Raw genomic sequence first — 940,371 nt, 5'->3', positions numbered from 1 at the left:
CCTAGTCACAGTGCGGGCTACAACCCCCTCTCTGAGAGGGAAGAGCTAAGGGATGTTTTTAGAGTGGGATAGTAAATGCCTTTTAGATGAGCTAAAGGTGATGAGGGCAGCAGAGCAAAAACAAATGAAATTTGTGATGGTTAAAATTAGCTACAGGGTATTTAATTACCTTTATTAGTGTGTCCCTGGGCAGGAACAAATTAAACCAGCTATTTTGTGTCCTAAAAGGGGATAGACATGTTAAAGCTTAAAACCCTCAACTGAGGTGTTGCAGCCTTCTTCAGGATCTATAATCCAGTGCTTCTGTTTCATATTGTGCTCAAAGTAAAGAAGAAGACAAACTAGAATGTATACAAAATCATCCAGTGATCTAATGCAAGTCCACGTAATGGGGGATCCACTGGCGGTCACCCACTAATGCCAGGCGTCATGCCTCAACTCAGACTCTGGCATGGGGCTCAGGGTACTCTCTATCCTTGTGATCTGATGAGTCAAGCTGCTTGCCACACCAAGCAGTGACACTGTAGCATAGCTTTGTTACCGTACTGTGACTTGATGACTTTTATTCTTCCACTACATACATTCAGGGATCTAAATGTATTTTGCTTTCAGTATTCCATGGGAGTGCATATGGTTTCGTTCTCTGGCCCCATGTGCTGCATCCCCCAGCACAACCATGGGCCCCTGCACTTTCTGAGATTCCCCCAGCTGGCATGTAACATTTTCCACCAAACCCTGTCCCTCTCTGCTTTTGGCCACTTTCACTTGCCCCATCCCTCTTGCTGCTTCTGCCCTGCTCTGTCTGTTGGTCTAGCAGCCACAGAAAGTTTCTCCTTGAAATAGTCACTAGATTAAGCAAGAAAACAGCTAGTGTTTTTTGTGTCATACGTTTTTGTTTACTGAGCAGGCCACAAAAATCACCCTTGATTATTTCACTGTATTTACACATGTTTTCTGGTTGCTTAAGTAGTGTCAGGCGACACATGCTCTCACAACTCTCTGATATTCTGATCACTTATTTGTGTGCTTTCTCTTTTTTTATTTAAATTTATCAGTACTGAAATTCCTCATGGACACTCTTATTGGCAGCCAAAACACTACCTTCCTTTAATTTCAGTAAACGCCCTCATACCTTCTTCTTCCTGCCTCTTGCTTAGTGCCACTAAGTTAGTTTCACTTTCACATATATGGTTTCTTTTGTGCCATTGTGGCAGATATGCTTTTCACTTGTTTCTATTGTTTTATTTTCTCTGGTTTAAGTGCAAATTGAACTGTACATCTTGCCTCTAGACTCCCTTTAGAATATACACAGTAGATTTGGCCATAAGCTTTTAAACTTACCAAAGTAGAACTCAGATATTGCAAATAAGAACTCTGTTTTCCTTTGTATTTTGAATCTTAAAGCATTCAAATGCTTGATTACATTTCACACAGCTATTAACTGGCCTCATGTCATAAGGGTGATTTTCAACCAGCCTTACTTTTTGTGTCAATAGCAATAAACTTAGGTCAAGATAGACAGTGCATGCGCTGTCTCTTCGAGACCTGTTGTAATCAGTCTGTGGGCTTCAAGTCCATCCCCTTTCTTGCCATTGCTTTTTATTTGTCTGTCAGTGTTCTTTAAAAATCCTTGATTGCTAATGGTCAGTCCTGCCTCTTTGTCCTTCCTTTCTTTCTCCTGTTCCTCCCACAGAGCAGGTACTTAATACTGTCTCATTCCACTATGGTCCTTTATCTGTTCTTTGGGGGACTATTTGTTCTTGGTTTCCTGCTCTGGTACTGTTTGTCTGTGTTAAGCACCCTAGCTTCTTACATTTTAATTTAGCATTCTTCCTCCCACCGCCTCTTAATACCATAGTGGTGTTACTGCTGCCTACTGCTCCCTGCTTGTATTATTTTTAGCCCTTTTTTTGCAATTTTGGGTGTCAACCATAAGTTGGGCTTCTTAGTAAGATGTTTGGTTGATTTTGGTTTTCCTTTTAAGGGGGGTTGGGCTTGTTCTTAGAAGTTTACTCCCATGGAGTATTGCTGTGGGAACGAGCAGCGACGTGAACGCTGGTTCTGTGCCTTTATCTTTATCTAAACTATTATCGAAATTGCATTTCTTTGTTGGGGGCGTGGCATGCTTGTTTCGTTTGCAGTCAGAACACTTTCATGCTTCCTCCTGGTCCTGGCACAGCTGCGATGGCCCCTCAATCTATGCTTTGCAACCTCAGGGTTCCTTATGGCTGTCCATCTGTTCCTTTAATTTAAAGATGTGATTATGCTTTCATTGGCTTGGCTTCTTCCATGCCTTTCTGTTACTGGAACTACCTGTAGTGTGAGGAACTGCAACTTTGCATTCTTCTAGTGTAAAGTGTTTTTCGTCTATGAAAGTGAGAGCACCCGAAGCATCCATTTATTGTTTTTATTAGTTTTTTTAATGTAAGGTTGCTGCATGTATGCACGTGCAGCAAAGAGCATGCTGTTTCCGTGACTTTATCTTGTTCATCTAAATTAATTCCAGAGTTCACGTTTCTTTTTTGGGGGTGTGGCATGCTTGTTTTGTTGGCCACACATTATCTTCTATCACCCCCACAGCCACTGCTCACACAACCTCTGCCTGGGCTTGCTGTTGCACGCATGGGAAGCGGGCAGCAACAACCTAACACTCCCCACCCAGCGCGGGCTTTGTCAGGGAAACCAGCAGAGCACTTTCAGCACAAGTGGCTGGAGAAAGGATTTTCTGTCGTGATGTCATGCTCTAATCATAATGCAAGGGCTCCCAACTTGTACATGACCCCTGGAAGGTTCACATTTAGATCATGCACTTGCATTTCACACTGCTCACCCTGGCAATGGTCGTGTTGTCTACGAGAGGTTGGTGTTATCGCAGAAGGCTAACGCAAATATTGTCCACTAAAATTACCAGTAGGTTTTGAGTTACAAATATACCCTCTGCACCTGTGATTATGTCACGCGCTACCAGTTCTGTTTTTTTTTTTAGATAATATCGCTAAGCATTCTAAAACTTTGGAGCTCATGGGGGAAGAGCGATACTACAACTCCCAGAATGCAGAGCGCTGGTTCCTCCAACCTGGACAGGGTGTGTAATACATGGCATGAGGTAACTTGCCAGCACTCCCTAAACACACTTTTACCAGTGTTCAGCTATTGTTGTTTTTAAACACCTATTAATTTGTTAAAACATCTAACTGTTTCATCCTTTGCATGTCCTCTCAAACTCTTATGATGTGGGAGTACTGTGTTATCGTGTTTGCAGCATAAGTGCTCGTTCAATTTATCTGCATGTTGGAAGTCACCTTGTAGGGGTTTCTAGCCCTGATACGCACTTGCACCTAGTGGTAGGGCTTTCAGTAGTGATTGCAAATTGCATCAGATTTCTTATTACCAGTGAGCTAAGGGTGGGTCCTGCGCCATTTGCTTTTGTTTCGGTGCTGCAAGGTTTCCTAACTGTGTCTGCACAGTACCAATGTTAAAATTATGACTACAAGGGGAAGGTGTCCAAAAATGGTGCAGGGAGTCTGGATAGGATCTGTGGCTATCATTAGTTCAGCAGTCTCAGTTGCACCAGGGATGATAGCTGTGAGGTGCACCAGTACTGCAGTTGTGTTTTGCAATAAGAAACGGGTGGGCAAGAGAACCAAATTTACTTGATTGTATTAGGGCCTTGATTCTCTCATATGCCCCTGGCCTGGATCCATGCCAGATTATAAGGATTATTTGCATAGGAGATGGTTATCTGAGAAGGTGACATTTGCTCTTCTCATTTCTCTCTGTCCTTTTGCTTCACGCTACTCTTCTCCTCATTCTCCTTCCTTGTGCCTCATGCTGCTCTTCTCCTCACTCTCCTTCTTTGTGCCTCATGCTGCTCTTCTCCTCCTCACTCTCTGTCTTTGTGCCTAATGATGCTCTCAACCTCACTCTCCATCTTGTGTCTCACGCTGCTCTTCTCGTCCTCACTCTCCTTCCTTGTGCCTCCAACTTGCTTCTCCTCCTCTCTCCGTTCTTGTCCCTCACACTGCTCATCTCCTCCTCACTCTCTTTTCTTGTGCCTCCGCTGCTCTTCTCCTCATCCTCCGTCCTTGTGCTTCACACTGCTCTTCTTCTCCTTACTCTCCGTCCTTTTGCCTCTCTCTGCTCTTCCTATCCTCACCGTCCTTGTGTCTCACGCTGCTCTTCTTCTCCTCACTCTCTGTCCTTGTGCCTCATGCTGCTCTCCTCCTCACTCTCTGTCCTTATCCTCCAGCTGTTCCTCGCTTCATTTTCTGTCCTTGATCCTCACACTGCTCTTCTCTTTCTCTCTTTCCATCCTTGTGCCTCACGCAGCTCTTCTCCTCCTCATTCTCCATCCTTGTGCCTCGCATTGCTCTTCTCCTCCTTACTCTCCATCCTTGCACCTCACGCTGCTCTTCCCCTCACTCCCCGTCCTTCTGCCTCACGCTGCTCTTTTCCTCCTCTTTCTCTGTCCTTGTGCCTCCAGATGCTCTCCCCCTCACTATCCATCCTTCTGCCTCACACTACTCTTCTCTTCACTCTCCTTTCTTCTGCTTTACACTGCTCTTCTCCTCAGTCTTCTTCCTTGGGCCTCACGCTGCTCTTCTCCCCCCCCACTATCCTTCCTTGTGCTTCATGCTGCTCTTCTCTTCACTCTCCTTCCTTCTGCATCACACTGCTCTTCTCCTCCTCTCCTTCCTTCAGCTTCATGCTGCTCCACAACTAATAATTACAATCCAACCCACATAATTCCATTACACATCACATACATAAACTCCATTACACATGGGTAAAAGACATTGCCATTTACAGTGCCAAAAGCTCGAACTCAAACAAATGCGAGACCTATTGCATTTCCAGTGCTTGTTTCTATATTATGTGCACGGAACTATAGGTCCCAGCATACTAAATGCAGTTCCTAGACAAGCCAAGACCACCATGGAGACACCTTTAAATGACACAGGTCTTTTTGTAACTATTAAAGCACTTGTTAGTACTTTGACTCCCATATCTAATTTGCTTTGCCAATATTAGTATTTTTTTTTGCTTTTGCTATTGCTGTTCAGCGTAGGCAAAGATCTTTTTTATGTGGTCGAAGCTAATCAGCATTCGCAGCAAGCAACGCCAAAGTCAAATGATCGGGAAATGCAAGACCTATTGGCTTTTCAATTTTAATGGTAACAGGCAATATGAGTTGCGTACAGCACAAGATTATTGTGCAACCGAAGGTGCTTGTTAAGAAACCAATGTATTTAACCCCTTCCACGCTGATGAGGAGCTCAGCTCGTCATCAGGTACACCTCTCGTACGCTGATGACGAGCTGAGCTCGTCATGAACCGCGGGATTTTTAAATCTTCAGCGCACAGCGGGAAAACCCGCAGCGCGTATGTGGTTAACAGACTTTAAAATGTTCAGATCTAATTGCCAATATGTGTGAAAAACAGACGAAAAGTGTCGTTTTTTAAATTATTTAGAATAACCTGAGTACAAAATGGTGTTAAGTAACCACAGTTTCATTTTAAGTCGAGAAGATTCTTCTTCAGAAAGCCCGGTGCCAGTTGAATACTTGATTACAGATGCTGCAGCTGTCGTCAAAGGAAGTAACTCTGAAGGCACGCTTTCCCCTAAGATTGCGTTATTTTTATTTACCGTTTGGAATGTCAGATAAAAATGTGCAATTTCCGATAGCAAATATAGTGCAATATGCTTGCAGGTTTTTCAAACAGAAATGTTTGGCCAGTTCACCTCACTAATATATCATTTTTATGACGTACATCGCGATTCTTCTCCAACTGCCCAACGGTTACATATTTTTCCAGATTTATTCCAGATGTTGTTATGAATCTGAATAAAGGCATTTGTTGTAATTAAATGAGACCAGATTATCGAAACTTTGTGGAAACGACAATGTCCCAATAAAGAGGAAAATACAAACAAGTCTCAATTTTTGTTCAGATTCAAGCCCACAAATATGTGTCATAGGATAAACACCTGGATGCCGGACTACCCCTAAAGCTGCTTTCTCTCCCATGTCTTCCCTCCTCATTATATCCCCCTCCCTGGCCACACAGACCATCCAAGGCAGCTTCTACAGAGCCCTTTTCACTTCTCCACTTTAAACTAGCACCTTAGAAGCTCTCTTCGCCCACATAATCCAGACCACACAAATTTTTGTAGCAGAAAAGGCCACTTTATTCAAGACATATGAATTGCCATCAAATATCCATTTTATTATAACTATGCAATATAGCAATTAAAACCAAAACCATTTGTCATCTTAAATTTGCAAATATATAACATCGCACCAAAACCATCAATTTAATTTTATTGTGTCACAATACTGAATTAAACTTCCCCAACCTTTTTCCCTTAAATTCTTCCCCTCAAATGTTCTCAATAAACTCCCCCTACCCCTACCCCTCCCCATGAAGGACTGGACAAGCCCGCTCTAGACTTATCCTCCCCCAATTTACGCTCTTAAACCTCTGTTGGGAATATCATGTCTTGAAGTGGCAAAAAGAAACTGTCATATAAAAAAAAAATTGTTTTTGTTTTTGGGTGGGTGGGTGGGATCTCTTGAGAAAAACACACCCTGTCACCTCATCCTCGCGCGCGCACCTAACGTCCCTGCCTACGCACCTAACTAATTCTCAGCGTGCGCTCCTGCCTGCCGCTCCCCAGCCAATCCCCGCATGGTCCGCTCCATGTGCGCGAACCTCCCCAAGGGGAGACAGCCCGCGCCGCTCCCCCTGAGGTCCCATCGCCCACATAATCCAGACCACACAAATTTCTGTAGCAGAAAAGGCCACTTTATTCAAGACATATGAATTCCCATCAAATATCCATTTTATTATAACTATGCAATTTAGCAATTAAAACGAAACCATTTGTCATCTTAAATTTGCAAATATATAACATCGCATCAAAACCATCAATACAATTTTCTTGTGTCTCAATACTGAATTAAACTTCCCCAACCTTTTTTCTTCCACTCAAATGTTCTCAATAAACTCCCCCTACCCCCCCCCCCCCACGAAGGACTGGACAAGCCCGCTCTAGACTTATCCTCCCCCAATTTACGCCACCCAGGAAAACCAAAGAGTTTTCCTGGACCCCACCCCCCACCTCCTCTTGAACTTGAGCGATTTACAACTTGGAATTGCACCATAAATTAACATTTAACTCATGAGCCAACATATCCCTTATTTCCATTAAGTTATAGGCTATGCCCAAATGTGATAAATGGACTCCGTCCTCTCTAAAAAGGTGACCTTCTGTGCTCGTGATATTATCATGAGCAATACATTTGATCCGCATTACTGAACAAAATACTCTCATGGCTCTATTCAGCTTTCGTCTGGCTTTTTCGACTGCTGTGTGACACCTAGCCTTTCTCCAAGACTGTCTATAAACAAATTCAGTCCAGATGAGGCGAGTGCTAGGCCAATTGTTTTTTAAAACAGCTAAGTCCAGTTGCATTATCTTGATGAGCGTTAAACCAGATAGTTCATCCAAATCATTCTCTCCTAAATGAAGAATTAAATAATCAGGGCAACCTCTAACATGAAACAAACCTGTGAGCGTCGGAAATAAGTCATCCCATTTCATTCCTCCTTTACCCTTCCACACCAACTCATGTCCAGCGCTGGGTATACCGAGTGATCTTCCACAAATTTGTTTCTCAGCAAAAAGAGCCGCCCATTTAACAAAGGAATGACCCACTATCCACGTTTGCTTTTTTAAGTTTGAAGGTGCACCCCGAACATCACCTAAATGGAAAGGCAAAAATTAACATGCGGCAAACATTATTATATAAACATACTTATTTACGCACAAAGCGCTTACAACAACTTGATTTCCACCGACCAATACGCTGTAAAACTTCCAAACCCAGCCCCAATCTTGATGCTTCCGTAGCTGCCCCAATTCTAAACGAATGTGTGGCGAAATCTTGTGGGTCTTGACCAACTAGCATTAGAGCTTTTCGCAGAACAGCCAAGAGATGAGCAGAGATGAGCACTCGTTATTTTGTTACCATCCATGTGAGTGAAAATAGGGCCCTGCTGAAATGAACCTCGTTATTTTGTTACCATCCATGTGAGTGAAAATAGGGCCCTGCTGAAATGAACCTGAAGAAGAAAACTGTACCCATTCTTGAACTGGGCAGCATTGCGATACACCGCTGCCATTGAGAAAAACCCATATGCCTCTGCCCAGCTGATCGGTTTTTGTTTTTCTAAGCCAGATACCTAATTTGTGTCCCACTACAGAAACCTCATTACTGCACAAACCCTTGTCCCCACCCAAACACAGTACTTCCGATACCCTGAATGCGCCAAAAAACATCCAAATCATACCCAGTCTGAAACGTTCCCGTTCCCAAACATTATAACAGCAGACCGAAAGCTGCTCCAGAATTTGCTGTAGTAACTCAAAAGTAATAGGAGCACGGAGCTGCTTGGGCTTAACTTGTTCCCTATTCAGCCCTTTCAACATTTTCCCAACTAAACTGTTGTCAACTGGATCAAAACCCCATAACAATTGTCGATAAAATGACAAACCTGATAATTTTCCCGCAATAGTGGTGTGGGATAAACCTTTATCTATTAACATTAGATCAAAGTCACAAATAAATGCACCACCTGTCCCTGTGGAAACTGTCTCATGCAAACAATTCTTATAAGTCAAAAATTCTTCCCATGCTTGTAGATAACTTCTCCTAGTCGAAGGTGCTATGGAATGCTCGACTAGCTGGATGATCCTCATTCCCCTAAGGCCCAACTAGTGTGTGGTACCATCGTTTTGCTGACGTCCGCCCCTGGCGCCAATGCCCGAAACTTCTGCAAATGAGAACGCGAAAGTGCGTCAGCAATGGAATTGTTGACCCCTGGGACATGCTTAGCCTTAAAAACCATGTGAAACTTGAGACTTAGAAGCATGAACATTCTAAGCAACTGCAGTACCTTCAAATCCTTAGCCTTTTGGTTGTTCACTAGGTTCACCACTGCCATATTATCCACATGGAACAAGACAGATCTGTTCTGAAATTCGTGGCCCCATACAAACAAGGCAACAACCAAAGGGAACAACTCCAAAAAAGCAATACTTTGTCCCTGTTTTATCCAATGCTCAGGCCAAGTTTCCGCGTACCATCTTCTTTCCCAAAACAAACCAAAACCACTTGATTCTGCAGCATCGGAATAAATCTGAATCTGCCAAACAAAGTCATCACCCACAAATTTCAAAGGTACACCATTGAAACTGTCAAGGAAGCGCAACCAAACTCTCAAATCCTCCTTAATGGCCCTAAAAATGCAGATTCTATGATGTGAAAGAGAAGCTCCTGATAGCGCCATACCCAAACGCCTACAAAAGGTCCTTCCTGCTCTGACCACTCTGCAAGCGAAATGTAAGTATCCTAAAAGGCGCTGCACTTGCCTCAACTCAATTTTCTTTTTGTCAAGCACAAACAGTAAAAATGATCGAATTTCCTGCAACTTACTAGCTGGGAGGCGCGCTGTCATTTCCAATGTATCAATCTCTATACCTAAGAAAGTCAGGATTGTACCTGGCCCCTCGGTCTTATCTGGAGCTAAAGGGACCCCCAAAAACTTGGTCAATTCCTGAAATTTGTTAAGGGATGCCATGCAATGACCTGAATGAGCCTGACCCATGAATAAGAAGTCGTCCAAATAATGACAGCTGGCACCTTTGTCACACACTTGTGAAAATACCCACTGAATAAAAGTACTAAATTTTTCAAACAGAGCACACGATTCTGCACAGCCCATTGGTAAAACTCTATCCACATAAAAGTGACCCTGAAAGAACATCCCAAGTAATTCAAAATCTGAAGGGTGTATGGGCAGTAATCTGAAAGCTGATTGGATGTCACATTTTGCCAGCTCCACCCCCTACCCATCTGTGTAACCATTTGAATAGCCTCGTCCACTGTGGTGTACGAAACCGAAGTATCTGTCGTGGAGATGAAATCATTGACAGAGCGCCTTCTGGCCAGGACAGGTGTTGTGTCATCCTATACTCCCCTGCAGCTTTTTTAGGAATCACAACCAGCGGGGACACCATTAAATTTTCTAGGGGACACTGTTTAAAAGGTCCTGCTATCCTGCCAGCTTTTATTTCAGCATCCAACTTGCCCCGCACCACCTCCGGCAACTCTTTTGCAGAACGCAAATTATCAGCCCACCTACGCTGACGGGGGCCTTGATATCCCAGTTTAAAACCATTTTTGAACCTCCAGAATAATCTAGCTGCTGCCTCCGTATCTGGGTACATTTCTAACCAAGGCCTAGATTTGTCAGATTAACTGGTGTAGGTGCCTTTTGGGAAAGCATGGAAAGGGGCGCCTCTCCCTCTATATGCACCACTGCTCTGCTCACTAAATTTTTGCCCGCCAAAACCTCCAATTGGAGAACCACAATGTGTGAGTGGATGTCGCCCTCCACATTGGGAGCATTCATGTTTAAAACGACATATTTGTCTACTGCACAGTCCTCTATTGAAATTCCAGGAGGCTCCTGCCCCTGAATACTGCCCCCTTCCCCAACCACCCGCCCCTGTTTGGGCGGGACTCCACAGAAAGGGCCGGTAAGTGAATGGCAGCCCACTTGCCATGTGTGTCGTTGCAGGTGGGTGGGACATGGACATCCATTGTAGCCAAAGCTCTGAGTCCACATCCCCACATGGCTTCTCTGCGCATAAACTAATCCTTGCTCTAAATTCTTTATCGTAGTTTAACCACAAATATCCCCCAAAATGCATTTGCGCTTTTCTGACTATATCCATGTACTTATAAAGATATTTTTCACAATAAATACTCGCATGTATCAGAAAAGCCGAAGTCCAATTTTCTATGGTACGAGGCACCCTGGGACGTCGCGCTAACTCCTATTCCTCTTCCTTTGACCCTTCTTTAGCCTGTATAACTCTGTGTACTAATTTGAACACGTTCACAAACTCGTGATTCCATATTTTCTGTTTGGTTTTGTCAGCTAAATGGGTTCCCAACGGTATTGCTAGACCCATGTAAGGAAGCCTCTTAATATTAATAGACACATTTCCCACAGGCCCCTCATCTTTGGACAACCCATCAGATAAACTGGAAGGCCTATTCTCCACCCCCTCCACTCCCACTGTGCTAACCGGTGTTAATGTCCCAGGTGGTACGAAGCAGTCAGACAACCCATGTTTCTTACTCCCAATGTCAACAACTTTCAGTGATCCCGGTTGTAAGCTCCCCGCTTCCCCTTTTTCATGTACATCCTCCCAAACTGCCCACCAATGGGGCTTACCATAAGGTAACTGCTCTGCTCTCTTCTGAAACTCCTTCTGAGACATCCACTCCTGATAATCTCTCGGCATTTGCTCTGTATGAGATGAGTCCACACTTGACCTCTGAAAAGAGAAAACAGACTTTTTCGTTGCCCCCCCTTTAGTACCCCTTTTTTTATATACCATACCTGCCGGCTTTTCAGAAACCGTTTTGTTATTAAAACCTTCAGTGTCCCCCAAATGCATCCTACATTGCTCGCCAACACCCTCAAGACCACTCTGCGGGGTAGCACTGGTGCTGGGACATGCCCCGTCCCCAACCCCGCCATCAAAGGTTTTCCAAGTAGGAACAGCCCTCAGCTCTTGAGGTCTGCTCAACCGCACAAAATCTGCTCTAGATCCGTCACTATAAGTATAAGGACGATCCTCCACTGTCACTGCAACAGTGGTAAGAACTGCTTTACCTGATGTTACGTTAGGTGTAACACTCATGACGTTGTCAGAAAGGTCGCAAGAACCTCGCAGAGAATTAGAACGTGTCTTGGGAGCTCTCCAATCTGCTACTTCATCCGCCGCTGGGCTTGCGTGCTCCACCCAAACCCACTGTCCCCCCAAGTTCTTTGGCTGGGGGTAAATTACGTCCTGCTGGGAACCAGGTGGCGGACGGGCTCGTGGGAATAAATATCCTCTGTCCCATCTTTTTAATGAAACACCTGAAGCCACTGTTTGTCCATTTTCCTCAAACAGGGCCTCGTTCTCTCCTTCGTCATCACTGTCCTTGCCCAAATCAATCTCCATGTCTCTAGGACCATAATTCGGCTGGTCTCTTGAAGTCGCTGCCTGAATACTAGGCCTCCCGCACCTTGCCAATGGCCTCTCACAGTCCCCTGAATGACCCTTACCCCCAAACCAGTCTCTGTCGTGCGCCACATTGCTCTGAGCCTTTAAAATTGCAACCTCTTTTGTAGCTTGCGCCGCAAACTCTTCCCCCTCTTCACTGTCACTGGGATAAGAAACCAACGAAGCTTCTTGCCTCCCCACCAGCACATTCTGCTCACTGGCGCTTAAAACATTTTGCTGAAGTGTGTGGTCCACTACCTCCTAACTGCATATGTCTGGAGACAATGCTGAAATCACTACAGTCCCCAACCCTCTTCGGCTGTCCAGCTGTTTCCTCTCAACTGTTACCTTCCCTTTTCTCTTGGTGGTGGCAGCCTTCACCACACAGGGAGCCCAGACCTGCATGATATTGCCCTGAACACTGGCGTCATTAAAATTACTTGGGGCATCCCCTTGACTCACCGCCTCCTTTGGTGGAAGGGAAAGGCCCCTGCGAGAAGCCACGTCCTTCGAAACTGCACGAGCTGCGGATACCCTCGCAGCACCGGTACTCCAAGAGCGTGGCCTCCTAGCTCCTCTCTTCAGCGGTGTCTTCCTGCATGCCTCCACCACTGACTGCACTCCTTTCCCTGCCTTACGCTGTGGTGGCCGTGCAGGGGGAAGCATCTCTCTAAGTGCCTCGGGCGTCAGCATATCCTCTCTCCCCTCCTGCTGTATAATGCGCAGGGCCTCCACAAGCTGTGCACCAATAATCATTTTTAAAATAATAAAATTGAGAGCCTCTTTCAAAAAGATGGAAAAAACATCTCTCTCTATCTCTCGAGAAAAACGTACCCTGCCGCCTCAAGACAGCCTTAAGAAAATGAAGGAAAGGGAGATAGAGCTGCAACAGGCAGCCCTGACTTCCCGAAGCCTTATGCCGAAGCTGGAGAGGGAGTTGTTGTCCTTACAAGCTGATTTCCAGGCAAGGATTGATAAAACTCTGAAGGATAGATGGGATGCCAGCAAATTACAGCATTTTGCTTATGGGGAGAAATGTGGCTTCTGTTGGCTTGGAAATCCAGAGTGGATAGGGTGAGAAATTGTATCAAGAGCTTGGTCCAAAGAGGGTCAGGAGCTCTGCTGCAGGAAGACGATAAGATTAGGGAGGAGGCTAGATCCTTTATGTTTAATTTATATCAAGAGGACACATACTATAGACCAGATGCTGTTAAGACATGGTTAAATCTGAGGGATCTTCCTCACCTGTCTGAAGCAGATAGGCTGTATATATCCACCAGTATCTCGGTGGGTGAGATCAAAGAACAACTTAAAAAAATTAGTAGAGGTAAAGCTGCCGGTCCAGATGGGCTCCCTGTTGAGATATACTTGGGTCTATCAGACAGGATAGATGCTGGCTCTAAAAACCCTCTTTAATAAAATATATCTACATGGAGAAGGTACCCCTCTCATGGTCCGAAGCGACGGTGTCCTTGATCCTTGAGCAAGATAAGGATCCTCAAAAAAATGAGGCATAAAGGCCCATTTCATTATTAAACTTGGAAACTTGGGCCACCAAAACCCCAAGAATAGCATGGAAAAAGCTCAGGAGAGGGTTAAAGATAGTAGGACTGCCCTTACCTGACCTACTTTCCTACTGTCACACCTTTCATTTAAAAAACTTTAGAATGCTGGCCAATAAGGCGGATTCTTCCTCTATGGGCCTATTGTTTCAAGCTATGTTACAGGATGTTCCGCAGGGACAGGAGTTTTTCCTTTTTAAATTTAGCAACCCCAAATTCTACAAAAAAGTTCGACTTAAGACCTTACTGGCTGCACTAAATAACTGGGGGTACATTAGGAAAGTTTTGGGAATACCATATTATACGGCACAGGTTCCAATCTGGGATTTCCCCAGGTACCCCCAAATGCCTCCAGGACCAATTGTCACAACCACTCAGATTAGCAGGTATCAGCTTGTGGGGGGATCTTGAGAAAGATTCACAACTTATCAGCTGGGAGTCAATTTCAAACTTAACCAGAGGGACATTGACGAGATTTAAGTTCTACCAACTGTCTGCATGATGGGCAACACAGTCGTGGAGCAATGAAGATCTGAGTACAATCTTTGACTCTATCTTTAGAACGGGACCATGGAAACGTGAGGTTTCAATCTGGTATGGGGCCTTTTTAGACATAGGGGATCGTCTAGATTCGGAGTTGGGGAAACGCTGGGGCAGTGTCTTCCCTGAAAATGGGTATGGTCTACGGAAACTCTGGTGTGACTCTTTTACTATGTTACAGGCTGTGGTTAAACCAGCTAACCTAAGGAGGAATCATCTATACACTGCTTACAGAGTGTACTGGACTCCTGGGAAACTATCTAAGGTGACTACAACGATCTACCACTGTCCCAGATGTAAGCACCCAGCCGCCGATGACCTGCATATATTTATGGATTGTCCAAAGACCGGCTCCTTTTGGCCTGAGGTATGTGGTTTCCTGGAGGATGTGCTACATAAGCAGCACATCCTCTAGATTGAAGTAAGTGCATCCGCAGATGGAAGTAAGTGCAAGGCTAATCTTCTTTGGTCTTCTGCCGGATTATTGTATGAACGCTCCAGCCTCGAAGCTTGTATTCTATGTAGTAATCATTGCTAGGAGGGAAATTTGTAGGGCCTGGAAATCAGAAGCTCCTCCTTCCTTTGTGGATTGTTTAAAGAATATCATCATGATTAGTCAATCTGATATGGCCTGTGATAACTATAGTGCCAACAAGATCTGGGCAGCCCTAGAGGTTTGGAGAGAGAAGTAAGATCAGTCCTATGATTATGCCAGAGGTCTATCGGTCCAGTCCTCCTTAGTAACTTACGGTCTCCCAGGTGTCGTGAACAGGAGTAGGACCAGGATACAGGGGCACCTCTGGGAGAACTCTGCCCTTCTTTCAGGCACTCCACAAGGGCAGTATTTAAAAGGGTCTGTGTGAAGGGCATGGAGGAATCCCATCTAGAGCGTTCCTGATGACATGTATGAGGACAAAAAAATAAAATGAAAAAAAAACGAATAAGGCCGCTACTCTTTATCAATGGCGTAACACTATATCTACCCAGGTCACCAGAAGTGTGCAGAAGATGTAAAAGCAGGCAACCATTAGACAAACATTTACCGAATTACAAATATGAACAAAGTTTCTGTTGGCAAAACTATATACAGCTGCTCTCCATAGGGCCGAACAAGAATCAACAATTGTCAGAGTGGGTAACCAACGCCAACACCTTTGACTATGATGTCAATCTGTAAGATTACATGAAACTAAATCTCTTTCTACAGCCTACAACATAATGTGACAGCAATCCACTGTTAGAGACCTGCTGACTTTACCATATGCTTTTCATAATAGATAAGCCAGGCCTACAACTTTTCATAATATATCATTTTTTCCTGCACACTAATCAAGCCTTTGGCTGTTATCCTTGGCTCATTGCCATAACCAACTCAGGCTTTCTATACCAAGCATAAGCTTTACCACAAGGAAAAAATCAGGCATACAATCATAAAATTGTAAATATATACAAAATTACATTGGCAAAGCAAAATAGCATCTTCATAATTTACAGTAACAAGGGTTGTCACAATGCAAATATTATATACTCATGATTTGTCAGAGGGGTAACCAACTCCAACACCCTTGCCTACTAAGGTAATTTATATAATACCATGTAGCAATAAAAAAAACAGTAGGCTTTATTCAGAGTAATAACAACCCACTCTTAAATGCCTATTTATTATAACATATGATTTTCACAAACAATATTGGCCTACTGCATTTATTGTAACTTTTTATAATAAACAATCATGCATATGGACTCTGTTGTTGGCTTATCGCTATAACCAGCCTAAGGCTGTTGTACTGAGCATACGCTTTCGATAATGCAACCATCCTCATACAGTCATAAAAGTATGAATACATGCAAAATTACAGTTAGCAAAGCAAAACTCTATCTCACCTAAGAGAGCTTAATAAGGATTATTGTAGTGCATGTCTTCTACCCAATTGTTTGGGTAGATCACCAGAACCAAAACCAGAATCCTTACTTGCCTACTACAGTAATCTGTGTAGTTCTATATAACGAAATACCTGGCTACAGACTAGCACAGTATAATAATAATCATCCATCCTTAAGAGCCTATTGTCTTAATCGGATGTTCTTCACAATAAGTAGGTCAGGCCTACGGACTTTGTCATAATGTTTCATAATCACCAGAGCAGCCCTATGAAATCTGGCATGTTTTTCCCGGTGAATTGATTAAGCCTGTACTATTTAACGTTGGGTTTACATTTTACCCAACACCGGCCTATTCAAGAACTAATAGCCATCATGCATACAACTATAAAATTAAAGGCTTGTAGAAAAATACAGCTTTAAAAACAATGTGCAACCCCTCTTAACAGAGCCTAACAACAATCATTACAGTGACCCCCCCCCCCCCCACAAGGTTTGACAGAGTGGGCGATGAATGTCAAATCCTGGCATACTACAGCAATCTGTCAGATTCCATCTACCAAAATTCCAATCTGTAGCCTTTAATATCCATATCCATACTAATATTATAAAGAGAGAGCCCAAACCTTTGAGGCGGGTAATCTCAGTAACCACAGCACCAATCACAACACCCAATACAGCGTTGGAAAGGGCAGTTGCAGCAGAAGGACATAGGCTATGCAGACGGCCACCATATATTTTTTATTTTTTTATTTTTTTGCAGAGTTTTATATAGCGCGAACTTGACCCGAACTGAATGAGGTATCAGAGCGCTTTACATAGCACCAGTTACGTTACATGAGGACACACATTCATTTTTGTTAGGCACGGGGAGAGTAAGTGATTTGCCCAGAATCACAGGATGTTTGGCGTCGTTACCAAGACTCGAACCCAGATCCCCAGGTCCGAGGTCGAGCACCTTAGCCGTTAGGCCAACTCCTCTATACATTTAAAAGGTAAAAGAACCTTGCCAGCAAAGTAGTCCCTTGTGAGCGTGTCTGCGTTGTGCTGTGGGTGTGGGCTGGGGGCGTGACTAACGCTGGGGGCGTGTGGTACGGCCATCACATGGTGGGCTGTGGGCGTGTGCTGGGGGCGTGACAAACGCTGGGGGCGTGTGTCCGCCCTTCATGCCATGTGAGTCTTACATACAAGCGCCAATTACGTTGCTGCGCAGCATCAAGGGGCACGCTGGGGGCGTGACACGCTGGGGGCGTGAGAAACGCTGGGGGCGTATGTCTGGCCTTCATGCCATGTGAACGCAATTGCGCCGCATCAAGGGGCACGCTGGGGGCCTGAGAAACGCTGGGGGCGTGTGCTACGTTCTGCCCTTCATGCCATATGGGTCGTACATTAATCTGCGGTGGCCGTGTGCTGGGGGCGTGACAAACGCGTTCACCTGGAGGCATGGTAAGTAACGTTACTGCAGACTCTCCTGCAAACTCTCTCATTCAACGTAATTACACGTGCCTGCTACCATCATCCAGGGCTCTAGCCGGGCTCAGGCGGCGGATCAGTACACTAATTACATGCGCCTGATAACATCAACCAGGGCTGCAGCTGGGCCTCAAGTGGGGGAACACGTGCCTGCTAACATCAAACAGGCCTGCATCTGGGCCTCAAGCGGGGGAACACGCAAATGAGCATGTCTACGGGGACAATTACTGCAGACTCTCCTACTCGCTGTCACTTAACTCTCTCATTAAACGGATTTACCCGTGGCTGATAACTCTCTCATTCAACGAAATTACACGCGCCTGCTAACATCAACCAGGGCTGTAGCCGGGCTCAGGCGGCGGATCACTACACCAATTACACACGCCTGCTAACATCAACCAGGGCTGCTGCTGGGCCTTCTCCGTCCCTATTCTAATTAAACAAAAAATGTTGTCTACCGGGAGATTTTTAAATAATTTGCCCTTGCCAAATACACACATTACACACATTCTATTTCATACCCGGACATCGTCGGGACGGGCTGCTAGTAGGTTAATAAAAGTGTACACCTAAATGTCTATCGATGTTAAGACGTGCTTTCAGAATAAATAAAAAATAAAAAATTGATAGACGAAATGCTGGACAATGCAAACATTCACCCTCAGTCACAAGGATCTAGGCTAAATCCATCATTATTTTGCTCACCACCCCAGTTTGGACCCAGCCATATGCAAATCAGTTTTGACCCTGTTCCTTGTGGGAACAGTCCAGTACGAAATGCCAATCCAGTTCCTCCCTGGACCGGAAACAAGCATCCTGGGACCGGTTTCAGAGCATCACCCTTCATCAGCCAGGCTATCTTGAATCCAGTGGTGTGGCGAGCATGGGACCCACGTCTGGGCATACCCTTCCCACTTAGGGCGACATATGCAAAAGAAACAATTGATGGGCGGAATGCTGGACAATGCAAACATTCACCCCCAGTCACCACGATCTGAGTTAAATCCATCATTCTTTTGCTCTCCACACCATCCCAGTTTGGACTCAGCCATATGCAAATCAGTCTTGACCCTGTTCCTTGAGGTAACAGTCCAAGAAATACAGCAAACCTAGTGCCTTAATCATAACATTTCATGATAAACAGATCAGGTCTATATCTGTTATCATTGGCTTGCCACAATTACCAACTCAGGCCTGCTGGGTTGGATATAAACATTGTCACAAGCCAAAAAGTGCAACACATGCAGTCTTTTTAGCGAAGGCAGCCAATTTAAGCCCAATCAAATCCTGCACTCGGAGGACAACGTGTGAGTGGAATCTAAGCCACTCTGTCAGTAGGACTCTGAAAGCTCTTTTTTGTTCACCACATAAGGTCAAATTACAGTTGGACTGTCAAGCCAGACCTAGGAATCCATGTAGGCTAATGACTGCCCTCCTCCCATTTGTGCTGCTGCCCAAGAACAATTGGTGTAAATTATCTAGTTGTCTAAGACACTTACTTTAATAGCATTACAATGTCATAGTGTGGCCCTGAAAGTTGAAGCTCAGGCAGCCGAACAAATAAACAAAATGATCACAGCTGCGTGGAGGGCAATAACGTTTTAGTGGGAGCATTCATATCTCCCCAATCGTAACATGTACTCCTAGCTCCCAACATGTGGGCAGAGGCAATGCTCCTCTCTTGGTGATTCTCACATTATTGTCTGGTGACAGCTGCCCTGTCAAGCCGGACCCTAAGAAGGGCTCCACACTGGTGGTAGCAAAACCTCAGCAGCTAAGAGGTTAAACACAGACTTGACTGTGTTATTTCTACTTTGCTTTGTGATTTCCTGCAAGACCTGTCCTCTTGCAAAATAATCCTGTTGTTCTTGCATTGCATCATGTTTATGTATGGCATATTTATTTTGTATCCAAACAAATACACACTGCTGGTTTGAATTAAATAAAGTGTTGTGTACAATACTAGTGCTGCTCTCCCCTGCTTTTCAAATGAGGCCCTAAGCGTGGGAGGAAAAACTATTCATTATGAAGCATGTAAACTGTTGGAGAATTCTGAGTGTATGATAAGGTGAAAATAACTCCTTCAATGGCCGTCATTAATTCCGTAATGATGAAGAGCAGGGCTGGAGTCGCAGGCACCCAGTTGCTTCCTACCACCTGTGAATGAATATATGCTGTTAGAAGTGGGAAAGTTAGGTGGCCTTTGATTGATTCAGGGCCTTTTATCATGTTTGCTCGAAAGAGCTCTTGTGAGTTGCTAGTTGGTTGTGGAGCAGAAGGCAATATGTGACTTGGGATTTGATGAGCACTTGGCAGCGGCTCATTGACTGTGCAGCCTAGTCGTATACGTGCCTTTAGCACAGTATGTAGCTGGTGCACATCCCCACCTTGTATCTGTGAGCAGGCTCCAGTAACTTTGTGTTGCAAAGACATCCTTTGCCCTGGGCACCCCCCAACTTTTTTGCTGACTAGTGGTAACTGACTCTGACTGACCCTGGGTTCTGCCTAACCAGGTTCAGGGCCAGTGCTATGCTGGAAGAGACACTTAGAACACAGTGAAAACACCTACATACATGAGGGTACACTATGGGTTATGGTACCCCTATGACTGGAATAACCTGCCCTATAAGGCCCTAGTAAAAAAAATAGGGCAGGGGGGACTGAAACTACCTTTAAGTCCCTAGTATATAATAAAGTATGGCAGTTTAGAGGCCAGCAGCCCTTTATGCACTTGCATGTATGCACTGCTGAAGCCTGTGGTCAGTTTAAAAGTGGCCCTGTGCTTTTAAAATGCAAATTGTGCCCAAACTCGACTTAGGTGTTTGGGGCACTTACCAAATTGATAAACTACAATGTTTGGGCATATTAGGTAACCCCAGGGTCTCCCCTAGGTCTCCCAGGGATGGGGGGTCAGGTATTTATAAGGAGGGTCCTTACAAAATGAGTTTTAAATGCCATGGGTTAAGCGCAATTGCACAGTTCACTCCCCACATTGTGATCAAGTGCTTCACAAAATCGACTTGTGTGCTAGGAGCACAGTGGAGGGAGGATCTGCAATATTTTTACATATTTAGAACCCCTTAAGTCCGACCTAGGTATCCCAGGGGTGTGGAATCATGTAGATATAGACAGGGTCCTTATAATGTTTTATTTGATGATGGAAAAATGGCCTAAGTAACTGTTCCCATTGTAAATCCCCTGCCACATAGATTAACATGGCAGGAAGATATTAACTAATAATTCCTGCTAGGAGATTTAAAAAATGTCATTCAAAGACTTTCTAGAATGGGATTGATAGATCCAACAATATGGTATTGTTGAATTTCTTCTAAAGTGTACAGACAAGCAGTTATAAGACTTTCTTGTCAAATCAAATCAAATCAAATAATACTTTATTCGGCATCTTTGATATTAACCATAAAAGTAACACTTTAAAATACAGCACATTCAATGATTTAAAAACGATAAACTGGTTACATTGGTTAACAATGATAAAAGTAATTTAAAGGCGACATTAATGCGAAAAAGGGGAGGAGACTAAAATGACCATAATAAAAACCGTTAAAACACAGTGATTTTAAGAGTCCAAACATTTTCTGTAGTTCATTGCACATTTCAGGAAACCAGCCACAAATGGGATACAGTCAGGTTTAAGCTGTTGCAGATGAAAAAGGGCGGGGCATACTTGCACAAAATGTAGCTTTTTTTAAAGAAATTTCAGATAGATAGTCCTGGGCACTTCATAATATTTACAGAAAAACAAAGTGAAGCAGATCCTGTGGAGACTTAGAGTCGAAGGCCACAGCATGCCAACACATTCCCTTTATGACTGCCCCTTGGAACTGCCAATAGAAAATGAAGAAGGTTAAATCTAAACCTGGTTAATAGAAATCGCTCATATGCTGGCAGCGGCCATAATAGATACGGCTCTATATCTAGGGTGGTTTTAAGTATTGGATGTAACCTCACACTAGGTTTCAACAATTCTTTCTCTTCTCTTTCCATTTTCCTAATTTGTGTGAAAGAATGCTTTATGAGCGCAACATCCATTCTATTAATACCTTCAGGATTTAAAAACAAGTCCAAGCATCCCAGCTCATTAAAACAGGTTTTTAAATATTTGAACCAAGGAATATTTGTCATGTGGTCAAGACTCAGGGCCTCTCTGAGAATAATATGAGTGAGGCTTAAGTGCTTGTTGAGCCAACTTTGCAACCAAAAAGTAAGCGGACGTAAGGCCAAAATGTCACTTAGATAGGGCATGCCGGTTTCTTCATGGACAGACAGATTCGCAGTCCCCTTTGGGACGCTCAGTAGTTGTTTTAAGAAGTTATTTTCTGTCACCTGAAGACCCTCAAGGCCACAGTATCCCCATAGATCGCTACCATAGCTTGCTATGGATATACACGTGGCCCTATACATTTTTAGCATTGTTGCCACTGGTCGGTTACCCATTTTGGCAGCAAAGCCAAAAAGTGCCGCATTTGCCCTGGTTGCCTGACCCTTTTTTTTGTTTAAAAGTGCAGCCCAATTAAGCTGGTGGTCTAGCAGGACACCCAAATAAGAAAATGTTGTGCAGTTCGGCACCCTCACTCCGTTCACCACAAAATGGTACTCTCTTTTAAGACGCGGCCCTACGTGCATCACGTAAGATTTAGAGTTGTTTATGGACAGGTCACGCTTGTCCATAAAACCATGAAAGGCATAGAGTAGGGTTTGGAGCCCTTTAGGAGTTTGTGCCAAGAGGACTGCGTCGTCCGCATAAAGCAAGACTGGCAGTCCTCGCTTTCCCACATACGGAAAATCGGCCCCAGTTTCTAGCAAGGAACCTTCCAGATCATTAATATATAAATTAAAAAGGAAGGGGGCTAATATGCACCCCTGCCTGACCAGCCTTTCGATGTTAAAGTTCCTAGATACTTTCAGGTCATTGGAATATCTAATGTTGGCCTTAGTGTCTCTGTGAAGGTCCCTGAGGAAGTCAACCAGGCTGTGCTCCACTCCCATGGCCTCCATGGACCACCACAGCCTTCCCCAATTAACACTATCAAAGGCGGATGAGAGGTCCATGAAGGCCATGAAGATGGAGCCAGTTCGAGCCATGGTGTACTTCCCTATGATGGAGTATAGATTTAAACACTGGGCCATGGTTGAGTGTCCTGGGCGGACCCCGTACTGGATATCTGAGATGATATTATTATCCTCCGCCCAGGTACACAATCTTTTTTAAATTACCCGCCAATGACCTTGACAACAGAGCCAATCTAAGAGATTGGCCTGTAATTCAACGTGCTGTTTCAATCTCCTTTTTTATATACAGGTTCGATCGTCGAGACACCCCAGGAGGCAGGACATCCTCCTTTAGCTGCAGCATTACCCTCAGCAGTCAGGATCTCGGCCCAAAACGAGGGCTTTGATTTAAAAAGGTCCGGAGGAATACCATCCGGTCCTGGTGCTTTTTTATTGGTCAAGTTAGCAATGCCCTCCTCAATTTCATTCACAGAGAACGCCAATATTTCCCTGTCCGTGAGCCTATCAAGGGGATCTGGATGGCTCGATGTATTTTTAAATATTCCTAGAAAATGAGACACCCATTCATCCTCAGTTATGTTGGAGCCCACTTCTCTGACCCCTTCCACTAAAAAAGGTGATCGGTTAATGGTGCTCCAGAATCTAGAACTACTAGATAGGGTCGCGGAATCTAAGAGCTCCCTCTATAATTCTTCTTTGACTACAGTCTTACGATTGGCCAGGGCAATATTGTAGGTTTTCCTAAGGGTACAGATCAAGACTCTGTCTCTAGGTGTTTTTTCAGCCCTGCCTTGAGATCACTCGCAGCTTTAGAACAAAGGCGACAGAACCATTTGGGTCCACGGGGCATGCTAGCCTTGCCATGGGCAAGTAACATGCCACCTGCTTTGGATGCGATACCTTCAAATGATTTTAAAATGCCCGGTGGTGACGATTCATGATTGAGGCAGCAGCAAAATTCTGCCTCGCAGGCGGCCTTCAGGGAGTCGTGGAAGGTGGACGGGATTATCTGGCTCCATTTAATATGACGCCCTCCCTCTATGGGTTGTAAGTTGTTACTGCTGCATACTTTTTCTTTGATCTTCATTATACTCCCTCCTATGGTCACACAGACAGGATTATCGTCTCTATGTGAACTTGGAATGATGGAAAAACACTGAAGGAGGGGTAAGATGGATCTGGATAATAATATGTGATCTATGAAAGTCCCGCAGCCTCGACCCTTGAACATGGGCTCCCTAAGATTACTAAACTGGGCAACAAAGCTCATTGCAGAGAATAAATCATGCTCGTCGAGCATGTCATTTAAAACGCTACCCTGCGTGGTGTGCTCAAAATGGAGACCCGAGATCAATGGACATCCCAGTTTCACCCAGGCGTTCAACTTGGAGTCGCCACACGGATGAGTGTTGAAATCTCCTACGATAAGCAAGTTTTTCCTACGAGGGCTACCTTATTGTTTAACAAAAATGTTCAATTTAGCTAGCCCACAACCTTCTCCCTTGTTAATGGCGTTGTAAAAGTTTATCACCAAAAGGGATCTGTCCTTTTGACCCAGTGAGATAGCCTGGATGTTCCTATTAGCAGTGGAGACGGTCTTGATACTACATCGTAAAGCCAATGATACAAAGATTGCAAGGCCTCCCTTGGCTCTACCACTGGTGGCTCTAATCGCTGGAACGAAAAAAGCTCTGTACCCTACTAGTGAAACATCACAATTCACCAGCCACGTTTCTTGTAAGCAGATTAACGTAAATTTGCTAACAAACTGTACCCATAAGGGGTCTATGACTTTCCCTGCTAGCCCCGCTATATTCCAAGTAAGAACGTTATGATCTTGGTGGTTCTCAGTCGTACCCTGCACAGCTTCTCCTAGTAAGACAGGCGGGAGTATAACAGAGCGATTGTCTTCCTGAACCCCGTCATATGGGATATAAGCAAGTTCGTCTAGTATATCCACTGGGAGTGCAGACTCAGGCACTATATTGGTTAATGGGCAGCTGCAGATAGATGCAGTGCTTTTAATATGAGGTTTGTGGGTTAAATTATCTCCACACAGTCAGTCGCATTCATTGAGAACGGAAAGGGCTGCAAAGCGATTTGGAGCCTTGAATGGCGAGGGGAGCCCATAGCCACCCCAGGAGGGTACCCTTGATGGTGTTAACATTGGCTGCCCCCATCTATGTTGCCCCCTGAAATGTGTTATCATGTCAAGATAACCCCCAGTCCTGGTGCCAGGTTGACGATGTTTAATTGCCCTATAAAAGATGCCTAGGGGCAGTATCTCTATCCCCTGCCCCGTGGTTTCCCCCCCCTTTCACCACATCACTAAGGATCCTTTCCGCTGTTGCTGGATTGTTAAAGTTTACCACTATGCAATCGCCGTTTCTAGATTTACGTGAGCTGCCTATCCAAGACACACGGCAAACCATAATGATATCATGTATGGCCAGATGCCCCTCCCTGGTGTTGCAGTGCAACCAATGGGTAACCTTGTTTTTAAGTTGATAAAAGTCTTCTTTGGTACCTTCGGGAAGGAATGGAGCATTACCCAAAACCAGCACCAGCGGTATGGATTCCGGGGGTAAATCAATGACTGGAGGTTTAACCACATTTCTAGATGCTTCATTAGGGTTGCCTATGCCTCTGGTTGAAAAGGATGCTGAGGTGTTATCTATGTGATGCTTGGTGCTCACTCCTACCATACCAGGAACCCCTGATGTGTTAACTCTTCCTTCATTTAACCCGTGCTCCTTGACAATTATGGTCCCTTGGTCAGCATCTAGAGAGTTAGGGGCCGGGCATGGTGGAAAAGAAGTATTTGAGGACTGTATGCCCCCCTTTTGTGAGCTGGCTGAAAGACTTTCCAGTTTTTGTGTGTTTTCCAGGGTTGCCTGTTGTAACTTCCCTAGATTCTGGTTAATTATCTTCAGTCTCTCTATGAGTGGGAGCATAAAAGATTTAAGCAATTGTTCTATTTGGGGTATTAATCCTACAGCATCGCTGGGTCCGGGTATAGCGCCTGCAGGAAAGTGTGAAATGGTGTTAGATTTTATGTTTGGCAATGCTATCAATGGGGTGGTTGGTCTATTAGTAAAAAAAAATTATTTGGGGGGAGGTGGTTTTACTGGTATTTTTGACGTTTTAGGGACCTTCGATCTTCTACCCGTTTGGCGGCCACCACCCCTTTTCCTTTTTCCAGTTTGGGTAGGGCATTGGGCTATAGGTCTCGCGGTATCGACAACAACAGGTACTTTCTTGGTGGTTAATACAATGGGTCGATGTTCCTCAGGAGATGAAATACTATCCACTGATATGTTTGCAGAATTAACAAGGTTACACCCGTCTGAACCTGAGCTTATATTCCTCGGGCTAATCCCGCTTATTCTTATGGGGTTGGATCTTTCTGGTGTTATTACATTTTTTTTTTTTTTATTTTTTTTTTTAAAAAACCTTTATTTGAGCAAGCAGAAATGTACAAGGATGGGCCTACAACCACACGGGCCAGCCGCTAAAAAGGAGTAGATACATATCACATATGCCCGCAGAGGTAACCGTCAATCAACAATGCAATACTCCACATTATATACAGGACCAAAACAGGTTTTATATATATAAAAGAACAAACATATAGAAAGGCGAGAGTGTGTCACTGAAGGTCAGCCCAAGGGACGCGAGGGGGGGACAGCAGCGGAGGTGCAGTAGTAATAACCTAAGCACTAAGGAGTATGGAGTGGGGGGGGGGGAGGGGGGCAGAGATCAGGAAGAAGAAGGGGGGAAGAGCCGGAGACACCAGCTCAGTCCCCATATGAAGTCTCCGGGAACGCTAGCCTAAGGAGATAGGGTAACCTCGATAGTGTCCACAAGGGGAGGAGTACAAATGTCGCCACGGTATTCGTTCCATTGACCCCACACCTGCACCCATGCCCTGGGTCTACCCCTGGCCACATAGACAGTTTTCTCACGGAACATGGACCAATCCATATTATCCTCCCATTGCGAGAGGGCAGGGGGCCTGGAGGCCCCCCAGAGTTGCGCCACATCTCGCTTCGCAATCATATAGCCCAGGGTGGCCCATCTAGTCTGTGCCACCGAATAATCCGTGGGCTCCCAAACATTCAAAAGACAGCGACGGGGTTCCGGTCGCAAGGAAATCCCCGTCACCACAGTCATCAGATCAAGCACGGCTACCCAATAAGCAGCCACCATCGGGCACTCCCAAAGAATATGCAGGAAAGTAGCACGCAAACCACACCCACGCTTACACAGTCCATCGGAGGAAAAGCCCATCACCATCAGTCGCGGTCCCGTCACGTACACCCGATGAAGGATCTTCAATTGGACCAGACGGAGTCGAGCCGGTATAGCCACCTCCTTCGGAGAGGAGAGGGCCGATTGCCAATCCTCGTCATCAAGTTCCAACCCATCTCCCAGCCACTGTTCCCGAAGTCGGGCCAATAAGTCAGTCCGATTGTTAATCAACTTTTTATAGATCAGGGAGATAGTGCTATCAGGAAGATGTTCGTCAAGGATACGGTCCTCAAGTGGGGAAGAATCAGGCGGAATCTCACCAGGAGCAAACACCGAAACCAAAGCGTGCCTGACCTGTAAATAACGAAAGAATTCCCGACTACTCAGGCCGTAGTCAGCCTGGAGGGCCTGAAACGGGCGCACAGAACCCTTAGAATATACATCCCCCACTTTAGAGATCCCAATCAAGTCCCAACGGTCAAAACCTTTGGAAGACCAAAGACCGCCCAGACGTTCCGAAGCATAAAGCGGCGTCGCCAACGTCAAGCGATCCTCCCAGCCCAGGCTCACATTCGCAGCACGCCACACTGTCAAGGCAGTCAAAGTAGGTCCCACAAGATGGCGTCCAGCGGAGCGAGAATAGAGCACTCTATTAAAGTCCCCTCCCGGAAGCTGAAGTTTATCCATCTCAAACGCCGGATTACGACCCGGAGAGAACATAGCGTGATTAATAGCGGACAGATGGGAAGCCCAGTAGTATCTCTTAATATCGGGGAGCGCCATGCCCCCATCGTACCACGGGATGGAAAGTTTCGCGAGAGCAATGCGCGGTCGCCCATCCCAAATAAGTTGCCTCTGAAGGCTCTCAATCTCCCGAAAATAAGTCTTGGGGACAGGATCATAATAATTCTGGAGAGCGTAGAGAAACCGCGGTAGTGACATCATCTTAAACAGGGCCGCCCGACCCAGTGGAGACAGGGGAAGTTTGCGCCAGCGGGCAACGTCCAAACGGAGCCTAAGCAACGGGGGAAGGAGATTACGATCAAAACGAAGGGACGGATCCAAGGTAACGAAAACCCCCAAGTACCTGAAACCATCCCGGACCACCTGAAGAGGAAGTCTACTCGGCAACGGAGGCAAGATACCAGATAAAACGTATACACAGGATTTAGACCAGTTGATGACGAGACCTGAGTTCGCGCCAAAGGACGCAAGAATGTCAAATAAAACAGATAAAGACTTGCGAGGAGAAGTAAGATACAAGAGGATGTCGTCCGCATAAAGCGAGACGCGGTCTTCGAAGTCCGGGGCCCAACGAATACCTTTAAGGGACGGTTCCCAACGGAGCCAGGCCGCCAACGGTTCAAGAGCGAGCGCGAACAAAAGAGGGGACAAGGGGCAACCCTGACGGGTACCCCTGCCCAAGGAGAAGGGGGCCGACACTCTACCGTTCACAACAACTTGCGCCAGAGGTTCCGCGTACAACAGCCTAACCCAGCTAATAAACTCGCACCCGAATCCAAATTTCTCAAGTGTTGCCCATAAATAGGGCCACTCCACAGTATCAAAGGCCATCGAGGCATCCAGGGACGCCAAGATGGCCGGTTCAGTCAAAAGCCCCGCCCTCGCCAGCGCGCCGTGAAGGCGACGTAAATTCAGAGCAGTGTTGCGATGCGGGATAAAACCAGATTGATCCGGATGGACCAACTCCCCAAGAACCGAAAGGAGACGGGTCGCCAAAAGTTTAGCCAACACCTTAGGTTCAACATTTAATAGGGATATGGGCCTATACGAGGAACAGAGGTCACGCGGTTTACCCTCTTTGGGAATGACGACGATTGTCGCCAGACGCTGATCATAAGGAAGTATGTTCCGCTCACGAGATTCTAGAAACATGGCGCGGAGATACGGCGCCACCTTATCGGGGCGTAATTTGTACAACTCAATAGGCAAACCGTTCGGGCCCAGTGCTTTGCCCGAACGGAGCGATCGAAGTGCATTGGCTATCTCATCATTCGTAAAAGGGGAGTCCAAAGCAATACGGTCCAAGTCGGTGACACAGGGCAAAGAGATATCACGCAGAAGAAGGCGGGAGTCAGCAACATCCCTCACAGACACGGGAGCATATACCACACGGAAATATTCCGCGAAACGATCAACAATGGCGGTCGGATCAATCACATTCTCACCACTCGCAGACTGAATCACGGGCACTACACGATTAACTCTTTCTTTCTTGTCCAACCACGCCAGGAGTTTGCCCGCTTTGTCACCCACATCATACAGTCTGCCCTGCTGTTCACGAAACATCACCTTTGCAGCGTCAGTGACCAGAGATTTATATGCAAACTGTTTTAGACCCAGGGCATGGAGTTTCTCAGGCGTGACACCAGATTCCAACTCGTCCTCCAAAGCAGAGATCTCCCCCTCAAGGTCCACCACCTCCTTCCTCCCTGCCCTCTTAGCTTCAACAATCAAGGAAAGGGCCTGACCACGGATCACAGTTTTAAAGGCTTCCCACAGGGACACAGCCGAAGAGACCGACCCCTCATTTTCCAGGAAATATGCATCCATAGACTTGAGCAAGAGGGTACGAGTCCCAGGGGAGGAAAGATACCAAGGGTTAATGGGAGCCACTCGGCCCGCCGCCTCTACCCCAACCTCAAAACGAAGCCAGAGCGGCGAGTGATCAGAAATACCCCTCGGCAAATGTAAGATCTCGCGAACCGCCGATGATTGGGCTGCGGGCATCAGGAAATAATCCAGCCGGGACAGACTGCCATGGGCCCCAGAATGGAAGGTGTATTGGAGCTGAGTAGGATGCAACAGTCGCCAGCAGTCCACAAGGCCAAAGGTATCTAAAAACCCACCCAACCACTGCTGAGCCTGCGGGGTATCTCTAGGGGGATGGCGATCGTGAAGGCCAGAAAGCACCGAATTAAAATCACCGGCAATGAAGAGAGTGCTATCAGGGAGATCTAACAAAACACGGCCCAAGTCAGTAAAAGTAGAGGCTTGCAAACCCGGGGGAACATAAACATTGAAGAGAGATAGGGTGCGGCCTTCATATCTACCCACCAGGACAGTATATCTCCCACGGTCATCATGAATCACCTCATCGATAGCCAGGGGGAGGGAGGTTCGAACAAGAATACCCACACCCCTAGATCCGGAGGTAAACCCCGAGTGCGCCACAAGGCGGTAGCCCCATCTATTCATTGCATAACAAACATTACCAATCAAATGGGTTTCTTGCATGAAAACAATGTCCGGTGACAAACGTCGTATACATTTTAAGACCACACTGCGCTTAATACGATCTCCTAGGCCATTAACGTTCCAGGAAAGAAATTTCAACCCTCTACCCCCCATCCCAACCGCCCGAGCCAAGATCCCTCGTCCATGAGCTAGACATCAGAAACAGCAGCAAACACAGGAGCAACTCGCCTTGAAAACAACACACAGAAAAGAAAAAACTTCCCAACCCCCCACCCCCAAACTGAAGAGAAACACCCCCCACCCTGCACCCCTGCAAAAAGCTAAAGAGCCACCCCAACCTGCAGTGTGCCTGTCGCCCAAGAACCCCTATTCTACACAAAGACCCCGGAGGAGGAAAGGTCTCCGTTCCATCCACCCCCCGACCTCAGCAAGAACAAAAATAACAAACGAAGACAGTGCGATCACATTGTAGAGGGACGCCGGCCAACACTCCTGAGAATGTATTCAAAAGAAGACGTAAGAGCCGAACAGTTAGACCTCCACACCACCTTCGGCACCACCAGGGTGAGCGGCGGAGTCTGTCTCAGGAGGACGATCAGGCAATGAGTCCAGCCAGTCATTAACAGCATCTGGCCGATCAAAGAAAAGGGTACGTTCATTGTATTCAACCCGGAGTCTAGTGGGAAAGAGCATGGCGTAACGTAGACCCCGATCCCGGAGACGTTTCTTGGCACCACGAAACTCCATGCGTTGTCTCTGAACCTGTTGGGAAAAGTCCGGGTAAAAGTTCACCGTAGCATTCTCAAAGGCCACCGGGCCCTTCACCCGCGAGGCCTGCAGGATAGCGTCCCGGTCTCTATAATGAAAAAGCTTCGCTACAATGGGTCTCGGCGGGGCTCCCGGCTTGACTTTGCCCCCTGGAACACGATGTGCACGTTCCACCGTGAAAAATTTTGTGAGACCAGAAGGGGCCAAGTGATTCAAGACCAGATCCTCAACCAGGAGATCCACCGAGTGGGGTTCAGGGTTTTCCGGTACACCAACCAGGCGAACATTGCAGCGACGCGCCCTATTTTCAAAGTCCTCCAGGCGTCGGGTCATGAAGTCGTTCCCCCGACGGAGATTTCCAATCTCTGTTTGGAGCTCCGAGACATCATTCGTAAGGCTAGAGGATTTAATATCCAGTGATTGTACCCTCTCATTCGTCTTGCCAAGATCAGCACGAATCAGATTCACCTCAATAGCCACGGTGTCAAGTTTGTGGGCCAAGGCCTCGTACTGCAGGCCGATGGATTCCCTCACGCCCGAGATGGCGCCCATGATATCCTGTAGGGAGGGCTCCGCCGACTCTTCCAAAATTCGTTCGGACGCTATACTAGAACCAGGCAGGGCAGCTCCGGGGGACCCCTTAGAATGGGTATAACGGTCCATGACATTTGATTGAACTGGAGCTCCGCGCAGAGGTGTTTTTGTCTTGCGCGTCTCTCTGTCCCCTCTGCCCGCCATTTTGAAGATGCGTCACGGGACAAGCCACCAGGGTCGACGGGCCCGACACCCAAAGCACAGGATCAAAAGTACATAAAAAGGGGGCACAACTCGGGTAGAGGTCGCCAGGCCAGCAAATAGGTCACACGAAAGCCCAACAGCCGATCTGCCTCCAAGTCTCAGTCGCAACACGACATCCACGTCCGTGGCCCAAGTCGGAACAGAATCGAAACCGAAACTTAGGAAGGGGGGACCCACAAGGCCAGATCTCCTGCCGTTGTTGTTCAATTGCAGGACGGCTACAGTACCGCACCCCGTCCCGGGCGCACCTCAAGGGCGGAGCCCAAAAGTTCAGAGCACCATATCTCAGGAATACGAGATCCAAATCGATTTCAGAAAAGTGCCAGGGTAATCAGCCAAACGTCCCCTACACGAATTCTTGCAAGAAATCAGGATTCAGCCAGGATAAAATGTCGGGAGCGGCGAGGGTCCGGAGAGCGCTGTGCTCAAGCGGCCATCTCGGATGCCCGCCAAGCTCCTCCTGTGTTATTACATTTTTAATATTGCCCAAAGAGGACCACTTTGAGCCCAGAAGTTCCAGGGATAACCGTTTTTCTGTAAGAGCTATTTTGTGCTCAGCACTGCTGCTCTAGTAATGAAGTTATCTAAGGTCCCTGTCACACCACCCCATGTTATGCTTTGTGCTGTCTTCCTCCCCTTTCCCTGGTAGTTGAGTCATTATTAATGGTGAAAATATTATACAGTTCAAACAAATCTAACCCTAAAACAAGCAGTTAAAATCAAGCTGTAATGATAGTTCCATTCACCTTCAGAGTCCAAGGCTCGATACAGCAAACGTAAGGGGGGTGGCCCAGCCTGGCCTCCTCCGGCCTATGACGGTCCCGCCCTTGTCCCGGGCTTCTCCCAGGATGCTCCCGCACGCTCCACGCCGCGGAGGTAGCCAATTGGTTTTATACCGCCGGTGGTGTGGGCGGTGACAAGCCCCGGACCAGGTGTGTAGAGCCCAGAGCCTTCTGGGACTTTGAGTCCAGGTGTCCTGCTAGGGTGTCTTCCGAATGTTGATTACTGCCCACAATTCCCGCATCTGCAGCGGGATCAATTCACACAGCCCCTGCTTTTCACCAGCATTGTCCAACTGGCAGATATTCAGCCCCGGTCACAGTAAAAGCACACACGGACAGGCGAGGTTTTTTGAAGCACCGGTGGTGTGGGTGGTGACAAGCCCCGGACCAGGTGTGTAGAGCCCAGAGCCTTCTGGGACTTTGAGTCCAGGTGTCCTGCTAGGGAGTCTTCGGAACGTTGATTACTGTCCACAATTCCCGCATCAACAGCGGGATCAATTCACACAGCCCCTGCTTTTCACCAGCGTTGTCCAACTGGCAGAGATTCAGCCCCGGTCACAGTAAAAGCACACACGGACGCTGCGTCACCCGCGGTAGCGAGTGTGGCGACGTTTTTTGAAGCGCCGGTGGTGTGGGCGGTGACAAGCCCCGGACCAGGTGTGTAGAGCCCAGAGCCTTCTGGGACTTTGAGTCCAGGTGTCCTGCTAGGGCGTCTTCCGAATGTTGATTACTGCCCACAATTCCCGCATCAACAGCGGGATCAATTCACACAGCCCTTCTGTTCACCATCATTGTCCAACTGGCAGAGATTCAGCCCCGGTCACAGTAAAAGCACACACGGACGCTGTAAGCCAACATCCAGCCTTCCAGTGGTCTGTCCTGATTGGTCAGAGGTAAGAGGGTTGGCCAGGCTTCTTTGATGAGGTGGTAAATAGCCCCTGGGATTTGACAGCTCTTCTGGGAGGGCAGGGTTTTGATACATAGGAATGCCCGAACAAGGGGGGAAGGGGGGTCATAAACCATATTCTTCAAGGGAAGGAGGTGACAGGCAGAGAAAGTCAGTTTGAATTTACACCTCTCCTCTTTGAACCCAGACAGATTGTAGGATTAAGGAAGGAATGAGCAGAAGCAAGGGGAAGAGTCTATGGAGATTATCCATCCTGGGGGTGTGTTTAGCCAGCTCTTCTCTCACTGCTGGAAAATCAACCATTATGATTTTTGGAGAAATTATGCTCTCTGGGCGAAAATAGTGCCACACTTTGGAGGATGTGGTCATACCCTGGGGTGTTGCCCTGCACCTCAGAAGTGGCCTCCTCCTTCACCCAGAGGACTTGGAATAAGTATCTGAGACTGGAAGAGCCTCTCATATCTGCTGCTTGAAACTTAAGAGAGAAGAAGAGTCCATGCTAAGGAGTTTGATTGGCACCAACCAGGCCCTGCGCTCTGAAGATTGCTCCTGCTACACAATCTTAACTACAGCCGTGAGGACATAACTTGCTTCAAAAGGACTAAAGAGTGGACTGCCTGCAAGCTACAGGTTAACAGAGTTCACCTGGAACATCACCACCTAGAGTCCTCAGCCTGGAGTACTACCAGTGGATTTGTAAGGGTTTGGTCCAAGTGGATTGTGGGAACTGAAGTCCCATACGTTCAAGGACCATCTTGGAGCTTCCAACCCCTTGGAGTAAGTTTTTGACACTTTGGGACCCTGTGGGGAACTCCAGGAAGAAGTTCCAGAAGTTTGGAGCAGTTTGGGGCAACTTTGGAAAAAAAGCTCAATAAGTGAACCGAATTGACCTGGCCAGTCAAGCCGGCAACCCTCAACCGCGAGCCGACCTGCCGTCCAGGTTCGTCCTGCTGAAGAGCTCCAGAGGTCTGACTTCCAGAGTTTGACCAGGAGTAAGCTGAAACCCAAGCCGGCGAACCCTCACTGAATCCGGCCTGGTGAAGAGCATCGAGGGACCCCGCAGGAAAAAGCTTAGTAAATGTTCTGAGTCTGAACCAGAAAAGGGGACCAGGACCAACTGAGAGAGCCAAGCCGCCCCCCCTTCAACCCCAAGCCGGCCTGGATCCCTGATTCGTCTAGTTGGAAAGCTCCGGAGGTCAGACTCCCTTAGGTTTGACTGGGAGGTTATTACAAGGCAAGCCGGCGAACCCGCACCGAATCCGGACTGGCGGAGAGCTTCGAGGGACTCATGGAAGAAAAGCTTCAGAAAGGTTTCAAAGTCAAAAGGTAAAAACTTTGAGACTTACTGCGAGGGTTAGCCTTGCAGGTCTCCATCACAGTCGGACTGAAACTTTGATTTTGACCCGGTCTAGCGTGACCAGATGTCCCAATAGGAGCTATAGGTTTCTATGGGCTATATAGTGCTAAATCTTTAAAAAATTGTTATCTCCGGTTCCCTACTTTGCTTTTTATTTATTTTGGTGTCATTTTAAAGATAAAAATATTTCCTATTTTTATAAATTGCTATTGGATTTTTATTGTGAGTTGTGTCTTAATTATATACTGAATTGGTGTTTTTAAATGCTTTATATATATGTCTTTGAAGTTAAGCCTGCCTGCTCGCAGCCAGGCACCCAAGGCTTGAGCAGAGAATAATTTTCTAAGAACTGTTCTGAGTCCTATATTGTGTGAGTGGCCATATTGCCAGTGGCAGATATACATTTGTCACTACTAATAACCCACTTTCCAACACTTGAGTACAAAGATGCCGACTATTTTTTGTGTAGATGCCTCTGCGTGTCCATTTCAGTGAGCTAGCACCAGAGCCTGAGGCTAGAAGACTCTGGACGCTGGTATGAGCAGTATCAGTGCTGCTGAATAGATTATTGCTTAAGGATGACTTGGACTTACTGAATTCTGATCCATAGCAGCTTTTGTGGACTGATTAACTACTGGGAGGGGCTGCCCACCAGGGCCGGCGCTAGACATGGGCAGCGTGGGCAGCGGCCCAGGGCCCCATACCCAGCCAAACAACATGGGGCCGCGCACCTCTAAGGTCTCACAACTGTGGTGTAGCGCTGCAGGGCCCTAGGCCTCGTAATCATGTGTAGCACTGGCAGCAATAAGTGAAGGGGACCATTTCCCTGGGCTTCGCCACACTGCTATGACTGCGAGGAACAGGGAAGATGTCCCTCATCCCCTGGACATTGCAGGGCTACATCATAAGTGTGAGGATCCGGAACAAAGGACCTCTCCCAGGCTAATCATGGTCTTGCACTGCCCACACAAAGGCAATACAGGACATCCACTGTCCTGCACATTTAACACTTTCAAACGACAAGCAACTTTTTTTCAGCCCTTGATGAGGTGTGAAAGAGATGCTTGTGACGGCAGACAGGGAGGCGTTGCAGCACACAAGATGTCATGCACAAACACCTTCAGTAAAGCCTTCAGCTACTGGGATGCGAACAGTCTTAAATGAATGAATGAAACCTATACTCAGGACCTGTACTGAGGGAATGCCCCATAAGGTTATTTCAAAGTACTGTCACAATGGGAAATCACTGAACGAGGTACAGGGGCATTATTATTTGTCCAGGAACAAACGGTTGATTAAATTAGTAGAGCCAAGACTGCAACACACACCTGCTTGGTGCATAGGCTATACACACGGCCCCTGTAACTATACAGTAGAGGATGGTCAAATTATGCGGCAGCGTCCACTAAATTATGCAGTAACCCCCCCTAAATTATGAGGTGTAATGCAGTACATTTTGTGATAGTATTGCTTCACTATTTTCTCATATGACACTAGTTAATAATGTAAGTGCATAGGTTACTCCTCATTAGTATCAGTTTAACACCCAAACATAGTAATAGGAAACCAATAGGTGACCAGTCAACCTATGAAATGGGCTTTTCACTGCATGGCAACAAGTGTTGCTGCATTTTTAGGAACTTTTGAACCATCTGAGCTAGAAAAAATTTATTTGGGGTAAAATCTGTAGATTATGTAGCAAATGCTAGTTTATGTGGCAAATGCAGGATGTGGTCAAGGTTGAGAAGACACTTTGGGCCATATGTAGGTAGCTTAATACCGGTCGGTAACGGCCAAAAATTGGTACATTTGCCGTTACAGACCGGTATTTAGCTTTTTCTAATGTAGGTGGCTTGATTTTAGGATTCAGTGATTTACTGATTCGGTAATTAAGGATTCGGTAAATTACCGAATCCTTAAAATGCTGAATCGGTAAATTACCGAATCCTAAAAATACTGAATCGGTAAATTACCGAATCCTAAAATCCTATGTAGGGAGCACTCAAGTGAGTGCATTTTTGATTTAAGGGCTCGTTATTTACCACCAACTACAAGTTGGTGGTAAATATCGAAAACCTTTAAAAAAGCAATTTTGTGCGTTTTTGAAAGTGTCATGTGGCAGACATACATGCACGATTAAGGGGTGCAACAGGGTGTAAATGTGACACCCTACCATCCTTGAATATGTTCCATCTATTACCGATTCGCAGGGCCGTTTCTACCATTAGGCCGGACTAGGCCGCCGCCTAGGGCGGCAAAAGGGAGAGGGCGGCAAAAAGCATGTTTGGGAAATCCCCGAATGGCTGGCCTTGGACCTCAAAAGAGGAGAAATACAGCACACTTTGCAGAACGACGCAATGCCCTTTTCCGGTGCCCCTGGAAGTTGCTATCCTCCTTTGCCTGAAGCGTTTATTTTCCCCTCAGCATTTACTAATTGTATTTATCTTTCTGCAGACGGCATTTATTTCAAATGCAGCCTGCAGTATGAAATCTAAAACATGTTATTAAGCAAATAAGCACCCCTGAACCTGTTCAGTTGTGCAGGCCGGGCCCTAGCAAATAGTCTTCAATTGCTGATAAGGGTGCCCCATAAGAACAGGCCTGCCATCAATCAGGCACCCTTATCAGCAATTGAAGGCAGGTTAGCCATTCTATTTGGCAAATGCGATAGGGGGAGAAAATCTGTCCAAGTATGGGCGCTTTTTTTCCTCACATTACCAAAGATTGAAAGTTTTGATGGGATTTGGTAACTGGAGCAATAGAAGCTTTCGCAGAGAGGGGGCCCTGCCTGCCCCTGACAGATGAGGCTTCAACACTGCTCAACAAGGCAAAGAAAGCCAGAAGCCCCTCTGACGGACAAAAAGCACTGACAAAGCCTGTGGGCCTGGCTTTGTGCTTACACTGAAATGTCCTTTGTGTATAAAGCGAACCTGAAAAGGAGAGTCGTCTTTTTTTTTTGCAACCTTATTACATTGCTGCAGCATTATTGTTGGAAGATAATATTGTGTATGAATAGGATTGTAATACATTTAAGATTAAATAAAGCATGGGGTTGCTATCTGCTGACCAAGAGACAATTTGTAAGGCCAGTTGTGAATTATTATAAAAAAATGGGCGTAGAGTACATAGCAAACCGATAAGGATGAAGCAGGAGAGTCGCACGACGAGGCCAGTAGTTTGCAGAATAGGTCTGCGGGCAGGAGCCACGTCACCGCTTTCGGACAGTCACTGACTGGTTGGTATTGCCATGTCAGTGCATTGCATCCACGTTTATCTCATGCCGAAATGTTGTCATTTTTCGGTCCTTCCTGGGCCTACATTGTTGACCTCTGGGCTGCTATGGGCAACTGTCCACCTAAGTTCGACACCTGGGACTAGGATTTGCAGCGGGCAAGTATGAGCAAAATCAAGTGGGCCTGGTGTTCGCTATATCTACTTTTGGTGCCTACTTACCTAAGTGTTACAAGAAGGATAGCTACTTTCTTGCTAATTAGCTTTTTCCACCGCAGAGTCTTGAGCAGAGGACCACATGAAATCTTCAGCTTCTCCTTTTGGGCGGGTCAATTAGGATATTTTTTTAGGGTCAAAGTTGCCTTGATTGAAGGAGGACAAAATGGCGGCTGCTACTGTTTCCTGAGATGGGAGGGCAGGGGTTCGGGCGGGCCCATTTCGCTTTACTAGCTAAGTCCCACCCTCTCCCCTTCTTCCCAAGGATGGAGCTGTGCTGTAACGCGGCTCACTCGGCCATGAGAGGGGTATAGCTTCAAGACCCAGCCAGGCCATCAGCAAACGTGTGCTGAATCCAAGGCAGGTCTGTGTCCTCCCTTATCTCTCATCTCTAGTGCAGCTCAGTCTAATGCTGACCTGTTTCTGATGCAGTATACCAAACAGGTTTATTTTCTAGAAATAAAAAATAAAGTTGAGGGCAACGACGCCCCAAGTATTTCGTTAAAGCCATCCACAGGCCTGATTCCAAGACTCCCTAGTCTGGACTCCACCTCATGCCACTTTCTTCCTCCGCCCTACACTTCCCATCTCCTTATAATACTCTTGCAGGCTCTTTTGCAGCCCTCCTGCTCCCTTTGTCGCTGTTTCCACATTTTTCTCTTCCTCCACTTTTCTCCCTTTCAGCCTTTCTCATTTCGAACTCTGGGTCAAAGTCTGAAAATGAAAGATAGGTCTCGGTGCCTAAAAAAGAAATGGTCCTCTGAAAGCAGTCTCTCTTCTATCTTTCCTCCAAAAATCACAGAATAATTCTTCCCACGAGGGAACAGTGGTTTCTAATGTACATGTCTCGGACAGAAACATTAGATGCTGCTATTGACTATATATAGTACAAGCTGGGCTGTTGGGTGACAGAGGCTTGCACATTTCTGATGTACAGTTGATTATTTTGTAACCACTGGACTAGTATTAGGCCTTCATGCTACACTTGGTTCGCATCAGAGCAAAACTTGATTCTCTTGCTGCCTGTGGCACCAAAGTACACCAAATGTGTGTGTGTGTCTGTCAGACTACTGTGCTATTACTGTGGGCATCTGAGGATGGCTCTAAAGCACCCTCTTTTCCTCCTACCCAAGAAAAACATGAGCCATCTCTTTGTATATCTATCCTGTTAGTGTTTTTGTTGCAGTACATCTATTCTGTTACTGTTTTTATTGCAGTACTTCTATTCCATTAGTGTTTTTGTTGCAGTACATCTATTCTGTTAGTGTTATTATTGCAGTACTTCTATTCCGTTCGGGTTTTTGTTGCAGTAGGGGATAGTTTGAGTGTGCTGCAGGAATGTATAATGTCAAAAATAAAATCCAAACTTTGTTTTATAGAAGAATTATTGAAAACATATCTAGGCACTGTAAAAAAAAGAAACACATTTTGATGAAATGGGCCATTTAAAAATGCATTGCGCCTAGCAGATCTGAGATGCATTCCAACACCTGTCAATTCTGAGCTGAGGCTCCTCAGCACATGGAGTGTTGTCCTTTGTGTCAAGACTCAAGACTTTGACTGGAGCTTAGCGTCTGAAGTCAGACCAGGACCTGCAACCCTAGCCCACCCCGTCGCCTACATGGTATAAATGAGATATCATTTACATAGTTCACACATTACATGATCTCCTACCTCTACAGAAACAAGAGGTTGGGCAAGGCGGCCTCTTGGACTAATGTATTTTTATTGTAAATCCGTGAAAAAGCTGCAGCAGGTATCAGCAAATGATTCAACATAGTTAATCGAGCATTCTCTCTTCCAAGGTCTATAAAATAAGGACCATTGACTAATGCTGCTGGATAGTAGTATTATCTCCTTTTTATTGTGCTTTGAAGTCTGTAGAGGGTGCCATGGTCTTCATTAAGAGTGAAGGTGTCAGATGTTTACCCATGGGCCGCATAAGATGCTGTGATTGTGGGGCACCCACATAACTGTATGCTGTCATTCCAGCGTAAGCTAGTCTATATATCTAATGCATTAATTCTTCTAGCCTGGATGACAGGGGGAGTGAGTGATGGTAGTAAAAGGAAGGGGGCGGCATTTTTCAATTCTCGCCTAGGGCGGCAAAACACCTAGAAACGGCCCTGCCGATTCGGTATTTACAGAATCGGTAATGGTGAATGGCTTCCCATTCATTCCTATGGGCCTCCAGGCCCATAGGAATGAATGGGAATTACCGAATCGGTAAATACCAAATTGGTAATACCGAATATTACCGATTCTGTAAAATTTACCGAATTTTTACTTACATACTATTTACCGATTCTTAAATACCGAATCGGTAAAATTCGGTATTTAAGAGTTGGTAAATAGAGATTACCTACATATGGCCCCTTATCTTTGCACCAGGGCAATAGCACCATTTCTATGCCTCTTGCCTCTCTTTCATAGGCCTCACAGCCATGTTTTAGCACTGTGAGGCTGAGGACAGATTCTCCCCTGGGCCTCTCGGCCATGGTTGGATGCACTGGGAAAGGGGTGCCTACACATGAGCTTTGAGGCATTGCTCCATGGCTGTGAGAAAATGGGGGGGATCTCTCATGGGTGTGGCTATCAATAGGGCAGCGGGTGCTGTGGCACCAGGGTTCATGGATGGCAAGGAGCATGTGCACAAACCAATTGCTGTGTTTTACTGCCCAGCATCCTTTACTTGCATCAGAGCCCATACTGCGCCACTGCTCCCTTTTCCCATGCACCTCAGAGCCATGACACGGAGCTGCGAGGCCCATAGAAAGCCTATCCTCTCCTAGCCTTTATAGCTGTGGTCCACTTCTTAGAGACGCCAGAAAAGGAGCCTTCTGCCCTAGGCCTCCCAATACTGGACCATGGCTCCGAGGGTCATAGCTATGGATAGCATAGCAACTGCAACGTCACTGATGCCGTGGGGATTTTGGGGCCAGTACACCAAAATTATGGCTGCCTTTTACTGTCTATTCAGTGGCCTAAGGGAATGAGGAGGAGCAATTTATCAGGTACGCACCGGGGCTCAACGCACCACTGATACAGCAAAGGTTCCCTTCCCCTCTCAACCAGGTTCCTCCCCTGCAAGGCCGCGCATCACAGAACCATGACAGTAAGACCCCTTGCAGGGGATTAGTAAATATTACGGCAGCAGGTTCAGTGAAAGTGGTACTCTGGGGAGCTAGGTCCCAGATATATTTCAATTATGGCTGCCTCTAACACAACTATGCCTGCAAGGCCCATATGATGTGGCCCCTTCAAGGGTCTTAGCTATCAGTAGTACAACAGGTACAGTGGCACTGGAGCCCATGTGTTCTGAACGATATTTACCAAAATTATAGATGTATTGTTCATCCATCTTGTGGACTGGGCGGGGTAAGAGGGAGTGGTCCATTTCTCTTTCCTTAACCATGGCCCATTGCACCATAACTACACCGCTAGCCCGCTCACTTAGGCCTCACAGCCATGATCCAGCACTGAGAGTCAGGAAAGGCATTCACTCCCCTGGACATCACAGCCATGGTCCAGTCTAGTGTGGCCCTCCAAAGTAGGAAGGCAGTATTCTGGATTGCTCTACTGTTCCCTTTAGATGTTTACACAGCATACTGGAGTGAGCTCCTGCAGGATGTTAAACGGCTAACCTTTTTTGTTTGTCAAGGAACTGATTCAGACAAGCAGTCTAAGCAATATGGGTTATAAAACAAATAGTTTATCTGTGAAGCCTGGAGCAGCCCAGTCCAGTGACACGCCTGAACAATGGCTCTTCTGTACAGAGGTGCAGAGGAGCAGCATTTACTAACATGGTAACTGAGATGGAGGACTTGTACCAAAGGAAGCAAACTAGACAGACAACTTTATAAAAATGTTTACCTTTAGAGTTTCTCAAAATAAAGGAATGTAAACAGAGAGAATGAATCACCACAGACAATGCACCACTCACCCTAAAATCTTTAAGATAATGGCTAGTCAGTGCATGAGATAATGGCAGATACGGAGTTAAAGGTACGGGAAGAACGTGATTTGCCCAAGATCAAACAATTTGGTCAAGTAGGAGAACCAAGATTGCTTGTTTCAAGACACATACTTTTCCCAGTATGCTCTATATGTTAAAGAAAACAAGGGCCTGATTTAGAACAGAGTGTAATATAATGAAAACTCCAAAATGAACTCAGTGATTTTTGGTAACCTCCACATATACATCTTCTTGGTGAAACCACAAGTATGCTAAGTGTCCTGTAAAGTAATAATGGAAAGTTGACTTCAGTCCCGGGTGGATGTCTAGTGATAGGGTGGGTGGAGCATGTTCATCACTCATCACTTTTAGAAGTTAGGAATTGATTCTTTTCACCAAGGGATCCGAGCCATGACCCGATGATGTAAGGCCAAGAAAAAGACGGGCCCTCCCTTGTGCTTTGCAGTGCTGGACCATGGTGGAAAAGGCTCAGGGAAAGGCTGTCCTTTCCGTGGGCCTCACAGACATGGTCAAGCACTGCATGATTCAAGGGGGCCATTCCCTAGTGTATATAAATACTGCATGCACATATACATACTTAATGCACTATTCAGAAAACAAAATTGTTAACATGTTATTGAACTCATAAGTTTTGGAGGACCTAGGCCAAACCTTACCATCCAGTGTGACTAATATATTGTATTTGTAGTTAACTGAAATCTAAACTATATGTGCCTTTTTGTGTTAATATTTATGTTTTTGTTTTACTGTGATATTCGCACCAAGAAAGTTGCTTCTTGCAAAGTAGCTTAACCATAGACAATTGATGGCATTTCCTATGATGTCAATTTCTGTGATTTCACGTTTTATGCAAATTAGGGGGTGCCTCACGCATTATCTTTCTGCCCGGGGCCCCAAAAGTCCTAAGACCGGCACTGCTGCCCACCTCTACATTGCTGCAGCCTTGGCTTCAATTAGATTGAGAATGTTGTAGAAAGCCATCCGGGCCCTCTCCTACAATGTTGCATTTCCCACATGCATCCCTACACCCCTTGGGGCGGGCTCGTCCCGAGGGTATAAATAAAGGGGCCGAAGACCGCTCGGGGTCTTCCAGCCATGAGTGAAAGTAATTGCCTCGTTTATGTTAATTTAGAGTAGCTGTGGCCTACCTTGACCTGGGCAAGCTACATTGGGGACGAGGCCGGTCGCACCCCACGCGTGCCCGCCTACCTTGAGTACTTCATCCGTGGAGCGCGCGGTGCCCACCTGCGTTGCCCTGCTCCTGCTGGTGCAGAGTGAGAATCAGAGGGGAGACCACGGAACCCGCCCACATGGCTCCACACTGGTCGGTGCCTGCAGCCGCTGTGAGCCTGACGTCGGCGAAGTCTGCTGCTGCGCTGCCAGCTTGAGCCAGCCCACGCGTCTCCCTAGCCATCTGGAGCGTGTTCAGCCGGCGGCGCTCGCTAGCGTAGCGCTCGTTGGGGGTAAGTGTCTGCAGCCCTGCCCGCACACCGCTCCTCACATGCAGACGTCTCTGCTCTTGCCTCACTGCTGTGCCGGTGCTGCAACGAGGCCTGCAGGCCCAAGGTCCCTCACACCCAGCTCTAAGCAGCGAGGCCCCGAGACTGGACTGCCCCTTCTGCTGCCTGCGCCCCCTGCCGCACCTGCTGCCAAAACACACTCTCGTGCCCCAGGATCCTCGTGTGGGGCCAGGTGTGTCACCGCATGGGGAGCAGTACCTGAGAGACTTTTAAACAAGCACTGGCAGCTGCAAAAAAAAAAAGCGAAAAAGTAAAGAGGTGCAGGACAGAAGGAAGGAAGAGTGGAAGAGAGAGTAGCTTTTCTGGGACAACAAGCAACACCTGCAGAATCACGCCACTGGGGGACCAGCCTGATCACGCTTCCCCACTCACACAAAGTTGCGCAAGAGGGCTAATCGTGCCCCCCGATCTGCATGCACGGTCAGCTACACAGGAACACGTGCTGAAGCACACACCCCAGAACCGCACATCAGCATGCAAGCCGCACCCTTGCGCCTACGCACCATTGCCCGGCCGCAATGAGTAATCCGCCAGTGACAGGTGCTGCCCCCCAGCAAGATGGAGGGCGCAATCCAGCTGTTGGCACCAATCCACCACCACCGGTGCATACTCACACTGCAGTTGACCCACTACCCCCTTCAGTGAAGCCTCGGACCCTGCCACGACCATGCCAAGATGGAAGGCCTGAGTTGGATAAATCAACTACTACTTCAAGGGGACAAGGGAGATGGACGGCACCGTGAAACAGTCACTCCTCATCTACTACGGGGGCGCGGAGATCTATGATCTGTTTGAGGCGCTCCCCAATACCGGAAACGAAGATGACTACGAGGCGGCGGTCACCACGCTCAACAGACACTTTGGCTCACAGCTCAACCACGACTTTGAGAAGTTCAAGAGGGCGTGGCAGACTGATGCCCAATCTGTCGATATGTTCTATGCGCGACTACGCCGGCTGGCAAGCACGTGCCCCTTCACAGACCCGCGAGATGAAATCTGTGATCAGATCATCCTAGGCTGCCGCTCAAAGCTCTTGCGGAAGCTAATCCTCCGGCAACCTGGAATCTCGCTGGACGAGATCCTAGTCCTTGTTATATGTCCAAATATCAAATGTCTGCGCTAAAGCATGAAGAGATGTTGGTGCAGTCTGTGAAATAGACTGGCTTCCACACTTCTGGTCCTTCTTCAGGAACACGGCCCGGAAGTGTGGCAGCCAGTCGCCCATGCCAGCAAAGCCCCCACCGACACCGAGACCAGATACGCCCAAATCGAGAGGGAGGCATTGGCTATCAAATGGGCGTGCCAGCGCTTCCACCTGTATCTGTGTGGCCAGGAGTTCAATGTCGTGACTGACCACAAACTGCTGCTCCCGCTGTTTGCTGGCTCATCCCGGCTAGCAACTCCGAAGATCGAACGATGGGTGGTGCAGTTGCAAGGCTACAATTTCAAGGTGGTTTTCCGCCCAGGGGCACACAACCCTGCTGACTATCTGTCTCGCCGCCCGGAGTCCACGATGCCATCCGACCCGTCGGTGGATGCCTGCAGCACCAATGCGTTTGTCAACATGGTTTTGCAAGGGGCGTGGCCCAAAGCCATGACACTTTAAGAAATTGGCCGAGCCACTCAAGAAGATCCCACTCTCTCCCGATTTGGAGGACACTGGAAAACAGTGGTTGAGCCCACTTCATGGACGGTGCTCGCGTCCTCCGGTGGGAGGTCAGCCACGCCCGCCAACAACTGTGGCAAGTTTGGAGCAAACTCAGTGTGGGGGAAGAAGGAGTTTTCCTGAGGGGATACCTGATAGTGGTCCAGGAGAGTCTTCATAAGAGGATCCTTGCGTTGGCCCATGTTGGTCACCAAGGAATGGCAAATACCAAAGCCAGGTTACGGGACAAGGTCTGGTTCCCGGCAATGGACTCCATGGTTGAGAAGATGGTACGGCAGTGCCATGCCTGCACGATCACCGGAGGGGACCCAGCACCGGCACCGGTGAGCACAGAAGAACCGTGCAAGGCTCCGTGTACGCATCCCAGTGTGGATTTTGGGAGTTTCCCAGATGGACGTCATATGCTGGTCATGGTTGACTTATTCTCGAAATTTCCCATCGTTGAAGTGGTGGCATCAACAGCTTTCCCACACGTGAAGAGAGTCCTTGACAGAGCCTTCGCAATGATGGGACTCCCGGAAGTGGTCAAGTCTGACAATGGACCCCCCTTCAAGGGGCAGGAGTTCCAGGAGTATCTTGAAAATCTAGCGGTGTGCCACAGAAAGATCACCCCGCTATGGCCCCAAGCAAACGGGGAAGTAGAATGACTGATGAGGACCATCAACCGTGCGTTGTGCATAGCAGGGGAATATGGGGAAGACCCTGAAGCAGCCCTCGACCAATTCCTCGTTGCGTACCAACAGACTCCTCATAGCACCACCAAGTGTGCCCCGGCACATCTCCTGTTCAAGCGAGTCCCACGAGACAGTATCCCGTCAGACCTGATGTGGGTGCCTGTGGAGTGGGATGATGCAGCCGTCCAGACGAGGAAGGAGACAACAAATTAGAAGGCCAGTGAGGGCCGGAGAGCACAGGAACCTCAGCTAAGAGTGGGAGACCGGGTGGTGATCAAAGACCGACACCCCGGGTGGAAGTTCCGGATGCCCTACGAGCCAGAGGTGCGAGTCATTAAAAACATCCAAGGAACCATGGTCACCACTCAAAAGGGACAACAGTCCATCACAAGGAATGTGTCCAGTTTCAAGAAGACAACAGAGACGAAAGTGAACCCCGAGGCGTCTAGTTTTCAGGACTCGTTGCCAAACTTCTCTCCCCCTGTCTCACCCAACATGAGGAACACTCCACCGGAGTCACCAAGGCAAGTCCGCCAAGGGGTTGCTGACAGTACCAGGTCGACCAGCCAGAACACCGCTACAGTATCGGCCGAGGGTACCCCGGCTGGGGTCGCAACATCTCCCTGTGCCAGGATCCAGAAGTATGGTCTCCGGCCAAATCCTGTGCCGAGCCAGCGGCTGAGAGACTTTGTATGTACAGCCCCATGCCCTAGGTGAACTTGATGGCCTAGAACAAAAAGTAGGAGGGACGTAGAGAGCCATCTGGGCCCTCTCCTACAATGTTGCATTTCCCACATGCATCCCTACACCCCTAGGGCGGGCTCGTCCAGAGGGTATAAATAAAGGGGGTGAAGACCCCTCGGGGTCTTCCGGCCACGAGTGAAAGTTATTGCCTTGTGTACGTTATTTTAGCATAGCTGTGGCCTACCTTGATCTGGGCCCCGCCGCACTACAAATGTACTACTACAGGGGAGAGGAGCTGGCCTAACGGCTAGGGCGCTCGACCTCGGACCTGGGGATCTGGGTCTCGTAACGACGCCAAAACCTCCTGTGATTCTGGGCCAATCACTTAATCTCCCCGTGCCTAAAAAATGAATGTGTGTCCGTCCTCATGTAACGTAACTGGTGCTAGGTAAAGCGCTCTGATACCTGGTTCGTTTCGGGTCTAGTTCGCGCTATATAAAACTCTGCAAAAAAAAAAAAGTGTGAGGAGAAAACCTCATACACAACCTGCTGCTGCTCTATGAAATACATCTGCTTGTGTAAGGGAAGCTAAACTGCTGATGCTAATGTGGGCCCGCTTGTGTTGCGTGTGTATCTCTATAGCTTGAAAAAATGTTCCACTCTACCAATTCAAAACTAGTGGCACTGCCAGATCTTGTCGTAGGGCTCGACTGCACTGTAGTGTCCAAATAACAAAGGTCTGCGCTAAAGCACGAAGAGATGTTGGTGCAGTCCGTGACACAGCCTTAAATAATTGTAGCGCTCGTAATCTCCCCAAAAATATAAGACGAGGATGTCACCTTCAAATCATATAACGCGTTTTTTCTAAACGAAAAATTGTGCCTGGATTCGTTTTGAAAATCCAAAGATGCTCCTTTGTTGTCTGTTTCGAGAGGCTTTTTGATGTTTTGAAGTATGTGGATTGTTTTAGTCTACAGAACCAACTGCTAGTCAAACACAAGTCTTGGCAGGCAGCCCAGCGTTTTCTAAATTCTTTTGCTAGTTCCCGGCCAGCAGAAAATAGCTTCCGAACAATTCCATGCCAGGCATGACCAGAAAAAGCTCATACATCTTGAGAAAAGTAGTGCGTTGTTGGAATGTCAAGTAAAACATGTAAAGAAATACGACTCTTTCTGTAACTGATCTTTAAAACAGATTACATGTGTGCTATCAGCTTTACCGACCCAGCCTACAACACTATAGCATTTAACAAATGCACTAATACCTGACCACACGTTCAACACAAACTGCAGTTAAAGAATGACACCAGTTTTTCGTATCTTATTGGGAAAAATACAAATAAGGCAAAGAAATCATTAACACAAGAAGAAAAAACTAAAATCATAGGAGATTTTGTAGACCTAGATGTAATTGCACCTGTTTTAGAAAAGCGAAAGTACTGCCACGCGCACAACAGACGTTTCTTTTAAGGGGCTGGCGGACAGGCCTGATTTGACCCGTTCTATGACGTGACACTATTACGAACGTACTATGGCAAAAACCCGCTCCTATGTGCATTCACTATAAAACCATTAAACTTAGTGGATTTGGCTATGGCTTCTTCAAAACTGTGGTAATCACAGCATTCCTTTCATTTTACTCTGACTCGTCAGTTCTTTTCCTCTGATTGGAGTAACTGCGTAAGCTTTTTGGCCAGGCCCGTTAAGTAGTAATGTTATTTTGCTGTCAACTGTTTGCATCATCAGTTTTTAGCTGCTCAACATTAAAGAGTTTTGATACAATGACAAATCCTTGCTCTGGGATCTACCCTAGCGACGACGTTGAGGGAAGCGTGTGGCTGCCATCTAGCGCTTGCTTCCTGTCTTGCAGTAGAAGAGGCGTAGCACTGGTGTACTGCGCTGTGGTCAGTGGCGTAACAACAGCGCCTGCAGTCCCCGCGATGCGGTGGTCCTTGTGGGAGAAACGAGCGCTAGGGGCCCCTCTCTGGCACTGTACTGGGACGGTAGGCCCCTAGGTGTGACAGCTCATGGCTGGGTCCGGAGCTTGGGGCCCCCCTTCATGTACTTTGCAGGGGGCGCTCCCTCACGTTTCGTTAGACCACTGGCTCTTGTGTGTGCAGCGGAAACGGTTTTGGCTTTACAATTCTGGTCACCCTATACCCCCCCCCCCCCCCGCCCCCCCACACCTGTCCACTGACTAGACACTTAAATAGAGCCATACTTTTGGTGCATGCACCCTTAACTCCTCTGGGTCTTGGGGCCACTGCTCCTGCTGCAGCTGCACGATTGCGAGCCACCAGTAACCCCGCTGAGCAGCATGCCGACAAAATGAGACGCACCGTGCTTTTGTTGCTGCTGCCTGCCGCTGTCGTTATCGGTGCTAGTATCCACCCCGCGTGGAGCTGCTGGACACACCCCCGCTCGCGCCCCGTGCCCACCCCTCTTTTGCATGTGGTGTTGTCAGATCTGTAGTGTAGCGGGTCATTGGAAAAGTTTCTGGAGGTAGAGAAGCTGAATGTATTTTCGGAACTGAATGCACCGACGGTTTATTTGAGTGAATTATTCCTCGCCAGGATGACCTCGTACACGGTGACCGTGGCCACAGGGAGCCAGTGGCTTGCAGGCACGGACAACAGTATTTATTTAACTCTGGTTGGATCCCAGGGAAGCAGTGAGAAGCGTCTCCTCGACAAGCCCCTGCACATTGATTTTGAAAGGGGAGCGGTAAGTTTGTAACTTCTGTAAAGACTGTCGCATTCTCACAGCAGGATCACACTTTCAAGCAACGTTTATTGTAACCTTCATCCACTGACATGAAAGATGTTTTTGCTAATACTGCTAGGTAGCAGAAAGTTCCCTAGTTATTTAATTAAAAGATGACCGCAGTTTCAAAGAGCACACATGAGCTATACAAACACAGTTGGTACTGTGCACGGTCCGGACCGCATTTGTGTTAAAAGGAGGCTTTTGGTCTGGGGAAAGACGCTCTCGCTGTTGTCAAAGCTCGCGTCATCAGGTCCTAAAATATATACACAAGGGTCTTTTAGGTCAGCCACCTTCAGCTATTGGTATCATTTTGCCAGATCCCTTCAGGCATTGTATGTATTAAGTGTGATCGACATTTAGGATCTGGCCAGAGGAATATTTTGGTCGCTCCGTCAGCTGTTGACAATCGAGTGTGTCAGTCAGTTCCTTATAGAGCACATCTGCATTAACAGTTAAGAGTCGAGTCTGCGCGCTGCAGCGCAGGTGCATTTGTTTTCCTGTCATAGTTTCCTACTTCTGGTAATGCCCCCCCGCCCGTGGGGATTTTGCACCTTAATGTGTTTATCACCTAAATGAGTATTCCTACAAATTCTTATTTAAGCTCCTGGAAGTCTTTAAAAGTGCCTAGTAATTCTACATACAGGGTGCCAATACACCTTACTGTTACTTTTGCTCCTAAACCTGATTTGACTCTTAAATGTGATACCACATTGCTACTTACTTTTTACCAAGGGTGAATGTGCACCTTATAATTGTTGGCCACCTACATGTGATTTGTGCGTGTATATGTTGTTCACACACATGCAGGTGTTGCACTAAAATTATTTGGGGTTTAACACGCCCTTTAACCTCCTACTCTTAGTAGTAGAAAATGTATTCAAATGCTTTTGTCTGAGGCAGGGGTGGAAGGACGCAGGTAGGGAGAGTAGAGGAGTGAAGGAGAGGATAAGCCCTAGCAGGGACATTGAATGCTCTCTGATGCCAGAGAACAATGCCTGGGGGGAGAGGTGGATAAGGCTTACCCTATGTAGCAGCCAAATCCTTATCGAATTTTACCAGCTGCAATTTTCGTCCCAGGTGCGGCAACAGTGGGCCAGTTGTGTTCAGGGGAAGCAGTATCCCACCTTTTGATGCCACTCCGCCTTACTCTTAATCAGCCGCGGCCGGTATTGGGAATACTGGCCGGGCGGTGACGTGGGGAGGGGGGGGGGGGGGTAGTAATGTATGGATTACGTAGTTTAACAGGTAAGTAAACATATAAATAAATAAAACAAATTTTGTTGCATGCACTGCATCGCATTTGGTGATACAGTGCACGCAACGAAATTCATTTGATTTATTTATATGTTTACTTACCTGTTAAACTCCGTAATCCATATATTACTACCCCCCACCCTGCCCCTCCCCCTCCCCACGTCTCTGCCCAGCCGGAACTCCAACTACCGGCCGCGGCTGCTCTTAATCAGGTTCAGGCGCGTAACGCCCATTAGGCTCAAAGGGCTTCAACTCCCATCCCCCCCCCTTCCCACCTGTCGTGTATGGCAGCCCGGGCTGAGACAGCTTCCCGGGCACACACACAGCCGCTCCGAGTCGTTCACAAGTGTTTAAAAGACCATTTACGTGTTAATGAGACTTTGTTACTTTTCACCCCTTCTTAGAGCCCCTTTTTTCTGCACGCTGCATATAACCCCTTTTGTACCACTTTGTTCGCCATAAGTTGGCAGGGTATGCTCAGACGTGAGTCCCTTGCTCACTTTGCCACTGGATTCAAGCAAGCCGGGCTGAAGACGGCTGAAATGGCAGAAACCGGTCCTCGGAAGCTTGTTTCCGGTCCAGGGAAGGCATGGCTTGGCAGCTCGGGCTGGACTGTTCCCATGAGGCACAGGGTCAGACTGATTTGCATATGTCCATGTCTGAGCTGGGGTGGTAGAGTGGGTTAAAGAACGGTGATGGATTAAACCCAGATCTGTTGACGGGTGTGAGTGTTTGATTGGTTCAGATGCTCTGTCCATCACCACCCCCTTTTGTACCACTTTGTTTGCCATAAATTGGCAGGGTATGCTCAGACGTGAGTCCCCTGCTCACTTTGCCACTGGATTCCAGCAAGCCGGGCTGAAGATGGCTGAAATGGCAGAAACCGGTCCTCGGAAGCTTGTTTCCGGTCCAAGGAAGGCATGGCTTGGCAGTTCGGGCTGGACAGTTCCCATGAGGCACAGGGTCAGACTGATTTGCATATGGCCATGTCTTAACTGGGGTGGCAGAGTGGGCTAAAGAACGGTGATGGATTAAACCCAGATCTGTTGACTGGGTGTGAGTGTTTGATTGGTTCAGATGCTCCGTCCATCACACCCCCTTTTGTACCACTATAACTGGAAGAGTTAGCACCCCCTGAAAAATTTTCGTAGCCCCCCACCCCCGCTGATCAAGTTCATACATGTGATTAATGCTTCCAAACGCTTTTCCAGGCATGCTGATGTTGCACCAAGTGTTATTATGCATCTCATTGACCTGGCAACCAAATGTGACCTCATACTGAGGCATACTTTGTGTACACCTAAAACATAGATGGATGCTACAATTAAGCATGGGCGAATTTTGCGAATTCACGATCCGCAAATTTGCGGATTTGCGAATTCGCAATCCGCAAAATTCACGAATTTGAGCGAATTTGTGGATTTTTTTATTTATACGTGTTCGCGGGACGCTTTGCGTGTTCGCGGTTTTTTTTTGTGCGAGACCGCGATGCACCCTCTGGTTCATCACTGCCACCCTCTCGTTTTTTGTGCCCTTCTGCCCTCTGCCCCACTTGTTTTTGTGCCATTCTGCCCTCTGCCCCACTCGTTGTTGTGCACTTGTGCCCCTTGCCCCACTCGTTGTTGTGCCCTTCTGTCCCTTGCCACACTCATTGTTCTGAACTTTTGACCTGCTGCCCTCTGCCCCACTCTGTGACCTTCTGCCCTCTGCCCCACTCCTGTTTTATTTTAGAATGGCGCCGGCAAGCTGCCAGCGCCATTCTAAAATAGTTACTAAGTTAGCTTCATCAGGAAGCACTAATAGATAAAATAAAGAAGGTGCTCGAGCACCTGCATTTTATCTATTAGTGCTTCCTGTTGAAGCTAACTTAGTAACTATTTTAGAATGGCCCTGGCAGCTTGCCGGCGCCATTCTAAAATAGTTACAAGCTTGAAGCTTGAACTTTTGCCCCCCGGATCCGTTCCGCTCGCTGATTTGCCGATTTCCGGCAAATTCGCAGGAATTCGCGGATTGCGAATTTGCCGAAAATCCACAAAATCTGCGAGCGGAATGGATTTTGCGCCCATGCTTTGTGGTATATAAATAAATAATACCGGATCTAGGTTTGACTAGGCATAGCAATAACAGATAGCTCAATAAATAAGAGTCAAGATTCGAGGTAGTAGGAGTTTGCAGGTTTATTACAGCATAAAGGACAGGAACAGGACAACCTGCACGGGAATAGGATGGCAGGGCCCGGCAGCTGCCGGGGCTGGATCTGGGATGAGCGCGCTCTGGGGAAAGGACTGGCGTAACATTTAATAACAATACACAGGCATATATAGTAAAACAGTTGCATTACAGTACATATGATAGGCGGAGCGGTGGGTGGAGCAAAGGGTGTGACGCGTAGCAGTCGCGAAAGATAAGGGTGAAAGTAGGTGTAACAGGGCGTATACATAGACATGTGATGCAAACGTAACAGAATATGTCATGAATGGGGCGGAAACATGGAGGGGGCTACCTAAGGAGCCGGGACCTCTAACCTGATGGTGCGCGCAAACTGGCAATGACGTGTTACTAGGAGAAGCTGGGGGCTACGAACTCTGTGCTAGGAGCAGAGACTGAAGTCTGGAGAGTCAGGGCGACATGTACCTAAACAGTATCTAGTATCTGATGTTTAGAGAACATGTTGATATAAACTAGAAGTCAGGAGGGGAAAGGCTAACTTGATTCTAAGACTGGAGCATGCATTATTCTACATGTAGTGCGTGATGAAGAATATTAAATGACCATAAATACAGTATTTCTCTTACATGGAGACGTAGAGGCTAGACAATGACGGAAACTATTGATGCGGTTCAGTAGCTTAGGAATGCAGAGAAGGAGGGCTGGACTGATAACTAGAATCATAACATACTCTTGGCAGACTCAGAGGCAGAGCCAGGCTGAACCGGGCACTGCGAGGCAGGAAGTGAGTGAAGGGTCAGGGATACAGGTGGGGGCTGTATCACTCCTCAGCGAAGCTCAGGAGACAGGAGCTGAATCTGGTGTCCGGGCCCTTTTGAGGCCTAGAAACGGGGACTTTACAATGGAATAACGTGCACACTGAGAAACGTGGCAACGTAACTTTAAATAGGCCTGATATTCGTAGTATTCACGAGAACTGGAAATAGACATACTAGAGATGGACACAACTGTAATTGCGTCATTAATCGAACATGGGGAATACATATGCATATTAATCATGCACAGATAACATATGATGGAGGACGCGTAGGGACACAGAACATGGCAAAATTTACTTTTCCACATTCCCTCCTTGTCACTACGTTTCCATCAGGAAACATCAATATTCATGATACCATCTATCATTTCATACAGTATCATTTGCTCGTCTCGAATTTTCTTGGAACGGGATTTAGAACGGGGCTTGGGACTAGGAATACAAGAGGTAGCACAAATGCCGCAAATCGCAGGGCCACATTGTATACAGAGGCAGCAACTGAATATGATCGCTACTGCAATACCTAGAAAGGACAAGACCTTCCATCCCCAGACGGAAATTATATTCCAGAACCAACCGGACCATGTCCAGGTGCCTGGATCTTGGTGTAACAGATGGGCAATTTTATGGAGTCTGGTTATAGCTGAATAAACGGACGGCGCGTTATTAGGAATGAAAATGCAGCAACTAGATCCGATGACTCTACAGGCCCCGCCCCTATCGGCCAGTATGACGTCAAGGACGAGACGATTCTGGAGCACGACAAATCTCATAGCAGATTGCTCTTCGGTTAAGTTACCTAGAGCAGAGGCAGTCTCATTTACTACAGCTTCAAGGGTTCTTGTTAACCTACGGATTAGCTTACTATTCTGGATAGGGCCTATAAAAAAGAAGAAACCTCTATTGAAATCTGTATACTGTTCTAGAGCAGTTTCAGTATAATCGACAATTGGGGACTCGATCTCCCTTTTATGTCTAATGTGTACTAGATGTGTATTTCTATGATAATCAGGTGGGGCTAGGAAAACTGGTGGCAGTAGGAAGGCAATGTAACAGGTTCCCTCCCAATCGAGGGGCAGACGAACATATGCGGTTTGGCCACAAATAAAATAAGAATGACGTGAAGCTTTGAAAATAGATTTCCCACTGTCACTATACTTGACAATAGTAGTACAATCGCTATGTCCTACATGTACGGAACCATTATTTCGGACACATAATTCGCCTTTGACTGGTAGTACTGAAATAGCAGGTAAGTCTGGAGTAGTAGCAGACTGAACATTCAGGACCATAAAATTCGAAGAATAATTACCTAAATTGTAAACTTCATTCTCTAGATCTAACCCTGTTCTGTGAGGAAGACCTTGCTTGTCTGGGAAACATGTACTGTTAAGGAAAAACATATCTGTTGAGGATGACGTTAACGTGGACCATGCTCCACACGAACCATTATGAGAAAATGGATAAGGAAAGAGTGGCAGAACTCCCTTCGGTGTCTGGAAAGGGGGGAGTCGACCACACACCCAACAATTAGTGGCATTGCTGGTCTGGTGTGAATAATGTAACATGCGGATAAAAGAATTGTTACGCATAGCGAGGCGATAAGAGAGTTCATGAGGAGGCAGATCACTAAACGTGTGCTCTACTGTAACATTAGAAGACTTATTTACATGAGAAACTGGAAAATACAGATAAAATGCATAACTGGTGCAGGAAATCATAATGCTGAGAAATAAAACGAAACTTAGAAAAATGATACATCGGATTGAGTTTTGACTAACTCTCTCACTATGGGGGTCTATTTTATACATGTCAGAAACCGGTCTAACCGTTTCACCTAGGGGAGGACTTAGACAATCAAACTGGCTGACTTATTTTACTAGACCTTAACTTTTTCTTATACTCCTGTTGCGGAGTTGTCTCTAACAGGGAGGGTGCAGTAACATTGTCTTTTGCGGGACAGTCCTTAAAAATAGTACTTTGGCAGTCCTTTAAATCCTCGGAAATGTTCTTTGAAACTGGTTTCAATCCATAAAACTTCTTGATATGCGAAAGATGCACCCAGCCTTTGCGTCCCTCCAACTTCACGGCTGTACGGGTGGCCAGGAGGACCTGTCGGGGCTCCTTCCAGCGAGGCTCCAGCGGACTTGAACGATCAAAATTTCGCACTAGGACCATGGATCCGGGAACGATTTCATGCGGTGCCACCTCGGTATTGTCTGGAAATGCGGCGGCAACCTGTGAACGACAAGAGTTGAGGGCAGACATCAAGGAAGCTAGGTAATCTGTCAGCATATTACTTGAAACATCGGTAATACTTCGGGGTCTAGGAGTACCCCACATGTTAGGGGGGCGGCCGAAAACGACCTCATACGGGGACAGACCTGATCTGGAATGTGCGACCATGCGCATATAGAACAGGGCAACTGGCAGAGCTACTAGCCAGTCTACACCTTTTTCTTGACAAACTTTTGCAATTCGAATTTTCAGGGTCTGATTATGTCTCTCTACGAGACCGGCTGCTTCAGGATGGCGTACACAATGGAACTTCCACTGGTACCCTAACAACAGGGAAACATGTTTCATCAATTCAGATGAGAATGGCTGGCCGTTGTCAGAATATACGACTCTAGGGAGTCCATAACGGGGGAAGAACTCACGAACCAACTGCTTGGCAGTGGTCGTGGCTGTGTAATCTGGAACTGGATATGCTTCTGTCCACCTGGACAAAGCGCATACAACTACAAGGACATACTTGAAACCTCGACATCGCTCCATCTGAATGTAATCCATCTGGAGGACTTCAAAAGGGTGGTCAGGGGGCTGGAATCCACCTTGTTCCACCGGGACACTTTTACCTGGATTAAACTGGCAACATATCATACAGGTACGGACTTTCTGCTTGGCTGCAGCTCGTAAATGCTTGTTGAACCAAATGTTCTGGATACTGTCTAACATAGCTTTTTCTCCTAAATGTGCTGGACTATGTGCGGTATTAATAATGACTTGAACCATAGAGTCGGGGAGAAACCATGTGGCTCTACCCTTCGTTAACCATCCTTGATCTGTCTGGACCCCTCCTTGTTCGGACCATTTCTTGATTTAATCGGGAGTAGCATGTAACTGGATATCTATGACATCTTGAGTGGGGTCCTTAACTGTCATACAGGTAGTCAGATCTGGAGTGTATGTCGGTGTCTTATTTACTGGAACGTCTGGTGTCTGTGCTGTAAGCTTGGCTGTGCGATCTGCTAGATCATTACCTTGAGAAATAGTGTCAGTAACTTTCGTATGTGCTTTGCATTTCATGATAGCAATGGATGTCGGTAAATGTATGGCATCTAACAGAGCCTGAATAAGGAGACCATGCTGAATCTTGGTTCCATGAGAAGTCATGAAACCTCTCTCCTGCCAGAGCACTCCGAAGTCGTGTACGACTCCAAATGCATAACGTGAATCTGTGTAAACATTAACTTTCAGGTTCTTGGCGTGTATGCAGGCTTGAGTCAGAGCAACTAGCTCTGCTGCTTGAGCAGACAGGGTGTCAATACGGTGTGTCTCTATAACTTCAGTGTCAGTAGTCACTGCATACGCGGCTACTAGTTCTCCTGTACTTGTTCTCATGCATGAACCATCCACATAAAGTGTCAGGTCGGGATTTGGTAATGGAATATCTGTCAGATCTTGTCTTGGCTTTGTCGTAATGTTAACTACTTCCACACAGTCGTGTGTGGCAGGATTTAAAGTAACTGACGGTAACAGTGTAGCAGGGTTTAGGACGTTGCAGCGTCTGATTTCTATGTGTGGCTGAAACAGTGTCAATTCATAACCTGTTAAACGTGCAATTGTCAAGTGCTGAGTTTGTGTTCGGTTTAAAAGAACTTCCACAGAGTGTGGAACTTGTACTGTCAGGGAGTGTCCTAAGACTATGGAATCACTTTGTCTGATAGCTAGTGCTGTGGCTGCAACTGACTTGAGGCACGCAGGCAGAGCCTGGGCTACAGGATCTAATGTGCTCGAAAAATAAGCACAAGGCTTGTATTGTCCTGCTTGATCTTGTGTGAGAACAGATAATGCTGTACCTTCGCGTTCAGTGACGAAAAGTGTAAAAGGCTTACTGTAGTTTGGTGTAGCTAGAACTGGAGCTTGGCATAGGGCTTTCTTTAATTCATTAAAACTAAGTGTATGTTCAGATGTCCAAGGGAGAACAGTCGATACGGCTGCCTCCTGTGTCGTTAACTGTATCAGTGGCTTGGCTAGAAATGCATACTGAGGAATCCATTGTCTGCAATAAGAAGTAAGGCCGATAAAAGCACGTACCTCCTTCTGGGTCTTGGGCTGAGGAAGACTCGCTATTAACTGAATACGATCTGGTGTCAACTGCCTACCCCTCTTGGACAGTAAGTGTCCTAAGTAGACCACTTGCTGGACACAGAATTGAAGCTTCGAAGGGGACACCTTGTGCCCCATCTCGGCAAGCAAATACAAGACTGTAAGTGAAGCTTGCTCGCAGGTACGTTCAGAACGGGCTGTGATCAGTAGATCGTCGACATACTGGAGCAGGGCAGTGTCAGTTGGCATGTGAATGTTGTCTAGTTGTCTCTTGAGTGCTTGACTGTAAATACTAGGACTTTCTGTGAAACCTTGAGGAGCGCGTGTGAACATATAGCTCCTTCCATTTAAACAAAATCCGAAAAGAAACTGGCTGTCTGGATGAATGGGGACACTGAAAAACGCGTTCTTGAGGTCTATGACTGTAAAAAATGAGGCTTCGGAATCAATGGCTGTCAATAGGGAAGAGATATCTGGGACAACTGGGTACTGGGGAATAATACATTTATTAAGTTCTCGAAGGTCAATCACTAATCGATATACTGGAGGTGCATTTGGATCAGTACGTTTCATGACTGGAATGATCGGAGAATTACATACATTGGAGTCAGTTTCTACAACTACTCCTTGAGCCATGAGCTCGTCAATAATTTTGGATAAGGCTGCTACAGCCTCAGGTGGCAATCTGTACTGTCTGATTCGTGGCAGGACTACACCTGGCTTGAGAGTCACACGATGGGGTCTGATTTGCATATAGCCAACATCAGTTGGACCTTGCGCCCATAGATGCTGCGGAACATTAGACAATCTTGGATCAAAATCTCGTAATACATAGTGACCCTTGAAGTCACGTAGGAACAATCGTATTCCCTCTGGGGAACAGCATATAACTGCACCTAATTCTTTCAGTGTCTTAATGCCTAATAGATTTTCTGGACATGACTTAGTAAGTAACAGATCAGTAGTGCGGGACAATGGACCTACTTCTAGAGTAACTGGCTTTGAAATTTCATTTACGATAGGTTTTCCCGAAAATCCAAGGGAAACATTTCTAGAGCCTGAGAGCGGTGCCCCTGGAACTTCGGCGTGGCTGATGGTGGTCCTACTTGCCCCTGTATCAATCAGAAACTTTCTGTCTTTCCCTAGTACTTGACTGTGAACATAGGGACCTTCTTGATCTACAGGTATCTCGATGAGAGGCAAGCCTACCTCCCTCTCTAGGCTGTTTCATGAATATGGCTGATACTCTGGATACTCAGACTGCGCATACTGGTACATCTGTTGTGTAACATGCTGTGTTGCAGCGATGGGCTGCGGTACAGTAACTGTCTGTTGTGCATTCTGTGGCTGAGGAGTCTGTGAAACTTGCTCTTGTCTAGGCGGACGTGGTCTTTCTTTAGTCTTACCGGTAGCTATGTTGTGTTTCAGAACTGCACACTCGTTTATAAAATGACCTGGCTGTTTACAATAATTTCAGTTCCCTTTAACGGGAGCTGCAGGATGACTGGCTTGATTCGGACCCCTCTTCTGACTGTCTTGAGGAACAGATTGTGCAACTAGCACTTTCATTTTTGTGTCTTTCATACGTTTTCTCTCATGCTCTTGCTCTTCTCTGATTCTATTCTGGTGGTATTGAAGCATCTGTAACATCTGGGACGGGGTATTAGCTTGCCAGGTACTTTCGACTTTCAAAACTCGATTCTTAATTGGTGGACTTGAATTCTCGACTAGTTTAGTAACAAAAAGATGAGGGTATGACTCGCTACTCGTCTTGAGGCCACTGTTTATAATAAAACATTTTTCAAATCTAGAGTAAAAATCACTAGTGTCTTCGTCTTGTTTCTGTTTACAGGCTGAGATTGCATCCCAGTCTTCCTTTTTAGTTGCTAATAGTCTGGGCAAAACTTGTATTAACAGTTCAGGTAATTCTTTACATTTATCTCCAAGACCGGTACCTGGTACTCGTGCCTTATCTTCAGCTTCTAGAACTGCCCAATCGATCTTTTTCTCTCCCACCTCCCATTCTTTTTCCTTGAGTTTCTCATATACCCCTGCGGGCAACAGGACCTTTAACATTTTAATAATATCTGGATACGTGTATTCTCCCATACGGAGCATGTCTTTTAATTCTCGGTGGAACCCTGCTGGATCTTTATCATGACAGGGAATTAATTTTTTCATCTCTAAGAGTTCCATCTTTGTGATAGGGGTGTAAACAAACACTCGTTGCATTTCACCACCCTCTGTCTTAACTGGATGCACTTCTCGTAACGGATTCTGTCTGTCTATGTAAAAGGGTTTACTTTCTGGGGGTGAGACATGAACAAAATGCGGGTTCAGAAACATACTATATTTGTGGCGCTGTTCTAGAATAACACTAATTAAATCAGTACCTAAACCTTTCCATTTATACTGGAGTAACTCGTTCAGGACATCATGTAACGGACCTGGATCAGAATGTTGACCCTCATACAATGTAATGAGGTGCTGGATCATATACATACCCACCAGTCGTTGCTCGGCTGGGGGCAATTTCAGGAACATTTGTGCCACTATTTCGTCTGGAAAAGTGGTAGAATCAGTAATCCATCGGACTGCTGATCGGACTAGTTCTTGCTCATGCATAGTACTTAATTCGCTATAACCGATTCGTGATTTCAGAATGTGATCGGTAGCTTGAAATACTTGTTCTAGAGAACCTTGTTCTGGTGTTGGACGATGGAAAGTTGACTTGTGTTCTAGGCGTAAATGGCGGTCTGGAAATCTAGATTTTCCTACATACGCTATTCTGGCGGGATTCTCGTCCTCTACCTCTTCCGCAGAGTCATTTTCTTTCTCGCTTACTTGTGCTGCCTTACGTTGATCATGTAACCTTATTATTTCCTTACGAATTTTCTTATACATACTCTCTATACTACTGATAGTCTTGTGCTTACCCTCGGCTATATTCTCACTCCACCTTGTCAGGGTTCTCATTTCGGCTTGATCTTTGGTCGGATAATCTTGTTCTCTTATTAGACAATTAATCAGAAACTTTAATAGCATGAGCTGGATCTCAACTTTCCTTTGAGACATAACTTCACTAATACTTTCTGGATCATCCCCTGTACGGATGAAACGGTATACTCTGTCTAGATCCTCCTTCATATTCGGTAAAGTGACCAAGTATTCGGACACCTGCCTAACACGCACGGAAAATATAACCATTCTATCCTCGCCTGGAACTGGATCATAACAGCATTCAGTAAGAGCTCGCCTGATTTCTGCAATGGACTGATATTTAGGCGTACGCTGTAATGCACGTTCATGTAACTCGACTGCTCCTGGACGTCTATTTGGCGGCGGGGTCTGAGGAGGACCTCCTCCTGCGGCCCCTAAACTGGAACCATCGACTGATGCTCTTCGTGCTGGCAGAGTGGGAAGTTGAAATGCGGGCTGAACTTGTAGGACGGGCTGGACCTGGGGGACCGTAGCAGGTACTGCAAGGGGTGCCCCGGTGTCTGGAGGAGCAGGAAGTGCCTGATTTACAGGGACTGGCGGAGCGGGATTTGCATATTCTGGGACCGTGTCGTCCAAATAGGACGAGATGAAAATATCAGCTGCGGTCGGTTTGTGACGTAGCTTAGTCGGAACTAGTGGTGGCGGATAATTACTGGATGCCTCCGGGGTCGCTTCTGGCAAGCCCTCGGCAAGAAGAGGATACATACCCTTGATGAGGGCATGCCTCTGTCTGTCTGACTGTTCGGTTTTAACTCGTTCACCTATCTCAATTAATTCCCTTTCTTGGGCTCGTTCTAAGGATTCTCGACTTATTTCTGACTTTCTGATTTCTTTTTCGGTTCTTTTATGAGATTCTTTGCGCCATAACTCGATGGCATCTTTCTGTGACTGTCTTGCTTTCTTTTTCCATAATGCTTCTTCTACTCTCATGATGCACTCGGCATCCCACGTACCTGATACGGGCCATCTATACTTTTCCTCTAACTCTTTGGTATACTCTACCCATAAATCTAGATATAATATGGCACTTATGCCATGCTTCTGATACATAAAATGACCTGGACTGTCCCTAGGCGGGACAGGAACTGCTTCTTCTAGCAGACCCTTTCTAGTTTTTAACTGACGTAATCTCGAAAAGAGGGACATTGCAAACTTGAATCTGAACACAATACAATACACGAGGAACAATAACAATTGAGAAAACAATTCAGGCATACCACGACATTGAAAATACATTGAATAACATTATGAAGCAACAGTTCGGACAGAATACTACCTGGAACACTGAGAACAGAAACACATGAATTTCTCGAGAACGGAACAGACTAGAATTACTGGATGCGCTGCTGAAACAGCACGGAACATACCGGTCCCATAAAGGGACGCATCAAGACCCGTATCCACCTAGGTGAACACTTCGTTTCAGATCTGCGTACCCAGACCCATCGGACCAGAGACAATTTAGATTGACCCTGTCTAGATACTACCCCAGCAACGGTACTCACCGGGCAGCAAGAACGGAAGGCCTCGGACTGGACTGGACTGCTTCGACGCCGGACGGACGAACTTCGGACTTCTGTTACGGGTGGGCCTCCGGATACCTCGGACCTTGGACTCTCGGCTTGGGCTCTGGTCGGGACTCGCCGCGTTCCTCCACCGTCTCGTCTGGATGCTGGACCGCCTCCTCCGTCTCCTCCGTGGGCCTGAGGGATACTTGAAGCAGAAATATCTGCCGGTGCGCAGAAGAGTTCCGTCACGACTGCAGAGGGTCAGGGGGCCGGCGTGGCTTCACCGACGCGTGGGGAAAGGGCAAGTCCCTATTCGGGCGCCATTCTGTGGTATATAAATAAATAATACCGGATCTAGGTTTGACTAGGCATAGCAATAACAGATAGCTCAATAAATAAGAGTCAAGATTCGAGGTAGTAGCAGTTTGCAGGTTTATTACAGCATAAAGGACAGGAACAGGACAACCTGCACGGGAATAGGATGGCAGGGCCCGGCAGCTGCCGGGGCTGGATCTGGGATGAGCGCGCTCTGGGGAAAGGACTGGCGTAACATTTAATAACAATACACAGGCATATATAGTAAAACAGTTGCATTACAGTACATATGATAGGCGGAGCGGTGGGTGGAGCAAAGGGTGTGACGCGTAGCAGTCGCGAAAGATAAGGGTGAAAGTAGGTGTAACAGGGCGTATACATAGACATGTGATGCAAACGTAACAGAATATGTCATGAATGGGGCGGAAACATGGAGGGGGCTACCTAAGGAGCCGGGACCTCTAACCTGATGGTGCGCGCAAACTGGCAATGACGTGTTACTAGGAGAAGCTGGGGGCTACGAACTCTGTGCTAGGAGCAGAGACTGAAGTCTGGAGAGTCAGGGCGACATGTACCTAAACAGTATCTAGTATCTGATGTTTAGAGAACATGTTGATATAAACTAGAAGTCAGGAGGGGAAAGGCTAACTTGATTCTAAGACTGGAGCATGCATTATTCTACATGTAGTGCGTGATGAAGAATATTAAATGACCATAAATACAGTATTTCTCTTACATGGAGACGTAGAGGCTAGACAATGACGGAAACTATTGATGCGGTTCAGTAGCTTAGGAATGCAGAGAAGGAGGGCTGGACTGATAACTAGAATCATAACATACTCTTGGCAGACTCAGAGGCAGAGCCAGGCTGAACCGGGCACTGCGAGGCAGGAAGTGAGTGAAGGGTCAGGGATACAGGTGGGGGCTGTATCACTCCTCAGCGAAGCTCAGGAGACAGGAGCTGAATCTGGTGTCCGGGCCCTTTTGAGGCCTAGAAACGGGGACTTTACAATGGAATAACGTGCACACTGAGAAACGTGGCAACGTAACTTTAAATAGGCCTGATATTCGTAGTATTCACGAGAACTGGAAATAGACATACTAGAGATGGACACAACTGTAATTGCGTCATTAATCGAACATGGGGAATACATATGCATATTAATCATGCACAGATAACATATGATGGAGGACGCGTAGGGACACAGAACATGGCAAAATTTACTTTTCCACAGCTTAGCTACAATCCTGCTGGCTTTGCAACAAGGGTGATTTTGAAGTTTAATGTGTCTGTGCATCTAATGTCATTTTTACTCTTACATTTGCTTTTGGACCCAAATATGTCTAATGTTCTGTTGACATACTGGCAAATTCCTAGGGCAACTCCAAAACATATTTAAATAACCATAATGTAAAACATATCTAAGAGAACCTGTTTAGACTCATTGACCCGCCTTACGGTCATCAGACCCATTGCTTAACTGGAATTTCTGCTCCCTGCCTGCCCTGCTTCGTTCCTGGTCCCTCACCGCCGCATCCTGCAGGCCGCCGAGGAGGGACCGGGAAACTACATTACCCAGGCTCCCCAGCAGCCTGCAACGTCAGTTCAGCGCCCGGAGGCGCGATAAAGCACAGAGAGCCCCCGCGACGCGGGACCGCACGCGGATCCGAGCCGGGCTAAGCCCGGGCAAACGGCGGGCCCTCTTAGGCCCTCAGAGGCCAGAAGAGGCTGGGCTGGGCCTCCCCTCTTGCAAGGCTTTTTCCATTTTCTTCCGGGACTGCTATCAGGTCAGTGATAAAAGTATACTCTACTGCTCAATCATTTGTCACTTAGCTGATTTAGATTAAACGCAATCATGGGGAAAAGGACACCGGCAGTGCCCAGGCCAAAAGACATGCACAAACTGGCTTTACCAACATCCACCACCCCGCGGCCAAGTTTGACCGCCATTGACAAAATGCTCTAGAAGACCATCGATGTTGTTGCAACTGCCATTCAGAACACTGAAACGCGCTTTTCGCTCCCATCAAGTCTGCCCCCTCTTCTCCTGAATCAAGATAACTCACTGGACTCCTTACTTGCCGCATCTTATGAAGGGCTTCCAGGCACAGACTCTAATGAGAACTGCATAATTGTGGACACGGCCCCCCCGGCACAATTTACCCAAGGTAGCAGGTTATCATCAACTCCCACTATGCTCAGGTCTGATATGAACATTAGTCAAGACTCTTGCGCACCAATGGTAAACGATCAGGCACATTTAGATGGTAACGATCCATATGCGGATCTTGACATATCAAACACTGAGGGGGACAGAAGTGACAGCATTCCTGTGCGAACCAGGGGCCAAAAAGCTAAAAGAAAACTGAAGCACCTAGATACTGAGTTATCGCCAAAAAAACAGAGAAACAAGGGTGGGCGCAAGCAACGTCGGAGGATTCCTGCCTCCATAAAGCAGAAAAGGGATAAGGGGGAAGACCAATTTGTCAGAACTGATACCCATGTCATAGAAGCCAGTGTAGCAACGGGGAACAAAGGATTCTGTGGGAGGATGGACACATTATTGTCTACCCTTTTAGGTCCAATTAATCAACAAATCCTAAACATGGATCGTGGTTGAGAGTGTTGGATGACCATGTAACAAAATTAGGCATAGGGCAGACTATAATAAACAAATCCAACGTGGGGACATTAGGTGGAACCAAGGCCAAAAACATAGGTGCTAACACAAATATAGCTGGTCATAATAAACCAACTCCAACGACGCCTGTACCCAGCACAAGCAAAAGCCAACCTCCAGCCAAACATGCCCCTAACCCAAACACGACTAAGGTAGCTAGCTTGGAAGGGACGGATCATAACGCTGATAAAAGCAAAAGGGTCCAAACCCGACAAACTAAGATTGATGTCCAAAACCGCCCCACAGTTCAACCCGAACTAAACATGGCAACCAATACGAGGAAGATCCCCACCCGTATCAGCCTGCCGCCTGAATGCGGGGCGTATGTGCTGGTTTTAGTCAATGTGCCCAAATTAAAGAACGACCAAGAGGAAAACCATATCACTCTTAAAAACACGATTCTCCATTGGTTATCTATAAATTGTAATTTCCCAATGGAAGGAGCAAGGGAGATCATCCAAACACAAAGAGTCGGGTGGGTGGGCCCGCTGAGAAAAAAGTTTGAAGGGGACTGCAGAGTTATAAACTTTAGGTCCCCTCAATGGGCTCAAAAAACCCTTGCTAATGCGCCATTGCCCTCACCGTGGGAATTTAATACGACCTTACTTCCCCTGGGTTATTTTTACAGACACCTAGCCCCATATTCTAACCCCATGAACAACCCGGCTGTGCGCTATCAGGATCCAAATCTTGGTATCAGGGATTTATTCCCATCTCACCAACTGAATCAAGATTTTGGCTTAATGAATGGCCCAGCTCAGCGCTACCAGGCCCCATTCCTAGGACACCCGATGCAACACCCATACTTCCCCATTATGCCTCCACACAACCATAGTGAGAGGCCATATTTAAGTTCGAATTCAAACCTGAACTTGCGTCAGAATAAGTTGAGGCCCCTATATAACATCCCAACCTATAATCGGTTTGAACACACCTTCTCAAATTTAGAAGATCAGAACTGACTGGGGAAAAGGGGAAGTAACATCGGATGTCAAAATGAAAGCAATGATAATGAGGAACACTTACTTCCAACACTAACCAACACAACTCAGGAAATAGTTATACAACATCATACTACCACACTTATAACTACACAAGAGGTTGCACCTTCCACACCGATTAACCTTAAGCGGAGTACAGTTATGAGTGCCAGAAGCAAGTCAATTAGTCATACCAATCACTGTGACTTGTCCATTCTTAGCTGGAATGTAGCAGGGCTAGAACCAAGATTGTCAAATCCGCAATGGGTCCAGCTATTGGATGGTAAAGACATTATCATGTTTCAGGAGACATCGGCTGTTGAGAATTTATACATAGAGGGTTATCAATGCTTTAGCGTGTCAGCATCCAAGCCTGATTCAGGACGTGCAGTGGGAGGCCTGTTTATTGGCATTAAGATACTGGCCGGTGGCACTATTAGAGACTTCTCAAGAGGAAACCCGAACAAACAGATTTTGGAGTTCAAGCGAAAGACCCGGATTTATTTAATTAATTTTTATAATAATGACTTTTATTCTGTACCTAACAAAAACTTCGAAGCACTCTCTTATTTATTTATTTATTTATTTATTTTTAAGCTTATATCGCGCACAGCTACCCACAGTGGGTTTCCCGGTGCAAGGGATAGACTTAAAGAAGAAGGAGGCAACTTCACCTGATTTGAGCTACAGGAGACTATTAGGCACGTTGAGTGAAAAGCAGTGTCTTTAAGGCCTTACGGAAGCGGAACAAATTGGTCTCTAATTTTAGAGCCAAAGGGAGTGAGTTCCAATATTTAGGTCCTAGAGTGGAAAAATAGCGACCTCCCATCTTTGTCAGCTTCCATCTTGGCATGGTAAAATTTCCCATGTCTGATGACCTTAATGGCCGTAAGGGTTTATAGGGTGTTATCAGCTTTTGGAGGTAGGCTGGGGCACTGCCTTGCTTAACCTTGAACATATAGCAGAGTGCCTTGAATTTGATACGTTCAGGGATACTCAACCAGTGAAGGTCATGTAAGGCGGCCTTGGCTGAGGAGCGTCTGGGAACATTCTTAAGAAGGCGTGCAGCTGCATTTTGCACTACCTGTAGCACCTGTAAGGTGGCTTTGTCTGCACCCAGATAAAGGATATTGCCATAGTCCAGGCGAGATGTTACAAGCGCCTGGACTACAGTTCTGCGGGATGGAAGAGGGAGCATCCATAGGATCTTGTGGAGCCACCGTAACGTTGAAAAACAGATGGCCGCAACCTTAGTGGCCTGTTGTCGCATAGATAATTTATCATCTATGATAACACCCAGGTTGCGGACAGCGGTGGAAGGAGTTGGCGCGGTACCCAATTCAATGGGCCAGTGGCTGGGACCCCAGAGATGTTTATTCCGGCCCAGGATGACAACCTCGGTCTTCTCCCCATTCAGTTTGAGACAGTTTCTCCGCATCCAATCGGCCACAAGAGTGAGGCCTGACTTGAGTGCGGAGATGTTGTTCTCGTCTCTCCCTGATAGGGAGAAGACAATCTGGGTATCATCCGCGTACGAAAACAGGGTAAGTCCCGCCTGTTCTACAATGGATGCCAAGGGTTTAACATAAATATTAAATAATAAGGGACTAAGGATTGAGCCTTGAGGGACACCGCGGGTAGAAGGACAGATGGTGGATGCTGCTTTAGGAGAGAACACTTGGAAACTTCGGTCCTTAAGGAAAGACACCAGCCAGGCCAAGGCCTGGCCACCTACTCCTAGAGATTTCAGAGAGTCAATAAGGATGGAATGTGACACGGTGTCGAACGCTGCGCTCAAATCTTAGACTTTACGGAATCTTGAAACCAGTTTAGAAAATGGGGAGGAAACAGGGATTCTAATCGGGGGGGGACTTCAATGCAAAAATCCCAAAGAATTGCAGGACTGAGGATAGAAATCATTTAGATCAAGCTGAACGAAGGGGCATTGAATTAGCTAATATACTAACTGAGTATACTCTCAGCAACGCTATGGATATAAGTCACCCTCCTAGTATACTTCATGCCCCCACGTTCAGAGGAAGGGATTGCTCCTCCACTATTGATTTTATCTTCATGTCTCCCCACTTATTAGACCGTGTGACAAAATCTACGGTGGCAGAAACATCGTTTGGTGATCACAACCCCCTCACTGTGACCTTGAAATTAGGCCCTAGCCAGGTATACGCCAACTTAAACGGTGCAAGAGATATCACACCCACGGGTGACGGCTTGCGTCTAAAATGGAGGGGAGTTGACAGTGGGGCAATATTGAAAAGTGTAAATAGGGAATATCCCCAGTTAATTAATTCTGGCTTAACAATGGATGGGAACTGTCATAGGATAATTGATGATTTTGGCAAACTGTGCCTAGCCATAAAAACCTCCTTGTCAGTCCCACTACCAAAAGAAGGGAAAGAACCAAGGTGGTTTGATTCTGCCTGCTCATTAGCAAACAGGGAATTGCGCAGGGCATTAACCACTAAACCAAGGTGCTTAATGGAGGTACAGGCAGCCAGGAAATCTTATAAACTTAAAATAGCTGAAAGGAAGGCTGCACTATTAACAGAACAATGGGAGTCGCTAGTTGGGAGCGCAAATTTGAAAAGCAGTGGCCCCTTTAGGTCAGCTGTTAGAAAAATGCGAGAAATGGACAAAAAATGAACCCCAATTAGCTGCAATATAACCAGCAGCTCTTGGGGGGGTCCCATTTTTCCAAAATCTACGCTGCTCCATTTGTGGAATTAACTAGCTTTACCCCTGGTCAGCTCTGCGGCTTAGAGATAGATCTGCATGAGGTTGAGAGAGCCATCAAAGAGAGCCTTGGAAACAAGGCTCCAGGTCCAGATGGGCTGCCCATAGATGTAATTAAGCGCAGTCCGGATCTATGGGCACCAATCCTCCTTAATGTTTTTAATAGCCTGCCAACAGTGCCCATGCCCACTACTTGGGCTACTAGTACTATAGTTCCAATTTTTAAAAAGGCCGAGAGGTCGGATCCAGTGAATTACCGCCCGATTTCCCTTTTGGATAACACCTTAAAAATTTTGGGGCGAGTAATTTATAATAGGGTGGTAGAATGGACTGAAGATACGGGTCTATTGGACCTGTGTCAGATGGGATTCAGGAGCAAGGTGGGAACGGTTGAGCAATGCTTGAAGATGAAACTGATTATTGATAAGTATAGCGTTGCTCGATCGTCCCCTATCTACCTTGCGTTCAAGGATCTTTCATCCGCCTTTGATCTAGTGAATAGATCTAAACTATGGGCAATTCTTTCGAATTATGGACTGGACGAGGCTCTTGTTAATTTCCTGGCGTACCTCCATACCGATCTCAAAGCACAAGTTAGGATCGGGATGGGTGGAGAAGTTTCTGGACCCATCAACATTGGTAGAGGGGTAAGACAAGGGTGCGTTTTAGCACCCCTGTTCTTTATTATTTACATTAATGGTTTAGCCAAAACCCTAAAACAAGTGACTAGTGATGTACCAATAATCCAGGGGCAACCATTGCCAGTTTTATTATACGCAGACGATGCGGTCCTTATGGGACGAACACCAAATGCCCTTCGCATACTTGTTAAAGGTTTTGTCCAACACATGGAGGGCTTAGACCTGCGCGTCAATTAAAAAAATCTTTTATTATGCCATGTGGACCCGGGAAACGAAAGCTCAATACTATACATATAGGGACAGATAAATTAGAATCTGTAACTACATTCCCGTACTTAGGTTTGGTTTTCGCTGCGAACGGCTCATGGAGTGGGCATACAGCCCACGCCATGGGCAAGTTCTCGAAAGCCACCAATTCCATTTTGAGTTTGTCCCGCCCAAAGAAAATAGGTGCCACTAGAGCGATTTAAATTTTTTTTAGGTTACAGTGCTTACCAGTAGCCACATACGGGGCTGAGGTCTGGGGATTGAGAAACAATCCTAGCATCCAGCGAGAAGGTCGATTTTGCAGGAAAATACTGGGTGCCCCAATCTCAACTTCTGAATTTATTTGCCACGAGGAACTACACCTCCCCTATGTATGTGATTTTATTAGATCTAGACCAGCTCTTTTCTGGATTAGGATCTGGAGGAATAATTCAGCCATTTTAACGCAAAATATTATAAAAGACTGTCTTAAATGTGACCATGGCATGTCGATCCCCTGGCTTGCGGGAGTCTTAAAAACATTGAGTACCGTGAACAGGGAAGATCTCTTCTCCGACCCAAGCAAGATTGAACCTAAAGATAAAATTGAGGTCAAACAAGCACTGTATGCACTTTATAACTTTGAACGAATGGAAAGGGAAACCCTTAAATCAACTGTTGTGAGTTACATGAGGAATAACTTAAGTAGGAGAACACTTGTACCATACCTCACCCTACCTATGACTAACTGGGAGAGATCACTGTTGTTTCGGCTAAGGGCGGGTTCAGTAAAATTTTTACTGGGCTTTCCCTTGGGCTATCAGCACACAACAGATTACAATCCATGTCCGTGTGATGGTATCAGTAAACAGAATGATTTGCACTTTTTATTCTTCTGTAAATTTTACTTAAACTATATGAATTGGTTTTTAACTCCTTATTTTAGAAAACAAAGACCCCTTTCGTTAGGGGTGTTTTAACTAATTTTACTTTCCCTGGACACTGATAAACTAATCTATCGCACTAGCACTTTTTTGAGACTTATAACACACGTACACAAAATGATGGAAAACCCCTGAAAATAGTCTTATGAGAACTGTATCAGATTTTTAATAATTATGAATTCTGTAACCCTGTATTTGCCATGTAATTGAACGGTTTTTAATGTGGTACTTTTATGAATTTTATGAAATTCGAATAAAGGTCTTTTGAACTTTGAACTTGAACTGAACTTTGAACATATCTAAGAGAGAAAAGCTGACACAAACATATTTTGTATTTAATCTTTCCTTTAAATATAATTTAATATATACATTTCATAACAGAGAAGTACACATATGAATCACATACATCCTGCATTCAACCCTCTATCGATAGATACATATCGTCCACAAGTTTGGATTGTTCACATTAATCAATAGTTTGTACGTTCCTAATACACAGTGATTTCAACTGTAAGAAAACATTTCATCGTATGGCAACATGATAGAATATTTTCGTTGATTTTGAAAAAGATCGGTGGAACAAACAGGCAAACGTCCTATAGAATAATGTAATTGACGGATGGTTTTCATATCATTTCTTCTATGCGCGTTTCTGCAGAACTTGCCTTCTTCAGAAATGCCACCTATAATTAACTTCTCACATTACATGGGTCACAGTTTGCTGATGTGTTCACAGAACGGGAATAAAATGGACTTGCCAACGTTCTTTCTTGTTTGGATTTATATGTCCATGTGAAAGCTTGTTGCTCCGTGCTTAGCGAGATGTGCCTCCAAATAGCTGTTGAGGTTATCTTTCTAGTTGGAAATTATATGTCCATATGGGCGTTTGTTGCTCCGTACTGGGCGGGATGTACCTTCAGATGACTTTTAAAGTTATGATAATCAGAAGGTGAGGGGATTAGGATGAATGGTAACCTATATGCAGAGTCCCCGCTGTGACAGCCCGTCCCAAAAGCTCCCACAAGGAAAACCAGATCAGGTCCTGATGCCGGAAAAGTTCTGTTAACATTGAATTAAAGATGAGTTTGCTCCTTTTTTTTTTATTTATTTTTATTTTTCATCAACATCAGAATTACAAATTCATAAGACATTGCCAGAGAAACAAAAGTAACTTATAATTCAGAAAGCATTATCATCAGTCTCAAACAAAAACAATTAAAGCATTTTTCAAAAACAAAAGAGCTATAGACTTGGAAAAAGGAATCATAAGAATGGAGAATTTCATCCCAAGAACAATAAAAAACCATCATCAAGAAATGTCATACAATCTTAATTGCGTTAAGCTTTCCCCTCATTACATCTTATATCTCACTCAGCCTCACCCAGCCTCCGTTTCCATTCAATTATTGGGGCCCATATCCTCCGTCCAGCGTCTTTTTTTTCCCTCCCCCTTTTTTCATATAGGGCCATTTCTAAAGCATATATGGCCAATACCCGAGAGATCCATTGCTGTAACGTTGGGGGGTTAGGATCCTCCCAGAGTGTGGCCTTGCATAGTCTACTGAGGGTCATAGCTAAATACAAAAACTCATGGTGAAGAACTTCTACACCCTCCCTCACTAGACCCAAAGTCATAACTTCATCAGTCAAAGTTAAATGAATCCCCAGAGAATCAGCAAAAAATTGTTCCAAAGATTTTTTATACACATCTAGAGAGGGGCATGATGCAAACATATGAATTGTGTCTGCTTGCGTAGATTGGCATCTTGGACAGATGCCCCCGCTTGTTCCCCCCCACTGCGCTATTCTATGAGGAGTGTGGTAAAGTTCAAATATAGTCTTGTATTGTTGAGATTGTAAGTTTGCCACTCTTAGCACCGAATTTGACAGTTTTAATGCCTTCTCTGCCTTGTTTCCTATTAGACCTAGTTTGCCTCTCCACTTCTCTTACATTCTGTCACAATCATCCTCTTTATATTTACAAATGTCCCCGTATAGTTGCGAGATAGAACATCCCCCTTCATCCCTTACACATTCCAACAGCTCAACTCTTTGGAAGTTCATGTCCCCCCCTGTTTCTTTAGCAAAACTGACCTCACTTGTAGATACTTAAAAAAGTCTCTACGCCCTAAATTATATAAGCAGTGTGCCTGCTCGAAAGAGATTAGGCCGGCTGCCCCTGTAAGATCCCCAATAGTCTTAACCCCTAGTGCATCCCAACCCCTCATAACTGGGTCACGAAATACCCCCGGCAGCGATGGATTCCCATACAGAGGGGTATAATAATTCATCCTCCCTAGTTTTAATTTTCTCCTTATCCCCGACCAGACTGACCTGGCGGCCACCAAAGTCTTGAACCTTACTTTTTTGTAATAGCTCCTCTCCTCATATGTAAGTAACCATTGATTAGAATCTTTCACTACAAGTTCATATACATCTGGGGCACCATCTCTACCTCTCCATCTATCTGTAACACTCCCCCCCCAGCATACCTCTGATGTATTGCAAGACCGTTGCTCAATAATATGCCTTAAAGTCCGGTACCGCCAGCCCACCTCGCTCTCTTGGGAGTGACAACATTTTTTGACTGCGGCGTGTTTTGCCCTTAGCCCAAATGAATCTATTTGTCACCTTCTCTAACTCCCTAAACCAGCTGTTGTTAAAAATTAGCGGTATGGTCCTAAATAAATATAACACCTTTGGCATAAACACCATTTTAATAACGTTGCAACGACCAATTGTTGTTAGGTGTAGGTTATTCAGCTTGTCAAAATCAATTTTAGCCTTATCTATAATGGGGCTTAAGTTCTTCTACACCACTTTAGAGATGTCTGAGGTTATACGAACCCCAGATATACTGCTGTCTCTACTACTCTTGGATCGGCTAAAGATATTTTCTGATTTATTACCACTTCAGTCTTATTTGCATTTAATTTGTATCCAGACAGTCTTCCAAATGCAGCCGCTTCCTGTTCTATTTCTCTTAGGGCTGACACTGGATCGCTTGATGTTATAGCCAGGTCATCCGCATATCCTAGGATTTTAGTTTCATGCCTGTTCAATACTATGGGCAAGATGTTTCTGTTCTGCTCTATCCTCCTAATGAACGAATCTATATATAGAGTGAAGAGTAGCGGGGAGCAGGGGCACCCCTGCCTAGTTCCTCGTCCAATATCTATTAAACCACTCAATTCCCCCATAGTTCTAACCCTTATTCTTGGATTGTGGTATAAGGCCTTCAGAGCCCCCACACAACCCTCCCCCAGATTCAACTTCTCCAACGCCACCCAGAGAAATCCCCACGAGACCCTATCAAACGCCTTCTCAGCGTCTAAAAGAATCAGCGCCATAGAGCCTCGTGAGGATGTAGTGCCATCGAATAGCGTAAGCACTCTTCTAACATGCCCCGCCGTTCCTCTCCCAGGGCTAAACCCATGCTGCCATGGAGAGACGATCTTCCCGATTACCCCATCTAGCCTGTTTGCCAGCATCTTTGAGTACATTTTCACATCGCTGTTCATTAAACTTATCGGCCTATAAGACCCAGGATTGATTGGGGGCTTATCCTTTTTCAAAAAGACTATCATAGTTGACTCTCCCCATGACTCCGGGGGTATCGCACCCTCTTGTATATTTACAACCATCTCATATAGTTCTTCTTCTATCTCACCTAAAAATGTTTTTTAAAATTCCAAGGGTATAGAGTCTGGGCCTACCGCTTTACCTGACGGTAAATCATAGATTGCCCTCTGCATTTCTGTTTTATTAAATGCTATCTCCAAAATCCCCCTATCTTCTGTCGATAGCTTCTCTAGCCTGACACTCCCTAGATACCTCTCTATATCCTCGCTAGGCACCATATAGTCTGCTTCATATAGCCTCTGATAGTAGTCCCGAAAGCTAGCACATACACTCTCGGGTGTTATTGCGACACTTCCGTCCTCAGCCCTAATCTCAGAAATATCCCCCTTAGTGGCAGCCTGCCTAGTTCGAACAGCTAGCATACGACATATCTGCTCACTATACTCATATTGGTCCTTTCTCCACGCCAGATACTTCCCTGCTGCCTTAGACGCAATAAGCTCCCCAACCGCTGCCTTAGCCATAGCAAGCTCATATGTTATTCTGACAATATCCTGATTTGCCCTAAACATCTAAATTTCAGAATATCAAACCGCTTTTTTTTTTCTTCTTCCCCCCTTTCCCTTCCCCCCGTCTTTTCCAGCCCTTTTTTCACCCCACAAACCCCTTCTACCTCAGCAACCCATAGAATTTAGAAGCTATGAAAAGAGAGAGAAAAACAAAAAAGGATACTCATGGATTGACCCCCGCCTCCCTATTCCCGCGTATCTCCTCCATATATGCCTTGGCTTGGATTTCGGAAAAAAACACTCTTGTGGTATTTTTGTGGATTATTTTCAGTTTGGCAGGGTTCATTAAGTACGCCTGGAGGCCCATCTGACGGCATGGATCCAATAGTTCTCTAAGCCTCCACCGTCTTTCCACTGTGCTGTGGCAATAGTCCGGTGTTGAAAAAAAAGATTGGTTCTCAAAAGACCGTCATTGGGGCGTGCTTTCGCATATACCTCCTCCCTTAGTAAGAAGCTACCAAAGAATATCAAAATAGCTCTGGGTCTCTGTGCTCCTTCCGTGGTCGTACGGCTGTTCTTTTTTAAGGTCATTGGGAACCGGTGCACCCTTTGAACCTCCTTGTCCCAATCCCAGTGGCTCAGCTCAGGGAATGCCCCTTTCAGCATTTGTAAGACATAGGATCTGATATCCTCTCCTTCTACCCCTTCCTCTATGCCCAAAATCCTGATGTTATTCCGCCGTTGGCGGTTCTCCAAGTCTTCTAGCTTCCACTGGACATCAACCATTTGCTTTTCATATCCGCTTAGTCTTGCTGAATCCTTTACTTGCTGGTCTTCCAGTGTACTAGTGCGTTCCTCCGGGTGAGCCACTCTTGAGTTTGTGGCCGTACAGATCTTAGCCACTTTTTTAATTGCTCCTTGTAAATTCTTCGTAGCTAGCCGGTTTTTCTTCCCTTCAATCTTTGTTGCATCCTGTAATTGTTTGATTGAGCTCAATATCAGCTGCAGAGTTGGTTCCACAGAGGGAATAGGGCCCTGTGCCCCCGCTGTTAAATTTTCTACATATGTCATCTGGGTGGCAGAATAATCCCAGTTCAAAACTGCCTCCGTCTCCGTGCTTGCAGCACTGTTACGCCTTTGGCTATTACCTGCCTTTTCCTGTGACTGCGAGCTTCTCTGTCGCCTTGACCACCTTTTCTTCCCTGGGGCGGGTCCCCTATCCTCCGCCGAGGATTTACTCTCCGCCTCCAGACTTAAATCCAAGCTGGAACCTGTATTGGCGCCACCTTCCACCTCATCTACCTCTGAATTCAAACCTTTAGATGTATCAGACCCATCCGTTACTGAATAAAAATTATCCGGTAGGTCAAGATTATCTTCAGCACCACTTGGTCCACTGCTTGCTGCAGCCTTTTGCACGAGTAGTGCTGTCTGCTGATCTGTCTCACTTAGGACGGCTGCATTGATGGAAGCTAGCTCTATCCCAGCTACGTTCAATGCGTCCTGGGATTCCATTATATCGCCCCACTGAGCCTCGGAATGAGATGCGCCTATCATAGGTACCAGCTGCGCCCCCCCGGAGCCAGAAACTGTTTCGACAGTTGCACCTCCAGATGTGGTTCCAGGCGTACCCACCATTTTTTCAGCCATTGATTTGTCCTCATTGCCCACGTTGGAGGGAGAAAAATAGCCCGTGATATTTCTGGTTGAGCCTGCGTTTTGCGCCGCATTCTGTGCGACCTGTTTCTTTCCTCTGGTTTTGTTCCAGGCACCCTCGCTATTTACATTAACCGTTTTAGGAGTGTCCTTGCCATTATCTTTACTCCTAGTAGTTTCTTTCTGTGCAGCAGATTGCTTATTTGAAGTTTCAAGGTTATCGGGACCTTTACCCTTCCCTCCTCGTGCGTTTTTAGGAGCCATTCTGGGCAGTTCAACCACCGTCTCTACCACAGTCTTTACCACAGTACCCACGTTCTTGGGGCTGACACCTCGTTTTGCTGCTACCCACCACTTGCGGGTCACAGAGTACTCACCCCCACAATCACGGCGGGGTTCTCTGCCTCCCAAAGCTCCCAAGGCTTCTCCACGCAACCGAGCTTGCAAGTCACTGTGAGCCGCTTGATATCCCTCACGCTTGCCGCCAAAATCTGCCGACCCTTTACCTTCGGCTACACTGGCTTGAGTTTCTACCGCCTGTGTAGCTGCAACCTCCGTGGGCACCGTAGGCACTCTGCTCCACTCCGTTGCTCCTCCGTCCAAGCTGCCTGGTCGAGTTCTCAGGGCTCCGCTAATTTGCCTGCAAACTCCGTGAGCTCCGCAGCGAGCCCCGAGCTGTCCTACCGCTCCGGATCCGCCCACCTCGGCTCTGAGGTTCCGTTCTCGCTCCTCCAGCTCCGCAACAAGCCCCTCAATAGCATACACTGCCTACCAAAGCGCCCAGAGATACCGCCGACAGAGTTTTAAATGCAGGTAGTGTTTCTTGGCAGAATCCATCCAGTTTTCCTAGGGGGGATAGAGCTCTTCCGCGGGATATTCGTTCACATTCCTACACACGGCATGGGAGTGATCACAACCAACCTCCTAGCCAGACGCCATCTTGCCTCCCAGTGTGTCTATTGTTAAAACCCAAAGATGAGTTTGCTCCTAAATGGATTTTTTGCTCCTAAATGTGATTTGCACTCCTAAAAGTTTTTTCATACTACTGCCGATGTTCCACCAAGACTGATTTTGCACCTACATACATTTTGCTTCAAAATCGTCACATCCCAGTGCTGCTTACTTTGCAAGGCCCATAGGAATGAATGGGGAGTTATTCCTTATTTGCGATTAGCAATTTGCTAATCGTAAATAAGGATGCGATTTCAAGGGTGCCAGGGGTGTCCAAAGGACACCCTGTAGCACCCCTGAAAAGCAAATGTAGCCAGATGTTGTGCACACACATGTCACATGTAACATACCACTCAGAAAAATGCACTAAAGTGCATTTTTCTGAGTTTTTGCTATTTACCACGAAGTTACAATTCGTGGTAAATAGCGGCCAGAAATAGCGAATTCGCTAATAGAAAATGGTTAATGAATTGCATTTAAGGAATCTCAAATAGAGATTCCTTAAATGCAATTCCTCGCAAATATGCAATTTCGCAATTAGCGATTTTTGCATTTGGGATGATGAATCCCAAATGCAAAAATTGCACTCGCAAAGGGCCAGATTCTCAGAATCTGGCCCTTTGCGAGCCGATTTTTCTTTCATGAATCTACCTGAAAATGCATTCTCATGCTCATTTTTGGACACAAGGGGGTATTTTGGTCAAAGAAAATGTCACTAAATGCTGGAAGTAAATTGGGGAAAAATCCTAACCCAAGAGCATATTTACAGAATGTGAACGGCTGCTCATGCTAGCTATTCGTGTTCTGTTGCATTTAGAGCTATTTCTTAGTGCAAAATGCATTCTCACCCACATTTTGGACACAAGGGGGAATTTTTGCGCTAAAGGCAGAATTACTCTTCTCACATAATTATGCATTATCTTGTGGAATTCATGGGTAGTTCCTTGTGATTATGCTCCACTGAAAATTTGATTTAGGTTTGTAACAGTTTGTATAGTCTTGCTGATGTTTATCCAGTGACGGTTTTGAACCTTAGTGATCTGTCACCCAAATGTGTTTATGTGAGAAAGCGCAACTTTTACAGCTAATGTTAATTCTTACTACTACATTTTTTTAAAAGTATTGTATGAATCACAAAAATGAACAAAAACACTCCGGAAATGGAAATGTCCCAATAGAGTGTATACAATAATGCAATTTAAAATTCAATCTGCCCCCAGCATCACCTGGATATGCTGAAATTAACCCCAAGCCAGCGCCATTTGGTGTTTGGATGCATATGCCTTGTTTGTATCTCTCCACCATCCAGAAATAAAAGGAACAATATTACTTTTCAACATCTTCCTACTAAAACACAAGAAATGCTAATGCAATACAATTTTAGGTCTTCTGTTGCATGGCCAAGCAGAAGGCAATGTTGATGCATTTATGCACAAAATCAGTGAATTTCTTCAATATCTTAATCTAGCAGACAGCTAGTGGTGGACATGTCGCAAACACACATATTTTGTCTGCCTTATCTGAGTGGCAGTTAGTGCATTTCTCTACTTTTTACTCCATTTAGATATTTTAGATTGTTTTAGACAGAAATCATGTCTTCTGATATTCTTGAGCATTGTGGGTGTTATTAGAGAGACTGTCTTCTGGAGTAAGCAGGCTACTTGGTTGAAATCAATATACGTAGAAAGTCACTGTAAATATTCTATAAACCATCATACTAATTTATAAGGTTTTGTAGTCAGTAAGCAAGAGTAAAAATTCATTGTATATGATATTTTACCTTTCAGTATAAGATCTACTAATGTACACTGTCCAAAGATCCTTAAAAATAAAGCACCTCTTCAAAGTACATTCTAAACTGAAGACAAAAAAAACAATATATGTATTCCAAATTCTCGTTGAATCTGATCCAAAACCTTAAAGCATAGATAATAGAAAGTGTTTTTTTTGTATTCCTGAATCTTTTTTTTGTTATTTCATTGGTATTTTTTAGTAAAGAGGAACAGTACAAAAAAGAAAAATGAATAAAAACATGGATTGATTCAAGCAAATTCAACTGTTAAGATATGAATGCAAATGAAATATATAGGAGCATAGTCATCAGATAAAACAGAGCTGCGTTTGAAAATGCACAGAGGACTATTAAGTCAGTTTGGGAAGATGATTTGTAGACAAGTGTATGATATTAAGAAGGTGAATAAAATTTAGAAGGATCAGGAATGATTGACACGTGTGAGGTGTTAGAGTTGTGGGTGGTTCTTGTGAAATGCCCCAAAATAATGTTTATGTAACCTATATGTCATAATAAATGTAAGCAGAATCGAAAGTTAAAGAAGGGGGGAATAGAGGCGGGGAAAGTGAGTCATGAAAGGGAGTCATGTGAGACAGTGAAGAAATTGTTACACCTTAAATGCAATCAGGGATTTGGGTCAAATGGAAGTGATTGGTAGGTTTCCCATTATGTGGATAGATTGCGAATGAAGAGGATCTAATGTTTCCCATATGTGATACGAGGTTATAGGATGACCTTTATTGAGGGGCTGAGTTATATGCGTGCTCCTCAGGTAGGTAACCCAAGCCCAAAAGTATGCTATGATATATTGTTGCTGGATTTCTAATAAATCAACATTACTTTGAGAGAAATAGTGAGTAGAAGGTCACATAAGGTCGAGGTCTCTCCATGCCACTGGAGTCTAGCTATCCTGGCTGATGAGGAGTAAAACCCCGAAAGCGGTCCTAGGATGCTTGTTTCCAGTCCAGGGAGGACCAGGCCTGGCAGTACGGGCTGGACTGTTCCCATTGGGTGCAGGGTCAAGACTGATTTGCATATGGCTGGGTTCAAACTGGAATGGCATGGGAAGCAAAAAAACGATGGATTTAGGCCCAGATCTCTGTACTGGGGTGAATATATGACATTATTTTGCATTCTGTCCATCAGTTGTTCTTTTTGCATCCTCTGGTAGCTTGGCACACAGCGGGCAGACTTAACTGAGGAGGCAATGTATTACGTATTTGTGCAACACTTAGTACAGTAAAACAGTGAAAAACACCACACAAAATAATCCACACCAGGTTAGAACAATAGAGCTAAATAAGAACAAAACACAGGGCCCAGGACCAAAACATCAAATATCCAATAGGTAGCACCGGAGTTATTATTTTTTTTTAACAAATACTTTAAATTATAGTGCTTAGAGCCCTAAAGCGCCGATTGGGGCTATCTGGTTGTGCTAGACCGGGTCAAATCTGAAAAGACAAGCCCCCACAATAGAGTGCGGATAAGATACAGAAGCCTCGCTGAAAAAATACCTTCACAGAACAAAAGCATTGATGTTGTGGAGCAGCCTTGAGGAGTGGAGGAGGCACCGCATCATCATTGATCAGAAGAACTGTAGGAGATGCATGGGTTCTGAGTCACACAGTTGGGTCTTGCTTCATCGTCGAGCCCAGGACGATGCAGACAATGTGTCCTCATTGAGCCGCTCTGTCGACTCTGTGGAGTCCTCAAAGCGGCAATGCTTTGGTGTTGAATGCGTCAATTTTGACCGACATAAAGCAGGCAATCCATGGAATTTGCAGGACAACAGCCAAGAAACCCACGTCTAAGGCCCCTGGACTGGATTGGCACCACTAGGCAGGGCAGGACTCAAGGTTGGCAGAATCCAGCAACTGTTGCAGGGTTGAAGGAAGTCTTTGATGGTCCTGAGACTTCAGAACAGGAGGCAAGCCAGCAAGCACTTGTGGTCACTTGATTCTGGTGATGTAGATATTCAGGTCAAGTCCTTCTCACCACCAGGTAAGGTGCAGCAGGGCAGGCACAGCAGAGAAGAGCAGTAGTTCAGCAAATCCAGCAGAGTCCATCAGAGTGTCAGTCCTTTTAGCAGCCCAGCAGTCCTTCTTCCTGGCAATGTAATAAGGTCCAGCGTGTACTGAGTTGGTGGTGTCAGGGGTCAATCAATCAATCAATCATAGCATTTGTATAGCACACTACTCACCCGGAAGGGTCTCTAGGCGCTTGGGGGAGGGGTCCGCTACTGCTCGAATAGCCAGGTCTTGAGTTGTTTCCTGAAGGCGAGATGGTCCTGTGTCAGCCGGAGGTGGATGGGGAGGGAGTTCCATGTCTTGGCTGCCAGGTAGGAGAAGGATCTTCCTCCGGCGGTGGCTCTTCGGATACGTGGTACGGCGGCGAGGGCGAGGCTTGTAGAACGTAGCTGGCGGGTGGGCGTGTAGAAGGTCAGCCGGTCGTCGAGGTACTTGGGGCCCAGGTTGTGGAGAGACTTGTGTGCATGGGTAAGGAGCCTGAACGTGATCCTTTTGCTGACGGGGAGCCAGTGCAGGTCCCTCAGGTGGCCGGAGATGTGGCTGCATCGGGGGATGTCCAAGATGAGTCGGGCGGAGGCGTTCTGTATGCGCTGGAGTCTTTTCTGTAGTTTGACTGTGGTTCCCGCGTAGAGGGTGTTCCCGTAGTCCAGTTGGCTGGTGACGAGTGCCTGGGTGACCGTCTTCCTGGTTTCGGTCGGGATCCAGCGGAAGATCTTTCGGAGCATACGCAGGGTGTTGAAGCACGATGAGGAGACGGCGTTGACTTGTCTGGTCATCGAGAGGGAAGAGTCCAGGATGAAGCCCAGGTTGCGTGCGTGGTCTGTTAGCTTGGGAGCGGTGCCCAGGGCGGGAGGCCACCAGGAGTCGTCCCAGGCGGAGGGCGATGGTCCCAGGATGAGGACTTCTGTCTTGTCTGAGTTCAGTTTCAGGCGGCTGTTCTTCATCCACTCGGCGATGTCTTTCATCCATTCGTGTAGGCTCGTTCTGGCGGTGGCGGGGTCGTTGGTGAGGGAGAGGATCAGCTGGGTGTCGTCGGCGTAGGAGATGATGTTGATGTTGTGTTGGCGTGCGATGGCTGCGAGAGGGCTCATGTAGACGTTGAAGAGGGTTGGGCTGAGCGATGATCCTTGCGGTACGCCGCAGATGACTTCGGTGGCCTCGGATCGGAACGGGACTTTTTGTGTTCTTCCGGCGAGGAACGAGATGATCCACTCCAGTGCCTTTTCTTGGATACTGATGTTGCTGAGGCGTTGAACTAGGGTGCGGTAGCAGACGGTGTCGAACGCTGCAGAGAGGTCCAGGAGGATGAGGGCCGCTGTTTCCCCATTGTCGAGCAGGGCTTGGATGTCGTCGGTGGCTGCGATGAGGGCAGTCTCGGTGCTGTGGTTGGCTCGGAAACCGGACTGTGAGGGGTTGAGGGATCCGTTCGTCTCGAGGAAGGCTGCAAGCTGTCTGTTGACGGTCTTCTCAATGACTTTGGCAGGAAAAGGGAGGAGCGAGATGGGGCGGAAGTTCTTGAGGTCGGTGGGGTCCGCTGTTGGTTTCTTCAGTAGGACGTTGAGCTCGGCATGCTTCCAGCTCTCCGGGAAGGTGGCGTTGTTGAAGGAGGAGTTGATGACGTCCCGGAGTTGGGGTGCGATGATGGAGTCTGCCTTGTTGAAGACGTGGTGGGGGCAGGGGTCGGTCGGAGATCCGGAGTGGATGGTGTTCATCGTGCGGGCTGTGTCTTCGGTGGTCACCGTGGTCCAGGTGCGGAGGGTGGCGGTGGGGGGCGTTGGTTCGACGGTCGGGTGCGTGGAAGGTGCGCCGAAGCTGTTGTGGATGTCGGCGATCTTGCGGTGGAAGTACGAGGCGAGAGAGTCGCAGAGATCTTGTGAGGGAGTGATGTCGTTGTTGCCGGTGCTGGGATTGGAGAACTCCTTGACGATGCTGAAGAGTTCCTTGCTGTCGTGGGTGTTGTTGTCCAGTCGTTCCTTCAGTGATTCCTTCTTGGTGGTGCGGATGAGCTGGTGGTGCTTGCGGGTGGTGTCTTTGAGGGCGGTCATGTTGTGGTCTGGTCGAGGAGCCAGGCTTTCTCGAGGGTGCGGCAGTTCTTCTTGGAGTCCTTGAGTTCGTCGGTGAACCAGGAGGCTTTCTTGCTTCTGGGTCTGCTGGGCGGGTTCTTTAGTGGCGCGAGGCCGTCGGCGCAGGCGGTCAGCCACTGCGTGAGGTTGCGTGCTGCTTCGTTGGGGTTTGTTGTGCTGGCGGGTGGGTTCTGGCTGAGGGAGGTGGTGAGCTGCTCTGCGGTGATCTTGCTCCAGCTCCTGCGAGGAACCTGTTGCGGGTGGTGGTGGGTCATGGTTCTTCTGAAGCTGAAGTGGACGCAGCTGTGGTCGGTCCAGTGAAGTCCGGTGGAGTGGCTGAAGGTGATGTGCTTGCTGGATGAGAAGACAGGATCAAGCGTCTGGCCGGCGTAGTGGGTGGGGGTGTTGACCAGTTGCTTGAGTCCGAGGTTGGCAAGGTTGTCCAGCAGGGCTGCGGTGTTGCGGTCCTTGTTGTTCTCCAGGTGGAAGTTGAGGTCCCCTAGGAGGATGTAGTCAGCGGAGCGGAGGGCGTGCGGGCTGACGAAGTCCGTGATGTCTTCGCTGAATTGTGTACGTGGTCCCGGGGGTCTGTAGACAAGGGTGCCTCTGAGGGTCGTCTTTGGGTCAGTGTGTATCTGGAAGTGGAGATACTCGGCGGCGGCGAAGGTGTCGTTGGAGTCGGTTGTGATGCGGATGGTGTTCTTGTGTACGATGGCGATGCCTCCTCCAGTCTGGTTGACGCGGTCTCTCCGGATGATCTTGTATTCGTCTGGGATGGCGATGGCAATGTCGGGTGCTGAGGAGGCGTTCATCCAGGTTTCTGTGAGGAAGGCGATGTCTGGTGAGGTTGTGTCGAGCAGGTTCCAAAGTTCGATGGCGTGTCTGTGGATGGAGCGGGTGTTGAGCAGGATGCACTTGAGGTGGCTGTTGTGGGTGCTCGGCTTGGTAGCTGTGGTGCAGGTCCGGAGGCAGGTGAACTTGCAGGCTTGACAGGTGAAGGGTCCGTGGGTGCTTCTCGGGGTGGCTCGGTGGCAGGCTCTTGTTCGGTCGGGTTTGAGTGCGATGAGGGTGGCGGCGTCGTAGGTCCGTCGTGTGGGCTGGCATCGTCGGGGGCCAGGGGGCCTGGCACTGGGCGCGGTCCAGGCGCGGATGGGCGCAGACGGGCTTGGCTTTGGCACGCCTTCGGCGCACAATCGGCGCACCCGCTTCGCATCAACGCTGCGCGTGCGTGGGCTCGTCATAAGTAGGCAGCCGAGGTGCGGCGAATGGGCTGGTGGGGGGCGGGGCCGCAGGGAGGCAGCGGCGGGAAAGTCTGGTGCGGGCGGGCGGCTCAGCGACGGCTGGGTCGCCCGGGCAGCAGCAGGAAATTAAGGCGGCAAAACAGCGGGGCTGAGGAGCAGCAGCAGGAGGAGCGTGGGGGCGACCAGACCACAGGTGCAGGTCCAGTACTTATACCCAGTTGTGGCTTTGAATTGGGGGAGAGAGAGTCCTTTGAAGTACACAATGTCCCTGGACTTCCAGCCCTGGCTCCAGACTCACTGTGGGGGGATGCATCTCTTTGCGCAGTCAAGGGCACGTGTCAGCTCCTCCATCCCATCTAGCTCAGAAAGGCCAATCAGCCTGGTGATGAGCCCCTAAGATGTCAATGACACACCTCCGCTCCCTTTGTGTGTGACTGTCTAAATGAAATGCACAAAGTCCAGCTGTCACCCACCCCAGACGTGTATTCAGACAGGCAGAGGCACAGAAAGGTTAAAGTAAGAAAATGCCAACTTTCTAAAATCTGACCTAACCTTAAGTTATGATTTTAAATTGTGAGTCCATGGACACCAAACTCGAAATTTCTATTATGTCCCAATTGGAAATTACACTTATAAGATGGACTATGGTATTCCCACTTCTAACCTATGGGCAAGATAGGCCTTGCAGTAGTGAAAAACTAATTTAAAAGATTTTCACTACTTGGACATGTAAAACTTAAAAGCACATGTTCAACTTTTTAAATACACTGCGCCCTGCCCTTGGGGCTGTCGAAGGCTTACCTTAGCGGTGACTTATATGCATTAAAAAGGAAGGTTTGGACCTGGCAAGTTTTTTAACTTGGAGGTTGAAATGGCAGTTTGTAATGATCTAGCCTTCGCACGACATGCACGCGACCTCTGCCCAGCGTTGGTCTCGCGCCGCCTGCGTGCGTGTTGTGCACTCTGTGACAGTTGAATCGTCAGTTAAGATTTCCCCTGTGACCTGTGCAGCCGCATGTGTTCTTGTTCCTGTGGGACTCATTAAAGACTCATTCTAAGTTTAATTATGAGTGTTTCATTCTAGTCATTACACTCGTTTATGGCGACGGAGGATTTTGAGTCCATATGTGGTATCTGACAATGGGGTTCAATTTGTTTCTGCCGAGGTGGAAGAATTTCTTAAATCCTCTGTAACCTACCTCAGAAGTTCCCTGTATCATCCCCCCAAAAATGGACTGGTTGAAAGACTAAACAGGGTTGTGGGTGACTGTGTCAAATGGGCTATACAACACAATAAAATGATACCCCCACACAGTGAGGACAATGTTATGGTTCTACAGAACCACTCCTCATTCTTCCACAGGCTTTTCCCCTTTTGAACTTCTGAGAGGCAGGAAACCTTGCACGGAATTTAGACCTGCTTGGATGTCGAAATGGTTTAAGTCTAATAGTACTCCACAAGATATGGATGAAAGAGTCAGACACAAGGTTGGTGAAAATCAAGCCAAGCAAAAAGAATATTTTGATGAGAGAAAAAGGGTTGCCAGCAGAGATTTTGTTGTGGAATATGTAGTTAGAATAAAAAGACAGGGTTTTTGAAAAAAAAGGTGAGGCCAAATTCAGTAATCCTGTTATTGTTGATAAGGTATGTGGAAGTGCTGTTCGCGTCAATGGACGTAATTGGTGGAACATGAACAAGATTGTAAAGAGTAAAGTCATTAACAGTCATCGGGGCAACACTAACGATGACTCAGAAGCTGCTCCTCATGTAATACCTGGTAACAGTTCAGTTTCTAATTCATGCAATCCTCCTATTGTTCCAAGGAGGAGCTCAAGAGTGGTCCGTTTGCCTGTCAGATACAGGCGTTAGTTTCTTTCTCTCTTTGCTTATTCTTGTCTTCCTCTTGTCTCTGCTTGTTCTCAATCTCTCTCTCTCTCTCTCTCTCTCATCTCTCTCTCTCTCATCTCTTTCTCTCTCTCTCTTCTTAGTTTCTCTTCCTCTTCTCTGCTCTCCTTTCCTCTTCTCGTTCCTTTTCCTTCTTTTTTTGTCTGTTAAGAAAAGGAGATATATGTAATGATCTAGCCTTCGCGCGACATGCACGCGACCTCTGCCCAGCGTTGGCCTCACGCCGCCTTTGTGCGTGCGTGTTGTGCACTCTGTGACAGTTGAATTATCAGTTAAGATTTCCCCTGTGACCTGTGCAGCCGCATGTGTTCTTGTTCCTGTGGGACTCATTAAAGACTCATTCTAAGTTTAATTACGAGTGTTTCATTCTAGTCATTACACAGTTTAAACTGCACACACAACGTAAGGGGCCTGAATAACCCCATTAAGCGTAGGGCCGTCCTTCACTTTCTGGAGCACTCCAAGGCGGATATCTGCCTCCTCCAGGAGATGCACCTCCTTGCGAAAGACCATCATAGACTGAGATCCAAGGTATTTCCCACGCAGTTTTCTCTTCTAACACTTCGAAATTGTCAGGGGTGGCCATTCTGGTCTTCCGCTCCTTCCCAGGCAGGGCTCTGCAGAAAAAATACGAAATAAAGGGTCGTCTAGTCACTTACTGGTTTTCCCTTGGGAATTTGCACGTCGTGGTGGGTTCCATATATGCCTCTAACGAGGGACAAGTTACATTTCTCCATAAAGCGCTTAGCGAAGCGACCACCACATCGGATAAGCACTTATTGTTAGGGGGAGACCTTAACATTGTCTTTGATAATACAGCGGACTGCTCCTGCCAAAGAACGACACAGGTGGGGGTACTGACACCTGCGGGGTGGGCACACATCAAGGACCTGGGACTCCTGGATCTATGGCGTCACTTCCACCCACTCACACGCAGCTACACATTTTACTTGGGCGCCCATAAAACATATTCATGCCTAGATTACTTACTCTGCTCCACCTCCATGTGAGCATACGCGGTAGATGCGGAGATACTGACGGCCTCCCTCTCGGACCATTCCCCTGTCCTTGCCACTCTACAGCTGCTGCGCTCCTCACGCCCTCTTAGACTCTGGCGCTTGAGCGACACCCTGCTGCACACCCCGACTGTGGTCGACCACATTCGGAGGGCCATCACTGACTTTGTTGCTCAGAATGCTAACACAGACACCTCTGTAGCGACCCAATGGACGGCCTTGAAGGCGGTCATCTGTGGCAAATTTATAGCTATATCTTCTACTCAGAACCGGGAACGCAGTCGTAAGCGAGCGGAAATTACACAAAGAGTAGCGGAGCGTGAACAGCTTCACCAGAGGACGGGCGCCTCCAGAGCATGGCGGCAGCTATGTACGGAGAGGAAGCAACTGGCGGCTTTAGACCAGGACAGGGCAGAGTACGCAGCTCTCAGGCTCCGACATTCTTTTTACACTGGAGGGGATAGGTGTGGCTGCCTTCTGGCAAACAAACTACGGGAGGTCGGACAGCCACAGGGAGTCCAGAGTCTTCGGTCGTCCACGGGAGACCCTGTAACGGAGGACGCGGAAATCGCTGAAACGTTCCGCGACTTTTATGCAGATCTATACAAGGTAGATTCGCTGGATAACCATCACAGTGCCGGATACACAGCTGCAGAACACATGCCTTCCCTTACCCAGGTGCAGGCTGACTACCTAGATAGAGCAATCCAAACAGAGGAGGTGTTCTCGGCCATCTCGCGTCTTAAACTAGGCAAATCACCTGGCCCGGATGGCTACACAGCAGCCTTTTATAAGACATTCTGCAACCTACTTGCTCCTACCCTGACAGCCCTGTTTAATAAATTTGAACAGACAGGTACAATCCCGGGGGAAATATTGGAGGCGGCAATAGTCGTTATCCCTAACCCAGGGAAAGATAAGACTGTGTGTAGCGCGTACAGGCCCATTTCGCTCCTAAACATGGACATTAAATTTTACACGAGCATTTTAGCAATGCGTCTGGTGCCGTACATGGCCCAGCTAGTGGAACCGAACCAGGCCGGCTTCATTCTACAGAGACAAACCAGTGACAACACCAAGCGCATCCTGCATCTCATAGAAAAGGCGTCCCGCACATCAGGCTAATACATGCTCCTAGCCATCGATGCCGAGAAGACCTTCGACCGGGTCTACTGGTCCTACCTTGAGATGGTTTTGATGGCTGTTGGCCTTGGTGAGAGATTGCGTAACTGGATTCTGAACTGCTATCGCTCCCCCATGGCGTCGGTCCGAGTTAACGGCCACACCTCTTCTTGTTTACCCATTGGTAGAGGTACCCGGCAGGGTTGTCCGCTGTTGCTTCTTCTTTTCGCGCTCCATATGGAGCCTCTGGCACTTAGGATAGGACAACAACCTCTTATACATGGGATTAAATTTGGGGGGCATGAACACCATCAGCCTATAAGCTGATGATGTCCTCCTTTCTTTATCAGATCCGATCACGTCTCTGAGCTCCCTCTTCATAGAATTTGATAGCTTCACACGTGGTTCAGGTTTTAAGATCAATATGGACAAGTCCATGGCTCTTAACATTTCCCTTTCCCCACACACTCTTGCCTCCCTACAAGAAGAGCACCTGGTTCAATGGGCTGACACCGCGATCCCCTATCCGGGAATTCATCTAGCTCCCACCATCCAAACTACCATCGATATTAACTATGCCACTCTTCGCACCCACTTTTAATCAAATCTGACTAGATAGAAACACTGTATGATCTCCTGGTTGGGTAGGATTGCAGCTACCAAGATGACCATTCTCCCACAGATTTTATACCTCTTCCAGACCCTCCCTCTCAAGCCTCCATTGGGCCGGATCCAACGACTTCAAAGAGACTTGTCGCTATTCATCTGGAATGGCCGCAAACCCCGCTTCCGGCATCAGATAGCGACTCTCCCATCTGAGAACGGTGGAGTAGGGATGCCAGATCTCCAACTGTACTTTCACGCTGCCCAACTTAGATACCGTGTGGAGTGGCAGCGGCTGGAGTCGGAGAAACACTGGCTATTCCAGGATCAAGCCGTGGCAGGCAGACCGCTACAAGGCGTCCCCTTTCTCCGCAAACAGCACCGCCCACCCAACCTGTATGCCTCCTTCATTACGAGCACTATCATGGACTCTTGGGAATGCACCAATGTCGCCTCCCAATTGACTTCTTTCCGGTTGCCCCTTACACCGATCTTTGATAACCCAGATTTCCATCCCGGTACTGACAGCCGATCCTTTCAGGCCTGGCGTGCTTCTCCTTGTAGAGCTCTAGGTCATCTCTTTGACCTGGATGGCATCATTGCCATCCCCCAGCTCAGGGAGCACTATGGGATCTCGGAGGTGAAACGCCTGCCAGACCTCCAAATTCGACACTGGGCCCTACACCTGCTAGTCAAACCGCACGCGCAGTGCTTCTTGACTTCATACGAGAAATAGCTAGTGACACGTACCTCAGATCAGAAAATCATTTCTGATCTCTACAAAATGCTACTAGCCAAAACTACATTCACATAGAGCGCGGGGCGCACACGCTGGGAAAGTGATCTTGGGAGAACATTAAGCCATAAGGAATGGGAGGGCATTTATCACAGGGCCAGACACTTGGCCTAGCATATGGGGTTCACGGAGACCCTGACCAAGATCGCCACTTATTGGTACTATACCCTGGAGCAATTGCATTGCTTTGATACCCGGCGCAGTGAGCTCTGCTGACGGGACTGCGTGTCAGTGGAGACGCTTACACAAATACTCTGGAGCTGCCCCAATATAGTCATACTGGTCCCAAGTTCTGGATGAAATCGACCTGGACTTTGAGACGCAGCTCACGCGCTTTCCCTCATATATTCTCCTGGGCCTCCCCAACCCATTGACATACCCACTTAAATCCCGAGGGGGCTGGCTGATTGCGATTGCCTTGGGAGCTGCCATGCAGAACATCCTGATTCACTGGCGCACCGCCCAGGTCCCTACACATACTGGTTGGCTTCAGAGACTTTGGGGGTGTTGGGTATGGAGAAACTAACGCTTCCGCTCACTTGTAGAGGGTCAGAGTTTCCCGACTTGTGGCGGCCCTTTCTTAGGCTGTTGGTGTCTGAATTCCGAGAGCTGACGTGCCCCCGGTATTTCTGTCTGCTTCGCCTCTCAGACACACAGATTCCAGACAGTGAGCCCACGAAACCCCGTAAACGGCAACGCTAAACACCGAGCGACTTCCCATATTCTCATCTCTTACCCTTCTTTAACCCTCCCCCCTTTTTTTACTTTGTTTTCAATTGGCTCACCTTTCTTCTGTCAAGTTTGAGGTGGAGGAGGGGCGGGTTGGGGTTGGGTTTTGGGAGGGCGGGGGAGGGGTTTGCACTATTAATTTTTCTTTTATTATGTTGGCCCGCTCCATGCTGCTCACCTTCAGTAACATCCTGCAATGCGACTGTATTGTCTTCTCTTCATGATTCCTGAGGAGCTGAGGGCCTTATATGTTTGTACGTGTTTACAATAACTCAATAAAAAGATTTAAACCATAAACTGCACACACAGGCTCTGCAATGGCAGGCCTGAGACATGCTTTAAAGTGCTACTAAAGTGGTTGGCATAACCAGTGCTGCAGGCCCACCTGTAGCACTTAATTTACAGACCATGGGCTTTTGCAGTGCACCTTAATATACCAATTGTGGATAAACCAATGTTACCATGTTTTTTGGGCAACATCACCTGCACTTTAGCACTGGTCAGCAGAGGTAAAGTGCCCATAACCTTAAAGCCAGCAAAATGAAGTCAGCAAAACAGAAGGTCAGAGGGCAGAAAGTCTGGGGAAACCATGCCTAGGATGTCCGGTCTAACACGTGTTCCTCCTAGCTTAAAGTGGGGGGAGCTACCCAACCTCTTGGGAGTTCTCTTCACTAAGGTGGAAAAACCTGGAGAGACCATCAGCACTTTAATGACCTGTTCCAGGACAGTGTTCTCCCGTAAACTCCATTCCCTGTATGGAGATGGACCACCTTAACAGTTTGGGATTCTCGTCCCTCATCTGCATTCACCATCTGAGGGGCCTGAGGTGTGTCTGAACCCGGAAGTCAGTGCCAAATAGGTATGGCCTTAATTTCTACAGACCATTTAGTTCTTCGGCCCAGACAAAGCACAGGCTTAATTATCTGTTGTGTTCCACCTCTGTTTCCTGGGAAGTAGCCTCCTACTGATAAAGGCTACAGATTGATCCAAGTCCTCTTCATGTAGCTGTAAGAGAATGGCTCCCACACCATGCTCTGAGCCATCTGTTTGACAATAAATTCCTGGGACAAGTCAGATGCCTTGAGCACAGGTGATGTGCACATGGCCTCTTTCAGGGCCTCAAAGACTTTCTGGCATGCCTCCGTCCAGATCACCTGATGGAACTGCTTCCTGTAAGTCAGCTCTGTCAAGGGGGCAACAATGGTGCCATACCCCTTGACAAATCTTCTGTAGTAACCAGTGATGCCAATAAAGGTTCTCACCTCTGTCTGGGTCTTGAGGGTTCCCAAGCCAGAATTGTCTCAATCTTGGCTTGGAGGGGCTGCACCTTGCCCCCTCCCACTTGGTGACCCAAGTAGACCACAGATCTCTGCCCTGTCTGGCACTTACTGGCCTTGATAGCCAGGCCTGTCCTCTGCAGAGCCTAAGCACTTCCTTGAGGTGACACAAGCAGTCCTCCCGGCTGGATCTGAAGACGACAATGTTGTTTAAAGAGGCAGCATTGAGGTTTCCAACCCAGCAAAGACCTGGTTGTCCAAAATCTGAAAGGTAGCAGACATGCTTCAACTCGAAGGGCATGACCCGGAACTGGAAGTTCCCTTCTGGTGTGGAGAATGCAGACCTTTCTTTTGCTCCCTCGGTCAAGGCAATCTGCCAGTCCCCAGACATTAGCTCAAATGTGCTGAAGAACCTGGCAGCTCCAAGCCGATCTCAGACCTCTCAAAGTGGGGCTTGGGGCGATTCACATGTAGGATCCTCAAAGGGTTCCTAGGAGTTTTGAGGTCCACCAAGTTAATGTTAATGGTAAGTATTTATGTAAAGCGGCATCTTGGCACTGAGTGAACAGAAAGCAAGTAAAACAACGAGACAGTAAACATGTACAGAAAAGCCATATATTTAGGATCTTTCTAAAAGCCAGAAGATTAGGCAGGGCTTTGAACTATAGAGGAAGGGCATTCCATGCTTTAGAGGCTCCAATCAAAAAACTTCTGCATCCCCAATTAGCATATCTAATTCTGTAAACTGTCAGCAATTTGGCCAATGCAGAGTGCAGAGACCGACTTGGTAAGTACCAAGTGAAATTCCTCCTCAAGAAGTCAGGGCCTATCCTGTGCAGTGCCTTAAACACAGTACACAGGGCTTTAAACGTGACCCTCTGCCAGGTAGCCAATGAAGTTCGATGATGAATTTGGAAACGGATTGATATTTGTGGATTATGCACAACAGCCAAGCGGCCGCATTCTTTAAGGTAGGCAACAGATTTTATTTATTTATTTATAAAGTTTTGTATAGTGCGAATGTGACCCCAGAGGGTATCAGAGCGTTTTACATGAAGAGAATACGAGGAGCAATTGGTCTGATTAACAGGCAAACATATGCATGAGAGCCGAACATATCATAAATTAAAAATAGGATAACAGTGGTTGACTGGAATAAAACCAGTACTTGGAATGACAATCTACATAAGAGTTTGGTATCTATACCTTGTCAATGTCACCAATATATTGACTTAGGGTAAGAAGTAAGTCGGTAGATAAGATTTGGCTTCTCTTTTGAAGGCGGAGATAGAGGAAATTAGGCAAAGGTCCGGTGGTAAAGAGTTCCATTTCTCGGGTGCAATAGCCGAGAATGCTCTAGCCCCAGTTTTCTTTTTGTGGGTTCGTTGGGGTTTCAGAAGCAAGGTAAGCACACTTCATGATGATCTGCTGCCCCCTGATTTTTCTAGCTTTGGGGCCAGGTAACGGGGGTGTTGAAATGTAACGCTTAGTGCGTCATGCAAGCAACTTTCAGTTGGATGCTTGCTTCGTATGGTAACCAGTTTAAGGTTTTTAGGGCTAGTGAGATGCGCACATTTCTTTTGGTTCTGAGGACAAGTCTTACTGCTGCATTAAGGGAGGCTCTTAGTGGGGCCAGTTTGTATCTAGGTAGGCCACATAGTGTGGCACTACCATAAACCAGTCTGGGTCATACTAGGGCTTGGACCGCTTGCTTTAGATCTTTGTGTGGTAGGTAGGGGTTAAGTTTCCGCTGAATGCCCAGTTGGTAATTTGCTCCTTTGGTGGCTGCACTAATGTGATTCTGCATAATTAGGTGTTTGTCTAATGTAATACCAAAGGATCTGGCAAAGTCCATGATGTGGGGTGCGCATTTGAGGGCTGTAAGATGATTCAACCACAGACCAATCTTGGGGTTGTTATTCGGCAGAGATAAGAAGAAATTCAGTTTTATCAGCGTTGAGTTTGATGTGTTTAACCATGAGCCAGAGGTGTGTATTTTGTAGGATGGAATTGAGGGATAAAATGTCATCTGGAGAGGCGATTTTGAGATATAGCTGAGTGTCATCCGCATTCATATTGTAGTGGATGTTAGAAGATTTTAGGATGTTTGCTAGTAGTTCCAGGAATAGGTTAAAGTGGATCGGGGAGAGAGAGGATCCTTGAGAAACACCAAGAGGTATCGCGTGGGACTAGAGAGAGATTGATTCATTTTGACTCATAAGGATCTGTTTTGGAGGAATGAAGAGAACCATTGTAATACGACCCCTGGTAAGCCCATCATTTGTTCCAGTAGTTTCAGTAGGCTATCGTGTTTGACGGTGTCAAAGGCAGCAGATAAATCAAGCAATATTAGAAGGCATGATTCGTTATGATCCAGTATTTTTAGTATGCCATCTCCAATATGAGTAAGGGCAGATTCTGTGCTGTGATCCTGATGAAAGCCTGATTGGTGTTGATCGAGTAGTTGAACGTTTTCTATGTGATTGCAGAGTTGGTACTCTACACATTTTTCTGAGAGCTTTGCCAGCTTGGGGATGTTGGAGATGGGCTGGAAGTTGTTAGGATCAGAGCAGTCTGCCCACCTGCTGTTGAGAGTTAATATAGAGCCCATTGCAATACCTGACCTTTGAGATAACAAGAGAGGTAACCACTGTTTTCTGGAGATAGCCCGGTAAAAAGGGGAGAATGTTCTTAATTTGTAATATAAAAAAAGCTGCAGAGTTTACAGCATTGCCTTGGTCAGTGTAGGAGAATGTGTTGTTTATAAGAACTCCCAGATTCTTAACATAAGCTCAGGGGCCACCAATTGGAGATCCAGAAAGACAGCTGGGCACCGAACACCAGTACCTCAGTTTTTGCAGAGTTCAATTTGAGACACTTTTCTACCATCACATGTCCCATCACCTTCATCCAGTCACAAAAACTCACCTCCACTCCCCCATCCTCCGTCGCCGGTAACACAACAGTTTATGTGTCATCTACGTATGATGTCAATGCAAATCCAAATGATCTTCTAAGTTCAGCAAGGTGGGTGACATAGATGTTAAATATCAGAGGACTGATAGATGACCCATGGGGAACCACACAAGTAAGGAAGAAGGGTGGAGAAAAGAATCCACCTAGCCTTACCCATTGCATCCGGCTGGAAAGTAATGAGTTCAATAACTCCCATGCTTTTCAAGTCACACCGGTCCCACTCTACCGCTCCATCAGCAGCTCATGATTCACAGTATCAAAAGCTGCTGCTAGATCAAGCAGGATCAGTGCAGCCTTGATCGAGAGTTGACCTAATTTCCTCCAAGGCCTGAATAAGAGCGGTTTCTGAGCTATGGCCAATTGTGTAGTGTCCAGGATATTGTTGGCATTGATGTAAGCTAACAAGTGTGCATTCAGCACCTTGGCCGGCATTAGGAGACAGGAAATGGAATGATAACTGTTCGGATAACAACAATGGGAGTGTTGAAGGAGGCTGAGGTAATCCTGTCATGTTCCTCCCCATAGGAGGGCACTTCCAGTTCCGGTTGAGGTCGTCATGTAGTCTAGCGGAGCAATGCGTTTTTGGGTCCCGCTCCTGCTCTCCTCTACTTCTAGCACTGTAGAGGGAATCTTGGCCACTGGTTAAAAACAATGTGATCTTAGCATGAGAGGCCACCTCCCACCTTGTGGCTTCTAGAGGCAGAGCTATGGAGCTATAGGGAGACATGTAGGCCGATGGTGGCTGTGGCCAGAGAGATGCAGAGAGAGATGCCGAATCGGGACTTGCGGAGAGGACACCGCAAGACACCAGGCTTGCGGAGAGGACACCTCGAGACACCAGGATGCAGGGTCAAGCACCGAAGACTGTGCGCTAATAATTTAACCTCTACACAGCAGACAGTAGGAGGGGTGTCAAGAGAGAAATTTATAAGTGAATTATTAGGCATCCCTTATGAGGGGTGTATTGCATGGGTAGTAGCAGAGGCGGCCCTCCCAAATGTGGGTGCAGCTTGCTATTTTTGAGCCTGAACCCTCCCACACTGCAGGATGTACAAAGTCAGAGGAAGGCATTAAAACCAGTAGCCTCCTGGATAAAGTGTGCTCCTTCAATAAGTAATCTTTCACCTTGGCCGGATGAAGTGTCTTACAACATGAGATGGTGCAGTAAAGTCTCGCACTCCGGCAAAGGTCTCCAAAACTGCAAAAGTGAGCAGAATTTGCAATAAACAGGCGGGGCAAAGCAGCTCTGAATTATGAGAAGCAGATATTGAGGAAAGCAATTAAATCATCAATCTGAGTGTAACTTGAGACGGCTCAACAGCTTTGAAGAGAAGCTTTTTTCTGGAGAGGCAAGTGAGACCCCATAACAAAATCAACCAATACCCTCACGTAAAAATCCAGCAGAACAGGGTGACCCTTCAGAACTGGAACTGCCACAAGATCGTAAGCTAGACAAGCCACAAGAAGCAGCACCAGGAGCACTAAAAGGTAGTTGCCCTCGGCAAAAACCCTCATACCCACTGTTTGGGCTTAAAGGAGTAAGGACAATAGGGTAAGATTACCAGAATCCATTAGAGAAGAGACTTGATCATCGGCATGGGGTGCAAACTGCAACAGTGATATTAGCATTGGAGAGTACTGATCAAGTTCCTGAACCTGCAATGATTAACTTACTTAAAGAGATTAAAGCATCTCAAATTGCCCCAAAGATGTGAACCTTCAATCGCCAAGAAGCTTTTCATACTGAGCCTAGTATTGACATGAGAGGAGTGGCAGTCTAAAGTCTATAATTCCCAATCCGGAAACATTCTGCAAGTAATCATCTTGGAAATAAGGGAGCTAAAAAACGCCCAAGAAAAGGCCCACAGGAAAGTCAGCTCGGTGTTATCTATGACAACATCCTCCAATTAAATCAGAGGCTAACCCATGCAGAGTAGCGCATATCAAAGCTTGAAGACGCTCAGAAAAAGTTCAAGTTATTCCGAGCAAAGTATAGCCAGGAGATGGATGAAATCCAGATTAAGCTTTGTGAGTTTGAGAATCAGTCTAGAAGGTCAAATGTACGCATTCTGGGTATCCTGGAAGGACAGGAAGTGGGTCAAGATCCCATCAGATTTATTTCGGACCTTATCCAGAATTATGGCCTAGATGTATCAAGCTGTTTGCAAATCGCAAAGGCCGAAATTCGCAGAGTTTCGGCCTTTGCGAAACGTAAACGGTCTAATTGTATGTTTTGGCATGCATCAAAATGTTGCACATTAAGGAATCGCAAAAACTTGCGATTCCTTATTTTGCCATAGCATTTAAGGAATCGCAATTTTGCGATTCCTTAAATGCTATGTATGTAGCATTTTTCAATTGCGAATTTAGGTTAAGAATTCGCAAATTACCACCAACTTGTAGTTGATGTTAATTTGCGTATTCTTTTAAAAATGCACAATTTGGCATTTTTGAAGGTGGCATGTGACGCACACACATGCACATAGGGCATGTATGTGCGCCACATGCACACACATGTACATTTCAGGGGTGCAGCAGGGTGTCCTTGAGTCACCCCTGCACCCTTGAAATTATTCTCAATTTACGATTAGCAAATTGTGAATCGCAAATTGAGATTAATTTGACTATCATTCCTATGGGCCTCCTGGCCCATAGGAATGAATGGGAAATTATTCCTTAATTGCAAATTGCGAATTTGCAAATAAGGAATACTAAGAAATCGCTAAAAAATAGCGATTGTTTACACACATTCCATTTTGGGATTTCTAAATAGCGATTCCTTAAAAATCGCTATTTAGAAATCGCAAAATGGAATCTTGATACATCTGCCCCTATGTCTTCTCCGGGGAATGGGCCTTGCAAAGGCCGACTTTCAAAAATGACGGTCCATAAAGCCCCTTTTAATCAACAGACTAACACAAAATATCCACGCATATTCCTTGTCAACTTTGGTGACTTTCAAATAAAGGAATCAATAATAGCAGCAGCCATTAAGTCACAGGGTTTTCAGACATTTGATAAGTTTTGATTTAACATTTTTCTGGATATGTCAGCTATGGCCGCAAGATGCTGTTGTGAGTTTAAGTCTATGCTGGATCAATTCAAGAGACAAGGAATGCAGGTAGCCAAGGGCATTTTCGCATTCTACACTTGATCCAGCAGGCGAAAGAGATTTTGCAACAGTCGAATCATGATAAGTAAATGGGAGGACTGAATAAGTAGTGGAAAAGGATGCATCAGTTAGTCCATTCTGAAACCCAGATAGAAAAGTGATTACATTCCGGAGTTTGGGGGTTTCTTTCTCTCTTTCTCACAGCTGACAACACTGGAGCACAAACATCTAGTACCGCACCAAGGCACCAAAAGGTTAAAAATGATAGGGAAGGAGGTTAGAACGTCTTCCCCTTTCCCATCGGGGTCTTCCAAGGGGGCGCTGAGTTACCAAGGGGAGGGCAGTTGGGGTGGGGAGGGGAGCACTTCGACAAAAAGAAAAAGGAGAAGATTTATGTAGAGCAGAAATTAGGATTTGAACCTGACAAAATTAACTCAAATTGTAGAGGTAAGAGTGAATCGCAAAATGCTCACATGATGTCCACTCTTGAGAAACGCAAGGTACGGATTCTCTTGTGTAACGTTAATGGGTTAACTAACAAAAGTAAATACAGGAGTTTACTGGGGTGGCTATCCTCATTTTCACCAGAGGTTGTTTTTTCACAAGAGACCCACTTAAAGAGTAATACCCCAAAGTTGTCATTCACTCATAAATACTCCCACGCATCTGCACAGGCTGCGGTCAGGGAAGTCACAATATTTTTAGGAAATAGCATTGATTGGGAGGTCCGAGAGGTGACTTGGGATCCACAGGGCAGATAGATATGATCAAAGTAGCAGTCAGCTGGTGGGGTCTAAATTGTATCAACTACTATGGCCCCATAAATGAGGATATTGACTCTCTTACCCAGATCCATTATGTTGCTTTGGGTGCACTAGGCCCTTTGATATTTGGAAGGGATTTAAATTGTATTCAAGATTTGGGTAAAGATACATCAAGTAAGGACAAAAAACAGTTAAAACCTAAGACTAAAAGAATAATAGAAGATTTAAAGTCTAGTGTAGGAACCCGGCTCTGTATATACTATACCAAAGTAAGGTGTAGTGTGCACAGAGTCCAATAGATCCCCAGAGGTATAGCAGAGGCTAAATTAGATAATAACTAACAGCTCTATTTGTGGTAGTGTGTTCGAGCAGTTAGGCTTATCAGAAGGGTGTGTTACGCATTTATTGTATTCACTCAATCATGAACTGATGGCACACACTCAGAGACTGTATCCAGGCCGATTAGGTAACTATAAAAAAGGCATACTTACATTTTATTTCTAGAATCAAGCAGGACTTTGCACAGGTAAGTAGGGTGTGCTTCCAAATGCAAAACTTTACAGGAAAATAAAATTGTCGTTCAAATTGAAATTGTTACAGGTTTGTTTTTGCTTTTAAAACAGTTCTGAATACAATTAAATTAATTTAAGTAACATCTGCGTAACTTTTCAGTTACTTTTACTACTCAGGGTGATATGCCTAGATATCACACCATGCGTCTTACAAAACACAGGTGAGTACAACAGTTTTTGGTTCAAATAAAGTTACTTTGGTTTCCATACAAAAGTCAGTTCAACACTTAAAATATTTTAGGAGGAAAAATCATAACAAGGATTCCTATGGGAGAAAAGTATGTTATTGGTTTGCAGGTAAGTAAACGACCTGCAAGAATAGTTGTTAGGTGTTAGAACCAATGTTCCCAAAGGTTCATAGAGGCACTCAAATTGCACCACCAGTGGCACTAGGGCAGCTGGGTGCAGAGTTCAGAGATCTAATGTTAGCCAATAGGGCCAGGGGACCTTCGATCAGGAGCTGCTCACGAGCAGGCCACTCAGTTTAGGGAGCAAAGCTCCTCGGATTAGGATCAGCACTGCAGGGGCCAACAATCAGCAGAAGAGCTGCACCAGCAGCAGCTTGGAGGTGGCTGGATGCAGGGTGCCAAGACGACGTCAGGAGTCCCGTTGGTTTTAATGGAGATCACAGGTTCAAAAGAAGTGCTGCAGCCTCGGTCCAGGAAGATCCCTGAGGGCGACCACCTGCAAAAGAGGTAATTTGGAGCATTCACGGATGCCTGGACACCATCAGTTGGGCCACCGAAGGCCGTGGGGCATCGGGTTCAGGAGTGTCGTTGGACATCGGGTGTCCTTACCAGTTCTGATCGCGGTTGGGGCCCCCTCGGGTTGGTGCTACAGGCATCGGGTAGAAGGTTGAGGCACATTGGGGATCACTAGATCCCTGGTCAGGATCGCTGGGGAGAACCCCTGGTCGTGTCGGGCCACTCAAACTCGGGCTGAGGGCATCGGGTGCAGAACTGTGGATTTGGCTGTATTCAGGATCTGTGTTGGAGTCTTTGGTTGAACTAATCCGGTGCTCATGGGAGACAGAGTCTGTTTAGGAAAGGCAGGGCATGTCCTGTAGGTTCTGGATGGCTGCTGGACATGCCGGGGTTTTGCTGGGTGCAGGTTGAAGACGGGACAGGCCTGTAGGGCTTGAGCCAAAGCAGTAGCCGTCCTCTTCTTCCTCTTTCAGCACAGCTCTTTGGTCCAACTTCTTTCTTCTTCTTCAATCTGAGGAGGCAAGGTTCAGGGTCACCGCCAAATACTAAGTGTAAGGGCATTACAGGGGTGTTCTGGTTGGGACCAAAAGGGCCCTTCCTGTGGGTGAGTACACCCCCTATTATGCCATCCTCAAGTGGGGGGCCTGAGCCTCTCTCTGGTTGTCTGGGTCCCCTCATCTTCAAAATGGAGGGGACTGAGATGTTTGCATCACCTCGCCTCTCTCACCTGAGGGGGGGGGGGTTGGCAAAGGTGGGCACACCTCTCTCCCTAACTTAGTTTCCCCACGGATTCTCCCACATAAAGTGAGGATCAGAATAGGTGGGAGCCAGTTGCTGGGCAGCAAAAGGCAGGGCCAGCTAACAAAGGCGTCAGACCTTTGAAACCTCCCCCACTCAAACCCAGCTCATTCCTCGGGGAGGAGACTTGACACCTCTGCCCAGCATGGTCTTTGTTTCTGGACCCAAAGAGCAGAGGCCCTCTTCCTATGGGTCCAGAAATCTGTCTGGTTGTGGAAAATATTGGTTAGCCATTCTGGAACCACACCAGGACTGGTTATTTTTCAGGCGACATCTCTAAGATGCCCTCGGAATGTATCTTACAGTAAATACCACACTGGCATCAGTGTGGGTTTAATGTGCTGAGAAGTTTGCTACCAAACTTCCCAGGTTTCAGTAAAGCCATTATGGAGCTGTGGAGCTCGTAATGACCACCTCCCAGACCATATACTCTTTATGGCTTTACTGCACTCACAATGTGTAAGAATGGAATACACTGTAGGTGTACAGTGCTCATACAACTGTACCCTCACCTGTGGTCTAGTGCATCTTGCTAGAGGGGTGATTTATGTCACAGGCAGTGGGTTGCAGGCATGGCATGGATTTGTGTGCCCTGTCAACTGTTCACTTTTCTCTGCACCAACCTGCAATGGCAGGGTGTGGGTGTCAATGTGCAGGGTCCTTAAGGGTGACACAATAGGTACTGCCGCCCTTGGAGGCCTTCCCTGGTCACAGTGCCCTTGGAACACATGGTTCTTTTTACAAGGGGCTTACCTGTGGCCAGGGATGTGCCAATTGTGGGAACAAAGGTACAGTTTTGAAAAGGAACACAGGTGCTGGGGCCTGCTTAGCAGGATCCCAGCACACACTCTGTAAAGTTGGCATCAGGTATCTGGCAAAAAGTTAGGGGGTAACCATGCAAAAATGGGACACTTTCCTACATCTAGTTATCAACTGATATGTCATTGGAGAGAAGACTACCCAGATGTGAAACAATACACTTGATTTTCACAGAGATTTAAAACCGCCTCATGAATAGGTTTCTTTTTAGTCTCAAAATCTTTGAGTAGGGGGCAGACTGATATATGGGCCAATGTTTTTATCAGATCATTCATTGGTCTCTGTAGTAGAGGATAGTGGTTTAAATAAGAGGGACAGACGAAGATGGCAGCTATATTAATCTCTGCTCTCTAATCCCCAGTGGGTCATAGAAATGAAGCAGTTCATCCCAGAGTTTTTCTCCATTATTATTAGTAAAACGGCTTCTTTGTTCACAATATGGGAGGTGTTCAAAGCAACACTCAGGGCAAAGATCATTGCTTTTAAAGCAAACCAAGTTAAGGAACGTTCCCAGCAGGCAGCACTAGTTAAAGCCATAGATGTAAGGGAGCGAAAATCCAGAATTGAGCCAGATGCAGCCTTATTGGCAACAGCAAAACAAAACCTCAGAGATTTTACATATTAGAAGCGATTACCGGGTTTAATACCTATCAACAAAAATGTATGAAGAAAAACAGCACATTAGCAAGTTTCTGGGCTGGTCTACTAAAATGAAAAGCAAAAAGGCGGCGATAAAATCTCTAGAGAATCCCATCACTATGAAACTGGAGACAGACCAGGAAGAGGTCGCCAAAGTGATTTTCCAACATTATAGTGACATTTATCAGACTCATTTTATGAAATCAATGACTAGCATAGAACAGTATAATGCTACCATTCGACTCCCCAGTTTATCTAACTCACTTTCCCAGACATTTCTGAAGCCTATAACACCCTCTGAATTTCAGGAAGCACTTAAGAAAATGCCAAATGCCAAAGCATGTGGGAATGATGAGCTTCCGACAGACTTTTCCGTGGACCTTGTCTCATTTTTTGTGGAACTGCTTAACTATATTAAAGGAGGAGAAATCCTTCCAAGTTTCCAAGAATTAATAATTGTCTCATTTAAAAAAAAAGACAAGAATCCAATGTCGGTCCAATCATATAGACCGATCAGCCTGCTTAATACGGACTATAAACTGATAATGAAAATATGGGCATCCCGCATTGTCAGCAGCACAACAGTTAATTCATGAAAATCAGTGTGGCTTTTTGGCGGGCCGATTAATGTCAGCAAATACCCAGTTTTTAATTCAGGCAATCGATTACTTCTTCTGCGAATCATACAAAAGCTCTGTAGGAGAGTAGGGTCTGCTATCCTATGGTCACCCCAATTTTTGCTTTTTGCTTCACTGGTTTTCGACTTAATGTGGCTGTGGGCCTGCTAATCAGACCCACAGCCTGCTGTTCTCTCTCTAAATTCACATACATGTACTATAGGTACATCACCAATTTGGTACTGGACACCTTATCAGCCCCTGTACCATGCACTATAGGTGCTCAGGGCATAGGTGCATCCAAGGCCTACAAGGGGCTGCAGCATATCTTTTGCCACCCCTGGCTGGCACTTAAATCGACACAACTGGCTGATCACTCAGCTGGGGCAAGGTGGTGTAATCACCCCTTGCTTAGATATAGTATACCTGTATCTAAACCTATATCTGGACACATATATACCTATCAGTCACTCCTATGGCAGGCCTTAACAATCCTGGAGGCAGAGTGCTTGGTTTTATGTGAGATGGGGCTCTAGCATGAGTTGAGCCTGTCTGCAGAGGTCGGAACCATTTCCTTACTGCTGTTCCAAGATATTGCCATACCATATACTCTTAGGTGCATTTTAATCCTCAAAGTTATTGCTAACTTTGGTTTGGTTTTATCAAAACATGTCGTGTAAGGTGTCATACACTTTGGAATACTACCCCCTCGCCAGTTCTGGTGATGGGGGTAGCATTCCACCCTTCTAAAGGGAGAAGACATGTTACTTTACTTAAAACGCGGTTAATCCTAACCAGAGCCTCAGCATCACAAAATGGATGCTGCTGCCCGACACAAGTCTGACCTCCTGCTGCTGACCGAAACATGGCAGGGGAGACCTGGACAAAGGGTTTCCTGTCACAGGGAGGTGCTACACCACCCCAGATAGGAGATAGTGGAGTGGAGCAGGGAGGGTTGAAAGAAACTACACACTGCCTGGGGCACACAAGGTGTCCCATGCAAAATCCAGTCAAACCGGTTCTGGGGCACTCCAGCCCCAGCTCTGGCGTGAAACTGGAAAAAAGGGAAAGGGGTGTAACCACCCCCTTCCTGGATCCCACCCATAGGAGGGACCTAGCAGGTAATCCAGCCCCCAGATTTGGAATAAAGGTGGGAGCAGTGCCAATGCACATCAGATTATCCTGACTGAAACTTATGAAACAAAACTCTGGACCCTTTGACATCCTACTCGATGTAGAAGACTGAAGAATCTCCCTTGTGGTCAAGAAGTGACCACCCTGTGCAAACAGGCACCATCCAGTGCATCACCATTTGCTTTGTTGCAGTTCCCGCTGGAACTCGAGTGACAGAGATCAACAAGACCCAGCGTTCCTCCCTTCCAACAGCCCGATCCACAGTCCCAGCAAAGCTGAGACCCGTGGAGGCGACCTGAAGCGTGGGGCCCGCCATCTTGCAAAAACTACAAATTGCTGACCGTGCAGCTTCCGAGGCTCCCTCGAAGCTGTGCATTGGGGTTTGAGAAGCCCTAGCCCCGAGCAGCTTTTGCACCGAAGCTCACCCCTCCACACTCATCAAGTGCTGCGTGGGGCCCTTTTGCATTTTCCTGCTTGACGCATTGGTCCATTGGATAGTGGCCCCAGTACCGATGAACCTTTGAAATTGCTCTGCTAGTCTGGTTGCGCCAAACTGGCCCTCGCTCCCCTGAAAAGGAGCACCCGCTCTGACCTTGCTGGTCCGAGTAAGAAGCGATCTTCAAATCCTGCGCGGGTTGCCCTTGCCAAGGCTTGTTAACTCCGATCCGGAAGCCGAAACTGCCGACACCGAGAGCCTTTATAGGACAGCTCGTTATCCACTCCTGGACATCGTCGATGCCCAGAGTCCACGTGGCAGTGGAGACAAGCGTCACAACAACCACCTGATTGCGCCTGACATCGCATGGTTCCTTCCTGGTTCCTTCCTGGTCACTGGCTAGTGACCCAGACTCTGTCCCCTCTGCTTTCAGGTACTCTACATCTTCCATCCACCCTTGGATCCAACCGGACTCTTCTCTCCTGGCCGCCTGCAGCATCTTTATCTCCAGGCTCCATAGATCTACACGACGAAACCCGACACACTTTGGCACCTATGCACCCGCTTCCTGTGGGTGAGGTAACGATCTAACACCGGTGCTCCTGTAGTGGTTTACACCTCTAGTGTCTAAGTTTAAAGTGTGGTAAATCTATTCCAGTCGGAAGACTCCTAAAACTGTAACTCGATAACTTTTACGCACCATTGACTTTGCATTGGTGCATGCGTTTGCTTTTAGCGCTGCACCCGAATCCCGCGGGCTACTCCCGACCTAACGGCTGTTAGTCCAGTGTAGTCCCAGCGATTCCCAAGGCCCCAGGCCTTACCACTGTTCGTAAAGTGATACTTATACCACTTTTTTAATATATGGTTTGAGTGGCCACCGGCCTCATCCATAAACGTGCAACTTTCATATGTTATATTGTGCTTTTGTTTAAACACTTGTGCTTCTATACTCATAAAGAGTACAGGGGATTATTCTGAGAATAAATACATATATTTTTATAATATATAACTTGTGGGGTGTCCTTTCATTTGATATTACAGGATTGCATATGGTAAAACAGCTGGCTTCACATGCCCTCTTGAGTTTAGCCTGAAGGCTGCTTAGTCCATGCTACCACTAGGATTTCTTGTCTTTTTAAGGTTGACTTACAACCACCACCATAAGGGATTGTTTGGACTGATACAAGGTGCCCACAGAATTGTGGACATCATACATCAGGCCAACTTCTCACAGGCTCTAGTTAGGGTGGTCGATGCCGAAAAGGCATTCGATCTAATAAACATTCTCTTTTCCCTACCAATTATAGCAATGCTTTCAAACTTATACAATGGGGCACTGCTAAAGTGATGGTGAACTCTAAGATGACAGGTTAATTTATGATAAAATGGGGGATGCAGCAAGTATGTCCCCTTTCACCAATTTTATTTACTTTATTGAACCCCTTGCTGAACAAGTCTGCAAGGGTAATGTAAAGGCACCCTTAGAAGGGATGACTAGGCTGCAATTATTCACAGACAACATCATTTTATATCCACAGCCTGACGGAGACAACATCAGGAGAGCTATGCAGACGATAACATATTTTACTAAAACAGGAGGGTCTAAGATAAATCAAAGTAAAACAGAACTATTGCTTTTTAATATAACAACTGCTGACCTCCCAGTCTCATTACAGCCTCAATCTAGGACGCACTTCTCAATAAGATATCTGGCGATATTAGTGACAAATAATGTTTCTAGCTTGTTCCATCTGAACTTCCAAAAAATGCTACGAAAGAAAAAGGCATTGCTCGAGAGGTGGTCACTGCTCCCCTTGACATCTCCATTATTAAAATATCAGTGCTACCTCTCATGATATTTCTCTTCTCGATGTCCCAATAAAAATCCCTGCAAGTTTATTTTTCAAGACATAGATTCAGTATTAAGGAGTTGTATTTGAAATAAGAATAAGTCCAGGGTGCAATTGGGAGTTTTACAACTCCAGAAATCACAGGGAGGTTTGGTGGTTCCCAATATGCAAGGCTACTATCAGACCGCTTAAATGGATGTTCTCTCAAGGTATTTTAATGGATCTAGAGTATTAGGTAATTTTTTTAGAAAGATGATTTAGGAATCAGTAGTTAGCCAAACAGTTTTTATCAAAACAGCGAAACTACCAAAAAAGACCAGATATGAGTTTCTATGGGATAGCATTGGGTGGATGTGTGTCTTAAGCATACTCTATAAGTCTCCTTTTGATGAATTTGTATTGTTGCAGGAGGGCTTTTTTTGGCTGATCATGTGGTTAGATTCTGGGACTCCATAGGGTTTAAAACCTTTGGTGATTTTATCATGTGGGGAAAATCTGTCTCTCAGGAAGAACTAATAACTAGGAGTGGCCCACAATGCAAGCATTCTGGTTAAGAGCAGATTGCTAGGAACATGAAATTGATACAGACCCCTAAGGGATCTTTCCTTGCAGGTTGACCTAACTAGTTTTCTTTCCAGGGTATTAGAGAAAACACAATGTCACAATGTCATCTATCAGAGAGTGATTGGCATTTCATTGCTGAGACAGGAAACAAATCTCTTCGGGTGCAAACTTTAAAAGAATGTCATTCCTGTCCAGATGAATGGCATACCATACCCAGGAAACCCTTCATAAAATGTATGCACCAGTATCAAATAATTGTTTTCGTTGTCATCAAGAAGGTGCAGGAGGTTTTCTCCATCCATTTTATTTATGCCTGTCTCTTTTAAATTTCTGGCAGGAATTGTTTGAGGCAATTTGTCAAACAATCGGATTTTAAGTATCTCCAGATGCTACTCTCGCACTATCTGGTGTTTCAAAATGGAGCCAACAATTAGTAAAGGGTCTACAATATTTTATAACAATAGCCCTGACGATTGCATGCTCTTTAATACAAGATTCTGAGAGTCCAGGGTGGAAAAATAAAAAGTGTGTGGGTGGACTTAAAAAGTTTAATGCCATTTGGCAATACTTGACATAAGGTGAAAGGTTATTTAAAGCTTTTTACCTTACTCCTTCAGCTTGTCCCATCAATAGATTAACATTTGATTCTTGGCTCAAACCTTCAATGTGCCTGCACTCGGCAATAGATTGCAGAAATTGGAGTAGTGCTTTTAAAAAGATGTCCTGAATTTGAATTCTTTGTTCTGTGTTTCACTTTTGATGCACTAATACACTTTATCTTTAAAATACTGCAAAGTATTAAGAATGTGATTGGAAATGCAAAATATCTAAGGGAAAACTTAAATATCACTGTTGTAGCTTAATTGCCTATTTGCACATTATGGATGATGATCTATGGCTCTGAAAAAAGATCAGATAGAGTTGAGATATTGAAAAGTTGTTTCAAATTTGGCTCTCTTGAATATATTGCACTTTACTTCTTATTACAAATGTGCCAATGCACTTTTTCTTCTAGGCACTTTAATGAATGTGAAATGTGTTTAGACATTTAACAACACAGTTAGAGAATCAAGAATAACTGTTGCACTTTAAATTGTTTAAAATTAATATTGCCTATTTTTAGCACGTTACAGCCAATGATCTAGATCAGACTGGTGATATTTGTGAAATGTCTATTTTTTGTATAATTTTCTGTTCAATTTAAAGAAGATACTGAATGTATCTATTTTTGCTGCTAGATAAAAAAAATAACAGTTCTGATCATCTGGGTCGAGAGAAGGCTTTTTATTGAGAGGCAGCACTACAGTCTTCCAGGCTGAGGGGAAAGAACCCGAAATGCACATGAGCTGAAAATTATCAGCCAACTTGGTCCTAATAGTAAGTGACATCACTCTTGCGCTCCTTTACCTCATAGGGCCCAGACCAGCAGTCTTGCAGAGAATGGGCTCCATGGGCTTCATTATCCACATTTTTGTCTAGGCTAACTCTCCACCAAAGTGACTTTCTGGTTGTACCAGCGTTTCATGTCCTACTGGCTATAGCCTCCAGATGCTGCTGGGTGAGATACCGGAAGTGAGCTGTTTGGTTGCGAAAGGCTAGCATGTGACTGGCCACATCCTGGGGGGATTTCCTGGGAGGTTGCCCTCTCACAGGGTGCCCTTACAGAATTTTAAAGAGGCTAAAACCAAACCTCTTCCGCTGTACCTCCGTGTATGCAAACAAACGACATGGCAGGAGGACATCCCACTTATGGCCCATGGTGTCTAACGGACCCATAATCATGCCTTTCAGGGTACAGTTGAACCTCTCAACTAGCCCATTGGTTTGGGGGTGGAAAGAAGTGGTGAACTTGTAAGTCACCCCACACTCTTCCTACATGTAGTAAGACATGAAGTTGGTACCTCCTTGGAGAAAATCACATGGGTAAAGATCCCCATTAGTGCCCTGCTCACGACGGGCACAGTCACTGTCCTTAGGGGGATAGCTTCCGGGTAGCGCACGGTCCACCAAAACCAGAATGAATCTGTTGCCCGTGGCTGTCTTGGGGTCCAGAGGGCGAATTATGTGGATACCCACCCTCTCAAAAAGGGTGCTAATGACAGGAAAAGGTTGTCAGGGAGATTGGTACTTACCTTCAGTCTTGCCACTCGTCTGGCATGTAGGACAGGACCTACAGTATGAATCTAAGCCCTTCCTCATTTGAGGCCAATAAAAGTGGGTGACAAACTTGTCAAAGTTCTTGTCTTGCCCCAAATGACCTTCCATTTGTACATAATGCCATTAAGATATGTGGGGTCACCCTGTATCCATCAGAACCTGGGTTACTAATTATAAAGCTACAAGTGGTTCAGTTGGGAACCCCTTGTAGCTTTATAAATATGTTGTATATAATGAGCCAGACCTGATAGTAAGGAACTGTAGTACTGAGGGGGAGCCTAACGCTGCAACGAGAAAGCTGAGGAGAAAGCTGTGGACTCTATCTGAGATAGCGCAGGGGGGTACCATACCTTGCTGGCCATTCCTTGTCCTGACGCTACCGGACGCCACCATCTACCGCGCCGCCGCCCCAGGACTACATCTCCCGGCAGCACTAGCGGCGGCGCGCACCTGACACGCGACGAGAGCGCCAGGAGGCGCATTAGACAGCGAGCACCCCGGCAGAGCAGTGGGGGAGCCTAACGCTGCAACGAGAAAGCTGAGGAGAAAGCTGAGGACTCTATCTGAGATAGCGCAGGGGGGTACCATACCTTGCTGGCCATTCCTTGTCCTGACGCTACCGGACGCCACCATCTACCACGCCATCGCCCCGGGACTACATCTCCCGGCAGCACTAGCGGCGGCACGCACCTGACACGCGACGAGAGCGCCAGGAGGCGCATTAAACAGCGAACACCCCGGCAGAGCAGTGGGGGAGCCTAACGCTGCAACGAGAAAGCTGAGGAGAAAGCTGGGGACTCTATCTGAGATAGCGCAGGGGGGTACCATACCTTGCTGGCCATTCCTTGTCCTGACGCTACCGGACGCCACCATCTACCACGCCGCCGCCCCGGGACTACATCTCCCGGCAGCACTAGCAGCGGCGCGCACCTGACACGCGACGAGAGCGCCAGGAGGTGCATTAAACAGCGAGCACCCCGGCAGAGCGGTGGGGGAGCCTAACGCTGCAACGAGAAAGCTGAGGAGAAAGCTGAGGACTCTATCTGAGATAGCGCAGGGGGGTACCATACCTTGCTGGCCATTCCTTGTCCTGACGCTACCGGACGCCACCATCTACCGCGCCGCCGCCCCGGGACTACATCACCCGGCAGCACTAGCGGCGGCACGCACCTGACACGCGACGAGAGCGCCAGGAGGCCCATTAAACAGTGAGCACCCCGGCGTCGCGGGACGAGCAAAGGGCAAAGGGCGGGCCGTCTGTGGCCGTCTGGGGCTGCAGGAGGCTGGGCTGGGCCCGCCCTCTAACACCTCGTACTGGACCCTATCCTGTATTTAGGACTTCGTGACAGTAAGCTGTTTCCTGCTTGACTCTATTTTTCCTTCTCTCATTTGCTTATCACAGTTTTGGGACTTATTGCAAACTCTTTATTTAATTGACCACTTTTGATTATTTCACATACCAATATCGATTTGATGTTCCAGGATGTCTGCATGTGTACCGAATTCCTTACCCTCTACTGTAGGAGTTTCTATACTTGGACCTCTAGATAAGTATTTTGCCAGGGCTACTCGAGAAGTAGATAGAGATATTGCACTGGCTGAGAAACGTGCTGAGCGCCGTTTTTCTATCGAATTTCTCAAAAACAAGCCCCCATCCCTGGCCCAGAAGGATGTACCCACTTTACAACCAAATAACAACACGTTAGTAACTCCAGACGCAGAGCTATTTAGCACTGAAAGTATCCCTTTAATCTTCCAAGATAGGTATCCACCAATACCTATCATTGAAATAAATAATGATATCATTACCAATGAGCTACCTACCATATCGAACTCTTTAATAGACTTAAACTCCCCAATAGAGTTAGACGTAGTTTCTCAGTCTAACATAAATGCCTCATCTCCTTTATCTAACTCACTAGTAGAGGCGGTAGTAGTCTCGGAGATACAATCGCCGTTAGCAGTTAGTGTACCCAAAGAAAAGATACAAACTAAGAGGCATCAGGGAGCTCAGCGTTCCTCACCCAAAAAAAGAAGGAAGAAGGGAGGGGCCAGAAAAGGGAGCAAATCCTTAAACATATCCTTACCACCTGTGGATTTAACGAAAAAGGTAGCTAAGGAATTAGTGAAGGACGCACTAACAGGGCTCACAGCAACAACAAGTATGTTTCCAGAAGCCTTGTCTGTTAAAGAGATAATGGAGGCCATGGAACGCCTTCTAAAATCTTTTTTGTTGCCACTTACAGAGAGAGTCAAAAGGCTGGGGGAAAAAATTGATTGTATTTTGGCAGCTTCCAATTTAAGTGAAGCCCCAAAACAAACCAACCCACAGGTAACTGGCCATATAATCAAACATCCAACACAGAGAACAACTAGGCCCCAAGTGGACAACCCCATGCCTAAATCAACAACCTTTCACACTAATTCTCCTAGACCGGTGGCCACGCAAGATCTACATAAAGAGAAGGCTAAATTAGGTCCCCCGAAACTCCCTGCTACTAGAAGTCTTCCTTTAACTAAGGCGCCGAAAACGAATATAGTAAAATCAAATAGCAGAAATGTCGTAGATTTACCTCCAGAATCATCTAACTACGTCATTATTCTGACTGGAGTTCCAGTTGTGCCAGAAGGAATCATAGAATCCTATACTAGTCTTAAAAATAAAGTCATTTATTGGCTACGAAATAACAGACCTCTCCCACCACATTTAAATGGAGACATAATATCTGTAAGACGGTGTAACTGGGTGGGTTTTTGACCTAAAGATATTGAGGGGGATGTGGTGATAGTTAACTTCAGGGATCACAGAGTAATAACGTACAACAGTGATTGGTTTCCAGGGAGAAGTGAGGGTAGTGTATCATCTCGTAACCTGAGCTATTTTTATCCTGAAGCTCTGATGACGCCTCCCAATTATCCACCAACACTGGGTCGCTATGATCCTCTGAAATTTCCCTATAGTAACTCTCACCCTACTGTTTTAAGAAAGAAAACAAACAGTTTTCCCCCTTTTCTCCCACCCCAATGCCCAAATAGGTTCTTCCTTCCTTCTGGTAACATTTATCATCCCATTAATTCAAATAAGTATTGGAATATTCCATTACACAATCTATTTGATCCCCTCTCTGGTTTAGATGAAAATGAATGACTCATTTCACCTGCTCTCCAAGTAGGAAGCACTCACGATTACTCGAGCAATTGTAAAACATCAAATGATCTCTTTATTGTTACTCCCATTCCTACTAGTAGATCACCTGACCCCCTACAAGTCACGATGGGGGATCACTGTTTTTCACACTTAGATCTAAATGTGAGCCTAGGGGTTGGCCCTGAGCTCTTGAATTCTACTAAAATGCGAAACACCGTGTTAAATTCATCTCACTATGAAGAGAAAAATGATTGTTTTGCAGGGTGTAACCCTTCACATAATAGTTCTGCCAGCTCGATTACTTCTGGTGAGCTTACTCCTGGAAAATTTCCTACTTCGTCTGTTAACCAACTGGAAGCCAACTTGGGGGGAAATGCTGCGATTCATGATACTGCATTATCTCCTAAATCATGTTCTAGTATATATGGTGGGAAAAAAGGGGTTGTGTCCCTGTATCCCAGAAATATACTTGTTTCCTCCCCCAATTTGGTGCTTAATTGGAATGTGGCAGGCCTTGCAACTAAAATTGGTTCCCAATCATGGTTGGATTTAGTGAACAGTTATACCATCCTATGCTTCCAGGAAACATGGGCATTAAATCCTGTCCATCTCCTTGGGTATCAGACCTTCCATTCACCAGCTTTAGTAAGCAATCAGGGAAGAAACAGGGGTGGTTTATGCGTCTACGTTAGCATCTCTAGTGGACTTACTGTGTTGAAATAAATTCCTATGGAATTTTACCAGGTTGTTGCGATTGGATGGGGTACCTCACTTATTCTTATCGTAGTGAATTTCTACAACAATGTGGCGTCAGAAAATGTGAAACTAATTTTAAATGAATTAAGTCACACAATTTTCACACTAAAAGAATCTATAGGCAGGGAGTGTGTCCTCGCTTGGTTGGGCGATTTCAATTGTAATATTTGCCAGTATGGCCCGAAGGGAATCTGTGGTCTTGGATCCCCCATGGATGACACTCCGAACCACTTTACCCATTCCAAAACAGGGGATATCTTAAATAATTTTCTCTTTTATTTTAACTTGTCTTATATAAACGATTTATGCTCACCACCCATACCTTTTCATCCAACTTTTCATGGGAGAGGTTCTAACACCGTGATAGATTTCACGCTTTTTTCTAATTCACATGCTTATCTACTCTCATCATGGAAAACGTTGGATGATATTTATGGCGATCACTATGCAATAGCATTTAACATTAATAAGCCCTCACCTAAGCAGGCACCTAGGGATAATTCTATCATCTATCAACAACCTATTTCCGTTGGGCGTACCAACGGTTACACCCTCAAATGGGATAAGGTGGATCCTGCGGTGCTCCTCGACACTTTATTCTCTGCAAGAAAGGTAGAGATTGACATTTGTCTATCTCCCTCAGAAGATCCTCTAAAAATCTTGGCTTCTTTTTCAAAGATACAAGAGTCGTTAAAACTTCTACTCTCCCGCCAGTTTAAATCAGGACCTAATAAACCCAGAGGGTGGTTTGATAAGAATTGTACATCTGCACTCAAATCCCTAAAAAAGGCCTTACATGCCAAGCCTAGATCCCCAGGTGAGATCCGTCAGGCCAGACACCAGTATCGCGGTGCGATTAAGAGTAGGGAGAAAACCTTGAAGCACGAGGCTTGGCAAGCTTTAATTTCTTCTTCCGAAAACAGAGATCCAACTGCCTTTTGGAAGGCTGTAAATGCCCCCTTTGTCCGGGGAAAAAAACCTGAGATGTTAGATATAGCAATAAATGGGGATACCAGGGTGGCCCATTTTCAAAATCTGTATGGTAACTCAGTCCCCTCTCATTTATCTCTCCCGGGTCTTACTACATGCTGTAATAACATTGGATCCTCTCTGGGAAACATCCCGTTGAATATTGTTTTTACTTGCGAGGAGGTTACTCTGGCCATAAGAGAAAGTCCATCAGGCAAGGCACCGGGCCCGGACGCAATACCAATTGACGTTTTTAAAGCTGAAATCGATCTCTGGGCCCCCTTACTAACCATCGTGATGAATTGTGCTAATAGCCGGACTTATAGCAACGTGGTCAGAAGCGATAGTAGTCCCTATATTTAAAAGGGGGACAGACATGATCCATTTTGCTATCGCCCAATCTCCCTCCTCGATGCCCTAATGAAGGTAGCTGGCCGTATCATCTTAAAGCGTGTGCAAAAATGGATCGAGGATGCCAACATCCTATCGATCTTTCAGTATGGATTTCGACAAGGGATGGGAATGGTTGAGCAGAGTCTAAATTTATATTTTTTAATTTCCAAACACATTGAAGCCAAGAAAGGGAACCTTTTTATTACTTTTATTGATTTGAGTTCAGCTTTTGACTGTGTCGATCACAATCAGTTATGGTCCACGCTAGAGGACCTGGGTCTGGATCTCTCAATCCTTAATTTCATCAAGGAAATATATAGGGATGCAGGGGAGTGCTCGTCAAGATTTTCCATCAAGAGGGGGGTGAGGCAGGGGTGCATTTTAGCCCCCCTACTCTTCTCCCTCTATATAAACGCGATTGGCGACCACCTTAAGAGCTTCCAAAATGATTACCCCTTAGCCCAGGGCCACCCGGTCCCCATCCTTCTGTATGCAGACGACGCTGCTATTATGATGTCCCAAACCAGGCTGGGCCTACTAAGGGCTGTCTCAAAGTTTACACTTTTTATGAGGGAAAAGGGACTTAAGGTTAATATATCAAAAACCTTTTCCATGTCCTGTCGACAAGGAATAAAGAAAATACCTTGTCCCATTTTTATAGAGGATAGAAAGATAGAGACCATAGATCAATTTCCTTATCTTCGGATCTCCTTTTACAGGAAGTGTTCCTGGCATACAGCAATTAAAGCCAGAAGATTAGCGTTCTCTAGGGCAATTGGAGCTCTGCAAGAACTTTGCGACCAAAATTGGGGGTAGACCCGTCAAGGAGTTGATTGTAATTTATAAGGTGAAATGTGTAGCTAAGGCCACCTACGGTTCTGGTATCTGGGGGATTGATACCTCAATTTCAATCCAACAAACTGAAAATTGCTTTCTCAGATACCTTTTGGGGGTCCCCAAATCAACACCTAGTTATTTTGTACACATAGAACTGGTTCTCCCCTATATTTCCGATATAATAATGACTGAGCCCATTTTGTTATGGCATAAGTTGTGGCTAACCCCAGAGACAGTCTTTAACAGTAATATACTATCTGATTGCCTACACCTCGACGGCGTAAAGCAAATTAAATGGCTGTGTTATGTGGAAAATATGTTGACCGAGATTGGCCAACCTGAGTTTTTTAAAAATCCATCTAGTATGGAAATAATGCCAAGGAAAGTGTTACGTAAATTGGCTATGGACCACCTAGCGAATAAAAGATGGTCCACTGAAAAACTTAAAAAATCAGTGTTAGCCTACCAACAAATTACAACGGAAGAGGGTTTGCAATTGTACCTTGCTAGTGACAGTAACTGTTATACCAGAATGCTTCTTGCAAGGTTTAGATTGGGTTCTTTTTATCGTTTAATCACTTTCCCAGTCTGTAATGACTGGTCGAGAGAAATGTCGCCTTGCCCCTGTGATGATCTCGCCCCTCAATCTAATCTGCATTGAATTTTATTTTGTAAGTTTTATCAGGTTCCAAGAAAGATCCTACTTAAACCAATTCTGAAGGAGTGGGGCCTCCGGTCTTGTAGAAATGCTTTTCTTAGACTACAACGGCTGGAAAACTTGGAAGTGGTCCACACTCTAGCCAAATTTTTGAAACTTTTGGTAAAGTTTAGGAACTCGATGTAATATATCAAATGTATATATGAATTTTAGAAATTTTTAAAATGTATAATATTTTAAAGATGTTAAATTTAATCTTGTCTTTATAAAAATGCACGAGTCACTTTTTGATAAAACCCCTGTCTTTCTTAAAATGATTGTTCCTATCATAATGGAAACATACCGGCTTTTTGTGACTTATATTTGCTTCTAGTCATATAATTTTTTTTAGCAAATGTATGCTTTTATGATACTACAGCGTATATCGAAATAAAGCTTTTATGAATTTGAATTTAGTACTGAGGGACCACCAACACATGTATTGCACCAGGCTCAAGAACCTTAGGCTCACTATACAGGAGACCATTCTCCCAGTATATCAGATGCTTTCCAGAGACGCCACCACAGCTGCCTGGGTCTCAGCCTGCTGTCACAGACTTTCATAAAAAGGAAATTCCTTCTGCACCCTGCAGAGCTCCTCCCTGGTGGGACCCCATTCCTGCTGCCAATTGGTCAGCTCAGGCAGGTTCCCCAGTTCGGCCATTTCCTCTCCTGTGGGCACCTGGACATCCTCACCAGGTTCAGTCTCCTCACGGGCCGTGGGATTTCAGGAGCAGGTTTCCAGTGCCCCTTTCACGTTCTCTTTTTGGCAGGTGCCTGGGCCATTCTTTCAGGCTCTGGGTCATCTTGACTACACTGATGGGCTGCCATGGACCATTTGGTCAGGCACACCCTATCAGGCAGCTCCAACATCTCTATGTTGGACCTGAGCTCTACCTCCTTCCAGGCGGTATTCTCCATGTCTTTACCCAGCAGACAATGCACAGGCATGGACGAACTCACAGCTACCTTCAGCAGACCTGAGAACCCCCCCCCCCGCCACATTCAAAAGGAAGCAGAGTCACAGGGTAGTGACTCTCATGGTTGTCAGCTGCAACCACCTGATGAAACACATGAGGAACTACCTGCTCTGAAGACACCAGATGGCACTTGATGGTCATCATACTGGCTCCTCTGTCTCTCAGAGCTTCCACCCTATGTCCATTGATGGAGACATGCAGACTGTACTTTTTAGTATTTCCAGGCATGTGGGTCCTCTGTTCCATCTCTCCATCACCCCGGGACACTAGGGTCAACTGTGCTACTTCCCCCGGACACTCTGGGACCATCTCCTCCCCAAGCGTTCCACTGGTCAACCCCCAGTGATTGCCCACCAGTGGGGGCTGTGCCTGCTTGGGACACTTGAGATCCGCCTTGAAGTGCCCTTCCCCTGACATTTAAAGCACTTCCGGGACCTTATTCCTACAGATGTATCATTCCTACAGACGTACTGTCAGGGAACCATTTATTATTAGTAGGGAGATTGGAGCCCTGACCCACAAAACTAGTTTGTGACCCTTTGGAGAGCTCCCTCTTTTTATTTTTGTCCCCCCCTCCTTCTTTTGGTAAGGACTCTGCCTACCTTGTAATGATTCCCCCAGATAGCTTCTTAAGGTGCTGACCCAGTGGTCTGCATCCATAGCAAGCTCCCTGGGATCAGAGATCCTTCTGTCAACTAGATGTTGGTGCAGATATGGAAAATAAAGACCGAACAGGTGCTCTTGTATATTCAAATTGTACAACCCCTGGTGATCTTTTGCCCCACTGCCCTTCACCCAACCATCCAGTTCCTTGTAGAAGTAATCTACACAATCCACCCAGGTCTGTTGGGAAAGCATCTGACTATTTATGTATTTCTGTCTGTATTTTTCAGGGGTCAGACACAACTTCTGGATAAGGGCCTCCTTCATGAGAGGATACCACATCCTGTCACCCCTTGTAGGGCCAGTAGGGTATCCTCCCCCTCACTAGGAATGTGCCTCCACAGACTAGCTCCCCAATCCTCCTAAAGGACCGTGCACATCTGCAGAGCAATCTCCTAGGCCTCAAATCATTTGTCTATGTCATCTACCACCACAAAATCAGACACCAAATCCTTGGGCGTGTGGACCTTCCTGTCAGAAAACACTGAAGAAATGCTGCCACCATTGTGACTAGACTCTGCCCTCCTAGCTTTGGTGTCCAGCTCTCTCAAGCTCAGTTCCTGAGCCAACATAATTTTGCACTCCTCCATTGCCAATCGTTTCTCCTCCATGGCCAACTTTGTTTTCTTTTCCTCCTCCATGGCCAGTCTCTTTTTCTTCACCTCCTCCTCCATGGCCTCGCTTTCGTTTTTCGTCACATTTGAGCTTGACCAGCTCCTATCTGTACTTTCTCTCCTCCCTCCTGTGCTCCAGCTCCAATGAGGACAGGTCTTTGGATGAAATGCTGCTCCCTGCCCTCAGGGGAACAATCTCTCCATGCAGTCCCAGATTCTCCAATGAATCCTGGTCCAGTTCCTTATCATCCTCTATTTCCTCATCCTCTTCCTCCCTGGTGGTCTCGTGCTGCATGCCTTGCTTCTATTCAGGCCCTCAGCACCTTTTGCAGCTCCACTTTTATGGTGAAGCCTTTGGTAGAAATCTCAAACGCCTTGCAAAATCTTGAGCTGGCCAGAGTGTATTTCTCAGGCTTTGCCAACTCAAATTCCATGCTTGCAGGTGCAGTTATGGGACCTCCAATCAGAGACTTGATTTTAGGAAAAAGCAAAAATGGCAGTCAAGGAGAATTGAAAATTAAAAAAAAAAAAAATTAAAGACAGTAGGTGAAAAATGCCATTTTGGATCAGGGACAATTGATTCAAATTGGTCTTATATCTGGATGGTAGTGTACACCAAAACTGTAAGGCACTGCACAGATACAAGTCCTATCCTCACCACTGAACTCCAGAATTAGAAATGGGGTCTCTAGTTTGCAGAGGAATGCACACTGTTCAAGTAGGGGACCACCACTCTAGTCAGAGTAAGTCAAATATATTCCCCTAAATTAACCTGTGCTCATCCTCCGGTAGCTTTGCATAGAGGAGGCAGGCTTAACTTAAGAGGCAATGTGTAAAGTATTTGTGCAACACAATACAGTAAAACTGTGAAAAACACCACACAAAAATAATTCACACCAGGTTTAAAAAATAGAGCTTAATTTAATTAACAAAACGCCCAAATTGACAAAAAAACAATACATAGAACCAGAGTTATGAATGAGTTTTTAAAGAATATTTTGAGTTATAGTGCTTTGAGTCATAAAGCACCAACCGGGGCTAGCTTGTCAAGCTAGACCGGGTGAATTCTGAAAAGTCAAGCCAACTGCGATGGAGCTCGGGTCATATACAGCCGCCACGCAGGCCCAGCTGAAACAATACCTTCATGAAGCAAAAGCACTCACGTCAAGGAGCAGCTGCGAGGAGGGGATGAGGCGATGCGTCATCGTAGATCCAAAGGATTGTAGACGATGCGTCGGTTCCAAGTTGTGCAGTCAGGTTCTGTGTCGTCGTGGAGTCCCGGGCAATGAAAGGTATGGGTCGTCGTTGAGCAGCACTGTCAATGCTGTGGAGTCCTCGAAGTGGCGATGCTTCAGCTTCAAAGGCGAATGCGTCGGTTTTGACTGGCCCAAAGCAAGCGATGCATGGATTTTGCAGGAAAACAGCCAAGAAACCCACTTCCAAAGGCCCAGGACTAGATTGACACAACTTGGCAACGCAGGTTTCACAGTTGACAGAGTCCAGATGCTGTTGAAGGGTTGAAGGAAGTCTTTGATGTTCCTGAGACTTTGAAACAGGAGGCATACCAGCAATCCCTGTGAGTCACTTGGTTCTGGGGATGTAGAGATTCAGGTCAAGTCCTTTTTACCACCAGGCAAGCGCCAACAGGGCAAGCACAGCAGAGCAGGAGTCCAGAGAATCCAGCTGAGTCCGGCAGAGTGTCAGTCTTTTCAGCAGCACAGCAGTTCTTATTCCTGACAGAGTGCTGTCACGTCCAGAGTGTGCTGAGTTGGTGGTGTCAGGGGACCTGTACCCAGTTGTGCATTTGAAGTGGGGGAGATACAAGGTCTTGCCCTTCCTGCCCTGGCTCCAGGCTCACTACAGGGGGGTATGCAGCTCTTTGTGTGGGGTCAGGCACAGCCATTTTCAGGTGCAAGTGTGAGCTCTTCCATCCCATCTAGCTCAGAAAGGTTCATCAGCCTGGTTATGGGCAATCAGGATCTGAATGATACACCTCAGCTCTCAGAAGGAATGCACAAAGCTGAGCTGTCACCCAACCCAGATGTGTATCAGAGACAGGCAGAGGCACAGAATGGTTAAAGTAAGAAAATGCCAACTTTCTAAAAGTGGCATTTTCAGACTTACCATTTAAAATCCAACTTCACCTTAAGTTGTGATGTTAAATTATGAGTCCAGAGCCACCAGACTCAAGATGTCTATCTTGTCCCAAATGGAATTGCACTTATAAAATGGAAAAAGGTCATCCCAATTCTAACCTATGGGCAAAATAGACCTTGCAGTAGTGAAAAACAGATGTAAGAGTTTGTCACTACCTGGACAGATAAAACTTAAAGTACATTTCCAATTTTTTTTAATGCACTGCACCCTGCCCTTGGATCTGTCTAGGGCCTACCTTAGGGGTAATGTATCTGTAATAAAAAGCAATCAGTGCCACAGGCCCACTATTAGCATTTAACGTACAAGCCCTGTGCACATGGAGTGCACTTTACTAGGGAATTTTAAGTAAATTAAATATGCTAATTGTGGATAAGCCAATGTTACCCTGTTTTAAGGAAAGAGCACCTGCACTTTAGCACTGGTCAGCAGTGGTAACGTGCCCAGAATGCTAAAGCCAGCAAAACAGAAGGTCAGAGGGAAAAAAGTCAAGGGGAACCACGCCACAGATGCCAGGTCAAACACTCATGATTTATTTGTGTGCCTCCTCAACCAATTCATGGTATTCTGAAATCACTATTATGCATGGTTTTCCATAATTGCAACCCATTATGTATCCTCTATCTCTCTCGCTACATATATGCTTTAATATGTCCTCACGCAGTCATTCTCTTTAAAGTTTTTTTGCAATTAACTATCAGTTTGGTAGAACAAGCGGTCTCACTTTTGTTTATGTTAAGGTTTTTGTTTCGGTGGCATTGCAGTTATAAAGCAAAGTATGTATTCACAGGTGGACTCGTATAAAGTAACTACATCCGGAGACCTTGGAGAGATTCAGCTGTTGAAACTTGAGAAGTCGGCCAGATGGCTAGAAAATGACTGGTACTGTAAATATATATCCGTGATTGCACCCTCCTATGAATACCACTTTCCTTGCTACAGATGGATTACCAACAGTAAGAAAGTCGTTCTCAGAGATGGAAGAGGTCAGTGTAATACTTTATCTCACTCGAAAAGATGCCATTTAACTTACTTACACGAGACTTACCGATGCAGCTGTGTGAACATTCTCTCATGGTGTTCATGGCTATTCCGTTACATATTTTGTAGTAACGAATACACTTTATGTATGAAATAAATGTATTTACATATCTATTTGTTTATATTGTATTGTATTGTAATTGCATTTATATAGCGCTTACTACCCCTGATGAGGCGTCGAAGCGCTTTTTCTGCGGGTAGCACGCTACTCCGGGACCCATAGAGGATTAGTGTTGAGTTAGTATAGTGAAACATGCAAGTACATTTTAAGTGGTGGATAGGTTAGTCAGTTATTTGGATTTGGAATGATACAGAAGGATAGAGGAGGACAAAGGTTTGTATTTATTTATCGCTCGCTTGTTGACACATGCTATTCAGGAAGCCTTTAAAGGATTACTGGTGAATTAATATGGTGAAATATGAGGTAATTTCAGTGATGGATATTAGTCTGTTACTTGGAGTGAGAAGGATAGCGGATGGATAAAAGGGGAAGAAAGATTTGCATTCATATAGCACTTGTTACCCCTGATGGGTGTTGAAGCGCTTTTCTGGCGAGTAGCACGCCACTCCGGAACCCATAAAGGATTAGTGTTGAAAATTAGTATAGTATAAATATGAAGTAATTTGAGTAGTAGATATGTTATTCAGTTATTTGGGCAGTATATTAGTATAGTTGAATATGGAATATGGAATTTGAGAAGTGAACATGTATGATTTTGTGAAGCACAGAACAGGACTTAGGGTTGTCAGATTGCCGTATGTGAATCAGGGCAGATCCATTGGAAGGGAGACTTTTTCTTTTTGAGATACGAAACGTAATGCCCTTGCAATTTGTCTATTATCCTGTCCGATCTTTCCGCACTGTCTAAATTTGGGCCTTATTTAGAGTTCTACAGACACAGCACTCCGCCACAAATATGGCGAAATAGCTTGCAAGCGAATTTACCGGTTCATCAACCCTATGTAGAGTCGGACAAAATGCCATCTCTCAATCTTCACAACCTCCACTAGTTCTGCCGGTGGAAACCTTGGACTGACGGCTAGGTACTTAAGACGTTCTTGCATACTTTTTCCCTTTTTTGTACCGCAGACTTAAACAGGGAAACAAATAAATGATCCCTATATGCTAGATGAAAACTGAACATGTATTTTTTTGTTTTTCAAAAAGAAACTACTGCTTTTGGAGTGTTTTTTGACAAACACACTTTGTTGTGTATACTCCTTGAACGTCGCACCAGCGCAGCAAAGAGAGATATCCGCCAGGCAAGCAGAGATCTCTAAATATAGGGGCTGTAGTCTGCCACAGTGTAGTACTACTCCTCACTTTTCTGGCAGTACAGATTACAGCCCCACCAAGGGCTTAATAAACCCCTAAGGCCCAGTTCCTGGGTGTGTCAGAGGTGTAGGTTATATTTGTTACACCCAATAAAATCCAACACCATGAGGATTCTAAATGTTCCCTATATGTTAGGTAGCACCTGTACTGGGAGACTAACATGCGGATTTTAGAGCCTAATGCAGCAAAATCTGCATGTTACGGTAAATAGCGCATTGTTTTCTCCTTTGAAATTATGGCTGTTTTCATCTGGAGAAATTTAGTGAAGTTCTTTAACACATCTAGACATTACTAGGTCTGGTAAATACCATCCAACTCAGAATTAAGATCCCTATGCATACAAGTGTTTGTATTCAGCCGTAAACTCTGACCAGCTCAGAATCAGAAAAGCTAACTAGGGGCAACCCGGTATTCCTGGGAACATGGGCATTTGCAGCAACTGGGGAGCCAGTGCAGGGGCAAAGAATAGGGAAAAATATTACTAACCTGCTGGCTGCTGCCTCATTGGTCTTCTCCTCCTCTGCTCCTGTCGACTACCAGCAGCCACTAATCAGGCTCCCAGACACCCTATGGCCAATCCAGACCCTGCTCTGATGCTTGTAATGCCATTACCAGCATGAAAGCAGCACCATAATTGGTCTAACCAGCCTAGTTTGGCACTCAGAAAGAGACTGGGAGCCTGTGCATGTTCTCCACCCGGCTGTGCAATACAGGTCAAGTTGGAAAAAGGCTGCGTGTGCATTTCTGTTTGGCCATCCTAAGACTGCCGGCCAAACCGACATGTGGCTTAGTGCCCACCACTCCTGATCCATGTTGCTGACTCCCTGTCAGGATGGCCCCGCCCCCAACACTCAGCTCAGTAACAGCAAAGAAAAATAATATGATAATAAAATTGTTTTATGATCATTTTATTTTTCCTTTGTGCACAGCTGAAAGAGCAGTGAGGCGATGCTCCCCCCATTAGCAGAGAAGTCAGTGCTGAACCTGGGTAAGTAAATGAAATCAAAGCACAGTGGATAAAGTAAATATGTATTTCACTTCCAAAAGAATGGATAGCAGACAATAGTGTATCGGGAACCATCACCAGTTTGATACAGCAATTTTATGGCAAGCTCTGTGGTAGATTTGTTTTTTACCAAGCTTTTAGCAGCGCGAGTTCTCCAGCTAATGAAGAACTGTGCATGCATGCGTCCGGAACTGGCATTGTCATGGAACCTACACCAGCATTGGTGAGGTTTTCCCTGCATCCACTTGATGGCATCAGGCTATCATATAATTTTTCATGTCAGTTGAGCTCCTTACCTTCATAACCTATTCCTAGTCATATACTCACTGCTCCTCTTATCGCACCTCTGGAAAGTGTTTATAATTTGACTTGTGAGCTGATCAATTCACGATCAGTAATTAAACACAAGTATAAAATTTTTGATTACTTAGACTTATAGTCTTCGGACACAGGACCTTATTACAACTACGGCGGTCCATTGGACCGCAGTAGTCGTGGTGGCGTTCCATGGAGCGCCAGACTGGAGGTCCACCCACCATATTCTGGTATTGGCGGTAGGATCACCACAAGACCACTGCAACCATCAGGGATCCATGATCTCGCAGCGGTGGTGCAACGGTCTGAGTCTGCAATAGGCAGGCAATGCTACTGCAGCACTGCCAAGGATATTAAGAGTTTCCTCACTGCCCCAGTTTTCATGGTGGGTGTGGTAGTGACTAAACTAAGGGGACTCTACAGGGCCCCCTCTTGCGTCATCCTATTTATCCTCTCAACTGGTCCATTGGCCTTAGGATAGTACAAGGGTGTTTTGACATGAGCAGTGGATAAGCTATTCAAGAATTCTATCATTTTATCAGGCACAAATTGTACCCCATTATTGTTGAGAATGGTACTGAGTACACGTTCTAAGGTGAATGCCTCCATGAGGAATTCATTTAGAGTTTGGTAGGGATGTATTTGGCAAATATCACTGGGACCCAATTGGAATGATAGTTGACCAAAATAAAAAAGCATTTGTGATGCAAACTGTGGGGTCCCACTATGTCTAAACCAAGTTTTCCCCACGGGTTGGAGGGAATTTCTAATGGGAATAGTGGAGCTTTACGGATGACCTTGGAGTTATCACTTTCCCCACAAGCATAAGAAGCCTTTATATTTGTTCAATAATTTTGTCAATGCCCAGAAACTAGTAATCTGCTCTGACCTTATTTTTGGTTCAACTCCTGCCTAAGTGGCCGTCATCATCTCTATCAGCTGTACCTTTCCTCGACCTTCAGGAGGTACAATCTTACCTAGTTTATAAATAAAAGGTTATCATTGGTGGACAACTCATTACGAACATTCCAGAATAGGTGAATATTTTCAAGTAATAGTTTTCACTTTTCTGGCCAACCATGGGTATCTTTTTCCTTAACAGGCTGCAAGGTAATATCCTGTCTCAGGCATTCTACCCACTCATTGTTCTTAATAGCAGGCGTAATAATATATATGATAGATTCCTCTCCTAAAGTTAATTCATGCGTGTACCCTTTAATGTGAAGCCTAGATAGGCAGTCTGCTACATGATTTCTTGTCTCAGGCACATATTCTACTTTGAAGCTGTACCCTTGATGACCTAGAATCAATTTATCAATACAGGGATAGCTTTTCCATTCCCTTGGTGGACAGGACAGAAACAAGTGATTGATTTATGGTCAGTTCGAAGTAGGAAGAGATTTACCCATATAAATTGAAATGTTGTATGCCCCAACATTAGAATAGCTTAATTCTGCTTCATTAAGTCTTCAGACGCAAAGGCTACAAGCTTTTCTATGCCATCTACTATTTGAGACAAAGTTGCTCCTAGGCCTCTATTACTGGCACCTGTGGTCAACATAGTTTTGAATTTAATGCTAAATTTGCCAATATTAGAGGCATTGGTTATTGTTAGTTTGATCTCCTTGAAGGAGTTACTTTGTTCAATGTCCCGTTAAAAAGGGCCATTTTTCTTGAGTAGCAACGTTAATGGTTGAATGAGATCTGCATTTTTTTTTTTACGGATTTCAACATGCATCCTGCTAACACCAGAAATCTGATTTCATCTTTATTAGCAGGAAGAGGGACATTCTTAACTGATTCCACAAGACTCATTTTAGGTTTTATTCCTTCACTTAAGATGGTGTGCCTGAGATAGTCCACTGCAGTCACTCCTATCTTACATTTCTCTTTCTTTTTAGTGAGACCCGCATTTCTAGGTTCACTGAATACATTCTTTAAGATGTTATTGTGTTCCTCTTCAGATATACCATAAATCAAGATATCCTCTCAGAAGCGCTTGACCTTGTTAGGTTCTTTACGGATGTGTTGCATAATGTTTTGGAACACAGCAGCAGCAGACACCAGAAAAAACAGCATTCCGCATTACCTATAATCACCAAATATAATGGTAAATGATGTAAGGGATTTAAATTCAGGGTGAAGTGCAAATTGGTGATAAGCTTCAGATAGGTCTAATACACTGATGTATTTGGCATCTCTAATAAGGCTCAACATCTTTGATTAATGGTAAAGGTGTTTATCTACAGGATACTATGGTTTAGGACCCTCAAATTTGCTCACAAGCCTATATCTTTGGAGTTGTTCTTTGTGGTTATAACTATGTAAGCTAACAAAATGTGGGAACATAAAAGATCTCTGAAGGATGACTTCTGGGCAAGACTACTCTGCACGGCAAAGAACACCAACTCAAATGCATTCTGGAGGATAATAAACAGTTTAAACCATCCCTCAAACCCAATAACATCTAATGTTCAAGAAGCAGATTGGGCCGCGCTACTAACACAGAGGTTCTCGCAAGCAACATCAGACCAGCCCAAAACAAAATACCAACAAAGGGGACAAACAAAGAAAAGCGAGCACCGATTTCAGTGGCGAACTCTCAAGACAAATCAACACCAGCAAAGGCCTCAAGCAGGGCTGTGTTCTGGCACTGCATCTTTTTAATCTTTTTATGGCAGACTTAGCCCCAACCCTAAACAAGATCTCATCCCATCCACCCAAACTAGGCTCCTTATCCCTAACTCATTTATCCTACGCGGACGATGTGGTATTGTTGAGCCTAACGAAGATTGGCCTTCAAAGGTCACTAGTAGGGCTGGCGGAATTTATAACAAATAACAACCTGGAGATAAATACAACAAAAACAATGGTCATCACTAGACGACAATCAGTCAATTCACACATCCAACTGGAGGGAACAAAAATAGAGGCCGTGACCAACTACAAGTACTTGGGCTTCTACTTTGATAATCGACATAACCACCAGCAGCAAAAGACGTACATTGCCCAGAGAGCAAACTCACTGTCATTTGCTTTTAGATCCTTAGCCAAAAAGCTTACCGGGCCATCATACAAACCTCTATTGGCAACGATAAAAGCAAAAGTGCTTCCCACCCTGTCGTACGGCAGCGTGGGACTGCACTGGAAAAGACGCAGAATTGCTCAATAAAATGCAGACAGTCATCTTTAAATCCACCTTCCAAATTCAACGGGGAGCTTCACCGGCTCAGACGAGATTAGAATTTGGAATAATAAATGAAACAGTGGGAAGAAAGTACACAAATGTAAAGTACTGGTACAGCTTGAAACAGAACATGGCAACCTCAGAACTGCACCAAGCACTGTGGGAAGAAATAAAAGATGATGTTAACTCCCCACACAACCAGTACCTTGAGAAGGCCATTACTGAGACTGGAACAAGGAATCTCTGGGAACTCAATCTGCCTTACCCAGGGTTTAAACAAGCCATAAACAAGTCAACAAAATTACATTCTCTGCTACTTGACAAAGCCACGTTCAGCACAAGAAAACACGCTTGGATGGTCATATCAAACTACAAAACTCTCACTGCAGCCCCATATCTAACAATTACATTTCCAGCTTACAGAAAACAAAAATTAATGGGGCTCCGTCTGGGAAACCTTCCATCAACCATGGACCAACCAATTTGGGTGCATGAAGGACCCAAAACCTGTAGACTATGTGGGAGCAGCAAGGAGGACTTTATTCATCTAGTTTGTATCTGCCCGAATTTAGCCCAAGCACGAGCAGTCTTCCTAAAAAAGGCAATGAACGAACAAAGGCATAAGAACGTGTAGATCGGCGATTATGTCAACTTTGAACCCAACAGACACCCGTTTGAACTGCTTACTATTAAAGTTCCTCGTGGCTCACACCCAAGCGTTAAAACATAACCAGGCACCCTGTCCACATAAGGACAACATAACTGCGGTAGCTCTGTGAGAGGGCTCTTTTGAACTTAATAACGTATAAATATCAGAACTCTTGGAACTATAAACTACATGGATTGCTTAATTGTTCTTAATTGTTTTAAAAAAAAAATTCTTGCACTAGACTTAGAATGTTTTAGAATGAATTAATAGAGAATTTTTCAATGCAAAAGGAAATTTTATATGAGTAGTTGATTTTACAAAATGTATTGTTATGGTTTTAATAACTGAAACAATAAAACACTTTTTCGTTTCGTATGTAAGCTAACAATTCAGAATTTTCAATTTTTTCTAAAAGTCCCTGTTTGAATTTTTTTATCGAATTCTTTTTTGAAGGGTTACTGCATGAGGAACAGAACCAGATGAGCTTTGTGTACTGTGGGGAGTGCGTTCTGTTTTACTTTGATTTTATGTGTTTAGTTTTGTACCTATAATAACTCTTTTAAAAAATACTTCATATCAGCTCTCGGTTGCCACGATCATTAGGCCCTCCCCTGTCCGTAATATCAAGGAACGTAAATGGACTAGGACACAAGATCAAAAGAGGGCTGGTTCTTCAGTCAGTCAGTCAGTCAAATACACTTTATTAGATTTGTTAAAAATCATAAAAGGAATAAAAGCATTTACATACCAAAGGTTTAAAATACATTTTCTAAGTTCATTGCAATTTACAAGTACCTTAGAAACGTATACAGTATAATTCATAAAAAATAAAAAATAAAACAATCCGTGCAGTAATACACATAAATAAAAGTGCTTTATGCGTTCACAGTCACACTATGTGGCTTAATTCTGGATGCCGCCACCAGAAAATTAGCCACACAGAATATAATGTGGGTACTACTCAAGGACTGGAGATAAACTAGAGCTGGCCTCACATGAATGAAGCCAGCATCCCTTAAAATAGGCAACAAATATTTGTTTCTTATATCCGCGTTGTAACAGCATGCGTGGTAAAAGTATGCGTTGTAACGTCATACATCCAGTGCGATCTAACTGTAGGTTTCAGAAATTCCCGTTCCTCCCGGGCCAGTCTGGCCCTTTCAATAAAGTGCATTTTGGTCAAATTTACATCCTCCCTCCTGATACTGGATGGTGACGAAAAGAGCTCCGGCCGTCCCAGCTGGCCAAAGGACTTTCTCAGAAATTCCAGCCAGGGCACTTTTTTAACATTATATAATGACAAGACATCAGACAGGATTGCGTGATTCAACGTTAGTTCCTCGTTGAGCCAAGTCTTTAACCAAAAGTTTAGCGGAGCCAAACTAAGCCTGTCAGTGACATAGTCCAAACCTACCTCCGCATGAATTGGGAAGGTCGGAGTGGATTTTGGGACAGACAAAAGTGACCGCAAAAACCTGTTTTCCACCCTCTGAATCAAATCATGATGTGCATAACCCCATAAGGGTGAACCATACATAGTAATTGAGATGCATATAGAATTATACATTTTTAAGAGAGCCTCCATAGGCCTAGCCCCCAGTCTTTTTGCAAACCCCAAGAGGGCAGAGGTCGATCTAGCCACGGATAAGCTTTTTGCCTTAATTTGGGGGCCCCACGAACCATTCTCATCGAAGAGGACCCCCAAGTAAGGGAAAGTAGCTACCCTGGAGACCACTTCACCTTTGCACAAAAAGAGTTTAGATTTGCTCTGGTTTTTATGGTGACCAACCACCATCGTGTGTGACTTTTTCGCATTTATATTCAGGTCCAGCCTGTCCATAAATATCTCAAAAGCGTCCAGTACGAGCTATTAGGACTGCGTCATCCGCGTATAGGAGAGCCGGTATCCTTGCTTCTCCTATACGCGGAACGTCCCCATCCACTGCCTCCAAATGACTTCCAAGGCCATTTATTTAAATAGTAAATAGGAGAGGGGCCAAAATGCAACCCTGGCGCACTCCTCGCGCTGATTTGAAGCGGCTCGTGCACCGTCCTTCTTTGGTAACTCTAACTGTGGCAAATAGCTCCTGGTGGTGGGACGCCATAAAGTTTACCAACACCACATCAATCCCGATCTCCAATAACATTGCCCATAGTTTGGCCCTGTTCACCAGGTCGAAGGCCGAGGAGAGGTCCATGAAGGCCAGGAATAACGACCCCTCCTTGGCTACCGTGTATTTCGCAACCAACAGGTACAAATTAGAACATTGCTCCAAGGTGCCTCTCCTTGCTCTGAACCCATACTGGATATTTGATAGACCCCCACTTCTCTCGATGCTGTCCCTTAACTTCGCCAGCAAGACTCTGCCTAGTATTTTAACCGCCGAGTCTAGGAGGGAGATGGGTCTATAACACCCTGGGTCTTCACGCTGGCCTTTTTTAAAAATAGGCACGATAATTGAAGTGGCCCAAGACGAGAGGGAAATGATTGCCGTTAGCAGCAGAAAAACATTTGTTAATAACCTAGCCCAAAACTGTGGTAGGTGTCTATAGAGATCGGCCGGGGCACCATCCGGCCCTGGGGCCTTGTTCTTTGAGGTCTCCAGAACAGCTCTCTCTACTTCCGTTTGATCAAAAAGTAGGGGGGCGGACTCGGTTACTACCAAAGGAGAACCTTGGTGTCCCGATTCCGAATCTCCATACACCTCTCTAAAGTGACACAGCCATTTTTCATCAGGTATGACACAGTCCATAACCGTGTTATCTACCTCTGAGAAGAAAGGCTGATTAATTATGGCCCAGAATTGACTACTGTCGCGTAAGACGTCAGTAGAAAGTAGATTATCCCAGGCAGCCTTTTTTATGTCATTTTTCCGAGCCTTAATAGTTAGCTTGTACTCCTTCCTAAGGGAGGTAATGACAACCTTATCTCTTGGGGACTGTTTTAGGGCTTGTATCAGCGGTCTGTGTGCTTTCGAGCAGTTTGAGTCAAACCATCTATGCTGATTTTTACCTCCGTTCCCTGATTTGGCCATTAGGTCTTTAGAGATTTGTGCACAAACAGATTCAAAGGCCCCCATGATTTCATGGGTAGCAGCATTTGAATCCAGATCATCATATTACCCCTAATTTTAGGAAGTAGTTCTTCCATAAAATTTTCTGGAACTACGTTTGACCATTTCAGCCTTCTCCCTTGATCCACAGGCGTAATGCTGACCTTGGTTGAGCAGGGCAAGACTTATGAACCATAAAATCGCCCCATGACACCTCAAGCAACACGGGATTGTGGTCACTGTATGGGGAAATGATTGCTCTTTAAGCAACAACCCTATATAAAATGCCTGGGGACAGGAAAATATAATCTATTATTGAACCTGGGTCAGAGACCTTATAGGTAATTGTTCTGCCCCCTCCCTCAAACTTAGTCGATTCAAATAAGTTAAAATCTGCCAACAATGATTCCAGGGCCCCTCCGGACTTAGTGTGCTCGAAATGGGGGGCCTCAGAGCCAGGTGGGGCCTCATGTCTTCAATGCGGCACAAATCACTACAAGGATGAATATTAAAATCTCCCAATAAGATAAGCTCAGGGTTAGTGAGATTATTTTGACTGAACAGTAAGTAAAAAGTTTTCCAAGGTGGCAATGTGATCATGACCATTGTCCCTTGTCCATGAATTATAATAGTTAATGAAAATCGTTTTGCGGGTAGGAGATACCGCCCATTCCACAACTAAAAGGTTTGGGGAAGCAACTTTGACCAGTTTAAAAACCCCCTTAAGTTTTAAGGAAAAGAGAAGGATAAGGCCTCCCTTTGCTCTGCCAGCGGAACTGGGAATAGCCGGGATGCAAAAGCTAGTGTAGCCGTCCATCCAGAAACTGGGAGAAGCATCCCAAGATTCCTGGAATGCTATAATAATGTCATGGCTGCTGACAAAATTAACCCATGCATCGTCTGTCCTTTTAGCTCTAGTTCCAGCTACGTTCCAGCTCATGATTTTATAAGCAGCTACCCCGTTTGTAGTGGGCACCCTAGCTAAGGGGGGTGACGGGACTGGTAGTCAATCAATTTCCTCGATATCTGAAAGAGGGGAGAAACGGTTACTCAAGACCGGCCCGCCACCCTCCTCGGGTCTATGTACTAGTTGAGAATAGGGTGCAACCTCGACTGCTGTCTCCCTTCTTAAGCATTCTGAGCGTGTGTGCCCGCCTGATCTTTCCCCACTTAGAACTGGGGTCATACCTCGCTTTATCATAGGTAAGTAGTGGTCACCATGATTTTTAAATGGGGGTGGGTAGAAAAAGCCCAAAGGAACCGGTCTCATTTGGGCTCATTCCGATATTTCCGAGCCATCCCAAAACAATCTCTCGGCCAGGTCCCGGCTGTCAAAATTTATTATCACACAGTCCCCCTGAATGATCTTCGCATGCTTCCCAATCCAACCCACCCGCCTAGCCATGATGATCCTGTTGGAGATGTCTGCCCCACCACTACAAGCGTCAGCACACCAGGATCTAGCCTTTACTATTAAATCTAAGGTGGGTTCGCACTCTCCCTCTTTAAGTGGGGGGATACCGGTGAAAATTGCAACTAAATGGGCAGCTTCCGGAGGTAAATCTATTTTTACTTGACAACCCCCCGCCCCTTTGATGAAGGCTAAGCCAGAGGATTCGACCGGCCTACCGAACCTACCAGGATTAGGACGGTTTGCCTCCGAACTAATAGAGGCTGTATGTGGGACCCCCGGCCTAACAATTACTACCTCCACCCCACTACTTGGTAACACAGTGACAGACGATCTAGCATCCTTTTGTATGCCATTCCCTGCCATGGCTGTACCTACTCCTTGTTGTTCTGGGGAAACGGAGCGTTCATTAACAAGTCTGTCAATAAGGGCGCATTTCTTTAATAAGCCCGCAAGGCAAGTGTTCATGGTGTCCACAATGTCTTTTGCAATTCCCAATAGCAAGGGTTCAATTCTCGCAACAAATAGGGCCTCAAGTTGTTCACCCAGCAGATCGTTAGCCCTCGGAGTTGCAGCTACAATGTCCTTAACTTTTTCCCAATTTTTCCTGTTCTTTTTTGAAGCATGACCGGTCAACAGAGTTTTCGTTAGCGGGGGTAACAATTGAGTAGATCCCGAAGGAGGACCAGAAGTGGGTTGCACCACAGGTGTAGGTTTTATAATAGTCACCACTGGCTCTAGTGGAATATGAGCCACAGGGACAGTATTTCTGAATATCCTGGGAGTTAGAGGTGGTTATGAGGGAAGGGGGTACCAATCCCAGCTCTTGCTCGGCAGTCTCAATTTCCTTAGTAAGGACCCCCACAGCTGATGAGAGGTAAGACATAATGGATTCTGAGTGTCTAGGCACCTTGGCCTTCTTCCCCCCCATCTCTACATTAGTTGGTTTCTTGTGCTTACCCATGATTCAGTCGATGTCACAGGGTTGGCCCAGCACTGCCTCCTCCTGCCCTGGACGGCCACAGATGGCCCGCACTTTGCCCGGGCTTAGCCCGGCACCGCCCGCGCGCGTCCGTGATGCGGAGGAAGCTGCTGCTGTTTAAGCGCCTCCGGGCGCGCTGAGGCGGAAATGGGCGGTGCTGTGCAGGCTGGGTGCTGTAGTCTCCCCCCACAGCGACCGTGCGGTGTCAAGAACAACGGCGGAGGGGGAAACACACAGCGTCAGGGCCCCAGGACCAAGTGTGGCGGCAAGTAATGTGGTAGGTCTGCTTTGCCCCTCACAGAGTTTCCGATGGCTGGTTCTTCAATATCTAAAGCGAAAAGGCCCCAAGGTCCCTTACTCCAAGAGACACACTTAATGGGGGCAGCCTGCAAAGCACTAGACCGTTGGGGGTTCAAGATGGTTGCCCACACAGAGTTTACATCGAGATCCAGGGGGGTCGGTATCCTGCTACACAAGAGTTCTCCACTAATGATAAAGAGGACTTGGACTGATGACCAGGGAGGATTTGCCGCGTTGTCTTGCCAATGGGAGGGAAGGATATACAATATGGTCTCAGTGTATGTTCCACTGACGCGTCACCAGCCGGACTTTCAGGACCTCGGGAAACTCCTACTGGACCTTCCTGAGGGAGAATTGATCATAGGCGGGGACTTTAATACAGTAGTAGATGCTGCTAAGGACCGAAACCCGCCTAGAGACGCGACCAGATCTAATCAGGCCCTGAGGAAATTCATAGACGCAATGGGGCTGACTGACATCTGGAGAATTAAACACCCAGCAGAACATCAGTACACTTTTCACTCTGGGGCACACGGTAGTCTCTCCAGAATAGATTATATACTGACTTTGGCTATAACCCCGGAAAGGGTGAGGGAGGTGGAACACTTACCGAGAGGGGTTTCGGACCACTCGCCTATACAACTCCTGTACACTGCACAACTTCCTGGAAGGAAGAGGATATGCCCGCTCTACCCGGGATTCCTAAAAAATACTAAGATTGCCAAGGACTTTGTGAAATCTACTACACAGTATTTTACAGAGATTGCACAATTAGTTTGGCCACCGAGCATTTTATGGGAAGCATACAAAACAGTGATTAGGGGTCAGGCCATCTCGATCATTACCCAACAACAGAACTTAGGAAGACCCTGGACACCTTTGAAGAAGCAGTGCAGGGGGAGGAGATAGCACATGCCACGGATCCTACTGATACCACAGCGCAAACCCTGACACTAGCGTCCCAAGAACTTAGAGCCTATGCGTGGGAAACTGCAAAGACCAGGCATACTGATACCCTTCATAGAATATATGAACTGGGGGACAAGACTGGGAAAATGCTTGCATGGTTGGAAAAACGGGAGAAGGCGAGTAGATGGATTGCCCAACTGACGTTAGGAGACGGCACTACCACAACTGATCCCAAACTCATAGTGGAGGAGCTGGCAACACACTACGAAAAGGTTTATACGCCACAAGCCGTAGCTACAGTAGAGGAAAACATACAATTCCTGCGCGATATAAAATGCCTACACTTCCACTAGAGTCCATGCGCGATTTGGAAGCAGACCTTATGGTTGAGGAATTGGGGGTGGCACTAGCAGCGCTTCACACGGGGAAGGCAATGGGGCCTAATGGGCTACCAGTAGAACCGTACAAAAAGGTGACAGGAAACATTACACCCCACCTACTCAACATGTACAATGAATGCCTAGAACAGGGGATATTACCCAGAGTGCAAAGATTAGCCACGATTGTGGCCATACACAAACAGGGTAAACCTGCAATGTCGGCCTCTTCATACCGTCCAATATCCCTAATAAACGCAGAAGCCAAAATACTGGCTAAAGCATTAGCACTCCGATTGCAGCCTCATCTTAAGGTGCTGGTTCACCCAGACCAGTCTGGCTTCATGCCAGGACGTAACACCTCCCTTAATTTAAGACGGCTGCACGGCGCGCTGGCTCGAACACCAATGCTCCAGGAAGACGCGGCCATCCTCGCCTTAGATGCCACGATGGCTGTTGACCTTGTGGAATGGCCGTTCCTATTTGCGGTACTCCAAAAGCTAGGGTTTGGCTCAAAGTTCTGCGAATGGATCAAATTATTATACACAGCACCCTTGGCACAAGTTGTAGCAAATGGATGCATATCGAGGGAGTTCACACTGGGGAGAGTGACAAGGCAGGGATGCCCGCTGTCTCACCTCCTCTTCGCCCTAGTACTGGAACCATAAGCTGTGTGGATCAGGCAGGATTTGTCTATCCGCGGGATGAGATGGGAGGCAGACTGGGAAGACCGGATCTCGCTTTACGCGGATGATGTATTAATATACTTAACATACCCGGCAAGGTCCCTGGTGTTCCTGCTGGATATTTTTACGGCATATGGGACAGTGTCTGTGTACACTATCAATTGGACAAAATCACTACTCTATGTGATACATGGCCCCACACCCCGGCTCCTTCGGGGTTGCGAGTTGCAAGTTACGACCAGAGGATTTAAATACTTAGGGATATATGTCACCCCGAAGGAATCTATTTTTATGGAAGAAAACCTGATGAGGCCACTGGCGAGACTCCTAGCAGATATCAACCACTGAAGATCCCTTCTATTGACATTATTGGGAAGGGCTGCACTATTTAAAATGTTGGTGTTACCTAGGTTCCTCTACGCCCTCCAAAATACCCCATTCCCGGTCCCCCTCTCCTACTTCAAAGCAATCGAGGCAGAAGTTTCCACATTATTGTGGGACGGAAACCCGGCCCGCATAGCGCAACACAAATTAATGCGTAGCTGGTACGACGGGGGAATCGCTTTACCGAATGTTAAATTATACTATTGGGCCTCACAACTAATGGTGATAAATCAATGGCTGCATGTCCCGCAGGACGAACCGGCATTCAGAATAGACAGAAGTCTCCTACCCATAGACCAGTTGATGAGTGCCCTTTATACCAACAAGAGACGAAATACACTCACAGGACTAACAGCACACACAATTAAAATTTGGCACACCGCACAAAGGGCGCTGGGCTGGGAGGGAGTACTGACACTAGCCACCCCCCTCAGGGAGACTCGACGTTTGGGCACCCTGGCGAACACAAAGGGATTTAGACAATGGGACCTCATTGGTATTACTAAAATAGGCGATCTCTGAGTAAAAGGGAGATCCTACCCTTTGCGGCCTTACGAGAAAAGTATGGGATGGCAGAGACAGAACTCTATCGATATATCCAAATTAGGCATGCACTATAGAGCGCTATCCCCCTGGGTACCCAATTAGCAGAATCTTCACCCCTGGAAGATAGACTCCTCACGGACTACATGGACAAAAAGGCCACCTCACAGACCTATCGAAAGCTGGTTAATAATCAACCAGACCCCATGGTAGCATTAAAAGAAAAATGGCAAACGGAGCTAGGAGACATGGAGGATTCAGACTGGATGGACGCACTAGCATCAACCCGGGAAGGCGGCGATCCCATCTCGACTAAAACTCATACAACTCAACCACATTACATAAGCTTGGGCATACGCCCGATCCACTCTGCCTCAGGGGATGCGGTCATATTGGAACGTTTTATCATATAATATGGGACTGTCCGAATATACAATCCTACTGGGCAAGGATACTGGATGAGATCTCGGAAGTGGAGGGGGGCGGAAGTCCCACGTGATCCCAGATGCTGTCTCCTAAATATTTGGCAACCTACCGATTTAAACTTGGAGCTACAGAACTGGGCCACGTTGGGGACGACGATTGCTAAGCGGAATATAGCCAAGAACTGGGGCTCGGGGGTCTTACCTACACGTCAGCAATGGGAAAGGGATATAGACGTCGCCATGGTGGCTGAAAGGACAGTTTACACACACAAGGGGTGTCCCAAAAAATGGTCCAGAATATGGGGAAAGTGGAACGAGTTCCGAGGGAATATATGCAAACCTCCACAAACTACCTCCACCCCTGAAGATAGCCCATGAACTGAGAGGGAGCCGAGTAGACCGGGCTATAGATAAGACTGGACAATGTTGGTACTGTAAAGATGCTGGGAGAATGGTATCATTTGTTGTACTGTGATATACTGCTTCTGTGATGGGATATCTGTGTTGCGTATGTTGTACACTGTGTTATATATAATGTAACTACGGATAGAGATGCTCTATGCTTATTGATGTTATTGATGATATGGCTTTGTATGAAAACGTGCTAACAATAAAAAAAAATTTTTTTTAAATACTTCATATACTTATTCTCCTTTACTCCCCACTTTTTATCATATCAGATTGTGTAGTTGGCTTGATGAGCATTTACCTTCCTTGTTATAAATTCCCCAATCAACCCAGGTACTAAGTGTTCCATTTAGCCAATTCTGAGTTAATTTCGAGTCAGGTTTCCTGCCTTCCAATGAAATGAAAGGAGATACTCCCATAATGGGCTGGGAGGTGTGTAGTATTACCACAGCATTGCAAGTATAATCTTGGTGGTGGATTTACCTGTAGTGTGGGCCAAATTGATGGATTCTTGAATCATCCTATTTCCCCTCTTAACCAGCTTATTGGCCTCAGAGCAATGTACAAGGGTATTTTGACATGATCACTGGTTAAGTGTTCAATAATTCCATATTTTCATGATGCACACATTGTACACCTTTATCAGGTGATAATGGTAGTGGGTATACCTTCTAAGGTGAATGACTTCGTGAGGAATTCAATGACAGTTTGGGTAGTGATGTTGTTGACTCATTTACCTGTGACACAATGAGAATGATAGTCGATCATAACAAATATGTATTCATGATAAAAAACATTGTAAATTGAGGGGACCCACTATGTCTAAACCAAATTTGTCCTGCGGTTGGAGGGAATTTCTACTGGGAGCAATGGAACTTTACTCGTGACCTTGGTTGGGAAACAGCTTTTATAATGATGTTCCCTCAACGCATGGCCTTACAACGCCGTCGTCACAACAACAGCATTGTTACCATACATGCCATTACATCGCAAGTCGTAACAACGACTTGCTGTAGGGGGTGTGCAACACCAGGGAAGGTGTTGGATTTTAAATCCAACACCTTACCTGCTGTTCAACAAACTGGAATAGGAATAGTAATTAATACTATTCCTAAGTCCAGCGCGCCCCCTACAGCAAGTCAGTGTTACGACTTGCGATGTAATGGCACGTGTGGTAACAACCTGGTCGTTGTAACAACCGCGTTGTAAAGCCATGCGTGGTGAATGTATGCGTAGTAACTGCAAACACAACAATGTAGTAACATCATACATTCCCGGCGTTTAATCGCATAACCCACAAGCAGAGCAATCCTTTAATTTGCTTTTACTAATGTTGTCCATTCCAGGAAATGAGTAGACCGCTATGGTCATGTTTTTGGTTAAACTCCTGCCTAAGTGGCCTATGTGTTCTATATCAGCTATATGTTCCCTCTGCCCTTCAGGCGGTACAATCTAATTTATAGAATAAAATGTATGCCTTTCTAAGTCAACATTGATTTTTCTGCAAAGTTGTCTTCTAACTTTTTCAATGTTTTTTGATATGCATCTAATTGCAGTTCCACTCCTCTACTGTAACAATAGGTTCTGGTAGGTCTTCAAAACCGTTTTACCCTGAATGCCAACACTATGCAGTAAATATGATATTTGCGTAATGAACTGAGTTTTTCTCCCCCTATTGCAATAAGGTAGGTGTCAATCATTTTCATCCATCGCTCTCAAAGTAAATTAGATTCCCCTGCCTCACTGAAGAATTGTGTTTGTTGGTTCATGTTAGCAGCAGCCATAATTAAATAATTAATTAAAGTTAGGGGAATGTCTCAAAAATGCCTCAAATACTGGAGTAATCTATAAAATTGGTAAGTACTCGGGATAAAAACAGTTTTTCTAATTTGACTATAAATGTAAGGTAAGGCTGAGGAAAATACAATGTATTTAGTTTGTGCACACAATCTCCAGGCTTGTTTCTAAACTACTCTGATATGAGTTAGTAATTACAAGCTATGGAAAGAACTGCCTTGCTAATGTGATCTAAAATTTAAGATAACATTGAAACAACTACCATTAAACTTAGTTGTGCACTCTTTTTCGGTCTTGTTTCTATTTCATCTTTACTAAGTCACATGATTTGAAGTACTTGGAGAACGACTAGTGAGAAATCCCCTACTAAATAGATGTGGTAGGAGTCTCTATGAAGGAAATCTCTCCAACAATAGTGCTACAGCTGAGGAAGTGGCTTGGTAGCAGCCTAGGTTGCCCCTGTGTATGATGTTTTGACAAAGAAAGTTTGTTAAAAAATTGGCTTTGCTCCTGCTGCTGAAGGCTCCACCAAAGATGTGAAATATCTGATTTTCACATCCACAATGGTCACTTTGACTCAATGAGTGCTCGATAGGAGCACACTGAAGGGAGCGTATTGGAAGAGTGTAGCAACAGAACAGCTCTGGAGTAATGAATCCCGTGTCGAGTCCCCGATCGTCAGCCCCACACCTACCATGAGGAATCCTGACTGACAGAATGTTACTGTGGGTGCACCGCCCACCTGCTGCCATCACACATAACGCTGAGGAGATTGCATGTTTTACTGAAGGCACACTGATCGCTGGCTGCAGCCACACAAAGGAGATTGCATTTTTCACCGGCCACGGTTTAGTCGGAGCTCTCCCAGGAGCCACTCACAGGAGTTCCTCAATACTATAATAAAATTCCAAATCCAAGGGTCTTTGCTTGTGAACCATCCTCCCCCCACTTTATTATAATAAGTTATGAGGAATATGAAAACGGGCAATTGAGGGATGTAGAAATGAGAGGCCACCCCCGCGGCTAGGGGAGGGGGGCCATTAGTGGGATTCCGTGCCTGGCAGGAGAAGTTTCGATTCTCCAGGCTACCATCATCCGCGATGAACACTTCGGTGAAGAAAATGAATAGGGAAGTAGAAAAACTGTTGAGGGGGTCACGGATACATGTTGTCAGACATAGCCTGCTGCAGACATTGACCTCAGATAAGTACCGGCCAGTGGGGACACGCCTGTCCAAGGCAGGGTTGGAAGTGTTTGTGCAAACTATTCTGGGGGCCATTGCCTTACACCTTGGAAGAGTAACAGAGCATTAGTGTGGGGGGAGGGCAAGAGCGCCAGAGGGGCTTCTTGCCCTGTGGCGGGGTCCCGGATAAGAGAAAAGGCCGGGGGACTCTTTTTGGCCGGAAAATGGATGCCCCTGAAGCAGGGGAGGCAGTTATGGCGGCTCTGGGCTGGCGGGAGAGGGGGCCGTCCTGCTGGTGGTCCTGGACTCTCTGGCCCTACCCTAGTAGCTGGTGCTTGGAAAGGGGGTGGTGTTGTGTCCTGCTGGTACAACACGCCTCTAGAGATGCTGAATTGTAAATACATGTTTAACCTGTGGCGCATATGTATGGAGCGCATCATTTATGTGTGAATTTAATAAAAGGTCAATTTAATAAAAGGTCAATGCGGGAGATTTTACCCACAAGTGAAATGGTGTTTTGGAATAATAATAAAGCTACGCAGTGGACAACAGTCACTTGTAAGTGTTTTACTGGGGTAGGGTGAGCTAAGGGTGGTGAGCAAATGGCACGAGATATCCCCACTATGATAAAATCCCAGTAATCTCTAGAGTCAACTCTATATTACTACAATGTATACAACATTCTCACTAAATTCAGCCAAGGGAAGTTCTTTTTGAAAGCTGAAAATGCGCTATCACGAATTTCCTCAGCTTTGGTATATGCAGAAGCTTTTGTTTGCTACCTCTAACCTTTACACTCCGGAAAAGCCAGGTGTAATAAAGGAATATTGTAATAGACAGAATACCATGAAGCACTCACTGCAGGTATAGTTCACTCAGACAGGTGTCGGTTCACCTGCATTTCACAAACCTTATGAGACCTGAAGTCAGCAGAGAAAGTATCTTTTCGGGTCACCTTCAGGAGCAGGCACGACAAGAGTTCACTTTTCCATGCGTGAAGACACTACTACACTCCCCCAAATGCAGCATCCCAACTTCATCGCCAGTGAAGCGATTACTACTTCAACACTTAAATTTAACAGGTAAGATGATTTATTTTAAGTAATTGCATTGCAGAAATGACAGTGTTTTCAGTCTCGTCTCAAACTCTTGCTACTCTCCTCTCTGACTCACCAAAACTCAACATTCTCAATACCCTTCAAGGAGCTTTCCAACTTGTTTTATCGAACAGGGGAAAAGGGAGAAGAGGGAGAAGAGGGAAGAAATGGAACACAGGAGATAAAGGTGGGACTAGGATTATTACGACATATTCATTGGCCTTGGGCCGAATGGATAAGGGGCACCTCTGTGCTGCAGGGGCCTGCTTTTTCGCACTTGAATATCAGAGCCTGTTCATCTTGCAAGACTGAAAGCACTGGTAGGGTGCACATAGCTCCTAACGCTGTCTCAGTGAGAAGCACACACTGTGAACCTTTCTTGCTGAGCAGAGAGGTCTTCTTACAGAAATTGGAGGGCAGTCAAGAATTCCCTTACTCGCTGGAGATAAGCTGTGAAGAAAACCGCTCACGGTGTCTCCCAACTTACACAGTAACAAACTCAAAGTAAATTCGCTTACTCCACAAGTCAGGAGCTCGACATTTTGAATTTGTGGACATGAAAAAACAGGAAATGGATGAGGGATTACCTAAACAGAAATATTAATAGCATAACTTTGTTAAGGAAATACATGAAAAGAAATAAGGGAACAGATTGTCACCTGTGTTAGTTATGTTGCCATGGTATGCAAAGAAAGGGGGAAATTTAAAGACCTGTTTGATGATTTGGAATCTTCAACAAGTGAGGGATGGGATAAGAAGTCAGAAGCAGAGGTATTTCAAATGTTTACTTTGGTAGATGCTATCCTGGAGAATACTGGAAAAACAATGGTGGGGATGAAGATTTACATTGAGATTTTTTGTCAGAGTTGTTATTTGAGAGAGTATGCAGCTTCGAACTTCACTGATAATCCATCCGATCAATTTTATATTCCCCGATGTTTAGTCGAAAATACCAAAGTCGATGGAGATTGATAAATGCTTGAAACATTTTATTGAATGTTACATTTCCATCCTCGTCTATGGAGATAATAACGTTTTTGATTAACGCTTTCTCTCAAGTGAACTACAAAGTAAAGGAACTTGTAGGCATTACAAATAATTTCCCTTAGTTGTTTGAATATTTATTCAAAATGATGCAAAAGTATAAACAAATAAAATAAATTGTTTGCAATATGCACATTCATTGATTGTTAATGAGTGACCCAGTGTTTCTACGATCGTGTTTCTCTTACTTTCTGCAGCCACGTTACCTCAGAATGATCAAACTGAAATTCTGCAGATGTACAGACGCGAAGAAATTGAAGATCGTCAAGCTTTATTCAGGTTTGTCACATTCATCAATTATAAGTTGTGCGGATTTAAATGTTTATGTTGCTGAATGGAATAACAGAACTTTGAATTAAAAAAGTTCTAATATCTTACATGGTCGAGCTCCTGCAACAAAATACTTCTCGAGATAGGGGAAATAGTATTCAGTGCACTTATAACGTATTTTCCTCAGTTTCATTTTATTTTGGTGTATGACATAAACCACAAAAACATCAATAATAGAAACATTTCCCAAATACATAATCACTACCATTTCTGAACCAAAAACATTAACAAAAACTTTAGAACTAGGTAATAGAATATTAGCATATGCATTTGTCTGCAACGTCTAGTGTAGCTGTAATTGGTAGCGCTGCACAAATATCAGTCCACACAAATTTTACTGGAAAACAGTTTTGCTGCAGGTTTATTTCATACAAGAAGTATGCCAACATGGTGGGTGAACTTAAGGGCGATCCAAGGGCAGGCGGCGGTGACTAACCTAATCTGCCCTACCCGCCTGATAAGCCAAACTGCACCGTGGCCAACCTAATTGTGCACCCATTTATGTGGGGATTATCCCCCTTACATACCATAGATCACTAGTCCATAACTTTACTCACGCCTTTCAAGTCGGAGCGTTGCAAGGCATCCCCTAGTTGCTCGGGCTTACAACCGCCTGAAGGACTAGCCAGGCACCAACGTTTTCATCCAGGGTCCTGCCGTAAAGACTCCTGGGGTTTGGCGTAAGGCACCACTCTGTGCTCCTGAATGGGTACCCCATTGTACCAATCAGCCTCCGGAACGCCCTGTAACTCCGCCAATGCCCAGGATGTGGCCACTGTCATGACCGGGCCCCCCCCTCCCACCCTGGAATGCTCCATAACCACCTGCAAACTGCTATTAGTCCTTCTAGGTAGACCATTTCCTTATCTAACTCTGACAGGTGTGCCCCGTCTAATTTTCCCAGGCCTACTTATTTCATATTGAATTTGAGGTGAACTATGCTCTCCTGCTTGGTGGACTTGTCCATGGCTTTATTTTCATTTCTGTCAGAATGTGATGGCCTCCCTGGAAGGGGGGGTCTACTGTTCTTTTCTTTAACCACAATGTTATTACCCTACAAGTTATTGCAGGCACAATAACCTCCTGCAACCTGCAGTTACCATCCTTCTAGTTGGACCATTTCCCTATTTACCTCAAATAGGTGTTCCCCGTCCCTATCGGGGTACTGTGTGGTGTTTGCAAAAAAGAGGCCACACTGAATTCACTAAGCCCTTCTATTTGATTTGAATTTGAGTTGAACCAAGCCCTCCTGCTTGGTGGGCTTGTACATGGCTTTATTTACACTTCTGAATGACTGTTCAATGGCCACCCTGGAAGTTGGGAACTACTGTTCTCTTCTTTAACCACAGCCTTGCTTACCCTGCAAGTTATTGTTTGGGGCCAACCAATGCCTTATCTCTTACCACTGTCCTCCAAGTGTATGGGAGCACAGTGCCAACAGGAGATAGGACCCCAAGACTATTAAAAAACGAATCCTCTCTTCGAAAACCACAGTCCTGTGTGATATAATCCTTTATGGCCTGTGTGCAAGGACATGCATTTACATTTGGGGGTTGATTAAGCCACTGTTCACCCACCCACTACTTGGTGAGTCCCAGATTTGAGGGATCAAACTGATAACCAACTGCTGCCCCAGCAAGAGAATTATGGACCCCCCCTGGAGGGGGTCTTTAGGCGAGGACTGGGTGGATTCTTGTGACCGATGGGACCCTTCCCCCAGCCAGAACTTGCATCTTGGCATGGCCCTTTCACCCATCTGAAACATATGACAATTATCGAATTTAAGCTTTGTCGTGCCTTCCTAGGATGCCAAGTGGACCTCCCCACCTAACCAAGACAAAGGTGAATCTAATCACAGAGAGGTGGGTCCTGAGGTCCCCTAAGGGTACTCCAAATATTCAGCTACATCTCATTTCCTTCTTGCCTGCACCACCAGTCAGTCTGACTGCGATCTTCAGATGCTGTGTCGCCATGCTGGTGACCCCACAAAGCATATATGGCCCATAGCCAGCTTTAATTGCAGGTATCCCAGGTGTCGCAAAAAATGGCAATGCTTTTGGATTGTGAGGACATGGAGTAAATTATATGAGGGGGCGTGGCCAAGTACGCGATGTGAGAAGACGTGCCCGGGCTGAGCTCCAAGCGAAGCTCCCCTTCCACGGGCTATTTCTCCTACATTTCCTGTGCCACCGGGCCCAAACTTGAACCGAGTGCACCCGGGGACCGGATCAGCCACCACAGCACTTTTCAGACGGATCGGAGTACCTGACCCTCCGACCGTCGACTGCCGCGGCAGCTGCCCGCCCAGGGCTCACTTCCGGTCGGCGACCCCATCTACCTGAGGCCGGGGATCCAGCCCAGCGAGGTAGGCTGCAACAAGTGTGCACTCCCCGGCGCAATCAAGTGGGGGAAGGAGATCGCGCCGTAACACCGGCTGCCCCCCCGCGCTCCAGCTACGCAGGGGCCCCAGACACGACGGTAAGGCTCGCATTGGGCTGCGACATCGGCCCACCCTGCCAACCTGCAACTGGGGACATCCTGCCAGGCCCTGTGAGCGCCGGAGAGGGATTGCACTCGACCGTTTGGGGGCCCACTCGGACAGCGCTACCCCTGGTTCCCGGCAGGCTACAGCGAGGGCTGGCCCGCTCTGCCCCCCGGGCCCCCACACTCACCCACCGCCTAGAGACAGGCCCAGCAAGGGGGTGGAGACCGCATCGCCACGCCTGACACCCCCCGGCGAACCCTCTGCTCAGGGATCCCAGAGGTTGCAAGCAGGCACGCCACACTGGCCCACAGCGCCCTGTGCCACTGACCTACCTCACCTGCCGGCGCTGGAGACTTCCCGCGAAACCTGGCGGACGCCGGAGGACGATCGTGCTCCACTGTGTGGAGACCCACACTGTCGACATCGCCCCTGGGCTCGAACGACCAGCAACGGGGGATGTGAGGCCCTATCTCCAGGATACCTGTACCCGCCCACTGCCCAGAAATAGACACTGGTCAACGCCGGACCCGTCTAATACTGAGGAGCCCGGCCCACACGACGCGCAAACTGCGGCCACGTTGAGGCGGCCCATCTGACAATCGGCCCTACACTAGGGGGACCTCCCAGGCCCACGCGGGTGAGAACCCAGAGCAGCCCCGCACACTCCGCTTCAGCCACCCCGGTACTGAACTTCACGGTGCCCCCACACAACGCTTGGTGGCGTCTGGGATCGCCAGGCGGAGCGTGCCTTCCCAGGCCCGCAGGACAGACGCAACCGGAGGGACCAAACGGCACGACCTGGAAAACCACCGCAAGGCGCAGCCGAGAGGTCATTTGCATTAGAGACATTCGCAGTGACGGCTGATACACTTGGGGATTTTCGTGTCAGACAAAGGACTGCTGTCTTGTCCTCCCCAGTCGGTGCCGTAGTACCGAATCCTGTAGTCCTGCGGTGCAGTGGTCCCCCCCTCCTGCCTCGCGGCCCACACGCCACCCGGCACGGGCGGAGCAGACTGCCTGACCAGAAGAGGCCAGCGCGCACAGGCCCCAACAGTGTTCATCGCGAGAGCCTGCCCACTCGGCTACCTACCTGTGCGACCACCCACATGTCAGGGGGGACCAGAGCAAAGACCGGCACCGGTGGGACTCTGAGCAAAGGAAAGATGGTGAAGAACACAGAGACTGACCAAACCGCCTCCAAACTGGACACTATGCTGACGGCCATGGAACGCCTAGAGGAGTCCATGCAGCTAACCCGTACGTCACTAGAGAACAGGATCGATAAGGTGGCTGTGGACCTGACGCTCCTTCGAGCGGATCACAAGAAACTGTCCGACCGCACCACGACCTTGGAACAAACGATGGCAGAGACCACACCCAAGCTGGCGCAGACGGATAAGCACGTCCGTGACTTGCTCAACCGGGTGGAGTTCCTCGAGGATAGGGCAGAGGATGCAGAAGGACGGGCCAGAAGAAACAATGTACGCATAGTAGGCCTGCCGGAACGATGGGAACGGAGGGAGACGGCGGAACATATGGAGACCTGGCTCAGAGAGCTACTGCCGGAAGGCACACTGTCACCACACTTTGTGGTGGAAAGAGCGCACAGGGTACCATCCCGTCCACCCCCGGAGGGCTCCAACCCGAGGCCAATGCTCATGCGGGTGTTGAACTACCGTGACCGGGATGCCATTCTCCGCGAGACGCGGAAACTGTTGGACGTACAGGTAGACAACGCCAAGGTGATGTTCTTCCCTGACTATACCATACAAGTCCAACGCCGACGTCAATCGTTCCTCGAGGTGAAACAATGGCTCAGACGCCTGGCTCTCAAGTACTCCTTGCTGTTCCCAGCACGCCTCAGAGTGGTGGCACAGGACAAAACCCACTTCTTCGATACTCCAGAGGCGGCGGCGGCCTGGCTGGATTCGGGAGTATGTGCGAACTACGAACCCGCGCCGAAGGAGCAACGCCGAAACCGAGGTACACGCAGGCGGAGACAACGACACGCCTCGAGGGTCGAGTCGCCGACCACGGGCGCGGAAATTGGCCCCACTCCAGAGCAAATGCAGTCTGCACAACGAGAGGCCATCCGAATAGCAGCTGAGATCAGCGGGTCACAATCACCCATCCTGATTTCCAACGCAAGCCCAAGATCACGCGGGAGCGAAGACGACGACTTCATGTACGGACTGCCAGATGACCCGAATACAGAGGGCCTACCGGATGTCACACCCCAAACATCGGATCAGATAGTATAAGCAACCCTCATCAGCCAAGCCCTGGCTAGGCCACTGCTACTGGCATTTTGGAACAGTTTCTTCACTTCCAAAGCTGACCCAATCGGAGATCCACATCGGCACTTCTGGAGACCCCGGTAGCTGCGTCCAGTCCCATCTCCGGGATCTAAGCTCTACACCCGAACCCCTCGCCTGCCGGCCCGTCACGGAACCGCCGTGACACCGGGAGAGGAGCCGGAGCGGTTCCACTGGCACACCACCGGGAACAATAAATCTGGCGGGGTGGACGGACCCCTAGAGGTGAGTGCCCCCCCCGAGGGAATCAAATTATGGTGAGTAATGACTCACCTAATCATGCACTGTTCACTAAGTGCTCCGCACTTTAAATAATTTCAAATGTTTCACCACATTATGATATATCTATACATATATTTTCACATTTATTCAAACTTTTTTTCAAAATTAATAATCAATTTTTTAGGTATTTGTTATTGCAGTCTTCATAACAATTTCCATATACATACGCAAATGGATCAATAATGCGTTACAATTGTACATGTAATTTACTACATTTCATTTTTCAAACAATTGTCGTGTGGCCCAATGCATTTCGGCACGCAGGCGGTGCCTTCATCAGGGGCAATTCTAGAAGAAGATGAGAAAGTAATGTGTGTCAGTGTCAAGTATTGAATGAATCATGGGGGTGTGTCTATACGTAGTCAAATGACATACCTTGTAATCACTGTAGGTGTTCTAGTGTCACAGAAAGTCGTTTCTATAATCAAAAAGATCCCAAAATATATTTGGTTGGTGGTTTTGTTAAAATATACAAGTTGTAATGCTAAGTGCCTGTGTTGTTTAGAAAAAACGTACCTTCTAGTCGAGTCCGTGTTGGCTGTAATGATAAGCATAACTGTATGTCAGATGGCTGATATAACGTGGACTCAAGATTACCGTTTGAAAAAATATTGGAGTAGGTCGCCCTACCTGATTATCGTGGCGTTGGTAAATCTGAGGAATCAGAAAATAAAAGCGCTCCATTATAACCATGGCTATGTAAATATTGCGCAGGTTTTGAATGTAAAACTCGTGCTTTGCGAGTATTTACCTTTATATGTTCAAAATTTCGTCCATCTCAAGTAATCACAGCTAACCGGTAGGATTTCGTTCGGTATACTGAAGTGATACCTCCATTAAGTTGTGGCGTGACCGACGCCGTTGCTTGTCCGTAGACATAGAAAAAGGACTATCTGAGGAAAATGCTAAGTGAAAGAATTACTATAAACGCCATATTGAAATGGGGCCGTATGCATATGAGTCAACAGGATAGTTATGGAATACCTGCGCTAAAGACAAAAAATCAAAAAAGTAAGAAAGGGGGGATTGGTCATCAGTACAGTAATGTAAATGCTGTATTTTCTGAGACTTAAATAAAAGTTGAAAAAGTGTATTTTGGGTTATCGCGCCCAGGGCGGTTAACCTGCGAAAAAAAAATCGTCCATGTCACGGTGAATAAGATGTATCATGATGATATCATTATATGTGTGTACCTAGCATTTTTATTTATTTGAAGGGGGGTAATTATCTAACTGGTGGGCATATAAATTAATGTGCGTGTGATTCATTGTCAGTCATGTGATACACTAGATGCCAATGTAAAGGTGCTGCAGCATAGAAAGTATTGTATACATTCGGGGGCTACCAAAAAATATTTACAATCATCGTGGATTAAGCGTAAAATTATAAATAAAGATCATAATTGAAACCATATCAACTGGTGACATTAATGGCATGAATAATATGCATCCCTCAAGAAACCAATATAAACCATGACATATGGGTACATATAATGACTCAAAAGAAATCATAAAAAATGGATTTTTCAAAACTTTTGATCAAATCTACTGAGTTATTCATCGATTTGAAATGCAACCTTTAAGCTATGATGAAAGAGGGGTGTCAGAGATACACAAACTTGACCTATAGATAACAAGATAGATCATATTTATCATTTAGGCCCGCAGGCACCAAGGTCCCTAGATATTTGATCCAAAAAAGTTCTCTTTGCAATAATCTCTGGTGGTTATCCAAACCCTGCTTCACTTGCACTTGTTCAAGGATAAGGAACCTTAGTTGTGAGATAGTGTGTCTCTGTTCCTTCCAGTGTAGCACCAATGGAGAGGTAAGGTTCTCATTGCGAATGCGACTCTTATGTTCTGTTATGCGGATTTTGGCTTTACGTTCTGTTTTGCCTATATACATTTTTCCGCATGGACATTTTATGGCATACACGACGTTCTTTGTGTTGCAATCACTGGAATGTTTCAAGTTTATAGGTTTCCCAGAGGTGGGATGTGTGCACGTATTCCCTGTGATCACATTATTGCAATTTGTGCAATTAAGACATCTTGTGGTGCCCTTGTAAACAGTTGGTGCAATGGAATGTTGTTTCTTCTTCAGTCTCTCTCTCAAGTTTGGTCCCCTTGTATATGCATGTAAAGGAAGCTCCTTGAAGATGCCGTGAAAATCTGGTTCCAATGTTAAAAGTTCCCATCTTTTATTGACTATCTGTTTTATCTTTATAGAGAGAGTTGTGTATTTTGTAACGAAGACCATTCGACTCTGTGATGGTTTCTTTTTTTGTGTCAGTAGATCTGGTCTGTTCATTTGTTGGACCCTGTTTAGTTGCGATGTTAGTTCATCAGGTGGATATCCTCTGGCTTTGTATTTCTGGACTTGATTGTCAAGTGTGTTTTGACATGTTTCTTGGTTGGAGCATATGCGTTTAATACGAATGAACTGGGATACTGGCAAATTCCTAATCAAGTTCTTGGGATGGAAGCTGGTGTATTCTAGTGCACTATTCCGATCAGTCGGTTTTGTGTACAAAGCTGTGTCAAATCCAGTGGCTGTTTTCGTGATCCGGACATCCAAATAATCAATGGTGTCTTTGCTGATTTTATGTGTGAATTGAATTCTTGTATCAGCCTGATTCAATCCGGAAATCAATCGTTCCAAAGTTTCCTGGGTGTCATTCCAAATTAAAAAAATGTCGTCGATATATCGACAGTACATTTTCACGTGTATCCATTCTCTCTGTGTCATAAGATGTTGTGCTTCAAATTGAGCCATGAATGTATTTGCATACGCAGGAGCCCCTGCGAATCCCATCGCTGTTCCGCTCAATTGTGCGTAGAATTCATCTTGCCATGTGAAGTGACTGTTGTATAAGCAAAATTTCAATAACTGTAGCAAAAAAATGTTTTGGGTGGTGGGTAACTGCTCCATTTTTAGTAATGCCCATTCAGTTGCTTCCAGTCCTGCTTCATGAGGTATGGAGGTATAAAGTGCCACCACATCTATGGTGCACATAATCCAATGATCCTGGTACCCTTCTTCGGTCCACTTCAGTTTGTTGAGGAAATCTGTTGTATCACGTGTATATGATCCCCACTGTTGAACGAATTCCTGCAAGTGATGATCAATGTATTTGCCGAGGGGGTCAAAAATTGACCCACAACCCGAAACAATAGGTCTGAATGGAGGGTTGATGGGGTGTTTGTGGATCTTTGGGATCATGTATAAGGATGGCCTTTTAGGGTGTTTTTGTGTTAGATATGCTGATGTTTGTTCATCTATCCATTCGTTCTCCACTGCTGTCTTCAGAATCATGTAAAGCATTTGTTGTAACGTTGCTGTTGGGTCCGATGGTAATTTAAAATAAATGTTCACGTCATTTACGTGCTCATTGACTTTAAGTTCGTAAAAAGTTGTGTCCATTAGAACTAAGGCGCCACCCTTATCTGCCGGTTGAATGGTAATGTTAACATTATTAGCCAGGTTATTGATGATGTTCAGTTCAGTTTTAGTCAAATTGTTGTGGTGGGTACTTTTGTATTTTAACGCTTGTAAATCCCTTTTAACCAACACCTCAAAAGTATCCAACATCTTGTGTGATACGGGAGCTTGAAACACACTTTTAGGTTTGAATTTCCTTTCCGTGGTGTTCTGACTTGGATCTGTGGGTTCTGCCACATTTTCAAAGTAATGCCTGAGTTTCAAAGACCTCATGAATCTAAAAAATGCTCCTTCTGTTTCAATTTCGTTGGTCGTGATAGTTGGTACAAATGTAAGTCCTTTATTTAGCGTTCTCGTCTGTTGTTTAGTGAGAGTAATGGATGAAATGTTAATAATCAAGTCAGAGTTCGCCCACTCCTCAGTTCCTTTCCGACCATTTCCTCGCCTGGTTTTCCTCTTGATGCGGAAGTTTCTGTCTGGGGTGTGGGTGGTTGTGCTGGAGTTTGTGCCTGTGACAAAAAATCCGTCTCTCTGCTGGTAGTGGCTTGACTAACAGTCACTGTAGATAATATGGTACCATCTTGAGTGGTTTTAACCGGCCCTCTTTGTATCGATGTTTCCTTGTCCGTTACTAAACTTTCCACTGAAGAACGAGCGGATGGTGATGTTTTTTTGGGAATAAATTGACGTCTGGCATAGATATCTGCCCATGTATACACTTCATTTAATTTATAGTCTATAGTGTCACGTTTATATTTCCGCAATTTACCCTCCTGTAGTTCTTTTTCATATTTGTCCAGTTTTATATTGATGTTGTCCAAACTGATTTTCCAGGTATCCGCCTCCATTCTAGCCTCCAGTTCTGATTTAAGAGTATAGATCTCTTCTTCCAACTCCCTGATGGTTTTGGCGAGTTCCTCTATGATCAGCAAAATAAGATCAAGTGAACATTTGTTCAATATGCTGAACCATTTGTCCATAAATTTCGAATTTAAATTAAATCTGAAAAGCATAGGTTTGATAGATAAACGTAAACCTCTGGGTATCCTTTTAGCCCGGTGGTACTGTATCAACGTAGAGGCATGCATCCTTTGATTGAGTTGACGACGAGTAATGTACCCTAATTGTTTTAATTGCTGACTTATGGAACCCCCATGAGCATCCATGTTTCTCACTTCTTTTATTAAAGAGTAGATTTGATCCGCCTGATCATTTGTATAGGCCATCGTGTTAGCCCTGTTATCCGTCATTCCACTAATTGTCTCGAACTGCATCTTTGTTGAGTGGTGGGTGCCTCCTCACTAGTGACTGTTTGTAAACTAATAGTAATTGAGGTTGTGGGGAGCACTCCGTTTCTAATCAAATGTTACCAGTAGTACTAATTGTTCCAATGGTGCTATGATTACTCAGGGAAGTCACTCCTGGGTGTTTAAACATCAAATTATGGTGAGTAATGACTCACCTAATCATGCACTGTTCACTAAGTGCTCCGCACTTTAAATAATTTCAAATGTTTCACCACATTATGATATATCTATACATATATTTTCACATTTATTCAAACTTTTTTTCAAAATTAATAATCAATTTTTTAGGTAAATATATGTATAGATATATCATAATGTGGTGAAACATTTGAAATTATTTAAAGTGCGGAGCACTTAGTGAACAGTGCATGATTAGGTGAGTCATTACTCACCATAATTTGATGTTTAAACACCCAGGAGTGACTTCCCTGAGTAATCATAGCACCATTGGAACAATTAGTACTACTGGTAACATTTGATTAGAAACGGAGTGCTCCCCACAACCTCAATTACTATTAGTTTACAAACAGTCACTAGTGAGGAGGCACCCACCACTCAACAAAGATGCAGTTCGAGACAATTAGTGGAATGACGGATAACAGGGCTAACACGATGGCCTATACAAATGATCAGGCGGATCAAATCTACTCTTTAATAAAAGAAGTGAGAAACATGGATGCTCATGGGGGTTCCATAAGTCAGCAATTAAAACAATTAGAGTACATTACTCGTCGTCAACTCAATCAAAGGATGCATGCCTCTACGTTGATACAGTACCACCGGGCTAAAAGGATACCCAGAGGTTTACGTTTATCTATCAAACCTATGCTTTTCAGATTTAATTTAAATTCGAAATTTATGGACAAATGGTTCAGCATATTGAACAAATGTTCACTTGATCTTATTTTGCTGATCATAGAGGAACTCGCCAAAACCATCAGGGAGTTGGAAGAAGAGATCTATACTCTTAAATCAGAACTGGAGGCTAGAATGGAGGCGGATACCTGGAAAATCAGTTTGGACAACATCAATATAAAACTGGACAAATATGAAAAAGAACTACAGGAGGGTAAATTGCGGAAATATAAACGTGACACTATAGACTATAAATTAAATGAAGTGTATACATGGGCAGATATCTATGCCAGACGTCAATTTATTCCCAAAAAAACATCACCATCCGCTCGTTCTTCAGAGGAAAGTTTAGTAACGGACAAGGAAACATCGATACAAAGAGGGCCGGTTAAAACCACTCAAGATGGTACCATATTATCTACAGTGACTGTTAGTCAAGCCACTACCAGCAGAGAGACAGATTTTTTGTCACAGGCACAAACTCCAGCACAACCACCCACACCCCAGACAGAAACTTCCGCATCAAGAGGAAAACCAGGCGAGGAAATGGTCGGAAAGGAACTGAGGAGTGGGCGAACTCTGACTTGATTATTAACATTTCATCCATTACTCTCACTAAACAACAGACGAGAACGCTAAATAAAGGACTTACATTTGTACCAACTATCACGACCAACGAAATTGAAACAGAAGGAGCATTTTTTAGATTCATGAGGTCTTTGAAACTCAGGCATTACTTTGAAAATGTGGCAGAACCCACAGATCCACGTCAGAACACCACGGAAAGGAAATTCAAACCTAAAAGTGTGTTTCAAGCTCCCGTATCACACAAGATGTTGGATACTTTTGAGGTGTTGGTTAAAAGGGATTTACAAGCGTTAAAATACAAAAGTACCCACCACAACAATTTGACTAAAACTGAACTGAACATCATCAATAACCTGGCTAATAATGTTAACATTACCATTCAACCGGCAGATAAGGGTGGCGCCTTAGTTCTAATGGACACAACTTTTTACGAACTTAAAGTCAATGAGCACGTAAATGACGTGAACATTTATTTTAAATTACCATCGGACCCAACAGCAACGTTACAACAAATGCTTTACATGATTCTGAAGACAGCAGTGGAGAACGAATGGATAGATGAACAAACATCAGCATATCTAACACAAAAACACCCTAAAAGGCCATCCTTATACATGATCCCAAAGATCCACAAACACCCCATCAACCCTCCATTCAGACCTATTGTTTCGGGTTGTGGGTCAATTTTTGACCCCCTCGGCAAATACATTGACCATCACTTGCAGGAATTCGTTCAACAGTGGGGATCATATACACGTGATACAACAGATTTCCTCAACAAACTGAAGTGGACCGAAGAAGGGTACCAGGATCATTGGATTATGTGCACCATAGATGTGGTGGCACTTTATACCTCCATACCTCATGAAGCAGGACTGGAAGCAACTGAATGGGCATTACTAAAAATGGAGCAGTTACCCACCACCCAAAAAAATTTTTTGCTACAGTTATTGAAATTTTGCTTATACAACAGTCACTTCACATGGCAAGATGAATTCTACGCACAATTGAGCGGAACAGCGATGGGATTCGCAGGGGCTCCTGCGTATGCAAATACATTCATGGCTCAATTTGAAGCACAACATCTTATGACACAGAGAGAATGGATACACGTGAAAATGTCCTGTCGATATATCGACGAATTTTTTTAAATTTGGAATGACACCCAGGAAACTTTGGAACGATTGATTTCCGGATTAAATCAGGCTGATACAAGAATTCAATTCACACATAAAATCAGCAAAGACACCATTGATTATTTGGATGTCCGGATCACGAAAACAGCCACTGGATTTGACACAGCTTTGTACACAAAACCGACTGATCGGAATAGTGCACTAGAATACACCAGCTTCCATCCCAAGAACTTGATTAGGAATTTGCCAGTATCCCAGTTCATTCGTATTAAACGCATATGCTCCAACCAAGAAACATGTCAAAACACACTTGACAATCAAGTCCAGAAATACAAAGCCAGAGGATATCCACCTGATGAACTAACATCGCAACTAAACAGGGTCCAACAAATGAACAGACCAGATCTACTGACACAAAAAAAGAAACCATCACAGAATCGAATGGTCTTCGTTACAAAATACACAACTCTCTCTATAAAGATAAAACAGATAGTCAATAAAAGATGGGAACTTTTAACATTGGAACCAGATTTTCACGGCATCTTCAAGGAGCTTCCTTTACATGCATATACAAGGGGACCAAACTTGAGAGAGAGACTGAAGAAGAAACACCATTCCATTGCACCAACTGTTTACAAGGGCACCACAAGATGTCTTAATTGCACAAATTGCAATAATGTGATCACAGGGAATACGTGCACACATCCCACCTCTGGGAAACCTATAAACTTGAAACATTCCAGTGATTGCAACACAAAGAACGTCGTGTATGCCATGAAATGTCCATGCGGAAAAATGTATATAGGCAAAACAGAACGTAAAGCCAAAATCCGCATAACAGAACATAAGAGTCGCATTCGCAATGAGAACCTTACCTCTCCATTGGTGCTACACTGGAAGGAACAGAGACACACTATCTCACAACTAAGGTTCCTTATCCTTGAACAAGTGCAAGTGAAGCAGGGTTTGGATAACCACCAGAGATTATTGCAAAGAGAACTTTTTTGGATCAAATATCTAGGGACCTTGGTGCCTGCGGGCCTAAATGATAAATATGATCTATCTTGTTATCTATAGGTCAAGTTTGTGTATCTCTGACACCCCTCTTTCATCATAGCTTAAAGGTTGCATTTCAAATCGATGAATAACTCAGTAGATTTGATCAAAAGTTTTGAAAAATCCATTTTTTATGATTTCTTTTGAGTCATTATATGTACCCATATGTCATGGTTTATATTGGTTTCTTGAGGGATGCATATTATTCATGCCATTAATGTCATCAGTTGATATGGTTTCAATTATGATCTTTATTTATAATTTTACGCTTAATCCACGATGATTGTAAATATTTTTTGGTAGCCCCCGAATGTATACAATACTTTCTATGCTGCAGCACCTTTACATTGGCATCTAGTGTATCACATGACTGACAATGAATCACACGCACATTAATTTATATGCCCACCAGTTAGATAATTACCCCCCTTCAAATAAATAAAAATGCTAGGTACACACATATAATGATATCATCATGATACATCTTATTCACCGTGACATGGACGATTTTTTTTTCGCAGGTTAACCGCCCTGGGCGCGATAACCCAAAATACACTTTTTCAACTTTTATTTAAGTCTCAGAAAATACAGCATTTACATTACTGTACTGATGACCAATCCCCCCTTTCTTACTTTTTTGATTTTTTGTCTTTAGCGCAGGTATTCCATAACTATCCTGTTGACTCATATGCATACGGCCCCATTTCAATATGGCGTTTATAGTAATTCTTTCACTTAGCATTTTCCTCAGATAGTCCTTTTTCTATGTCTACGGACAAGCAACGGCGTCGGTCACGCCACAACTTAATGGAGGTATCACTTCAGTATACCGAACGAAATCCTACCGGTTAGCTGTGATTACTTGAGATGGACGAAATTTTGAACATATAAAGGTAAATACTCGCAAAGCACGAGTTTTACATTCAAAACCTGCGCAATATTTACATAGCCATGGTTATAATGGAGCGCTTTTATTTTCTGATTCCTCAGATTTACCAACGCCACGATAATCAGGTAGGGCGACCTACTCCAATATTTTTTCAAACGGTAATCTTGAGTCCACGTTATATCAGCCATCTGACATACAGTTATGCTTATCATTACAGCCAACACGGACTCGACTAGAAGGTACGTTTTTTCTAAACAACACAGGCACTTAGCATTACAACTTGTATATTTTAACAAAACCACCAACCAAATATATTTTGGGATCTTTTTGATTATAGAAACGACTTTCTGTGACACTAGAACACCTACAGTGATTACAAGGTATGTCATTTGACTACGTATAGACACACCCCCATGATTCATTCAATACTTGACACTGACACACATTACTTTCTCATCTTCTTCTAGAATTGCCCCTGATGAAGGCACCGCCTGCGTGCCGAAATGCATTGGGCCACACGACAATTGTTTGAAAAATGAAATGTAGTAAATTACATGTACAATTGTAACGCATTATTGATCCATTTGCGTATGTATATGGAAATTGTTATGAAGACTGCAATAACAAATACCTAAAAAATTGATTATTAATTTTGAAAAAAAGTTTGAATAAATGTGAAAATATATGTATAGATATATCATAATGTGGTGAAACATTTGAAATGATTTAAAGTGCGGAGCACTTAGTGAACAGTGCATGATTAGGTGAGTCATTACTCACCATAATTTGATGTGTAAACACCCAGGAGTGACTTCCCTGAGTAATCATAGCACCATTGGAACAATTAGTACTACTGGTAACATTTGATTAGAAACGGAGTGCTCCCCACAACCTCAATTACTATTAGTTACCCCCGAGGGAATAACTGATGGGATCCCCCCCCCCCCCCTGGGGCGGGCTATCCGAGACCAGTAACATTGGGAACTCTGACCTGTCTGCGGACATTGCCACTGACTTTTTGGTGCCCTTTGAAACAATGCCCGTGGTGGGGAGCCGCCACGGCTCTCTTGGCGATTTGAACTAACTTGTTCCACCCAAGTGCTGAACTTCGTCATCCCCCCATTGAACTAACGGATTGATTAAGCTCGATAGAGCGTTTGGGCGACGACTTGTTCTGTTGTTGCCCTTTTGGTATTCAGTTTCTGTTAAAGTTCTTCCTTTTGAGACTAGTGTTGACACTGGAGTGTTACAGCGTGCATCCCTGGGTCTGTGGAAGAGGGCGAGGGGAAAAAATGGTCACTGTTTGCGGCTGCTGTGCGTGTGTGGGTGGGGCGGGCTGGGGACCGGGGAGGGGGGGACGGGTGCTCGGGCGCAATGAACACTGTGATGGCTACGGTTACATTTTGTACCTGGAATGTCAGGGGCATGCACACACCCTCACGTAGATACCAGGTGTACTCATACCTTAGGAGACATCAGGTCCAGATTGCACTACTACAGGAGACACACCTGGTCGCCACTGAGGTAGCCGCACTTCGCCGCAGGTGGAGGGGGCAGATATTCGCCACAACCTTTTCAGCGTTTGCACGGGGGACCCTGATCTGGGTTAGGCCCGGGGTTCCATTTGCACTCACACATAGCAATATCGACACTGAGGGGCGCTATGTCTTCATACAGGGCAGACTAGACGGGCAGCAGATTGTCATAGCCTCCATTTACGCACCTAATGTGGAGCAGGGGAAATTCTTCGCGCGCCTGTCGGCAGTAATTGCGCCCTGGCCGGACGTACCATTGGTGATGGGTGGGGATTACAACTGCGTACTAGATGTTTCCCTTGACCGCTCGTCCCCCCCAGCAGCAATTGCTCCAGCGCAGGCAACTTCCAGAGCCCTACTTGATTGGGCAACACAATGGAACTTACAGGATGCCTGGCGAGTCAGAAATCCCACCGCCCGGGTGTATTCCTATTACTCGGGAGCCTACTCACTACATGTCAGGTTAGATAGATACATGCTGTCCCGCGACCTGATTCCCTCCGTGACAGACGCAGACTACCTGGGACGGACGCACTCGGACCATAACCCGCACACACTGGTATATGGAAGGAGGCGCCCACGTCCACCCGTGCCCACATGGCGCTTGCAACCAGATCTCCTACTCGACACACCATTCCGGGAGGAGATGTCCAGGAGAATCATACAATATTTCGAAGACAACAACGACTCGACCTCCTCCCCGAGGACCGAGTGGGACGCCTTTAAGGCGGTTACCCGGGGAGGCTGCCTTGGTGTGCAGGCGGGCCTGCGAGGCCAGGTGGAGAGGGATCTGGTAAGAGCGGAGGAGGCGCTACTAGATAAAGAGCGGGAGGCGACGAGAGGCGATGACTCCCAACTGATTTCGGCCAGGGCGGATCACGCTGTATTGATGGAGCGCCTAAAGAACGTTAATTTCGCAGCGCACTCCGCGCGCACACACAGCGCGGGGGATAAACCTGGCAGGCTGCTGTCCTGGCTGATACGACAAGACACGCACTCCGCGTCGGTCCTGTCGATCCGCACGACCCAGGGTGTCGAGGTCTACACCCAGACACAGATCCATGAGGCGTTCACGTCACATTACAGGTCCCTGTATAGCTCGCGGCTGCGGGCCACTGTGGTGGAGATCACGGACTATCTGACGACTCTGCGGCTCCCAACAGCTACTGCTGCCCACCAGACTGAGCTGGGCGCTGCGCTCACCGGTGAGGAATTACGGGAAGTGATTTTCTCCCTCTCCAATAGCAAGGCACCGGGCCCCGATGGACTCCCGGCAGAGTTCTATAAAGCCTACTCACTGGTGTTAATACCGGAACTGCTGAGAATGTATAAGGCGGCATTGGAAGATGCTGAACTCCCGGCGTCCCTAAACGAAGCTAACGTGGTCTCTCTGCTGAAACCGGGTAGAGATGCGAACGAACTCGGCTCATACAGACCACTGGCGCTCCTCAACACCGATTACAAAATATTGGCAGCGACGCTAGCTCGGAGGCTTGCACCGCTGGTCCCCACACTGGTACACACTGATCAAAATGGCTTTGTGCCCACCCGGAGCACGTCCTACAATCTACGCCGTTTTTTAAGATCCAACGGTCTGCGACCCCCACCTGGCCACGGTCGGGGTGTATCGTGCTCGATCTTGAAAAGGCGTTTGACTCGGTGGAATGGCCGTACCTCCTCCGAGTCCTCGAGAAATATGAACTAGGCGAAACCTATATCCAGATGGTGGGGCTCCTCTATCAAGCGCCCGAGGTACGCGTCCGGACTGGACGGTTGTTCTCTGACAGGATCCGCATAGGGCGGGGTACCAGGCAGGGCTGCCCCCTCTCCCCTATGATATTCGCCTTGGCAATGGAGCCGTTGGCGGAACTGCTCCGCACCTCTGGCGTCACATGGGGCATACCACTGGCAGACGGCACACACTCGGTGTCTCTGTATGCCGACGATCTATTACTGTACATCAGAGATCTCACGTGCATACCCGAGGCAATCACAGACATCTTCCGAACGTTCGGAGACATGTCGGGGCTCCACGTTAACTGGGCCAAATCGGGAACCTACGCATTCAGTAGCGAGATGCCGCAATGTGAGGTGCGCATGATGGGGGTGACGCTCCGGTGGCACCCGACGGTGTTCAGGTACCTAGGGATCTTGATATACCGTGACCCAGTGGATCTCCTGGAGGGCAACCTGGTGACGGCTATATCCTCGCTCACGGCCCAGGTCACGTTCTGGAACTCCCTCCCACTGAATGTGCCGGCCAGAGTGGCGCTAACCAAAATGATAATGCTCCCCCGGCTCCTTTATTATTATGCCAACCTGCCAGTGTATGTGCCAACGCGCATATTCAGAGAGCTGGAAACTCTCACCAGGCGCCTCATTTGGAACAAAGGGAGACCCCGGGTAGCGTTAAGGACCCTATACGCGGCCACGGACGCTGGAGGCCTGGCTGTCCCCAACCAGGAGCTATATTACTTAGCAGCCCAGCTACAATGGGTCGCTTACTGGCTGGGCGGCAGGAACCTGATAGACACGGCCACGGCCGACACCACCCTGTCCCTCGCACAGGTGCTGACACTCTTCCACCCCCTAACGCAGGGGCGACGCCCCACACAAGTCCATGTGGCGCTCGCGAGGCGGTGCTTTGCACGGGCCCTCAGACTCACCAGGGATACAGTGCCCTATGCTCCGAACCTACCTCTACTAGGGACTCCCCTAGGCACTGGCATTCTGTCCTCGACTGAGCTACGCAGCTGGACTGCGGCAGACTTAGACGACCTGAGTGGCCTATATAGCGACGGAGTGCTGTTGCCCTTCGAGACCCTGGCCGCGGATACCGAGCTGCCAGTGGGTCAGTTCCTGGCGCACGCTAGACTCCTCCATGAGCTGACGAAGGCATGGGGTGACATGAGCCAAGAACCGCCCACCCATCTACTCATCCAGTACCTACACGTGATGGGCGATGGGTCTCATATAGTACACTGGCTGGCGCAGGCACTACACAGCCATACCCAATTCTCCTCCCAAAGACTGAGGGAGAAGTGGGCGATCGACCGGGGCTCCGACTGGACGGATAAGCAGTGGGCCGCGATATTAGCGGGCGCTAGAAATATTCCCCGCAACGCGCGGTTTAAAACCATCCAATATTATATCATCCACCGCGCGTATTTGTCTCCTGACAAGCTGAATCGCTATTTCGGACTCACTTCATCGGCGTGTCCCCGATGCGGCCTCCTAGACTCGGACCTCCTGCACGCACTCTGGAGTTGCGCCCACCTCACCCCGTACTGGTCAGCGGTCGCTGACACGCTGACGGCAGCCACGGGCGCAACTCTCCCCAAGACGTGGGAAGTATGCCTACTGGGACTCTACAAGAGGGCCAAGCAGACCAAGCTACGGGCGCGCTTTTGGGACTTAGGCCTCATTACGGCTAAACGCCTCATCACGAAACGGTGGAAAAGTGCCACCCCACCGCGCCCTGCGGACTGGCGTCGCTCTCTTGGCAACTGGGCCTGTGCGGAGAGTGTGTCTCTACACAGAGAGGAGACCGCTGGCCTACGGAAATATCCGATCGCCCAAGACTGGGACGCTACCCTGATCGCGTACCACCGGGCGTGCGCCCAGGTCGGTATAGAATACCATCCCGACGCGGACTAGAGAGGGCCCAGTTAATTGCTGTCCGTGCTCCCCCCTCCTTCCCCCCCACTACCTGCCCCGACTGCTGTGACCCTCCACAACGAGAGATGTCCCCTGCCGCTCCTCGCCGTGGCCCTTCCCCCCCACCGCCCTGCAGCCACAGCGACACCACATCCTCAATTACCCCCGCTCCTACGCAGCCCATATAGGGTGCACCACTCATAGCTAGGGTTCTAGATTCACTCCCACACGCACAAACACTAGTCCAACAGTTGTTGAAATGTTTCTCCCTCCCCCTCTTCTTTTACTTCCCAGTTATATCTTTTGGTTGACGCAGAGATTGTTGCTGCTGTACTCACGCCAATGCTTGATCCCCCCCTCCCCATTTCCGTAGCACGCACTGCCAGCTGAATGCTTCCAAGTACAGAAGGCGGAAATCCAGCGACCCATGTGATGACGGGGGTTATGATCCTGCCCTTGCTCACTACTGTGCTAAACGGGGAACACAACTTAAAACAATGACTGTTGGATTTCATGACCACTCTGGTCCTTACGCAGTGCTACGAGCCACGAGCACTGCAGCACGAGCCATTTCCTGGCACTGCCACTTGCGCACTAATGCATCTCCACTGGCTATTGTTTATTTTCACTCATATACGATTGACATGTCATTATGTACTGCTGGCCGAATGCCGTTTGTAGTAATGCTTCATTGTTATGACATTGTATGATTACTGCTTAACTCCCCTGTGAAACTAAATAAAGTTTGGGACCGCTGGTCTTAAAAAAAAAAAAAAAAAAAAAAAAAAAATGGAGTAAAATATATGAGCCTATTTACCTTCACCTTCTTAGATAGGAGTGCAGTATATGCTCTGGAATTGTCGACATTTGTGCTCCAAACCAATATTTTTGACACTGTTGGAGCCAGGCACACCCACTGGCATAACAAACTAATGCAACCCACCTAGATGCATGGCCGCTGTGAGATTTTGATATGATCCCCGTACTCTCATTTTTAAACAGTGCAAATCTTCTATAGGACTAGCACCCACTCTATTTACACAGATTCCTGCAATGTACCCTTCTGACCCTGAATGGGCAAATATAACGCCAGTAACTTTGCGAATCCCACTGCCCTAATATTGAGGTGCAATCCGGGTTAGGGGGGTCTTTAACCTAGGTTCTGCTTCATTACATGGCCTGATTGCCTGCAGGCCCTCCGTCTGACAGCGATCATAGATGCTGTGTCTCCCGCTAAATGTCCCCAGCCTGGCGCAAGTCGTCCAGTTCCATACTTCTGCTAAAGAATACCATAATGCAGACCGTGCATGGAAAAGCTTTGGGATGGTTGACATGAGAACAATCTACAGATACCTGCCCTTTTATGGATATTGGCAATGTCCAATGTGATTTGCTAGTTGTGACCAATCGTGCTCTAACCAAGTGTTTCCCAGCTTGGAACCACAGCACGCATGTTAAGTAACTAACTTACGCAACCCGCCTGGCTGCAAGGGCGATAAGGTGAGCAAAAATTAGCTTAACTGAAGCAACCAGTAATCCGGGCAGGTTACAGAGTACACATTTTCTGCAGAAAGAACCAGACATTTGCACAGACAGTTTTATAGATAAAGCTATTGTGGACAATGTAAGAGTGTCGAATCTGCACCATGCAACACCTGGTTCAACTTGGCTGCATACTGTTGAAAATATATTCCTAACCTTATGTATTAACGCCTGCCTATACAACAACAACCCGGCCTGACTCACGCCCCCTTGCACCGTCAGAGTGCGCAACACGGTGAATTCACCCCCTCGTACTAAATCCCGGCATTCGAAGCACCACACCTACTCCATGCAGGAAATCAACCCCGGGGTTGGGGAGCCCACAGCCTGGTTCTCCATGCTGAGCCAATCGGCACCTCAGAGTGCATCAGCGCTAAACGAGGAGCGCAAACAGGCCCATAGGGGCACATCTCACACCGCTCTGGGCCCCGATGACAGTGATGAGCAGAAGGGCAAGCCGTGAGGTGCCCAACAGCCACCCATTCCGGCGTGTGAGACAATACACAAGTACGAGAGAAAACCCCCGCCCGGTCCCTGAACGCCCCACACAAACTGCCAAATCAACGGGAGATGTCACTAGACCAGGGAGTGCCTCAGGGCTCTGCCTTGAGCCCCACTCTTTTTAATTTATACATGGCCTCCCTGGCGAAAGTTGTACACTCCTTCGGGGTGGAAATAGTGTCGTACGCTGACGATACTCAGCTGTTAATCTCCCTATCGCAGAGTACTTCCAACACCCCCAAAAATTTTAAATCCTGCATGCAGGCACTAGCAGAGTGGATGGATGCCCAGTGTTTAAAACTTAATGGCTCCAAGACAGAGGTGTTGGTGGTAGGGGGAAAAAGCGAGAAATGGTCTGATGAGTGGTGGCCGTCTTGCTTGGGCCCTACCCCCATACCATGTCAGGAGGCTAAGAATCTGGGAATCTGGATGAATCCTTCGCTCTCATATGAAGGCCACATAAGGCGTCTTGTGGGCAAATGTTTTGGAGTCCTAAAGACCCTAAACAAAACCTTAGACCTCCTGCCGTTATCAGCCAGAAGAACTCTAACGCAGGCGCTGGTGACCTCGCGGTTAGATTATGGTAACATTCTGTTCTTGGGGGCAACCGAGGGCAGCATAGGTCGCCTACAAGTCATCCAGAATTCCTCCGCCAGACTGGTGCTAAGAAGACCCAGGAGAGCTAGCTCGAAATTGGCGCTGGATGCGCTTCACTGGCTGCCGGTGAAGAAGCGTGTGCTATTTAAGTGCCTCCTGTTTTGCCACCGTATTGTCTGGGACAAGTCTCCAATTTATCTGAAGGAGCTAGTCAGCCGATATGAGCCTACCAGGACCCTCCGTTCAGAGGGTACCGGTCTGCTGACAGTCCCCAGGATTAGGAAGGCGAGAATAGGTGGTCGTTCCTTCGCGCTACTAGCAGCGCAAAATTGGAATAAACTACCTCTTGTGCTGCGACTGGAGGACAATGAACTACATTTTAGGGCTCTGCTCAAAACCCACCTATATACTGCATAGGTGTTGGGTCTTCTAGGCAGGCTCTCTGGTAGCTTAGCGCGGGGACACGCCGTGATGGCGTTACTGTGCGCTCTATAAGCTTTTTATTATTATTATTTTAATTGTGTGGGCCATGCTTCCTGTGGCCAGATGTGAAAAGTCTAAGGTAGGGAACCCCACAACTCACCGCTGCCGGTGGAGGGACATGAAGCCCTCCTGCAGACCGGCCCATGACTACCAATGGCCCTGGCCTTCCCTCCTCCCTGCCAGGCCCACCAATGTGAACCATGCACACCTCCATCTCTGACTCTTCATCCTTCAGACCTCCGTCTGAATGCAAAAGCCCGCATTCTGTAACCTAGTGACAAAGCTTCACAATTACATCAGAAGTCATTTAAAACACGGTCTAGTCATACCCAATGTTGAGACAACAAAGGAACACTGGCCCGACCCTGCAACAGCCAAGGTGGCAGCGCTTGCAGCAACACCACCTTCTTTTCCACACCAACTGCGAAGAAGGAGCAGCTGTCCCCCAAGCACTGAGAGCAACAGGCGCCACCGTGCCTTGAACTCACCACAAACACGGCCACTCAACACCAGTGATGGGGCCCCTGCAGCCAGCGGGGCTACAGGCTACCGATCGTGCTGCTCAATTGTGCAACTCCACCGCTCCGAAGCACACTTCGAATGGCGAGACTGGAGGCCGGAACAACAGGCCCCAAAGAGAAGGGTTTAGGTGCTTGCATTAATCAACTCACCATGACAAGCTCGATGCCTGCTGTACCTCCGAGCGCAGGGACGCGACATGGCTAGACAGCGTGTCCAGCAGGGAACAGGGAGGCTGGGCAATGGGTGGGGGCAGAAATAAATACCTGTCTGCATCCCACTCCGCACCGGAAATGACGCCACAGAGGCACTGGATATATGCGGGACTCCCGTTGGAAGGGGATCCCAGCACTGGTCCACGGGGATGTGTCTAATGTCGCACTAAGGAGGGCATCCTCTTACAGGGCCCACTGCATGTGCCGCAGGGAGCCACAGGTCATCAGTGTATAATTCATCCTACTAGCACATTGCTTCGTTCATAATCTGCCAGTTTTAGGTCTCGCTAGAGCCAGCGCATGCGCTGTCTGGTGAGAAATTTAGTAGCTGGTTTAAAAGTGCTACCCAGGCCGGCAACCAGCTTGCTATTACGCGCACAAGCACGCGTGTGAATCCCCTTCCCTATCCCCTTCCTTCTCCTACTCTCTCCTCGTCAGCAGTGTCTCCTTGGAACCATTCCTTCAGTGTAAACCAGCACAGCTGGCAACCTCTTGAGTGCACAGCCCCGAGCAATTAGAGCTGCCACCTCCCTCACTGAAGCACTCCCTCCAGGCCTCCTACCAAAAAACGTTCTTTTAGAATTCGTCGAAGCCCGATCCCCGCCGAGACGGTGATCTGCTACCCGGCCTCCATGTAAATACCATGTTCCTCATCTCAGACACCTAAGCCAGTACATATCGAATTTGCAAGCCACCGCACAGCACATTAGACCGAGCGATTTTGCTTCCTATTAAACTGCCACATTTAGCCTCACCCCAGGGCACTCGACCGCTGTTTCTCACCCCATTTTTGCTCGATTTTCTCCAACCTTACAGACCGCCCCGCCTCTCAACTATAAATATGAACACACACGAACCATAGTGACTACCTGTCCAGAACGTAACTGGACAGTCCGTTATAGTTCCTTTAACGGGCATTTTCTGTCCATATTTTACTGCGAGTAGGGCCGGGACTTGGGAGCACCCAGCGGTGTTTGCCAGGCCTGAAATCTACACAAGCCCAATCCTCTCTCAAAAAAAGTCAAACACACACACAGTTCCTACCAAAACTAGTGCGCTACTAGCCCAATCTCGAATATTTTAGTAGGCTCTAACAAGCCATAAATACCCATCCTTTGCAATTATGACTTTAAAGGGCCTGGATAGGCATCACTAAGGTAAAGACAATAGTACAAAATGTATGTACATCAGGAAATAAGGGCAAGGGACTCATACGCTTGTCTATTCCCCTTCATGGTGTGTACCAATAACAATGTATTCATTAAAGATAATTTCGCAATTTCTTTAAATTCAATATTAATGTGCTGGGATGGAAGCACTTCCTTTTCAAAGTGCTTAAAGAAAGAATCATGCACACATTAGGGTTTTAACATTTTGCTGTAAAAGATAACCAACCATGCTAAGATGGCCGCAGCCGTACCCTCGCACTGTGTCCTATTGTAGTTTCAGTTAAAATCTTCAATTCGGAAGCCTTATCTCCTTGACTGTAAGACCGCCCCTCGTAAAAATGCTCCATGATAATTGGCCAAATAATTTACAACCGAGTTTCGATTGGCGGATTTAGGACACCCATACGATGCTGTCATTCATAGGAGATGCCAGTTGGCTTTAAATTAAACACAAACTGGCACATTTAGGAAATAGGAATTGGCATAGCCAATAGGTCTCGTTTTTGGAACCTTATAAGTGTTTAGCCATGCAACAGTTGATGCTGTTGTACCAATGATATTGTGCTGCATAACTAAATAATTTTATAAGGTCCCGAAGGGGAGACCTATTGGCTATGCCAATGCTTGTTTCTCTAAGTTTTTAAAGATAAAGCCAAGAACTTCCCAGAGTGTCCAAAATCAAAGCTGACAATATTAAGAGAACTGAAAGAGGTGGTGGACAGGAACTAACATTTTTTCACTTGAGACTGGAATTTATTTCTTCAGCATTATAGAGAAACAAAATGGCAAGAAATATGTAAACTTGACGTTAGTCTGACTGGAGGTTATGTCGCAAGTATGAAAGTTAGGAAACCTGTACCATAGGAAAGAAAACATATGAAAAGAAATACGTAGCCTGAATCTTGTTAATAAGTTTCGGACCTGCAAGTTGTACATTCAAGTTATATAGGGGTCCATGTCAGCCACCGATTTCACACTGAAATAAACTCTTACATAGCTATTTGTTAATTCATCCATGTCTCTGCTCACCCAACGCTGTGCTGAGAAGGCTGCCGGAAACATTTCTTCTCATCACTAAAGATCTTCAATAAACAGTCTAGTTCCAGTGAAACATCCACACATATTTCCGGGATCACTAAGAAGCTTAGGTGATAAACTGCCTAGTTCCAGTTGAGCATACCTTATGTATTTTGATTAGACATCCTGGGCCAAACATTTGAATAAAGATAGAAGGTCAAGATTAGCAATTGAAGGACACAATAGGGTTGCATCACATGAAAATCCCTTACGCAATTGAAGGACACAATAGGGTTGCATCACATGAAAATCTCTTACACAAATGTTGAATGTTCAGTTTCATTCTCCAAAGAATCCAAGCCCACTTATTCATGAATATAAACATAAAGAACTAATAGAGGTAAGCCAGGCAAAATCCTGAGGAATCTATTTTCTTTCTCTGGCTTTCCGAATAGTAGAAAATTCCAGACCTCTGCACCGTACATGGCTGTAGGTACACACTTAATTTTAAAAAGTTGCTAACATTTGGGCCAAAGACTTGAGCCCAAGCCTGGAGGCAAAGTTAAACAATTCTCTCAAAGTCTACATGAAACCTTCTTTTTTGGGTGATCTAATTTTAGAAATTGGGTCTCTAGTTGGCAGAGGCATGCACCCTGTCCAAGTAGGGACCACAGTCGTAGCCAGGGTAAGCTAGATACACATGAACCTGTGCTCACCCTGTGGTAGCTTGTCAAAGAGCAGGCAGGCTTAACTTAAGTAGCAATGTGTAAAATATTGGTGCAACACACACAGTAACACAATGAAAACACCACATAAACTCTCCACACAGGTGTTGAAAAATAGAGGATATTCTGATGAGAAATTCAAGACAAAAATAACAAAAATCCAATAAGTAGAACCGGAGTTATAAATTATTTTTAAAGAATAAATCAAAAGTAGTGTTAGTAATCAATAGCGCTAAAAGGTTACTTGAGGTCGTGCTAGACTGAGGTAAATCCAAAGCTCAGGCTGACTGGGATGGAGGGCAGGCGAGCTACAGGCCTCAGACAAGTCTCACTGACAAAGTACCTTGGATGGAGAAAGTGTTGAAGACTGGATGCGAGGAGTCGAGGAGGCGCTGTGTTGTCGTTGATCCAGTGGATAGAGGCTAAGCATGGGCATCGATCCACACAGTCGATGACCGCTTTTACGTCAAACCCCTTTATGATGGAGGCACTGCGTTGTCGCCAAGCCACTCTGTACATCATCGCCGAGCCATTAAGTTCATCAAGGCAATGCAGTAGATTGGCTCCTGTATAGAAGGGCAATGCGTCAGTTCCAAATGGTGCAATGTCAGCACTGCATCTATTTTGATGGTTCTTAACCGCAGAAATCCCCTTTCCAGGGCCCAGGACTGGGTTGGCACTAATACTTGGCAGGACAGGACTCATAAATGGCAAGGTCACAGTGCTGCTGAAGAGTTGAAGGAAGCTTTGGATGGCCGTGAGACTTCAGAATAGGGGGAAAGCCAACAAGCCCTTGTAGTCAATCTGGGTTCAAGTGAGATAGTGTCAGTACTTGTCCTCAGTAGAGCTGAGAACAGAAAGCAGCAAGCAGTTCCTTCAGAGCAGCAATCAGGCAAATTGGCAATCATTGTCGCACAGCATTGTTTACTTCTGGCAAAGTTCTTCACAGGTCCAATAGTGCACTTGGCAGGTTTAGAGCCCCAGTAATTATACCCAAATGTGTCTTTGATGTAGCGGTGACTTCAAAGCATGCCATTGAAGTGCAAAGATCCGTTCCGTCCCAGCCCTGTCTACCAGGAAATCAGTGGGAGGTACTCAGCCCTTTGTGTGGGTCACAGGACACTGCCTATTCAGGTTTAAATATCAGCTCCCCCACCCTGTTCCTGCCCAGGAAGAGCTATCAGATTGTAGATCAATGCCAATGAGTTCTATGTCACACACACTCTTTCTGTGTTTATGGCTGCCTAGAGGGAATGAACAAAGCATAGCTGTCACCCACCACAGACGCCTATTGGAGACAGGCTTCAAGGCACACAGAGTAGTAAGAGCAGAGAAATGTCCACTTTCGTAAAGAGGATTTATTATTACCATTCCTAAGAAATAAAACATGATGCAGCTACTCATTTCTTCTCAGTAATTGCTTCTTTAAAGTGCTTTAAGACATTTCCAATGCTAGTCTATGAGAGGAGTAGTCCTCACAGTGGTGAAACATGAATTTAGCTGTTTCTCACTCCCAGGACCTGTAAAACATATAGGTACATGTCCTATCTTGTAGTTATACAGCACCCTGCCATTAGGACTATCTAGGGCCTACCTTAGGGGTGATGTGTAATAAAAGGGGAGTTTAAGGCTAGGCAAGTCATTTTAAGTGCCAAGTTGAAGTGGCCTCACAGGCCATGCAATGGCAGGCCCGAGACAGGTTAGAAAGGGTACTTGTGTGGGTGGCACAACCAGTGCTGCAGGCCCACTAGTGGCATTTAGATTACAGGGCCTGGGTATATGATACATCACTTTACAAGGGACATATAGTTAAACTAAATAACTAAATATGGCAATCAGGATTATACCACTGTCACCATGTTTAGGGTTGAAGCACATGCACTTTAGCACTGGTCAACAGTGGTAAAGTGCTCTGAGTCCTAAGACCAGCAAAAAGATTCAACAAAAAGTGGAGGGAAGCAGGCAAAACATATGGGGGAAGACCACCCTAAATATGACAGGTCTACCACATGTCCCCCCCAGCTGAAAGGGGGAGATCTAACCAACCTCTAGGGAGTCCTCGTCACTAAGGCAGATCAACCTGGATAGAGCTTCAGCAGTTGCATGGTCTAGCCCTGGTCTTTGTTCCACCCTGAAGTCCATACCCTGTAGGGAAATGGACCACCTCAACAATTTTGGATTCTCACCCCTTATTTGCATGAGCCACCTGAGGGGCCTGTGATCAGTCTGAATCAGGAAGTGAGTACCAAACAGGTACGGCCTCAACTCCTCCTGGAGATAAAGACTATAAGCTGGTTCATTGAGCTGTGATAACACTGCCCCTAAGCTATATTGTTAGGCATCTGTCTGTGTGATAATCACCTTGTAGAAATCAGGGGCCTTAAGCACAGGGACAGTGCACATGGCTTGATTCAGGGAGTCAAATGCAGTTTGGTACGTCTTTGTCCAAATCACATTTCTGGGCTGTTTCTTAGAGGCCAGCTCTGTCAAGGGGGGGCACAATGGCGTCATATCCCTTGACAAACCTCCTGCAGTATCCAGTGAGGCCCGAGAATGCTCTGACCTCATTCTGGGTTTTGGGGGGCTCCCAGACCATGAAAGTACCTGTCTTAGCCTGGAGGGGCTGCACCTCACCCCTGCCCACCAGGTGTTCCTAGTATACCACAAACCCCTGCCCTATTTTGCACTTACTGGTCTTGATAGTCAGGCCTGCCTATTGCAGAGTCTAAAGCACTTCCTGGAGGTAAAAAAGGTGTTCCTTCCAACTGCTACTGAAGACATCTATGTCTTCCAGTTAGACCACTGAGAGGGCCCCCAAATCAGCAAGTACCTGGTTCACCAACCTCTGGAAGGTGGCATGGGCATTCTTGAGTCCCGCTTTGTATTTTTGCATTCCAGAACTGAGTCCCGCTTTGTATTTCGCCGTCATCGGTCCTGGGAGAACCACAACACCCAGGCTGCATCTCCCCTCATGGTGCCAGTCAACCAAGTCAGCGCACAGCGCCAGAAGGCATTTAAAAACTGATGAGGGCTCTCACAGCGCGGGTCTCGATTTGCATTCCAGAACTGAGTTCCGCTTTGTATTTTGCCATCAACGGTCCTGGGAGGACCGCAACACCCAGCCTGCATCTCCCCTCACGGTGCCAGTCAACCACGTTAGTGCACAGCACACAGCGCCAGGAGGCGTTGAAAAACGGATGCGGGATCCCGCTTTTCATTTCAGAGCTGAGTCCCGCTTTGTATTTTGCCGTCACCGGTCCTGGGAGGACCGCAACACCCAGCCTGCATCTCCCCTCATGGCGCCAGTCAACCAAGTGAGCGCACAGCGCCATGAGACGTTTAAAAACGGACGCGGGCTCCCGCAGCGCGGGACGCGCACGGGCGTGCCCGGGCAAAGCCCGGGCCAAGGGCGGGTCCGTCTGCTCCCGTCAGAGCCTGAAGGAGACCGGGCTAGGCCACATCTCTTGGTCCACCATTTTCATGAAACACGCACAATCAAAACTGGGCATCAAAGGACTGTGATTGAAGGCCTAATGTTCCCTGCCGTAAATGAGAAACAAGTAAGGCTCATTTCGATTTCTTACCAACTTTTGTGGGAAGAATGGGCTATTAAAATGGAGAAATGAAAGACAAGAGAAAGCCAGACACCTAAGTCCCTGAGCAAGCCAAAAAAGACAAATATGACTTTGCTAAATTATCTTATTGGGGCCGTAGGTGTGCTGGAAAAAGAAATATCTTCAGTAGAAGAAACCCTGAATGCGGACTCATTATCTATCTTACCAAATGATAAAGTAACACCACAAAGGGGTGTGAGGGTGGATGAAACTTGCATTCTGGGTATCACGGTTTCAGAGAAAAAAGATAAACAGATGTCTCCAGAATATTCCAGACGAAATTGCTACAAGTGACCAGGACATTGATATCTCACCCCCCTCTAAAAACGTTGCAACCCCTGAGATTAGAGAGCACTGATACTACCTTGAGTAGAATACACCTGTCTCGATTGAAAACTAAAATACCCAAGAACATAACATAATAATAATAATATTTTATTGTACATGGTTATTTAAAACCTTTACAGTATTGAGGAAAGGAAATTCAATTTATAAAACGTAAATCAGATTTAAACGTGTTAAAACAAAAGTTTCGTACATAAAACACAAAAAACATGAATACATGGAGAAATAGCAGCAACACAATTAAAGAAGCTTAAGATCTTGTCGAACGGTCTAAATATCTTAAAAACAGTTTGAGAACTAGATTCTTCTTCGCTGCCAGCCAAGGGGAGATAAAATAAAAAAATAATTAAAAAAAGTAGAAAAAAAGCCAAAATACAGAGAATAGTTACGTTGTAGTAACAGTTCGGGATGTCCCTATTGTGTAATCAATACTAGTCAATGTAAGGGAAAGTCAAGGGTGTCCCTTTAGAGGTTGGTCTTCTGGGGTACAGTTGAACTCATCCTTTGGACCATTTACGGTGCTACTCGATTTGTTCGGTTCCTTCAAAATTTTAAAGCAGGCCTCGGCTGTTTCGAGAAATTTTACCATTCGGCAGCTTAGTTGGATGTCGTTCCCTGTGAAGCAGGCTAGCACGGCTTGCCTGCAGGTCCGTATCTTGCGTAAATTAAAAAGTGGACGCAAGAAGACGCCTCGATCTTGGGTGAGCTCGGTACAGGTAGTAATCAAATGGACTATGTTTTCCTTGCCATTCACGCAAAGTCGGCATGTTGTTGGTGAGTGAGGCCGTAGCCATTGAGGTAGATGGGCCGCTGATGGCAGTAGCCCTAGACGAAATTTCAGGAATTTCTCTTTGATTTTTCTGGTAAAACCTATCTGCAGATAGGTTTGAGGCGAGGGCGTGGTGTACGATTGAACTGCAAGCCAGCCATGAGCCCGCTCCGTTAGGGCGGCTTTGTCCTGCAGCAATGATTCCTTCCGGACTGTCTTGTTGACCATCTTTTTAAAGGCTACTGTGGATACTGGGAGTATCCAGAGTTGCTGTAAGCCAAGGTCCTCAATGGCTGCCTCCAAGTACCTCCTTGCCGGGCATGTTTCTTTATTTTGAAGTTCCTTCCACAGGAGAGCGTTTAGGGTATTCGGGTCTCCCCTGCTTAGTTTGTGCAGGTTTTTATATAGGCTCCCTTGCGGGCCAGCTCTTCTTTTTGTAACCCGAACTCTAGTCTCATTTGGGCAGGCGATGAATACCTTGGAAGGCCGAAGATCATGCAAAGTGCTTTTGCCACTGTTCTGTCTAATAGAGGAGCATCCCTCCCTCTCATAGCTTCACTCCCATAGGTGATGGCTGGGATTAGCTTTGCCTGTATTACCTTTATAAGAGGAAGTGCGCTTGGGCCAGAAACTGTGTTTTTTAAGTTTCTGAGTGCCGCCGCAGCGGTTAATCCTCTCCTTTTTATGGCTTTGCATTGCGGCGTAAAATTGCCCTTATGGTCTATGATGACCCCCAAATATCGATATTTGCAAACCTTTTCTAGCTTTCTGGATGACAAGAGCCAGTTTTGTGTTGCTTTCTTTTTAGAAAGATTAATACACATAACTTTTGATTTTTCGCGTTTGATGGTAAGTCTGTTAGCAGCGGAATAACTTGAGGCAATATCCAACAGCCGCTGCAGGACAACCCGGGTCCGGCTGATGAGTAACAGGTCGTCTGCATAGAATAAGTTTGAAATCTGTGAGCCCCCTAGCTTTGGAGCGTGCGAATTGCAATCATTCAACAGTGTGGATAGGTCTCCCATAAAAAGATTAAAAAGTATTGGGGCAAGTACACAGCCCTGTTTTACTCCTATGTAAGTTGGAATCTTTCTTGTAAGATGGTCGCCGGTGCCCAGCCTAACTTGCACCCATGTCTCGCTATGTAGGAGAATTAATAGGTTTAAAAGCAGCGGGGGAATGTTCAGCTTGTGTAACTTTTCCCACAGAAGGTTTCTGTCGACATGATCAAAAGCCGAGCTATAATCAATATAGCACAGGTAGAGTGGATGGTTCACTTCTTGGGCTGCGTCAATTAATAAAGAAAGTGCTAAGATATTAGAAGTAGTTCCCATACCTTTGCAAAAACCTGTTTGGTTGTATGGGATTGCTGAGACATCAGCTGCCCAGGATGACAGTTCCTCTAGAAGCAGACCCGCAAAGTATTTAGCCTCGTTATCGAGCAGAGCCACTAGCCGATAATTTTTTGGGTCGCTTTGGTCTCCCTTTTTGAAGATGGGCGAAATAATGGCTCCCCTCCAAGATGATGGGATTAATGATGTCTGCAGAATCTTGATGAACATTGGTTTAAGGGCAGCTGCCCAAAACTCGGGATCTTGCTTAAACAGTATGGGTGGGATCCCATTTGGACCCGGGGCCCCCTCGCGTCTTCCCTTTGAAATTCTTTTACCGATCAGTGCACACTTAATTACAATTGTCTGATCTTGCTGCTGGAGCTCATGGCAGTCATGACTGAGTATTAAATGATCCTCGGTGCAGGTTGTGAGTTTGGAAATTCCTTGGATGTTAGTATCAGTACCCTTGAAGTGCATGCTGAGGAAGGTTATCCAGTCATCTTCTGGGACAAAGGAATTAATGCCTTGACTCCGCTCCATAGACAAATTATTGATCTTTCTCCAGAATTGGGTGCTGTTGTTTGATTTGGCGTCATATAAGAGTTTGGCCCACCGGGACACTTCTGATTCTCGCCTAAGTCGCCAGACCAGCCTCCTGCGATCACGCTTTAACAACCTCAATTCATCCTTGGCATCAGGGTCTGTCCTTGCCCTTCGTAACTTTTGGCCAATGAGAATTTTTAGATTTTTTAGGTGAACATTGTTTGCAAAAGCGTGATTATGATACCGCGTTTGATTGGCAGCATTGCACCCTCCTTCAAGCTGGGTTTTCTTCTGTGTTTTTCCCATATTTTTACGTAATGTTTCTGTAAATTTCTCCCAGCTGGCGATTAGGTCCGTTGTTTCATTTTGGGCTTCGCCAAGTACTTGCTTGGCATAGAGCAGGAGGCCCGAAGGATCATCTGTTCTGCACTTTAAACGCCTATCGTTTGCTGTATAGACTAGTTCATGCCCAATGGCGCGTACTGGTCTTAGTATTGTAAAAGCCTCTAGTGTCACTTCTTGTGGTAAGTGGTCACTGTAGTCCAGTAAACCGATGTGGAAATCAGTTGTCGCTTGAAACAAATTACCCGAGAGGAAGGTAAAGTCAATTGTTGAACTGGTCGTTGTACTATGGAATGTTGCTGCTTAGGGACGGTCCCATGGAATCTCCCATTAAGCGCTCGAAGACCAAGTTCTTCAAGTGTTACTAAAAGTCGCTGTGCTGCTTTTGTACTTCTTCCCCCTGAAGAATTGTCCTGAGGATATTGTTCCAATGCAAATGGGTCCTCAACGGTGCTGACTTCCGTTGCCGATTTATTGAGCATGTTCTGATTGAAATCGCCGCTAACAATCAGGCTGTTTGTGTTCTCTGCAGTTCATAGCTTTATGAGCTCTTCTTTCAATTGCAGGGCTCCTTGTTTCTTACCTCGGGGATGTAGGTAAAGGTTTATTAGAATTATCTCCTCCATCTTTCCCTGATCTCGAATGGAAATTCGTAATACTTGCATTGCATTCGGAGAGTCTAGATTGTATGGTAACGGCACTACTGTATGTAATGAACTGTATGTGACAAGCCCTCCTTTTTTGTGGCCAAATCTTGCAGACTGGGTTGGAGGAGTAAAGTTCAGGGTAAAGCCTGGAAGTAGTGGAGGAGAGTCTGACCAGGTTTCTTGCAGGGCTATGATGTATGTATGTATGTATTGATATATTTATATAGCGCAATGGCTGTCACCCAACGGGTATTTTGGCACTTAGACTTTGATGATACATACATTGTGTTATTAAGCAGAGACGCAGTTTATATAGTTCTTGGAAAGAGATGTGTTTTCAAAGCTTTCTTAAAGGCGGCGAAATCTCCCATGCCTCGTAAACATAGTGGCAGGGAATTCCACAGTCTCGCTGCGGTGAACCTAAAAGAACGACCTTCCATCCGGGACCTCTGGATCTTAGGAACTACCACTAGGCAAGCTGAAGCCGAACGGAGAGATCTGGACGGTACATACCAAGAGAATAGTTCTTGCAAAGAGGAAGGGCCCTGTCCATGAAGGGCCTTATGTACCAGGCAAAGGGCTTTGAAGTCAATCCGCTGCGGGATTGGTAGCCAATGAAGATCTCTAAGTGCGATAGTAGAAGAATCAGATCGTCGGTGCGATAGGGCCAATTTGGCGGCAAAGTTCTGCGCACGCTGCAGTTTTCCCACCAGTGCCATAGGTGCCCCCAGAAGTAGTGAGTTACAGTAGTCAAGCCTACTTAAGATAATACTCCTCACTACCTCTGGTCTGGACAGGGAGCATGGGTAATATCTTCCGCAGCATCCGCAGTAGTGTCATACAGGTGGCCACCGTTTTATTGACCGATACATCTAGCTGCAGGCTGGGGTCAAACATCACTCCCAGGTTACGAACTGATTCGTTCGGCAAGCTGGTACCCTGAAAGGATGGAGGCCAGAAATTCAATGGAAGGGGCCTAGGGGGTACGGTCCATTGAACAATGTAGCACCTCTGTTTTAGAACTGTTGAATTGTAAAGAATTGTGGCTCAACCATTCCGCCATGGTGGCCATACAGTGGTGAAAAGTTTCCTGTGACACAGCCTCCTTGCCCTCAAACGAGAAGACAAGTTGGGTGTCATTAGCATAATTGGTGACTGCTATACCGAAGGACTTTATCAGTTTGATCAGGGGGCGGAGGTAGAGATTGAAAAGGATCGGGCTAATGGCCGATCCTTGGGGCACACCCTGCCCAACCCTTGTGGTGTTAGATTTAAACGGTGGCAGGGCCACCATCTGGTGCCTGTTGTCAAGATAAGACACCAGTCAGTCAAGAGCTGGCCCGATACCCCTATTTCCTCCAGCCTCCCTGTCAAAATCGTATGGCTGACCGTGTCGAGCGCGGCCGACATGTCGAGCAGCACCAAAAAAGCTGCTCGACCTTCGTCGGCACGCGTCCGAAGGTCATCTAGAACAGTCACCAACGCAGACTCCGTCCCATGGGCTGGTCTAAACCCAAATTGGGCCACGTCCAAGCACTCGTTGGCCTCCAAAAAGCTGGTGAGATGTTTTGTGACCATTTTCTCCAGTAGTTTGATTGGGAATGGGAGCAGCGGAATAGGTCTAAAATTTGCTGGACAGGAGGGATCCAAAGTGTCCTTTTTCAGGACTGGGGAGACCACCGCCAGCTTCCAACAGTCATGTACCCGTGCCGACCTAAGGGACTGACAGCAGATGGAGAAGAGCGGAGGAAAAAGCTCTCCACTAAATAATTTCCAAAATTTATGTGGAAGGGGATCAAGGGGCGAGCCCGAGGATACCCCATCCGCCAGTATACAGAAATCTTCAAAGGTCGGCAGGGGGAAGTTGTTCAAATGCACTGACCTAGCCTCTTTCTCCAAGATGGAAGTTGGAGTAGGATTTCGCCAGGTCTGAGCATTAGAACCTGATGAAGAAGCAAGAATATTCAAAATGGTTGCGATCTTATCCTCAAAGGCCTGTGCCAGTGAGTCACATAGAGATTGAGAAGCAGGAATGGTCTTTACCGTGCCGGCGGGGCACGCCAAGTCTTTCACGATCTTAAATAGGGCCTGGGATTTATTCACAGCTGACAGCAGTGATTCCTCCAAAAAGCTAGCCTTGGCCTTTTTGATCTGGGCTTTGTAGGTCTCCAGCGCCTGTTTAAAAAGTGCTCTATCTGACTCCAGGTACTGTTTCCTCCAATTACGCTCAGCCCGTTTACACTGGAGTTTAAGTTGAAAAAGTTCTCCAGAGAACCACGGCATTGCCTGCTTTGTCCTAGTTCTAATTTTTCGCAGCGGGATCAGCGAATCTAAGGATGCTAAAATTCGCTGGTTAAGGGTCTCTAAGCTCGCGTCCACATTATCTCCCAAAGTAAAGCCATCTGGAAGCAGAGTGGGGAGAGTGGATTGTTTGAGGAGCTTAGACCATTGTCTGCCTACCTTAGTGGCTCCTGAGCTACCTTTCTTAATTGATAAGGCGGGAAGTGAAAGAGAAAAATGGACGAGTGCATGATCCGTCCAACACTGAGGTAGGATGTTCCGAATGATCACTTGGCCTGCATCAGCGAAGATCAAGTCTAAGATATGACCCTTTGAGTGGGTCTGATATAGTACTACCTGCTGCAACTGAATGTTGCAACTAGCCTGGACCAACTCTTTGAAGGCGGAATCGGTCGGGCCATCCGGACACAGATTAAAATCCCCCAACACTATTAACCTAGTGTGGGAGTTAGACAGGTCATAAATTAAATCAATAATCTCTGTTACAGCAGACAGGGAACTGGCCGGGCGTCTATAACACAGCAACCCTGTGTATAGAACCCCTCCCTGACCCTTAATTGAAAAGCCTAATAGTTCACAACCAGAAATTGCCTTTATATCAAGCAGAGAGAGTTCTATTGTTTCTCTAAAAATCAGCCCTACTCCTCCTCCTCTGGCTCCCACCCGGGGGTTATGTCTAACTTTGTAGCCGGGGGGGGGCATGCTAGCCCTAGTTCCACCGTGCTGTTAGCACTGGTCCAGGTCTCTGTCATGAGGAGTATGTCTAACTCATGAAAATCAATGAGTAACGCAATTTCCTCAGAGTGCTTACTAAGAGATCTCACATTTAGTAATCCACAAGACAGAGAGTCTAGCTGGCTACCGATGGTAGAGGACTTATGTCTAGGAGAAGTGCAGAGGTTTAGCCTTAAAACATCATCACGCGAGTAAGTAAGCGCAGCTCGGCGCAAAGAGGAAGCATTGCCGGTGCCCGACGCGCCCTGTGCGCGAACGGGCGCAAACGGGCTTACCTCTGGCGCACCTCCGGCGCGCACCCGCTGCGCGCCATCGCTGCGCGCTGATTGCCTATCCATCTTAAATAGCCGTACACGTGGGAGTCATGCCAGGGAAACAACTAGTCCCCCACCAAAGATGGCGCCCGTAATTCGGCAGCCTCAGATTCCCTCTCCCAAGATGGCGGCCAAAAACGCCGCAAAGCTTTGCATGTAAAGTTTTAGTTCCGAGTCCATAAGCTTATCCCCAATGCCGTTAATGTTCCAGGAGCAGATTTTGAGGCTTTTGAAAGATTTCCCAGTTACGGGCTTGTCATGTCAATGTTTTTCTGGCTTGTTGTTTATAGTCCTGCACAACCATGTCCAGTCTAAATTAGTTTGCTCTTTCACGGGGTGTTGTCTTCTAACACCTAGTTCTTTTTCTTCTAAACTGACCGGGTTGTTGCTGCGAGCCTCTCGCAATACAGAGAGCTAATGAGGGTCCTGGTTAGCCTGGTTTTGTGCATTCCGATGTAAAAAGTCACATGCCAAGGGATCTGGATATCTAGGTTTTACAAATGGGCGAAGTATTATGCCCCAGCTATTGAGCTTCGCTTGTTCATTGAGCACGCTCTCAGCCAGCTCTGTTGTGGCCCATACTGTTTTGGTAACTTCCACCCCTGGGTGTTCCGGTAAGACTATGAATTCCACTGAGTCCAGATCGCTGGTGGATATGTTTGTTAAGCTATCAATGGAGTTTAGCAAGTGTAGAATGTTGCCCCTGTTTAGGATGTCAAAAGCGCCCCTTGATGTGTATTCCGGGATTAATACAATTGTGGGGTTGCCTAAATGCACCTTTATCCTGTTAGGACCGCTCTGTGGGGTTGTGAGGGTGGTCTCAACCCTGATGGAATCCTCTGCTGGCCTTCTCTGGTCAGGAGCCTTTGGTTCAGATGCTCCTATTAGAGCCTGGTTTGGAGGACTTCCTATTGATGTGGCTTCTGGGGGGTGGTCTAATTGTGCCCCGTTGCCTACATTGGGAGATGTTTTTGTATTTCTTGTGGCACTCAGGTTAATAATAGCTTTTTCCCCACATTTGTTTGGACCCTCGCTGGTATTAGGTTTTATAACTTTTACGCTGCTCCTCTGAGCGGGCCGTCAACTCTATTTGGAATTGTCGTGTTAGGAGTCTTTATTTTCCAATTCTTTTTCCTTTGGGTCGTATGCCTCTGATCCTGATTGGGGAAGGGTCATGAGTCCAGTTCCGTGTCTGCCTCGGGGGTCGTTAGAGCCGACTGGTCAAGCATTGGGTCTGGAAGCAAAATGCTGACTTGGTTGTTCTTAACTTTGCCTTCGGCCAGAGTGCCTAGCTTTAACTTACGGCCCTTCCTCCTTTGTTTTCTACCCCGCTTTGGGGAGCGCTCATGATCCAGCGGGGCCTCCTTTTGGTTGGGTTCTCGAGTGGGAACTGGGTCACTATTTGCTGATAATAGGGTTTCTCCTTCCCTGGTATGTCCTTGTACTCTTAATAGCGTTGCATTTTCATTTTCCCTTGCCAACTTTTCTTTTTGAATTTGGGGGAGGAGCTCCTCAGATGGTGTCAGAATTTCCCTGCTGTTTGTTTGCCATGCATTGTTTTTCCTCTCAAGTTGGCCCGTTGGTGAACTGTTTTTGACAGCCTCCCTGATACCTGTAAGGAGGTTATCCATTGCTCCAGGGAGTGTGGCCAACTTGTCCACGATTGCTATACCAGGACAGTTTGATTGTATAAGTGCTGTCTCCTCTTGTGCCCTTTTGACCAGATTATTCAGTTCAGCTAGCTTATTATCAATGTTGGAGACAAAGACTGATAGTGAGTGTAGAACTGCTAACTGGAGATCCATTTTTTCCGATTGGTATTGGATGGCATTAAGAGACAGTTGCATTGTATGCAAGAAAGATTCCCATATGTCTGCCTTAGCTTGCGGTGTTGAAATCATGGTGCTGGATTGAGAGGCATAGCATTTTGGGCTTGTTGCAGCTTCTTTTCGGACCACATGAGGCGGTGAGGTGTAAAAGGCCACTAATTCTTCCCACTCTTCTTGCGTGGGATACAAGGCCTCTGGGTCTGAAGCTTTTGATGGAATGGAGACTGAGCTAACCAGCACTGGAAGGTGACCTCGAGGAGGGGTTAGGGGTTGCTCAAACTGTGCTGGATGTGGACTTGTGCCCGAAGCTCGTGCGGGGCCGTTGCCGTGGAGAGGTGCCCGGTAAGAGACTGCCCCTTTGTTTTATCATCTTGGTCTGCAATCGTCCCTGTGCACTTGCTAAGTTCTGGTTGCTCTTGCCTGAGTTCTTGTGGTGAGGGTGTGTTTTTCTCTAACATAAGATCCTGTGGTAGACCGGGGGAGCCTTGCCCTGCCTTTGTTACAGGACCTGAGATCCAGGAATTCAGATTACTTGATGTGCTGGGTACTGATGCCGGAATTACTGAGGCTTCTGATACGTCAGGTGTGCTAGGCACCTTGGGAGCCATTTGAATCCCTGGATTATCCTCAGAGTCTCTGGCGATGTTGCGCCAGTCTTCTGGGGAGCATTTTACTCCCGGTGGTTTGATGGTGTCCTTCTGGGTCCGGTTTATTATAGAACCCGTGCTCAGGGCACTCTGGGTAGGATCTTGCTGCTTGCTCATGGATGCCTTTGTTTTTAATTCATGCAGCTGGGCCGGGATTGAGCCCGGGTCGGAATCGGGGGCCCGCCTCCTGGTGGTCGTCGTAAGGGTCACCCCTCTGTGGAACTTGCTGTAGTTTCCACTATCGTTTTCAGTCTGTGTAGTGTCTGGGCAATCCCTGTCGTCGCTGTCTTCTTCTTCTTCTCCTTTCCCCCTCCTTCTCCATCTTCGTCGTCCATCGCCTCTGGAGGGGGCTTTCTCTTCAACCCTCTCATTGGCTCTTTCATTTGCTCTGTCTGAATCCCTTGTTCCGATGCGCAGGAAACCGGTAGTATCGGAGTTGGGAGGTTGTTGGGCTGACGGGTGTTCAGGCAAAGGACCGAACCAGCGTCCTTTATGAATGAGAATTTTGTATAAATTTTAGGTTGGAAGCTTGACCCTTTAAGGTTTCGTGAAAGTTCAGGAATGGGATGACCTGGGAGAAAGGGGGTCAGGGGGTCAGGGGGATCAGCCGCTCATTTCCTCCTCCTTCCTTTTCGCCTTCCGCCGCCCCTTTCTTCAGTTCGTCTATGCCAGCAGTCATAAAGTCTGAATTGAATTTCTTATTGCCCTTGCTTGCTCTCCTAGATATTTTAGTAGGGTTCAGGGGAGCGTGAGGATCCCTAGATCTCCCGGATCTCATAGTGATCGATTTGTCTTCCTGCTTTTGTTCCTACTCCTGGTTCTTTTTCTTCTTCTTCACGGAGTGTTGCCCTTGCCCTTGCCCTTACCCATACGACGGCACCCTTGTTGCACTGATTCCTTTGAGCCCCTTGAGCCCTTGAGCCCTTGAGCCCTTGAGCCCAGCATCCCTAAATTCAGTCTGGTAGGGTCTGGTAGAGTCTGGTTAAATCTAGTGGAGTCTGGCCGTGGAAGAGTCAGTTACCGCTGATTGATTGAGCTAGGTCCTGAACTAATTACTGTAGTATTTGTTGTTATGTTGCTGCTTCCGTCTGTCGCCTAGGCATAAACCGCTGGGGCGTGCCTCCTGTGTGTGCTTGTATATGCCTCTCGTGGTACCTCTTGCTCTTGCTACTTCTGTGGGTCGAGCCTCAGTCTTTGCCTCGGCCTTGGAGGTTGGCAAGTAACTCCTTCTTCTGGCTCTTTCCAGGATCAGCTGCTCCAACCCAACAGCCTCGCCAGGTAAAGGAGCAATCTCACTCCTCTTACAGAAGGACAGGATGGGGGGGGAGATACAGACTACTCTCACCCACTCCCCCACTCTCTCCCAGCCGTGCACTGCTCACCGCACACCAAAGATGGAAAAAAACGCTTGCGGGGCCGCCCGCTGATCACGGCCCCGCCACTGCTCACTCGGCACTTTTTTCCTTTTTTTCTTTCGCCGTAGCACGGCTGCGGCTCACCTGCTTCTGGCTGCCGTCTGCTGCGGGGGCTTGAATTGCGGAGCTCCTTTTCCGGCTCTTTTCCGGTTGCGGCGTGACCGGTTCTCCTCTCCCCCGCTCCCCCGCTCCTGGGTGTCGGCTGCTACGGGGGGGGGCTAATGGTTTGCGGTTGAGGATGAGGAGCGGCGGAGCAGAGTCCTCCTTGATCCTCGCTCGCTCGCTCACTTGCACAAAGTGGCTGGCTGGCTGTCGCGACCTGGAAAACACAGACTGGAATCAATCAATCAATTCATGAGAATGAGGCTGCATTACGGAGACCATAACAAAGAAACAACGGGGACAACAGGGTGAAAATCAGCCTAAAACAAGCAGTCGAAATATTTCATGTTCAAAAAATAAACGCAAGGTACCCCCGATCGAGATGAAAAATCTGCCTACACTGGCAAAAGACTTTATTGAGTCAGTTAACCAGTCCATTACTATTCTGACAACTAGGCTGGAAAATATTGAAATAGGTCTGAAAAAAACCTTGAAAACCAGAGTTTAGCTCTACATAAGGGGATTACACACAACACAGGTGGGCCTGGTAGACCACTTCAATTAGGGAGCTCAAACTTGAAAAAAACTGTGACAGTAACGAAAGGGCTGACACGCGAAAGGGTATCAGGGAATGGAAATGGAAACAGGATAGGGACTGGGACACAACTAAAATCACCAACAGTTGGACAAAACAAGACATTAACTAGGCGAGAGGCAACGAAAGAAAAACATGTAGGAAAATCAGGACACACTTTGAGTGAAAGCCAGGCATGTGACACAATATTTAGAGCCCGGCCAACATACAAAAGTCAAAGTAGCACACAGACTTTAGATCTACTACTGGCCGCCACACCATTTACTGTAAACCTAGCTAATGTTCCAGCCCCTTCCCCGGGGGAAGATGAAACTTGTCTCTCCTTGAGAAACAAAGCCATACACTACCTAGGTAGTAGAATAGGTTTAACTAGTGACATGTTTGGAGACTTTAAAATGGTGAGGAGGATCTGGTGGGTTGGAAGAAGCGGGAAAACGTTTAAGGGAGACTGCGTTGTCATCTCATTTGGGACTCCATCACTGATTAAAGAGATCTTAACTAGAGCTTGAGAAGAAAACTTTATGTATACAAAGGTCAATGTTCTCCCATTGGGGTTCTTTTACCAGCCTAAGCCCCCTGCACGTTACAACAGAAATATTTCTCTGCACAGTCTAACAAATGTCTATGTTATAAATTGGAGGTGTCAAATAAACTTGGCCCTCTACAAACACTGGATGAGAGCGATTGACTACCGTATAGACAAGATTTAAGCCAAACCAATATGGGATATGACTCGCAGATTGCTTGTGAAGCCAGTTCATCTGATCAAACTGACTCGAATCAATGAGAGTTACATGGCAAAGAAGGTTTTAGCTTAGTACAAACATTAGGGGTAGATGAAAAATTGGGCATGATTGGTGCCCCTAGAGGAGACATGCAACCCAGAAAAGAACAAAATTGTCAGACAGGTTTGGCCCCTAGATCTTCACCCCATAAATCTGTTAGTGTTCTTTTTGGAACATAGCTGGTCTCCGTAGTAAGTTGAACAATACCTCTTGGTTAGGTTTTATAGAAATAATTGACATTCTATGTGTGCAAGAGACCTGGGCATTAGATGAAGTTCATATAAATGGCTACAGGACTTTTCACACACCAGCAATTCACTTGACACATGGAAGATCAAAGGGAGGAATCTGTGTGTATGTATCTAATCTAATTGGGGCAATAAAGTCTGATTTGCTCAAATCTGAAACGTACTATCAAATAATATCGATATGTATAGACAGCAAACATACTCCTGTAATAACTAATTTTTATAACAACATTGAAAAGGAACGGCTGGGGGCCGTAATGAAGATGCTCAGTGAAGATCTCAATAAATTAAAAGTAACCTGTGATATCGAAATGATTAACAAATGGGGTGGCGATTTTAATATTGGGTTATGCCCACTAGCGGGGCTTGTAAAATGTGGTCTAACAGTACAGGCTGATGATCCCCCGATGCATTTCGCTCACTCGAGTAGGGGGAGCTGTTAAATGAATTCCTATTCACACATGATCTGGACTTTGCGAATTGTTTATGCTCCCCTACAGTGGACTTTGGGCACACATTTATAGGGAGGGGGTTAGAATCCACTATAGATGTTATAATCACCCCAAACCGTTACACAAGCTTTATTAAGAGCTATCAAACCAATAAGAATGTCACGAGTGATCACCTGCCCCTAAGTATAGACATCATAATTCCAGCTGCCTTAGAAAGGCAACACAACAATCAAGTGGCCCAGCCTCGATCCTCTTGAGCTTAATAAATAAATGGATGAGTCCACCTCCCATGAAAAGATACTGCTAGCATTCTCTGAAATCACTTTGACTGTTCAAAATTAGCTTATAGCAGAAATTAAGGAAAGTCGTCACAATAAAAAGGGGTGGTTTGATTCAAATTGTACAAAAACATGTAAAAAGCTCAAAGAGTCACTACATAAGATCGAAAGGGATTTGGGGGAGATTAGAGAATGTAGGAAACTCAATAATCAGGCCAGGCGATTAAGGCAGAAGGAACTTAAAGAAAAAGCCTGGGTCACTCAACAAGAACCTTTCATAAGCAAAGATAGCTCTTCCTTCTGGCGGGCAGTAAATGCACCTTTTTTTTACAAAACTAATATACCGACGATGGAAGTGGCAATTGAGGAAAACGTTTGGGTGGATATCTTCTCAAGTGTGTATAAATCGCAAGGGGGTACAGAAAATGAAATAGAAAGCGCAGAACAGTTGGAGGATGGGCCCTTTGTTTCCTTCCCTATTGATTTTCAGATAAAACAGGATGAATAAAGGCAAGCAAGAGTGGTAAGGTACCCGGACCAGACGGGTTGCCTATTGATTTGTCTAAATCCATACCATCTCTATGGACACCAATAATAACTCGGGTCCTCCAAGCTTGCTGTATGAAAGGCTTTATTAGCACCTGGTCAGAATCGGTCATAGTACCAATATTCAAAAAAGGGGAACGTGATAACCCCGCATTCTATCAACCAACATACCTTTTAGACTCCCTGATGAAGGTAGCAGGAAGGATTTTTTAGAAAGATTGCAAACATGGGCTGAAGACAACAATATTTAAAGTGATGTACAATGCGGTTTTTGAGCGGGTCTAGTTGTAAATGAGCAAGTCTTAAATCTCAGTATTTTAATAGGAAAATATGCCCAGGCTAAATCAGGAACGTTTTATCTAGCATTTGTCAACCTCCCAGCCACTTTCAACTTTGTGGTCCACAGTAAATTATGGAACATCATAGCCGACCTAAAAGTGGACACGGTCCTGGTTCAGTTTCTATGACAACTATATACAGGGCAACTGTGAAGGTCAGATATGGAACCAAAGGAGAGTGCTCATCATCATTTAACGTAGAGAGTGGGGTGAGACAGGGATGCGTCTTGGCCCCATTCCTGTTCACTCTATATACCGACGCACTGGTGCAGGAGTTGGTGGCCAAGACTAGAGACTAGGGATCCACCATACATTAACAACCTCCCGATACTCTCCCTACTCTACGCAGAAGATGCTGTGCTAATGGCACGCACCAAGGTAGGACTGCAGAAAGCTCTCATATCCTATGTTGGTTTTATGGAGGATATAGAGTTAAAGTTGAATGCAAAGAAGAATTTTGTAATGACTTGTGGACGAAAGAGAAATAAATGCAGGAGTCTCCAAGCTGGGAAATATAGGATAGAATCCGCAAATATGTTCACATACCTGGGAGTCCTGTTTAATAGTACTGGCACTTGGGGTCATGAAATCAATTGCGGCCCTTAAAAACTTTTCAAAAAAGGTGGGCAGAAGACCCCTGTAAATTCTCTTAAAAATTTACCAAGAAAAGTGCATGAGTATGGCCATTTTGGGGGTGGGAATTTGGGGTTTTCATGATCCCTCCCCCATCCAATTGATTGAAAATGCTTTTCTCCGATTCATATTGGCTCTTCCTGCTAGCTCCGCCTTTATAACTGTCATTGTGAGTTAGGGATACCATATATCTCAGATACCATCCGGGTACAACCTGTGCTTTTTTGGCACAGAGTTTGGACTTCCAGCAGTACAGGCCTAAATCAAGAAATAATAAGGGACTCTATGAAGTTGGATCATGCTACAAAGATTAGCTGGTTAAAGTACATAAAAGACTTTGTGCATGATCTAGGGCATCTAGAGTATTATACATTCCCAGAGTCACTGAGCGGTGTTAACCGGAAGGAGTTTAAGGCAATCTGCATGGCCCACCTGGAAGCAAACCGGTTGGTAATGGAGATTAACAATGCTGCGGTCATCCAACATCAGCTGACCATAATCACCTACTACATCCAACCGTACCTCCTCCGCTGTCCGGGGGAGGGTATGACAGGTATGTTTTAATGCGCTTTAGGTTCGGGACCTTTCACCCAATAATTAGCTACCCTGAAATGAATATATGGTCCAGAGAACTATGTCATTGTCCCTGTGACGTATCTCCCCACAGGCAACAATTCACACAATCTTAATCTGCAAATTATATGTTAAGGAAAGAACCAGATGGATCTTGCCCCTACTAAAATCAGGTGGATGGAGACAATGTCGACCAGCCTTTTTATATCTACAACAAAAAGAAAATGATTACTGCATCGGAGATGGCGGGTTTCTTGAAAAGCATACTGAGAGCAAGGAAAAGGAATAATCTTTGATTACTGTTCGATAGTAGAAATTGAATATCGTACATTATGTAGGACTGTCTCATTTACCGTATTACAGCGATAACATTCTTTGAATAAGCCTAGTTGTATATAATTAATTATTGGAATTGTGTACATACGTATTTTATACAACTCTATGAAATGACGATTTTAAATATGTAATTGTGTGCACATGCTTTTTTAAGATATTTTTATGAAATGTTGTTTTACATGCTTTTATCTGCTTGCGTTTGTGATTTTACAAGACTAAAATCGAATAAAGCTCTTTTTGATTTAATTTGAGTCCAAAGGGCATCACACAAATGTGTAGTGGCCCTCTGGAGTAGAGAAGGCTGACCTCTCCTTAGACCTTCTGTTAGGGCTATCTGGCAGTACCCTGATGTAAGATCTGATGCAAGGCCTTACGCTTCTACTCAGTTACCTCATAGGGACCAAACCCATGGTTCTAGAGGTCCCAGGGTTCCACACATTCCATAATCCGCACTATCTGCCCAGGCTGCAACTTCACAGTGGTAGAATGTTGTTTATAACTGTTTCATCACAGCCTAACTGGCTTGTAAGTTGTCAGAAGTGTGATTCCACAATGTAGCCATTTAGCTTCTGAAGTAAGTGCCCTTACCCATACGACGGCACCCTTGTTGCACTGATTCCTTTGAGCCCCTTGAGCCCTTGAGCCCTTGAGCCCTTGAGCCCTTTGAGCCCAGCATCCCTAAATTCAGTGGTCAGGTCTGGTAGGGTCTGGTAGAGTCTGGTGAAATCTAGTGGAGTCTGGCCGTGGAAGAGTCAGTTACCGCTGATTGATTGAGCTAGGTCCTGAACTAATTACTGTAGTATTTGTTGTTATGTTGCTGCTTCCGTCTGTCGCCTAGGCATAAACCGCTGGGGCGTGCCTCCTGTGTGTGCCTGTATATGCCTCTCGTGGGACCTCTTCCTCTTGCTCTTGCTACTTCTGTGGGTCGAGCCTCAGTCTTTGCCTCGGCCTTGGAGGTTGGCAAGTAACTCCTTCTTCTGGCTCTTTCCAGGATCAGCTGCTCCAACCCAACAGCCTCGCCAGGTAAAGGAGCAATCTCACTCCTCTTACAGAAGGACAGGATGGGGGGGGAGATACAGACTACTCTCACCCACTCCCCCACTCTCTCCCAGCCGTGCACTGCTCACCGCACACCAAAGATGGAAAAAAACGCTTGCGGGGCCGCCCGCTGATCACGGCCCCGCCACTGCTCACTCGGCACTTTTTTCCTTTTTTTCTTTCGCCGTAGCACGGCTACGGCTCACCTGCTTCTGGCTGCCGTCTGCTGCGGGGGCTTGAATTGCGGAGCTCCTTTTCCGGCTCTTTTCCGGCTGCGGCGTGACCGGTTCTCCTCTCCCCCGCTCCCCCACTCCTGGGTGTCGGCTGCTACGGGGGGGGCTAATGGTTTGCGGTTGAGGATGAGGAGCGGCGGAGCAGAGTCCTCCTTGATCCTCGCTCGCTCGCTCACTTGCACAAAGTGGCTGGCTGGCTGTCGCGACCTGGAAAACACAGACTGGAATCAATCAATCAATTCATGAGAATGAGGCTGCATTACGGAGACCATAACAAAGAAACAACGGGGACAACAGGGTGAAAATCAGCCTAAAACAAGCAGTCGAAATATTTCATGTTCAAAAAATAAACGCAAGGTACCCCCGATCGAGATGAAAAATCTGCCTACACTGGCAAAAGACTTTATTGAGTCAGTTAACCAGTCCATTACTATTCTGACAACTAGGCTGGAAAATATTGAAATAGGTCTGAAAAAAACCTTGAAAACCAGAGTTTAGCTCTACATAAGGGGATTACACACAACACAGGTGGGCCTGGTAGACCACTTCAATTAGGGAGCTCAAACTTGAACAAAACTGTGACAGTAACGAAAGGGCTGACACGCGAAAGGGTATCAGGGAATGGAAATGGAAACAGGATAGGGACTGGGACACAACTAAAATCACCAACAGTTGGACAAAACAAGACATTAACTAGGCGAGAGGCAACGAAAGAAAAACATGTAGGAAAATCAGGACACACTTTGAGTGAAAGCCAGGCATGTGACACAATCTTTAGAGCCCGGCCAACATACAAAAGTCAAAGTAGCACACAGACTTTAGATCTACTACTGGCCGCCACACCATTTACTGTAAACCTAGGTAATGTTCCAGCCCCTTCCCCGGGGGAAGATGAAACTTGACTTGTGGACGAAAGAGAAATAAATGCAGGAGTCTCCAAGCTGGGAAATATAGGATAGAATCCGCAAATATGTTCACATACCTGGGAGTCCTGTTTAATAGTACTGGCACTTGGGGTCATGAAATCAATTGCGGCCCTTAAAAACTTTTCAAAAAAGGTGGGCAGAAGACCCCTGTAAATTCTCTTAAAAATTTACCAAGAAAAGTGCATGAGTATGGCCATTTTCGGGGTGGGAATTTGGGGTTTTCATGATCCCTCCCCCATCCAATTGATTGAAAATGCTTTTCTCCGATTCATATTGGCTCTTCCTGCTAGCTCCGCCTTTATAACTGTCATTGTGAGTTAGGGATACCATATATCTCAGATACCATCCGGGTACAACCTGTGCTTTTTTGGCACAGAGTTTGGACTTCCAGCAGTACAGGCCTAAATCAAGAAATAATAAGGGACTCTATGAAGTTGGATCATGCTACAAAGATTAGCTGGTTAAAGTACATAAAAGACTTTGTGCATGATCTAGGGCATCTAGAGTATTATACATTCCCAGAGTCACTGAGCGGTGTTAACCGGAAGGAGTTTAAGGCAATCTGCATGGCCCACCTGGAAGCAAACCGGTTGGTAATGGAGATTAACAATGCTGCGGTCATCCAACATCAGCTGACCATAATCACCTACTACATCCAACCATACCTCCTCCGCTGTCCGGGGGAGGGTATGACAGGTATGTTTTAATGCGCTTTAGGTTCGGGACCTTTCACCCAATAATTAGCTACCCTGAAATTAATATATGGTCCAGAGAACTATGTCATTGTCCCTGTGACGTATCTCCCCACAGGCAACAATTCACACAATCTTAATCTGCAAATTATATGTTAAGGAAAGAACCAGATGGATCTTGCCCCTACTAAAATCAGGTGGATGGAGACAATGTCGACCAGCCTTTTTATATCTACAACAAAAAGAAAATGATTACTGCATCGGAGATGGCGGGTTTCTTGGAAAGCATACTGAGAGCAAGGAAAAGGAATAATCTTTGATTACTGTTCGATAGTAGAAATTGAATATCGTACATTATGTAGGACTGTCTCATTTACCGTATTACAGCGATAACATTCTTTGAATAAGCCTAGTTGTATATAATTAATTATTGGAATTGTGTACATACGTATTTTATACAACTCTATGAAATGACGATTTTAAATATGTAATTGTGTGCACATGCTTTTTTAAGATATTTTTATGAAATGTTGTTTTACATGCTTTTATCTGCTTGCGTTTGTGATTTTACAAGACTAAAATCGAATAAAGCTCTTTTTGATTTAATTTGAGTCCAAAGGGCATCACACAAATGTGTAGTGGCCCTCTGGAGTAGAGAAGGCTGACCTCTCCTTAGACCTTCTGTTAGGGCTATCTGGCAGTACCCTGATGTAAGATCTGATGCAAGGCCTTACGCTTCTACTCAGTTACCTCATAGGGACCAAACCCATGGTTCTAGAGGTCCCAGGGTTCCACACATTCCATAATCCGCACTATCTGCCCAGGCTGCAACTTCACAGTGGTAGAATGTTGTTTATACCACTGTTTCATCACAGCCTAACTGGCTTGTAAGTTGTCAGAAGTGTGATTCCACAATGTAGCCATTTAGCTTCTGAAGTAGCTTACTACATCCTGGGAAATCTTCCTGGGAGCTTGCTCCCACCCCTCCTTCACCAAACTCAGAGGTCCTCTAACGGGGTGCCTGTGCAGAAGCTAAAAAGTGCTAAAGCCCACTCCCTTCTGTGGTACCTCCCTGTAGGCAAACACTAGCCATGGTAAGATGATGTCCCACTTATTCTTCAGGGCCTCAGGTAGTCCTCTAATCATGCCCTTCAGGCTAGTGTTGAATCTCTCAACAAGCCCAGTTGTTTGTGGTTGGTAAGGAGTGGAAAACTTTTATCTTCCTCTAACTCCTTCCACTGTGACTGCATGTATACAGCCATGAGGTTTGTATCCTAGTCACACACAACTTCCTTGGGGAAACCCACTCAGGTACAAATCCCCAACAGGCCCCTTGCCACTGCAAATGCAGTCATTTTCCTTAGAGGAGTCGGCTATGGGTACCTAGTGGCATGAGCCACCAGAACCAGAATACATTTGTCAACTGATGGAGTCTGGGGATGCATTGGCCCAATGCTTAAAGGGTGTGCCAGTGGCAGGCACGTGATTAAGAGGGGCTTTCAGCCTCTGCCCTATCTTCTCACTAGCCTGGCAGATTGCACAAGTCCTGCAGAATGCTTCTGAGAAATTCTTGATACCGAGCCTATAAAAGTGTGAGACTAGCCTTGCAAAGGTCTTGTTTTGGCCCAAGTGTCCTGCCAGGGAAATATAGTGGGCCAGCTTCCATAGGAAGGTCCTGTAGGATTGGGGGACCACCAGGGCCCTTGTTGTCACACTCATAGGATTATGTGACAACACTATAAAAGAGGTTGTCCTCCTAGTAAATGTGATAACTCTCAGAGACATCACCTGCTGCCTGTGCTTCAGCTTGTTTCCTCATGCCCTCAAGAGTTTGACACTCCCTCTGTGCCCTCCAGAACTCCTACTTGGTGGGTCCTCCTTCTACATACCACCCAGCAAGTATAGGTAGGTAATCAAGGGAAGCAGTGTTCTCCTCATGGGGGCTGCGGAGCGGCCACTGCATGTGTCCCATCCACCTCACTGGGAAGAAACTCAGGGGCTGGTTTTCCACAATGTCTGTCTTTCTGCTTTTTAGCAGCTGGCCTGACCATTGTTCAAGGCACCAGTAATTTTGAACTCCCTTCCTGGGCAGCCTTGGACCTTGTCGTTGCACAGATCCAATTAGATAACCCCACATGAGCTTTCAACTCTACTTCCTTTCAGATAGTGTGCTCAAGGTCATTACCCAACAAACATTCCACAGACATAGCTGGGCTCACAGCAACCTTCAGAAGACCTGTAACCCCCTCCTACTCAAGGGAAACAAAGGCCACTGGGTAGTGACCCTCTCTGTTGTTAGCCACCACAACTTGGTGGAAATCATTTGTAATTACCTGCTCTGGGGGCATCTGCTAACTCCTTTTCATAGTCATGCTGGCACCTGTATACCTCAGTCTCCACACCCTGCCTATTGATGGTGAACAACTGCCTATACTTAGTAGTATTTGATGACACTTGGCTCTTTGGAACCCTCTCACTGCCACCCAGGGACACTAGAGTAAACCTACTAACTCATCCCCCCATTAACTGGGACAAACTCCTCCCCCACTACTACACTATCCACCCCTGGATTCTTTACTCCAGTGGGAAGAGGTGCTCTTTTTGTACGATTGGGATCCACTTGTATTGTGCATACTTGTAGCACTCATAGTACTTGATGGGCTTGGCCTGCTGACCTTTGTGAGAATAGTTTATCTTCTGGTGGCCAAATTGGAAAGAGAACCAGACCCTTAACCCAGTCAGTTGTTTTGGGACCTTTAGAGAACTTTGTCTTTTTATCTCTTCCCTCCTTCTTCAGGTGGGTACCCTGACCACCCTTTTGAGTGTCCCTCCCAGGTGCCTTCTTGGACACTCTGGTGCAGACCCAGATGTCCACCTCCTCCACAAGTTTCCTGGTATCAGTTAACTTACTATCAACTAGGCGTTGGCACAGCTCTAGAAAACAAATATCAAGCATGTGTGCCTTCAAAACAATTTGCACAGCCCTGAATAGTCATCAACCTTGGTGCCCATCACCCAGCCCATCGGGCTGTTTGTGATGTGATTTTTTGGCTGCACCTGAATTTGAACCTATACCTCTCAGGGTTCAGTCCAAACTTGCTCTCTAGGATGACATTTATTAAAGCGTAGCAAGTATGGTCCTCTACCTATGTGGAAGGAGTGTGTCCCTCCCCACCAAGGGCATATACCTCCAGAGAGGACGACAATAGAACTCCTCAGTGACCTTGTGCACTCTGACCTACTTTATAGACTTCATAACCTTTTGTCTATGTCATACCCCAACACATAACTGGCCAACATATCCTAGGATATCCTGACTCTGGAATCACCAGTGGACACTGCAGGTATGCTGCCACCATTACTGTTACTGGACCCCTCTCCTAGGGCTCTGATGTCAAGTTTTCCCATCGTGAGCTCATGGGCCATTTTTCTTTCTTTCATTGCCAGCCTTTTCTCCAATTTTAGTTTCCTCTTCTCCTTCCTGTCTGTCTGCTCCTCTGGGGAAAGGTTCATTAAAGGCACACTGCTGCCTAGTCTGCTGCAGACTTCAGTCCTGGGAGGATGTTATGCTCCACATCAGCAGGTTGCATGGCACGACCTCCTGACAGGTCCTGCTCCCCAGCTTCTGACCCCACCTCTGAATCCTCTGTATTTGTCTGGTGGGCTGCTGCCCATGGTTTTAGGGCTTTCTGAAGCTTTGCCTTTTTGTCGCTTCCCTTTGTGAATACCCTTCTCTCTTGTCAGAACCTGTTGAGCTGTGTTACTGTATAGTTTTCCAGATTATCCAGCTCAATTTCCATGTTGAATGGGGATGGAATCACACTGCCTCACATCACAGCACAGTGTGCCCCTTAGCATTATGGCAAATGCAGTACTATTTTTATGCTTACTTGAGTATTATCTGTAGTTTTTGACCAAAGTTGGTGCAGATAGTGCTGTTTATCTCTAGACACTTGTTTCTGCAATTTATCCTTCATCAGTAGAGATCAAAAACATGAATTATATCAGGGGTTGCTGAGAATGCTGGCACAGTCTTCTCAGGTCTCAGTACCTCTTATTGGCACACACATGCATCTCCAAACGCTTGTCAGCTCGCTGGCTCAGGGGAGACTGTTTAAACAGAAGTGGGATGGTAGCACATTTAATTTAGAAAAACTGGATGGTTGTGAAACAATGTCTTTGGGTGACATCATGTGCAATTGTGAGCTATAACATTTGGTGAAGCATCCTACCAATATAGCAGGGCATTCACTGGATGGTATCTTTATAAATAATCCTACTTTGAATCTAGATGTGCTAGAGCCGAGCAGCTATAGACTTATTTCCAGGCATCCATTTCCCTCAAAAGTTCTAGAGAAGGATTTAAACTTAGAATTAACGACTTTTATAAATGCCAATAAACTAAGGTGCTCAACTCAATTCGGTTTTTGAGAAGCACAGATACTGCCTTGATCATGGCATCTGAAGAATTAAGATCTATTTTAGACACAGGAGGGAAGTCCGTACTGATCCTATTGGATTTTCGGCGGCCCCTGATACGGTCAACCATATGATCCATATTATTCGACTCTCAGACACAGGAATAAAAGACATAGCTCTCAAACTACTCAAATCCTTCCTATAAGATAGGGTGCAATTTGTGGAGAGGGGAGCATACTCCTCAGATCAAGTCAGGCTGCCATGTGGTGTGAAGCTGGGCTCATCGTTGAGCTCTACTTTTTTATCTGTATGTCACCACACTGGCTAAGCTTATTAAGTCCTTCGACTTCTCAGTTGCCTCTTAAGCAGATGATCCCCAGCTAATTGTCTCTGTATCCAGCAACCTGGAAGAAACAGCAGAACCTTTAAGCTCTTGCATGGCCCCGATTAATAAATGGATGAAGATTAATTGTCCAAAACTAAACTCTGGAAAAACAGAGGTTCTTCTGAGCAATGACACTTTCTTTTGGTCATCTAGCTCGTGGCCAATCGAACCTGGCTCCCATTTGTCACCAGTGAGAAATTGGAGTAATTTAGGGATTATTTTTGATGACAGACTAACCTTCAAAGATCTGCTACATACACGCACAGTGGCAGGGTATCTCTTCCTGCATCAACTACTAGTGTTTGTTCTAAGTAAATCACAATGAAGTCATACATACATACATATTTGCTTTGTCTAGTGTGATTCAATGCCCAAGTATCTGAAATCAGAAGTCACCCATGGCATATCCAATTTCGGTAGTGCCGTAGTCACATACTCTCGCAGCAGAGAAAAGTTTAAATTTAGCATGGTTTATACTCAGTCCTAATATCTCCCAGTATTCAGTCTTAGCATACAACAATAGCAATTCGAGTGCTGGAGGTATAGAGTTTCTGATTTTAATTACCAAGGGGCGTATCATTGTCCTTAGTGTGCAGGCCAGCAGCTCCATTGCCAAAGCAAACAATAATTGCGACAATGGGCAGACCTGTCGTGTCCCACGACCCATGTCCAATTGTTCTGAGATTATGCTTGCGGTTCGGACCCTAGCCATCGGTTTAATGTATAACAGCTGCATGCATTTAATGTAAGCCTGAACTAGGCCCATAACCCAGATACGCTCCCATAGGTATTCCCCAAGAGATAGAATCAAAGGCCTGTTTTTTATTGAGACGTTCTAGGGCACAATCCTGTTCTGACATTATTACAGTGTGGAGTACTTGCATGAGCTGACTTATCTTGTGCAATGTGCTCTTATGCAGCATGAAGCCACATTGATCTTTGTGCACTAGGGCAGCCATCATTTCAAGGAAATGGCTGGCCAAGACTTTGCTTAATATTTTAACATCTACATTTAGCATGGACAGCAGTCAATAAGAAGAGACGTTCTATGGATCTCTGATGGGTTTAGGTTATAATTTGATCCGCACCTCTCTCATAGAGGACAGTAGTATCACGTTTGTATAGGCTTCATTGTGGTTCCATGTTAAAATATCGATTAAAAAAATATAAATGAAAAAAATATTGATGTAAACATATCGATTACAAAAATATCGAACCCCTATACTTAAACAGGTCAGTACAGTACTAGGAACTCAAAAATATTGATGTAAAAAATATAGATGTAAAAAATATTGACTTTAAAAAATAACATAACTTAAAATAAATTAATTAAATAATATTAACAAAATAAATTAAATGTAATATATATTTGAACTAATTATAACAAATAAACTTAATTTAATAAATATAAACACAAAAAATGTGTACGTATACATATATTTACTTAAATACATTTTAACTATTTTCTTTATTTAATTTATAAACTTTTTTAATTATATAAAAACAAAATAAACACATATATAAATAATTTAAAATACAATATTTTATATTTAATTAACACATTAAACTATTTAAAATAATACATACCTTTAATAACAAAATAAAAACATTAGTAGTTAAAATATTGGATAATGAAGGGGTAATATATGACTATTCCCACTGCAGAGAGTGCAACAGTAGGGAAAGTGCTGGATAGAGTAGGGGTAAAAATTGCTATTCCCACTCCAATGAGTGCAACAGTAGGGAAAGTGTTGGATAGCGTAGGGGTAAAAATGATTATACCCAATCCAGTGAGTGCAACAGTAGGGAAAGCGTTGGATAGCAAAGGGGTAAAAATTACCATTCCCACTCCAGTGAGTGCAACAGTAGGGAAAGCGCTGGATCCCAAAACAATAAAAAACAAAACCATCAACATTTTTATTAAATTTAATTTCCAATTTAAACATAATTATTATGTAAATGTAAATATATTATTATTAACAAAGATAATAACAAAATAATTACACATTATTTAACACTATTAAATCCACAACATACAGCTACAATTAATTACACAATTACATTTAATAATGACTAATTAATTAATGAAAATGAATGTATTATTATTTATGAATTAATCGATAAAAAATTAATTACTTACCACCTTTCACATCATTTACACATATAAACACCAAAACACACACCTAAAATTAATTACACAATTACAGTTAATAATTATTAATTAATTAATAGTAATTAATGTAAAAGTATTAACTAATTAATCAATAAAATGTTTTTACTTACCACCCTTCACACAATTTACACATATAAAAACCACAACACACCTAAAATTAATTAAACAATAACCTGATCATTTATTAATTGACTAATTGAAATTAATTATCAACTAATTATTAAACTATTATTAATTAATCAATTAACACATTAATTATTCAATACATTTTATAAAATTTAATTACTTCCCACCCTATTCCCCTATAAACCCACAACCCGCTACGGAACTAAAAACGCAGAATTAAGCTTAAAATAAATTAATAACTAGTAACACTCTAAAACATATAATAAAATGACAAACAATTTTCATTGAAAACACTAAAATACATAAAATTATTAATAAATCGATATTTTTGTAAACTATATTTTTGTAAACAATATTTATTACAAAGATATTTATGTAATCGATATTACTTACCTGTCAGTCGATATTCTTGTCTACTATATTTTTGTTGTTGATATTTCTTCCCCACGATATATTTGTGGTGATATTTCTGTCCCACGATATTTTTGAGTCAATATTTCTACTCTGCACCCTTCGTGGTATACTGCCTGCAGTTTATCCCCTAGAAGGCCCCTATTCTGTTGAAACATCTTCACTGACATGTCATCCCCTGCTTCTGTTTTCACTTTTGTCATATTCTTGGTCACCGTCATAATTAACCCTTTACTCAACGGAGCCTTAAGTGCTTCCCTCTGCTCAGGGGACAGACTGCCTAGTGAGAGGTCTGCAATATATTTGGCTCTTCTCTGTGTATCATCCTTTGTGTTTGCGAGTAGAGTACTTCCATGTGTTTTAACAGTATGCTATTAATCCTCCCTGGGTTTGTATTAGTCATGTCAGCCTGTCTTGGAGTTGCAGTATGGCGCGAATCAGCCACACCAGTAGGCGGCTGGATTTGCCCTCTTCTCTGTATAGACATTGTTAGTATGTCTTAATGGTAAATCTGTCCCCTCTGTCCCACGCATCAATTAGTGTGGTCGATTGGCTGCCCACTGTAGGGTGTTTGTAGGTGTGTGAGCAGCAAGGCTTCTAGGAGATCAATCATTTTTCTTGTACGCTGAGTGTTTGTTCCAGTTCATTTTTTACCCTGCCGCTGCAGGTCATACTCTTCCCACAGATGACCACGTTCATTGCTTCTTATTCAATTGCAATACTGCTAGCTGTGTTTGTGTTTCAGTGAGCCAGTGGAAGACCACTGAATCAGACAGGGCATTGGCATTTAACCACTGTAGGGGGGCCCTAGTTACACCACACCCTGCCACATAGCTATGAGTTCAGTGGAGAATGGTTTGACCGGTACCTTCTCATGTATATCACTCCTTCATACTCATGACTACAATAGACTTGTACTAGCAGGTAGTCTAGCTTGCTGGGTGTACCAGCGGTCGGTGCAAAGCAGGAGCATGCTCTGTTCATTGGGTGGAGTGTTCTCCATAGATCCATAAATCCCATCTCTGCCTTGGCTTCATGTATATTGTTAGTCACATTGGGCTCGAACCTTTGTCATGGGAGGTGTCTATCAATTCCTACATTGAGCACACAGTTAGGTCACCAGGACAAATAATTTCAGCCTGTATGTATGGAGTTTGGTTCCTTACTATCCCAGGGAAAATTCTCAGTTGTCAACGTTCACATAACTACCCTCCCAGTCCACTACTGTATCTTTCAAGGAAAATTGGACATTGACAGCCACCCATATTAAGACCCCTGTGGCATATCTAAAGTAGGACTTTGCATATATGTGTCCCCTCCATTTTTTTTATTTTTTATTTTGGATTGTCTTGCTCACAAATGTGGATCTCCTGCTGTAGCGCAACACTAACTCAATATTGCTTCAGGTAAGAGCTATTCGGTGACTTTTAAAAAATAATTTAGCCCACGTACATTCCAAGTAATTTTTTTTAGATGCTGTTCATGTTGTACAAGGGGTTTGTCTTCCAGTGGAGCTAGTCCCCCCGATTGTGACGTGTTGGGGTGCATTTATTAATGGATGGTTTCCCATTTTATCCAACTCTAAGTGCAGTACAACTGTTCACCCACCCAACTCAACATTCCCACCCCTATGGTAACCTGTCAAGGTTCCAATGGACCCCAAATGATTGAGGAAAACGATTCTCTCCGCTGCACTAGCAGTGAGCATAGGGGTCCATTAGAATGGCGGGCGGACTTTGTCCGCCCGCCACCCTAACGGAGATCGGGACCGCCCGCCATAAAGGCGGGGGTCCCGTTAGGGGTATTAGGAAGTGCCCACCACAGTGGCGGGCACATCCTATATGTTTTACATTGTGGAGGGCGGTGCTCTCTGCACCGCCCGCCACAATGTAAAACATAAGTTGACGCATTCACACATGCAAAGCGGCAGGCACCGCGCGGTGCCTGCCGCTTTGCATATGTAAATGTGGGGGGGTACCATAGGTACCCCCCATGTGCCCCCCCGACAGTGGCGGCAACCTGGGAGCCCTGCAGGGGGCCCCCGCAGCAATCTCCGCCTGCCTTTCCGTGGCGGCATTGCCGCCGCGGAAAGGCCCACACATTTTGCCATCGTAATATGGCTGGCAGTGTCCATTAGACACCGCCACCATATTAATCTATTACCGCCGCGGGCGGTAAAGCGGCGGACGGTCTTTCCGTCCGCCGCTGTCCTCTCCGCCATCCTAATCTGGCGGAGGGGAAAACGAGAGTGGTTGTCGGGCGGATTGCCTCCGCAAGAGTGGCGCTGGCCACCGCCACCCTGGCGGTGGCAATCCGCCCGATATCCTAATGGACCCCATAGTGTTAGCTTTCTGGGGTGTGTATTTCTCAGTGCTCCTGGCACAAGGTGTTATATTGTTTCTCGCTTTCTGTCTCAGTCTCTTAAACTTCTCAATCCTCATGTGCATGTTTCACCTGGGGCCCTCCAGACTGCACTTCCGAAGCAAATTTTTTTTTTTGCTCTGCGCTGTACTCAAGTTCAGAGCATCTGCCAGGAGGATGCCATTCTCTCTTTCCCCAGCGGGCCCCGGACTTGGTCTGGGCTACCGAGTATGGTCCTTAATGTTCATTATTGGCAGTCTCCTCCCCAGGTGCCTGTTCTGTTGAGTCCTGTTCAGGGAGCCTTTCATTGCTGTTGGAGTCTTCTGGTGCTTTCTGTAGTGTTCCATCTGGTTGAACCTCGATTTGGCATGCTGACCTCCAGCAATTCCATGTACCTTGGTGTCCCCGACCCCTTGCACTGTGGCCGTCCCTCAGTTCTGGGTTTTGCGGCACCCGGTGGCACCGATCTTCCTGCACCACTGCTTGCTCCCAACACTGTGTCCTGCCATTCCCATGAAAAGTTTAATGTGGTGAAAAGTGCACATTGCTTCCATGCTGTATGCGTAATTTTGCAGGGAATATCAGGCTTTATTGGAAGTTTAAGTTTTTCAGTTTATGTTTAATGACCAGGAATGTATTTCTCTTACCTGTACTACTTTGGTGTAGTTGAGAAAAACCAAGATGTTGGTGTTTTAGTATTTCAGGGGCCAAGACTTGCGGACATGTTGCAATATGGCAACCCATTATCTCTGATTGAATAATCTTGCAATCAGTGCACGAGGAGGGGCACCAGGAGGCGGCACTCTCGCCAGTGAGCAATGCGCACTTTCTATGGAGAAAAATTAGAAGAGTTTCAGGGGTGCAACATGTCCGTGAGCCATTCCTCTAAAAATTATTCTGCTGAGGGGCCCTCGATTCTTTCTAGGAATCCAAATAATCGAAGGTTGTTGTTCCTCGATCGCCCCTCCATGTCTTCTAGTATATCTGTCATTGTAGCACCTTAGGCAGTAAAATTTGTGGCAGCGGGTTTTAGAGTTGTGACTTCCCATATTCGATGCAGCCTTCAGCTTCTGTTACTCGGTCTGCCACTTTCTGAATATTCCCTATCAGTAGATTGACTTCTATCTTGACCATGTCGATTTTTCCCTCGAGAACTTCACATGTACCTTGTATTGCTACCGGAAAGCCCAATGGCAATGGTTTCTTGTCCTGTCCCTGCGGTCCTTACTTTCCGTTTTTTCCTGCCAGATTGACCCTGCCTTTGGGGTGGCATATCAGAGTATCTTTTTGGCCCTGTCTTTGCCTACTGCAGTTCGCCCATGAATTCTTCTGATGTGTGTGATAATTTGCAACTCAATTAAGACTCTCTGTTGCTCTTGTGGATAACTCTGCAATGCTCAGGTGTCCCAGGCTCTGCGTTCCTTCCAAGTCAGTGCGACTGTAGGGGGTGGACCTAACTGCTGTGGGCCCTCTGCTCCCTGTGCTGTGGCGCATAGCATTTTGAGATCTGTGCTGCCATCCGCCGCTCAGTCCACGTGAATGTTCTACCTCCATGGCTGACTATCCCCTACCAGAGTATCTCTGCTCATTGTTGTGAGAAGTTGGCCTGGCATATGATGTCCACTATTCTAGTGGGCACCTTGCACCGGTCCAAATGACCCCTATTTATGGTAGGTTTAAGACAACCTTTAGAGAAAGCTATCCTAGAGGTGCCTGTGGAGAGCAGCCTTCAGGCTAAGTCTTGAAGGAATGTAAAGCAGCTTGTTTTACCAGTCTATAATCTCTTGATCAAATGAAAGAGCACCACACCAGGCATATATATAAAATATAGGTATCTATTCTAAAACACACCCCTCTAGTCTGTTTATGAGGCTAGAAGTAAAAGTACAATACAAGAACTTAAATAGCACACAGTAAATAGCACAGAACACGTTCTGCCCTAGGCGCCTCACAAACCATATACTAAAATAGTGGTATAAGAACCACGTGAGAGCTAGAAGTTAGGCCTAGGGCCTGTAGAACCGCTGGGTCAAGCAGGAACCACCCAAAGTAGGGACGCAGGAGACCCACGGGGGACGCGTGCAGTGTCTAAAAACAGCTGCGAATCACCATTGACTTTTATGGCGAAAGTTAAAGTTACAAAGTTAAAGATTAGGGACACTTAGGAGTGGACTACGGTGGATCCCCTTCAGTACTGGACACTTCAAGAGTCAAGACCCATGGGAGCACCAAAGTACTTGTGTTACCTCACCCTGGGAAGCCGGGTGTATAGGTGTCTTTTCGTGTCGTGTTTCGTCATCGTTTTCAATGGAGAGCTGCAAAGAAATGCTGCAGGCGACCAGAGGAAAAGTGTCCAGATGGATCCAAGGGTGGATCGGAGATCTGAAGAACCTGAAAGCAGTGGAGACAGAGTCAGGGTCACTAGCCAGTGACCAGGATGGCGACAAGAAGATACCAGCTGAGGTCAGGTGCTTTAGGGTGAAGTAGGTGAAGCTTGACTCTTCAGCCATGAGGACCAGGAGGCATCGACAACAACCATGAGCTGTATTTGAGCTGTCCCACGTCGAATGTCGGGTGCTGCAGCATCAGTATCCGGATTGGACCCCACAAGCCTTGGCAACAGCAACCCACGCAGAATGCAAAGATTGGCTTGGGTGCAGACCAGCAAGGTCTGAGGGTCTCACCCTTTGGAGGGGAGTCAGGGCACTTCTGGAGCAACTAGGAAAACCCAAGAAACAAAGGATTGTCCTTCGTGGGGACACACTAGCCAACGGACTAGAGATCGCGAAGGAGCCTCAAGCTGCGGTGAAGAAAGCGGGCCCATGGAACACTCGTGAAGTGTAGGCCTCTCAACTTCAATGCGAAAGGTGCTCGGGGCAAGGGCAACAAATAGCCCAATGCAGAACTTTGGGAAACTTCGGGAAGTAGATGCACTTGCAAACTTGTTCAGGAGTTCTGGTCCCACGTCTCTCGTGATAGCTACAGATCTCAGCTGGGGTCTTGTGTCAGCCTCGGAGATGTCTGGAAGTTCATGTCCTGTGTCGCAGATTCTTCGGGATCCGGCAGGAGCCTTGAAAATGCAGACCGGAATTTGGTTCTTTGGTGCCTGTTTGAACAGGGGAGTCACTCCTTGACCCCAAGGGAGATTTCTTCTGTCTTCCAGTCGATATGAAATGTCGAAGGTCCAAGATTTCATCTTCAGAGTTTCGTCCAGGGTAACCTAAAGTCCTAGGGAATGGGGTCCTATACTTATACTAAGTTTAGGGGTTGGACTAACTCTAGGGTCCCACCTATGGGAGGACCTGGGGAGGGGGTGGTTACACCCCTTCCCTTGTGTCCAGTTTCGCGCCAGATCTGGGGCTGAGTGCCCCAGCAACCGGTTTGAACTGGGAAATGCATGGAGCACCTTGTGTGCCCCAGGCAGTGTCTGAAAAGCATTCACTGAATGCAACCCACCCTGCCCCAATACACTAAAGCCTGTCTGGGGAGATGCTGGCACCTCCCTGGACAGCAAACCTATTGTTCAGGCCTCCCCTGACGGAGTTTTGTCCAGCAGCAGGATGTCAGACTCGTGTCTGTGGCAGCAGCATCCATTTTGTGATGCTGGGGCTCTTTTAAACTATTACCGGGAAAGTAAGTGTGTACATGTCTTCTCCTTCTAGAACGGTGGAATGCTACCCCCACTGCCAGAACTGGCATGGGGGTAGTATTCCAAAGTGTTTGACACAAAACACGACATGTTTTGATAAAGCCAAACCAAAGTTAGCATTAACTGCGAGGATTATAATGCACTTAAGAGTATATGGTAAGGCCATATCACAGAACCGCTATAAGGAAGGGATTCCGAAACCTGCAGAGTGGCTCAGCTCATGCCAGGGCACCCTCTCACACAAAAGTCAAGGCCTGCCATAGGAGTGACTTATAGGTTAATATGTGCAGACCTGTGGTGTCATTTTGGAAGGCTTCCCAGGGGTGGCATAACACGTGCTTCAGCCCCTGGTAGGCCTCTGGGGTACCTATGCCCTTGGTACCTAAGATACCATATACTAGGGACTCACAAGGGTAACCCAGTAACCAATCTGGTGTGTACCTAATGTACATCCAATCAATTTAGAGAGAGCTCAGCTAGGCTGGCGTCCTGATTAGCAGATGCAGTTCTTGAAGAGTTCTCCACAGCTATGCACAAGAGCCAGCTGCATGTAGGTCCGTAAGTCCCCAGGCACACAGGCCTGCCTCCGGTGACCTCCAGCTGGCCCACCCATGCTATTCTCTTCAGGGACTTCTCCTTGTCCTGTGGCCCAGGCAGAATGCACTTTACTCCATGTCCAATCGTGAGACCAGCACTTATATTGCCCTGCACGATCCATGGCTCGCAGGTGGCCTCTCTTTAAACTCCAGGTCCAGTCAGCGCTGTCACAAGGAGGCCTCCAGGCAAGCGCCGCCGGTTTGTGTTTTCTTTCTTCGCCCGTTTTGCTCCCATTGGTGTCGGTACGCTGGTGTCATCAGACCGCAACCCAGGGGACCTATCCTCCGTAATATGCAGGAGATCATATAGCAGGCGTTTGTGTGATTCAAGCGGGTACGATTCTTGTAGGATTGTACCCCATGTCTCTAAGCCCTAGGGAAGTTTGGCTAGTGTGCCATGTTGCGTGGTCATGCCTCATATCAAACTTAATGTTGTCTCATTTTTTAAATTATATATTATTGTTATGTTTTGACAAATGTTATATAGGAACCTATTTTTAATCAGCAATTAACTTTATCTGTGGATAATGTACATTCATCTTGAAATTTTGAACATAAGAACAAACAAACATTAAGGCTTAACAAAGCGTGATTTTATGTTTTAGGTGGAAGGAATGGCGGCAGGGTTTTCCATTGAGCCTTGATTTTCGGCAGTACAAAGACCTGCCCAAGGACTTGCAATTTGACACTGAAAAGGGAAATGACTTTACATCAAACTATAGGCAAGCGTAAGTATGTTATTATCTGAGTGTACATGAAATATATTGGGAATTGCTATGCATTTTAAGAACCACCTGCAACGCAATTGTTAAAAACTGCAGCAAATCCACAATGACAAATACATAAAAGCAATGTGAGTTGATGTGTTGATGGGTAATTAGAAACAAGCAAATATATGTATTAGTTATGAATTGGATGGCCGTAACTAGCAACGGCAATGTTAACAATTCTTGGTTTTAATTAACAATATTTTGTATTAATTGTTACAACTGTAGATAACCTTATGAAACAAAAATCTTGTTTTATAATTGTAATAATGTATACATCATTTTGACATTGGCAACAAGCACAGTAATCTAGGAATAAATGGTGTCCTGATTTTAGGCACTCTGGACAGACTAGCATTTTGTTTTCTTCCTTGGTTCCTTGCTGTTCGATTTTGTGCAACGTTTCTTGTGAAACAGCTCCATCTATACACAGCTCACATTAGTCCTTTAGATTGGCACCAGAAAATAACAAAAAGCTGCTGTAAGCTGCTCACTATACGACTGCCCCTGGGGCACCACCAATATCAAAGCTGCCCATATAAAATCATATATTAAGATATAGGAAAGGGTGCCAGCAAAATGTCACTTCATATAGCAGAGTACTGGCCCTGTCGTTAGAGACTGGTGATGTGTTATGCTTTGCTACGCTGTGCTCTGCTAGGGTGTGTTATGTTTTGTGGTGTTCTGCTGTGGTATGTTAAGTCATAAATTGCTATGGTGTGTTGTGATACGTTGCATCTTGCAGTAGTACACAGTGTTCTATTTTGATGTGTTGTGTTTATATTGTATTGTGCAATAGAGGCATGTTATGTTATGGTGTTTTGTTATGTTGTGCAGTGCTGTGCTATTCATTATTATATTACAGCATGATATGTTGAGTAGTAGTGTATTTTGCTCTCTTATGTTACAGTGTGTTATTTTGTGTCACACAGTGTTACATTATGCGTGTTTGTGCCATATTGTGTTGTAATTTGTTAATTTATAGTGTGTTATGCTGTGTTATGCTACAGTGTTGCATTATGATTAACTGTGCTGTGCTATATTATGTTATGATATATCATGTTATGTCGTGCTGTGATATGATGTGTTTTCCTATGGTTGGTTATGATATGTTTTGCCTTGAGATGCTATGCTGTATTAAGTAATGTTATGATGTGTTATGCTCTATTATGCTGTGTTATATTGGGGTCGATTTTGTTTTGTCATGCTCTGCTGGATATGTTCTGTTAGGGTGTGTTATAGTGTGTTATACTGCTCCATGCTGTACTATGGTGTTTTATGTTCTACTGTGTTGTTTTGTGCTTTGCTTTGGAAGTCATGTTGCTGTGCTATCCTGTGAGTGTTTTGCTGTGTATTGTTATGGTGCTGTGTTATGATGAGCCATACAGTGCTTTGTCGTGTTATGCTATATTATGGTTTATTCAGTAATGTTTATTTTTAATTTTTATTATTAATCCACAGAATCACAAAATTACATCATACTTACAACATTCATATGTTTGTGAAACACCCCCCCGAATATAAATACCAATCTTTCGTTTCCTTAAGCCTTTTGCTAAATATAACCTAAATTCTAAATTAAATATATTATACATCCTGGCTCGCCACATTTCAAAGACGGGGGCCTCAGACTGCAACCAAGAAGCAGCAACACAAAGATGAGCTACAGCCATGGCCATAAACATTAAATAACGATGCTTAAACATAGGTTTTCCAGACTCTAAATCCTGACCAATTCCAAATAACATCATAGCTGCAGTATTATTTTTTGATAAGCAAATTTTATTGATTTAAAAAAATAAAGGAAGAACAAATCAGCCAGTGCATGGAAATCACAGATATAAATACAGTCACTTCATCGTTATACCCCCCAATCTAGATTCCTTCAAAAACCCTAGTAAAAATTGGAAACCAGTCAATCAGGGCCTTCAACCGCCCCCAACCACTTCCCCCTCACTCTACGGAATTTCTTTGCATGCCCCTTCGCTGTGTACATGGCTTTCTCTTGGGTCGCACACCAGTCCACCCCTATTTGCCATTTCTCCAGGGCGGGAGGATTAGGGCTTACCCAGGCCCCCGCAATGTCCAGCTTGGCCACTATCATAGCTGTGTTGTAAAACAACTTGTCAGACCTGGACCCATCCAGCCATCGGTGATTCCCAACAAGGAGTGTCGCGGATCATGGGGAACCTCCCAGCCTAGCTGCTCCATTAATTCTCCCTCAATGGACCCCATGTACTGCCCCAAGCGGGGGAACGACCAAACCATTTGGAGGAAGTTGTCTGGGACATGCTGGTATCGCGCGCAGGATGCATCTGGACGTAACCCCGCTTGGTGCAGGCACAGGGGGGTGAGATACGCAGCGTGTAGGTAGTATAACTGAATCAACAAACAACAACAGGGGATGCTAAGGGTCTAGAAAGAGACTAAAAATTACTAAACACTCGAATGTAGTGTGAAGAAGTAGTAGTCACTCTAAGGAGAGAAAAGGACAGCAATGTGAAGAGATGAGAAATAGAATGAAGGGAATACCCATCAGCCCACCCATTGGCGGAGTCTCATCATCTGGGTTTTGGTTGAAAACTGGTATTTACTAGACACCTCACAAGGCCTGTGTCGAGGAATGCTAGTATTAGATCCACCAGTGAGAGAGACAGCCAGCAGGATATATTAGTAGGCTGAAGGAGAAAGTTGCAGTGCTCAAAGAATGTGTGTGATTGTGAACAAAATGTGATATTTAAAATTGCCTGTTATGATGCCAAAGTACGACTTTATTAGGGAGGGTCAGCATAACGGCAAAATTAAAAGCAGAGTGATGATAGTGTGTCCAAAAATTATATATAATACTATCAATTATAGATGATAAATGGTCAACATGTTTCAGCCTGGCAAGGCTTTCGTCAGGACCTATAATGGTACAATTCTGCAACAGTGAACAAAGAAAAATAATGTAGACCTACCGGTAAAGAATTAATCTATGGTAGTCTCATATCATTGTGAAAAGAACTCTCCCATAATTGATATGGAGATGGCCTCACCTCACCTGGCACTCGCTCAGGTCAAAGAGGCCCCGCTCTGTCCGTCGTTGCCTCGGTCTGGCATCTGAGCCGGCTCAGGTGAGGTGAGGCCATCCCCATATCAATTATGGGAGAGTTCTTGTCACAATGATATGAGCCTACCATAGAGTAATTCTTTACCGGTAGGTCTACATTATTTTTCTTTGTTCACTGTTGCAGTAGTGTACCATTATAGGTCCTGACGAAAGCCTTGCCAGGCTGAAACATGTTGACCATTTATCATCTATAATTTATAGTAGTATATATAATTTTTGGACACACTATCATCACTCTGCTTTTAATGTTGCCGTTATGCTGACCCTCCCTAATAAAGTCGTACTTTGGCATCATAACAGGCAATTTTAAATATCACATTTTGTTCACAATCACACACTTTCTTTGAGCACTGCAACTTTCTCCTTCAGCCTACTAATATATCCTGCTGGCTGTCTCTCTCACTGGTGGATCTAATACTAGCATTCCTCGACACAGGCCTTGTGAGGTGTCTTGTACATACCAGTTTTCAACCAAAACCCAGATGATGAGACTCCGCCAATGGGTGGGCTGATGGGTATTCACTGCATTCTATATCTCATCTCTTCACATTGCTGTCCTTTTCTCTCCTTAGAGTGACTACTACTGCTTCACACTACATTCGAGTGTTTAGTCATTTTTAGTCTCTTTCTAGACCCTTAGCATCCCCTGTGTGTTGTTATTTGTAAGTTTGGGGGACAGGATGCAAGCTGGTCTTTAAAAACTCTCTCCCCTTAGACCCTCCCTCATATTTTTGTTTTCTATATATAGTATAACTGAATCAACTTGAGTTTGGCAGAGACAGTAACTATTCTGGGGGTCATAAGGGCATCGCGTAGTCCACATCGTCAAGAGGGCCCATCCATTCCACCCATTGATCCCTCAACTTGTACAATGATGTGGGGATGGTATTGACTAGAGTATGGTAAGTTCGTGACACCCCCCCACCCAAGTCGCCCATTAGCGTCTGAGACTCCGAGGGGCTGCATTCAGGGAGCCTCATGTCGCCTTTAATCTGTGTGAGGAGGGCATGTCTCAACTGCAGATATTCGTAGTGTTGAGAGGAGTGTAAGGAGTAACGGGTTTGGAGCTCCTGGAAGGACAGCATCCAGCCTCTTTCCCACACGTCCCCTAGTTGGGAGATACCAATAAGGTCCCACGATTTAAAACCCTGCAGCCCTCTGACTTCCCGAAGCCAGGCCCCTTGCCAAAGGGGGGTGCACTGGGTCAGCTTCCCCAGCCACCCTGTGTGTTGGAGCGAGGCCCGCCATACCAAGAGCACTGAGCGAGTCCCCTCAGGAAGTCGGATCAGAATGGGTTCCCCATATAGCTTGGCTTGAACGCCCGTTATCCCCATTTCGCTCAGCTCAAGCCTGTAGGCCGGGTCCGAGCAGCCCCCATTGAACCAATCGTGTATCACTAGTAGGAGTACCACTAGGAAATACAGATATAGGTGTGTCATTCCCATGCCCCATCATAAGAGGGAATCCGAAAGACAGACAAAGCCACCCCGGAATTCACGAGCCACCGCTCAAAGACCCCCTTTAATATATGGATTTTTTTTCTATTAAGAGTATAAGAAAAGTAGCGCCTAGATTGCACGAAATAATCGCTTATCCAAATCTATTGGACGACTGAGAATACATAACGATATGTGCAGCATGCTCACTGTGGGATGTATGACGTTACAACGCATACTTTTACCACGCATACCTTTACAACGCGGTTTTTACCACGCATACCATTACAACGCATAGCGCTTAGAGGTGCTGGATAGTGGTAAGTATAATTTTCTATTCCAACTCCAGTCCCCGTGGACACTAGGGAAGGTGTTGGATAGAAAATTAAACGTATTCCCTATCCTAGAGCGCCCCCCAGCGCAATGCGTTGTAATGGTATGCATGGTAATGCCTGCGTTGTAATGGTAGTGCGTTGTAAAAATTTCGTTGTAAACGTTACATACCCTCACTGTGCAACATTGACTCGTGTGCCTGTTGGTAATTGAGCATTTGTGCGCCTGCCACGCTTCTCTAGCTACTTAAGCCCGGTGCCAGTTGAAAAGGAGTGTGCTGGCACAATGCCGCATTAAAAAGAAATACATTGGGACAGTCCATCGAGATCTCGCCTGTGTAGTTCTGTTTCCCAGCTGTTGAAGGAATCACAATTTCTACTGGTTGCAACTTGAACTAAATGGTATTTTTCCCCCCAAAATGTCTTTTAGCACTATAAACAATCGATGTTACATTTACCCTATTGGTGGATAATTATTTATCGACCTCGGAAGGATGAGGGGCTGCATTGATATTTCCTGGTTTTGAGCTCCTGACAAACGGCTCCCTAGGGTGTAGGCAGGCAGGGTTTAACTCAGTGCTGCAGTGTGAAGGCTGTTGGTTATATATTCCTTCTTGTTTTGATATTCCAGCGATTACGCCTTTGCCTTCAGCGTCATCAATTTATGGTTGGTACTCCCCACGCCACTGTTTACGCAGATTGGAGGACTTATTTGTTTGATAATTTTCGTTTTCCCATTTTCCCTCGCTTTTTGCAAACTAGAGATACCTCGTGCATCTTGACTGGTGAAGAGAATGGGTTAAGGCCTTGTTCATCAGCTTTGGGTTTCCCTTGAACCACCAGCATACATTGCTTTGTAAAACCAGGGACTGCAAATGTAATAACTAAATGTATTTTGCTTTTATACATCAATTTAATTCGGGCCGTTAGTACGTGCCCTGTCACGTTCTGTCCTTCCATTCTTTAGTTGTTCCTACTGCCTTGCCGAGAAGTCTAGGGGCAGTTGCCCATTTTTGGGAGAAACTCTGGATAGCAGCGTCGGATTGGTAATGCGGGCATTCGAGCAATGCCCTAGGGGCCCGTGTCCGAGTTCCTGCTGTGGGCTGCTTTTTTAGGTCTCGGAGACCTATTGCAGCCGAGTTCGCTCTCAAGGGAGGACAGAGCGGTGCACAAGCCTACCAGGGTCTGTGGACGCGCACACACACAGGCAGGCAGGCAGGCATGCCCAGACACACACAGACAGACACACGCACGCATGCATGCACACGCACACACGCACACACACACACTCTCTCTCTCTGCCCACTCCCTCTCTGCCGCCCCCCCTCTACCCCCACTCACCTGGCTCTTTCCCTCTGCAGCGGGTCAGTCAGGGCAGCAGGCAGACTCGGTGTCTTCTCCGGCGATCTTCAGCTGATGTGCACGCCCACGCTGCGTCTCGTGCGCGCCCACCACGCTGTTTCGCGCCCGTTGATGCTCAGCTTGTGATTACTACTCCTTCTAACCCGGATTTTAAATTACCATTTCTTGGTTCTCTAACTCCACTCTGTTAATTCATAACAAACTGATATTCAGCACATTTCACAGTCTCGCTTTTGCTTCTCATAAATACAATAAGATTATTTTAAGCAAATGTCTACCCTTCATTTGGTCCTGTGCCTATTATGCTTCGGACTATAGAGTTTTAGAAAGTGTGGTGGAAGATTCCATGATATTGGTGGCGCGCACAGTGCGGAACCTGGGTGTCATAGACATAGAAAAAGACTGCCCATGTGCCAACCTGTGTGCTGAGTGCAGAGTGTGAGTGCAGAGTACTGAGTGCAGAGTGCAGAGTGTGAGTGCAGAGTGTGAGTGCAGAGTAGTGAGTGCAGAGTAGTGAGTGCAGAGTGTGAGTGCAGAGTGTGAGTGCAGAGTAGTGAGTGCAGAGTAGTGAGTGCAGAGTAGTGAGTGCAGAGTAGTGAGTGCAGAGTGTGAGTGCAGAGTGTGAGTGCAGAGTGTGAGTGCAGATTAGTGAGTGCAGAGTGCAGAGTAGTGAGTGCAGAGTGCAGAGTAGTGAGTGCAGAGTGTGAGTGCAGAGTGTGAGTGCAGAGTGTGAGTGCAGAGTAGTGAATGCAGAGTAATGAGTGCAGAGTAGTGAGTGCAGAGTGCAGAGTAGTGAGTGCAGAGTGCAGAGTAGTGAGTAGTGAGTGCAGAGTAGTGAGTAGTGAGTGCAGAGTAGTGAGTGCAGAGTGCAGTAGTGAGTAGTGAGTGCAGAGTAGTGAGTGCAGAGTGCAGAGTAGTGAGTGCAGAGTAGTGAGTGCAGAGTAGTGAGTAGTGAGTGCAGAGTAGTGAGTAGTGAGTGGAGAGTGCAGGGTAGTGAGTGCAGAGTAGTGAGTGCAGAGTGCAGAGTGGTGAGTGCAGAGTGCAGAGTAGTGAGTGCAGAGTAGTGAGTGCAGAGTGCAGAGTAGTGAGTGCAGAGTGTGAGTGCAGAGTGTGGGTGCAGAGTAGTGAATGCAGAGTAATGAGTGCAGAGTAGTGAGTGCAGAGTGCAGAGTAGTGAGTGCAGAGTGCAGAGTAGTGAGTAGTGAGTGGAGAGTGCAGAGTAGTGAGTAGTGAGTGCAGAGTAGTGAGTAGTGAGTGCAGAGTAGTGAGTAGTGAGTGCAGAGTAGTGAGTGCAGAGTGCAGAGTAGTGAGTGCAGAGTAGTGAGTGCAGAGTAGTGAGTAGTGAGTGCAGAGTAGTGAGTGCAGAGTGCAGAGTGGTGAGTGCAGAGTGCAGAGTAGTGAGTGTAGAGTGCAGAGTAGTGAGTGCAGAGTAGTGAGTGCAGAGTGCAGAGTAGTGAGTGCAGAGTAGTGAGTGCAGAGTAGTGAGTGCAGAGTGCAGGGTAGTGAGTGCAGAGTAGTGAGTGCAGAGTGCAGAGTAGTGAGTGCAGAGTGCAGTATAGTGAGTGCAGAGTGCAGAGTAGTGAGTGCAGAGTAGTGAGTGGTGAGTGCAGAGTAGTGAGTGCAGAGTGCAGAGTAGTGAGTGCAGAGTAGTGAGTGCAGAGTAGTGAGTGCAGAGTAGTGAGTGCAGAGTAGTGAGTGCAGAGTAGTGAGTAGGGAGTAGTGGGTGCAGAGTAGTGAGTGCAGAGTGCAGAGTAGTGAGTGCAGAGTAGTGAGTGCAGAGTAGTGAGTGCAGAGTAGTGAGTAGTGAGTGGAGAGTGCAGAGTAGTGAGTGCAGAGTAGTGAGTGCAGAGTAGTGAGTGCAGAGTAGTGAGTAGTGAGTGCAGAGTAGTGAGTGCTGAGTAGTGAGTGGAGAGTGCAGAGTAGTGAGTGCAGAGTAGTGAGTGCAGAGTGGTGAGTGCAGAGTGCAGAGTAGTGAGTGCAGAGTGCAGAGTAGTGAGTGCAGAGTAGTGAGTGCAGAGTAGTGAGTAGTGAGTGCAGAGTAGTGAGTAGTGAGTGCAGAGTAGTGAGTGCAGAGTAGTGAGTAGTGAGTGCAGAGTAGTGAGTGCAGAGTAGTGAGTAGTGAGTGCAGAGTAGTGAGTAGTGAGTGCAGAGTAGTGAGTAGTGAGTGCAGAGTAGTGAGTGCAGAGTAGTGAGTAGTGAGTGCAGAGTAGTGAGTAGTGAGTGCAGAGTAGTGAGTGCAGAGTAGTGAGTAGTGAGTGCAGAGTAGTGAGTGCAGAGTAGTGAGTAGTGAGTGCAGAGTAGTGAGTGCAGAGTAGTGAGTAGTGAGTGCAGAGTAGTGAGTAGTGAGTGCAGAGTAGTGAGTGCAGAGTAGTGAGTGCAGAGTAGTGAGTAGTGAGTGCATAGTAGTGAGTAGTGAGTGCAGAGTCATGAGTGCAGAGTAGTGAGTGCAGAGTAGTGAGTGCAGAGTAGTGAGTGCAGAGTAGTGAGTGCAGAGTAGTGAGTGCAGAGTAGTGAGTAGTGAGTAGTGAGTGTAGAGTAGTGAGTAGTGAGTGCAGAGTAGTGAGTAGTGAGTGCAGAGTAGTGAGTAGTGAGTAGTGAGTGCAGAGTAGTGAGTAGTGAGTGCAGAGTAGTGAGTAGTGAGTAGTGAGTGCAGAGTAGTGAGTAGTGAGTAGTGAGTGCAGAGTAGTGAGTAGTGAGTGCAGAGTAGTGAGTGCAGAGTAGTAAGTGCAGAGTAGTGAGTAGTGAGTGCAGAGTAGTGTGTAGTGAGTGTAGAGTAGTGAGTAGTGAGTGCAGAGTAGTGAGTAGTGAGCGCAGAGTAGTGAGTGCAGAGTAGTGAGTAGTGAGTGCAGAGTAGTGAGTAGTGAGTGCAGAGTAGTGAGTAGTGAGTGCAGAGTAGTGAGTAGTGAGTGCAGAGTAGTGAGTAGTGAGTGCAGAGTAGTGAGTAGTGAGTAGTGAGTGCAGAGTAGTGAGTGCAGAGTAGTGAGTGCAGAGTAGTGAGTGCAGAGTAGTGAGTAGTGAGTGCAGAGTAGTGAGTAATGAGTGCAGAGTAGTGAGTGCAGAGTGGTGAGTAGTGAGTGCCGAGTAGTGAGTAGTGAGTGCAGAGTAGTGAGTAGTGAGTGCAGAGTAGTGAGTGCAGAGTAGTGAGTAGTGAGTGCAGAGTAGTGAGAAGTGAGTGCAAAGTAGTGAGTAGTGAGTGCAGAGTAGTGAGTGCAGAGTAGTGAGTAGTGAGTAGTGAGTGCAGAGTAGTGAGTGCAGAGTAGTGAGTGCAGAGTAGTGAGTAGTGAGTGCAGAGTAGTGAGTAGTGACTAGTGAGTAGTGAGTGCAGAGTAGTGAGTAGTGAGTGCAGAGTAGTGAGTGCAGAGTAGTGAGTGCAGAGTAGTGAGTAGTGAGTGCAGAGTAGTGAGTAGTGAGTGCAGAGTAGTGAGTAGTGAGCGCAGAGTAGTGAGTGCAGAGTAGTGAGTAGTGAGTGCAGAGTAGTGAGTAGTGAGTGCAGAGTAGTGAGTAGTGAGTGCAGAGTAGTGAGTAGTGAGTGCAGAGTAGTGAGTGCAGAGTAGTGAGTGCAGAGTAGTGAGTGCAGAGTAGTGAGTAGTGAGTGCAGAGTAGTGAGTAGTGAGTGCAGAGTAGTGAGTGCAGAGTGGTGAGTAGTGAGTGCAGAGTAGTGAGTAGTGAGTGCAGAGTAGTGAGTAGTGAGTGCAGAGTAGTGAGTGCAGAGTAGTGAGTAGTGAGTGCAGAGTAGTGAGTAGTGAGTGCAGAGTAGTGAGTAGTGACTAGTGAGTAGTGAGTGCAGAGTAGTGAGTAGTGAGTGCAGAGTAGTGAGTGCAGAGTAGTGAGTGCAGAGTAGTGAGTGCAGAGTAGTGAGTGCAGAGTAGTGAGTAGTGAGTGCAGAGTAGTGAGTAGTGACTAGTGAGTAGTGAGTGCAGAGTAGTGAGTGCAGAGTAGTGAGTGCAGAGTAGTGAGTGCAGAGTAGTGAGTGCAGAGTAGTGAGTAGTGAGTGCAGAGTAGTGAGTGCAGAGTAGTGAGTGCAGAGTAGTGAGTGCAGAGTAATGAGTGCAGAGTAGTGAGTGCAGAGTAGTGAGTGCAGAGTAGTGAGTGCAGAGTAGTGAGTGCAGGTGCAGAGTGAGTGTGCAGAGCAGTGAGTGCAGGTGCAGAGCAGTGAGTGCAGGTGCAGAGTGAGTGTGCAGAGCAGTGAGTGCAGGTGCAGAGCAGTGAGTGCAGGTGCAGAGCGGTGTGTGCTGTTGAGTGCAGAGGGCTGTGTATTGGCAATGTAAATGACAATGCCATTTATTTATGAATTAAAGAAAAAAAAAGAAATTTCATGAGCAATGCCAATAGCTCTACCTTTAATGATGCCGAGACTATTGCATTGTAAATGCTTGTTTAGCAGTCTGGGGCCCGATTTGGGCGCTGTCTCTATTGTTCAAACAGCCAGCTGCCCAGTGGGAGTCTGAGTGGGCTTTCTATAGGCAGATGGGCGCTCATTACTTCCTGTTTAGCAACAGGCAGAGGTATCACTCCCTTTGTCTCGCTGGCCGGCCCATTAACGTGTGCACATACTGAGCGGGGGCAGGGGGCCTGAGTAGAAGTGGTCTCACTTGTTTCCCGGTGTGTTTCAGCAGCGTAAACGAATGCCTGCAGTAACCCCCCCCCACACGCGTTTTTTATAAGATTACGCCGAAGCAGTCATTTGAGGAAAAGCATTATGCAAATGTGGGGCGATTTTTTTTTTTGCGAGCCCGGGCCGATTTTCAATCCCAATCCAACCCTGCTGGATAGGGATAGCAGTGCATTAACATTATTAGGTTTAAGAGTAATAACAACAGCCGAATAATTGTGATAGCCTTTTTAACTGGATGTCATTTTTTTTTTTTTTGAAGTTCAACAAAAGCTTTATTTGGTGAGTTTTGCACACGTACACAGCCATTGGCCTACAACCCGGGGGCCGGCCGCATTTATAAAGTATACATAGTTAACACTCCACAGCCATTCAGCCGACAACCCAGGGGTCCGGTGGCGCATCCTTCAACTGTAACATGTGATTGTGACGTGTGAAACACCCTTTCCCATTAATGTCATTTATGAACAACTTCATTTTTCCCACATGTTGCATGTAGTCGAATACACTAAACTTAACAGAACAGTAACTCTAGGACATACCAGGACAATACAGCACTCCGACACCACCCTCATCTCACTCAAGTTTAAACTCTCAGTGGCGAGGTCCATACTTTTCAGTCGTGCTAAGAGCAGTCTGTATCAGTGGTGTATCATTGACCTTTAGCTCTCCCCATTCTGGTGCGTCACATCCTCGCCCACTTCAAGTGTGAAGAGGTAGTCTGAAAGATAACACCAATAATTTTTGGGTCGTGCCCTGGTGGGCAGTTCTTCTTCATACGTGAGCAGAGTATCTTTACAATATGTCATGTCTCTGATCCAAGTCTGGACGATTGGGATAGTAGCTCCCTCCCAACACTTGGAGATCTGCCTTCTAGCTAGCAACAGCGCTACAGCACAGAACTTGCGCTTCCCTGCTCTCACATTAGTCAATAGGCCTAGTAAGCATACTTTCGCTATACACCCAATTTCGCTCCCCACCATTTTACTAAGCAGATTAGTGACCGCCTTCCAGTACGCCTGTATTTTAGGGCAATACCATGCTAGATGTACAAAATCCGCCTCCCCATATCCACAACGTTTACACCTTGCATCCTCACGGAGACCTAGTTTATGTAACCTCAGCGGTGTATAGTAGGTTTGATGTAGATATTTCAAGTGTGTGATGCGGAGGTTACCATTAGGAGTAAGCAGCTTTAGGAGTGTGCACGTCTCTGACCATTCCCTTTCCGTCAGTAGTTCTGGTAGGGAAGCATTCCACCCCCGCCAGGCTTTCTCGGAAGAGTGTGGGATTTCGCCCTGAGCTGTTCTGTACAATCGTGATACCAGATGGGAGGTAGTAGAGGACTCGATTATCAGTTGCAGTGTCTTTAGTGTGGGTGGTTCTTCTGGGTAGGACGTGTACAATTCCCGAACGGCCCTTTGCAATCTATAGTATGTGAAGCGAAAAAGAAGTGTGGGGTTGCTGATATAAGTCAAATCCTCCATTTTGATGAAGGTGCCATCATGATAGAGATCTCCAACTTTGGAAATGCCCACCGCCTTCAGTATATTCATTCCTACCTTCTCTGTTGTTACCGATAGTGCTGGATGATGTTGTAGTGGTAGTGCCGGAGCATATAGTGGCAGCTTGTGAGCCATTCGCCCTAGAGCTTTCCACGCGCGGTTAGTGGAGTCTATTGTATTTATGTCCCTGGCGTGTAATGGCGGTCTCTCATGTGTTACTATCGAGGTGAGTGGCACTGGTAGCGCATCTCCTTCCTCCACTGTGACGTGCGTCAGATAGGGAGTGGGGTGGTACCAGTGAGCTGCATATTTGGCTTGCGCGCATAAATAGTAGAGTTTGAAATCTGGTACGCTAAATCCACCCCTGTCATAGGGTAACGTTAATGTATGTAGTGCAATACGTGCTTGTTTACATGCCCATATCAGTTTCAGCACTAAGGAGGTTATATTTTTGAAGATAGCGTTGGGTGGTGTGATTGGTATATTGTTAAATAGATAGAGGAACTTTGGTAGTACATTCATTTTGACTATCGCTACCCTATCTGCTAAGGAGAGTGGGAGCTGTATCCATCTTGATACTTTTTCATCAAGTTCCGTGAGAACTCTTCCATAGTTCGTCCTCACCACTTCGTCAGGGTCACGACTGTACCAGATGCCCAGATACCGGGTAGGGCCAGATTGCCAGTCCAGTGGAAAGTCAGGGACAAAGGGGGTAGTGGAGTCAGTGAGGGGAATGATTAGTGACTTCTCCCAGTTGATTTGAAGCCCTGAATGACGGCCAAATTTTACGTATTCTCTCAATAGGGGACCGAGATGTTGCTCAGGATCGCGCACATATAAAAGCATGTCGTCAGCATATAACGAAATGTGTAACGGCCTGCTGGGAAAGTGCAGTGCTGACTGATTATGTGTTTGTCTAATTATGCAAGCAAGGGGTTCCAATACCAGGGCAAATATCAATGGAGATAGGGGGCATCCCTGTCTCGTTCCCCTTGCAATATTAAAGGGGCCTGAGACGTACCCATTTACTCGAACTCGTGCCTGTGGGTTCGTGTAGAGTAGCGTTACCCAGCTAATGAAGCGTATTGGGAATCCCATTCTCTGTAACACCGTGTGTATATAAGACCATTCAATTGAGTCGAAGGCTTTAGCCGCATCAAGCATTACAGCCACCGCCTTCGTGTGGGGTGACAGATAGTGGGATAACGCAAACAGCGTTCGTGTATTGTGGGACGTATCTCTGGCGGGGATAAACCCTGCTTGGTCCGGTAGGACTAGATTAGTCATCAGGGGTCGCAATCTTTCCGCCAGCAGTTTAGCCAAAATTTTTGAGTCCACATTTAATAGAGACAAAGGGCGATAGGAATCGCAACGGTCTGGTTGTTTGCCTGGTTTTAAAAGAGTCACTATTATTGCCTCGCGAAGAGACGGTGGCAAAGTTGCCTGGTCAAATGCCGCGCCATACATTTCGACCATGTGGGGGGCGATCAGATCTACAAATTTTTTATAAAACTCACAGGTGAACCCGTCAGGTCCTGGCGCCTTACCATTAGGTAGGGCCAGTATTATTTCGGTCACCTCTTCGACAGTAATGGGCTGTGCCAAATATTCCCGCTGATTGTCAGAAAGCCAGCCTATGGCTATGTTGTGTAAATAACTTAACGTTTCTTGTGATGGGGCAGGATGTTGCGAGGTATAGAGGGTCGAATACGCCTGTAAAAAACTCTGAAGAATATCTTCGGTGCACATGTGTGATGTACCACTATCATCCTGAATCTGTGTAACTATCTGGTCTCCCTTCCTCCCACAAATTTTCTGCGCCAGCACTCTACCAGGGCGGCCACTCTCACCAAACTGTCGAGCTAGTGGACGCTTCGTGACATATTTCAATTCGTCATCTGCAAATTTAAGGTGTTCTATCAGTGTCAGTTTAATCTCGCCTTGTATCCCCGGTCTCCCTGTAAGTTCGTATTCACGCTCCAGGGCTATTAGTTTAGTCTCCAGCTTGGTGATCTGCGTTCGGATATCCCTTAGGATCCCCGCAGAAGTGCTGATGCACACCCCCCGTATTGTTACTTTGAACGCCTCCCAAATTACACATGGGTCGTCCACTGTACCTACATTCAGCTTGAAGTACTCTTTAATGGTGTCAGATACAGTCGTTACATATGTGGAATCTAATAGTGCTTGTGCGTTAAAGCGCCAACTGAAAGGCGGTGATGTGTGGTGGGGGATTTGTAGCGATATGGCAACTGGACTGTGGTCAGAGAGCGTGCGAGGGAGTGTTTCGATGTTTGTGGTCCAGCAGACCGTTTCAGCAGTCCCTAACCAATAATCCAGTCTTGACCAGCTATTATGTGCCATGTTAACATGGGTTGCACCTGGTATAGTTGGATGTTTCATCCTCCAAATGTCTGCAAGGGTTCTATCAATAAGTATGTCCTTCAACTTTTCTCTGGCTCTTCTATGGGGTTCTATAGAGTCAGTAGAGCGATCTGTTACAGAACTTAAAGTAACATTAAAATCCCCCCCCCAGATTAATGTAGTGTCAATAAATTTCAGTAGATGATCCCATATCTCCTGGAAAAATTCGGGGGAATCAGTATTTGGGCCATAGATATTCACGAGTGTAACCAGTTGCCCCCTTAGTTTCCCGGATAAAATCACATATCTACCAGTTTTGTCTATAATGGTGTGATCAATCCTGTAATCTGTGCCTTTCTTAACAAGCGTTAGTACCCCTCTAGAATATGACGAGTACGCTGCCGATGTGCTCGATTCTGCCCACCGTGCCCCTATAGGTCTGCACACTGTGGGGTCTAGGTGAGTTTCTTGTAGTAGCGCTATGTCAATGTTATGTCTGTCAAGAAATGCAAAGATCTGTCGAACTTTCTTAGGATTCGTTAGGCCCCTTACATTCCATGTTAATAATTTCAGATTGATTCTATTCATTTTGCCTGTGCAATAGTCTGGATAGGAAAGCTATGGGTATGCCATCTATTCACCCTCAGCACATTAAAGCGTAAAATGACAACATACATTTTCAACCTCTGTCTGGTGTAACGTGGCCAGTGTACAGCAGTGCGTCTTAATCGTCCCGGTCCTATTAAAAGCAATAACCCCCAACTAACCCACAACCCACCCACTCCAGCAACCCAAACCTGCCGAAGCCATTGTTTCCCCAATAAGTCGGACATCAACATAACTGGTCGGGGACCGCCCTGATAGAGGTCCGCCGAGGGCACAGTTTACCATCCTAAGTGAAGGATGGGAGCAGAACTAACAGTTCGCTAAACAGATCGCAGCTAAGTTATAGGGAATACATACATTCTAAAGCTATCCCAATGTGCAATATACCTGCTTACGTCATTCCTTACAATGTTCAAATATTCGGTACATTTTGCACTTAAGCACATTATCACCCAGTGTCAGAGACCACAGTTGAAGGCGATACCAGTGTTTACTCGTCTCTGCCTTGCGTTCTGGTACGACCCCGTGTGGCAATAGAAGTGTCCAATAGCTAGTAATCCAAACAATCACTGCATGCGGTTTGTCCCTATTCCATTGTCAAGGTCTACCCATGTGGACGGTTCTGGTAAATGCCACTAAGCCCCACATGCATTTCGGGGATGTCGTCCAGTGGTCGTTTACCCAACGAAATATACGCATGTGGCACCAATTTACGCGCAAGTACAATGTCTTGGGGTGTCTTTTAAGTTATAGGGAATATACACATTATCAAGCCAACCCATCGCGCAGTATACCAGCTTACATCACTTCTTTCAGTGCCCAGCACTCGGTACATTTTACACGAAAGCCCTCCACCACCCAGAGTCAGAAGACCACAGCCGGAGGCGAATCCATCGTCCACCCGCCTCTGCATTGTGTTCTGGTGCGACCATGTGTGGCAATGGAAACGTCCAATAGCTATCAACCCAAACAATCACTTCCTGCGGATTGCCCCTATTCCATTGTCAAGGTCTACCGCTGTAGACGGTTCAGGTGAATGCCACTATGCACCATATGTAGTTCAGGGGTGTCGCCCAGTGGTCGTTTACCCAACTCTTAATACGCCAGCGGCACCAATTTACGCGTAAGTATAATGCATTGGGTTGTCTTACCATCAGTCTGAGTCTGTGTGCCTCTCCTTCCTATTCGATTTTTTACCTTTGATGATCGTGTGTTTGATGAAGTCGACCGCCTGTTTGGGTGACGAGAAGAAGATCGGTTTGTCTTCCCAGGTGATTTTCAGTCGTGCAGGATATAGCATAGCGTAAGGGACTTGTAGGTCTCGTAATTTGGCCTTGACCTCGTTGAATTCTTTACGTGCTTGTTGTACTGCATACGTGAAATCCGGAAAAAACGCCAGTTTGTTACCTTGGTGTTGAATATCTCCTTTTTCTCGTGCTAGTCTCAGAATTGAATCTCTGTCTCTGTAGTTTAGTACTCTTGCTATTATCGGCCTGGGCGGTGCTCCTGGTTTTGGCTGTGGAGCTAGGGACCTGTGCGCCCATTCGATAATGAAAATGGAGGATAGGTTATCAGCACCGAACAATTCCTTGCAAAGCTGTTCTACATAGTGCTCCATGCGGCCAGTATTGGTCGATTCCGGCAATCCCGCTATTCGTATGTTATTTCGTCTTGACCTAGCTTCCAACTCTTCCGACTTTGCCTTTATGACGTCCAGCACTTTTTCCATACCTGAGCACTTAGTAGTCGTAGAGCGTGCTTCGTCTTCCACTTCCGATATTCTCTTCTCCGCAGTTTCCAGTCTTTCACCTTGCTTGTCGAGCTTGGCCGCCATGCTGTCGACTCTACCCGTTAGATGGTCTAGTTTGCCATGTATGTCTTGTAGATTCGTTTGGATGGCTTTCAGTATACTCTCCATTGCGTTACCTTCTTGGGGATCTACGTCCATATCGTCATCTGTCGCGCCGTTTTGGCCCCGTGGTGTTTTGCGGGTCTCAAAGTTGATCTTGGGTTGCCTGTTGTCTGGCTTCCCCATGATGTCTGGTTCAGTGTACGTCGTGGGGGTCGGTATTCGAGTCACTCCCTGGGTAATGTGGGAGGATGTCCACACCACTCCGCCCTACAAATCGACTCGGTGTTCAGCGATCCGGCCTTCACAGGGTCAGGTTAGCTGGGCAACACTCGCCACTGGAAGTCCCGTGTCGCGCTGTATCAGCCTCGTCCTGTATGCGTTATGTATATTTGCAGGTGACCATATGAACCTGATGATCTGTCGGTTAATGCATCTGGCACCGCGAGGTGAAAGCAGCTATCAAGGTGGGGGTATGTCACCTGGTCTTCCCGCTGCGTTCGTTGTAGTGTGTCCCAAGCAATTCAGCTTCTCAGCTCTTTTTTGGCGGCCGGCGGGACGTATACCATATTTCGCGCCTTTTGCACGTTACATTTAGGCAGTGTCTATTTCCCAGCAAGACTGCATCATGTCATACTGAATTAGCCGTGTGCATTTGCATTTCCACCATAAACGTGAGTTCAGTAATAACATTTGTTTGGTGACTGGAGCCAGGTATGGTTTCCGACGTTATGTAGGTGCAACGTGATGTTTTGTCAACTACCGCTGTAGAATAGCGGGTGTCGCTATCGCGTCTTCCACCCCAACCTTTCAGCCGCCCGGGTATGATGCATTGCGTGTGTATTTAGAGCCCCCTTGCTCGCGGCACGGGAAGAGCAGTGTGTGATGCGGGCAGACGGCCGTTTATTCCTGAGCGGTGCGTCTCGCCGCCATCTTGTCCCCAGTGAAATAGATCGTGTCATGGAGTGCCTCCTTACCGGCTACATGTCTCTCCCATTCTCAGCCGTGCACGAGACATGACTCCGCAGTGTCAGTCGCCCTCAAGGTCAGAGCGGCGCTGGAAGGTAGCTTTGCGATACTTGCAGTAAGTCCTCGGGGTCCGGTCTATGCGAGCCGCCCCTTGTCCGACATGTTAGGTCGCGTAGCCTCTGCAGCTGACAGGTCGCATCCGCGTCTACACTTCCTCCAGGGACTCCGCACTCGGTTCAGTATGTGCCCTGAGTATTCTCCTCCATGGCGTGATGTTTGTTATCCATCTGTGATCCGTTTCACCATATTAATTTGAAGGATCGTGTTCTGCTCGGCGGAGCTGCGCAGTCATGCAGCCATACCGCTGTGCGCCCCCTAGCGCCCTCCAGCTGGATGTCATTTGGTCCCATGGTTGTACATGTGAGGCAACAAACAGTCCGAATCTAGTCCAAGTAGATATAAGAAAGAAACAGTGGGGCAAAATGTAAAGTGTTTCCAATCGGATTTGGTGTGCTGCTTTTGTTTTCTTATAACGTAACCGGCTTCAAGCCACAAATAGCGATGAACACCCAGAAGACGACATTATCTCCGTTTGTGACATGTCTGGAGAGTGGCGGAGAAAGGTTTGTTTGAACAGGGTGCCTGAGTACTGACGCTCACACGCAGTGCAGTGTAGAAGCCCTACTTCCTTTTACGGAGGCGAGTAGGCAGAGCACAGAAGATTATCCTACCACCCTAGTGAAACCTATTTTCGCAACATACAATTAAAATCCCTGATAAGGAAACCTGGAGTAGTTACTAGCTGCCAGGGTCTTAGATGCAGACACAATACTGTGTAAGCGCGGCTATCATCGCGGGTTCTTTTTCCTTCACAACCACCGTCCTTTGCCAGATAGGACTTTCATTTGGAGACTATTTTGTAATGCATTTATTTAGTGCTTACTACCCCTAACGAGGTGTTAATGCGCTTTACACCTTGCAGCATGCTGCCCCAAGGTTAGTCCAGTTGTGTTGGTTATTGGGGTTATTTGACTAGATTACTGTAGATATTGTACCATAGATACTTATACTCCCATCTTTCCCCATCGAGTGAAGGGTTGAGGCACATGAGGAAGATAAACTGGTATTATTTCTGTGTTACCTAATTTTGATTTTTTTTGATAATCAAGTTTATTAATTTTACAAATAGCAGCAAAGGAAAACAATACCAGCTCTCAGTACAGTGGTCAGTGCAGAACAGTGACAAAAGATAAATAATACCCCAGCATACAGCATCCAACATATGAATAGCAAGCAATATTGTCCGCACCCAAGTCAAAAGGTGATCAACAGGAATATTCAATCTAATACCACCGACCCATTTGCCTCACACCCTTCGAAACTTTTTGGGACGGCCTTGGGCCGCATACATTGGTCGCTCCTGCGCACCAATCTACCCCTCTGCGCCTTCGCGCCATGGAAGGAGCTGTCGGGTCCAACCAGAGAACTGCCATATCCCGCTTAGTCACCATCAATGCCGTATTTAAACAAAGCTTCTCGGCTCTGGACTCATGCAATCCCTCGGTAACACCCACAAGTATGGTCCTCGGGCTCAAGGGAACATCCCAACGCAGGACCTCTGTAAGTTCCCCTGTCACTGACTCCCAGTAGCGCGTGATTGCAGGACAGAGCCATACCATGGGATAAAAGTCAGCCTGGGGGCAGCTACAACGGGGACAGGAAGCATCTTGTCGGAGCCCAGTGTGATGAAGACACAATGGTGTGAGGTAGGCCTCGTGTAAATAGTATATTTGAACTAACCGGAGCCGCTGAAGCTGTAACTGTTTTAGGGGCCATCAGCGCATCCCTCCAATAAGCGTCATCTAGGGAGTCAAGCCAACCCTCCCACTTATCCTGGAGATGTGAGGTACCTGATCTTTTTGAGGTCGGTTTGCAGTGACATTGTGTTCTATTAGGTAAAAAGCTCCAAAAAGTTGGAAAGCCAAGTGAAAAAAGTGTGAAAAACAAAAAAATTAAAGACAAAGCTTTGAAGAGTTTGAGAAGGTAATTTAATTTATTTTCTTTGAGGCCCTGGCTCTTTCCCTTCACAGCCTCTGTCCATGACTCCTGGTTGTGGGACTGATAGCAACTTTTATAGTTGTTTGAATAGGCAGCTTTATATGCTGTTACCTTTATATGATTATTTGTAATTCTGCGGCAAAATACATCTGACTAAACCTGTTCTCTAAAAAGTTTCCCCACCAACCTGTTACCTCGATGTTTTTAAATAGATGCTTTTCTAAAACTTTGAATCCAACCTGACAAAAAAATGCCCTTCTTGCCAAAACAACCCTGCATTATATTTATTCAAGATCATATAAATCACATATTTCTCTTTTATGAGGGGACAGTTGGAGTCCCTTCTTCTTTCTCTACTTACTTTCCTGTTTTTCACCCCTCCTACAATCTTCCTATATCTTGGTTACCTCCTCCTTCTTCAGCAATGTATTTTTTGTTTTGAGACCTATTTATCCTGCTTACACCCTTGTACCTCCGACTCCAACAATATAACCTCGTACTTTCACCTGACCTTTACCTATACTGTGGTACCTTGACGTCTTACACTAAATAACCTCCTTTTTTTAGGTCTCGCCTGGCGTTGCAGCGTGAAAGCGCTGTCACCAGCGAGACTTATTGTCAGCGTGATGCCTCTCAAGGGAGACAGACCGGGGCACACGCAGATTGTGGTCTGTGGACCCGCTTGTAAAACGCGCTTGCTACAAAGTGTGTACAGCTGGTGCGCGTCAATTAGGGTTGAGTCAACAGTGTGCACACGCTCTGGAAGACGTGCTAGCATTCAGCAGCTTGGGGGGCGCCTGGTGGCATGCCGAGATATGCGCATACACTCTGGGTGTTGTGCACATTCACAGGTAACTATAAAGTTTCGTGGTTCCTTTAGCGTTTGGAATAGGTTACTAGAATGCGTTGCCTTTAAAAATGAGCACGTTCCAGTATACGTCATGGCGTCTAGTCTTTGCACGGAAGTGGCAGCTTCTCTGCGTTTGGTCGGCATCTATGAGGTTAGCACTTCAATCAGCATAACGTTAGACCTTTTTACAACATGAGAAGCATCCTTACACATTAACTTTTGAATTTGGAGCAATTTGGTAAAGCGGTGATTTGATTATCTTTCAGATACGCGCAGCGTTAATGTCACGTTCGGTAACCCCCGTGCTTTCACTCACAAAGCCGCACGATAGCTTGCTGCAGCTGTCCCCGTTAACCGCTCACCGTGCCCTTCTCGTCCTCACTCTGACACCTCTCCCCGTACTCTCCTTCCACAACCAGGCAGAGGTAAGGTCCGACCTGGGAGCCCACTGAGCAGAGCGCCTCCCGGTCCCTGGACAGCCTGCTCGTCCCCAGCCCTCTCGCATCGCCGCCCTACACCCGCCTCTAGCTCTCCATCAGCGGCTTCTCCCTCCCACCGGAAAAGCAGCCTGGCTGCACGAGACCCGTCTCCTGACTGACGGTGGCTCGAACCAATCGGGGCACTTAAGATAGGTCATCCCTCACGGATGAGCGTCAGAGGCCTCGGCTACTTTTAATCTGTGTGTGTTCTAGACTCTGTCTCCTACAGAAATTCACACTGGCTAATTCGGTGCAAGAGGACATGAAATCTGCCCTTCTTTCCAGCCCCAGATGTCCTTTCTTTCAGCTACGGGGGTGGGAGGTAAGAAACAGAAGACTTAGAAGCAGGCAACACCTTGGTGAACAAACGTGCAAAGCCAGCATCCTTCTACAGTGCTTGAAAGAAGGTAAAGTGTCCTTCTACACCTATAAGAAGTCAGGAAATTCATAAAATGTTAGACATTTCCAGCACTTCTTGTATAAGGTGCTAGACGTGCACCAGCTGCCATGGTTCACTGAAGGATCATTGTGCTCTAAGTCCCCCTCGGATCCCCCAAAGCAGGGGCACCGCAGACCAGGCCAGCCCTAGCAGCAGAGAGCAGCCCTTCAGGTCCATATGCTATACTCTGCTAGTGATTTTCCACCAATGCCCGGCTAAGTGTTGGCCGGTGGCCACCGACCTACTACCGTTCCCTGTACAGTATGTATACAATAAAATGGCAACCGGCAAAGCTACACTCCTCCTTTCGGATGATTTACTTTTGGCTGGCCTTCTCTGCGAGAATGTACACGGATCACATCTGGCTCATAACAAAGCTCGCCAAACCCCGCCACCCGCTCATTTTCCATTAGCGCTAAATACCACGTTGGTCTGTACAGTCCTTAAATAGTAATGGAGACTGCTCTGATGCTCAGGTCACCTACTGAGCTCAACTTTCCCCTCTGCTCCCTGATCTCTTCTCTCTCCTTTTGCTTAAAACGTCCCTTTTCCCACCAATAGAGTGTGTGCTCAAAGACAAACAAACGCAATATCCACAGCGCCTCCTATGAGAGACAAATAGAAACGCACACATTCTATCTCTGTTACAGGAGTTACAATCCACACAAACATTTATTTGATGTGCAGCCACACAAACACCCTTTCATAGGGGTACAACCCCAGACACAAACTCTCTCAAGGATGTATCACCGTACAGGCAGCACTCTCTCTAGTGGCAGGTACAATTATATATACACACACTCTGTATCTCTGGTTTAGAAGTTACAACCACACAAATTCTTATAGGAGGTACAACCACTCTCTAGTAGATGATACAACCACAACAACTCTCTCATAGATGGTACAGCCACACACACACTCATGGGTGGCATAATCACTAAACTCCTGAAGAAACTCTCTCAAGGAGGCACAAGGTAGACAAAAACACCACCCAAAAGCCTCTCTTATAGGAGTTACAGTCACAAACAAACACACACGCTGTTTCTCTTCTATTGAAGTTACAACCACACATAAACAATATTGTACAACCACACAAACACATACTCTCACATGGCCTACAGCCACACAAACACACTCTCATAGTTTCTTCACCCACACGTTCTCATAGGTGATACAATCACACACAAACTATCTTTTCAAGGCGGTACACTCATATGGACACAAAGGCAAAACTCTCTCTCTCTGTTACACACACACAGTCTTTCTGTTATATGAGTTACAACCAGCAAAAGTCTCATAGGAGGAACATCCACAGAAATACCCTCTCATAAGTGGTACAGCCACACACACCATAAACTCTCTCAAGGAAGTGCAACCATAGAAACACACACACACACACAAACTTCTGTCTGATAGGAGTTTCAGCCACACACACACACACACACACACACACATTCTCTCTCAGAAAAGACGTCAAGCCATAGAAAAAACAAACTCTCATAGGAGATATAACCACACCAAAACCCTCTGAAAGGTGGTACAGTGTCACAGTCTGATGGGTGGAACAACCACACACAGAGGCAAACTCAGTCATGCAGGGACCACTCGAAAACTCTCTTGTATGAGTTACAACGACACACACAAACTCTCTCTTTCTCTTCCTTAGAGGAGTTACAATCACCCCCACAAGACACCCTCACTCGTTTTCAGGGTACAACACACACACACATAGGATTTACAAGCATGCACACATTAACAATGTCTCTAGAATATGTGTTACAAACACATGCACACTCTTATTGTAGGTACTACCACACAAACACCCTCTCCTTGGTGGTACAACCCACACTCTCATAGGTGGTACAACCACATGCAGACACTCTCTCAAAGAGGTACTACCATATACACCTGCAAAACCCCATCATATGAGTAACAATCACACACACTCTGTCTCTCTCTTACAAGAGTTACAACCAACCACACAATCATGTTCTCTTATGAGTTACAACCAAACACGCACTCATAGGATTTTCAACCACATACAACTGTGCTGTGTTTCCCCGTTATAGGTGTTACAACCACACACACACAAATATACTCTCATACGAGATGCAAACACACATCCAGACACACACACAACTCTTGCAGGATGTACAACTGTGTATTTGGGCTCAGGGTGCATAAGTGGCATCAAACCTTTTCCAACTGTAATTTCAGTGAGGTTGGATATTTTCATTTACATGGAGTCACTTCAGGCCTCCTCAGGTCATTCATGAAATAAGGCATCCGGGCCAGTCACCTTGCATAGCAAACATTTATCTCCGAATTGCCAAGATACTCGGCTCTCCTGCATTTTTCCATGCAGTAATGCAGCTTTATGGACGCTGGCTTCTGAAGAAAATAAGTGATCCAATCTAATTGACAAAGGAGTTCCTAAATAGACGCTAAACCCCCTTGCGGGAACAGGGCAATCTCTATGTACTCAGGCAGGACACCAGGCAAGGGGTGGGAGGGGACTTACCTTGGTGTAACTTTTCAGTGATGAAAAAAATTAATGGCATAAAATGGTGCCACCATTTTATCACGGCTGCTGCTTATTGGAACAATCGCATACTACTGCTAAAAGTTCAGAATTAACTTCTTAGCTAAGGGTTTGCAAAGCTACTTAGAGAGTTTACCGTAATGTTTGAGAAAACTGCAATTACTTATGGGTGAGTATTTGCGCTTAACAAGATTACTGATTGATTGATTTACTACCTGTGGTTCGCAAAGTGTTGAGCATGTTAAGTTAAAAACAGGACTTTCATTCCCTTTTTGATAGAATCTTTTTCAAAGTTTATAAATATGTGCATTAGAGAAAGAAACAAAATGGTACATCGGCATCTGGATATATGGTAGAATTGGGGGTCTCTGGTTGGCGCAAGTATTCACTTGTGACAAGCAGGGACCCTCTCCTCTAAGTCAGGGCGAAGGATGACCCCTTATAATTACCCTTGCTCACCCTCTAGGTGCGTGGCGTGAGCAGCCAAGGCTATTCTTCAGGCGTTATGGAGTTAAGCATTTGTAATAACACACACAGTAAAATGTACCAATCCCCCCACAAATGGACACCAGGCTGTGAATATATAAAAATACGTTCCTTTATGTAAAAATATATGTATATATCAGATCAGACTTATCACAAGACCAATATAACTATTTTTGTTAGGCCACAAGATCATAGAAAAATGGCAAGTGTTCTTTTGAATTAATAGCTGCTTCCTTTTAGTCTCTTTTGCTTAAAATAGTTCTTTTTGTGGCAGTTCAGTTACTCTTTTAGAAAGGATAATGCCACAGTTCTTGTTATGCAATAATGGGGGCCTCTTGCCCTGTTCCTGGAAGGTATGGCTCTCCCAAGCGCCTCTGTGGGCTTTGCAGCGCTCCTCTGTGCTCCACACGGAAGAAAACCCCGGGCCCTACCAATGCTCACGCATCTCGCGGTGTAGGTTGAATGGAGACCAGAGAGGGGCCTCTGGAAACCCTGGGCCTTTTCCGGAGGTGGGGGGCTGAGCTGCGGAGCAGCAAGCAGGCGATGAGAGGAGCCTCGAGGAACCCCAGGCCTTTTCTGAAGGTGGGTGCTCCTGGCTGCAGTGAGGAGCAGGGAGGCGATGAGAGGAGCCTCTTGGGCCAAGGCACAGTTACAGGCTGACGGGGAAATAAAACGTTGCTGGCCCCGAGCCCAGTTTGAATTCCTTCCTTGGGGGGACGAGTTGTACACGGGCAGTGTGACTCGTCTCTGGCAGTGTCTCCGGGTTTCAGTCTGCAGCAGGTGGGTGCACACAGGCGGGCGCTGTCCACGACCCCGGTACAGATGGTACTGGGGTCTCCCAACAAGGGGGCGGCGCGGCCTGCAAACTCCTCGGGTTGGCGAGCGGGGACAGCAGGGCACGGTCCTTAGGTCACCGACCTGGAGGAAATTCCGTCGGGAGGGGCGAGAGCACTTCAGCACGCTCCAGTGGCAGGCAGGGGCAGACGAGCAGGCAGCCTGACCCGGGGACAGAGAGCGACTCCAAGGAGCGAGGCTCTCATGGGTAAAGGGCAGGTGAGCTCCCGAGTGCCACAGCCCTAGGAGGGGGCGATGAGGGGAGGCACACACGGCTGGCAGATAGAAACGAGAGAAGGCACAATGAACCCACTGGTCCTGAGGTTCAGTTCGGGGGCAAGCTCAGTCAAGCCCTTGGAGAAAGTTTCTAGCACAAGTCAGCAAAGTCTTTTCAAAGTCTTTTCCTCTCCTTCCTCAGCAAGGCAGACAGCAGGCCAGTCCTTCCAGCTTCTTCTTTTCCTTCTAGTTGGGCAGAGGTTTGTTGTGGGAAACAGGATTCTAATTTGCAAGGAGCAGGGCTCCTACTTTTTTACAGCATTTCTTTTGTCTTTTCAGGCCAGGGGGGCCTTTGCATAACTTCTTTCAGTCTCTGAGCACTTGTTGGTGTACTTCTGGCTTCTGCTTTCAGTGTGAGGGGAAGGCACATCAGACGCTCCACAGGAGGTGGAGCCAGCATTGTGTGGACAGGGGCAGCCAGGAGTACCTTGTTGACAGTGCTTCGCCCTTCCTGGGCCAGGTGCAGGCTGAGTCATCAGTCGCTCCCCAGGGGGCAGAGCCAGCATTGTGGTGGCAGAGCACAGCCCTATTAAGAGTCCAGGGGCACTCCTACCTCCCACTAAGGTGTAATCCTTGCATTCACCACCTGTCATCCCCCAGCCCTGTCACTCACACATCCCAGACAGTCAGATACACATACTAGCAGAGGCGGGCTGAAATGGTTAGGCAAGCAAATGCTAACTTTCTAAAAGTAGCATTTGCAAACACAAGATATTAAAATAAACTTTATTAAAAGAAGTATTTTATTATTCTGAGTTCAGGCATACTAAACTTTATTTTCTACCATGTTCCCTGAGCCTGCTGGGATTATAGAGTGTAATAATTCCAGCAGCCCATCTGGCCTAAAGGGAACAGGTAGCCCTACAATAGTGAAAAACGAATTTGGCAGTAATTCACTATTAGGACATGCCACACTCATCAGAGCATGTCCTACCATACACTTACAATGCACCCTGCCCTTGGGCTTACCATAGGGGTGACTAATATGAAGCAAAGAGAAGGTTTAGAGGCTGGCAAGTGTGTGCACTTGCCCAGCCAGCATGACAGTACCAGACTGCACACAGGTTCTGCAATGGCAGCCCCTAGACACATTTAACAGGCTGCTTCTGTGGGTGGCGCAACCAGCGCTGCAGGCCCACTAGCAGTATTGGCATTTACAAGCCCTGGCACTCCTGGTGCACTTTACTGGGGACTGACAGTAAACCCAATGAACCAATCATGGACATCAATCACATATACATTTTGCACAGGGAGAGCATATGCACTTTAGCACTGGTCAGCAGTGGTAAAGTGCCCAGAGTCATTAAACCAACAAAAACAGGTCAGAGTATTGGAGGAAGGCAAAAAGTTCAGGGATGACACAGCCAAGAGGGCCAAGTCCAACACAGATATATATAACTTTTTTTGCAGCCGCAAGAGTGTAGAGCCCCTCAAAAAGCCGTGGACCTGGGCAAGAATAACTCTTCTGCCCCACTGCCTGCAAAACATCCCCTTTCCTGTAGGCCTAGACCTTAGTGATCTTGGACAGGAAACTATCGTGTATGTAGGGCTTTAGTTATATTTGTAATCGTAGAAGGTTTGTAAAGTGCAAAACACATCTAAACGAGCATTTGCAATGCAATAGCTCTCGCATTTGCGAGAGTTTAACCTATTGGCATTGTAATTGACAATGCCTTTTATTTACGTTTTATAAACAAACACATAAATAAAATGCATTGCCATTTACAATGCCAATGGCTCAAACTCTAACAACTGCGAGACCTATTGCATTGCAAATGCTTGTTTTAAATTTCTACTCACGATCCCATCTCTTTGCAAAGCCTAAGTGAAAGACGAGGCTGCATTTCATTAGTGGATTAGTATTAAAAAACAGTTTCACATATTTAGAATTGATTGTCTCTCAGTTGATTGCTTTTTGACTTCAGTAAAACCCTTGTGCCTCACTGTGTACTGTTGACTGGTACATTAAGTATTCTCTTGAAAAGTAACACCCCTTGCTTTCTTCTAAAAGATTCTGCATTCCCACCTGTAAATTACCACCTATTTTTAAATTCCAGGGCTTATCTAACACACCATGTACCTGTGACCTTACACCAGCTTTACCTCTTCATCCGACGTCCTTATTTCAGTCCATACGAATTAAAGTTCATCTCATCCAACTGAAAGGATTGACCTGTTCTGACTCTAACAAGAGATGAAGCACATATCAGTGGGACGTGAGATACTATCATTACTGCACCAGGGGTAATCTCCGAACCGAACCTGCTGTTTCCTCGACCGCCCAGCTGTCTCCTGCTTCCCCTCCCGCCGCCGCAGTTCCAACACCTCCCAGCGGCCGCAGTGAGGAGGGGGGCTCGGGGGTATTGAGACTACAGTCCCCAGAAGTCTCAGCGGCGGAAGACGCCGCCACACGCTTTCCGGCGCCAGGAGGCGCACAAAAAGGACCACAGACTCCGCGTCGCGGGATCGCGCGCGGGTCGGCGTGGGATCGCGCGCGGGTCGGCGCCGGGCGAAGCCCGGGCAAAGGGCGGGCCCTCTACGGCCCTCAGAGGTACGAGGAGGCCGGGACGGGCCACCCCACTTGATCTCGTCACAGAAGGAGGTATTGTGCAGCACTTTTATTTGACTCTTTGGCGTGTTTACTACTATTATAAACACAATGTCGATTTGGGAAGAACTCAACGCCCTGTGTGGCACCAAGTACGCCCCTGATTCTATAACCTCCCCTACTGTGGGTACTTTTTGCCCTAAGTCAAATGGCTCCGTACATAAAGACTATAACCAAGCTAATGCTGCGCCCCTGGGTTCCAACACCAGAGGGGAGCACGACAGCGAAACTGACATTGGGAATAATACAAGTACACAAATCCTGTGCACCAATGTATTATCGTCTCCTGCCAAACCAATATCATTTATGGAGGACCCGGCCGCGGACAAATTAGAGGACCCTCTCTTGTCTCCCAAACTGACCTTATTGGCTCAAATTGAGCAACTGTTGTTAGCAGTCATCTCTCCCTTGGTCACAAAAATCAATGATTTAGGGGAAAGACTGATTAACATCGAGTCAGTCATCAGAAAGTATCCTTCATCAGCTAACATAATGGCCACATCCGTCTGCCCTAAGCCTCCCATCGCCCCCGAAATGTATAAATCTGGTAACGGTGTCACTCAAATACAGCCACTTTGTATACCTACTCTAATAGGCCCCAAAGAAACCTTAAAACCTGCATTAATAACCCGCACAGTGGCTAGATCCGCTTTGGTGAGAATGCCACGTATCAACCTGCCCCCTGAGGCCGCCCCGTATGTGCCTCTCTGGGGTCCCTGCCCTCACCCAGGGAACACGCGAATCCCAGCAGGACCTGCTAAACAAAGCCATTTTTTGGCTAAAAAACAATAGACCCTTGCCGCCGGAGTTAGATGGGGGTATCCTGAGCGTCAGGAGGGTGGGATGGTTAGGGACGCTGCCAAAATGCATCGCTGGGGACTTGGTACTAATTAAATTTAAAACCAGGAATGTTGCCCCCTTTTTACGATTTTGCCCCCCCAAACAAAGACAAGGCACCATTCGTATTTGGGATCTGTACGATTTCTACCCTAGTTCCCCCCATATTACATAGAACCAACCCTTTAGCCTTTAATGGTAATTGAATTTTGTACAAAAATTGCTGATAATGAAAACCCCTACATACTGATTAGCTGTTTAGTTGTATTTATTGAATCTTGTTTTAAAAATCCTACAATGATCTTCTACTGTGTCTATGAAATGAAATGTTTACGGTTTTTATTTTTGTATGGTTGATGCTTTTATGATTTTTAATCTAAATCGAATAAAGCTTATTTGAATTAAGTTGATACTATCCTCCAGCTGAAATGTGTATTGTAAAATACTAGAATCTGAGGGAAGAAAAGACAGTTGGCATCTGGGATGTGAAGTGCAGAGGCTTTCACAGGGCAATGACTTAATGAATAAATGGCTGATATAGTCCTTTTCCTGGCTTGATTATGATCCTTCTCCCATTCTTTTCACCCTTAAGAAGGGGTCTAGGCTGTACAATTCTTCCATTCATTGCTAAGAGAGCCTGCCTAACTCAGTAAATCAATTAATAATTTGACTTGTGCTCTTCATCTTGTATGTTATGTATTTGCCATTAAGATTATTTCCTGGCCTGTGCTTCAACCAGAGCAGGAAAATGTCTGACTCTTGTTCCTCTTTATTTACTATTTGGCAGGGTCTGCTGTGGCAGACCGTAGTACAATCCTATTCACAGCTTGCATACCCTCTCCTTACTTCCTGATTATGGTTTGCTGGGCTTTTTGCCTTTGGCGCCACTCATGGTTTGGGACGGTCTCATAATGAGGTCGTGTGTGCTGCTCCGACTCCCACAAGCACTCTGTTTTCAAGCTGCACTAACCTCTGCTGTGCAGGGGGATTGCGGTAATCCCCCGGGTCATCTTGGTATATGGTTTGTGTTACCTCCCAATAGGGTTTTTCACATTTGACCTGGGCAACTCCACCCATCTTTAATGGTGAAGATTTGTTGATTCACATGCTTGGGTTTGGATGCCTTCACTCTTTTTTTAGAAGGTCTCTAAGTGATGAGGTGGTTGCCCTTTGGGCCTTTCTCTGCTTGCCTGTGGTCAAGTGGTGTCTACTTTGCTACAGACGTATTTGATGGTGAAGTTGAGACAACATATAATGGCTGTTTATCAGAGAAGACATTTTCTATAATCAGATAGTTGTGCACCACATATGGGGAGACAGAAACAGATTGTTCACAGTTTAGGCTGAAAACAACAAGATATAATTCGTCTACTGAGACTCCTATTGAATATTATTCTGAATTTGACCAATTTCTTTTATTTTAGGATAACAAACCTCGGATTAAATCATTTAGCTGAAATGTTTACATTTTCCTGGAATGACTTTGAAGATTTTAAAAAGATTTTTGTTAGTATCACCAACACCATTTCAGGTATGTTTGCAACATTTGCCAAGGATCACATCCAATCGCCATTGTTTACTGTACAACTCCAGAGTTATTGCTGAATACGTAAATGCATATTATACAAAGTCAAATGTATGCACTCACTACAAACCACAGTGGTGAAAATGTGTCATGTTGTGCAATTTGTAATGCATGCTTTACAAGTACATTAATTGACAAACATGATCTGCAATAGGCAGAAGATGAGGTTTATAAAACAGTAGCAACTATTTAGCCAGCTGCCGGGTAAAAAGTAGAGATTATTCAGGATGTGGCCTGCAGCCTTGCAAATAACACAGAAACTTCACAATTTACTCTGCTTTTGACTAAATAGTAGAGATTATGCACTGTTTGGCCGGCAGCCGTGTAAATGACAGCAAAGCTTAACTATTTACCTGATCCCTGGCTAAATAGATGCCCACTGTTTGGCTGCAGGGCCGGACTGGGAACGAAAACCGGTCCTGGCAAAGTGCTCGGCCGCTCCCGGGGAGGGGGGAGGAGGGGGGCGTTGGCGGTGCGACCAAGCTCTTTACCGGGGCCAGTTTTCGGCCGATTTTGTTACAGAGCCAATTTTCAAAAACGGTCCTGTAACAAAAACGGCCCCCAGGGGCCCAAAACCGGCCCCCACTCTTGTGGCGCACTGGGGGATTGCCCGGTGCCTGCAACGGCCAGTTCGGCCCTTTTTGGCTGGCAACTATGCAGATGATAACACTTTACTATTACCTGGCTGCTGGCTAAATAGTAGAGATTATGTACTGATTGGCCTGTAGACATGCAAACAGTGAAAACATCTTTACTACATACCTGGCTTGTGACAAAATAAGAGTAACTATGTACTGTTTGGCCAGAGGACACGGAAATAACAAAGAAACGTCAGTATTCACCCTACTAATGTCCTAACATCAAACATTACACATTATTTGTCCAGTGGCCAGTCAGCTTGCTAAGAAAAGTCACTTTTTATGCAGCTACTGGTTGCTGGCAAAATAGCAAACACGATGTACAATTTAACCACAGAAGTGGGAAGAACCAGTTTTTAAGGAATTGAGGGTTAAGAACAGCTCTACCGTTGATCGTCCAATCAGAGTGTTAGGGATGTTAGGAACAATTCCACCTACTAGGAACTCCACCAGTAGGGAAGGTACTCCCTTGCGCTCTGAGATTTTCTTTATTACTTTTTCAGTTCTTATTTTTGCATTTTACAAACATTTGAATTGCATTACAGAAGAGTTACAATTACACAAGCAACCATCTGCAAAACAGGTCTGCCAGTCTTGTTTTCTTTAGTTTGAAATGTTCTATATTGAAAGAAATGGAAGGATACATAGCATAACCTCAGTGACAAAGGTCGAGAGCACAACCTACATACACTGAGGTATAGTAAAACAAACTGGAAATCAGTGGAATGTTTTGTGGCCGGTTGGGGGGTTAAAAGCCAGCCGAAGAGACCAGGTCAAGCATCAGGGTGAAGTATCATGGGACAAGGGAAAAACGAATAAGATCCATCAGGCCCCATGATATCCAGTGCTGCAGGAGTGGTTGGTGGGGCAGGATAGAGAAGGAGGATGGGGGGAGAAGATGGGGATCAAAGCGACATTCCTCAAATTGTCCATGTGATAGAGATCAGGGAAGCGACGTAGCAGGATAGGGACGCGTTCGATCCTCAGTGGGATAGGGTAAGAGGTAGGTGGGCAGATGAAGGCAGCACACAACCCTAATCCTTCTACACGCAAGAGCGAGGTTGGCCCCCCCAGAGCACCCCAGTCCCCCTTATCCACTTTGAATGCCACTCTATATAAAGGAGAGAGAAAGAGGTGAGAGATATATTTCCGGTATGCATCACCATGGGAATCAAATGAGGTTTTTCAAGCTATACACCGGCGATGGCCATTGCCTCTTCTTTCTTTCAGGACAAGAAGGATGTTCCTGATGAGGGTTAAGGAGGAAAGCATCTAGAGGTGTCAGCTAACCTCTAACCTCCACCATCTATCCAACTCATGGACAGTGTTTTCTTTACTAGCAAAGAAATGGATCTGTAAATAATTTAAATGAATGTCATTGGAAAATTAAGGAATATTCCCAGTAAAACAGAAAAAGACGATTAGGCATCACAGACGCTAAGCAAATGAAACTGACAAGATATTGCATTCATTTGCTTTATTACAAATATGGAAATAAGACACTGTGAGACAAGGGTTTTTGTTGCCTCCATTCTTGTGACCCACAAATCAATCATTTTACAGTCACACTTTTATATTTATTTTCAAGATAGGGGATGTAGAACCGCTATCTAAGGTTTCAGAAGTGGTTTGGAGTGATTCTCCTTCAAATGTACTTTTCGTGCTGTAAGTCTCACACAGCCATTGTGCAAGGTGATCACTCTCACACCAGGTAAACATAATGCTGCCTCCAGCAGGAGTATCCAAAAAAAGGACACAATAAGGAGGAGATCACTGCACCAGATTTCCATCAGCCTTTCTGAAGAAATCATCAGGCATAGACAAAGGGGTAGGCCCTGCTTAGAAACCTCCTTATATTTAACAGAAGTTGCTGACCTACCCCTCATCCCAAAAACCTATAAAATGGCTTTGTTATGGAAGAACTTATCAGCAGCCCTTTGATAACAATGACGAAATTGAATTTATGTAGATAGCTCTTTCTCATTGCATCCTCACTTGATTGTCTGATCCTCCAGCCACAGTCAATACAATCCCACCTTCTGGGGACATAAAAGATGCATTCTGGTACTCAAACTTTCACCATACACAACGTCTTACCTGCTTGCATCACATCCACCACACATCGATGCACCCAACATGCACATATAATGGCAGCACAAAGTTCTGGAAGTCCCACAAACTACTCTACTGGTCTTGACACTCAGAGCCTCTTTGCTGTCTTTCCAAACACTTCTGCCACATATGTACCTCCACCACCCTTCAACTTTCCCTCAGATTTTCTCAGAACAAATATCTGGTGCTGAAGCTTCCACTGTTGGCCTCATAACTGGCAATCAGAACCCCTTTTAACTTAGCGTCCTCCTGTGGGCCAACTGACCCCAACCATCTGCAGGTTTCCTGACCACCATCCTGCTATGAGCCTCTTTGCCGATTGCCATGCCCTTTGTCCCCTTTGTTAGATATTACCTATTTCTGATGACTTCAGCCCTCTCTTTTTACCATCTTTCACAGATCAAAATCCTTTTCATCCATCCACCTTTAGGCCCCTCTGCCAAGTTTATGCACCTCTGCCATCTGACCCACCCTAAGACTACTGTGCAGTATCAGCCAACATGTGCTATCAATCAGAGCTCAAATGGTAACAGTCCTGCAATTTGTATTCACTTTGTATGCTCTGATTTTTCAGCAAATACGTTACCATGAGTTCTATAAGTGTTTTGAAAAGGTTGGAGTTTCTAGTGGTTGACAGCATAAGAAGCAATATTAAGAACCATTGACAAAAGGATATATTTAATCCTGGGCATAGGACTACGCTACGCTCGCGGAGTGTGCAGTAGTTTGCGCTACTATGCGCTACACAAATTGCACATAGCACAGTGCAAAAATGCATAGCGTAGCGGGCTAGCGGGCATTTTTTGCTTGCTCGCGCTCCTCAACGTCAAGTTGGCGACAGCGAGCGAGCAAAATCAACATCCCAGGGAGACGTTTTCCTCGTTCGCGATCAGCAACATCAAGTTGCCGATCGCGAGCATGGAAAATAAACCTCCCAGGGAGATTCTCAACATGGGGAAGTCAGGTTTCTCATTGCAAGTGGTCGTGCATCCTTGCGACCGCTCCCGATGTGAAACTACCAGTCTGCGTTGAGAAAGCTGCCGCTCGAGAATAAATCTACTCAAGCGGCAGAAAACGACCGCTTGCACTGTGCAAGATGCCGTTTGCAAAGATTGCACAGTGCGGACAAGCATCTGGCACTGTGCAATCAGTGCGAACAGCATTTTCCTACCACACTACGCACGCGTAGCGTGAGTAGTTCGTAGTGCACTTCACGTAGCTACGCGTAGCGCTACTAAGCAAACAATGCCCAGGGTTAGATAGATTAAGCATGTTTTCTAGAATCACACAGGTGTATGACTGCTCCAAGTCTTCTTTGTCCTCCTGGTCCTTCTTTTATTTCTTATGTTGGTCCTCCTCCTATTCAAAGTTCTCCTTTTCTCAGTTGATTTAGTCCTCCAGGTCCTCTGCCCGGCCTTAGACCCCTAGTCCCAGTCACTATTGCACTGGTTTCCTGAAACTGTTGCAACTGTTTCTAGTCCTTTCTGGCCCTGGACTTCTGGCCCTGCCACTTCCTGGCCCGTCCTGGCCCTTCCTTATATATGCCTTTCCAGGACTTACTAGTCCTGGTCTAACTCAACTCAACTCCCTGAGATCCTGTTTGTCTGCTGAGTCCATCTCCAACTGGTCCTCCGTCCTGGTTATCCTGGATCTGGCACTCCTAGTCCTTCTGGTTTGGGTAATCCTGATGTTCCTCAACCTATTTCCTATCCTGGTCCTTCTTATTAGGTCCTCTTGGGGGTAAGTCTGGTTATCTTGGTCCTGTATTTAAATAAGGTAGAGTAAATAATTCTCAATAATAATAATAATAAACATGTGGTTTGATATTCCTTGAGTAAAATAGTGGTCAGAGATTACACACTATTCGCCACATATATTTATTTTAATGCAGTTGAAAACAAATTAAAGTCTCTATTTAATTGCGAGGCAGCAGAGAACTCAGGCCACCAAACATGAGCTTCAACCCTCATTGGCACGCTGGCCTGGTGCTTTTTCAAGGCTATGATGGTTTGTGAGTCAAAAATTGCATTACGGATCAGCTCACATTGATTGTTGTTAAGCCGTATTAGTCTCTCCTTGTGGTCCTCATTGTAATTTCAGGTTGTAGATATTCTTGCTTGTTTAATAGCGAAGTGACCTTCACCATACATAATTTTGAAAGAGTGGTCAATATCTTTCATTTGAAGCAGTCTGTTTGGTCCCTGAGGGCCAGTCAAAAGTGTATGGTCCTGGTCTGGTCCCCTTAGTCCTCCTTGCTGCCCACGATCCCAGTCACTCTGTTCCTGCTACACCAGTACACCCTGTTCCACTTGGTACTCCAGGTTTCCTTGTTTGTGCGCTCTGGTACTTAGAACCTGGTTCTTGTGTATCCTTCTACTCCATTTAATCCTTCTCTATCTGGTCCTAATTGCCCTAGTCTACATGCTTGTGATATGATTAGTTCTCCCAGTCCTCATCCATATGGCAATGATACTCCTAGCACTAGTCCTCCAAGTCACCCTGCTCCTTATTATTCTGGTTCTGCACTGACTCATACTCCTAATCCTCTATGTTCTGGCCATGGTCTTCCTAGTCACCTGTCTTCAACATACTGGCTCCTGTCATCCTGGTCCACTTGTCTTGATTCCCCTTTTTGTCCTCACCCTGGTCTCCTTGTCCTGATATGGCATGTCTTGTTCCTCCTGGGCTTCTAGACCTTCATATTCCTGCCTCCCATGGTAATGATCCCACTGGACTACCCTTCCCTGGTACTCCTAGCACCTGTTCTTCTGCCTCTGGTTGCCTTTACATCTACTCCTGTTCTCCCAGGTCCTATTCTTCTAGTCTTCATTATTCTGGGCCAGGTCTGCCTATCACTAGTATTCCAATTTCTGGCACATACAGCTGCTGTTCCATGTTAGATGTTATGTCTGCTGGACATGATTCTCTTGCTCCTGGTCCTCCTTATTCAGATATTTATGTGTTAAGTTGTCTTGGTTTTGGTCCTCCCGGACATCCTGGTCCTTCCCCTTCTCTTAGCTCTCCTGGTCCTCTTGACCCTGGTCCCCTTGACCTGGTCCTTCCAACCCCCCTCTCTAAGTTCATGCCATACTGCTGGTTTGGGTTCCTAGCCCTCCTGGCAATGTTTCCTTGTTTTTAAGGTCCTTCTGGCACTGCACCTACTGGTATGGGCTGTCTTGGTCCTGGTTCTCCTTGTTTGGTCCCTTAAGCCTAGTCATTATAGTCCTGGGCATCCTTGCCATCCAGGTCTAGGGCCCGATGTAGGTAAATCTGATTTACCGACTCTAGACTACCGAATCTTACCGATTCGGTATTCTAGATTCGGTAAATCAGATGTAGGAAAAAAATCGGTAATTTTTACCGAATCTGTATGATTCGGTAATTACCGAATCGGTATTTACCGATTCGATAATTGCCATTGATTCCTATGGCCCTTGAGGCTCATAGGAATCAATGTCAATTACCGAATCGGTAAATGCCGATTCGGTAAAATTACCGATTTTGCAACGGGGACAGGGTGTCACTTTGACACCCTGTTGCACCCCTGATTCTGGCTTGTGTGCCATGTGGCACAGGTGTACATGCACAGATGTACATGTACACAGGAATTCGTTATTCACCATGACATAGTATGTCAATGTTAAATAACAAATTCTTAAGGGCCTGTGGCACTATTTTAAGAGCCACCTACATCTAGATTTACCGATTCGGTAAATGTACCGATTCGGTATTTTACCGAATCTGTAAATTTACCGAATTGTTAACATTTGGGCCCCCTACATCTCACAAACCAAATACCGGTCGGTAACGACCAAAATTGGCCGTTACCGACCGGTATTTGATGTCCTACATCTGGCCCCTAGTCCCTTTGGTCTTCCTGACTCTGGCTGACCTGGTTTCCCTGGTCTTCCTTATTCTGATCTTGCCAGCCACAAGACTAGTCGTTCTGCTCCATTTGGTACTGTGGTCACTGATGCAGAAGTCCCTGTCTGACTGGCACTTCTAGGTCTTACCAAGTTCTTTTGGTCCTGATCCTTCTAGTCCTCCTTGTTTTGGTCCTGGTCCTCTCGGTATCCTTGGTATTGCCCCCCCCTCATCTCCCTTGCTTATTCTGGCCCATTGGTCCTGCTGGCAATAGGTCTTATGCTCTTGATCATCCTAGTCCTGCTGAATATGGTCCTGATACTCCTGGCCTTGCTCCGGTGCCCCTTGTCCATATGGTACTACACCAACTCTCCATAATCCTCATTGTTCTGGTCCTCCTAGGCTTTGCTATCCTTTTTTTACCCACTTGACCATCCTGTCTCCAACACTTTAGCCTGGTCCTTTTGCCGGTTCTCATCCTGGTCCTGATCTTTCTTGTCCTGACACTCCTTTTCCTCTTCACTCAGGTCTTCCTAGAAAGCCAGGTCCTAGTCTTATTTGGCCTAGTTTTCCTGCTTCCCATGGTCCTGGTTCTCTATACCTTATTCTCTTAGAGCTTATCCTACTGATGCTGGTTGCCTGAATCCCTGGTCTCTCCTCCCTGGTATTCCAGATTTTGGTTTGCATAGTCTTTGTTATTCTCTGATTCTTTGTCCACTGGATGCGATCCTTGTATCCCAGTCTTTATAGTTTGAATTCTGCTGTACCTAATTCTCCTAAACCTGGCCCTTCTAGCCATCCAAGTTTTGGTCTCTTTGGTGCTAGGCAATATTGTTCCTTCTTGTTCATGTCCTCTCATGCTGGGAATCATAATCCTTGTTTTCTGGCCCTTTCCCCAGTCTTTTTCCCTCCGGGGTCTGTTACTTTCTGTCCTCCTGGCACGGTTCACTATATCCTGATTTTCCTCACCCCGTAACTTCTAGCCCTGGTACCTCAGGTTCTGTTCTTGCTGATCCCCTTGGTCCATCAGGTCTCTCAAGGCCTGCTCTCGTCGCCCTGGTCCTCCTGGCTCTGTTGCTTTTCCTCCTGGCTCTCCTGGCATTGCACCCACAGGTGCAGTCTCTTGATCCTGGTTCTGCTTGTTCAAGTCCTCCTGAGTCTGGCCTTTTTTTCCTGGTCCTTCTGGCTGCCCTTGTCCAGTCCCCTTAGTCCTGAATATGGTAGGCCTTCTTTCACATGATCATACTAACCTGGTCCACTTACAGAAATTATTAATCTACTCCACATGGTGCTCTGGGACCTTGTCCCCTAGGTCTTGATTTTCATTGCCCTCATAGCCCTGTTTCTAGTCCTGCTGGTCATGATCATTTTAGTCCATCTAGTCCTCCTTGCTCTGGTCCTATTGGCGGCATTGGTGCTGGTCTCTTTGGTCTTCCTAGTCAATGTCCTGCTTATTATGGTCCCATTCTAGTCCTACTAGTCCTCTTAGTCTACTGGTTTGCCTGTTCCCCCTGTTCATGTTCATCTGACCCTGGTCCCCTGTGTCCTGGAACTCCAAATAATGGTCATCCTAAATCTGGTCTCTCTTACCCTTGTACCTCTGGCCTTGGTCCTACTAGTTTCGATTGTATGAGTCACCCTGATCCATATAGTCCTTGTCAACTTGATTTAGGGTCCTCCCAAGTCTGACTCTCTTGATCCTGGTCTCAATAGGCCCTGACTTCCTGGTACTTTCAATTGCTCATCGTCTTGTTGAACTAGTAACTTTTAGTGTGCTAGTCCTGTTTCTTTCTAGTCATGGTTTTCCTGGTCTTATTCTTTCAGCTTTTAGCCCTTTGGTCCTCCTTGATCTTATCTCTATGGTCCTGAAATTTCTGTCTCTGGTCCTCCGATACAGTGTTCTCCTGACACTCGTCCTCTTGGGTATGTGCACCCTGGTCTGCTACTCCTGACCCTAGTCATTCTCATTCCTCTTGTCTTGGTCGTTGCTTTTTAGAGCCCCCTAGTCCTCGTTGTATTGCTGGTGAAGGACCCTCTCTTCGTCTTATTCCTAATCCTTCTTTTACTTCAGGCCCTGGTCCACTGTATCCTGATCCCCCTGTTCCACATCCTCCGGGTCCTCCTGACTCTTCATACCCTATTCATTGGAAAATTAGATCTGCTTTTTCATGTCCTCTTCCTCTTCCTCCTCATCCATTTGTTCTTAGTCCCATCTTGCCTGGGTCTTCCTGGTCCTGATTCGTTTTTTTAATTAAATCTCTTTATTGGTTTTTAAACAACCGGGTGGAAAACGGACAACCTACAGCAACAAAAAATGTAATGCTTGGAAAAGACATTACAACAAATTATGTTGACCGAGGCATAAGCCCAATCCCTACAGAAATTATATGCACAAACATACACCATATGGGCCCCCATCATGTGATTCCGAGGCTATTCCGTAGTGCCCACTGTCCCCTGAGCCAGCTGGGTCCTATCCATCTTTCTCTCCCTCATGAATCCTCTTCCTCAGCATGTTGCCAAAGTCCCCATACCTTCTTGAATTTCTGGGGCAGTTTTGTTCCTGATGCACCTTGTTTCACAGTACATGCACAAATCTACATTAGATTCCCAGGCCCCATGCGTTAGGTTTTCTTATCGCCCCCACAGCCGGACCACATCGTGTTTTCCCACCATCAAGGCAGTGTTACAGAAGAGTAGAGAGTATTGGTCCAGGACTACTTCCCCAGATCCCCAGGGCCATCAGCTGGGGGGGTCAGTTCCAGTGCGCAACCTAACACAGTGGACATCCTCCTACCCACTGCCCCCCCCCCCCCAGTAACTCCGGAGTTTGGGGCATCCCCATATGGTATGCAATAGTGTGCCTTTTTGCCTGCAACCCCTCAGACACAGTTCCGAACCTGCGCTCCTGTATTTGAAACAGTCTAGTTCTGGTGAAATAAACCATGTGGAGCAGTTTTAGTTGGAATCCGAGCCAGGTGGCTGCCTCTCGAGGGTACCTGCAAGCTGCCCCCAATCATCGTCCTCCAGTCTACCCAAACCTCCTTCCCACTGTCCTCTGAGACAATCCAGTGGGGATGGTTGCTATTATGTAGGAGCATTGAGTATAATTTAGACACAGCGTGCTGCGTCAGGTGAGCCCTCAGTACTCTAAATTCTAGGGCGGATTCATCCAGCGTCTACCTGAGCTCCTCAAAATTGGGCCGAAGGAGATGTCACAGTTGTTGGTAGTGAAGGTATTGGCCCCAGGATAGTTAATACTGCTTTAGCAGTTCAGGGAACGGAATCCTCTCCTGCCCCTTCCACACGTCTTCCACCTTGGATATGCTGATCAAGCCCCATCTTGCATGACCCTTGACCACCCTAAATCCCTTCAACTGATCTGTGTCCCAAAGTGTAGTTTCTTACATCAGCTTACCCTTCCAACCAAGGGCCTTCCACCTCTGTGGGCATCAGCAACCGACACATCCCTTGTCCCCCGTACAACCGCCAAACATATCCCTCTGAATCCATTGCATGCCTTTTGGCCTTCATGGAGGGTTCCTGCTGCAAAGAGAAGATACAGTCATTGACTGTCTGTAGCTGGGCCACCCAATAATGCAATCGGCGATCAGGGATGGTTTTGCCTCTGTCCAACAGGCTTAATGCGAGGGATGCTCATATTATCCTGGATGTCTTGCCATCCCAGAGCAAGATGGGTGCGATATATGCCACCTCTTGGAACAACTCCTCTGGGACCTTAAATTAAGTATTTTGTATGATGTACAGATGTTTGGAGAGGATCAGGGAGAGTGGCAGATTTTTCCACAGTTCCACCTCAGTTTTATATGATGCAAGGATTATCCCCAGGTTTTTTGCTAGGAACAGTTCCTGATCTTTTGTGACAAATATTCCCAGATGCCTAAACCCTCTGGACTGCCATGTCATCTGTTGGTGCCACGCCCCATTTCCCAACTCCTTGGAGAGTGGAAATGCAATTGACTTATGCCAGTTGATCTTCAGCCCTGAAAACAAGTCAAACACTTCCAAAATCTCTAGCACCCTGGGTCCAAGTTTTTCTAGGCTGCCAGATACAGCAGGATGTCCTCTGCGGATAGGGATATGCCATCTTCCCAATCTGGGTCTCACCTTTAGGTGTACAATAATGCATCGAAACCAGCATGCCAAGGGTTCAGTCGCCAATGCGAGCAGCAGGGGGGGAGTGGGCACCCCTGTTTGATACCCCTACCCCGGGAAAACTCTCCAGAGAAGGCCCAATTCACCCTAACCCGATCCACTGGGTCCTTGTGCAACAAACCCACCCAGGACATAAATCTTCGATTAGGCCCCTTCACAGTATAGTCATACGTTTTGGCCTAATCCCCCTGATGGCGTATAAGTATGGACGGAAGTATAAGGCAGATACGCCCTCTCAGTGTCGTTTTTGCAGCAATGGGGAAGAAAATTAAATACACGTTTTGTGCATTTGTAGAATCCTACTCCTCTTTCGAATTTGTTTGTTGCGCCCCATCTGGCGAACTCTCAATGTGCGGACATGCCAAGAAGCCTCAGAGGAGTGTATGAAGGGGGACCCAGCTCAGAAGGCCGCCCGATTTGTAAAATTCATGATTAAGATAAACTCAATTTTACCAGTAGATGTCCCCCATGAACCTCCGCTGTGTTAGCTATGAACTTCTACCGTTTTCCTTTTTTTTTTTTAAACATGAACTTTTTAATTGAGAGTGGAAAGTGCTTTTCTATGCTCTTTTTGTATGAATTGCAATGATTTTAATTAATTGTGTTAATACACATATATATGTATAGTCATAAGATAAGGCCATTCAAGGGAGTCAAATGCCTTTCCAGCATCTAAGGAGAGTAGGAGAACTGGCTCTGCAAGTCAGTCGCATTGTGTCTGGCCGCTCAATAGGTCCGGGGTCACTAGTGTGTCAAACAACTGTCCCAGACGATTGGCTAAGACCTTTGCCAAAATCTAAATTTCTAAATTAAGATGGGAGATGGGATGTTAGGAAGTGCACTGCTCTCTAAGCTTCCCCTGTTTATGAATCAAGGCTATTGTTGGCCTGCGAAGGTCCCAGGGTAGGTGACCCACCTATAGGGCCCTGTTAAACATTACCCTGAGCAAGCCAGTTGAATATATGTTTTTGAACATTTAAACAGCTCAGAAGAGAGGGGAACCCATTGGAACCCGGTGGTGCAGAGACAGAATATTGATGCAAAAATATCAACTTTGCACAAATCTCGAGGTAAAAATATTGTGGGTTAGAAATATCGACAGAAAAAATATCCTGGTCAAGAGTATCGATTTTAGGTAAGTAATACGATGTTTAAAATATCGAAGTGTTCAATATCGTTTCCAAAAATATAGCTGTTAAAAATATCATTTTTTAATCAAAGTTAGGTATTTTAGTATATATCTTATATGTATGTGATGTATGTTTCTTGTATAAGAATTGTTTGCATTTTTATTATATGTGTTAGAATTTTAGTCGTTATTTATTTATTTATTTTTGTATTTTTAGTTCCGTGGCGGGTCGTGGGTTTATAGGGGAATAGGATGGGAAGTAATTTAATTATTTAAAATGTATTGATTATTTTAGTAGTTATTAATTTATTTTAATTTGAAATTTGTGTTTCTAGTTTCATAGCGGGTTGTGGGTTTATAGGGGAATAGGGTGGGAAGTAATTTAATTATATAAAATGTATTGAATAATTTGTATTTATTTATATTTGTTTAATTGTGATGTTATTGTGTTAAATGTGTAAATTAATGTATTATTAATTATTTAATAATTAGTTGTTAAGTAATTTAAATTAATTAATTCGTAATTAAATATGGTCATTGTGTAATTAATTTTAGGTGTGTGTTGGAAGGAATTTATTTTTTATTGATGCATTATTAATTAGTTGTTTACTAATTTAAATTAAATAATTAGCAATGAATTATGGTAATTGTGTAATTAATTTTAGGGGTGTCTTGTGGTGCTTATAGAAGTAAATGGTGGGAAGGGTGAGAGGTAATGTATTTTTATTGATTAATTATTAATTAGTTGTTAACCAATTCAAATTAATGTATTAGTAATTAACTATGGTAATTGTGTAATTTATTTTAGGTGTGTGTTGTGGAAATTATTGTGTTAAAGAATGTGTACTCAATGAATGTTTATTATCTTTTTTATTATTAATATTTTTTAATTCATTAATAATTATGTTAACTATGGAAATGCATTTAAATAAAAATGTTGAAGTCTTTTTTATTGGTGTGGTGTTATAGGTAGGAAATAAAATAAATACATTTATGCTTTAAATAATTTGTTAATATTGGCTCTTTTTAAATATTGTTTATAAATGTAATTATTATTCTTTTATATATAATATGTGTACCTTTTTGTTATATGTAATTAACATTATAATATGTGTTCTTTTTATATGTTTATTATATTTATTCATATATTTTTAATTTTGTAATTTTAAAAAAAGATTAATAATAGAAAATCAACTGTTTAAATGTTATTAGAAATTTTTGTTCCTCTGCTACCCAACACTTTCCCTACTGTTGCACTCATTTGTGTGGGAATAGTAATTTTTACCCCTCCACTATCCAGCACTTTCCCTACTGTTGCTCTCAGTGGAGTGGGAATAGTAATTTTTAACCATCCGCTATCCAGCACTTTCTCTACTGTTGCACTCACTGGAGTGGGAATAGTAATTTTACCACTCCGCTATCCAGCACTTTCCCTACAGTTGCACTTACTGGAGTGGGAATAGGAACTTTTACCCCTCCGCTATTCAACACTTTTCCTACTGTTGCACTCTTTGTAGTGGGGATAGTAATTTTTACCCCTTCGCTATCCAGCACTTTCCTAACTGTTGCAATCCCTGGAGTGGGAATAGTAATTTTTACCCCTCCGCTATCTAACATTTTCCCTACTCTTGTACTGTTTGGAGTGGGAATAGTAATTTTTGCCCCTCAGCTGTCCAACACTTTCCCCACTGTTGCACTCATTGGAGTGGGAATAGTAATTATTTCCCCTTTGCAATCCAACATTTTCCCTACTGTTGCACTCATTGGAGTGGGAATAGTAAGTTTTTACTCCTCCGCTATCCAATACTTTCCCTACTGTTGCACTCACTGGAGTTGGAATAGTACATTTAAATATTTCGCTATCCAACATTTCCCTACTGTTGTATTTATTGCATTGCGAAATGTATGTTTTAACTTTGTTTTAATAGTTTAATGTTTTAATTGATCAGTATGTTTTTTAATTTTTACTTATTGATATATGTATATATTTCATTTGTATATCATTTAAAAGTCTAAAAATTAAGTAAAGATAATAGTTAATACATTATTTTAAAGAAAATATATGTATATGTATAAATTATTATGTTTGCATGTTTACATTTTTTTAATTTAAGTTTAAGTTTTTTTTATATTTAGTTAAGATGCATATTACATTTTATTTATTTTATTAACGATAATATTAAAATTGTATATATTTCATATATATTATTATATTTTATTTATATTTTTAAATCAATATTTTTTACATCTATATTTTTACCTCGATTTTTTTATTCAATATCTTTGTAGTTACCTGTTTAAGGATAGGGAGTCGATATTTTTGCATTCTATATATTTTTTTCGATACTGTTTACAATGATGTTTTTAGCATGAATATTCTATCAGTGAACCGTACCCGGTGACTTCCTGCTCTTTATCCTGGCTAATTACTTCAGCCAGTTTCCTCTCGGACTGCCGGGGAAGGGTTGGATATGTAATCGGCCTCCCACTACCAACTGCCTTTCGAACTCCCTTATCTCCATGCCTCACTCCTTAGGTTTACCCAATACATAAGCTTTGAGGTGGAAATTCAGGACTGTTTTGTAGGCCTCCCCCACAGTGACCTCTGAGTCTACTGTCCCCACCACATTTTCCTTAGAGCATTGAGTTGTGGTCTGTACCACCATCTTTCTAGCATCTCAAGCAGTCAACCTCCACTCCTCTCTTGAACTCTGGATGTCAGTTAATAGGAGTGTTGTCAGTGGTGAACGGTTGGATATGCCCCTTGCAAGATATTGGAGTGCCCAAAACAACCCATCATGTGCCACGGCACCAGAAAGTAGTCCAGCCTGGACATGGAGAGGAACTGGTTAGAGCTATATGTGTATTGCTGGATCCCCGGGTGTTCCTCCCATCATAGGTCTACCAACCCCATAGTGTCCAGAAAGTACACCAAATGCATATCTCATATGGGCAAACCCTAGTTTGTATCATTCTATCCAGGTCACCATGGTGGATTAGGTCAAGTTCCCCCAATCAACAGTAGAGACTTTGTGTACCTCAGCCAGCCAAGCTTCCAGTCTATCAATCCCCCCTGCCTGCAATCCGGGGGAAAGTAGCAGGCAGCTAACATCATGTCCATCCCATTCCATCAGCCGCTCACAGCCACCGGCAACCCATACTATCCACCCATGTATGGGTCACCTGCTAGGAAAGCGATCCTCTAGCCAGTAGTCCCAACCATCTGTAACCGGATGAAAAGCCGGCATGGACCAACAGTCGATATTTGCCAGGGTGCAGCACTCTGTTGGTGTTTCCTGCAAGATGCATCTCCTGAAGGAGAATAATATTTGGGCTCTGTCTTGACAAGTATTTCCACATTGCGCCCTTCTTCAATTTCAGCCCCTTAAAAAACTTCTAAGTATATTAAAAACTATCACTGCCAAAATACACTTGGTGGGTGACAGAAATGTAGGTGTGGCTAAAGGAGCAACTCATGACATGAGACCAATAAGCTGTATGTCTGAAAACTCCTCTTTCTAGTGCATCATGCGACAAAGTGTGTTTATTCATCTGGCAGCTGGGGAAATAGAAATTTCCCTTATGTATTAGCCAGATAAATTGCTTACCTGTCTCTTGCTTTCACTCTCCCTGTTCCACCAAAGGTGGCAGTTTTGCGATTTTTAAAGCCAAAAAGTGGCAGTATTTTAGCTTTCTCCCACTTAAAAGTGCCCGCCCTTCACTGCAAGTCAATCAGGAAAATAAAGCCCCCTGTTTATTTTTTCATAATCTCCCTCTTTCATGTTTACATGTGTGTCTCTTTAACCCCTTCGCTGCTAGGCCTTTTCCCCTCCTGTGCTAAGCCTTTTTTTGGCGATTTGGGGTAGTGCGTGCTTAGGCCCATGTAACTTTTAGACCACATAAGGTATCCACGCCAAATTTGCGTCCTTTTCTTCCAACATCATGTGAATTCTAAAGGAGCCCAGGGTTTGTGGATTCCCTTGCAGGGGTCCCAGAAATTAAGCAAAATACAGTCAAAATGTTGTTTTGTTCAGAAAATTGGGAAAACGGGCTGCAAATGAAAGCCTCTGGGTTTTTCCCTGCAAATGTTATCAAAAAAGGGTTTGTGGGGCTGAAATCTCCATTTTCTCAGCTTTTAGGGAATGACAGTCTTTTGTCAGAGAACCAACATTTTTCACACAGTTTTGGCATTTTTCTGGGACATAGCCTATTTTTGCAGCTTTTAACCTCCTTCCAGTTAATGGTAGAAATGAGTTTGAAAGCAATAATGGATCCTGGAAAGCTATACATTTTCGAAAAGTAGACACAATTCTGAATTCAGAAAGGGGTCATTTGTCTAAATCCATGAAGGTTTTATTATAAAAACTAACAGTTAGATATTGGAATAATTGAAAATTAGTTGAAAAAAACAGCCTTTTGTCTCAACGTTTTCACCTGCAACTTCTTGTAATTTTGACAGCTGTTTGAAAGCAATATACCGTTACATCCCTTTGACCTTCCTGGTTGTGGGGATATATAGGACTTGTAGTTTCACCAAGAACACGACGAACCCAGAGGCAAAAACTGAGCGGCAACTTGCAATGGCATTTTATTATTTACTGGGTATAGAGCACTTATTCTTGAAAAATGTATACATGGAAAAATCAGTATGAAAGACACCTATGTATTTCTGAATTGGGTACAAATTATAGAGTTTAGGAACAGTATATATTTGCACATTTTCGAAATTGGAAATAGTCATACTAGCATGAGAATTATTGGTCATTTTTCAAAAAGATTTTTTTTTACACAATGTCTTTCATTGGGAAGGGAGAAATGCATGAAAACTCAATAGGTAATAACAGTTGATTTACAAATATGAATTACCCTAAGTCTCCCTATAAAAACGGTACCTCACTTGTGTGGGTCGGCCTTGTGCCTGCGACAGGAAATGGTGCAAAATGCAACGTGGTCACACCTCAATTTTGCAGTTAAAAATTGACCCTTTTATGGCAAAGTGCCTAGCTGTAGTTTTTGCACCCTAGCTCTGCCGGCACCTAGGGAAACCTAGCAAACCTATACATTTTTGAAAACTAGACACCCAGGGAAAATTCAGGATGGGGTGACTCGACTGCCTCCCACCAGGTTCTGTTACCCAGAATCCCTTGCAAACCTAAAACATTGGGGAAAAAACGCATTTTCCTCACATTTCTGTGGAGGAAAATTCTGGAATCTGCGTGGATCAACAGATTTCCACCCACCCCGCGTTCCCCAAAGTCTTATGAGAAAAATGGTACCTCACTTGCCTGGGTATGCCTAGGGCCTGCGACAGGAAACGGCGCAAAACGCAACGTGGTTGCACCTCAATTTCGCATTCAATACTGGCCCTTTTTTGGCAAAGTGCCTACCTGTAGTTTTTGAACCCTAGCTCTGCCGGCATCTACGAACACCTAGCAAACCTATACATTTTGGAAAACTAGACACCCAGGGGAATTCAAGATGGGGTGACTCGACTGCCTCCCACCAGGTTCTGATACCCAGAATCCCTTGCAAAGCTGAAAAATTGTAAAAATACGCATTTTCCTCACATTTCTGTGGTGGAAAGTTCTGGAATTGGCGTTGATCCACAAATTTCTACCCACCCAGTGTTCCCCCAGGTCTCCCGAGAAAAATGGTACCTCACTTGCCTGGGTCTGCCTAGTGCCTGCGACATGAAACAGCGCAAAACGCAACGTGTTCGCACCGCAATTTCGCAGTGAAAACGGGCCCTTTTTTGGCAAAGTGCCTACCTTTTGTTTTTGAACCCTAGCTCTGCCGGCACCTAGGGAAACCTAGCAAACCTATACATTTTTGAAAACTAGACACCCAGGGGAATTTAGGATGGGGTGACACGACTGCCTCGCACCAGGTTATTTTACCCCGAATCCCTTGCAAACCTAAAAAATTGACAAAAAAATCGCATTTTCCTCACATTTCTGTGGTGGAAAGTTCTGGAATCTGCGCGGATCAACAAATTTCCACCCACCCCACGTTCCCCCAGGTCTCCTGAAAAAAATGGTACCTCACTTGCGCGGGTAGGCATAGTGGCTGCAACAGGAAAAGGCCCAAATCGTATAGTGGAGACTTTAAATAGCCTATAGCAAAACTACCTTCTTTTTTTGGGGGGGTCATCTGAGTTTTTGGCCCGAGGCTCGGAGGCAGACTTGTGAAACCACCAAACCCAAACAGTTCTGAAAACTAGACACCTGGGGGAGTCCAGGGAGGTATGGCATGCATGGGTCCCCCAATGTTTTCCTACCCAGAATTCCTTGCAAACCTTAAAATTAGGTAAAAAAATCTCTTTTCCAAACTTTTTTGCGTGGGATCTCCGTGCCGGCACAAATGTCCTACCACCCAGCGTTCCCCTTGTTCTCCCGAGTAAAATGATACCTCACTTGTGTGGGTGGGCCAAAGCAGAACAGGCCAAAAATGTATTTTTAAGAAATTGTAGCATTCAGGATTGACAAATTAAGCACAGAGAATTCTACTGTTTTGGGGTCATCCTAGTCACAGGCCTTTGGCCCACCCACACAAGTGAGGTATTATTTTACTCGGGAGATCAAGGGGAACGCTGGGTGGTAGGACATTTGTGCCGGCACGGAGATCCCACGCAAAAATGTATGGAAAAGTGTTTTTTTTAACCTAAATTTTAGGTTTGCAGGGATTTCTGGGTAGGAAAACATTGGGGGACCCACGCATGCCATATCTCCCTGGACTCCCCCGGGCGTCTAGTTTTCAGAACTGTTTGGGTTTGGTAGTTTCCAAAGATGCCCGCCGAGCCCCGGGCCAAAAGCTCAGGTGACCCTCCCCAAAAAATAAGGTAGTTTTGCTAAAGGTCATTTTTAAGTCTCCACCGTACGATTTGGGCCTTTTCCTGTTGCCGCCACTATGCCTACCCACGCAAGTGAGGTACCATTTTTATCGGGAGACCTGGGGGAACACTGGGTGGGAGGAAATTTGTGTGAGCCCAGTGATGCCACGCTTTTCCACACAAAAATGTGTGAAAAAACTGATTTTTTCAGCTAAAACTGAGGTTTGTAAGGGATTCTGGGTAAAAGAACGTAGGAGGATCCACGCAAGCCATACCTCTTTGGAAGCCCCTGGGTGTCTATTTTTCAGAAATGTGTGGGTTTGGTAGGTTTACCTAGATGGCCGTCTAGCACGGGCCAAAAACCCAGGTAACCCCCCTTGCAAAAGCTGGTGGTTTTTACATAGGCAAATTGCCTATGTCAAAACCATCCAGCTTTTGCACCCCGGGCCAAAAACTCAGGTGCCCCCCCCCCCAAAAAAAGAAGGTAGTTTTGCTATAGGTTATTTTAAAGTCTCCACCGTACAATTTGGGCCTTTTCCTGTTGCAGCCACTATGCCTACCCACGCAAGTGAGGTACCATTTGTTTTGGAAGACCTGGGGGAACGCTGGGTGGGTGGAAATTTGTTGCTCCACGCAGATTCCAAAACTTTCCACCACAGAAATGTGAGGAAAATGCTTTTTTTGTCAATTTATTAGGTTTGCAAGGGATTCTGGGTAACAGAACCTGGTGGGAGGCAGTCGAGTCACCCCATCCTGAATTCCCCTGGGTGTCTAGTTTTTAAAAATGTATAGGTTTGCTAGGTTTCCCTAGGTGCCAACAGAGCTTGGGTTCAAAAACGAAAGGTAGGCTCTTTGCCAAAAAAGGGCCCGTTTTCACTGCGAAATTGCGGTGCGAACACCTTGCGTTTTGCGCTGTTTCCTGTCGCAGGCACTAGGCAGACCCAGGCAAGTGAGGTACCATTTTTTTCGGGAGACCTGGGGGAACGCGGGGTGGGTGGAAATTTGTGTGAGCCCAGTGATGCCACACTTTTAAATACAAAAATGTTTGAAATTTTTTTTTTTTTTCAGCTACATTTAAAGTTTGCTAGGGATTCTGAGAAAAGGAACGTTGGACGATCCATGCAAGCCATACCCCCTTGAAAGCCCACGGATGACTACTTTCCAAAAATGTGGGTATGCTAGGTTTCCCTAGATGGCAACCGAGGAAGGAGTAAAAAACCCATGTGACCCCCCTAGCTAAACCAATTAGTTTCGACAAAATTAGTTGTTTACTTGTGCAGCGTGACAATTTGGGTGCAATATTGAAAGGAAATTATGACGGACATTGTGAGTTTTGCAGAATATTGAGGATACAATTATTTGTTAGATTTCACCAGAGAGACATCACCATGAAGTCCCATGGGTTTTCAAAAATATCTACAATTGGCAGGTTATTCGTAAGCGGAATGTACACCTTGGCACAGAGACTAAGAAAAACAAGATCCCTACTCAGCCATCTATTCCTCGAACACACACACATACTGGTTGGATTTGGCACGAGGGCGAGTGATGGTTCAGTATATATAATTTTATGAGCAAGAGATTTCACAAAAATGAAATGCACTGTCAATTACATGGACAAAAAAACTGAACCAATGACTCGCAGCTCGTGAGCTGTAAAGTCACTTCAAGGCACCAACCGCTTTACCGGCCATTCACACACCTTTCATACCTGACACACAGAAGACCATTCACACCACCAGGCACAAAAGCAACACATCACAACATTTACAAAAAAAGTGACAAGGTGCGTCCTGCTTAAAAAAAAAAAAAAAAAACTACACAGACATCAAGTTTTCAAACACACACACATACTGGTTGGATTTGGTACGAGGGTGAGTGATGGGTCAGTATATACCATTGTATTAGCAAGTGATTTCACAAAGAATGAAATACACTGTTAATAATGGAAAGGACAAGAAACTGAACCATTGACTCACAGCTCGTGAGCTGTAAAGCCACGACAAGGCACCAGCCGCTTTACAGGCCATTCATACACCTTTCATACATGTGACACATACAAAACATTCACACCGCCAGCCGCGGACCCATCACATTACTACACTTCCACCAGCAGACAACGCCAATCAAGGGCCCATCACTTTCACACGCCCACATTCCTGACACAGCAACTACACAAACTCATGGAATACATGGAGTGGCGCTCAACTAGCACTGTGTGTAGTAACCAGCATTAAGTCACTTCCCACACACTGCCAGCCAAGCACCAGTCCACGCACACCGCCAGCCAAGTACCAGTCCACACACAAACCGCCAGGAAAGCACCAGTCCACAGACACCGCCAGCCAAGCACCAGTCCAGGCACACCACCAGCCAAGCACCAATCTAAACACAACACCAGGCAAGCGTAAGAGCACGCACACCGCCAACCAAACACCAGACCACGCACACCGCCAAGAAAGCACCAGTCCACACACACCGCCAGGACAGCACCACTCCACACACACAGCCAGCCAAGCACCAGTCCAGGCACACCACCAGCCAAGCACCAATCCAAACACACCAACATGCAAGCGCAAGACCATGCACACCGCCAACCAAACACCAGACCACACACACCACCAGCCAAACACCAGTCCACACACACCACCAGGCAAGCGCCACTCCACACACACCGCCAGCCAAGCTCCAGCCCAGGCACACCACCAGCCAAGCACCAATCCCAACACACCACCAGGCAAACGCAAGACCACGCACACCGCCAACCAAACACCAGACCATGCACACCGCCAGCCAAGCACCAGTCCACAGACACCGCCAGACAAGCACCAGTCCACAGACACCGCCAGCCAAGCGCCAAACCATGCACACCGTCAGACAATGGACACTACACGCAAACCAACATCATACTTTAGTTTTTTTCTCAAAACAAATGAAAAACAAAAACAAATTGAAAATTGATACAAATGTACTAACACAACAACTAAATCTAAATACACTACACAAATGCCAACTTTGAAACTGAACAATAACTTTTAAAGAATAGAGACCAGCCAGTTCACTTTACCACTCATGGATATTCCCATAAATTATTTTGCGTGTGGTACGTTCTAAAACAAGCAGGTACACACAGCCCAGGGTTTGAAGGACAGTCGGGGCAGTACATACGAACCTCCTTCCGCAAACCTCTTCGCCAACAGACTCTACATCTCCGACTGGGAAAGTCTTTTGAGGTTGTAGGAGGAATTTGATCAGGAAAGTGGCGATCTTTCAATCTGGCAACATCCTCCACCACTCCAAATCTAGGAACACTTGCCTGTTCCACTAAAACAAGGCTGCCTATTACAGACTCCTGAAATTTTACAAAAGTCATCTTTGACTGGGGACAAGATTTCTGGAACACAACAAAAGCATTAAAGGTTGCCAAGTGGAAAAGATGGATAGCCAACTTCTTGTACCAAATGTAAGCCTTACGAAGAACAGCATACGGTTCCAACCACTGATCTACTCTGTCAACACCACCCATGTGCCTATTATAGTCAAAAATGCACACAGGTTTGCGCGCTTCTGCAACCTGACCCCAAACAGTCACCGGTACAGTGCTTTCATTATGTATGGAAGTCAACATGTAGACATCTCTCCTGTCTGAAAACTTCACAGCTAGAAGCTCCTCACAACGCAATGCACTGCACTGTCCCCGAGCCAGCTTTTGACAAACAAGTTTTTTGGGGAAACCTTTACGGTTTGAGCGGATTGTGCCACAAGCAACAATGTCCACTTTGGCCAATTCCCTGAACAACCGCACACCAGTGTAGAAGTTATCTACATATAAATGATGGCCTTTGTTAAAAAATCCTCGAGCAAGTTCCTACACAATTTTCTCAGTCACTCCAAAAGTCGACGGACAACCAGGGGGGTTAATCCTGGATTCCATACCGGTGTACACCCTGAAATTAGAGACATATCCAGACTGACTGTCACACAGCATATAAAGCTTAAGTCCATAGCGTGCCCTCTTACTAGGAATGTATTGCCGAAATACCAAGCGGCCCTTGAACAACAGCAAAGACTCATCCACTGCAATTTCTTTCCCAGGATAAAAGATCTCAGGAAATCGATCAACGAAATGATCAATGACAGGCCTAATCTTGAAAAGACGGTCACATTCAGGGTGATCTCGTGGCAAAGCAGAACCATTGTCAACAAAATGCATCATCCGAAGCAGAAGCAAATACCTATCACGAGTCATGACTGCCGGAAATATATCTGTTGCCATCAAGGGACTAGTAGACCAATATGAAGCCATTGATGGTTTCCTAAGCAAGCCCATCAAAAAAGTTAAACCCAAAAACTTTTTTATCTCCTCCAAATTTGTGGGAGTCCACTTGGTAGCTCTAGCGTGGGGCTTAAGGCTGGCACTGTTCACCCTCAAAAAATGTTCTGCATACAAATTAGTCTGCTCTACAATCTCTGCCAAAAACACATCATCCATAAACAACTTGAAAAAATCAATTGGCAAAAAGTTTTCAGTGTTCACCCTACACCCTGGAACACCAGTAAATTCAGGAAATGCCGGCTGCACCATGCCTGGTGCAACCCAGAGGTCAGAACTTTCAACGTCAAGTCTTGCAGCCGCAGGCTGCCGCCCAGCTGCCTCTTGTCTCACTACACCAACTGGAAGTCTAGCAGCCCCAGGCTGCAGCCCAGATGCCTCTTGCCGCACTATCGGCACAGCAATGTCCTCCGCAACCACAGGCACTTCATCCACACCAAAAGTAGCTTCATCAGCACTCAGAGTATCTTCATCATCAGATGAAGTCATGTGTAGAGAAAACTCACTACCTGAATCTTCACCTCCCACCTCTGGCTCAGAATCAGAGTCAGTCTCTGGACCATGGTCAGAGGAAGAATCAAAAAGCATTCCAACAACTTGCTGAGCAGTAATCCGGCGGCTAGCCATTATCCTTACAAAGAAAGGGGTCTGCACAAACAACTCAACAACCCCGACACTGTGCAAAGTAAGTAAAAAAATGTAAGCCTTTATCACAAAGATCTATATACTGAAAAAATATAGAATTCACTTACAAGAGACAGCTACACACACCAGCACCTACTCTGCAAAGACACAGCAAATAGGCAACGAAATCCCAATAGAAAGAAGAAAAAAAAACTTACATCTACAGAAGTACACATCAAGAACAAATGCAAAACATGTTTTACAATCACAAAAAACAGAAACCAAACATACTTGTATTATTACACACTTTGCAAAAAAAACAATTACATTACAATTGAACAAATAAGGTCTCTTACCAAACACATGCAACTACACAAACAGCAGAACACCAGAACCACCAGTAACGGAACCACACACTGCAACAATCTAAAGAGAAAATAAAACAATACACATTAGAAGAAACAAAAACCACACACATTACAACAGGCTATGTCACAGGGTATGTCACAAATGGGGTGTCTGTCCCCATGGGGGGCAGAATATAAATCTTTATAAAAGTGGGCCCCCTAGAAGCAACCCTACAGAGGGCAGAGAGGCCAAATTAAGACACTAATCTGCCCCCAGGGGGGGCAGAACATATTTTTGAAAACAAATGGGCCCAAAGAAGCGACCCTTGGCCAAGGGGTCGCTTCCTATACAAACAAAAACATTCCCTGGTGTCTAGCGGACTTTTCTACCCCCCCTGGGTCCAGAAACGGTAAAAAAAAACAGCCGATCTGCCCCCAGGGGGGGGGGGCGGAACAGTCTAAAATATTTGTATTGCCCCCTGGAAGCGACCCTTGCCCAACGGGTCGCTTCCTTTATAAAAAAAAAAGACAATCCCTGGTGTCTAGTGGGCTTTTCTACCCCCCTGGGTCCAGATTAGGCCCAAAAAACGGCCGATTTGCCCCCGGGGGGGCAGAAAAGTCTAAAAATAATTCTTTGCCACTAGGAAGCGACCCTCACCCAAGGGGTCGCTTCCTTTATAAAAAAAAACAATCCCTGGTATCTAGTGGGCTTTTCTACCCCCCCCCCCTGGGTCCAGATTCGGCCCAAAAAACGGCCGATCTGCCCCCAGGGGGGCAGAAAAGTCTAAAAAAAAATTGTTGGCCCCTAGGAAGCGAGCCTTACCCAAGGGGTCGCTTCCTTTATAAATAAAATAACACTCCCTGGTATCTAGTGGGCTTTTCTGCCCCCCCTGGGTGCAGATCGGCCAAAAAAACGGCCGATCTGCCCCAGGGGTGGCAGAAAAGTCTGAAAAAGAAATTGCCCTCTAAGGAAGCGACCCTTGCCCAAGGGGTCGCTTCCTGCACACAAAATAAACACACATAACAAATCCCTGGTGTCTAGTGGGGCATTCCTGGTGCACGATCGCGACGCTGTGCGCGATCGTACACTAGGAATGCCGTGCATTGGGACATCAGGGGAGAGGAAACACTGTTTCCTCCCCCCGATGCTTCAAGGCACCGAGAAACGGGCCCCCCGCCCCACTGGAGCAGCAAAAACACACTCTTCCTCTGGACGCGCTGGAAAGAAATGGCTTCCAGCACGTCCAGCGCTTCCTGATGACGTTGGCGCACGCTGTGCGCGCTGACGTCACCAGGAAGCGTGGGGGGGGGCCAGGGGGTGGCAGCGGAAAGTCTTCCGCTGCCACCCCTGCTAAAGGGACCAAGATCGATGCCCCAGCTGTGCCGATGACAGAGCGGTTCCGTCATCAGCACAGCCCAACCGACGCTGATGACGGAACCGCTCCGTCATCAGCGTCGAAGGGGTTAAGAAATAAGGCTAAGTTTATGTCTGACCACAGTCATGCATTTTTGTGGATCTAATCTGCTGTTCCAGTTGTAAATTAGGTAAAATAAATACCCTTTATTAGAAACCAATCAGTAGCTCTCAGATATCCTGTGAAGGTGGGTTGTAAGTACTGAAACATTCAGTACTTTCAGGGGCGTAGCTTCAGGGGGGTGGTTGGAGTGGTTCACACCCCCTACCAAATAGATTATTTAGTAAACAGTTGGGGCAGGATTTCACCTGTGATTTTTAAATATTCACTAACAAAGAAACACACTTTTCTATTTTGAAGGTCTTAAAAAATAGGTATTTTATAAAATACTGTGTTTTAAGTAACCCTCAAAATACACACTCGTTTCCCTTTCCATTTACCCTTAAGCCTCCCTCATGCTCTGCTTCTCATATAATAATTAAAATGCTATTGCAGCATGATTGTCAGAAAATCTGAAGCTCACCACCCCACTCATACTGACAAAGTTACACCCCTGAGTGACTATACATTGTATTAGAGAATGCTTGAGAAAAAATGCTCTAAACCTTGGTAGGTGCAAATGCCAGGCTATGATTTATATTTAAATAAAGAAAATTTTAATATAGCCTTATAGCAATATAGCCTTATAGCCCGCCGTAGCGGGCTATACCGGCTATTAAAGGCCAGCTGAATCGTTAAAGGCCCGAGCCGAAGGCGAGGGACTTTAACGAAACAGCGTGACTTTAATAGCCGTATAGCCCTGCTACGAAGGGCTATAAGGCTATTAGAACATTCTGCCACTAGAGGGCAGAATGTTCTAACAAATTAAACAAAGGGTTCTCGAAGCTCGAGGGGATATAAATCCCCTCGAACTTCGAGAAGCCTTTGTAGAACATTGGAATGTTGCTCTGCGGGCCTTTACCGGCCCGTAGAAGCAGGGAGCAATCCATTTTCTGCAATGGAGCTCCCAACATTCCAATGTTCTAATATGGCATAATATTTTATTTTTGGCCAAATAAGCTGTTTTGTTTAGCACAGTGGTATTTGGCCTTGACGGCGCTGGGATCCTTGTATCTCAGTTTTTGGGTGTAATCATTAAATAAAGTCCACCACTGGTCATATGAACCTTTGTTCATCGACAAGGAGGAATTAAAAGAAACAATTTTATACATCAAACATCTTGAACAGTGAATTCTATTTGTAGCTCCAAAATAACCGATATAGAGAGTTTGTATAAGTTAAAAGATTTTATTAACAATTTTAATAACTTAAAATTAGTTTATACAGTGAATAGTGTTCCTTTAATCATCATTATTACAAATTCAAATAATCCATTAGTAAGTATTTCAAAACAATATAAAATACTGAGCACTAGATATACGACCATTGAATTTTGCGACTTGCAAATTGTGAGTCGCAAAATTCAATGTACAACAGTGTCTCAGACATTATTTGCAATTCCCAATGGGGTCGCAAATTGCATGCCTCAAGAATATTAAAGAGGCTGTCGCAATTTGCCACCCCATTGGGAATGGCTGGCGCTCCCAGGGCTGGTGGCCTGCTGGGGTCAGCAGACCCCCATGTCTGGGACTGCTTAGTCAATAAAGCAGTTTTTTTTTTAAATGCAGACGGTTTTCCTTAAAGGAAAACGGGATGCATTTGAATAGGAAAGATGAAAGTTTTCAGTTTCATTTTTTAAGGGCAGATAGTGATCCCTGGGACCACTGCTCGCTCTTAAAAAAATATTTGCGCATCCATTCACAAAAGGGAAGGGGTCCCCTGGGGACCCCTTCCCGTTTGCGAGTGCCTTACTACCCTTCTGAGAAGGTTGATAAACTGTGAGTGTTTTGCGTTTGCAAAACAATCATACATTGGCTATGTGCTCGCTATTAGGAAGGGACGCCCTTTTTTGAAAGTTGCTAATAGGTTAACGTCTCGCAAAATAGGGTTAGTACATTGGGCTGACCAATTTTGCGGTCGCAAAGGGGCCGAAATTCCCTTTGCGACCACATATTCGGTTGTACATCTGGTCCCAAATCACTCAATATTTCAATTAAAATCAATACAGAAAGTGTTTTCCATAAAGGAATTTCCCTAACGTAAGTGAAGTATGAGAATGGTAATTTTCTTATTTAAATAAAGGAAAAGGTGCCAGTTTAGAAATCCAATAAAGAACATTTTTAAAAATGCATAAGCATGAACCAATAAATATTTTTTAAAGTTAGAAAATATTCTCACTAATATATCAGAAGACATCTTTTGGAAAGAAAAGGGCTCAATTGGGGATCTCTGCTGAAGAGATTACCAATCATTCTTCAGAAAGAGTCTCCAGAGTGTGTTAACCTACTTGAGGAACACACACACTAGTATACATTTGTTTTTTGTCAGCATCAATCAGTTTTCATCAAACTCCTGGTAGCAGGTAAACTCCGTAGTTTCTCACAGCTTCTCAATAGGCCACAGAAACAAATCCTTGAAAAGATACTTCGTCCACATCTTGCGATTTAGACAGTTCTTCCTGTGAGTGATATTTCCTGCCACCTCCTTTCCTCCTGACGAGAACCTCACTGTCAGTTGTCTAATACATAACACATGCCAATTCACTAACTAACAGAAAGCTTCCGAAAACTTGCAGCATCAGCAGTGGAGGAAAAAACATCTTGAGCAAAAATAACAGTTAAATATAGGCCTTTCAATGCTAATGTGTACACCACTGTTAATATGCCATCAATAGTTAGGCTAACTTAAGTTATTATATAATATTACTTGATTTGTATGTTTGGAATGCCTAAGTAGGATTACTCTCTACAAAAATTGCATTTGTTATACTAGTTTTATTTTGTATAGACGTTTGCACTTTATATTTGAATGAGTTTGTGTTTACAAAATGAGGAGATTGGTTCCAATGGGCTAAAAGGCCATAAATTGCACTTGGCAATTCAGATACAATAGCTGTAATCCCATGAGCCATCTTGGAATACAGTTTGATAGGGGAAGGGATGCTAACTGACCCTAGATGCCTGTGGTGTTGCAGAGATTCTGGAGCGTTCTCAATTATAAATCAGGTTAGTGACCTTCCATTTTGGTTTGCTCTTGTGAAAGTGCCCCTCATTCATTCATTAATTCGGAAATCTTTATTCGGCTGTGTTCCAAGACATAAAAGAATACATTATAAAAACAAAGATTTCTAATTTAGAAAAATAAACAATATTTCTTGAAAAGAAAAAAAGAGACAATTCATATCACCGCCCTAGACACAACAATAATTATACTGAGACAGAAAATAATCTACATTCCTAGTGCCATATGGCAACATTTTTAAAACAACAGTATATATATATATGCTGTTGTAACATTAAAAGCAACCTGAATGAACTGAGCCTGGGAGTGCGGATATTTCTTATATAAAAGACTGAGAAATTGGAGCTTCATATATATATATATATAGTGCATTGATAAAGTGCAATATAAGGTCATTTCCCAACAATATTTCTAAATCAGACTAAAGAGGAGATATATCTATAAACCATCAGACAGATAAATTCATCCTTTAAAAGCTGGAGATAGTGCAAAGCTGCCTAACACCTTCTTTTTGTCACACATTTGACAGTAAAATGCCACTCATACCCTTAAACCAATGAAATATCACACCAAAGCAATCTGAAAATTATGCAGCTAAAATCTCCCTCTGTGGCTCAGATACCACTCTGTTATCCCAGTTTGCTGCTACTTGCTGGCTGTTGCTGTGTTACTAGGACTAAAATACTAAGCAAGCACAATCCCCCTTAACAAGAAGCTCAGAAATAGCACAAAGCTTTCCAAGAAGCCAAAAAACGGGCCCAGCCCTCAAAAAGCCTCGGAAGAAGGGCCATAAATATAAAAAACTATTAATTCTCATGTGTGAGATCTGACATGCATTTAACCATACCCATTATTCTTTGCAGACAACCAGATACTCATAGACTGCAGCACAAAAAATTGTTGTGACTTATCCTGAAGCTCCAGAAACAGAAGTTTGATACCTACATTTCTTTTCTAATAGTGTATAATTATAAATATGTAATCAAAACTGTAAACAATTAGGTTGTGGGTTGGCTAGGGTGTAAGCCCTGGTCAAGCAGCAACCCCAATCCTTATCAGTTTGAGGCACAAGCCAACCCCAAATTAGCCTGTGCTCAAACCTCTGGTAGTTTGGCACAGAGCAGTCAGGCTTAAAAGAGAGGCAATTTGTAATGTATTTGTGCAACAGTAAAAGAAGGGGAAAACACCACACAAAAGATTCCCATGCCAAGTTAGAAAAATAACACTTTCTTCAATAAATAAACAAGACCAAAACAACATAAATCCAATCAGTAGAACCATAGATATGTCATTTTAAAGATTTTAGTGACAATAGCTCCAAAAAACACAAATCGCCAATTGTGGATATCTGATCGCGCTAGACCTGGACAAAGTCACAAGTTCAGGTCAACCGCAATGGAGCACGGGCCAGGTACTTGGACCCTCTAAATCCCGCTGAGCAAAGTACCATAAATCCTAATTTGCGGATTGTTGCAGGGATCCACATGGAAGATATGTTGCGTAGCCGAAGCGGTGCGTCAGTTCTGAGATGCGTTGTGGCTGCAATGTGAGGGCCTGCATCATTGTTGAGGATCCATCAGCGGAGCTTGTGATGCAAAGTCCATCATCAAGGATGCGGCACTCAGTTGGGGGCGATATATTGGTTCTGAGGAACTTCAAAGCTGCGATGCAGTGTCTTTCATCATCATCAACACTGCGATTGATGAGGGATGAGAGGGCTTGCACCAAAGATGTGTTGCGCAGCTGGGGCAATGCGTTGACTCCAAAGGGCTGCAGTGCGATGCAAATATTTACGACAGGTCCAAACAACACAGCAGCTGCAATATGTTGGTTATGCTTGGGTTTGCAACAGACAGCAGAGGAGATTTGTCAGTTCCTCTGGATACACAGATGCTGGCAGAGCACTTTAAGCCCCCTAACTAGGGCCCAGACTGGGGTGGCACCACTTGATAGGGTAGCCTCACATATGACAGAGTCCAGGTGCAGGTGTATGGTTGTTGGAAGCATGTCATGTTCCTGATGCTTTAGATCAGTTTGGAGTCACTCAGGGTTTAGGGTTCAAGAGATGTAGGTCCAGTCCTTCTCACCTAGGTAAGAGGATAGCAGGTCAGCACAACAGGCAGCAGTCTTATACATTTTAAATTGTGTTCCCACTATGTGGAAACATCAAGTTTTATTCGATTTAAAAAGTAAAGCATAGAAGCACATGGTAAACATTTTCATCATAACAACATGCTTAAAAACATTTAAAAATAGAAGGGCAAAATTCAAAACTTTGACAACTAAAGAAAAAGTGGCAGCGTCCCCATTAAATCAGTACAACAGTTCAAACCGTCAGCTGGCACCCGCAACTTCTTCATTTATGGTACTTTAATTAGAACAAACAGTGGGGGGAGCCTCAGCATTACTTCATTAAATTGGAGGCTGGAGGACCATGAATTGACGATAGGCCAAGTGGATACAAATCTTAAAGTTAATGTCTAAAACCATGTTCTATGGATTCATGGCAGCTATAATGCCCTGCCTGCAGGTCCGGACTCCCAATTTGTTCCACTGTGGCCTCAACTTTGTTCTGCGTAGGGACAGCATGCTCTAGGGGTTTATCTGATTTGCCACAGCCTCTGAATGCAAGATGAACTGAGGGGCGCCGCCATAAAGGTAGATGTTTCAAGAAAAACACTTGCCCATCTTAAGGGCCAAGAATCTTTGTTTTAGATGTAAAGAATAAGAGAAGGCCAAGTGTGGCAGGGGAGAGGCTGGCTGATAGAAATTGATTACTGCCCATGGGTGCTTCCTTTTAGCTGGAATCTCTCTGTCCAACAGTCTGGAGAATAGTTGGGTGCACTTTCTGATGCTTAATTTGAAAGGTTTCTTCCCAGGATTGATGGTGCAGAGGTCATATACTGATAATGTGACTGCATTTGTTAAAGTACCGGCTATGTGGCCTGATGCACTTATTAACGCTGATGGCCAACCATAGCAGGGACTCAAGGATGCTGGCCCTGGCCTGTCTCACCTTGTGATAAAGATTAAGAAAGGACCCCATATTTTGCAAAGCATAGTTTGGGAGGCCTAGCTCCAGTCGGATCTGAGCTGCGGACAAGCTTTTTGGTAGCCAGAGCACCCTTTTGTAGATTATTGTTGTATGTTGATTAAGTATGGTGCTAAACTTGCCTAGGGAGATCTCAAAACCATATGACAGGGTGAGGAATATCTTGGCACGCATTACTTCCAACATTGCAGCTAAGTTGGGGCCGGTCAGCTTTTTGGAGAGCTTCGAGAGGCTAACTTGGATGGCGGTTGCTTTCAAAGCAATTTTGTGACGATGTTTTGTAAGTGGGCCCCTTGAATCGATATGGAAACCTAGGTAACTGTAGGTTTTGCCAACTAGAATCTGAACATCATCGTACGACCAGCCACCACCTCTTTATTGCTTCCTGCCAAGTATAGCCACTTGGGTTTTCTTAAGATTCACTGCCAGTTTGTTCTTGGTGGCCAACGCGTGTAGGTTGTGTAACAGCCATTGCATTACTCCTCTTATCCGACTGAAAAGAGCAAGGTTGTCAGCGTATAAGAGATTGCAGATCTGTGCGTCGCCTATCCTGGGGGGGGGGGGGTGACTCTTTGTTGGTTCCAGGTCTGTTGAGAGATCTGCTAGAAAAAGATTAAAAAGCAGCAGGGCTAACACAACTGCATGTTTCCCTCCCCTTGTTGTCTGGGATTTTCTAGATAGGTGCAATCCAGTGTCAATCTTAACTTGAATCCAGGTGTTGGTATGAAGCGGGATGATTGATTCCAATAAATTGGGCGGTATTCCCCAATTGGAGAGCTTGGCCCAAAGAGACTCCCTGGCTATGTGGCCAAAAGCGGCTTTTAAGCCCACAAAGCAATAAAAGAGTGCCGTGGAAGATAGAATCGCTATATCAATAAGAATGTATAAAGCTAGGAGGTTGGTCAGTGTGCCAGAGTCTGCCACAAACCCCATTTTATTCTTAGGTAACAGTCTTTTTTGATTCCGCCCAACTCTTCAGGTCTTCCAGCAGCAGGCTGGCGAAGATCTTCACCTCGTTATCCAGAAGTGCTATCAGCCTATCGATACATGGTGCTGATTTTGAGCCGGATTTGTGGATGGGCTGAATGATCGCACATAGCCAAGATTCTGGTATGATTGAACTCCATAATGAGTATTTAAACAGGTTAGTTAGCTGCTTGTACAAAAATGATATGTTCTTTTTAAACAAGGCATGTGGCAGGCCGTTTGGGCCCGGAGCTCCATCTGATCTGGCTTTATATAGAGTTTTGGCCAGCTTGATGGAAGAGAAGAAAACTTCTATTGAGATTTTCTACGCTCCTTGCGAGATGTCCTGCCGTTCCTGGAAGGCGTTGTCGCTAGTAAGGCCTTCCATTGTTCCACCTGGAAGTGACCAGCAAGGAAGGTTACCCAGTCATTCTCTGCGATATTTGCACTTCCCAGACTGCGGTTTCCGTTAGATTGGTTGGTTACTAACGCCCAACATGTTCTGGGATTCTGGCTCTTGCTTGCGTGAAGAAGGGAGCACTAGAGTTGTTGAACGTTATGTTGTTTTTCGATGCAACATGCCCTTCTATAATTATTTTTAGCAATTTGTAGCTCTTCAATATTTATTCCAATTCTGGATGTATCCTGGCTGCTCTAAGGGAAGCATTTCTGATGTTCTTTAGGGCTCTTGTCTAAGGGGAAAGAGGAGCCTGCTTGTGGCTAGATCCAACAAAATGTTGTGGTGGCCGGTTAAATTGCTTTAAAAGGTGATCACAGAAAATTGCCTAGTCATTTACTGGGGAGATTGACTGCTGGTTAAGCTGTGTTATTAATTGCTCACATTCTCCAATAATCTTTGTACTGATGGTGTCCGACCATCTTAGGTGTTTTAAGTTCCCGGAGTGTATTCCTGTATTGGTAAATTTGGCATGGTCGTGATGCTCTAACTTCAAATGCAATGGTAGTGATCTGAAGTTAAAGGTCCCTTACAAGCATGTGATAATACTGTAATTTTCTATGTATGGGAGTAGCTTTGAGTTACAGATAGCATAGTCGAGATAGGTACACTTGTGGCCATTTGTCCATGTCCGTTTTGGGGGAGTGTCATGTGGAAATCTCCCATTCAGGTCGATGAAGCCCGCACTATAGGGTTGTAGGACCAAGTGTTCCCCTAGGCTACAGCAGTTTTGGTTTGACGGTTTTACCTGTGTCTTTAATTCTGTTGGAATAAGCAGGAGCAGGCTTTCAAGATCCTCCCGGGTCCCTTAGAAGAGGTTGGTGTCCCCTTGAGAAAGCAATCTACATGTGGATAGTCCCCTGCCTGACCGCACAGAACAGTGGATAAGTAGTTGAGCCGGGACCTTTCTGTTCTAGAGTTCAGGTTAATGTAGGTGTTGAGAAGAAGCAAGGGGGGCTTCGGTCTCCACGAGATAATTTTGATTCCTAGGAGCCAGTTCACCGAGAATTCTAGTATTTCAATGGGGCCTTTTAGGCTGATGGAGGTATAAATTGACAAGCCCCCCTTGGACCTGCCAAATTTCTTGTCTCTTACAGGCGGCTTCCAGTGTTCCAGTGTTAATGGATGATTTTGTGTGGCCCAAGATTCTTGGAATCTTATACAACAACAGTCCAGCAAACAATCCTTCCAGACGGAGTATCCACAGGTCCAGAAATATAGTGAAGTGTTGGTGTCTGAGGTCCAGTGCTTATACCCAGTTGTGCCTTTGAAGTGGGGAGAAGTTTTTAGAGGTCTGCCTTTGAAGTGCACAGGCAACCTGCATTCCTGGCCCTGGCTCTAGAATAAATAACTGCAGGGGGTACGCAGCCCATTGTGTGGAGACAGGACACAGCCTGTTCGAGGGTAAGTGGAGCTGCGTCCAACTCCTCCCTCCCTTGCTGCCAATGATGCCCCATCAAGTCACACCTAAGCTCCCCATTGTGTGTGGCTGTCTAGGAGGAATACACACATCCCAACTCTCAAATACACACAGCAATGTGACCCAGGACTGCTGCAGGCACCAAATAGCTAATACAAGAAAATGCCAACTTTCTAAAAGTGGCATTTTCAGAATTGTAATTTAAAATCTAACTTCACCATAAGTTAGGATTTTTCATATTGATACCAAACATGTATTCGGTACTAATTTCCATTTGGAAATTACACTTTTAAAATGTAATGAGATATCTCCAATGTTATCTAATAGGCGAGGTAGGCCTTGCATTAGTGAAACACAAATGTAAGAGTTAAATACATTTCATCTTGCCCTCTGGTCTGTTCAGGGCCTACACCAGGGTTGTCTTATATGTATTAAAAAGGAAGGTTTAAGCCTGGCAAAAAAGGATTACTTCACTAGGTCGAAATGGCAGTTTAAAACTGCACACACAGACTGCAATGACAGGCCTGCGACATGTATATAGTGTTACTTAAGTGGGTGGCACAATCAGTGCTGCAGGCCCACTAGTAGCATTTAATTTACAGGCCCTGGGTACATGTAATACAACTTTACTGGGGACTTATAAGTAAATTAAATATGCCATTTGGGTATAAGCCAATCTAATACGTTTTAAGGAGAGAGCTCAAGCACCTTATCACTGCTTAGCAGTGGTTAGGGGTACAGAGTGCTAAGGCCAGCAAAAACAAAGTCAGCAAAAAACAGAAGGTTTGAAGGCAAAAAGTTAGGAGGAAATCACGCCAAGAATGCCTGGTCTAACAAAAATTGATTTTACGGTTTTCTAAGCATTAAGCTTTGTGCATACATTTCTACCTTTGTATATGTACTTACTTGCAAATGCTTCACAAACGCTCCTGCACCTCCATTACAAGATGTCTACAACCCTCTCAGTTCCTGAAGTCTCTTTTTTCTTCATATCTTGCTCCTTAAAGAGCTCATTCACAGTATTTATCCGGCTGCCAATGAAACAGCTCATAATATCTATTATTTAGCCTGCAGTGGGAAAAACAGTAAAGGTTTAGATACTTAGCTGGTTGCTTGCTAAATACCAGAGGTTATGTACTGTTTACCCGGCAGCCAGATAAATAGCAACTTCCTTATAAAACCTACTTAGGTTCTTGATAAGCTTGTAAACAGTTTTATTTTATTATTTGAATGTTAGAATGATAACGAAATAGAAATATTTCACTACCAAAATACCTTAGATTCATATATTAATCATCAGAGACTAGTCTAAAGTGTTATTCAGAATTCTCAAACAGATCTCGAACTTTCTGGAATTTCCTTGAAGTATCCAGTCACTGATTATTTTCAAGGTACATTGTTTTACCAAACTATGATTCCTACATTTAAACACTTGATACATTGTCTGCAATCCTATATGTATGTTATATTATGGCATGGTTATTTATCTTAAATTTGATGCGCTTACCAAACTGTTAAACAAGGTTTCTGGTGATAAGCTAAGCACTAGGCAGCAGAAAAGAAAAGAAATATAGGAAAGCACATTCCAAAATCATCAATCCTTTTCATAGAAAATAAGAGGTCAGAAACAGCCTATGTTGTCTTGAAACATGGCTGTGGTAATGCACTTGCCCTATCTTGGTCTATCTTATTTGAATTTTACTTCATTATGACTCAAAATACAAATATATTTCTTTAATATTTTTCCTGCATTTGTTGATTATGCAACCCACCCAAAAAACAAAAACGTTTTTTTAAATATGAGATAGGAAATGATCTGATAGTCAAGAATAAGCAGGGAATGAAACATTTCCCTACAACTTTCTTGTATGAGAAATTTAGCTGTGGCGCCCATTAATTTAGAGGATTATCTGTAACCCTATTACATATAAGGCACACTTTTCTTGTTTAATCCATGATGCACCTTAAAACAGGTGTGCCGGACCCAACCTGGGAAAGAGTGCCTATTATGGTGAATGCACTTCCCTCAGGGCCACTGCAAACTTGGGCTGTCCTCAAGGCAGCGCATTGAAGTAAAATATGGAGCACGTTCATAGGAGAGAGTGATCCCCCTTACAGGCGGGTGCAGTGAGTGACTGCCCCAACCTGAAAGGGGATGGCTGGGGGTCCATAGAGTGTCCTTTCTTCCCCTCCAAAGTCTGCATGTAGTGCACCTCCTTTTTGGGGCACAGCTTCAGTATGCCTCCTAGAGGCATCTTTGCTTCTGCGCACGCGTCAATATATGGGGCGGGTGGAGAGGTAAAGTGATTCCCTCATTTGCATGGGGCTGCTCCCCAATGCACATGAGGGAGCACCCTCTAATTATATTGCTGTTGCTAGATCCTGCTAGTTGTGTACCAGTGCTATTACAGAAGGAGCTGCACAAGCCTCTGTTGCCCCTTTTGTAATACCAAAGTGCCCTGGGGGCACACATGCCTATTGCACCCCCGGGACACTCTGTAATATGGCCCCAGGACAGTACATTTGATATACCCTAGTTCAGTAATATCCAATTTTTCTTACATTAAGAGCTACTGTTATGGTTCGAAATGTACCTCAATATAGGCCTGGGTAGTCACTTAACCTTTCACCTACATTTACCTTGCCATTGTAGTACATAACAGGTTTGTGCTGACCTTTTACCTAGTTAGTTGCTGCATAAATGTTGAATGTTTTTCTCCAAAAACTAACCTAATTTATTATGCATGAGGTTTCTCAGAATCACAGCAGGACTACCATCTTCTTCATTTTCTGCATAATAACTATGTATAAGGGTCATCCCTATCATCATCTTCGGCCGACATGACACACCAAGGTAGAACCTCTGAGAGTACCTTTTGGGTATGTAAGAACCATATTTTTGTTGAGGCAGGCAAAGGAGAAAGACTTTCATGCTGATACGAGACGCTGAGGTTATTGCACGCAGACACTCCTGCCTGCAGTGATCTGACATCCCTCGCTGGGTGTCCATCTTGAGACCAAGACAGGGTCCTTCATTCTTCCACATCAGGTAATGGGGTTGGCTCTATCCTAGGGGGATTGTTGGCTATACACCTACCAACATGCTAGGTACACTTAGGTAAATCTAGTTAGGGTTAGCATTGTAGGAGTATGCCTTATTACTGTCATGCATCTAAATATCTGCATATATCTATTGTTTTAGCATTATGGTAGAAGTCTATCATCTGTTTACTCTTTTGGTGTTTATAACCGTTTATATCTGTTTCTGTCTCATGGTTGTTGCAGCACACATATTTTACACTAGAATTACGCTGGTTCAATAAATGCTTATTGAAAACTTTCCCATCATTCATTCTGTGTATCTCTCTGAGACAAAGTGAGCACGAGTGACTGTACTGTTTCCACGATCCCTGAGGGGACAGGGTTGTCATGTTCGATAGTTGCACAAAACTATTTTCTCCTTGGTAAGAGGAGTTCATAGTTGCACAGTGAGCTAGCTGGTATACAGGCAAACATATCCAGTGGGGGTGTCTGGAATCAGTCTGGACAGCAGTCCCACAGTTTAAGTTGTCCAAACTTACAGATCCTATATAGATTTATAGGAACTACACAACACGACTTATATTCAATAGAAATCATCCTGAACTATTAACACAAATTAACAGCATTACAATAGTGACCACTTCAGACAAGATTCCATTAGTGGCCATTACATGCAGGAGTACTAAGGCAAGGTCACTAATATTAATTTCAAAAAAAGCTTTATCAATTTTATTTTTGAATGCCTCTAAGTGTCATAGCAGTCATATATGCAATGCCCACTGGTGTCTAAGAAAGAAAGTAATAAGACTCCCCAACATAGAGTAAATTATCATGTAAATAACAGCCTTAAAATATTTGTTTCCTCAAACATTACCTTACCAGTTCTGAAAATACACACATTTTGTTTTTGAATGCATATTTTAAGTTTTGGAAACATACTTAATTCAACCAAACAAAAGTTGTTCTGTTGCTAGGTTTGACTAAACATAGGGGAGCTACTCAGATGTAGCTGGTGAGATGCCAGTGGCTCCTGAGCTACTCAGTGGCGGCTCTTCCTCTAAGGCAGAGGAGCGTCTCCCCACTGGTTTTATGCAGCAAAAGAAAGTCAAATAATAAAACCATAATAACGTTACGTTATTATCATATCTTTCTGCTGCAGCTGGCGTGAGGGGGTGAGGCGGGGCTGATGAGCAGGGGAGGAGGGTACAACTCTCCTAAGTGCTCAATGACTGTTTGGTCGGTCCTCTTGGGCCGCCCAAAGGGAGACAGCGTTTACAACGCTGTCAGTACCACACGTGTTGGTAACAACGTGGACATTACATCGTCCGTGTTACCATGCATGGCATTACATCGCAAGTTGTTTCAACGACCTGCGCTAGATGGAGTGCAACACCAGGGAATTTGTTGGATTTTAAGTCCAACACATTCCCTGCTGTTGCACTAACTGGAGTAGGAACAGTGATTTATGCTATTCCTAAGTCCAGCGCGCCATCTAGTGCAAGTCGTAGAAACGACTTGCATTGTATTGCCATGCGTGGTAACAATGCAGACGATGTAACGTCCGCGGTGTTACCTACCGCGATGTAATATCTAGCGTTGTAACGTCACATATTCCCGCCCAAAACAGTCATACACACTTCCCCTGTTCTCCATGTAGGCTGCATTACAGTCTGCATGTAGAACATGCCCACCCCTCCCGCCCCTGGCTGAGCACCATGTCACTGTGCTCAGACCAATCACAACGCTAGATTGCAGGGTTGATTGGCTGCGGGGAGCTAGGTTCCCTGGCGCTTCCTGCTTCCTGCTTCCTGTTTTCTCAAAGAATGGCGAGGACGCAGGAGAGGTGACAGCGGACAGCCTGCTGGCCAGCCAGGAGGTAAGTGATCATTTTTTTTAACCAACACCCCCCGTCCGCCCCAACCCCCGCCGCCTGCCCCAACCCCCCAACCCACCCCGCTGCGGTGGGAGGTAGCATCCGTGACTGGAGCAACTCACTGGACAACCCTGCCCTAGACAGTTATATATCATGCTAGGGAGATTTTCTACATGATAGGAATAGCACACAATACATACTTTTGCACTCCACGGTAATTGATTTTAAAGAGCGTAAAGAGAGTACATATAAATTTATCATTATTAAAAAAACATTTTCACTTTTCACATACCCTAAAATGTCTGTCTGCTACATAGAAATGCCACTGTAAAATATAAAGAGGCTAATCGTTTCCCTAGCTATTTTTATGCAATACAAATTCATTTGATATTGGAAACAAGCGTGCCCACAGCTCAGGCCAGCTGGTGTTGCTGATTTGAGTAGAAACAGAAGTGTGCTCCAAAATCACTATGATTAAGCATGCAGTGATGCAACATTGCATATTAATACATGCAATATTACTATTAATAATACCAGAGACAAATTTGGCAAGTCAATCCTGTTAGATTATGGCCTTGAAAATAGCCCCCAAAATGGGGAATCACATGCAAATCTTCTATTGGGATTACTTAATTCCCGCAGTAAATCCACATCTCAAATTTCCAATAGCTGTTGTATTGCTAATCACAGCGCACAATTAATGCCAAAATGTCCCCAAACATGGCTTTGGGGTTTTTGTTTCTTTTTCTTTGTGGAGACGACAGAATTGCTCACATTTTAGTTACCTTAGATTTCTCAATGTGTCAAGTAAAATAGTATGATTTTCAGGTTTATAAGTCAATATCTCTTACTTGTCTCTTCTTTAGATTGTGTGATGCAGCGCTGGCAGGAAGACCTCTTTTTTGGATACCAGTTTCTGAATGGATGCAATCCAGTAATGATCAAAAAGTGCCAGGAAATACCATCTAAATTTCCAGTCACTTCAGAAATGGTCAAAGCTAGCCTTCAGCGAAACATAACACTCGAAGAGGAACTACAGGTAAAGCTGTTAAGCAATAAGCACGAATACATCTAGCTTTCCTTACATGATGCATGGCGTCTTGCAATGGTGTGCAAACCCTGTGTTGGGAAAAATGCACTAGCAGTGCGAAGGCTAGGCACCTCAAGAAAGGGGCGATCTGAGGCCCCCTCAGCAGTAGAAAAAATACCCCAACCCCTCTTTAAAAATCAGTGTGGCTTATTCAATGTTTTGGAACCACAGGTTGCATTCTGGCACATTAAAGCCGTTTATGAATAGTTCACAAACAACAGTGATTTGTAAACTATTTGCAACCAGTCTGTGCTCCAATGTGCACTAAGGAAGAGTGAGACTTGACGAAGGGTATGGTTGAAGGCCTCACCTGGAACCCACTGCAACCAGTGCATGATGGAAAGCTGTTTGCTGCAGGCACTGTGTAGAGGATATGCCCAAAGGATTCACCCCATACTTGGTAAATGCTAGGGCTAAAGTAGCTGTGCAACTGTGATATCCCATTTTATCTTCTTTCTTTCTATTTTCTCTCATCCTGTCTCTTGCCCTTTAATTCTCTCTATTCCTTTCCTACCGCTTTCCATTCTAGAATCTGTTTCCTTTCAATCTGACATTCCATGTTTAACCTTCATCCGGGGCAGTTCCTCCTGCTGTGGGTCCTGATACTTTGTATTCTTCTGCAATACAAACAAATGTCTTGGATTGGATCTTACATCGTCTCTGGCCTCCCTTAATGCACCGCTACATTCTGATACCAGGACTGGGGTAAAAAGAAAATATTTATTTCTTTCCCTGCAACTGACACTTATTTATTCATCCTGCGATGCTTCACTTCTTCTCTAACTGACTCAGATGCTGCAGGATATCGTTGACAGGACCCACAAGCCTTCAGGCGTGTTTTTTTCTTTTATTTTATTTACAACCTTATTTTATTCTCGGACCTATTTTAGGCCCAACCGTTTTGTACGCGGGAACTGATCCAGCGGGCTATAGAAAATATATCATAAACTACGCTACCCAACTTCATAACCTATAAACAAAATTCTATACTAAATATGGACCCATTTATGAACCTGATATATTTTGGGCCTACTGAATCAGGTGGTCAGAATAAATCTATATACACATTATCTACACACTATATACATATTTATACATTTGCAAAAAGAATATTGTCATTAGAATAAAACCCAACCATTTAAATGACCACCATAGGTGACGTGATCTAGCTAAAGGTAACCTACACTTCTGAATGACCAAGACCAGCTTGTTTGTCAAAAGTAAGATTTTATTTTCTAAATTATGGTATATATGTTGTAAGTTTTATAAATGAAATTTATTTGCAATAAAGCAAGCATGATGGTAAGAAATAAGAGAAAAATACAATTTAAGCAATTGAATCAATTTTAAAGAAATTATATAAAGTTTAGCATTTCTAGAACCTATTTCCCTAACTGAGCTAAATAGACAGAAATTAAAGTAAAGATCTTTGAGGATTCTTACGTGCTCCACGCAAAGTCCAGCAGCACATCACCCTCATCGGAAAGTCAGAAAGCAGCAGCCAGCCCAATCCTAAGGGCATGACTTTTTATACCTTTCTACGCTAACTAAACTAGCAAAGGAAAGTTTCCAGAAATCCTCGACGTCCCATTGGCTGAGAGTGACAAGTGACATGTCACCAGATTCTTAAAAAGTTCCACAAAATCATGTTTTACAAAGACCATTGTCTCTTCCACGTGAAGCCAGAAGCTTCCTGCGATTGCAACTTTGTATTAAGTCATCCTCGCAGCTTCCATAGTCTTTCAGTACAACTTCCGCGGATGCCAAGTTAAGGACTGACAAAAAGTTCACTTTCGACCTTGGCCATGTCCGACAGAATGATGTCAGCTCATCAGTTTTTGCTTTGTGAATGCAGCTTCAATAAACGTTTTAATTCAGAATGGGCGTCTCGTGACTTTCTGCAGAATTATAGATCAGCTCTTTTTCTGCGGCTCAAATAACTAGGCCCAAAAGCAGGCAACTTATGTTTTCTAGTATAAAACAAACACAAGAAAAGTATTAATGTAAGAAATAATGTAGATTCTGTATCCACCCCATGGTTTACTAATTAATTAACCCACCCGATTAATCAAAATGTTACCTAGCCATTGCAAACAAATAAAGCAGCGTTTATATTTACCAGTCTCCGGTTTTCTATGAGACCCATATGCACCTAGAATAGTAGAAATGACATCACACAGACAAGGAAAAGCAAAACAAGCACATGCTTCTTTTAAGTTTGCAGCAGTTAGTAATGACAAAAACGAAAACAATAAATTATTTTATTATTTTGCACGAACAAAAAGATGCAACAAATATGCACGTTTATGAGCACACATGTTATTCCCCCCACGTGTAAAGTTTAATCTAAGTTGTATTAGTACGACATATCACAAATCATTAATAATTTTATTCATGTTATGGAAATGTGACTTTGCGAGTTTAAACAAAATTTTGTTTTCTATCTCGCTCCATCAACTCCCTCATCTGGTGATTAACAAATCACCACACCAGCACTCAAAATTTTGGTAAATTAAATTTTTAAGAAATCGATTCAAATTCATTTGTATTAGTAAACCTAAAAATCTGTTTCAGCATAATCTTTGCAATTAACATGACGCTCTCTATGTAATTCCTGTAACTCGATCTCCCTTTCCTCTTCTTTTCTCAGTTTATAAATTCTCTTCTTTTCCTTTAACTGTTTCTTTCTTTTATGTAATAAACAACCTACTTTAGTCAAAATAAAAATGAAAAATATTATAATCAAAGGTGCCAAAATCTTGCCAAGAATTGAACTTCCGATATTATGAAACCAGTTTTTAATTGCTTGAAACCTTTTTGAAAGTTTCCCTGTAAAATCTTCTTCTTCTAAAGGAATTATCTCTGAATGCATTTGTGTAATATTTTTAATATACATTTCGATATTCTTACTTTCATCAGGTATATATGTACAGCAATGTTGGACATGTAAAATGCCACAGACTCCTCCCTCTTTTGCTAGGAGTATGTCTAAAGCAAGGCGATCTTGAATTACCATGGATCTAATTGCAATAACTTCAACGTTCACTAATTGAAACCCATCAGCAGTGTCGGTTGATAATCTATCAACTATAGTGGACAATTTTCTGATTCTCCCTGCATTTAGGGTTATACCAACAAAAGGAATTACAGCTTGAAAAATATCTCCCAGAACTTCAGTAAAAGTTTCTCTTTTAGCTCTATTTACATAATTATGAATTTTAAACAATCCTTCTGAATCTCTGTCAACATGAAACACTTTAGGAAAAACAATTCCCACATAACAAGTTCCATACCAATGGTCAGGAAGGTTATAGTAAGCTTTGTCACCACAAACAAAATAAATTCCAGGGAAGATAGGATCTTTTCCACCTTTAAATCCCCAACCTCCCATAATCTGATAAGTATCTTCACAGTTACTTGCACCTACAAAATAATTATCAAAAAGCGTATTATCTCTTCTAATGCAAAGCTTTCCACTAACAGGTTTGTCTATGTGAATTGCAATATTTTCAAGCATTTTGCCATTTAATTTCTCATCCTCTTTTTGCCAGAAGGATGACTTAGTCTGCTTGACTAATTCATTTCTCTTATAAATTGCTCTTCTCTCCTCAACCATATTCAAAAATTTCTTTCCTTCAGCACTTAATTTACATGTTAAATTATTCTTGTAAGCATACTCATAAGTGAGTTCGTTAGTAACAAGGAAATATTCTCTCAATTTTTTTGCTTTCTTATGCTTATTTAAAGCATTATCAATCTTAACATTAGCAAAAATTTCATCATAATTTGAATAGTAATATTCTAAACGTCCAGTTTGATAAAATAAACTAGTTAATACACTACATGTAACAGCATAAGTGAGAGGAAGCATATTATATGTTACTCCCTCAGAAACAGAAGCAGGTAACTTAACACAGACATAACAGTCCTTTGCATCCATTACCTTTACATATTCACTCAAAAGCTTTGTGAATGTATTGCTTGAAAAATCACCTATTGATTTATCTTGATGAATGTTAGGCTGATGATCAATAACTTTTGCAGATGCACTATGTTTAGTTTGGCTAACCAGAGCTTTGCTTGTTATGTTAACTTTGTGTAATTCTCTATTCATTTCTAAAGGTATAATCACAGCTAGTACCAACCAGAGCAGAACTAAAATGAGCAGACACACCAGAGTCATTTTACAGCATCTTTTAAAAACAGAACACTTTGAAGTGCTCTCCTTAACATAAGGCATTTTTAGGTTAGTTTTAGCCTCAAAAATAAAAATAAATTTTAAAATTTATATACACCCCCCTTTTAAAATATATTTTTCTTTTATGACCCTAAACAAGATTTCTTCGACCTTATGTCATACATAAGTTTTCTTCTACTAAACAGTTTTTCTTCGACCTTGTGTCAACTAACAAGATTTCTTCAGCCTTTTGCCAATTTAATAATTTTGTACTTCAATCATTGTCACTAATTTCTTGGATTTCGTTTTCTTCTTCACTACTATCATATATGTCAATAACAGGTGGAATTACTAAGTAAGTCCACTCAGGAGACTTGTATTTCTGGTTTGGTCTAATTATTCTCTTCCCTTTTCTTGATATCACTTCAATTTTTCTTCCAACTCCAACTTCTTTTCCTGGACTCTTTTGACTACTTATTTCTTCAACTTGTTCTATTGGCTTTTTGATCAATCTGACTCTCAATCTTCCACCAGGCCAGTAGTCTGCTTTTCTCACGTACTTCTTCTTTGGTTCAGAATTATTTGATTCTGACTTCCAAGTCCTTTTCTTTCCGTTTTCACTTCCACCTTCCACGTCACTTTCTTCAGTTTCGTAGTCTGAAATTTCAATTGACTCAGGAACTTCTCTATTCGGCAATTTCACTCCTTCAGGAACTTCACTTTGTCTTCCATCACTGGTACTCGGTAATTCGTTCTCCTCCTCTTCCTCAATTACCTCTAGCTTCCCAGATTTTGGATTTCTGTTCCTTACTTCAGAGCTTGTTCTCTGCCTTTCGATACTCTCCTGGTCTGAAACTTCTTTTGGTTCAGCTTCTTTGTCTTCAATAGAGACAACTGAATCCTCAGTTATCTTTCCTTTTAACAGATTCTCTTCACCTTCAGAATCTATTTCAATTATTTCTAAGTCTTTTCTTGTCAGATTTCCATTCACTGGCACAGTTTCCAGATGTCGACTTTCTTGTCGATCTTCAGAATCTGGAATTACTTCACCTTCTGTTCTGTCTTCTGCTTCAGAATCAGAATCATCAGTGGTATCACTTTCAACATCAGAACTCTCAGGAGTTGGTACTGGAATAGTATGACTTGGATGAATCCAGCGTTTCAATCCTCTGCACTTTACAGCATTAGTAGTGATCAAGATTACCTGCCTAGGTTTCTGCCATCTAGGAGATAGACAATTCCTCCTCCGATGTACTTTCGTTCTGACCCAGTCTCCAGGTCTCAGATCATGTGTCAAAACTTTGTCATTTGATTGAGCTTCAGTTCCCACCTGATTAGACACAGACGTTACCATATCAGATAACCTTTTACAGTAATCCAAAATTGCACTGTCATTTATGCTCAACAGTTTACCTACTGGTACAAAAGCTTGCCTCATAACTCTTCCCATTATAATTTCATGAGGACTCAGACCTGTCTTTTTATCTGGTGTACTTCTTAATGACATCAAAACAAGTGGAAGAGCATCAGTCCACTTAACTCCTGTTTCTAGACACATTTTTCCAATTCTGTTTTTGATAGTACCATTTATTTGTTCGACTACACCTGATGCCTCTGGTCTGTATGCACAGTGTATTTTCTGCTCAATGCTCAAAGCTTCACAAATTAACTTCAACAGTTTGTTATCAAAATGGCTTCCTCCATCACTCTCAATAGTGACTGGAAAACCGTACCTTGGGATGATTTCTCTGAGCATTAGTTTTGCTACTGTAATTGAATCACAATGTCTTGTAGGGAAAGCCTCTACCCACCTTGAGAATAAGCATACAATTACAAGTACATATTTCAAACAGTTGTGTAAGGGCATTTCAATGAAATCTATTTGTAACCTGGTAAAGGGACCACCCTCTCGACCAATTATTCCTGTCCCCACCACTGATTTTCTGTTTGGATTCATTTGTTGGCATGACAAACACCTTTGACAAAAAGATTCTGCAATGGTTCTAAATTTGGTATTGAACCATGTTTCTCTAAAAAGTCTGACCATAGAATCTCTTCCTAAATGTGCAGGGCCATGATATAATCTGGCCATGTCAGCAATCAAGCAATTTGGTAAGACTATTCTACCATCTTTGTAAACCCACACTCCATCTTCTTCACGTGGTCTACAATCTGATCTTAACCATAGGTCTTTTTCTTCATCATCTGCTTCGTTTTGTAAATCTCTAATCTCATGCCATGTTTCTACAACAGTTGTTAGCATTAATGAATTTGAATCAGTTTCTTTACTCCTATTCCGATTGTAAGAATAATTTTTTCTTGCGCAGTACTTTGCTGTTTCATCTGCGAAGGCATTTCCCTTGGAAATATAATCAGTTCCTCTAGTGTGCGCTGCACATTTGACTATGGCAATTTCTTTTGGCAATTGTATTGCTTCAATTAATCTCCTAATAAAAACTGCATTTTTAATTGGCGATCCTGTTGATGTCATGTATCCTCTCTGTGACCAGAGTTGTCCATAATCATGCACAACTCCGTACCCATACTGACTATCAGTAATGATGGTAACTCTTATATCTTTTGATATTTCACATGCACGAATTAAAGCAATCAATTCAGCCACTTGTGCTGAACGAACTCCTTCAAGACATGATGCTTCTTCAACATCTTCGACTGTACAAACTGAATATGAAGCTTTCAAGACACCTCCTTCGGATCTTAAGCATGAGCCATCTACAAAGTAGACAAAATCCGATTCAGACAAGGGTCTGTCTTTGATATCTTTTCTTGGTTTAGTGCAGAATTCCATGACATCTAAACATTCATGTTCTGTCTCAATGTCATCAACTATTTCAGAATCAGGCAGTAATGTAGAAGGATTCAGATTCAAACATCTTGAAATTGAAACATTATCTGCTCCCAGTATGATTTTCTCATACTTTGTCAATCTGCTACTTGTTAAATGTTGAGTCTTACCTCTTGTCAGTAATATTTCAACTGAATGAGGCACAAAAACTTTCACAGGAAATCCCATAATGATTCCTTCACTTTGTTCAAGGCTGATACTTGTAGCTGCAACTGCTTTTAAACAACCTGGTAATGCTTTTGCAATTGGATCAAGAACTGCAGAGAAGTATGCAATAGGTTTCTTTAAATTTCCATGTCTCTGAATTAACACAGATAATGCACATCCTTCTCTCTCACTGCAATACAGTTCAAAATCTTTCTCATAATTTGGCATACCCAAAGCAGGAGCTTGGCATAAGCTCTTTTTCAGGTTCTCAAAAGATTCCATCTCAGCATCATTGAGAATAATTGGATCTTTTACATCTGATTTGGTCAGTCTTTGTAGTGGTTTTGCAATTACTGAAAATCCACTTATCCATTGTCGACAGTAACCTACCATTCCCAGGAACATTCTGACCTGTCTTTGTGTTCTTGGCGGTAACATTGCTTGAATCATTTTTATTCTCTCTATTGTTACTTGTCTTTTTCCCTTTGCAATTCTGTGACCAAGATATTTTACTTCTTGTTTGCAAAACTGTAGTTTTGCTGGGGACACTTTATGTCCTTCTTCTGCAAGGCGATTTAACAGAATTATTGTGTCTGTTACACAATTTTCTCTTGTCTTTGCAGCTATTAACAAATCATCAATATACTGCACCAGCGTAGACCTACCTGGTAAGTCTAAATTTTCTAATGATCTTTTTAACAGTTCGTTAAAGATTGAAGGACTTTCTGTATAGCCCTGAGGGATTCTTGTCCATCCAAGGGTCTTACCTTGGAATCTGAAAGCAAAGATTTCATAACTGTCTGGGTGTAAGGGAACAGTAAAGAATGCATTGCAAAGGTCAATGACTGTGTACCATTCAGCATCATGTGGAATCTGAAATAGAATTACTGCTGGATTTGGAACCACAGGACAACATGGAATGACAATTTGATTAACCTTCCTCAAATCTTGTACGATCCTAAATGTTCCGTTAGACTTTTTAACTCCCATAATTGGTGAATTACAAGAGCTACTCTTCATTTCCTTTAATACACCTTGTTTGATTAACTTTTCAATTATAGGTGTAATACCTTCAATTGTTTCTGTTTTCATTTTATACTGTGGAGTGTTTGGAAATTCTATTCCCTGTTTCAATGCAATTTTAACAGGATCTACGTTTTTCATCAGACCCATTTCATTCCCAGTAAAATCCCATATTTCAGATTTCACTGTTTCCTTTAGCTCTTCCGGTAAATCCTTTTCTTCAAATGCAGGAAACAATTTTGTTTCTTCTGCTTCCATCATCATCATTGTCATTCTGTACAAACCATCTTCCTCCATTGTTTGTAATTCAACTCCTTCAGGAGAACAATATATTCTACAATTCATTTTACATAGGATGTCTCTACCTAATAGATTTACTGGACTACTATTACAAACCACAAATCTGTGTTTGTCTCTGTAATTTCCAATTTCAACTGGTACTGGATCAGTTAAGTCTGTTTTAATTTGCTGATTACTTACTCCCACAACTTGGATGGTATCCCCAGAGAGAGGTAGGTTTTCAATTTCCACTGATCTAACAGTAGAACGGGTAGCACCAGTGTCCACTAGAAAAGTGATGTCTACATCATTAACTTTCCCGTTTACATAAGGACCAGACTGGTCAACCTCAAGAGTGGCTCCAACAACACACTCTTCCTCCTCTCTCGGGCACCGTCAGCAATAATCATCAGAATCACTGTCTTGACTTTCTGTTAATAAAAATTGTTGTAAAGCATTTTGCATTTGAACCTTTTGCTGCTTTTGCTGTTTTTGTGGTTTTATTACCTGTTCACATCCCTGAAATCCCACGTTTGGATTATATTTTTGAACTCCCCCACAATTCGGAAAAGGTGGTTGTGGTAATTGGTCTTGACGATTATTCACCTGTTGTTGTTGCTGTTGTTGTAACTGTCGCTGAATATTAAATTCATTTAACCCCTGTTGCATCTGTAGCTGTTGCTGCAGGTTAACACCATTCTGCATCTGTGGATTCAATAAGGGATTCTTTGAGTTTCTAGGAGGATGAGGACACTCGTCCCTCCAATGTCCAATTTCGCCACAATTAAAACAAGGTAATCTTTGTTTCAGTTCTTCTATCTTTGGGCTAAATTTCTTTGGGAAATTATTACCTTTAAACTTTCCTTGTATCTGGTTTGTATTTCCAGTTTGAACAAAATTAGTGTTCTTATTTCCCATGCTGGCAATCTGTTGCTCAGCCACCTTTACCTGAGCCCACATGGCTTTCTCCTTCAGCTTCTTCTGTCTTACTTCTAATTCATCGCTACAATATTTTGCCTTTCTTAGTATATCATCTACAGATAGTGCTTGCCATCCGACAATACTAGTTCTGATCATTTCTCCAATTTCAGGTTTTAGTCCATAAACAAATCTATAGATAAAATGACTCATGTCTTTTTCATCTAATTTTTCATAACCACTGTATTGTTTAAAGATTAACAATAGTCTTTCATAAAAAGAATGAACTGATTCTTTTGTTTCCTGTTCTGTTCTTTCTATTTTAACCCAATCAACTTCTTTGGGTGGAATTTTGTTTTTCATCCAAACAATTACTTTCTCATAGAAATCCATTACAAGTGGATTTGGGGCACCTGTTTCTTTGATTCGTTCAGGTTCTGCTTTTGGCCAACTAATAGATATTTTACATTCTGTCCAAAGATCAGATGGAACTACAATGTCAAAAAATCCATCCAAATCAATCCACAGAACTTTTGACACTTTGATAAATCTATCGACTTGCCTGTACCACTCAACTGGTTTCTCCCTCAATTTTGGAAAGTCATTTGTAAATAACAGAATGTCTTGTCTTGACCATGGGACATGAACATATCCTCCACCTGCAACTTCCCTCATTGGAAATTGTTTTGACAATTTTTCCAATCTTTCATCTTCCTTCCTTTTGGTCCATTTCACTCTCCATTTGTTCAGTTCTCCTAGCTTTTTGATATAGACGATCAAATCTTTAATGTGAACTATTCTTCCCATTGAGTTCAAACTCTCAATGTCACTTTCTGAAAAATCTAATCTGTAATGCTTTGCAAAATTCTTTTGTTTACTTACATCGATTTCAAGTTCTGCAGCTAGATCCTCTAATTGATCATATTTATTTTTCGTTTTCCACTGAATACTTTTGCAAATGAATAGTAGTTCATCATCCCGATAGTAATTTAAACTATCTGGACCAATTGTTCCAATTATTAATTCTTCTATATTCGCTTTTAATTTGGCCACATCAAGTTTTGGTGTGGTTACCCTGACTTCAGGACTTCCTACATCTGACATTGCACCCATTGGTGTTTTTGGAGATAAATCCTCATTAAAGGTTAAATCAGGCATTCTCGATCTAGAAGTGTTTAATTCAGTCAAGTCTGAATAAAATTTTTCAGTAGTCTTTTGAGTTTCTGTATTTAAAGGAATAGTTAATCCATTTTTGTTTGTATCTCTTTGATCAAATACAGGCTGAACAGGACCTATTGTTACTGGAACTGTGACAGCTTACATGCCTTTTGTCATTCTTTTAATTAATTCTTCTTTAGACCTTAAATATTCATTATAATCAACATCCTCAACATTTCTTGTCTCTCTTGTGTAATCTTTTGGAGGTTCCCTTGCTCTTGGAGTCATTGAAAAATGTCTGCCTTCATTTCGAGCATTCTCAAATTCTGATCTTCTAGGTGTTTCAGTGATTTCACTATTATTTGGATAAAGTTTAGGAGCTTCACTAATTGGAGGTGCACTCGGTGAAGTTTCAGTAGAAACCACCGGAGTAGACCATGATCTAGGAGGTCTCAAAGGCTGATTAGGCTGTTTCTTTCTAGCAGTTGTATATATTTCTTCCATAACTGCATCCTCAGATTCACTTTCCATAGATTTTCCTGTAGGAGAACCCATTACCATTTCATGAATTAAATATAATCCTTCACTCATGTTTCCCTGTCTCCACATTCGCAATCTATCTTCATGAGTTTCTCTTTTCCATGATGGATTTTTAGAAGGTCTTTTAATTCCACTAGCTTCTCTTTGTAACTGATACATCTCGTCTTCCCACTCAACTAAAGCTTCAAATTGAGTTGGTCTCGGTTTTGGAACAAGAGCATTCATTTTCTCTCGTAAATTTCTTAAAACTCTTACATTAAATGAACCATCGTCAGGCCAAGCTAAAACACCGTCGTTTTTAGTATAACGTTTCCAACTGTCGAACCATAAGACAGTATGATATCCGTATTCACCTTCCATGTACGCTGCAGGTGTTTTATACTTATGAAGTAGTTTACCACCTCGCGTTTCGATTTTCTTGTCAGGTGAAAATAAATTCTTAAATTTCTGAAATAATGTTGTCTTTTTCTCAACATGTTTAAAATGATAACTCATTTTTAAAAGTTAAATTTAATTCACAAAATCGTTCGTAAAATTTTTCCGGGATGTTCCACAAAACAACCAATCCGTGCGCGAAACACACCAACAAGCCAATGGCAGTTGAGCTACGTCACTTTTCAGCTCGACCAATAAATTTGGAGAATTTTCGAAGGACCAATCAGCTCACGGGCCGTCAGAGACTCAGGAGCCAATCAGAATACAACCTGTGACGTAGGTCACCCAATCCCAGCGCGGCTCTGTGACGTACACAGCAGCTGCGGTTTCTCGCTTCTCACTCCAGGCACTTACCCCTCCTTCACAAAATCTTTTCACAGCGCCATTTTAAGGACACTCTTCAGTGTAAATTAATTCTTAACAATGACTATAAAGACAACATCTGTTCGTTTCACTATTTAGGATAGTTTACATACATTCAAGTATCCACACTTCGGAATAGACGGCGCTATTCACACTAAGGATAATATTCAATTGTCAGTAGAGTAACCTTACCCCACCCTTCTAACACGTATAATTATGAACTCGCTTTGCTCTGAACCCACCGCGAAGTGAAAGTTCTAAGAGTTCCACTTGAACATAAAATACAATTCAAACTCGCACTTTTACACGGAAAATTCCCTAAATTCAAACACACATGAAATCCGTACAGGACTCTCACCTGTTTATAGAATTCATGCACCGTTAGCAAAATAACGACGTTATCCGTACAGGGCTCTCACCTGTTTATAGATATGAAACATGTACCCGTACAGGACTCTAACCTGTTTATAGATAATCATGCACCGACGTTAATTTTACCCTTCACTCAAGCTCGGATATAACTAATACTCTCATCACAGTGAGTTTTATGGAAGGCGCTTTGTCCCTATTCTCATGCTGCTTTGATTTCTTAGAAAATCCTCACTATACAAGATTCAGACCTAGCCCTAAAACTGTGCTGCTCGGCGACAACACTATGGTACACGGCGATACCTCTTGTGATACTCGGCGATATCACTACAAACTGAACAGATGGCTTGCGTGACTAAATTCTCGCCACACAATCTATACCGGTATAGCTTACAGATAGGCACGAAAAACGAACTTAACATGTGTTAAAACATCGATCCTATTTCCATACCATGACGTAACTCTTAGCAACCAACATATTACCTTGGTTACCTCTTAGCAACCATCAATTTCTGCTACCAGAGAATTGATCCAGCGGGCTATAGAAAATATATCATAAACTACGCTACCCAACTTCATAACCTATAAACAAAATTCTATACTAAATATGGACCCATTTATGAACCTGATATATTTTGGGCCTACTGAATCAGGTGGTCAGAATAAATCTATATACACATTATCTACACACTATATACATATTTATACATTTGCAAAAAGAATATTGTCATTAGAATAAAACCCAACCATTTAAATGACCACCATAGGTGACGTGATCTAGCTAAAGGTAACCTACACTTCTGAATGACCAAGACCAGCTTGTTTGTCAAAAGTAAGATTTTATTTTCTAAATTATGGTATATATGTTGTAAGTTTTATAAATGAAATTTATTTGCAATAAAGCAAGCATGATGGTAAGAAATAAGAGAAAAATACAATTTAAGCAATTGAATCAATTTTAAAGAAATTATATAAAGTTTAGCATTTCTAGAACCTATTTCCCTAACTGAGCTAAATAGACAGAAATTAAAGTAAAGATCTTTGAGGATTCTTACGTGCTCCACGCAAAGTCCAGCAGCACATCACCCTCATCGGAAAGTCAGAAAGCAGCAGCCAGCCCAATCCTAAGGGCATGACTTTTTATACCTTTCTACGCTAACTAAACTAGCAAAGGAAAGTTTCCAGAAATCCTCGACGTCCCATTGGCTGAGAGTGACAAGTGACATGTCACCAGATTCTTAAAAAGTTCCACAAAATCATGTTTTACAAAGACCATTGTCTCTTCCACGTGAAGCCAGAAGCTTCCTGCGATTGCAACTTTGTATTAAGTCATCCTCGCAGCTTCCATAGTCTTTCAGTACAACTTCCGCGGATGCCAAGTTAAGGACTGACAAAAAGTTCACTTTCGACCTTGGCCATGTCCGACAGAATGATGTCAGCTCATCAGTTTTTGCTTTGTGAATGCAGCTTCAATAAACGTTTTAATTCAGAATGGGCGTCTCGTGACTTTCTGCAGAATTATAGATCAGCTCTTTTTCTGCGGCTCAAATAACTAGGCCCAAAAGCAGGCAACTTATGTTTTCTAGTATAAAACAAACACAAGAAAAGTATTAATGTAAGAAATAATGTAGATTCTGTATCCACCCCATGGTTTACTAATTAATTAACCCACCCGATTAATCAAAATGTTACCTAGCCATTGCAAACAAATAAAGCAGCGTTTATATTTACCAGTCTCCGGTTTTCTATGAGACCCATATGCACCTAGAATAGTAGAAATGACATCACACAGACAAGGAAAAGCAAAACAAGCACATGCTTCTTTTAAGTTTGCAGCAGTTAGTAATGACAAAAACGAAAACAATAAATTATTTTATTATTTTGCACGAACAAAAAGATGCAACAAATATGCACGTTTATGAGCACACATGTTATTCCCCCCACGTGTAAAGTTTAATCTAAGTTGTATTAGTACGACATATCACAAATCATTAATAATTTTATTCATGTTATGGAAATGTGACTTTGCGAGTTTAAACAAAATTTTGTTTTCTATCTCGCTCCATCAGAACCACCTGCACAAGACTCTTTTATTTTCCTGCTCGCGCTTCCTTGTGCCATTCATGCACGTAATCAACTTATGACGCTTTCCTTGGTTGCCGCATCAACTCTTCACTGCATTCTTTTTCCTCGTCTTGCCGTCTCCACAGCTACGCTATAACAACATTCTGCCTTTCCTGGACGGCACACCACGTCTCCTCTGCAACGCCCTATTGTGATGTCTACATGGGCTGCCAGAGATCTCTTCATCAATTTCGGCTGTGGGAGCTCCGCTCCAGCCGCGTCATTTGTTGTTTAACTCTTACTTTCACTTCGGTTGTGGGAGCTCTGCTCCAGCCGCGCCGCCTGCTGTGCCTCATTATTTCCTTTCTCAGCAGCATTTAGGGCATATTGGTTGTGGGAGTACTGCTCCAACCTCATTTTACTTGCTCTTTTGCTATTCAATCCATCTTCCTTATTTTTCAAAATTATATTCAACTGTTGTACTACAGTTGCACCGGCCGCAAAGTACTTTTACTGCAACTTTAACTCTCCCTTTGCATTTTCCTCACAAAGGGAGTCCTTCTCCTGCATTTTTACTTTATTTTTATTTTTGATACAACTGTGACAATTTACTTCCAACTATTACTAACCATTTCTTTTATTGCAGGATACTTTTTATTACTAATCTCTTTTCTTTCAGGTTTTTATGTGTTATTCAGGATATTGTTTTTCTAAATGTCTTCTTCCAGCAATGCGCTACATCCTCCTCCGTTTCTACTGGAGCCTGAAAGAGTGGCCCAGGTGCCTGCCTTAAAGAGAAGAGGCAGGCGGCGTGGGAAACTGGCCCCTGTAGTTTGCACGGTAGACCAGGAGGCAAAACTTGAGGGAGATGCCCTGGAGCCTACAAGGGAACAAGTGGCTGAACTGGGGGACCTGCCTGATCTGACCCATTGGCAGCAGGAAGGAGGCCCCTCCAGGGAAAAGTTCTACGAGGAGCAGAATAAGTGCCCTTCTCTTGTGGGTTTGCGGCAACAGGCTGCAAACCAGGTTGTCACAGACCAGGCAGCAGGTGATCAGTCTGGATCACATTGGATATACTTGGAGAATGGTCTCCTGTATAGCGAGCCTAAGATTGCTGAGCCTGGGTCAGCCCATGTGCTGGTGGTACCCCTACGCTTCAGAGCCTTCCTACTGGCTCTTGCTCATGATTTGCTTTTAGCAGGAAATTTAGGGCAAGACAAGAACTTTGAAAGGCTTGTCACCCACTTTTACTGGCCCCAAATGCCAAGAGTTCAGATACTCATTGCAGGACTTGTCAGACTTGCCAGGCAAGTGATAAGGGTGGGAGGAAGCCCAAGGCTCCTCTCTAACCTTTCCCTGTGGTCAGCACCCCCTTTGAGAGGGTGGGTATTGACATTGTGGAGCCTTTTTATCCCAAGACAGCTATGGGCAACAGCTTCATCCTGGTCTTGGTGGACCATGCCACCCGGTACCTGGAAGCCATCCCTCTACGGACTGTGATGGCCCCCTTGGTGGGCCGTGCATTGATGGAGATTTTCTCCCAAGTGGGGTTCCCCAGAGAGGTGCTGTCAGACCGTGGTACCAACTTTATATCTAAGTATATGAAGTCACTGTGGCAGGAGTGCAGTGTAACTTATAAGCTCACCACTCCTTACCACCCCCAAGGTAATGGGCTGGTTGAGATATTCAACCGGATACTGAAGGCATGATTATGGGTCTTGGGAAGCCCATGAGGCATATGTGGGAGTCCTCTTACCATGCCTTCTGTTTGCTTACAGAGGGATGCCACAGAAGTCCTTAGGGTTCAGTCACTTTGAACTGTTATACGGCCATCCTGTGAGAGGACCTCTGAGTTTGGTGAAAGAAGACTGGGAGAAAGCTCCCAGTAAACCTCCTCAGGATGTATTTAGCTACATGCTGGCCTTCAGAAACCAGACTAACCAGACTAGGCATTTCAGACTACTCACTCAGGCACACCTGGAAGCCAGCCAGGAGGAAATTAAACATTGGTATGATCAGAGTGCCACTCTGATCCAGTTTCATCCTGGACAAAACGTTTGGGTCATGGCCCCAGTGGAGCCTTGTGCGCTTCAGGATAAGTGGACCGGACGATTTGAGGAGGTGTAGCGCAAGAGTAACGTCACCTTCTTTGTGGACTTGCAGTCTCCTAGGAACCCTTTGCGGGTCCTGCATGCGAATCACCTGAAGCCCCACTAGGAGAGGTCCGAAGTGGACATGCTCCTATCAATAGATGCTGGGATGGAAGAGGAGACTGAGCCTCTTCCTGACCTCCTGTCTGCCAAAGAGCAAGATGGGTCAGCGGACAGTGTGAACTTCTCTACCACACTGACCCCTGAGCATCAGAGTAACTGTCGCCAACTGTTAGGCCAGTTTCCTGACCTGTTCTCCCTGACCCCCGGTGTCACTCAGTGGTGCGTCCATGATGTGAACACATTGGACAGTCCTCCAGTAAAACATAAGATTTACAGAGTGACTGACAGGGTCAGAGCTTGCATCAAGGAGGAGGTCTCCAAGATGTCAGCGCTAGGGGTGATTGAACCCTCAGGCAGTCCTTGGGCCAGCCCAGTGGTCTTGGTCCCGAAGGCTGCCGCAACCTGTGCCACGCCAGAACTCTCTTTCTGTGTGGACTACTGAGGGCTCAATTCAGTCACCAGGACTGACGAGCACCCCATCCCCAGAGCTGATGAGCTCATCGATCGGTTGTGGGCTGCCAGGTACCTCAGTACGTTTGACTTAAGGTATTGGTACTGGCAGATTGCCTTAACTGATGGGGCAAGAGATAGGTCATCATTCTCCACACCAGATGGGCACTAACAATTCTGGGTGGTGCCCTTTGGGATGAAGAATGCCCCTGCCACCTTTCACAGGTTGGTCAACCAGATGTTGGCTGGACTGTAAGATTTCAGTGCCGCCTACCTGAATGACATTGCAGTGTTAAGTGCCACTTGGGAGGAACATCTGCACCACCTCTGGGAAGTGTTGAAGGCGCTGTGGAGGGCAGGCCTCACGATCAAGGCTAGTAAGTGCCAGATCGGGCAAAGTTCTGTGGTGTACTTGGGGCACCAGGTTGTGAGCAGCCAGATGGCGCCCTTACAGTCCAAGATTGATACTATCCTGGCTTGGGACCCCCCAAGACCAAGACAGAGGTGAGAGCCTTTTTATGACTCACAGGATATTACAGAAGGTTTGTCAAGAAGTATGGCAGCATTGTTGCACCCTTGTCAGAGCTGACTTTGAGGAAGCAGCCAAGAAAGTGAACTGGACTGATGCCTGCAAGAAAGATTTTGATGCCCTGTAATCTGCCATGTGCAAGGCGCCCGTGCTTCAGGCGCCCAACTTCTCAAAAGAATTATTTGTGCAGACAGATGCTTCAGAGCATACTGTGGGGACTGTGCTTTCACTGATGAATGAGGAGGGCCTAGACAAACCTGTAGTCTTCATTAGTAGGAGGTTACTTCCACGGGAACAGAGGAGGAGTGCGATTGAGCGTGAGCCATTTGCTGTGGTCTGGACACTGAAGAAGTTGAGACCATACTTGTAGGGTCTCACTTCCGGGTTCAGACAGACCACAGGCCCCTCAGATGGTTGATGCAGATGAGGGGTGAGAATCCAAAACTGTTGAGGTGGTCCAATTCTCTACAGGGGATGGAATTTATGGTGGAATACCGGCCTGATACAGAACACACCAATGCTGATGGTCTGTCCAGATTTTTCCGCCTTAGTGAAGAGAACTCCTAAGAGGGTGGGTAGTTCTCCCCACATTTCAGCTGGAGGGGACACGTGTTAGACTTGGCACCATTGGCGTGGGCCTCCCTTCCATTTTTTGCTGTTGCCTCCTGTGTATTTGCTGGTCTAGATGCTTTGGGCACTTTGCCGCTGCTATTTAGTGCCAGAGTGCAAGTGCTCCCTTTTGTAAATTGTAGTTATAGATTAGTGATTCCATGATTGGTTATTTGATTTACTTGTCAGACCCTAGTATAGTGTACCGTGTGTGCCCAGTGCCTGTAAATCAAATGCTACTGGTGGGCTTGCAGCACTGATTGTGCCACCCACCGAAGCAGCTTGTAAAGTGTGGCTCAGGCCTGCTATTGCAGAGCCTGTGTGCAGTCTGGGGCTGCTATGTTGACTTGGCAAATGCACACACTTGCCAGCCCCAAACCTTCCCTTTTCTGCATGTTAGTCACCCCTAAGGTAGGCCCAAGGTTCCCCTGTGGGCAGGGTGCATTCTATGTGAAAGGTAGGACATGCCCTGATGTGTGTGGCCTGTCCTGATAGTGAAATACTGCCAATTTCGTTTTTCACTATTGCAAGGCTATCTGTTCCTATAGGCCAGAATGGGCAGTTTGTTTATAACATCGTATAAACATAACTGACCATGGGAACCAGATTGGAAAATAAAGCTCAGTATGCCTAAACTCAGAGTGTTAAAGTGCATCTTTTAGTGTGGGTGATTTTTACATTCTGTGTTTGAAAATATGAATTTTAGAAAGTAGGTATTTTCTTGCCTAACCATCCAGTGTGCCTCTGCTAGGTTTGTGTATTGCATGTCTGTCCTGTGAGTGACTGGGGCTGGAGGAAGGCAGCAGCTCCGGCAGTCTGATGAGCCAGGGCTGGGCTGAATGGACCTGGGTTGAATTTAGAGTAGGGGGAGGAGATTTCCTTTCACCTGCCTGGGCCAGGCATGCTTTCAACAATGCTGTCACCACCTCCTGCCAGGAAGCTGCACCAGAGAGGACAGGACTGGTTTTGGCTGGGTACAGACCCTCTCTGCCTTCAGAGAACAAAGGATTTGTGTGTATAAAAAGTGGGACCCAGATCCCAGAACTTCAGATCACTTCTGGGGAATCAAGAGGAAACCATTGCCAAAGAGAAGAGCCAGAGAAGCTGAGGAGGAATACTGCCCCTGTGCTTTTTGCTGTCTGGGGTTGGCCTGCAGTGGCTGCTTGCTGCCAAGGAAAGGAGAATAAGGAATTTGCTGTTTTGCTTTGTTACCTGCTTGAAGAAAAGATCTCCAAGGGCTTGAAAATGAGCTTGTCTCTTGTTCTGAAGTCTCAGGAACACAAATACGTCTTCCCTTCTGTCTCCCTACATCTGGAACTGCTGTTTCAGCTGCTACAGAAGGAAATCGCAACACCGACGCCGGCGAGCGACGCCGTATCCTGCACCGAAGCCGTGAGTGCTGCTCCGACTTGTGACGAAGGCCCGCCGTCTGCTGCTGTGCCACATCGGCTCCGAAGCTGACATCATCATCGTAGAGTCGATCCTTGATGTGGGTGAACCCCGAATCCATCGACATCGCGCCATCATAAGGAACACTGGTTTCGGCGCCATCGCGACAGCACCTCCGATGCCGTGAACTGTCTTTTTCATTAATTCCAAGGTACTGTTCTTTGTGGGTCTGCTTGACTCCGGGCCCGACGCCGCGCACCTCGCGGTTGGTACAGTATTTTGGGATTTCCACCGGTCACGTCGTTGTTATACCTCCATGTGGAGTTATTCGTTGCTACAAGCTTTATGTTTGTGAATAACCTCTTTTTGAGGATATCTTGATACCTATACTGTGGATTGTTGTTGTTTGGTCTTGTTTTGGTTTAGATAAAGATTATTTATTTTTCTAAACTGGTGTGGTCTCCATTTGTAGTGTTTTCACTGAATTACCGTGTGTGTTCCCAAATGCTTTACATACCGACTCTGAGATAAGCCTGTCTGCTCGTGAAAGGCTACCAAGGGGGTGAGCAGGGGTTATTTTAGGAGTGTGTCCCCCTTACCCTGACTAGAAGCAAGGGCCCCTATTTGGACAAAGGTACTTACCTCTGCCAACAAGAGACCCCATTTCTAACAGCTCTATTATTTCTTCCCAAGCTATGTAAGGACAAGAAGGACATTCTCCCATGTCCTATGTATCTGATAATTTGGATAATCCTACTTTTTCTGCCATTAAGTTTAACAAGGAAAGAGGCAAACATTTTTGCTTTCGTTGTGGTTCTAAAAACCATATTGGCAACCATCCCTCTTGCCCTACCTTGGGAAAGAACTGTACTAAATGTAAGAAATTAGAGTATTTTAAAGGAGTTTGTAGATCCCAGCGCATCTCTGAAAATGTTAGAATCCACAATTTGGTTTTGCAAATTCCTTCCACCTCCTCTGCTGACACCACTGTCTCTGACTGCACCAATAGGTTTTCTAATTTTCTCCTCACCATCGATGAACCATTGAACTCCATAGAGATAGAACACCCTCTCTGCCAAGCTTTTATTAATGGCAAACCTTTGGAAATCATGGCTCACTCAGGTGATCTTATCACTGTAGTAGCAGATACCACTTTCTTTACACGATGGTCCCATTCCATTACCCTTCAGACTCCAGACATTTCTCCCAAAGCTTTCGGTGAGAAAGACATTGACCTTCTTGGTTTCTTTGTTGCATCTTTACAAATTTTGGAAAGAATCACTGAAACCAAAATTTACGTTGCCATTAAAGGAAGAGATTTGGTTGGTTGGAAAGACTTAGCAAAGCTAGGCATTATTTTGAGACCCGGACATAAGTTTCCCATTGTCTTAGGAGATTCTCTCCTTCCTCTCTCAATGAATATGGCCTCCTTTCCTCTCTCAAAACCAATTTCTCCTCTGTCTTTAGTAACACCATTGGTACCATTAAAGGATTTGAACATACCATTAGGCTTAAAGCTAATGCTACACCTGTCACACATAAAGTCATATCCGTTCCTATCAATGGCCGACCTGAACTTAAGAAACTTTTAAAAACTTTAACAAAGGATGGCATCATTATTGAAACCTACTCCTCCGAATGGGTTTCTCCTATTGTTCTTGCCAAAAAGAGGAGTGGCGACCTTCGCCTTTGTGTTGATTTGAGGTCTTTAAACTGTAACATAATTGTTGACTGCCACCCCCTTCCTCATATTCAGGAAATGCTTTCTAACATTGGCCATACCAAATGTTTCTCCGCTATTGACCTGCATTCTGCGAGCCATCAGATAGCCTTAGTTTCTGAATCCCAAGAGCTCACTACTTTTGTTACACCATTTGGAGCTTACAAGTACTTAAGGCTGTCCTTTGGTTTAGCTTCTGCAGCCTCAGTGTTTGAAAAAGTCATGGATATTCTTTTCAAGGACATTCCCCATGTTCAAGCCTTTCTGTATGATATTTTTGTATTCACTGAAACGAAAGGTCTACATTTAGAAACTTTGCATAAGGTTTTTTCCATTCTTACTACCAGAAGGGTTACTATTAACCCAGAAAATTGTAAGATCTTGGTTGAACAGATTGATTACTTAGGGCATACCATTACCCCTGATGGTATTAAACCAAATGTTTGTATAGTCGAAGCGATTGTTATAGCTCCTCCTCCCCTGATATGGATGCTTTGACATCGTTTTTAGTCTCTGCAAATACTATGCTCGATTTGTTCCTGATTATGCTTCCTATGTTCAACCTTTGAGATCCCTTCTCAAGAAAGGCGTGAATTTTCTTTGGACAGATGACATTAACACTGCCTTCACTCTAATCAAGAAACTTGTTATCAATGCTCCTGCCTTGAGCCCATTTGTCCCTGGTCATAAATGTACAGTTACTGTTGATGCTAGCTTGAAAGGTCTTGGAGCTGTTTTTGGTCAACTAGTTGACAACAAAGACCTTACTGTTGTTTTTGCTTCCAGGAGTTTATCCATTGCTGAAACCAAATATAGTACCATCGAGAGGGAAGCTTTAGCTTGTGTCTGGGCCGGTTATCAATTCAAGACCTATCTCTGGGGCAGGCACTTCATTATTTACACTGATCACAAACCTCTTGTCTATCTTTTACAGGGTCATGGTTTAGGCAAAGCTTCTGCGCGTCTTGTACGTTTACTTTCCAAACTACAAGAGTATAATTTTGCTATTAAGTATATACACGGTGGTAAAAATTTCAGCGCAGATTGCCTTTCCCATTTACCTTTACCATCATCAGATGACCTGGATGACGATTTTGAGTGTGTTGTGACACCCATTGATGCTTCTGTCTCTTCGAATGGTCTCATTTCTGAGAAAGAATAGGTGATGCTTCCTCTTGTGACCCAACCATTAAAAATGTTTGTGACTTCATTGTTAAAGGTTGGCCTCCTCTTCGCAATTTGCCTCATGATTTGAAACCATTTGCTCAAATTGCTTCTGAGTTAGCCCTTGAAAACGACCTGTGTACCAGAAGTGGTTGTTTTTTTCCTCCCTCTACCTTAAGGAGTAAACTCATTTCTATTGCACATGATGAACATTTAGGTGTTACTGCCACATGTAAAAAGCTTAGAGAAAATTGTTGGTGGCCTTCCATGAATACTCAAGATTCCTCTTTTGTTGATTTGTGCCCTTTATGTATTGTTTCTGACAAGCATTGGAGAATCACGCAAAATCCTCTTCGTCCAGTTCCCTTACCGGATTATCCCTGGTCGAAAGTTGCTTTGGACTTCGCTGGTCCTTTTCAAAGTCAAAGTCAAAAAGTTTTATTTGCATAATTAATTAAAATTGTTACAAAAATCCACCTGATAAAATAACAGTGCAAAATTTATTAAAATTACTAAAATTATTGTCTCTCAGCCTCTGTTTTGTTGGGGACAGATGCATTAAGATCTAAAAGTTAGGATGTCCCTAATAGTCCGCCGACTGGGTGGACCTCCTGTTCAGTTAGTTCTAAGCGTTTTCTTGCTTCTGCTATGAATTTAACTCCGCGGCAAGCCAGAATTATGGAGGAGCCTCCAAGCCAGTTTGTGACTGCATGTCTGCAAGAACAGATGTTTAATGCATTAAGAATGGGTTTCAATAGGAGTCAATCTTTTACCTACCTCTTCAAAGTCTTTATTAGTATTCATTGACTATTATTCCAAATGAATTTACTTTTCTTTTGTGGAATCTGCTTCCAGTCATTCCGTTTTACACTATACTCAGAAATGTTTTTTTCCCCTAGAGGCCCTCCCAAAGAGTTAATCACTGATAATGGAACTCACTTAGTCTCCACTGCTATGAAAATGTTTCTATTTGATTTTGATATCAAACAAATACAGGTTGCTTTGTACAGCCCTTCGGCCAAAGGATTAGTTGAAAGAGTTACTCGTTTCCTAAAAGAAGGTATTCAAACTGCTCTTATTTCTGGTTTGGATTACAGCCTTTATCTCAAAGATAAAGTTAATGCTTACCACAATTCACCTCATTCTACTACTGGTTTCACCCCCTTCAAATTGTTAAGGGGTAGGAAATGTCGTTCTAAACTCCTGCTGCCTTGGCTTGAACAACATTCTGTTATTCCTCATAATACCAATCCTGATTCTTTTTTACGCAACACTGTTTCTTTGGCGCAAGATAAACAAAAACAATATTACTACAATCTGAAACATGTTCATGGTAAGGAATATTCAGTTGGTTCTTGGGTTCTTATCAGGAAACCATTTGGAGTTAAGAAAGGTGTATCTTTTTTGCTCCTCCTTGTAAAATTAAAAAGTTGGTCAAAGTGCTTGTTTGTTGCAAGGATAGGGGGTGATGGAACAAGGGCAGACTTGTTATCATTTCTGACTTGCAAGCTGACATCTATAAGAAAACTGCTGTACCATGTCATATAGATGATTCTTTTCTTTTTGAGCCTCATCTGCACCCTCTGAATTACCTCCTAAAAGGATTTCTAAGTTCCCAGGGTATTATAAAGATTTTTTTATGACTTAACTTGTTTTTGTGGGGTGGGGGATGTTGTAATATCCTATTCTATCTTCTCTCTCTATCTTTTCTCTGATCCTGTCTCTTGCCCTTTAATTCTCTCTATTCCTTTCCTACTGCTTTCCATTCTTGAATCTGTTTGCTTTCAATCTGACATTCCCTGTTTAACCTTCATCTGGAGCAGTTCCTCCTGCTGTGGGTCCTGATACTTTGTATTCTTCTACAATACAAATAAATGTCTTGGGTTGGATCTTACATCGTCTCCGGTCTCCTTTTATGCACGGCTACAGCAGCATACTCTGAAGTGATCGGCACTAGAGAAGAATGTAGTTGAATGCCGCACCCATCAGCCAGAGCCCAATAGTTGTGTGGTTCCTACTAGAGTGATGCTGGACATAGGTCATGGAGATATGCCACACCTTGCCCCGGTTGCTCACTGCAAATAGTCAAAGCTTGTGCAAACCATACTCTTACTATACTCATGGTTTAGTTCACATAATTAAAAAACAAAAAGGGCCACTGAATATACGTTGTAAAAGGAAACCTATCGTTCATCACTCGTATGAAAAAATAATGGTTGCAATAAAAAGCTGAACTTCTGAAAAACATCAACTCCAGCAACTGAGTGATTCTGATCTAGAATCTATATATAACACTGAAATTCTGCATAAAGGGTAACCTATGAAATAATGAAGTAGAGGTATTGAAAACAAGGAATTTCCAGGTCCTGTGCCCACAGTATACTGGCCTGTGGCACATTATGCTCATGGCTATTTTACCCTAAACTTAGGGCCCATGCAAGGCCAGTCCATGCTTCAGTTTCCTGATTAATTTGATCAAAGATTGAGCCCTGCAGCTCTTGGGGTGTAAGGGTTCTGAGTGAATCTGTGACAGTGTGAATAACGTCAATTGTGAAGTAAAGGATAATGTCAGCAGGGAAGTCATTGAAGATGCTATTTGTAATGTTATCTGTGATGCTGTGATGAGGAGTGAGTTGTGTTGCAGTTATAGTTGCATTACTTACCATAACCATCAAATGTCAGAAGAAATACACATCATTTAGTAAATACCCAAAATATGATTGGCTAACTCCGTTTAGCAGTAGTTCTGACTACCGGTATGTCATGAGGCTTAAATGAAGTATTTGCAAACCCAGTGTCCTTGAAATAAAACGTAGTGGATCGTGTGGGAGCAATAGGTGAACCCCTCACACACAGGGAAGATCACTGTATATGCAGAAGCACAGAAAAAAACTTCTGTCAAAAAAGTAAATTGTGATTTACAGATCTGTGGCCTGGATGCTTCTCAAATGGATGCTGATTCCAAAAAATGGACTAATGGCTCACAAAGGCAGCTACACCGTCAAAAATCTGTATGTATCAAGCCCAAATGCGTTTGCAAACGCCGAAATTCGACGAATTTCGGCGTTTGCGAACGCATTTTCGCAAAATGGTATGCATCATACAAAACTGCATGCAAAATAAGGAATCGCAAAAATTGTGATTCCTTATTTTACGATTGCATTTAAGGAATCGCAAATTTTGCGATTCCTTAAATGCAATGTAAGAAGCAGAAAAACAGTGAAATTTTGCCTTAAGGAATCGCAAATTACCACCAGCTTCAGGTTGGTAGTAATTTGCGATTTCTTTGAAAAATGCACATTTTTGCATTTTTCAAAGTGCACTGTGAAGCACATACATGCCCTTAGGGCATGTATGTGCACCAAATGTGCACCCATGCAAATTTCAGGGGTGCAACAGGGTGTCCTTTGGACACCCCTGCACCCTTGAAATTATTCTCAATTTGCGATTCTCAAATTGCGAATCGCAAATTGAGAATAACTTCCCATTCATTCCTATGGGACTCCTGGCCCATAAAAATGAATGGGGAAGTATTCCTTAATTGCGATTCGCAATTTGCAAATCGCAATTAAGGAATTTTAGGAAAGCGCAAAAAAAATGCGATTTTCTACATACATACCAATTTGCAAATCTCAAATAGGGATTTCTTAAAAATGGCTATTTGAGATTCGCAAATGGGTACCTTCATACATATGGCCCCAATTCTGGTCTGCCAACAGTTAACTAAATGTCAAAGAGTTTTTAAAAGTCTTGTTCACTAGCCACTTGGGGACTGCAATCAAGGGTACTATAAAGGGTTGTAAAGGGTGTAACCGAAGACCATGTCCAGTACTATGCTTATGCCAAGAGCTACCTGCACATGGTTGAAACTCATTCATGTAATTTCTAGCACTGGGGAAACCGAAAGCAGGGCCATACCTAAGGCCGTCAGTGATGACACAGGTGATATTACGTTATTTTGAATGTGATTTCACTTGTGAAGCCATCAATTATGTCATTTGTGATGTTATCTGTGACATTCTATGTGAAGTCTGGAGCAGTAGACTATGGCTAGTTTATGGTTGTCTGTCTTACTACAATTGGGAAAATTCTGTTTTTAACATTTAGATTTCAACCACAGTGTCAATCCAACTGCAGTTTTTTAGGGGAATTTGCATGTTTTTATAACACACGTCACTTTTGGACATAAGAATGTTCACATGAAAAAAGTTATTTGAAAGGATATCATGACTATGATCCAAAACCGGGAATGACTGAAATCTAGTAATCATGAGGAGGGCTATAGATGTTTACGGGAATATTATGATTTTGTTTTTGTTCTCATTTTACCATTAGTTTGTTTCTCATAGCGCTGTTCCCTCTGCTGAAAAAACGGACACACCAAGATGACTGTTGCGAAGTCTCTGGCCCACCAGCAAGGCATTCACAACATACAGGGGTTAATCATTGGACAAGGCAGCTGTTATTGCCATTCAACATAACTTTTCCAGACCCTCTCGCAGCTTACGGAGTCACATGCCATATCCACTCGACTTATTGAGTTGATATTTTTAAGTAGTTCCTCGGAACGAGGGTAGGCAGATTTTCAGAGCCTACATATCTCTCTCCTCACCAATAAGGCCTGATAAAAAACAAGCCTCACCTAATGTTAATCTCAGAGTCCCTCTTAAAAAACACCATCTGTTGGGCTTACCTTACTTTGACCCCAGTTATTTTGCTCCACATCTTACTCACACTACTTATTCACACTCCTTACGCACACTGATCCAGCGGCCTATAGAAAATATATCATAAACAACGCTACCCAACTTCATAACCTATAAACAAAATTCTATACTAAACTATGGACCCATTTATAAACCTGACATATTTTGGGCCTACTGAATCAGGTGGTCAGATTAAATCTATATACACATTATCTACAAAATATATACAATTTTATACATCTGCGGAAAGAATATTGTCATTAGAATAAAACTTAACCATTTAAACGACCACCATTGGCGACGTGATCTAGCTAATAGTAACCTACACTTCTGAATAATCAAGACCAGCTTGTTTGTCAAAAGTAAGATTTTATTTACTAAATTATGGTATATAAGTTGATAGTTTTATAAATGAATTTTATTAGCATTGAAGCAAGCATAATTGAAAAGAAACGTGAGAAAAATACAATTTAATCAAGTGAATCAAAATTAAAGTGAATATTTAAAGTTTAGCATTTCTAAAACCTAAGTCCCTAACTAAGCTAAATAGATAGAAATTAAAGTAAAGTTCTTTGAGGATTCTTACGTGCTCCACGCAATGTCCAACAGCACTTCACCCTCATCGGAAAGTCAGAAAGCAGCAGCCAGCCCATCCCTAGGGGCATGACTTTTTATACCTTTCTACGCTAACTAAACTACGCAAAGGAAAGTTTTCAGAAATCTTCGACGTCCCATTTGCTGAGAGTGACAAGTGACATGTCACCCACATTTCAAAAGTTTCATTAGGTCACTTTTCTTAAGGACCATTGTCTTTTCTGTATGCAACCAGGAGCTTCCTAGGTTTTGCAACAAATGTCTCATTGCTTCCAATTGACTTCCGCGGATGCCAAGTTAAGGGCTGACAAAATGTTCTTTTTCGACCTTGGCCATGTCCGACAGAATGATGATAGCACGTCAGTTTTTGCTTTGTGAACGCAGCTTTTGACGAACATTTTATTTCAGAATGGGCGTCTCGTGACTTTTGCAGAAGTAAAATTCAGCATTTTGTAGCATGAGCAGACTAGGCCCAAAAGCAGGCAACTTATGCTTTCTAGTATAAAACAAACACAAGAAAAGTATTAATGTAAGAAATAATGTAGATTCTGTATCCACCCCAAGATTTACTAATTAATTAACCCACCCGATTAATCAAATGTTACCTAGCCAATGCAAACAAATAAAGCAGCGTTTATATCTACCAGTCTTCAATAATCCATGAGACTTATATGCACCTAGAATAGTAGAAATGACATCACACAGACAAGGAAAAGCAAAACAAGCACATGCTTCTTTTAAGTTTGCAGCAGTTAGTAATGACAAAAACGAAAACAATAAATTATTTTATTATTTTGCACGAACAAAAAGATGCAACAATTATGCACGTTTATGAGCACACATGTTAGTCCCCCCATGTGTAAAGTTTAATCTAAGTTGTATTAGCACGACATATCACAAAAATCATTAATATTATTATTCATGTTATGGAAATGTGACTTCACGAGTTTAAACAAAATTTTGTTTTCTATCTCGCTCCATCAACTCCCTCATCTGGTGATTAACAAATCACCACACCAGCACTCAAAATTTTGGTAATTTAAATTTCTAAGAAATCGATTCAAATTCATTTGTATCAGTAAACCTAAAAGTCTGTTTCTGCATAATCTTTGGAATTAGCATAACGCTCTCTATGTAACTCCTGTAATTCGATCTCCCTTTCTTCTTCTTTTCTAAGTTTATAGATTCTTTTCTTTTCTTTCAACTGTTTCTTTCTTTTATGTAACAAACAACCTATTTTGGTCAAAATAAAAATGAATATTATTATAATCAAAGGTGCCAAAATCTTGCCAAGAATTGAACTTCCGATATCATGAAACCAGTTTTTAATTGCTTGAAACCTTTTTGAAAGTTTCCCTGTAAAATCATCTTCTTCTAAAGGAATTATCTCTGAATGCATTTGTGTAATATTCTTAATATACATTTCAATATTCTTACTTTCATCAGGTATATATGTACAACAATGTTGTACATGTAAAATGCCACAGACTCCTCCCTCTTTTGCTAGGAGTATGTCTAAAGCAAGGCGATCTTGAATTACCATGGATCTAATTGCAATAACTTCAACATTTACTAATTGAAACCCATCAGCTGTGTCAGTTGATAATCTATCAACTATAGTGGATAATTTTCTAATTCTCCCTGCATTTAAGGTTATACCAACAAAAGGTATTACTGCTTGAAAAATATCTCCCAGAACTTCAGTAAAAGTTTCTCTTTTAACTCTATTTACATAATTATGAATTTTAAACAATCCTTCTGAATCTCTGTCAACATGAAACACTTTAGGAAAAACAATTCCCACATAACAAGTTCCATACCAGTGGTCTGGAAGGTTGTAGTAGGCTTTGTCACCACAAACAAAATAAATCCCAGGAAAGATTGGATCTTTTCCACCTTTGAATCCCCAACCTCCCAAAATCTGATAAGTATCTTCACAGTTACTTGCACCTACAAAGTAATTATCAAAAAGTGTATTATCTCTTCTAATGCAAAGCTTTCCACTAACTGGTTTGTCTATGTGAATTGCAATATTTTCAAGCATTTTGCCATTTAACTTTTCATCCTCTTTCTGCCAGAAACTTGACTTAGTCTGCTTGACTAATTCATTCCTCTTATAAATTGCTCTTCTCTCCTCAACCATATTCAAAAATTTCTTTCCTTCAGCACTTAATTAGCAAGTTAGATTATTTTTATAAGCATACTCATAAGTAAGTTCGTTAGTAACAAGGAAAAATTCTCTCATTTGCTTTGCTTTCTTATGCTTATTTAAAGCATTTTCAATCTTAATATTTGCAAAAATGTCATCATAATTTGAATAATAATATTCTAAACGTCCAGTTTGATAAAATAAACTAGTTAACACACTACATGTTACAGCATAAGTGAGAGGAAGCATATTATATGTTACTCCCTCAGAAACAGAAGCAGGTAACTTAACGCAGACGTAGCAGTCTTTTGCATCCATTGCCTTAACATATTCACTCAATAGCTTTGTGAATGTATTACTTGAAAAATCACTAATTGATTTATCTTGATGAATGTTAGGTTGATGATCAATAACTTTTGCAGACGCACTATGTTTAGTTTGGCTAACCAGAGCTTTGTTTGTTATGTTAACTTTGTGTAATTCTCTATTCATCTCCAAAGGGATAATCACAGCTAAAACCAACCAGAGCAGAATTAAAATGAGCAGACACACCAGAGTCATCTTACAGCATCTTTTAAAAACAGAACACTTTGAAGTGCTCTCCTTAACATAAGGCATTTTTGGTTAATTTTAGCCTCAAAAAATAAAAATAAATTTTAAAATTCTAAATATATTTACACCCCCCTTTTAAAATATATATATATATTTTTTTTTTTTTTTTTTTAAAACCCTAAACAAGATTTCTTCGACCTTATGTCATACATAAGTTTTCTTCAACTAAACAGTTTTTCTTCGACCTTATGTCAACTAACAAATTTTCTTCAGCCTTTTGCCAATTTAATATATCTGTATTTCAATCATTGTCACTAATTTCTTGGATTTCGTTTTCTTCTTCACTACTATCATATATGTCAATAACAGGTGGAATTACTAAGTAAGTCCACTCAGGAGACTTGTATTTTTGGTTTGGTCTTACTATTCTCTTCCCTTTTCTCGATATCACTTCAATTTTTCTTCCAACTCCAACTTCTTTTCCAGGACTCTTTTGACTACTGATTTCTTCAACTTGTTCTTTTGGTTTCTTGATCAATCTGACTCTCAATCTTCCACCAGGCCAGTAGTCTGCTTTTCTCACGTACTTTTTCTTTGGTTCAGAATTATTTGATTCTGACTTCCAAGTCCTTTTCTTTCTGTTTTCACTTTCACCATCCACTTCACTTTCTTCAGTTTCGTCGTCTGAAATTTCAATTGACTCAGGAACTTCTCTATTCGGCAATTTCACTCCTTCAGGAACTTCACTTTGTCTTCCATCACTGGTACTCGGTAATTCGTCTTCCTCCTCTTCCTCAATTACCCCCAACTTCCCAGATTTCGGATTTCTGTTCCTTACTTCAGAGTTTGTTCTCTGTCTTTCGATACTCTCCTGGTCTGAAACTTCTTTTTGTTCTGCTTCTTTGTCTTTAATAGAGACAACCGAATCCTCAGTTATCTTTCCTTTTAACAGATTCTCTTCACCTTCAGAATCTATTTCAATGATTTCTAAGTCTTTTCTTGTTAAATTTCCATTCACTGGCACAGTTTCCAGATGTCGACTTTCTTGTCGATCTTCAGAATCTGGAATTATTTCACCTCCTGTTTCGCCTTCTGCTTCAGAATCAGAATCATCTGTGGTATCACTTTCAACATCAGAACTCTCAGGAGTTGGTACTGGAATAGTATGACTAGGATGAATCCAGCGTTTCAATCCTCTGCACTTTACAGCATTAGTAGTGATCAAAATTATCTGCCTAGGTTTCTGCCATCTAGGAGCTAGACAATTCCTTCTCCGATGTACTTTCGTTCTGACCCAATCGCCAGGTCTCAGATCATGTGTCAAAACCTTTTCATCTGATTGTGCTTCAGTTCCCACCTGATTAGACACAGAAGTTACCATATCAGATAACCTTTTACAGTAATCCAAAATAGCACTGTCATTTATGCTCAACAGTTTACCTACAGGTACAAAAGCTTGCCTCATAACTCTTCCCATTAAAATTTCATGAGGACTCAAACCTGTCTTTTTATCTGGTGTACTTCTTAATGACATCAAAACAAGTGGAAGAGCATCAGTCCACTTTACACCTGTTTCAAGACACATTTTTCCAATTCTGTTTTTAATTGTTCCATTAATTTGTTCTACCACTCCTGATGCCTCTGGTCTGTATGCACAGTGTATTTTCTGCTCAATGCTCAAAGCTTCGCAAATTAACTTCATCAGTTTGTTATCAAAATGGCTTCCTCCATCACTCTCAATAGTGACTGGAAAACCGTACCTTGGGATGATTTCTCTGAGCATTAGTTTTGCTACTGTAATTGAATCACAATGTCGTGTAGGGAAAGCCTCTACCCATCTTGAAAATAAGCAAACAATTACAAGCACATATTTCAAACAATTGTGTAAGGGCATTTCAATGAAATCCATTTGTAACCTGGTAAAGGGACCACCCTCTCGACCAATTATTCCTGTCCCCACCACTGATTTTCTGTTTGGATTCATTTGTTGGCATGACAAACACCTTTGACAAAAAGATTCTGCAATAGTTCTAAACTTAGTATTGAACCATGTTTCTCTGAAAAGTCTAACCATAGAATCTCTTCCTAGATGTGCTGGACCATGATATAATCTGGCCATGTCAGCAATCAAGCAATTTGGTAAGACTACTCTGCCATCTTTGTAAACCCACACTCCATCTTCTTCACGTGGTCTACAATCTGATCTTAACCACAAATCTTTTTCTTCATCATCTGTTTCATTTTGTAAATCTCTAATCTCATGCCATGTTTCTACAACTGTTGTTAGCATTAATGAATTTGAATCAGTTTCTTTACTCCTCTCCCGATTGTAAGAATAATTTTTCCTTGCGCAGTATTTAGCTGTTTCATCTGCGAAGGCATTTCCCTTAGAAATATAATCAATTCCTCTAGTGTGTGCTGCACACTTAACAATGGCGATTTCTTTTGGCAATTGTATTGCTTCAATTAATCTCCTAATGAAAACTGCATTTTTAATTGGTGATCCTGCTGATGTCATGTATCCTCTCTGTGACCAGAGTTGTCCATAATCATGCACAACTCCGTACCCATATTGACTATCAGTAATGATGGTAACTCTTATATCCTTTGATATTTCACATGCACGAATTAAAGCAATTAATTCAGCCACTTGTGCTGAACGAACTCCTTCAAGACATGATGCTTCTTCGACATCTGCGACCGTACAAACTGAATATGAAGCTTTTAAGACACCTCCTTCGGATCTTAAGCATGAGCCATCTACAAAGTAGACAAAATCCGATTCAGACAAAGGTCTGTCTTTGATGTCTTTTCTTGGTTTAGTGCAGAATTCCATGACATCTAAACATTCATGTTCTGTTTCAATGTCATCAACAATTTCAGAATCAGGCAGTAATGTAGAAGGATTCAGATTTAAACATCTTGAAATCGAAACATTATCTGCTCCTAGTATGATTTTCTCATACTTTGTCAATCTACTACTTGTTAAATGCTGAGTCTTACCTCTTGTCAGTAATATTTCTACTGAATGAGGCACAAAAACTTTCACAGGGAATCCCATTATGATCCCCTCACTTTGTTCGAGGCTGATACTTGTAGCTGCAACTGCTTTCAAGCAACCTGGTAATGCTTTTGCAATTGGATCAAGAACTGCAGAGAAGTATGCAATAGGTTTCTTTAAATTTCCGTGTCTCTGAATTAACACAGATAATGCACATCCTTCTCTCTCACTACAATACAGTTCGAAATCTTTCTCATAATTTGGCATACCTAAAGCAGGAGCTTGGCATAAGCTCTTTTTCAAGTTCTCAAAAGAATCCATCTCAGCATCATTGAGAATAATTGGATCTTTTACATCTGACTTTGTCAGTCTTTGTAGTGGTTTTGCAATTACTGAAAATCCACTTATCCATTGACGACAGTAACCAACCATTCCCAAGAACATTCTGACCTGTCTCTGTGTTCTTGGTGGTAACATTGCTTGAATCATTTTTATTCTCTCTATTGTTACTTGTCTTTTTCCCTTTGCAATTCTGTGACCAAGATATTTTACTTCTTGTTTGCAAAACTGTAGTTTTGCTGGGGACACTTTATGTCCTTCTTCTGCAAGGCGATTTAACAGAATTATTGTGTCTGTCACACAATTTTCTCTTGTCTTTGCAGCTATTAACAAATCATCAATATACTGGATTAGCGTAGACCTACCAGGTAAGTCTAGGTCTTCTAATGTTCTTTTTAACAGTTCATTAAAGATTGAAGGACTTTCTGTATAGCCCTGAGGGATTCTTGACCATCCGAGGGTCTTACCTTGGAATCTGAAAGCAAAGATTTCATAACTGTCTGGATGTAATGGAACAGTAAAGAATGCATTGCAAAGATCAATGACTGTATACCATTCAGCATCATGTGGAATCTGGAATAGAATTACTGCTGGATTTGGAACCACAGGACAACATGGAACGACAATTTGATTAACCTTTCTCAAATCTTGTACGATTCTAAATGTTCCGTTAGACTTTTTAACTCCCATAATTGGTGAATTACAAGGACTACTCTCCATTTCTTTTAATACACCTTGCTTGATTAATTTTTCAATTATAGGTGTAATACCTTCAATTGTTTCTGTTTTCATTTTATATTGTGGAATGTTTGGAAATTCTATTCCCTGTTTTAATGTAATTTTTACTGGATCTACGTTTTTCATCAGACCCATCTCATTTCCAGTAAAATCCCATATTTCAGATTTCACTGTTTCCTTGAGTTCTTCAGGTAAATCCTTTTCTTCAAATGCAGGAAACAATTTTGTTTCTTCTGCTTCCATCATCATCATTGTCATTCTGTATAAACCATCTTCCTCCATTGTTTGTAACTCAACTCCATCAGGAGAACAATATATTCTACAATTCATTTTACATAGGATGTCTCTGCCCAATAGATTCACTGGACTACTATTACAAACCACAAATCTGTGTTTGTCTCTGTAATTTCCAATTTCAACTGGTACTGGATCAGTTAAGTCAGTTTTAATTTGCTGATTACTTACTCCGACAACTTGGATGGTATCCCCAGAGAGAGGTAGGTTTTCAATTTCCACTGATCTAACAGTAGAACGGGTAGCACCAGTGTCCACTAGAAAAGTGATGTCTACATCATTAACTTTCCCGTTTACAAAAGGACCAGACTGGTCAACCTCAAGAGTGGCTCCAACAACACACTCTTCCTCCTCTCTCGGGCACCGTCAGCAATAATCATCAGAATCGCTGTCTTGACTTTCTGTTAATAAAAACTGTTGTGAAGCATTTTGCATTTGAACTCTTTGTTGCTTTTGCTGTTTTTGTGGTTTTATTACCTGTTCACTTCCCTGAAATCCCACGTTTGGATTATATTTTTGAACTCCCCCACAATTCGGAAAAGGTGGTTGTGGCAATTGGTCTTGACGATTATTCACCTGTTGCTGTTGCTGTTGCTGCAACTGTCGCTGAATATTTAATTCGTTTAACCCCTGTTGCATCTGTAGCTGTCGCTGCAGGTCAACACCATTCTGCATCTGTGGATTCAATAAGGGATTCTTTAAGTTTTTAGGAGGATGAGGACACTCGTCTCTCCAATGTCCAATTTCGCCACAATTAAAACAAGGTAATCTTTGTTTCAACTCCTCAATTTTTGGGCTAAATTTCTTTGGGAAATTATTACTTTTAAACTTTCCTTGTATCTGGTTTGTATTTCCAGTTTGAACAAAATTAGTGTTCTTATTACCCATGCTGGCAATCTGTTGCTCAGCCACTTTTACCTGAGCCCACATGGCTTTCTCCTTGAGCTTCTTCTGTTTTACTTCTATTTCATCGCTGCAATATTTAGCCTTTCTTAGAATATCATCTACAGATAGTGATTGCCATCCGACAATGCTATTTCTGATCATTTCTCCAATTTCAGGTTTTAGTCCATAAACAAATCTATAGACAAAATGGCTCATGTCTTTTTCGTCTAGTTTTTCATAACCACTGTATTGTTTAAAGATTAACAGTAGTCTTTCATAAAAAGAATGAACTGATTCTTTTGTTTCCTGTTCTGTCCTTTCTATTTTAACCCAATCGACTTCTTTGGGTGGAATTTTGTTTTTCATCCAAACAATCACTTTTTCATAAAAATCCATTACAAGTGGATTTGGAGCACCTGTTTCTTTAATTCGCTCAGGTTCTGTTTTTGGCCAACTAATCGATATTTTACATTCTGTCCAAAGATCAGATGGAACGACAATATCAAAAAATCCATCTAAATCAATCCACAGAACCTTTGACACTTTGATAAATCTATCGACTTGCCTGTACCACTCAACTGGTTTTTCCCTCAATTTCGGAAAGTCATTTGTAAATAACAGAATGTCCTGTCTCGACCAAGGGACATGAACATATCCTCCACCTGCAATTTCTCTCATTGGAAATTGTTTTGACAATTTTTCCAATCTTTCATCTTCCTTCTTTTTCGTCCATTTTACTCTCCATTTATTCAGTTCTCCTAGCTTTTTGATATAGACAATCAAATCTTTTATATGTACTATTCTTCCCATTGAGTTCAAACTCTCAATGTCACTTTCTGAAAAGTCTAATCTGTAATGTTTCGCAAAATTCTTTTGTTTGCTCACATCAATTTCAAGTTCTGCTGCTAGATCCTCTAGTTGATCATATTTATTTTTTGTTTTCCATTGTATGCTTTTGCAAATGAACAGTAGTTCATCATCTCGATAGTAATTTAAACTATCTGGACCGATTGTTCCAATTATTAATTCTTCGATATTCGCTTTTAATTTGGCCACATCAAGTTTTGGTGTGGTTATCCTGACTTCAGGACTCCCTATATCTGATATAGCACCCATTGGTGTTTTTGGAGATAAATCTTCATTAAAGGTTAAATCAGGCATTCTCGATTTAGAAGAGTTTATTTCAGATAAGTCTGAATAAAATTTTTCAGCAGCCTTTTGAATTTCTGCATTTAAAGGAATAGTTAATCCTGTCTTGTTTGTTTCCTTTTGGTCAAATACAGGCTGAACAGGACCAATCGTTACTGGAACTGTCACAGCTTCCATGCCTTTTGTCATTCTTTTTATTAATTCTTCTTTAGATCTTAAATATTCATTATAATCAACATCTTCAACATTTCTTGCCTCTCTTGTATAATCTTTTGGAGCTTCTCTTGCCCTTGGAGCCATTGTAAAATATCTACCTTCATTTCGAGCATTATCAAATTCTGGTCTTCTAGGAGTTTCAATGATTTCACAATTATTTGGATAAAGTTTAGGAGCTTCATTAATTGGAGGTGCACTCGGTGAAGTTTCAGTAGAAACCACCGGAGTAGACCATGATCTAGGAGGTCTCAAAGGCTGATTCTTTCTAGCAGTTGTATATATTTCTTCCATAACTGCATCCTCAGATTCACTTTCCATAGATTTCCCTGTAGGAGTACCCATTACCATTTCCTGAATTAAATACAATCCTTCACTCATGTTTCCCTGTCTCCACATTCGCAATCTATCTTCATGAGTTTCTCTTCTCCAAGGTGGATTTTTAGAAGGTCTTTTAATTCCACTAGCTTCTCTTTGTAATTGATACATCTCGTCTTCCCACTCAACTAAAGCTTCAAATTGAGTTGGTCTCGGTTTCGGAATAAGAGCGTTCATTTTCTCTCGTAAATTTCTCAAGACTTTTACATTAAATGAACCATCATCAGGCCAAGTTAAAACACCGTCGTTCTTAGTATAGCGTTTCCAACTATCAAACCATAAGACAGTATGATATCCATATTCACCTTCCATATACGCTGCAGGTGTTATATACTTATGAAGTAGTTTACCACCTCGCGTTTCGATTTTCTTATCAGGTGAAAATAAATTCTTAAACTTCTGAAATAATGTTGGCTTTTTCTCAACATGTTTAAAATGATAACTCATTTTTAAAAGTTAAATCTAATTCACAAAATCGTTCGTAAAATATTTCCGGGATGTTCCGCAAAACAACCAATCCGTGCGCGAAACACACTAACAAGTCAATGACAGTTGAGCTACGTCACTTTTCTGCTCAACCAATAAAATTGGAGTTTTTCTGAAGGACCAATCAGCTCACAGGTCGTCAGAGACTCAAGAGCCAATCAGAATATAGCTTGTGACGTAGGTCACCCAATCCCAGCGCGGCTCTGTGACGTACACAGCAGCTGCGGTTTCTCGTTTCTCACTCCTGGCGCTTACCCCTCCTTCACAAAATCTTTTCACAGCGCCATTTTAAGAACACTTTTCAGTGTAAATTAATTCTTAACAATGACTATAAGGACAACATCTGTTCGTTTCACTATTTAGGATAGTTTACATACATTCAAGTATCCACACTTCGGAATAGACGGCGCTATTCACACTAAGGATAATATCCAATTGTCAGTAGAGTAACCCTTACCCCACCCTTCTAACACGTATAATTATGAACTCGCTTTGCTCTGAACGCACCGCGAAGTGACAGTTCTAAGAGTTCCACTTGAACATAAAATACAAATCAAACTCGCACTTTCGCACTGAAAATTCCCTAATTTCAAACACACATGAAATCCGTACAGGACTCTCACCTGTTTATAGAGATCATGCACCGTTAGCAAAATAACGACGTTATCCGTACAGGGCTCTCACCTGTTTATAGATATGAAACATGTACCCGTACAGGACTCTAACCTGTTTATAGATAATCATGTACCGACGCCAATTTACCCTTCACTCAAGCTCGGATATAACTAATACTCTTATCACAGTGAGTTTTATGGAAGGCGCTTTGTCCCTATTCTCATGCTGCTTTAATTTCTTAGAAAACCCTCACTATACAAGATTCACACCTAGCCCTAAAACTGTGCTGCTCGGCGACAACACTATGGTACACGGCGATACCTCTTGTGATACTCGGCGATATCACTACAAACAGAACAGATGGCTTGCGTGACTAATTTCTCGCCACACAATCTATACCGGTATAGCTTACAGATAGCACGAAAAACGAACTCAACATGTGTTAAAACATCGATCCTATTTCCATACCATAACGTTTTAGTAACCTTTAGCAACCAACATATTACCTTGGTTACCCTTAGCAACCATCAATTTCTGCTACCAGAGAATTGATCCAGCGGCCTATAGAAAATATATCATAAACAACGCTACCCAACTTCATAACCTATAAACAAAATTCTATACTAAACTATGGACCCATTTATAAACCTGACATATTTTGGGCCTACTGAATCAGGTGGTCAGATTAAATCTATATACACATTATCTACAAAATATATACAATTTTATACATCTGCGGAAAGAATATTGTCATTAGAATAAAACTTAACCATTTAAACGACCACCATTGGCGACGTGATCTAGCTAATAGTAACCTACACTTCTGAATAATCAAGACCAGCTTGTTTGTCAAAAGTAAGATTTTATTTACTAAATTATGGTATATAAGTTGATAGTTTTATAAATGAATTTTATTAGCATTGAAGCAAGCATAATTGAAAAGAAACGTGAGAAAAATACAATTTAATCAAGTGAATCAAAATTAAAGTGAATATTTAAAGTTTAGCATTTCTAAAACCTAAGTCCCTAACTAAGCTAAATAGATAGAAATTAAAGTAAAGTTCTTTGAGGATTCTTACGTGCTCCACGCAATGTCCAACAGCACTTCACCCTCATCGGAAAGTCAGAAAGCAGCAGCCAGCCCATCCCTAGGGGCATGACTTTTTATACCTTTCTACGCTAACTAAACTACGCAAAGGAAAGTTTTCAGAAATCTTCGACGTCCCATTGGCTGAGAGTGACAAGTGACATGTCACCCACATTTCAAAAGTTTCATTAGGTCACTTTTCTTAAGGACCATTGTCTTTTCTGTATGCAACCAGGAGCTTCCTAGGTTTTGCAACAAATGTCTCATTGCTTCCAATTGACTTCCGCGGATGCCAAGTTAAGGGCTGACAAAATGTTCTTTTTCGACCTTGGCCATGTCCGACAGAATGATGATAGCACGTCAGTTTTTGCTTTGTGAACGCAGCTTTTGACGAACATTTTATTTCAGAATGGGCGTCTCGTGACTTTTGCAGAAGTAAAATTCAGCATTTTGTAGCTCGAGCAGACTAGGCCCAAAAGCAGGCAACTTATGCTTTCTAGTATAAAACAAACACAAGAAAAGTATTAATGTAAGAAATAATGTAGATTCTGTATCCACCCCAAGATTTACTAATTAATTAACCCACCCGATTAATCAAATGTTACCTAGCCAATGCAAACAAATAAAGCAGCGTTTATATCTACCAGTCTTCAATAATCCATGAGACTTATATGCACCTAGAATAGTAGAAATGACATCACACAGACAAGGAAAAGCAAAACAAGCACATGCTTCTTTTAAGTTTGCAGCAGTTAGTAATGACAAAAACGAAAACAATAAATTATTTTATTATTTTGCACGAACAAAAAGATGCAACAATTATGCACGTTTATGAGCACACATGTTAGTCCCCCCATGTGTAAAGTTGAATCTAAGTTGTATTAGCACGACATATCACAAAAATCATTAATATTATTATTCATGTTATGGAAATGTGACTTCACGAGTTTAAACAAAATTTTGTTTTCTATCTCGCTCCATCAACACTACACCAAGAGGATGACAATGAGCATGTGCATATTGTCTGCTTGTAAAGCACCACACTTCGGGCAGACAATCTCCTGGCCAACGACTTTTGGCACCTTGCTTGGAGTCCAATAGCGGTGCAGAATTAACCACAGAAAATAGTGTATTGAAGGATACTTGCCACAATTGCCTTATATTGCTCTCAATTAGTTCATCCTTCCAGGTTGAGGATGGTTCAGGATGATGTTTGTCTTCAGCCTTAAGAAGGTCCCAATACCACAGTGCCACTTCATTTTTTTAAATGGTCAGTGCTTATTAAACAATCCTCCCACTCACTCTCAGCCTCCTTAGACCACTCCTGTAATGCCTACCATGACTATACCTGATAATACGTAAACTTTGAAAGCTTCCCCCTGTAAGTGCTACCAGTTCTTGCCAGTCTACTAATCAAATCCCATCTCTCAAGTCAGCCCAATAGATTAGACCTGCTTGCCTTAGGGGACAGCTTAGCTGATCATTGGGTCTGAGGATGTGAAGTAAGGGATTTTAAAGTTTTTCCTAAATTAGACCCATGTTCTTGCTATGACATTAAGGACCTTCAACCTTACGTTTTAAAAACTATTTAGGGTCTCTGTATTTATACAAAACATGGCTACCTTTAAGGTCCGTTAACAATGCTGCATATAATCTGCCAGTTGGCGAATTATCTGGTTCATTAGCTAGCATCCAAAAGTTTTAAAACTGAAATGCATGACAGTAAATCTGCAAATCAGGTCAAACCAAACCACCCGCCATCATATTCCTCCTGAGCTTTTTCCATGCAAGTCTGATACCTGTGGAACCCCACAGAAAGCTATTCACTTTTCCCTGAAATTTGATAATAGCTCTTTTGGAAACGTAAGGGGGCTTGGAGTTAAACAAAAAAGGAACTTTAGGAAGGATCATAATTTTAACCAGATTTACTTTCCCATAGATTGATAATGGCAAAGTGTTCCATCTCCCCGAGAGCTTCTCTATTTGATGGTTGACGTTTTTCATATTGACCAGACGTATGCCATCTAATTTATGGACCATTTGGACTCATCCGCACCATGGTACCCTAGATTTCAATCTTCATATTCCATGACATCATCTCTGTTTTATCTTCCGTAACTAGGTATCCTGATATCTTACCAAACTCCCTAACCAACTCAACTTCCCTACATATTGCATTTAGCGGGTTGCTGATATTCAGCAGCATGTAATCTGCATACAGTGCCAACTTAACCTCCTACCCAGCTGCACTAAATGGGATGATGGTAGGGTCTGATCTAATTCAACTATGCAAATGGTTCTATGTAGAAGTTAAATAGGAGGGGCGAAAGGGGACAGCCTTGTCTATTACCCCTTCTCTCTTGTTATCTGGAAACAGTATGATAGCTCACCATTTACAAAGACAGTAGCAACTGGTACCTCATGTAAATTCTGTATTGTTCTGATTATATTTTGGTTGAATCCAAGCTCCTAAGGACTTCCCAGAGATAGGCCTAGTTGACCCTGTCGAATGCTTTTGGAGGGTCTAGTGTCACAACCGTCAAAGGCGATTTTGGGCGCCTGCCAAATCCATGGCTCCAATCAAATTGGGAGTGAGTTCATTCAAGTGTCGTGCTGGGACAAAGTCCCTCTGATCAGGATGCACCATGCTGCTTATTACCCCTGCAATTCTGCTGACCAATATCCTGGCAAAGATCTTGCAATCTGTGTTTAGCAGCGATATTGGCCGGTACGACTCTGCTTTAGTTGGGTCTTTATCTGGTTTCAGAACTAAAACTATGGTGGCCTCCGATAAAGAGGGTGGGGCATTCTCCTCCTTAAGGTAAGTTGTGTTGAACAATACCTTCAGTACTTGTAATAGGTCCTCTAAAAATACCTAATAGAGCTTGGCCAGGAGCCCATCTGGTCCTGCTACCTTACAGCTCTTAGTTTTCTTGACCTGACTTAACATTTCCTCCTCTGTGACCTCTAAGCTAAGAGTTTTAGCCTGTGTCTTGGTTAACATTGGCAAATCTCTATCCAATAGCCAGACCTTAATATTCTCTGTCTCTGGGTATATATCTTCTTTATATAGACTACTCGTGTATTTTCACACCTCGCCTTCGATCTCCTTGTTAGTAACAAGAGGCTGCCCTGTATCAGAGTCAACTAATGCACGTATAGCATTCTGGTTCTGTCAAATCTTGTCTTATATGCTAGAAGGGAACTACAGTGCTCGCCATATGCAAAGTGCTGCATCTTGCTAGTTCTCAATCTATCTTGGATTTTCCTGGCAAGCATGACTTCGTACTCAGCCTGCACTCCATTAAATCCTAGCAGCAGAGCAGGTTGCCTAGATGCTCTTTTATCGAAGCACCTTGCAACTTCAGCTCTTTCATTGCAATTTTGGCTTGAAGGATCTTTTCTTGATTTTGAATTTCCCTCTTCCTCTTTATCGATACGCTGCTAATAGCCCCCTTAATTAGGCCTTATTAGCATCCCAGATTATGGGCAGACTTGCGGTTCCATTGTTTAATGCAAAATACTCTGCAATCTATCTGAATGTTCTAGGCCTATCCATATTGCTGTTTGGTGATCTGAAGACTTATTTTTATGTTTTTCCCCAATGCTACCCACCCACCCTGAAGGACCACCCGCCTTATCCTTTGGTACCTTGTCCATCGTTTGTGAACTTGCAGTAGAAATGGCCACCTATTTCTCTAGTGTGTGTGTGTGTGTGTACTCTCAATATTCTCTCCTCTTATTACCCCAAACATTTTGCAATATCTTAAGAGGCCTCTTTCATCGCTGAAATAAGGACATCTACTTCAGCAGGGTTTCAAAGATTGTGCATCTTGTCAGACCAGCCACGTGCCAAGCATCAGGCGTTAGACTAACTAATTTCACTGTAGTGGTCCGCGTCACCGCACTGAAATGCGAAGTCACACATATTGGCACCTGTGCCTGAAAGGCAAGCTCTGAGGCCCCAGCGCTGGGCTGTTATTAAATGCTAGTGGGGATGCTCTGCTAACTTACCGCCACTTACCAGGACTTTTACTGCTGCCCTGCTGGGTCTCATAGCCCAAGGTGGGGACTGCTCTTGTTTGCTCGCGGCTGTGGCCGCCATCGCCAGCATCGTCATTACTGCACCAGATAAGGGGGGACTACACCTCCCAGATGCCCCGGCGGCGCATGACCAACGCGTCACAGTTGAGCGCCATGAGGCGCTTAAAAATCTCGGAGGCCCCACGCAGCCCGGGACGCGCACAGGCATGCCTGGGCGCTGCCCGGGCAAAGTCCGGGCCAAGGGCGGGACCATCCGCGCCCGTCAGGGGCCGGAAGAGGCCGGGCTGGGCCACCCCCCTTTATTCTCATTTATTTACTGCCTGGAATACCAGCAATTTCACGGACTAGAAGACATCGGGAAGAAGACCGGGGGTTGGGCTGGACATCATCACCCAAAAGTCTAGCACCACACCATCAAATGCTAGGAGGTGGTCAAAGAGCTTTCCCCTGATTTTAAGAATCCAAAATATCACAAGGTACATGGGACTGAGACATTTCAGAAACTCTGCTAACCATAAGGTACTGATTACTGTTGCCCAAAAGTGGCCCCTTCTTGTCATATTGAGACTAGTACAAATGTACTATTTTTGAGAAGAGTAAACATAAGGCCGTGAGCTCGGTGGTGGGGGGGTGAAGGGGACCCTGGATGCTTTTCTAACTAGGGCGGAGTCCCTCTTAACTCAAGAAATCCAGCTAACATAGAATAGACTCTCCCTTGATACGCTAATAGAACATAAGAGATCGTCCATGGGCCCTATAGCTAGGAGTATATCCCCTCTTACTGGGATCCCCTCAGGCCAATCTAACATGGTAATTGGTAACACAACGAAGGCTATAATCCACACCACCTTATTGCCACAGGGGGCGGGTCTATCGCTACAAGCTATTGAGCTTATTGATGACGATTGGAACCAGACACAGACTCTCACACAAGTGATGGAGGGCCCTACAGGTCGCATCCCTATGACACCTGAGATGGTAGGGTCAGGGGAAGAGGAGAATGTGACACCCTTAAATGGGTCACATAAAATAATTACTCCAAGGGATCGTGGGGAGGTGGTCACCCGATCAAAGAAGGCCTTGCAGGCCAAGGGCACATCAACTATGGCCAGCACTTCAGCTGATGCCAAGGCCCCAGGCAACTGTCTAAGGAGAGGGGGACATCATACACTGAAAAAATCTAGATAGAAGGGTGCAGCTAAAGTGAAGGGGGTTAGTGAAGCAGGGGTGCCTGCAATCCCTCCTCAGTGTCAAAACTGTAGGGAGACATAGAAGAATCAGGGGAGGGATAGAGAACTATGGTCCAAGCTGGAAATAATGTTAACCACCCAGCTTGGGCCCCTGCATGAGAGACTGAATGTGATTGAGGGGCAACTTTCCCGGCTACTCGCACAAGGTAGTACTCCATCCTTATTGAAGAGGGGGTTAGGGCCAAATGGGGCAGGGGACGCCGAGATCAGTACACATCCTAAGGCAGCCCACATAAAAGAATGTATAGGGGGGGCTAATAATGAGCGAGATCTGCCCACTGGTAAGAAGGAGGTGGCAAAGAAGGGCCCAATTGAGGGAATCAACCAGGGTAAGGCCCCAGGACCATCAAACAGCAGGGAAGACAACGGGCAGACAAGGGAGGAGAGGTTAGAGCATAGACCCACCACCTTTATAGCAAACCAGAACTCATGAGGGTAGATCCGCTATACCCAATGAAACAGGAGCATTAATAGCAGATCATGCACAAAATACCCGGGGTCTCCCTGTACTTGATCTCCCACCGGCTTCCAGCCCCTATACTGTGGTTCTGACAGGGATTCCGGCATGTAGCAACGAGAGGGAAGAAACCGCGCGCTCCCTGATTAACAAGGCAGTCCACTGGTTGGTCAATAATGCAGGATTCAACATTACAAATCACAGACATATCCTCATGGCAAGAAGGATAGCCTGGATTGGAAACAGCAGGAAGTGCTTCCCGGGAGATTGCGGGATCTTAAATCTTAGGTATCCAGAGTTGGCAAGAGAACTTCTTGCAAATCAACGGAAGGGGATCTACCAGGAGGAGGGTGGTACAAGTATTAGAATGCTTCCACTTAGTTTCTTTTACAGGGACCTGAGTCATTTAAATGATTGTGAAGACCCGAGGCGATATCCACCCAGGCTGAACTGGGAGTGTTGGATAGCCTCGTCAATGAATCGGTACACGCCACTCCATGGTGTTTCTGCTCTAAGCGAACTAGACTGACTGACTGGGGGGCCATAGCCAGGGCACAGGGTTGCACGGGAGGGTGTGTCTCCTAATGGAGACAAAGGAGGGATAGCCACGTCGAAGGCTGAGGTACCCACACCCTTTAATGGTTGCGGATCCCCTATCAGGTTAGGCTCAGAAATAAACCCCCATAGCCCCCTCGCACCTCTAAGTGCGCCCACTGGTCATAGGCCCGAAATCCCTGCTGGATCACAAGTTTTAATATAGAATTTAGTGCTTTTAGTGACCATAATCCCCTGGTTTTGACCATATGGGATATTACCAGGTTAAGCATCCACGCCCAAAGCAGATCGGTGGTACAATTTCAGCCACCGACTAAGGAAGGAGGCTGAGATGGTCTAATATTAACTGTGAAAGGTTTTATAGGGAGTTATTCATGGAGAATGACCAGCAGGTTTGGCAGTGCCTAGAACCTACAGTAGAGGGGGCAGACTTAACCACACAGCATTTGAGGGAGTCACCCAATGCATTGACGGCCTGCGTAGGCTTAGAATTCCAAGAAAGGAACAGGATACCCCTAGGTGGTTCAATGGGCATTGTTCCAGTGCCCTGAGGGAACTGAAGGGAGCTCTAAAAGCTGTCCCTAAAGACATGATAATGGTGTCCATTTGCAGGGGGCGGTATAAACAGGCACTAAAACACCGCAAAATATCATTGCAGCAACAGGCATGGGAGAATTTAAGGGAAGCGGACGAGTCAAGGGACACAACCGCATTCTGGAAAGTAATAAACGCACCTTGGTTTCAAGACCTGAACAAACCCAAGCTTGCATGTCATGTCTTGCCCGAGTCCTGGGTGGAGCACTTTCAAGGCCTCTATAATCATGGTAGTATTAGCGATTTAGCAACACCGGCAGAGGAAGGAAACTGATGTGTAGCCCAAACCCCTTTTTATTTGGGAGAGATAAAAGCAGGAATCGAGAGCCTGACTCGGAACAAGGCCCCGGGTCCTGATGGGATCCCCCCAGACCTTTTATTGAGTCAGGTTGAACTGTGGGCGCCCATTTTAACTAGAGTGATAAACACAGCAGTGGAATCAGGTATGCCATCATCCTGGTCCACTGCGATAATAGTGCCGATTTTTAAAAAGGGCAATAGGGACAACTCACAATGTTACAGGCCTATCTCTCTCATCAATGTAACAGCAAAAGTTTTGGGGAGGGCCATTCTTAATTGGCTAATGGACTGGGCGGATGAACATAACGTCATCTCTGATACTCAGTACGGTTTTATGCCGGGTCGATCAACCTCTGACCAATGCATTAATCTCTACCTTTTGGTCGCCAAGTACACCGTCGCGAGTGATGAGACGGTGTACTTGGCATTTATGGACCTCACGGCAGCCTTCGACAGGGTTAACCACAATAAACTGTGGGAGTCACTGGGGGCCTTGGGTGTCGATTTAGGCTTGATCAAGATTCTAAGAACCCTGCATCAGTACACCTCAGCCCAGGTCAGATACAACGAGGAGGGAGGTACAACCGATTCCTTTCCATGCTCTAGGGGTGTGAGACAGGGTTGTATCCTGGGGCCCTTTTTATTTACTTTATACATTAATGGTTTAGATAAGGTGCTTGGAGCACTAGGGGTGGATTTCCCGAGGATAGGAAGAAGAGGGATTCCTGTCTTGCTTTATGAAGACAACGCAGTGCTTTTGGCACGCACTGCGCGGGACCTCCAGCTCCTCATAGATGGCTTTGTCAACTTCATGGAGAACCCAGGCCTGTCAGCCAATCTCTCCAAATCATATATTATGGAGATGAGGAAAAGGCCATGCAGGAAATTTAATTATAGGATCGGCACCCACTGTGCAGGCATTTTCTTATTTGGGAATCTTACTTGATAGTTGCATTTGTTTTAAAACACTGTCAGATGAGAAATGCAGAATTTTAACTAGCTCTTCTGGGGCAATTATGAATTTTGCACAAAGGTTGGGTCGCTGGTCACCGGAGCAAATTTTGAATTTGTACAATGCCATCTGAAATGCTAAAACATTATATGGCAGCGAGGTCTGGGGTTTTATTGACCCCCTGAGGATCCAAATCGAAGAAACAAATTCTTACGGCGGTTACTCAGAGTCCCCCAGAGTGCACCCTCCCATTCGATTCAGGAAGAATTGGGCCTCACTTACATTAGAGATAGGATCCAACTGAAACCTCTCACTTATTGGCTTAAAATATGGACTAACCCCGAATCGGTTTTAAGCCAGCAGATAATAATGGACTGCATTGCCCGGGAGCGTGGGCGGAACATTCCCTGGCTTAAATACGTGAGGGAGACCCTGTCAGGCTTGGGCTACGGGGATTTTTTTAATCACCCGACAAAACTACCAGCTCAGGACAAGGCCCTTATCAAGTCAGAATTCCTACAGAAAATGGCCTCCACTAGGGAAGACAGGGACCTGGTTAAACCCTCGGTGAGAGTCCACCTTCTGGCCAAATCCAGCATAGGTATGGAACCGTATGTGTCCTGTTCCTATACAGCACAGGACAGATTTTTAATGACTAGTTTTAGGTTGAACCTACTTCACCATACACTGGGGGATCCCTCTGGGTACATAACATCTCTTGAGTTGAGGGGTCCTTGCGGCTGCGACCAAATGTCTCCGCAGGACACGCTCCACTTTGTTTTGTTGTGCCCCTACTACGCTTACCCCAGGAAGTTATTTTTAAAATGTATTTTAAAGAATGCTGGGTTTAAACAGGCAAAGGTGGCTCGGTTGTTTTTAAAACTATCCGTAGAGGCCTTAACACTCTTTTGCACTGTTAATTTTTTAAGGATGGCCGCAATACTTAGAAACACAAAAGACATCGGATGATGGCACTTGATGTTAATCCCTTGCACTATGATGTTTTTTATAATGAATTACTCTGGAGGGGGTTTCACCTCCCATCACGCCCGATTTACACTCTTTCTTGTCCCAATCCAGACACATTGTAAATGTAACCCACTCAGGAATCCCAGACCTCCCAATTTTTAGCAAGGTTTCTTATCTTTATGATTTAAGATACATTTTATGGACATTTGTTAATATTTTCGCTTTGATTGTACAGGCCTTTTTGTATTAGGCCCTAAACATTGTGATTTTTTAACTGTTATACTTTAATGGTATTGTTGTATACCGAATAAAGTAATTTTGATGATGATGAAAATGCTAGTGGAGTCAGTGGCTCTGCAGACTTCTTGGAGGGGATTGATTGAGTTTCAATCACTGTGTGGCATAAGATATTTCACTGACATCAAGGTGGCAGTTGGATTCAGAATAATCTGTGGTTAGGCTGCTGTTGATGAGCTTGCGCATCCTGCGTGGCCCACGTCGTGACTGATACTAACCCGACCCAGCTGTCAGCCACGGCCCACCATGGCTGACAGACACTGTGGTGGCCAGACTTGCACTGTGGCAGCTTGGTGAATCATTTGAGGCCTCAGGGGAGAGCAAGGGGACCCCTGAATGCAGCTGAGCCGGCCCGAGTGACACTGATTCGGGCAGCCAGCACAGAGACAAGTGAGCCAAGCAGCCAGCATGTAAGAGGAAAAGCAGCTGCTCTCACTGGCCCCTCGGCAGCCATCACTGCAATTAAATGTAAGCAAGTGGGTGCCTAGCCCAGACGTTAAGGGCATACAGTAATATCGTTAATAAAGTTCCAAATGCACATCAGCTTGCCTTGCCTGGCTTTCTCAAAGTGCCACGTACACACCACAACACTGTCATTTGCACTCGCTCACAGCCACACACACACAGACTTCACTTCAGACTGTAGACAACACGCATGACACTTGGCTCAGGCTGAGAACTGATGATGTAAGTAACATTTCTGTGCTAGCCTAAACGCCTGATACTTCTACTAATGCCACTATTATCTTCCACATAATTGCCCACATGCATCATACATATTAAAAACAATTGTGCATTTAATTTACGGACAGCCGCGTGCATATTAGTGCGCTGTCTCACTCTAATGGTCTACATGCAGACAAGTCAAATTATGATATTAATATGGTTCCCTCGTCTCCATTGCTTGAGTTTGCCTGTGAGAAAGTGTCAGTCGTTATCCTTGCAATATCACTCATAATTATTTAGAAATTATGAAAATGTCACAAATAGCAATCAGAAACCTTGGCGGCTATGTCTTGTTCCTCCATATCATATGTAACATTGTGGGTAACTCAATCTGGACCTTGGCCCCTAACATCTGTAGTTTGTCCATTCTGGTGCCAAGCTCCCACTGGTGCTGCACTGTCTTCTTGCCAATGTCTGACCTCACATGATAGGTGTATACTCCGTAGTTCAGGACTTTGTCCTTCAATGTGCTGGTTAGCACTAACTCCTTAACAGTACAGTTAACAACATTAACAAGAATTTTCCTGGCTGGTTTTCGTTTAGTGATCAGCTTAAAAGGGTCCCTATATAGCCTTTCTATCTCATTTTTTAGGTCTACATCTGGTCTAACCTGCAGGATCCATTCCTTTAGAAGTTTAATCACATAGGCTTCTACACCTAATGCTTCTGATCATTCTGGGATATTCAGAAGCCTCAGATTATTGCACCTTGAGTGATTCTCCAGATTTTCTAAATCTTACATTAATACTTCATTCTGGCGCTTCAGCCCCTCTATCTCTTGGGTATTAGAGTGTATGGTCAGACTCATCTTCTCCGTGTTTTCTTCAAAGGTTGAGTTTTTCCTCGTGCCAGGTCATCAATTTATTTCTCTGATGCAGAGCATTTCTCTTGGGTCCCTTTCTATTTAGCCTCTCAGATCTCACATCTTTTCATTATATGAGATCTGAGGTTCATCATAATGTCTTCCAAAGAGTCTTGCGGACTAACCATTGTTTCATGGCAGGCCTGCTCACTTGCATCAGCATTCTTTCCCAGTCTCATGGGGCTACTTATGCTCTCTATTGCCTCTGTGTTACTTATTGATGTATTGCCTTTATTAACAGGAGGATCTTCCTTCTCCCCTGCCACTGTAAATGATGCCAGCTCTCTCCTTACAATACTGCTCTGAGATTGGTCATCCATTTCAGGCTTCGTCACTACAACCTTTGATATGCGTTAGTGATCCTTGTATTGTTCCATGAATTTAAAATAAGAATTGAGTGACGGTGTTGGCTTTATAGCGGATGCACCTTTTTTTTCTCAGCCAAACTGAGGTTCACCCTGCTTGTATTTACAATTAGTTTTTTAACCTGCCTCACTGCAGTTATCCTTGTTTCCAAATGTTTTTTTTCGCTGGGGGACTCTTGGTCCTCCTTTCCAGACCAGAACGGAATAGAGATCTATTTCAAACTGCTCCCTGGGGGCGATTTACAGTTCTGCCTGCCAAAATCAGGGCACTGCTATCTATATTTTGAGACAGCCTAAGGCCCTTATTGCCCCTGTTTATGGCCCCTGCCTTAGTTGCCACCCCAATGGAAGTTATAAGTGCCTGGGGGAATGTGTGCAGATGTGCCGACATTTGAGCCTGCTCTTCTTCGCTCCTGCCTCCATCTCCAGCCACACTCCTTCCCTCTGTGGCGGATCCCTTACAGCCTTAGGGATATGTGCTTAAAAAGGTTAGCAAAGGGCCCCAGTCCTACAAACTAATTGAGTGGTACCTGGTAATCTTAAGATCTACTCAGTTCAAGACAGAGACCCTCTATCTTAATGGAAAAACCCTAACTTGTGTTTTCGTCAATATCCCTGGCATAATTATATCACAGAAGGAGATATGATATTTCCTGTTATATTACAAAAGCGGTTATTACATTTGTTAAAAAAAGGTTCGGAAACAAATATAACATTCCATGGTAATGTCTATGTGAACATTAGAAAACCTGAAACATGCTCATTTGATCAAATTCTTTTACTCAATTTCACACTAGAAACTGTTTACAAAAAACAAATAAAATGTGGAAAAGGAAAATCATGCACTATACAGAAGCAATACTTATAATAGAGTAACACATCTTAATTCTTTTATCACTGATGCTAAACGTTCATGCCCTATGACAACAGTGATCCACAAGTATGCACTAAGATAACCGAGCCATGCAGTGCCACAAATAAAAATGGTGTTGCAAATGTTCACATTTGCCTGTCTATGCTGTCTCAGCTTGACCACAATCCCTTTTGATGCCTCCTTCAGGACAAACAACAATATAGGTAATAATAAATAAATAAAATTGAATCACTTTATAGGTGGTGTTGTGCCATTCCTGCAAACACATTATTTAGGCAAGACAATTAGTATCCAGTACATTCGTTGGGAGGATGACTCAAAATGAGCATAAGTCTATAAATACCTATCTAATATTGTAAACCAGCTATTTATTATTTAGGTTCCTACAATTATTCAGGGCTACTTAACATATGTGTTGCAGAACCAGCTAACTCCTTCTACCAAGAAATATGATATCAGATGTTCAACATCTCCCCTATCAAAACCTATCACATGTGACATCACTGTGCATCTGAAACTATATATGCCTGGCTTGTGATTTTGCACTTGGCCTCACACTTTACATCAAAAATGATTACATCAATACTTTAAATTCATTTGTAAAGAATGTGTACTACTGTCAGAAACTCGATTTTCAAAGGTATATTGAATAGGATGATTATAGTATGTATCAAGTTGTGCTGTCCCGGAGACCACAGGGAATGCTTTTTGGCCATGCCAAGAAGGCTTCAGGCTAAGGGTGTTGAATAGACCTGCATTTCCATAATGATTGTGCCAATATGTAAAATAGAAATAGTTTGAATCCAAAGCGATGCCATTGATGGCGGCAGTGGTGATGTGATATTTCATCGATGTGTTGTAAGTTCTGATGAGAATAATGTATACAGAAAACAAAATCTGCTCTAGCCTACTCACTAGCAATATCTGTTTTCATTAACATTAAGGGCCTTATTATGAGCCGGTCCGACCACTGCCACCTCTGCCGGTCCGCCTGCAGTATTCAGAGTGCGGAGCTTGGACCGTCACATCTGCCGGGGATCCAAGATCCTGCTGCGGTCGCACAGCGGAAGGAGGCACCAATATGCTGGTGGTGTCACTGTGGCAACGCCGTGCATATTGCAAGTTGCCTGTTATCTCCCCTTCCATGCTGGTGAGCTGGGCAGCTTCTGCTCGTATATGTTCCTGTTTCTACAACCATGCACCAATCTAAGGGGCACATGCATCAAGGTAGGCATTTCCAGTTCCTTATTTGCGAATATTAAGGAATCGCAATTATGGAATCGCAAAACCCTATGCATGTAGGAATCGCTAAAAAAATTGTGATTCCTAAAAATTCCTTCATTGCGACTCGCAAATTGCAAATAGCTTCCCATTCATTCCTATGAGCCTACAGAATGAATGGAAATTGCATGCGCAGTTTGCGAGTACCCAATAGGTACTCGCAAATTGCGCATGCAATTTCAAGGGTACAAGGGTACCAAAAAGACACCCTGTTGCACCCCTAAAATATGCTTGTGTGCAGATGTTGTGCACACACATGCCCCAAGGACATGTGTGTGTGTAACATGGAAACTTGAAAAATGCACTTTAATGCATTTTCAAAAGTTTCAGCAAATTACCATCAAGTTCATATTGATGGTAATTTGCAACCCGTAATAGCAAAATCGCTATTTGCAATTGCATCATGCATTGCATTTAGGGAATCACAATTTGCGATTCCCTAAATGCAATCATAATTTAAGTAAGTGCTATTTTAACAATTAGTTAAATTGAGAATTTTGCATTTGGGATGATGCATCCCAAATTCAAAAATACAGGTCGGAAAGGGGCAGAGTCTGAGAATCTGCACGTTTGTAACCGGTTTTTATTTCGATGCATGTAGCCCTTAGTCCCTCTTCCAGTCATTAAGGTGCTGTGCCTCTTCTACTCCCTACAAATTAGCTATATTTCCTTTATTGTAAAGCTGATGACCAATTATGCTGCAAGAGTCCCAAGGTGCACAGCCCATGTATAGGCCCATAGGCCAATGTGAATCCCACAATACTGATAGTAAACATTTTTGTCCTTTTTTGTCCACTTTTCTAAATTTTTATCCATTTTAATCCTAGGTTCATCCAGTTAAAGCAACATGATATTCAGATCATCCATGTTTATTGGTGAGGTAAAAAATCTGTGATGTTCATTTCTTTACATGTGATGATCCCGAATTTCATCCAAAACATAATACGCCCAATGCATTTCGACAAAATTATCTCTTCATCAGGGGAAACTAAATCAAGAAAATTATTAACAAAATACCATCAGGATCAGCATACATTACTTGTTATCCGCTCCCGTGCACGCCGCGCACAAACACGTCCTAATATCCACTGGGAAGTTCCATATAACAGATTTCGTTTTTTCTGGCATTTCAAACAAATATTTTCTGAAGGTGAACTAACACAGTATCACATGCCAGATAGCTCCAACCAACAAACCGTTGCTTCCAGGACCTAAAGCACAACCATACTTAACCTTTTATCTGATCCTCTATCTACAGCACGTTTACATCACCATTAGAGTCCTGGGCCCTGCCGGGTCGGAATTATCACCGGCGGAGCACTTGTCTAGTGATATTTCAATTGATCTTAGCCCTGAGGAGTCGCGGGAAGATAAACCCACATGCAACGAAATACTCATCGACTGGACTGCTTTAAGAACATTAAAACACCTTTTTTTTCTTCTCCTGAACTATATGATGAATTTCTTGTTTATACCTAGGCTTTGTTTATGAATGCTTAACTGTCTACGCAGGCACATCTTGTTATATATAATTGTTGTGTGCAAGGGTATCTTTTTGTTACCATTTGGCTGAATTGCGAAAACAACAGTTGATGGAAAGAATGCAGAACAATGTCATACATTCACCCCAGTACAGAGATCTGAGCCTAAATCCATCGTTTTTTTGCACTCCACACCACCCCAGTTCAGACATGGCCATATGCAAATCAGCCTTGACCCTGTGCCTCATGAGAACAGTCCAGCCCGAACTGCCAAGCCATGTCTTTCCTGGACCGGAATCAAGCATCCTAGGACCGGTTTCTGGCTATCAGCCGTCTTCAGCCAGGATAGCTTGACTCCAGTGGTGTGGAGAGTCTGAGCATACCCATCCCACTCGGGGTGACAATTGCAAAAACAACAGTTGATGGACAGAATGCATAACAATGTCATACATTCACCCCAGTACAGAGATCTGGGCCTAAATCCATCGTTTTTTTGCACTCCACACCACCCCAGTTCAGACATGGCCATATGCAAATCAGCCTTGACCCTGTGCCTCATGGGAACAGTCCAGCCTGAACTGCCAAGCCATGTCTTTCCTGGACCGGAATCAAGCATCCTAGGACCGGTTTCTGGCTATCAGCCATCTTCAGCCAGTATAGCTTGACTCCAGTGGTGTGGAGAGCATGGGACTGTTGTAACCAGGACCGGGGCCTACAGTTCTGCCAGTCACCCATGCTGGGGTGAGGGGACATCACCAAAGAGGAAGAAGGGCACTCGCCTAAAGCCTGTAGCAGAAGCTCCTGTCTGACCCAAGATCAGAAGGCCCTATGAGGTGAAGGAGATTGCTTGAAGGGTAAGAGGTCCAGTGGGGATCCTGCTGAGTGGATCTTGAGAGGGCACTGTTTGATTCTGGTCCACCGGGATCGCCAAACTGATCAGGCTGGTGGCATGTGTGCCAAAGCCCACAACCCCTTTGCCAGGTTGGGCTGCAGTAAAGAATAAGAGTTTCCACCTGCGGTGCTGTGCTGTAAGAGACAGAAGGCCATTGACCGCTGTAGTGTTGTGACCCGCAGTGGGTGTCGCCTTGCTCGTGCTGTCCATGATCCCCTTTGGCCTGGTGGGAGCCACGGTTGAAAAGAAAGGGCTGTCACCTTGTATGAGCTGCAGCAACCCTACCCATGTGTCAGGAGGAAGGCACTGAAGAAGAGTGAGAGCAACAACTTAAACTCCACTATCTGGGAGCATGGGTGACCTTCCCACGGACCTCAGGAGTGACTTACCATATCAGAGGAGTACCAAGGACGGCAGCTTCTGCAATTGCATCCCCGCCTGGACACCACTGGGTTGCTAAAGTGTATCCAGAGACTCTGAGTCACCACTCAGCAAGAGTAAGTAAGACTGACAAATGAGCCGCAGGGCCCTGAGGAACTGGCTCAAAATGAACACTCTCCAGCGATCTTGCCAAACAGCCCCATAAAAATTCTGAGACTTGAATGTATTAGCAGGGTGTCCATGGATGTCACCTCATGTCAATGGGGAATAACCATAAGCCATAAACGAGAAAGTGGGCCTGGAAAGCTGACTTGGACAACGCTAGTGGGTTTGCCTCAAGAAGACTGTGTAATGTAAATTGATTGTGTTGTGTTATTACCTAAATACTACTTTTTGCATTAAACCAAGTATTTGACTGGACTATTATTTATTGGAGTTGCTGGATGTGTTTTGAGTTGTGACTTTGTGGTACCATTGAGATTCAAGTTCTGAAGGGGTAATTGGCCCCGTTGCTCAGAGCCCATAGTAGGCCGGGCCCCCTACATCATTAGTAAAAGGCCTCAACCACCACGGTTGGGGCTCAGTAATTACCACTTGCCTCATGGCCCTCTGAATGGGATTTTGAAAGTAGACTATCATACCTTACAAGGAGGTATCAGGAAAGCATGATTTGTCAGGGGTTCAGGCTCCGGGGATTGTGGTCTAAAAAAGATCAATAGGAGTCATGGTCAACCGCATCATCCTACAATATTAACATAGCCAACCCAAGTAATTAGATGTTTGGACAAAATTTCAAGAAGAAATAATTGTGATACAAATAGATTGTGTCTAGAATATCAGGATTTCAGAAATATTGTCAACAGGAATAGTGAAGATAAAAATATTGTTTTAGTGTTGTTTTTAATAGCCTCGTAAAAAATACTGTTGTGTCTAATATCGTTTGAAAGTGTTAATAAGTATGTCATGTATTGGAGTGTGTTTAATTGTATATGTTTATTTTTTTATTTTATTTGTGCTTTTAGTAAGATAATTTATTAGTTATGAAATTGTTGAAATTTGTATTTTTAGTTGTATTAATGTATCTAAATAATGTGTTTATACTCTCCATTAGCAGTGGGATACAGGTTGTTAGAGGATACGGGTGGGGAGATTTTTTTAAGAGTATATTTTAAAATAGAATTTATGGTAATAATAATGATATATAAATTCATATTTTTCAATTTTAAAATGTATTTTGTTGCTTTAATGTTTTTAATAAATGTTAAGAAATATTAAATGAAAATATATAATATCACAATTAAAACATTTTATTATATAACAAATAAAAATATTAAAATATTTTATTAAAAAAATTTGTTTAATGAAGTAAAATAATTCACATTTATTTTGATAGAAACTTTGACATGTTTTACAATTTTTCAGAAAAATATTTTTTAATGATACAAATATTTTAAATTAATTTGTTTTAAAATTATAGTTTTATATTACCATTAAATTTGTATTTTTAAAATAAAAATTGGTCTTAAATTAATATTGCATTTTATAGTTGTTAATTTTGGATTTTGCGTTTTATGTTTTTATGGTATAAAGTTTAGGAATGGTTGTAAATGTTTTTATATTTATATTAATCATCAATTGTAATTTTTGTATATTCTAATGTTTACATATGTATTTATAGGTTTGTAGTTTGTATAGTGTGTTTTCAGATTGAATTTGATTGTATTTTATAGTTAAGAAAATGTGTGTGAGTATGGAGTACTGATTGTGTATATAATAATAATAATTTGTATTACCTTCTTTAAAATGTTTTAGACTGAAGTTTATATTCTTCACATAGTCTTAGATTGGAGTGGGAAATGTTAATGTAGCCCCTTTAGTATTCAACATTTTCCCCCAGTATGGTTGAATCAGAGTGCTAATAGTTATGTCACCCCTTTAGTGCCCAACACTTTCCTCCAATATGGTTAGACTGGAGAGGGAATAGTAAATGTCACCCAATTAGTATCCAACACGTTCCCCCAATATGGTTAAATTGAAGTGGGAATAGTAAATGTCACCCTTTTAGTGTGCATTGCCTTCCCCAAATTGATTTAGAATGGAATGGAAATAGTAAAAGTCACATGTTTAGTGTCCAACATTTGCCTCCAAAATGGCTAGATTGGAATTGGTATAGTATATGTCACCCCTTCAGTGCCCAACACCTTCCCCCAATATGGTTAGATTGAAGTGAGAATAGTAAATGTCAACCTCTTTAGTGCCCGCCACCATCCCCAATATGGTTAGATTGGAGTGTAATAGTAAATGTCACCCCTTTATTGTCAACTACTTTACACCAAAATGGTTAGAATGGAGAGGGAATAGTAAATGTCACCCCTTTAATGTCCAATATCTTCCACAAATTGGTTTAGATGAGTTGGAATAGTAATACTTTCCCCCAATATGGTTAGTTTAGTGTGAGAGTAGTAAATGTTACGCCTTTAGTGTCCAACGCCTTCCCCAAATTTGTTTAGATTGGAGTGAGAATAGTAAATGTCATCCGTTTAGTGCCTAACACTTTTGTAAAAATTGATATTTTTGGACTGTGATTATTTAATTATATCATTTTATTCTGAGATACTTATTTTAATTGTATTTGTAAGTAGTAGAAATTGTTTGTATTCATTTATTAGGATTTTTGGGGTTTAGAAATATAATAAACAGTAGTAATATGTATTTATGTTTGTAGGCAATAACATCATTAATTTCATGTTTATAGAATAAAGACCTGTACCACATTTTCTCATTTCATTTATATTTTCAAAGTTTATTTATTGTAAAAAAAATGTTTAACAACACATTTTTATTTCTTTTCCAAAGTACCATTTGGGCAAAGCCCTGCAAAGATAATACAAATAGTGAGTGTTGCATACAATTTCTAGGTACATCATACAAAAACCATATGACCTGCGGAACAGTAGACCAGAAATACATCAAACAACACCGAACAATCCCAAAGAGTATTACATACACATTATAAACCGATATTCGACCACAGAGAGTCAAGGTCATCAGACTAAATGGATGAGTTTCTAATCACCAATTGTTCAATGGGGTAGTGGAAGGTGGCCTGTAATAGAGGGGGCAAATTGATACCTTTGTATGTGACCCAGTGGGCCCAGTCTGCCTGTGTTTCTGCGGGCACCCTCTCTTCTGAAAAACCACAATCTCCGCTGTCATACATCTGTCCATCGCCTTTTTCTATCCAGCAACGCTAGGTGGGGATGAAGCCTTCCAATATTGTGCCATATCCCGCTTGGCTAGGGTAAGACCTAAGAATAGGAGGTGCTGCTTGTGACTGTTCTCCCCATATCATCCGTGCTATGTAGGAGCAACAATCTGGGGTCAAGCGGGATGGTCCATGCCAGTACTTGACCCAGGCAGGATGTCACTCAAGTCCAGACTGGCTGAATCCCCGTACAGCTCCACACAGTATGGAGAAAGGAACCGTCGTCACTGCTGCAGCGGAGACACAGAGGAAACTGAATGATACCCATTTTCCACAGCCTAATACGAGTGTAATATACCCGGTGGAGGTATTTAAACTGAATGAGTCGGTACCGGGAGGACACCGCCGCATAGCGGGGACTAGCCAGGGCTTCCGTCTAGTCGTTGTCGGTAAGAGTTGGCAAATCAGCCTCCCACACCGCTCTAGTTTTGTGTATGGTGATTTTAGTGTGCTTGTTAAGCGTCTGATAAATGTGTCTGATTTTGTGATCCCCTATGTCCCCCATCAGTAGGCAGCCTTCTGGCGGGTGGAATTCTGGTAGGGCATTTAAATGACGAATTTGGGGGTCTATGGCATGTCGAAGTTGCAGATAGGGATGAAACTGAGACTTTTGCAAATCGTAGTCGAATTGCAACTGCTGAAAATACTTGAAGGTGGCGCCCTGCATGATATCCCCAAGAGTAGAGATCCCAATAAGGTCCCATTTACGGAACACATTCAGAGCGGAGACGGGCCGCAGGTACTTGCCCTGCCATAGTGGAATGGAGCCCTTTAATCTGCCCCACCATCCCATGGGTTTAACTGTGTGCCTCAAGATTTATATGACTGTCCGATATGCTGGAGGGAGTGCTTCTAGCGATGTGTTACTGTATAGAAGATGCAGCAAGTGGGTGCCAGTCATGGCCTCCCATTTGACTGCGTAGGCTGAATCAGACCGCGACCCATAACACCATTCATTTATCACCAGAAGGTGAAAGGTGGAATAATATGCCTGGACGTCGGCTGCTGCAATTGAGCCACAATAAGTGGATTGTGTACAAGTGCTGAGTGCAACCCGAACCTCACCTCCTTGCCATAGGAATCTATTCAAGATCGCATTGAGGTGCGTAAACAATGTAGGAGGGATGGTATATGGAAAATTCTGAAGTTGATATATTAGGCGCGGCAAGGACACCATCTTGAAGATAGTGGATCTGCCATATAAAGATAAAGGCAACTGGGACCAAACCGTTGTTTCATCGCGGGCAGCCGGGAGTAACAGAGCGATATGGTACACCTTTAGTGTCCAAAGCCTTCCCCAAATTAGTTTAGATTGGAGTGAGAATAGTAAATGTCATCTATTTAGCACCTAACACTTTTGTAAAAATGGATATTATTGGAGTGTGATTATTTAATCATATAATTGTATTCTGAAATACTTATTTTAATTGTATTTGTAAGTAGTAGAAATAGTTTGTATTTATTAGTATTTTTGGTGTTTAGAAATATAATAAACAGTAGTAAATTGTATTTATGTTTGTAGGCAATAACATCATTAATTTCATGTTTATAGAATAAAGACCTGTACCACATTTTCTCATTTTATTTATATTTTCAAAGTTTATTTATTGTAAAAAAATGTTTAACAACACATATTTCTTTCTTTCCCAAAGTACCATTCGGGCAAAGCCCTGCAAAGATAATACAAATAGTGAGTGTTGCATACAATTTCTAGGTGCATCATGCAAAAACCATATGACCTGCGGAACAGTAGACCAGAAATACATCAAACAACACCGAACAATCCTAAAGAGTATTACATACACATTATAAACCGATATTCAACCACAGAAAGTCAAGGTCATCAGAATAAATAGGTGAGTTTCTAACCACCAATTGTTCAATGGGATCTTGGATGGCGGACTGTGATAGAGGGGGCAAATCGATACCTCTGTATGTGTAAAATTTTGCGCCCACTGGGCTTTAGGGCATTGCGATATAAAGACCCCCAAGTACTTAAATCCTGTAGTAGCAATGGATAATTTGGAAGCCCACGCTTGACTCCTCTGCTCCCCGCGAATAGGAAAGAGTGTGGATTTAGATGGGTTGGTGCTCAACCCAGTGGTTTCGCCAAAAACCTGAAGAATTTGGAGGACACGGGCCCTGAGAACCACTGGTCCATCATTAAAAAAGCATCATCTGCGTATACCGCGATTCTGTCTGAGTATTTCTGTGTCCAATCTATCCCCCGGATTAGCGGGTCCTGGTGTACCCACACCGTTAGGGCCTCTATGGCTAGGGCGAACAAGAGGGGGGACAAGGGGCATCCCTGCCTCGTGCCCCAAGGGATGGGTAAGGGGGCAGACCAAAAACCAGTCACATGAACAGATGCGAAGAGATCTATTAACCGAGGCCCCAGGTTTATGGCATGAAAGAGTTTGAAGAGGTAGGTCCAGCTCAGAGTAGATGGGACGATACGAGGCTGGGCCCTCAGGGGACGGCCAGGCTTGAGGAACACAATGATCTCAGCATGCCGCCAGTCCATTGGCAAGATATGCTGCTCTAGGTCTTCATGTTGTGCCTCCAGCAGATGCGGACCCAAGGTCGTCATGTGCGGACGCAAGAAGTCGCTTAGAAAGCCATTTGGACCCGGGACCCTGCCTGGATGAATGCTCCCTAATGCTGCCTTCAATTCATCTATCGTAATAGGGCTATCCAACAAGTCCCACACTGGATCAGGGAGCTTACGAGGGGGAATATCTGATAGAAATTAACCCATGAGGGGCTCCGATATCAGCTCCCTCTGTCAGTAGAGATCGGCATAAAAGGATGCAAAAGCTTGGACCATTGTTTTGGGGGAAGTGCAGAGTGCAATGTCCATATCCCTCAGGAGGGGTACCTGCACAGGGGTTAACCTAGCCTGACAGAGCCGATGAAGCATTTTGCTGGACTTATCACCCCATTGGTAGATCCTATGCTGGGTCACCAGCCATGCTTCTTTGACCTCATCAGTAAGGAGCTAATGAATTTGTTGTTGAGTAAGTAGAAGATTTTGCCAAGAGCTTGGGACCGACCCTCCCAGTATTTGCAGCTCCAACTGGCTTTGGTGCGCCAACAGTTCAAGTATCTGAGTCAGGCGTCTGCGTTTCTCGCCTGTACGGAAGCATATGTCTGCCCCCCTAATCGTTGGCTTTAGGGCCTCCCATAGTATGATACGCGACAGGGATGAATCTACGCTAAACCGAAGATATTCTGCAATGGTGAGTCGTAAAGCTTCCTGATACTGAGTGTCCCGAAGGAGCCATGGGGATAAACGCCACCTGCATGGGACCCGACGAACCTGCAGGCGTAACTTAATTTGAATGGGCGAGTGGTCAGAGAGACCCTTAGATAGGATGGAGGTATACGCTAATCTGTGCACAAAGTTGTGTGGAAGGAATATGTAGTCGAACCTCGATGATATGTGGTGCATGGCCGATATATATGAGAAACCGGGCTTCGTATGGTGAAACGCGCGCCATATGTCTGACCATCCCAATGTGTGTGCCAGGACATTCAGCTTGGATGTAGAGGAGGTTTGTCAAGTCGCACTGCACGCCACCTATCTAAGGGAGCCATCACGTTGTTCCAGTCACCACCCAGGATCATCAGACCATCAGGAAAGTAACCCCAAAGCTGTGTAATTTTTTCTATGAATGTGTGTTCTACTGGGGGAGGGCCATAGATACTCCCAATCGTTATCTATTCACCCGCGACCGTGCCAGAGACGACGGTAAATTGTCCAACAGGGTCTAACCAATGTTTAGAAATAAGGATCTTCACGCGGCGGTGTATCAGGATCGCTGTGCCCCTTGCACGTCATGTAAACCCGGAGTGATAAACCGTGGCATAACCAAATCTACTAAGGCATGGAGTTTTATTGCCCAAGAGATGTGTCTCCTGCAACAGAAGAATGTCTGTGTCATATCGTTTTGCTAAACGAAGAACCACCCCTTGCTTAATTTTATTCAGCAGACCATGTAAATTCCACAATATAATGTTCAGTTCTCCTAGTGGAGAGTTACTCGTTTGGTGTATCATCACCTGTGTCATAGTCCAGGTCTGTGATCCCCATATTGGTAGCATGTGCGTATCAGTGTGTTCGTTGCTAGAAATTGTGCTAATAATAAAAAAATTTAAAAAACCCACTCACCCTCCCCAATACATTAAAAAACGAGGAATACCTGTCGCAGTAAAGACGTTACTCGGGCCCCAAATGAGAAGTCCTTTGCAGTTCCACCAAAAGAACCCACCCAACCCCACATTATATAACATAACACTAAATGTCCAGGGGCTTGGACTGTCCGTTCATCTCTAGAGCCACAGATGGGGCCCCAGTATATAGCGTTCAAAGCCCCGCTACGTGGTCAGCGGCTCCAACATCGGACCACATATCTGGCTGAAACGGATCACTCGGTTGTTTTGGCCTGATCGTGAGCTCTCCAGTTGGAACAGGATCTGTGCTGCCGGCTCGACGTGCCTCTATTCTGTCGACTCCTGTATGAGCCCTGCGAGGAGTCTGAATCTAGTGGAGGCGGTGTGTGAGGTTTGAGATGCGCCATTTCATCGGTCCAGGCAAATACCTCCTCCGGAGAGTCAAAAAAGAATGATTTAGAGTTAGAGACAACCTTCATTCTGCGGGTTATAGCAGCATATAGCACATGTTCAATTCTCGGAGTCCGCGTTTTGCCACCACAAAGGATTGGCATTTGGTCCTTATGCCCCCTGGCGAACCGAAGTTTGTTGTCTCAATCTGCATAGTTAAGGAGTCGGGGAAACACGGGTCTCGATCATTCTCCTGGCGGCGGCTTCTTGGTCAGAGCACGATAGGCTCTCTCAATCGCGAAGCAGGTGGACCTTGCATCGGAGGGTAGTAAGGATTTAAACCAACCAGTAAGAAAATCATCCATCGATGTTCCTTTGCATCCTTCCGGGAAGCCAACCAGGCGTATGTTGTTGCGCCGAGCCCTACCTTTGACATCTTTGACCCGAGAAGCCAATTCCTGCGTCACAACTGTAAGTTTATTGACTATCTTCTGGAGAGTCGTCATGGAGTCCTCCACCGTAGAGACCCTGGCTTCCACCTCTGTGATCCTTTCCACTGCCTTACGAAGGTCCTGACGTAAGAGTGATACTTCGGAACAGACTGTCCCGTTCTGTGCCTCAAGCGCCGTCCGCAATTGATTAATCACCGCCAGCAGGACAGCATTATCCGGGGAATGACCCGCAGCGCCTTCGTTCCCTAGATCTGTAATGGTGTAGTGATCCAGAGTGTTTTGCTTAGAGGTGGCTGAACACAGTTTGCCTTTGCCCATGGCAGGGAGAAGGAAAAGTCTGAAATTGGTAAAGGAGAGAAAGCGTCAAGGAAGTATAGACTGGAGCCCTCTCTCAAAGCGCTGGTGACACGTGTATCTAGGGTAATTATCCTCAATGCGGAGCCCGATGCTTTACGATAGTCACACCGATCAGGACAGGGGCAGGACTCCAGACAAGGCCTCACAGATTCTGGCCTCTCTGACAGGAATCCGCACCAGTCCTAGCCTGGCCTCTTACGCTGCCTGGGGAGGACAGTCAAGTAGGCCCCCTAATGGGACCAGACTCGCTGGACCCTTGACCCGGTAGTCCCTCCCTGACTGTATATTCAGGGGGTCAGTGAGGAAGGCTTTCACCACATTGTCACGCAAAGCTGAGTCACCCCTGATGTGTATGGGGATGCCAGCACAAAATCACCTAGAAGGGCAGTCCAACCATGTGTGGCCCACTTCCACTTACCCCTCAGGAGCTCCAACGGACCCCCCACACCTCGGTGTGTAGGTGCAAGTGGGGGGAGGGGGTGCTGCACCGGATGAGGGTTCTACAATGGGACCGTGTTCCCTTCTGACTCACTGCGATGTTGGCAAAAGCGCCAGCCAGGTCCGCAGCCCACGCATCCGGAATTGGGCTTCGTCACCACCCAATAGTCAGCTCCAGGAAATAGCCACTGTGCCTGCAAGGGAGGGGCGGAAAGGAGAGAAGGATGTCCGTCCGCCCGGTACTGTAGCCAGGCCAGGACCAGGGAGCCTCCGATCGTGCTCACTAGGAAGCACAGCCGGGCCCCGTGGTCTCACCGTAATTAGGCCTCCCGATAGGGGCAAACTCGAGTCGTCTCAGGACGGCTCCTTCACCAGAAACCCTGATCGCTCCGCCACCACACAGGCTAAGCCACAGCACGGCGGCCCGACTTCCACACAGCTATCCCACGTAGTTTCTGAGGGCGCAGACACCAGCGGCCTTCCTCCTGCTCCACGCCGTCTCTGTACAGGCTGCTTCTTCACCGGCGTTAGACCGTGGCCAATATCAATATCGCAGCAACTCCCGGACCCGTGGCGGGTGGTAATGTTCCCCTGGATCACTGTATGGTCCGTGGCTCAACTGGAGTCAGGACAGGAGTAGTGTCGGATAATGGCAGATATGGGCTAAGGCAGACGGAGCTCAACCAAGGCAAGTCTGCCATGCTTGGCTTCCAAGCCCCGTCCCCTTATTGTAACATTTTACATTTTTAAACAATTATATTAGTACTTGATAATAAACATGTATATAAAGCTAAGTAAATGAAAAACTTTTTAATGCTTTTTTTAAAAAGTAATTTATATTTAATTACTATTGTATGTTGTATATTTTCCACTTTTATTGTCCAATGTTAAGCATTTTAACATGTCTTGCATTGTTTTACAAACATGTTTTCAACATCATTTTAACATATATTTTCCCATGCAAATTAAATAATTGAATATATTTTATACTATTATTTAATTTATACTTTCAATTTAGCAACTTTTTTACATGTTGAATCATTTTTTTAAATTTTCCTATATCTATTAAACGTTTTTACATTATTTTCTATTCATTTCTATGGGGAGACAGTCTTTTTTTAGTTTCATTTAGTGAGCATTTGTTTACTTCAGCTTTTATTTTGTAATCAATTTGTGTTATTTTTAGTTTATTTTCCCAGAACTAGTTTGTTGTAAGTTTCTGCTGTTCATCGGAACAGTAAGGTCCTTTTTAAGGGTTTTGAGGGTAGGGGTGGTTAAGGGGGAGGTGTACAAGTTAGTTATAGTGTTATTTATGCCTTTTTGGTATTTCTAGATGTAGTAATAGTAGTTTTTTTTCACTAGTTTGTAGTTTTGGGTTTTCACACACTATTTTAGTAATGTTTTGTTATGTTATATTGTGTTTTGCTATTCATATTTTGATGGTTAAGTGTGATGTATATGTATTTTGGGGAATGTAATGTGTTTTGCAAGTGGGTTTTTCTACTATAATTCACAGGTTTTTGTCTAGGCCAAGTGTGTCTTATAGACATTGGGAGTTTCTTTTTTTTTTTTTTTTTAAATGAAATCAATTTTAATTTACAATAAAACAATGCTTTTTACTTTGATTTACTTTGTTTTGGTTTTCCTGGAGTGTTTATTTTTTTACACTTTTGTTTTTTATGGTTCTTACATACTTTGGATTGATTTGAGCGATCTCTATTGGATTCATTTTATTTTTGCATTTTCTTTGGCTGGTTTGAAAAAAATTTACCTGTTTTTGGTGGATTACTTTGACTGTGTGAATGCAGAGGAATATCTGTAGCTACAGAACAGTGAGGGCTCGACTCACAAAGGTATACTAAGACCTGAAGCCTAAGTTTAGACCTGAAGTTCAAGTTTGGACTTCAATGGTCTAAACTTAGACTTCTGGTCTAAGTTTACTTTTGTGAAGCCTGAAGCCCCGAAGTTTAGAGTTAATTTGTAAACTTAGACTTCAGGTCTAAAGTTAGAATTCAGGTCTAAATTTAATTTTGTTAATTGGGCTCTTAGACTTCAGGTCAGAACTTGGACTTCCTATCTAAACTTAGACTTCAAGTCTAAATTTCACTTTGTGAATCGGGTCCTCAGGCCACTAAAAGGGCAGTAGGTCTGAAAGGAAATAAGCTACCAGCAAGGGTAAATCACCTAAATGCACTATATCTGCCACACCCTTGACTCTTATAGACTGCTGGGACTGGGTAGAATGAGTCCCATATAAAGTCACAGTTACTTTAAGGAGGTGGGACTGGGCCAGTATCCCCCCCTTAAGGCCATATCTTCAAAGGCAGGTATGGCTTCATTGTAAAACATTTATGTTGCTCAGTGTATGAAGGCATGAATGATGTGAAATACGATTGCAGATTAGTCTTTAAATCTATATTCATGCAAGATACACAATACTCTTGATTGCTGTGGATAAAACAAGTCTAAGATATATGGCAGTGGACAGTCAGACTAAGGGCCTGATTATGACAGCTCGCGGTCCAGCAGACGGACCACCGATGCCGTGGTCTGGAGAACACAACAAAGCCTCTGGTGTTCAGAATGCCGTATTCTGGGTGGACTGCTGGGTCAGTGGTCTATAGTTGGCAGTCCCACCATGGCTCGGCCATTAAGATGGGCCGCAGTAGATGCTGCTGCGGTGCAGTGTCTTTTGCACTTCCATGCAGTGTGTGCCATGCACCATGTCGCGCATGGCACGCACTGCACTCATGACAGTGCATGGAGAAGGGGGCACAACATTTGCACCCATTCACTACCCCCCCAGGCGAAATTGCCGGGAGGCCCTGTTTGGTGCACCTTTCTTTTCTTTCCGACATCCTTTTCATGGCGAGGTTCCAGCCATGAAAAGGCTGGTGAAAAGAGAAGTCATAATCCCGATGGTGGTACCCGTCTCAGCACTGCCGCTATTCAGCACTGCCTTTGCCTCCGCAGCACCGCCAGGATCCTAGGCTGGTAGCAGTCCGACTGCCAAACTCAAAATCAGCCCATAAATCTGCAGGTGCTTTTGTAGAGTCTATTGTCAAAACACCACCAAACGGTTCTCATAGACTAGGGGCCTAATTCTCAAAGGTAAACTTGCACTTTTGTGTAAGTTTAGTATTGTTTATGTATTCTCAATTTAAATGTTGTTAATTGTAATTTTACGATTGTGTCCTGTCTTTTTATGTGCAGATCCTCCGACACGAGTCTCAAGGGTCGGAAAATTGCTTATAGTAAAATTAAACTCCTTGTTTGTGAATACCAAAAAAATATTAAACATACACAAATGTGTAAGTTTACTTTTGTGAATCAGGCCCGAATAGTTTTACAGTAGCTGAGAGTTTGCTGGAAACTAATACAGGTTATGTGGGATTTGTCAACAAATCACGGCTAATTAAAAAAAAAAAAATAACAATTACCTTTATTTTACAATTTAAGATTAAAAAAATCCCAAAGTGAATATAGTCACAAATAAGTAGTTAAAGGAGTGTTAAATGAAGAGCTTTGTGTTTTGTTACCGTGTGTGTATATCACATACACGTCTCTCACCATGCAACATCTCATCTTATGCGCTAAGGTCAAACGTTCTGAGGAATGTGAATCTTTAAAGCTATACATTATGTGTAAAGTTGCACCTTTAGGTGTTATACCTAGTGGTGACTGTACAGCATATCTTCAAATTCGGTGCATGTGTAATTGAATTGCATTGTTCTCGAGCAGAACCTGGTGAATAATAGTTGAAAAATTAGGGCCATGTTTTGTTTCCTGCATGAATACCGTTTGATACAATGATTAATATACCCTGTGTTTTTTTCTAGTGCCAATCTTACCTCTCCATCCTTAGCTGTTCAGGTCGTAGAAGGGAATAATATGTGTATGGGGTTTTACTTCATCCAAAATCTTTAAATTTTTTTCCAATTACAGACCTCTTTTTTTCATACAACTTTTTATAGATTATACCTAGCGAATTCTGTGAAGAGAAAAACCCTGGAGTTGTTGGTTTTCCTACAAATCAGGGAAAGATTTACAGTACAAAATAGCACAATGGAGGGCAGCAGCGAAGTTTCATAAGGTGTAAAGGTAGTGGTGGATGGCACTGAATCGAGTGGTGGGCGAGGTGGGGAGTTTTAAAACTTTTTAAAGATCACTTACCTGTAAACATCTGCCACCTCCCCTCCATCCTCTTCCCTTCCTGACTCCCGCAGCACGGGAGCACACAGGATCCTAGACTCCCCAAAACCAATTATGATGCTTCTGTCACCAGCATGACAGCAGCATTGTGATTGGTCTGAGCAGCCTGTTTGGCTGCTTAAGCAGTGCCTGCAGCCTGGGAGAGTACTCCACCTGGCTGTGCAACACAGCTAGGTGGAGAAATGCCAAGTGCACATGTCTGTTTGGCCGGTCCAAGACTGCCGGCCAAACTGTCGTGCGCACTTACGGTGGACCAACCACTCCTCCTCCCTGTGACCCCAGCCTCGCCCCACCCTAACCTGGTCCTGTAGTCCATACTAAAAAAAAAATGATAGTAACGTTGTGTTATCATTTTATTTTTCCTTTTTTACACTGCTCATATAGCTGTGGGGCAACGCTCCTTAGCGGAGGACCACCACTGTGTAAAGGTGTGTGTGTGTGTCCTGTCTGGCATAGGTTATCTACTGGAAAGATAGCCTTCCTGCACAAACTCCTATGTCAAGACTTAAATAAAATATTTCAAACATTGAATGTGTGCAATGTGTGAAATGTAAGGAAAAATACAACATTTCTCCTACTTGGAGCCTGTCTAACTATTTAGTAGATATGACTTTGTGTCAAAACCTTGGGTAGTTGGCCAAGAAATGGCACCTTTTCTACACAAAAAAGTTTAATGTTGGAAAGTAAATACCATATCAAGACTTGCACCTTTTTGTATAACTCTTTGATGGTGCAAAGTCTTGGTGAATCTGCCCCTTAGAATCTAAAATCAGGCACAAACCTCATTTGGGCCCATTTTCCTATTCTCCATAGAAATAAGAATGAGTCCCTAAATAAAATCTGTGAACAGGCACACAATAGCTCTACATAGATGAGTTTGGCAGTGCTCATCTGCTAGAGATATCTTTGTAACTTGCTTTAATTAGAGCCTGCTCCTTAAACTACATAATATTGTTTAAGCACAGACCAAACACCAGCCTGCCCTACATGAAAAAATATGTGCCCAACAGACATCAGTTTTAGAGATGTTTTCAATCTCCCTCAGTTCTGTCAAAATCCCTTCATAAACTATTCTCACACTTTCTTCCGGAGCAGCTGCCCTCAGTCTGGCACACTTGATAAGCTGGACACGTGTTGTCTGGCAAGTGAACAGCTGCTGCTGCTTGTTTTGAGTGACACAATATCAGCCTCTGGAAAGAAGAAGCGGAGTACCCTGTCTATAAAAAGATGTTGCCCTCCAAAGCTGGAGTTCTAATTATTGTCTGTCTGTGTCTAAGTTTATTAATTTTAAATCCCCATGAAATGTTAAGTGCTTTACACCCCTGGCCCATTCTGGCATTGCTATTTGTGAGTTACAGCAGACAGGAAGCAATGACCAGAGTGGGCGAAGTGGGAATTTTCGGGGATTACATGTCACAACAATAATCCAAGCTAGATGCTGAGTGACACTTCCAAAGGGGGAAGTCGTACGACTTCAGCATGTCCCAGAAAGCTGTGCACAAGCTTTCTACATCACTTTCTTCACTCTAAAAAGTGATGCGTTAATCCAGTATAAGTGAACAGCATAAAACGTCAGTGTTTTTTTGTGTAAAATCCTCTCTAACAGAAGTGCATTGGAATTGAGTAAAATACGAGTAACAGATGTAGGTGGATTTAAGTTGCACAAAGCTAGCTGTGGAGCTATTGAGTGCTGCATAACTAAAGGGGAATACAATGGATCAATGGAGTGAGTTTAGCCCCAGGTGAGGGGGAATCCTGAAAGGGTGAAGGGGTTGAAGGATACAATGGGTACTGGGGAGATGACAGAAAGTAGTTCGGATAAAGTATTGCAATGGAGAAATTGAGCTGAATGTAGGGTGAAAGGTTGCACATAGACCATTGTTGCAAACTTACACTGAGATTAAATAAGGATAGTCTTGAGCTCTTTCTGAAGTGGAAGAGGGGTGATGCCTGGCGGATTTTAACTGAGATGTAAAATCGCACCCTTGGGCAGGGCATCTTGGTCCCTAGCAGGTCTGCTGCTCGCATCTTGGAGATTTCCTGCAGATGCCTTGATCTTTGCTGCCAGTCATAGCTCTGTTACAGTGCTGTGCCAGTGCTGACTGCTTAGCTGATCATTAATCTATTAAAGAGTCTGAAAATCTTTAGTAAGGCAGGTCGCTGCTTGGAGTTCGCCTGGAGGATACTCCTAAGTAGGCATACAGCAGTCAAATATGCCATGTGACAATGCAATGCACACATTGTGTTGAGATATGTAGGAATAACTCGACCCTGCAAACCTGAATCAGTTAATGTAGGCAGTCGAGACTTTTGAGTGATGTAAATCCAGAAGCTGAGATTAGTATTACTGTAGAAGCCTAGGGATTTCCAGCTGTCTACAATTTGAAGTGTGACGCTATCCAATTTCATTTTGTGTAACAAGAATGTTATTTGCTAGTACTACCAACATTAACAAACTCTGTTTTGGATGGATTTAGCTTGAGCTAAACTCTGGACATCCAAGATTGAAAGTTGTGAAGCATTTCATCAGCTGGGGGGGGGTCCAATGGCTAATCAATTAGCTTTAATCTGGGTTCACAAGAAATTATCCGGATAGGATCTTTTAACATCAAATCTCTGTAAAGATTCTCCTTTGATTTATCATTTGTCTTTACATTCAAAGCAGGGGGCAGTTTTGAGAGTACTGGATACAGTTGCAATTTTGTGAATCTCAGGGTTTGCAACCACAAAACGATTTGGTACATCTGGCCCCAGGTCACTAGAATACAATTCCTCCAACATTTTACAAATTAGTGCATAAGAAAAAGGTGCCGCTGATGTACTGTTTTGCGTTAAAAACTTGAAAATCGCCCCCCCCCCTCCCCCGGTGCAAATGATGTGCTCTGTTCTGGGCGTGGATGTGTGGCAGACAAATTACAGGGGCCATTCAAAAACTCATTCTCCTTCAGTAATTATAGGCCTGGTTTATATGTTGGTGGAAAGGGTACTTGCAACGGATTACCCTTTCCATCAACCTGAAGGTTGGACTGCTTCATTTAGGGTTAGATGGAACTTCAAGGCCTGATTCAAAAAGGTAAACTTAGACTTGAGGTCTAAGTTTAGACCTGAAGTCCAAATTTAGACCTGAAGTATAAATTTAGGGCTGAAGTCTGACTTTAGACCTGCAGTCTAACTTTAGACTTGAAGTCTAAATTAATACTTCAAGTCCAAGTTTAGACCTGAAGTTTAACTTTAGGCCTAAAGTTTAAGTATTTTTTTTAAATATTTTTATTTATAATTGTAATTTCAACTTATGATCAAACAAGTCATGAATACACAATTCAAATTGGAAGTCAGGCCGCAGCCTACCTTGTAGGGCAAATAATATAACAACAGTTCCTTCGAAAGAGAGCATGCATTTAGGCTCAAGCGCCACATATGTACAAGTGCCGAGGGTCACACCAGAATTATCCACTTTTCTGAAGTTTAACTTCAGACTTGAAGTTTAACTTTAGACTTAAAATTTAACTAAGTTTGGACCCGAATTCTAACTTTAGACCTGAGGTCTAACTTTAAACTTGAAGTCTAAATTTATACCTCAAGTCCAGGTTTAGACCTGATGTTTAACTTTAGGATCGAAGTTTAACCTTTGACTTAAAGTTTCACTAAGTTTAGACCCGAAGTCTAACTTTAGACCTGAAGTCTAACTTTAAACCTGGAGGGTCCGATTCACAAAGGTAAACATAGACCTGGGGCCGTATTATGCATACAGCACATTTTCATTGTTTTTGCTGGGTGCACCCTTTAAAAGCTGCACCCAGCACAAACAATGAAAATGCACTGTATTAGCATGAATGCACTGCCCCCAGAGCAGCTGCAAACTTGCACCGCCCCCAGGGCAGCTGTGAACTTGTGCTGATCTGGGGGCAGCACATTCATGTGAGAAATGGAGCAGCTGCTTTGAAGCCGCTCCATCGTTCTCTGTGCAGGTGGCAACCCGCCTGCACTTTTATGAGGAATTAGAGTTCCCCCTTCGCAGGTGAAGGCATTGAGGGACTGCACCTGGATGTAAAGGAATGTCTGGGTGGTCCATAGGACCCCCTTGCCTCCCTTAAGAGGTCTGCCATCAGGAGGCGCACTGATTGTATGCCACCTTTTAGGTGCTGCACTGTCAGCATGCCTCCTGACTGCTTCTTTGCCTCTGCGCTTGTGTCTGTAATACGGCACGGGTGCAGAGGCAAATGGATTCCCCCATTTGCATGGGGTCGTGGTCATGCCCCCAAACAAATGAGGGTACATCCTCTGATGATAGCGCTGGTGCTTTATGTGCTCCAGTGCTATTGGTATTAGAGAAGAGGACACACAAATGTCTGCTGCCCCTTCTGTATTGCCAAAATGCCCTGGAAGCACCGCAGATCTGGTGCTAACACCTGTAGCACCCCCGGGGCACTTCTATAATATGGCCCCTGATGTCTAAATTTAGACCAGAGGTCTAAGTTTAGACATGAAGTTTAAGTTTAGATATCAGGTCTAAAGTTAGACATCAGGTCTAAACTTAAATTTCAGGTACACACGTAGGGTCTAGGTGGAAGTGCAGTGGCGGTCGGGGACCGCTGTGCTAGTGGTCCGATTGTTGTATTACAACTACGGCAGTTGGATAGCCATACGCCCGCTGGAATCCCCAGGGATCCGTGATCCGTGGCGCTGTGGTCTGAGGGCCACAATATGCTGCCTGTGCTGCTGTTATTTATGAAGAGTTTGATTTTAAATTGTAGAATATTGTACATTCTATAGGTTTATTTGCTACATTTATGGGTAATTTGCCTAACAGATTACTCTATTAGTATTTGTTGGTAGCTTTTTTCTGTTAGTAATGCTTCTATAAATTTATAGGGTATAGGATAGTTTCTGCCTAGTGTGGTTTAGAAGGCATTGTGCCTTACTTTCACTGTGTTGTTTGTTTTGGCTTTCGGTGCCAAGATGATGTCATGGACATTCCATCATGGTATTTAGAATTTGGGTTGTGTCACCGTCCAGAGTGAGGCAGTCTGCCACCCCAAATGTCTTTGAAATAATCCATTAGGAGGCTTAGTTTGTCTTTAGTTTGTTAGCAGAAATGGCTTTCTATTAATGAATTGTGGTGGTTGGCTACCTCTGTGGCAGGGACATAGGCAATTGCTATCATTTTTTTAAAATTTCAAATGCAAATTGGCTGTTTGTACTACACTTAATGCAGATTGTTGGAGGTGTCTCCATATCCTTTGATTGAAATGATAGTAACAGGCTCTGTATGGGTACATTTCTAAAATGGTTTGAACCATGGCTTGCTCAAAGTCTATGATTATTTTTGGGGTAGTAGTTATTTGTTTTATGTTTGATGGGGTTTAAGAGGTCGTAGTAAGAGCTGTTTTTCTATTTGGTAGTAAGTTATATAAAGAAGGGATATTTCAGTTTTGATATTCATCGTGTATGGTGTATATCTTAGTAAATGTTTTGGAACGCTTTTGAAGGTTTCATCGATCATCTAAGTTTGACATTTGCTAAGTTTTAATAAGTTATTTGCTGTGGAGAATATCAGGATTTGTTTCTCAATTTTTAGATTTTCATGAGAAGGAAACATTCTTCATATTGTGTCATAGTTCAATGTTCGGTTATTTGTATGTCTTGGTATAGCTGGTGGCTTTTTTACTTTGTGCAGTTAAACATTTTAAAGTGGGGATAAGTGGTAGTTGGCCTGTGATGTGTTTGGGGACTTTAGGTAAAATATCTTTAGGGATTTTGGTTGTGGGTTCATGGGAACTAGTGCTTGCTTATTTTGTATCCTACAATATCTCCTTTACTTCTATTCCACATTAGGGCCTGGTTGTGCTCTGTTACGTGTATAACATGATCTTTTGTAATTGCCCTCCCATAACGCATGCATTAAAATAATATCTGGTAAATTTACAGTTTATATTTTCTGTAGATGCACTTTCTTGGCTGTAGGTTTTACCCATTTAGTAACTGTTTCCCTTTTGCCGAAATTATACACTTTACTGCCTTTGTTATTGTATCTGAAAATAGTGGAATGAATATTTACAATATTTGAAAGTTTGTACGATATTTACATGTAAAATTATGCACCTACCTTTATTTTGTATACTTACATGTATGTTCTGTTTATATGTATCACACAGTTTTGCAGATTTTCCATTGGGGGTGTTCTAATGTTGAGCATGTGCTTTCTTTCTGTTGAAAAAAATGTTAGTTTCATTTTAAATGTTAATTTAGTGGTAGATTGTAGAGGTTGAGGTTATTAGGTTTATTTTTACTCGTTATTTGGATGAATTTATAGTTTTTAAATATTGTATGTAAACTTACTTTCTTATATGTTTTTGCTGGTTTATGGCAGTTGTATTTTTTTCTGGAAGTTTATCACTATTTGAAGTCCTGAGTAAGTAATTAAAAGACTTATAGAGGGTGCAAATGCCCATAGGCATCTTATCGCTAGCCTCTGACATCAAGCTCAGTGGGAAAACCTATAAGAGAGAGATCGTGCGAAGGGCCAAGTATAATGTTGTTTCCTATGTTGTAGTACCTCAGAATGGGTTCTGAGGTTAAAGGGCAATGAGTTCCACAGTTTAGATGTGGAGAAGGAGAAACGTCCGCCACCTCGATTGGCCTTGTTGAGTCTAGGAATGACCACCATTTTAGCTACAGTAGATCAAAGTGTATGCTAAGAAGTATACTATTGGAAGATCTTTCTGAGGTATTTGGGACGACATTGTGAAGGACTTTGTGTGCCATGCACAGAGCTTTGAAATTGACCCACTCACAAATTGGAACTCAATGAAGGCTTATGATGGCTTGAGAAATCGAGCTACATTTTGGAATCTTCAATATCAGACTGGCTGCAGGTTTTTTTACTTAACAGATGTTGTTGGATACCCTCATAAAGAGCATTGCAATAGTCAATCCTAGAGATGACTAGGGCAATAATGATGATCTTTTGGAGTGCTGGAGGAATAAAAGAGAAAATCTTCTTCAAGATACTTAACAAGAAGAAGCAAGATGAAGTGACCTGATTTATTTGGTCTGAGAAAGATAATTCCCATCACCTAGGTTTTTAGCTTTATTTACTCGAGAGAGAGAAGGGGGCCAAGGTTTTGTGACCACAAAGAGTCAGACCAGAAGCATGAGTCCTTGCAGAATAGAAGTACCTCAGTCTTATCTGGGTTTAATTTGAGGAGTTATCCTTTATTCAACCAGCAATTTGCTCCATGCAGTAGTTGAATTGTTTGGCCATCTCTTCGACGTCACAAGAGACTGAAACTACAATCTGTGTTGTTGGCGTAGGAAATCACAGAAAAACCAGAAGAGCGGATCAGGTTTGCCAATGGAGTAACATAGATATTGAAGAAAGTGGAGCTTAATGAAGATACCAGAGGGACCCCCAGGGAAGAGTGAAAGGGTCTAATGTAAAACCGCCCAAAGATATTACTTGCTCTTTATCAGTTAAGAATGAGCTTATAAGGGAAAGGGCAGAGTCCCTGATGCATATGGACTTCAGTCAGTTGATTAACAGAGAGCGGTTGATGGTGTTGAATGCAGTTGATAAGCCCAGAAGAATCAGATCCGCCTTACCACCTTTGTCGACTATGGACCTGATTTCTTCCGTAGCAGCCACTAGAGCTGATTGGCTACAGTGATTGGACCTAAAACCGTACTGAGAGCAATTTTGGAGATGGAATTTGTCAAGGAAAGCCATGAGATCTGCATTTATGTCTTTGTCAAGAATCTTGGATTTCAACAGAATGCATGAGATGGCCCGATATTTTTTCACATCTAGGGAGTCATGCAAGGGTCTTTTTAGTAGGGGAAGTACTGATGCCTTCTTACAGGCTGAAGGAAAGTGCCCTGAAATCATAATCTGTTTAGCAGTCTCGATAGATGAACTGCTATAGTCCCTGAGACGCTGTGAAGAACATTAGGGTGCCATGGATCCGTAGGGGCACCTGATAAAGTAACCTCAATGAGTATGGCAACCTATTCACTGTATGAGGGCATTAGCTGAAAAAACATTATAAGTTACATTGGGTCTAACATTGGACTTGCCATTAAGGTTAGAGGTGAATTTATGAAAGATTACATTAACCTAATGTATTATACAAGGTTTGGTCAGGTCCTATGGTGTTGTTAGCATTACAGTTTTCACTTTTTAATTAACTCTTTGGAAATGTTATTGGCAGTGTTCATTTTATCGATAACATGCCTGGAGTTTACTGCTATAATCAAGGACTTATAATTGCAGCTAAATTGTTTGTATTTTTTTTTCATCAGGACAATAGTTATTTCTCCATTTTTATTCCTGAATTCTGCATTTTTGTTTCAATAATTTTAGATCTTGTTATTACCACAGAGCAGAAGACGTCCTTCTGTGTTTTTTGATTGTCTTTGCAGGGGCCACCTGAAAGGCTGCAGAGTCAATCCAGTCCATAAAATTAGCAGTAGCTGTGTCAATGTTATTTCCAAATGTGGGTGGAGACTTTAAGAGAATATTATTAAGTTTAGTCTTGTCTATTTTTTGTCAGGGCATTTAATCAAATAGGCATGGTATATGTAGCTAAAGCTATTATTGGTAGGGACATTACGCAAGAGAAATAATGCTTTGTGGTTGGTCCATGTCAAGGGCAGGACTTTCTTCAAACTTAACTCATGATTACTGGTAAAAACCCCATTGAGGTTGTGATTTGTCAGATTGGTTGCTGAATTTATTATTTGAGTAATGTCAAAACTAAGCAAGCTATCAATTAAGTGTTCTGTGTCTTTATTGTCTAAGAACTCTAAATGAAAATTAAATATCCCAAGGATTGTAAAGTTAGGGAAATCCATACATGATTCAATGAACTCAATTAAGGTTTGAATGAATTTTGCTCTGGGCCCAGGAGGGTGATAGATTAAAATGACATTAGTGTTCAATTTAAACATAACCATAAGGGCTTTGCAGTCCAAGTGTGCTAGGCTGAAACAAGGCTTTCAAATGGTCGCCAAAAATTATCACATACTCACAGTCACGTTTAGCTTGCTGCTCCAATCTGGAAATATTTTAACCAATTGGAATAGCGATTCGTAAATCGGGTCTGAGGTAGAATCGGCCCAGGTACACGTAACAAAAAATATTATCTGGAGAATAAAGTTCCACAAACCGGATGTATTGCGCTATTTTAGCTGTTTTATTATTGTTCAGTACCAGGGTAGTCAAAAAGGGGTTTAAAAGGGTGTGAGCCTGGATGCCTTTAAGTCTTTTCCCGAAGCGTCAGCTGAACAGGGTTCCTCTCAACTGGGCTGGCCGTCTGAGTGAAGAGGTCTTCTGGATGGCTTCTGGTCCACGGACGGGATCCGGTTTCGCCTCGGAGGGGAATGAGAGAGAGAACAGGGCGGTTAGTCCTTTTGTTTTGGACCGTCGGAGTACTATCGCCAACACCCGGGTTGTGAGGGGGCCAAAGAGAACGTGAGGATGAGGACGGTAAGGGAGGGCTCAGAGAAGGGGGAAAAAGAAAGGGGAAGGGGAAGAGCGTGCTGAGGTGAGGGAGGAGTGTAGGGGCTATGGTACAAAGGACTAGGTGAAGTGACACGACTAACTATTATATACAGTGCAGAGAAGGGTCTGTCAGTGGTGTATACTTATGTACAGCTAGATTTACAACTATCTACAGAGAGGCACGGAGAAAAGATAACAGTGTACTCACATGCCCCGCCGCAACTCTCCAGCGAGTTGCGGCCGCTCTCCAGCAACCTCCTGAGGACTCCACCAATCTTCGGTCCAGACGTCCTCCTCTTCTTCGTCTCCGCTCCTCGCACTCCTTCCGCTCTCCTTCTCCGGTTCTCTGCACGCTGTCTCCTGCCACGAGTCCGCCGCCTGGAACGCTCTCCTCTCTTCGTCGTCGGCTTTTCTCTGTGTCGGGCCGGTGATGGGGGCGGGACTTCCGGGGTCACAGAAGATCGCTTCTGGTTCGTTGCGTGACCCTGCTGGTCGCTCCGTTTCCTGTAGGGAAAGAAAGAGAGGAGGAGTCCTATTCGTCAGGGACGCGGGAGAGACGGGATCAGAGGCCATGGAATCTCTGTTCTTGCGCCGCCCGGTTGAGGTGAGAGGCGCTCCCCTTCCACAATGTTCTATTTATTTTTATCAAGAGAATGTGTATTCAGAATAATACAAGTAAGCGAGTCAGACGGTGGAATGGATTTAGGGGTTAATAGAAGGAAATGCACCATAGTGCATGCCTCCGTTTGTGAAGCATTGTTTGGTGTGAATGTAAAGTTGCAATTTGAACAGCTTAAATAGTCAGTATTAAAATCTGGTTTAGAGGGTTCACAGAGATTGTTCCCACCTTGGTTGCAGAGCTCCAGGAGCATTTCCCTTGAATATACTTGAGTAGAAAAACAGCCAGGGATTCTGGCGCAGGGTACATTACGGTCGCAGCCGGGCTTATCCCTGGTGCTTCTTTGGCGCTCCAGCTGCAGGTGTCTGCACTGATATTCGCCTAATATAGGCGTTGCTAAGTGCTCAGACTAGCTCACCAAACTCCCAAAATGGTGGTGCAGTATGTTGCAAGATTCATTCAGGAAGTGGAGCAGCACAAGTATAGCCCTTTCTGCACAAACAGCACAAGCTGCGGTGGACTGAGGGGCAATGAAGCGGTTTGCAGTGCAAAGAAAGCAAATGTAAGTTCCATCCTCCCTATCAGAGTCCCTCTAAAAAGTTAAAATGAGCAGTGTGTTTAATAATCAGGGACGCTGCAAGCCCGTGCTACGCTGCTTGTCTGGATGGCATTCACCTAATGTAGGCGCAACCAAGTCCTCAAACTATACCGCCAAACTTCCAAAATGGTGGTGCGGTATCTAGCAAGATTTAACCATGAAGTGTGGCAGCACAAGCATAGCCCATTCTGCACAATCAGCACAAGCTGAGGCAGACCAAAGGGCAATTAGGCGGCACATGGTGCAAAGAAAGCAAATGTAAGTTTCCTCCTCCAAAAATGAGCTGTGTGTTTAAAAATCAAGGCCTACTAGTAGCATTTGAATCACCAGCCCTGGCACACTCAGTGCACTTTACTAGGGACTTACTGGCCAAACAAATATGCCAATCATGGATAACCGATCACAATAACAATTTACCCGGGGAGCACTTGCACTTTGACACTGATCAGCAGTGGCAAAATACCAAAAGCATCAAAACCAGCAAAAAACGAAATACAGCACAGCGTCACAAATAGAGGAGGTAGAGGCAAAAAGTCAGGGGAAACCACGCCAAAGATGCCAGGTCTAACAAGTAGGATATGTACTTTTGAGTTTTACATGTCTTAACAGCGAAAAACTCTTAAATTAGTTTTTCACTATTGCAAGGTCTATCTCTCCCATAGGATAGCATTGAAGTTATCTTATTACATTTAATAAGCTGTAACTTCCAAATAGGAACAGGTAAACAGTTTATATTTGGTGTGTTGTATTGTAAAAAAAATCCTCTCCTGTAGTGAAGTCGAATTTTTTATTGCAATTTCGAAAATTACACTTTTAGAAAGTTGCATTTTCCTGCCTTAGCCCTTGAATACCTGCAGCCTGTCACTGGTCATATGACTGGGTGTAGTTGGCAGTTGGCATTTGTGTATGCCTCCTAGACAACCACACACAATAGAGGGCTTAGGTGTGCCTGGATGGTTCATCACTGGCAGGACGGGAGGGCGGAGGTAGGCACTCCCCCACTTAAACCTAAATAGGCTATGTCCTCCCTCCACACAAAGGATTGCATACCCCCTGTAGTTAGTCTGGAGCCAGGGCAGAGGAGGCAGGGAGCCTGAGTCTCTGCCATGAAGGAGGATTGCTGTGCTGCTGAAAGGACTGCCACTCTGCTGGACTGCAGCCCTGCTGGATTACTGCCCTGGTGACCTTTTGCCTGAGACAGATGGATTGGACCTGCACCTGTACCTGTACCCAGGACTCCCAGAGTGGCTCCAAGGGCTAGTCTGCTGGCCTTCTGTTCAGAACCACAGGGACATATGAGGCTCCCACCCACCTGACCCTGCACCCGGATCCACTTGGAGTAAGCCTCCAACCTCCAAGTAGCGCTCCTTAGGTCCTAAACCATTGGTGTGGCCTCAGTGCAGCTGAATTTAAGTTTTTGGACTCTTTGCGACCTCGAACGTCCCCATTGGTGCCAAATCCTTGTAGCTCACTTCCCCCGCCAATGCAAAGTTATGTCAACCTGACCCTTCGCACTACAGCATAGACTGCTGATGGGGAGTGCTTTTGTGAAGTTTGGGCCCGACTGACGGGAATGACGTGTGAGAGGGACAGCCTGCTGTTCACGCTACATCGATGCCCACCCACGACACTTCCGTGTTCCTCACTACCCTTTTCACCACAAATGGGATTCTTCACACTGGACAGAGAAGGTAATATTCCAGTTCAACTAACCTGGCCCCTGTATCTGACCATCCCTCTATCGCGGTCAGTCTGAACGCACAACCAGATAGCCGCAAGAAGCATGTTGGGCTTTTTGATGATATTGTCACTTAAATCTTTAAAATCGCATATCTTCTGTTCTACTGATTGGATTTTTGTTGTTCTGGTCTTGATTTATTTATCAAAACTTGCCCTTTTCTCCTAGGTGGTGTGGTATTGTACTTGTGTTATGATTCACTTTATTACTGTTTGAAGTTTTGCATAAATACTTTAGACATTGCCTCTAAATTAAGCCAGACTGCTATGTGCGCAGTTTGAGCACAGGTTAATTTTGGGTTTGCTTGTGACCTCATCCTGACAAGAATTTTGTTTGCTGCTTAAGTAGGGTTTCACTCTCCTCAACCAGTAACCTAATTTCTTACACTGTGGTTGGCTGACCTATTGGTAGAACATCTGGATAGATGGCCCTGGCACCTCCGGAAGGAAAGAGGGAATGGACTGCAGGTTGTGCACAAAGGGGTGAGTGTGTTTAATATATGTTATCAGAGGTGAGAAAGCAGAATGTTAGAAATACCAAATTGCCACTTACATTTGAACCATGTCCTCAATGCCATAAAAATGTAACACCTCAAAGAAAGAAGGCAATGAAAGGAGAGAGAGTAAAATCAGAGAACAAATTATCAGAAGCTGTTAACTGACCATAAGATCCTAGCATAGCATGGAATGTTAATATCCTCCATAATCAAACCAAACAAGAAATCATTGTCAACTTCCTAAGAATCATCAATGTGATTTAATCTGACCGATAGAAACTCAGATAGGCATATAGCTTTTTCGGTTACAACTGGCAGGGACAATTATGAATGGGGGGCATTTTAGTCCTATGACACAATTTTGGATTGTTCATCAGACTACCAGAGGCTATAAAGATTGCCTCTGCAAGTTGCTATCTAGCTAAGTACAAACCAGGGGGTCGATTAGGATGGCGGTGAATCTGCCTCCTCCGGGCCGGTGGAAGCCACTGCCGGCCCGGAGGATGCGGATTCACCGCCGCGGTCCCTGACAACACTACCCGCCAGATTAGGATGGCGGTGGGATCAGCGGCGGACGGCAGGTCCGTCCGCCGCTGATCCGCGGGGTGTAGACCGCTATTTGGTGGCGGTGTCTGCAACACACCGCCAGCCAAATTAGGAAGCATGTGTAAACATGCTTTTCCGCGGCGGTTTTTCCGCCGTGGAAAAGCATGTGGACCAGGGTACCCCCCTGCATTTGCATGCACAAAGCGGCAGGCACCGCGCGGTGCCTGCCGCTTTGTGCATACAAATGCAATGCATGCATTTTTAACATTGCGGCGGGTGCTGCTTGAAGCAGCACCCGCCACAATGATAAATATACAGGATGTGACTGCCAGGGTGGCGGTCACATCCTAATTGGCATGGAGGGAACGCCCCCCCCCTTGCGGACGGTCCCTCCACCTCGGGGGTGGCGGACGGATGCAAGTCCGTCCGCCATCCTAATTGACCACAAGGTGTGGTTTATGGTCCTAGTTGGAAAATACACATTTCTGGCCAAATCTAGTGCTAGAGTTGAACTTGATGTTCTGAAATATTCATTATGTATGTTGTGTCAAATTGCCCCAATAGTCCTTATTAGACTACACTGCAACAATAAAAATAGTCTGAATAATACAGAGCTTTGATTTTAGCGAATGATAGCCCTCAGGGTAGATAGAGGGTGTTTGCAGAGAACATAACTCTGTTAGACATGCATCTTTTTATTTCTCCTCCGTAATATTATTCTCGGATAAACTTCTTATTGGCATCTTCAACTATTACACCCCAGATAACTACAACCATACATTCCAACATGCTTTAGTGGAAATCACATTCAATATAAATCATCTATGTATGTATCAATGTAGTAGTATTTGTATAATCCAAACCTAGGTAGAAAGTTACACCATACTGAACAGGATGAAGCCTGGGGAATGATAGAAATAATTAAAGGATGCAGGCAACAAATAATTCTAGTGGGCTGGAGGTATTGTTCATTCAAGACATGTGTGAGCATTAGGAGCAGTTCTGATGCCAATGGTCATGCTGTTCCAATCCTAATACATAGACAGAAAATAACTGCCGTCTGGCTTTTCCCTTCTTAATTTGATTTGATTTGATTTCTTTTTAACTGCAAACTGTTACCCCTAACTGGGCATCCAGATGCAGAGAGAATGTAAGAAGAGAAGCACAGGGTTGAATTATCAGGTGGTTGAATCCAATAAAATGCAGCCAGATTAGAAAAGGACAATCCCACAGATCTTTCAAACAGAAAGCTTGGGATGGGAGGGAAAGCAGCATTTCAAGAATGAAATAATCTTGTAGGCTGAGCATGTGCTATCTTATTTCTCAAATAAACGGGACCTTGCTGATGAAGCTAATTAAAACCCAAGCTGGACGTGTTAGAACACACATGTTTGTGTATGGGCAGCTAATGAAAGTCCATAAGGTGGTTGGAGGTGTGAATGGTCTGCAAATTAAATGTGCAGATGAGGTGTGCATGACCTGAAACATTGCAGTAGTGTTTTGGAATCATCCCATTTGAAGAACTTGTCATAGTGAAGGCATGAAATAATTAGCCTCATGACAGTCTGACGACAGGGACTCAAATATTTTTATTAGCATCCACAAGAGAGCAAAGCATGTGCCACTTGTCTAGCTTGGTGAGTTATGGAGAGATCCTGCTCTATAAACCAAGATTCATAGCCGAGGCAACCAGAGTAGGCATAGGTCTTTACATTTGAGGCCACCAAGAAGGGTTCCAAACATAGGGAAGGTTGCAAAACAACATTTGTTCCATTTTATCAGAATTGAATGTAAGACAATATTCATTGATTTAAATATATACTGCTGTCATGCAGTTAGCAAAGTTATCTAAGCTTATAAGTGTATTGTCTACTTGCAGAGCTTTGTTGAAACCAAAAGAAAGAACACGTTTTGCCAAAGGAGACATGTACACATTGAAAAGTATAGGGCTTGGTGGTACATTACAGATAATAGGTTGAAAGGGTGACTAAAAAGGTGGAAGGGCGATTGCACAGGAGCACCCTGTTGAGAATGAATCTTTCTGTTCAAGGATCAGATTAATAATAGCAACTACCTGAGGTTGTGGTAATAGAGTCTCATGAAACATGGTATCAAAAGCTGAAGACAGACCCAATAGGGCCAAGGTGGCAGAGTCCCCCTGGTCCAATATCATTCTTACATCAATTACTGCTACTAAACCTAACTCCCTACAATGTTTTGGCTTAAATCCAAACTGAGAGATGTCCAACAACATATAAGGTTCCAGATAATCTGAAACCTGCGTGTTGACAAATATTTCAAAACTGTTGCCAGGGAGTGGTAATAAACAGATTGGCTTATATTTAGCAAGTATTGAAGGATCAACAGTAGTATTTTTTAAAGAGAGGAATACATTGTGCTTGCATCCAACATGAGGGGACTTCTGCCTGGGAGAGTGATTAATTGCATAACTTGGTCAAGTAGAGAATAAGTGTACAATATGCTTTATGGAAATACCTGGAGGATGTGGATCAAGTGATAACATGGATTTACAGACGTTAGGACCAATAATGTGTCAGATAATGGCATGAACATTCTTTAAAAGCATTTCTCATTAGATATCCTCCTTGTATCAGAGGAAAAAGCTAATGTAGGATTATGCTGGTGCTTAAAATTAATGTATATAGCACCAAAGTTCTCTTTAAAGAAACTGGACAAATTATTGCATGGTGTCTGGATTGATGCATTTGCTAGCTTGAGAATTCCTAAAATTATTATCAATTTAAAAAATGTAATGTGTAGAATTTCTTGATGATGTATTGTGTTAACAAGGTTTGCTCTCAATGTGCTCCTCTTCAATCATTGGTATTGTTTTAGATGCAGTTTAGATACATTTTAATCCTCCTACATATAAGTACAATTCTGCTTACTGTATTTTTTCATACCCCACAGTTCATCCATATACCTGATCGCTAAGGGTGTATTACAACCTAGGTTAAGCTGTTGAGTTGGAGTAATGTAACCAAGAGCCAGTAAAATCCAGCTTTCATAATTTCTCAGCATCCAGAGTCGTTAGCGCAGTATGTGAATGGGTTATAAATCAGAGCCTCTAATAACTTTGATTGAAGAATCTTGGCCCAGGGTCTTTTATTCTAGTAAGTAGAAGAGATTCCAGCAGAAACGTGTTCTGAAAGAGGGATAATGAATAGAACTGTGAAATGATCTGTGCATGTTAGATGTAGAGGAGAGTTCACCAATAGAGGTATCATATTTGAAAAGATAGGAGCCAGTAAATGCCCACTCTTATGAGCTGGAGATCCCAAGGCCAAAATGACAAAGGTCAAGGCCATGGAATCTGGATTGGTTAGCTCACCAAAATGGAATTCGAAATGACCAACCCTGTATAGTTTGTTTTAGTTTCTACGTATAGAGCCAAGAATTTGGCTAGATAATTTATTAAATGTGTTCCTGAGCCTGGAGGGTGTTATGTCAACGTACCTGATGAGTAGTCACTGGAGTTACTTGCAACGTGAAAATAATGTTTTCCATGTGAGAGGATAAAACAAGCTTTTAATAATGCACTCATGCAAAGCTTTTTAAATTATTGCTATACCTCCATTATTTCTATGTTGGTGCTCCTGAACAGCCATGGCTACTTCAGGGAGAGAAGCAGAGGCAAGCCATATTAGTTATAAACAAAGAGCCTGGTTTGAGCAAGTCCATAGAATTCCAAATTTCTGTCTGATGTTTTCGAAGGGAGTGTACATTAATGAGAAGTGTTTTATTTCATTCTGATAGGATGTCAGACACTTCTTAGATTCTAACATGGAACCCATATGCTGATGAAGTATTGATATAGAAGTCCCATTTGTTGAAAAGCAACAGTTTAAACACAAACAATAGCCTTCAATATTTATGGGAGATATTGTCGAGCAAGGGGAACACAGGGTTTGACTATTATCTTTGATATTTAATGAATGTAGCAACTCAAAGGTGTAACTTATATGCACAATTTGGTATCCAGGCAGGCAACGTCTTTGTTCCCGGTTTGATGAAGTCCTAAAGGGGTTAATTTCTTGACCAGGTATGCTGGGCTGACAAATCCGATGGCCTTATAGGTGATGCAGCTAGTGTTGAAAATGATATGGACCTGGAGAAGGTGTCAAAGTAGTTCCTACAGTGTTGATGTAATGCAATTGAACTTCTGCAGACCCTCGCTGAGAAATGCTGTCTGCGCAGAATGCCTTTCAGGGCTGCCAGATTGATATTTAAATGGCCTGTAAGTAGAGTTGTGCCACTATCCAGGTGGGAGAGGACCAAGGTTTGCACTACTGTTTGAAATTATTTTCTGTCTGGAAGCAAGGGTTTTATTTTATTTTCAGAAGAGAGAGCTAAGTGTGTATCTGAGGGATATTGTGTTGGCTATAAGCTGGGAGGTGAAATCAGAGAGCCAAGATTCAATCTGTAGTTGTTTGGAACTGTTGGTGAACAAGGAAGAGGAATTTCATCTATGCTGGGTATGATCTTCGGATAGGTACTTTACATCCATTTCTGTATGAGTTTGACACAATATCTGAGCCCTGAATGCCAAAGGTTGAGTAGACTTTTCAGTAGGGTTGAGTGTCATCAGTGTATTAATGGATCTTGAGGTTATCAGTGAACATGAAGCTGATGGGTTCATTTAGAGTCTGAAGCTGATAGGGAAGAGGATGAGACCTGTAGAACTCTAAAGAGAACGGAGTCTCTGAAATTCTTGTGCCTCCTATCTACACACGTTGATGATAGTGAGATAGAACATGAATCATTGCAGTCCTGTTAGAGAAGCCCAAGTAGTTTTCTTGGATGTGAAGGCTGCAGAGTGTTTGAGCGGAATCAGTAGGCAGGGGTCGTCTGCGACATTGGTGAGAAGTACATCCCCAGTACCAAGGTTTGTAGCTGTTGCTGTACTGCAGCATTGTCTGAAGCAGGATTGGTAGGTGGTACTTTATTTTTGGGTCATTTTTCAAATGAAGTGATTGAGTGCACATTTACCTCCTATCCCTGCACAGTAGTTTGACAAGCACAGGGTACAGGATGAGTATTTTCTGAAAAGCTCTCACCGTAATATTGTCCAAATTAATTGTAGCTCCACTCACATCTTTACTGTATCAGAGACATTGTAGATGGAATACGGGAGTCTGTATCTCATAGGTTATTCATCCTAATCAAGATGAAAAGCAAATACTCAACAGAACAGTTATTACCTTAAGAAGTTAGAATACAATTATCAGCAAGCCCGGACCAGGGGTATCTCTTTGAGCAATGTCACCATATTTACAACAAAGAAGAGCAAAGAAAGTCAATATTCTGTAATATCTCCAGCTTGATTGACTAAGTTTCAGCCCACTAAGAACAGTGTACAGAGGATTAGGACCGATGAAATTACTAGGATTTGACTCAGTGAGATATTGCAAATCCTCACTCAGTATAAAAGTTATATTCGAGGATCAAGAGCACTTATCTGTGAGATTGACAGATACCTTGCCAAATGTATCCTACCACCCTTAGACATGGAATTGGTTGATTGATTTGTCAAACTGGAGGATATAGGTGAACTCACTGTTGTAATTAGGTCACCCAGATTAAAAAAAGTGCTTGAGACAGACAGCCTAGCAGCTGAGATGTGTAAACATGTCCTTGATGATAATGTTGCCATTCTATTGAAAGTTGTTCACGTAACCATGAATGAAGAAAATACCCCTATATTATGACTCATGCTCATAATATGTCTGTTTTCCAAGAAGAAAAAAGACTAAGTGGTTCATTATGATGGCGGACAGAAAAGCCCTCCAACCGCTGTGCCTCCGGAAAAAAACGCGGAAAAACGGGCCATAACATTACGATGCAATGAATGTAAAATCTGACCCCGACGGTCGGATTTCACAAAAAAAACATCTGCTACATCCAGAAAAACAGAAATTCTATCTGCGGCGGATAGAAAAGCAGCGGAATGCATCAAAAAGGCCGATCCTCACGCGGAATGACCTCAAGTGAAATTATGATGAGATGGCGGAGCTGGCGTAACCATCATTGCGTTACGACCCTGCGGTCACACGAAAATATGAATGGCCGTCGAACGCAACTACACAGTAAGGCCTCCAAGTGTGCCTGTCCTCTCTGCTTCCCTCAAACTCATCTGACACACCCCAATGACACCTCCCCAACGTATTGAAAACCAATGAAAACCCTAGTCAACATGGAAAACACACCTGACAGGAAGTCCTCATTTTTACACACCAACATAGCTGAGTATAAAACCAAACCCTTCCCTACCCATCATCCTTTGCACAACTCCAACAGTGAAGGGCCAAACACCACAGCTGAAAGGAGAGGCAAATCACCAGACAACACACTATCACAACCACACACACCAACATTTCCAACACACACCTCACACATCTCCACCACCACCTTCCTATCTACACTTGCCACTTTTTTGCACACCACACACCATGTCACAGAAAAAAATGCCTACATTCACAGACAATGAGTTGTCAGTGAGGGTAGATGAGATAATTAGAGTAGAACCACATTTGTTTGGAAGCATGGTCCAACAGACACCACATGTTAGAAAAAATCAAAGGATTGTCAACAAAGTCAAGGCAGTAGGGCCCACCATGCACACACTGTGTGACATCAAGAAGAGGTGGCATGACCTCAAGACCAGGATGAAATACTGTGCCAACAGGAACCATGAGGCGACTCAGAGGCGTGGCGGTGGCCCTCCCATTCCATCACTAACATTCACTGAATGGGAGGAGAAGATGCTTGCCAAGCTGCATCCAGATAGTCTCACAGGAGTAGCTGGGAGAGTGGAGACCGGTAAGTCCCAACAAAGTTATTCCATCACACTGCCATGTACTGTCTTGCACAACTATAAAGCTACACTTTCTATACCTAAATTGACTTATGTACAACACACTCTTCCCAAAATATTTCACATATCACCATTTCCTTCCTCTGATTCACCTCAAAGGTAGCTAGCAACATGTCCATTGGGGGTGTGCACAGGTAGCCAGCACTACAACTCCTATCAGGCCCTCTCCCCTAACAGCTGAGCAGAATGGAACACCCCCCCACCCAGGGCCATGTGGCAGCCATTTCATTTCTATGCTTCACCTTACAGGTAGGTAGCCTTCTCAGCAGGGAGGGGTGGGCATGTACAGAGAGTCAGCACTACAACTCCCACCATGGCCCCCTTGCCTCACAGCTGAGCAGGATGTAACACACCACCACCTAGAGCCATGTGACAGCCATCTCCCTCCACAATGCCTCCTAACAGGTAGGTAGTCAGCTCATTAGGGAGGGTGTTGTTGGGACCTGACAATAACACCACAACTCCCACAAGGCCCTCTGGCCTCGCCCCCAAATAGCATGGAACACTCCCCCCACTCAGACCATGTGGCAGCCATTTCATTGCTATACTACACCGTACAGGTAGGTAGCCTTCTCAACAGGGAGGTGTGGGTGTGTACAGGGAGCCAGCATTATAGCTCCAAGCAGGCCCCCTTGCCTCACAGTTGAGCAGGTTGGAACACTACCCCACCCAAAGCTATGTGGCAGCCATTTCATTGCTATGTTTCACCTTACAGGTAGGTAGCTTTATCAACAGGGAGGGGTGGGTGTGTACAAGGAGCCAGCACTACAACACTCGCCTGAGCAGCCATTTGTTACTTGTAGATGCATCCCTGACATCAGGCTTAACAAGAAATGGACTGTGTGTCTGCGCACATGTAAGAACTAAACCTAATGTAACCAGAAACCCCATAAACCCCCAACCCTCCTGCCCTGCCTCGATACTGCCATAAACAAGGAGCATCTGTCACGGAAAAGGGCGCCTCAGATCCCCAACAGGGGAGCCCAGGGTCCCTCCTCCAAATGGTTCCCAACCGTCCCCTTAAACATCAACATGGGGTACAAATGTCCAGGCCGGACAGCCATATTGCGTATAGTATACACCAACTCAGTACAGAATAAACAGGGCATTTCAAATTGGCAGACAATCAGCGGGGACCAAACTGTAATACATTTAGCCATTGGAGTATTCAGGATGCACGCTCAGGGCTGGAAGAGCAACGGTCGGATCCAGATCTGTGTGTCCGCTTCGATTTTGTATTTCGAGAATGATTTTGGAGGAGTCAGACTCCAGTGGCGGGGGGAGTAAGGCTTCAGGTGAGCTCGTTCATCAGTCCAGGCGAAAACAGCTTCAGGCGTGTCAAAAAAATAAGACTTGGAGTTAAAGAACACATGTAACCTAGCGGGATAGAGCAGTAAATATTAAATATTAAGGTCTTGCAGTCGTCGTTTTGCTGCCGTGAAGGATTGACGTTGTTGTTGCACAAGGGGTGTATAATCTGGGAATATCATTATCGACCGAAAATCAAAGATAAGTTTGTCCTTGTGCAATGTAGCGAATTGTAGAACAGCATCTCTGTCTGCATAGTTAAGTAACTTGGCGATAACTGGCCGTGGGCTTTCCCCTGGGGGAGGTTTCCACATCAGTGCCTGATGGGCTCTCTCCACCACGAAGCAAGTGGATAACACATCATCCGGTAGGAGATCTTTGAGCTATTGGGTGAGGAAGCGGTTCATGGAGCTATCCTCGCAACCCTCAGGAAAGCCCACAAAACGAAGGTTGTTGCGCCTGGCGCTGCCTTCAGCGTCCTTCACCCGGGATGCTAGTTCTTGTGAAATCTCTGTCAATTTACTAACCCGCTGCTGCAGAGTATTCACCCTATTTTCAACGGAAGACACGCGTCTCCGCTTCGGTAATGTGGTCTACTGCCTTTCCAGGTCCTGGCGAAGAAATAAGACCTCTGACCCCACCACACTGATTTTAGCATCTAGCGTGTCTCTGGCCTCTGTAATGGCCGCCAAGAGGGCCACGTTGTCAGGTAGAGGCCCGCTCGTGGCCCCTCCTCCCATCATTGTGCATATTGGTCCAGCGTGCCCTGTTTGGAGCTTGCGCCGCCAGGTTTGTCCTTTACCACAGTGGAGCCATGGATTGGCCACTCCAAGTTTCCAAGAGGGCCATAGCCAGGGGCTCGGTGAGTTGTGCAGGGATGGTTGCCAGAGGACACGATAACACTGATCATCCGCACCCGGGGGCCTACCAGGGGGGGCACCGCCGGCCGTTCCTCACGGAAACTAGCCGCTCCCGAGCCACAAGCTGCACTGGGCCTATCCCAGCCGCTTCGGCAGCCCGCAGCAGCCAGCCAAGTAGGCACCTCTACCGAGACCAGACTCACCGGACTACCAGCCAGCGGCGCACCGCACACTGCCACCCCATGCCCAGGCCAATTCCCCGGTTCAGGGAGTGCCTCACGGCTCTCGCGTATTCCACAGCACAGTCCAGGCCCAACAGCGACGGTCACAGGGGACAATGTGGCCCTCAGTAGGTACAGCAGGTTCCACAAAGGGGGAAGGGCTGCTTCCTGGGCTCACCAAGCACCCATCGGGCCAGGAAGATGTTAATGGTGTTAACGCAGGGTTTCTGGTCTCTATTTACCTTACCAGATCCCAAATCATGTCGACTGAATCGTTGGTACCTGTCATTGAGTAAAAGATAATCTACTACTAGGTTAGTCAATTAAGAACTTACACCACTCTAAATAACCACTGACCCAGTGATAAAGTTTAAAGATTTAATATAAAGTCAAAGATAATTGAAGATACAAACTCCTCAAGATAAGATTTAAAAGGTATACTGGTATCACTATAAACATATATTCTTTGAATAATCTGAGTCTACAAAACAGAATAATAAGTACCAGTTTGAAAATCATCAGAGTTGCCAAAATGGATACAAGTTGCAACTTAAGAGTCATTACAGAAAAGAAAATTCAGGTTAGTCTGTCCCTGCACTAGACTAAGTGACATCCCTACTTAACAAGATCTTTACCCCAAAAGGTGTCAGCCGTGGTGTCTTCCTAAGAAGATCACGCACTTCTCTTTGTCTCTTCTGTAAATAGGTCTCTTGTGATCAGCCTATCTGCCTACCCCACCGCTCTCTTAGGCTTCCAAAATCATCTGCTCTTCTCTCCTCCCGAGGTCGCTTTCCCTAATACAAAATCACATTTCCAATAGAAACGCCCCTCGGGACGCCCCTCACGTGGTATCGAATTTGGCGGCAGACTCCATGATGGTACTCTTCAAGACCCTCGTTAAAGTTGACCTTGGTTCCCAGGCTTCTTCTCCAGCGCGCTGGTACCCCCTGAAATTCCTGGAAACTCCTACAGGCCTGCGCCAAGCGCCACTGAACAAAGCCCCATTCATTTCAACTGATTAAGACCCCTCGCACCTGCATACAGGCCGTCCTACAGTGGGCCTCAAATTCCAGGCTCCACCATATCTATAGGTCATAAAACATATGTAAAGCACAGTACTTGGCGCCTCTCGACTTCTTCTCTAACGAGCACATTGCAGATCAAAGAAACAACATTATCTGTTCGGGCCTACTTGATTTACATGAAGCGGGTCCCTGCACTCTGAAAACATTTAACTTGATTTAAACAGTATTCTTAACTAACACACGTTTCTATAATGCAACACATCTATAAAACATATATTTCAGTACTAAGTTCAATAATACTTTTAGATGAACAATGTTAACCCCACCTCACATTATTTTAGCAGCACGTTTAGATTTACTGTGAATTGCCATGAGGCCTACACATTTCATTCTGGTTTGCAAGACTCTACTTTTCTCTTACATGATCACTTAACATGAGAACGTGAGGTTTCCATATTCATTCTAACATTTCTATATTAGTCTTCACATTGCTATGATTATTGTTATTCTACTTGAACACTCTATATTTTTCACTACTGAGTATAAGACACTCTTGTGCATAGTATATGTAAACTAACTACGTGCTTGTAAATATGGTGCACTCATACATTTTTCAGATTTGTGCTCTCTCAGTCCCCCCTTTGATGACTTTCAGGAGTCATCACCATCAAAACACCATCTCTAAAATGTAGGACTCTTCAAAGTGAAGTCATGGCAGTACCATTTCTTTTCATTGTCTCCAATGCCTTCAGACTCTTATATTGTGTATCTTGCATCGCTGTCAACCTTCTCTCCTGTTCTCTCATAGATCTCTGCAACCTGTTTGCTTTATACCATTGATACAAACGCACCAATCTCCACAAAGTGATTACACAAATCACCATTATGATGATGGGTTTCAGTATGTACCAAACGATACCCTTTCCTAGGTTGGCAAACCAACCTCCAACTTTACCCATTCCATGACCTACTTTTTCCCACACATTTACCTTTGTCAGATCCTCAATTTCGTGGTGAATTTCAGTAATGTTTCGTATGTATTTCTCTAGAGGTTTTGAATTGTCTGGAATGTAAGTGCAACATTCCTGGACCTTCAAAGCCTTGCAAACTCCTCCCTCTTTGGCTAACAGAACGTCTAGAGCAAGTCGGTTCTGAAGAACCATTGCCCTTATCGATTGCATCTCACCCTCCACCAGCATTAATGATCTAGCAGTACTGGCAGATAACCTATCTACGACTGTAGCCAATCTTCTAATTTTGATGTCATTCAGTATCAATCCCAAGATAGGGAATGCAGCACCAAATACATCCCCAATTACCTCTTCAGCACCTAACCCTCTCTTCCCTCTTGTTGGTATTCCTCTCTTTGTCGTTTCTAAATTCTCAACATGATATATTTTGGGGAAGACAATTGCTAGATAGCATGATCCGTACCAATTATCTGGTAGCTTCACATATGCATTTCTTCCACATACAAAATATACATTTGGAATTGCTTGCATCTCTTTCAAAAAATCTTTGGAGTAGTACTCCAATTGGAAAGCATGTTCACAACTGACTTGACCTACATACAGATTCTCATAATAGGAGTAACTCCTGTGAATGCACAGTTTCCCCCATTTCTCTTTGTCTAAAGCAATTGGACCAAAGCTACCCTTTCTTTGCTGGATCCTTTCTTCCTTGGTCCAATCTGTTTCCCATTGTCCTGAAGCCTTTAGAATCTTCTGCCTCCTGTATCTAGTATCTACCTGCCCTATAAACTTTTTCTCAATTTCTGACACTTGACAAGTCAGATTATTTCTTCGGGCATGTGAAGTATCTAACGTTTTCCATGGAATGAACCATTTCTGTAATCTGTCTTCGCTCTTGTAATAGTCCCACTTGTTCAGATGCTTGTAATTTGGGACCTCTGGCAATGTCGAGTCAAAATTCGAGAAATAATACTCGAACCCATCTCGTCCATAGAATACGCTTAAAAACAAACTACATGTGATTCCATATGTCAATGGAAGATGATGGTATCTGATACCCTCATCCACCGAAGCTGGTAATTGCATACAAACGTAGCAATTCTTCGCCTCCATGACATCAATGTATTCGTTAAAGCAATTTGGCATAAGCATTTGACCTAAAGTTCCCCTTTGATTCGTCAACATGTAATCTTTTGATCTCAGCATCTAACAAAGCCTTTCCTTTCTCAGTGTTTTCTCCTTTTACCTCAGCAACAGTGATAGGCTTTTGTGTTGATGCTTTCTTAGTTTCTAATCTCGTCTTTGTTTCATTTTCATGTCCCACTATATATGATACAGTAACTACTAAAATTATAAGAGAAATCACTACCCCTAAAAGTGTGCCAACTATACATTTTGCCCTGCGGTTCGGGTTGCCGGCCTCCATGATCTCAACAGGGTAGTTTTGGCGTTCGTCTATCTCCAACGTCTCCTTCTCTCCGAACAAAGTCTCTCTTTTGAACAGTGTCTCTCTTTTGAACACCTGGAAGCTGACGATTTACTCCTCAAAACAGTTCTAGAGTCCTGTAGAAGATAGACAACCCTAGCCCTTCTCCATCCTCTAAAAGGAAACCCCCTACCATTTTCCTTCTTCCACTCGGCGCTAGGTTGTCTTGCAGCAATATTTACAAAGTTCTTTTCAAAGTCTTTTATCAATCTGAAACTATAAGTGTTCCAAGAAGTGACACTACGTCTTCATAGATGTCCATACGAAGAAGTATTCCCTCAAATTCTGGGCAATTCTTACAACAACATGGAAATTCGACTGTCTCTAGGATTATTCTCCTTATTTCGCTCTAGACAAGTGGACGAACAAAGTGAAGAGTTAAGGTCTTTTCAATCTCCACTCCTGGTACTATCAATTCTACATCCACAGTTACAAAGGGGTCAGTTCTGACCAAGATCACTTTCTTCACCTTCCCGGTTCTGCGCCCCTTTGAAGACATCCGCAACAAGGTATTAATCCAAGACAATGAGTGTTCCAAGAACTTCCACTACTCGTTCAAGCATTTCCAAACGAAGAAGAGTTCCCTCCAATATTGGATATTGTGAACAACAAACCGGAAAATCAACTGTCTCTAAAATCAATTTTCTGATTCCGCTCAGGAGAGGAGGATAGGTGATGTTGAGTGTCAGCAATCTTTCGGCCTCCACTCCTGGTAGCAGGAACCTTAATTGCACTGTGATAATTGGTTCAATTCTGATCAGGCTCACTTCCCTGACCCTCCCGGTTCTGTGACCCACGGATATCTGCAACGAGGTAGGTCCAATCAGGAGTAGAGTACCTTCTGCTAGGCACTCGCACCCTCCTGGATCTTCTGGGACCCTCCTGGGCTTGATCCTGGGTATCTTCTTCCGGATCCGAGTCTTCGGATATAGGAGCAAGCGTTTCTTCCCGAGCTGACCTTAAGCTTAGCCTCCTCCTTCTTTCCGGCCAGGTGGCTGCTCCACGCCTTGTTTTCCTATTTCTCGTCCTCACACTCAGTTCTTGATCACTCTGGTACTGATCTGTGTCTGAGTCGTATTCGCTGCAGCTCTCTCCTTCAGTTGCGGTCTCACTGCCGTCCTGCCTTCCTTCTTCTTCTGGATCAGATGCGTTCCCAACTTCTTCCGACACCCCCACAGCTTGACTGGTCCCCCCTTGGGATTCTTCTTCCACTACTGGACTTTCGTCTGGGAGAGGAGCTGTTTCTTCTAGAGGTGCTGAAACTCTTCGAGTATGGGATGCATGAATCCAATTTGGCAGCCCTCCGCACTTCACCGCGGTATTCGTGATCAGGATTACCTGAAAGGGCCCACGCCAACGTACATCTAGGCAGTTCTTCCGGACGTGCTTCTTGACCAGCACCCAGTCCCCTGGGCACAGATCATGACATTGGTTCCTTGATGATGGAACTTCAGCCGCCTGCACCTGAAGGGACACAGAATGGATGGCGTCAGACAGTCCCTTACAGTAATCCAAGATCAGATCATCTGTAATGTTCAATAAGGCAGCAGTTGGAACAGTGGGAAGTCTCATGGCCCTCCCCATCAGAACCTCGTGTGGGGAGAGACCTGTCCTCCTGTCAGGTGTGCTACGCATGCTCATGAGTACTAAAGGAAGAGCATCTGGCCAACTCAAAGATGTGGATGAACAGACTTTAGCTAGTCGACTCTTCAGAGTGCCATTTACTTGTTCCACAATCCCTGAGGCTTCTGGTCGATAACTACAATGCAGTTTTTGATCGATCTTTAATGCAGAGCACAACATCTTCACAATTTTGCTGTTAAAATGTTTTCCTCTGTCCGATTCCAGAGAGGCAGGCACCCCGAAGCGTGGTATCAACTCCCTGAGCAACAGTTTGGCTACTGTGAGTGTATCGCACCGGCGTGTAGGGTATGCTTCAACCCACCTGGAAAATATGCATACAACCACCAAAACATACCTAAGGCGGTTGATTTTTGGCATTTCAATAAAGTCTAATTGCATTCTATTGAAAGGCCCCCCAGACCTCCCAATGTGACTCAGTGTAACTGGTGTTCTTTTCCCTATGTTTAACTGTTGGCAGGTAACACATCGCTTACATACTGATTCTGCCGCTATCCTAAATTTGGGGCAATACCAAGTCTGCCTAAACACTCTCAGCATAGCATCTCTTCCTAGGTGTACTGGACCATGTATTTGTCTTGCCATGGGATTCGCTAGTTCCTCAGGTAACACAGCCCTCCCATCTGCTGAAATCCAAAAATCCATCTCGCTTCTCACACAACCTGCTATCTCCCATGCCTTTTTCTCTGTTTCAGGTGCGTTCTCCTGCATCACTCTTAAATCCTCCCAAGTGTCTACTGTTTCCAACATCATGCTCAATTCTGTCTTCTCTTCCGCCCCTTCTATTTCTACCTTTGTGAAGGAATAGTCCTGCTCCGCACAATAGCGGGCGACTTCGTCTGCATAACGGTTACCTTGTGACACAAAATCTGTATTCTTAGTGTGAGCTACACACTTTACAATAGCAATGGCAGCTGGACCTTGTAATGCTTCCAACAACAGTCGCACAAATTCTCCATTTCGAATGGGCGAACCAGAAGAGGTCATGTAACCTCTCTGAGACCACAATTGCCCGAAATCGTGAACCACACCGAAACCATATTGACTGTCAGTGTATATGGTGACTCTCCTTCCGCTACCTGCTATACAGGCACGAGTTAATGTGTCGTGTATTTCTATAGGTTCTGAATCAGTCCCCCTATTCCTGACCCTATTGTGGTTAAACTAACTATCAAGTTAACTAACAGTCAGCCCATGAGGCAAGAAAACCCCCATGATGCAGATACCGTTATCTGACGCAGTCACACTACGGCACAGGAACGTGTTATCTGATTAGGTCATAACGCTTGAGATCTAATTAGACAAGCGACATTCCTCCAGCCCCTGATAAGGCATACGACGTTCTCATAACAAATCAAACCTATGACAACCTGGATAATCCGTGCGGCCATTGTTTTGATTTCACAGAGAACTTTAGTAAAGAATGTGCTAACGAGCAAGTCGTATGACATCTTTATTGACGTACCTATGTCCATCCTTACGTCAATCTCGGCACCTTTAAGGTATAAATATTGCCGACCTTGCCCTATGCAAACACACGCGTGGTGACAAGACGGAGCAGCCATACTTGCCGAAGCCGAGAGCAGAAGCAGACCCCGCTGGCAGCAGCCCCGCCTTCCTGATGCGCTGAGAGACGCGCTGCTATCTCAAGCCGAGAGACCCAGCACCGGCGCTTTCGGGCAGCCCTCGCAGGCAGCCTGGAATATCGAGAGCAGAGAAAGAGATACCATTCCTCATTCATCCTAAATTCCAGGTACAGAACTGAATAACCCCTCACAGAGAATTCTTTAGTTATTCACTTGGCAAAAACAAACGTAACTTAAAACTGTAACTTTCTATTCCCGCCCACGCATTAGACTTAGGTCAGGTACACGGGGTAGGCGTATTTAGAAACACCAGTTGAGTACGTTTAGTCAAATGTATATGTGTATGTAAATATATTTTAATCATTTCAAACATCATATGGCTCAGAAACCATATCAATGTTTTTACAGTATTATTTTATACTATTGCTTTTAATGTATGCACTTTACTTAACTATAAGTATTGCAATAATATCGATCCATTTCTCATGTATGAGAAAAGAGACTGATCAATAAATAACATCTTTTATTGAACACGCCCGTCTCTTCCTTTTCTCTACATTCTGATGAGACTAAGAATGCACGTACTGACTGAGTAAAATAATTGCCTTGTGCTCACACGACTCTTGAGATTGACTCTTGATTAGGGGAGAGCAAAGTTGTCATGTTCTATGGTTGTCAGAAACTAAATCCCTTCTTGTCTAATCAGGGGAGTTAATTCCTTCCTTGAACATTCGAGAAAGTTTCTAGCGAACTCTGAGCTTAGCTGGCAAACCCAAAAATTAAGTCTAGTATCGACAGTAGTAGACCTAGTTAACGTCTGGCCTAGGCCTTTACTGCTGTAGGTACTATTCCAATGCGCAGAGCCTATTGGGAAAATAGGAGCTACACTACATGGCGCCCAACGCGTTTGGAAAGGGCGATAAAACTAACGTAAGACATTTAGAGTAACTCAGTCGTGCTTTCTCACTCAGACCCCTTTTCCCAAATACTCCAAAGACGTCTGGAGTGGGTGAAAGGTAATATCCTCCAAAACCTCGCAGGAGGGAACTCCTATGTATGGTTCTTGGTCAAGTCAACGTTGAAGGATACACTGTTCCAAAATATTGTGCATCTAATCTTTGTTCCATAAAGAAACCTGATCTGCAAACAAACATAATACCATCCTGTCTGTAAAATGGCAGAGAGTGATGATGAAAGAGAGGCAGTTAGATTAGCAACTGAACTCGCAGATGCTGATGCTACCATGCAAGCAGCAGACGCGGATATAATACTCATTCCGGTCATCAAAAGAAGATCTATAACTCTAAAACTTATAGAAAATGGACTGACACCTAGAGGTGGCACAGTCATATTCGTAATCGAGGCACACGAATATCGGCAGACAGAGGCATACTATTCATGGATACATTTTCCAGCAGCAAATGCTGTAACAAAGTACTTCCACTATTACAAAGTAGAGGAACCTCCTGAAACGTACACTCCTTTCGAGGAGGTGGAAGTACCACTCAAATTCCAAGAGCATTTGCTCTTATTTGATGGCGCCCTAAAACATAACAATCACATTACAAGGCTCGGTCCTTTAGGAAGACCAGGAGCAACGTGGCCGGTCTTAGCCGGATACACACCACATCCAGACATCGAAAGAATGCCTGCAGCAGAGCTGTTAATACAGCTAAAACAACTACTAAAAATTCATAGACAATTTGTTCAGTATGTAATGCGGACTTCAACAATTCAGCCAGCGATTAAACTTCCACAGCTGACCCCTCACCAGGGGAACACAAATAAAATTACACCACAGAACATCCAATCCTGCCTAGGTAAAGTTCCAGCTAAACGGGAACAAATACCATTCTGGTTGGCACAGAAAATCACCCAAATAGAGGCGGTGTTTCCTGACACCACCCCGCTAGAAAAACACAGGATTCTGACTATATGTCTCCCAATGGGAATCGCACCACACATTGAGGACTGTGACACTTGGGGTACAGTCTTTGCTTCCATCTACACAAAAACGCACGGTGTTCCATCCATTTCGGTAATACCAGATGTGCTAAAACAAATTCAAGATGAATACGGTCCAGAACCTGCTTTAACTCTTGGTATGAAATTACTGAAAGACTTCAAGCAGGTCTCGGCTATATTACTAGCCAACATAAAAGGTGAAGCAGCAAACGTGGCGATCCGCCAGAGGTTAAAAGAGACAGATATAGCAGACCAACCAGCTGAAATTGCCAGAATCATAGAAAAATCCTATGAAGAACTAGGCAGAGATAGTCTAGGTGGAATACCAGTAAAACCGCAACTGACTACAAGTCCAGAAAAAATATTTTTTAATAATAATAATTCACCAAAAAAGAACTGGGATGGAAACAAACAATCCAATCCTAAAGAAATAAGTCAAGTCAAGTCATAAAATTTGTATAGCGCACTACATACCCAGAGGGTTTCAAGGCGCTTAGGAAGGGGAGGAGGATTATTTGTCAAATATCCACGTTTTAAGCTGCTTTCTGAACGCTAGGTGATTCTGGGTGAGGCGAAGGTAAGCGGGGAGTGAGTTCCATGTTTTGGCAGCCAGGTATGAAAAGGATCTGCCTCCCATGGTGGTCTTGTTGATGTGAGGTACAGTGGCGAAGGCTTGGCTGGAAGAGCGAAGTTGGCGGGAGGGGGTGTAGAAGGACAGTCGAGAGTTGAGGCAATCTGGTCCGATGTCGTAGAGTGATTTGTGTGCGTGGGTAAGCAGTCGGAAAGTGATCCTCTTATTGACGGGTAGCCAGTGGAGGTCTTTAAGGTGACCAGAGATGTGTTCATTGCGTGGGATGTCTAATATGAGCCTGGCTGAGGCGTTTTGGATTCGTTGTAGTTTCTTCTGGAGTTTAGCGGTGGTACCTGCGTAGAGGGTGTTTCCGTAGTCAAGAAATGAAATTCCAGTCCCGAGGAAGGTCTCCTAGGCGAAGAGAGAAATCTCCAAACCAAAGACAGAGGTCACCGCAGAGTGACCCCTCTGGGAATAGATATAACCTTAGAAATAGGGATAATATTAAAAAACCTGATAGATATCAAGACATTGATACACGTCCCTCTCAATCTTTTCAGAATTCCTCGCAGAAATCGGAAAGAAGAGGACGATCAGAAGAGCACGCCAAGTCCAAAGACAAGGAACCTGCTCAGCTAAAAAAGAAATTACAATTTCCAAAAAAGAAGGTAGCCAGTATCAAGGTAGTTAAAAATGCCGAGAATACTGAGGACACAACTGAAAAACGGAGAATGGGCTCAGACAATGCTAGACAGCGCAGCAGAGGTGAGCATAGCTCGCAAAGTCCTTATGAATCATCTGGAGACAGTGGACACGAATGAATACCATCAAGTGGAAACTGCAGACACCAGAGTTAGCAAGCCCCACAAGATATACGAGATAACATTACGTATAGAGGGAGATAAGACTAGGAAAATAAGGGGACTATTTTGGGATAACCTCTCCAAAGGCTATGACATCCTTCTAGCTGAAAAAGACTGGCCACCTGAGTTTGTCAGGGAGTGCCCTCATGGCGAAGAAGTAATTATGCCTGCCTTCTCGAATCAAATACCGATTCATAAAAAATACACACTTGCTAGAAAGTGGGCAGTGGCCTTAGCACCTGCTTTATATAAAAATCATGTAGGATGGGATGAGGATTCTCCTCCTCACAAAATCCAGTTAAAATCACAACCTACTGCACAAAGGCAGTACCCAATTAAGCAAGAAGCTAAAAAACAAGTAAATGAAATACTAGATCAGCTAGAATACCAGGGGGTGATTGAAACTTGCACCTCACAAATGAACAATCCTTTGTTTCCGGTCTCCAAACCAGACAATTCATATCGTCTAGTTTTGGATTACCGACACCTTAATACATGTTGCAAAACCTTTGCAGTGCAAAACTCACACAGTGCTGCACTAATGAATAACATAGTGCGCAAAAAATACAAAACATAGCACCAGAGAGCAGATCTTTAACTGCATTCTCAGTAAATGGCACTCAAAAACAATTCTGTCGGTTAGCCCAGGGGTACAAGAACAGCCCGGGGGTATTCTCAGCGAGAGTAACAGAATTACTACAACTATATGATGATGAAGCATTATCTTATGTCGATGACATTTACTTAACAGATGATGACTTGGAGACTCACTTGAAAAGAGTGAACACCATAATACTTGGGTTCGCTGCAGAGGGTTACAAATTCAACTTTAAAAAATCCAGAATTGCCCATCTGACAGTCTTGTACGTAGGATATGAATTATCAAGTATAGCCTGGTTGACAATTTTCTAAGAACTAGAAGAATTAAAAAATCTAAAATATGAAAAGACGTATCCTCTGCCAATCGACATTCTTCCTCTACGACATTACGCCTGTGTAATCTATTCAGATGGACATGCTCAACCCTCCGTTTGGGGAGAACAAGCATACAACCCCACATGTGAGATTACAAAAGAAGTGTGGCGCGGAGGTAAACTAAGACCTCTATTAACACAATCATACTCAGTAGAAACTAATTCAGAACTACAAACTGAAATAATAGCATTGAAAATGGCGCTAGATAATGCGGATCGCGAATTCCCGACACTTATAGTGTCAGATTCATATTACCGCGTCAAAGCATATAACAAGGATTTGCAGACATGGATTCAGAACGGTTACAAAGATGACACAGATGCACCAATAAAGCAGAAACTGCTCTGGGAACAAGTAGCTCTTTTGAAAAAAGAACTACCAAAGACTCACGTGACACACTCACTGAGTCATCAGCGTGATGGCGTTCACGTTGTGGGGAATTCATTGGCTGAAGCAGCCGCAGCGGCAGCCACTAAACCGGCTCCCGTAGATCGAAAAAAGCGTACATTAAAATACATTGACGGTGAAACAATGCTGGCAGTAAAAACGTCATCAAAAGGCGACTGCTCAGCGTTACCGATCAACTATCCACTCAATTATACATACATAATCGATGCAAACTCCGTCCCTTTTGCTCGAATCCCTGGAGTGGGGGATAGAGTGATTCCAAACATGGACAGGAGAAGCTTGTTAATCGCAGACGCACACATGGGCGAGGGTCTCAGACACCTCAAACTGAAAAATTCTCTGGAAGAATTACAATCACGGTACTGGTGGCCAGGCATGAGCCTGCACTACACCATGTTTGTAAAAAACTGCCCAAACTGCAACAGAGATCGCAGTGGGGAGAGAAGCAGTTTAATACCTCGTCGTATCAAGGCAGATAATATTACCAGCAAAAAGAATGGCTTGCGATTAACATATACAGGCTAGTTTCCACTTATAATGTAGATCACCAGCACTCGGCTGACGTCCGGACTATTATACAAAGATTTGCGAGTCTAACTGGCATATACGCTAAGAGCATGTTACGTTTGACCATTGTTTTCACTCAGGCATACCAGCCTGGGGGGAAACATGGCCGAATGAGCACAGCCCAGCGGGAATCTTCTCACTTCCTTCCTGAGGGTACTGGATGGTGTAGAGAAAAAACCAAGGCAGAAAGCAATCTATAATGGAAAGGATATTAGGTTCGGGAGCTGGGTGGGTCAAACATCTAATAAGTGTCCAACGTAGTCTAAATAACTTGCCAAGAAATTCTCTGAAGGGATTCAGTCCGTACGAATTATTATTCGGAACTAGGATGTTGATCTCTGACCTTGATAGTCAGACTTCAGTGGTAATAGAAAAAACCTTTGATGTCAAAGACCGTTTGGCTATTTTGCAGGACTTAAACAAAACAAGAAAAGACCTGAGCAACATACAGTTGAAACAACAGCCAACAACCACTGAAGAATCACCACCTGTCCCAGCAAGACCTGTCTGGATTCCAAAAGTCGGGGATCTAGTCAGGGAGAAGATCGCGGTAAAGAAGGAATTTGGGCCTTCTTACAGAAAAGCAGTTCCTGTCTTGTCTGTCAACGGGACAAGATCAGTTGTACTACCGCCACTTGCTGGAAAAAAGGAGAACCGAGTTGTATCCATCGACCTGGTAAAACCACAACATGTGGCCGATAACAAACAGTAGGCCAAGTGGACTCCCAATAAGTAGCAGAACACCAAGGTTTGCTACCAGTACAGAGGTCCTAACAAAGAGGCTCATCACATTCGAAACGCCTACAGAAGAACAACAAGGACTATGCAACAATGCAATAGAACTAAGACCTCTGAAAACCCAAATAAAAACATTTAGCAGAGACACACCAATCTACAATGAAGTACCAAGTGACAATGCAAGAAACAAAAATCCTGAACCAATTGGAACAATTGACAGAACTGCATCCGGGTACTTCATCAACTTCGATGATTCCTCTGAAGGCTTCAGTGAATCAAAGACACAGCCATCATCAAAATCCTTTAAAGACAAAACGAAGGAACTTTTGAAACAACTGAAAGAAACATATCTGGTTTCTCCATGGATTGAGTTTTGGGTGGGTTTTGGTGCATTTATCCTCATACTTTGGCTCATCATGGTATTTACTTTGGGACGCTTCATTGAGGGAAAATATGCTAAAATGTACACAGCAAGTCAGAACATCAACTTGGTCCTCAAACCACACACATCTTCACACGTCGAGAAAAGAGAACTTTCTTCAGCCAACTTCACAGCCAATCCTATACCTGGTGGGGTAGCCTGGGACAACACTGACTATGAAATTTATGGTCCGGTCGAGATCCTGAAATATCCACACCAAATCAAGATCTCCTTGAGTGATTTTGCAAAACCAAACTCATTTGCTGATGATTGGGACTTCGAAAGTATTAACAACATGATGTCTGACTTAGTAATGTCTGCTAAATTTACAAAACATGATTATTTGCAAGGTTCTACAAATTATGACAGTATGTATTGCTATAACCACTATGGTAACCAATTTTTGCATAAATCAGCACAACCTAGAAATGTTTTAAATTATAATCAATGGGAACATTGTGCTACACCTCCAAAAGGGAGCTCTAGAACCGTGTATGACAAATATTCATATTTTTCAGGTTTTAACATAAGTAATGCTGAAACATTTTATTTTAAATTGTCAAACAAGACAGGGATGAAAACCATGATAACCAACACAAAATTGATATATTCAGATTCATTCTTTGAAAAAATGAATACATTTGGATTTGATTATTGGGACAAAAATGTTGATTTGAAAAGTGTTTGGGGTACAAAAGAATGGCAAGTACAGGGTTTAGAAGCTTTGTTTAGAGCCTGCATGATCCCAGAACAAATGATATTTTTAAATGACACTGTTCAACAAACCACCTGTCTTGGCTTAGCCAAAATCAAAGATTTAATTAAACCGTCTATTCCGAAGCCAACAATGTTTAGCAATAGCTCTGATACAGATGAAGAGATAGACGTAAACCATATATTAAACCAAAACAGAACACATCCTGATTGGAAACAATGGTTGATCTGGCCCACAGATACAAATAACTGTCAAGATAGATTCCTGAATAAAACACAGGGTTTCAAAATGACCAGGCCAGACCCTAGATATCCTCAAAGACATCACCCAGGGATAATAACAACCTACAGTGTGGGCAAATTATGCCTTCAGTGGCTACAAACTTCCACACTGCCTGAAATTAAGCAACACCTAACTTTACTTACTGATGGTGCTGACTTGCGTGATTTCATAATGGGACCACGCAAACAGCGTCAAAAGCGTTTCATAGCAGCCTCTGTATATGCAGCATACAATGAGGCCTGGAAGGTAACTCAAATTGAGACAGCAGAAAGAATACGGGAAATTGACCGTATCAATTTGGAAAAATCACTTTCTGTAGTGGACAATGGGTTAATGACTCTGTCCTCCTGAATTTTTTCATTGGACAGCATTGTGTCTTCAGCAATCGATATATTATCGCAAGACTTACTGTTATTACAACATGGTCAGTCACAATTGCGTTCTATTGTACAGCTTGGCTGGACGTTACAAAATCTGCGTTCAGGCTATGTGCCTTGGCGTTTAATCAACACAACGTCACTATTCCAAATCTTTAACCTTACTGATAGACAAATCGGTATGGCGCAAAAGGGTGCTGATTATACAATCTTGAGCATTGAAAAACTAGAAAGATTACCAATGACAATGTCAGAACGACCTGTCAGTGAATGGATAATCCACGGAATCATAAATATTCCAATCTCAACCTTCAGGTTTCAATACTGCCAAAAATATATACAGGCTGGCATGTACGAGAAATTGGGAAAGGGGTACCTTAAAACAACTTGGAACCTGCCCTATTCACATGCATGTGTCAGTAATAAAGGACAGAAAGTGTTTCTTAGTGGCAACGATTGTGCTATGTCACTAAGCGGCACGCTTCTGTGTAACGGAATTAGTTTACATGGAGCCTGTGAAGGGAATTCATACAACCTTTCATGTCACCAGCAAGGCGCACCTGCAACTGAAATAGAACCATTCTTTCAAAGACTCTATAATGGGAGTTACATTCTTATTGTAGACCGCAGATGTTGCAGTCTTATGCCCGGGACTCCTTATCTAGTAACTACAACGGCGAAGGTCAAGTGCTGTGGACGCTCTTTATTCCCCAGCTCCTTTCCAGACAGGGAGGCAAGGGCATGGCCCAGTTTGAAAATTACTTCTATTCGAATAGATACTTTAAGCAGAATGAAAACAGTGCTTCTTCAGACGCCTACAAGGCTCACGTCATCAAAAGAAACATATGATCTACAAGTCGCAAGGACGACTGCAGAGATACATACATTATTATCAACTAATTCCCCCGTACATTTCGCGGAAATCCTAAGCGAAATCTTAAATATTTCTGATACCACTGGGGTCTCAAAGGTATTTAAGACAGTATTTTCGATGGCATTAACACCATTCAAAGCCATACTGGGTGTTTTTCCAGATTTCGTCCATTCGATTTTTGGCGGACTTCCCCTGATCCTGGGACTAATTGCAGGAATCCTATTCCCAGTCCTTATTTTTCGTTATGGCAACCCATGTCACAGATCAAACTCTCGCGACAATGGAAGATACGATCCTAGCCATTGGATACCGGGACCGGATATCAAAAATCCTGGGACTCTCCCGGCTTAGAGACCTAAACATGACTTGGTTTCTATCATTTCGACCAATGTGGCAAAGGTGTGTTTTACCTGTACTAAGGTGTCTGCTATGCGGAGAAGAATGCGTGTTAGACACCTGTCTGACGCTACAATCGGATGCGCCAGTGGATGCAGATACACTGTTGGTTCCTACCAAGGTTCACGCTTTGTGCTGCCCTCAAAGGCTGCCAATCCTGATGACGGCATTCCTGGAATCTTCACCACTACGATTGAAGAGTAGTGAAGTTCAAGGTGAAAGCAGCATCGAACAGGTACGACCTTCTGTCAGCAATGCGAATCAGAATGTCAATGCAGACAATCATGCGCACGAATGCATGGTTACCCCTATTTCCGACTTAGTGGAACTTTCCCATGAAGCTGTTGACAGTTTTTTCGAAAGCCTGAATGATATGATGTTCTCTCCAGAACAGAAATAGAGACTTTTGAGTAAACTCGCACACGGCGTTCCCTGAATTCGGCCTTCAACTTTAAAAATAAAGTCACATGAACAATTTCACTCCAGTTCACGGACAGCAATTTTTTCAGCATGCCCCTTAAAATATTTTTCTACATATTTTTTCCCGGGACACTGATCTTCTGCTTAAAGTAAGAAACTATTCCTAGAGAACTAAAATTTCTATTTTTAGATACTTTATAGACTTTAGCTGCCCGCTGGGATGTTCACAAATATTTTATTATGGGATGAAATGGTCTCGAACTTCCTTTCTGTATAGCCATATTAAGAGCCATTTCATGTGTATTTCTCATATACCAATAAGCAATAATGCATAAAAATGCGTGTTTACTTTTGCATTTAATTCATAGCTTAAGTGCATACAATATATATGACTGCAACTTTTCAGTATATTTGAAAATTTCGAAATGCATTTATGTATTTTGGGGTGGTAAGGTATACACTATACTCTATAGTATGTTGTACTATGTTATACTATGCATAGATTAGTAGATATGACCATAGTTAGCGTGGAGTGGGTGTCGTGTATTTCTATAGGTTCTGAATCAGTCCCCCTATTTCTGACCCTATTCTGGTTAAACTAACTATCAAGTTAACTAACAGTCAGCCCATGAGGCAAGAAAACCCCCATGATGCAGATACCGTTATCTGACGCAGTCACACTACGGCACAGGAACGTGTTATCTGATTAGGTCATAACGCTTGAGATCTAATTAGACAAGCGACATTCCTCCAGCCCCTGATAAGGCATACGACGTTCTCATAACAAATCAAACCTATGACAACCTGGATAATCCGTGCGGCCATTGTTTTGATTTCACAGAGAACTTTAGTAAAGAATGTGCTAACGAGCAAGTCGTATGACATCTTTATTGACGTACCTATGTCCATCCTTACGTCAATCTCGGCACCTTTAAGGTATAAATATTGCCGACCTTGCCCTATGCAAACACACGCGTGGTGACAAGACGGAGCAGCCATACTTGCCGAAGCCGAGAGCAGAAGCAGACCCCGCTGGCAGCAGCCCCGCCTTCCTGACGCGCTGAGAGACGCGCTGCTATCTCAAGCCGAGAGACCCAGCACCGGCGCTTTCGGGCAGCCCTCGCAGGCAGCCTGGAATATCGAGAGCAGAGAAAGAGATACCATTCCTCATTCATCCTAAATTCCAGGTACAGAACTGAATAACCCCTCACAGAGAATTCTTTAGTTATTCACTTGGCAAAAACAAACTTAACTTAAAACTGTAACTTTCTATTCCCGCCCACGCATTAGACTTAGGTCAGGTACACGGGGTAGGCGTATTTAGAAACACCAGTTGAGTACGTTTAGTCAAATGTATATGTGTATGTAAATATATTTTAATCATTTCAAACATCATATGGCTCAGAAACCATATCAATGTTTTTACAGTATTATTTTATACTATTGCTTTTAATGTATGCACTTTACTTAACTATAAGTATTGCAATAATATCGATCCATTTCTCATGTATGAGAAAAGAGACTGATCAATAAATAACATCTTTTATTGAACACGCCCGTCTCTTCCTTTTCTCTACATTCTGATGAGACTAAGAATGCACGTACTGACTGAGTAAAATAATTGCCTTGTGCTCACACGACTCTCGAGATTGACTCTTGATTAGGGGAGAGCAAAGTTGTCATGTTCTATGGTTGTCAGAAACTAAATCCCTTCTTGTCTAATCAGGGGAGTTAATTCCTTCCTTGAACATTCGAGAAAGTTTCTAGCGAACTCTGAGCTTAGCTGGCAAACCCAAAAATTAAGTCTAGTATCGACAGTAGTAGACCTAGTTAACGTCTGGCCTAGGCCTTTACTGCTGTAGGTACTATTCCAATGCGCAGAGCCTATTGGGAAAATAGGAGCTACACTACAAATGCAATGATTTCTGCTACCTGTGCGGAATGTACTCCTTCCAGGCAAGCGGCTTCCACAACTCCAGTAATGGTACAAACAGCATAAGCTGCTCTCAACCGACCAGTATCATCTCTTAAACATGAGCCATCGACAAAGTAAATCTCATCAGGGTCAGACAACGGCTCATCCACAATATCTGGTCTGGGCTTCGTGCATAGTTCAGTCACATCAAGGCAATCGTGGTCTTCACATTCTTCACCTTCTATTACAGTAGGTAGTGGCATCAATGTAGCAGGATTCAAAATAGAGCATCTTTTGAGGGTCACGTTCTCCGCAGCAAGGATAACTTGCTCGTAGCGCGTGAGCCTGCTATTGGTCAGATGCTGCGTCTTGGTCCTGGTCATTAACAATTCTACGGAATGTGGTACATACACCACTAACTGGTGTCCCATAACAATACTCTCACACCTCTCAATGCTGACACCCGTTGCAGCAACGGATTTGAGACATCCGGGCAACGCTGCGGCTACCGGATCTAAGGTAGCCGAAAAGTATGCAACTGGTCTACGGGCATTTCCATGGGTCTGTGCCAAGACTGACAAAGCACATCCCTCTCTCTCACAGCAGTAAAGCGAAAAAGATTTCTCGTAATCGGGCATCCCCAGAGCCGGAGCACGACACAAGTCGTCTCTCAACTGCAGGAATGCCACTAGGCATTCATCGTCCCATGGTACTGGATCACTCACCTCCTTGTGCGTCAGTTTCTGTAAGGGCTTTGCTTTCAGTGAAAAGTTAACTATCCACTGTCGACAATAACCAACCATTCCTAGGAACATCCTAACTTCTCTCTGTGTCGTAGGCGCATTCATCTTCATTATCGCCTCAATCCTATCTGGAGACACCTTACGCTTTCCCTTTTCTAACCGGTGCCCCAAATACTGTACTTCTGTCAAACAGTACTGTAACTTGCTCGGAGATACCTTATGTCCATTTTCAGCTAAATGGTTCAACAAGGCAATGGAATCTGTTTTACAAGCTTCCTCGGTCTCTGACGCAACAAGTAGGTCATCTATGTACTGAACCAGAACCGAATTCTGTGGTAGTACTAGATTTTCGAGATTCTTCTTCAACAACTGGTTGAAGATTGATGGGCTGTCTGTGAATCCTTGTGGGATTCGACACCATGTTAAGACGCGATTTTCCATTTTAAAAGCGAAAAGGTACCTGCTTTCTTCATCCAATGGGATTGAAAAGAAAGCCTGGCAAAGATCTATCACTGTGAACCATTCTGCTTGGCATGGTATCTGAAACAGTATCACTGATGGACTCGGTACCACTGGACAACATGAAACAACTATATTGTTAATTTTTCGAAGGTCCTGAACTATTCTGAATTTCCCACTAGGTTTCTGCAAACCCATAATCGGGGAGTTACAAGGACTTCCCACGATTTCTTTTAGTATTCCCTGCTGAATCATTGACTCGATCACAGGCTTTATTCCTGCAATCGTTTCCTGGGACAATTTGTATTGAGGCGTTCTGGGATACTCGGCATTTGGCTTTACCATTATTTTCACTGGTTCTACCCCCTTGATCAATCCTATTTCCTCGCCTGTGAAATCCCATACCCCCGACGCCACAGCATCTCGTAGGTCCTGGGGAAGATCTTCTACAGTCAGAGTAGGATATAGTTCTATGCAAGATTTTGAATTGGCTACCTTGAAGGTAGCGTCATCATCTGTAGTCTGTACCTCCACTCCTTGCGGGGTGCAGTATATTGTGCAGTTCAATTTGCATAACAAATCCCTTCCTAACAGACATACAGGACTCGAATCACATACTACAAACTGATGTTCATTCATATGGTTTCCTATTTTCACAGATACTGGTTCAGTCAAGGGACTAGTCATCCTTTTGTTTGCAACTCCTACCACTTGAATTGTTTCCCCTGAGATCGGTAAATCTGGAACCACCACTGATCTCAAAGTTGATCGAGTAGCTCCAGTATCCACCAAGAACGTTGTAGGGCATCCTGCCACTTCAGCCTCAACAAATGGCCCCCTTTGATCCACCTCTAGGACTGCCCCGAGGGTACAGTCCTCTTCCCTACTCACACGCTGTCCTGTCAATGGATCAACATAATAACACTTTTCTTCCTCGATAAAAAGAGGCATTTGTTTAAAGACCTTTCCCCCTGTCGCTATTTTCGGTGGCTGTGGGAACTGAGCTCGGGGAGCCAAAGTCCCCCCTTTGACCACCTTGCTTCCTGGGACTGTTGCATTTTGAGCTGGAACCTCTTGAACTTGCTCCTCTAATTCTAGCTCTCCATTTTCAGGGTTAAAGGGACACTCGCGTCGCCAATGTCCCACCTGGTGACACAAATGGCACTTTGTCGTTTTCTTTAAAGTGGCAAAGTCTACTCTAGGTCTCTGGCCTTCTTCATTATCCTTGTTCTGACCATTTGGCTTTCGTCCCATCCCCTGCTTCTGTTGTCCACCCTTCCCTGCTGACTGCATCTGCACTACCATCAGCTTCTCCTTTAGATTTTTCTTTTTAGAATCTATTTCGTCACTGCAGTATCTTGCATATCGCAGGATCTCATCTAGTGGTTTGTTTTGCCAACAGATTAAATGTTGTTGAATCATCAAACAAATATCTGGTCTCAGCCCCAAAACGAACTTTGACACAAACTGTCCTATGTCTTTGGGATCCATTACATCGAGTCCACTATATTGTTTGAATATTTTCAGTAATCTTTCATAAAATTCATGAACTGTCTCTTTAGGTTCCTGTCTCGTTCTGTCTATTTTTACCCAATCTATATCTTGTGGAGGCACTTTATCCTTTAGCCAGGCTATTACTCTTTCATATTTCTCCATGACACTGTCCGACGGTCCATTAGTTCTAGCATTTCTCTCAGGTTCTACATTTGGCCACTGGACACTAATCTTGCAGGTTACCCACAAATCCCCTGGAACCACAATGTCAAACAAGGTGTTCAAATCAATCCACAATACTTTGGAGATCTTTACAAACCTCTCTACCTGCTTATACCACTCAACTGGATTCTCCCTTAACTTCGGAAATGAGTTGGTAAATGCAGCTAAATCTCCTCTACTCCAGGGCACATGTACATAATTTCCGTTCGATATTTCTCGCAAAGGGAACGCCTCCATCTGCATTACTCTTCCCTCCGGAGACATCACACTTGTACTCCGTCTAACTGTACCCCTTTTGGACCATCTCTCCTCCCATTTGTCCAGATCCCTCCACACCCTTATTCCCGATATCAACTCTCTTATGTGTGTTTTCAATCCTGTAGTTCTCTTCTCGTCTAGGTCTTGGTCTGAGTACTGCAACCTATGGTTACTCTGTAATGTCTTTGTTCTGGACAAATCTACCATGTACCTGTCTGCCAGGTTAGACAGTTTCTCATGAATTGCTCTGGCCTTTCTAGTAATATCCTTTGCTATAAATAGCAATTCATCTTGTTCGTACAACTCAATCCTTTCCAAAGGCACCGTCCCTTCTATAATCTCGTCTAGATCGGATTTTAGGCTAGAGACATCAAGCCTTTTAACCTTTATAGCTGCTTTCAGTACTTCGGCTCACGGTGCTCCTTCAGCCTCTCTCTCATCCCAGCTCCTAGTTCTACGTCTAGGCTCTGGTGTGTTATGTGGAGTCCTCCCATGCTCCCATCTCTCTAGGTCCCATGCCTTTCCATCTTCTCGGGGTGCATGGTGAAACACTCCTTCGCGCCTCATAGCCCCACATTCCCCATCCTGTCTAGGTTCTCGGGATGCATGGTAAGGCATTCCGTTACTCCCTCTTTCTTCTCCCTTCATCTGTGACCTCTGATCACTTGATGTATGACGTGATCTTTCACTGTTCCCTCTTTGCCAGTGTTGTACATCTTCCCCAGGTGCGTGATGAGCGCACCTAAACCTATCTCTGTACTCTTGTGTTCTTCGGTCTCCCTCGGTTTGCATGAGGCGAGACATCTCCTCACACCCCATACTCCTACCATTCTGCTCCTGCTGTTCCCTCCCATTCGTAGGACGTGTAACTCCTCTATTCTCCTGACTTTGACCCTCTCGCCCCTGACTGCTCTCGCTAGCCCCGCAATGAGATACAGTCTCGTTACCTCGGTTTTCCCACTCGGGTTCTGTTCTTGACCTATTACTCGGAGTTACCGTGGACCCATCCCATTCTCTCAAATCTGCTCTTAATTCTGTATAAGATTTCGGCCGTGGTCCCCTCAGGTCCATCGGTCCTCTCTGACCTCCCTGTCCTGTGTTGGGACCCACAGTCGTATCGAATGGGGTGTTCCACGTTACCGATCCTGGCAATTGCTTCCATGCATTTGTCGTGTTATTCCTCCTTTCCATCTCAATCCTTTCTCTATCTAACCGTATCTGTTCTTCCTCTCTCCCATTCTCTGGGTTGTAAATCGATACTATGGGTCCTATGGTAACGGGTACTTGAAGAGCATCTGGCAATCTACAAGGTTCCGCCCTCTCGGCGGTTGGCGTTTTCTGTACCACAAACCTTCCGACTACGCTCTGTGCTGTACTAGGTTGAGGTGTCTCCCCACCTTTGATAGGTGTCCATTCCGATGTAGGAAGTGGTACATACCCCTCTATGGCAGCCCCATCTTCCCTTGCGAGTCCTCTACTTTCTATCTCCCCAACTCTCGGAGGCGGTCTATCTATCAATAATCTATTTATTACGTTGTCCTCCGATTCGCTCTCCTCATCTTCTTCCATGAGTGTCTTTTCACCTGCCACCTCTCTCACTGTGTACAACTTATCCACCTCAATAGCCTGTACCCTCCATCTCTTTGCCTCCTCGTCCCATTTAGAATCTCGCACTGCTCTTACCGATCGAGTCAATCTTTGTTGCCGCCTGTTCAAATTCCTATCGTGCGCCGCCCTAATCCTTGCATTAAGGGCCTCAAACTGGGTTGGTCTAGGCGAGGGTTTCAATGAGGACATGGTTGCTTTTAGCCGATGTAACACCTCTAACTTAAACGTCCCATACTTTGGGAACTGCATTTCCTCATTTCCTTCCGTAAGCTTATTCCAAGCCCCAATCCATAATATCGTATGCAACCCCACATTCACTGCCATATAATGAGCTGGTGTACCCTCCGGCGGTGCCTCTTCCCCGTAATAATGTTCACTTCTTTTTCTTTTAAAAATCCCTTTCAAACACTTAAAGCACTTCATGATTTCTCTTTTCTCCGCGTTTGTTTACTTCCTGATGACAATCTACCAATCACCGCGCTGTTCTCGCTAACTGGCCTATCCGAACGCGACTTCTCGCTGACGTCGCACCAGCCGCCCAATCGCGTCGCGGCTCTTGCCGACGTCACACCAACCGTCCTATCGCGTCGCGGCTCTTCACTCGCCACCCTATCTCAGCGCTGCTCTTTCTGACGTCACTCGTCCCCCTTCGCAGCAGTTCCCCTCCTTTTTCAGCTCGTCTCCTCGGTCATGCGTGCATCCCATTCATACTCTGAAAAATGATTACTTCTGTCCAAGCAATCACCTTTCTTGACTGTACGCCCACAGTCTTTCTGTAGTTGTCCCCTTAACTTGACGAAATGTCTTTCCGTTTACTTCCAGACAATCGCCTTCTCTGATAGGTTACTCACACCCAGTAACTTCCGACCAGCGTCCGTTACTCATACGCTCACTCTTACACTCCCCCTATCTCGGTCCCACGGCGGTCAATGGTACCTCATGACTTCCGTAATATGGTCGACAACTACTCTGGATGTTCGATACACCCAAAACCACTTAAGCTCTGGCCTGAACTTAAGATTCACCGGTTCACCCGTTTACCAGGTAACCAGTTCACCAGGTTGCGCGCGCTCACAACCTTCTCACAATCACGCTACAGGCATTCAACTCCGCAAGACATTACACTACAAATACAACACAAAACACCGCAATCTGTTCACGCATGACCCTTGTTATACTCACTCTCCTCCGATACTGCTGCTTTTCTCGCCCCGTCTGCACCTTCGGCGCACGATTCTTCCGCTGCTCGTCTCTCGATGTCTAGGGGCCTTGGGGTAAACTAACCTCTCTAGATTACCTTCCTCAAGAAGATAACCATCCTAACTGCTACCAACTGTTAACGCGGGGTTTCTGGTCTCTATTTACCTTACCAGATCCCAAATCATGTCGACTGAATCGTTGGTACCTGTCATTGAGTAAAAGATAATCTACTACTAGGTTAGTCAATTAAGAACTTACACCACTCTAAATAACCACTGACCCAGTGATAAAGTTTAAAGATTTAATATAGAGTCAAAGATAATTGAAGATACAAACTCCTCAAGATAAGATTTAAAAGGTATACTGGTATCACTATAAACATATATTCTTTGAATAATCTGAGTCTACAAAACAGAATAATAAGTACAAGTTCGAAAATCATCAGAGTTGCCAAAATGGATACAAGTTGCAACTTAAGAGTCATTACAGAAAAGAAAATTCAGGTTAGTCTGTCCCTGCACTAGACTAAGTGACATCCCTACTTAACAAGATCTTTACCCCAAAAGGTGTCAGCCGTGGTGTCTTCCTAAGAAGATCACGCACTTCTCTTTGTCTCTTCTGTAAATAGGTCTCTCGTGATCAGCCTATCTGCCTACCCCACCGCTCTCTTAGGCTTCCAAAATCATCTGCTCTTCTCTCCTCCCGGGTCGCTTTCCCTAATACAAAATCACATTTCCAATAGAAACGCCCCTCGGGACGCCCCTCACGTGGTATCGAATTTGGCGGCAGACTCCATGATGGTACTCTTCAAGACCCTCGTTAAAGTTGACCTTGGTTCCCAGGCTTCTTCTCCAGCGCGCTGGTACCCCCTGAAATTCCTGGAAACTCCTACAGGCCTGCGCCAAGCGCCACTGAACAAAGCCCCATTCATTTCAACTGATTAAGACCCCTCGCACCTGCATACAGGCCGTCCTACAGTGGGCCTCAAATTCCAGGCTCCACCATATCTATAGGTCATAAAACATATGTAAAGCACAGTACTTGGCGCCTCTCGACTTCTTCTCTAACGAGCACATTGCAGATCAAAGAAACAACATTATCTGTTCGGGCCTACTTGATTTACATGAAGCGGGTCCCTGCACTCTGAAAACATTTAACTTGATTTAAACAATATTCTTAACTAACACACGTTTCTATAATGCAACACATCTATAAAACATATATTTCAGTACTAAGTTCAATAATACTTTTAGATGAACAATGTCAACCCCACCTCACATTATTTTAGCAGCACGTTTAGATTTACTGTGAATTGCCATGAGGCCTACACATTTCAACTGGTTTGCAAGACTCTACTTTTCTCTTACATGATCACTTAACATGAGAACGTGAGGTTTCCATATTCATTCTAACATTTCTATATTAGTCTTCACATTGCTATGATTATTGTTATTCTACTTGAACACTCTATATTTTTCACTACTGAGTATAAGACACTCTTGTGCATAGTATATGTAAACTAACTACGTGCTTGTAAATATGGTGCACTCATACATTTTTCAGATTTGTGCTCTCTTAATGGCACTCGGGTCCGGATTGCAGGCAGCAAGGTACTGCGCCAGGCGGTAAAACAGCACAGCAGCTCCCCGCAGGATCTGGCTTCAACGCCACCCGAGACTAGGCCCAGGCCGAGATGTGCCACACCAGTAAGGAGGTCCTGGCGTGGAAACAAAGAGAAAATGGGCCCTGCAGGACTGGCATGGAGCACCACCTGCCCCAGCCGCCCGGGAGGCCCAGCGAGGTCATCCCTCCACCAGCCAGCGCCTGGCCCCAGGCGAGCCCCACCACCTGAGAGGGAAGGCCGACTCAGGCCAGGAGGCCCACCCACGACCAGGCCGCTGCCGGGGAACAGGGCAGCCACCACCTCACGAGCCCGCGAGGAGGCCCGGGAAGCAAACACCACCAGTAGCCCACACCCAGACCCCCCACACTGGACTACCTCCTTACCTCGGACTCAATCCGGCCCCACACAGCCCTCAGTGGTGGATCGTCAGGGGCGAGAAAGCAGGCCGGCAGTGTCAGGCCGTGCCCGTGCCGTGGCCAGGGGAGCCTAGAGGCACAACTCACGGCCCATGGCCGGCGCTCCAGTCCGCAGCTCCACACACGTTGCCCCGGATCAATACGTGATCCTGCCAATGTCCGATGCAATGTACTGAGGTGGATTTAGGTAGGATTATGCAGGATTAATGGCGTGGACACGCAGAGCTCACTCAGGCAGCGTCCGCCATGTTGGCCGACCAAGCCACGCCCCCTATTATCACAACTTTTAAAATGAAGAATAAAATGCATTACTTCTGATAGACATCTTTATAATATAGAGAAAAACTAGGCACAGGTGAAATGTTACACTACCATAATCTTGCATAATTTCAGTAATTGAGCAATACTCATGGTATATGTAATTATGCTTTTATGCCTCAACATGTAATTACTTGCAACATTTTACGCGAGCGCCTGACAACGACGAATGGCCGGCATGGGAGCCGCTGTTTCTTGAAGTACTTGTGTTCTGTGTGTTAGGTTTGTAATCCCCATTCCTGCAATGCATTCGTACCAGGTTATATTAGTTTAGCAGTGCGTGGCTAAATAGACGACATATGTGCTCACGTTATGCACGCCACTGAGTTATCCCTGTAATGTGCAGGCTTCAATTAGCAAGAGTGACTCCATTTTGCATTTCGTAACCCCCATTAGGCTGCCTAGACTGTGCCCGAGTTAGGCCTCACTGACATATTGCGTGCCTCAGCAGAACACAGTATTTTGTTATTATTTCATCTGTAGTCCAAGGACTTGCTAATGAATAGGATATTCTGCCATTGCATGCCTACCTGAATGTGTAGCTTCTGCTCCCATGTTAGGAGATGCTGAGACCTAGCACCGTGGCATTGGAGTCTTGATAACGTGTACCCATCTGGCAAATGTTAGCTCACCCTGCTGTGCCTCTTTGTTCATGTTCGGCCCAGGACGGTATTTTTCCATTGTGGGCGTGGTTGGGGGCTTCACGAGAGGAATGATTATCCACTGTAGACTGTTGGGGGGCCAGTCCCTCAGCAAACATTTTAGGGTGCAGGTCATGATGGACTCCTCTGCAGAGTATTGCCAATAAACTAACTGTTTGTATTCTCTTCGACTGACCGACTCTTCATTCTTGGGAAGGCATAGCAGGTGGTTGTGAGTAACCCGCTTGGCCCCTAACGGCCACGTCCTTCATGTGCACCATATTTCAACCTGAAATGCATCCTCGCATTCAAAAAGGACTTGAGGACAGAATTTGCACTACAATGTAGCGTTAATTGCCAGATTCGCATTTTGTGTAACTGCACATAATTTACCTTAATTTTACCCACATTTTCCATGATTATGCAAAAGTAAAATATGTGAATTACATATTATTCAACAAATGTATTCATTAAGGATATCTGAGGAAAGTATTAAATCAAGCTGAGACACGGAATGCTAAATTCATTCGTAAATCACTTCAAAAATAAATATTCTACACAAAATTGTCACTTTAAAAAACTAATTCTTAAATACTGTAAAGGTATGGATCTGGACAATGATTTGAAAGAAGATTTATCTGAAAATTCTTTTAGCTTACCTGAGAGACACTAATCTGAAAAAAATGATAATATCTTCAGAAGTAAAAAGAGGAACCTATTACCAAAGAATTTTACTATGTGTAATCATGGTACGTCTTTTTGAATTATGTGCGTTGTCTGAATGTGATTGAATTGAACATGATCCCCTTCCATTTCCACTAGGTAAAAGTATTCCGCTAAGATGTTATACTACATGTGAAATAAAACATAGCATGCATAGTACTAAGGGGGCCATCAACTTTTGAGAAAAGTAGTATAAAACATTCAGTGGCTAAAATTAGGGGGATTATATCCCTTCATTTACACCGGATTAGAGGAGTAAACCCCCTAAACATCATCATTGATACACTTTCCACTGGGCAAGTGTAGCAAAAAAAACACTAAAGTGCTGAAATTCAAGGAATAAATGTGAAAAACACAGGAATGAGGGGGTAGTGAGGTGTTTGTTACTCTTTTTCATTTTTGTGTAATAAATTATTAATGAATATCACAGTTAATCATTGTTTGCATATATTCTAGTACTATTTTATATTGTGGATTGCCATAACTCATGATTTTACATTAATGGTCTTGATTTGAAAGGCCCATGTTAAATGAAAGTGTGTTTCTGCTTGCTCTGCATAATCTTTTTCTCATTTCTGAAGCCAAGTTTCAACAGTTTTCCCATTAAAACTGTATTATTATTGTTAAATGCCATGTGAAGGTCAATGAGTGTTATCATTTAATGAGCTGGACAGTAAACCTTAGAACCTGTGTGTGAGACAACCGGTGGTGATGAATCCTCCCTTGAGCAATATTTGTGAAGGCCATGATGCTGAAAATCTCCCATTGTATGATTCATGAGAAGAGGTCCGTCACCTAGAGCTTTGTGAAAGCTTAGTTTTGATTGGTTCCCTGTCTATGGAAACTATAAGGAGTGCCTATATTGTTGAATTTAATGATTTTAATGGTGCATTGTTAAACAAAGGCAGACTTGCTCTTGTCCACCTTAGACGGCAGATGCTGTTCTGCCACTCTTGAGACCCTATGCCTACTTTATGTCTGCTGTTAGAGATATTCTCTTGAGCAAGCACATTTCTTCTGTCTGGTTGAAACCTACATGTTGTTCTTCCTTAGGAGGCTATAGTCTATATTTGCTGACACCTGCTGTTTATACTTCCCTGCCTCAACTTCTGAAACCTTAGATTAGGGAGTTACACTTCAGGGAACTGAATCTTTTATGATTTGCCTACAATAATCTTTAAATAACTCGGCTTTATATTTGCTACTTTGATTTGCTTGTACTTTATTGACTTAAGCAGTAACCTGGTGATAATTGATTTATGACTAATCAGGCATATTTGAGTTTGTAACTTTGCTAATCTGCTAATAAACCTTCATTGTTGTCGAATTACCACTCTGTCATTTTTATGGGGCAAAACGTGCTTCATTGTTATTGATATGTTGGTGAACTGTCGACGTGAAGCCTACATTTGAGACACATATCTGTCCACCCGAATAAGTTGAGATTCTGAATTTGCACCAAGCCCCTTTATACGGTGCAATCACAGTCCTTATCTGCTAGATCCGAGGTATCACCTACCTATATCAATGTCTCACTTTGCAGTTTTGACTTTTTGATTTCCTCCTTGTACAACACCTTCACAGTTACAGTTTGTTCACACATTTTTAGAAAGGAGGAGAGCTGAAGTATGGATGTTCCGTTTACCTTATTCTCCTGAATTGGAAAGGGAATGAACCCCTAACTAAGATCGAAATTGTGCTTGCAATGATTGTCCCTTTCTGCTCTCAAATCTAATGAAAAAGGTTTGAATGGGTGTTTTCTGAGCAGTCTCTTGAAGCGTTATAAAGATTGGGGCCACCATGGCCTCGGTATCTTTCCTCATTGTTGGGGGAACACATACTGTGTATGGGGTTAATATCTATGTGCTCTGTATTCATTCCTGGCTCCTGATGAGGCAGAGAGAATTCAGCCGAGGGAAAGAGTGGCGCAGGAGCTGAAAAGTTATGTGCCTTTTCCTGTTTTGAAGGTTGTGCATGGTTGTAACTATTTTGTTCTTTTCAGGATGTGGAGGCAAAGCTCTTTCTCCGCCATTCTGCTTTTTTTCTAATGTAAAAGAGAGGATGATAGTTGCTGTGGCTATATTTGGTTCTGGAAGAAGGGCCAGCAGAGATGTTTCTTTGCTCAACTCACATAACCTTTGTGTGAATAGTTGTTGTAGATAACGAATAAGCTGGGAAGCTTCTACAGAAGTCGCTGAAGTAATTAGCCTTACCTTATCCAGTAACTGGTTGAATGTTGAGAGAGGACATGCTCACATTTTTTTTTCTCTGCATATCTGGAGCGTACCGTATAAGGTAAAATGAAATTAACCTTGGGATAATTGGAATTATTAATGGTGAGCCTGGGATGTGGTTCACTTCTGGTTTTCGCCTGTTAAACAGGGGCTTGGTGTTTTCTATCATTCTGACAGCTGACATTATTTGATGCAGACTGCAAGTGTGCATGTTTTTATCCTTTTTCCTATTTAGGGAGGATTACAGTGATTGGATGTGTGAGTCTGTTGAGTGCCTGTTAATCGCTGTCCTAGTTCTTCCAGCTTTGTTAATGTGATAATTGATTTAGGCCTGTTCCACATTTTCAGAAGTAAGGAATGGATAGTAATGCCCCGATTACTTACCGGTAATCTTCATTACTCCGAGTATAGTCTTCCTCGCCACATGACTAACAAAGTGAGCTTCAGCTCCACACCAGAACCCTCCAAAGCAAAAAGTCAGCCTCCCATGCCTCCCATCCCTTCCCAATATGGCCGACCCATTACACCCCTGACCTCTATAAGAGGCGGGCCGGCCCAACCCATCAGCCTGAAACTACCAAGCATAAACATGAAGCTGATAGCCAGACAGGGAGGGAGGGATGGGAACTCATTTGGCGAGGAAGACTATACTTAGAGTAATGAAGATTACTTGTGAGGAATCAGGGCATTACCTCCTCGTTAGTCTTCCTCGCCACATGACTAACAAAGTGAGCACATACCAAAGCCAAGCGGCTTCATGGAAACTCACAAGAAACCAACAGACCAGAATGGGACCACCACAGAAGAGGACAACCAAACAGGCCAGACCAGCGGAAGAACCACCCAAGGGAGGCAACCACGAGCCTGAAGAACCAGCCCGGGACCGAAAGACCACGGAAGGGCCAAAAATCCGGACCCCCGCGACTCGAAAAACCGCCAGAAAAAGTGCCCCCAGGAAGACTGAAGGAGCACAGAGAATGCACGGCACCAGACTGCACAGAGCCAAAAGCAACAGCAACAGGCCCCCAAAGAGAAAGCAGCAACCCACCAAGGCAGCCCAACAGACAGCCAAAAGCGAGAGGGGGAGCAAGGGCCCACGATACAGAGGGCAACCCCACCACAGCGACCAAGAAAAAAGCCACTGCAGTAAGAGAGACGCAGTCCGACAAACACAGCAACACTGCAAGGGAGGCCAACACAAAGGGACCCCCGGAAACGATCGAGACCACAAGAGAACAGAGGCAGGCACAAGGCAAAAAAAAGAGCCAGGAAGGAGCCGGAAACGACACAGAAGAGACCCGACCACCAAGGGAACCCAACCAGCCAACCGAGGAGGGCGGAAGGCCCAGAGGCCCGAAACATGGAGGCACACCAGAGCAAACAGCCCGGTCCCGCCCTACAGAGGCCGGGAAGAAACATGGGAAGAAGCGGCATCCGGCCACGGGACAGACCGAAGCCGGAGGCAGCAAGCCCTAACCCGCCGAGCGGAATCCCCATACAGCTCAGAGGACTGCACCCGCCCCGACCGAAGGTGAGTCCGGGAAAAGCGCCAAACGAGCTAAGCTGCTGGGGGAGAGCTCGGAAGCCAGCCCCACGGGGCTGACATTGCAGGCCGTACAAAGGAAGGGGTGCACATGGGGGCAAGGCCGCGGAAATGGCCGCCCAATGCAGACCCACCCCCGCACCAGGGCAGGAGCACACGCACCCGGCATCCAAAGGCAAGAGGCAGAGACAGGGACAAGGGGGCGCGGCCCGAGAATGGAGGCACGGCACTGCCTGCATGCAAGGCAAAACCCTTAACTGGGAAACCCCCCAGGAGATGCCTAGGCCATAAGCGAACGTCTCGCCACAGGAGGGGGCAAATAGCCGCCGCAGGCAGAGACGGGCCAAGGGACTGGAAAACCTGAAATGTAGGGAAGAGTCAGAGGCCAGAACCACAAGGCCTAAGAGACAACAAACGCCCACCCAGAGAAGCAGCGGACCATAAAAGGAAGCTCGCAACCTCACAGGAGATGACAGCACACCCCACCAGAGCCCGCCAGCCCACCCACTCGGTGACCGCAGGGCCCAAATAACAAAGCCCGCTAAAGCAGGGCAGAAAGCAGAAAATGAAGGGGGCGCAGGGCAGAACTCCCAAGATCCCACAAGCACTAGGAGCCCGCTAGAGCAGAGCCGTGAACCCAAAGGGACAGTGCGATGGCCAGAAGGCAGGAGAACTAGAGAGTGAGCCCGCATGGAGCAGGGCCTCCCCCCCAGGGCACCGGGGCCTGCTGGAGCAGGGCCTCAGCCCAACCTACCTGAACAGACGCTCTGGAGAATCTGCAGCGCAGAACTTAAAAAACAGGCTGATGAGTTGGGCCGGCCCGCCTCTTATAGAGGTCAGGGGTGTAATGGGTCGGCCATATTGGGAAGGCTGACTTTTTGCTTTGGAGGGTTCTGGTGTGGAGCTGAAGCTCACTTTGTTAGTCATGTGGCGAGGAAGACTAACGAGGAGGTAATGAGTGAGTGGGCTAAAGAGGTTTTCTGTCTGGTGCCAAGGCCCTCAGAAACTAGCCTCTTAGAGAGTGAGGTAAATCTGAGAGATTTCTTCCAGAGTCCATGCAGAGAGGAAAGATAGTCAGCAGTCTATTTGATGATAGCTCCACATTCGTTTTGTTACAGTTAGCTTACTTGCAACTCTTTCAGATAAAGCTCGCTTGATACACCTGTGCCTCTTTTGTTTCTTGGTCTTCTAGTCGAGAAGATTCCTGATGTTGCCTTCTTACTTCGGATGCCTTAGCCTAAGGCCTCTTTATTATGAAAATTGACATAAAGTGTCCTGAGAGCTATTGTTGTCTTCTTTAGTAGTCGTTACAGACTTGTTTTCTTTCATAAAAAAATCAGAAGGAGGAAGCGTAGAGGTTGAGATAGAATCACCCTCCTAAACGATTCAAGTAAACATAGGGATTCTATCAATATGTGGAGGTGTCAAATATTTTAAGATTTTATGTTTTTATTGTGAAGTGATAGGCTCTCTCTTAGCGGTGGAAAGATGGGAGCACGTGTGCTTTGTTAAAATACCCCTCACACACTAAAAAAATCCGTTAGTGTCATGCTTCATCATAGGGGTCTTCCCGTCCCTATAGCGGGGCGGGGCGTGCTACGACCAGACGGACTATGCGGGAGCACTGTAAATGTGACAGATCTATGTGTAGGTGTAGTGGTGTCAGTGAAGTGTAGGGATCTAACTAGTGAATGCACCAAAAAATAGAAAAATAGAAAAAGTTGCAAAAATTAAAAATTCCCTGGCTAGTAGAACAAATACATTTTATTGGTATCTCTAGCTGGAAATGTTAAAAAGGGGAGTAAAAAGTAGAGTGATTACTAACTACCAAGTTGACATGTTTCATAGGCAGTCCCCAGCTGCCTACTCATCAGGACCTTTCGGTGATCCCTACTAGGAAAAAGCTCAGTTCTACAGTAATATGCCTACTGTCTTTTAAATATATCAGCAAAAATCAGCTGAATATTTATGCTTCGGGGCATGAGCTGGCCCTAGTGAAGCAAAGCACCAAGGATTAGTGCCAAAAGAAAGTGACCAGTGGTCTCTGTAAATGAAAAGGAAAAAAAAAGGGAAAGAAAGCACAAACATATTTGTAATCCAACCAACCCCTACAGAGACAACATCAAGATATGGAAGCGATACATCGATGATATCCTGATCATCTGGGATGGAGATGAGGGGACAGCTAAACATTTTCTGAGCTGGTTGAACTTACAAGACGATTATTTGAAATTCACTAGCACCACCTCCAATTGCAATTTAGTGTTTTTGGATTTGAATATTTTCCCCAAAGACGGCAGACTGATGACCACGACCCATTTTAAAAACACTTCTAAGAATTGTCTATTGCTGTACAATAGCTTCCACCCGAGACATCTGCGGGATAATCTACCGTATGGGCAATTCCTGCGCCTTCACAGGAATTGGACGGAGATTAAGGACTTCAAACTACAATCCAAAGACCTAGAGAAGAAGTTGGCAGCCAGGAAATACCCAAACAAGATCATTAATCAGGCATACAAACGGGCCAAAAGCAACTGCCGAGAGAGCCTCCTGGAAGAAAAAGTGCCTAAAGACGAGGATAAAAGACCAATCTGCATCACCACTTACAACACCTGTTCCAACCAAGTGACCAAGATCATTAACAGGAATTGGAAGATTCTAAATAGTGGTGGGTTACAATTACCAAAACCGATGTTCTCTCACAAGAGAGCAAGGAGCATAAGGGATGTCCTGGTCCTGGTCCACACAAGACCGAAATCTGTCAGTGGCACTGTGCAACATAATACCAACTTTGTACGTGGCCACCATCCGTGTGGTAATTGCAAAGTCTGTTGTCTCACAAAGAAAAGTAACAACCTGACCTTCAGCGATGGGACCAGCTGGGAGCAAAGAAGCTTCAGCAATTGCAACAGCACGAATGTCGTCTACCTGGTCACATGCCCCTGCAAGTTGGAGTATGTAGGGATGACGAGTAGGGCAGTGAAACTCCGGATAGGAGAACATAAAAGCACCATCAAATGTAAAAAAACCAGCACGAAACTCACCAATCACTTCCTAGAGATGAACCACAGACCAGAAGAAATAACATGGACTGTGATAGAGCAAGTAAACAGTGAGCGATTTCTTCTGGAGAAAGAACAAAGATGGGTGTTTCGCATCCAATCTCACAAAAGGGGACTGAATGATGACATACCGTGGGGACAGCTATGACCCCCTGTTCTTTGATTGTTACCATTGGACATGTGTGCAACCCACATATAATGACTCAAACCGCTCTAGTTTTTTCCGGGGAGTATCTCCTAAGAACTGGCTAACACCAACAAGGATGACGTGATGTATACCTGGCAAAGGGAACCCCCGGTGGTATGTCACCTGTCCAAGCATGAATCATTCCTTTTACAGCAACACCGTGCCACTGTGCTGTAATTCAACATTCTGGTTATGATACTGCACTGATAAAATCCCTGGCTAACACACGACTGACTTGTGAGCACTCTCTCAACAGCTTCCTGGCAAGCCTACCGTATCCGATCTGAATCGACCCCATGAGGTGAGGGGATTCCTTGGTTGCTGGGATCAACTTGTGAGCAGATCTCTATGAACTCCAAATATTACAGGAATAACACCATACCAGACTTCAATTTGCAAATTTAAAAATCGACTTTTTTATTCATTTTTCTGACATTCATTTTTTTGATCTGAGAACATTTGGGGAATCCACCAGTTCGACTATAGAGATACTTTTATGAGATAATATGTATTTACAATTACTCGCTATATAAAGATCTACACATTTTTTTCACTCGCTTGAGCCAGAGCCAGTGAAGAAAGACTTCCGTGTATTCTCCCCTCCTAGTGCCAAAGACCGGCGGCCATCTTTGAACTGAGCAGTCTAGTGTTTCAGCGATGGGTGTCTCCCGGAAGCAACCAGCCACACGGACGGCAATTGCCGACAGTATATCTACAACGCAGCCGAGAGACCATGCGTCCTCGGAGCTGCACGGTAGGGGTGAGAGGCGATTTGCCAGGCCGGTAACGTAAGTAACAGACTCGGACCCCGAGTCTCTAAAAAACGGGTCACAGGCTCACTATTGTATATGCCAGAACTTGAGTGTACCACATCCATTATTAAGGGCGGCAATATTTATTTATTTCTCCAGCAGACCGAGCAAAAACTTCCCCCGCCTGCAAGCTCATGGGGCACTGTCAAACGAACGATAAAGTATGTATACCATGAATGTATTGATTACTATCGTCTATTACACCGCGATTTAGATTATTGACTTTTCTATAAAAAACACATGACCTATGGGTCTTCTTTCCTACCAGTGTGATTAGGTGTATGAATGCGTTGAGCCACGAATGTATGGATGATGAATGAATAAATAACCGTTTCCATTTGAACGGTTTTTTGGACAAATACGTCGGGCATAGCGCCCATAATTAGGAGGTGCACATTGACCAATGCACAACAAACGTGACAAAAGAATTGGCAGAAATTAAGCCAGATCCTGCTAAATTAGTAACGAATGCGACCTCACAGATTGATGTACATTGAACGAACAGAAGTGAAATTACAAATATGTTTGTGCTTTCTTTCCCTTTTTTTTTCCTTTTCATTTACAGAGACCACTGGTCACTTTCTTTTGGCACTAATCCTTGGTGCTTTGCTTCACTAGGGCCAGCTCATGCCCCGAAGCATAAATATTCAGCTGATTTTTGCTGATATATTTATAGGACAGTAGGCATATTACTGTAGAACTGAGCTTTTTCCTAGTAGGGATCACCGAAAGGTCCTGATGAGTAGGCAGCTGGGGACTGCCTATGAAACATGTCGACTTGGTAGTTAGTAATCACTCTACTTTTTACTCCCCTTTTTAACATTTCCAGCTAGAGATACCAATAAAATGTATTTGTTCTACTAGCCAGGGAATTTTTAATTTTTGCAACTTTTTCTATTTTTCTATTTTTTGGTGCATTCACTAGTTAGATCCCTACACTTCACTGACACCACTACACCTACACATAGATCTGTCACATTTACAGTGCTCCCGCGTAGTCCGTCTGGTCGTAGCACGCCCCGCCCCGCTATAGGGACGGGAAGACCCCTATGATGAAGCATGACACTAACGGATTTTTTTAGTGTGTGAGGGGTATTTTAAGAAAGCACACGTGCTCCCATCTTTCCACCGCTAAGAGAGAGCCTATCACTTCACAATAAAAACATAAAATCTTAAAATATTTGACACCTCCACAGATTGTTTTCTTTCATACCTGTCCAAGAATAGAGTTATCATGCATACCCAGCATCTGGTGAACGTTTTTTTTCCTTGGTGTGCTCACCATCATGAGTGTAATTATTATTATCATTTACTTGGTATTTGCCGTACATTCTCATATGGGGAATACTTTTTACGTACACACAGTTCAAGTACTCACTATTCTGACCCTTGTTCATTATCATAGTACATGGAGAGTGGAAATATATTTTAAGGTCACAAAGATGAAGACTCCTGGTTCATTCCTTGTTACCTACTGTAAAGTAAAGATTATTTTACCAGGTCTGATTACATGGCCTTAAAGACTCACCACAATAAACCTTCCATATGCTACTTTTCTTCTTGCATGTCTGTCACACGTCATGGAATTCTCTGTGATGGTAGATATATTTGTAGTGTGTATTACCCTTTAGAAAGTAGGTGCCTAATTGTGAATTGTCTCGTTGCAGAAAGGAAATATTTTCATAACGGATTACAAATTACTTGACGGTATCCCCGCCAATACAACGGATCCAAAAACTGTACAGTACATAGCTGCTCCAATATGCTTGCTGTACAAGAACATTGAAAACAAGATTGTCCCTATAGCTATCCAGGTAAGTTTAGCTATATATTTTGAGCCTTTATACAACTGTTTTTTAGTACTTCAAGTCTGTGCTGGACAATAATCTAGAAAATGGATGAAAGAACACTTTAAAATAGGTCGTACATCATTTTAAATATGGAAGTAGAGAATACTAGTTTAATTGTGGCTACAGGCATTTAATTAAGGAGAGATTTGTTTCAAGTTAATGAATTTATTTAGACTAATCAAAGATGACCTGTTGTTTTAACAAATGACCAACCTGAAAGGAGGGTTGGAGAATTTAACGTAACGTAGACAAAGGGAGAGTTTGTTAGATGGGTGGGAACTAATATATGGAATGTGGTTTCCCCCCACACAGTGATAGTAGAGTAATGGAAATTACACTTGAAGATTCGCGATTTAGTATTTGCTCCAGAAAGCAGAGGACATTTAGTAACCAGCCAATACTAAAGGCCGTCCAGGGTTTTGCAATCTGTCTTCCACCAAGTTTTGGTTCATTTGGCTTGAGCTGCATTTAGAACATTTGCCATATTATTTCTCACTCCAGTATTAGCCATCCACTTCCTCCTCCACTGTGTGCCCTCTTCTGTCCTCAAAGGGGTGTTTTTGGTGCTTTGTTTTGAAGCAATAAACCAGAGCATGCCACATTCCAGTTTTTTAATGTGTTTTTTTTGGCAGGACATGTGTTCCTGTGTCAAAAATTGACATAAGAACGCATTTTTACTAAAATAAAGCTATAAATGATATATTGCATAATTACGTATATTTTGCATAATATCCCTAAATTTCCACATACTTACTTGAAAACAAAGCAAATGTTGCACACCCCTACACAGGTCAGCTCTATATAACGTACTAGAACTTGGAAGTTGGGTGTCTACCCTCCATCCTGTACACACCACTCTCCATAAACTCTGTACTCACTGCTGATCTTGCACTCTGCATGCACCACTCACCCCACATTCACACAACCCAACTCATACCCTGCATGCTATAAACATGGCTTATTTTGCACTCACATAGGGAAACCTCTTGTGCAGCACTCACATAGACCACTACTCATTTTTATCCACATGGGCACACCTCTCGCCCTTTACTCACTGAGTCGCACCACTCACCCTACACTCAGACTGTCACAAAACCTTTTACTGTGAACTCAATACACACTGCTCGCCATGCAGTCATAGTGCTCTCTCCCTGCATTCACAGATCCTCACAGCTTGCTCTACCTAAACACAGTTGCACCGCTCTCAGTGCATTCCCACTAGCAGACTGCTAACCCTGCACTCACATTGGAACAGGGCTCACCCTGCACTCTGAACACACTGCTCTCCTGAACTCTGTACAAACCGCTCACCCTACCTACTGCTTACCCTGAACTCTATGCACTGGCAGAGGCAAGCCAATGACCATGATAGGCACCCTGCTCTTCCAAAATTCTGTACTCACCACCCACACTGCACAGTGTACACACATCTGATTCTGCATTCACACATAACAACGCTTACACTGCATTATATATACATAACACTATACACACACACCTCTGTCCATTTACTCCTCAATTAGCTCCATAAGGGGGACAAGAGAAGTTGCCTTCACTCAAACCCCAACAAATGGGCTTCAAATTCTTGCACTGGACATAGAAGAGAGCAACGCTAAAGAACAAACTATTGTACTAAATGTTTACATTCACCCACGAGATAAAGCTAGAGGGGTTAAAATGGTAGGTACGGAAATAACAAAGTTACTCTCGGAAGAGTCATCAACCAACCTTGTATTAGCTGGAGATTTCAATATGCATTTAATAGGACGACATCCGAGGGAAATTGAGCTGGAGGAACAACATATAGCGGGGAAGATTCCCACCCAGGTGCAGGGCAAAAAGGTAAAGTTGACAGCCCAGTCTAGGAATTTTATACAGGACATGGAACACTTAAGCCTTGTGGTACTAAAGGGTCGCTTTTTGGGAGACCAACACCCCGCAGCAACTTATCATAAAGCTATGGTCAGCTCTATACTAGATTACACACTGGTCACTCTACAATTGTTTAGAAGGATTTCTAGCTTCAAGATCGGAATAAAAGAGCATAGTGACCATCAGCCCCAGGAAATTTCCCTGTGTAGATGCCCCCAGTGGAGGATCCTGCAACTATTTATACTGTGAATCTCAGGAGGCTTAATTGCAAAATTAGCCAACCTGACAAACTCCAAATCATAGCTAAGTCAATTTGGGAAAAGCAAGCAGAGATACATAGCAATGCGAAAGCCCGTTGGGAAACAGCGACAAAACAACTAGGGGAACAATTTGCCAATAGATCAAAGGGCCGAGTGCCAGAAAGTCGATCACCAAATATAGAGACTGTAAGAGCTCAAGTAGGAAACTAACTTAACTATTTACCAATCTCGTGTATACCAAATCTGAGGGCCCTCAATAAAGAGATAAATAAAACTTTACGAAAGCTAAGACAAAGGGGTAATGAACCTATTCTACAAAATACCCTTGCTAAATTAAAACAAACCAAGAAGAAATCGATATGGCAAGCAAAAAGGGAAGTAGAAGAATCTTTGTGGGCTAAGCTCCTGTTTGATGCAAAGACAAATCAAAGCGCAAAATTTTGGCGAACAATAAATAATTTAGGTAAAACCCACGTGCAGGGCATCAACTCCCACATAACAGAGGAAACTTGGGCAGGCCGCCTCCACGATCACTTTAACCCAAGAGGGGAAAGCTCCAGCATGGCACAACCAGGGTCAGGACAGCCTGACAAGCTGAGCACCCATGGTAACATCAGCAGGAGGTCAACAAGAGAACTGCACTTCACGATTTTGCAGATCAAAAACCGAGTAGCCAAAGGTAGGCCAGAGGGGGCACCGGGCCCTAACGGTATCCCCCCAATATTGTTTAAAGCTGACCCGAACTACTGGGCGGCTGCATTACTACAAGTGTTCAACTCCATAGATGAAGGGGCTGGCATCCCAGACTCCTGGAAAGGATCCATAATATCCCCAATCTACAAGAAGGGTGATAAGAATAAACCTACTAGCTACAGACTTGTAGCCTTAATTGATGTCGAGGCAAAATACTATGCCGGTCTCCTTTTGGACGAATTAACAGTATGGGCAAATGAAAAATCCCTCATCCCTATTAATCAGACAGGCTTCTCCAAAGGCATTGGGACCATCACAAATCTACTTGCACTGACGCTACTGATGGACGGTGCCAAAGCAGCAAATCTTCCCCTATTTTTCTGCTTCATCGATTATTCTGCTGCTTTCGACAGTATAAACAGGCAGAAGCTGTGGGCTAAACTAGCAAAGATGGAAATTGCAGCAGCACTATTAAAACAGATAATCCAGTTACACACAAACACTTGGGTTCAAATAAAACTTGGAACCGGAGAATATCTGTCATGGAAAATATCTACATCCAGCGGATTAAAGCAGGGCTGCGTACTGGCCCCCATGCTTTTTAACCTGTTTATGGCAGACCTTTCTACAGAATTAAACAACAGCACTTCTCATGCACCGAGGTTAGGCGGGCTGTCACTCTCTAACCTACTGTACGCTGACGACGTCGTCCTAATAAGCCGAACTCCAATTGGGCTTCAGCACTTGCTAAATACAACTGCCAAGCATGCTGCATCTAATGGTTTAACCATCAATCTAGATAAGTAAAAAATCATGCGGTTCAACCCGAAAAAGAATACCACAGGGTTTAATTGGAACCTGTCAGGTGCTCCTATGGAAGTCGTGTCAGAATACAAATATCTAGGGGTAATACTGGATGAGAAAGGTACCTTCAAGCCACAACAAGAAGCCATAAAACGGAAAGGAAACACAATAGCGGTAGCTCTAAAATCTCTGAAACACAAAACTGCTGGGCCAAGCTTTTATCCCTTACTACAAGTACTACAAGCAAAGCTAATCCCAGCTATTAGATATGGAAGCGAATGCCTTAGGGGAAAAGATGAAGAGACTTTGGAACAAACTGTGCTAAGAGCTGCAAGAATAATCTTTAGCCTACCAAATTATGCCTCTCCCGCGCAAATCAGGCTGGAGCTTGGCCTACAGTCACAAAAAATAGCTCGCAAAGCAGCTTATGTGAAATGTCGGTTTAGGATCAGAAGCTCCGATAACTGCTCCCTGAATTTCTACCTATGGAAAGAGACAAACTCAAGCAGAGCTTGTATCCCAAGGGATTACCTGACCACATCGATAAACCGTCTAGGCCTGAAGGAACTGTGGGCTACTACGGGAACGCAGAGTAGTTTTAAGACTTTGGTAAACAAGACAGTTAAAAATCTATCAGTACTTGAAGATAAGTAAACACTCAGAAGATGATCACACGGCTGGTGCGTGCTGCAGAGCTACACAACCCCTGGTCCTCAAGACTACCTGCATGCGGGCTTCAGCTGGAAGCTAAAAGAGAAATACCTCAGGTATCGATTGGGAATTCTTCCTGTCCTCCCGCATCTACCACCATAGAAGCGAACCACAAAAACAACTGAGTGCCGCCTCTGCGCACAAGCTGAAGAGAGTATCATGCATCTACTATGCATTTGCCATGGTCTGGACCTAGAACGACGCTTGTTATTGAAATCTATCTTTAACACCAAGAGGATAAGAACCTGCAGGCAAGCAGTGAAGGCTTGCTTTGGTGGAGGAGACATACAGCTGGCATGCCGGTTTGTACAATTTATGGGGGCGGCAGAAGAGAAAATGAAAGGGCCTGGATTACCATAAAACAGGTCTAAGTTAGGGGGTTACTCTGTCCGGTCCTTAAATGGCCCACCTAAAGGATTAAAGAGACACCCTACTTTGACCAATATTCAAGCATAACGGTACCAGGATCTGCAGGCAGACTGTAAAACTGTGCTTCAATCCGTCCGAAACACAGCAAAACGGCAGGCTTACAAACATTTTTGACACAGTGGCAGAGAGACTCAAACACATACTGCAAGTGGACATTGGATAAACAAAAACAGCCTGGCCAGGCTGTTACTGTTGCTTAACTTGGCAAAGCTTGGGCTAGCCCACCTTATCTGGCGTGTAGGCACTTTAGATCTGATGAAGCGCGTGAGCCCTAAAATGTGAATTTTAACAAGATGCATAATGATGGCTGCTTAACTTAGCAAAGCTTTCGCTGGCTCAGTTTTTATTGATGCACAGGCACTTTAGATCTGATGAAGCGCATTAGGACCAAAATGTTAACTTTAACATGATGCATAATAATGGTTTTTAACAGTGTTTTTATCCATTGAATTACGTATATTAAATTGTTAATGCTATGTGTATGCAACAGTTTTAATTAATTATACATAGTAATAAACTACTACACACCTCTGTCCTGGCACTTTATACACACACACTGCTCACCCTGCACTTTGACACACCGATCACCCTGCACTCTAAATATTGTCCACCCTGCAATCATATAGGCACATCACTCACCCTGCACTTACAAAGGCAGACTGTTTGTGCTGCACTCGAACAGGCACAACTCTGTAAACACTGCTCATCGTGCATTTATTTCAAATCACTCAGTCTGCTTTCTACATACTGCTTACCATGCACCTTATGCACGCTGCTCAACCTGCATTCTACGCAGACCACTAACCCTGCACTCACAGAGGCAACCCACTCAACCAGAGGGGCACACAGACTTCCCAGCATGCTCAGAGGCACCCAACTAACGCTGCATTCGCAGACCCACACGACTTACATGTCACTCAAACAGACACACTGCTTACCCTACACTCTATACACAATGTCCACCCTGCACTCTCTATAGACAGTTCATCTTGCATTCATAAGGCACAACCTTACACTGCATTTTGTACACACTTCTCACCCTGCACTCCACACACGCCATTTGCCCTGTACTCACAGAAACACACCACACATCCTGCACTTGCAGAGCCACACCAGTTACTTTGTGTTCACACAGGCACACAGCTCACCCTGGACTTTGCGCACACTGCCCACCCTGCATTCACTTGGCTCAACCGTTACACTACATTAAAAACATACTTCCCTCTGCTCTCTGTATACATCACTCTCATGGAACTTACAGAAGCCCTGCTCTTACCCTGCACTCTGTACATACTGCTTACCCTGCATTTTGACACACCAGTCACCCTGCACCCTGCACCCACCACTCACCCTGCACTCATACAGGTAAACCACTCACTTATGGAGGATAAAAATGCCATATAGTCACCCACTCTAACCCTGCAGCCAGCCGTCGACAGCAGCACGCTACAGTGCATGCCCGTAGGCGGTGTAACACTTCACAGGATTCTAGGTCTTAGGCGACTGCAGAACTCCAGGCAGTGTATGATGGGCTTGAGGAGTCGATGATGCAGGTTCAGCACCTGCAGCACAAACAAATTAAAATGGGCAATAGGAAATTGCAGACCATGCAACAATCCATTACTGTGAGGTTCAACCTGACCAGGTCCATTGGTAGGCTTGCAAAGGCCACCACTACCCTATCTAAGCATACTGTGAGGCTGCAAGTGGAAATGAGCTACTTCAGTGGGGACATGTCGAGGGGCGTTGGCCAGAAAACCACTGCAGTGGAGGCACTCAAACCAAACAGTCTGCTAGTGGTGTGGGTGCAGAGGCTCCTGGTAGTCAGGAATTATCCACCATCAGCAGTATCTCTGCTACAGATGCACGTGTGCTGTGACACAGTAGCCGCCACACTCCTGTACCTCAACATGGTGGCACATCATATTCTGGATGCAGTCACAAAGTAATTGAGGGGTGCCAATAAGGGAGTGGCTATATTTGTTTTTTTTCATTTGTTGTCGGTGCTGTAACTGATGTACATGTTGACTTCATTGTGTAGAAATTCATGACAATGACAGCTTGTCTATCTACTGTTTAGTAATACCTGACATTAAAGGTATCTTTACTTTGAGCAATCAATGAAGTGTGGTCCCATTTTGTTACAGTACTGTGGATAAGAAAACATCTTACCTTGAGAGGTAATGTGTAGTATTGTGGTCCCCAAGCCTTCTCCCCACCAATGCTCTGCTCTCCTCAGTTGGCTGCAGAACAGGTGAGACTCTGGATCAGATTCGGACACCGCAATGTGTATGCCTCTCCTGCAGGCAATATTGTGTAGGATGGCAAACTTTGATTCAATCTTATCAGCAGGTTCTGGTGTATATTATAATCCACCCCCACTCTTAGGATGGCAGCGAAAACATGATTTGAGTAGTCTAAATGTCCTGGTGCGACCATGTGCAGTGTTGTATTGCCTTTCATTTTGGTTAGTGGGAGAAAGGTAGGGTGTAAGGATCCATGGACATAAGGAATATGCACTGTCACCTGAAACTCATATATTAGTGTGATACAACATACATATTGTGAGGATTGGGCACTTACATATCAACATTTACATTCATTGTCAGTACCTAAGAAGTACCCATCATAAAACTCCCCACTTTCAAGTCATCTCTATATTCTGCTGTGCCTAAACATGAAGGAGTCATGGGTACTCCCTGGATATTGTGACACAATGTTAATTATTATGTTGTGGGTATTGCAAACCACTTGTATGTTAAGGGAATGCATATTCTTCCTGTTCCTAAAAAGGTATTCAAGATGGGATGGAGGAAATATGGGCACATGTGTCCCATCTACACACCCTATGACCTGGGAAAATTTGCGATTCTGTAAAATTGCAATTTGGTAATATGTGTTTCCTTATCATTCCTGGGCATATATATGTGGAGGTGGATGTTGAGAAGCATGCAATTTAGGAATGAGCAGAAGAAACACGAAAGAGCACTTTGCAACACCCCATCTGCAGAAGCTACCACATCCCAGTAACTGAAAGTGGCTAGTAGATGTGACAAGCACAACACCTGGACATCAGTGGGGATAGAGTTTTTGCACAGAGTACTGCTTTCTAGGTGTGGTTTTAAAAGGGCAATCGCCTCCAAAATGACTACTTAGCATGTATTTGTCATATATCTCTTCCTCTGTTTGGTCAAAAATGATCAGCCTGACATTTAATATCCTCTCTTGTCTCAGCCTCCTCTTCTGCTCAGCAGCCAGTATGTGCATCTTCCTTGCTATTGCATACAGAGTAGACATTGTGTACAGCCATGATGCATTCAGGGACTGCTTTTATAGTTTGCACCCAGTTACCACCTGGTTTGAATTGGTGCTAAATTGCATGCGCTGCTGCAGGGATTCTGCGCAAGAACAGAACTATGCATAGGATTATGGGACCTTAGTGAGTAGGGACTGAGTCATCCTTCCACTTGAGTGCCCATAAGCCAAGGACTACCTAGCTATAGTGTCTCACTTGCTCTCCTTCTCACTCACAGTGATTAGCCACCCCAGAACACAAAACTCCCAGATCTCTCAGGAATCGTGGTAACAAGACCCACCCTTTTGCTTGCACTCTTGTACTTGTCCAAAATAAGATCTGACAGAGACAGGAAACAGTTTAAAATATTTATTTTAACTAATGTGCCCTAACATGCAGTATACGTGCCACAACAAGCAGGACAATGCACAATACAAATACAGTCAGCATAGCAGCTAATCCATACATCATGAAGGGAGATGTCATTATGAAAAGACAATAGAGAGAAGACTAAAGAGTTGAACCCCCCCCCCCGCTGCTAAGAAGAAGTATTATTATATATTAGAAGATCTCTGGGCGTTATCGGCAGACCCCATACGTTATTACTATAGATGGTAGTTCCACATCATAGGTGCTGTCTCGCTCTTCTCCCTGGAAAGGTCCCTCTCCATGTGTGTGCTCCGTATGCATGTATCCCCATAATAACAAAGTACGAGTTTCCAACAACATCTAAATTGGAATCTTTTGTCTAAGTGCTAGGTCCTGACCAGAACAGAATACCAAGGGGCATTGTTTATCGACCTTGCCCAGTCAAAGGGGCACCGGCGACAGTAGAACACAGTTTGCACGCAGGTGAATTAGGTCTAGTGGAAGTTTAACCTATAGGTGATGCCAAGAGTCGCCGATGGCAAGCATCCAAAAGTTGTTGGATTCGGTCACCATACAGCCGCAATTGGCCTGGGTTGGGCTGAACCACAGGATTGGCAGCCGTTACGCAGTAAGAGCAGAAGAACCAGCACCCCGTAAACCATCAAGAGCACCAGCAGAAACCCGCCAAAGACGCTGGAAAAAATAGAACGAATAAAAGCCGCTATTACTCCAAAAAATAGTCTGAAAGGAGGTAACTAGGCTGCAGCCCACAAGTTTAAAAAAATGGGCCAGGCCCTCAGTATTAGACGCATTAAACATTTGGTGAATTAATTCTCCAAAGTGTAGTGGGACATTTATATTCAACAGTGACTGAATCTCACTTGATTTTCTAGCCACCTACCTGCAACTCGAAGGTCTCATGTGCTGAAGTGAGAGAGACTTCTTGTTGAAACAACAGCCCATTGAGTTTTCTTAGCTTATGGAAACCTGCTTTCAAAGTTGGAATGGAAGGCCACAGTGAACTATCTACAATCCCATGCGGGGGTGGTAAAAGAACATTGCTGCAACATATATCACATAGTGAAACAGTTACTATGTACGGGACGCCTGCTCATAAGCTGCAGTAGTTGTGGTTATTCAGGATAACATAACTTTCTTTAGAAAGTAGAGTGAGCATGGGAATAATAGCAGGGACCAGTGTCGCTTTTATAAAACAGGCCAAATTAGGGGCCGAAACGTTACAAGCCCAGTGAATTTTAACTTGTTTACAAACTAAAGAATGCCCTACGGTCGAATCACAGTCCTCCCCTATTAGGAAAATGTCCTAATCTGCACGCTGACAGCAAAGTGCAAAGGGTAACGACCACAATTCATGAATAAAGGTACTTCCAAGGAGCTCATACCTACATATTGGGTAATGTTTTATGCATGCAGTGAACTGAAATAGTGAACTGGGTAGTCTCTACCTTACCTGTCTACCTTACCTGTCTTTGTTACTTGCCTGCCGCTACTGTGGGGAACCTTCTGTCATCACCACTGCAGGGATTGACGCCCTGTTGGAGGGCTGCTGTGCGGGTTCACCAGTGCTGCCATTTCTCCCGGACCAGCACTGCCGCGAAAGAGGAAGCCTACAACTCCCAGGCTGCACCACACCAAGCGCAGCTGCCACGACTGAGGGGGAGGCGTGGTGATCGCGATTAAAGCCCTGCCTCTAGCCCTGCGGCACGGGAGTCTCTACCTTACCGGTCTTTGTTCCTTGCCTGACGCTACTGCGGGGAACCTTTTGTCGCCACCACTGCCGGGATTGACGCCCTGTTGGAGGGCTGCTGTGCGGTTCCACCAGTGCCGCCATTTCTCCCGGACCAGCACTGCCGCAAAGGAGGAAGCCTACAACTCCCAGGCTGCACCACACAAGTTCAGCTACCGCGAGTGAGGGGGAGGCGTGGTAATAGCACTTAAAGGGCTGCCTCTCCCCCGCAGCACAGGAGTCTCTACCTTACCTGTCTTTGTTCCTTGCCTGCCGCTACTGCGGGGAACCCTTTGTCGCCACCACTGCCGGGATTCACGTCCTGTTGGAGAGCTGCCGTGTGGGTCTACCAGTGCCGCCATTTCTCCTGAACCAGCACTGCTGCGAAGGAGGAAGCCTACAACTCCCAGGCTGCACCACACCAAGCGCAGCTGCCGCGAGTGAAGGGGAGGCATGGTGATCGCGCTTAAAGCGCTGCCTCTCCTCCCGCGGCGCGGGACGAAGCCCGACCAAGGGCGTTCCTGTCCGAGCCCGTCAGAGGCCGAAGGAGGCTGGTCTGGGCCACCCCCCTTACACTTGCTGTGTTAAGACTCTTTTGAACTTTGGACCTTGATTAACCCAGAGACTATAACATTCTTTTTTTTTTGTTTTTGTTTTTATGCTATGACCGCTAAACGTAATGTTACTGGTCTTAGGGTGGGGGGGTGTAGTGGGACCGGTGGATGCGTTTCTAAGAAGGGCGGAATCAGTTTTAACACACGAAATCAGCTTACTGAAAAAAGGCTCTCTTTGGGGTCGTATGCAGGGCAAAAAAGATCATCCATGGGAGTTGTATCTTTAGCTAAATCCCCCCTGGGTGCCCCGCAAGTTACGGCCTGTCCTAGTGTGGTCATATTTGATGCTAGTTTGGCTGGGGGATTAGGCGATGGCTCATTCTCCAAATCAGGGGCAATGGAGACGGATAATTTAGGGATTATTGAATCCACCAAATGGTCAAGGTTGAGTTTACCTAGGGATCAGGAGGTGACTGTTATTGAGGAGAAGTCAGACCTGTCTCTATCACCGGTCCAATCCCAAGCCCACATTACAATCACGTCTCGGGCAGCCCTAGGCGATCCCACTACCAGACCTAAAAGAACTGTCAGAGAAAGGGAAAGCGCGGCATGTTCCACCAAGCCTAGGTTAGGAGATAATTGTGAGGGAGGGACCGGGGAACCGCCGGCAAAATGCACAAGGGGCGGTGTGGCAACGAGAAATAAGGCCAAAGCTAAACTCAAACTCCAAGCTTCAGGGTCATCTGCGAATCAATCCCCGAAACCCAATGGTGGCATGTTCCCAATTCTAAACTCTGACTCACCCATTATGGTGGAGCATGGAGGTGACCCTGACTACTGGAAATGTTTGGAGACCCTTATTTCTGTCCTTCTGGTGCCTCTCTTTAATAAAGTGGGTGAGATTAAAGGAAAATTGTCTCATCTACTAAACCTGAGTAATGCCCGAGATAATCCAGAGGTACGTGGGTGCCATTGTTTCCCCCGGAGGGATCAAAAGTACCAGCGGTGCAGTCGTTAACTGAGCCTATTGGCCCAGTGGGGGCTCATAACAGGGATGTGGCCCATGGGGTAGGAAATAAGCCTAGTGGCAATGTATGCCCCCCATGTCACATCCACTATGTTTGCCATCCGGAGCAGGGGGGGACTCTGTACAATTGTCCATGGGAGGCTTGGGGACAGGCAGCTCGGCAAATTTTTGCCGCCCACACAAACAGAACCCGCCTATGCCCGTGGGCCCCCTGAAGTTACCACCCACTGAATGGGCTAAATCCATCATGCAATCTAGCAAACATCATGTTGAATCCTGTGAACACCAAGCCCTCGTGGGACGTTCTAGATTTGCCACCGGCTGCATGCCCTTATGTCTTGGTTCTGGCTGGTGTTCCCCCGCTTAGACCAGACCAATCTGAATCTTGGACCCAACTGCGTAACAAAACCGTAGATTGGTTATCCAGACATAAAGGCTTTAGGGTACCCATGAGTAATAAACATCATCATGGTGCATAAAGTCGGGTGACAGGGTGGTCAGTGAAAAATATCGAGGGGGACTGTGTGGTTGTAAATTTCCAAAATCCCTTGATTGTCCAGATGATTTTAAGGGCACATGCCCAGTGCCCCACGGTTATTACCTCCATTTGGGCTTTACCTCTGGGATACTTTTATAAGCCACCAATAGGAACATTGGGGTAATAGTTCCCTCCATCCCGGTTGCAAATAGATTCCAGGCACTCTCAGGATTTGATGTCCAAGATTGACTACTTGCTAATAGTATAACATCAGTGGACTCAGAGAATTGTGATGATCTGATAGAGGTCGGAATATCTGTCCCCATGGTTAGTTCACCGATTGTGAGCACTTCGCCCCACTTCAACCACCAGTCGCCTTCTTCTGGTAATGCAAACCCTAGCTCTGCTCGGGCACTAACTGATGGTGGAAGCATGAAACTTCTATCATGGAACATTTCTGGCCTAAGAGCCAAAAGGGGTGACGTGAATTTTTTCTTGCAACTCACCATAATATAGCTCTGCAGGAAACATGGGAGGCTAATGGAACCTATTTATTGGATGGGTTTATGTCGTTTTGTAAAAGTGCTATTCCTTCTTGTAGGCGGAGAGCCAGGGGGGCTTATTGTTGATGTTTAACTTCAAATTGCTACATCAAGCAAGGTTGCTAGACACATGTTCCCCTAACATTTTGGCGGTTGAATTGACACGGAAGAACTTGCCAAACCTTTTAGTGGTAAACTTTTATAATTCGTTCACCAGAAGTCATGAGCTAGAGCAGTTAAGAGTGCTTACTGCCTTTCTGATTAACTATGCAGATAGCTCTGCAACCTTCTATAATACATTAGTCCTGGGTGATTTTAATATCCATGTTTGCCCTACCAATTGTCTAGTAAGATTGGAAGAGGAGTATGGCCCTTATGGGTTAACTCATTTTGAACATACCCCTTCCGGTTCTTTTTTAGAAAGTTTTTTATCAACCCATAACTTGATCTGCCCTGCACAGTCGGATAGGATATTTCCTGTACCCACATATATTGGCCAAGGTCGGCAAAGCACAATTGATTATATTTTAATCTCATCTTCACTACTGTCATCAATAGGCACATTAAGTGCAACAAATACTTGCTTTAGTGACCACAATCCACTGATATTGGATCTTAAAATTTGTGCTGTCAACAAAGAGAGGCTCAAGGTGCAACCTAATAATGCTAGAATTGCAACTTTTGACCAAGCACGCAGAATAAGGTGGGAAATGATTACCCCTGATAGCTTTATTGAAAAACTAACTACTGACTGCGGACAGGAGTTTGGGATCTGCTCAGATCAGGCCTCCCGCCCATTATCAGTCCTTGACGCCTTTGATCAAATTACAAAGCAGATTGCCTCAAACTTAACGGTATCCCATAAATTAAGGCCCCTAAAACATAAAAAATGGTTTGATGAAGCCTTCATGAGTACGCATAATCAACTAATGCAGGAATTAAAGCAAAAACCTAGGGGTTAAGAATGCAAGGAGGGCATATAAATTAGCTGTAGAAAGGCGGAAGAAGCAACTAAGGGAGATGGCGTGGGAGGAGCTTAGCCAGGCCAGTGTTCTGAAAAATAGCTTCAGGTTCTGGTCTGTTGTCATCAGCCCCATGTTTGATGAACCACCAAACTCAAGCAAGGACTGCCTAGTCCCAGCTGACAGATGGGTCCAACACTTTGAGCAAGTGTATAGCGATGTGATCACCGCGGTACCGTCAACGTCAGGGGGAAAGCCCCAGGTCCGGACGGAGTACTGGCCGACCTTTATAAAGCAGATCCCAAGTTATGGGCAAAAATGTTAACCCATGTTTTTTATTCAGCCACCCTTTCTGGTTTTCCCCTGTCGTGGGCAAAGGCGGCCATCATACCAATTTTCAAGAAGGGAGCCAGAGATGACCCGGCCTGTTATAGGCCCATTTCGCTTCTTGACTCCGCTGCCAAAATGATGGGGAAAGTGGTCCTTGCACGTCTTACAGAGTGGCTTGATCAAGCAAATATTGTTTCTGACCTACAATACGGTTTCAGGCAAGGGAAAGGAACACTGGGCCAATGCCTCAACCTCCATTTGATGATAGGGAAGTATACAGATGCTAAGCACGGGGATCTCCATTTCGCCTTTATGGACCTAACCTCGGCATTTAACCTTGTTAATAGATCAAAACTTTGGGCGACCCTCAAAGATAAAGGGCTAGACTCGAGGCTGACCTAATATCTTTTCTTGCTGCCATCCATGAAAACACTTAGTGGGGGGTGGCGTGGCACTCTGTTAGGTAATCTAAAGTATAATGCATTCAACTTTTAGGTGCTGACCGGTCTGCTCCCTCTGCCCGTTGGGGAGTTTAAAAATGTACAGCTTTACTTTGCAAAAAATTGAATAACAGATGAATAAAATCAGTGCAACAATTGGATTACTTGGGCACATTTCGTGATTACCTTTTGATATAATCTAACTGGAATTTAAGGAAGTGATTCCCCCTGAAGAGTGCGACTGGTCAATCTGTCAAACCAGGCAGCATTCATTTTATCCATGAAAACACAACAGCGGCCGTGCACTTTAATGCAGATGGTAGCCTAACCGATTCTTGGGAAGCTAAAAGAGGGGTCCGGCAGGGGTGCATTTTGGCACCCTTGCTGTTTACACTCTATATTAACAAATTAGTAAGTATGGGTGAATTTTGCGAATTCGCGATCCGCGAATTTGCGGATTTGCGAATTCGCGATCCGCAAAATTTGCGAATTTGTGCGAATTTTTCTTTTTTTTTGCATGTTCGCGGGGCGCTTTGCATGTTCGTGGGGCAATTTGCGTGTTCGCGGGGCGCTTTGCGTGTTCGCGGGTTTTTTTTTTGTGCGAGACCGCTCGTTGTTCTGCCATTCTGCCCTCTGCCCCACTCGTTGTTGTGCCCTTCTGCCCTCTGCCCCACTCGTTGTTGTGCCCTTCTGCCCTCTGCCCCACTCGTTGTTGTGCCCTTCTGCCCTCTGCCACACTCGTTGTTGTGCCCTTCTGTCCTCTGCCCCTCTCCTGTTTTATTTTAGAATGGTGCCGGAAAGCTGCCAGCGCCATTCTAAAATAGTTACTAAGTTAGCTTCATCAGGAAGCACTAATAGATAAAATAAAGCAGGTGCTCGAATTCAGTTAAACTCGAGCACCTGCTTCTATTAGTGCTTCCTGTTGAAGCTAACTTAGTAACTATTTTAGAATGGTGCTGGCAGCTTGCCGGCGCCATTCTAAAATAGTTACAAGCTTGAAGCTTGAACTTTTGCCCCCCCCGGATCCGTTCCTCTCGCGGATTTGCCGATTTTCGGCAAATTCGCGGGAATTCGCGGATTGTGAATTTGCCGAAAATCCGCAAAATCCGCGAGTGGAACGGATTTTGCGCCCATGCTTAGTCAAAACCCAGCGCCTGCTTGAAACAGGCGCAAGGCTTGATGCAACATTGGGGAGATAGGGCCCCCCCATAGCATTGCTGGAGCTGCGTCGCAAGCGCGACGCAGCTCCAGCAATGCGCTGCTTTTACGGCACAGATGCGTGACGCATCTGTGCCGTTTTTGCCACATGGTGGCGGAGCTGCGGCGCACAATAACTGGCGCATCCCTGGGGATGCCCCTATACATACATTTTTTCCAGCGTCTTTGGAGGGAGCGCTTACTGATTAGACAGTAGAAAGTACTCCAGTTGAGTAGAGGTATTGCACAAAAAAGGTGGCATCTTCGTGGACAAACATGCAGGGCGGGATTCATTCTGCCCCCTGTTAGACTCGTTGTTTGTGCCCTTCTGCCCTCTGTTAGACTCGTTTTTCCCTTGTTTTTCTGCCCTTCTGCCCTCTGTTAGACTCGTTATTCCCTTGTTTTTCTGCCCTTCTGCCCCTGTTAGACTCGTTTTGTGTGCCCTTGTGCCCTCTGTTAGACTCATTTTTCCCTTGTTTTTCTGCCCTTCTGCCCCTGTTAGACTCGTTTTTTGTGCCATTCTGCCCTCTGTTATTCCCTTGTTTTTGTGCCCTTCTGCCCTCTGTTAGACTCATTTTTTGTGCCCTTCTGCCCTCTGTTAGACTTGTTTTTGTGCCTTTCTGCCCCGTTAGACTCCTTTTTTGTGCCCTTCTGCCCTCTGTTAGACTCGTTTTTCCCTTGTTTTTCTGCCCTTCTGCCCTTTGTTAGACTGCTTTTTGTGCCTTTCTGCCCTCTGCGTCACCACATCATCACTCAGCGCTACCCCAGCATCACTCAGCTCCACCACAGCACCACTCAGCACCACCACAGCATCACTCAGCACCACCACAGCATCACTCAACACCACCACAGCACCACTCAGCACCACCCCAGCATCACTCAGCACCATCCCAGTATCACTCAGCACCACCACAGCACCACTCAGCATCATCACAGCACCACTCAGCACCACCACAGCACCACTCAGCGCCACCCCAGCATCAATCTGCGCAACCATTCAACAACAACTGGTTCAAATATGTTCTCTCAATGTTTCACACTTTATTACAAATGTCACAAAAAGATGTTAATATTTCACTTCTGTTCTTGGATTTTCGTCACAATAAAATACACTGAACATAATCTTCACAAAAGTTATTTACAAAAGTTTAAGCTATTGCCATTATAAATTAAAATCACTTTTATTTAAGTATTAATTATTTTAAAAAAATTAAAAGCCATTGTAATTTGTAATATCAATACAGCTAAGTCACGTAAATACAAAACATGCGAGACCTATTGCATTGCAAATGCTTGTTCGTACTTTGTCATCTACGAGATCTTTGCAGTGTTTCAAAAGAAAGAAAGAGAGAGAGATAGAGAGAGAGAGAGAGGGAGGGAGAGACAGAGTGAAAGAAAGAAAGAAAGAAAGAAAGAACGAAAGAAAGAAAAAAGAAAGAAAGAAAGAAAGAGAGCGAGAAAGAAAGAAAGAGAGAGACAGACAGAGAAAGAGCAAGTAAGTGAAAGTGAAAGGGAGAGAAAGGGAAAGAGAGGGAGAGAAAGAGAAAGAGAGAGTAAGAGAGAGAGGGGAGAGAAAGAAAGAAAGAAACAAAGAAACAAACAAACAAACAAACAAGCAGGGAGAGAGAATGAGAGAGAAAGAAAGAGAGAGACAGCGAAAGAGCAAGAAAGTGAAAGAGAGAAAGAGAGGGAGAAAGGGAGAGAGAGAGAGAGAGGGAGAGAGAAGAGGAGAGAGGGATCGAGAGAGAGAAAGAGAGGGAGAGAGAAAGAGAGAACGAGAGAGAAAGAAAGAAAGAGACAGAGAAAGAGCAAGAAAGTAAAAGAGAGAGAGAAAGAGAGAGAGAGACATGGAAAGAGAGAGAGAAAGACACACAGAGAGGGAGAGAGAGAGAGGATGAGAGAGAGAAAGAGAAAGATAGAAAGAGGGAGAGTGAGAGAGAAAGAAAGAGAGAAAGAGAGAGCGAGAAAGAGAGGATGTGAGAGAGAGAAAGAAAGAGAGGGAGATAGAGAGAAAGAGAGAGAGAACAACGGAGAAAGAAAGAGATAAGCAGAGAAAGAGGAAGAACTTGAAAGAGAGAGAGAAAGATAAATAGAGCAAGAAAGGAGAGGGAGAGAGAGATAGATAGAGAGAAAGAGAGAGAAAGAGAGGGAAAGAGAGAACAAGAGAAAGAAAGAGAGGCCGGATCTCTGAAGGGCCAGATTTCTGAGTTGCCCCTACAGAACATACAGCTTTTTATTTTTAGAAAAATGCATATGAAAATTGTGCTGTAAAGGTCTCTTTTAGTTTAACCCCTCCTGACAACTCAAAATGGGTGTATTTGCCATCCTCTCCCTTCTTCCTGTTTTTTACATCTGTAAGTGCTTCCTGATGAGGTTTAATTCCTGGGACAGGTGCCTCTTGCCTACTTGTAACTATTCTCTGACCCTGCTTCAAGGGTCAGAGCAGGGTCAGAGAATAGTTGCAAGTAGGCAACGAGGCGCCAGGAAGCACTTAGCAGCAGGTGCAGTTGAAGTTAATTTCTTTGTAACCCTTTTGTAAAAGGTTACAAAGAAATTAGGTTCAACTTTTGCACCTGCTGCTGTAACCCTTGCTTGGCTGAAAATTCGTCCCCACTGATTCGCGGATTTTACCGCGATTTCGCGAGATTCGCGGATCGCGAAATCGCGGAAAATCCGCAAATTCGCCCGCGATACGGATTTTACGCCCACCCTTACAAATTAGGGGACGCCATGATCTCTTGTTGTAAAGATATCCCAAGAGCTGGGGCTAAAATGATTCCCGCACTTCTGTATGCCGACGATGCGGTGTTGGTGGCAAGGACGGCTAAGGGGCTGCAAACACTTTTAAACTGTTTTATAGATTTTATGGAGTCCCTGGCCCTGATTACTAATTTTAAAAAGTCGTATGCTATGTCCATAAGTTCAAAGAGGGTAAGGAGGTCAAATTCTACTGCAGGGATCTAGAGCTAGTAAAAGTCCCCGCATTTCCACTTAGGGGTTCTTTTTGATGATAGGCAATCATGGGTCACGCAGCGCATACACAAAAAGAACGTATTAGCTAGAGCTTCAGGGGCTATTCTAGATTTGGCAAAAAGAATTGGATCTAAGCCACTCCCGGCACTCATGAAGATTTATAATGCTAAGTGTCTCCCCATGGCGACTTATGGGAGCGACATCTGGGGATACACAGACATTAGACATATTCAGGGGGCCGAAAATGCTTCTTTACGTCGATTGTTATCGGTCCCAGTATCTACCCCAGTTTTTAATATACATGAGGAGCTAGGAGTAGGTTTCATCGCCGACCAGATTGCGGTTGCCCCTCTATTGTGCTGGTTGAGAACCTGGGCACAACCTATGCCAAATCTAACCCAACTGAATACCCGAGACTGCCTTTCTTTAGACAAGGCATTAGATATCCAATGGATTCGCAATATAAAGGATCAGATGGAAATGCTTGGCTGCCCGATCTGTTTTTGAGGCCAACAGCGTTGGGTATATCAGCCATAAGGGACCTTAAGCAGCAGTTCTTGGACAGACGTATGACATCACGGGAGGAGAATGAATTGGCAAAACCTATGGTGAAAAGTTTTGCCACATTGAGCTCGGGTAGACAGCTGCAAATATAATTATCCTATATTAACAAACCATACCACCTGTTTGTTTTGATAAGATTTAGGCATAATATGGTTCCTTGGCTGTTAGCGTTTCCGAAAGGGTATTTTAAAGAAGGACCTTTAGATCCTTGCCCATGTGATAACTTCTCCGACCAGAACACCCTCCATTTTATATTCTTCTGCACTTATTATAATGCTTCACGCAGGAAATGTATTACTCCTCTACTTAGAGGTTGTAACTTCGAGCAAGTATGTCCCGCATTGGCATATCTGCAAATGCTAGCTTCGCCTATGGTGTGTTTTAGAGTAGCTAGCTTTTTAACGTGAGCAATTAGGCATAGGAATAGGTCACCACTGAACTATTCCGTGGACTCTGTTTTAAATTATGTTATTTAATCATCTATTTTATTGCTTTCCTAATATGACACTGGTTAAAACAAGATGGGCTAAATCTTATCTCACTTATTTTATTTTTGTGGACTCCTGTCTTAGTATTCTTCCCGCTATAGATGGTGGGCCGTTTAATGTTTATGCATGAAGAGTCGTGCTATCCAAGTGTATTTTATTTTTGGCAACAATGACCCCAAATATACTAAGAAGCCATGAAGCAATAATTGTTTTAACTGTTCTTTGTTAAAAACCTGATGCTTACTTTGTTATAAGTAGGGGGAAGCTTACTGAGTCTACATTCATGCTTTTAATATATGTATTTTTGAGTGGTTTTGTTCTGCTTTTTTTTGCACTTTGATGGTTTGAATTAACCGAATCAAGTTAACTTTGACTTTGACTTTGAACTGGGCAATGAGATCACCCTGTGTATTAAGCAAACCGATGAATCAGTTTCTGCTATTGCAAATGGTAACTGTTCTAATGTTCCAATGTGTAACATAGTGTTTGTAGAGTCTTTCAATGACATAAGCTTCTGTTTATCTGTCAAGTTAAACTGTAAAAACAGGGCGGGAGCATTCAAATAATCCCATGGAACTTTCCCATTATTCAGTGTTTGCTATGTCCATCCAAATTGCATTACAGAGTGCAACTGATTTGGACCATGATACAATACAGATACACCATTCTTTGAACAATGTCAATAACAGATGAAACAATATTATCCAAAGTGTAAATACAAGAAGACAAAGTGGTAATGCTATTATTAACTACTTCAAGAACCTTTTTCAAATGTTCTTGGTCAATTTGTCGTAAGCTGAAAGCAGATTTTTTCTGGGACAGTTTCCAAAACTCATTATATGCAGCATATACAAAACGTTTAGTTAGAGGGGATTTCGGACCTAGAAGGAAATCAGCCAAATCAATGTCACCCTTCAAAAGAGAAAGATGGTGTTTCATTGAGGATAGTGTGGAATGTTCCAATCATTGCTGACACATTTTACCAACAGAATATGTAGTAACTGTATGAGAAAGAGAGAAACGAGGTTCAGGTCTACTGAGCGTAAACCCACTGGAGGAATTAGAAAAGCGCAATAGACATGCATTAGTATTGAGTGGCCATACTAATCCACCAACTGGATCAATATTGGATGACTTAAGAGTACCATTTTGGATCATTTCATTTAAATCATCTAGAAAACAACAGTGTATTGCTGCCAAGTGTCATAGGCAGCCAAAGACAGAATTGAGGGAGAATTTACATTTTTTGCAGTGGCAAAACCAAAACATGTAGTCTGTTGGACAGTCTGATTTAAAAGTATCAGCTGTGATGGTATTAAACACGCACAATGTAATGATTCAGAACCCTGCACCTGCCAATCTTTGGTGGTCCATATTGATTTTTAAATCAATCATGTCCTTCCAGTAATCATAACACTTCAAGGATACATCGGCTATAAAAGTTGAAATATATATTAAGTTTGGGTTAGCATGAATTTTGTGCGTGTTGGTGCATTCAACTCATAATAATATGACTCTGGGTCCAAAAGATTATAACCTGAAAAATAGATAAACTTATTTTTCTGTGTCTGAGAACTCCCCTGGAATGTGTCGGACAATGCTCCCATTGTCTATAATTAACTGGTGATCTGACAGTATTGAATTTGTGTAAAAAATTATGACCATAATGTTGAAAACAGAAAAAATCAACATAGTTTGCAAAATTTAAATACAAATCTTCTGCCTCGAAAGCAGTATAATATTTTAAGTCGTAAAACAGCGAATGAACTGCGTTAATATACCAGTCATCGGAATGTATTCCTGGTGTGATGAAATCACCCAAAGAAACATGAAATACAGATAGAATCTGGATCCTTTCCATCAGACCATAGACTTTGAATGGTACTTTATTTGAAACTATACAGTCAACGACGGAAAATGATGAAATATTAACAAGGGCTTGATCCCTTTTCATTTTATGAGACGAAGTGTGTGCAGCCAAAACACCATCTACCAAATGGACTGCAGAGCATTCTGGCAAGTGATGGCCATTGATCAGAAGGAAAAGAAACTGTCACAAAACAAATCCACATGAAGAGGAACACCATTGTGAGCACCAGCCAGATGTATGTCCAAGGAGGATGTATGTCCAGGTATGATCTCCGAAACCAGGAGATGAAAACGCAAATACGAGTAGGGGGTTCCGCTACAGTGGAAGTCGATTACGATGATGAAGGATTTGAAGAAAAGCTATCTCTGTCCATATAATAACCACTTGCACCCAGATGAAATAACAGAGGCTGATCCGCATTAGAAGATGAATGAATATCAGTAACAGGAATGTCAACTGTAAGCTCGACTGGTGGAGCGGCATATTCATGCAACATGTTCATGGAAGTTAACGGTAAAACAGGCAACAAATCGATTGAAGTCTCCACCTTGCTTTCCTGTTGTAGAGGAATTGTCGGGGAAGTCATCAGACTCAGTGAAACATCCTGCCGAGGAATGCTTCTAGACATACTATTCAGTATCGGCCATATGGTGTAGCTTGACATGTTCAATAGAAATTAATCGATTCTCCTTGTGACCAGGCAGTGGAGGTAAAATCCCAGTATGAGTACCCTTCAATCCAAGAACTGGGACTGGTGCACGGTAGGAGGGACCAAATTCTTTTTTGTTCCCACTTTCTCTCAGACCAGATCTCCAAATTTAAGAAGCCAGCCAGGAATAGGAATCAGCACTGCTGATTCTGTGGACGAGGGCAAATGATCTTTTGCAAGAGTGTCACAAGTCTTTTGTAGATCCTGTAACATGGCACAATGGTTATCTACGTCAAATATTGCGGCAGCCGCCACAATGTCTAGACCATCACGTTCTGGCACAAACATTTTAATGGCAAAGAGCATTTTGTTCAGGGTATGCCCACCCAGAGATCTTCTTAGGAGACTATTTAGTGCATGCTGGACTCTGTAAAGATAAGTCAGCCAGCCCCTGCCAGTACCCAATACCCTAGCTGTTAAAGATTGCTTTCAATCAATCAATCAATCAATCATGGGCATTTGTATAGCGCACTACTTACCCGGAGTGTCTCAAGGCGCTTGGGGGGGGGGGGGTGCTGCTACTGCTCGAACAGCCAGGTCTTGAGATTCTTCCTGAAGGAGAGGTGGTCTTGGGTCAGGCGCAGGTCGGTCGGGAGGGAGTTCCAGGTCTTGGCGGCCAGGTGGGAGAAGGACCTTCCTCCTGTTGTCGATCTTCGGATGCGGGGGACGGCGGCGAGGGCGTGACTGGCGGATCGGAGGTGGCGTTTGGGAGCGTAGAAGTTGATGCGGTTGTTGAGGGAGCTCGGGCCTTGGTCGTGTAGGGCTTTGTGTGCGTGGGTGAGGAGACGGAAGGTGATTCTCTTGTTGACGGGGAGCCAGTGCAGGTCTCTCAGATGTCCGGAGATGTGGCTGCGTCGGGGGATGTCGAGGATGAGTCTGGCTGAGGCGTTCTGGATCCGCTGGAGTCTCTTCTGGAGCTTGGCGGTGGTTCCGGCGTAGAGGGCGTTGCCGTAGTCAAGTCGGCTGGTGACGAGGGCCTGGGTGACCGTCTTCCTGGTCTCGGTGGGGATCCACCGGAAGATCTTTCGTAGCATGCGCAGGATGTTGAAGCATGACGAGGAGACGGCGTTGACTTGTCTGGTCATGGAGAGGGAGGAGTCCAGGATGAAGCCCAGGTTGCGTTCGTGGTCTGTCGGTGTGGGTGCGGTGCCCAGGGCGGGGGGCCACCAGGAGTCGTCCCAGGCGGAGGGCGAGGAGCCCAGGATGAGGACTTCCGTCTTGTCTGAGTTCAGTTTCAGGCGGCTGGTCGTCATCCATTCGGCTACATCTTTCATCCCTTCGTGAAGGTTGGCTCTGGAAGCGGCGGGGTCATTGGTCAGTGAGAGGATCAGCTGGGTGTCATCGGCGTAGGAGATGATGTTCAGGTTGTGTTGGCGTGCGATGGCCGCGAGGGGGCTCATGTAGACGTTGAAGAGGGTGAGGCTCAGCGAGGATCCTTGAGGGACGCCGCAGATGACTTCGGTGGCCTCTGACTTGTACGGTGGTAGGCGGACTCTCTGTGTTCTTCCGTCGAGGAAGGAGACGATCCATTCCAGTGCCTTCTCCTGAATTCCGACGTTGCTGAGGCGCTGCACTAGGGTGCGGTGGCAGACAGTGTCGAATGCCGCGGAGAGGTCTAGGAGGATGAGGGCCGCTGTTTCTCCGTTGTCCATCAGGGCTCGGATGTCATCGGTGGCAGCGATCAGGGCGGTCTCGGTGCTGTGGTTGGCTCGGAAGCCAGACTGTGAGGGGTCGAGGGATCCATTCGTCTCGAGGAAGGCGGCCAGCTGTTTGTTGACGGTCTTCTCGATGACTTTGGCTGGAAACGGGAGGAGCGAGATGGGGCGGTAGTTCTTGAGTTCGGTGGGGTCCGCTGTTGGTTTCTTAAGTAGAGCGCTGAGTTCGGCGTGCTTCCAGCTCTCCGGGAAGGTGGCGGTGTCGAAGGAGGTGTTGATGATGTCCCGCAGGTGGGGTGCGATGACAGCGTCGGCCTTGTTGAAGACGTGGTGAGGGCAGGGGTCGGTCGGAGATCCGGAGTGGATGGAGTTCATCATGCGGACGGTGTCATCGGTGCTGATCGGAGTCCAGGCGCGGAGGGTGGTGGTGGGTGGCGTTGCTGCGGTCGTTGTGTGCAATGGTTGACTACTGAAGCTGTTGTGTATGTCCGCGATCTTGTTGTGGAAGTAGGAGGCGAGGGAGTTGCAGAGGTCTTGCGATGGGGTGATGTCGTTGTTACCGGCGTTGGGGTTGGAGAGCTCTTTCACGATGTTGAAGAGTTCCTTGCAGTTGTGTGCGTTGTTGTCCAGTCGGTCCTTGAATGCAGTTTTCTTGGTGGCGCGGATCAGTTGGTGGTGCTTCCGGGTGGCAAGCTTGAGGGTGGTCATGTTGTCCGGTGTAGGTTCCCTTCTCCAGACTTTCTCGAGGGCTCGGCAGTTCTTCTTGGAGCTCTTGAGTTCGTCGGTGAACCATGGGGCTTTCTTGCTGCCGGGTCTGCTGGGCGGGGTCCTCAGAGGGGCGAGTTCGTCCGCGCAGTTGCTGATCCACTTCGTGAGGTTGTCGGCGGCCTGGCTGGGGTTCGCTGAGCTGGCGGGAGGGTGCTGACTCAGGGAGGCGGTGATCTGGTCGGCTGTGATCTTGTTCCAGCTTCTTCGGGCAACCTGTTGCTGGTGGTGGTGGGTCGTCGTTCTTCTGAAGGTGAAATGGACGCAGCTGTGGTCCGTCCAGTGGAGTCCTGTGGCGTGGCTGAAGGCGATGTCTTTGCTGGATGAGAAGACGGCGTCGAGTGTGTGTCCGGCGAGGTGGGTGGGGGTGGTCACCAGTTGCTTGAGTCCCAGGTTTGCGAGGTTTTCCAGCACGGTGGTGGTGTTGCGGTCGTCGTTGTTCTCCAGGTGGAAGTTGAGGTCCCCGAGGAGGATGTAGTCGGTTGAGGGGAGGGCGAGCGGGCTGATGAAGTCGGCGATGTCCTCGCTGAATTGTGTGCGTGGTCCTGGGGGTCTGTAGATGAGGGTGCCTCTGAGAGTGGTCTTGGGGTTGAAGTGGATCTGGAAGTGCAGGTGTTCGGCGGGTGCGATGGTGTCGTCGGTGTTGGTCGTGATGCGGATGGTGTTCCTGTGAATGATGGCGATGCCCCCTCCTGTCTGGTTGACGCGGTCTCTCCGGATGATCTTGTAGCCGTCCGGGATGGCGATGGCGATGTCGGGTGCTGAGGAGGCGTTCATCCAGGTTTCCGTGAGGAAGGCGACGTCTGGGGCTGTGGTGTCGAGCAGGTTCCAAAGCTCGACGGCGTGTCTGTGGACGGAGCGGGTGTTGAGCAGGATGCACTTCAGGTGGCTGCTGCTGGAGTTCGGCTTGGTGGGTGCTGGTGCCGTGCAGGTCCGGGTGCAGGAGAACTTGCAGGCTTGGCAGATGAAGGGTCCGTGGGTGCGTCTCGGGGTGGCTCGGTAGCATCCAGGGGTTCGGCCGGCGTTGAGTGCGTTGAGGGTGGCGGCGTCGTACGTCCGGCGGGTGGGCTGGGGTCTGCGGGGGCCAGGGGTCCTGGCACTGGGCGCGGTCCAGGCGCGGACGGGCGTAGACGGGCTTACCTTTGGCGCACCTTCGGCGCTCAATCGGTGCTCCCGCTGCGCGCGTCCGCTGCGCGGTCGCTCTGGGGGCGTCATAAGAGGGGAGCCGGGAGGGAGGGTGTGCGGGGAGGCGGGGATCGCGGTAGCCAATCGGCGTGCGGGGGGGCGGGGTCTCGAAGTGATCCGGCGGGAAAACCTGGGGGCTCGGCGGCGGCCCTGCGGTGGCTGGGGCGGCGCTGGGACGGCCCTGCGGCGGCTGGGGTGGTTTAGCGGCGGTCCTGTGGCGGCTGGGGCCACGTGTAGAACGAGGCACAGGCAGCAGGTAGGAGGAGCAGGCGGAGGGTGTGGGGGCGACCAGGCCAAGGGCTTTAAGCCATATCGGTCGGAATTGCCCTCAGGCCGATATGGAGACGAGAATTGTACCTGCACTCCCAAGGACTTCATCACATCCCAGTAAGCCTAAGAGGCAAACGCTGGACCTTGGTCAGAATGGAAAGTGCCACAGGCAAATGTCCCGACAAAGACACGCAAATCCTTAATAACGGTTCGAGCATGAGCACTGCATTGCGGCCAGACCTAAAGGAACCTTGTGCATGAATCCACTGCAGCCAAAATATGTTTAAATGCAGTGTCTGATCTCAAAGGACCACAGTGATCAAGGTAAAGGCAGCCAAAGTGCTGATTGTAAATGTAAAGTTGAGTATGTGGTGGACGTGAAACAGTAGAAGGTTTAATTTGTTGACAAATGTTACAAGAAATAACATATTTACGCGGCTGTTAATATAAACTATGCCACCAGAAACATTGTTGTAACAGAGAAATTGTCGCAGTCACTCCAGCATGGGCAGATGCCACGCCCTCATGTGCGGCAATAATTAAAGAAAGACTGCGGTCCACGTTGGGAATCAGCCAATCCCCAAGAGACGGAATCGTTGTGTACAGGACTTGATCAGAACACAAGTGATATGAGTAATGTGAAGGAAAAGCTTGGGGGAATTGTGTTCCCTCTTTCATCGCAGCTATAGCCGCAAGAATATCATCATCAATTTTAGACATAGACCTGGTGACTGCTGCTACTGAACATGTGGCTACTGTAGATTTGGCTGGCTCATCAGCCAAAGAATTACCAACAGCATGTGCTCCCACACGCTGATGTCCCAACGTATGAATATCATGTGTGAGTGGCAAACGTACCTTCAGAGCGGCCCCCACGGACCCAAAGCGTTTTATGCTTAATTATGCTACCTTTAGAATCACGATAATCATTCTGTGACCAAAAGAACAAGTTGTCAATTAAAGGATTGTACCCAGTAGAAAGAATCACACATTATAAGTGTGGGAAATTCGGGATCAGCAAATTCTAAGGCTAAAACCAAAGCACCTAACTCAGCTAATTGAACCGTACAGTCACCAAGGGATTGTTTGTGCATCAAGGAGGATTGAAAATCCCCATCAACAATCGCAGCTGCCACAATTGCACAGGCAGCCGAATAAGCATGCTTAGAACCAACAGCAGGTTAAGCCTAACCTTCGGTGTAAATGATACATTTGTACTGATTGAGAGGAAGCAAAGACAACGGCGCAGGATGATCATGTTCTGCAAAGAAGGGTCAAAGATAAAATCAGCCGATGTCAATGAACTTGCCCATTGAATCCAATGAGAATGTAAGCCTTAGAATTTGGAACGCACACCTTTGTGACAGCTTCCAGAGCAGGCACGGGCGAGACCATGAGAATGCATTTCCCCTGTGCCAGAGAGCGTTCCTTCAGGATTGTCATCTGAACAGCGGTTAAAAAAAAATTCAGTACAGGAAAAATGTAATTCAGCAGCAGTGTACAAATGTGATTTCTAAGCAATGGGGATTGTGTCCCCTTCATTGAATGTCAAATAAGTGAAACCTAACGTCCCTGGTACATTCCTTATGACCGAATTTGTAGAATCATCTCATGTTAGCAAGAAGTTGGTCCCAGGCAGATCAGACTGCAAAGACAAAATAGAGGGTTGTGTCAATGCGTAAAGCGGTTTGATATGCTGAGCATAATCAGGAATATATGTCCTCCCAAAATTTTAAAAGCTCAGCAAAGATTGCAATTTTTTTAGATGGAGGTTGAAATTGAGCACAGTTCTTCACAAAGTGGGGGGCCAACCCCCTACCTTCATTATTGAGTTCATAATCATGAAAAGAACTGCCAAGAATGCAATATGAGATTTAGCTAAATTGAATTTGTAACCTAAGTCAACAAAATGTGTGATAATGCAGTCTACACAAAAGAGATGAAGATTTAATTCATCATCCATCAAGTAAATGTCATTGATGTAAGAGAAAGCATCTGGATCAGTCTCATGCAAAATTGACACAATGCGTGCTGCAAACACACCTGAGCTATTCTTATATCCCATAGGCAATCTTGCATATCTCTTTTGATTGCCTAATTCACTGAATGCTGTCAAGTCACTGCTCGCAGTAGGTAAAGTGTGACTGAAAAATCCATTGGAAATATCCAAAGTAGTTTTATATTTCTTCCTAACAATGTTGTTAACTAATGCAGAGCTATAGGTGTTCTGTACCACAAAGGTAGGAATATGACTGTTCAAATGTCTGTAATGCAAACCTATACAATATGAACCGTCCAGTTTTAATATGGGAAAATGAGGATTATTCATTGAAGAAACACAGGGTGCAATCACACCCTGAAACTCCAACTGGGTAAAAGTGTCACTAATGGACACTTTTGCATCACGTTTTATTTGGTACTGGGGTTGGGGCTGCGATGTAAAATGTAAAGGAACCACATGCTTGGGTGAATCTTTGTCCCAACCTGCCTGATTGCGATATAGTTCAGTAGCAAGGGGTAACGCCCACTTTGGCGCATAAGCAAGCTTAGTTTCCTCTGAGACATATTGCGAAAAAATCGAGAGATCCCCTTAGAGGAAGAAAGAACAGATGGAGGAGGCCAATCCACCTCCTCTAATAGAATATCATAAGAAGATGTGAGATTATCCCAAATGATAGCTTTAATAGTGCGTTTAATGTCACCTTCAATTTGGAGGCTTATTTCATAGAGTCTATCAGGGGCAGCAATTCGAGTGTCAGCTGTTTCCACTGTAATGAAAGTATCAGTTGATTTCGCCTCCAGACGCTGGTGGAGTGTCTGCCCGCACTATGGTAATCTCTGCCGCACTGTCGAGGAGGATCACCGACCAACTCCCATCGAGGAGCAGGTTTCACACCATCTGGGGCACAATTTGCTGTCACAGCAAACTAGCCTTGAGAAAGCCCTGGCTCAATCTGCCACATAGGGTGAAATACGTGTCGACTGTCCCCTTTTTTCCTGAACAACCTGCCATAAAACATGATAAAAAAATAGTGGAATGGTTTTTAAAAGTGATACATGGAAATAAAGTATCTACCTTCACTCAGCTCTACTTGGACTACTGTTTTGTGTGACAAAAAAGGAATTAATCTAATGAATAAAATAGACCGACTGAAGGGAAGAACACATGCTTACACCCTTACTCCTTCCACAGACAAGAACCTGCAACAAGAAAAGAAAAAGAAGGACCAAACAGCCGTGCCTAAGCTAACAAGAGGAAGACGCCCACTGACTTGGCCTCCAGCCCTACCGGCCTGTCTCCACTTCGAACCTGCTCCTGCGAAATCTCAGTGTGTCCTGCTGCCAGCAACCTTGAAAACCCAGGAGTACCTGCCTGCCTTCAACAACAAAGACTTTGTCCCCCATGACCACTGGGCTTGTTCATCTGCAACCTCTGGCTCCAGCTGGAACCCTAGAATCCGCACCCGCCATCCACAGCCCAAACTCGGGTGGGCAAACACCACGAGTAGGTCCCCCGGCGATCCTGACCCGAGATCTGGAGACCCCTGACCTGCCTCAAGCTTCCAGCCTACGCTTGCAGCCTAAATCCGGAAGGTCCCCCCTATCGCGACTAGGAGCTGGTAAGAAGATCTGACCCCAAAAGACACCCCTGCACCCTACGCCCCACGGCCTTAGGTGGCCAAACCAACGGTACCTAACAAACCCCCAACTTCCCAACTTACCTCTCGAAGTTGTGGTCACACTCAGAATACCTTCGTCCCCAAGCCTGCAGTGCCTTTGCAAACCGGAGGTTCCCCATTGCAAACAATAGGGAGCCCGAAGTTGAAACAGCACCCTGCACCCAGCCTCCCTAGTGCCGCTGAGGGGGGAAACATCCTTTACAATGAAACTTTTACAACGCACTACCATTACGACGCAACTTTTACAACGCAAACCATTACAACGCATAGCGCTGGGGGGCGCTCTAGGATAGGGAATGTATTTAATATACTATCCCACACCTTCCCTACTATCCACGGGGACTGGAGTTGGAATAGTAAATTAAATAAATCACTATCCAGCGCCTAAAAGCACTATGCGTTGTAATGGTATGCGATGTAAAAAACGCGTTGTAAAGGTAGGCGTTGTAAAAGTATGCGTTGTATCGTCATACATCCCCACTGAGGGTGCACCTTTGGTGCTACTTTGTTTCCCCATTTGCCCTGAGCTAAAGTCCAGGAGCTTTGCTCCCACAACCAAGTGGCCTGCTTGCCAGCAGCCACCAACCGGAGGTCCCCTATCCCCTGTTGGATATCATTGGGCCCCCCTAGTGCCGCTGAGGGTGTAACTAGAGTGCATCCTTGACCCTGAGGGACCCCTTAGTCTACCCCCAGAACCTCAATTCCCACTATCAAATACTTACCTCAAAACCGATAACACTATTTTCCTCCATAGGATAACATTGACTGTTTTACTTGGGAAAGTTTCTAAGTGTGGAGTTTGAAAACCTAATGAAATTCTTTAAAATTGTACTGTTTAACCAAAACGATTTTACCTACCTGTTTACAGGAAATGTCCAAGAGTAGTATCCAGGTATACTACTCTGAGTAAGAAAAGTAATCTAAAAAGTAACTTAGCTGGTATTTTACTGAAAAGCCGATTCAAGTCTATGTACTGTATTTTCGAAGTATTGCATTTCTCTGCAACCATCCTATAAGTCAAAACAAAATGCATATACAATTTCAATTCATACCGTTGACAAACTGCATTACTACTGTAAAGTATTTATTGCTTACCTGTGCAAGGCTTGGTTGGTTCTAGAAAATAAAATGCCTAAAAGAATATTTTATATAAAAAACAATTGGTCTGAAGTTCAGACTTCGAGTGCGTACAACAAATTCTTAACAATGTCCTCTGATACTGCCTTACTGCTCGACCACACTACCACAAATGGATAGTGAGGTGCTATCTAACTTTACCTCTGCCTACCTTTGGGGTTCCACTGGAGTCTGTGCACACAATACCTTACTTTGGTATAGTATATACAGAGCCAGCTTCGGACACAGCTACATTGGTATGCTTTATCTAGGTGCTAGGGCATCACCAGAACAGAATAACAAGGGGCATTGTTTATTGACCTTGCTCACAATGTTCAGACTAAACTCCAGAAACAGGCAGAGAATGGACACAGCAGACAGTTCTCATGTGAAAGGCACAAACAAAGTTGTTTACAAAAATAAAGCCATGTAGTAACGTGTGCAAAGCTGCATAATGGCTGCAGGGCTCGTGCTAACTTAGTGATGTGGACAATGTCCCCAACGGTCACGTGACAGTGCAACATGGTCAAATAGCACCTAATCACTATTTGTGACAGCCTTAAACATCCTGTCTGCAAGTTGCTATTATGAGATTTCTTATTTCCAAATCCCTATCTTTGTTCGCAAAAAATACAGACTCTCAAATCGGTTGCATTGCTGTTTTTGGTTTGGGAATGTCTTTCGTTCATGGCAAAAGGCAATTTTTCCATTCGCAAACCACTTTGCGACTGTTTGGCGAGCTGCTATCCTTTTTTTGTGTTGCAATTTTTTTATTAAAAGATTTTTAGATGAAGATACATAAATAAATACATATGTAAATAGATAATAAAATAAAATATGAAAATAATATAATTATACATAGTATATTTTAAATGCGGAAAAGCAAAAATAGCAATTATTCTATAAGCAATAAAGCGAAAAAATAGCAGAAAGGAAGAAAACGAAAGAATGAAAGGAAAAGAGAAAAGAAAAGAAAGGAAAAAAGAACAAAGAATCCCAGAGTAACAAGAGAAAGAAGAGGAGACCGAGACAAATGAAAAAGGATTAAGGAGCAGGATAAAACCAGGAGGGGTACACAAACGTAAAATAAGAATGAAAATTTTTTTGTTAAGAAGGGATAGCAGACGTTTGGGAGGGAGGAATGGAAACCGAGTCACTATCCACCGTGGCTTCTATGAATGGGGACCATGTTTGAAGGAAAACAGAAGCCTGATCTTGCAAATTATAAATTATACGTTCATAAGAGGCTGTTTGTATCATGGCCACCAACCACTCCTCCTGAGAAGGAGATGAGGAAGACTTCCAATGGCGTAATATACAGATTTTGGCCGTAGCCAAAGCAGTATGAAGAAGACGAGTCTGTAGTTTTGACAATGACGGAAGACCTCGGAAATCATGTAAAATAATATTTGCAGAAGTAAAGGGTAAAGGTAAGGACATGATAGAAGCCAAAGTCTTCCTAATAAAAAGCCAAAATGATCTAGTACGGGGGCATTCGCAAATAATGTGTGTAATATCACAGCCAGAAGCAGAACATCTCCAGCACAAAGAGTGTGTTATCAATTTAGCATGATGTAGTTTAGATGGAGACCAGTGCCATTCATGGATGATTTTGAAAATGCTAAATTTGAGGCGAGCCTCTCGGACACCTTTATGTAAACCTTGCAGAATGTGATCCCATTGAGTAATGGAATATGTAACTGATAAGCGAGATTGCCACTTTGATTGAAGAGCGTTCGAGAGGGGTTGCGAAAAGAGAGAATGCAGGAAAGTTTTGTAAAGACCAGAAGTCACACCTTTAAGATTTCCCCACAAATGTAAATAAGATAAAATAGGAGATACAGCCAACAAATCGGGTGGAGAACCTAAATGTTTTGTGATGGCTTGTTGAAGTTGAGTATATTGATGGGATTGAGTGGATGGTAAATGGAATTCCTCACTGATTTGAGAAAAAGATTTAAAGTTATTGTCATGGAACAATTGTTCCAAAGAGTGAACACCAGCCTCCTGCCACAGAGGCCATGATATCATGCGACCATGAACACGAATAGCCGAATTGGACCATAAAGGAGCTTTAACGTGAAGCTGCGGGTTAGTTTTAAGTAAGCGATGGCTTCTTTGCCAAGATTTACGCATAGCAGATAAGATAGGATTTTTAGGGTCGGAGGAACTGGAACCTTTACCATATAAAAGGGACAAGCCAGGACTGGAAGATAATAAGTGACGTTCAAGTGGGACCCATTGAGGGATGTCTTTAGACTTGGGCAAAAAGAAGGAAAGTTGGGAAAGATGGAGGGCGAGTGAGTAATGCTCAATAGAGGGAAGACCCAAGCCACCATGTAATTGGTGGGATTTGAGTTTGGCCAAGGTAATACGCGGCTTAGCCGTACCCCAGATGAAAGATTTTATTTTGGAGTCAATGGACCTTAGAATAGTCAGGGGAATGTTTAAAGGGAGCATACCTAAAACATAAAGAAATCGCGGTAGGGTGACCATCTTAACCGCCTGAACCCGTCCCCAAAGAGATAAGCAGAGGATTTTCCATTTATCGAAATCTCGTTGCATTTGTGCAATCAGCGGCGTTAAATTGTCCATGACTATATTATCCAATCCGCGGTTAATGAATACTCCTAAATATTTAAGGCGGGAAGATTGCCAGTGAAATGGAAAACCGGAAATTGCAGCTTTTGTAGTACCAATGGACATAGGGAATGCTTCACTCTTATCCCAGTTAATCTTATAACCGGAAAAGGAAGAGAAATTATTTATGATGCGAAGAAGAGCAGGGAGAGAGCGGGGAAGATCGGTAAGTGTGAGAAGAATATCATCCGCGTATAAATAAATTTTTGAATGACCAATTGTAAGAGGAACTCCAACCACTGCAGGTGATTGACGTATTGCAGCAGCCAAAGGTTCCATTGCGAGAAGGAAAAGAAGAGGGGAAAGAGGACAACCTTGACGAGTACCCCGTCTGATTGGAAATGGAGTAGAAAGGAAACCACCACAATTAACTTGAGCTGAAGGACTATCATATAGCAGACGCACTTTAGCTATAAATTGGTCGCCTAAACCAAATCGTTGCATTATGGTAAAAAGATACTCCCATTCAATACGATCGAATGCTTTTTCGGCATCTAAAGAAAGGAGTATGGTGTCACTAGCAAGATTTTTAGCTGACCATAAGGCATGGGAGAGAGTACGTAAATGATTTCGAGATGAACGACCAGGAACAAAGCCTACCTGAGAATTGTGGATTAAAGAAGGTAAAACCTTACGAAGACGTGATGCGAGGATACTTGCAAGAATCTTAACATCAGAGTTTAAAAGAGAGATAGGGCGGTAACTACCACAAAGCAGAGGATCCTTACCAGGTTTCGGTAAAACAGCTATGATGGCCTTATTGGAAATAGAACCAAGAGAGGAGTCCTCTGTGGCTTCTGCAAATGCGGCATGTAGGGTATCAACCATACTCTGACCAGTCCACTTGAAAAATTCAGGGGGGAAACCATCCTCACCTGGTGCTTTATGATACGGTAAAGTAGCAATAGCTGAGGAAATTTCCTCCTTCGTGATAGGTCCGTCAAGTAGAGCTCTACCATCATCAGAGAGTAGTGGAAGATGTACCGTATCCAAAAAATTGGACATCTCTGACGTGTCAATGTGAGTGTTTGGTGAATAGAGAGATCTGTAAAATGAAGCAAATTCATCAACAATGTCTTGCGGTCGAGTAAGCATATCGCCAGAACTGGATGTAATGGCGGGAATTGCCATAGCAGCCTCCCTCTGACGCAATTGCGCAGCCAGTAGCCGGCCAGCTTTTTCACCCTGCTCGTAATGACGCCCTTTCATCCTTTGTAAGGCATATTCGGCCTTAGAAGTAAAAAGACTGTTGAGAGACATGCGTGCCTGTTCCAACAATTTACGAGTTTGAAGGGTTGGTTTTGAAACATATAATTGGGAAAGTCGGCCAATGTCTTTTTCCAAATCAGCCTGTTTGGCAGCATTCTTCTTGTTATATAGAGCAGCGTCCCGCATAAGTTGACCTCTGATAGTTGCCTTAGCGGCTGCCCATATCGTTCTTTTAGAGGGGATTGAGTCTCCATTGTTCAAAAGGTAGTCCCGTAGGTGCGACTGTAAGAGAAGTTTACCAGATGGTGTCTTATATTTATTAATGTTTAAACGCCATGATTTGCGCCCCGGACTAGAAAGACCCAAATCAAGAGACAAGAAAACAGGGGAGTGATCAGAAATGGCTGCTTCTAGGATTTTCGATTCTGTAACTAGCCGGACTGTATGTTGCGAAAGAAGAAAGTAGTCGAGACGGGAGAATGTACCGTGAGTAGAAGAAAAGAATGTGTATTCTTTATCCTGAGGGTGACTGAGTCTCCAGTGATCAACCAGACCAGTATCAGTAAGAATGTCACGCAAAATGGCTCTATCGGATGCATTGACGGTATCAAAGCAACCTGTTCTGTCAAGGGCAGGATCTGGAGCCAAGTTCCAATCACCTCCAATGAGAAATTGGGTAGCATTTATTTCTGTGAGGAGGCGATTGAGTCTCAGGAAAAATTGCTTTTTGGAACCTAATGGAGCGTAGACAGAACCAAGACAGATGAAAGAATTTCCAAGTTTCAACTTAACAAAGACGTACCGACCATCCGGGTCAGTCCATGTCTTGATAATCGTAAAAGGAAGTGACTTTCGAAAAAGAATGGCAACGCCACATTTACGAACGGGGTTGGGATTAGTGGGGTCCGGTTTAGAAACACTGCTATGAATGACTTTACCCACCCAATCCCTGCTAAGTTTACTAGATTCGATATCGTCCAAATGGGTTTCCTGCAGTAAGGCAATGTCCACATGTTTGGAATGCAAGTAAGAAAGAACCTTCTTTCGTTTAATATAGTGGGTGAGGCCATGAACATTCCAAGAAATCACTGACAACGGATGGGTAGAAGACATGATAGTAAAATTGAACAAGAAGATGAAAGAGGAAAGAGAAAATAAAGAAAGAGAAGAGGTGTGTTACTCTGGGTAAGGAGGAAGAAGAGAGAAGAAAAAGAAAAGGGAAAGTAGTTTATAAAGGCAGAGTGAAGAGTGGAACAAACAAATCAAATATGAATAGAGAAAGAAAGTATTAAAGATGTAAAGAAGAAAATGAAAAAGAAAGAAAAGAAAAGAAAGAGAAGAAAAAAAGAAACCTAGACTGTTAACTACGGGTCTGGGTGCACCTACAGCAGCACCGAGGGAGGCCGGACCCCCTCCGAGCAAAGAAGAATGGGGATTCGGGGAACCAGTAATAGAACAAAATATGTAAAACGCAGTTAGAACATGAGTACAACAAGAAAAATATGGAAAACCATATACCATTATCAAGAAATATAGGCAGTAAAATCGAAAGAATTACATAGTGAAGGAGGTGCGAAAGATAGAATGAAAGAAATATGAAAGTTAAATGAGGGAAATAGAAAAGTCCTGCACCATCATAAAAAGGGGGGGAGAAAAGGGAATAGAAAATACATACAATAAAGCATGAGAATAAAAGCATAGAAAAATACCAGAACCTTTTTAAAGAAAGATATGAAAGTATCCAAAGTGAGCACTGAAGGAAATGTATAATGTTATGTTAAGTAACGAATACAATAGCATAGGGAAGAAAAACATTGGAAAAAGGACCACCATAATAAAAATAAGGGAAACAGAAAGAAAATGATCAGAAACAGTCTTAAGATGGAAAACAGTGAAACAAATAGACAACATTCAAAAGCGAGATAATCAATAAATGGAATATTGAGTGATTACCCGGACAACAATAACATCACTATAACAGGGAGAATGGATATGAAGAAAGAAAACTACCTGTGGAAAGGTAACAGCCTTATAGTATATAAGAAGCCAAAACTGAAAAATGATTGAATGACTGTAAAACTGAAAATCACAAGGCAATAATAAATATAGAATAACAGTAAGGCATATGGCATTATATAGAACACTAAGCATAAGGAGCCATGTTATACCATGCATGAAAAGCTCAGCAGACTAAACAAACAGCAAAAGCATTATAAACAACAAATACTGCTTATAAACTTATAAGATTAGAAAACTAGAACAGAAAAGAAAATTCAGTCAGCATCAGAAGGCTCTGGACGCCCTTCGAGTAAAGAAGAGTGGGGATCTAGAGGATGAACGGTAACATGGAGTATACAAAACACAATGGAATAAAATAACATCATCAACATTGCCAATCCCCCCCTCCATAAAAGAGTGTCGCGAAATATAATGAGGAAAATAACAGACATTAAAATCCTGCTGTAACCTGAAAATTATGTGAAAAGAGCATGAGAAGAAGAGAGAAAAGCAAGGAAGATGAAGTAAAGAGAGACAAGATACATAAGAGAAGAGGTGTGAGAAAAAAAAAAAAAAAAAAAAAAAAGATTTAAAGAAATAAAATAGAGGAGGGAATAGATCCCATAGTTCAAAAAGGGGAAAGAAGGCAGATATGAAAAAAGCATGAGAGGTGAAAGTGAAGAAAGAGCAGAACCTAGTGTAAAATATATATGAAACAACAAAGTAAGTATATACCGTACAAGAGCGGGATATCCAATGAAAACAATATATATTATCAAGCCTAGCAACAAGAAAAATACCATGGGGAGAGGGAGGAACAGGAAAAAGGAACCTCCAGAAGGAAGGTAATAGCTATGAGTGGGACCTGTAGATTCAAAAATACTCTAAGGAGGGAAGAATGAAACAAAATAGACAACAAGTAGGTTGGGAACAACTAAAGAGTGAGACATAAAATAAGGAACATAACAACAAAACAACATCCAAAGAAGGGGAGTGCATAAGAAGAACAATCCCTCACGGAGAAGTCAATAACCATGCAATATGTAATAAGCAGATCCTAAAAATTGAATAAAAAACTTCAAATCAGAAAACAGCGCTCAAGCAGGAAATATAGAATAACAAGTAGGCAAAGAACATTATGTAAGATATGCAGTAGAAGTGACCACATTATATTGTGGTTTGGATTTTCGTTTGACAAATCAAGCAACAAGAGCATGACCAACAACAAGAATTGCTACTAACTTATGAAGTAAGGAAGAGAAAAGGGGGGAAATTCAGTCATTATCAGAAGGCTTCTTGAGAGGCGATCTAGACTTGTCTCTCTGCTGAGTGTTAGTGAGAGAAGAGACGGAACGTAGAGCTGAGTCCCTGTCCTCCTGAGAGCGTGGCAGACGGATGAGATCCCTGCCACGGTGCCTGGAATCAGTAGAATCGTTCAAAGGAGATGTGGACAGGTTTGTAGATGAAGTCTTGGATTGAGAAGATTGAGCATGGGAAGAAGATTGAGTTTCCATATCATCGGACTTGAGATCATCCAGAAATTGCTGAAGAAGGGCAGGATCATAAAAGTCTTTAGACTCTCCATTCCTGGTAATACGAAAACGCGCAGGTTCAAATAATCCATACTTGATGTCCATTTGACGCAGCTGGGGCCGTAAGGAGAGAAACGCCTTCCTTCGTTCATTTGTTTCTTTAGAGAAGTCTGCAGCCATGTGGATGGTATGACCTTGAAATATAAAGGAGCCATGTGAGCGAGCCAACGATAAGATTTGTCTGGTCTGTTCATGTCGAAGAAAACAGGCAATAATTGGTCGGGGTCTTGCAGAGGCACCAGAACGAGGTGGACCCAATCTATGGGCACGTTGGAGCTCAAGAGGGGGAGCAAAGGAAATTCCAGTCAAAGTGGGAAGAGCGTCACATAGAAAGGTCTTCATGTCTTGCTTTTCAATATTTTCTGGCAAACCAAAAAAACGGATATTGTCTCTACGACTGCGATCTTCCAAATCGATGATCTTACTGTGTAGAAAAAGTAGGTCTTGATCCGGACCTTGAACAGAATCCAGTCGACTTTCCATATCCATTATTTTAGAGTCGATGGCATCAATCCTTGTATGAAAAGTGGTGAGTTCTTCCCTAATTGACTTAGTCTCCATAGCCAATGATGTCATGGTAATCTCCAGACCCTCCAGCCGACGGTTAACTCCAGAAAGCTCTTGTAAAATGCGTTGCATAGTATCAGACAAGGACTTGTCACTCTGAGGCGATGTATTTTGCGGTGGAGGAAGCGACGCAGAGCCATTGCCTTTAGTTGTTGAAGTGGAGGATTGTTTTACCACTTCAGTAAAAAGTGGGTGCTTAGGACCACGACCACCATTTCTGTTAGTGGACATTTCAGTGCCCCGCTGTAGAGACGGTCTACAATAGCGAATAGACGTAAAATTGGAGTAAAAGGCAATGATGGAACCAATGACGTATCAAGCATTAAAGAGGTAACGAAACATATGTGGCAAGTAAATGAGCACTGCAAACAACATGGAGTTAGTGCTTAAAAGTAGAAAGCAGAACAACAGTGCCACAAAATACCAAGTATTGTTTCCCAAAATTAGCGCAAAACTGAAGTAACAAAAGGTGTGCGCCAAAACTGCCTCAGCAAGAGGTCATGTGACTGTAGTAAAGGAGAACGGCAGTAGGCTAGTTATACCACAGTAATAAATTGGTCCGTACACAGGAAGTGGTTCTGTTGAGTTGAAGGTAATATATGAGAGAACAACAAAAATGGGGTGACAGAATCCAAATAGAGAAGATAATTAATGTCACCAACTGTCATTTAGAGGCAGTATAACAAAGCACACAAAGTTGATTTGGAGAAATGTAAAAGGCAAAAATTCCCCTGTGTGAGATGCTTCAAAGTTCTTCAGAGTATGAAAAAGCGTTGTGAAAAATGAATCCACATAGTGTTTCCTCACAATAGTTTGAAGAAATCCTTTAAAAATGCATTTTAGAAAGGACGCCGTGTGTTAAGAATACACACAATGTTAATCTCTTCGTGTGCATCATTAGAGGAGCGCGACCTCGTCTGCTGAGGGGGTGCGGCCTTAGGCAAGAGAAAGCCCGGCCCTAAAGTTGCAGGAGGCGCGGCTTACCCTGACAGGAAGTGCGGCGTCATCCATGGGCAGATCCCGATGCGTGCACCTGAGCAGGCAGTCACGTCGTCATGGCTCCAGAGAACGAAGGAAACCAGCGCTGCACCTCCATAAAGACCGCCGCTGCGCTCCACATAAACTCCGCTGGTACAGGAGCTCAAAAAGCAGGATCCCGGCTGCAAGGTAAGAGAGGGGAGCTCGTTAGGGGTCCGTCCCTCGGCGGAGCTCTCCCCTCAGGCAGCCATCTTCCTGCGTGGCCAGACCACGCCCCCTAGCTGCTATCCTTTTGTACATGTGACCCGTGCCAGATTAGCAGTGCTTCGGACAGCCAGCTCCAGCAATGTCTCCTGCTCCTTGCTGCTCTCTCTCCACACCCCACTATGAGGGAGGCATATTATGCTACACAGAGGAAGCCTATGAAAAGAGGAAGCATGAGACAGGTCTCAGGGTATACATTTTAGGAATATTCAGGTCCCTCACGTGCCCTTCTCTGATATCTCCCTGCCTGATCCTTCACTTTACTGTGCCTTATGACTAGACCATAATCCTCTCTCCTTGTCTATGCACGTATTCTTTGCGACGGTGGATTCCGCTCCTGGCCCGTGTCTTTTGACCAGGGACATTACACTGATGTCTGACAAGCACCATTTAAAGTGGAATCAAGAGGTTTACCGCACGGATATTTTATTGACTCTAACCACGGAATTCAATGATGTTATGGCAAAATTGAGGACAGTCACCCTGGTACTTTGATCAATTGATCCTTACTCACACAGCCTTCTTTGATTGAATACTAGAGAACTTCACTGTCCCGGTTTCCTCCAAAAAGCGTGGCAGCCCTAAGATCTGTCCGCGGTTTAATAAAGGATGCTGCATGTTCAAGCGCTCTCTAGTTCGAGCCAGCAAAACCAAAGACATCCCCCTGGCCAGTAAAGCCTACAAAATGGGCATCATTCTTGTCAAAAAGAACTGGGATGAGCAGAGGTGGAGTGCTATAAATGACGCGTGTGCAGTCAGAGATTCTACCAATGTTTTAGAAGCTAGTCTCCTACTGTGGGGCCTTGACTGCAACAGAACCCACAAATAACGTTGCTCACTCTGTTTGGGTTGACTATTTTAGCAGTTGTTACTCAGCCATCCCGTCAAGCACTTCTGATGACAGCATCATTCTGGCCCCACACTATCCCCTCGCTTCCATGACTCTGTTAGAACTAGCAGATGTCATTCAATCTCTCTCAGCTGTAGCAAGGAGAAGGGCATCAGAACCTGACGGCGTTCTAGCTGATTTTTTTTATCTGACATGGAGAATTAGCCTCACTATATTTTAACTGTTGCCAATGCTATTGCTGCAGGGACGCCTATTTCCTAGTCTTGTAAAGTTGCCACTGTAATACCCATACACAAAACATGAGACTGGTCCCAACCATACAACTACAGACCAAGCAGTCTAGTTGGCTGCATCCAAAAAGTCTTCTGGCGTTGTGTGCTGGCCAAACTCCAGGACTGGATGCTAGAGATGGATAGCCTTAGTCCCTTTCAAGCAAGCCTTCGGTCAAGACTTTCCACTATCGATCAGGCCTTTCACTTGCTCTTGATATACTGGTAGCCTGTCATTGACAGCAAAGGCAACCTTTATGTTGTTTTTGTCGATCTTAGATCTGCCTTTGATCTGGATCCACGTCTACCCCCTGGCAGACTCTTACCAACATGAAAAGGCCTCTGACCATCCTGTCACTAGTGATACGCCTCCATGAGGGTAACTTTGCACACATCAGGTGATGGAAACAGGACAAGTTGACCGATAGGATTCCAGTCCTCAGAGGTGTAGCCAGGGATGGGTACTGGGTGCCATACTCTTTTACTTATACATTAATGACATAATGACATTTTTTCTTTTTTATCTCGGGGAGAAGCAGATGCTCCATCGTTGGCTAGAATTAAAACCCGGATTCTCTTTTTTGCTGATGCACGTTGTTGATCTCCAAGACCCCTACCGGGTTACAGAAACTCCTGAATCATTTCAATGAGTTCTGTCTGGCCCGGGGTCTGGAGATGAGCACTTTCAAAACAAAACTGAGGTCCTTCAACCCCCACAAATAATTTTAAATGAGTTTAGTCCTAGGAGGGTCACCACTTGAGACAGATGACTTCTTTATTACTTGGGTGTCACGCTTAGTGGACACATGTCTTGCGATCCCCACGTTAATAGAGCAGCTCTAAAGCTCAAACAAATCTCTTGACAATACTTAAAGAATGCTGTGCCTCCTACACCATACTTATTCCTCCGGCTCCTCATTTATGAGGCTAAGGCACTGGACTCAGCCCTTTATGGGCTGATCTGTGGATCCTCTCAAACACTGAGGCATTAACTAGGGCTCAAAATAAATTTCTGCAAAACCTCGCCTCTCTCCCCCCTAGTACCCCCTTGTACCTAACCCTTCTGGACATGGAAGCAAGCAGTTTAAGATGAATTAGCCCGTTATGGTAAAGCCTTACAGGAAGTAATGGAAGCTGACCAGGGAGATGTAACATTGTAAGATGTGCTGGGCGCTAGGACCAGCACGGAAGGTTTGAAAGTGGGAGGAGAATGGGGAGGTGGAACAGAAGGAGTTAAGGGCAGGAGTTAGTTCGGAGCAGGGAAGTAAGGAGATAAGGTGTATGCAAATAAATCTCCTCACCACACATGCTTGTCGGTGTCGTCCTTTCATCCATGGCGACACTACACCCTGGCTTACTAACATCAAAGAGTCACCTCATGTACTCTGGTGGTCCGATCTCTCAGATCATCCAGCCACCTCTTGCCTCCCATCCAGGAATTCACTGAAGTTGCTTTACTGGGCAGCCACAGCGGCCAATGACACTAGGAAGGCTGCTTCCTCTAAGCTGGTCAGTGGCGTTCTTGATTTCAAGCTTTAGTGTGGGTATGAGTCATAATGGGATCAGGTGACTGTTCTCATGGATAGGAAGTTATTCTTTCATTTCAGAATGGGCGCTCTTCTGCTGAGAACCTTCACCTCAAAATAGTCTTGTAGGGGCTCTGACATTTGCTTAGCCTGGCATTCCTCAGGTGAGAGTGTCATGCATGTCCTTTTTGCCTGCCCAGCTTATAATGGACCCAGTAGAACTTGGCTAGCTCCTATCTGTAGATGCCGAGGTGAGTGTAGCCATTCTGCTGCCCTTCGCATTCTGAGCTCAGACTGCAGCCCAACCTATCGCCATTTTAGTAGCCAAGTTCCTGGGTGCCAGGTGGATGCTTCGAAGAAAGGCACTCCACCCCCTTTTAATTTTATACAGACCTTTGTGTGACACTTTTGCTGCTTCTTTTATATATCTTGTATGTCAGTGACACCAACAGTCCTCTTTTCACACTTTCTGTATTTTGCACGAGCAAAAGCACTTTATTGTATTATTTCTGGCATTTACTCACATGATTCATGATTTGTTTATGCTGAAACGAATTGTTTAACGTATTTATTATGTATTTTTACTACATTTCCACATGTATTGCCCTGGAGGCTGAAATTAAGTTATTTGACTGACTGAACAGTATGCAGTGAGGGTCCTGGAGGTGAAGGTTTAGAGACAGAGCTCAAGCAGAGACCTGCAGGAAGTGATGGTCTGCTCCATTGAGCTCTCCCACAGCTCTCATGGTCAGCAGACCCGGCTTTACTGTGCTGTAGTGCAGAGTTCTGAAAGGAAGTAGGAAGAGGGTATCTATCATGTTAGAGTTTGCAGGAACTGGCACCTTTCTCCAGCCTGTCTGCATGCCTGGCTGGTGTCACATTGGCAGTGGGTCGCAGGGTGCTAGAAGGAGCAGTAGGACAACCTTGTCAGATGCTACTTGCAATCGTACAACCAAATCTGGGAACCAGTGAGACAAGCAAAGAGGTGTGTGTGATACCATGTTATGTATAGTGCACAACTCACCCCAAATGGTATCCTGGTGCTGATGGTACCATGGGTCACAGTAGGCATTCCAAGTGGCATAAAGCATATGAGGGATGAAGGCACTTTGCAGTGGCTTCACCTTACACTGTTCCAAGACCTTCAGTGACTCTTGCGCGTAGCTCTATTTAGCTCCATGTGAATACTATGTTTTCTGGAAGTGCGTGGATTGAGCACTGTAGGAAAGTAGGATCTGCTTTTTATGGTTACCCCCACTTTTTGCTTGACGTCTCACTGTTTTTGATTAGTCTGACTGGGATCCTGCTAATCAGGACCCCAGTCTATCTGCTTTCTCCCTTAAATTGACATACATGTACTTTGGTACACTCCAGATTGGATACTGGGTTACCCTTATCAGTCCCTAGTATATGGTACAAACGTATCCAGGGTATAGGAACCCCAGAGGCCTCCCTTGGGCTGAAGCAGGTAATATGCCACCCATGAGAGGCCATGCAAAATGGAACTCTATGTCTGCTACTGCAGCCTGTGTAAGATGGTGCTTGCACCACTTATTTTAGATATAGGTTCACTATATCTAATGGTCACTACACTTAAAACGTATAAGTCACCCCTATAGCAGGCCTTAACAATCCTGAAAGCAGGGTGCTGGGTTTCATGTGAGAGGGTGCCCCTGCATGAGCAGAGCCCCTCAGCAGCCTTCAAGACCATTCTCCTGGGTTGTCTGTGACTCAGCCAGACATATAGATAGAGGTGCATTATAACCTCGCGGTAAATGCTATCTCGAAAACGGCTGCATAGAAACATATCGCGTTTGGTATTAAACACCTTGGAATCGTACCTCCACACCAGTAACTGGTGTGGGAGGTATGATTCCACCCTTCAGAAGCGAGCTTCGTGGGGTCACCGGTCTATCCGGTACCAGCCTTCTCGAACCGGACAGCACAAAATGGTTGGTGCCAGCCAGAGACACATTTCTGCCCTCCTGCTGCTGAGCCAAGCTCGAGCAGAGGAAGGCAGCACAAAAGGCATCCTGTCACAGGGAGGTGTGACCAGCTCCCAGACAGGATTTAGTGTATTGGGGCTGGGTGGGTGCATTCTGAGAGTGCATGAAAGTTTGCACTGGGGGCACATTTGGTGTCCCTGTGCATAGTCCAGCTCAAACCAGTTCTAGGAGCCATAGGCTCCTGCTCTGGCCCAAAACTGGCAAAAGGACGTGGATGTAGCCACCCATCTGTCCTGCCCCTACCCTAGGAGGGTCCCCTGAATCTGTCCAACCCTCTCCCCTGGGTACAAAAGGGCTTGCCTGGCTGTAAGACTTCAGATTTTATGTGGACAACATTCTACAAGAAGAAACCACTGACCTTCGACCGTTTGGACTTCGCTGGAGCTCGACTGGGCTTGACTTTGTCCCCCTTTCCATCCGAAGCTTAGTTTGTGCCTTTGCTCCATACAAGCTCTGTGCAGGACCTGTGGTGCACTTAAGACCACAGAAGAATCTCCCTTGGAGTGAAAGAGTCACTCCCCTGCTTTGCAGGCACCTAAAGAGCAACTGGCCGGTCTGCTGCTCCTGAGGTCATGTGGACTCCCAAGAATTCAGCAACACAAGAGATGGATTACTGAAGGTCCCTGAGGTTGATCTGCCCTCTCACCGAGTTTGAGGTCAGTATCCCTTGTGGGGACTTGGTAATCTGAACCCCTGTGCACCGTGTCCATTTGCAAGTGCATATGCTTGTTGGCGATTCCCAAGATAGTGCATTGGACTCTTTGTAGTCCTGACCCTGAGCAGTATTTGCACCAAAGAACTTTGACCTCCTGTGGTACTGGAAATTCTGGACCCGTGTCATAAACATCATCGAATTCTGACGATTTTGGTATCCAGAGACCGAGAATGACTAGTATACCACACACAAGCATTTTCGTCATATTCGAGTGACGAAATCACCCTGAAAGTAGAGATTCCGTCCTGAACCCTCGGGTTCCATTTTGTATACGGCAGCCATTTTGTGGTTGCCCTCACATAGGCCGATGACTAAGGCCAGAAACGAGTCTGAAGGACACGTTTACCTTTGCTGACTTCGGTGTGACCTGGGCAAGCTGACTCCACTGCCTGAAGCCAAACCTGTTCGGTCAGTTCCTCTCCCAGTGGCCGATCGAGATTAGTATCAAGGCACAGCATGTCATAAACCGTTCGTCACACACAACTATGCCTAATCGTACACACACCTGTCTGTGTTTCTTGCTTTATGACCTACTTTACGAGGAGGAGGTGCCCGATTTTATTAGGGGTCCGTCGATATCTGATGAAAAATGTTGGGCCTTGCCGGGTAATTGATTTTGGGCTGGACAAACTGAAAATAAGCTTGTCATCATGATTCTGCTTTTTCTTTGTAGTGAAAATATGTGAATGGTCAACTGTAAAATAAGGAATGTTTGCCTGAAGCATAATATTTTGTATAAAAGGGATGGCTAGCTTTGTAAGTTTGAGCAGTCTCCTGAGAATATACACTGTGTTGTACTTCTAGGATACCTGTTACTGGCTGCAGCCAATAAACAAGATCTTTGACTTCACCAAGAAGACTCTGTGTTTCTGTAGTCTGGGACAGGAAGGACTCGAAGTCTTAGGGTGTGTTCCCTGGCACCGCTGGGTTCTTAAAAACCCGGTACTTCAGTTTGCGCCCAATGTGGGGCGATTTCAGCGGTACCGGTCCAAGCCTGAGGTTCGTGAGGAGCTTCGTGTGAAATTCTGGAGGAAGGCCAAACACTTCATCGACCCCCTGTATGTCGTCGTGGTCTGAAAGTCTTTGCTGCGAGGTTCCCCGCTTCCCGACGGCTACAAAGGACTGCTGCCCTGACTATCGCCCTGTCTTGGACCCTTTGATGATTTGTAGAGCAAAACGATAGACGAGTCTTCTGGTGACGTCATCGATACCTCCGTTAAGTATAAGTGGAGCGTCTCCCAGTCCTTAGTTTGATTCTTAGTTTGGGTATCCCCTTGGGATCTTTGATTTGGAACTTGCAAGTACCAAAGCCGAGGGACTCGTGTATTCACGAGACTATCGTATTTCAATAATCCTTTGAAGTTTGAAGCTAGACTAGAGAGCGAAGATGCCTGGTCTTAGCAGACTTGGAAATTTGTTTTGTCTTGGTTGTAATAGGGATTCCCGATTGGAGGACTCGTGTCCGGTTCCTCCGATTGGAACTCCAACCTATGAACTCTATTTGAAGCACGGCGTGGGCCCCATCACATATAATGAAGTATGGATCCGATACACCAGGAAAGATGGTGTTTTAAAATGGCCCCAGTATGGTAGTTTTGACACGGAGATATTAGATAATCTAGAGGTTAAACTTTTTAAGAAGAAAGCCCGGCCGGCGATGTTTGACTCTTTCCGCTTATGGCGAAAAGAAGCCAAACAGAAAGAAATTAAATTAGCAAAGAAAAATAAAAGAGAAAAGGGTATCTCAATAATGCAAGCTGCTATGCAGTATAAAGGTAACGAAGAAGAGCAAGCGAGTGAGCAGTTGCACAGGCAACGTAAAATGGTGATCGATAAATGTTACCCAGTTTTGCCGCCTCTTCAGCAAGATGCAGCAAAAGAACTTGAGAAAGATCCTTTAATGTCTCACCTATTGAGTTCGCCACCCCCCTATGCGCAAAGTGCTACTGCACCTCCGCAACCTTTAGTTGTACAGCCTCCGGTTGTTTTGCCTCAGGTCCTTCCACAACTGCCAGCTCCTCTTCAGTTGGCTCCTACTGCTACGGCTCAGCCCCCTCAAGGGCCGCCGACTTTGCTACCTGCTCCCCCTGTATTTCCTACGACTTTGCCTACTGCATCAACTACCTCTTCTGATATTCCTCCTGTTGCCACTGCGTCTGCATCTGCATCTACTCTGCCTCACCCTGTTTTTCCTCCTGTTCTCGCGTCGACTTCTCCTTCTGTTCGACAGAGAATGACTAACACCGTTGCTAGTCTTCTATCTCCTCTCTTTGGGGCAGCAAGTATGACCCCTGTTTCAACGCACAAACAGCTGTGTAGTCAACTGCCCGACTCTAGAGAGTGGGAAACATTAAATTATTTGGCACATAAATGGGTTACAGACCCCACTAGATATGAGCTAGATTCTGTTATGGATGTCTTCCATCAATGGGAAGCACCAAAGCAGAGATATGTTTTTGAGAAAATGTGTGCTTTTCTTTGTGAGGAATTGGAGGAAAATGATTTAGAATGCAATCCGCCTGAGTTGTGTCGTGTACGGTTCGAGTTTGCAAAAGGCACAATTGTGGGTTCCGATGTTGAAAAAGCAGTTGCGACATTGTTGTCGTTTAGGAGTGAGGGTGTTTCTCGGTCGTTGTTTGAGCCTGATTCCTCGGTTAGAAGGAAAGCGCGACAATACCCAATGAGAGAAGTTCCCCCAGTTTGGAGAGAAGGGGATCTAGCAGCTAACCCACCTGTTCAGCCTCATTTTCAGCGTGTTTTTGTACATGTTCCATGGAAACGTGCTGAAGTTTTGGCTCTTAAGCAGGTCTTACCTGACCCCGTAAGAATCCTGCAGGGTACTATAAGGAATTGTCACAGACAGCAGACTCATGTATTATGAATTTAGCTGACATAGACATGTTGTTTGGAAATGTTGTTCCACAGCCTTTATGGGGTTTGATTCGTCATACGGATCATGCACAGGAGTTAGGTGATACCTGGGTTAATATTGCTGCTGCAGATGACCGACAGGTTGGTGGTGCTAAACCTGAGCCTGTAGTTGCAGAACTCCCTGGTAGAATCGTTACTTACATGAAGACTTTAATGCCCGCGATGCGTGTAAATTGGGATAAACTGTCTGCGTGCAAGCAGAAGAAAGACGAAACCGTGTCCGATTTCTTCACCAGGTTTGAAGAGACGTTTATCGACCACAGTGGTCAAGATATGAGTACAGAAGGTGGTCAACGGTTGTTCGTTGACAAGTTCGTACATAATTTGCTTCCCGAGTTGTGCAAGAAATTGAAAGATTCAGAGAGTTCTTGGGCCGTTTCCTCTTCAGCACAGATATTGGCTACAGTGCAGTATTATGAAAATAGAGATAAGGATGAAAAGGATAGAGCAGACAAGAAAACTAAAGAGCTGAAAACGACGGTTCTTTTACAGCAGGCGTATCCGCCCCGTAATGCTCAGCGTGACTATCAGCAACCTCAGCAGTTTCAGAGAAACTCGCAAAGGGTTGAGTTTTCTCAACCACGTTTTCCTGTAGGCCCTAATCAGTGTGCATATTGCAAAGAAGAGGGTCATTTTAAAAGTAGCTGCCCTGCTTTATTACAGCGTATGGATGGTGTTTCTAGCGCAAGAGGTCGAGGTGTTCCACAAACTCTTAGAGGTAGAGGGCATGGAGGATTCTCCCAGAACGCAGGCCCATTTCCTCCACAGAATTCGATGAATAGTTTTGATCAGCAGAATAACGCGTCCAGTAGGACTACCCAGTACTATGCTGATGACTATTATGCAGAAGGGGAGAATATGGAAGGTGATGATTGCTAGGACAGCCATAGACAAAGAGAGGGAGTTGTTTCAGTTCCAGTAGATCAGAGTGGACCATATGTTGAGGTGATTACATCAGGTGTGTCAGAGCCTTTTCTGTTGGATACTGGTGCTACAAAGAGTTCCATTATGCACTCTAAACTCCCTGGCGCACCTTTGTCTGGCGAAACGAATGTTTCAGTAGGTTTTTCTGGCGCCCCGGTTAGGAACCCGATTTCTAGTCCTATGTCACTTTCTGTTGGACCTTGTGAATTCGAAGCACCCCTCATTCTGACAACAGGTTGTGGTGAGAACTTGTTAGGATTAGATCTGTTGAAAAGATTGTATGCAACCTTGTATTGTTCTCCTTCAGGAGTACAACTTACACTAGGTAAGGAAGTGGTCTCCCCAATGTATTTGTCGAAAAACAAACTTCCGACAGAATTGTCGCTTCTTCCTGATGTTCTTTGGGCTACTGGTCCTAATGATGTGGGTCTTTTGGAAATACCGCCATATGTTGTGACATTGAAAGCCAATGTTAAAATGCCACGTATTCCCCAATATAAGATCTCTAGTGAAGGTGATAAAGCGTTGCTAGCGATCATTCATGATTTGATTGAAAAAGATGTAATTGAAGAGACAAGAGGCAACGTTTGCAATAGTCCTGTTCTGCCTGTTTTGAAGCGTACTGACCCTTCTCAGCCACCCGTTTACAGATTTGTAATCGATCTTAGAGAGGTGAATAAAATAGTTGTGCCACAATTTCCAGTTGTTCCTGATATAACTGCCCTATTGACTATGATTCCAGCTTCTGCGACTTGGTTCTCGGTGATTGACTTGAAGAATGCTTTCTTCAGCATCCCGATTGCCGAGGAGAGCAGGGATATTTTCGGCTTCTGTTTAGCAGGCCGAAGCTTCCGGTTCAAACGGGCTCCCCAAGGCTACTGTGAAAGTCCATCGATATATAGTCAGGCTTTAAAAACACAGCTTGATACGATTGTTTTACCTGATGGCGCTACCCTTATTCAGTACGTTGACAATTTGCTGGTTGCTGCAGATACTGAGGAGATTTGTAAAGAAGCAACATTGTCATTGTTGCGTCATTTGTACGATTTGCATCACAAAGTGTCCCTTTCGAAATTGCAATATTGCCGACAAGAAGTGACCTACTTAGGTCATCTCTTATCGAAGGAGGGAAGGAAACTGACCCCAGAAAGAATTCAGGCAATTGCAAAACTGAGTGTGCCAAAGACACAGAGAGAAGTGCGTGCTTTCTTGGGTATTACATCATATTGCAGACAATGGATACCGAATTTTTCCTTGCTGGCCAAACCTTTGATAGCATTGACTTGTAAAGATACACCGAATCCCCTTCCATGGTCTGAAGATTGTCAGAAAAGTTTTTCCGAATTGCGTGATGCATTGTGTTCGGCTCCTGAGTTGTGTACCCCCGACTACAGTAAGCCCTTTACACTGTATGTCCATGAGAAAGAAGGTTGTGCATTGTCAGTGTTGACACAGTCTTTTGGGGACAAGCAACGTCCATGCGCGTATTTTTCGTCGACCTTGGATCCGGTAGCTAGAGCGTTGCCGAGTTGCTTGAGAGCCACAGCGGCAGCAGCTGTTTCTATTCAACAGTCTGCTGGCTTAGTGATGAATAATACATTAATTGTGATGGTCCCACATGCAGTGGCACTTTGTTAAACAGGACCAAGACACAGCACTTAACTAGTGCTCGATTGTCAGGTTACGAGTTGACACTTTTGGCGAGTCATGTGCACATAAAAAGATGCAACACGTTGAATCCAGCTACGTTGTTGCCAATTGTAGCAGAAACAGAAGATTCTGAACAGCATGATTGTTTTCTCAGGACAGAAGAAGAAACGAAAGGGAGAATAGATTTGAAAGACACTCCCCTTATGAAGTGTGATGGTACATTATGGGTGGATGGTTCATGCTTCAAGCTTCCGAATGGTGATACGACTGCAGCATATGCTGTTACGACTTTGCATACGATTGTTGAAGCTGCACACATCCCACATAATTCAGCTCAAGCAGCAGAGTTGATTGCACTTACAAGAGCGTGTGTGTTATCAAAAGGAATGAAAGTGACCATATATACTGACAGCCAGTATGCATTTGGTGTGGCCCATAGTTTTGGACGATTGTGGAAAGAACGTTGGTTTTTGACTTCGCATGGAGCCAAGATACAGCATGGTCAGTTGGTGAATGAGCTTCTTGAGTCCCTTACTTTGCCGTTGCAAGTCGCGATTGTGAAATGCAGTGCACATAAGAAGGTTACTGATGATGTTGGTCGTGGTAATGCATTTGCTGATGAAGTCGCAAAAGAAACAGCAAGGGATGTGATGAGTCGAATGTATATTGCAGGCCCTGCGAGATGGGTTGGTGACATTGGAATGTGTGAAGATACGATAGAGAGTGTGAAGTCTATTCAAGCTGAAGCTACAGAGAAAGAGTTGAGTGTGTGGAGAGAGAGCACGGGTAAATTGGATGCAAATGGTTGTTGGGTTGAATTGTCAGAACATCAGCGGTGGTTGTTACCCGATGCGTATGTGCTTGCAGTAGTTACAATGGCTCATGGAATGGCTCACATCAGTGTGAAAGGGATTTGTAAGTTGTTGGCTCCAGTATGGCAAAATGCTGGAATTCCTAAGAGTGCAGAGAATGTGGTCAAGAATTGCATGGTGTGTCTGAAATACAATCCTAATAGGGGAACCCCAACTCCAGCTGGTCATTTTGTACCTCCAACGTATCCGTTCGAGGTTTTGCAGCTAGATTTCATCCACATGGAGAGGTGCAACAATTTAAAATACGTACTCGTTGTTGTTTGTGCCTTTTCAAGATGGGTAGAAGCATATCCCCTGAAAGACAACACTGCCTTATCCACAGCTAAAGCCCTTGTCAAGGAATTCTTCCCTAGATTCGGCTTGCCGAGAATGGTCTGGAGTGAAAATGGGAGTGAATTTGTGGGTCGAGTGATGAAGAAAGTATGTGAAGGGCTAGGAATCCAGCAAAGAATTCACGCTGCAAATCACCCCCAATCAGCTGGACTAGTAGAATGCTACAATGGCACACTGAAACTGAAATTGGCCAAGATTCAAGCGAGCTCTGGTCTTAAATGGCCTGACGCTCTGCCTTTAGCACTCCTATCAACAAGAATGTGCAATCGCGAGTGGGACTTAGTCCCTACGAAATTGTGTTCGGCCGTCCGGCCAACATATGGGGAGTGCCAAGGCCGACAAAATTCAGTGAGATCGAACACCCTGTACTGCTTGAATATTTATATGATTTGACGGCTAAATTGCGTGTTTTACACCAACAGGTTCACGATACTCTGCCTCAGGTCTCCGAAGCTCCAGGACATACTATCGTTCCCGGTTCGTGGGTGCTGGTCAAGAACTTTCAGCGGACAAAGAATGATCAGCCCCGTTGGTCTGGCCCCCACCTAGTCCTTTTGTCAACAAGAACAGCCGTGCGAGTGGAAGGGAAGAAAAACTGGATCCACGGCGTACACTGCAAGAGGGTCCCTTTGCCTCTGCCGTACGACCGGTGGGTCCAGGAGGGTATTGCTGACTCTGAGACTGAGACTGTGCCTCGTTTTCTGCCTTTCAGCGATGCACGTGTAAAAGGAACAAAATCTGAACGTGAAAGTGACAATCTTTTGCAAGAAGCTGTGCCACCGTCAATTCGATTGGACACTACCGAGCCTGAACTCTTGTTTCAGAACCAGACATTACCTGGAAAAAGACGTTATAACCTGAGGCCGAGAACTATGGACAAATAAAAAGATTTTTTTGTTACTATTTTTAAAAGTGCAGCTCTCTCATCCGAGAAACTTTTTTATTTTTGTTTTTCGAACCACCATCCGGGTTCAGCTGTAGGGTCGCAGTTGCCGAAGTCTTTGGAGTGCAGCCGGAGACGTTAGGTCGACGATTCTGGTTGGTCTAAGGGAGTTGCCCTGGACTGACAGAAGCATTCCTTAGCATAGAACACCCTACCATCGCGCGCAGCAATTAGAGAGGATGGAGTTTTTCGAGAGGGAGAGACCTGCCAAAGAGATGAACTTTAAAGCTAAAATCTGTAGAATGATGACCAAGAAACGCTTTTTGATATTATGCATTTTCATGTTGTTTAGTGTAATGATGTTTTTAATAGGATATGTTTTATTTTATTTTCAAGTGACATTTGCACCCACTACACAGCCCATACCTCCTTCCACTGTTTCCTCGCATTCTTTTCACTCTTTTTCTGAACATGAGTCCGTTAGGAGATTACAGTTTATCAATAACTCCTTCGTTTAGCTTTTGTACCAACACCAATTAGTAATAAACACGACTAACTGTTGGGTGTGTGGTCTTATGCCTCATACTACTGATAAAGGTATCCCTTATCTGGTCCTGCCTTTCAGCCATAATGGTTCTGTGTGGGCATACAGAACGATGTTCATCTATGCACATGAAGTCCACCCCCTACGTTCTGTAAAAGATAATCCAAAGAATAGTGCTCTAGTGAAGGGTATAGTGGATATGATTAGTGAAGATACTTCCTATGAGACTATCCCGAGAGATGAGACCCTAGCATATATTGGATGGAACGTGACCGGATATGGAGCTACTCTGGGTGAGAAACAGCGAGCAAAGCGATCCTCCCCGATTTGGGTTGTACCCCATCTGGGTCACCTATGTCTGCAAGGTAATGGCAAGAATCCCAGAGCTCAGTTAGGGAAGAGTATCTGTACTGAAACATATGTTTTTGCGTCTCAGACTTCCCCTTCGTTCTTAGCAGCTAAGGGTACATATTTCATCTGCTACGATAGAGCCTACACATGGTTGCCCCCTGACTTCTGGGGCACATGTTTTGTTTCGTTCCTGTTACCTCCCACCTACACCGCTGCGGCAGATTACCACAAGACAAGGGTAGTTAGAGGTGTCTTCAGTAAAGAAGATACTGCAGGACAAGAATTGGGAGATTTCTTGAAGGGTTTTCTGCCGTTTTGGGGACCTATGGTGAACAGCAGGAACATTCGACAATTAACGAGAGTAGTGGAATCCACCGTAGTTGAAACTGCCGGTGCCCTTAGTAACTTGACTGCTGAGCTCCAGTCGGATCGCCTTATGACTCTTCAGAACAGAGTTGCATTAGATATCATACTTGCAGACCGGGGTGGGGTATGTAAAGTGATCCAATCAAGTTGCTGTATTTTCATTCCAGATAACGCTCCGACAGTGTACCAGGCCATTTCCAAACTACATAAGATCTCCAAATCTATTCATGTGGATAAGGGAGATTGGTCGTTGCTAGCGTGGTTCTGGGAACTGATATCCGCCTGGGGATGGAAGATTCTGATGGTCATTGGGATGATCCTAGCCATTCTTTTCTTGTTCTGTCTGTGGGTGCAGTGTGCTCCTGCTATATGTGGCCTTTGTGCTGCATCATGTGTAAGGAAACCTGTATCGAAGGACGAGCTAAGTAATAGGATGATGCTACAGCAACATCTCAATGACTTTACGAATATAGACCTGGACTCAGATCAGCGTGAGTATAGGTTAATTGCCTATGTAAGGGCAAAAGGAGGGGCTGTGGTACTGGAAATTCTGGACCCGTGTCATAAACATCATCGAATTCTGACGATTTTGGTATCCACAGACCGAGAATGACTAGTATACCACACACGAGCATTTTCGTCATATTCGAGTGACGAAATCACCCTGAAAGTAGAGATTCCGTCCTGAACCCTCGGGTTCCATTTGGTATACGGCAGCCATTTTGTGGTTGCCCTCACATAGGCCGATGACTAAGGCCAGAAATGAGTCTGAAGGACACGTTTACCTTTGCTGACTTCGGTGTGACCTGGGCAAGCTGACTCCACTGCCTGAAGCCAAACCTGTTCGGTCAGTTCCTCTCCCAGTGGCCGATCGAGATTAGTATCAAGGCACAGCATGTCATAAACCCTTCGTCACACACAACTATGCCTAATTTTACACACACCTGTCTCTGTTTCTTGCTTTATGACCTACTTTACGAGGAGGACGTGCCCGATTTTATTAGGGGTCCGTCGATATCTGATGAAAAATGTTGGGCCTTGCCGGGTAATTGATTTTGGGCTGGACAAACTGAAAATAAGCTTGTCATCATGATTCTGCTTTTTCTTTGTAGTGAAAATATGTGAATGGTCAACTGTAAAATAAGGAATGTTTGCCTGAAGCATAATATTTTTTATAAAAGGGATGGCTAGCTTTGTAAGTTTGAGCAGTCTCCTGAGAATATACACCGTGTTGTACTTCTAGGATACCTGTTACTGGCTGCAGCCAATAAACAAGATCTTTGACTTCACCAAGAAGACTCTGTGTTTCTGTAGTCTGGGACAGGAAGGACTCGAAGTCTTAGGGTGTGTTCCCTGGCACCGCTGGGTTCTTAAAAGCCCGGTACTTCACTCCTCGCTCCGTGGGCGGGGGCTTTGCGATCTTGCTGGAGGTCCCCTTGCGACTTCTGGTCATTCGGCCTGTGGGTCCTCCTGATTGTTCTCGGGCTTTATTTATTTATCTATTTTTACAGTTTTGTATAACATGAACATGCCCCAAGCGGGTATCAGAGCGCTTTACATACATGTTGCAGCAGACATCAGGTAGAATGCATAAGATACATATACATATAGAATGAGAAATACATTAAGAATGACATAATGCTGGCGACTCAGAGGCCGTAAAAAATGACAGGTGGCAAATTGGTAGACTAATCTTGGAAGGGGATAAAAGGAGAATGTCATCTAGTTCAGCACAGCCTTCATTAGTAGTGCTTTCACTTCCCTCTTGAAGGCAAATGTTGAGGGGGATCAGTCTTGTTTCCACAGAGAGGGAGTTCCAGATTCTCGGGGCAATACCAGAGAATGTACGCTTGTAGGTTTTCATCTTCTTGAATTTCTTCGGCTTGAGCAGCAATGTGCTGGTGCTCCTTGAGGGCCGGGAGCCTCCTGCAAGTTCGAGCTTATTTGTCGGGTAAAGAGGAGTGTTGAAGTGTAGTGCTCTATGGGTCATACAGGCAATTTCTATTTGAATTCTTGATTCAAATGGAAGCCAGTTAAGCGATTTGAGGTCCGGAGAGATGTGGTTTGTTTTCTTGGAGCATGTGATGAACCTAGTCGCAGCATTCAGAGATGGTCTGACGGGGCCTAAGCTGAGTTTCGGAAGTCCGCATAGCGTAGCTCTGCCGTATTCTAGTCTTGAGATGACTAGTGCTTGAAAAGCAGATTTAAAGTCATCATGTGGAAGGTAGGGTTTGAGTTTTCTAAGTATGCTAAGTTGGAAGTTTGCTTCTTTGGTGGAAGCTCTGATATGATCTTGCATATTTAGGTTCTTATCTAGCACACTTTCCAATGATTTCGTGGAATCAATGGCGTGTGGTATACAGTTGAGGGCAGTGAGGTTTCTTTGATATTTCTCGACAGTGTAGGTTTGCCTAGTGGGAGAGATGAGGAGCAATACCGTTTTAAGGGCATTTAGTTTGAGGTGGTTTGAGGTTAGCCAATTGAGGGTTTTGTGCAGGGTTTAGTTGAGTGACTTGATGTCTTCAGGGGAGGAGATTTTCATGTACAGTTGGGTGTCATCTGCAAGCATGTGGTATTGGATTTTGGATGTTTTGAGGATTACCGCAAGTGGTTCAATGAAGAGGTTGAAGAGCATGGGGGAGAGTGAGGACCCTTGGGGGACACCCAGAGTGCAGGGACTGGAGTAGGATAGGTTTTCATTGGATTTAACTCTCTGTGTTCTGTTGGTGAGTAAAGAGGCAAACCATTTTAATACAGTGCCAGCTAACCCCATCCTACCTTCCAAAAGATTAAGTAGGTTGTCATGTTTGATGGTGTCAAATGCAGAGGAGAGAGCAAGTAGTATTAAAAGGCAGGATTCATTCTGGCCAAGCAAAGTGAGGGTGTCATCCACTAAATGAGTGATGGCTGTTTCATTGCTGTGGCCTGGACGGAATCCCGATTGGAAGTGGTCGAGTAGTTGGAATTGCTCAATGTGTTTTCGCATAGTTGCTCATGTACACATTTCTCAAGTCGTTTTGCCAGTGTGGGGATGTTTGTGATAGTTATTCAGGTCTTTAGGGTCCGCCGTGGGTTTTTTTGAGAATAGGGAGAATTAGGCCCGCCTTCCTTGGTGAAGAGATGCATTGATGATCTTGGACCAGAGCAGGACTAATGATCCTATCATTTGTATAAAGAATTTGGGGGGAGGTGATCATTGAAGTAGTTAGAAGGTTTCAGAGTCAAGAGTATGCTAAGGATGGAAGTGTCAGTGGTGGGTGTGTATTGACTCCACGAGGCATTGTTTTTAGGGGAGAGACCGGTAGGGCTGAAAGGGGTCGCGGGTAGGGAGGTGTCAGGAGAGGGCGAGAGCTGAGTCAGGGCAGACTTTATATCTGATTCTATCTTACTGGCCTTTGCAAGTAAGAAATCAGCAACGGCAACACAGTTTGGTTGAGGGCAGGCGATGAGTGGAGATTGGAGCAGAGTGTTATTGGATTGTGATTTAATTAACTCAAACAGCTTTTTCAGGCGATTTTTGGCTTTGTCAGTTTGTGATTTGAAGAACATTTTTTTTCACAGCTCTGATGAGTTTGTTTTATCTACTCCTTTTTAGCCTTAGGGTTTTCAGAAGAGCCATGGATGGAGCCGATCTCCAAGCGCGTTCTGCTAGTCTCATGTCGGGTTTGTCAGTGTTTAGGCTGTCATTAAACCATGCTTTGGAGTCTTTGATGGATTGTCTTTTTAGTCGTAGGGGGGCAGTTGCATTCAGGGCAGACAGCATGGAGTTGTTTTTGTGCTCAGTGAGGTTGTGAACGTCGGGAATGTTTACAGGCGGAGGAGGGCGATATTGCAGTAAGAGATGAGCTTGTTTGCTATTGTGTCAAGGAGCGTTCTTTTCCAATGTTTTTGTTTTAGTGGTTGGGATCTGATGAAGCTCTAGGTTTCAAGGGTACGAAAGGAGATAGAGTGATGGTCTGACCAATCACAGAGTAGAATGGATTCGAGCTGAATGGAGTTGGGGTTGGAGCTGATCATATCTAGTGTTGTGCCTAGGTTGTGCGTGGGACTGTTGCAGAATTGTGTACATTCTAGATCAGTAATGATGTTTTTGAGACTGTAAACCGTTTGGTCAGGCGGGTCATTCCAATGGACACTTAAGTCACCAAGGAAGATTTGAGGGCAGTGTCGGCCCTGGTTGTAAGAGATAGTTTCCATAGTTTGTTCGATTAGGAAGAGGTTGTCTTCTGGGGGGTGGTAGAAGATGTGTAGATTGCATAGGGGTCTATGTCTGCTCGAGATGTCGATGCATAGGTATTCTCATGGGGAGAGATATGCTGAAGGGGACTGTTTATCTGAGAGAGAGTTGAGGTATATGCAGGCTTTGCCCCCTTCCATTCTCTTGGCTCGATCGAGGGACTAGGATGTCAAGAATGGGACCTCAGACGTCAGTGAGCCAGGTTTCGGTGAGGATAAGGAGGTCAAGTTCCTGAGCAAGGATGAGGTCAGCCAGGTCTGTTGCATGTTTCACAGCTGATCTACAGTTGAGTAACATGCATTTCAGGTGAGGTTTGTGGTTAGTGAGAAATGGTTGTGTAATGGGAAGATGCATGAGGTTATTGGTGTTTACGTCATTGATGTTTAGTCTGGAAGCTTTGTGAGGGTTAGATGTGATGGTTTGAATAGCCATCGTTTGTCCTTGCTTGGGATTAGTCATTCGAGTCGCAGTTGGGGGCACGGTTTGCAAGGTTTCAGCAGGGCCTAGGATGATTGTAGGAAAGGAGTTGTAATCTTTGAGAAGTGTGAGAATATCTGGATCTGAATATTGATTTATGAGTCTGGTGGGTCTACAAGGTACCTTAAGGTAAAGAGTGGACTTCCAGGTGTGGCCTGGGGGTGTCTGCCAGAAGTCCAACGCTAACAGTGCGGAATGAGATGGACGTTTGGGGTGATGTTGGAACGTAGTCAGAATCTCCTGGGAGGTATTTTTTGGTAAGAGGACATGGGCCAGCTTCAAGGTGATGTTAGTGAGATTTAGTATATCATTTTTGTTTTTGTAGAGTTCATTGTAAATTAGATTTAGCTTAGAGGCAGGATCTGATTGAGGTACATAGATCATATGGAGGGGAGGTAGCAAGCTGTTTACTAGGGTGGGGATAGGCGAGTCCTGGGGACGGTGCCCAGGGGGAGGAGTATCGTTCCCTGTGGTGGACTTCCAGCTCTGTGATAACGTAGAGCAGGGTAACTGGACGATAGTTTTGTTGTGCGGCCAGGGAAGGGCAGCATCCCGTGAGGAGGGTTTCCGTCTCTTTTGTAGTGTAGCATAGGGAGAGTGGGCGCTAGAAATGTTGTGGTGGTGGATTTTGGGTGGAAGGGGGGCCGAACTCGAGGGGTGAGGATAAGATATGTCGAGAGGAGAGGTTTTGGGTAGAAGGGCAGGACTCGAAGTTTGAGGGTAGGAGAGGGAGCGATGTCTCTTGGGGTTCAGGTAGTCAGGTGGAACTGATTCACCTGTGTAGAGTGGGTGAGGTCGCTGTGGGGAAAGGGAGATATGGGGGGAAGAGTCAGGTAGAGGGGTAGTGGTGTCGGTGTGGGAGCGGTGGTCAGAGCTAGGGATAACATTAGCTCCCGCATTACCGGTTTAGAGATGGTTGGGACTGAGTGTTCGGTGAACGGAAGGTGAGCCTAAGGAGCTCCGATTTGGCGGAGCTAGGGCCCTGTGAGTGTTATTAGGTGTAGGTGTGGTGGTCAGCGTGTGGTTGTGATCTGGTGTCCTCTGAATGTTATTCAATGTACGTGTGGCGGTGTTCGTATGGTCGTGGCACTTACGATGGGGATCAGGAAGGTCTTGTGATTGATATGTGGGAGGGACTTTCTTCGCGTGAGTAGGCGTGCCACTATGGTCCAGTGAATATTTTTATGAAGGCGAATCTGTCATCAAAGATGCCCAGGTTGCGATCGGAGGCCTGAATTAGGATAGCCCCATTGTTGTAGATGGATATGGTAGCAATTGCCCTGAATGTGGGTGACGACACAGGCAAGAATCTTGTACCGTGAGGAAATTTCTTAGCCCAGGCGATACTGAGTAAAGATTGGAGCGCCAATCTCCATTGAGCTCTTCTTCGTATAAAAGATAAGGTCACTGATAATACCACTTTTTTTTTTTACAGAAATAGGGGTCAGATATTATGGTTTCTGGATAAGATTTGTGTAGTCTATGTTTCAGGGTTTTAGTCGAATTTTTGGAGAGGTTGGTCGGGTAGTTAATTAAGTACCTATTTGTGCCAAGCTTCTCTAGTGTGGGGTCAAGTTTGTCCTGCGCGATGGAGGTCATGGTGGAGAGTGCAGAGATCTTGAGTAATAATTGAGCAGTATAGGCGTACAAGATTGGAGGGTGTAGGCCTCATTGGGGGGGGAGACTAGCAAGACATGGGGGGGTTCAGTATGATGCTGTTATGATGTTCCAAGGTAATGATACTAATATGGTCTCCATCTGAGTGCAAGACATATTTTTCTAGACAGTCAGGCCCATACCCGAGATCCTACAGATCTTGTGCCAAAGGAGTAGGGCTGAGTCCTTACTAGGTAGAGCTTGTGATAGCAGGTTAGATGATGCATTGATAGTAGTGGAAGGGTAGTGCCATTACCAAGAGTGGTAAGTGGGAGCCGGTCTAAGTGCGGGTAAGGAGGCTGCGGCCAAGGGACAAGGAGGGAGAGAAAGGGCCCAGGTGATAGCCAGAGAGGGCCTGAGGATGAGGTTCATAGACTGGAGCTGGGCAGAGAGGAATTGAGGATGAGGCTAAGGGGACTGGGGCAAGGGGACCGCAAATGGCAGATAGATCCTTAGTACTAGCCAGAGCGAGCCTGAGGATGTACACCGTAATCTTGGAAGCGGCCAGTTTAGGTGGTATGATTAACATAGGGTGGTTGGGTCAGGGACATAGCCATTTTGTCATCAGAGGTGGAGAGCAGGGTGTTGGCACTAACCCACTTCAACGAGAATACTCAAAGGGAGCGGCCAGTTTAAGTGGTATGATTATCATAGGGTGGTGGGGTCTTGCACATAGCTGTGTTATCATCAGAGTTGGAGATCAAGGTGTTGGCACTTACCCAGTTCACTGAGAATACTCGAAGACCAACGGGCCTTAGGTGTAATAGAGAAGGCCATAAACTGGTGGGGTCACGCCGATAGTCCTGTTATGTAGATGTATTCAGGAATCGGTCAATTGTAGTTGGAACTGTTTCCGAAAGTTGGTGGGGCCATGGAGCAGTTTTCATGAGTTGGTGTAGTCATATAGCTAGTCAGGTAATCAACAAAGTTTGGAGAGCAGGGTATGGGCACTAACCCAATTCTCCTTGAGTTGCAAGAGCAGATGGAATAAGAGTCAGGCCAAAACACAACTTGCGGCACAAGGAAGAGATAAAATGGCGGGTCAATGCTGCAGAGGGGGCGTAGTCCTTCTTTGTTTTGGTCATCTCGCAGGTTAATAAAGTTACAAACACACGGAGACCCAGCAGGAGCGCTGATGCGGCGCGGGGGGCATAATCCTTCTTCACGTCATGCACAAACACAGCAAGAGACTTCACGACACGCAAAAAAAACACAGTAAGAGGCACAAGGAAAAGGTCAAATGGAGAGTCAGTGTTGCCCCGGAGGGTTAGCCCTTCTTTTTGTTGGTCAGCACAAGAGTTATTAAAGTTACAACCATAAATGGCACAATGGTAAGATCTAAAGTTGCTGTTGCGTGGGGGGCGTAGCCCTTCTTTGCGTTGGTCAGTACGAGACTTAATAAACTTAAACTCACAATCTGCAGGTGGAGAAGGTAGGATGGTGGGTCGATGCTGCCTGGGGAGCATAGCCAATCTTTGTGTTTGGCAGCACAAGCGTTAATAAAGTTAAACTCACAAATGGCATGAGGAAAAGGTAGAATGGTGTGTCGATGCTGCACGGGGGCGTAGCCCATCTTTGTGTTGGGCAGCAGGAGAGTTAATAAGGTTACACACACCAACGGCAACCACTTTCCTGGTTGCTCCAGACGAGCCCTGACTCCCCATTGCTTGTTGAGTCCCCTGGACCTTGCTGGTCCACACCGTAACCTGTTTGACCTTCCTGCATGGGTTGCTGTTGCCAAGGCTCCTGCCAGACACCGACCCCTCAGCACTCAACATCCTTCGTCGGACAGCGCACCGTCTGTTTCTGGTTGTCCTCGACGTCTGCTAGTCCTCGTGGCTACAGAGTCAATCATCCCTTCTTCGCACCTGAAGCACCCGACATCGTTGGGCATTCGTCTACTGAGCCCCTGGTCACTCTGTGGTGACCCAGACTCTGTCCCCTCTTCTTTCAGGTTCCTTCCTTACAGAATCCAGGCTTGGATTCCACCGTACTCTTTGCACCTTCATGGCAGCAGTACTTTTGACCAGCTCCAATAGAGAATAACGGAGGTTTCCGACACCACTTCAGACCTATGCACCGGCTCCCCTGGGATAGGTAACTCTGGTACTACGGTATGCACAGGTGGGGTGGCTCTTCAAACTCCGAAGTTTCAAAGGGTTTGCTCGTAGTCCTCCTAGAGGGGTCCTTAAACGTTAACTTTGCAACCGCGATTTCCCAAAGAGTTGTATGGAGCATGCAGTCGTGTTTCCTCACTGCACCCGTCCTCCGTGGGTCCGCTATGTCATCACCTTGGGTGGTTCTTTGAGGTCCCAGTGATGCTACATGCACTAGGCACTGTGTCTAGTCAAGTTGTGATTGTGTTACCACTTTTCAGTAGATGGTTTGGTCTCCCCTGGAGCTCACCGCGTATTGTGCCGCTTACAACTGTTCTATTGATCTCGTATTGTGTGCTTTGTGTTCTATCATCATGTAGAGGACAGTAGAGAGGGTTAAATTAATAAATACATATACTGTGTGGTTCCCCTTCATTTAGTCATTCAGGAGATGATATTCTGGTAAAACAAGCTGCTTTACATTCCTTCGAGATTAAGCCTGAAGGCTGCACTACACAGCTACCACTAGGATAGCTTTCTAAAGGTTATCTTTGACCTCACACAACATAAGGGTCGTGTAGATTAGAACAGGGTGCCCACTTTAATTATTGGACAGCATATACCAAGCCACCTTGTCACAAGCACTAGCAAGGACAACATAGTCTGTATAATCTTGCTGGCATATGTTATAGAAAGACTCCGAAAACAGCTCCTAAACTATCAAAATTGCTTTCGACACCACATTCCTGTCAGGCTTTTCAAGCGTTATCCGACGAGTTCCGACTACACTTCACTTCAGTCCCCAGAAGGTATGCTGATCCGTACTGACCACAACATGCATTCGACAGAGTCAACTACTAGAGTTATAGGGGGATGAGACAGACACATGGCACACCCAACTCTTCATGTGTAGCTCTCTCTGGTGTTACATCTCTGGTGCAGTGCGGGTATTTGCAGAAAATACTAAGATATAGATGGATCTACTGATTGACAATACAGAAATCAAACATTTTTGGTACGTATTCTTATTATAGAATGAATAAGGAGAAATCCCGACAATACCCATTAACAGGCTGGCCTTGGAGACTGTTCCATGAAGACTGGATCACAATCTCATTGGAGTATTTCGGATACTTAGTCATATTTATAAACATAAGACATGGAAGCATTTCTTGCCAGAAACCTGTACGTTCTCCTAGCCAATTAAAAATATTATGTAAAGCTCTAGAGAAGACTACCCATATCACTAGGTTTCTCCAACCAGTAGCTTGTGAGCTACTGGTAGCTCTTCAGCTAACTTTATGTAGCTCTCCTGTGTTCAGTCCAGCCTAGTAAATCAGAAATGCTTGCTTGGATCAATTAACATATGTCTACCAAGATTGAAAAGAGTGTATTTGAGGTGCAAATGTGTGTATTTCGTATAACTCATTAGCAAATGTTAGGTGAAACATGGCTACATTTCCAAAATAAATATAAATCTGCTGTTGTTTTTAATCGGATCCCCTGAGCACTAACACAATATAAATATCCTTATATATCAATGAAGTTTTTCAATAGTTATCCACAAATAAGTGTTCCATAGAGTCCAAATTCAATCCGTAGTTTTTATTTCCATATTCTTCGGATTTCACAATGAAGACTCGTTATAGCACAGGTCCCATCTCATATAATACAGCCGTTACCACTGAAAAAACAGCCAACACATGTGTTTCGCCAATGGAATATTATTCCAAAAGACTTCATCAGGGCTCAAAAAACTCTTTATATGTTCCTCTATACTTCTTAATATTTCAACCCCCAAATGTATTCCGGCATAATTGAGCAAAATTATTTTGGTTAATCAAGCTCAAAATAGTCCAATTTCCACTGAGCCTATAATCATCTCCTGGCTGCAATTCCCCGTATTTCCATATAGCACAACCTCCCAGCGAGTACGCTGCGAGCATACTCGCTGGGAGAAATAATTTTGCTCAATTATGCCAGAATATATTTGGAGTTTGAAATATTAAAAAGTATGGAGTGAGCCTTCATCAGGTATTAGCATGGTTGCAGTGGGGCTTGGCCTATTGCGGTACGAGCACAAGAAACTCTCTGAGAGGGTCAAGAAAACTGAACTCGCCATCGCGGAAATAGCGCCAGCACACAAAGATGCGGCGCAGCAAGTGCAGGCCTTAACGGACAGGATATCGACACTGGAATGCAGAGCTAAAGATGCAGAAGGATGCAATCGGAGGAACAAGGTAAGGGTCGTGGGGCTACCAGAAGGATCAGAAGGGGGCGATGTGGTGTCATTCCTGGAAACATGGTTCAGAAATGTAGTCACTCTGGAAGGACTTACAGCCTTTTATACGCTTGAGAGGGCCATCAGAGTGCCGGCCCGACCATTGGCCCCAGGGAGACCCCCAAGACCGGTGGTGGCCGGCTTGCTTCATTTCAGAGACAGGGACTTACTATTACAAAAGGCAAGAGCAGATGGGCCCTTTACAGTGGACAATGCTAAAGTCACGTTGTTTCCGGACTATACGATGGAGGTGCAATGGAGGCGCGCCTCTTACATAGAGGTCAAGAAGGCTTTGCGGGAGGAGGGCCTCCAGTACTCCCTGATGTTCCCAGCCCGGGTGCGTATTATTCTGGATGGAAATACTCACTATGTTGATTCTCCCCAAGAAGCTTGGGATTGGCTGGAGAACTATAAGAAAGAACTGCCAAGAGATGGGGCCCTGGGACAGGTGCGAGACCGAGGGCCCAATAGGCCTTCAAAACCGAGTTGGGGCATCCACAATAGGAGCCAGAAGAAGCCCACGCTTACACAGACAGCTTGTGAGCGGGCAGCTGTACTGCAGGCAGTGGTGGAGCTAGCGCAAGTCTGAGCTCCTTCATCGGATGAAGAGAAGGGCAATACCACTGACGGCTCTGACGGGCAGGACTCGGACTCATCTTTAACTGGCAAGGAGTGGATGCCTGTGGTGACACCACAGACGGCGGATAACTTAGCCTGAAGCAGATGGCTGCAGGATTGTGGTGAGCTAGAAACCTGCAAACTGGTACTGCTGGTGAGGGAATGGTGGAAAGCCCAGACGATTTGAGGTTGAGGTGCATTATTTGGGATTTTCTTGAGCCAGTTGCAATCCCCAGCACCTCTGAATTCATCAGAGGGTATTTGAGTGTGTTGTTTTCATGGTTTGGAAGGGTACTAGCTTTGTAGTAGCTGTCCTGGGGTGGGAGAGGTGAGGTTGTTTCTTAGTATTAGGGGTTAATAGGGCCAGGCCTGTCGCTAACCTAGATCACAGGGTTGCTTTCCAGACGCAGTTGGGATGGGTCCTACTAATGATCTGAAGTGTTATCCTGGAATGTGCGGGACATGCACTCTATGAGGCATCGACAAAAGCTTCATGCATATTTAGTGCGGAGAGGAGTTCACATTGTGCTGTTACAGGAAACTCATTTGCAGGCGCAGGAGGCGGCAGCATTGTAGCAGCGTTGACGGGGTCAAGTGTACTACACAAACTATTCTGCCTTTGCCCGGGGAGTGTTGGTTTGGGTAAGAGCGGGTGCCTTTCCAATGCAGGGAAAAGCTTATTGACCCAGAGGGCAGGTTTTGTTGTGGTCCTTGCGAAACTAGATGGGCGTGACATTGCTCTGGGTAGTATATATGCTCCCAACACAGAGCAGCCAGCCTTTTTTGCCCAGCTTTCCACGAAGTTGGCACCTTATTTTACGGGGTTGGTGTTACTGGGAGGGGATTTTAATTGTATAACTGTTGTGGCTTCGGACCGCTCCCACCCCCCACTCCCTAATGCTCCCACTCATATGGTTGTGGAAGCCAGGCAGAATTGGCAGGCCTGATGGGGCCTGGTGGATACTTGGAGGACCCAACATCCAGATGACGGGGATTATTCTTATTTCTTGGCGTTGCGTGACCTTCACGTGCGCCTGGACGCATTGTTATGTACTCCGGACGTACATGCCGGCGTACAATGTAGTGAATACCTTGCCAGAACGCTGTTGGATCATAATCCTGTATTCCTCCGAATGGACTGGTCGTGAACCTGGGTCTGGATACCTACCTGGCGGCTCTGCACAGAGACATTGGAGGACCAAGTGTTTAGGGACGCGGTGGGTATGTCCATCACCCAATATTTCGAGGATAATGAGGGGACTGCTTCCACGCCTTTAAGTCGGTGCTTCGAGGGCGCTGCATTGCTGAAATGGTGGGAGTGCGCAGAGTGCTATTTGAGGAGGTAGAAGAGGCTGAAAAACGCATGTGTGATGTCGAGAAAATACGCCCTGAAAGACTTGATAGACAGCGGGACTTGGAAAAGGCAAGAGAGGCAGTGGCAGGGCAGGTGGAGCCCCTAAGATGTTTTGATCACAAGGCGTATATTACACGCACTCATGTCGAGGAGGATAAGTCGGGAGCCTTGCTGGCCTGGCTGGCCAACCCATCGCGCAGGGGACCGCCGATATTGAAGATCCGTGACACCCGGGAGACGCCTGCTTCACTCAGGAAGGAATAAACAAGCTGCTTTATGATTTCTATAAGGAATTATACAGGAGCAAGACAGTCAAGACCGGGGACGATTTAGAGGGATTTACGCATGAGCTCCAGCTCCCAGAGCTGGAGGGTGATCAAGCTGAGGCGCTCGATGGGGATATTGAACTAAGAGAAGTGCAAGCGGCTATTAAACACATGGCACAGAACAAAACGCCGGGAACAAACGGGCACCCGAACAAGTTTTATGCTACTTACTCTGAGAGGTTGGTGCCACGGTTAGTGACTTTGTACAATAGGGCGAGACACCTGGGCCATCTACCTGTATCCACAAAAGACGCAGTTATTATCCCGCTCCTGAAACCTGGTAAGTCGGCATGGGATAGAACAGCATATCCGCTATCGATGCTTATCACGGACTATAAGATATTAAGCCGTATCCTAGCCACCCGTCTGTTGCCCTACATGTCAACCATAATCCATTGCGATCAGTCTGGCTTTATTCCTACTTGGAATATGGCCTTAAACGTTCAGAGATTCCTGCGAATACTTAAAGCGAACTCTTACCCTGTGGCAGGGTTGAAGTGAGGGATCTGAGACGAGGTCTAGGTACGTAAGGTTTTATTTTCTGAAACACTTTTTTAGATCGACTAGTAAGTCTTTCTTTTGGCAAATTGGACTGGATCCGTGATGGTAGGGGGGCCGGGAGGCCGGGCTTCTTGCGGGGGTGGATAGGGACATTCGGCCGTGGTCACTTCGATGTCAGGTTAACAGGTTCCCCAGAAAGGTGTTCCAGCCGGGAAAGAAAACCAACAAAGAAAGGGGAAAACAAAAAAAGGTCAGGACAACGTTTCTACGTCACTCGTATCTCCCAAGGATACCGGGGGTGCAAGGATCACCAATAGTTGTGCTCAATCTTTTATACGTTCGTTTGCGGTGAAGAAACTTGTGTTATGAGCGTGTGTACGGGGAAATGGAGTAGAGCAGGAAAGGAGAGGAGGGGAGGGACGGGTGCAGGCAGGTTTTACGCGAATGGGCTTCCCTGCCTCCCCACCCAACCTGAGACTTTCTGCTGTACCTGGAGCAGCCACGCTCCTCCTGGAACGTGGCTCGGCGGAACTTGGGGTCTTTGGCCTCCTGGCTCTGCTGCAACCTCACCAACACTCGGCTTTCTTCTTTGGCTCCGGTCTTCCTCCTCTCGTCCTCTTCGCTCTTCTGAAAGCGCCACCAAAACTCCTCCAGAACTCTCTCTGGTGTCCGTGCACACCGACAACTGTACTTCATCCCTTTTAGCCAATGGTGGCTCGCTGATGTTTACTGAGGGCGGTGCTCCTTCTTTGAACTGAAACGCCCAATTAAAGATGCCGGCCGCGTTCTCTTCCTCCGTAGCTGTTTGTAGGGGTGTGCTTTCCCAGTTCCAGTCATCCTGTAAAGAAGGGAGACAAGGTAATAACGGAGGTACCGCTGTCCACCACTCCCTATCGGGGATATCTTGGGGGGTCTGCAGGCTCACCCGCTCACATACCCCAAAGCCACCGCTGCGATATTTGCCGTTGATATAGAAAAGGCTTTTGACAGCTTGGAATGGCCTTACCTCTTTCATGTCATAGCCCGATTTGGGTTGGGGAGATTTTATAGCATGGACGGCTTTACTTTATAAGTCCTCTACAGCGCAGGTCCGGACGGGAGGGGTGATATCTGAAGCTTGTGAACTGACTCAGGGCACAAGACTGGGATGCCCGCTTTCCCCGCTTCTGTTCGCATTGGCTTTGGAGTCATTGGCGGCGAAAGTTAGGACTGGGAGATATTATAGGGGTCTGCAGGTACAGGGTCAAATTAATCATATAGCCCTATATGCAGACGACCTACTTATGTTCTTAGGAGACACGGAGAGGGAATTATTGGGAGCGAAGGTGGTACTGTATGAACTAGGGGAGATGTCTGGCCTTGGAGTTAATTGGGCTAAATCCTGCTTGTTTCCCACAGATGGCAATAGAAGCGACTTACAGGATATAGCGGGAGTGCGATTGGAATGTAGGTGCCTCCCCTATCTAGGGGTCCAGATATATATTTCCAGATCAGATATATTGGAGGGCAACATCATTAGAGCAGTAAGAGGCCTCGCGGGCAGTTTTGATTTTTGTGTACGCTACCATTGTTGGTAGCTGGGCTGGTGTCTTTACTTAAAATGGTGGCACTTTCCCGACTGTTGTACTATTTCAGAACCCTGACGATTTGGATACCAGCGCGGATATTTAAACATCTTACATCCATGACCACAGGATTTTTATAGGGTACTGGGAGATGGAGGTTTTCCCTGAAAGTGCTGATGCATCCACGGTTGGAGGGTGATGGGCGGTACCTGACTTCAAAACCTATTATTTAGCTGCACAGTTGCAGTGGTTGACACAACGAGTGGCGATGAGACTGCGAGATGTGGAGGAGGAGAGAGGGGGAGTCCCGGAGCTGTAGCAGCTCTCTCAAATAGTATTGGACCTTCCTATACAAATGGGTGCCCTCCCTGAGGACCTTAAGACAGTAAGACAATGTTGGAGGCGGAGTCTCAAGAGGGCAGGTTTCAAAGTGCTGTATGTCCCTGATATACCGCTCTCTATGTGGGAGGCGCTTCCGCACTGGGGTTCTTGGCAGGAGATGAATGACTGGGATGAGAGGGGGCTGACTACCATTGGGGATTTATATGAGGACGGGACTATGCTGCCCTTTTGTGCTCTACAGGAGCAAATTGGTTTGAGAGGGGAGGACTTTTTGCTCCATGCAGCACTCACAGGGGCTATTCGCATGCCCTGGAAAGAGGGCCAAGTGGAGCCTAAGGTTTCTTCTGGGTGTCAATATATAGTGATTGCAGCGAGGAAGTTTAAAGCGGTCACATGTCTGTACAAGCGTATGACTCTTGAGAAGTTGCCCCATTTGGATTTACTCATGCAAAAGTGGGAAGTAGAAGTGGGAGGAGAGATACCAGAAAGTGCCTTGGCTGAGGTGGTAGAGCGAGCGTGGAAAAGCACCAAGAATGCCCGCTTTCAATTGCTTCATTTCTACGTTTTACATCGTGCCTACCTCATGCCGGCGAAAAGCAAAACATATTTCAACACTGACTCAGATGAATGCCCAAGGTGTCGAGCAGAAGGGGCAAATTTCCCCCACGTGATTTGGGGGTTTCCACTTCTAGCTAGTTATTGGAATGAGGTAATTGCACTATTGAAGGCAGTGACAGAAAGAGTGCTAGATCCAGCATTGGGGATTTGTATACTGCATTGGTTCACACAGCTGAAACTAAGATCACCCGCAAGTTTATAGATATGGGATTGGTGTTGGCCAAGAGCGAAATTGCGATGCACTGGAAGGCGAGTGGGGCCCCGAGCTTAGCTCGATGGAAGAGAGAGTTTATCAAATGGGCAGAATGTGATGGAATAGTTCGACTACAGCTAGCAAAGAGAACGGGGAGTGAGAGAGCGCTTGAAGCAGCTAGGGTGTGGAAACACTTGGTGGGATTATTGAAAGACCCGGATGCTGAGAGCAATGAGGACACTGATCCGGGAGTACTGGAAATAGAGTAGACCCTTTACAGCGAGTAGATGTAATCATATGACCGCACTGATCCATACTGATCCGGCGGTGCCGGAAATAGAGTAGACCCTTTACAGAGAGTAGATGTAATCATACGACCGGATATATATACGATGAGTGAGCCTAAAGTGGCAGCTTTTACAAGCCTGTATTATTTGAGTATTGGAGACCACCAACTACGCACTGCTAATGGTTATTGAACAGAGTAACATGGGACGTGACATGCCTGGAGGGAGGGTGGGGAGGGGCTTAGATTTAGGTTAAACTGATTAGGGGTAGTGATGTATCTTTGTATGGGCACCATTGAGTATTGGAGGTTACTCCCCTTGTCACAAGTTTCTTATTTTTCAAGGACACGGCAGGGAAGTGCCATTGGAATGCTCCGAAGATCTATGCTTATACGATTGTAAACCATAGATGGGGAGGGAGACTAGACTTAAGTTTTGTAAAATGTCAATGTCTTGATTTATAAACCTAATAAAGTTTGTTTAAAAAAAAAAAACAGTGTAATTGTTTGTTTACTATGCTGTCGTAATACTGGATCCCGGAGACGATATGACTAGTTGGGTCGGAGATATGAGAATGTACCTGGGCACCATGCATGATGTGATATGTCACTCTTTGTAGATGTGACAGAACCATGTACTTTCAACGGTGATTACAATTCCGTGATATTGAAAATTAATAAAAAGTGTTACAAAAATGCATTATGCTCCCGAAGCATGTATACTTGCCAGGTTCCGAAAGGCTGGTCACATTGAACCTTAGCCAGGAGCACATGAAGCGTGTAAACCCCAACATGTGGCACCGAATCAGGATACATCTGAGCATGGAAAAGGAATGGGAGAAGCACCGCCAGACAACAAGGCCAAAACAGAGTCCAGAGAACAAACTCAACATTACAGTGGGGAAAAGGGTCAGTGAGTCATGCAGTTAAATCCACTGTAAAACAACAAAAGCACTCAAAAAATCCAAGGGTCAAGGTCAGAGGAAACACGCAATGGTCAAAAAGCTGTAAAAGAGAAAAGCTACAATAGTTCACCAAAATCAAACAGAATGGTAAGAAAAAAGGTCAAGATAAAGAGGCAAGGAAGTCGTGGAACAGAGGAACCATAAGGAGAGAACAACAAAGGTGAGGGACATGAACGGTGGACGAGCAAGCGTCAGCAAAGAACGAATCCAAAGTGAGGGAGCCATGAAGCTGCCTAGTGTGTGCCTGAAGTTTAAATACTGCAACTGCCTGTCATGCATGACCCATGAGTTCTGCCCTTGACCCAGGAGAGATAGCTATTCAGGGTACCTAAACCACGAAAGGCCGGTATACCGCAGCCTTAAAGAAAACATTGCACTGCTGTTCTAGTAATCCTTCCAGAACTTTGGATCAACTGCTGATTCCTGACACTTCCACAGTAAGGAGAAATGTCCTCATATGTTGGTCTTGCTAGACATCTTTTGGTGTATGGCAGACCTTATGTTAACACGATACACAACAATAAACTTGCAGCAAAAGCGGTTTGTCACCTTTTTAAGCCTTGAGTTTGTTTAGTTGAACCTCATTTAGCCATTTGCTACTTGGATTATCTGTTACCATTTTGTATCTGCCCTTGGCATTTCGTGGATATATACATATTCTTCAGTAATTTGAAGCTTGAATTGGGGACTGGGTTAAAATTATCCCTGTTTTGTTTGTTTTTGTTGTTGGTGTGAGAAGTTGGCCTGGTATATGATGTTCACTATTCTAGTGAGCACCTTGCACCAGTCCAAACAACCCTTATGGTGATGGTTGTAAAGTCAACCTTATAGACCAGCTATCCTAGTGGTAGCATGGACAAAGCAGTCTTAGTCTAAACTCAAGATGGCATGTGAAGCCAGTTGTTTTACCATATGCAATCCCTTTAATACCAAATGAAAGGACACCACACAGGATATATATAAAATATATATGTATTTATTACTAAATGAGTCCTCTGAACTCTTTATGAGGTCAGAGGGACAAGCACATAACAAGATACTTAATCAACATAGAATAAGTTGCACAAAATACAGTAATGCCCTAGGGGCACTTCGAACCATATACTAAAATAGTGGTATAAGAACCACGTCACGAACAAAGGATAGGCCTAGGGCCTGGAGAATCCCTGGGGCTACGTTGTACTACCAAAGGATAGGGAGCAGCAGGCCCACGGGATGCGTGTGCAGTGTCTTTACACACATGCAAGTTACCATAGAGTTAGAATGGGAACGAAAGAAATGGAAACTAGTTCTTTTAGGTCATTTCTGGATGGACAAGGAGAAAGCTACTTGAAAGTTAGACACTAGGATAGTAAATACCCACAGGAGCACCGAAGTACTCGCATTACCTCACCCACAGGAAGCGGGTGCATAGGTGTCAAAGTGTGTCGGGTTTCGTTGTTGAATCCTATGGAGCCTTGAAGAAAGATGCTGCAGGCGACCAGGAGGGAAGTGTCCGGGTGGATCCAAGGGCGGATCGAGAATGAAGAGTACCTGAAAGCAGAGGGGACAGAGTCTGGGTCACTAGCCAGTGACCAGGAAGGAACCAGGAAGGAACCAGGCAATGTCGCGAAGCAATCAGGTGATGTTGTGAAGCTTGTCTCTGCAGCCGCATGGACCAGGAGGTGTTGATGACAACCAGGCGCTGGATACGGACTGTCCCACGAAGGCTCTCACTGTCGGCGGTGTCGGCTTCCGGATTGGAGTCAACAACCCTTGGCAAAGGTAACCCACACAGGAATCGAAGATGGCTTCTTGATCAGACCAGCAAGGTCTGATGGGCTTCTCCTTTTCAGGGAAGCAGGGGCCAGTCTGGAGCAACGAGACCAGCATTGTAAATTCAAAGGTTCATTGTCACAGAGGCCACTAGCCAACGGGCAAGTGACCGGACAGACGCGTCGAGCAGGAAAATGCAGAAGGGCCCCACGCAGAACTCGTGGAGTGTGGAGGGCTGGTCCTCGGTGCAGTTGGTGCTCGGGGCTGGGGCTTCTCAATCCCCAACGCACAACTTCAAGGGTGCCTCAGAATTTGCCTGGAAAGCAATTTGCTGGCTTTCCAAGATGGCCGGTCCCACGTCTCTCGTTGTCTCCACGGGTCTCAGCTCTGCTGTGACTGTGGATCGGGCTGTTGGAAGTCTGGAAGTCCGGGTCTTGTCAGGCTCTGTGCTCGGGCTCCGGCGGGAGCGTCGACAAAGCAAACCGTTGATCTATTGATGGTGCCTGCTTGTGCAGGGTGCTCACTCCTTGACCACAAGGGAGATTCTTCAGTCTTCTATGTCGAGTAGAATGTCGAAGGTCCAGAGTTTCGTTTCAAGTTTCAGTCAGGATACAATCTAAAGTCTTGGGACTCAGCTCCTACCTATATACCAAATTTAGGGGCTGGATTACCTGCTAGGTTCCTCCTATGGGTGGGACCAGGGAAGGGGGTGGTTACACCCCTTTCCATGTGTCCAGTTTCGTGCCAGAGCTGGGGCTGGAGTGCCCCAGCACCGGTTTGAACCGGGCTATGCATGGGACACCTTGTGTGCCCCAGGCAGTGTCTCATTTCATTCAACCCACCCTGCCCCAAAACACTATGGCCTGTCTGGGGTGGTGCTAGCACCTCCCAAGACAGGAAACCTATTGTCCAAGCCTCCCTCGCTGGAAGGACTCCCAGCAGCAGGTGGTCAGACTTGTGTCTGTGGCAGCAGCATTCATTTTGTGATGCTGAGGCTCTGGTTAACTTTAACCGGGATTAGTAGGAACAACATGTCTTCTCCCTCTAGAAGGGTGGAATGCTACCCGGGTCACCAGAACTGGCGAGGGGGTAGTATTCCAAAGCGTATGACACCTTACACAACATGTTTTGATAAAGCCAAACCAAAGTTAGCATTCAACCGCGAGGATTATAATGCACTTAAGAGGATATGGTATGGCTATATCATAGAACAGTTATAAGGACATGGTTCCAAAAGCTGCAGACAGGCTCAGCTCATGCTAGAGCACCATCTCACATAAAACCAAACACTCTGCCTTCAGGATTGTTAAGGCCTGCCATAGGAGTGACTTATAGGTGTATATGTGTCTATATATAAGGGTAGGTATAGGAATACTATACCTAAGCAAGAGGTGATTACACAACCTTGCCCCAGCTAAGTGATCAGCCAGTTGTGTCAGTTTGGATGGCCAGCCAGGGGTGGCATAATACATGCTGCAGCCCCTGGTAGGCCTTCGGTGCACCTATGCCCTGCGTACCTATGGTACACTATACAGGGACTCACAAGGGTCACCCAATATCCAATTGGAGATGTACTCAGAGTACATGGAGTCCATTTTACAGTGAGAGCAGATAGCCTGGGGCCCTGATTAGCAGGATCCCAGGCCAACTAAGTCGAAAACCAGCTAAACACAAGGCAAAAAATCTGGGGTAATCATAGTCAGGTATCCACCTTCCTACACAACGCCCCCCCCCACCCAAACGAAAGGAGATAAGGCTATCCTTGACCAGATAAGCCTATATTGCCTAAGTGGCCATATAAGGAAGTACCTGCACTAGCATGGTTACCCCCTGTCTCATGGTCCACTAAGCAATCCCTCACCCTAGGGGTATCAGAGGGTCTCCACCATAGGGAATCTCTACCTGTGGTGTGTTTTAGCAAAGTAAAAGGCTGGTGTTGAGATGGAGTACTGAAGTGAGGCTCCACTATTGGAGGGCTCAGCTTTCTCCAATCACTATCCACCATGGGTGCCTTTCTTTCCATGACTGAGTTGCACTGTGCTCTCAGGGTCAACCTCTGGCTGCCTATAGCTGGAGGCTGGGTCCCTTTTGTTGGCTTACTGGAGGGACAGGTCAGGTTTGGGGCCTTTGGGTCCCAGGTATGGCTGTGCCCAACAGAGTCCATCTGGGGAAGGTTCCTAACTAAGAGTAAGGGAGATCCCTCAGGAGTTTTTTAAATGTTCACCTTGCTAGGGCTGCTAGCTTTGGTGCCCCTAATCTGCTGATGGGGGTGTTCTTGTGGACAGGGGGCCCTTTGGGGTCCACTGGCCTCCCTGACCTCTACAGCCCTGGGCTGATTGATGCAGGGTAGAGAGGGGCAGGTTACCTGCTCCAGACTGGGTCCCACCTTGGAAGGGTCCACTGACATCAGAGGCTCTGTCAGGCCAGGCCTGGCGTCCTCTGGGGCAGTTTCTTCACAAGGGGTAGGGCCAGGTCCCTGAGGAGGTTGACTCTCACCTAATGTCTGATGGGAGGGAGACTTTTCTTCCTCCCCAATGCTCTCTGTATGGGTTGAGTGATCCATAGTTTCGGGCTTCACAACACTAAGATCTGTTTGAGTTTGGGCTGTGACCATCACAGCCCTTCCAACCTCTTTAGGAAGGAATTCTGCTTCAGCTGGGGCTGTAGCCATCACAGCCCCACTAACCTTTTCTGGAAGGCCTATCATTTTGGAATGGGTTTCTTGTTATACCCCAGCCCAGGCTGAGATCTCTAGATAATTTCCCAGTAGACAATCTATAGGCAAGTTTGTAGACACTGTCACTCTCTTTGGGCCAGTGACACCTCCCCAGCTGAGATTTACTACTGCTATGGGATGTTCTTTCTGCACTCCATCAATGTTGGTCACCTGATAGGTGAACCCAGGTAAAAGTTGTCCTGAAGGGACTAGAATGTCAGTCACCATAGTAATGCTAGCCCCTGTGTCTCTGTAGGCGTCAACTTTCTGGCCATTGATGTGGGGCTCCTGTCTGTACTTGCCCAAAGTGTTGGGACAAGCAGTGAAGTTGGCAAACCCCATGCCATTTTCACAGACAAGAGTAGCTGCTGTAGGGGACCTGGTTAGCCAGAGTCCACATGAGTTCCCAAAGTAAACCCAGCCAAATTCTTGGGGGCACTCCCACCACCTGGGGTATTACTACTAATAGTAACAGGAGGTCGGGGAGTATTACTTGGGGAAATGTTTTCCTTATTGTTGGCCCTTGGGCAACTGCTGTCAGTCTTCCAGTGGCCAGGCTGTTTACAGACATGGCAATAAGGTTTCTTTTGGTTAGAGGAAGTGTTTTGGGACCCACCCCCACCATTGGAGTTGTGGGGCCCTATAGAGGACTTGTCTTTTGATTTATCCCCACCTTTCTCTTGAGGCTTGGTAGAATCTTTCTTCTGGTCACCACCCCGATTTTTAGGCCTAATCCTGGTTCTAACCCATTTGTCTGCCCTCTTACCCAATTCTTGTGGAGAGGTCAGATCTGAGTCCACCAGGTGCTGGTGTAGATGCTGGTTTTGACAATTACTAAGGATCTGCTCCCTCATAATCAAATTATACAATCCTGTAAAGTCCTGTACTGTGCTGCCCAATAACCAGCCCTCCAGAGCCATAGTAGCACAATCTACAAAAGCAGTCCAGTCCTGCGTCTGTGTCTTCTGGGGTCTCTGAACATCAACCTGTACTGTTCAGTGGTTAGGCCAAACCCATCAATCAGAGCACTCTTCGGGACTGTGTAGTTGTTAGCATCCCCATCACCAACTGTGAGGAGCTTATCTCTACCTTTTTCTGAAAAGGAGAGCCACAAGATTGCCGCCCACTGACTTTGGGGTACCTGCTGTACTTTGCAAGCCCTCTCCAAAGCAGTTATCCATTTGTGGATGTCATCCCCATCTTTGTAAGGGGGCACAATCTTACTCAGGTGTCTATTGTCATATGCCCTGTCTTTATCCTTAGGGATATTGCTGCCACCAGTGGAATCTAATCCACTTAACTTTTGCTCCCTTGCTAAAGCAAGTTTTTCTTGGGCTAGGGCAAGTTCTTCCCTCTCTATTCTGATTTGGACTTCCCGAATCGTAGCCTGGTGTTCTCTCCTCTGAGGGAAAGTCATTCCCCTCTGAGAACCTCTTGAGGCATTGGAGTGGAGAGATTCACCTGAGTGAGATCTTTCTCTCCTATTCCTCTGGTTAAGTCTACTGTTGGGTCTGGGAAGGGCTAGCCCTTCTCCAGCCCCATGTAGGCTTAGGTTAGCCTGGCTAAGTCTTCTGACTGGGACCTGGCTGTCTACCTCTTCCTCAGGAACTTCTTCTTCCTCCTCCTCCTCTTCCTCATCTTCTGGGACAGGGGGGTCATCTTCCGAGGATGGTATACCTTCTGCATTCCCTGTAGGACTTGTGCTAGAGGCCTTAAGAGCTTCAGACTCTTCTAAACGTTCTATCAGGTGCTGAAGGATAGGGTTAGAACCCTGTTTCAGCTTCCTTGTGGTACACAAGTGTCTCAGTTCTCTGAAGCTGGGTATGTAAAATCTTGAGGTTGCCCTGATAGGGTCACCTCCCACAGGTAGAGGTACACTAGGTTCACCTGTGGTTGACATTTTCTAGTGAGGTGTGGTGTGTGCACCTACCTACACTAAGTGTTATCTACTAAACCTCTCTAGGAGTTGTAGTCAGGGTGTGCTAGGCCCTTTGGTCCACAACAACTAAGTTCAGTAGAAGTTAAGTATTCTAAGTCTTGTTATATGTACCTATGGTACCTATGTGATCTTTCAAATGATATCTCAAAGATTACAATTGGTGAAACAACAGCAAGCTCAAATCCCAACCGCTGCACACCAATGTGAGAAGTTGGCCTGGTATATGATGTTCACTATTCTAGTGAGCACCTTGCACCAGTCCAAACAACCCTTATGGTGATGGTTGTAAAGTCAACTTTATAGACCAGCTATCCTAGTGGTAGCATGGACAAAGCAGTTTTAGGCTAAACTCAAGAGGGCATGTGAAGCCAGCTGTTTTACCATATGCAATCCCTTTAATACCAAATGAAAGGACACCACACAGGATATATATAAAATATATATGTATTTATTACTAAATTAATCCTCTGAACTCTTTATGAGGTCAGATGCACAAGCACATAACAAGATACTTAATCAACATACAATAAGTTGCACAAAATACAGTAATGTCCTAGGGGCACTTCGAACATATACTAAAATAGTGGTATAAGAACCACCTCACTAACAAAGGATAGGCCTAGGGCCTGGAGAATCGCTGGGGCTACGCTGTACTACCAAAGGATAGGGAGCAGGAGGCCCACTGGATGCGTGTGCAGTGTCTTTACACACACGCGAGTTACCATAGAGTTAGAATGGGAACGAAAGAAATGGAAACTAGTTCTTTTAGGTTACTTCCGGATATTTGATATTTTGATATTTATTGTCATTTGTAAAGCGCTAACTTTCGCTCCGGAGGGAGCATCTTGGCGCTGAGCACACAGAAGGGCGTCTAGGGGTGCATGGATCAAATAGCTGCGAGGATTGAGGAGTCAGACTGAGAATAAATCCAGGTTTTCAGAAATTTCCTGAAGAGGCTTTCTGAGGGTGCGTGCCTAAGGTTGGGGGGGAGACGGTTCCATGCCCTGGCCGCCAGAAAGGAGAAGGTCTTTCCTCCCTTGGATTTAAGTTTTATGCGGGGTTCCGAAATGAAGTTGGCGCCAGATGACCTCAAGCAGCGGATGGCAAAGGTAACCCACACAGGAATCGAAGATGGCTTCTTGATCAGACCAGCAAGGTCTGATGGGCTTCTCCTTTTCAGGGAAGCAGGGGCCAGTCTGGAGCAACGAGACCAGCATTGTAAATTCAAAGGTTCATCGTCACAGAGGCCACTAGCCAACGGGCAAGTGACCGGACAGACGCGTCGAGCAGGAAAATGCAGAAGGGCCCCACGCAGAACTCGTGGAGTGTGGAGGGCTGGTCCTCGGTGCAGTTGGTGCTCGGGGCTGGGGCTTCTCAATCCCCAACGCACAACTTCAAGGGTGCCTCAGAATTTGCCTGGAAAGCAATTTGCTGGCTTTCCAAGATGGCCGGTCCCACGTCTCTCGTTGTCTCCACGGGTCTCAGCTCTGCTGTGACTGTGGATCGGGCTGTTGGAAGTCTGGAAGTCCGGGTCTTGTCAGGCTCTGTGCTCGGGCTCCGGCGGGAGCGTCGACAAAGCAAACCGTTGATCTATTGATGGTGCCTGCTTGTGCAGGGTGCTCACTCCTTGACCACAAGGGAGATTCTTCAGTCTTCTATGTCGAGTAGAATGTCGAAGGTCCAGAGTTTCGTTTCAAGTTTCAGTCAGGATACAATCTAAAGTCTTGGGACTCAGCTCCTACCTATATACCAAATTTAGGGGCTGGATTACCTGCTAGGTTCCTCCTATGGGTGGGACCAGGGAAGGGGGTGGTTACACCCCTTTCCATGTGTCCAGTTTCGTGCCAGAGCTGGGGCTGGAGTGCCCCAGCACCGGTTTGAACCGGGCTATGCATGGGACACCTTGTGTGCCCCAGGCAGTGTCTCATTTCATTCAACCCACCCTGCCCCAAAACACTATGGCCTGTCTGGGGTGGTGCTAGCACCTCCCAAGACAGGAAACCTATTGTCCAAGCCTCCCTCGCTGGAAGGACTCCCAGCAGCAGGTGGTCAGACTTGTGTCTGTGGCAGCAGCATTCATTTTGTGATGCTGAGGCTCTGGTTAACTTTAACCGGGATTAGTAGGAACAACATGTCTTCTCCCTCTAGAAGGGTGGAATGCTACCCGGGTCACCAGAACTGGCGAGGGGGTAGTATTCCAAAGCGTATGACACCTTACACAACATGTTTTGATAAAGCCAAACCAAAGTTAGCATTCAACCGCGAGGATTATAATGCACTTAAGAGGATATGGTATGGCTATATCATAGAACAGTTATAAGGACATGGTTCCAAAAGCTGCAGACAGGCTCAGCTCATGCTAGAGCACCATCTCACATAAAACCAAACACTCTGCCTTCAGGATTGTTAAGGCCTGCCATAGGAGTGACTTATAGGTGTATATGTGTCTATATATAAGGGTAGGTATAGGAATACTATACCTAAGCAAGAGGTGATTACACAACCTTGCCCCAGCTAAGTGATCAGCCAGTTGTGTCAGTTTGGATGGCCAGCCAGGGGTGGCATAATACATGCTGCAGCCCCTGGTAGGCCTTCGGTGCACCTATGCCCTGCGTACCTATGGTACACTATACAGGGACTCACAAGGGTCACCCAATATCCAATTGGAGATGTACTCAGAGTACATGGAGTCCATTTTACAGTGAGAGCAGATAGCCTGGGGCCCTGATTAGCAGGATCCCAGGCCAACTAAGTCGAAAACCAGCTAAACACAAGGCAAAAAATCTGGGGTAATCATAGTCAGGTATCCACCTTCCTACACAACGCCCCCCCCCACCCAAACGAAAGGAGATAAGGCTATCCTTGACCAGATAAGCCTATATTGCCTAAGTGGCCATATAAGGAAGTACCTGCACTAGCATGGTTACCCCCTGTCTCATGGTCCACTAAGCAATCCCTCACCCTAGGGGTATCAGAGGGTCTCCACCATAGGGAATCTCTACCTGTGGTGTGTTTTAGCAAAGTAAAAGGCTGGTGTTGAGATGGAGTACTGAAGTGAGGCTCCACTATTGGAGGGCTCAGCTTTCTCCAATCACTATCCACCATGGGTGCCTTTCTTTCCATGACTGAGTTGCACTGTGCTCTCAGGGTCAACCTCTGGCTGCCTATAGCTGGAGGCTGGGTCCCTTTTGTTGGCTTACTGGAGGGACAGGTCAGGTTTGGGGCCTTTGGGTCCCAGGTATGGCTGTGCCCAACAGAGTCCATCTGGGGAAGGTTCCTAACTAAGAGTAAGGGAGATCCCTCAGGAGTTTTTTAAATGTTCACCTTGCTAGGGCTGCTAGCTTTGGTGCCCCTAATCTGCTGATGGGGGTGTTCTTGTGGACAGGGGGCCCTTTGGGGTCCACTGGCCTCCCTGACCTCTACAGCCCTGGGCTGATTGATGCAGGGTAGAGAGGGGCAGGTTACCTGCTCCAGACTGGGTCCCACCTTGGAAGGGTCCACTGACATCAGAGGCTCTGTCAGGCCAGGCCTGGCGTCCTCTGGGGCAGTTTCTTCACAAGGGGTAGGGCCAGGTCCCTGAGGAGGTTGACTCTCACCTAATGTCTGATGGGAGGGAGACTTTTCTTCCTCCCCAATGCTCTCTGTATGGGTTGAGTGATCCATAGTTTCGGGCTTCACAACACTAAGATCTGTTTGAGTTTGGGCTGTGACCATCACAGCCCTTCCAACCTCTTTAGGAAGGAATTCTGCTTCAGCTGGGGCTGTAGCCATCACAGCCCCACTAACCTTTTCTGGAAGGCCTATCATTTTGGAATGGGTTTCTTGTTATACCCCAGCCCAGGCTGAGATCTCTAGATAATTTCCCAGTAGACAATCTATAGGCAAGTTTGTAGACACTGCCACTCTCTTTGGGCCAGTGACACCTCCCCAGCTGAGATTTACTACTGCTATGGGATGTTCTTTCTGCACTCCATCAATGTTGGTCACCTGATAGGTGAACCCAGGTAAAAGTTGTCCTGAAGGGACTAGAATGTCAGTCACCATAGTAATGCTAGCCCCTGTGTCTCTGTAGGCGTCAACTTTCTGGCCATTGACGTGGGGCTCCTGTCTGTACTTGCCCAAAGTGTTGGGACAAGCAGTGAAGTTGGCAAACCCCATGCCATTTTCACAGACAAGAGTAGCTGCTGTAGGGGACCTGGTTAGCCAGAGTCCACATGAGTTCCCAAAGTAAACCCAGCCAAATTCTTGGGGGCACTCCCACCACCTGGGGGATTACTACTAATAGTAACAGGAGGTCGGGGAGTATTACTTGGGGAAATGTTTTCCTTATTGTTGGCCCTTGGGCAACTGCTGTCAGTCTTCCAGTGGCCAGGCTGTTTACAGACATGGCAATAAGGTTTCTTTTGGTTAGAGGAAGTGTTTTGGGACCCACCCCCACCATTGGAGTTGTGGGGCCCTATAGAGGACTTGTCTTTTGATTTATCCCCACCTTTCTCTTGAGGCTTGGTAGAATCTTTCTTCTGGTCACCACCCCGATTTTTAGGCCTAATCCTGGTTCTAACCCATTTGTCTGCCCTCTTACCCAATTCTTGTGGAGAGGTCAGATCTGAGTCCACCAGGTGCTGGTGTAGATGCTGGTTTTGACAATTACTAAGGATCTGCTCCCTCATAATCAAATTATACAATCCTGTAAAGTCCTGTACTGTGCTGCCCAATAACCAGCCCTCCAGAGCCATAGTAGCACAATCTACAAAAGCAGTCCAGTCCTGCGTCTGTGTCTTCTGGGGTCTCTGAACATCAACCTGTACTGTTCAGTGGTTAGGCCAAACCCATCAATCAGAGCACTCTTCGGGACTGTGTAGTTGTTAGCATCCCCATCACCAACTGTGAGGAGCTTATCTCTACCTTTTTCTGAAAAGGAGAGCCACAAGATTGCCGCCCACTGACTTTGGGGTACCTGCTGTACTTTGCAAGCCCTCTCCAAAGCAGTTATCCATTTGTGGATGTCATCCCCATCTTTGTAAGGGGGCACAATCTTACTCAGGTGTCTATTGTCATATGCCCTGTCTTTATCCTTAGGGATATTGCTGCCACCAGTGGAATCTAATCCACTTAACTTTTGCTCCCTTGCTAAAGCAACTTTTTCTTGGGCTAGGGCAAGTTCTTCCCTCTCTATTCTGATTTGGACTTCCCGAATCGTAGCCTGGTGTTCTCTCCTCTGAGGGAAAGTCATTCCCCTCTGAGAACCTCTTGAGGCATTGGAGTGGAGAGATTCACCTGAGTGAGATCTTTCTCTCCTATTCCTCTGGTTAAGTCTACTGTTGGGTCTGGGAAGGGCTAGCCCTTCTCCAGCCCCATGTAGGCTTAGGTTAGCCTGGCTAAGTCTTCTGACTGGGACCTGGCTGTCTACCTCTTCCTCAGGAACTTCTTCTTCCTCCTCCTCCTCTTCCTCATCTTCTGGGACAGGGGGGTCATCTTCCGAGGATGGTATACCTTCTGCATTCCCTGTAGGACTTGTGCTAGAGGCCTTAAGAGCTTCAGACTCTTCTAAACGTTCTATCAGGTGCTGAAGGATAGGGTTAGAACCCTGTTTCAGCTTCCTTGTGGTACACAAGTGTCTCAGTTCTCTGAAGCTGGGTATGTAAAATCTTGAGGTTGCCCTGATAGGGTCACCTCCCACAGGTAGAGGTACACTAGGTTCACCTGTGGTTGACATTTTCTAGTGAGGTGTGGTGTGTGCACCTACCTACACTAAGTGTTATCTACTAAACCTCTCTAGGAGTTGTAGTCAGGGTGTGCTAGGCCCTTTGGTCCACAACAACTAAGTTCAGTAGAAGTTAAGTATTCTAAGTCTTGTTATATGTACCTATGGTACCTATGTGATCTTTCAAATGATATCTCAAAGATTACAATTGGTGAAACAACAGCAAGCTCAAATCCCAACCGCTGCACACCAATGTGAGAAGTTGGCCTGGTATATGATGTTCACTATTCTAGTGAGCACCTTGCACCAGTCCAAACAACCCTTATGGTGATGGTTGTAAAGTCAACTTTATAGACCAGCTATCCTAGTGGTAGCATGGACAAAGCAGTTTTAGGCTAAACTCAAGAGGGCATGTGAAGCCAGCTGTTTTACCATATGCAATCCCTTTAATACCAAATGAAAGGACACCACACAGGATATATATAAAATATATATGTATTTATTACTAAATTAATCCTCTGAACTCTTTATGAGGTCAGATGCACAAGCACATAACAAGATACTTAATCAACATACAATAAGTTGCACAAAATACAGTAATGTCCTAGGGGCACTTCGAACATATACTAAAATAGTGGTATAAGAACCACCTCACTAACAAAGGATAGGCCTAGGGCCTGGAGAATCGCTGGGGCTACGCTGTACTACCAAAGGATAGGGAGCAGGAGGCCCACTGGATGCGTGTGCAGTGTCTTTACACACACGCGAGTTACCATAGAGTTAGAATGGGAACGAAAGAAATGGAAACTAGTTCTTTTAGGTTACTTCCGGATATTTGATATTTTGATATTTATTGTCATTTGTAAAGCGCTAACTTTCGCTCCGGAGGGAGCATCTTGGCGCTGAGCACACAGAAGGGCGTCTAGGGGTGCATGGATCAAATAGCTGCGAGGACTGAGGAGTCAGACTGAGAATAAATCCAGGTTTTCAGAAATTTCCTGAAGAGGCTTTCTGAGGGTGCGTGCCTAAGGTTGGGGGGGAGACGGTTCCATGCCCTGGCCGCCAGAAAGGAGAAGGTCTTTCCTCCCTTGGATTTAAGTTTTATGCGGGGTTCCGAAATGAAGTTGGCGCCAGATGACCTCAAGCAGCGGATAGGAATATAGTGCTGGAAGCGCTTGGTCAAGTAAGAAGGACCCAAGCCCCTGTTTGCTTTAAATACAGTGACAAGGAGCTTGAATAAGATTCTCTTATGGAGGGGCAGCCAATGAAGGGTGTTGAGGGCTGCAGAGGCTGAGGACCTACGGGGGAGTTTCAAAACAAGCCTGGCTGCTGCATGTTGGACACTCTGCAGCTTTTTCAAAGAGGACTTCTTGATGCCGGCTAGGAGGCCGTTACAATAATCCAGCCGGGAGAGGATAAGCGCAACCGCGACTGATTTCCTGGCTGTGATAGGCAGAAAATTGAAAAATTTCTTTAATTGCCTGATCAGGCTGAAACAGCGACCAGCGGTAATGCGCACATGTTCATCGAAGCTGAGGGAAGCGTCAAATTGAACACCCAAGTTGCGGGCTGAAGCAACCGCGCTAGGCGGTGCTTCGGAGTTATGAGGCCACCAGTCTTTGGGGGAAAAGAATGTGCCTTTACCTAGGGGAATTATTTCTGTTTTGGCGCTGTTACATTTTAAATGATGCAAATTTAGCCAAGAAAAGACTTCTGACAGACAGTTTTGGAATCTAATAGTGGCATCCGGAAGTTTTTTATCGATAGTGACGACAAGCTGAGTGTCGTCAGCGTAGGATGTCACGAGAATCCCATGTGACTCGATCAACGTGAGGAGGGGGGCCATGTATACATTGAAAAAGAGGGGGCTCAGAATGGAACCCTGGGGTACCCCCGAGATGATGGAGCGTTCATCAGAAAGAAAGGTGCCCAAGGAGACCGTTTGAGAGCGATTGGACAGGAATGAGGTTATCCAGGCAAGTGCGGAGCCCGAGACACCAATCTCACGCATCCTTTTAATTAGGACGCCGTGTGAGATGGTGTCGAAGGCCGCGGTTAGGTCGAGCAGGATGAGAACGGCCTGCCTGCCCTCATCCTGCAGGAACTTGATGGTGTCTGACAACTCAATCAAAGCGGTCTCTGTGGAATGGCCGGAGCGAAAGCCGGATTGCTGTGGGTGCAAAATACGATGATTTTCCACAAAATTCTTTAGTTCGTCATGGACTAGTTGCTCAGTGATTTTGCCTAGCGCAGGGAGGAGTGAGATTGGGCGCATATTAGACAGGTCAGTGGGGGATTTATTTTGCTTTTTCATGAGGGGCTTGACTGTGGCCTTCTTCCACTCAGAAGGAACAATACCAGAGTCGAGGGATTCGTTCACAATTGCATTAATTAGAGGGTTGACGGCCTCAACAAGGTGGTGCAAGATGACTGGGGGGCAGGAATCCGTGGGTGCACCTGATTTACAGGCTAGTATGGCTTTATGCGTTTGCATTAGGGAAACTGCTTTAAATTTGTTTAATGAAGGAATAGTTGTGTCAGGCTCTTGGGTGGGAATAGGTACCGGGGGGAAGTCCTTGTGGATATTATTAATTTTCTCCTCAAAGAAATCAGCAATTTGATCACAGAGGGCTTGCGAGGGGGGGATTTCAAGTGCCAGTGCTTTGGGGTGGGTAAAAGATTTCACGATGTTGAAGATTGTTTGTTGTTTCTGTTTAGCAGAGTCTATTGCTTGAGTGAAGAATGCCTTTTTTGCTTTTTTTATAAATGAGAGATATTGCTTTCTCTGGAGAATGTAAATAGATCTAGACATTGGATCGTAGGTTTTTCTCCATTCTCTCTCCAAAAGCCTACACTTAAGGTGGCAGTCAGCGAGGGCCGGAGTATACCAGGGGGCATTGGGTTTCTTTTTTCCACGAACGGGTTTTTGGTTAACGGGTTTTGCATTGGCAGAGATTACTCTCTCAATCCACTGGTGGAAATTTGTGGAGTCTAGAGACACGTCACCCGTGATGAACGGGGGAGGTACCCCTGGTTGAGGGTTGAGTTTGATGTACTCAGCTACCTTTTTCCAATTAATAGGAAAGGGAGTGTGAGGGAGTTTGATAGGAAGGGGGGGCAAAGTTTTGTTATTGATGGAGAAGGGAATGAGACAGTGGTCTGTCCAAATTTGTGGCACGGGGGTGGAAGCAACTAGGGAGGTCAAGTTGGTGCAAATGCCATCCAGGGTGTGTCCGGCACAATGGGTAGGGAGGGAAACTAATTGGGAGAGACCAAAAATCTCAAGAGAGTGGCGGAAATTAAGAGCGTGGGGATCAGTATCGGATTCCAAATGAAGATTAAAGTCTCCAAAAAGAGTGAAGGTAGGGTAATGGGTAAGGAAGGCTGCCAGAGTTTCGTCAAGGGAATCCAGGAAAGTGGTGGCATTTCTGGGGGGGCGGTAGACGAGTGCTCCAGAAAAGGCGGAGGAGGGACTAGATTGGATGACAAATCCCAGGGATTCACAGTCCTTGAGGGAAGCCAGATCAAATGTGTGGCACTTGAGTGCATTTTTTACAATGATGGCCAATCCGCCTCCCCGACCGACGGGTCTGTCTCGCCTGAAGATGGTATAATCAGGGGGGAGAGCGGTGGCAAGGTCGGGATTTGAGGCCTCGTGCAGCCAAGATTCAGTAATGAACAAGGCATCAAGATTGGCTGTTATAATAAGATCATGGATGTCTTGTCCATGTCGAGCTAAAGATCTGGCATTGATAAGACCGCCATTAAAGGAGGTTGTCTTATGCCGAGGAAGAGGGGGAAGGGGGGTAATAGGGCTGGCGAAACTGGAAGATGACCAACCACACGATCGACAGATGTAAGGGCCACACAGGTGGTCAGAAAAAGAATGCACACAGCAGGAGGGACTGGGTAAGGAAGGGCGCATAGACAGCAGCTCAATAGAGTCGTACCTGAGTACAGGGTAAGTGGGAGCAGCATGTCCTGCGCCTGGCGCGATCTTGGCGCGGACGGGCGCAGACGGGCTTGGCTTAGGCGCGGCTTCGGCGCGTATCCGGCGCGCCCGCTGCGCCAGCCCGCTGCGCCGTCTGGTTGCTATGCACATTATATAGGAAGGTAGGAGGGCGGGAGTAGGGCGCGACTAGAGCGCTCTCCCCGACTGCCTCACACAAGATGGCGCCCACCGCCGCCGAGAATCGGCTAAGGAGCGGTAGGGCTGAATTAAAAGAAGAACAAAGGTGTTTAGGGTGTCAGAGTGCCTAGATAACGATTCCCCATTAATTTGAAGCCCCCAGGAAAGATTTTCAAACAGTTAAAAAAACGAGTGAAAAGCACTGACAAAGTGGATTTAAAATGCTGTTTAAAAGTATAAAATCAGAGTGCACGTTTTTAACACACAACAGTCGCTCGCAGCCCCAGTTCCCTCGCTAGGGAGAGCTTCTGAAGGGCGCAGAGCTCTGCAGCAAATCGATTGAAATACACAAGGAGGGCGGGAGGAGGGCGCGACTAGAGCGCTCTCCCCGACTGCCTCACACAAGATGGCGCCCACCGCCGCCGAGAATCGGCTAAGGAGCGGTAGGGCTGAATTAAAAGAAGAACAAAGGTGTTTAGGGTGTCAGAGTGCCTAGATAACGATTCCCCATTAATTTGAAGCCCCCAGGAAAGATTTTCAAACAGTTAAAAAAACGAGTGAAAAGCACTGACAAAGTGGATTTAAAATGCTGTTTAAAAGTATAAAATCAGAGTGCACGTTTTTAACACACAACAGTCGCTCGCAGCCCCAGTTCCCTCGCTAGGGAGAGCTTCTGAAGGGCGCAGAGCTCTGCAGCAAATCGATTGAAATACACAAGGAGGGCGGGAGGAGGGCGCGACTAGAGCGCTCTCCCCGACTGCCTCACACAAGATGGCGCCCACCGCCGCCGAGAATCGGCTAAGGAGCGGTAGGGCTGAATTAAAAGAAGAACAAAGGTGTTTAGGGTGTCAGAGTGCCTAGATAACGATTCCCCATTAATTTGAAGCCCCCAGGAAAGATTTTCAAACAGTTAAAAAAACGAGTGAAAAGCACTGACAAAGTGGATTTAAAATGCTGTTTAAAAGTATAAAATCAGAGTGCACGTTTTTAACACACAACAGTCGCTCGCAGCCCCAGTTCCCTCGCTAGGGAGAGCTTCTGAAGGGATGGACAAGGAGAAAGCTACTTGAAAGTTAGACACTAGGATAGGTGTCAAAGTGTGTCGGGTTTCGTCGCTTAATCCTATGGAGCCTTGAAGAAAGATGCTGCAAGTGACCAGGAGGGAAGTGTCCGGGTGGATCCAAGGGCGGATCGAGGATGAAGAGTACCTGAAAGCAGAGGGGACAGAGTCTGGGTCACTAGCCAGTGACCAGGAAGGAACCAGGCGATGTTGCAAAGCAATCAGGTAATGTTGTGAAGCTTGTCTCTGCAGCCGCATGGACCAGGAGGTGTTGATGACAACCAGGCGCTGGATACGGACTATCCCACAAAGGCTCTCGCTGTCGGCGGTATCGGCTTTCGGATTGGAGTCAACAAGCCTTGGCAAAGGTACCCCACGCAGGAATCAAAGATGGCTTCTTGATCAGACCAGCAAGGTATGATGGGCTTCTCCTTTTCAGGGAAGCAGGGGCCAGTCTGGAGCAACCAGACCAGTATTGTAAATTCAAAGGTTTGTCGTCACAGAGGCCACTAGCCAACGGGCAATTGACCGGACAGACGCGTCGAGCAGGAAAATGCAGAAGGGCCCCACGCAGAACTCGTGGAGTGTGGAGGGCTAGTCTTCGGTGCAGTTGGTGCTCGGTGCTGGGGCTTCTCAATCCCCAAAGCACAACTTCAAGGGTGCCTCAGAAGTTGCACGGAAAGCAATTCGCTGGCTTTCCAAGATGGCCGGTTCCACATCTCTCGTCGCCTCCACGGGTCTCAGCTCTGCTGTGACTATGGATTGGGCTGTTGGAAGTCTGGAAGTCCGGGACTTGTCAGGCTCTGTGCTCGGGCTCCGGCAGGAGCGTCGACAAAGCAAACCGTTGATCGCTTGATGGTGCCTGCTTGTGCAGGGTGGTCACTCCTTCACCACAAGGGAGATTCTTCAGTCTTCTATGTCGAGTAGAATGTCGAAGGTCCAGAGTTTCATTTCAAGTTTCAGTCAGGATACAATCGAAAGTCTTGGGACTCAGCTCCTACCTATATACCAAATGTAGGGGCTGGATTACCTGCTAGGTCCCTCCTATGGGTGGGACCAGGGAAGAGGGTGGTTACACCCCTTTCCCTTTGTCCAGTTTCATGCCAGAGCTGGGGCTGGAGTGCCCCAGCACCGGGTTGAATCGGACTATGCATGGGACACCTTGTGTGCCCCAGGCAGTGTCTCATTTCATTCAACCCACCCTGCCCCAATACACTATGGCCTGTCTGGGGTGGTGCTAGCACCTCCCAAGACAGGAAACCTATTGTCCAAGCCTCCCTCGCTGGAAGGACTCCGAGCAGCAGGAGGTCAGACTTGTGTCTGTGGCAGCAGCATCCATTTTGTGATGCTGAGGCTCTGGATAACTTTAACCGGGATTAGTAGGAACAACATGTCTTCTCCCTCTAGAAGGGTGGAATGCTACCCCCGTCGCCAGAACTGGCAAGGGGGTAGTGTTCCAAAGCGTATGACACCTTACACGACATGTTTTGATAAAGCCAAAGCAAAGTAAGCATTCAACCGAAAGGTTTATAATGCACTTAAGAGTATATGGAATGGCTATATCATAGAACAGCTATAAGGACATGGTTCCGAAAGCTGCATACAGACTCAGCTCATGCTAGAGCACCATCTCACATAAAACCAAGCACTCTGCCTTCAGGATTGTTAAGACCTGCCATAGGAGTGACTTATAGGTGTATATGTGTCTAGATATAAGGGTAGGTATAGGAATACTATACCTAAGCAAGGGGTGATTACACGACCTTGCCCCAGCTAAGTGATCATCCAGTTGTGTCAGTTTGGATGGCCAGCCAGGGGTGGCATAATACATGCTGCAGCCCCTGGTAGGCCTTCGGTGCACCTATGCCCTGCGTACCTATGGTACACTATACAGGGACTCACAAGGGTCACCCAATATCCAATTGGAGATGTACTCAGAGTACATGGAGTCCATTTTACAGTGAGAGCAGATAGCCTGGGGCCCTGATTAGCAGGATCCCAGGCCAACTAAGTCGAAAACCAGCTAAACACAAGGCAAAAAATCTGGGGTAACCATAGTCAGGTATCCACCTTCCTACAGTTGGTAGCATCAGTTATTGTATGGTTTAATTCTTCAGGAGTGGCTACTCAGGATTGGCTGCACAATGCTTTTTTTTGTCTTACATTTTTCTCCTCGTTTTGCTGCGGCTACCATTGCTTGCCCATACACCAAGATGCATTCACCATAGGAGTCCCATCTTCGGTCACTGTTCGTCAGTGAAAACTCCCCTTCCAGTTCTCCCCTCTTTCTCTCTTTTTGGTTGCACTGTACAAGGTTTTATGTGTTGGAGTGCTTTAGAAGTTTCATGTCAATGTATTGCCCATCAAATATTGCTCTACAAAAATACTGCATACACTAAGTTTCCAGCCATTATAATGTCAAGTTAAGTATATCTAAGTAAGCCTAGAGTTACTCTTATTCTTATTACCACATCAGCTTACCTTGTAGGTATAGTGGTAATCAATGTAGCAGATGCAGTATTTTTGTCACAGAGTATTTCAACCAAAACACGTCTCTAGAATTGGTGAACATTCTTATCCAAGCCTCACCTATCATCCAGACACAGTGCAGTGCGTTCCACGCGGCTTCTTTGTGCCGATTGTTGTGGAGGGCAGGGTCGGGCGCCATCTTCTGTGAGTCCCGGACCCCTGCGGGACCGGAGTTAGCGGTCTAGTGGGGGAGGGGCTTGTGTAATAAATAGTAATGCACTCTCGGACGCGCAGCGGGCGCGCCGTCTGCGTGCCGAAGGAGCGCCAAATGAGGGCCCGTCTGTGCCCGTCCGTGCACCGGATGTGCCAAGTGCCAGACCCCCTGCCCACTCGCGCCTGTTACAAAAAGCTGCCAGATTAAGGTACTCACGTGAGGACTTACTAGGACTAAACACGCTCAGTTGCAATGTGGGAAACCTCTGGGGGGTGGCCGACAGCCTAACTAGAGCGTGCTCACTGTGCAAATTTCATTTCCATCCTACGCTCAGCTGCTCTGAATCGAGTAATGCTGACTCTACTCAGATTAGAGCAGGGCTGATTAATGCTAGGTCCTTGGTCAAGCACGCTGCCGATGTCTTCGAGCTCTTGGTGGAGAATCAGTTGGACATCTTCTTTATCACTGAAACATGGCTCAATGACACTTGCGCCCCAGTAGTGGAGTTGGCTGTCCCTAGGGGCTTCAATATAATGAGGGAAGACCGCCCGCTCGGTGGAGGGGGTGGGGTTGCCGTGATCTACAGGGACGAATAGATCTTTTTCCTATGAGCCCAAGGGAGATTTAGGGGACACGGAGCTGCTTCATTTTTCCATACGGTTTAGTCCGCATTTCACTTTAGGAGGCACCCTGGTGTACCGGCCACCAGGTTATGCTGGTCATTTTATCGATGCTTCGGAGGAGCTTATTGTGCCCCGTGCTTTGAGATTCTCTAGGTTTCTCCTCCTAGGGGATTTTAACATCCATGCAGATGTCTTAGATGCCCTAGAGACCAGGCGCCTAGATGAAGCTCTGAACTTGGCTCAACTGAAACAATGGGTTCAATTTTCCACCCATGAAGGAGGGCATGCACTAGATTTGGTATGCTCCAACTTTGATATCCTGATATCGCACCCCGAGAGAGTGACATGGTCAGACCACGAGTTGGTTAGATTCTCCTGGCATCTGGAAAGACCCCCGGGGGCAGGAGATACTCTCTCAACTGCTTACCCTCAGAGGATCAACCTAGTCACTCTGGCTGACTCCCTATCCCGAGACCGTCCTCGTATGGCTTCGGAGGTGGGCGAGGCTGTCAGCAATTTCAACACATGGGTGGAACAGGCGGATGCCGCCTCTGAACCATGGTTTACACACGCTCTCAGGGAATTGAAATTAGGCTGTAAGAAACTTGAGCGGGTGTGGAGGCAAGCGTATCTGCAGGAGGTGAAAAACGCCCTGCGAGCTGCCCAGAAGGATTACTATGCTGCGATTAGGACAGCAAAGAGGAGCTACTACGCTGGAAGGATTGAAAAAGCAAATATTAACAATAAAGAAATTTTCTCTATCGTTCAGAGTTTTCTTTTTTTTTTTTTTTATTTCTTTATTGAGATGTTTCGATGAATTGAGGTATAAAACACAAATCAGCATATATATCATATCATTACACAATCAGAATAAATACATTAACAACAATAAATAGCAAGTACAAAGAGACAGATGATGTTACAAATTTCATATCGAGACAGATCAATCAATAAATAAATAAAAACATGAGGGCAGCCCATCAACGTACACGCTTCCCCTTGTATTTTCAGCGTCTAGATTCCCTCCATTTCCTGACGGGGGCCCAGATGTTTCTACCCATTTCACGTGTTTTCTTTCCCTTAAAATCATACAGGCACTCCTCAATATTGTGCATTCCTAAAAGCCTGGTTAGCCACTGCTGGAATGTGGGTGCTGTGGTGTCCTTCCAGCCAGCGGAACTTAGTATGCGCAATACCGCTACTGATATAAAAACAAGGGCTTCGGCCCCACCTTCTGCCTTCAACTTGCCGTCAGTACCTAATAAAACCACAGTAGGGGATAGAACGATGTTTTGTTCTAGCAACCCCTCCAAAAATATCTGTATCTCCCTAATGATCGTGGTCAGATTCGGGCAGTGATAAAACATATGGAGTAAATCTGCTGGACTCATATTACACCTAGGGCACCTGTCGTTATCTCTTACGCCCCAAGCGAACAATTTGGAGGGAGTAAAATACAAATTAAAAAGGGTCTTATAGTGCTGAGCCCTCAGGTTTGTGGACCGAAAAAACTTTTTGTTCAGAACTAAGGCCAAATCTAAGTCCACATCTGGATCACCAATTTTCTGATTTTGGAAAAGGGGGCGGTGATGGACAGAGTTTCTGAAGGATGCAGAATACTCTTACCAAGTCAAGAGATCATGGTTTTAATCCATCACAGTTTTTTAGCTCACTGCCCCATCCCAGCCCAGAACCTGGCTACATGCAAATTAGTCTGTTCCTGTCCCAGTGCATGATGGGAACAGGGCAAATCAAACTACCAAGCCAATTCTTATACTGGGAAGGAAACAAGCTTCCGGGGACCGGTTTCTGGCATCACAGCCTTCGTCGGCCCGGCTTGCTTGAATCCTGATGGTGCAATGAGCAAGGGACTCACGTCTGAGTATATCCTCCCACACATAGTGTGGATAAAATCGATTTTGGAAAAGGGGGTGGTGATGGACAGAGTTTCTGAAGGATGCAGAATACTCTTACCAAGTCAAGAGATCATGGTTTTAATCCATCACCGTTTTTAGCTCACTGCACCATCCCAGCCCAGAACCTGGCTACATGCAAATTAGTCTGTTCCTGTCCCAGTGCATGATGGGAACAGGGCAAACCAAACTACCAAGCCAATTCTTATACTGGGAAATCGATTTTATCCACACTATGTGTGGGAGGGTATACTCAGACGTGAAGCTTGTCTCCTTCCCAGTATAAGAATTGGCTTGGTAGTTTGGTTTGCCCTGTTCCCATCATGCACTGGGACAGGAACAGACTAATTTGCATATAGCCAGGTTCTGAGCCGGGATGGTGCAATGAGCTAAAAAACAGGTGATGGATTAAAACCATGATCTCTTGACTTGGTAAGAGTATTTTTCATCATTCAGAAACTCTGTCCATCACCACCCCCTTTTTCCAAAATCGATTTTATCCACACTATGTGTGGGAGGGTATACTCAGACGTGAGTCCCTTGCTCATTGCACCATCAGGATTCAAGCAAGCCGGGCCGACGAAGGCTGTGATGCCAGAAACTGGGCCCCGGAAGCTTGTCTCCTTCCCAGTATAAGAATTGGCTTGGTAGTTTGGTTTGCCCTGTTCCCATCATGCACTGGGACAGGGACAGACTAATTTGCATATAGCCAGGTTCTGAGCTGGGATGGTGCAATGAGCTAAAAAACAGGTGATGGATTAAAACCATGATCTCTTGACTTGGCAAGAGTATTCTGCATCATTCAGAAACTCTGTCCATCACCACCCCCTTTTTCCAAAATCGATTTTATCCACACTATGTGTGGGAGGGTATACTCAGACGTGAGTCCCTTGCTCATTGCACCATCAGGATTCAAGCAAGCCGGGCCGACGAAGGCTGTGATGCCAGAAACCGGTCCCCGGAAGCTTGTCTCCTTCCCAGTATAAGAATTGGCTTGGTAGTTTGGTTTGCCCTGTTCCCATCATGCACTGGGACAGGAACAGACTAATTTGCATATAGCCAGGTTCTGAGCTGGGATGGTGCAATGAGCTAAAAAACAGGTGATGGATTAAAACCATGATCTCTTGACTTGGTAAGAGTATTCTGCATCATTCAGAAACTCTGTCCATCACCACCCCCTTTTTCCAAAATCACCAATTTTCTGAGCCAGGGTAGTTTCCGTTTTTTCCATATCATCCTCAAGCTCTTGTTGTAGGTAGTTATACCCTATTCTGATTTTCCTACCCCCCTTTCTCAGATAGTCGACTATTGGATTGCTCAAAGAAAGAGAGTTCCTAGGCCTAATTGTGCGAAGTGTTTGAGCGATTTGTCCATATAATAGCCACTGACTTGCTGGGATACCAAATTTCTGCTGCAGTATATTGAAACCAAGGATATCATTGCCTACCATAACATCCCCCAAGCACCTAACACCCAACTCCCTCCAGAGTCGACTATTTCTGTTTTGACCTAAATGGGAAAAGATGTTAGAATTCCAGAGGTCAATATTATCATTAATTTTTGGAATGCTCAAAAATGTAATTACAGACTTCCAGGTCCCCCATGCAGGGGCGTAGCTAGAGCTTGTGGCGCCCGGGGCTACCCTTCAGATTGCCGCCCCCCTGGCGGGTGCTGGGGAAAAAGGACGGCGAGCACCTGAAAGAGGTCTGAAAAACACGCTGGGGCAGATTTATGTTGCCTGACGCATCTCTGCAAATCGGCAGAGATGTGCCAGGAAAGATACGACACGCAAGTTTATCCTTGCGCCACCCATGATGCGCCTTATTTACAATGCGGCGCACCATGGCGCAGGAATAAACAGATGCGTGTCGCATCTAGGGCGTGAAGTTGGCGCAGTGCTGAAGTTGTGTTGCGTGCGGCATGCAACTCCAGCACTATTCCAACTTGCCCTATCTGTAACGTGGAGCGTCAAGCCTTACGCCTGCTCCAAGCAGGCGCAGGGTTTTGACGCATCAGCATTGGGAAAGTGACTCAGTGAAATCTTGTAGGTTTCACTGAGTCACTTTTCAGGGGCGTTCCTGCGACGGAACGCCCATCCTGCGTGGAAACGCCCACATGAAACCTGAGTCAGGTTTCATGTGGCGCAGGGCCTTACACCGTGACGCATCTCCATAGATGCGTCACGATGTAAGTATGTCGCAACGTGGCGCAGGGTTTACACCCCCGCTGCGTCACAGTAGTGACGCAATGGCACAGCAAAAGTGCCGCAAGTCCGATATAAATCTGGCCCATAGTATCGCCGCTGATAGTCAGGTGAAGCTCACAACTTCTCCTCCACAGGCAGCCCGCTGCTAAGCTGAGCTCTGGAATTAGGTGTGAAAGAACTTACGTAGGACGAAACAAGCAAAAACAAATCACTTCCTGTGCTCGTCCTTGAAAAATGTACAGTAGCTTGAGGCATGTTACCTACCTATGCCTTCCAAAGCTAGAAATGGAAAAATTGAAGAGCAGGCACCCTGTACCAGAGTACTTGCTTGTTTCTGAGAAGTGCCGGTACTCTGTAATTAAACAACTAGTCACTCTTGAGAAGTGCTGGTACTCTCCAATAACTCTCCAATTAAACATATTGCGCATAGCTGCCAAGGTTTCAGATTACTTATGTGTGACATTTTCACAATTTCAATGTCATTATGAGTGACATTCAACGACTATGAGTGACACTTTCTTGCGAGCAAAATCAAGAAATGAAGACGAGGGAAACAATAATACAAGAAATTACACCCATTTGAGCAATGAGAAACTTTAAGATAATCTTAAAACTGCTGCAAAGTACCAGAAATGGAAATGCAGTTCTCCTCAACAGGTGCCAAAAGCAACACAACACCCTTCTTCTGCTTTCTCCCATGCACATACTCCTTCAAAACACTTCTTCAAAAACGCTCTCACATTTGTGGAATCTCCTCTCATCCTATACTTTACACCTGCAGTTAAAAAACGGTCATGTGCAAAAAGCTAGGAGCAGCAGTTTATACACTTCCTAAAATAAAATAGCCAGAATGGATTTTTAAAAAAACGGAAAGCAGACTAGTGGTAGAAAGTTTTTGTTCATAAGTTTCTTGGGTAAAATGACCAGGAGTGGAAACAAACCAGGTGAAGTTCAGGTGGAAGTTTAAGATTGTTATACTTCAGGAAAAAGCAGGTTGCTGGAAGGTAAAATTAGGGCAAAAATGGTATTCAAAATCTAAATGAAATCTGTAAATAAATCATCGGAATGGAGCGGAGCCTAACCCACCGCGGCACAACCCATGAGCCTGGAGAGCAGTGAGCAGAGCTACAGGCTCGGTGTTTCTCAGGCTGTTAGTTTTAAAAATATTTATTAATACCTCAGTGAGCCAGGCAGCGCCTCTCTGATGACATTCTGTGACCTCGAGGCTCTCTTCTCCAAACAGGTCCGGTCGACGCAGAGCAGCATGATTAGGCACCGTGTCCAATTTGGCACAGGCAGCCCTGCGAGCAGTGAGAGGCTGCCACTTTAACTACAGAAAGAAATCGTAACTACAGCCCGCTCGCACTGGGGCCCTGCCTGTCTCAGGAGTAAGTGAACTTCCTGTCACCGACTCCAGTCCCCCTCAGCACACTCTTGCAGTCCTGATGCCATGTCACGTGAAAGCAGCTAACACTCGGCTGCGCAGAAGTCAGCATAATGACTTCTGCGCAGTCAGTTCAGCCCATGGCCAAATAAATTATTACAGGCCAGTGCTGCACGGCTGCCGCCCTTAAAATCGTGCCGCCTGGGGCGGACCGCCCCCCTCGCCCCCCCCTAGCTACGCCAGTGCCCCCATGCCCCCATCAGAGTCTTGTATCTAGCTCTCTTGTAGTACCTGCGGTCAACTTCACACATTAGTAACCCCACAGCCTTCCTTCCTACTAAGAGCTCAAAAATGGAGGGGAGTACATAATTACCAGGCTGGGATTCTAATACTTCAGGATCATATTGAAACAGTATATTCATTCGTACCAAAAGGCACGTCCAGTGATACAACCTGAGATTAGGCATCGCCAGGCCGCCCCTCACCAGTGGTAAAGACATAAGGGCAATCGATCGTCTAGTCTTCCCATACTGCCAGATGAAACGAGTGAATACTACTTCTATTTTCCTGATCATCCCCTCTTCCAATAACAAAGGAATAGCCCGGAACAGATAGAGGAGCTTGGGAAACATAGTCATTTTCAGTACGTTTACCCTACCAATCAATGATAGATGTAACACATCGATCCTTTTCAGCTCCTTTTCAATTGAGTCTATCAGGGGTAGATAGTTATCTGCAATAATCTTATTTACATTTGCATTCACCCTTACACCCAAATACTGCGCTGACCCATATATCTTTGATCGTTCAGAGTTTTCTATCCCCCTGCGCTGCGCAACCTCTGCTGTCTGCTTCTGAACAATGGTGTGAAGAGCTATCCTCTTTTTTTATAGAGAAAATTGCCAAAATCCAGGAGGACCTGGCTGTAGTTTATGATTCCCACAGGGCCTCACCAATGTTTCCTTCTCTCCCTGAGCCTAGGCCGGCCGATCAGCTCATGGCTTTCTTCCCCTCTGTCGAATCAGACATCCTGACAATCCTTAAGTCCCTGAAGTCAGGGTCACCTACTGATCCGTGCCCAGACAGGGTGCTCGGTGGGGTGGCTGATAAAGTGTGCAATGAGGTCACCCAGATTGTGAACCTCTCTCTTTCTACTGCGACGGTCCCGACCGACTGGAAGCAGGCCAAACTATTGCCGCTCCTAAAAAAGGCTGGGATGGATCCTGCTGCCCCTTCAAGTTACCGGCTGACATCCCTGCCGCCGGCATTGGCTAAAGTCTGCGAAAATATGGGTTTTCGCCAACTGGACTACTTTGTTGAGTCATCTCACGCCCTTCACCCTGCTCAATCAGGGTTTCGGGCAGCCTATAGCACCGAGACTGCCCTGGTGGAGATCTCAGAAGCAATTCGGGAGTGCCTTGATGGTGGCGGCAGAGCGGTTCTGATTTTATTAGACCTCTCTGCCGCCTTCGATACGGTGCCCCACGGGCTTCTCCTTGTCAGGCTGTCCGCTATCGGCATCACCGGATCTGCTCTTGATTGGCTGACGTCATTTCTTGATGACAGGACGCAACAAGTGTGGTTGCCACCGTACGCCTCCCGCCCTAGAAAACTCACAACTGGAGTCCCGCAGGGGTCTACCCTTAGTCCCCTTCTTTTTAATGTATATTTGACTCCGTTGATCTACCTGGCGGAACATTTGGGGGCTAAAATTATGGCCTACGCCGATGACACCCATCTTTTGTTCACCTGGCCGGGGGACAATTTGGATACATCGGCTGTTCAGCACTGCCTTTCATCTGTCTTCCGGTGGTTAGCGCTTGCCCAACTTAAGTGCAACGAAGACAAGTCCGAGGTCCTTCTCTATGGTTTCTTCCCCGATAACTTTAAAAATCTTTTGTGGCCCCCTGACATTCCCTGCCCCAAATCAATGGGCGGTCCTGCTAAGAACTCGGGGGTTTGGTTCGGAAATGATCTGAAGTTTGAAGATCATATTAAAAGACTTACTGGTGCCTGCTTTGGAACTCTCAAAGCTTTACGCAGATGTTTTCCTCTTTTGCCAAGAGAGGCCAAAGAGACTGTGGCGCGCGCCCTCATTCTCTCTAGGCTGGACTACGCGAATGCCCTGTTCTGTGGCCTACCTTCCTATCTGATCAAACGGCTCCAGGTGATTCAGAACGCGATTGCAAGACTCCTGTTTAATCTGCCCAGGAGATCCAGCATTCGCCCTCACCTGCGTAGCCTACACTGGCTTCCGGTGGCACAGCGTATTACCTTTAAAACTTTGGTCCTTTCCTTTCGAGCGATCCATCAGCTTGGGCCACTATACTTGAGAAAACGCTTTTCTCTTTATGTCCCCAATCGCTGCCTACGATCAGCTAATCAGTGCAGGATGGCTGTGCCCAGATTTAAGTTCACCAGGCTGGGAGGTCAGTCTATCTCAGTGATGGTTGCCAGAGCCTGGAATGCACTCCCTCTCCACCTGCAGGCAGCCCAGACCATCTCATGCTTTAAGAAAGGCTTAAAAACTAATCTGTTTACTATTACCGATTAATTTACCCATTAGTCCCCCTCTCTGCTCACCGCACATTATTTCAAGCTCCGCGCCAGGATACTCGCGAGTAACAGAGCACGTTAAAAAACAATTAATAACATAACATAACATAACATAACATATCTGCAGAGCAAGTTTTCAGGCTGCCAGGAGTCTCATATATTACATATGAAGCAAGAAGGAGACTTGGGGGCCCATTAGGTTGACGGCGGGACTTTGTACGCCCGCCATCCCATCGTAGAAAGGGACTGCCCGCTATAAGGGCGGGGGTCCCGTGGGGGAAATTAGGATGCACCCGCCACAGTGGCGGGCGCATCCTGTATTTTTAACATTGTTAAAAACACCGCCCGCCGCAATGCTAAAAATACATGTTGTGCATTTCAAAGCACAACGTGACAGGCACCGCGCGGTGCCTGCCACGTTGTTCTTTGAAATGCAGAGGGGGGTACCATAGGTACCCCCCATGTGCACTCCCCTGGAGTCCCTGGGGGCCCGCAATGGGCCCCCGCAGGTAGACTCTGCATGCCTTTCCATCACGGCAATGCCGCCACGGAAAGGCATTCCCCAACACACATTGTAATATGGCTGGCAGTGTCAAACAGACACCGCCATCATATTGCAGCCTTTTCCGCCTTCCGTCCGCCGCGGACCCCCCAGCCATAATAAAATGGCGGGGGTCATTCCTGCAAGGATGGCGGGCGGATCGCCCCCGGCCAGCCTGGTGGGGGCGATCCGCCCGCTATCCTAATGGACCCCTTGTTGTCTGGGTCTGCAGCCTTTGAAGAAGCTGGCACATTAGAGTAAGATCAGGCCTTGCTCCAGCAGTATTGTAGCGCAAGGGCATTCAGCTGTGAAAAAAGCTTAATATCTTGTTTTTGGATGGGGCTACGTACAGCACTTTTGTCTTAAGATGGGTGTTGGGATGGGAATGTCCCTTGCATGGTAAATAGCAGTCACGGCTGGTGTCGGGGCACAGTGCCATTGCAGGTGAAGGTGATGGACAAAACAAAAAATAAAATAAAAAAATAACTGAATCCCACCGATTTGGCACTCTACTGGCTGCACTGCAGGCACAGGCTCCCAGACTGCGCTGCAGCCAATTCTGATGCTGCTCTCACAGCATGGGAGTAGCGTCAGGATTGGCCTGCACACTCTGGATTTGTACTCCCAGGGAGACTGGGATCCTGAGCCTCCTCTCTCCAACCCGGCTGGGTTGGAGAGAGCTTCAGTGATCATGACGTTTTTGGTTGGCCTGAGACAGCCGCCAAACTGTCATGCGCACTGAGAACAGAGCACTACCACTCCCTCTGTGTCTGTAATTCTCCTGGCGCCACGCCCAAGACTCCACGGCATTGAGGAAAATAAAACGATAATAAACATAGTTTATTATCGTTTTATTTTTCAAGTTTTGCAGCTGCCGCTACTGCTGGCGGGGGCGACACTCCTCCACCATAACGGAGGATCCGCCGCTGGTAAATGATCATGTACCCCGGTCCTGAGTGCTCAACTATATGTGAAATGGGTATTCTGAATTTTAGTTTGGCCCTGCACTTACACTAATTTAGCATGTGTGCAGAAGCCTAACCTGGTCCATGGCCACGCATAGGTCAGAACTGCTTTGACTGGGCAGAGTGCAGCAAGCATGGCCTTGTGAGTGACATGGGACTATGGCCCTTGTCTTGAGGTAGTCGGGTCAGCAGTGGTGGCAGCATATAGTGTTTTTGTGGCTCCTTAGTGGGAGCAGAACGTCTACTGTGCCAGAGTAGACTGTGTTCTGCTGACCGCTCTCATGTAATGTTCGGCTGCTATGTGACCCCCAGATTATGCGCTGACATTTCATATACATGTTGAATGCATATATATGCAGTGGATGAGTAACACGTGTGCCATAGTAATACTCTGTGTGGTGAGAGTCTGAGTACTGGGGTCAGTGGCATCAATTTTGAATGACCCCTGGAACGACACCAGAAGCAAAACAATGCAAAGCAGTGCAAAGCGCTGCTTTGTGTTACTTTTAGGTATTGTTTGGGAAATCTACAGGTATTATGCATGTTTTGCACAGCAAAATACAATTTAAATAACATTTTGCACCATTTTGCGTCACATTTGAGATGCAAACCAGCATACAACATTAGTAAATGTGCCCCTATATCTCTGTAGATATGGCCTGTCCTACTGTCCCCATCTCTCCCAGCGTAGTAACGTTGTTGCATGACATATTTGTAAATATGCTACGTAAGAGTCTTCTAATTTGGCGGGTAGGCACTGCTTAATGAGGAGCAGAGTGAGGCAGTTTTCAGTGCCTCTTAGCACTGTTTAATGATGGGAACAGAGGGAGTAACTAATCCTGTCGTTTCGAAACGCTGTCAATAAATGCCACTATTTTCCATCTGGATGTTCATTCTCTTATCACCATCGAAAGGATGAAAGGCAGTGCTGTACTAGCCCACTTAGCTATGTGTTATAGTAGATGAAAGCGCACCAGGTTCCTGTATCGCTTTCACACACAATACCCATGGAGGAGAGGCACGGGGATGTTGGTGTAACTCAGGATACCCGTTGTACTCCGCCCCAGACACCGTAAACACAGTTGAGTAATATTACAAAACCTGAAAGCGTAGAGTCATCACCGCCTTGAAACGAGATCCGCTTTAATAGATTACTAAAAATAGTCGGTCAAAAAGCGCGCCCTATATTAGAAGCTTCACAGTGGGTCAGATTTCAGTTCTCAGGACAGAAACAAAAGCTGTCGGTTATTTGTGTTCCCTCGTGCCGGGCAGACACTTTCAGTAACCCTCTCCTGCTGTTATTAACGTGCACCAGTTATAGACTATTTGCCACAAAGTGGGAAATGTCCAGGTGCCAGAATAGCGAATGTGAGAGTTATCCAGGTGAGTGATACTGGTTTCACCTGCAATCGGGGGATGAATAGCTGAGATGCACGTGTTACCTACAGGTACACACTCTCTGTGGGGAATGCACAAACCGATTAGTTTTATTCAATGTACTCAAAGACCGATGCTATTAATACCGACCTCAAAAGGATGAACTGCTGAGCTGCGCTTATGATTTTCTAGTGCACAAATCCATATAGGCTGCACACGGCTCGCCCATTTGGCCCTGTCTATTGCAAATGACCCCAGAAAAGTGGAGCCGGTATTGATGTTGACATTTGTCCCTGCCTTCCGCCTCCCTGCAGTACTCAGGGTCTGCTTCTCAGCTTTCTATCTCTATCCAACTATTCCGCCTGGGGAAAAGCAATTGGCGCGTCCACCATATATGAAATTTAAAAGGGAAAATGGCTAAAAACCTTTAGATGCACCCACCCATCCATTCATCCACAGTATGCCCACCACCTTCAGCTCTTCCAAATTATGGCATTTGAAGACTGCCTGCGCCCAGTCCTCCTTGGCTGTGTACCCAGCGGATTGTGCATTTGGTACTTAATTTTCTTTTACTTTAAATATTTTTCTAGTTTCTTTCCTTAATGTTTTTTGGTTGTACTAAATGTAAAAGACACATTTTTTTAATTTGCATGTTGGTGCATCAATTCGGAAACTCTGACCCTGAACATGGAGCTGCTAATTGAAGAAGTGCCTATAGAGTGGTCGAAGTGGGAAAAAAAAGTAGGGGAACTGTGGGTGGAGAATCAGGGGGCGGGAATAACCGAAGATTGAATCAGTGGGCGGAGTCAGGGGTGTGGCTAGAAATAGCAAAACATACCAATTTTTAGTACGTTTAGCATTTCACCGACCAGTTACAGCTTATAACGTTATTTAATTAAAACAATGGATAAACATGTTTAATTGAGGTTTAATTCAGGAAAAAGCAAACACTCATAGGGAATACAGGTTAATGTAAAGCGTGTGAAATATAAGCAGGAACAACATGTTAACTTAATGCTTTTACTCTCATTGATCAGAAATCCATGATTATTTTTTGTCTCAAACATTGAGGTCATGAATACAGGGCTCCTCCTGTACACATGTGTTAATCAGGGCTCAGAAGAGACTCGTCAGAAGGGACTCGTCAGGAGAATCTAGACTCACGGAAACCCACAAAGGTTCCTTCATGTTCATGTCAGCCAGCTAGCTTCTCAATCATAATATAGCAAAAAGAACAACTGGTGGACAGAATGCAGAACAATATCATACATTCACCCCAGTACAGAGATCTGGGCCTAAATCCATTGTTTCTTTGCTCACCATGCCATTCCAATTTGGAGCCAGCCATATGCAAATCAGTCTTGATCCTGCACCCAATGGGAACAGTCCAGCCCGAACTGCCAGGCCAGGTCCTCCCTGGACTGGAAACAAGCATCCTAGGACCGGTTTCGGGCTTTCAGCCCTCATCAGCCAGGATAGCTTGACTACAGTGGCATGGAGAGCACCAGACCCACGTCTGAGCATACCTGTCCCATTTGGGGTGACAAATGCAAAAAGAACAATTGATGGACAGAATGCAGAACAATGTCATACATTCACCCCAGTACAGAGATCTAGGCCTAAATTCATTGTTTGTTTGCTTACCATGCCATTCCAGTTTGGACCCAGCCATATGCAAATCAGTCTTGATCCTGTGCCCAATATGAACAGTCCAGCCAAAACTGCCAGGCCATATGTATTCAAGTGTCCTTTCATTTGGGAAGTGAACACAAAGCAGTACCCACTGAACTATGCACATAACATAGTGCTCTTTGATATGCATGGTACATGTTCTTTGCAGCAGGCATATTACCCCTCTGCGCTACCTTAGATGAGTAAAACAGCCACTAGACAAAACATGGTCCCATCTCTCTCCAGCAGGTACATTGATCACCAAAGTTATCTTGGCACTTGTATTGTTGACCAAAACCTGCTGAATATACAAAAAACTTTGCAGTGTTTTTAAAACTCCTGCACTTGTACAAAACTGGTCCCCCCAAACTAAACTGGCCCCCTACCCTTCCAGTCACCGAGGGAAACACCTGCTCCTGCCCTTTCACTGCTCCTGTCCAGTCAGTACTCCTGCCCATGCTTGATCAACACTCCTGCTTCGTCAATTCCCCTGCCCCCTCCCTTCTCGTGGAGTAATTGTTTGACTTATGTGGCCTAGTTATGGCCCTTTATCTATTTATTATGGCCAGTTCAGAGGATTTATGTACCACTATAATCAACCAAAATTTCTTTTTTTGTGAATTGCAGATTTTAACGTACTGCACCTGCCGTTCAAAACTTGAATGGTCTGTTTTTAATATTGGTGAATATTAATTCATTATTTCTGGGGAGACAGTATCACTTTTGATGTGGTGTTAGTTTCCTGCTGATTTCCTTTCTTTTTCACTAATGGAGCCTTTCTCTTTTACTTGTTTACCTTTTTATCTCTTTTTCCTCTAAAGAAGCCTACCCCTTTGAATGTAATTAGTAATTGTAATTTCCTTTTCAACAGTTACTGAAAACGCTCAAACCACTGTTTGTCCTGATGATGACCGCATAGTCAACCAGCGGTCAAAAAGCCATCGACGCATTCTGTGGCCACAAACTGTGAAAGACACATTATATTTGTATTTGTTGTTCTTTCTATATATGTAATGTTTGTATGTTAGCCACGTGTTTGGCAATATGAATTGGTTGTCTTAGTTTTGCCAACACTTTTGTATGAGCGTTCATCTGATTTGTAATGTGTTCTATTCGAAATTATATGTCTAATAAACTATGAGTACTTTTTGTAATTGGTTTTGAAATATAGGCTTCTTTCTTTCTTTCTTTTCCTTTTTTACTTGAGCGAATTTTCCAGTATTAATTTGTAGTTTGGTATTGAAACTGTGTACCTGAACCTTTTGTTAGGTGTTACTACTGGTACGAGTAAAGGGGCTTCCTCCATCTCTCTGCCTCCATTGCCAGACGAGCCTGTATTCCAGGTTGCAGTACCCGCTATTGCCACATGAGGGAAGTATTCTCTATCTCTCCTTGCAGGTAGTGAATCAGATTGTGATGCTGCTCAGCAGTCCAGCTGCATGCTGGGTAATGGAGTCCTGCTCGAAGGCAAATTAGATGCAAGGCAAATGCCAAGTGACAATCTTTTAGTATCTGATGCAATTGACCACATGGAGGCCTTAGAGCTGAATAAGGAGGATGATCCATCAGATACATTTTTTTCACTATCAGATATATCTAATTCCTCAGAAGAGGATTCTCAGGATAAGGACTGGGCTGCTGATGGTAGCGATACCAGTAGTTTTCACTGGGATGGTGACGGTGATCAATTCCAATTGAGGACTGAGACGGTTAAAAAAGCCAATGCACTTTCCATCTGCCCTGTCGCTAAGGAAACAGCTGCGGATGCTATGTCCTGGAACTATTCGTTCTCATCTTGACTGGTTGATAAAGGCGACATAGCGACTAGCGCAGCATCAGGGGTGAATGGAACTGCCTGCGCCCTTCCAGAGGAAATCAAGATTTCCACCATCTATTATGTGATAATGGTGCATAGAGAGGAGACCAGGGTCAAGAGCTCCCGGGTGCAAGGGGCTTGCAGGAAATTGCAAAATTCTGTTTGTAGGATTGCAAAGACGTGCTCAGACTTCTCCTCTAGAATAACAGAGGCAGAAACCCGGATTTCTCAACTTGAAGATATTCTAGCCACTTAGCAGTCTAAGGTTGAAAGCATGCAATCAACTAGGGATGACACTGTGATCAAACGGATCGATTTGCCAGAAGACTGCCGAATTGCGCTGGCATCTTAGGCAATTGATCCCTGAGTAACAGGCAAAAGGGGGCTCAGATATTTCTCCTGAACCCGGCTAAACTGAAAGTGATCTTCAAGGGTCAAACCCAATTTTTTCAAACAGAGGCTCAGGCTATGAAGTATCTATTATCTCTAAAGACAGGCTAGAGGTTCACTACTAATATTTTTGGATAGGGACTGCTTACAATGGACTGTGGACTTCCGCCAAATGCTATTATACATTTCTGAGCCAATATATATATATATATATATATATATTTTCTTCTTGCCTGCTTCCCTTCGGATCTTTGTTTCTTTTCTCCCCTCATTTTGCTCCCTGGTTGCCTCTTGCTCTGTTAATGGCTATTTACCTTTCTAAACAGATTGTTTTTTCATTGCTTCTGCTAGATTGTTTCTGAGTATTTTACGGGTACAGTGGTTGTTTGAGTCGGGACTACGCAGCTCAACATCACCAGGGACTGTTGGTCCCTTTGCCACTTAAATTGGGAAGGGGCGGTGGGCAGAGGGGAGGATGTTCAGCGGGGGGGAGGCTGGGCACGGTGGTGGGGGGTGGAGGGGGGTGCAGTTCAATCTTGTACAATTTGATTATGGCAATTCACATAAAAGGCTCTTCAAGATTTTTAGTTTTAATTTTATTCTAGGAGTCATTGCAATCAGCACTACCAGCTGGCCTGGTTCGGATAGGTCTGGGTTGGCCAGTTTCATATTCAAGGATGGTGGGTAGACATGATTTAATCCGGATTTGCTCTCTAAATTGTCGTGGGCTAAATGATAGGAGGAAGAGGGGTGTTCTTGCTAAATTGATTAGACACTGGGACACAGAAGTATTATGTTTACAAGAGACACATGTCCCTTGGAATAATCGTGCTTGGTTAAAGGAACTTGGGTTGGATCTGATTGCCTGTACACAGCAAACAACTACTACTAGGGGGTAGCTATAATGGCCAGGCTGGGAGTTAGCACTGTTAAGCAGGTAAAGGTAGACAACTTTGGCAGATGGGCTGTTGCTGATATAACTATCAGAGGATCTGCATATGCCATCTGCTCACTGTACGGTTCTAGCCTGGATGACCCCTCTGTTCTGCACTTCCTAAATACTGAATTCGCCTTATGGTCCTCCCCAAAAATCTTATGTGGAGATCTGAATATACATTTGGATTCAAATTTTGATTTAGACTGCAATACCATACTCTGGGAGGAAAGGTACGACGTTCAAGGGTGTACAGGGGCTCTGCAGTGAACATGCTTTGGTTGACATTTGGCAGAAGTTGTACTCGGCAGATCCCGGCTATACCTTTTATTCTGCCCCCCAGAGTGAATTGGTCTGTCTAGATAATTATTTGGTTTCTGATTCAATCCTCGAAGGGGCCACTTGTGAACTGTATCCCCGAGTCATCTCGGATCATAATCCACTGATTTTACAACTTCCATTTAAAGGGACAAGGCCTCCTGGGTCAACTTGGTCATTTGAGCGGAAATTGCTGCTTGACCAGGAGTACTGTAGCCATATGTCAGAGTGGATAAAATACTTTTTCCTGCGGAATAATGGCTCAGCCCCTGTGGCTGTTGTCTGGGATGCCTTTAAGGCAGCAGCGAGGGGCGAGACTCTTAGCTTGTCGCTGTATCGTCAAAAGGAAATTAAAGAAAGGGTTAAAGTATGAAATAATCAGCTACGAGAGGCAGAGAAATCAACTAATTAGGGCTTTCTCTGATTTGGCAAAAAAAGAGGAATGCCTCAAACAAATAGCTATCTGTAGGAATAATATTTATTACTATTTGCTGAAGAACTCGCGGCCAACTTTGTTCAATACAAAACAGAGATCTAGGAGTATGGTGAAAACACCGGGAGACTATTGGCCAAAAGGTTACAACACAAGGGGGTTTTGAATCGGATAAGCCGTATAAAAGACAGCTCAGGCCGGATACAAGATCAACTGGACAAGGTCCATCAAGTGTTTCAGGAATATTACAAATCCCTTTATTCTTCCGAAGAGGATGATGAGGGGAACTCGAGGGAGGAGTATTTGTCTGACTATGCAACCTCGATGGTTACACCGGAACAGGCGCTGGATCTCTCCTCCCCGATTTCTAGGGAAGAGCTCAAATTAGCTTTAGTGTCACTGGCAGCTGGTAAGGCAGCTGGCCCTGACCTGCTGCCCTTAGAATTCTACCGCACATTTAGACATATTCTATCCGGGGAGCTAGAATCTCCGTTTGCATTGGCCCAGAAGGGTCAGATTCCTGACTCCTGGCGCAAGACCACAATTGTAATTTTTAGAAAGAAGGACAAACCAGAGCTTAGTACTTCGTCCTACCGTCCAATTTTATTAATTTGTGCGGACAGCAAAATTTATGCCAAGATCATTGCACTCAGATTTGGTAAGGTGATCGCCTCCCTGGTCTCGAATTGCCAACATGGCTTTATACCCGGCCGGGACATTACAGATCACATCAGGCGGGCAATCGCTTTATTTGACCGGGCTCAGGTTTCAGATCTCAGGTTTCCAAACAACCCTTGGCTATGATCCTGTTGGATGCCGAAAAGGTGTTCGATAGGGTCTCCTGGGGCTTTTTATGGCAATTACTCAAAACCAAGGGATTCCCCCAGGATTTCATCCAGTCCATACAAGCTCTATATACTTTTCCAGTAGCTTCAGTCCATATTTCCGGTCAAGATTCATGTCTCCTATCCATCAGCAGAGGTACTTGCCAGGGGTGCCCCTGCTCTCCGCTTTTATTCTCAATCTATATTGTTATCTTTCTGAGCAAATTAGATAACACCTTAAGGATTAAGGAAGCCCCGGTCAACGGTGTAGCTCATAAAACATGACGTTGCTATCTTCACTTCAGAAGTATGCTCTGCTGTTCCGGCTGTTTACAATCTAGCCAAGCGATTCGGCGTGGTTTCTGGTTATCGACTTAACGTCGATAAAACACAAATAATACATTCGGATTTCTTTAAACCCGCAGGGTTCCCAATAACATCGGTTGCTACTTATCTGGGAGTGAAGATCACGGCCAAGGTAGAGGAGATCCCTGAAATCAACAGGTCACTGATTGTCAAAGAGGTTAATCAATCACTGGAGAGACTGGACCACCTTCATCTCTCACTCCTTGGTCGTTCCAATGTAATTAAAATGACACTATTTCCAAAAATGTTATACCTATTCTGCCCTATTCCCATCGAATTCCCCACACATTGTATCTCAAGCGCCGAAAGGGTGTGCTCAAGGTTCTTGTGGGGCTACCATAAAGCACGAAGGGCGCTGAAGTGGTTAATACTCCCTAGATTAAGGGGTGGATGGGGCATGCCCTCCCTGCTGCTGTATCATTGGGCCGCACTCCTACAGCATATGGGTCCATTAATATCTGGTGGGAAGACCAGTGCACCAGAATACTCAAGACTCTCAATCTTTGAGTTACTTCTTGGGGAGGCCGCTTGTAATCACTTGGTTAGTAACATGGAACCAAGCTATTACCAGAAAGTCAAATTCAAGGTCATATATTCGGCCTTTTCAGTCTGGAAACAAATCCGCAGACAATTCGGTATCCCATATATCAATGCATACACTCCTTTTTCTTCAAGTGGCCTTCTGCCCATGATTTTTCAGGACTCAATTACCTTTGCTTGGGGAATTTCGGGGATTAAGGTATTGGGGGAACTCTTTGTGGGGTATCGGCATGCTTCTTTCTCTGACCTACAAACCAAGTATGGTCTTCCCACAAGTAATTTTTTTAAATTCTTGCAACTCAGGAGCTATTTGTTACAGCACATGACAGCTAGAGCAGATATTTTGGAAAGTATCCCATTAGTGGGGCTCAGTGAGAGGAGATTAGTATCGGGGTTATATATCAAACTCTCATTTCTGAGTCGCCTGATGATCTAACTGTTCAAAATGACAAATGGGACAGAAAATTCGATCAGGGAGGGACCAACCTGGGGGTTTCCTTGGAGTTGGCCGATCAGATGTTAATTACTGGCAGTCTGTGGTCCCAATTTTACATATTCGCATTTGACCTGTATTATACTTTATCCAAAGTTCTCAAATGGTCTAACCACCAAGGTAATTCTTGCAGCACATGTGGGACCTGGGCTGTGGACACTGTACATATTCTCTTGTCCTAAACTAGCTAAGTATATAGAAGATGTCAAGCGATTTCTTGTCCTGATCACTGGTAAAGCCCTAACACTGACACCAGCTTTAGTGATCTTAGGCTCGGATCAATCACAGAAAGTCCCTCCTCATAGCAAACCTGAGCAAGGCTTTCTGTTTATTTCAATGTCTATTTTTAGGGCATGCATAACTTGACATTGGATTAGCCCGGACACATCCAATACCTTTTGTAACTGAAGGGCTTGGCTATTGGCAACGTATCACATGGAGTCTGCTGTGTACAGAGTTAAAGGCCGTAGATGACAGGAACTGGGCCGCAGAATTTGGGCCCCTGTTATGGATTGGTTCAGATGAATCTACTGACCCTTCTTTTTTTTTTTGTGTTTTTGTGTATGTTCTTTATTCACACCTTTTTCGTTTTTCTCTGGTAGCTCCTTTTTGATTGTTATATCCTTGTATTTTTGTATTATCTTATGTTAACCATCCGTTCCACTTTCTGATTATGTATTGTCATAACTTTTTGGTTTTAAGACAAAATAAAGATTTTAAAAAAAAAACAGCAACAAAAAACACGCATTTGCAATGTGTCATCCACCGCTGCTGCCTTTGACTATGTTCATGTGCTTAGGCTTGTTGGGCATCCAGAAATGCTGATTACAAAGGGCAAGAGAGCCTCCCCTTCACTGACTGGCTGCAATTTGTAATAATTTTCTGGGCACCTACTCTGCTGTACTAAAAGTAACAGAATAAATAGTAATATGTTTTCTTCTGCATTTTGCAGATACATCAGACACCTGGTCCCGACAACCCTATATTTTTACCTTCGGATGCAAAATATGATTGGCTACTGGCAAAAATGTGGGTACGGTCCTCTGAATTCCACATCCACCAGAACGTCAGTCATCTTCTACGAGCCCATCTTCTGGTAGAAGTGTTTGCAGTTGCTATGTACAGAAACTTACCCGCAGTTCACCCGCTCTTTAAGGTTGGTTTCTACTTCAAAAAAAGAGGCTATTATATCATTCAATATTCAAAAGTGATTGATGGACTGTACAGACAATTGACTTGTATGGAACCTTCAAATGTTAGAAGTTCGCTTCACATTGATCAATGTGAAGGTATCGTATATGCATTGATGGAGTTCCTAAGTAAATCCTTCACTATGTGTCCCAGATTTTGTTGATGATGTTACCCCTGCAGTCCTTACATGCACCATTAAACAGGCACTGCGGATGACTGCTGTAGCAGCACATTGACAATTCAGTTTAACAACCACTTTGTTATACAATGTTATTACTCTGAGTTCATTCGTCCTCATTTCAATCTGTCATGATTCAGCTCTGGTGGTTGTACTCTTTTAAATGACGTGGTGTGACTGCTAGACTCTAAGTCCCAGAATGCTTAGGGCTGAGTGAGCTGGCTTTTCTCTCTTTCTCTTGCCTACTTAGGCATTCCCTTTCCTGTTTTCGGGTGCTTGTCACCTGATCGTTAGTGTCTGAGTCCTTCGTGAAGATACTCGTTCCTGGAGCCTGTTTGTGTGAGATCGTTCTCACCCTTGATGCGGTAGCGCATGACGCGCTGGATTGATACCGTGAAGACCGAGGATTGCATCAGTGTTTGCCGCGCTGAGCTGAAACACCCGTATTGGCGTAACCTGGAAGGGTGAGGAAACGCTCTTTACAGTGAAGCGCTGGACGCGCTGAACTTGGAAATACTTGTAGCTAGTGTAGCGCATGCCGCGCTGGATTAGATAGGCCCTTACTCATGAGTAGAACGGGTGAAACAGCAGTGGGGAAATCTACTGAACTGTTGGACACACACATTTGAACGGACACTCATCTGGTGCAGATAAGTACTGGTTTGTCGAGTGTGTGGAGATTGCAATTCCACTTTAGTAATTAGTCTCTGCCTTTAAGAGACTAGTGATTACCTCTGTGAACTTTTCTTTTCTTTTTGAATGTACTTTATTTTTTTCTCTTTTGTGCCTTTTTGATTGACAGAACCTGTGGCAGTGTTTAATGTAAGTTAGTACACACACATAGTTGATATCTATCCCGCAGAAGTTGTATGTGTGAGGTGACGTATTCTTCTTCCTCTGCAGGGTCCTTGGCTAGGAAGAAGTGATTCTAGTACCTTTACATCATATTGGACCTGCTGATTTACACTGCTGCAACTTTATGATGTATTTATCCACTTTTCCCCTTCCCCTGTTGTGATACCCTTTGTTGGAGTTATACAGCTACTCACGGGAGGTATTACATATAGGGGAGGTCGGAATCAGGCATCTGGCATCGCTCCTGCTGTATCCGGTTTATAAGAGGTTAGTCTACTCATGTCTTGGATTATGACACAATCATTAGGTACGGAGTATGTCCACCACAAAAGACAGGCGCTCTCGAAAATTCAAAGAAACCAATGAAAATCTAACAATATGCCCAGCTCAATCAAATGGGCCGCATATTAGGACCCCCACACATCCTCTATCTAATGTAGCTGAAAAAATATATCAGCTCACATGCTTCAGGGCATAAGCCGGGTGCTTCAGAGCATAAGCCGGGTGCTAAATTAGAGCACTATTTTGATTTTATACAATCTCCCCGTTATAGATTGCTATACACGAAGTTCAGGCTAGGAATGCTCCCACTTAATGAATTAGTAGCGGGTTGGAGGAATCATAGCTTGGCTTCTGTGATCTGCCCAGGTTGCCAAGCACCATCAGAATCGCTTCCCCATTTCCTCATCGCATGTCCCGCTTATAGAGCTGCCAGGAGGAAATGGCTGAAACCTATATGTAAAAACTTGGGGTTTACTGACTATAGGGCAGCACTATGCATGTTTAAATCAGATACCTCTTCCCTTAGCATGATCTGTGCGGTAGCAAAATACTTGGGCAGCGCCTGGCTGATACGTTTAAAGCTCAGTAAGAGTTAGCGCCTCTAGGGACCAAATGCTGTTTATAAGCCTACTGTAAATGATATCTGTTTTTATTGTATATAGTGTATAAATTTCTCTTTTTTTTTTTTGAGTTTGAAAAGCTTTATTGAATTGAATAAAACAATGTAAAACATCAGTACAACAGCATAAAAAAGAGCAGCAAGAAACAAAATAGTTATGGAGAATACTGTGCCATCAGAACAAGAAAAGCCCCAAGGGGGACAACACTATACATATGAAAGAATGCTTTTATAACTTTTCAGTTTGTGGGGAGAAGAGAGAGAAAGAGAAGGAAAGAAGAAGGAAAAAAGGGGGGAAGGGAAAGGGAATAGCAGTGAAAAATAAATGATAAACAGAGTAAAGATGTACAAAAGAATAAAAGTATATAAAAATTGTAATAACAGTAATACTAATAAAAACAATAACAAGTGATCATGAGGCACATTTAGATAAATAGTCTGTTAAAGGGGACCAAAGCAAATCACGTTTAATCAACATCGGAATAGAAGAAGCACATGCACGATCTAATCTGTGATGATGGCAGAGTAAATTCCACCAAGCATTATAAACCACATTTTTATTATCTTTCCAGTTAGTTGTTATGATTTGAAAAGCAACAGCAATACAGAGATCAATAAATTTACGAATATCCAGCGGGACATCCCAAACAGGGGCCAAACCACCCAGAAATACAGAAGAAAAGGAACATTAGTGGACAAAATCTTGTTAAGTGTACACCAAATGTGGGACCACATAAGGTGGACCTTAGGGCAAAGAAAGAACATGTGAACCAAATCACCAGAAGTGCATGAACAAGACCAACACTTCTTAGCATCTAACAATTTAAATTTGAATAAGTCACAGGGAGTATAAAATAATCTATTATAAAAAAAAGTAAAGGGTGTGTGTGGTGCTAGCGGACCGGGAGGTGGAATGAAGTTTGGACCAAATAGAGTCCCATGTAGGTGAGGGAAAAGTTTGATTGAGGTCCGATTCCCAGAGAAGTTCGAGGTTAGTTTTAGGCCTATCAGAAAGTGGGGGGGAAAGTAATTTATAAATAGCAGAGGCCTTAAGGGGAGCCTGAAAGTTTGGTGGAGAGGCAAGAAGGGGGGGTGAAGAGGGAGAAGGGATGTGTTGCAAGATAATAGTGGATAGTTTAGGTAGAAGTTCGTGAAAGTGTGCACAGTATTTGTTGGAGATACCAAAGGAGTCACGAAGTGCTGAAAAGGGTAATAAGGAATTGTTAGAAATGAGTTGTCTATAAGTGAGAATTCCTTTATCGATCCATTCCTTCCAAAAAAGCGCCCGATTACGTAGTTTAAGAGATTTATTATACCAGAGTGGGGTATTCAAATGAAGAGTAGATGGGACAGAGAAGGAGCGGAAAAGGGCAAGTGTTAAAGCTTTGGAGTGTTTAAAAATAGGTGAAAGCAGCTTAGGAGGTGGTTGAGTGAGATTGGAGGCAAGAAGAAAGGAGAAGGGGTGAAGTTGAGCCAATTCCAGAGAGCTCCAAGCCGTAGTAGGAGGAGATGAGGTTTCGAGAAGGAAAGGCCAAATTTGCTTGAGAGAAAAAGCAGAGTGAAAGCGTGAGATGTTGGGGAAGTTAACACCACCAAGATGTTTAGGTTGTTGAAGACGGAGAAGAGAGACTCTGGCCTTACGCTTATTCCACAGGAATTTGGAAAAAAGACTATTGATAGACTTAAAAAAGAAATGGGGGAGAGAGATAGGAAGCATGGAAAGACAGAAGTTCACGATAGGTAGGAGCATCATTTTAATAGTAGAAAGACGACCCCACCAGGAAAGAAAAAGAGGGGATCAACGCTCTATAAGAGAAGAGAGCTTTTTAAGTATATCGGAATGATTAAGTCTGATAGTTTCTCTAATGGTGTTAGCATATAAGACACCAAGGCATTTAATAGAGCCAGAATTCCATTGGAAACCGGAGCCCTGAAACATGTGAGGAAGACAAAATTTATTGAGGGGAAGGACTTCTGTTTTATCGATGTTTAATTTATAACCAGAAAGTGAGGAGTAATCATGTAGTAAAGAAAAGAAAGCAGGGAGAGCAGTAGCAGGGTTAGAAATATAAAGCAGAATATCGTCAGCGTAAGCAGTAAACTTAATCTCCACATCTTTATAAAGAAAGCCAGAATAGGAAGGGGATTGACGAATTTTCTCAAGTAAAGGTTCGAGAACCAAAATGAAGAGGAGGGGGGAGAGTGGACAGCCTTGTCTGGTACCTCTATGAAGGGGAAAATAATCAGATTGCATACCATTAATCCATATAGAAGTAGAAGGAGCAGAATAAAGCAAATGAACTAATTTAAGAAAAGTGGGACTGAAACCGTGCCAACGCAGGGCACCAAACATAAAATCCCAATGGACACGGTCAAATGCCTTCTCGGCATCTAGAGTAATGGCCGCCAAAAGAACATCCATTTTAGCAGAGAGATGAATGATATTAAGAGGGTCCTAGAATTGTCTGTAATGGCTCTACCCTTAACAAATCCGGATTGATGAATGTTGACCAAATCAGGGATGATGGAATTAATCCGTAGAGCCAGAAGTTTCGCATATAATTTACAATCAGTATTAATGAGAGAGATGGGTCGATAGTTCTTACACAGGGAAGGGTCCTTATCTTTTTTGGGGAGAAGAACAAGCTTAGCTTGAGTGAAAGAGCCTTTGGATTCACCAGAGGAGAGAAAGTGATTAATTAGCTGGAGCAAGTGAGGAACCAGGACAGATTTAAATTGTAGAAAGAAACGCACAGTAAAGCCGTCAGGGCCAGGTGTCTTATCTTTGGGGAGAAGAGAGAGGGCAGCAAGGATTTCTTTTTCTGAAATTGGGGCATCAAGAGAAGAGAAATCCACCAAAGGAGTAGGAGGTTTAGGGACAGAATTAAAGAAAGAATCTAATTGCTCTACTGAAGGGGAAGACTCAGGGGTATAAAGAGAAGAATAAAATTGAACAAAGCAATCCAGAATTTTGGCATCAGAAGTTTGGGGCGAGCCTTGTGAATCTGTAATCGAGACAATTTTAGATTCCTGTTTTTTAATTTTAAGGTAATTTGCCAGAGCCCTACCCGCTTTATTACGACCACCATACATCTTTGCATTACATTGAAGAAGCTGATTGGAGGCCGATTCCCAAGAATGTTTATTAAATTGCAGTTTAGCAGTAATGAGAGAGGATAAAGAATCCGGAGAATTAGAAGTGTAATAAAGATGCTCAAGTTCTTTGATGCGTTTTAGATAGGAAGAAGCCTGGGAAAGCGCTTTCTTTTTTTTACGTGACACAAAATCAATAATAGAACCCCGAGCAGTGGCCTTAAAAGCATCCCAGAGAAAATGAAAGTCAGAGGAAGAGTGAGAGTTAGTAGTGAAAAAGTCATCCATGAAGTGAGTGAAATGTTCAATAAACGTGGGATCAAGTAAAAGGGAGTTATTAAAGCGCCATCTGCGGGCCTGAGGCAAGGGAGAGGGGTAATCCATATCTAAAATAACCGGGGCATGATCTGAGATGAGGATAGAACGTATTTCTGAGTTGGTCATAAATTGGAAGGCATGGTGGGAGAGAAAAATATAATCAATACGGGAGAGGGAATTATGCACAGGAGAAAAAAAGGAAAATTCCAGAGAGTCAGGGTGGGACAACCGCCATGAATCTATAAGGCCACTGGAGGAGATGGATCTATGGAAGGACTTTTGCATTTTATTGGGAATGTAACGAGCTTGTGATTTGCGGTCCAAAAAGGGGTCCATCAATTGATTACAATCCCCCCCAACAATCAAATCGTCATTAGCATTAGAAGAGAGAAGGGAGGAGAAATCATTCCAAAAGGAGGAATCAATGCCATTCGGACCATAGACATTACAAAGAGAGAGATGAACATTATTAACTTTACAATCAAGGAGCAACCATCTACCATTAGTATCAACAGTTTCATTTAGAATTTGAACAGACAATGCTTTATGAAATAGAATAACAACACCATTCTTGTGATTAGTAGCAGGAGAGCAGAAAACATCCCCAACCCATTGTTTACGTAACAACGATAACTCCTGTGTAGAAAGATGTGTTTCTTGTAAAAAGGCAATTTGACATTTTAAACGAGCAAGATGAGATAAAACACGTTGTTTCTTGATAGGGTTGCGAAGACCCTTAACATTCCAGGAACCTAGTCGAAAACCTTTCATAGGAGGAGATTAAGGGAAAAGGAAAAAGAGAGAGTAATACAGATAAGAAGAGGGAATATATAGAGAGATTGGCAAGGAGAGATGAAGACAAGCCAAATATAATAAAGAGAGGAACGATGGAAATAGAAAAGAAACCCAAGTAGAGAGAGCGGAAGAAAAAAGGAGCAATGCCAACATGAGAAGGTGCAATGAGACGGAGTGAAGAGATAGAAACGGAGGAGAAAAAGAAGAAGTGATTAATAACGCAGTGCCAAAAGGAAGGTGGAAAGAAGTAACTCACAACTAACATGATGAAATAGAAAAAAGAGCAGAATAGACACCAAACAGAAAAGGAGAGAGATATCAAAGAAAGACGATACAAAACCAGCAGAAGGAGGTACAGAGGGGGAATGAGAGAAAATGAGAAAAAGGGATTAGAGGGACTAGTACCATTGCAACGGAGAAGAGGAAAGAAGAGTAATAGGGAAAGGGCGAGTGAAGTAAAAAATGTTGAGAGAAACCAAAAAGGAGAGGGAAGGAAAGGAAAGGGAAGTAAGTAAGAAGGAAGAAGGGAGCCAAAAGCTACCCTAAAGAAGACAGCAAGAAGAAAGATGGCGAGGAGAACCAAAAAGGCTCCAGCCATACAGAACACGTAACAAAAAGGACAATGAAGTGAGAGCGGGAGCAGCAAGAAAAGACGACCGCACAAGAAGAAAAACATAAAGGTCGAGAACACAGTCCGAGGAACCAGAAGAAGAGAAGACTAGGAATAGAAAAGAAATACAAAGAGAACCAAGGACCGAGCATGACATAAGAACAAATGAAGGAGACTTACCGAACAAGTATGCAGGGAATCAGCGCACTGGGATGACGGAAACGAACGATGACACAATACAATGGAGAGGATGGCAAACGGAACAACAGGAAACGGACCTAAGGAACGATAAAAACCAAAGAGTGAGGGAATACGAAAGGAAACAACAAGTCAACACATGGTAGACAATAAAATAAACACAGAGGCAGAGACATTGTAAGTTAAGAGCCGCTTTGCTCCATGGAGTCGTCTCTGTGGGAATGGATGAACCTGCGGAGCTCAGCCGGATCCTCGAAGCTGTAAGACCGGTCCTTGTATGTAACCTTGAAAAAGCAAGGATGAATTAGACCATATCTAGCGTTCATGGAATGAAGCGTAGGCCGCAGGTCTAGAAATTCTTTTCGACGCGTTGCAGTCGGTTTGGAGACATCCTGAGAAAAAAATAGTTTGTGACCTGACCATAACAGTTGCTTGTGTTGTTTGGCTGAGTGGAGAATAGTCATGAGGTCAGAATAGAGAAGAAAATAGGCAATAATGCCTCTAGGTTTTGAACATGAGGAGGAGTTTTTAGGACCCAGACGGTGTGCTGGTTGAATATTGACATCCACATGTTTAGGCATACCAACAATTGGTAAGACTTGAGTCTTCAAAAAAAGGATGATGTCAGACCCTTCAGAATTCTCCGGAACACCATAAATACGTAGGTTGTTGCGTCTATTTCGATTTTCCAAATCTTCAGACGTTTTCTTGAGGACCTGAACCTCCTTAGTGAGAGTGACCAGTTTGGCGGCAATATCTTGGGCGTCACTGATTTTTTGCTCAACATCAGTAACCCTTTTGTCAAGATTAGACCACTTGTCATCCAGCCTTTGCAGAGTAGCAGTGGTGTCTGCAATAAAAGGGCGAATTAAGCGAAGTTCTTCCATAAGGTCCTCAAGAGTGACAGGAGGCGGAGACTTGGAAGGAGATGGTGGGTCCTTTTTGAGGCGTTTGCCCACAGGTGTAGGGTCCTTACATGAGGTGGAAGCAGCATTGGAAGCTTTTGTAGTATGTCCTTGCTCCATATTGGCAAAGCCAAAAAAAAAGAGAAAGATTAAAGGCGTAAGGTAAAGTATGAGCAGCGTACCGTGGGATGAGGGCTGCAAATTACCAAAAGGAGCAACGAAATGCTGAAAGAATGCACCAACTGGAGCCTGCAGAGCACAAAAAGAAAGTTGAAATGGGCCCAAAAGAGGCAAAACCGCAACCGAACAATGACAAGGCAAATGTTGAGGTAAATAGTAGAGGCCAAGGTCCGACGACAAAGGGAAAGCCAAGAAAAGTCACCAAATGCCACAAAAGAGTTTAAATGCCCTTAAAAACCTTTGGAATAGTAACAAAACAAGGCCATTCTGCGATAGTCCTGAAGTGGGAACATTCTGGGTGGTTGAGAAGCAAAAATATTAAAAAACTATAAAAAAGAAAAACCAAAATGGCTGCCATTTCCGAGGTAATGGCTTTTTCGCAAAAAAAAATGCCCAAAACAGTCAGAAAGGGTGCAGAAACATACCCAGGTGTTGGGGGGCAGTTCCGACGCTGGAAACGGCCGTTTCCGCCGAGAAACGCCTTCTGAAAACGGAGCCTTCACAGCAGAAGCGCCGCCGAAATCGCGGAGCTCAGGGGGGAGCGGCCATCTTGATCGCCGCGTCGCGCGCCCTCCTAAATTTCTCATTTTAAAACAGACTTTTTAAACAAATCTTTTAAATTGTTAACTGTTGTATGAATTGTTGAACTTTCTATTCTTAAAAATATCTTGTTCATGCTTTTATGATATTTTATATCGAATAAAGTACATACAACAAATATCAGCTCATATCCTTTGGCCTGGCTGCCAACCAGCAAGGGAGGGGCATACATAATGATTCAAATGAGAAAGAATGCTGTCAGAATAAAGGAATTATTCTAAGTGACTAAAACATTACCTCTTTGCCCACTTCCTCGATTCATCCCTTACATATAAGTTGTACCCAGGCTAACAGAAGCAGATCAACCTTAAAGCAAGACTCAGAAAACTGGTATGCTTCACAAATGTAATAAAATACAAAAGAGGCTTTTGCATATTACCTAATAGTACAAGTTACCAGGGCCGGGCTGGGAATTGAAAGCAGCCCTGGCACATTTTGCCAGACTAGCCCCCGTCCGGCGAGTAGCGAGCGCAGCGAGCGAGCCAGACAGCTCCTAGGGAGGTTCTCCCCCCAATTTTGGAAAAAGACAGACCAAAATGATGAAATTTGCAGCACATTTTCCATTACATATTCAATTGTATCAACTTTCAAAGCACAGTAAATAGTAGATGATTACCTTAAAGAGCACCAGGTTACCCACCCAGTCATATGTACCCATAGACATTCTTTCAAAGAGCACCAAAAATAGACACAAGTAGTGAATCAGAGAGAACAAAGTAAAAGTGAGACCAGCCGCCACATGGTGTGTAGTGAGCAAGCGCAGTGAGCAACCACTACTAGGGGGTTCGGGGCGTTGTCCCCCCAAGAAAATGTTTGAGACAGAAAGGCCAAAACAAAGCATTTTTCAACAAATTTTTCATTACTTATTAGATTGTATTAACTTTTAAAGCTTCTCTCCAGTGCAGTTTAAAAAATAGCATTGTCATGTTTCACGAATAGACTGCACAATATTGAGTGATCATAACCCTTCAAGAGAGTGTTTGCCAGGACAGACTCAGAGAAACTCTATAATAGTTAAAATCGCAACAGAAAGAGAAACTGCTTCATTGAAGGAGTCAGACTGAGGCATGGTGTGAAACACACAACTGAAGAAAAGACCACTCCCTAGGACATGCTCAGAGATAGCACAGTACAGAGTGAAATGACAACCTACAGATTACTCCCTGGGTAGGTGTTAAAGAGTGCAATTGCATACATTGCTGCCATTCGGGCCACTCTTGTCTTTTCAACAAAAAGTGCTATGCGTTTTAGGCTTCTTTTTTTTAAGACTTTTTCAACGTCATAACTTTACAGCATAAAAACTACATTCTGATATTCATTTTTGTATTTTCAATATATTGCAAGGGCCTCTCCACAGAAGTATATGATTAACCACACCGGGGTTCCTAAAATTGATGATCACACTGTCCCCCCAAATATCTTTGTGTTTAGCCCCCAGCCAGCTGACTCTTCTAGCAAATAACATTTCCCCGTCACCTGGTTTCAGGGGTCTATTTCTATTCAACCAGTAGATGATTTTATTCGAAAGTCTCACCTCGCTCCCCTGACAAAGGAGGGACGCCTGTCAAAACCACCACATACGGGGATGCTTCAGGTGGTAGCTGGGGGCAAGGCGGAGTGTTATGGGCTCCAATACTGGGGTGGTTTATACGATGGTTTTGGTGCTCCAAACACTGGTCTGGCCGCTGCTTACTGGGGGCTTGTGAGGTGAGGGGTGGGTCTTGAAGACTTCGACTAGCTGTATCTGGGGAGACCCTGGGTGCACTGGTGTCGGGGGTACATACATGCTGGGCGAATAACCCTACCCCCGGTGCTGGTTTGTCCGATCTAGGGCCTTCAATTGAGCTAGGGCCTTGAGTGGTCTGCTTGGAGATGCCTGAAGCCGCTAACCCCATATTAGACCCCGTTGGAGTGGATTGGTGTTCTCCTCCTCCTGTTTTGTTATTCAACAATGAAACTACTCTATCAATTCTACTCAACAGGGTTTTAAAGTTAGAATTGATGAGATGTTCCATTTGGACTTGGACATCTAATATTAAATGAGAAGCCCAAACCGGGGGGCGCTAGAGTGGAAAAGTTGGGGCCTGGGACAGCGTCTATGGACTCAGTGATAGGAATAGAACTCTTGGAAAGCTTTTTAGGCTGTTTCAACTTCTTAGTTCTAGGACGAGGCTTAGGTGCCTTTCTGACAGCCTGAGGAACTATAGGCGATGCAGGATTAGTAGGAAAGCTAACATCAGGCATGGTCTGCGCGCAAGGGAGCTCCACAAAGGAGGACACTAGCAACGAGGCTGGTGGGTTCACAGAATCTAGGGATATATCCCCAGTTGGCAAAGGGGGGGGCATGGCAGGAGTTAAAGAGAGGCGTCTTTCGGTATTCTCAATAGCCGACGCAACCACCCCTATTGTTTTCTGTAGCATTTTGTCGATCGGTGTTAGACTCGGTACTGGGGTTAGTGAGGCTACCTTTTGCCTTGTTAGGAGCGAGAAAGTGTGGGATTAGCTTTGCCCATAATACTTAATTTAGGCTCAGTTCACGATACAGAATAGATTAGAATGCAGGGAAATAAAATAATTACTACAATAGTAATGTGATAATATCGGCCCAAGGTACAATTTCAATAGTCCGCATTAAAAAGAAGTCCCAAAGGGGCCAAGCTTTGACTGAATAAAATAAAAGTGACTACCACGACAGAACCAGTCTCTAGGAGTCCAGCCAAGAAGGGTGGCACAGCCCGGCCTCCTTCGGCCCCTGACGGCCTAAGACGGCCCGCCCTTTGCCCGGGCTTAGCCCGGCGCCTGCCCGCGTGCGTCCCGCATTGCGTGGGAGCAAGAGCGCTTTAATTGGATGTTGCGTCGCAGCAGTGATGCCGATGTCCTGCGCCGCTGGGAGACTGCTGGGTAATGTAGTCCGCCCCCTCTGCGCGGTCACAGCGCGCTGCAAGCCGTTCCCCTCACGGCGTAGATTCAAGGCGCCAAGCCGTTCCCCTCACAGCAGGGTTCCAGGCCATTGCCCTCGTGGAGGAAACAAAAGGAAAATGTTCTACAACCCAGAACTCAGAGTGACACCTAGGCCAGCTGACTGGCCTCCTGGTATCTGAAGTCTCATGGACACAAAAGACTTCTTATCAACAGGCTCCAGCACCTGGACTCTGCCCTCTGTGAGTCTTCCCTGCCAGGTGGGACCACCCCAGTCCTGGGTCCTTGGAAGTGGGCCTAAGGTGCTCTGCCCTCTGTGAATCTCTTCAGAACGACACCAAAGACTTGCAAAGCAACGCAGTGCAGACCGCGCAGCAGGATTTAAGCTACTGTACTCAGAGGGTCAAATGGGTTGCTAAAGCCGACCCGCGTTTTACCGCAGCCGGCCTAAACTTGTGACTTTGTCCTGGCGTGACTAGATAACCACAGTTGGCGCTTTGCTCTATTAGGCGCTATTCTCACCCAAATCTTTAAGATTGTATAGCTCAGGATCTACTTATTGGATTTTTGTCGTTTTAGTGTTGTTTTATTTATTAAACTAAGTTCTATTTTTCTAACCTGGTGTGGATTACGTTTGTGTGTTGTTGTTACTGTTTTACTGTATTTATCGTTGCACAAATAATATACCATTTGCCTCTTAAGTTAAGCCTGACTGCTGTGTGCAAAGCTACCAGAGGGTGAGCACAGGCGAATTTATGGTGTGTATCTGACTTACCCTGACTAGGATTGGGATTCCTACTTGACAGGGTGCATACCTCTGCAGGCCATAAACCCAATTTCTAACACTCCAATTTAAAAGGGCTAAGCTCATAAGACAGTAACTCGGTTATGAATCATAATTACTTCCATCTATTTAAATGTAGGCTGGCGTTAACTCCAGACTTAGGGCCAGATGTATGAAAAATGGATTCAGTAAATTGTTCGCAAATTGGGCACCAACATTTACCGAATCCATTTGTTTTGCTAAACAACCTATGTATTAAAGCTTCAGTTCGCATAACCCTGATTCATAGTGGGTTGCAATTCGACCTACCTCGTGAATATTGTTGAAGTAGATTGCAAATTGCCACCTGCTATGTATGAGTCACAGCCTTCATAGGGATGGTGGCCTGCCAAGGTCAGCAGACCACTGAGACTGGGTTTTAAAACAATGAAAAGTTTGAAAAATATTTAAGTGTGCACAGTGGGACCACTGCCTACTCTGAAGAGATCTCCAGTGACCCTTCCTGTTTGCGAATGACAAATCTCTTCCTTTGAGGAGGTGCTAAGAAATAAATGTTTTGTGATCGCAGAACAATAATACATCCCATGTCAAATCAGTATTTGAAAGAGACGTCCTAAACACGCAATTCCCCAATAAATATTCTGTATTTGGTCACAAACACTAGTTGCGATGTGGGTTTCATAAAAACAGAAATACCTTTTTGCTGTCTTGTACCAAAAAGGCCAGATTCTGCAAGTTAGACCTTTACGTAAGGGAAAAATGCTTCATACATCTGGCCCCAAGACCTTTATGATACTGAACCATTGTGATGTTTTCATAGTAGAGGAAATTATGTTGTTACAGATGCTGATTTCGCATAGATGATATATCTACAGACCAATAACTTTTCTACCATCAAAAGTTGCCTATATTGCCCAATAAGCAGTATTGTATTATCCCAAAAACTAGTTAAGGAGGCATGTTAATTAGTGATTTATTCTGGTTCAGTCTGCTGGGAGGTTAATATCCCTTAGGACTAATAGCTAGATTCATCATTGTTAAATCGGCTCGCAAAGGGCCAGATTCTGAGAATCTGGCCCTTTGCGAGTGCAATTTTTGCATTTGGGATTCATCATCCCAAATGCAAAAATCGCTAATTGCGAAATCGCATATTTGCGAGGAATTGCATTTAAGGAATCTCTATTTGAGATTCCTTAAATGCAATTCATTAACCATTTTCTATTTGCGAATTCGCTATTTCTGGCCGCTATTTATCACGAAGTCAGACTTCGTGGTAAATAGCGAAAACTTAGAAAAATGCACTTTAGTGCATTTTTCTAAGTGGTATGTTACACACACACATGTCCTTTGGACATGTGTGTGCGCAACATCTGGCTACATTTACATTTACCCTTAAAATTGCATCCTTATTTGTGATTAGCAAATTGCTATTCGCAAATAAGGAATGAATGGGGAGTCATTCCTTATTTGCGATTAGCAATGTGCTAATCGCAAATAAGGAAGCTGTAGAAATCTACATGAATCCCGTTTTGCAAGTCCTTAATAGCGATTCCTTAATAATCGCTATTAAGGACTTGCAAAACTGGACAATGATGAATCTAGGGGTTTGTGCCCAATCTGTATGAAGTACGCTCACGTTCATGGATATTGGAGGTGGTTAATAGAAACTAGCTCCACGTGTTTACTTCTTCTTTAATTTGACAAAAAAATCTCAGATTTTGTCTTAAACCTAGGCAAGGCTACTATGAGGTGATCGTTAAATCACATTTTTAACATGTTCTAATGCTATTTTATTATGTCAAAAAAACCTGGGCAACTGTAACTGTTGATAAATAAAATGTAATAGGGTTAAAAGACGAGTCCTGCAAATGGTAGAATAGCCACCCTTCTATCTGTGAAATATTCCTGGAAGTAAGTAGTCTTCTATTACCCTAGTAATACCCTAGTTAGGATCTCTCTATAAAAGTATTAGGTCATCAATACTCCTTCTCATTTAATGTCTACTTTCCTGTGGGACCACAGCATAGTTCAATACGGATGATCATTTTTTCCTTTTATTGCATTAGTAGTTGAGAAGGAGGGCGCTCATTGGGTTCTAATTGTGAGAGGTTTTAAGAGTGTTTAATTTATGCCTAGAAGAATTGTTTGATTCACAATCAGTTTAAGAATTAGTCCTTGGGCTGTGCTAAGCTGAAAAAAGCCCTAAGGCATAAAACAATCTAGGTATCAGAACTTCCTCAGAAGAAGGTCAAAGTTTGTACAAGTTAAATTAGGTGCCTCCTATCCCTTCTGGGGAGTCAGCCCTTGGTGATGTGGGGCATTCAGCAAAATGCCAATGAATATCTGAGATATATGGGACTTTCAGGGACCCCTTCTCACATTTGGGTACGCCTCATGTGTGCTGAGAGGCAGAAAAGCACTTTTCAGTTATTGTAAAGGAACTGCTGGTGGGGGATTTAGAAGTTTCACTCATGTCTTTGGGATAAAAAGTTTCTGGTACTGTTGAATCATAATTAATTGATCTTAAATCTTAGTGGGAAAAAGGGAAAAAACACATACCCATGACTGCCAAGCTTTCTACTAAGTTTCTGCATTACAACTTCGATATTTCTCATGTACAAGTTGGGAAAATGTAATGACAGACTACTTGTCTATATTCAACACAGACAATACAGACGTTGGGAGTGGTGAGGATATTGAGGCTTGTCTCATGGTGGCTGTCAATTTAGAGTCCATGTGTGCCATTTCTGAATAAGAGTGGTACCTGAGTGTGTGAGAGGATGTAGTTTTGAAACAGGTGGTTATGTTTCGCAGGAACACTTGATCCAAAGCGAGAAATGTGGTTGGTGAATATTAGCCAAATGTTAACATTTCAATAGAGTTATCAGCGAAGAACGGGTTTCTGCTACAAGGGGAAAACTATGTGCCTCCAAGAAGCTTGAGAGCAAAACTTATTGTCAGTTCTCATGAGAGACATTTAGGTCATACATTTACTAAACAAAATAATTTGCAAAGTGTTGGGCTGGAAGTTTGATGATATGGTGAAAGGATGTGTGATGTGCAATAGTTCTATTGAGTTACCCTCTAGACCTTGGGAGAGGGTTGAAAGTTCCCTAATGGGTTCTTTTAACTTACTTCCTTTCCAGTCACTTTGTGACTGGTAATGGTGAACTATTGCAAAAAGTGGCCTGATGTGTGGTTTGTAACCGAGTCTTGCTCAAGAGTGGTGATTTAGTTTCTGAAGGATTTGTTCCTGTATGAAGTTTTCCTAGATTGTGCTATGTATTTTAATGGAGTTAAATATGTAAGTGAGTAACTGTGGAGTTTTCTGCAGTCTGGAGAGGTCATCTCAAAAGTTCATTAAATCATCCCCAGATAATGGTCTTGTTGACCGGATGAACAGGTTATTGGGTGAGTGCATCCAGTAGGTAGTTGAAATAAATGTGTTGGGTCCAGTACTTTAAGATCAATGTTGTGGTTTTATTGAGCCATACCCCACTCAACAAACAAGGTGTCCCATTTTTGAATTGCCGAGGCAGAGGAAACCTGTGCAAAGCTGTGTCCTTGCTGGATGGCTTCTGGGTCAAGCAAGCTGCCTCAGTTGAAGTTCTGGATAGATTTGTTAGGGTCAAAGTAAGGGAGGTACAAGGCAAACAATAAAAAATGTTTGATCAAAAGAGAGGAATGCCGAGGGTATCTTTCTTGTGGGGAATGTTGTGCGTGTTAAGAAGCCATCATAAATCAGGAAGGGAGAGAACTAAGTTGATGACACTTTTTTTTTATAAGGAGTATAGAATGCTGTCAGGGTAATAATCATAATTGGTAGAATGCTGAGGGGTGGTAAAGGTGAGTCAGGTGATGTGGCGGCAAAATGGAAGGGATGTGTCTAGGTCCGACTTTAATGTTGGTATGGAAGATGTTGAGGCTCCTCCTGTTTGCAGGAGTTGCTTTAAAAGGTGACAGGCAATTAGATTTGGTTAACGGGATTTTACCTTGCACCTTAGTCTGTAGTGTCTTTGTTTAAATAGAGTTCTTTTCTTTTGTTTTGGCAAGAAAATGCCATGTAGTAGGTAATCTTGTTTTCAGCAATATTTCTTTAAATATTGTTGTTATTTATTGGCCACGTGTAGCTTATAGTAGAGGCCAAAGGAATGTTATGTTCTGTTTAACTTATAAAGTTCTATTGTCAGTTGGACCTCACCTGAAGCCTGTGTGTCTACTGGTGGCTTGATACTCTTGTGGTAAAAAAACGACTGTTTCATTAGCGGGCATCTTTGTGTGGTGAAGTTATGATAAATAAACTTCAAACACAATTTCTACATCAACTGGATAGTTGCCCTCCTGAAATTATTAGTTTGTTAGCCACTGAGACAGGAGTCTTTGCATAGAAGACCTTACAATAATTCAGCTAATCTAAAAGATGATTGAGGCTTTGCAGAGGAGATCAGTGGAGATCTTTCAGAGCAAGGGCGATGTGCTCAGATTTCTTCAGCTCCTTGATTAGCCATGCTGCATTATGAAGGACCTCTTTCAGGGAAACAAGTGTAGTCTCTTGAATGCAGTTTGGCTTGGCATTGCCAACATCTAGTTGGGGAGGACTAGAACTTGAACGGTTGCTCTGAAGTCTTCTCCCAGGAGGAAAGGTTTCACTTTTTACAGGACTGAGTGCTGGTACAAGGCTGTTTTAATCTTCTTAATAATGTGTTCTTTTAGTGAGAGGTTCGAGACAAGGGTGAATTCGAGGGATTTGGCCTCTTCTATTTAGAGTAAAATCTTTATTCAGTTTAAAATAAATAAACATTCTAAAATCATTAAGATCACAATGTTACAAATTAAGATCAGTATAATAATATAACACAATAAATCCGCCTCGGAGTGCTGCTCAAAGTAACACAGAAGTGCAAACAGCCTTTAGGACCAAAACATCAGTTTAAAATTATTGAATGTCTTACTTTGATTGGTTTAAAAAGCCCGCCTCATGAAAACGAATTCTAGGATCAGTCAACATCTGCATATGCAACAAGGCGGGCCTGGACTATACCAAAACATAAGATCTCACCGAAGGTATAGTCAGAGCTCTAGATCCTCTATCTTCAGATTTAAATGTCATAAATGCCAATCTGACCCAAATAATATCAACCTTAGTTAAAGAATCTGTGTTGCTGAACAAGTCCGAGAGTCAAGGTTTGTGAAACCACTCCTTGACATATTTGAGCCATGGGATTCTGTTAGCATAATCGAGGTTTAGACAATCTTTGGCAGTGACCATATTGAGCTCAATGTCCTTTTCAATCCAGATAGTTCAACACATAGATAGGACTGAACTGAATTAGGTCGGAAACATGGCCAACCGCCAATTCTTCGTGGACATTAAAAGAAGACACACTGCAAAGTAATGAAAGAAAATGCTTAAAAAACTTATTTTCATAAGTTTAAAGGGGTAGAAAATGTGAGTACCCCCATATTTCAGCACCATTGCTGTGCATATTACCTTTAATGTAATGAGCTCTACTTTTTTTTGTGTTCAATAAGTTTATTAAATTTTAAAAAGTATTAGAAATAGATAAATACAATACATAGTGATACAATCAAAAACCATAGGTACAGTACTTATGATTGAATCAATTACAAATAATTACCGCAAACAATATAAAGGTAAAATATAAGAAACCCATCAGGGAAATATCAGTGAACCAAAACATCCGTAAACGGTATCACTATTATGAATGGAAGAAGAAAAAAGAAAGAAAAAGGAAAAGAAGACAGAAGAAAGAAAGTAGAAAAGGAGTCAGCAAGAAGAAGGAAAAAGAGAAAGGGAAGGAAAGGATCCACTGCAGTACTACAAACACACACTACACAACAACAAACAGCAATCAAGTAGATGACACAATAGGATACTGGTCAACCAAGCCCTTTGAGGCCAAATCCATATAAGCGTCCAGAGCTTTCCAAACATTACTAGAAATAGTAGGGGTAAGATGAGCCACATCAACTGAAATGTGTGCGCTTCGTAAAAAAGAAGAAACCCATGCCCACCATGTATGATATGATACGGAAGAAAAAGACTTCCATTCCATAAGAATTACCTTAACAGCAACTGTCAATAAAAGATCAAGCAATTGCAAATCTAAGGTATCCAAAGGCAAAGGCACTTGGGAAGCTAAAGGGCCCAATAGGACCATGGGGAAGGAAAGCTGAAAATCAGTATTAAAAATTAATATAAGATGTTTATTTATGAGATCCCAGAAGGGTTGTAAAAGAGAACAGGTAAAAAACATATGCAGATAATCGCCAGTAGCCAGACCACAGCTCCAACAGAGATAATCATTCTTCAAGTTTAGCGAATGCAAACGCACAGGAGTCCAATGGATAAGGTTGAGAGAATTTTTTTTAGATTGGGTTAAAGAAGGGGCGATCTTATCATGGAGAGAAAGTTTCCCAATCAACTGCCAGGTTTCCGGCGAAATATGGTCAGTAAGATCCTTATCAAAATGATGTAACCATTTTTGCTGGGTAACAGTATGTAAGGCAGATGAAGTAGAAGACAGAAATTTATAAATTTTTGAAGCCACATGACCAGATCGAAGCCACAAGGAAAATAACATAATAGTAGGAGAATTGGGCTCCAGGCGTACTTTAGCAAGAGCTACTTTAAGTTTTAGAAAAGTATAGAAGTCCAAATTGGAGAGCGAGAACTGTCGAGCTAAAGAGGAAAAGGGCAACGGATCATTATTGGAGTCATACAAATGACGAACTAAAGTCACTCCTTTAGAAGTCCAGTAAGGGGTCAATGCAGGATCAATAACAAATTTTAATTTAGGATTACGCCATAAAGAAAACCACCTCGATTTATGAATCGGGGTAGCCACTTTCTTGTCCACAGACTTACCCGCTGCAATAGTATCTAAGATAATTGAGCGGGAAAAAGGAATAGATAAAGTGGAGGTGGTTAAAAAGGAAGAAAGTGGTAAGGGAAAAGAGAGATGTTGCTCAATAAACACCCAAGAAGGCGTGTGAACAGGAGTCGAGGAAAACCACAAAGCACCTTGGGAAGCTAAAAAAGCCACCTGGTATTTCTCCCAATCAGGAAAATTACAACCACCCATCTCATAAGGTTTCCTCAAAGACTGATACGCAATTCTAGCCCTCTTATCACTCCAGAGAAACTTAGAAGTAATGGAGTCAATCTCACGAAAAAAGGAAGAAGACAATTTCACCGGAAGCATAGAAGAAACAAAGTTAATAATAGGAGTAATCATCATTTTTAGAGTTTGGATACGACCCCACCAAGAGATATGTTTAGGGGACCAAGTATCTAAAAGTTGACGAACTTTGAGAAGAGTTTGCGCCTCATTATATGCCACCGTATCATAGAGAGTACCACAAAACCAAATCCCTAGATATTTGAGATGTTTAGATTGCCACTTAAAGCCAGCGGTACCCATATGCGCAGGGAAACAATAAGCATTCAGGGGGAACATCTCAGTCTTGTCTCTGTTAAGCGTATATCCAGAGACCTTAGAAAAACAAGCAATAATATCCGTAAGTGCGGGAATAGCTGAAACAATATCATCCGAAAAAATAAGAACATCATCCGCGTAAGCCGCTGTTTTTATGCGATGCGGACCAAAAGTAAACCCCTTGATATCTGGATGGAGATCAATTAGTCTAAGAAGAGGATCAATAGCTAATAAAAACAAAAGCGGGGACAAGGGGCAGCCTTGACGGGTACCTTGACGAAGACTGAAAAACTCAGAAGTAGCCCCATTGACACGGATATTAGCTCTCGGTTGGGCATATAAGGACATAACCATGTTAACAAAAGAGTCACCAAGATTATGTGCATGAAGAACAGCATGGAGAAAAGGCCAAGATACCTTATCAAAAGCCTTCTCGGCATCTAAGGCTAGAGTAGCAGCTGGAAGCGTAGACCGCTTAGCTGTACCTAGAATATGGCAGAAGGTGCGGATATTATCTCTAGCAAGTCTACCCTTCACAAACCCCGTCTGAGATGAATGAACTAAAGAAGGAATATAAGATTCTAACCGCTTGGCAAGAATCTTAGCAAAGATTTTAGCCTCCATATTAGGAAGGGAAATAGGGTGAAGGTTTTTAGGATCTGAGACATCTTTCCCGTCTTTTGTAATTACTACAATAGTAGCATCTGCCGCAGTACCAGAAACCGCGCTCTCGTGAATAAACACATCAAAAAAAGCTTTAAGACGAGGAACCATAGAAGGGAGAAAGGTCTTGTAAAAAATGATGGGAAAACGATCCGGCCCAGGGGCTTTACCAGACCGATTAGACTTGATAACATGTATAATTTCAGCAGATGTGATGGGGCCAACCGATTTTTCTCCATCCGCTAGAGAGACAGACTGAAGAGAAATAGTTTAAAAATTCCTGGCAAGCTTCAAACGACGACTGATTAGTGGGGGTATAGATAGAACTATAAAAATCCCGAAACACCTCAAGAATTTACTTAGTGTGAAATTTTTTAATACCAGATCTGTCAGTAATAGAAGAGATTTGAGAGGATTTAAAGCTAGACTCCTGAAATTCCAAAGTTGCGGCTAGAATCCTACCAGCCCGATTCTTCAGGAATAATCGTTTGGATTTCTGGGCCTGAACCCCAATATGAGCTCTCTTGGTAACGATAGTGTTGTAGGAATATTTCAAATTTTTAATGGATTGCAACAATTGTTTATCATTAGTACATCGAAAAAGAATCTCCTGTTGTTTAATACTCTCTGCTAACTCCGCAAGTTCCCTTTTGATGTCAGCATTTCTTTTCGCCATAACTTTAATAATGTGTCCCCGGAGTGTACACTTAAAAGCGTCCCATAAAACCACCTGAGAACTAACTGAGCCTACATTATCAGAAAAGAAATGTTCAATCTCATCTTGTATATTCTGAACTTGAACAGTGTCATGGAGAACTTCCGTATTAAGTCTCCAAGAGGAAGGTTTACTCTTAGAAGCAAGATTTAGGAGAGAAAAAGAAACAGCCGCGCGATCAGAGATAAGAATAGGATGAATGTACGGAGAAGATGAGTGCTGCACTAAAGACGAATGAACTAGGAGATTGTCAATACGGGAAAAGCTAGAATGGGGGGGGGGGAGAAGAAAAAATCACTAACTGTAGCGTTATGGAGACGCCAAATATCTTGGAGATTTGCAGAAGAGCACATATTTAACAATTGTTTATGAGATCTAGGAGGACGGAAAGAGAAAGCCGAATTTCTATCCAGCACTGGATCAAGTGGTAAATTAAAGTCACCACCAACGATCAAATTACCATTATGCGGGGTAAGAGCTAATTGTTTAACGATCTTTTGCCAAAAAGAAGGATCATCAGCATTTGGGGCATAAATGTTCAAAACATAAAGATCAGCAGAGCCATTAGACAATCGAGATAACAACCAACATCCCTCAGAGTCATGCTCAGCAGAAATGACTGACAACCCAGATTTTTTAGAGATAAGTGTTATGACCCCATTCTTCTTGCCAAGGGCATCCGAACACATCACATCAAGAACCCACTCTTTCCGTAATAACAACGCTTCTTTATAGGAGACCTTCGTTTCTTGTAAGAACACTAAATCCGAAGACAGAGATTTACAATAATCAAGAACCTTAGCCCTCTTAACCGGATGATTTAATCCCTTAACATTAAGGGATACCACATTCAAACCAGACACAGTCTAACACAGAAATAATATCCGAGCAAGAAACATGATGGAGGGAGCAAAACACCAAACAAAACACTCACAAAAGACCAACAGCTATCAACCCAACAAAAAAGCACTACCCGAGGATCCAAGAAGAGGAAGAGGAAGAAAGAGAAGGAGAAGAAGAGGAAAAGAAAAAGAGAAAAGGAAAGAAAAGAGAGAAGATCAGAAAAGAGAGACAGAAAAACCTGAAAAAAGAAACCCACCAGGGGAGGTCTAAAAGAAACCCAATCCATATGAGGGAGAGCATGGAAGGGAGAGTCAAAGAGCCATCAAGAAAATAAGATTGAGAAAAAAGTTTAGATTGAATCAGAAAAGCTAAAAAGAAAGGATAACAACCTATCATATAAGCGTAACTAAGTGTATATTAGAAGGGGCCACAAAGGGCAATAAATAGAAAATTACCAGAATGGACCATTAGAAGAGTAATTAATATAATCAGGCAACAGCAAACAATAAGTAGATACGCAGAAAGAACTATCAACACAGAAAATCACTATGTAGAGGATAACAGTATAAAGGCATCATGCGTAACTTATAACAATAAGAAATATTTAAAATATTAAAATATTAAATAGGAGTTCATCAAAAACGTGCATAAAAACCTTACGATCTGAAGCTAAGCAAACAGTGTAATCCATGAATAATAATTAAAACAGAAGAAATAGTAATACAATATATTAGAGCATAAAAAGAGCGAATAAAAGATCAAAATATTAAAAGCAAGATACAAGGTATTAAAGAAGCAACAAGGGAAATAAATATATCAGAAGAAACCACTAGCAGAATAATTAATATAATCAGTCAACAGTAATCAATAAATAGATACGCAGAAAGAACTAACAACACAAAAAACACTATGTAAAGGATAACCGCATAAATACTATCATGCGAAACTGATAACGATAAGAGATAATAAATTATTAAATAGAAATTGATCAAAAGCTTGCATAAAAAACCTTAAGAGCTGAAGCTAAGCAAACAGTGCAATCCATGAACAATAAGTAAGACATAAGAAATAGTAATTCAATAAAATAGAGTACAAAACATGCAATGAAAGATCACAACATTGAATACTAAATACAAGGTACCAAAGAGGCAACAACATACGAATTATATAAAAAATAAAAAATAGCACAACATATAACCAACAGAGCAAACAAACATACAGTAGTAACCATGAAAAGCAAAACAGAATTAATAAAAGAAGAAAGGAAGAGAGATCCAAAACATGTAGAACATATAAGCTAAGAAAGAAGAGAACAGAGTTAAGAAAGGAAGTAAAAGAAAGATATATGAAGGTAGGAGACATGAGACGACCCTAGAAGAATAGGAACAGGACCAAACAACAACAGCAGCAGCGACAAGACAAGGCCATATGGACCAAGAAAAAGAGAGAAGAACAGAAAAACAAAAACACAAATCCTGCAAAGCAAAAAGAATGACAAGGCATGGTAATAAGCATAACAATAGCCAAAAAGACTATAAGTATCAACTATCTACTCATGCAAAACAAAGAGAGTACCAGAAGAACAAACATATTAGCGAAAATCATGAACCAGAGGAACCAGGAGAAGGTGTAGCATCCATCTGGGAATCCATCTGATTATCCAAAAAGGTTAAGAGATCCACTGGCTCATAAAAGATTTGAGTACGACCTTTAAAGGTTATGCGAAATCTTGATGGACCAGCGAAGGAAAACGGAATGTTGTTATCCAGAAGTCTTCGACGTAGGTTAAGAAAACCTTTTCGTCTGATAACAGTATCTCTTGCAAAGTCTTGTGAAATCGAGATCCTATGACCGTCCCATGTAACCGACTTAATCTTCCTCATGTGAGCTAGAATTTGTTCAGAATGTTGATGCCTCAGGGGTTTAAAAATCACAGCTCTAGGATGAGGTGAGGATCTTGGACGGTAGGAAGGAACTCGATGTGCGCGTTCAATTTCAAAATCTTTCTGGAAAGAAACTCTGAAGAGTAGAAGGTAGCCATTGATAAAGAAAATCCAACAAAGAGGGCGCAGACTTTTCTGCATCCTCGGGTAAACCAAAAATACGAAGATTGCTTCGACGATTACGAACGTCTTGCTCCGTAAGATCTCTCCTCAGCGCTGCCATAGAACATTCCATCTGCTGCATGGATCTCGAATGCTGTTGCGCAGTATCCTCCACACCACTTATGTGAGATTCAGCAGCCGAAACTCTCAGTGATAAAGATTTAAAATCACTCCTAATAGCCGCTACCTCAACTTGGAGTAAGTCTGTGTTAGTCTTAGTTGACTGCGCAATGTCATGAACAGCATTCAATCGAGATAAAATAGTATCTAATGTGGTGCCAGCCTCCTTCTGAGTGAGTTCCAGAGTAGGAGAGGTTTGTTTGGAGCGTTTAAGAGCGCCTTTTGAATCTTTGGCTTTAGGAGAAACGCCCATGGTCTCAGCCATCAATGCCCTCTGAAGGACACTGGAATACTCCAAAATGGTGAAACACAGCAGGACTGACGGGATAGGTAACAAGAAAATGTCACCCCCGAAGATGTAGACACTGTGAAGCACAGAAAATATAGGCCAAAATAGGACCAGAGCCACGGGTGTAATGTAGACTGACCAGTGATTCAATGAAAATAACAATGACCAGTAGTAAACCTCAATGGTTGAGTGGCCGGGCCTTAATTAGAAACTCACTCCCCAAACCATGCAGCAACTGTACAATGCCAGACGTGAGGTAAAGAAATCATCCCCTCTCACAGAGCACAAAATGGCGGCAGTTGGGAGCAAAAGGACGTACAACAGGCGCTCTGCAATGTAGGGAAAAATAACCTGATTAATCCAAGTCACAGAAATAGCGCCATTAGCACCCCAGAACTTCGTCATGTAACAAGAGAAGAGAATATTGCAGTCAAAAAATATCAGAAGACTTGAACCATTTCCTCATAGAAATGCTGCAGAGCAGGGCGTTTAGCATAATTCAAGACTGCACACCAAAACTGTGAGCAAAAAATAAAAACATCACCAGAGCGTCAGTGAATGTATCCCCATTGTCATCCAGGACGATAGAAACGGGAGCGTCGCCACAAACACAGAAAATGGCGGCCGCCCGCCGATGCAGAGGAGATAAGCAGGACTTCAAACGGCACCGCAGAATGAAGAGCCGGAACATGAAAGGTCCCGCAGCCTTGTCACGGCATATTCCGACGTCGCTAGCACCAAATGTGGCCAAAGAAATCCTCTCGGAGAGACCGCAAATCTTCCAGACGGCCCTTCACCCTCCAGAGCTCAAGCGCAGTCCGCCATTCCACAGCGGCACACAAGCCACGCCCCCCAATGAGCTCTACTTTTTGGCCCACATGCATCAAAGGAATTACCGGTCGCAAACGGGCAGATTCTCAGAATCTGCCCCTTTGCAACCGGTATTTTTGCATTCAGGATGCCATCATTCCAAATGCAAAAATCACAATTTAAGTAATCGCAAAATTGCAATTACCTTCATTGCGATTGCATTTAAGGAATCACAATTTGCAATTCCTTAAATGTAATGCAATAAAGTTAAAAAAAATTGTGATTCCACAATTAAGAATCGCAATTTACAGTGAAACGAAAGGTGATGGTAAATTGCGATTTCTTTGAAAAATTCACCAAAGTGCATTTTTCAAAGTTCCATGTTACACACACACATGCCCTTGGGGCATGTGTGTCCGCAACATGGGTGCACATATTAATTTCAGGGGTTCAACAGGGTGTCCTTTTGACACCCTTGAAATTGCGTGCGCTATGTGCGAGTACCTAATGGGTACTTTCAAATTGTGCAGGCAATTCCCATTTATTCCTATGGGCCTGCAGGCCCACAGGAATGAATGGGAAGCCATTCCTTAATTGCGAGTCGCAATTTGCGAGTCGCAATTAGGGAATTTCTAGGAATCGCTATTTTTTTAGTGATTCCTACATGCATGGGCTTTTGCGGTTTCTTATTAGCGAATCCTTATTTTTTGCAAATAAGGAATCGCATATGGCATTTTTGATGCATGTGCCCGTTTGTGTTTTTTAGGGCCAAAAAAGCATGATGTTTGACTTTGCATAGAGATCGAGACTGTCTACGAAATTGTTAACACTACTCAAGAGACGCTGTAATCCCAGAGCAGTTCTCAAAATCAGTACAACTCACTCAAGGTGAATTATTCTCCTCAATGCAAAGGACCTCCTCCGGATAATTTATGTATACAATAAGTACAAATGGTATCAATATACAGTCTTGTCTGATACCTCTTTTCAAGCCAAATTTAGTCGTACAATCTCCTGAGGCTCCATAATTGACAGGAGCTGTAAGGTTTAAGTGCAGATCACTGAAAAAAGTGATCACAATTTTGCAAAACGCCACACATGCATTAAGTTCCAGTACTTTCTCTTGTTAATCCTGTCAAAGGCTGAGCTTAGATCCATAAACGCCAGGTGAATGGAGCCAGCCTTTGCCTTCGTATACTTTCGTATGAGTAGGTGGAGGATAAGACCTTGATCCACCGAACCCTTCCTGGGCTGAAAGACGTATTGCCCATAAGACAGGAGCTGATGGTCACTAGCCCACGCAGTCAGCCTGTTCAACAGTACCCTCCCATTACTTGGGAGATCAGATACAAATGAAATGCTTTGGGGAAGAATCACACAGATGGGTATAAAAATCTGTTGATAGGCCACCTTCGGCAAAATATGAAAATTCATCCAAATAAACTCTCAGCTGCAATGCATTGACATTTCAAGATATGGTCAGATTAACATTATAGAAATTGACAAGTAAAATATTACCAGAGTTTTGAAAGGAAAGATGTACCAGTATGAACTTGTGTGGGGCTACAGTTTAGGCTCAAAAAAATAAATACTATGAGATCCCCATTGGCTCTGCCTGAGCTAGAGTCTGCTAAAGGAACAAAAAATCAATTTTAGCCTTTCCAGCAGGTGGTTGTTAGATTGCTCCCATGTTTCTTGCAGGCATATATTGTGATTTCTCAGCAAGGTAAACCATCCAGCAGCATTTTTAGGCACCCCAGCCACATTCCAGCTTAAGATGACAATTTACCTTAGATGATAGTTTCTGAGAACCCCTGCCATAAGCAGTGCAATCAACATAATGGGTACAATGAGATTGTGAATCATTATTGTTTAGCGAACTCAGAAGATCAAATCTATTATACCTTGGGATGGATTTAAATCAACGGCACCCACCTGAGCAGTGGTAAGAAATTGGGGGGACAAAGGAGGAATGAGTTGGTTACTTGAAGGCCTATAAAAATAACCCAGAGTGGAAGGTTAAACATTAGCACAAGGTAAACATTGATTGGAGAGGTCCTTCAGCAGGCGAACAGCAATGTTAGAGTTGTTAAAGTTCACAGCAATGCAATTCCCAACCATAGTCTTGGGTTGTTTGCCTAGCCAATTGACTCCTCATGCCATGATAACGGTATTATGCTAGTTTAAGTTTTCTTAAGCACCCATCTAGTCAATGAACTATTTTATTTTTGAGTTGCGAGAAATGTTCATTAGTTCCAGCTTTGAGGGGGAGTAATTTGGCAAGGAAAATTACATAAGGCGTGACAGCCGGAGGTAAATCAAGATTATGGTGAGTGGAACTAAAATCTCCACGGCTATTAGCAAGGTTGGACATCTTCCTCTCTGGTACTGCTCCTTTGAGAGGACCCTGTCAAAACTGAGCATGTCACCCCTTCCTGTGCAACCAGGCACTGTCATAAATGTAGATGTATCCTTGGGTACAAAGTCTACCTGATGTGGGACAGCTGATTGAGTAGGCATGGTGTGCCAGTTGCCTGATTCTGAAAAGGTTTCTGAAGGCTAACTATTGGTCATCATGGGCCCCACAGTGGCTGGCTGGCTGGGTTGTAATTCTTTAGGCTGCTTGGTAAAGGCAGCTTCCAGTATGACCATGCTGTCATGGCACACTCAAAAATATATAATCATCAAGTTCTCCAATTTACTGAAATAACTGGCAAACAAATCTCCAAAAGCTCAAGTGACAATACTGGACTTTAAGGTCCCTCAACGTTGACAACTTTCCACTTTTTTCTGAGAGTGGTGGAAGAACTGAGATTAAGCAAAGCCCTTAGTTGGGGATTGATGGATAATGACTACAACAAGATGTGGATTTCCCATAGGTAACGATCCCCTGGCCACATTTGACTTGGGAACTTTCCCTATAGGCAACATCCTATCGTCTGGAATGCTTGTTGATTGAATAGCAGCAGGTGCACCTAATCCCAGCTAGTCTTCAACAGAAATAATTACATTAGTTAATGCCCTAACTGCAGATGTCAAGTATGTTAACATATTAGATCCATTAAGCTAGTGTTTTGGGGTAAAAGGCACAGGGGACATTTTCATTTGCCCATGGCCCTGGTTAAAGTTGAAACACAAAAGGGTTGATGGCTTGATCATTTGTTACCACTAATCAATCAATCAAGTATTCAGTGTTTGTTAAGCACAAATACTGACCCGTGAGGGTCTCAATGCACAGGGGGGAGGGCTACAGGTCTTGATGGGTGCTGAGGTTCATTCGAAGAGCCAGGTCTTAAGATCCTTCCTGAATTGGGTCAGCGACGGGGATAGCTGAGGTGGAGAGGCAGGTTGTTCCAGGTTTTGGTAGCGAGGTAGGAAAAGGATCCTCCTCCTATCCTAGTCTTCGTATCCGAGGGACGGTAGCAAGGGCCCGTTCGGCCGAGAGGAGGTGTCTGGTGGGTACATGGAATGAGAGGCGGTGGTACAGATATGCTGGAACGGTGTCGTGGAGGGCTTAGTAGGCATGTGTGGGGAGATTGAATGTGACTCTTGAGTTGACTGGGAGCCAGTGGAGTTCTCGCATGTATTTGGAGAAGTGGCTGTGGCAGGAGATGTTGAGGACCAGTCTAGCTGGGGCGTTCTGAACATTCTGCAGTTTCCTGAGGAGTTTCTGGGTGATGTCTGTGTTGAGTGCGGAAGCATGAAAAGAAGACGCATTGATCTGGTGGTTCATCATGAAGAGGAGTCCAGTATAATGCTACTGTTGTGTGCGTGGTTCATGGGTGTGGGGGATTCCTAATGTGGCGGGCCACCAGTAGTCTTCCCAAGCGGAGGTGTTGGGCCCAGGATGAGGACTTCGGTCTTGTCTGAGTTGAGCTTCAGACAGCTGTCTCTTCTTCAGGTAGCAACAGCCTTCATCTCATCTGGGAAGTTGTTTGTGGTGATTGTGGCCTCGTTGGTGAGGTAGAGGATCAGCTGGGTGTCAGCGTATGAGACAATGTTGAGTCTGTGGTTCCAGGTTATGGTTGCGAGCGGGGTCATGTAGACGTTGAAGAGGGTCGGGCTCAGGGAGAAGGTTTAGGGGACTCCGCGCAGCTGATCTCTGTGGGTTCTGAAAGGAACAGTGGTAGTCTGACTCGCTGTGTTCTGCCGCTGAGGAAGGAACAGATCCACTCTAGTGCTTTGTCGCGGATGGAGTCTTGTGCTTAGGGTGCGGTGGGAGAGGTCCAGGAGAATGAGGCCTGCTTTTTCTCCCCGGTCGAGGAGGGAGTGGATGTCATCTGTGGTGGCAAGGAGGGGGGTCTTGGTGCTGTGGTTGCTTCAGAAGCCGGACTGTAAATGACAGTAGGTAGTAAATGACAGTAGATAATCACTAATGGTCACAAAAGCCCGAGGGCAGTCAACGAGTTTAAGAATAGTAAAAAACTCAATGAGGTACCGTAAAGGGTACCCCCGCAAAGCCATACTTTCTTCATGCAGTAGATGATTGGGGGTGGCTCACGCCAGCCTCCTCCACGCTCCAAAGGGCATGGACAAGCCTACAGTTGGCCTGGGCTGTGCCAGACCACATCCTATGCTGCGGGGGTCATGGTGGACTTTTATACCACTGGTCTCCTGCCCCTCCTACTCCTTCTCAGGCACACTGATGGCTGGGACATATGCTTTAATAGAGCCTCTGCTGCTCCCCAGCCCATCCTTCTCAGGTGCACAGGTGGCTTGGATGTGCATTTTCATGTTCAAAAATGTGTATTAATTATGGTGCCACCTGGGCTCCCCCAACCTGTTGGGCCAGCCTCTCCCCTGGGGGTTCCAGCAGGAGAACACAAGCTGGACATGCATTTCCAAGTTAAAAAATGGGTATAAATTATGGTGCCACCCGAGCTCCCCCACTCTGTTGGGTCAGCCTCACCCCTTGGGCTTCTGGCAAGGGTACACAAGCAGCCCGGAGGGCAGAGAGTTAACAATGCAGGGGGGAGAAAGGTATTCACCGGCAATATATAAATGCAGGCGGGGGGAGTCATTCACTCCACTGCGAGTTGCTCCAATGTCCCAATAGGTCCTCTGACCACCTCACGTTGTGCAGAGAGGAAGAGCACCTCGGACAAATGTGCTGACTGCTTGACGCTGCCCTGCCCCAAGACCTGTCGGCTACTGGAGGAGGAGAACCCTAAGCCCCACTGCTCTTGGTGGCACCCACCACAGCTTGTACCGCTGAGGGGAGCAGGCCTGTTCTGTTATTTTGGGTGTGAAGGCTGTTAGGCTTACATTGGAAAGCTATGACTGAATCAGAGAATATTTGGCCTTGTTGTTTAATATCTAGTAGTTTGCTGACATTCAGGTTTGGATGCATTCGAGACAACGTTTGAGTATATGTATGTCATTGGTTAAGGAGATATAGAGTTGATTGAGGAGACCAAGTTGGGTGTCATCAGTATGCTGGTGGATCTTGAGTTTTTTGTCAGAAAGGATGTTTCCCAAGAGTTGCATATAAAAATTGAAAATAATGGGAGACACAATGGAGCCCCGTGCTCTTGAGCAGGTGGCTTGAAGAGTCCAGAATTTGATAGCTCCTATCTCAACAAGTTGGTATCGGTTGGTGAGGAAGAATATGAACCATTGTACAATTGTACCAGTAAAACCCATGCAAGTTTTCAAGGTATGGATAAATGCCCGGTGGTCAATGGTGTACAAAGCTGTGGAGAGGTCAAGCAAGACCAGGAGGCAGAGAGTGATTTTCTTGTTGAGAAAGAGGGTGTTATTTACTACTTCAAGTTTGCTTTTTTCAATACTACAGTGTGGTCTGAACCCTGATTGATGGTCTTGAAGTAGGTTACTCTTGACAGTTCGCTGACTAGCGACTGTCTTCTTGATGATTTTTCCAACAAATGAGAAGTAGGATAGGACGGACTTAGACAAGGTAGGCTTGACGGAGTGTAGGCATTTTCAGCAATGTAGAGTATCTGTCTGGTCTTGAGGATATCTGGAATGGTGCCCCGGGTTAGGAAGGCAGTGTGGAGAAGTTGTGTGAGGTTTTCTCCTTGCAGAGACTTGATGATGGAGGAGGGAAGCATGTCATCCTTGTAGAAAGTGGCTTTAAGTGGGTTCAGAATGCTATAGAGGTTTGTGTTGGACATAACATAACTACATAATTATTATCGCTGACTGTATTACATTAGCAAATACTTTGCATCTATTCTCTAGTTATGACTGAGTCATAACATCCACAGAAATACCATTTTAAAAATATTTCTATTAAAATTAAACTTGTTTTACAGTACTTTATCCGCAAACCCTGTTGGAGGACCAACAAGGGCCCACAAACCTGTGTTGGTTTAGAACCCCTTAGCTAGGACCTGTGGACCCACGGTGAGCCTAACATAGGTCTATGAGCCCTTGCTGGAGGAGTCAAGGTCAAGTTCGCTGACCTCAAGCCACTCTGGGGTCAGCGAGCGCTGACACAGGATCCAAGAACCTCAGAACAAAATTAGATTTTTATTTTTCAATTTTTACATAAGGAGGAGGGTCTTCATAGCTGCTAGGGCCTTAGGTGGGGCCTAATCAATCTTTTAAATGTTATTTTTTAGGACATAGGGACTAGTTCTCTTGTCCGATAATGGTGGCCAGCCAGCCAGCCAGAAAGATTTTGTGTCCGTGGACCTGGCTTTGTGTTTCCAGTAAGAAAAAGCTTGTTCACCCAACGGATTGGGATATTTTTCAAATTTGATCTGTAGCTGGTCCTCAAACGAGGGATTGTGGACCATCCATGGACCAAGAATCCGGATAAATCTAACTTGAAAGTTTTAAAGCCCAAGCTAAAACATTTTTAAAAGTGTACTTTTTAAGCAAAGTTGTACTGTCATGCCAAGTTTGATGTAATGCTGTTCAGTGTGTTTTTTTGCTGTAGTGTAGAGCAAAGATTCCTACTAAGATGACATGGTAAAATTCACTTTTGTGACAACCTTGCTTTTGCTCGCTCACCTTGTTCCATCTGAGCAGAACATGCCATGTTGAACCAAAATTGAGTGAACTTCTTTATGGGAAGTTCAGCACCAAATGGTTGAAAAGCCTCTAATTTATTAGGAAAAGAAAATAAGACTTTTTCAATGGGGACTATGACACTCTGACACAACTATAAGTACAGAACTTGTATCACTGACTCTGTAATAAATATAGAAGATACAAAATGAGTAGCTGTATAATGGGTCCAGAATAGTAATCTAGGGGTACTGGTGACATCATGCTTATTTTGGGGTAGTTAGCTTGAAAACGCTTTTTACATCAAAGTGCAGCTAAAACAAAGAACAATGATTAGAATTAGAGAGTATAGACTTTGTTTCACCCTTCCTGCATAGATCATTAGTAAAACAATGGAAAATGAAGAGGGTGTTGATCAGTGGAATTAGGCAGTTTGGTGGCTGCAGTGTTTTCTGCATAATTATGGATTTTCTACATTTCCCACAAATTTTGCAGATTTCACTTAAAATTGTTTCTATCTCAAATAGATAAAAATAATACTGACAGAAAATGTGCCACATAATTCATATTTTTGCTCCATAATTTAGAGACCCTTACCACATCGTCCTCCATTAATCCTAATTGCACTGACAACATTAAAGCACTGCAAAATGGTTTTGGGGATCTCATTTTAATGATAAAATCTGTGGTGTGCCTGTCCATCTTCCCATGTTGGCTTGGCAGAAATTGATCCAATTCGTCTCCCATTGATTTCAGTGCTGGGTTTCATTTTATCCCTGCCCGACACATTGTGGGATCGCCGCATACTTAGTGATGTGTATCACCTATGACTGATGCTCGTTTGTACTGCCCTGATTGACTGATCCATGACAATTTGATAGCCTGACAGGGCATTTGCACCCGGCTATCCTGGCACTGAACAGTGCTTCTCGACATAAAATAAGCTTCAATAATGATACTGGGTAGCACTGTATCTTCATATAAAGCCTTATGCAAGAGTTTATCATCTACTTCAAAGACTTCTATTACACTTGTATAGTTTCAGTGAGATACAGGGTTTATGTAACAGAACACTTTACACTTCAAGAAATCATTGGTGCAATCAGCAGATTTTCAGATGGGAAGCCCTTGGGGACCAATTGACTCAGAATTGAGTTTTATGAGGTGTTCAAGTAATTCTTAACTCATCATCACCTTGAGATATATCAGGAGCTCCTGTTATCCTGGAAATCACCACCTACTACTAGGATGGCCATCATCTCTACTGTACTGGGCCTGGGAAAGATAATATGGACATTACATCCAAAAGGGTAATATCTCTCATGAATCTGGTTATTAACCCAAATACTTATTGAAGCATGCGGATATATAAATACCTGAATAATGAAACCCCAGGTAGTTTCTTGTCAGAATTTGCAATGCCAAGAGAGGGCTTAATAACTCATGCTCAGCCAGGAAGTATCATTCTTGAGAGGTTTTGTGTTTATTGAGAGTTTATAGACCCATCTTTTCTCTTTTTCCAGAAGAATTCTAGACACAGTCTTTGTTATAGATATCACCTGTATTTGCTCAACCACTGTTCACCTCAAATCGTTCACAGTGTGTCCTGTACTTTTGTAATGGCTCGCAATCTTGGTAGTCACTTTTCTACAGGTCATACCAACGGTCTACCTGCATGGGCAGGTTATAAAGTAGACAATGTGGTTGGAATTACAGTTGGGATGTTGCACAGGATCCATTCATTTTCCAATCCCTAATACATTTTTTTAGATTTATCTGTCAGATGGCAGACACTACAGTTCCCACAGCGATATTGACCCATAATCTGTGGTAGGCCCAGAGTTATGAAATTACTTTTTAGGTGACCGTTTGATGGTGTTCATCAGAATATCCCGAAAGTTTCTCTCACTTCTTCTGTGTGCATATAGAGGCTTGCCTAATTTCAAATCTCCAGTGCCCAGGTTCACCAATTTTTGTTCACTGTCTTTTTCATTCGGTTGGAAATCAATGAATACTTTGTTACACATGCTAATTGTAGGGTCTGTTACTTTGAATATGTATATTCGGATGATGGACTCAGGATAACTCCAATGTTTCTGTTTGTTACTAAGGCGCCGATTACGATGTCATTCGGAAAGCAGTCCGACCAAATTGGTTTCAGAATGCTTTCCGAACGACTCGGGTTTGGGGAGTCTGACCAACCAATTACTATGCGTCTGAACACCATTTGGTTAGACTCCCATTGACTTCAATGGGAGCCTGTGTTCCCACCGACTACACAGGCTCCCATTGAAGAAAGGTTGGGTGGGAAAAATCATGCACCCTGTGGCGGGCACCCCACGGTGCCTGTCATACTGTGCATGCATGGAAAGGGGGGACCCATAGGTATCCCCTTGGGCCCCATAAGGATACCCCCAAATGAAGGCCACAAAGTGCGATTCCGACAGCCGATCCATGTCGGAACAACCGATTCAGAAAGGCTGGCCGAATCCAACATCCTAATCACTCAGCTGGAAATGCGGTCCATAGACCGCTACAATTCGTCTCATTTGGAAAAGTGTCCAAGTCGGTCGGAAAGGCGGGTTCCGGATCAGATTTAGACAAACCAAAAGCCATTTAGAGTCTTTGTGAATGACATCGTAATTGACCCCTAAGTGTCTCTGCCTGCTTTTCAAAATACAATTGATGACTACAGTTATGGTGGAGTCTTAAAAATTGTCCATAAGGAAGATTTTCCATATGGGGAACGGGGTGGGAACTATTGAATCTCAGGAGACTGTTACTTTCAGTTGATTTTTGGTGTGTATCAGTATTAAAGGCCATTTACCTACCGGTAATCTTCATTACTCCGAGTATAGGACCTCCCTGTCACAGTCATTAAAATATGAGCAAGTGCACCTCTGACGAGAACAATCGCCAAGTAGATATAAAACACCTGTTTCCCATTCCCCCAATGACATGTCATGGCTTTCCAATCCGGCTATAAATATTGTAATCCCAACCTCACTTTCTGGATTCCCAACTCTAACTAACGTTGAATCCAACTGGACTGTGATGGTGAGGTCTTTGACTTGGAGTAATAAAGATTGCTGGTAGGTAACAGGCCATTACCTCCTTGTCTGACCTGCCCATTATAGTCATTAACAGTTAAGCTGATACCTAAGCGTTGGCAGGGCTTCAAGGAAACTATTTCAGTCAAAATGATGATTAAAAAATGTATTTATTAATGTCACAAGAAAGTTGACTCACATCTCAACAGTCCTCATTGAATTATTAGGAGAGGCTTGTGTAGCTTCTGTACATATATCTGCATTTGAGACCTCTGTGAATACTGCCCAGGAGGCTGCCACTCCTTTAGTTGTCTGTTCCAGGACATGTAAAAATTTAAAGTACATTTCCTACCTCTTACCTACATATGGGCTACCTAGGGGCGACTTTAGGAGTGAGTTATATGTAATAAAAGGGGAGTTTAAGGCTTGGCAAGAGGTTTTAAATGACAAGGCGATATGGCAGCATGACATTGCATTCAGGCTGCACCTTAAGGCATTCGCCTCATGGAAATTAATACTGGTTGTCTGTTTTGTTTCTCAGCTTTTAATTCCTCATGTGAGATTCACCATTGCTATAAATGCCAAAGCTCGAGACCAGCTTATTGGTGAAAATGGCCTATTTGACAAGGTAAAACACTTTTTGCAATTCCTACCTTACATATTTTGTTACATGTTTTTGGATATGTTTGGAAATTATGGGACCTCGTGCATTAATGTATTTTACAAAAGGCACTATATGATTCCAAGGTCATTACACACTCAATGCTACAATTAATTTAGAAATAAGAATCTGAAACCTTCTCAAACCACTCTGGGGGCTAGATGTAGGTAAATCTCATTTACCGATTCATAAATACCGAATTTTACCGATTTGGTATTTATGAATCTGTAAATGAGATGTAGGTAAAAATTCTGTATTTTTTACCGAATCGGTAAGATTCGGTATTTACCGATTCGGTAAATACCGAATCGGTATTTGCTATAGAATCCTAAGGGGCCTTATAGCCCATAGGATTCAATAGCAAATACCAATTTGGTATTTACCGAATCGGTAAAAATACCGAATTGCTAAGGGGGAACAGGGTGTCACTTTGACACCCTGTTGCACCCCTGTAACTGGCGTTTGCGCCATGTGACACACATACATGCCCTTAGGGCATGTCTGTGTGCCACATGGCACAGGTGTACATGCACAGATGTGCATGTACACAAGAATTCGTAATTTACCATGCAATTGTATTGCATGGTAAATACCAAATTCTAAAGGCCCTGTAGCACTTTTAGAAGTGCTACCTACATCACAAAATAAATTTTCGGTATTTTTACCGAATGGTAAATTTACCGAATCGGTCAAATTTACAGAATCGGTAAATTTACCAATTCTGTAATTTTACCGATTCGGTAAAATTACCGATTCGGTAAAATTACCGAAAATGTACGTTTTTTTTGCCCCTACATCTCAATAGCCCTTTACTGGTCGGAAACGGCAGAAAATCGGTATTTTCGGCCGTTTCCGACCGGTAAAGGTCTACCTACATCTGGCCCATACTCTCCACATGCAACAATCTATGTTAGAAAAACCACTCCGCCTATATAATTCATTTGAAAACACAGCACAAAATCTGCTGAAGCCACTTCTATTTTCCATCTCCTTAATAATGCAATAAATAATTGGATTACTTTTCAGTAAGCTTCATTACTCCATTTCTTCCACTCTCATCCAGCTACTATTTGAAGCAAGTTCATGTCATATGCACTTTATATTTTCAAAAAACAATGTAAAAAGAAACACACACATAAACCTCCTACCACAAGCAAAGGGGTAGTAAAAAAAGAGGCTCCTATCACATCATGTAGCAAGACCTGAGTACTCAAAGAATCAAGGCAGAAACATCTCCAGTGTGGAGAATAGGGATGTCTTGGGACAAAGTGAGTGTAGCATCGTGCTACTAATAAACACAGACACGGCTTGCTATTATCAGGAGCTTTATTCTCTACATCCAGTATCATCCCTGTCCCTACTCTAACTGCCCTTATCCTGTCCTGGCTCCTCCTCTTTCCTTCAACCCACCTAGCTCCGCCCCCCCAACTACTAGACTGTCAACTCCATTACATCTCCCCCTTTCTTAAGAAAACAAACAAACGTGATTTCAATCCATCTCCTCGATGAGTCTCTTTGGTGGCTGGATATCACGACGTGGCCGTAAAGACATGGCCTCCGTGGACACAGTCGGCAAAAGTCCATTTTGCTGACCTCTGCTGTCAGTATCACCAGAATTAGGTTCCTCAAGCGCAGGGGTGCCAGTGGGGCTCATCAGTGGTCCATTCATGTCTCGAGGACACCTCTTGAAGTGAGAGACGTTCCTGGTGATTCGGCGTTGTTCAGATTCACCAGTTAGCATGGTGCCCTTCTGTTGGGTAACCAGCAGTGGCTCGTCACGGAATCGGCAATCAGTCTTTCTCTGTTGCTCCTGTTTGACGAGGACATAGTCTCCTTCATGCAAGGATGGAGACCTCGCTCTCCTTTTGGCATCGGCGTATGACTTCATTCTGTCCTTGTTGTGTTTGTCAGTCACAGCCATTTCGTGGTGATTGTGACTCGGCGATCCAGCTTGCAAGGCCCCTTCCCATGTTAGAATGCGATTTCTCAGGGGTCGTCCTAGCATGAGGGTTGCTGGGCACTGTCCGGTGGTAGAGTGTGGGGTAGTCCTGTATGCTCTGAGGACTTCATTCAAGGCGGCCTGCAGTTCCTTCTTCTCAGCCGTGGCTTGCTGAAATGTCCTTTTGATCATGGCCATAAACCTTTCAATGGTGCCATTTGCCTCTGGCCATAGTGGTGTAACTTTCTTGTGCTTGAAGTCCATGTACTTCTCAAATGCACTGAATTCATTTCCATTGAACGGGGGACCATTGTCCGTCTTAACCTCTTTGGGGACACCCCATGTTGCAAATACCTCATCTAGCACCTTGAGAGTGCAAGAAGCACTGGTGGACGATATTATTTGTGCGATGGGAAATCTGGAATATTCGTCAATTATGGCAACTACATATTTCCCAGACTGCAGCAGTCCGTAGAAGTCCATGGCAATTTCTTGCCATACTCCGCTGGGCAGGGTGGTCATCTGTAGTGGTGCCGGGGGATTGCTTTTGCTGGTCAGCTGGCAGAGATGACAATCCTTCAGGGTAGACTCTACCATCTGGTCAAGAAACGGAAACCAAACACGTTCCCGTAGGGCTCGCTTTGTGGATACAACTCCTCTGTGGCCTTCATGGGCCAGATTGACAACTCCCTGCCATAGCTGGCTGGGGATCACAAGTCGTTGACCTCTCAGGATGACTCCATCGGCAGTGACTGACAATTCGTCGCAGACGTGCTGAAATGCTTGCATCTCTTTCCGGACGGTGGGGTCTGGGCCTTCTTCGTGGGGGTTGTGCCTCCATCGATTAGTTTGAATCCGGCGGAGTACCAACTGCAGAACAGTGTCTTGGGCGGTGACCTCCCGGATGTCGTTCATGGGAATGGCAGGTGGAAGTGCTTGGTCAGCCACGAAGTGGATATATTCCTCAGCGATCGAAGGTTTGGATTCAGATGACAGCTGAGGGTGGCGGGACATATAGTCAGCCGGGTTCTCCGCCTTCCCCGGTTTGATGGTGAAAGTGTACTCCTGAAGTCTGAGACCCCATCTCTCAATTCTCGGGGGCATCTTGGATCTCGGGTTGCCATAGATGGTGACCAGTGCCTGATGATCGGTGATCAAGGTAAAGTGCTTGCCATATATTAAAACATGAAAATGTACACATGCCCAGACCACTGCAAGACTTTCCTTTTCAGGCTGTGAGTACTTCTTCTCAGGATCAGACAGGCTGCGACTGGCATAAGCAACAATCCGCCTCTGGTCAGAGTCATTGTCATATTGGGCTAAGATGGCCCCCAATCCAACGGGGATGGCATCTACGGTAATCTCGGTCTTCCGGTGCGGATTGAAGTAGGAGAGGCTGTCAGCTGACTCCACAGCACGCTTGATGTCTTTGAATGCTCGTTCGCATTGAGGGGTCCAGTCAAACGGTTGACCAAGCTTGGTGAGGATCCGAAGGGGGTGGCTAATAGTCGCATAGTCACGGATGTAGCGAGCACAGTAGCTGGCCATCCCCAAGAAAGATCTCAAGTCCTTGACGTCCTGTGGGCTCTTGGTATTGTTCAGAGTCGCAATCTTGTCTGGATCAGGCTTCATACCCTCATCTGAGAAAATGTGGCCAAAGAATTTTAAAGTGGCCTGGTGAAACTCACATTTCTCCTTGTTCAATGTCAAATTTGTGACCAACAGGGCATGGCAGACGCGATCAAGAGCAATGTCATGTTCACGAACATCCGCCCCATAGACCAAGATGTCGTCGCTGTAGTTCAAGGTGTTGGGGATGTTTTGGATTATTTGCCGGATCGCCTCTTGGAAGATTTCTGCGGTGGACGAGACACCAAAACTCAGTCTTTTATACCTAAAAAGTCCTAAGTGTGTCGCAAACGTGGTAATGGAGCGAGACTTGGAGTCTAATTCTAGCTGGTGATAGCCTTTGTTTAAGTCCAGCTTCGAAAATACCTTTGCACCATTCAGCGCAGCGATCATGTCGCTCAGATGCGGTCCAGGGTGCCGCTCCCTTTCAATCGCAGTGTTGGGTAGACGCATGTCAACGCACAGTCTCACCTTATTGGGAGTCCCTTTCTTAGGCACGATGACCACCGGCGACACCCACGGGGTCGGGCCATCCGTGCGCTCTATGATGTCCGCAGATAGGAGTTCTTGGAGTTCGTCCTCGACGGCACTTTGAAGATGAAATGGAACCCGTCGCGGGTGCTGTGCAACGGGTCTGATCTGTTCGTCAATGTGCAGATGGATTTGACGCCCTTTTAGCTTACCCAGGCCCTGAAATAGTTTGGGAAACTTGCTGACACAGTTCTGGTTGTCGGTGACTTTGAATAAGATTTCCACCAGATGAAGACGCTCTGCGGTAGGAAGGCTGAGTAGACCGTCGGCTTCAGGCCCCTTGTTAACATGTATGACCGCAGGTATGGTGATGTTGTTGTGAGTGAGTGTCGTGTGGAATTCGCCCAGACAAGGAAGTGGTCTTTTGGACATCCACGTGAAAACACGGACTGGTGCAAAGGTCAATGGGGGCTTCGGGATCATTTTCTCGTGTTCCGTAACTGGAATGTAGTTCAGCGAAGCTCCGCTGTCCATTACAAATTTAGTGTCATGGTTTCCCACTTTAATGTCTAGGCGTGGATACCTTTTGAGTTGATCAGGATCTGCAATCATGTTTAAGTATTCCACGGTGTATGCAGAGTCCCTAGATGAAGGTGATCTCGAGCCCTGTGACGGGGATCTGCGTTCCCAATGCGACCTGCGCGATTCTCGGCTGGAATGCGATGAATTTGGGGACCGCATGGGCTCTCCTTGAACAGCTCGTATGTGATGTTTTCTTGTGTCTGAGCGAGACGATCTCGTTGTTTCACTTCGCCGTTCTTTATGATAGTCTCCGCACATTGCTTCGAAGTGGTTCGATCGCCCACATTTCCTGCATCGCTGCCCCATTGCTGGACAGGTGTCTACATGGGGATAGTCATATCTGCATCGGTAACATCGCTTAGTCCTTTCTGGCTTTCGGTCCCTTCGCCCTGGTTCTCTTCTCCTGTATTCTGGGCGTCGTTGGCGAGATGTCGGTCTTGGCCTCCATTGTTTCTCTTGCGAGTATTTGCGTCTGCTACTGGGTCGGTCTTGAATGCAGTGTGCTTGCTCATGGCTTACACTGTGTCCTGTTTCGATGGTGGCGGCGTGTTCTTCCGCTTGGTCATAGACACGAGTCATTTCTTCTATTTCCTCCAAACCATGGGGCTTTCTCAGCAGTCGCCTCCTGAGTGTTTCGGAGTGACAACCGGTTATGATTTGCGATTTGATGGCAGCGTCAGGCGAGAAAGTTTCAAACTCGCAGTGTCTCGACAGTCGTCGTAACCGGGTGATGAATGCACTCATCGCCTCTTCTTTTCCTTGACGTGCTTGATGAAATGTATGTCGTTCATAGTCCACATTCATTTTGTGGAGGAACTTTTTGTTCAACGACTCACATACTTTGTCTTAAGTTCCAGCATCTGCAGGCGGAAGGTCCTTAATAATCTTGCTTATTTCTCGGCCCGCTAAGTTGCGGAGGGCGATTAACTTTTCTTTGTCTACCGTCACTTTGGATCCCTCAATATAATCTTCAAAGTCTTCTAGCCATTCTTGCCACTTGGGGCCCATGCTCCCTCCAGTGGTCACGGTCAGGGGTTCTGGAGCTCGCAAGTGTGATCCTCCCGCGACGAGGGGCTTAGCTTCATTCCGCTGTGGTGAAGTGTTGGGAGTCACCATTGTGTCGCTGTTTCCTTCTCACTCTTTCCTTTGCCTTTACTTGTTTTCTTGCTACACTGCTGCCATTTATCAATGTTCGTTCTTGTAGTTCACTCATATTTGTCACTGCCAATGTTTGTTTATTTCTTTTCACCAATGCTTGTTTATTTGCTCTTGCCAATGCTTGTTTACTTCCGCTCGCCAATGCTTGTTTATTTGCTCTTGTCAATGCTTGTTTGCTTTTCTTCGTCAATGCTTGTTTACTTCTTTTCGCCAATGCTTGTTTATTTGCTTTTGTCAATGCTTGTTTACTTCTTTTCGCCAATGCTTGTTTACTTGCTCTTGTCAGTGCTTGTTTACCCTTTTCCGCCAATGCTTGCTGAAATTGCTGGATGCCTGACTTCAAAATGGCCGCTCTACAATGACCAAGGGGTCTGTCTTGGAAGGTGCCTGACTCCAAGATGGCCGCCATCACTACATGCACACGAGGCTTTCTCTCATGGCTCATTCGGTCCCAGTTCACTCTGGACTCACCGGCAGGCGACTTCAGGCAGTATCACACGTCTGGATTCACTTCTCTCCAGCTACCGCTACCACCAGGTGAGGTTGGGGTGGGCTCCCGCCTTACTCTGCAGATTCCCGCGCTTCATCGGCGACAGCATGCCAGGACTCACGCATCCGGCGTGAGGTTTTTTTCACCGTCGGCAAGCACTCGAGCTCCGACTTCAACGCGCTCATCAGCGCCTGCCAGCGGATCTTCAGGGACGGCGTCCACCACGCTGGGAGCGCTTCTCCTTCGGTCTTGGGTGCGAAGCAGGGTCGGAGTGGGCTCCCGACTTCTGCGCTTGCAGCACTCACCCAAGGCACACGCTTCTGGCGTGAGTCGCGCTTCGGCGCGATCGGCTTCTTTTCTTCCGAGCGGTTCAGCGCTCGTTCCTGCGGCCCCTCTTGGCTCCCTCTCGGTTTCTGGAGGGGCAGGGTCACCTGCTGCTGGCCTCGTCTCCTCAGGCGGCAGCTTGGGTTCACTCGGCAGCGTTCTCCTCGACGCTGCCTGGGACAGGGTGTTCTCGGGGGGTGCTGTGGGCAGTGGGCTTAGCATCCCACCCTCGTCGCCAGTTGTAGCATCGTGCTACTAATAAACACAGACACAGCTTGCTATTATCTGGAGCTTTATTCTCTACATCCAGTATCATCCCTGTCCCTACTCTAACTGCCCTCATCCTGTCCTGGCTCCTCCTCTTCCCCTCAACCCACCTAGCTCCGCCCCCCCAACTACTAGACTGTCAACTCCATTACAGTGAGGAAGACCCAGAGTAAGAAAAAAAAAGCTTCCTTGATGGTCATTTCAAGAATTATATAAACGCCTGTAACTACTGCCAATGTGGATCTTTGTGCATGTTGTGTAGTGGGAATGCGACAGATGTTGGGGCACGGAACCATGAGAAATCCATATAAGGAAAAACATCAGTGAGTGGAGTTAGTCTTACATTGAACTTTGGCTGCCGCAGCAGCACACCTTTCGTTCAGGCAGGAGAGCACATACAAAAGGCTGCAGAGTACTGTGCCATCTTTGTGATGGAGTAGCACTCCGCCAAACTCTAAACCAGGCCCTATGATAGTTGCCGAGAAGAGGAAAACTGACAGGGGTCTGGCAGGTGTCTCGACCACTTCCAATATGCTATGTGCATCTGGAGTAGTTTAACCCCATGGTATTTCCAAAAGCAGCTGGTCTCTTTTATTTCCAGAGGGATCAAAGAGAGTGCTCTCCAGAATTTGGTTCCATAGAGAACATTCATTTTGAGAAAATTAATTCCTAGAGGAAAAATCACACCTTTGCTCCAATCAGAAGAGCCTGCACATTGATTTATACGTCACATTTTTAGATACGTAAATTTGCAAGCGGTTTGTGCCTGCTCGAGATGTCTTGCTTCACTTGTGCCTTCTGGTTGGATGTCAAAATATCGAGAATATATCCAGCGAATGCTATTTCCAAAACAGGAAAAGAGTCCAAAAGCCCACTCTCATCCAAACAGCCCAGACAGGTTTATCCAGTATCAATACCAAAATTGAGAACAATCCTCAGAAAATTCATATTTATATAACTTTTTTTAATCAAAAAGTTGGAAGTAAATTGAAGAAATGCACGTATCCCCTATATATTATGGGCCAATGCTAGCCCTTCATCAGGGAAACTGCTGTGAACATAAATAATAAACAAACAATATACCTCAAAAGCCCATATTTTAAAAAGTAAACAAACACGAAAGTACAGCTAGAATGGCATGCAACTCGACCAATGCTGCTCCATTTGACACAGTCCTTATAGAACAGAAAACAGTGTCATGTTCCAAAGGATGTAACTGGCAAACATGTGCAGACCAGCAGGACCATGTGGTATAAAACAAGAGGTGCCAGTGACACAGTGCAGTGTGCACACAATGCAGCGAAAACTCACTCGCAGATAGTTCAACCAAAAACAGCCGGAGTTAATTAAGGTAAAAAAGTTAACACAATACCTGTGTAAACGCAGCCTTCAGCAAAACACTGTGGTGCCCAAAAACTATAGTGTGAGCCACGAAATTGAAAAGAAACCCAGGTTCTCACCTTATCCTAAGATATCCCTATGCGCTTCAAAACAAACAAAGTGTGAGGAAACAAGCTGATCACTGTTGAGTAAAAAGAATTCTACAGTGGCTACCATAAAACCGCTAGTCGGTCTAATCATATGATTGAAATGAAAACAGGCGCCATTGGATTTGAGAAGAACCATAGACTAAACCCTGTGTGGAGGGTGGTGCTTATCAGAAAAATCAATAGTGCAATTCAGTAGAGTGAAGCATGAGAGTTAACAATAGAATAATGCCATCTTATAAAGAGTCATTGGCATAGACAAAGGTGAAGAATGTGTGAACAAAACACAAAGGTTTGTCCTTGGGAGAAACCAAAACAATCTCAACCACAAAAGGAAGGAAGAACATATATTTCAGCTGTGATGAAAAAACCGACAAAAAACATGATTGACAAATGCCATCTAAAACCTACAACAGAAAGAGTGAAAACAGTAGAGGAGTACCTACTGAAAATTGGATCACTTTCAGGGAGGTAACTGCACTGTATCCTCAACAACTTAATTTGAAAAATGACAATGTACAAGTTGTGGTTAAAGGAACATGTGGCCAGCAAAATTTGATGGTCCAGCAACGAACTAATGCTAAATACATTATACGATCATAAAAAACAAGATGTTTCCAATCAGTCATTCAACTCCATGGGTGGAAGGGTATTTTTTTTTAATTTAAAGAAGAACTTTATTGAAGTAAAAAATGCAACAACATATATATAATCAATTGAAGCTTAAATGCAATTTGTAACAGTGGATTAATTAACAGTACAATTAAAATCAAGGAAATCAAAAGGGTTGCATATACAAGAAAAGTTATAACAAATCTAAAGAGAGAGAAAATCATAAGGGGAGGGGGTTAATGCTACAATAATGTAATGCTAATAATAAAGGAGTAGGAGAGTATAAGACATATTAGAAAATACCAACATTATGAAAAGTAATGGCTGTAAATATGGATTTTTAAAAAAGACAAATTGATGCAAAAATGTAAAATACAAGACAATTCATGGTGACTTGAAAACCTCATCCAACAATGGGCAATGAAGGGACGTCTTTCGAGCAGAGGCGCCTAAGAAAATATTTATAGGAGACCACATATTCTCTCTTTTATGGAGTAGAGATAAAGGAGAAATGTATGTGCGATCAAGTCGGTGGTTATAGCAGACACTGTACCACCAAGCTTGAAAAGAAAGTTGTGAAGATTGTTTCCAATTTTTTGTTATTTATTGGAATGCAACTGCAATTAATAAGTCTACAATGGGAGTGTAAGGGATTGCCAGTTGTCAGAAAGAGTGCCTAGAAAAATATTCATAGGAGAGAACGGAAAATGGGCGTGATATTAATTTGAGACCATACCTTCAACCAGAATTGATGAGTACAGGGGCAAGAAAAAAGCATATGAAATAAACCTGCATTCAAAGCATTACACGACCAACAATTTGAGGTGACTGTAGGTTTGAATTTATATAATGTGCTTGGAGTAATCATAAGCCGATTGTATAGAAAGAACAGAGTTTGAGTAGTACTAGCCGAACTTGAACTCTTACGAAATTTTAACCACAGCTTATCCCAAAACTCAGTTAAAAATAAGTGAGTGCCCAACCAAGAGGCACTTGGTTGGGCACTTAATGAAGGAAGGATGTTATTTTGGGAATGTAAAGAGCGAGAAGACGAAGATAATGAAGACAAGGAAGAGGAAATAATTTGAAGTCAAATCTTAAATTTATTGGAATATGTTTATGTTTCCTCCAGTAAAGCGTCCTGCGGAGAGTGCTGTCTCCTAGCGTACTCTCGTTCCTGTAAGTCAAGCGACGCCTCGCGGTCCCCGCTCCGCGGGTACCGCTCGCAGGCTGAGGACTTTTGCTTGCCATCATTTCTGGACTTCCCTAAGTGCAAGGAGCACTAACGCGACCTGTGTGAGGCTGCAGCTGGACCCCAAGGCGTGAGGCGGGACTGCGAGGACCAGCGTGCAGCGCGGCGCTGATCGGCCGCAGCTGGTCCTCTTCCCGCCCCTCCACCCGTCAAAAACAACGCGGTGTGTGAACCGCCCGGGTTCCTCCAGTAAAGCGTCCTGCGGAGAGTGCTGTCTCCTAGCGTACTCTCGTTCCTGTAAGTCAAGCGACGCCTCGCGGTCCCCGCTCCGCGGGTACCGCTCGCAGGCTGAGGACTTTTGCTTGCCATCATTTCTGGACTTCCCTAAGTGCAAGGAGCACTAACGCGACCTGTGTGAGGCTGCAGCTGGACCCCAAGGCGTGAGGCGGGACTGCGAGGACCAGCGTGCAGCGCGGCGCTGATCGGCCGCAGCTGGTCCTCTTCCCGCCCCCTTCACCTGCTCTTCCTATAACATCGTTCAGAGCAACGCGCACGCGGGACGCGCGCGGGGCAACGGCCGGGGCGAAGACCGGGCAAAGAGCGGGCCGTTTAAGGCCGTTCAAGGACGGCCCAGGCCCTGAATCCCTGTCTCATCGCCCTGAAACCACCATCCAGGTAGGCCGTTTGTCATTTAACCTTCCTTGAGGCCACTGCCATCCAATACCTGGTATAGCATTTTCATCTTTAACGCCAACCATGCGGCACAAAACAAGAAGCTGTACCAAAAAAGCTACGGTGGTAGCGCAAGTGACTGGTCCCATTGACCTTTTCATCTCACGGGTAAATGAGACAATTGACAAGAGCATTGTACTCCTAGAGAAAAGAGTCTCCCTGGACCTCATGAATGCCAAGCGTTCTTCCCTGGGCTCCCTTGCAAATGCAACTTCACCCTCTCAGCAAGCTTTGAACAATTGCTCTTTGCCCTTGCCCTTGACCACCGTAGGCACTGTTACAGTACCGAGTGCTGTCGATTTGTCCGTTACCTGTTCGGAGTCGGACCCGTCCTTTGTGGATCTGGAGGCGACCCCAGATCTAGAAGCCTGTCGGACACCTAGAGAGGCGGAGCCGGGTCTGGATGAGTTAACTGCCAAGTCGACCCCTCACGTGCCTAGTGATTCCAGGGGAAAGGTTGCTTTTATCCCTACAAAAGTAGCGACTAAGTTCAAAACTAAGGAGTCTAAACCTAAGGAGAAGACTAAAGCCAAAGTTAGTAACCACAATTTGGTAACACCTATTCCACACACAGCGCCTGGCATCCCATGTTGGGTCGAAAACATGGTCACGGACCTTAAGCACGATCTTGAAGCTACAATTGCGGCCCAAATCAAACCCTTGATTTCTAAACTTGATAGGCTAACATCGCTCATTAATACTAAATGGCCCAACAAAATTAATGAGCTTGGGCCTGTCCAGCAACAAGGGTATAGAGAACCACCACCCAATCCCCAACCGTCAGCTAAGGTCACTAAGCCCACAACTGATAAAGCGAACATCTTTCCATCTTCCAAGGACCAAGCTGCATCACATTCTCCCCATCCAGGGAACAACCCTGCTCAACCGCCACCTATTCCCAATACAAAAGCGGTGAGCAATCTTTCATCCGTGCAGCAATTAGCCGTTGGTACCAAATCTAACACCTCTCAAACCACGGATCCCAAAAGGAAACCTACGAATACCTTAGCCTCTGACTCTACCAATAACTCTGAAGCTCCTAAGCCAAGGCAGTCCCGCTATAAGTCTATTAGTCTGCCACCAGAAGTTTCTCCTTTTGTGGTTGTGTTAACTGCTGTCCCCCCACTGAAGGAAGGAGTTAAAGAGACCTACGTAGAGTTAAGAAACAAATGTGCCCAGTGGCTCCAAATACACAAACCACTGCCTAGCAGCATGAGCGGGGATATTCTTACTGTACGTAGAGGGGATTGGGTGGGTAGGAGTAAGAAAACAATACCAGGGGATGTAATTACTGTTAATTTTAGGGATGTGGGGGCTGCGACTTTCATCTGTAATGCACCTAACAGCGGTCCTGCCACCCCGATCAAACCACTCCCCTTGTCTTACTTCCTCCCCAACTTGACAAGACCCAACTTCCACCGGCCAATCATTCCAGGTAACCAAGGGCCTGTACGTCCCCCTCAATATGCCCCTAACCATTGGCAACAGCCGCCTAACTTCCCACCTTTTGTCCCGCACCATGTTGGCCCCCAGTGGCAACAACCTCTCCACCCCCTACCACCTTTTTTCCATTCTACTCAGCAGTGGCAGCAACTTCCTCAGCAACCATTCATTGCCAATCACCATTGGCAACAGCCATGGCAGGATCCGTCTCCATCCTTGTCCTTTAACCCCTCCTATACACAGTTTGCCCATTCAAATAGGTACTGTGCACTGGATGAGGTTGATTGACTTTCTCCTAAGGGAGGCTTAGATACTAACCTCCCTCATGCAAATATCGACATGAAGGATGCAGCGCTGGGTACATTTCTCCCTACAAACTCAGAGGTGTCACCACCTACACTAATTAGGGACAGTGCAGATTCATCTAACTCCCACTGCACTGTGATTTCAGACGGAAACTCAGCACATGGCGAGTTAAAAGTCCTTAGCTGGAACCTTGCTGGGATCTCAAGGAAACTAGGCCTCCCGGAGTGGAATGCCCTGGTTGATGCCCACAAAATCTGTATATTTCAAGAGACATGGGCCATGGAGCCATTGCATCGGGTGGGGTTTGTCACTTTTTTTACACCAGCAGTAAAATCCAAGGCAGGGAAGGGACGGCCATCGGGGGGGCTTATTATTTGGATAAGTATCCTGCTTAACTGCAGAATAATTACTAAGAAGGCAGGAACCCCGGATATTCTTGGTGTCTCCCTACTGGGTCTACGGGGAAGCATAACTGTTGACCTCTACAATGTCTATATCAGGGGAACAAAAAATGGGTGTATTTCACCCACAATGATGGAGCTTGAGGCTCGGTTGGGAGAGCAGAGCGGACTTGGACATATCCTTGTAGCAGGGGATTTTAATTGTACATATGAACCCCTCCCTCTAGAAGGAATTCCAGATTTAGGAGAAGAGGACAGTAGATGGGGTATCCCTACCCTCTCTATTCCACCCATCAAGCGCTGGACTCGCAGTGCAATCCATCTAAATGCACTCACATTGGAGTTTGGATTAAGAGCTGCTAATGGTCGCACTCGATCTGACCTCCTGGGTGCTCCCACATTCAACAGAGTTGGCCAATGCACACGGATTGACTATATTCTGCTGGATAGGGGCCTCTGGAGCCATGTTAATGACATGGTTATTACCAACACTATAGAGAGCGACCATAACCCACTCTCCTTATCCTTAAAAAATCCTTGGTACATTCAAGTACTGCCAGTCTCTCTTGGCCGCCCACAGGGGATTACTGTCGCCACTTGTGGCAGGCGACTAAAGTGGAGCAAGTTTATGTGCAACACCGACAAACTATCCACAATAGACGAAGTGGTTAAGGGCACGCAAGCCGAAATTGGCTCTATTGATCTAACTATAGCAGCAGACAAGGTCACCGCTATTTTTGAAGCTGCCGTAAAAAATATTGGGGACCTCTTTTGGGTACAACTGCCATCAGGGAAACAGAAACCTAAACCTAAAGGCAAACACGATTGGTATTCGGCAATATGCAGGAAGGCCAAATCACGCTTAATAGAGGCAGTCAAAGGGAAGTCTCCCCCACTAATCCAAATTGCCAGAAGAGACCATAAAAAGGCCTTACAGGTAGCTAAAAGGGAGTGGGAGGATACCTATTGGCTAACCCTTAAGGAAGCCAGTATGAAAAAAGACTCTAAATCCTTCTGGGACACCATAAGGGCACGAAACAGACCGGACAGCGACCTTGTAACCTGCAACATTCCGAGCCAGGTATGGGAGGCTCATTTTTCCAAACTTTATTCCTGCCGTAACGACATGAATGGAAGAGGGTTAGTCCAATCCTCTCCTTACACTGATTATATTCTTCTCCCTAGTGATCCTGACTTTACACTCAAGGAAGTAGAATATGCTATTAACTCCATCATTTCACAAAAAGCTGCAGGACCAGATGGCATCCCCGGGGACCTGCTAAAATCCGATGGTGTTAATTGGGGTAAATTAATCCACTCCCTCCTTCTTGCCATCTGTAGGGGTGCCCCCATTCCCGTGTCATGGAAGGGGGCAGAGGTGGTTCCCATCCACAAGAAAGGCCCTAGGGATGATCCGTCTAATTATAGGCCGATTAGCTTACTAGACGTAAGCCAAAAAGTTGTCGGTAAAGTCATTCTACTCAGGATACTTAACTGGGTAGATGAAAACAAAATACTTACCGATTTTCAGGCCGGTTTTAGAGTAGGCACAGGAACGATAGAGCAGGCCTTTAGGCTTATGATGATCTACTGGAAGATGGTAGTGATAGGCAAGGGCAGTCTTTATCTCGCATTCATCGATTTAAAGACTGCCTTTGACCTTGTCCCCAGGGATTTGCTATGGAAGGTTCTGGCCAACATGGGGCTCCCACAGTATCTACTATCCCTACTAGTCAGGCTCCATCAGGACAGCTTTGCTCAAATCAGGTGGGGCTTTGGAGGGGAGAAAACGGGCTGTATTCCGGTCGAGAGAGGGGTCCGCCAGGGATGTGTTCTGGCTCCCACCCTTTTCTCCTTGTATATAAATGGGGTGGTTGAGCACTTACTTAAATCTCCATCCGACGAACCATCCCTGGGGGGGGAACGCATACCGACCCTCCTCTTCGCGGACGACACGCTCCTAATCTCCAAAACCCCAATGGGACTACAGAAACTCTTGGACAATTTCCAATCCTTTTGTACTGACCGAGGCTTGGTTATAAACACCAATAAAACAAAATACCTCGTCCTTAATCCCCCAAAACAGCAAGTGCGTCCCCCTATTTTAAACACCGAGTCCCTGGAAAGGGTAAAAGAATTTGATTATTTAGGGATACGCATTTCAGACAAAATGGATTGGACTCCCCATCTAGATAAGATGCTGCTGAACCATAAAAGGATCACAGGTGCCTTATTAAGGGAGCAACGTTCCAGTTCGTTCAAACCAATAGGAACAGTCCTAGAGATCTACGCTGCCAAGGGTGTCAGCTCTGCACTTTATGGAGCTGAACTTTGGGGCTTTGCATCTTCTCAAGCTTTACAAAAATCTGAGAACAATTTCTGTAGACAAATAATGTCCCTCCCTCAAAGCACCCCACTTTTGCCCTTATTTATGGACCTTGGCTGTACCCAGATTGGCGAAACTGCGAAATTTCGTCCTCTGCTATTATGGGCCCGTATTTGGCGGGTAGAGGAACTCAGTGCCTACGCCAGAGGTCTGGAAGAAATAATGGCGTCACCACACTGGGCCAGAGTCAAATGGCTAACAGATATGAAAACCTTATTGTTGAATTTGGGCCTATTGGATTCCTGGTCAAGCAGAACCTCTCCTCCAAAACAAGTACTTAAAAATCTTTATCGGGATTGGATTTGCTCCCAAAGGCATTCCAGCATATCCATTGGCAGGCTTACAGAGGACTTTTTGATGTTTAAAGACTGTCCCAGGCGAGAACCCTACCTAGACATAATCGGGAAACCGTTTGCCCGGTCCTTGTATTTTAAATTTAGAACGGGTACTTTGCCATTGAACACTTTCACCAAAACATGGAAATCCTGTACAGACAAAACTGACTTGTGTCCATCATGTTTAGCCCACCCAGAGACATTAGCCCATTTCTTATTTGTCTGCAAGGAATATGCCAATCCACGAAGGGCGTGGCTGAAGAACTTGTGCCGGCAACTGGGAACTAGGAGCCATGATGTGGCAATTAGGATACTTGTTTCGGATAGCTATGTACCCTATGCCTGTGCCCTAGCAAAATTTTTATTCTGGGCTTGGGCTATTCGGCCAGAAAGCTTAAATACTCTGTTTAATTTCTTTTTAAACAATATTAATTCTAGTAAATGTTATACTCTTTGTTATTAACTGGATATGTGCTGCTAATTTTATTATTAACTACCAATTCTTTTTAACTTGCTTTTATGATAATGACATTTTATCGAAATAAAGCTTTTTGACTTTGACTTTGGCTTATAAAGTAAGTGTGCTTCAGGAAAGGTAAAAAATTTATCATTTGAATAAAGTTGATGAACCCAAAGCAAACCCTTATCCCTCCAAGTCGTCCAATAAATAGATTTATTTTTGATTCATATAAGATGATTATGCCAGATTGAAGAATTAAAAAATCGGTCACTATCTGAAAGGTGTGGGATAAGTATTGAGTGAAAGACCTTATGAGCTGCTTTATGTATAGGCGAAGATAGGTTTTGTGTCTTATGAGTGAATTAAAGAGATTCTTGGAAAGAGAAGGGATAGAGAAAAGAAAGTTTGATGTCCGTCCAGAGTGGAGAGAGGTCTAAATCTTGATGTAAACATTTAGAAAGTTAGCATGAAACCTGCGCACACATATACAGTCATTGATCCAATGAACACATTTTTGAGGAACAATTAATACAATCCAGGAGGTGGAATCTTTGTTCTTTTCTTGTCTGTTTTTTAATCATGTATCAGATATAATCGTACAAACAGCCAGCCGACACGTGTTTCGTTGTGGGAAACAGTGTTCAACAACTCTTCAGGGCTCTAAGGCTGGATCCAAAATATTGATGGGCCCACATTCGGTGATAGTTCCAACCCGGCGGGGTAATCCAAAGAACTCTTGTGTAGAAGTGTTTGAAGGTAAGGTTACAAGATATAAGTAGGTAAATCAAAGTGTAGACGCCGAGTAACCAAAACGATTTTCCCGCCCGGCGTCTGACTAGAATCTCGTATACGAGATTCTAGTCAGACGCTGGGCGGGAAAATCGCTTACTGGAAAGAGCTTTTCAAGAAGGGCACACACCCGTGCAGCACCGGGACTCTACCGGTTTCTTTTCATATATATTACCGTGATTCCACGTTGAAATCTACTATTTTGAACATTATTCTACTCGTTTTGGTTACTCAGCGTCTACACTTTGATTTACCTACTTATAGCTTGTACCCTTACTTTCAAACACTTCTACACAAGAGGTCTTTTGGTTACCCCGCCGGGTTGGAACTATCACCAGATGTGGGCCCATCAATATTTTGGATCCAGCCTTAGAGCCCTGAAGAGTTGTTGAACATTGTTTTCCACAACGAAACACATGTCGGCTGGCTGTTTGTACCATTATATCTGATACATGATTAAAAAACAGACAAGATAAGAACGAAGATTCCACCGCCTGGATTGTATTAATTGTTCCTCAAAAATTCGTTCATTGGATCAATGACTGTATATGTGTGCGCAGGTTTCATGCTAATTGCAATTGTGTAGGTTACTATACAGATTAAGGGGTTTGTGAGGGTTTCCCCTTCCTGCTAGCACCATTCCTTTAGGCTACACAACACATACATTACGTGATTACTGCTTCAGTGCCACGACTTCCTGAATACTAAAACCCATCTCTATCTACCTAACATTTAGAAAGTTGTTTAAGGAGAAAGGCATAATGGTAAGATTGAAAGTTGGGAAACTTTAGACCCCCATATGATTTATTGCGTTTAAGCCTGACTAGGGACATGCATCGTTTATTTTTATTCCATAAAAAGGAAGATAGAACAGAGTAAATTTGTTTGAAAAAGTATGAGGGAATAGTGAGAGGGATGGCAGAAATAGTATAAAAGACAACTGGGGCAAGCATCATTTTACTGATGTCAAGCCTACCCTACCAAGATAGATACAGAGGGTGCCCTTTATAGATAGGGTTAGATATTGTGGATAGAACTTGAGTCATATTTAAAGATAAAGTATGTTTTATAGATGGAGCAAACCAAAGTCCTAAATATTGCATTTTTGTGGTATTCCATGTAAAATTGGTAGAAATGAAATTGTGTTTAAGAAAACAGAAAACATTTAAAAGAAGGATCTCACATTTATCATGATTCAATTTATAACCACAAAGTAAGGAAAAAGCATTAACTTCCGCCCTGAATGCTGTGAGAGAAGATTTAGGATTGGATAGGTATAATACTTATCATCCGCAGAAACACAATTTGATATGAGTTTTGCCATGTTGAAAACCGTAAATATTTGGATTTTTGTTTAATTTTAGCCACAAAAGGTTATAATGCTAAAATGAAAAGAAGTGGCGAGAGAGGACATCCTTGATGAACTCCTCTTTACAGGGGGAAGAGAGATGAAATAGAGTTGTTTGCAAAAATAAAGGCTTTGGGTGAGGTGAATAATAAAGATATGTAAGAAATAAACGTAGGGCCAAAGCCAAACCAAGAAAGCGCATGAAAAATAAACAACCAGTCCATACGGTTCAAAGCCTTTTCTGCATCAAGAGAGCTGGCTGCAAGTGATTGGGGATATGTATTGGATTTATGTAGTATATTAAAGAATACCCGAGTGTTGTCAGAAAAAGTTCTGCCTTTAATAAAACAAGATTGTTCCTTGCAGATAGCTGAAGGTAGAAATGTTTCTAATCGAAGTGCAAGAATTTTAGGAAATAATTTAGTCAGAATTGACTAAAGAGATTTGTCTTTAGTTTTTACAAATTAAACAGATAAGATCCTCTTGAAAAGTACCACTGGTAGCTTTAGATAAAATGAAATGGGTATATAAAGACTGAAGGTGTAGAAGAAGAGATTTAGAAAAGTGGGTATAAAATTCAATAGGGAAGCCATCCGGGCCAGGAGCTCTCCCTATTTTAATACGTTTTAATGCATGAGAGATATCTTTTATGGAAATATCACTTTCCAGCGATGCAAAGTAAAGATCAGTAGGAAAGTGTTTTTATAGCAAAGAGAGATAACTTTGTATATCAATAGGGTTCGAAATGTTTTCAGGAGTATAGAGGGTAGTGTAATAATTTTTACGTTCATCTAGAATATCCACATTTTTAGTCACCAGAGTGGAGTCAGATTTCAAAACATAATCAATATTTGTACATTCTTTCTTGATTTTAAGGTATGAGGCAAGGAGTTTGCCTGCTTTATTTTGGCCTCCATAATAGCGGGCATAACCTCTAAGGTAGAAGCCCGCATTTTCTGTAGATAATTTATTTTATTTACATTTTTCTACAATTAGATTGCTTAAATTGGATTTAGAATTAGCGCTGATGTATAGTGTTTCTAATAATTTGACGTTTTTAAGGATTTGAAGTGCTTTTTGGGAGTTACATTTTTTCTTTCTAGCAACATAGGATATAATAAAATCTGTAGCTGAAGCTTTAAAGGCATCCCATACAGTCGGGAAAGAGGTAACTGAGGAGATATTACAAGTAAAGAATTCAGCAATAAAGGTTTAAAAAGTGGAGGTGAAAGTCTGGTCAATTATTAAAGAAGTGTTAAAACACCTTCTTTTGTTGATCATGGTAATAGGGAGTAGTTCTACATCTACAATAAATGGAGCATGGTCAGAAATTAATATGGAACAAATGTTTGCTTGTAATATGTGTTGTGATAGTGATTTGGAAATAAATAAATAATCAATGCGAGACTGACAAAGATGGATAGGTGAAAAGAAAGTATACTCACGCAGTTGCGGATTTCATAGTCTCCAGGAATCAACAAGAGCTTCGTGAGTAATTAGGTTGGTAAAGTGTTGGTGCATTGTAGAAGGGACAAAGGGTACTTTAGAAGTGCGATCAATGTATGTATCTATGAATAAGTTACAATCACCACTGAAAATGACATATCATGTAGAAATAGACATCAAAAGAGTAGATATAGCCGGACAAAAATAACTGTCAGGTTTAGTAGGAGCATATACAGTAAACAACGAAATAGGTATATTATTAACTTTAAGATGTACAATCAACCAACGCCCTTCATCATCTGAATTTTTAGATAAAAGAGAAACATTAAGCTTTTTGTGACAAAGAACTATAACCCCGTTTCTTTTGCTCGTACCTGGAGAAGAAAAAGCATTCCCTAACCATTGTCGTTTAAGGTTTAGAACTTCTGAAGCAACTAAGTGAGATTCTTGTAACAATATAATATCTGATTTAAGATTAGACAAGTGGATAAGAACTCTTTGCCTTTTAATAGGCGTACCCAAACCTTTAACATTCCAGGAAACAAGGGGCGAGGCCAAGCCGCTGACCGAAATGGCCAAGCTGGCTTGAAGAACCGGCGTAATTCCCAGCCGATGTGACCACCCAGGGGATGCTCCAGACGTCAAACACCCATGAGATGTGTTAGGTGGGGGCAGAAACGACTCCAGAGAACGGCGGAGGGCCAGCGCTGGTCGCGGTGTGGGTCGGCACCGGAAGACAGCGCCTTCACGGATGCGGCCTGAGAGCAGGAGTGATGCTGGGACTCGCATAGCGGGTTTCATCCAGTAAACGGGTGGAGCCTTCTCTGAATGCGGTGATGGCAGCAGGAGCAGGAAAGGCGGGGTAAGGTGTAGTGGTGGGGCAGCCACAGCGCACTGTAACCTACACCAATCGTCACGCAGACACTTCCCAGAGGCCCCGTGGTGATAGGAACTGCGGGTGAGCCTGGGGAAATGATCGTTGGTTAAACAGCTCAGAAACAATGTTCAACTACAGTGCAGAAACAGTAATGCAGAAGAGGATACGTTCTGTGTTTAGAAAGTTAGGGAATGGCTAACAAGGTACAGTCAGAAGCAAACATTGTGTTAATGTCTTGGAATGTATGGGCCCTGAACAACACTCGTAAGTGTAAGTTGGTGGCCAACGTCTTGCAGCGCCACAAGTTGGACATTGCTTTCATGCAAGAAACTCACCTGCAACCCTCCACGAAAGCATCCTTTGCAGGCAATTGGGGAACACACTGATACTTTGCTGGATATAGTTCATATACAAGGGGTGTGGTGATACTGATACATAGAAAGGTACTGTCACGGGAGGTAGAGGTGTATTGCGATCCTGGGGGACGTTATCTACTGGTTAAAGGGTATATGCTGGAACGTGCCGAATATCGATGACCCTGGGATCTTTGATTCCATTTACACACACATTGAGTGCATGGGGGCGGACCAACTCTCCCTGGGTGGGGATTTCAATTTATTGTTAGACCTAGTGCATGACAGCACAGCCACCACAGCAGGCACAAAGCCCAAAGCAAGGAGGGCACTGCTAGATATTACTGATAACTATGGAGTAGTGGATGCATGGAGATACAGTAACTCCAGCCAGGATGGGTACACGCATTACTCCGCGCCATACAACACATGGACCCTGTTGGAATATTGGTTTATGTCGTCGGGTTTGGCACTATAGGTGAATGGAATGACAAATCTCCCATGCACATTGTCAGATCACTCTCCTGTAGTAGCATAACTGCGCATTCCACGTGTAGGGGTGGAACGTTCATGGAGGTTTCCAGATATGGTCTTGAGAGACACCGTATTTGTAGCAGAAATGAGCGGAGCGATAAGTGACTATTTTACACTGAACGAAGGCTCTGCGACATCTAAAGCCACGCTAGGGGGGGCGTTTAAGGCATATACTAGAGGAGTGTGCATATCAAAGCGCGCAGGGATCCTTAGAGACCTACGGCGCACAATTGCTAGAATAGAAGCGCAACTGACAGAAATAGATCGGCAGGATACTCGTCCTGCGACCCCCCCCCAGGCTACAGCAGCGCGCAGCCCTTGTGACAGAGTTTTGAGAAGAAGCAGAATGTGAGGCGCACTACTTTGGCAAATACGCAATAGCTAGGCGATATGGGGAGGGTGAATGGCCTGGCTGGACCCTCGCTAATATACTGAAACAATCCCGCAGACCGACGTACATAACTGAGCTGACGGGCAGTGATAACTCGCAAATAACTGGCACAGTGGGTATCCTTAGGGAGGTTCTTGCATACTACACTACATTGTACTTCCAGAACCATCGAGCAGTCAATGGCATATATTGACTACCTTGACGACGTCTCAATGGTCTGGATGGAAAAAGCACACCTGAAGTTCCTGGCGGAGCCCTTTTCGAAGGAAGAGGTGATTTATACCATAGCTACGCTGGATGGCTCTAAGGCTTTGGGGCTTGATGGGTTCACCAGATGTTTCTATAAAAAGTACAAGACTGTCCTTGCAGCTTATTTAATAGATTTATATCAAGAGGCCATCGATACCAGAGTGCTCCCACCCACCTTAAGAGAGGAGGTTATAATCCTACTTCTGAAACAGTGCAAGGACTCACTGAGATGTGGATCCTACACACCACTGTCACTCTTAAACTTTGACAATAAGATCCTAGCAAAATTATTAAAAACAAGACTAGAACTTATAGTAGAAAGGCTGAAGTCGCCTGCGCAATCAGGATTCATTCCTCATAAATCGCCAGCACTTAACCTCCACATTATTTGCAATGCACAGGATCTCGCCCTACCGCTACGTCGCTGCCACCCTCCTTGTACTCTGGACGAAACAACAACTGCCAGCAGGCCACGCCAAACACAATCCACGGCCAATTCTCCTACCACTACTGCCGCCAATCACTCACCCCTGCTCCGGCCGCCAACACCACCGACACCCTAAGGTGCATCCTCCTCATAGTGCGACCTTGCACAGACCTGCCATGGAGATCTGGAACCTCCTGGACTCACTCTCACCCGACGTCGCCTTTTTCACAGATGCCTGAACCAATGCCTCCTCGGCCCCTGACATCGCAGTCGCGATCCTGATGGATACAAGATCCAGAGGAAGGACCACCCCAACCACCCGGAAGGTGGCCTCGCCATCGTGCACAAAAACACCCTCCGCCTCACCACCTACAGCGAAACCTTCCCTGCCGCCGAACACCTGCACTTCTAGGTCAAGATCAACTCCACACTCCGCGGTACCCTCGCCTACAGAACCCCCGGACCCAGGGCCCTCTTTGCTGACACCATCACAGACCTCATCGCACCCCACCCCATCGCCACCTTGGACTACATACTCATCGGAGACCTAAACTTCCACCTCGACAACCTCAGCGACCCCAACATCGCCACCCTCCGCGACAACCTCGCCAGCATCGGACTAAAACGTGTCACCAGACCAACTCAGACAGTATGACACACCCTCGACTCCATCTTCGCTGGAGGCAATAGTGTCCACTTGAGTCACAACACAAAATCCCCTTGGACCAACCACCACTGCATACACTTCCTCGTCAACAAACCCAAGCAGCCCAAACCCGCTCCGCACCCCCGGCGAAGAAACTGAAGCAGAGTCACTGAGGAACAATTCAACTCCACCCTCAGCCACAACACCCCCACCGCTGCAACTGACGCCAACCTCGCAGCCAGGGAATTCCACATGTGACCGACAACTGTGCAGACATGCTTGCCCGCTACGCAACCCCGACAAACAACGCCCCAGGAAAGTCACATGGTTCACCACCAACTTCCAAGCCAGACACACCTGCAGATGCCTGGAAAAGAAATGGAAAAACAGCAAGACACCTGAAAGCTACACCACCAAATGGACACCATGATGGAATACCATCAACAAATCAGAACCACCAAAAGAACCTTCATCCACAACAAAATCCACGCCAACTCCAGCAATCCCAAGGAACTCTTCAGCGTCATCCAGGAATTCACCAAACACCTCAGCGAAGCCATGGACATTGCACCCTCCCAGGACCTCTGCGACAAACTCGGAGCCTATCTCCACCCAAAGATCAAAAACCTCTATGACAATTTTAACGACCATACGCCGGATTCCGCAGACCACTGCGCCGGTTAAAGAGACAGCTATACCGGCCAACCCACAATCTCATCCTGGACACCTATCACGACCGAAGAGACCGCCTCGACCATGAAAAGCATCCATTCGGGAGCCCCCACAGACCCCTGCCCACCACACATCTACCAAAGAGCCGCCAATGCACTCATACTACAACGCACCATCAATACCACCTTCAAAACTGGCTCCTACCCCAACGATTGGAAGGCCACAGAAGTCAGGCCCCTGCTCAAGAAACCCTCAGCAGACCCGACGGACCTCAAGAACTACTGGCCCATCTTGCTCCTCCTCTTTGCGGCCAAAGTCGCAGAGAAGACCAACAACGCAGAACTGACCGGTTCATTGAAGACCACACCACCCTCGACCCCTCTCAATACGGATTCCGCATCAACCACAGCACCGAGACTGCCCTACTCACCGCCACAGACGACATTGGTGTTCTCCTCAACCAAGGCCACACTGCAGCCCTGATTCTACTCGACCAGTCAGCAGCATTCTACACGTCTCCAATCGCACACTCGCAGCCTGAATACATGACGCCGACATACAAGGAACGTCCCTCGACTGGATCCAATCATTCCTCACTGGCAGAAGCCAAAGGATCAAACTGCCACCCTTCCTCTCCGAACCCACAGAAATCAACTGCGGAATCCCACAGGTATCATCGCTCAGCCCAACCCTCTTCTACATCTACATGACCCCCCTTGCCGCCACTGTCCGACAGCATGGTCTCAACATAGTTTCCTATGCTGACGACACCCAGCTCATCCTATACCTCACCAAGGACCCCACCACCACCAGACTCAACTTCCAGAAAGGAATGCAGGACATCGCAGCCTGGATGAGCAACAGATGCTTGAAGCTCAACTCGGAGAAGACAGAAGTACTCATCCTCGGAACCACCCCATCGGCATGGGACATCTCCTGGTTGCCCGCGGCCCTGGGCACCAGACCGACCGTCACGGACCATGCTAGAAACCTCAGCATTGTACTCGACTCCTCTCTCTCCATGCACAGACAGGTCAACGCGGTTGAGTTCTCGGCATCCTCCGCAAAACTTTCAAGTGGATCCCCCCAAGGCAAGGAAGACAGTCACCCACGCCCTCATCACCAGCAGTTTGGACTAGGGAAACTCCCTCTACACCGGCATAAACAAGTCTCCACTCCGCAAGCTCCAGATGATACAGAACACCGCCACCAGACTTGTACTCGGTATCCTGAGACACAATCACATCAGTCAACATCTACAGAAGCTCCACTGGCTCCCATCGAGAAGAGAGTCACTTTCAAGATACTCACCCATGCCTACAAATGCCTACATAACACCGGACCCCAATACCTCAATGATAGAACCTCCACGTGCCCAAAAGAAACCTCCAATCCACCAACCTCTTCTGTGCCAAAACCCTATGCATCCACAGAGCCAAAGCGGGAGGAAAATCCTTCTCATACATCACGGCCAAGGCCTGGAATGAGCTCCTGACCGACATCAAATGTGCTCTCTCCCTGAACACCTTCAGGAAGGCACTGAAGACCTGGTTGTTTGATTGAACGGAACTGCTGATTCATCCCTCCCCCCCCCTGCGCCCCCAGCCCCTTGAAACCCTCACGGGTGAGTAGCGTGCTTTAAAAAAAACCTGATTGATTGATTGATTGATTGAATATCTCCGACGGTTCCGGCAGCTGCTCTGCTGCTCGATGCGGCCAAGGCTTTCGATTCTCTCGAGTAGCCTTTCCAATATGCCACAATGTGTAGACTTGGGGGTGCCAGAACGGTTTTTAGCAGTAGTGCAACTGTTATACACAAAGCATAAGGTGCGCATAAGGCTCAATGGAACACTGTCATCTGAGTTTCAACTTACACGGGGAATGCAGCAGGGTTGTCCGCTTTCCCCCTTTCTGTTTGTATTGGCCCTAGATCCGTTGGTCCGCCATTTGCAGGAGCGAGACCGTCATAGGGGCCTACAGTTTAATATTGGATCATTGCTGCTCACACTTTATGCAGATGAAATTATAGTATATGTACAACACCAAGATGATAACCTGGTGCCACTGTTGAGTGAGTTTACCAGGTATGGCAACCTAGCTGGTCTGTGCATTAACTGGGGAAAGTCGGAGGTGTCCCAGTTGACAGAGGCACCATGTTGCAAACTGATGAATTATCTGTTGAAATGGTGTGAGGATTCCATTAAATACCTTGGAATTCATATACACAGAGAGAAAGATCATATCCTACATCTGAAATATGGTCCAGTACTTCAAAAACTGGGGCATACCATTGAGCGTTGGCTGTCACTGCCTTTGTCAATCGCGGGTAGAATAGCTATTGTTAAAATTGTGGTCCTGCCACAATTTCTGTATGTATTTCATAATATCCTCATCCTGTTGTACAACAGCTTCTTCTCTAACCTTCGTACTATGCTGATACATTTGGTGTGGGGTGGTAAACAGCCTCACATTAGGTGGGATACACTGCCATATGAGACGGGTGGGTTTGGGGCACCAAATTTCCATATCTATTACCTGGTGGCACAGGTGAGCTTAGCACAACACTGGTACCATGCGGACATTAGGATTCCCTATTACAGGCCAGAAGCGGATTTGGCTCTTCCTGAATTACTTGGGACCCTGATACCAGTTGGCAACCCACGGGACCCTCAGGACATTCAAAGGCTTTCCACGACTAGCTGAGCATGGCACAAATTGCTAAAGATCACAAGGTCACGTATATTGTACTTACATGAAATGCCAGTAGCGGGTAACGGCTGGATCCCGATTCTGCAGGAAATGCTTGTGAAGCGCACACTTGCCACATTTCACCTGGCAACATTCGGAGACCTATTCCCTAAAGGGCATATATTTTTACATACGGAAGATCCTCGCTTCCGTGAGGCCACCATCATGGATCACTTTTTGCTCCAGAGGCTTCAGGGTGCCCTGAAAGCCAACATGTACAGCTACCTGCTTGAGCCCCTGAGTTCTCACTCCTGACGGGCATTATCATGGATAGAGATGGGACGCACCTCATGGCTAGAATGTATGAGTCTAAGTTGGCCCTGATGCCTTCCTGTGACGCAGGGGTGCGCGCGGCCTGGGAATGGGATCTGGGTAACCCCATCACAGATACACAATGGAGCAGATGCTGCAAACAAAACTGCCGGACCTCCCCATATCATCGGCATAAACTGTTACACTTCAAATTCCTTTAGAGGGCATATAAGTCACCAAGTGTGCTACATCGTATAGACTCGTCTTGCTCACATTTATGTCCTAAATGTCGCTCCCATATGCGGACTTTGCACACATTATATGAACATGTGCTAAGATTAGCAAGTATTGGACAGCAATATTTGTGGAGATTTCCAAAATGATAGACATGGCAATTACACCCATACCACTAATGGCGTTGCTTGGGTACACACATGACCTCACTAGATCCAAACGACGGTTTGTCGCCATGTCATTGCTTATTGCCTAGCGGGAAGTGGCCATCAACTGGGGCAGCAAGCGCACACTAACAGTAAAGTCATGGCTATGCAGCATGACATACTGCAACACCAACAGTGACACCTATGTACACTTACTACCACCCACTCCAAGGCCTATGGACATATGGCAATCATTTCACTCTTCCTTGCGGGACACACTAGACACTGTGGATATGCCCACACCACCACAGTCTCAATATGCAGCTCCTAGGACCGGGAGGGATACACTAGAGACAGATGGGACATTGGATAATTTGCGAATTTAATACGTGTACCTTACGTTCCCTGCAGGCTGTGTAAATCAATAAAAAGAATTAGAAAAAAAGCATTCCAGGAAACCACACGTAAGGTCACTTGTCAAAAAGTAAAAGAGAAAATATAAAAAACTAAAGCATAATGAATGGAACATTTGAAATAAATAGGATAATAGAAAGTAAAGCTCTCAGATAGAAGTGAGGTAAAAATAAGAGATACAATTAAAATAATGAAGGTAACTAAGTATGAGCGCAAAATCCGTTACTCTCGCGGATTTTGCGAATTTTTGGTAAATTCGCGATCCGCGAACTCCCGCGAATTTACCGCGAATTCGCAAATCCGCGAGCGGCGGATTCCGGGGGCAAAAGTTCAAGCCTTGCTGGCCTGTTGTAACTAATTTACGATGGCGCCGGCAAGCTGCAAGCGCCATCCTAAAATAGTTACTAAATTAGCTTCAACAGGAAGCTCTAATAGATAAGATAAAGCAGGTGCTCGAGCGCCTGCTTTATTTTATCTATTAGAGCTTCCTGTTGAAGCTAATTTAGTAACTATTTTAGGATGGCGCTGGCAGCTTGCCGGCGCCATCGTAAATTAGTTACAACAGGCACAAAACGGTGGCGTCTTCTTGAATAAATATGAAGGGCAGGGTTCATTCTGGCACGACGGTCCTGGCACAAAAATTAAACCTCAACCGCAAGCACTTACAGATATCAATTAAGCATGTGCCCTAGTTGAAGCTTAAATTCAGTGACTCATTCATCGGCCCAAAAAACAATTGTGAGCGTTGTCAAGGCTGGGCAGATGTGCCTTCTTCCCAAATATACCATCGAAAATCAGCTGTGATGCTGGACAGAGGCCTTTGCATCCTTGACTTTCACGAGCGCAATCCTCGTGCTGTTCCTGTGGCCAGGAGCTTCTGTATCTTCATCTGCTGCTCTGATCGGTCTCTGACCTTTTATACACACAAGAGGCATGTGCACTCGCATGGAAGCCCCGTCCGTTTGGCCCCGCCCACACACTCGTGGTGTGCACCGTCTTCCCGCCATTTACCCACAATGATAGCTCACTCAAGGGACCCCTGCGCCCTTTGGCGCGATTGCATAGTAACACACACCTGGTCGCTGTAGACAACTCTCTGGCACTTTAGGTAGCTGTAGTGTAGTAAAAGCACTATACATTTACCCAACGAGGTAGCACTTACTGATTATCCAGTAGAAAGTACTCCAGTTGAGTAGAAGTATGGCACAAAACGGTGGCGTCTTCTTGAATAAATATGAAGGGCAGGGTTCAATCTGGCACGATGGTCCTGGCATGGAAGCCCCGCCCCAAATCCGCCGATCCGCAAAATCCGCGGATTTTGCGGATCCACGATCCGTGAATACGCAAATCCGTGAATCGTGGATCCGCAAAATCCGCCCATGCTTAAAGGTAACAGAGGAAAGGAGGAAGACAGGAAAGAAAGAAAGAGATGGAAAAATTAGGAAAAAGATAGAGACATCAGATAAAGTAAACGATAAAACATACCAGAAACTCAAACATGAGGTGGAGGGTGTTGAGGCCACAGGGAGAAGATGGAACAACCAGTCAAAACCCTGGGACAAGCAACGAGGAGGGAAATGATCACAGTGGACTATACAGCAATGGGTGGAACAGAGAAACAACACCTGATAAGGAAAACCTAAGGGAAAAAAATTAAAATTATTCAACATGTTATGGAAACAAATACAATAAAAACAGTAGGGTTAACGTTCATTTTCATAAAAGAAGAAAAATATTATTATCAAGTAGAGGTTGAGGATCTTGTAATCTCCATGGTTTCTTCTTTACAGTTGTTGATGTATTGCTGAAGCAGGGCTGGGTCCTCATATGTAGTTGTCTTATTTCTATAAGTCACTTTGACGAGGCAAGGATGGATTAGACCAAATCTAGCGTTTAAGTCTTGTAGTGCTGGTCGCAAAGCTAAGAAACTTTTCCTTCTGTCTGCTGTGACTTTAGCATAATCCTGTGAGAAAAATAACAAAGAACCTTTCCAGGATATACAGCATTTAAATTTAACTGCCTGTAAAACTTTCAACAAATCAGTATATTCTAGAAAGTATAAAATTACACCTCTCGGTTTGCGTGAGGGTGATGAGGTATGAGGAGCATGACCAAGCCAGTGTGCTTTTTGTATATTTAATTACACTGATACAGGGAACTCAAGGACTTGAGGAAGAAAGGACTGAAAGAAAGAAATAGGGTTGGAGCCTTCCAGTCCTTCAGCTAGACCATAGATTCATAGATTGTTACGTCTGCTTCGGTTTTTGAGGTTTTCACTTGTTTCTGAAGTTGAGATATCTCTACCTTCATAGGATGAATCAGCTGAGAAGATAATTGTAGAGAATTCATTTGGCGTTCCATTAGAATAATTTTGTTGTCAAACGTAGAACATTTATACTCTATGCTTTGCAAACGTAAATTTGTTTCTTCCATATTGGGTTTGAGAGCCCGTATCTCATCTAAGAGTAAGTCTAAATATGTTGGTGGAGGAGAAAAAGCTGGTGAAGGAGGATCCTTTTTGACTTGTTTAGTAGTTGACGATGTTGAGGGAGGTGTAGGCTTAGAAGTATTTTTCCAATTTGATAAAGAGCAATGCGAAGTATGGGTTAAAGTGGATGGGGACGTCAATAAGGATGCCCCAGCAAGAGGGGACAGATAATATGCTCCGGGTCTTCCATGTTGCTTTGTAATATCGAAAAAGGGTTTGAGGTTGTCAAGGTGGAAGCCTTAAGACACAGAACAGTAGTGGAGGCAGCACTTCTGACAGATTTGAGTCTTCCCATAGACCTGAACGTCACTGCCACAAAAGAACAGTTTTGAGGAAGAGTTGAGAGAAATTGCACAATGCAACAGTTATGATAAACAGAGATTAAACTTGTGGCTAGTTGAAAATGTAGAAATCTTCAAGTGTAACTTTATTTTTGTTTGCTCAAGTATATAGTATATTGGTTGACCCAGACATCAATAAAGTAGTTTACATGTCAAAGAAAGAAGAAAACCAAACAATTGCTGAGAAACCTGCAGTTGAAAGAAGCAAAATAATCCAGGAGCATGTTATTCCTTGTATCAGTATTTGTTTGTAGAAGACTTTAAAGATGCTGGCATTATGACGCTATGGGCCAGATGTATCAAAGGGTTTTGCCGATTCTCTGTCTATGGAAAAATGTGTTCATACATAAGGCCCTTTGTGAGGAAAGAAGACAAAATGGCGGCTGCGAATCCAGTCACGGAGACGCGCCGCCGGCGTTAAGAAGAAATATGCGTCTCAGCTCCTTACTGTGGTGAAATGAAGGCATCATGAAATGCAGCGTGCTTTCGCCAACAAAGTCCTAGGTCGGTTTGCTGTTCCTTGTGAGTTTTTTCAGTAGTGTTTCTCTGTTTAACTTCCTCCTACACTGATTTAGGGTGTCAATGATTATTTCAGAATACTCACATGCACTGACGTGAGCCTGGAGAAAGTCCATTGGGATGAAACATGGGTTGGCTGTATTGTTGTGTCTGGCCTTTAGAATTAACAACCTTAGAAGAAATTAACCAGCATTAAATAATCAACTAAATTAAAACTTGAGGAGTGTTTTGATTGCAATATTAATTGCTAAGAGTGTAATGCATAATTTTTCTGTTACAGCCAAAAGTTGATGTAACACCTTTGGGTAACAGGGTGTTGGATGGCATCAAAATTTGACAAATCCTGATTGTGGATGTGCAGGAAATATATACCCACTGTTAACTATCTTTGTATACTAGGCTGTAATATATTGTAGTGTTTTTGTCATGCTTTGCTATATGTTGTTAAAGTAGGATGTATTAAGTTGTCTTAGTTCACTACACTGTGTTGTATTAGATTGTGATATGTTGTGTCTTGCTTCACTGTGATGTTATTTTAGGGTTTGTTTTGTTATGCTATACAGTGTCCTGCTGTGTATGTTATTTCATGGTATATCATGCCGTGTAATTAAGCTGAATGCTGTGTTATGGTGTGTCTTGATATATTGTGATGTTAAGGTCTGTTTTCTTGTGTTGCTCTCTCCTGTGCTGCTATCATAGGTTATGATGTGTCATGCATGCTAGTTTGTTATGTTGGAGTATGCTATTTGTCACTATGTTATGCTGTGTTGTTAGCTTATGTTTTGGTGCGTTTAGCTGTGCTATTCTGTCCTACGTTAGGGTATTTTGTGCTTTGATGTCCTATGCTGAATTATCTTAAGGTGTGTTATGATGTTTTATGCTATGTTATGCTGTGCTATGTTAGAGTTTGTTATATTGTGTCAAGCAAATATATGCTAGGATAGCAAAGTATCCCTTTGCATAGTGCTGAACTACGCTGTGTTATTTTATGGTATGTTGTGGTGTTGTGCCTTGCTAGAGTGCTATCTGTCAGGGTGCATTATGTTGTGTTGTGCAGTGTTATACGTTGTCACTTTAGGGTTTGCTATGTTGTATCATGATATACTATACTATAGTATCTTCTGGTGTGTTGTGATAGGTTATGCCCTGTTCTGCTATGTATGTTACATTATGTTGTATCATGCTTTGCTGTGTTTTGTTATGATGTGCTAAGTTAGAGCCTGTCATTTGCATCATTCTGTGCCATGTTAGGGTCTGAGTTGTTGTGTCGTGCAGTGCTCTACTGCCTTTATTATGATGTGGTGTGATATGGATTGCTGTGTGCTATGTTATGATATCATATGTAGTATTATGCTTTATCATATCTTTCCACATTGATGGTACCACTGATTTGGGGCCTGAGGGTGAGATGGCGCTAAAATGTGAACCAGCGCACCTGTTGATCCCACGACCCCCGGAGCCTGGGTCTGTTGATTTTCTGCACTTTGTCCTGCTAAATTAAGGTGTGTGACACTTTTGGCCACTACCTCAGTACTCTTGTGATTCAGGAGTCTCGAACAATAGTGCTCGCCTTCACGCTGCCGCACTGGGTTCTGATGAGAGCTGATGCCCTCCGTGGGATAGGGGATCCAACCGCAAGCTGTTCGCAGTCCCCAGATGTTGCCCTGAGCTGTTACGGGTGATGATCTCTATCCGCAGAACCATGGTGAGTCACTAGAGCTTGCATTGCTGCCTACTGGGCCTCGCTGTTGCAATAGGCATCACCTTGGTGCAACAGGAGCCACTGTCTGCACATACTGATCTGTGAGGGGGTGTCCTGAGAATGCCACTAAAGGCATTTCCCTAAATACCCCAGACTCCCTCATCCTAATCGTTGATGACCAGCCTCTCCTTTTTGAGGCTCTCTCTTCCCCTCACTAAATCGACGATCTCCTGGTACTTTGTCACAGGGATGGGGACATAATACTGTACCGGCCCTACATCCCACTACTCACCTGGCACTATGGGAAAAGCTTCTAGAAAAAGGAACTGGATACTGCGGGTTCGATCATGAAAGATTCTGCCGAACCCCCACATGACGATGGGGCATCTGCCTTATTGTCAGGACCTCCTGGGAGGCTCTACTCTCCATGATATTGTGCAAGCTACAGCATCCTCCAGGAAAGTAGTGGGGACAAAGATTGACACGCTGGTGGTAGACATGGCAATCTTGAAAAACGACTACTGATGACTGGTGAAAGGAGTCACAACAGTAGAGAGAGAATTAGGGGAGATCCCCCCAGTCCTAGTGTCAGTGAAAGAGTGACTCACTGACATGGAGGCAATGGTTCAGACACTGGAGCTCAGTGCAGAAGACGTTGAGAAAAGATTGGGTGAAAATAACATCAGGGTGATAGGACCGCCAGAGTGTGTGGCGGGGGCAGCATGCTAGTCTACCTGGATCGTTGGCAGCACAAAGAAGTGGTGACAGAGGGCGTCTCCCCATTTTACACCCTGGATAGAGTGTAGAGAGTGCCGGTCCAGACTCCACCACCAGGGGCACTGCCGCAGCCAGTGGTGGCCGACTATTGCATTATAAAGACTAGGACCACATTTTGAGCCAAGCCAGGCAGAAAGGGGATCTCAAAGCAGAAAATAGCAAAGTTACGATATTCCCGGACTTCACTAGAGAAGAGCAAAAACAGCACTCCACCTTCCTGGATGCAAAACAGCACCTCCGATAACTTGGTCTGCCTTACACCATGATCTTTGCCACCCAGCAGTGAGTGATGACTCCGGATAGAATGCAGTTCTTCCAAACTCCACAGGAGGTGTGGGACTGGATTGATCTACACCCACAGCTTGGTCCACAATGGAAATCTTTGAGGACCAGGCCAAACTGCAGAGCTAAAAGCTATAACAGAGCAGCCCCATCCAGAGAGGAAGTCCAACAGGAACAGCAGTAAGTAGTTGCAACAATGAATGACAGCAGAGCGACCCCCACATCCACAGCGGAGGATGATGGCACTCGAGACTTACACTCTGAACGCAGAGCCAGCTCATCTGGGTACTCAGGCACAGAACTGCCCAAAGTGATGCCTGGGACTGCGGATGAACTTACATAGTACAGATACTATGTTGGGATGGCTAAGGTCATTGTCTGGGGTGTGATCCACCAGAGGTACTCAGAGGGCCCCAGGGAATTTATCCTGCCCCCCCCCCCCGGACCATGGGCTCTTTTTTCTCATCTCCTGATGTGGTGGGGAACCTTGCGAGGTGCTCCTGGATAGTCATAACCCCTTTGTTTGTGGGACAGGTTGCTTCTCACGCAAGTGTTTGCAGTTTGACTGTGTGTCTGGATGGAGATTTGTTGCCTACTTGTCCCAGGGAGTGGGAGTTGAGTTGCATGTTGTTTGTTTGCTGTGGGAGGGGTTTGTGAGTCATGACCCATTGGTTCCAATTTATATCCCGGCACTGGATGAGTGTGATAAGATAAGGTATTGAGACCAGTTGGTAGTGGATACGGAATATCTGTAGTTACATGCGATGGGGACCCCCATGAATTACAAATTCATATCTTTGAACATTAAGAGGATGAATATTATGACTAAGCAATACAGGTGTTTTCATACTTTCATAGAGGGGGCATCCTCATTGTGTTATTACAGAAAGCACACCTAATGGCTAAGGAGGTGGCGGCACTTCAGAGGAGATGGCGAGGACAGGCCTACCACACCACCTATTCCACTTATGTGAGAAGAACACTGATTTGGATTTGCCCAGGGGTCCCCTTTCAATACACTGGAGCCCTGATTGACCCAGTGGGCAGAATTGTGGTGGTAATGGGTCGACTAGAGCGATGAGACATACCAATTATTAATATTTATGCCATGAATGTAGACCAAGCGTCATTCCTAGCAGACTTATCGAGGTCCTAATCTGCTTACCTGATAAACTTGATCATTATAGGGGAGGATTAGAACTACGTAGTGGATCCTGTTCTTGATTGAACCCACCCCCACTGAGGGCTACGCGGTTACCAGAAAAGCCTGCTTATTCACAGATGGACAGACTAAATGGGGGCTAAATGACACCTGATGTCAGACGCACCCACTAACAAGGGATAACTCCTTAATTTTGAGTCTCCATGAACTACAAGTGCGCTTAGACAGGGTCCTTTGCACCCCAGATGTCCATGGTTTGGTGCTTGAGGTTGAATACCTTGCTAGAACCATTTCAGACCACAACCCAGTCCTCCTCCACTTGAGGTGGTAGTGAACAAGTCCCTGCATTCAGGTGTGGAAAAGAAAGCCTGAATCCTTAAAGGATCCAATCTTACAGGACACCATTGAGCATTGTATTCGACAATACTTCAAGGACAATGCTGGCACACTCGGGTAGAGTGGGATGCTTTTAAGACAGTGCTCGGGGGAAGTGCATCGCAGAACTGGTGGGGGTGAGAAGCACTTTATTAAATGAAGTTGTGTCTTCAGAGGCGGTGTTGAGAGACATAAAGCAGCATAGACCAGGTCGCCCAGATTTGAAACAGGCCTTGCTAGATGCAAAGGAGCGATTGGCCAGACAGGTCGAGAAACTTAGATGCTTTAACTATAGGGCATACAAGATGAGGAAGCATGCGGAGCACAACCGCACTAGCTCGTTCTTGGCCTAGCTTGCTAACTGCCCAAAATAGGGATCGGCCATTGTGGCACTAGAGATGAAACAGGGAACCTGGATCTATAAGCAAGCAGAAATCAGCCAACATTTTAGTTGCTACTACTCTGACCTCTATACGAGCACCTCAGTGCATGCAGGAAGTGCCATCAATGATTTCCTAAAACTTTACTTTCATGAGGCAAAACACCTGAAAGAGATGGGTTCCCTGTTGAGCTGTATGCCACATATGCTGACGAGTTAGCCTCCAAGCTAGCAGATTAATACAAGTCAGCTAAAGATACAGGCCTTTTACCACCTTCCACCAGTGAGGCACTAGTGGTGCCATTGCTAGAACCAGGGATACCTGTGCATGACTGTAAGGCTTACAGGCCATTATTGATGCTTAACATCAACTCTAAAATCCTAAGCCGGGTCCTCATAACCAGACTCCTCCCTTTCCTAACAAAACTAACTAACCCTGATCTCGCTGGGTTTATCCCTGGCTGCAATACAGCGATTAATATCAGGCGACTCTTGAGGTTACTGAAGGCCGATGCTTATGACTGTGGGGAAGCAACTGTATTTGCAGTAGATATAGAGAAGGTTTTTGACAGCTTAGAGTCAAGCTTTGTTTATGACAGAGCGCCTCCAATTAGGGTGGGGATTTATAGCCTGAAATAGGTTGCTATATTTGGACTCCACGGACAGAGTCTGTACTGGACGGATTATCTATGGGAGCTATAGGGTGGGCTGCAGAGCCAGGCAGGTATGCCCTTGTTGCCCTTTCTCTTACGTTAGCAAAGAAGCTGCTGGCCGACTATGCCAGAACTGGAGACCGATACTGAAGCATAGCGGTGTTGACCAACACCACCACATTTCCTTATATATAGATGATCTCTTAATCTTCCTTGGAATACAATGACAGATCTGGAGGGTGATAGATGCTTACTAGGGAGTTCCGCTTGCTATCTGGATTGAGGGTCAACTGGCCGAAGTTGTGACTATTCACGATTCTTACTAGAGCGGTTGCACTGGGAACCCCATATCTGATATTTCAAATATCAGGGTATTAAAGTATTTTACGTCCATGTGGACTTATTGGATGGGAATGTTGGAATAGCGATTCATGCACTTAAAACAAGCACTGACTTCTAGAAGAATCTCCCCTTATCTGTAGCAGGATGCACAGCTCTTCATAAAATGGTTGCACTCGCCCCAGCTGGTGTATTTCTTTGTGGTGATGCATGTATGAATTCTTCAAACACTGTTTCGGAACTCAACTCGCTATTTACGTTTTCACATGGGGGTCCGTCTGTAGAAGGGTGGCTCTGACAACATTGCAGCGACCTATGGCAGAAGAAGGAATGGTTGCATCTGAGTTTGAGTCATATTACCTCGCAGTGCCTCCAATGGCTCACACAGTAGTTGGCAAGTAGACTGACACTGGAGCGTGCAATGGCACAGTTTGTACCAAAACTTCACAAGTTGTTCAGGGTACTGCTGAGGACGGAATCCCCTCTCAATGACAGCACCACCTAATTTTGAGTGCTGTGGTGCTGTTGGGCTCGATGTTTGCAAAAGACACAAGTGCAAGTTCTGTACTTGCACAACATACCTCTGAGTATGCTAGGTGCTACCCCATTGTAGAGACTGGTGGGGTCATTCTGATTGGATAGCTGCAGATGCATCAAGGGTAGGGGACTCGTTCCAAGCCAACGAGCTCCTCCCGTTTGAGGAATTTTGCTTGAAATGTGATTTACCTCGGGGTCACTTTTTGCTCCAAGGGATGGTGAGTGTCCTGATCTGTAAGCACTGGGGCATGTGGGAACCGTGGCATCACAAGGGTTGTCAGTACATAGTCACCTCCTCAAGTACTTTCAAAGAGGTCACTTGTTTTTATAGGGTGATTAGAGAAGATGTGCCACTGCCCCAAGAAACCCTATGGACCTGATCGGAGCAAGACCTGGGGATCCCCATACCTGAGGGTGACTGGCGACTTTGCTGCAGTGAACCCAAAGGGTATCTAGGAATGCCGGATTCAAGCTAATCAACTTCTGTGATTTACATAGAACGTACCTCATCCCCAGGAGAATGAATAGGTATTTCAATACAGTTGGAGGCCAGAAATGTAGGGAGGTGGGAGCGGTATTCCTACACATGATGTGGAGCTGCCCTTTGCTTGCTTCTTACTGGGAATATATCCAAACACAGTTGCTGACATTACCATGAGGGAGGTCCCCTGTTCCCTGGGGCACAGCGCTGTGTGGAAACCAACACAAGCAAAGACCAAGGCCATACTCTGTCAAAGAGGGAAATCACCAGAAATTGGAAGGCCCAAGCATAAACCTGGCAAAGGGAGCTTGAGAGGTGAGTAGGGTATGAAAGTGAAGTGCTGCTCCAAGAGGCTAGGTTGGGACATGGCTCACCAGATATGACCAGGTCCGGGGAGGCCTTAGTGGACTGTTTGAAGGACCTGGATTCCCGTCGCAGGTGGCATCCCCGGGTACCCCATCAGGGATGGTCCCTGCTTAGAAATGCCGCAATACTTGCAATTCCACTTTTTAATGTCTGAATTCCAACAGACCGGCTTCCTGCTGCGAACTCTGGCTACCTACTACTCTTTAACTGTTGAAATGGGATGATTTCTAATGGGACTCAAGAATTTGCTATATTGATCTCTGGCCGCGACTAAGGGAGGTGGGTGGGGAGTTTCACTTAGGGGATTATTAAATATTACAGCTGGCTTTTTTAATGGTATTGTGCTTAACGACACTTTAAAAGTTTCTATTCATACTGCTCATTACTTGATGCTGCTTTGAAACTGAATAAAATCTGTTTAAAAAGAAAAAAAATATCATTTTGTGTGTCTGTCTGTCTGTGTGTGCCTGTCTGTGTGTGTGTCTGTCTTTCACAGGCCCCCAAAATCCTGAAAATTACACGTCCTCCAGTTAGTTTTATTGTACCTCATTATTCCTGTATTGCCCAGTTTCCTCAGTATCTCATCTTCCTTGGTAGCTTACTAATGAACTTTTAGATGAACCTAAAGCATTCCTTTCCCTACAAGGCTGGGTGACGTACTTGCTCAAAGTGTCAAAGAGAGCTATTGTCTCAACATATTGAGGAAATAAGCTTGGTTAACAAAGAATATTCTACTTACAGAAGTGCTGGTTTTATTTTAAAGGCAAATGCTACAGGTGGTGGAGGACATATACAACTGGTTGCAAAAGCAATGAAAGAGTTAACGTATGACTCCATCTGCTTTCCCGACTCGATAAAATTGAAAGGAATGGAAAGCAAGGAAGACGTTCCCTATTATTTTTATAGAGATGATGGAAGCCAAGTCTGGAACGCAATAAAACAGTAAGACGCACTAATGTATGAAAATCTGATCATAATTGTTACTCTTCACAATGTACAGCTAATTCAAACAGAGAGTGTGCTTGGCAACACATCATAAAATATGTCTTTATTTTTCAGGTTAGAAGCGGGTTTAACCAGGCCCAGAAATCAACTAAAAGCTTTAAAAGTATCAATATTACACCCACAGAACTGATATCAGAGTGTTTTCAGCCAGTCAAAATGTATGTTTATTTAGACCAATTGGTCCTTAAACACTTAAAAACATCCATAAATGCAATCTCTTATATAAACTATATATGAAAAAAAGAAGAAAATAACTGAAAGAACTGATATCAGAATGTTGACTAGTGGACCACAGAAGATGCAAAAGGCTCCCCTTTAAGGACAAAGGGTGGAGATTTTGGGCCAGATGTAGGTTGCCCAATACCGGTCGGTAACGGCCGAAATGACCAAATTTCGGCCGTTACCGACAGGTATTTGACTTTTGAGATGTAGGTGGCATGATTCCTGGATTCGGTATTTTATCGAATCGGTAATTTAATGAATCGGTAAATTACCGAATTCTTAACATACCGATTCGGTAAATTACTGAATCCGTAATGTAGGGAGCACTCAAGTTAGTGCATTCCTGAGTTAAGGATTTGTTATTTGGTGGAAAATATCGAAAACCTTTGAAAAAGCAATTATTTTGCTTTTACAACAGTGCGATGTGGCAGGCATACAAGCCCTTAGGGCATGTATGTGTTCGTGCACCCATGCGCTATTCAGGGGTGCAACAGGGTGTCAATGTGACACCCTGCCACCCTTGAAAATGTCCCCCCTATTACCGATTCGGTATTTACCGAATCGGTAATACTGAATGGCTTCCCATTCATTCTTATGGGCCTCCAGGCCCATAGGAATGAATGGGAATTACCGAATCAGTAAATACCGATTCTTAATTACCGAATCCTACTGATTCGGTAAAATTTACCGAATAATTATCGACATCCCATTTACCTATTCTTAAATACCGAATCGGTAAAATTTGGTATTTAAGAATAGGTAAATTGAGATTACCTACATATGGCCCCAAGACCTGATATGGGATTATATTTAGTGCACCGACATAAAAGAGGATCTGTTTCTGAATATTTGTGCGAAGCAAGCCTCTTATTTTACAGGTCTGGGATACATTTTTCTTCATTGTCCACAGTGACAGTTTGACTTAGTATATATAAATCAAGACCATGAACCCGAATGCCCAGCAATGAATGTCCCATCACCTTAACATATCTTATTGCGCCCAACCCGCCCTAACCATCATGTTTATGCTACACTTTGCGCCATGCCTACCAGGTGGGAGAGAGCCTTCCAACTCAGCCATGCTGGTGTGTCCAAGCCTGCATCCTTGCTTTGGTTTGATAGAAGCTGGACTGTTTCGATTGGACGAGAGAGGTCACATGCCACGCATGAGCCTAACAGTGCTTAGATGGTGCATCTCTCTTAGTGGCTCACCCTCTTCCTGCTCATACTGCAGCCCTGTCACTCCTGCCCTATTGCGTATGACCTCTGAGTCCTGACTCCACTCTTGACCATTCTGAGCTGTCCCTGGCCCATGTTCAGCTTGGCGGGAAGCAACACTGATGACAGACTTTTACGATGACTCTCAAGATGGTTTGGTTAACTTAAACTACAACATGGTTCAGGTAGTTTCCTGGTGCGGGCTGATCCAGCGGGCTATAGAAAATATATCATAAACAACGCTACCCAATTTCATAACCTATAAACAAAATTCTATACTAAACATGGACCCATTTATGAACCTGATATATTTTGGGCCTACTGAATCAGGTGGTCAGAATAAATCTATATACACATTATTTACAAACTATAAACAATTTTATACATTTGCAGAAAGAATATTGTCATTAGAATAAAACCCAACCATTTAAACGACCACCATAGGCGACGTGATCTAGCTAAAGGTAACCTATACTTCTAAATAACCAAGACCAGCTTGTTTGTCAAAAGTAAGATTTTATTTTCTAAATTATGGTATATAAGTTGTAAGTTTTATAAATGAAATTTATTAGCAATAAAGCAAACATGATAGTAAGAATTAAGAAAAATACAGTTTAAGCAATTGAATCAGTTTAAAGAAATTATATAAAGTTTAGCATTTCTAAAACCTATTTCCCTAACTGAGCTAAATAGACAGAAATTAAAGTAAAGTTCTTTGAGGATTCTTACGTGCTCCACGCAAAGTCCAGCAGCACATCACCCTCATCGGAAAGTCAGAAAGCAGCAGCCAGCCCAACCCTAAGGGCATGACTTTTTATACCTTTCTACGCTAACTAAACTAGCGAAGGAAAATTTTCAGAAATACTCGACGTCCCATTGGCTGAGAGTGACAAGTGACATGTCACCCGATTCTTAAAAAGTTCCACAAATTCATGTCTTACAAAGACCATTGTCTCTTCCACGTGAAACCAGAGGCTTCCTGCGATTGCAACTTTGTTTTAAGTCATCCTCGCAGCTTCCATAGTCTTACAGTGCAACTTCCGCGGATGCCAAGTTAAGGACTGACAAAAAGTTCACTTTCGACCTTGGCCATGTCCGACAGAATGATGTCAGCTCATCAGTTTTTGCTTTGTGAATGCAGCTTCAATAAACGTTTTAATTCAGAATGGGCGTCTCGTGACTTTCTGCAGAAATTCAGATCAGCTTTTATTTTGCGGCTCAAATAGCTAGGCCTCAAAAGCAGGCAACTTATGATTTCTAGTATAAAACAAACACAAGAAAAGTATTAATGTAAGAAATAAAGTATATTCTGTATCCACCCCATGGTTTACTAAATAATTAACCCACCCGATTAATCAAAATGTTACCTAGCCATTGCAAACAAATAAAGCAGCGTTTATATTTACCAGTCTCCGTTTTTCTATGAGACCCATATGCACCTAGAATAGTAGAAATGACATCACACAGACAAGAATAAGCAAAACAAGCACATGCTTATTTTAAATATGCAGCAGTTAGTAATGACAAAAACGAAAACAATAAATTATTTTATTATTTTGCACGAACAAAAAGATGCAACATTTATGCACGTTTATGAGCACACATGTTAGTCCCCCCACGTGTAAAGTTTAATCTAGGTTGTATTAGCACGACATATCACAAATCATTAATAATTTTATTCATGTTATGGAAATGTGACTTTGCGAGTTTAAACAAAATTTTGTTTTCTATCTCGCTCCATCAACTCCCTCATCTGGTGATTAACAAATCACCACACCAGCACTCAAAATTTTGGTAAATTTATTTTATAAGAAATCGATTCAAATTCATTGTATTAGTAAATCTAAAAGTCTGTTTCAGCATAATCTTTACAATTAACATGACGCTCTCTATGTAACTCCTGCAACTCAATCTCCCTTTCCTCTTCTTTTCTGAGTTTATAAATTCTCTTCTTTTCTCTTAAATGCTTCTTTCTTTTATGCAACAAACAACCTACTTTAGTCAAAATAAAAATGAATATAATTATAATCAAAGGTGCCAGAATCTTGCCAAGAATTGAACTTCCGATATTATGAAACCAGTTTTTGATTGCTTGAAACCTATTTGAAAGTTTCCCAGTAAAATCTTCTTCTTCTAAAGGAATTATTTCAGAATGCATTTGTGTAATATTTTTAATATACATTTCAATATTCTTACTTTCATCCGGTATATATGTACAGCAATGTTGGACATGTAAAATGCCACAGACTCCTCCCTCTTTTGCTAGGAGTATGTCTAAAGCAAGACGATCTTGAATTACCATGGATCTAATTGCAATAACTTCAACATTCACTAATTGAAATCCATCAGCAGTATCAGTTGATAATCTATCAACTATAGTGGACAATTTTCTGATTCTCCCTGCATTTAGGGTTATACCAACAAAAGGTATTACAGCTTGGAAAATATCTCCCAGAACTTCAGTAAAAGTTTCTCTTTTAGCTCTATTTACATAATTATGAATTTTAAATAATCCTTCTGAATCTCTGTCAACATGAAACACTTTAGGAAAAACAATTCCCACATAACAAGTTCCATACCAATGGTCTGGAAGGTTGTAGTAGGCTTTGTCACCACAAACAAAATAAATTCCAGGAAAGATAGGATCTTTTCCACCTTTAAATCCCCAACCTCCCATAATCTGATAAGTATCTTCACAGTTGCTTGCACCTACAAAATAATTATCAAAAAGTGTATTATCTCTTCTAATGCAAAGCTTTCCACTAACAGGTTTGTCTATGTGAATTGCAATATTTTCAAGCATTTTGCCATTCAATTTCTCATCCTCTTTTTGCCAGAAGGATGACTTAGTCTGCTTGACTAATTCATTTCTCTTATAAATTGCTCTTCTCTCCTCAACCATATTCAGAAATTTCTTCCCTTCAGCACTTAATTTACATGTTAGATTATTCTTGTAAGCATACTCATAAGTGAGTTCGTTAGTAACAAGGAAATATTCTCTCAATTGTTTAGCTTTCTTATGCTTATTTAAAGCATTATCAATTTTAACATTAGCAAAAATCTCATCATAATTTGAATAGTAATATTCTAAACGACCAGTTTGATAAAATAAACTAGTTAATACACTACATGTAACAGCATAAGTGAGAGGAAGCATATTATATGTTACTCCCTCAGAAACAGAAGCGGGTAACTTAACGCACACATAACAATCCTTTGCATCCATTACCTTTACATATTCACTCAAAAGCTTTGTGAAAGTATTGCTTGAAAAATCACCTATTGATTTATCTTGATGAATGTTAGGCTGATGATCAATTACTTTTGCAGATGCACTATGTTTAGTTTGGCTAACCAGAGCTTTGCTTGTTAAATTAACTTTGTGTAATTCTCTATTCATTTCTAAAGGTATAATCACAGCTAGTACCAACCAGAGCAGAACTAAAATGAGCAGACATACCAGAGTCATCTTACAGCATCTTTTAAAAACAGAGCATTTTGAAGTGCTCTCCTTAATGTAAGGCATTTCAGGTTAGTTTTAGCCTCAAAAATAAAACAAAAATAAAAATAAATTTTAAAATTTATATACACCCCCCTTTTAAAATATTTTTCTTTTTATAACCCTAAACAAGATTTCTTCGACCTTATGTCATACATAAGTTTTTCTTCTACTAGACAGTTTTTCTTCAACCTTGTGTCAACTAACAGGATTTCTTCAGCCTTATGCCAATTTAATAATTTGTACTTCAATCATTGTCACTAATTTCTTGGATTTCGTTTTCTTCTTCACTACTATCATATATGTCTATAACAGGTGGAATCACTAAGTAAGTCCACTCAGGAGACTTGTATTTCTGGTTTGGTCTAATTATTCTCTTCCCTTTTCTTGATATCACTTCTATTTTCCTTCCAACTCCAACCTCTTTTCCAGGACTCTTTTGACTACTGATTTCTTCAACTTGTTCTATTGGCTTTTTGATCAATCTGACTCTCAATCTTCCACCAGGCCAGTAGTCTGCTTTTCTCACGTACTTTTTCTTTGGTTCAGAATTATTCGATTCTGATTTCCAAGTCCTTTTCTTTCTGTTTTCACTTCCACCTTCCACGTCACTTTCCTCAGTTTCGTAGTCTGAAATTTCAATTGACTCAGGAACTTCTCTATTCGGCAATTTCACTCCTTCAGGAACTTCACTTTGTCTTCCATCACTGGTACTCGGTAATTCGTTCTCCTCCTCTTCCTCAATTACCTCTAGCTTCCCAGATTTCGGATTTTTGTTCCTTACTTCAGAGCTTGTTCTCTGCCTTTCGATACTCTCCTGGTCTGAAACTTCTTTTGGTTCAGCTTCTCTGTCTTCAACATAGACAACCGAATCCTCAGTTATCTTTCCTTTTAGCAGATTCTCTTCACCTTCAGAATCTATTTCAATTATTTCTAAGTCTTTTCTTGTCAGATTTCCATTCACTGGCACAGTTTCCAGATGTCGACTTACTTGTCGATCTTCAGAATCTGGAATTACTTCACCTTCTGTTCTGTCTTCTGCTTCAGAATCGGAGTCATCTGTGGTATCACTTTCAACATCAGAACTCTCAGGAGTTGGTATTGGAATAGTATGACTTGGATGAATCCAACGCTTCAATCCTCTGCACTTTACAGCATTAGTAGTGATCAAGATTACCTGCCTAGGTTTCTGCCATCTAGGAGATAGACAATTCCTCCTCCGATGTACTTTCGTTCTGACCCAGTCTCCAGGTCTCAGATCATGTGTCAAAACTTTGTCATTTGATTGTGCTTCAGTTCCCACCTGATTAGACACAGAAGTTACCATATCAGATAACCTTTTACAGTAATCCAAAATTGCACTGTCATTTATGCTCAACAGTTTACCTACAGGTACAAAAGCTTGCCTCATAACTCTTCCCATCAAAATTTCATGAGGACTCAAACCTGTCTTTTTATCTGGTGTACTTCTTATTGACATCAAAACAAGTGGAAGAGCATCAGTCCACTTAACTCCTGTCTCTAGACACATTTTCCCAATTCTGTTTTTGATAGTTCCATTTATTTGTTCAACTACACCTGATGCCTCTGGTCTGTATGCACAGTGTATTTTCTGCTCAATACTCATAGCTTCGCAAATTAATTTCAACAGTTTGTTATCAAAATGGCTTCCTCCATCACTCTCAATAGTAACTGGAAAACCGTACCTTGGGATGATTTCTCTGAGCATTAGTTTTGCTACTGTAATTGAATCACAATGTCGTGTAGGGAAAGCCTCTACCCATCTTGAGAATAAACATACAATTACAAGTACATATTTCAAACAGTTGTGTAAGGGCATTTCAATGAAATCTATTTGTAACCTGGTGAAGGGACCACCTTCTCGACCAATTATTCCTGTCCCCACCACTGATTTTCTGTTAGGATTCATTTGTTGGCATGATAAACACCTTTGACAAAAAGATTCTGCAATGGTTCTAAATTTGGTATTGAACCATGTTTCTTTAAACAGTCTGACCATAGAATCTCTTCCTAAATGTGCAGGACCATGATATAATCTGGCCATGTCAGAAATCATGCAATTTGGTAAGACTATTCTGCCATCTTTGTAAACCCACACTCCATCTTCATCACGTGGTCTACAATCTGATCTCAACCATAGGTCTTTTTCTTCATCATCTGCTTCGTTTTGTAAATCTCTAATCTCATTCCATGTTTCTACAATAGTTGTTAGCATTAATGAATTTGAATCAGTTTCTGTACTTCTATTCCGATTGTAAGAATAATTTTTCCTTGCGCAGTACTTTGCTGTTTCATCTGCGAAGGCATTTCCTTTGGAAATATAATCAGTTCCTCTAGTGTGCGCTGCACACTTGACTATGGCAATTTCTTTTGGCAATTGTATTGCTTCAATTAATCTTCTAATGAAAACTGCATTTTTAATTGGTGACCCTGTTGATGTCATGTATCCTCTCTGTGACCAGAGTTGTCCATAATCATGCACAACTCCGTACCCATACTGACTATCAGTAATGATGGTAACTCTTATATCCTTTGATATTTCACATGCACGAATTAAAGCAATCAATTCAGCTACTTGAGCTGAACGAACTCCTTCAAGACATGATGCTTCTTTAATGTTTTCGACTGTACAAACTGAGTATGAAGCTTTCAAGACACCACCTTCGGATCTTAAGCATGAGCCATCTACAAAGTAGACAAAATCCGATTCAGACAAAGGTCTGTCTTTGATGTCTTTTCTGGGTTTAGTGCAGAATTCCATGACATCTAAACATTCATGTTCTGTCTCAATGTCATTAACGATTTCTGAATCAGGCAGTAATGTAGAAGGATTCAGATTCAAACATCTTGAAATCGAAACATTATCTGCTCCTAGTATGATTTTCTCATACTTTGTCAATCTGCTACTTGTTAAATGTTGAGTCTTACCTCTTGTCAGTAATATTTCAACTGAATGAGGCACAAAAACTTTGACAGGAAATCCCATAATGATTCCTTCACTTTGTTCAAGGCTGATACTTGTAGCTGCAACTGCTTTTAAACAACCTGGTAATGCTTTTGCAATTGGATCAAGAACTGCAGAGAAATATGCAATAGGTTTCTTTAGGTTTCCATGTCTCTGAATTAACACAGATAATGCACATCCTTCTCTCTCACTGCAATACAGTTCAAAATCTTTCTCATAATTTGGCATACCCAAAGCAGGAGCTTGGCATAAGCTCTTTTTCAGGTTCTCAAAAGATTCCATCTCAACATCATTGAGAATAATTGGATCTTTTACATCTGATTTGGTCAGTCTTTGTAGTGGTTTCGCAATTACTGAAAATCCACTTATCCATTGTCGACAGTAACCTACCATTCCCAAAAACATTCTGACCTGTCTTTGTGTTCTTGGCGGTAACATTGCTTGAATCATTTTTATTCTCTCTATTGTTACTTGTCTTTTTCCCTTTGCAATTCTGTGACCAAGATATTTCACTTCCTGTTTGCAAAACTGTAGTTTTGCTGGGGACACTTTATGTCCTTCTTCTGCAAGGCGATTTAACAGAATTATTGTGTCTGTTACACAATTTTCTCTTGTCTTTGCAGCTATTAACAAATCATCAATATACTGCACCAGTGTAGACCTACCTGGTAAGTCTAAATCTTCTAATGATCTTTTTAACAATTCATTAAAGATTGAAGGACTTTCTGTATAGCCCTGAGGGATTCTTGTCCATCCAAGGGTCTTACCTTGGAATCTGAAAGCAAAGATTTCATAGCTGTCTGGGTGTAAGGGAACAGTAAAGAATGCATTGCAAAGGTCAATGACTGTGTACCATTCAGCATCATGAGGAATCTGAAATAGAATTACTGCTGGATTTGGAACCACAGGACAACATGGAATGACAATTTGATTAACCTTTCTCAAATCTTGTACGATCCTAAATGTTCCGTTAGCCTTTTTAACTCCCATAATTGGTGAATTACAAGAGCTACTCTTCATTTCTTCCAATACACCTTGTTTGATTAATTTTTCAATTACAGGTGTAACACCTTCAATTGTCTCTGTTTTCATTTTATATTGTGGAGTGTTTGGAAATTCTATTCCCTGCTTCAATGCAATTTTAACAGGATCTACGTTTTTCATCAGACCCATCTCATTCCCAGTAAAATCCCATATTTCAGATTTCACTGTTTCTTTTAGCTCTTCAGGTAAATCTTTTTCTTCAAATGCAGGAAACAATTTTGTTTCTTCTGCTTCCATCATCATCATTGTCATTCTGTACAAACCATCTTCCTCCATTGTTTGTAATTCAACTCCTTCAGGAGAACAATATATTCTGCAATTCATTTTACATAGGATGTCTCTACCTAATAGATTTACTGGACTACTATTACAAACCACAAATCTGTGTTTGTCTCTGTAATTTCCAATTTCAACTGGTACTGGATCAGTTAAATCTGTTTTAATTTGCTGATTACTTACTCCGACAACTTGGATGGTATCCCCAGAGAGAGGTAGGTTTTCAATTTCCACTGATCTAACAGTAGAACGGGTAGCACCAGTGTCCACTAGAAAAGTGATGTCTACATCATTAACTTTCCCGTTTACATAAGGACCGGACTGGTCAACCTCAAGAGTGGCTCCAACAACACACTCTTCCTCCTCTCTCGGGCACCGTCAGCAATAATCATCAGAATCACTGTCTTGGCTTTCTGTTAATAAAAATTGTTGTGAAGCATTTTGCATTTGAACCCTTTGCTGTTTTTGCTGTTTTTGTGGTTTTATTACCTGTTCACATCCCTGAAATCCCACGTTTGGATTATATTTTTGAACTCCCCCACAATTCGGAAAAGGTGGTTGTGGCAACTGGTCTTGTCGATTATTCACCTGTTGTTGTTGCTGTTGTTGTAACTGTCGCTGTATATTAAATTCATTTAACCCTTGTTGCATCTGTAGCTGTTGCTGTAGGTTAACACCATTCTGCATCTGTGGATTCAATAAGGGATTCTTTGAGTTTCTAGGAGGATGAGGACACTCGTCCCTCCAATGTCCAATTTCGCCACAGTTAAAACAAGGTAATTTTTGTTTCAGCTCTTCTATCTTTGGGCTAAATTTCTTTTGGAAATTATTACCTTTAAACTTTCCTTGTATCTGGTTCGTATTTCCAGTTTGAACAAAATTAGTGTTCTTATTTCCCATGCTGGCAATCTGTTGCTCAGCCACCTTTACCTGAGCCCACATGGCTTTCTCCTTCAGCTTCTTCTGTTTTACTTCTAATTCATCGCTACAATATTTTGCCTTTCTCAGAATATCATCAATAGATAGTGCTTGCCATCCGACAATACTAGTTCTGATCATTTCTCCAATTTCAGGCTTTAGTCCATAAACAAATCTATAGATAAAATGACTCATGTCTTTCTCATCTAATTTTTCATAACCACTGTATTGTTTAAAGATTAACAGTAGTCTTTCATAAAAAGAATGAACTGATTCTTTTGTTTCCTGCTCTGTTCTTTCTATTTTAACCCAATCAACTTCTTTGGGTGGAATTTTGTTTTTCATCCAAACAATTACTTTCTCGTAAAAATCCATTACGAGTGGATTTGGGGCACCTGTTTCTTTAATTCGCTCAGGTTCTGTTTTTGGCCAACTAATAGAAATTTTACATTCTGTCCAAAGATCAGATGGAACAACAATGTCAAAAAATCCATCCAAATCAATCCACAGAACTTTTGACACTTTGATGACTTGCCTGTACCACTCAACAGGTTTCTCTCTTAATTTTGGAAAGTCATTTGTGAATAACAGAATGTCCTGTCTCGACCATGGGACATGAACATATCCTCCACCTGCAACTTCTCTCATTGGAAATTGTTTTGACATTCTTTCTAATCTTTCATCTTCCTTCCTTTTAGTCCATTTCACTCTCCATTTGTTCAGTTCTCCTAGCTTTTTGATATAGACAATTAAATCTTTAATGTGAACTATTCTTCCCATTGAGTTCAAACTCTCAATGTCGCTTTCTGAGAAATCTAATCTGTAATGTTTTGCAAAATTCTTTTGTTTACTTACATCGATTTCAAGTTCTGCAGCTAGATCCTCTAATTGATCATATTTATTTTTCGTTTTCCACTGAATACTTTTGCAAATGAATAATAGTTCATCATCCCGATAGTAATTTAAACTATCTGGGCCAATTGTTCCAATTATTAATTCTTCAATATTCGCTTTTAATTTGGCCACATCAAGTTTTGGTGTGGTTACCCTGACTTCAGGACTTCCTACATCTGACATAGCACCCATTGGTGTTTTTGGAGATAAATCCTCATTAAAGGTTAAATCAGGCATTCTTGATCTAGAAGTGTTTAATTCAGTCAAGTCTGAATAAAATTTTTCAGCAGGCTTTTGAATTTCTGTATTTAAAGGAATAGTTAATCCAGTTTTGTTTGTATTTCTTTGATCAAATACAGGTTGAACAGGACCTATTGTTACTGGAACTGTGACAGCTTCCATGCCTTTTGTCATTCTTTTAATTAATTCTTCTTTAGACCTTAAATATTCATTATAATCGACATCCTCAACATTTCTTGTCTCTCTTGCATAATCTTTTGGAGGTTCCCTTGCTCTTGGAGTCATTGAAAAATGTCTACCTTCATTTCGAGCATTCTCGAATTCTGGTCTTCTAGGAGTTTCAGTGATTTCACAATTATTTGGATAAAGTTTAGGAGCTTCATTAATTGGAGGTGCACTCGGTGAAGTTTCAGTAGAAACCACCGGAGTAGACCATGATCTAGGAGGTCTCAAAGGCTGATTAGGCTGTTTATTTCTAGCAGTTGTATATATTTCTTCCATAACTGCATCCTCAGATTCACTTTCCATAGATTTTCCTGTAGGAGAACCCATTACCATTTCATGAATTAAATACAATCCTTCACTCATGTTTCCCTGTCTCCACATTCGTAATCTATCTTCATGAGTTTCTCTTTTCCATGATGGATTTTTAGAAGGTCTTTTAATTCCACTAGCTTCTCTTTGTAACTGATACATCTCATCTTCCCACTCAACTAAAGCTTCAAATTGAGTTGGTCTCGGTTTTGGAACAAGAGCATTCATTTTCTCTCGTAAGTTTCTTAAAACTCTTACATTAAATGAACCATCATCAGGCCAAGCCAAAACACCATCGTTTTTAGTATAACGTTTCCAACTGTCGAACCATAAGACAGTATGATATCCGTATTCACCTTCCATGTACGCTGCAGGTGTTTTATACTTATGAAGTAGTTTACCACCTCGCGTTTCGATTTTCTTGTCAGGTGAAAATAAATTCTTAAATTTCTGAAATAATGTTGTCTTTTTCTCAGCATATTTAAAATGATAACTCATTTTCAAAAGTAAAATTTAATTCACAAAATCGTTCGTAAAATATTTCCGGGATGTTCCGCAAAACAACCAATCCGTGCGCGAAACACACCAACAAGCCAATGGCAGTTGAGCTACGTCAGTTTTCGGCTCAACCAATAAATTTAGAGTTTTTCCGAACAATCAATCAGCTCACAGGCCGTCAGAGACTCAGGAGCCAATCAGAATACAGCTTGTGACGTAAGTCACCCAATCCCAGCGCGGCTCTGTGACGTACACAGCAGCTGCGGTTTCTCGTTTCTCACTCTTGGCGCTTACCCCTCCTTCACAAAATCTTTTCACAGCGCCATTTTAAGAACACTTTTCAGTGTAAATTAATTCTTAACAATGACTATAAAGACAACATCTGTTCGTTTCACTAATTAGGATAGTTTACATACATTCAAGTATCCACACTTCGGAATAGACGGCGCTATTCACACTAAGGATAATATTCAATTGTCAGTAGAGTAACCTTACCCCACCCTTCTAACACGTATAATTATGAACTCGCTTTGCTCTGAACCCACCGCGAAGTGAAAGTTCTAAGAGTTCCACTTGAACTTAAAATACAATTCAAACTCGCACTTTTACACGGAAAATTCCCTAAATTCAAACACACACGAAATCCGTACAGGACTCTCACCTGTTTATAGAAATCATGCACCGTTAGCAAAATAACGACGTTATCCGTACAGGGCTCTCACCTGTTTATAGATATGAAACATGTACCCGTACAGGACTCTAACCTGTTTATAGATAATCATGCACCGACGTTAAATTTTACCCTTCACTCAAGCTCGGATATAACTAATACTCTCATCACAGTGAGTTTTATGGAAGGCGCTTTGTCCCTATTCTCATGCTGCTTTGATTTCTTAGAAAATCCTCACTATACAAGATTCAGACCTAGCCCTAAAACTGTGCTGCTCGGCGACAACACTATGGTACACGGCGATACCTCTTGTGATACTCGGCGATATCACTACAAACAGAACAGATGGCTTGCGTGACTAATTTCTCGCCACACAATCTATACCGGTATAGCTTTACAGATAGGCACGAAAAACGAACTTAACAAGTGTTAAAACATTAATCCTATTTTCATACCATGACGTAATCCTTAGCAACCAACATGTTACCTTGGTTACCCCTTAGCAACCATCAATTTCTGCTACCAGATAAGCACAATGAATGTGAATTAAACCCCAGCTTCTGGCCTGGGTGAAGTGGCCCTCACTGATGCAGTGCACAGCACTCTCCATTCTGATTATGACACACGTCAGCACCTGATAACAGAGTCAAGCTACAATGGTAGATGGCTCTGAAGATAACTTACATTGACTTGAAGTCACTCAGTGTTTAAAACAAAACAAACGGTTCACTCTCTGCCTGTTTTTACCCATTTCAGAGATGCCATGATTGCAGTATCTGAATACATTTTTATTAGAAGCTGCAAAGAAACATCTGCAATGTATAGTCTGCATGTCACAGGTAATTAGATTGCAGTGTCTGGTACCCCTTCATTGGCTCCTACAACGTATACCTAGACCTTCTATGTGATCATATTCAACAAGACAATATACAAGACAATATATTTCCATGAAAAGAAAATACAACTTCCTATGATTTAACCTTTAATCTGTGGTTTAGAAATAAGTTGAACCAAGTGAGCATGGCCATCCCAGCCTTTCCAGGCTCCAGGTTTGACACACAACCATGATCACAAGATCTGTCCCATAAAATAAATCTGGGAATTCAGGACACGACATGCAGAATGTAAAACATTTGATTATTATCAACTTATTGTGTCGTCTCTTCACGCATATTTGATCAATTACGGTCACCTATGTTCTTTTGGCTATAAAAAGGACCCAATTTATAATTTTGGATTTTATCTGTCTTGGATTTCTGAGAGGGGGAACACGTAGTTGGGAAGGCCTTGCCATTTTACAATGGGAAAGAGAAAGGCAGCTGAACTTTTTCAGACGCCTACCAAACAGAAAGGAACTGCAAAACATGCTGTCGAAAACTGCACAGCAAAGGAGACACTCTAATTGAGGAGATCTAAACGTTGTTGAATCCTGAAAGGCCCCTATGCTGTCCAGCAGCCTTCCCAGTGTGCCGAAAATATTTGTAAACAAGAAGACAACGCACAAATGATAATACAAAAAAATCCAGTTGGCACAGTAGACCATGTTACTTTGTCTAACTCACCTGTAGAAAATGCACAAGGTTTTCATACAGAAGGCTGTTTACAAGCAAGGAACAAACGCCCATTTGACTGTAGTCTGAATGTAGTGTGCAGTGATAGGGATGACACAGTTCAGCCAGAAGGCCAGGGTTCTGTAGCTGACAAGGGTTGCGACGAATGAGCTGTGATTACTGTGCAAGCCCTGACACATGGAAAATATCTTGTCACAACAGTACATTAATTGAGAGCAGAGGTAGCAGAACTCAAGACCATGGTACAAAATGTAACAAGCAGATAGTTCGCAAAAAGAGAGACCAGCTGAGGCCTCAAATGCAGACCCATCCATGAATAATTACATAGCAGATTCAGGCCTCCTACTTCATCTAAACCGGTCTCACAAGCACACATATAACAGACAGCGACACAACTTGAGCAAAGGACAAGAAAACCCCCTAACAGAAACCCTATGGATCCAACGTCTACTGGAAGTATGCCAACTAATTTTCCTGGGAGACCCACTTGTACCAACGACCTTAACAATGAGGGGTACAGGTCTAATTATATGAGGTAGTTTTGTAGGGACCTCCATGCCAAATATGCCTTGGAACACCGTTCCTTAAATAAGGGTGGGGTAGTGTGCATGGTAAATATCCCTATACATTCTCCTCAGACTAGAGAACATAAAGATTCATGATTAATAAGGTCATTTTGGGATAAAAAACACTCAACAGGACTGCTCACTGATTTGTTCAGATATTGTAACTTCCAGATGTTGTTCACAGGATCTAGATGGCAAAGTACAATGGGAAAGGTCAAGTCACATGTTGGGCTAAATGGGAACATGATGTCATGGAATGTCACTGGTTTAAACACCAAATTTAGTGATCAGGAGTGGGGTGAGTTTGTGGGCCAGTTTGATACATGCCTCTTTCAAGAGACGTGGCTGTTGACACTGGCTCATGGATAGGGCCTCAGATCATTTACCACAGAGACATCTCATAAAGGGGGATGTGGGGGCATCCATCCCGGGGGAATATTAATGTGGTTGAGCTTTGTTCTGACTGGCTTGTAAAATCAAACAGGTATAACCTATGGTAGTCAGCAGGCTGAAGCATGTGTGGAGTATGATATACATCCACACCACTGGATGAAACACTTTAGTGACCTGTATTTAATCCCACAGAAGGCATGAATAATATGAGGCTTACCCAGGAGGTCACCGAAGGACCAGTTTTTACACTGCAAGACACTATTTTGTCAATTGACTCTAAAAAGCGGGAAAGCCACCTAGTCCTCATAAAATCTCCGGGGACTGTACCTTTCGAAACCTAATATATGGTCCTCTACATTAATGAGGTATCAAATGTCATTGTGACTGGGTCAGAAATTCTTGACAATTGGTGGGGGGGGCGGTAAATGCCCTGATTTATAAAAAAAAGATAATATAGAGGATCCAGCCAACTACTGAACAATTAGTATAATGGACGTACTGCGGAAAGTTTTTTGCAGGCAGGTTCTGGGCAAACTTCAGGGATGGATGACTGAGAGTAACATACTCACCCATTTACAAGCTGGGTTTAAGTACAAGATGAAAACAACTGATTAGATTTTCGGATTTTACTTATTTATTGGAAGACAGTGACTCTGCAACGTGGACAGCTGCACGTGGCAATTGTTGACCTTAGGTCTGCTTTTGACATGCTTCCCAGACCAAAACTAGGGGCAGTTCTGGAAAGGATGGGGGTGGCAGATATTTTTGCTGTACTCATCTGCCTTCAAATTGACAACTATGCCCAGGTGAGATGGGGAAGGAGGGGAACCTAACAGACTCCATTGCAATTGACAGGGGGGGTAAGAGAGGGTTGTGTACTTGTACCCATGCTTTTCACCTTGTATGCCGATGGGGTTGTTGACTATCTCAGCCTCATCACAAACAATGCCACAAGAGTGGCAGAGAGCAAAATTCCAGCATAGTTCTCTGCCAACGATGCGTAGCTTATTTTGAAAACACCTAGGGGGCTACAGTGTTTGATGGATACGTTTGCGGCTTTTTGTAAGTGTCGGGCTGGGGTTGAATTCACAGAAGACTGAGAATATGATCTTTAGCCCTCACACATTGCATAAATCATTAAGGTGAAAGCTGACCATAGGCAATTCAAATATAGAAAGAGTTATACACTTTGAATACCTAGGGGTAAAACTGACTAGCAAATAAGTCACGGTCAGCCTGAATTGCAAAGATCCAATAAGCCTTTCAACATACTAGTTAAGCAATTCGAAAACATTTCAATTCAACAAGTTTCTAGCTATTTTTAACCAGCACAGCAGGTATATAAGGCAAACGCCTTGGACGCTGTTTTAAATGCTGATGGATTGTGTGTTTGCAGCAAAAGTTAGAGCTATATTATATTGGTGTAGAATTTGGCTTCACAAAGAGCTGGAAACATGTAGGTTGTGTTTGAAGAAAATATTAAAAGTGGATCATGCGTGTACTATTCCTTGGCTCAAAACTGTGAATACTGATTGATTTCCCTAGGGATGAATGAACTGTGGTCTAGCCCTAGTTCTATAACTAGAAAGGGGAACCTGTAAACAAGTCTTATTGTTAAGGAGTTTTGGTGCCAGTCAGTCTGTCCCGTAAGCAGCACTGACCGCTTCCTGGTATATAAGTGTGACATGAAATTTGAGCCCTTTCTAGATGTAATTATTCCCCCTGCGGCAAGACAATGTTATTTATAATTCAGGCACAGGGTATTACCTTTGAGGAGCTTCACATGTAAATGGTCCACTAATAGCTCCCTACCCCCAGTAGATCTTTGCCCTAAGTGCCTACGTGCCTATTACGTGCCTACGTGCCTATTAGCAAGCAAAACCAAGGCCCATTTCTTCTTTTCATGCCCTCGTTTGGAAAGCAAAGGAGGAAGTGGTTAGTAGTTTGTAGACTCTTAGGTTTATCCCAATACGGGGTGGCATTATGTTTACTCAAAACTTATACTTGTGATTCAGTTGTGTTTAGTGTGACTCGTTATTTACTTACAATTAGAAATTGGGTTTCTGGTTGGCTAGGGTATACACCTAAGCCAGGCAGAACCCACCACTCTATTTAGGGTAAGGGAGTTACACACCCAAGATAACCCCAGCTAACCACAAAAAGAGACCCTACACAAGGTTGTATAAAAAAATTCCTTTGTATTGTACATGAAACACATTAGACAATAATCACATAAATCACTGTGCCACTAGGCACTTGTCAGGACGTTACATGGATCATATAAATCACTTTGCCAACCAGGCAATTGTCATAACATTACAAGTTAGTGCAATACAGTAAATACTTATAGGTTGCACACGTTATAAAAATAACACCATCACTGTGCATATAATGTACACTCTGAAATTATACTTGTTATCCTGTCATTGTAAGGCATACAATGACATACATCCTAAATAAGGGCATAAGTATGAAGCAGTTAGGTTAGGCATAACACACACATCGCCAAACATCACCCCATATAACAAGCATGATATAAATCACACAAAGTCCTCACAATCATGTAGTCATCCCATAGATATGGTGCACTTGCGCTTCCCTTACATGTTAAACGGCAATTGGCACAACATGGAGGAGGCAGGAATGCCTGCACATCTATATTCATGCTTCACTGTAATCCCAGTGAGGTTTCTCTCGAGGTGACAAATTCCTAATCGGGGGCCTCATCCCGGGCTCACCCCACAATGCCTACTAAGAACACGTTCCCCCCCCCCAGGTATGTCCCAGACTGGGTGCATACACTCACCAACCAGATTTCATGGGGAGACCTCCCTCAGTCCCCCCGCAAGGGCAATGACTGCTGTACAGCTACCCGCGTACACGCGGAGCAGTTACACGTTCCCCACTACCTTCCTTGGGAGAGACACAGCACCCCCCATTGGAATGCGGGACGAACTTAGCCTTCTCCAGGCATCAGAGCGAAGCACGGTGCCCGATGTAGGCAGCCTGACAGGGTGGCACAGTGGCTCTCTCACGGCCTGCTCACAACACAGTGCTCCAGACAGCACCCGCGCCTCACCTTGGCTTCAACAAAGCGCTCACCATGCGCATGAGGAAAACGAAAAGTACTCTGCCTTCCTAGAAAGTGAAACAGCACTCCCCACATAAACCGTTTTGTCAGAAGTGCTCTCCATGCATTGTATGCAGGAAGAGCACTGAGCAAAACAGGGAGGGGGTACATCACTTAGTCTGTGGAGGACAGGGAACAGGCAGGCCAGCACACATGGTCACTTGGCAAGGTGGCAGCCCCTTCAGCCACCCAACAGGTGGCAGGTTAATCCCACAGAGCCACCAGTCCAGAAACGGCACAGAGCAGTCCTCTGGTGTAGAACCAGCAGTGTCTGGTTAGGAGCCCATGCAGTGTCTCCCAATATGGGATCACAGCCCATGTACTTCTACTCCAAAAGGCTTTGTTCTGGGGGCACTTCAAACACTTTTTAGAAGTGCACAACACCCCTAATATATACCAAGCCCTGGCTCCAGACACCCTACAGGGTGTGGAGAGAGCTTTGTGAAAGGCAGGCACAACCCTATTCAGGTGCAAGGGAAAATCCTATTCATCTCCTCTCAGCAGCGGGCAGCCTAGTCGAAGCAGCGGCCATGATGGTGCAGTTTCTACAGGCACACCTCCGGGTAACCCGGAGGCAGAGTAGCAGGTCACAAAAATCGTTCGGGAGGGGAAGAAAGCATCGTAACACAGCAATAAGATCCCAGCTGGAGCAGATGGAAGAAGGAGAGAGAACATCACTGGACAAGAGCCAAAGGCAGTCCCCAGTCGGAGGAGCTCCCGGCCGAAGCTCCTCACACGGCGGCCATCATTTTTAGGAAAACAATAGTTTTGATGGATTTTATTGCCATATGTTTACCTATATACATATTTATGATTCTAAAATCTACTTTATGCTGTCATTTTACACTTCTATTTGTAATCTGGAAGGTTATCTTCCTGTTATATGGGGTTTTCCCTGAAATAAACACGTTATGAGAATTAATAAAGAATGAATTTACAATTGTTTTTCTAGGGGCACACTTTCAAGGTGTGTTTTGAACAAAGATAATCTACTATGGAATTGGGATAGAGTTCACATAAATGCCAAAGTTCCGAGTGGATCAAGGAACTACACTAAAAAAGGGGGAGACCAGCCAGCATACAGTATGGGTTAAGCTCTCAGGACAGAGATACCTGCACAATGAGTCTTTCTTATTTAGCAAAGTTCTCTCATACAGTCAATGATGCACAGCGTTTTGCAGTAGCCCTTATGGCCCCCACAAGTTGTTCTCTCACTTGTGACTATATGCTACAAAGTAGACAGTGGCCTTGGAACCTAACACAATGGCAAGCAGTATAGGCACGAGGAGATTCAATAGAATAATTACAAAAGGGTCTTCCACAAACTGCTAATAAAATTGTCCTTATTTCTTGGAAAGAATGTGGCAGGCTGTACTGCATCATCTTATTTGTATGGTAACTAAAATCCCTTCAACTCTTAAGAAGCAAAGTTTGTTTGTCTACAAAAAACTAGTGGCTCCAAACAAATACCATGACTTTGCCTCCAATATTTAATTTGCCCAAAACTGAACTGTTATTCTGTCATAAATAGCTTTTTTTTTTTTAAAACAAATGAGGATTACATTAGGTGCCACAATAAATGTCTATCATGTTCCAGGTATGTAGAAAAGAAAGGGCCACATTTAGAATTGCAGAAATCTACACAAGACAGTTTGCTGTAGAATGAGTTTACAGATGGTTTTTTCAAAGTTCAGGAAGGTGTCTCAGTTTTTACACATGTACATTGCTACTATGACTCAAACTAAAATTACCTTACAGTGTTTTTTTACTTTTAATGTGAATGGTAGGATTTATAATCAGCTGAAAAACATAAATGGGAAGCCCATGCCTAAAGGGCCGGATTAACAAGAATTTCAAGGTATTATAATGGAGATTTAGGGCCTGTATTGGATCTTGGTGGATGGGTTACTCCATCACAATGGTGACGGATATCCCGTCCGCTGAAATATAAATCCCATAGGAGTAACCCGTCACAATCTAACTCAGACCCTAAGTTTTGCACCTTCTTTTGCCCTCACATAGTATATCTATTGAACGTTTATATTGATTGTGTATTCAAAAAGCATGTGTGGTTCTGAGGTTATGTCCCAAGTGGCCCACTCCAGTGTACAGAGAATGCATCAAGCTATATTTGTGGAAATGTGAGATCCAAGAGCCTTGGATGTTTTCCTGCAGACCTGCTTGGGGAACAATGGTAAAATGCTTACAAGCATAACTTTGATGAACTTTAATACTCAAGAAAAGTTAAAAAAAATATATATAGCTGATGGCTATCATTTACTATTTATCCCAAGGATCCTTCATTAGCTCCTCCCTGTTCAACGTCTACATGGCCCGCTCGCATCCACATGGACTCAACATTGTATCGTACGCAGACAACACGCAACTCATCTTCTCCCATATCAATGAACCCAACATATCCAAACATAAATTTCAAGAATGAATGGAAGCAGTCGCCAGGTGGATGAAGAACAGCTGCCTCGAACTCAACACAGACAAAACCGAACTACTCATCTTGGGCCCTCACCCCAATGCCTGAAATGCCACCTGGTGTTGCCCCGCCCTAGGGAACCCTCCCTCCTCCACAGACCATTTATTCAACCTCGAGATTATCCTGGACTCCAAACTCAAAATGGACTGCTAGATCAATGCCACCACCTCTTCCTGCTAACACACCCTCTGCCTGTCCGCTGGGATCAACAAGAACCTCACCAACGTCGAGAATGCAGCCACCAGGCTAGTCCTCAACCTACCAACCAACTGCCACATCAGCCAACACCTGCGGACACTACACTGGCTCCCTGTCGAGAAGAAAATCACCTTCAAGCTTCTCACTTAATGCCCACAAAGCCCTCCACAACACCGAACCCGCCGACATTAGCCACCTTATCTAATTTCATGCTTCCCAAAGATCCCTCCGATCAGCCAAACTCTCTCTGATAATGATGCTGTGCATTAAGAAGACCAGGACAGGAGGATTCTCCTTCTCTGCGGCAAAGGCATGGAACTCCCTCCCTCTCCACCTCCTGCAGACACCTACACTTGCCAAGTTCTTGAAGGGTCTCAAGACCTGGCTCTTCGACAAATCACTGTAAATAACCAGGAGCTGCTCCCCCTCAGTGCCTTGAGACCCTTCCGGGTGAGTAGCTGCGCTTACAAACCCATGATTGATTGATTGATATAATGAAGCACAATCACTGAAGTTGCATGCAAATATTGAACATGTCCGGACGTTTTTGGCTCACACTGCTCATGGTCTCTGCCAATCACCATATCCGAATAATCTCACTCCAACTAGAAGTTTAGGAAGATACATTTACATGAAACATGGAGCCATGACAGATTATATGCTCTTATTTTACCCCTGTGACACCTCAGTAGGCGCTGTCTTGATATATGCAGTTGTGGTTGGTCGTAAATCGCATAGGGGGCAAAAAATATACACATAACAAATACACATAACATACACATTAACATAAATATACATGTTAAAAAGAATACTTACCTTACACTGCCACTCCACATTCTGTAACCCTTCTTCGTTGTCCTTCAGCATGTTCTCCAAGTGCTAAGCCCACAGCCAACTCACTCATCCAATCAAGAAGCTGTTCTAAGGCGTCTTGATTGACTGGGGAGGGCTGGGTCCACACTCCAAAAGGCACTTTAGGCCTGTGCCTATTCTCAAACTCATCTGTCCAAGACAGCAGGTTTGGAGAGGTTTGAATTGTGCATGTCTATTTGACCGTAGCAAGGTAGCCAGCCAAACCAATGTGCGCAATACAAACTTAAGTGTCACTCCTCAGTCCTGCCAATCATTGGCAGCAGTGAGACGCACTGGCCCCTCCCTGCCCTCTCACTCTATTTGCTGGCAGAAAGTGTCAATAATTAAATGGTAATAGAAGCATTTTATCACCATTTAATTTCTGACGCTTTCTGCACAGCAGTGTGAGGGAGTGACCCTCCTCCACTCCTACCGAGGAACCGCCGCTGAATATATGTGATACTCATGTTATGGAAAATGGCTATTTTTTACATAAAGATTTAAAGATAATTTTCAATTTAGAGAATAATCATGGAGCTTTAAGTAGCTAATAGTTGACAGTATAAACACATAGCACACATATAATCTATCTCCTAAGCTGCCTCTTCTCTGCTGAGAGGTACTGTCTCTCGTTGGTCAAATATATGATCTATGCTTTTATTTGGCTGAAGTGTATTAGAGGGATTTCAGTTTTTTATATCATGCATGAAGACACTTTTGTAGGATCTAGGGTGGAACATCCCAGGACAGTGATCCTCTAGAGGGTATATTTTCTTTATGGTGAAACTCATTGACCATTTTTTGTGCTTTCTTCTTCATATTGCTTTCACAGAGGATATCAGGCAGATGAAAGTCTAAGTTCACATTGTTTAAATATGTCAAAGGAAGGTGTTTAAGATTCCCTCCGATTTTAGAGATTTGATCAATCTTTGCTAAGATACACTGCAAATCTCCAGGTTTGAATGGTCTCCATGCAAATCCTGCATTTAAGAATGTCAATATCTGATGTATGTGGGTGTTGTACGCATACCTGTGGGTAGAACTGTCTGATGGATACCCCTAACCAAAGATTTATCATCTTATGAATCTCCCCAGCACCAGACAGGATTCGGAAGACTCTTTGCAACAGATCATGTGCCCAGAAGGTAGTGCCATCGGCCTCTGTCTTGACTCCTTTGGGTGTCCTCTTTAAAATAGCTCATGCACCCAGCAGGTGGCAGCATCATCTTCTGTTATGATGCTGTCCCAGATACGATGAGACAGAGACACATATAGGTGCAACGTCTTCCTGCCAGCGTCAATTCCTCTTTCATACTTCAATATTTTCGGTTCTTTTATCCAAATTGTTGTAAAAACTTCCAAGAAAGTGTAGAGGTATGCCCCTCCACACGTCCCAACTCCTATTTCCCCCTTCAGATTTGAATCTGGATGGGTGAAAAGCTAGTGTTGTTTTCAGTGAAAGCCCTGGCAGGCTTTCCAATAGAAGAGCGCTTCTAACCCTCTGTTATCCAAGATTCTTCACTACATTGTTTGATTGCAAATCTCATTGGGACTATGGTCTCCGTAGTTCCATGGTTGTGTTCGATGGCGTGTTTAGCTCCATCTCCTCTCTGAGCTCATTATATTGATTTGATCCGATTACCCTGGTTCATTCATGTCTTTCTCTTTTTTTTATTTAATAGTCCATGACTGCGCAGAGGTGATGGTTCAGTTGCTCATACTTGTGCGTTCAAATTTCTGGAGCTTCTGCCGCATCTGATATCTTGTCCACTGAAGCACTTCTCTTGGAGCCCTCGAGCTTTCTCCTCTGTCCTCTTTTTTGCACTATGTCATTCCTAGGAGCTCTGCTTAGGATGGCAAATGTAAGCCTAGAATCATACATGCCAGCAATTCCTTTTCTTCTGCAGTTCTACAGGGGTCACTGGATTTCTCAAACTAGGCCTTGATCTCTCCTACCTCCTTCACATTTCTCTGGCTTCATATTTTCTCTTATTGTTTGCTGTGTTTAGAGCACCATTTGACACTTAGCTTGTTAGTCTGGTATGAGTATTACAAAGCATACACAGATCTGCCAATTTACTCAGTTTTAAAAACGGATCTTTCTATTTGACAGAGTAAGGGTTACAGTGCACAAAATGATACATTTAGAAAGCGGCTTTCAATGTTGCTGTTTACCTTCTGCTCCTTGGATATGTCATTGTTGCAAGGCATACCTGAGCTCTGTTTGGCAACTCTGCACCTCCTTGGCTACTTCCGTACTTCATCCGGATCATTGGGTCGGGTTTGGTTGTGAGGTCGATTCTGGCTCTGTGTAAAGATTATTGAGGGGCCTTGCCTGCAGGAGGCTGTAGTCCTCTGCATCATCCAAGTGAAGGGGGTGGGTTCCAGGTGGTGGAATTCGGTCCTGTGTGTCACTAGTAAGGATAATCCACTTCGTTCAATTTCTCCTAGCACACAGAGAGTTGGCAGAAAAAAGGTGAAAGGCTTCATGTGAAAATGTTTTCATGAAGTTGATTTGTGGAAAAACAATGAAAGCGAAACGAAGAGTTGCAGTTCTCAGACAATGTTGCATCTTTACTAAGTACACCCTTATGCATCAACCACAAATGGTGCAAAGATCATTAAATGCACATTGCCATGATTAAGTACATTATTAATGGTATTAAGTACATCAAAGTATAGAAGAGCATTTACAAACTATTGACATAATAAAGAGTTTGTCCTGGGGCCAACTCTAAGAGTACCAGGGACGCAAAAAGAAGATCTTTCCTGTTTTATCAGATCGTCTGTTACTGGGGCAGCTGTGGCTAAGTGTGAAAGTTAATGCGGGGATAGACTCTTGAGCCTGGCTGTTCAGTCCCTTTGAGTACTAAAGACACACACCTGTATATGAGGAACTTGACAGCAAGGGTAGTGATGCCTAAAGGCGGAAGTTTCAAATGTAGTATGAATATGTTTAAGTGCCAGAGTATGTCTCACAATAGGAACTTGCAAAAGCCAAGAAAGGTGTTCTCACAGCATAACATTGGTTCAACTGTTAGGATGGGAAGAAGTGACCAGGTTCAATCTCCCCTCACTCCATTCTATTCTAAAGCCACCCCAATAGCTCCCTCCACCACCTCTGGAGTGAGGGGCCGAGATGCTTGCCTTGTAAGTGTCTGCTGCCACACAGAGTATGATCTTGAAGAGCCCAGAAACGCGGAAATCACATATGGGGGGGGGGGGGGGAGTTCAGAATCAGATCCACTTGTCAAACAGTGCTGCCATAAACTCTTGATAAAAACTGCTACAGAAATAAATAAGGAAAACGGATACAGTGGCAAAAAGTGGATCCAAGAATTTGCGCAGGAATCGGGAATGATGGGGCATATGTCACTCTATTCCGTTTTTCCTGTATTGCTCATGTTCTTTCAGTCCACTTTGAGAAATTCGAAATCCTAATCCGATAGCAAAATATGTGAGAATGTGTGTCATGTACTTTGTGAACTTTCTTTGCCAAGGGTTAGCAGTGGTAGCTCGCACAGTTAACACTGTAGGGCTGTGAGGCGGGGCTGGGTGGGGGGGTAGTGGAGTGTGACATACGACGGGAATGTGGAGAGTAAGGAAATAAATAAATAAAAGCTCTTACTTTGCGCTTGAAGCAGTGCTTCACTACCCCCCACCGTTAACCGTGCGAGCCGCCACTGAGGGTTAGTCATTGCTATCGTTGGGAGGCTGGCAGAGAGCATTTTCCTCAGGGCCGGCTCTAGGGCAGTACGATCGGTGCCACAGCACCAGGTGCTGACTTTGGGTGGGGGCGTCATTTAACGGATATTAACATTTTAAAAACACCTGCTGCTGCGTTCCTGGCCTCCAGCAATTTTCAGGCATCAATTAAAATGTCAAGATACCTTCGGTGATTAATTGTCTTCCTGGAAAGAGACCGCACGTTTGTCTAGTGGAAGTTTTGACTCATGGAAAGGTAGGCAGAGGGTTAATGTGCCTGCTGCTAAGAACGTGTACCATGCAGATCGCAAAGTTCATATCATGCAAATAGGGCAGTGGCGTACTGATTCTATAAAAGAGCTCTTTTTGTTACTTGCACTTTATCAGTCAAAATCCTAATATAGAACATTGAGCTATTAACTGTCATCAAAAATCTGTATGCAAACAGCAATGTATATAGTTAGGGCTATATGATTTTTGGCCCAGTTTTTCATTATCCTAATCTTCCCAAAAGGGAAGAAAACTATACTTATTATTAAAGATAACCCCTAACAATGGTGTTCCGTTTTAAATTCTGAATTTGTGCTTTTCCCGAATATGGACCCTTAAACTATATTGCCTACCAGTATCAACAACATGTTATTCCTACTCTACACCTTATAGTCCTATCTGATGTAATATTTCATATACACTGATTTACACACATATGATTGTCTCTGTGCAATGTGTGTGTGTTGTAAAGTGCTCTTGACACATTACACTGGTACAAGTGGTGCTATAAAACTAAATTAATCTGAGAGACAGTGGTTTTGGAGACTTGAGGGGCACTGTTAAAGGGTGCTAGTGAGGGAATTCATGACAGAGGTGGTCACTGGGGGGTGCCAACAAACATTGTTGCACAGGACGCCACCAGTGCTAAAACCGGCCCTGATTGTCCTACCCTGTTAACTTTTAAAGTTAACGCTATCCTCAAAATTCACCTTTTCCGATTTACTAGTATACCGCCCTCCTACATCCTCCTTATCATGGACCACAACTTTTGCGGAACTCATAGCCCCTTTAACTATGAAACCAGCTAATTTCTCCCTCCTTGGAGACCTCAATCTCCATTTAGAAAACACTTCAAATTAAAATAGCATAAATTTGATCTCAGATTTAACCTCTCTGAACCTCCACCTAAGAAACTCCGGCCCTGCACATGTAGCAGGGCACTTCCTTGACCCAGTCTTCTCAAATCTTACAGAGATTTCTTGTTCCCCGGCTTTGCCGACAAGTTGGTCAGGTCACTATTTGATTAAATTCGACTTAACTCTTCCAGTACATTTATTCCTCACTTCCAGCATGCCGATCTCAAAGAGCAGAAACTATAAAAAGTTAAACATCGATGCCCTAAACACCTTTTTGGATTCCCACAAACCTTGTTCAGCATTCCATGTAAACAAGCTATCAGCTTCAGTTCAAAACTGGCTTTTAGACACCATAAATACGTGTTTACCTGTGACGAACAAAAAAATTGACAACCATCAGCCTCCGGCCCCTTGGTTTAATGAGGCACTGAAACTGGAAAAAACGAACTGCAAAAGTTTAGAAAGAAAGTGGAGAAAAAACTACACTTTCCTCGTCGAAATCTGCTTACAGAAATAAGTGGAGAAAAAACTACACTTTCCTCGTCGAAATCTGCTTACAGAAATGCCTTAAAAAATTATCACAAACTTTGCAAACTAGCTAGAGCGGAATATGTTTCAACCACTATTGTAAACACTGTCAACTGCTCTAAGACTCTTTTTAATACTGTCAAAGAATTGGCGGGCTCCAAAACTCAAGCTCCAGCCCCCGCATTAACGAAAACCACATGTGAGACCCTGACCACATTCTTTGTTCAAAAAGTGGACAAAATTTATCATGACATCGTGATCGACCAGGCAAAAATAGTCTCCGCTACCTCACCACCTTCTCCTTCCCCCCTTGATACTGACCCACGCTCAAACCTAGCTGAACAACCGAATCTTCCTGAACATTCCCTGTCTACCTGGCCTCTACTCACTACAGAAAATCTAATAACACACCTAAACAACATTAAATAGCATGTATATACAGGGATTAGGTGGGATGTCAGACAGAAAGAGACTCAAGTACACTGATTTAGGTTGTACAATGATTGTATTGAAGACAAAAATTATTACAAACAATTTCAACAATTATTTACAGTCGTGTGTTGTGTCCCAAGTGAAATTATGAACCAAGGCATATGAATACATTTGTGAAATAATATGTGCAAGGTTTCAAAATAGACTTTGTTATATACAAAAAACGACCAATTTCTTTTTCCAAATACTTAACATCTATAGAATGATAGAATGCCAGTTATATTGCTTCGCTTTTCTTAATTGTCGACGGCGTTTTGACCCTAACATGGGTAAAGGGTCTCTTCAGGACTTTATGATGTGTGGGACATCTAGGGAGACAGAGATATGTGTTTAGAATCTAAGACCAATGTACAGTTTAAGACGTAGTCTTAGAGGAATGCGGGCTGGAGAAATGACCTGATGTTGGAATTGCTCAATGTAGGTGAAGTGCGTGAGAACCGTGTGCAAGTGAAAATAAAATTAAAGATTCTCACTAAGAAACCCAGCCGGGTTCTATAAGGGAGAGAAATTCAGATAGTCCATTATTAAAGAAATGTAAAAAAGGGGGGTTGGCATACACTGGTGGTCCCTTGGAGGATAAGGGTGTACTTACCCCTAGTAAGTATGTGGCCTTAGCAATTCCGGTATGGTGCACAATGGCTGTCCTATTGGTTTCTGAATGTTATTTCCATTGATGTCAGGTTGTGGCACTCCGCGGGATCAGTGCGCCGTGATAAAGCTCCACCTCCGGACCTCCCGAACACCCCGATATGTAATCACAGGGTGTTCAAGTGATACGGCGAGGGAAAAAACCCTAAAAGGGGAAAAACCCGGGAAAGGAAGGGAAGGGGACAGCTGGGAAAGGGAAGCTGTAAAACAAAGTACACACAGGTTAATACAATTCCTCAAACAACAAAAAACCACCATTAGTGTATATGGTTTATCCTAACATGACTTATATATTTGACCACTAGGGAACTGTACATACCCCTGGGGGATTAACCACCCACTCCAAAACAACTCCCAAAGTAATTCCAAACCAACGATAAAGATTCTCTCATCCACACCGTTGGAAGACGAAGTGCAAAGAAATGTCATAAGCCACACCAAACACGGCAGGACGTAGTTACAGCACTACCGCCGCCCGCTTAGGTATTTGTAATCCACAGTATGTCATAAGCCACACCAAACACGGCAGGGCGTAGTAACAGCACTACCGCCGCCCGCTTTGGTATTTGTAATCCACAGAATTACTCCATAAGTCATGAATTCATGACGGCAATGTGGAGGAGCCCCCCCTGCATTCCTCCACTGGATGGATCACTAATTCTCCTTGTAACAGCAGATCCGCTAGGAACTCCTCTCTCACAGAGTCTGTAAAAGTAACCAAACTAAAACGGAACTAGAAACAATATCCAAGTCTCAGAGCAAACCGCTCAGTAACAAACACGGTAACGCCATCCCAGGAACCGCGGGTACATTACCGGATCAAAGGAATTGCCAGCCGGCAGTAGATCATGGAAGACACAGCCTCCAGAAGCCCAATAGGGAACGCGTTCAGCGCTCCCGCAGGTAACCGGGTAAAAATCAAGTACACTCTCTCCCCTGCCCGACTCACTATATCCCATTGTAGCAAAGGATCATGGGAGATGTAGTCCGAGGCTCGAGCTTCATGGGATATGTAGTTCGGTAGGCGCGAGTCTAAATCCTGACAATTGAAGTCACTTGTCCTTGTTCCTGCGGGCGCTGGTTAGCAGTCGCCGCAGTCTGTGTGGGATTCTGTATTGAGAATACAATAGTCCATCAATAGTAGGCTAAATATGGCTTCACTGTGCTGAAGTTTATTAATTTATAATTTGGGGTGCATCCCCTTAGAGATCGCTAAACATATCCCTATATGGCACCAAAACCTTAAATGGTGCCATTAATTTGTGATGTTTCCTCCTCGCTAAGGTCAAGGAATGTGCTGGGTTATTACAGGGTTGACTCAGTGAAGAAAAAGGGGGTTAAAATGGGAAACCCTTTCTTATCGTGGTATAATTAAGGTGATCGGATTCTCACATGAATGTCTCATTTCAAGGGGTCTCCACAAGAATTATATTGCCATATGGTTATAAACCGGAAAGTGAATTAATCAGGGCTATTTCACTTCGAAATTGAATTGTTCTCAAGTAGTTGAAAACTGCTATTTGGTATGGGCTGATGCCAAGGGCCCCGAATCCCGCTAGAACATACCTTTTCTACGTAATCAAGGCGCTGTGTGGAGGAGCTGCTTCCGTCCATGCTCAGTGGTAGAAATGACGACGACCGAGTGTACTCGGTAACTATTTAAGTCGTCCAGTTCATTCCGGTTGTGACAGCGGCGTGCACGGCGGCCGCCGCGCATCGCCGTAAATAATTGGCACGTGTAACGTGCCACGCTTCCCCCGTCTTCAGGCGGAGAAGGGGGGGGTGGCATTTCTCTCTTTTACGTATAATGTGTATGCCACCCCAGAAGACTTGCGATAGATGGGGGAGTAAAGGAAATAAAAAAGAAGGTGGAAAAATGGAAAATTTCATATAAAAACAATTATAATAAATATAAAGAGAAGACTATGGCACTGTAGTTATTTTGTGTGTGTAATCCAAACAGAGTAGTCAAGAAATCATTGAAACAAGCATGGTACTGCCCCCGGGAGGAACTTTTGAAACCCAAGCAAAAGAAACAACTAGGGAAAATTGTTTGTGTGACCACTTTTGACGTACACACAAACGGAATAAGGAAACTAATCACAAAGAACTGGGGTGTAATTGAAAGCTATGACCCAGAAATGGCAATACCACTTTTTGCATACAAAAGAGGTAAAAATATAAAAGACCATCTGGTCAGATCTTCTACTGAAATAACTAGACCAAAGGTAAATACACTGGAATCGACATGGGGCCTACCAGAGATCAAAGGCCATCACAAATGTGGTAATGTGTGGCATGTCCTTTTACCTCCAATGCTCAGACTTTCGAACATGACTCATGGAAAAACACACTGAATTTCTCCTCAAATTGCAACACCCGAAATGTGATTTACTGTATATGGTGTCCGTGTGATTTACCATATATCGGACAAACCCAACAGCCCATAAAAGCCCGCATTGGACAACACCGGAGTCTCATACGACGCTCGGTGGAAAACGCCCCTCTAGTGTCCCATTACAAAGACAAAAAACATTCCGCGGATGACATCAGATGGCAAGTCATTGACATAGGCTTGGTACCAGAAAGAGGGGGGATATCCTGAAAATCCTACAGAGACATGAATGCCATTGGATAGACCGTATTAATTCTATTAATCAAGGTCTAAATACTGCTGAAGAATGGCGGGGTTTTGTGGCAATGCTGGTTTGAATCACTCCATATGGAACAGATTATCGCTTAAGCATCAGTTCTTATTGATCAGCAATGCCATGAATAACTCACTGCAAATGCGTCTCGTTATGACTCTTACATTGGTTCCAACTCACCCACAAGTACAGTATAAAATTTACAATTTTGAATTAAAACTCACAATTTTGAGCTACAATTTATAACCATCCACTATATAATAATGTGTATGGCCAGAGAGAAATTGGAATAAGCTTGGATGAGATACGCTGTATACAATGTGTAAATCTTAAACATGTGGCCACTATGGTCATCTCAAGTAATTGCAAGATAACTGTACCAGCACAGCTGCCTTGCATACATCGTCCGCCGGTTCCCCTTTGTACAGAATTGGTTATCCTTGAAGTGACGTAATTACACTTAATCACTATGATGCCCTACCAATTGTGTGCCAGGACTGCCCCCACATGCCTGATGATCAACCCATCCCAAAAACACAATGGTGATGAAATAACCACTGAGATAAATACAGAGAACAGTGCGCCTTGCTCTGACCGCAGCGAGACAAAATAAGTGTCATACACATGAGCACACATGCGCGCATAGTGACACAAATCACAAGCACAAAATAACTACACTGCCATAGTTCTCTTTATATTTATTATAATTGTTTTTATTTGTAATTTTCCATATTTCCTTCACTCCCCTCTCTATCGCAAGTCTTCTGGGGTGGCATACACATTGTACGTAAAAGAGAGAAAAGCCCCCCCCCCTTCTCCGCCTGAAGATGGGGGAAGCATGGCACGTCACACATGGCAATTATTTACGGCGATGCGCGGCCGCCGCCGTGCACGCCGCTGTCACAACCGGAATGAACTGGACGGCTTAAATAGTTAGCGAGTACACTCGGTCGCCGTCATTTCTACCACGGAGGACGGACGGAAGCAGCTTCTCCACACAGCACTTTGATTACATAGAAAATGTTGTAGCGGGATTCAGGGCCCTTGCCATCAGCCCATACCAAATAGCACTTTTCAACTACTTGAGAACAGGACGCCCTTACTTTCGCTGCGGTGATGGTTGCTTGTGGCCACCTTGTCTTGCCTGTGACCCTCGTTGTTGCCCCTTGTATTGCTGCCCGGATGGAAAGACCTTTGCTGCTCCCATCCCCGGTCCCCCCCCCGCACCTCACGCGGACCACCGCCTGCCAGACAAACTACCACCTCCAGGAGGCAGTGCGGCGTGCTCTCGAGGGAAGAGAAGCGGGCCGGGCTACAAATTGACCATCGGGCTCCCGCGGCGCGGGACGCCCTTACCTGCGCTCCGGTGACTTCGCTTGTGGCCACCTTGTCTTGCCTGTGACCCTCGTTGTTGCCCCTTGTATTGCTGCCCGGGTAAAAAGACCTTTGCTGCTCCCGTCCCCGGCCCCCGCACCGCACCTCATGCGGACCACCGCCTGCCAGACAAACTACCACCTCCAGGAGGCAGTGCGGCGTGGTCTCGCAGGAAGAGAAGCGGGCCGGGCTACAAATTGACCAGCGGGCTCCCGCGGCGCGGGACGTGCGCAGGCTCCGGGCCTGTCGGTGCCCGTCAGTGGCCGACTGGAGCCGGGTCGGGCCATTCTCCCTTGCTTTTACTTTTGTTTTTTGTGTTTTGTTTCTAGCACTCAGTAACAGTAGGAGCATACGTATAGAGTACAAGAATGGCGAAAGGGAAACATGTTAGCCCCAAATCAAATGGCGGGGGGAGGACCTTCGCCGATTCACAACAAACTTTGCTAAGTTATCTAACGGGGGCGATGGGTGCTCTAGATAACCAGATAAGCACAGCAGAGGAACAAATAAAGGCAAACTCTTTGGAACTCAATCTTTCGGCCCCTTTGCCGAACCGTAAACAGACACCACCAATAAAACCTTCTACAAATGGTTGCGTCCAGCACAATGTTGATAGAATCACTTTAAGTGACTCAGAGTCTATCCAACAACCTCCCCAGAAAAAAACAGAAAAACCCGGCCCTCCCGGATAGTACACTCCGGTAAATCCTCTAATCCACACTAGCGTATACCCTCTTTCAGGCAGCGAGGGAGAAGTAGTAACCCCAAGAAAGAAATACACTAAACAAGGAAAGAGGAAAGGAGGTATAGGAAAAACATCTACACAAGTCCAGGGGGCAAATAATAATAAGGGCCGTCTAAGTGCCAACACTGACATTAAGTCCCTTATAACAGTGGTGGAAAGGCTGGACATGTATCTTAGAATAAGGCTTGACCAAATGGAAAATAGATTGACCCAAATTGAACATACATTATCCTTGCATCCAGGGCCGCTTAACAAAAACACTCACTCTCCCAAAACAATCCAACTCCAACTCAAGAAGGAACAAAGAATACACACTTAACAAAACAGCAGAGCTCCAATATAAGACCAAAAACTCAGCTACTCAAAGCTCCCCTTACGACAGCTGGTGGAAAGGCCAACAATCCTGCCGAGGTCATTACAGACACTATTCCACCAGGAAACTTTGCCTTACCCTCTTGCTCACATCCGTCCCCCTTTTCCCACTCTGACTCGCAGACAATGACAAAATTAGGGCCGGACGAAACCTTGGGTCTATCACCGGCAGCGACACCTTATGTAGTGGTGCTGCAAATGTTCCACGAAAATTCCCTTCAGAATCAGAGGGATGGGAAACGCTCAGAAACAAGGCTTTACACTGGATAGGATCAAAAACAGGTCTAGATGATTCTTTATTTAGAAACTTCAAAATGGCAATAAGGGTGCAGTGGGTGGGCCCTGGTCCATATCCTGTCCTGGCGACTGCATAGTACTTAATTTTGGATCACCTATGTTAGTTAACAGAATTCTCTCTGAGCTGGGCAGAAATCACATTGTCAGGGGTGAAATTAACATACATCCACTGGGCTTCTTTTACCCCCCTGTAAATCCTTTGCCATACACCGACCACCTTGAGCGCCACAAGAGACACGACCTCTACCAGATGTTTCCCATAACAAATCGATTTGGTCCACTATTGGAATTGGAAGATTAAGATTGACTTCATATTAGGTACCCAAATGACACGCCCCTATTAGGACAAGAACTAGAGCAACTTCATGAGGGTATGGCAGAACCAAATCTTAGACAGGATCCAGTAGCTAGCGCCAGTGTGATCCCACAAGGGCGTCTTAAAATGGACTATAGTGACAGGGCTGAGTTAAGCTTGCTTTTTTGGAATGTCGCAGGCTTGAAATCTTAAATAAACAACGAATTCTGGATACATTTTATTAAGAAATTTAACATTATATGTTGCCAGGAGACATGGGTGACCACCCCGATCCATATAGAGGGCTACAAAAGTTTTTATTCTATGTCCCTGCCCTCGATTTCTGGAAGAGCAAAGGGTGGACTGGTCATCTTCGTCGCGAACATCATCAGGTCATTGAAAATTGACACAGTCAAAGCAGCACCCAATTACCAAATCTTTACTTTAAATATAGACAAAACTAATCCTACTGCCCTTGTTATTTTTTACAAATAACTTCAGCCAGGGTGAGGGTACAAATGTACTAACTGAGATCCATAACAGCCTGGTAGAGCTAAAAAGAAAAACAAGGAAGGACATGGTTATAATATGGGGAGGGGACTTTAATCAACACATATGTGGACATAGTGCTGATGGATTGTGTGGCATTGAGCATGAAAATGACAATTTACTTACTCATTTTAATCACACCTTGATGGGAAACTCTCTAAACGAGAAAATGTTTGATCTTGAAATGGGCCTAGCAAATGAACTTGTACATCCTCCAATTCCCCTAACAAACACTTATAATGGGAGAGGATCCTTTAGCACCATTGACTATATATTGGTTACCACGGCTTCCTCGCCCAGACTATCACATTTTTTAACGCACGAGATCGCATTAAGCGATCATTATCCTAACAGTGTAATTCTATCTTTGCCATCAACTGTAGATAGAGGGAATTCATTGGATTTCTTGGGCCAGGCAAATCTGTCTGTAAACAGACTAAATGGCTATACACTTAAATGGGGAAAAATAGATCCACTACAAATTACAACTAAGATAGTGACAAATTCCCTTGGAGCCATCGAAAAATGCCTAGATGACACTAGTGACCACCAGGTGGTCCTGGAAAATTTCCAGTTAATCACCCAGTCGGCAACAGAAGCCTTGATGGCCAACGTAAGGCCAAAGAATGTAAAACCGAACGGGTGGTTTAATACACGGTGTACCAAAGCCCATTCCAAACTAAAACTGGCTCTTCAACGACCTGATAGGGATAAAAGCGAAATTATAAACCTTAGAAAAGAATACAACTGTGTACTAAAACAAAGAAAAAGGGAACTTAAGGATGAGCTGAGGGAAGAACTCCGTAAAAGCTGTGCCACAAGGGATAATATTACCTTTTGGTCCATAGTCAAGTCACCCTTTTTAGCGGACACTAATAGCAATCCAAAAGTGGATGTAGCAATTGATGAACAATCCTGGATTAATCATTTTGCTCCGATTTTCGATTTACCCGACTAAAAGCTTCCTCTAATAGCTGAGATGGGGGAAGTGCCACCAATTCCAACCCCACCCCCTTCCCAATACATCTTGATATTACTTTAGAGGAAGTAGAGTCAGCACTATCAGCAAGTAGGAGCAGTAAAGCACCGGGCCCAGATGGAGTCCCCGTAGACTTATACAAATTCAATCTGGAACTCTGGGCCCCCATTTTTACTTGTGTATTGAAAGCATCCTGTATGGTTGGATTGCTTAATTCATGGTCCGCTAGTATACTAGTTCCAATTTTTAAAAAGGTCAACAGGCAATCGCCCCCCATGTTATCGCCCAATATCATTGTTGGACTCGCTAGGCAAGGTGGCGGGCCGTATTATTTTAGAGAGACTCCAACTATGGGCAGAAGAAAACTCGGTCCTATCAGACCTCCAATTTGGCTTTCGTGAGGGTTTAGGTACCACCAAACAGGTTTTAAACCTAACACTTCTAGCGGGGAAGTACGTGTCTGCAAAGGGCGGGTACTTGCACCTAGTATACGTTGATCTATCAGCAGCGTTTGACTGCGTTAGTCATAGTAAGCTATGGGCGGTTATGCAGACAATGGGGGTAGAACCTGCCATAGTGAATTTTATACGTGAACTTTACTCATGGGCAAGTGCCCGAGTTAGGTATGGTACGGGCGGACAGCTGACCGCACCATTCGACGTGCGGCAGGGAGTACGGCAGGGATGTGGCCTGGCACCCTTCCTCTTTACCCTCTATACCAATGGCCTTGAGCAAGTCATGGTGAAAGGGTGCCAGGACCTACCACAAATACAGAAACGCCCCATTCCGCTTTGCTTTACTCGGACGATGCGGTCATTTTAGCACGTACCCCCCTGGAACTTCAGCACGCCCTGGGTAGATACCACACATTCATGGCCAATTTGGACTTAAAAATCAATATTAAAAAAATCTTTGTGATGACTTTAGGCAGTATTCCACAACGGTCCAAAGCAATATTTTTAGACAGCATTAAGCTGGAATCTGCGAACATCTATCCATATTTGGGTATTGTTATAGACAATAAACAGATGTGGAAACAGGCCATTGATGCCAGGAAACTGCTGTTTACTAGAGCAACTGCGGCTCTAATTAGTTTTTCACGTAGACTGGGCAAGCGGCCCCCAATTGAGTTATTATATATCTACAAGACAAAATGCATAGCCACTGTAATCTATGGGGCAGGGATATGGGGCTACGTGAAGGTGGATCCAATACAAAAAGTGGAAAATTATTTTCTGAGATATCTCCTTGCTTTACCTCAGGGCTCCTCAACCTATTCTTCCCACATGGAGTTAGGCCTTCCATTCCTGACAGACCTGATAGCAATCCAGCCCCTCTTGTTGTTGCACCGCATATGAACATCCACAAAAACATCCCTCTCCCAAAATCTCATCTTGGATTGTCTTTCACTTGAAAAAGGGCACAAGATTGGATGGATTGCTTATGTCAGAAACTTCTTTTACGATTTAGGATTGGCAGATTATTTTCACAACCCCATACAGATTGCAGGAGTGTCTAGGAAATCTTTCAAGCTAACCCGCCTGACCCACCTAGAACAGCTAAGAACGTCTAAGCAGTGAGGTTACAAAAAAGAGTGTTCAACACTCAATAATGGACCAAACATCATTGCTTATCCAGTCTTTCCTGACTTTTAATCTAAACCCTTATGGAAGGTTACTTTTAACTAGGGTCAGGATGAACATTTTTCACCACTTTGTCACCTTTCCCCGAACAAACGACTGGTCAAGAAGATTATCCCCATGCCCATGTGATGACACATCTACACAAACAACTATCCACGTTGTCTTGTTCTGTAAATTTTATGCGGCCCAAAGGAAACGATGGCTAATTCCTATACTTAAGTTAATGAATTTGAGAAGATGCCGTCCAGCATTTCTCCGATTGCAATTCTTGGAGGAAGAGGTTACATCAAATCAGGCAGTCAGATTTTTTAAATCTACACTGAGCTGTAGGACCATCTTAGAGAGCAGCAGGAACTCATTATGAATTAGAATTTCTTAAATTGATTTTATTTGTATTTTTTTAACGTTACAATTAACCTTTTAATAACAAAGAGCCTGACATTTATTTCAAACGTACTGTATGCCCATGTATACTGAAAGTGCTCTTCTTTTTTATCAATTCTTTTATTGTACAATTGACTGTTCTTTTTATATGTACTTTTATGGTTCTTCTAAATTATGAAAACCGAATAAAGTATTTTTGATTTGATACTTGAGAACAATTACATTTCGAAGTGAAATAGTCCTGATTAATTCACTTTCTGGTTTATAACCATACAGCAATATAATTCTTGTGCAGACCCCTTGAAATGACACAATGATGTGACAACCAGATCACCTAAATTATACCACGATAAGAAAGGGTTTCCCATTTTAACCACATTTTTCTTCCCTGAGTCAACCCTGTAATAACCCTGCACATTCCTTGACCTCAGCAAGGAGGAAACATCACAAATTAATGGCACCATTTAAAGTTTTGGCGCCATATAGGGATATGTTTAGCAATCTCTAAGGGGATGCACCCCAAATTATAAACTTCAGCACAGTGAAGCCATATTTAGCCTACCAGTGATGGACTATTGTATTCTCAATACAGAATCCCACACAGACTGCGGTGACTGCTAACCAGCGCCCGCAAGAACAAGGACAGGTGAATTCAATGGAAATAACACTCAGAAGCCAATAGAACAGCCATTGTGCACCATACCGGAATTGCTAAGGCCACATACTTACTAGGGGTAAGTACACCCTTATCCTCCAAGGGACCACCAGTGTATGCCAACCCCCCTTTTTTCAATTTCTTTAATAATGGACTATCTGGATTTCTCTCTCTTATAGAACCCGGCTGGGTTTCTTAGTGAGTATCTTTAATTTTATTTTCACTTGCACCCGGTTCTCATGCACTTCACCTACATTGAGCAATTCCAACATCAGATAATTTCTCCAGCCCACATTCCTGTAAGACTATGTCTTAAACTATACATTGGTCCTAGATTCTAAACACATATCTCTGTCTCCCTGGATGTCCCACACATCATAAAGTCCTGAAGAGACCCTTTACCCATGTTAGGGTCGAAACGCCGTCGACAATTAAGAAAAGCGAACCAATATAACTGGCATTCTATCATTCTATAGATGTTATGTATTTGGAAAAATAAATTGGTCTTTTTTTTTATATAACAATGTCTATTTTGAAACCTTGCACATATTATTTCACAAATGTATTCATATCCCTTGGTTCATAATTTCACTTGGGACACAATACACAACTGTAAATAATTGTTGTAGAAATTGTTTGAAATAATGTTTGTCTTCAATACAATCATTGTACAACCTAAATCAGTGTACTTGGGTCTCTTTCTGTCTGACATCCCACCTAACCCCTTTATATACATGCTATTTTCGCTGGGTATATAATTATTAAATATTAAGTATCGTTCCACAGGAACCACTGTTTCTTAAAATAATTAAATTACCCTGGTTCCGTTGTGAGTAGGGTTCCCTTGTCCTTCCTTTTCGACCTCACTATCTTCAGTCCCTGGTCAGTCCTTACTTTCCTTCACGAAATCTCTGTTCTGCCACCCAAGGGAGGTTTATTGTCCTTAAATTCAAACTAGCCCGGATGGGCGGCAAGTCCTTTTCCTATCTTGGTTGCTCAATCTGGAACTCTATACCCACAACACTCCACAATGAGGCTAATTACACACAGTTTCGCAAGTCATTAAAAACTTGGCTTTTCGACCAGTAAACTGACCTATCTATCTGTCTCTCAGTCCTGTCTCGTCCTATGCGCCGGGAAACCCTTTTTGGGTATCTGTTGTACACTATAAATTTAAAAACTAACTAACCCCAGCAGTTCCACTAAAGCAGACAATTCATCTGACGGACCAGGTGCATAGGTAATGTGTTCACTGACATTTTGGGTCGGTACAAGTCATGCAAAAGCAGAGGTAGTGAAATATCTCATGTTAGCTCTTAGGAGAGAGGCAGCTATGGTTGTCTCTAACACAGACCAAAAATGAAGTATTTGCAGTTGCTCCTGAGTTCCTGGGCCTCGAGGCATAGTCTAACATGAAATAATTGTCACAATGTTCTTCACAAAGGAGGTCCGGAAACAACCGTTCCACAATTAAATGGAAAAAGAAACATTTCATTCAGCCTCAAACTGTTTCAAACAGAGTCAACAGACCATGTACCAGCCTAGTGAGAGTCCTAGAAGGTGATGGCGAGCTTGGTGTCAAAAAATTAATGTAAACCTGCATCATAGCTTATTCGGTGTTCCAGTTGTTTAAGTACAAAGAAACAATATTCAGTTTGAGATGCACAATATTTGCACATAATTATTATTAATATAATTTTTTAATAAAAAAAGCTCAGTGTTCTCCCTTTTTACTGTAAGAAACAAATCAGGGGAAGACCACATAGCTAACAAAAGCCTATCAGTGTTGCACAGCAAAAAGGGGGCATTCAGTACACTGATGTAATTTGAAGACAATTTACACACCCTGTGATCTGTATATGACATCACATTAAATTACATCACATGGCATTCGACCCTGATGAAATCACAGGAAGCGAGAAGAAAATCAAGATAATTAAAAACTTACGATAACAGCTTAAGCCAGAGCTCTCAAGTTTCTCATATTTATGCATGAGGCGATAACATCTATTCCTGTTTTCTTGCTGTACATTTCCATTCATGCTTACCAGCCGCGGCCGGTGCACGTAAGAGCGGTGGGGCGGGGCAGAGGGCAAAGTTGACAGATGACGGAATAGGGAAAATAACATTTTAAAAAAAGAAAAACCCTTAACTTGTGCTCACCACAACGCCCACTCGGTGATGGGGCGAGTGCAAGGTACGTGATTTTATTTATTTTTTAATTTTATTTTCCATATTCCGTCCTCTGTCGAATTCCCCCACCCCTGTTCCGCCCCACCACACCTCACTTACCTGCACCAGCTGCACCTGATGCTTATTCCATTATAAAATCAAAGATTACAGGTATCAAAATGGAAAGAAAGATTTATTTGCACAAAGATAGAATTCAGCTGCTCTGGCTGTACAGTTTCGTCCAATAGCAGAAGTACCTGTCTCTACTCCTGTTAATGAGGGTGTGCAGTCATGTACGACTGAAAATATTACTATAAAGTTACTACCAGTAAACCAGTAACTTCACAGGTATGTTTTAGGCATGATGGAGCAGGGTTTTGCATAAATGAAACCTGCTCGGATGAAACCCTCAGTAACATACATTAATGGTGTGCTGTGAAGAATATTAATAAAATGCTAACATGGGGAAATGCTTTTGCGCATGTGTAAAATTAACGTGTGTACTAATGCATGAAAACTAGGCCGAAAACACGGGTTGGGCAATGCTGAGATGGTGTGCTTTGACATTTCATGAAAATAATAAATGTTTGTGTTTGATTCTTGTAGAAAAACAAGCATGGGCCTACTTTCCTGCATGGGGGTTGAATTTGCTGAAAGGAAAAATAAAAGGAATTAAATTGAGCTCTGACTGAGGAGAGAACACAAGCACTTTAAGAAAATCGGCTTGTACATTTTATTTGCAGCAATACCTTATAATTTCAGTAGTAAGCACGTGAGGACTAGACCAGACCGCAAGAGCACCAGCTTCATCATTTGCAGTGGTTAAACATCTCGCCTAGATGTCTGGCAGAGAGGTGCCCACACGTTCATTTGCTTGGAGCAGGGTCAGAGCATGCCTCAAGGGCAGACTGAAAGGGAGTAAGAGCATCTGCACTTTAGTCTTCCTAAATCGCAAGCACTTTAACTGTTAGCTTGTAATGGGCAGTATGGAGTGGTTTAAAGCTCTACCAATTTATTAGCGAGGCATGAGGATGTTTCGTTACTTGAGAGGACTTTCAGCCTGATTCATCATTCTCCCGTTTTGCGAGCCCCTAATAGCGATTCATAAGGAATCGCTATTAAGGACTTGCAAAACGGGATTCATGTAGGAATTGCAAAAAATATTGCGATTCCTACATGTTCCTTATTTGCGATTAGCAAATTGCTAATCGCAAATAAGGAATAACTCCCCATGCATTCCTATGGGCCTACAGGCCCATAGGAATGAATGGGGAGTAATTCCTTATTTGCGATTAGCAATTAGCTAATCACAAATAAGGATGCGATTTCAAGGGTGCAGGGGTGTCCAAAGGACACCCTGTAGCACCCCTGAAATGTAATCTACATTGGTGTTGCGCACACACATGTCCAAAGGACATGTGTGTGTGTAACATGCAACATAGAAAAATGCATTTAAATGCCTTTTTCTAAGTTTTCGCTATTTACCACGAGGTTTGACCTCTCGGTAAATAGCGGCCCAAAATTGCAATTTTGGTATTTTAAAATGGTTCATGAATTGCATTTAAGGAATCTCAAATAGAGATTCCTTAAATGCAATTCCTCGCAAATATGCGAATTCTTTAATAGCGAATTTTGCATTTGGGATGATGAATCCCAAATGCAAAAATTGCACTCGCAAAGGGCCAGATTCTCAGAATCTGGCCCTTTGCGAGCGCAATTAAGCTTGATGAATAAGGCTGTTTGTTCTCTCTCTCCCTCCACGGGTCAGAGCACGCTAGAACACTCACACTTTAGCTTCTCTAAACCAGTATGCACTCTAACTGTTAGTGGACTGTCACTTTTACATCTTGCAGCCCATCACTCTAGATTACAGAGGGCAGTTAAAAGAACATAGGCCCCTGGGGTCAGCCGGCCATGCACAAAAGTTTTTTTGTTGTTCTCTTCTGACCCCCTATAGTTAATATAGGTTTCATCTTGATTAAACATAAAGGCCAGTAAAAGGACTTAGGGTAACAGGGACAGCTGGTCACGTAAGGAAGGTCTTTTCTCTTTTGACCTATTTTAACTGTACATGGGTTTTAATGCACACGTTCTAATTTGAATACATATAGAATGAGCTAATTTGTAATGTATTTTAGAAAAGGAATGATTCAGAATGTTTTATGCGCTGCACTATGTGCATATACTGCAATGGTGTTAATTAATCAAGCAATACAATGTTATTGAATTTAATCAGTTACAGTGATTTGCACACTGTGCTTTAGAGTGCAACTCGATGACCGCCCATGTGACTCTGGGTATGACAGGCATATATTTTACAGGTGTTTCGCTTCCAATGTCAATCAGAATGCAGACATTTCTTATTTTGCATTCCTGACTACCCGGCACAGCAGGTCTTACATGATGTCACAGGTTTGAAAACAGACAGGGCTGACTCAGCCATTCATTAAGTTTATAAAGTTCACATATATTGAATTGACAATGACACTCGATATCTAAGGGTTGTACGTTAGAATATGATATGCAAAAATAGTGTCAGACATAAATATTGATGCCCTAAATATAGTTTACAAAAATATCGACCCATTGGGTGCAGATCTTCTATCTTTATCTCCACTGGAAGATACTTTTGTAGAAAATATTTAGGACCATATTTATGTGAAAAGATATTCTGACAATTATATTCTAGTACCAAATGTATCTAACAGCAGACAGAAACCATTCACATTGCAATGCCTTCTATATAAATATTAAATATGCCAATGTTTACATTTGTTTCTGCAAGATCACATACTTTTTATATATATCAATCATTTAACACTGTACAGTGAATCATCAAAAACATTGTGAACTTCAGGGATGACTAAAGGAGCCAGTGTTATATTTGAAATGGTACTTTTATAGTGCACAGTCTGCCATTAGTGTGACATCATAGAGCTTTTGGTAGCCGGGGTATGACTTTCCAGGTGCTTTGATGGGTGAAAGAGGAGGGACATAAGAAATTGCTTACAGAGTTCCTCAGTTGGCGCTGCTGCCCATTGCATAGTAAATGCATATGTGTGGTAAGCAATGGGTGATAGTGAGTGTTGGTGGAGGCTTCAATTGACAGTTATTTGCATATGTTTACCGTTTTTTAGCTTTCTGGATGCCGGACATAGATATAAACTCCAAATAAGGTGAACAGCAAATCTGCCAGAATTCCCCTAACCCTAAATAATCCCCTGGGTCTATATTGGGTTTTTGTTCAGAGTCCTGCCTTCGTTTGTTTTGTTTTAAGACGATGTGTTGTATATCTAGCAGGGCCGTTCACGTTATAACCCAATCAATTGGCACGTCTGCGGTTTAGAAGGGCATGCAGAATAATGTCTATGGTATTGCAATCAGAGATGTTTTAAGACATGGGCAAAGTGGGCTCTGGCCCAGGGCCCCAGCCTTGCAAGGGGCCCCCTGATCTGATAGAGCCAGCTATGTTCTGCAGAGAGTTTTGCCCTGATGACTTTGAATGATTTTTTGATCAGATTGTTGTAAATAGCGTTTTTGTATCAATTATGTTTAATGTGTGAGAGTCTATTACAGACATTTTGCAGACAAAATGTGTTTATCTTTCATGCAACATCGATACAAAAAGTTTCTTTTAGATGAATACAGGACCTCACACATGAGAAATGGGAGTATGAGAGGCTGTTACAATACTGAAAACACTCATCACTAGCCCTGAATATCAGATGTACACACATTTAGAATTTGAGCAAAGAGGGCATGAAAAAGCTGAAACTGGACCATAAAATTAAAGCTATTCGAACAGGGGCCCCCAAAATACATTTGGCCCAGGGTCCCCAAAATCCTTAAAACGTCCCTGATTGTAATGACAATCTGGAAGTAGTTTCCTACTGGTCAGAGTTTTCGTCTGCAGCGGCTGCCCCATGTCCTGCTGCAGACGACTGCAGAACCGGCTTTCATGGCACCGCCCCCCTTCCCCTGCAGATGTTGACGTTCAGCCTCACACGCGGAGCTCGTAGTGAGGAGATGTATTCGAAATGCTAAGTCGGTGGTACGGCTAAAGAATTTGGAATGCTATGCTACCGCTTGGGTCTGCTGTGGTTCGTCTGTGCGTTCATGGTGCAGAGAGACAGTAGTAGTTAAAAAAGCTTTGTGAGTTGCAGCTTAGCTTTTGCCAGGCGTGCAACGCCCATTGGACTCTAAGGGCTTCAGCCCCCCACCCCCTTCATGTGTGGCATCATGGGATGAGACAGCTTCCCGGGCACACACACAGCCGCACCCGAGTACTTCACAGGTCTTTAAAAGACCTTTAGCTTGTTAATGAGACTTTGATGTCTTTCACACCTGCTTAGAGCCCCTGCAGCTCCACTCTGCCTTTTGCTTGAAGATTCAGCCCCCCCAGTGCCTCATTTGTAAAATATTAAGTGCCAGGGATCTGAACAGGAAGCCACTGCAGCTTGCACCACCTATTACCCATGTCATTGCTGCCAAAACAACCACTAACCATCTCTCTCTCCTGCAAGTGCAACAGTTCTGATTATTCCAGGTCCCCAAAGCTAAAGGAATGGCTGGGGAGGCAGGTATTAGCAATTTTACTGCATACTGCATTCCTAAACTACTGTTGTTAAGCTCGTCTCTAATTTAAATGAGTAGTGCTGCCATGTGGTATACTGTTCCAAGTATGGTGTTGACAATTAGGTTCCTGGGTCGGAAACCAATTAGGTGCCGGTGTCAAGCACCGGAAAGTGCTGGTGCTGAGCCAGAAAGCACCTGCTCAAATTAAGCACTGAGCCCCCCCCCCCTGAAATTTTTTCTTAGCAACCCCCCCCCCAAATTTGACTCTAGTTGCGCCTCTGGCTTCTGCTGAGGTTTATTCTTTGTCCCTGCCTGTGCCTCTCCTGTACAGAGGGTCGACCAGCTCTCATTCAGGCGGTGGACTTCGGATAGCTCTGCTGTCCATTGAGGATTCAGCTGACTATTCGGATTGGGAAAAAAGAAAAAAGGAACTTCAGTGACTGTATGTTGGGAAAAAAGGGGTCTGGCAAGGCGAACTGCAGGTATGCGCTTTTCACTGCTTTTTGCTTAACAGGGGTTCACTATTATCTGGCGCTCTTGTTGATTTACATTTATTTCATATGTTCATTGACAGTATATTATTATTATTTTACTCACTAATATTATATGCACCCCACTGTCATGTGACAACTTCGCACTGAAATCGCTTCAGCAGTCCCTCCTGTTCCCCCTAAACAACGTAAGAAAGCCTCTCAAAGTAGAGTCGCCCGCTGGGGAGATAAACAGATGGAGACTTCAGCAGGCACTTCTATTTTTTTTCTAATCCTGGCCAGACACTGGAAGAAGAGGGCAAAGGTGTAGCTGGTGGTTCACTCTCGCACAAGCTGAGCATGGCAGAGGCCCAAGCAGAATTAGCACGTACCTCCTTTTCAATCTCTAGCGGCTCAGAGAACTCAACTCCTTCTCGCGCCTCAGCTTCACTGACGACAAACATGGAACTCAATAAAATGAAGCGAGCCAGCCTCCTCATAAAGTTAAAACTCTTCCCCTTTCCAAAACTTCGGGCTTAAGCATGCTAGCGAGGAGGTTCATGCTGAGTTCAGAAAGGGGTTATCGCCAGGCAAAATGACAATAGCTGGGTCAACTCCATTAACACCTGAGGGGGGCGACTCTAGAAATGAGCAAGAGAAGTTAAACTGTAGTGCTCCAACCCTTGTCGCAGTCTCAGATGAACCTTCCTCTGGGCCTTCCGCAGGACAGAGCTCTAGCGCCAGCTCTCAAGTGACTACTACTTTTGAACTTAATGCTCCTTCACTAGCATCCTGTCCTAAAAGTTCCAGTGTGCCACAGGATCTTCTGCCAGAGTCTGTTAAAATGGTGCTCAATATAATTCTGGCAGAGATCCGAGGCCTAAAGGTACAGCAAACTTTGGATACGGAGCGAATAAATTAAAAACTTACTAAGATGGAAGAGACCCTGCTGGTACTTCCGAAACAGTTACAGGCGACAGAGCAAACAATCTCGGATATTGAAGACAATCTGGCACTTCTGCAATCAAGACCGACACCTGAATTTGCAAAAATCTCATAAATGGAAATAAAATTTGAATTACTGGAGAATCACGCAAGACTTCAAATCTTACATTTACGGGAATTCCGAAAGGGAGTGAAACCCAGGGTCAAATACAGTCAGTTCCTCAGGTCATCAATTTCACATTTTACCATCCGCCGGAGGATTTGATAATTATGCCGGTACATAGAGTTCCTTTTCATCAGCCACCTGGGGCCAAATATCCACAAACTATCCTGGTCATCTTATTGTACTTCTGGATCAAGGAACACGTTCTTACGAGAACAATCCAGCAGAAAATGTTTACAGTTCTGCAAAATGTCTCCTTGAAGGTTTTCTCTGATCTTTCCGTGACTTCAGCTAGGCGGAGAAAGGTGTTTCAACAATTAGCCTTCAAATTTAGACCAATTGGTGCACAAGCCTCCTTAGTTCAATCCACAAAACTCAAGGTTCTTTGGAAAGGGCAATTCAAGATCTTTAATGTTCTTTCTGAAGCCCAGAATTTCCTAAAATTAATTAGAAACAAAAGATGTATTTAGGATTTGCATTAACGCTTTTCTTTTTTTTTTGGCCGCGCCCTTATGTTTTTTCAGGGGTGCTGGTGGGGGATCGGGTGGTGGTTGTGGGGAGGCGATTCTGACAGGCCTGGATGCAATTTCATGGCATCATTCGGCTAGGGTTTCTATGTGGCGCGCTGCAAGGGGGACTTCACATGGATGGGCAGGGTGGGTTTAGTGGGGATTGCGTTGGGGTAGCAGAAAAAACGAGTGGATCAAATACATTTTTTATTATATATAGGTGTGTTTCTTTTTTTCTGTTTTTCTTATTTAAGCTCATGTGTCTTTTGTGCGATTAAAGTTGTTATTACTATAATAAATGGATAACATCAAAATAATTTCGAGTAATATGAATGGATTGTTAAATGCAAGAAAAGCGAGTGCAATGTTGACTTGATTACTTTCTTATTATCCACAGGTTTTGTTTCTGCAGGAAACTCATTTTAACTCAAATACACCTAAATTGATTCTTCCTAAGGGGTATAATCAAGCTTACTTTGCTTCTGCAAACATGTCTGTTCTTGGGGTGGCTATTATATTGTCCAATAATTGCAACTGTGAAGTACTAAAAGTTAGACGAGAGGTTCAAGGCTGGTGGATTTTTTTTAAAAATTAACCTTAGAGGTGCAGTGTTTGATCTTTTGAATTATTATGGTCTCATATTCGATGACACTTCAGCTTTGCTCCGAATCTATGACTTATTGGTTGTCTCTGAGGGTTCTATAATTTGGGGGGAGATTTTAACTTTTTTCAGGATGTCCATTTAGACACTTCAAATCCATCTCAGAAGCGATTAAAACCGAAATCAACTAAGTCGATCAATAGGATGAAATAAGATTTTGCCTTGCTGGATCCTTCACGTCAAAGTCATCCAGGGCAATCGCAGTATAATTGTTTTTCCTCTAGGTACAAAACAGAATCCCACATTTATTTTTTCTTGATTGACAACCTGCTATCCAGAGGGGAATCTGATATTGTTTCTAACTCCTTTTCTGAACATTCAGTTATTTCCATTAGAATTCCGATGAATGAAACACGGTCTAGAAATATCAAGGGGTGGTATTTTGATGAATCCTTCCTGGAAGATGAGGAGTGGATTGCTACAAAGCAATTTTTTATTAAGCATTTCTTCAAAATCAATTAGAATTCTGCTCCTGTGTTTTCTGCGAGGGAGGCATTTAAAACAGCCTTTATAGGCCAAGTAATAGCATAGACATCTGCGGTGAAAAAACTACGACCTCAAGAGATACCTTTGCTGCAGTTAGCGGTTGAAAAGGCTAGCGCTAACATAAAGACGGTTAGGTTTGAATCTAAAAAAGCCGTTTCCCTTTAAGACCTAGCAGCAGCTAAAGACAAGCTGAAGCAATTTTTTAATCTACAGGCAATTAAGGGGAGTAAAGCTTATAAACAAAAACTATTTGAGGAGAGTTAACATGTAGAATGACATCTGGCTTGGGCTACAAAAATCCGGAATAGTCAAAATACAGTTACTCAGATCAGAGATCCGGTTACGGGTACAGCTGTAGATTCAATGGATAAAATTGCTAAGGTTTTTTTGTGACATTTCAAAACTATTTAGGAGGAAACGCAGGAAATTACACTAGCTCCACTTACACAATATTTTGAATCTTTAGAATTGCTCTCTATCTCAAAGAGCATGAGTGACTCCCTTAATAAACCAATGTCACAAATTGAAGTTAGTAATGTATGAAAACCTATAGCTAATGCAAAAGTCGCAGGCAATTATGGCATCCCTGTTTAGGTTTTTATGACCTTCGAGCCCTTACTTCAGCCCTTCCCCACAAAATGTTATAATTTAATAAAAAATGGTGAGCTTATATCTAAAAACTTCAAAGAAGCAGTGGTGGTTTGTTTTCTTAAGAGAGATAAGGATCCTAGTGTTGCTGGTTCATATCGACACATAAGTCTATTAAACGTAGATTGTAAAATATTCATGAAAAGTTGGGCATTAAGGTTGGCTCCGTTTGCACAACAAGTGGTCCATCAGGATCAGACAGGTTTTATACCTATGGCCTCTAATATATACTTCTGGATGTAAGTAATCGATCACCTGTCAGTCAACAAGGTCAAGGCAGCGATCTTAATGCTTGATGCAGAAAAAGCATTTGACCTTGTTGACAGGCAGGCTTTGTTTTTTATATTGTTAAAGTTTGTCTGCTTGAGCAGTTGGTTAAAATGTTAAAAGAGCTTTATATAGGCTCAGAGGCTAAAATTCTGATACATAAAGAAGAGGAAGGTGTAGTTAAGATCCGGTATGGGACTAGACAGGGATGCCCGTTGTCCCCTCTTTTATTCCCCCTTTTTATAGAACCTTTTGCAATAAAAATCCGTAATAATCTCCAGATAGTGCCTCAGTTGGAGGCCATGCCAAAGATTACATTATTTGTAGATGATATCATTCTTTACTTATCAGCAGAGCCATCTAATATCCTTAATGCATTTGATAACATATTTGCTTTCACACAAATAGGTGGGTACAGGTTAAATCAAGAAAAGACTGAGGTGCTTTGGTTTAATGCTCATTCGGTATTGCTTCATTTTCTTCCTCAACAGGTAGTTTTAATACCATTATATATTTAGGCTAATTCTAGACTAACCATTATGAACAACTATTTATGCTAAATTATGAAAGTACATCTAAAAAAGCTAAGAGGTTATTAGACAGATGGTCTCTTCTTCCTTTAACTTTAATAGGCCGTGTATCTCTGGTTAAAATGTCCAATTTACCTTTTTTTTTTTATTGACCTCCCTATTAAAATTTCCTAAATCATATTTTATTGAGCTGCATAATTTAATCCAGAATTTAATTTGGGCAAAGAACCAGCCTAGAACTTCGCTAGCAATTTTACAATTAGATTCAACTCAGTGGGGGACTTGCCCTCCCTAATTTTGAGCTATATTATCAGGTAGCATTATTGAATATGCTGGTTCAGCTCCCAATGATAGCATCTAAATTTGAAAATGTCATGCTTAATACTATGGCCCCCATTAGGATGACGGGCGGGCTTTGTCTGCCCACCATCCCATTGGAAAAAGGGACCGCCTGCCTTAATGGCGGGAGTTCTGATGGTGGCATTAGGATGCGCCCGCTACAGTGGCGGGAGCATCCCTCATTTTTAACATTGTGGCGGGCGGTACTCTCTGCACCACCCGCCACAATGTTAAAAATGCATGCATGCATTTGCATACACGAAGCGGCAGGCACCGTGCGTTGCCTGCTGCTTCGTGTATGCAAATGCTGGGGGTTTCTACAGGTACCCCCCCCGTGTGCACCCCCCACCTCTCCTTCCCTCTGGGGGCCCGTAGGCGGCCCACAGAGTGAAGCCGGCATGCCTTTCCGTGGCGGCATCGCCGCCAGGGAAAGGCACGTCACCAAGCCCATCATAATATGGCTGGCGGTGTCTAATAGACACCGCCACCATACTAATCCTTTTCCGCCCCAGCCGCAAGGCGACCGGGCGGAAAAGCGGCGGACAGTATTTCCGTCCGCCGCGGTCCCCCCGCCATACTAAAATGGCGGGGGGGAATTCAGGTGCAGATGGCGGGCGGATTGCCCCCGCCAGCAATCCGCCCGCCATTCTAATGGGCCCCTATGTTGGCCGAGAGTGCAATTCAACTACCCTTGTTTCTTCATTCCCCGAACTTTGCCACAAAAATCGAGATACAAGACAATATCTGATTTAGTTTGTCAAATACAAGTATTTTTCAAATTACATAAAATTCCTAGATATCACTTATGTTCCAAAATCAGTGAATGCCAGGCTTTTGGCTTGCAGCTTTCTCTGGGGTCCCTGAAATTATGGAAGGAGGCCTCTTTTGAATGCTTGGAGATTTTGTTAATATATCAAACATGATTCACAGCAAGTTAATGTCCCAGCAGCTGGGCCCTAGGTTTTTAGCCCTTTCATTTAGCTTTAATCAAATAACTAGCTTTTTAAAACCAAATTATGTGATGAACAATAACGCAGCTTCTAGGATCCTAAGCCAACTATATGTTCAGTGCCTAAGTGGAGTCGGTAATTGGTATTTTTGCTTAGCACAGTTGGGGGAACAGAAAGTGATTGCTAACTTCTTTTCTAAACTGTTAAAAGAAATGGGGTGCAGTGTCAGCAAAAAAGAATGGCAGTCTTTATGCGAAGGCATAAAGAACTGCGAGCTGACAACTATAAAAGAATGGCCTTTTTGTCAAGATGGCTAACCTACTATATTCCAAAAAGACTGAACAAGATGTTCCCGGCTTTCTCAGAGTATTGTTTTAGATGTGGGGATCTAGAGTTAGGGTCTTGGAACCAGGCCCGGACTGGCCGTTGCAGGCACCGGGCAATCCCCCGGTCGGCTGCAAGGGTGGGGGCCGGTTTTGGGCCCCAGGGGGCCGGTTTTGTTACAGGGTCGTTTTTTGCAGCATAGCTGCAAAAACGGCACTGTAACAAAATCGGCCGAAAACCGGCCCTAGCAAAGAGCACGGTCGCACCCCCCAATCCCCCCGGGGGGAGGGGGGGGCCGGCCGAGCACTTTGCCAGGGCCGGTTTCGGTTCCCAGTCCGGCCCTGCTTGGAACCCTATTTCTTTTAATTGTCGTAATCTACACCAATTTCGGTCCGAGGTATTTCAAAGGATTAATGAATCTTTAGTACCAGCAGTTCATACTTTTCCTTCTCTTAAATTATTTCTATTTGGGTATTCAATAGAGGTTCAGCACTTGTCAAAGTATCAGCAATATTTCTGCTTTATAGCTATACCAGTGGCTAGGTCTCTAATTCGCCAGAATTGGAAGTCCGATAAGGTACCTTTGATCCAGCATTGGCAAAAGAAGATGGATAAGACATATATCTGGGGGGGAAAGCATATGCTAAACACCTAGGGTCCCTTCATAGATTTGCAGCGACCTGGTCTGGGTTTCTAACAATCTATTTTAAAATGTTTGGTGACACTCACACCCTCTAAGGTTCTTAAAGCTTTTCTACTATGTAAATCGTATTTCTTGTGGATGGAAACTAAACCTGTTTTACTAATATGCAGTTTATCGCTTTGATTTAAATCTGATGTAACGTAAGCTGCTGCTATCAATGTAATCGACTAGGGCTGCTGTTCTTTCCCATAGTTTGGCGATATTTGCACTATATTTCTGATTCTGTTGTTAGCACTTCATCTTTATCGCACTAGCACTTTATATATGTATTTATGAATTGATTGTTCCATTTGAAAATAGTTGCTCTATGTAATTGTGTTGTTTTTTCTTCTTTATTCTGCATCAATTGCAATGCTGAAAATCCACTCAATAAAAAAAAAATAATCTGCGAGTAGTTGCTTGAAGGGTAGCAGGGTTGTGAGTGAGGTGTTGCACAACAAAATCATGTATTTGCATTATGTTGCTTGTGTCTATGTGGAACTTGATGGATGAAAGGCTAATGGGCGCTTTCAGGATTCAACCCTGTGATCTTTTAATACGCTGGAAAGGCGATCAGAGAGAAGGTTATTTTTTAAGGAAATTCTGGAAACTGCCAGGTTTGACAAGGGTAGTCAGTGAGGAAGGGAAGGGTTCCAAGAGTAATCCAACTTGAGGCTGGTAGGGATATTTGTGAGTGGATCCCTGGCATTCTCGTAGTGTACCGCCTTCCATTCCTTTTATTTTAAAATGAAGCAGGAGTCCTTCAGAATGTACAAACAAGCAAGCCCACAACTCATGGCTTGAGGCATCGCCCATGGCATGCCACAACCGGACTATGAAGGTTGTAGCATACAATGGGGAAACAGAAAAATGAAATGCATACCATTAATAATCTTGAAATGTATTAAAAGTACCAATCTAGTATGCGTGGCCCCGTCCATGTGAAATTTTAAATACTTTTGCTGGGATCCTTCTCACCACAAGGTGACCATCCATTACATTTGTTCAAAATATCCAAATAAAATGACAATTTTCTTTGGGCCTTAAGAGGATGGTTCACTTGTGTCAAAGATATGCAATTAAGTTTGTTCAACAACTGTAGTTATTTACAACCTGGTTCCACCACTGCATTAATGCTGCATGAGCATACGGGTATACTGCTTAAAGAAGACTATATTTTCTCAAAATATTTCCACCAGTAGGGACATATTGTGGCTTAGACTTATTCTACATAGAGTCCATCACTGCCCACTAAATGGTCACACGCTGAAAACCCAACAGCTTGCCGACACCAGTGCTGCTATCCAATAGAAACATTAGACCAGAGACTGGATCTCAACTTGTGGAAATATTGTATTTACTCAAAAAAAGAGAGTAAATAGGTTTCAAACGCAGATGCCAGAGGACTGTGCAGGCACGGGTCTACTACACCAAAGATTGGCAAGCTAAAGTAACTACTGAAGTTTGGAAAATGCTATATTGTGCCAGGGAATGTATAATGTGTTCCCAAATTAATCAAACTCTTCTGTTCCCTCACCTAACAATAAAACATGTTCCTTAGGAATGCCTCTCTGAAAAGAGCTGTCAACTTGACAGCCCTTGTGGTGGTCTACTCTTCAGTGAGGGACAGATGGTGTGGGAGTTACAAGAGACTGTGTTATCTTACAGCCATTTACATTGGGGGGGCTCTATGACCTGTTCTTAGAGCTTTTTTCCCCTGTGCTGCGGCAACTCTATGCCCCACTCCCACCACTCTGCCCCACTCTTTTATCAAACATTGTGCGTTTGACAAAAGCTGGAACCCTGATGAATTTTTCACAGTCACTATCTCTTATAGCCAGTGTGGTGGGGCAGAGACATTCATAAGTGGTTGCCCAGTCATGACAGGATAGAAGGCTCTGGCCTTGAGAAATACTCTTCCTATTCTTGTGTCTTCCTTATTTCTCATGTTTGTAGGAAAACATGGGGAGTGGCCTCTGGCCTGAGTGTAGGCCCCTTCCTAAAGGATAGAGATGACCAAGAAATGTTTTTCAGTACTCCCTAGAGCACCTTTATTATACAAGATGTCTTGATTTGCTTGTGTTTCTGTTCAGGGAGGACTGGACCTGGCCTGGCAGTTCAGGCTGGACTGTTTCCATAGGAGCAGGGTCAAAACTAATTTGTACATGGCTGGGTCCAAACTAAGGTGGCATGATTTGCAACATAAGCATACATTGGCATGCAGCCCAAGTAATCAGCAGCTTCTCCTCCGCTAAGGCGGAGGAGCGTCACCCCACTGCTTTGCAGCAGTGCAAAAATGGAAAAATAAAATAACACAATATTATTATCATTGTATTTTTTAGTGCGAGACGGGTTAGGAGGAAATATGTGCACTTAAGTCTGCAAGACGGTTTGGCCGGCTGTCCTGGGCTGGCCATACACCCAAGTGCACTTAACATGTTCTCCACCTGGCTGTATTGCACAGCCTAGGTGGAGAACATGCACAGGCTCCCGCTCCCTGTCCGAGCGCCGAACCAAGACGCTCAGACGAATCAACATGCTGCTGTCACGCTGGTGCCAGCAGCATTGTGATTGGCTTAGGGGAGTCTGTGTCCTTCCTTCTTCCGAGAGTCAGGAAGAGAAGTGAAGGAGAGAAGACGGAGGAGAAAAGGCGGCTGTGTACAGGTGTTATATTTTTTTTACCCGCATCCCCACTCCCCTTCCGTACCAGCCGCCACTGCCCTCAAGTGTTGGACTCAGTGTACTTCACACACTTAACCACCATTCCAGTGATCACAGTGTGACAGTCCTTCGTAGATTTTTTTAGGTGCAACATGTGACACTCTTTTCTCTCAAAAAGTTCAGATTAAAAAATCTATGAATAAAAGGCATGTAATCATGTATACTTTCATGCTATTTAGAGTCTATTGATTTACTGGACTGCAAATTAATTTTGTAAACTCTGCTTGCAGCTTCGTCAATGATGTGTTGATTATTTACTACAAGGGAAATGAGGACGTGTGTGAGGACACTGAAGTCCAGGCCTTCGTCAAAGATGTTTTTGTGAATGGATTAAGAAACAGCAAGTCTTCAGGTAAAATTGGTAAATTTTCTATGGGAATTACTATAACTCACATCCTTCATGGAAAGTCATTGCCCTTTTTTCTTGTAACTAACGATGGGTCTGAGACCTCCAAGCTCAAAGTGAAGAAATAAAGTGGCACATGCAGCAACAGAAAGCCCTCTGCTAGTGTCCCGAAGCATTACAACGTTTTCTGGGCACTATGCCATTGACGTCTGTTGAAGCAGAGTTCATTTGAGAAGGGAGACAGCTAAAAATAAGCTCTTTTGGGCTTCAGGAATCCGGAGTCTCCCGCCAGAACCGGGTACATTGGCATGTATGCGGAGGTGATTGCACTGTAGTTTGTGTATCTCTAAGGGGACTCCCAACTTTTCTACCTCTCACATGCACACCTGCGACCTTACATTAGGTGCACTTTTTCTCTGTTCAGCTTTATAAAAACTACAGACCTCATATTGCGTTGCGTCATTTGGAGTGGGGTGAATCAAACAAACACTTGGGGCACTCCATGCAGTCACTGCATTCACATGTGTAGTAGTGTTCCTGAAAAGTTGGAAAGTCATTGGGTTAGTGGAAATGATCAGTCACTCCATATGCAACGTAGAGAAATCAACGACACGTGTCTATTGTCTGCCATTTTCACAAACGGTTCAATTTCGGATGAAAAAAGATAAACAAAACTTAATATGTTTATCTTGGCAATTAATTGTGCCGTTTTATTCAATAAAAAGCAACCTTTGCTGAGTATTCTTTAAGTCAAGAGAAATACCATTGCCTTTCATGTACTAACCATGAATGTCGCGATGTCTAATTTTTACAACACAACACAGAAACATGAATCAAATTACATATACAATGTGGAAACATATAACTAATAAATAATGTGCAAAAAAGTGATACCATATCACACAAAAGGGAAGAAAATGTCAAAGTATTTTTCAATCACAACATAATGAGCACTTAATCACAATATTTGACCGATAAGCGGACTTCCAATGAGTCTGCTGAAAACACAACCACCGCTCGGTAGAAGTGTTAGTAGGCTTCAAATTCCTAAGCAGTTTATCTATATTTCAAGACTTAGGACTTGATCCTGTTCGCCTACGCGTTTCGAGTTTGGGAGGGTTCTTCACAAACTCTCATCAGGGCCAAATGAATTCTTTCCCTCGTTTCTTAAACCTAATAGTGAAAACATAAACAAATTGTAGACACTCGTTATAAATTGCTCCCCTCAACCTGCTCCATCCTTCTCATATGTACAACTTTTAAAATGGAACATACCTCAGGGGACTTGAGGTAAGTTCAGTTGATCCAAAGCAAATTTCATGGATTCGTAGAGTCTGTGCGCCTTTCTAAAAAAACGTGTTTTTACATCAGATACTGATTGTGTGTAATTTTAGCAAGTTAAAATGCAAATTGGAAAAAAGAAAAGACAAAAACCAATTTTCTCATACCTGAATCTAAAGTAAGGGGAGAGCCTGTTGTATTTCTGCCGTTTCCTATTTAGGAATATTGCCACTCGTTTATTTTCCTCGTTTTTTTCACATACAGCACTGAAAGACATTTTTTGAAAAAATGCGGATTACCCACTTTCAGTAATAAATATCACCTTGCTCCCAGATGTTGTATGCCGGAGCATAGTGTAACTTACTGCGTTGTTTTTAAAGTCGTCTGAAATTGTGAGTGTGGGCGGCTCGCGGGCCCCTCAAGAGCGTCTTCGTTTCCTGAAGGTACCAGGGTGTGTCCGGTCTCCCTTTAGGCTGCCACCAGTTTCAGTGATCCTACATGAAGGAACACGGGCACTGATTATTTGTGATGCAATCACACATTGTGCTTGTGAAAGGCTTGTCAAACGTTAAACGCCGAACACGAGTCTTGGCTTTTAATCATTGCGGTGAAGGGCGCGCGCAGAATTGTTTACAAGCGGCGCGGCTGCATTTCCGCATCCAAATTCTAAGGTTGGATTTATGAAAAACGGGGGCACTCTCTAGATGAAAAATAATGCGGAGGCTGCCTGTCTGTTGCTGAGGCACAGACGCTGTGTGGCATGGCGCCTGCTCGCATTTCCTTAGTCAATCGGACTGTCTGCACATACCTGTCAGTTTGGCAGCGCGTTTCACTTCCTCATTCCTTTACACAGAGTGAATGGGAATTCAATTGCACCGGCCTATCTAAAAGGTCCGCTGTTTTCTTGACCAATCACGGGTGGCCCGTGTTGGTCTTCCAAACTGGTGCATTATGGGACTTGTAGTTTAGGTGTCTGTTCACTATTCAAAGTCTGGTGATTTCACTAATTGAATTGAGGCCAGTGTTAATGGTGTCAAAGCGAAGTATGAGGTAGGCCTCTTTGCGCAACAGTGCCTTCTCAACATTAGGCGATTTGTGCTGTGGGTCCATCCCAGCTAAGACTGTCCATTTAAAATCCGTTTCTTTGTGGTTGGCGGACAAAAAGTGCTCGACCATTGGGGCATTTTGGACTTTTTTCTTTAGCCGCGAACGATGTTGCGTTATCCTGACATTTACTTGCTGGCATGTTTTCCCTATGTACAATTTATTGCATGCACACAGAATCCCATAGATGACATTTTTGCTTTTGCAGTTTGTGTGTAAGCTATGTCTCCATTTCCTACCATTATGGCAAAATTCATCTCCTTCCACAACATTATTGCAGGCCACACAAGTGCCACATTTATGGTGGCCTGTGATTGGTTTAAGGTTCCATTTAGCCAACAGATCACTTTTTGGTTTCTGTATGTGACTGTCAGCTCTAATGATCTGTTGGCCAACACTTGGATTTTTCTTCATTGCAAAAATTGGCTTTTGTAAGGGAAATTCCAATCCCTCCAACAAGTGCCAATTACGCAGAATGATTTGTCGAAATTTATTTGTGTGGACCCCATAGGTGGTGACACAAACAAGTTTCTACAACTCCTTTTTGTTTTTAACTTTCAGCAATTCTTCTCGTGGAGTGAAGCGTGCTCTTTTTTTAGAATGCTTCAAAAGGGGATACTATTGACTTCATTAATAAACTCAATGAAATGACATTTGACTCAGAAACGCAATTGATGGTAACGCTAGACGTTACCTCTCTTTATACTCAAATTCCCCAAGAAGAGGCCCTTGAGGTGATGGAAATCTATTTGGAACAACGTGAAAGACCAAATAGAGTTCCTACCGCGTTTATTCTATCATTGGCCCAAATCACATTGAAAAGTAATTATTTCAAGTTTGAAAATTAATTTTTTGTCCAGGTCAAGCTATGGGTTGTCCCTATGCTCCGGAAATGGCAGTGCTGTACATGTCACAGTATGAGGAGAAATTCATTTATAAGGATAACCCCTACAGCACAAACATCAAACAATGGTTGAGGTATATTGACGACGTCTGGCTCCTGTGGCAGGGGAGCCAGACAGAGCTCATGGCCTTTCATGAATGGCTAAATCTAAGACATCCTGATATTAAATTTTCCATTGATTGCAGTAATCAAAGAATGACATTTCTCGACGTGGCGGTCTGCACTGAAGGGGGTAAGTTCACTACTACCCTATTCAAGAAGGCAACAGACAAAAACACAATCTTACACTATAAAAGTGCACATCCGCAGGGTTTAAAACAGAACCTTCCGTATGGTCAACTACTTAGGATTAGACGTAATTGTTCTGAACTCGATGAGTTCAATGCACACGCAGACACCTTCTGCGACGAATTAGCCAAAAGGGGCTACCCCAAAAAACTTTTGAAGCATTCTAAAAAAAGAGCACGCTTCACTCCACGAGAAGAATTGCTGAAAGTTAAAAACAAAAAGGAGTTGGAGAAACTTGTTTGTGTCACCACCTATGGGGTCCACACAAATAAATTTTGACAAATCATTCTGCGTAATTGGCACTTGTTGGAGGGATTGGAATTTCCCTTACAAAAGCCAATTTTTGCAATGAAGAAAAATCCAAGTGTTGGCCAACAGATCATTAGAGCTGACAGTCACATACAGAAACCAAAAAGTGATCTGTTGGCTAAATGGAACCTTAAACCAATCACAGGCCACCATAAATGTGGCACTTGTGTGGCCTGCAATAATGTTGTGGAAGGAGATGAATTTTGCCATAATGGTAGGAAATGGAGACATAGCCTACACACAAACTGCAAAAGCAAAAATGTCATCTATGGGATTCTGTGTGCATGCAATAAACTGTACATAGGGAAAACATGCCAGCAAGTAAATGTCAGGATAACGCAACATCGTTCGCGGCTAAAGAAAAAAGTCCAAAATGCCCCAATGGTCGAGCACTTTTTGTCCGCCAACCACAAAGAAACGGATTTTAAATGGACAGTCTTAGCTGGGATGGACCCACAGCACAAATCGCCTAATGTTGAGAAGGCACTGTTGCGCAAAGAGGCCTACCTCATACTTCGCTTTGACACCATTAACACTGGCCTCAATTCAATTAGTGAAATCACCAGACTTTGAATAGTGAACAGACACCTAAACTACAAGTCCCATAATGCACCAGTTTGGAAGACCAACACGGGCCACCCGTGATTGGTCAAGAAAACAGCGGACCTTTTAGATAGGCCGGTGCAATTGAATTCCCATTCACTCTGTGTAAAGGAATGAGGAAGTGAAACGCGCTGCCAAACTGACAGGTATGTGCAGACAGTCCGATTGACTAAGGAAATGCGAGCAGGCGCCATGCCACACAGCGTCTGTGCCTCAGCAACAGACAGGCAGCCTCCGCATTATTTTTCATCTAGAGAGTGCCCCCGTTTTTCATAAATCCAACCTTTGAATTTGGATGCGGAAATGCAGCTGCGCCGCTTGTAAACAATTCTGCGCGCGCCCTTCACCGCAATGATTAAAAGCCAAGACTCGTGTTCGGCGTTTAACGTTTGACAAGCCTTTCACAAGCACAATGTGTGATTGCATCACAAATAATCAGTGCCCGTGTTCCTTCATGTAGGATCACTGAAACTGGTGGCAGCCTAAAGGGAGACCGGACACACCCTGGTACCTTCAGGAAACGAAGACGCTCTTGAGGGGCCCGCGAGCCGCCCACACTCACAATTTCAGATGACTTTAAAAACAACGCAGTAAGTTACACTATGCTCCGGCATACAACATCTGGGAGCAAGGTGATATTTATTACTGAAAGTGGGTAATCCGCATTTTTTCAAAAAATGTCTTTCAGTGCTGTATGTGAAAAAAACGAGGAAAATAAACAAGTGGCAATATTCCTAAATAGGAAACGGCAGAAATACAACAGGCTCTCCCCTTACTTTAGATTCAGGTACGAGACAATTGGTTTTTGTCTTTTCTTTTTTCCAATTTGCATTTTAACTTGCTAAAATTACACACAATCAGTATCTGATGTAAAAACACGTTTTTTTAGAAAGGCGCACAGACTCTACGAATCCATGAAATTTGCTTTGGATCAACTGAACTTACCTCAAGTCCCCTGAGGTATGTTCCATTTTAAAAGTTGTACATATGAGAAGGATGGAGCAGGTTGAGGGGAGCAATTTATAACGAGTGTCTACAATTTGTTTATGTTTTCACTATTAGGTTTAAGAAACGAGGGAAAGAATTCATTTGGCCCTGATGAGAGTTTGTGAAGAACCCTCCCAAACTCGAAACGCGTAGGCGAACAGGATCAAGTCCTAAGTCTTGAAATATAGATAAACTGCTTAGGAATTTGAAGCCTACTAACACTTCTACCGAGCGGTGGTTGTGTTTTCAGCAGACTCATTGGAAGTCCGCTTATCGGTCAAATATTGTGATTAAGTGCTCATTATGTTGTGATTGAAAAATACTTTGACATTTTCTTCCCTTTTGTGTGATATGGTATCACTTTTTTGCACATTATTTATTAGTTATATGTTTCCACATTGTATATGTAATTTGATTCATGTTTCCGTGTTGTGTTGTAAAAATTAGACATCGCGACATTCATGGTTAGTACATGAAAGGCAATGGTATTTCTCTTGACTTAAAGAATACTCAGCAAAGGTTGCTTTTTATTGAATAAAACGGCACAATTAATTGCCAAGATAAACATATTAAGTTTTGTTTATCTTTTTTCATCCGAAATTGAATGGTGTGAAATGTGAAGTGTGGGTACCTTTCTTCTTTTTTACAAAGTATTTGGGCCCTTACCCCACTTCTGTCCACATGGGCCAAACTCTTTTTTCTAAAAACATTTTCACAAACGGGGCAGATTCTAGGATTTGCGCTGAATGTGCGAGCCTCTCTAATTTACATAAGTGACACAGCTCAGGAAGCTTCTTTCTGCGGACACCTTCTGGGCCATAGCTCCTCCTCTCAGCCTCCTACAAGCACCTCTTTTACAGCTCCTACCAGGCTGAAGGTGTGAGAATTGCTTGTTGGCTGAAAGTTAAAACTGTGAGAGCGCTAAAATGCTGGACAATGGGTGTCCTGCAGTGTCTCTGAATGGTCTCCTTGCAATTGGGACAAGAGGATGTGTCTCCCTCCCCTAGGCCTCCCAACACCATCTCTGTGAGGCCTGGGGAGAGGATGTATGACGTTATAACGCATACTTTTACTCCGCAGACCATTACAACGCGACTTTTACTCCGCATACCGTTACAACGCATAGCGCCTTGGGGCGCTGGATAGTGGTAAGTATAATTTACTATTCTAACTCCAGTCCCCGTGGACCCTAGGGAAGGTGTTGGATAGTAAATTATACTTATCCCCTATCCTAGAGCGCCCCCCAGCGCAATGCGTTGTAATGGTATGCGGAGTAATGGTCGCGTTGTAATGGGTCTGCGGAGTAAAAGATCCGTTGTAACGGGTGTATACCCTGGGGAGAGGGCCTCGCCCATGGATCCTAATTGCAAGGCAACACCTCTCTTTCAGTTGGATCGGCAGGGAAACAAGAGGACACACCGCTGGTGCGGGCCCCATGCTAGTGGGCTGAGTGTGACGCCCTGTGCAGCTGCCTACACTGCCCATGCCTAGCGCCGGCTCTGTTCACAAAGTTAGGGAAAGGTCTTACAATTTTTAAATCTTCGCATACAACGGGGTGCCAGAGAGCTGGAGACGAAGATGGCCGTTACCTGGGTTGCGAGCTTTGGCGTCCCACATTAAATAAAGCTGCACTTTCACCCTTCGAGAGTGAAATGCTTGCTTCCTAAGCAATGTCCTTGCCATCCTGAAAATGCTTGGCCTAATACGACTTGTTTTCATGTGGTACAGCTGACGGATGCCGGTGTATTAACCGTCACTGCAATGAGGCTCAGGAGGGAGCTGTGCTCCGGTTGGCTTGAATGGCGAGATTGAGCCAGACGGCCATTAGCAACTGTTGGTGGACATGAGGTGCCCTGGCAGGCTGGGGAGCTGTGCTACTGTGCTACTGTGACCTGGGACGGTGTTTTGGGTGTGTTACGAGCCTGCTGATCGAGGCTGGTTGAGGGCTGCAACCACTGTGGGGTGGCCAATTGCGTGCTTGCCCTTAAGTTGTCCCTCGCTCTGAAGTGTGATCGTGCCAGGACCCAGGTTAGTGGCTACTGTGACCCACCCCTGGAGATGAGTGCACAAGATGCGAGTACACTGTCCGGGGTCTTTTGGGGCCTATAACTGCATAGCTGTAAACTTTTCAGATTGCTTAAGTGTGACATTCCCATGGTTGCAGTACACATATGAGTGCCATTCTACTGCCAAATGTGTGACCGTTCGAGTAACACTTTTTTGTGAGTATAGCAAAGAATTAATCCATGTGAAGAGAGAAATATCCCCCCTTTAAGCCATGAGAGGATCAAAATAGGCCTTGAAACCTTTCCAAAATACCTTAAATGGACGGTCACTAACCTGATTATGAAGAACGCTCCTGATTTTCTGCAAAGCTACAAGGGACTAGTGTAAATTGCCACCTGCTACCTTATCAAAGTGTGCTCCAAGATAGCTTACAGGGTTAAAGCGTTGGTATCTGAAACCCCTAGCACAATTTATAGCATTGATGCCACCACCACTGTGGAGCTCGATAAGAAAACTCTTTGAGTTGAATATGGAGAGCAGAGATCAGTGTGTCTCTCTTTCAGTGTTGAATGATGGCTCAGCCTTTGATTTTGTGACCGCTGTACCCAAAGTGTTAGACCCATTTTGTTAAATGTTAAAACACAAGATCTTCCTAACATGAGACATGCTTAGCCTAGACAAAATGTTTCCTGACAAGTACACTGGTCATTACAAGTGTGACTCCCCAGATTGGTTGGAGTGTACAAAGAAGGTGGTCATGCCAGTGGGAATCAATGCCTGCAGCAGTCAGACTGACCTGTGGCAAGTTAGCACTGATCACAAACTCCTCACAATGCGCCTGCTCAGGAAATTCCTAAACAGGCTCCCCATCAGAACCAGATGCACTCTCACCAGGCCCTCGTTACCAGCCGCCTGGCCCACAGCAACTCACTCTACTTGGGAATCACCTCACAACTACTAAACAGACTCCAGCCCACCAGAACGCAGATGCCAGACTCATGCTCGACCTCACAAAACAGACCCACATCACCCCCACCTCAAATCTCTGCACTGGCTCCACATCAGCAAAGAATGCCAGTTCAGTCGTCTCACCCACATCTACAAAGTGCTACACAACAAGGGGCCTGCATACCTCAACCACAGGATAAACTTCCACTAACCTACCCGTATACTTCGCGCCTCATCCCTCTTCTTGACTCACACACCCCACATACACAGGAGTGATGGCCGCGCCTTTTCACACCTGGCGACCAAATCCTGGAACGTCCTCGACCTCCATCTCAGCATAGCACCCCCCCGGGCAGGAGTTCAGGAAGGACCTAAAGACCTGGCACTTTGACTAATCCATCTCAGCAGCAGCAACCTCGCCACCCCCCTCCCCAGTGCCCGGATACCCCCAAGGGTGAGAAGCAGTAGTTTACAAATCCCATTTGATTGATTGAGCCTGGCTCACTGCAGATGTGCTCCTCATTTCAGCAGAGCTCACTAATTGGGCAAGGTAGAGTCATGTATTCGTTTTAAGCCCAGTTACGCAACGCAGCAGACAGAGGGAATTGCCCTGGACAGTGAACAGCAGCGAGAGCAAGTGCTGCTGCAGTGTATTAATGGTGTTGAAGTCTAATGCGAGCACTGTAATACCAAGGGTCCTGTGTAGAGGCAAATGGGCATAGGAAGGTTCTTCCTTTCAGAATCCATGAGGGCTTGGGAGACGACATCCCCAACTTTATTAGCAGCCTGGTAGTCAAAAACATCTTGCACACTGTTACACTTAGCTTGGGTGACTTCCCTGCTACTCAGCTGGTGTGGCTCTTGGAATGCTTGATGACATAATAGAATCCTGGGTGTCTGGCTCGTGTGGAGTGGCAGTTGATGGCAGGCAGGCTGAGTGGCAGGGAGGCTGCTCCTGGTGGGGTATTTGTTATCATCTTAACTTACTTGAAACTGAACTTGGAACTAAGCTTCATTAAAACCAGCGTGTGATATATACCTAGCTCTAGGACTTTGTTATGTACAACATTTTTGGCGACGTTTGGAGAACTTATAGCAAGAACTTACAGCGTGCAGAAAAGACAAAATATTAAGGAAAGAAAAGAAGAGACTGTATATTTTAAAGAATCTACGCTTTCAGGAAGGAAAAATGGAACCAAGAACATAAAGAAATTTATGACAACTGTAACGTAAAAATGCCCTGATATGCCCCACCAGTGTCCTATACTATTCGGACGGCCTGAAGAATGGGCGTTTGAGAGTTATTTACGAACAACCGGAAGCAAATGATGTGTGATGCTTGGCACATTTTCATCTGTGATGACTATGACTCATGTAAGAGTAACCTGCCTATGTTTTGATGTGCATGTTCTCAAGGTGACGAGGAGCTGTGTTAGCGTCTAGCAGCCTGTAAAGGAATACCGCTTCTAGCAAGATTCGGATGAGACACAGGAGAACAGCATGTGTTTTGAAGTACTGTTTAAAAAATAGACTGGCTGGAAAGGAGAAGTTAAAGGGGTGTTGGGCTGTGAATTGTACCCACTATGACGGACACACGTGGGTATGGCAGTTAGCGCAGAGTGAAAGGGCTCTAGCTGTTGTTCAGTAACGAAGCTGACCTAAGAGACCTCGGCGGTCATGAATTTGAGGTCATTGATGAAAGCTGAGTGTGGCTTACGTATTTAAGGAAGAAGATTCATTCACTTTAACACCACAGAGAGACACTATCGCAGGGGGAGCGATGTGTTGTGAGAAAGTCAGCACGATATACATAGCTTGTGGGCCTGTTTGCGACACAACACTCAAAGTTACAGTAGAAATACTGTCCTCCGCTGCAACGGAAAACATTTGGCAGTTGCTCTTTTATTTGAAAGTGTTTACATTATGGTGAGTGTGGCACATGTCGCATGCACACTTACTTAATGATGCAGCCCTGCAGTGCTTTTGTGGAAGCCTCTGTGACGCCTTCCTCTCTTTCAGCTGCCCAGTCACGCTTGCATGCAGCTGCGCACTGCGAGCCATCCGGCACGCCGTCAAGATGCGTGCGGACATTTTGGATTTAGATGTCTTTCCCAGTGGGCAGCATTCTTTGAGGTGTGTTTTCTTTCCGAACCGCCTTACAAACCTTGCTCGGTGGTGAACTGTCAGTACAACAAGAGGAGTAAGGACTTCGAGCATATAGATGAAGATGGAAATTGGACTTTTGACTGTGGTCCAGTCGTTTCCTCTGAATAAAGTTTCGGCACTGCAGTTGAAAGGCAGTGTCCAGTCTCAGTTCTCCACAGGTTCTCACTCGATTTGTCTACGCTACACCACGTCTGTTCCCTGTTGCAGCGTGAACCCTCTGAAGAGACATCGGATGAGCGATCGCTAACCGGCGGTCATGAACTTTTAGAATATGCAAGAATTTCTTTTTCTTATTATTTTCACAATCCTGAGGGTAGTCGTGGATGTAAAATTGGGCTGGTTAGTGCCTATGGTGGTTTGTTTTTGGTTAGTGTGTGCCCTTGTAAAGTTCATTTTTGGGTGGTTACAGGGTGGTCAGATGTGTTAATTTGCTGGTGGTGTATCACTTTTACTTTTGCGAATGGTGATGAGTGTGTGGGGTAGTAAGTACCTCAGTGCTGAGTACTTTAAGCTGGTTAGTCCCATACGCTTGTGAGATTTTTGGGTGGTCAGTGCCCCATGCAGTTTGTTTTAGGGAAAATACAGCTTCTGGCAGTTTAAGGACAGAGATTATTACTTCATTGGAGACCTCGAGTGAGAGACCGCTCACTGGAGCACGAGACTTTCTCTTTCATTTTATTGCTGGTCAATTTAATGTTAGTCTCGTTGCGTGTGTGTGGGTTCTAGGTCATGGTTGTGTCTAAGGTCTGTATCAGTGTATATTGCACTGTGCAGTCATCTTAGGGGAGGTCATGTGGTGGGGTATTCTGTCCTAAGGTGATTTGATCGTTCTTGGGGTGTTTAGTGCCTAAGTGCTGTTTAGTTTGGGGTTGTCTGTGTTCTATTTGTGTGTGATGTTGGGGGTCGTGTATGTCTCAGTGCTGTTTATTTTGTGGTGGTGAGTGCCCCATGGTGGTCAGCTTGTGGGGTGGTTAGGGCCCCAGGGGTGGTGAGTGCCCTACTACTGTGAATTTGGGGTGGTGAGTGCCCCAGTGCTGTTATTTTAGGGTGGTGCGTGCCCTATGGAGGTGAGTTTGTGGGGTGGTCAGAGTACCCCAGTGCTTGTTATTTTCTATGGTGGTGAGTTTATGGGGTGGTGAGTGCCCGTGCAGTTTGTTTTAGGTGGTGAATGCCCTATGGTGGTGAGTTTTTGGGGTGGTGAGTGCCCCGTGCAGTTTATTTTAGGGTGGTGAGTGCCCTATGGTGGTGAGTTTTTGGGGTGGTGAGTGCCCCGTGCAGTTTGTTTTAGGGTGGTTAGTGCCCTACGGTGGTGGGTTTGTGGGGTGGTAAGTGCCCTGTACAGTTTATTTTATTTCTGGAAGTTTACTAGATTTTCATGCATTTATTGTTATGCTAACTAGTGCCATTTATGCTTGTTTTAATTTTTCCTGAGGGTGGGGGATGGGCAATGTAAATGTTAAGTTTGAAAATGCATTGCTTATTTTGGGAGATAATGTCTTTCTCTTTAGAATGCAATGTAAATGCTTTCTTTTCACAATGCATTGTATATTTTCATTGTATATTTTGATGGTTGTTCACATTTCCTTCCTTCACTTGTGAATTGTTGTTTCCCTAAGGAAGGGGGATATGTTATACTTAGCTTGGGTGACTTCCCTGCTACTCAATTCAATTCAAAGATAGCTTTATTCGATTTTTGAAGATAAAAAACCATAAAAGCTCATTTAAATAAAAAACATTTCCGGTCATTTAATACATGGTACGTAAGGTTAAAATTTATATAATTAAAAAAAAACTGTTTCCAGAAAATATTATATAAAAGCTTATAAAATGTTTTCAGTTCATCGACGCTCTACATTTTACTGCGTATTTCAGAAACTTAGCTACTGCAGCCACAATAATTTCATCCTGAAGCATATATAATTTAGTCAGAGCAGGTCTGCATTGCCTGAGGCCCCAAAATTTTAGCATCAGACCCAAATGCCTCTTTCTTCCCCAATCATAATATTTACAAAATAATATGCAATGGATATTTGATTGCTTTGAAATATTGTCACAAGGGCAATTAGACAAGTTAGCAGACCAATCATTTACAGTAGGGAATGTTATCAGCCTAAAAAAGCAGTCAGTCCTCATCCGTGTTAATAATAGTCTCGTATAGACGGAGTATAGAGGAGATAGATAAAGTGGAATGCCAGCTCCGTGCAACAAAAGGTGATGATGAACAATCATTGGCTTATTTCCCTCTAAATAGGAGCGCCTATCTTCAAGTAAGCCTAGGCAACATTCTTTAAAGGCCTTTTTCGTAATTAAAGTGCATGACGTGGGGTTCTCAAACAGATCAGAATGCCCTATGGAATTTAAAAATTTACTGACATAAGAAAGCCACGGTACTTTCCGTGAAGCAGCTAGACCCATACAGTCTCTGATGACATCCTTGCTGAAATCGGTTTCATTGGAGGTCCAAATCGTGTGCCACAGCAACATTGTACTTATCTTAATTATGTCGGAGATGGGGACCCGAGCAAGTTCATTGTGGCAGATGGTGGTAGAGATAGATCTAGGTACTGCTAACAAGTATCTCAGAAAGGCATTCTCACTGATTTGGATCTAACGGCAATCCGCCAAGCCCCAGATTCCTGCGCCTAGGTCGCAGTGGAAACACATTTTGCTGCGTAAATATTGAGCAGGATCTGGACCGGCTTACCGCCCAATTTTTTGGCAAACTTCTTTAAAGCACCTATTTCTCGGCTAAAGGCCAGGTTGCGTGTGTTGATGGCTGTATTCCATGATCCCCTGCTGTTAAAAACAATACCCAAGTAGGTAAAGGATTTCGTTAAGCTTATCTTTGTAAAATTTTAAAAAGTATTGCAATCTACTTTGTTTTTTAAGGTGCAGCACATAGTAAAGGTTTTGCCCACATCTATCCTGAGTCCTCTCAAGCCCATGAATGAGGACAAACCAGTCAGTGCTTTCTGCAGACCTAATTGTGTTCTGGACATTATGACAGCATCGTCTGCATAAAGTAATATTGGAACTGCCATGCCATTGATTTTGGGATAATCTACTTCCAGCTTGGCCAGGTAGTCTGCCACACTATTTATATATAAATTAAAAAGAAACGGGGCAAGGTGCATTTTCCATTTTTTCCATAACGAACCATTGCCCCCGCCCCCTGGTATAATTCCTTTATAAATGCAAGTATGTTTACATCGATTCCTAGCTCTATGAGGGTGCTCCAAAGTACGCTGTGGTTGAGGCAATCGAATGCTGAGCTTAAGTCAACAAAAGTCATGTATAGATTGCTCTTCTTTACCACAGCGTATTTATTTGTAATCAAGGCCAGATTGAGACATTGCTCTACCGTGCCTAGGCCAGAAACAAATCCATATTGAAATTTTGAGAGGATTCGATTTTCTGTGGCCCAGGCTTGTAATTGATTCAGCAATACTCTTCCAGCTACCTTCATCATTGAATCAAGCAAGGAAATTGGCCTGTAACATTTTGGGTCCATTCTATCTCCTTTTTTGAAGATTGGAATTATAATGGCTTCTTGCCATGTTGTGGGGAAACCTTCTAGAGTGTAAGAATTAAGAACATTTGTAAGAAGGGGGGCCCATAAAGACATATTATCTTTAAATATGTCGATTGGGATTCCGTCAGGCCCGGGAGCTTTAGAATTTGCACTTTCCAGTATGGCCTGTTCTATTTCTGGGAGTGTAAAATGTATTTGTAGCGGGAATGTATCTACCAGGGGTCTCTGTAGGTCATTCTCTTGTAACGTCCAAGGATCGAGGATATGTGGTTCAACCAACTCATCTATTTTATATAGCTCTGTAAAGTGATTGATCCAGACATCCTCTGTTATGGCAATTTCTAGGAGGTCTGTCGACCTCTCCTTAAAAAAAGGTGCGTTCACTTCCCTCCAAAAAGCCGTACTATCTTTTAAAGTGCTAGCTTTTAATAACGCCCCCCAGGCGGCATCTTTGAGTTCCCTTTTTCTTTTCTTGATTGACTGTTTATATACCAGTCGGGCTGTTCTAATTTCTACTGGATTTTTTGGTACTCTTTTTAATGTATCTTTAAGGATATTATGGGCTTTTGAGCATTCAGAGTTAAACCAACCTATACACTTAACCCTAGCATCTTATTTTTGTTTCCTGGTAAGGTTTTTCTTGATTGTGGCTGCTATTTTTCCAAAAGCAGTTTTTACTGCACATGGATTTAAAGGGTCTTCAAGGCAGGTCACAAATTGATCAGAATCCTCCGTGATCAGATCTTTCAGAAAAATATTTGTGTTTACCTTGGACCATTTTATAGAATAACCATTAGTACGTGCCAGGGAGATTGAGTGACAATGTAAGATTTCCGTTACATCCGGTGTCTGGCTGGTCCTAGGGCCGACGTCGAATTTCGCACTGATCGGATAATGATCACTCATGGCGATGTCCTCCTTTTTAAAATCCATAGCACTCCGATAATGGCTATTTGACATCAGCATGAAATCTATTATGGAGTGTGACCCCCTTCCATGAAAAGTAGGTTGGAAATCGACCATTGGCTCAATTAACTCGTTAAAAAAGCCTAAGTCCCATTCATGCATTAATTTATTCATTAGATTTCCAAAATGCATATGTTCGAAATGGGTAGTGAATTCGCCATTAAGACTTCTTATATCACAGACGCTCGATCCACTATGGGGGCATAAATGACAGTTAAAATCGCCCATCACTATGGCACATCTTTCCGCTTTATCCCTTCCCATTCCCCGCTTCAGGGCATTTGATAGTTTGTCTATAAATTCTGCTTGGTCGTCCCTCACTATGTTATTATATAGATTAACCAGGAGGAAGCTGGGGCCCCTTTCCCCTTCACGAAATATACCTGCATTGAGTGTCCAATTTTTTTATTTTTATCTTTGTTTTTGTACTTATCTTGGGGTAAATCCAGACTCGCTAGTGTTATATTTGCCCTGTTTGAGGCATACAAGCAGAGACCGCCTGAACTCCTACCCTTACTGGTCTGAATAGCCGGGGTAAAGTTAGTACTAAAGCCGTCTAAGTTAGTAGGCTTCAGGTCCCAGCATTCCTGGAGACATATTAAGTCAAAGTTATTAACAAAATTCAAAAAAGTTGGGTCTGCAGCTTTTTTGGAAAGTCCCGCGATGTTCCATGTTACAATGGATACATTTTCCCTGGAGTTATTTCGGCTTAGCCCCGTTTGACGTGGCCCCACTCTTAGCTGGGTTGAAGTCTCATTTTTTCCTGCTCTGTCTCTCTGAGCTGGTGACTTATCTCGAGTACCTTCCAATGAGGCTTCCTCGTCTCCCTTATTACTAATTTGATTGTTATGCTCCCCAGATGCATCTTTTGTTGGAAATAGGTGCAGGCTAGGAGATAATTGATCGATATGCAGATCTTTATTATTTTTCCCTAAGTTGTAGTTGGGTAAATGACAGGTCTTTTCATTTGTTTGGGTGTGGGGTTCCCTGTGGGCTATAGGAGTCCTGGAATATACAACTTCTGTCTCGATGGATATTAGGGTTGGTAGTGGTCAGTCTACCATTTCTAGGGATGAGAATCGGTTGCTAGTTGGTATGCCCCTCCATCCTTCCATATAGGGTTGATCTCTTCTTGGGTTCCAGGACCAGGCCTCCCAGTCCCTTCTCCTGTTCCGGGGGTCTACTTGGCTCCAGTTCCATTCAGAGCATTGATTCCAGTTATACGGGGGTTCTTGATCATAGGCATATATTGGAGGATAAAAGAAGGATAGACGGTTGGCGTCAATGCCTCCCTTTTTCTCCAATGTTGACCATGAGCAAATATATTTGACTGTGCCAGGATCGTCAAAAGTTATAATGATACAGTCCCCCTGTATTTTTTTCTTTGTTTCGCCAATCCAGGGTACCCTACGCACCATTGAAAATCTACTATTACAGTTGGGGGGAAGGGGTCTATTTATGCTAAGCCATTGCTGCACTTTATTTGTTAAAGACCAGGTGGATTCTCTCGTATTTTCGGGGAGTTCTGGGACCCCTGTGAGGATCACAGTGAAAGGGCTTGCCTCTGGGGGGAGATTGATGGGACGCCTAAACCTTCCTCCCTTTTTTGTATCTCTCTCCAGTTGTAATACTGGTGTTTTAGGTGGCATTGGCTTTTGTTTGTCTACTTGCATGGGTCCTCTAGGTGTATCAGGGGTTATCTGTGTGGAAACCTGGACTACTTTTGGTTTTTCTTGTGGATTGGGCATAGTTGAGGGGTTTTTAGATTGTGATGTTGGCCCTAGATGTTTCTGTGCGGTAGTGCCTTTATTGCCCCCCACGTTGGTAACTCCTAATACGTTTAGGTTGGTCGCATTGTTTAAGTGAATAGACAGCTTGGCTATTTGTTTTTCGATATTCAATAATGTTCGCTCCATTGGAAGTAAATGAATCTTAATCAGCTCCCCAATGGTGGCTAGCAGCTGCTTATTTGATTCACTTATATTACTCACACCCCCCCGTCTGTAACATCTACGTTAGGCGGTGTTGGAGAAAGGTTGACTATAGATGTATTTGTAGAATTTAGGCCATTTTGTTTAGGAGGGGGGTTACGAGGTCTTTGGTTCTTTGTAAGAACTTTGGCGGGCTGTTGTTTGTGCACTTTCTTGTTCTTGACAATTTTTTGTTTCGGGATAGCTCCCTCCCTCCTCCCCATTTCCTGGTTGTTCGAGGATTCTAATTGGGTTGGAGGTACAAGTTGAGTTGGACTCATAACCAGGACGGGGGTTTTCTCTAAGTCTTCCCTTATCTCTGATTCCATTGAAAGTTGTGAAGCGGATAGATCTACATTATTAGGGATGGTATGAATGTCTGCGGGGACTTCTAGCAGAAGTGGTCCAATTGCTCCTGACTGTGTTGGAGTTTTAGCTAACGCCAGTAGGCCCATTGAGGACCTTCGAGCTATAGCCAGATCTTGTGATACTCTTCTTTCTAGGAGAATGATGCCCTGATCAATCGCCTCATTTGCCCTCGTGATAAATTGGTCGATTGGTCCTGTAATCTGGCCTAGCCCCTGGGCCACTTTACTCCTACTTCCCCTTGTACTCATGATTTAGGATAGGTATCAACAATTATAAGACAAATGACAAGGATAAAATAGATAAGAAAATACGTATACACAATAATTAAGAAAAGACCCTGTAGCCAAACAAAAAATAGGTACATACAATATATTGGTAATGCAAGGTGCAAGGTCTCAGGGAAGAAATGTTAATGAGGTGGCCCAGTCCAGTCTTACCCGGTCTTTAACGGGCTTAAACGGGCCCGCCCTTGGCCCGGGCTTTGCCCGGCGCTCCCGTGACGCGGGTGTGGAGGCTTGTTTTTAAGCGCCGCCTGGCGCGCTGGTTCTCAGTCACCCTTCCGGTCCCGGTGCAAGGGCAGCTGGGAGATGTGGTTTCGCTCCCTCTCGCTCTCCCTCACTCGGCGGCTGCTGGTGGTCTGCAGCGGTGGAGGGGGAGCGGAAAGCACACACAGGTCCGGGGTCAAAATTCAGGTTCTGCAGGGCAATGCGGCAATGCGGTGAGTCAGTAGAAAGATATGGGCAGAATGCGTCCCTCGCTCCACCGTTGTGGTTTCTTTTTTTAAGCGCCGCCTGGCGCGCTGGTTCTCAGTCACCCTTCCGGTCCCGGTGCAAGGGCAGCTGGGAGATGTGGTTTCGCGCCCTCTCGCTCTCCCTCACTCGGCGGCTGCTGGTGGTCTGCAGCGGCGGAGGGGGAGCGGAAAGCACACACAGGTCCGGGGTCGAAATTCAGGTTCTGCAGGGCAATGAGGCAATGCGGTGAGTCGGTTGAAAGATATGGGCAGAATGCGTCCCTATGTTATACTTAGCTTGGGTGACATCCCTGCCACTCAGCTGGTGTGGCTCTTGGAAAGCCTGACTTGTGTGGAGTGGCAGTTGATGGCAGGCAGGCTGAGTGGCAGGGAGGCTGCTCCTGGTGGGGTATTTGTTATCATCTTAACTTATTTACTTGAAACTGAACTTGGAACTAAGCTTCATTAAAACCAGCGTGTGATATATACCTGGCTCGAGGACTTCGTTATGTACAACACACACTCTGGGCCTGAAGTAGCTACCTATTACAGTGTTTTTAATTGTTGCTAAAGTGAACAGCTCAGCAAGGTCCAGGCCGAACACTCCATGGCAGCCAGACTCCTCTCCTTGACCTGTTCTGGCTCACACTCAAGCTGGCTGCAGAGCACCAACCACTGCTCGGAGCTGAAGTGCCTTTCACACATATGAGGAGCTAAAAATCCTTACAATGCGGTAGTGCTGTTGTCACGATCATCAACTGCCTCGGGATCACGGCGATGCTCAAAGAGGTCCACCTCCTCATTTCCCCACACTCTGACTATCTGACCATACACAGAGCGTAGAGGTAATCAAGCGAGGAATGGGAAAGGGAAGAGTCAGCAACGGAAGAGATACCTGAAACGATAAAAGGAAGGGATTAGTAACATACAATTCTAGCTACTCTCAATGTTTCTTGCTAATAGCACACCTACCTAAAATACTACTTTAGGAGGTGAACTCTTCCTCTCCTGATGGGAGTAGTAAGATGCGTCTCTTCTACTCGGATCAATAACTTCCTACAACACAAACAAGAAGTTAATACCACCACAATATGCCCTCTCTATAATTCTTGGGAAAAAGCATACCGAACCACATACATACCATGCCAAACCTTCCCTGTGAACCAATAACAGCCTTCTCCAGTAACCAAGGTAACCAACATCAGGTAGGCAAGAACAGGTGCAAGGAGACACAGGTGTGTATCAAAAGGAAGAGTTGTTGACCATCCCAAAGTCATGAAAAAAAATGATAACTCCACATTAACACCAGCTGAGTCCAGCAAATTCAATTTCAAAAAGCTTTATTCGATTTTCTCATATATTAAAAATCATAAAAGCATTTCATATTTCACATTACAAAGTACACATAATGATTAAAAAATATTAAATAGTTGAGCAAATAAACAATCGATTAGGCCTTAATACATAAAGAGTTCCGTTGTTTTAACACACTTTTTAAAAACATTGCCATGATCTTAATACATAGAGGATTTCCTAATTGTTGAAGATTCAGGTAAGCTACCCTACATTGCCTCCATGCCCCGTTTTTTAAGTAATGTTTCAACCATCTAGCACGCTCCTTCTGATACATTTTACATAGTAAAACAAGATGGAAGGTAGACTGGGCAGATACGTTATCACATGGGCAGGGAGCCAGAGGTCTATTCCAATCATTTTTTTCCGGGTAGGAGACCAGGTGGTGGAAAATGTTAAACCTGAATCTACACAAAACAAAGCGTTCAAACCCCAAAGTCATGATGGTCAAGTATGGTTGTATGTTATACGAAGTCAGTAGCAATTGATGACCAATCACAGTTTTTTTGCTGACTTCGACCGCAAACCTCAAGTTATTAAAGTGCTCCATGCATAAATTTCTGAAAGATTTCTTGGGAATTTTCCCAATTAACTCAGGTTTGTGGAACCATTCGGGCCTTTCAATGTCCACAAAGACTTTCCTCACATACTCGAGCCATTCGATACTTTTTGCATTGTCCAGGGCCATAACATCGTTAATTACTGCTCGGTTCAGTGCTAGTTCTGGTGTCACCCAAATTCTCCTCCACAGTAGGATTGGTTGCATTTTAATCAAGTCTGTCAGGTGCTCCATTCCTAGTTCCGTGTGGGAATTATAAACTGGGGAGCTTTTTGGAAGGGACAGAAGGTATCGAAAGAAATCATTTTCAATGATTTGGAGGGCTGTTACGTCCTGGTATCCCCATACACCCGCTCCATACAGGGCAATGCTTCTACATTTGGCCACATAAATCCTAAGCATTATATCTGGTTGTTTTTTCCCTATTTTACTTGCGAAATGCTTTACAGCAGCAACCGAGCGTTTAAATGCTAGGGATCTATTTTTCACCTCGGTTGCCCATGCCCCCGTTCCCTCAATTGTAACACCTAAGTATGGGAATGTTTTTGTAGCCTGTAAGTGAAAATCTCCCACACTAAGTTGCTTGCATCTAGCCCCGCCTTTGCCAGATCCCATGAGTCCAGCAAATAAGATTCGTATTAATGAGGCAGAAAAGGGCTTAATCCAAAGCAAAGAACACAAGGTATAAACCTCCCCCGAGGCTTACCAGATAGCCATCTGTTGCTTCTCCAATAGAACTAGGCAGGCTCCACTAAGCAGGAATAAAGTGGCAATGTCAGTAAACATAAACACGCGTCTCAGCCGAGAACGCGATAGCTCCTTCTCTGCGTCAGCCGCACACGGGAACGACGAAGGCAAGGATCCAGCTCCGCCGAGCAAGATCAACCAGGAAATGCAGAACACGCGTCTCAGCCGAGAACACGATGGCTCCCTCTCCGCGGCAGCCGCACACGGAAAGGAAGAAGGCAAGGATCCAGCTCCGCCGAGCGGGATCAACGAGGAAATGCAGAACACGCCTTTCAGCCGAGAACACGTTGGCTCCCTCTCCGCGACAGCCGCACACAGGAAGGGCGAAGGCAAGGATCCAGCTCCGCCGAGCGGGATCAACAAGAGCAATATCTGTCTACCCTCTGGCACTCAGGCCCAATGCACCATTGTTGCATCCTTGCACTCTTCTCTTTGGGCTGTACCGGGGATGCTTAATCTGTAGAAAAACTGTGTTATAGAGATGCACTATTGGTAGCCCATGGGGCTTCCATCATTTAATGGGGCTGAACTACAATTTTTTTGGTTTAAATATTTTAATTGTTTTTCTTGAATTTTTTAAAAGGTTAGAATTATTATAGGCATCACATCTGCATATGCAAAGCTTCATTATGAAAACAATTTACGTGTCTGTAACTGGTTACAGAAATGTGAACACCCTAAATAATAGTGTTCACTTGTCCTTGCCGGTGGCCTATATTTGTAAAACGGTGTATGATACTTTCTGCTAGCATTTGTGCACTTCAATTCCCAGCCAGCGGTTTGTAAAGCCCAGAATATTGTAAACATATCTTATAGAGCCAGGCAGCTGCGACACGTGGTGTAAGTCGGAAGCTCACATGGGAGTAGGAGCTTGTATTGTTACCAACAGTATACTGGGAGATTGTGCAAAGAGAGAAGTGGGCCAATAAGACATAGGTTGATCAAACCTTAAAACTAACAATGAAATAACTTTTTTTTTTAAAACTGCCATCAAGTTATAGGGAAAAGGATATACATAACATCGTCTTGCACTCACACGCGTATCTCGAACTGGACATTACGGCAGCTCACTAGGTTGGCATTTGGACTCATTGAAGCATTAGAGACCTCTATCCTCCAGACGATTGGCGAGGGGCTGAGGATTATGGGGGACTCTCGGCGGTGGACCTAGGACACAGATGTGTTGCATAATGGGACGCAACATTGTCTGTGGGTATCTAGTGCCTCTGGGCTCGGGATCACCAGGAGTTGAATCACGTACTGACGGGAGGGGCATCTACACCGTTTCCATCTTCCCCATTCTTGAAGGCCGTGAATATGCTATCCCAGTGTTGTGCTATTGGATACTTGCGGAGCCCCACTGTTTCCTCCCTGTGTAGTGTTGTACTTTCCACCTGCACCCATATCGTAAGTGACCTTTCCCAGCTGACCGTTTCCGGGAGAGTATTATGTTTCCACCTCTTCGTGAATAAGCGTTTCGTTACTATCAACCCCAGATCCCAGAACCATGACATGACTTTGTTTTTCTTAGACCTGGCATAAAGCCCTAGTATGTGCATTTCCCATGTGTGCGGCAAAGAAGTTTCAGTGCAGAGTGCAAGTGCTGTGCCCACTTTTTGCCAATAAAATTGTAGAGAGGTGCAGGACCATATCATGTGAAGCAAGTCTGCATTAAGTTGATGGCACCAAGGGCATGCGGATGTGGCAATGTTGAAATATCTGTTTATGTTGTCGGGTGAAAGGTACACCCTTTGTATAATGTAAGTTTTAATCAGTTTAAATTTGGAGCTCTCTGGAATGCATGAGGAGCTGGCCAGAATAGCACTCCATTCCTTTTCCGTCCAGGGTGTGCCCCATCCTCTTCCCAGCAGGTGCGGAGACTTAGCATTGGTTTCAGTGTATCCATGAGGAGAGCCACCACTAACCAGTGCACTATGTGTGATCCCTCCCATGACATGCAAGTATTGAAGTAACAGGTGTGTTGGCGGCTCAGTCGCCAAGTCCTCCCAAGAGGCCGACTTGGCCCTAATTAGGGAAGTGTGTAGTAGAAACTGCCCTGCCGCTAAACCACTGTCTCTCGCTAGGGCATCAAAAGTGAGTAGTGCGCCATCCGAATGCAAGACACCCTGGGTATCCATGTCTGCTGTATGCCAATGTGTAAGAGCCTCCTCAGAGGTGCCCGTCCTACCTCTGGGAGTCCCTAGGATAGGGTAGTATCAGTGAGTGGTAGTATCAGAGCGTACAGGAGTGTTGTGCGGGTAAGATGTAGGCTTCGCCTGTAGCATTTGTGCATCAGTGATAAATGTAATTGTGATGGTTGTGGTAACTTGGCGATGGAATGGAAAAGGTGGCAGATTTGGGATTGGGTCTAGGACTGCTGTAGAGTCGCTGTGTCTTCCAGACCCTTGCCACTTAACCACTTTGTCACGCATTGTAACTGAGCCGCTATATGGTACAGCTCCATATTAGGGACTGCCAAACCTCCCAAACTGATGGGAGCAGATAGCTTCCACAGGACGACTCGAGGCCTGCCTTTGTTCCAGATTAAGTCACGGAACATGCGTTCCAGCTGGTGGAAGGTTTTGGTCGGGACATAGATCTGGAGATTTGAGAAATATTATAATAGTTTTGGGAGGACAATCATTTTGATCAAGGTGATGCGGATCATGACATTCAGTAGGAGCTACTTCCAGAATTGTACCTGGGCCCTAACAGCTGATATTGCTCTCATTAAGTTGCCGTCTAATAAATCATCAGGCGTCTTGTATACAAAGATGCCTAGGTAGTGAAACGTGGTGGAGTACCACAGGAGGGGGGGGAATCACTGAGAGGAACCCCCGATTTGGTCCAGTTAACCCAGAGGCCCGACACTGCTTCAAAGGCCTTAAGTGCAGCTGCTATGGACGTAGGGATGTCGTTGATGTCCCGGACATACAATAACAGGTCGTCAGCGTAAAGAGAAACGGCATGTATTCCGTCTCCAAACTTAATTTCCCACGCTTCGCTGTCATTGCGGAGCACCATCGCTAGTGGTTCCGAGGCTAGGGAAAAGAGTAACAGAGACATGGGACAACCCTGGTGTGTCCCTCGTCTTACTTAAATGGGGGCTGAGATGAGCTTGTTGGTTCTAATCCGAACAACGGGTCGTTGATATAACAGCTGAACCATACTCATATAATGGTCTCCAAGATAGTATTTTCGGAGAAATGCCGCTAGATAGGGCCATTCCAACGAATCTAAGACCTTCTCCAGGTCCAGCACCAGGCAGTCAGAGCAGGGCCACGCTTGTGTCGCGTAATGCTGTATCCGGAAGAGAGTACAAATGTTGAGCGAGGTACTCCCAGCGGGAACAAATCAGTTCTGATCCGGGTGCACCAACGATTTCACCATGGGCGTCGTTTTGCAAGTATTGATGCAAAAATGTTGTAGTCAGTATTAAGAATTGCTAAAGGGCGATAAGAGCTCAAGGATTCGTGATTCTTATCAGGCTTGAATAGAGACACCAGCGAAGCTTCGTTTTGTGTGCCAGCAAGAGTGGATTCATCGACCGCAGTTTCAAACACTTTCAACAGTTGGGGTACCAGTATATGCGCATAGGCCTTGTAAAATTCAGTCGGTAGTCCGTCAGGGCCCGGCAACTCCCCATTTGATAGTGAGAATATGCAGTCCCAAATTTCCTCCGAGAGGAGGGGGTCATTCAGTTCCCCTTTTTGGGCACGCGTAGGACCTGGCAGTGTTCTCCCCTCAAGGTAGAGCTGTAGCTCCAAGGGTGTGGCCTGCATGTGGTATTTGTATAGGTCCCGATCATGTGCCACGAACTCATCATGTATGTCCCGCTGTGTGTATGCTATACCCCTTTGCACTGTGCGTACCAATGTGACCAGAGCTGACGAGTCATCTTGGCCAACAAGCCACATGAGCAGCTTCCCCGCTTTGTCCCCCATATGGTGTGTCCACGCCGAGTGTGCTGCATAATTAAGATATCGTAACCATTCTAATAGTTGTGCATGCTCCTCCTTGAGGCAATCAAGCCGTCTCGGGGATCCCTCAGCAGCTTCCTGCTCACTGGATGCCAATTGTGTTTCCAATTTGATGAGATCTTTTTCCAGCTGTACTCTGATACCCGCCTTTGCCCCCAAACAATGCCCCCGTACAACTACCTTTAGAGCGTCCCATTCCAGCAGTGGCGATGAGGCTCTGCCTGCGCTCTCATCAAAATATTGCGCCACGGTGGTGGCCAATAAGTCCCGGAAGGGTGCATCCAGCAGGACATCTGGCTGAAGGCTCCAGATAGGGATTGGTGGTATCCCGCCCTCCCACTCCAGCTCCATCACATGTGTATTATGGTCTGAGTGCGTACTTTCCACATAGTGTGACCCAGAGATACAGGGTAAGAGATCATTGGATACCATAAAACGGTCTAGGCGCACATGAAGTCCGTGCACTCCCGGATAACAGGAATACACTCTAGTGGGTTGCAGTGTCGGCAAGTGTCTGTCAGGTGCCATTGCGTAGCGCAGTTATTTAATGCTTTCATGGCAGTATGTGTGGCTGTGCCAGGCAAGGGAGGAAAGGAATGGTCCAGTGAGACATCCAGTACACTATTGTAGTCACCACCTAATATCATGGGAGTATCATGCCATGCGGCCAGTTTGTGGGAGATGAGTTCAAGATAAGCTGCTTGGTCAGTGTTGGGTGCATATAGCGAGGCAAGAATCACAGGTTTACCATCTAGGACACCTTTAACAACGACGTACCTGCCCTCTGTATCTATATATGAGTCCATCACCCGAAAGGGAGTCTCTGGTCTCACCCACACCAGAACCCATCGTGCATACGCCGAGTAACCTGTAGCGGACAATTGTCCCCTCCAATGTCTGTGTAGTTGTGCCACTTCGGGTTTGTGTAAGTGTGTCTTTTGGGGAGTGCTCTGTGTATGTGGTGGTGTTTCAGATATGAGTAAATGAGATATCGTCGCGATGAGTTATGCACACCCCGCACGTTCCACGTTCCTATCCTTATCGGGCCATAACGTATTAGAGATAGTAGCAAATAGGGCCTTGCCAGGCCGAGGGATGGGGGAGCCAGTGGAGTGCCTGTTAAAGTATGTGTAGAGTCTGTGCCTTCGCACGCGCCATCAGATTGATCAGCGTGCCGTATTACATAGGAGAAGGCATAACAAACATTTAAACCATATATAATAAAAAATACCAAAAGGGCGAGTGTGCAACAGGCAACCGCCCAAACAAGAAGCGAAAGTAGCATACAGCCAACATCTGGGGGGGACTAGTATACACAACAATATACGATGCGTCTGTAGCTGGAGAATTGTCTCTGATAGCTACCCCTCTGCCCTGGTCAAGTGTGTTCATTATAGGGTGACTCGCTCAATATCATATTTAATATTCCCTTAGGGGCAGGGGTCATAAGGGCACCCCGCCCAGATGTCCCGGGGCTTATTGAGTGCCGTAACCCCGGCATCCCACCCGCAGCTATAGCATCAGCACCACAATAGAAGCCTGACATCTTAAGCCAGGGAATACAGTGCCTAAACCATTCGCAGGAGCCTTTATACTTGTGTGTTGGGGGACAATGTTCATTGCCGGATTGGCGGGAAACATGTGAAAAAGGCAAGAGAGAGTTTGAAGTTTAAACAATGTCATTGGAATTCTGTGGGGTGATCTGGGGAAGATCACGGGAGGTCTGGGAGGCAAAAAAACTGTCCGATAGATCATCATCACTTGACGTCCCTTGCTGATGGGAGGTCGAATTTGTCTCTTCATGTGCCCAGCTGTTGTCTTCCGCCGCCTGTAGAGCCTGCTGCTGGCCACTTAGGATCAGTTCAGGGCCAGGTCAAAGGTCTGAGAGGCTAGGGACTGGGGTTTCTTTCGTCCCCTGCAGTGACATCGCGAGGAAGCTTCGGGAGCCAACTCCCTCCGGCCAGCAGAGGGGGCCCACCCCCGAGGAGTTGTAAGTGTCCAGCCATTCTTCTGCCCCCTCCGAAGTTGTAAAGAAATGAGTTTTTCCATTCGCGGTCAAACTAAGCTTCGCCGGGAACAGCAGCAAGTACTTGAGATCACATTGTTGAAGTCTCCGTTTCACAGCCATGTACGAATAACGCTGTCTTTGGACCTGCACTGTTAGTCCGGGAAGAACATGATTTTGTGGTTGTCCACTTGCACCTCCTGTAGTTTTCTTGTTCCCTGGAGCACTGCATCTCTGTCTCTATAATTCAACAGGCGAATTAAGAGTGGTTGTGGGTTAGAGCGCTATGGGGGAGTCCTGGCAGGCACCCTGTGTACCCGTTCGACGACAAAGTGTAGAGAGAGGCTTTCCCTGGGTAGCAACGAGTGAAGTCATTGTTCAGTATAAGACACCGCATCTCTCCCCTCCGTCCCCTCCAGAAGGCCCACCGTGCGTATGTTGTTGCGTCCTCGGTCCTGGGTCCTGTCTTCCAGTAATCCAACGTGGTCAAGAAGGCTCTAACTTTTCTTCTCCGTTGTGGTTACCTGTGGAGAGACATCAGCAATGGCATCTTCAGCAGAGGTGGTGGGGTCCGCCAGTGTTCGATGGTCTGCGTGGAGCAGAGTACGGTCAACTGCCACTTTGTCTATTTTATCTTCGAGTGAGGTGCGGATCTGGTTCATAGTTTCCCCAAGTTTTTCGACTGCCGCCAACACTGCATCCAGCTTATGCGACATCGGATCCACTGTTTCTGCGCCCGCCATCTTGTCAGCCTGGGTCTGCGGGGTGGGGCCGCAATTCCCCCGGTGCCTATCTTTGTGCAACCCCCACACGACATGGGAATTCCGTAAGTCCATGAGAAGCAGCTAAGGCACTATTGTAATGTGGTGCATGCTGGTATTGGAGAGTACAGTGTGGTCGGCCTTGTGGATGTGGCGTGAAAAAGAGAGACTGCACTGTCTGTTCCCTCCAAGGCCCCCCCCCTCCGGAGCACATTCTTCTCCAACCAGGTATTCCGTGTGTCCGCAGGTCAGCGTACCTCAATCGCTGCGTCACTCAGAGCGGCCGTCATTTCTCACATGCTTCACACAGTCCCGGGAAGGAGGTCTCCGGTGAAACAGTGCGAGGCAGATATGTAGGGCAGTGCGTCAGTGGGCCTGCGACTGTCGTGTTGGTGGGATCTGCGCCATCAGAGAGAGTGCTTTACCACTGCACCCCTTCGCCGATTGTCACTGTCTCCAGGTGGCACTCCCACCACACCACCAGTACTCACAGTTTGTTTTTATTGCCACTTTGTATGCCAATGTCATCTCTCTGCGGGGGAGGTATTCAGCAAGCGGCGTGTCAGAGTCATAGGCTTCATCTCAGTCCTGCACACTTGCATAAGAATCGTGTCTCTGGTGGTGAGAGCCACTTCATTAGTGCTGCGCCGCCTCAGAGATGTTCTCCGAAATCAAGGATACTCAGCCTCCATGCATACCAGCCACGACAGAGACTTCTCTTGCATGTAGAACAGAGCAGCGCCACAGGTATGGGCCTAGATGGCGGAGCCAATCCCCTGCATCACCTGGCGAGTGGCATCCAGGGCCATGGATGCCTACTGAGCGACTTCGGTGACAGGGAGGTGCGCCACGGGTCCCCGCGTCACCCGCTGCTTGCCGTGACACCGGAGCTTAGGGTCCACTCCCAGGGTACACTTGGAGGTCAGCGACCCCTTCCGGATGACTATTATCGGATCTATTCAGCCAGGAGCAGTAGCCTGCCACGGAGCTCTACATGAGCATGTCCGACTCCATTGCTGGCTTAGCCACGCTCCCTAAAAGGGCTGAATTAGCATGCCTTTAATAATGGGGAAAGCTCACCATACACAAACTAAGCTCCAGTTCGATAAGAGACAGGCTTACCAGAACAAGGCTGAAGAGGTTTTCTACACGAACAATGAATGGCTAATATATGTATTTCCTCTCGTCAGTCCCTCCATGGTCTCATGAGAGCTGAATCTGATTAAACCATTATGTGAGCTGACAGCTCTTTGTGCTAAGAACCATTCAAAATCTTGTGCAGGAACAGATATCTCGTCCCTATTTCTTCCCAAAAATTATTTTTGCATTCCATCTGAGACTGTACTCTGGTCATTCTTCCTTCATCCCTATGCTTTCTTGTCTGAGGAGATATTTCACCGTCTTGATTGCCAGTGTGCCTTGAGCTTCTATCTGGACTGAACTACTGTTCATCAGACCAAGTTTATGTGATGTCAGCTTGGTAGCTGCTAGGTTCACTCTTTCCAAATGTGATGTATTATTATAATATTCCTATGGCACCCAATCTCCACTCTGTTTCTGGGTATATTCGATCAGGGCTATCCGGCTGTTACTGGCGAGCTGCCAGGGGGGCCACCTGGACCGGGGTTCCCTTACTGACCAGCCGTATGCCCAAGCCCGCTATACTGCCATAACGGGACTAAATTGGTCCTATACATGACCGACTTAGTTTTGAGGCCCCAACATTGCCCTCACAATTTTCATAATGTTTGTGTCTATTTCGCACAAGCTGCTGGCCTGGACCATATTTGAACCTACAACTCTTTGGCTGCCAATGTGGAGGGCCCCTATGGCACATGCCATCGCTGTAGTTGGAGCGTCCTGGGGCATTTATCTGTTCATGAGGAGTTTTGCCTATGGTATAAGTGCATGGTGCCCCTTGGCCCGCAGGTGCTAGCTGCGGTGAGTGCACAGTATTGAGTGCATTGCGGTATTCCCAGCCCCCACTGTCAGCTTGCAACCCGTGACAGATGTGGCTACTCAACGGGTGAGGGTGGGGAGGCATGGGATGAAAGGACCCCAGGCAGCAACTTCTGGAGTTCCGTAAAGAGCTTGAGAAAGTGCCAGAGACAGACTCCGCCATGGCAGGGGGGCTCTGATGAGGTAGTCACTGGGGGCCTACCTGAAGCTTTAGTTTCAAGGCCTTAGATAGCTGCTTCGATACTCTGGATAAGCGACTGGACAGCCTGGGCACGAACCTTGATTTGCACGATAAACGTCTTGACACAGTTGAGGGGAGAGTGTTGGACCTTGAGGATGGTTTTGCACAATCAACCAGACGGCACCTGGACTGAGTTGAAAAGATATTTAAAGAGGTTGCAATAAAAAATTAAGATTTAGAGGTGCACAGTGGGTGCAACAACTTTCGTTTGCTTAAAGTTCCTGAGTCTGCCAACACTGGTCGCATGGACCAGTTTGTAGAAACCTAGCTGACTGACATATTTGGAAGAGACGCCTTCACCCCTTGGATTGTAGTTGAGCGAGTACATCGTTCTCTGGGTCCTCGCCCTAATCCATGCTGTCCGACCCGATCCATAATTGCTCGCCTCCTGAACTTTCGCAACAGAGACACAGTACTTCGCTTAGCACGTGAGCAGGGTGCTATCTCCTGGCAAGGATCGATGTTGTCTTGTATCCTGATTTTACAGCCATAATCCAGGAAACGAGGTGCGAGTATAACGGCGTGAAGGCTACTCTTCAGAATCTGGGACTTAGATACGGGATGTTGTACCCTACGTGGCTGCAGGTGGACGTTGAGGGGAGGCCTCGAATCTTTGACTCCCCCACAGAGGCCCAGGTGTTCTGCAAGGTCTATAAAAGAAGTGGTAGCCAGACCAACAAGGATGTCGTTGGCTCTACCCCACCCCACAGTGGTTCGTGGCCAGTGTTGAACTTTTTCTTCAGAATGACATAAGTGAAACGTGTCTAGCATAATTTGACTTGTCTTAACACTGCTGTTTTATTTTGCAGAGTTGGAGGATCATTACTTACGATAGATAATTATAAAGTTGGGTTCCCGGAGTGGTGTTGCCACCCCCCTGCCTGATTAGCACACTAAGGTGTCGATTAGGATGGCGGATGGACTTGCGTCCGTCCGCCACCCCCGAGGTGGAGGGACCATCCGCAAGGGCAGCGGCGTTCCCTCCATGCCAATTAGGATGTGACCGCCACCCTGGCGGTCACATCCCGTATCTTTAACATTGTGGCGGGTGCTGCTTCAAGCAGCACCCGCCGCAATGTTAAAAATGCATGCATTGCATTTTCATGCACAAAGCGGCAGGCACCACGCGGTGCCTGCCGCTGTGTGCATGCACATGCAGGGGGTACCTTAGGTACCCCCCATGTGCACCCCCACCCCACCCCCTTCACCCTGGGGGCCCGCAAGGGCCCCCCAGAAGCAAAGGTCCACATGCTTTTCCACGGCAGAAAAACCGCCGCGGAAAAGCATGTTTACACACGCTTCCTAATTTGGCTGGCGGTGTCTTGCAGACACCGCCACCAAATAGCGGTCTACACCCCACGAATCAGCGGCGGACGGACCTGCCGTCCGCCGCTGATCCCACCGCCATCCTAATCTGGCGGCTGGTGTTGTCAGGGACCGCGGCGGTGAATCTGCATCCTCCGGGCCGGCGGTGCCTTCCACCAGCCCGGAGGATGCGGATTCACCACCATCATAATCGACCCCTAAGTGTGCACTATGTCCATTGTGAAACTTGCTTTTTCCATATCATATTTACATTGTTGAAATGTTTCCATGAGGCATGCGATTGTGTATTCTATGGGGATGTTCTCTGCAGAGGGTGGTGCAGAGATGGGTGGTGGGAGGTGGGCGGGGTTGTTTTCGATTTATGGATCTACTCATTTTTAATACAGTTTACTCACCGTAGGTTGAAAAGTGCTAGTTCCGCTACACAACAGAATTCTATGTCTTATATTACTTATCCCAGTTTTGGATAATCTGCCCACTTTCTCTGACCTATCATTCTTTACATGGAATGTTAGGGGGTTGAATAATGGCAGGAAAGGAAAGCATATACTACACTATTTATAGAGACACAGGATTGATGTAGCGTTTCTGCAGGAAACCTATCTCCCCAGAACTCACGTTACTAAGTTTGCTACAAGCTGGGGCCCTCACCAATATTTTTCAGGCTACAGTACAGATGCACGAGGGACTGCAATCTTAATACATAAACATCTTCCCTTCCAACTACACAAAGTGCACTACGACAAAGAAGGTCGCTATACAATGGTAGCAGGTCAGTCAATGGGACACCGCACTGCTTTGGTTAATATATACGCCCCTAATGTCGATTGCCCAGGTTTTTTTCATGATGTATATGCGCATATTCTGCAGCTAGAAGCCGAATGTAATCTTCTAATAGATCCACTCCTAGACAGCTCCTCCTCTGATACAAAGCTGTGAGCATGCAGGGCATTGCTAGACTTGTGTGACTCAGTTGGACTAGTGGACATCTGGAGACTGCGTAACCCTTTGGAACCTGCATTCTCACATTACGCAGCCCAATATGATAATTGGAATAGATTAGATTACTGGTTACTCTCCCCTAATTTGTCTACCTGGTACCACTCTCTCCAGATACTTCCTGGAACCTATTCGGACCACTCCCCGGTGGTGCTGACGGTCCGAATTCCTAGTCTAGAGAGTGGTGAGAGACAGTGGAGATATCCTGGGCGGGCCTTGCTTGAGGAACTCTTAAAATCTGATCTCCGGGTTGCAATTGAGGACTACTTTGAGCTTAATACAGGATCCGTTGATACCTGGGCTACGCTCTGGAAGGCCTTCAAGGCCTACATTCATGGTGTCTGTAAAGCCAAGCACGCTGGGGTTTTGAATGATCTGAGGGCTACTATAGCTAACATTGAACAGAAATTGAACGCGCTGGACGAAGACTAGATTGCGCAACCTGATGCAGCCCGATTTGACCAACGGATGTCCCTTTTATCTGAGTCTAGGGAGCCTGCGCAGTGGCGGCTGGTGACATTTGAAAGTGGTGAGGCGTAAAATTCTGGTGAAGCATTTTTGTGCACATGCCCAGCCTCTGTGCAGCTTTGTGCACAAGGCCAACCTCGATACAGTATCCTACACACAGAAGGATGTTTGACAATGCTGGTGTAGGGCCTTCTAGGGCAGAGTAGACTGCCACTCCTTACACAGTACCGTGCACAGTCACCAGAGATACCACTGTAAGCATCAATCCCGAAACATCATTGCATGCACGACAGTGCAACACTGTGCACTTTTAATCTTCTCACAACACATGTGTATGCTATCAGACCCCTCACACCACCGGGCATACAGCACACCCCCACAGCGCTGTTCACTCCCCTCACAGCACTATGCTCAAAAGCAGCCCGGGACACCCTAGCATCTTTGGAACAACTGCGTATGCATTTTGTCACTGAACATACAAGTTCACACTCAACACTGCACACTTTCAACGCTGATGCAGCACTGGCAGTGTACACAATGTCTCCTCTCCTACTGCACACCTGGACTGTCAGTACAGCACTGCCTTGTACAGTCCGTGTACATTTTCATTGGCACACCATTGTAGAGATCGTTTACAAAACTGTGAATAGCGAGCCCACAGAATCTGCTACAAAATATATCGACCAGTCGCCAGAATACATACTACCAAACCACAATAGGACTACTAATAAAACAATCTTAAAGTATGTATGGATATGCACAGTAGACGAGGACCTCCAGAGTAATCAGCTGCTCATTTTTATATTTCACTTTTCCCTTTCTAGCTAGTTTAATCATTTGCTAACACGGGTAACAGGAAGCTTTAATAAAATACAATGCAGCGACTATAACATGAAGGTAGCCAGATCCATGCTGTCAGATTATAAATCCTACATCGGACATCGCATTCATTTAAAACAATTTTACAATTTCAGCTGGTTTACTGGTAACATCTTTCATTTTGAGTTAACCTGTATTAAATGAAAATAGCTTTATTTTGGCATGTATGGCAGCATCATTTTTCAAACATATTTTTCATGTATAATAATTAAGCCAGACTAGACGTCCCCGGCCCTGTGATACAAGCACGCAGCAAGTATTCACAGCTAACGGTTGTCCTCTGTTAAACAAACACAAGGATAAACCTGCATAAGAAATCTGCAGTGAAGCCCTTTGACCTTGATTATTTCTTCCCTTTCAGATTCTAACCGTGGGTCTTGATTTGCTTTTGCTGAAAGATGACTCAAATAGGGATGCGGGAGCAGCTACAACACCCTCTGGTAACACTGAAAGAGTTCAGACTTCAGAGGCAGAGTAAACACACACCAAACAAACAAGAGGCCCAGGAGAATTTTGTTTTTTCCAAAGACGGGAAAGTATCACGCAAACTCTTTTGGCAAACTGCTGGCCTTAATTAAACACAGAACTCTGCATTTTATTTACCTTTCTCTGACTGCAAAGTGCACCTTGAAGTTCGAACACGGCCGTGCTCTAGAGCAGTGTGCGGAAGGGGAATGCCAGAGCATACCGCAGATTTCCAAACAAGTAATAAAGCCATAAATTACATTTTCATTTGCAAACTAGACTTCACACAGTCGCGGCCGGCATTACGTGCGGGTGGGGGGGGTTGGAAATGGGGTCCCACTCGTGAGGGGATGAGGGGGAGGCGGGAGGGGTATGGAAAGGAAAAATAAATATATAAAATAAAATACAGTACTCTCACCGTCCGAGACTTCATCCCGAATCCCGCCGTCCTCGATTTGAAGTCCTGCAGCAGCACGTCATCAGGAAGGCGGCGCTGCAGGCAGCCTCCCGCCCCTCCACCGCCTCGTTCTTGATTGGTGCGGCCGGCTGCCCCAGGCTAAGTAATTTTCTCGCTGAGAGAACAGGGAGAGTGAGTGGGTGGTGTTACTCAAGGGCAGGGGGAGTGGCTTGGGGGAGTGGCTTTCCCACTATTGTTAATACTGTCTGTGTGGGCGGCCTCAGGCAGCCCACACAGTCAGTATTAACAACAGTGGGCAAGCCACTCCCCCAAGCCACTCCCCCTGCCCTCGAGTAACACCCACTCTAAACCAGGAAGTTAGTTCTGCTTTCTCGCCGTGCGAGAAGGCAGAAACAAATGGTAGTTATAAATAACTACCATTTGTTTCTGCCTTCTTGCACGGCGAGAAAGCAGGGGGGGCGGCGCCCTAACGCCCCCATGGGAAAACCGCCACTGAGCCTGAGGTGCGGTAACTTAGTTTATTATCAAAATATAACATCGCACGCCGTTACCGCGAATGGGACAGACCAGGGCGTACTTTAGCATGACTCTTGAGGCCCCCTTCTGGGCGTCCTTATATCACCGAAACTCGCTCTACCACTGGCCAAGTCCTCACAAATACTTTAGACATACAGAAGTACAACACGGTGTATATTCTCAGGAGACTGCTCAAACTTACAAAACCAGTCTTCTCTTTTTATACAAAATATTATGCTTCAGGCAAACATTCCTATTTTTACAGTTGACCATTCACATATTTTCACTACAAAGAAAAAAACAGAGTCATGATGACAATCCCACATTTCAGTTTGTTCAGCCCACAATCAATTACCCGGCAAGGCCCAGTATTTTCATCAGATATCGACGGACCCCCAATAAAAACGGGCACCTCCTCCTTGTAAAGCAAGTCATAAAGAAGGAAACAGGGACAGGTGTGTGCAAGATTAGGCGTGGTTTGTGTGCGAGGAAAGGTTTATGGCATGTTGTGCCTTGATGCTATCTCGACCGGCCACTGGGAGAGGAACTGCCCAAACAGGTTCTGCCCTGGGCAGTGGAATCAGCTTGCCCAGGTCGCAGAGAGGTCAGCAAAGGTGTACGTGTCCGTCAGAATCATGTTTGGCCTTAATCATTGACCTATGTGAGGGCAACTCACAAAATGGCTGCCGTACACAAAATGGAACCCAAGGGTTCAGGACGAAAATGACGATTTCAGGGTGAAATCGTCACTCGAATACGACGAAAATGCTTGTATATAGTATACTGGCCATTTTCGGTCTGCTGCTATCAAAATCGTCATGATATGACGATGTTTATAACATAGGTCCAAAATTTTCAGTACCACAGATCCTCCTTTTGCCCTTACATAGGCAATAACCTATACTCATGCTAATCTGAGTCCAGGTCTATATTCATAAAGTCATTGAGATGTTGCTGTAGCATCATCCTATTACTTAGCTCGTCCCTCGATACAGGCTTCCTTACACATGATGTAGCACAGAGGCCACATATAGCAGGAGCACACTGTACGCACAGACAGAACAGGAAAAGGACTGCTAAGACCATCCCAATGACCATCAGAATTTTCCATCCCCAGCCGGATACCAGTTCCCAGAACCATCCCATTAATGACCAATCTCCTTTGTCTACATGAATAGATTCGGAAATCTTCTGCAGTTTGGAGATGGCCTGATACACTGTTGGAGCGTTATCTGGAATGAAAACACAGCAACTCGATTGGATCACTCTACATACCCCACCTCGGTCTGCAAGTATGACGTCTAACGCGACCCTGTTCTGAAGGGTCATAAGACGATCCGACTGGAGCTCAGCAGTCAAGTTACTAAGGGCACCGGCAGTTTCAACCACGGTGGATTCAACCACCCTTGTCAATTGCCTTATGTTCCTGCTGTTAACCATGGGTCCCCAGAACGGCAGAAACCCCCTCACGAAGTCGCCAAATTCTTGTTCTGCAGTGTCCTCTTCACTGAAGACACCTCTAACTATCCTTGTCTTATGGTAATCAGCCGCCGCTGTGTAGGTGGGAGGCAACAGGAACGAAACAAAACATGTCCCCGAAAAGTCAGGGGGCAACCATGTATAGGCTCTATCATGGCAGATGAAATAGGTACCCTTAGCTGCTAAGAACGGAGGGGAAGTCTGAGACGCAAAGACATATGTCTCAGTGCAGATACTCTTCCTTAACTGAGCTCTGGGATTCTTGCCAATACCTTGCAGACATAAGTGACCCTGATGGGGTACAATCCAAATCGGGGAAGATCTCTTAGCTTGCTGTTTCTCACTCAGAGTAACTCCATATCCGGTCATGTTCCATCCTATATATACTAGTGTCTCATCTCTCGGGATAGTCTCATAGTAGATATCTTCTGTAATCATGTTGACTATACCCTTCACTAGAGCACTATTCTTAGGAGTGTCTGTCACAGAACGTAGGAGGTAGGTCTCATGTGCGTAGATGAACATTGTTCTGTATGCCCACACAGAACCATTGTGGCTGAAAGGCAGAACCAGATAAGGGATACCTTTATCCGTTGTGTGAGGCATAAGACCGCACACCCAACAGTTAGTCGTGTTTATTACTAGTTGCTGTTGGTGCAAAAGCTGAACGAAGGAGTTATTAATCAACTCTAATCTCCTAGCGGATTCATGTTCAGGAAGAGGTTGAAAAGAATGTGAGGAAATAATAGTAGGAGGAGGTATGGGCGATGAAGTGGATGCAAATGTCACTCGAAAAGAGAACAAAACATATCCTATAAAAAACATCACAACACTGAACAACATAAAAATGCATAGTATCAAACAACGTTTCTTTGTCATCATTCTGCAAATTGTAGTCTCAAAGTTCATTTGTTTGGCAGGTCTCTCCATCTCAAAAAACTCCATCCTCTCTAAAATGCTGCTCGCGATGGTCGGGTGTTCTATGCTAAGGAATGCTTCTGTCAGTCCAGGGCAACTCCCTTAGACCAACCAGAACTGTCGACCTAACGTCTTCAGCTGCACCCCAAAGACTTTGGGCAACCGCGACCCTACAGCGGAACCCGGATGGTTGTTCGAAAAACAAAAATAAAAAGTTTCTCAGATGGGAGAGCTGCACTTTCAAAAATTAGCAAAGGAAAGGGAAATTTATTTGTCCATAGTTCTCGGCCTCAGATTATAGCGTTGTTTCCCAGATACTGTCTGGTCTTTAAGCAGGAGTTCAGGCTCCGTAGTGTCCAATCGATTTGATGATGGCACAGCTTCTTGCAAGAGATTGTCACTTTCTTTTTCAGTAATCGTTCCTTTCACACGTGCATCACTGAAAGGCAGAAATCGCGGCACAGTTTCAGTCTCTGAGTCAGCGAAACCCTCCTGGACCCACCGGTCGTACGGCAGAGGCAAAGGGACCCTCTTGCAATGTACGCCGTGGATCCAGTTCTTTTTGCCTTCCATTCGCACGGCGGATCTCGTTGATAGCAGGACTAGGTGAGGGCCGGTCCAGCGGGGCTGATTATTCTTTGTCCGCTGGAAATTTTTCACCAGAATCCACGAACCAGGATTGATGGTGTGGCCTGGATCTTCAGATACCTGAGGCAGAGAATCGTGAACCTGTTGGTGTAAAACACGCAATTTAGCCGTCAATTCGTACAAATAGTCGAGCAGTACAGGGTGTTCGATTTCACTAAATTTGGTCGGCCTTGGCACTCCCCATATATTGGCTGGGCGGCTGAACACGATTTCGTACGGGCTAAGCCCCACTCGCGAATGTACAGTCATTCTGGTTGATAGGAGTGCTAAAGGCAGAGCGTCAGGCCATTTAAGACCAGAGCTCGCTTGAATTTTGGCCAATTTCAGTTTTAATGTGCCATTGTAGCATTCTACTAGTCCAGCTGATTGGGGGTGATTTTCAGCATGGAATTTCTGCTGGATGCTAGCCCTTCGCAGACTTTCTTCATCACTCGACCCACAAATTCACTCCCATTGTCACTCCAGACCATTCTCGGCATTCCAAACCTAGGGAAAAACTCTTTCACAAGGGCTTTAGCTGTGGACAAGGCAGTGTTGTCCTTTAAGGGATATGCTTCTATTCATCTTGAAAAGGCACAAACAACAACGAGTACGTATTTAAGATTGTTGCACCTTTCCATGTGGATGAAATCTAGCTGCAAAACCTCGAACGGATACGTTGGAGGCGCAAAATGACCAGCTGGAGTTGGGGTTCCCCTACCAGGGTTGTATTTCAGACACACCATGCAATTCTTGACCACATTCTCTGCACACTTAGGAATTCCAGCATGTTGCCATACTGGAGCCAACAACTTACAAATCCCTTTCACACTGATGTGAGCCATTCCATGAGCCATTGTAACCACTGCAAGCACATACGCATCGGGTAACAACCATCGCTGATGCTCTGACAATTCAACCCAACAACCATTCGCATCCAATTTACCCGTACTTTCTCTCCACACATTCAATTCTTTCTCTGTAGCTTCAGCTTGAATAGATTTCACACTCTCTATCGTGTCTTCACACATTCCAATGTCACCAATCCATCTTGCTGGGCCTGCAACATACATTCGACTCATCACATCCCTTGCTGTTTCTTTTGCGACTTCGTCAGCAAATGCATTTCCACGAGCAACATCATCAGTCACTTTCTTGTGTGCACTGCATTTTACAATCGCAACTTGCAATGGCAAAGTAAGTGATTCAAGGAGCTCATTCACCAATTGACCATGCTGAATCTTAGTTCCATGCGAAGTCAGGAACCCACGTTCCTTCCACAATCGTCCAAACTGTGAGCCACACCAAATGCATACTGGCTGTCGGTATATATGTTCACTTTCATTCCTTTCGACAACACACACGCTCTCGTAAGTGCAATCAATTCTGCTGCTTGAGCTGAATTATGTGGCATACGTGCAGCTTCAACAATCGTATGCAAAGTCGTAACAGCATAGGCCGCAGTCGTATCACCATTCGGAAGCTTGAAGCATGAACCATCCACCCATAAGGTACCATCACACTTTGCAAGGGGAGTGTCACTAAGATCTATTCTCCCTTTCGTTTCTTCTTCTGTTCTGAGAAAACAATCATGCTGTTCAGAAGTAGCTAACTCTGTTTCAATCGGCAACAACGTGGCTGGGTTAAGCGTGTTGCATCTTTTTATGTGCACATGACTCGCTAATAGTGTCAACTCATAACCTGACAACCGAGCACTAGTTAAGTGCTGTGTCTTTGTTTTGTTTAACAACGTGTCTACTGCATGTGGAACCTTCACAATCAATGTATTATTCATCACTAAACCAGCAGACTGCCGAATAGAAACAGCTGCTGCTGCTGTGGCTCTTAAGCAACTCGGCAACGATTTAGCTACCGGATCTAAGGTCGATGAAAAATACGCGCATGGACGCTGCCTGTTCCCAAACAACTGTGTCAACACTGACAATGTACAACCTTCTTTCTCATGGACATACAACGTAAAGGGCTTACTGTAGTCGGGGGTACCCAACACAGGAGCCGAACATAATGCATTGCGCAATTTGGAAAAACTTTTCTGACACTCTTCAGACCACGGGAGGGGATTCGGTGTATCTTTACAAGTTAATGCCACCAAAGGTTTGGCCAACAAGGAAAAATTTGGTATCCATTGTCTGCAATAAGATAAATACCCAAGAAAGCACGCACTTCTCTCTGTGTCCTAGGCACACTCAGTTTTGCAATTGCCTGAATTCTTTCTGGGGTCAGTTTCCTTCCCTCCTTCGAAAGGGGGTGACCTAAGTAGGTCACTTCTTGTCGACAATATTGCAATTTCGAAAGGGACACTTTGTGATGCAAATCAGACAAGTGATGTAACAACGACAACGTGGCTTCTTTACAGATTTTCTCAGTATCTGCAGCAACAAGTAGATCATCAACGTACTGAATAAGGGTAGCGCCATCAGGTAAAACAATTGCGTCAAGCTGTGCTTTTAAAGCTTGACTATATATCGATGGACTTTCACAGTAGCCCTGGGGAGCGCGTTTGAAGCGGAAGCTTCGACCTCCTAAACTGAAGCCGAAAATATCCCTACTCTCTTCGGCAATCGGGATGCTGAAGAAAGCATTCTTCAAGTCAATCACCGAGAACCAGGTCGCGGTAGCTGGAATCATAGTTAATAGGGCAGTGATATCAGGGACAACTGGAAATTGTGGCACAACGATTTTGTTCACCTCTCTAAGGTCAATCACAAATCTGTAAAGGGGTGGCTAAGAAGGGTCAGTACGCTTCAAAACAGGCAGAACAGGACTATTGCAAACGTTGCCGCTTGTCTCTTCAATTACATCTTTTTCGATCAAATCATAAATGATCGCTAGCAACGCTTTTTCACCTTCACTAGAAATCTTATATTGGGGAATTCGTGGCATTTTAACATTGGCTTTCAATGTCACAACATATGGCGGTATTTCCAAAAGACCTACATCATTAGGACCGGTGGCCCAAAGAACATCAGGAAGAGACGACAATTCTGTCGGGAGTTTATCCCTCGACAAATACATTGGGGAGACTACTTTCTTACCTAGTGTAAGTTGTACTCCTGAAGGAGAACAATACAAAGTCGCATACAATCTTTTCAACAGATCCAATCCTAACAAATTTTCACCACAACCTGTTGTCAGAATAAGGGGTGCTTCTAATTCACAAGGTCCAACAGAAAGGGACATAGGACTAGAAACTGGGTTCCTAACCGGGGCGCCAGAAAAACCTACTGAAACATTCATTTCGCCAGACAAAGGTGCGCCAGGGAGTTTAGAGTGCATAATAGAACTCTTCGTAGCACTAGTATCCAACAGAAAAGGTTCTGACACACCTGATGTAATCACCTCAACGTAAGGTCCATTCTGATCTACTGGAACTGAAACAACTCCCTCTCTTTGTCTATGGCTGTCCGAGCAATCATTACCCTCCATATTCTCATCTTCTGCATAGTAGTCATCAGCATAGTACTGAGCTGTCCTAACAGACGCGTTATTCTGCTGATCAAACCTATTCATTGGATTTTGAGGTGGAAATGAGCGCGCCGTCTGGGGAAAATTTCCACGTCCTCTACCTCTAGGCGCTTGTGAAACACCTCGACCTCTTGCACCAGAAGCACCATTCATGCGCTGTAACAAAATAGGACAACTATACTTAAAATGACCCTCTTCTTTACAATATGAACACTGATTAGGGCCTACAGGAACACGCTGTTGGGGATACTCGAACCTTTGCGAGTTCCTCTGAAACTGTTGAGGTTGCTGATAGTTACTCTGACTACCACGTGGTGGATACGCTTGTTGCAAAAGAATCTTCGTTTTTAATTCTTTAGTTTTCTTATCTACTCTATCCTTCTCATCTTTATCCCTATTTTCGTAGTACTGTGAGGTAGCCAATATCTGTGCTGAAGAGGAAACGGCCCAAGAACTATCTGAATCTTTCAATTTTTTACACAACTCGGGAAGCAGATTGTGCACAAACTTGTCAACGAACAACCGTTGACCACCTTCTGTACTCATATGTTGACCGCTGTGGTCTACGAAGGTCTCTTCGAACCTCATGAAAAAGTCAGACACCGTTTTGTCTTTCTTCTGCTTACATGCAGACAACTTGTCCCAATTGACACGCAATTCAGGCATTAAAGTCTTCATATACGTAATGATCTTATCAGGAAGTTCGGTAATTAAATCCTCAGGTTTAGCACTGCCTACTTGCCTATTGTCGGCATCTCTAAGATTAACCCATGTATCACCCAATTCAACCGCATGATCTGTATGACGAATCTTACTCCAAATAGGTTGTGGAACAACATTGCCAAACAACATGTCGATGTCCGCCAAATTCATAACACACGAACCCACAGTCTGAGTCAATTCTTTGTAGTACCCTGCTGGATTTTTGCGTGGATCAGGCAAAGACTGCTTAATAGCTAAAATTCCGCACGTTTCCGGGGAACATGCACCCAGACGCGCTGAAAATGAGCCGGTACAGCCGGTGGACTATTACCTGGATCAGCATTAACTGCTTCCTTCCACACTGGAGGAACTTCTCTCATTGGATATTGCCTTGCTTTTCTCTTAGCAGAAGCGTCAGGTTCAAACAACGGCTGAGAAGGAGACCCACTCCTAAACGATAACAACGTCGCAACTGCTTCCTTAACATCGGAACCCACAATGGTTCCCTTCGCAAACTCAGACTGTATATTGACCAACTCGGAAGGAGCCTGTCCCATATCATCATCTTCCCATTCCTCACGAAGGAAAGTACCCATTTTATCGAAAACATATCTCTGCTTCGGTGCTTCCCATTGATGGAAGACATCCGCAACAGATTCTACACCATATCTTAAAGGACGAGTGACCCATTTACGCGATAGGCGGTCCAAAATTTCTTTCTCTCGCGAATCAGGCAGTTGGCTACGCAACTGTGTACGCTCCGATTCAGGGGTCGTACTAGGTGACCCAAAGATAAAAGGAAGAAGATTAGTAACAGTTTTTTGTCATTCTCTGTCGAACAGAAGGAGAGGTCGACAAGACGGGAGATAAAGCAGACTGAGAAAATGTCAATGTAGGAGCAGTAGTAGGGGAGGTAGCAAGAACAGGTGGAAAAGTTGCAGGAGTTAAAGGCGGAGCAGGTAGCAAAGTCAGTGGCCCTTGAGGAGGCTGCACCAGAGAAGTAGGAGCCAGCTGAAGAGCCGCTGGTGACTGTGGAAGAACTTGAGGCACAACAATCGGGGGTTGCACGACTAGAGGTTGCGGAGGTGCGGTAGCATTCTGCGCATAAGGGGGTGGCGAACTCAATAAGTGCAAGGAAGTGGGGCGACCAGTCGTCCCAAGCATATGCACAGCTCATAGTTTGCCATCTTGGCAACAATGTTTCCAATTCATTCATCATTTTTTATCTTCATGCTTACAGCTATGTAATCACTTCTAATCCCACTCTTTTCATACTTCCATTCGAATCCACCCGCTCCGTGTGTATGCTGATTTTCAAGTTTCTACTGTTCTAGCCGCGCCCATCCGGACCTTTGAGCAAGAACATGACGTCATGAAGCATGAAGATAAAAAATGATGAATGAATTGGAAACATTGTTGCCAAGATGGCAAACTATGAGCTGTGCATATGCTTGGGACGACTGGTCGCCCCACTTCCTTGTTATAGTACCCTAGTGCCGAGAGGCAAGGCGCTTAGCAATTTTGCACGCAATCCAGAAAACAAAATTGATTACTATCGATTACATTTGAAGATGAAATAAGAAAGGTGTGCATCCTGTATTTCTTCTAAAACGAACTCAATAAGTGCGACATTAGAGGATCTTTTTCAAGTTCTTTTGCTGCATTTTGCTGGAGAGGTGGCAAAACTGGATAGCATTTATCGATCGCCATTTTACGTTGCCTGTGCAACTGTTCACTCGCTTGTTCTTCCTCATCATCTTTATATTGCATAGCAGCCTGCATTATCGAAATACCCTTTTCTCTTTTATTCTTTTTAGCTAATTTAATTTCTTTCTGTTTGGCTTCCTTTCGCCATAGGCGGAAAGAGTCAAACATTGCCGGCCGGGCTTTCTTCTTAAAAAGTCTAACTTCTAGATTATCTAAGATTTCCGTGTCAAAGCTACCATATTGGGGCCATTTTAAAACACCATCCTTTCTGGTGTATCGGATCCATACTTCATTATATGTGATGGGGCCTACTCCATGTTTCACATACAATTCATAAGTCGGAGTTCCAATCGGAGGAACCGGACACGAGTCCTCCAATCGGGAATCCCTATTACAACCAAGACAAAACAAATTTCCAAGTCTGCTAAGACCAGGCATCTTCGCTCTCTAGTCTAGCTTCAAACTTCAAGGGATTATCGAATACGATATTCTCGTGAATACACGAGTACCTCGGCTTTGGTACTTGCAAGTTCCAAATCAAAGATCCCAAGGGGACACTCAAACTAAGGACTGGGAGACGCTCCACTTATACTTAACTGAGGTATCGATGACTTCGCCAGAAGACTCGTCTATCGTTTCGCTCTACCAATCATCAAGGGTCCAAAACAGGGCGATAGACAGGGCAGCAGTCCTTCGTAGCCGTCGGGAAACGGGGAACCTTGCAGCAAAGACTTTCGGACCACGTCGACATGCAGGGGTCGATGAAGTGGCGGCCTTCCTCCAGAATTTTCACACGAAGCTCCTCACGAACCTCTGGCTTGGACCGGTACCGCTGAAATCGCCGCACGTTGGGCGCCAACTGAAGTACTGGGTTTTTCAGAACCGGCACTGAACCGGTAACCCAGCGGTGCCAGGGACAACACCCAAAGACTTCGGGTTCTTCCTGTTTCAGACTACAGAAACACAGAGTCTTCTAGGTGAAGTCAAAGATCGAGTTTATTGGCTGCAACCAAGTAACAGGTATCCTAGAAGTACAACACGGTGTATATTCTCAGGAGACTGCTCAAACCTACAAAACCAGTCTTCTCTTTTTATACAAAATATTATGCTTCAGGCAAACATTCCTATTTTTACAGTTGACCATTCACATATTTTCACTACAAAGAAAAAAACAGAGTCATGATGACAATCCCACATTTCAGTTTGTTCAGCCCACAATCAATTACCCGGCAAGGCCCAGTATTTTCATCAGATATCGACGGACCCCCAATAAAAATGGGCACCTCCTCCTTGTAAAGCAAGTCATAAAGAAGGAAACAGGGACAGGTGTGTGCAAGATTAGGCGTGGTTTGTGTGCGAGGAAAGGTTTATGGCATGTTGTGCCTTGATGCTATCTCGACCGGCCACTGGGAGAGGAACTGCCCAAACAGGTTCTGCCCTGGGCAGTGGAATCAGCTTGCCCAGGTCGCAAAGAGGTCAGCAAAGGTGTACGTGTCCTTCAGAATCATGTTTGGCCTTAATCATTGACCTATGTGAGGGCAACTCACAAAATGGCTGCCGTACACAAAATGGAACCCAAGGGTTCAGGATGAAAATGACGATTTCAGGGTGAAATCGTCACTCGAATACGACGAAAATGCTTGTATATAGTATACTGGCCATTTTCGGTCTGCTGCTATCAAAATCGTCATGATATGACGATGTTTATAACATAGGTCCAAAATTTTCAGTACCACAGCATCTCTCAGAGATTGCATTATTCTGGCTTGAAAAATTAATGCAAGAGTTCCTTGCGGAACCTTTCTCTGCCGAGGAGATAGTCAGCACAATTGATGCCCTGACCAGATCCAGGGCACCCGGGCTAGATGGTTTCATGGGGGATTTCTACAAAGCATACAAAGATTTGCTAGTCCCACACTTGCTAGAGGTTTACAACAAAGCTCTCGAGCGTATGGAACTTCCCCCTACATTGCCTGAAGCAGTGATAATATTACTTCCCAAACCGGGGAAGGACCCAACAGCATGTGGGTTGTAGAGACCCCTCTCACTTTTAAACCTTAACTACAAAATATTGGCCAATTTGATAGCTTTAAGGCTGGCCTTGTTACTAGCCCGTAATGTATACCCTGCCCAATGGGGCTTTATCCCTCACAGATCGACTGCCCTTAACTTGAGGACTCTGTTCGTAGTCATCCACAGATTATCGCCAGAGGTTCCAGTGGCGGCAGTACTGCTTGACACTGAAAAGGCCTTCGACTCTCTGGAATGGCCTTTCTTTTTGGCTGTAATGAGAAGGATGGGTATGCCAAAAGGCTTCATTGACCTTACTGCTTTACTGTACAATGGCCCCACTGTCCGGCTCCGATTGAACGGTACCATATCACATTCCTTTTGGTTATCTCGCGGCACAAGACAGATTTGCCCACTTTCCCCCCTACTTTTTGGACCCCCTGGTACGACTTTTCCAAGAACGTCACTTACAGAGAGGACTTCAGTTTAAGACAGGCCCTCTTCTCATTTCTCTGTATGCGGATGACATTATCCTGTACGTCTGCGCTCCCTAAGAGAATCTGGAACCTTTAATTAGGAAGATAATGTGATTTGGTGGCTTCTCTGGCCTGGGCATTAACTGGAGCAAATCAATAATATTCCCCATTACTTTCATGGACTAAGCAATGTAATTGTGAATACCCGCTGGACTGGTGTGCAGATTCGGATATGTATTTGTATATCCACATCCACACAGATACCAAACAGATTATTAGAGTGAACAATGGCCCCGCGGTGCACAAACTTGAGGCGCAAGTGGAACGGTGGCTAAGACTTCCCCTCTCCCGAGCTGGTCGAGCAGCATAAAAATGATTGTGCTTCCAAGATTCTTGTACCTATTTAACAACATTACTATCCCGCTCCCTAATAGGTTTTTTTGCATGTTGCGCTCTCACCTTAATAGAATAACCCATGGATTCTCATCACACAAGAAAGGTTGGTCCAGCCTACATTACTTAATTACTCCATAAGCAAAGTCAGAGACCTTTACACCAGAGGCCACGTCTTTTCCAGCACAGAGGAGGGCAGATTCAGCGAGGCTACATTTTTGGACCACTTTATCCTTACCCCGGTTCACTGTGCGCTTCGGGCTGAGATTGCTGGGTTTCCTCTAGATCCCACTCCCTTTGGCCCACTAACCACAGTAATTACTTCCCCTGGGGGCGTACACTTAATTAAAAAAAAATTACTAGGAGTGTATGGCACTTCTCCCCAGAAGGGATAATAGAATTCGGGAGGCCTGGGAGTGCGATTTAGGTCATGATATTCAAGACTCTCACTGGACTTTCTGCTGCACACAAATTAAAGACGTCTCTTTAAACAGTAGGCACAAACTACTGCATTTTAAATTTTTGTGGGGAGTTTACATGTCTCCAGAAAGAATACACAACATAGACCCAGATAGGCCACACTCCTGCAATAAATCCGGAGCTCCGCATGCTGATTTTGCGCATCTTGTCTGCAACTGCGTTAAGATTGGGGACTGTTGGCGTTTGTTCTGCAAAGAAATAACCAAGATGATAAATTTGGAGGTGCTGCCCTTGCCTGAGATCACACTTCTGGGATACGTAATGAGTTTCCCTAGGGGCGTGCATAAATTCGCTGCCATTGATTTTTTACTTTCAGAGAGATATAGCTCTGACATGGGGCTGTAGAGCCATCCCAACAGTCAAGGCCTGGCTCCAGAGTTTACCATATTGCAATTTGAACAGTGAACTCACCCAAGGGACATTTGGGGTCCCCTCAAGAGTTATCTACTTGAGCTGAACACCCCTCCTACCTCACAGAGACTGGATGGAATTGTTCCCACAGCCGTGGGTTAAATATACGACAGGGTAGTGTAATTTGTTATACATGTTACAAAGCACACACTATTGCGTTGGAGGGTTGTTATGTTCTTTGTATAGTTGGAGGGTCTACTGGGGTTGGTTTCGCCATTTACAAAATATTACCATCTGGGGGTCATACTGTGAACCACTATATGTGTTGGGTTGGACAAAAAAGACAAGATCTGCATGTATGCATATTATTTTCAAATGTGTAACTGACATATCAATATGCATTGCAAAACCGAAGTGAGTAGCATGTACTGATTGTACTGTTTATGGAAATGATAAATAAAGGTTTGTTTTTTAAATTGCTGTCTGCTGAGTGACTTTCTTTTTTTTATTTTTTCTGGCAACTGCCCCTATTTAATTTGTTTGATAGAAAACGATCAGCAGAGGTCAGTAAATCCTTTTAGCATTCTCTAGCTTCCAGTCCATAGAAATTGTCTTCCACGAGCACCCGTAGACAATAATATTTTTTCAAATCTTGTATTTTCAGTTTTATGACCACTGAAGGCCCTGATGATATATTAAAAACAGAGCTTTGGAATATACCATTTCCTGCTGAAAGGCGATATTTCTCTCCATGTGTTCCCATACCTGGCGTGTCATGCAGTTTGGTGCTTACTTTCGCTCCATGTTAAAGAATAGTAGATGTTTCAGCCCCCAGGCTAATGTGCTGCATAGCTAAATACATCTAAGGTCCCAAAGGCGAGACCGATTGCATTGCAAATGCTTGTCATTTTAGTTGATGAGGAATCTACTACATAGTTGATGTTTAGGAAGTACCAGGATATAAGAGTAAATAAATTACTGTTCTGTTACATAGTTCTCATGCCGATCCCTTAGCCGTGATTGAAAACACACATTGATGGGCTCTATTTTACCATGACGGGGCCTGACAGGTCACGCATGGATATGTGCATGTCTGTTATGATGTATGCATGTGTGCCCAGTACCTGACTGCAAATCACCATTTTAACAGATGCAGACTCTCGTCCCACCAATAAGCACCAGGGTACTCACATGGTTGAAAAAAGGGAAAGAGGCTATGGACTGGGGGTATCAGAGTGACCATTAAATTAGCTTATTCCTTTTGTTTGTAGTAGGATACCTTGCAAGCTCAGGGGAATGTTTTTCAATGTCAATGGCGAGCGGCTATGTCTCTGTTGGGCCAGTGTGCCTTACATCAGTATTTCATGAAAATAACTGTCTCACTTGGTAGTAAAAATACCTCCTATTTAGAATGGATTCCTCTTGACCCTAATGAGTAGAATTTAATATTTTAGTTCGTGAAGTTTCATTGCCTAATGTCTCTAAATTGAATTAAAACATTAGTTTGTGTTTCTTCACGCATTGTCTTCCTCCTACCCTCCCTGTGACGCCCCCCTCTCTCTCTCTTTGGTCCACTCTTCTCCTTTTTCTAAGCTCAAATATGTTTCAGACTATTGAGGCGTTCATGTTCTTAATACCTTTCCCCGCAGGTTGTATGTATCCTCTTTTATGCATTTCTGGTATGGGAAATTTGCAGCCAGATTCATCAAGCCGAAATCGGCTCGCAAAGGGCCAGATTCTGAGAATCTGGCCCTTTGCGAGCGCTATTTTTGCATTTGGGATTCATCATCCCAAATGCAAAAATCGCAATTTTAGAAATCGCTAAATTGCGAATAATTGCATTTAAGGAATCTCAACTTGAGATTCCTTAAATGCAATTCATGAACCATTTTAAAATTGCGAATTCGCAATCTGGGGCCGCTATTTACCGCGAAGTCTAACTACTTGGTAAATAGCAAAAACGTAGAAAAATGCACTTCAGTGCATTTTTCTAAGTTGTATGTTACACACACACGTCCTTTGGACATGTATGTGCGCAACACCAGTGTACCTTACCATTTCAGGGGTGCTACAGGGTGTCCTTTGGACACCCTGGCACCCTTGAAATTGCTTCCTTATTTGCGATTCGCTAATTGCTAATCGCAAATAAGGAATAACTCCCCATTCATTCCTATGGGCCTTCAGGCCCATAGGAATGAATGGGAAAGCCATTCTTTATTTGCGATTAGCAATTACCGAATCGCAAATACGGAAGCAGTGGAAATCGCAAAAAATATTGCGATTTCTACATGCATCCCGTTTTGCAAGTCTTTAACAGCGATGCCTTAAAAATCGCTATTAAGGACTCGCAAAACGGGACTTTGATGAATCTAGGGGATAGTTTCTACGCATTTCTGCAACTGGATTGAATCAGTACACTTTCCTGGTCACTTTCAGAGACCACATTACATAAGGGTCCTGGGGCACGGGCCTTTGTGCCCATATTTTGCACTTCCAGGTCACTTTCTTATTGGCAAATGGTAACGGTTATCCCTTCTGTAGTATATTGCACCAACAACTATCTCAATGTGTCATTCCTTCCTTTGCATTGCCACGTGGCATAATACAAATGAAGGAATGCCTTTGCCTCTGTGCCTTGCTATATTTCTGATTGTGGGTGGAAGGGGGAAAACGGTTGTCGGGAGGTAGACTTACAAAGCACAGTCAAGAAAGTAGTAGGCAGTATGCAATTGGTTTAGATGTAGTTTACAGTGTGTTATACAAGTGGGGAGCCGGTTGAAAGATATTTTCATGGAATAGAAGAAACTCACGCCCCAGGCCTGTAGGTCCTGAAGGCTGGAAACAAGAGATTTTTTTTTTCATCAAGACAAGGGGGGTTTGGGGGGCAGCCGAGCCGCGAGGTCTGCCCCCCGGGCAGATTTGGGAGGGGGAAGGGGGTAAAGGAAAGAGCGGCCATTTTTCAGTGTTGGGCTGCCAAAGGCAAAGGCAGCCCAAAATGAGTTTACCAGCCCAAGGGTTTTAAATGGGGAGCCCGCGTTATCCCAGCCACCATTTTAGGTACTGAGACCTGGTGGCTGGGAGCGTGGTAGTTAGGAGCTTTTTTGTCTCATCTAGCGTTTAGGGGTAGTGGTTAGGAGCCTTTTTCTCGCTAGTTAAAGGTGTATTCGGCGTCTTACCTGTGCGATGGCGTCTAACAATGATGTGCGAGTCCTCGAGGCCATCCGCCTGCTGGGCGAAGCAGGGCGGATGGACCTCCTGGTGGGCCCGCAGGAGGTGGCGCGCCCGGCGCGTGGGCCTCCGCGGGGGAGGCGGCGGCGGTCTTGCCTGCTCGCCGCCACGGAAGACGGCGCGAATCCAGGTGGGTTTGCAGGGCCGCGCCGATGCCAGGAGCGCGGCCCTGGTGGTGACAGGGGGAGCCGAGGCGCGCTGCCAGTGGCCAGGGAGCGAGCAGTTTCAGGAGCCCTGCACTCCAGCAGTACCTTTTCTTTTGCAGGGTGACGGCGGGTGCGGGGGTGCGGACTTGGTAAGGTTGGGGGCGGCCCAGCGACACCAAGGAGAAGGGAGGGCTGTGCTTCCTGCAGCAGGCCCGGAGTCCGCGAGGGATCACGTCGCGGCTGGCGCACGAAGGCCCCAGGCGGGCTCACCGGCCCCTCCACCCACAGGGCCCCAGCGGCTTGGGGGTCATCGGCGGACATGGAGCACCGGCACGGAGGACTGTTATGTTTTGAGCAGGGGGAGTGCAGGGGTGTGGGCCTCCAGCAGGGGGCAGTCGGCGCCGCAGCCGGCTCGTAGGAGGTATATTTGGGGTGGGGTGGAATTGTGTGAGGGGGATGCGGACAGTTTGGAGGATGGAGAATTGAGGGATGGCGAGGGCGGCCGGAGGTCTAGTAATGGTGTTAGGGATTTCCTGCAGGTGTCATGGGGCATGGGTGCTGCGGCGGCCCGGACACAGTCGGGGGACAGGTCGGCGATGGATCGGAGAGGCGAAGACCCGCGAGGGGATGCTTTGGTGCCAGGTAAATGCGGGGACGCGTGCGCATGGTATTGGTGGGGGTGTGGGGAGAGGGGGAGGTGGGGGAGGTGGGGGGTGACCGGCTATGCAAAGGGAAGTATGTGGTGGATCGGGGTGTGGGGCCGGATGGAGCCGTGCTGGCAGGGGCGAAGGGATTGGAGGAGGACCACAAAGCAGGGGGAGGAGGTATGGTGGTCCCTGGGACGCAGGGTGCGAGTCCGGCAGGCGACGTGGCAAAGCCAGAGGGCTGAGACGTTTCGGGCGGTGCGGCCGCGGGGGGTCACAGGAGGCGGCGGGCGGCGCGGCGAAACCGGAAAGTAAAGAGCTGAAGATTAAGCGGCTCCCGTATATGGGGGTCACGAAGCCGCTGGGGACGCACTTAATGGCGTTGACTAAAGAGAAGATATGGAAGGGGGAGTATGTGGAGTTGCTAAAGTTGTTGCACCGCGAAGTCCGGTCGAAAGAGGGTTCGAAGGAGGAAGAGTATGAGTTGTAGAAGAGGCCGAGGGTGCCGTTGACGATTGAAAATTGGACGGCGGCGTTTTTGAAATTCGCGAGCATTTATTGTGAAAAGTTCCCAGAGCGTTCGGTGTCCTTGTTTAAATACATGGACGTCATTCAGAAGGCGCAGATCACGGGGGTGGTTACGCGTGGGCCCAGTACGACGAAGAGTTCCGGGCGCGGATGGCGTGGGACCCGGAGGCAAAGTGGGGCGAGTTGGATTGCGATCTCTGGCAACATACGATGGGGCTGGCGCGGTCGGGCAAGACCATCTTTACCGCCAGTGGCCTCCCAATTATATATCAGCCCTTTCAGGGCCGCCCCACCCGAGGGGGTGTGGGGGCCAGCTTCAAGAGCCAGTCCAGAGCAGTGGGCGCCTGCTGGGACTTCAATAAAGGGGCGTGCGCCAGGGAGCATTGCCGTTTTAAACATGAGTGCTCTGGTTGTGGGAAATACGGTCACCCCGTGGTCCGTTGTTGGGGCCCCCCGGGCAGCAGCACCGGGGTCAGCAGGCATCAGCCGGGAGTGCCCACCCCGGAGCCGCACCACAGTCGAGCGCCCGAGGTGGTAAGGGGTCTGGGCCAAAGGGCTTGTACGCTGGTTAGTGTAGAACGGTTGACAGCGGCCCTGCATAATTACCCGGATGAAGGGGCCGCGGATCGGTTGCGGACCGTGTTCAGGAGGGGTTTCGATTGGGCTACACGGGGCCACGGCGGCGGCATTTGCCGGACAATTTGCGGTCGGCTTGGGAGCACCCAGGGGTGGTACAGAGCAAGCTGGACAAGGAAGTCAAGGAGGGCCGCATGAGGGGGTCTTTTGTGGATTGGCCGTTGGAGGAATTGATGGTGTCCCCCATAGGGGTTGTGCCCAAGAAGGAGGCGGGGCAGTTCCGCCTTATACAACATTTGTCATGGCCGGAGGGCGGATCGGTTAACGACTATATTGACGAAAGAGAGACCGTGGTGTCTTACTCCTCGCTGGAGGGCGAACATGGCCTTAGTGGTGGTGGCAGGAATTGGCGCGCAGATGGCGAAGTGTGACATTAAGTCGGCTTTCCGGCTGCTGCCGGTTCACCCAGGCGACTGGTGCCCACTGGGGATCCAGTTTAATGGCCGCTGGTATGTGGACAAGGCATTGTCGATGGGCTGCTCGATGTCCTGCGCACTTTTTGAGTGTTTTAGTACGTTCCTGGAATGGCTTTTTATGGAACGAACGGGTCACCAGGGAGTTACGCACTACCTGGATGACTTTTTCTTGGTCGGGACCCCGGACTCCACGGACTGCCAGGTGGCGCTGGACAGGTTTCAGGAGATTCTGGAGGAACTTGGGGTGCCATTGGCGCTGGAGAAGACAGTGGGGCCAGGCAAGGCGCTGTCATTTTTGGGTATTGAGTTGGACTTGGTGTTGCTGGAGGCACGGTTGCCGGCAGACAAGCAGCAGCAGATGTTGGGGCTGCTCAAGTTAATGGTGGCAAAGCACAAAGTGACAGTTTTGGAAATTCAGGTGCTCCTGGGACACCTCAACTTTGCGTGCCGAGTGGTACGCAACGGGCAGACGTTCTGTAGGAGGTTGGGCAGGGCTTTGGCTGGACAGAGGCCTCCGCACCACCATGTGCGTTTGTCGGCGGGCGTTCGGGAGGACTTGCCGATGTGGCGGTTTTTCTTGACACAGTTCAACGGGGTGCCCATGCGGAGGGATGAGGATATGGTGTGGGATGTGCAAATCATCTCAGACGCGGCGGGCAGCGACGGGTACGGGCTCTACTGGAACGGGAAGTGGTGTGCGGAGCGGTGGCCCCCAGAGTGGCTGGGGGGTGGAAGGAGCATTGCCTTCCTGGAACTTTTCCCCTTGGTGGTGGCAATATTGCTGTGGGGTGAGGTGCTGGTGTTGATACGAGCAATGCGGAGGGTTTTAGCGGAGCTGCGGAGGGCTTGGTCCGGGTGTACAGTTGTGTGGGCCGAGTTGATACCGCGCAGGGTGTGGCGAGGTGCCGTGAAGCCGCAGGCGGGGGACAAGGCTCGTCGGAAGATTAATGTGGAGATGGTGCGTTTTTGTCGGCATCTGGGTTTTTCCGCACATTTGGCATCGGGACATAAAGTACGACGCGCCTGAGTTGTTCAGGGGTAATGGGGTCCACCTTTCACGTATGGGGATGGATTTGTACCTGTTGGAGCTATGCGAAGCTCTTCCAGTTTATTGGGGGTGCGTCGAGAGTAGGGTCCTGCAAGGGGGTGTTTCTTTCTGCATCAAATCGGGGTGGGGGGGCACGGAAAGGGGGGGCGGTGTAAGCACCTAACCTCCACCTTTCCCTGGGTGGCGGAGTTGTTTTTGATGTTGGCCAAGTTTGGCTGGAGTTCGGTACTTTATCGTTAAGTTTGGGGAGTTGGGGAACGAGAGCGGGGAAAGGGTAACCAGTTTGGGGGTTACATTAGAGAGTAGTTAGTTACAGTTGCAAGAAGGCAAATAGGACTGTAGGTCTTGGGAGGTTTTGGAGTTAGGATGTAGGGGATAAAATTGGATATGATTATGATGTAATTGAGTTATATATTTGTGTATTGCAGGGTGGGGGATTTTATCATGTGGGGATCGTAGGGGTGCGGGGAGAAAAACAAAAGGGGTCAGGTAACTCTATGTTTAGAGAGGTTTTAGTTTTGTAAGGCGGTTTGCCAGTTTTAATAAAATGTGTTGTGCACCTGTTTCAATAAAGCGGCCTTTTACACACACAAAATGGTAGTCGGTCGTGCTTGCCCCCCTTCTTCCCTCCCAATTTCTTCTCATTGTCATCCGACATGAAACCATAGGTCAAAAGGACACAGATTGAACCCCGTGGAAGACATGCAGAAAAAAGCATGCCATTAAAGATGTGCCTCAAGAAGAATGAAGGATGGCATTTTATATGAGTACTTTCTAATCCCATGAAGAGAACATGGAAATTGATGCCCATTTATAGACCAAAACGTCTCAACAGGTACCTAGAAATAGGAGTTTCTAAATTGAATCTTTGTCTGTCGTAACGGCACAACATTTCGTATTCCAATTCTGTCATTGCACAGAAGGCCTTGTAGTGTGGAGAGGAAAGCAGAGATTTTTAAATGAAGGACCTGCAATCTCTTCCACTGTCAGTCCCTTCACTTGTGAGGAAGGTGGTGGCAGTGGTGGCAGTACATCCATATTTTAGGGCATCTAGATATTTCCTGAAGGGTGTCTCTCCAGAAAAAGTACTTGTGATAAAATAGATTGCTGGATGAGCTTTGGAAGTTTATCAACCATCTAAAGCAATATCAGACCCCACCCAAAAGTCTGTATTTAATTTAGTGAGTGGCGGGCTGAGTATCTCCTTTCCTAACAACAGAGACCTTTTTTTGCATCACAGACGAAGTTATCCTACGACAATTACATGTTTAATAACAAGAATTTTTGCCTTGAGAAAGCTCTTGGCCTGCCAGCTATACGGGCGAAACATGTGTTGGCTGTTCTTTGGTTACCCTTATTTCTGGCATGAAATAAACACAGAATATTATACCTCAAAAAGTAACTATATGTGTCTGAGCTTAGCCAATGAAAAAACATCCAACCTGAATGACGCATCAAACTCAGGCAGGTGAAGATTATGTCGAAGGCATTTTGAATAAGCAAAGGAAAATGGAAGCACATTTCTTAAAACTGTATCTAACACACCATCCCGGCCAGGGAAAAAGAAAGGAAGGCAGAGTACCTGCCTGGCTTCTAATAGAGTCCGTGGTGCCTACCACCCATGCGGCTAAGGTCAGGGTGCTGCCTAGCCTGCCACCCCCCTACAGCTCCACCAGTTAAATCTTAGTGTGCTCTTGCAGGGACACATACACCTGGTAGGAGGCAGAATCCACCAATTCTTACTGCGCTGGCAAGCATTCACATTGGACAGGTGGGTGATACAGATTGTTCACAGGGGATACGCCTTGCCCTTTCATTCTTCTCTGCCGCAACTTCCACTGTCCCCTAAGCGACTGACGGAGGACCATCTCTCCATTTGGGCAGGAATTAAAAGCCCTTTTAGCTAAAGGGCTGCTGAGAGGGTGCTGGTGCCTGAAGTAGAATCTGATTGTTAATCACGCTACTTTCTGCTGCCCAACAAGGACAGAGATCTTGAGCTTATTCTCGACCTGCTGCTTCCTAATACCGTCCTTCATAAGGAGACATTCAAAATGCTTACCCTGGCCCAGGTTTTTTCTACCCTCGACGCAGGAGACTGGATGGTAATGTTAGCCTTGCTGAATGCCTTATTCCATATATCTGTCCTGCTTGCTCATAGGCGCTACTTGTGGTCCGTGGTGAGACAAGAACATTTTATGTTTGCTGTGCCCCCCTTTGGTTTCACCAGCATACCTTGGGTGTTCAAAAAAGGGATAGCAGTGGTGGCAGCACACCTTTGGAGGTCAAGGATTTCAGTCTTCAATTCCCTCCAGTCTATGGCAAACCTCCTATTATTTATGGGGTTCACTATCACCATGCAGAAGTGACTCCTGGCGTCTTCTCTAACAGTCTCCTTCATCTGGAGCCATTCTGGACACGGTTCAGTTTCATGCCTTGCCCCTTGAAAGGACTCCACAACATTCAGGCTATGAGCCTGATGTTTAAGTCTTCGTCTTGGTCGACTCTGAGACTGATGGCCTCTTGCATCCTGCTAGTCAAGCACACCAGGTGACATGCGGGCTCTGCAGTTGGAGTCCCAGTTGGTCCAATATCAAGGGGACCTCACTGAACACATACAGATTTCAGAGGAGACTGGAAAAGGTCTGCAGTGGTGGTTGCTGGACAACAACTGGGCCAGGGGCAGACCTATCTCCTTTCGCTACCCTGAGCAGACAGTGCCTCGAGCCCCTCACAGGTGATTTTCCTTGTTTTAAAAATGTTTGATTTATTGACAGCGGTGACCAATTCATTGCTAGGTTGGGGTGGCCATCTGGAAGAGGTGGAGATCAGTGGCCTCTGGTCTCCAGGATTGTTCTAACTCCACATCAACCTTCTGGAGCTGAGTGCCATCCGCTTGGTGTGGAAATTCCTCCTTCTTTCGATCAAGGGGAGGATGGTGCAGTTCCCCACATAAAACACATTCATGTGGCACTGCAACAAACAGGGTGGGGTGGGGTCACAGACCCTGTGCCAGGAGGCCATGCGCCTCTGGAAATGGCTGGACCTCCTAGGAATTTTCCTTGTGTTGAGCCACTTGGCAGGATCCTTGAATGCTAGGGTGGATAAGCTCAGCTGTCAAAACCTAGCATATCACAAATGGCACTTATACCCAGAGTTGGAGCAAGGCCCCTTCCACAAATGGGGAGAACTTTGGCTTGATCTTCTTGCCACTGCCAAGAACGTGCAGTGCCAACACCTTGGCGCGTTGGAGTTTCCAGGGCGTCTCTTGCTCTGAGATGCGTTCCATCTCGAGTGGATCTCGGACTCCTGTATGCCCTTTCCCTAAATACCACTCCTGCCCTGAGTTCTCTGGAAATGGCTGGACCACCGAGGAGTTTTCCTGGTGGGGAACCACTTGGCAGGATCCTTAAAGGCTAGGGCAGACAAGATTAGCTGTCAGAACCTAGCGGATCACAAATGTCAGTTTCACCTAGAGGTAGCACAAGGTGTCTTACACAAATGTGGAGAACGGTCGCTTGACCTTCTTGCCACTGCCGAGAATGTGCAGTGTCAGCACCTTGGCACATTGGAGTTTCCAAGACATCTCTTGCTCTGGGATGCATTCCATCTCAAGTGGATCTCAAACTCCTGTGTGCCTTTTACCCAAAACCACTCCTGCCCTGAGTTTTCAAGACGATCAGGACAGACCAGCCCCAAGTCATCCTAGTAGCTCTAGACTGGGCACATAGAGTATTGTATCCAGTACTCCAGGGCTTGAGCATCTATCATCCGATCAGTCTGCACATCCGGATAGGCCTGCTGTTTTTCTTTTATGTCTCTGTTCCAATTTGATTTGCTGTTTAGAAGATAAGATCCCAGGAGCGAAAAATACCCTATAATTGCTTGGCCTTCATTAAGTTCTGAGGATGATCTCCCAGAACAATTAAAGGCGGACCAAAACATCAACAGAATATGAGCTTCATTGGGCATCAGTGAGTTGGGAATAAAATAAAATATTGGATCCCTATTTTGAAACACTAGAAGGGCTCCTATTCCTTTAGAGTTAGTTAAATTAAAAAAAGGTATCATTGTACATCACTCTCTTTTTGAATTTAGAATTCCATAATATCTGAGTGTTTAAATCCCACCTAGCTGTAATTAATGTCCAATGGGCTCTTTGTTAAGTAGGCAGGGTACCCCTATGGTGTGTTATACAGTAACAGCAACAGGGAAGAGTTCTGCACCCGGGCCTTCACACTCCCCCAACTTCATGCTTCAAGATTGAGCAGTGATAGTTGGACAACTTCGGACATCCTCCGGAAATCGCTGATGACCTCTTGTCAGCTAGACGTCCCTCAACAAAAACGGTATATGCCTGGCATTAGGACAAATGTGCGGTTAGGTGCAGCACATGCCAGATAGAATCCCTCCAGGCCAAGTTATCTGATGTTCTATTGTTTGTTCTGTCTCTTGCCTGACAAGGCTTTGCTTTGTTCACAGTTAAGGGTTATCTTTCAGCCCTTTCAGTCCTCTTACAGTTGCCAGATCAGTCCTCATTTGTGATGTGATTTTATGAGAAGGCTACATCATATGTTTCTCCCTTAGTCATGCCCCATTAGGATCTTAATATTGTCCTGACTTCTTATCTGCAGTCTGTTTGAACTGCTTCACAACTGTCCTTAACAGCTTCTTACTATCAAGACCTTTTTTCTCATCACCATCACCTCGACACGGCGTGTGACTGAGCTCCAGGTTCTTTGTGTCAATCCACCACTCACTTCCTTCTTCACAGACAAACTGGTTCAGCGAACTCGGGCATCCTTCCTTCCGAAAGTTGTGACGTCATTCCACGTCGGGCAAACCATCACCTTAAGGTGCTCTAGGCTCAGCCTCACCAATCTAAGAAGGAAGAGAGACTCCGTTGCTTGGACCCTGATAGAGCGCTGAGCTTCTACATAGATCGTACCGAAGAGCACTGAGTAAACATTCAGGTCCATGTGGGGATCCCTGGAATGAAAAAAGGTAGGCAATGCAGAAGAGAACAGCCACGGCCGGTGGTAGGTGTAACTGCAGGGCGGTGACGTAGGGAGGGGGAGGGGCAGGGTGGGGGGTTGTAATGTATGGATTAAGGACTTTAACAGGTAAGTTCACATATAAATTAATAAAATGAATTTCTCTTTTGTGCACTGCATCACCAAATGCGATGCAGTGCGCGCAACGAAATTCGTTTTATTTATTTACACGTTTAGATTCACATAGGGAAGTACATCTCTTCTTATCCAATGATTTCAGACAAATTATGACACAATTGCGATTCTCCTATTAACATGACCAGAGAATCTGGATTTCATTAAAGACACGGAGGCTGACATTATGCATTTATCCTTTAATAGCAACTCACACAGCCGCACTACATCACAAAGGATAAAGTTCTAGAGTCATAACAAAGGATGTATCTAGGAGATGATCTGCCTCTTTTAAAAGAATCGCAGCAGGAAGAACTTCAAAAGGAACTGAGAGATCCGGTAACGGGAAACAACTTCATGAGAAGAAACATCAAGGAAGAAACTTCAGCAAGTCAAAGGCCAGCCGGTTAAACGGAGTTGCCTGAAAGAAAGAAATGAGTAAGAACCAAGAGCCTGAAGAGCAAATTCATCACATGGTCATAGCAAAGATTAAAACCAATTGAAGCAATTCATAAAATCATGCACAAATACAATATATCAAAGATGTAGATGTAATAAGTTGACACCCCTCAAGTTGTGAAAGGGAGGAGGGAGGGATAATGTCAGCCTCCGTGTCTTTAATGAAATCCAGATTCTCTGGTCATGTTAATAGGAGAATCGCAATTTCATTACAAGACCGGAGGCTACATTATGCATGTTCGTAGCCCCGAAGGACCACCTCAGACATATGCTCGATAGGCTTACAGTAATGACGAGCAAAGGTATTAGCATTTGACCAGTCAGCAGCTTTCAGAATATCATCCAACTTACCACCTGACCAGAAGGACTTACTGGCCATAGCTCCTCTGACAGAATGTGCTTGAAACTTAGAGAGGTCAACACCAGCGAGCTTCATGGTAGACTTAACCCATCTAGCAATGGAGGTGGAAGAAACAGGTTTGAAAGGTTTCACAAAGGAAACTAAGAGTTGATTTGCGTCATTGGGGCGCAGGAGAGACATCCTAGCGTCATATTCTTTCATGCAAGCAACCACACAAAGTTTAGGAAAGGTGTCAAAACGAGGATAGAAGATAAAATCTGACATCGTTTTGGTTCTTCTAAGTAATTCGAACTTGACACCAAACATATCATAACATCTATTTGAAATGTCTAAGCTTCTGATGTCAGAAACCCTCCTACAGGAAATTAAGCACAAGAGTGTAGCAAGCTTAAAGGAGAGAAACTTTCTATTAAGGGAAGAATTATCTGGCCAGGAACAAAAAAGGTCTAAAATGCACTTGACATCCCAAAGGGTCTGGTATTTAGGTCTAGGGGGTCTCCTTAGTCTTATACTCTTGAGGACCCTACAAATGATAGGATTTTTACCTACCGATTTACCGTTGATAGGAGCGTGACCAGCGGAGATTGCGGATCTGAAGCAGTTAATAGAGCGATAGGAAAGGCCTCTGTCAAATTGTTCGACCAGAAAATTAACGATATTCACGACAGGAGTCTCCACGGGATCCAGACTCCTTTCCAGGCACCAATGAAACCATTTCTTCCAAATGCTGTTGTATCTAAGGTGTGTCCCAGGTGCCCAAGATTCTCCGAGAAGAGAGAGAGCTGTCGACGAAAGTCCAGACAGCTCGTTAGATTGCCTGACACTTTCCAGGCAAGAAGGTTCAAATTCCCCTCGAGAATAAGACGGTGATCTTCCCCGTCTGCGTTTGAGACCAGGCCTGGAGAGGCTGGGATCAGAAAGGGGATGTCGCATGCTAGTTCCAGGGCTGTCGGGAACCAGGCTTGGGACGGCCAAAAGGGAGTTATCAGGATCAGGGAGCATTGATCCGATCTGACCTTCTGAAGGACTCTCTGAATCCTGGCGAAAGGAGGAAAGGCATAACCCAGGAAGTGGGACCAGGGTTGGAGAAACGCGTTCACAGCAAGAGCGCCCGGGTCTGGCATCCAACTGAAGTAGTTGGGAAGTTGGAAGGTAAGCCTGCTGGCGAATAGATCCACGTCCATGGGACCCCAAAAGTGGGAGAGGGAATTGAAGACGTTCACATCGAGTTTCCAGTCCGAGAAGTCTATAAGGAATCTCGAATTCCAGTCTGCTGAAATGTTCGATTTCCCGGGGAGATATTCCGCCCTGAGGGAGATTTTGTATTCCAGACAGAACATCCAAAGTCTCCTTGCAAGATTTGAGAGATCCGCAGATCTCGTCCCTCCAAGGCGATTGATATAGGCCACAGCGGAAACGTTGTCCATCTTCAGAACAACGGACCTCCCTTGGATGGAGTGTTTGAAGCTCATAAGAGCGTATAAGCCAGCCGTTAATCCCAGAAAATTTATGTGTTGGGAGGATTCCGATAGGGTCCAAACCCCACCGGTGTCCTGGTCCCCCAAACGAGCACCCCAGCCATGAAGACTGGCGTCTGATTCTAGGACAAAATCCGGGGATGAGCCGAAGATAGCTTTGCCGTTCCAGGCGTCTAAGTTCTCCAGCCACCAAAAGAGCTCTGTTCTGGCATCCGGATCCAGAGAGACAAGGTCCCCATACCACAGACCTGAATTGAGAGCATTCCTCTTTATTCTCTGAAGTGCACGGTAGTTCAGAGGGCCGGGAAAAATAGCCTGGATGGAAGAAGAAAGGAGCCCAAGAAGTCTGGCTAGTTCGCGGAGAGTTAAAGACTCTTGTTTCAGAACGGACCTGATCTCCTTCCGGATCTTGGCAATCTTCTTGGCCGGAAGAAGGAGGAGACATTTTGTGGTGTCTAGAGTGAAGCCGAGGAATTCTATAGTTCTGCAGGGAGAGAGCATGGATTTGTCTCTGTTGATGATGAACCCTAGGCTCTCTAACAGGTTCATGGAGGTTTCTAGATCTCTTAGGAGGTCTGAATGTGATTGGGACATGATAAGAATATCGTCCAAGTAAATGATGAGGCGGATACCTCTCTCTCTTAGAATTGTAACGACACACTTCATGATCTTGGTAAAGCACCAAGGGGCAGAAGAGAGGCCGAAGGGAAGAGCTTGGAACTGGTAGAGATGTTCCTTCCAAGCAAATTGAAGGAAGGGTTGATGTTCCTTGTACATGGGAATCGTGAAGTAAGCGTCCTTCAGGTCTAACTTGGCCATCCAGTCCCCTTCCAGAAGGAGATCCCTCAGGAGGTGGATACCCTCCATTTTGAAATGGCGATAAACTATGAATTTGTTGACTTCTCGAAGGTTTATTACGGGTCTCCAACCCTTGTCCTTTTTCTGAACGAGAAACAGTGTGCTTATGAATCTCGCATCGGACCAGGGAACCTCCACTATTGCGTCCTTTTTGAGCATGGAAGCGATTTCTTCCTCCACGATCTTTTCTTGATCTTCTGAGAGGACAAAGGGGCGGGGTAAGTGTGACTGGACGGGAATCTGTAAGAAGTCTATCCTGAAACCCATGACGGTCTCTAAAACCCATGGGTCTTGGGTAATTGAATCCCAAACATGATAAAACTGTTTTAGCCTGCCCCCTACTATGGGAGGGATAGAAGAAGGAGTAGTACTTACTTGTAGAGTTGGAGGTGTTGGAAGTACCTCGACCTCTTGAGCCGCGGTTTCTCGGGCCTCTTCCTCTCTGGGGAAAGAAGGGTTGTCTAGGGGGGTAGAAGCCCCTGCCTGTTCCTCTGAAGGATGAATAGGGTCGTTGGTTGCCTCGGCCGGAAGAGCGACCCCTTCTACCGGCCTGGCCAAAAAGGTTGTTGTTGAACACCCGCCTCAGGTTACTTTGGGCTCTGTCGAGGGCGGTGAAGGTGGAAACGTATTTGCCAATTTCTTTGATAATGTCCTCTCCGAAGAGGAGGCCCCTGGGGTTCTGGGAGGGCTCTTTTTCAGCCATATCACCTAATTTAGGGTCAATCTTGTTCAAAATGGACCTTCTTCGTTCAATATTTAAGCTCGAGTTGGCATTACCAAGGAGGACGATGGCCCTCTGGCTCCATCCTCGGACAAGATCAGTATTTAAGGGTGTGGAGGAGAGGTGGGATTGCTCGGCCATATCGAGGATCCTAACAAGGGGTCCCAAGACGTCCAGGAGGCGGTCTTGGCAGCCTTTAAGGGCTCTTTCCAATCCTTTTCTGGGGTCTCGCCCTAATTTAAACAAGAATTTGATAAGACTAGGATCTAGGTTGGGGGTTTGACAAACCCTCTCATCGATGGTAGGTCTGGGGGATTCAGACCTCATAGTATTCCTGGTGTTTCTGTCTAAAAGGTTTCTCAACCAACGAGAAACGAATTTAGAAACATGATCCTGCGGGAACCATTTAGAACTGTTGGGGTGAGAGATGTTCAGGGGAGAGAACATCTCCTCTCCGACAGGATTGAGAATAATATTCTTAGAGGAGGGTTCCGGGTCAGGTTGGGAGTTAAAGTCATGGTGGACCTCATCCAGGTCGAAGACGAATTCGTCTGAAAGGTCTTTGGAGGCATTATCATCAAAGGAGGATGAGGAGGAGTCAAGACCAACATTCTTCCTTTTTTCGTTAGCACTATCCCAAAGTGTGTCGCGAGGGACACCATACACATTTGTGCCGCCATGGGCACCGATCAGGGTAGTGTCCCGAGGGACATCAGGTTCAAGTGGGGCGCGATGGCCACCCATCCAAAGCGAGGTGCTAAGACCTCCTGTACTGTGAGAGGCGCTAGGGCCCGCAGTGCTTTCGCAATGTTTGGTCTTTTTGGGTCTCTTACCGTGTAGGGGAGGATCCTGAGGATCACACGGTCTTTTGGAGAGCATAACTTCTTTAAGAGAAGACATCATACATGCTTTAATTTCCTGCTGAAGGAATTTTTTGAGGGAGTTGTCAAGGGGGGCCGGTGAACTAGCAGTGGCGTCATCGGAATCCATGTCAGACATGGTGTAGTAGGGTCAGAAGAGGGTATTAGCAGGTAGAGTAAGCAACTTCTCCTCTTTATTTCCTCCTTCCTCTATCACCTCCTCTTTTTTTTTTTTTTGTTTTAGGTATTATTATTGTTTTTTGATTTTTTTTTTTTTTTTTGGGGTTTGTAAGGGGTAAATCTATTTATGAGGGACGTGTAAATCTAATCAGGGAATATATCACAGGGTAAAGGGGGGGTTTAAGCATGAAAGGGCAGTTACAGCATGTAAGGGCAGTCAATCCGGTTTAAGTACTGTTAATCCGGCTTTAATATGGATTAAAAGAGCCTTGGGGGATGTTTATAGCGTTTGTAGCACTAACGCAATGCGTGGAAGTCTCTCCGGCGGCTGGAGCGGAGCAACTGGCAAAATTGCCGAGGAGTGCTCGAGCTCAGCCGCCGGGGAGAGGAAAGTCGCTTGGGAGGAAAGGCACGCAACGCGGGCGTTGCTAAGGTGCCTTCCTCCAAGCGGCGCTTGCTCCGGGAAACCGGAGAAAAGGAAGCAAAGCAGTCGGGAAGGCGAAAGCGCCGAGAAAGCAGTCGGAAAGGCGAAATCTCAGACGGGTGAGAGGCGGGCAGCGAAGGGGACGCTGCGGGGTCAGACAGGAGAAGGGTGTGAGGGAGAGCGAAGGACGACCATAAATTGGAAGTCCATGGAGGGGGGGGGGGTGGGGGAGGTAGAACCAGCGCCACCCGGGTGATAACAAGAACGTCCCTGGAAGGGGCAGGGCGCAATAGGATTAAAAACTACATAACAATTCAACAATTAAAATTAGCAAAACGACATTTACATAGCGGACCCTCAACACAATATGAAAAAGGCATTAGATAAAGATATAAGCCCAAAATAGCTTAAACAATACAAGGAAATTGCCATAAAATAGCGTATCAAGTAAAGATATGAGAGAGAAAGAAAGTAGTGACTTATCTGCTGGCGAGCCGCTTTTAAAAGAGGCAGATCATCTCCTAGATACATCCTTTGTTATGACTCTAGAACTTTATCCTTTGTGATGTAGTGCGGCTGTGTGAGTTGCTATTAAAGGATAAATGCATAATGTAGCCTCCGGTCTTGTAATGAAATTTAAAAACTATTCATAGAAACAATTCATAGAAAGCAATTCATTTTAAAAAAGGACTGTCAACGTGGCGTTTCAGTGGTACTTGAATTGGTTCACCCCACTTTCTTCAGGACACAATATTACAAAACATATTTTTTTGTCTGCCTGGACACTATGGACTTTATCACGAGTACGGCGGTCCATAGGACCGCTGCACTCGCTGTGCAGTCTGATCACCACCACACTGTAGGCCAGCCTGCAGTATTACAATTGGGGCTGTCAGACCACCACAGGACCGCTGCGTCCACGGGGATCCAGGATACCGCAGGAATATGCTGGCGGTGCGACTGTAGCACCTCCAAGCAGATTCTGAGTTGCCCTCTCATCACACTTTTCATGGTAAGTCTTTGAATGGCATTCAACTAGTATTTGCAAGATGTGTCCTACACTCTCAGGCCCTTCCCCACATCACATCTTCCACAGAACCGCATCGGCAATCACACCTGAACCACATCGGACGATCAACTGCTCCTTCAAGACCGCCACCTTCCTCGATGACTGGAAACACACCAAAGTCAACACCCGCCTAACAAAACCTCCACAGGCCCGACGGACCGCAAAAGCTTCAGACCCATCTCCTTGCTTCTATTCGCAGCCAAGATCATCAAAAAGGCCGTAAACACTCACTTAGCAAACTTCATTGAAGCTAACAATGTCTTGGAATCTTCCAATCCGGATTCTGCAGCAACCACAGCACCGAGATCGCCCTACTTGATGCCACCAACGGCATCCGCTCCCTCCTCGACAAGGGCTAAACGGCGGGTCTCATCCTTCTGGACCTCTTGACTGCCTTCAAAACCATCTCCCACTGTATCCTAGACACCAGACTCCAGGACGCCAGAATCCGCGGCAAGTCCCTCGATTGGATATGTTCATTCCTCACCCCCAGAACTCAGTGAGTCAGACTCCCTCCCTACCTCTTGGAACTGACAGAGACCAACTGGTGTGTGCCCCAGGGCTCCTCCTTCAGCCCCACCCTCTTCAACTTCTATATGGCCCCTCCTTGCAACCATCGTCAGAAACCATGGGCTTAACATCGTCTCCTACGCTGACAACACCCAGCTCATCCTCTCCCTCACCAACAAACCCAACATCACTAAACACAACTTCCAAGAAGGGATCAAAGCCGTTGCCACCTGGATGAAGAACAGCCGCCTGAAGCTCAACTCCGAGAAAACAGAAGTCCTCATCCTTGGCTTCACCCCCTCCACATGGGATGACTTCTGGTGGCCACCAGCCCTCGGAAATCGAAACATTGGCATCATACTAGACTCATCGCTCACAATGAACCACCAGATCAATGCTGTCTTCTCAGCCTCTTTCAACACCCTCTGCATGCTTCGAAAGACGTTCAGATGGATCCTATCCGAATCCAGAAAAACTGTCATGCACACTCTTATCAGCAGCAGACTTGTTTACGGCAATGCCCACTATGCCGGAATCAACAAGAAACTCCTTCGCAAACACCAGACCATCCGAAATACTGCAGCCAGACTGATCCTCAACATCCCCCGTCCCAGTCACATTACCCGACACCTCCACGATCCCCACTGGCTCCCAGTCGAAAGAAGAATAACCTTCAAACTCTTCACCCACATATACAAGGCCCTTCACAACACTGGATCAATATACCAGAACAACCCCCTCACTTTTCACGCTCCCAAAAGCCACCTCAGATTAGCTGGCCTCTTTCTAGCCTACGTCTCACGCATCTGCAAGACCAGAATGGGAAGAAAGTTCTTCTCCTACCTGGCAGCCAAGGCCTGAAATGACCTCCCCTCTACCTCCGGCAAGCCCCCATTCTGCACGAGTTCAGGAAGGACCTCAAGACCTGGCTCTTCGTTTGATCCCAGCACTCATTGGAGCCACCCCCTCCACCCAACGCCTTGAGACAGTCACCAGTGAGTAGTTGTGCTTCACCAACCCTGATTTATTGATTGTTAATGCATATAAATTGACAGTGCTTGTGCAGTAAAAACTACAACTTGATACATTCACTTAGAATTTGGAAAATACCAATTAACATTGTTTACTTGTTTAGGTAACTGCTCTACATTTATAACTGGATGAACTGCATAGTTTAAAATGTAGTGTCCTGAAGGAAGTCAGCATATCAGGATTTTGCACTAGAGAGCTTCAGTAGAGCAAATATTTTCAGGGGCAATGTGGAGCATGGGCTGTGTTCTGTTACTTTGATTGAAAATTGTCTAATTTGATATTCCAGTCTTTCCATTGTGCATGCTGACTTCTCGAGATATGAATTAGGCCTGGGCAACATTTTAATTTCCCTCAGAGTAATCAGAGTAGTTTTGTAATGTTGTGTTACTCTTTTGATGCTAAATTATCAAAAACTATATCTGTTCTCATAATTATGAGTCATTTGGAACAAAAATCCCACCGCAGGAGCACAGGAGCACAGGAACAATTAATTTAGTGAGCTTCTGCTGGCTGCATTTACTGTGATTTTCCTAGCGCATAATGCATCTTCTGGTCCATTTTGGATCTGGGGGTTATTTTGAGCCATATACCATGTTTTGCTCCGTGTGTAATTCTACAAAATCATGTGTAATTTTGCTATAACTGTGCGTAATTACGCTACTGCAAATTACGCAAGTTACTCCAACTCCTAAACTGAATATCTTCAAGATTGTAGTTGACCAATTCCGAAGGTCCCCCCAAGGCTTCGTATGAACTGAAGTTCAAAATTTCAAATGTCAAAATACTTTATTCGTTTTTTTTCGTACAAAACCATAAAAGTTCATAGACAAAATACACACTGACTTTCCATTTAAAATACATTATGCAAAATACACCAATTAAAAGAGACCTGGCTTGGCAGTTCGGGCTGGACTGTTCCCATGAGGCACAGGGTCAGACTGATTTGCATATAGCCATGTCTGAACTGGGGTGGCAGAGTGGGCTAAAGAACGGTGATGTTAGAACTTCGTGGTTGGGCGGGTGTGCCTCTGTTCACGGAGTGCCTTGTCTTGTCGACGAAAATCTCCCTCTTTCATTTTCCCGGCGCCGTGTTTCTGGGACGTCCCTCCGTGAACAGAGGCACACCCGCCCAACCACGAAGACCTTTCTCCTCCCGGTTTTCACCTTACTTGTGAAAAATCGAGATCTATCTCAATTATAGAATCTGCTTTCAATTTGGAATTCCGAATATTGGGATTTCTTACCTCTAACCGCTCTAACACCCCAGTATACAAACTAGGAACCTAATTGTCTTTTTCCCGACAAGAACCAGAGTCTACACACTGACCGGCCCTTTTTCGCCTCTATTTTGGTGTTCCTTAACTTGACACACCATTCATCTAAGCCATCCTTTCCAGCCCTGAAGATTCGCAGTTGTTCCCTGCGATGAAACACGTGTTGGCTTATGAATTGGAACATTAAACAGAAAATGAACACTTAAAGAACGGACTTTACATTTAATTATGCCTTCCACTTTGCTCTTGGTCACTGAATTTTGAATTTCCACTATTTGTTTAGATTGCTGCAAGAAGCTATATTATTGCATGTAACTACTCAATGTGTACCATTGTATCATTACATAGTGTGTTTAGTGCAGGGGCACTGCAGTTCTAATTTAGTACAAGACCAGTTTTCCGGTCTATTTGAGTGGTTGTGAGGTATTACCACTCGCCCTATTGCCTACACTGTTTACCTTTTTGATATTAACTACTTAGCGGTTACCCAGGTGTGCGCCGAATCACTCTGTAACACTAAAAGACCTCAGCAGTTGTGTTTATAACTAAAGAACGGTGATGGATCAAACCCAGATCTTTTGACTGGGTGTGAGTGTTTGATTGGTTCAGATGCTCCGTCCATCACCACCCCCTTTTGTACCGCTTTGGCTGCCATAAGTGTGGCAGGGTATGCTCAGACGTGAGTCCCTTGCTCACTTTGCCACTGGATTCAAGCAAGCCGGGCTGAAGACGGCTGTAATGCCAGAAACCGGTCCTCGGAAGCTTGTTTCCGGTCCAGGGATGGCATGGCTTGGCAGTTCGGGCTGGACTGTTCCCATGAGGCACAGGGTCAGACTGATTTGCATATAGCCATGTCTGAACTGGGGTGGCAGAGTGGGCTAAAGAACGGGGATGGATCAAACCCAGATCTTTTGAGTGGGTGTGAGTGTTTGATTGGTTCAGATGCTCCGTCCATCATCACCCCCTTTTGTACCGCTTAGGCCGCCATAAGTGTGGCAGGGTATGCTCAGACGTGAGTCCCTTGCTCACTTTGCCACTGGATTCAAGCAAGCCGGGCTGAAGACGGCTGTAATGCCAGAAACCGGTCCTCGGAAGTTTGTTTCCGGTCCAGGGAAGGCATGGCTTGGCAGTTCGGGATGGACTGTTCCCATGAGGCACAGGGTCAGACTGATTTGCATATAGCCATGTCTGAACTGGGGTGGCAGAGTGGGCTAAAGAACGGTGATGGACCAAACCCAGATCTTTTGACTGGGTGTGAGTGTTTGATTGGTTCAGATGCTCCGTCCATCACCACCCCCTTTTGTACCGCTTTGGCCGCCATAAGTGTGGCAGGGTATGCTCAGACGTGAGTCCCTTGCTCACTTTGCCACTGGATTCAAGCAAGCTGGGCTGAAGACGGCTGTAATGCCAGAAACTGGTCCTTGGAAGCTTGTTTCCGGTCCAGGGAAGGCATGGCTTGGCAGTTCGGGCTGGACTGTTCCCGTGAGGCACAGGGTCAGACTGATTTGCATATAGTCATGTCTGAACTGGGGTGGCAGAGTGGGCTAAAGAACGGTGATGGATCAAACCCAGATCTTTTGACTGGGTGTGAGTGTTTGATTGGTTCAGATGCTCCGTCCATCACCACCCCCTTTTGTACCGCTTTGGCCGCCATAAGTGTGGCAGGGTATGCTCAGACGTGAGTCCCTTGCTCAATTTGACACTGGATTCAAGCAAGTCGGGCTGAAGACGGCTGTAATACCAGAAACCGGTCCTCGGAGGCTTGTTTCCGGTCCAGGGAAGGCATGGCTTGGCAGTTCGGGCTGGACTGTCCCCATGAGGCACAGGGTCAGACTGATTTGCATATAGCCATGTCTGAACTGGGGTGGCAGAGTGGGCTAAAGAACGGTGATGGATCAAACCCAGATCTTTTGACAGGGTGTGAGTGTTTGATTGGTTCAGATGCTCCGTCCATCACCACCCCCTTTTGTACCGCTTTGCGCGATAGATCTTCAGCATAGCCGCTACTGGTCTATTGCCCATTCTTGCGGCAAATCCAAAGAGTGCGGCGTTAGCCCTGGTGACTTCTCCTTTTTTCTTGTTCAAAAGTGGGACCCAATTTATCTGATGGTCTGGGAGAACACCCAGGTAAGAAAAAGTTGTACATGTAGGCACCTTGATACCATCAACCGTAAAGGGATACTGTTTTTTGGGGGTTTGCCCCGTCTGCGTTATGTAAGATTTTGAATTGTTTATGGATAGGTCTCGCCTAGCCATAAACCCATGAAAGGCATCAAGTAAAGTTTGAAGCCCTTTTGGTGTGCGAGCTAAGAGGACTGCGTCGTCCGCATATAGCAGGACGGGCAGTCCTCGTCGTCCCACGAGGGGATAGTCGGCCCCTGTCTTTACCAATACTTCTTCAAGGTCATTTATATAGAGGTTAAAAAGAAAGGGGGCCAGTATGAAGTCCCTGCCTGACCCCCTGACTAGTCCTAAAATTTCTTGTCACCTTGAGATCTATGGTATATCTTACGTTAGCCTTGGTATCCTTATGTAGATCTTTCAGGAAATTTACCAGGTATTCCTCGACCCCCATGGCCTCCATGGACTGCCACAACTTTCCTCGATTGACACGGTCAAAGGCCGAGGAAAGGTCCATGGAGGCCATGTAGATGGTCCCTGGCCGTGATAGAGTGTATTTACCCAAGATCAAATAAAGATTTAAGCATTGAGGCATAGTTGAATGCCCCTTGCGGAACCCATACTGAGTGTCAGCTATAATGCTTTTCTCCTCCGCCCATGTGGTCAACCTCTTCAGTATAACACTCCCTAAAACTTTAACAATGGAATCAATCAGGGAGATGGGCCTATAATAATTGTACAGGATCGATCACCCTCCTTGAATACGGGTACTATAGTTGATACTCCCCAAGATGGGGGCAACCCTTTTTCACTGCGGCATTTCCCACTGCTGCTTAGATAGGAGCCCAAAAGAGAGGGTTAGATTTAAATAAATCGGGGGAATACAGTCAGGACCTGGTGCCTTCTTGTCTGAGAGGTTATTAATTCCCTCTATCATTTCCAGTTCTGAAAACACCGTAACGTCCGTCCCCATCGTCTCTTTTAGCTGAGCGGAGTGGGCCGCTGTGTCTTGAAAAAATTGGCAAAAGTGGGAAACCCACTCTTCCTCTGTGATGTTAGACCCGACTTCTTTCACTACTGTTGTTAACAACGGCGATCGGTTAATTATAGACCAAAATCTAGAGCTGCTTAATAAGGTCGAGGAGTCTAGAAGCTCCCTCCATAGTGCATTTTTCAGTTCCATTTTCCCTTTAGCCAGTGTTTTCTTATAGTTTAGCCTAGATGTGCTAATCAGGAGTCTATTCCGGGGGTAATTCTAAGGGCCATTTTCAAATCTCTAGCTGCTTTAGAGCATTTATGGCAAAACCATTTAGGATCTCCGAATGGAGTTTCCCCCCCCCCCCGGGGTATGCAACATTTCTCCTACCTTGATTGCAATACTCTCAAAAGCTTTAAGAACTCCCACGTCCAGGGGTTCATCGCTAAGGCAGCTTTGAAAGTCAGCTTCACACTCTTTCTTAAGTCTATCAAGGAAGAGGGACGGATGACCTGATTCCACTTGATACGCCGACCGCCATTAATAGGTTGCATCATGTTACCTCCAGAGATTCCATCCTTTTTTCCATGAAATTCCCTCCCAGTGACACACAGACTGGATTATGGTCGCTGTGTGCACTTGGAATTACACAGAAGCCTGTGACAAGAGTCATTATAGGTCTAGAGACTAGAATAAAATCTATAAAGGTTCCATGATTTCTACCCTTAAACGTGGGTTCCGTTTGTATATTCAGCGGTGGCGCTATACTCATAGTAAACATCAGATCATGCTCAACTAGCATGAGATTCAATGCATTCCCCTGTTTTGTATGCTCAAAATGTAACCCCGCTATTAACCGGCAACCCATTGTCACCAAGGTTTTTAACATGGGATCGCCGCAAGGGTGCACATTAAAATCCCCTGCGAGAAGCAAGTTATTTCTGTTTGGGCCTCGACACCAATTAATACAATTTTGTAGTTCGGTGATACTGCATCCCTCACTCTTATTGCTTGAGTTATTAAAATTTACTACACACAGACTGCTATCATCTTTCCTCAAAATAATAGCCTGAATATTTCTATTGCCAGAGGAAAAAGCCCTTATGCTGCTTCTTAAAGCCAGGGAGGTGAAAATGACCTATCCTCCTGATGCACGGCCACTGTTTGAACTTCTTGCTGGTACACTAAATGATTTATACCCCTCCAAAGATATGTTGCAGTTTGTGTCCCATGTCTCTTGGAGACAGATGATGGGATATTGGCTTACGAACTGCACCCAAAGGGGGTCTGTGACCTTTCCTAGCAATCCTGCGATGTTCCAAGAGAGGACATTGTATTGTAAATTAACCTCATTGGTCAGGATGATGGGCTTATTGGTTAGATCGGGCTTTGTTGAACCAAGAGGGTTTTCCTCCCAGGAACCTTGTTCTACTACTCTGACCATTGTATCTGGGATCAATTCTAAATTATCAGGAGCTATCCCAGGACTGTCTATTGTTGAATGGTATCCAGTCAACTGGTTAGGTTCGTTGGGAGGGGGATAAAATATAAGATTGCCACCCAGTCAGTCACAATCATTAAGGCCCGAGAGGGCATTATATCTGTTTGGAGCCTCTGTACATGGGAAGTATCCTATTCCACCCCTCAAATAAACTCTGTTGGACCTCGGGGTATTTACATCCCATCCCTCTAAATCTCTGTGGTACATATCTTGTTAACCATCCTCCTGTGCCTATTATTAATACCGTCCAACTGCCCCGACCTGTAGAAAAACCCAAGAGGTAAAATTTCCCTGCTTCCCTCAATATCCTTTCCACTGGTACCGGGCTATTAAAATTTAGCACTATACAATCTCCTTCTCTACATTTTCTAGAGCGGCCCAGCCAGGCTACTCTCCGTGCCATGATTATGTTATGCCCTACCATTTGACCTTCTACAGTATTTCGGGATAGCCAATGTGTAACTTTGTTTTTAATCTGGGAGAAGTCCTCTTTCTCGCTCGCAGGAAGGGGAGGAACATTTGCCAAAACGACTACTAGTGGGGTACTTTGTGGTGGTAGATCTAGTGTGATACGACTACCTTCATGTGCTATCTTGTTATTTTGTACAATTCCCTTGGTCTGTGGTGATGGGTGTTTTTCTTCTCCAAGATGAGTCACTTGTGTCTCCCTGAGGCTGCTACAGCCATTTACAAAAGGTCTGAAGTACAAAGACTGTAAGCTGTGGCCCCTTTCTCCTCAAGAAAACAGAGCTCCAGGAGTAGACCTTTTCAGCCTTTAGGTACATGGGATCCGAAGAGCAGACCAAGGACTCTGCTGGGATTATGGGCCAGGTCAGAAGGTTAGTGTTATAAGGAGATTTGAAGAGGAGGTCTTAAATAAGTGTCATACGACATCATAGATTTGAGTCACTAAGGGCCCGATGTAGGTCGGTCGGTAACGGCCGAAAATACCGATTTTCGGCCGTTACCGAGCGGAATCCAACCATCGGGATGTAGGAGTCCGAAATCCGTCATAATCGGTAAATTACCGAATCGGTAAATACCGAATCGCTTTTTCCAATGCAATCTATGGCCCTTTTGGCCCATAGGCTTGTATTGGGATATATGACGGTACAACGCGTACCGTCACAACGCATACCTTTACAACGCGGCCGTGACAACGCAAGTCGTTACCACGACTTGCGTTGGGGGGGCGCGGATTTTGAATAGTTTAATTTACTATTCTAACACCAGTCCCCGTGGACCCTAGGGAAGGATAGTAAATTAACTATTTTTAGACCTTGAGCGCCCTCCAGCGCAAGTCGTGGTAACGACTTGCGTTGTCACAGCCGCGGTGTAAAGGTACCGCGTTGTGAAAACATCGTTGTAAACGATGTTTACCCTTGTATTGTCATTACCGATTCGGTATCTACCGATTCGGTAATTACAGATTCGGTAAGTATTGAAACACGCTACCGATTTTTACCGAATCGGTATTTTACCGATTTTTTTTCTCTACATCTCATTTTCCGATTTCAGATTACCGATTCGGTAAAAATCGGTATTTTAAAATCGGTAAATGACTTTTACCTACATCGGGCCCCTAGAGTCAGCTGTGGAACCTTCAGTTGACAGTTGAGTACAGATCATTCCAAGGGGTAAGGGATGGTAGGAGTAATGGATTGAACCAACTGTAGTAGATTACAACACCCCTCCCTTGGTAGGGAGAGAATATACATTCATTATACCATGATACCAACTCTTAATTCAGCAGGAATCAGCAAAAATGTCTGTGTTATTCTTTAGCAACAGGAGAGCAATCTTTTACCCTTAGTCTTACCAGTCAGTAGGTCCAATAAGGCTCAATAGACTGAAATCTGTGATCTTATTTTACAACCAGGCGATGTACATTTTATTTTACCAAATATTTTTGGGTTTCAATGTAGGCACATAATATTCACACTCAGTACAACACACTGCAAATACTCTGCAATACATTGAAGATATTGACCCCATTCAATCCACTCCATCCTTCAGACTCCCCGTGAAGCAACTTCCAGTCCATAGAGATTGCAGTATTTTCCAAAATGGCGGGCTAGATAAATTGTCTCCTCCAATTTAGCAGAATGGCCCATGCATATCCTCACATCCTTTATTATTAGGGCTTCTGCTGACTGCCAGTGCTTAGCCACATCCCTCTTTGCGAACAGTGTACCCAACCCCCCTAGGGTCTGGTCTCCCCTTGGGCCAACCAAGTCATCCACCACAACACAACAGTGCAACCTTTGGTGAGGTCTCCAGGTTTAGACCCAAGCCTGCTGACTGAGCCGTGAATATAGAGAGCCAGTATTGCTGAATGACGGGACACTTCCAAACCATGTAATAGAAATTGCCCCTGTCCCTCCCACATCTGCCACAGGTTGGATCGGAAGTTTATGGGCTCTCCATAAGCGCTTGGGTGTGTAGTAGGTGCATTGTAAGAAATCTATTTGAATGAGACACAGGGGGGTTGAAATGGCTAAGGTTTGGGGTGCCATGAACACTCCCTCCATCCTGCCTCATCCAGTGTACCCACCCACCCTTCCCAGAGCTCATTTAAGTGCCTCAGCGTACACGAGGAGGGACTCATCAGGGTAATGTAGATCTGGGAAATGCAGTCCTTAGCTAATGGACCCATGAGAATTCAAGCCTCCAGAGAGTTATATTCTAAGGTTCGACAAAGGCCACCCTATAGGCTGAGAGCGCATAATGTAGCTGAAGGTATCGAAAGAATTATGAGCAATGGAGAGTAAATTCTGTGTGAAGCTCTCAAAAAGATTTCATATGGCCGCCTGTCCAAACGGGATTTGCTGACATTGTCCCAGCTCCTGAACCCTTCAAGGTGTGTCACCTGATGCAGCCATCTGCTTACCCACAGGGGGGTGTGTAGCATCATTCGCCAGTCCCAACCATTCCAGCCTAAGGCAGCCCTTCCCAACAAGAGGATTACCTTGAGGATCCTGGGAAGCGAACAAGGGATCATTGCGCCATAAAGGGTACCTAGAAGAGGATCGAAACTGAGCAGTAAAACTTCTACCCTAAGGGCGGGATCTGACCACCTCCCACACAGCCAGGCATTCACCACTACAATGTGTGGTACCCAGTAGTAAAAGTGTATATCGGACATTGCTAGACCCCCGACATAGGTGGATCAGATGCACTTATCAACAGAGATCCTGGGAAGCAATTAGTGGGTTCTCCAATTTGTGGGATGGACGGGGCCTAGCCACATATAGAGACTCATAATAGTTCACAAACCTAGCAGCCCTGGCCTGGCCCCTGGTTATGTGCACCATCTGGATCAGTGATACTGTGAACTACCTTTGCTGCCAACTCCTTTTTGGCCAGTCAAAGCAACAACCAACCTGACTTGCCTCCCCATTCATAAACTCTGAGGGCAGAGGTCTCCCAACATGTACAAGCCTTGTGTAGGCACAATTGTCACAGGTCAGCCCTCGTCACCACCAGTTGGTGGCTTAGGAGTGCCGGTAGATTACTCTCACTCTGGGTCTCAAGCTTTAAGATCTAAATCTCCAGTTGTGCTCTGCCAGCCTGCATCAGACAAATCTGACCTATGATTCTTGAGTGGGCTTGCAAGCCTCCCAAAGAGTTCCTGGGATTCAACCAAGCTGCAGTTAGGATCAAGAAAAACCTCAAGGTCTGTCTCCATGTTCTGAAAAAGTCTGTTGTCAGTTAAGAACCAGGCATTGAGATGCCACTTTTTTCTTTCCCCAGCCCTCCCGGGGTTTCGCACCTGAAGGGTGACCGGTGCGTGGTCTGATATTCCTCTGACGAGGATGAGAGCACCCCATGTCTATAGGAGGTTGGTAGCTGGTAGGAAAAAAAGATCTCAACTGGAGAAGGAGCTGTGGGCTGCTGCGGCATGTGTATATTCCCAGACTGTGGGATTGCAAAAGCTCCAAGTGTCACAGAGCCCCGATCCAGAGGCCCAGCAGACTAAGCCTCTGCCAACTCTAGGCTCTGTGCCGGGGGGCCTAAGAGAATCCAAAGACCCCAATATGTTGTTAAAGTTGCCCCCCTATAATGAGCCTATCTGTCGGGCGAGAGAGCTCTAAGTCTTAGAGTGACAGCAGAGTAGTGGTGAGGTGTGGGGGAATGTATATGCTTATGAAGGTATACAGAAAGCCCTCTAAAAAAACTTCCACTAGTATGAATTTCCCCAAAGCGTCACAGGTCACTCAGGATACCTGCATCGGGAGGGAGGTGTAAAGTAGTATTGCTACTCCCCTGGATCCATGGCCGAATCCTGCATGGAAAACTCTAGAGTACCCATAAGAGGGACCAGTGAGTCCCCATTAGGTGTGTTTCTTGTAGCATTACTATTTGGGGTCCTTGTCTACAGAGGTATTGTAGGACTGTAGGACTGTGCCCCTGAGATGTAAGTTAAAGCCTGTGAGAGATACATATAGGTAAATCTTATCCAATATGCAAATTAATCCTCAGTGTAGTTCCTAGTTCACACCTAGTGGGGGCATTGCTATTTAGTCTTTCCAAGGCTTTTTTTCTGCTGTCTTGAGTTTCACACAATTTGGATCTACGTTCATCCAGAATCCTTTGAGTCAATACCTTCCTTCTAGGTCCCTTCACTCTTAACTGCTTTGTCTCTTCCTTATCCCAAGATATAAACGTGCTAACCTTGGTGGTAGATCATATGCAGTCTATACCTCCAAGACCTGAAATTCCCTTCCTATTTCCCCTTGTAAAAAATGTAAAAAGTATAAAGATTTCTATAGTGCACTACCATCCTACAGGTATCTTGGCGCTGAGAGAATACTTTGTTATATAAGCGTGCTAGATCAATCACCCCGAAGGTACATGAAACTGGTTAGAGAGAGCAGAAGGGAGCCACTCCTTATGGTTTGGTCTGCTGGAGTCTACTTAAAACCCATGTCTTCAACATACAGTTGTTGATTTACCCAGGTACTTCTTACTTCCCGGACACCCATTTGGGATAATTAGGCACTTTATCAATTGTCAATCAATCAATCCTGCTGCGAGTGGCAATGCCATTTTTTTAACATATAAGTGCATCTGCCTTAGAAATACCAATAAGACCGTAAATTGACTTTTGTGTCTACAGTCGGAGTCTAGATAAGTAAAAAAATGACAAGCCTCGGACAGATTTAATCTGGTTTCATATTTGAAGCTCTATGTCAAGATTCATAGTGCTGCCAAACATGAAGTTGTAGCTGCCACCTTTCAAATAACATTATATGGCCTGATTATGAGCTCCACGGTTATGGATTGAGGATAGCAGCGCAGGGAGAACTGAATCTCTAATTGTGGATAATACCCCAATACCTAAACCTAGGATTGTCCCTCAGAACTGGGAATAATTCCTGGACAACGGAATACCAGGTCAAAAAACAGCTGATTTCGCGCTCCTGGGGAAATACTTTTGCACAACTCTGTATTCATTAGGGGCGTGGCCTGACAGCATGGCCAGATAGTCGTGTTGTTGCAGAGCTCCCGGCCCTAATCTCAGAATCCGAAAGAAATTCTGGCGGAACCGATTCCGTCCCCGAACAGACTTAGGTCGGAAGATATTCTGACCTGAATGAGTGTGGAACCGGTTGCCGCACCTATGTTAAAGCAGTTAAATTGCTGATGGTGAAAATTTCTGCGAAGCGGCAGCCTGCCTGACCCAAAAATGACGTCGCCTGACCGCAGCCAAGCGAAGTCTGGAGCCTGAGAGGACAGAGGCTGAGGGGAGTCCTGGTGGTTGGGCTCTGTTTGTTAACCCTGTTGGTGTTCTCCTCCACTCTGCTGTGCGTATAAGCCTGGTAGGGGTCTGGAAATCACGAGGTGAAGCCAGTTGCCACCTGGTTGGGTGACGGTCTGAACAGAGGACACATCCCAGGACAGCTGATTCGAGGTGATGGAGGGACTGGGACCTTCCTGACCTCGCCGCGCCGGCTTCCTGAAAATGAGCCAGTGCCCCGCGCGGGCAGACTGCTGGTCACATTCTGCGGCCTCTAAGGGTGAACATCAAAGTTGGGGCTGGCCGGCTTCGAGGTGACCAGGAGCCATTCGGGGGCCCTTTTGCAGTACTCCGATAGTGAGCATGTCCCCTGAGGCACAGGTTGTCTCCCTGAGGACGCCGCCTGGAGGGGTGCTGGCTGTTGGGCACTGACGCTATGCCCGGTGGGTGGCCTCATTCCCGTTGATGTCCATGTGAGCCCGGTGGAGGACAAGGGAACACTACAAGTTGGAGCCAGAGACCACCCAAATGAAGGATGGGCTGCAGCGCAGACCAGTCCCAGAAAAGCAGCCGGGGTGCGTTTGCTTTTTCTGACCCTCCTGGCCACAGACACATGACCACGAACGGACAACTGAGAGGGCTCAAAGCACCTCTGTGGAAGGAACCAAAGCAAGGGGCCTGAGGGCTCCTGACAGAAGGAAGATCGTTTGGGTTCTCTTGGAAATACCCCAACATAGTAATAATATCCTGAGTCATTGGCTGAATACAAAGAGCCCAGCGTCAAGGAACTCGGGCACACCTGCTGGCAACTCCCTTGCTGGAAGGGTGGGGTTGGACTGACCCTGTTGGCACACCAGTCTGAGGGAACGGTTTGTAGCAGAGAAATTAGTAGTGAGGACCTGAATGGCGTATGGATCATCCATTAAGTCGCAAGAGTAGTAAAGGATCGTCGAGAATAGGGCGGCTCGTGTCTGGAGGCGTCTGATTATAGGTGGACCCACCTGAGACAGACCGGTAGTGGACTGGCTGGAACACACCTTAATATATACAAAGAGAGGGGTCCAGGGATCTCCCCCTGTCCCTGCTCATGTATCCTCTGGGCCTGGAGTGGGACTAAAGGTATGGACAGGGAGAAATATGGTGCGCCTTAAAGGAGGAAGTCAAGAGACTCCGCACGACAGTGGTACCGCTTCAAGAACAGTCCAACCATTTGGAAGACAGACCAGAAGATGTAGAAGGGCGCTTGCGACGGAACAACCTGAGATTTCTGGGATTCCTGTAGAAGGTGGAGAGTTCAGCAGCAGATCTGTTCCTGGAACAACTGTTCCCTATAGAACGAGCCCATTGATCCTTCGGTCCCTTGCCGCGGCCGGGATCACCACCCAGAGCCATGATAGTCCGGATGTTCAATTTTAGAGACACAGATATAATATTGCAATATGTCTGTGCACATGGCCTGCCTAAATTTGAAGATTGTGATATACATATTTACCCTGACTACACCAGGAAGGTGCAGGATCTGCGGAATGATTTCTTGGGGGTCAAGAGACGTCTTAGAGAACTCATATCAAATATAGCTTAATGTTTCCGGCCCGGGTCCGCATACAATATGGAGACAGAGTGCACTTTTTCAGTTCTCCGCAGGAGGCCACAGACTGGATGGACTCACTAGGCCTGGCAGGGAAAAAACAAATTCACGGCTGGCAGGAACAACGCAGAAGAAGCAGACGTCAATGGCGACAGCGTTGAGACATTGGAATACAGAGATGCAACTCGCACGATTCATCGAGGGTGGGGCGTACCTTAGTAGGTTCAGATGGAACCCTTCGGGCCGAAGTGGTGGGGATACCTACACAGAATCAGTTCTCTCCACTTTGCCTTTTCCAAGAAACTCGATCGCAATTGGAGAATTGCCCTAATCGTGCAGATGAAGACTCTTGAGCGATACTGACCATGTTGGTGGGGATGAACTGATGTTCAAAATTGGGCACCGAAACTGTAAGTACAGCAGGTGAGGTGTGGAGTAGAGAACTAGTTGTGAGCCAATAGGGGGTTGGTCCCCTAAAAGATTGAGAGAGAAAGACTGGTAAATTTGTTGGGACACCGTTCCGCCTTTATTAAAGTTCAGGACACTCCAGCTGCAACGCACTGATGCAGCCTTGTCAAACCACAGATTGGGCGAGGCAGGGCAGTGCTTGACAGTCTGGCCTTATACCAGAGACTAGTTTTTCTTTTTTGGATTCATGTATTGGATTTGTTGAAATTTAAGCGGGGGAAGGGAATTTAGGGTTGGGGGATAAGCAATATGGAGCCAAGTCCTGAGGCCTTGGGCAACGGTTGTGCTAGGGGAAATGGGTACTACTACCTGGGGGTGGGGGGAGGCGGGTGTTGGAGACTACACAGTTATGTGACAAAGTTTTTTGCCTGGGATACAAAGAGACAATATTTCAGTCAACATTTAACAATGAAGGGTGGCCCTTTCTATAACACATTAAGGGGTCCCCACCTAGACAGAGAGGTCCAGCACAACGACAAACCGGAAACATGATGGACAATAGACAGAACTATAAATTTATCACCTGGAATGTTCGGGGGCTAAATAATGTGGTTAAAAGGATTCAGGTGGCAATGTATCTTAGAAGGTATGGTGTGAGCATAGCTTTCCTCAAGAAACCCACTTGTGGGGCGACTGCCTTAAGTACGTCCAACGACGATGGAGAGGCCAGTTTTTTGCGACATCTTATTTAGGGTATGCCAGGGCCGCACTCATCTGGGTTGCACTGATAATCCCATTCGGGGTGGTAAAATCTAGGTTAGACCCATCAGGGAGGTATGTGGTGGTGGACGGAACACTAGACGGGAGGAATGTCTGCCTGATTAATATATATGCCCCGAATAATGATGATGGTGAGTTCCTGGAGTCAGTTTTGGCCTAGCTGGATTGTGCCCCAGATGCAGGACTGATAGTTGCAGGGGACTATAATCGTGCATTGGATGGCACATTGTATAGGTAACCCCAAGGCCACTGGCCAAACCTAAAGCTAGAGAAGCCATGATGCAGATGCTAACAAATTACAACCTTATAGATGTCTGTTGACACTGCAACCCACATGAAAGAGAATATTTGTGTCATACACCTGCGACTAATACATATAGCAGATCAGAGGTACACACTGATCCGGTATATAAAGCTACGATAGGAAAAGAAATCCAGGCATACTTTGACATAAATAGCAATACTGCCAGCACAAAAGCACTAGAATGGGATGCCATAAATGTAGTAATGAGGCAGTTTTATGTCTACGGAGACAGGAGTCAGGAAAACGCTGGAGCAGGATTTAAAAAGCCAAGAATAACATTTGGCTGACTTGGAAAAGGCACTCCCCATGAACTTAGACAGTCCAGATGCTTAGGCGGCACAAGGACAAAAGATAGGGGATATATATTGGAAACACTAAGCAAATACAATAGGAATAAGTGTAGAAGACAGTGGTATTCGGAGGGTGAGAAGGCCGGGCGTCTATTGGCTCGATTAATCACTATGGAAACACAGCCGCCACCGATACTCGCACTTAGGGACGATCAGCAACAAATGGTCTACACATAACATGAGATCAATAAGGTTTTCGCTACCCACCTAACTAGGATATATTCGGAGCCTCATAACTTCACACATACCCAGTCTATAGAAGCATAAACAAGAAATCATCTGAAAACCGCAAAATCACATAGTATGGATGGCCTTGCGGCTGAATTTTATAAAGAGTACGCTAGGGTGATGGTTCCAAGATTGTTGGAGGTTATTGTGGAAGCGAAAGAAAGAGGAGAATTACCAAATTCAATGCAGGAAGCTTTGATAGTAATGATTCCTAAACAGGGTAAAGATTCACTGGTCCCCAGCTCATATATACCCATTTCTATGCTAAACCTTGACCTTAAGATCATAAATCAGGTACTGGCGAGCAAACTGCTTCCCAGTCTTCCCCAACTGGTACATGCGGATCAGTCCGGGTTTATACCAGGTAGGAATATGTTCCGAAATATTTGCCGTCTAGAGCAACTAATGCAGACTCTGGGGAAACGGTGCAGGAACGTGCTTTGGCCCTCCTAGACTTTGAATCGGCGTTCAATTCGGTCAGATGGGAATATTTATGGCAAGTGCTTTTAAAAATGAGTTTGGGGTCAAGGTCTGTTGGCTGGGTTAAACTGCTTTATACTAAGCCTATGGCAGGGGTCCGCACAGGACGTTATGTGTCGAATGCTATGGTGCTACAAAGAGGAACGAGACAGGGATATCCGCTTTCCCCTTTGTTATTTGCCCTCGCAATGGAGCCATTGGCGTGTCACCTCCAGGCAGTGCTGCGTGGACATGGCTTTATAGTGGGTCATACAGAACATGTTGTGTCACTAAATGCGGACGATGCGTTGCTGTATCTGGGTCGCCCGACACAATCTGTCCAAATATTGCTTGATGCTCTGGGAAGGTTTGCTATGGCTTCTGGTTTACGGATTAATTAGCTTAAACCCCAACTATATGCATTAGGGACGACAGAGAGGGGAGTAGAGTCCCAGCCCCCTGAGCTAGGGTTCCCCTGGGAACCGGAAATGGTGCGCTATCTGGGGATACGGATAGCCAGAGGAAAATGCACTTTCTATAATCTAAATATGGGTTGAGTACCCAAGGGCCTACAAGGCAGTGTAACTTTTTGGAATACACTAAAACTGTCCTTGATGGAGTAAATAGCCCTAATAAAAATAGTGGTACTACCCAGGTGTCTTTATATCATGCAGGGATCATTCTATGAACTACCCCATTGAGTATTCAAGGAGCTGGATGTACTTCTCATGCAGCTCTAGTGGAATGGGAAGCGTTGCAGGGAAGGCTTGGAGGTAATGAAAAGACAATGGGGCAAAGGGGGGTTGGAAATTCCAGATTTAGAATGATACTATTTAGCGTAGCAACTACAGTATGCCATAGCATGGCTTGATATGGATCCCGCGTAGGAGCAAGATTTGTTGGAGTGCTTCTATGGTGGGCAACCGCTCAGAGCACCTCTCTGGTTAACCGGAAAACAAGAGGAGAACTGCCGCCCAATGATTGGGCTAATGGCTAAAATATATGGAACAGGACTATTAAGGGGAAACCTATTGCTCCTGAGGCACATTTTTGGAACATACCACAGTTTGCTCAAATAGAACGAGTAATGTCAACTGACAAATGGAAGGAAGAGGGCTGTTTGATGCTCTCAGATCTATTTCCGGCAAACAGATTTATTACTTATCATGACGCGGTAGACTCGTTTGAATTGGGGACGGGACAATTCCTGCAAATATGCCAAGATAGCAGCTACGGCCCGACAGCTTTGGCCGACATTTCCAGAGGCCCCCTGAACATACACATACACTGGTTACCATGATTGCAATGGCGGGTGGCCGGAAACTTGCTACTCACCTGTATAGGGCACTCAGAAAAGACATAAAGATTACACCCTTGAAGGTAGAGGAGAGATGGCAAGAGGTTTGTCCGCAAGAGATTACAGCAAAAGAGTAGGGGAAAGTCCATGAAAATGTTCGTAGAGTGGCAATCTGTAGTAGATTCAAATTAATACAATACAATATAGTTCACATGACCTACCTTTCACCCAGGCAATTACAAGCCATATATGCATCTCAAGACCCGAAATGTCCCCGATGCCAGCACGCACAGGCAGATTTTGTGCATATGTATGGTACTGCCAACCAATTCAGGTGTTTTCGGGCTGCCCTCCTAGACCAATTGAATAGATTAACAGGGTGGAGGATAGCCTTAGAGATGTAGATGTGCCTCCTTGGTCTGATCCCCAAGAATCCCAAGCGTAAAATGAGCAGGCGATTTTTAGTTTTGGGGCCCAAAATAGCTAAAAGGAGAATCACAATACACTGGTTGGCCCCACAGGAACCCCAAGTGGATAAATGGAGGGCTGATTCGAAAGAATGGGCTTTGGCTGAGGAGATACATATGAGAAAAACTAGGGCAGATGACAAACTCCTGGAGGTGTAGTTGGCATGGGGGATAATGGTGCAAGAAATAGAAGAGCTTGCACCGAATCATGAAGATGTATCACAGGACCACAAACATTGTAAATGCACTAACAGTGTAAGTCAGACTTCAGGAAGAGGGGACAACTAATAAAGGACTTTGACAGACATTCAATATCGATCTAGTAGAAACCGTTAAAGGGTGGGGAGGGGGGTTTAGTTGGGGTATCAACAGGGTAGTTATTATATTTAAACTGTAAACTGAATCTTCCTGAGAAAACCATGTAAAAGACATATCATATGTATCGATTGAATAATTGAACCTACAGTATACATGTGTGATACAACTCTGTATTCGAATATTGGAGATGTTTACTTTTTCTCTTGAAAATAATTACAAAAGTAAAAAAAAAACAAAAAAAAAAAACCTCTGTATTCATTTAGGGCCAAATGTACATCCATTGTTCTTGCGACTCACAAATTGCGACAAATTGCGAGTTGCAATTTGCGAGTCGCAAAATTCAATGTACAACAGCGTCTCAGACACTATTTGCGATTCTCAATGGGTTTGTAAATTGCATGCCTCATGAATATTAATGAGGCTGTCACAATTTGCGACCCCATTGGAAATGGCTGGCACTCACAGGGATGGTGGCCTGCTGGGGTCACCATCATGTTTGGGACTGCTTTGTCAATAAAGCAAATTTTTTTTCCATTTAATTTTTTATGGGCAGGCAATGGTCCCTGGGACAAATATTTGTGCATCCTTTCACAAAGGGAAAGGGGTTGTTTGCGAGTGTCTTACCAGCCTTCTGAGAAGGGTGGTAAAGTGCAAGTATTTTGCAACCACAATTGTGGTTGCAAAACAATCATACGCCCCTTCCTCATAGCGAGTTGCTAACCCTATTTTGTGAGTCACTAATAGGTTAGCGACTTGCAAAATCGGGTTAATACATTGGGCTGACCTTTTTTGCGGTCGCAAAGGGACCAAATCCCCTTTGTGACCGCAAATAACGGTCAGACATCTGGCCCTTAGTCACTGCTTGCATTAGGATGAATGAGCGTGGGGTCTCTGCAGAGGCCCCTGGTGCATGTAGATGGGGAGGCACAGTAGGAGTGGGCAAAGTTTATGGGAGCTTTTACAGCTACCCTCTCTGCATGCAGGAGCATGGTAGGAGGGGCCAATAACAGCAACAGACCCTAACCCTCACAGCTCTGCATGTGGGGCCCAGAATTACCTGGTTCACAGTTTGGGAACCCAGTTACCTAAGACCCCGAGACACAAGGCAAGTTGGAATGATTGGAGTTGTATCCTCATGGGATACCATTCCATGCCCTGAGTGAGGATCAGACTGTTACAAACATTATAGGGAACTTCCTCCACCACCCCTGCCATAATCAAGTCATGTACAATATGTGTCAAGGCCATTTCGCCTTCTTTGGAGATCTTGTACTGTGGTACTCGAGGCAAAGACACTCCCTCCTTTACAGTAATACGTACGGGAGGTATAACCATTTGACCCACATTGGTATCAGAGGCGGCCCATAAAGTGCTTGGAAGAGAAGCTAACGCATCGGCCTCCTGCATGAGGCATGATCTCTCAACCTCTGGGTAGTTTTCATTCAAAATAACCCGTACCCCTTCAGGGGCACAGCGTATGGTTGCTCGAAAATGTTTTAGCATATCAAGTCCCACAATATTATCTGGTGTGTTTGGAGATAACAAAAACGGGCATGGGGCAGTAAATTTGTCAATGTGAAATGTAAGGGGTTGAGACAATGGGCTAAGAGAAGGTGTTCCATCGAACCCTATTGATGTAATCGTTTCGCCAGACAGGGGAGCCCTTGGAACCAAGTGTTTGGACAGAGCGCTACGAGTAGCTCCTGTATCGACCAGAAACTGATTAGTAGAACCCAAAACATGTGCTGATATATATGGACCCCTTTGATCGACTGGTACTTCAACCGATTCCACACCCCATCCTACGCAATCCTATACATAATTATTATCCTGAGACTCAGTAAACTCTCCTTCAGCTGATACTGATTCCGTCGATCAAAAATATTATGATCAGTCTAACCACGACCCCTTGCTTCAAACCTACCACGATCATTCGCTCCACCTCTCAGTCCTGAATAACTATTCCGTGACCTTCCACTTCCTCGACCACGCTGATTACGCTGTTCTCGAAGCACCGGACAATCTGAAGCCCAATGTCCAAGCTGTTTACAGTATGCACACTGATCCTCAGAAATATCAGTACGAGTAGAAAACGTACCATACGATCCTCGTCTACCCCTGTCGTTCCCTCTTGACTGCGTAGCATAAACCCGAGCCAACATCACCTTCGTCTTTTAATCCTTCGCTTTCTTCTCACTACTTTCTTTAGCCTCCAATTCCTGTCGTTCATAATACTGAGCCATAGTTAATAAAGAAGCGGGGGTCGCCGTGGTCCATGAACTTTCACTAGTTTTTAAACGTTTCGCAATCTACGGTAGGAGATTAGCCACGTACTTATCAACAAACAAATGCTTGCCCGTATCCTCTGTTAATGATTGCCCACTGTAATCATGGAATGCTTCCTCGAAACGTGAAAAGAAATCAGAGACCGATTCATCCGGCTTCTGTTTGCAAGAAGCCAACATCGTCCAATCAATTTTCTTAGGAGGAACAAGCGTTTTTAATTTAGTCAAAATAGCCGTCGGGAGATCTAAAATCAATTGGCATGGCTTACATGCAGGTTCTCTATCTAAATCAGCTTGGGCTAATTCCTTCCAATCTGCACCTAGAATCGTTCGATCATCAAACTTACGAATCGCCCTCCACATATCAGGAGGCAATATCAATCCAAAGAAAAGATCAATATCAACTAATGTCATAACACATGAAGAAATAGCACCTTCCACGCTTTCATAGAAAGCTGCTGGATTATTACGGGGGTCAGGCAAAGCATTCTTGAGCGCCATAACGTCTGTTCTATTCCATGGCGTATAAACCCAATTATACACAAAATAACCCTTCGCATCTTTGGACCTCTTATCCTCATCCGTGCCTTCCCCTTTAGGAGGGACATACAAAGGCGCAGCCTCTCGCATAGGCATAATATTAACTGCAGCGCTCTTATCTGTTTCAGAGATAGGGCACTCTTTGGATACTTCCGTTGATCCAGGCGCAGACGAATCCGATGCCTTTTTCGCCGCTCGTAGCCGTGTCGCCTCATCCCGTAGCTTAACCAAACGCTGGAAAAACTCATCCGCATCTGTAAGAACAAAAATACCTTTACGAAAATTCTCACGACCAACTGATATATCTTTAGGTTCCAATTCAGGTGAATACCATCTAAATCGTTCGACCACTTCATCTCCAAAATGATCTAGAAAATACAATCGTTCTCAATCGGTCCATTTACTCATAAGGTCATCAATCTCCGAAACAGTTATAGAATTTACATTAAGTTTACGAGAAAACGCGCGCAATCCCGTAGCTCGATCAGCAGTTAACCTGGTACGCTGATTTCCCTGATCATCCTCGTCCGAGTCCTCACCCGGGGCCGTAGGCGGAACATACGGAGGCGGGCAACGATCTAGTAATGAAAAATCATCTGACTCATTAGTAAGGACAGGATAAAGAGGACGTCAAATAGGAAACTGACCATTAACTTGCAAATTACGTTCTCGAATCTCCCTCTCTTTCTGTTCCTGTAATTCTTTTTCCTGCAACTGTAAAGCTTTAACACGAGCAGCCTTTCGCTGCTCTTTATCCGCCAAGGCTTGTTCACGCTTCATTCGTTCACGCACCGCTTTCTCCCACATACGCACACAATCAAACATATCCTGTTTAGACCTGCGCTGAAACAAACACTGCTCCACATATTGAACCTTTCGCAGATCAAACGACCCATGTAGTGGCCATTGCAATTCACGATCAGTTGTTGCATATTTATGCCACAAAGTACTATACATAATAGGAGGAAGGCCAAATTGTATGTACATTTCACGATTAGGTGTCCCCTCTGGGGGAGCCGGCTGAGATTCATTTAATCGATAACTGGTACCATTTCCAAAACAGCACATTCCTCGAAGTGTGCTTAGAACAGGCATGTCAAAATATCACGGAAACACGATATTACAAAAATGGCACTTAATATGTTTCACACATGGTGTGCCGTTCAAACAAATACAAAGTCAGAGAAATATCTCTACATGCCTGTCCATGTGAGGCCTGCGATATAAACTAATCTAAAAAGAGTTTGGGTATGTGGTTACTCGAAGAAGGATGAGTGTGTGATGCGATATGGCCCAATTGATTAGATGAATGTATTAAGTATTAATATGTAAACTAGTTCCCTTTCACCCTCACCCAAGGTGACACATTTATTTTTTTAGGCATAAAGATAGACTCAAAAAGAAGGGATTAATACATCACCTTCTCACCTTCACAACTCGGTCCTGAAGAAAGCCCACTGATCATCCTGACAAAAAGGGCTGAAACATGTCGACCTTTTAAATCACGAGAATAGGTAGCGTTGGGAACCCTAAAATTCTCATAACGCATACCAGAAATATTTTCAAGAACTTAACCCAACTCTGGAATAATAAAATAGGTTTCTGGAAGTTTGAGTTATTTTAAATTGCACCACTTCCACTTATCACTGGACACTACTGCACATAACCTTGGATGACTACCTCCTGGTGGAGGCTGCATACAAAGCAACCCCGTGATTATGCAGACACTCGAGCATTTTAGCGGAGAACCAAGATATACCGCTACTTACGCCAAAAACTCGAGTGCATGAGGGTTCTTTTATCAAGGGACGGATAGAATACCTGAGGTATCCAGGTTAGCAGGACAAGTGATCCACCCCATATTTGATTAAAAGAATTGAACGTAAGGAAAATGGATGGATCAGAGATTTCCTTCTCCCCACCTCCATTGATTGAAGTATGTGAGGTGCACTCCACATATAATTCAAATCATAGATCCAAATGTTAGCCAACTCAAACAAATGAAAAAGTCACAGTAAGTGTCAGTAGACCACCTTACCAATCACCAGCTTACCAAATATTCTCAAACGTCCAGATTCCAACTGCCAAGTACCTTAATCGAATCAGCCAAACGGGCACTGCACGACAACCCAACCGATCAGGATCTCAGTCGAAGACCGGCGCCACCTGGAAGGTCGAGACAGAAGGAAAGGAAGAAACACCATGGGTGCCAAGACTCGGGTCACTCAGTGGCAGTGTACGCGTCCATGGCGAGTTTCCAATCCTTCGTCGCGACCACTCCTTCGGGCATCCGAGTCGCCGATGAGTCCCTTCGTGGTCGCCAATTTGTGGTATTGGGTTTCGTCAGGTCTACATACTCTGCAAAAACTCTCAAACACCATAGAATAGAAGTTGGCACGGAAACTGGAAAATGCAAAAGACAAGTTTATTAAGACCCCATGGGGTGGTGGTACATTCCTACAGCACCCTTCGGCAATGCAAGAAGTATCACACCGAACATCGGTGCGCGACCTCTTTTATACAAGTTTAACAGTAATAAAAAGGTAGGCGGTATACTCTTTTCACAGTTTAGATACATATAAGGGCATTTTTGGAACACAGCCAACATGTGGGAGGAGTTTAGTACCACTGGTCAGTTGTAGAGAACATTCCTGAGAAGTGACCACTCATTAATCCGAATGTTCGAGTACGCATGCGAGAGCTTGACCAGTGCTAAAAATAGCCTGTTGCTGGGCAAAGTAAATGGTCATTGGTACAGAGGAAGGACAAAAGGGCATGCTGACCACGAGGCCGCCTGTTCATACAAAATGGAAGCCAGGAAATACAAAATGGCCCCCACTCGTTTGGTCAAGTTAACGGTGAAAGTTCGTGTAGCTGAGCTAAATGCTAACTCAGGTGCTGCCAAATTACGACATGCCCATTTATGTCTTTACAAACAATAGTGGCGATCATGATAGCCTGATTCAGGCAGACTTATTACTTATCTGGATATATGATCGTCCAGGTATGACATGTTGCCATCTGTCATGTCATTATTGTTTTAGATTTTTTTAGTGGCACATACTAAAGGTTTCTTTACTTACTGATACTTGGTGTTTTGTGTGCGCAAACATAATTCCTAGCTGTAGTTATCTTTAATACCACAGCACAAGTTGTGTTACATTGCGGCATTGTCTCTGTCAATAAAGCTACAGGGACCCTTTTTTTGAAAAGATCGTCGTTGAGGTCACGGAGACTTGCTTCATGGTTTCCTAGGCAACGCTTTTCCTGTGAATTCTCTCTCTCTGGATAGTCTGTCAAGAAAGATCCAATCAGCTTTCTCCTTACTTTTTCCACATCGAGGGAGTCACATGGTTGTATTCCAACCAATCACGGGTGTTTACAAATACCGGACTTCGGGACTATGGCGGCACCTCCCCAGAAGGTTCAGATGCCCGTTTCGAAGTACCGACGGTTAGGTAAGCCAGCGGCTGCAGGTCCTCACGCTCGCTTAATCTCTGTAACAAGCTGTGCACTTGCGGCACTTTCTATCTCTAAGTTTTTATTTCGAAGGAGTGAGATATCTCGTAGAGTTATGAGTATGTCAGTCAGTTTTGAGCCCCTGCAGTGCTCTATTTACGGGATAACATCTACGATATTGTCACTTCAAGTAGTTTAACGGTTCGGGGTCTCCAGTCAGCGCTTGGTTTTGTATGGTCGGAGCAATAAGGATGGGCTCGTCTTTCATAACTTTTGGTTGCTTGCCCTTCCTTTCCAGAGCGGTGCTTCCCCTTTTCTTCCTGAGCCAAGGCCAGGTGGGGTGAGGTCAGCATCTCTTACAAGTCCGGTAAGATGCTTTGTTTGTCTATGGAATTGGTATGTTTGATCCTATGACATTTCACCAACACGCAGCAGTGGCGTAATCTTGCACAAAATCCTGGCACAATATATTTTGCGTTTATGTATAAACCTTGTATCAGTGTTGTGGGTTGATGTAGACCTGGTGTCGACAACAAGGCGCCCATTTGATTAAACCACGTTTCTCTGTCTCTGAATTACACAGATACGACTTGAGAGACAACTGGACGATATGGACACCTAGTGGATTCAGGTGATCTCTGTATTCGTTCCCCTACACACTTTTTCAGTTTATTTTTCACTGATTATTGTTTATTCACTTTGCAGTAGCTATCAGTCGTTGAGGTCCTGCCTGAAGAAAGCAAGAAACAGAACTTGTCGTTATTTGCTGAAACATGTCGACCTATTAGTACATCTGGGCAGCTATATGTTTAAACTGTCATTGACTACATTTTAATATTGGAAGGGCGGGTAGCAACAGAATAAATTGTTACCTTCAGTAGTCGCTCATCCAATTTTATGACACTTTTTTTTCTTATTTTACTCACACACTTTATTGCACTGCAACATCAGTCACCCTATTGTTTCAAATAAACTTCACTCAAAAGAGTAACGGGACCTTAGAGAGGCCTGTCTGCCAGGCGAGGGCTTTTTCCATCTAGGCCTTCTACTGCGAAGACATTTGCCTCTCTCTGAGAAGGTCGCAAGTGAATCCCACATGATGAAGGGTGGTTCCGTGTGGTGACTGATGGGCATCCTTGCCTGACCATCTCATAGGTCTCATGGTGGGTTGACCCGAGGTGTTTGGGACACGTGGCAAGATCTGGTGTGTCTTGTGGTTTACACATTTTGTTTACATCCCTTCTTTGCTTAGACCCTCTGACAATCTTGTGTAGTTGAATGTATGTGGGGATTATGTCAGAGTCTTGGTCTTTAAAACTGCCTTTGGCCCTCTTCAAGTGGTTGTGTTTGTATTCTGGTTAGACTACATGTGGATAACATTGTGCAGGTTAGGTGGGGTGAGGAGATGCAACTTATGTTACCTATCAAGATAAAGCTTGGAGTTAATTAAACAGGGGTGCTTCCTAGCCCCCACCCTATTCACATTATACATTAATGGGGTGGTGGTAAATCTTGACAGAGATGGCTGTGATCCACCGAAAGTCGGGGATGAAGGGCCAAGCCCTTCTCTTCGCCGACGATACCTTATTGTTATCCAAGTCTGCCCAAGGGCTACAGCTATTGAACTATTTTAATTCCTTTTGTGGTGAGCGGGACTGGAGTTAAATGTTACAATTACCGGACTGCACCAGAGAAGTTGTGCCTGCTATCCAGAGGAAGGGTTAAAGAAATCTATTTGTAATCCACATTAGAAGAAAATGTGACCAAAGCAAAGGCGTTGCTTACGTTAGCTTTTATAGATTTTAAACCCTGTCTGTAATATGAACCAACCCTTGACGAAATTGTTCCAGCTATGGTGCAAATATTTTTGGGGCAATTCAGATACAGGGCACTCCCCCCTAAACTGTTTTGCAGCAAATGGCAATTTAATGTTGCACTGGATGATCAGTGTACTGTATGTCAGGGAGGGCCAGAATCCTTGGTACATTTACTATTTATTTGCCCCTACTACAAAAATGTAAGGTCAAAGTGGATTGTCTCCTTATGCACGAACATTGGCAGCCAACACCACTTTGAAGCATTCTGAATCCTTAGCACAATTACAAGGAGAACTGTGGTGTTTTGCAGGGCAAACGTGTTGATGGCCCTTTGGATTTGGCGCTGAAAGTGCACTTCATGAACAGGGATAATATACTGTGTAGTATGCACTTATAATAGATGGCTCTTCCTGTAATATGAGATAGTTTTATGAAATGGCTTTTTATGTATGTATAATTATATGTATGTCGTCTTAGGAATCACTGAGGATCCACTGGGTCAATTTCATTTGATTGAGATGCTCCCAAAGATTAGCCAGGACACTAGGCAGGTCCTAGGTTTTACCCTTTCGGGTTGTAATATGTTGCTGCTGGGATCCAATTTGTCTTTTCAGAGGGCACCCCAGTGCTTTGATTTTGTGTTTTTGAAATCTTCAATTGCTTTTTTAACATGTTTATTTGTGTGATTTTGTGAGTAGTACTTTTTAAGATCTAGGTGATTGAAAACAAGTTTTTATGATGATGATGAATAAGGACCATATTAGGAATGTCATTTTAGAAGAGGCTTAGCTTGGGACAGTATAAAAAGCCTTTTGTCCGTGAGTTGTGTTTGCAACACTAAATGAGACAATGTAGACTGTGTAGAGAAAAAGATGCATATTGCACAAGTCTATGTCACAAGAGAGCATATAACTAGATGGGATGACACAGTGCTTTGACAGTAAATTTACAAAGGACAGGGTATTTTTAATTCACAACTTTCAATGTCATCCTAGTGTCATCACAAGTGTCAGGCCACTCTTATGTTCACAGACTAATCACTGGAGGGGAAAGATGAGCTATTTTAGTTAAACATATATGCTCTGAGTTTTCTGTGAGCCGCAGGCAATTGTACAAGTGAGAATTTAAAACATAAGAAAAATGTCAATGGACACCATGGGCGTATGAGATTTCTTTTTACAGATGTGTCTTCAATATGGTGTAGAAAATGCCTATTACAAGCTGGAAAGTTTTCCCAAAATCCACACAGTAAGAATGAAGCAGATGTTGTTTCCCATGACCCAGCAATGCTGGTGGTTCAACAACTGAACAATTCATCTTCCAAGCCATACTTGTGCTTGGGTTGACATTGCCACTTTTCTTTATATAGGACTCACTTTGTTACACTTTGTTACATAGCTATAACAGTGATAACACATCAACATTTGCATCGCATTATGAAAGTCTATCTTAGTCAAGTGCTTCTGATTTACAGTAAACATAATTTTCCTAATTTAATTCTGTATTGGTGCACCATTGGACTTTCAATGGTACTGTATCAATAAAAATGGTTCACCCCGGCAATGAGGAAAACAAAACAAATAGATAAGGCCAACTTTAAATAATGCAGAGAAAAGGGAGGATATGTAAGAACAGATTGTAAAGTAAATTTATACTAATTTATAAATCACAATAACAGTATTATATAGCGACGCAGTGCATGTGAAATGATGGCACAATACAGAATTGGTGAGAATAAGGTGTAATGCAATAACATTATAAAAGAAACATGAATCAGAAAACATAATGGGCTGTATTGAATCCTTTAACATACAGTAATTTTGTATAAGTCTAAAAAATAATCTTCCAAGTAAATTGAATATTAGTGTCAACGATCGGTGCAGTCCATATTAGCCAAAAGGAAAAAGTTGACTTTCGACTCCAATGGTTTAGTTGACCAGGCCAGCATCAGGACAGTTGTCAAACAACACGTAGGAATAAGCAATATAAAAGAGAGATACACAAAGGGGCGATTCCGATGTAGTAGGGACCGGAGTCGTCTCGACATCGGTTTGGAACCGGAACCGAACGACCTCCTGTCGTCGGTTCTAGCGCTGCAAGTTGGATGCGACTGAACCCTGTTTGGTCACAATCCTATACTTTACAATGGGAGCATGCATTCTGAATGGAATGCATGCTCTCATTGCAAGATGCAGCGGTGAAGTTCATCCCTGCACTCTGTGGTAGGCACCTCAATGTCTCTGCCTCTAGGTGCAAGGATCAACAGGTGGGCCCCACAGGTGCCCTCTAGGCTGCCATTCGACAGCTATTCACCCATGGGGGCCATGCTGGGGGCCCCCAAAGACAGATTGCCAAGCCTTTCTGTGTTGGAAAGGCCGGCACAACAAGGCAGTGGGAAGCTGCCATCGTAATCCTTTGGCCGGATAGAGCCAGCCGAGGGATTACTGCAGGCTTTCCAAATGGTGGTGGAGCTCCCCGAGCCCGTTTGGAGGCCTTTTGGAAAACCGATACGCATTCCCTTCTGACCAACCCTATCAAAATGGGTCAGTCGGAAAGGAATCCAAATGGACAATTCCAATGCGGTCAGAACGGCTCTGACTGATGGCCTGAGCCGATCCAAACCCCATCGGAATCGGACTCAGAGAAGGAATACACTGGGCACCAAAACTGTGTAGAAAGAATCATTTGTACAAACCAGAGGGGCTTACTTCTAGAATTCTGCTAGTAGAGACAACAGAAATACATGTCATGGTCCAAGACACATACACAATCTATAACAAAACTGCAAAATTTGCAAGTTTGAAAGAACAATTTTCTTGGGGTTGTTACGTGAAGGAGTAAATGAAGTAACTCAAGTAATTATGCGTGAAGAGGATGAGCTTTTACTTGGATTGAGCAAATTCTCTTGGTGATAAAGTCAATCTCACTTGCGTTTTGTATCAAAAGGCATTGCAATCTTTAGAAGAGAGCCTAGAGCTCACTTTTCTCTTCTTCAAAAAAGGGAAGGCTATCAGATGCCACTATTTATTTAGAGGTAAAAATCCAGAAAATACCACCTCAGCTCCACAAAGCAAAATAGCTCAGGCTTATGGTTTGGCCTTTTTGGTGGGACATTATAAATGTGGAACTTTAAGTGTGTGATGACACCTTTAATGCCATGGTTTTTACGCACTCTAGTGTGCATTTTACTCTTACGTGCCATACCAATTGCAGTTCTCAAAATGTGGTTAATCACATTTGGTGCCCATGTGACGAGATGTATATAGGAATGAGGTCACAACACATTCACTGCAAGATTGTGCATCAGTAAAGCTCCTTTGATTGAGCATTATCATCTGAAAGGACACACTGATATATTAAGTGGTAAGTGATTGAACAATTGACTACGAACACACAAGCGGCCATTATGCAACGGACTCTCCTGACCTTGGAATGTGGATGGATAGATCATCTGGATTCATTGCTTACTGGTCTAAATATTAATGACAAAACTATGCAGATACTAGCAACGTATAGGTACTGATGTCTTCACTCTAATGCAACAGACTCTTTTGACACTGAATGGAAGATGGCTTTTTGAGTCACTGCTTCAATTATTAACAATATAATAATCTTTTTTTCTTTTTCTCCTTGTATTCTACTCATTTGCTTTGCATGCCTTAGAATGGAGTGGCCTTTGAGCTCTCTTTCAGGCCATCCATCAGCAGCCGTCTGGGTGTGGACTATAGATTCCTTGCATTGTTATGTCATTTTGATTACCTAAGATACTCGGGTTGTTCATGTAACAATGCTGATATTGCTACTCCAGTATTTTTCTATTTTTCCGTTAATGTGTTGTTATTGAAATTGTAAAATTCTTGCTTATCTTTGTCCTTGACTGTCATTAACTTATCTACCAAACCTTTCCATGTACTCTTGACATGATTTAGACTGGGATTTTGACACTGTTCTTTTGAATTGCTGACAGTGCAAACCTTTGGGGTCAAAACATCAACGTTTTCCTATGATCTAATATGGATTGCACCAAGTGTTGCAAATAAAATTACATTTACCTGGAAGTCTTTTTTAGACTTATGCAAAATGGTTGTGTGACAGTAAAATGCACGTCTTTACAATGCATATCTTTACCAATCATCCTTTACCACACAGTGGGCCATATGTATCAAAAACGATTTTTGCGATTCTCAAATTGCGATTTTTAGGAAATTGCAATTAGAGAATCGCAAAATGCAATGTATGTAGGATTTGCTAAAAATGTTGCGAATCCTACATACTCCTTATTTGCGAATCGCAAATTGAGATTCGCAAATAAGGAATTCCTTCCCATTCATTCCTATGGACTAGGAGGCCCTTAGGAATTAATGGGAAGACATTCTCAATTTGCGATTTGCAATTAGAGAATCGCAAATTGAGAATGCAATTTTGAGGTTGCCACGATGTCAAAAGGACACCCTGTTGCACCCGTGAAATATGTATGTGTGCACATGTGGCGCACATACATGCACTAAGGGCATGTCTGTGCGCCACATGGCACTTTGAAAAATGCAAAAAGTGAATTTTTCAAAGAAATCGCAGATTACCACCAACTTGAAGTTGGTGGTAATTTGCGAATCCTTAAGGCCAAATTTCACTTTTTCTGTGCTTCCTACATTGCATTTAAGGTATCGCAATTTGCGATTCCTAAAATCCAATCGCAAAATAGACAATCGCAAATTTAGCGATTCTCTAAATTGTGATGCCCTTTTGGGATGATAGATCCCAAAAGGCCTTTTCCCGTTCGCAAATGGGCCGATTCTGAGAATTGTCATCAGTAATGTCATTTGAGATGTCATCAGTGATGTCATGAGTGATGTCACTGACTATGTCATGAGTGATGTAATATGTGACGTCATTAGCAGTGCACTGCGGCGCGCCAGTTATAGTGAGTATAACTAACTATAACGTGGGAATTTCAATGGTTTTGTATGACTAAATTGTCCGGCTAACTATAACTGATATGAAACCTATGGTTTTTTCAGTGAATTTGCAAGGTTTTTTAAATGCTAATTCCTAACTATAATGTGTGTGAAACCTATGTTTTTTTTAGTGAATTTGCAAGGTTTTTTAAATGCTAATTCCTAAATAAAATATGCGTGAAAATCTATGTTTTTTTATCATGAATATAAATACAACATCAAAACACTCAAACTAGTTTTTTAAAAAATGTTTTTGGGCGTGCGCGCAACGTGCGTGCACCCCTTCACTCAGTTTGAAAAAACACAAAATGGAGGCTGAAGGGTGTGAGCACCGTGCGCGCAACTCGCGATTTTAAAAAATAAATGCTTTTTTGGGCCGTCGGGGTCTTTAAGGGACCCCCCTGTGAAAACCTAGGGGGTCAGGGAGTCTGTTCCTTGCCTCCTTTGTGTGTTTTGAAACGTTTATAATAATAGAGTAATACGTCATTTTCGAGCACCGTACGCGCGCCGTGCGTGCCCCATGCGCGCACGTCAAATCATGTGATTTAAAAACAACACTTTTTATTGGTTAATTCTAGTTACTAATCTGGAATCTTAAAAAACCCCACCCACTTCCCTCACTATTTGCTTTATTCTCCTGGAAGAAGGACCCTTTTTGGAGCTGCAAGCAGAAAAATTAACAGGATGGCAGAAAGACAGGAAACAACATCTTCTTCTTCTGACTCCCACCTAAAATATCGCCAGCGAGCCAAGAAGGGGAAATCTTCTTTTATTTGGAATTTTTTTACTTTCCCAGAGGGACTGAAAAAGGTAAATGCCCCTAAAGTAACGTGTACCCTTTGTGGTAGTGTTTTTTCAAGGGGAAACCCTCTCAAAAATACTCCTTTTCCATTCATACCATGATCAGACATGTAAAAAATGTGCACCCTGTGCAATATGCCCAAGCAGCCACAAGAGCTCTGGCCCAGAGGATTCCACCAGCTGTGGCCAGCACATCTACAGCTCCACCTCCATCACCAGCAACAGCAGAAATGGACCTTAGGCCATATTTGGCACATGTGCATATGCGGTGCAACAAATGCTTTGATCTTATTGTATATGGAGAACAGAGCCTGAATCTAATTGAATGCAGCATTCAGAACCATAAATGCTCTGAAAGGAGTTAATTTTTTTTTATTTTTCATTTATTTTGTTTTTGTTGAACAGTTTCCATGTTGCAGTTCCTGAATCTTCTTCAAAAAAACAAAAAAAATATAAAACAACAAAAGAAAAAAAAAGTTATTTTCAGAACTCATTCACTTCTCCAAAAAGAGTTGTATTCCTAACACACTGTGTCGTTCATTTTTTGGAATGAAAGTGTAGTGCATAAATGAATGATTGAAATGACTGAGTGAAGGGGAGGAAGGGACTGAGGGAAAGAGTGAGAAAAGGGGAGTATGGTGAGTGACAAATGGGGAGTCGAAGAGTGACTGAAAGAAGGGAACTAAGGGTAGGGGAGTGAGTTAAGGGGAGTGAAAAACTACGGGAAGGGCAGTAAAGGAAGGAGAATGAGGGAGGGGGAGTGAGAGAAGTGGAGCAGGGGCAAAGACAGGGAAGGGGAGGAAGAGACTGAGGGAATGAGTAGGAAAGGCGAGTCTGGTGAGTGAAGAAAGGGGAGTCAAAGAGTGACTGAAAGAAGGGGACTAAAGGTAGGGGAGAGAGGTAAGTGAAGAAAAACAGTAAGGGAAGGGCAGTAAGGAAAGGAGAATGAGGGAGGAGGAGTGAGAGAACTGGAGCTGGGGAAGAGATAGGGAAGAGGAGGAAGGGACTGATGGAATGAGTGAGGAAAGGGGAGTATGGTGAGTGAGGAACGGGGAGTCAAAGAGTGACTACAAGAAGGTGGACTAAGAGTAGGGGAGTGAGTTAAGGGGAGTGAAAAAGTAAGGGAAGGGCAGTAAGGAAAGGAGAATGAGGGAGTGGGAGTGAGAGAAATGGAGCAGGGGCAGAGACAGGGAAGGGGTGGAAGGGACTGAAGGAATGAGTGAGGAAAGGGGAGTATGGTGAATGAGGAAAGGGGAGTCAAAGAGTGACTGAAAGAAGGTGGACTAAGAGTAGGGGAGTGAGTTAAGGGGAGTGAAAAAGTAAGGGAAGGGCAATAAGGAAAGTAGAATTTGGGAGGGGGACTGAGAGAAATGGAGCAGGGGCAAAGACAGGGAAGGGGAGTAAGGGACGGAGAGGGGGAAATAGAGTAAGGTAAGGGGAATCTACCTAGCACCAAGCTCTCTGCGTCTTGCCTGACAGTCATTGTCCCAACTTCAAGGAAGAACTGCGTCTGGGGTCCCTGCCTGCCTGCCCGCCTCCCGCCGCCTAACTCCTGGTAACATCGCGGAGTATGGCCGCCAAATGTAGAGTGTGGGTGGGGCACAAGAACCACAAGCCCCAGCAGACCTAGCGGCACCCAGGGAAAGTTTTTCGCGCCAGGAGGTGCATAAAAACAACGTCATCCCGGTCGAGTGGGGGAATCTACCTAGCACCAAGCTCTCTGCGTCTTGCCTGACAGTCATTGTCCCAACTTCAAGGAAGAACTGCGTCTGGGGTCCCTGCCTGCCTGCCCGCCTCTCGCCGCCTAACTCCTGGTAACATCGCGGAGTAGGGCCGCCGAGTGGAGTGTGGGTGGGGCACAAGAACTACAAGCCCTAGCGGCACCCAGGGAAAGCTTTTCGCGCCAGGAGGCGCATAAAAACAACGTCACCCCGGTCGAGCGGGGGAATCTACCTAGCACCAAGCTCTCTGCGTCTTGCCTGACAGTCATTGTCCCAACTTCAAGGAAGAACTGCGTCTGGGGTCCCTGCCTGCCTGCCCGCCTCCCGCCGCCTAACTCCTGGTAACATCGCGGAGTAGGGCCGCCGAGTGGAGTGTGGGTGGGGCACAAGAACAACAAGCCCCAGCATCCCTAGCGGCACCCAGGGAAAGCTTTTCGCGCCAGGAGGCGCATAAAAACAACGTCACCCCCGTCTCGCGGGACGCCGGGCGAAGCCCGGGCCAAAGGCGGGCCCGTTCAAGCCCGTTAAAGACCGGGTAAGACTGGACTGGGCCAACTTATTAACATTCCACTATCGAGACTTTGCACCCTGTATCATTTGTATATGCTCAATTGCCAAACCTATGTCTCCGACTTATAGTTAGCAAGAGGGCTTTCATTATTTATTAGGCATACGTTATTATCACCTTCTATTATCCCTGTGTTTTATATTACACCCGCTGATTCCTACCACTAATCATGAGTACAAGGGGAAGTAGGAGCAAAACGGCTCAGGCTGTAGGCCAGATTACAGGCCCGATTGATCAGTTCATCACGAGGGCAAATGAGGCAATAGATCAGGGCATCATTTTGTTGGAAAGGAGGGTATCTCAAGACCTAGCTATAGCACGAAGGTCTTCAATGGGCCTTTTGGCGTCAGCCAGAACTCCAGTGCAGTCAGGAATAATTGGACCACTCTTGTTAGAAATCCCCACAGATATTCATAGTATCCCTAATAACGTAGACCTATCCGCATCCCAACTTACAATGGACTCTGAGATAAGGGAAGATTTGGAGAAAACTCCTGACCTGGTTATGAGCCCAACTCAAATAATACCCCCAACCCAAGTAGAATCCCCAAAAAAGCTGGAAAAGGGGAGGAGGGAGGGAGCCATTCCAAAACAAAGAAATAATAATAGGAAGAAGAAAGACTGCAAACAACAACCCACCAAAGCTTTTGCAAAAAATCAAAGACACCGAAACTCCCCCCCTAAACAAAATGACTTAAATACTACAAATACATCTATAGTCAACCTTTCTCCAACACCGCCTACTGCAGACGCCACAGGTGGGGGGGGGAGTATGTAATCTAAGTGAACCAAATAAACAGCTGCTAGCCAGCATCAGGGAGATGATTAAGATTCATTTACTACCAATGGAGCAAACTCTAATGAACATTGAAAAACAAATAGCCAAGCTGACTAACCACCTAAACAACCCGACCAATTCAAAAGCTTTAGGAGTCACTAATGTGGGGGGTAACAAAGGCATTACCGCATATAAACATCCAGGGCCAACAATACAAACTAAAACATCTTCAAACATGCCCAATGTACAAGAAAAATCAAAAGTAGTGCAGGCTAACACACAGATAATACCCGATAACCCTAATGGACCCACTAAAGCAGACAAACAAAAGCCAATGCCACCTAAGACACCAGTACCACAACCTGAGGGAGACAAAAAAAAGGGAGGGAGGTTTAGGCGTACCATCGATCTCCCTCCAGAGGCAAGTCCCTTCACTGTGGTCCTCACAGGGGTTCCAGAACTCCCTGAAAATGTGAGAGAAACCACTTGGTCTTTAAAAAATAAAGTTCAGCAATGGCTGAGGACAAATAGACCCCTCCCCTCTTATCGCACTGGTAGAATTTCTATGATGCGCACGGTACCCTGGATAGGAGAAACAAAGAAAAGAATACAGGGGGACTGTATCATTATAAATTTTGATGACCCAGGTACAGTCAAATATATTTGCTCATGGCCAACACTGGCAAAAAAAGAAGGAATTGATGCAAATTGTCTATCCTTCTTTTATCCTCCAACATATGCTTATGAACAAGAACCCCCGTATAATTGGAACCAATGCTCTAAATGGAACTGGAGCCAAGTAGACCCCCGGAATAGGAGAAGGGACTGGGAGGCCTGGTCCTGGAATCCAAGAAGAGACCAACCCTATATGGAGGGCTGGAGGGGTATACCCACTAGCAACCGATTTACATGTCTAGAAATGGTAGACTGACCATCACCAAGCTTAAGACCTACCGAGATAGATGCTATAAACCCCAGGATGTCTATAGCCCAAAGGGGAATCCGTATTCAATCAAACGAGTGGACTTGTCATTCATCCAAACATAAACTAGGGAAATATAATACTGATCTGTCTATCGACCTAGCACCCCCAGCCCACACTCATTATCAATAAGTAATTTATCTGGGAGGAATAACATAACTAACATTCTAACTAATAACAGTGGAGACGAGGAAGTCTTATCGGATGGCAATCGAAATATATTTTTACCCCAAACAGATAGTGAAGGAAAAAATGGGAGCTTAATCCAGCTAAGAGTGGGGCCAAGTCAATCGAGGCCAACTCGAAAAGTCTCCAGGGACAATCTGTCCATTGTAACATGGAATATTGCGGGACTTTCCAAAAAAGCCGCAGACCCAAATGTCTTGAACTTTGTAAATAACTTCGACTTAATATGTCTTCAAGAAAGTTGGGATCTGGAGCCTACCAACTTAGATGGCTTTAGCACTAATTTTACTCCGGCTATACAGACTAGTAAAGGCAGGAGCTCAGGCGGTCTCTGCATGTATGCCTCAAATATGGCAAACATGGCAGTAGAGAGCCTGGATTCTGATCAGAATAAGTATAAGAATAAAAATAAAAATAATAAAATTGGACACTCAATCCAGGCATTCATAGTGAACGGGAAGGGGGCCTATAGCTACTTGTTGATTAATTTGTATAATAACATCGCGAGGGATGACCAAGCAGAATTCATGGATGAGCTATCAAATGCCCTGAAATGGGGAATGGGAAGGGATAAAGATGATAGATGTGCCATAGTGATGGGCGATTTCAACTGTCATCTATGCCCCTACAGTGGATCGAGTGTTTGTGACATAAGAAGCCCTAATGGCGAACCTAGTACCCACTTCGAACATACCCACTTTGGAAATGTAATGAATAAATTAATGCATGATTGGGACCTAGGCTTTGTTAATGAGCTCACTGAGCCAATGGTTAATTTCCAACCCACTTTTCATGGGAGGGGGACATATTCTTTAATAGATTTCATGCTGATGTCCAATAGCCACCATCGAATTGCTATGGCTTTTAAAAATGAGGAGATCGCCATGAGTGATCACTATCCGATTAGCGCAAAATTTGATGCTGGCCCTAGGGTCAGTCAGACATCGGATGTGACGGAAACTTTACATTGTCACAAGATCTCCCTGGCACGTACAAATGGTTACTCTATAAAATGGTCCAAGGTAAACACAAATTTTTTTTTTAAAGATCTGATCATGGAGGATCCTGATCAATTCATGATATGCCTTGAAGAACCTCTTAACCCATGCGCAGTAAAAGGGGCCTTTGGAAAGATAGCAGCCACAATTAAGAAAAACCTGACAAGGAAGCAAAGAGAAGATGACAGGGATAAGACTGTGGGTTGGTTTAACTCTGAATGTTTAAAAGCCCATAATACCCTTAAAGAAACATTAAAAAGAGTACCCAAAAATCTACTAGAAATTAGAACTGCTCGATTGGTATATAAACAGTCAATTAAGAAACGAAAAAGGGAACTGAAAGATGCCGCCTGGGCGGCGTTACTAAAAGCTAGCACCTTGAAGGATAATACGGCCTTTTGGAGGGAAGTGAACGCACCTTTTTTAGGGAGAGGACGACAGACCTCCTAGAAATTGCTATAACAGAGGATGTCTGGATCAACCACTTCACAGATTTATATAAAATAGATGACCTGGTTGAACCACATAACGTCGATCCCTGGATGTTAACCGAGGGTGACCTACAGAGATCCCCGGCAGATATATTCCCGTTATACTTCTCACTCCCAGAAATAGAACAGGCCATATCGGAAAGTGCAAACTCTAAAGCTCCCGGGCCAGATGGAATCCCAATCGACATATTTAAAGACAATATGTCTTTATGGGCCCCCCTTCTTACAAATTAATTCCTACACCCTAGAAGGTTTTCCAACAACATGGCAGGAAGCTATTGTAATTCCCATTTTCAAAAAAGGAGATAGAACCGACCCAAAATGCTACAGGCCAATCTCCCTACTTGATTCAATGATAAAGGTAGCAGGTAGAGTCCTGTTGAATAAATTACAAACTTGGGCGACAGAAAAGGGAGTTCTTTCAAAATTCCAATATGGATTTGTATCAGGGCTAGGCACTATAGAGCAATGTCTCAACTTGGCCTTGATTACAACCAAATACGCTGTGGTAAAAAAGAGCAATCTATGCATGACTTTTGTTGACTTAAGCTCAGCATTCGATTGCCTCAACCACAGCGTACTTTGGAGCACCCTCATAGAGCTAGGAATCGATTTAAACATACTTGAATTCATAAAGGAATTATATCGAGGGGCGGGGGCAATGGTCCGATACGGAAAAAACGGAAAATGCACTAAGAAATTTTCTATAAAAAAAGGTGTCCGCCAGGGCTGCATCCTTGCCCCGTTTCTTTTTAACTTATACATAAACGGAGTGGCAGATTACCTGGCCAAGTTGGAAGTAGATTACCCTAAAATTAATGGCATGGCAGTACCAATATTACTATATGCAGATGATGCTGTCATAATGTCAAGAACACAACTAGGTCTGCAGAAAGCACTGACTGGTTTTTCCTCATTTATGGGTTCCAGAGGACTTAGGATAAATGTGGGAAAAACCTTTACCATGTGTTCCACGTTAAAACACAAAGTAGATTGCAATACTTTTTTAAATCAATCAAAGATAAGCTTGACAAAGACCTTTACCTATTTGGGTATTGTTTTTAATAGTAGGGGATCATGGAACACAGCCATCAACACACGCAATTTGGCCTTTTGTCGCGAAATAGGCGCTTTGAAGAAATTTGCTATAAAATTGGGCGGTAAGCCGGTCCAGATCCTGCTCAATATTTACGCAGCGAAATGCGTTTCTACTGTGACCTATGGCGCAGGAATCTGGGGCATGGCGGACTGCCGAGAGATCCAAATTAGTGAGAATGCTTTTTTGAGATACTTATTAGCACTACCTAGATCTATCTCTACTACCATCTGCCACAACGAACTTGCTCGGGTCCATATCACTGACGTAATTAAGATAAGTCCAATATTGCTTTGGCACAAGATATGGACCTCTAGTGAAACAGACTTTAGCAAGGATGTTATTAGAGACTGTATGGGTCTAGCCGCCACAAGAAATATACAGTGGCTTTCTTACGTTAGTAAATTTCTAAACTCTATAGCCATTCTGAACTGTTTGAAAATCCTACCTCATGTTTTTTAATTACGAAAAAGGCTCTCAAACAATGTTGCCTGGGTTTGTTGGAAGATAGGCGCTCTTATTTAGAGGGAAACAAGCCAACCATTTCCCATCATCACCTCCTGTTGTGCGGAGCAGGTATTTAACTATACCTATCACCATTATACTCCGCCTATACGAGATTACTATTAACAAGGATGAGGACAGACTGCTTCTTCAGACTGATAACATTTCCCATTGTAAATGATTGGTCTGCCAAATTGATTAACTTCCCATGCGACGATACCTCAAACCAATCAAATATCCATTGCATTTTATTCTGTAAATATTACGAATGGGGAAGAAAGAGGTATCTGGTTCCGCTGTTAAAATTATGGGGCCTTAGGCAATGCAGACCAGCCTTGATTAAATTATATATGTTACAAGATGAAGTCACTGTGGCAGCAGTAGCTAAGTTTCTGAAGTACGCAGTAAAATGTAGAGCGTCGATGGACTGAATACTTCCTATTAACTGTTTTTTATATACTACTTTCTGGAAAGACTTCATAATAGGTTCTTATTAATTATACAATTTTTTAACTTTATGTATAACGTACTAAATGTATGGAAATGTTTTTACAAATTGTATTTAAATGTGCTTTTATGGTTTTTTATCTTCAAAAATCGAATAAAGCTATCTTTGAATTGAATTGAATTGAGTAAGGTAAGGTGAATGAAGGAAAGAGAAGTGGAGTGATGGTGAGGGAAGGGGTATGAGTTTGATAAAAGGGAGGTAAGTGAAAGTAAGAAGTGGGGAGTGAGGAACACAGAAATTCAGTGAGGGAATGGAGGGACTTAGGAAAGCATAGTGAGGGAAGGGGACTGAGGATTTAAATAAGTGAAGGAGAGTGAGGGAGAGTGAGAGAAAAAGAGCGGAAAAGACAACAGGGATGAGATACAGGTAGGAGGAAATGTAGTGAGGGAAGGGGAGTGATAGTAAATGAAGGGCAGTGACAGTTAGGGAAGGGGTATGAGGGCTAGGGAAGGAGAATGAAAGAGAAGGAAAGAGATTAAGAGAGAGGAAATACGAATGAGGGATAAAGTAGGAGTGAAAGAAACAGAAACAGAAAAAGAGAAAGAGTGAGGGAGAGAGAAAGACAAAGATAGAGTGACAAAGAAAGAGAGGGAGAGTGAGTGACTGAGTTGGAGTAAAGTGGTTACACTCAGTGAGACAGAAAAAGAGACGGAGAGAGAAATGGAGTGAAGGAGAATGGGGGAGTAAAGAAACTTTATCATCTGACTTAGATGTGGAGTTTATTGAAGAGCAGCCACATAGTAAGAACACCAAGGTGTCCTTTATCTGGAAGTTTTTCACCTTTTCAGAGGGGAACAAGAAAGTAAATGCACCAAAGTTCACCTGCAAAATCTGTGATAGTGTCCTATCTACAGCACACCAAAAGAAACACTAAACTTTTAGTGTACACTCATTGATTACGCACGTAAGGAATGTAAAAATGTACATTCTAACGATTATGCAAGGGCATTTACCCAAACCCTTGCAGTGAACCCTCCAGTTGCTGTTCTCAGCACTTCATCTGTAGGAGCATCTCCTTAATTGAGTGCTCTAAATATCTAGCTACTTTTCGCCAATGTCCACCTCCAATGCAACTTCTCCGTTCATATTCTTTGTTATCTGTAAAGTAAGAGGCAGTAAAGAAGTTCCAGTGAGTAAGACAGAGAGAAAAAAAAAGAATCTAAAAAAGTGAGTGAGGGAGTAAATGAGGGTGAGTAAGTGAGATGGAGTGAGGGTGTGATGAAAGAGGAGTAAAGGAAGGAGAGTGATGGAAGGGGAGTGACAGAAGCAGAGTGGGGGGAGTGAGGAAAAAGGAGCGGGAAAGCGAAGTGGTGAAAAATATAGATAGGATGAAGTGCAGAGGAAGAAAGTGAATGATAGTGAGTGAACAACAGTGATACTTAGGGAAATAGTATGAGGAAGAGAAAAGATGAGAAAAACAGAAGGAACAAAATTAAGAGACAGGGAAAGTGAATAAGGAATAGAAGAGGAGTGACAGAAAGAGAGAGGATAAGAGTTTAAGGATAAAGGAGAGAGAAGGACAGAGTGAAAGACATGGACAGGAAGAGCAAAGAACTGAGAAGGAGCCAGCCAGTGACATTGAGTGACAAAGAGGAAAACAGGGAGAGAAAAAAGGATGAAAAAAAAGTGAAGGGAAAGAATAAGTGAAGGGGAGTAAGTGAGATGGACTAAGGGAGTGAGAAAAGGAGAGTGAGGCAAGGTGACTGAGGGAGAAGTGAGGAACAGGCAGAGGAAAGAAGAATGTGTACAAGATGAGTGAGGGTGAAGTAACAGTACTGATGTTAAGAGAAGCAGAGTAAAGGTGAATGAAGGGGAGTAAGTAGAATAAGTGTAGCAGAGTAAGTTGAGGAAATGAAAAGAAGAGAGACAGTGAAGAAAGGATAGAGAGAAATAGAAGTAAGAAACAAATGAAAATGTATTTTTTTCTATATCGTACACACCAGCAGCCATATTTTAATAGGCCTCTGCACATGCACATGAGAGGTTAAAAGCAGTGAGAGAGGGTTGGTGCAGACCAAAAATGAGACATGCAGGCAGAGAGTAAACTGGCACAATCAGAGGATAGAAGACACTATAAGCAGACAGAGGTAGTCTGTGAGGAGCGACAGGGCAGATTATAGAAAAAGGTGCAAACATATTTCTTTAATTTACACTGACACTCAGTGTGATCCTGAACAAAATGTTGAAAGCCAAACATTTTACCAAAACACATTTACCACACGAAAAAGTTTAAGAGACACAGCACAGCCTATCTATTTCAGCACTACAATACAGTGCAAAAACCTGAGTCATTTTCAAAATACATTTACATTTTGCAGCATTACTTTTGGTCATCATTACATCCAAACATAAGATACAATATTTTGAAAAAAGAAGACAGTATAAGCAAAGAGAGGTAAGGATAGGATCACACTGAGGGGCAGATTTACAAGCCCCTTCTGCCACTTTTGCGCCACTTTTCCCATGTTAAAAATAACGCAAAACTGGCGCTCGGGGCTTGTAAATCTGACCCTGAGTGTCTGTGTAAAATAATGAAATATTTGCAGATTTTTATACAATGTCAGGTGTGTCTCCTCACAGTGATGAAATGATATATGCAGGGGGTGTGACACTACAGGCAGAGAAGGGAAAGATTTAACTTGGTAGCGCTGTTTAATACACACCAGCAGCCATATTTTAATAGGCCTCTGCACATGCACATGAGAGGTTAAAAGCAGTGAGAGAGGGTTGGTGCAGACCAAAAATGAGACAATGCAGGCAGAGACTAAACTGGTACAATCAGAGGATAGAAGACACCAAATAGCAGACAGAGGTAATCTGTGAAGAGAGACAGGGCAGATTATAGAAAAAGATGCAAACATATTTCTTTAATTTACACGGACACTCAGTGTGATCCTGGACAAAACGTTTAAAACCAAACATTTTACCAAAACACATTTACCACATGAAAAAGTTTAAGAGACACAACACAGCCTATCTATTTCAGCACTACAATACAGTGCAAAAACCTGAGTCATTTTCAAAATACATTTCCAATTTGCAGCTTTACTTTTGGTCATCATTACATCCAAACATAAGATACAATATTTTGAAAAAAGAAGACAGTATAAGCAAAGAGAGGTAAGGATAGGATCACACTGAGGGGCAGATTTACAAGCCCCTTGCGCCACTTTCACGTCACTTTTCCCATGTTAAAAATAACGCAAAACTGGCGCAAGGGGCTTGTAAATCTGCCCCTGAGTGTCTGTGTAAAATAATGAAATATTTGCAGATTTTTCTACAATGTCAGGTGTGTCTCCTCACAGTGATAAAATGATATATGCAGGGGGTGTGACACTACAGGCAGAGAAGGGAAAGATTTTACTTGGTAGCGCTGTTTAATACACACCAGCAGCCATATTTTAATAGGCCTCTGCACATGCACATGAGAGGTTAAAAGCAGTGAGAGAGGGTTGGTGCAGACCAAAAATGAGACAATGCAGGCAGAGACTAAACTGGTACAATCAGAGGATAGAAGACACCAAATAGCAGACAGAGGTAATCTGTGAAGAGAGACAGGGCAGATTATAGAAAAAGATGCAAACATATTTCTTTAATTTACACGGACACTCAGTGTGATCCTGGACAAAACGTTTAAAACCAAACATTTTACCAAAACACATTTACCACATGAAAAAGTTTAAGAGACACAACACAGCCTATCTATTTCAGCACTACAATACAGTGCAAAAACCTGAGTCATTTTCAAAATACATTTCCAATTTGCAGCTTTACTTTTGGTCATCATTACATCCAAACATAAGATACAATATTTTGAAAAAAGAAGACAGTATAAGCAAAGAGAGGTAAGGATAGGATCACACTGAGGGGCAGATTTACAAGCCCCTTGCGCCACTTTCACGTCACTTTTCCCATGTTAAAAATAACGCAAAACTGGCGCAAGGGGCTTGTAAATCTGCCCCTGAGTGTCTGTGTAAAATAATGAAATATTTGCAGATTTTTCTACAATGTCCGGTGTCTCTCCTCACAGTCTTAAAATGATATATGCAGGGGGTGTGACACTACAGGCAGAAAGGGAAAGATTTAACTTGGTAGCGCCGTTTAATACACACCAGCAGCCATATTTTAATAGGCCTCTGCACATGCACATGAGAGGTTAAAAGCAGTGAGAGAGGGTTGGTGCAGACCAAAAATGAGACAATGCAGGAAGAGACTAAACTGGTACAATCAGAGGATAGAAGACACTATAAGCAGACAGAGGTAGTCTGTGAGGAGAGACAGGGCAGATTATAGAAAAAGGTGCAAACATATTTCTTTAATTTACACTGACACTCAGTGTGATCCTGGACAAACAGTTTAAAACCAAACATTTTACCAAAACACATTTACCACACGAAAAAGTTTAAGAGACACAACACAGCCTATCTATTTTAGCACTACAATACAGTGCAAAAACCTGAGTCATTTTCAAAATACATTTCCAATTTGCAGCATTACTTTTGGTCATCATTACATCCAAACATAAGATACAATATTTTGAAAAAAGAAGACAGTATAAGCAAAGAGAGGTAAGGATAGGATCACACTGAGGGGCAGATTTACAAGCCCCTTCTGCCACTTTTGCGTCACTTTTCCCATGTTAAAAATAACGCCAAACTGGCGCAAGGGGCTTGTAAATCTGCCCCTGAGTGTCTGTGTAAAATAATTAAATATATTTGCAGATTTTTCTACAATGTCAGGTGTGTCTCCTCACAGTGATAAAATGATATATGCAGGGGGTGTGACACTACAGGCAGAGAAGGGAAAGATTTTACTTGGTAGCACTGTTTAATACACACCAGCAGCCATATTTTAATAGGCCTCTGCACATGCACATGAGAGGTTAAAAGCAGTGAGAGAGGATTGGTGCAGACCAAAAATGAGACAATGCAGGCAGAGAGTAAACTGGTACAATCAGAGGATAGAAGACACTATAAGCAGACAGAGGTAGTATGTGAGGAGAGACAGGGCAGATTATAGAAAAAGGTGCAAACATATTTCTTTAATTTACACTGACACTCAGTGTGATCCTGGACAAAAAGTTTAAAACCAAACATTTTACCAAAACAGATTTACCACACGAAAAAGTTTAAGAGACACAACACAGCCTATCTATTTCAGTATAAGGAGAGAGAAGTAGTCTGTGAGGAGAGATAGAGATAATTATAGAAAAAGGTGAAAACATAATTCTTTTATTTACACAGACACTCAGTGTGATCCTGATCAAAAAGGTTAAAACCAAACATTTTTTCTAAACACATTTACCTCACTAAAACGATTAAGAGAGTACATTACAGTGCAGAAACCTGAGTCAATTTCAAAATACATTTCCAATTTGCAGCATTACTTTTTTGCCACCATTACATCCAAGCATGAGACTCACACTGTGACTTTACACACATAACAGAAACCCTTGCAATTCAAATAAATGATTACTACAGTTAAAGGAGGGAAGTGGGGAGTCTTGCTAGTAGTGTTCTATAAAGAGAGCAAGGGTGAAGGAAAGAGAAAGAGAGAGACAATGAGAAGGAAAAAATGAAAAAAAGGAAGTAAATCAGATGGAGAGAGGGAGTTAGAAAACAAGAGTGAAGGAAAGGGATAATGACAGTGAAGAAAAACAAATGAGGATAAGGAAAGGAGAGTGACAGAAAAAAAACATATTAAGAAAAACGAAAAAGGAGTAAGCGAAACAGAAGGATTTATACAGAAACAGAGGAAGAAAAATGAACAGTGGTGGAGAAAAAGAAGAACAATGAAAGTCAGTAAAAGAGAGAGAGAGTAAAAAACTTTCACATTACAACACATTTTTATTACTAACTTAAAATACACAACATATATCCCCTCACACATTAGTAACTCACCTTTTGAAACGCTTTTTGAAATTTAGAACAGTGTCAAGAACACACCAGATTTTCTTCAGCAGATTCTCTGAAATGTACCTCAGACACTGCAACCACAAATGGCCCTGATTCCCTCTCATTAAACACACATATCTCTGGACATACCCAATGAAATTTCTTCCCACACAAATTCAAAACCAAACTAACATTTTAATTGGTTGTACATTTCAACACATTTAAACTCACATAATTTTCAACCTTCCCCCACTGCTCTCTCTGCCTGCTAGCATAGCAACTCTCCATAGAACACCTATCTGAACTCAAAAGGTTAAAAGTTCATCTCTCAATGTTGCAAACCAAAGCAGCAGGTGTGTTTGACCTCTCAATATTCCAGCTTATCCAGTGCAATGTTCCTTTCAATGACTTTTTCTAAACCAATAGTATTATTACTTTAAAAAAACAGTAGGATGCACCCTAGTTTTCAATCTTAAATTATCAGAAACCACCAATCATTTCTACTTTTTCAAGTGCACTGAATCTCAACCACTTTTTTTTCTAAACTCCTACTTTCAAACTGCCATTTCATTTCCACAACCCATCTGAGTACCACCACATCTGCCTTCAAGATGCTGAAAGTCTGGATAGTAGGACATAGCTATATTTTCTGGAGTGAAAGGTATGTAGCAAATACATGCTTTCACAACCTTGATTTACCAAATGTGGATATTAAGTGGATTGGCCAGAGAGGATTGAGATGTCACCAATTGATGCCATTGGTGAAATCCTTTTTGCATCTCCCACACCCTGACCTCATAATTGTGCACTGTGGTGGCAATGACCTGGGCACTTTGCCTGGGGTAGGTTTGGAAATGCTTTTAAAGGACACCTTTAGACAATTGATGACACTTTTTCCACAAACTGCCTTTGTATATTCTAATATATGCCAAAGGCAAAAATGGAACTTGTCCAACCAACATTGTCCACAAATTGAGAAAGCAAGGAAACATGTGAATAAGTCTGTTTCTTCTTTCCTCAGAGACTATGGTATGGGTTCCATATACAACAACAAAATCCGTTACAGCATGCATGACATCTACAGAGCAGATGGTGTACATTTCACAGAGGAGGGGAACAGTGTGTTTCTTTTGAATTTAAGTACCTGCATCAAAACATACTTCTAGATACCAAATACACTCAATTAACACAACGGCTCTTTTTAGAGCCAACCAACATCTAAACACTCAAACTTGATACTTAAATGTAGTTTTTTGGGAGGGGTTTTGCGCCGTGCGCGCAACGTGCGCGCACCTTGCAATATTTTTGTACAAAAAAATTTTTTTTTTGCCCTTCGAGGTCCTTCAGGGACCCCCTAAGAAAGCCTAGGGGGTCAGGGAGTCTCTTCACTGCCTCCTTTACCACGTTCTCCGCTTTCGTTTTTCAGTAAGTTTTGAAAATAAACAAAATGGCGGCTGAAGGGTGCGAGCACCGTGCGCGCACCTCGCGATCATTTTTTTTTTCAAATAAAATTTTCGCCCTTTGGGGTCCTTCAGGGACCCCCTGAGAAAGCCTAGGGGGTCAGGGAGTCTCTTCACTGCCTCCTTTACCACGTTCTCCGCTTCCGTTTTTCACTAAGTTTTGAAAATACACAAAATGGCGGCAGAAGGGTGCGAGCACCGTACGCGCACCTCACGATCATTTAAAAAAAAAAAGATTTTTTTCCGCCCTTTGGTGTCCTTCAGGGACTCCCTGAGAACGCCTAGGGGGTCAGGGACTCTCTACCCTGCCCCTATTATGGCTTTCTGCTTTTGGCCTCCGCCTGGGACAAAAAATGGCGGCCAGCACTTCCTGATTTCCACCGATTCGAATGTTGACAGACGTCTAACAGCATATCAGCATTCCGCTCGCGCACACCCGTTTCACGCACCGTGAGCGCACGGGTGCGCGCACGGTGCGCGCTTATAGATATATACATTTTTTAAAACTCAATTTTCTCAAAAACTACTGGAGGGATTTACACCATTTAAACAAAAGGCACATCTGCGAACTAGACTCTACCTTTTTGCCAAATTTCTTGTAATTCCATTCAGCCGTTCGGGCTGTAGCCTTGTCTAATCGTCCTACGGAAAATTGCATGGGAAAACACGTTTTGGGACCCCCCTTTTTTCTCAGCCCCCACTTAACGAATCCCCCCAAAACTTTCAAGGATGGAGCGGAGCACAGAGGGCCATCTTCTTTAAGAAATTCCCGAAGATTCATTGACCGGCGCAAAAGTTATTCCCAATAGAATTTTGCGGATTTCCTATGGAAACTAGGTCCTAACTATAACTACCTACTGGCGACCGCCAGTAGGTAATATATGTATATATATATATATATATATATATATTTATATATTTATAGCAAAACAATGGTGATTACCGCTGGAGCGCTCTGCAGCGGGTGCGAGCGAGGGACCAACCACAGGTCCAGAAATCTTTTTTTGCAAAGTTAAAACGCCGCACTCGGGAATTGTAAGTAGCTCTTCTTTATTTGGCAAACTCCACCATTAGTCTATCACACAAGGCCTGATTTGACAAGTGTGCAAACAACATGCCCTGTGGTGCATTTTAAGTTGGAGGATTAAGTCCCCTTCAATCCTAAGGGTCCTTGGGTGCCAACTAGACCACCCGGTACCACCAGTAAATGCCAGGGAGCTGCTTTGCAGAGTGGTGGTCAAAGGCTAGCCCCAATTTTACACCACTTAGCAACGCTGCTCTGTGGTGCTTACTGGAGTTAGCTGGTGGGCTAGTTGGCCCTCAGGGACCCTCAGGATTCAAGGAGACTTAATCACCCAACTTGTAACGCGCCACAGGGCGCATTTGCACACCTATCACATCAGGCACCGGCCCCTCCCTGCACCACAGTGCAAACACGCCCTGTGGCACATTTTAGGTTGGGGGATTAATTTCCCTTCAGTCTTGAGGGTCCCTGGGGGCCAATTATTCCACCAGGTACCTCTTGTAAAAGCCACAGGGCTGCGTAGCAGAGAGTTGCTCCAAGGCCAAACCCTGTTTTACACCACTCTGCAAGCGCAGCTTCTGGTGCACATTCTATGTCAGGACCGGAGGCTCAGATTATGCTAGTTTAAAGCTGGTTGACAACCAGTGAAGCCATGCCACTGATTGATTTGAAATAAAATGTTTGTCAAAGTGGAATCTGAAGACCAATCAGCTGCTTTGAAAATATCCTCTAGGCATCTCCACAGGGAGAAGGCCTTCGAGGCTATAGCTCCCCTAATTGAGTGTGCCCTTAAGGCATAGGTATCGATACCTACTTCCTGCAGGATCCATCTCACCACAGGCAAGACTGGCTTGAAAGGATTATTGAGGGAAATAACCAGCTGAGCCATACTGGGTGGTCTATATTATTCAGTCACAGACTCATATGCCCTCAGACCTCGTACCACAAACAATTTTGGATGACCCAGGAACACTGGGTAGAGAACCACCCTGGTATTGGATTTGGTGCATTGAGAAGTAGTGAATGACACCCCCTCCAGAATAAATATATGTGCTATGAAATCTAAGGCACGAGATAAAACAGAAAAAGACTGCAAGTTTACCTGTTAATTCCTTATTGGACAGATATGGAATATCCTTCCATGATTTCAACATTAGATGTACTACATTCACATCCCAAAGGGAAGAATACTTCGGTTCAGATGGAAAAGACAACTGAATGCCCCTCAAGAGCCTACAGACTAATGGGTATCCCCCACCAGAACATCATGTATAGGAGCATGGCCTGTCGAAATTGTTGATCTGCATGCATTAACAATGTGATAAGCCAATGTTTTATAAACCAATTCAGATTTTGCACTACATTCGCCCCCATGGGAGCCAAACCCCAGTGCAGACACCAGCTTGACCATCTCCATGTAGAGTCTTCCCAGGCTCTTCTGATGAGGAAAGTAGCCTGTGACGAAAGCCCCGGCATCTCCCAACATCCCCTGTAATCCTTCAATCCATGAGTCCAATAGTCCCTTCTAAACCAGTTGGTGCAAGTTGCCATGTGAGTCAGTCAGTAGAGGAGGTAGGATTGGAAAATCCATAGAAAGTTCCAGAAGAACTGGATAACATACTTGTGATTTCAAAAACGGTGTCACCAGGATTATCTCCACCTTCTGGCATCCGACCAATAATGTGAGCCTGGCTCTCATCGAGAATGATGGGATAAGCATACCCCCTGAACTGGCTCCAGTCATGGAGGAAGGTATCCATTGCTTTCGCAAGCGGGTCCAGGCACCAGCTGAAGAAGCGGGATGTCGTGATTGGGTAGTGACACAAAAAGATCCACTTAGCATGGGCCCCACTGCATCATCAAACTCTGAAAAAGAGAGGGATCCAGCTTCCAGGCGCTGTAGTCCTTTAGGTGTCTGGACTGCCAGTCCGCCGACTGATTGAGTTTCCCCAGTAGATGCGTTGTGATCCAGACAATGGTTCCAAAAATCCCTGGCCAAATCCGCCAGTGCTTTGGATCTTGTGCCTCCTAGGTGATTGAAATAACTCACTGCCAATATATTGTCCATCTTCAACAAGATGGCACAGGACACTTTCTTGGCCACTAAACTCCGAACCGCTAAGGTTCCAGTGAGGAGCTCCAGACAATTTATGTGGAGCGTCTCCTCTTGCTTTGACCACTGTCCACCTGTGATAATATCCCCACAGTAAGCACTCCAACCTTGACTACAGGCATCTGATTTGATCACCGGATCCAGGGCTGGTTCAAATATGCCTCTGTTGTTCCAGGTCTGCATATGATCGAGCCACCACCAAAGCTCCATTTGAGTTTCTGGGGAAAGAGAAATCTCCTGTGTATATGAGAGGTGTTGCACCTTCAGACATTGTAGGGCCCTATAGTGCAGTGGGCATGGAAGGATCATTTGGATTGAGGAGGATAGGAGTCCCACGATCCGGGCCAGATGTCAGAGGGATACATTTTCCCTAAGCAATGTTTTGCACAACTCCTTGACAAATCAGGAGCATCTTCTTTTAGGGTAACCGGAGGCACTGGTTCAACGTGTTGACCTCAAACTACAGAAAGGTTATCTGCTACTCCGGCAAAAAATTTGACTTCTGATCGTTCAGTAAAAAAACAGGATCTTGTAAAAGAGAATGAGTCATCCGAAGTTGCAAGCGTAAAACTGATTTTTTTCTGGTGCATCAGAAGGATGTCATCCAGGTACACTATTAGCCGCACTCTCTGCACCTGGAGCCCTTCCATAACTGGCCTCAACACATTGACTGAACGGCAGACATGTGAATTTGAAGATTTGACCATCTCACTCGAATAGTAGGAACAGTCTGTGGGAAGGAAAAATCAGGATGGTGAGATAGATGTTCTTCATATCAAGCCGTCTTAACCCGTTGTTGGGCACAAGAACATCTATTAGTAGGTGAATGGCCACTATTTTGAAATAATGGTATACCACCCATCGATTGAAATCTCAGAGATTTATGACTGATCTGAATGCCTTGTCTTTTTTCTCGACCAGAAAAATAGTACTCAAGAAACCCCTGGGGTGAAGAATCAAATGCGAAATAGCCCCTTTCTCAAGAAGGTCTCTCACCTCTCTGTTTACCACCTATGTCCTTTCTTGTGAGAAGACTAAAGGACTTAGATCGGACGTTTAGGTGGGGTGTTCCATAAAATTCTATGTGAAAGCCTTTCATGGTTTGAAGCACCCATGTGTCTCCTGTTATGGACGCCAATTTGTGGCTGAACCATTGTAGCCTTTCCCTCATGCCTAGTAGGTAAGAAGGTATATTGCTTACCGGTGGTGCCACCTGGCATGTTGCTGGCTCTGTAGAAGTTCCCAGTGCCACCACATCTTCTGCCTCAACCTCTTGAGGGGTAGAACCCTCCAGATTTCTTGTGGTCTTGCTACTGGATAGGACATCCTGTTTAAGTTTATGGGGGTTGGACTTGTACGAGCGGCCAGAAGAGCGCCCCCTTCCTCTTCTGGCCCATCCAAACATTTGCTGGCTGAAGACATTCTCTATGGCCTGTTGGGCCTTGTCCAGAGGTGAGAAGGTATTAGCAAAGTGTGACAACTCCTTGATATAAGTTTCTCTGAAGAGACCTCCATTCACCACCGGGCCGGCTTCAGTGGTGGTCAATTCACCTAGCCTAGGTTTAATTTTCATCAACAAGGAACAGCGACCCTTCATTGATATTGTGCAATTCAGATTACCCAAGAAACAAAGGGCCCTCTGAGCCCAACCTGACAGAATCGAAGGATCGATCACATGGCCTGACTCCCTGGCATCTTCCACCATATCATATCCAATATTTCAGTAAGTAGCCCCAAAACATCTAAGACCTTATCCTGACAGGAAAGCCAGGAACGGTCCAGGCCCGTCTTAGGGTCTTTGATGAACTTAGTGATGAATGTCGCCATCCTGGCATTGATGTTTGGGGTACTCACCACCTTATTAGCCAATGAGGGCCTGGGGCATTCCGCACTCAGGTGGCCCTGTACCTCCTGGTCCATGGGTTTCCTGATGTGGCTGGCCACATAGTGTGCTACTTTTGGTGCCAGAACACAGTCCCCGGAGCGGGGTTGATAAATGTTTTCCAGGTTCAACATGCCCAGTATCCCTGCGGAGCCCTGGTCATATGACTCTTGGCACCACCCTCCATGTTCCAGGGTCGACTCTGGCCTGATTCACCGCCAGAATCCCCAGCAGGGGTATCAGGCGTATCACTGTCATCCCCGTATTGTCATCTGCTTAGGCATCTGAGCAAGAATCATCCTCAGGGTATAACCTGGCTGGGAATCATTCATCTAAATGCCTTATTAGGAAGGCCTGGTGCAGTCTCTCGAAGGCATCAGATGAGGTAGCGGGCTCTCTAACATGTACATTCAGTCTGGCCTTTTTCTTGCCCTAGATGCTCACTGTGTGACAAAAGGAAGCTGAAGCCTCTGGCCTTCCCCAGTTGGGGAATGCCAACTGGGGATGCCTCACCGTCATTTCCATGATTCGCTGGCTCAGGGGTTGCAGGGCCGAAGAGACCACCCTCTCTAGGGATGCATCTATGGCATCCACTAGCTCCTTATGAATAGGAAGCAGTGACTGCTCCTCCTCCACTAACTCCCAATAGGTATCAAACTCACCTGCCATGGTTGATCAAGTGAAAGGTAGCAGTCAATATTACAGGAATATATCAAAAATAGCAACAAACTCTCCCTAGCCCACCCGGTTAAATTTTGCCTCAGTCAATGCTTATTAACAACCTTTGTTCTAAACGGCCTCTAAATATACTGGCCTTGGGGGAAAGAATCTCTCCGCGGAGAAACTGCTTATATGAGGTATTAACTGTGCTGGAATGAGCGTATTTATGTATTTGTTTATGCGTTTTTATATAGCGCGGATTTACCCGAAGGTGTCAGAGCGCTTTACAATAAGAACAGAACTGATACATGAGAACATTACAGGTGAACAAATTACAAAAGCAAACGCTAAGTTACATGAGGCAAAAGTGACAATCGTGAGCAAACAAAATACATGAGGTAGCAAACGGTGTATTACAGGAGGAAAAAGTGACATGTCTGAGCTGAAATGTGAGGAACGCCATCCTCAGTTCGCCTCGCGTACTCCCTGCGTTGACAGCCCCTCCCTGACAGTGGAAGAGGAACTGTCCGAAGCGGTGAGACAAGCGACTAGGAATGCCAGGAATGCGAGCCCGAGGGGTGCACCTTCTACTCGAGAGACATGCGTGCTCCACGCCCCCTAACGAAGTGAAAACCACACTGCTTCACTGAGCATCTCCCTCAAGAAAGGGAAGACGTGTCGCAAAACTGCCAGAGAAGCCCTACATCAACTAGGGCCATGTGCCACATATAAAGGCCTTGTGGGCCCCAATGCAATGCGCCCCGAGTGGAGAAACCGCAGTGCTCAAGAAAAACAGCTACGGCAATAGTGATAAAAGTTAAAGAACCCACAGGCAAGCATAATAAGGCCTACAGAGTAAACCGAATAAGCAAGGTTCAGGAAAGCACTTATCTGGCTGCTAAGCAGCGAGGAAAGAGGATTTACTTTTGCTTGATGTTGCTTATATGGGACTTATACGATTATACTGTTGACTTGTTGCAAAGACTCATGGGAAATATAGTCTTTGGAAAAAAAAGTGTTGTTTAGGGCTGCTGAGTGGAATAAATGAAAACGTTTAAGCATAATCTGAGCTTCCAGTCCTGCAAATGAATTTAATGCAGCCTATTTTCTTTTGTGTCCCATGTTTTGTAATTTTTTTTATTATAATGGTATTGCACTTTATTCTCACCTGTTTAGCACTGCACGGTCACACCACATGCAGTGTGTCAATTGAATAGACGTATTGTGATAGATAAATTGCTATACATTTACTTTACAATCTGTTCTTGCATTTCCTCCTTTTCGTCTGTATTTGTTACAGTTGGACTTCCCTATTTGTTCTGTTTTCTCCTTCCGTGAAGTGAACCATTGTTATTGATACAGTGTAACCACCCTGGTTCTTGAGGTTATTGCTTGGGCTTTATCCTGTTGTCTGTGACACAAACAGACTTTAGTAGTAAGCATGATTTAATCTGATTGTAGCACTACTTTCTAGACTACTTCACCAATCACTTGTTCCAGTGACAACCACTTTCATAAGATTGTTCTTACATTACTACATAGACTCAAAACTTTGAATGCAAATACTACGAAAAAAATTGTTATATTAATGGGATGCTGTTTTCGAAGTAGGGGAATAAATGAAAGTTGCAAAAATGATGTGTCTCTAGTAAATCTGTAATTGAGATTCTAAAATCTAAAACTTTTAATTTATATTTATATATTACTGTAGTTCTGAAGTGACATTTTTAACCAATACAACTACTAATAAAATAAAAAATGTGAAGTGCTTCACTTATTCAAACCTTATTCCTTAGGGTTTCCTGAAAGCCTCGAGACTCGAGAAAAGTTAATCGAATATGCAACCTTGATTATCTTCAGTGCCTCAGCTCAGCATGCAGCTCTGAACTTCGGGCAGGTATGATAAGTATATGAGTCTAAAACGTCTTCACAAAATGTAGTGTAAAGGTTTTGTCCCAAGTAAGAAATGAAATACCACTCCGTTCTTGATGACCACTACCACAATAACATAATGGACAGGCTCCTTTTGAGGTTATAGGACAAACTGTGCCTAAATCTGAAAGAAACCTTTCCCTCATCTCATCCAGCTCTGTTGTTATTTTCTGTTTTAGGTACAATGTCAAGCACTTGCAAGATACCATGTATGATGTGTTTCTAATTTAGGATGGGAATGTTCTTGCATTTTTTCAAGATGTAATGTCATAGTCACTTCCTGGTAATTTCCATGTTTCTCCTCCTGCTTCCTCTTCAATGCAGTACTTTAGAAACGAGGTGCATCTGCATCTTCAGTCAGACACCACTCAGCAAGCTGCTAACCTGCAGCAGTAAGACCCCCTCCTCCTCTCATGTATCATGCCACGGTAACAAAGAACACCTCCCCCAGCACACCGCGGACACAGGTTAGAGTCAAATCTCAAAGGAGGGAGAGATTCAAGGACGTGATGAGGAAAAGTGATACTTAGAATGCTGGAGATAAAAAGTAGGTAATTTACATTTTCTCTGCACTTAGCAGACGAAGATCTAAAAAGCAGTTCAAATCCTTCGCCTTGGAGAACATAAATGAGACACCAACATTCAGTGCACACACCTGGATGTAATATTTACAGAGGGAAGAATCAAAGTGAAACATGCCATAGCTCTTTCTGCAGGATGTACTACTGATTATCGACCCCCAGAATGTCGACCTACAAGAATATTGTGGACAAAATATCAAGGGACAAAATATCTAATGGTAAGAAGCTTATAGAGAAGTGTAAATTAATTACTCCTAACTCCACATCTACGCAGCTTGAAGATAAATATATATATATATATATATATATATATATATATATATATATATATATATATATATATATATATATATATATAAAAATATATATATTCTATACCTAACGCCATATACTTGTGACTTGGTGATATATATATATTACTTTGGACATACATCCCGGTTATGTTGGTTGATAAATCATATCTAAAACCCCTATTAAAAGTTTTCAAGGGGTTACTTGCCGATCCACGGCGAGATTCTGAGATTAACATATATGTTAAGACTTCTGGTAAACGAAATGGGGTTATTACATTAGTTTAAAAAAATTCTGGTTTATCTATACTTTCTTCTGATCATGACTCTCAGGGTCGCTGGCTGTTGTCTAAGTTGTCGGATGGTCAGCATGAACTGTATGTGATGAATATCTATGCTCCTAACGTTGATGATCCGGCCTTTTGGAAAGCGGTCACTAAAAAATTGAATGACACCCCGCACTCTGGCAATCTTATTGTAGGCGGAGATTTTAATTTACCAATGGATCCTCTTTTAGACAGGAACTCTGCATTTCAGTTTCGTCCTCCTAAATCTCACAAACAAATGCTTCATATGTGTTCCTTTACTCATCTTCAAGATTTATGGCGACTCCATAACCCTACTGGTAGCGATTTTTCTTTCTTCTCTTCGCCTCATTCTTCCTTCTCTCGTATTGACTATCTCCTGGTTCATTCTTCGCTTGTTTCATCCTCCTCTTCTCCGCTTATACATCCTATTTTGATTTCCGATCACGCGGCGGTTACCTTTACATTGTCCTCCTTTGCCCCTAAATTGCGCAGTCGTTCATGGAGGTTGAATACCGAAATTTTGCATGATGCTTCTCAGGTTGATGAATTTTCTAAAGCTATAGATATTTTTTTTCATGAAAATGAAGGTTCTGTCTCTTCCCCAGTCGTTCTTTGGGACTCATTTAAATGCACTTTCCGTGGTCAAGTGATTAAGTGTATGTCCAAACGGAATTCTGATATTAAAAAGGAGCTTACAGATTTGTCTTCTCAAATTAAATCTCTGGAAGCCACCTTTAGACAATCTAAAGACTCATCTTGTTTACAGCTAATAAAACAACTCAAATACAAATATAATACCTTTGTTACTAAAAGAGCTCATATTGGAGTACAAGCACAGAAATCCAAGAAGTTGTTGTTAAAAAATCGTGCTGGGAAGATTTTGGCTGCTCCCTTAAAATTTCAGGATTTCTCTTTTAAGTCCTCGCAAATCTCTTCTATTACTGACCACACAGGTTCTAAAAAATTTCAAACAGGGGAAATACTTGAAGTTTTTCGTGACTATTATAATAAACTGTACACTCCTTCTCATGTTTCCTCTTTTGATCGTTGTCAGGCTTTTTTAACTTCGGTTCCGATTCAGTCGGTCTCGGATGATGATCGTACCTTTCTAAATAAGCCTATTTCCCCCGTAGAAATTATTTCTGCAATTAAAGCTACTCGTTCTGGCAAGGCTCCAGGCCCTGATGGTTATCCAATTTTATTTTATAAAACTTTTCTACCTACGCTGGTTCCCAAATTACAATCTCTCTTTGACTCTTTTGTTAAGGATGGATCTGTTTCTGGTACGGCTGCTGAAGCTACTATAGTAGTGATCCCGAAGGAAGGGAAAGATCATTCGGATCCCAAAAACTTCCGTCCTATTTCTCTCCTTAACATGGAAGCTAAGATTTTTGCTAAAATTCTGGCCAAAAGATTAGAATCCTTTATCCCTCTTCTTGTTCATCCTTCTCAAACTGGTTTTGTGAAAAGCCGTCTTGCGCGTGACAATATACGCACTTTTTGTCATGTTCTCGGTGCTGCCAAAAGATCTCAACTCCCTGCCGCGGCCTTGGCCCTTGATGCGGAAAAGGCCTTCGACAAGGTCTCTTGGCCATTTCTTCGTGCGGTCTTGTGCGCGCACAATCTTGGTGACTCTTTCATTAATATGATAATGTCCTTATATTCTCAACCTATAGCTAACATTAGAGTTAATGGTGCTACGTCGTCGTTTTTTAATCTTCGTCAGGGCACTAGACAGGGATGTCCTTTATCCCCACTCTTATTCTTACTATCTATTGACCCTCTTCTTCGATTGATTGAGTTACATCCGGATATTATAGGTTTTTGTTTCGGGCCTCACTGTATTAAAACTGCTGCATACGCAGATGATGTTCTCATTTTTTCAGATGATATTGCTTTGGCAATCCCTGCTATTTCACATACCATTTCCCTCTTTTCTTCGGTCTCAGGGTATAACCTAAATAAAGATAAGACGGAAATGTTCCCTTTGAATGCCTATTGTTTCCCCTCTCATATCGGCTCAGCGGGCTTTAAGTGGCAGTCTACACACCTGAAATATTTAGGGATTTATTTCTGTTCTACTCTCTATGCTACAACTGCCTATAATGAATCCCAGACCCTCCTTAAAGTCCGTCGTCTTTTGGATACATGGTCTCCGAAGCATATTTCATGGTGGGGTCGCCTCCAGACTCTCAAAATGATGATCACACCGATTATTAATTTTGTTTCATCCATGCTTCCGGTTAAATTATCAGATTCCTTCTTTCGCGAAATCGATGGTCTGACTTCTAAATTTTTGTGGAATGACAAACGTGCTAGACTTGCATACAAATTTTTGTGTCGTCCTTGTGATATGGGAGGTTGCAATTTTCCTGATTGGGAAAAATACCAAACTGCCTTTCTGGCCTCTCAAGGTGCCTTCTGGTTCTCTCCTCCATCTCTTTATGTTCCCTCTTGGTTGCTCATAGAACAAGAATTAGCATCCCCTTTGCCTACTGCCTCTTTTTGCACGACATCTAGTTTACATATCCTGTTTTCTCGTTCTATCATTATTGATACAATTGCTGCGATCAGGAAAGTAGACAGGAAGGTGGCAATCCCTCTACACAAAACTAGGTGGTCTTCTATCTGGCGGAATTCCAAAATTAAACTCAACATTACTCCCACCCTTATGTCCTACTGGGTAGATAAAGGGATCTCTCTTGTTAAACATCTATATGATGCTTCTGATCAACCATTGCCTTTTTCCACCTTGGCGCAAACGCATTCTTTAACAAATCTTGATTTTTATACTTTTTTAAAAATTAAAGTGGCCCTTGCTAAAGTCCGTCTTCATCCTACTTCTTCTATCATCTCACTTTTTCATATTTGGATTAAATCTGGTCACGTCGCCTCCAAAATGTATAAATTTTTGTCATCTGCTTCTCTACCCGCACAGACGGTTGCTCAGCAAAAGTGGTTACACCACTTTGATCCTGCTATTACAGATCATATTTCCTCGGAGACTTGGCAATTAATTGGTAAACTCTCTCTTCGTAATAAAATTGCACCATCTTTAATGCAATCTAAGTTTTTCTCTATTAATCTCCTCCATTGGACGCTTGTGCGTCTTCACTTGCTAAATCTTAAAGATGATAACCTATGCTGGAGTTGTGGTTTATTGCCGGGCGATTTTCACCATATGTTTTTTGGTTGCTCTTTGCTTCAGCCTTTTTGGGACCTCATCCATAAACATCTCTCTCTTATTTTTGGTATTGAGTTCCAACTTTCTTTCCCTTTAATTTTATTGGGACACTGGCTGCCCCCACTCCTCTCCCATTGGATCCACTGGAATTACAGCTATTGGATCTCCTCCTCTCTATTGCGGTGAAAATTATTCTTATGGAATGGAAGTCCTTTTCTTTGGTTTCCTATCATACATGGTGGGCCTGGGTTTCCTTTTTACGCAGTGCTCACACGTCGGTTAATCAAGCCCACCTTTCCCCATCTATTTCTAGTGGGGTTTGGAAAGCTTTGGATGATTATATGGAGTTGTCCTCAAAAGGGTTGGTGATATGTCTGTCTAAGTGTTGTCTTCTCAGTTTTCTAGGCTGGTTAGTCCTGTGGGAATCCTTCCTCTTTTTCTTCTTTTTTCTTCTTCTTTCTCTCCTTTTTCCTGTCCTCTATTCCCTTTCATCCTTTTATTGCTCTCTTTCGTCTTTCCTCTCTTCTTTTATTCTATTTCCTCCCCTGTCCCCATCTCCATATTTGATAGTGATACGCTTGTTTAGTACCCGGCTAGTAGCTTTCCCCTAATTGAATTCTATACTTTATAACTGGCTACTTTTACTTTTATATGCATTTACTTAGATTATTTCTCAAGCTTAGCCCCTGATTGTATAGCTCTCTTGCATTAGTGTATCACTTAAATTGTATTCTGATCCTTATACTTTATATCTCTTCTTTATCAATAAAAAAAAATTTGAAATAAAAAAACCCCCATATATGTTAAGACTATGTAGCATTATTTCATATTTATGGTTAATAGTTGAGAGTATGTGACATGATACCAATACCCGGGATGACAAGCCGATACACGGCATTATTCTTAAACATCAGCTCTACAATGTAAATGATATATGCATTTGTGGTAAACAAACGGACCCAATTTGTACATTCCAAAATGGCGTGACTTTTTGCGTGTATGATGTAGTCCCCTTTCTATGCTATGCATTTTGCCATGTGACATGAATTTAAATACACTGCTGATCCGTGCGCGAGCATCAACACTGACAAATGCTTGCAGCCGAAACGCGTTTGTTGACTCTGAATATTAAACCGGGAGTTTGAACACCAACTTGCCCACGAGTGCTGTTTTCCTAACGTATCTGGGAGGAATTTGAGCTACATATATATATATATATTTTACCTACTGGCGGTCGCCAGTAGGTAGTTATAGTTAGGATTGTTTTCCATAGGGAAATCGCAACATTCTATTGGGAATAACTTTGGCGCCGGTTGAGGAATCTGCCTGTAATTTTCCTCAAATTTGCCTCGCTGCGCTCCACTCCTTTCCTGAAAGTTTGGGGGGGATGTGTCAAGCGGAGGCCGAGATAAAAGGGGGGTCCCAAAACGTGTTTTCCCCATGTTAATTTCCATAGGGCGGTTGGACTCACTTTTAGCTCGAACGGCTGAATGGATTTTCACCAAACTTGGCAAAATTGTAGGGACTGGTAGCCCAATGTGCCTTTGCTACGTCTCAAGATATGTGCTCCAGAGGATTTTGAGTAATTTAGGTTAAAAAAAAATATATATCTATAAGCGCGCCCCGGTACGCGCACCGGGGAGCGTACCAGCGCGCAACGCGAGTTCGCACGCAGAAAGCTGATTGGCTCTCGGGTGTCTGTAAACATTCGAAACAGTCCGGAGCGGCCGCCATCTTGTGTCTCGGTAGGATCGAGACACAAGAGGTGGCAAAAACAAAGGGAGAAATGACCAAAAGGGGGCAGGGTACACCCCCCCTGACCCCCTAGGTTTGATGTGGGGGCCATAAAAGGGTCCCGCGGGACAAAAAAAATGTAATTTTTTTTCGATTTTCTCGGGGGGAGCGTCCGGTACGCGCACCGGGGAGCTTCCCAAATCAAACCCAGTGAAACAGTAAAATAATAACTTAAAGTGTTGCTCCCTCAAGCTCTTTTTCTATTAACATTACTCTCTCTGTGTTCTTCCCTCATGCTCACTCTTTCTTTATTTTTTATTTTTATTTTTTTTTGGTTGCGCGCCCCGGTGCGCGCCCCGGTGCACGTACCGGTACGTGTACCCTGCAGAAAAAAGATTGACAGAGATTCTTTAAAAATATAGGTTTATTTTTGATAAATTAAAGGTAGTTCTAAAAAGAACTGTTTTTTTTATTCTTTTTGTTGTTTTATATTTTTTTTATTGTTTTTTTGAACATTTTTTACTTTTTTTGGGTTTTCTGAACAGTTTTAAATTTTTTTGTATTTTTTATGGGTAGAAACAAAAAACAGGGAATTGTAAATGGCTCAACTGGAGCAAAAAAAACCCAGAAAAAATTAGGGGTTTTTCGGGCACTTATGGTTATCCCCAGCACAGATGATAAGTTTTATACTTTGCTCACTTGCTCACCATAGCAAAGTAACTTTCCACAATATTTGCACATGATTTTAAAAATCGTTAAATTTTGATTGTATGATAGGTATTGTCTCTGTTGCCTCTGAACCCGATGGAGTTGGTTCTTTCGATGTTAAGGGTCTAGATGTTGATGGGGTAGCTTACTGCAGAGGTCCCTTACCTCTGCAGCAGAATAGTTGATTGGGTGCCAACGGATATTGTGCCGAATCATGGTATGATTCCCGAAGGAATATTTTTTGTTAGGGTTCCCCCTGGACAGCTCAGCATCACAAATCAGACAAGTCACCTTCACAGCGTTGACTTTTTTGAAACCCCTTGGGATTCTGTAGAACTGCCATACGAAGTGCTCTTTAGGTTTGTAGGGCTGATTATCTTCAGGCAGGAAATGCCTTGTCAGTCCCTCCTCTTCATCATCCTCCTCCTCTTCTTCTTGACCACCAATGTAATCTTCTGGTGGTCTTTTTGATGGTGGTGGTGGTGGGGCAGATGCTCCAGCTGCTGCTGCTACTGTAGCCATTTTAAAGTAGTAACGATTAGAGACAGAACTCCAAACAGGTCTTCCTCAGTCAAAGGACAAAGTCAGAATAAGGAAAAAAGGTGGGGGCTTTCATCATTTGGAAACCAAAAGTGTTGTAAACCAATGAAAAGTGTTATTTACAAGTCACATGACCAGGGCTTTCATCATTTGGAAACCAAAAGTGTTGTGAACCAATAAAAAGAGTTATTTTCAGGTCACATGACCCGACGCGCTTACGCTTACGGGGGCCCGTTGCGTAAGCGCGTCAGGACGTTTCGCGATCGTATGCGCTCGCGTGTTCTTACGCTGTGCATCATATGACGCATCACGCGGCTACGCGATACGTCACGATGTTGTTTTCGTTCGTGGGAATAGCGCTAACGGGACGCTCACCGGTACGCGCCACGGGGCGCGCCGTTGCACTACGCTTACCGGTGAGCACATCGGTACGCACCTCGGGAGCGCTCCGGGGCAAAAAAAAAAAATATATTACATAATTATACAATATAAAATTCGTTATAAAAAATATTACATTTCATACCTATAGAGATTTGCTATTAAAAAACCTATGAAATTCACAGAAAAAACCATAGGTTTCACACCAGTTATAGTTCAATCCATCAATCATAGCATTTATATAGCGCGCTACTCACCCGGAGGGTCTCAAGGCGCTTGGGGAGGGGGGTCCGCTACTGCTCGAACAGCCAGGTCTTGAGCTGCTTCCTGAAGGCGAGGTGGTCTTGGGTCAGGCGGAGGTGGGTCGGGAGGGAGTTCCACGTCTTGGCGGCCAGGTAGGAGAAGGACCTTCCTCCTGTGGTGGCTCTTCGGATGCGGGGGACGGCGGCGAGGGCGTGGTTGGTCGATCGAAGCTGGCGTGTGGGAGTGTAGAAGTTGAGGCGGTTGTTGAGGTATCTTGGGCCTTGGTTGTGTAGGGCTTTGTGTGCGTGGGTGAGGAGTCGGAACGTGATTCTCTTGTTAACCGGGAGCCAGTGCAGGTCTGTTAGGTGTCCGGAGATGTGGCTGTGTCAGGGGATGTCCAGGATGAGTCATGCTGAGGCGTTCTGGATCCGCTGGAGTCTCTTCTGGAGTTTGGCGGTGGTTCCGGCGTAGAGGGAGTTGCCGTAGTCCAATCGGCTGGTGACGAGGGCCTGGGTGACCGTCTTCCTGGTCTCGGTGGGGATCCACCGGAAGATCTTACGTAGCATGCGCAGGATATTGAAGTACGACGAGGAGACAGCGTTGACTTGTCTGGTCATGGAGAGGGAGGAGTCCAGGAAGAAGCCCTGGTTGCGTGCATGGTCTGTTGGTTTGGGTGCGCTGCCCAGGGCAGGGGGCCACCAGGAGTCGTCCCAGGCGGAGGGCAAAGATCCCAGGATGAGGACTTCCGTCTTGTCTGAGTTCAGTTTCAGGCGGCTGTTCATCATCCATCGGCTACGTCTTTCATCCCTTCGTGTAGGTTGGCTCTGGCGGTGGCGGGGTCGTTGGTGAGGGAGAGGATCAGCTGGGTGCCGTCGGCGTAGGAGATGATGTTGAGGTTGTGTTGGCGTGCGATGGCCGCAAGGGGGCTCATGTAGACATTGAAGAGGGTGGGGCTGAGCGAGGAGCCTTGAGGGACTCCGCAGATTACTTCGGTGGCTTCTGATCTGAACGGGGGGAGGCGGACTCTCTGTGTCCTTCCGGCGAGGAAGGAGATGATCCATTCTAGTGCCTTCTCTTGGATTCCGACGTTGCTGAGTCGCTGCACTAGGGCGCGGTGGCAGACAGTGTCGAATGCCGCGGAGAGGTCCAGGAGGATGAGGGCCGCTGTTTCTCCTTTGTCGAGCAGGGCTCGGATGTCGTCGGTGGCTGCGATGAGGGCGGTCTCGGTGCTGTGGTTGGCCCGGAAGCCAGACTGTGAGAGGTCGAGGGATCCGTTCATCTCGAGGAAGGCGGCCAGCTGCTTGTTGACGGTCTTCTCGATGACTTTGGCCGGAAACGGGAGGAGCGAGATGGGTCGGTAGTTTTTGAGTTCGGTGGGGTCCGCGGAAGGTTTCTTCAGTAGAGCGCTGAGTTTGGCGTGCTTCCAACTCTCCGGGAAGGTGGCGGTGTCGAAGGAGGTGTTGATGATGTCCCGCAGGTGGGGCGCGATGACAGCGTCGGCCTTGTTTAAGACGTGGTGAGGGCAGGGGTCGGTTGGAGGTCCGGAGTGGATGGAGTTCATCGTGCGTAGGGTTTCTTCGGTGGTGATCTGGGTCCAGGCTCGGAGGGTGGTTGTGGGCGGTGCAGGTGCGGTCGTGGGGTGCGTCGGCTGCGTGCTGAAGCTGTTGTGTATGTCTGCGATCTTGTTGTGGAAGTAGGAGGCGAGGGAGTTGCAGAGGTCTTGCGATGGGGTGATGTCATTGTTTTCGGCACTGGGGTTGGAGAGCTCCTTGACAATGTTGAAGAGTTCCTTGCTGTTGTGGGCGTTGTTGTCCAGTCGTTCCTTGAATGCGGTTTTCTTGGTGGCGTGGATCAGTTGGTGGTGTTTTCGAGTGGCGAGCTTGAGGGTGGTCATGTTGTCTGGTGTTGGGTCTTTGCGCCAGGCTCTCTCGAGGGCTCGGCAGTTCTTCTTGGAGCTCTTGAGTTTGTCGGTGAACCATGGTGCTTTCTTGCTGCCGGGTCTGCTGGGCGGGGTCCTCAGTGGGGCGAGGTCCTCTGCGCAGTTGCTGATCCACTTCGTGAGGTTGTTGGCGGCCTGGCTGGGGTTCGTTGAGCTGGCGGGAGGGTCCCGGCTCAGGGATGCGGTGAGCTGGTCGGCAGTAATCTTGTTCCAGCTTCTGCGTGCGACCTGTTGCTGGTGGTGGTGGATCGTGTTCTTTCTGAAGCTGAAGTGGACGCAGCTGTGGTCCGTCCAGTGGAGTCCGGTGGTGTGGCTGAAGGCGATGTCCTTGCTGGAGGAGAAGACGGGGTCGAGTGTGTGTCCGGCGCGGTGGGTGGGGGTTGTCACCAGCTGCTTGAGGCCGAGGTTGGCGAGGTTGTCCAGCAGGGTGGTGGTGTTGCGGTCATTGTTGTTCTCCAGGTGGAAGTTGAGGTCCCCGAGTAGGATGTAATCAGCGGAGGGGAGGGCGTGCGGACTGATGAAGTCGGCGATGTCTTCGCTGAATTGTGTGCGTGGTCCCGGGGGTCTGTAGATGAGGGTGCCTCTGAGGGTGGTCTTGGGGTCGGTGTGGATCTGGAAGTGCAGGTGTTCGGCGGTTGTGAGGGTGTCGACGGTGTTGGTCGTGATGCGGATGGTGTTCCTGTGGATGATGGCGATGCCTCCTCCGGTCTGGTTGCCGCGGTCCCTCCGGGAGATCTTGTATCCGTCCGGGATGGCGATGGCGATGTCGGGTGCTGAGGAGGCGTTCATCCAGGTTTCCGTGAGGAAGGGGACGTCTGGTGATGTTGTGTCGAGCAGGTTCCAGAGCTCCACGGCGTGTCTGTGGATGGAGCGGGTGTTGAGCAGGATGCACTTCAGGTGGTTGGTGCTGGTTCTCGGCTTGGAGGGTGTGGTTGCCGTGCAGGTCCGGATGCCGGAGAACTTGCAGGAGAGGCAGCTGAAGGGCCCGTGGGTGCGTCTCGGGGTGGCTCGGTAGCACCCAGGGATCCGGCCGGTGTTCAGTGCATTGAGTTCGGTGGGGTTGTAGGTCCGGCGGGTGGGCTGGTGTCTGCGGGGACCAGGGGTCCGGGTGCTGGGTGTGGTCCAGGCGCGGACGGGCGCAGACGGGCTTACCTTTGGCGCGCCCGCTGCGCGTCAACGCTGTGCGTTTGCCACTCTGCCATATGTGGAGAGTGGGGGGGGCGGGGCGAGGGAGGAGCAGCTGGGAGGTGGGAGCGGGGCGGCGAATGGGAAGGGAGTCAGAGGGAAGGGGGCGGGGCCGCAGGGGGGGCAGCGGCGGGGAGCGGGCGGGAAACGCGACCGGGGCTGGGCACAACAGAGGGGAAACAAAATACGATTAGGCAAAGGGCAGGGGCACAACAAACGGACAGCAGGGAAATACAGTACAATTAAACCAGGGAGCAACGCACTGACAGTACGATAGGAATTACAACAGGGGGCAATGCAGTGACAAAAATTGCAACAGTAGCAATGCAGCGCAGCACAGGAACTACCGCTACAGCAGACCAGGAGCACAGCTGTGGGCAGCGGCGGCACTCAGCGGGATCGGGGGCAGCCTGGGCTCACTCGCAGAGAGTGTGCGCGGTGCGTGGGGTGACCGGCCCAGAGGGTCAGAGGTCACTGCCCACCACTGCGTGCACTCTGCGATATATCGTCCAGTGGGAGGGAGGAGCAGCTGGGAGGCGGGAGCGGGACGGCGAATGGGAAGGGAGTCAGAGGGAAGGGGGCGGGGCCGCAGGGGGGGCAGCGGCGGGGAGCGGGCGGGAAACGCGACCGGGGCTGGGCACAACAGAGGGGAAACAAAATACGATTAGGCAAAGGGCAGGGGCAAAACAAGCGGACAGCAGGGAAATACAGTACAATTAAACCAGGGAGCAACGCACTGACAGTACGATAGGAATTACAACAGGGGGCAACGCAGAGACAAAAATTACAACAGTAGCAATGCAGCGCAGCACAGGAACTACCGCTACAGCAGACCAGGAGCACAGCTGTGGGCAGCGGCGGCACTCGGCGGGATCGGGGGCAGCCTGGGCTCACTCGCAGAGAGTGTGCGCGGTGCGTGGGGTGACCGGCCCAGAGGGTCAGAGGTCAGAGTTATTAATTAGCATTTAAAAAACCTATTAAATTCACTGAAAAAACCATAGGTTTCACACCAGTTATAGTTAGCTGGAAATTTTACTCGCATAAAACCATTGAAATTCCCACGTTATAGTTAGTTGGACTCACTATAACTTGCGCGTGCAATGCACTGCTGATGATGTCACATATTACATCACTCATGACATGGTCAGTGACATCACTCATGACATCACTGATGACACCATCCTTGTGACAGAGTGACAGACCTCCTTTCACTGTAATGTAACCCTTGAAACACATATTCAAAAATAGAAACTAAAATTTTCAAAAAAATGGAGATACCCATACCAGTTACAACAACCAATTCAATAATTCCACCATCTATATACACATCCACTCATTCACCAACAGTTATATATAGTCACTCATACATATACTCACTCATCATATGTAGTGATACACCTATACATCCTGTTACACACCGGCAGTCATCCAAAAGTTACTCTCACACATACTCACACATGCAAATAAACTATTGAACATCCATTTATTTGCATATACAGCTATACACACACTACCACTTTACTTCTAAGGAAACTTACACATACTTACTCTCTTAAACAATCACTTATAGAAAAACATACTTATTTAAACAGGAACTCTTACAATCTCTTACTCTCACATATACTCACTTATATACATCAATATTCACATATACTACATTAAAACATATGTAGTTACTGATAAAGACACTAGTGAGACAGTCATTCACTCACTAACACACACATATACACACTCATCCACCCATACAGTCCTGCACATATGCTGTCTTCAAAACACATACAAACAGAGTCAGTCATTCATGCATCTATGTGCTAAGTAATACCTCCACCAAACCATACAAACACTCATACTGATACTAAAAAAAACATCTAATAACCCATATACATACACATGTAGCTACTCACCAACCCATGCAGCCACTTATACACAAAGTGAAACACTAATACATATATTTAAATATTTAAACATTACTCACTAATATATGTATTCACTAAGATACACTTAATAAGCCAGTTAACCAATCAAATTTTTTTTAAAAAAACATCCATTTAGACACTTATTTAAACATTTATTCTTCCATCAACTTTTACATATACATATATAAAACCTTCTCATCCCAACCTTGGTGGGGGACGCTGCACTTTTTTTGTTATTGCCTATATTGCTATGCTTGATTGCTTTCATCTATGCAACTGGTTTAGAGGGTCCATATACTCATCACTGGGGCTGCTAGTCCTGCCGCGCCTAGGGGACTTGTTTGATGCAGGTAAGCAGGCCCTCTCACTCATGACTGTGCTGCCCACTGTTTAACTGGACACCTAGTACACTTTTGGAGAACCCCAGTGACGGCCTCACAGTGCCCATTTCACAAGGTTCCCCCAGCACTCTTGACCTACTCGACGTTCGCTGTGACAGCTGTTACGCTCTCAGAGCACTGGGGATGCACGTCCTGCCATCCTGCGGTGTCACTAGAAACTGACAAGTGGGCCCCTGAGTGGAGCCAATGTATTCCTGTGAAGTGGATGGTTAACGTGCAGCGTGATGGGACAGCTGCAATTATACAGGGAGCGCCTTTGAAGTCCTTCACAGACAATGACTGATGGGTAGGTTATGCTGGATCATCAGATGTTACCATCCCCCAGTTTCTATAAGGGACAAATTTGATTCTATGCTGGCAGCAGTGGAGAAGATTGGCACCGCTCTAGAGACCACAAGAACCATCTTGAAAAGCAGTATTGATGCAGTAACGTCGGATCTGATGCTACTTAATGGGGAGCACCACAAGCTTGCAGACAAGGTACATACCCCTGAGCTGACATTTGAGGAGCTTCAACTATGAGCTCGAGAAATGTACTTTATGGTGCGCCCGATGGCACAGCAAGTAGCGATCATGGAGCGCCGCATGGAGGTTGCGGAAGGCCGATTGCCCTGCAACAATGTATGCGTTGTAGACCTGCTGGAGGGGGTGGAGGGATTGGATGCTGTTGCTTATGTGGAGCAATGGTTGAGGCAACTTGAGATGACCTGCGTGTCATTCTGTTCTGTTCTAAAAGGTTCTTTGTTCTAGAGCTTCCACTGTGTTCAAGGGTCCTGAGAATTCCCACAGGTCAGTTGCTGCTGGCGCTGTGTGGATAGGACGTTTTTATCATAGATACTTAAAAGACATTAAATAAATCTACATCTGTTGAACTCCATCGGGTGTACCAGCATTATTACACTGGCGACGATCCTGAGCAGAACCCTCAGCTGCGTTGTTTGCTGATCTTTATCTACTTAATCTAGACGTCCTAACACACTTGGAGTACCTCACTTTGTTGTGAAATTGCTTATTTAATCTTCAATCAAGATGAAGGTACGGTGAACTATTTCTATTCTCACTGCTCGAATTATCGGCGATTTAGTTTCAAAATTGAAATCCTTGAGCTTGCTTTATCTCGGCCATACTCGCGGCCCTTCCTTTGATGACACCAGCAAGTCTGACGCTTCCTTACGCAAGCAGCGCCTGACGTTGTCATTCAGGAAGCTTGTGTACACTCTCTGAGAGCGATGCTAAACAACACCCGACGCTGCTCACCACTCTCTGATATTCAGCCCAGCGCATCATTTTTAATGTTTTACTGGCTCTTGCAGTAACCGGAGGCTTGTATAAAGTCTGTGAGAGCGTTACTAAACAACACTCTATGCCGCTTCACTACGCTCCAATATCAAGCACAGCGTTTTGTCATTAAGCTCCTGCAGTAACAGCTTCACTTTACTCAGCCAGTTGATAACAATGCGTTGTTGGTGTTCGCCTACATAATCGAGACCACACAAATCATTGTAGCAGAAAAGGCCACTTTATTCAAGACAGATACATTTCCCATCAAATAATCCATTTTATTATAATAATGCAATTTGGCAAATAAAACCGAAACCATTTGTCATCTTAAATTTGCAATATATAACATCGCACCAAAACCATCAATATAATTTTCTTGTGTCACAATACTGAATTAAACTTCCCCAACCTTTTTTCTTTAAATTCTTCCCCTCAATTTGTTCTCACTAAACTCCCCTCCCCCCCATGAAGGACTGGACAAGCCCTCTCTAGACTTATCCTCCCTTGAATTACACCCCTAACCTCAGCTAGGGATTATCATGTCTTGAAGTGGCAAACTAAACATTCATATAACATTCCTCTTTTTTTTTTTGGGTGGGTGGGTGGGATCTAACTAAAACGCGCCCTGCCGCCTCTGCCTTGCGCTCCTACAACTACCTGCCTACGCTTTTTGAACTCTCTAGCGCACGCCCCCTGCCTGACACTCCCTCCGCTAATCCCCGTATGGCCCGTTCACGTGCGCGAATATCCCCTGAGGGCCCATTCTCTTGCTTTATTCTACTTTCCTTCATATTCTGGAAAAGTAAGCCCTGCACGCTGACGGGCACAGCATCTATTTAATATATTACAAGCCTGTTTTACGCTGATGGGCACAGCTTTGTTTAAATTTTACTGAGAATCTTTTGACACTCATGGACACACTCTTTATTTATATTGTGACCACACTCATCTATTGCTGATGGGCACAGCTTATTTTTTCAGTTACTTTATTTATCAAAATTATAACAAGTTCTTCTCATGCTGATGGGCACAGCAATTAAATACATTTCAACGAGGCCTGTCTAACGCTGATGGGCACAGCATTTCATTGTGACACCTTACACATATTTAATTCTTATACTTTATATTGTGACCACGCTCATCTAATGCTGATGGGCATAGCTTATTTTTCAGTTACTTTATTTATTAAAATTAGCACAAGTTCTTCTCACACTGATGGGCACAGCAATTAAATAAATTAAAATGAGGCCTGTCTACAATGATGGGCACAGCATTTCATTGTGACACCTTACACCTATTTAGTTCTCATACTTACCTTGCATTTCACGCTGATGGGCACAGCTTGCCATACTGCCTGTCTTCTACTTGCATTCATAATTGTGATCATATTTAATTCACAAATCTAACTGGTTTTACACACTGACAGGCACAGCTTATTTTACTTACTGAGCTTGACGGTGATGGGCACACCATTTCATGTACCTCCGCTATTAATATTACTGTGTCAAACACAGTAATTCTTAACATCATCCTACTTCTTTTGGTAACTGAAACACCTTTCGCTGAAATGCAAAACGTCACTCCTCCACCCTTCTTTCCAACAAATCCAGGTGAGCCTTCCGTCCGCTGTTCACAATGGGAGAAGATCTTCCTCAACTACGCTAGTGTGTGCGGAGTGTCATTAAGTGCAGCACGGAAGTCAGCTTTACTTTTACACTGCCTAAGCTAGGAGGGGCAAGAGGTTTTCGCACATCTACCTGACCTTGATGACACTGAATCCTACAGCCTCAATGAATTTTAAATCTGCTTGATGAAACTTGACAAACATTATCTCCCAAGGTCAGCACTATCCTAGACGGTTATCACTTTGGTAAACGTCTACAACAACCTAAAGAGTCCTTTGAGGTTTATGTTACTCCACTTGTAAGTTTGATGGCGCACTTGAAGAACGCATACGTGATCAATTTATGCTAGGTTGTGCAATTGAAAAGGTGAAAGATGAACTGTGGCAAAAAGATTACCCCAAACTTGATGAAGTCATTCTAATCGTTAAACGCAGTGAACATTCTCTTGCTTGTGTTGAAGACATGAAAACAGAAAACATCACTCTTAACACAACTTATGGTAAAGTCCAAGTTGTAACTAAGCCTAAGACATTTAAGCAAAATTAGTCTCAATCTAAGGCTTTTAAGCAAAATTAACCTCAGTCTTCATGGTCTAAAAAACCTTTCACTGAGAAATGTTACCGCTGTGATAGTTCTGGTCATTTGGCCAATGGCAAGTCGTGCCCTGCTTTGAATGCTAAGTGTCTTAAATGTGGTAGAGTTGGTCACGTAGCAAAAGCTTGCAGAGTGTCTAAATTCAAGAAGAACAAGCGGGTGAAGGAAGTGTGGATTCAAAATGAGTCTGACCCGGATGAGTTACATTGTGGAGAATTCTTGACTCAAGCTTCTTTGAACACGTGCAAAAATCCAATTGAAAGTGTTCAAATAAATTGTCATCCAGTTAAAATGCTCTTTGACTCCAGGGCAAAGATAACTCTAGTGCCTAAGTGGTTTTATAAATCAACCTTACTGGGTAAGGTGAAGGTAGTCAAGCCTGATATTAGGCCGCTTTCTTATGGTGGTCAACCTATCAAGTTGTTTGGATACTTTGAGGGTGACATTGAATCCAGGAATTGTTCTCCTAGTTGAGAGAATGGTGAGAGATTGCTCTGAGTGTAATGCCTCTGACAAGGTCTATGGTTGTGCGTGAGGCCCCTGTTCGTTGTTGGCAAGATGTGGCATTGGATCTTTTGGGTCCCTTTACTAGTATCTCTGGTCAGTCATACGTTCTAGTTTTAATGGACATGTTCTCCAGGTAGCCAGAGAATAATATCTCTCACAGCATTGAAACTAGAGACGTCACTAAATTTCTTGATGAAATCTTCTCCCGAGAGGGATTCCCTGACTGTCTTCTTACCGACAATGGGGTTCAACTGGTCTAGAGAGAGATGGAGGAGTTTTTGTCTAAAAAGGGGGTAAAACATAAGCGTTGCACTCTCTACCATCCCCAGACCAATGGAATGGTGTAAAGGTTTAACTGAGTGTTAAAAGAATCCATGCAACTAGCCAAAGCTCAAAATAAAGACTGGAAGTCTGAGGTTTATGGAATGAATAACCATCTACTGTCTTACCCCCCATTCTACCACAAATAAAGTTCCCTTTGAGCTCCCAAGCATGGATGAGAGACAAAAGTGGGAGTGTTGATTTGGATGTGTGTCCTACTGCAGGTCGTGGCATTGTTGCCTCTGACGTGGGTCCTGGTGTACTGTCCTGGCGAGCAGGAAAACATGGAAGAAGGTCTTCCTCAACTACACTAGGGTGTGCTAAGTGTCATTAAGTGCAGAACCTTCTCACAGTTCTCAGAGGAACACACCCACCATGTGCTGGTGCACAGTCCCATGCCAGGATCCATCCCGAGGCCATTCCTGTTTCACCTACTGCACTACAGAGACAGAGACACTTTCCTGTGTGAGGTGCGGACGTTACATGAAGTCACGGGGGACAACACCTAATTAATGTTTTCCCTGTACTATACAATAAGGGTGCAAAATAATGCCCTCCTTTCTTGCAGTTAAATGTCAACTCCATGAATTAGACTTCTGGTAATCGCTCCTGATTCCGGCACACTTACGGGTGGCAACTGGGGAAAGACACATTCTTCAGCTCCCCAGAAGACACGTGGGACTGGTTGGACACAGCAGGGCACTCCGCAGTGACCCGCCCTTCCAGGACTGGTACAGCAGCTTAGGGCGGGACAAGTTCACAGCACCGGAGCTGCCATCCTCAAACACAACACTCTAATCAGCTGAAGAACACACCTGACTTGGAGAAAGTGATATGGGAGAGACGTCAGGTGTTACAGGAAGCCACAGCAATTTTTGAGCAAGGTAGGAGCTCCGAGCTGGATGACGACTCCGACAAGTCCATTATCGACAATGACTCTTCTACTACTTAGCCCTCCAGGGTGGACTCGGCAGCTCTCCTTGAGGTCTGATGCCATTATTGTGTATCTGAAATGCATGTCTGCAACTGCCTGATCTTTCCTTTCTTACCAAGGGGCACACACAGACATCCCCTTCCCTCTTGATGCTATGTAACCCACTTGGTTTTTCCTTTTATGGGAGGTGTGAGAGATGTTGTGGTACTATTGCAGTTCCTGTTTTGTAGTCAGTCTTCATTACATATATGCATGCCTCGGGAAACAGAATTGCAAGGTTCTGGAGTATATATGGGTTCCTGTGCTTTTCTCACCATTGTATGAGGTGGACCCTTCGTGGCTGCCTAGTTCTCCCCCATCAATGCCCTGACTAGTTAACCCTTGCTGGATTTTAGTTCCATCATTGTTTGGGCAAAAGCAAGTTGCACCTCTGCTCCACTTGTATGTATGTTTTTCTGTTTATGGTTTGTATTTGTTTAGTTACGACCCATGGCTCACTATGACTCAGTTCCACACTTATAACTATTCTCATATGCACTTCGGGCCACTACACTCTCGCTGACACGTGCGCAGTGCCCAGTTTTTGGGCAACATGTCCCACACTACATGACCCATTTTAACATACTTATCTGGAATGTGAGGGGCATGAACACACCTTTGCCCGCTACTCTGGCTTCTCCCACCTGAAACTCTGCTCCTCTCACATAGCGTTGTTACAGGAGACATACCTTATCCATTCTGAAGCATTCAAGCTGTAAGGACATTGGCGTGGCAGGTATTTGCCACCAACTATTCTACTTATGTCCAGGCGTACTACTGTGGGTAAAGCTGGGGACTTTTATCACAGTGGAGGACACAATATTGGACCCTGAGGACCGCTATGTCCTAGTTAAAGGTCAACTTGATGGCCATTCACTTCTTCTTGGTTCCATCTATGCTCCCAACACTGAAGAGACCCCCTTCTTCCATGCTCTCTCAAACACACTTTCTCAATGGAGCGATTCACCTTGGCTTCTTGGGGGACTCTAATAGTGTGCTGAACACTGTTCTCGATCACTCATCCTTCCCTTACCCCACACGACTCCGACTGTGCTCAGATGTTGGCTAATTGGCTCCACCAGTAGCAGCTGGTTGACTTCTGGAATCACTGGAACCCAGCCTCAATGGTATACTCCTTTTGCTTAGTGCCAAACAACCTACATGTCCGTAATGACAGATTCATTGGAGCATCATCATTGCTCACTTCTGTTGCATGAGTGGAGTACCTAGGAGGCACGCACTGTGACCACAACCCCCACCTCCTGTAAATACATTGGGCAGTCACCCCACCTCCCATTCCTACCTGGCGCTTGCAACTATATTGTTGGAAGATCCCTCATTCAGAGCTTCCCTTGGGTAGATGATTACAGAATATTTTGACAATAATGTCAGCATGGCTTCCAAAAGACTATTAGAATGGGATGCCTTCATGGTGACCCTGCGTGGGCACTGTCTTGGAGTACATGGTAATATGAGACGGCTGGTTAATAGGGTCCTTTCCCAATTGGAGTGTACACTCCTGGACCTGGAAACCCAGGCACCTGAGGATCCCAGTGCTACGCGTGAGTTGATGGAAGTTCTTTGTAAAAACGCAGCTCTTTTAGAATGATTACATTGCCTAAATTATGCTGCACACTCAGTCCATACACATGCCAGGCTGATAAAGCTGGACAGCTCCTGGCATGGCTTATCTAGCAGAACCAGCCACCACACCCCGGAACGGCACTATGCTCTGGTGCAGACACCATCCTTTGCACGCAACATGCTATCCAGGATGAACTAACACATCTCTATACTCAAGTGTACCAGAAGGTCCGGCCACTGACCCGGAGGCTTATGACTCCTCCTTTGCTAACCTGACATTGCCCCACATTACCATGAAACGAATGGATCTAGATGGACCCATCACGCTGTTTGAAATTAAAGAGGCAATCAAGGCGTTAGCCACTGGGCAGTCCCTGTTACCCGATGGCTTGCCTGCAGAGCTCTGCAAAGGATATGCCCCTCAATTGGCCCCACACCTGTTAACGTTGTACTAGGAGGCCCTATCCACCTGCAGTCTTTCTGCCTCCCAAAGAGAGACAACAGTCATCTTCTTGCCCAAACCAAATAAAGACCCACTGCTTATAGGTAGTTTGAGTCGGACTGTTCCCATGGGGAGCAGGCTCAAGACTGATTTTCATACTGCTTGATCTAAACTAGAATGACATGGTGTGCAAAAAACAATGTATTTAGGCCCAGATCTCTGTACTGGGGTGAATGTTTGACATTGTTCAGTATTCCGTCCATCAATTGTTATTTTTGCATTTGTAATCCCACAGGGCTTGGTTATTAATATATATCAAAAAGCAGCACACCACATATTTTGAATAATGGGCTCTAACAGTGACTAAGGCAATGGATTTAGAATTTGGTGAACAGAGTTTACTTAGTTGGGATAACAGAGGAGATTACCTCTGCCATCCCAAGAGGCCTCCGTCTACCAAATTTAAAGGTGTCCACCTGCCTCACAAATATTTCTCTACATTGACAGGAAATACTGTCATGGTGGTTCCTGTCAATGTAGGAAATGTTTTATGAATGGTACGGTCAGTCATGACGGCCAACATTTTCCCACGCAAAGATAGAAATTAACTGTTTTAATTTAACCCATGCCTACCCTTTAAAACTATAGTTAACCTACACAATGAAATCAGATTTGTGACACTCAGGGCATAATTTAGTGTTTAGCAGATGCAAATGTGACAGAGTACCCTGCCCGCCAAACCCTCAGTCCACCTGCCTCATTTATAGATGGGCGTACCGTAAGTATTCTGTTGATGAAGTACCTGTTGAGTCTGTCGACAGAATACAAATTAGTGGCCGTCGGAGGAAGTACATTACACTGCCCAGCCTATTTAAAGTCATGTCTTTTTTTGCTGTCTGTCACTGCCAGGAAAAACTCCAAGGGTGTGGAGGGTCATTAGTTTTTTCTTTTTCAAAAACAAACTCTCATTTTCTGAGTTTGTTTTTGAAAAACAAATCAAAGGTTTGGTGTACGCCAGACAAAACCAACAGCGGATTTACACCAAACTTTTAGTACATTGAAAGAAATCGCCGTTATCATGGTGCCTAGCGATGTACACAGATAACCACATGGCCGACGGTCATCTCTAAATTTAGGGGTGGAGTATCCTCAGAATGACTGAGGTGAAGTCCTCCTCCATCCCAATGGAGAGCTACTTGTATGCCAAACTTTAAATAAGGCCCAGAGTAATCTGAAAAACCTACCGGCAATGCAACAGTAAACACTGAGCATAATCTGTACCTGCTTCTGACCTCTTTTCGCAGCTGCCAGCAGAGTTCAGAGGCACAGTGCCTTGGACAGATACACTAGTTGCTCTAGTAACAGTTCACCTCACTGTGACCCACTGGTGAGCAATTGTTTAGTACATACTAGATAGTTATGGGTGAATTGGAAGAAGGGATGCTATTAACATAAATCTTGGGGCTGGTATTACAGCTCCCCAGAAGTGGAGGGCTATGCATACAACAAATTGCATTCAACAAAGAAAAGCATTGCCAAAAGGAATTGGCCACATAGGAGCATTCAAGTGTTTGCTAGAGTGAACACAACCACGTAGGAGGTAAGATTTCAAGCAAACCTACTAGCTCACTGCGAGGGCCAACAACATTTGCTCCGGAAAAAAAGGATTTCACTTTTTTAGTAAAACAACATGTTGCTCGAATGTGAATTTACCCTGAGATAATATAAAGCAAGGGACGTTTGGCAAATGGGAACAGTTGCTTTAATTGAACGCAGCAGCCGGGAGAGCAGGAGACAGAGTCAGGGTCTGAAGACCGTCTCAAAGTACATTGGTTTCGGCCATCATTTTATACATTACACAAAGTTTCATAGAGCAATTTTTACATTCTTTTAGAACAGGAATCTGGGCCTCGTCATGGGCCATAAGTCTGGTCATTTGCACAGCTGGATCTCGACCTTGCGTGGACACAATGTGGGGACAGTGGGTATGTGTCCGGATGTCCTACATGGTGAGCCTGTAATCACTGCCTGTAGTGTGTATGCTGGGTTCTGGTTGACTAAGTGTTCCTAACTTAGTATGGCTTCTGATTTGTGTTTTAATGGGGCCAATCGCCCAAAACCATTGTGGTGTCGCAGTGGGTTATCCTGTTCACGCGTTTGTCTAAGGGTTACGTTTCATCCCATCTGTGATCTCTCAATAAGTCGCTTCAGGCCTAGATCACAGGGCCTGCCTGACCATGTATTTCTGACTCGGGGTTGATGGGGAAGTCATATCTGGTGCATTCAACAACAGCGATGCTAGTTTGTTGTCATACATACATATATCATGGCATACATCGTATTTTTCAATATTAATAAACAGTCAAAGAAACCTGCCTTGTTCACCCTCCACTCAGCCACATACACTGTGATTAGTCACGAGAACACATGATTAAACTAGACCAATTAACAGTTCTGGATTCCGGAATTCAGTGACTGGGGAAGGCCTTGCACCTTGCAGGTGCCACGTAACTTACTGAGTCCACGGTCATCTATCATCCCCATTCCACCCTACAATAGCCCAATTGGGGCATTGGTGGCATGTTGCATGGCAGTTTGACGATTGATCGGCATAGTGTTCCAAATAGTAGCTATTGGAAATTTTCAAAGCCTCGGGTTATTTTACCTATGCAGGGTGATACTTTCTGTCTTGGCCCATGTGGTTAGGGGTTGCATCCAGGCTGCAAGATCTGTGAGCTCATGAGATTTCCATTGTCGAGTGATGAGTTGTTCGGCCGTCAGTAATCCTAGATCAAGATAGCAGGAGTTGACCCTATGCTTCTTGTCTCTGTGGTAAAGACCCAGGAGACATGCTTCCCACATGTGTAATGCAGGTCGCCCTGTGCAGTTGGATAAGTGAAGCGTAACACCATGGTGAAGGGACAAACAGTCCCACAGCATATGGAGTAAATCTGCGTCAGCCAAATTACATCGAGGGCAAGCTGCATTAGTGCTGTGGAAATAGCAGTTCATTTTAGCATGGGTAAGGTAGGGTCTGTGTATGATGGACAATTGGAGACTTCGATATTCAAAGAAGTCTCTATTCACGCTTTATTGCGTGGGTGGAGTTTGGACGGCACCCGGCCATCCTCCGCACACGCCCACCGTGACGTCGGATGGCTGGGGGCCGTCCAACGCACAAAAGGGGTTATTGTGGTTAGCTTTCAGCAATTCAGCTTTCGAAATAGACAATTATTGAACCTACTCTGCGTCCTTCTAAAAATATTCTTCCTAACTCTTCTTGTGCATCCCGGACCTAGGTTGATCTGTTGTAAAATAAGTTACTAAAATAATAAAGGTCTAACAGGACAGTTCTTTTCATTGATTCAAAGTAACCTTTTACGCTGACGACACCCAACTGGTGTTCTCTTTCAAAGAACACTCTGAAAAATCTTTCGACAACTTTCGCCACTGCATGCTGAACATCGCCTCCTGGATGTCCGCGAATAATTTAAAACTCAATACAGATAAGACAGAAGTCTTATTCTTCAATCAGAAATCTCCCCTGCCCTCCAATCTCTGGTGGCCGTCCGAACTCAACCCTCTGCCAGAACCAGTCCAAGCCGCCCGAAACCTAGGATTCCAATTCAACACCTCCCTCTCCTGCAAAACTCAAGTCAACAAAGTAACATCAGCCTGTTTCGGGAAGCTACGAAAGCTAAAAAAAATCATCCCCTTTCTACCTTTGGACTCTCGAAAAACAGTAGTCCATGCCCTTATCACCACCCACCTGGACTACACTAACAGCTTGTATGTAGGTGCTCCTACCTACATCATTAACCAACTTCAGAGAGTCCAAAACGCAGCAGCCAGGCTGGTATGCAATATCCCTTACCGCCATTCCATCTCACCCCACCTGATCAAACTCCACTGGCTCCCAATCAGACTGCGCATCCAATTTAAGGCCTTAACTCTGGCTTTTAGAGCCCTCAATGATCGAGGTCCCACATACTTACGCCGCAGAATGAGGTTTTCACAAGCCCCACGAAACCTCAGATCCAACCATCGACGCCTTATGGTATGCCCCCGTTATCGTCTTGCACGTACGGGAGGAAGGGCTCTTGCAGTTGCTACATCCAAACTCTGGAACCAACTGCCTACAGAGTTAAGATTTCTTACATCAGAATCCCTATTTCGAAAAAAACTGAAAACCTGTTTTTTCTCCCAAATTTAATCCTAATTGCCTCCTCTCACACTCCCCTGACTCTTCAGAGATAGGGTCTTCAGCGCCGGTACACCTCCGTCGGAGGTAGCTGTGCGCTCTACAAAATACTAAATAAATAAATTGATAGTTATTGTTTTCTTTTCATCTTTTGATAGTTCTCAATTATTTGTTTCAGCTTTTATCAGTTCTTTTTGCCTCAAGCTTGAAATCAGGGTGGCTCGTACAGTTCAGACTAACATCACCCAATTCATCTAATGTGATGTTCTGTACTTTGTTCATGTAATATGACCACTCAGGTGCTGAATACCTCTGTCAAGGCTCTCTTGCTCTCTTTGATCTTCTTTATTTCTGGTGATCTTCTTCTGTGTCACTTTCACCACTTGATTCTGTTTCGTCAGTGAAAGTCAGTGATATTCGATCAACTGATACTCTTTTTTTCTGTCTCTTTTGAACACTGTTTTGTGAAATGATCATAAAAATGTCACAGTGGCACTTCTTATTTCACTGCTTGTTTCTTCACCCAGGACTTCTTCAGTTTGTACTGATGCTGTCTCAGTAGTCTTTTCAGCTGGAGGTGTTTCTTCTTCTTCGTCAGAGACTTCAAGGCCACTTTGTGAAATCACAAGAACTTGGTTTGGTGCAACTGGTTGCAAATCTTTACCCCTTTTGTTCACCTTGTTGTAGTGATCTTTGGGTCACTGTTTCTTTCTGTTGTTCAGCTTGTGACAAACCTGTTACCAGTGCTCTCTGTTCAGGCTTTGATAACACTTCTTCTTCAAGCAGAGTTCTTAGGCGCCGTGTTTACAATGCAAATACCCAGTTTAGCACTCCAGCAAACTTAACAACACTACTTGTGATGAGAATATCCTGAAAGGGGCCTTTCCATCTTGGCTTCACACAAGTCTTCTGAGCGTCCTACTTGAGCACATCTTCACCTTCCACATTGAGGCTGTGGCACTGTACACTATGCAGATCTTGTGTAACAGTTGCAACCTGGTGAGAAACGGAACGCACCATCTCAGCCAGTCCTTTGCAGTTATCGAGTATCTTCTCTTCTGTGATTTTCACCAGTACAATAGCAGATACAGCAGACAATCTCATGTCACATTCTGTGAGAACTTCACGCGACGACAAACTAGTTCTTTGAACTTTCATCCATACCAAAAGCAAAGCATCAGGCTACATCAGTGATGTCGAAACACAGACGTTTGCTAAGCCAGACTTTATGGTGTCTTTGTGTTGCTCGATTATATTTTAAACTTGAGGTCGATAGCTACAGAGCAGTCCTTGTTCAATCTGTAGTGCTGTACACATCATCTTCAGGACAGAATTGATAAAATGCATCTTTTGATCTGATTTCAGAGAAAATGGCAATCTATACCTGAGGATCGATTTTTGTTTCATTGGGACTGTAATTTCTTTTGGTTGTGTAGGCTTTTACCCATCTCGTGAAAATGTACACTATGTCTAGGATATTTCTCAGCTTATTGTAATCAGGCATTTCAATTATGTTCTTTTGCATTCTATTGAAGGGACCTTCTGATCTCCCTATGTGACTTAGTGAAACATGTGTTCTTTCCCCTGCATTCATTTGTTGGCATCTCACATATCGATGACACTCTTCTACTGCATGCTTCCTAAACTTTGGTTTGTACCGAATCTGTAAAAAGAAATGTATCATAGAATCTCTCTGTAAGTGAGGATATTCGATAAAGTATTGTGTCATTGAAAGCAACAAACTAGCCTCCCATCAGGGGACATTTGGATGTTATTTGTCTTTTCCCAAAATCTGTTCTGAACCGACCTTCTTGTTCTGCCTCTAAAACATTTCCTTGTACCACTTTTAACTCTTCCCACGTGTAAGTTATTGATATCAACATTGAATTGACAGTGTCCTTTTCAGATTGACATGTGAAAATTCCATTAAATGTGTTGGTTAGTGTTGTGAATGAAATGTTGAATGGTCAAGTAGATTCTTGAAGCTCTTTATTTCAATTAAGATGAACAGGAGAAAAACCCCACCAGGAACAGGATGGTCACTGCTCAGCCCTCTCTCATCAACTGTCATTCCACATCCACACCAGGCACACTAACATTCTACTCACTCTGTCATCCAGCATTCAACATTCTACACAGACATCACATTCATACTGGCTGAGCAGCAGGCAAGGAGATAAGACAAGGCACAACATATCCCCTTTTCTTCAATGGAAATAACACAATAATATAATACATAGCAATTTAAAAGGAAGCAAAAGATAAAACTTGCAATATATATGTATTTACAAAATAAGACCAGAAAATCACAGATAAGAGAAAGGAAGACTGAGTAAAAGATAAGCAGCAAGGAAAGAGTGCAAAATAGAAACTGAGAAAATAGACTAAGCAAATATAGCTAAACACATCCCCTTCCGTTGGGAACATTAAAATTGTAAAATGCAATAATACCAAAATGTATAGAACAACCACTGCAGAGTAGGCATAGTACAATAAAAGTGAGTACGGATAAAAAAAGTAAAGCTGATGCTAAGAGTACAAAGATTACGTAGGGTAAAAACAGTGGAAAGGGCGCGCGCACACTCCGCACTGAATATGTATAGAGACCAGCTCTGAACAACCCTAAGGAAAATAATCTCTAATCTTAAAGTACTAGCAAATACAAGAAGCACCCAATCATGAACCTAAATCTGCACCACTAAATATGTACCATGTAAGTAACAACAATTAATTAAATCATAAAGGTAAAACAGACTTACTGCTGTATAAAGCATTGAAAGTAATACAGACTTACAAGTGCTTGTGAGTTCCTTCCGTTTTTTTTTTTTTAGAAAGGAAAGTTTATTAGTAACAGCATGCACTGCCAATATTAATATGGCGGCACGCTGTGTCACGACTTGCCGAGGACCTCTGACCTCTGAACTAGACGTCTTCCTCACGCACGTTGAGATGACGTGCTGACATGTCCAAGAAGAATCACTGGCTCGTATCCCTGATGACGCATGAAGCACAAACGCTGACTCCCAAAGAAAGTTCTACAGCGTCATCAGAATCAATTGGAGACTGCACAGTAAAGAGCTCCAGAGTAACGGACTTTCCCAAGGATAAATAGAGATCAGTTGAACACTCAGACGAGCCAGGTTAGGTGAACGAGCCTTTTTTTAAATTCACAGCTGGTACGTGGTAATGCTGGAAATAACCACTTTTACCAATGAATAGCAACTTAGTCTGATGTCTAAAAAGTATGTTTTAACACACGGAGATGTCAGTGTGCAAAGAGCAAGGCAGTTGGCAGTTGGAGTAAAGTGAGATCGCTCATCTATTGTTACCAAATTAACTTCAGACTTTAATGGAAAACACCCGTTTTTTCAATGAAAACCACTCGTTTTTTTCCTCTTTGCAGCAAACTGTATTTTCCTTATAGGACAGTCTTTTTTAAATTTCTTGCTCTCAGACTTCCTCACAACTGAATTTTAAATGAAAACCATTCGTTTTTCCCCTCTTCTTGGTAGCAAGAAAGCGAGTGTCATAACAGTACCTGACTTTAAATAGTCTTTTCAAGTTTATTCGTTAAGCAAACAGTACTTTTAATTTAAAGGTCAAACAATTCTCATTGGGTTTGTGACCTTGAGCTAGATCTGGCACTTATAAGAGTTTAGGGCGACCGATTTCGGGGTCACTGGTGGGGTTTCGAAGTGCCAGGTAGCATAACAAAAGTTTTGAAGTGTAAAAGTCCTTTACCTTAATTGAATTCTTTTCCTTAGATTTGTATTGCTTGAAGGTATCTTAATTCGCTTGTAAATAGTATGTTGCACGCTGTCAGTTCTTCAATCGTCGCCAAAATGTAGTGTATGAAATGTTGAATGGTCAAGTAGATTCTTGAAGCTCTTTATTTCAATTAAGATGAACAGGAGAAAAACCCCACCAGGAACAGGATGGTCACTGCTCAGCCCTCTCTCATCAACTGTCATTCCACATCCACACCAGGCACACTAACATTCTACTCACTCTGTCATCCAGCATTCAACATTCTACACAGACATCACATTCATACTGGCTGAGCAGCAGGCAAGGAGATAAGACAAGGCACAACAGTTAGCAGGGCACAATATTCTGCAAATGAATTAGCAGCTCTCTTGCCCATGACAATAGTCCCCCACATTTGAGCAGTTAAATTGCATGCTCTGGTAAGTGCAGTCAGTTCAGTAACACCTTGAAGCCATGAAGCTTCGACAGAATAGTTTATAGCGCACACAGCATATGCCCACTCCTAATGTGCCATCATTATCTCTTAATCATGAGCCATCTACAAAATGGACATGGTCAGGCTCAATAAGGGGTTCATCATTAATGCCTAACCTTAGCTTCATGCATTGATTAATGACACCTAGATATTCACGTTCAACTTAATCGCAAACATTTTAATTTACTGGCAGTAGATTTGATTCTTTTAAAATTAGACATCTTTTAATCACAACATTTTTCAATTGAAACTTCACAAAGTAAGAGACCATTTCAGTTACTGGGCATTCCATTATTATGTGCTCATTCTTTTTGAGACTGACATCAACCAGAGCTACTAATTTAAGGCAGCTGGACATTTCTGTGGCAACGGGGGTCAAGGGTTGTTGGTAAATATACCACAGACTTTTGAACATCTTCATATTTTTGATTTGGCACTGATAGAGCGCAGCCCTCTCTCTCACAGCAAATTAGTGTATTTTTATAATAATATGCCATCCCTAGTGCCGGGGCGCAACACAATTTCCCTTTCAACTCTATAAAGGCTTTTGTGCAATCGTTGTCACATGGAAGCGGATCAGACACATCTTTGTGTGTCAGCCACTAAGGAAAGGTTTGGTATCCAATGTCTACAGTAATCAGCCATCCCCCAAAACATTCTGACTTCCTTCTGTGTTCGAGGCGGATGCATCTGGGGAATTGCTTCCATTCTCTGCGGTGACGCCTTTCTAGCTCCTTTTTCAATGATGAATCACAGGTATTGTACTTCTTTTTTCCTGACTATCCTCATGTAATGACACTGAGAAATAAACTTGAAAAAGATCGATAACCGTAAACCATTCTTCAGTAAACAGAATTTGAAAAAGTATGTTGGCTCAATTTGGTACCATAGGACAACATGGAACAACTATGCTGCTAATCTTCTGCACTATTCTGTACGTTTCTATAAACCATGATTGGAGAGATACATGAACTTTCAATAAATTCCCTCAAAAATCATTTGTTCAGTTTATCTTCTCCTAGCGGGTTTACAGGGTTTGAATCACAAACAAAAAATTGGTGACTTTTCTCAAATGAACTTATTTTTACTGTAGCCTTCTCTGAAACTGGATTGGTAATCTGTTTGTTTAAAACCCCTACATCTTGAATCGATGGTCTGAGACTTCCACTGTTCTCACAATGGATCTGTTAAAGTTTGAAATGTCGGAGCCAAAACTGTCATTTTCAAATACAGCAAACTGTTGAAACAGGTTCTGATTTTTGTTCTGAAAAGAATTCAGATTTGCTTTGGGCAACTGATTGAAATTAAAATTAGGGTTTCCAATATTTTGTGGGACCATCTGGGCTTGTGGAACATTTATCATTGGGACCTCTTCCTGCATTGGCATCTGCTGAACTGGCACATTTAGCATCTGCATTTCTCTCTGAATTTACATATTTCCATTTACTGCATCAGGAATAAGTCTACACTCACTCTTCCAATTCTCAAATCTGCTACAAAAATGGCAAATGGTCATTTTCTTAAGCGTTGCAACATTCATACCTGAACTTTGACCAACCGGAACACCTCTACCTCTGTCCTGTAAAATACCAAATCTTCCTTGAGCACTTTGTACTCCTGCTTTGTAGAACAACACCTTGCATCTCACATTCCTTCCCTGCAAACAACTGATTCTGAAATACTGTCTGAGCAAACTTCCTATGAGCCATCATAAGTTTCTCCTTAAATTCTTTCTGCTTCATTTCTTGTCCATCACTATCCTTCATACAGCAGAATCCAATCGATCAACTTTCTGTATTTGCACACATATATGACCTGAGACCATTATTACAATAACAAACTGAGATACAAAGAATCTACTGCCACTGGCATCAGTTTTTTCTCTCCCACTGTGTTGGTGAAACTCCTGAAGCAATCCCTCTTAATAATTATGCAGTGATGGTTTTGGTTCTTTTGTGATACTGTTAATCCTTACCCAATCAAGATCTTTGGAGGCACTTTGCCTTTTCATGAAAGTAATCACCGCAACATTTATCTCCGTAACTACAGAAGATGGTGCATTAGTGCGAGCATCTCTCATTGTCTCTTCACGTGACCGCTGCACAACAAACTTAAATTCAACCCACAAATCAATTGGCATTGCAATGTCAAAGAATAATTTGAAATAAATCCACAACACCTTTGAAATTTCAAAAATGTGTCAATTTGTGGATACCACTGTAATGACTTGTCTCTCAATTTTTGAAAATTGTTTGTAAATGCTGAAGGTTCACCTCTGTTCCATTGTACACGAACATACTCTCCTCCCTCTTGTAGGAGAGTAGGGTCTGCATTCCTATGGTCACCCCACTTTTTGCTTTTTGCTTCACTGGTTTTCGACTTAGATGTGGCTGTGGGCCTGCTAATCAGACGCACAGCCCTGCTGTTCTCTCTCTAAATTTCACACCATGTACTTTAGGTACATCACCAATTGGGATTTGGGTCACTCTTAGGAGTCCCTGTACAGTGTACCATAGGTACCGAGGGCATAGGTGCTACCAAGGCCTCCCAGGGGCTGCAGCATATCTTTTGCCACCCCTGGCTGGCCATCCAAACTGACACAACTGGCTGGTCACTCAGCTGGGGCAAGGTCGTGTAATCACCCCTTGCTTAGGTGTAGTATTCCTATACCTACCATTATATATAGACACATATGCACCTATAAGTCACTCCTATGGCAGGCCTTAACAATCCTGAAGGCAGAGTGCTTGATTTTATGTGAGATGGTGCTCTAGCATGAGCTGAGCCAGTCTGCAGCTTTCAAACCATGTCCTTATAGCTGTTCTAGGATATTGCCATACCATATACTTTTAAGTGCATTATGAACCTCGCGGTTAAATGCTAACTTGGGTTTGGCTTTATCAAAACATGTCGTGTAATGTGTTATATGATTTGGAATACTATCCCCTCGCCAGTTCTGGCGACGGGGGTAGCATTACACCCTTCTAGAGGGAGAAGACATGTTACTTCCACTAATCCCGGTTAAAGTTAACCAGAGCCTCAGCATCACAAAATGGATGCTGCTGCCACAGACACAAGTCTGACCTCCTGCTGCTGGGAGTCCTTCCAGCGAGGGAGGCTTGGACAATAGGTTTCCTGTCTTGGGAGGTGCTAGCACCACCCCAGACAGGCTATAGTGTATTGGGGCAGGGAGGGCTGAATGAAATGAGACACTGCCTGGGGCACACAAGGGGTCCCATGCATAGTCCAGTTCAAACCGGTGCTGGGGCACTCCAGCCCCAGCCCTGGTGCAAAACTGGACAAAGGGAAAGGGGTGTAACCACCCCCTTCCTGGGTCCCATCCATAGGAGGGACCTAGCAGGTAATCCAGCCCCTAAATTTGGTATATAGGTAGGAGCTGAGTACCAAGACTTTAGATTTATCCTGACTGAAACTCTGATACAAAACTCTGGACCTTCGACATCCTACTCGACGTAGAAGACTGAAGAATCTTCCTTGTGGACAAGGAGTGTCCACCCTGCACAAGGAGGCACCATCAAGCGATCAATGGTTTGCTTTGTCGATGCTCCTGCCGGAGCCCAAGCACAGAGCCTGGCAAGACCCAGACTTACAGACTTCCTTCAGCCCGATCCACAGCCACAGCAAGACTGAGACCCGTGGAGGCGCCGCGAGACGTGGGACCGGCCATCTTGGAAAGCCAGCAAATTGCTTTCCGTGCAACTTCTGAGGCACCCTCGAAGTTGTGCATTGGGGATTGAGAAGCCTTAGCCCCGAGCACCAACTGCACCAAAGATGAGCCCTCCACACTCCACGAGTTCTGTGTGGGGCCCTTCTGAATTTTCCTGCTTGATGGGTCTGTCCGGTCACTTGCCCGTTGGCTAGTGGCCTCTGTGACGATGAAACCTTCAATTTACAACACTGGTCTGGTTGCTCCAGACTGGCCCTTGCTCCCCTGAAAAGGAGCAGCCCATTAGACCTTGCTGGTCTGATTAAGAAGCCATCTTCCTTTTCGGCATGGGTTGCCTTTGCCAAGGCTTGTTGACTCCAATCCGGAAGCCGACACCGCCGACAGTGAGATCCTTCATGGGACAGTCTGTGCCCAGCTCCTGGTCATCGTCGACACCTCTTGGTCCACGTGGCTGCAGAGACAAGCTTCATGACATCACCTGATTGCTTCGCGACATCGCCTGGTTCCTTCCTGGTTCCATCCTGGTCACTGGCTAGTGACCCAGACTCTGTCCCCTCTGCTTTCAGGTACTCTTCATCCTCGATCCGCCCTTGGATCCACCCGGACACTTCTCTCCTGGTCGCCTGCAGCATCTTTCTCCAAGGCTGAATAGGAATCAGCGACGAAACCCGACACACTTTGACACCTATGCACCCGCTTCCTGTGAGTGAGGTAACGCGAGTATTTCGGTACTCCTGTGGGTATTGACTATCCTAGTGTCCTAGTTTCAAGTAGCTTTTCCCTAGTCCATCCGGAAGTGTCCTAAAATAACTAGTTTCCATTTCTTTCTTTCCCATTCTAACTCTATGGTAACTTGTGTGCGTGTAAAGACACTGCACGCGCATCCCGTGGGCCTCCTGCTCTCCATCCATTGGTAGTACAGTGTAGCCCAGCGATTCTCCAGGCCCTGGGCCTTTCCTTTGTTCGTGACGTGGTTCTTATACCACTATTTTAGTATATGGTTCGAAGTGCCCCTAGGGCATTACTGTATTTTTGTGCAACTTATTGTATTTTGATTAAGTATCTTGTTATGTGCTGGTGCCTCTGACCGCATAAAGAGTTCAGAGGATTGTGTTAGAAATAAATACATATATATTTGATATACAACCTGTGTGGTGTCCTTTCACTTGGTATTAAGGGGATTGCATATGGTAAAACAGCTGGTTTACCATATGCAATCCCCTTAATACCAAGTATTTCACATGCCCTCTTGAGTTTAGCCTAAGACTGCTTTGTCCATGCTACCACTAGGTTAGCTGGTCTATAAGGTTGACTTTACAACCATCACCATAAGGGTTGTTTGGACTGGTGCAAGGTGCTCACTAGAATAGTGAACATCATATACCAGGCCAACTTCTCACACCGCTGTTTCTTCCAATGGGTAAACTGAGGCTTCTTCCTCCTCTCAACTATTAATTTCCCCAATTAGGTCTGGTGGTTTCTTTTTCTTCTCATGTTTTCTTGCCCACTTTTTTCCTAATTTCTCCAAACCATTCAGTTTATGAATGAACTTAACTGATTCTGTAATGTGTAGTTGCTTTCCTGAAGAACGCATTGTCTCAATTTCTTCATCATCCATCTGTACCCTGAAACTTTCCTGCAATGGAAACCTTTTTGAAACATCAATTTCATGTTCGAGGCATGTGGGCTGCTAAATTCATATCTTAGCATTAGATCGCCGCAGTATCCTGAGATAGGTGGCTCCTCCCCTGGACTACAGTGCGCATGGGCATCGGCTCCATCCTCAGATTGTTTTTTTCCGCCATTGGGTTCGTATGCGGTCTCGACTTCTCTCTGTCGGAACCGAGTAAAACTTACTTTTTAAGACCAAAAGGTCTTATATTTTATAGCGTCGGTATTGTTTGCGCACGGTCTCGAGTTCTTCCAACTCTTGGAGTCTGATTCAGCGGAGTTTTTCACTCCTCGGACGTCGAGGCCTTCTCAGCGCGACACGACCGCTACTTTCAAGCATGGAGCGGAGTCCGTTTAAGTACTGTCCGCTCTGTGGGTCTAAGTACCCACATATAGACCTGCACCCGGTCTGTAACAAATGCCTTTCACCGGACCATGACGACGGCAAGTGCAAGGCTTGCGCTCAGTTCCGGTCAAAGAAAACTCTTAAGCTCCGGCGCGCGGTGCGCCTGGAGGCCAGACAAGCGGCCCCGGATCCAGAAAACATCTTCGGCGACCAAGAAGAAGATGAACAGGGTCATCATCTCCAGATATCCCCACCCGAAACGGAGGTCGAGGTGGATCCGGCGGACGACGACGGAGTCGCGGGTCAAGGCCTTGAATACGTCGACGAGGTAGGGGACGTCGAAGAAATTTATGGGGCCGCGGAAGATAGCTCAGGGGACGAGCTATGCCCCGAAGGTTTCGAAGATCACGATCGGGTCACGGGATCGCCAGTCGGCCTTACCCAAGACCCCGTGCCGCAAGCCACGGCCCCGCCATCAGGCCCGGCCACGGACATACTTGCTGAGCAGGCCACATCGAAACCGAAACCTACAGTGTCGACTACACCTAAAATGGCCGACCCGAAAACGAAACCGAAACTTATGGACTCGAGCGTCCCTAAAATGGCGGCCGGCACACAGAAAACTACTGCACCCGCCGCCGCATCGGCTCCGCAGAAGTCGAAGAAGCCGGTCGATTCCAAAGGGTCAAAATCGGCGCAAGAGGAGGGATCCTCTACAAAAGGTGGTCGGCACGGATCGACCGCGGCGACACAGTCTAAGCACGCCAAGGCCAGAGACACGGCTCCGGTTACGCCTGGGACTCCGTTGGTCGGTCGCGTAGTGGACGCGGAACCGACGAAGGCGCACGGATCAACAGCTGGCACATCTGCGCATCGATCCAAGGACTCTGGGTCGGCGACAACTGCATCGGCGTCCAAACCTAAGAAAGGCCACCATGACGTCGGATCCGAGGGGAAGGTCAAGACACCCTCGTCAGCGCCAAAAGACACTGTGAGTGAAGCGTCCCCCATCGCCGCTTCGCTACAGAGAATCAGGGACAAGGCCGCTGCTATGTCGGCTCCGTTGCCTCAAACGCCGACGGACGCTCCGGCAAAGCCTAAGAGTAAGCTTCTCTTCCTTCTGCCGCCGAAAGAGGCTCCGAAGGCTTTTTCCACGAAATCGACGCCAAAGAAGTCGGATTCTTCTACGGCAGGTGCACCTTCAGGTCGAGAACTCGAATCAGAGGACGATTCGGAGCACTTCATCGACGCCAACACAGGCAAATTAACCCTATACAAGAGGAGGATTGTGGAAAAGTAAATTTTGCCATGTTCTGTGTCCCTACGTGTTCCCCATCTTATGCTATATGTGCATGATTAATATGCATATGTATTCTCTATGACCGATTAAAGACGCAATGACAGTTGTGTCCATCTCTAGTATGCCAGTTTCCAGTTCTCGTGAAAGCTACGAGTATTGGGCCTATGTAAACCTACGTTGCCACGTTTCACAGTGTGCACGTTAATTCATTGAAAAGTCCCCGTTTCTAGGCCTCAAAAAGGGCCCGGACTGAGATTCAGCTCCTGTCTCCTGAATCCTCTCCGAGGAGCGATACAGCCCCCACCTGCATCCCTGACCCTTCACTTACTTCCTGCCTCGCAGTGCCCGGCTCGGCCTGGCTCTGCCTGCCAGTCTGCCAAGAGTATGTTATGATTCTAGTTATCAGTCCAGCCCTCCTTCTCTGCATTCCTAAGCTACTGAATCACATCAATAGTTTCTGTCATGGTCTAGCCTTTATGTCTCCATGTAAGAGAAATACTGTATTAATATTCATAGAATATTCCTCAACACGCACTACATGTAGAATAATGCATGCACCAGTCTTAATGTCTGTTAGCCTTTGCTCTGATAACTTTTGGATTCTATCAACATGTTCTCTAAACACCAGATACTAGATAGGCTTTAGGTACATGTCGCTCTGACACTCCAGACTTTCGTCTCCTCTTCTAGCGGGGAAGCCATAGCCCCCCAGTTCTCCCTAGTAACACGTCATTGCCAGTTTGCGCGCACCACTAGGTCAGAGGTCCCAGCTCCTCAGGTAGCCCCCTCTATGTTTCCGCCCCGTTTATGACATATTCTGTTACGTCTGCATCACATGTCTATGTATACGCCCTGTTCACGCCTTCTTGTTACCTCATTCAGTCCTTATCTTTCGCGACTGCTACAAACTCCGCCTACTGCTAGGCCTACTGTATTGAATACCATGTGTTTTGTTTAACTATATATATATATGTACACTGTTGTTAAAAGCTAGCCACTCTTGCCCAGATCCTGCCTCCGGCAGCTGCCATCCCATTCCCATGCAGGCTGTCCTGTTCCTGTCCCGTTATGCTTGATTAAAGCCTGTATACTCTGGCTACCTCGTATCTTGACTCTTATTTATTGAGCTAAACCGTTTATTTATTGTAGTCAAAAATAGTACCGGTAATTAAGTATTTATTTACCACATAATGGCGCCCGAATAGGGACTTGCCCTTTCCCCACGCGCCGGAGAAGCCACGCAGGCCCCCTGATCCTCTGCAGCCGTGACGGAACCATACCGTGCACGTGCAGATATTTCTGCTTCAAGTATCCCTCAGGCCCACGGAGGAGACGGAGGTTGCGGTCCAGCGTCCAGACGAGGCGGTGGAGGAACGCGGCGAGTCCCGACCAGAGCCCAAGCCGAGAGTCCAAGGTCCGAGGTATCCGGAGGCCCACCCGTAACAGAAGTCCGAAGTTCGTCCGTCCGTCGTCGTAGCAGTCCAGTCCAGTCCGAGGCCTTCCGTTCTTGCTGCCCGGTGAGTACCGTTGCTGGGGTAGTATCTAGACAGGGTCAATTAATTTGTCTCTGGTCCGTGGGTTTGGGTACGCAGATCCAACACGAAGTGTCCACTTAGGTGGATGCGGGTCCTGACGTGTCTCTTTATGGGACCGGTAAGTTTCGTACTGTTTTAGCAGTGCATCTAGTCCTTCTACTTTCTGTTCTAGTCAGTTCTGTTCTCGAGAAATTCATGTATTCTGTTTTCAGTACTCCAGGTAGTATTTTGTCCGAACTGTTATTTTAAATGTTCTTCAATGTGTTTTCAATGTCGTGGTATGAATGTGTTGTTTTTCAGTAATCATCGTGTTCATTGTGTATTGTATTGTGTCTAGACTCCAGTTCAGCCATGCCTCTGTTCTCCAAGTTACGTCAGTTAAAAACTAGAAAAGGTCTGTTAGAAGAAGCAGTTCCTGTCCCGCCTAGGGACAGTCCAGGTCATTTTATGTATCAAAAGCATGGCATAAGTGCCATATTGTATTTAGATTTATGGGTGGAGTACACCAAACAGTTAGAGGAAAAGTATAGATGGCCCGTATCAGGTACGTGGGATGCAGAGTGCATCATGCGAGTAGAAGAAGCATTATGGAAAAAGAAAGCCAGACAGTCCCAGAAAGACGCCATCGAGTTATGGCGCAAAGAATCTCATAAAAGAACAGAAAAAGAAATCAGAAAGTCAGAATTAAGTAGAGAATCCTTAGAAAGAGCCCAGGAAAGGGAATTAATCGAAGTAGGTGAACGAGTTAAAGCCGAACAGACAGACCGACAGAGAAATGCCCTCATTAAGGGTATGTATCCTCTTCTTGCCGAGGGCTTGCCAAAAGCAACCCCGATAGCACCATGTAATTTCCCGCCGCCATTAGTTCCGATTAAGCTACGTCACAAACCGACCGCAGCTGATATTTTTCTCTCGTCCTATTTGGACGACACAGTCCCAGAGTATGCGAATCCTGCTCCGCCAGCTCCTGTAAATAATGTAATTCCTGCTCTTCCAGCCACCGGGGCACCTGTTGCAGTACCTGTTACGGTACCCCCGGTCCAGCCCACAGTACAAGTTCCCGCTACTTCGGTCACTCTGCCAGCACGAAGAGTATCAGTCGACGATTCCAGTTTAGGGGCCGCGGGAGGAGGTCCTCCAGGTACCCCGCCGCCAATCAAACGTGTAGCGTTAGTCGAGTTACATGAACGTGCGTTACAGCGTACGCCCAAATACCAGTCCGTTGCAGATATCAGACGAGCTCTTACTGAATGCTGTTATGATCCAGTCCCAGGCGAGGATAATATGGTTATATATTCCTTGCGTGTAAGACGGGTGACCGGGTATTTGGACACCCTACCGAATATGAAAGAAGATCTAGACAGAATGTATCGTTTCATCCGTACAGGAGAAGATCCAGAAAGTATTGGTGAAGTCATGTCTCTCAGGAAAGCTGAGACCCAGCTTATGTTATTAAAGTTTCTAATCAATTGTTTAATAAGGGAACAAGATTCCCCGACTAAAGATCCGAACAAAATGAAAATTCTAACAAGGTGGAGTGATAATATAGCCGAGGGTAAACACAGGACAATCGGTAGTATAGACAGTATGTACAAGAAAATACGCAAAGAAATAATAAGGTTACACGAACAACGTAAAGAAGCACAAGTAAACGAGAAAGAAAGTAATTCAGATACTGAAGAAGTAGAAGACGAGAATACCGCCAGAATAGCGTATGTAGGAAAATCTAGATATCCAGACCGACATTTATGTCCGGAACACAAGAAAGTTTTCCATCATCCAGCACCAGAACAAGGTTCTCTAGAACAAGTATTTCAAGCTACCGATCACATTCTGAAATTACGGATCGGTTATAGTGAATTAAGTACCATGCATGAACAAGAACTAGCCCGATCAGCAGTCCGATGGATTACTGATTCTACCACTTTTCCAGACGAAATAGTGGCACAAATGTTTCTGAAACTGCCCCCAGCCGAGCAGCGACTGGTGGGTATGTATATGATTCAGCACCTCATTACATTGTATGAGGGTCAACATTCTGATCCAGGCCCGTTACATGATATCCTGAACGAGTTACTCCAGTATAAATGGAAAGGTTTAGGTACCGATTTAATTAGTGTCATTCTAGAACAGCGCCACAAGTATAGAACGTTTCTGAACCCGCATTTTGTTCACGTCTCACCTCCAGAAAGTAAACCATTTTACATAGATAGACAGCATCCGTTACGAGAAGTGCATCCAGTTAGGACAGCGGGTGGTGAAATGCAACGAGTATTTGTTTACACCCCTATCACAAAGATGGAACTCTTAGAGATGAAGAAATTAATTCCCTGTCACGACAAAGATCCAACAGGGTTCCATCGAGAATTAAAAGACATGCTCCGTATGGGAGAATACACGTATCCAGATATTATTAAAATGTTAAAGGTCCTGTTGCCCGCAGGGGTATATGAGAAACTCAAGGAAAAAGAATGGGAGGTGGGAGAGAAAAAGATCGATTGGGCAGTTCTAGAAGCTGAAGATAAGATACGAGTACCAGGTACCGGTCTTGGAGATAAATGTAAAGAATTACCAGAGTTATTGATTCAGGTTTTGCCTAGGTTATTAGCCACGAAAAAGGAAGACTGGGATGCAATCTCAGCATGCAAACAGAAACAGGATGAAGATACTAGTGATTTTTATTCTAGATTCGAGAAATATTTTATAATCAACAGTGGTTTGAAGACAGGTAGCGAGTCATACCCTCATCTTTTTGTTACTAAACTAGTCGAGAATTCAAGCCCACAATTGAAGAATCGAGTTTTGAAAGTCGAAAGTACATGGCAAGCTAGTACCCCGTCCCAGATGCTCCAGATGCTCCAGTATCACCAGAATAGAATCAGAGAAGAACAAGAACACGAGAGAAGACGTATGAAAGACACGAAAATGAAAGTACTAGTTGCACAATCTGTTCCACAAGACAGTCAGAAGAGGGGTCCGAATCAAGCCAGTCATCCTGCAGCTCCCGTTAAAGGGACATGTAATTATTGTAAACAGCCAGGTCATTTTATAAACGAGTGTGCAGTTCTGAAACACAACATAGCCACTGGTAAAACTAAAGAAAGACCACGTCCGCCTAGACAAGAGCAAGTTTCACAGACTTCCCAGTCACCACAGAATGCACAACAGACAGTTCCAGCACCGCAGCCTATTGCTGCAACACAGCATGTTACACAGCAAATGTACCAGTATGCCCAGTCCGAGTATCCAGAGTATCAGCCATATTCATGAAACAGCCTAGAGAGGGAGGTAGGCTTGCCTCTCATCGAGATACCTGTAGATCAAGAGGGTCCCTATGTACATAGTCAAGTATTAGGGAAAGACAGAAAGTTTCTGATTGATACAGGGGCAAGTAGGACTACTATCAGTCATGACGAGGTTCCAGGGGCTCCGCTCTCAGGCTCTAGAAATGTTTCCCTTGGATTTTCAGGAAAGCCTATTGTTAACGAGATATCAAAGCCAGTTACTCTAGAAGTTGGTCCATTGTCCCGAACTACTGATTTGTTACTTACGAAATCATGTCCAGAAAATTTGTTAGGTATTAAAACATTGAAAGAGTTAGGTGCAGTAATATGTTGCTCCCCAGAGGGAGTTCGTTTGTTTTTGCGTGACTTCAAAGGTCACTATGTATTACGTGATTTTGATCCCAGATTGTCTAATGTACCGCAGCATTTATGGGCGCAAGGTCCAACTGATGTAGGTTTCATGCAAATCACACCCCATCGTGTGACCCTTAAGCAAGGTGTAGTCTTGCCACGAATCAGACAGTACAGATTGCCACCTGAGGCTGTAGCAGCCTTATCCAAAATTATTGACGAGCTTATTGCTCAAGGAGTGGTTGTAGAAACTGACTCCAATGTATGTAATTCTCCTATCATTCCAGTCATGAAACGTACTGATCCAAATGCACCTCCAGTATATCGATTATTGATTGACCTTCGAGAACTTAATAAATGTATCATACCCCAGTATCCAGTAGTCCCAGATATTTCATCCCTATTGACAGCTATTGATTCTGAAGCTGTATTTTTTACAGTAATAGACCTCAAGAATGCATTTTTCAGTGTCCCGATTCATCCAGATAGCCAGTACCTTTTCGGTTTTTGTTTAAATGGAAGGAGCTATAAATTCACACGAGCTCCTCAAGGTTTCACAGAAAGTCCTAGCATTTACAGTCAAGCACTCAAAAGACAACTAGACAATATTCACATGCCAGCTGACACTGCCCTGCTCCAGTATGTCGATGATCTACTGATCACAGCCCGTTCTGAGCGTGCTTGCGAACGAGCATCACTTACTGTTCTGTATTTCCTAGCCGAGATGGGGCACAAGGTGTCCCCTTCGAAGCTTCAGTTCTGTGTCCAGCAAGTGATCTACTTAGGCCACTTACTGTCCAAGTGGGGTAGGCAGTTGACACCCGATCGTATCCAGTTAATAGCGAGCCTGCCACAGCCCAAGACACAGAAGGAGGTACGTGCTTTTATCGGCCTTACTTCTTATTGCAGACAATGGATTCCTCAGTATGCATTTCTAGCCAAGCCACTGATACAGTTAACGACACAGGAGGCAGCCGTATCGACTGTCCTCCCTTGGACATCCGAACATACACTTGCTTTTAATGAGTTAAAGAAAGCTTTATGCCAAGCACCTGTTCTAGCTACACCGAACTATAGTAAGCCTTTTACACTTTTTGTCACAGAACGTGATGGTACAGCATTATCTGTTCTCACGCAAGATCAAGCAGGACAATACAAGCCCTGTGCTTATTTTTCGAGCACGTTAGATCCAGTAGCCCAGGCTCTGCCTGTGTGCCTCAAGTCAGTTGCAGCCACAGCTCTAGCAATCAGACAAAGTGATTCCATAGTATTAGGACACTCCCTGACAGTACAAGTTCCACACTCCGTGGAAGTTCTTTTAAACCGAACACAGACTCAGCACCTGACAATTGCACGTTTAACAGGTTATGAACTGACACTGTTCCAGCCACACATAGAAATCAGACGCTGCAACGTTCTAAATCCTGCTACACTGTTACCGTCAGTTACTTCAAATCCGGCCACACATGACTGTGTGGAAGTTGTTAACACTATGACTAAGCCAAGACAAGACCTGACAGACATTCCATTACCTAATCCCGACCTGACACTTTATGTGGATGGTTCATGTATGAGAACAAGTACAGGAGAACTAGTAGCCGCGTATGCAGTGACTACTGAAACTGAAGTTATAGAAACACATCGTATTGACACCCTGTCTGCCCAAGCAGCAGAGCTTATCGCTCTAACCCAAGCCTGCATACGTGCCAAGGACCTGAAAGTAAACATATATACAGATTCACGTTACGCATTCGGAGTCGTACACGACTTTGGAGTGCTCTGGCAGGAGAGAGGTTTCATGACTTCTCATGGAACCAAGATTCAGCATGGTCTCCTCATTCAAGCTCTGTTAGATGCAATACATTTACCGACAGCTATCGCTATCATGAAGTGCAAGGCACATACTAAAGTTACTGACATCATTTCCCAGGGTAACGATCTAGCAGATCGAACAGCCAAGCTTACAGCTCAGACTCCAGACATTCCAGTTAACAAGACACAGGCATCCACTCCAGAACAGACTACTTGTATGACAGTTAAGGACCCTACACAAGATGTCATAGACATACAGTTACATGCTACTCCTGAAGAAATCAAGAAATGGTCCGAACAAGGAGGGGTCCAGACAGATCAGGGATGGTTGACGAAGGGAAAAGCCACATGGTTTCTCCCCGACTCTATGGTTCAAGTCATTATTAATACCGCACATAGTCCAGCACATCTAGGAGAAAAAGCTATGTTAGACAGTATACAGAACCTTTGGTTCAACAAGCACTTACGAGCTGCAGCCAAGCAGAAAGTCCGTACCTGTATGATATGTTGTCAGTTCAATCCAGGTAAAAGTGTTCCGGTGGAACAAGGTGGATTCCAGCCCCCTGACCACCCTTTTGAAGTCCTCCAGATGGATTATATTCAGATGGAGCGATGTCGAGGTTTCAAGTATGTCCTCGTAGTTGTATGCGCTTTGTCCAGGTGGACAGAAGCATATCCAGTTCCAGATTACACAGCAGCGACCACTGCCAAGCAGTTGGTTCGTGAATTCTTCCCCCGTTATGGACTCCCTAGGGTCGTGTATTCTGATAACGGCCAGCCATTCTCATCTGAGTTAATGAAGCATGTTTCCCTCTTGTTAGGGTACCAGTGGAAGTTCCATTGTGTGCGCCATCCTGAAGCAGCCGGTCTCGTAGAGAGACATAATCAAACCCTGAAAATCCGTATTGCTAAGACATGTAAAGAGAAAGGTGTAGACTGGCTAGTTGCACTGCCAGTTGCTCTATTCTTCATGCGCATGGTTGCACACTCCAGATCAGGTCTGTCCCCTTATGAGGTCGTATTCGGCCGCCCCCCAAATATGTGGGGTACACCTAGACCCCGCAGTATTACAGATGTTTCAAGTAATATGCTGACAGATTACCTAGCTTCCTTGATGTCTGCCCTACACTCTTGTCGTTCACAGGTTGCCGCTGCATTTCCAGACAATACTGAAGTCAAACCACACGAGGTCCTTCCCGGAGATCTGGTCTTAATCAGGAATTTTGATCGTTCAAGTCCGCTGGAGCCTCGCTGGAAGGAACCGAAACTCGTCCTTCTGACCACCCGTACGGCCGTGAAGTTGGAGGGCCGTAAGGGCTGGGTCCACCTGTCCCACGTCAAGAAATTTCACGGACTTAGAAACAAGACTTTTAATGACATTTCTACAGACATTTCCAATTCTAAAGACTGCCTGAAGCCAGACTCTAAATCAGACATTCATTCAAACCCAGAACTGAAAGTTCCTCTGTTGGAGAAAACTCCGCAGCAGGAATATCGATTGAAACTCCGGTCCAGTTTACTTGTCTAAGTCCCCCTCGGGTGAAACGGTTAGACAGGTATCTGACATGTATGAGATAGACCCCCATAGTGAGAGAGTTAGTCAAAACTCTATCCGATGTATCGTTTTCCTAAGTTTTCTATTGTTTCTAAGTTTGATGATTACCTGCACAAGTTATGCATTGCATTTATGTTTTCCAAGTTCACATGTAAATAAGTTTTCTAATGCTACAGTAGAGCACACGTTTAGTGATCTGCCTCCTCACGAGTTATCCTATCGTCTTGCTATGCGCAATAACACATTCATCAGAATGTTACATTATTCACACCAGACCAGCAATGCTACCAATTGTTGGGTGTGTGGTCGACTCCCCCCTTTCCAGACACCGAAGGGAGTTCTGCCACTCTTTCCTTATCCGTTTTCACATAATGGTTCGTGTGGAGCATGGTCCACGTTAACGTCATCTTCAAATGATATGTCCCTTCTGAATAGAACATGTTTTCCAGACAAGCAAGGTCTCTCCCATAGAACAGGGTTAGATCTAGAAAATGAAGTTTACAATTTAGGTAATTATTCTTCGAATTTCATGGTCCTGAATGTTCAGTCTGATACTACTCCAGACTTACCTGCTATTTCAGTACTACCAGTCAAAGGCGAATTATGTGTCCGAAATAATGGTTCCGCACATGTAGGACATAGTGATTGTACTACTACTGTCGAGTATAGTGACAGTGGGAAATCTATTTTCAAAGCATCACGTCATTCTTATTTTGTGTGTGGTCAGACCGCATATGTTCGTCTGCCCCTCGATTGGGATGGAACATGTTACATTGCCTTCCTACTGCCACCAGTTTTTCTAGCCCCATCAGATTATCACAGAGACACACATCTAGTACACGTTAGACATAGACGAGAGATTGAGTCCCCAATTGTCGATCAAACTGAAACTGCTCTAGAACAGTATACAGATTTCAATAAAGGTTTCTTCTTCTTTATAGGACCTGTCCAGAATAGTAAGTTAATACGTAGACTAACCAGAACTCTTGAAGCAGTAGTGAATGAGACTACTTCTGCTCTAGGTAACTTAACCGAAGAGCAATCTGCTATGAGATTTGTCGTGCTCCAAAATCGTCTCGTTCTTGACGTCATACTGGCCGATAGAGGAGGAGCATGTAGAGTCATCGGATCTAGTTGCTGCATTTTCATTCCTAATAACGCGCCGCGCCGTCTGTTTATTCAGCTATAACCAGACTTCATAAAATTGCCCATCAGTTACACCAGAATCCAGGCACCTGGACATGGTCCGGTTGGCTCTGGAGTATAATTTCTGCCTGGGGATGGAAAGTATTGTCATTTCTAGGTATTGCAGTAATGATCATATTCAGTTGCTGCCTCTGTATACAATGTGGCCCTGCGATTTGCGGCATTTGTGCTACCTCATGTATTCCTAGTCCTAAGTCCCGTTCTAAATCCCGTTCCAAGGCAATTCGAGACGAGCAAATGGTACTGTATGAAATGATAGATGGTATCATGAATATTGATGTTTCCTGATGGAAACGTAGGGTCAAGGAGGGAATGTGGAAAAGTAAATTTTGCCATGTTCTGTGTCCCTACGTGTTCCCCATCTTATGCTATATGTGCATGATTAATATGCATATGTATTCTCTATGACCGATTAAAGACGCAATTACAGTTGTGTCCATCTCTAGTATGCCAGTTTCCAGTTCTCGTGAAAGCTACGAGTATTGGGCCTATGTAAACCTACGTTGCCACGTTTCACAGTGTGCACGTTAATTCATTGAAAAGTCCCCGTTTCTAGGCCTCAAAAAGGGCCCGGACTCAGATTCAGCTCCTGTCTCCTGAATCCTCTCCGAGGAGCGATACAGCCCCCACCTGCATCCCTGACCCTTCACTTACTTCCTGCCTCGCAGTGCCCGGCTCGGCCTGGCTCTGCCTGCCAGTCTGCCAAGAGTATGTTATGATTCTAGTTATCAGTCCAGCCCTCCTTCTCTGCATTCCTAAGCTACTGAATCACATCAATAGTTTCTGTCATGGTCTAGCCTTTATGTCTCCATGTAAGAGAAATACTGTATTAATATTCATAGAATATTCCTCAACACGCACTACATGTAGAATAATGCATGCACCAGTCTTAATGTCTGTTAGCCTTTGCTCTGATAACTTTTGGATTCTATCAACATGTTCTCTAAACACCAGATACTAGATAGGCTTTAGGTACATGTCGCTCTGACACTCCAGACTTTCGTCTCCTCTTCTAGCGCGGAAGCCATAGCCCCCCAGTTCTCCCTAGTAACACGTCATTGCCAGTTTGCGCGCACCACTAGGTCAGAGGTCCCAGCTCCTCAGGTAGCCCCCTCTATGTTTCCGCCCCGTTTATGACATATTCTGTTACGTCTGCATCACATGTCTATGTATACGCCCTGTTCACGCCTTCTTGTTACCTCATTCAGTCCTTATCTTTCGCGACTGCTACAAACTCCGCCTACTGCTACGCCTACTGTATTGAATACCATGTGTTTTGTTTAACTATATATATATGTACACTGTTGTTAAAAGCTAGCCACTCTTGCCCAGATCCTGCCCCCGGCAGCTGCCATCCCATTCCCATGCAGGCTGTCCTGTTCCTGTCCCGTTATGCTTGATTAAAGCCTGTATACTCTGGCTACCTCGTATCTTGACTCTTATTTATTGAGCTAAACCGTTTATTTATTGTAGTCAAAAATAGTACCGGTAATTAATTATTTATTTACCACAGGATCACTTCGGAGCCTCTGGACTCCTATGTCATCCCACTAAAGAAGAAAAGGGTGCCTCTGGACGCTTCTAACCTGATAGAGCCTATCCAGCCTCCTCCTAGAAGAAGCCCTACTCCCTCACCAGACCAATCTGAGGGTGAGGGATATGATGAACAGGACCAATACACCTTCCCCATCAATGAACCAGATGCACATCCAGATGCATATGATGACATTGGTGACCAAGGCACCCAGAGTGTGGGGCAAGATCCACAACCATTCAGTGCACGTGCATCCCCAACAGAGGATTCTGCAGGTTTTCATGCACTAATTGAGAGGGCAGCTGCTAATCATGATGTGGACATGCATGCTGACCCGGTTGAAGAAGACTTTCTCTTTGACACGTTTTCAGTCTCTGAGAGGACTGTAAAGACACTGCCTATGCTCAAGGGAGTCCTCAAACATGCTGCGGACATCTTTAAGGAACCCACTAGGGCGAGAGTGGTCAATCCACGTATTGAAAAAAAGTACAGACCAGCACCTGCAGACCCTGCATACATTCGGGGACAGTTGCCGCTAGACTCCCTGGTGGTCACCAATGCCCGCAAACGGGCCAACTCCCAAACAACGGGTGAAGCTCCTCCCCCGGATAAGGAGTCCAAAGTGCTAGAGGCAGGGGGCAAAAGAGTAGCTGCACAGGCTGCCAACTTTTGGCGTATTTCTAATACACAAGCACTCTTAGCACGTTACGATAGGGCGCATTATGACACCCTAGAACAGATTGTACAACACCTGCCTCCAAAGTTTCAAGAGGGCACAAAACTGCTTATAGAGGAAGGAAAATTGATCTCCAACGCAGCCATCAAGTGTGCACTTGACGCCGCAGACACAGCAGCTAGGGCGATCAACACTAGCGTCATGCTAAGACGACAGGCTTGGCTCCGCATATCTGGGTTTAAACCTGATATTCAGACAACCATCCTTAATCAGCCAGTCAATCCTGATCGACTGTTTGGTCCAGATGTTGACACCACCCTCGAAAAGATAAAAAAGGACACAGAAACTGCTAAGTCCATGGGGGCCCTACAGTCACAACAGTTTCGTGGCAACAATTTTCGTCGCTCAGTTGCACGTGGAGTCACCAGAGGACAAATGGGTCAACAATCTCAATTCTCAAAAGGTGGAGCACAATCCTCGTTCACAAAACAGAACAAGGGAGGTTACAGAAATAACAGCAACAGAGGTCGCGGCAGAGGAAACAACAGCTCCCGCTCCTCTACCCCAAGCAAACAGTGACTCTCTGTCACTGCCCCCCGACCACTTAACACCTGTCGGGGGGAGACTGCAGCAGTTCCTGCCCGTCTGGAGAAACATCACCACAGACAGGTGGGTGCGTCAACTAGTCCAGTATGGTTATTGCCTAGAGTTGAAATCCACTCCACCCAACATCCCGCCAAGGCAAAGGCCTATGTCCGCAGAGCACTTGCACTTATTGCAGCAGGAGGTAGTGGTGATGCTGCAAAAAGGCGCAATCGAGCTCGTGCCAGTGGAGGAGGAAGGCACAGGGGTGTATTCCCTGTACTTCCTTATCCCAAAGAAGGACGGATCTCTCAGACCCATTCTGGATCTACGTCCCCTAAACCTGTATATACTGTCAGAACATTTCCATATGCTCACACTGCAACAGATTCTTCCCTTATTAAACCAGGGGGACTTCTTAGCAACCTTAGACCTCAAGGATGCTTATTTCCACATACCACTACACCCGTCCCACAGAAAATACCTCAGGTTCACTATCCAAGGCAAACATTATCAGTTCAAAGTCCTACCCTTCGGAGTCACCACAGCCCCAAGGGTGTTTACAAAGTGTCTGGCGACAGTAGCGGCGCACCTCAGGAGGCAGGGCATCCATGTCTACCCCTACCTGGACGACTGGCTCGTTCAAGCCAAGTCAGAACAACAGTGTGCCGCGGACATGTCGACTACCATTCACCTCCTTCACGATCTAGGTTTCTCGTTGAACTACCCAAAGTCGCACCTTCAACCGGCGCATGTCCGGCAGTTTCTAGGCGCGACGATCAATACCCTGACAGCCGTGGCTCAACCAAACCAAGTCAGGATAGACAGCATGCAGTCTCTGATCCAGAAGTTCAGATCACAACACTCACTTCCAGCGAGAGTGTTCATGCAGTTGATAGGCATGATGGCCTCCTGCATCTTCATAGTCCCTCACGCACGGCTACATATGCGCCCGCTCCAGGAGTGCTTAGCAAATCAGTGGACACAGGCTCAGGGACAATTAACAGACCTAGTGTTGGTTACCAGTCGGGCATACGACTCTCTGCATTGGTGGACTCCACACAACCTTTGCAAGGGCCGACTGTTCCAGGAGCCAGTGCCACAGATTACCCTGACAACGGACGCATCTCTCCAGGGATGGGGAGCTCATCTGCTCAATTACACTGTGCAGGGACTATGGACGACGCAGCAACAGAAGATGCACATCAACTATCTGGAACTGATGGCAATCTTCATGGCACTCAAGTCCTTCATTGTACATCTGTGCAACAAGGTAGTGTTGGTCCGGACGGACAACATGACCGCGATGTACTACATTCAAAAGCAGGGGGGCACCCACTCGCCACAGCTGTCTCATCTGGCTCAGGGCATGTGGAAGTGGGCCATTCAGAGGAACATCTTCCTCATGGCAGAACACCTCCCGGGCAAGGACAATCTAATGGCGGATCTGCTCAGCAGACACAGCCATCAAATGCACGAGTGGGAGTTACACCCATCTGTACTCCACCCGTACTTCCAGCAGTGGGGTCATCCGGAGATAGACCTGTTTGCAACAAAAGAAAACGCAAAATGCCAACACTTTGCCGCCAGGTTCCCTCACCCACAGTCGCAGGGGAATGCGATATGGATGAACTGGTCAGGCAAATTTGCGTACGCTTTTCCGCCAGCCCCACTGATACCGCTGGTGGCAAGAAAGCTAAGGCAGCACGCGATGACTCTCATCCTAGTTGCTCCAACGTGGGCGCGCCAAGCATGGTACACCACGTTCCTCGAACTCTCAGTGGTACCGCATCAAAGACTGCGCCTCACGCCCAGACTTTTGACGCAGAACCATGGAGAAATTCAGCATCCAGATCCGCAACAGCTCAACCTGGCGATCTGGCTCCTGAAGTCCTAGAGTTCGGATACCTTAACTTGCCTCCAGAATGCATGAACATCATCAAGGAGGCAAGGAAGCCAACTACCAGAGCATGCTATGCTGCAAAATGGAAGCGTTTTGTCATTTACTGTACGGCTAATCACATCACCCCGCTAGATGCATCTATCCCTAACATCATTTGTTATCTGCTACATCTGTACAAGTGCAATCTAGCGTACACTTCCATTCGGATACATCTATCCGCCATCGCAGCATATCTTCAGAATAGGCAGCACCTCTCTGTCTTCAGAGTGCCGGCCATCAAAGCTTTCCTTGAAGGTCTAAAACGAGTCATTCCCCCAAGAACACCGCCAGCTCCGGTGTGGAACCTCAATGTGGTCCTCACCAGACTGATGGGACCACCATTTGAACCACTGCACTCGTGTGAACTCCAGTTCCTAATGTGGAAAGTGGCTTTCCTAATTGCTATTACGTCACTGAGGCGTGTTAGTGAGCTGCAAGCGCTCACAATCCAAGAGCCGTTCATTCAGATTCATCCAAATAGGGTAGTACTACGTACTAACCCCAAATTCCTTCCGAAGGTGGTGTCACAGTTTCATCTCAACCAAACTATTGACTTACCGGCATTCTTCCAAAACCCACAAACGGTGGCGGAAAGAATGCTCCATACGTTAGACGTACGGAGGGCGTTGATGTACTACATTGACATAACACAACACTTTAGGAAAACAAAACAACTTTTTGTTGCCTTCTCACCACAACACAAAGGCAACCCTATTTCCAAAGCAGGAATAGCCAGGTGGATTGTTAAGTGCATCCAAATATGTTATCAAAAGGCCAAGCGCACTTTAACGATACCCCCAAGGGCGCACTCCACACGCAAATTGGGGGCATCCATGGCTTTCCTAGGAAACATTCCTTTAGAGGATATTTGCAGAGCAGCCACGTGGATTACACCACATACCTTTACAAAACACTACTGTGTTGATGTACATTCCAAGCAGCAAGCTGCTGTAGGACAGGCTGTTCTCAAGACACTTTTTCAAGTTTCTGCAGCTGGCACGGGCAACCGCCGCTGATGGAGGGACTGCTATGTATTCTATGCTAAGATATGAATTTAGCAGCCCACATGCCTCGAACTGAATATGCTACTTACCAGTATGCATCTGTTCTTGGCATGTAGGGCTGCTAACATTCATATCGCCCACCCTCCTCCCCGGTGCCTGTCGCAGCTGCAGATATACTATTGTATTCAATCATTAGCATGGACATCCTTTACACTTTTCACTCCATCTTCTGCCACAATGGCGAAAAACAATCTGAGGATGGAGCCGATGCCCATGCGCACTGTAGTCCAGGGGAGGAGCCACCTATCTCAGGATACTTCGAAGATCTAATGCTAAGATATGAATGTTAGCAGCCCTACATGCCAAGAACAGATGCATACTGGTAAGTAGCATATTCAATTTCTGGGCCAAATCATTCAGTTTATCATGGGTAGTTTCTGCACGTCTTGTAATTTCCTTACTCAGGTATATTAATTATTTTTCCTGATACTGGTTCAAATGCTCAAGATCTAAGCATTCCTGGGTAATTTCTTTAAGTTCAACTTTTAACTTTGAACCATTAAGTTGTCTCTCTTTTGCAGGTTCTGGGTTACCTTTCTGTACTGTACTCTCTATCTTTTTACTACCTGCTGCTTCCTCAAACCATGGTCGAAAAATCTCATCTTCAAACAAATGGTTTCCCCCTGAGCTATTGGTGTTGTAAAGACAATTCTCCCCCATCTCTCAATGCCTGAACTGTCTGGGGCGGTTTCCATGCAATAATCTGTGAATTCTGAGATGTTGGTATGAACCCTGATGTAGTTCCTCCTTATACAGCTCTCTGAGCTACTTGGGTCGGAACAATATTAATTGGGGCAGTCACCATTTGTCTAGGCACTGTCTGCACAGCTACAGTTTGTAGTATTTGAACTGGATCAGTCACAATTGAAGCAGCAACACCTGGAGGTATCACTGTCGGTGTCGAGTCAACAGGTGGTGGGGCAATCAGAAATGTCTGTAAAGCAGTAGCCACTGTAGTAATTGTTGGTACAATATCATCAGTGTTTGCAGTGGGGACCACACAAGGTGGTGGACACTTATCTAACATTGCGTCCAATATTTCATCCCCTGAATCACTATTGGTTTGAGGCTTTTTGTCATCCTTAATTTCCTAGGCCTGTATCTTATCCTTTTTCTGCTTCTTAGGTCCCGCAGTAGAAATGGCTCAGTATAATCTGGTTCCCTCAACTATAACTTTCCTCCATCTCTGTAGTGCTTCATCCCAATGAGCATTTGCATAATTATTCTATGCTCCGCTAGTTTCATTCTGGCATTTCTCTATTTCCTTACCTTCTGCTGTCTTTTCCCACATGCTGAAGTCTTCAAATTGTATGGGTCTAGATAGTGACATTATTTCACATAACATATCCCTTAACCTGTCAATAATCCTCAATTCAAAAGTACCATATTTTGGAAAACTCAAAGGACTCCCTTTCACAATAATCTTGCACCATGGCAAATCCACACACATTAATTTGATCCTACTTCAGTTAAAATGAAATGTGCAGGCGTACCCTCAGGAGGTGCCTCTTCACCATCCCAAATCGAAAGTGTCACTTCCCTGGCAAAAATATTCTTAAGCCTTTAAAACATTTAATTTCTGTAAATTCAATGCAATGTTTTGATTCTATTCCGTAAACTTCAGATTTCTTTCCTCTGATCCTGTTACAGTTTAAATTCTTGAAGACTTTTAACCTCAATGCAGTAATCACACAACTGACCTATCACAGCACAAACCATACAACACAATCAACCAATCACAGCTTGACAATACAACCACCGACCAATCTCAGTGCGAAACAATGATGCATTAACTCACTCTTAGCAGCAGCTCACCGTCCTTCACAATTTCCTCGAATTAACACAACTCCAACTAACAACTTCTTTAAATAACTTCTTGTTTGCTCTTCTAAAGGAAATAACAATATTACAATCAATCAATCAATCAATCATTTGTAAAGCGCACTACATACCCGCGAGGGTCTCAAGGCGCTGGTGGGGGGTGGGGGGGGCTCGACTGATCAAACAGCCAGGTCTTGAGTATCCTCCTGAATGTCAGCAGGTCTTGGGTCTGTCGTAGGCTCAGTGGGAGGGTGTTCCATGTCTTGGCGGCGAGGTGGGAGAAGGATCTCCCACCGGTGGTTGTTCTTCGGATGTTCCAGAGCCACAAGTGAAATCGCGACCAGCCTGAAATCTCCCTAACGAATGCAGCTTCACCCTATGTACAATCAGATTCCACTAACACCCATCAATATTACTCAATCACAACAAGCTTCATGTCCCTATGTTAACAATGTAGGTGATGCTACCTCTCACACTACACCTAGAATCATGCAAACAAGTTTACATTTTGTATTATATCGGTATCTTTCGGCCACGACAAGCCTGACATGTTCAATCTCTTCACTTACTCAACTTCTTAATACTTCATTTTCTACTCATGCATTCATACTTTCAATTCATCTGTACCCTGAAACTTTCCTGCAATGGAAACCTTTTTGAAACATCAATTTCATATTTCTGGGCCAAATCATTCAGTTTATCATGGGTAGTTTCTGCACGTCTTGTAATTTCCTTACTCAGGTATATTAATTATTTTTCCTGATACTGGTTCAAATGCTCAAGATCATCTAAGCATTCCTGGGTAATTTCTTCAAGTTCAACTTTTAACTTTGAACCATTAAGTGGTCTCTCTTTTGCAGGTTCTGGGTTAACTTTCTGTACTGTACTCTCTATCTTTTTACTACCTGCTGCTTCCTCAAACCATGGTCGAAAAATCTCATCTTCAAACAAATGGTTTCCCCCTGAGCTATTGGTGTTGTAAAGACAATTCTCCCCCATCTCTCAATGCCTGAACTGTCTGGGGCGGTTTCCATGCAATAATCTGTGAATTCTGAGATGTTGGTATGAACCCTGATGTAGTTCCTCCTTCTACAGCTCTCTGAGCTACTTGGGTCGGAACAATATTAATTGGGGCAGTCACCATTTGTCTAGGCACTGTCTGCACAGCTACAGTTTGTAGTATTTGAACTGGATCAGTCACAATTGAAGCAGCAACACCTGGAGGTATCACTGTCGGTGTCGAGTCAACAGGTGATGGGGCAATCAGAAATGTCTGTAAAGGTTTCTCATTCTGTATTACTCTAGGTCCAACAGAAGCAGTAGCCACTGTAGTAATTGTTGGTACAATATCATCAGTGTTTGCAGTGGGGACCACACAAGGTGGTGGACACTCATTTAACATTGCGTCCAATATTTCATCCCCTGAATCACTATTGGTTTGAGGCTTTTTGTCATCCTTAATTTCCTAGGCCTGTATCTTATCCTTTTTCTGCTTCTTAGGTCCCGCAGTAGAAATGGCTCAGTATAATCTGGTTCCCTCAACTATAACTTTCCTCCATCTCTGTAGTGCTTCATCCCAATGAGCATTTGCATAATTATTCTCTGCTCCGCTAGTTTCATACTGGCATTTCTCTATTTCCTTATCTTCTGCTGTCTTTTCCCACATGCTGAAGTCTTCAAATTGTATGGGTCTAGATAGTGACTTTATTTCACATAATATATCCCTTAACCTGTCAATAATCCTCAATTCAAAAGTACCATATTTTGGAAAACTCAAAGGACCCCCTTTCACAATAATCTTGCACCTTGGCAAATCCACACACATTAATTTGATCCTACTTCAGTTAAAATGAAATGTGCAGGCGTACCCTCAGGAGGTGCCTCTTCACCATCCCAAATCGAAAGTGTCACTTCCCTGGCAAAAATATTCTTAAGGCCTTTAAAACATTTAATTTCTGCAAATTCAATGCAATGTTTTGATTCAATTCCGTAAACTTCAGATTTCTTTGCTCTGATCCTGTTACAGTTTAAATTCTTGAAGACTTTTAACCTCAATGCAGTAATCACACAACTGACCTATCACAGCACAAACCATACAACACAATCAACCAATCACAGCTTGACAATACAACCAACGACCAATCTCAGTGCGAAACAATGATGCTTTAACTCACTCTTAGCAGCAGCTCACCGTCCTTCACAATTTCCTCGAATTCACACAACTCCAACTAACAACTTCTTTAAATAACTTCTTGTTTGCTCTTCTAAAGGAAATAACAATATTACAATCAATCAATCAATCAATCAATCATTTGTAAAGCGCACTACATACCCGCGAGGGTCTCAAGGCGCTGGTGGGGGATGGAGGGGCGCGACTGATCAAACAGCCAGGTCTTGAGTATCCTCCTGAAGGTCAGCAGGTCTTGGGTCTGTCGTAGGCTCAGTGGGAGGGTGTTCCATGTCTTGGCGGCGAGGTGGGAGAAGGATCTCCCACCGGTGGTTGTTCTTCGGATGTTCCAGAGCCACAAGTGAAATCGCGACCAGCCTGAAATCTCCCTAACGAATGCAGCTTCACCCTATGTACAATCAGATTCCACTAACACCCATCAATATTACTCAATCACAACAAGCTTCATGTCCCTATGTTAACAATGTAGGTGATGCTACCTACCTCTCACACTACACCTAGAATCATGCAAACAAGTTTACATTTTGTATTCTATCGGTATCTTTCGGCCACGACAAGCCTGACAAGTTCAATCTCTTCACTTCCTCAACTTCTTAATACTTCATTTTCTACTCATGCATTCATACTTTCAATTCAATTCAATAAACTTTATTTCGGTCAAATGACCATAAAAGTGCAACGTGGAAATAAGATACATGATAAAAATATGATAAAATACATAACAAAATTACACGTTATTACAGAGCATAGGAGCAGTTGTCAGCAGAATAAAATAACAGGTGACACCCCAAATTATTGCATAACCCTTCCAAATATACCGTTAGAACCAATAAGCAGCAAAAACCTCTAAAAAGACCTAAACGTGAGCTGAAGTACTCCAGTGTAAACATTCCAGGTGAAGTAATCTCTGTGCTATGCCCCGTTTTGAGATATAATTTGGAATAGATGATAAAGTTCACACTCAATAGTTCTGAAAAGGATGGTGGGCGATAACTATTTCATCGTAGATGCTCACAGTCGAGGCTGAATGAATCTTAGTTACAAATCTGTAAGTATTTGTGTCTTTAATAATGTATCAGAAAAAAAAACAGTTTCGATCCAATCCAATTCACTTTATTTTAATATAAACATATCCATAAAAGTGAAAAAAAACACGCATTCATTATAATACATTTCACTCTCTTTCACACAGCAAGGATGGTTAAGAATATAAATAAACTATACATAGACATCTCATATGCATTTCAAAAATTTGCCTCAAGTACTTCACATAATGTCAAGTGTTACATTTCTTAAAACACTACTATCCATTTCTCGACCTTATGAGGTAAAGCAAAGATGTTGTCTCGGACCTGGTAGTAGGAGACAAGCTGATCATTAGAGATTGACACCCGGGGTGCAAGTTCCGCCTCATTCGAGAAAGAGATGTGGGTAATCCTCAACATAAAGGGGACAATGGTTACCATCTAGCGAGGCATGTCCACCATATCCAGAAATGTCTCCTGGTTAAAGTGGACCAGGCCATGAGTGAATTAACAGGACAACCGCCAAGAGGTGGTGGACAAAGCACCCGAGGTCAGCACAGCAGCACCTAGCCCTGTCTGGAATACGTTATCTGTGGAGCAAGATTGAATGAAGTTAGCCCCAGGAGAGACCGACAGTTGAATGCCCTCGAGCCCGAGGGGCTTGAGTGATGAACAACACGCAAGCCACGTACCAAGTGGCATATTTACAAGAGGACATCCCTTTTACCAATGTGCTGACGGGGCAATGCCCGCTCCATATTTGCAAATAGGCGTTAAGCCATTATTTGTGGCTTAATGCCCCATTCTAAATATGGTACCTCTTCACTCAGGTATCTGCGTGAAGGAGCGTGCAATGGGTGTTGCAGTGGGGTCCCACTGCAACACCCATTGCTTTTTGACGCTGGCCCAGACTTACAAGGATCTGTAAAGCTGAGGTAGCACCAAAAACTAGCGCCCGGTAATAGCAGGTGTTAGATTGGTGTAATGAGGTGGAATACTTTTATTTCTCATCATTTTAGCTTTTTCTATATGTTCTGCATTCTGCATTGTTACATTGTATCGCACCACATAGCGCAAGGGATGGGCACGGCCATAGGTCATAAATAAAGGCAAGGTGATCGCTTATGGTCACTTGTTGATACCCAGTTATCCAGTGTATGTGCCTCACATTTGTCATACACTCACACCGTGCCGCGGCCTTACCTTAACCATGCCAGGCGCCACACCGGCTAGGACACCTACTCTATCCCATAAGTAAATAATGTTAGAATGTAGTTGGGTTTAGACAATTGGGTGCTACTGGTGATGGGTAAAAAGAACACTCAAAACTAACAGGCTTTGAAAATTCAGATTTCTCCAGTGGCCCTGGTCTTGTCATGGGGTCCTCGCATGGATAAAACCAATATATGTATTTTGTGTCAAATAGTTAGGGATTGAATGTAGGGTAGACTGCTCCAATATACATACCTTTATCAAATGTATGCAGCTGATGGGCTGTCTCTTAATTTAGCAGCCTTTTTACTTTTGTGTGAGCACTGGATCTATAAATCCAAACAACTAATATTATTTAAATAAATGAAACCGTTTTCTATACTCACTTGTGTCCCTTCGAACATTCATCTAGTATCGTTTTTTTCTGCCAGAGTTTAATTGATTAATAATTTCTTATGATAATGGATCTCTGTAAGGACCCATTGGCCTTCTATGAACCATTGTCTTTCTCAAAACTATTGCAGACCCCAGGTTCAAAGATTGGGGTACCCTTGTAATGTTATACATACTGGGCCATCACAGGTCCTTCTGTCTTCTTCCAGGCTGCCGCAATCGCCATTTTAGCTTCCCCTAGACATGCCCACCTAATTGCCCGATCTTCCTTTTGACCGGTTTTCTAGTCCAGGATCTCTGAGACCCAGTAGTGATATGTGTGGTAGGAACAGGGTACGCCAACATATCACTTATTTGTGCTAAAATCTCTTCCCGAAATGATTAATTGTTGGACAATCCCACCAAATATTACTGAAGTCCCCTAATAACCCACAACCCCTCCAACTGAATTCGGAGGCCTCTGGGAATATCTTTTTAATTCTTGTGTGGTAGAGATACCAATCAAAAAGTATCTTGTGATTCGCTTCCCTTAACCCTAATGAGTGATTACTCTTAGCAATATCTCTCCAAAGGTGTCTTCACCCTCCCTCTGTGAGCTCCTTCCCTAACGTGTGCTCCCAGAAACTGATGTGGTGGGTTGTGGGGAGTGCAGTATAGAAAGTGATAGCTCATATAGGAAGGAGATTACCCCTTTGGAGGTTCCTACTCTCTGCACAAAAGCTTCTATTGGTGTCAAGTCTTGTGTGGCTGCCTCCCTGACCAGTGGGTGCACTTCCCAGTGTTTAAGTTGAAGGTAATGGAAATGTTCAGAGGGAGGTAGGTGATATTATGAATATTTTTGTCATTATTTAAATTATTAATATTTTATTTTGCAGTATGACTGGTGTGCCTGGATTCCTAATTCTCCTCCTACAATGCGACTTCCACCACCTACTAAAAAAGGGTTTGTTACAAAAAAGTACATCATGGAGAGTTTGCCAGACAGAGCTCGTTCTTGCTGGCATCTCGGCGCTGTCTGGGCTTTGACCCAATTTCAGGACAAAGAAGTAAGTATAAACATACATCAACTTTTATTGTGTCTATATTTTGCTACATCATATTTTTCTGGTATTTTCTAGAAAATTAAACATGCAGCTAAATTGGCTTCCGGGTGATGCAAGCTAAAGGTCAAAGGTATATTGGGTGAGGAACCTCATTTTGACAGCCTTTACGAAAGGAAATAGTGCTAACTACTTTTCAGAACGTCTCAGATCACATAGAATGAACTCAATTGCCAGAATGGGAATTACAATTTTGCAATTTGTAAGAATGGAACCGATGTGGACAAAATACCACCTACAAAAATGCCATATAAGAATAGCCACATAGGAAAAGACTTCTAGACCACTCCTGTCAAACTTCCCAGACTAGGCCATTTTCTGCTGCCAAATTAGTACTCCTGACCCAACAAGAAAAGTGCAGGAGTCATGCATTGGTGACACATGAAAGCTGTGCTCAGTCTGATTACAGAACAGTGTTAGTTTAAAATGCTGTGCTCTACAACTTGGACTACAATGTAATTCATATCAGGCCCACAAGGGTATATCCCATACAGAACCCGGGTTCGCAGAGGTGCTCCTTGAGTGCATCATGTTAAGCACTAGTCGCCCACGTGAAATTCCCTCAACACCTCCAAGCAAGATGCACCTGGATCAGATGTACGCTATATCAACATGTGCAGCCAATAGCCAACACGTCAGAAGAGTGCACAGCTAAAAGCACAACACAATATCGGTTCAGTCTCAGCTATTGCACCTTGGAGTCCCTTGAGTATATCTAATTTCACAGCTAAGCACTACGTGTGTTTTTACCCCCAAAACATTCCACCATATCGACAACTTGTGCCAGCTTTAACCATCATCCATATTCTGGAATAACCACCTAGAGAGTTTGTACTGAACTTGTACTTTGAACCGTCAGGTTGAACAGAACCTCTCTGAAGCATCATAAGCCCCTTAGAACATCTTTCTTCTGACAACTGTTCAACCACTGCCTCTGAACCTGGACACGCCATTACACTTTAATGCCTATTACTGTAACAGACCACGACGTAAACACTTGAGATACGGTTGGCTTTAAGATGCTGAGGGTCATGCCATCTGCTTGTAGCAACAGCCAATGCTACTCTAGACATGGCCCTTAAAAGTGGTATGTTGTCTGCTTCCATGCACTCTAACCGTGCTGTGCATCAAGTGCAAGTTTATCTCATCAGTTGAGGGATTAAGCATGACTAAAATGCATGCATGACCTTCTGCTGACACGTTGAGCTCTGAGATGACGCAAGCACTGCCGGGAAGGCTGCAGCTTGGATCAAAGCCTTCGTGGTATTGACAGGGACTGGTGAGGCCTTCTATTACTTCTTCACAGCATACAGAGATGGGACTGGTGCCACAAAACATTACCAGCTGGGCCCCTCATTCATGGTAACATGGACACTAAAAGAGACTACTCTATGAATACTAACTTGCATGCTACATGAGTGAGGGAGTCGGGTCAGGTCAAGAGGTCACTCTAGTCTGTCAGTTACCTGATCCAAGAGGGTTTTGTCCCACACATTCCATCTCACATCAGTGCTGCTACTCACCTGAACACCCCAGCAAATTCGGGATGGTGAGTGTAAAAATTCAGGACAAAGGGTCAAAATTCAGGCTACAAATTCAGGACATAAAATGGACTATTCATTACACGTTTACCTTATATCTAGCAGGAAGTGAACCCCTAGCCCTCCTCAAACGTCTGTAAAATTGTCTTGTTAAATCCTATCAAGTTAAGGCAATTAATTTGAAGTCGGTGTACTTTCAAAGACCATTCTGACCCTGCTGTAAGGGGAGAGATTTGGTTGCACCAACTTGGGGTGGGGCTGCAGCAGGCCCTTAAGATCACAGTAGGAGCGCAAGCTCGCCCCTGCTGTGAGAGTTAAAGTACTCTCAGTCTGCCTGCAGGGGGACATCTCCTTCTTATGGCTGAAAATACGGACAAAAGACATCCGGGAATAGAAGTTCTCACGGATAACGGACAAGAGGCCCAAATAAGGGGTGGTCCATGAAATTTACGGATGGTTGGTCACCCTAAGGTACACACATGTGCAAACACATTATTTGTCTCTCTGAAGCAAGTCTACCCACGAGTGTTCTGGCTCAGCACTGCCCAATAAAGGGTAATGTTGAAATTTATGTTTAAAAGAAAGTAGACCGAAAGGTTCTTATTTCGCGCGCACCCTCGAGGCCTCCGAGCACCTACAGGACCCGCAGCTGCCCATCGCGAACTGCCCTCTTTCAAAATCTCGTTCGTCCCGCAGCTCGTCCACCGATAGCGCCCCGACGTTGCCTCCTCGAAATTGCTTCATGACCTGCAGAGGAGGAAAACCAAGAGAAGAGATGCCCCCGGTCCAGCGCACGTGATCCAGCCGCTCTACACCTTCGCTGTAGCTGGTAAAGCGTTGAAAACTCTGAAGGTGAAGCCAACCTGTAAGACAAAATTACATAGAAATTAAAAGCCCCCACAGCTGGGCGAGGAGCGAGCCTGGGAAGTACGGGCACAAAGAGAACGCCTCCCGCGCTCCCCAGGCTCTTAAACCCCCCCTTTGCCAAGGGTCCTGCCCCCTTGACCCGGAAGTGCAAAACGGCTTCCGGGTCCCTGGCGGGACCCGTGGACCAATCAGGGTGGGTGAGGGGGGGGGGGCAGCCGTGTGTGCGTGGGGGCCGAGCGCCCCCCCTTTCCTCTCTAGTTTGTCAGTTACCTGATCCAAGAGGGTTTTGTCCCACACATTCCATCTCACATCAGTGCTGCTACTCACCTGAACACCCAGGCAAATTCGGGATGGTGAGTGTAAAAATTAAGGACAAAGGGTCAAAATTCTGGCTAAAAGGTTCAGGACATAAAATGGACTGTTCATTATACATTTACCTTATTTCTAGCAGGAAGTGAACCTCTAGCCCTCCTCAAACGTCTGTAAAATTGTCTTGTTATATCCTATCAAGTTAAGGCAACTAATTAGAAGTCGGTGTACTTTCAAAGACCATTCTGACCCTGCTGTAAGGGGAGAGATTTGGTTGCACCAACTTGGGGTGGGGCTGCAGCATGCCCTTAAGATCACAGTAGGAGCGCAAGCTCGCCCCTGCTGTGAGAGTTAAAGTACTCTCAGTCTGCCTGCAGGGGGACATCTCCTTCTTATGGCTGAAAATACGGACAAAAGACGTCCGGGAATAGAAGTTCTCACGGACAACGGACAAGAGGACCAAATAAGGGGTGGTCCATGAAATTTACGGATGGTTGGTCACCCTTAGGTACACACATGTGCAAACACATTATTTGTCTCTCTGAAGCAAGTCTACCCACGAGTGTTCTGGCTCAACACTGCCCAATAACGGGTAATGTTGAAATTTATGTTTAAAAGAAAGTAGACCGAAAGGTTCTTTTTTCGCCATCGGTTAACTGAATTACTGTTGGAGGTAATACAAAACAAGCTAAAACCTATATGAATGCCCCCAACGCTTCTGCCATGTATTCCAATGCACTCACAGGCCCATAGGAGACAGAGAGCCCAAAAGATTTGACAATATCATATTAGTGTCCGATTGAACTATTGAAGACAAACATTGCTATATGGCTGTAAAGGGAGGGCATTTCCAGCTGCGTTTTTGTGCGATTCTGAATCAAAATCCCCGGGAGAGACGTGCAGGCTTCAGCTGGCTGGATGAACTTGAAAGGCGTAGCTATTTAGGCTTTCTTTCTTATAGCAAGAAACTGTAAATGTTTAATTGGGAATCTGGTTTTGTATATTTAAGTAATGAATTGATCTTCAGAGAAAAGAACAGACCTGAGCAAAAATGCTCGCTGGCAAAAGCTAAATGCCTTGAACTTAATTAGGGTGGCCTTGGGTCAGTCAATCAATCAATCATACCATTTGTATCACGCACTACTCACCCGGGAGGGTCTCAAGGCGCTTGGGGAAGGGGTATGCTACTGCTCGAACAGTCAGGTCTTGAGTTGTCTCCTGAAGGCGATATGGTCCTGGGTCAGCCGAAGGTGGATGGGGAGGGAGATCATTCATTTGGAAAGATGCTCTGACATGAGGGAAGGGTCAGACTGACCTAGCTGAAGTCTAGGGCAACCTGGCAATGCCCGATGGGCAGGGCTAATAGGTCAGAGAATGGCCTATTTTTTTGCTGTTTGTTGGCCTTTTTAATGGTCTGGTGGGCTGGGTTTTATTGTTGAATTCTATGATATTGCCACAAACATTACATGCATCAAGTACAGATGCTTGCAGTCTCCCATACATTGCAAAATACTTAGTCTTTACAAGTTAAAAACTGCCCAATGGGACCTCCTGTATAGTAGTGAGAGGAGACGAGTAACTACTCGGGATCCCATGTGGCCTAATGTGTAGAATCAGCCACAGAATGTGGTTTGATGAAATCCATTTGGAGTTGCATGTCATTTAAGCGACGTGGGACACTCAAGTATCCACTGTTTCCACTTGGATATAGCCACCCAACAATACTGCCACCAGACAATCCATCAGGTTTCAGAAAACTATCATGACTTCTGCTGTGTGGTCTATCATGCTCAGAACCCACTCCCTGCTCAGAAGCAGCATCTTTGATGTCAGCTGAATGCTTAACTTTTAGCGCAGCTACCTTCTTCTTTTTGAATTGAGGTTTTGAATGTTTCGGTACAACATCCTTTTCAATTATATAGTCAGATGAGTGTTGTGAGTACTTCTTCAGTTTCTTGTGCTGCTCTGGTCTTCGCTCTGACTATCCACCTCTCTCGGATAATGTTTAGGATGACTCCAGAATGGAATGAGAAGAACGTGTATCAGTAGCCTGATGCCTGTCAGGCATTTTAATGTTGTTAGGGTTATGCAAGTTAAAGCGCCTCTCAGTGGTTTCCTGTTGAGGAGATTTAGTCGATGGTTTAGACTTTTCTTTGTTTAACTCAATATCCTCCTTCTTCTTTGTAGAAGTTGCTTTGAGTTATCCTTTTTAGAATTACCCTTTATTTGTGGTTTACTAGGTCTGTTCCACAAATTATCTCTACCCACTGTTGGGTAAGTTTCTTCCATAATTTTTGGTAATTCATGCTTTTGCTGTCCCAGAGCCAAATGTGTGTGTCTCTGGCATTTAGCCAACGCTGCTGCTTCCCCTTTAATGTTACTTAATATGATGGCAGATACTGTAGCAAAATTGCCCATCAGTTTAATCCCCAGATCGAAGGAGTTGCCCCGACCTCATTTTAGATGTGTTTAGGAGGCTCTGGCAAACCAGCTAATGAGGGGGTACCATGGGTTCTGGTATATACTGTTCTGCAATCCAGAATGGAATCTCCTCCTGTCTGGTGGGCATTTTACCCCTAACAGCATTGATAGTCTGTGGACTAAGGCCTTACTGGGTAACAAATTTGGGTGTAACCTCAGGACACAACAACTCTGACTCCCCAAGGAAATCATGGTAACAGTTCTAGAACCTTTTCATTTGGACCCTCATTCATCCCCAAACAAATACATAGCCTGAAGTTTTGATATTTATTGAAGCATTGTGATTCTTGAGTAAAATACATGTTCTGCAATGAATAATAGAAGGAAATAGAAAAATGCAATTAACATTACAAGAATAGTGAAAAAGATGAGCAATTCCATCACTGTGCAAAAACAGTGAATACATGCTGGCACATAGGTGCTATATATAGTGCACTCCTACCTAGGGCTCCCGAACCTAGTCTTGCCTAGGGTGGGTGATCTGCCAAAATCCTACCGAGGGGCCTAAGTTTCCCATTACCTGTGGGCAAGTGTCATCAGGCTGTCCGGCTTGGTGTAGAGCTGGACATCCCTTGTGTCGGTAAACAGGAATCAACTGAGCTGGAATCCCGCATACAGTGCCTCGCAGTGTCAGCTGAGTGCTCCTCTGATCAAAACAAGGAAGTGGTTCTGTATATATAGTAAACAGCACCCATGTGACCATCTTGAAGCCCTAGTCAGACCACAGTTGTTTATTATAGTTTTATAGCTTAGTCGCCTACTGGACAATAATAACATTGACATTGCGCAGTGAGCTTTATACCTCATACTGTTCAAGATGTTGTGATAGTAAGCCTATGAAGTGAAAATAAAGGCAATGCGGATTCACAGATTGTTATCCTGTATGGTCATGCACACAAATGTATGTCAAATGTCACTGTGTTTAAAAGAGAAGGCAAGTTAAGAAACATGAGCATGTAAATGGTGATGTTTCTAACCGGGCCGATCCTGACCACGTGACAAAATTCTTAAAGCAAAACTGATGAATCCCTATATCCAATGCAGGAAAATCTCGGCCACAAGGATTGTAGTAAGATGGAAAATGTGCATGATTTACTAGGGGAATCATAGGACAGTGGATGTGAGAACCAACATTAGGAAATTACTTTGCTAGCTGTCACTAGAAATACTGCTCTGGGGAAATTCCCCTACAAACAACTTATTTCATGTTTTATTTTGATTGGGAAATCCATAGCATTGATTTTATATTATGGGAAGAAATGGCATGGATATTTTGCACCCCTTGAGATGGGGAAGAGGTTTCCTTGCATGTCCCAGTCATGCACTCTTGCTTTAGTCAAAGCTTGAATATTTGTAATTGATACTGGAAGGGAAGATCAGCAGTGATCATTATAGGAGGTTCAGCTGGAACAAACATGTTCTACACTCAGCAACTGTGTATGGTTACGTTTAAAATGATTGACAGACATCTAAAATCTCACCTAAGTGGGGAATGTCTTAAAACTATACACTGAACACCCAAACTTTCCATAAGTAATGTGGCTGAATCCTGCCTGCCTGCAGATAATCGGGCCATTGATCATTTCATGGAAGTTTACAGTTTCTGCACTGTAGCAGGTGCCAACAGTTTAAATTTGGGGTGAGAGATATGTGGAGGTGTGTGAAAGAAGTCTTATCCATCAAGTAGATGACTAACACTTGTTAGAAGATACTTTTCCCTGTCAGAGATTATATATTGTAAATACTGATGAGACGAGTAACATCGTTCTTAATTGCTAACTGGAAACGTTTCAGTAGTTTAGAGGAACACAGGCTGGCATTGAGTAAAGCAGATCAGGAGCTTGTTGCTAAACGTAAGCACATAAGATCCTCCAAGTGTAGACTGAGTCAGTTTATATTGTCAAAACAATGTATAAATAACTGATGGATTAACATTCAGGTCATCAGCTATCCACCGCAGACATAATTTCCAATTAGATCTCTCAGGTGAGGGCTCTGTGTGAATTCACCACATAGCATACTGACCTGTGATACTGGCATGCTTCCACCCACCTGGAAAGATCATCAGATGAGCCCTGCAGACACAGGCTAAAGCACTGTACCTGCAACTCTGTAACAAGCGAAATTACCCATGCCTAGAGCCTATCACTTCTATACCTATTTGGTAATAGTTATAGAAGGGCATAGATAGGGTAGAAATAATTTTGGGGGCCAGACCGAGTGAACCACAAATAAAGCATAATTCAGCAAAGGATAACTCAAAGAATCCGACTCTTCTACAATGAAAAAGTAGGATAATAAGACAAACAAAGAAAAGACGAAACCACGGGCTGGATCTCCTCAACAGGAAACCACTGAAAAGTGCTGTAATTTGAGTAACCATGCCAATCTTAAAATGCCTGGCAGGTATCAGGATACTGATACACATGCATCCTGTTCTACTATGTTTTTGAATAAAAAAAACATGGACCAGATAAAGGACCTTAGTAAAGTCCTGAAATAACATTCATTAGTAGCCGAAACGCATTGACAACACCAAGTGAAAATTGCATAACACGTTACTACTGAATTCTTTCAAAAGTTAAAGGCATGGACTAAGGGCCAGATGTAGGTAAATCTATTTTACCGACACTTAAATACCGAATTTTACCGATTCGGTATTTAAGAGTCGGTAAAATAGATGTACCGAGATGTAGGTAAATCCAGATGTGGATTTACCGATTCTTTAAAAGTCGGTATTTACCGATTCGGTAAATACCGACCTGTAATGCTCCATTCATTCCTATGGGCTTTGAAGCCCATAGGAATGAATGGGGCATTACAGGTCGGTATTTACCGATCGGTAAATACAGATTTTTGGCAAGGGTGCAGGGGGTGTCACTTTGACACCCTCTAGCACCCCCAAAAAAGGTTCGGGGGCCATATGGCAGGCATACCTGCCCTAAGGGCAGGTCTGCCTGTCATATGGCACAGGTGTGCATGCACACATTTGCATGCTCACCTGAATCGGTATTTCACCATCAAATTGAATTTGATGGTAAAATACCGATTTCTTAGGCCTTGTGGGACTCATCAGAGTCCCACCTACATATCGATTTTACAGAATCTGTAAATATACCGTTCTGTAAATTTACCGACCGGTATATTTACAGAATCTGTAAAATTACAGATCGGTAAATTTACAGAACGGTAAATTTACCGATTCTGCCCCCTACATCTCAAATTCCTTTTACCGGTCGGTAACGGCCGAATTCGGCCGTTACCGACCGGTAAAACCCTACCTACATCTGGCCCTATATGAACTAATTTATGTTCAAATATTCCCTGCTTCTGTGTTAGCAAGCCTTCCGTGCGATTATTAATCAGGTCACCATAATACGTTTTAGATTTTGAAACAAACAAGGTTTTACTGCTGTCTTTTGAAAGGTTTAAGATGTTTTTCCTGATATGGATTTTTTTTGCCCCAGTAATGTTTCTTTTCATCTAATCCTGCTCTTGGGTATTGTAGTTTGATCATTTCTCTTTCACTGTTCGATGTTTCACAGTTCAAAGAATACAATAGATCTGCTGTATTACCTATATAGTACCTGTATGATTTTGATATGACACATATATATATATATGAATTCATTGAGTCAAGGGCTACATCAATGTCTTGATTTTTGATTTGATCTAGGCTTCAGCACATATTTTTGGGTTTTGCACACTACAAATAATATTTAAAATGTTTGCAAGCTTGGTTGAATGTATTTTCTCTCTTAATGTGTTATTAACCCCAGCCCAGGAGGTTCTATAAAGGTTAATCCACTTTTCCTTTTGGATTATGCCATGGTTGGGCACCATTGTTTTAAGGATGCACACAGTATGCCAACAATGTCTAATATTCTGTCAGGACCAGCATTATGCCAGAGGCCCAGTTACACCATTGATGTTCACAAGTTGCCAGGAATTGCCATCAATTTGCCAGAAATTGCAACCATTTTGCAGTGACCGGGGTTATTTCTGAGGTTGAGTCCACCATATCATGGATTCCTGCAATATTCCTAGAATTGTCACCGTTGTACCAAGGCCAGTACATATGCCCACAAGTTTCCAAGAAACATCACCATTAAACAGGGACTTATTTTTCCAGGTGTGGGCAAATGGCATCATGCCATAGTTGACCACAAGTTGCCAAGGGTGGGCAGTATTCCCAACAGTCATTTGTACTCATACTTGCCTATACACATACAATCAAGGACATGCATGTGTGAACATGCGAGCACACATTTTGCTCTCAAATACTATGTTTTCATTTTTGGTAAATATGAAACGTTGTCTTCAGACGTCAACATGGAGCTCTGTGCGAATGCATACATTCTTCTCTCAAAAGCTGTCTTTTCCCTCAGTTATTGCAATAGCTTTGTGAAAATAGATGTTTTCTTTTTTTATATGTTATCCTTTCAGTATCAGTAAATAATATCTTTTTCCTCCAAACACTGCCATTTTCTCAAAATGTGCCTGTTTGCCATCTATTGGTTTTGGAATGTTCCCTGTATGGTATACTGGTGTGTTCCCTTGCCCTTGGTACCAAACTGCATGTCAATCTGGTAGAGTGTTGACCCAGGCACTGAAGGTAAGAGGATTTGATAAGGGGCCCCCTTTATAAATTGCTTGTTTGCATAGGACTGCTGATTACCTTTTCTTGAGCCCCATCTGTCTCCTCTGCGGGAGCCATCCACTTTTTATATTCGGGTGGGTGTCCCACTACCCACCTGGGGCACGCACAAGCCAGATCACTTTGGGGGCTGCAGGGAGAGCCCCCCAGGGCCCCAACAGCATCGGCGGTTTCCGGGCAGCACCATATCTTTAGAGATCCACCTCAGTGACTTTGCTCCCACCCAGGTGGGAGCAGCATTTTTCTTTCAATCTGCCTAGGTGGGAGCAAAGTTGTGCTTCCTGTGTAGGAGAGAGTACAGGCGAGGCATGCCCTATCTCTCCCAGTCTGGAACTATAGTACCCCAGTGCATGTAGATGGGTTCCCTGAGACACTGGAACTTTATTGGACCCTGGGTGATGGAGTCCACAGGGCAATCTATGGCTTGGGGGAGGGGGCCTCATACAGGTCTTCCTAATCTGTAAGTCTTGTCCCTAGGGAATGGGTTCCCCAGGGCCTCAATGAGGCTAGGAGGGGAGCTGAAAGGCCCTTACCCTAATTATCAGGATCAGCCCCAGGGAATGTGGTCACTGGGACCCCTATAAGGCCTGAGGAGACTGGCTGCGTACCTCCCTCCACTTCTACTGATATGCAAACCTGGGTGAAAGGATCGCTAGGGCAAAACATATATTGAGGAGCCCCGTCCCGGGCCCATCCAGGGTTGTTTTTTTATGTTAAAGATGGGAGCCCACACTGTTTTAAAAACAATTCCTGCAGATTCTCAGGTTCATCAGTTGAATGTTTTTAAACAAAACATGTTTTCCCCCAGGTGCCCTCCCCCTTTAGGTCTAGGGGACAGGGTATCCTTAATTTTCCCCCTTATATTATTGTTACCCTTTTTTTCAGGACAAGAGGCTGAGGCCTTGAGTACTAAAATGGTGTCTACCATCTAGTTGTTGATGTGGTGGCAGCCAATCAGATCTTATCGCAAGATCTGTTGGCTAAACAATGTACAGTTTTTTAGCCATCATTTCTCAAAAACTACAGAACGGAATTGCACCAAATCACCAAATAACACACTTTCAAGCCCAATGTTTCTGCCAAATGTGTTGAAAATCTGTTCAGCCTTTTAGGCTCTAGCTTTGTCTAATTTTCCTTTGGACATAATAATGAGGAAAACCCGTTTTGGTACCTCCCTTTTTCTTGGCCCCACACTTGAAAACATTTTCGGGAAAGTTTTGTGATGATTCATCAAACTGCACTAAAGTTATTAGAAAAATGAAAAATGCTTTGTGGCTGTATGGGTGACTCAGTGGCTGCGTGAGTGGCTGTACTGAAGAGTGACTGGGTGTGTAAGTGGCTGTATGGGTGAGCGAGTTTGTGTGTGAGTGCGTATTTGGATGTATGAATGGCAATGTAAGTAGTTGTGTGAGTATGTGAGTAGTTGTATGGGTGAGTGAGTGGCTCTTGAGAGGCTGTATGGGTAAGTGAGTGGGTGTGTGAGAATCTGTATGGGTGAGTTAGTGGCAGTGTGAGTGACTGCATGGGAGAGGAGTGGCTGTGTGAGTAGGTGTTTTGGTAAGTGAGTGGCTGTATGGGTGAGTGAGTAGGTGTGTGAGTGGCTCCATGGATGAGTGAGTGGATGTGTGAGTGGTTATATGGGTCTGTGAGTGGGTGAAAGAGTGATTATTTTGGTGTGTGAGTAAATGTGTAAGTTGTTCTGTGAATGATGTTATCACTGATGTCATTTCTTGCACTGTTTGATGATTCGTCATGAAATGTTCCCAAAAAGTGACCTGATTCTAGTTCTGCTATGAAAATTTTGGGGTGATCCATCAAGAGGGTGCTGAGAAAAAGGGGGGGTCAAAAGAAGTGCGTTTCTCATGGAAATTCCCATAGAAGTTTTAGACACAACTACAGCCCGAACCACTGGATGGATTTACACCAAATAGCTCTTATTAAAGAAAAAAGAAATATAGATATCTAGGGACGTGGATCCACCACAGATCCCTCATGGCTTTTCGCTAATCCATGGGCCAACAGTAATGCCGTGATTGGCTGACCGCAACCTGAGTAGAAAAGTTGCTGCTGTCCTTTTAGATATCAGGGACAATCTGCACAATTTCAGATGAAATGTACTAGAGGGGGTCATGGTAGGGGTGCCCTGCCCCATTGATGCAATATAGGAGTTAATGAGGCACCCCTGATGGGCAGGAGAATGTCCAGAATGTTTTCTTCTCCATGGGTGAGGGTTGGCGAATCCGGTGCGATTCTTAGTGCACCCCCCGTGCACTACCACGGACAATATGCAAATTCTGCCCCAAAAAATGAAAAAAAACTGCACACACTCACTAATACCCACTTACAGACACTCTCACACCCACTCACAGACCCACACAGATACTCTTACACCTGCTTACGGACCAATTGAAACAATCTTGCAATCACTCACAGACCGACTCAGACTCTTACGCACTTGTACACAGGTCCACTCAGGTACTCCTACACCTACTCACAGACCCACTCAGACACTCTCACACCTACTCCCAGACCCACACAGACATTTTAATACTCACTCACAGACCCACTCACTCATGCACCCACTCACAAACCCACTCAGACACACACACATACTCACAGACCCACTCAAGTACTAATCCACCCACTCACAAACTCACTCAAACACTGATATACTCACTCACATATCTACTCAGATCCAGAATCACCCATTCAGACACTCACACACCCAGTTATAGATCCCCTCAGACACTCTCTCATGCACTCCTAGATCCACTCAGATACTCACACCCACTCACAGACCCTTTGACATACTCTTGCACCCACTAACAGACCCATTGAGAAAATTACACATCCACTTACAGACTCACTCAGACACTCTTGCAGCCTTTTCCATACCCACTGAGACACTCTCACACCCACTCACAGACTCACTCAGACACTCACACGCCCACTCACAGACCCACTCAGATACACACACACCCACTCCGACACTGATACATCCACTCACAGACCCATTCAAACACATAAACATCTACTCACAGACCCACTCAGACTCTCTAGCACCCACTCCCTGACCCACTGAGACACTCAAACACCCACTCACATGCCCACTCAGATACTCTTGTATCCACTCACAGACTCACTAAGGCACTCTTACACCCACTCCTGGACCCGTTCAGTCTCTCCCACACCCACTCACAGACCCACTCATGTATCTACTCACAGATCCACTCAGACACACACACCCACTCACATACCCATTCAGATACTCTTCTACCTACTCACAGACCCACTCAGACAGTCGGGCACAGATTCTCAGACCCAGTCAGACACTCATTCACCTAGGCACAGACTCAGTCAGACACTCTTATACCCACTCACTGACCCACTCATTCACTCACACAGCCACTCACAGACCCACTCAGACACTGATGCACAAACTCACACACTTACTCAAACACTGATACACCCACTCACACATCTACTCAGACACCGAGGCACCCATGCAGAGACCCATTGACTCCATCACAGACTGCTCAGACACTGATGCACCCATTCACACACACAGGCATCCACTCACAGACCCACTCAGGCCCTCTTGCACCCACTTACAAAATCATAAACCCATTTACATACCTACTCAGACACTTTTACACCTTCCTGCAGACCCACTCAGACACTCTCACACCCACTCACTGACCCACTCAGACACTCACACACCTATTCATAGACCCTCTCAGACACACTAACACCCATCCACAGACCCACTCAGACACTATCACACCTATTCCCAGAGCCATTGAGACACTCTTGCACCCACTCACAGACCCATTCAGTCCCTCACGCAACTACTCACAGACCCACAAAACTACTCAGACACCTATTCACAAACCCATACAGCAACTCACACACCCACTCACTGACCTAGACAGTCACTCACACACACACTCTCAAAGGTTACAGGTAGGAAATACAATTCTAAATTCCATTTTAAAAAACAAAAGTTACACGGACGTTATAGTTAGGAAATAACCTTAAAAAAGTAGAAATTCACAGAAAAAAACAAAGGTTACACTGACATTATAGTTAGGAAATAGAATTCCCAGAGCCATTGAGACACTCTTGCACCCACTCACAGACCCATTCAGTCACTCACGCAACTACTCACAGACCCACAAAACCACTCAGACACCTATTCAAAAACCCATACAGCAACTCACGCACCCATTCACTGACCTAGACAGTCACTCACACACACACTCTCAAAGGTTACAGGTAGGAAATACAATTCTAAATTCCATTTAAAAAAACAAAAGTTACACGGACGTTATAGTTAGGAAATAACATTAAAAAAGTAGAAATTCACAGAAAAAAACAAAGGTTACACTGACATTATAGTTAGGAAATAGAATTTAAAAAACATTAGAAATTTACTGAAAAACTAAAGGTTACAGGGAGTTCTAGTTAGGCTCAGATTTCACATGTAGAAAACTATAGAAATGTAGCAGTTATAGTTACCTGAGCTAATTATACAAATGCACTGCATGTTACCTCACATATTACATCGGTCATGACATGGTCAGTCATGTCACTGATGACATCACCAGTGACATCTCAAATGACATCACTGATGACATCCCTGATGATATCCCTGATGACATCATCCAGTTATTATGAGTTTTTTTATAAACGTTTGAGTGTTAAAGATATATACTAAGGTACTACAAAAGTTAAATTAGTATACTTTGTGTACTACTAATGAGTGATACTATTTCTGACATATATTAAGCAAGTGGCTGTGTGACGGTGTATCCATGTGTGAGTGGATATCTGAGTGGCCATATGGATGTATAAGTAGGTGTGTGAGTAGCTGTATTGTTGATGAGTGAGTGGCTGTGTGAGTGGGTGTTTGGGTGAGTGAGTGGCTGCTTGAGTGGCAGAATGGGTGGGTGAGTGGATGTGTGAGTAGCTGTAGGAGTGAATAGGTGGGTGTGGGAGTAGCTGTATTGGTGAGTGTGGGTGTAAATGGCTCTATGGATAAGTGAGTAGATGTGTGAGTGGTTGCGTGGGTGTATGAGTGGTTCTGTGCCTGATGTTATCAGTGATGTCATCAGTGATGTCATTTAAGATGTCACTGACCATGCCTTGAGTGAAGAAATATTTGAGGTCATAAGCCGGTCATTGCAGGGCTTACGTTATAGTTAGCTCAGGTAACTATAACTGCTGAATTTCAATGGTTTTGCACATGTGAAATCTGAGCCTAACTATAATGTCCCTGTAACCTTTAGTTTTTCAGTGAATATATTAATATATATATCTATGTCTATATCTATCTATCTATCTATTTATCTATCTATCTATATATCTATAGAAATATAAACCCAATTTTTAAGTGCCAAGTCATGACTCAGTTTCAAACCTTTTATGGATCAAATTAAACCTCCGCTTGCCAAAAGCTTATATGGCATATTCAGATATGGCAACCTTTTTATTGAGGTTCCCCAGCAATCAGGTTGCTGGGTTGTTACTTGAATTATGCCCTTCCTGTGCTAGAGCACAAGAGACAGAAGAACACATACTCTTTTTCTGTACAAAATACCAACTGATTCGCAGGAGGTGAATACAATTGATCTGCCTAAACATTGGAGCCAGGCAACATCAGGTTGCCTATAGGATCTTAAAAACAGACACCTCTGGCCCAATTGTTTTTGCAGTTAGTCATTCTTTTATTCTCCTTTTAGATTAGATGACAGAAGTTCCTACCCTAGGGTGTGTCGGCTGCTGCCAGAATCAAACTCTACGATCAAGAAATGCTGTTTACTGTAGCAAAATGAATTGTGTATTGTATACAAGACTTCTTTCCAGTACCTTTCAAGCGGTGTGTTTCTTAATTGTAAAGCTGTCACCTGGTCACCCTCTTGTTTTATGTTTTTTTAATGTTTTTATTCTTGCTGTTTGTATTGAATATATTACATACAATTCATAATGCAGTCTTATGTAGACAATTGATGCACAAGTATTTATGGTGTAGGTGTTGAGTTTAAATTACTGTGATTTATGTATGTAGTCATGTTTCGACTGTTATCTGTCTTGGGATAACATTTTAATTCAATTCTTAGCCAAATGGTATGTATGAATCTCACCCTCAGGCATGGGGGATCATCCCAGGTTTTTGTTTTTGGTAGTATATTCATGCTAATTTTGTGTAATTGGATTTTGAGGTGTATTAATGTATATCAATATATGCTCACTGTATTGTCCTTAAACAATGTATTGTATATCTTTTTAAAATAGTTGTATGCAACTTTGATTGCCTATGGCCGAATAAAGCATATATGTGTGTGTGTGTGTGTGTGTGTGTGTGTATATATATATATATATATATATATATATATATATATATATATATATTCACTGAAAGAACCATAGGTTTGAGGCATGTTATAATAAGTTGGACATTTCACTCGTACAAAACCATAGAAATTTGCACCCCCCCCCAATGCACTGCTGATGATTTCACATATTACATCAATCATGACATGGTCAGTGACATCACTGATGACATCACTAATGACATCTCAAATGACATCACCGATGGCCTCACTGATGACATCATCCAGTGTATGTGTTTTTCTTTAAATTTAAATATGTTTTGTAAATATACCAAGCTGTATTGAAGAATGGCTCTGTGTATAAGTGTCTGCTGAAGGATTTAATAGGTGCGTGACTGACTGTATAAGTGAGTGATTAAATGTGTCTTACTGAATGCATGGGTTAGTGACTAATTGTCTGAATGTCTATATCAGTATGTCTGTTTTGTGTAAGCTGCTGCATGTGTTGGTCAGGTGCTACATGAGTGTCTAGATGGGTTATTGATTGGTTGCCTGAGTATTTGTATGGAAGACTAAGTGTGTTTTGGTGGGTGGGAGGTGTGTGACTCTGTGCATAGATATGTGAGTGGTTGATTCACTGGGTGTATGAGTTTAAGAGTACATGTGGAAACAGCTGTATGGGCGGATGAGTGTGTATGGATGTGTTTGTAAACGTCGAAGTCATGTTTATGTGTACCAGTTCTATGTAGCAAGAAAATGTTGCGCACATAGCTGATCGTGGCTGAATGTTGAGGCCACATCGGCGGACTGTTTATGCTGTACTGAGATACTTTACTGCAACAATAAAAACAAATTTAAATAAAAAAATGGATGTGTTTGTAAAAGATTGGATGTCTCAGTGGTACATGTCCAAGTAACTACATATGTAAAAGGCAGTGTATGTGAGAGTTGGAGTATATAAATGACTATATGTGAGAGTCAGTGATTGTGAGAGTGGCTGTATGCATGAGTGTATACTTGAATTAGTGATTATATAAGAGAGTAAGTATGCGTTAATATCTATATGAATAAATGAGGTGGGGTGTGTATAACTGTGTAGGTGTGTATATTGAACTATGATTCAATCTTTCTATGTCTGACTACGATGAGTGCACGAGTAAGACGAATGGTGGTCTGTCAGTGTCTGTATAGCTGTATGAGTGTATATGATAGTGTTGTATTGATCAGTGACTACATGTATGAATGGTTGTATGGGTGAATGAGTGTATGTGTATGTAGACCTAGGATTTAGTGAGTGCTTTTGTAGTAACTGGTTTTGATGTCTCAATGGTTTTGAAAAAGGAAGTCTGTATTCTACAGGGGGTGTATCAAAGGTTATATTAGGGTGTGAGGAGGTGCATCATATTGTCACACGGATGATGTCATCAGTGAGGTCATCAGTGATGTCATTTGAGATGTCATCAGTGATGTCATCAGTGATGTCATTGACCATGTCATGAATGATGTAATATGTGACATCATCAGCAGTGCATTGCGTGGGCGTGAGCTATGGTTAGCTGAACTAACTATAACAGGGGAATTTCTATGGTTTTGTATGAGTGAAATGTCCAACTAACTATAACATGCCTCAAACCTATGGTTTTTTCAGTAAATTTCTAAGGTTGTTTAAATGCTTATTTCTAACTATACCATGCCTGAAACCTATGGTTTTTTCAGTGAATTTCAAAGGTTTTTTAAATGCTAATTTCTATCTATAACATGCCTGAAACCTATTTTTTCATTGAATTTAAATATTTTAATGCTAACTTTTAATTATAATGTTCATCTAACCTATAGTTTTTTCCAACACCCAAGAAGGACACAGCACCCAGTGCCACAACCCTCAGGACCTCCCCGGTACCTCCACTTTCCCCACTACCACGAAGCCAGTGCAGAACAGGACAGCGAACCCTCAAAAAACATCATGGTCCCTCAGCCAAATAATAGCACAATGTTGGGAAATGTGGCAATTGTTTTTCCAGTAAATGTGAATTTTCTTTAAACACTAATTTCTAACTTTAATGTTCCTGAGACCTATTTTTTTGTGAATTTCAGAGGTTATTTAAATACTAATTTCTAATTATAAAGTTAAAAAAACCTGTTTTTCTCAGTGATTTTGATTTTTTTAAATATTTTGTAACTTTAATATCCTAAAAATAGTTTTTGTAATTTTTGTATTTATTATTTAAACTATATAATGTCTTCTTTTAAAAAAAATATTAAACAATTACATACAGTATGAAAGGGAGCCCAACCCAGTGCCACATCTGAAGACCAACACATGGCATAGACCTACTGATCAAGCAGCTCCAACACCCAAGAACGCCACAACACCCACCACCACCCCACCACCACCCCCAGGACCCCCCTCCCTCTACCACCGAGGCAGCTCAGAACAAGACAGCGAACTTTCCGAAAACAGCATGGCCCCTCAGCCACACAATAGCTGAATATTGGGACAGGTGTGAACAAACTATATGTGAAGGAAGAAATTCACCCATGAATAACAATGCACACAATGCAAAGTGTAGCGGTGATGTGGTGGACACATCTCAATATGCACAGCACACACCTCTCCATGTGCACAAATAATACTGGCGCTTGTAGTGTTGTGGACTGTGGAACCAACCATTGTTACATCAAACACTAGGGAAGATCTCAGTCATGCAGCTGTGTCGTCCCCCTGTAAGCATAAGCGTAACCGGAGTGGGCTGCTCAGATGTACGCCACTTCAGCGTAAGAGTGTGAATAAAAAGGCCGGAGCTCTGGACGTGTGTCACTTGTGGGAAAGCCAAAGTGTCTGCCAGGGCGGTGCCCTTCACCCTGCAACGAGGCCACCGACGTGACCACCAGCCTCCTCAGCCGATTACTGGCTTCTGCCACGCAGGCCCCCAGCGGCACAGCACCGCGGACTTATGTCTGTACAAACTACTGCCTTCGATATACACTGGGGACAGCAAGGCTCACGATTGAGATCGAGTCGCGATTGCAGATGACACAGTCCAGTAAGCAACAGACATTGCTCAAGTCAACAAGTGGCTGTGGGCCCTTCTTCACCGCTGCCTCCAGCCTACACTGCGGTGAGTAGGGCTCACAATACATATCGATTCGCGATTGCAAATGACGCAGTCCAGTAGGCAAGAGACATTGTTACCAGTACGGCCTGCCCGGATGACGCCTCTGAGTTGCACAGGCTTAGTGTCACCCGAAGCTGATGTGGCCGTCAGGGGCCTACTACCACGTATCGTGGACTTGAGTTGCACATGGGTAGTGCCACTCCAAGCTGATGTGGCAGTCAGGGGCCTACCACCACGTGGCGTGGACTTCCGTTGCACAGGGCTACCGGCACCAGAAGCTGATGTGGTCTCCGCCATGATGACTCAGGACTCAGCGACATGTGTGAGATCTGTTGGGCCGCAGAGCGGGTCCACATAATGTGCACCAAGCCATGGTGGCGGGACCGAGCCCTTGAGCTTTCACAGGCACGTGGAGTGCCCACTGGTAGACACTCCAGTGGCAGCAGGTAATTATTTGGTCATGGATGTGCAGGGGCGGCAGTGTCTCTCTCTCACTTCCCTCTCTTCACTCTCTCTCACTCTCGTCCTTCCTTTCCTTCTATCTCTCTCACTCTCTCTCCCTTTCTCACTCCCTTCCTTTCCTTCCCTCTCTTTTTCTCTCTGCCTTTTTTTTCCTTCTTTCTTTCTCTGTGTCTCACTCCTTTGATATGCGCATTACACACATCCTTAGTTTGTGCTTTATTTTCCAGGCTGTGTCGTCGACATTCATGGTCCCGACAGGAGTCTTCCGTCTTGTTGTTTTGTGTTGAGTTTATTTAATTTAGTTTATCCTCTACATGTACATTACTGGAAAAATAAAGTTTGAAAAAAAATAATTCAATAAAGTTTTTGGTTGTTACTTAAATGCTGTGTGACTCTTTCTCGTTCTCATTACTGTTATTTGGTGGTGTCCACCATGGTGTTAAATTTTGGGGTAGTTATCGCGGGAATACTGGTGATGTCTGCAGTTTGCACCACCTTCTGAATAGTTTGTTTGAGTTATCTTAACTTTCGTTGCATTTAAGTGCTGATAATGAAATGCAGAGTAGGCGTTCCCATGCAAAAAGTCCCAAGGTGCACCTTTGTGATTTATTCTAAATACTAAAATCCTGTTTTGAATTGCAGTGTGATAGTGGGTGCATTTACAGTGTGCACACAAAATCATTGAAGAAATCTCATTGTATTTATATTGATTGGGAATAGTGAGTCAGGTGCTGGATCTTGACGGGATACACTGCCCAGTTCGTTTATTTTTCTGTACACGAACAAACCACATCACAACGAAAGGCAAAAACTGCAATGCGAATCAAATTCTGGCAATGAGCCGCGTTAGCACCAGGGATTATACACCTGCTTTGTGCTGGTATTAAGCAGAACGACTACCTCCAGCATGAAAGGGAACACAGACAAGAGCCACACCGGAACACTCACAGGTCCCATAGAGTCAATGAGCATGATACACACATACCCATGAGGGCCACAATACTCATCGCAACAACCCCAGGACTGCCAACGCCCCCCGAACCCACATCTGAGCAAATGTGTCCGTGTGGTCATTGTGTTAGCAAGATGGACACGGGCCCTGCAACATCACAGAGTGCTGTCTTCAGCGGGCGTTACCATGTCACCTCAGCGTTCGGGGTGAGCCTGACCATGTAGCTACGCACGCATCCTCTTGCCTGCACAAGCGGCGTGTGCTGGTCTGGTGTACACAGGTCAGCGCAGGGGTGTGCGAATCCGGCAAGGGGAACTGGGTGTCTCGGACATGTCCGTGTGCAGGAAGTGCGGTGAGTGTGTGTCTGTGTTCTGGTGTGGCCGCCACAATGGCCGCAGCAGTCAATGATGTAAAGTGGCATACACCACCTCCAAACGGCAGTGTCACGGTGTGGTTGGAATGCTTCTGGACATGCGTGAATAGATAGGCATTACAATGGTGTGCCGTAGGAGTGCACAGGATACAACAGCACACTGCACAAAAGTGTGGTGGCTCATGGCAGGGAGCAGCCTTTTGGCAACGTAACACACAGTGAACCCACCCATGTGCTACATGCTAGGCATCTCATCCATGATGACCAGGGTCGCAGACATCCTACAACACCCACAACCGGCCTTTGTACACATCCTGTATGAATGCAGATGGAGAAGTTACTGTAAGGATGAAAAGTTGCTGCTGCTCAGAGAAGGAACTTGCAAGTGGCCAGCCCCCCTGACAGATACAATAATATTTGCATCTATCTCCCACACTACGCACTGCCCGATTTGATAACAACAAGTACACATCCCACACTCAAGAGTCCTTCGTCGTAGTTAGCGTGCGTGAAATGGCCTTCAAACGTACTCCCACCACACCCCTGCCCTGCATCCATTGCACAAACACCTGGCTCACTGCACCAAGCTGTACCATTTCATCCACAAGACTGGCACACGGCAAGCCAGTGGAGCTACAAGCAGAGCCACTCACTCAAAGCAGGGCATCCCGAACCCATGGTCGACTCCATTCACGTCCACCTATACCTTGCACGTCTGCTGCATGTCCTGGGTGAACTGCCTTTGGCAGTACTGTGGATCACTTACCGGCTGAGCTTCAGCATTGCAGAAGTCACCTGCGTTCAACCTGTATTGCAATGTCGCTCGTGCTATCCGAGTGGTGCTTGGACGTGAGCCTCTCAAACGGGTGGGTGGCTCACATGGATTACAACCGGTGTGTGCGCCTCCTGTTGGCCCACAACCAGGAGTGTCATGGTGATGCCCATTTATGGCATGCATGGATGTTTGACATGCATGTTGGCAACTGGGCCTGGGAGATTGCATGGGTCGTAGTATGCAGTGAGCAAATTCACCCACTTCCCAATCCTGCTGTGGTACACATTGGGTACAGTGGTTGGAGTCAGCAGATCTGTCCCAGTCAGCTGATGGTTCACGTCAACAACATGTCAAATATTATGGCCAACCATCACTCATTAGAGATAGTGGCTTACCCAGCTGCACTCACGTTCATGGACGAGTGAAAAGGTACCTGCAACCACGACTTGATGTGCCACATTGCACGTGTCCCGCCGCATCATTGCACATTCTACATCTGGTCAAATATCCCAAGACGACAGTGGACATGCCTGCATTGGCGTCAAATCATGTCCAAGGCACGGACAACCAACACTGCTTGACACTGACATGTGTTGGTGTTGGACTACCCCGAGGTGAACATGGACGTTTTCCTCCATTCCTTATTCAGGCATGCTGCTGCATTTGTCTGCATATCGTGGCACTTTTTTTAGAATAAAGTTTCACATTTTTACTTGTTTGCAAATGTGTTGTGTCTTCATTTCGATGCCAATGTTTCTGTGTCACGGACTCTCTGGCTGCCTGCCGTACGTGAATTGCTACCCCATCTGGACTGTGGGTTTGTACTTATGCGTTCTCATGTGCCTGTTTTGTACTGACGCTTTTAGATGTTTATCCGCCACAGGCGAGTGCATTTGTGTCCTGTGTTCGATTGTGCGACTGTTTGTGTTTGGCCAACATTGTGTTGGATGTTGGTGTACTCTGCTTCCTATGTGGGTATGCAGCAATGTGTGTGAGATGTCCCTTCATGTGAGCTTTTGTTCACCCATGTCCCTTTCAGGCAGTGTGGTTTTCACTTCTATGCTTGTTCAGTGGTGTGATGTTGGCGGGTTGTGTGACTGGTTTTCCTTGTTGGTGTGTTTCATTTTGGCCATGGTTTGTCTGTAGTTGTGCTGTACTTAATTGGGCATGTGTGCCATTGTGCCCATCTCCCCCCGTCCCCCTACTCCCTTCTTGTTTATCTTCCTGGTGCTGTTGTGTCTGTAATATTGTTGCTCCACAGATACATACATGTAAATAACAAATTAGAATAGTTCCTTGCTTCTTTTAGATTGCAAAACCTCTCTCTATTGTTTTTTGAATTTTTTTCCTTATAAACAGTTTTTTTAATATTCAAGGACACATAGAAGTCAGAAGTGCAAAGTATTCTATCAACACACTTTCTAGAACATTCTACAATACGTGCAGGTTAAAAGTTCATCAATTTTTGTAAACCTAACGATATTTTTTGGCAATATTTTCCCGAACATTTAACAGCACGTGCAAGTTGAAAGTTCGCAATTGTTTTAAGTTCGAACACTGCCTTCCAAATGCAAGTAACAGCTGTGGTTGAGTTGACCAAATGTTATCCTATGATATGTACTCCACGTTTAAACTGTTTTTTCGTAACCAATCACAAAGATTCTTTTCCAGAAAACGAATGTGCACCCTACTTTTAAAAAGCAATGCTTTTCATCTCCCAATCAGTTATCGTTTTGCATGGGGGAAAAAATAGTTCCCTATCTTTAAACATATCTCTTATTCTACGAATTGACTGCATTAGCTACAGACATCTATCCATACCTCCCAGCCATACCTTCAAAATGCTAGTGTGGATCGTAGGACATAGCTATGTTTTCTGGTGCAAGAGGTATGCAGGACAGAGACGTATAGACTTAGACCTAGGTTTACAAAATGTGGACATTAAATGGTATGGACAGAGAGGATTAAAGTGGCACCAATTGTTGCCTTTGGTTAAAACTTGTTTGCATCTCCAACACCCTGACCTCATGATTGTGCACTGTGGTGTAAACGACCTAGGCACATTGACTGGGGTAGGTTTGGAAATGCTAATGAAGGAGACCTTTAGACAATTGATGTTGCTTTTGCCTCAAACTGTCTTTGTATATTCCAATATATGCCAAAGACAGAAACGGTCAAATCAATGTTGTCCTCAGATTGAAAAATCAAGGAAGAATGTCAACAAAGCTGTGTCTACATACCTCAGATACCACAGAATGGAGTCGATCTACAACAACAACATACGTTTTGATATGGCTGATATCTACAGAGAGATGGAGTACACTTCACAGATCAGGGAAATCGAGTTTTTCTGAATAACCTGAAGCTGTGCATTCACATTTATATATAGCTCAAACTAATAAACACAAGAGCTCTTTTTAGAGCCGCCTTATATTCCCAATATTCCCGGGCCGTCGAGCAGGCTCGCAGAGGGAGAGATGCGGCCCGTCGGCTACGCTTGGCTCACGCAGTCTGAGCTACGGGCCATTGGCTCGCAAATGCACACCAGCGTGCTGGCTCGCAGAGGGACAGATCAGGTCTAACTCGCAAAGGGACACCAATGGGCTAATGGCCCTGCTAGCAGAGACACACCTATCACCTAACGGACTGACTCGCACATGTACAGCTAGGGACACGACAGCTCGCAGACGCACAGCTGCAAGCTGACGGACTGGTACTGCTTTATGCTTTAGGGGAGTACAGTAGTGTTTCTGTATGTAGGGGGTTTGTGCTGGAGGTAGCGTTTTAGGGTTTAAGGTAGTGCCGTGGTGTTTCGGTAGTGTAAGAATTGTGCTGGAGGTAGTGTTTTAGAGTTTACAACAATGCACTGATGATTGGGTAGTGTAAGGGGTCATGCTGGGAGTTCTGTTTTGGGGTTTAGGTTAGTGCAGTGGTGTATGTGTAGTGTAGGGGGTCATGCTGGGAGTAGTGTTTTAGGGTTTACCGCAGTGCAGTGGTGTTTGGATAGTGTAGGGGGTCATGCTGGAGTAGTGTTTTAGGTTTTACAGCAGTGCAGTAGTGTTTGTGTAATGTAGCGTGTCGTGCTGAGAGTAGTGTTTTAGGGTTTAGGGTAGTGCAGTGATGTTTGGGTAGGGGGTCATGCGGTTGGTAGATTTGCGGTTTAGTGTAGTGCACTTGTGTTTGGGTAGTTTAGGGGGTCCTGCTGAGGGTAGTATTTTAGAGTTTACAACAATGCAGTGGTGTTTGGGTAGTCTTTGGGTAGTGAGGGGGATCATACCGACAGACTGACTCATAGAGCTCCAAGCCGACAGACGGGCTTCTAAAGGCATACTCGCGACCTGGTGATATGAGCAGAGGCAGCCTGAAAGGCATATCTCACACAGACACAGATGCCAGTGATGCCTCGCACAAGTAAAACTGCGGACCCGATGGCTTCTACACAGAGAGATGCAAGCTGATAGAGTAAATCACAAAATGGCTGCCAACACTTCCTGGTTTCAACCGTTCACAGCCAATAAGCTGCAAGCTGGGGCTTGTAACCCCTCAGCCAATCACATGTCAGAATTCTCAAATATCGATATCTGTAACATTTGATATTTCTCAAAAACTACTGAACGGATTTACAACATTTAAACAAAAGCAAGGTTTCTGGACCATCACCTTTCTCCCTGCCAAATTTGGCGTAATTCTGTTTCGTATAGAAATTGCATGGAGACAACACATTTTAGGACCCTTTTTTTTCTCAGCCCCTCCTACACCATTCACCCCCAAACTTTCAATATAGGAGCTCATCGAAAAAAGAGAAACTTTTTAGATAAATTCATAAAGATTCGTCAAACGATGCCAAAGTTACAAGCACATAAAAGACTCCAGGAGGGTTTCCGCGCAACCCCCCTCCCAACTTGACTGAAGCCCGGGGCTGCCCGGACCCCAGCGGACCCCTGCGAGCCCCTGCTATTATTTTCTAAGAAATACCCCCAGAACCTAGCCCACCTAAGGGCCTCATTAAAATAAAACGGGAGAACCTGCGACCCCAGCGCAAATTTTTGCCGATTTTCTATTTTATTTTTTTTATTATTTTTTGGGCCCTGGGGGTTCTTCTGGGACCCCCTGAGCAGACCTAGTGGGTCATGGTTTTCCTACCCTGCCCCCTTCTCTTGTTTTATACCTTTCTTTCTCTGTTTTCGGGTGACTCGCTTCGACCGAGCCACAAGATGGCTGCCAACACTTCCTGGTTTGGAGTGCTAGCAGCCAATCACAGTGAAGCTCACGCACGCGACTTAGGCTCCACCCAGATATCAAAACTTTTATTTTTCTAATTTCTCAGCAACGACTGAACGGATTTACACAATTTTAAAAAAAAATCGGTTTCTAACCCAAGCACTACCTTTCTGCCAAATTTGGAGTAATTCTGTTCAGTAGTTTCGGCTGTAGCCTTGCGCAAAGTTTCCTATGGGAACATTATTTTTTCACTCTTATTTTTTGAATTTCTCAAACACTGCTGAACGGATTTACACCATTTAAAAAAAAGGTCACTTTCTGATCCAAGCTCTACCTTTCTGCCAAAATTGGGGTAATTCCGTTCAGCAGTTCGGGCTGTAGCTCGTCGCCAAATTTCCTATGGAAATTAACATGGGAAAAATGAGTTTTGTGACCCCCCTTTTTTCTCAGCCCCCGCTTGATGAATCACCCCCAAACTTTTAGGATGGGAGCTGACCTGGATGGACTTTTTTTGGGGGGGGGGATTTCAGAAAGATTCGTCAAACAACCGCAAAGTTATTAGCAAATCAAAAAATGCTTTTTCTATTGAAACTATTTTCTAACTATAACTATCTACTGGCGACCACCAGTAGGTAATATAGATAGATAGATAGATAGATAGATAGATAGATAGATAGATAGATAGATAGATAGATAGATAGATTTTTAATCCAAGCTTCGATCAATTGACCCTAAAGACAGCAGGCACTCCAGGTAGCGAGTTTAATCAGCCTTTATTTTCCGAACTTAACGCACTGACACATTTCTGCAAAAGCCTTTTTCAAAGTGCATACACTCCACCTCTTTACACAGGAATAAATGTGCGTTTGTCATCAAGGACCTAGAAAAATACATACACAAAATATATAAAAAATACTACTCAAAAACACCTGCATGTGCATGTTGAAAAACAATTCCCGATCACTAAAAGAAAACACGTATTTTTTTAATTTGTCTTCGTAAAGGGCCAATAATTCATCAAAATAATTGTAACTTTAATCACGCGCTATTCTTCCTTTATTTTATCAAAAAAGAGGAAATGCTACTCAGATGGAGTTGTGACTCTAGAAATGGAAGCAGCCCATCCACATTTGACATACTTAAGACTTCCAGGCAAGTAATCACAGGCAAGTGCCCAAATACCACATACAATAAATTAAATTAAGCAAACTCTCTTATTTCATAACCTTTTAGTGTTATTAAAATACCAAGTTTCACTGTCAGGGTACGTTACAGTAACTACTTATATCAATATAAATACATGAATATATAATATATCTGATTACTGCCAAGTGGCATATTGCCTAGCCTTACAGGATAAAAGCACACGACCAGACTATACAATGTAGTCCATATTTTTTTTTAAACCCATTAAGGTGATTGTTAGTTAGAGATGTTCTTTACCCAGTTAATTGTGAATCAAAACAGGTACAGGTTATGCCACATGGATCTCCATCTCCTCGCCCTAATTAAGCCCTGCTGGAGTCTTGGTATGTACGTCCAGGATGCACCTGGATTCTGTGCGTCACAATTGGGCCACCCTGTTAGCTCCCCTCAGGTTTGCTGGAATTCTATGTATAGAGAAAAACATTAATTTAAACACATCACTCTTATGGAAATCAAAAACGTGATGTGCCACAGGGCATGTAAAATCTGCTTTCCTTACAGCTCTCTGGTGGTCCAAAATACGCTTGCGCAGTGGGACGATTGTACTTCCCACATACATCAAGAACAAAGGGCACTTTAGGACATAGATACAATGATTTGTATTGCATTAAAACATTCTTTCTTCTTTTCACATCTGAGTTAAATTCCTCAGAATTAATGTAAATGAATTAACAAGCCTTACAATGACCACACTTGAAGAACCCTCTACTTTTGCTCAACCATGACTCCTGCTTTTTTGGTTTTAGTATGGTAACTATGTGTCAAAACAGCACCTAATGTTTTACCTTTTCTGTAGGTGATTGAGGGTCTGTCAGGTTGGTCATAGCCAATAATCAAATATTTCTTCACTGTGGCCCAATGCTTACATATCATGGTTCTCACTTTGTAGAACGAGTAGTTGAAAGTCAAGTCAAGTCAAGTCAAAATGTAGCTTTATTCGGTTAAAAATTTTAAAACCATCAAAGCGCACACAATAAATTCCTTTCATAATTAATCACATTATTGGATCATGATTACACAACTAAGTAAATTGCAATATACAAAAATAAAATAGTTGGTGAATGCCAAAACACAATAAAAAGTTTGTCACAAAATTAAAAGTTAATAGTTTCTAAAAATTCCAATTTTCATAATATACAATAATCTTTACATTTAAAACTATCAAAATAGTACGGGGACAAAGGCAGCGATTAAGGTAGCAGCATTTTATTTCGGCATCTCACTGTCCCTGTAATGTAGCTCGCCACCCCAAAACATATCACAGCGGATCCTAACATTTGTAAATAAACCAGGGCTGGTCTAACCTGATCAAAGTTACAGCCTCTTAATAGTGGCAGAATAAATTTATTTCGCTGTGGTACGTAACATTTACAAAAGAAAATCATGTGGATGACATTTTGTTCCGATTTATTATCACACGGACATGGCCCCAGCGTCCCACATTTAGCAAACCCCCTGGGAAAAGATAGCAGCCAAGGGAGGATACCATGTTTGAACCTTACAAGTAAAAGCAGGTGGAATGGCTTATTTATGAATGTCAGGTATGGCTGGATATCTCTCCCTGCGCTTAACATAACACATTTTGTAACCGAAGGTTTAGCCAATTCCTCCTCTTCCCTCTTTACATCCAACCTGTTTATAAACTGGGATTTTACTGCTTTAATCATGATTTTACTTAAAGCCGTCGGGTTTGTAAACAAGTCATTGCTACCCACTAATTCCAGTTGAGTTTTGATGTACCGGATCCATGGTATAGACATGGCCTTGTCTAGGGACAGACAGTCCTGGATAATTAATTGATTTAAACTCAGCACAGGCTGGGACCAGATTCTCAACTACCCTACTATCGGAGCTACAGCAATCTGATCAGAAATGTAACCAGCCCCCAGGTCTTCATGAATGTTAAATGATGCTGCTGATTGAGGGAGCGATAGGATTTTCTTGAAGAAAACATTTTCTGCCATTTGAATCTCGCTTGAGTTGATGTAGCCCCACACCTCACTCCCATACAACGCCATGGGCAAGCATTTGGCGTTGTAGATTTTCATAATAGCCGGTAAAGGCTTACAACCTAATCGTTTAGCAAAGCCCAACAGGGCACCTGTGGGCCTCGCTAGTATGTTTTTTTTCAGCGCCCGCTGCATTGCCCATGATTTTTTGTCATCAAAAACAATACCCAGGTATGGGAAAGTTTGTACTTTACTGAGCTCCTGCCCCTTGCAGACAAACAAGGCCCTTTTTGCCCGTCTACTGCCTATTGACATGGCGTGCGATTTTTTAAAATTGTTTTTTAAATCCAAGGATTCCATAAAATTAATAAAGCAGTGTTAACAATGATTGTAGGCCTCGAGCGGTCCTGGCTACTAACACCGCATCATCGGCGTATAGTAGTGCCGGGATCTTTTTTTGGCCAGCTCTGGGGATGTCCTTACATGATAAAATTAGGGCTTCACCCAGCTTGTTTATATAGAGTGTACACAGCAAGGGAGCAAGTATACACCCTTGCCTTACCCCTCTCTTTACTGGCCAAGCATCTGTCAAGCTCCCATCCTCATTATAGCGAACTGCCGCGCTAGTATCTTTGTGCATATCGGCTAGGAAGGATATCAGTACAGGATCTAATCCTGTGTCCGACAGGGCAATCCAAAGTTTCTGACGGTTTACCAGGTCGAAAGCAGTGGACAAATCCATAAACGCTAGATGTATGTCCCCCTGCTTTGCGACCGTGTACTTTCCAATAAGAAGGTGTAAGTTACGGCATTGCCCGGCAGTACCTCTTCCTTTTCGGAATCCGTACTGCAAGTTGGAAATTACTGCATTTGCATCCAACCAATTTGTCAGCCGCTCCAGGACTACTTTCCCCATTATTTTGGCAGCTGAGTCCGAAAGAGAGATCGGGCGGTAACAAGCCGGATCCTCTCTTGAGCTCTTTTTAAATATTTGGACAATGACTGCTTTTCCCCAAGACACTGGGGGACCTGATGTAGTAACTGCATTAAAAACAGAAGTTAAAACCTTTGCCCATAGATGAGAGTCTGCCCTATAGAGGTCTGCCATCACCCCGTCTGGACCGGGTGCTTTCCCATGTGCTGTAGACTCAATGGCCTTCAGCACTTCCACTTCTGTGAATTGTATTCTCCCTGGCTGGGTGAGATCGCCTTGGGTCATCGGAGATGAATTAATTATTTCAGCGTAGAGGCCACTGTAGTGTTTAACCCACTTATCTGGTGGAATGAGGCAGTCCTGATTTATATTTTCTGTTTCGTTAAATAGGGGGCTGTCGATCACCTTCCAAAATTGAGTGCTACTTTTCAGTACACTCACATTGGTAAGTTCCTCCCAAGCCATATCTTTTAACTCCAGTTTTCTCCCTTTAATGGCCTTTTTATAGGCTCTTCTTGCCTCCGCAACCTTCTGTGAATCCTTGCCAGGCTCTTTAAGCACCTCCAAAAGTGCCACGTGGGTGTCGCTGCAAGCTTGGTTAAATCAGCTTTTTAGTTTCTTAGGCCTTATTTTGCTTTTCCTAGTCAGGTTTACTGCTACCTGTTCTGTAATACGATTAAAAGCAGCCAAAATGTCCATTGGGACTGAGTTACCATCTAAGCAGGTGGTCAGATCTGTGTTATTACTACTGTACAGGTTTTCTAGAAAATCTCCAGGGGCGATGACCTCCCACCTTAACCTACGGCCTTGGCTCTTGGAGACTATATTGGAATTTAAAATAGTAGAAATGGCACATTCAGTGTTGAGTGCCTTAATATTTATGATCAGCGTAAGTGGGTTGTGGTCACTAAAGCCTCTCTGTGTTACGATAAAGGGGCCTAATGAATCCCTCAGACTGCATGACACAAAAATATAGTCAATTGTAGACTCAATACCTTGGCCATTGAAAGTTGGAACAAGGTGCTGATTATCCCCTTGCACTGGGGCAAACAAGTTATTTGATGATAAAACACTCTCCAGATAGACCCCACTACTAGTGTGCTCAAAATGGGTATCCCCGAATGGGTCTTCCTCAAAATCCATATTCTCTAAACAACGCATGTGACAAACATGAGTATTAAAATCACCAAGGACTAACAAATAATAAAACATAGTGTTGTGTTCCTCATAATCCTCCAAGAACCCGGGTAATGATCGTAAATGTTCTAGCTCATCAATCCTGGTGAAGGAATTATAAAAGTTTACCACTAGGATATTTGGCAGATTGTCTCCCTCCAGTCTTACTGCCAAAATATTTGGAGAGCTTGTCCATACTAATACAGCTTTGTATAGTAGTTTCAAGCTAATAACAACAGAAGGCCACCCTTCGATCTCCCCATTGTAGATGGAATTGCAAATTTAGTGAATGATTGATAACCATCCATATAATAATTTTCCGTAGCTTCCCATGTTTCCTGCAAAGCAATAACATGGTAAGCTGCAAGAAAAGCCTCCCAGTTAATGTCCCCTCTTTTTGATCTTAACCCGGCAATATTCCAGGATAGGATCGCAATATTATTCACGGGCGCGGCAAGACTTAGTCCATTAGTATCCTGATTCCCTGTTTGCAATCTACCAGTTACTGCTTGGTTGCCATCCCTGTGTTCCTCTATGGGGCTCATCATTCTAATTTCCTGCCTATCGGCCTCCCCCCTTGAGATATCACTTATAGAAGGCCCACATCGCATATTATCTCCTTCCCTGGATAAGAAAGTTAAAACTCCATCACTGGTTGGTATGGGGATGTCAACCACTAAACCACCGTCATCACATTTTACTCCTGGTCCCGTGGTCGGGCCCACACTACAGCCATCCACTAGGTTGGCTACTCTCCAATCAACGTTGTCACCATCCCACAGTCAATCATTCATATTCAGTGAACTTAACGCCTCATATTCGTTAGACAGGGCAGTGATACTCAGCGGACAAACCAGCTGTGTTCTAGATCTCCTCTCGCTAGTTTCTTCCATATTGACTGGGGGATAAAAGAACCTCAGTGGAAGTACATTGACAGTGTCCGGGTGAATCCTTACTGATCCTACCTGTTTAAAAATGTCGTCGACCAGTTTGGGGCAACTAAAACTGATCACCACACAATCCCCCTTCAAGGTCTTCTTGGTTTGGCCCACCCAAGGTGTCCTCCTCACCATTTTAAAGTTTTTAAACAAATGGTCCCCTAGTACTGTTTTGGTGCTCAGGTAATGTAAAGCCCTATTTTTAGTAGTACTCCAGTGTTCCTCTCTTCCATCCTGCACTTTCCCTACATTAGCCAAAATCACAGTGTAGGGACATGCTTCTGGAGGGAGATGCAACACTCTTTCTCTCGGATACTTCTGCTCCGGGGGGCTAATTTTCCCTACAGGGCCTCTAGGACCCGTCTTTATTCCCTGACTTGCTCCCTTCCCTGCAGCGATAGGCGGCATTGTTGACGCTGTTACGGGGTGTTCATGGGGTACTTTGGGTGTAGTGGTCAGCAACCGTTCTGCCCGATTAATTACTGTGGTTGCGGCCACACACGTGGGCAGTCCCTTGGGTGCCATTACTCCCAAGACTGACACTTTTTGTTCCGCAATATGGTTTTCAATTCTAGTTAGTCTGCCCTCTATTTGCTTTAACTTCACCATAACCGGTGAAATAAGTGCCCCCAGACGATCTTCCATGGCCTTCATAAACTCCGCCATGTTGCCCTCTAAAACGTTTTCAAGTTTAGCTCCCTCATGGGATATGTCCCCCTTAGTCCTCACTTCTTCTCCCAGATTTAAAACATTGCCCACATGATCATCACGCCCAAATTCAGGATTTTTTTTTCCTAGGCTGTTTTGCCTGTTGTTTACTACCCCTTGGTGCATTACTGGCTTTTCTCTTTCCCATATAAGATTTTCCTTCACTGGCTGCTGCCACTCTAAACTGTCTAGTACATAATATTACAGGGGAAGGCAATACAGCTGAGACAGAAGATACCTCTGTGGTGATAGATAGGCTCAAATCCAGTACAGCTCCATTTTGTACCGTGGGAACTGGGAGGACCGGGCTTGGGGCGATAGAATTGTGCACCCATATATTAGTACTTGTGTGAGGGTTTTGGGTTTTGGGGGGTGGATCCAGTGATAGTCTATGTTCTACGAGCTCAATTTCCTTCTCCACTGCAGTCTCTGCTCGTTTTAGGAAAGCGTCCAAAGTCCCAACCCTCCCACACCCTTTAACAATAGATTTCGCCATGAGATGGTGACAGGGAAAAAACGCCGCAGCCCACAGGTAGTCCCGTATGCAGTCAGCTACTATAATCAAGAATGTTCTTTACTATGGTTGGAGATCCACGCCTTACATTCCACTGAGAAGATCCAGCTGTAATAGAAGGGGAGTGGGCCCAGCCCAGCCTCTTGCAGCCTCTGAGGGCCACAGAGGTTCCGCCCTTTGCCCTGGCTTAGCCCGGCTGAGCCCGCGCGCGTCCCACGAGCGGGAAATCTCTTGCGCTTTTAGCGCCACCAGGCGTTTTGTGGGCGTGGTCCCGTCCGGCTTCCTGGTGCCGGGAATGCTGGGAAACGTAGTGCGACGGCGGCGAGGGGAAAATGCAGGCAATGGTGTTGTTACTGGGCTTCAGGTCACAACAAGCCAGACCCCTAGAACACCAATGTCTCGATGAGAAGAAATGCCCACTGATATTGAATAGTATTCAAAAAGGGATATTACATTCCATAATCAGAACTAGCATCAGACACAAAGACCATTACGAAACAGTAAGATTTCCATCAACTGCCAGACGTGGCCAGTGTCATCATTTGGAAATCCTTCTTACCACTCAACCTTTTTGACACAAAAGGAGATCATGTGGTTTAGATTTTGTATCGGTCTCTGTGACCTCCACTTGGAGTGATAGAAAAAGACTAATGACCAGTTGTACATCCGATGTATCTGGAGGATATCCACTAAATATGTGCTGGAAAGAGATTAAGTGCAGTGCAAGTGAAGTGGTGATCTAAAAAGGATATGGAAGAGAAAAACATTTTATTCTAATATCTCTCCCAAATCTAATAAAAATAATTGCAGATGCGACGTGAACCAAATATGCTGCTGCTTGTGAAAAGTGGTCGACTAGTTTCAGCCAAAGGGGCTCATAGCCCAGGCTTTCTTCAGGACCTATAATGACAATTAGCTACTGCATACGTGAAAACATATAATTGTGTATTTGTCACATTACCTCCATACAGGCAGAGTGATTGTCACACCTGTCCTATATGAGGTATTGTCCTCACCTCACCGGGTAACCACTCAGGTGCATGAGACCCCGCCCTCTCCGTCGGTGCCTCGGGCTTCACCTAAGTACATGGGAGGTCGTGTGATATTCCTATCATTCTTAGTGTTGTTATTCAGGTACAGTAATTGATCCCTTTATGATGGTTCTGCTTTTTTGGTGGCTTAATTCAAAGTTTTAGATCTATATCCTCTTTCTTGAAACCTTTTTCCTATTAATGGAGGCTGCTTGATTCAAAGTTTTAGACCTATATCCTCTTTCTTGAAACCTTTTTCTTATTATTGTAGTCTGTTTCTCCAATTCCTCTGGGTGGGTAACATTTTTTTAAGCCTTAGTGTTTCACCATAAGGTATAGTTTCTTCAAGATTCTTTGGGTGTCTGCTAGTCAAATGGAGTGTGCTGTCTCCTGCCGTTGTCTTCTAATGTACTGAAGTATTTATTTTCCCTTCTTGTACTTTGAGATGTCTATCCGGGATTGTGCTCTCATGGGTACTCATAGTAACAGTGAATCTCAAATTGCATGGGTTCTGATTCAGTTTCAACACATATTGACATGCTTTATCCTTTGTCCCAGTCCATAATACAAATAAATTGTCGATATAACAAGTCCGTATTAAGATGTTATCAAGAAATTCCTGGTTGCCTTCTGCCCACGCTACCTGCTTCTCCCATCAGCCCATCACCAAAATGGCAAAGTTGGGTTAGAAGCAAGTGCTGATCGCAGTTCTAACCTTTTGACAGTAAAATGTTTACCATCATAAATGAAAATGTTTTCCCTCAAACAATACTCAATCATTTCTACGAGCATCCTATTAGGCTCCAAATAGAAAACTGGTCTGGTTTTTAAGAAGGTCTCTTAGGCTTTTACTCCAAAAGCGTGATCTATACATGTGTGTGGACTAACCACATCTATGGTCAAATAAGTGTCTTCCCATACCAAATTATGGATTTTTGTCAAACAATCTCCACTGTCCTTACAATACGCCGAAAGGGTCACTACATAAGGAGAGAGGAAGGAGTCTTTATAAATTACTGTATTCTACAGGAAACTATCATTGAACAAGACTATAGGCCTGCCAGATGGATTTATCAAACTCTTGTGCACTTAGGCAATACATGGAAGGATGGCACTCTTGGGTAAACAGATCTTAAAAACCTATATTCATCCTGGTCGAAAATGCCTTTGTCTCCAACTCAGGGATATTGATCCTACTTGCAGATTTGTAGTCCGTGGCCCGTTTATAAGTATGATGCAACAAACACTTCCACCCCCTAACATGCACATAAGGTAAATTTTAAAGCGTGTTCCTCGCAGCTGTTCTTGGCACTGATTTTGCAGCCTCTTTGGCCAGAGGTCACAAAGGCAGTGCCAGGGGTTGCAAGACACAAGCACCTGTGACTCCTGGCGACCCATAAATGACGTTCATGAGAGGACTTCTGATGTGGCTGAACAATGTTTTGGGTGAAGGAAATGCTTGGTGGCTGCGGTTGGGAACATTGTCGAAATCTTTCTCTACCCTTAGGCAATAGGGCCTAAAAGAGGAATTGCAGTGGGAACTGCAGGGTGTGTGTCACTGCCTACTTCCCTAGATGGTATAAAATTCAGCTTTGGAGACAATGCTGACGCCATGGAACGAAATATTCGGGTACTAGTAGCCGTGGTGTTGAGGACAAGTAACAGCATATAAAAGGAACTGCAAAGGATAAGTAAAATGTAAAATAGAAAGGTAGTAAATAAATATTAAATTAGTGTCAAAGAACTATGAGGCAATTAGCGACTGGCAGCCTAGCCACAGGCAAATAGAAGGTACTTCACTAAAACACAGAAGGGGTATTCACAAAATATCGAGCAAAAGTGCAGGGGTTTGCTGCATGTCTACTTGCCTTGCAATGCCGGCCCCCGGGGAAAGTAGGGTCGCAGACCAGCCTTACTCCAGGGTGTTTCGTGCAAGAGACAGAAGGACAAGCTGTATGGGGTCAAGGGGTTTGTCAATGGGAGGGATTAGAGTGGGGATATAAAGGTGAAGAGGAGGAAGGCTCTTCCTCTTCCTGCACCTGGCACCATCGGGGAGGGTTGTCAAATTTAGAGAAGAGAGTTAATTTGGTTAGACCAGGTAGTTGTCGTTGAGCCAATCGGTCGATTGTTGGGGGAATAATTATGCACAGTACAAGTACACATGGTGGGATTGTGAGGTTCCCCTTACCGGTTCCGAGCTGCAGAGAAGGCTGATTCTGATGTGGAGGCCATCCGGGCCACTCTGCGCGTGCTGGGTCAGGTGGGCTGTGAGGACCTCCTGGGGCCTGGCGTGCTCGACCAAGCCTGGGTCGGCATGGTCCGATCCCCGCGGTCGGCATCTGCTGTAGTTGCGGCTGCGGTGGTAGCATGTCTCGAGGAGCCACCACCAGTAAAGAAAGGTACATGCGGCAGGGGGCGGGGCCAGCCAAAGAAAGAAGCAACGAAGCGCGGAGGCCGGTGTCAGAGCCTGCCCACATGTTTGTTGGCTGAACAGCCTCAAACGAACAGCACAGTGAGGCAGGAGGAGGGCCTGCATGGGAGACTGCTGGCGCAGCAATGAGCTGCGGCTGGAGAAACAAGGGGCTTTTTATTGAGTCAGGGGAGGGGGTGGGGCACTATGGAACCAGCCTAGCAGTACTCTGGAGCCGGCGAGCAACCGGTAGAGGGCATGCCATGGGGGGTTGGGAGTTGGGCCGGCTAAGCAGCACGTGGGAGCAGGCATGAGCCCTAAGAAGGAGGCCAGGCAATGGGAGGAGGCACCCATGGGCCTCGCTTGGAGGCCAACAATGCAGGAATCACAGCAGACAGGGAGAAGTGGGGTCCCCCAGCCTATAATATAAAAGGCACAAAAGGCGGGGGCCCATGGGGGCAATACCTCATCACAAGCAGGGGGGAGGGAGGTGGACAGCAGGGGTCAAAGCCCCCCGCCCATACTCCCTAGATGGCAGGGCTGGACCTGGAAGTGAAGATCCGTGACCAACGTCGGATCATCCAGGAATCAGAGCAGAGGTGGGAGTCCCTGTGTGCAGCCTGGGATGAGGGGTGGATGCCTGGTATGAGGGGCCGCCTACTCCCACTTGGGAAGAGGAAGCAAGTGCAGAGCAGGACGCCAGGAAAAGGGGAGCTAAGGGCAAGTGAGTATGGGTAGAGGAGGCGCATCCCACAAGGAAAGGGTTAGGGACAGCCAGTGCGACAGAAAGACCCGATGGTGCTGGGGCCTTCTCAGGTTGGAGCAGCCTGGGGGGCACAAACTGGTGGTAGAGGCGCCAGTGGGATGCAACACGTCCCCAATACGCTGGCAAGAAGCAGCAGGGGGGTCCATGGCTACCTACCCTCCATTAAGGGATCGGGCACCGGCACCCCTTTCGGAAGATTGCTGTGGTGTGTCTGTAAAGAAGGGGAAAGGGTAGAAGGGAGCTGTGCACAAAGTGATGTGGGTGCCTGCAGAGGTTGAGTTGGAGTTGCAGTTGGACTATGGTGACGAGAGTGATGAGCTGGAAGAAGGCGAAGTGGGTGATGATAATGAGTTGGCGTTTGGGGCTATGGGGGCTCCGGGGAAGGCAACCGGAAAGTTTGGTGTTTTGCAGGAGGCAAGTGCGCTCAAAGGCAAGATGAAGACAGTCGGTCAGAAGAAGACCTGCGGGAAGGGCAAGGACAAAGAGGCCCAAGCAAACCTATCAGGTGAGGGTGACTGGTGGGCTGCTTGGGACGGATGGCCAAAAGGGTGGGTGGAAGAAAGCCTGCTGGTCAGTGGATGTGAAGGATGGGTCTGTGAGGGACACAAGGTTTCCAGCAGGCGCAATAGCAGCTCCAGCGGCGGGTGCGAAGGTAAGGCAAAATAATTGGTTGGCGCAAGTGTCCAGACGAACAAAGTAGAAGGGAGTGAAGGGAAAAGAAGAAAAGGGCAAGACAAACATCACAAAAAACTTCCCTACGTGGGTTTTGGCTATGCTTTTGGGGTCACACCTATCTGACAAAACGAGAAGCAAGATATGGAGGCATAAATACGTGGATGTCTTTAAGCTGCTACATAGGGAGATCCAGGCAAAAGAAAGGGTTAAAAGAGGAAGAGTGGGAGCTAATGAGGAGGCCCAGGGTGCCCATTAACATGGAGAACTGGACCTCATCTTTTCTCACATATGTCAGTATTTATTGTGAAAAGCACCTGGACAGGGCTATAGCATTGTTAAAATACATGGACATCATTCAAAAAGCGCAGACGCATTGCGGAGGGTTCGCTTGGTTGTGCTATGACAAGGAGTTTCGGGCTAGAATTAGCCTTAATCCTGATAAGCCATGGGGTGAGGTGGACCAAGAATTGTGGATGCAATGGATATCATCCACCCAGTCCTTAGCATCTACACACACGGCTAGCAGCCTGCCAGTGACGTACCAGTCTTTTCCAGTGCGTCCAGCTCAGACCGGGTGGGAGTGGCTAACATTAACACAGGGAGTGCAGGTCCAACACCAAAACAGGGGGCAACACCAAAAGAGCTTCTGTTCCATACACCCCTGTAAATTTAAACATGAGTGCTCCAAGTGGGGAGGGTGTCACCCGCTTACACAGTGCAGCTACTGCGGCGGCACGCTTAGGTTGGTCCTGGAACAGAATATGTCAAATTGGGAGGTTGAGGTCTAGGTGCTGTGAAAGATATGTGCGCAAGTAGGAAATGGGGGGGACTGAAGCAATATAAGAAGAAGGATTATTTGATGCACTAACATATTCTCTCTTGTCATAGGTTGTAGGGGCGGCCCAGGAACCAAGATGGTTACCTGGATCATAGGACATTCTTTTGTACATTGGGCAGCCTGATACGCAGATCGGCACGTCTACCATCGTAACCTGGGTCTGAATAGCAGCCACCATGAGGTGCATTGGTGGGGTTAAGGAGGGATGCGTTGGGAGGCATTACTCTCCTGACTGACGAAGATGGTATTGCAAAGAGGCTGTCCTGATATGTTGGTCATACATCTGGGTGAAAATGACTTGATACGGTTGTAAGGCTTGGCAATTCTACAGCATATGCAGAGGGATCTGGAAGTAATGAAATGTAATCTGGCAAAACGTGCCTACTTTGGACGGAATTCGTGCGATGTAAGGTGTCAAAAGGGGTAGTGAAACATGCTGCTGTGGAGAAAGCCCCCAGGAAGTTAAACAGGGCAATGAACGTTTTTTCAACACAAGGGATATTAAAGTGATTGCTCATGTTGGGCCCAAACTGGAGGAGCCTTTGCTGTTTAGGGAAGATGGAGTGCACCTTTCACAACTTGGTAATGCCTACTATATGATGGAGATCCGTGACGTGATAGCAGGTTGTGGAACAAATCCATTTGGTGCCGCAGGGAAGATAAGGAGTGAGGTGAATGATGCACTGTGGAAAAGGGGGTGGGGCAGGCAACTGCCCTACAGGAGTTTCCTGGTTGGCAGTACTTTAGAGGGGTGGGGAGTATCTGACGGCACATCCACCCCTCCGGCAGGAACAGGTGAATGATGGGGGTGCGGGATGCAAGAGTATGATGGCAGGAGATCCAAGAGTGGATGTTGAAAGATAAAAGAAGACGAGAATGGAGAGAGGGAGGAGGTCGCAGAGGGAAACGGGATGAGAGCAACAGGTGTGAGGGGAAGATGGATAGAGCAAATTAAAGGTTTTGACGGTGGGATTTGTTATAGTTTATTGATGTTTTGGTTAATGTATTGGGTTAACAACCTTGTCCTAATAAAATGGCCTTTTACTCTTCAAATAACAGTGTGGAGTGTAATTATTGCACGATGCAGCACCAGGGGGAAGGAGGGTCACAGACCAGTCTTCCCCCTGGGGTATTTCGCGCAAGAAGCTGAAGGACAAGCTGTAGGGGGTCAAGGGGTTGGTCAATGGGAGGGATTAGGGTTGGAACATAAAGGTGCAGGGGAGAAGGGCTCTTCCTCTTCCTGCACCTGGCACCATCGGGGAGGGTTGTCAAATTTAGACCACCTGCACACCCTAGAAGTTTTTGGGTAAAAGGATTGGGTTGGTTGAGTGAGTCAGTTTAGGACAGGTTGTAGGTTATTGGGTTGGCAGTACTTTAGAGGGCTGGGGATTCACTGACGGGCACATCCACCCCTCGGGGGAACAGGTGAATGATGGGGGTGCAGGATGCATGAGTGCGATGGCAGGAGATCCAAGAGAGGATGTTGAAAAATAAGTGAAGACGAGAATGGAGAGATGGAGGTCACAGAGTGAAACAGGATAAAAGCAACAGGTGTGAAGGGAAGATGGATGGAGTGAATGAAAGGTTTTGATTTTGGGATTTGTTATAGTTAATTGATGTTTTGGTTAATATATTGGGTTAACAACCTTGTGCTGATGAAATGTCCTTTTACACTTCAAGTATTAGCGTGGAGTGTAATTATTGCATGACACCCTCATCACTTGCATTGCTGGGTATCGTTGGTGGGAAGCTTGGGTTAATTCTTAATGGTCGAGGCAAAACAGTAGCATAACACGCCCTCCTTTCAACGCCTATACCATTAACTCTCACTATAGGTCTTGCTCGAAACTGAAGCTTAAATGCCAAGCGGTTATTCTTCAGTCTTTGGGTACATGGGGCATGCCAGCACAGACATCAATCACCTTACGGCCAACCAGGCAGGGCCGGTCCTAGCCATGGGCGGTATGGGCAGCCGCCCAGGGCCTCGCGCTCAGGGGGGCCCCGCCGCCGGCCCCGCAGTTGCGGGAATGATCAATGATGGCCTGGGGGAAAGCGCTGCGCAGTGAGCACAGCAGCACAGTGCATTCTTCCGTCCAATACTCGCGCTCAGGGGGCCCTGCCGCCGGCTCGCAGTTGCGGGAATAATAAATGAATGAGCACATGGATGTCCCCACAAGCACACGATTTTTATTTTTCGGTCAATTTCCCGTAGTCTGGATTAGAACTCAGGCTCTTTGCAAGTCTTGTTCCACAGTAAACCTCTCTTGTCATTAACAGGATATTAGGATATTACCGCTTTTCACAGGAGGTTTCACTTTCAGCTGCGTGTGCTTTGTCAGTGTCATCAACCCTTCTCTGTTTGGCTATCCTGTCTGCTCCTGTAGTAGGGAATCGTGTGCTATTATGGACAGTGAAAGTTTTCCTGTGTGTTCTTTACACGAAAACAAGATGAAAATACGTGTGCACGCTGAGATTCCTACATATGACGAGCAACCAGGAAGGAAACTTGTTAGAGCTCCTGAATTAAAACAGGTCAACCTAGTGAGGAGGTCATAGGTCAATAAGAAATGACAGCATTCACTAGAAATCACTAAACAGCCTGTCATTTACAACAGTGTAATACAAATGTGCTCGAGGCTTCCAATAGGATGTTTGCTTTCCAACAGGGCACCAAGGAATAATATTTTGTGGGTATCCCTGTTTCGTTTCCTTTTTTCCTCAGTCCCAGAATTTCTCTTTTTTTAACGCCTCCTTGTATTTAGAAACACAGTTTCTCAATTGCTGTCTTCTGTTAGCACTGCTGCATACTGTTTGAGTTAAGTTTCACGAGGCCCACACACACTCGAGGTTTCACTCTACTAAGCTATTAGGTTACTTGTGTAATAGGAACATCACAGCATCGGTAGATTCCTTCGAGTGTGTGATCCTGTACCAGTGCGCACTACCTTCTCACCAGCCAGGTTATTGCTCTTTGACCCACCACAGTCCCAGGTCTACATACCTAGATCACAACGCTCCTTTCCAACTAACCACAACACATTGTGCGTACAACCAACTCGTAAAATATGGAGAGCGCACTGACGTACAGTAGTCGTACATGAATCGGCATTTCTGTGGTGTCTGCGCAATTGACGCCTGCTGCACGCACCCCCCACCACCTAGCTTGGTTGGTGGTGGTGGTGCGTGCCCTGTGGTGGTGACGTGTCGCCGGCCTTGATGAATCTTCTCCTTCCTCATCATGCAGGTGACAGTGGCAGTGGGCCCCAGGGCCGTCAATCTGGTAGCGCGCGAAAGCGCTACCAATGACGGCCCTGGACATGATTTTTATGGCCAGCCCCCGCTCAGTGTGACGCACTCAGCATGCGCACACGCCATACGTGACCTGGCACTGGGCTGAAAGTCAGTCAGTCACACACTTACGAACTCGGATCGGGCGGCGGGCCGCGTGGGCAGGGCAGGGCTGCAGGCCAGGCAGGAGTCGGACGACGTAGTCGCGGGGCCCCATCCTCGTCCTCGTTGAGTCCGTGTGTTGAGTGTCTACGTTAAGGTAAGAGACCTGCTTGCTTCAGTTGTTCCTTAAGTTAAATATCGTCTAAAGATCGATCGATGCTGATCATGCTGCCTGTCTGAGAAGAACAATGTGTTAATCTCCGGCATAATAGGGCACTGTGACCACCTGGCCTTGATCTATGAGGATCTAAGCAGCTCACATATTTGCAGTATTAATGCAACGTTTTTAAACAGCGCTTGCTGCCTGCTACAGTCCTGCGGCTTCAAGGCACTACTGCAAATGAGTTCTGTTGTATTCGCATGCATATAGCGTTTCACACAGAAGATGAGACATCGTCGAAGTGCATTTACGTATTGGGAGCACATGCTATACCTTGCAGAAGTACTTGGTTCGAGGAGAGCAAAATTGAAATGTGGCCTGTTTTGGAAGTGTTTTGGTGTCATGTTTTTTGATAGAATCCCTCACTTGCCTAGGGTAGCAGCGCCCAAGCTTATAGTGAAGGTGAGATCAGTAAAGTAACATATGTGATTCACTTTCACTTACATCTGTATCTGGTTGAAATGGTGTGGGTTGTCAGCATGGCCTATGCTCGAACCGTTGTGGTGGCACGCATGATGTGCAGGACTTGCTATTTGTCAAGTGAAAGGAGTTCACTTTGTCGACATGGGACCGATGACAGGCTGAGTTGACCACATTAGAATCTGAACTGTGCGCACTATCGAGTGTACAACCTAAATGTGGAGCTGAGCCAATAAACCTCCAAGACCTTATGCGAATTTGTTTAGTCTCAGAGGTCTGCGTTCTGTTTCTGTGTCTGCCACTGCCAGCTCTGAAGCTAAATGATTACAAATCGGTGGGGTAATAATGCTTGTCGTACTTAAATAGCTCCATGAGCACTGAATTAATATTGATCATCTATAACGATTAATGGAAAGAAAAGGCTTAATTTGTCAATTGCGTTTGTAATCATAACCTCTAGACTGCATTGCGCAGCCACAGTCCTCTTTCTGTGTCCCTCAAACAGACTGCAACAATTGAAGGTTTGCCTTTTTTTTCGGCACTACAAAGAGGTAGTCATGTTGTTCAAAGAATGAAATCGTAGCTCAGTGCGATTGTGGTGCAGCAAAGAAAGGTCACATTTGGATATTTCCGTTATTACAGGCAGCATATTCCCGTATTTTTGACTAATTGATGTGTCATGTATTCCTATCGGTTCTGAATCGATCCCCCTATTCCTGACCCTATTCTAGTTAAACAAACCAACAAGTTAACTAGCAGTCAGCCCATGAGGCAGAAATTCCCCATGATGCAGATACCGTTATCTGACGCAGTCACACTACGGCACAGGAACGTGTTATCTGATTAGGTCATAACGCTTGCGATCTAATTAGACAAGCAATATTCCTCCAGCCCCTGATAAGGCATACGGAGTTCTCATAACAAATCAAACCTATGACAACCTGGGCAAAACCCTGCGGCCATTGTTTTGATTTCACCGAGAACTTTAGTAAAAGAATGTGCTAACGAGCAAATCGTATGACATCTTTATTGACGTATCTATGTCCATCCTTACGTCAATCTCGGCACCTTAAAGGTATAAATATTACCGATCTTGCCATATGCAAACACACGCGTGGTGACGAGACGGAGCAGCCATACTTGCCGAAGCCGAGAGCAGAGCAGACCCCGCTGGCAGCAGCCCCGCCTTCCTGACGCGCTGAGAGACGCGCTGCTTTCTCCTGCCGAGAATCCAGCCCCGGCGTTTCTGGGCAGCCCTCGCAGGCAGCCTGGAATATCGAGACCAGAGAAAGAGATACCATTCCTCATTCATCCTAACTTCCAGGTACAGAACTGAATAACCCCTCACAGAGAATTCTTTAGTTATTCACTTGGCAAAAACAAACTTAACTTAAACTGTAACTTTCTATTCCCGCCCACGTTTTAGGCTTAGGTCAGGTACACGGGGTAGGCGTATTTAGAAACACCAGTTGAGTACGTTTAGTCAAATGTATATGTGTATGTAAATATATTTTATTCATTTTAAACATCATATGGCTTAGAAACCATATCAATGTTTTTACAGTATTACTTTATACTATTGCTTTTAATGTATGCACTTTACTTAACTATAAGTATTGCAATAATATCGATCCATTTCTCTTGTATGAGAAAAGAGACTGATCAATAAATAACACCTTTTTATTGAACACGCCCATCTCTTCCTTTTCTCTACATTCTGATGAGACTAAGAATGCACGTACTGACTGAGTAAAATAATTTGCCTTTTGTTCACACGACTCTCGAGATTGACTCTTGATTAGGGGAGAGCAAAGTTGTCATGTTCTATGGTTGTCAGAAACTAAATCCCTTCTTGTCTAATCAGGGAAGTTAATTCCTCCTTGAACATTCGAGAAAGTTTCTAGCGAACTCTGAGCTACGCTGGCAAACCCAAAACTTAAGTCTAGTATCGACAGTAGTAGACCTAGTTAACGTCTGGCCTAGGCCTTTACTGCTGTAGGTATTATTCCAACGCGCAGAGCCTATTGGGAAGATAGGAACTACACTACATGGCGCCCAACGCGTTTGGAAAGGGCGATAAAACTAACGTAAGACATTTAGAGTAACTCAGTTGTGCTTTCTCACTCAGACCCCTTTTCCCATAATACTCCAAAGACGTCTGGAGTGGGTGAAAGGTAATATCCTCCAAAACCTCGGAGGAGGGAACTCCTATGTATGGTTCTTGGTATAGTCAACGTTGAAGGATAAACGGTTCCAAAATATTGTGCATCTAATCTCTGTTTCCATAAGAAACCTGATCTGCAAACAAACAAAATAAGCTTCCTGTCGGTAAAATGGCAGAGAATGATGATGAAAGAGAGGCAGTTAGATGAGCAACTGAACTCGCAGATGCTGATGCTACCATGCAAGCAGCAGACGAGGATATAATACTCATTCCGGTCATCAAAAGGAGATCTATAACTCTAAAACTTATAGAAAATGGACTGACACCTAGAGGTGGCACAGTCATATTCGTAATTGAGGCACACGAATATCGGCAGACAGAGGTATATTATTCATGGATACATTTTCCAGCAGCTAATGCTGTAACAAAGTACTTCCACTATTACAAAATAGAGGAACCTCCTAATGAGTACACTCCTTTCGAGGAGGTGGAAGTACCACTCAAATTCCAAGAGCATTTGCTCTTATTTGATGGCGCCCTAAAACATAATAATCACATCACCAGGCTCGGTCCTTTAGGTAGACCAGGAGCAACGTGGCCGGTCCTAGCCGGATACACACCACATCCAGACTTCGAAAGAATGCCTGCAGCAGATCTTTTAGTACAACTAAAACAATTAATAAAAATTCATAGACAATTAGTTCAGTATGTGATGCGGACATCAACAATTCAGCCAGCGATTAAACTTCCACAGCTGACCCCTCACCAGGGGAACACAAATAAAATTACACCACAGAACATCCAATCCTGCCTAGGTAAAGTACCGGCTAAACGGGAACAAATACCATTCTGGTTGGCACAGAAAATTACCCAAATAGAGGCGGTGTTTCCTGACACCACCCCATTAGAAAAACACAGGATTCTGACTATCTGTCTCCCAATGGGAATCGCACCACACATTGAGGACTCTCCTCCTCCCAAAATCCAGTTAAAATCACAACCTACTGCACAAAGGCAGTACCCAATTAAGCAAGAAGCTAAAAAACAGGTAAATGAAATACTAGATCAGCTAGAATACCAGGGGGTGATTGAAACTTGCACCTCACCAATGAACAATCCTTTGTTTCCGGTCTCCAAACCAGACAATTCATATCGTCTAGTTTTGGATTACCGACACCTTAACACATGTTGCAAAACTTTTGCAGTGCAAAACTCACACAGTGCTGCACTAATGAATAACATAGTGCGCAAAAAATACAAAACAACCTTGGACATCTCCAATGGATTCTTTTGTCAAAACATAGCACCAGAGAGCAGATATTTAACTGCATTCTCAGTAAATGGCACTCAAAAACAATTCTGTCGGTTAGCCCAGGGGTACAAGAACAGCCCGGGAGTATTCTCAGCAAGAGTAACAGAATTACTTCATCTATATGATGATGAAGCATTATCTTATGTCGATGACATTTACTTAACAGATGATGACTTGGAGACTCACTTGAAAAGAGTGAACACCATAATACTTGGGTTCGCTGCAGAGGGTTACAAATTCAACTTTAAAAAGTCCAGAATTGCCCATCTGACAGTCCTGTTGTTAGGATATGAATTATCAAGTGAAGGCAAAAGCCTGGCTGACAATTTCCTAGAGAAATGTGCCGTACTCCAAGCACCTAGAACACTAAAAAACTTACAGTCAATTCTAGGCTTCCTAAATTTCGGAAGAACATACATTGCAAATTACGCAGAAAGGGTCAAACCCCTTTATGATCTAATTAAACCAGATTTTAAAAGATCCAATTGGACTCAAATACACACAGAAATTTTGAGATCCTTACAAACAGACATGCTAATTAAAACAAAATTAGAAACACGTGATAACACACGCAATCTTGTGATTCGAGTCATCCCAGGGAGATGCGGATTCACACATACCTGACCTCTAATGAGGGAGAAAAGGTACCAATTGCATTCAAATCACACTTGTACACAGAAGCTGAACAGAAATTCAGCAACAAAGAAAAAATTGTTCATGCAGTTCAAACCGCAATAGCTAGAGAAAAAGATCAGGCAGACGGTAGACATATCACAGTCAGAACAGCTGAATCAGCCTTTGAGGCATTAACAACACCGTGTAATTTACCAACAACAACATTGGATCCAGAATGGTTACAATGGGTAAATTCAATCACAACGGACAAAGTATACTACTACTTTGATCCAGAACTAGAAGAATTGAAAAATCTAGCATATGAAGAAACATATCCTCTGCCAATCGACATTCTGCCTTTACGACATTACGCCTGTGTAATCTATACAGACGGACATGCTCAACCCTCCGTTTGGGGAGAACAAGCATACAACCCCACATGTGAGATTACAAAAGAAGTGTGGCGCGGAGGTAAACTAAAACCTCTATTAACAAAATCACACTCAGTAGAAACTAATTCAGAACAACAAACTGAAATAATAGCAATTGAAAATGGCGCTAGATAATGCGGATCGCGAATTCCCGACACTTATAGTGTCAGATTCATATTACTGCGTCAAATCCTATAACAAGGATTTGCAGACATGGATTCAAAACGGTTACAAAGATGACACAGATGCACCAATAAAGCAGAAACTGCTCTGGGAACAAATAGCTCTTTTACAAAAAGAACTACCAAAGACTCACGTGACTCACTCACTGAGTCATCAGCGTGATGGCGTTCACGTTGCAGGGAATTCATTGGCTGAGACAGCCACAGCGGCAGCCACTAAATCGGCTCCCGTAGATCGAAAAAAGCGTACATTAAAATACATTGACGGTGAAACAGTGCTGGCAGTGAAAACGTCATCAAAAGGCGACTGCTCAGCGTTACCGATCAACTATCCACTCAATTATACATACATAATCGATGCAAACTCCGTCCCTTTTGCTCGAATCCCTGGAGTGGGGGATAGAGTGATTCCAAACATGGACAGGAGAAACTTGTTAATCGCAGACGCACACATGGGCGAGGGTCTCAGACACCTTAAATTAAAAGATTCTCTGGAAGAATTACAATCACGGTACTGGTGGCCAGGCATGAGCCTGCGTCACACCATGTTTGTAAAACGCTGCCCAAACTGTAATAGAGATCGCAGTGGGGAGAGAAACAGTTTGATACCTCGTCGTATTACGGCAGATAATATTACCAGTAGAAAGAATGGCTTGCGATTAACATATACAGGCTAGTTTCCACTTATAATGTAAATCACCAGCACTCGGCTGACGTCCGGACTGTTATACAAAGATATGCGAGTCTAAATGGCATATACGCTAAGAGCATGCTACGTTCGACCATTGTTTTCACTCAGGCCCACCAGCCTGGGGGGAAACATGGCCGAATGAGCACAGTCCAGCGGGAATCTTCTCACTTCCTTCCTGAGGGTACGGGATGGTGTAAAGAAAAAACCAAGGCATAAAGCAATCTATAGCAGAAAGGATATTAGGTTCGGGAGCTGGGTGGGTCAAACATCTAATAAGTGTCCAACGTAGTCTCAATAACTTGCCAAGAAATTATCTGAAGGGATTCAGTGCGTACGAATTATTATTTGGAACTAGGATGATGATCTCTGACATTGATAGTCAGACTTCAGTGGTGAAAGAAAAAAGCTTTGATATCAAAGACCGTTTGGCTATTTTGCAGGACTTAAACAAAACAAGAAAAGACCTGAGCAACATAAAGTTGAAACAACAGCCAACAACCACTGAAGAACCACCACCTGTCCCAGCAAGACCTGTCTGGATTCCAAAAGTCGGGGATCTAGTCAGGGAGAAGATCGCGGTAAAGAAGGAATTTGGGCCTTCTTACAGAAAAGCAGTTCCTGTCTTGTCTGTCAACGGGACAAGATCAGTTGTACTACCGCCACTTGCTGGTAAAAAGGAGAACCGAGTTGTATCCATCGACCTGGTAAAACCACAACATGTGGCCGATAACAAACAGTAGGCCAAGTGGACTCCCAATAAGTAGCAGAACACCAAGGTTTGCTACCAGTACAGAGGTCCTAACGAAGAGGCTCATCACATTCGAAACGCCTACAGAAGAACAACAAGGACTATGCAACAATGCAATAGAACTGAGACCTGTGAAAACCCAAATAAAAACATTTAGCAGAGACACACCAATCTATAATGAAGTACCAAGTGACAATGCAAGAAACAAAAATCCTGAACCAATTGGAACAATTGACAGAACTGCATCCGGCTACTTCATAAACTTCGATGATTCCTCTGAAGGCTTCAGTGAATCAAAGACACAGCCATCATCAAAATCCTTTAAAGACAAAGCTAAGGAACTTTTGAAACAACTGAAAGAAACATATCTGATTTCTCCATGGATTGAATTTTGGGTGGGTTTTGGTGCATTTATCCTCATACTTTGGCTCATCATGGTACTTACTTTGGGACGCTTCATTGAGGGAAAATATGCTAAAATGGACACAGCAAGTCAGAACATCAACTTGATCCTCAAACCACACACATCTTCACACGTCGAGAAAAGAGAACTTTCTTCAGCCAACTTCACAGCCAATCCGATACCTGGTGGGGTAGCCTGGGACAACACTGACTATGAAATTTATGGTCCGGTCGAGATCCTGAAATATCCACACCAAATTAAGATCTCCTTGAGTGACTTTGTGAGACCAAACTCATTTGCTGATGATTGGGACTTCGAAAGCATTAATAATATGATGTCTGATTTAGTAATGTCTGCTAAATTGACCAAACATGATTATTTGCAAGGTTCTACAAATTATGACAGTATGTATTGCTATAACCACTATGGTAATCACTTTTTACATAGATCTGCACAACCTAGAAATGTTTTAAATTATAATCAATGGGAACATTGTGCAACACCTCCAAAAGGGAGCTCAAGAACCGTTTATGACAAATATTCATATTTTTCAGGTTTTAACACAAGTAATGCGGAAACATTTTATTTTAAATTGTCAAACAAGACAGGAACCAAGACCATGATAACCAACACAAAATTGTTATATTCAGACTCATTCTTTGAAAAAATGAATACTTTTGGATTTGATTATTGGGACAAAAATGTTGAATTGAAAAGTGTTTGGGGTACAAAAGAATGGCAAGTACAGGGTATAGAAGCTTTGTTTAGAGCCTGCAGGATCCCAGAACAAATGATATTTTTAAATGACACTGTTCAACAAACCACCTGTCTTGGTCTAGCCAAAATCAAAGATTTAATTAAACCGTCTATTCCAAAGCCAACAATGCTTAGCAATAACTCTGATACAGATGAAGAGATAGACGTAAACCATATATTAAACCAAAACAGAACACATCCAAATTGGAAACAGTGGTTGATCTGGCCCACAGATACTAATAACTGTCAAGACAGATTCCTGAACAAAACACAGGGTTTCAAAATGAACAGGCCAGACCCTAGATATCCTCAAAGACATCACCCAGGGATAATAACCACCTACAGTGTGGGCAAATTATGCCTTCAATGGCTACAAACTTCCACACTGGCAGAAATTAAGCAACACCTAACTTTACTTACTGATGGTGCTGACTTGCGTGATTTCACTTTGGGACCACGCAAACAGCGTCAAAAACGTTTCATAGCAGCCTCTGTATATGCAGCATACAATGAGGCCTGGAAGGTTACTCAAATTGAAACAGCAGAGAGAATACGGGAAATTGACCGTATTAATTTGGAAAAAATCACTTTCTGTAGTGGACAATGGGTTAATGACTCTGTCCTCCAGAATTTTTTCATTGGACAGCATTGTGTCTTCAGCAATCGATATATTATCGCAAGACTTACTGTTATTACAACATGGTCAGTCACAATTGCGTTCTATTGTACAGCTTGGCTGGACGTTACAAAATCTGTGTTCAGGCTATGTGCCTTGGCGTTTAATCAACACAACGTCACTATTCCAAATCTTTAACCTTACTGATAGACAAATCGGTATGGCGCAAAAGGGTGCTGATTATACAATCTTGAGCATTGAAAAACTAGAAAGATTACCAATGACAATGTCAGAACGACCTGTCAGTGAATGGATAATACACGGAATCATAAATATTCCAATCTCAATCTTCAGGTTTCAATACTGCCAAAAATATATACAGGCTGGCATGTACGAGAAATTGGGAAAGGGGTACCTTAAAACAACTTGGAACCTGCCCTATTCACATGCATGTGTCAGTAATAAAGGACAGAAAGTGTTTCTTAGTGGCAACAATTGTGCGATGTCACTAAGCGGCACGCTTCTGTGTAACGGAATTAGTTTGCATGGAGCCTGTGAAGGGAATTCATACAACCTTTCATGTCACCAGCAAGGCGCACCTGCAACAGAAATAGAACCATTCTTTCAAAGACTCTATAATGGGAGTTACATTCTTATTGTAGACCGCAGATGTTGTAGTCTTATGCCCGGGACTCCTTATCTAGTTACTACGACTGAGAAGGTCAAGTGCTGTGGACGCTCATTGTTCCCCAGCTCCTTCCCAGACAGGGAGGCAAGGGCATGGCCCGATTTGAAAATTACTTCTATTCGAATAGATACTTTAAGCAGAATGAAAACAGTCCTTCTTCAGACGCCTACCAGGCTCTCGTCATCAAAAGAAACGTATGATCTACAAGTCGCAAGGACGACTGCAGAGATACATACATTATTATCAACTAATTCCCCCGTACATTTCGCGGAAATCCTGAATGAAATCTTAAATATTTCTGATACCAATGGGGTCTCAAAGGTATTTAAGACAGTATTTTCGATGGCATTAACACCATTCAAAGCCATACTGGGTATTTTTCCAGATTTCGTCCATTCGATTTTTGGCGGACTTCCCCTGATCCTGGGACTAATTGCAGGAATCCTATTCTTAGTCCTTATTTTTCGTTATGGCAACCCATGTCACAGACAAAACTCTTGCGACAAGGGAAGAAACAATCCTAGCCATTGGATACCGGGACCGGATATCAAAAATCCTGGGACTCTCCCGGCTTAGAGACCTGAACATGACTTGGTTTCTATCATTTCGACCAATGTGGCAAAGATGTGTTTTACCTGTATTGAGGTGTCTGCTATGCGGAGAAGAATGCGTGTTAGACACCTGTCTGACGCTACAATCGGATGCGCCGATGGATGCAGAAACATTGTTGAGCCCGATCAAGGTTCATGCTTTGTGCTGCCCTCAAAGGCTACCAATCCTGATGACGGCATTCGTGGAAGCTTCACCACTACGATTGATGGGTAGTGAAGTTCAAGATGAAAGCAGCATCGAACAGGTACGACCTTCTGTCAGTAATGCAAATCAGAATGTCAATGGAGACAATCATGCGCAAGAATGCATGATTACACCTATTTCCGAGTTAGTGGAACTTTCCCAGGAAGCTGTTGACAGTTTTTTCGAAAGCCTAAATGATATGATGTTCTCACCCGAACAGAAATAGAGACTTTTGAGCAAGCTCGCACACGGCGTTCCCTGAATTCGGCCTTCAACTTTAAAAATAAAGTCACATGAACATTTTCGCTCCAGTTCACGGACAGCAGTTTTTCCAGCAGCCCCAAAATATTTTTGCATATTTTTCGGGACACTATCTTCTGCTTAAAGTAAGAACTATTCTTAAAGAACTAAGGTTTCTAAAAAATTTTTTAGATGGCTTATAGACATTAGCTGCCCGCTGGCATGTTCATAAAGATATTTTATTCTGTGATGGAATGGTCTCGAAACTTTTTTCTGTCAGAAATCATTTCATGTGTAATTCTCATATACCAAATAAGCAATAATGTATACAATGCAATTACTTTGGCATTTTTCTACAGCTTGAGTGCATACCATATATATATGTCTGCAATTTTTCCGTATATTTGAAAATTTCAAAATGCATTTATGTATTTTGTTATGTTATGTTATGTTATGTTATTTATTGTTTTGTATAGCGCAACGGTTACTCAAAAAGAGTGTCCCGGCGCTTTAGGTAAGGGGAAGTAATGCAGGATAACACAACACAGTTTAAAAGAACATAAACAACCAACAGACAATAAAAGAAGAACTACCTGGAGGCCTACTGGGAGAACAGCCAGGTTTTGAGCCCTTTCCTAAACTCAAGAAGAGTAGTAGCCCCCCGAAGTGGGAGCGGCAACGAATTCCACATCTGTGGGGCCAATAGACTAAAAGAACGGCCACCCAGGCGGGCCCTCTTAACACGAGGGACCGCCGCCAAGAGTAGAGATTCCGACCTCAAAGAACGAGCCGGATGGTAAAAGGCCAGTCTCTTTTGGAGATACTGCGCCCCCACCGCGTGGAGCGCCTTATAGGCCAAGGTCATAGCCTTGAAGGCGATCCGTTTGCGGATGGGTAACCAATGCAGCGTCAGCAGTAGCCCAGAGACGCTAGTACGTCTATTTAGACCAAAAATGGCCCTGGCCGCCGCATTCTGCGCAACTTGAAGCCGCTGTAGCAGGTACTCTGGTAGGCCCAGGTAAAGAATGTTGGCATAATCCAACCTGGAGCCTATCAGAGCCTGCACAGTCAGCCTCCTATGCTCCTCTGACAGAAGAGGCAGAAACCTCCGCAGCATTTTTAATAGGCCAAAGCAGGTGCCGGTCACCCCAAGGATCTGGGCTTTCAACGTCAACCCCTTGTCCATCTTGACCCCCAGGTTTTTAGCCATAGGGGAAGAGCCGGATGGTGGAAACATGTTGACGGGCCACCATGCCTGCCAGCTGGGCTCTGTATCGCACCCGAAGAAGAGTACCTCCGATTTATCGGAATTGCACTTGAGGCTGTTCAGTTGGAACCATGTGAACACCGCCCCAAGGCAATTCCGGATACTCTCCCCGTCAAAGTCAGCCCCTCTCTCGCAAGAGAAAAGGAGCTGGGTGTCGTCGGCATACGACACGATCCGGGCACCAAATGACTCCGCCACCTCCGCCAAAGGGGTCATAAAGATGTTAAAAAGGGTCGGGCTCAAAATAGAGCCCTGAGGGACCCCGACTCCCAATGGCGGCATCACGGCAGAGTCAGGTGGTGTCCAGACCGTCTGCCGGCGGCCGGCTAAGAAGGACGAAAACCATTTGAGCACCGTCCCCCGAAGACCAATCTCAAAGAGTCTTGCGAGAAGGCCATCATGGGGGACGGTGTCAAAAGCCGCCGACAGATCCAACAACACCAGCATGACTTTGCCCCCGGTATCCAACACCCCTTTGATGGTTTCAAAAACCTCAAGGAGCGCGGTTTCGGTGCTACGATTAGAGCGAAAGCCTGACTGGGAGTCATGCAGAATCTCGTGGGACTCCAAAAAATTGGAGAGCACCGACTGAACGTGCTTCTCCAAGATTTTTACACAAGCCGGCAGCAACGAAATCGGCCTATAGTTAGCTGGGACCTTTGGGTCAAGGCTAGGTTTTTTAAGTAGCGGGATAACCATGGCCTTCTTCCACTCTGACGGAACCACACCCAAACTCAACGAAAGGTTGAGAAGAGGGTTCGCCAGTGGGTTGATCACCTCCGCCAATTTACCCAAGAGCTTAGCTGGGCAAGGGTCCAACGGAGACCCAGATTTTAAATTGCCCATAAGCGCTAGAGAGGCGGGGGCTGACAAAGATGGGAACTCGGCCAGCATGGCGCCCCGCGCAACAGATGAAAACATACCACCCTCGGGCACCGGCGGCCTGACAGGTACTACAGATGAAAAAGAGTCCTGTATAAGTTTTATCTTGCTAGTAAAAAAACAGGCAAGATCCGCCGCCCAGGAACCTAAGGGCACCTCTTCCGATGTAATGGTCCGAGGGGAAATGAATTCTCTTACGATGGTAAAAATCTCCTTGCTGGAGTTCCCGGCCGCTTCAATTCTCCCCGCAAGATAGGCCTTCTTTGCGAGGCGGATGTCCCGGTGGTAAACCTTAACCGCAGCCTTATAGGCAGACCTGTCCATGCTGTCATAGTGAGCCCGCCAGGCCCTTTCGGCTACCTTGCACTGCTGCCGCGTAGCCCACAGTGCAGAAGTGAACCAAGGGGCCGACACCCGCTTAGATGTCAAGCGGGGGGGCTGCATCGGGGCCAGGTCATTAAGCCTCTCCGTAAGCCAATCTTGCAAGGACTCCAAGTCCCTCTCCAGCTCACCCGAGAGAGGACAAGGGTGATTCAAAGCAGCCTGAGCCAGCATCTCAGGGGTTACTCTACTAAATGCTCTAAAAGCTCGTCCCCGTTGCTGTGGGACAGGGGTGGATGACCTGGCAGTGCCACTGATCATAAATTTGGCAAGCCAGTGATCCGACCACAAGACCGGGAGAATCTCTTTCACCACCAGAGGCGATGTAGAAAAAACCTGGTCAAGAGTATGCCCCTTAGCATGAGTCGGCCCCTGCAGATGAGGTATAAGGCCCAGTGGATTCATGGCTTCAGAAAGCTTTATGGCAGCAGGGTCAGACGGATCATCCATCCGGATGTTAAAATCCCCTGCCACTAAGCAGTGTTCTGCTCTCAGAGCCAGACCCAACAACACCGAATCAAGGTCGACAAAGAAAGTTCCGAGCGGGCCAGGGGGTCGATAGACCAACAGACCCTTCACTGACTGGTGCGGCGCTAGCGTGAGTGAAAAAGCCAGCGATTCCGATCCACGGATATCCTCCGTGGGCAAGACGGTGCACAACGTGCCCTTCCTCACCACCAGAGCGACCCCACCGCCCCTGCCCTTCGCTCTATCCTTCCTGAAGATGTTATACTCAGGCGGGATTGCCATTGCCACATCGGGGTTGCAGGATTCTCCCCACCAAGTCTCCGTCAACATTAAACAGAGTGGCTTCTCTGTCTCTGTTTTGGGGTGGTAAGGTATACACACTACTCTATAGTATGTTGTACTATGTTATACTATGCCTAGATTAGTAAATATGTCCATAGTTATCGTGGAGTGGGTGTCATGTATTCCTATCGGTTCTGAATCGATCCCCCTATTCCTGACCCTATTCTAGTTAAACAAACCAACAAGTTAACTAGCAGTCAGCCCATGAGGCAGAAATTCCCCATGATGCAGATACCGTTATCTGACGCAGTCACACTACGGCACAGGAACGTGTTATCTGATTAGGTCATAACGCTTGCGATCTAATTAGACAAGCGATATTCCTCCAGCCCCTGATAAGGCATACGGAGTTCTCATAACAAATCAAACCTATGACAACCTGGGCAAAACCCTGCGGCCATTGTTTTGATTTCACCGAGAACTTTAGTAAAAGAATGTGCTAACGAGCAAATCGTATGACATCTTTATTGACGTATCTATGTCCATCCTTACATCAATCTCGGCACCTTAAAGGTATAAATATTACCGATCTTGCCATATGCAAACACACGCGTGGTGACGAGACGGAGCACCCATACTTGCCGAAGCCGAGAGCAGTATGTACTAGAAGGAAAGGGTCCCAGTGTACCAAGGGAACTAATTAAATCATTGAAACGTAATCATTCAAAAGACAAATGTATTCAGATCCACACGGTTTAATTCACAGTGGGATGGAGTATCATATACACATAATAGAATGCAATAAACTGTATTTAACGTCATACAGTGCCCCAAAGTAGGAAAAGGAACGTGATGGTGAGGATAACGTGAAGTGAAGGGATTAGGTGACAGTAAAATCAGTTGTTTAGGCATATATACGTGACACCAGTGTGGTGGCAACAACTTGTATATCACAAAATAACTCGTTTGAAAAACAGCATACTACACCAGGTACAACATATATACAATAATGGTGTGTAGTTGCCACAATAAAACCAAACAGTCGACGTTTCGACCCTCTTGAAGTTGCAGGATCGCTTTAACCTTGCTGTAGGGTCTTCATCAGGACCAGGGGGTGGGGGCAAAGGACCGCAAGTCTGTTGGTTGTGTGGCTCTCGGATGGCGAATATCGTAAGTTAAAAACAGGTGGATGTGAGCCGCATCATATGGCGGCCGTTCATCCGATGGCGCTGGACCGGATTGCACAGTCGGCAGTCGCAGGCTTAATGCTCTGCAGGGTGGGTCGATTAAAGCGGCAACAAAATTGCACAGTGATCGTAAATATTCAAGGTCGGCGGCTTCTAAGCGAGATGAGTTCGGTGAAGGGCTCTGTGTTAATCCATGAGCGCGATGCAGTAAGAGACGTATCTATGTCCATCCTTACATCAATCTCGGCACCTTAAAGGTATAAATATTACCGATCTTGCCATATGCAAACACACGCGTGGTGACGAGACGGAGCACCCATACTTGCCGAAGCCGAGAGCAGAGCAGACCCCGCTGGCAGCAGCCCCGCCTTCCTGACGCGCTGAGAGACGCGCTGCTTTCTCCTGCCGAGAATCCAGCCCCGGCGTTTCTGGGCAGCCCTCGCAGGCAGCCTGGAATATCGAGACCAGAGAAAGAGATACCATTCCTCATTCATCCTAACTTCCAGGTACAGAACTGAATAACCCCTCACAGAGAATTCTTTAGTTATTCACTTGGCAAAAACAAACTTAACTTAAACTGTAACTTTCTATTCCCGCCCACGTATTAGGCTTAGGTCAGGTACACGGGGTAGGCGTATTTAGAAACACCAGTTGAGTACGTTTAGTCAAATGTATATGTGTATGTAAATATATTTTATTCATTTTAAACATCATATGGCTTAGAAACCATATCAATGTTTTTACAGTATTACTTTATACTATTGCTTTTAATGTATGCACTTTACTTAACTATAAGTATTGCAATAATATCGATCCATTTCTCTTGTATGAGAAAAGAGACTGATCAATAAATAACACCTTTTTATTGAACACGCCCGTCTCTTCCTTTTCTCTACATTCTGATGAGACTAAGAATGCACGTACTGACTGAGTAAAATAATTTGCCTTTTGTTCACACGACTCTCGAGATTGACTCTTGATTAGGGGAGAGCAAAGTTGTCATGTTCTATGGTTGTCAGAAACTAAATCCCTTCTTGTCTAATCAGGGAAGTTAATTCCTCCTTGAACATTCGAGAAAGTTTCTAGCGAACTCTGAGCTACGCTGGCAAACCCAAAACTTAAGTCTAGTATCGACAGTAGTAGACCTAGTTAACGTCTGGCCTAGGCCTTTACTGCTGTAGGTATTATTCCAATGCGCAGAGCCTATTGGGAAGATAGGAACTACACTACAGCTGGTTGACTTTTTTTATCTCTTGAAAATCGCCATTTAATGGTTTGACTTCCCATGACAATTATCATTATTCCTGTCCAATTTCCCCCGTGAAGGGGCTCTGACACAGATCAATGCGCCTCACTGTGCTTTTTCGTCTGGTGCACTGCAGTTAGATACTGACAGCTGGGCATCATAATTTGCGCCCCGAGTGGGGGCAGGGAGGCGAGTGGTGCTATAATGTCTGCTTGCAGAGTCACTTATTCTTGCATTTAAATGTCAAAGGTAAATGGACACTCTGTATAATATAAGGGCGATGTAGGGGTCCACGTTACAGATTGGTTCTTAATTAGTACAGAGATTCCTTTACTGAGTAGGAAGGAGGAGCAAAAGTGATTTTGACGTTTTTGTTTTTTTACTTCTTCAATCCACAATTTAATAGGAGCTATAGGTTCCTATCCTGTTGTACCGCTTGATCATTTATTTCCAAGAGTTCGTTCTTCAGAAATCGACCACAGGGTTATCCTATGTGGCCATGCTGGTTGACTTCCCCTAGTAGCCAATCCTTGTTAACTTTCATAAGTGGAAAAAGGCAGAGAGGAGAGCAATTAGCGCCAGGGTCAGCTTTAACGCTGGTGGCGCCTGGTGCGGCAATGTGTGTTGGCAGTCCGCACTGACCACCTCTGCCATGGATTTAGCAGAAGAAAGGCTAGGAAGATCACATTTTAGCATGTAGTGCTAAACACACAACAGATATTGATTTGTCACAACAAATTTACTTATTAAATATTGCCCTTCAGAATGAACTCATTGGGTTCTTTACTGTGTTATTTTTCAGAGTTCAACTTAATGTATCCTGTTTTGTTCCTCCTTCAGATTCGGCTGTGAAATGTATACTGCTGTTTTCTTGACCCTCTGGTTCCTTTGGAATTTGGGGGCATGTCCAACTAATCATTCAAGGAGACGGCAAGTGTTACACTCATGGATATTTGCTTACCTGTGTTCCATTCCCTCTACTTTTGTCCATGTTACTGATATCCACATTAGTTTGCTTCACTGATGCCAAATAACTAAGATCAAAAGTCCTGCGAAGTCACTTTCTGTGATGTCACTTGGAGGGGCCTCACATCTTCCCTTTCGCCTGGGGCCTCAGAAGGCCTAGGACCGGCACTGCAACCAGGCACATTTAACGTGTGAATATCTGCTTCCGTGTGTACTCCCTTGTGTACAGGCCATGAGTTCTAGTCTAAGATATACCTTCTGTATCTGTTTGAAAGGGGTTGGATGGAAAAACAAAGAGAAGAAAGCTGTGACAAACATTTTAAAAATCGATAGGTGTGAAAGTGCAGAACCTTATTTAACTGTGTGCTGTACGCATAGCCATTTTGCCTACTTTTTTGGTAAGCTGTTATGCCATCAACTGGATTTGTTTATGTCAAAATTGTGCTATAACATGCTACGTTTAGCCCTCACTCTCCTCGCTTTTAATGTTCACCAGTCACCATTACTTTAAGAGTTCGGAAGTATCAGTAGTGATAATGGGAAAATAACAGCCCTTATGTTACTAGGAAGGATGATTTATATTTTTGAAACCCCCAGATAAAGAGCAGTAATGAGCGTTACCCTGTATCCTGGCCCTCGTGAATCCCCAACAGATGCTAGAAGTCGATCACCCTGTAAAAGTGGCCCTCCTGTTAAACCGAAGCTGTGTGGTGTACAGATAACACAAGAAATCGGACCTGGGCATATTTTGTAAGTGGTCACAAGATAAAATCAAATGGATTAACAATGTGATCCTAAAAGTAAACTTAAAATAACAGTGAAGACAAAACCAACAAGTATTATTGCTGACGTTCACACTTAAAAAAAGGCGAGGGATTATGTGGTTCTGTTAAAAAAAGAAAGTACTGAGTAGGCTAGGGCCTGAGGGAGTGGGCAGCACAAAATATTTTTAGAGAGATTGAGGGCTTGTGGCCCCCTCTTCCCAAGCCTCGACAAAGACCCTATACCCCGGGCCTGGGTATAACATGGAGGGGGGTGCACAGCGTTATTAGGCCAATCCTGGGGTCGAAATACAATAAAAGGGGGGGCTCCCAGCCCATCCCCTAGCCTAAAAACCCCAAGGGGACTCCATCCACAGGGGCTGAACACACAGTAATAGGAACGGGGCTGTGCAGCCCCACTTCCAAAGCCTCTAAAGGCCCCGGAGACCCAATCCCCCGGGCCCGGCTCAGCTGTGTTCTGGGGAGCCCACGCCTGGGACACAGTAGTTTCCCTGCCCATTTCAGATTGGGCAGGGAAACATATGTTTACTTTCTTCTGGAAGGAGGATGTTTAATTCTCTCACTGTATGGGAACAAACATGCTTTTCCTGCCTGCAGGAGTGTGGGCAGGGAAGGAATGTTTGCTCCTACCCGGTGGGTGGTATAAACATGCCCCTACTGGGTGGGAAAATACTTCTGTTTCCCTGCCCACACTCCTGTGTGGAGGGAAGATGCAAAAAACAGCTACCCCCTCCAGGCAAGAGCAATGACAACTCCCGCATCATGCAGGAGCCACCTATAATTTAGAGATGCACCAGGGGTTGGCGTCAAGGTCAGATTGGTCAGGCGGGCACTCGGGCAATGGCTGAGGGCCCAGTATCCGAATTCCAGCTGTGGGCTACTTTTTTGAGCAGCCTGCTGGGGGCCGATTTGGGCAGTGTCTCTGTTGTGGCTCAGTGAGTGCCTGAGTCGCTTTTCTGGAGGCAGATGGGCGTTCATTACCTCCCTTTTATCACGGGAAGAGGTGTCATTCCCTTTCCCTCGCTGGGCCAGCCCATGAATGTATGCATATTGAGTGGGGGCAGGGGGCCTGAGCAAAAGTGGCCTCACTTGTTTTCAGGTATGTCCAGTGTGAACTAATCCGTCAATTTTTTTAATCTAAGTAAAGTTAAGAAAATATGCCTCTGTCAGAGACCCCACTCCCTTCTTTTTATAAAACTTTGCCGAAGCAGTGTTTTGCAGAAAGGCAATAAGCAAATGTGGGTCACTTTTTTTTAGCTAGCCCGGGCCGATTTTTAGTCTCAATCCAAGTGACTAATAAGGTGGGGGTCGCCTTATTATGCTAATTATTTGAGCTTGGCCTAAGGGGATGTGGGCCCCAATGGCCTATTCAGGCCAAGGGAGGGGGGTTGTGCACCTCTCTTCCGTTAAAATATATATTTTGGTCCCAGGGGATTGAATCCCCAGGGCCACTTTTGGCTTCCCCTTACATATATAGTTTGGTCATGGGGGATGAGGTCCCTTTGGCAACTATTGGCTCGGGGAGGGGTCGATGCACCCCCACTCTGCTTAAAGGCAACAGGGGGATGGGGTTCCCTGACCCTTCTGGCTCAGGGTGGGGGCCACGTGCCCCCTCCTCTTTGCAAATATGGTTTGGCCCCAGGTGATGAAGTCCCCATGGCCTGAAGGCCAACCCTATACCACATACATCAAAGGCCATGCACAGCATCTGGTTGGCTGTCTGTGGGGGTTGAACGCAGGGCCTGGCCAAAGGTCAGGTTTTGTAACCAACCTCCTGCCACACACTTACAAAGTCCTAGCACAGCATGAGGTTGGCTGCCTGCAAGGGGGGTTGGCTGCCTACAGGGGATTGGAAGCAGGGCCTGGCTGCAAGTCAGGGACTGCAGCCAAACCTCGCTACTCACAGCCAAAGCTTAGGCTTTACGTATGGTAACAAAATATTAATTTATGTTAAAAAATATATATATTTTAGAAAAACCCAAAAGTAAAGTGTCATTATATTTAAAGGGAGAACATAATTTTAAAGTTTGGGACTCTTACAATCCAAACTAGCCTAGACTTACCATTTGGTATACTGGCGTGCTTGTGGTGGTAATGGGCATTGAGATTTAGCATTGTGAGAAAGTGGATTATTAGTTGAAGTGGATGGTATTCCCCTATGAGTATTCCGGCACTATTCAGGACTTGGTCAAGTTAGGGCAAAATAATTTAAACTTGAGTTCAACTCTTGGTAGCTGTAGCACAGAGCAGACCGGCTTAACTTAGGAGAAATGTGTTAATCATTTATTAGTACCAAAACAGTTAAAACACAGAAAACACAATAATAATTCCACTCCAATTAATTAAAATAGAGAAAATGTTTTTGAGAAATAGGCAATAAAGTGACAAAAAGTGGTTGTATAGCATCGGAAGTATGATTTTTTCAAAGTTTTAGCTGTTACTTTGCTGTTTAAAAAGTTCCTATTTAAGTTCAGCAGTGCTGACAACAAGGTGAAATACCATCCTATGGATATGGTCACCTTTCAGTGGGGAGGGGTTATTGGTCTGAAGAAGGTAGCTGTATGCACGTCAACTAATAATTTATTTTCCTAAAGGTATATTTTAAAAAGGTCTAGCCAATTGCTGTCCAACATCCTAATGGCAAGTAGTCATTGACCTCACCCCACCCATGGATATTGTTCATATTTGCAGATTTTCCCATAAATAAGTTTGACCCACCTTCACTTGTAACCAGTGAAAGCTTTTGCACCATAGGGAGTCATTGTGCTAGCTATCGGCCCTTCTGGGTTCGTTTGTGATTAAAATGTTATTACTGTTGTTAACCATTGACTGAATCTTCATATATTTGGGACAGGCCCTGGAGGATTTGAATCTGAATGCACTTTCTTTTGTTTCTGATAGAAATTGTGGTAGGCACCTGAATTCCTCTTGGAGTTTCCATCACTTAACTTTCTTTCACCTCCTGTCCCATACTGTCACCCAATGGATTAGTATTTGTGGTTTTAAAACACCTTATAAATAAAACTGCTGCAAGATTCACTTTCACTGACCTAGGCTAATGCCCCTGGTGTGAGTCCTTTAGGGCACCATTGGCCTAAAGGGTCTACATTGTATCTAGATGGCTGGGAGACAAATGTTGACCATGTGGTAATAGACAATATCAGTGTAGCCTGTGATGTTCTGGACTTTGCCGCTAGTCTACCTGGTGTCATTGCTTGCTCCATGTCAAAATTCCCTCTGGTCTTGCTCAGATCCTCGTCAGGATAGTAGCTTCTGCTTTTTGAGATTCAGTTATTGACAATAAATCATCACAGGATACCTCAACATATTGTGACATTATTGAAAAAGTAAGGTAATTTGGGGACATACAAAAAAAAATATTCATCTCTTAGTAATCCGGTATCCCCGCTTCTTGCCATTGAACAGTCAAACTTGCCATGGGCCCTGTTTTTCTCTAAATGTCCCATTACCTAAATGGAGGCGATGGTGTCAGGGTCTCTAAACTGCTGTTTCCTTTCTTCTATCGTCTACAGTGGCCGAACCAGAAAATGGATATCCTTCTTTTATCAAGAGTCAGTGGAAAGAAATGGAGCTTGCTTACTAGAGTATGGAAAAAGGTTAATGTTTCAATAACTGATGCTGTGTCCTTTGAAGTTGGACCTGGAAAACATCTGTCCTCCTTCACTTCCAGCCTCCTTCTTCTCTCAGTACCCCTATCCAGAATTGCCTGTATCCAGATACTAGGGCATGCATTTGTGAATGCTTCACCTTGATATCCTAAGGTTCTACAGCCATTTCAAAAGATGAAGAGAGGAAACTAATGTACTTTTCTACAGATTTCACATGCAGCCTAGCCACTGAACAACCTAATTTCCATTTTTTGTTTCATTTTAAATGTCAGAGGGCATGGACAGGAGTCAAAGACAGCGAAATGCCTGGGGCAGTAGAAGTGACATCACACACCCTTTGACCATAGAAATATCGCAAGAAGTGGCATCGTATGTCCTTTAACCCTGAATTGTAGCCAACAAAGCGAGGTAACCAGACCTTTTCTAAGAGTGTTTGGAGGGCTCTCTCCCCAAGAACATTTTGAACAATTGAATCAAATTGTGCATGTTAAAGCAGAATTTTCACATACATTTGCTAAATATTCATAGGTAATTTTCAAGCTCTTTCATAAAGCGCCAAACAAATGAAACCTGAGGCTTTCCAGAAGTCAACCACAATTTTTTTTAAATGTGCTAAGGGTGCCCTCATGTGTCAAGAATTACCTCCATCACACCAGGGCTAGCATTGTTACATGCAACCTTTAAAGCAAAAATGTGATACAGTATACCACCGACAGAATACTGCTATTAATGTCCTCCACATAAAATGACCCTACTGTAAAATGTTACCTTTAGTAGGTCTGGGGCAGAATTGTGTTGCAGTAGCCTCCTTCCTGTATCCCTCAATTGCTCCCCCTTATTCCGAGAATTACATCCAATGTGCCAGAACCTCTACTAATAAAAAATGCTTTCAGTATGCCAGGGCCAAAGGCAGACTCACAAGTATCGTATAACATTCTCATTCACACTCACATTCATTCACTCAGTTACATTCATTCTCACTCATTGTCACTCATATGCTGTCACTCTCACTCATTCTCAGTCACTCATACTTCCTCTTTCAAACTCAGTTACACTCTTACTTTTTCATTCTCACTCACTTATTCTCACTCACTAATTCGCACAGAATCATATTCAACTTTACTCCCACTCACACTTTCTCAGACACACTCACTTGCACTCACTCCTGCTCTTATTCTTCATTCACATTCATACTTGCATATTCTCACTCATTATCATTTCTTCACACTCACTCATTCATCCTTACTCTCATTCATACTTTGTCATTTACATCCTCATGCAGTCACTTATACACTCACTCATTCTCAATTATTCTCACAGTCACACACATTGTTGCTCAATATCACTCATTCTTACACACATTTATTCTCGCTCACACTATCTAACACAAATGCACACTCATTCTAACTGATTCCTTTTCACTTACTCACTTCCTTTAACCTCCTTTCACGTGCACACATTTCATGCATTTTGTTATTTACCTCAGCCGTCTGGCACTGATTTTGCTACCTCTGAGGCCAGGTATCATAAATGTGCCAGGGGTTTGCAAAGCACAAACAAGGGGTTGCTTTGCGACCCTGACACCCCCTAAATGATGTCCATGATTGCACTTGTGATATGTTTGAACAATTTTTGGGTTGAAGCAAATGCTTGGTGGTTGCTTTTGTGATCATTGGTGAATTCATTCTTTGCTCGCAGATAAAAGGTTCTCAGGAAGGAACTACAGAGGGAACTGCAGGGTGCACAAAGCTGTCCACCAGCATTGAGGGTTTAAAATTTAAGACATTTCATATGCCATGGAGCAAAAAAATCAGGGTAGTAATCACCATGGCTTGGGGGATTAACAACAATACATACACGGAAAGGCATAGGGAAGAAAATGGGAAATGGGAAAGTTTTCAATGAGTACTAAACCGCACAAGTCGAGGGTACACACAGGTAAACTGCGTCTACTCACTCTTCACAGATGGACGCCGTCAACCATGCCAAAAATGTGGGTCCCACAGAAATATATTAAACCCTTCCCAGTGTCATTTTCAGACACCAGGACACATTCAGCAACGCCTACACTTTATCTGCTTACATTCCGAGCAGCAACATGCAGGCGGGGGAGGGTGGGGGTTGTTATTTTAAATTACAAGTGGGCCCAAAACAAAAGCTAAATTTAAGGGACCATCATGCCTCCTTTTGTTGGAGCATCCTTTCTGGGCGCTATGTGGAGCCTCACACCTAGATGCAAATGCAATGGAGGGGAAACACAGACCCATAGCTTGTTATTACTTCTCAGGTTCTTAAGAGAGGGATACTTTTGACTTTGTTCAGTTCCTGTATATAAGTGATATGCATGCACTGTAAGAATGTCAGATGTGTTGGTCTGTCCCAGTATTTACACAAATAACAATTTAAATGCCACTATTTTGTTTCATTTTTTTTACAGCACTATAGCGCAACACATCCCATGTAGGGTGTCAGAGCTCTTTACATCACACCTAGACATCATACCTTGACAATAAAACATGTGAGTGTAACTCAATGTGCAGGATGTGGTACATAAGATAGTGAGGGTTAAAAGATGTGGGAGTCCACGTCCTTCATAGCTCACTGCGCTATATTAAAAGGATTACAATGTATGAACTGCAAGTAACAACAGAATCTATGATAAAAGCAGTAACCCACTTAACTATTTCCATAAAATAAAAATACGTCATCTGCGTGTTACATGATGTACTTTTCAGGAGACATATTAACCATCCATGCTACTTTGATTCAAAATTGGGACTAGAAAATACACAAATCTTTCTAGCAAATACGTTAACCTCCAGAGTTATTTTACCATTATTATTATTAATACATGAGATTTACTGGGCACACAAAAATCTCTGCGGCAGGTGCCTGAACCCCTTAAGATATTTGAAAATGTGGACTTAGCAACCAATTCAGCAGAACATATTTACTGCCAAGGTTCTCCTTGTTGCCAATTTCTTTATTGCAGGGTTTAAAAAAATAAATGTATAAGTTGAGACCTAGATTTTGTGTCAGGATTGTGTCACTTTTTGTGGCACAACCCGACGCAAAATTTCATTTGTTAAATATTATAGTGCACTCAAATGTACTCATGATAGACCTGCTGAATATATGTGTGAGCTCTTAAGATCTGATGTTTCTTCTAGTAATGTCACTTCCTGTGAGGTCATGGATTGTGATGGCACTTCCTCAGATTCCACATGCGATGTCAAGTGCCATGATGGCACTTACATACAGCCTAACTTTATTAGTACCCCCACTGCTTTTTTTAAGCCTTGTGCCCTGGCACAAAAGGATAATGAGCTGAGTGGCAGGCAGAGCGCTGACAAATACAAGGTCCTTCACCAATGATGGGTCATTCACAAAATGTCGACCAATGGTGCAGAGCTTTGTTGCTTTCCTACTCACCGTACAACACTCAGCATCTGTGGCTGTGTGCACTCAGTGTGCGCACTTGTGTGCGGCCGCCTCTGTTTGTGGGCTGTGAGATTTAGTCACAACATATACTTCTTGTTTCTACTTGGAAGGGGCTGGATAAAAAAATGAAGTGAAGAGATATGTGACAAACTGTTGAAAAAACATTGAGTACCTGTGCAAAACCTGTTTTAAAAGTCTGTTATACATATAGTCCTTTTTCTAACTCTATTGAACCAATATACCATCAAGTGGATTTGTAGTTAATTTATTTTAAAATTGTACTTTAAAATTCACCATTTATCCCTCAGTCCCAATTGAGGCCCTAATTATGATGTTGGGCAGAAAGCCATCCGACACCTCGTCGGAGGCTTTCTGCCCGACTTCATGGGTTTCTCTCTGACCCCTATATAACGAAACTGGCAGTCGGTGAGAACCCTGCAGTGGAATTCCACTCTGCTTCTGATGGACTCACAGAGCCCGTCATGGCTACGGGCGGAATAGTAATCCCAAAATGACTGTTGAGCCAGCCTCAGCTCCATTTTGGGGTTACGTTGTTGTCGCTTTCCGTCTGCCCTTTCATGGTGGTCCAAAGTGACTTTTGGGGGCCCCTACCAAGGGCCCCTTCCCCCTTGGCACTCAACTATGGGGACTGAGGGCCACCTACAGTGCCCCCCCCTAAACATCCCTGTACCATGTGGCAGGCACAGCATGCTGCCTGCTACACAGTGCAGGGATGTTTGAAAACATCAATTTTTCTGTTGCAGCTTGTGCTGCGGCCCTTTCCCGGCTGCTGCACAAGCTGCAATAGGAAAGGCCACATTCTAATGCTGCAGGTGAAACTGCTGACAAATAGTCCAGCGGTTCCATTCTGCTACTGGTGTCGCTCGGATGCTCGTCCCACCGACATCGTAATCAAGCCCTTAGTTTTAAAAGTCCAATGCTACCATTGCTACAATATTTTTGCCCTAAACAAAGAGCAGTATTGAGCAATAGCCTGTATCTTGGCCTTTGCTAAATCCTCCAACAGATGCTCGAATCCTATGGCCCTTTCGGTATGTCCATCCCATGACGTTCAAGTAGACACAAACCAGCTGTAGAAGGTATTTCGTGCCTTTCTCTGTAAAACCGAAGTTGTGTGGTGTACAGACAAGACAGAAAATCTGACCTCAGCATATTTTGGGAAGCGGTCAGAAGATAGCATGCAATGGAACGACAACAGGATGCTAAAAGTAGATCTAAGATAACTGTGACGAGAACACCAACAAGTATTATTGCTGATGCGTATGCTTTGGTTCTTTTTGTACAGTCCCCAAGGTTTTAATTAAGCGACTTTTCAGTGCTGTCAATAAAGGTAACAGAGATTAAGGAAAGAGCGTGTGTTATCTGCTGAGTGCTCTTTGCCTAATAGTAGAACCTTCAAATCACATTTGCAAGGCAGAGCATTTAAAATGAAAAAGGCTGACTTTTCCTGTGTAGTGTCTTTGAAATGTTTAGATGTAGTCCTAATGTCACCCCAAGAAGAAAAAACAACCTTCTCTGAGAAACATTTAAAAGGAGCATTTATTTATTTTATTTATTTATTTTATTTTAATTTTAAAAGTTTTATATAGCGCTGGCTAGACCCGGAGGTATCAGAGCGCTTTACATGAGCATCAGATCATAGTTACTGGTTACATCGTTAGAAAGGTTACATAGTTCTTAGAGCATGGCAACATAGTTACTTGTAAGGTTGAGATAAACAATAAGCACAAATACGTAAGGGGAAAAGAAGGCAAGGTGAGAGATTCAGGGGGGTTGGAGTAGGGGAAATAGACAGATAATGAAGGTGGGAAAGAGGAAGGGAGGGGAGGGTGAGAGTCACAACATGGGGAGAAGAGGAGAAGAGTGACCGGGACACAAACCGGTAGACGAGTCAAGGCAACGTCCAAAGTCCAGTAAGCTGTGATCCCAGGGGAAGTGAAATCCCTTCCCTATCTCTATTGCGAGAGTCTCCCTTTACGCAGTGGAGTCTCTCAAAGAGGTCTCTGAGACTCCAAGGTCTACATACTGGATCCTTCCCCAAAAAGGGGAGAGGGAGTGCTTTGGCCAGGGGTGCCATACCATACCTCAAGTGTGAGTGGCTCCCTTGGCGCAGTGGACTCACTCAGCGGGTTTGCTGAGATTCCAGAGTATAAATATTGGATCTTTCCCCAACAAGGGGCGAAGGAGTGCTTAGTCAAAGGGCACAACGGACTGTGGGTAGGCAGAGTAGCAGGCAAGGGGAGAGATTCAGGGGAGAGAGGATAGGACCTAGGGAAGAGACAATAAGGAGAGACGAAAAGAAGTCTGCCTGAAGACCGACTGGGTAGGTGACAACCAAGGAAGGAGTCCAAGGCCCATCTCCCCTATAGCTAAACCAAGTAGCTCCATCGGGCATCAAAGCCAATAAGTCTGGTGTTGGCTGCCAGACGTTTAGTTTGTTTTGTCATGGTTTTTGTAAAACATTACAGTTGGGAAACCTGTTGGGACCTCAGCAATCTAAAACAAACATTGTCTACAAGCAAAAATATTTTTTTTGGTTTCTAAAAGCATAGATTGCCATAGAGTCGCTGGAACTGACGTGAATTGCCTTGTGAGTGGATATGCACCTAGTGAAAGGGCAGAATGCCATCACTCACAGGGAAATTAGCTAATGGAAGAAGTGGGCTGACCCACTGCCAAAAGCTGTGTGCTGTCGTCCATGAAAGAAAAATGTGGATGACAATTTAACGGACCAATTGGGGAAGTACTGGCAGAAAGCCCTTTTAAATAATAAATATTATATATATGTATATTACCTACTGGCGGTCGCCAGTAGGTATATATAGTTAGGATTTTTTCTCTATGGGTTTTTTGAAAATTCTATGTCTAATAACTTTGGCGTTTGTGGACGGAATCGGCTGAAATTTTCAGGAAAATGGCACATTTTGTTTCTGAGCAGCCCCTGAAAATTTGGGGGGGGGGTTCGTCCAGTGGGGGCCGAGAAAAAAGGGGGGTCCCAAAACGTGTTTTTAACATTGAGTTTTCCATAGGGCGGTTGGCCTCACTTTTAGCCCGAACGGCTGAATGGATTTGCACGAAACTTGGCAAAATTGTAGGGACTGGTAGCCCGATGTGCCTTTTGTAGGTCTCAATATATGTGCTCCAGTGGATTTTGAGAAATTAACGTTTAAAAAAAGATATATATCTGTAACAGCGGACCGGTTAGCGCTCTGGTTCGCGGACTTTTCGCGCAACGGAGCTTTGTGAAGCGAAGCTGATTGGTTCTCCGGCGTCTGTCAACATTCCAAACAGTCCGTAGCGGCCGCCATCTTGTCTCTCGGTAGGATCGAGAGACAAGAGGAGGTCAAAACAAAGGGGGAAATAACTATAAGGGGGCATAGTAGATCCTCGCTGACCCCCTAGGTTTGATGTGGAGGTTTTAAAAGGGCACCGCGGGGCAAAAAAAAATAATAATAATAATAATCGAACGGCTGAATGGATTTGCACGAAACTTGGCAAAATTGTAGGGACTGGTAGCCCGATGTGCCTTTGCTAGGTCTCAATATATGTGCTTCAGTGGATTTTGAGAAATTAACGTTCAAAAAAAGATATATATCTGTAACAGCGCACCGCTTCGCGTACTTTTCGCGTTACGGAGCTTTGCGAAGCGAAGCTGATTGGCTCTCCGGTGTCTGTAAACATTCCAAACAGTACGTAGCGGCCGCCATCTTGTCTCTCGGTAGGATCGAGAGACAAGAGGAGGCCAAAGCGAAGGGGCAAATGACCATAAGGGGGCATAGTAGATCCTCGCTGACCCCCTAGGTTTGATGTGGAGGTTTTAAAAGGGCCCCGCGGGGCAAAAAAAAAAAATAATAATAATAATCGAACGGCTGATGACCATAAGGGGGCATAGTAGATCCTCGCTGACCCCCTAGGTTTGATGTGGAGGTTTTAAAAGGGCCCCGCGGGGCAAAAAAAAAAAAAAATAATAATAATCGAACGGCTGAATGGATTTGCACGAAACTTGGTAAAATATTAGGGACTGGTAGCCCGATGTGCCTTTGCTATGTCTCAATATATGTGCTTCAGTGCATTTTGAGAAATTAACGTTCAAAAACAAGATATATATCTGTAACAGCGCTCCGCTTCGCGGAGATAAAATTATATGTGTATTACCTAGCTGTTGCTAACACCAGTTAGCGACGGCTAGTAGGAGATAGCGACCATCTTGGGTCCCACTTTGCATGTGAGTGATATTTATCACTAATGACATGCAAAGTGGGCATGCCAAGATGTTAGCGACTGGAAACAGTCGCTAACATCGCTATCTCCTATTATCAACTTTTGGAAATATTCGAGATAAGCGCGAATATCTCCAAAAAGTAACAGCTGCCCTGAGCAGTTCTTAGCCATGTTATCCAATGGGAGGTGGATAACATGGCTAAGAGCATTAGCTCGGTAATGCATGAATATCGCGGAGTTTTCAGCGATATTAATGCATTGCGCTCGTTTTTTATCGTATTTGCGATAAACCTTGATAATAGCAAGGTTTATCTGCGATAATTTCTGACGGTAAAAAAATCTTTGCAATGCATCGTTAGGGATAAATATCGCTTAACTTTGGTAATATGCCCCAACGTCTGTTAACGTTCGATTCGAAGGAAATCAGGAATTGTTGAAAAACATTGTGTGCGCCATCTTGTCTTTTTTCAAATGCCACACTTTTGTCGTGCACGGCAGCCATTTTAGATGCCTTGACCAGATCCACTCTGTGCACGCTGTCGATCCTTAGCATGGCTCCCCACCCTCGCAAGCATCTCCCCCAGGCAGTGGTCACCCCCGCTCTCTGTTTTATGCATGGGTAATAAACCTCCCCCCATCTGCGCTGTTCTTCCCTGAGAATCACACCCTGTGCCCGCCCGACACCTCCCTTTCGCCCTATTCACTACCGCACCCTCTGACACTCCTTTTCCTCTGTGTCCGATTGTCCAGGCCGGTCCTAGGCTATCAGCTAGCCCTGCAGATGTAGTTTATGGCCACAGCTGTAAAGAATCACCCGTCTTCAAAGGAGTTATAGTAGATCAAGGCCCACACTCGATGAGATCCGTCACAGCAGAAGCGTTGCTATTATCTGAAAACCATCCTGTATTGTGATTGGGGAGGGGACCGAGCGTGAAGCGGAAGATTCCAGGGATGACTCTTTGTACATCAAAGTTTTTACAATTATGTGTCACATTAAAAATATATAGCACTCCGACAAAGTAGTAAGATTATAAAACTTTAATAATTTATAAATATATACAAGAAAACAAAAATAGTAATAACATATAAACATTTTTAGAGAAAAACAACGAAGTAGCGGTCGGCTGTGCGAATAGTCCCAACGCAGCACAACGTCCAGATTTCCGGCGTGGGGCGTCGCGGGGGGTGGGTGATCAGTAGCAAACTGTTGTGCGAATAGTTCCAAGGCAGCAGAACGCGCCGAAATCTAGATGACACAAAAGTGATGTCTAGTAAGTTGCCACCCAGCAAATAACGGCGTGGGGCGTCGCGGGGGGTGGGTCATCAGTAGCAAACTGTTGTGCGAATAGTTCCAAGGCAGCAGAACGATGGCACCAAGGTGATGTCCAGTAAGTTGCCGCACTGGTTTTGGTATCCTACAATGCTGCTCCGAATAACGGCGTGGAGCGCCCCGGGGGAGGCGGCGTGAACGGGCCTCTCCAGGTGGAGTCTCGTCTGTTGTAGTGGGGCGCCCCTTTACCGTTTCAGTTGCCATTCCGTCCGCTTTTGGTCCACTGTGTCAAAATCCGCCATTCAGCTGAGTTGCGCCCACTCTTGCGGTGCAGCGATAGGCGGCTGTCACAGGACTCTCAAAATGGCGGCAGGCTGTTTCCTTTTTGGGCCTGGTCCACTGAAATGGCCCTGGGACACCTTGGAAATCGGACGCTTGTCTGCTAGGTCTTGGACCCCATTCTCGAAAGCGTCCCCTCCGCCTTGAGAATTCATCAAAAGTTTTGGGGGCCCCGACTCCTGCAGGCTTCTGGTGGGGAGCGGCTGCCATGATTGCTCGCGGAATGACCACGACGGAGCTACGAGATGGTGGTGCTCTCATGGTGACGCCAGCTTCAGTCTGAAACATCCAGAAACAAGGTGGGGCTTTCATCGTTTGGGGGAAAAAAAAAGTTTTCATCCAATGAAAAGTGTTGTTTTTAGGTCATATGATCAAGCCTTCCATCATTAGGAAACCAAAAGTAAAATGAACCAATGAAAAGTTTTATAAACAAGTCACATGACCTGTTATGCGGCATAGGGTATAAAATGCGGAGAAAATACGTTGGCACGTGAGGCGGCGTCAGTAGCGGACCGATGTGCGAATAGGCCGAAGGCAATACAACGCGCCAAGATCCGGATGGCATCGAGGTGGTGTCATAGTTGAGAGTTCTGAGCAGCGGTTGTAACACTGTCTGAAGCTTATTTGCAGCTGCTGCAGTTTCACTACGCGCCAAGATCCGGATGGCACCGAGGTGGTGTGTAGGAAGTTGCCGCACTGGTGTGGCCATCCTACAATGCTGAAAGTCGGCGTGGGGCGCCCCGTTGGCCTGTGAGTTTGCGTCAGTAGCGGACCGATGTGCGAATAGGCCGAAGGCAGCACAACGCGCCAAGATCCGGATGGCACCGAGGTGGTGTCTAGTAAGTTGTCGCACTTCTGTGGCCATCCTACAATGTTGAAAGTCGGCGTGGGGCGCCCCGTTGGCCTGTGAGATGGTGTCAGTAGCGGACTGATGTGTGAATGGGGCCAAAGGCAGCGCAACAATATTTTCTACTATATTTCCGGTGTAGAAGAGACCACAAGGCGCTGAGATGCCAAGATCCGGATGGCACCGAGGTGGTGTGTAGCAAGTTGCCGCACTGGTGTGGCCATCCTACAATGCTGAAAGTCGGCGTGGGGCGCCCCGTTGGCCTGTGAGATGGCGTCAGTAGCGGACCGATGTGCGAATAGGCCGAAGGCAGCACAACAATATTTTCTGACTGACACCACAAGGCGCTGAGATGCCAAGATCCGGATGGTACCGAGGTGATGTCTAAGTTGCGGACTGATGTGCGAATGGGGCCAAAGGCAGCGTAACAATATTTTTTGTATGGAAGATACCACTAGGCGTTGAGATGCCAAGATTCGGATGGCACTGAGGTGATGTCTAGCAAGTTGGTGTGGTCATCCTACAATGCTGAAACTCGGCGTGGGTCACCCCATTAGCCTGTGAGATGGCGTCAGTAGCGGACCGATGTGCGAATAGGCCGAAGGCAGCACAACGCGCCAAGATCCGGATGTCACCGTGGTGGTTTCATAGTTGAGAGGCACTTCATCTGCAGTGGGGCGCCGAGATCCGGATGGCACCGAGGTGATGTCTAGCAAGTTGCTGTACTGGTGTGGTCATCCTACAATGCTGAAACTCGGCGTGGGTCGCCCCATTAGCCTGTGAGATGGCGTCAGTAGCGGACCGATGTGCGAATAGGCCGAAGGCAGCACAACGCGCCAAGATCCGGATGTCACCGTGGTGGTTTCATAGTTGAGAGGCACTTCATCTGCAGTGGGGCGCCGAGATCCGGATGGCACCGAGGTGATGTCTAGCAAGTTGCTGTACTGGTGTGGTCATCCTACAATGCTGAAACTCGGCGTGGGTCGCCCCATTAGCCTGTGAGATGGCGTCAGTAGCGGACCGATGTGCGAATAGGCCGAAGGCAGCACAACGCGCCAAGATCCGGATGTCACCGTGGTGGTTTCATAGTTGAGAGGCACTTCATCTGCAGTGGGGCGCCGAGATCCGGATGGCACCGAGGTGATGTCTAGCAAGTTGCTGTACTTGTGTGGTCATCCTACAATGCTGAAACTCGGCGTGGGTCGCCCCATTAGCCTGTGAGATAGCTGTTCTTTGGATTTGGGCCTGGCTCGTCTGCTGTAGTGGGGCGCCCCTTTACCGTTTCAGTTGCCATTCAGCTGAGTTTCGGCTGCTCTTGATGCTACAGCGACAGGCGGCTGCAACAGGACTCTCAAAATGGCGGCCTGTTCTTTGGATTTGGGCCTGGTCCACTAAAATGGCCCTGGGACACCTTAGAACTCGGACGCTCGATTTTTTTTTCCTTTCCTGTACATGCAAAAAAAGGTAAATGCCCGGTACGTTACACGCTTCATCTGCCACGATGAACTCTCCAGAGGAACCGAAAAAAAATATAGTTGTGGTAACTATACCATGCATCGTCATATGGAGAGGTGGCACCAATTAATTATAGTGCTGCATAAAAGAGAGATTTGGAGGAGAACCCCTGACCTGCTAGTACATTCATCAAAGAAGTGGCACTGAGAGCTTCAGAGGCAAGGGAAACGGTCCCAAATATTTAGAAGAACTTTGGAAAGATTAAAATGACATGTTTAGATTGTGGCAAATTAATTTCATGTGGACAGATGAGTGTTACTCTAATAAATACAGCATATGAACATCATCATAGTCGATGGTTGGTAGAGACATTTTGACTATATCCTGGACCTGCCCGTCCTCGCCCAAAATGGCGCCAGAATAAATGGGACTCGTAACTCCTTGTTGTGTACTGGTTGCAGAACCTTGAAATCACGAGATACGTATGCAGTTTTGAAGCACATGGCGGGCGGGGACGAGAATTGATTGAATATTTCGACATCCCTATTGATATTAAGTTCTGATGTGTTATTGATTACTGTACTGTTGAAAGTTCGAATTAACGTCACCCATGGTACTTGCCCGCAAATGTATATCTAGATAATTTTATTGTAACTGGCCCTGTCGTATTTTAATTATAAAATGTACGTCCACCGATTCCGTAACTGTTAGACACCTTAGTTCTTGCAACCTAATGGCCCGCCCGTTACGTTCCTCTACAGTGTAAATGTCTATTCATCATATACGATTACAGTTTGCTCCGTGGCCGGCCCACGTGGTTATAGGCTCGTATTTGTATAATGAAATTTTCACAATAAAGGTTTTTAAAAGAAAACATGGTAGTAGTATATACATTGGTAAAGTTTTTAATAATAGTCACTGTTTTAGAATCATTAAAAGGCAAGTGAAATAAAGCAGACCAATTACATGAAGGGTAAAAGGTATAATACGAAGGAACGCAGTAAAGATAAATGGTCAAGGGCTGTTGTGTTTTCTATTCCTGCAACATAAAGTGATCGATAAGAATCTCATATTCAGGCGTATCGGCGACTAAGACAGCAGGTCGACCCTCTTTTGCTCAACGGCTCCGTCATGGGACGAAGAAACGCTCTTTTTCTCGAAAAAAGAATATATTTTACTTGCAGGACAGTTGTAAAATTTCCGGGAAAGTACATTAGCCTGGAACATTATAACATATATTTAAGAAAAAATAATGTTCGGAAGTAATGAAAAGCGTAATTTTTAGGTCATATGACCAAGCCTTTCATCATTACAATAAGAAAAGTAAAATGAACCAATGAAAAGTTTTATTAACAAGTCACATGACTTGTTATGCTTACGTTACGCGCTGCGCGCCCCGGATGACTTCCGGATGCGCTAACGCGGCGCGTCATATGACGCATTACGCGACAACGCAGGTACAGAATATAGTCAAAATGTCTCCACCAACCAGCGGTCGGAACACAACCCCTTTCAGCAGGCTAAATAGTTCTGTTAAATGACAACAGAAGGGACAGGCAACAAGAACCATCAGTCAAAGAGGGGAGGGCTAGTTCTTCTCTACCGGGTTACATTGGGGCGCTACCGGAACTGATCGAATTGGTAGTCTACAGTGTTTCTGGATGTTTCAGACTGAAGCTGGGGTTAGCATGAGAGCAGCACCATTTCGTAGCTCCGTCGTGGTCATTCCGCAACCAATCATGGCAGCCGTTCTTTATCGTTATTTTGGGCGGGGTGGGTGGCGGAGCCGAGCTGTTTTGCAGCCATCATTGTGTGGAGTTCAGTTCATCTCACTAGTTTTGTATTTGTCATGAGGGGTTGTTCCTAATGTTTCTATTTTAGCGAGGTCAAAAAGAGATCCCATTAGTGGCCTACTGATTTTGCTCGATTCCTTTTCTTTTTTTTTACACGATTTTTCGTTATCTGCAAAGACTAAACAGAGTATTGCGACTCTGTGTTTGTTTGTAAATAGAGAATGAACCAAAGAGAACTAATTCTAAAACAGTAAATACTTGGATAACAATGAATCAAATGGAGAGAGAAGCAGGCACGACGGATTACAATGGGGGCAAAGACCTGCGTTAACTACCTTTCACTATCTGCAAAGAGAGAGTACTCCTAATAGAAATGAGGGGGGGGGGGCACCATTCAAAGCAGATCAGTGTGCATAAACACCAAAATGTTTTCACTTACCACGTACTTGACATTCGACAGCTTATGATATTTGCTATTAAAAAACCATTGAAATTCACTGAAAAAACCATAGGTTATAGACCATATATAGTTAGGAATTAGCATTTACAAAACCTTGAAAATTCACTGAAAAAACCATAGGTTATAGACCATATATAGTTAGGAATTAGCATTTAAAAAACCTTATTTTACTCACACAAAACCATTGAAATTCCATATATAGTTAGTTGCACTAACTATATATCGCGCACCTGCAATCCACTGCTGATGATGTCACATATTACATCATTCATGACATGGTCAGTGACATCACTGATGACATCACTGATGACATCTCAAATGACATCACTGATGACATCACTGATGACAACATCCAGTGACTGTATGTTTCTGTAAAGTTAAAATGTGTCTTACATATTGAAGAATGAGTGGAAGTATAAGTGTCTGGACAAAGGATTTAGTAGGTGCATGACTGAATGCATGAGTGAGTGATTAAATGTGTCTCACTGAGTGCATGGGTTAGTGACTAAAGTGTCTTAATTTGTGCATCATTATGTCTGTTGTTCTGTAAACTGCTGCATGTTTTGATCAGTAGCTATATGATTAACTATATGGGTTACTGATTGATTGTCCAAGTATTTGTATGGGAGACTGAGTGTGTGTGTGGCTGGCTGGGAGGTGTGTGACTCTGTGCAGATCAATGTGTACTTGTATCAATGATTGTATAACAAGGTAAGTATGTGTTAGTATATGTTTGAAAATGTAAGGTGCTCTATGTTTAACTGTATAGACAAGAAAATGGAAGTGTCATTGATTCTTTACAGGACTGACTAGGTGTGTGAGTAACTCCATGGATGAGTGGCAGACTGTGAGTGTCTGTATAGGTGTATGAGTGCATATGATAGTGTTGTAAAGATGAGTGATTGTATGTATGAATGATAGTATGGGTGAATGAGTGAAGGTGTGTGTAGACGTAGGAATCAGTGAGTGCGTATGTAGTAACTAGTATTGGTGTGTCAATGGTTTCAAAAATTATATTCTGTATTTAACACTGGGTGAAACAGAGGTTATATTAAAATGTGAGGAGATGCATTGTATTGTCACATGAATGATATCATCAGTGATGTGGTCATTGATGTCAAATGAGATGTCATCAGTGATGTCATCAGTGATGTCATTTGAGATGTCATCAGTGATGTCATCAGTGATGTCACTGACCATGTCATGAATGATGTAATATGTGACATCATCAGCAGTGGATTGCAGGTGCGCGATATATAGTTAGTGCAACTAACTATATATGGAATTTCAATGGTTTTGTGTGAGTAAAATAAGGTTTTTTAAATGCTAATTCCTAACTATATATGGTCTATAACCTATGGTTTTTTCAGTGAATTTTCAAGGTTTTGTAAATGCTAATTCCTAACTATATATGGTCTATAACCTATGGTTTTTTCAGTGAATATATATATATATATATATATATATATATATATATATATATATATATATATATATTACAACACTTTCTCCCCCTTCAAGGAAACGATGAGCCGCACACGCAACACAGTGCTTTTAAAGCATTTATTCGAGCAATTTTGGGCGATCCTGACGCGTTTCATTCCATCTTGGAACTTTTTCTGAGGTGAGCCCTGGCAAAAAGAAACTGATTGTGAGTCCCCACAGGTGCAAATCTTTAACCATTCTCGGGCCTCTAGTGGGCATCAACATGATAATATATTACAGTGTATGATGCTATGTGGGGTTTTCACAATTTAGTCCAAACATTACAAACCCTCCAGTGGGCTGCCTTAATTAATTTTAATGTCTTGATGGAGATAGTCTCCAATTCCGTGTTGTTCCGAACTGCAGGCCAACTTTTAAGGCTGCTGCGGAACCAAACCAAATTCCAGTATCTGGCAGCGTCCGTTACCCAAGGTTCGATATTCACGAGTCACAAAGGTGGTCCAAGGCTGGCTAATGGCGGCGCACTTGCTGGCGGTGCGTAGCTCTGCGGCAAGACCAAGCCGCTATACATTACAACACTTTCTCCCCCTTCAAGAAAACGATGAACCGCACACGCAACACGGTGCTTTCAAAGCATTTATTCAAGCAATTTTGGGCGATCCTGACGCGTTTTATTCCATCTTGGAACTTCTTCTGAGGTGAGCCCTGGCAAAAAGAAACTTATAGTGAGTCCCAACAGGTGCAGATCTTTAACCATTCTCGGCCCTCTAGTGGGCATCAACATGATAATATATTACAGTGCATGTTGGTATGTGTGGTTTTCACAATTCAGTCCAAACATTACAAACCCTCCAGTGGGCTGCCTTAATTAATTTTAATGTCTCGATGGAGATAGTCTCCAATTCCGTGTTGCTCCGCACTGCAGGCCACTTTCAAGGCTGCAACGGAACCAAGCCGAATTCCAGTATCTGGCAGCGTCCGTTACCCAAGGTTTGATATTCTCGAGTCACAAAGGTGGTCCAAGGCTGGGTAATGGCGGCGCACTTGCTGGCGGTGCTTAGCTCTGCGGCTGGACCAAGCCGCTACACATTACAACACTTTCTCCCCCTTCAAGGAAACGATGAGCCGCACACGCAACACGGTGCTTTCAAAGCCTGTATTCAAGCAATTTTGGGCGATCCTGACGCGTTTCATTCCATCTTGGAACTTCTTCTGAGGTGAGTCCTGGCAAAAAGAAACTGATTGTGAGTATAATTTTTGTCAAATTGTCTTGACTAATGCCAGATCTAAAAGGAGAGTAACTTACGTGTGCACAGTTTGAAAATACGTGGAGAAGTGTAACATTTTAGAGGCAAAGGAATAGGTCTGAAAAATAGATCAATTCCCCATTTGACGGGGTAATCCTAGATTATCAGGTGGATGGGTTTGAAGGTGGATCATAAATTTAAACAGATGAATTCCACCTGCAGCAGTGATAGATGTCTAAACTTGAAAGTATTCTGCCTTTACATACATGTGCTCCAGATTATGAGTTGGGTCTTCACGCAGTGAGTCAATGCACCCAGTATAACCCGTTCTGTGAGGGACTCTACCTGTGCGCGACACATGATTACACATAAGAATTGCTTCCTGCTTATCAGCATTATAAGATAGGAAAACTCTGCAAGCGGTAGCTTTGCAAGACATTTTACAGGGTGCAGGAATTAGTCAACATGTATGATATATTGGAAGTAGCGATTTTGCTGAAAATATCTCATCAGAAAGTGGTTGAGATGCCTTAGCATGGCCTCCTGAGGCAGAAAAAGGTCACTTAACCTCTCAGGCTGACCAGGACGCCAGCTACTCTGCTCTTGTCTGAATCTACCCTGAGCTGCACAGAGGCAGACAGTGTGGCAAACAGACACACTCAATTGACATCCATCCGCTTATAGTCAAAATATGACCATATAGCCTGCCAGACTTAATAACATGGCCTCCAAGAGCAAAGAAAACTGAATATTTAAGAAATGATAAAGGTTCTGGAAGAAGAGGTGATCAGGGAGACCAGAATCATGACACACTGGATGACAGAAATAGCCTCAAGGTGCAATGAAGGACACCAAAACTATAATCAACCTCTCCAGCAGGAATCTGACCACCACCGAAAAAGAGGTATTATCCTTTGGATTATCTTTCTGCCCTACCTCTAACTTTAACTACACACAGAGCCGCATTGATCTTTTCCAATTTACTAGGAAACTCAGACTGAGGAAATGGTTCGCCACCAGAATGAATAGCGATCCAGGTACAAACTCTGAGAATCCAAGTATATTACAAATCGGAGATGCGGACATAGTACAAGTAATGCATGAATTGGAGGGAAACACAGACACATTGGGAAACTCCTCTATCAACCTTATTAATGATAACATTAGGATGGATCTAAGTAGCAAAAGTGGATTCAAACCGAAATCCATTTTTTTACCAATGATCAATAATGAAGCGATTGATGTGTTTGAAAAGGGAGTTATCACAGAATTTAAAAAACTAGCGAATGCCAGTAATCATGGGAAGAATAATCTGAATTCAGAACAAAGACAGGCTATTGATGATTTAAGTAATGACCATACTATTGTGATAAAAAAATCGGACAAAGGGGGAAACATTGTTGTAATGTCTAAAGAAATGTATGTACAGGAAGGTCTGAAACAGCTCAGTGATACTACGAAATATGAGAAGAGTAACAGAAAGGTATATGAGAGCAAAAATCAGGCATATCATGATAAATTGTGTGAATGGAGGAATCTCAAATTGTTAGAAACAGAGGAATTTAATTTTTTAAACTGTAAATTCCCGAAATTGCCAGCATTGTACTTACTCCCAAAGCTGCACAAAGACCCCATCAACCCACCAGGTAGGCCGATAGTGTCTTCAAGAAATAGTAATCTTGAAAACACATCAAGATATGTAGACCACTTTCTACAGCCGATCGTACAAGGTCTCCCATCATATCTGAGAGACTCAGGAGATTTCTTGGAAAAGATTTCTAATACCATGGTTGGCCCAGGCTGTCTCCTCATGACAATGGATGTCAACAGTCTGTACACCAATATCCCCCACGAGATGGGGGTCAAAGCCTGTAAATACTTTTTAAGAACGAGATCAATCTCATATACGCTGCATACTGAAATGCTGCTTGACATGATCTTTATGTGCCTTACCCAGAATTACTTCCTGTTCAACGGTGCCATCTACCACCAACTACTTGGCACATCGATGGGCACTTGCTTTGCTCCAAGCTTTGCTGGAATCTACCTAGGATGGTGGGAGGAACTCATTGTCAGGAAGTTAGACCAATACCGTACCGGAGTCCGTACCTGGCTCCGGTACATAGATGACATTTTTATAATCTGGGAAGGCACCAGGGAGGAGGCTGAAGATTTTGTGGCCATCTTGAACGTCAATGATTTTAATCTATCATTTACGAGTCATATTGACATGAAATCAGTGGATTTCCTAGACCTGAAAATCACCATTGAAGATTCAAGTCTAGTGACAGTTTTGTACAGGAAGGAGACTGCTGGAAATAGTCTCCTCCACGCACGTAGCTGTCACCCCCGCAACCTGATTAATTCAATCCCTTATGGGGAATTATTAAGAGCCAGAAGGAACTGTATCAAGCAAAAAGATTATGAGAAAGAGAGGGACATCATGTGTAACAGGTTTAAAGTAAGGGGATACAGCAAAAAATGTATCGCAGAGGCGGTAAGGAAAGTAGCGGATAAAGACAAAACCCAACCCACAGCAAGTGAAACAGAGAGTGAAAAGGAAGGAGTAAGATTCATCACTGATTATCACTGCCAAACCAAAGAAGTTAGAGAGGCAATCAATAAACATTGGAATGCCCTCAAAACCGACAAAGATATCCTACCGAGCCTTAGAGATCACCCCCAAATCACCTACAGAAAACCCCCATGCCTGAAAGACAAAGTGTGCCAAACTCTGATAGCCACCAAAAAGAGAGCAAATCCAATCCAAGGATTTTACGTCTGTGGCAGGTGCAAGGCATGCAAATTTAGTTACAATACTAAAGAGGTGAAACTATCACAATCATGTCCCCCGTTCAGAATTACCAAACATCTGAACTGCCACACAGAGTTTGTGGTATATGCCCTTAAATGTCCATGCGACAAATTCTATGTGGGCAGTACTATCAAACCGGCAAAAGAAAGAATCCTACAACACCTTAGAGCCATAAAAAATCAGGATAAACAGTACCCGATGGCAAGACACTTTGCGTCTCACCATAAAAGCAACAACAGTCTCCTCTCTTATGTGGTACTAGATCAAGTGCCCATTAGAGAAAGAGGCGGGAATATACTTCAGGAGCTTAGACGATTGGAGTCAAGATTTATAATCAAATACCATACTCTTCAGCCTCAAGGGCACAACTGTGATGAAGCCCTAGGTGTGCACCTCGGATAAATATGTGTTGTGTACAAAGATGTATATTTTATCTGTTTGGCTGTCTTCCAACCTTGTTTTAAATAGTGAACGAATGAAATGTAGGCACAAAAATTTAAGGTCACTAAATCACTTTTATTTTTATCATTTATCACAGGTACCATTGAATGTGGGAGAGTATGAAAGTACAACACTATCAGAACGTGCATGGCAGTATGTATCAACTTGCAGTCAAACACGAGAGAATTGGCACATGAGACTGTGTTCGCTAGCATAACTTGTATGGTGTGGCATGGTCAATGACACGGACATTATTCATATAGCCCACTGGGGCGATATTCACTGAAATGGTAATATCCAATGGGAGTGATTGGCTCTTCATGTTAAAGTGACATATTCAACAATGCGGAGACTTGGCAAATAGAGTATTAATTGCCCACTGGGGCATGATGTAGCGAAAGTGGCTGCGCCAAAAGAATGTGTAAACTTGGTCCGTGACACGTAACAGTGATCAAGCACAGGGCGGTGAGGCCACTAAGCAGAAAATAAGCGGCTTAAGTTCATGTTGCGGGATGGATCTAACAGATTGATCTAAGGCGCGAACCCAAAGGTTGTGAGTTCGAGCCCCGTGACAGGTTGGGAAAGTACCTTGAACGATGTTTGGATTTGCCATGTTTTATTTTGTTAATGTGGTATCATCATTTAAAACTTTATTGCCTGCCGCTTTTTGACAAACAATGTGAAGTTGACAAGCCAGTGTGCACGATGCCTTGATTTTGCATGCTGTATGCTGGCGTCATCATTTAAAACTTTATTGCCTTCTGCAAATTAATTAACAATGTAAATACGAGCGGCCATGAGTCCAAAATAAGGATTGTTGTCCAGGGTGCCGTAGAGAGAGAACGGGGCTTGCATACGTAGCATTTAGCATGAAAAATAGCAAATGCCTCGGATGGGTTGTTAAATTGACTGCTATGACGCAGAATTTACATGAAAGAAAAACAAATGTGTAAAATATAAATTTGAGCTGTTACTATAGCACTGCCGCACATTCTGGGAAGAGGAATGTACAACGTAGCTCCAGACATAAGATGATCTGGTAGTCTGTTAACTATGTTTATTATAATTTTGTTCCAACACAGTCACGTGATTTATTTAAAAAACGGATGCAAACAAACTCTTGTACTCGTGAGAAAGGGAAGGCTATTCCCGAAACGCGTCGAGTGAAAGCTTTGGAATAAATCCGGTTTTGAACACTAATGCTGGCCTGGACTCCGTTCTTGGAAAACGTGAACGTGTGTGTCTGATATATATATATATATATATATATATTACAACACTTTCTCCCCCTTCAAGGAAACGATGAGCCGCACACGCAACACAGTGCTTTTAAAGCATTTATTCGAGCAATTTTGGGCGATCCTGACGCGTTTCATTCCATCTTGGAACTTTTTCTGAGGTGAGCCCTGGCAAAAAGAAACTGATTGTGAGTCCCCACAGGTGCAAATCTTTAACCATTCTCGGGCCTCTAGTGGGCATCAACATGATAATATATTACAGTGTATGATGCTATGTGGGGTTTTCACAATTTAGTCCAAACATTACAAACCCTCCAGTGGGCTGCCTTAATTAATTTTAATGTCTTGATGGAGATAGTCTCCAATTCCGTGTTGTTCCGAACTGCAGGCCAACTTTTAAGGCTGCTGCGGAACCAAACCAAATTCCAGTATCTGGCAGCGTCCGTTACCCAAGGTTCGATATTCACGAGTCACAAAGGTGGTCCAAGGCTGGCTAATGGCGGCGCACTTGCTGGCGGTGCGTAGCTCTGCGGCAAGACCAAGCCGCTATATATTACAACACTTTCTCCCCCTTCAAGAAAACGATGAACCGCACACGCAACACGGTGCTTTCAAAGCATTTATTCAAGCAATTTTGGGCGATCCTGACGCGTTTTATTCCATCTTGGAACTTCTTCTGAGGTGAGCCCTGGCAAAAAGAAACTTATTGTGAGTCCCCACAGGTGCAGATCTTTAACCATTCTCGGCCCTCTAGTGGGCATCAACATGATAATATATTACAGTGCATGTTGGTATGTGTGGTTTTCACAATTCAGTCCAAACATTACAAACCCTCCAGTGGGCTGCCTTAATTAATTTTAATGTCTCGATGGAGATAGTCTCCAATTCCGTGTTGCTCCGCACTGCAGGCCGCTTTCAAGGCTGCAACGGAACCAAGCCGAATTCCAGTATCTGGCAGCGTCCGTTACCCAAGGTTTGATATTCTCGAGTCACAAAGGTGGTCCAAGGCTGGGTAATGGCGGCGCACTTGCTGGCGGTGCTTAGCTCTGCGGCTGGACCAAGCCGCTACACATTACAACACTTTCTCCCCCTTCAAGGAAACGATGAGCCGCACACGCAACACGGTGCTTTCAAAGCCTGTATTCAAGCAATTTTGGGCGATCCTGACGCGTTTCATTCCATCTTGGAACTTCTTCTGAGGTGAGTCCTGGCAAAAAGAAACTGATTGTGAGTATAATTTTTGTCAAATTGTCTTGACTAATGCCAGATCTAAAAAGAGAGTAACTTACGTGTGCACAGTTTGAAAATACGTGGAGAAGTGTAACATTTTAGAGGCAAAGGAATAGGTCTGAAAAATAGATCAATTCCCCATTTGACGGGGTAATCCTAGATTATCAGGTGGATGGGTTTGAAGGTGGATCATAAATTTAAACAGATGAATTCCACCTGCAGCAGTGATAGATGTCTAAACTTGAAAGTATTCTGCCTTTACATACATGTGCTCCAGATTATGAGTTGGGTCTTCACGCAGTGAGTCAATGCACCCAGTATAACCCGTTCTGTGAGGGACTCTACCTGTGCGCGACACATGATTACACATAAGAATTGCTTCCTGCTTATCAGCATTATAAGATAGGAAAACTCTGCAAGCGGTAGCTTTGCAAGACATTTTACAGGGTGCAGGAATTAGTCAACATGTATGATATATTGGAAGTAGCGATTTTGCTGAAAATATCTCATCAGAAAGTGGTTGAGATGCCTTAGCATGGCCTCCTGAGGCAGAAAAAGGTCACTTAACCTCTCAGGCTGACCAGGACGCCAGCTACTCTGCTCTTGTCTGAATCTACCCTGAGCTGCACAGAGGCAGACAGTGTGGCAAACAGACACACTCAATTGACATCCATCCGCTTATAGTCAAAATATGACCATATAGCCTGCCAGACTTAATAACATGGCCTCCAAGAGCAAAGAAAACTGAATATTTAAGAAATGATAAAGGTTCTGGAAGAAGAGGTGATCAGGGAGACCAGAATCATGACACACTGGATGACAGAAATAGCCTCAAGGTGCATGCTAAGTTCTGGGAGGCCATCAGAAACATCTGCTGATGAAGTCTGGCTTTATACCCCAGAGATCTACCGCTTTCAGTCAGTACACCTTGATAACAACATCGTATTTAGTTGATCCCCAGCTGTGAGCTACTGCTGTATTTTAAGTTGCTGAAAAGGTGTTTTACGCTTTCTTTTGGCCATACATGCACGAGGTTCTATGGCGCATGGGGCTTGGCGCATTTTACCAAGGGCCACAAGGGAAGGTATACTTATCCCCCCACATTCAAATCAAACACAGGCTTCTGGTACGGACTGTGAGAGATATTATCATTCGTTTCATCTTCAGTTTTCAGACTTACCGGGTCTATTACCGCGGGTTCAACCAACTATGCGGACACATCCATCTATACTGGTTTCTAATTTGTGTCAGGCCCCTTGGACTCCTGAAATGATTACTCCTTACGCCCTGAAGAAGGTGACACCCTTGATAGGGGGTGAAAACACCGCAACGCGCATTGGGGTGTCTCTTTCTCTTTGTCCCTTATTTTTGTTTAAAACTCAGCTCATGTTCATAAATTAGTTTCATTAAGATGTATTACAATTGTTTTTGACACTTAATTGAAATCTTTTCCTTTGCCGTGAGGGGAACGGCTGTGCTACTCCGTCTACCCACCTCACCTGAATTCTTCAGTGCCTGCATCCTTCAGCGCCGTGAGGGGAACGGCAAGTATAGTCTCACCCACGCCACTGAGACTACATTTCCCAAGAGGCCCTCTGTTGCGCAAGCGGAGGGCGTCACTGCAGGGCGACAAAGTCCTTGAAAGGCCGCGAGGCACTACCGCAGCACGGGACGCGCGCAGGCGAAGCACCTGCCAAGGGCGGGCCCATCTGTGACCGTCAGTGGCAGGAAGAGGCTGGGCCACCCCTCTAATGATTGTTTTGCCTTGTTGCCCAGAGCATGGAACTGGTGATCCAGCTGTGATTTAAACCGCCCACAGGTACTGTTGTAGTGTTTTTGCGGTGACTGTTCTATTTGGTGATTCTGATCCCTCGCAGAAAACTGTAAAGTCTGGACCTATTCTACCACCTTACTGCCTAGCTAACAAGGGTCACATTGTAGCAAGTTGTGTTAGAGTGTTGTATATCGAACCCTGCCTGTCCAAGCCTGACAAGATTAATAATGGGTAAAAGAAAGTTGCTGGGTGTGGGTGAGGATGGGGGGAGACCGGAAGCACTAGCTCAAATCGGAGCAGGGGAGATAAAAGCAAAAGGGCAAGGAATCTCCAAACGCATGCAAGAAGTAACTGTGTATTAGATAGGATAGACACCCTGATAGAAGAGTGTGAGGGTATCCTTGAGCTAGAGCCATCGGGGCAAGCATCTAGTGACTCACCTACTAACAAGTTGGCACACACGGATCAAACACTCATTACTACCATTCCGGCTATGTTCCAGAGAACAAATACAAGAAAGGTAGATAAAAGTCCAAAGGAGGGGGAATTGCCCAATGAGGATATAGCCAATATAGATCAAATTGCTACAGTGGTGCAGTGCTCAAATAGGTACCTCCCACTACAAGATATTGATGATAATGAATCAGGAGGCGATGGGGGGGCAAGTACAACTGCTATCCCTGAATACTCCACACCAGGGTGGGTCAAAACCATGTAAGGGCCACCAAGATTTAACCTTACAGGTTGGTGCAATGAGGAAAGAAATGGATGTAATGAGAGGCCAGATTGAGGAACTAATTATGCTAGTGAAAACTTTGAACTTGGGTCAATTGCAGCCAAGGGCCACAAGGGAAGGTATACTTATCCCCCCACATTCAAATCAAACACAGGCTTCTGGTGCCACATTTAGCTCAGGTAGGCCTAGGGTGGGGCTAAACTGTCATCTTGAAAACACACGTGTTAGCAGCCCTAAGTAGTATCTGGACTAACCCTGTTAATAATAACATCAGAAATTATTTACCAATAAACTCTGTCATGGCTCAGGTACATCAGAATGGCACTAGGGCATTGCATCTCACCAGCCAAGGCCTAGAGAGGAAAGTATGCATTTGGCAAGCAGTTCTATGGGAACGCAAATTTCCCCAGAAATTGTCATGGTGAATGTTTCAAAACTTGCTGTGACCAATAGACCAGAGAGTGAGGATTCCCTAATAAATAAATAAATCCATTGGATAAGGCATGTGAGAGGGTGCCGGTGGGTGATTAGGGAAGACATAGTTAGAGCCCGTAGGCTAGTAGCAACAGCAAATTCCCTGGATAGCATCAAGTTTACAATGGCTAGGGTACATATAGCGGAAAATCTTTTTGCCCTAGAATTTCGCACTAGTGTACCAGGACTATCAAATATACAGTTTAGGCGCCCATCGAGGGGAGGTGATAATGTTCGCCAACATGGGCTCAATCCTCCCAGGCCTAGGGGGGAATCAACATTGGAAAATATTGATTGACTCGAGGGTAATCTGGATAAGGGGCAGCAGAGCAAACTGGCTATGGAAGTGGCCCCCAAAACTATTTCATTTGGGTCTGATTCCCAATTAGTAGAGCTGAAACAAGTCGTAGGAGTGGAACCCTTGATAAACAACCAAAAAGTAGGGATTACACAAGATAGTACCCTAAGTCTAAGCATACCAATTGCAAACACCAAATTGGCGGATAAAGGGGCATTAGTAATGAATACCTTCATGACATGAAACATTGCAGGATTAGGTTCTAAGGTGGGATCCCCAGAGTGGCATGCTTTCATTGAGAGGTTTGACGTCTGTCTGTTCCAAGAGACTTGGCCAGAGGTCCCCATTTTTTGTGCTGGCTATTTGAATTTTTATATTCCAGCTATTAAAGGATTACGAGGGAGACCATCAGGAGGTCTGACAATGTGGGTGAGGCAAGATAGGGGGCTGAATATTCAAACTATCCGAACCCACAATCATGTCATCCAGGCGGTCAGACTGTCTGGGGGCTCCAAGGGGATTGCAGTAATGTACAATATGTATGTGCGTGGCTCAGGAGGTAAAAGGTCAGGTGTTTTAGCCGCACTTGACGATCTTCTGGAGAGTAATCAGCCATGCCTACCTTTGATTATTGTGGGAGATTTTAACACAACCTTTGAGCCACTCTTGAATGAGGAGGGCAACACATCAGATGTGAAAGATCTACGGTGCGGTGTCCCAAAGCTGGAGCTAGAGCCAATAAAAAGATGGACTGATGTGGTGTTCCATATGAATTCAACATGTATGGAAAATGGTCTACGGGCACTTAATGGCCATACAAAGTCCGATAAATTGGGGGCTGTGACATTTAATAATGGCTATAGCACAAGCAGGATATATTATTTTCTGGTCAGCCTAGCATTGTGGCATACAGTGAGGGATATGATAATACATGTGTGGATATGGACCTGTTTAGTTATAAGCCTGGCAGCGGAATAGAAGACAGTTTTATGTCTAAGGATGTGGTACCATCAAATGACCAAAGACGACTAAAATGGACCATATTAAAAGAACTAGCCCTAGTGCTGTCTAGGATTGACAATAAGCTGAACAGGGCAATTAGCGAGCTAAATGCTAGTGTAGCCAATTTGCCCAATCGCAAATTACCAACTATCATACATAATGAATTTTTGGGGCACTGGCGTATGAACTTTGTAACAAAGAGTAAACCCAAAAGCAGAGTTGAGAGATGCTATAAAATTAGGGGATCAAGCACAGGTACGATTAGCAAGGGCAACCTATCGTGGGCAATACTTAAAGTGAAAAAGGAATGGGACAGCAAAAGGTGGGATGATTTAAAGGAGGCCTGTGATGAGAGGAATCCAAAGCAATTTTTGAATATCTATAAATGGAACAGAGGATAGCAGGCTGCCTAGTCCCATAACGATGTCTCACAATCAGAGTGGGTAAACCACTTTAAACCCCAATATGCGGCAAGTGAGCATGATAGTGAAGTCAGTATTGCTAAACAGTTTTTTTTATTGAGGAAGCATTAGATAGGGCGGATGTTGAGGTAGCCTTAAAATCTATCATGGCAGAAAAAGCCCCGGGTTTGGATGGAACACCGGGGGATGTATTTCTTGCCAATAGGCAAGATGGAGCTTATATATTTTTCTATTGTCAAATGCTATAGCTCAGGGCTCGCCGATTCCAGATTCCTGAAAGACGCGGAGATCATCCCTGTCTTTAAAAAAGGAGACAAAGCGTGCCCAGGGAACTATAGGCCCATCTGTCTCATTGACTCGCTCCAAAAGGTAATGGGCAGGTGGGTTTTAAATAAAGTGCAGGATTGGATTGATGAAAACGGTATCTTATCCCCCCTCCAAGCAGGTTTTAGTGCTTTATTAGCACTATAGATCAAGTATTCAGGTTCACTCTGTTGCATTGGAAAATAGTGACCCTGGGTAAGGGGAGTTTATAGGATGTTTTTGTTGACCTTCGGGCAGCATTCGATCTCGTGGCACATGGGAAACTCTGGTTGACACTAAAAGATATGGGGCTACCACTTGACTTGCTGTCGCTTATCATTGACTGCACGAAAGCAAAAGGGCCAGGATTTGTTGGGGCAAACAGGGAAAAGTAACAGATTTTTTTCCAGTGGATAAAGGAGTACACCAGGGATGTGTTCTGGCCCGACCCTATTCTCATTGTATATACACGAGATAGTGAACTGCATGAAACTAACTAACACTGATGCACCGCCACCGGCAGATGAAAAGGTCCCCATACTGATGTTTGCGGACAACACTTTGATCCTCTCTAAAACACCGAGTGGGCTTCAGAGGGCCCTCTCAATCTTTAAAGAGTTTTGTGCTCGACGGGGATTGGAGGTCAACATGTCCAAAACAAAACTGATGACCTTTAACCCACATAGGGCTTTTAAAGGGGGCATCAGATTGAATAACATCATGCTTGATCAGGTCAAGGAGTTCACATACCTGGGGGTTCATATCCAGAAGGGGCTAAGATGGTCACATCAAGTTGATCTAGCATCATTGAAACATAGGCAACTGGCAGGGGTATTGTTAAAAGAATATAACATCTCTTTTACTAGGAAAATCAGCCCCGCCATGGAGATATATAGCCTGAAAGTAATCAGTTCTGCCTTATATGGTGCTGAACTTTGGGGCGACGAGAACCTAGCCAAATTAACCATCTCGGAAAATAAGTTCCTTAGAAATATAGCGAGTTTGCCCCAGAGCACCCCAATGCGCCCATTGCTGATTGACCTTGGGCGGAAGCCAATCGCAGAAACTGCAAAATTGCGCCCTTTGTTGTACTGGTGGAGACTATGGTCCACCCCAGATCTAGCAGAGTATGCAGCTGGTTTCCTAGATGTAATCAGGGTGGATAGTTCACGTAAAATAGATGGCTAAGACAGCTTAGAGATACAAAAAGGGTTGATAGACGGACCTTTTGAGCAAATCAAACACTCACCCCTAGTCAATTGATCTGGTTTTAATCCATCACCATTCTTTAGCTCACTCCTCCAACCCAGTTCAGACATGGCCATTTGAAAATCAGTCTGACCCTGTGCCTCATGGGAACAGTCCAGCCCGAACTGCCAAGCCATGTCTTCCCTGGACCGGAAACAAGCATCCTGGGACCGATTTCGGGTTAATAACCCTCATCAGCCAGGCTAGCTTGAATCCAGTGGCAAGGTGATCAAGGGATTCACGTCTGAGCATACCCTGCCAACTTAGGGCGAACCAAGCGACACAAAAAGGGATGATGGACGGAGCGTTTGAGCAAATCAAACACTCACTCCCAGTCAACTGATCTGGGTTTAATCCATCACCATTCTTTAGCTCACTCCGCCACCCCAGTTCAGACGTGAGTCCCGTGCTCTCCATGCTACTGGAATCAAGCTATCCTGGCTGATGAAGGCTGATAGCCAGAAACCGATCCTAGGATGCTTGATTCCGGCCCAGGGAAGACATGGCTTGGCAGTTCGGGCTGGACTGTTCACATGAGGCACAGGGTCAAGACTGGTTTGCATATGGCCATGTCTGAACTGGGGTGGTGTGATGAGCAAAATAACGATGGATTAAACCCAGATATGTGACTGGGGGGAATGTTTTGCCATCGTGCAACATTCAGTCCATCAATTGTTGTTTTTGCATTTGTCACCCGAGTGGGACGGGTATGCTCAGACGTGAGTCCCGTGCTCTCCATGCCACTGGAATCAAGCTATCCTGGCTGATGAAGGCTGGTAGCCAGAAACCGGTCCTAGGATGATAGATTCCGGTCCAGGGAAGACATGGCTTGGCAGTTCGGGCTGGACTGTTCCCATGAGGCACAGGGTCAAGACTGGTTTGCATATGGCCATGTCTGAACTGAGGTGGTGTGGTGAGCAAAATAACGATGGATTAAACCCAGATATGTGACTAGGGGTGAATGTTTTGCCATTGTGCAACATTCCGTCCATCAATTGTTATTTTTGCATTTGTCACCCCGAGTGGGACGAGTATGCTCAGACATGAGTCCCGTGCTCTCCATGCCACTGGAATCAAGCTATCCTGGCTGATGAAGGCTGATAGCCAGAAACCGGTCCTAGGATGCTTGATTCTGGTCCAGGGAAGACATGGCTTGGCAGTTCGGGCTGGACTGATCCCATGAGGCACAGGTTCAAGACTGGTTTGCATATGGCCATGTCTGAACTGGGGTGGTTTGGTGAGCAAAATAACGATGGATTAAACCCAGATCTGTGATTTGGGGGTGAATGTTTTGCCATTGTGCAACATTTCGTCCATCAATTGTTGTTTTTGCACAAGAAAGCTTAGAGCCACATTATTATGTATGGGTATAAACTCGCTGTGGGATGACCCAGAGAACGCTATCTTCCCTCCAATACAGATCCTGAAAGCTAAATATTGGGAAATGGCCCACACGGATCTGGTGAGGAATTGTGAGTCAGCCTCCCTTACTGGCTGTTTCTTATGCGGTAAATCGGTACCTGAGTTAGAACGGTATTGGGACATTATCACAAAGCCCTTTGAGCGGAAATTATATTTCCAGTTCAAGGTTGGTACACTGCCTATAAAATCCTTTACTAGCAAATGGTCCACATCTAGTGATGATTTGTGCTTGGTGTGCCAGTCTGGAAATGAATCTTTATCCCATGTACTATTTGAATGCAACGGCTACAGAGCCCCGTGGCGCATCTGGCTGTCCCCAATATGCAAACTTCTAGGATCAAGAAGGGCACAGGAGGTAGAAAGAATCCTAAGAAGCGACACAACTGAAGCGATAGTTGTTGCCATGGCAAAATTCTTGGGGTGGGTATGCACAATTAGAGCAAGGTCCCTCAAGGAGAGAATAGCCCACTAAATACATCTGTCTTGCTGTATGACATGTTTGAGTAGCCTTTCGCCTCTCACTTAACTGGATAGCTTGTCTTAAAGCAATTATGAAATTTTAATTAACTAATTTTTATATAATATTTTATATTGTATATAGTGTTTTTTAAAGACTTTTATAATTCCATTCTAGAAAGTGTACATTGATTTTGTAAAGATTTTTTATGAATTCTATCTGGAAATCATGTGTAATTGTTTTATATGTATATTGTGTGCTTTGATGACCTAATAAGTCAAATAAAGCTTTCTTGGATTGGATTAGACACTTAATCCATCTAATTAAAAAAAACATATATATATTGTAGTAATAAGGTTTATAACTGTTGTGTAATTTATTTGTAATCTAATTTAGGTAAGCATGCTGCATTTGTCTCGGGAGGGTGTGAAGGAATTGTTGTAGTCACAGTAAACATATCATGAGCAGCTGGTGCGCCGCATTGGTGCGGCTTGTAAAAGTATGTGAAAGTTGGAGAGTACTGCATTTGTGTGCTCGATTGGACCATTACTGTTCAGTGTTCATTGGTGTGATCTTCAAGACAGATGAATAAATGATCCTGCACAAAAGTATCAGTACTTTGGGGATTAGCATGTCTGTGATGAGGCATTACCAGCATGGACGTCAATTCACTAAAATGCCAGGGGTAGCAAAAGTGACTTCATATGCCCTTTGACGTTCACTTTCACTCACACATACACATGCTTACATATACAAACCCTTACACATACACACATATTCACACACTCACACACACTCTGCCTACACATACACACTCTCTCTTACATAAACACACTCAAAACTGTAAGCACACACACAGCATACATACATTTAAAAGCATTATTTCTTACTTACCTCAGCTGCTAGAAAAAATCATATTGCAGCTATTTGTAATCCATTTTCAATTAAATGTATAGGGAATAATGACATATTATTCCCTATAAGTGTAATAAAAAAATTGACAAAAAACAAGGAGAGCTAAGCCCCAACCAACGTCCATATGGAAAAGCTGCTTCTGCTCTTGGCACTGATTTTGTCGTTTCTGGCGCTAGGGGTCTCAAAGCCAGTGCCAGTAGTCACAAGAAGCATGCCAGGGGTGGCAGCAGCGGCCCCTAATATGACATCCATGATTACTAGGGGGTGTTACTTTCATGCGACTAACTTCAGGACTTGGTGCTTCCTCACCAATTCCTGCAGTTTGCCTGCAATTGGGGCTGGTTTTCTACACACACATTTCACTTTGGCTTCCCTGGTGTAACATGCACAGTAAAAGGCACAGTAAAAGAACTACAGCAGCACAATTTGAAAGCGTAACGTTTGATTCCGATGTTGGTGGGAACTCCTCCCACATCAGATTCAAACGTAATAAGGATGTAGTAAACGAATGTCTTTTCACCTATAAGAAATTCCACTGTCAAATATAGTGTTTTATGTTTTTTTGATTATTTGCAATTATTTATGGCCTTATTATGACTTTGGCCCCGCTGCCACACTGCCAAAGCCATAATGAGACCACTTGCCGGATTCCAACTGGAATCCAGGTCAGGCGGACCTGTGGCGGCTGGCCTATGGCAGTGCAGTGCCTAGGCTCATACGTGAGCCTTAGCAAGGCACCGCAATGGGAACGCCATTGCACGTTCCTGCAGGGCATGGACTGTCAAGCCCATGCCCTGCAGGAACTGGGGGTGCATACATAAGGGGGGCACACTATATGCCCCATGCATGCACTCCGTGGTGCAGAGGCAACAGGGGTCCTGTAGGGGCGCCCTTTGTTTCCTCATCGCCACACTTTCCTTGGAGGGCTCACCGCCATGAAACCTTTAGCGATGAGGGAACTCCTATTATGTTTGACAGTGCCTCAGAGGCACAACCAGCATATTAGGGGCTTCAGACTGCTGCAAGACCGCTAGGGATTGGGGATCCTTGGCAGCATTAGTGGCCCCATGGCGGTCTGACCGCCCAACTTCTAATGGGACGTTCAGACCACCGGTGCAGCAGGACCCTCACTGCCATCGTGGGTGTTTGACCACCAAATTCAAAATAAGGCCCTTACCATCTGCTTTACCACCTCCTTTGAGGGGAAGGAGATATTTTTAAGTAAAACCCCGATGTTTTGTAATGTCCAAGGGACTTGTAATTTGAGTTTTTAGATTTTTTTATGTGATTTTCCCACATGTGGTAATACCTTATAGAAACATATCTGATATGTAGGTTTACTGCATTGGTATTATGTGTATGATTTTGACTTGCAAAACCATTCAGTGAAATCTCATGTGTATGGCTTATATTGTAAGCCCATAGGGAAGTACCCTGGTAATTCTAATCTAATGAGCAAATCTCCCCATGTGATTTCTCAGATCAAAATAAAACAATATAAAACATGAATTATTTTCAAACTTTGACAAAAGCATATTTTTCTGCAATTACGTCTTTCTCAGTTTTTCATGATAACTTCTATTTTCTTTGTCCAGTTATTTTTAGGAATGTATCCAGACGAGCATTTTGTTGAAGAATCAGTGAAAGACGCCATCAAGGTATTCCAGGAGAATCTTAAGGCCATCAACAGAAGCATTGAAGAAAGAAATAAGAAAGAGAACATTCCATACAAGTACCTTGATCCACACCGTATTCCTAACAGTATTGCAATCTGACTATGTAAGCATATATAGAATAAAATATCCCCTGCCATAAATGGTAAGAGTATTGCAAGTCACCAAGGAGACCTGTGACCATATAGAAAAACAAAGCGGTACAAAAGGGGGTGGTGATGGACGGAGCATCTGAACCAATCAAACACTCACAGCCAGTCAAAAGATATAGATATATAGAAGAACAAGGCTAAAGTCTTGAGTACCTTTATAAGGATCTTGAACTTTGAGGAGTCTTGCAATATTCTTTTAATATATGTCACAGGGTATTTCATTCAATATAATAAATGCCTTGTAATGCATGGCAACACCATCACCCTCCCCAAAAACTGCTTACGCCCTTTGTGTATTTTTCGATCATATGAAAGAGTGAGCATGGCAGCAGATATGAAGAATAACAGTGAAATCTGTAGTGTAAAATTAACAAAAAAGCAGTTAACAATTTGTTGCAAAAAGATATTAGAATCTGTTTAATGTAAACAAGATTTTTAAAAATGCTGTATCTCAAAATGTTTAGTAACAAGCATATCTTTCCTGTAAGTGCCTATATCATGGAAAAAAATAAACACGTACAAAATAATTTGTTCTTGTTAATCACTGTTCTCATTTTTGTTGCGTAAACTACAGCTGTAAATATGGTCTGTGTACTGTCTTTCAACTTGGCTGCCGGCTCTTGCTGCAGGCATTATGACATCACAACTGTATTGTAATAGCCTATTACAGTTAAGTAGATATATAATTTCCCTTATTACAGGCGACTTGAAATGTCACAATTTGACTGTAATAAGGAACATGGAGACAAACTTTTATACAGGGATTGCAACAACTCATATTATTATATGATACAGTGGAAGAAAAACACTTGCTTGTATTTAGTAATTGAACATCTCTTTAGCTATATTTATTAATGGAACAAATATGAGGAGTACTTTTGAAATCAACAATTGTATAATGTTAAGTGTCAGTGAACAAAGCAATAACAAGTTAAAAAAGAAAACAATATTGACTGTTGAATAAATGTTTTATCAATATATTTGATGTAGTTAAACATGGAGCAAAAACATACAACTTCTCTGATTGAGGGTCACCAACCATTTGGGCAGGGAAGCACGCCTACAAACAACATGCCCCCATTAATGTATTATCAAACAACAAATTCATACATACACTACCTTGTATAAGGGTTGTATGGCAAAATATCACCACCACAAATATTGCAGACAACAATATTGAAAAAAGAATAACGAAGACACAAATATTGACTTTACATACTATGTATGTAAAGTCAAAATCATGAGCAACAAAAATATAGAAGACTACAATATTGTCGTAGATTAGGTACATTTTAACTATTATACTCAATATCATCATTAAAACAAGTTGAATTTACAAATTTCACAATATAAAAAATATACTCATAACATAAACATATATAAAGAATGTATAACTTACAAACATTACATACAAAAATATTCTTCAAAGCAGTCAAAAAAATAATAAATATATTAAAAAAATACTTAACCATAAATAATAATACATGTTATTCATTATAATTACACATGCTAAATATTCAATAATTAACAACATTATGTGATACAATAACATGAAAAATAAATTGATACAAAATATTTTTTTTAAATTGTCACAATCAGCTAACTTTTAAAATGAAAACATAAAATATGCGTTATTTTAAAAAAAAAACATGATAATAAAAATTAGCCTTGGAGGGGTCAAATTAATTACTTCCACTCTACCTTGACCAATAGTAGGGAAAGTGTTGGACTTTGGAGGGGTCAGATTTACTGTCAGCACTCCAACCTAAGCAACAGTAGGGAAAGCTTTGGACATTGGAAGGGTCAGATTTACTATCTGATGGCCAACCTGAGCAACCATAGGGAACGTGTTAGATTATGGAGGGGTCAGAACCACTATTACCATTCCAGCATAAGGAACAGCAGTGAAAGTGCTACCTTTTAGTAAGCTCAGATTGCATTTTCCCTAGTCTAAATTAATACAAAACAAATTATATATAAAATAATTACACGTAAAACCTATTTCAATAAACATGTGAAAACATACTTTTAACATTATATAATTTGTATAAATTATTAAAAACTAAAAAGCCCAAATTTACATATACAATGATACATAAAATGTTATTAAAATTATAGCAATTAGAAACTTTAATAAAATCGATTTAAAATATGTCCCACCCTATTACCATAAAATTCCAAAATCCACTAAAAAATAAATCAAAAGCAGAAATAATCACAATGCAAATGATTAAAAAAATAACACTATAAGATTAATTATTATACTAAAAATCTTAATGATAATACAATTCATATCTGTTATTAAAAAAATCAATAATTAACAAAATCAATTATGTAATTAACCTTTTAACAAGACATATTTTCGAAATTATCATTAAATAACTAAAAGCATGTACATAATTATCAAATTAACAAATTAAAACATATTAAAACAATATAATCAATTAGAAAAAAAACATTAAAATAATTCTCTCCATTCCCACACAAACTGAAATACAAACTACAAAAAGCAAATTATTACAAATAAAAAATGAAATATATTATCAAATAACAAAAAACTACAATAAAAGTAACTAAACATATCTAATATTAGAATAATACCATCTTATACAATATATACATTACCAAAACTCCACTAAATAATTAGAAACCTTCATCAAGGATTTGAAAAAAACGAAGAAAAAAACTGAAAATTTGAAATTCTTAAATTTTTTATTCTGTGGCACAATATTGTTGACATCACAGTATTTTTGACACATTATGTGTGTCCCATAATATTTTATAAACAATTTTTTGGCTGGATAACTGTACAAGAACCTCCATGCACGAACATGACAACATCACGTTTGTATTATCTACCATGGTTGAAACTCTGTCCTCAGCCATATACACTCCAATGCAGCACCAGCAATGCACTTCAGAGTGGCAAAAAACGTCATCTACTAACAATAAATCCTCCCCAGCTCCATGAGTAAGCACTCATGCAATTAAGGCAAATGAGCAAGATGAATATGTGCATTGCAAGCAATTCTTCTGTAAGTGAAAGTTCCCGTTGTATCGCTTGTACGCCTTCTGCTAGCCATGCAGACAGTCCCCTTACTGTACTGCCATTACTAGTGTTAACTTCAAAATCGGGAGTGGCTTAGTATTGAAAGTACGTTGAGGGCTGCGCAGTTCTCCATGGACATAAACCGTGCTTAATTTGTAATAACATAACTGTCAGTGTCCTCACTTTTTAGGTCTCGCCTACAAGTCAGCACATGCAGTCTAGTTGCAAAAGACCTATTGTGAGCTTACCAAGAGCTTACAGCAAGTGTACAGCCCACACATTGCTCACCATTGGTCGACTTTGTTGCACTCTCTTTTATATCCTTGTTATAAGTTTGCTTGCCTGTGCCTGCATCCCTATTGTTATATTTGTCCTCCCATATACCAAAGACTCTTTACCATCCTTTTGATTGGGTGACTTGTATCCTTCTGCTTCCCACTTTTAGGTAACTATTTTTTCTCTCTCATGTGCTTCTCCCTTACTGCCATGCTCTATGCTGCTCTTTCCTTCTTGTGTTTCTCCCCTCGCCTAGGGTTGCTTTCTTCCTCATTGCTTCTCCCCACGAACCCTGTGTCGCTCTGTCCCTTCAGTGCTTCTTTTCTCTTCGACCCACACGCCTATGGGTAGTGACACATGCTTATTTGCATGATGACATGCACATACATCATCACACAGGTGCGCATGTACAAATCAATGCTAGCGCCAGTAGCGGCAGCATCATCACACTTCTTTGATTTCTTTTTTCAAGAAGGGCATTGCAAAACCAACAGGTCCTTAAAGAGAGACATGTTGGCTATGCAATGCTTGTTCTCAGGAGGGTGTCAAATGCTGCCACATCTACTAGTGCGGGCGCCACAGCAGTAAATGGCAAGTTTAGAAGCTAGGTGCTCTTCTCATGAGGGTAGCTATAACTTTATACGCACTTACAGAAATACTACTCATCTAGGCCAACCTTTTTTGCATAGAGCAGTCATGATTTTCCCCCATGGGTTCTATATTTTAAAGTGGGCAGTACCATGATTTCTAAGTATGACTGCTAGAAGTCTGTTGGGGCACTCGTAAGCAGAGTTTTTGTATCTTAATGCTGCTATACATGTAACGGGCCAGTGCCTGCACTTCACGGCAGTGCTGCTATACATTGAATGGGACATTTCCTGCTTATCTAGGAAGAGCAGTAATGTCATATTTTAATGGGGCACTTTCCAAATGTCTAAAATAGACTTTTTCTTTTTTTTTTTTTTATTGTGCGTAAAAAAACATGCTAAGCATAGTAGCCAGAATACATAAGCAAACAAATACATTTGCCAACTCTACAATCTCTTACTATAAATAAGCAACAAATAAAACAAGATGCATAATCCATTTGCACACATAAGAAAGACATAAAAAAACCATATAAAAAAGGAGAAGACCTATATAACATTAAGTCTAATTTTTCAGCTGTGCACTAATAAAGAATGCAACTTTATATCACATTTTCCATGGAGTAGCAACAATCTAAATAGCAGCACACATGCCCCCTTTTACTTTTGGGGACTGCCCTCCTTTTAACTATTACTGTTGCATATAAAGGCTAAAACAACCACTGCTGTCCACAACATTTATACCAAAGATACATGAGTTACTCTTTATCATTTGTATACATAGTTATAGCATAGCTCTCCCATAACATCCCAAACCTCCGCACTGCCCCTATCCTCTTCGTGTAAGCCTCTTCAAGTTTGTAAGTCCTTTCCAGCTTAAGTAACCAGTCAGTCAATAAGTCTTTATTGCGACACAAGTCATAAAAGACAATACAATAAAATAACAATCAATTAAAATATAGAACACTTCATACTTATTACATCCAAATGTCCTAACGATCAGTAATAAACATGGATTGGCTATTTAATCGTACTTTAAACAGGGTGGTCTAGACAGAATTATTATAAAATAATAAATATAATATATCTTAAAAGGTTGAGTAAACCATTTAAAATTGTTATAAAGTTAAAAACTAATACTGTCATTAGAAAAAAGGTCGGGATAGGACACTACAGTCTATTTTTGCTTCATTTTGTCTCTTCGTATGGCCCACATCCATTTTAAAAACTTTGCAAGTGCAATAACCATGCTATCGGAACAGTCAGTTCTTACAATCCTGAGTGCCTCAGTACCACTGTGGATACCTTTTTGTATACATATAGGTTTGATCCATTTATGACGTGGAGTTTTATAAGCTGGACATATGAACAGTACATGTGCTAAGGTTTCTGAGTGGGCAGTACAGAACGGACACTGATGGTGATATTTGCTACTTGACCATTTACTTGTAAATGTGTTAATAGGGAGATACAAATGGGGGTGGGGTCGCACACTACTCACACACCGGCGGTGTCGCCCCTAAGGACTCTGGTCAATGTAGTAAAGTGTTCGCGATGCATCATCTTTCGATCTTCTGCTATCTTCGCTGTCTTCGCCATCCCTGGACACGTGTTTCGGGGTATTACCCCTCATCAGCAGGGATAGGCCGTGTACTGGTGTGGTAAATAAATAAATAATACCCTATTTTTGACTAGACATATATCATAACAGATAGCTCAATAAATAAGAGTCAAGATTCGAGGTAGTAGGAGTTTTGCAGGTTTAATACAGCATAAGGACAGGGACAGGACAACCTGCATAGGAATAGGATGACAGGGCCCAGCAGCTGCTGGGGCTGGGTCTGGGATGAGCGCGCTGCCTTTTAATAACAATACACGAGCATATATACATAGCGCGAACACATAACATTACATTGCATTACATTGCAGTAGGCGTAGCAGTGGGTGGAGCAGAAGGCGTGACGCGTAGCAGTCGCGAAAGATAACGGTACAAAGGAGGTGTAACAGGGCGTATACATAGACATGTGATGCAAACGTAATAGAATATGTCATGAAATGGGCGGAAACATTGGAGGGGGCTACCTAAGGAGCCGGGACCTCTAACCTGGTGGTGCGCGCAAACTGGTAATGACGTGTTACGAGGAGAAGCTGGGGGCTATGAACTCTGTGCTAGGAGCAGAGACTAAAGTCTGGAGGGTCGGAGCGACATGTACCTAAACCCTATCTAGTATCTGATGTTTAGGGAACATGTTGATATAAACTAGAAGTCATGAGGGGAAAAGCTAATTGACTCTAAGACTAGAGCATGCATTTATTCTACATGTAGTGCGTGATGAAGAGTATTAAATGACCATTAAATACAGTATTTCTCTTAACATGGAGCCGCATAGGCTAGACAATGACGGAAACTATTGATGCAGTTCAGTAGTTTAGGAATGCAGAGAAGGAGGACTAAACTGATAGCTGGAATCATAACATAGTCTTGGCAGACTCAGAGGCAGAGCCAGGCTGCACCGGGCACTGCGAGGCAGGAAGTAAGTGAAAGGTCGAGGATACAGGTGGGGGCTGGATCACTCCTCAGCGAGACTCAGGAGACAGGAGCTGAATCTGATGTCCGGGCCCTGTTGAGGCCTGGAAACGGGGACTTTATAATGAAATAACGTGCACACTGAGAAGCGTGGCAACATTACTTTACATAAGCCTGATATTCGTAGTATTCACGAGGACTGGAAACTGGCATACCAGAGGTGGACACAACTATAATTGCGTCATTAATCGGACATGGGGAATACATATGCATATTGGTCATGCACACATAACATATGATGGATGACACGTAGGGACACAGAACATGACAAAATTTACTTTTCCACATTCCCTCCTTGTCACTACGTTTCCATCAGGAAACATCAATATTCATGATACCATCTATCATTTCATACAGTACCATTTGTTCATCTCGAATTGTCTTGGAACGAGATTTAGAACGGGGCTTGGGACTAGGAATACAAGAGGTAGCACACATGCCGCAAATCGCAGGGCCACATTGTATACAGAGGCAGCAGCTGAATATGATCGCTACTGCTATACCTAGAAGGGACAGGACTTTCCATCCCCAGGCGGAAATTATATTCCAGAACCAACCGGACCATGTCCAGGTGCCTGGATCTTGGTGTAATAGATGGGCTATTTTATGAAGTCTGGTTATAGCTGAATAAACAGACGGCGCGTTATTTGGAATGAAAATGCAGCAACTAGATCCGATAAGTCTACAGGCCCCGCCCCTATCGGCCAGTATGACGTCAAGGACGAGACGATTCTGGACCACAACGATTCTCATAAAGGATTGCTCTTCGGTTAAGTTACCTAGAGCGGAGGCAGTCTCATCTACTACTGCTTCAAGGGTTCTTGTTAACCTACGGATTAGCTTACTATTTACGACTGTACCTAAATAAGGGAACACACCTTTATCAATATCAATGAATTGCTCTGCAGCAGTTTCAGTATAATCGACAATCGGGAGGTTTCTCTTGTGTCTGGTATGTACTAGGTAGGAATTCCTATGGTAGTCAGGTGGGGCTAGAAAAACAGGTGGCAGTAGGAAGGCAATGTAACAGGTTCCCTCCCAATCGAGGGGCAGACGAACATATGCAGTTTGACCACAAACAAAATAAGAATGACGTGAAGCTTTAAAAATAGATTTCCCACTGTCACTATACTGGATAATAGTAGTACAATCACTATGTCCTACGTGTACAGAACCATGATTTCGGACACATAATTCGCCTTTGACTGGTAATACTGAAATAGCAGGTGAGTCTGGAGTAGTATCAGACTGAACATTCAGGACCATGAAATTCGACGAATAGTTACCTAAATTATACACTTCATTTTCTAGATCTAAACCTGTTCTGTGGGGGAAACCTTGCTTGTCTGGGAAACATGTGCTGTTAAGAAAAGACATATCTGTTAAGGAGGACGTTAACGTGGACCATGCTCCACACGAACCATTATGTGAAAAAGGATAAGGAAAGAGTGGCAGAACTCCCTTCGACGTCTGGAAAGGGGGGAGTCGACCACACACCCAACAATTAGTGGCATTGCTGGTCTGGTGTGAATAATGCAACATACGGATGAAGGTATTGTTACGCATAGCGAGGCGGTATGAATATTCGTGAGGAGGCAGATCACTAAACGTGTGCTCTACTGTAACATTAGAATGCTTATTTACATGAGGAACTGGAAAACACAGGAAAAATGCGTAACTAGTGCAGGAAATCATTATGCTGATAAATAATATGAAACTCAGAAAAACGATACATCGGTTTGAGTTTTGACTAACTCTCTCACTATGGGGGTCTATTTTATACATGTCAGAAACAGTCTAACCGTTTCACCTAGGGGAGGACTTATACAATCAAACTGACTGACTTATTTTACTAGACCGGAGTTTTTGCTTATACTCCTGCTGCGGAGTTTTCTCTACCAATGGAGGGGTTGTATCAATGTCTTTTGCGGGACAGTCCTTAGGAACAATGTTTTGACAAGTCTTGATATCCTGGGAAATGTTTTTAAAGACCGGCTTTAATCCGTAGAATTTCTTGACGTGCGAAAGGTGCACCCAGCCGCGGCGTCCTTCCAATTTCACGGCTGTACGGGTGGTGAGGAGGACCTGACGGGGCTCCTTCCAACGTGGCTCCAGCGGACTTGATCTGTCAAAGTTCCGGACGAGCACCATCGAACCTGGAACAATCTCATGCGGTGCCACCTCGGTATTGTCTGGAAATGCGGCGGCAACCTGTGAACGACATGAGTTGAGGGCAGACATCAAGGAAGCTAGGTAATCTGTCAGCATATTACATGAAACATCAGTAATACTTCGGGGTCTAGGAGTACCCCACATGTTAGGGGGGCGGCCGAAAACGACCTCATACGGGGACAGACCTGATCTGGAATGTGCGACCATGCGCATATAAAACAAAGCAACTGGCAGAGCTACTAGCCAGTCCACACCCTTATCTTTACATATTTTAGCAATTCGGATTTTCAGAGTCTGATTATGTCTCTCGACTAGACCGGCTGCTTCAGGATGGCGTACACAATGAAACTTCCACTGGTACCCTAACAACAGGGAAACGTGCTTCATCAGTTCAGATGAGAATGGCTGACCGTTATCAGAATATACGACTCTAGGGAGTCCATAACGAGGGAAGAATTCACGAACCAACTGTTTGGCAGTGGTCGCGGCTGTGTAATCTGGGACTGGATATGCTTCTGTCCATCTGGACAAAGCGCATACAACTACAAGGACATACTTGAAACCTCGACATCGCTCCATCTGAATATAATCCATCTGGAGGACCTCAAAAGGGTGGTCAGGAGGCTGGAAACCACCTTGTTCCACCGGGACACTTTTACCTGGATTAAACTGACAACATATCATACAGGTACGGACTTTCTGCTTGGCTGCAGCTCGTAAATGCTTGTTGAACCAAATGTTCTGGATACTGTCTAACATAGCTTTTTCTCCTAAATGTGCTGGACTATGTGCGGTATTAATGATGACTTGAACCATAGAGTCGGGGAGAAACCATGCGGTCCTACCCTTTGTTAACCATCCCTGATCTGTCTGGACCCCTCCTTGTTCAGACCATTTCTTGATTTCATCGGGAGTAGCATGTAACTGGATATCTATGACATCTTGTGTAGGGTCCTTAACTGTCATACATGTAGTCGGATCTGGAGTGTGTGCCATGGTAACTGGACTGTCTAGAGCCTGTGCTGTAAGCTTGGCTGTGCGATCTGCTAGATCATTACCTTGAGAAATAATGTCAGTAACTTTCGTATGTGCTTTGCACTTCATGATAGCAATAGATGTCGGTAAGTGTATGGCATCTAACAGAGCTTGAATAAGGAGACCATGCTGAATCTTGGTTCCATGAGAAGTCATGAAACCTCTCTCCTGCCAGAGCACTCCAAAGTCGTGTACAACTCCGAATGCGTAGCGTGAATCTGTGTAAACATTAACTTTCAGGTTCTTGGCGTGTATACAGGCTTATGTCAGAGCAACTAGCTCTGCTGCTTGAGCGGACAGGGTATCAATACGGTGTGTCTTAATAACTTCAGTGTCAGTAGTCACTGCATACGCGGCGACTAGTTCTCCTGTACTAGTTCTCATACATGAACCATCCACATAAAGTGTCAGGTCAGGATCTGGTAACGGAATGTCTGTCAGGTCTTGTCTTGGCTTTGTCGTAATGTTGACTACTTCCACACAGTCGTGTGTGGCAGAATTTGAACTAACTGATGGTAATAGTGTAGCAGGATTCAGGATGTTGCAGCGTCTAATTTCTATGTGTGGCTGGAACAGTGTCAATTCATAACCTGTTAAGCGTGCAATTGTCAAGTGCTGTGTTTGTGTTCGGTTTAAAAGAACTTCCACGGAGTGTGGAACGTGTACTGTCAAGGTATGTCCTAGAACTATGGAATCACTTTGTCTGATAGCTAGTGCTGTGGCTGCAACTGACTTGAGGCACGCAGGCAAAGCCTGGGCTACAGGATCTAATGTGCTCGAAAAATAAGCACAGGGCTTGTATTGTCCTGCTTGATCTTGTGTGAGAACAGATAATGCTGTACCTTCACGTTCAGTAACGAAAAGTGTAAAAGGCTTACTGTAGTTCGGTGTCGCTAGAACTGGAGCTTGACATAAAGCTTTCTTTAACTCGTTGAAACTAAGTGTATGTTCAGATGTCCAAGGGAGGACAGTCGATACGGCTGCCTCCTGTGTCGTTAACTGTATCAGTGGCTTGGCTAGAAATGCATACTGGGGAATCCATTGTCTGCAATAAGAAGTAAGGCCGATAAAGGCACGTACCTCCTTCTGGGTTCTGGGCTGAGGAAGACTCGCTATCAACTGGATACGGTCTGGTGT

General features: G+C 44.5%; 1 protein-coding gene across 1 annotated transcript; it reads left to right on the top strand.

The window, feature by feature from the left end:
* Window positions 1–49,146: 49,146 nt before the first annotated feature.
* LOC144754856 (polyunsaturated fatty acid 5-lipoxygenase-like) lies at window positions 49,147–930,042 on the top strand. The gene is made up of 14 exons (XM_078643117.1): window positions 49,147–49,389; window positions 121,489–121,684; window positions 143,029–143,110; window positions 206,811–206,933; window positions 237,953–238,059; window positions 278,377–278,549; window positions 407,957–408,103; window positions 520,396–520,599; window positions 556,542–556,628; window positions 595,566–595,744; window positions 651,121–651,242; window positions 772,798–772,898; window positions 832,172–832,342; window positions 929,299–930,042. The coding sequence occupies exons 1-14, from the start codon at window positions 49,240–49,242 to the stop codon at window positions 929,476–929,478; spliced, it is 2,022 nt and encodes a 673-aa protein (XP_078499243.1). The 5' UTR covers window positions 49,147–49,239; the 3' UTR covers window positions 929,479–930,042.
* The last annotated feature ends 10,329 nt before the right edge of the window (window positions 930,043–940,371 follow it).

The sequence above is a fragment of the Lissotriton helveticus genome, chromosome 5_1 (genome assembly GCF_964261635.1).
Source record: "Lissotriton helveticus chromosome 5_1, aLisHel1.1, whole genome shotgun sequence".
Classification (NCBI taxonomy): Eukaryota; Metazoa; Chordata; class Amphibia; order Caudata; family Salamandridae; genus Lissotriton; species Lissotriton helveticus.
This window is presented reverse-complemented; position numbering and strand designations above follow the sequence as displayed.

Excerpts from the sequence above, each read along its gene's own strand:
- LOC144754856 (XM_078643117.1), top strand. The coding sequence starts at position 49,240 with ATGACCTCGTACACGGTGACCGTGGCCACAGGGAGCCAGTGGCTTGCA. Across the intron at positions 49,390-121,488 it reads TTGATTTTGAAAGGGGAGCG|GTGGACTCGTATAAAGTAAC; the intron begins GTAAGTTTGTAA and ends ATGTATTCACAG. Across the intron at positions 206,934-237,952 it reads ACATCAAACTATAGGCAAGC|GATAACAAACCTCGGATTAA; the intron begins GTAAGTATGTTA and ends CTTTTATTTTAG.